The 975,175-nt window shown below is 36.5% G+C and overlaps 2 protein-coding genes across 2 annotated transcripts; both read left to right on the forward strand.

Annotated features, from left to right (window-relative positions):
* Positions 1-92,519: 92,519 nt before the first annotated feature.
* Positions 92,520-96,237, forward strand: LOC117438990 (T-cell activation Rho GTPase-activating protein-like; the record flags this gene model as incomplete). Its single annotated transcript, XM_034074635.1, has 7 exons — positions 92,520-92,534; positions 92,673-92,834; positions 93,009-93,118; positions 93,456-93,645; positions 93,874-93,999; positions 94,420-94,560; positions 96,169-96,237. Coding segments are annotated over 7 exons (813 nt in total), but the record flags the coding sequence as incomplete, so codon positions are not given.
* A 254,605-nt stretch (positions 96,238-350,842) lies between these two features.
* On the forward strand, positions 350,843-974,150 carry GPC5 (glypican 5). The gene is made up of 8 exons (XM_013127928.2): positions 350,843-351,005; positions 363,022-363,183; positions 442,555-443,249; positions 461,272-461,405; positions 466,016-466,141; positions 555,066-555,186; positions 690,217-690,379; positions 973,993-974,150. Exons 1-8 carry the CDS (start codon positions 350,843-350,845, stop codon positions 974,148-974,150), a joined length of 1,722 nt encoding a protein of 573 aa, XP_012983382.2.
* Positions 974,151-975,175: the final 1,025 nt, after the last annotated feature.

The raw sequence follows: 975,175 nt of genomic DNA on the forward strand, positions 1-975,175 counted from the left end.
ACAAACTCATAATCACTAACCCCCTTTACCAGCTGAAAATAATAACAGGTGTCATTTTGCCATAATTAAAAAAAAAAAAGAAAAAAAAGCAGTTGCTGTTTTAATGGGAGAAATATTAGTTCTATGGAAGAACACTTCTGTCCACAGAATCTGAAGCTATGAATAAAAATGGAGTTACAGGAATACTTGGTACTACTGCCAAGCATTACACTATCTCCTACACTTCCTACTGTGTGACCACTCTGTCTAATAATTTTCCTAGTATGAATCAAGGACAGGTTTCTAAAAAAAAAAGGTTTATTTTGTTCTTGTGGGAATGTAGGTTATATATCTTGTATTATAATGAATAACTGTATTCAGAAACAAGCATATGCCTAATACTTCAAAGTAAAAGATTAGAAATTATTTGCTCAACTGATGCTTTGCAGACCCCCACTTTAGGTCAAAGAAATTGCAGCCAATGCATAAATACATTAAAAACTCAGGTACCCATATATATTTAAAATATAATAATGGTAATAATTTTTACATGTATATTTACTATAGTTGTGCATAAACAGACGCTTTAGTCCTCTTAGTCAAAGAAGATAATAGTAAGAAAAAGGTAATGTGTTCTTAATTTAACCAATGTCTGACTGCTTAAATGTTTCATAGAGGATATGCATGAAGTAGGGTTTTTTTACCCCTGGTGAAGGGAGCTGAACCTGTTATCCGCACTGAAAATACAGGAGAAAGAGGCTACTGTGAGATAACAGAGGTAAGAAGATTCTCAGTCCACTGCAGCTGAACAGAAATCTTCTGTATTCTGTTTTGCTGTAATAACTTACAATACCCTATATCACTGCACATAGGTGAAAGGACAGTTCTGAGTTACAGGTTCTATTTTAGTTACTTTAAAAATAATAGTATTTATAAAAGTGGTAGTGCAGGAAATGGAAGCTGGAAACTTCCCCAGTCTCAAGTTTACAGAGGGATGCTATGCCTCAGCTGCTAAGCAGAAGTAAACCGAAAGCTACCATAGCCTTCTAGCCCAGTAATACTGTACTGTGTTTGTTAGGAACAAGCTGCTGAGTTTGCTGGTCCTCAGAGAGAGGGCTTGTCAGACTTGTTTGAACCTGTCTTGAAAGTTGCATCCTTATTTTAACTTGGTTTAGCTGTGACAACTTTTTTCTGTTTATTTCGTTTTCTAAAAATAATTTTCTTTTTTTTTATGGCTGTGTCTGAATTAGTTTACTTATTTCAGACTTTTTGTACAAATAGTTCAGAGTTTTTGTATGAATAGTAGTAGTAAGCAGCTACTCTTTTTATAATGAGGTATTTATGACTGATATATTAACGCTATGTAGAGAAATACAAGTCCTGATCTGATAGTGAAAGCCCTGAGAACGGGGAGCACAGTTTGTGTAGTATCCACAGGCATGGCTTGATAGGAGACAGGTCTGAGGCTGACACTGGAGACCCCAGAAAAACACTCATGGTTGGTTAAAGAGATGCAGACCAGGATCTGAACAAGTTTTAGGCATGACAGAAAAATAAACAAGACTGACATATGTAAACACACTACATCATACAGTAAATTTGGATGTAACTTACAGACCAAGAGCAAGGTTTAAAAGCATTCTATTAAATACATAAAACCAAACACGAGGAAATCCTAGAAGGTGGAAAAGGAAATAGCTGACACCTATATTATGCTTCTTTCCAGCAAGGGACTTGAGATACTGATGACTCCCTGTACCCCTCCCATACACACACAAAACTGAGGCCATTGCCCTTAGGACCCAGAGGGACAGTGGAAATATATTCAGAAACACACCATACCTAACAAAGGAAATGTATGGCATTTAAAAACAAACAAATCCTCTTTCATTTATATGCCTCTTTTTATAGGATTGCATTTCTCTTGAAACTAGATTGATTGCATAAACTTTAAACATTAGGGTTTCTGTTTAAAGCAAATGAACAAAAAATTAATCTTTGCCATGTACAGAGAACAGTTCTGAACAGTTTTAGTAATTATACATTCAGAATGATAAAGCCATCACTAGAAAAATCAAGGAGTTTTATCCAGTGGACCAATTTATTAAAAACAGTATTTATCATTCTCATCTACAAACCACAGTTCATTTAGACAGAGGACCCTTTCCATCACCAGAATTTCATACAGTTACAGTCTAGAATTTAATTAAAGAACTCTCATATAGCTCTCTCTTTTTTGGGGTGAGGATTACGTACTGTGTGATTTTTCTTTAAATAAACACATTTTGAAGGATTTTGTTTTCTCTTGACAAAGCAATAGAGAGTCTGAGATATCAGGGAAGTAAGTACAAAATGTGTGCAAATAAATAATTTCAGTCACCACCTTTTTGTATAAATAATATTTTTCAGTTAATCCTGGAAAAATATGGAATGTTGCAATGTATCATACCTCACAGAAAGGAAGAACACGAGCTGGTAGTTACTTCCAACACAGTTTGATACCTTAATCACACTGAATAGTATCTTGGTTTTAGGATAACATCATTCAAAGAAAAATAACTACTCTTTTTGTGCTAATTGCTGCTCAGCATGCATAAGGCTTCCACAATTTGGTCTCACATATTTATTCAAAACTCAAAGAATATATGAATTCTAGAAAGATTTAATTAAATTTACCAGATTAATAACAAAATATTTTGAGAACTGAAAATTAACTGGGGGAACTGAACTTCTGAAATGAGAATATTACTTTGTGATTGCTTTTCTATGTAATGCTCATATCTTCAACTTACAGGATAAAATGGAATGATGAGATTCTTAAAGTTTGTTTTGATCATCCTGACAAAGTAAGTATGCCATTTGCACACATCTCTTGGATTAATTCTGCAAGTACATACAGTTGGGAAGGAGTTCATAGTGGTGACAACCTTTTTTTTGAAGGGAACTGTTTGAGGCAGAGTGGAATCCAGGTTGATGAGGCCTTTGAATACTTTTCTGCATGTTTTGGCAGTTTCTGAAGAGCGGGAATGACAATCTTTTCTACACACCTCAAGACTAATTTTGCATAAAATCCTTTGAATTTTAGTGTTTGCCTCACTATAGTGTTCTGTCATTGAGTGCTCCAGTTTCCATCCTCCCCTACCGCATCTATTGCAAGAAGGAAGAAACCTCTGGCCACTCTAAGAACGTACAGGAAGTAGCTATTTAAGAAACTGTGTATAAATATGAATCATTAATGTGGGGCAGTACTCACCACTTTTTCTAACAGCTGCCTTCTCCAGTATAGTCTTTTCAGTGCTCAGGCTCCACTCTGCTACACCTCACTCTGAGACTGCAGGCCCTCCATCACTGTATGAGACTAAATAGAGCCTAGCTCAAAATCCACCAGAAGAGACTCTAGTTATCTCCACCAGGACCTCTGTCAGACCTGTCCATACATGTGTCTTGAATGTGGCAATGGATGTCAGCTGATGCTAAATGCATCTGTTTCTGCAGATTAAATGCAGCCAGTACAGGTGGTCTGCACAGCTCTCTTTGCCTCACAGTCAGACTCCCACAAACATTTTGATACATCACAGGAAGTTCTACCAGGCCTTCAACTGCTGCTTCTAAAGGACTCAGCTTCCTTTGATTCTGAGCCATATCTGTCAATGCCACATGGAGGTTTTGATTGTTCCGTTGTATTATTTCAATAGCTGAAGCTAATTCTTTGCCTCTGCAGGGACCACATTTTAATTGCAGTTTATATGAAGTTCCATATGGAGTAGACTCCTGTTTGAAATCTGGAACAGAAAGTCATCTGTGAAGGCAAAACATGACAATGTCCATAAAAAAATAAATTCTACCACGCATAGTATGAAAAACATGTCTGAGGTCTGATGAAATCAGTGTAGGATCAAAAAGTCATGTATGCAAGATACATTTTTGTAAGTGCCTCTGCATATGAAAAATTACCAGCCCTTATTCTATGTTCTAACATAGTATGCAAAACCAGAAGTCCAGCAGCAGCAACAAGCTTCTCCTACTATGCAAAACAGTTATTATAAAAGTACACTGGGTATAAACATGACCTCAGAGCCCACAAGCCCACTAAAGCCACTGTGTAACAGAGACTCATTTACCAGATCACCTTCAGAGCTCCATGATTACACTAGTGTTCTAATGGTTTATACATAAGGGTGGTCTCCAACATATCTGGTCAGAGTAATTTTTAGGGAATCACCTGATATCTACTGAAGTACTTATGATTAACTATTAAATTTTTTGCTGAAAAAGATTGTAGATGGAAGATATCTGGATATAAATCTTGTCAGCTAAGTAATGCTTGTTTTGGTGTGAAAAAGAGCAGGACCACAAGTTTCCTTCACCACTATGCAAGTTTTGCTCCTCATTTCATATGATACAGTAACAATACCTTTTTAGAGTTCTGGAACAAGATTTTAGCTCAACACCTCAGAGTATGCTGGTCAATAAATTTTATGCAAAGCTTTGAGTTTCTTGTGGTAAACACTAGGATAAAAACAAAGTCTTTTTTATTATATTTAAAATTCAGATCTCTGAGCTCTAATTAATTTTAGAGTAAGGTGGAGGGAAGTAAAGACAATTCAAAATACTCTGGTACTGAAAACCTAAAGTAAAAACAATTTAAAACCTTTATATCAAACACTTTTTGCATGTCATGAGTATACTTTGTTATGCTTATGTATAAGTACCACATTACAATCTGATGAGTCAAAGATAAACAGTTATTGACAGAAGCCGTAAGTTTCATAAGGGATGCATTCATTCTGAAAGCCTGGCATAAACATTATCTTCTGTAGTTTTTTTTCTCTTTAAGACAAAAATACTCTCCAAGAAAAAAATTTCTGTGTTGCGCTTGGTAATAGCATATTATAGCAGTAAAGGTATGTGTACTTTTCGTAAATGCAACATAACTTGGAACACTGGGTAAAAATTGACATTTTCCTGTCTCATTCAGACTCTTGGGAGTTTGAATTGAACTTTCTGATATTTAACTAACTTGCAGGGCACAAGCCTTTTTGAAAACATTTTATGGATTTTGAAAAAAAGAGGTAAACCAATATTTGAGTTTTATTTCCAATGTTACCTCAGTTAACATTTACAAAGGCTTGGTCTCTATAAAATATTTAATACATCATTTAGTATAGAATATTTTTGCAATCACTGTTCAAAATCAAATACTGCATATTTGAACATTCAGGCCCCAATTTATCATTTGTTTAATGTCAAATGTAGTAATTCTTTCAGGTACCTCTTCTGCTGGAATGCAAGCAGCCTACTAAATATTTACTGAAACAATATCTAGCAATCATAAATGTAAATCCAATTTGGTTTTTGTCCTTTTTTTTAAATTCTTTGGAATACAGGATTTCAGCCTCCCTTTCATTAAAAAAAAAAAGTTTTATTGAATACTTGTGAAGATTTTTTACATATATTTGCTGACATGTTGATCAATAAGTACTTTAAGTGCTTAATAGCTGATTTAATATGCTTTTTTTCCCCTCTCCTTTTATTGCACAAGGGAACTATACAATACATAGCTCAATATACAGCTCTCTTAAAAGAGCAATTAACATTTTTTTCTTCCATATTGTTTTATTCCCAATTATCATCTATTCCTTTGATATATGATATTTGTCCTACCCATATAAACCGTCTTAAACACCTCTGTTGCATTTCTGAGTTGGGATTGCTCTAATGAATGTTCATAATCAGGTTTTTATATGAAATCAGTCCCTCCTCTGGCTATTCAAATGAATTTCATAATAATTACACTAAACACAGAATAAATTAAATGTTCCATTACTGATCTATCCAGAGTTTTCAGGTTGTTTGTATATCCTGTGACCTTCCCTCCCCCCCAAAAAAAACCCAAACAAACAACCCCACAATATTTGTTAACATTATACCACAAAATAGAAAAGTATTCATATGTTTCTGAAACCAATAGATTTAGCTATTGAAGTATTTTACAGTCAAATTTGCCACAATAAATGGCATATCATTCAAGGAAATCTCCCCCACAAAATGGAGATAAAGATCAATACTCTTTGGTATTTCGTATACACCAGGAACTCATTCATATACTTTGATAATGACTGTGAGCTTTAAACACATATGGAAAGCTGGGTGATTTTGAAAAACAAAGCCTTGAAAGGTGTAGAATAATAAATCAAGGTAACTCATGTGAATATTTTAAAACTGAGAATTCATACAGTGACTACATTCTAGTGATGCTACATCCAAACCATGATACATTTGGTAGAATTAAGTTGTCCAGTTCTTAGCTTTGTCTAATGCAAACACTGTAAATGTGAACACTATGGGCAGTGTGCGATGAGATTATGTGCCAGATCTGAACACCAAATCCCTACATTCATATTAGGATAAGGGTGTAGTTGTGGGAACTTTACTGAGTTATACAGTGCAATGTGACACCATGTAATAACAGAGCTCTAGGATTAAAGCAGCAGGTAAATGGAAGAAAACGGAGAAATGTGGACTCAGGAGGAGAAGAGAGGGGAGAAGATGATAATGGAGATAGATGAGATTGCACAGGTGACTGCTTTAAGAATCTCAGAATTACTGAGAACAATCAATGGCAAAACAGAGAGAATACTCAACGAAATTAAATAGGGGAAAAAAACCCACATGCGCAGCATCTGGCATTTTTGCACAGCTGCTGCAGGGTCCTCCTGCTGATTAGAAGAAAAACACAAACAGCAGGTAGGCTGTTTTGTCTTCAACTACATTGCCACTAAAAAAAAAGTGAACATGCTTTTCTCTCCTACTTGGCATCATTTATAGTTTGCCTCCACAGCTGGTGGCTGAGATATATTACTGTACTATTTCTCCAAGCTTCCCCCTGATCTTTGATGATTTGTATTCTATTAACTATCTTGTTCTCTTGCATGCATCAAGAAATTAACTGAATTGCCTTATAAAAACAAGGAACAAAATTAGTACTAGCAAGGTGAGTACTATTGCTTGCTCACTGAGGCCTGCAAAACACTTCCCTTGCACCCAGCCTTTAGCTTTATTGTCTTATTTTGACAAAAATGACACCACCATTACCCACAGGACAGAATGTGTCATTACATAGCAAGTGTGCTTTTCTGCCTTTGAGTTCTACGTGAGCGAGTGGCTTTGTAAATCTGTGTGATAGTTGCTGGTCAACTAAAAGTCCAAATTGTCAATGCTGTGCTTTAGAAGTGGATCCTTTCCTCATATACCCACTTGGTTTCTTGCAAATAACATATAGGGTGTTTCGGACTTGGAACTTGTGTCTCGCTCATGAATAATTCCAGTGTATATCATATAATCAGAACAAATTAACCATATACACAAATTGGTGTTAACTGTGTTAAATGTGAGAAACTATAGAAATTGAATACAAAAAATTGTTTAATTCTCATTGTATTGTACTGGGTGAGTTAATTGTCACCTGAGCAAGACTATGCAAGACATAAATTTGCCTAACAAGTACAGACTTGTGAGGTTTTTATCACTTGTTTTTGTGCAAAGTATAAGTAACAACATAAGCTGAAAAGACAAGTTTATTGTAATCAACTGGCTTGGCTTCAACATTACAACAGTACTTACAGAAATACGTGTATTTGTACATGCAGCTCAGTGGCTTACTAAATTCAAGATTCACACTTGGTAAAATTGAAAGGGAAGTCATAGACTTAGTCTCCTCACCCTAAAAATATGTAATAGTAATAGAGTTACTTTGAGGATCCTCATCAAGGAATAAGTGGTAGCTATAATTCTGCATTTCACAGTATTTATAATGTATTCAATAACATCTCTAACTGCTTGCTCATTTGCTTTTGTGATGAAAGCTGCATAGAAGGACTATTTATTGCCTGAGTTCTGTGCTGCTGTCCTTTTTGCTCTTCAAACCTTTCCAGGCCAATTAATATTCTTTATCTCTAAGAAGGGTAGTTCTTCTTATCTTAAATAAATGTGGTTTTACAGCAGCTCCCAACACAATAATTATTCTACAATACCAGTATGACTCCATTATATTATAGATAAATGCAGATTTTGCTCTATTTATCAAACTAAAAAAAAAGAAAAATCAGAACATGTTATATAAAGCATCAATAACACTTTAATATTCTGCTTTTCACCTTCTGCTTCAATTTTCCTAACTTAACATTTTTTAGAAAAATGGCTACTCAACACAGCTGAAAGCAAAAATATCTAAAATCTAAATATCTAGTGAGAATATAATGTATATATTTATGTTTTACAAAAGGGATATTGTCATTCCCCGTTTACAGTCAAAGCCATACTCATGAGAATTTACTCAGGTAACTCATTGTTGGGGAAAAGGTTGATCTAAAGAGCTTAACTCATGTGTAAGACCTGATACTCAGCTTCACACAGCTGAGAAGCTGCTCAACCCAGTGACCTGGATTTTCAGCAGATGTCACATGGATCTTCTAGACCTGTTCTAAAATGGGTCAATAATTCATTACTGCCTTTCCTGTCTAACCACTACAGTTGTTTACGTAATATTACAAAACTCCAGTGCAGTGCTCCTTATGCCAGTGCCTCAGATAAAGACATGTAAATCTATGCTACTTATCCTTTCTCCAGATCCTAAACCTGTGACTACTTTCTTTAATACTAAATGATCTTATCTCTTGTCAGAACTGATGAAGTATGAGATTGCTTAGCACCGTCACACAATAAAAACTGAATAAAAGTAAATGGAATGGAGCAAATAGAATCAACAAAAAACCCCAAAACATTATATTTTGGTACCTTAGAAATTATTTGACGAAATGAGTTCATAAATTGATAGAAAAGGAAGATTAAATGCCTTTCCTACAGGGGCACATGACTACATTTTGCAGTATCTGGTCTGGGCCTTCCGTTAGGCACCCTTTCTTGTTTGCACTCTGCTGGTCTGTGCCTTCTGTTAGGCACCCAAGTTTCTTGTTTGCACTCTGCTCGGAACACTGAATTACAGCATTACTTACAAATTACACTGGACTCACTCTAAAACATTAAAATCTCAACCAAAAACCCTAAATTACAAATTAAAACAATGAATAACAGTTTCTCAATGTGAGATTTCATATAATTATTTCTAAGAAATTAGTAAAATTTTAAAATAAATATGAAATTAAAAAAATTACCTAAATTGGTTCAGGAATCTTAGAAAGCATTTCATATTCATGAAAGTATAGCTATATTTACAAGCTGTTTCTTATAGCACCAATCATTGCAAATGGACAGAATACAATATCCACTGACAACTTTTCGAGCTTCAAAAGTTTCACAGTAATTCACAGCTGTGACTTTTTGCATACCTTTAAGCTTTACATATAAGTAGCTAACTAAAAAAACCCTACACTTGTAAGTGATTTCCTTGTTTTATCACTAATAATGACCAGGTAAAGTGATGACAGGCCTTCCTCTGCAATAAAATGCATTCAGTTTTGAGATGCAATGACATTGGCATTTTATCCTATTTTTACATAAAAGCTATTTGAGTCTACAGGTATCTATTTAAAACAGTAGTTTAAAAAACAGAAAACAGTCTTTCCATACATCTATTTATATCTCATTTTCCTATCGCAATAATTTCATCAGTGTATTTTTTTTCTGTCTTGATAGAAACTGCAGAAAGCAAACTTTATAAGAAACACAGAAGACATGATCTATCTCACTCAGTTTTGGCCTATAAATTCAGGCTGCTAAGTTTACTGTTTCATCAGGCTCCATGCATATTCAGTGAAGGGAGTTAGATACTTCCATTCACAGTATAAAAGAAATTACTTTTCTCCTGAATGTCTTTCTCACTCCATTTACTAAAGTGAGGCTGGTTAATATTCCCTCATAAGAAGAACAATTTTCCATTTTTGAAATAAAACAGTAGCATTTCCCTCTAAAAGCATTTATTTGTCATTAGGGCCTTTTTCTAAGAATTTCCTTATGAAATAAACAATTTGGCAGCCTGTCTTTGTCTATGTGCATTTATATTTTATGATCTGTTCTGGAAGTATTAAAAAAAATGGAGGCTACTCACTGTCTTGAGGGACCAGCTTATAAATTAAAATGCTTTCACACATTTTCTGTATTGGTAGCTCATTTGATACGTGATTACAGACAAAAATACATCTCAATGTGCAAAATATGAACACTCTAACTTTTTCTTTTCTCTTTATTCTGAAATGACTTGTATTCCATTTATCTGAAACTGTTCCAGAGATGAGTACAGTATTTCTAATATTACACTGAAATCGAACAGAGGCAGTCCATATAGCTCTGATTTGAACTGAAATATAGTCAGCGATTTTACAGCAGAACATTTGTCTGTTTTTCATAATTTCTCTATAATGTTATAATCTATAATGTATTCTGTTATTTTAAACTTCCAGTTCTTGTTCAGGACAGTAGATGTAATGTCTTAAGGCTCATGCTGCAGAACACCAGCAGAACTAACATACTTTTATGCAGAAGAAAGTCCAAATGTCACTGAAAAACATGTAGATGGTAAACTGGGGAAACATCTCTCTGTAGCTATAGACAGGGTGCATGGTAGCTGCATTGCTGCTTTCAATTGTTAGGAAGAGAGGGTCATGGAGATGGCAGTGTAGATGGCATGAATAGGTAACCAAAATAGAAGAAAATTAAATTTTAAGCTTCCTCTAAAGCCCAGGTTTTCAAACTTCAGGTTCACACATAAAAGGCTAACATTGGAACTAATGTCCTTTCCAACCCTAATTATTCTATGACCCTATAAGTAAGGAAAGGACACATTAAATCATCCATGACATGAGTGGTTTGCTTTTTGAATAAGGATTTTTTTTTTTTTGAGGTCTTGTAAGCTTTGAGGTTATCTGGGAAGGAGGGGAAGAGAGTTAGCTGTGACAAACTGGGAAAACAAAGCTTTTCTTGTGTTTTCTGTTAAAGAAACAAAGCCCACCTATATTTTTATTTCAATGTCATCAGATGATTTAAGTTGCCAGGTAGTATTTTAGATTTTTTTTGTATTTTCCAAACTCTCAGCGCTGCCACTGCTGCATGGCTGGAACAGATGCCGTTTCATTAGCTACCAAGACATCAGGAATATGTTCACCTGATGACAAATACAGCATCATGTCAGCTACATAGGGGGCTTAAACAAAAAAAAGAGCATAAGCACCTTGTGGGTTGATATATGACACGTTATTCTAGAAATAGCATGAGTTCTTGTCAACAGACATTACATTACCACATCCAACTCTATCAGAAAGGCTTTAGAAGTGGTGGGAAGATGATTTTTAAAAATAAATCTATAGTTTTATGCACCTAACTTATACTAAGAATTAGAAGAATAAGGGAGAAAGGTAAAATTTAAATTAGTTCCATGTGTAAGCCATTCAGTATACAGGAAATGAGAAGTTCAGAAGTTTAAATATTTATATTAATTACCTGTTTAGGAATCAAAATAAGAAAACAACTTGTCACTTACATGACTAGGTGTTGTGCTTCAATGGAGAGAAAGGCAGTATGACCCACTGAGCAAGTTAGATGCTGAATCATATTGTAGTTTATATCTTAGTAGCAACTTGTAACGTTTCCATGGATGTAAAAGCCTAGGTTTTGGAGTAGTTTACACTTGTAGAGATGAATTAAGTTTTCAGAGGAGAATTATTTATTTGGCACACTTGTAGCAGATTCTTTCAAATTACTGTTCTTTTGAAGATAAAGCTCATGATGCAGAGTAAAGAGATTCTAAGAGATTTCTAAGAGAAAGAAATTCTAATATTTCATATACATATGGAAAGAGAAGCACCTTCATTTTGGTATGAGCCTTATTTCTAAGAAAAATAACATGGGACAAATCAAAATTTTAATAAGACAGACTATATAAGGAAGACACTTTGTGCTGTCTACCTTGGTTGTCTACCTTTACTAGTTTTACTGCCTTATAAAATGTATCAGGCTAGTTAGGTCATTATTCTGGGCTACACTTTCATTAATTTGATTTTTAATTCTATATGCAGAGCCCTAAATTATTCAGGATATTCAACTGTCACGCTCTTAACCACATGCAAATTATCTGATGAAACCCACTTATAAATAAGACTACTTGTTGCCATGCAATATATAGGATTTATATAAGCAAAGTATATATAGCAGAGGTTGCAATTCATAATTAAGATAGTGGCTGGAAACTCAATTAGACATAAATTACTGGACAAGTTTGTTTCCATCACAGAACACCTTCAAAATAATAATAAAAATATCCTGAATGCCTTTTAATTGTGTTTTCCAACAGCCATGGTGGTTTGCACCCACTTATTCTTCTAATAGCAGCAGAATGAGAGACATACTATTTCATTAGAAAATTATGTACTAATTAAGATTGTTTTCAGTATCAGAAAATTTCATAACTTCTGGTATATGGAATCATATTCCAGAGTATAAACTAATTTTCAAGACTCTATTTTTTTAACATTAGCAATATCATTGCTCTTTCCATCTTTCATCCAGGTGTTCATAACCTAGATTAAATTTAAATTTCTTACCTGTGTTGAAAGAAGGGTATTTCAAAATTTTATTGAAAAAAGGGGGGAAAAAACAGAACTGTTTGTGTCAAAAATATTTCCATATTATCTGGACAGGATAATAAATTTTTATTTATTCACAGTGATTAGGGACAACCTGTAATAATAGGGAGAAATATTTTTTTCAGAAACTGAAGGTGTTTGTTAATTGTGAACCATTTCAAGTTTTTATATTTCAGCAAAAGCTTTTATATTTCAGCAAAAGCTTTTATATTATCTTCAGTTTGCAAGACTAATGTTAATTACTGTACAGATTAATAGCTGTCAAGTATGCCCTACATTCAGTAGAAGTAAATAGAAATTAGTCTTGTATTTAGGAAATAAACAAACAATTTCATAGTCTGCTTTTATATCCTACATACCTACATGGTCATGGCACTCAGAGTAGCCACTATAATGTCTTTTACATTTATAAGGATAATAAAATACATATGTATGCAATTTTGTTCTCTGCTATACAAAAAATGAGGTGGACTGGCTGGAGAGGGTCCAGAGAAAGGCCACAAAGATGATCAAAGGATTGTGAAGCCTAGGGAAAGGATGGGTTTGTTCAGCCCTGAGAAAAAAATGGTTCAAGGGAGACCTTATCATAATGTTCTAGTATTTAAAGGGTAGCTACTAAGAAGTGCTTAATAATTTTGGAATCTTTAGGTATTTTTTTATACTTTAATTTGTGGATAATTATAATATATTCTGATAATCAATTCGTGAGGTAAAAATAGTTGTTTTTCTGGGGGTTTATATAAATTACTTGATAGAGCTCATATAATTTACATTGATACAGCTCATACACTTATATCTTGTACAACAGAGATTTTCTGTCTCTGGATTTTTTTACTTCCTGTCTGTTCTTCTGAGAACACAGAGGTGGGTATTATTTTTTATTCCACAGCTTTACTTTCCCATTATCGCCTGGCTTGAACATGTTTTTGCTCCTCTGGCCTTCTGTAACAAGAAGCCTAGGGGCTTGCTGTAAAACAGTTAGCCTCTAACTCTGACCTTTCGCATATGAGATGAATTTCTTAGAAGAACTTTCTCTTCTAACAGGGATAGTCCATCACGTACAGAGTTATAACTTACATTGACAAAAAAAAAATTAGTTTACGTTTATTCTTGACTATAAAAGGTTGCTGTGTTTATCTCAATGGGATTTAATATCAGTGGGGAGATGGTTGCAAAGTCTTAACATTTGTGCATACATACAAATAGAAAAAAGAAAAAGTTGTATCTGGAATGTAATCCACACTAGTTACTTATACCTAAGACTTAAAGGTATGAACTTGGAAGCTTTGTCTGCTTAGTATGATGTAATGTGTGAGAAAAACACTGTAAAAATAGTACTTACCAGTGTGCTTTTCTTTGGTATCTGGAAATATGACAGCACATGGTAGCAGCTGACCAAAAAATCAAGAATATTGTTAAGAAATATGGCATCTCTTACGGAATATCTAGGGTCTTGACACTGCCATTATCATCTACAGTTGGAAAAAGAGAACTATATTTTCCCAATTCAGTGGCTGGATCCTTCAGAGAAGGATCACTGTTTTCTGTAACAACAGGAGAAAGAATCACAGAAACACTTCAGGTTTTAAAATGAGAGTTTACCCTCTTTTCAGTATATTTGAGTGCTTGAAGCATTTAACAGTTTAAAAGAGAAAAATCCCCACCAAATTCTCGAAAAGAATGTACTTGCCACTAATGAGAACACTGAGATGGAGATTATTCTGAACAGCCACACTGAGAACTTTAAACACAATTTAAACATTAGTTACCAGACAGGTATTTCTGACATGACTCTGTGACTCCCTAATGCAGTCCCCAAGGCTGTGTAATTATATCCTCAGGTGGCAACAGCAGCGTGCTCCAATGACATGAAAATACCTGTTGCTCATGTACATTAGTTTTAGGATGTGACAGTCAACCAGAATGCAAAATCTCTTCAAGGAGGTCGAGACTGAATGACATTTTGTGTGGAAGATATGAGAGTTCTAAATTTTTCCAAAAAGCTGCTTTTTTTTTTTTCCTGTTTGTAAGTGTGGATAGCATTGTGTCATTTGCTTTTTTTGTTCATGTGTGTATTAGGATTCCCAGGAGCAGTTGATAAGAAAAATTAGTGCTGAGGTTGTGTCTAGTGACAGAAAGCAAAACACACACACAAAAAGACATTGCTACTTTGGCAATTTAAAAAACAAAACATTTCAAAAAGGATAAATTTTAAGAAAGGGATATTCTTGAATGTACCAGTAAAGACTATCCTTTTAGGATAAGATCTCCACAATTAAAAATTAAACTTTATTATGATTTTTACTTCCTTGATAAGCTAAACAATTCACATCATCCATTCCCAGGTGCATGCTTATGCCTAGCCTACAGGGTATAAAATCAGCACCTCCTTCAGTTTTGTGTATTATGTTTTACTGCAAAACAATGTGGTAAAGCACAGTGCAGATTCTGTTATATTTAAATAAACTCAAGAACTCTTTATCAAGTTATTGTTGTGATTTCACTATTCCTGCTCTATCTTAAAATTACTAAAGAAATATTCTATGGTCAATTATACCAAATCATACCAAATCAGTATCTTTTACAATGAGAGTTAACAATCTACACACGATATATTTTCTCCAAACCAAAATAGAATACCTAAATATCTCTTCATAGACCCCTTCAGATCCCCACAGAATTCAACATTATTATTCACCCTCACTTTTTTAAACTACTGAGTAGATTTGTTTCTATCGTGCTCAGCCTGAGGGAATCATACAATTCCATATAGAAAGTAAAGTCTCTCTATATACTGTTGTAATAGAATTTTTCTTGTAAGAAATATGAAGCATTTTAGGTTGATTGTTGGAGAAATGCAGAAAATACACATTATAATCATTTGCTTTTTTAGGGGGTTGGCATTCAGGCATGGTATAAGCATCTGTGAAATCAGCTGAATCACTATCACTACCAAATCAGCTTGGTATCACTACTATATATCATTCATTGTCCCAGCTGCTTCTTCTGATTTATTTAGCTTTTTCACCTAAGAGTAGCAATATTAGGCATTTTGTTAGCAAGATGTAAAAGAAGATTTAGTATCTGTGTTATGTTGAACTCTTTTTTCATTTGATTCTACTTCCAATAATTTTGTCATAGTCAAAAACCTAAATACTTTAAAAGTCTTCCAGAACATGCAATGGAAAAAATATAAATATTACAACCAGGGGCTGGAGGGAGGGGGAAGAGAGAAGTAAAACAAGGTTTCCTGAGCAATTTCTGAGTCAGAATCAATCACCTAAATCCATATTCTAGATCAAGGAGTGGTTAAGACTTTGTTTCAATGAAGTATTGGTGCTGAGTAGGAAAATTGACCTGGGATTCTTATTAGCAGGACCTGTCATTATAATTATTTTTCTTCCAAAATATATCTAAAATTGGAATCTTCTGCTTAAAATCGGGAACTGAAGAAATTACATATGTTTTAAAGGTGGTTTAAACTTCATAACACAAAAAATCCAATCTCATACACCAAAATAAGTTTTAGCATCTCTAACAAAATACAGAATACAAAAATGTATATTCTGTAAAAATATGCAAATGCAACAGTTTTAAATTCTATGCATAACATTCTTGCAGCACTACCAATTTGAAAATCTTGGAAAAAAGAGTACAAAGAGTGTATGTTCAAGATTCTGAACCTACCATATATCCTAGTCAGCTGACTAGACATCACTTGCTATTAAAATATATTATCTATAAAAAAAAAAAATTGTTAGGTAAACTTTAAATTGGTACCTGTATTTTAAAAGAAGACTAAAATCTCTCTCAATTTCACTTGATGTAAGAACTTTAATGTGACCTTTCTTTCTTGGTTAAGTTTGATAGAGTATTCTAAAATATCATTATTTTCCAGATGGCCAGAATAATATCAATGATACAGGGTGCAAAGCTGTTTAGAGATTTCTTTATTGCACCTGAGAAAATGAGAGAGCAGGCAGCTGACATTTCCAATGCCTTGATAACTTCTGTTTTCTTCCACAGTATCACTTCAGTAGGCTTTCACTTTTTTACCCTACTGCTAACAACTTCTCAGTTCTTTAAAGAGCAGAATCTGTGATATGCATTTTCTGCCCAGATTGTCTGACATTATCCTTGATTTCTGCAGTAATTTGCCACTTTTCATTGACATTTATCAACTTGCTGTTACTGATATATTTGTTTAGTTTCTAGAAAACAGTTGGCACTTCTTTTTGTCTTTTACAGGGATGACAGTATTGCTTTTGTTCTTCAAACTACCTTGTTTCAAGCTTCTGTTCATTAAGCTATTTTCTTACTTCTAAAGCACCATTTTATGGAACAAAGGTATGAATGCAATATGGTATGAACCCTTTGATTTGGTAGAGAGCAAGGCAGTGAAGCAAAGTATTACATTTCAAAGTCATGTTTATTTTAACATTTTTCTATGCAGTCTTTTACGATCTTCAAATTTATGTAGTCATTGGTTGATTAGACTCCTCCAGGTTTTCTACTATAATGCAAGCACTTTGAAAATCACAGACTCTCATGAGGTGATTCTTCTCACCTGACTTTATGCACTTAAAACCTAGATAACTTGGAGAAATATGTCGAACTTCTTTGCAAATCACTCTAGGTTCTTTTTTTAATCTACTGAAATTAAACTTGCTTCTGTGTAGAGGTGCCATCCTGGACACTTATTTTGGGATGGAAAAAAAAAATAAACTTTTCTAGAGTGATGCCTTTTCTCCACTTGCTAAGAAGGGAATCTGGTATTTCTAGCTCAAAAGCAAATATCTAACTTAAGATATCTAAGCCAGCTGCATTCTTTAGCTATATGTTTGTGCTTTTTTATTTTCTGAATTAATTTTTTGAAGCTTTATTTAAATTTCTGATAAGCTAACTGAGGTTTCCATATGTAACTTTTAAGAGTAAAGCTGTGTAAAAAAAAGTAAGATCACCTTCACTGCTAGTTTGTTTTTAAAAAGCCTTATGAGATACAATTGATTGCCCTCTGCTTGTGTGAAATTCTTTTTCTATACCAGAAGGGAAATAATTCAGATGTGCATGTTGGCTTTCACCATTTCTCAGTGCGTGTCTTGGATAGGATGAGTCTTCTTTTTTAAGAGCTCGTTTATTTATTTTTTTTAAGGGAAGAAATGGACACTATTTAGAGAAATACTGAAGTGTAAGGCTAAAATCAGGAATGAAGGACCGAGAATGAGCCCATTAATCAACAAACTAGACCTAACATTTTTGAGTTAAATGTGGTCTCCTGAATCACTCTCTGACTGGTAATATTAAAATTCATTTTTCAATCAAGAAAGAACATTAATATCTAAGGTGTTTTCATTTATATGTCATAAATAATTTGAGGAAGTCTGAGTTGTGTATCCATTTTTTTTCAGAGCCAAGATAGAGAAAACTTTGATCTATGTCCCTTTAAATCATAAAAAACCAAGAACTTTCTGTGATTTGCTTGAGTAGTTGCACTGACTTGATAACTTCTGACATAAGGAAGCCAAAAGACACAGCAAATTTAAGAGCTGGAATCTATATAGCCAGTTTGCCAGAGATAACCAATCTGTATCACATCAAGAGAAAATAAAGTGGAAATGTAAGCTAAGGAAGAGCAGGTGAAAATGTTTTAGATGTTATGCTGTGGCATAACAGGTGAACACCTCTTGTAAATCAAAAAAAAATCTCCTTTTGTTATGAAAAATGTCTCTGTATAAAGTAGTTTGAGAAAATCTACAATTATATGTTATTTTGCAACTGAAAATATGCATATATATACACACAGAGAAAGAAAATAACTGCTGTGATAAGAATGCTTAGAAGACAGATAAGGAAGATCACCTTAAACCTCTGCTGAATTCATTAAATTAACAGCATAGTTTGTACTAATGCTTAGCTACATTAAAAATCATCAATATTGGTAAAAAATGTATCAGTATCTTCAATAAAGTGTCAACGCAAAGTGCGTTCAGCACATATTCACAATTAGCTGTGCATATACAACACCACATCACTGATGTACGGATGCCACTAATGACTGGTTCATGGTGGTCCTTGGTGAGATCAAGGTAATCAGGCTTGAGAGCTCTTTGGCAGGCTATGTCAGAAATGCAGCATTTTGTCTTGTTTCTTTTACAGTTTTCCTCATTTGTGCCTGATGATTTCATGCTATTTGACATTCCCTCTCACCATCCCACCCTCAAAGGGGATATCATCTGCTAGTGATACTGCTTATATGGGGAAGAGGGGTGTCTTTCCAGTTATGTGGTAGGAAAACCTGTGTGTTTGCAGCTCCTTGTGTTTTATTGTCCTCAGTTACTTTCTCTTATTTGGAGGCCTCCTGCGTGGAATTTGTCTTTTTCATTTTGGTGGTCACATAATCCCCATATTTATGTAAAATGCTTAAGAAGTACTGTCTGGCTATGCCCTCACAGTGATAATAAATGCTTATGTACTGTAATTGTTTATATTTTTTCAGTATTCATATATTTGGGTTAGTATTAATTATACCCTCATCAACACATTCATAATTTCTAGATGTCATGGGCCTCTGTTTTGGCCACAATTACTTGCAATATGTTGTCCTTGTGTCTGCTGTGGCACACGGAAGCTTCTCAAAACAAAAGAAAAGCCTCTGCATTTTAGCTATGCAAACTGCATAGAGCTTTTCTGTCAAAGGAGTTTCAGACAGTATCTCCCTACACGGGGTCAGTAGATACCTCCAACTTCTGATCTCTCTTGCTGTAACTCATGGACTTTAGCAAGTGCTATTTATATCTATTTCATCTTTTCAATGATTATCTCTAGAATTTGGTCTAGATCATAAATTGTGAGGAGGAGTAAGGACGAGGATCATAGGTGTGCAGTTCAGATACGCTGAGTTCTTATGCCTTGAAGGTTTTTCTTGACAGAAAACCTTCAATCTTGCTAGCTTGCTAAAATAAATCATCCCTGTCTATGCTTTTGTGACTTGCCTCCCATTCCTTCTAAATAAAAAGCAGATTATAACATCAGGGACTCTTCAACATCAAAAGCCAAGGAGATTTATGTGGCACTGAAGAGTCCCAGCTGAGCAAAGGTGAATGCTGAATGAAAGAGATGTGGCTGTTTGAAAATGGAAAGAGACAGAAGTGGAAGCAGAAATGAAACTACAAATTAAACATAATATTTGGAATTCTACTGATACTAATTTTCCTTTCAGTTCTTGACACTGAGCTAGCACATAAAATCAATAAATCCAACTCAGTCTTCCCTGTAGGGAAGTCACTTCCTGTGGGTTGTCTGTCCACAGTGATTAGGTGTAAATTGGTAACATCAGGTACACCTCTTATAATTTAAGAGAGAAAGAACATGAAATTCCATTCCATAGGTCATGAGTAGAGATGTTTATAGAAACAACTGAGATTTGCTTAAATTACACATCACAACTAAATCTAGTATTCTTTTTTTTTTTTCTCATTTAATAATGAGCTTTAAAATTATTCTGGACTCTTCACATGTGTTGAATTATTTTTCAAAATTATCCACTAAATAGTACAGGTAAAGCAACTTAATCTTTTGAATTCTTCACAAATTACGTACATTAAGTATTTGCAGTCAGCATTGCATGCTCTTGGTGTCTGATGACCAATTACATTTAATTGTTTCTGTTTCTGGCTGCTTTGTCTTATTTAGGTGAGACATAATTAATAAACAATGCATGAAAACTGCAGTGTCCATATCGGAAATAAATTTTGTACCATCTAGAGTCTGTCTAGCTCAAAATACCAAAGCTAAAGTGACTACACTGATATTATGTGCAATGTTTTGTATTTCATATGGATTTTTATCCCTCCAGATTAGATTTTGTCTGTTCCCCTGGATAAATGTTATCAGCACATTTGTGATTTGAAGATGTCCAAAAGAACAAACCACTGCTTCAAACACTATCTGCCCCACAAGTTTAAGTGCATCTGAAACATATCAAATCAGAGCTTTTCTTGTGGTTACTTCCATTAAAAGTTTTTTTGAATGTATATCACTTTCAAATGGAATCAGTGTTCAGAAATGGCCAGAGGACTCACTCTGAAACCTCACTGCTGCTCTCACCAGGCGTGCTAATGTGTACACAGAAAATAACAGATGTTCTTCCTTTTATGTTAATAACTTTTGTCTGTAAATGTAAGCTATTATATTTAGAAATGTAATAAGCTGTATTAGCAGATGTTAACAAAACGTAACAATTCCTCCAAGCATATATTTTAATATTAATATTATTATTAGGGACTAAAATGGACATGAGCCAGGCTGAAGAGAAAAGCCATAGGCAGTTCAAACAAATATTGACAAAAATCTATTTTTGCAACTTTACATCAGTTTGCTTTTGGGGGGAACGGGTTGCTATTTCTATTGGTTGGTATCTATTTTTTTTTTCCTAAATGTAATGTTATTACTTATAGCATACTGATACCTAATTCAACTTCTGATAGTTTAATGCAACTTCACATTGTGACACTCTTTTTATATTTTTAAATTCATCATTCCACTTGCTCAGTTTATTTTAACTTGGAAATAAGTTGGGTGTCTTAAGAGTCTTGCTAACTTTGTATAAGTAATACTTTAACCTATGACAATTACTACATGTAGCAGCTATTAAGTCAAAAATTGTGACTCTGCCCTAAAAGATCAAATTAATTACCATCATAGAATACATTTCTTTTCAACTAGAGCTACAGTTTATTGAACTAAAGACACAGATGCATGCTTCTTTATGCAGCTTTTCAACACTGCTAATGAAATGATGTTAGAAAAGCAACAATTATTTAACTATAGCACAAAGCAGAGTGTATTTACAGCAGAATTCATTTTGCACCTCCTAAATTGATTTTGATTTCCAAATTAGGTTGTTATATAAGTAGCACTCTAGTAGTATTGTTCCAGTTATAATCTATAAATTATTTTATCATGCTGCAGCACTGAAGAAATTCATAAATGCAATATTTTCACCAGTAAAAGTAGGATGAAATTTTGCTTGCATGGTTTTCTAAAAAGTCAATATAAAATGTGTACTATAGTAACAGAGATAATGTAACTACCAAAAATATAGCTGCACTTGAGAAAACTAGTGAATATATAAGATTCTTAAAAGTATGTGTAAAATGCTTTACTGTATGAAGCTACATTGTTGGGTTATTGATTTTTTTCACTTGTGTTTATGGGTTTAATCCTTTTATGATTCTTTTTTTCCATTTTCTGGACACAAGATTTATATTAATGTAATGATCTTCTAATAGGCAATGTTAAGTTTGTGAGGTGTTTCAACTTAAGGCTAGAAATAATCGAGTCACTAGTAATTTTAATGCCTGTGAAAATAAATGTTGATTTAATTTAAAAAGATGCCACCACTAACATGCTGCCTCTAGATGCACAAGCGTACATTTACCTGCACAAGTTTTGGCTGTAAAATACATAATCTCAAAGGGAAAAATCTGTTTATGGGAAAACATGGTATTTCCTCTGGAACAAAGTGAGATTAGATAAATGTACAGTCTTTGTATGTACATTAAATAAATGTAAAGTCTTCCTCTGTGCAGTGCAAGGCTGTTTACCAAAATTAATATCTAGCTGTGATTGTGTAATAAATTCACTGAAGACTTCTTAAAAAAATATTCATTTTTAGCAGCTTTTCTTCAAGTGTTGCAGATGAATCTTTATTCCATATCCTTATTCCATAGTTTTTTGCCAGCTTCATGGTGGCAAAAACCTGGCTTCATGCTAGCTTTAACCTTTTATAACCTTAGTTCTTTGTCACATTTTGTGGCATCAGCCCAGGTGCTCCTGTCTGCTAGGCTGTACCACTGTAGGTGTAAAACTATCATGATGCTATTAAGGAAATGCATTCCTCTTAACTGAAGCCATGCAAAAATCTGACAGTTTAAACTCCCATCATAGTCATTGCAGAAAGAGAACAAAGCATCTCCAATTCATCCTGTTTAACAATAAATGTCTCTGAGAGAAGATATGAATTAGCCTTTTGAAAAGTCCACTCCACAGACCACTGAGGAAACCTAAATGATTACATTAGATGAAATTCCTAGCTTTTGTAAGGGTAAATAACTTGGAACTCACTCTTTCTGCCACTCTCTGTCATAACTTACTTATTCCTTATCCTAACTCCTTCCATGTCTCTTCATTATTTATTAGTTTAATTCTTAAAACTCCCTGCTGTTTAGTTGTCTTGATCTCTCTCCTTTGTCAACTTTCTCTATTCTCCTCTCTCACCATTCAAACAGGTGATTATCAAATTCTGATCTTTGTTTCTCACAAAATGTCTTCCTCTTTTGTCTCCTGAAAAGATTTCCAAATTCTGTAACAGCAAATCTGCTCCTCCTTGCACTCTCACAATCTGAAATCACTGTGATATTTATTGCAATTCTATAAATCTTCCTTATGTAATTAATTTAATTCTTTAATGCACTGCTATTGGAACTAGAAAACACTAGACACAAAAAATTGTGTCTTTCTAGTCTTGGGAACTCTTCAGTTTGACTCAATGACCTGAATACTATTTTAATATATTGAAGGTAAGTATGCAAAGTGTTGGTTTTTGCACATATGTAAAAATAAAATGTATGTTTCTTAAATGGTGATTTCCCTACAACATTTTTAGAATAAATAGTGTCATAAATTCATTGACAGCAGCTAATCTCAGAGGATGAAGTGTTCTTCCCTAATAAGCTCTTTCCTTATGTTAAAGGAGAGTGAATGACAGGGAGTGCAAGATCTTATCTAAAAGTCAAAGTACATTACAGTGCATAATAATGCACATAACAGGTCAGCTCAGACATGAGCTATGGAAAAATGCAAGAAAACACTACAATAATATGCCTGAAGACAGAGCACTTATTCTAGTTATGGGTGAGTGTGCTGCTGAAATCAACTAGATCACGTAACTCCTGCAGACAGTGACAATAGCAGTAATAAAACCTAAAGCAAAGAACATATTGCACAGTGTGCTGACAAGGTCAAATTGATAGTAATGATGTGTGATGGCAGCACTGCAATAAGGTTGTCTAATACTGTATGCATCTGATATCGGTTTTCATTACCTATATCCTAAAGTACAGTCAGAAGCTCACTAAAATGATAGTGATTATCCAAAGGGCAAAGGCAAATAAGCCCGGCAGTTCAGTACTTGTGTATCCTACAAACTGAATGAAGGCAGCCAAAATCGATCCTGATGCTAGATCTACAAGGCTTACTACCACTGGGATCAAGTTAAGTTTATACTGCCTTTTATTCATTTTTAAACTGATGCTGTGCTTTAAAGTGTATGCTTAGTGAGTTGATTAAGACAGTCCATCAGAGACTAATGGCTCTCTCCAGAACAAGTCCACAATCTACATTATAAGTATGTACTCTAAATCAGTCTGTAATGGATACCAGACACAAGATGTATTGTTGTTCTGGAAACTCATGCTTCAAGTTAATACTGGGTGGACACTTAAAAGCTTGGGCCTGTGCTTAGTTTGATGTCTGGAAGAGTGTTGAATACTTTTGTAATACATCTTCTTTGTCACTCATTAAAACAAAAACAAAACCAAAACAATCTTATGCCTTACATCCAGTAAAATAGCCTCCATTATTCCTTGAAATTCTTCAATATCTTTTCTGCACTTCTTTCTGTAAGAAAGAAGTGATTTAAACGTAAGTAGATCTAGTCTCTACTGAATAAGACATGCTCATAGAAAAGTTAATGAAAAGTAAAGAGTGTCCTTTGGAAGCATATATCAGGCATTGCAATGAAATACATCTGAGAAGTTACTTTTGGCTTTGTCTGATGTCTTGGCCTTAACTGACATCCTCACAGTTCATGCAAAATGTGAATAGCTGAATAAAACTAAGCAGTCAAATTTTCCATGGGGTATTTTTCTGGCTCATTTAGGCATTTAGACAAATAGTGGATTTCTAATGCACAATGATCTCCCTGCCCCCCCCCGGCCATTCCCGACAAACAAAACAAAACACAACACACACTCACTTGTGAACTCTTGGCTGATTTTGAATTTCCTCTTCATTCCAGTATTGGCATGAACTCCTGCTCTTTCCCAGACTACATTACATTTCCTGGGTGTTGTGACTTTTCTGCAGTGCTCACTATTCAAGGAATGAAGGGTAGCATAACAAGGTCTGTGTTAATCAGCTGTGTGTGCATACTCTGAATCTTTCTGCCTGTGGACATGACATTGCTTTGAATTTTTGTCTGGCTCCTCTGACACAGTTTAGAGGATTTTCATGGCTGACTTGTACAGCTTTGAAGAGGTAGAGGGAAATGGGTGTCAGGCTGGGAAAGCCTCCTGTGAGGAACGGGCTGAGTGCTTAAACAGGGCAAATGAACAGTGCAAATCGGTAGGGACAACAGGGGAAAAGTTCCCATGGCACTGGATCACCTAGATGAGCCACCTCAGGTATTCAGTTGTTGCAGAAGGAAAAGAAGTTGGGCTCCTGCATGTTTCAAGCCCTAATTTAATGTTTTAAATAAAAGTTTCTCTGTATCAGATGCACAAAATGCATACAGACTGCAGGCTTCTGGTGCATTCGTCTTTAAGCCATGAAAAGCATATGCCACTTCCCTCTACTCAACAACTGCCTCATTTCTGTCCCTCAACAACCTCTTATTATGCAGCTCTAACATGGCTGTAGCTGTAATGTTATCTCCTACCATCATACTCATAACTTTGTGTTCCTGTCAATCACCTGTCCCTTGCCTCCTTCAAAAACCTATTTAAAAAAGTGTGTGGGCTTTCTCTCTCTCTTCAGTCTTTACGTAATTGGGGAATTATATTCTGTTTTGAGAACCATTACTGGGTATACATATTCAGGAAAGCCAGTTGACATTATGTTGCGTGTTCTGCCTTAAACATGCCTGATAGGTATCTGAATACTGATTAAATTCGAATTTTGCCTGATTGTACTCTTTTTTCTTCCACAGGCCTGGCTTTCTCACAGCACTTGTTGGGTAACAAAAACAACAAAATCTTGGAAAATATCACACTATCTTATCCCTTTAAATAAGGGCCTAATAATTCACTTTCACAACTGCAAACAGGAAAAGTTGATAGAAGTTAATAACCTGTCTTTAAAAGAGTCCGAATTTGTATGTGCATTAAAAAAAAATCTTGTCACCAATTTGTCAACATTACTTTTAAACCTATGTATAATTGCTGTAAAAAATGATACATACAGCACTTTTATTCCTAAGCAAGCTTTTTTTGCCCCAGGTTTTCCTCATGAAAGTAGAAAGAACATGCGCCTTTGATTATTTTCTTCCTTTTCAGGTTAATTGTAAATAGCAGAAGTGATTATCTAGTCAAACAAAACATTTTTGAAGTTTGCTGATATCTGTTTACTATCCCAACATCTTCTCTTACATACATTATGCACCTTTGATTAAACAAAAAGCCTAAAGAAGATCCGTCAGTGCTTCAATTATTCTATACACCCTCCTTGTAACAGCAGGTATGACTGTGACTAATGTAGCCTGCATCAAGACAACTTCCCTAAAATGTTGAGATTAAAAAGGAGAAACAAAAACACATTCATTATGCTGTAGCTCTGAGGTTTTGTGCTGAATAAGAAAACATATACATGCAAGCAATATTACAATATTGTAATCAGTTTTGCAGTAAGAAACATATTAAAATTTACTGTTCTTTATCAGATGGGAAACCTTTTATTCTGAAGCACTGCATGTGCTTCTCTGAAGAACAGAACAAGAGAGACTCCTGCTGGCTCAAAGTCTGCAAAAATTAACACTTTCTTACCAACTTTCTTTTTTCCCATTCTTTCTGTACTTACAGTTACTCATTTGTTTTAGAATAATAAACAAAGGCTCTGAAAATGAGTGAATGCTCTAGACACTGTCCTGCAGCTTAAAAAAGCTGACAACTAGAAGGTTTTTAGAATTTCTCAAACAAACTGGTAGAAGGGAAAAGGGCAGAAGCTGAAGCTACCTTGCGCACCTTATGCAGTCTGAAAATATCTGCAGTGCACTATGAACGTACTTATTCAGTACATGCTGTTGTTAGTGTAGAAAGTGATAATTTGATGTAAATATTTATATATGTATATATATCCTATACCAAAGTAAATAAATCAAATCATCAAGAAGTACACAGTTCATAACAGTATTTTGTTCAGCTTAATTCTAGTCCCAGGCTAAATTCTAACTCAGTGTGACAAATTATTAGAATTAACAATGACATTATCACATACTGTCATTTTCCTCACAGGCTATTTGCTTTATTCTGTGCACAGGATGACGACTACCACCCAGAGAATGTAACAACAATGGCTCAATATCCCCTTATCCTCCTGCAATATGTCCCTACATACTATGCAAACCTGCACTGAATAGGGAATTACTAATTTCCTCTTGGGCTTTTTTATAGTGCTCACCTTTGTATCTGAGGGCTAGATCCTTCAAAGGATTTAAGGGATGGATAGACAAAGTTATTTAATATCCTAGTCTCAGTTAGTGTAGTGGGAACTACACACTGCGCAGAAATGCTGCTGTGTCTTTGAGGACTACAATTCAGGAGTGTGAATGTCCACTAGCACAAGCTATACCTCACCACAAAGACACCTATGCAAGCCTCAAATCCAGGCTGATATTTCTAAATAAAGGAGCAAACTGCCATGCAAAGATAACAGGTACACTCTACAAAATACTGAAAAAGGCAGTCTGCCTGAGCCACTAAATCCTGGTTCTCAGAAGGAGAAGAAATCTCAATAACAGTTGCTTTTTAAAGTAATAAGTGTTTCTGCCCCTTGCTAGGTTTTATACACTGCAAGGAGATATATGAGTTCCAAAATTAAGATTCTCAAGCCATTTGCTCAGTTGCTATTCAATCCTAGAGGTGCCTAACCTTCACTGGTAACATTTTTCTGAGGTGTCTAAGTATCTGCATTAAATTTCTGTGTTTTGTCAACAGTGAACAGACCTTGCCTGCTTCTCAGACACCACTGGTATTTAATATTAAGGTTTTTACCCATTATGTCACCTAGGGTGAAAAATAGGTTTTCTCAGAAATGGTCAACTTCACAGAAAACGTCAACTTCACAGAAAACATAGCTGGTAGAACAATAACATTTTCTTTTATTGCATAAATTATTAGTTAGGAATTCTTCTAAGAAAGGGGGCATTCTCACTAAACCCCCTTCTCTTTAAAGGGGATTTGCATGCACATTTTTAGAGCCCTCCTGGCTCTTACTAACTTAAGAATACAGTTGTAAAGATGAAACATTTCTGACAAGAAACTTTATGTATGTCATCTTGAAAAATAAACACCTACTGCATTAAAGCAAAGGGAAAAACATGATTTGCTCAGTATCACATCAGATATTTACAAAAGGTTTTACCACATAATCTGTTTTGCAGAATATTTCAAAATTTGTCTTAAATTCTGAGCCATCCTCTCTTCGTTCCCCCATTCCTCACTCTCTCCTCCATCTTTGATTTGTTTCACACCTTCTAGGAATAGGGTAGTGACTTCAGTATCATGTAGAAGTTACAGGCAAGAAGGCAGCAGTCAGAAAGGAAAAATGATTTAACACTATGCAATTAAAGTCAGCATTACAGTACGCAAGAGCATATTACTGCAAATGCTATGGTGTAATAGGCATACCCATGAGACATGCTGCCAGGTGAGAAAAGGCTCAGGCAGTCTGCATGGTCATATGCATTAGCTCAGCATGGTACATCTCAGCTGAGAGATGTGAGAGCATCTCCAGGCTCTGCTGGGGACTGGCTGCAAGTGGCCTTCTCCAAGGATGTACATGACCCCATCAGGCTCTTCCTGGGAAAGAAATTTACAAGTCAACAGAGAACCTTAGGGCAGGTGGGTCAGCTCCCTAAAGTAACAGCAGTCCCAAGCACTGCCACCACACACAGTCCCGCTGCGGCTAAAGTGATCTGCTCTGCTATCATGAGGCCTTATGAAATGTGGGGAGGATAAATACAAAGAGGGCTCAGGGCAAGGTGAGCAGGGCAACATATTCTCCCCTAGAAGAGGTTTTGTCTCTCCATTAGCTCATTGATCTGAACTGAGGGTGAAGACAGGAGGCCAATTTTATCTCAGGCTGCTGCTGATTGGGTTTTTTGCAGCTATGAGAATCAAGTTAGTAATTTTACTTAGTGGGTACAACTTGTGATGGTCAAGAGAGCCCTTTTGTGTTTACCTCAAAACAACTCAAAAGACAGAAGGCACTGACAGCTCGTTACCGCTTGGGCAAACGGCCGGGGGCAGAGCAGGGGGAGAGCTTCAGGAAGGCGGAGATGTTTCCTGTGTGTCTGCCCTGAGGCCGCGAAGATCAGCTGACAGGAGACAACGGCGCAGACACTAGAGTGTCCCTGAGGTCACAGCCTTAGCCGGGCCTGGGGCTCACAGGATCCCCGGCGGGTGAGTCTGACCCTTTAAAACGGAGACTTCCTTCAATTGTGTGGTGTGTGATTCTTCACCCTAAACCTTAGTGGGACTACAGCTGGAAGAATTTCCACTCAACAACCAAGATGTTGGTGTACCTATGGAGTGGTGAGCCTTTTTCTGTTTTCTTTCCTTCCTTTTATTTTCTTTCTCTGATCTCCTTCTATGTCATGTCTTCTATAAGAACATGCCAAGACTTTTGTTCCTTCTAGCACAGTGTTAGGGAAGTTTACAATAGAATCTATCATTGTTTTGTTTTCAAACTGGAGGGTCTGTGGTTTCTCCAATGGACCATGTAGTGTTGTGAAAGATGAGCTCTTTTCTCACCCTTCAGGCAGTACTGGACACAACTGCATGTCAATTTACTACAATATGTGCTTTCACAATAATTATCAAACTATTAAGCAGGTCTTTGATGCATGAAGTTGAAAACACAGATTCAAGCAGGAATACAATAGGAATTCACCTGCTTTATGGAGTTGGGACAGGACAGGGATAGGGGAGAAAATTTCTCTTGTTCCTTTCCAAGCATCATTATTTCGGTCCTCATTTCCTAGAAGAAGAACAGATAAACTATTAAACCCTGTAAAGGGAATGTTTCAGTGCTGTTAGTATTGCCATAAATATTTGAGAATTTGCAGCAAGAAACTGATATTCTATGAACAGGAAGCAAGGAACATACTTGACTTTGCAAAGCCAGGTCTTAATATAAGAACTAAGCAGAATTTACTTGTAAATAAAAGGACATTGATCTGAGTTTCAAATCACTGCTTACTTTTTTTGCAGTCTAAATTTCTGCAGTTAGGCAATGCAGACAGGCTCAAAACTAGAGACAAATGATTTTCTATTTGTAAATCAATTTACTTTTATGAAAGCTTATTCATGTTGTATTACTTATAAATATGTCACCACATTTACAAGCAGATACTCTTGTAATACATTTTTTAGTTCTGCAGAAGTTCAAGTAGCAGCAAAACCTATTGTCAGATGCTAAATATAAAAATAAAATGGAGCTAAGTCTCCTAGATAAAGAGGTATTATAATCTGCTATCTGAAAACTTATTAAAAAAATGCAAAAAAATGTAAACACTTTTCTCTTGCAACTGCTGGTCCTGATCCTGAGGCTGTGTATCAGAACAAAAATATCCTGAGATTTTTTTCTCAACTCTGCCTGGATGTAGGCAATAGTAGCTTTACTGTAATATGATGCTGCATGCTATTAATCTTTTTCTTGCTCTGCACTGGAACTTTAGACTCATTAGAGTAACAGTCTGTCTTTTAAGTGGAGCTGTGAAAGTTGGGTAATAAATGTTATTGCTGAAGAAAATACAACTATGTATTTATTTGTGTTTGACCTGCAGGGATTGGCACAAGCTTTCAAATTGAGAGTTTTAAAATAAATTATAGGATCCCTTAGGTCCCCATAAATTTAGCACTCCCCTTTTTCTGCAGAGAATATGCTAATTGCAGATTTCTTGCTGATGAGCATCGTATTGTATAATAAGTATGTGAAAATTTCAGTGAAGCATCCATTCTTTTCAGCATACTTGTATGCAGAGGTCGTTCTCTAAATATGCAGGATTAATTTCTTAATAAAGAAAAAAAGACATTGGTTATAATAAAAAAGATAAAATAGTTTTGATTGACAATTTCTAAACAAAAAGGCATACCAAACAATATTTTTAATGTGGTTGAAAAATCTGTAATTAGCAACATAATTAGACTCTCCTGCCTCAGTTAATAGTACCTTTGCCCATAAATAGTATGATTGCCATTGTTAGGACAACTTACAGGAAACATTATTACTGCAGATGACTGAGTGACATGATCTAGTCCACACATTCTGTACTTTAATTATCACCCTCAAGTATTTCTACATGGAAGTAAACTTTCTGCATACATTGAAGTTGAAACTTTAATAATTTTTTTTTTCTCATTCCAGTTGTCAGGATGCTGCAAGTTTCATTCATGCATGGAGATCTAGGTAATATTCATATGTTTTATATTTAGAAGAAATTGTATTTCTTTCTGTATCTGCATAATCACAACTCATCTTCTGAAATAAGCAGGAAAACAAAAGACCTGTGATAATCTTTTCCATTACATTTGAAACACAGCATTAGGGATTCTTATCTAGAAGCAATAGGAGAAGATTAAATATGTGAAAGAAAGGTGCTGGTAAAACTCAGGCTTCATAGAAGCGGAAATGTGATGTTGCTTTTGAAGTTAGTACAGGCTAAATACAATTTTTAGTATGTGAGCATAAGAGCACACAAAAAATAGTTCTGGTTTCACACAAATTGTGTGAAATTTATGCCTTTAAATTTTGTTTGCAGTGTGGTGCAGAAAAAATCCCCCAAAACACGAAACCAAAAACCAGATGATCTGATTATCATATCATTGTCTGTACAGTGCGACATTGAAACCCAGGATATTAAAAAAACAAACAGTAAAACGAAGAAAGAAATATAGTTTCCTGCTACTTACTGCACTGTATTGGTGTTTGCAGCTCTTTAAAAAGGCTGCTTGCATACTGTTGCAGGTAAAGTGCTGTTTGATAAATGAGTTCAATACACAGGTGTCTGCCTCAGAGAAAATTCTCCCTATATTTCAAGGAGGCATTTATGCATAAAATCTGTTTATCACACTGTTTAAGACAGGATGTGATCATTTTGTGTACCATGGAAAAGCAAACAGAATTCCTATTAATCTTTGCAACAAATTATTTGTGAATTACAGAAAACAAAATAAATACAGCTAAAGACTTCATGCATTGAGAAACACCATGATACATTCTTTAAGTTGTTTCAGGAAACCAAAATATGTACATGGGTATGCAGAAAACAGTGCCTTCTTGGCAACTAACACAGTAGTCGAGCTCCCATTTCACGGAAGACTAGAGAATGTAGAGGTTGGTTTGCCCTGGGGATTTTTAGTTTGTTTTGTTGTGGGTTTTTTTGATAGTACAAGACTCATCTTCTTCAGAGTAAGGACTTACTGGGTAGAAACAAGTGCTTTTCTGGTGGCTTTTTTTCCTGTGTGTTCTATCATTTCAAGGGATCCTTTGTCACTGTCATCTGAGAGTGATTGAATAAGGAAGGCTACTTACAATTTGCCCAATCTTATTTTTCCAGAATTATTGATCACTCCCAATAACGGTGCCATTCATTACTCTATACTTTGTTGTATCTTCATATCACAATTCACGAGAGAGAAGTCCCAGAGAACTTGCATTTTGTTATTTTCCCTTGTTAAAGACATTGTTTCATATATTCTGTAATTACCACTATTTTTAAAATTTTGATTTTTAAACAAATTTTGAACACCTTCATCAAAAACTGGTGTTCTAAACAGTAATGGAGTCTTACAGCGTTATAAACTGGAGGTTTACTAAGTAAAGATGACCAACATCATGCCCAAACAGCACATGTATGCGAAGACTCAATCACCAATGGCAAAAGGACACAAGCAATGCCATGGCTCGGATGGGCTGCCAGGTATGCTAAGTGTCACTCAAAGGGCAGGCATCAGCAGTCTGCCTATGCTGGCCACACTGGCCAGGCAACAGCGTGTCAGGAGGCAGGATGACACTTCCACCCCTTGATTCTCACAAATAATATATTGACATGAGGATACAGGCTTGAGTTACATATATAGTAACCTAGGTGAGGCTGGTGCTCTGAAACCTGTGGCGTACAAGTTGCGTAGTCAGAAGTACATTAGCTGGTGGCTAACAGGGGTGTCGCATATGAAGTAATTAAAAATCTTGTGGTTTTGTGTAAATCCCAGTGAGATATTCCTGAAAATGTGTTTTCTGTGTCTTTTTATGTTTCTTAATACCATTCTTTGGAAAGTAAAACTTCTGAAAAACTTTTTAGCATGTCCGGCACATCTCAGTACACAGCTATGTAATGTGATGCGATTTAAAGGCAACTGAGGTTAACTGACAAATTCCTGCTCACTTCACTGGATTTTGTATTGGTTCATATGGTCATATATCCCTTTGAATGGGAGAAATGTATCCAATGTAAGTTATAGCCATTTATGATATTTAACTCTGTCTTTCATCAAAAACAGGCATTTAATTTTAATTCTAAAAGTTTCTGGGTTTGGGTAAAGCCTTTTGCTTCTAGTTTTCATGATAGTTAATAAAAAGTTCTGTGCACAAAAAGAAATAAAGGATGACAATCTCTGTAACTGACCTAATGTTAATCAGTTGCTTTTTTTCCTGACAGTTTGTAATCAGTTTCAAAATACATCTCTCCATGACCTTACATCAGATTCTCTGACGATAAAAGCGCCTTTTAGCTCCCACTTTAACTTTGCACTGACTTTTTAGTGATGCAGGCAGAATAAACTTTGAATATGAACAGTTTGCAATTTCCTGATGAAAGTAACAGAAATGAAAAAATTAAAACTGTATTTCTGTCTACTGTTGTCAACTTAGTTATGCAGATGCTACTTATATCTAGTTCAGAACTCAGGGATTGGAACAGAAAAGGTCTGTTTCTGCTATTTTTTTGCTACTTTCTTTAAAGATTTCTTCAATGGGCTTCATCTTGCCTTGCAGTCTTATCAACTGCTAGGTGTCCTAATTGCTTCAGCTTTCCTGATGTGATTACCCTTAGTATTGCTTCTTCCTCCCCGGGGAAATATATGTCTGTCTTAGAGCTACCCTCTGTCACCCTTTTTAAGCACTGAAGCAAATCCATTTTCTTTTAAGTGATATCTGCCTCTTTTGACAATAAAATACCTTTGTCATCTTTCACGGGGTGTACTTTTTCTCTGGCTGACCCTTTGTTGCTCACATACTTGAAAATTTTCTTCTTTATCACAGCCTGTTGCGTGACCATCTTTCTACCTCCCCACCTTTGGTTTTCTCATCTTTTACATTCAACTTCATTCTGTGGTCTGCCTTTTTTTTTTTTTGTGGGTTTGTGTGTGTGTTTTGTATCACTTGCACGGGTCTGTTTTGTCCTTAATTATGTTTCTCTGTATTAATCCTCCTTTGTTACTGATGTGGTTTCAGGTTTCTTGTATGTTAGTTTGTCTGGGTTTTCTTTAATTTCTAGATAAATTGCTCCGACATTGTCCATATTCACATGTTTGAAACTTTCTTTCCCCTCATGATTTTAAACTATTCTCCATACTTGTTTTGAGGACTGAACACCCACCCTCATTTTTAGAAATGGCATTGTTCCCATTCATTTTTAACCAGAATCATTATTTTAACAAAGGAGAAGGTTCATAGTTTAAGGCTCAAAAGGAAAGGAGTTTCTTTTTGAATTATTGGATTATATCTGTGTAGAAAAAAAAGGTTTAATGATTTTGATTCGTTTTCTTAACATAGATGGGGACACTGTAGCCACTGATGCACAATTTGTCTGTGTTCTGCTAGTTTTCCACTAAAGGCAAAACCAATAAAAGCACTATTTCAAAAAGTAATTAAAATAAAACCAAATTGAGAGCTATTACTGAACTTCTTTTACAAAATTAACCTCTCTGTGTATGTCATTAAGTTGAAATTCTTCACTGTGCTGAGAACAGAGTGTAGAATGAAAATCTCTGCCACTTTGTCAAAATGTGTGCATTTGTGGGAATCCTAACTTTCCAATGTCCTTTGTTTTGGTACCATGTGACTACATAGCAGACTGCTTTCTATGTCAATCTCAAAGAGTAAAGGTGCCAGTAGAAAAGGTATGTAGCCTTCAGTGGAATTAAAATGCCACCACTTGAGATATAGTTACATAAGGATCAATTTCTCTTTGAAATTTAACCAATGCAGCTTCAAGGAGCTACAGTTTCCGTGTACTTACTAGACATTAAATAATGACTGAGACTGGCGAAAGCATACCACTGAGAGAATTAAAGGATGTTAACTCTATAATTTCTGGATAGATTAGGTTTTTGTTCTGCATAAGGCAAAAGGGTATAATAAAGAATTACTGTAATGTTGGTTTTCTCCTGCTGGTGTCTCTTCCTATCATTCCTGTCTAGGGCTTCCTCCCCACCCCCCTCCCTTTTACACAGGAACATGAATGGGAAATAGATAAGTGCATTTATTTAGGGTATATTTGATATTGATATAGTCTATATAATATTTTCAATCAAAACTATAATAAATATGATAATTAGGATCAGATATTCAGTTTATCTCATTCGCTTTGGAAATTGAATAAACTAAATAGCATAGTTCTGAATAGGATGATGATTCAATGCAATCTGAATAGTCTGGTTTATAAATCAGTAAATTTCTTTATGTTTCCTATTGTATAAAAGTTCTTAATAGCAAATTGATAATGAAAAATTTGATTAGGAAAGATATTTTATTTGGGAGAAAGAATACCTTCAGGAAATTATTCTTTCTTAGTGTACATTACATGACTTAAGACTATACAGGAAAAAAAAAAGAGGAAAATACCTGGATTTTCTAAGCCATAGTGATAATCAGGAAATGTAGAGTATGTTTACACTTGGACAATGGACTGTTGACCAGCCTTTAAGCAATAATATTCTTGCTGTTGGTCTCTCAAGATCTGAAATCTTGTTAGAAGGAAAAGCATGCAAAAGCAAGTATGTTTCCATAGATCCCGCAAGCTTGTAGTCTGAGAATTCACACCAAAAAAGCAGCCTTTTTTATATTATGCGGCTTTATGCATAATATACATTATCAGAATGGAAATTCAGAATCAATAATAAAAAGAGTAAGGAAAATTCCCCTTAATCTAAGCACACAGTTAAGAACTTTTCCCTAATGTCTAAGCTAAATCTCCCCTCCTTCAGTTTGAAGTCCTTGATTTTGATTTTGCAGAAATGCTTTGCAACAAATAATTGCCAGTTGATTGTGTAACAAGAACTTTAAAGAGGGGGAGAAACAGCTAGTCCTCAACAATAGAAAATTAATCTGTTTTCCTGATAAACAAAAAATCATGCTGTGCACAACTGAGGAACTATAAATTAAATTCATATAATTGCAGTTAAAAATTTCTCGTGTTTAGAATTAGGTTTGCAAGCTGTTTATTTTCCTGTGTTACATTTAAGAGCTTGATCCTAAAAATACAGAATTCAGTAGTTCCACAGAATATAATGAAAATGCAAATGTAAGTAAATTTACTTGCCTGAATGCTGAATTTGATCCTAGCATCTCAATTTTTAGGGTAGAGTTTGTTCATTTAGATATGCAATATTCTAATGGAAGTCATGCAAATAAATCTCTGAATCTTGAAAAGTAAAACATGGAAGAAAGGTATGTGAAGCTTTTATTTGTGGTAGTACCATAGTTGATGGATAAATGGCTTAAGCTATTTAACTTTTTTGATGATTCCCCCAGAGGGATGGGCAGGAGAATTGAAAGAATATAACTCCACTGGTTGAGATAAGAACAGTCCAGTAACTAAGGTATAACACAAACCACTGCTTCTACCACCAATAATAATAATGATAAGGGAAATAACAAGGGAAGAGAATACGATACCACCCACTGACCAAAGCCAGCCAAGCAGTAAGTGCCCTTCCGGGTAACTCCCAGTTACATCCCAGGCATGACATGCTGTGGTGTGGAATGCCTCTTTGGCTAGTTTGGGTCAGGTGTCCTGTCTCTGCTTCCTTCCAGCTTCCCCTCCTTCCTGGCAAAGCGTGAGACTCACAAAGTCTTTGATCAGACTAAACATTTGAGCAGTAACTAAAAACGTTGGTGTTATCAGTGCTTTTCCCCAGCTGAAAGTCAAAAACACAGCACTGCACAAGCTACTAAGAAGGAGAAAAAATGACTGCTACTGCTAAACCCAGAACAAGACCTAAAGGTACTGTGTCCCTTTGCTACACATGAAAAAATTACTTGTTTTTTCCTTCTTCATAAGAGTGGGCTGCTAAATTTACCAGAGATGTTCTTTTGGATAGTGCAAATAATATTATTATATAATTCTATTTAAAAAAATAATGTGCTTGGGATTATAGTCATGTTTTGTATTTAAGTTTGTAATTTATACAGGGCTTAGAATCTGGCATCTTGTTTAAATCATCCCCTTGTTTTTCATTATAAATCTAAAAACTTTGAAGACAAAGATTAAAATAATGGCAAATAGTCCTGTGAAGATACAAGAAAGCATTACTTTGTCAAGACTTCTCTCTAGACTTCTCCTTTTTAAATATTAACAATCTGTGACTCCTGTTAAGTAAATAACTAGTAATGAGGAAAGGTGGGGTGGTTTGTCTTTTTTTTTTTTTCCTAAATATTTGGAATGGTCTCTTACAATTCTTTGGCTGCCTGGGTTTTTCTGCAAAATAGCTCAGCTTGGGAAAGAATCTGCTGGACATTATCATACTGTATCAAATTCCTTTTCCGGATATCCCATTCTCTGAATAACCTCAATAATATTGAATGTACAACAGCTGATGTATTTCTTTTGGCATCCTACTACTTGATATTGAGCAAGTTGGTGACTTGGATGTTTTAGATATTGAGACAGTCCTCAAAAGCAATGAGGCTAATACTTTTTCTGCATATAGATCTCATTAAATTGTAGATTACTTGAGCAATATTTTCCATCTGTGTCACTTCCTTAAAGACAACTCAGCTGATATTATCCATCTCCTTATACCTACAACAGGTTTTCGGTATTTCTTTACACCACCATCCATACAAAAGCAAATTACAACTGTCCTCAAAGGCATAGAAAACATAAATGTGGTAGGCACATTTTCAGATAGATTGACCCTGACTTTTTCTAATATTTTCCTTTGGATAGAAAATATCCTGTTGCTGCTGTTGCAGAAACCTCTGTAGTTTTCACTGTGTGAAACAGTTTACTTTTAATTCTAATTCATTTATGTGTCTTTATTCCCTTCTCATTTGAAATCTCCTATGTATTTTTACCTTTTGCTAGAATAAGAGGGGGCAAATTAAACTTACTGTAGAAGTGTTTATTTTCCTCCCTTAGCAATAAATATGTCCTTGGGTGAGTCACTGAGGTACATCTTCCCAGACTATAGTTCTCTTAATTATGTAACATTAACCTTGCCCTAGATGTCTTTCCAAACCAAAACACAAATTTCATGGCAATAAGTCTTGATTAAAGATACACAGTAAAATAACGCTTCATACCCTTGTCCTTTGCATCTCAGAAGTTCAGCTCTATAAGGAAATTTTTTTAGCTGATTTAATCTTTTAAAACTGCATTTTAGTAAACGATTAGCATACAAGAATGTTTCTGGGAATATTAGAAAATGCTGCTGAAACATGGCTTTTAAACCCAGTAACATGAATATTCAATAAAGAAATACAGTCCCAAGAATTTACTTCTTTGGCTAAGGAATTTGAAGAGTTGCGTAACTGAAAACTTTCATTAAACACTGACTTATTTATTCTCTCTGGGTAAAACCCAGAATATATCAATCAGCAAAGGAAACAAGTAAAATTCCATGTGTTCCTGACTGATACTGAGCAAGACAGAATCTCAACGTAAGTATATACATACATGTACATACACACACACATACACACAGGCACACACGTGAGAACACAGAAAGGAACAAATTGATTTATGATTTCCTGGTGTATTTTGCTCCTGAACTCAATTGCAAAATGGGAGAAAGAGTCTAAATCTCTAACCATTGTAAAAGACTGATCACAGGCAGCTGGTCTGTTAGGTTACAGAGAGGATTTATTTGTGCAAAGCCAACAAAACCCAAAGCTGGAGTTTGTTTGTGGTGTGTGTGTGTGTGTTGTGTGTTTTTTAGAAGAGCCACAATGGAGAAGGATACCTTTTGAAGAAGGCTCTTTAGGTCAGGGCTACGATGTGCTGCTTGTTTTTGTATTACTATAAATCTGTAGGAAATTAGACCTTTAAAATCAGTTGTCTTGACATGCCCTCATTCCTGAAGAACATAAATCAGTTCTGTTGGATTTATTTGAATGTGTTTATGCAATTCCTTTTCAGAGTCATCACTGATTTAAAGTGTGCACTTTAAGATAGGTATTTCTGTTGATGCTGTTTAGTATTAATACATTTTTACTTCATCACCTATGTCTATATTACTTTCTCTATATTGAAATTATGTAGACACATGAAGATGTGAATCACTTATCAGAAAAATTCTCTTGACAAACCTATAACACTAAGAAGAAGCTTTGAGGAATACACATGTGAGCAGTTATAAATCACAAATGTCTTGTTTCCTGTGTCCCCTGTTCTGTTGTGTTTTGAGACACTATTGAAAACTTTTTACACAGTTGCCAAAATATTCACGTTCCAAAAGTGACTCTGGTTTTTAATGGAAAAACATCTCAAATATTTATTATGCTAAACAAATCTGACAGTAAGGCTCCTTTTCCCTTATTAATTAAAATTTTATCATGTTAAAAAGGAGCATTATATTCTAGTGACCTTTTGCATCAAATCTTTTGAAACTAAAAATTGATTATAGAACAAAACATTTATTGCAGTACCTAAAAAAGCATCTTCATATAAGTTCAAGAATTAAAAGCAACATATATTCTGTTTCGTCACTGCATGTCTCACCAAAAGTTTCTGGGTCCAGGTGATTTTTGCTGTTTTTAAGAACAAGGAAGGATTTGCATGTGAAAAATAATCATTAATAAAAATGAAGAGAAGAAATTAGCACATGAAATATATGACTTGCAGGCAAACTTAAATGCCTTGATTATTATGATTAATACTAATGTGAGATACATTCTAACCAACACAATTCAAAAGCAGCAATACTGTAAAAATTTTTACAGCATAGATTAATTTGAACTGCCTCTTTGGCAACACAGAGTGCTTTCAGTATACTCCTGGATACTTTCAATAGGCTCCTTTATGATAGATTTGCTCCCCAGCATTGCTGTGTACACTGCCCCAGTTTCACCTCCCCATTGAAACCAGGCCCATTTCCATTCCTCCCCTTCTACTCTGACTACCATCATTCATCATAGATCTCTACATGTCATTTTCATGTGTCTTTCATCCATGCTTTAATCCTAAAACAGCATCCCACCCTACCAACCACGACGGCTCCCAACCTTAGCCCCCTCCATGATCAAACTTCTGTCTGCACCTATCTGCACCATACCTATTCCATCAAGAAAAGGTGGAAAAATCCTGGTAGTTTCAAGCAAAATAAAAATACTTTCTCTAAAAAGGGCTAGGCTAAATTCTTCTATTAAAATACAAAACTTTAAATATTTGAACATAACCGAATGATTACTTTATACACTGTACTCTTTCATATAATCTGCATATTGCTTCACTCCAAAAATTAAGTAAATTACCTAAAATATAGTGTAACTTTCTACTGTAACTTTTGAAAAAATCTTAGTTAATATTCATTATCTTGATTAGTTTTCCTTCTGCAATCCTGGGACACTTGATTCAGCCTGCAATCTTTGAAGCATAGTGAGGAAACAAATTAGGAAGGCATTTTCTTTGACAGTGGATGATATTTTCTAAAAAAAAAAGTTTTATCTTGCTTGTTAAAGTAAGATGAGAAGTTTTCTGTTAACTAGGCTGGGAAGCCTTAGGGGCCACTGAAAGCTTTTTAATTGCATATTTAATTAGAAGTGTGCTAGAGAGCTAGTGTTCAGCTTTTCTGAAGCTCATAGCTTCTGACAAAATGTCTGCTTTTAAGCCATTTTGTGTATTGAAATATTTTCTAAAAAGTGGGTTAAACAGAAGAAGCTTCAATTTTGGCTGTTTTCACTTCAAAGGGATTTTACTGTAAAACCAAGGTGAAATGACGTCTTCAAAAGTAAGCATTTTCAGGTAATATCAGACCTCTTAAAGAAGAAACTTTAAAAATTCTGAGACCTCATAGCAGCCTTCCAGTATCTGAAGAGGACCTACAAGAATGCTGGAGAGAGACTCTTCATCAGGGACTGTAATGAGTTTAAACTTAAACAGGGGAAGTTCAGGTTAAACATAAGGAAGAGGTTATTTACCATGAGGATTGTGAGGCACTAGAACAGGTTGTCCAAAGAAGTGGTAAATGCTCCATCCCTGGCAGTGTTCAAGGCCAGGTTGGACAGAGTCTTGGGCGGCATGGTTTAGCGTGAGACCATCCTGCCCATGGTAGGGGGATTGGAACTAGATGATCTTAAGGTCCTTCCCAAGCCTGTGCATTCTATGATTAGACCTTGCTCCTACAGGTACAGAGTTTGTGAAAGCAAACCTTCAGCCAGTTTATCCAGCAGCCAGTGGCTGAGGCTGAACAGAAATAAGTTCAGAAATATTTCCTTTATATTATGGGTAGAACAATCTTGACAGCACTGCTTGCAATTGTCAGGATTCCCAGCGTTTGCTCTAAACCTGGACAAAACTTGACAATCCAGTATGTCTTGTGCCCAGTGCTCAGCCACACTGCATTTACTGAAAAAGTTGTCTGACAGAAGTTTGCTTGAAATTTAGGTTGCCTCAGAAATGCTAGCTTCCCCTGAGGTAATTTAATGGATAAAGGAGGGCAGCCCCAATGAAAGCTGACAGCATTTCAGCTCCCAGCATTGCAGGTATGAATACACATTAGTTATGGCTGGATAAAAATGCTTCTAAAACTGAGGTTATAACAGTAAAGTAAGCTGCTGATTTTTTAATGAAACACCGTATTTGAATAACTAGTCTTTTAGAGGAAGAATTGAAAGCTTTTTTTGTTGTTTTACATGACAAGCCCTGTTTTTCAGGTAGTTTGCATTAAATAAAAAGTTTGAATTACATGGAAAATAGTTAATTAAAAGTTTGATTTTGTACACTGAAAAAATATACCCTGAAAGATATACTTAAATTACATATTATATTAGACAGTGCTAAGTGAGGAGAATGTGCAAGTATCTTTTGATACACACAAAATAGAAATCCACCAAACTTGATGTGATATATTAGTGGTCACAAAGCTTTATATGAGCATGAAAGTGCTAATGCATTGCTGTCCTTATTTCACCTTCACTTAGTAACCCAGGCAGAGACTTGAGGTTCCATGGAGTATGTCTACTCAGATAACTTCATCTATGCTCTTCATGACTAGTAAAATCCAGCAAGTAGCACCCACACCTTGGATTAACACTAGAACTGGATTTTTTCTATATTATGAGTGAACCACTTTATGATGTGATTTATACTTTATGATAGTGTATGACTTTGATGATACAACATGGCAAATATATTTGAAACATAGGAAATAAAGTTTGTTAGAAATAATGTGATTTCAGGAAATAGGCTTGACTGTGTTCTGCTGACAGGCTGGATGCACCACAAAATAACCACATGCTGGCTGTATAATATGCAGTTTCTTGAACAAGAACCTTAAAGCCAGTAAGCACACTAAAGCAAGCACACTAATGGGAATTTGGTTAATGTTTATATATATACACTGAATAAGTATAATAAAGCAAATCAGGGATATAGGTATGTAATTAAAGTACTGAAGAAAGTTAGGAATGCATTAAATCATTACTGTATAGACAGGGATTAAGAAGAAATACTTCACCAGTTATCACTGAACCATCATCCAGGCCCACACTTCCAGCTGGGAAGACTGGTTGCAGCCAATGCCAGGAGTCTCAGGTAACTGGGTAAACTATGCGGTGCGTCCCCCGACGCTTCTCTCATGACCACAAGAGGGTGCCACTTTTATGCCCTTATCAAAATGACCGGCTTTATGACAGATCTCTAATTGTTTACTTGTGGGACCGTGCTTTTTCTCATGATCAAAGTTGTCCACTTTGAGAGCATTGGCCAGGCATCCCAGTACAGCCAAGTATGAAGGTCATAGAACCGCTGCACACCTATGTTTTCCTGCCTCTTTTTCACAAACAGTCAAGATAAACATACATACTCTACTGAATACATTGTGACAAAACCAGAATTCGTTTTGCCTCTCAGTCACGAGAGGGAATCAACTCTCAGCTAGGTTCCCATCCATTTCACTATGACACAATCCTAGCTCTTATAAGGCACTCTTATTTCTGTCATCCACTATTAATTATCAAAATTATTCAAAATGCAATCCTATTAAAAATATTTCTGCATTACATGTGAATGCTTAAATGTTGGTCTTTGATAGTATTTCTAATTATCTCCTATTGCAACTACACATTTTATTTGTTTGCTTGCTTATTTGTTTATAGAAGGAGAAGGTCTTTAATATGTGTTTACACACTATCTCCAGCAGTTGAGACTAAGGAAATTCTTCAGACTTCACTATGGAAAAGAGATAACTAACTCTGGTTGGTAGATACGTTTATACAATAGCCAGTGTGACATTTCTACTAATATTAAGTGCAGGAACAGTATTCATGTTTTAAATCATGACTTACAGAAGCTGAAGTTACAGATGTGACAATTTTATGGAATTAGGGTGACTTCATTCATAATTTTTCTTACAGAATCAGAGTTGTATTCATTCATTCATTCTTCCTCCACTCTTAAGATTAATGTAATTAGCATTGTGTAATGTTCAGTCTTGTCATTTGCTGCACAAACCTTTAAGACACAGGTGGGAAGTGAGATAATATCCTTTATCATCAGTATTCCAGTAACAGATGTTCAGTTCTGTTTCCACATAAAAACCAAACAGAGCTGACTGGTAATCTGTGTCTGGCATAGATAGAGCCCTCCTTTCCTGAGGGAAAGCTGGCTGGTTTAGCCTAAATCCTGTTTAAAAGACATGGTGTGGCCTGGCAAAAAAACTTCTTTGAAGTAGTAGCTGATGGCTATGACTGCACCTTCTGCTGAAACCACCTTCCAGTGGAGTTCCAAGGTTGGAGACAGTCCTGAACTTTAACTAGATTATTGTTGATCTTGTATGCACAAATAACCACAACAGCTGGAAAAAAAAAAAAAAAAGAGAGAAGTGGCCATATTTTTCCTTCCTCTCTCATGTTGCCAGGCAAAGTTAAAATCTTCTATAATAGATGACCCTTTTAATTACATGTTTGAGTATGTGGGAATCATTATATACTAGATATTGCCCAAAGATGAATTGAAAGAAGGCCCCAGTGATTATGTTTGGCTTACAGATGACTTGAGAGTGCAAAGAAAATTGTCTTAGTGGTCCTCCAATCTAGGGACACAGAGTACATCTACTGAAAACTCATCTTCAGAAATCCCCAAACAGTAGAGCATCATCCATTGAAAAGGCAAGTGCAACAAAGTTGACGCTATTATCTGGCCCTATCCTTTTCATTAAAAGCTATAGTGAATGAATTATCCCACAAAAGAAAGAGCCACTGGGTATTTTGTTGCACCACAGCAGCAGATTTAGGAATCAGATTCACTGTCTTTATCTCAAATATTTTTAATCTAGATTGACATTTTAGAGATGAACAATGGGGAATGAGATACAGTTGAAAGCATTATGAATAAATGATAATGTTTTACTCACTTGATATTAGTTTCACTTTCTTAAGCTTCTTAGTAATGAAATTTTCTAACATATCTCGGCAGATTTGCTTGGTTCATAAAATAAGAAACATCTTAGATGGAGCAGGATTGAAAAGCATTTCGGCTGCTCTCCATACTGGCCAGGACTACTGACATATTTTGCCCAGTGCTACAACATTCAGTTTTATTAGTGACAGATGGACAAAACACTGTCCTTAATAAAAACCATTCTGCTTTCAAAAGGCCTTGCTTATTTCTGAGATAAAAACTCACAAAATTTAAAAAAATCAGCTTAAGGTGTTGACTAAAGGTTACTAAGGCTTCCCAGAATAAGTCCTCTTTAATTTAGAAAGAAATATTGTCTTAATATTGAATGAGATGTTCAGCCAAAATCTTTGCAGTTATCTTCCATGGGTTGTTCACTGAATTTAAGAGTACCCTATTTACACGTGTTGCTTTTATAATAGGAAAGGTGTACCTCTTTCAAACTATTAAACAGGCTGAGCATCAGTGCTTCCTATTTTGAATTTTTAAAAACCATTCTGGATTAAACAGGTTATGCTATTTTCCTGCTGGCTCGCAAGAGAGATGAGGTCTTGCAATATTTTTTGATTTATTTTTAATCTTCTGTTGCTCAAGAGCTTGTGGAGTATGCTTCCAGTTTTAGGAGGCTTTAGGGGAGAGTTAGGTGCCTTTGAGTGCCTGCCCATTGCTCAAAGAACAGTATCTTAACATTAGCAAATAAAAGACACTAAACTCATTTGTAGATGGATGTAATCTGCAGAGATTATCAACAGGATATCAAAAGTATGTTAAGAGAAAAATGAAGAATCATACTTCCATAAGATATTTAGACATATGGAAAGAGATCTGAAATTAAATATGGAAGCCAAGGAAAATCTGAAAGAATTCAGCACAGGAGGTGAAACAAGGTGGTATATGTCACTTCACTGCATTTTCAAACAAAGATTTGGATTCTCAATTACAATTTCTATATTTTTTCCTTTATTTTCTGACAGCACCCAGCTTTTACCTTACAAAGAGAAAGGTGGTCTGCTTCACAGGAACTGCAAGAACTCAGGAAGAGTGGGAAGCTTTTCCAGGAACAGATGATTGTCTGCATCTAAGGCACCTGCTCTGTTTGATGTTTTCTATAAAGTTCCCATTTTGAACAGAATGACAGCTTGTGGTAGGAAAGGCAGCAGTATTCCCAAAGTCAGGAACTCAGCAGAAGTCTTGCAAGGTAAGACACTATCAAGTCAGTAAGTGACAGACTGCTTTGCACAAAGACCCCAGCATTATCTTTTTACAGAAAGCAGATCTTGAGTCAACAGGAGCTCAGTAGCATACTCCCACTTGTCCCATTACCTGACTCATTAGAATTGCTAGAGAAATGATAGCAAGCTGAACACATATGTTTATGTAAGTGTGTGCATAGCTTGCTTTGTATGTGTGTGCATAGGTATCTATATACATAGACCAGTGCTTCAGGACATGTAACTTGACTTTTTTCAAAGTCACTTCCTTGATATAAAAGAGGCTGCTTGTAATCTTAAGTGATCTTGCTGTCTAACTGTGTGCTCTATGTGCCAAAATTACTTCTGAATTCAGCAGATATTTACAAGGAAGAACTCAGAGAAGCTAGTGATTTGCTTTTCTTACTAAGTGTAGAGTTTTGCCAGTGCTGGACTCCTAGCACCTTTGGAACAATAAGGTGCAATAATTGAGTTTTAACTCATTTTGTACCTTTCCTACTTAATTAAAAGAGAAGCTACCTGATGCACCACAGTAAACAATCTGAAAAATGTACTTTATTAAAGTTAGTTGCAACATTTGCGGTTGGAATAAAGTATTGATGCTTTGCAGTGCCATGTTCCATTCCTCCTTCCAACCCTCTGGAGGTCTTAATTTTTTTCATGACATGTCTAACTTTCAAATTTACCAGTCTTTTTCAGCTGTACAATCCCATTTTGATGATGCAGTCTTGGAAAAGTAGTTATATTTCCTTTGCACCCAGGAATTATACTCTTTGATTAACAGATCTTATGTAAAATAGATTGCTTTAAATTATTATGTATGTTTATTGGTAGGAGATAAGACTTTGTAATAGATTATTTTATCTGATGTGTTACTATTTAGAAACAGGAAAAATAATTTTAAAGCTTAGGAAAGTGTTGGGTTAATAGACAAAACCTGATACTTGTGGTAGCATTCTAATGACTGTAATTTGACCACTATGGGCCTAAAATGCATGAGAATTGCACTTACATATAATATGAAAGATAACTGTCATATGCATTGATTGTTTTAATACAAATTAAATCATTTAAGATGTGAATCATTTAAGATTGTTTTATTCATCTTTCACTTGCAAATTCTCTCTCCTTGCTTCTCATAGTGTGCCACTCCAAAGAATTGGATCAAAATTATGTATGTATACACATTTCCCCAGTGGGAAAAACCTTTGTGGAAGGTTTGTTGTTGGAGAAGTAGAGGCTCACTATGAAAATAAATACTGTCTGTTTTTGTAGGAAATTCCAAACCAGCATCTAAAGCTTTGGGACACCTGGTTTTTTTTTCCTTATCAGCCAAAACCAGCCACATATGATTCATGACCCCTTGATTGGCCTCAGTGATCAAGAAGAGACTACACAAAGGAACTCTCAACCTCAAACATACTAGCTGTGTAAGTGCTTGACTTCTGAAATGCAGCTGAAAGGAAAACACCTTCCCCCTTTTCTGCTGTGTCTGAAATTTCTGGAGCAAATGATGCCCAAGTAGTTTAGTTGGGCTAATTAAGGACAGTGTAAAGGAACACTTTATTAATTTTAATTAATAAAGCAAATTAACATTAATGTAGCACTACACAAGGTACTAAATCACACTATGAAATACTATATTCAGGACTTTGATCTTGACTGAGACTTCATATAGAGGGAAAAAAATAAAAAATTGTACTTTGAAAAGGAATAAAAGTGATTGCTTATGCAAAACAAGTCTATAAAATTTGCAAGTGACAAGTCTAGAAGTTATGGTATATTTAGTAGCAAATTAATAGTGATGTGGTCTTCAGAATCCTTTGAATGTAATCACTTTACCTGCTTCTTTCCACTCTCAGTCGACTCCAAAACATGCATCTAAACTATTTATATCATAATTAATCCTAGCCTTCATTTAACTGCTACTCTTTTCTACTTGACATCCTCTGACTCCCACAAATTTATGTTAAGATACATCAGAGAATAATGTTTTTATTGCAAAAGAGACCACACGAATCTTCATACGAACAAGTCCATGGGAAACAGTATTTGGGATCATGTTTTTTACCTTAGACAAACCACAGAATCATAAAATGATAGAATGGTTTGGGTTGGAAAGGACTTTTAAAGATCATCTAGTACAAATCCCCCACTATGGACAGGGACACCTTCCACTAGCTAAGGAGCTTCAAAGCCCTGTCCAACCTGACCCTGAATACTTCCAGTGATGAGGCACTTACAACTTCTCTGGCCAACCTGTTCTAGTCTAGTCATCAACCTTATTGTTCTAAGCTTGCCCATCAAAGTCCTTTGGATACTCTCTACACTGTCACAGTTTTACTCAGTTATTATTTTGGACAAACAGGTTTTTTAGATTCCTGGCATCATAGCAGTCCCTTTTGACAAAAGGACAGGGTCCTCTTCAGATACTCCCTGCTGATGCAAAGACTATTCCAGGAATGAAAATGTGTAAATTTCAATCCTATTAAGACTATTAGAAAAAAACATAGATTTTGTCAACTGCTGTATTTCTGAATAGTATTTCTGAGCACAGCCATACTTCAGAGACCTAGAAGGAAGGATTTCTACTTCATAGATCCCAAACACCCTGACACAGAAGATACTTTTCCAGATATCCCTCTATTTTCTCAAGGTTTTCAACAAAAAACTTCTCAAATATAAGAAAAGGCTGCAGAGGTGGGTCCTTTGACTCATCTAAAATATTTCAGAATTTAAGTTTAGGTGGTCAAAAATTCTTTGACCATAAGGGCAAAGGCAATCTCTGCACTGAAAGTTACTTTAAAACATTAAGATAAATGAGGTAATTGTGGATGTTTAAACTGGCTACCAGATCCACTGATAACTCTGAGAAAACTGTCCTAACTGGAAAATTATTACAGGCTTCTGGGATGTCCTCTTTAATAAACATGTGACTAAAAATCATCTGGTTTTAAATCTTATTTTAAGACCATTTATCTATTGCTTTATCTGTAACCTTATTTGAAATCTTAATTTTATATCTTCTATCCTGTTACAGAATATGAAAGGATTTTTATTTACTATATCTGTCACAGATTACATACTTCTGTGATGTGGATCCTGTGAGTAAATGCTACTGTGTTTCTTTTGATTTGAAATTTAACACACACACTGATAACGATTTCACAATGTCATGAGCGATGTCAAGGCATTTTCTAAGCTGAATGTGAATGTTATGCAAAGCCCATATTAGCCCCTATTAAAATTCAGCTGTGTTAACAGCATTTGGCCACTCTCTAAGAATTTTATTTCTAATCAAGCCTTAATTTATCCAGAAAGACTACTCTGCAATACATGCATTCAGGACATCGCACTATGAATTCAATCATCTTTTGTATGTCCAGAAGGGAAGAAACAAAATGTAATGTAACATGATTCTACTTCACTAATCTAGAACTGGTAGCCATATAAAAACAGAAGGATGATTAAAATGCATATTTAAATTGCACAAATGCCACCAATATTTTAAATGTAAACAAAGAATTTCTTTTTGTACAGATAAAATGTAATTGGAGAGCACTCAATTTTGAAAGATGGCTGTTTGCAGCTGGAGTCTGAGAAACCTCCCTCCCTGCCCTGAAGAACCTCAAAGGAGTAAGCCAAAAGCAATTACTTAGTAATAAATTTGTCCAGGTGCCTACCAGGGATGATGGTGAGTGGGAAGATTTATTTTTATACTGTGGAAAGTGTGCTTTATGTTTGCAGGAAGAATCAAGAAAAACTGTTTGCCCTGAAGATCTACTTACAAAAAGCTTTCAGTGTTGCACCTTCTGTGTAAGCCCTGAGGAGCAAAGATTTTGGACATTAGGAAAGAGTCAGAAAATATATAAACTATGTCATCAAAAAGGGCAAGAACAGGAGTTTATATTGTAAACTTATACAACTTATATTGTATTGCTACAAACCCTTCATATTCCAAGCTGGTAAAAGAAATTGAACATGGGAGGCAAGAAGTATAGAACCTGGTATAAATCACAGAAAGATGAATAAAAATCTCTCATTGCTTTCCTTGAGCTTTGCACAAAGGCCACAGTTACATTTTTAATCACCGTGTTATTCATTCAGTTGCTTCCTCTGGGGACTGAGAGCAGCTCCACATCTATCAATAGATAACTTCAAGTTCTCTTGATCGCTCACTATTTTTCTCAGTGCTCTGGAAACAAAAATGAATACTTCTGTCATTTTTCTTTACAATATAACATTTTGATACCTTTCTGATCCTTCCAGAAGGAAAAGGGAAGGCCTTAGAGAGATAAGAATGTATAAGCTGTCACAAAAATTGCATTAGCCTACATTACTAAATACTAGAAAGGCAACTTCAACATTTATGAACTCATATGAAAATACATACATATTTTTGGTATATACAAATTTTTGCTTTTAAGAAAGATTAGTACCTATAAGGCCAGTTGAGGATTTTACTTTGCTCTAGAAACCATTATTAAAAAATCAGACCTCATCCTTTTCCACAGTTATACCATTAAAGAATATACATAAAAAAAAAAAGAAGCTATACTTTAAAGTTGTTTTGGGTTTTTTTAAATACTGTGGTATCTATAAGTATCTTCTATAAGTATCTTTAGTTTCTGGATTGAATAAAAAGTATGCAACATTTTGCAAGATGTGTTTCTTTGAAGTTTACTATTGTCACATTTGTGAAGAAAAAATGGAGATAACACACATTATTTCAATCTGGATAGTTTTCATTACAATAGGTTGAACAGTTGGACAGATGACCCATTTTTTTTCCCTTCTGAATCTGAAATGTGGAAATTGAAAAAGTTTTCTAGTTTTCCCCTTGATAAAATATCGACAGCTGAGTTTGGTACAAAGTTAATATCTTTGTAACTATCATTGTATGATCAGTACTTTTTTGGTTCAGTGAGGGAATTGAAAAACAGTGTGAAACTTAAAGCAAAAATTCAAGGAGGAATATTTTGCATCTAGATGTATATCAATCCATTAAATAGTGTTCTAAATAAAGAGGAAGAGTAGTGTTTAATTTCTGTCTTAAGGCATCTTAAGGCATCTTATAATATCAGCCTACTAAGCTTATGGCATTATTTTGTATCTCTTTTTGGTTTGTTCAAACCTTTCAAAATTGAAGAACTGGCATACATCAACTTTATGTTTTAGACCAGAAGGAAAGTAACAGAAAACTGTTGATTCCAGAAGCCTTGAATATTTTATCCTGCTACCTAAAGTGCTTATGTGTTCATAATGATGGTAAGGAATTGCCAATCAGTTAAGTAAAACGAAAGAGATTCTCAAACCATAAGACCTTTCCTACAGGAGAGATTTAACATCGTTATTTCTGAAATATGACCTTCCCAGCAGCATTTGTAATTATACTTCCAAATTAGAACTAATATACTCTCAGAACCAGTCTCTCAGTTACTGAGAGTATCAGTTCCATTCCACAGAAGAAGTGAGCTTTCAAAATAATGTTGAAAACTTTATACTACAGAGAAATACAGTTATTCTTGAATCCTAAATAATAATGAGTCATCTACGTTGTGAGGCACTAGCAATGAATATTAAATGCAGATTCATCTTGCTGTCAGACTTGGAAATAGCATGTAAAATGAAAAAAATAAAATTTACTAACATTAGCAACATTTTTTACTCCTCTGTCTACTTCTATATATTAAGTTAATAAATAGTGAAATAAAAATATCTATACTGTTCATAAGCTAGGAGCTATTTGTTGCCAGATTTCTTTTGGCAGATAATTTAACTTACATTGCATTATATTTATGGTGTATGGCTGAATCCTGTCTCATAAGTTAATTGAGACCTTACAGTAGCAAAAGGGTGGAAAACATACTGGGAAGACAGTGAGATATTCTAGAGGTTGTTACTGACCCACATCTCCTGTGGTAGTGGATCTTCAAAATAGAAGGAAAACAGTTCAGGCTAATTAAAAAAATCTCCTTTGTGCCACTGAAGCGATGGATTGCTCCAGAGTGAGAGGGTAAAAATTTCTGAGGGTGCACAAACCACTTCCCATCTTATTTATTTTTATTTAATTTTATTTGATTCTAGACTTCTAGGAAGAGAACATTTCTGCAAGTTTTGTCAAACATTAACATAGTTCCAGTAGAGATTAGAAATTTCATCTTCTGTCTCTGAGGATAACCTGATGTTCAGGTTGCGAATAGGTATTCATCTGAGGAGTGGGTACAGATATTATACACCGTATGGCACTTAGCTTGATTCCAGAGCATTTATCACACACACAGTCACACGCACCATACACAATGCACCGTACACAATTAGTACTGGAATGGGTTGCCCAGGGAGGTAGTGAATGTTCCATCCCTGGCAGTGTTCAAGACCAGGTTGGATGAAGCCTTGGGTGATATGGTTTAGTGTGAGGTGTCCCTGCCCATGGCAGGGGGGTTGGAACTAGATGATCTTGAGGTCCTTTCCAATCCTAACTATTCTATGGTTCTATGATATTTTGAACAACCAAATTTACACCTTTCATATGTGGTGCCCAGAGCCATAGTTTTTGAAAAAGGGAGATGCACCTGGAAGGAGGACTCAAAACCTTTCTCACTTGACTGCTAAGTCAGTGTATCTGTTCTTCTATTTATTTTCATCTTGTTATTCTTGCAACTTCACAACTACTCGCCACAGAATAAAGACAGAAGACTATTTTCTAGTGCAATAGACTAGTCTTCTAACTGCCAAAGGTCTTTCTTGAAGGATGGAAACAAGTGATGTGGGGATAGAATCAAGCTGTTAGTCTTCCCTGGAAAACATTTTTACCAAGAGTTACACAGCAGTATTTCATTTCTCTTTGTTTTTCATTGGCAGCCAGTGCAGCTGCTGTGCACTGAACTCACTGCTGCCTGCTGTCTGTACATCTACATTTGAGTATTAGCTCCCATCAAGATTATTTTGAAGCAAATCTCCTAATTGCCCCCACTTACTCTAAGTTGTTTCATAACACAGAAACTAATTCATCACGGAAATGAATAAGAAAACACACTCCAGAAAGATACCTAATGTAGTTTAGTTGCTAATAAACATTCATGGGGCCACACAAGATCTACTTCAAAATGAGATACCTGCAGTGGGCACATCAAGTCCTCAGCACTGGCTGTATGTTTTATTCTGCAGGTCTATGCCTATTCCACCACACAACCTGCTAATGCAGGCACAGTTTATGTGCATTGACCAGTCAGAGCAGAACTGTTGTGTTTTAACCCCAGACAGCAACTAAGCCCCATACAGCTGCTCACTCACTCCCCGGTGAGACAGTGGGCACACACAGAACAAGGCCCAAAGTGAAGCCCAAAGACTATTCCCAGAATTGGTGATGCCAGGTTCTCAGGGAAAGTTTCACCTCTCCATAAAAGGTGCTGAAGTGACATGGTATCTTTCTCATCTAGCTAATACTGTTGTGATACACACCAATTCCTGTTCACGTCTGCTGGGTTACTCCATGATGATAGGTTGCATAAGTGGCAGAACTCAGTATGTAGGAGCCTATTAGGAAAGAATTCATACAGCTTATGAATTATTTATTAAATTCCAATAATTTGTTGCATATATCTGGAAGTAAATTATCTGAGATCTATTGAGCAACTTCTACTTTCACATATTTAGCGATGTGAAGAGTGAAAACCAAATTGTCCTCTCAGATTGGTCAGTTTAACACTGACATGGAGTTAATATCTATCCAAAAGTTAGTTTTAAAGAATAAATCCAAGAAGATACTAAGAAGTGTTCTCATCTTAATGGTTTCACAAAGAAAATTATACTTGTATAAATGAGAAATAAAAAGAAGACAGAAAAGGGAAATTTCCAGTTAGACAGACAGTAGAAAACCTGAAAGCTATGAATGAAGGGGGAAAGGGGCATTCTAGAACACATGAAGCAGTGTAGTGAAACCAGTTTCCAGAGCACAGTATTTATTTGGATTCATGAGACATTAATAAGATCATTAGTACTTAGTACATAATATTTTCAAGTGCTTATCTTATTTAGGACAAGGAATTCAGGTCTGTTTTGAAAATGGAATCTGTCCTCCATAATATTAAAAAAAAAATAAAAATATCTTTGCAATGTCTACAGTTGGTAAACATAGAATTAGTGCATATAGAAATATGATACCAGAAGCATTGCCCTGAATGGAGACTTTTAAGCATTGTTTACTGTTGCTTATAGCTTTCAAAACAGACAACAGATCCACTGAGCTAAGGTTTTCCATCCTCATTTTCAACTTAAAGGTGATTTTTATTTTTTTGTAAGTGTAGAAGAATATGAGTTAGCTACTTTGGAGATACCTGAGCATGAAAAATTATTTTTCAGGCCTAAATATGACTTTTTTTTGTACTCTGATAATTTGAGAATAGTTTCATTTTCAAATCTGGCCTATGTACTGTCAACTACAAGAAGCATTGGGAAAAAAAATATATATATATACTAAACAATAGCTCTTGAATTTGTTACTGTTGTTTCTCCTTCTGCATGGTGGGAACTATCCTGCTAAAACATTTGTAACTGTACAGTCCTATGTTGATGCAATTTTACTGTTGACCATCCACATATTTGAAAGTAAAAGAAACAAAACAGCATCTGTTATTTAATCTGTGCCAAAATGCAATAATGTTAGCATATATACCAAAAGAAAACATATATGCCAAGATGCTGTGCTGAAAGTTCCAGTACTTTGCCTTATGCATGCCATATAACATTGAAGTATTTTATTTTGTTGTGGTTATGCTAAACTTTATAACTCATTTTAATTATGAAACATATCACAACGAGCAAGCCCTTATTATGAAAAATGGACTCATTATATAAATTATACAACCTATTTAATGCTTGGACTTGATTACAATCAATAGGTCCAATTTTCCTAAGGGGAGCAGTCAGTTGTAAAATGCAGCATCTAAAGTCACTGTGAAAATACTTTGAGCAACCTAAGGATAAACCCATACTATACAATAAATTGCTCTGCAGCTGAATTAGGCTGGGATGTGTCTCTGCAATCAGGTGGCACAGTTAGATCTTGGCAGACATTTTGGAAGCTGAATTAGCGGCATCACCTATGCTTGAGCATCACCCAAGAACAAGACTGCATTTGGCAGCAACATTATTCTCCCACATGTTCAATGATTGTAGTCAAAGAGCTAGTGACATTGCTATCAGCTGAGAATGAAGGCTCTTATAAAATGGGGCATGTACAGCTACTCCATTATAGATATAGATGAAGCTGTTGTTGATAACCAAGAAAACGGAGATTATGAGGAAAACATTAGTTGTCACAGTGTAGGGAAGTCACCTAGATATCTCCAAGATCTCCAAGGTTCATATATATATACATTAAAATAGCTGTGTATATATATAAAAAAATATAATACCTGTATTTTAAACCACAACATTTACATATGTGTATATATATATAAAATCTGGAAAGGTTAGTAAAGAGTGGGAAGTTGGATGATTTTATAAAGTTATTCCAGGGAGTAAAGACATGGCAGATCAAGGACATTATGAGATATTGTAGGCAGTAAAATGGAAGATGAAGTTGACTGTAGATTAATGTAAAATGTAGCACACATGGGGAAATGATTCCAGTTTCACATATTAACAGCTGGGCTGATGATGAACACTACTGTTCAGAAGCAAGACAGGGAGTTTCATAAAAACATTAGCTCTGTGCTTGGCAGAAGTCAAAAGAAAACAAATGAAGTGTAAAGAGTTATTAGGATAGAAATAAAGAATATAAACAGAACATGCCAGTGTGCAAACTCAGGGTCTGCCCACAGTTGTGAAGTTCTTGTGTCCTCAACTCTGAGAACGGTACAGGAGAACAAGAAGAGTTTCAGAGGGCTACAGGAGCTAACTTTACTTTAGGGTATATTATTAAAAAAAAAAAAGCTAACCAAGTGGGCTTGAGAGCATAGGCAAGAATGAACTGTTCTCTATCTTTTCCCATGTAAATTCTAGGACCACGAAACGAAGAGTGTGAGCAATTTATAAAATATAAAATTGTCTAAATGAATCCTTGATAAATCAGTCTATATTATAGAATCATAGAATAGTTAGGGTTGGAAAGGACTTTAAGATCATCCAGTTCCAACCCCCCTGCCATGGGCAGGGACACCTCACACTAAACCATATCACCCAAGGCTTCATCCAACCTGGTCTTGAACACTGCCAGGGATGGAGCATTCACTACCTCCCTGGGCAACCCATTCCAGTACCTCACCGTCCTAACAGTAAAGAATTTCTTCCTTATATCCTGTCTAAACCTCTGCTGTTTAAGTTTCAACCCGTTACCCCTTGTCCTATCACTACAGTCCCTAATGAATAGTCCCTCCCCAGCATCTCTGTAGGCCCCCTCCAGATACTGGAAGGCTGCTATGAGGTCTCCACAGCAGCCTTCTCTTCACCAGGCTGAACAGCCCCAACTTTTCTCAACCTGTCTTCATACGGGAGTTGCTCCAGTCCCCTGATCATCCTCGTGGCCCTCCTCTGGACTTGTTCCAACAGTTCCATGTCCTTTTTATGTTGAGGACACCAGAACTGCACACAATACTCCAGGTGAGGTCTCACATTATATCTTGGTGTTCTTAGTGAACAGCCACCTTAATTCTTCCTAGATTGACCCTCATCAACCTAGACAAATCAGGAAGTTCATCAATGGAAATATATGCCGAGAATCTTTTCGTCACATGAGCACGCTAGAATAAAAATGAAAAAATAAGGGAGCTGTTGGAGGAAGTCCAGAGGAGGGCCACAAGGATAATGGGACTGGAGCACCTCCTGTGCTGAGAAAGTTGGGGCTGTTCAGCCTAGAGAAGAAAAGCTGCATAGAAACCTAATAGCAGCCTTCCTGGCCATGGGGGCTGGAACTAGATGTTCTTAAGGTCCTTTCAAGTCTCACCATTCTATGATTCTATACTGCAGATTTCTTTGACATCCATCAGTTTAGTATGGTGATGGCTAAGATTCCTGAATAGAGAGTCAACATATTATTTAAATCCACAAACCGCGGGGAACTGCATTGCTATCACATTCCTCAGTTGAACAAGGATATCACTGCACATGGTTCTGAAATGTTGCAGAAAGTTTAGTAGTCATCATAGAATCACAGAACGGTTACTCTACCCTTTATTGCTAGGTTCTATTTCCATTTGCCTATTTGTTTCTTATTTAATACTAATCATTTTGTGTGTATATTGTACTGCAGAATAAGATTGTTCCTTTAATGGCACCACAGTAGTCTTCACATGCATGTAGTAAGGGTAAAATCGAGTTTATAAAGAAAAGAAAAAGTAACAGTATTGTTTTGCTAAACAAGAAGGCCTCAGATCCAGCCACAAAGATATGCAAAAATATTTAGCCGTATCTGGGCTTAACATCTCAATCCCCAAGCAATTTGAAAAACAATGTCCAGAAACAAATTTAGGTGTAATATGGATAGCTGAATCTGTATTGTGACTCTCAAGCCCTTTCAAGAATATGAATCCTTGGGATGCTAGAAGTCTTCAGGTACCTAAAATTCTGTTATCTTCTTCCCTGAAGGCACTTTGAACTTGACAATGGTGATTTACAGAGTTAGATCAAGCCTGTCTTGCACAAGAATTCACGAAAGCTTTATTTTTTAAGTTACTTTTTTTTACTATTTTACATTTCAAGATCAGAAGATTGAGAAGAGCACTGGCAAGAGGGTGTTCACAGAATATATTTATTGAATGAGTACCATAAAAATAGCAGATTTAACTACCATTTTCCTGAAGAAGGAGGCCAGAAGAGTTGCCAATGTCCTTTAGATAAGGATTTAGTGCTTAGGACATTCATCCAGAACATGAGATATTCTTGGTTTAATTTCTCCTCTGTGTGAGGAGACTTAAAACCAGAGTTTCTATTTATGCACTTTACACTTCAAACACTTAATCAGCCCTTGGAGCTGAATCCAAACTCCAGATGTCCCAGAGGAAAGTCATAAGCACTAAATTACAGTCCTTGTTCACTCCTTTTTTCTTTATCCTATCTTCTCTAACAGTCCAGAAGTGCTTCAGACTAAGTGGAAAAATTTTAGACAGTGCAGATGAGACCCCTCACAAACTCACTCGTTATTTGTCAGCCCAGCCCACTGTTCCCTGCCTTTAGTGGTCTATTCCATTGCTCCAGATGTAAAAAAATCCTTGCAGCCTACAGGCTGTGCACTCACTGAGCAGCGCTTTGTTGCAGGACTTTCAAGCCATGAGAGTCCTCAGACACTGTGAGTCTCTCACTGGCCTGAGAGAGTTTTAGTCTGTGCCTATTGCCTAAACTGTTTTAGCTTGAACTGTCTTAGGTATGGTAAAAGACCAGCAGCCATTGCATAACAAAAGCCTCGTTGTGCCAAGGGAGAATGGGAGAAGCTGTTCTGCTGCTTCCATAGTTTAGGCAGAAATTAATGAGAAGTAAGCAGGCTGTTAATGAAAAGGAGACAGGCTATTTTAAGAAAATATATAAAAAGTCACCCAGGCAGACTCAAGGCTGCAATGGAATGAGCCCTCAGGACCCGTAGTGGACTCCTCCAGACATATACCTTTGGACACTTGCTGACTTGCTGCGTTGGCCCACCTCTTCCTGAGGAAGACAGTCACCACTGAGCTTAGGATCCAGGGGTCTTTGGAAGGGTTAGCCTAATACCAGAGACAAAAGAATGTACAGTGAATTGTTCTGTGCAACAGTTTTAACTACATGAAGCTCTTGTGTATTAATTCAGACTGTGTCTGTTATTGTTCCTGTGTCTGGACTAGTATAACTATTGAATTTTTTTATTAGACTGCTAAAACATTAATGAAATTTACAATAAATTGTTGTCTGCCTGTACATGGGGTATTTTCTTTTGTTCATAATAAGATTTTGTTTATAAAAAAGATTACAGCCCAGTTTTTAAAGAAAAGTGTTTATGCTTTGGCTTTGGAAGAATACAAGGTATAATGACAAGTGGAGATCTTACTTAACTCAGAAAAGACAGGGTTTAAGACGCCTTATTACTTTGCCTTTGAATTCCCACACAAAATACTTGTTCTGTTTTTGACTTTTTACCAGTATAGCTTTTCTTGTTCTTACCATGTTCATGTGAGAAACCTATTCCAGCAGTCAGGCAAATAATACTTAACATTTTGATACTCAGTATGACACTTATTTACATTGCTCTTGGATTTGGACCTTTCTTTCACTTTCAAAAGTCATCTAAAGCTAACAAACCCATTCAAGTTAAATAGAGTTTTAAATTAGATTTAAAAGAAAAAAATAAACATGAACATTTATATAGATTAAATACACCTACAACAAAAATACTACATATTAAAGTTGTTCTGAAATTGGTAAGAATTGGATACTTAAGAACCCAAACAGCATAAGGTGGTTTTTATAATACCTAAGCAGTGAAAGTATCTAAACTACAATGAAAATACAGTATCTAAATCGTAAAAACAAATTTGAATGTTCCATTTGGTTTATGTTGTAGTATATTATTCACTTAACAATCCTCCATAAATTTGGAACAGGCATTGAAAAACATTTTTGCATAGGCTAGTTTGCATAGTACTATGTTAAATATAATTTCATTTGTGAATCAATAGCTCTTACCCAGCTTGAAAAAAAATCGGGGAAGTATTTTCTGAGTACTCCAACTTTCAGAATTTAAACCCAAAAGAACTGTGCATTTATTTATTTATTTATTTTATTTGTTTATTTATTAACTGTGGATTCAGGGGAAAAAAATGCAAAGAATTTGAAATATATTTGTTGACAAAATATTAAGTTTGCTATAAGTATTAAAAACTGTTTGAACAGCTTTTGTTACAATCTTTTTTGTGGAATGAAAGGACTACTAAGAAGTAGTTCTTGTTTTGGGTTTCCTTTCTTGACCTTTCAAAACCCCAGAATCACACTGGAGAGAACATGTGTGTTCTGAAAAAAAAACGTGGTTACATAGTCCTCATCAGATCCTCTGCTACACAAACATTTAATTACTTCATTTCACAGTCTAAGATTAAAAGTTGATGATAATAAATGTCAGTATAAAAAGAACATTCAGATCTTTAACAAACATGAGAGGTAATTAACTATTAGTTCCCTTTTTAAGAAATTGCTTTTCAAAATCTGTTACTAGCATTTAACAGCTGGTATATTAGCTAACTGCAGAAACAATTCCAGCGAAAAGAGAATAATGTAAAATAGCAACTAACTTAAGTAAAGATGATTTTTTTCAAGACTGCTGATATTGCGCATGGTAGCAAATATTCTGTAAAATGGGAGGATTTTGCAACAAGCAGTACTGTAATATACCTATATTGCATTCTCAGTTACAAAAATACAAATTATTTTACTAAACTTAAAAGGCCTCTTGATTTAAATTTATTACAGAATCTTAGGCATTATTTTGATTCCAGTAAGAATATTCAGCCCTTTTGCACACAAAAATATTGGTTTTGTAAGAATTAATTGTCAAAAAGGTGTATTTCCTACCAGTGTAGCAACTTCAGCAATGAACTCACTGCATGTTTTATAGAATGAAAAGTGAATTAAGCCTAATTAAAACTTGGTATATTGAATTCACATTTTGCTTCATCTTTGTGACTTTAAGAAAAGGCATTTTATTTAAAATTAGTACATAAGAATGCATTTTAAAAAAATTCACACGAAAGAGAAGATAAGCGGAAGTAAATTTTAATGCTGCAAGCTGAGCACTTAAAAGTATTCTAAACCTGGGACATTAAAGAAACACAATGCAAAGGTTTTGTTTGTTTAGGAAAGTATACATTTTTATATATATGTAAATAGCTTCAACTAGAATTTCTCTTCATCTTTAAATAAGGGACAAGAGGCAGGTGCAAATAGTGTCAGAAGCAATTTCAAACTAATCATCTTTTTCCAAAGTGAATAACTACAGAGTTTCAGCCAGAAAGTCACATTTTGTTTTTCTTTTTTCTTTCTACAGGGTTGTAACAAATAGCTGGCAGTCACAAGAAACTTTGTCAGCTGTATAATATGGTTGTATAATTTTGTTATCTCAAATAAACTTGTAGAATTGCTACAACCAAGTAATTTGTAGTTTGTTTCCTTGAGCATTTGGATTTTCCTGGTAAAAAAAAAGTAAGACAGCAAAACTGTTACATTGTCTAATAAAGCACTTGATCTGCAGATTTTTGGTTCATACACCTGTATAGCTTCAGGTAAGAATCCTCACAGAGTTACTCATGTGAACATGATATGTGCGTTGTATTTGCACTGTGTTTTACTAATTCACTGAAGGTCTGAATCATAGAATAGTTAGGGTTGGAAAGGACTTTAAGATCATCCAGTTCCAACCCCCCTGCCATGGGCAGGGACACCTCACACTAAACCATATCACCCAAGGCTTCATCCAACCTGGTCTTGAACACTGCCAGGGATGGAGCATTCACTACCTCCCTGGGCAACCCATTCCAGTACCTCACCACCCTAACAGTAAAGAATTTCTTCCTTATATCCAATCTAAACCTCCCCTGTTTAAGTTTTAACCCATTACCTCTTGTCCTGTCACTACAGTCCCTAATGAACAGTTCCTCACCAGCATCCCTGTAGGCCCCCTTCAGATACTGGAAGGCTGCTATGAGGTCTCCACACAGCCTTCTCTTCACCAGGCTGAACAGCCCCAACTTTCTCAGCCTGTCTTCATACAGGAGGTGCTCCAGTCCCCTGATCATCCTTGTGGCCCTCCTCTGGACTTGCTGTCTGACTATGGAATGATAACTTCTAGCAGGACTCTTAAGTGGTTTACAGCTGTACTTCCTTAAAGTATGTTTAAAAGGCAGGCACTGTAATCATTAATAATGTTTGCAATCAGTAGTATTTAATGAGGCTATACAAGTTAAGTTCATGAATTAAACTAAGTCCAATAAATAGAATGCTAAGTCAGTGAATGAGACTAGAAATCCCCAATAAAGGATTTCAAAGCAAAGAATGAAAAAATTTCCATCACTTAATTTTTGTTTCCAGTGCAATTTCCAAAACCAGTTTTACCTTTCTGTTGCAGCATGGCCTGAAATACAAGACAGATTTTCATTATGGGTCATAGCCTATTTTGATGGAGTACCTCTACAATCATATGCATTGCTGTTTCAATGATGTGTTAAAAAAGCATGAAAACATTGAGTTAGAGTGGTATTGAAACAAGGTCTAAGCACGTCATCTCACTAACGATTTCAAAATTTATTTCTTTCCAGGTCCTGCTTCTGGCTCATTCCTTGACATGAGTAAATCACTAAGGTATGCTTTAAAAATATAAGTCAAGGTATGTGAATTACTTCCAGAAATAGATATACAATGTAAGATGATTAAAATTAAATCTGATAGGAATTAAGTTATTTCATCCTGCTGTTCATATCCAAACACATCTGAAAGTAGAAAGAAAAAATAACCAGTGTATTTTTATACACAAGGAAAATTTGGATTTTCCTTTGCTCTCAAAGAAGGAGTCCTGCTAGAGAACATTTGTCATTCTGGCATCAAGTGACCTATTTGTAGAACAGAAAAATGTCACTAGGATAAACGGGAGTATTCTAGATTGCCACAAACTTGAAGATTAAGTTTTAGTTTTCCATTTCAGTCTTCATCATTTGCTTCCTTATAACACCACTTATCGACATTAGCATTCAAGTAGACCTATTATTGAACAGATGGGATATTGACATTTGAGGATGTTCATTTATGCAGCCAAACATGGAGTGATTTTTCTCTGTTACTTCAGCAAGTCATAAGTTTAGCCTAACACACTTGTACAAAATAGTATACAGCGACTATATGAGAACCTCTAAGACTTGTTTAAAGTTGTCATTCTTTGCTTCACTTGTTATTTAAGGTTAATAGTCTGGGAAGGATTAAAAATGGAGAATTTATTCTTGTGAAGATTTGGTCTAATTTCTTTCATTAGTTTATGTTCAATTATGAATTCAGTGTGCTTGAGTGAAAAATACATATTCAGGCATTACCAAATCAAGTTCTGGTGAGCAGAGATATATCAATATAGTTGTAAATTCAGTGTTAAAAGAAAGTATATAAAATACACCCTTGAAAACACTGGTGTGCTAAGCTGAGCTTCTAAAAAAACCCCAGAAATCTTAAAAAACCACACACATAGTAGACTTATTCAAGATTCTCAAGTAACACCACAACAGTTCCTTTTTTTTTTTTTAACGTTACCATAATCTATCACAACACCAAGTTGGAAGAGGCTTTGAAAAACCTGATCTAGTCAAAGATGTCCCTGCCCAGGGGAGAAGGAACTTCTTGAATACTTTCAAGAACTGCTTTACTCCATTTTAATTTGCATTTTATGCCAATTTCACTTTTTCATAATTGCATACACACACACTCTCATATCAGTCTTATCTGGGGCCATGAACACAAACTGAATTGAAAATGAAGGTGAATAAAATCGATCAGAAGGGGAATTAGAACTTCTGAATGTTAATTTAAAACACATGTTAAGAGCAATAGGACAGGTAGGACAAGACGTTTATGTTTGGGAGTGGATTATGGATTTAATTTTTAAGCATCATCTAAATGAGGGATTCACTTCTTAGTACAACTGCAATCAAGGTCCTACTATTTCATTTCAGTACATCCTTACTATATAACCTTTGGCATATCTTCAGATCCTAATGTCACTAAGTGTGAAAAATTATCCTGGAGATACGTATGAATTGGAAAAATATTCATGAAATTCTAAAGAACTTAGGACAATATGTATTTGTTATATTGCCCAGTAGTCCTTTAATTATTTTTTTTACTTTGTTTAACAGTATTAACACTTAAAACAGAAACTTCCCAAAAATCAAAGTATTGAGCTCATATGAATATGAGAAAAGTTCTATTTTTGCATAATATACTTTATTAATGTAAGCACAAGTTTTTTTAATGTTCAGGATGTGATGTGTTATTTTATGCTATAATAACACCCAAACCCAGAATAAACTCTTTTGTCTCAGTGTCTTTGGGACAGTGAAGGAGTTTGAGGTATTTGTGGGGATACTTTTCTTTAGAATAGATTTATAAAAAAACAGCCAAAAGATAAATGCAATTCTTACTTATTGATATGCATGATACAAACTGAAATTATTCTTAAGAAGAAGGGATTTGCTTCTGTAGAAAACATGCCAAGTTATTAAATGCTCTACTATTCAGTCATGCAAAATTTGGAGAAACTATCACAAGGTTAGTAGTCCATAAACAACATAATTGTCAGTTCAAGAGTGCTGTGGCTTCTCCTAGCTCCATTGACTGTTAACAACAAATTTCTAATTTCCCTTCAAATATAATTGAGAAGATACATAGGTTACATTGAAATTAAATTAGAGACCGTGTCAAAAGGTCTGAGAATAAATAAATTTATTTTATTTTTTTTATATTTAAAACCTAAAGTTTTAATCTGCTGTCTATAATAAAATAATGAACTAGTATGAATTGTTACCATGCTGGAGCCTTGTACTCTGTATATGAGTTCATACATTTGTGTAGAGAAAAAGAAAAGAAAAAGATAAGTACTAATTTTCCAAGAAAGGCAAATTATGAGTTTGATCTCCAGTTTATAATTTTCACTGGTCTAGATAACATCTCTACACCTCATGTCTCTACAAGATGGTCTTACAGGCAATAATAATACAATGTAGTCCTATTTTCTCTGAATTTCCTTATTTTCTTCTTGGGTAGGTATCTTCACCACTTCTGACAACAAAAATTACAGTGATCAGTTGATCTAAATAAATATCCTTTGCACAAATGAAATCGGGGGGGTTATTTGTATTCAAATTACTGGGGGTGCAGAAATTTGCCCAAGGAGTGCTTTGAGTATGTAATTTGAATTTAGTATTTTGAACAGATAATTTCAGGGATAGAGCTGAACAACTTAATATAAGATAATGGCTTTTGCAACATTTTTATTTAGCTAGAATACTCCACTCCAGCATGGACCAATGACATGTTTTATTTCTGGTAGGGTTTTTTTTAACATCTGTGTTTCCCTTCTCCATCTTCTTTGTTTTGCCTCAATAAATTCAATATAGCTGCAGGTTAAAGCTTTGGCCTGTCAAACGTTCCAGTTAGCACAGCATACCTTCACCTCAGCAGAGATTAAAATTATAGCAATCTTATCCTTCACCCTTATTCTGGTTTCTCTTTATATTCTTATCTCTCATCCTGAATTCCATAGATTTGGCTATGGGAAGAGTAATACCTAGTTGAGCAGCAGACATGACTTTCCTTTGTACAAGTTTGTATGTGTGTCCAGCTTAACATAACTTTTGTTATGTTCCCACAGAAGAGAAAAGAAATCAAGATCACATCTGACAACCACAAATCACAAAATAGACAAGGCTTTCTGGGGTGGAGTTATAATAAAATCTCTCTTAATAGGATTCTCTTTTAGATTTTCCCAGTTTTTCAAAATCCATGGAGTCTGTACAACTGTTATCTGCCTGTGGTAACAATGCATATCATGACACAGCTGTTTAGTTGTACATAATGTTGAATAAATGATCCCACTATATCACTCACTTATCTCACAGGACAGATATAACGAATTCCTATTTAGAAAGGATTTTGTGATTTGTTTATTTTTTAAATAAAGATTTCTAACTACTGCTTTATCAGTAGTCAAAATTCTTGAAATATGATATAGAAGAGGAATTCACACAGATAATATATAATTTGAAAAGAAAAAAGTGCATGATGACAGGAATAAATCAGGGTATTGACTGGGGGAAAAGAAGAGTAAGTATCTACAAATTTACTTTTTAGTTTGCTCCTATTTGATATTAATGAATGAATTACCTGGGATTTAAGCTTCCAGATAAAATTTTAACCAGACATTATGTGCCAGCAAATACTTTGGTGCTTGTGTATATCAAGCTCTGTTTTCTTTCAAATGAAAATGATATTAGAGGTATCATGTTTACATATAATATTATAGAAAGTATATTTATTCTAAAGAATGCAAAAAAAATGTGTGATTTGTCAGATTATGCACGTATTTTAAAAAATCTACTTTGTAAATAAATATATTTGAAATGTAAATCAGATATGTTTTCTGCTAGGTAAGCAAACAAGTTTGTGTATTTCTTTCAGAGGTTCTGTAATTTTTTCTTCAAACACATTGGCCATGACTTTTATAAAAAAGGTGCTTTTAGTCCTGTATTGTCACTGACATACACAATTGATTTAATGTGAGCAAATGAGAAGGCAGTAAATCAATTCACTAGGGCTCTGCTGTGGAACTGAGATGAAGTTAACATTTCTCGCTAATGTTGCTGTGCCAGTTTTAAACCTACTGTAAATATATGCTCTTCTCATGAACACCAAAGAATTGCAGTTGCTTCTACAGCATCTCATTACCACCTCCTTCTGGCAGAATTTTGGCCCAGCTCCAGCTACTATGTATGTTCATATTTGTTTTCAGAGACTTAGAGAAGGAACAGTCAGAGGGTATCATATCTTGGTAACTTCCTCAAGTTTCTTTGAGATCCACTGACTGTCTCTTTCCAGAGATTACTGGGCAAATGTGAAAATATGACAAATCATATATGAAGTTGAAGATACTTATTTCTCTGACCATTAAGAGATCATCTTTGAGTATCTCCAAGGTTTGAGGCTGTACAGCCTCTCTGGGTATCCTGTGCCAATTCTTGGTCACCCTCACAGTAGCAAAGTATTTTGTGATGTTCTGAGGGAACCTCCTGTGTTTCAGATTGTGGCCAGTGCCTCTGGTTCTATGACTGGACACCACTGAAAAGAGCCTGGCTTTATCTTCTTTACACCCTTCCTTCAGATATTTGTACACATAGACAAGGTTGGTCTTGAGCCTTCTCCAGGCTAAAAAGTGTCAGCTCTCTCAGCCTTTCCTAATAAGATAGATTCTTCAGTCCCTTAATCATCCTCATGGCCCTTTACTGAGTCCTGAGTCCTTTGCTCGTCCTGAGTATGACTCCTGACCCCAAAATTGGACAAGGTGAGATCTCACCAGTGCTGAAGAGGGGGAAGGATTACCTCCCTCCACTTGCTGGCAATTTTTGCCTAATGCAGTCGGAGATAGCATTTGCCAACTTCACAGCAAGGACCCCGGGGTCCTTTTTTGCAAAGGAACTTTTACTGTTTTGTTTTTTTTTTCCATCTGGGTTGCCCCCGAGAATACAGTGGTGCATGGAGTTGTTCCCCTCCAGCTACAGGAGTTCTCCTTGTTGAACTTCATGAAGTTCCTGACAGTCCATTACTCCACCCTGTCAAACTCCCTCTGGATGGGAGCGCAATGATTTCTTTTATCAGCCACTCTTCCCCATTTTGTATCATCAACAAACTTGCTGAGGGCAGACCCTGCCACATCATCCAAATCTTCAATGAAGACACTGAAAAAGATAGAATCACAGAATCTTAGAATAGTTAGGGTTGGAAAGGACCTTAAGATCATCTAGTTCCAACCCCCCTGTCATGGGCAGGGACACCTCACACTAAACCATAACACCCAAGGCTCTGTCCAACCTGGCCTTGAACACTGCCAGGGATCGAGCATTCACAACTTCCTTGAGCAACACATTCCAGTGCCTCACACCCTAACAGTAAAGAATTTCTTCCTTATATCCACTCTAAACTTATTTAACCCGTTACCCTTTGTCCTATCACTACAGTCACTAATGAAGAGGCCCTCCCCAGCATCATTATACTTCAGATACTGTAAGGCTGCTATGAGTTCTCCATGCAGCCTTCTCTTCTTCAGACTGAACAGCCCCAACTTTCTCAGCCTGTCTTCATATGGGACTTGCTCCAGTCCCCTGATCATCTTCGTGGCCCTCCTCTGGACTTGTTCCAACAGTTCCATGTCCTTTTTATGTTGAGGGCACCAGAACAGCACACAGTACTCCAAGTGAAGTCTCATGAGAGCAGAATAGAGGGGCAGGATCACCTCCTCCAATCTGTTGGTCATGCTCCTTTTGATTCATCCCAGGATACGGTTGGCTTTCTGGGCTGTAAGTGCACACTGAAGCTGGCTCATGTTCATTTTCTCATCGATCAACACCCCCAAGTCCTTCTCCACAGGGCTGCTCTGAATCTCTTCTCTGCCCAACCTGTAGCTGTGCCTGAGATTGCCCTGACCCAGGTGTAGGACCTTGCACTTGTCATGGTTAAACTTCATGAGGTTGGCATCAGCCAACCTCACAAGCATGTCAAGGTCCCTCTGAATGGCATTCCTTCCCTCCAGCCTATCAACCAAACCACACAGCTTGGTTTCATCGGCAAACCTGCTGAAGGCACACTCAGTCCCACTGTCCATGTCACAGACAAAGGTGTTGAACAAGACCGGTCCCAACACTGATCCCTGAGGGACACCACTCGTTACTGGTCTCCAGCTGGATATTGAGCCATTGACCATAACTCTTTGAGTGCGACCATCCAGCCATATCTTTATCCACCAAGTGGTCCATCCATCAAATTGATGTCTCTGTAGTTCAGAGACAAGGATGTCATGCAGGATAGTGTCAAACACTTTGCACAAGTCCAGGTAGATGACATCAACTGCTCTACCCCTGTCCATGAGTTCTGTAGCCCCGTCATAGAAGGCCACCAAATTGGTCAGGCAGGTTTTCCCCTTAGTGAAGCCATGCTGGCTGTCACCAAGCACCTTGTTGTTTTTCATGTGCCTTTGCATGCCTTTCAGGAGAATCTGCTCCAAGATTTTGCCAGGCACAGAGGTGAGACTGACTGGTCTGTAATTCCCTGGGTCATCCATTTTCTCCTTCTTGAAAATGGGGCTTGTATTTCCCTTTTTCCAGTCATCGAGAACTTCACCTGACTGCCATGATTTTTCAAATATGATGGACAGTGACTTAGCAATTTACTAAGCAGGTTCCTGAAGGTGCCCAAGTCTGCTCTCTTGAAGTCCAGGGCAGGGAGGTTGCTGCACGCTCTTCTCACTGTCCTGAGGATCTTGAATTCGACCACTTTATGATCGCAGATTGGGCACAGTATCTACCCGTGGGGTACACTGCTTGTTACTGGCCTCCAACTAGATTCTGTGCAACTGACAACAACCCACTGGGCCCAGTTGTTTTAAGTACACCTCATTGTCTGCTCATCCAGCCCATATATCATCAGCTTCCCTGTGAAGATGTTATAGGAGACAGAGCTGAAAATATTGACGAAGTAAAAGTTCCTAAACCAGGTAAAATTAGATAACGGATTAACTAACGAATATAATTAACTAATGGATATCTCAAAGATGTCTTTCATGGGCTTAGGTGCTTGTCTCAGAAATACATGCAGAATTACATCCCCTGTGCAAATGGGGATGTGACACCTGAAACTCAAATATAGCACCAAACTGTTTTGCACAGAAGTTCAGCATTTTCCAGACTAAACAGAGAAGAAGGTACTCTTTAAGCAGTGGAACACTTTGTATGAAAAAATATGTTACTTTCCTCTTCTCTGCTACTCTGATTTTGAAAAAATCCAAAACCCCAAAACATCAAGGTCCAAATGAAAAGTATGCATTTGTCATATGGGAAAAAATAGTTATTCCTGAATTAGATATTCTGGATACTCTGGATTTTAAAACTAAATCGAACCAAACCAAAACCTGCAATTTTTTTCTTTTCTGAGAAGTTGCTGTTCTACCATGTCACGTGGGCCATTCCTCAGACCAGTCAGAGGTGTGATTTCATCCTCTGTCAGCAGAAAAGAGCCTCTGCTATTTCTTGGGTTATTAGGAAGAAGCAATACAGTATTATTACTAGCATTTGCTCAGGCTTAGCCTTCAGGAAGCTTACATATAATTTGATCACATTTATAAACCTGGATCTCATTGACAAATATACCTTCTGGTTTGAGTGACACAAAGTCAATCAAATCACTACTAGCAGGACTTTGCAGTTTTGCTCTGTAGCTGTACTATGTAGAATTGCACAAATTGTATTATTTTTACAATGCAAAAGAAACCTGTTCAGGTATCCTAATGCATAGCAAAATATGCAACTTTCCATGTATTCAACTTGTTGAATATATAACTTACTTTTACATTTTATCTTTTCCAATCTGTAATAGGAGAAATTTATTACAGAATAAGAAGCATAATATTAAACATTGTCTTATAAATATCATATTTTTTTATTTTTCCCACTGCTATAAAAATAAAGGTGCAAAATTATTTCATCACTTAAAAATACAGAAATGTTAAAAAAAAAAATCAGTCTAATAGTTCTGAAGTTAACAAAGTAATTTTAAACTCCCACAAAATAATGTTTTGTTTATTCACTGACAGCATACAAAGTATTGAACATTAACTGCAATATATCTATATGCAACTAAAACAATAAAGTAGCGAATAATACCATTTTAATAGAATATTATTAAGACTGTGCTTTATGAATAAAGTAAAAACTGAAAAACAGAAGATCATAAAGATGTCTAAATAAATATATACTATACACACAACGCAGACTCTGTTAGCAGGATAACATGCTATGTCTTTTAGAAAATGTTATAAGATTGGAAGATAAAATAATAGAAATTTTAATATGGAATCTACAAGGGTAGAAGTAATGCTTAAAAGCAGTGGGAGCTTTTCTGAATCTTCTAATGCTGTGTGTGACATGATGTCAAAGTCTCATGTTTCTTCCCTTGGTTTCCCAGTCAAGATGAGGCTTCACAAATCCCTGTTCTAGACATCAGTTTGCCACTATCATGAGCTGCAGTCTTTGCCAGCTTGCTGCAGTTCTGATTCTCCTGTCATTCTTTTTTGCTTTAAAAACAAAAAAAAGTAAGGTCTTCAAGGAAAACAATTGTCTCATGTCTTTCCATAGTTCTTGGCAGTAATGCAGTTGTTGTGTAGTACTGAGTGAAATGCGGTGGGGACTCAGATGAAAGAAAGAAAATTAAGAATTCATGTAAATATCTGCTTTTTACATTAGTTTATTAAATAAAAAAAAAACACAACCAAACAACAACCAGTAAAACCAAAACAGCAGTTTAAGGATCTTAAGTCTTTGTTCCATAGATTAATTGGATCCAGGATCATTTATGTCTTCTTTCCCTCTAAAATGTTTTTGGCTTCACAGGCTTCCACAGAACAATGGATATAATTTACAGCCAAGTCATTGCAGCAGTTAAATGGGCAAATATTTATCTTTTACTCTCTGAGTTATGCAACCGCTAGCCGATTTCTACCATGCCTTTTATATGTTTTCAGTGGAACTTAGGTGACCTTCTGGTGATTTGTCTCCTTAAATTTGTTTCATAACAGAGCTAGAAGCAGCAATATAAAAGCATCTATCCATCTATCTCTTCAGAATAAAAACTTCCACATACATCTGGAAGACAACAGTAGATCATGTAGTCAGGAGTCAAAAGAAATATCCGCAACATTTTTTCATTACATTCAGTAGCAGCATCACTTGGGCTAAAAAAAACCTACTAAAACTTGCAATTCTTACAGATACTTTATTATTTGCTCATAAATCTAGGTTGGTAGAGATGGCAAGAATCCAGTTTGCAGAAAAAAAGAAAAGATGAAATTAGTCATATGTTACACTGCGGTTAAGTTCTGTAAAGACTGAAACTCACACATCCTCTTGTGTGGAGATTGACCAAGTAGCCTAATTGTTGTATCAAAAGCTTGCACACATTAAAATGTTGCACACAGACTAATCTGAGAAGTTCTAGTTTTATAGAACTAGGAAACATATGGAAAAGGCAGTGGAAGAACTTAGAATAATTTTACAGGTCTTATTTAATAGTTAATTTGTTCCATTTAGTTAATTTGTTCTGTAACAGAAGGTACATGTAAACCACTGTGTTTATTATTATTTTGGTGCCTTTCAGTCTTGACACTAGGGAGAGCTCTGAAACCTGGATGAATATTATCTTTGGGAACTCTTACATAAGAACCAAATGATATGAGATACCAGCTTTAGAATGAGGTCCTTAGTGTCTGCCAAATTATGCTATTCTAGAAGTAACATGCCAGGTTAAAGCACTTGACATACACATGCAATCAAGAATAAGAACCTTAACAAAGTTTTACTATGATCTTATAAAATTATTCTAGTTCAGAGTGTAGAAGGATCATCCTACAGTGGCTTAAAATATTTTTATCCAGTTAAGAGTGACTTCCAACAATTCCTTGGTTTTTGCTCTATCCTTTAGCAGAAACTATTAATTTTTCATATTGCATATTAGAAAATATTGAATAAGACACATGTCAGGAGACTTTTGTAAATGCTCAAAGTTTTAGATTCTGGCTTTTCCTTGCTTATTTCAAAGGTTTCCCAAAAGGTCAGCTAACTACACTGTCCTTCAAGTCTAGCTGCTCTTTACAGGGACTTGGCTGTCCATGTTTCAGACTTTCACTTCTTATTGAACTAGATTTGAGACGTAGAAAAAGGCATGCATATTTCCAAATACATATATATATATATAATTTAATTTAACTCTTCAATTTTAACTATGTCTTAACTATGTACTATATGTGCAGTATGTTCCATGCAAGAGGGAGCTTGCCTTAAGTGAGCTTAAGTGAGTATATCTAATGTTTGTCATGTCCCCAGTGACTACTCTTCCATGTCAGGGGGGTTGGAATTAGGTGATCTTAAGGTCCTTTCCAACCCTAACCGTTCTATGATTCTATGATGGTAACATGCTGTCTGTATCTGTGTCTTTGGGAAAGTTTTCAAACATCCTGCAGTTCCCAACATGGGACTGGTTGTTATATTCACTGATGTTTTCACTGATAGTACAAATTTGAGTAGAGATTGTCTTATGTACTCAATTTGAATTTTGACAGCACACTAGTTACAATGCTCATGTTAAGAACCTTCATTTTAATTTTCAAAGTTTGCTGAAAACAGAACATATCCTATACTTTAACATTTCTGCTTATACTTTCAATTGGTTTGTTTTGGGGAAATTATTATCTTTAATTATGTATAAAATTGAGGCATAGCAGGACATCAAATCTCAATATAAATATTTTTAACTATATCTAGATTTCAAATTAGCTGACATTAGGGGATCATTCAGATGAATAATTATTGATATCTAGTGCCACTGAAGAGCTTTAAGATATACAGTTCGGCATTTGGAAGTCTGTTTGGAAAGACACATGTTTCCCCTGGGTTCTTTGTTATAACTGCCAAACTGTGTGGATGCTAACACAGCTGGCAGAACTGGCAAATATAACACAATACTAGCTATCTGTAGCAATAGACAACTATTGCTAAGAAACTGAATAAAAGCCCTTAGGTTCTTCTCAAAGTCAGATAGACATAGGCACTTCTATCCTAAGATAGTTTTCTATACAGATCAACTTACTGACTTTTTAAAGATGGTAGTCTCTACCTATTATTTATAGAAGACTAAAAAACTGTTGTGTTCTATTTATGTTGGGGTTTTTTTTTTATGAGCAGCTAAAGAAGTGAGATGAACTAACCATACAGTTTTTTTCTACCAACAAAATTTAAAAGTCAAACCTAGAAGGAAAATGGGGAAAATTCATTTAGAACCAATAAGCCTACCCCATAGCTCCCAAACTAAATGTGAAGACTAAATAAACATGTGACTAAGATGTCACTTTAAATTGCAGTTCTCTCTAGCAGTGACATTTTCTCTCAATCTACATAAATGTTCGGATTTCACCTTTCAATGAATGCTGGCATATAAGGCCTAATTTGTCACTGAACCACTAAAGCAGTTAAAGTTTTCCAGAGAAGCTGAAATCACACCAGTCACTCATGTTCACAACAAGCACTCCACTAACATGCTGAATTTGATCTGTTTTGAGGCTCAAGGTAATGCAAAGAAGGAAAGTCTATACTACAGCAACAGCCACATGAATCCTGACATTTATTCATGCCTTCTAAAAATCCTATGCTGTGCAAACTGCTATGCAAGAAGTGCTATTAAATGCGTTTTCAATGCTGGAATCTACCTTTGTCATCTCTTAGGGCATTGGTTCCCAAGGAAATTAGTATATAGAAGATACATTTTTATAAGGTTCTAAATTAATTTATCAGGAGGCTAATGTGAGCAAAACGTAGTAAATTTCACATAATGTCAAATTACTTTTTAAAGCAAACATGATGTTACATCTCTGTAACAATGTATAACTTCTTAATAGTGAGTAAAAGTGTCTCAAGGAGTTGTGAAATACAGGGATATAAATTAGTTGGCTCAATAAAATCATCTGTAGACATTTTTCTACTTTTGCTCATTAGAAAATCAGAAAATATGTTTAGATTAAATTCCAATAAAACTGTCAAATCCTCCTTCTCAATTGAGGAAACTTCTTATTGTCAGCAAAGAGAAACAGGTCATCCAATATGGTACTGTTTAGAAAGCATATTTTATTAATATTGTTTATTGATATATGTAGACAAACAACATGCAGATTAGGTCCTCATAGTAATGCACCTATGTTACTCTTTGCAAATGGCAAAAACTGACTAAAGAAAAACGCCTTCAGTGGTCCAGGAACAGAAACCAGTACTTAGGAGTAATTGAAAATTATGTGTTTTCTTGGAAACTGCTATGAATACTGCTTTGTTTCAATGAAAAGAAAAATAAAATATGCATTAAAATAGTAAAACCTTTTCTTTCCTTGGTGCAATTGGTCTTCTTTTTAAGAAACAACAACAGAGAACATTTCAGCCTCAAATATAACTCAGAATAACTCAGAAATCTTAGAAGACTTATTCTGAGATTAGCTAGATAATATTAGACAGTTCAGACAGAATTATTAGGTTATGGGTGCATAGATTTAGACTCAGATTAACAGTAATGAAATACGCCTACTAAGAATAATGGCCCTTTCAAAAAAAAGTACATCTAATCAAGTGTGTTACACACCATTGAGTTTTTGTTCAAGGGTCTTGCCATTTAATAGCTGTTTGGTGGCATTTGGAACTGGGTGCAGTTATTAAACAATGTAAAAAGCTAATTTGTTTCTTGGCAGGATGAGTTACCCCTTTTACTTTCACTCAGATTCAAATAAAATGACTCTCAAGTTAAATAACTCCAAAGAAGGTAAAGCATATGCATGTGATAATGAAAAAACTGGCAGCCTATTATTTGCAATCTTGCAATCTTCTATTGGAAGGCTTCACTGAAAAAAATATAGATACATTTCAAAGTACTCTGAACCTGATAGTATTCTGAATAAAATTAGGAGAATGGGACAGAATCAATATTATCCCTAAATAAAGTTTTGGTTTGGTTCTTTTTAATTTTTGTAATGAGATTATACTACAATATAGCTCATAATAGTACATTATAAGATATCACAACAGCACAAAAACTATAGGATGGCAAGATGCCCCTGTCTTATTTTGGTCCTAGCTCATTTTGGATCTTTACAACTACTTATTTCAAAAGGCAATATGGACAAGACTGTATCAGTGTACACTCACTCCATCCTTTATAGTTCTCTAATACTCTTCTGGTGGTTGCTGGTGTAAGGCACAGCTTCCCTTTATTGCAGACACTCCGAACTAACATGCACACACAATTGTGCTTATGCCTTTGGGTCATCACATATGTCCTAGAAGTACCTAGAAGCAGCCAAACACCACAAAGACATTCAGACTTGGTCTCAGATTTAGAGTACAGTGACGAGCTATGTTTTATATTGTTATCCGTCCAAGTTTAGTTATCTTTCATCTACACTGAATTATGCTGTTTCAAAGGTGTGGACTGCTATCTCAGTGTACTCGTAAATTGTTGTGATGAAACCCATAAAGAACTTGACTCAGTGATTTCCCTACCCCTCCCCCACCCCCATGTTTCAAGATTAATATTTTGACATTACTTTTCCTCCAGATTTTAAATGAGAAGTCAAAATAACAAAATTAGAGTTAGCTTTTTTCAGAAAAATTCTATCAAATTACATCATTCATTTCCACTTGATTTTTTTAATAATGAAAGTTCTTTGACATTAAATGTGCAATGCTTCAGTCTTGATGGACTTGCACAGAGATATTTCTCGCATCCATTCTCTTTCATGTGTCAAATATTTAGTTACACTATGTCTAAGATTACTATAGCATTATGCATCTATTCTCATGTGCATTTAAATGGATGCATTCAAATCAAATTCTGTCTGAGACAGATGTGTCACAAAGATGATTCCACAAGATGGCTTCTAGCTCTAGCACTCACCACTAAAATTGCGATAACACAAAATTCCAGGACTGCAGACTCAGAAGGCTCTCAATTGCCATTAAAGCCTCAGGCATTCTTGATGAAAAACTGGCATTGAAAAAACCTGTTGAGAATAAGGGCTTCTGGGATTTACATGACACAGGGGCAGAAAGCAGAAAGAACAGGTTAGTTTGAAAGGACATTTGGAACAACCCATGTGTCTTAGAAGAAACCAAGCATACGTAGGATCCCCTGTAAGGCACAATAACATTTCACATATAGGCTATTCTTCATTTTCACAGTCCTTTCTGTTTTGTTTTGGGTTTTGTTGGTTTTTTTTTAATGCTCTGGAAAATGTTTGGATTATTGTAATGGAAAAGGGGTAGAATCCTAAATGGATGGGAAATGAGATCACTGGCCTTGTAAAGTATTTACAACATGAGGTATACATCTAAGATTTCTCATACAAGAAAACAAGGCATTTATGAACTTACCACCTCCATTTCAATACATAAAGGAATAAAATTTAGTTAACCTGGAAAATATTTTTCACATTTTAAGCTGACTTTTACTGAGATATGTTTTATGATTTACTCAAGAATTCCCATGTGACCTTCTCCTCTTTCCAAAATGCCAACAGTGAATAAGCAATTTTAGCCACTTCAGATTCTACAGAATATGGAATTAGATATCACTTTACACAGAAAATTGGTTCTTTTTTAAAACATTAACCCAATTTGAAAATAGTTTCCAGGTCTTGTGGGAAGCAATAGCAATACGAAATCATCTGAATATTTCGGAATACTTACAATATTGAATTCTTTTTATAATTACTACAAAATAAAAGAAAAAACCTGAATGAAATAAGTTGTTTGTCAAAATGCAGTTTATCACAACAAAGGAAGTCTCATTTGGAGAAGATCAAATATAGTCCTACTGGTCTCATCAATTTGTCATTTTCTGTGGTAGCTATCTTAGTTGTATAGAAACACTGTTCTGTGAATCCACATAATATGTAAATTAAGTTGTAAATGTAAGTTAAGTGGGTTAACCAATTTTAAGTTTCTGATGTGTTTAGTAGAAATTTAATATCAGCAAAATGTAAAAATTCATATTTTTTAACTGTCAATTCTAATATTTTTATTCTTCCATTTAGGGATCTTGAACTACAATTCAAATGCAAGAGAATATATTATCTGATAAAACTCACATTTATTTAGCCGATTAATTTAATAAGCAATTTGGCACCAAATATTAGTGTTGAATAATGGGTGAGCTCTGCAATCACACTTTTAAGGATTTGATCCCTATAAAGGATTTTTAAGGATTCATCCCTATAAATGAAATAAATAAATGAGTTTGAAGAACTTTATTTGAAAACACCTGGGAAGAGATCTTTTTTTTCCCTATAAAATATAATATTCCAGGCTATCTCCTATCAAGTGGCAGCAAATAACATTTGCGGCTAGAAATACTGATCTTGACACTGCTTCAGTCTCAATTATGTTTTTGTACCAAACGTTGTCCAGTATCAATCCTATTAGAAGTCTATTTTTCTTTCTAGGTCATGCCCCAAATTAACCACAGATGTGGCTCTTTAGAATGCCTACACTGAATCCCTTACACATAACATTTAACTGTCAGCTCGCTGTCAGGATCACTTTGAACTATCCTGAAGAGCTCCCTTCAGAACAAACATCCCACAGAAAAGCCCACTCCTCAGCAGTGTGGGTGCAAACCAGCTCGTTGTCCTATGGGTTTATACCAAGAACTAGACTCCAGCCCTCCTTTATTTAGCAATATCATCATAAGTGTGTTATTCTGCTGTCTCTGAGACATACACAGTGTCACAGTGTTTCAGCACGTATCTCCCACATACTAAAAGAGGACTCAGGGATATTTATTTCTCTTGGCTTTATATCATCAGTGATTTTCATTTTATATAGAGAGTTGAAAATGGGATTTTTCTGGTGGTGAGCTATAGCCAGAATCCAGACTGAAGAATACGGTGATGTTTGAACAGAGTGCAAAGTTTAGGTAAGCTATGTCAAGAATGTTAGATATGTTTTTTTCATCAGGTTTCAATCATTTCCTGCCTTTTTGTTAATATAGATGCTTTTTTCAAAATTGATAATTATTGATGTTTTCTGTTTGCTTTGCAAAAGAAGTCTGTTTACCTTGCTAATGGCTATATTTCACAAGTACTGTCATCTTTAATTTCTGCTGAAATTAGGTGAAACTGTTAGCAAAGTAAAAGACTTGTCAGGCTTTTTTAACAGAGATTGAATCTTCAATCTGACAGTCATGGCAGTCCTGGCATTTCTTGTTATCAGGACTTAAATGGTGACTGCTAGAAGCCAAACTGCTTGATTTACAATAATGGAGAATAAGTAATAATAGAAGTCAGGTACACATAGAATGCTGTGTTAAACAAGTCAGTAGACTTTAAGGGCACCTGGAATGTTGCTGCTGCTACTACTAGATCCTTTTTCATAAAGTACTTCATACCTATCCACTACTCTTGTGTTGACATGTCATATTTTGCTACTGTTCTTTTCAAAATGAATCTTGCCCTCACACTTTTACTCCCGTATAGCCATGCTGGATATTGATTAATACAAGCCACTATGGAATCTAAAGTCTAAACAAAGTAGAGACTTTTAAGAGTTTTTGTCAAGACAAAATGTTAAATCACTTTGACTTTTTCAAACTAAAGGGATAAGACCAAACACTGTATTCCATTTTAAGTGACTCTGGTCATGTGATAAATGCCCTTTCACTTTAATGAAATATTTTTAAATTGTGGATAAAAATAATCTGCTTGGGGATTTCACTTTTATTCTGTGTTCATGGTGCTGCAAATCATCAAAATGCAATAGATTAAGAAGTATACAGGAATAAGGATAAATTTTTGCTCTCAAATGTTGAAGAACAGGCAAAATTGCATGCACAATTAACCAGAAGAGTCATATGGGATTAAGGGTTTTCACTTCTATTCCATAAATACACCTTCTATTGCATCTATTCTACCTTTAAAAAGATGCCTGTAAAACTCACTCTTCCTGGAAGAGCATTTTAACAGGAAAAATATTAATGACTGGTACAATCGACATTCGCTTTTGTGCATTCCTATCCATCAGCCTCATTTGTAGTGATGAAAATAAGAAAACTACATATTTTGCAAGGTTTTTTTTGCTCTTCCAGGCATTTTGCAGCTTCTAAAAAGCTGCTTCAGGGAGCTGCCAATTTGACAGTGTTCTACTTTTTTCTCAAACTAAGCAGAAAATCTTCATCCACAGAATGAAAATATGCTAATAAAGGAATCTGAGATGGACCATGGGCAAAATTCTCACAAATTATAAGGATAATTGGACTTTGTTACTATAAAGTGTGTTAAATATTTCCAGTTATTTATTTTCTTTGCTATTCAGTACTTCACATAAACATGTACACCTGGCAATTGCACTGATATAGACACATATAGTAACAGAGTATGTTATTTTAGTTAAAATATTTTTTCCTTAATAAAAATCCTATGTTCTAGCAGTATATCAAACAATATTAATTTCAATCAAGCTGACATAATTAAATAAAATTTGTTTGATAGTTCCTTATCATATTAGCTCACTTTGTCATTTTATTAAAGAGGGAATATTTTCTGCTTTTCTATTTAAAAAAGAAATATTATTAGGAGGAACTGACAATACAGAACTTCCTTATGCCTACTGAAAAAACATTAAAGGAAAAACATAACATTTTACTCTATTATAATATTTCTTTATAGAGCTCTTCTTCTTACATGCAATTGCACATGCTAAGCAAAACCACTTTCATGCAGCATAGATGTACCATAAGAACATTGATGGGGATGGGAGGATTTTTGCCTGTATTCATACACTGCAGTTCAAATTAATTAAGAATTAATTTAGGGCTGTCATATGACCTGATCACAGTGCTCCCTTTTGATTTGTTGGTTTAGGAGTACACAAATATAGAGCAGAATAGCAGATGTTCTAGCTTTGTATAAAAGAATCTCCCTACCATGTATTTCTAACAATGTCAAGAAAATCAGTAGGGAAATGTCTGGACCATATGCTTGACACTGCATATCAGGCAAGAACTGACCTTCTAGATAGAAATTTTCAAGCCAAAAAGCCTTAGCAGTGTCCTTTTGATTTGCTTTGCTTCATATTCAGTATGCAATAAGCACACTAGAGGACTGAGCACTGATGGCTGCCACATCTGAGAGGCAGTAATAGCTCTCATTACATCTGCCACTGCAACTGAAAATGCAGATTCAGCTGACAAACCATCTAAATTTGGCTGAAGGATGGAAAGCAATTTGGCAGATAAGAAATTAAAAATATTATGATCCTTCATTTTGCTGCCCCTGCTTTACACAAGTACTGGCCCAAATTCAGCAAATGTACACATGCAAAACATCATAAAACAGCAATTCAGGCCTGTATATTTTATTACAGGAAAAGACCTGAATCTTTTAAAATACACCTATGCTCAAAGACAAGTGTATCTTTTACAGAAAAGTAAACTTTTTTTTTTTTAAAAAAACACTGCCTTCTCCAGCGTAGAATCACATAATCTGTAAAAGCAGTCTATGAAAGTGTGGTTAAAAAGGCCAGTAGATTGCAAGTTGTCATAATCTTAAGGACCCTACTGGGAAAAGTCAGGCTGACATACAGTGACTGTAAAGACCCTTATTTCAGCTTGGTAAAGAGGTAATTGCATGCTTTCCAATATTCCAAAGAAACAAAAAGGACTCAGTTGAACTAAAGCCACCTTCTTTTTTTAGAACAATAATCCATTTAAATAGAGACTCTACCCATTTAGCTCACTGACAAATATGCAGTCCATAGACTTTCAACTATGCATCTACAATCCAGCCATCTAATATTCAGTAATTTGTTGTCATAAATAAATGCTTCTTGAAGGGTGAGGGGATGACAGACATACTTCTCTGGGTGAAATATTTCTTGATGCACATGTGGAACATCAAGTTGCTTTTTATTTCTGTCTGCCACTCTTTACACCTAGCAAAGGGGACACATTAACTGCACAGCATTCCAGTTTACAGACTGTATTATCTCAAACTACCAAAAACAGTAACTACATGTAAACCTGATGGCTGAGGTTTAAACTACATGCAAACCCTTCCCATTCTCCAGCCTGATTTCAGAGAACTCCAGAGAAGATGACAACCCTAAAAGGAAGTAGCTTGAGTGATAGGTGGGTTTGTGAAAATAAAGCAACACAAATGGGTAGGCCTTAGAAGTGGCTGCTTTGATTGTGTTGCATCACTCTGCTTGAATGGCATTCCAGTTAGAAAAACAGCTACAGTGGAAGACAGTTTGCGATGTTGCCAGTGCACAGAAATTGAAGTGACCTAACTACCTAAGTGTAGTAAGGTGAATTATCATTCAGACTAAAGAAATAGCTTATGGTATTGACATCGTAAGTCCAAGAGGCAACAAAAACAACAGCTTTTCCACAAGCCTGTTTCAAACTAGGAGCTAATGGAAGAATGTGTGTATGCACCTTCTTGTGTGATGTGAAAGGGCATTTATGTTTCAGTTCATTTTCCAATTCTGTGCATACTATTTTAAATATAACATAGTAACAGTTTTTATTTTTAACTACATAAAAGTGTTAGTACATATTTTTGAGTTTCCTAGAGGGGCTGTAAGAGTATAGAGTTGATATAGCCATGCCTATATGACATAGGAGCAGCATAAGGAATTGACAGTGGTAGCAAGTAGTAGAACAAGTATATATGCATGGGTACAGCTAACAAAACCAATTCCTGCTAAAGGTATTCAAACCATTAAAATGTAAATTAAGGTTACTGCAGGAAGGGCAAGTCAACTAGGTGATCTATTGGCTTGTTTTCACAGAAAACGGATTATGATTTTATACTAAGAATTACTACTTATTACCCTTCTTATTTGTTTATATCTTTGTTAGTATTTTTAATCTCTTGAATAAAAATATAATTTCTTTAACTTTAATTAATGTCTGCACATGACAGAGTTATTTATTTGAGTACCAAAATCTTAATATGTTTATCCCAGGTTTGTTGATAGATGCTTCTGCTGATGTTTTAGAAACAAGCCCTTAAATTTTATTCTATCTGTTGTTGCTGTCTGTCAAGTCTTGGCAGGAGGGTTATGCAATCACTTTTTTAGAAAAAGGATTATATCAAATAACAAAATTAATCCAATTATCAGATTGACTATATCCTTTATAAATTAATCCCTTAAACTCCATAAAACGAACATGAATTGCAGGAGTTCTGCTTAGCAGCAAGTCCTCAGAAAAACAAGTTATTATCAGTTTAGTGATATTTGACACAGGAAAGTCCTAGCCATATAGGATGAATAAAGACACAGCCAGGTTAAAGTGAATGCTGAGACCATGGCTTAAAGATATTATGCCTGAATTATGTTTTAATTAGTGTCATAGAATAACCCAATTCCCAACACTGTTATTTACCACATAAGACTTAGTATTGGTAATATTGAAATGACAAATATAAATTGAGGAAATAATAAAATGGTACAGATCAATAAATACCTGCTGCTGAACATAGACATTATTGTATGTGAATATTGACCATTGTACAACAATTTCTTTTGAATTGTCTTAGAAGTCTGAAAAAGCTCTGCTCTATGAAAAGTCCATGCCAAACAGAGTTATAATTCATGTAGTCTGTCAAAAAAAAAACCCAAACAAACAAATCTGTGTGATTATAATGACTTGGGCAGGGGTGGAGGGTTCAGAGAAAACCACACACAAAGCAAGCTTGATTGTGTTGCAGAATAGTGTCTACAGGAGATGGAGCTTCAATAACTTTCTTGAAGTTGGTAACTTAGAACTTCACTTATTGATTTTAAAGATTCCAGGATTAAATGTTGAAGAATCTTCTGAGAGGTTAGGGGTTACTTGCTTGTCAGTGCCTAACCACAGATGTTGCTGAAGCCATCAAAGGCTTTTGACAGTGCAGACAAATCACAACTGTCTGTATCAAGTATGGTGATATTAAGAGGCTACAAAGTAGAAAACATTGCACAGGAAAGAAAAAAAAATTAAAGCAAAACAGTTTTTAATATAAAATCAATTTTCTTCTTGCACTTATTAAGACAATAGTTTAGTTAATTTTTCCTCTTGATAATTCTTCAAAGGCTGTTGAAGGAAATAGAAGGCACTTTTCTTACCACTTCAGTCATTCAGGCTGAGAAACAAAAATAGACTCAGTACGTAAATCAGCTGTCAGAGGGATGCTGGAAATTTGAAAGGTTAAAGCATTCTTTTTTTTCTTTAAATCCCTAAATCAAAATTCAAGACTCAAAATTCAAAACTATTTTTTGAAAATACAGGTAACCAAAATAAAAATTGCAAACAGAGAAATGCACCAGTTATGCATTAATTCTCCTAAATATACAGATAATCTTTTATATATATATGTAGTGGCCTTTTAATTGTCCTTTATTTTTGGAACTCAAGTTTTCAACTTCTAACAGTATGCTTCATATACAAAACCCAACAGAAATGTAATATACTATGTTAGTCAACGTGAAAAGCTTTTCTCTCCTAAAATTATATTTTGAGAGACTAAGATTTATATACTTACATGTCTCAAAGGGACAAGATTAATGTCTGATACACCTCTTGCAGATGATGACTCTGGTGAAGTTCTTTTTCATATGTCAAAACTTTACTTAAAATTAAATATAAAGATTCCTCTTGCAGTATTTTTATCAAACTTCATTATGACTGTGATCTGTGAAGCACAATAAACTTTTAATATTCCCAAAAGGGGAAATGCAAGATATGAATCTAAACTGCTACCATGATGAATATCTATGAATACATAAACATCTAAAACCACAATGTTGTTATACAGAAAAACACATTTCCCTAGTGTGCATGTTCAAATAAGGAAGACTGGACAAAAGACTTATCTCACAGAGAAGATGGGAATTGTACAGCTTTTGAATTAAATAGTTTTCCTAATCTGCAGCAACCTAGTAAAGCCTGTTGATGAAGCCTATTGCCAAGAAAATCTCTTTTGTGCAAAGTTTATAGCATGTAAGTTTAGGCTAGAAATAAGTGAGAGGATCTTTGTTTATGGAAGAAGCTTTGCCCTTTTCATTCTGTTTTCCTTCTTGTATGCACATTTTAGTGGTCAACTTTTTTCTTTTCATTATCTCCAGACCACCATGACTTTAGAGGTCAAGCTGAAACTCTTTTTAATTAGTACCATATAAAGAAGTTGCAGTCAGGCTGAGATGTAGCATAGCATTCACTAGTATTTGGAAAGAAAAGGAAGGAACAGACTTCCTTCTCTATCCCATCTCTGCTTCTAGCACTTTGTTCTCACCCTTCCATGCAGCAGAAATGTAGTACTAGCTATATGGATGTTATGCTTATTTACTCATCCTTATAGATTCCTTTCACCTTACTTTTACCACCACATTTCTCTCTGAAGCTGTCTGGCATATTTATTTTGTAACACATCTAAGTACAGAACAGTCTGGGTTCCTACCACTACACCAAGCTCAAGATGATTTTTTATAAAACTGGGAAATGTGTTTTTAGAATTTTTCTAATGCTCCTCAAAGGCATGCTTGGTTCTCACTTTACAGAAATGTAAAAAAACCCAAACATAAACCCTTTATTTTAAACTGCTAAATTTGTATACTAAATAGATTTATTTCAGGCATATATTATCAGAATTATTTACTTCACTGAATTTTATAATTCATGACTATAGTACTTGTACCTTAACATATTTTAACCAACTTGAAAAATATTGTTAGTTCAACAAATGTTTCCTATTACTAGCTAATGCAATCTTTGAGAAGTTTTCAGTTTTCTCCCCCTTGCTACTCCCTTGATTGTGTTATGCAGATACCTCCTGTGGTGATTAAATCATGAATAGTTTTGAAATAAAGTACAATAAGAAATAGTTAACCATAAGAATAAAAAGTGTGGCTAAAATGCTGAAACTGCTGCAACTTTAAGAATAACAATTAAAGTCAACAAATATTCAGAGGCAATCTAATAATTTTATATTAATCTTTTTCTCATAATTATTCATATGCATAATTTGTATGCCAGCTGAATGTGGAGTAATACACGTATAGCAGAGACATAGTTACTGGCACAGAGCAAGAATTACTGAAGAATGCTGTAGCGGTCCTTTTCTAGTGTTAGTTCTTCCCTGAAGGATACCACATACTTCATTTCACATGATGAGAAATGCTGTGACACTGCATTATCCCCACAAATGCCAGGCCTGTCCACCTCCAGGCCTGGCCAATTTACCACTAAAATTCTTCATGAGGCTACCAAAAACTTACAGATTTGATAACTAATATTTTAAAATTTTCTTTTTGTCAAGGTTAAAAACTTAACAGAATCTTCCCAAATTCCTGTACTAGAATTAGGACTGTTCTCAATGGATTTATAAAGAGAAAAATTTAAGGCAATTAAAAAAAAAACCTATATATATAGATAATCATCCTTATACAGGATAAATTTGATGCATCAATACCAATGGATAGGTACTGGCAATTGTTACTGAAATTGTAAAATGTTTTTTTGCTTCTCAGATGCCTGTAAATGTAACTATAAAATTCTTGGTCTACATGGTTGGCCGATTTGAGCTGGAGTTTTTTTTTTTTTTACATGAATGAAAGTCCATACAATTTGCAGTGGAAGAAACCAGACTTTTACTTCCTTTTTTTCCCTCTTAGACCAAATATAATGCTTCATCTATCAAGTAATATATTTGAAAGATTTATAAAACTTAATAGTTTTTAAGCTTTAAAACAGTTATGCCTAAAATTCTTGAACTGTATTGTGTGAAATTAATGAGCCTTGAAATGCTTTTAAATATGAAGGGGCCTACAAGGATGCTGGAGAGGAACTTTCCATTAGGGACTGTAGCAATAGGACAAAGGGCGATAGTTTCAAGCTTAAACAGAAGTTCAAGTTAGATATAAGGAAGAGGTTCTTTACTTTGAGGGTGGTGAGGCACTGGAACAAGTGCCTTGAACACCTTGACGGTGTTCAAGGCCAGGTTGGACAGAGCCTCAGGTGACATGGTTTAGTGGGAGGTGTTCCTGCCCATGGCATGGGGGTTAGAACTAGATGATCTTAAGGTCCTTTCCAACCCTAACTATGCTATGATTCAATGATTCTATGAATTCCTGGACTATTGGCCATTATGACCAATCATGTAACAGTTATCATGTTAAAGAATAAGTAACCTGTTACTGGCCTTAATTCAATTTTGTTTTTTAATACTAGCTATTCAGTTGAACAGGCTAAGCCTTGAGAATATTATTTTCAACTGTGATACTTTTATTTCAAGTGATTTGTATTCATCATTTAAATTCACTTCTCTTACATCTGAAGGCATTCAAAAACCAAGCACTTTGCTGTTTTTCAGACTGGAATAGTTGCACTTCCCACTGACAATATTTAGGCGCTTTACTCAGAAGACCTACACCCATGTCCACAATCTTTCAACGAAGAGCAGGGTTCCAAATATTGCCTTTCTTTGATCTAGCTGAATAACTAGAAGCGTTACCTATCATAATTTTTGATTGCTGCTAATATATGGGCCACAACTAGCTTTAGCTTCCTTAAGGCATTCATATCGCAGTGAGGCCTCTGATAACATGAAAAATAAACTCATTTGCTTGAGAATCCTATTCTTGGCTTTGGGATTTACACTAAAGTGCATCTTAGACAGTATGTCAAAACCCAGGTGACTTGTATATGCTCACTGGAATGTACCTAAGTCTCTGTGGTTAGGGTAAATGGGGTGGGATTTGTTTCACCTAAATTTAATAAAGTTAATACACATATCTACATGTGAGCTAGGCAACTAGATCTCTGCCATAATTAGTGGAGATCACCAGTACAGTCAATGTAGTCTAGTCTCATGAGAAAGTAGAGACCACTGTAGACATGATTTAGATTCTCAGTCTCTTAAGTAGATACATTTTAGGTATTGTAGGCAGGACTTAGTTCTCTAAAACCTAATTCCTATTGCATTTTCTCTGCATTATTAAATCCTTTCCAGTCTCCAGCTGCCACCAAGAAAGCCACAGGTCTTTCCTAAATTCTGTGGTTTATCTTTCAAGCATCTGCAGATGTGTCAGAAACTATTAGGGCATCAATAATGATGCTAAACAGACATGCTCAGGCAGGTGAATTCCTCATGAGGCTGTCTGGGTATGAACTCTATTATTCTGGCTGAAAATCTCATTCCCATGCTCATACTGTTTTAAATCAGATATTAGAGCATGAGAAGTTTGATCATACTTTTTCAGAGAAGAGGCTGACAACACCTATGTTCTGATGACAGATAGCCATGAAGGCTTATAGAAAACTGCAGGAGAAAACTGTGATGGAAAGGGTACTGAAGTACCGGGAAAGCCAATCTCAGTCTTCTTTACAAGACATTTTTAAGGGACAGATGAGTCAAATGTCTCTGACTGTGACTGTAAAGATTTAGAACTAATAGCTGGGTTTAGATTAGATCATTTCTCAAAGTGCATTCCTGTCTTTCAGATGTATGTTATTCAAATAGTAGTTGATTTCACAGCAGAAATTTTGATTATGGATTTGTCTTTATTTAGGTTACTTACTTTTTCTTTACATGAAAATGGAGAAGGCTTCATCAGATAGAATATTTGACACTCCTGAAAAACATAACAAATATTCCAATGCTCTGAACTTTTATAAAAATTTATATAAAATTTTACTATGAATCATTTACAAAATCATTATAAGATCTACTGCAAATCCTTACAATTTTTGAGAATCAATGGAAACTAACCTCAATAAAAAAAAAAAAAAAAAAAAACACAAAACCCAAGGCAAAACCTCAGGAACATAATAATGGGTTTTTATACTCATCCCTCCTGGAAAAGGACAAGATATCCACTGAATGCTGATAGGTGATATTTTGTTTCTTTGTTTTAAACAGATACTTAGGGCTCATTTTGCCCATGCAAAATAATTTAAGAAGACTCTAGACAAGCCCTTCTTTTCTCAAATGTATTTTTAAATTAGGCTGGTATCAAGACTTCACAAAAAATGTAAAATTTACTCGGCCTTTTAGAGACTATATCAGCCAAATAAATTGCTTTCTTATCCTTGCCTTAGGGTGCTCAGTCTAATTCTGAGCAGTATTGCAATATGCAAACACCAGCTACAAATCACAATGTTCTATTTTCAAATATGTATAAGATCATCTTTTTTGTTTGTTTGTTTCTGGTCCAGCCAGAACAAAATTGTTCTTTTCATCTGGAAAACTGGTTATAGCTAAATGTGGAAAATGCTTATAAAGGACTACCAACTTTAGAATTTGAACATGGTTTCTCTATACAAACAGAAAAGGATGAATTTTCATTGTAAAAAGTACTCACATAAATCAATTAGCTGATGCTGAGCATCATTTTAGACACAGACCAGTTTGAACTCCTGATCCAATAACTGTGTCTGGGTTTTTAAATCCCAGTTTTAAGATCTTCAGTAACCACAATATAGCTACCCTCATCACAGATGTATAGCTGGAAAGGCAACAACATAGTTTCTTTCTCTCAGGAACTTTCTTTCCTTTTTATGCAGACAAATAGCAAAGTGCTTCAGTTTATCCTTGACAAAAATAAATAAATATAAAAAAAAGATTGTTTCTATATTGTCCCTTAATTTTTACTCAGAAACTGCATGAACACAATCCTGCCTTCACCACTGTGAACTGGGGAAAGGGGTGTCATGTTCTTTAATCACTTCCAGCTCAAAGTTGCTTTATATTTACATTCAGGCAATATTGACTAACAGAACTTATGAATCTGCAGTATCCTTTCTTCAGTGCCTTCTCTCTGCTATGAAGCTCTATTAGATAAAACTGTAATACCCAATAACACAGATAGCACCAAAACCCAGACAGCTGAATATATTGCTAAATGAATTCAAGTTCCAACAGATCCATTGCCTTCATTTTGGCATCGGTTTTGCAAGGGGTATGTACCTAACCTAAAAGTGAGAAAATCAAACTTTTAAATAATTACAGAAATGCCACAGAGTTTGTCTCCCCTTATGAACCTATAAGCAGGTGTCATGCGTCTCAATAAACAGAAATAAACTAATTTACAGAATTAGAAAACAAAGAGTGTAAACTTCAGGAATTAGGGGTTTTTTAATATCTAAATGAGGCAGTAGCCTTGGCTGATGCTATATATACACAAAGTTTCAAGGTTTCACATTTAGGTCTAGCTGGTGAATCGGATCTTCTCAGAAGAATTCACTGACTGAATGTGAGAATTTAACATATTTGACTTCTGATTATCACTGAAAGCTTATCTCCTTGCTGCTCCTTTGTAAATTCCCCCAGCTTCCATCTCCTGATGGATGCTCCCTTCCATGACTAGTCCCTTCAATGGTCCCTCCAGAAGGGGCATGCAATAGGCATTCTTTTGGGCCACCTTCAGACACTAGAAGACTGTTAATTGTGTGGAGGAAGAGGTTGTTAGAAAGTCCATAGAAAGGTAAGAAAGGCAAAATCTCAGACAGAAACAGGACAGAGATAGGAATCATTTCTATCTCGAGTATTCAAGAAGAGAAAGGGTCCTTTCCAACCCTAACTATCCCATGATTCTATGAAAAACAACATGGAAAGAGACATAATCGTAATCATCTCAGGAGACCTTGCCATAGACACTGTGCCCCCCAGCAGAGGTCTCGTGGAGAAAGCAGCATGTGCGCCCCATGACAGGATTTCAGGAAAAGAAACTGAAATAAAATGGTGTCAATGGAAGTGAAGCAGGCGCAGCAGAAGAGCAGCTTGGAACTCCTCCTGGAACTGGGGCAGGAACAGAAATTGAGTGCTCTCTAGAAGCAAGGTCATGATTCTCAGGAAGACTACTGAGCTGGGGATCACACATGGAGGGAGGCACTACGGAAGGCCAAAGCTCAAGTAGATGAAACTGGTCAGTGTTCCCTCAGACTACAACAAAAGGCTTTCTGAAGTATGCTAATAACAAGTGAAGGCCTAAGGAAAGTACTGGACTGATACTTTATGAAGATGGCCACTGAAAAGTGGGGATGAAGAACAGGCAGAGGCATTTAATGCTTTTGCATTGCCTCAGTCTTCAGTGTGCATGGTAAACCTGGGGCTCCCAGGTCCTGTGAGTCAGAAGACCATGGCTGCAGGAGCCATGACTTTCCATTGGTGGACACTGCAGTTGTAAGGGATCAGTCTTTGGGTCTGGAGCTGCACATGGGCATCCTGGGGAGAGCCCCACAGGGCTCCGCCCCATCTGAGCCCCCAGGTGCTAGAACCAAGGTCACCATGGTGTTCCCTCCTAACACGGTGCTGGCCCGGCAACGGCTCCAGTGCCTGCAGGTACGGTGCTGCGAGCAGCAGCACCAGCGGCACTGGGGGTGCCAACCTCTTTTTTTTGAGGAGGAGCGCTCCCATCTCACTGCTATCCTAGCAGTTTATTATACGTGCGTCTACTCTCATCCTGCTCAGGATGGGGCAGTGGCTCTGCTGCTGCGGGTCCAGGTGAGTACCCCAACAGCTCGGGGACACGCTGGCACAGCAAGACCTTGCAGCAGCCATCTTGCTCATGCCCAATGCTGTCTGCCTTGCAGGGATGACCCTGGCCCTGAGCAGCACTCTGAGCCCGAGCCGGCATTGCCGGAGCCGCTGCTCCGGGCACGAGTGTGGGTGACCCAGGGCAGTGGCCAGATGAAGAACAGGGACCTCCTCCTCTTCAGAGACACCCTGGTCATCACCAAGACCAAGTAAGACAGCCGGAGCCCAGCTGCCTTTCCTCCCAAGCCCTGGCCCTGGCACCAGGGCACCAGGGCACCAGAGCAGGGACAGCCAACGAGCAGTCCCAGGGCCCCAGGGCACTGGTGCTGGATGCACCTGTGGCCTTGCCCATGGCTGGCAGGCACTAGAGGGGAGCCAGCGGGCTTGGCCACCTCCAGCTCACTCCCTGCCGCTCCTCTCTACAGAGGTGGCAGCACCCCACGCCCGCTGCTGTGCCTGGCACTTGGCCAGCTCCAGGTGCTGAGCAGTGGGAAGGGCTCCGCCCTCGGTGATGCTGCTGAAGAGGAGGAGGAGGAAGGGAAGGCCTCCACCTCCCTTGTCTTCCTCTGGCCCTCTGGCTCCTGTACCGTCACCTTCTGGTGAGTCTCGGTGCAACGTCCCACCAGAGGGGTGGGCAGCTCCTCTGCCCTGCCCCATGGAGCATCATCTGCTGCGCACAGCAGGTGCTCAGGCTGTTTCTCCTCTCTTTTGGCAGCTCCCGGGCAGTGAAGGACCTCTGGGTCAGCGCCCTCCTTGGGTAAGCCCTGCCTGGCACTGCAGCATGGACAGTCTGGGCAGCCAGAGCACCCATCATGGGGGGATGGTACATGTGTGGCATGGGTGGTGAAACACCTTGTTTTAGCTGGGCAGAGGTTTCCTCACAGCTGCAGGCAGAGGTGCCCCACAGCTGAGCAGGCACAGCTGGCAGAGCTGCTTCATCCAGCTGTGTCCAGCCAACACCTGCCCAGCCCCATCCTTGCCACTCCCGTTGCTCCCGCTCCACTGCCAGGAGGTCCCAGCTGTTCCTGTCAGTGTGGAAACACTCCCCAGGCTGGCAGCAGAGGGAAGAGCTGGCTTGGGTCTCACACAGCTCTTTCTCTGCCCCTTCCCCATGCACAGACCACCGGAGGGAGTTCAGGGAGCCAGGGTGACCCAGCTGCCTTCTATAAGGCTGGTGCTGAAGGAGCTGAGTGGCCGCCATGCTGTGAGTGTCCCTCCTGCCTCTGCTCTGCCCCCAGGGGCTGCCCCAGCCCAGCATCAGCTGCATTGCTCCTCACCTTCTGCCCTTTTCCATTTGCTCAGGGGACGACTCTGGATGCTGGCAGCCTGGAGAAGCTGCTCCAGCACCAGGCTCAGGTCAGGGTCCCTTGCGTTGCAATCTCACCCATCCCCACCTCTCACACAGCCAAGGGGCCGATGCAGCTCTGCAGGGGCCCTTTCTGCTGTGGGGCTCCTTGGTGAGTGCAGCCCATTTCTTGCAGGCTGGTGCCAGGCAGCTGCCAGTTCCTGGCCCCTCCGGCACTGAAGGTGGAAGTGGCCACGTGGATGGTGAGTGTGGAGAAGACAGGAGCAGGATGGCTCTTCTCTCCTGCTCTTGCAGGCCGACATGCCTGCTGTGATGCAGCTGCCACTGCCCTTTCCTCAGGGCACCTGCATCCCCATCACTCTGCAGCAGGACAGAGCTGAGCCCTGGGGCCCCTCGCTCCCAAATGACGATGCCTCTCCCGTGCCCTCGGTGGTGGGGGGACAGCACTGAGGGAGTCTGGGAGCGCTCTCCTGGTGCTTCTCCTCCAAAGCTCTTTGCTCTGTTTCCCTTGGCAGCAGGCGGGATCCGCAGGAGCAGGTGGAGGCTGCCCTGGCCATTGGCACGGCCAGGGACCTCGGCTGCCTTAGGGGCACCAGGGCCATCTGGCTCTACTGCTGTGGGAGCTCTGTTTGGCCGGCCCCTGGCAGATCTGCTCAGCCAGGATGGCATGCTGCCACAGCCCATTCAGGTAAGCCAGCCTGGCTGAGGAGTCCCCATCCCATCCCATCCCATCCCATCCTGCTGGCTCCTCCACAGACAGGCTGTCCCCAGCACCTACCTCAGGGCCTGTCTGCAGCCCAGCATCTCTCCTCCTCTATGCCCTCAGGACCTGCTGGCTCTGCTCAGTGAGCAAGGCCCATCCACGGAGGGGATATTCCGGCTGGCAGCCAGCCAGCGTGCCTGCCGGGAGGTCAGGGAGGCCCTGGACAGCGGCGTTCCAGCTCAGCTGGAAACCCGGCCCGTGCTGCTGCTGGCTGTCCTCTTGAAGGTGAGCCCTGCTGACCCAGAGCCCTGCAGCTCCGGGCTCTCTTGGTGCTGATGGGCACCTGCGGGAGCACAAGCACAAACCCAGCTGCCTGCTCATGAGCCAGAGGGTTGGGGATGCTGCGGGTGCTCCTGGAGGCAGTGGCCAAAGCCTCACGTGGAGCCCTTGGCACTGCAGGACCTCCTCCGGAATATCCCCTCCAAGCTCCTCAACGTTGAGCTGTTTGAGGAGTGGATGAGAGCCAAGGAGAAGACCAGCAGGCAGGAGAGGCTGGCAGCACTGAAAGAGTAAGTGTGGCAGCATCCAGCAGGGACTGGCACAGGCTGGGACTCCAATGCAAAGCAGTGGCCTGCCTGAAATAGCCATGGCTCCTGCAAGCCACCTCCTGCTCCTGTGGGATTTATGTCAGAGGGGAAAGAGACATCAAAAAGCTTTTCTCTCTGGGGAGCACTTCCCACAGGCACTGGGGCTTGCTCCAACAAGGGTCCTTTTCAGAGAGGTGGCCGTATCTCAGCAAAGGCAGTCCCTCTGCTGTAGAGCAGGCAGTAGCCTTGGGTGAGATCAGCCTGGGAGACCTGTGTTGTCAACACCAACTTCATTAACACTGTGCTCCTGCTCCCTCAGGGTGGCCAGGAAGCTCCCTGAGGCCAACCTGCTCCTGCTGCAGCACTTGCTGTCGCTGCTTAGCAGCATCAGCAAGAACGTGGCCACAACAAAGATGACTGCTGGGAACCTGGCCATCTGCCTGGCACCGAACCTCCTGAGCCCACCCCAGGAACTGCCCCTGGATGTCCTGGCTCAGGAGACAGGGAAGGTACGCTGTGCTCACCACCCAGCTACAGCGTTCCCAGCCTAGCCCAGCCCAGCTTTGCTGCTCAGAGGGTCCTGGCTGCCCCCTCCCATCAGCAAAGCCATAGGGCAGCAGCTGGGAAGAGCAGCCCCACAGCTGCACCTTCCTGCACAGAAACATGGGTCAGCCTGGGAAAGGCTGTTCGAGCCCTCATCAGCCCCCTCAGTGAAACCAGTGGTTTGCTGTGTGCAGGTGACCCAGCTTGTCGAGTTCCTCATCCACCACCATGAGGAACTCTTTGGTGAGCAGGTGGCCAGGCTGGCCAGCAAGGGGGATGAGGAGACACCAGTACCACAGGCAGAGCTGGAAACAGCAGAGGTAAGTGAAGTGCACGAGCAGTGTGACAACAAAAGGCTCCCCTCTCAGAAGGTGGGGCTGCTGCCACCACAGGGACAAGCACGCTCATCCACCAGCCTGCAGCTCTGCAAAGTGCAGAGCCAGGCTGATGCAGGTTGGCCATCCTGCTTTGTGAGGTGATCCCACCACAGCTGGTTCAGCTGAGCTGAGCAAACCCATCCAAGGGACGTGCCTTTTAGAGCCAGGGTAGCAATTGTGCAGGGAGGTCCTTGCCCCCTGCTAACCTACACATTTGCATTGCAGGTGCCTCCCGTCGCTCCAGAGAGTGAACAGCAGAGGACTTTTTCGGGGCAGAAAAGGTAAAACTGCCTGGCTTTGTTTGGTTCAAGGTAATCGTGGCTTCACCTGTCTAACAATACTGTTGAATGGAAAGGTTCCCAGGTTCTTCGCAGAACACCAGGAAGCGAAGAGCAGCCTGGGAAGAGGGCAGCGATGGGCCACCGTGCCCAAAGAAGATCAGAAATGAGCTGCCAGGGATGGGCAACTGAAAAAATTCAAGCAGGGGAAGAACAAGACACCCAGGTATGTAGCAGAGCCTGTATTCCATCTTTTTGCCAAGCTGTGAGTATAGGAAACATTCCTGAGGTGCACAGGATGGTTCTGTCTCAGGGGAATATGTATGTCAGAAGAAACATGCTACCCTAGCATTGCCTGCCAGCCTGTGATTTTAGTATGGCAGAACAAGAGATGCTGCTGCTTTGGTTTTGGAAAGAACCATATCCCAGCTTGCCAGGCTCCCTGCCAAGCCCTGCTGCCTGGCAAGGGGGCACTGCACTTCTCTGTCAACTTCCCGAGCTCTTGGGCTATTACACGTACTGAGAAGAGACCAAAGCAGCACTGTAGTTGCCAGTAAGGAACCAGCAAGGAGCCTCTCTCCTGTGCTAGCAATGACCCTTTTTACAGCATAGCTCTGAAAAACCCAGGAACCACGTCACACCTGCTCCTGCCCTCATGGCTTCATCAGTGCTTTCTGACTCTTCTCTTGTAGGTGCCCATTTACTTCTTTGATTCCCCACATACAGTCTGCTGCCTGGGCTTGGATTTCCACCCTGCGGCCCCAGTACCACCTCGGCAGCAGCGAGGACAGAACCACCATGTCCTTCTGCTCTGGATGGAAGGTTCCACCACATCACCCCGGAGCCAGAGCAGCGCCCTCAAACCCATCCCAGCCCTTGCAGGAGGCCTTGCTGACTCACTCCTCAGCTCTGCCCACCAATGCCCACCCACTGGAGCATCTCCCCAAGTGGGGAGCTGGCCTCTGGGCTTCAGCTTACCATGTTCACTACCACCTTTGTTACTATTATTGTTACTACACTGGTTACTATGTTTGTTAATACACTTGTTACTGTGTTTATAACTGCTTTGTTTATTAGTCTATTTCTATGTCTTTTAGAAACAAATTTTAGGATATAGTTTAGGATAGATATCAGTGTTGTCAGTTTTATTAGTGCCAAAAGACTTAGTGCAAGATGGGAAATCAGCAATGCTAAGCATTCATCCAAGGAGCAGTGGAACTGCTCTGGACTTACGCCAGCACCACCAGCAAATTTTCTTGGCTGTCTTATCAGGGGTGATGAGCACAGAAATGCCTAAATCCTATTTAGTTTTCTGTGAGTTCATGAATAAATATTTGATTTACATTTTTAACTGTCTGCACCCTATTGTAGTGCACAGACGGAGATGCCTGATGGATAAAGGAACTGAATAGAGCTGTCAGTTCCTTAAGGATGTTTTTCTTAAAGCACAAGATCTCTTGATTCCAATGTGTAGGAAGGTAGGAGACCATCATGGCTCAGTAAGAACTTACTGGTCAAACTAAAGTGTAAGAATGAAATGTACAGGCAGTGGAACAAGGGACATATGTAATGGGAAGAACCTGGGAATGCTGCACAGATGTGTAGGGATGGGATCAGGAGAGGTAAGGCACATTCTGAGGTGAATTTGACAGGGGATGCAAAGAATAAGGACTTCCAGAAGTATGTTGGCCAGAAAAGGAAGGTTAAAGAAAATGTACTCCCACTGGTAAATAAGACAGGGGAACTAGAGACAACAAGCATGGAAAAGACTGAGGTACCCACCAACTTTTTTGCTTCAGTTTTCACTAGTAATCCCTCTTCCCATATCTCTCAGGTTATTGAGCCTCAAGGAAGGGACTGTGGGAACACATTCTTCACTATATCAAGTGAAGATCATGTCTGAGACCACCTGAGGAAACTGAACATACAGTACTGCATAGGAACTGACTATACATCCAAGCATCCTGAGGGAATAGGCTGATGTAGCTGTTGAGCCACACTCCCTCATATTGTCAAAGTCATGACAGTCAGGCAAAGTCCTGGTGACTGTAAAAAGAAGGAAACACCCATTTTTTAAATGGGTAAAATAAGGACCATGGTAACTACCAACAAAACAGCCTCACCTCTGTGCCTAAGTAAGATCATGGAGCAGATTTTCCTGGAAGACATGTCAAAACATATAGAAGGCAGTAAGGTGGTTGGAGACAGCCAACATGGCTTCACCAATGGGCAAAACATGACTAATCTAGTGGCCTTCTGTAACGGAGTTGTCATTGTTCAGTCTGGAAAAGGCTCTGGGGACACTTTATTGTGGTTTTTTAATATCTAAAGGGGGCTTATAAGACAGATAGATACTTTTCAATCAAGGTCTGCAGGATGAGGGACAACAGTTTTAAACTGAAAGACATTAGATTTAGATGGGATATGAGGAAAATTTTATACAATGACACTGGAGCTGCCCAGAGCAGTTGCGCATGACCCGTCATGGAAAGTATTCAAGGTCAGGTTGGATGGGGCTTTAAGCAACCTGAGCTGGTGAAAAATGTCCCTGTCCATGGCAGGGAGGTTCTTTAAAGGTCCTTGCCAACACAAAGCACTCTATGATTCTGTGCACAAAAAGAATTATCTAAAAGGGGTGCTGACAACACTAAGCCATTTTCTTTTCTTCTCTAAGCTAAATTCCTGTAAGGCACTATGTAAGGAAACACAAGATAAATATTTTCAGAAACAGAATTAACTTTTCATAAATATGTTTCACAGGCTTTGCTTTCTTACAGAGCTTTTGTCTTGACTCTTGTTCACTAACATTCTCCTTTCCAGTTTAAATACAAGAGCATCTCAAATTTCTGACCTCTCATCCCACTCTATTCCTGAGAAGCAATTAACAATAAACCTACTCTTTTTAGTCTGCTTTTCTTCTTATTTTTGAAAGGAGACAATGTCTCAAAATTATGCTTCTGAAGAAAAATAAAATTCTTTTAAAATAAAATGACCTGAAGGCCTTGTGATTCCATGACAAAAAGAAGGCTGTAGGTTTTGGAAACAGAAAATATAAAAAAAATTTCAGTCAAAGAAAAAGTTTTCTTTTAATATTTTTTTTAATTTTTTTCATAGAATTGAAATTGGCTATCACTCTGAAAAATGGTCATTGTTAAGTATAAAATTGAAAGCAGAAAAAAAACAAAATAAAGTGTAACAACTGTGAGTGAAATGTTCATGAAGATGCATTTCCAAGAATACAAAGACATTTTTTATGTTACAATGTTGTTCATTTGTTTTTATTTTCAGGGGAGCTGGCATCCTCCCTGCGTAAGCATATTTTTACGAAAGAGAAAACAACGCAACCCTGTTTGCTGGATTGCTTATTGAAGTGATTATTGCTGTATGCTGTAGCCATGTTACAGCTCAGAGAACTAGTCTGTTAATAAGTAGTGTCACCCTTACACCAGTCAATAATGTAAATGTTAGTTTCATATTCAGTACTATCCAGACATTGAGGCAAAATGTGTTTGCTCAAATAATACCCTTGGTCATTTGTTCAGTAATTTCTTAACCCTTAGAGGATAATTATACTGCAGCTTAGTGAAGAGAAAACAGAGCAGAAATATGCGAATAGGTAGAAGTCAAACCCTTGGCAGTAATAAAGAAGAAAGGCGAAAAAGCCTGTAATATTCATTATGAGACATTGCTTGCACTGTGGCAAGCTCAGTGCAAAGCTGGGAAAAAAAGATTTTAGTGACCCAAACATTTATCTCCACTCCAAGAAGAAATAACTAATCTTCCTGTGGGTAATACCAGAAGTAAATCACTAGAAGTACATCCTTAGAGAAAAAGTATTTGCCAAAAAGAACAAGGAGGAAACATGAAGACAGGCTGAGAAAGTTGGAGCTCTTCAGCCTGGAGAAGAGAAGGTTGTGTGGAGACCTCATAGCAGCCTTCCAGTATCTGAAGGGGGGCTACAGGGATGCTGGAGAGGGACTATTCATTAGGGACTGTAGTGATAGGACAAGGGGTAACAGGTTGAAACTTAAACAGCAGAGGTTTAGATTGGATATAAGGAAGAAATTCTTTACTGTTAGGGTGGTGAGGCACTGGAATGAGTTGCCCAGGGATGCTGTGAATGCTCCAGCCCTGGCAGTGCTCAAGACCAGGCTGGATGAAGCCTTGGGTGACATGGTTTAGTGTGAGGTGTCCCTGCCACGGCACGGGGTTGGAACTAGATGATCTTAAGGTCCTTTCCAACCCTAACTATTCTATGATTCTATGATTCTATGCCTCTTAAACAGCATACCTTTCAATATGACCAACTCAGCTGCCTTTCATGGAGTCAAGGAAGAGGTTCTCTGGGTGCTGCAAATATACCTTTCCTTCACATGGCTTCCTCATTGTTAACTTCTTAAGACTAAAACCACCAACAGAACCTCCAGGGAATCTGCAGAACTAGTAAATTGTAGATGAAAAAATTGTGCTGCTTCTGATAAGGCATGGGTAAGAAGCATAGTGGCAGAAAAAAGCATAAAAACTTACAGGCACTTAGATTGAGCAATATTAATCAACTCCTTCAGACTCAGATCTTCTGGGAAGATCCTATATAATTTGGAAAAAAAAAGTTCTCTTTGTTTGTCATAGGGAAATTCATATCCTCTTCACATGTAAAAACGCAGAGGAAAGACTTGAAAAGGAAAAGACTATGTTGCAAAAGACAATACAGTTTTAAATTGCTGATATTTTTTAATGGGAATTATTCTTGTAGAGTTGGAAGTTCAGTTTGAAACAAAAAAAAAAATTGCCTTTTTGCAGTTGTTGTATCTAAAAAACCTCTCACAAGCCTACTCTTCCAGCAGTTGTTTATGCAAGTAATTCTATATTTGCCTTCACCAGTGGCAGTTTGTAGGATAATAGTCATCACAAACTCTTTGTTAGAAGGGACTCAGTATAATACAACTAGAAAAGTTATTTCAGTGCATTAGAAGTTTACCATTTTATTCTTTAATTATTAAGTACTTCTTTAAGCAAACAGAATACGTTTCATCTGTTTTTAGGCAAGACAAGATTGAAACAAAATATATCAATCTAATGGAACATCTGACACTGCATTATGTTGAAATTCCTACAGAAATGTGTACCTGTAGTATGTGCTTTCACATCAACTGCATTTTTCATGATCCATGTCCCTAGCAAGTACCAATAGAAGGATCTACAGTAACAGTAATAATGTGATGTCCAAAGTCATTACTTATTAGCCCATTGAAAGTAATGTAAAATTCAACCATTACCTGTTGCATTCGATTGAATGCAAACAATGAAGTAACATACCTTTTTTGCAGCTACCCAAGTAAAATTTGCTAATCTGCAAAATACCTACATTTTGTACAGCTTTTTGTCTACTCAAAAGAACAAATCTCTAGTTAAAATAATGACATAAATAGGAGGTGAAAATGAACATGGAAGGGAGCTTATTGTTTTTACAGGGCCAGTGGCAAGGATTAGAAGACAAACCAGGAAACTGAGGAACATGATCATAGAACAGCTGGACCAGATAGGCTGAAGGACTAGGCAGGAAGCAATCAAGGTTAAAAAAAACAAGCAAATAATTATAGACATTGAAGAAGGACTGTTGCAAGTAGAGGGGCCTGAAGACACTAAAATGTTTGTTTCTAGAGAGCAAGGAACAGGAATCTGTAGGAAACTAGGTACAGTGGATTTTACTGATGAAATTATTTTCTTTCTGTTTAACAGTATGCTACCTTACCAGTTCTGAGGTGCTACAGCAACTATTTCTTGATCTTTTTATGACAATGCACTACTAGGCCACTCCTACTAATTAGGAGTTTTATTAAAACAAATTTATTCTATTGCTTTTTATTATTTAAATTAAAATAGAATTCATACATCTGGATATTTGTTGTATCAATTTCTTCTGTTCTGTATCCAGGATAAATCATGTCCAGTACTGAAGAGTACTGTATTTTGGAAAACATATTACTGAAAAGAGAGAATAAGGTATGAAAATCATAATTATCAGAGAGAAAGATAAAGGATCCACTAAATCACCTAATACATTGCGCTGGTAATATTCCACTGAACCCTGCAAGATCTGATAGTATTTCTTTTTTAAAGCAGCAATAAGAGTCCTGAGCAAATCAGTTTCTGTAACCATCTTAGAAAGTTAACACAGAGGTTTAAATTTCTCTTTGTCTGGAGAGTTTACACTCCTGAGCCTAATTTTGGTGCCCTTTTTTTTGGTCTATTATTTCTAATTAACTTGCATTTATAATAATTCCACTTTCTGCTTGGAGTTTAGTCTCCTGAATGGTTGTAATTGCTATGAAATCTTACTCTTTTCTTAAAGTTAACTCCTCAGATGTCATTGTTTCTATTCTTCTAACAATGATTGTTTTCTTGTACTCTGAACTCTGTCTAAATTGTCAATATCATTCTATAAAGTGGTCCTAATAACCAAAAAAGAATATTTTAGCTGGAGGAGATAATTTTAGTTCTATGTCAGAAATAGAACTAAACTCCCACAAAGAGCCACCAGCATGACTGCAGCGTATCTCAGATGAAGAAAGGCTTAGAGGACCCAGGTGACCTCCAAGCACACCTTCAGAGCTCATTCTGTGATTCTGTGACTCTATAGCTTTATAAAAGACCAAAAGCATGCTGTCCTTCTAACACAAATATGCACATTGCTTGTACAAACATTGAAGACTTTTCCACGTTTCTTAATTCCAGATTTTTCATTCTTATGTTCATACTGAATATCAGTGATTTAGAACAGATGTCTTAATATCTTGTTTTCTGGGAAAAGTCTTATATTACTTTCATTTCTAATCTTCTGATTTTTTTTTAATTGTATTGCTGTTTCACTGCTATTTGAAATGTTTCTGAAATTCTCAACAAACTTTTATAAACATGTTCTATGTCACATTTAAAAACCCCACTCAATTTTTCAGCAGTGAATCAGGGGAGACAGTACAATGTTCCTCCAAGAAATACCAGCTGAGACTAGGCAAAGGGCAGGAGACTATGAATTCTATGCCATCTGTACGTTCCTGGTCTTTGGGTGTTCCAGGACCTAAATGCCAATGTGCACATAAAGCAACATTTAAATATTTTCTGTGGCACCTACAAGAAAGATCACCTTAATAGGAGATCCACAGCATGAGAAAATAACATGCTTCTTAGCAGAGAGATTTGCTACTTTCTTATTCTTTGAAATGTACATAGGTAGTTGACAGATCTGCCAATTGTCTTTTCTCTCCCTTAGCATTTTGTCGACAGCTAGAATAAGGGAAAATATCACATACTCTGCTTACTGTGTATATATTTGAAAAATCCACAACTACTTGACATACAGTGTTTTCCAAAGAGGCTTTAATTCTTCTTTGTGATTTGGAACAAGCTTCAATTTATTTTTATTTCTCTGTTAATCTTTCCCACTTCCATTGTGTTTTATATTTTAGGAGTGTGCAGCTTGATATTAATTTTTATGTTCCTGATCTAAAATGCCTCTGTTGTCCTTTTATTTCTTCAGACTTCTCTGATATGCGTTTCATTTAAGCTCTTTCCATCTATTTCTATAATCAGAGCTGAAGCCTCCTGGAAAACTTTGTAATGTATTCTATTTAAAATTATGACAATTAAAATATTAATGTTTGGAGAGTCCTGCTTCGTTAAAAGTATTTGGATAGAAACTATTTCTTTTTTAATATTTTATTTTTTCTCCTTTCCCATGTGCATTTGTCTGCTCTTTCTCTATTTTGGAAACAAACATCTGTACCCCCCAAAAAATAGCAGTGCTTTTTAGTCCTTTAGTGTTTATCCCATACAGATACTGACTTCATAACAGGAAGACATGGGTCCTTGCAGCTCCTTCTGAACCCTAGTTTTCACACAGGAAAACTTGGACACATATTTCAAAGGGTAACTGGCCTGTAAGTTACCTGATATATACCATGATATACACCATGATATATTTACTTGAAACGCTTCCCATGTCTTCTCTCTGAACCATATTTTACCCTTTCCTCTCTAGCTGACCATAAAAGACATAAACTAAGCTTTCAAATACAGTCTTTTTCATATCCAGCCTATCTTTACTCCCAGTTATTATTCTTTCTCATTCTCTCGTGTCCAATGATTTCTCTCTCATCTCCAATAATTTTTAGTATATATTTTTGGAGGATTTCCCTTGATGTTGCTTTCTTCAGGAGCATCAAAACAAGCTCACATAAACATAGGTACAGTTAGGATTTTAAAAGTATGATAAAGTTTATGGGAACAGACTTATTTAAAAAAATCCTTCAAAGTAAAAATGCAGTATTTATTAGGTTAAACAGATTTGAGAAATGACTGGTATTTCCCAAATAGTCAGAAGTGAGAAATCATCATCAGTGGGTGGTGTCCCTGGGTTCCAAAGCAATAAATACATTTTCAGAGTTGTCTGAGAAGAAAATACAATAACAAAGAATTTATTGATGCCAAAAGACTGAGAGAAAGGTAAAGAGTAAAAAGAACAGAAAAGTCAGACTGAATAAGTTGGAATAAATCTAACTATTCAAACAAAATTAATTCTAGGAGCTAAGGTGAAAAGCAATATATTTGGGACAACTAATGCAAGCTAATGAGGGAAATTCTGGAAATCCCTAATTGGCCATGCAATTAAGCATTAATTGCTAAGGTAATGCCATAGCCATGTGATTTAATGTAATACTTATTTCAAAGCAGTGAGAAAAAAGTACGAATTTTATCATTATATACATCACTGATGAGAGAGCGTGGAAAAAATGTTCGGGAGTTACCATTTTCTCAAAGGTGTTAAGAAACAGGAGAAGATGGAGAAGGAATAAGAATAAAGCTTTTTGTTGATAAAGGTAATAATGAATGCAGCAAACCAAAAGGGAAGCACAATTAATCACTTTAATAATAATAATAAACATGAGAAACCCTTGCTTTTTTTGTATCTGCAAAAAACATCATCACACTATCTGTGTGTATATATATATATAGTAATGGATAGCTTAATGATTCTACGCTTCTTTTAGGAGAGCAGTGAGGTGTCTCTGGATGTTCCCCATCACCTGTTCTCATATTGAATATGACAAGAAAACATAAAGGTTTAGCCTGAAGAATTAATAAAAGGGCAAAACAGACAACATACAAAGTAATCTGACAGTTTTTCACATCTGACAGTATGGAATTAAACCATGTAGTTCTGAGTCACACCTTGGTAGGAACGTTTTCTTCAAGTGAGGATTTTTTTGTGCTTTGCCTATGTTGAGCCTTGACTGCCAGATGAAGGCAATGACAAATACACAGGTATTTCAGTACTGTTTTATTCTAGTCATTCCATGAAGAGCTTTCCATCTTCCCTTTATACTCAGTTCCAATTATTTCTAACTGCAACACTACATGCTGTATATGCTTCTATATTTGAAGGCTCATATTGCTTTGATATTATTTTGATTTTTATCTTTCCCATTTACAGATTTCACTACAATTTTCATTCTTCATTTTCCATATCTTTTTGAAAAATATGTCTGTCAGCCTGGATTTCTTACATACGGGTTCCCATGCTTGTCACCTCCCATCTCTCTCACTGTATCTTTCTCCATCTGCTGTACATGATAACTCTTGCTCCATACAAAACAAAATAAATTGTGTTATGTGCCCAGAAAGCACATTAAGACATATATATATTGAAGTAATTTCACACAGTACTTTGTTTTTCCTTCCAAACAGAGGAGACTACCCTATTACTAAAATACACAGCATATGATCATGTGAGAAGATTATTTTTTTTAAGAATACTAGCCCTATAAATAGATTTATTTATCTGCAGCCATGCCTATGGGTGGAGAATGGAACATGGAGAATGCACTTATTTCTGTTCTTTATTGCTATAACAGAACAAGTAGTTAAAGGGCTTGCAAGTCAGACAACATTACTGCACCTTGCTTTCCAGTGTATTTGAAAAAAACGGAAATTAGTAGGAAATTATTTAGGTAGTAACTAGCAGCTAAGTGTGAAAGTTGCATTGTAAGGAAAATAGCAGAGATGAACAAAAAACACATCTGTAGCACTCACCTACCAGTGACCAATATACAAAGTTGAACTATCATCTTTGTTAATAACTCAGTTCAGAAGTTGTAGCATTTTTTTTTTCTTTTGTGTTGGACCTATGAAATCATTGGTTATTGTGTTTTGCTTAATAAATAAGAATTTTAAAATATGCTTTAAAGATATGATTTAGCTGAGGTCTAGGACTTCATTCGCAATATTTTCCTAGTGTCTGAAGAGCCTCACTGACTATTAAAATAGTAGGCATTACTTTGATAACTATGCATCTACTGTCTCTATGTGTATGTTAAACAAAAAATCATGTGAATGCTCTGGAGAATTGTCAAAGCAGAATAGACAGGGTAAAGGGAAGATAAGAAATTTTTGTTGAAATAATAAAAAAGGGACACTGTAAAAGCAAGGCTGCCACTACATAAATTAGTAGAGACTGCCTGAGATCTAGGTCACAACATGCACAAAAATATGGAATGGAATGCTATCTTTCCATAGGACTTACACAATTTCATGTTGCACTTTTAGAGTGGGAAGTTTAGCTTGCTCTCTACAAGACTATAAAGAAAAAAAGGAAGGCTTTTATAACTTTCTGTCTGAAACTATGTGATGTTTTCAGAGTTTGAACATGCAAAAGATGGATTCCCAAGTTAAGCATGTTTGGAAAGACATTGAAGTATTGTTCATGAATCCTTACGTGACTCGCCACGTGTGTCCCAGTATCTTTGAGTTTAAATTCAATACCTTCATTAAGTAGGATTCCCAGTAAACATGAAGTGAAGAGTAAATCCCCAAAGTCATACTCTGGTCTTAGATATGTTACATAGGGAGAAAGAACCTGAAAACTAATTGCATCTACTATTTCTTTGTGCTAATCTATTGGCTCTACGCTTTATATTTTCATCTATTTTTTTGTTGTTGCTGTTTGGGTTTGTTTTTTTTTTGTTAGTTAATGAATGTATCAGCTACTAAGTTCCATGTTCAATATGTCTGCTAAATAAAAATGCCTGAGAATATAACGTAAATTAAGACAATGTGCACTGTGGGGCAGAGATGCCTGGTTTTACTGCTCTTCCAATTGTATGCTTTATATATTTGTAAAACTTGTTTACAACTGCAGCAGTATAGAACTCATAGTAATAAAAACTTCAGGGCTTTCAAAATGTCATAAAAAGCTCATGGTCTATTTATAGAAAAATCATGAATTATTTATGAAACAACTTTCAGAATTAGGTTTTCTGTCCTGCTTCCATTTATATTATATGTCTCAGGGTCATCATTTTCTGTTTATTTTAACTTATGAGTGATAATCTTTCACTTTTGCACTAGAAAGTAATAAACTTTGGGCACAGTGTTAAACAAAAGGAAGCCAGCCGTTTAGGGCATACACGTAAGATATGCTTATTAATTAAACATAGACATTTAAAAAAGAGAAAAATTTTAAATGTCCACAGCTTCAAGGCAGCTGAACACTTATGGCAGCTTTGCTAAATGATTTATACTAGCTTTGGCTTATAATTAAAACTGAATAAACTGTTTGAAGCTAATATTTTTTTTCCTACTGAAATCATCCTCTTCTTCTGTTTAAAAAATTAATAACAATACAAAAGTTCCTGTGGTGGGTTGACCCTGCCTGGATGCCAGATGCCCACCAAGCCACTGTATTGCTTCCCTCCTCAGCAGGACAGAGGGGTTAAAGTAACATGAAAAAAAGCTCTTGGGTCAAATAAAGGCAGTTTAATAAAGAAAAGCAAAGGCTATGCACAGAAGCAAAGGAAAAAAAAATCTACTCTCTAATTCCCATCACTAGGCAATGTCCAGCCAATTCCCAGGAAGCAGGGCCTCAGTATATGAAGCAGTTGCTTCAGAAGAACACCTTAATAATGAATGCCACTGGCCCTCCTCCTTACTCTTGACTTTTATTGCTGAGCACAAGGTCAGATGGTATGGGGTATCTCTTTGGGCAGCTGTTTTGGCTATGGCCTTTCCCAGCCTCTTGCACATCTCCAGACTTTGGAGGGCAGGTTTAGAGTGGCAGCCTTAATGCTGTGTGAGCACTGCTCACCAGTAGCCAAAAGGTTAATGTGCTGTCACCACTGTTCTGACTACAAATACACTATGAGGCTGCTATGAGGAATGTTAACTCCATCCCTCCCAGATCCAGTACAGTTCCCTAATAAGAAAAATAAAAAGTTGTGCATAATCAGCTTCCATCACATCAGCACATGAATAGAATTTGCAGACGTTCTGTGAACTAAAATGCTGATGCCTCAAGTGCTGTTGGGGCTCAACAGCTCATATTGACAGATCAACCACAGTCCATCCTTAAAGCCTAGTCATGCACTTTAAAAACTGTTGCTCTTCTCTATCAGCACTGTAGCACCAACAGGTGCAGGAATATCCATGCATATCAGACACAGGTCAAAGCCTAAAAACAGATCTAGAAGGCATGTTCATTGCTGAAATATTATCGTCTTGATTTATGAATGAGTTTTCAAGTTGTGCTTTTGAAGTGATGCAGGACTGGAGGATGAAGGAAGCCTGAACTGAAGGACAGTGCTTCTCGGTTTCTGTGAGATGAAAGAACAAACTCATCAGCTTTGCAGATTCAGGGGAAAGGAGGGTTACTGTTTACACTTTAGTGTAGACTTGTATTTCAGATCTTCTGTCTAGAATCCCCATATAGAAAATGGGGAGCAATTATGACTTCTGCAGTACAACTTATCTCATTCTAAGGGAAGTGACTACATTTTGTCAGATGAACTATGTAACAGATGCACATATTTCTCTCAGTTGAACAGAAATAGACAGTTCCCCTCCTCCCCTGAATATTTCAGAGGATGTGGCCCAGAAAATCACATAAGAAGTGATAGAATCATAAATTATAATAAATAATAAATAATAAATTATAATTGGAAGTGACCTTAACATAATCTAGTTCCAACCACCTGCCATGGGGAAGGACATCATAAACTAGACCATGTCACCCAAGACTCTGCCTAACCTGGTCTTGAACACTCAGGGATGGAGCATTTAAGACTTCTTTGAGCAACCTGTTCCCAACAAGTCAACACCGTTTTGAAGCTCATATAATGTAGGGTCTGTCATCTTTACTTTGCTCTAACACTGTTTGATATCCACTGCAACTATGGAATCTGAAATACAAAAATGACACAGATTCACTCTGCAATTTTGTAAGACCCTGTAATTACTTTAAACTGTCAACAATTACTGCAGATCAGCTTTCCAAAATATTTCTTTTTTAAATCCTGGCAGGAAGGTAGAAGTTTGTTTGCAGTACAACAGCTTAGGCTTTAGACAGGGATTTCCAAAATCTGCATGTTCAATCACTATTCCTTCACTCTCTGATATACTGATGAAATTTCTCTAAGACATCACTAAAGAATTCCAATGACACTGTCAACCTGTTGCATATAACTGACAGCTTCAACCTTTATGTTTTTAGAAACATTCAGTAGTTCTTCCCATACCACTTCCCAATAATATCTACTTAGGTGTTTCTACATGATGTGTTTCAGCCAGACGCATGCATGCTAGGTTATTCAAAGCTGCAATATAACCCACAGTTAAATAGAGAATTATATGACATAGATTTCACCATCTGGCATAGGATTTTGATCTGTTTTAGATGTTCTAATTTTTTTTTTCAAACAAAAATATTTCATTAGATAACAGTTATGCAGCCGTGATACTCTTCATTGTGTGAAGGTATATAAAAATAGCACTAAAATTCAATCTGTGCACACTTTAGGCACATCTGTACAACTGAGTACAAAGACATTTTCAATTATTCCAAAATACCTAACGTATGTGACAACTTAGTCCTGTAAACACTGTACCTACATAGGAATAGCAATGTGCTGAAATCTGTAAGTCTAATCTAGGGAAAGCAAGAATACAGTACAATTTCATATTCAATATGAATAGCATAGTTTAAGCCCAGCCAGTAACTCAGAACAGGCAGTCGCTTGTTCACTCCCTCCCCCTTATTCCCCCCCTCTCCTGGAGGGATGGGGAGGAGAATCTAAAGCACGTATCTCCCATGGGTTAAGATAAGAACAGTCCAGCAACTAAGGTATAATACAAATCACTACTGTTACCACCAATTGTAATGATATAAGGGAAATAACAAGAGAAGAGAATAACTGCTCACCACTCCCCGATCAATACCCAGGCCCACCCGAGCAGTGATCGAACCTCTCCGGCTAACTGCCCCCAGTTTACATAGTGGGCATGATGTGCTGTGGTATGGGATACCTCTTTGGTTAGTTTGGGTCAGGTGTCCTGCCTCTGCTTCCTCCCAGCTTCCCCTCCTCCCTGGCAGAGCATGAGACTCACAAAGTCCTTGGTCAGAGTAAGCATTACTGAGCAGCAACTAAAAACATCAGTGTTATCAGTGCTGTTCCCAGGCTGAAAGTCAAAAACACAGCACTGCACAAGCTACTGAGGAGAAAAATGACTGCTACTGCTGAACCCAGGGCAATGAATAATGATAAATATACTCATTTCAGGCAGGAGTTGATCCAGATGTTATTGTTCAATGCCATTAACACATATCAGGTCTTCACTGACTCAGAAATTTATCTACTGTATTTCACTGTGCAGACATGTCTTCTGACATAATTCTAAGTTGACAGGAGAAATAAAAAAGCTAATATGATCTGAAATGCTTGTTAAAGTGAGGTCCTTGTGTCACGTAAGTAACCCCATGGATTTGAACAGAGCTGTAATGACTAAGTCCTGTCATTCACTGGCTGAAAAAGCCTATCTGAGGGTTCATCTTTATTTGCATTACCATAAACAAGGGATATTTTGCTTAGGAATCCAAAATTAGAAACAGTTCATTAGTGGTTTTTACTTGCATTATGTGCTTTACTACAGTACATTTTGGGGAATCACAGGCTCCAAAAGTGGAATATGGTAAATTTCTGAAAAAGTTGATTTTTTGTGTGGTTTTAATGACTTAAAATAGATTGACATACAAGAAAAGCAATGGCCTCTGGTAGCAAAGAATTGAGGGCCAGTTTTCAAGAAAAAAAGTAGAAATGCCTACAGTCACAGAGAGATAACTGTTAGGGTTGTTAAAGATAAACCTTGAGGTACCTCAATTTCTTTAAATCTGGCTGACAGTTCTTAAAAACTCCTCTGATCATGCCTATGCACATCATTCACAGGCAAACTGTGACAAGAATTTCTATTTTTTCTTAATTGGGCCTAATTATATTCTCTTAATTCATGAGAATTTATTTAGCTCAATAATGAAAGTCAACAGATCAGTCAAGTACCCTGCTGCTCTGGTGTCCTGATGCTGCCAGGTATACTGGTAGTTTTAAGTAACTATATGACAGTGAGTTCTGGTTCTGAGTAATCAGAGGCAAGGCTGAAAGAAAATAATAAAAAATAAGCTGTATAATGGGAGAAGGAAGGTAAGCTTCAGGCAAAAAGACTTGAGAGGGAAGTTGCTTTTATTCCAGAAACCTGGCATTCTAATGAGCCATTGGTGCTTGAACAGTTCATGTCTGATTGTGCACAGAAGCAGCTGAGATATTTAAACTATTAGTTGGCCATCTAGAAAGAATATCTGAACACAGATCTGCTTGGCTGCTTGACTGCAGTGCAAGAGCTCTTTTAGCTCACCAAGTACATACACTGTAAACAAATGGTACCAATGCAAACAAACATGTGACGGATTCTTATTACCACCTCTAACCTAGGCAATTTCTTCAGCTGTCAGGTGGATGCAGATGGATTAATCCAATCTGTATATTTTACCTGAACCTAAGATTGTGGAGACAAGAGCACAGTAATGGAATACATAAAATCAGTCCTCACTGCATTTTTTTTTTTATTATTTTGACTACACTGATTCTGGCTGAGGTAGAGTTAATTTTCTTCATAACATTTTCTTCATTTCCCTAGTATGGGACTATGCTTTGGAGTTATGCTGGAAACAGAGTTAATAATTCAGGGATGTTTTAGTTTTTGCTGAGCAGTGCTTACAGCAGAGTAAGGCTTTTTCTGCTCCTCACACCACCCCATCAGTGAGAAGATTGGGGGTGCACAAGAACTCGGGAAGGGACACAGCTGTGACAGCTGACCCTAACTGACCAAGGGGATATACCATACGATGCTATGCTCAACATGTAAAGCTGGCAGAAGAAAGAGGAGGAAGTTCAAAGATACAGCATTTTCCTTCCCAAGTAACTTCTGTTTGGTTACTGGAACCCTGCTTTCCTGGAGATGTCTGAATATCTGCCTGTCGATGGGAGGTGGTGTATGACTTCTTTGTTTTGCTTTGCTTGTGCAAGCAGCTTTTGCTTTACCTATTAAACTCCCTTTATCTCACCCTATGAGTTTTCCCACTTTTACACCCTGATTTCCTCCCCCCAAGTCACCAGGAGGGAGTGAGCTGTATGGTGCTTAGTTGTCTACTTGGGGTTAAATCACCACAGGACAATTACCTACACTGTCATCTCTGTGTCAGATTGTGTGCTAAGAAAGTACCCAGGAAAAGTGAAGGCTTGAATAATTTTATCCTTCTTTTACAGCATGTATAACTTATTTCTCCTAAATAATTTATGGAACACTTTATGGTTGTCTACAGAAAGCTAAAGATATTTTTATGTATCATTAAAGAATCTAATGATCTATGATGACATGTAGCAAGGAAGTCCCATAGGCTCAGTTAAAACTCCTATCATTACCTACTTTAATTCTACAAGGTACTTGAACTGAATCTGTTATGCTATTGCTTTTTTACCATCAGACATTTGACATGCTCAAGCGTATGAACGCAATCAACTAAACGCTGCTTATTTTTTGATAGTCATTCTCTGACAGGACATAAATAGTATTTCCTGAACCAAAGAAACTACAGTTAGAAGTCACAGACTTCTTTAAAAACAGAGTAAATATGGTTCCAGCTACACCATTTCAGTGTAGATTAATCGTCTTTTTATAATTTGGAAGCTTTAAAAAGAAAGTTCTCAATGTCTGAGCTGCAATAATTAACACGAGTAAGAATTCCTGCATTTGGTCCTCAATCCAGATTATATTTCAAACTGTAAATTTTTGCCAATGGACTTTTCAAAATCCATATGATGCATAAAAAAAAAAAAAAAAAAAAAAAAAAAACAGAAAATATTGTGCAGGAGTCCGAACTCCTCCTTCTGGCAAAATGCCTTATGAATCTAAAGATGTCTGAGGAAAAAGTACTACATACAGCAGAAAACAAAAATAATTCCTTTGAAGAATTTTACGGATAAGGAAAAAATAAATCACAAAGATAGTATTCATAGCATGTCTACTTTCTATTGATAGAATTCAACTCATTTAGACAGGAGGATGGGGCAGGGATGGGTAATACAACACCCTACCTTTATTTTTGTAAAGGAGTCACAGTTTGTGCACATCTTATTTTCCTTGGCTGAAACATGGCTTTGCCTAGTAACTAGTGTTATTAGACTGTATTTCTTTTCTCATTTTAAAATAATTTATCCAGCTCACCACAAGCTTTAAGACCCCAGGGGGACCTAAAACTTCGAAGAGCTTTTGCAAAAATAGATGCCTCAAACCAAACAGCACCTCAACAGGTAAGTTATTTGAAGTCAGTTTCTCTCAAAGAGTTCATCTTTCAAGGTGAGCCAACATTTTAGAAACATGTTACGAGTTCATCATAAAACTCAAATTCATAAATTCTCTATCGTCTCTGTAAACCTGGGATAAATTTGCTCTTGCTTTTGATCTGAGAGTCTTGCAAGTATTTTTTGTTTATTTCATCTTTTTCCTTTTATAAAAAATACCGGTTTTACTGCTTACCTAATAGACCTAAAATGGATACAATTGTTTTGATTGCATAAGTTTCAGAAGCACTTCTCTATAACTGTGCATCCTTGCTTTCCCTGAACATCATTGAAAATGTCAGGATTTATCTGTGAAAATATTAGTCAACTAGCGCTTCAAGAGTGTAAAAGGAAAAACAAGCTATTTTTCTTCATGGGTTTTCTTCCTCCTGAGGAAGAAATTAGGTTGAAACATTTAGGGAGGAAATTTATTCTGTCTTTTTCATGATGATGTAAGGGTACAAAATAATATGACTGAAGATATGTGATCTCTTCCACCCTGAATACAAGCACAGGTGAATACGAACTAGAAGAAAGCATTGAAGAACAATTTTTTTTTCCATACTAGAGGTCAAAGAGGCAAAGGGACTGCATGCTTAAAACAGACGCATGCAAGAAAAACCCTCAGCTGATCCTCTTGTGAAGAGATCATCATCTTCAGTGTAGATACAGGGCATCAGAAGAAATACAGGAAGTGGCTGGCTTTTAAATCCTGGCAAAGCTATTGCATCATGACAAGAGCAATGGTTTTATTCCTCTAAAACAAAGGAGGAATCAGTCTTGTTCAATTAATCGTAAAATGCTTTATTTAACCCACTTTATTTCTTTTGATGAAATCTGTTAGTGTTTCCAAATGTGAAATTCTTCATAATAAGTCAGAAAATGTCCATACACCTAAAAAAACATGTTTGCAAAGATTGGGGTAATCTCATCCATCTGGTTAAAAAGTATTTGTGAAATTAATGTCTTCATACATATCTGATTTAATATGCATTAATTAACAGGGTTACATTTTTGTAATTATTTTATCGCAAGATGAATTTAAGAAAAATGATTTATTTTGAACAAAAGAAATAAATGTTAAGATGACATTTTTCTCCCTCAGAATAGAATAACTTACCCTTCAGTCGACATTATAGATTTTTAAAAAATATCCTGAAGAATTCCAAGGAAAGCCATGATCAGCAATGCACAAGAAAATACAGAAAAGTAAAGCAAGGGAGACCCCTTGTGGCCAGATTCTCATCTAATTAAAATGCCATTCAAAGGTTCTAATATTGATTATAATATTGCATGGAAATAATTATATTTTCTCTAAGCAAGAATGATAAACCATACTCCAACTATCCTACATGCTTCATAAAATCAATATATAGACTTTTGGCATCAGAAAGTATATAGGCTTCTTTTTTTTTCTTTTCAGAAATAAGTCACTGATAAAGCATTGATAATATTTTAACTTCCCTGTGTTTTGTTATTCTCATAAAGAAAGCAGTGTTCATAGCCCAAGGCATTTAATCTCTATACACTGTGTCTTTTGCTATGTATACAGAAAAACAGAAAATAAAACAGAAGTGGAAGAAATCTGTAATGGCTGAATGAACTGATGCAGAAAACCTGTTAGATCCCCATGTGCAAAGAATGCGATCAGTATCATAAGGTCGAGATGACAGCCAATTGCACAGAGCATCCAGGGGTCATTGGAGAGTCCACTGGGAACTATTTTCTCCATCATCTTTATCAGTGGACAGTAAGATGGAGTGCAACATCAGGAAAGTTTTTAATGGCACTAAACTTTGTGGAATGGCTGGTGCAACAAGTGGCAAAGTGTCAATTCAGAGTGACCTCAGAAAGTAGAGGACTGGGCCAATATAAATCTCATAAGGTTCAAGAATTACAGAATCATGGATCATTTAGGTTCAAAGGGACATCTTGAAGTTATTCTGTCCAACTTACCCATTCAGCTAGAGTACATCTTTTGCTGAGAAGAGTCAAACTCCCTCATCTTCATCCCCTTCCATCAGGTATTCACACACATTGATAAGATCTTCCCCTGAGCCTTCCCTTCTCCAGGCTGAACAATCCAAGCTTTTGGGCTCTCACCATATGAAAGGTGCTTCAGTCCCTTACCCATCTTTGTGGTTTTCTGTTGGACTTGCTTCAGGAAGTCTGTAAATTTCTCCTGTGAAGGAGTCCAGAACTAGATATAATACTCTGGAAGCAATCTCTCCAGTGCTGAGTGAAAAAGGAGGATTTCCTACCCTGAACTGCTGGTAACACTCTGCTTAAAAGTCCAAGACACTTTTGGCCTTGTTTTCTATGAGAAATGATTTCTGACTCATGTTCAGCTGCTGTTCACCGAGACCCCAAAGCTGCCTGCAGAGCTGCTCTACAGACTACGCACTCAGTGTGTCCCAGCCCCTGGGGTCGTTCCCCTGGGGCAGAACTTTGCATTTCCCTTTTTTGAACTTTGTGAGATTCCTCTCAGCCCATTTCTCCAGCTAGTCAAGGTACCTCTGAATGGCAGCACCACCATCTGTCAGCAACTCCTCCCAGCTTTGTGTCATCTCTGAGAACTTGCTGAAGGTGTACTCCATCCCAGCATCCTAGTTGTATGTGGAGATATTAAACAGTACTTGCCCCAGCATGGACCTCAGGGTTATACACTGAGTAAATATCATCCGCTGTTGAATTTCATCTATATTCAAGAGGCCTTTCTTCTTTTCAGAAGAAACATGTTCAGTACTCTTTAGAATTCTTGTTCTTTTATTGCATTATGTTTGCCAAACAAAAACTGAAGAACCCCAATCAGTAGGTGATTGAGAAACCTTTGAACAAGGCATTCTTTTATGAGTAAAATTCTAGCATAATTTGAATGTTAATATTATAATTCAAATATTATTATTTTAACAAAAGTATAAGCAGTATATTTTAATTTAAAAAATTACTGATCTGTGTATATGTGAATTTATCATCAATTCAGTGTACTTACAATCCCACCTATTGTCAGAAAGAGTACATTTCTTGCTCTTCCTTGACATTGCTATCTAGATATAGGTAACCTGTCAAAGGCCCAGATCACTTAATTCAGCAAGGACCATCAAATTCTGTCTCCAATTCAGCAACATACATGTGGTAAGATTTCTGCGCAGACAGAAGAAGCCTATTTCGTTACTGTAATGCACAATATTTATGTTAGTTAAGGTAACATATTCTGCTGTTTAAAACAAAATTAAGAATGGTCAATGTCTTCTATAACAGAGACTTGAAATCACCATAGACCTGTACGGATTGATAAAAGAAGTGAAACCATTAGGCTGCAAGCAGTGCAAGGTTGATTTCATTGAGAAATCAATGAAAAATACTATTTCTGTGTGAAAATATATATCTTACCATTGAATGTGTTAGCAAATGTAATTAATACGTATGTTATTTACAATTAAGCCTACACATGCCATTTCAACTTTTTTTAAATACTGGTGTTTTTCTGTTCCTTCTTTCCTGATTGTAGTATTTAGGCAGAAGGAGTAATAGGTGTCTACTCAAACTTCAAGTGACAGGATATCTGGTGGAAATTATTAGTGACAAATAATATAGGCAGGAAGAAGCTTTTTTGTCTTAATTAATTCCTTATGCTTTGATTAACAATTACTTTCATCATCATTAATATTCTTGCAAATTTTCATTATTTATAAGTGATGAAATAATAAGAAGGCTTCATTACCTGGGCAATTCCAAATTATTCACTTCAGTTACTAACACATGAATGAATCATTCTTTGAGATTTTTACCTTTAGATGGATTTTTATAAACAGAAGATCAAAATCAGTAGTATCTTCTTTCTATTGTTTATATTTTGTTCAAAAAAATAGTAAACTAAAATATTTTTGTAAAGCAAAGTAGATCTGAATTTATATGTAATTCATTGTGTTTTGCAATGTTCAGTTTCAGCAAGAAAGGTAGTTCAGCATATAGAATGAGTAAAGACAGCTTCAGGAATATCTTTTTTTGCCAATTTGTGTGGTCATCAAAAGCTGACAGTTCATTGTTAAGGAAAAAAGAAAAGCAACTCTTACAAATACTCCATAATTTGTTAAGGTTTCTAGCCCAGAATGAAGACCTCCTTATCTAAACATGGATATTTATGAACAAGACATAAAATAGGCTTACTCTGCATATGAAACATAACTGATCCAAGCTTGTTTCTGGGCCATACAAGGCCATTTTCTCTTTGAAATCAGGTGCAGTTTGGATTTTTTCAGTGATATATCTGAACAGGCTCTTACTGTCATTTCCTGCAGTTCCAAAATAGCTGGAACAGTACTGTTCTGGGCTGAGCTGTAACAGTTATTTGTCTCCTTAGTAGTTGGTGCAGTGCTGTGTTTCTGCTTCATCTAAGAACAAAGTTGATAACACACCAGTGTTTTAGGTGTTGCTAAGTAGTGTTTACTCCAATCAACGACTTTTCAGTATCATGCTCTGCCAGGGTGGAGGGGCACAAGAAGACAGGAGGAAGCAGAGACAGGCCACCTGACCTGAACTAGCCAAAGGGGTAGTCCATACCACAGCACATCATGCCCAGTATATAAACTGGGGGGGAGTCACCTCGAATGCTCAGGTCGCAGCTCAAGTCAGGGTATGGGTTGGCAGGTGGTGAGCAATTGTATTGTGCATTACTGCTGGGTTTTGTCGGGTTTATTTCCCTTTCACTTTTTGGTTTTATATTCTCTCCCCTTGCTATTTCCCTTATCATCATTATTATTAGTGGTAGTTCTTATCTCAAGCCATCAATGGGATAGGTATCAATGGGATTTACATTCTTTTGATTCTCCTCCCCATCCCACCAGAAGTGTAGGGGAAGAAGGCAAGAAGTGAGCAAACAACAACGTGGTTCTGAGTTAACAGCTGGGCTTTAACCAAAACAAGTACATAAAATAACATTTTTAAGATTTGGCAGAAATAGAATAGTTTATAAATCCTCAACAAAAAATACAGTTTTGTAACTGTTTAGAGTAAGGAACATTCTTCACCATAGTTACTTTTTAAAAAGGGAAAAATAAAACCACAGATAAGAAAATACCCTTTGCAGCTATATCATATGTATATGTCTTTGCTAATTCTTAGAAACATATTTTTTCTTATTTTTTTTCTATCTGCAATGCTCAGATATATTCCAATTGCATAATTTTTCAAAATTATATCTTCTCAGCAGTTATTACAGGAGCCTTCTGTAAGATCTGGCACACAGTTTACTAGCCTGGACAGGACTGAGTGTTGCTTCTCAGTAGAACCTTACAAAATAAAAATCTGTGAGAAATATACATTTGTTTACATCTTTAAATGGCTTTGCACTTTGGTTGCCTTCTGCATTCCTTCTTGTGCCTCTAACACATAGCTGTAAATATTTACCTGCTGTTTTTTATCAGGATTAATTATTAACAGAAAACCACATTGCTACTTTGCACTCTTTATGACAGGCGCTGCTGGTACACAGTTCCTTTACCTGGTCTTACACTGTTTACAATTTCTTTCTCTAATCTCTCTAGGTCTAAGTTAAGTTTTTGCTTGAAAGTGAATGTATTTGGACTCCTCTAACTTAGATTTACTTTTAATTGTATTGCCTAAAAAAAAAAGACTGTTAAGTGACTGTTAAGTCACTTTGGTCAATACTTGCATGCTAGGATGTTGTTTATTGTCATACAAGTGTAACTTTGATGGTTTTCCTGGTAGGTCATTTTTATTTTTCCAGAAGAGTCAAAATATGAGAAAAAAAAAATCAAACGCATTACAAAATGGAATGTTACATGGGATTTTCATTTTAAGTATTGTAGTTTTGATCTCAGTGAGAGACTCAAACTATATCTTTTTATGCAGATTCCAATTAAAAATAAAAAAGAAAACTTGTTGGAACAAATACAAGAACACCTGTTTCTCAGGTGAATTCTTTGCTTTCTAGGTTATGCACAGGATTTTTTTTGAGTTCTCTCTTCATGGTCCCATCAATTTTTTATGCTCATGTACAAAAGAAGAAGTATAGACAGTTCTCAGTCTGTTCTTGATGATCTTTTCAGCCTAAACAAGGAGGCTATAGGCATAACCTTGAATACTCATGTTTCCGATACACAAGAGAAAGAAGCAATTCAACCAGGCCTTGCACTTCATGATCACACTGGTACTAGGGAATGAAAAGAATAGAGCTATGCACTACTTTTTTTTTGAAAGTGGGGAGAAAATTCTTCCTTTCTCTGCAGAAGTGGATATAAATATTCATCATAATAACAAGATTCAGGGTAGATTGTCCCAAATAGTTTAAATACTTCACCTCTCAGGATAGGCAGGATTTCAAACATTCCTGCATGCTTAACATTTTTTTCTCAGCTACCTCTAATCTAGCTAATGTTTAGTACACCATTTGACCCAGTCTGAGACACAAAACTCTCCTAATGCCCTGAATAAGACATGTAGGTAGCAACATTTAGATTCTAGATGATATTTATGAGGGGTAGAAAGTGAAGCACTAATACATTGACTTGGTGGTGTCAACTTTCTGTTATGAATGAAAACTATAGCTTGTTGTAATTTTTTAGCCAAATATATTTGAGTATGTTAAAGAAAACAAAGACTATGATAGAGCAGTTTGATTTTGATTAAATAATTGAATGAGTTTGGGAAGAAAAAAAAATTATTTTATATTAATTTTCTTTTTTTATGTGTGTGGAATAAGTCATGTTAGCTAAACATTATGGTGGTCTCTCACCATTTTTTATTTTACTTTTGAGCATTTCTACTTTCTACAGTTAACTAAGCAAAGCTAGAATTATTTATGGTTGTGAGTCTCACGTAGTTAGTCTATAATACTTAGCAAACTCTTTCACAAACACAGAAATGACTGTATTATTAATAACATATGAGCCAGGGAGCATGTTTGGTCACTAGACCCCTTATCATACACATAGCTGTTAGTTCTTGGCTGCTCAACGGTAAGTTTTTTGCACCACACAATAGCTCAACATGCCTTGTGGAATCATTCATCACAGGAACTGCTCCCTGCAACAGTACGGGTGAGCTTTCACCAGGACTACTCCTAAATTGTCTTCACACACTGACTCAGCAGGCTTTCTGCTCTTATATGCTTTTATGTGCCATCCTACCCTCAGGATACATAACACATATTCTTTGTTTCACACTGCAGTAGGTTACAGTAGTCTTAACACTTTTTTCAATACTTACAATAAAAAAAATACTGATAGGTAATGATTACGGCCATTTGACACCTAGAAAAGACCTAGGGCTAACTGTTATGAACTGTAAATGAAACTCATCTGCTGTACAGGGACCTAGTATTCAGTCTGAACGTTTTTGGCTTTGAGGTCAGTAATTGATCCCTCTTTATCAGCACAGATGTAGCAGCATAGGTGCTATCAACATAGATGTAGTCTTCTGTGTAACGTGGTACATTGAGGTTAGAGCAAAGTTCTAACGCTGAATACCAACATTTTTTTTTTTGTTTCAGAGAAAACATGAAAACACCATCTTGTTGACATTCTGTTGAATAATTTTCTGGATTACCTGCTCACTTTAATCAAATACAATTGCAGAGAAGAAAGCTTAATGGAACTTACGGTTACATAAAGACAGAAGCAATAGAACATCCAATAGCTCAGGACCAACATCAAATAGACTTCAAATCTCCTGAATTTGGCATGAGCCACTTGGGAATCAATAAAATTTTAAATTAAAATGAAACCAACATGATTTAGTGAAATTTGGTAGGAAACCTGAAGCCTAAATCTTGCAAATTATGTAGGGAGTTTCAGACAAGATCTTAAGATGTCCTGTTCTTCCACTGGAAGTTCCCTAAGTCTAACCAACTTTGTCTGATTGACTTGCTCTTACATTTTCCTTTTCCTTCTTTGGCAGCCAATAGCAAAGTCATTCTCAGCAGGGCCCACTGACTCCTTCCTGCCCCCCAACTTCTAGATAGCTCTATCATGATTCCTGAAAATTACTCCTATGTAGAACAAAAGCTCCATCAGTTTCCTGGTGTACTGTTAAGAGTAGTTGCACAATTCCGTTTATATATCCACATTTCTAAAATTAAAAAGCCACACACTTTCAATTGAAATTGACCTAGTTCTTTAGGAGAAGAAGGTGAGATTAAGAAAAAACAAACCAAATGAAAGCTAACCAAAAAAAACTTTCTGCTCAGGTATTTCCATAGAAAAATTCAAATGGATTTACTTTTTACTTTATCTGGCTTTATTTTTATTCTGTAACTCTCCTTTTCAAAAAAAGCAAATAATTTCTTCCCTGTCTTCTTAGTCTTTTGGGTTAATAGCCAAACTTTTTTTTTCCCAAGTTTAACAGTGTAACTTAAACAGTATTGGAATAAGGTTTTGATTCTCTGTTTGTTTCTTTGTTAGTTGTTTTGTGTAATGAATAATGCTACTAGGAAAAGAGAAAACTTTCATCACCCGTTGTCATGGTTTAAGCCCAGCTGGCTACCCAGAACCACGCAAACTGTCTCTCACTAACCCCCTTCTTCCTCACTCCATTCCCAGAGGGATGGGGAGGAGAATCGAAAGAATGTAACTCCCATAGGTTGAGATAAGAACAGTCTAGTAACTAAGGTATAACACAAACCACTACTGCTACCACCAATAATCATAATGACAAGGGAAATAACAAGGGAAGAGAGTATGATACCACCTGCCAAAACGAGCCCGACCGAGCAGAGAGAGTGCCCTTCTTTGTAACTCCCAGTTACATCCTGAGCATGACATGCTGTGGTATGCCATACCTCTTTGGTCAGTTTGGGTCAGGTGTCCTGTCTCTGCTTCCTCTGGGCTTCCCCTCCTCCCTGGCAGAGCATGAGACTCACAAAGTCCTTGGTCAGAGTAAACATTACTGAGCAACAACTAAAAACATCGGTGTTATCAGTGATGTTCCCAGGCTGAAAGTCAAAAACACAGCACTGCACCAGCTACTAAGAAGAAGAAAAAATATTGCTACTGCTGAACCCAGGACACCAACCAAGATAGGTTTCTATCCAGCTCACCTCAGATTGACCTGGGACACTGCCTATCAAAGACAAGATGCAAAAATTTGTCCTGGAACTGTCTAGAATCTTAACATTTACAATCAGTCCTTGAGGAAGAAACTTTTTTCTCTCTCTTTTTAAAATGTTTTCCTCTGGCCTTTCTTGTTAATATGTGTTGTCTGATCATAGCTGACTGTGGAAACTGATTTTAAAAGAAAGGGAAATACTCCTTTGTCAGTAGGTTAGGAACAGTTTGCTGTAATACAGTTAATACTTCTACTGTTGAAGAAGTGACTAAGGGCAAAATGTAGGTTTATAACCTGGATATTTTGCTCCTTTTATAAGATTATATAGAAAGGAAGTTTGTGGGGAGCTGTAATAATAATACCAGCTGGTACAGAACAAATAGAAAATTCTTGTTAGGCACATACTATATGATGTAATGAAGACAAAAAAATAAAATCGATTACAGCGCTGTCTTGACCCAGCACTGGAGAGACCACACCTGAAGAAGTATGTGCCTTGTTCTGGGCTCCCCAGGACAAGAGAAGTATGGAGCTATTGGAGACAGTCCAGTGATGGAACACAAAGATTATTAAAAGACCAAAGAATTTCTTCAGTGAGTCAAGGGTAAGAGAGCTGGGACTGCTCAGCCTGGACAAGGATCAGAGGGAATCTTATCAATGTGTGCACATGTTTGAACACAGAGCCAGGCTCCTTACAGTGGTGCCCAATGAAAAAAAACAGATACAGCATGCTTCCTCTGAACATCAGGAAACACATTTGCACTGTGAGGGTGACAGAGCATTGACACAGGTTGCCCAGAGAGGTTTTGGAGTTTCCATCCTTGGCAATATTCAGAGTCTGAAATGGTCCTGGTAAAGCAGCTATAGATGGCCGTGCTTGAGCAGGTGGGTTGGACCACATGAGCTCTGAAGGTCTCTTTCAGCCTCAACTATCCTATGATTCTGTGGTTCTGTTTACTTTTTATTTTTGCTATATTTTTAGCTTTTTCTTTTCAACCTTTCCAGGAGGACTGAGCTGAAATCCTCTTTAAACCAGAGCTGATCAACTGTAGTAGTTTAGAGGTTAGATGTAGCCATGGAAGAAAATTTAAAAGTCTGGTCTCAAGGAATGTATGTTTCTCAGCTAGTACATGTACTTGATGCAATTGCAGCTCCCAAAAATGGGAATATAGAATTCCAGTATATTTGCTAAACCTTTTATTTAAAACTATTATGCCAAGAGATGCCAAAGACCTTAAAACCTCCAAAGCTAGGAGATATATAAAATAATACATATTTTTATTTGCAATAAATTTATATAGAATTTTATATTTGCGATATGGTTATAAAATAATTATTCTGTTACTGTACTTAAGTTGGAACTTATTCAGCTGCAGCTGAACATATGTCTATAAATGCACATAGCAGTGAAGGAACTGAAAATCGTTCTCATGGGAGTGTTTAGAAGACAATGATTCAGATAAGTTTTAAATCCCGTCATTAACAGCACATTTCATGTTATTGGTTTGTTCTTATGCATTATTAATCATCATTGCTACAGATACAGTACTGTTAGTTTTTAACAGTCATATCCCAAATTACCTGTGAGTATGCAATACCATGGAGCTGATGTCATATAGTTAGCATTGATGGCCATGGTACAAGGTGGCTCTTAGTAGCAGCAGTCAAGGTGATCAGACCTGAGAACTCTTTAATGAGGTAATTTAAAACTGAAACAGACTTGTCTTTTTTAATTTCCACATTCTCTTAGTGATTTATGCTTCTCACCCCCACTCTCCCCTCCCTAAAGAAACATCTTAACTGCTTGTTGTACTGCTTGTCTTGCTTTTGGTATTGCTCTTGTCCTTCTTGAGCTTTCAGCATGATGTCCAGCGTGTTTGCAATAATAGGTTTGCACACTGTGTTCTGTATTGCAACTTTTGTTACTTGTATATCTCCCACATGCAACTACATGCTTCATTGCTTGCCTTTTTTGTGGTCGCATTGCACACATACTTACATAAAATGCTTATGGATTTTGTCTGGTACAGCAATTTAGTGCTGTGAAACACATAGCATTGGTGGCTGTATTTTAGTTTGTGTATATTTGTTCTTAGTACAAGGTGACTTATAGACCAATTAGTGCATTTTTAATATATAGTTGTCAGGTGTATTTGACTACAAAGGAACTCATCAAAATTGAGACTACTTATCTTCCAAATGAGACAAAACAGTAGTGGAAAAAAGGGATTCCTCCAGCCCACTATGTCTTCTCAGGATGAGTTCTTCTTATCAATACTCTTCTTAGTCCAACAGTCTTCATGGTTTCTTTAAGGCTGTCTAAACTCCACATATTCTTTTCCAGGTCATTGGATCTTTTTTACTGTTATGTTCAAGACACAATTTCTTAGCTCTGGGTTTACTTCCTAATGCAAGCAGGCAAGTGGGCACTTTCAAGAAGTGGCTGAATGCTCCTTCTGTCGCAGTCTTCTTTCCTGCTATCTTATTCATTACCTTTCAGTCTGTCCTGAACCCCAGAGATTTCTGAAGCCTAACATGCACAACTACTTTCAGTTGAACAAGGTGAGTTCAGTTAGCCAAAAATGCATAATCAAGCCATGCAAAGTCTGTGGTTCTGTACTTCGCTATTAGCCTCCCTTACACTGTCACCAGCACTTATACAGTCATGACACCCAAGAACTGACCCAACTGAAACACAGCCCTCAAAAAAAGGGCAAGAAAAGAAAAAAATACATGCTTCTTTTCAGCCAGATCTGATTCAGCTACGTTGCAGCCACAGAAATATTAGTGCCCAAACAGAGCTTTTAGGGACTTAAGGAGAAGAGGAAAGAACCACTTATTAGCAGCACAGGTGCTAACCAACTATGAAACAACACAGCTAGTGGTTTTGTAGTCATAGGTGGGACAAAACACACAATCCTATTTTCTACCACCCAGCTATTCCTCTTGTAAGAAAATGTGCTGCCAATGAGCATGTAATAAGCCACAAGCAGAGAATAAAACCATCCATCACCATATAAAAGACAGCTTTATTATATTCCCAGACCCAAAAGAACTGTAAAGTCAGATGTAGGGACATCCCAATACAGCTTCATTTTAACAAGGGTTGTCAGTTCTGCTTCAGTTCCAGCTCAACTCAGCTGCTCCTCATAAGCTCCACAGAGTCAGAAGGGCTCATCAACTGGGACATAAGAAAAAAGCACAGACAGCTCTTCCCTGTCTTAGTACTGCAACTGGCCTAATAAGCTTGCTCAGAATTTGTTGCTCTGGAGACCATGGACAAGCACACCTAACACTGAACCAGATCTAATAAGCTGTGCAACTTTGATGGTGTGTCTGGATCTGTTTCTGCCATTCTCCTTCATGCTCCCCATTCTAGAAAGACAGTGGAGTGGAATCAGTGGCTTTCGGACCTGAGCTATCTCTGGAAGTAATAAACTAATAAGGCATAATAAATGGATAATGTGCTGCAGCTCCTTTATTAAACAGTGTAAGCTCTCATTCCTGCATGAATACACATATAGTCAAAATGCAATGAGCTTGTTCAGGTTATACTCTTACTGCTTCTTTGCCCTTCATCATACTCAGCAGCACTCAGCAGCAGTAGCATAGTGCAAGGAAACTTGAGCTGGCTCTTCATTGTGAAATTTAAGTAAGGGAGGAATTATTTTCATATTGAAAAATGTTCAGGAATTAATTAGAATTCCTGGAGACAAGGTCTTAGCATTACGGATTAAAGAACAAGGTGCTGAAACAGACACAGAGATCTAAAATTACAGATAATTTGCCTTAAAGACAGGAACCAAAAGTACGATATCATAGCATTCAGTATGCTGTGTGAAACAAAAAATAAATCCTATGTGTGGAATCTTAGGAACTGAAAGCAGCAACCTCCCTAAACTAGCCAATAGGGGAGTTTGTATTTCTTTTCATTCAGTTTGTATATCTTTTAATTCAATAAAACAAAGGAATTTATATGAAAACAGCTGTATCCTTGCTACCACTTATGAGCCAGAGGAACATCCAGACTCCTTAAAGTGTGCAAATATTCTATCTGAGGATGTGTCCTCTTATACACTCATTGTTTGTCATCACAGAAGCCAGCTGTATCCAGCTGACTGTATCCAGTCTTACTATCCAGTTAACAAAGTTTCAGGAGTGAAATTCAGAGACCTGTGATGTAATATACACACTCATATCCCAATTAGCTTGAAAGTCTGTGCATAAGAGGTGGATGGGCTTGAACTTTTTATTCAAACATATCAGTGGCATTCTGGAGACCTGGTAGCCCTATAAACAAACCTTCCCACTGCTCTCTATGGTTTTAAGTCAGGCCTTAGAAGAGTCAGTCTACCAAATGTGCAGAAAAATGGTAGAAGGAAAATGCTTATTCTCTTTAAATGCAAGTGTAGGAAAAAGAAATCTGGTATCTGAGAGTTCCCTCTAGAAGGCAAAAGCAGAGCCAAATTCTGTGGTTAGCTGTTACTACTGAACTTGTTGGCCCTTGACAAATCTTAGTCAAACTTTGGAATTTATTCTATCAGCAGGTGGAAGCTGTTATCAGGGGATGTGTGCACAGAACCACTTACTGAATAAGGGTATGAAGACCTAATGTAACAGGAATACTAAGTGCATGACTAGATTGCTCCATCTGAACTCTTGACTTCTGGGGTGACAGAAAATATCACTGAATGGGAACATACCTAGGTCCAAAACTCAGTGAACCCCTAGAGAACCATTAAATTCCAGAAAGATGCTTTTCTTCTAGAAACAACTCATAGAAAGCATGAATCATGCCCTGAAATGTTCCTAGGAGGATATATTGTCCTCCTTTAGGTTATTGTGTACTTCTGATTTCAGATGTCACATAAAGAAACAAGCCTAACTGAAAATTGCTAAATAGTAAATCCCATACCATTTTATAAACACCTAATTGTTGCATAATTTTCCATTTTTCAGTTAAAGTACTGGAAAATAATTAAGAAGAATCAACACTAAGTTCAGAAAACAAGTGTTTCTCATTTAACATAGTTTTAACTATAAAAAAAATAATAGGAAGTATAATCTATTGGTAACAAAAAATACAGTACACAGTCTAGATCCCTGAAACAAGCAAAAACAAGCTCAGGAGGGGTGGGGGGGGTGGGGGAAGATACCTATAGTAATTAATTTATACTGCTATGGTCAAGTTAAATAAAGCTATTGGCCAGGCTAAAACAGTGGCAGTGAGACTTACACGGCGCTTAAGATGATGTACAATGATGCCAGGGTCAATGGTATCTAGAGAAGACATTGAAATGTGTAAAATGAGCCATGAAAGGACACTGTTAACAGCCTGAAGATGAAGAACACTGCAAATGTTTTCAAGGGCAATCTTAGCAGAGCACTCCCATTTTAAATTAGTGCTACTATCAGGAGATAATAGGTATGGGACTGAATCCTTAACTGTGTTGTAAAAACTTTTTTCCAGCACCTCTGTAGGAAAATTAATTAATTCAGTTTACTGATAAGTCTTTAAATTATTAAGTAGATTATAACACTTAAATTTCAAAGGTTAATATAACTGTAACTATAAATCTATAAAGTATTACTCCCACTACAGGAAAATAAAAATTAAGACATTCCTGAGTAAAGAGAAGACAAATTTGAATGCAAATGACAGGATCACATAGAAGAAAAACAGGACAAACTCTTCATCCATAAAGTGGCTTAAAAATAAGAATTATAGAGAGTTGCTGAAAGGAAAACATAGATTTACATTAGAAATTAAAAAAGTCAAAGGAAATAAAAGTTTTAACATTGCTAACATCTTTCTGTGGATGATAAAAACTGCATATGGGATACAATCTCTTTCTTAATAGTGACTAGAAAAATAAAATCTGGTGTGTATGTTTTAGTTGTCACTTTTTATGGCACCATGAATGATGTCTCCACAAAAATCTCAGTAACTACTGATATTTTTGCATAGTAGTTTAAAAGAAGATCAAGTAGCTCCATGTCAATGACATAATCTCAAACATATATTGATTTAAATGGGCTAAATTCTACCTGTTTTTTCTTTGAGTGTTTACAATTTGGAGCTTTCATTGGCTTAGAGCCCTCTCAGTGGAAAGATGAGGAACCAGGGATTTTATCACAATAAGCCATCTGGTCTGACAAGAGAGCTCATGACTATGTCATGAGCCTTATCACAACTGTTCAGGACAGCACTACAATCTGAAAATGGTGCTTTTAACAGAGGGAGCAATAATTCAGTATAACAGCTTCCCCAGGGACATGGTGGAGTCCCATCACTCAAGATTTTCAAGATATGTTTGGAAAGGATGCTGGATAATCTCATCTAGGCTCTCCTTCCCACAACAGGCTGGACCTGATGATCTTTTGAGGTCCCTTCCAAGCAGGTACTCAAATCTGAACTTTTTAAAAACCTTTACTGAAAGGCTGATAGATGTCTTTCAGAAATCTGCTTCCTCAGAGTTAATTGATTCAGACACTAAAAATCACTAGTGACTTTGAAAACCTTAATTATTATGCTTATAGCATAAATGCCTAGAAAAAAAAGTAATACAGAACTTAATCTACACACAGAAGTCTGAAAACTTCAGTCTTCTTGGTTACATATTCTCACTTACAGTGTTTTGATGAAAAATATGGAGTTTGTTTATTTTTTTTTCCAGAAACAAACCAAATTACTGTTCCTAGAAACAACTATTTAATATCAGTGCCAAAGTGGCCAAATCATAGTCAAAACTCTAGAAAGGTTAGAAAATCATATATAAGACAATCAGTACTAGTAGAACAAAAGTTAATATTTTAAGCATTCATAAAAAGGAATCTAAGTAGAATATTAAATATAGTCCATTCTGATGAGTTGAACTTGGCTAGCTGCCAGGCCCCCACACAGATGCTCTCTCATTCTTTCTCCTCAGTGGGGCAGGGAAAGAAAATAAGATGGAAAAACTCAAGTGTTGAGATTAAGACATAGGGATCACTTACAAATTACTGACACAGGCAAAACAGGGGAAAAAAATAGATTCATTTATTGTAAATAAAAATAGATTTGTATAATAAGAAACAAGCATAAATTAAAATACACTTTCACTCCATTCACCCCCTTCTTCCCAGGCTCAGCTTCACTCTTCATTGCTGACTGCTCTGCTTCCTCCCCACAAATTGTGCACAGGGTTATGGAATTGGGGTAGTTACGATCTGTTCATTACAGTTTTTGCCTCCCTCTCCTTCATCCTTATGCTTTTCTTCTGCTCCAGCTTGGGCTCTGTACAGTTCACAGTTCCTTCAGTAGATATATCCACCAGCTCCAGCCTGGGATCCTTCACAGTCTGCAGTGTGAATATCTGCTCCACTGTGCTCCTTTCCTTGGGCTGAAGAGGAATACCTGCTCCAGAGGAGCCTCACCAAATTCTACAGCAGAATACCTGCTTGTCCATGGTCTTCCCCATTGGCTGCATGGGAATCTCTGATCTGGCACTGGAGCTACCTTCTCTCTGATCTTCTGTGAACTGTGTGATTATGAGGTTGTTTCTCTAACATTTTTTTCCTCAGTCATCACTGCCTGTGCAGAATTTTGCTTTGCACACGCAGTGAGGATTGTTAAGCATGTTTTCCCAGAGGCTCCATCATCTTGGCTCCATCATCTGTGTTCCATAGTGGGTCTGTTTTGGAGTCCGCTGGAATCATCTCCAGTATACAGAAGCCCCTGCCGTTTTCTCACAGGGGTCAACCTGAAGCCCCCCTGTGACCAGCCCCTTGGCACCTACACCCAACACAATTGTCCATACTGAACCAAGCATGACCAGGCCTGCCATACACATTTTACCTTAGAGTAGGTAGAAGTCAATCCAGAATACATATGGTCAGTTCCTGGACTTTCTCTGAATCTATAATGGTTCAGTTATGCTAGTTACAATATCAAGTAACTGTGAGATTAGAATAAGTGTACGTTTTGTCTCTACTAGCATTGTTCTTCATGAGAAAGCCTAATAACATTTTTGGTGAGTAAAGGTTTAGTAACAATCATTTTATAATTTTGTTATCTCTGACTCTTTACTGTCAGAAACATTTTACCAATTTTGATGCCTTTTGTCTGTCTCAATAAACTGCATCTTAGCTGATATCCTCAATTCTTTGTATCAACAGGGTTTACAATAGAAATGCTGACAAACCATTAAATACACTGATGCTGTTGGGCATGTCTCTTTTTTCTTTTAGAGTTTCTCAGTAATAATTTGTCCTGTACCAAATGGTATTACAATAAAAATTAAATCTATTCAATCTGAAATGTGTCCATCTAGATTTCAAAAGAGAATTTGCTATCAAGACTGCAAAGGAAACAAATTAAAGCAAAAGATAAAATCACATTAAAGCAACTAGTTTGCTGTCCTTTCTACTTTCATGCTATCTGATGTTATAGATAAGCCCAAAGCAATATTATTGACTGTAACAAACTAAAGAGCTTTGCAGGTGTTTAGATTCTGGAGTAAGTACAGCTCAATTCTCTGCAGTTATTTTATTCCACCTTTTGAGATCTGAAGGACCTTTGGAGGCAGAAATTCATTATCTAAACCTTCCTTAATCCATGCAAACCCAGTAAAGATACAGTAGGAGAACAGAATGAAAAAAAATTCATAGAGGTCTGAAAAACTGTGGTATTTCCTACTGTTTGTAGTCTCTTTAGCAGTTGCTTCCTAACAGATAGGTTTTGTGTATCATTTTGAGCCCTTGTTTGTAAAGTAATGATGTGCTGCACTTTATGCTGTGGTTCCACTTATGCTGTGCCAGCCCCATTAGTCTGTCATCAGTCCAGGTCTTCCTTTCCCTATCCTATTCACTACTGTTATTTCCAGACACAGCTCAAGCTGCAGTTCCTCCAGTTTGTGTATGCTAAGTGAACAAAGCATAAAGCACCTGGACCAAAACACCAGGACACCAAAAACATAGAAATAAACAATATTTTTCCTCTCATGGAGACACAAACAGTTAGTGACAGGTTTTCTAATTTCTTCAATATGAAACATTAGTGAAAGAAATACCTAAAATAGTATGCAAGCATTGTACTGAAAGTTTAATTAATTCTACTGCATGCATAAATGGAAACCTTGAAAACCATGCTAGTGTGCAATTTGAAGGCCCTATTCCTATTACTGGAAAGCACTTCATAATTACTTTTTTGCTGAGCCAGTAGAATTTCACTGACCAGAGGAACCATCATTTCAGTCAGCTGAAGAATGGTTTGAAAGAACTATTTATTTACTAAATTAATTTTTCTTCCTTCCTGATGATGACAAAAAAATAGTAATTTTACACACAGAGAAGCAATATTACATCTTACTTCTTTCTTGTGACCATGCATGTCCTTACCATGAATCATCCTACATTTCATAATTTTTTTGAAATTCAGACTCCTAGAATTTTAAGAAAATTATGTCTCTAATGCAATTATTTATTCACTTGTTTCTTTATTTATTCAATTATTTATAATGGAATAAGTGCAAAGGAGATGCTGGGAGTGGGAAAAACAGCTCTCATGCATCTCAAATATTAGCAATATAAAAAATAATTTGAAATCTCAAAAGTTGGACACTTCCTAGTATTCTTATGACTTGATATTTTCAAATATATAGTTAAATGCATCTCAACTACAAAATCAAAATTTGGGAATATGTCTGGAAAACAAAAATTATATGCATGGGTTATCAAAATATTTTAAAATTATTTTTTGCATTTAACATAGTTTGCATGTCCCTTATGAAGTTTCATATAATTAAGTTTCATATGTATTACTGGCCATTGTTACGATTATTCTTGAAATTGCATTTCTATCTTCTTGCTTCCTTAAAATGCATTAGCAATTAAAGATTTCCTGTGACTTTTTAATGAATGTGTGATTCTAATTATATACACTTATTATGTAAATTAGTTCTAAATTACTCAGTTTATTAATATCGTATTTGGAGTTGCAAAATAAGTGTCATTTAAATTACATTAAACATGCTTACAGTTTTGAGCTTTTACAGAATATGCATATTTAATTATGTCACAAATTAACAGATTGTTTTACCCATCAAAACACTATTTCTTGTAAGCTGCTTTAAAGATTTGCAATGTGGTACAGAGGTAGGCACTTTTCTTGTATCAAAGCTAATAGGAAAAAAATCTATGAAGTTCATTTTCATTTCAAAATGTAAATTAAGTTATCCTAATTTCCTCCTTGAATTTCAATCTGTAATCATATTAAATTAATACCATGGTCCTTCATGCTTTTCTGAACTGCATTTTCTGATGCAGATTTGTTCCTAGTGTGTGAATTAACAGTTTCTAGCCATGTTGCATATTATTTTGACATTTAAGAATAAAATATATGGGATAAATTTTTTCAAACCTTCAGAATGTTTGTGTTACATTTCAAGATTTAAAAATTAGGACAAGTTATACGTGAATGTAATAAATACAGTTCAAAATGTAAGTACATTAAGTAAACATTTTGATTATACTTCCATTTTCAAAAGCCATAAAAGAGGTTGAGACGTTGAAAAAATTCTTTAATGTTTCACAGACAACTAGTAGCATAAGTGACATTAAATTTCGAAGCTTTTTAATCATTCAGTCATAGGATCATAGAACAGTTAGGATTGGAAAGGACCTTAAGATCATATATTTCCAACTCCCCTGCCATGGGCTGGGATGCTTCACTTTAGACCATGTCACCCAAGGCTCTCTACAACCTGGCCTCGAACACTGGCAGGGATGGAGCATTTACTGCTTCTTTGGGCAGGCTGTTCCAGTGCCTCATCACCCTCACAGTAAAGAACTTCCTTATATCTAATCCTGTGAATTTACAGAGTTATGTAGGTTATATATCTATGAACTTCCCCTGCTTTACTTTGAACCCATTAGCCCTTGTCCTATTCCTACAGTCCCTGATGAAGAGCCTCCCATACAAATGTTCCCCCCAAACCAGGACAGCTTCCCTCTGGTATACACAAACAAGGTTGCCCTTCATATGTTTGAATCTGTTCCAGTAATAAATCTAAATAATTCATATATTTTCCCTTAACCCTTGCTCTATCTGTAACATGGAATGTCTTAGTCCTGCAAGGACATTCTCTGCAAAGAAGGTTCTATGCAGTATGAACTGCAGAGAAGTTTTTGGAGTAGCTCACAAAAACTAAAGCTCACCATATGTAATTTCTTATAAACAAAGCCATAGTTTCAGTACCTCTATCTTATTTTATGTGTTGCAGACAACTTCTTTGCTGCTTTTTTCATAAAGTAGGTATATTATATTGAAATGGAAATGACTATTTAATTAATTTCCTTTAATTAGGAATTAAAGTGAAAAGTCTATTATACATATCTGCATTAAACCAAGTGAGTTTGTCATGGTAAGTACTAATACAATACATGAATAATGAAGGCAAAACTAGAATACCAGAATGAAATTCTTGTGAAATTTTATTTCTGCTTTCGAAGTAAAAGGAAGAGGCCTTACAAATCTTTTGTATCTCCATTACTAATAGTGCAGAGCTGATAAGAAGTATTCAGCTATTATGCTGGAGCAGGAAGGTAACAGACTAAAGCACCTTTTCTCCTATCTCACAAAATGTGTTTCAGTTCCCAGTTCCTCCCATTTCTAAGAAGTCTTCAGTCCCCTGATGTATATGTATTTCTTGTGGTGGATAAAGGAATGTTCAGTCAGGGCATGTCTGCCTAAAGCTCACTCAGTGTCAAGCAGCTATTTAGTTTTCCCACTTTTCTAGGTTAGCAAACCCTGTTAATTCCCCCTTTTAAGCTAAAAGCTAATTGTGTTACCCAGGCATGATCAGACCTGCTTGTTCTGAGGAGATGGATGCCTGCCTCTTAAAGAGAACAGCAGTGTAATTCAGGCTTAAGAAAACAGACATTTATTTTGTTGACTGTGTTTTGGAAAAATAGTCTCGTGATAAAAACACTGATACATAACATGGGAAAACATGAGTTTTCCCCCTAGTTTTGAGAGTTTTTGAAGAGACATAGCAGAATAGTGATCTGGAGCTCCCAACAGCATTCCCCTGAATTCAGTTTATAGTAGATGAATATTGAATAAAGAGCAAAATCATTCTCAGTAGTGAAACATAGACCTCTTTAACCACACAAATGACTGACCTATGTACTACGTAGTAACTGTGCTCTTTCTTACTGGTTTTGCCTTTGGTTGGTGGGGTTTTTTTGTTTGATTTGGGTTTGGGGTTTTTTGGAGGTTATGTTGGCTCCATGATACCTGCTTACAGTAAAGGCAAATTAAATGTCAGGTAAAAACAACACAGAACTGAATTTTTCCACTTTCAGGAGGAATTGCCTCAATTAACTAGATTATTATGTGAAAGATAGGCAGTGCTGCCACTATGCTGTTTTATTATATTACCCTATTTGACATTTTGACTCAGAAGTTGACTCATCCCATACATGCCTACAGGACCATTCTGACATATGTATGTTCCCATTAGCCAATGGAGAGTGGATGCCTCCTTCCTTGGACGTTACAGGGAATTTAGGTGATTACCAGGAAGGTAAAATGAAACACACTCCCTTGGAAACACATCTAACATTTTAGTTAGGCAATAAGCAACAATTACTTCAACTAGTCACCTAAAGCTGGATTCCAAGATTTCTTCAAGTTACAGCAACATAGATCTTCTTACACTGTGTTTAAACCAAGAGATAGAAAGGTTTGTATAAAATTGCATTTTAACTAGAATCTCACTAATTACATCGGCAAAATTAGTGCTGCAAGATTTCAGTGAGAGTAGATAGAAAATATTTAAGCAAGCTGAAGAGTAATAGGGAGATCTATATACAGACAATGGTATCAGTAGAACTATTGAGGTAATTTTGGAAAATTTTTGGTTTTCACATTATTAAATGAAGTAAAACTAAACTTCAAAGTGTTACCCAATTAATTAATGTTTTAAATTAGGGTCATTTTAGACTTTTTTTTTAATATTTAATTTCTCCTCTTCCTTAATAGCTTTAAGTATTTATCACACCACACTAAAAAATCTTGGTGTGAAAGTCCTGTGTAAAACTAGCCTAAATGTCAATAAATTGTATCTCTATCTGTGTATCTATTTTGTGTGGTAGATATTGTTATGCATGTTTCAGTTGCCAGGTGACAAGATGGTCAGAAATGGCTGCTGTTTTTTCCAAAGTAGAGGTTTACCTTAATATGTCTTTGCTAAACTACTATTCAGCAGCCTTCACAATAGACACAATTGGACTTTCAAATGGTCTTTCAAACTTGCATAATTACATGTATATCATTAGAATTCTATTTCAACAGTTACCAGGCCACAAAATTTTATCCACCTTAGGCTGCATTTTTTGGGCAGGTTATCAGAATAACTATATTCCATTGTGAATTGATTATTAGAATCAAGACAAGGAAAATGCCTTTTAAGACAGTTATTGTTTTAACTTCTGAAATCAATCTTGCTCCCAGTTAGACTGCTTATGGCATGTGACACTGACACAGAAACGCTGCCTAGACTTCTTGCTTGGAAGTGTTTGATGAGAACCACAATGAGAATAGACTTCCTTGAAAAGATGGCATAGCAGTGTTTTCTGAATATAAGCATATTGACTGTGAAAGGACAAAGCAGTGATCTACAAATAGCATTAGAAAAATCAGGGAAGAAAACTGATTAATAACATATTTCTCAAAATATACAGCTCCCAGAGGAAGGTTGCAGATCTTTGGCTTCTGTCACTTCATTCATTCAAACTGACCATAGCAATTACACAATAAGGCTCAGGAGAAATTCCTCCACCTGTGAATCTCTCTTATTCTATCCCCAGAATTATGGTATAAGGGACAAAGCCAGAGTCTGGACAGGTACTGAATGCAGTTGACTCCAATTGGTCTCCAGTGAACAAGATAAAAAATGATTTTTAACTGATCACTGAAAAGCATGAACATAATATAAAAGGTATATTTATCTGTCAGAGCTTTATGTTTGACTGCTTGCTTGTTTGTTTTTAAATCTAATTCTATCCTAGTTACTGTATAGTCATTTTTCTTTTACCCTCATATCTTCACAGCTTATTGGAAGTAGTCACTCCAGCACAGATGCAGGCTTTACAATCACACACGAGATACTGTTCTCTAGTATTACAAGGTATCCAAGCCATGTCCTTCATAACCTTTTAAACACTCCTTTCCATTCCTTAGTTTTCTCTCTTCATTCTGGCACAAAAGCTCAGTTAGCTCAAGGGACTGGTCCTGCAGTATAGAATCATTTGTTTTCAAATGGCCTTCTTGCTGTTCAGTTGTCTGTGTGAAACAAACAGCAGCTGAAATTCAATTCCTGCTGCACAATTGTTCCAAAAAAAGTAAACCTATCATCAGTTTCTTCAGAAGGATAAAGCATATCCTTATAGCCTGTTAGCATTGAGATATCTGTCTGTTAAGCAACTTGTAATACTATTTCTTTTTTTGTACTTATCTGTAAATACCTGGAGCACTACAGCCATAAGGAATATTTCCAATCTTTCAAGCACTAAACTTTTAATTATGATAAATCTGATATTAATTACCAGACAACCCCAGATCAACATTTGTATGCATGAAACAGGGGGTACATAAAGAATGACAATCAGGCTTATTTCTGTGTTATTAACAAGATTACTTTTAGCATTATCCCTCAGCACACCAACTATTTCAAAGACAGAAGCTAAGTACCTCCTTTGGAGCCAATTGTAAGTCCTAAGGAGCAGTGTAACTGTTGCACCACTTGCTAGAGTTTCAATAGTCTGTTCCAAGACTGCACAGCCAAGGTTTACAGTCTCTATCATGACACTGCACCCTAAGGACACTGCTGGAACGCTTCAGTCATCTAACCAGAGTTTTTTGATAGTGCTGTCCAAAGGTCTTCATGCATTTGGCTGCTTAGCTAGCTGCTACTCTGGAAGGTTGTGGGGTCTGCTGTAGATCCATGCCACATCTATCAGATCCATGTCGATTCTTCAGATACCTTAGACATTTACAATAGCATTTAAAAAACCTACTTCTAAGTATCAGAATCTTACCTCTTCTGACTCTTATTTTTCATTTGAGGTGTTTTGGAAAAAGTTATTTTTATATGGTGCTTTCTTTGCAATCTCTTTGCTTTTATGTTACTCTTGAAACATTTACTATTTTTTTGCTCTGGGATTCGGCTTGGGTTTGTTTTCTAAACAGAAAAAAAAAAGAAAAAAAACCTCCTGAAAGTTAGGATAAAAAAGGATGTCTACTGTGCTGGCATTATATATATATGTATATAAAAATATATTTTATATATATTATATATAAAATAAGTATTACAGGTTATTATTTGCAATATAAACAAGACATAATCATTGTTTTCAAATTTTTCTTTTTGCTTAGTTTTAAGTTAGTTGGTCTGCACCCTTCCTGAAGGCTCATATTACTTATCTAGAAATGTATTAACAGTTCAAAGTTCATTTGGCTTCAACAATGAAGTATATATCTTGAAGGCAATTTATCATATATGGGCTTACAGATTTCCAGATTTTTCTGTTGATAGGTTACAGAGCATAAAACATGCAATGAAAAATTTGTTCAGTGTGACTTTTGAACTATTCTGTCAAAACACTTTATCACTCAGCTATTGGAACTAGCTTTGCAGCTGTGAATTAGCCACTCTTCTCTCTCTTCTCCCTCTTAAAGTTTCATGAAGCGAAAGGGTGAATGTTGCCACATTAGTCATGATCAAAGAAAGGGTTGAAAGCTTAATATAATATACAACATGAGCTACATCAGGGTGGCAAGTGCTATTTTAGCAATGTTGAAAGGAAATAATTTTCGATTGCTTAAGTACAGGATAGAAGCAATTCAATAACTAGATAAAACTAGGTAGCCTGAAAGTACATGTGTTTGACTTGTGTTCTCGCTAATATCTGAACTTAGAGGTTGTGTTTGATAGGCTCAAAATCCTTTATATATTACTCACCATTTACATACTTACATGACATGAGCTGATTTTGGTTTTGTTTGGGTCTTTTTTTTTTTTTTGATGATTCACAATGAAATTAACATAAGTAACAGGCACTTTATTTTTCATATTTTCATATTTTTCATATTTTTCAAATTATTTTTCATATTTTCCTGAAAATAGTTGAAAGTAAGATATTGGAAGTTATATTGTCCAAGTCCATGTTGTCCAAATGATTTTTTTTTTAGTTATGTACTGCAAACTTAATACTGATTCTATACTGAATATAAAAACTTTCTTTTTTTTTTTAGCTGACTTACTTAGAAAAAAAGTATAGAAGTTATTAGGGTTTGAGAAATACTGCAGGAGTGTAACAAGGTCTTCTGAGAAAGCTATCTACATTTTGTGATTCCAATTTTTAGGAACTTTGAAGAATCCGGGAAGAATGTAATAACTAGTCTGGATGTAGAAGTATTGGAGATCCAAATCTATAATAATTTTCTTTGTAGGTTTCTCATAGAAGTCTACGTAGCTTTGAACCATTATCAAAAGCACGATTAAGCCTAATTTCATTTCTGTCTTTTTTACTCTATAGTAATTTTCTTTTTTCTAATTTAACGCAAGTACTGAATTTTTACATTTCAAGGCAAACAAAGGTTAAAAGGTTTTGTTCCTGCAAAGGTTTGATAAATGTAAATATCAATACATGTGAGTATCAGGATCCTTATTTAGAAGTCTAGAAATAATCAGAGGAGTTATTCAGAACACTTCCTACAGATTGAAGATTACTACTTCTGTGGGATGACAGTTTAAGGGAGCACACTTTCATACCACTTGCTAAAAAGGACTGCCTGTCTCTAGGACTTAAGCCAGTCAGTGAAGGGAAGCTCTCCCAGTGTCAGCAAAATAGACTTTTCTAACAGTTTCTTTTATTCATAGCAAAATATTTCAGACCTTTAACATAGTCAAAATGATGGGGATGCTACACAACTCCAGTATAACTGTTTTCTCAAATAAAAGGCAGTCTTAGAAACCTGCTACCACTAGTGCTGTTGCATACTATTACATGACTTGAACACGGCAATTGTTGATAAATTGTCCATATTGAGCCTTTTTGTGGAAGGTCTATAACTAAAATGTTCCATGAGTTGAATAATATTACTATCATCCTGTAAAATAATTTGGCTATGATATTGGTTCCTTGCTTACTGTGGAGTATTGTGCAATCTTTTTGTATTTAGGATTTATCATCTTTTTCTACCCCTCTTCTTAGAGGATCATGGTTTTTTTTACTGATTTTTTTAAAGCTTCTCAGGAAGGCTAAGTGTACACCAGTGAAATAAAAAGGATTCAGACATAGGCCATAGCAGATGAAACAGGTGAAACAAAGTACAATTTATGTCATGAATAATGTGGTGTGCATTAGCACATAAAAATACAACTAGTGCTTTGTATTAAAAATTATCAAGGATATAGCACAATAAAAATTTCTGCATTAAAAAGGAGTGTCATTGTAGCAATGGTTTACTCCCCTCATGTTACCAGTCTGCTGATACAAATGCAAATGCACTGATCTGTGTTATGAAAGCCATGTTCTTTTGCCCTTCAATTAACCTGTGATGCTGTTTACCATTTATAATGATGAATTTGGGGTATCACCAATTTCAGAGCCTATTGGTGGAATTAAAAAACTTATTTATTGTAGAAGGAATAAACTGAAAGAAGTTTTCTGTACATTTTCTTTTGTGATAATCTCTTTATTCTCTAATTGTCATGAAGTTTAAATTTGAATTTAAAATGTGTACAGTTGAACTGAAAAGCAGGAATCGAATGTAAAAAGATGAAAGTTTCTCATTTTTGATGCCTTATTTCCTAAGGAGCTAGTGTGATACTCTGTTTGTACATATTTAGTTAAAGTATTGTTGACCTTTAAAAAAATTATTTTCTGATTTGGCTCTCCTAATTTAAATTCACTAGCAAGGATAAATCAATAAAAAGAGAATGACTTTTTCACAGCACAACTCAGCCAGAGGGCATTCTTAATAAACCTATTTATGTTGGATTTCCCCATTATGACAATGTTGCAGAAAATGAGATAGAAACCAATAGAATTTTATATGATTTGGTAGTAAAAATATCCTTCTTTCATAAACTCTATGGATGCATTTTAAAGGTATACATAGATGTGTAAAATGTCTATTACATTCTGTAGTAGAGGAATCTTTATTCAAACAAGTTCTAAATAACAAGTTATTTCACAAATCATTGTTTACATGGCAAATAAAATTATCTGTGTATAGCTTTCTCAACATTTCAAACCATACTTTTTAGGAAGATTTGTAAAGTTGGAAAGTTTACAGCAAGAAGATCCTCCAGTCAGTATATCTGGCAAAAGAATCACTGTTTTGAGTGCATGGATTTTCATAAATCACTTGCATTTAAGCTGATGAGCAACTTCAGTAGGGATTTAGGACCTAGGGGGATTAACTGTAGCTGGCAACATACATCTTCTTGCTTAACATTTTGTTTACTTTTCTACAAGGCTTGTTAAGTAGCCTGAGTCTGCATTAATCCTTCAGTATCTACTTTTGACAATTCCTGTCAGGGAAAAGATGAACATAATCAGTGGTGTCTCTGGCACTCCCTATGAATAGCAATCTGTTGCTCCTCTGCTAATCTCTAGGGGACACTGCTGCAAAACTTAACTGAGTTCATACTAAGAAGTTTAATGCTTTAAAACCTACATCAGTTTTCCTATTTCAGGCACCAAGTGTTGTTATTTTTCTGATTTTATGAGATTCATAAGTTCATGTACTTTTAATAAGACTGCAAACAAATTTGATAAAGGTTTGAGAGCACAATAATAATAATAATTTAACCAGTCTTTGCTAGCCAAAAGTTATTACATAATCTTGTATCTTAGAAGAATTTTAACCTTCCTTACATCTTCTGTTTACAAAGCAGATTCTACCTTTTGTTTTCCTATGCAGCATTTTCTTTACACATAAAAATATGTGTGGAGAAGGCAAACACATATTTTTTGAATCTAAAAATACATATTTTTTGAAAAGTTGTAAGACTTATTTACAAAAAAAACCAAAACAACTGCAAGTGAATATTACACAATGGACGTGAGGCAGCATATAAAACAAGGACTCTTCAAAAAAGAGATGATGGGCAGCATATAGTAAAGAATGTTCATGTTCCATGAAAAGCAGGATTAGTAACAGTTTTGATATCTAGTCTTGAGATCAATATTTTACACTGAACTATGAAACAGAGAAACTATCTCACTGCTGAAAGAAAACCCACAGAGACCCAGGGAATTGCAGAGGCTGCATAAAGTGTGAAGCTAGAATAAGGCTCAGTGGTGCAGTTCCATAAAACCCCCATATTTCTCCCCAGGATAGGCAATCAGTGTCAAAGAGACACCATCATTGAGACTGTATGAATATTGATAAGTTATATATAAAGGAAATAAACTATGGGTTCAGAATATTTTTGTGGGTAAGCATGGGGAGGACATGAGAATCTCAGTAAGGATTTGAATTCCTGATGAAGTATTTTTTGATGAGCCTACTACATCAAAACAACAGAGTATAGAATTAAAAGGAATTTACTGGGTTCTCAATTCAGTCATTTTCCTGCAGACAGGATGTTATATGGCCAGTTCCCTAACATAATCTTCTTCATTTTTAAAGCTGTTACCTGTCCCATATTTTGTCCTTCCATCATTGTGTTTGAAAGGTGGTTTAAAAAACTTACTTTTCTCACTTCGTAAAGATCTCTTTTCTCCTACTCTAACATTTGTAGTGATTTTTAATTGACTGGGTTAATTCAAATCCAAAACCTCTGGAAACAAAACAGTAATGGACAAGTGTTATCTATTTGTTATTGATTTCACAGTTGTTGTAACACAATTGAGAAGACAAGGGAGTGACAGGAAGTATGGTGACAGCTGCTGATTGTCATTATATGTGGAGAAAGCCAAAGAGCTTGGCCTAAAACTGCATGATTAGTTATGCCATTAGGGGCTTAAGCTGAAACTCTAAATTAGAAAACAATAAATAGTTAAAACAAACAGCGCAGGAAGTGGCTCCTCAAATGGACACCTGACACTGCTTCAATGGTTCAGTATAGGGCGGATTTCAAGAGCAGTTGACAATTGTCTTTGTTTGAGTGACACATCTTCCACTTCTTTCTAAGAGAACTGAAAGAATGATCATGGCTGATTGTATATGTTACCCACAGGTCTCTCTTCCAGAATAAATTTGTTGATTGGTTAAGGGATTCACATAGGTGTGTCCATGATGCTGCTCAGACCCACTGAGTTTTTTCATCCTAGTAAAATATTAAAGTCCTTCTTTCTATGGAGCTTTATATTTTCTTCCTAAGTTTCCAGCATGCGTACCTCCAACTAAATTTATTGTTTTGAATAATTAACAGTGTAATACATCTTTGGAAACATAGTCAAGATTTGCCTTATATAAACATTTCACCTTGTACTGGAAGTCTACATTCCCCAGCAAATAAAAGTACAACATACTTTTACTACATTTTTTGCTATCACTCCCACATTCTGCAATAAGCATGGAAAATTCATCATCTATATCTCTGCTGTGTTGTCAGCAACTCAAGAAATCTTTTTTCACAAGCCTCCACATTCCATTATGAAAAACAAACAGATAAGCAGGTGTCTGCACTTTCAGAAGAAAAAAAAAAGCAAACTCAAACGAAAAATCCATCAAAACAGTATTTTTTAATGGGAACTTAAGTTCCCATTTTTAATAGTACAAATGATACACACTAACCTGAAAAGTGCGATAAACAGGTGACAACTAACGTTGCCAATCTGAGAGAAATACATGGTGCTTTTTAAAACACAGCAAAAACTCTTCTAACAACATCTATCAAAAGTTACTTTTAATGTATTCATTAAGATGCCATGGTTAATAGAAAACAAATTATTTTTTAATATCCTACGGCTTTGAGATGTGCCTAAAGTCTCAGCAGAGTTATTCACCTGATAATATGAAGTTCATGGTTTATTTAACCACAGCAGCTGTTGTAAACCCTAGGTTGCAATTTGTTTTCCAGCTCTTAAAAAAAACTTATAATCTGATTTTAAATTAAACAAATATTTAGCCTTCAGATCTGTAGCAAAACAGCTACACTGACACTTAACTACAACCAGAAAAAGAAAGGCCGGGGGGGGGGGGGGAGGGGGGCAGGTGGGGGGGAGGGGTGGTTGCTGGTGGTGGTGAGGAAGGAAATAGCTTCATAATAACAAAGAAACAAAATGAAAACAACTGCAGTTTGCTTTTTTTTTTCTTTTAAAACGCCTCCTCTAAATCTTCAGTAAAAAGAGAAAAACAACAAAACAACAAAACCAACCCACTTCATTTCTTTCTTTTTCCCTAGTTAGAATTATTCTTTTTGGCAATCTGGAGCACACAAAGAAGATTAGAAAGGTCTACACCATACAATGATGCTATTATGCTTACCATTGAATTGGATTAAATAAGGATATCCTTTTCTCCAATTTTTAATATAAAAAATTGACACTAGATTGTGACTTTTGACTGAAAGATCCACACTGGAATTACTTATACCTGCCAAAATATCTCATGTTTCCTAAGAATTATATGCTTTTTCCAGACGTTTTCTCAGCTGCAACCATTCCACAAACATATTAGAGGCAGATCCATGCCCATAGGATCATGGAATCATAGCATCATAAAATCGTAGAATAGTTAGAGTTGGAAAGGTTAGTTCCAACCCCCCTGCTGTGGGCAGGGACACCCCACATTAAACCATGTCACCCAAGGCTCTGTCCAACCTGACCTTGAACACCACCAGGGACGGATCTTTCAGAACATCCTTGGGCAACCCATTCCAGTGCCTCGCCACCCTTACAGTAAAGAACTTCTTTATATACAATCTAAAAATACTACCCATAATGCATGTGCCTCTAACTCCATACCTAAGCCACTTTTTCAACTGTTTATAGAGGTTTTCTGTCACTGTAACTGTTTCCTCACTGTTAACAAGTCAGGCTTATGTTACCGAACTCAACTAAACCAAACTAAACTAAACTAAACTAAACTAAAATAAAATAAACTAAAATAAACTAAACTAAACTAAACTAAAATAAAATAAAATAAAATAAATTCATCCTGGTCTTGCACATATGTGAGAGTTCTAGTTCTGCTATAGAAACAGTGTTATAGTGGCTTCTCCAGGGTTTAAAGCATATTGAGCAATTACCAGAATGGTTTACTTTACTTATTGATGTAAAATACTAAATATGTTTAACAAGGATTTTCTCTATCCTTCTAAGCAATGGAGAGCAATGTTCAAAATGACAATGATTTGGAATTAATATTGCTATTCATTAGAAAAATAGAGAAGAATTTCCCCAACTTAAATAGATTTTTTTTTCTGTTTAAGTAAGTTTAAGTTTAAACTTAAGAGTTTAAGTAAGACTTAAGGCTCCATCATCTTTTTTGATGCTTTTGGAAAATTTTAAAGATATTTTAAAAAATACTGAAACATTCTCTAAGATCATTTGAAGAGAGCAGGCTTTCTTCAACCCAGAAGGAAAGACTTAGTTGGAGAAAAAAGATCCATTATCTGAAATAATAAATGTTTGTGCATGACTAATGTTATAGGTTAAAATTTGGAACCAGTAGAGCAAGTAGCATACTATGAGCAGTAATTACAGTACATGTGTATCTATCACTGTATATTACATGATGAATAATTTATCATTCTTTGAAGTCTTGATGCTCTGGTTTTAAAATATCAGGCACACCTATTCAAAAATAATAAACTTTTGTATATTTATCAACCAATTTGTTGCATTAAGACATTCTGTTGAGTCTAAGTATATGAAAATGCTAACAGCTACAAATAAGCTCCTTTTTACAGAAGGGGGTATGCCCTCCTGAAACACTAAATATGTGGAAACAGCAGTGCTCTTGCAGATTGCTCTTCCTGTGGAAGCTGCTGTGCCAGTGACACTGCAGCAGGGCTGTACTCCAGCTCCCCAAAGCCTTGCCCTGCCCAGCCACACACATCCCATATACCAGCCCAGACTTCGCCTGGTCCTATCCCGAGGGAGGAGACCGAAGCTCTGGGCTGGGACTGCCCTGGTGCACCCTGGCTGCCCTACTTCTGGCTGGGGTGGTGGGACAGACTCTGAACCTCTCACTGTTCTCAGCACCCCAAGAAGAAGACAGCACACAAAGTATCTGGCAGAATAATAACTACCTTGACAGAGGATAATCTGTATTTTAGACTACAGATCTTAATAACAGGGCTCATAAACCTGCAAAACAGAGCTAAATAAGTGCAGAATTTTTATGTTTGTATTTAAAAAATAAATGCCTGGAATGTCATCATAGCAGAACTATCTCAAAACATCCGTTTTGCTAATATAACTAGATATGCTACTATAGAAAAGTTGTATGAATACTGACAGTAGCTGTCAAATTTAGTTTGGATTCATTAGCAAAAGGCATGCATGAAATAAAAGTATTTTCACACAAAGAATAAAACATTGCTTAAATATGCTTTCCATGTCTACCACAAGCTACAAATGAATAGTTTTCATCTATATTCCTATTAACTGACTGTAAGCCAAACCTCAGATGCATCCATGCAAATGACTCAGATCCTTCCTCAGGCCAAAAAAAAGTTGATACACACCAAAACTTCCTCTTTGGATATCTGCAATCATACTTCTGCATCTTACTGTGCATCCATAGATGTACTGTGTTTTAATTAATACTCATTATTTAAGCATGTTTGGCTTCTAGGGAACAATAGCTCACTAAATAAATAAGCTGCTGGATTTTGTATTAATTTTCAAGAGTTAAAAGTTCAATAGGTTGAAAGAGTAATACATATCATACATGCTAATTTCTCACTATGGTATAGATAATAATTTCCCATTGTGATTCTAAACTGAACTCTTGCATTTAAGCTTTTTAAGAGTTATTTGAGGCCCCTAGGTAAACTGCTCACTTTCCAAAGTCACTAGAGATTCTAGTTATATTGCAGTACTCTGAAAATGAGATCATTAACTTAGCAGCTCAGATACAAATACACAAGACAAAGTCATAGAATGCACTCATGAAAAACTAGACTGTCACTTTCCTTTACTGCTTTAAAATAAGAAATATTTTCAGAAAGTTATTGAACTATTTTATTAACCATGAATGAATTAAACAATCTGGTGTTTGTTCCCCAGGTCATTCAATAGATGAAACATTTATGACCGTTTTAGTTAAAGGATTTCTTCAGCCTGTTAACAAATGTATATCAAAGTTCCTAATTAAAATAAATAAGTAACATTATATATTGTCTTTTGTTTATTGGTCCAGCTACATCAGCACAAGTATTTGTCATCACATTATTCTTTTATCCACGTTTGGATTTATTAAGCAGATTGTTTACTGACTGTCTATAAGAAGCATATTTCCTTGTGTGTAGAACTTCCTATAGTTCTTTTCTGAATCCACATGTATTTATAGTATTTTTCATGTGTGCAGACAGAATATGTTCACCAGGAGAAGTAATAATAACCCCTTCTTGGTGCTTTTTCTCCACTATTATCTGTGTGCACATTTATATGTTATTTAGAGAACATGAATAAGAAGTCTTTTTGAAGTGTTTACTAACAACGTTTGCAATCCAACATGTTTTTTGTTTTACAGATGTGATCGTCATCATTCGTTTAGATCTTAGAAACTTGGTCAATTTCTATGTTAAATCTAATCTTTAAAAGATTCTATTAGGCAAACATACCATTTGCAGCTTTCCTCTAAAACTCTGAAGACAGCAGAGGAGGCACAGGGAATTAGGATATGCTATAATGTAAGTACAAGTATTAATCTAACAACATAGCAAGCTGTATGACAGAATTCAAATATGATATGGAGCTTCTCAATACTTAAAAGGGGCCTGTAAGTAGGGTGGGGAGAGACTTTTAGCAGAGCCTGTTGCAAAAAACCAAGAGGTAATGGGTTTAAACAAAAAAAAAGGGAGATTCAGTCTGGATGCGAGGAAGAAATTTTTTGCAATGAGGGTGGTAAAGTACTGGAACAGGTTGAGCAGAATAGATATTCCACCCCTGGAGACACGCAAGACCAGGCTGGATGTGGTTCCTGGGAGCTGGATCTGGTTGAAAGTGCCCCTGCTCATTGCAGTGGAGTTAAAATAGATGACCTTTATAGGTCCCTTCCGATCTAAACCATTCTATGATTCTGACTCTGTGATTTATTAATAAAGCTATTTCAAAGAGTTCCAAATTTCACTTTTGCAAAGATGTCAGTATTAGGGTTGTAACACTGGGATCATAACCTATGTATAACACAGGATTAAAATTGTGATAAACTCAGTCCTTCAGTTAGCCATGTATGTAAGCCTTCAGTACATTTCAGTATGTGCACAGTATCAGGACCTAAAATTATAAAATTAGGAGCAGCCATAGTCAGTTGATTCATTAGAGATGCAGTTACGCCCCAGCCCCCTTATGTGTCAAAAAAGTCTGTGTTTCATAGGTTTCCTATTCCCTTTCATTCTGCACAAAACAATGAGGGAAGCAACAATCAAAACAGACACACTCCAGTAAAAAAGTAAGATATACTTTCTAATTGATTTTACTCTTATAATCCTCCCAGAACAATTGTGGCCTTAAATGTTCTCCAAGTTTTAAATCAATATCAAACTTTGTGTATGTAAGTGTTAGTTCTTATCTCTTGCTTGTTCAGTTTTATTTATATGACAGTATTGTAAAAGACATCTATCTTTTCTAGTGTCTTTATGGGTACATACAGCTTTTTTTTCAGGGAGGGGCAGGGGAAGGGAGCAGGAGTGGGGAGAGGAGCGTTGGGGTTTTTTTTTCCAGAATTATAATTTCCTGTATGGAAGTGATTGGTCAACCTAAGTTACCTTCCACATATCCACTATAAATTTTCCCCTGATAATCAGATGTACTTTGCCGTACTGCTTTAAAATGAATGGATGTCCATGTCGTGATCCATGTTAATCAGTATATAATTCCATTCTTTGTATTCACTAAATTCTCACTGTCTTTTTTTTTTTTTTAGGATTGTTCACTTCATGAAACAAGGTCATTTTTTTTTTATTTTTAAGGTATTGATTGTTATCAGTAGGCTTTCTTACTGTTCAGCTTTTGAGCTGCATGAATCCCACAAAAGCTCCTGGATTAAGGCCATAAACTTACTGAATTTAGGACCACCTTTATAGCCAGTGGAGGGGGAGATAGGGAGGGAAAACTAACACCAATCCTGTGCATTTAAATTTGAATAGCCTACGTGTGTCTGTGCCTCTTTGTGCTATGTGTGATGAGTATATTCTGGTTGAAAAGCAGGTGCCCACCAAAGCTAGACAGAGAAGAGATAAGGACAGGGAGATCACTCAGCAATTACCATCATGGGCAAAACAAACTCAGTTTAGGGTATTTAATTTAATTTATTGCCAATTAAATCAAAATAAGATAATAAGAACTAAAAAACAAATCTTAAAAACATCTTCCTCCACCACTCCCTTCTTGGGCTCAACTTCACTCCTAATTTTCTCTACGTCCTCCCCTGAGGAAGCACAGGCGGATGGGTAATGGGGGTTGTAGCAACCACTTTTTATTCCCTCATGCTCTTCCCCTGCTCCAGTGTGGGGTCCCTTGCATGGGAGACAGTCCTCCATGAATTTCTCCAATGTGAGGCCTTCCTATGGCCTGCAGTTCACAAATTACTCCAGCATGGGTCCTTTCCATGGGGTGCAGTCGTTCAGGAACAGACTGCTCCAGTGTGGGTCCCCTGTGTGGTCATAAATCCTGCAGCAAACCTGCTCCAGCATGGGTTTCCCATATGGTCACAGCCTCCTTCGAGCATCCCCCTGGTCTGGCATGGGATCCTCCCTAGGCTGTAGGTAGTTATCTGTTCCACCATGGACTTCCATGGGCTGGAGGGTCACAGCCTGCCTCACTGTGGTCTGTACCACAGGCCGCAGGGGAATCTCTGCTCCCATGCCAGGGGTACCTTCTCTCCGTCTTCTCCAGTGGTGTCTGCTGGGCTGGGTTTCTCACATATTCTTATTCCTCTCTCTCTTTCAGTTGCTATTGTGCAGCATTCTTTTTACCCTTCCTATATTCATTATCCTAGAGGCTCTACCACCATCACTGATGGGCTCAGCCTTGGCCAGTGGTGGGTCGGTCTTGGAGCCAGTTGACTTTGGCTCTAGGACACAGTGGATGCTTCAGGCACCTTCTCACAAAAGTTATCACTGTAGGCCCTGACCCAGCTACCAAACCTTGCCACAGAAATCCAATATACTATATAGGAAAAGCATACAGCTTAACTAGAATGTTACCTTAGGTACATCATTTAAAGGCCTGAATTTAGATAGGATAATGTGATCAACATAATTACTTTTTCATGAAAATTGCACTGATAACAAAATTGGTAGTGGCAAAACCAGATATTGATATTTACTTCTGAATTGCATGAAAGAAAAAAGATATTGTCCTTGAATAGATGTTAGCTTTTCAATTATTTTTATCAGAACATGGTGTTAGAACCATGATTCTTATAACCTGAAAGAAGCAATACTTAACATTCATCTAACTTGTCATTAAAATCTCCTTTTATCTTTGAGAATAAAATTTCTTTATGTCACGAGGTGTAGTATTTATAGAGAAGTGTATACATATTTCATTACTATGCCTGGGTATTGTTCCAGACATTATAGACCATGTAGGGAGGATGTATTCACAGTTGTAATTGTAAATGTAAGACAGAGCGCCAGTCAGATTATTGCTACAGGCAAGATATCTTTTTTCTTCTTTCCTTTGTAATCCGTGCAAAGCAGCCAACTTCCTTCCTTTCTTTTTAGATTGATTATTTTCTTACCGTATCTGGTAGCTGATCTCTTTCTGCTGTACAAACTTCTGGAACAGCAGTGAGCTTAAGGCTGGTTAACAGCTGTAGAAATGAGAAGAGAAATAAGACACAAAGACATAAAAACCTTCCTAATTCACAGAATATTGTCCTTAAACCAGATTTCAAAATTTAATTATTCATTTTATTTCACAAATAAATAAACACTGATCTCAGCAAGAAAGAAGTCCCCCTGAAGCTTTTACAATTATTTGGTACAACAGTTTTACCATGTACCTAATGACTCTCATTTGCAGGCTTTAAATCATCTGCCTAACGAACTCTATGCTGTGTGATGGCCCAGGAAGAACAAAGAGAAACTATTTCCTCTCTGTTGCTAAAGAGAACTATATAGTGAAAGTTTCAATTTTCATTCTGATCTTTTTCAGCTTGAGCAAGTGAACAACTATATTTCATGTGGGGTAGTATTAATTAAGTTATTAAATTAATTGAAAATAGGTTACTTTCATCCCAACATTTTTGTTTAGGTTTTGTTCTTGTTTTTTTTTTAAATCTCTCTTATGCAATAAACAAAGACTGTCTTCCCTCATGTCTAAACTGTCAGATATACTTTCTGGTTAATTCAAAATACTGATTCCTTGGATCCTCCTCACACAATTTTCTATGCTGAGGATTGATGTAGCTGCCACCGCTGCTTCTAGAGTGACCTAAATATTTCCTTCTAGAGTGAAAACAAAGCTCAGTTCAAAGGACAACATACTCCAGAATAGGAATGGATGTGGACAAAAACTACAGCAGTTAAAAATTATCTACAACGACTAATGTGTGCGAGAGAGGATATGCATTATAGAATCATAGAATAGTTAGGGTTGGAAAGGACCTTAAGATCATCTGCAAAAGCAAAATTCTTGATATTAGTAAACTGAATTCCTTCAGACTTTGTGGATACCATTCAGCTCCAGACTGCAGATAGCTAAAATTTGTCTCCCATACCCATATTTAGTCAGCTAAATAGAACTTTAAATTTCACTTACTACATTGACTAGGGACTTGATATACTTCCATTCATGTGGGCATTTATTAAAATGGAGGGTGTCCATAGTATGGTTTCCATCAGTGTAACTAAATTTATTTTAAACCCATCTACAAGAAACCAGTGTAAATTCAATTTGCAACAAAGGTCCAGAGTATACCACTTCTGAATTAAAATGTTATGCTCTTTTACATCTTCACCTATAACTTCCAATAATAATAAATAACAAAACTTTTCAATAATAGCAAGGAATAATTTTTAAAATTCAAATATAATTGAAGTTAAAATTTTAAAATTCAGTGATATTTAAAACAAATGGAACAGTAGTGATGATATTATCTAAGCAAAGACAAGATGATGTCAAAATCAGTAGAAAAGAATGAGTGGTGAGGAATGTGTGTGCATAATTAGAAACCCTTACCTTCTTGTGAGGTTTCAGAATATATAAGGCTGTAAGAATTAAGGACAAAGGGAGACAGAGGCAATACTATACGAAATTGAAGTATTCCCTGACTATTCAAACGACAGTAAGAAATCCTGTCTCTTGTAATTTCAGACCCTACAGAATACTGGGGAGAATACAAAGCACCAAAATCACACAAATAAACATACCATAGCATAGCCTCAGTCTACACAAAAAGAAGAAAAAAATCTCACTGCTACAAAATAACTGAGGAAAAAATTAAGCACAGCTACTTGATTATGTAACTCACTTCCTTAAGAACTTCGTGTACATTACGTGTTCTAATTTAAATTCATATATTTGCAAATAAATTAAATAAAGATGAAAAATCTAAGGGGTAGAAAATAAAACTTGCCCTACCATGGAGACATGAATAACACCATATATTTCTGAAATACTTCACATTTCTGTGTTTAAAACATGCTGATATGTTTTAGGCTCATATATTATTAAAACAAACAAAAAAAACCACCCAAACAAAACTAACCAAACACCACCCAACCTCATTGATTTCAACTTACTGATGGGAATTTATTTTTCAGTAATCAGCTTCAAAGTATTTCTCTGTAACTGGCAAAGTTAGTACTAGAATGTGTAGCTTGCTCTAAACCAACCCCTTTAGCAGTCATCTTAAAAGTAGGTTTCCATGGCTTCCAAAATAAAAACAGCTAGTAAAACAGCATTCAAAGAACATTTTCTCTCAAAAAACAGTTAGTAACATGAAAAATTGCTTTGAATAGTTCTAAGCTTCATATTGCCAATAAATTCACAAACTTTTTACATTTAAGTTTATATTTATTGCTGTTTTCTGTAGTCTTACACCAAATGTCAAGAAAAATTAATGAACAAAACAAAGACAAACAAAAAAGCAAAACAAAAAACTCAACAACAATGAAAAAAAACCAAAACAAAAACAGAACAACCAAAAAACAAAACAGCAAACAAACCCCAAAACACTAAAAAAACAGCAAAAAAACACCACCATGAATTTGCATGGACAATAGAAAAATAAAACAAGCTTTTACTGTTGCAGCATCTGTTTCTGGTCTGTGCTACACATCTAGACAAGCTAAACATTTGGTCTGAAACAGTACAGTAATTCTATTATTCTTATGGCTAAGTATTCAGAGGTCAAGAAGTGCAGTCCGTTTAATGTGCTACTGACTTCATATGAGAATAGTTGAAATGGAATAGTGCATTGGCAGATGTTATTATACAAGATTGATGAGGGAATTCAGGAGGAAAGTAAGGACCATTCAATTGCATTTAGAAAGCAAAGAGCATAGAACATCACCTATGAAGCTGGCCAGAATGGCTTAAATGAAAAAGTTGTGTGCTATGCATTACTTCTGCTGAAAATAGATGAATTCTGCTATGGCATAGAATTTTACTACTCCCAGACATAGACTATACAAAGCAAATAAGATTATTTTAATATGTGCTTTAATTTCTGTATGACTCTCTGGCATTTCATCTACCTGGTCCTTACATTTTGCAGTATTGAATTATGGATCTGTTTACAGAGCTTTGGTGTGCTTTTCCACAACATTATTATCCTGGTCTATAATTAACCTTTTGTTTAGCAATAGCAATTATAATTAAATTACCATGCTGAACTATATAATATTTCATGCTAAGCCTGCAGCTGTTGACTTCATTTCAGTTTGAATATAGCCAAGGTACTGAAATGTATTTTCCCCTGTATCATCTTATTAAAATAATTATAGGAGTCTTTTTAAAAGAACAAACTTAATGAACTTATATTAACTTTTAATTTCAACAACTGATTTTGTCATTATATATTATAGATGTTGTCTCACCATGAAACATGAACACTTAAAGAATTAAATGGACTGCAATTTTAATTAACTTCTACATACCAAGATGATATTAAATTGATTCTGCTTTAAAGCTTCTGTTAAATGCACAGTTTGAGGTTTTTTGTCTAATTCCTTATAATTTCTTTGCATTCTTTTTCCCTTGTATCTTTCTTGACACCTCTTTCACAGAATTGTTCAAATGCCTGATAATAAGACTATGTCCTCTAACTGTCCAGGAAGTTTATCTGCTGCATATTCCCTTCAGCTTCATTAGATAACATTTTTTACTTCTTACAAGAGCATTTAGTTCAGTTTTATTTTATATCACATCAGCTGTCATTCACAGCTTCTGTCCTCCAGAGTCATCTGCTTCTGCATACATCTTTTTTTCCCCATTCTAGCTTTGTGAATGCAATATCTGGTTTGAATGAGCCAATTAATTCATTCTCAACTTCCTGAAATATAATTTTATATCCCAGTCACAGGGAGATACTATAATCCCTTCAAACATTGGTCTGGCTGTCACATAGTAGTAAACTAAGAAATACGTGGGCTTACTGCTAATTACTAAATATGTGCTCCCAAAATGGAACCCTCTTCTGGTGTGTTGTCAGCTTTTCAGTTCTCCAAGACAATCTAAGGCATCCTACAGTTACCTACTTCACTCTTCTTGCCATGATAAATTTCTTATATTTAAGATTCCTGCTTACCTGAACCTTCACTGAGACCAGTCCTCACTTACTGACAGGAAACATGTAATTCTGACTAAACAGTAAGAAACACATTTTGAGAGGATGATTCATCTCATATTAGTATAGAAATCTACAATAGGTTAGATGACTCATATTCTATTTCCCCCATTCAATAGAAAGTGACAATATTGTTCACTTAAATTACTTGGAAGTATTCTGCTTTGGCTAACTCCACAGTAGTATTTATCTGTTGGAAACTTTTCCACTGTGTGACTGACTGGCCACAGACAGCACCTAAGCACCCACACAGCTACTCGCTCACTCCCTCCCAGGAGTTCTCATCCTCCAAGGATAGGGGCCTATCTGTTCAGCAATAGCCAAAGTACTGATGTATTATAACATATTTTTAAGTCAGAAACTCAAAACACGGGACCACACTGGCTGCTCCAATGAAAGTTAACTCCATCCCAGCAAGATGAAGTACACTCCATCTCAGAAAATTAACAAAGAAATAAACATCACATCTCTGGCCCTTATTTCCAGTCACAGTAGTTTAAACTGTACAGAGAGTGAAGGGAAATGCTATCTTACAAATTAAATTTCCATCTTTAAGGAGAAAGCAAGGAGCATCTTTTATCCTATTTATTTCATGTTGTGTGCTCTCTCCCATACAGAACACCATTGCTTGTGTCCTTTCTTCTACTAGCAAAAACTGAGTTTAAGCAAAGTAACTACTATTCTCATCTCCTCTACCTCATCAAACATATCAAAGGCAGTAAAGAGTGGACAGTTTTCAAACTGAAAATAAAAGCAAGCCTTTAGCACTTCGGAGATAAATAGTCATCATAGAGTTCTTTTAACTGTTTTTTTTTCCATATAAACTCATCTGTAAACCAAGTACAATATTACAACTGAGTTATAAATCTTAGAAATTGAAAGCAGACATAACAGACCTGCCTATAGATTAGACTTGTTCTTCATCTCTCTATTTACTATGCATAGTTCTATGAAGGCACTTCCTAAAGCATCTCTGCTCCAGGAACAAATACACAGCACTCCAAAATGATTCTGTGCTCTAGAGTACATTTGCAGTATAAATGAGCTTACTTTGGGGGTAGTAGTGCTAATTGCATAAAACCAAACCGTGCCCTGTAATTATCTTTTCTATCCCTTCACATCTTCTTTAGATTTGATGACCAGCCTAAAATAAACAAACAAAAAATGCCTTTGCAGGTAGGTTTGCCACCTCTCTGCGAAAGTAAAAATGGAATTAATCTGCCTTATGCCTGAACTATCCACCCATTATAATCACTAGAGAGAAATATGTATGTTCGGAGTCTAATTCATCTGTCCTTTCTCAGCTTTTTGTCTTATGAGAAGATGAATCACCCCTGAAAGATGACAATTTCTCTCTTTTGAATATCAAAGTTGACTGGGATGACCAGCTAACTTTCAACCAGTGCATCAGAACAGAGGACTGAGGCTTAAAAATACACACTGCAGTATGCTCTGCCTATAATCAGAATTCACAGCTGTAAGGGCAAGACGGCATTTCATATCTCAATCCCTGCTTCTAAAAGGTGACTTATTTCTTCAAAGTATTGCAGGAGCAACTAGAAGTAAGATTTTAGTTCCATTCCTTATTCTTGTCTTTTCATTTATGCACACATACAAGCACACATATATAGTGATCTTTGATTAAACTTATAATCTACCACAAAAACAAGGACTTAAACCTGGAACTCAGTGTAATTGCATAATGAAAATGCTTCATGAAAAGTAATGTTGCCAAGATGAACCACAATAGATTTCTAACTGAATATATTACTGCTTAGGAGATTGCTTCACTGGATAATGTAAGTTCAACCTACCAAAGCCGAAATAGTAAACTGGACTCCAGCCTCTGCAATTTCCTTTAGCTTTGGCATATTTGTACCAAACAGATCAGTGGCCCAGAACAAAGCACAAATCTGAAGGTAAAAAAGGCTGTGTTGGATGCTTCTGTAGTTGTTTCTGTTACTGAAGTCTCCACTCTTTTCACCATCTCTCTTTCACCAAAAACCTGTTTTATTAGCATCTGAGAATGCAGGACAGATCTGACTTGGTAGAAAAGATATGCAGAGGAGCAGGCTGTAGATGTTACAGTAGGGGTGGACCCGCTGTACAAGAAGTAAATTCTGCAGTACTAGAAGTAAAATATTTGTGGTGCACATTCTGATATTAAAGTTCTCTCTGTTGTGTAACAATAAACATTTTCAGAGTCAGTCAGCAGCTAATTAAGGTTAGTATGAAGGATTTAGAAGTTTTCGATTAGGAAAACATGTAGAGATAGATACTTAAATCTTATGCAAGTCTCCAAGCTTTCTAGACATCACATCACAGTATGTACACGTATGTCACTGAAAAATATAAACATACACTTTGAGATACTTCATGCTACCACTTTTGGTTAATCTATTCATTAATACATATTTAATGTCACCCTTAAGCCAAACAGGTTGCTCCAGACATACTATTAAACATTATTTGAATTGTACAGAGGGCCTGTAGCTCCAGTGACTTGATGCAATTATTCTTGATTTACACCAGAAAGACTGAAATGAAAGTCAGTCTAATACACCAAAAATGTATTTCTAGGAGGAGAAAGCCATACTATTGGCAAGTACTTAAAAAAATTAAATGAACAACACTGTTTCATGGAAATTCCCTTACAGTTACTTTTATCAATAATTATATAATACAGGTAGTTAGGACTGCTGTTTATATAAATACTTGATTTTAAAATAGCATTTCACACCAATTATCTGCATTTCAAGCTAAGAACCACTATGGGAAAGAAACTTATCTTTTTAGCTGGTATAAATCATCACAGTCCATTAACGTCAGTACAGATGACTGTATAGATTGTCAGATTTATAACAGCAAAGAATTTTAATTTGTTTTTTCCCCCTTCCCTGCAGTGGATTGGTGGTTTGGATAGATTTGAGGTCACCACCTAGCACTGCCTAGCTTTCTCTCTGAAGATGATTTGCACTGTACAATGAAATTATGCTGATAAAAAAGTGACAACAGATAGCCCTTGGGGAAATTGCTTTGTCATGTCACCCAGATTTAATTAGCAGAAACTAGAAGGGGGGGGGGGGGGGGGGGGGGGGGGGGGGGGGGGGGGGAAGGGGGCAGGAAGGGGGTGGAGGAAGCTTAACTGTCCCTGAATGCCATTCATGTATTTCTGAGATTAGAATTCCCTGTGACTTGGAACTCAAAACAATAGGAAGTCATCTTATACTTAATTATGATTCAATTTTAAGAAAACATTTTTTTCCCAATGTAATTAATTGCAGCTCTCTCAGACTCTTTTTGCTGTGCTGTGTATGTTGCCATTTCTGAGTTTTGGTTTGGGTGTCATCTCCCTCTTTTTTATTATTATTATTTAGATAGTACATACCTCATCTACAGACATGCTTTCCAACTCAGATTTCCATGTTACTAAGCCAGATGCTGTGAAAATTCTGGTTTACTTATGTCACAGTAATATAACAGTTTCATTTTCCAGCACTAAAATAATTTGCAACTGTATGATATCTTTTGTGTTATATGACTACTATATGAGTTGTGAGCCTTTTAAGAAATACTTTTTTTCATTTAAGTATTTTCAAAATGGAAAAATTAATGAAATAAGACTTACTAATCTAAGTCATTAAACTCAATGGCTTCTGCCATAAGCTACAGTAGTTGCTAGACGGATAATGCAGTAACAGCCATTATCTTGGCTTCAAAACTGAGAGCTAAACATTTTGCAGAGGGGCTCAATTACAGGAACTCTCTCATCACATTTAAACACTTATGATTATTTGCTTGTTATAGTAAATTGTCTGTGCTGGGTACTCCATGTACTTCACATAAATAAAGTTCCTAAAAAGCCAAGTGGACGTTGAAGATAACATTATTCAAGAACATACCCTTCTCATTTTTCAACATCACTTTTTTAAAAATTCCTATGGGTATCTTGTAGCTGAGCTAGATATGACAATTTTAGTTATTTCCTTCACTATATCACAACTTTTTCTAGAGAAAAGACAATGCCTTATTGTGAGTTGTATATAAACAATGTGTATCTAACCATATATAAAATGTGGTGCATCAACTTTTATTAAAATGGCAGCTATATGCTTTCAGAAATTTACTCCTTTTCTTCATCACCAACATTATCCAGCAAATAATTTTAGTTACTTTTAAAACCTCTGTGAATTTAGTAGCTTGGCAATTGGATAATACTGGTTTGAGATTTCCTAAAGTAGGTGGCTGTTTTACAAGCTCTCCTTGCAAATTTTGCCAGTACTTGTCCATTGAGTGTGGCAGCTCCCGAGGCTTGTTTACGTGCTCAGATTCAAGACTGTCCTCTCTACTTAAAAACAAAAGCAAACCAGAGATTTAGACATGTGAATAGCGAATATTCCTTTTGACTTGATGTACTTTTTTGAAGCTAGATGCATAATTGAAGAATGAGCTATGTGTCAGTTTAACTCAATTTTATTAATCAGTCTTACAGGCTAAGTTGTGTTATGCAGTTTTGAAGATTATTAAGTTCTAGAAGTGCGTAAAGTTTCTTTGCGACTGAATAGAGGCATGCCGGTTTACTGATCTTCCACATTCTTCATAGGTTTAAACAGTTGAGGCTGATAATATCAGTTTTGGGTAATCCAAGGGTCTATCTCTTTTGTTAGGTAAACTATGCCCAAACCTGGAATTCTAATCACATCCACACAACATTTAAAAAATGGATCAGTCCCTTGCTCTGTTCTGGGGTGTTTCAACTACTGTCCTATCACCAGGTAGGGCACATTGTGAAGAAAAATCACCCCACACACTGCTTTGAAAAAGGCAACTTAGAGAACACTAATCTGTCTTGATTCTCTCTGCTCTCAATAGCTCTCCAATGTTACTCCAAGAAGTACTCCACTTGCAGCCCAGAAAGCCAACCGTGTCCTGGGCTTCATCAAAAGGAGGGTAACCAGAAGGTAGAGGGAGGTGATTCTCCCCCTCTACTCTGCTCTCATGAGACCCCCACCTCCAGTCCTGCATTCAGCTCTGGGCCTGCCAACACAGGAGGCACTTGGTGCAGTTGGAGCAAGTTGCAGAGGAGGCCACAAAGATGGTCAGAGGGCTGCAGCAGCTCTCCTAGGAAGCCAGGCTGAGAGAGCTAGGGTTGTTCAGCCTGAAGAAGAGAAGGCTCTGGGGGTACCTTATAGCCTCCTTCCTGTACCTAAAGGTGCCTACAAGATATCTGGAGAGGGACTTTTTACAAGGTCATGAAGAGATAGAACAAGCAGGAATGGCTTTAAACTGCAAGAGATTTGCTGATGTAGAATTGCACAAACCTAGGTGATAAAATTTTAAGACACATGTAGCCAAGATTTCCTACACTTTTGTTTTTCAAAAGCATTAAAATCACTAAAAAATTCAGAGGGACCAAAAAAGTAAATTTCAGACAAATCTACCTGGAAGCTCCCTTGTATGGAGAAATATCTCACCCAACAGACCTACAGTATTAGTAGTTTTACATTAGCACATTATTCAAGTTCTAAACACATTCTTGAGGTGCTGAGCAAGATATTCTGTGACAGCCAAAGACATAAATCTTGCTCAGTCACCCACAGACATGATAGAGTTAAGCAAGAAGCAATGAATTGCAGATATTACAGAAATGCCCACTGTGCATATCTGGAGATAATTTATGATTTAGAGAATACATCAGATGAGTTTGAAAGGATCTGCGAGCAATTTCTAAAAAGCATGTAAAGGGCTTCACTTAATTCTAGATTCAACTTTTAACTGCTAGCATAAGGTTTACCTGCTTGTGTAGCATATATAGGTGCTGTCTCAGATAAAGCAATTTTTTTATTGTTCATTCATTTATGACTTCCCATTTCTTTTACCTTTCAGTGTGCACATGGAAAAGTATTTAGCACAATCCAAAAATGATTCCAGTGAAAATTATGGCTCTTACCATGCCAAGACTTATTCATGTGTGTTAGTTGATTAGCTGCACAAAATGAATACTCATAGACTCATAGAATAGTTAGGATTGGAAAGGACCTCAAGATCATCTAGTTCCAACCCCTCTGCCATGGGCAGGGAAACCTCACACTAAACCACTAAGAAACCTTACTTTATAAACTCACAGCTTAGAAATACTACCTTCAGTATGAACTATTATGGCAGTTTTAATTATTCTAGTTTATTTCTAGCTACAGTATCATGATCCTATAAAGACCCTTTCTTTCTGGATATATTAGTGTAAATTTTAAAATTTAAGATTTTCCATGCTTCTTTCTGATTGGGTTCGTAAAGTGTCTATTTAATTTATAATACATGTTTTTAACTAAATTTGGCACACTTAAAGTGGATAGAAGATTAAATGTTACACATTTATTTTTTCATTCAGTATTACTCTTCTATATTACCTGAAATCATTCCAACCTCTCAATAGCTCTCCAATTCTTCTTTCCTTTCTCCTGTTTCTTTCATCAACCTGAGTATAGTCTCTTCTGGTTTTACCAGATTACAAAGTGATAGATTTTTATACCCCAGAAAGTTTCTTCTCAGAAACAGTATGAAGTTTAAATGGGAGCAGAATTTCAGGGACTGTTATCTCTTTCATAAAGACTTCCTTCATCTGCTTAAGGTCACTGCTCCAAGTCTCTGTCCTGAGGTCAAGATCTGCAAACAAAAAAAAACATTTTACTGAAATGATTCTTCTCTCACTTCTGATTGCCTATAAATCCTATTGTAGCACTAGTATTGATTATCATTTCAATAAGTATTTTACTTAGACACCTTCCACTACACAAGATTGCTCAAGGCTCCATCCACCCTGGCCTTGAGCAATCCCAGGGATGAGGCATCCACAGCTTCTCCGGGCAACTTGTTCCAGTGCCTCACCATACTCACAGTAAAGAATTTCTTCCTAATATTTAATCTAAACCCTCTTCCTGTTTAAAACCATTACTGTCCATGCTTCTACCCTCTGTAGGCTTCCTTATTGTGTTTGATTTTTTCCAGGAGCTCTTTATTCATCCATGCAGGCTTCCTGGTGTTTTTGCCTGACTTCCTCTTTGCTAGGATGCATCATTCCTGAGCTTGGAGTTGATCCTTGAATATTAACCAGCTTTCTCGGGCTCCTTTTCCTTTCAGTATTTTATTCCATGGTATTCTACCAAGCAGATCCTTGAAGAGGCTTAAGCCCACTCTCCTGCAGTCCAGCATGGCAAGCTTGTTGTGGGCCCTCCTCTCCACCTTAAGGATCTCAAACTCCACCATTTCGTGATCATTGGAGTCAAGGCTGCCCTTGAGCTTCAGATTCCCCACCAGCCCCTTAACTATGCAGATAGCAGAGTAAGCAATACTCTGTTATCTGCCGGTATTCCAGCTATAAAATGAAAGAATACATGTAAGGAATCAGGCAGAATACAAATAGCATGTTGTTCAAAGTTGTTTAGTTTTTTTATATACATGCAGGAACCTGCTGACAATATGCTCAGAAACAATTTTCTGTCTGACAAAGATAATGTCATATATGTAATGGAAATCCTGTTTAAAAAATCACTTAGGAGTCCAAACGTACAGACTGTAAAAACAGAAGAGTGAAGAAATGAAATAACAGATCACAAAAGGGATTCAATAGATTTTAGTAAACATATTTTTTCCATTTAAATCTTGTCTGAGCCCTTTATGAATAATACAAGAGTAATGAAGAGTAACATAAACAACGGAAACAACTGAAAAATTGCAATTTTTCTTAACTACCTCTCAGCAAACCAGAATTTTTCTTCAGTATTTTGTTTTTTTCATGAAATAGCATACATAAATCATAATATTCTGTATTGCCATTAAGAATGAATGGAATAAATGTGTAATTTGGGAAAAAAATAAAACAAAGGCAAACAAACATGGTGCTTAAGTCCTCTATATTTATTCTGTGAAAGATAGTATCTTACTTTATGATAAAGACAAAATTTGTTTCATCATCTCCAAGTTCCCAGTGTATACTCACAAAAACAAAACAAACAAAACCAACTAAACATAAAACAATAACAAACAAACAGACAAACAAAAAACAGAAAAAAACCTACCCTGTTCTTTCTGTATCCTCTAGAGGGAAACTTTTCAGAAACACAGTTCAAAATTTGATGTACCGTGTTCAGAATTTTCTCTTTTTGGGGGGGCTATATTTTAATTTGGTCTTGTGAATAAGCAAAGATTTCAGGGCCTTTTTTCCCTGGTAGCTTTGAAAAATCGGTTAAAGGACATCTGTTCTGCCTTGTAGCATTGGACCAAACATTTTTTTCCTAGCATTTGTCTAAATTGAGGTGATCCTGTGAAACTGCATGAAGCTTTGCAATACTATTTAAACTTCCAATGATTTTCAAAGACCACCTAATATTCAAAGCTTCTGAGGTCTTTGTTAAGCTGTTTGCTGGTAGTTGATCTCAAAAGAACAATATAGAATTATGAAGATTTCTTTAAATTTTTTCAATTGGTTCACACACAAGTTTACACTTTACAGTCCTCAGTCAAATAGATCTGAAAGCAAGGAAGCTGTAGGAAATGGAAATCTCTCTAAATCTAAAGGATTATACTCTGATACAAGAGAAAGAGAAAAAAATATATGCTTTATTTTCCTCCTTAATGTGGGACTTAATCCAGTTTTCACTGAAACCTGTGGAATTTTCCCATAGTCTTATGAGACTTTGGAAGACAGTTTATTGTGTCCACCTTTGGTATTTATAGCATTCATAGCATGCTTGTACCCAGGATTCACATTTTCATAACCACATGAAATCTAATTTCTCTCACACACTTCTGAAACCAGGGGAAATACCCACAAAATTAGACGCAGTTTCTTATGAGTAAGGATGATATAATATTGTGCTTGGTTTTTACAAATTACAAGCTCTAGTGTCAGGTTGGGGTTTTTGGTTTTTTTCTACTTATTTATTTTTGTATTATTATCCTGTAAATAAAATAGAAGAGTGTGTGATGGTCTTGTAAGTAGATGGATAAAGAAAAATATCCTATGCAAAATCTGAAAAGGAGAAAATGAAGTGTAAAATTATACTCTGACTAAACTAGCTATTAACTACAGCCAATGTAAGCTTGACAAAAACAAATCTCTATTAGAGGAGGAGAATCTTAAGCACTATTTAATTCAGGCTTCTGAATTAAAAGTTTATATTTATTTTCTTCTTTCTTGTGATCTCCTATCACACTACAGAAATATCATTCTGCTAAAAAAGGTATTTACCATTCAAGATTTGAGTAACTCACATAGTGAATTCTCAGAAGAAAATTATGGAACTATTTCATGTGCATTCACATCGAGACATATATTTAGTCTTTCTTCTTAGCACTACTTCTACCAAAGATGCAAAGTGATGCTTATGAGTGCAGCATTTACAAATAACACAGACATGAGTTAAAACCAAGAAGGAAACCACTTCAGCTTTTAAATTTCCCATTGTGATAGAATGTATGTCTCAGAAATTCTAGGCCACTAATTTGTTCATCCTATACACTTTTATTTCCTTGTTAACTAATTGCTCTGAACAACTTTGCTACTGGTAAATATTAATTACATAGTGATAGCTTCATAACTCACTTCTAGCAGTACACATAAATTTTAAATCCGTGCTCTCTCATAAATAGCTCCTGAACTCTTTTTAGTTTTTTTCCTGAAAACATATTGCTAGCTGTCCTGGGTTCAGCAGTGGCAGTTATTTTTTTCTCCTTCTTGGTAGCTGGTGCAGTGCTGTGTTTTGACTTTCGGCATCAGAATGGTGCTGACAGCACCGGTGGTTTTAGTTACTGCTCAAATGTTTACTCTGGCCAAGGACTTTGTGAGTCTCATGCTCTGTCAGGGAGGAGGGGAGGCCAGGAGGAAGGAGAGACAGGACACCTGACCCAGGCTAGCCAAAGAGGTATTCCATACCATAGCACGTCATGTCCAGGATGTAACCGAGAATTACCCAGAAGGGCTAGTGCTCTGGGGGGTTTGAAGAGGTATTGGTCGGTGCTCGGTCGAACAGGGTGGGGTGAGTTATGGGTCGACGGCTGGTGAGGCTTTGTATTCTCTTCACTTGTTATTTCCTTTATCATTATTATTATTATTATTATTGGTAGTAGCAGTAGTGATTTGTGTTATACCTTAGTTATTAAACTGTTCTTATCTCAGCCTGTGGGAGCTACATTCTTTGGATTCTCTTCCCCAGCTCTCTGGGAGTTGGGGGAGAAAGGGAGGGAGTCTGTGAATGAGCTGTGTGGCTGGGTTTAAACCACAACACTAGCCCAGTTCATTCTTCTTAACCTATTATTAAGACTGCAGCCCTGAGTGTTCAGTGTGCATTACTGAATTTTTGCCTAAACCAAAAGTTCCCCAAATATTATCTGATTAATTTTCGTACTCTTTTCATTCTTCAGTGTGAAACAATACAGCCTGTCTTTCTCTTTGAATACCTATTCAGTCTGTCATGTATTGTTCATACTCATAAAGGAACTTAGGTACCTAAATGTTTTGCAATATTTATCTCCTTAACCAGAACTTATGCAAGGTTATAATGTGATTGCAGTTTGTGATTTAAGTCCTCAAACCCCTAGTTAAACCTTCAGGCACCTGATTCTCTGTTTAAGATACTCAAACTGCAGACTTTTTTCTCTGCAAACCTGCAGCCTTTACATAGATTTCTTTGGTAAGATCTATTTTTCTCCACAAATTGTGTCTACCTCTAAGTTTTGCCCAGAAGCTCAATCTGGAAGGTATTATATTGAATCCAGTATGCTGTAGACAGTGTTTAAATTGCTTTAACACCTCAAAGAATTTATGTTTCTGCCTCCCATTTTACCTAGGAGCTTACACTAGTCAGCAGGCATTCAGGCTTAGTGGTATAGCTGATTGACTGTACTGGTTTTGGTTGGGCTAGTTTTAATTTTCTTCATAATAGCTTCTATGATGCTATGTTTTGCATTTTTGATGAAAATACTGTTGATACCACACTGATGTTTTAGCTGTGATGGAGCAGTGCTTGCACAGCATCAAGGCCTTTTCAGCTCCTTAACCTACCCCACAACTGAGTAGGCTGGGGGTGCACTAGAAGCTGTGCGGGGACATAGCTGGGACAGCTGACCCCAGATGACCAAAGGAAAATCCCATACACCCTGACATCATGCTCAGCAACAAAAGCTGGAAGGGAAGAGGAGGAAGGAGGGATCTGTTTTCCCAGGCAATCTTTGTGTGTGATGGAGCCCTGCTTTCCTAGGAGTGGCAGAACACCTGCCTGCCAATGGGAAGTAGTGAATGAATTCCTTGTTTACTTTGCTCAAGTGCGCAGCTTTTGGTTTCCCTGTTAAACTGTCTTTATCTCAATCCACATGTGTTCAAACTTCTACTCTTCCAATTCTCTCCCCCATCCCCACTGCACAGGGGGGTATGACTGTGATGAGCAAGCATCTGGGTTTAAACCACAGCATTCACTTTGTGTACAAAGAGTGATTTACTGAGCTAAAAGGTAACTGAAATGAAATACAAGAATGCTGCTTTCACCAAGAGTATGGGCTATGCACCTGTGTGCAAAACTGCACCTAGATTTCAGTCCTCTCTTCCAAGGCTGTCAATGAAGTCTATGAAGTGTTTAGGAGTGGTAAATTCAGTCCAGTGCTGCTCACTAAATGGGTGTCAGTGTGGTAACAGAAAACCTTAATGCTTCCAGAGAAGATGGATCAGTCTGTGAGGACAGTTTCTTGGATGCATGAGACTGTGTACCTGCTCTGTTGATATTTAAGACAAACATTTTTAAACTGAAAACAACAATTATTTATGTTTGATAGTAAATGACATCAGGAGGGGAGGCAAGGTGTTTGGCAGGAAAAATTACCACAGTGCCAGAAACTGCAGTGATGTCTTACAAGTGCCAGAAAGGAAAATCAGAAAGAGACAGCACAAAATGCCTGTTTTGCAATGAGTGAACTGTGATTTTGCTGAACACTTTTCTCCACTTCAGAAAGCTGGCACACAGCAAATGTTCTTTTAGGTGCCCAGCAGACCAGCAGACATTGGCACATAATAAACTAAACAGAAAAAGGAACCATTCTTTGGTCCTGAGGCCAAGTGGTATGGCATGGCTACCTCCACACAGCAGAGCACTTGGCTACAGATCTCTCCTAGGCCTTACGTGGTGCATTGCTGGCAAGGACACCTGATTGTTGGTTTTTATCTGTGTTTATCAGTTCCAACTCTCTGGAAATACTTCTGCGTCTGACTCCAAGATTACATGATACATGCACTGAAGATCTGCAGTATAACATAAAAAAAAGATGTAAGGGAGTTTGAGGATTGAAATCCTGCTGAGATAGTGCTAGAGAATAAAATGGAGCAGACTGACCCAAACATGGAGCAGTGCTGTCATAATGCCTTTTGGGAGTGCACTTACTCCCTTCAATTTGTGCTCAAGGCTAAACTTGAGAGAACACTGTTTGGCACAGCCAAAACTGTACTTGTGATGATACTAAAAATTAAGTATCCAAAACAATCACAGGTTAGTGCTGAAGACCATCCTCTGGCCCTGTTTGATTTTCTTAACATTGACATAGACTACAAGAGCTTGGCTGAAGTCACAACAAGAAGTTGGTGAGAACTGCCCTATTTCAACTAGGAAAGACAATAAAGTTCTTATGCCAAGCTGCTACAATTGTTGCTGGTGTAGTTTGGTTGCCTAGGCTAAACCAGAGGCTTGATACTATTCATGGGACATAGAAACTGGATGCATAGATGTAGCTAGTGTAGCATCAGCATGCTGGCCTTGCCTCACACTATTTGAGCATGTACTTGTTTCAATGCAAAGAAGTCCCAAAGACAGAAGTTCAAGAAATTTTCTTCCCCTCATTCTTATGGTGGTATCCTCAAGTCTGTACTCCTTTTTGTTCCCTGTGTGAAAGAGTTTGGTCTGGATGACAGGCCAAAGCTTTTAGGACTCACGTAACGAATTCAAAAAGAGCTTATCTGCAGCTCTAATTCATATATGTTAGCTAAGCAGACAGCTGCAGTAAAAATGTTTTTTGATTTTACTTGCTCAGTGAAGTTTTGGGGGGAAATAGGAGAACTGATGGCACATAGTATCATTACAAGTGTTTTACAACTAAAACTTGATCTTTATTTCTCAAATCTTAATGTACAGATTCTGCAGATTCCAAAAGCATTCCTTATTACTATTGAGGTCTTTATCACCAAATGTTTTTCTCTCTACAGTAATTGTCCTTACAATTTGAAAAATTAAATTTTTGCATTAGCCCAGCTTAAGGCACTATGCAACTTTTTTCCTTTTTATTCAGTTTCTCCATAAGACTTTTCATTATTAACTTCTTACCTCAGATTTCTTAGAATATCTTCCTCTAAGACCTCTCTACTTTATCTTGGCTTCCTTTTTAATTAGCAAGTACCACATATTTCAGTAATAGTCTGGCCCTATTATCTAGAATGGCTTTCTTTTCATCTGAGCAACAACACACCTCTTCTGATTTATTCTTTACATTTCTCTTATCCTCTTTTATAATGTATAACATTTGTTTTCTTCTGTCTGTATTCATACATTTCCTCTACAATGAGTGTCTTCTTTGTATTGTTTCCTCTGACAAGGAACTACCCATTTTGTTTTCATTTTCATCTACTTCATTAAACCCAATAGTGTTGTCATTTAAAGCATAAACATACAGCAAGGACAGGAATTACTCAGTTTGACCAGAGGAATAGACTATGAAGGCAATTGGTACTGCATCTGTACTGTTGCTTGTGATCACTTGTATTAAATCAAACTGTAAGCCTTTTGGAACAAGATATTTGACCTTCCACCTTTCCTGCTACAGCCTCAAAGATGAAAACAACCTACTACTCAGCACCCCTAATAAGTTTATCAAGAACTGAATGCTTAGAAGTACATCACATGTCCCAAAAGTCAAAAAGGTCACTTCTGTTTAAGAAGTACTGATATGAGCTGTAGCTTTTCACAGAAGACTTACATACTGTCTCAAAATATCCCTCCACCTCACTTCTTCACTCTAAATTATTCTGGATTTCTCACAAAGTTGTTGAAACCTGATATGATCCCCTTTCTTCTAACCATCTTTCCTGTCCTTTAACAGTAGTGCCTTCCTGAGACTGTGGTAAACTAAATTCCTCCCAGGAAAGACAGCCTTTGTGAATTTCACAGCTGCTTTGCCATTTGGCAGTAAGGGTGTGAAAACCTTCCCTTTATCTAGCAGTACTCTTTTGTTGTTTCTTGCTTCTCCTGACCTGCTGCTGGTTTGTTCCATTGTTCTCCAAGGTTTAGATCTTAAGAGCAGCTCAATACCTCTGGTGATCCAAATGAGACCCAAATGCAAAGTAATGAAACACAATATAAGTAGCTAAACCCAGGATTTGGAAGGCAGTGACCAGAGAGGACCCAGGTACAACAATATTCCATATTTCCACAAATTTCATGCAAAAGTTAAAATCCAAGTATATGGATTGATGTGCCTACTTGAGCAAAAGGGCTGGGCAAAATTACCTCCAGAGGTCACTTCCAACTTCAACCATTCTGTGATTCTGTGATGTACCTGTTTGTTGACTCTGGGTTTATGTAGCTTGATTATAATAAAAGCTGTCTTAAAGAAGAATCAGTGAAAGACAATGCTCTAGATACCAGATGATAAGAAATTCAGAGGTCTAGACTTTCAAAGCAAACAATACTTCAGAATAAATTTCCGGAATGGAGACAGATTTTCCCCTGTTTTTTTTCTGTTGACAGTAAATAATTGGTGAGACAGAATTTTACTAGAGCTTTTGAGTAGGCTTTCTGGCCAGCACATGAGCTGCCTATTACAAGTATACCTCTGTATTGGAAAGCTTTCTAAAAGTGACTGAATTCTTTCAGAATCTATTTATTTTTAAGCTTTATGGGAATTTGTATTTGTACCCATCCCGTCCGATCCGTATCAGTAGAATGTCCCACAAAGCTTCCAAAATGTGTCATTCAGTTGTGGTCAATTCTAAAAAGAAAACTGAAGCAGAAGAAATTTAAATCAGTGCTAGTGTGGAAAAGGAGCCACAGTAATTATTCTCAGTATAATATGGCTAATGTTAAAGCACTTGTATGAGGTGGCTCCTCCAGCTGGTTTCTCTTCTATCTCTCCAATTAAATTTTACCTAACCTGGAAGTAAACTATAAATCATCTTCACTGCTATTAAAAAATAAGCTGGGGTATGTGTAAATGCTGATAATTTCTGTACCATTCTTACAAAGTCTGTAAAATTAAACAGTAAACATTGAAGAACTTTAAATGCCTTAGTAATTGGCCTTCTCATCTGAATTTCAACAAAATGTAAGAGTTTAAGTTTAAAATACCAGAATTGGGATTTTACTTTTTCAGACTATTTTAACCATGTTGTTTCTCTTTATGTATACAGCTACACTGGTTTTCTCTTACCTTTTCTAACCAGATTATTTCTTTTTATAACTTTTTCAGAGTGTAAGAAAGATATAGCAGTTAGAGCATGTGTTGCATTCAGACAAAACACATTCAGACCTTTCAGATCAGTGGTTTAAATGTAGAGGAAAAAAAGTGCAAGATTAAAAAAAAAACAAAACAACAAACAAACAAAAAAAGATGTCCCAGGACAAGGAAAGGGTATACATACTAAGTGGCCTTCATCCTATAAAAGAAAGAAGAAATCTCTCAAGCCTACAGAGTGATACTTCATATTAGTAATAAAGCAAACAAGAGTAGAGTGCACAATAGTAGAGTGCATAAATGGCAACAGTATAAATAAAGAAAAATTAATGAATGTTTTTCTGAAAGAGACTGAATTATAAGTACTGTTCATATTTCTAGTTATCTGAAGAGGGCTTGCTGGAAAGGAGAAATAATAGTAGGGAAACAGAGGGTAATATAGAACTCAGATATTATGATAACTATTCAGAAAATAAAGATAAAAGCCTATATAGGAAAAAAGTGTGACGATAGCCTATTCCTGTGGTGCCAAATTTCTGAAAACAGTTGAAATTACTCTGAAACTAAGTCAGGGCTACTATGTATTAGGACCAGAAAAATTCAGAGAAGGCTTCTTAAATATTTTGAAATGTTTTTAAAGTATTTACACTCATTTTTGAACAACTGTTACAGAAGAATAAACCAAGATTATAACCTATAGACAGATACAGCATACATACTCCTGCCTTCAGATACACCATGCTTCTAGGGGTCCACTGTTAAAACATACAGCTACCATTTTCTGGGTAACAGGGATGTAACATCTTAAAGAGAAGATATCACTTGCATTTGCAGACTCATTTCATCTCGGGCCTCAAAGCATGCAACAGGGAAGAGGGTGGGTGACTCAATACTTTCCCTCACCCCATGCACCTGATACCTTAACATTTGAAGAAGACAGACTTAGACACATGCTCTCCAGTCGAGTCCTCTGCTAACTAACATTTACTGGCCTATCTCTGTATCATACTGTCAGTACTGGAGGAGCAAGTCACACAAGCTTTCATCTGGAAGAGCCTCCAACATCATCAGATTTGTCAGAAGGGACATTTCATGCATGTGAAGACATATTGACCATCTACAGAGATAAGTAGTAAGAGAACAAGGGATGATCATAAGCAAAGTAGCTTCAAGTGATTGTACCCACATTGCTTAGATTTAGATCAAGTTTGTCTTGGAGAGAGCCAGGACAACCCAGAGCCACAGAGTAAGCTACCACTTAAGCAGTGAGAACAGCCATGCATCCACTCCCTAACCTCTCTTAATCCAGTAACACACACATACTCTGTGGAGGGTAGATCAGAGAGGTAAACATTTGCCTAATTAAGAGTTTGTGTAACGGAAGAACACTTGTAAACAATCTCATTAATGTTTCAGCTGTGGCGTATCATAGTGCCTTTTTCTCCCCTTAAAACCATAGTCCCACAACAGCTGTTCATTCTAGGGTTGAACTGTGTGATTTTCTTCTCACTGAACACCAATTTACAAGTCCATTTATTTTCAGACACATATCACTTAAATGAATTTGTAACTAGAAAAAAGCAACACTAGACTAGTAAAAGGAGACCAAAGGTTCTGAAGACACTGAAAAATAAGTTTCTTCAAACCAGAGTAAGAACTGGATCCCTACATTACCTTCATCAGAGCTGGGTAATATATTCTACGGTATAGAATTACAGTGGCTTTGAAAATTTTAAGTGTCAATGTGTACCTGAAATACAAATCTCTTCCCTATAAAGAGGGAAGAGAAAAATAAAAGCAAAGAAAATGTAGAAACCAACTTTGTTTTTATGAGCTTCATCTGAAGTTTAAAGTGCATACAAGTTCTACCACACAAGTTCTACTTAAGTACTTACAGCACTTAAGTAATCTACAAGCAGAGCAATGTTACCTGAAGGAATAAAGTTGACTATGCTGTAAGGAGTATGTCACACTTGATAAATCAATGTGAATGATGTATAAAAAGACAGTTTGCTTTCATTATCTAGTTTTCCCTGGAAAAAGACTTTATCTATAGTTCCTCAGTATCAAAGACAAAGCTATAACTTGAGTTCAAATAATTTACCCAACAAAATACTCACAAATACTCAGTCTGAACTAATATATACCTGTGCATGCAGTGCAAAGAGCAATTGCCTTCATGACTTTCAATTCCTACTTGATTATCTAAAGTACTGACTGAGACTCATAATCTTGCTTTACAAATTCAACTTCAATGTTTTAACATAATATTGCTTATATTACAAGCAGTTAATAAAAAAAGATTATCACTAATTCTTATAAAGATAAGAGCTTAAAAAATTATGTATTTTTCATAAAATATAACTGAAACGGTAGCCATGGTTAATCATTTCACTGTAAATTGTAAGCAAAGATTAAACTTTATTTACTACAATGAATCCATGAACTTCAAAGAGATTATTCTTTTATGTAAAAGTATGCATAAACTTAAGTATTTTTAGAATTCAGGACTGAGTGTATGAGGTTTTCCTTTTCTTTTTGTTTTATTCTTTGTTTAATTGTGGCTACTGATCTGATGTTTTAACAGCTATCTTTGCTAATCTTTTTTTATATTTGATAGCAGCATATATATATATATAAAAGCAAGGACCTATCTTGACAGGAAAGTGAAATTTCAGTGTCTTAAAAATATCGTGGATTTTGCTACCTGTCCATGGAAATATATGAAAGAAAACCAATTCAATTACATCTCTATCCCAGATGAAAGTTGGGGAGGGGAAAAGAATGTCATACACATTATTAAACAGATTTCATCACTGCAGATTTAATGAAAGGTGCACCACGCTGAACCCTAGCATTTATTACTTACAAAAAAACCCATAAGCCTACATGAGGAAAATCAATGAGACTGAGGCAGCCAATCATGTTGGAGTTTTAATGTCTAGAGGAATAAAATTACTTTGTTCACTTCAGTCATATGAACATAATAATGCCTTTTACCAATATCTTATTAAACTATGCTTAAAAAGAATTAATTTCCCAAAGAGATAATGACAGTGATTGTTTTCTATCAAATGTGAAAACATAATGAAAGAAATACATAGACTGATAATGCAACAGAAACCTCAGCTACTACTCGGAGAACATATTGCTAAAAAGCATATATTTTATTGGCTGCAAAGAAACTTTCTTGAACAGAAAACTCAGTTAAAGGTATCTATGAGACAGGGGCAAGATTTGTTGGATCTGTTGTGATGCATCTCTGTCTTTTCCAAGTTGCTATGTAGAACACACAAGTAGAAACTGTCTGTGTTGTGCTATAATCTTAAACAGAATATTTGGTAAAATTCTTCTTATTTTAAATAAAACAAATCACTCTGTAGATGAGGACTTAAAATTGTTCTTGTGCTCTAGGCTTTAGCTGGTTTCTTCTGTAACAGATAAGAAGTCTGTAAAAGTAAGATAAGTCCATAGAAGACAAATTTTTAGGATGTTAGAAAAGTCTATTAAAAATTATACCAGATAAACAATGGAAACAATGTACAACTAAAATGTTAACACTTAACAAAACCAAAATGTATTTATCAAGAGCAAGTAAATAACAGATATTCAGAGAGATAATAGCAAGGCTATCATGAAAGTGTAGCAGTAATAGAGACAGTTAATATCTTTGCCTCTGTACATGAGATATTTAGTCTAAATATTCTCAGATATAGCTACTATATCAAACTTGCTAAAGGTACCGCACAACACTAATAAAAATGAAACCAACTAGGGGAACTGAAATAGTGGGAAGGCAAACACAAGAAAGGTAAAATGTTTCCATTTAATGACTTTCCAAATAGCAACATCCAGAACCATGGTATAATATTAGATCACACTGGATCACATTTGATTGTGATTAAAAATTAAAAATCAACCATTTCTATGGGAATGGTAAATGCATCATAACGTTGCATAATCATGGTAGAATACTAATATTAAAAAAGAAAAAACCTGAATTTGTGATTTCTGCGAAAGCACCTGGAAAGATGAGATGTGGAAATCAAATACGTAGGGTAGTTCTTGTAATGGCCCTTACATAATGCAGTGTATGTAATAGTGATTCATATCCAGAGAAATATGTCCCCACAAAAACTTTTGTCTTATAATTTGAGAACGATACAGTATAACAAAAAGGAAATCCAGAGAAATGGAAGCTAGACTTCCTTTGAATAAACTGAAGAGACTAGCCAAGTGTTTGGGCACTTCTAAATCATATCTTGCTGTCAATGAATCAATATTATCAGGTTTATCCTCACTTAAGTTTTTTCAGCACCCTAGATCACTGAAACTCAACCTACAGTGCTGGCTCAGGTACAACTTGTGTGAGAGCAAGTATGTAATATTCCTTTCTTCTGCAGCAGCTTTGTTCATCAGAGGTGGTTTTGTCAGTCTACTGATTCAAATCCAAGATATATTAAAAAACACACAATAAAACTTGTAGGCATAAGAAATATTTTTCCAGTGCTTTATTATCTTTTTTTTTAATATTAAAACATGCTAATGTATTGATTGTTCAAATATTCTGTAATTGGGGTGTTTCTTGGATTTCTCTGGGTATTCATTCTCACACTTTCCCTTGTGACCCTATAATAACTTTCCTTTATGTTTATGGAAGACTGAAATGATTTTATAAATTATCATGACAATCAATCCACTATGAAAAATTAATAATGGAAATAATCAGTTGCTGAGTATATGGAAAATTTGGGTCCTTACTCATTGACACCTCACCTGGAACAGGCAGTTACTACACAATCTTTGCATCTATGAGTCAAACCTTTCAGTTTGCCCACTACTTCATACATTAGACTAGCAATTTTTCTGATTTTCTCTACTTGGGAATTAATAGACAACTACCAAGAGAAACTAGCAAAGCAATTTGCACCCATTTGAGCTGCAGTTTCTGTAGTCAAACAATCCTCTACATTCCTGTTTCTGTATTTTACTGCCCTCATAACTTTTTCCTTTCTCTCGCACTTTCTCTTTTCATCTTCAGTCTTTTGGGCCTTACCAGCCTTGAATTTTATTCTGCACAACATTTCAGCTCAACTAAAGAGTGGGAATGTGGCTTCCACCATACTAATTTATAATCTTGTACTGGAAAACACTATCAGGGAAGACGTGTCTTCAAATACTTTCATGCTGACGAGAGCACTGAATTCAAGTCTCTGGTTCTCATCTTTTCCAATTTTCTGACTAGATTAAATAATCTGGACTATTATTAAAAACCTAAGTAAGAACAGTATCAGAAATTGTTTTAAAGAGAAGACTAAAGTTATTACTCAGGTTCTAAGAAATATGTTCTTAGTTGCAACAAACAATTCCAGACCCAAATCCAGTCTCACATGGCTCTTAACTCAGTGGTAGTTAGGTATGTAAGAGAGGAAGGTAATTTCAAACATGCATTAATGATCACTTTTTTATTGGTTGACATTGCAATCTACTTTTATAACACTTCTTCTACCAAAAGGTTGGGAAGGGTACAGCTAAATATCTGTTTTCTTTATTGGCTCTGGGTCTTGAATTTCTCTTTAAGATGAAGATACATGTTTTTCCACCTTCTATTTTTTCTTGTTTATATATAAAAATGCTCTTTGAGAAGCAATTGGTTCCTTTTAAAAGCCAGTAAGAACCAGAAGAGCTGTCAGGGCTTATACATACTGTTACACAGTACTTCCTTAATGCTTATTGTAACCAGACCATGAGGCACAGCAGCTGATTGATGAAATTAATGGTCAGTTGCTGGCAGATGCTAAGTGAAGCTGTGTGATTCACATATATCTATCTAACTACAATACTATTTATTTCTTTATTTATTTATACTATTTATAATACTTTATTCATTAGTAATGGATGAATATTCATTAGTAATGAATGCAGATCACAGCTGCATTGTTTCTACATGCTTAGCAGAAATGTATTTTTAACAGGGCAAGCAGGGAATGTTAAGGATGGTTGCTTTTACTACCAACTTCTATGTGAGGAACAGCCAGGGTACCTGAAGAGCAGTAAATTGTTCTTTCCTCTTTCTAACAAATTTCTTTTTAGCAATGGCACTTGAAGATAGCCCATTGAATTAAGTTTCTGACTCTGCATCTTCTCTCCTCCCCTCCCCTAGTCTTTTTGTTGAACAGAGGGCTGGCCATATTTTGCTGTGAGCAGCTCTCCACTTCCGCAAAGATGGCCTATAGCAGTGCAGTTAACCAAAACACTTATTCTTGCTTCAATATTTCTAACACTCAAGTCTTTTCCTTATGAAACAAATAACATTGATATGTCTAAGGAGATTCTGAGGATTGGGCTAGAAGGCTTAAATTGCTTATTTTCAAGGGTGAGTAGCAGTCCTTTTTGCTTTTCTCCCCCATTATGTTCCTTATTCTTTATGAGATACTTCATGTTTGCAGTCTTTAATAGGAAAATATTACTGCCTTATTTCATATTGTCCATTTCTTTTCTACCAATCTTAACTTTATTCAAAAGTTGGCATTTATTGCCACTTTTACTCTTCGAGCCAGCCTGAAAGAAATTACTTCCTGCTCCCATGGCATTGAAATCACATAATCAAGTTGCTAATTTACCAAGATCCTCCTAACAGTAGTCAGGCTGCTGGCTCCTAGTTGTTTTAGCAGAAGGCTGCCCTAGGACTTCGTCATTCTTATAATTAGAATCTTTCTAATCTCCATTATAAATGTATTAAGTGGCAATTCTCAACCCTGTTTCTGAGCTGTTTTTTAAGTACTTTTCCCACCTTCCCAGTATGCCTCAGATACATAGATAACAGTCAGTCTTCTTTTAAATCTTCACTAAGCAAAATATGTTTCTTGAATGACTACATCTTAGATGGATTTTCCATTCTCCTACATTATTCTATCAATCCTTCCCTACATCTTTTCCAGTAATTCTTCTTTCCTAAGGACTTGTGACCAGCCTCATATAGTAACAAATACAAAATGGTAAACATATTCTTTTTTTTTCTGTTGAAAGCTGTGATCAAAACATAAACCTGAAACAAAAGTTTAAGTATACATCTTTCTTGTATAAAACAGCCCCCACTTTCTGAACAGATCATGTGGGATCACAGCATTATCTTGTCAAGTTCAATCAATCTTAACAATTAATACAGAATAAGTTACGAACGTTTCCTGTTGAATTTTTATCAGCTGTTTCTGAAATTACTATGTGGAAGTTAAATCTTTTCAGGAAGAAGTGCCATTAGATATAAATAAGTTTCAAACACATTTTAATGGTTTTGGTTTCAAACTCCAGTGAACACAGTTAAGAAAGGAGTTATTTCTGCCTAACTGTGTTTCCTGAGGATGAACAGTTGGTGGCATTGATTATTCAGTGAATTTTACTTTTTTTTTTTTAACCCACAAAAAAATTCCCAGTCTTTCTAGAAGCAGTCTTGGTGAATTGAACAAGAAGCATGTACAGTATAATTTTTCACTACATTAGAATAAAGTGAATGTTTTCTAAATGTCACAGTTTAAGTTTCATGGCGCATGAAATCTACTTTTGAATTGAAATTTAAAGCCCTTTTCCAAATAAGAAGTCTAATCTTATAGCTAAAAACACTTTGCATTTCTTGACATTATTAACCTTGGAGAGCTGCCTGTAAGATGAAAACACTATCTGGCATATTAAAACTGAATTTCCTTTTAAATAATTATGTTGCAGAATATTTAAAATAGATAAGGTTCCAAGAAAAATATTAATTTAGCAGTATTTTCATTTACTAATAATAAATCTAACTGCCCTTCAACATGTTAATGTTAACACAAATGATAACAGATTACTTCTAAAAAACCTAATTTTGGACTAATCATGGTGCTTAATGTCAAAAGAGCTAATACTTTGCAATAACCTCAAGGAAGCTCAACTTTATACCCACTCTCTACTGAGTCTGTAATACATGTTGCACTTTCTGTTTGCAAAATAAAGGAGAACAAAGTTTTTTATCATATTCTAAACAGTTTTAATAGGTATCACATTTATATAACAAGCCAAAATTAATTTATTCATTATTGTGATACCTAAAATCAGGCTTTTTTTACAGAGATTTGGAAAAAACCCAAACATATAAATAGAACAAAACCATTTTCACAAGGTTCAACTCTCAGTTTCTAAAACCCAAACTAGGGAAAAAAAAATAAAGCACTGACAAAAGAAAGTAATATGTCTTTGGAGGCTATCAGGTCTTGATAAGAATCAAAACATGTTTTGCTTTTTCTTTATTTTCACTTTTGAACATTAGACTTGGTGGTATTTCCATTTCAACAGTCTGTTGTATAAGCAAAACACTAAGACAGATAGATATATAAAAATAAAGATTGCTTTTTATGTAAGTGTAGCATTCTCCTTTGATGCAGAACGAATAGTAAAGACTTTGATCCCGTGTTATTTAATCTTACTTTACCATAAAACAGCCATATATTCAAGGATAGTACAACTTGAGCAAATAAGTGTGAAATATCAAATTGTTTTCACAGTTTTTTTTATACTGGAAAGGTTTTGGAAAGTTACCAGATTTTTCTCATAGGTATCAATATAGTGCGTTTCCAGTTGCAGAAAACAGATGCTTAATTGGAAAAGAAGAATAAGGCTGATGGTTTAGCCAGTAGGCTGAAATTTAGAAAACTTGGTTTTAATTTCTGAATCCAGCACTGCTCTCCCTCTACTCATATACTTGTTACTTTGATGGTCATCAAATGAATTTTACCAGGGTGCGCCAAGAATTAGCCCTGGATTTGGTCCTTCATATTCTGTCTGAAATCTGTGCTTTGCTTGTCCATTTAGACTTTCAAATCTTCTGCTTACCATTTTTTGTAGGTCATGCATCTTGCCCGTTTTTTTCCAGAACAAAGCTGCACTCAAATCAGTCTGCTGGAAACGGGTGCAGCACTCAAAAGAGCAGCTTCAGATGTATCTCTTGCCTTTGGGGTAGTGGGATCCATCTGCATCAGAAGTTGACAACCCTCAGTAAAATCTTGTTGCGTTTCATTTCCCTCTCAGGCTCAAGGCAGATGGCACATGCTAGTACCAATGCCAGCACCACAACATCATGAAAGGGGGTACACAGCAGCACAAGGAGCCTAGATCTCAACTGGAATTCCCCTGGCTACCTTCAAAGCCGAAGAGGTGGGTATGCAACAACATGAACTGAGCATGAAAACCAGTGAGTTGCATTGTCCTACTACCCCATTTATCTTGTGATCTCATGCATGAGGTGATCTGTGAGACTTTATTCTGAAATTGTGGCACTTTGGCCCTCCTTTTGATGATGAAATTCAATGGCAGGGTTTTGATGATGAAAAAACAAATTCAGTGACAGCACTATCAAGTTCCCATGCTTTCATGCACCTGTGCTGTATACCCCAGAGCTGCTGAGTGCTGGGTCTCCTTGAGTTCTTAGAAATTGGCATGTGACAGCAGGGGCTGAGGATGAAAAGGGGCAAACAGGAGAAAGCAGCAATGTCCTTTATCCTTGATCATGGTCATTTTGGGGGTTCCAACATAGAACCATTAAACATCCTCTTGCAGTTAGTATTGTCATGATAACTTATGTAGTCTAAACTGTTCTTGTTTTGTTTGATAATGTTCTTTTAAACTTTCAGTGTCTTATAGATAAGCATACACACACACACACCCCCACACCCCTACCACAAAATATTCTCTTGATATTCCACTAGACAGCAAACCAGTTTGCACACACCATTTGCAGTTACCATCTGTATACGAGCAATGGTGAGAGTTCCCTGTGACAGCTCCTTATCCCACTTCAGAAAAAAAAAGAAAACAAACAAACAAACAAAAAAAACCCCACAAAGCTTGAAATCGCTTTTATCAACTGTTTAAACTCCAGTGTATTTGACATGGAACAGGCAAGGGGTGTTTGCATCATCCCTTGTGCCATCTTAATTTTCTAGTATCTTCAAATACCTAAATCTAGAAGCACTCAAGGACAGGTTCAGCATAACTAACTTCAGACTTTAAAAAGTTACATTCATGTCTGATGCCAGAAGCTCCCTTGCTGGGAGAAAGACATTTCCAAGCAATTCAGGGGATCTACCTTAAGCACTCCTTAGGAATGAATCACCTGTAGGGGCTACACATCTTTCTTACTTGGCTGATGGAGGGCCCAGGCTGACTAGCTCGTATTTAAGAATCTAACTTGATTAAATGAGCACAGATGATGCCAATCCCATTCATATATGGCTTTAATTGGCACTATGAATTGTTACAATAGAAACACCTAAAAACTCTGTTTCTAAGAAATGGTACTTTCCTGCCATTAAGAATCTTAGAGACAAGGGTGATAACATCTACTAAAGTTAATTACTTTATCCAATATCCTCCAAGATTTCTTATGTGAACCTGAGAGTCAAAGTCTGTTATACGTGCAGATACAGGACATGATTTTTAAATGCCAGATAAGGTAATAAAAGACAGCAAGGCATAGGGTAAAGCACAATATCTGACTGAATGCTGTACAACCTGCAGGAAATGTAAAGTTGTGACTGTGATACATACCAAAAATTCATGTGGCATGCCACAGGATATCTGTAAAGTACAGTAGCCAAAAATGTTTTGAAGATGTAAGATCAAAGAAAACACATTCCCATTTTATTGCAAGCATTTTCAAATTACAGTGCTGTCTCACTGTTATGAATATAAAGCTGCTACTTCTTTTGGTTTTTCTATATCATTTCATGCAGCTTTTTTTATGAAATGCTTGTGAGACATAAATGTTTTCTGAGACTAGCCCTATCAAAGAAGCTCCAGCTGAGCTCTCATGCGGTGTAAAAATAAGTATTCATTTGAGGAGCACTGACTTTTTTATATTTATTATCTGTTGCATTTTCTGCTGCAATCAATAAAGTAAATGTCTATGCAAATGAAAAATTTTCAGTGCTGAGTTGAGATACATAACTTGCAGAAGGTCACTGTACAAGCTTTACCCATTTGATGCACATTGCAGCATTTTGTTGTTGAAATATAAGGTGTCTTTCAAACTCTTACTTTCCCAGATCATGCTGTTGAAAAGAAGTAAAATTAAAGCAACTTGTATGTTGCCGAATAAATATATTTGAATTTAATCTCAGGAATAATAAATTATTTCTAACCAAGTGTAACAATACAAGCACTAAAAACCAGTTTTTCATTTTCAGGGGAAATGAAAAGGGAAACAAAGGGATACAGATATTGCAAAAAAAGAAAATAAACAGAAGATCCGACCTGATGTTTTTTTAATTTGCCAGAGGAATTTCTAAATAACATAGAAAGAAAACTTCTTAATTTATGTTTAATAATACTTGGCTCCATTTCCTCTCTTAGAATATCAGTCAGAAAACCAGCTTATTTATATTTTCTATGATCAGTCTGTGATGGAGGATCTTGCTTTTACTAGGCATGGGTTATGCCTAAAATCCTAAGTTAGTACTGTTTCATACTGTGCTTCTGAACATAAGTTACCCTATAGGTATTAATATTACAGGTTAAATAACTTTTCCCATGTTCTTTGCAAACACAAAAGATTCAACAACAGTCACTAACTTGCCAAATAACCACAATGAGCTAGATCCTCCACAGGCTCACTCAGTTTCAATGAATTTGTACTTGAGGATACAATCGGAACTTTTCACAGTGTTTTTTCCAATATGTCTTATTTTTCTCTATCATCTGAACAATAGTTTGACTGCTGAACTATTAGATCTTGTACCAGAAGATGTTTATACCTAGTTAGACTAAACACATATTACTGAATTAATATATTTTAAGGTGAGTAAAATACAAACAAGTTAATAATTATCCCTTATATTCTGGAACAACTTTAAAAAGACAGAACTAAAGCTCTACTTAAGCCAGAGCGACTTGCATTTTTGAAATCATGGCCTTAGTCAACTAAAATAAGGAATTAATTTTGTAGTTTCCCTCTACTAATGAGATCAGGCCTGAAGCTTTATATGTTTCACATCTGTTTATACTGAAAGAGAGGCATAGTCTGTTGATGTGTGTTTTTGTAGAGCCTGACAAAATGAGACTGTGAACTCAGCTGGGGACTCCAAATGTTCTTGAAATGTTTTTCAACATATCATTGATCATAATAATTGATGACAATAATAACAGACAATAATTGATGCCAGTAAGATCTTTATGCATATAAGAACTCAGCAAAGCATTACAACTTTTTCTTGTCATTTATAACAATTATTATGATAATTAATTATGATATTAACAATAAATAACAGTAGGAGTAACCAAAATGGTATCTCTAGATGCCACATTACAGAAACTCTATTAATATTTGCTGAGACTAAAATAAATTTTTTAAACTCCAAATAGTTGGGCTCAATGCCTAAGAAGATTTGTGTGCCCTGAAGTCTGCAGCAACTGCTTAAAATTTAATGGATGTAAATATTAAGAATTTAAGGGTCCCATTACCACTATTATCATAATTTACACGGCAGGTGAGGGAAATAAGCTATTACCTGAAAACCCTTATGGAGCACCATTACAGCTTCCAAACTGAAGAATACTCCACAGTCACGTATATGTAGCTCTTCTAACTTGTAGTTTGCAACCAATTACAATCTCATGCCAAAAGAAAGTGAAGGCAGCTTCTCTCCATTATTGGGATTTCACTTCACTGTGTTCCTTCCTTCTTGAATAAAGTCCAAAATTTACAATAAGTACATTGAAATCCTAGCTTCATATAGCTGACAAAAGCCCAGAAAGACTTTCTGTTTCTAAAAAGACCAGGTCTGAGTAGTGTTTTATAATGGCCATGAAAAAAAAAAAAAGAAGTATTAATACATTTGACCCAGATTCCTTCCACCTAACTTCAGGCTCCTAAATGTAATTGTTTCATGCTTCTGTTGTCGGTAGAGAGGAACTTCCATAAGCAAATTCAGATTTTATTAGGGCTGAGTTGTATAAACTGGAACTCTCTCTTTTGACCATAGAGAGATTGTGCACCCCTGATACCCAAATATTGTCTAAATTCAGGTAGGCCAAATCTGTGTCTCAGTGAATATAGTTCAGTTGAATCGTTGAATTAAAGCTTTAATATAACTACTTTTAAATAAATAGGTATTTAGAATAACAAATTTACATAAAGACAAATAAAACCATTAAGTTTTTTTTAGAAAATATCCCCCTAAATCCTTTGTGAAACTTAGAGGTCATTTTGATACTTCAGAACTGATTTCTAAAGAGGGTAAAAACAATCAAGAATCCAGGCCATTCAATTGCAACTGGTGACAAAGGGGACATATCCACTTTTTAGCCTAGATTTTGAGCTCCTCTTTCTGTTTCTGTACTGTACCTGCTAACTCTTTAAAACATACAGAATATTCCCAGGTCTATACCAGGGCTGGATCTTTGCCTCATCTCTCCCAGGGGAAAAGTCTGACTACAAGACCACAGCCCTTCTTGCATTCTCTCTCAGTGGTGCATGGCATACATTTTATTCCTGTCACTGGAATAGCTTCCATCAGGGCAGGGTAAAAAAATACACCCCTCTCATCCTCACAGTACCTTGTGTTTTCTATGACAGTCTGAAACTTACCAGTCTCTACATCTTATTAATTTTTTAGAATTGCATTTTCTCTTGGCAATTCTTAAAGTCATCTCTGCCTGTTCTAGCCTCCTTCACACACACAGTATTGAGCAAAACAGTTTTAGTCTTCACATAGTACTGGAAACAGTTATATTCAAAGTCAATCTCAATTTTTTCCTTCTTTGTAGTACAACTGTCTTTCATTGTTTCAAAAAACTTCTGGATGAGCATATTTTGGTTTTCTTTATGATTTAGTAAAATAATATGTCTTTCTGAAAATACACAAGCAGCAAATAATGAGGTCCTGAGACTTGGATTATGTATGATTTTTAGGTTATGTGTCCTATTGAGTTCATTTCACACCTGCAACATGGAAAAGCAAACACATAGTCTACTATGAACTCCAGATGAAGCAAGAAGTTGGGCAATTTGGGCTCACCCTGCCCTTAAATGTAAGTCAAAGTACTTGTAGCTGCAATTTAGACACATATGCACAGTCTGAGTTAACTATACTAAGTAGAGATCCATTCTATTGTCCTACTCAGCACAACAGCAATGCATATGTCTAACATATTCAAAACAAAGTAAGCCAAAAACAAATCAGAACTATGTAAACATCTGAAGCACTTTTCAAGACCTAATTCAGAATAATAACCCAAGATGTTTTTAGCTTCACCAGGTAATTAGCTCCTTGCTGGAAGGATGTCCATGAACAAAGCACTTTCAAGAATTTAAATACACTGAGCAGAATTAAATTAGTATGACTATTCAGAGTCAAAGCAGATGGACTAGATCTACAGGAATCTCCGTGTTTAATTTGAAATAAATTGCATAATTCTAATTTATTTTCACAATCTCAAATTAGTGCTGGCAGCAATACTTAAATATATAAATATAAATGGGGACACAGGAGAAAACAGGGTCTAAATAGAGTCAGGCAAAACCATTCCACAGTAATCCACAGCAAAAAAAAATGCAGAATGCAGATTTAAATAATGCACCACAATATTAATATCTATTTAAATAAAAAAAAAGAAATAAAAAAACAAACATTCCAAGGACTTGGGCAAATCCTTTCCCTCGGGGGCAAGCATTTAACATTTGATTTGGTTGATTGTCAGAATTTTTCCCAGTCTGCTGGGCAGATAACATCAGCATTTTTTAAATGTCATTAACTTTTTTGTTACATAATTTGATTCAGAATTATTGAAAAGTGCTAATGGGTGAAGACTACATTCTTTCAGCTTCGTAAGAGAATTGATTATGTTTGAAATTTAATGAAATATAAAATTTATAATTTAAAATGATATGAGGTGCTACTGCAACCTTTTCTTAAGAAAAATCTAAGGCCAGCTTCTTACAGTCTCATGCAAGATGCTGAGATGGAAATCTAGCCTACAATTATGACTTTATTTTCTTCTCAAGGCCATTTTATTGTTCACAAGGAATGATCCAACTATTCCACTGCTGGTCATGGAAACGTTTATCCTGTGGAGACCCCAGCACCCCAGTAAATAGTCAGCAGATGTGCCAAGAAGCAGAGATGAGAGGCAACCTCTCAGACTAAGTTTCTCATGAAGGAAGGTCTAGCATTATTATAGATATCATTTCCACTGTGTGTTTGTTGGTGATTTTTGGTGGATTTTATTTTCTTTTCCTTTTCATTCTGTGTATGAATGGAAAGCCAGGATTGCAGCACCTTCTTGTAATTAAATTTAATGTGTTTTGGAAGCTATAAATATCTAGTTCAGCCTTTAAAGGGCATAAATACAATCTGATATTCAAAATATAACCCTTATTTTTCTTAATAGAAATTCACTTCGTATCCTTTATTTTATATGCTGACTGTAGGCTCTGAGAATGATTTTTGTTTTGTCTTTATAGTACCAGGCACAATGGGAATACTGGGACTACAATTCTTAAATTCTATGATAACACAAATAATTAGCTCTAAGAAAAACAGAAAATGAAAAAACTGATTCAGTTATTCTGTTTTTCTTATGAAGGTTGAGCAAGAGATTTGGTTTTTTATTTATTAGCCGAATTAACATAATTAGACATTCCAGACTCTAAATGGCTCTCTAACAGGAATAAGACATTCAAATGATCACAGAAATTGCTATTCCTCCTTACCTGACATTGCAAAACATCAGTAACTGATGGATAAATACGTTTAACTAATAGTAACTATTATCAAGAATTAGATCAAATGGAGTAACCTGTAATTTACATAAGAAGAAGGTGAATATTGAAATCTACAAAGGGAGAGATAATCTGCTCTTTTTTATTTTTTTTTTAATGTAATTAAAGTATAATACAAAACAAGTTTGGATAGGCTCCAGCATCACTACTTTAACAGATTTTGTTCCTGGTTACAAGAGAAGAGTTTTCATCCATTCCATTCACAGTGTTAATTGTTATATAAAGTGTTCATAATTTATCACACCTACAAAATTTCAGTACATATCCTCGATTCCCAGCAATAGCAATCATATAAATGTGGATCACCCTTGGCTAATGTAGTAATATAACCATCTGAGGAGCAAGGACAGAAGTAATGATGAAAAAAATAAAAGCATTTTCAAGATAACACACTTGTTTCTTGCAGAAAAATTCTGAATAATCCTTTGAATAATATTGGCAGTCCAAGACTACAACTATTAATGGTATTTAAATTCCACAGAAAACGTTACAAAATAAACAAAAATAAAATAAAAAGCAAAATAAAACAGGATGCATTTTCAAATAACACACTTGCTTCCTGCAGTAGAATTTTAAACAATTTTTGAAGAATATTGACACAGCAAGTCTGCAACAATTAAAGAAATATAAACTGTATAGAGAACAGTATAGAAGTTCCTTCCGATACCCATTGTAATTCTACTGATTACACTGCAAGCCTATTATATAAGCATCCACCATTTCTGTGTTCACAAACATGAATTAAAATTTCTATAAAAATGCTCTCATGAGACAATGGTGATTCACCCTTTTGCAGAAGACCCAGATGTACAGAAAATACAGCTAATAAAAAACTGTAAGTCCTGCCACAGGAATTAAAGAATCATCAGATTGCTCTAATTAGAAGGCATATTTCTTGGAGTGTGCCTTCTCTAGTGCATAACACTGTGCTCCTGTGCATTGCTTTAATTGCCAAAAGAAACTCTCTCTCACACACACTTGTCTCCTTGGGAGAAGCTGTCAGTACAATGTGCAGCGGATGTTAATTATTCAGTGCACTACCATAAAGCACTCAGGTATTATGATGATAAGCACAGTGTAAGAGCACACATAAGAAATAATAGAACAACCCACACTGCAAGAGTCTGACAAAGCCGGAATAAATTAAAAGCTGAAGCAGCAAGCAAACATTAATATCTGTACTAGAAAGCCATTCTTTAACAGATTTCAAACACCTAATATTCATGCTTCTTTCCTGCCATTAAGGAAAGCCCGAATGTTTTTCAGACTGAATCAGTTTTTCTTGCTTTTTTTTAGAGTACATAAGAATTATATTTCTCTATGAGGTCAGCAAGGCACATACCATGTGTGATATGGCTCCATTAGCTGCTGCTGAAAATACATGTGCAATACTTTAATTTGTTCTTTAAAATTCTGCAACTGCAACTGTTCTGATCAATAGGGGTTCTGTATCGTTGCATAAAGCTACTTGAAGAAATTAAACCATACTTAGACAATGATGTATTTCATGCTAAAGTTTGCATACTGCTTGTTGTATATGAAAGTATTTTCTTTTTTTTTTTTACAGAAACATTCTTGCTCTTACTAGAGCAAGAAAACACTAGAAACAACTCTGACTCTAAGGTTAATGCAGCAGAATTCATTTCACTCTAATTCATTCTCTTTCTAACCTGTGATTTATTTATTATTATCATTATTTTTCAGCACTATAACAGTTTAGTGATACTTACAACAGAGTTGTTTTTCAAGAAATAAGATTTTTAACATGCAGATATTGCTAAACACTAATACAGATTTTTAGAAAATAGCCTTACTGTTTAGTTATTGCTTAGGCATGTGTAGTCTACATCTGCCATCTACTGTAAGAAAAAAATACTACAGGTCTTCTGCTTGAACCAACATTTAAGACAAAAGAGATTAGTAGATTGTCTACCATTTAAATTTCTGAACTCAGATCATAATTTCTTTACATAAACATCAATAAAATAGGGATGACAACATACATTTACTAAGTTTGTTGTTTGTTGTTTTGAAAATGAGCTTGTAATTTTAGAGACTTTGTCATCACTGAGAGACAGTGTGTCATTCACCATTATAAGCATCTTAGTGGGAGTATGAACTATTGGACTTTTTCTTCAATGCTCGCATAATTCTCTTAATATGTAGATAGAATTCTGACTTTAAACCTTATTAGCATATCCAGCTTCCAGAAATAGTAGGTAAAGATAACTTTAAGTTGTGGTGTGGTTCAGGCAGTCCTCATAGATATGTCCACACACCAAGGAAAAGTCCAGGGTGCAGTTTCCTGTCATCTATGCCATTTTTTTAACTTTCGCTCTAGACCTGTGCTTAATCACTCCAGCTAGGTATCTGCAGATATCTGCTTTGAGGTTATGGATCTTTCTCTCACCATCCTATTGAGCAGCAGAGACCCAGCTTGTGTGAAGTGACTATAGTGATTCACAGTCATCAGCTCCTTTTACCTGTTTAGGACAATAATAACATCCCTTGGGAAAGGAGATATGTCAAAGAGATATTAGTGCTGCCTTAGCTTTCTTTAGAGCACAGGAAACATTTTAGTGCCTACTTAGGCAGATTTTGGCATATTCCCTAATGTGTACTTTTCAAGGACCTCAGACCTGAAGCAAAGAAACTATTCAGTGGTCAGGTCCTCCTAATGACTTCTCACTGTCGAGTCTGGGAAAAAAACCCAAGATGACTTTCTTAGGCTTCAAAAACCATTTTAGAAACCTATCTAAAGGAGAGCATTAAAATAAAATTAAATTAACCTGGAATAAGACTGTGACAAGACTCACATAGGTGCAATTTCAGTGCTTATTTGCAGCATTCAAAGGTAGGCATCATCTTACTACACAACAGAAATTTGAAAGACATCCTTTGACAGACTAATGCCTGAAAAAGACCATCTACTAGCTGCATTAAACTTATGCCACATTAAAAATGTCAGGGTTTTTTAAACCACAAAAATGTATTCTAATCTATTTCTACCTGCTATTTTGCATTTTCAAGCTATCTATCTATCTATCTATCTAACTTTATAAGACATTTCTCATGCACATAATAGTTGTAAGACTTTTATCTCAATCTTTGTGTATCGATGTCTCACAAATGGAACTTCTACCTTGAAAATTACAATGTTTTTGAAACAGAGCAACTTTTACAGATGTATTTCGTTTAAAAAATGTCACCAGTTTCAGGAATATATAGAGAATTATATATATATATATATAAGCATCTATGTTCCTTTCTTTCTTTTTATAAAATATTGCTCAGAAGTTCTTTTAAATTGTGAGCATACAATGTGCCAGTTGGGGGGACTACATCAAGCAAAACTTTCTGTTCTTTTCCTCTTCTGCTCTTGGTTAAATTTCAGTTCCCACCCTCCAAGTCCAACTATCATGCTGGTCTCTTTTCAGGAAACAGTAAGACTTTCACTAAAATACCAGAATGAACAAAGCTACTTTCATTATTTACTTCAGTTTTCCCAGAAAGGAAAAAGACACCATGGATTTTGCTTTTGCTAACACTACTGGCAACAAGACAGATCAACTTGACAGGCTGCTTTCAGAATTATCTGATGGGCACCTCATCCTCTGAGGAGCTTGTTTTCCACTCTTCTGGATCAAGGACATGCTGCCCCTAATTCCTAGCTCAGACATCTGCCTTTTTCTCTTCCATGGAGACAGGTTAGCAGAGGGTGATGTACACCACATATCACACTTTTGTACAAAATCAGGACCCGGACTGAAAAAGTAGTCTCAGGCCCAGAAGCTCATTTCTGTCATTTTGCTCCTTCTTCTCAGGCACCCAATGAAAACCCCAGCTTCTCCTAGGTACCCCTGCACTCATTTCTGCTGAAAAAAAAAAAAAGAGAGATGTGAAGAAAGAATAAAAAAGATCATGCTAATGTAAAAAAGCCTGTCTTTTGCTCAAAGACCCAGTATGAGCAGAGTGTCTGAATTAATTTTGCATGACAAGAATCCCTCCCAAACATGACAGGAAGCTACATTACCCAAATAATGAGGATTCCAGCTGAGGTAAGTTGGAGAAACGCATGGACGAGTATATGCTAATACAATGCCTCATTTGACATCTAGAACATAGAGACAAGTCCAAGTAGGCTCAGTGTTAATCAAAGCACATTAGAAGATTTTGAAAATATGCAAAATCCAACCACATTTTGCAATAGACTTACCTATCCTAGAAATTCAGTACAGTCTCTAGGGGATTTACTGTATATTTCTGAGCAGCTGAGCAAATACATCATGGTTTATAAAGATTTGCTACCATAAAAATGCAGAAGGCAGTGACCTGTATAATTGTATATAAGGCTGCTATCCAAGCTTTGCATTAAGAGGAATTTCTTTCTTTCTCCCTGTCCCTCTCCTTCTGGGGAAGGGTATTTAAATTGCAGATAGCATCATTCATCATAATGCAACACTGCTAACCACCTGTTTTTTTTCAGGTACTAGACACTGACTTCAACAGAAAACTGCTCTATCAGAAGATATAACATCTAAGAAACAGCCACACAATTTTCCTTATTAGGAGTTTGTTTCTACCAGCTTTTTCATTTTTTGGAAGACCCCTTCTGAAATGCTGTTCTGCACCAAGAGGCATTGGGAACTTCAGTACTTATGGAGAGAGTTGCTTTGAAAATTACAGCTGAATGCAGTCAAAATGCTCAGACTAATTGGGGTGAGGGTACCTTGCTCTGTTCACAACTGAAGAGTGTATATGAGAGAAATTAACATATACCCAAACTTTTGCCTCTCTTCACATGCACTGAAACTGAAAAGACATTTGCCAATTTCAAGCAAGATTTTTTAACTGCCAGTATACTGGGAAGGCTACACATCCATTTTTGTCCCCAAACAATTATTCCTCCCAAAATAGTTTAAAATTGTAAGACTACATAAACTGTTTAATTTCATTTATCACTCACTATGAAGTGCTCTTACAGCACATTTTGGGCTGAATGTCACCTGAAAACCATATGCCTTTCTTATTTTTCAGTCTGAAGGGTGAGTATACAAACACCCTTTCTCACATGCTGTTGCAGTACCCCCATAAGGCAAGCAACTAGTGGCAGTAACTTGCTCACCCAACTACTAAGTTTCCTAATAATTAAAGGAGTTAAATATGGAAAACAAGAACAAGTTGATGTATTTCTCATTAAGTGTGGTTTGCAGTTATTTCAACACTGACAAAAAGTTCAAAAATTATATATTTATTTTTTAAAATATTAAAAATGCTGTCCAATATATAGCTAATAAATATTTCTGATGTCTTAGAGACATAACCTACATTGTAACTGTGGTAGCAGGTAGAGAGGAAAGTCGATTCTATTTTTTATCCTCCAAATATTGATCCAAGGCTTGACTTCTCTATTTCTGACACAGAACTCAAGTTTGTATTTTATGTGTGTGTATAAGCTTTTCTACTAGTTTTGTTCAGAGATCTATTCTTTATCACAACAGGGTTAAATGTGGCCCAGTACTTTGCTTTAAATCATTTCAAATAACTTTCAGAAATAGCTGGTGAGGTCCTAGGCATCTCTGACTTTGGAGGTCTTACTTCAAAAAGTAAAAACATAAAATAAGTTAGCAATTCAAGATAGAAATATATTATCAATAAATGATACTATACAAAAAATTAACCAGGCTTCTGAAGCCTCTCTCCCAGACTGACTTGGGGTTTTAATATGTTACTTAAATTAACCTACAGCTGAGGAAATCATGAGAAACAGATCAGCCCACTGAGTGTCGTGGCCTCACAAAAGCAGGATTATTTTATAAAAAGACTCTTTGCTAATAAATTACCAGGTTTACCCCCAGAGAATGCAACAAAGACACAGATCCTTTGAAAATAAAAATGTCCATTGTTACAATCACAAAGAATGGACTAATTCCCATCACTCTCTTTAATCTTTGGTCAGTGAAACATTCTTGCTCCTAGTTACAAGATAGCAGAATCATTTACCTTATGTTGTACTATAAGGCTATCAAAAAAGAAAGTAAAAAGGCAAATGGTTTGCTCTGTTTTCCATATCTATTGATAAAGCAAGCCACACAGCTACTTTCTCACCTAAAATCCCCATGTGTATTTTATCATTCAGATTAAATGAATTATCCCAAGCAAAACACAGACACAATGAATCACAGTTTCTCTCTTGCAAAAGAAAAAAAAAATAAAAAATAAAGCTGCTTTGTGCTGTTCCTGCAAAGCAAAATAGTGATTGAGTTGTGAATCTATCTCCTTTAGGATCCCCTCTTCCTCAGAGACTGCATGGATGGTACACATCTACAGTGATAACTCCTTATACTGCAAACCAATTCCCTTTTCTGGTGAGGATGGCACCATGGGGAGTACCCAGCTGATTATACACCCTTGTTTCTAGAACATGAGGACTCTCAAGGAGCAAGTGAGTCTTTGAAAGACAGCTAGACTCATCATCCGTGGTTTACTAGCTGTGATACAAAAGATCTTCATTGCTTTTGAATGAGAAATTTACCCAGAAAAATCATGGAATGGGAAAATCAAAATTAATTCTAAATACCACAGGTTCTCCTGAATTCCGCTGAATTTCATAGCACTCTCATTCATAAAATGCAGACTTTAGATGCTGTCCACTGGGAGCCAAGGCCGTATGAAATGTGGTCCTGCACTTACCAACCAGCAGAGGGGGCACTACCAGCAAGGTACATTCAACTAAACTCAGTTCGTCTGCGCTTTTGTTTTTTAGGGTCAATACTGAAAAAGTTATTAAAATAAGTTTTGAAAAGTAGTCAGTTCCTACAACTAGTGGTGTCTTCTCTGTATACAGTTCTGATCAGTGTACAACGTTATGTCAGTAGTGCTGCACTAACATACACTTTTTTCAACAGAAAGGGGGACTAAAGGTGACGGATTCCACAGTAAAGGAACAAACTTCATAATGTTGTGTTTAAAAGAGGTAGGCATACACAGCCCTTTGCATGCACTAAAACCTTTGAAGAATTCTAATTTACCTGAAGTGATTTTTTTCAGGTGTTTCTATTTTAAAGATAAGAATTGTGACATAAGATGTGACTATTAGTTCTAAAATGAGCAGAAAGATGATGTCACTTGACAGGAAATAGTACGTAAACACTTCTGTCTCAGAATTAATATTTCTAAAAGCTTACTTTTTGTCATTATTAATTAAAAGTCAATGACGCAACACCTATGTGTTTTACTCCCCACAAAGGTTGTGACCAGTGAGCACAGATGTAAAATGCTACACAAAAAGGGTAGTATTCTTATTACTTTTATTTTATTTTATTTTACTGTGCAAATGCTTACACATAAAGTAAATTAGCAAGGAGGAAAAAAAAACCCAAATAAACAAAACACATGTAGCCTACAGCAATGGCTAGGCATCACAACAGAGATCATATTTATTACTCTTACAAATAGCACTACAACAGTGTAGACTCCCTACACCCACTGAGAAGTGGTCTTTGTGTGGGCTATGCTCTCCTGCACTAACAAAAAGAACAGGGTTTGTCTCACCTAATCTGAGATGCCAACAGCATGAGCTGTTCACTGCAAACTCTGTGTATAACCCATGGCCAAACAGGCAGTTCTGGAGCTCAATTCATCTGATTTATTTCAGACCCACAAATGAGGATAAAATGAATGGCACCGTAGAAAGGGGCCTAGAGTAATTAGAACAGATGTAGGAGTCTACATTTGGTAAATGAACCCTACCCATGCTTTCTGCGTTGGAGAGCCTGTCATCTTGAGAGACTAGCCAAAGAGCAAAAGCTGAAGCCCTGGCAAACTATAGCAGTGCTCTTATGGCTCACTGCTCTATACACTGAACACACGTGTTTTGGGGGGATTTTACATCCACAGCATCTTTCTTATGTTTAATTAAGGAGTTTTAACTTCAATGAGTGAATTTGTCCCAAATCCAAAAGTAAGGGGGAAAAAAAAAAAACAGTATTATCTCTAAAAACTGACCTATGCTCTAAAGCAGTCTTCATGCTTCATCAAAGAGCCTCTGCCAAGAATTTTGCTCCAAGCTGGCTCATTTCCTGATACAGCTGTAGAGAAAGATTACAAATATGGTCACAATTTGTACTGTCATTACTGCTCTACAACCACCACATTAAGGTTGCAATTTACCTGCTATTGTGAGACTCAGAACATTTCAGCTACTATTTTAGCGAACTGCCTTAATCATGAAGGTGATGGAGTTGTAACAAATAAAAAAAGTCTGGGATTTGGAGATCCCAATAGTCATTTTGTACTCAGACTGAATTGCATCAGGATAGGAGGGGTTAGAGTGGGTGTAAGAATGATATCTATTCCTGTGATTGCAAAATATAAAAGTTGTGCTCTATATTACAGGGGTTTTTTTGAGGATCAGAATTTGTATTTCATGCTAATGTTGAGCTAATAGTTTTGCTGGTTAAGTCTTTCTGAGACATCCAGACATTCCTGGTTTTTAATAGGGATTCTCTGAAGGGAATAGAACAGCAGGGAGCATCTTCTGTAGTTTGCTGACACTTTCTCTTTTTTTTTTTTCTTCTGGTTTTAGAAGTTTATTTCATTTCAGTTAGTTTATTCCTCTCTAATAAGGCTATTTCAAAAGCAGTGTCTAAAATACACGTTAGGAGAAGTAGGTGCTATTGCTGTAGGACTGCTTTTTTGATAATAGTAAAAACAACATTCATCTGAGAGCAAAGCATAACACAGTTGCTTTCTGCACAATCTCCAGCAGTAACATTATTACTAGTATTTTTCAATACACTGGAAATATGTCTCTTTTCATGTCTGTTTCATATGTAGTGCTTCTACATTCATCACTCTGAATATGCAGCAAGTGGAGGAGCTTTGGCTGAGTACTAAGAAAAGAGATCATGTTAGTGTTCTTGCTGACATGGCACATACCATACTGCAATCAAATTGTTTTCTCAGGCTCCATGATTCTAATATTGCATTGAAACAGTACTCTAAAGCTGTACAGTGGCATAAAATAGGTTAATTAAATATCAAGTCTCTTCAAAAGCAGCTCATATGCTAAGATTCTGATTCACCAGGGAATTTTAACAGGTAGCTAGCTTTAGGCACGCACTCTTTAATTTCAAACAGCATTTTTAAAGAAATGTACCTCCTTCAGTACCCTAGTGAACTGGGACCTAAATGAATAAAAGACTATTATACAACTGAATGTACCAAGGTTATTAAACATTCTTATAGAACTGGTTTGGGTTTTGAAGAAAGCAAATATTCTGCTCTCCCTAGGATTAGCTCTTCTAAAAAATCTGAAATCAGTTTTGCTCTAAGGATAGCAAAATCCTTCCACCAAATTTCCATGAGGGAAATTAAATTCCCAACAAGCTACATTCTTGAGGTGGCATGAAGGATATCTTAGCTTTAATGTACAGCACAGTCATATCTATATGCATATCAGACAGATTTAAATTTCCCATAAACAGTTACTTATATAAATTAGGGCGGTTACAATTGCGACATATATCTACAGACACATACCACCAGGGCTTTTCGCCAGGGCTTTCCTCAGACAAAAGCTCAGTACTAGCTCAGGCAATGCACCATGCCCACAGATACAGTATACTTTTGCAGCCCAATAGTTTTCATATAAGATCTGTTTTCTGTGATACTAATTATCTCACTGTTAGCATGAATTGTTTTGGTGCTGCTTTAGTATCAAAAAACCCTCACTGTAAATATCAAAGAGTTAAGTTAGGTGTTCATGGCTTCAAAAACCTGTAATCTTATTGTCTGAAGTCCTTACCTGGGTCCTACAAAAGCATGTCAAGCTGACCCATGGTAGTCAATTCTTATTGCCCTTATCTAAAAGGATTCCCTGCTGCAGAACAGTCCTGTGCTGCAATGGGAATGGCAGGAAACTGAAAACAGACTCTTTTATAACAACAGGAGCTTCATTTATAGTGCACGCATACTGTAAGAGCAGTCCTGAGTTTCCTACCAGCATGCCTGAGCCTAATTACACCTGCTGTAGTTCTGAATCACCAGCCAAAGGCCTGAAGTAGTACTTCAGTGCCTTGCTGAATTCAAAGAATAGCTGAGATGGAGCCTGCAGACAACTAATGTGCTGTAAGAACAATGCGACAGTCATTTCATGGGGTGAACTGAGGGATTTTGAGGGAGCTACTGCCGAGACTACACGTTGCTGAGCAAGAGGTACTGTTTTGTGTACTGCAGTTCACTCTAACACTTCGGTTGAAAGCTAAGCTCTTCAAACCCAAATAAAACGCTAAGTCTCCTGGACTAACATTTAACATCAGGGGGTTTGTTTGTTTTTTCAGCTTCTCCTTTTTTTTTGTTTGTTTTTTGTATATACATCCATCATTTTCCTACCTTGTAAATAACAGAGTCTCTTTTTGATTGTCCTTCTTTCTCCAGTTTCCTATGTTTTCTTCATCTTTTGTGCGTTTGTTATGCTTCCTATCACACTTAATATACTCATCCAGGTTCTGCTGCATGGCAAAATTAAAAATCAGAGGCAGCATTCTGGTTTTACAGTTAATTCTGTAATCTGAAACATCTGCTTCTTTTTAATTTCATCATTCTCTTACTGCAAGGATGGGCAAATTCTGACCCTGGAGGCATTCAAGTCACAAGACTTGTTACCAGCACAAGCAACATATTTTGCCCGTCAAGGCCAGTACCCTCCATGAGGCAACATCTGACCTGGCTTTTGAGGGAAGAGGGTCCTTTCCTTCATGTAGTCATTTTCATCTCCAGTGTCCTGGCACCTGCATTCAGCATTGGGAATGTGAATGGTTGTAAACTACATAAAAATTTTTATTGAAATGTTAGGAAAGCTGCAAAATCCTATTTGACTGTGTCCTTTTTATAACTGCCTCTTGACCATATTCTAGCATAGGTATTTTCTGTGCTATGTCAAATAAATTATTCATTTTGTCCACAGCTTCACTTACATGCTCTGTTAAACTTCTCAGTTCTTCATTGTGGTAGAATTTCATAAAACACAACTGTAACTGTTGACTGAAATCTCTCTTCCACTGAATAAAATAACTGTTGAAAATGCGATGGAATAGAAATACAGACCATAGTGAAAGTCACTGACAACCTACGCACGATTGCTGTTTTCATATGATATTATAGACCAACTGTACTGGTCTTATAGACCAGCCAGTACAAGACATCTTATATCTCTAAGGCACAGAAAATACAGCTGATAGCCTATTAAATGAATTTTCAAGGTTTTTGCTGGGAAAGCAGACTAATAAAATTAAACCCATATATTCTAGAGAAGAAGCAATGAATGAGAAAGGGGAATTCTCATACAAGGATTTAGAAAAACCTAGGGAAAAGCAACTCTCTGATTAGCTAACCCTAACCTGAAACCACTTCAAAATATAAACTTGCCTTTAAGAAAAAATAGAATACTCATCCATGCTTGACCACACTTTCAAAACTTATGCTGGGATTTGTCTTTGGATAAAAAGTAAATGTATCACCTTTTCAAGTTACCTTCCCCAGAAACTGAGGCAGGACTCATATTATAACCTCAGTGAGAAAACAAAGTTTCATTTTGTCTGTGTGTGTGAAATACTGCTAAATAAAAACACTCACGGAAATAGGTTTAAGCAGTGGTGATCTAATCACCTGAACTGCTTAACTCTTAGCTACAGAAGTTGGATATAGACTGTGCCAACTAGCAGTTGCTAGGGCAGTGTCTGGGCACAGTTTAGGAGACTACCTGATGCTTGATATTCCCAATATGTAGTCTGAACTAGGCTGCGCAAGGTTTGACTTCCTTCACACTCCATATCTCAGCAGGGTTTGCAAAGCCTCAAGAACCCCTGCTTGCCCTCTGCCACATTGCAGAGCTTGTAAAAGATATTTTCAAATTTAGGGTATGAAAATACCAACCTAGTGGGCTGGCCTCATATTGTGAACTGAATTAAAAAGAAGCCACCCACCAAAAAGCCACGAAATTATAACTATGCCCTGGGATCGAAAAGCATTGTATGAAGCCCAGAAGAGTTGCAGAGCCAAGCAAAATTTGGTTGCAGCCAAGAAATAACACATGGCCACAAGGCCAAAGAAAGGTCCCTTACGTTTTATTCAGCAGCAGAGATGTAGTCATCACATCTGTCTAGCTTATCATCTCCTCAACAGTAGCTAGTAGCAGATGTTAGGGGCAAATGTGTGCAAAAACTTCTACAAGCACATCCTTCCAAATTCTGGCAGTCCTGTTTTATGATTTCCAGGTTCAGACGTTGAATCTAGACCACTGTGCTTGATAGCTGAATTTATTCAATCCTCTTTTCTGGACTAACATACAGTTTTGGCTTCCAGAACAGCTTGTTACAAATAAACCCTACAATTTAATATTTCCTCTGTAGAAAAAAAAAAAAAAAAAAGAGTCTTTCTGCTTTTTAAAAATCTGCCTTTCAATTATTTCATTTGATAAAACCTTGGATTTTCTTTTCACTAATGAGACTTTATCTACGTAGCTCCTTCCCTCTGAAATTCTTCCATACTTTGGTACATACTTCCTAATATTTCTTAACTTCCCTGGCACTATGTAGGCTTCCTGTGGACTCCCAATGCATGCATTAATCAAGATGTGGGTGCATCATGCTCAAAATAGCACAACAATGTTCTTTCCCAATAAGTCCAATAATTCCTAACACTGCACTGCATTTTGACTGCTATTGAGTAATGAGTTGATGTTGTCAGCAAGTTATCACAAGGTCTCCAAGATTTCTACTGGGAGGCAATAGATAAATAACAGCTTAATCAAGTACATAGAGGAAGTATAGCAACAAACTACCACCTACTTTTACTGTCCATTTTTTAATAACCTGCAAAGCACATACCCAGGAAAGTAATTATTAGGTTAAATATCATCTAAAAGTACAAGAAGATTATACACTTACCTGAAAAAAATAGTGATTTCCCTCATGCTACTAACTTCATTGAACGAATACTTATGCCCAAGAACAACGAACATTTAGTTCATTAAATTGTTATGTTTCTAACACTTTCAAATCTACAATCCTGTGTTGTGCTGATGCCTTAAAGCTGATACTGCACTACTTGTTAGTTACATAAATCAAAAGCAGAATAACTTAGATGATATGACTAGTCCACACAATATACAAGCTTCTACTTACAAAATACACTAGTGGCTATGGAGAAGCACAATTCCCTGTCATTAATAGTGCAGCTGCATTTGCACTTAAAACAGTACCTTTTCCTGTCCCCTTTGCTCTTATGCAAATTACTTCATAAGCAACAAGACTCCTTTTTGACTCACTTTTGCTGTATGTCCCCTGGGACTCTACAAGACAGATATTTTGTCCCCTGTAACTTATGTAAAAAAAAACAGCAATATGTTAAAAATGAAAAAATATTTAAGATGTTAATTTTATTACAGGTTCTCCTTAAAGAGGTAGGAAAAAAAGATTTTTTTTCTGTCATGTAATCAGCCTCCCGTGGCTACTACCTGTTTTTCTTTGACTTAGACAATTTGACTAGCTCAAAAGAAAAAAAAAAACAAAAGCAAGCCAAAAAAAACCCAGAAACAAAACCAAAGAAATTTCATGTTTTCATGTGGCAACGTTTTCCCAAATAGAAGACCAAAGAAGTCCCTATGGGCCTATACAGTGCATCCCTGATAGACAACAGTAATATAAGATGTATTTAAAGCAACTGAATAGAGACAGCATCCAATCTGTGTTAAAAAAAAAAAAACAAATAATATATTTAATTATTCATTAAATATTTTAACTATAAAACTCTGTAATTTCCCATTCTGAAACTATAATTCATATGTGAAATTAAAAGACATTTTTAAAAATCATAATTCTACTATTATTTTATTTCTCTTCTATTAAATTATATTCCATTGAGCAATAAATGTCTTCATTTGTACTTCATAACTCATTTTTAATATTTTACAAGTGCTTTCAGGGCTTTTGTATTGTGTTTCTCGGGTTTGATTTTATTAATTTCTAATATAATAATTTTACAGAGTCAACAAAGAATAATTCATACAAGGAGTTAGCATAGTAATGTGCCTTGCAATGAAGATAGATGATTTTTGGAGAGAGTGCACTCCGTGAGATGTGAAGGTTATTATTAACCTTACAGGGTCAGTTCAATTTAAAACTTCTCAATTCAACTCAAGTTTGTAAATGCACTTTAAAAGGCATTCCAAAGAACACAGGAAAGACTATTTGGAGCTTTCAGAAAATGCTGGTGACATTAATATGAAAACATAGCTATACATTTTCATATATTTGTTTCAGTACCCTGGTGTAAATAAAACTGTTAATACTGAAGTAGGTAGATACTGAATAAGATCAGAAATCAGCAAAACAGCTTTCTATGATTTTTCTAGGCTACTTTACTTGATCTCAAGATATATAAAGGATCTAAGCAAAAAGAGTTGGTTTTAGTCAGTCTTTCCCCACTCTTGCTTGTGTTATACAAATGGACAATTGGGACTACTATTTGCTCTTGCAACAAAATGATTTTTGTTCCTGCAAAAAAAAAAGGTTCATAGGCTTATCATATATTTTTAATAATCAAAATAATGTTAAAAAAAGGATATCAAAACAAAGCAGAATTCAAGTGCTGAGGTCAACCTGATGTTTCCAATAGATGTTAGGCTTTATTTTAGTTCACAGCCTAAGGAGAAACCCATTGCTTGTCTTTTACAAAAGAGGAAGTCATGCATACCTGAGGACACCATTCACAGTCCCACAGGTAAAGCAGAGACTGGGCTACTCCCAGGCTATGGACTACAGGTGGAGAGATGCAAGAGTATCTGAAGGGGCCTACAGGGATGCTGGGGAGGGACTATTCATTAGGGACTGTAGTGATAGGACAAGGGGTAACGGGTTGAAACTTAAACAGCAGAGGTTTAGACTGGATATAAGGAAGAATTTCTTTACTGTTAGGGTGGTGAGGTACTGGAATGGGTTGCCCAGGGAGGTAGTGAATGCTCCATCCCTGGCGGTGTTCAAGACCAGGTTGGATAAAGCCTTGGGTGATATGGTTTAGTGTGAGGTGTCCCTGCCCATGGCAGGGGGGGTGGAACTAGATGATCTTGAGGTCCTTTCCAATCCTAACTATTCTATGATTCTATGATTCTATGATCTTCACTTTCCTTTCTGGATCAGAAGCTGTATGTTGTTTGGTATGTGCCATTGTTATATACATATTGTTTGGACAAGATGAATATTTGCAATGTATTAAAAGTCTTTTTTTTACTGACCTTAATGCATACTTTTTCTTGCTGGTTTAAACACTGTAAATCTAATTAAAGCAGAATTATTACAACAATTTTAAGCTACGTGAAGCTTATAAGGTACATAAGAGAATATTTCCAGTCTGATGATGATTAAAAATAGGAAAGTCTAACACACACCATTGTTTTCATTGCCCACAAAAAAAATACAGTTTTGTTGGAAAAAAAAACAGCAACAAAAAATATTTCACAGTGATGTATTTGGTGGTTAGAGACCTAATCAGTGTGAAGCTCCCCTATTACATTCAGTATGTCTGGAGCTTTTTGATCAGTGGAAAGTTTGTCACAACCTTGTGCTTTGTAGTTAAGAATTAATAGTGTAGTTAAGAATTAACACTGATACTTGACCTTTGCTATTAAACTAAATTAAAGGCTGCACAAATGTACATTCAAATGTTTCACAGAAAACAATGTCTGTACAGTTTCCTCAAAAGAGAAGAGAGGCTGTTAATTGCCATGAACATTCACCTTCCTCTTCCTTCTAAAGACACATGTGCACAACCCTTTGTGATGGTAAATCATGTGCAGCCTGAGATGCAGGCTCACACTTAAGACCAGGAAGAAATAGATTTTAGTTAGCTACTACCTGTTTATGTAAAAACAGACACCATATTCTTCCTAACTGCTGAATCAAGTACTAACTTTCACAGTTTTTCCATAGGTGAAATGGTTAAATTATCTGACACCAAGTTTAAAAATTTAATATTTACATACTGGAATCAGCCTTTTCAAGGCATAGATTAATAGTAGAAAAACTTGCCCAGACATAATTACTGTATTAAAAGACAGCAGGTAGCAAGTTATGGGAAGCATTTTTACTTAGAACACAGCAGAGGGGAAAATTAATTTCTCTGTTATCTTAAGCCAACCTGTTATTATAACACACTTCTGAGTTATGGGTACACTTATCAACAGCATCTATTTTTTCACTAGATTTCTCCATTTTTTTCAGTCCCAGAAATGTTAGCTAAACCTCCTGGTGAGCATTAATCACAGTTACATTGTGCACTTTTTCAAAGCCAAAGTTTATTACTCAGTAGTAGGAGTGAGAAAATGTATCAAGAGAAGTTTTTTGTTGTTCCCTTTTCTCACCTCCTCCTTGTCTCTCCTCCCACTGCCTTCTCTCACCCTTACCTCCCTCCAGGAAGAATCACAAGCAAAATTCCACAAGTTTATAATTAAATGGAACAGTGGTTGATCAGAATTAATTTTAAAATGTAATATGGTTGAAAACTTTAGATAACCAAACTTACCTAATTACCTATTCAGACATTTCTGAAGCTGATCAATTATTCTTTTCAGAAAACAAGTCCCACATCCACAAGGCAAAATGTCTGACATAGTGCTCAGTATGCTGATGACTTACTCAGCACCTTGTTCCTGGTAGCAGACTAATTTAGTATTCTTTACAAGTTCGTAAGTATACTCAAGGGAGTGAGCACTTGGCAGACTTAAGTGTTGAAACAGCCAACAAACACATTGCAATATCTAAAAAGGTATAACATCTGAACACCTGAATTTGTCACTTTCTGTCTTAGACAAGCAAGTGATGAGAATAAAAGTTAATCTAGCTCTGGCAATCTTGATCTATGGAGAACTCTCATTCATTTCATTAGCAGTTGTGTGACCAGTAAAAGCCACAGAAAGAGAGGGAAGTGAACAAATCAAAGTAATTTCAAAGTCACCCATGAACTACAGCATTGTGATTTTGACTAGGGTTAAGATTTGCCAGTGTTAGCTGCAATAAAAACTCAACTCACATTGCATAACTATAACATTAAAAGCCAGTTATTAATAATGAACATACCATTGACATCTTAAACAGAAACGCAACAAAAGAGGAACAAATAAGCCTCTGGAAGGAATTAACCACTTCCAAAGATGATTAAAGAAGCGGATGTGAAGCTTTTCATTAAAAACACTGAGACTGAACTTTCAATTACTGAAGTGTAGCTTATGATTTTTGGCTTGATTCATAAAGTCTGTAACTGAACAAAAAAATAACACTAATGAAGTAAAAGTAGAAACTCAAAACTAGATTGCCATCATTAGAAAAGGGACAAACACCCTCTACATTAATCTGGAAATTTAGGGAAGTGGAACATAAAAAAATCCCTGAAAACAATTAGCACTTTCCTTATTTTTCTTTTCCCTGATAATGTGTGAAAGTCATTGATTTAGTGGCATATATTGGTGAAAGGCAAAAGTAATTATGACATGAAACCTGTCATGTTGTTGAACTTCAGTGGGTTAATTCCTGACTTTGCTGTAATTTTGTGGCTGCACATGAACAGCTTTGGGTGCTGAAGGCCCAGGGCAGGGTCCTCTTATGATCTGTGGCTTGCACGCCTTGTAACTATGGACACAGTTGTACAGTATCTGTTGTAGAGTGGCACAGATGTGTTTCCAGGTATCCTGGCACAGGCTTTGTAAGGCCATTCCCAGAAATTTGCTGCTGTCAGCTAGTGCTTCAGCTAGTGCTTTCTATGTCAATGCCTAGAGCTGGCACTGAAAGACTCATAATTGCAATGAGGACTGCAAATGATTCAGCTTAGAGAGGAAGCTCTTTGCCAGTTTTCTACTTGTCTTAGAGTAAAAATGTTAACATTCTTTAGATTAACTTTATCATGTATAATTCAAAAATTATGCCATCCTTTAATAAAACACTTTGAGATATCCTAATGCACTCAACTATATAAATGCATAATTATATTACGCGGGTTGTTTGCTTGTGTGAATTTCAGAGGTATCAGTGTGGAGATAAAAGGCTCACAGCACTGAAAACAGCAAGCCACGGCTGCAGCCAAGGAGCCTTTGTTATTGCATGCTTTAAATTTTAATAGTAATGAAAATTAGAATGGGAGATCCAACAGCCTTTCAGGTAAACAAAGGTACTAATATTTAACTTCTTTAGCTTGTGAAATTTTAGATATGAATACAGTATTTTTCTTCAGGTTGTTGATATGTGAATCTTCACAGTTAATCATTGTATAATTACTTATACAAAGAAAAAACCCTGCTACTTCTGTTTCTGTAGAGTTCTTCCATACTTAAACATGTGGATGCACAGACACACCCCACAGAGAAAATCTTGTCATAGTACCAAACTCCATAAAAAATAAAGAAAGAAGCAAACAGGAGTTTGGAAATTATTTTTCATTTGACAGGTAATATAATAATAATGAGTCTGAAGGAAAAACATTTTCACTTAGGCGCATTGTATGTGATAACTGAAAGATGTCCTGCAATGATTATCTGAGATGGGCCAGAATCCGAAAACCCAAAAACCACAAAAAACACTTCATGGTCAGCATGTGACAGAAACTTAGAATAAGATGTTATGGATTCTACTTCACTGATGCTCTTTATTGAAAGAAATCATCACCTTAGGTCAATATTATCTCTTACTTTTATTTGTAATACTCAGAAATTCAACAGTCTCAACAATGGCATGCTACAGTGGTAGTAGTTTGAGGATTAAGATTATATCTTCATACAAGTCAATAATTATCACTGAGAAGAAATTCTTAATTCTCAGGACACCTTTTTTTATTTTTTTTATTGTTCCAGAAAGACTGGAGAGCAAGTATCTGCTTTAGACTAAAAGCAAGAAACACTACTTCCCTGCACAATTAGTCCCATAATAATTTTTTAGGGTTCTCAAGATTAAATAAAGTAATTAAGGTAATAAACCATGTAAATGGGCATTAGAGAAATAAAACATTTTGAAAACCAGAAAATAGACTGGAAATTGAATGAAATTAAGAATTGCTATCAAATATAATAAAAGACAGGTGTTTAACAATTAAAAGGGATGATTGTTGCAACTGGGGCAGCTGAAAGTGGTAAGAGAACAGCTGTTCCTGAAATTGCTTCTATATTAGTTCTAGATGCAGAAAGATTGCTGTCTTTTCAATTGTTTTCCTGAAGATATTACTTTACTCTTAACTCATGAAGAAATTGGAAGCTGATGGTAATACTTCAATTAGCAGCTTCTCAGTACTGTGAAATTGTACGATAAAAATAATGTCTGCACATTTGTGCACTGGTCTTATTCATCATTTGGGTGGCTATTGTGTACTTTTGTCATTAGACTGACTGAACACTGAAGAGTGTTTCTCAATGACAGTTTTCTAAAGATATCATCATATTGTATACGAAACAAAAATAAAATTTCCTAGAGAATCATCTCTTGACATAACAAATGCATTTCCTCCCTCATTCTTTCTGGTCTAAGCAAGCCCTAATGATACAATATCTCAGTATTAGTCTATTTTTCCATGACCAGGTATTTTATATTATTTATTTTCCAGCTGGTGAAACATTAAGAAGAATTATTTGCCACTCCAGCATTTCATAGCACTAAACTCATAAGGATGATTCACATTTTGTCAGGGTAGTTTGTGAGAGGTTGTCTAATGGCTATTGCTGACATTATATACATCCAAACACACAACAGTTATAAAGTTAGATTTTTTTTTTAAAGACTTAGCTTATTTTTGCAAATACTATTTTTCACACACAGCTTGATTGAAAAGTCATTTTTATACTTTTGATTGACTACCTCAAACTCATCTGTACCTTATGAGAATTTATCTTTTCTTTCTTCCTTTCTTCTTTCTTCTTTTCTTCCTTTCCTTCCTTTCTTCTGTGTCTCTGCCCAGTCTGCTTTTTAAAAGTGTATGAACTTTACTTGGAGGACTGAGCAGACTGAGAAAAGGCCTGTGTTGTTCTGTAGTAACATGATCCAACACTCAAATATTAAGTGAGAAAGTATAGATATTAGCTATTGATTGTATTGGTTGCTCCAAAGAAGATGCTTCACTGGGGCCACAGCAAATACTTATTGACTCTCCTGTGAGCCAACGTGGCCAGAATTACACCCCTAACCCAGACAGAGCTCCTTACCAAAGCCCTGGCAACTATTTACCACACACACACTGTTACACAGTCACTGCGCGTCCATGTCATCACCACAGTTCAGCAGTGTTAGCATTATAAACTTTATTCCTTTTATTAACTCTAGTCTTTATGCTCAGCCTATGAAGAACTGAGTATGTTCTTCCTCTGAATTCATTTGACATCCCCTGACACTTACCATAGAAACTGAAACAATTATATGTCGAGTTTTTTCAGTCTTGAGTCAGGATGCATTTGAAGTTACCTTAGTTATTCGCAGGTACTTCCTGCTTTTTTGTGTGTGTGGTTGTTTAGAAATTTTAGAGAATTATCAGAAAACTTTATCTGAATGTGTTTGTTTATTTTTTTAGGCATTTGGAGTTTATCATACATACAAGAAAGAATTAGAGGGAAAAAATATTCATCTTTAAAAACAATACACTTAACATAAATGTTCAGAAGTAAAATATCTATATGTAGTCTTAGCTTCTTGAAGTGTATTTTAGCTAAACTGAAGTTTTTATCTTCAGTGTCATTAGTTAGATCTAATACAGCACATGTGCCTAAAAAATCAGAGATTATAATGAATAGATTTTAGATTCCTCGGGGGTGTTTTAAGCTTATAAACCACATGAACAAAACATTGTGAAAAAAATACAAATTTTATGTCAATATTGGATGTTTAATTTTTTAATTTCATGAAATTAAACTCAAAGTTTCATTCTCAAAAAAAATGAATTAATGCTCAGTCAACAAATGGTACCAAATTGTCAGATTCTAATATGATTTTTTGAATGGGAGAAAACAGACAATGATAACAGAATACAAGCAAAATGCTGAAGTCATTTGGGAATAATCTGAGGCTGATGAATTTGTATAATGATTGAGGCAAAGCTTTAAAGTGAAATGGCTTTCTCGATCTGCTTAAGTGAATGTCATCAAACAAAATGCATAATAAGATAAAAAGGCCTTTTTGCTTTCAATAATTGATTTCACTAATAATTATTTAGAAATAACTGTTCAAAGCAAAATAGCTCTATATTGTTTACATCATAATTAGAAATGTAATTTGGGATGTAATTTAAAAATTTAGAGGTGCATAAATTGTTCCAATAATACAAAAAGTCTTGGTATGAAAGTAACTTGGCACTGAGATTAAATAATTGTATTGTCTAAGACTTCTACCGTAATAGTGCAATTTAATAAGAGCAATTAATGTATTTCAGTGGTTCTAAGCAATGTATAAGTGACTAAAACAGTATATTTGCATGAGCATGGCCAATGTGCTTGGCATTCTGTTCGTAGAACTAATAACACATTGAATTTAGAAGTCTTTCGTGTAGTGACTGCAATGTACTTTGCAGTTATTAATAAAAACAGATTTCATGACACCATATGAACCAACAGATATCCTAAGATGAAAGTGTTCTACTTGAATATAGATTTTCCTGGTTTTGTACCACTCACCTAAATGGGGTGAAAATTTTACGCTTGCAATTACTCATATCTGATGAAATACAGTTTATTCCTATTCAAACTGTCTATCGCAGAATCAGGAATTGGTATGAGTGATACCCAAACTTTACAGTCTGAATGCAATGAGAACAAGGCTTTTTAGCAACTGTATTTTATCATGGTGAGTTAAATGTTCTAATGATTTTATACTGTTACTTTCTCAGTGCACACAACAAAAGTGATTCTATGCCAGAACAATATTTATTTTGATTCACCAAGAGCCATTCACTTAGCAGCAGGAAAGGTGCCTATATGAGGTATTTGGAACAAAACTTACCTCTAGGGTTATGCTTTGTATGGGGAATATCTTAATTAAGTTCCATTGCAATATTGAAACTCGAGAATGAGGTCGTAGCCTGCTGTAGCATGAAAGCCTTTAATTTGCACACTTCTGTTCTATTGAATAATCAAGGAAAGTTTAATTGAGCACTCTGGAGCCCTGGGTGTCCAAAGCTTCCATGTACTTATATTGTGTTCTCTGTGCTGTGGTTTTACTCCACATAGTTATTTAGGAGCTCATTTGAGGCAATTAAAAACTGCAGCTGGGGTTTTGTTGGACTGGCAATACTCAACCTGGTTCGGTAATTAGACTTAAATGGTTACCTTGCACCCACTTCAGGCTAAGACTAGCAATGCTTTGTGTGCGAAACAGAAAAGGTTGGTTTTTTTTTTCAGTAGAAGGTTTTATTATTACAAAGAAAAAATAATGTGTGCTTTACACTAGAGTCATAAAAATTATTTCTCTGGTGCTGACAGCAATCCACACTAAGTTGACATGTAAAAAGGAACCCAGGTAGCTTATACAAAATATTTTGGCACCTCTTGGGTTTTCTTAGTACTGGACTAAATCCCATTTTAGATTCTTTAAAAAGCTTACTAGCCTCAAACCTCAATAACTTGAACTGTTAGCTGGGGCTCATAAAACCACAAAAGTGCCATTTATCTGTCAGTACTTGCCTAGCTCTAAAATGTAGGTCCTCAGGAGCCTATCTCTGCTTCTGGGCATCCTTGGGGCTCTTGAATTACTTATGCAAACAGCTTCTGTGAAGCAAGTAGGCTGGCAGCTGAGCCTATGCTTCCAGACATGCCCTGAAATCCCTGGGCAACACCCTGTTCATGGCCATCAAGATTATTTTACAGCTATGTTCTACACTGATCAATATACTGCCCTACGTGGTCTTCCTCAAGCAGCTAGGAAGTACAAAGAGAGAGGCGTTCCAGGGACACCTGTGCTACTAGGTAGACAAGGGCCAGTGAACCAGCTCAAGCACTGGCCCCTTGAACATTGAAACTGACCCCTCATTTATGTTCTGGCCATGTTTTTTACCATCCCAACTAACTCCCTAAAGGTTAAATCTGCAACATAGTGGGATAATCATAAGTAGCCTAGAGGCAATCTTGTAAGGCCAGGAGTCAATTTTTGACCCAACAGTGACTGGTCATAGCCCTGTGCGTTGTACTAAGCTTCCTTCTAAACGCTTCTGGGGAAGGCAGCCAGGTTTGTGCTGTCCTGTGATAACATTCAGAGGTTTAATTCCCGGATCTACGTGAGGAGATATAGAACATTCTCAGGCCACAAATACAAGTTATTTTAAGGCAGAAATGCCCTCCTGAAATTGCTTAGTAAGGGAAAAAAAAACAACATACAATTAGAAAAACTAAAAGGAAACACAAAACTGGTTTTGCAGTCTTGTGATCTGTCCTTGAGTTGTCAAGTTTCAACTGGAACACAAGAGACACCAGCTTCAAATCATGTCCCCTAAATACTACATATTTTAAATCATGTTCCTCAAATGCTATGTATTTTATGTGAAGTAGAATAAATTCATTTGAGGAGATAAACTAAGAATAAGCTACCTCAGAACAACACATAGGAACAAATAGGGAGTAGTTTTGGATGGCTGGAGTTTGGAGTCAAGAATCTACTCCAGTCAAAATTCTATCTAAAATCTCACTTAAATCCTTTTGTGGTTTATTGAAGCAAAGCCTGAGAGACCTATCCTTCTCTTTAATATTTTCTGTTGATTAGCTTATACATTCTCCTTCTCAATATAATGACCTCTCCTAAACTCATCCTCAGAATCTGACTTTCCTCAGGCGTGCTCATAGATGTGTGTACCTTGGAGAGTTCAAATGGCAGAAAACCTGCTTACAGTAATTTAATGCATTGCCACACCTAAATACTCTGAGAAATTGAAGTAGTACAGATATATTTCCCCTCATTTTGATTTGCACAATACACTTCACATAGTTACCCTGTACTAACTGCTGTAGCAATGTCACTATACTGCTTTCCATAGTATTGGTATAAGACATGTAGAAATTTCTAGAAAAAAAAGCATCACAATATCTATATAAAATTTAGGCTTCTACTTTTAATTTTCAGAAGAGCATATATCTAGATCTATTAAAGAATGTAGATGACTATGTGTAGCTAAACAAAGAGCAAAACATTCGAAGAGATGACAAGGAGAAATATAGCAAGAGTAACAGAAAAAAAATATCTACTCCTAGTTGCATATCTGATACGTTCAAAGAAAGAACAAGGTAGTTGCAATAGTAGGACAGAAAGAGAAAAATACAGGAGAGGATTCATGAGCTTTCCCATAAAATATTTATTTTCCTGTGAATTACTGCAGCTATGACTTACATCAGAAAGATAATTGGTATTAAAGTTCATTTTCTTTCTTGAAGAGGTGTAGGCTTTCTGCCCCCTTTAGTTATTCCTTATGATACTGAACTCTGAAAGAAGAGAACTCAAACTGGTAATACTACTTGAAAGATAATACACAAATAGTAAATGTCTCTAGTAAATAAACTATAAAGGAAAAATATTTTTTAAAAATCATCTTCAATGATTTTTAAAAAAATAAGATTTTTTTCTTTCAAAAGCACAGAATTATTCCAAGTTCATAGTAGTATAACTACAAATGTAACTTTGATTAATCCTTCTGCTCAATACTTTTTCTACCTTTTCTTTAGGAGATTCATGTCAATTACATCAGTTTTACAGCAGTTTTTTCCTCACATGAAACCTAAGAAAAATTTTATTATAGCTTTCAATTTACTGTAAGTAAGTAAAAATTAAAAGAATTCTGAAGGGTTATTAAAAAGGATATGTATCTATCTGCATGCACATTCATCATGGCTTACTTAGTTATGTTAATAGGGCTGAAGCTGCAATAAAACTGAGGCAGGCCTAAAATCCTCCCAGATTGTGATCATTAACAAACTCATAAATCACTCATTTTTTAATTAACTTCATCAGATTCAGATGTGTAAGTATTTACAGGGTACAGTGTGGAAATGTAAATAGAAGTACACAACTGTTTGGATTTAAAGATAACCAAAGAGAAGCCAATAAGAAACAAAATATTTCTATGGAAAATTTTCACAAAAGGAAATCTGACCTTCAGGCCAGCAGATTTGTCATTCAGCAGTGTAATAGGAACCATGTGCATTTTTTTAATTGGCTTGTGATTCCTTTCCAATTTCCTGAAATTATGTTGATTGAGACAGTTAAGAATATAATCAAGCTTGCAATGGTAGCTGATAAATGACCTCTATTATTAATATATAACATTAAGATTAAAATCTTAGTTGAATAGACACAATTAAAAGACAGTTCATGTATACCCTAGTGTTCCACCAATGAAAAGGGAATGTACCAAATGTGTTTAATGAAGGGGAACTTGTTTTGAGAAAAGATTAGTTCAAAACTTGATTGAAAGTCTGTACAGTTTGAATTTGAGCATCTAGAAAGTGGGTAGTGCAAAACTTTATCAGATTTAAAGTCCCTTTAACTACCAGTTAGTTTACGTCTCATTCATTCCTTTCACCTGTGTGATTTAACATCTTCATATTTTATTCCTGCTCACTTTTGGCCGGTACTGAGAAACAGACTGCCCATTAAACAAGCTTGTATTTCTTTTAATACTTAAGAAAAGCAAACAGTCGGTTCAGAACTCACTGATAAATATTCTTTAGTAAATGATGGATATTGATTCATGTTTGACAATTGATGTGCTAAAAACTAAGGAGAAAGAAGGTGTAAGCCTTTCAATTTTATAAAAGAAAGTGAGAATAGTAGTTCACATCAAAGTAACTGAACTGTTCAGGAGAGCAGTCAAAAATTCTTAAACAACATATAATGAGTGCTAGGTAGAAACCAAATAGTGCAAAAAAAGGATGTCAGCATATCAACAGCCTTCTGGTTTTCTACTTTTCATTTGTGCTACACTGAAGCTAGTCCCCACTCCTACCTCAGCTCTGTTGCATCCATTCATCCATTCATCTCAGTCACATCCTATCCTTCCCTGTCATCAGTGTTAACTTCAGCTGGAAAAAGTGTGTGAGAGTGAATTCAAAAGATTTAATCTTTCACGTGGGAGTTCAGAGCCAACATAATTTTGTTTTTTGAAGAAGTCACAGAATGAAATCTTATGACCTGCTCTGTGCAAGGGGTCAGGCTAGCTCCAGGCTAGCTGGCTTTAAAATCTATTATACCGAGGATTCTTCTTATCAGGATACATTTGAGACAACACACACAGTGCAGAGGTCAGAATATTTTTGATCATAGCTTTTCTTTCCTTGGATAAGAAGAATACTCTCAACTGTCATGAGTCAAATCCTGTACAAGATATTTGAAGACAAGTTCACCAGAAAGCCAAAACAGCAAAAAGTCCCCAGTGCATCTGGAAGAGCTGTTGCTTTACAGACTCATGGGAGCAGTGGACCAGGGAGCAATCGCACCACAATGTCATTGGTATCCCCACAGATAGATCCACTGTGGTGAGAGATAAGCTGTCCACACAGCACTACACAAACTGCATATCATAGCGCTGCCTGAGCTCTGAGCAGATCTGCAGTTATTCTCTTGTTTCCAAACCAAGGAGTTAGGTCAGCTCTGATCCATAAAACTATATTAACAGTAACTTTATACACTTCCTCTTTGGGTGTGATGTCAGTGTTGATGGTTTTTGGTCATTTTAGAATAATCCCACACTCTTACCAACTCCACATCTGCCTTATACCTGCCCCCTATATAATATGCCACTCTTCACTCTGTAGAATAACAAGGATGTCCTAAATGACTGTATCATCAGAATGTGCTACAGGTAAGGGCTATACAGGATCAGGAGACTATGCTGCAATCTTCACATTTTGAAATACACAGGAAGAAAAATTTACATTTTAAAAACATTCCCAATCATGACTACAATTCCTATTCTGTGCTTTGGTATAACAGTAATGATTACTAAGAAAGTCATAACCCAAGAGAGAGTATTTAATAAGCACATTTTTCAGTTACTAGTGTCTGTGGAAATGAATCAGAAAAAGACACGTCTTTGGGGAATGACGAAATACAGGGCTCCCTGTGTTTTCTTGTGATGAGTAGTCATCAAAATTTAGATATGTAATTGCACATATGTGACTGTGGCTGAATACACTGTATTACTTGACAAAACTAGAGAGTGTAGTAAGGTTGCAATGTCAGAAAGAGTTGCTAAGACAAAAAAAAAGGAAGTTACTGGCTACAAGTCTAAAATTTTAAGCGCTAACATGGATGTCCTAAGTCCAGGAGGTATGATTAGCATAATATTGAACCAATTATATCCATTTGCTAATAGTTTCTTAGGATGCTTCTTTCTACTTCATCTGAACAAAGTTTCTTGACATTTCCACAGTGCTTTAGAGGACTTTGTCAAGGAGTAGCTCATAAGATATACATCTGCACCTCATCTGCTCAGGCAGTCTGTAACAGGTGAATCACAGAAGTGGCAACCCAAAAACACCAAACAAACAAAGTTTAAGCAGTTTTGTTTTTTTTTCCCAAAGCACAAACTTGTTCAGGGTGTTCCTTGTCAATGCCTGACTTCCCCCATCCCAATCTGTAGATTTCTACACTGTTCAAATTATTTTGTATTGCCTACGTCAAATGTCTGCTTGATCAAGTGTCAAATGTGCCAGAGAGAAGAAGAGCATTAGACCAGGGTGCTAGAGATATGGAAAAACTGAAGAGTTAAGGGCCAGTCTGTGCAGCCTGCAGTCACACAGTACATCTGTGATGGGTGCAAGATGACAGGTTTCCAAGGAACACAGTAAGAAAGTCACCTGACTTGTTCTATTGATCCACATGTAGGATAGAACCCATAATAGTGTAAAGGAAATATAGCTGAATAAAGGTAAATAGTGTTTAGTGAGAAAATCTTCTATGTGGAAGAGGAGATGCATGCTTGCATAACACTAATATACTCCTGTGACTCATGAAGTATAAAATTTTTAGCTTTTACGTTGTAATAAATAGTTTACCAATTTAAAGAAAACAAAGATGATAAACAAAGACTATCTTGCATAATATTGTGTAGAAGAATGTATTTTGCCAGCACAAATAAGGCTAAACATGATCAAAACAATGCAACATATTTCCTTTGATTTAGAGTGTCAGTAACCTGATTCATTAACCACATCTAATGCATGTCTCCTCCCAACTATTACTGCAATTATTTCAAGATAAGGCTCCCTAAAGGTACACAATACAATAAACTACAAGAATTCCTCTAAAATGTATGGTCTGAAGATATCCCACTGAACTACTGGTAATGATTTATGGTCTGTTGGTAAGAGATGAAATTTAATTGCATTTTGGAACCATTCCTAAAGCTGCAATCATCATGTCACAGAGTACCTGTAAAATGTCAAACTCTAATTATTTCCATCACGGTGTTTCTCAGATTTGACTCTGGTAATCCTTCACTCTGAAGGCTTATCCACAGAAAATGAAACATCAAGTAAATTATGATCAGCTGCCATCTTTATCCTGTGTCAGTTTGTCTAAATTTTGCCAGAGTGTGAAAACGGAGAGGTGATCTGATCTGTTATGGGGCTAATCCTAATTCTCTTCATACTTATGTAGCTTTAGTTAGTTTAGAAAAATATGCCTGAAAACTGATAGGTAAATACATAGATAGAAATTATATTTATTTAAAGATAACAATAAGCTCCTAGGTTTTTTAGCCCTGTGGTCAGTTTCCATCCTGCTTTCCTGTATTTTGACACCTATGGAACTGTACTGCTTTTAATGGAATAAAAGTATACAGCAGCATACATTTGCTCAGAATGAAGCCTACCTTTCTCAATTTCATCAGGAAATTAAAAACAAAACCAGAACAAACAAGCAAAAGAAACAAACAAAAAAAATCAAACAAAATAAAAAAAAACCAAAGAAACAAAAAGAAAAAAACAAAAACCAAACACACACACCAAATCAGCTACTCTGTGACATTCCCACTGCCTTATGTCAAAGTCTAAGTTTGTAAACAAATTAATTCAGCCTATCCTCTTCAAGCAGATTCACCGAGTACTTCTCTAACTGTTGTGGTGATGCTTCTTTTTTCACCATTTGGAAGTCCCCCAGAGATTTCCCTTATATCTCTTAGTTAACACTTTGATCTTTCCCTCACAAGATTAGCTCTTCAGCTTGTGCTGCCAGTTCCTGCTGTGATTATCTCTGGATACACTCCCCACTGATATCCAGGTGGAGATTGTTCTGAGCTGTCCTAGAGGCATGTTGCTCACACCACTGCAATTCAAACAGGAGCCTGAGGGCAGATCTTAGTTTGAAATTCAGTGATTGTGAGACTTCATGAAGGTATTAGTTATTGCTATATTCATGTCACATGCCTTCAAAAATCTGTACTCACAGGCACACATCATAAATTTAGAGCACACAAATAACAACCCTAAAAGGCCTACAATCAGAAGAAATGGGGGAAGACAGGAAATATTTTCTAAAGGTCAGTGGTAAAAAACTGTGGAAGAAAAATGCTAGGACTTCAGTGAAGGCAATAGTATTTTGTGTCTGAGCAGTGCAAAGCAGTGCAGATGCCTCTTGGATAAGACACTGTCCATGTATGCACATTTTGCCCAGGACTGACTAAATCACAAATCTCAAAGGAAAAAGAGTTTTAGTCCTGTTCTTTAAAAGCGATGAAAACTACGTGTGATTTGATTTTTAAGCTATTCCTCATTAATATTACATGAAGAATATTACATGGAAATGCAGAGGTCTTTACTATAGAGACATATGCTTATAGCAGTTTATGCAAGTAGAGGTCCAAGGGGTTCCAGGTACAATTTATGTTGTATTTCTCATTGCATGTAATACAGTTTGGTTGCAAAGGCTTTAAAGTTCTTTTCTGTGTAAAGTTTTGGTAATCAAAGAGTAGCAAAATAGCCTCTTTGCAGGGCTTAATGCTTAGGTGTCACCTAAGGATTTTGAGCAAAACTTTTGCATCACTTTCTAGTGCTCTACCACTGGGAAACTATGAAGAAGCAGCAACACTTCTCATTTATCTCAGAGGTAGGCTGACTCACCTGGACCTTACAGGTGATAAGAGTGGAGAAAGTATCCTGTTTCTGTATTCCTCAGTTGCTTAGACATTGCAGAGGTCCGTAGTGAAGTGTACGGCAATAGAAATGAAGGAGCACAGAGAATTTTACTGCTGGGTGCATACTGGGTATTAAAGGTAATATAGATGCTAAACAGGAATTTTGAGAATCTACCTTTTGCACATAAATTGTCTAAATTTTTTTGTGATTCTTCCCCTTACTTTTTACCTATAATACTGTACAAAGACCTAGTCTTACTTTTTCATGTACATATAGGGAGAGAGAAAGCAAACTAACATTCTCAGCTGTATGAAACAAATGGCTTTATTATTTTTCTATGGATGAGCTACTGTTGCCTTAAAGAAAAACAATTAAAACCAGTTTGAAGCAACAGGGGTATGTTGCAAGACAAGAGGATATGTCACAAAAAAGTGTCCTGTAATGTAATATTAAACTTTAGAATTTATGGGTGTTTTCTACCTTATGGTGTTTTTCAATACACTTTTATTACAGGCTCTAAATTACACTCTCACAGAAAAGGTCTCTCTTTAAACCTTTAGGTCAGAATTGTTCAGATCTTTTCACACTGAATCAGTCAGTTTTAAAGCTGGCACAATCCTTGGCAGGCTTGTAAATCTTTCAAAAGATCTTATCCAATTACCCTTCATGGTCCACAAGCTTCTACGGCATAACTGTTTCCTTCTATGTGAGGAATTAACTGCTCATGAAAGCTTAGGAACCAATGAAGTTGAAAAGTAAGCCAGCACATTTTTCCACAGTTCAGATACTATGGCTATATCTACAGAGACTGTGTAGAAATCTATAAAGAAATTCTGTCATGGTCAAGAATATTGCTGGTCCTCTGAGACCAGAATAACAGTAAGACCAGAAATTTTTAGTTTGTTTATAAAAGACAATCAGTTACGCTAACATAGTAAACTTCTGCCTATACATTTCAGTTCTTAAACCTTGCCTTGGACCACAAAATATATTTAATATTGTCTGTATATATCATAAACCTTGGTCCTTTTTATATGTAATATATCTTCTTCAGGAAATGTAGCAAGAAGTCATAGACATCTTAGTTTTTTAATATGAAAAGGAATATAGTGAAGAGTGATCTCTGAAGAAAGTACATTTTTTGTTGTTTTATATACTGAGTGCCTTTATTAACTAAGGGAATATAAAAGATAAATATTTACTAAAACTGTTAATATCAGAAATAATTTTATATCACAGCAGGTTTTAAACTGCAGTATTTATTCTAGTGACATATAAATTTCAATTACCAGGCTACAGCAGAAAGGAAAGAAAAATCACTAAATCAATTTCACATGTGGCATAAAAATATTTCATCTCACTCTGTTGGTCAGAATTACTTGAAAACTACCCCTTCAAAAACATTATATGGGTAATAAAATCACAGTTAAGAGCAATGAGAAAATGCATGCTGTCTCCTCGAGGGACAGCTTAAAACATTCTTTTCTTTGTAATGCAAAAAAAAAAGAATATTGCAGTGAGAGAAATACAGCTGTATCTTGAACCTATGTTAGTGACCGGTAACTAACTGATATGCTGTGAATTCCAAAAAGTTATATATATACACACATATTAATATATACATATTCATTTTGTTGGTACATATATATATGCTCATTTTGTGAGCTCATTTTTCACAGTGAGAAGGACCTTTCATTTCTCCATTGAAGATCTGAAGAATTACATTGCAATCAACTGCTATTCCAAGCCCTTTCTATGTCTGATTTTCAATTGTATCTTTTATAATTATTCATTTATGTTGGTGTAAAACAGAAGGATCTTGAAATGTGAAACTTCACACAGTGGAACTAACTGAAAAGCAACCAAGTCAAGCAGAATTATATCCTTGTTAGCTCAGTTGTTTGTAACACACTTCCATTCTGAATAGGGAAATTAAGTTAAAGGAAATTTTCATATGCAGCTTTTAAAAAGCTTTCAATTTTATTACTCGTGTGTTTCGTTGTGTTGTTACCTCAACAGAACTTGCACTCATTTCAAACAAAGGTGTGACATGGAGGAAACAAAATAAAAGTTTAATATGATCCCAAAGTCTATAATTAGAGTTTTATGCATATAAGGAAAATGCTGTTAGTAATTAAAAATAAAGAAATAGATAAATAAATAAATGAAAGGATTGAGATGGTGGGGTTTTGGTGGAGTTCAACCTTTCTGTGACTTTCATGTTTATAAATTAAAAAAAAAAGTATTCCATTTACTGAAATTTTGTCCCTTCTAGATTCCAGAGAGCTTGTCAATGTCATGTCTCCCAAGACTAAATTACATTTTTAAGCTTGTATGTCAAATAAATAGAAGTTCTCTGCTTGGTTTCCAACAAGAAATTGCTTATTATTTAAAAGGAAGTTTCCAGATATAGTGGGAGAATAGTTCTGCATTCTGAAGAGAGGAAAGTACATTACTAATTCTGTTGCTTATAGTTACTTCACAAAATTATAAATTACAACGCAGAGCTAGAATGAAGTAGGCAGGTTCTTTTCTACGTGTTTTGTTTACCAGTGTTGTGCTTTACATTTTGAATAACCACCATAGGCTGCTGACAATTGCACAGAGGTTGATTTGTATATTGTGTTTAAGTATAACCTTGGAACTTTTTGTCCTGACCAAACCAGAAGGACAAAATGGATTAAAGAAATCTGCATGAAACACCAGACACATATCATAAATCTGGTGCTCATCAACTATATGTGGTAAATGAAACTTCTGAATACAATTGCACTTCATTGAAATCACTTGCATCAAGATTTTACCTCAACTAGAGATGTGTGTCACAGCAGGGTCAAGAATTATGTGTGTGATAAAGGTAATCAAAGTCTGATAAAATTTGGGGTTTATTAAAGAAAAAGAAAATGAAGAAACATATTTCACTTTATGAATTCATAAAGGAGCATAATTTTAAAGAAGGAACAAAAATTATAAATACTTCTCTAAAAGTAATATACTGATGCTTTTGTTCCTCTTTTATTTCCATCCATTTTTCTCTTGGGGAAAAAAAAAAGAAAGAAAAAGAAAATATCAATAATAACTGTGCTCCATGAAAATTTCCCCAACATTTTTCATGGAGTTGATTGCTGACAGATTATTTGAATGATAATTATTTAAGAGAAATAACTGAAGATCAATCAGTTTGATCTTGACTCTATTGCAATGCATAAACTTCATTCCATGTCTTGCATTTTGAAGGCCAGATATAACTCTTGTTTCTCCTTTGACCAGAAATCTCAGCAATGAGTCAACTAACTGCCCAATATGCTTTGTTACAGAAAGGACTTCCATGAATCTGGGATTACGTCTCTTGATCTACTAACTCATTTTACTGCTTTCTGTCCTGGCAACAGCCTCAGTGCTTCTCCAAGTATAAAATTTTAGCAGACCTTTACTATCTGAGAAGTGGTTTGCTGAAATCAATGGAAATTATTTTAAAAAAACTTTTCGATTTATTCAGAAAATGAGGTAATCTTTGAAGTATTTTCAGAAATATTCTTCATTTTATTTCTGTCATCCATGGGTATGAATATTAAGGTTGAACTCTAAAACAGTTCACAGAGAAAGACATCAGAATGAAGTGAGAAACTTGATGTTCTAGATACAAAAAAAGAATATACTGCAGACTGTCAAGTTATTTGAGTAAATATGGAATAAGAAATATGGCAGAAAGAAAACTTTTGCTTGCATCTTGTTTCCACAGTCATTCTATTCTCCTTAAAAGTTGCCTATATTAAGACATTTACAATGCTCAGTTTTCTGACTTTGGCTATGCAGATGGCAAGATGTAGTCATCAATTACTAGATACGGTTTTGAGTAATAGCTTTTATTGTTATTTCGTGTCTTCCCCTTGCCTTCATTGGGCACTGCACGAACACTTACTATTTTACTTTTTTGCAATGAAAAAGGTCATACATCATCAGATTACTAACACTTGATGTAAAATCATGATGCCATACAGAAGATCATATGGTCATGTCAGTCATAAAGATGGAAATTGTCTGCTCCTGCTGTTAGCCTTTACTAACATCTTTAATCATTTGGAGTCCGTGTTTTTATTCCACTGTGGTCTCACATCAGTGCTGATGAAAATGTATAAACAGCAAGTTCAAGCTACGTACAGGTATCTGTATGTTATGGGAAATGCTCTATACCTTGAAGGATTAGGCATTTTGAATAGCAAATGCGCAAAACAAGCAGAGGTATATCTGGCCAAGCAAATAAGAATTATTGCTGTTCAAAATATAATTCATAATTATTTTTGAGCTAGTCCAACTTGTGAGTGCCTACTTAGCTTTAAAAGTGTTCAGTGATGGCTGAGTTTTTGGAAGACCTATTTGCACGATCCCTGTCCCAGTGAAACACCAGTCATTCCTGAATTATCTCTGCAGTGTGAGCATTCACTGTGAAAATTAACTGAGATGATGAGGTTACTCCCCAGACACCGCGCAAGAGGTAGAAAGGTTTTTATTCGCACCTTCTACAATTTCAAACTGAGCACGTATCATTCTTTATTGTCAAGTTTAAATTAAATTTAAGATAAAAAAGCATTTCGTATTCTGTCAAAGTTATAACTGACTTCAGTAATTATACTATTGGTTTGTATTGCTTCATTTCATCTGTCTTTTTGATTGATTAAACTGTGACTTGTACAAAATAGAGTAAAATTTATAAAATCTTAAACAGCTTTTAAATAAGATCATGTAGGTGAATTCAAGATCATTAATTTATTTATTTTTTTTAAATAATTTTGGCCTTTTTGCCTGCAGGGCTGTTTCTCTCACTTCTCTCTCACTCCTTTCTCTCCCAGCTGCTGCCCAGCATTTTTTACTGATTGGTGTTGGCTGGAATTGGCTGTCTCTGCCATAAGGGCAGCCCCTGGTCTCCTGTCACAGAGGCTTACTCTATGGACCTCTGCTACCAAAACTTTTCCATGTATGCCCAATACACTCTTCTTAATGCAGCCCAGGAGACCAATGTCCTTCTTTGTTATACAAACACGTTGTGAGCTCATGTCCAGCTTGTTGGTGACCAGGATGCCCAGATTCTTCTCTGCAAAGATGCTTTCTAGCCAGCCAGCCCCTGCATACTGGTGGATGGGGTTATTCCTTCCCGGGTGCAAGACTTCTGTGAGAACCCAGACACTGAGTTTGTCACAAACACTGCTTATGTTCCATAGTGTAAGTCAGAGACAAGAAACTTGCATGTGACCATGGGAGGTCTTGAGCATAAACAAAGCAAATAAGAAGGATGTTGAAGCAAATAACATGTATGCTGGCTGTCAATACTGTGTAGATAGGATTGTTCTGATTCCCTCAGTCAAAGCTGATAAGCCTTTGCAGGAATGTGAAAGGATGATGGAATCAAAAAGCAAGCATCACAATATGAGAGACAGTGAGGGACAACAACCTAGAGGACCCTTGGGGGAAGCCCAGATTTGGAACTGTGCATGTGCTCACCAAACTAAGCCCACCATTATAACAACACTTTTCTATGCTTTGTACACAATTATGGATGACACCCCAGAAGAATATGAACATAAAAGTGCAGGGATCATGTCAGCAGGAGAGCTCCCACCAGAAACAGTACGTTGAGTGAAGGGGACCAAAGAGGCAATACGTTGCTGGATCCACAGGTGGTGATACTTTTTCTCTCTCTTCCTTTCTCTCTTCTTCTTGCCTTTCTTTTTCATTGAATATTGGCTCAATCTAAATAAAAATGTGTGGTACAGAACCTGATGATCCCGTTAAAGTAATCATTGTTGAGTTATTATATCTAACTACTTGCCTAGTATTTTGTATTAATAAATCATAAAACTGGTTGATTATTGTTGTTTCACCTTAATTCAGTACAAGGGTACCACGAAATTGGTCGCTGGTCCAAGGGGAGAGAGGTCTTCCTAAACGACTCTTTTTGGGTTGTGACAACTACATGCTTGTCTTTTTTGAACTTCATGAGGTTAATGCCTGCCCATTTCTCCAGCCTGTCTAGTTTCCCTTGTAATGGCAGCAAAACTATCTGGTATACCAACCAGTCCCCCAGCTTTGTATCATCTAGAAATCTTGCTGAGAGTATACATGGTCACATCACCCAAGTCGTGCAACTGACACCTACTACATCACCCACAATGGTCTGCTCACTTAATCCTGACCCTAGTTTGTCACGTTGATCCTGTCTCTAATAAGCAGTCCTCAAACGTCAGACATGGTTTGAGATTTCCATGGTCACACAAAAATAAATCCCTATTGTTGACACTAGCTGCATAACCAGTTGAATGTGCAGGATCCATCCACTTCTCAATAAGCTTCCTCCCTCACCAGAAAGACTGAGAAGAATATCAAAGTTTCAATTAACAAAAAAAGCACTACTAAAATTAAGGTGGCAGAGATTTTAGTCTGAGTTGCAAAGCTGCAAATCTCATTTTAATAGAAGTGGTTTTGAATTATGCTGCTGTAAAACAGAATCTGCCCTCTCACCTATTAAATAAAATAAACTAAAATTTTTATTTTCAGTTCTTTTTTGTGAATTTTCTTGGGCTGTGAACTTGTTATTGATTTTTGACTATTTGCACCATTCATTCAATAAGCTTATCACCAAATTTGGCCTGAAAAGATGCTGAGAGCAAAATGAGAAAGTTCAGTATCTATTCTCCTTCACTAATGACAAAATTCTCCTTTGCTTAAAAATGGTCCTTATGGAAAAAATCAGACTCTAGCAAGAAGTTGGAGGACTCAAGTATTATATCCACCAGCATGAGCAAATATGGGCACAGGACAAAGGAAACAATTTGCATGAATATATCCTTGAAAACAATAGTTTGATACTTAAGGCTTACTGGTTCTCCCAAAGGTTTAAAAGCTGAAAATGTAGAAGTCTGTCTCAATGTAAGTGGGTAGATTCTTTATGTCATAAGACACACTTGAATCATTCCCTCATAAGAAAAAACAGCAAAATCAAGGCTGTCTCCTATGAAAAAAAAAATAAAAACCACCAAAACCTAAATCCCAAACCAACATATGGACAGCTCATTAACTTTAGAAGCTCTCCCAAACCTGCAAGCATTCATAGGTTTTTGACCTTCGCACAGACATTCATGTACTACCTGCAATATCCTATAATTTAGATTTTGTTTTATGCAGAGTATTCCTAGGCTCCAGGTTTTCAATGTGTCACTTTCTATTTTTAACAACATTAAGAAGATACCTTTCCAACATCAGTATCTTTAAAGATTTTAATAAATGTAAGAGTACCAAAGTATCAAAATGCTAAAATCTGTGTCTGTGATCACTTTAAGATATTTGACATCACAGAGAGTGAGGATCTGTGTTATTTAAAGAGAAAAATATCTAAGACTCAATTTATCTTTTTAAAAAATTTGACTTGAAATGAGTTATTAAGAAAGAAACAAGCATGAATGTAAACCATGTCAGAGAGAAAAACTTAGAGGCAAAATAAGCTGTAAGAAATGGAAAGGGTGACAAATCCTTATTTGAGTTTTACTAGTATGGTTTCCAAAGTCAGAGAAGCAAGCAAGCAAGACATTATTAGAGTAAAAACAAAAAGAAATATCCATATTCTGAAAAAGTGTGTCTCTTTTATTCCTAGAAGTTGAAGGGAAACTGATGGTTTTAATATTTATCTCCATGACAGTTAGACTTTAAATTCTTTATGAGTTATTTATTCTGAGATCCCTGGTATCCAGATTTTATTTTTGGATGCATACAGTTTGGACTTACTTAAGTATATGTGCAAATTTATATTAAAAACCAGAAAATATACACTTTCTTTAAGGTGGAAAAAAAAATATAGTTGTGAGGAATTCAGGCGGGCTTTTCTAAGTAATAATTATATTTATTTGATATTCTTCTACTGATATGCTTCAGTACTAGAGACAACAAGTAACCCAAAATACTAGTGCAAAAAGTTCTGCCTTGGTGCTGTAGAGGCAACCCCACATTAGGGAAGTTAAACGGGCAGAGCAGAAAAGTGTAGTAATGACTTATGTTTAGCATTACTAAGCTTCCTACTGGTTTTTATTACTTTGAAGAATAATCTTCTATAAGAACTTAGCTAAGATTATTTTGTGCTGGTCAATAAGATTTCTGCTGGTCAATAAAAGATTATTTTGTGCTGGCATGCTTTAGTGTGAGGTGTCCCTACCCATGGCAGGGGGGTTGGAACTAGGTGATCTTAAGGTCCTTTCCACCCATAGCTATTCTATGATTCTATGATTCTAATAACTTCCTTATGTGCAGACATGGAAATCGAAAGAGTTACAGATAAGTGAACCCTTCATTTCAGTACTGGAATTAGGAATTCAATAGGTGTATTGCCAAGAGTGACTCAGGTAAACAGCAGTAGCGTGTACCAGTAGCTTTAGGGCCTGATACTGGGACTTTCTAAGGCTCAGAAACTCCAGCTGAATAACATGGAAGATAAATATCCAACATCTTTGGAAAAAAGGCTTTTATTGTAGCTAGCAAGGTAAATGCTAGTCTATTTCATATCAGGAATTTGCAGCTTTCAGTGGCCAAGGATATTCACATACAAATACACAAAAAAAAAATAAAATAAGGAGGGGGAGATGTAAAAGCAGAGACAGTATCTCTGTGATCTTACAAACTTTCTGATCACTATGCTTCTGAGTATACAGTAATTATTTGTAGTAGTGTAGTGTCTAAAATCTCTCTAAGGGGTTATGAAAGAAGCAGTCCATCGTGTCAGGAGCTGTCAAATTCAAAACAAAATACAGTCACCACTCCAGAGAATTTTTCATTACGAAGGTTTAGATCAATAACCTTTAATCTACTTCTCTTACCTTAGTAATTCTGTTGAAAACATACAAAGAGCAATTATGTACTTACAGTAACAGAATTAAACTAGCTAAGTTAAAGTATGCTTTGACATGCCAATCATTTCTCCCAACAAAGAAATAACCTGCTGCTGGAGTTTCACCTGTGATCCAGGAAATGACTATCAAAAAAATGAAGCACTGAATATAATACATCACAGAGGACAGAAGAGTCATCCAGAAAAGGATACCTAAGAAAACACAGATGAACCTCACCAAAGATCATCACCTTTACCTGTTCTGATGAACTTTCCTCCTTAACCCATTTTATCCTTGGATAACTTGTTTTACTCCCCACTGGACTTAAAAGAAATCCAGCTGGTATTAAAAAAGAAATGTGAATTGCTCAGTTACTTGAAAGTCCTGAAACTGCAATGGTCACATTGGGTATAAGGAGAATTAAACCTATTCCTTCAGCGACTACTTCAGTAGGACAAATTTTCACATTAAGACTTCTAAAATTTATCAATCTACAAAATGCTAACACTATGAGTTACTTCTTTATATGATCTTTTTCAGATCACCAGAGATCTTCCCTAAATAGTACAAGAAAAATAGTCACTAAATAGTATATCCTCTTTCACAGGACAAAACACTATCACATCTCAGATTATTTGATATTAATCATCTCTCCTAGTTGTCTGTAAATAATTGAGATAGTGGCATAGAACATGGTAACAGCATTTTATTTCCCCTGGATTTTTTACTTAGCTCTAGAATTTTTCTTAGGTGAGCTGCAAACATTACAGTTTCACAGGAATAGATAAATACCATTATTTTGAAGAAGGCTCTAAAAGCCATATGCATATTTCATCAAAATTGACAGGCCTTTTTTCATTGACCTTAATGGAAAACAGATTATGCAGATGTGCAGGTTATGCAGATTTGCAAGACGTACCATACCCTTTTCAAGCACATAAAATAACACTATTTCAGAGAAATCCTTCAAAACTAGAGGATATGTGGTCTGAGAATGCATTTGACTTTCCAGAGAGAAGCAGTGGTAAAGGCAGTTCATATATGGCCAATTACAATCACGACTTAAACCTGCAGTTATCCCTTGAAGCATGATTTTGCTTGCTCATTATCCTTGTGATAATCTACCCTTAATTCCATCTATCTGAATATTTCAATGGTCTTTTTCGAATGACCAGAAATGGGCACTGGGAGGTTCATAGATTTAAGTCCAGAGGTGATGACTGAATAATGCTTTGACTTTTTGTTAACTGTGAACCACAAATTTTCACCTGCTTATTACTGATCATAATAACCTGCATTCATTATATTGCTTCTTTGGAAAATCATTCTAGTATTCATCTACGCATGATATGAAAATATTCTGCTTAGCCTTTCCTTTAGATTTTCCTGATTATCTCCAACATGAAATTGTAGAGTATGTCTCAGTGAACACTGCTGGGTGAGCACTATATATCTGTCTGGGTGAGTAGTGCCAGGCATGGTATCCATGGTAAGCACCGCAGCAAGTGTACTATACCAATAATAAAAAGTAAAGCTTTGTCAGAGTGTGTGGGTTACTTCCAATACCAGCACTGCAGCCTTTTGGAGGGTTAACTGAAACCAAAGTAACCTAATTTAACACAATGAAACTGTCGGTGTGCTCATTTCCTAGTGCTGAGCATCCTCACTTAGGCTATTTCACTGAACATAAGGCGACATTTAGGGCTGCTTATGATCAGACCAGCTCTGGAGAGGTCAAACACTGGGCTGCAGTGTCAGCCTTTGAAACTGAAAATGCAAGGGAAACCACAGGGAGTCAGGACTCTCCCGCAGGGAAGGTAGATAAACGGCCTTTGCTCTGTATATATTGTTTCTTTTGTTCTCTTGTTTCTGGGCCTGGTCCTACCCACCTCCCAGAGACAACTAGCTTAGAGTCAAAGAACTTATGGCCTTTCTGGACCAATAGGTTTGGGCATATGCTTTCTTAATGGAGTGAAAGGAAATGATCTTGCTTTGCAACAGTGATGCTTTCTGTATCATAGAATGATTAGGGTTGGAAAGGACCTACAGAGTTTATTTTATTTTCCCTGAGAATATATTAAGACAGTAAAGAAGGAAAAGGTAGAAGGATCAAAAAATAATCAAAATTGTTTGGATAATGTGTAAATTCATTACTTTCAGGAATTGCAGATAGTCTGTAAAATAGAAAACATCTAAAAATTATAACCATACTAGGATATGTTTGGAAAGTTTTTAAGCAGCTTAATGATCCACAAATATAGTTGTGTGACAGTATTTAAATTGAGATTTATTTGTCATCAATTTGAGTTAAACTTTCTATTACCTTTGTAAAAACCAATAATAAACATTCACAAAGCGATAAACCACTGCACCTCCTCTAACCTGATATTTTAGAAAGGGTATCCCTACAGAAACTAGTAAAGTAAAAAATGGTAAACTATACTACTATGGATTATTAAATGACTGTGATTCAAAAAGATTGTTGCAAAATTCTTTTTGATTTGCTGGAAATCCTGAAAAGCTTTACTACATATGCAAATTTCTGAAAAAGTCTATATTCCTCAGGAAAAAAAAGGCACAGATGAAAGGGGGGTTATCTTAATGTAGGTTTGAAACTATTGTACCTACAAAATAAAAGGTTTGTTTTGTTTCTGGAAGCTAAGCACCAGTGTGGTAGGTTTTTTGCTCTTAAATGTAATCCAGAAGAGAGAATTAAGGATTAAAGAAATGGAAATATATTCTACCTAAACTCACTAATAATATGGTTTTGCATTTAGAATTCTGCTTTAGAAAAAATTAAAAGCATAATTCACCTCTGTAACTGAGCAGAACTCTGTCCATAAAACAATGTAGAAATTCATAGTTCATCTAAGGAGGGAGTGCCAGAGGCTAAAGAGTACATTCTGGGAGTCTCTTGGCTCTGGGTCCTCTCTGGCATTCAGGAATAAGCAGGAGATGGGACACCCAAGGAAGCCTGCAAGGTAGAATCCCAGATTTTTTGTCTTTGCTTCCCCAAATAGGAAAATGTCAAAGGCAGCCATCATCATAAATCCTGTTTCCAAAATCAATATGAGAGGATGACACCATAAAGACCCCAAGAGAAAGAAGTTTTAATCTGAGTCATGTATGAGCCAACAGCACATATTTGGAAATGGATGACTGCACCTGGAAAACGCATTTGTTACATTTTTTCAGCTCCCAATCTTTAAAAAAATGACATTGTTCTGACCTCAAGTAAAAGCATCTTGAAAGTGAAGTTGACCTTAGAATAACGTAGAAGACCCAATTAGGAAGGTATAAGCCACCTGTTCTTACATGAACATTCTAAAGGAAAACTTCTGTGTGTCAGTTCATCACCGCATGTTCCCCTTTTACCAAATGAGGGAAGTAAGCATTTTCAGGAAGTGATACATCTAATTTTAAGATAGATGTGTAAGATAGATGTACTGCCTTTTGGAGGTGACATATTTTCTCTCTATTGATCACTAAGGTGACCTAGGATGAACTAGATCATGTTTTGATGGCTGCTTTGTAGATAAGTTGAGAAGATCTTAAGTCAGGTTTTTGCCATTTTTGTCTGAAATAAAATGTTCTGGTCCTCCCAGTCACAGAGGAGTCATGAGAAATATTTTTCTTTAAGACTTATAGCTCCCTTTCCTGGCAATATTTTTAAATGTCCATTTGCCCTTTGGGAATCAAATCACATAAATTACAGGAAATATAATGAAAATCCTTTAAAATAATTGAAAATAAGGAAACAGCAACATCTTTCACCCAAAGACCACAATTTTCTCAGCAATATTAAAAATCCTTTCCCCATCTTCTTTTTTTCCACAAAAATATTAACACTTTCTGAAGAGCAACACTGACAGTCTCCTAAGATACTGCATTTGTTTCTCATTCATTTCAGAAAACATAAAAGACTTTTATCATGATGCTGTTTCTTCATTTTCCAAGAAAAAACTATACAAGAAAAAAACAAATCACACTGAATAGATCATTCATTTACAACCATGATTGATTTAGTAAAAAATCCACTTTATTAGAAAAGCATGATTTCCAAAACCAGGAAATGTACAATATATACTATACATATGCATTTTCCTCCCTTAATTTCATTGCTAAAATGTAAATGGGGGTCAAAGAGTGAAAAGGAACATTTTTACTTGTTTGGTTTTTTTTCCATAAATTGCTGAAAGAGCAGCTGTGGAAACTAAGTGAATAACATCAGCTCATTTTTCTTGTTAGTGTAATGGGGTGTGCTCATTTTTGTTGGGATAAATTTAATTTTCTCCATAGTAACAGGTATGAAGTGATGTCTTGGATTTATGCTGAAAACAGTGCTGGTAACAGAGGAATGATTTCATTACCACTGGTCAGTGCTTACATAGAGTCAAGGGCTTTTTTGCTTCTCACATCACCCCACCAATGAGGAGTCTGGAGGTGCACAAGAAGTTGGGAAAGGATAAAGCTGGGACAACTGACCCTAACTGACCAAAGGGATATTCCATACTATGTGGCATAATGCTCAGCATATAAAGCTAGGGGAAGAAGGGGAGATATTTGGTCTTTCTCTAGTCAAAAAAAAAACATTTGTCTTCCCAAGGAACCACTACAAGTGATGGAGCCTTGCTTTCCTGGAGACGGCCAATACCTGAGTACTGATGGGAAGTAGTGAAAGAATTCCTTGTTTTGCTTTGCTTCTGTTTGTGCAGATTTAAACTCTCCTCCGGTCAAACCATAAGATTTTTCTCATTTTTACTCTTCTGATTCTCTCCCCCATCCCACCGTCAGGAAGTGAGCAAGCAGCTGTGTGGGGCTTAGCTGCTGTCTGGGGTTACATGGGGCTTCACGGCCTTGTGTGGAATGCAGTGACTTTAACCACATTTTAGTTTCCCCTGCTCTTGATTCTATCATCTTGTTCCACACTGGGGTGAAGTGAAAAATAAGTTAAAACACAATTCTTGATATTTTTGCTGTTCTTGAAAATGACACTTTCAAATTGATCCTACTCCTTGTCTGAGACTGATTCTTTTGAAATCCTAGTATCTGGTGCTAGAGCAAGTTATGGCAAAGGAAAGTGTCTATTAAGAAGTCAGAGGAATTTTAGACTTCCTTTTTCAAAAGTAGTTTCTAGTTGCTGAATCTCACAGGCACTTCAAAGTCAGGTGAACTAAAAAGCCACTTTCAGTAAACAAAATATAAACTTACCACAAACTGGGACCATGAAGACCTTTTCTGATAGTTTTATACTTGAGATAGAGCTGCACCAAAACAAAATTAAACAAAACAAAACTAAATAAACCAAAACTAAACAAAGCAAAACAAAAACCATTACCTGTCATTCGTTACATGAAAAACCTTTGTATCAGAGGCAGATTACCAGACCTTATTAATTTCTTCTGTGCTGGTCACTTTTGTCCATGTTTGATATCTCCATCTCAGAATGATAGTGATGACAATGGGAAATATTCATGAACAATTCAAAATTTGTGGTGCAAATGTGGGTGTAATTTTATATCCTCTCATACAAACCATCATAGCTATAGAGTAAAGCAAAAAAAACTATGAGCATTTGTAACAGCAGAAGAGCTGCTTCAGGTAAATATGCTGTCTTCCTTTGAAATGGCTCAATAGCATGGATGAACCCTGTATTTCCTTAAATTTCTAAATGGATGAGATTTCCTTTCATATTACAGTTTATACAGGCATTAAGGAAGAGAATTGGATCCTGTCCAGATCCAAGTCTATATGGGAAATCTTCAACACTGTTTGGGAGACTTTAACTACTGAGTATTTTTTTCTGATTAATGTATTAGCTAATGTAGAAAATTAAAGAATGTAGCTAGTTGCCTCTTATTTTTTTATTTAGAAGGCTCATTTCACTGTGTTTAGTGCAGAAAGGAAGAGTACTTGTTATTCTGACAGGTGAAGTATCCTGAGAATAAAAAGAAAATGTTAAATGCTTCTTTTTCTCGAAGAGAATGCCTGTGGCATTCCCCTTACCAAGGTATTGCTTTTCTTAAAGGAGAAAAAAGAAAGAAAAAAACAAAGAGAAGTCTGAGTTTGAAGAATTCTGTGCAGCTTTTGGTAGTTAATGATTATATTCAAATGCATTCAAATGACTGGAAATTTTCTTGGGTTGAAAAGTTATGCAAAATTGCCAAAGTGTGAAAAAAAATATTTAATGAATGTCTTTTTTAGTTCTGTATTCCCTACTCCAACTGTTCTTTGCAATGATACACTATTTATTGTTACGCTTTTCCTATGAGAAACTTTGTCTTGGTGTTTTCAATCCAGTAATCCAAATTTTAAAATATTTTTTTTAGTTTGAAGATTTGCATTCTCCTAAGACTAGGCGCTTTTTTTATGGAATTATGATATGCAGGAAAGTTCTTAATATGACTGAGAAGAGAGAAGAAAGTTATAAGGAAGTTAGTAGCAGGGAGGAAGGAAAGAAGGAGCTTAATTTTTACCTTTTTCTTTCACCATACATTCTATATTTTATTAGCCAGAAACTAAATAGAGGCATATGGTGCAAACAATGAAATAGGTTGGTTTTGTTTTCCTAGAGTATTAAAATTGTATGAAACATTAATACTGAACCTTAATTTTTTTAATTTAGACATAAATGTTGTGATTTGTAAAAGGAAAATTACTTTTCAGAATCAACACATCCTGAAGTAGACATTTAAAGTGGGTCAGCTGAACAGAACAGAAATCATGACAGAATCTGGAGTTACAGTATGGTTGAGACTGGAAGTGGCCTCTAGAGTTCCCAACTCCTCACTCAAGCAGGACCACCTATAGTCAGTTTCCAGGACTTTGCCAAGACTTTTTTTAATGTCTCTAAGGAATGAGATTCCACAGCCTCCATGGGAAAGCTGTGACAATGCTCAGACAGCCTCACAGTAAAATGTCTTTCCTGTGTTTTAGTTTGTGCCCATTGCCTCTCATCCTGTCACGGGGCATCACTGAAAAGAGCCTGATTCTGTCCTTTTTGTACTACCCCTTTAGGTATTTACATACATTGATGAGATCCCCCTTGAGCCTTCTTTCCTACAGGGTACACTGTCACAGCTCTCTCAGATATTCTTTTTATGTGATGTGCTCCAGTTCCTTAACCATAAGCCTATTTTCTGTATTTCCCCTCTGCTTATTCTTTAACGATTCTAAGGTTATTAACTTAGACATATACAATGGGGACATCTATTTACTGAGACTCAAAAGCTGAAATGACTGTACCTCTTAAGCCAACATTGACTTGATTATATAGTGCAACTATTCATTTCTACCATATACTATTACATTGTTTAACTGAGAAAGGTTTACTGGAATATTTTGATACATATAATGTACAGCTGTTCTGGCAGCTTAAGTTTTGAAATGTGCTGCCTTATTTCCTGTCTCTAGAAGATTCGTTTTGTCAATGTTTCAAAAATGCTATCTTCTCGTAAGATTCCCTTCTGGTCACCACAAGGACTACGCAAACACTTTCTTCAAAATGCTAATTTGTTCTGCATCAGTGGATGATCTTGTCCCTTTGAAACTCACAGGATGAGCCATAGACAAACCCCAGCCAAATAGCTTAATATGACCACTGACCTTTCTAGAAGTTCCATTGTAATAACTGGGTAGTAAAGAGAGTGTGAATCCTTATATCAGCATTATAAAATCTTTGAACTTTACAGTCTGTATGAAGCAGAAAGAAGCAACATGTCAATCTAATACAGAACCTTTTAGTTTTAGCATTTTTTTAAAAAAAAAACTTAATGGATTAATAACATAAACAAATTACAAGAAAATACTTTGCAACTGAAGACCTTCAGAGATACAAGGAAATCAGATAAATAGAAATTTGATACAACTTTTTAAGAGTATAATAAATAAGAATACTAAAGCTACTCACATTAAGGTCTAAACATTAAAATTTCACCTTTTTATTTTTTGAAATTGTTATTGGTTCTGCATTATGAAATCTCAATGAGGTGGTGATATACTTTGTCTCATGCCTCATTACACAGCTAAGAAGTGCCTAAATCTGCCCTACTTGATGCTCTGTCTGGTCCTGCCCTGATTACTTAAACGAAGTTTTATTGGGGAAAATGTAGCAATGAAGCCTAAGCTGCTTTCTGAAGGAGTCCTGGAGTGTGTGATATTACAGGAAGAGAATCTCAGGGGTTTTTTTTTTATGTGTGATTTCTTTTAGCCCTGTTAAGAAAAAAATAGAAAAGTGATAAAACAGGAATATTTAAAACAAGAAATAAACCAGTGTATAGAAATACACAATGCCTTAAAGTTTCCAGCAGTGCTGCAAACATTCTGTCATGTGAACAGTGCCATCTAATGGTTCTTTCGAGATTAGTTGGCACAAGTATTGGTAAAACTGAGGAGCAGCATTTTCATGTTGTGGCAGAGCAGCTATCTGGACATTATTGGGAACATTGACAACACATTTATTGGTAGAATCCTGTCATAATTTAGAGAAAATATATTTTCGATATAATCTTATTGTTTCAGGCACTGTTCTTACTTTAATCTGTGACATTTAAATTTGATTTCGACATGAAACAATCACACAGATATTTATTTGTTTTCAAAATAAACTGCAACCATTTCAATATTGAAACCATAGAAATAAATTTTTTAAGACAGTAAATAAAAATACACTTTTTTTTATTCAGAGTTCATGAAACGAAAGGTGAGAATGGAAAACAGTGGACGCATTGACAACACAGGAAAAACAGGAGAAACCTGAATTTCAGTGGTTTATTCCATTCTGGCTAAATGTAAAAATTGAACCACAATAACTGAAGAACTCTTACTTTTCTGCTCTGCTTGAGCTCTAGCTTTTTATTCTATCTTCCTTTAAGCCTTAAATACCTATAGGTGTGTTTTTACACCATGATTTGATTTCAAGTTGATTTTGGCTATGTAACAATATTTTTAGTGTAGTCATCTTCGTGGAATTTAATACTGAAAAATAAACCTTATATACGGCAAGAATTTTACAGCAGGAATGTCTCTGTTACAATATCTGAAGTAACCTAGAATAAATAGACAAAGAAGTTTCCTTTGGAGCTTTAAACCACCCTATAGAATCCAGTATTCCTGTCACAGAATTCTGTAAAAATCTATAGGGATGAGAGCATACCTTTAAGCCATGGAGCATTTTTTTCCACAGGGGAAAAAGAAAAAACAGAACTGTAGTCACAAAGATAACCAAGGATGATCACTGTAATAAAACTATAGGCCATGTTTTATGAAGCTATAAACACAAGCTTCAGCCACAAAATAAGCTGTCTTTGGCCTACTCAACAAACAGATACACTTCCAGACCCTATAAAATATCTCTGAGCTTCTAATTAGTAAAATTTCAAGCTATAACGTGTGCAGCTCACGTAAGTCAGTGAATCTCTATAATGATGTGTACTTGATGCTGCTGATACCTATGTTGCAATAACTAGAGGAACTTTTAAAGCATTTAATGAATTGTAATTATGGTTGACCTTGCTCTTGAGGGCTTGAGCTGTGCACGCACAGTGCATGCATCGCAAGCCAAAATTTCATCATAGCATTCCTATTAAAGGATCTGTGGAGCTCTACTCTCCTTACCATGGAAAACTGCTGCCAGTGTTAGAAGAATACGAAAAACGATACACACATATATATGCATAAAAGAAAAAAATAAATAAAAAATCAGATGTGGTTCATATCTTCCATACCACAGAAATGAAGGATTGGAAGGTATTTCAAGACCAGGAAATATACAGATAGACTCCCCTCTGAACTTATAGCATGAAAATTTGGTGAAGTACATTCTGCAGTCTTACAGTGTTGAGCCATTCTCAAAATAATACTACGCATACCAAATATAAAGCTGTTTAAACTAAAAATTAAACTAGTGTCATACTCTTCTCTATACTTACCTGTTAGATGCAGGTAACAATTGATAATTTCCTAAGAATTCCATTTCAATCTTGATTATTTTATGATTCTGTGGTTCTAAAGTCTTAAACAACAGAATTATCTAATCATATAGACCAACCACCTCCCTCACTACCCCCCAGTTCATGCTTTCCAAACCATTTAATATTCTTTTAATTCTCTCCTCCAAATTCTAAACTGTCTGCAGTTTAGAATAGACTGTATAGAATAGACTGTCTACAGTTTAGACAGTCTAAGCTGCCTATATCTTATTTAATATAGGGTGCCAAAAAAGGAAAGACTACTCTGTCTGAGGCCTCTCCCATTCTGGTTAAAGTGTGATAAGGAGTGCCTCCACATAGTTCACACGCAGTGTTGCAGCTAATGCATCTCAGAGTGAGAACTGATGGTTTTGCAGCACGTGGTATGGATGGCACACTTTTAATTTGTGTTCAAGCATGATTATGAAATTATTGTCTCCAGTACTGCTGTTAATATAGGGTTTTCTCAGGCTGGGGGGAGGCCCACTGGGCAGCAGGGCAGAGGCTGACCAGCCAGAGGCCCAGCTCTTTCTCCTCCCAATCTTCCCCAGCAGTCTGGTCAAAGGCTACAGAACATGTGGTATCAGATCTGTCCTTGTATGTAGGCTGCCAAACCCCTTTCTGAGGAACAGGGAGCGCAGCTGACCTCAACAGCAGTGTTGATACAAGCGGGGGCTCAGGACACGGTAGCTTGCAATTTCACCTAAAACTAACTCCCACTTTGACCAGAAGTGACCAAAACATCCCCTTTGTCTATGGTTTTGTGACTATCTTGTGCGCTAGTTTCGTAATTTCATCACGGTAATGAAATTTTGGTTCATCATCCCTACTAATTTTTTTGTAGAGAAGAAACAAGATGTAAAGCCTTCTTAGGCTGAGATAGAACATTTCTTATTCACCCTCTATTGAATAAGCAGCTTGTGGTCACAAATAAATGTTACCCTGTTTTGCAGTAGAGTAGTTTTGACCATCTTATCAGGGTTCAGCCATTCAAAGGTTGTGGCTTAGCAGGTTGTTCTAGCATCTTGTTGGGAGTTAAAATTTGACCAGCAGTTCTGTGACACATACACAGTCAGATGTGTCTCGAGCTAAAAGGTTTTCCTGAATGAAGTGTTGCTAGGATTTGGGAGTGATTCAGCGGAGTGAGTTGTTTTGCTGTCAGGCATCAGCACCTCATGAGTCAAGCAAATAAATTGTAATGACATATTTTGCAAACCCAGGCACTGGGCAATGACTGCATAGCTGATGATTTCAGCATTGTCAATTATAGAAACAATACAAAGCTTAAATTCAAAATTACTAACATTTTATATTAATACTAATGTCATTGAAGGTGAGTCAGTTAGGTAATCAAAAAGTCACTAATTCAGATATCTAAGAAGTGAAATCTATTGTTTGAATGCCCAGATTCTTTACTTAAAACCCCACGATTCTCCCATGCTTTTCCAATCATTTCCACTGTTCTTTCTGACATTCCCTGTGACCTCTCCAAAATTCGCTCCTAATTTTAAAATTTGCATATAATTTTTTTCCTTCCACCTATATGAGTCCTATTCCAAGAGCTTGTTTCTTTATCCTGTCCTTATTCTCATGGGGTTTATCTCCGTCTGGAGGCACTACTTGCCCTTGCCTGTATCACTTGCACAAACAAAGATTATTTTATGAAGTCACATGCCCTGGAATACATACACTTGCAATAAATATTTAATCTGTATTGTCCTTCAAAATAGTAAAATAAGATGTATAAATAAATGTCTCACAATTTTTTCGAGGGTCTTTTTCCCGTAGTAGAATGCTGCAATGTCTTGAATCTCTTGATTAATGCTGCCATCTAGTGACCATTGAAGAAATTAAAACCCACTTCATTCAACATGCTCTCAGCTCCCTGACCTAGTTAAGACCTATTTAGCTCTTTCATAGACTCATTTACTTCAGAGCAGAAATTCAGTGAAGTGTGTAAGGAGTTAGCTCGAAAACTGACATTTAACATTACATTCTGGCTTCATGTGATGAACTTAGGTTTTGTGCCAAATAGTGCGGTTACTGGAACTGGGTTTTTTTCTCCCATAAAGGAATATATATAGACATAATTAAAATAAATCAACACTTTTCTAGTTAACAAGTATATGAATATATTTATCCTAATACCTTGTATATTCTTACTTTTCTTGAATATCTGTCTTTCCCACCATCAGCTTATACAAGAAAGGATTTTTTTCTTCTAATCTGTAAAATAAATGACAGACAAATAAATACCATTCTAGGCGATTAAGATCAGATCTATATCAAAAGCTATAAAATTATTGCAAACACATATTTTAAATGTAGAATAAGTCTCAGGAATGAATATTCCAGTTTGTTTATGGTAAGAACTGTCTTAACAATTCATGAATCATATTCTTTTTCTCCCAGGATACCTTCTTTCATGTCTACACTCAAAGATAGAATACTGAACAAATATCTCTCAGGAGTCATTCAAAGACATACTTTTTTTCTCCATTGATTTAATAGATAGTTAAACATTAGCTTTAAGACAACGGGCTTAAAACTTGAAATGCCTTACTCCAACAGAATCCCATTTAGACTGTGTTTACCACTAGCTAAGAGGGTCTGGCATTAGGGTTAGGGTTAGATTAAGAGCATTTCCCTGCCAGTCAGTGCTGCACTGCTTGCAAATGTTTTATGTCAGTGCATGGGTTGGCAATCAGATTGTTTGGTGGACTGAGAGGGACGGAGGTGTTGAACCTTTTCTTGGGCATAAACTGGATGAGAGATCATACAAAAATTACATCTCTGAATGTATACAGAAAGCCTGAACAGAATCTACTCACTATTTTCCTAAAGAGGCCATATCTTGTTCATTCCAAAATTTTCTCATTACTAAGTAAAAGCATTATTGGTCTTCCTCCTACATTTCCATGATGACTTCCCTAGAAATCCAATCTCTTTTCCAATTGCTGTGTTAGTAAACAACATAGATAGTGCCAGTGCAGCTGCTTGTCATCAAAAAGTCATCTTCCTAAATTCATACAGTTCTGAAATGGAAAGTGGATCTATTTTCTAAATGCCTTGTTTCCATACACTTCAGTAATGTAAATTACACAGTTTTATAGAATTATGCTATGGGTTAACTTAGTTATAAGCCTCACTACTTTAGACACTTCTAGACCTAGTCATAATAGTGTGAATCATTATCCCTGTGCTAAAGAGCTCCTAGAAAATAACAAGGCTAAAATAGTTCAATGCATTTAATAACTAGGCTTTCAATCAGATATGTTGTTTTATTCTTTCCTTCCTGGCAACCACTAAAATAAAACCAGCATTAGGAATAGTTCATAGAAAAGGGAATGGGGAAGTGGCTGTTTCTATATTTAATTTGACCATTTCCAGTGATGAGAGTCATCTGCCAAATGATGAAAATTGTGACAGGCTTAGACAGTGGACTGGATAAAAGGGGTGAAAAAAAAACTCAGCTACATAAAATCTAGCAAAAACTTTGATGTGATGTCCCATTCAAAAGTTCTTCATTTAACTGAGGACACCAAGATTACAGATGAATTGGGAAATTAGATTTGCTCAATAAATTGATTCAAAAATTAACTCAGGAACCAGACAAAGTAGAGGGGGCAACAGGTTATGTAGAAAGGTAAGTTTCACCAGCCAGATTGAAAATGGGTGAAAAATGAATTCTTCCAGATCATTCTTGAAGTGTATTTTATTTAACCTTTTCATTATAGGAGCTTCACACTAAAAGCTGGAAGCTGCAGGTGGAATCTGAACATGATGCAAAGGCTGGAGATATTTGATACTGGTATCAGTATAAAGGGTTGGACTGGGGAATTGGAAGAAATGTAGAAAAGGAATGTTAGATCATGCATTTAGAGATCCATACAAGAAAACTGATATTGTGAAATGAAAATTTAGCAATCTAAAATGACAGAGGAATAAAAATAATTGTTTTCCTGGATCCTATGAATTGCCAGAGTAGCAAAACCAAAGAAAATATGAACCTCTACAGCTTAGAAACTCTTAGTTCTGCCATTTGAGATAGTGTACATTATTCTGATGAAACCACTGAAATAATATGAACAAAATTTCAAATAGATACAGAGATCACATAAGCTTAAGAGTCATAGAATTATAGAATAGTTAGGGCTGGAAAGGACCTTAAGATCATTTAGTCTGAACCCCACTGTCATGGGCAGGGACACCTCACACTAAACCATGCCACCCAAGACGCCGTCCAAACTGGTCTGAAAACTGCAGTGGTTGGAGCATTCCCTACTTCCTTGGACAGCGTTCCAGTGCTTCACCACACACACAGTAAAGAACTTCTTCCTTATACCTAACCTAAACTTCCCCTGTTGAATTTGAACCCATTCCCCTTTGTCCTGTTGCTACAGTCCCTGAAGAAGAGTCCCTTCCCAGCATCCTTGTAGGCCCCCTTCAGACACTGGAAGGCTGCTATGAGGTCTCCATGCAGCCTTCTCTTCTCCAGGCTGAACAGCCCCAACTTTCTCGGCCTATCTTCATACAGGGGGTGCTCCAGTCCCCTGATCATCCTCGTGGCCCTCCTCTGGACTTGTTCCAACAGTTCCATGTCCTTTTAATGTTGAGGACACCAGAACTGCACACAATACTCCAGGTGAGGTCTCACAAGAGCAGAGTAGAGGGGCAGGATCACTTCCTTTGACCTGCTGGTCACACTCCTTTTGATGCAGCCCAGGATATGGTTGGCTTTCTGGGCTGTGAAGACAAGAAAAGAAGCCCTAAAGACAAGGCTTACCTAGTTTAATTAAAGAAAAGACTGAGAAAGGATATAAATCCTTATCTCCTTTGCTTCTTCTACCAGGGAAAAAAAGTGAACAATGAGAACTTAATTATAATTCCTTGTGATTAAGGCCAGATATACATAGTCTTCTGTGTTATCTTCTACTGAAGATAGAATTCAGAGGGAGAAGACGAAGTAAGAAGCTAGTGATTTTGGCCTGACAGAATGATCCCTGAGCAATAATTTCACCCAGCATCACTTTAATTGTACCTTTTCTATAAATCTAGTTTTTTGCACTGTACTACTACAATCTGGGGGTTTTCACTCTTCAGCTGTGCCTACCATGAGCTGAATCATAACATCAATGTCTAATTATATCAACTAATGTCACACATTCAGATTACAGATCTCACAGCTAGTCACCTAAGGCTCCCTTTACTGTCAACAGAAAAAAGTGTGACTTAGAGGCACAATTTGTCTGCCTTATCTTAAATTTGTGCTGCAGATAAATGACATCCCAGAAGTGCGTACTGAATGATTAGCTGAGAAGTGGACTACTAAAATACAGCAGGTGAGATGAATCTCACTCAGTTTCTAACATGCACATGCTAAAACAGAGGCTGTGTGAGTTACTGCACTTCCCAGGTGCCAAGAGAAATTTAAAGCCATTCTGTGACAGAGATGAAGAAAGAACACAGAACAGCTGTGGTATGAGCCACTTATTTAGTACATATTACACTAAGAACTGCAATTCTCACAGAATAAAAAGAATAGCTCCAGAATGAATGCAAGGACTGAAATTATTTAAGGAGTCCTTTTATTATCATAAGCTGTCATCACGAGAATACAACTGAAATCAGTTTATATGAATCAGCAAATCTAAAAGCAATGAATATAGGTATGCATGCACTTTGAGACTGTATTATTCCTTTTATAATTTTTGTTTACAGCTTGGCATTCCAAAGTATCATAAAATCAATGGCCTTCACCATTCCCTCTACAGGGTTCTGAAATGCCACAAAACATTATGATGAGCAAAAATGAATACTGCCCAATTCATTTACAGATTCATTCTGTCCTTGCAAGACCATTATATACAGACTATGCTTTTGATATTTTCCTTTTTTTTTTCTACAGACTGCAAAGGGATTACCATTTTTCTGTGTTTGTAGCTGTGACCACAAATAAGTTTAACCTCCTTTTTTAGCTGTACATAAGCAACAATGCTAATGACTGTGGGTTGACAGATGAACAAATAAATGAAAACTTTCCTCTTCTATTTACAGTTGTTTAATCAACTCTAAAAATTAACAAATTACACTGAAAAATATAGTCAATTACTATTGTAAGAACTATCCATAAGTACTGGTTGTTCCTTTGTATAGTGCATATAGAAAGTAAGTCACTGGAACTCTCATTTTGCCTCATTTTCCTGAAAACAAAAACAAAAACCACAGTTATGACTGTGAAATCAGCACATCCAACTACATACATGTGTATATAAAAATGATAGACTGGGTATCTTCCCATTATCTGTTTGAAGAATTTGGGGGGATTGTAAAACCAAATTTTCTGACACTTTATTTCCCAGTTAGTATAGAACATGAATTTACCATGGACAATTTATTTTGCTGACTTAATTCCAATGAACCTCAAAAAGAGAAGTCAGTTTTATGAACAGTGACTACCCAATGACCCTATGATACATTAAACTGAATAAAAACCCATAATCTCTTGAATAAGGCAGCTATTTTTAAAAATGGTACTCCTTGAATTTCAGATATCTTATCGCCTTTTATTGAATGAAGCGCATTACGGTATGCTACTTTATGAAGTTATAAATTATGACATGCATCTGAGTAGTATATGGCATCTGAAACTGGAAAAAAATACCTTCAGCATCAAATTTCTTTTTTTTTTTTAAAAAAAAGGGGTTTCTGATATACTGACAATGTACCTAAGGTTTCAGCCATCAAAACAAAAAATGTCAGTGTGAGATACATATACTGCACTGTTGTAGAGCAGTATATCTTCATAAACAAAATGATCCAGGTGTTTCATTCCTCTGCAATAAATAACAAGGTGCTTGTTTATGTCATCTGAGGAGCTGATCAAATATATGAAAGTCATAAACTAAAATATTCAGTTGTCTAACTTCTCTTGTCTGGTTAACAATGACCTCCTTTATTGAAAAAACAACAATATCATTGCATTTCATGAGATGAATGCTGTGGCGTTTTTAAAAGAACATTTGTGGGAGAGGAGAATGGATCATACAATGCCCTTTTTAAATTTCCTAAAATCACCAGCTCCTTAGCTTCAAAGAACTTAAAGACTGTGCTTCTGATAAAACCCAAATGGATTTAAATGCACATTTTGACTGATTTCATGTTGATCTAAGATGCTGGATGACTGGTTTTGGTAGGGGTTTTAAGATTTTTTTAAGAGGAATAATACCAAGACTGTGGGGACTTTCTCCACCACAAATTATTAGCTGATTAATGAAAAGAAATTTAGGGAAAAAAAATCCTGTTATAAATAAATTATTAAAGAGTAAATTATTCAAGAGTCTGCTCAACATAGCAGATTAAAAAAAAATTACAAATAAAAGAATGTTACATTTAGATGTCCTGAATTGACCATACAAAAGTTCTCAATATTATCTTAAATCCAGGAAGTCTTCCCGTATGTACTTTTGGTTTGGTTTGGTGTTATGCTAATTAATAAAACTAATTGTTTAAAAGTCAATGTATTTTCTAACTTCTGCCATTACTCTTTTGCTTTTGTGTGAATGTCCCATTTTAATGGTAGGTCAATGTTAAAAAAAAAAAAGAATCGTAAAAGATTAAGAGGGAAAAACACAAAATAAACCATGGATCAAGACAGTTGCATTCATATTTCATATGAGATTGGAGCTTAATACTAAGTGAATTCTTCATTGATCTCCTCTCTTGCCCAGGTTATCATGTCTAGAAACTATGTAGCTAGGAACAAATACAAGTGATGTGGCTGATGAAAGCATATGGACCATAAGTTTAAATGATTATAAGCAACTTTGGTGGAATTTTTTGGTACTTGGTTTGGAAAAGAGGAAAGACTTCCTCTTGTCAGCTTCTTTTCAGTTCTTATTTTATACCTTGGAACAACTGGAAATTATGCTTAACACAGCCAACTGCAGCCATCTGATTCAAGCATTAATTTATTGTACTAACCTTTCACACCTGGAAATGTGATTTTAAATTCCTCTGAGATAAAACACGAAAATAAAGCAGTAGATTGATACAATTATTATTTTAGCTGCAGTAAAAACATCTTTTAGGTGTAACAGGGAGTTTAGTTAAGTTGAGACTGAGGAATAAAAAGAATTCAGATAGCACTGTTGGCACAAAATGTCAGATTACAGTAGATATGGCCATATGCATAAGAACTTGGCAGTTTGTCTCATGCTTTAGCTCTTTCATCCTATAAGATATAAATGTATTTTCAAAACATTATGAAATAGTAAGAGAAGCAGTTAATCATTCCCCAAAACGTGTTTTCAAATTTCTGTTCCACTTAGTACCTGTATAGAGTTTGGAACGTAAAATATTTAATCCATAGAAGCCAGGACCAGCTTTTCAGCAGCTCTCAATAGTTTAACTTCCCTAGTCTGCAGTTAAAAATGACAGCTTAAAAAGAAAATGTGTTTCTTCTAATTCTCCCAGCACTTTAAAACAACTAATAGGACTTTGCGTTTGGTATAGAGACCAAGCATGAACCACCAGCTCCAAAGGGAAATGGTTCAGAAAGTCATGAGAACACTGGGGTATCATGGAGTCTGTTCTATGACTTTTAAAACAGTGGGGACAAGTAACAGGTGCTGCGATTACAGAGTCCAGTGGAAGCAAATCGACAAAATCAAACTGCATCTATTTTGATCTCTGTACAGTCCTAATACAGAGTTAATAAGCATGTGGACAAAATTCTACCATTGTGATGTGGAGTTTCAGAAGAAGCTCCCATTATACATATCTGCATTATAATTAACACTTTGGGTCACACTGCCACCAGCAGCTCTGATTTTAAGAAAAATATTTTGTCCATCATCTTGTGTGTGATGCATTATGTTCACTTCCATAAGAATGGATTTTTATATTGACAGATCTCTGAACATCAAAAATCACACTTCTCTCTATTGCTTTAGTGGTACTCTGCTGAGGGTATAATTTTGTTTTCTACAAAAAAAAAAACAAACCCCAAAAAAAAACAACCAGAAATATAAATTATGTTTTGTTAAAAAACTGCAATTTTTGGGAAACTCTGACAAGTCAGAAAACATCATCAAGAACATGGAATAGATGTTCACCTACCTAGCAAAACTAATACCTCTATTATCATCAAAAACTCACCCTGAGATCCCACAGCCAAAACACTGTGCACGTAGTGCCTGAATCATAATTTTTACTGACAAGGGTGATTTAAGATATGCTGAATACCTGTGACCTCATGCACAGCTCTACAGTTCTAGAAAATGTGATCTCTTCCTGGCATTTGTAAATACTATAAAAAAATAGTATTTACAAATGCTTTTTTAAAAATATGGAGTCATGATCTGAAAAATATCTTTTTCAGCAGTGATAATCCATAATCTATTCCTAAATGTAATTACAAGAATCCAACTAAACTGTCTTAAAATAATAAAATTTACGAAGTTACTGATGGAATGGATTGCCCTCTTGTGTGGTTCAGTGTAGTTTTCCTCTTCTTCGCTAGGTGGCAGACTCAAGTGGCTTTGACTTGGAAGGGTTATCCTTTCAAGGATCAGAAGGGAGTTTCATTGTTACATAAAATATTGTTCAAACACCCAATGATTTTTTAAGGCATCTACTTAAGCTGAACCGATTCATGAATACAACCGATTCCTCAGGTTACTGGGAATTATTTAACAGGGTAACTTCCCAAGACATTTTATTACATCTGGTGGATTTTTTTGGCATGTGTCTATTTCACAAATCCTGTTCAAATGACACGCTCTGTACTATGCCTTACACAAAATACTCAGTCTTACACTGAAAATAACTAAATAAACTTCCAGCATTTTGTCAAGGGCTTTCAATCTCATTATTAGAAAGACTAGCTTTAAATTACACTTAAGGAATAAAAACACCAGGGGCTACTCTCTTAGTAAAAAAACAAACAAACAAGCAAACAACAAAAACCTAACAAAAACAAACAGGAAAACTTTCTTATTTTTTTTCTACTATTATATCAATTATAAAATATTACTAAGGATTTAAAAGCCTTGAAAACAAAACATGCTGGACTCAAAACAAAGCCTTTCAATAACTGAAGGGGGCCTACAAGGATGCCGGAGAGGGACTCTTCATCAGGGACTGCAGCAATAGGACAAGGGTCAATGGGTTCAAACTCAAACAGGGGAAGTTTAGATTAGATATAAGGAGGAAGTTCTTTACTGTGAGGGTGGTGAAGCACTGAAATGGGTTGCCAAGGAAGTGCTAAATGCTCCATCCACGGCAGTGTTCAAGGCCAGGTTGGATGGAGCCTTGTGTGACATGGTGTCCCTGCACATGGTGGGGGGTTGGAACTAGATGGTCTTAAGGTTCTTTCCAACACAAACCATTCTATGATTCTATTATTCTAAGGAATAATAGATTAGAGCCTTGCAAAGACTGTGGATCTAAAAAGATGTGTTAATTTAGTGCTCCTATGCTCCCACTCCAAGCCTGAAACCATTATCTGATAAACAGGTTTTAAACTGAGTATTCTGTAAGTTGCAAATGTGCTCAAACTCCCATTATTGCTAATGGAAGCTACTACACACTCCCTGGATTTTTTATTTCTTTTTTTTTTTTTTGCCTTGAAAAGTACATTATCTAAAGCACTTAGCACTGTGGTAGCTAATAACAAACACAATTTAAACAGAGAAGCACTAATAATATGTAAAAGGGATCTTGGTTTGTCCTCTCCTCATAATTCTGTGTTTCCACAATTTTATCGCATTTTTTTCAGTTATCTTAAATATTTGAATTTACACTGAACTTATAAATTATACAAAAAAGTAAAATTACCATGAGAAATAGTTCTTGGCTAAGTAAAGTGCTAAGATTTATGTCCATGGGTTGGCTGTTTCTTGCTACCTATTTTAAAATTGTGTAGCTCACCTGACAGCAGAAATGTATGACATTATCAATGAGATGGGAGCCTGACCCTCTTTGTTTAAGCAGGAAAGAATTTTCTGACCAGTTGCAGCCAATGGCTAGAGGTAAGGAAGAAATTTTTCACAGTGAGGGTGGTAAAATATTGGAACAGGTTGCCCAGAGAGTTGGTGGATGCACGATCCCTGGACACATTCAAGGCTAGACTGGTTCTGAGCAATCTGGTCTAGTTGAATATACCCCTGCTCATTGCAGGGGAGTTGGACTAGATGACCTCTGAAGGTCCCTTCCAACCCAAACTATTTATGATTCTATAATAATGTGACCAAAGGAGCTCTATCCACATGGGAAATCTCCTCCTAGCAATATAGGGCATCACCCAAAAATATTTATACACCTTGTGCAAGACTTTTTTCAGTAAGCTGAATGACTAGAAGTGGATGAAAACCCTGCATCATTAACAGGAAAATATGGCAAAGATTTACTTGTTTTTTTTTTTTATTTTATCCCAGGGAGAACAGGTTTATGAGATATCTCTCTTTCTGATCTTTCCATTTTCTGAGGTCACGTAGGATACAGCAATCCTCTTCCCAAACCCATGGCTAATACCTCTTGAATGGCTCAGCAGAGATGGTAGTCTTCTGTTGGAAGAAATTCTTTACTGTTAGGGTGGTGAGGTACTGGAATGGGTTGCCCAGGGAGGTGGTGAATGCTCCATCCCTGGCGGTGTTCAAGACCAGGTTGGATGAAGCCTTGGATGTTATGGTTTAGTGTGGGGTGTCCCTGCCCATGCCAGGAGGTTTGGAACTAGATGATCTTGAGGTCCTTTCCAATCCTAACTATTCTCTGATTCTATGATTCTATGATCTTCCCATGTAAATCTTTATAAGCCCATCACACAGGTTGGGCTGGTACACTTATTTCGCCCAAGGAACAATTCATATCTTTTCAAAGAAGCATGATGTGAGATCTATGTAAGAGTGGAAAAGAAAGAGGCACAGAGATAAAAAGTTGTTTATTTAAAGGAAATGTGTATTCTTTTATTGCATGCAAGAATGTGCTTTCATTCAAAACGCATGATTGAGCATGCATTGTTAAGTATAAATTGTTTTCAAGTTATATTCCTGAAAAGTGCTCCTTTGCATTTTAACCAAGATGTAAGTGGATAATCTCAAAATATGCAAAGCTATTTACAAAGATAACTTCTCAGATGAGCTGCTGTTGCTGCTGGAAATGAACCAATATTAATTACTTTGCCAGGCTGCTCCCAGCAGAACAAAACAGAACAAAACAAAACAACAAAACAAAGGCAAATCAAAAATCTTATTTCAGGTATCTCTTCAGTACAACTGCTGATTTGCACAGGAAGATTACAGAGTCTCTTTTTTTCAAAGAGATAAACAATAGGAAGCCATCTCTTTATTCAAAAACCCAAGACTTTTTTTTTTTTTTTGCAGTCAGTTCTGTGCCTAAAAGAAGCTCTCTCTGTTTTTGTCTTGGCATCCTCCTGGAGTGACACTCACACTGCTTCCCTCACAGCTGAGTTGTTTTCAGACCCATGTAAATATGCCTTGGTTTCATACTTGCTTACACATGGATATGGATGTGTGAGTACATAGAATAGTTATGGTTGGAAAGGACCTTAAAATCATCTAGTTCCAACCACACTACCATGGGCAGGGACACCACATGCTAAACCATGTCATCCAAGACTGTCCAAACTGGCCTTGAAAACTGTCAGGGATGGAACATTCCCTACTTTCTTGGGCAACCCATTCCAGTGCCTCACCACCCTCACAGGAAAGAACTTCTTCCTTATATCTAACCTGTTGAATTTGAACCCATTCCCCCTTGTCCTATCACTACAGTCCCTGATGAAAAGTCCCTTCCCAGCATCTTTGTAGCCCCCCTTCAAATACTGGAAGGCTGCTATGAGGTCTCCACGCAGCCTTCTCTTCTCCAGGCTGAACAGCCCCAACTTTCTCAGCCTATCTTCATACAGGAGGTGTTCCAGTCCCCTGATCATCCTCGTGGCCCTCCTCTGGATTTGTTCCAACAGTTCCATGTCCTTTTAATGTTGACGACACCAGAACTGCACACAATACTCCAAGTGAGGTCTCACAAGAGCAGAGTAGAGGGGCAGGATCACTTCCTTTGACCTGCTGGTCATGCTCCTTTTGATGCAGCCCAGGATACAGTTGGCTTTTTGGGCTGTAAGCACACACTGCCGGCTCATATTCATTTTCTCATCAACCAACCAAGTCCTTCTCCACAGTGCTGCTCTGAATCTCTTCTTTGCCCAACCTGTAGCTGTGCCTGGGATTGCTCCAACCCAGGTGTAGGGCCTTGCATTTGTCATGGTTAAACTTCATGAGGTCGGCATCAGCCCACCTCACAAACATGTCAAGGTCCCTCTGGATGGCATTCCTTCCCTCCAGTGTATCAACGGAACCACACAGCTTGGTGTCATCGGCAAACTTGCTGAGGGTGTACTCAATCCCACTGTCCATGTCACCAACAAAGATGTTGGACAAGACCAGCCCAAACACTGATCCCTGCGGGACACTATTCGTTACTGGTCTCCAACTGGACATTGAGCCATTGACCACAGCTCTTTGCATGTGGCCATCCAGCCAGTTCTTTATCCACCGAGTGGTTCATCTTTCAAATTGATGCCTGTCCAGGTCAGAAACAAGGATTTCATGCAGGACAGTGTTAAACACTTTGCACATGTCTGGGTAGATGACATCAGTTGCTTTGTCCCTGACCATCATTTCTGTAGCCCCATCTTAGAAAGCGACCAGATTGATCAGAAACTATTTCCCCCAGTGAAGCCCTGTTGGCAGTTACCAAGCATCTTGTTGTTATTCATGTGCCTGAGCATGCTTTCCAGGAGAATCTGCTCCCAGATTTTGCCAGGCACAGAGGTGAGACTGACTGGTCTGTAATTCCCTGGGTCATCCATTTTCCCTTTATTGAAAATGGGGCTTATACTTGACTTGAACATAGGCTCATTTGCTTTTTAGGGTTCATTTGATTTTTTTTTTTTACTGACTTATCAGTATTCAAGTTTAGTTACAGAATTAAGCTATTTCCTTGCCAATGTTCTGGCTCTAGTCTTCTATGTTGATATTGGTTTTGATTCAACATCAAAGGATCTGATAATATTTAAATTTTCAGATGGTCTTCTAGATGCTTTAGCTCCAATATAAACCATCTTCCAAAAAGATCTCCCTTTCAAATACTAAAACCCCTGTAGTGAAAAAAAAAAAAAGTTTTTAAAAAAGAAGTTCAACATTAGTTTTGGGTTATTCTCTTAAGAATACTTAAGTTAAAAACTAGAGAGCAGGATACCTATTTACTTTTTCTTGTATTCACCTTCACATGCTCAGCTCTCCTCTTCAGCATGTCCATAAAAGCCAGGCACTTCCATGACCTCATTTCACACTTTAATGTCCCTTGTTCTGTTGCTCTACAGCTGAGAAGTGTGGAAAATGGATTAGAAGACATGGATGAGAATTACTCTGTGTCTAGAAGCAACAGTCTGTCAGAGAAGGAAAAGAGAAGCAGATAATTAGCGAGTAATGAAGAAAGAGATGGTAATCAGCAGTTTGGTTTTATCCCTGTGAGTCCTGCTTTGATGCATGTAACTTGCATGTGATGCTATATTAATTTTCCATTCTCAACAAGCAAACCACAATGCAACACACTTTCTTAAGTGAAAGTGCCACATTCCTGTGACACTCTGGGCATCAGAAATTCTGGAAAGGTAAGTTCTCCATCTTGTTAGTGATGAAACCAGCCAAAATTCCTTTGTTATACCAAGCGATAAGAGCATGTTCTTACTGGAAAACAAATCCATAGCAATCAGCCCTTAAAGAAGTTATCTGGCAAGAACTGAACTAAACAACTTTATTTCTGCAATGAGCACTGATGTTTTATGCTAGCTATACTACCATTCTGTTAGGAAAATCTGAGAGAAGATTCTTCAAACAAGTTTTGTCATTCATTCTAAAGAACTTAAAATGATTAGTTGTCTTGCCTGTTCTTTGAAAATGCCATTACTTGGCTTTAAGTGCCTTTTCTGTTTTTCCTCCTCTTAATGATAATTTAAGTCAAAAAAATCAGTCTTACAATTAATTCAATTTCCAAGGTCCAGTAACTATGAGATATCTGGCCATGGTCCCTGGATTTGTGCCTGTGCTATGTAGAAATACTTAATGGTGCTAGGAAGAAGACTAACTAGGCCTCAATCTATTTAGACACCGGTGTACCAAGGACTATGCCTATATATACATGCACATGTTTTCCCATGCTGTGGTCCACAGTTAAACCACAGCCTCAGGGCTGGAGCCAATGTGCCAGCTCACACTGAGATCATGCAGATCAAACATGCTCTTAGAAGTTGGACATAATTGTTATTGTGAGAGTTTCCTAATAAAATATTAACAGAGTTAATAGATTATTATGAGAGTCAATGAAACCTTTCACATTAAGTTATTAACCTGCTTCTCAAATGCACTTTTCCTGGTAGAGTTCCCCTTAAGCATACATGTCTTTGTTCCTACCTAAAATTTCTCATTAAACTATTTAATTTTTCAGTACTGCCTGTGGTTTATTTTTACTTCTTATTGTTACTTAAAATATATTTTTCCTCTCTTTCACAACCTGGCATTGTTGTTGGAGGAGAAGGAAGTTCACAGAAAATGGGACAAAGCAAATCAGATTAAAAAAATGCAAATATTTATTTGACAGAATGTCTAGCAGTGAATCCATGATAAATATAGTACTAAATTCATTAAAGGTTTTCACATAATTGCAGGTAATTTTATCATGTGACCATATAATCATTTGATCCAGCTCTCAATGATGAAAATTTAGATTCTTCCCTTATCTTATCTTATCTGAGAATTCAAATTGGCCCAAGGATATAATTGTGATTAAGACTATCCTGATGTATCTCTTGCACTGTCTATTGTTTCCTGTATCCTTACATACATCATTACGTGTATACATAGCGGAAAAAAATATTTTTTCAGTTTGCAAAATGGGAGAATGCATGTCTTCTCATCTCGTGTGGTACTGGGAATTTAAGACTACTTCTGTATTTTATATTTTGAGAGTCATGGATTCTCATGCAGTAAATAAAGTTACTCTGAGTAGCCCATGTTGGTGAGGTCCTTAAACTGATATCATCAGGCCTCTACTGATGACATATGTAGTTGTATATACATAAAATGTGCCTGCCTATAAATAACATGATGTACACACAGGTGATACAAAGTAGTTTGGCACCATATGATGGCTTCTCAGTGGTTTTACAATGTATGATTGTAATTTTTTATATATAAATTCAGTTTCTTTTTGTGAACTAACAGCAGTAGGCTGTAGTAATTTTTATATGTTGTTGAAAACCAAACATTAATCAAGTTACTGTAACTGTTGGATGCTACATTCATCAAGAATGTCTATTATCCAAGCTGCATTGGTTAATATCAATAGACTAAATATGCTGTTTCTTCCATTCCTATTAGTTATATATAAAGGATGCATGAGTTACTCATTATTTAAAGGAATGAGCAATGCTGACCAAGCTTGTGCAGCCCTGCTTCATTTTATGCACCATTAATAAAACACACAGTTCTTGAAAGTTGCTAGCTAGTTAAGTGGGGAGAATCTAACTTCATTCTTATTGAGACAAATATAAGTAACTGTTCTTCTGATTTGCTGTGAATGCACCAGTCTGTGTTCCATTCAGGACTTGCAACAATAGGGAAAAAAAATAAAACCAATTTCTAAATTTCACTTGTTAAATTTACTTTTTATTATTTTTCCTTGGGAAAATTACCCTGAAATTATTTCTTTTTAAGGTATTTTTTAAATTATAGATTTATAATATACTCCCACCTTCAAGACTCTGAAATATGAATTACTTTTGCTTTGTCTATAGAACATTTATATGTAAATGACTAGCCTGCAGCTAATATAATGTATTAATTTACTCTACAGCAGTCAAAGGTCCACCTACATATACTAGCAGTGGGTTAGAGCACTACAGTAGTAAATTAAGATCTTCATAAGACAGGAAAAGAAAAGAACAATTCTTTAATATCCACATAGCTTCTTTGAGAATGTCTCTGGAAAAATCCCTTTTGTGTGTCCAGGCCATTGTCCGTGCCTTAGTCTTTCGGCATTAAAATTCAAGCAATAGCTGCTGTGCTACACTCAACTGCAAGTTAAAAAGCCCAGTTCCTCATTTTCATCTCTACTACTGTATTAAAATTTTCTTCAATGCCTAAATATCTGTCCAGACCTTGTAAAATATTTCCTTCTGAGTTAATGAGGTGTGACTTGTATGCAATATAGCTGAACAGAATCACCCTGACCTCCTGGAGACAACAGCCAGCAATAGTCAGATCCGGTAGCAGCAGTGGTATTTCGGTTGTGATTGACGTGCCTCTCACCACATCCTTTAAAGTTTCCAGGTTATAAAATTACTTGGGGTTTGAGAGTTGAGTTATGAAATTAAAGCAACAGTCTTCTTTTGTGTTTACTTAATTTAGTTGGAAATGCTAACTAGCTAATTAACGCTAAGGCTAATTAACAACTTTAGGCTCAATAGGGTCAAATAGTTTATGTATACATAAATATATATACAAGTATAGATATCTAAGGTACAAAAGCCATCTAAAGATCATTGTAGTACCAAAGAGGACATGCTCAATAGGACCAAGTAAGTGTACTTAGATCAAATTTATTAAGGACAATAGAGAACAACCAGTTATCCAATTATCATTTTTTCAACTGGCTTTTATTACAATAACTAGGGAAAGAGTTGAAGGTCTGTAAGGAGAGAAAAAAGAGTATACTGAGATCTTACTGGAAAGTAAACATATTGGAAGCTAAGAATAACTACAGTAAAAAAAAAAAAAAAAAAGAAATCTGAAGTCTAATTCTTTAATGAATAGCAACTTTTTACCTGTGAAAAACTATGGCAAACAATAGCAAATTAGAAAGGAGCTGATTTGTTCCACTACAATCGATAAACATAACAGCTAAAGGTTTCCACAGAGCCATTAACTCATCAAATGCACAAATTATTAATCGACTTACACAGTAATTCTGTCGACAGTTGCAAACAATTCAGATCCACAACACTGGTAAACTACTATTGCTATGGAAACCTTAAATTGCATTTTCCTTTTTTTTTTTGTTGTTTTAAGTTTGCAATGTAAATAGCATCCAATAGCATATGAAATTAATAAAAAAGTTATTCCACCTAAAACATAGACAGATAGCCATAATAGGACTCCAGAGTCAGTGATGAATGCAAGCTCCTGAGTTTAATTATCACAGATTTTCCCAAAAATTTTGTTCAGGAATATTTTTGAGGACTCTTCATATTTCTACAGGATTTCAGATAAATTACAGGTAATGCACAATAGTTCCACCGATATATGGCAGAGCCAAATGTTCACACTAGGTAGGTGTTTTCACTGTAAGATCCTCACAGGTATCTTGCTGTACAGGTGGATAGGCTACAGAGTTAGAGACTGATGCTCCCAGGAATTTCTTGTGGTTTTTTTTTTGAGGGGGTTGTGTGTTGTAGTGCACAGGTTATCTGCACATAAACTGGAAGTTCAGTGCTTCCAAGTGAGGATTTACCTGTGATGAAAAGAAGCCCTGCATACATGGTACCACACATGCAACTGATGCTGTCCGTATTCTAGAATTATTGTATGAGATTTCATAAAGCATTCAGTACTATCTCCACATGGACATTATCACAGGAAACATTCTAGTCTTAGCTTGTGCCAAGCACTGTTGCACACATGCAAACGAAAATCTATCAAATTATGCCAGTGTAGGGACAAACCCCAGTATCTCTTCAGGCTTCATATTTCATTAATTAGGACACATTCCTAACACCTCCTAAAATCCAAGCATAACATAACAGGTAAAACCAAATCACACAGTTTGCTATAGTATAGTATCTTGCCACATGAACAGACTGAGCCCAGAGCAAAACAAGAGAAAAAAAATAAAAATCAGGTGTCTCTGGTCCATGTTCCCAGCACTTTTGGTTTTAGCCTGAGGATAGGCAAATCTATCTTTGGTGTCCCTGGCTTCATCAGTGATGGCTTTTGATTCATGGTCAACTGATTTCATAAGGAAAAGCTTATTTGTTCAGTTAAATCAGAGATACCACAACTGTGAAACTCTCATTTTATTGTGACATTTCATTTTCCAGCCAAAACCAAGAAATCTACAACTTGTGAAAGAAAAATTAAAATATTTTCCAGATCTTTGGTATTTTTGCTTTTTTTATTCTCACTGAAATTTACAGCCCAGTAAGAATCCAGTTCTAACTGCTTGCTACTTCTAATCTTTTCACAAGTTTCCTTAACCTGGGATATCATAAACAGGAAATGCCTTGCCACTCTTAACTAAATGTGTTATCGTATCTGAAGCCAATGATGTTAGCAGATAATACATCAGAGCAGATGGCGGTTGGTGTTCAATGCAAACCACAGGTCAATGTGGTATACTGTTAGTAGCCATAATAAATCATTAAGAGGAACTACCTACAACACTTCCAGGATGTGTGTTAGCCCTACATGGAATTTTTATATCGCAATCCGTAAATATCTTGTTAATTACATGCAAAGTGACAAAATCATGTGTAATAATCTATAGCTCTCTGGGTTTTAACTAGAAATTACTGAAGGAACATAAAAGAAAAGCCCTTCTGTTCTTTGTAATTTTAACCTTTCAGGCTGAAGTGCTTGACTTAGTCAATTCAGTTTAACTATTAGAATGAGTCCTTGACCTATGAAATGTACAGTCCATGTCTCAGTTTCTGCATGGAAACTAATTAAATGAAAATTGATAAGCAAATTGCCAGTAATTCATATAAAATCTTGTGTGTAAATTCTTCCAAAGCTGCCATCCATTTCTGTTAGAATTAAAAGGGTCTTTCAATACCAGGAAAAGGCTAATATTGTAAGACACAATGTTATTATAAATTAAAGTTTTGCTTAAGCAATAGCAAACACTCAGTATATTCCTAGTTTCTAAACAGCTCAACTTTATCCCTAATGCAGTGCAAAATAACCACTCTTCTAAGTTAAAGGGCTTTTCAGACATATAGCCTTGTGCTGTGTATTTAGCATCTGGTCTGTATGATCCCACGTGTGTACTGTAATCAAGTCTGGGTGGACTACCTTTGCTTTCTGAGGGAAATCCTGAACCTGTCTGGCCAACAGCGCTGTAACCACTTTGATCGATTTTGGCATGAGCTAAATAATGGCTGAATATTTTTTATAACTATTTTTAATGGATAGAGAAGTTTCATCACTTAGTTAAAAAACTTTTGGCATACTCATTAAATAGTAGTTGATATTACAGAAATTTGTACTTCAGTTATATTCTGAGATGTAGCCCCTGCTCACAGGGCAAGTAATCCACTCCCAGCCATCCTGGTAGCCATACTCTAGGTTTGCTCCTGTCTCACAATGCCTTTCTTTCTGTGACTGAGGAACTGTATCCAGTAGGCCATATGTGGCCTGAAAAATGGAGGCAAAGGGGAATATTTAGTCTCCTGGCTACAGTCACTCCAATACACTGTTAGCCTTCAGTGCTGCCACTTCTGCTTAGACACCATCTCCAGAACTCCGATTTTCCCAGAGTCCAAAGGAAAGAGTGTCCTGTCAAAAGACCACCCTCTATTTCATGAGTTATCATTCTTTTTCTTCTTCTGGTAGTTGGGTGCAACAGTTACCTTTTCCACTCCTTAGGTACCTTCCCCAGCCTCCACAACCTTTCTATTATCATTAAGTAGAAACACCCCAGATGTTACAAGAGCAACAAAACTCCCATAAAAGCATGTGTCTGGCTGACAGATGGGTGGCTCCATCTCCTGAAGGAGGAAATCTATGACCTCTATCACCCACCACTTCCTTCTGGAGCTCATGCTTGCAGAGTACTTTGAAAATACTAGTCATGATGTTGAAATTTCTAATTTTTTTTTCTTTTTTAAAGCTTTGAGCTATGGGTTATAGCTGTTACCTTTTAAACTGAATGACAAAACTTACATTGACCATAAGAAAATGAGTTGGATCAAAACTAAGAGCCTTTTGCAAATTCAAATCTGTCTGTGCAAGCCTCTTCCACCACTTGAGAAAAATAGTTAGCAACTACTTCACAGAAATTAATATTATAATTTTGGTTGAAAAGTTTCAACTAATTCTCACTTCAATGATTTCACAGTAAAAAAAACAACAACAAAAAAATCTCATTTTGCTGCTGTTTGCCTGTGTGCTGTGACTAACTAATGTTTCTCTGTGTGTTTCATTTTCAAGTCATATTGAGTCCGTAATGACTAGCTATTCAGACTTCTCTCCTATCAGATTATTGTTACCTACAGCTTTTACTAGAATACCTGTCAAGCTCATAACATTAATGTACCACAGATTTTTATTTTATATTCTCCGTAACTGGTGTTGAATGGCTTGATTTCAATGGTCTGTAGAATCAGCTTAAGTTATCTTTTGCAGCATGTTATATCAGATACAAACACTTTATCTGCACAGGTTGTTCTAATAAAATCTATGAGACTATTCATATTATTAAAGGAATATACCCACAGATCCTGATAAAAAATGAAAAACATCTATTTGATTGCATGCATTGTACTAACTCACATTCTACAAATGCATAATCTAATATAAATGGTGTCTATTAATTACTTAGGTTTATTTAATTTTTTCCCTCTTTTTCCCTAATATTTTTTAAAGATTATAAAATCTCTCAACAGACGCATTTCTGGTTTCCCCACTCAATGACTATATATTCAGTCACACTACCTAAACCTTTGTAAACTTCAAGGATTATTCTTTATTTAAATTGTACGGTTTCCAAAACATAAATTTTCTTCACTATGCATACATAGGGCCTCACAAATTACTGCTTTAAAAAATAGTCTTTTTTTTATTTCTGCACAAACAAATCTTTCTGAAAATGAATTCATCCTACGAATAAGGACACGATGTATTTTATCTTCATTTTTTTTACATTTATTGCTCTCTCAAAAAAAAACATAGTGTGATACAAATATATTTAAACTGGAAGTAAGAATTTTCCTAAGAGAAATTATTTTTCTTGTCACCATGAGGAAGCAATTGCACTGGGAAACAGAATAAGAAAAAGAAGGTAAAACAAAAAAAAACCAAACAAACAAAAATTTCACAAAATTTAAGCTATAACATATTTCTTCTTGGTGACAATGTCTCAAAAATACTAAAACCATATATAACCAAATATGTAGAGAGACTAAGAAGTATTCTGAAAAAAAGGTACTCTGATAGTTGCAATTTTCCTACTTCTTAGCTTTCTCGAGACACCTAGGGTCAGATCATATTGAATACTTTGTAATCAATATATAGTGAGTTCAATTATTTTTCATAATTAAGGTTGTTTCAATGACTGTTGAAATTTCCAGCAGTAGCCATAGTTCTCTAGTTCACAGTATAATACGTAACTAGAGCTTATATGGTCTTATTATTTTTTCTTCATTTCTCATTCAATTTAATGCTTGACCTTCAGATTGAGAATACAGTTCTAAGACTATTCCATTTATACAGATATCACCTTCAGAAAGGAAACATGTATTGGATTAGATATTACCTAAAAGACAGTGTGAACTGTTAACAGTTTATCAGCTAAATAGGTAAATTCAACCGCCTAAGAAATGAACTTCTAATTTTGAGTTTTCCATTTATTTTCATAATGGTCACAGCTACTTCTAATTATTTGTCACATCCACAAGTTTATCCAGATATTTACATGAACTCTGAAATGACAATGCACACCATAAGTGCTTCTTAGGCACTTTCCTGGAAATCATTATTAATCTTTATATGAACTCTAAACTGACTCTGCACACCATAAACAGCGTGCTTCTTAGGCACTTTCCTGGAAATCGTTATTATTCTTTTTCATCTCATTATCATTCTGAAATGATACATTTGGCCAAGATTTGCCTTTAGCTTAATTTTCTTCAGATCTTAAGTACAGATTTGAAAAGGATAATAATGTAAAAACTTCAGCTCTTCCAGAACTGTATGGAATAAGGCTGAGCCTTGCCTTCAGTGATTTTAGTCTTTTGTGTCTCTCAGAGACAAAAGACTACTTGCACAATGACTACAGATAGTAACTGATCAAAGTCCCAAACACATTATGTTCTCACAGACATAAATAAGTTCTGTATTCCTACTTGCTCTAAGGAAAATAAGCACAATAGGACTACTCACACAGAGTTACTTGGTGCTATGTCATTGCATTAACCCTAACAGCATATTCCCTTTTTTTACAGGACTACTTTTCCTGATCATTATTGCAACTTTTGAACTGAAATATGGAGCTTCTGGGCTTAGGGTTTATTTTTAATATACAATTTACCCAACCTCTAAATTCTGTTGAATTATGTTGATGGGCTTTTGGATCACATCATTTGCTCCCAGTTCCAACTAAATTTGGTATCATACAAAGTACACTGTTTTCCTAAAATATCCCTGTTCAATCAGTAAAAATGAGATATAATGCCAGAAAAAAGTACATTTTTAACTGGAGAGGTTTTGTTTCTTAGTCCATGAGATAGGCTTAAACAAATAAATAGAAAGAAGAACTTGTGCTGAAGAGCCCTTTCAATTTTCTTCAGTTTAACTAAAGTGGCAGATGGCAACTATCTCTGTTCTCCCAGTCCTGCTCTCTGTATGGCTCCTCTCTGCTGTTCAAAGGAACACCACCCTCTATACAAATTATTTCAGAAAAAGGAATATTAAGGTGCTAGCTGAAAGAAGTGCTTTCATGAAAAGCAGGAAGCTTCTCTGAGTAGAAAGAAAACAAGCTCAGTTTTGACAGAACAGGACAGGGCAAGGGGCAGAGCAACACAGGAACAAAATGCACCAGAATTTTAGTACCACGCTGTAGCACATATTAGTATTTCTGACTAAGCCTAAACTAAAATAATGCAAAATAAAAAACTGCTGCAAAAATTTCTGAGTCTTTTACCACATTAAGTGTAATTGCAAGATTTTTTGAAAAAAAAAATCTAGCTTCTTCATTTCTCAATATCAATCGTATAATAATTGTCTGTGAATGTTTATTTGATAATAAAAGTCAGTGCCATGTGCTTCTTCAGTTCTCTTTAATTAGTATCATAAAGCCAAATTCATGGCATTTCTTTCAAAGCAAGTGTAAAATTCTGATATTAGAGTGGCTTAAAATAATAGTTCCTCAGAATTTCTTTAACTAAAAGCAGATACTTCTGTAACTTTATTTCAAGTATTACAGAGCTTTTTACATAGATAGTTACACAATTTTTCAATATACTACATTATTTTTCTACCTATTTTTCCCACTACAAAACAATTAAAGTTTGTATTTCCTATTGTTGCTTTGCTTACTAACACTTTGTTTCTGGCATAATGTTTTGAACATCATTCAGATTCCACTTTGCTGGGTGCTGTACATGTGCAATAAAAAGACATCCTGAACTACCATGCTTACACTAAACACAGGAAAAAGCCAAGAGGAGAATGGGAAATGATTATTTTTAAGTTACAAAATAATATGGATAATTGCAAATTATACAATAGGATTTTGTCTTGTTTTGAATTTTTCTAATTCTGAAACAATAATGCTTTAAAGGGGACATTTTTCCTTCCATGTTCATTTTCAGTTTTCCATTAGAAAGCTGCAAAACAAGTTTAATAAAAATTAAATTAGAGAGTAAAACTATAGCACTTACTTATTTGTTCCTTTTTTGTTCACTGAAAAATAAAAAGTTGCGACCAAAGAAAACTGAAAGACAGAAAAAGCATGAGAAATGGAAGGTAAAAGTGGGGTTTGAAAGGAATGTTTTTCATTTCCAGAAGTTAGAAAAGGGGAAAACATGGAAAGAACATTTTAAACCTTCAGCTTTTCTCTACTTACTTTTTCCCACAAATGTAGTGTCTGATCTAGGACAAAGAAAAATAACCATGAAACAGAAGAAATCAATAGGAAGACAAAGAAGCCCTGAAATTAAAAAAAAAAAAAAAGGAAGTTATGATTTTAAAATTAAGTACATTTCTCTACTTCAAACATATTTTTATTTTACCATTTAAAGCAAAAAACAATTTAAGATAAAAGTGCTGACTGGAATAGCTTAATGTGTTTTACCTTTCTTATTAAAATTATACTGCTACACTTATCCTAAACCATTGGATATGGTTTTGTGTGGCTGATCAGGACACACATACCTGAAGGAACAAGCAGAACGACTTTACCCACACTTTTTTTTTTTTAGGTAAGTTGTTTAAGGAATACAAACATATTTTATCAGTATTTGAAACCACAACTTTATCCATAAAGAAAATTCATCATTTTTTCAACCCAAGCAATTAGCGAAACCTAAGATTTTTATAAGTTGGGGTTTTTTTTCTATTAAGTAAACATAATATTTTTGTAATAAAATATTCTTTATTTCTGAATTATGTATATAATGCCCTTTTTCTCTAAATATCAAGAAATTAAAATGACCACTGCTGCTTGGAATCTCAAATGTAATTTTTGCTTAGAGCTCTAGTCTCATAGCTAAGCAATGGGTTGCAAGGTAAGTAAAGGCTGATGTATCCATCTTTGGGTCTTCCTTGATGTCTTCCATATGTTGGTACTTTTTCTCGTTTGTCATACGTGTAGCTGGAGCAAATACTGACACAGTTCCCCATTTGAATTTCTGTCTCAAGAAAAACCCTTCCAACAACAGTTTACTTCCACCTCTGGCAGCTGGTCTGTGTTTTGAATGCTGGCTCCTATTATTTTCAGTTACCTATTCCACAAACCAAAGTATTTACTGTTCACATTTATCTGGAAAATACAGCAGAAGTTATGTCCATAAGCTTCAGAAACTTTTCTATTGACTGTGGGGGCAAATATTCAGTTTCCGATATTTCAGTGTATGGTTTTGCAGCATGGCCTGAGCTGAACATCTTTCTCTAAGGAGTAACTTTTGCTTTTCACTTTCATAAACACTATCTCACAGTCCTACAGCTTACTTAGAACAAATTCTGGTGTTTATCTGATCACTAGATAAACTGATTCACCTCATAAAAATGGCAAAAAAAAAAAACCAAGTTTCCACAAAAGAAGAAATAACAGAGGCTGCAAGACCTGGGTGGGCAAGGTTAAAGAACTGAATCTGCTGCAATCACACAAACTGCTAAAGCCAACACAAGAGTAAATATTGCAGGTGACAGCAAGGACAAGTAGAAAAAGGAACTAAACAAAAGATGAACCAAATGAGCTGTTAAAAAGGGAAAGATTGGGGAGTTTTTTCCATGTCTGTTTTTGTTGTTTTGGTTGTTGTTTTGTTTTTTTTCTTCCTGCTATTGCTAGCCAGTAATTTGGCACAACTGAAGAGAAGTCAATACAAATTAAACTGAGCAGGCGTTGTCAACTCATATTTAGCTTTGATGTCTGTTGCTTCTACACCAGACTTAAGAAGGGCCTGTATGTTCCTTTTCCAACTATACAGGCTATCCTAAGAAAAGACATTACATCTATCTACGAGCTATGTCTTTCCTCAGTACAATTGGCTGGTTTGATGACTAAGACAGGATTCCTAAGGCTATGCCAGTGTATGGATATGACATTAAAATAGTTAATTTTTGTTGATGCTGTCAGAATTTCAGCTGAAGGCATTAATAAAGACAGTGGCAGCTATGTCCTCCTCATCAGAGTCAAAGCCTAAAGGTCAGATTTTTGGGGATTAGGGACTGTGACAGTTTGAGGAGGCTAACCAGTACTGCTTATGACTCCTATGAAATTATGCATGTTGCATTGTGTTAGAGAACTCCAGGCTGATTGCTGGTCATTAACGTTTCTGTAAACAAGCTTCAATCCTATCTGAAGTGCAGGAGAGGACATCTGGGGGTGACTGAGAAAAAAACAGGTGTAAAAATGTGGAAAGTGGAACTGAGGTATGGGCTACCCAGAGGGGAAAACTACAATTAAAAAAGGTGTGTCCAACACTAGCAAAAGTCTTGGTCACCTGGCAAGACCTGACACTTGAGCTCTCCACACGGAAATTGTTGATGCTCCCATAGAAATGGGAGTATGTATGAACACCTAGGTTTGGTGCCAGTTAAATCAAACTGAGGGCTCTGCTCTCTTTGGCAGGGAAATAAACTTCACTGTAAGGAAGAAGTAACAGTCTCAAGTCACCCCTAAAACGAACTATTTTAATCATTTATTCAACCTATTATGTTGCCAAATACATTTGTTATATATTCTGTTCAGTAAAGGTCATGAAGCAGAGAGTGATAGTGATGAATACCATTGCTCTCCCACTATGGTATAAGGCAAAAAAAAGTTCCAAGTTCCTCACTATGGGAATTCCAAAGGTCATACCTGGAAATTCATGTTTCAGAAATATTTCATTAATGGGTTCTGAAAGCATCACAGAGACAACAAGGTGAACAGAAGGAAGTCTCAAGGTTGTTGATTTGTAACAAGAAACAAAAAAGTCTTCTATGACCCAGAGTAAGTGAAAGAAACAAAATGTTGCCAGATTTTTGCCAAATATTTATTTTTGTGAAGGTTGATTTGATAAAAAAATCAGTTCCATGTGGTTCTGTAGGTCTGCTTAGTCAGCATCATAAAGTCAAATTTATGGTATTGCTTTCAAAGAAAGAGTAAAATTCTGATATGACTATGTAATGGCTCAAAATACTAACTTTTGCCAGACTTTGCCAAAATGTTGCTGCATGGGTTTTCCACATGTGAAAAAACTTTGCTCCATTTGATTGGGTCAATTCTATCCATGCTATTTCAAAACTGCAGAACTCATCAGTATGGTCTCAGAACTGCATTATTAGCTCTTAGTTGAGCTGGGGCCAGTGTTAATAGAAATTGAACTCTTCAAGCTTACAAGACAGAATTTTGGGTGGCAGTTTTATCATCTTTCTGCTTGCCAAAGCAGTATTGTTTGCTATTATGTGACTACTACATATTTGCCAAACCTACTTTTAAAAATACCAAGTATTTGAGCTTTCACTGCTTCCCTTGAGAGACTGTTCCACAGTTTAATACATTTAGCTGTCAAGAAGTAAAAGACTAATTCTGAGTACTTTCAGATTCAGGCTGAATCTTTTGTACAGTTCTTCCTACATTCATACTCAAGCCTACATCTGCTATGTTTTATCCTGAAAATTTGTCTCAGAGTTTTGCTGTACTCACATTGCAAGTCTTAAATAATACATGAGTAACCCACATCAGGGACCAACTGGTAGTACTAAAGCTGGAACTGTAGACTGTTTCTAAATATTGTATAATCTTGAGAGAATGAGAGGAAACACATTTTCTTTCAAAGGCCTCTGCAGAGGGAGACTTCTTAGTATATGTCAGATTACATCTCTGACATTCCTCTGGGTGAGCCTCAGCACTGTTTAACTTCCTCCCAAAGCAGTATGTAGTTTGATCTAGATGTTTACCTTTTTTATCAAACCGTGTGCAGTTTTTTGCATAAATTTCACTATAGTGTCTTTTTTGGTGTATTATGTTTAATATATGTTCAGAGTTCCTTGGAAATGAAATCCAGTCTACTTGAATGAATTGCTATTTTATATTTTATTTCTCTCAAACTAAAAATAATAACCAAAATTTTATACATATAGTCAACATGTTCATCCATAAATCATCCTTTCAGTCACCCTTTAGAAAAAAAAATATTGGTTTTGATCTCTTTTAAATGACTTTGTTCATTCACTCTGTGCTTAGCTATTTTACTCTTTACAACTTGGCATCACTATTACTGCCTACTTATAACTTGCTATTATGTCTTAAGACTTCGCTGTTTTAATAGAATTGTTTTTTTTCAGTACACATTTTAAAAGCAAACAAATTATTCTGTCATATGATCCTTTCAGCAAGTCAGAAAAAGATCTTCATAAAAGGATTGATTTGTGCCATCTAATTTCTATTTTGCCTTAACAGTTCACAATTATGAAAATCTGAAAATATCATAAAAATAGAAGGCTACATGAAACATAATACTGAATAAGTGCCATGTCGCTGCCAGCTTTTTGAAACCTTATTAGCATTGATAGCATCTAATATCTACAAATGGATTGCATTCCAGTTGATCAGACCCCAAGTTTGGTTCATTGAAGTCTAGAAATAAGTGTCTGCTATGAAGTTCAGTTTTGGGTTATCCAGAAAGAGCCAATCCAGCCTCAGAGGATGCAAGAAGATCTATCAGACAATTAACAACTGATTCTGCTCGTTGTTGGTTCAATGAAGTCAGTAAGTGAGGTTTTTGGTCCCTTTATTCACCATTAAACTGCCCCTTGCTGAAAAACAGTTGCATTTTTTCTGTGGGTAGCAGAATATTTGTTCTCATACTTCAATTCAGCAACATAAAGGGTTTTTTAAAAATGTATTTTTAAATACTTGAAATACTAATATTACATTAACTCTTTCAAGGATTTCTATTTTGTTCTAAATGCAGAGAAGATCGTCTTACTTCTGGTTTTATGACTAAGCTGAACTTTCACCTTCCCAAATCTGTGGGTTTGGACCTATATCTTATTACTAAATTTAACCAGAAAAAAACTAAAATATTGCTATAAAACAATCCATCCTTGTACACTGTCAACAATGATAATTTAAACTCTTGCCAGTAACTAACACTAAGGTTAACCACCTCCTCAGGAATTGCATTAAGCCTGAGGTTGATAGATATGACCAAAGCCAATTTGAGTAAAGTAATTTAACAGCAGCAGATTATATGCACAGATGGGATTTCCCGATTGTTTCACTTTTGGGATAGAGCTAGCATTATGAAAAACATAAGTTATACCATTTCATAGATGCTTTCCATAAGAAGTACCCTAAAATACACTGGAACTGACAAGAGTTTTGTTTCAATATATTTAATCAATGCTTTTTGACCTGGAGAGGGCAGAAAGGTAGAAAACCTTTCCAAATAAATCATCATTTAATCCAACTTAATTTATAATTTTACTTTTGGAGAGTAATATGCCTAAACTACAGATAAGCAGAGAAAACATACTGATTCTGTCGCCTTCTTTGATTACCTTTTTCAATCGACTTGTTAACCCTTGCCTCACACACCAACAAGCCACTGTTCCACTTAAACTCCTAGCAGGTCATCTGTATGTAAAATTAACATCTAAGACTACATAGTTTAGATGTAACAGTAGAAAACGTATTTTCAAAATAAAAACTCATATTTCATTCTAGTTATATAAGCAGATATTCAGCAAAATATATTGTTGTCATTGACTTCCATTACTCTTGTTATGTATTGGTGTGAATGTAAATATGAACTGGGCATTTGTATCTTCAAAACCAAAATATAAAGGGCATAAATATCTATATCTTTGTTGAGGTAACAACAGAAGATCAGGGTCCCAATGTACATATATTCAATAAATAGAAAAGAAAACAGAAGCAAGGATAAGAGTCCTCCTCATAACTTCCCCATCCAGATTATTAACAGTTCTGTCAGGAACAGTGCTTGTTTGTTTGTTTATAAAATCACACATATAAGGCATGGATATTTAATATAATATTACAGTATCTCCTAACAGAAAAACACACACATCCCTCATTGCTTACATGTTCCCAAAAATGTACAATCTAAGGCTTGCACACAATATACTCCGTGCTTGACCCTAGGCTTCACATCCGATGTTACAGAGATCATGATTAGAACCCACTCCAAGCCATAGCTGAGCTTCACCTTTGAAATAGACTAATGATTCATCAGCAACAGTTTGGGGGTTTTGTTTCTTTTTAAAACAGTAACACACTCCAGTTTACAATTATGATATTTAAAGAACATACCAAACTGTGGGTAATCCATTACCATCAGCCATCTATGGGCAGAAGTAAATTATTCATAACTTCTTGAGTGACTGCTGTTGCTGGTGTTTCAGATAACGTTATATTACTGTACCTGAATCAATCTTAAAATTCTGCTATAGAGTTGTATTTTCACTCTAGCTGAAATATTGAGACTGCTTTACATTAGAAGTTATGCAATCACTCTTTAAGCATCCTGAAAACTTTACTATACAACCCTGTGAGTTGTGGAGTTTGCTTTTTTACATCTTTCCCTACTCTTACAGCAGAGCAAGTCAGTGATAGAATATATTGAGCCTGATTTGCAACTGAATTTCCCAGGTTTATGACAAATGGGGCTTCACTGAAACCATTAAGATCAAATTGCAACTCAAAATTGTTCTCTGCTGGTACAGTGCCATTCAGAACAGGGAAGTATAAGCAGTAAATTACCCATTTCTAGTTATGCTCACCTATGAGGGGAAACAAGATGGGTATGTAATTGTGAACCTGAAGTGAAAATGGTGTGCCTTATGTTTCGCACACTTGATTGAAAATTGCACCTGCTCAGGAACATATGAAATTCTGTTTAATACAATGAAAGCTTTGGTGAAAAAAGAAAAGTGGGTTAGACCCAACCCAGCTAAATCCACCCATGTATTAGAATTACTGTCCTAGCAGTTACAGCTAGCTCTGTAGAGCTCAAATCTCTCCTATCCTGATTCTCTTGTATGGAACCAGAGGATTATTTTGTAAAAGCCAAAATACACAGATTAACATTCAGTGTAATGACTAAACCAGAAGTCTGTCAAGTTAAATGTTGGTGTGTGGAGTGTGTAATTGCAAGGAAATGTCTATAAACATTTCATTTTATCACATTAAACCTTATTATGTTTCAGGTATAAAATAAAGAGAAAATAGAAAGAGAGTTAAGTACAAAAGAAAAAGTGGATGAAAATTATAATTGAACACAATGGAAGGCAATGAATTAGTAAATATCTTTATAAAAAGAAGACACATTCATTTAAGTGAGGGGCTCATTTTGCAGATCAAATTGTGTTTAGGAATAATCAGTAACATTTTTGCGTAATGGTGTTGAAACTGGCACTAGTAACAGACAGTACTGCACTGTGCCATTGCAGCTGGGTATGAACCCGAATGCTAGCTTTTTGAAAACCTAACAAAGCTGCTTTTAGACTCTTTACATTTCAATTTAACTGAATGGAAGAACTGACACGTTCCAGTTTATCTGCCATCCTTTCTGCCAATGTGGGAGCTTTAGCAATAATGGTTACTGCATTTTCCCTGTGTAGTTACTTAGAAAATATTAACATTTTCACTAATTTTGGTCTTTAATAGATACTGTATCAACAAAATACATTAGAATTAAGTACTGAAAAAAAAAAGTTGAAACTCTGTGTCTACTGAACATATACAGAAACGATAAAGAAAATTTATCCTCTTCCTTACATATATCACAAATAATTTAATATATATAATTAAAAAATGTTCCTCTGATCATTTTTCATGAAGTAGTAATAAAAAAAAATTAATGAGCTCTTTTTTAAATAAGCTGTGGAAAACATACACATTAAGAACAAGATTGTAACACTGTTACTCAGGCTGAATAGTACTGTTCATTATAACTGGTTAGGCTGTAGTCAAAGGGATTGCTTGCAAAAAAAGCAGTTTTTATCTGAGGAAGAAACTATACCTAAGAAAGTAATAAGATTATGTGGCTGGAAAAAGAAACCACAGACAAATATCATGGTGACATTTACTATTTTCTACAAATTGAATCATGAAAAGCTCCTTCTAGAGCAGCCAAAAAAACATTGTGATAAAACCAGATAATTACAGAAAAACATAAATGTCATATACTTATCAAAGACAACAGGAACACTTTGTTTTCGTTTTGTTGCATTATAAAAGGAAAAGTGGGGAGGTTGGGAGGAGGGGCACACCAAAACACAGACACATGATCATAATCTTTTCATCACAGCACCCTCCGTATGAAACCTCTTTCAAGCCAACTCGTCTGCATTTTTTAAATGACGTCTAAGGCACTGCTCAACACAACTCCTCTTGGACTATTCTGTGTTTAGCATATTCCTGACAGTAAGATGCAATAACCAGAAAGCTGATGCTGAGTACGGTGAACTCATATCTTGCATGGCAGAGAGCTATACTTCCTGACTGCAGGTGTAAATGCAGTTAGTTCCCTGAAGTAGCTGTATGGCTAGTAGCCACTAAAGGTAGTTTAACTGAACCTGGCCCAGTAGATGCTTCTTACTTCCTCACTCAGAAGGAATTGAGTTAATCCTAGAAAAAGATCAGAAAAACTGTCGTATTTTCTTTTAATAAGCTTTATAATTATTTCCACCTTTTAAAATTATCTGAAGTTTTCTAACACTTTGTAATTTGTTAGCGCCTTCTTGTAACACCCTGGCATTGAGAAACGCAGCCCTTGCTGATGTATGCTACAAACAGAAAATAAGGAACAGCCTAATAAATTCTAGTGACTCACAAAAATCTATGGCATTTCTGTCAGGATATTTTGCACTGTTTATTCTGAACAATCTCATAACATTGACATTTTCACTGAGTTCCCTCTGGTTTCCTTAGACTGAGAAGCCCTGCATTGCAACAAGCCCAAATGATAAGTGTATCGATGTCCAAACATCTATTGACAGGGACAGAGGATGTTGTTTCAAAGTCCAAATTTATTTGACACCTTTAGTACCTCATACAGAGGAGTAAATGCATTTCTTTGCTCAACCTCATGGACTGGGAGTAGAATGGCACAGGGGGTGTTCTTGTTGACTGTATACTGAAACTCAGTGGAAAGAAATGTGGTGTAACAGCCCTACAAACTTAGACACTCTTCAAAAGAAGGGACAAGCTTAACCTGCTGAGCCTTTTTAAACCAAATCAAAGACAGCAATTTTGTTAGCACAATCCTGTCTTTGTAAGCTTTTCTCAGAACACCGTTCTTGCAGTCAGCAAGATAAAACAGTATATTTTACATTTCTGAAATTATAAGACAGCAGTGGACTCTTTTCTGGATTTGAGTAAACATCTCTTTCAGCAGTTTGTCTTTTTCTTGTTCAGAGTATTATAATTAGTGTCCCAACAAAGCTAACCTTATATCAAGTTTTTATGTATTCTTTTAATCATGAAACTATAGGGTTTTTTTCCATCCAGTCTCTTCATGAGTTGCCTTTCTCATTATTTCTGTATTTAAAGATCTCTACTGATATGCATGTTTTCCCAGGACCATGAGCTTCCTTTCATGCAAACAGTAAAACAATGTTCCCCAGCTTTCAGAAGTGCTGAGAACTCTCTTTCATGGCATAATAATAATATATACTATGACAATTTTGAATTGTGTTATAAAATACCATCATTCATGCAAGTGCTCTCAAACTGTAAGTAACAATGTTTCCAATACAAAAGGCTTCCTGAAACAGTTGCAAGAGTACACAAGTAACAGTCAAGCCCAAAACTGTTACCTTAAACTTTCAAAGGCTTTGTCTTGCATCCACCTCTGCAATGGTTTTGCAACATGGAAAAATGCAGTCAATTTCTGTAACAAGTTTTACAAACTTCTTCATATCTGGTGTGTTTGAGAGTAGTCTCCTGCTGCCCAAACTTAGACTTCTTTTTTTTATTTATTACTTATGTAATGTGTATTAATGAAAAAGACCTTCTCATGCATTTTTCATTTTCCCTAAGCAGTTTACACTTCAAGGATTAACTCAAGGTTAGAAAACTGTGATCAACAGCATGATACTACACTGGGCCACTATTAGCAGTGATTTTCCAAAACTGAAAAAATATTTTTACCTGATAGGTTACAACTAATTCTTTTTCTTTTCCTTTCTTTTCCTTTCTTTTCCTTTTCTTCTCTTTTCTCTTTTCTTTTCTTCTCTTTTCTTTTCTTTTTACTAGCTGCAGCTTGCTAAAGAAGTCAGACAAACAAAACATGTAACTTGTTCCTCTTTTTAGACCTGTTAAGGCTTTGGCAAGTTTGATTCACAAGAGATTCCTGCCCTTCAACCAGAAATTCTCCATTCCATATATGAAACATATAATAGTTTCTGCTTTCCTGGACTCATTAGAGAAATGTAGGGAAATATATACTTCACCTTTTCAACAAGGGTGCTTACTAAACAGTTAAGTTTAGGAGATGGGGAGGAAAAAGAGGGAAATGTAGAATGCAGTAAGATACTCAGACATCCCACTGAACCTTGAAGATCCCAAATGAGACTGCAATGTTTTGGCTTTTTTATTATCTGTTCAAATTCCTTTTCAAATATAATTTTTCAGGCAGACCATACTTTATCTTTGTTCTTTCCATTTATGACCAATTGGATAGTTTTATTTCACAGCTATTATTGACTAGTTCATTAATAAAGCAGGATCTACATCCTAGAGTTTCTGCACTTGTCCAGTATTTTTTAAGCTTTCCAAGATGTTGCTGCATATTCTTGGCATTGTTATTCTACAATAAGAACCTAAATAAACAAATAATAACAGAAGGAAATTTCTTGGCCAGCATCTGCTCGTCCAATTTTTGCTGCAGTAAGATTACTTAAAATCTCATAACATTCAGGTCTGGTTGACTCTATTTTTAACAGCCTTTTTTGTAGATACATTTTCATCACTTACCAACTGTCAACTACTATGTTTCCATTATTGTTATACTTCCTTGTTTCACCAATTGAATTTAACATGATTTGTCTACTCTCTCAAAAAGCCAAAATCATTTTCTGTCACTGGGTCGTACTTACAAGGTTTGTAGCTTAGCAATTTTCACAATTTACTGTGACCTAATCTTGTTTTCAATCAATTTCAAGCACAATTCTAGTTCTACCTGAATATTTAAAATTGATTCACTGCAAATTGAACATGTTCCAGCATGGTTTCAGCTTACAAAAAAAAAAAAAAGAGAACAGTTGCAAAAAAACACAATCCTACACAAATTTTTTGGGTAGTTCAAATGTAAAACTAAGCAGCACTTTTTCCATGAAGATCTATGGCTGTGAGATTTTATCAGTCTTTCCTGCAGCTCTCCTTTATTAGAAATTTCACCATAGTTTTCTTTGGATAAAACCTTTTCTAAATGTTAGACTGCTGGCCACCTATTCTATCTGCCTGTTTTAATCTGGACATTTTTCAGTTGTGCTTCCCTGTCCAGATAGAGGAAATGCTAACAATGGGCCAGAATATTCATGAGAGTTTTTCTTAAAGAAAATAGAGCACCAAGTCGAACAAGATATCTCATGAAACCAGGGAACTGATGATAGAATCAGACACTTCTTTAGTCTAATCTTTCTTTTTTTCTCATAAAGGATGTACAAAGTCTTCCTCCTTCGAGTTGGAAAGTTGAAACTATTAGCATTCAACATAAACTCTTTTCCTCAGTTGCAAATACATTATCAGGGTGTTTACATTGAGCTTTGTTACTTGCTTCTTTCATGGTCTTGGTGATTTCGTCTCTCTAATTTAGTGACAGATATGAGCCAGTTGCTCCTACAAGAGGTGGCTGTGGACACCCCATGCTTCTCCTTGGCTTCTGCCTGCATATCCACCTGTGCAACTCACATCTGCTAGGTCTCTGGCTCTTCCTGAAAGTGCCCTCTTTGCTGATTTCAGCCTCTAACCCAGCTGAAAACAACTTTCTACTATGTTAACATATAAACAGTCTGTTCAGCATGTCTGGTAAGTGTTAGAATGCATGTAAAGGGGACCACAGGGATGGGGGTAGGAGAAGAAGAACCACCCCACTTTAGTGGCAGCTGGATATCATGTTTCACAATCTCTGTGCATACTTTATTTATATTTCTGTGAGATAATCTCACATTTGTGTCCCTTCTGGGGTGTTAACATGCAGGTATTTTTGAGCTGTGAACTCCTTCTGTTTTATTATGAGGAGGCAATTATGGGGGATCTCAAAAGGCCCTTAAAACTCTTTTAAATGAAGGGCAAAAGGCTTCACTCACACACCTCTTTCAGTGGCTGTTAAGATACCCAAAATCTGCTGTGCTCCTATTGATGTGGCCAATAGCAGGCATATGTTATGAATCTTTGTTGATAAAAACCCATTACCACCACCAGAGGCATTAAAAAAGATTAAAATAGCACCCCAAAAAAAACATGGAAAGAAATATACTATGCCAAAAAATGGATAACAGTGAAGGGACAAAGTGGCATTTGGTGGCATTATAAAGAATGATTTGCAGAATTCTCTGTCTGGGCACAGTATGAGATATAGTGCCTCTCCCATTTACTTCTACTGGGAATATTTTATCTCTGACCATGTTTTATAACCTATTCTGGTTTTGGATGTGGTCCCTTGTCTTTTATTCAGTTTTGGACCATATTACTCCCTCCTTGTTATTGTTATTTTCTTTGAATGTTACTGTCTTTCTACTGCTGCCAGCTTTAGCTCTTGCTTGATGCTAAAATTTCACTGTTTGCTTCTTTCTATTTAGGAACAAAATACAGCATTTAGCTAATGTGTATGTGCCAGACATAGGTGGAGAAAGCTAGCCGCAGGCTGCTTTTTTGTTCCCTGAACTCCTGACAAACCAAGGGCTCAACTGTATACTTTTGAGCTGTGTGGTGTTATGCCATTATGTATAAAACAATACACAAATAGAATTTTGGCACAGCATTTCACCCATTGCTTACACTGTGTCTGTTTCTTTTAATATTTGTACTGATTTATCTTGTCATGAACAGGATAATGCTATAAAAATAAAGTAGATCTCAATAATTAGAAAGCCAACATTTATTTTGGGGTTTTGGTGGTGGTGGTTTACATTCTATGTTTGTTTTTCTCATTTTGTGCCTCTTAAAATCAAGTAGAATAACTGGACTTGCTGCTAGCACTGCTTTCTTCTCCTTTAATGGGTGATATCTTTCATGACACGATTAAGCAACTGAGGCACCCTGTTAGTAATATAGTCAAACATAAAGGAATACAAATTCCCTATACACCAAGTAGAGAGAAACAGGCAGATTTAAAGGGTGATTCAGCCTACTTACAATTACTCTTGCCCGAGAGATATTTACTTTTCTTAACTGGATATTCAGGGAGATTTGAAAAATTACATTCACAATTGGGCTCCTCTTTAAAAGTCAGCTCTGTCAACCTGTATTCAAGCACTGTTAGAGACAAAATGCATCTTTGCCTGTTCCCTTGTCAAACTCTTTTTTTCACAATTATGTATTCAGATCTTGTCCAATGATAGTATGTTCTGTAAAGAAAGTAACTTCTATACTGTCTTCTGAATGAAAAATCCATTTTTAACATATGGAAGATTAAGTTTCCTTCATAACAACCACGTCAGGTAGTTTCTGTTCCACATCAGGAGCATGCCATTCCATTTTCTGTTAACTTGATTAGTTTCTGTGATGTAGAGAGTTTTAGCAACTCTGAATTTGTTTTCACTTTTACAGTATGATTGATACTTACATATTTGGCAGAATATTTCTGCAGAATATTATCCAAGTAACATACTCAGCTCTTTGGAACACAATCCATGTAGCACTAACTTGAAAAAAATTCCATCTGAAATCAGGATTTCAAAGTATTTCCTAAATGTTAGTTCATTATGTCTCTTTATACCTTTGTGAAAAATTATTCCTGTTTTGCAACTGATGAAACTCAAGCCCACATCGTTAAAAAACTTAAAAAACACATTCAAGTATGTTGATTTTTAAAATATGTGACTTAGAAATTGCAGAATTTCATTTTTTCCCCTCCATTAAGCAAGAAAGCAGCAACTGAGAGCAAGTCAATGAAAATAAACTGAGCTATTCCAATATATTTTATTTATTGTCTCTGTCTTATGTTAGAATAATTTGTGTCTTACTATCTGGCTCTTACTAGTGGAAATGGAACCCCTTGGCAAATTGTGTTTTAAAAATATCTGAAGTTATAACATTTTCCATCAGTCCTTCTATATAGTCCTAATGATCTGTCATATATAATTACCCTAGAAAAGTAAGAGTTGAGTATTAGTCAATATCAGTAGACAGACAGAAGCCCAAATGAGAAAACAGAGGAAAAGGTTGCTGTCTGGGTTTGTTGGGTTTTTTTTTTTCTTTAAATGGGAAGTATGTTGTCAGAATGTTTGACTGGTTCATCTTCCTTTTAAATGAAAGAGCATTATTCTGAAAGTTTTAACATTTTTTTCCCCACAGGGAACTTTAGTAGTATGATGAGAAGAATACACTAGCTGTGTAAAACTTTGAACTTGCTGGTGCAGACTACAGACACAGTTACTTTAATCTTAATAGAACTGACTTTGCTAATGAGAAGGTCATCCTTCCCTCACTCCAACTGTCTTCCCTCTGCATACACAAGAATTCAGGCATCAAGTCAGCTCAGGGAACTGACAGTGTTAGAGCCAACAGCAAGCTTTTTCTGTGTGGTGCTAGGTGTCTGCCAGAATAGCTCCCTGTTTTGGCAATGGTCTTGCAAACACAAGTACCAGAAAAAATTAAGTGGTAGAAATTGTGGTATAAGTAGGGAGGACAGACACTACTTTTGAAGGAGAAAGGCTGACTAGCATTTTCTCATTAAACTCAGTTCAATACTGCACAAAATCAGCTTCAGATTTAAGCATTCAGAGTACACATACTTAGCATAAGTTGGGACATACTGTGCCCTATTTACTTCTCTGGGTGGGAACAACTGTATGTAATCCTCTGGATCAGAAGTTGGTATCACCTGAAACAGCTCAGCAGTGAACATTGTTGCCCTAGACTTCGAATTTCACAAAGACTCTGCTGGAATGCCAAAGGCAAGTTAGTCCCTTTTTAAGTTCAGTGACTAGATCAAATGAGACTACATGAAAGTATAGAAGATCCTTTCCAAGCTGATACTACAGAAAGCTGTCTAGGATTTTAGCATTAGTTTGAATTAATGGATGAATATTGGTACAGGTCACAATCCTAACAGCAGCTACCTTCCATAGCACCTGCTCCTTAAAAGATACGTGTAATTTTGCTCATTTCTGTTATTTCATCCATATGCTAGTATTGTTCATAATGCTCTGACATCTATCTTCTTTTTAAATGAGTCAAAGGTATACCTTCTAAAAACTACAACAGTTCCACCAATACATCTAGATACTACATGAGATCTTTAAAAATATAGATGACATTGTGAATTTCAAGAATGATACATTCCCTGTTATGTCAGAGATGACACAGGAAAAAATACTTTTTCAAAGGCAATAGGATGAAATTATCAGAAAGGATTTTTTTCAAGGGGCAAAAAAAATAAGTTTCTCAGTGAATAACTCTATGATAACTATTCTAGCACTAATATCAAAGATCAGATTTCCTAAGGAATTGTTCATAGAAGTAGTATCTCCCCTGAATATGGAGTAAAGAACCAGTTCTTTAATGAATTAATTCAATTTTTTACAACCTTTTCAAGCAAGGTAATATCACTGTTGTTATCTTCCTTACTCTTTATCTACCCCTTACTTTTTACTAGTGCTGAGTAGATAGTGCTGGTTTACAGCATTTTACATTCAAACTTAGCACAGATGGAAATGAGTTTAAAAGCTTTGAGCAGTGAAGGGGTATTCTTTTCACAGCATTTAAAGGTCTGCTTGCATTACAGAAATATGTATATGAAAATAGCAAACAAATTCAGTTGCCTCAGTGCAAACCCCAATTTATATTAGCAAGTATATATTATGAACCAGTACTATTTCAAGTGAAATAGGGTGACTTTATTTAATGTGGCAGGCATTATAACAACATTGCAAGACAGCTCTTCTTCAATTTAAACTGCTGTAACTCTGCTGCAGCTTCATTACAGTTATAATAAAAGTCCTCATACATATAGATCTTAGAGCAGTTACAGAGTTGTTTTGGAAACACATACCAAGTCAGACTAGGGTTGTTTAGAGCAGACATTTAGATTAGCTTCACCTAAAGTTAGTGTCTAAAACTAGTCAGTACAGAAAATAGAAAAATGGAAAATATAAATACTCACTTTCTGGTCAAATCTGTCCTAAAAATTTAATTTAGGATGAAATTAATTTCTTTTTTGGATATTCTCAGTCTTTCAGAGTAATGATCAAAGAAGTCTGAAGTCAATTTAGATGATGAATGACTACCTCTTGAAAATCTAGTTAATCCAGATGAATCCCAGACACTACTCCTGTGCAGCCACCACTGGTTTGTAGCTAAATTTGACATAGTATGTATTTTTACAATTACTGATTAACATTTGGCATAATAATTCCCTGATCTAATCTCTCTAAGAAATATAAATGCCAAAATGGTGGTGGCCAAGACAGTTTGATGCTTTTGTTACACTGCTTACTAATTCCAAAGACAGAGAAAGGTGTCAAGGTCTCAGTATTGAGAAGCCTGAGACTTGCAAGTTATCCTGAAAATCACTGAAGTGCAGCAGGTTTCCAGATATATTTCCCTTAGGCTATGAACAATGAAAGGCTGTAACATACCCCACCTGGGTATTTACCACCCTAAATCATGAAGAAAGTAGTCTCCTGAGTCAAGAAAAAGCATAGTGGGAAGAACAGGCACCTCACAGTTTTATGTCTGTATTGTACACCAGTGGTTGGACATTTCCTTTCTCCTAATCCTTTTTTCTCTCAAACTTGCTCTCTAATAACTTGACACCATGAGAAATATCCTCTCTATGCTACGGCACAGAAGCCATGTGTATGACATACCTGTACTACTACAGCCTTGTAGGTTCATACATGGAGCTTCACTGCTCTGCCTGAAATGTACATCTTTTTTCACCATCAAGGGCAAGATTTCATTAAGGGGTAGTTTGCTACTTCCTACTAGCAGCAGCAAGAGCATAGCATTGACTCCTGATGGCAAGGAGTCAATTGCTAATGTATTACACTAGAGTTTTAAGGAGTTTAAGAAATGTATTACATGAAGCATATTCACGCTGCTGGCCAAACACAAACACCTGCAGAAATGTCACATTCTCTCTCTTTCTGTAACACATCAAGCATGTCACCACAGAGCTCAGCTCCAGAGTTGCCTGAACTTGCAGTACTTTGTTCCTGGACACCACAGAGAGGTTCCAGATGTCTGAGTATATCACAGTAACTCATTTTATTCAATGGTTTCTGAAACTGCCACCATTCAGGGAGGGGATTTTGTATTCTAACTAGCTAAGAAGGATCCCAGATTTCTGCCTTTTTCTCTTCTTCCTGCATTAACTTCCCTGCTTCACCAGTATTTTGTCCATAGAAAGATTCATAGCTCTCCCCATGTTATTTACCCAGAACAGTTCAGCCCCTCCACTAGTCTTTTAACCTTCAGGTTTTTATCTCAAAGAAACCAGCTAGCAAACTCCTCTACTCACATATCTGCAGCTTTTATCTGTCTGCTACAGTGAAATCAGTTAGCATTTTTTATACTCTTCTTCTTCCTTGAGTCATCTTAAAATCTACAGAATAAACAGCCAGGTCCTCTTCACCCTTTTGCCATCTCAAAGGAAATACCCACAGCTTTCCTACTGTCAGTATCCACCAATTCCCAGCTGTCCTGATCATGCTTCCCTTTCTGTATTTACCAGCCTTGGGTACCACCCATTCCTCCTAATCAGATCCAAAAGACAAGCAATACCAGTTCAACACAAGCTTTTTCAGACACATCCTTTTCAAGAGGGCAAATATACAGCGATGAGAAATCTAGCCCTAAAGCCACACAATTTTCTTGAGGCAAAGTATATGAATAGCTTACATAAATTTGCAGACATGTTGCCATAAAATTGCTGTTTGTGCCATCTTTACCTGTCATCTCTCATTCTTTCTCATGGTCATACTTCATAGCTGGTTCACCTCCCCGGCTGCAGAGTTTATCCTCAGTTTCCTCATAATCATGCCACCAAATCACCTCTTCACTTAACAAAACTGATGGAGAAACATTTCTTTTGAGCAATTCCTCAGGAATGCATACCAAAAGTTTCATGAAAAGTTAAATTATGAATAAATCTTCTGGGCCAATTTATTGCTCTCTCAGAATCTGCTGAAGAGTGGAGGTGAAAATCTTCCAGTGAAGTATCAGAGAGAAAAGTATCAAACAAACTCAACATAGAAAAAAGAATATCTCAAGTGGATTGTATTGTTGAATTCAAATAGTGTCTCAGTTCATTTATTTTTCAGTGGATGCACACAGTATTTTCTAAAAGCATACATATAGATATATAAACTTCAGATTTCTATATGCTGGTGCATTGCTATCATGAAACCTCTAAGTTTCCATTTAACGTTTTCAAGATAATATACTCTAATTTTGTTTTATTGTATGCTAGAACAGAAAAAGAATAGCCAGCATTAAAATATAAGGACAAGGGGAAAATACAACATTACTGGTTTTGACCAAGATGTCTGGAAACATGTCTGCTTTAATGCCCTGCTTATATCAACCAATGTAAGAAGGATGCTATGTCTCCTGACAGATTAGTTCTTGCTATATTCTTTTGTCTTCACATCTACAACACTGTTACCTCTAAAATATTGCACATAATTTTTCATATAAGTATTATTGACAGGCTTGGAATTATTTTGCTATATTATATTTTAATTAGTGAATTAATAAGTCAATATGGAATTTTGCAGCCCCATTTCTCACAGAATGTACATGCAAAATACTTATACAGGAAATACTTATACAGGTTACCTTGATTTATAAGACCATATGACCATTGGTTATAAGTATTTAAGTTATATATGTACTATAACCGCTGGGTTTATACAACTCATTTACCTCTTCCACTTTTATACCTATTTTCTTCACTATTTATTCTGTTGCCTTTACCAACACTCAAAAAGATTCAGTTGAAAAGAAAAGATAATTTCACTTTAAATACCTTCTGGAGACTATCACAGTCAATGTTTAAAAGTATTATAAACAGATTAACAATATTTCTTGCAATATATTGCCATCTAGAGGAAAAAGCGTAAGTTGCTGCGAAATAGATATAAGGGCTTTGGTGTTATTCATAAATCCTATGTTTTGCTGTGAAAAACATACATTGTGTTTTCTAGGGAAAGTGATGCCCCATATTCACAAAATTAACTGGACACAAATGCATAAGCACAAAACATGCAATACACATATGTGTGTATATGTTGAGTACTGTATGTGACCCAATCATATATATATATAATTGCCAAACAAATGTTATTGGAATTTTCAGTCTGTTGGAATAAATAAAAAGGTTTCTAAATAATTCACTCTGGCATCCAAAACTTGTAACTGAGTCTCTAATTATAGCTAGGTAGCACCCTTTTCAGATAGAAGAACCAAAAATATTAATCTTGCTGATTAGATGAATGAAAATAAGTGAGATGCACTGCAGGATAGCTGTGTAGCTACGCAATTGATTGTACCTAGGATACCTGTGATATACAGATATAATTCAAATAACTGAACGTATTAGGTATGAGTTCTGACACTGATGTAGCATATAATAGAAATATATGGTATAAAGTACTGAAGCAGTTTAGGCACTAAATTTATTTGGACCATCAAGCCTCAAAACTAAATTATGTATTTAAGAACTTTACAGAATCAGGACCTCTATTTTCAGTGGTTGTTCTTGACCATAAATATGACTAGCCTATGTATATTTAGATATGAAATAATGGTAAAAGAATTATTCTGTTTCATTTACAATTCATTTGAATTGAACATTCCTAGTTTTTGTTTTAAATGATTGAAAAATATATTCAAGTGTTACAGAACACATTGGAAAATAGCAAATTGAGTATAAAAAAATTCTAAACCAGTATGAAGTCAACTAGTTCAACCTAACTCATATACAGCAAACACTATTGCAAGCACTCGTATGTGATTCCTACAGCACAGTTCAATACAGGTTAATCTGTATGTGTGAAGCAGTGATCATACTTTTTCAAAAACATAGGGAAAAGTACAAATACTGTCTCAAAGAAGAAAGAATGTGAATTGCTTCTATATAAAAACAAACAGGCAACCAAAAAAAACACAATAAAACCAAACAACCAAACAAAAACATGCAAACACCAACATTTAACCACATAAGGTTCCACTAAGGGGAATTGTGAAGTCCTGCACCTGGGGGGTAACAACCCAGGCACCCGTACAAGTTGGGGGCCACCCAGATGGAAAGCAGGTTGGCAGAAAGTGACCTGGGAGTCCTGCGGGAGACCAAGTTGAACATGAGCCAGTGATGTGCCCTTGTTGCAAAGAAGGCTAATGGTACCCCAGGCTGCAATAGGAAGAGTGTTGCCAGCAGGTCAGGGGTGGTGATACTTCCCCTCCATTCTTAGCTCTCGTGGGACCATACCTAAACTGCTGGGTTCAGTTCTACACTCCTCAGTACAAAAAAAACATGAGAAGATGGGAGACAGTCCAGCAAAGGGCCACAAAGCTGATGATGAAGGGAGTGGAGCATCTTTCCAAAGAGGAGAGGCTGAAAGAACTGAGACTGTTTGGTCTGAAGAGAAGGCTTAGGGGGATTTCATCAGTGTGTGATGAAGCCAGGCTTTTTTCAGTGGTACCTAGAGAGATGGCGAGAGGAAATGAGCACAAAATAAAACACAGGAGGTTTGCTCTGAACATCAAGAAAGGTGTGAGGATGGCAAAGCACTGCAATAGGTTTTCTAGAGAGGTTGTGGAAGCTCTGTCCCTGAAGATATTAAAACCACATCAGAACAGAGTGCTGATAAACCTGCTGTAGGTGGCCCTGCTTGAACAAGGGATTCGGACCATGACCTCAAGACGTCCTTTCCAACCTCAACCATTCTGTGATTCTGTGATATGAATACACATACTCTGTATTCTAGCACTACAAGAAGGGAAATATACATATATTTACAATCAGTGCGGCCGGTGGGGGAAATCTCAACCTCCACTGCTTTTTATTATAGTCTTAGTATCTTTCTCAGAGAAGATGGAGAACTCACTAATTGTCACTTCTGATTTCCTACTGAGACATACCTTATGAATTTATTAAATTATTTTTCACTGAAGCAAAGCAATAGAAGCATATAATTTTGTATTTTGTCAGAAAATACAGAAAATCATGCATTCACAGAAAGGATTTTTGTTGGAGGTCATTTTGCTCATGAAAAACATTAAGTAATAGGAACTGATGTCTTTTATAGCTTGCTTCTTTGCATTTGAATCTATTTAAAAACAGGCCACAAAGAAGTGTGGATCTAGGTAGTTTAGCAGAAGACTTAATTGGGTGGGTTTAGATTAAAACAGATTTTTAAAAAAAAAAAGGAAAAGAAAAACTTTCCTTTGTTAACATTTGGAAATTGCTGCATTTGGAATTTACATGGCTTCTGGAAACTAAATTATTCCAGTTATGTTTAACTCACTTTTCTTAAAGCTGTTATTTTTATAAGATAATCAGTAGTAACAGGTAATAATATAGCAATAATACCTGTAACAGAGACTTCATGACGTATGTCAGTATCTTTTTGTAATAAATACTAACATTAGCAAAGAAAATAATTTATCATAAACATCTAATTGTATTCTGTTTCTTCTTTCAATTAAAAGTTAGGTAAAATCAAATCTTACATTTAATTGTCTAGAAATATCTCAAAAAATTATGTTTAATGGGAGTTTTCATTGAACAAAAATGTAGCTAGTAGTATAGCTAGCTGAAAGAGTAAGGAGAAGGAAATGAAAGCAAATAGAAAGTCTACATTTTTATTTATTTCTTGTATTACTGCTAAATTAAGTAAATAATAAGGTAATGAAGTTTAAGACAGAAGACAGTAAATGGTATGCTTCAAGAAAACATCATAAGGAACAAAAAATGAAACTGGAAATCCATTTTTTTGGACAATATGAATAGACCTACCGTCTGGTGATTGATATGCATTTTAATACAAACCAGCAGTCTATTAGACTAATAAGGGGCATAATTTGTCTGCAATATTTTATTCTAATTGTTAGATTTTGTGTATATTTAGGTATACTAGATACAGCTTCTGTTACAATTCTATGGACATGAGCAAACATAGTACCTACCTAAACAAGAGGACAGAAGAATGCACTTCTATAGACGGTTGATACTGGTTTGTTATCTTGCCTACGTGTACTTTGGCATTGCTTGGAGCTAGCTTAAACATGTCCTGACAGCAGACTGGAAAATACTGAATTTCCCACATTTTGCTATTCTTTATGATTTTCCATAATATTTCCACCTTGTTTAGAAAATATAATACACACACATTTTATTTATCCCTGTGTTGTTATCATACGGAACTTACAGTTGTACCTAAACTGAAGAGAAGTGCACCCTTATATTTGCTCTAAAATTCCACCTGCACTGCTGCCCTGGCTGTGCATTTGCAATTAGGGGCAACCTGTCTCAGACTTCGTGGAAACAATTTGCTGTAGTAACCATTTTTCCTAGTAGAAAACCAGTTTCCTTCTCCTTTGAATTGGGGAAAAAAAATGTGTTAGTTTATCTGAAACCTTGTTTCAATTCAATTGAAGACACTCAAAAAGTATCTGCTCCAGTAAAGGTTGCAGGAGAGATCTTGACACTTCTTCAGATACTACAATCAAGTTTAAAAAAAAAATCAAACCCCAAAGCCTGCATAAAACCATGTGAACTCATGGTAACACTGAAGCATTGCCCATTCTCCGTCTGTATTTTACAATTTTGACGCCTGTTATTATTATAAGCATGAACACTGATCACTTCAGAAAGAAAATTCCTCTGAACTTCATAGTTAACATGAAAGGGCAAAATAGAACTATTGCATAGATAGAAAAATATAGTTAAAATTACTGCTTACATTTTATTGGTGTTTTATTTAACACTATGCTATTTTAGTTGCAGTTTTTAGATGAACAAAGAAAAGCTGGTTTAAACACTAGAACTTTATCCATAGCTACATTATCTGAGCATCTTGCCCTAGTTTCAAGGAAAACTCAATAAATAGTATAGTAAATTATATAATTAATATCCCTTTTAGTGTTAAGGTAGCCAAAATTACAAAGAATAGTAGCCTGTAAAGTTTGTAAAGACTTAACCTTAGTATAAAAGCTACCCCAGACTGTTACTCTGTGCCCAGATTCCCTTTGCTGGGCAAGTGGCCATGACCAGACTTCAGTAGTTTCTGTACTTATTCCTTTTTGGTCAAGTTTGAAGTCAGGACATGTCAGAATGAACTCCTTGTGCCGCACACTGCAGGGTAGAAAGACACAGTCATTCATGATTATGGTTCTGGGTGTCTGTGCATTTTATGCAAATATCTGTGAGGAAATGAAGTGCTCTGGCATCTGGGTTTTTTAGATCATTTATTTGTTTCAGGTAGATCCTAGAATATATGCTTCTTTATGCCAAAATTCTGAAGTTTCAAGACTATTAACATTTTACTATTTCCTACATATTGCACAGCATGCACAGCTTAGAGAGAATACATAATCTAAAAGTTTGAATGCGCCCATAATAGAGTGGAGGATACAGATCTTTCTTGTTCAATACACTTCCTGTATATTCTTCAAACACATTTTTTTTTTTTGCCTGAAAGATGAGTACAGTCAAAATCAACCTTTAAACTTAAAGAGTGTTACAGTTGGGACATAACTGCCATCCTGTAAGCAGATACAGATGCAACAGCAGTTACACTTCCTAATAGGAAAGCTTCAGGAAAATAATAAAAGTCCCAATCTTATATAGAATATATTACTTAGTTTGTAAAATATCTATTTTTCTAATATTTTATTTCACTCCTAAGATAAGTGACACAAAACTTTTCCAAATTTGAAGTTTGCTGAAAATCTGGGATAGAAGAAGCAGAAGGAGAGCTGTTTCCAAAGTGAAACACTAAGACCTCTGGTTCCTGGAGCCAGCACGGTTCTGCTGTCCTGAGGCCACAGGAAATATGGGATTGCATCAAAAAGGTAATTTTGTAGGGCTCCTCAACCACTCTGAGTTCTGAGTCAAACTTACAAGTCCTGCTACTCAGAATCCCAAATCAGTACAGGTCTAAATAGTTGAGAAGCTACTTCCACATTGCCAAAGAGCTAAAAGAGCCAAGTTTTAACTCTAAGCTACCCTGGGGGAAAAAAAAAAGAAAAAGAAAAACAAGTTCCAAATGGCAGGACATCTGTTATGCAACTGCTTATCAAAGTAAATCAAGTTTATTTTTATCTTGAGTATATTCAGATCAAGAGGTAGAACCCACCCCTTTTTTTCTTCTGGTTTCCTGTTATTGTTGCTGCAGCTGTATATTTCTTCTTCCATTTCACTTTGTGCTTTCAATAAAGAGCTAAGTTGTGATGGTTGGCTTTAAATAGTTAAAATTGTGAATGTTGGTTTTGAATTACTTTGCTACCTGAAGATCATTATCACAGTGACTGTTTCTTCTTAAGAAAGGAGGTAAGAATATATCTGTTCTATCAACATCATGTTCAGATCCTTGAAGTTCCAGAAATCTCTCTTGGATTTGAAAAACTGAATTTGGAGTGACTGATGAAAAAATAAGATGATGATGTAATATTTTTCTCTCCTCAAGATACTTGAAATGTCTTTCCTCGAAGTTTTCAGTTTACTACTAAAGCCAGGTAAAGGTTCCTTCTCATGAGGATTTTTCATTTTCTTAATGTAGAATCATAAAAACTGTGGTAGGTTGCTAATATCCATAGGAGATTGCTTTCATTTCCACTGCATTCTACTGACTGTTTTTCTGGAAGATAAAAGTTAGCTTTAAAGCAAACAAAACAAGCATATGTAAACTTTCTTGTTACACATTTTTTCAAGGAAAATGATTACATTTCCTTCTAGACTGTTCTTTCCTAACATAATCTAGATAATTTCACATTCTTCAGTTTATAATAGAGGATTAAAATAGCCAATGATTGAGAAACATTGTTTTCTGCTTTCATAGTGTGATTACGAATACATCTCTCAGTTGTCACAGTTATAGCATACATCTGCAAGCACAAACCCATGCGCAAGTACACATGCTCATTATAAAAATTAGAATATTTTTCACATTAGAAGTTTAATCACTGTAAGAAAAAATGTCTTTATTATATTTTTTCTTAGTTTGTTTTTTTTTTTAAGTTTGACTTGGTTTTGGTTGGGTTTGGTTTGGTTTGTTTTTTTTGGTTTTTTTTTGCTGTAATATCTTCTTTGAATATCATCTTACCTGGAGCTTTTTGTTTACTGATCTCAAATAGAAGTAGAAGTCATGTGGGGTGGAATGCTCTGGAATAAAATATCCCAGGCTCATAAATGGTTGAAATAATATCAAGAGGAAATCATTAGCACTTTTTAAGGGGAAAAGTATTACTGTGTATTTCTTCAGTGATCAGGAATGTGGGATTTGGAAAAGCAGTAACATTTGGAGTCTAGAGTAAAAAACACATCGCCTCCTGTTTGGCTACATCTGAGCACTTAAATTTTTTTACTTTTTTTTTTTTCCATTCCTTCAACATCTGTGACTTTGTTTCCCATCCAGATTATTAATCCAAGGGGAAAAATGCAACTCTTTAAGTATAAATGCACCTCAGTCTCCTACTGCTATCAGGCATAATAGGACTTCCTCTAAAGAAGACGAATCTGTTGAAATCACTGTCCCTTTTGTCATTAAGCATTAACTCTAGATCCACATTAGCCAGCATATCACAAGAAGGAACTATTTTCCATCTTAATATTTATTAAGATATTCTGAAATTAAAATGCCATACCTGTGAGCCTCCAATGCAATTCATATGATGAGGCTGGTCTGTATACTACCTGTGGAGCTGATTCTTAGGTGCATAAGCTGATATGGGTAAAACTGACAGACTAAAGAATACTGAACCTTGAGAGGTTTTAAAGAGATTCTTCTCTGGCAGGCAGCTGCCTCTATATCATGCTCAAACTTCCTAGCTTAAACTCTTAATTTCCATTTTGCAGGACAAGAAGGGCAGACATCTAAAACCAACAACCTGATTCTTAGCACACGAATTAGAATCCTGTATTCTGGATATAACTGGTAGCAAAGCAAGCAATATAAACAGATTCTTGAAGAGGCTTTGGTTGCAATTTTACCACCCACTATAATAAACTACATGTTGTTTCTTAACATCAGAAGCTGGGATGACTGAGAGATCTTTCTCCTTCCCTCACAAGCTATTTATCCTGAATGTTTTTCTCCTACTTGTTGTTATGTGAAACACTCATCTGAGTTTAAAACTGTAATTCAATTCTTTACTAGTCTATCAGTTAAGTCTACAGCTTTCTCCTAAAGCATCTCTGAAAACCTACAGAGAGTAATCCAATGTCTAAATTTGGACATAGTCTCTCTCCACTTACTGTAAGCATCAATGTCTCTGCAGAGGGATGGAGTGCTACCGCACTGGACAGTGGGTTTCCCAAAGCAGGCCTGCAGGAGATATTAGGAACAGAAGTGCAACAAAAAAGGTCCTGACCCCAGCCTTCCAAATTCTCTTCACAGACAAAATTCTCTTCACAAGGTGTGGTGTAGGAAAAGCAGGAGCATTGGTGGACAGATGCTCACAGCTGGAACACCCACCTGGGAAAGAGGGGACCTGTGATGCTGGCTAGCATCAGGGGTTTTCAACTAGTAAATTTGTTTGAATTAAGAGCAAGTATGGAAAGGCTGCTGGATCATCCCACAGGAAACAGTACCATAAGCCCAAGCGAGAAAGCCAGCAAGAAGCAGCCTTGTTCCCCTGTCTCAATGGGAAAGCGGAAGCCCTGGCATCTGCTCACAATAACTGAAAAGGGCAAGTAGCTTGTGATTGGTAGTAAAAACAGGATAGCTGGCAGATATGTGAACCACCGATATCGAGGAGAATAGGACAGATTGCGGTTGTGATTACAGAGCATCAGCAGCAGAGGGTGAGTTTTGGCTTCCCTGGGTTCCCAGGTGGTGGAGTACTGCCTTGCACAGGAAAAGAAGCTGTGACTACGTGGACAGTGAAAGCTGTGCTTTCTCCCCCTTCCTGAACCCTGAGAAATGTCTATAAGCTCTCTCACAGCACATCAGCAGCCTGCATGGGAATAAAACAAATTGTGACAAGCCTTCACTCCGGTCATTCTTAAGGGTTTAAGAAAAAAAGGGGAAACACAACCCTAAGTATACAAGCTAAATCCCAACCAAGATTACAAGTTTTGCTTACTTTTTTGAAAAGTACCTTTCCCCTAGAATGTATGCATAGATTTCTGGATTAAAAAGAGATTAAAATAAATGTAGGTGGAAGGGCAAATCTGTGGCTTCTCTATTACAGAGGAATAATGTACCATAAAACACCTCCTACTCACCTGCTGCGAGAACAAGAATACATGAGGCAATTTTCCCCTTTCCCATGTATGTGAGCAGAGGATAGGTTAGCAAGGAGGGATGAAAAATAGGAAGACTAATTGATACACTACTGAAAAGGCAAGAGAAAATGAACAGGACCAAAAAAAAGAAGAAAAAAATAGACCAAAGGTGAAGATAGACGACTCTGCCTAGCATACAATAGGAAGAACAAGAATAATCCATTGGATATAATTTGTCAGCTACCAGAAGCCTTATTTAAAACTTGAGTTTGCTAAACAAGAAAAAACCTTCCCTCTATTTAAGAATTGTGAGTTTAAAATTATTTGTTTATCCAGCCACTCCAAAAATAAAAAAGTGCAATAACTGGAGTGACAAATCACATGGACAAAACTACTCCAGAAAAACTTCCTTAAAAATCGTTTTGGTGTCCAAAATTAATGTTAATTTTAGTAAAGTACTATACAGTAACACCAACATTAGGCAAGATTTGTGCTGACTGATTTATGCCATCTGTTCACCACTCAGATGTCACTTCTTCTAGCTTTCAAACAGGGAAAACAAAACCAAAACTTGCTCTTCCCAAATTTCGATTAAGGTAGTTATTGAATTTAACTAAGTTTTCATCATTTACTGAGCTGTTTCTTTGAAAAATAGGACTGTTACTGTAATGTTTAGTTACACTGAAGCACAAAGCACACTCTGCAAGATATCAGTGGTTTAAAGGGAATGAAGGAATAAGAAGTATTGTAATTAGCAAATGTTTTGCTAACAGCTAGAAATGTACATCCACTCTGCAGACTTGTTGGAGCATAAACTGCTTTTTTCTCCTACATCTGGTATCCATAAAAAAAAGGGGGGACCTAGCAACCAAACTTTACATATAGTGTTTTAAAGAGGCAGCACACAAGAAATTACTTCCCTTTTTAAATAATGCAGGGGAAAAAAAATAAAACAAAACAAATAAATAGAATTAATAGATTAGTGCTTATTGGAACTGTCAACCGATTGAGATATAAAACCTCTATTGATTCTCACTTTGCTGACAGCAGCTTCAGTCTGGGATTATCGACCGTCACAACATGCAGGCAGAATTCCCTTCTGGCTTAATTCCTTTGGTTTCATTTAATTCCCCTGATTTCATCTGTTTTCTTCCGAGTAAAGACGGGTCCCCTCGCAGACTCTCACTCACCGGGGACTCGGCGGGAGGGGAGGAAAAGATCCGTTACCACCGCACGCAAGAGGCACTTGCATCCCGCCCGGTGCCTTCCTCACCGCCCAGGGGAAGAGCTGAGAGCACCGAGCGACTCCACCTCTTTCCTCCACATCTCTCCCGCTGCTGCGGCCCCGTTCGCAGCTCCGCTCGCCGCGGCCCGGCGCTCCCGCGGCCGCTGGGGGGCAGCTGGAGGCGCGGCGGCCGGGGAGCTCCGGGCTGGGCTGGCTGCCGTTAAGGCAGCAGGGAGCTAATGGGCGTCCCGAGCGTTGCGGGTATCGTCGAGGCCGAGGAACTTGTGTCCCGGGAGGAAGCGAACTGCGGGCAGCCGTGGTGGTCGGTGGGCAGGGGAGTGGTCCCCAGCAGCTCCTTCTCGAGAGGGCAAAGGGAGTCAGACTTCGGCTTGGCCGGGAAGAGCCCACTCGCTCGGGAGCAGCTCTCTGGTCCGTGCCCAGCCCTGACATCACACTACTTTCTGTTTTGAGAACAAAGAACTCTCACTTTCAAACTGCAGTCGCTTAACTATTTTCCACGTGGTAATGATGCTGGTATAATTGTTGTTCTGTGTTAGGTCACAGGCCAAAGCTTCCTGGGAGTGGTGGGGCTGCAGAAACCTCCTGAGGTTACATCGAGGAAAGGACCAGGGTCTGCACCCAAGGAGGTATCACTCCCCAGCCACACTGCTCAGGGAGAGCACAGGGCATTACAGCAGACACCATGGCCAGCACAGGGTCTTTTCATTTGTCAGCCACACAGTAGGGTCCATTACGAGAAGGCTGGCCAATGCTTTGAGGAGAAACTTTCTTGTGAGGGTTGGTGAGGCACTGGCACAGGCTGCCCAGAGAAGCTGTGGCTGCCCCATCCCTTGCAGCGTTCAAGGCCAGGCTGGATGGGGCTTTGAGCAACCTGGTGTAGAGGAAGGTATCCCTGTCTATGGCAGGAGGCTGGAACGAGTCGAGTTTAAGGGCCCTTCAACAAACCATACTGTGATTCTGTGATTCTATGGTAAGTTTACTTCTACTTGGCATTGGTAGGTAGGATCTGGCATGTGACAGTCAAAGTCAAGACGCACAGTCACAGGGCAAACTGATGCAGTGCTGGGTGACTGAGATGGTGGGGGTCTAAAATATTCCCAACAAAAAAGGAATGGAGAAGCTGGGCTTTTGTGCTCTTGGGAAGAGGAGGCTAAGGAGGGACCAAACGATTGCTTGGAACTACTTGAGGGCCATCACAAAGATGAGAGCATATGTAAAGAGTGGGAAAATACTGCACATTTAATATTGGGAGATTCAGTTTAGATGTTGGAGGAAAAACACAGAGGAAAAACAAGGAAAAATCTCTTCTAACAAGTGTTTACTGTGTCTGTGATTTGTATGCTAATGAAGTTTTACAGTTCTGGCTTTCTATACAAATTAAGAATATACAAAAAATCACAAAAGTGTACTGTAATTTACCAGTCAGTTTTTGTATTTTTGTCATATGAAGTATATAGAATAACACATGGTTTGTTACTGTTGCACATTATTGCTGTATGTCCTAGCGTTTGTAAATGCATTTATAGCTGTGCGAATGAGATTCAGCATTCATTTTTCTTGATGATGGAAGAAAATTTATTTTGAATAAACCTTAACACAGGAGTTATTTGCTTATAAGCATTCTTGCCTTGCAACTACTTGCGAAATAAATTAGCTGACCTATTTTGAATCTCTTGGCTCAATAGGTATGGGTAGGATTTTTAAAGTACTTTAAATCTTAGTGTTAAAAAGACAGTAACTTTGCCTTAGACATCATGTGCTCTCAAAGATAATAATTCAGTGAAGTGGGTGTTATGTTATGCCTCCTGGTTGCAAGATGTAGATAGATCTCTGAATATAAAGTAGGAGTAATCAAATAAACCTGTATCTAGACAACACAGAAATTGTACATCAGTATCACCAAGGACCAGCCCCACCAATGAGAATTGTAACTATTAACTCCTGACTACAGAGCCTGACTTATCAAGATGTCATATAAATTAATTCAATTTTTGATAACACACTTGCCTATATTCAAGTGATCTATTCCAGAAGTGGACATGAGTCTTGAACAACAGTAAATTAATCTAGCAAATTCCAGTTTAGTCCTGAAAGTGTTTTTCCTCAGAAACTATAGCTTTAGCTAAAAGTAGAAATTTGAAGCATTACTGTTGGCACCTACAATGAAAAATACCGAACTGCAGTATTTAGCAAGGAAGAATAGTGTAAGCAGCTGAGGTCTTACATTTTTGCAAATAGTAATTAATAGTGACAGTTAAGAAAGTAGGATGTTTTTATCAAATCATTACTGACTGATAAGTAATGGTTAATACATTAAAAGAGCATCCCAGGTTTGCTGCATTTTAGCCAAGAAAAAAATGTGGGTTTTTTGTGGTATCTGAAAGTGTAACAAATATTTGCTCTGAAAAGTTATCTCTTTACAATTCAACAGTCATGAACTAAACATACATTTCAAGGCATTAAAAAACAAAACAAAACAAAACACCAGAAAACTTATAAATTAAATCTACAACTCAATATATTTCTTCTCAATTCTTCAAAAAGCTCATTTACTGGAGTGACTTAACAGAACTTACAATACCTGTTTCTTCAACATCAAAATACCTGCTGATTTTTTTTTTTTTTTTTTAGGATTAGCATCTCTGTGTAAGTTGGGATGACTGGAATTAAAAATTAACTCATCCTACATTGGATCTCATGCTAAATAATGTTTACTATTGCATTCTACATCACCTCTATGCTCTGAATCCACAGCTGGCTTCCGTCAAGAGTGCCATGGCTTAATCTGTGAACTTCATCCATGGAAAATCATGAATATCAAGTTTTTCTCAGGAAGTAGGTAACACACAAGCTCCTTTTTCAATACATAAGATAACTAAGCAAGAAACATGTACTAACGCACTTCTAAGAGGTGAAGAATGGCTTATGGGAATGCCTTACCCATAAATGTGATGCCAGTCCACAACCCTCTCTGAAAGCAAAGTGGTAATAGAAAAAAGTGGTATTTCTGCATAACATTTTTCTTCACCTTAGTGAGCTTAGGATTGCTGTACAGCCTGTATCAAGGTAAAAAAATATGCATAGAGATTTTATTCAAGCACTATTAGTGGTGTTAAATGTTTTTGAGGAAAGACCAAAAATATAAATGGAGATATATGGAAATACCTGAGAGCATAGAGTAGCATCTGAGAATAATAGAGGGTGCAGTGAGCCAGGGGGTGATTATTCCTTTGCAGACTCTGGGGTCTTTCCCCTACCAACCTTAAGAATCTTTGGTAAAAACTTTGTCAGTCTTACTTTCTTCTTGTGATAAGTGTAGGCAGTGAATGCGCTAGCAACAAGCCTGGCACAGCAACACAAGGAATGAGATATAAACATCAGAGTGGATGTGTACTGTCCTCCACAGGGATTTCACTGGCCATTTCCAATCTCAGAGACAGGCATGCAGCAGCTTAAGCTAAACATAACAAAAGGAGCATAGGAAAAAGTTATTAAAGCCCTTTACACAATAAAGGCTATTTTTTATGTTTTCCAATATAAAAGAACTGAATGTTCTCATTTTGTTAGTGTTGTAATAATTAGCAACCAGTACTGCTTGTGCTTTGTACAGATTTGTTCGATCAAACCTCTGGTGTAGATATGCATTTGTATTCATGCACAAGTAAGACTACAAAGTTTTCTGCCAAGAGCCATACAAGTGTCACACCTAAAAAACACTAGAACTGTCAGTAAAGTGAACTATCCTCCAAACTGTATATGGCTTCCTTTCAGAAGAAACTGTGTAGGGTTTTGTTTTGTTCTGTTTTGTTTTGTTTTCCAGGAGATAACCCATAAATGAGTCAATTGGGTGAATGATAAGGAGATGAGGTTTGATGAACTGGGAATATATGCCATTTGATGCTGTAGATGTACCTTCTGGGACTTAAAGACTGCCACAAGCATCTGAAAACAAATAGTAAAAGGGGTTAATGGTTTATATGAATTAATTTTTTCAGCTTTTCAAATGGTAAGAACATGCCAACACATGAATGATCAAGTCAACACATAAGTTTTACAACATAAAAGAATGTTGAGCACTTCTAGAATTAAACACAGCTGACCTGGAAGTAGCCTTAGAGGGGTGCTTTTCATGACATTTGGACAGAGATTACTTTCTCAGTTATAAATATCATTTTTTGCTATTTTCAACATTGCTTTCTACACTTTTTATATGAAAGTGTGTTTTGGGGGCAAATCTATAAACTGAGTGTTCTTATTTTAGAAATGTTTCAGTGATTACTTAATAACTGCAACATCCAGATATACATTAAACTTTGAACAGCTTCCTGATAATCAAAGGGTTATTCTTCATATTTCAGAATGTGCTAAGGGACTAATAAAGTTTAAGAAAATAATGAAACAAATAATACATTATGTGTTTATTAAAATACAATATGTATGTACAAAGATGGAGGAAATTATGTTTAATGAGAAGCATAATGTTGGCTATCTTTAGAATATAAAGAGGATACAAACAATTTTTAAGTGGTGGAAATAAATTTACAGACTGCATTATGTATTAAAACAGGAAAGTGGTGCTTATGAAAATTAACCAAACTGTCCTTATTCCTTATGTGGACAAAGTGGTAATTAAGAAAGGAAGTTTAGAAAAAGACATATTTGAGAAATTATTTTAGTTGCGTTTAGTTGCATTGTTAGCTGTGTAAACAAAACAAAGCTAATTCTCCCAGGCACATAGAAAGAATGATTACACTCTTTACATTATATGCATTACTTTCAAAACAGCTGGAAATAGTATCAACTTACATTGCTTTTTAAAATTAAAACCGGAAAACAAACTATTATTTCCATTAATAGCTTACTTTGCATATCAAATTAATCTCTGAATTAATAAATTCTGGTTTCATTTGAAAACTTCATAAAGGTTTCAGAGTTTTTGCACTTAAAACTTTCAGTTAGACACAACTAATGAAACTTCATTCCATAATGATTTTTTTAGTAAAATTCTTCTCAGCAGATTTTAGGCATCAGTTGTGTAATAAACTGCAGCAGAGCTAGTCATCCTAGGCTCTCCTTGTAATCAAAGGAGAGAACTTTTGGGATGCAACTCATTTGGACAGCTTTAGATTTCTTTATTACTGTGTGATAAATTACTCAAAAGAATCACCCATTTATTTCCACTGATGTGAAAGAAATGACTGGCACACATCCTGCCCTTTGTCACCCAGCCATCCTTTAAGACTTGGTATTTCAATATAATCAGTAGAGCAGATTTTGCCTGAATTCCTAGAAAGCTAGATTTGTGTATTACATATCTTGACATGAAAGTTTCACCATTATTTGAGCCATGTCTCTCAGAACCTAAATTACTGGGAAAATACAACAGCATCAATTTTATCTACAGTACCTTGGATTGCTAAATATTAGCCTTTCTTTTTGTTTTAATTTGGATTTCTAAGTTTGTGTTTTTTCCCTTCACAATTTCCAAGAGTTGTTCTGAAAAATCTACAGATACTGTAATATTTCTATGGGTGTCTCTATGTTTCAAATGGAAGTCTTCATCACTTCAAGAGAACAAACGCATGCATGACAACCAAAATTTATACAGAAAAAGCTGAATAGGAGGATCTGTGTATGTAACTGGAACTGTGCTATATGAATTAACATTTGAGTGTGTGTTGTACTAAATATTGACTTCAGGAAGAACAAGAGCATGTTCCAAAGCTGTATTTACCTGGGGGTCCTCTGTACTTAGAAGATGTCCTCACTACTTCAAGAATATATATATATAAGAACAGTACAGCACTCACAGTTTGTAATTTCAAGGTGTATTTTGTCAGAGTAACTGACAGCATACCAGTTTACAGAATTTTCCCTCATTACTTTATCTCGTAGGCAAAGCTAGAAAATACAAGCAAAGCTATTGCAGACTGTTAAGGTAAAGGAGAGTTGTATGGATTTATAACAGCTTCTGTGAACAGCTAGCATCAACTTGTATATTAGTGAAATACAATTCCTTGTAGAAACAGAAACCTGAAAACTAAAAAATGTAAGAGAAGATTTTGTTTTCTGTTAATGTGAAGTTGTTTTAAAGCACCTACTTCACCAAAATCTAAAAAAAAAAAAACAAAACCCAAATTCCTAGTAAAATGATCACTGACTTAAAAAAAAACAACAAAACCTCCCAAAACCCCCCAAAGAACAATGTTTAATGCCACCTGACTTTCTAACACAGCTCATTTTAAACAGATCATATAGATGTATTTCCATGTTTCTACAGCAGGATGGAGGGAAGAGGGAAATGTTCGGTAAATAAATCTAACTTCAAAAATTAAATATCCATCAGCCGGATGGCTATGGAAATTCTTAGAGGCAGCTGGACTAGATGATTGCTATAGGTCCCTTCCAAAAAAATGGCCTATTTTATTCTTATGTATTCCCTTTTCTGCTGTGTCCTCACTGCTATTTCCATGTCTGAGGTTCTGCACTGTCTTGCTCTGCTCTTCTGTTTTATCCACTTTATGTCAGATTTCAAAAAAATCTCAAGCCCAGCCTTCCAGGTACAAAGGGTTCAGATAAGCATTCATCTTTTGAATTATTTCTTTACTGGACCTTCACATTTTTAGGAGACTCACCAATCATGTTCAACAACCTGCTAATCAGCATGAGGAGCTGTTTCAGTCTTTGTTTTACAATACAATCATTCTATTAATATTTCCCCTGCTGGGAAAATCTGCAATATTGGGTAATTATAGATTAAAATCTACTATAGAGATAGTGATAGCAGGCATGCAGTGACCCAACAGATGTGAATTTGAAACAATGATTAACACATTATTATTTTATAGATAAATAAATATATCTTCTCAATCTTTAATTTTCCACCTTTTCAGCTCTAAAATTTTCAGTAGCACTGTAATCTTCCAGTGCCTTTGAAGTACTAGAGCTTGGACAACAGGCCCAAGCCAGAGTTGACTTATAGATGAATTCTTTACATCATGTGGTCAATACCCTTTGTGCTTGTTGATATAATGTTAAGAAATAATTATAAACTGCTAGTGCTGCTGTTTTAAAATAGATAAACCTTGTACACAGACTCAACAAACCGCTTATGCTAGCTTTTCCAACACCAAAATGGATACATTAGTGACTGGTGACAGTTGTGTGATCTTGTGCTATTGTTTGCAAGGTATTCTATGAAACCCTACCAACCGGGCTCCAAGCTCTGGCCAAGCCCTGGTCTCAGTTCATCAAGGAAGAAACCACCAGATGTTTCCCCACAAAAGAATATGCAAGTCACACCGACTTGCTGATTTGGGTCTATAAAAGCTGGACCCTCTTGGAGCAACTTTGGAGACCTCATCTATGAGTGGACGCACCTGTGCAGAACTTCCCAATTGCTGGGAAAGTTTCTCCAAACCCTCACTGCAACAGGGGGTCCCCAGCAACTGTAGATCTGGGTAATGGTAACATATTTAGGCAATTCATGATCTATCTTTCTTAATCACAATTCTCTTTCTTATGCAGTAATGATTAGGTGCATTACCTAATGCAAGGTGTATTATCTTGCTCATCTTGTTTGTTGCTTAAACCTGGAGCATAGGAAACTGGTTGTTTTACTAAAAGTATCATTTTATTTCTGCATTACCCTAATATTAATAGTAAAATAAGACCATTCTTTCTGTTGGTGTCTGTGTCCTTTCTGTTGCCCCTGTCAATTAGCAAAGCATAAATTGGTGTCATGGACAGGATATGAAAAACATGTCACTTTTCAAATCTAAACAGTATGTATCATTGCTATTCAAAATTCCTGAATGGAACAACCTTCCCTACAGTTCACTAGCTCTTGAATAGGCTAAGGCTGGAATACCAGGTGAACCACAGGAAAGCCGATTGAAGGAAGCTGAACTGTTGGATGTATTAAAATGCCTTCAGAAATTGTCTATTGAAAAATGAAAAGATCTTGTAAGTTTGGGAAGATGGGCATGGATTTTGTTAACTGCATATCGAAAACAGCACCAACAGAAAGAGCGATTGTTGTCAGAACGCACCCATATGGAGCGACAAATATGCGATTTGCAAAATCAGATTGTGATGTTACAGTGCCAAAATAGGCTGCTTGTTGATAAGTTGGACACTTACCAGACTGTAGCTAAGAGAGCTGCAGTACGGGTTGCACAGTATAAGAAAAGGAGGGGACAAGTAAATCATAAGAAGGTACATGCTGTAACTGCAGAAACGGGGATGCAGTGGGATATAGAGAAATGGGATGGAGACATTTGGGATTCTACAGATTTTGATGAGATTGTCTCTCCTGGTGAATGTGTAGATATGAAACCAATATTAAGGTGAAAATTGGAACGTGAAAATGGGTGAAAAGTAAGGAAAGATGTAGTAGAAGATTTTACTCAGCATGAGATAAATGACATAAATGAGAAAATTAAACAGAGACTTGGGGAATCCCTTCTGTCATGGATGGTTCCTGTGCATGATCAAGGGGAAGCAGGAATTCTTGTGGATGCAGGGGATTCTGAAAGATTTTTATTCCTGAGCTCAGACTCCTTTGTACAGGATGCCTTCTGTAACAATGCTCAGGAAATGAACTTGTTAGCTCTGGCTGCTCAAGGGTATAATACTAAATATCCTACAGAAAGTGACTGGCTAGGTGGGGAAAATCCATGGTACACTTTGCAAGATTGCATACAGAGAATGAAAGAGGAGGGGATCAAAAGAGCAATCTCTATAGGAGATGCCAACACAATGATGCGCAATGCTTTGCCTGTTGCTCATAGAAATTGGGTGATTAGAATTGCCCCACTAGCATATAAAAATGTGATAATGACTCTCTTAATTAATAAGACAGGAAATCCCCTTGATGAGGTAATTGAAAAAATACAACAGCTAGGTGATCTTGGACAAGTGCAGGGAATTGAGATCCTCAGGATGATTTCAAGAGGAGTGAGGCTCGAGTGTCTCGAAAGAAATGTATACAGCTTTAATAAAGAACTGTGTGTCTCACAATAAAATTGATGATGTTCCAACTCATGAATTATGGAATATATAAGCAGAGGGGGTTGAACAAGCCCAATGCGAAAGTTAAAATTCTAAAGCAACGGATTTGGGAAGAACTCAGCCTATCACACCTCACCCAGAACCTCAACAGGGCTTCACATAAGTTCACAGAGGGCCCCCTACGAGTGGACCTGCTGTTCTGGGAGAGAAGGAGGACTGGGAACCGTATTCTGATTTGTATCCTTGGAAGGAGGCTAGGGAAATAGTTCAACATAGCAAACAAGAATGAAATAATGGCCAAGCTCCAGTGCAATGGGCACAGAAGGATCGGCGGTCTCATGTGGAGCTACAAATTTTTTGGTAAAAATTAGTCCTCGCATATAGCTGTAATTGATACTGGAGTGGAGGCCTCTTTAATCTATGGGAACCCTAAAATAGTTAAGGTGCCCACTGTAATCGTTACAGGACTGGGAGGGAAACAAATTGAAGCTATTCAAACACAAATTGAAATGAAAATAGGAAACCTCTTACTCAGTTATGATTGGTTCTGTCTCTGAATATATAACTGGGATTGATATGTTAAAGGAACTAACTTTGAATCTTCCTGATGGTTTGTATCAATTTGGAATGAAGAATTATATTAGTACACAGACAACTTCAGTAGGAAAGGTAAAAATGCCTCCTGTGCAGATTCCCACTACAACTATATTGGTGACAATGAAACAATACAAGATTCCTTGGGGCCATGAAGAGATTTCACAGACAATTAAGGATTTATTAGGTGCAGGAGTTTTAAAATCAACTACCACAGGTTGGAATAATTCAGTCTGGCCCATCAAGAAGAGTGATGGGACATGGAGAATGACCATAGATTTTAAAGAATTAAATAAATTCACCCCACCTCTTACAGTGGCTGTACCAGATATTGTTACTTTAACAGAAAAAACCCAGAAGCATTCTGGAACTTGGTATGTAGCAATTGATTTGTCTAATGCTTTCTTCACAATACCGGTTCCTGAAGAGCATTGGGATCAATTTCCCTTTACATGGTAGGGATGACAGTATACTTACACCAGGTTGCCCCAGGGATGGTTGCACAGTCCAACCATTTGTCACTGAACAGTGACTGAGCTTTTGGATGAGATAAAATTGTCTCCTCATATGCAAATAATTCATTATGTAGATGACATCCTGATTCAGGGGAGCAGTGAGGAGGAAGTGCAACAAGCCCTTGAATTAGTTGTGGATCATATGAAACAGGAAGACTGGAAAATTAATTCTACTACAGTTCAAGAACTGTCCCAAACAGTGAAATTTTGGGGAATTAGTGGCACTGTGGGCATCGGTCAATATTACATGGAGCTCAACAGAAAATTATGGATTTTGCAGTGTTGTAAAATAAAAAATGAGGTACAAAAATTTGTCTGATTATTCAGCTTTTGGAGACAACATATTCCACATTTGGAACAAATCTTAATCCCATTAGATAAAGTAATGAGCTAAAAATATGAATTTGAATGGGAAAGTGAGCAGTAGGCTGCCTTTGAATTAGCAAAAGAGGCTATTCAAAGAGCTTTAGATTTAAGGCCCATGCAAAAGGGAGAAGTTGAGTTAAACATATCTATAATTGGGTTTCATGCTAACTGGAATCTCTGGCAGAAACAGGAAAAGAAGAAGGTTCCTTCGGGGTTTTGGGGGAGAAAATTGCTGGAGGCAGGAAACAACCGCACACCTTTTGAGAAACAGTTACTAGCATGTTATTGGGTAGTGGTAGAGACAGAACAACTTACCATAGGCAATGAAGTGGATCTTCATCCAGAAATTCCTATTATGTAAATGGGTCAAAAGTTCTCTGAAAACCCATTGAATTGGGCATGCTCAGGAGGTGAGTATTGTAAAGTGGAAGTGGTATATTGAAGATAGAGCCAAAGTAGGAGCTGGTTGGGTAGCTACCCTTCATGAGTAACTTCTGCCCCCATGAAGGATGAGGAAATAAGTCCCAATTTTACAGTTGAACTGGAGTCCCCATTACAATGGGCAAAAACTTTAGATGAACTAACTGCACTTGAAAAGGAACATGTTTGGTTTACTGATGGGTCAGCTAAATATATAGGAGGAAAGAGGTTTTGGAAAGCAGTAGCTTACAATCCTCATTCAGAAAAAAATTTTAGGAACAATGGGAGAAGGGAAAAGCAGCCAATATGCTGAATTACAGGAAATTTATACAGCTTTAAAACAAGATGATCTAGGAGAATTCCATTGATATGCTGATTCTTGGTCAGTAGCTAATGGGCTAGCTACTTGACTACCAACCTGGGTAGCCAAAAATTGGAAAATATATTCTGATTAGGTCTGGGGAAAAGAACTGTGGATAGATATTTAGGAAATAGTACAAAGGATAAAGGTGACTGTATTTCATGTTAATGCTCAAAATAACACAGACACATTACAATGACTTCATAACTCTGTTACTGATAACCAGGCAAAGATTTCCCAAGCTGTTGGAATTCCCTCAGAAGGAAGATCATGAAAGCTTGGCAAAATGGGCACGCCAAGTGTGGGCATCTTGGAGAAAAAGTCACTTACAGGTGGGCTGAAGAGAGTGGCATAGCAATGTCACTTGATACGATTAAAACTATCACTGCTCAAAGTGCGTATGCCAACTTACACACAAATGCCTGGTGCCAAAAAAACTGTAAAAAGACAACTGGGGAAAGGAAAATTGCCCAGACAGGTAAATGGATTACACTGGACCTTTACCCCGGGACCAAGGGTGTAAATATATCTGTACTGCTGTAGTTACATATTCTGGATTGCCCATCGCTGTAAGAAAGCCACTCTTAGAACACAGTCTGTACTATAGACAAAATAATTTTGTATTATGGAATTCCATTACAGATGGATCTCATTTCCAAAATAGCTTATTTAATAGCATGCTGAACTGCAAAATATTCAGTGAGTTTTTCATACACTATATTATCCACAAGCTGTGGGATTGATTGAATGAATGAACAGGTTGTTGAAGGAGCAGTTGAGAAAGCTGGGAGATGAGAACCTGCCCCAGTGGAGAGCCCATGTCACAGATGCTCTACCTATTCTTAATAATAGGCCTATTGGGGAAATGGAGACCCCCTTGATGTGCATGGCTATACCCAATTTGCAAACACAGCCCCAAACCGTAAGACTCTCAACTTACTGGGAAACTATTCTGGGTGCAATGGCACCCCACTGGGCCACCCCAGAGGCTGCAGGATTAGACCTCTATGCATTAGAATTGATCAGAATAAATCAAAAGCAGACTCAAGTTATCAGTACCAGAAGAGGCATTCAAATTCCCCCAGGGCACTTTGCTCTGATAACTGCTCTTTCCAGCCTAGCCCTGAGAGGTGTCCGTGTCATGGGAGGAGTGACTGATGCAGACTACCAAGGTGAAATTAAGGTAATCCTATTAAACAATGGCTAACAAGTTTTAATTATTTAACCATGCAGTCAAGTAGCACAATCATTGATGCTACCAGTTTTTCAAGTAGAAGTGACAAAGGGGGATCCACCCCCAGTCACCACAGTTAGTGTAGATAAGGGGTTTGGATCAACAGGTATCAACAATGGAGCTATGAAGTATGGGTTCAAAGGCCAAATGGCCCCCCTGAATCACTGAATCACAGAATTGCAAGGGTTGGAAGGGACCTCGAAAGATCGTCTAGTCCAACCCCCCTGCAAGAGCAGGGTATCCTAGAGTACATCACACAGGAACTTGTCCAGGCAGGCCTTGAACCAGCTGAAGTAATAGCCATGGGGAAAGATAATACCATTCTAAACATGAAACCTGGGCAAGAAAAATGGAATATGTCCCCCCAACAAAATGTTATTTGCGAGAGTAACTAGATGGTATTGTCTTGCAGATCAAACCTACCTGTTTGCAGTAACAGCCCCTTAAGGAGAGGATATTATCCACATCACCTGATCTGAGAAACCAACTTTCGTGGAGGACAGAGAAGACCAGAACAATGAGGCTACTGCTGGTGTTGCTAGTTATATGTTGTCATTGGTACCAAATTGTAAAGTGGGAAAAAAGATTTTTAACCTTAGGGGAAACAGTGGCAAAAACATTAAATCTCAGTAAGTAGAGCCTGGGTGAAGTCAAAGATTGGCCTTGGATAGCCCAACCAATATCACCTAAGTGGTGGATCAGTGACTGAAACAATATACACGAAGGAACAGGATTCTGGACTGAAGAAAGCAATCTGGCAATTGTGCTTTCACAGGAAAGGCATCTGCTGCTTTAATCAGACACAAGAACATGGGGTTCGGGTGGGGAAAATTGTTTGTGAGCGGACTTTGGGTTTGGATTGATAGACCCCTAATTGTCCTTCTTATGATTGTTTCAAATATTGAGGCAGATGGAATCATATGCATATTAGGCTCACTAATGGTAGCTGGGTAAGGTGTTCCTATCACACTTACAGGAGGGATTTTGAAGTCTGCAAAGCAGTGGGGAAGGATGGTTTCTTTGACCACCTATTCTTGAGTTTCCCCACAGACAATTCTACAAATAGAACATGTTGTCCAAAATTATCAGTGGAAATGGCAACACTGAAACAGAACTGAAACGCTTCTCAATAAGTTCTCCTCCAAATCTTGGAGGAGATCTCGTGGATGTAACTGCAAATGGAAACCCTATGTGGGAGCTTAGAAATGCAAATATGGTGACTCTTACGGTGAATCAACTGTTGTCAGAGGACCATTAGGCCCAGGAAACATACTATACTTTGACCTATCAACTGATGATGAAAGGTGGGAAGGCCCTTTTGCCAATTGAACCTGGGCCTTGAAAGGGCATTATTGGGTTTGTGGCCAACACACTTATCATAATTACCCCAAAACTAGTCAGGAATATATTACATAGGATGTATCAAGCCCCTGTTCTTTTTGTCATAGCAAGATCAGAGGATGGGGCTCAGAATCGAAGTATATGATGATTTGATTAGGAAAAAGCAATCCATTGACGCTTCCCTGACTAAGGGAATCTCTCAAAAATGGAGAAAAGACGAATGGTCACCTGAAAGAATTATAAAATATTACAGAAGAGCTACTTGGAATCCCAGGGAAATAATATCAGGTGCTAGAGAACCTATTTATAATTTGAATCAGATAATTAGATTGCAAGCCATCTTGGAGATAATAACTAACCAGACGGCTGAATCTCTTGACCGGTTGGCCTATCATTCCATACAAATGAGGAATGCGATATTTCAGCATCACATGGTCTTAGACTATCTGTTAGCAGAAGAAGGAGAAGTTTGTGGAAAATTAATCTAATTGTTGCTTACAAATTGATAACAACAGAAAAGTAGCTAAACAGATAACTAAAGAAATGAGGAAATTAGACTATATACTAATACAGACATGGAAAGGTTGTCAACTGGACATATTCTTGTGGCTGCCAGGGGGTCTGTGGATTAAACATGCCCTTCTCTTTCTTCTTCATGCAGCTGCTGGCCTATTGTTTATTCCTTGTTTAATTGCTTGTAGCATATGATTGATTAAGCATGTGATACAGGAAATGCAGCTCCCAGTTATGCGTAGTGAAACATATGAACAGACTATATACTTGATAATCACAGAGGCAGTCTAACAGCCATGATTCATCTGTAAGTCAAAGGACCAACTGAAGTGCTAGAGCTTGGACAACAGGCCCAAGCCAGAGTTGACTTATAGATTAATTCTGTGTATCATGTGATCAATACCCTTTGTGCTTGTTGGTATAATGTTAAGAAATAATGATAAACTGCTGGTGCTGCTGTTTTAAAATAGATAAACCTTGTATACAGACTCAACAAACAGCTTATGCTAGCTTTTTTAACATCAAAACAGATACTCTGGAGACGGGGGACCCTTGTGTGATCTTGTGCAATTGTCAGCAAGGTATTCTATGAAACCCTACCAACAGGGCCTCAAGCCCTGGCCAAGTCCTGGTCCTGGTTTGTCAAGGGAGGTATACCACCAGACGTTTCCCCACAAAAGAATATGCAAGTCACTCTGACTTGCTGATTTGGGTCTATAAAAGCTGGACCCTCTTGCAGTGACACAAGTGAATGCACTGTGCAGAACTTCCCAGTTGCTGCGAAAGGTTCTCCAAATCTTCACTGCAACAGGGGCTCCCCAGCAACCTGGGGATCTGGATGATGGTAACACTTTTAGGGAATTTGTGATCTATCTTTCTTGACCACTATTCTCTTTCTTTTGTAGTAATGATTAGGTACATTACCTTGCTTGTGTGTTGCTTAAACCTGGAGCATAGTAAGCTGATTATTTTACTAAATTGGTAAGTTCCTACCTCCCGCCTTTCTGTTGCCCCTGTCAATTAACAAAACAGACAACTTTATCAAAATATTGCCAATAGAAACTTTCAGAAAAGTATTATTTACCTTACTAGCTTTCCTATTTTTAGAAAGTAAAATTATAGACATGACAAAGTATGTGCAGTGACTGCTGTTATGTCTGTTTGGAAAAGCAATTTCATCTTGGCTGGCTTTGCACCCTCGTACTTCACTTATTTTAAACTTTCTGTCTTTCTTAAACAGATGCTTGTCCAGAAACCAAAAACTACATGAGTCAATTTTACTACAGGCAGCTTGAAATTTATGCAGTGGCACTAGTAAATAGTTTTGGCTAAGGAACTGATAGCCTAACATCACATATATCTGTTAAGGATGCTTGAACTAATTAGAGAAAGTATTGTGTATGTGACCTTGCAAACAAAACTTTGCAAACCAAAACTGAATTCTGATCTGAACCAGATTCTTTAGAAAGGCATGATAGGCTAAAACTCCTGATTCCTGGTTTCCAGCCAAAAATTGCACTACTGAAAATGTAGTGTTGAAGACATAGATCCACTTCCAAACATGTCTGTTCTTGTGCATATTTCATTCATTTTTTCCTAAAGTATAGATTTGATGAATGCAGCCACTTGTGAATACTTTAAAATATTTTTGGTATTTTGTAACATACAATAGCTAAGACAATAGGTTGTATGTCTTTAACAGAAGTAATTGATTAGTCTGAATAACTCAAGAATATAGCTATCTATATCATAATGGAATATAAGAGATTGTCTTTTTTCTCAATACCACTAATTAATAAAGCTAGTCTTTTAAATATGTTTTAAGTGGGACTTCCTACAAAAGTCCACTGGTTAGTTTTAGATTCATATTGGAAATAGTGACTCCGTATTAAAGGTTGCTGTTTCCCTCTATTTTTTGATAGCATGCCTTTGAAGGAAGGAGATGGACATTCCTGCTGCTCAAAGCAAATTCATCAAGTAGACTTCATCCTCCTTTCAGGGAGGCTGTTTGATTCCTACTGTGCTATTTATTTGCATGTTGCTTCAAGCTTAAATGACCTTCAAGTTAACAAAATGTTTTCAAAACTCCTGTAATGTTTTATGAAAATGCTTAAAGAAGTATTTATATATGTGTGTGTGTGTGTGTACATATATACACACACACATACCAAACTGATATTCTTAAATCTTTTAAAATCTTCACAGCCTAAACTATGAAGAAGGTGTGTCAAGCAAGGGTCTTCCTTGAATGTAACACAGCTTTTTCTCTACTTATCCAAAGGGCTATAATTGATGTAATTCAATTAGGAAGCAGCTGGATTTTACACCTGGATCCACTAGCTGGGAAGTGTTCCTACATCCCTCAATTTTGACAAGTCCTTAATAATATAAATGATGCTAATAATACAAGTGAAAAATTGGACCATTTAGAATGTTTTGCCTCCTTCTGCAAGCCTTTTGTCATTTTTTGATCTTCTGCCATTGTGGTAACAGATGGTAAAAAATGACAGTATAAACATTAATTTTAATACTAAATATTAAACTTTAATAGCTCTAATGATGTGAAATGTTAATGATGTTCTTCACTGAGCACCAGAACTAATGAAATCTGAAACAGAAATCTGTTCATCTGTATTAGACACCTTACACCTAAATGTCCTGATTCTGTTGAACCAATCTTTCTGAAACAAGTGCTTAAATTTTCTGGATAGTCAATAGTAAGAGGTTTTTTTTTGCGTAAAGGCTTCAAGAGGGTGATTCTGTCTGCTTTAGTTTAACAAGAAAAGTTAAGCTAATTGGATTTCCTTACGGTATCTTCAGAAAAACCTAGCCTTCCTCATTGACTGTACAAGGAACTAAAGTACCCTGAGAGCAGTTCAGTAGCTTACAGGATGGGATTAATCATACCTATTTTAAACTGTTTAAAAGCTGATTGTCTAGTCTAAGCTTATTGCTTACATTTTAACTATGATCAACAACAGAGGTAAATCTTTCCTCTGATAATTTATCTCATCCTCTGGAGATGCCCGTTAGTTGCAGTGCCTATAGATACCCTACTGTGAAATAAAAGATCAGAGAATGAGCTCAAACACTGGATACCTACTTACTCACACTAGTTAATTCTTTACCTTCTACCTGGAAGTACCTTGGATTGTTACAACTTGTTTTCTCCCAGCCAAATCCACTGTACAATACGTGGATGCAATCAATGAACTAGATGATCTTAAGGTCCTTTCCAACCCTAACTATTCTATGATTCTATGATTCTATGACATTGAAGTTTTTCAGTGAGTACTAGAATCAATTAAAATCTGAAGCAGAACTCCATTCATCTTTTTGAGATACCTTACACAAGTTGCATGTGTTTTAGAAGCAGTCCTTTTCAAATAAGCACATAAATTTCCTGGAGAGCGAACAGTGCTTTTGTGCTACTTACAGTGCTACTCACTTTCAGGGCCAGGGGCTTATCCCTAGTCCTGTTTCATTCAGCACTACAGACATAGCCTACATAACTAATTTGGGGTAAATAACTCAGATGGCCAGTGCTGGTAGAGGTAACTCTTATCTAAGCTGTAGGTGGAAAAAAGATGTCTAAGTCAGGTAAATTTAGTTCTCTTACTGGCAAGTTTGTAGCAGGCAGTGAATTGAGAGCCCTTACCAAAGCTGCTTGTTTTGTTTGGCTTGTTTTTCTCAGTGGTACATACATCTGAAATCATATATCTCTTTCACCTCCGCACTCCCTGGCCTTTATGACAGTCTGAGTTCATGCTAAAACCTTTCTTTTACTTGGATTAATGTGGTCTTCTCTTCCCAAGTACCTATTTTTATGAAAACCATAAGTACTTACTTATTTTGATACTTCCAGCTCTCTGTCAGAAGTGACTGACATTAAGGGGTGACTGAAATTGTTAGTAGCACATGCATTTCCATGCAATATTGCTGTATTGCCATAGGAGGCTGTTTCCTAACAAGATCATCTGAAAATGTTTTACTAATAGTCAGTAAAAGCAATGGCCATGTAATGTCCTGCTAAGTATTGCAACTGTTTTATTCTGATGGTATAAATACCCCTGTTCATTATGGAAACTTTAAAAAGTGTTACAGATGCAACTATCAAGTGACAAGGGTCAAGAACCTAAAGCCTCTTTTGGGGAATTATGACTTTCTTTCTGGCATTATCTCTTTATTGATAGCTAGTTTCAGACATCTGTAAAGAAATAAGTATCCTTTCAGGATACCTCCAGCTTTTAATGAGAATGCATGCACAACTGGCAGGAAGGTAATTTATTATCACATATCGTGCTCACATACTTATACCAGTATTTTTATAAACTGAGTTTATTAAGAACAAATTGAAGAAAAATTATTGGAATAATAGAGCACGTTAAACATACAGAAAGGTATCACATATCACAAAATTTTCTAAAAGTTCTCATCACCCACCTCCACCCTTAGCATCACAGAACCACTCATTCTGAAGGTTTTCTACATATATTCACTTGGGCTGAGTGTTCACACACAACTACAAGAGCCCAACACAGTAATAAGGAACTAAAACAGCAGTAATTTTTTTCTAAGAGTTACAACAAAATGAAAGTATAGTTGTTTTGCATACCACAAACCACATAAAAGGCCTGAAATACGCTTTTCTCCAAACTTACCATGCTGGGAGGTTACTGACTCTCTTTGAGACCTTTCAGCTTCAGCTAGTGTCATTTATAACATTTCATAAGACCAAAAGTCAAAATGTTGTAACCAGCTGGAAGCAGCAATACCCTAACATAAACAGAATGAAAAAGAATACTTTTTTTTGTTTGTTTCCATTCCTTCCCATAAGACTTCTGTCTATAACAATTCATTTGAAATTCTTTTACCTTCAGTTTCATGGTTTCTTCTATGCTGTCCTTTATGTCTAGAAGAAATTACTATGCATCACCGAAGCATTACTTTAAGAAAAACTTTTATGCCTTTCAGCAGAAATCCATGTTATAATTGAATTGACACAAGGTGCACACCAATTTTAAATTCGGTTTTTAACTGGGCAGTTGGGAAATTCTCTGTTTGGACTGCATTATCTGTCTAACTGAACTGCATTCTGAGCAATGCAACTTGTGGTGAAAGATGCCCTCTAGCAAGATGGCATTTCTAATTGACTCATCTGAACTGTAGCATTCTCAGTGTCTTTCATTTGATTGGGTCATGGTGAGTACATCATGATGCTTATGATCTTTAGGAAGGGTGGATCACCTTCCTAAATTTAGGATGTCATGAATTATGGCTACAGAAATGTTGTTTACATAAAACCAAACAACTGAATTTCTTCACGACATGCTCTGTTAGTACCAAGACGTTAGAGATGCTATTTTAAGTCACGGGTGCAAACTGCCTGGAGACTATAATCAGGTTGAACAATCAGGTGGCATGGCAAATTCGGACTGTTGTATGGTGCGTTGAGTCCACTGGTTTTGTATTCAACTCTAATTTTTTCTACTTATTAAAGAAATAAAATCTCCTGTCTCTTTACTTCCATTTATATTCAGATCATCTAGAAAAGTAGGTAAACAGTTACACAAAACTCTTGTCAATTATGTGTAAGCAGCAGATATAGGACAAAACCTTGTAACTAGGGGCTCTCATAAGCATTATTACACTGTATCTGCTCTTGTTTCAGAGCCTTGAATAGAGATATAATTAAGTCTGTGTTGCTAATGGTCTGTTGATTTGTGGCCCGTTTGCTAGTTCTCCCTTTCTGAAATACTGCTTGCACATTTTGTAGTCCATGAGTATGCAGAGACAAAACCATAGATGTTTATATTACTGAGGTTTCCCTCTTCTAACTGCACACTCATTTAAGAGTGTCCCTTGAAAAATCCATGTCTTACCCATTAATTTCATAATCATGTTAGAGATCTTCTGGAAGCAGCACTTTATGGTCTTCTTGTGATTCTCCTTGACCTTTTTGCCTTCCATTTTTCATTTCTTCCTTCACGTCTCCTTCTGCCTCATTGGCATATCTAACTGTTGGCAGCACTGTCAAGTCATCCATCCTCTTCCGTTGCTGTACTTCAGATTCATTATACAATCACTGGCCAAAACAGTGGCTTCGTGATCTTCATAGTGTTAGGCTAACCCCTTGTGGCACAGTCGTACCAATAGTAGATACTTTGGAAAAAAAAGCTTTGTTGTCATTCTCCAAAAATATAATATGAAGACTTATGAAATTTGGTTTTGCACTCTATTTAATCAAAATATTTCTATAGGGAAAGGGTTTGGGGAAGGATAACTAATGGGGTCCAGTTCCTGAGAATGGAATTTACATGGTCTAACTGCAACAGTCTAAATCTGTAGCTGGCCTATACTAGTCATCCAGGCTTGACACTGTAGAGAAACTGGAACATCAAAAGGGTGCTGCATGCAAGTTATCCTAAACAGATATCTTAGAAGACAGAAGTCATCCACTTGAAAGATGATGTACCACTGTCTATAAAGGAAAGTAGCCTATAATTCTAGTTGCATCTGCAACTTTAAAACGATGTTCTGCTTCAAGAAGCAGTGGAGAAAAGGCTAATTATTCCAGACGTCTTCTGAGTTGCAGGAAAGAAAGAAATGGGAAGAGATTTCAGGTTACAATGACAGCAGAAGGAAGCTTGTTTTATCAAACAATTTCAAAACTCATGGATCTCTTATTAAGAAAATGCATTTCATCACTGTCCAGAAACAGGCTAGAATGAGAATAATGATAGAGCAACTGCTATGCTGAGAAGAGGCTACTTCATTATTCAAGGAGCTTGAGATAATGTGTGCATTAATTACACATTTCTTGAAATTTCTTGTTTGCTATGGACAGATATATACTCTTAAAATTTATATAAATATTGTTGTTCTTCCCGTTAAAGTGCTATTGTTCTCTTCAGTTTCAAAATTATCTTGAAATACATTTTTCTCTCTCTACCCTGAACAGCATAGCTGAAAGAAGGAAATAAAAACAAATAGAAATAGGGGGTGAAAGGACAAGCTTGTCGGTACCACAGCTACCCTCATCTGATGGTAAGATTGCAGGTTAGTAACATGCCACATTTTTTTTTAATATTGTCCATGGTAACAACAATAAGAAAATATCTCAGTTTTATGAAATATTATGAGTTCCAAGACCCTGCCATTTTTTCAGTCTGAACAATTTCTACCAAGTTATGTCACATCACATCTTCACAACCATTCAAGATACAAAGTTACATATTTTCTTACTTTAAATGGAGCTATGTGCTCACATCAATATTCTCCACAACTGATCCTAAACCTAACAAAGGGAAGGCACTAGAAGACCATTATTTCTGCCTTTGCTCCTTTTTGTTAACATAACTTGAGCCTCTTTATCTTATTTATCAGGAACATCCCATCTCTGTAGTCCTAGATGAAAACCGTGGAGGTATACTTTGACACAATTCAATATTACTCTTCAAACTTTTAAAGCTGTACAGTTTACTCACTTCAGTTTGAAACTCTTCAGAATTCCTCCATATGCAGACAGCAAGTACACTGATGTAGCAGTAATAATCCTGTTGCTTCAAACTAATTATCATGTTGTTTCATACTCTAGAGGTATAAAACCAGAAGAAAGATTGAGTGAAATGGGAATAGAGACATTAAGGAACTTCAAAGTTGTATCATATTTAGTCAGAATTCAGATCAAATATAGTATATTATATGCAAAAGCATAACAGTGTTGTTCAACAGGTGTCTGGGAAGACTTTGAAGGTCTATAATATAATCAGTTACTGTGAATCTGTGCAGTGTTAACTTTTCGGGAAAAAAGTATAATCAAAAGTAGTTGTGGTTTGCAGAGCCAAAAGCTACTTTTTTTTTCAGATTAGATCTTGGTGACTGGTAACCTGGATATATTAACACACACTATTCTGAGTGGAAAACGAAATGGAACATTTTTCCAGTATGTAGAAAATAGACCTAACGTAGTTTTATGTATCTGCAATACATAAACTTGAGCTAGTAAGGGCAGACTTCTTATAAACTTAAAAGAAAGGAAAAGACACTTTTAGGATTTTTTTAATGGACTGTAGTATCCAAAATGTCCACTCCAGAAAACACTGTTCTTCTTTACTTTGTAAGAAGGCAGCCTAGCTGACTAGATCATGTAGACCATAGAATAATAGAATAACCTAATAATGGAATCATAGAATGGTTTGTGTTGGAATGGACCTTAAAGCTCATGCAGTTCCAACCCCCTTGCCATAGGCAGGGACACCTTCCACTAGACAAGGTCGCTCAAGGACCCATCCAACCTGGCCTTGAACACTGCCAGGGATGGGCATCCACAGCTTCTCTGGGCAACCTGTGCCGTGCTTCCAATGAGCATGTACACCTTCAGGTTCCTTAGATGGTCTCAAAATTGATATTCTACAACAGGCAATTCTTCATTCTGACTTTGCCTTCTGCAACTTGGGTGGTGTGGCTGAAGCACTTGCCAGTGAAGACCAAGGAACTGTTCTGTAAAAGCCACAGACTATACTATTTCCCAATTTGTGTAGTCAGATAAAAAATGTGCAGTATGGAATTTATTTATTCAAGACCCACATCCAGAAAGTATTTTTAGGTGGCAAAACTTACTGTCTTCATATCTATAATGTGTGAAATTGTATTGAATATAATAAACTAGGCTCCCCTGGTGCTGATCAGAACGACCTATACCCCTATAAATGAGCTATCTTGTACACTGAGGGGACATTTTTACAACAGAAGTGGAGGTATCTCATACCAGCACTGTTCAACAACATGATAGTCCTTTCTTCCTCCAAAAAGCTGAAGATAGATTCTTATTAGACTTAAGAACATGAGTATCTCATTCTGTCTAATCTCTCACCACTGTGAGAGTGGTATAACAATTTAGGATTAGCAAAATGCAGGAACCAGCAATCGTACAAAATTACAGAAATCATGCTTGCAATGATCTCTGTTAAACATAATATCACCCATGTAAGTATTCTTCTGGCATCTAGCTGTGGAGACACTCTGTGATTTAAATAGCTGTAGTCAAGACTGGTGACTAAATTATTTGCTCTGAACTTCAGCAGTTTTAGACTTCAGACCAGCTACAGCAGCAAAATGAAGGAATATATTTGGACTTTATCTCTGAAAGTGCTTGCAAGAACTCTATCTTATTATGTCATGTTCAAGACTGATAAATACTGAATCTTCATCCTGAACATTCAGATTCCTTTCTGTGAGGTTTGGTCCCCAAAAGGCCCCACATTGTCTTTTGTACCAAATTAAAATGTAACATGCCAAAAACTAACATTAACATAATACATGATATTTATACTTATAACCCACTTAACAGTAACCATGCTAACCTTGTGTCAATTCACTTAAAGGAATGTAGTCTTTATTAAGAGTCATATAGAACCCCAGCCTTGCTATAGCATGGAGATGTTAAGCCCAGGTATGAGGTTGTGCAGTCCCAAATGCTCTGAAGATTTAATTGTTATTTTGTTTCTCCACTTATTTATCCATAAGTAGAGATGACTCTGGCACTCTTTTATTTTGAGTTTCTGTTGAACAAATGTCAAGAGAAGACAATACATGTTTTGTAAGTGCCATTCCACAACTCAAATGCTAAATATGGAGTAGAATATGTTTCTACATTGTTTTATACCAAGTTCCTTATCAGTGATTACACTATATTAAATAAGGTAAATGTGGAGTCATACCTGCATATCTAAACTTGTATTTCAAATCAAAGAAAGAAAATTAATGATCATTAAATCATAAGCAAACAATATGAAGCATCTATAAAAATGGACAAGACATGCATCTACCTATTAAGTTTCTAGTTGAGCTACTGCTTGAAAATGAGAAAAAATCTGGAACAAGTGAAATAGGTTTCTATTCTGTTTTTTTTTTAAACACAGAAATATATATATGCTTTGAGAGCATTTATCCTCTGTCATTCATGCAAATTCTTTCACCTCATTTCACTTGTATGTGGCCTTTACCTACTGTATTTATAACTATGAATACATAGATTCCACATTCTCAGAGTACAGCAAAGCATTTGGTATGTCTTCTATGGCAATAGTGGTAATTATTTTCTGGTTAATGTCAGTTAACAGCAAATTCTCCTCCATAAGTAAAGAAAAAGTTAGATGTATGAAATAAAATCAAGATTTCCTCTCTATTTGAGGTTGATGATGCTCAGGTATTGTTAATATTGATACATATTAACATGATTAACATGTATTGATACATGTGTTCTCCTTAAAAAAAGAAGTAGCTTCTAAACATTCCTGTAGTCATTGAACGGCAATTTAGAGAACTGCACACATTTTCACATTATATCAGAATTTGGGTATCTAACTTATGCCTTCAGTTTATCAGCTTTTCCTAGTTGAAGATGTGAATCTTGCTATTTGCCTTTCATTTTCATTGAATACCCTTGCACTGAAACAAGATCTGGTTGCCAGTCAGGGTACATATATTAACATAATAATTTTGCTGCATAGGTTAATATTGTAAGGACTTATATGTCCAGTATCTGATGGCATACAATGCTTGAAGTGCTTAAGAGTTATTTTTTTATTCTCTATCAATTTACAGCTGCTTATATATAAGGACAGAGTATTCAAGCAGGCTGTCCAGCATGTCTGGGAAGCTCTGTCCTCAGTGGCAGTCTCCAGCATCATAAGCAGCAGCCTTCTCCTATTTTTCCATTTTCAGGGTTTATAAGTTTTTATCAATTATCAAATTAGATATGCATATCTATATAACAATTTATAATTTATAAGACATGAGACATCAATTCCAAATAAAAGACACAAACTTACAAAGATGCTACATCAGTCAAAAGCTAAAATTGCACAAAAAGTCCAAAATGTTGAAAAATGAAAACACAGAATGAAAATTTAAAATTCAGCTCTTCGTAGCAGCAATTTATAACTGGAGAACAGTTAATTCTCAAAAACACAAACTGAGAACACAGTGAATTCAGAGAAAAGCCATAAGTAAGCTCATACAGCAACTTCCATTCATTTCAAGGAAGCAGGTAAACACAAAATTGTTTTGTAAAAGAGGATGCAGGAACAGGGACAGCAAATCTTATGTGTGGGAAATTTAAACATATATTTATATATAATTTATATATATAGTTGAAAATCTTGAAAGTACAAATTTGTTCAGAGTAAAAAATTCAAGGATTTCAAAGCAAACAAGATGCGAGGAAAGGTAGCAGCACCGATAAAAAGGGCTAAAGGTGTTGAGACAGTAGATGCTTTTTGTTGATGTACAGAAAGATGACAAAAATAAAAGGACCGTAATAGATAACTCTGTTTATTGACTTTTAAGGTCAGGAACTTGTTTTTAACCTCTGTGCTTGCAATGAATGTAGCATTTCTTTGTTCTATTGAAGATTTGTTACAAAACAACATGGAAACAGAGTATTAAGACAGAATGCCAGAAAAAAATGCTTGTTTGTAAAGGTCAAAACATTTGAATTAACAAGATAAAAATATGTTTAAGTACTTGAATATAACTTCATTTACAGAAATTTATATTGATTTATATGTGTGAAAGGAAAAAACACACCATTAGTACTTTCTAGACTATAATGATATTAGAGCAAACACTATCATAATACGATGCCTGGTGTCTTTAAATCTTAAACATGTACACTCATATGCATATATAACAAATCTAAACATATACATGCATACATAAATTTTGTGGGTAGACTATACTTTGGGAATTGGTTTCCATAAAGCTACTGCATGGCCATTTAAAAAAATTCCAATCATGTATCATCTTTTTTCAGTGAAGAACAGTAGAGATTAATGTCCTAGTGTATGTAAAACCCTGCGTTTGTTGTTTATTTTAATTGCATGTATTTGTGTTACAGACCTATAAATGCTGCCATTTTGGATCATGTGGCACATCTAGCCCAGCCTATTTGCCTCCAATGGCTGACAACAGATGTTGTATTTCCTGTACATTAAAGTAAGAGTGGTGCTGAAGAAAACATCAAAACAGATTAGAAATGAAGAATCTGCCATTCCCAAAGATCATTTCTTGGGATCCACAGGTCTGGATAACAGCAGACACCCAGAAAACCTTTAGTTTTCTGTTGTGGATCTCTGCAACAAACTCCATAGCTTAGTTCTGGCTTGACATTCTCATTTTGGTTTCCTATCTATCTAGTCACCTGTGCTATTTTAGTGCATAAATGCTATTAACATTTATTGTGTTAAGCCATAGCATAGGATTTCTGACGGGATCATCCTATATCATTGTTTTACCACATACTAACCAGAATCAAGCATTTACAAGTTTAATGAAACTCACTGGAAAATCCAATTTATTTTATCGACCTTCTGCTGAGGTCAACCTGGGCTGGTTTTTTTGGCGTTTGGGTTTTATTTTTGCTTTCATATGTATAAAGATAAATAATTAAATGTTGCTTAAAAAAAATTGTAATTAAGTGGGAAATTTCTAGAAGACAGATTTCAACAGGGTTTTCCAAAGAGCTGTCTCCTCATTTCTCCTCTCCCCCCAAATCAGCATATTGGAAGTATGCATTTGTTCTGTAGTAATGAGAAGTTAATTTACAGTTTCCTCACTCCTTATCTGGAGAAATCCATATGAAGAGGGGAAACTATTTTTGGTTTAGAAGCATATGGAAAGAAATGGGAGAACTCACATCTCACATTAACCAGAATCTTCCAAATCAGAATAAAGACAAAGATATTAAAGATGAACTAACTGAACATCTTTGTATCTTTTGAAAGTATAGTAAAATATCATCACTCCCACTCTTTTCTCTAGTTCTCCTTACTGTGATTACATCTACAATATACTTATTCTCTTCTGTTGTCTATGAAAGTTGATTCCTCAGTTTGATAGGGCATAAGGGCTTGGGTTGTAACTCTCTTTATATTGTCACTATCAGTTGGACTGCATCCTTTTCTATTCTGCAATGTGTTTGTTTTCGTCTTCAGTCTTGTATTTGTTGGATCAAGTAGCTAGCTACCATAAGGTTTCAAAAGTCTAATGAATTTATGCTATTGGTAAATCTGTCCCATGGTTACTGGCCAGAAAAAGCTATTGAGAAGAGTCAGTGTTATACTAAATATTTTGCTTAAATAGTGGGCTGTGGAAAAAGATAGCATAGTACAACATTTTCTTTTAGTAAAGCAGTATCTTAAAATATTTCAGATTATAAATTGAAAAAAATCTATAATTTTTACATATTACTCATTATTTCATCCTTCTTATGATTTTATTCACAAGATACTGAACCAGGATTTCTCAGTGCAGAGGTGCTAAAAAAATCTTCCTCATTGTGATAAAATGTAAACTTCTTGAAGCTGCCACAATGGCATAAGAACATTTCAAAACTCAAATATATCCAGTGCATCCTATACAAAATGCTACAGTTTAAATTCAGATTACTTTTAAGCTGTTAATATCACTTTTCTGTTCACCAGATAAACTTATTGGATGAAGTTGACTGGTGGAACTGACAAAAACTGAAATAATTTTGTAAAAATAAAAGGTATGAATAATTTTCTGTGCTGAATTCATCAGAGAAAAATGAGACAACCCCTAAAGAAATATTAATCTTTTTAACCAAAATTATCACTGCAGATTTCTTGTTCTCAGTATCATTTTTGGAAGTTGAATTAGGTGATGTTTGGAGGTCCCTTCCAACCCAAACTATTCTATGATTCTATGATTTATCATTAGCATATGCATATGTGCATTGTGAAAATGAACTTGTGTGGTTTTCATTTTGACATTATTTCAAAACATCATTTTCAGTCTCTGAAACTGAAAGATACAGTAAGATACAATGATCATATCAGTGTGCAAATGCAGATGTATGATAAATATTTTAAGTACATTTCCACATTTTGTAATAACGAAGTATGATGCCACAGTCAAAAACTTCTGCTTGGATTTCTGATTTATTCTTTGGGCACACAGGGAGGCAATGAGTGTGTTTACACCTCAGTGTGAGCAACCAGGAGCAGGGCATTTAACATCTTACAAGTTACTGGTACTCAGCACTTCTGAAGAAACAAAACAAATAATGTGCTTTGCGAGTCTGTCCACAAGGTACTATGATGCAGCACGATGCTGCAATACCCAAAGCAGCTGTTAGCAAGCTTAGTTTGTGTACCAGAAACAGTATTGCCATGTTCATTATGCTTGGGATAATTAGGGCTGAAAAGTCTTTTTTGAGGGAAAAACCTAGAAAGTGTGATGCAGATGGGAGGAGAGAAGATAAAGGCATAAAATAAAATGAGACAATATTTTGAGGATAAAGAGAGAAAGTATTTATCTTAGACTTTTCTTGAAAATGTTTTAATTGAAACACTTTTATCTTACAAGGTGGAGCAAGATTTGCTCATTCTGATTTTTTTGTTTGGTTGGGGTTTTTTGTTGTTTTTTTTTTTAAATCAGGCAATGATATTTTTTGACAGTTAGCATTTGATCAGAGATGAAAATATAGAATATAATACTATTTGCTCATGCAGGGAAATAGTGCAGCTGAGGTCAAAAATAGCTTTACCATTGCTCCAAAAGGAACATGTCTATGCTTAATTAATGTGTAATTAGGCAAAACATTTTTTTTAAAGTATATCTAACAGTCATAACCGTTATGTGTCTTAATGACTACAATAATTTCTTAGAGAAGCAGGAGATATTTTTATTTCCTTCTCTTCATAAAAATTCTATTTTTACCTCTGCATTTGTCTTGTGTTTGTTCCATAAATCATGTTAGGTTAAAGTATTTCAAATTATGTGGCACATCAGCCAAATTATTTAGCATACATTTAATTTTTAGTGTGTCATTCTGTAACGAAAAGATGACAGATTTCTTCACTAACATCTATAGTTTTTTAGTTTTAATAATTCTGAGTGATCATAGCCTACTTATTGAATTTAATACAATTGTCAGATTTTGTTTTCATTGTAAAAATGACTGAACCAACTGAAACTGCAGCAGCTCATTCATTTTCAAAGCTGCTCAATCTTTCTTTTTACATGCACACATGTATAATGCTGACAATTCATTATTATTGGCTTCAATATTTAACTTGACAATTAAGATTAAATTATAACACATTGTTATGCAATTCTCTATTCATGTGCTTTCTTTCATTTAAGGAAATTCAGCAGTTGAAATATATGTAATTACATTTTCCTAAATAAAAAGATACAGATAGCACATGTAATTGGTTGCATAAAAGAACTTTCTAAGTGTCAATGAAGTTTTGTCTTCCACTAAAACTACGTCTTTGAAGACATGCATAACATACTAAAAAGCAAAATTTTAAGCCTATGTTAAAAAGTTATTATTTGCTACAGAATTTAAAGGAGTCTCTTAAAGCAAAACAGTTAACAGTATGTTTGAATAAACAATTTTATTTTTTTATTAAGTCCTACTATAGTATCTAATTAAAGGATATCTGTCCTCTGAATATGGAAGTTCTGATTTCTGGATTTTTAATTTTCAAACAATATTTGTTGGATCCTTCAAAACAGCATTTGTTTGTGACATTATTACATCTGTATTTTCATTCACTTGGTCCATTCATATTTACATTTGCTCCTATACTTTGCTATTTTCAGATAAATTCATGAGATTAAAAAGTGTGGATTTAATTTGTTCTGAAAAATCAAAGAGAACCAGATTTAATTTTTTTTATTTGCTCTGCTAATAAACACCTTATGTAAAGGGCATGAAAGTGACTTGTAATATTTGAAAGCCCACAGAACATGACATTTGTTTTGCTGTAGTTCAATATTTTAAGTTCCATGTTACAATTTGGCACAGCTCTTGAACACACATACTATATTCAGTTGAGATGCATCTCTGCTCGTGAAAGGATCTGGATTAGCTTTGCAGTAGCTGACTGCAACTGTACTGCAAACATAACTGTAACTGAGATACAACAGTGATGTACACAACTGGAGAAGGGTTTGCTGTCAAAAAGGTAATAGAACTTGCCTAAATGTAGTTGAAAATTACCACTACTTTATTTGCTTCTGATACATATGCATCTGTCTGAACAAGTAGACTGCACATTTAAAATACTTGCTACAAATAGTGGTCAAACTCACTAATCAAATGTGCTGACGCAGACCACTTTTTTCTTTTTCCCCACTTTGCTACTGCAATGTTAGCTCTTGTCCAAGCCTCCACCTCTGGCAGACAGAATAATCTTTTCTATTGAAGTAGTATGAATTATAGAAAAGGAGACATGAAAATGGCAAGTTGCGTGTTGTCAGCACAGTGACAGTATCTAGTCCAGTATCTCACTTCTAAACCTTAGTGGTTTCCCGCTTTGAGTAGGAGAAAAGAAGAGGAAGCAAGGAATAGTCATAGATTAAAGCAAAAATGTGCCTGCTCTGCACTTACTGAGGGCTGTGGGCTAGTCAAAAATACCTTCCAAGCAACTAAAGCATTCCTCAAGTCAGGTGAACTGATGATATAACTTGTTGTTAGTAACATCTAGTAAAATTAAACTATTTTTAGTTCAATGTCTGAAGCCCTCTAAAATGGGAATCTAACAATTCAGATGAACTTTCTCTTATGAAAGGTCCTATCATCCTTCTCTTCTAAAACCCATGTATTCAACCCAGCTTGCAAGTCATAAATTCTCACAAGTTGCTGACCTGACAAAGGATATTCATCAATGTACACACTGATGCCAGCAAGAAACATTAGTCTCACTGACACAAAGCTACTGATAAATCTAAAATCTTCACCAAATATTCTACAGTAGACTAGGGCAAGCTGAATGCTTATGGCATCACTACTCATTTTTATTGGTGTATACATGCATCCACACGTAAGCGTATTTTAGTGTAGTTATTTTAAGAACAGTGCTAGGGCAGAGTCACAGTGGTCTTCAATATATACATATGAACAGCCATCCACTTGAATTTACTGAATGACTTTTCTCACTAACAAGAGAGAGTGCTTTTTAAAAGCTTGCTCACAGCTAACCCAGGTGATGCTGAAAGGAATTAAATTACTGTATTTTACTGCGATAAAAATGATTGAGCTAAATTAAAAGGAGAGGAAATAAATATCTGACGTTTTTTCCTACCTTGACCAATGTCTTAGAATAAATTTAAATTAGAAGAAAATACAGTCATGCACATATATTCTTTTAATCTGTATTTTTTTCATGGTTCCTCACCTCAGAAGGCTTTGTAGGAGCTGAGGATGGCATTGGAGAAAACGAGAAGGACTGAGCATTTGCAAGAGTGCAAAATAAGGGTAAGGCTGACAGTATGGAGAGCACACAGCTCACAAAGGCTGGATGGCTTAATAGTCCCATTGAGTGAGGTATCCTGGGTCTACCCGGCTCCATATACACTCTAGGGAAGGGTTATCAAAGGCTGTCTTAGACGTGTAAAAATCACTGCCTGCAGACATGCGGACATTAAATGGAAGTATAATATTTATTACTGCACATTGTCCATGAAGAGATGTTTCCCAAGTCATCTCAGTTCATTGTGCAGTCCAAATATTCACACTCTAGTTGGACAGTGGGGTTATGTTTGGTCAACAAAATTGCCAAATGCTTCAAAAAATATTAGCAAGCATTATTTTGGCCCTGGTGCCATGGTGGTGCTTTACTCATTGACTAATTTCAGGGTCAAAGACCACCAATAGAGCAGGGATCTCAGATGACCTGGAATAAAAGTTAACATTAGTCCTCCAGATTCAGGGTATACACAGAGGTGTAAAATTCTTAAATAGAAATATCAAGAGTTTATAGATATTATTCTGAAGAGTATCTGTAGTAATACCTACAGGTCTTATTGAAATATTGTAAAAGTCCCACTGTGTGTTGGTATTCAGCTATCGCTCTCATGTGAACATATAAAGTCTAAATTCCCATTTTCGCTTCACCACTCAATTTTCTCTTTATTACACAATAATTTCCTCTTCCATACTAATTCTCTCACTTACTCTATTAATCATTGTATTTCCAAATTCTTACAGTACATGTGTTGTTCCAGTACTTCCATCTGTCATTTTCATCCTTTTCCAGTCCTTCACTGTTCATCTTCCTTTTTTGATTAATTCAGGAGATGGATAGCTGTTTGAAGCATTTGGATTAACTAACCCATGCAGAGGAATCCCTAAAAGATAACCATGTACCCATAACTGCATGTATTTCAGTAACTGTCCTTATAATTATGTGATATAACTTTGCAGATGTATATGTGTTAATGCACCAGGTTTCATTCCTATACAATAGTGGAAAAACTATTCCATGGAGTGTGGAAAGGTAATTTTGGGAAATGCACAACAGCAATTTTGCTTTATTTCTCCTGGCGTGTTCTTTTATTTGGCCTCACTGAAGAACTGCATGGCTTGAAACCATGCTCTTAATCATTCTGAATGCTCACAAAGTAGGGAAAAAAAAGTACATGCTTTTTGCATGGATGCAAAGAGAAGAGCAGAAGTTAAAAATTACATCTACAGTACCCAGAAAGGCTATAGCATGGATGGATTTATTGGACATTTATAAAAAGTGACAGAGCACAACTTCATCCTGGGGAGATCCTATCCCTATCACTCTCAAGTTTTTCTTTGCCCTTTTTTCACAGCCTCTTCTTTAGCATTTTCTTCTAACTTTCCAAATTCCTTCCTTTTAAAGACCATTTTTACACCTGTGATTTTTTTTTTCTACCACATGCTTTTATATTTAGTTTGCTTGTAAGTAAATCCTATGGTTTCTCCTGTTTTACAGCTGTTTAGTGCTTTTCACGCCACTTCCCTCTAGACTGCATATTTAAGTGAGGACTGGGAAGATACTTAGGAACTGAGAAAAAGAAAGGCAGCGAATGGCATGAAGCAGTAAGTGGTGAGAGTTTCAGCAGCCAAGAAAGTAAAATTGTGAGACAGAGAACAGAATGGTTGAAGGTGAACTAGCTTATCTTCAACCCTTCTCCCATCAACATTTGCTTCCTATAGGTGAGGAATTACTTCAGAATAACCCAAACAAGGAATATTTCCAGTTTCTTGTTAGCATTCTCAAGAAACTTAAAGCACACCTCACAGCAAAACCTAGCTTCATAAAAATCACAGAAGTAGACACTTTGGGCCAGTTTGAGAAAGAGGAGGGGGGGCAAGAGTGCTGCCTGTATCCAACCACGCCAGCCTCTAAGCGTGCAAAACTCAAAACCTCAGAGGACAGAGGTAAGGGAGACCTTACCTTAGTGCTGAAAATTACACATTATCCGTCCTTCCATGCTGCTTCAGCTGTTAAATTTTTGTCTTTCTGCAGATATATACCCCCAAATTAGAGACTTCTGTACCTCAAATGAAACTAATATATAAAGGGGAACATTTTTACAAGTCAAGTAAATAGGTAGAATCTGTGCAAACACTGCTCTCTCTACAGGATAACACCATAAACGCCAGGCAATAAAATTAATGGTTGCATGATAACTGTACTAAACTCCCAAGAATAAAAATTAGATATGGATGTTTAACTGCCTGTGACTGAGAACTCCTGTATCTTGTTATAATTCACCTCCCTGCAGAGTATGTGCCTCCTTCTAAATAAAAATATTTGAAATTATGATTCATGTGTATTAGAGTATGACAAAATTGCAGGAATTAAAAGCTTGATTTAAGAAAAAAAACCAGTGATTGCCAAGTACATTTAAATCCTAAAAACAGAGCAGCCTCTTTACACCATTTTCATTTGCTGTTTTGTCAATTTTATTTAGTGTTCTCAAGACTGTAACAGTAAAAATTACCTCTGAAAAAACAGTGAATCCCAAAATGTTTTACTTCAGACAATTTTTTTTTTAATTTTAATTGTTTCATGTGTTAACAGCGATAAATAAATATAATAAGGTATTTGGAGGATTTTTCATCCCGTTTTCTTTCTCACCGACAACTAAATCTGTCACCTCTGCTACAGATAAACAGTTTGTAAAGCTTTGAGATAACACAAATTTTTAAAAAAAGGCTAATTTTTAAAGTTGTGAGCACAACACCAAACTAGAGCACCTTCCGTCAGTCTGTCACAGTTCAGTTGTGTTTTTTAGAAACAAATGATTAAAATCACCAAAAAGAATGTTGTACACTTTTTAAACTTCAGTTTTTAATTTAGGAACTGCAAATGAACAAGAAGCTGGCATCACTACTGTACATCTTGTTAGATAATGGTATTTGTTTAACAAACTTTTAAAAGCTTTAGTTTTACTTCAGATATTTTTTCTTTTAGGGACAGCTTTCTAGGTTAGCTATTTCCAAAGATTTCTTTGTAGCATGCATTGCATAACATACACATTACCTGCAATCATGAGTGATGTATAAAGAACATAGATTTATTCCAGATTCTTTGTATTGATTAAAACAGAGAAAACTGGCCTTAGTTAAGCTGCCAGCCTTGGCTTTGAAAGACCTGACTTCTGTTATGTCAGCTTCTTAATCTGTTACATGGCAAAAGCAATTGCTACATCTCACTGTGTTGCGAAAGTATATATCATGATAAATGGGATGCGCTTAGGTACCGCAGTAAAGAAAAATAAGATGGGCAGCATTCCATAAAGGACAAACACATGAGTTAGTACATACTAAAGGAAAGCGATCTTAAGGGCCTTCATTTCTGACTATTTTCTGCAAGATACTGAAGAGTATTTACTGTTTAAGTTTTCCCCTTTGACAGAATTCATACTTGTCAGTTTTCCTCTTACAAAATCCATTCTCACTTAAAGGATTTTACTCCAAAGCTACATTCAAAGAAAGTCAGCTGTAAGAGCATCCACTAGAGCTATGAAACACAAAATACAGTGACATATGTGATCGTGGATGGCATACGTGCCCAGGGCCCACTGTTTTCAGTGGGAGACAGATTGGATTCTCTGGACATAACCATTTGAATCAGTGAAAAAATATATTTCATTTTTTTTCACCCATGGCATGTTTCTTCTAGGTGTTGTGAGAGGAACAAAGACACCTATATCCTGAATTCAGTGTATCTCCTCTGTAGCAAATGAGTAGTCACTGAAAAAAAGTCTAGTATTCTTTCTTGCTTATGTTATGCTGGTTGTCTTCAGACAGTGAACAGTTTGGTATAATGTAACATCATTTTCCCTATCACTTCATTTACTCCAGATTCTGAGGAGACAAGTTATCTGCCCAGCTGTGTGAAAGCAGTTTGGAATTTTTGGATATATGACAAAGATTGAAATCTTACCTGTTCAATCAGCAGTACTATTGCCACCAACTTTTGTAAGGCCTGGACTTCATCCAATGCAGTAAGAACAAAAATATGCTTATATTTTGTATCTTAATCATTACCTTTTTTTTTTTGCCTTTTCACCAAAAGTTATAGGAAGATTAAAAAAAACCCAAAACACAACACCAAAACCCCTAAAAAAAAACAAAACCACAAAACAAACAAACAGAAGATAAAAAAAATATAAAGGGGGGGAATATGAGGTAAATAAGGTGAAGGAGCAGGTAAAGAGCCTCAGCTGTAAGAACAATTTCAATATTACAACTATACAACAAAAATACAACTACATTTTGTACTACTGTAGCTTTACAAAGCAGCTATAGCTTTCAGTTGAAATGTTCCTTTATCAAATATAGTATTGCAAAACAATTTTTTGTGTACAGCAGTAAATATTTAAGCTAAGAAAAAAACAACAAGCAACTAACAGGTGTGGATGAAAAAGACTCAACTTCCATGCCATTTGACCTCACTTGTAAATGCTAATAAAAATACCCTAAACAACCTCAAACTCTGGTTTATTACATTCTGAAGCCTCAAACACGGCAAAGGTACCGAAAAGATAATGTTGTAGCTTTAATGAAATGTAGCTTAGGAATGACTAGTGTCCCATTCTAAACAACTACAAAACAAGACAAATTGAGAACAGGCATATTTTTTTCTGCTATACATATAATTTAGCTAGAATAACTGATAAAACCAAATATTCTGTTACCTGCAGAAATCATCGAAATGCTACAACAGCAATCAAAGCTTCAAAGTACACTGGAAGTGGCAAATTCAGACTATGTTTTTCCCAGTCTTTTATTTGGAAGACAAAAGCGATTTCTCAATTTATAGTAATGTATGGAACCGTCGAAATGTCGATCTATAAGTCAATCATTGTTGTGTAAAATATAAGGCATTTTCACCTTTTAAAACACAGAATTAAATTAAGCCTTTGTAAAATGAGCATGTGTCATGGAAAAGTATGCTAATCTCCAACTATCATTTTCTATCTGCTCCGAGTCCAGAGAACTGTGACGAAAGCAACGATGACACAGAGCCACGGGAAAACCTAGTAATTACATCTTTTTTTTTCACACACGTCACTTACACCCTTTCCCACCCTTCTGCATGCAGTTTTGCCACAAAGACCATCCCACGGGTGCCGGCACTTCTGGCTCACGCAGCAACAGCACGCTGCCCTGCTTGTGCTGCCCCCGGCCTCGGCTCCCGCCCGCCACAGGGCAGCTACAGCTCATGGTGGCTCCGGGAAGAGCGCAGCTGCTCGGGAGAACGGGCGCTGCTCCCCGTGGCACCGCCCGGAGTCCAGCGCAGCCCCCGAAGCGGGGGAACGTCCCACCCGGGAACCGCGAGTTACGGGTGGAACTCCCAGCCACGAGCGCCGACCGGGTAAGCTGCTTCCCGCTCGCATCCCTGCGAATGGGGTTTCCTGTCCTGTCCTCCCTCTCAGTTCTCAGTCAGGCGCAAGTGTAAGAGTTTCCTTCCCCTTGGACAAGTGCAGTCACAAGCGGGACCACCGCTCCCTTCTGCGGCTCCGCGTGGGGCCAAGTGTAGTCCCACTCGGGCTCCCCCCGCGCTCAACTTCGCAGGGCGGCGGCGGGCGGGCCCCTGCCCATCCCATCTCCATCCACCCTCCGCGGCCAGGCCTTCTCCCGGCCCTCCCGCGAGCGCGGGGCCACCATGTGCATCCCCCACCCGCTCCTGCCCACCCCTCCCCTTCCCCACAGCCTGCGCAGGCAGGATGCGCGCGGCACCGCCAGCCCCCAGCGGGAGCCCTACGCGGAGCGGTGTGGTGCTCCCCGCGCTCCCTCTCCACGGCCCGGCCCCCAGCGGAACGGCGGAGACAAAGTTTGCGGCGGCGGTAGCGGCGGTGCCCGGGCGAGCGGGCCAGGCCGTGCGGGCGAGCTTGGTGCATGCCTGCTGTGTGTGTGTGTATGAATCGCGGCGGGCGGGGGCGGGGGGCCGCGGCCGGCGATTGGGCGGCGCGGCGCTCGGAAGCACTTTGTTTTCTATTCTAATGAGGGCGGAGCGGGGCTTGTGGATATTTACGTTGAGGCGGGAGCCGCCGCCCTTCATTCACCCACATGGTCCCCGAGCCTGGCCGCTGCTGCCGCCGGGACCTGCCTTCGCGCCACTTCCCTCCCCCTCTGCCCGCCCGCTCGCCGCCCCATCCGCCCCGCCGGGGAGCAGCGCGGCTCGGCTCCCTTCGGCTGGGCTCACCCCGCGGCGCCGGGGGCGGCGGGCGGAGGGAAGATGGTGGCGGCGGCAGCCGCCGCTGGCTGGTGAGTGTCGCTGCCGCGCGCGCGTGTCGCTGACAGGAAACCTGTTGTGAGGCGGCGGCGGCGGGCGAGCCCGGTGAGGCGGCGGCGGAACGGAGCACGGGGTGCTGGCGGGCCGCTGTGAGTGGCCGGGGCGGCGGGAGGGGGTGTGGGTGGGCGGCGGAGGGGGGGTAAGCGGGAGTAGGGCGCATGGCAGCGGCCGCCGCCGCGGCGGCGGCACCTCCCGAGCTCGCACACGGGGCGGGAGGGGCCGGAATGAGGGAGATTTGAAAAAGCGTGCGCGCCGCTCGCTGCTGCAGTGAGTCCCGCCGCCCCCTTCCCGTTCCCCCCCCCACCTCCCGCCGCGCTCCGGGACCGGGGCGGCCCATGGGGCCGGTGTGGGGAGCGGCCGGCGGCGGCCGAGCCCCCCGGGGCGGGCAGGGCGGCGCGCGCGCTTCACAATGGCAGCGGCCCGGGGGCCAGGGGTGGGAGCGGGCGGGCGGGCGCGGAGGAAGGCCCGTCCCGGAAAGTTTGCGGCGGGGCTGCGGGGGGGAGTTGGCGGCACCAGAACAAAGCCGCACGTGGGGCAGAGGCCGCGGCGGCGCGGGGGCTCCGCTCGCCGCCCACGCCCAGCTCCGGGAACGGCAGCGGCGGTAAAAGAGGCAGCGAGCGGAGAGGAGAAGGGGGGTTGGTTCTCAGGGAGTTCCTGGTGGAGGCGCTTTGTGTTCCACCACCCCCCCCCGGGGGAGGGGGCGCGGGGCCCCGGGGAGGGGGCAGAGCCGCGGGCTGCGAGCGCGTCCCGGGCCCCTCCGCATGGGCTTTTGTTCGCAGGAGGGGCGGGGGCGGCGGGCCCTCCTCTCTTTCCCTGCCTTACTCCCTTCCCCTCCGGGGCGCGGGCTTCTCGCCTCTCCCGGGTGGGGGGTAGCGGGTGGGCCCCGCACCGCCGCCGCTGCCGCCGTTCGGGAACCGCGGGCTTCATTACGAAATCGGCGCGGCGGCAGCTGCGGGGCCTCGGCGGCGCCATGTTGCTGGGGAGGGGGGGAGGAGGCGGGGGACATGGCGGCGGCTGCGTGCTGGGGCCGATTGTTCCCTGTTAGGCCTGGAGTCGCGTGTGGGCAGCGGCGGCCCGGGAAGCCGCTTCCTCTCCCCTGCCGCGGCCCATTCCCGGCCCAGGCGGACCCCGGGAGCTGGCGGGCACGGCCCGTTCTTCTCCGCCTGTGCTGCGGAGTTCTGCGGGCCCGGCCGGGCGGTTGGGGGGAGTGTGGGGGGGGCGTCACGCCGTAGCCGGGCTGTGACCTCCGCGCTGCTGGCGGCGGCGCCCCCTAGCGGGCGCTCGACACGTCCCTGTGTTCTCCCGGAGCACGTGCTGCGCGGTGAGGGGAGCGGGCCCGGCCCGGGCAAGGGCCTGTGGGCCCGGCGGAGCCCGTGTGGCCCCTACACACCCCGGCCCACGGCGCGGCCACTCTGCACCTCCGTGAGCGTTCTTAATGCGGAGGAGGGAGTCCTGGGGGGAGACTGAGAGGGGTTCGGTTCTCGGCAAGCGGGGTGCCCGCGCGTGGGTTGCCGCATGGGGGGGGGGGGGGAGCTGAGCGGATACCGGAGCGTTTCGCGCCCTCGCCGGGGTGGAGTGGGGATGGGGAGCCCTGGCTCCCGGGAACTTGCTGGGTGACTTTGTTCTCTCCTCAGCGACAAAAAGCAGATAACTTGGTGGGTGTGTTTTTTTTTTGGTTTTTTTTTTTCCTCTTTTCCCCCTCCCCCCCAGTCTCGACACGTGCAGCAGGAAATAATGAAGCTTTCTGTGGATGTTGCAGCAGTGCATTTATGGAGGAAGTTACTTTCACAGAAAATGGTAAGTTTCTAATTAATTTTCATCATTTACTTTAAAAATGTCGAGCCTTTTGAGGCTGAGCTGAAGACTTTGCTTTGGAGCACTAAATTACAAATAGTTCCCTGGGGTGAGAGGCATGTGTAGCAGTCCACAGTTTCACTCGGAGGAGAATAATGCAAGCTTTTTAAGCATTTGTTTGTCCAACTGATGTAGCTGGACTGTGATACGAGCCGTAAATATTTTTAAATTCGATATGTGGGGTTTTGTTAATTTCCTTGAGCAAAGCTCATTTTTCAGCCTAACAAAAGTTATAGGCTTCTCTTGTGGTTCCAAAGTATTATGTTAACCTTGTTTATAGGTATTAGATAAGAGAGATTTTATGTTCATGTGATTTTTTTTCAAGTCCATGTTTCTGTGAAAGGAATAAAATGTTCTCAAATTTTAAACAGAGTGCTGTCCTGCTCTACTGAACTTTGGGTCTGTATTAAGTAGCTGTAATTCGGTTGTGGTAGTATATTTTACAGCCATCGTTGGAACCTGCTTTTTGTTCTAGACAGACCAATATAAATACAATGGTAGGAATTGTATTTTGAGGCAGGGTGTCTTTGGCAGTAGCAGCAAATGTTCTAGCCTGCCAGCAGAGCAAGCAATTAGAAAACTTAAAGATAGCACCTGGCATGTCATAAGGTGCTCTCTGGACTTTCGAAAGCTGATGGGTATGATCTGTTCAATGTAAGTTTTAAATTATAAATGACCTAAAATTGGGCATGAACTTTGAATGTTTATTGGCCTTATCCCTGTTTTTATTGAGAAGAGGTGGTGGGAGTTCTTGCCCTATTTCAAATTAGTCTTTGAAAACTAATAGTTATTTTTATCTTTAGAAGTTGTGATGACATTCTGAGAATGGTATGGGAGAAGCAATTAACTCATTTTCACAATTGGACTCTTCTGCTGTCAGTCAGCTTTGCTTTTGATACTCCTAGTACACAGTGTGAGAATCCCAGATTGAGCCAATGTGCTGCTACAGCTTACTCTGAAGGAGGTCTTTAGCCCAGAAACAGTGTGAATATTTGTTCCAAAGCTTGGTGGTCAAAGGTGTGCAAGTTCAGAACCTGACCAGATACTCACTTTGTTCTTTTCTTTTGGCAGGTACATGGTAGACAGCATACCTTGAATTACTGAAAACACTGGTTTCGTCAGAGTAATGTCAAAGTGCTTACAGTGCAGGTAGTGATGTATAGAACCTACTGCAGTGAAGGCACTTGTAGCATTATGTTGACAACTGCCTCAGGAGATCTTGCAAGGACCTTCAGAGATCGGAAAGGTACAGTGTGGTGGTGTCAAGTGCTTTTTGTACTAAGGTGCATCTAGTGCAGATAGTGAAGTAGATTAGCATCTACTGCCCTAAGTGCTCCTTCTGGCATAAGAAGTTATGTCTTCATCCAGTCACTCAGGTTAAGACTGTAGATGTTCCAGTAGCTTTCTGCTTTGCAGTCTTCTGTTAGTTTTGCATAGTTGCACTACAAGAAGAGTGTAGTTGTGCAAATCTATGCAAAACTGATGGTGGCCTGTTACAACCTACATCAAGGAGTTTGAATGCTTTCTGCTGGTTACGGGATTTTTTGTGGTCTTATTGTAACAGCAGCCTAGTGAATGACAGCTCTTGTAGCACTAAAGTGCTTATAGTGCAGGTAGTGTTCACTAATCTACTGCATTATAAGCACTTAAAGTACTGCTAGCTGTAGAACTACATGTTCAGCATGCCTTACAATTTATTTATTATTTAATTGAACACTGTTCTCTGGTTAGTTTTGCAGGTTTGCATCCAGCTGTATGATACTTTGCTGTGCAAATCCATGCAAAACTGACTGTGGCAGTGACAAGTCAGTCAGTGAGTGTGGAAAAACAGTACCCCTTTCTACACAGGTTGGGATCAGTTGCAATGCTGTGTGTGTCTGTGGTATTGCACTTGTCCCGGCCTGTTGAGGTTGGTGGGGATAGAGGCTGAAACACCTTCAGTAGCTTTAAGGAATTTCTCCTTCACTGATGCAGGAAATTTAAGAGTATTAAATTTCTCCTTGAAAAAAAAAATGTCATGTAATTTGCTGTGTAACCAGACTTACATTTTCTGTATCTGGCTTCTTTGTATGTACTGGATTTATTGCTGACAATATGTATTTATGGAAATCCTCAAGTGTGGATTTTTCTTTATTTTTTTTTTTACGGCTGTCACTAGCTTTCTATTAAACTGAGGTGGATACTTATTTGCAGTTTCTTCATGAGTTTGTTGGGAAGATATAGGATCTTGGGTATCAAAAAATCTGGATCAAAGGTCTATCTTACTCAGTGTAAGCTTGCTTCTCATTCAAGTTACAGGAAGGATTTAGCAGCTCTATTTTGTACTGCTTTTTATTATATTGAAACTCTGTTATAATTGGCGATTTTTAGCCTCAGTTCTTCCATCCAGTTTTTTTTTTTTTTTCCAAATTTGGGAGTAATAAATGAGGTTGCAGGCAAGACCTTAATAATTCATCAGCTATGGAATCTTTAATATGCTAGCCAGGTGATGACTTTGTGTGGAGTGTCCGCATTGGTGGTGAGTGTAATAGTGGGCAGCTTGTAACCTTTGGAGTGAATCACTTAGTGTGTAACTCATAGCAATGAAATAAACTCAGTTACCTGAAGAGCTTATGTGGGGGAAACTCTTACATATAACTGCTTCAAAGAAGTTGAGGTGGGTTGGGAAAGACTTAACCGTATCTGTAAGGAAGCATCAATGTAAAATTTGCAAGTGGAGCATTCAGCACATCTTGTGGCTCAAACATCAATGGTTTTATTTCCTAAAATGGGCTTCCATAGGACTAACACTGTAAATTCAAAGTACTCAATTTGTCGCTTATAGCCGCTAGGCTCTATATAGTACTGTAAACTTCTTTCACGGAAGGAAAATTAAGAATATTTGGGTCAATGGTGCCCTTGCTGTTCTTACTTGAAATTAAAACAGAATACTAAGCTAAATGGGTCGTTGTTCCTAAGAGTGTTAAAAACAATTTTCCAGAGTCAGCCAGTGTGTATCACAGTGGTGCCTCAGAGTATTTACTCTGTGCTCTACCAACATGTTGAAGAACGTAGATGGCTTTGGCATCTCTTTAAGCTTCTTCCTGAAGCAGCTAAGCCAATTTAGTCTTTTCCTACATGCTGCTAAAGCTCCGCACCTTTTTCTGTCCGTGTTTCTTAAAAAGGTATTGCTCAGGTTTCTTATCCAAAACAGTAATCTTCGCAAACTTACAATTTTCTTTCTAGTGTTGCTGACTAGAGGAAGTTTTTGTCAGTGAAGTCAGCAGATGAAGATGTGTGTCTTGTCCTGATTTCTGTACAATAATTTTCTGTGGTAATCTCCTGGTGATGGCAGGTGTAACTCCTTTTTGAGTGTAAACGCAATAGTCTTTAAAGTTGAAATGTAGGGAGCATTTTAATATGTGATCATGTACGTATTGCCATGCAAGCACCACATTTTGAAGTGTCTGAAGATGGATATTGCAGTTGGGCGATGAATTTTGTTAAAACTGAATACTTGAAGAAGCAGTTTTTATGCCTGTGGAGCCTGAAGTTGTCCATCAGGTATGTTGGAGTGTACCTAGTTTTAATGTGTCTGTGTGAAAACAAGCTGTGTGGTGTTAGTGTTTCCATCATTTAACCTTTTCATTGCATGGGTTCTGAACAACACTTCCACATGGTGCAAGTCTGTGAAGAATAATTCTGTAACTGTCACAGCATATTAAAGATGTGGTAAACTATACTTCAGTCAAGGGGTGGTTGCAGCAATGCTTCTGTAAACTAGTATCAGTCTTATTTGCATGTTTTCAATCAGTTTTTGGCTTACTAATTATGTATCAACATCAGAAGCTTCAAGTTTTTGCTCTTTTTTGAGAATATCTGATGTTTTTATATACTGATACACAGAATGAGTTGAAACAGTAGCTTTCTCATGGGTATGGAGCAGGTGAATATAGTCCTGCCATGTACATCAAATTCCATCTAACATTGGTTGTTCTTTTTAGTTGGTTGAGCATGTCTCCTAACAAATGATTGTTAATCCTGCATACATTAGTTTTGGCATAGCTGAGACATTGAACTCTAGTTGACAGAAGACAATAGGAGAGAAGTAATGCTGCTAATTTCTGCTGTTTTTACTGAAATAAGCTGAGCATTGTCGCTGATCTTTCTGTAGAAGGTTCACTGGAGTGGTTAGGGTAGCTAAAACAAATTGACAGTTTAAAAATTCTGCAGAAATACCAAGAAGCATTTTCTGCAGATGGGTTCAGCTGCGTCTATTAAAACATATGTCATGTGGATGAGGAGCTTATTTCTTTCTGCTGGCTTTGACACAGGTAATACTTTTTTTTGAAGTGAACTGATGTGAATTATTCTGAGCCATATGATCTTCTGTGAGTTTAGTACTAATGAAGATAAGCTTGCACATGTTTTTAGGAATTGTTGAAAATGAAGGTGTTATTTTTTTTTGCTGTAGGTTATGCAGGAAGAGCATAATGTTGTCTAGTCTTCCTAAATGAAAAGTTGGAAATTCCAAGCAGTATTAATACCTGTCTGAAGTTCTATTACAGCACAGTTAGCCTTATAAGGAAAACCTTGTCTGGTAACCACAGAAGACCTCTGTATACTCTTAGCATCTGAAAGCGTGCTGGGAAATTAAGCAGTTGTTTTTCACTAATTTTGTCACTGTAATAGTCAAAATCCAGTTCTTTAGAACTGACTTTCTTGTGTTGATTTGAGGATATATCAACTAGTGAGATGACTGTCAGCAGCGGACATTTTGAGTAATAGCTAGTTCATAGTCATTAAATGAACATAGGACTAGAAGGGGACATACCCTGCTATGGAAGCACAGTTGCGTATCTCCTTTTTAGCTGACATACTGTAATGAGAAAATGAGTACAACACTAATTCTGCTTTTCACTAATTCTCACCTTTAAAATATATCACTTGTATTTGTGTAGTTCATAAGTGGTCTTCCTTGTAAAGCCTTATGAAGACGCACAGCTTTCTTCAAATCTGGGACTTGGCTTACAGGGTTTGTTTCCACACTGCCTTTCTTTTCCCTGCCTGCCTTCCCTCCCCCCCTCACTAAACTAGAACTCATTCCCTAAAGCCTCCTTTAGAAGTGTTTGAGTTTAGTAGCTTCAGATGAATAGGCAAATAGCATTCAGTGTATAAAACACAGAAATGTAATGGATACAGATAAAGCAACTGGATCATAAAGCGGCGGACTGCATCATGTTAAGACTCTTCATCATAGCCTTGCTATGAAATCTACAGCTTTGTTCTTGAGAGTATAGATTCCTGGTCATTTGCTTTCCTGTTCACCTTTTTGGATGATGTCTAAATTTAGAGAAGATACTGGGGGAAAATGAAAATGTAGCATTAGGTGTCTCCATTTACTACATACTACTCTTGCTGATGAATTGCCTGCTGTGCATGTGTCTTCTACATTTGTGTAGTGGTGTTCACAAGCATCTGTTTGTCTTCCTTCAGTTGATGTGATCAGCAGGAGAAGAGTTGAGACTGGTACCTGGTAACATGGTGTATGAGAATTGTCAGTCTGGAACCCACTAACCTAGCATGTATTCCCACCCGAGCACTGTTGCTTGCTAGTGATTCTGAAGTTTCTCATTTTGGAAGATAGTTTGAAACATGGCAAATGAAAAATGTTGTATGCATTGAGTGTACTTAAGTTCTTAACAGGGTTTAATACAAAGCTGTTAATTGCTATAGCCAGTAGGATTCCTGGCTGGAGGGGAACTGGCTAGTGGCCCCATGAGTAAGACTAAGAGTTGTAAAATTGATCTCTTAGTTAATTCTGGATTTAGCACCTTCTATGAAGAAAGAAAAAAAACCCACCCCAGTGTAGTATTTCATTTGTGAAATAAAAACTTGCTTTTGCCTAGTTTCACATGTAATGAATAAACAATTCTGTGAATTTAGTCTCATTTTGGGCTCACCTGTTTTTGGGGTGGGAGTGTGTGGCTTTTTTTTCTTGTTTCTGTTTTGTTTCTTGGGGGTAGGGTCCTGAGCATTTCATTATGTTTAACTCACTAGGGTGACATGACACGTGAGTAATTCAAGTCTTAAGTGTCCAGCAACGGAATGCTTGGTTATCTAATTTTGGGCTACTTGGGAACTGAGTCGAGTTCTTTAAATGGGTAGTGAACTGTACACACAAAGCTGTAAGTGCAAATAGCTGTAATTTGGATAGCCTTAGATGTAGTTTTGTAACTTTAGGTGATCAGCACTTGTGTTCATCATTAGAAAGACTTGATTCCTTCAGGCATCACAAATGGTACCAGTTTCAGGTATTCACTGCAACTCGAAGGGAGCGATCTCCCTTGTGAGTTAAAAAACCCCCAGCATTAAAGGCTCTTAATGTGTGGCCAGCATGCTTCACAAGGAACAGGACTTCTATGAAAGGTCAGTGAATAGTAGGCTAGCCAAGAGCATTTTTACCTGGATAAAATGCTTATGTTGGTGATGGGTGTTCTGTGTTTATCAGGGATTCATACTGTGGTTCTGTTTACTGTCAGCTGGGCTAGCTGATTAGTACTAGCTATTAATTTGTAATCTGAAGTCCTAATGGAGCAATGTTTCAGAAGGCAAAAAGTCTGTCATAAATGCTTGAATTGCACATCTTTGTATATTGTAGTCACTGGAAAATGTGTCTGCTCTCTTGTGTTTAGTTGAGGAATTTTGTGTTTTTTGGGGAACCTGACCTGCAGCTAAGTGTTGTCTGGTCATTACCCACTTGCAGTAGAAATACCTGGATCTTTTTCTTCCTGGAGAAAGTGTAGTATTCCCTGGAAGATGGGAGGCGATCAAGGATGCAGGTAAAGGTAAGGAAACTAGAAAAAAGAAAGTGTGGGAAAAGAAAAAGAGTAGAAAGTTCAGTTAAGGCAGGAGACTAGTATAACTTGAGTTACTTAATCTGTATTTTTCTATGCCTCGTACACTGCTGTGACTGACAAGAATGTTAGGGCAACTCTCCTGCTGTGCAGCATGTCAGCAGTTTGGATAGAAATGGTCTGGATTTTAACAATGGGTATGGCATTATACAACAATAAGAAATCCTTTGGATGACATGTTATAGAATCTTTAAAAGATTCCAGATACCCCCCCCCCCCATCTTCCAAGTGTGTTTAAGACAGTGCTTTTTCTGGCAATAGAACAAATTAACTAGTTTCTACTTGGTGCTTGATGCAGAAGGAAAGCTGCATCTACTGTTGTACAGGACTTGCACTTTTGTAGTCACTTCTCTAGTTCTTTAACTGTCCTCTATAGGGATGTAAAATATGACAGGATACAGAGTTACTAGTTGTTTTGATATGTGTTTATCTCTTTTCTCCACCCCACACTACTTTGGCAGAAGGGTGTGGTGGATGTGGAAATCAAGCTTAAATCTGTAGTTTCTGAATATTGCTGTAGTATATGGAAAGCTTAAAAATACTTTGAGATAGAAAATCTTCATGTTAAACCTTGTAAACCTCTGGGCTTAAGTGGGGTTTTTAGAGTGGTATTGTTTCTGGGGGTGATTTGAGTTTGTTTCTTGTGGTTATGTGTTTCCAAGACAAAAAATGCTGTCTTAAGACGTATTTTAAGTATCTCAATTTCCACAGTTTGTACAAATTGGTATTGTGAGGTGGCTAATGAGGTTTGTTTTTTTTTTTATTCAATAAGAACACTGTAACGAGAGGTTTCATAATGAAACAAGAATGGCTATGGCTTACTTACAAGAATGGCTCGGCTCATTTCTACTGTGTGAGAAAGTGTTGGTGTGTGTGATAAGCTCTGCTAATGGGATTTTACCTAAATTAAAACTCCCCTTATATCTCATCTAGGAAAAGCTTTTGAGAAGTGTGCTGATTGAACAGTAATTGATACCTAGATTTTATGACTGGAAGCTACTACAGTGTTAGCTGTATGGTTGCATTATGTTAAATCTTGATATGACATAGTATAGTGAGCAAGATACTACAGTTCTGGGATGTAGATTTTCATTTACATCACTATTATCAGATGAAGCATAAGTCATGTTATCTGTGTCTATCAAAACAACTGTTCCACTGCAAGTCATGAATCTCTTTGAAATTACATTATGCTTATTCTCAAGGTTTGTTGCAGGAAATAGTCCATTAGCATTTTGTGTTACGAAGCTCCTCCTTTCAGCCATCGCATTGAAATTCTGTAAGCTCCTGTCACAGTGTGATATTGCACAGGATGGTTAACTTTGAGCAGATTGTGTCCTCTGAACTGCTGAGTTCATAGTTTGGTTTCTGTGTGAAGGTCATATAGCTGATTTTTAACGTTCTTCTGTACGTCACCGATACATGGTCCTTGTATTTGTTAGCATCTTCTAGTAGAGTTTTAGTCCTCATTTTGCAGTAACAGGGTTTCTAAAAGCATTGGATTGGGTTTCTGTGGAGGTGAGTATGGTGTAAACTGGTTAGGTGTTAGAAGCGTTGGTTAGGTCACCAGATACTCTTAGTGACATAACTTTGTGGCAAACTGGCACTTAAAGATGCTGAAAAATAAAATTGGCTTTTAAGTCTGCCTCTGTGTGCTTTAGTATTTCAGTGTATAGGGAAGAAGTCAGGCAAGCAGTTATTTCCTGTAATCCCCATTCACGTGTTTCCATTTGCAGAAAGTCGGTGATCCCAGGTGAAACCAAATGGTTGAGTTATGAATAGATACTAGTAGGCAGCATTTGAGAGGCTGCTTTAGCAGGGTAGTGAAAGCAGGTTTTGCTTGGGGAGACTGCGTGAGCAATCTGTAATACAGGTTATCCAAAGAGATCGGTGGAAACAAAAGTGAGCATGTTCTTTGTCTGGCTAGGTCTGAGTCAGCTCCTGTTTGAAGCTGTATTCTGAATTAGGATGTTACTTTTTACCTTTATTTCCTAGCAACTCATGTCTAAGGATTGTACCAGTCACTTTGACAACAGATGTTCACTTGCTGGTATCTTCTGTTCAAGCTTTTTTTTGTCCCTTTTTAAAGTTTGTTTATTAAATCCAGCTAATAATTAAATGTCCAGTCAGTAGGAAAAGTTAGTTATATACATGGATTCAAATACATACTGCACTTGGAATTTGGAAGAAAGAAAAATAGTTATTCGTGTATTTGTGTGACTAAACCTAAACATGACAGGAGGTTGAGATGGATGGAGGGTAAAACTTGGGGCTAGAGTAGGGGAAAAAGGGGGAGAAAAGTAATGACTAGGAGAGAGTTCCTTATGCTAAGCTAGAATTGCTTTCTCCAGGTAAGTCTGAAGGTAAGTATGAAGGTAGACTCTGCTTGAAGTGAGAAAAGCTGTTTTGCCACTCTGGGTTTCTGATAGTGCAACAGTTGTATGTGTTACAAGCCTAGTTTCATAAAAGAGTGAAATTAATTTTTGGGCCTTTTTTTCCTGTGTGGTGTTCTTGTTTAGTTTCTTCCCCCCCTTCTCCAGTGAAGTGTGTATATGTGGGGTGACACCTGCAGAGGTTTGTCTGCTGGACCAGTGGACTCGCCTCAGTTTTTAATTGTATCCAAACATGGCTGTTGAGTGTGCCTAAGAATATTCTGACTTCTCAAAGGTGTCTCAATCTGCTCTTATGTATTATACATAGGGAAGCATAGTGGTTTTGGGGGGTGGGTGGTTTTCTGGCACTTACAGGAGGAAATGTGGGAGTGTCACAGTTTTGAACTATTCCGTGAAGAGTTCCCCTTGCTTGTTACTACATGAGCTGGTTGTAGTTTTGTGGATACTGAGAGTTTTCATAGGCTACTCCTTTAAGCTGATGGTTTTCAGAGTTTTTCTCAGAAAATTCAAAATCTTGTATTGATAATTTCTCACTGTGAGAATGAAGAGGAGTAGTTAAAAAGGAATCAAAGCTTTGGAGGATACAGCAGTATTTTGTCAACTGAAGATGATGGTACTCCTATATTAGGAGTATGTTAACTCTACTTTCTCCCCAAATCTTTCAAGCTGTTTCCTGGCAGCATAGCCTAATATATAAAGAAAATAAGCCTTCTCACTGGTAGGATACTTCTCTGGGTTACTTTCATGTAGCTGTTGTCAAAATAGCATGTCTGGGCAGAAACTGGAATCTAAGCTCTACGCTTCATCTACTGGTATAACTCCCATCCAAACTCAAGTTGGTATCATTTCATGCTCTGAGATGTGAGTGGGTTATCTGGGGAAACAGTGGGAGCTGTGAACAGCGCTACGTGTGCTGATGCATTCAGTATAGACAGCTGGGTAAATGATGTCCATATCTCAGCACCACATTCTGGTATCTGGAACCTTGCAAATTTATGTGTGTACTTCCAGTAGTTCCACTTGATAAGAGCTTCTCTAGTGCTAAATTAGAGTTTGGTTTAAAATGTGTATTGATTTGTAGGCCTGTTGCCCTTTGGGGATAGCAAAGCTATAGTATGTTGGGCATCACCTACTTCTAGAAATCTTGAGATTTCTAGGACATTTAAATTAGGTTACATTCCACCTTAGATTCTTTCATAAGAAATATGGAAAGCCAACAAGAATGTAAGTATATGTGACAAAAGAACTGTCTAGTATTTAAGAAAAACCCTTAAAACATGGATTCTCTGTTCTGGAGTACTGCTAGTGATGAACTGAATCTTCTCTGTACAGCCTGAAGGAGATTGGTAAGTTTGCCCCTTTCCTATCCTTTATAAAAGTTAACTGCAATGGAGCCTTTGCCAAAGAACCTAAACAAGTTGGTAAAAAGGCTCTTCACCTGTGATCTACAAAGTTTTAATAAGGCAGAGTGGAACAAAACCTAGATTAAGCTTGTATAAAAATGTGCATCTGTATTTCTTCCTTGTCTGCAGGGAATTTGGGATTGGGAGAGAAGTAAATAACTGGGAGACAGACACTGGGAGGGCTAGCAAAGTAGTGCTAAGGGTATTTTAGTAGTCCGGCCAGAGACTCCATACAGAACTACTTTGGTGGGAGGGAGCAGGAGGAAGCAGGGTGAATAGTAAACATCCCTTGTTGGTGAAGACTAGATTTTGTTTGGTCATGGCAAATTACCCTAACATGCTGAAAGGAGAAAAGCTGTAAATGTTAAGTGAAATTAAGCTGGGAATTAAAATGCCTGTCCTTTGTCCCTTCTCAGATATGTGTGGGGAGGTGGTTTTTAGTGGCACTTCTCTGTCCTATATTGGCAACTACTGTTGTAATAGCTCTTGTTACAGCTTCTGCCAGGTGGCACTCACAGACCACAATTCTGTACTGGGACAAGGTGCTGTGCTGGCAGAAGCATTCCTTGGGATTAAGTGGTCCTTGGCATTGTAATGAGACCAGACCTATAACGGGAAGTGTGATCTTTTTTCTCGCCCAGGTTGCCTAGAATTTCTTGTGGATGCCTGGTTTTGGCTTGACATGCAATTTCAGTGGCATTCGGAGAAATAAAGTCAGCTCTTTGTTATGCCAGGTCTTGAGATACACAGCGTGCCCAAGATACCAGTGTGCCACTTCGCTAAGACAGCAGCACCACCTTGTGTTTGACTGGCAAGGCAGGGAATGTGTGGTGGTCTTTAATATGCTGGGTGTAACCTGTAGAACTGGTGTATGAATCGGCTGTTGAATCATTGAACAACCCATCAGAGCCTCAGCTAGCTGTTTCACTTTTCTATTCACTAATGAAAAGTACCTTTTTCTTTACTCACTGGGAACATCCTCATGTATTGGCTTTTTATGGCCCACAACAAAATCAGAACTTCTGTGGTGTCTGGGTCTTCGGTGCACTCCCAATTTATAGTTGGGAAGTTTGTGCATACCTTATTTTGAGAATCTTGTAAATGATAAGAGCATAGAAATTGATCATCCTGATTGACCTGGTTGGTCAGTTTTAATATCAGGTTAAGTTTGTCCTTTGCTAAAAGTTCTCAGACTCCTTTTCTTAAATGTCCAACAAGTATAAAAGTAAACATTTGTACTAGTCTTCCTTCATGTTTAAAACTTTGCTAGTCCCCTGTGATGCTAGTGTAAAAGAAAACTTTATGCCTAAAATACCAGAATACTAAGTATACTTGGGCAAATGTGGAGGGTGCCTAAGGACTACTACTTTTTTATGTGCAAGTGCAATGGAATGTTGTAGCACTGTCTTAACGATAAAAGTGAGTTATGGGGGAAGAAAAAGGAATTTCGAGTGAACGTGTTGAGCAGGCTAGTGTTGGTAAAAAGAATTACCTGTCACATTTCTAATGTTGCTGAACAACCTTTAGCAAAATACACATAAGGTCTCAAATTCCTTCTACTTTCATTTAATGAAACTCACTTCTAAGCTGATCAGTCGTTTTGATGAAACATTTGATAGATAGCTTTTACATTACAGCTGTCAAATTGTTGCAATCCAGTCACAGGTTACCTGGTACTTTTTGCAGGTGGTTTTGTATTCATGTATAGAATTTGCACAAGAATGTGAGTAATGGGTGTCAAGGTTGTAGATTGGAAAGTTCTTTATCCACTGTATGGAAGTGTGGACTATTTTACTTTTTTAGTAAAGATATGTATCTCTTCCCCATAGGTTGTGAATTTAGGATTCTAGGAATGAGATTGAAGGGTGCATGTACAGAATCTTTCTGACTCAACTGCAGTGTTTATGGGGTTTTGTTTTGTTTGTTTTTAAGACATGGGGAATCTAATTTTTTAAATCAAATACAGCTTTGGAAGTTCACCTTCAATTAGCTTCAAGTGGGCGTAGGCACTGCTAACATCTTGTATTTTCGTTCTTCTGCCACAAGCTTGCTTCTCCAGAGTCAGAATTTGTCATTGCAAGAAGTGCTAATGTTGCTCCCCTTACCTATAGTTATCCATCACTCTGTTCATGTGTAGATTAAAACCTTTTATAGCGTTGTATTAGTCATAATTTTAATAACTACTATGATTCCAGAGAACATTTTGGGAAGGCATTTAGTAAAGCTACAGCTATTTGCAGTTTCTCTGATTTTAAAACTTATTTCCCCTGGCTTTTTTTCAGGGCTAACCTTTCTCTGAGCAAGGTCAAAAGCTAACTACACTCACAAGTGACATTCCAGTTTTGTCCTTCAGGGGGCTTAGAAACGTGATATAAACAAACCAGGAACATTCTTACTTTTTCCAAACTTACAGAAATGTCACTTATTCAGAACTGCTTCTTGTTTCCCTAGTCTGTTTTTTCTTAGAATATGTATATGTGTGTCTGCATAGGTATGTACACTGTGTGTGTAAATATATGCGTATGGGAATGCTGCTAATACACAAAAATTTAGTATGTATTTATGCCCACACCATGTAGGGCAAAGAACAGGTTGGTTAGTAAAATTAATTCCTGTGTAATAACCTGCTACAAATTAGGAAATGGGAAAGGAGTCACTGTAGTTTGACAAAACATTAGCATTTCATGTGTATTTTCTTATCGGTGGTGTCTAGGAAACAGAATTCTTCCAGGAAAACCTGTTTGGTAGAGGAAGAAACTGTTCTTTTCAGGAATGCATTTTCTGATGACTGAGTCAGCTGTGGACTTTGGGTGCTGAACACAGAAGCACAAAAGGTTTTCTCCTTTTGAAATCCTGAAATATTGGCAGGGTGAGCTTTTTTTACCCTGCCTGGATTGCAAATGCAGGTGTTTTGGGAGTGGTGAGGAGGTGCAATTAGACAAAATTGGGGTGGAGAAGAGGGGATAGAAACCATTAAGGAATGCTTAAAGAAAATGTGACCAGTAATTCAAGTAGTTCTGCAGTCACAGATGGCTGGAAGGACATGGAAAGGAAATGTTATGTTTTTCCCTAGGGATCTGATATTACAGTCAGGATACTGAGTGAGCAGAATTGTAGTATGACCTTCCCAGAGCACTTATATGTTCATGAGGGCTTATTGTTTCCCCATCAGGGAATTAGGTGGTCATACAATAGTAATAGGATGGCTTGCATACCTGAAGAAAGGTTTGTGACATGAAACTTCTCATAGTTGATTAATATTTCTTCTTGCTGTGAAGTCTGCTGCCTCAGCTTGCACTTAAAGTAATTTTCTTAGATGCTTGAGCTATTAATTCAAGGTACTGAGTGCAATATTTTGTTAAGGCAAAGTAAAACTGATCTGGGTTTCTCAGTGTTGGGCTGTGTGTTTGATTTACGTAGTAGCTTGCTTCTGTCTGCCATTAAGTTGTGTTACATCTGCTAAATACCTCAAAACTGCAGTACTTATAAACTCAGCTTGTTCCAAGATGCTTTGGAAGCTGAAGTTTGCCCTAGGCACTTGTATGCTGGTTAAAATACTCAAAAGCTTGCATTGTCCAGGTATTACTTTGTTTTTGTTGATTGAATTCAGGTGAAAATAGAATAGTTATTGGAAGGTGCCTACAATTGCCTAGCCCAACTTGCTGACTGCTTATAAAATTATAGCATGTTTATTAAGGGTATTGTCCAAATGCCTTTTAAACACGGACAGGCTTGGGGCATGAACCACCTCTCTAGGAAGCCTCTTCCAGTGTCTGACCACCCTTGTGATAAGGAAGTGCTTACTAATGTCCACTCTAAATCTCCACTGCTGCAGCTTTGAACCATTCCCATACATCCTATCATTGGATCTCAGGGAGAAGAGTTCAGAATATCCCTCTCCATTCCCCTCCTCAGGAAGCTGTAGAGAACAGTGAAGTCACCTCTCAGCCTCTTTCTCTCTGAACTAGACAAGTCTATGAGCTTCTCAGCTGCTCCTCACAGGACATTCCAGCCCTTCCACCCTCTTTGTTTTCTTACTGTGGATGCAGTTAAGGACCTTCACAACTTTCTTAAATTGTGGGGCCCAGTCTTGGTGAACATGGTACTACAGGTGAGGCAGCACCAATGCTGAACACAGTGGGATAATCATCCCTTTAGATTGGCTGGTTATTCTGTGTTTGCACACCGGGAAGCAGTTTACTCTTTTGACTGACAGGTTTTACTGCTGACTCTTACTGAGTCTGCTGCTGACCCGCACCCCAGATCGCTTTCTGCAGGGCTGCTCATCAAGTCACTCCTCTCTGTACTGGATGCAGAATCTGGTATTTGGGCTTGTTAAATTTCATGCCATTGATGATTACCCAATGCTTCAGTCTGTTTAGATCCCCCTACGAGGCATCATATCCCTGAAAATAATCAACAAAATACCTCCCAGTTTGGTATCATCAGCAAACTTTCTAATGATGCGTTCAACTCCACAGAATGGCAGAGACATTTTACTGCCTGAACTGAGTTGCTACAGCTCAATGAGAGACATTTATGGTCAAAGTTGGTGCTGGTAGGAAATAGGAGTAAGGGTTACGTATCTGGATTTGAAGATAAAAGCTCAAGATAAACTTGAAAAATCAAGAAAAAATGTTAGCAAATGTGTCAAAGTGTACTTTAAGTACAATATGTAGGGGTATTACCTCTATGCTCTGAATTGACCTTTTCCATTTTGCTGATTAATAACTTCCATTAAATATGTGAAAATTAGGGCTATAACTTCATTGATAATGTGTAAAAATCTTTGTGAAAGGCTTGTATAAACTTTATTATTAACTGGTGCACAAGGAACTGCATCTGTTGTATACCTCTATCAGTAACTGTCAATTGCATCTCTAACAGAAGGGAGAGCTGGAAGAGCTTTTAGGGTTTTAAGTTCATGTCATACCTTTCAAGGTAGCAATATGATCATTTGACATGGCTTCTATAAAATAGAAAGTCTTCGGAATTTTAATAGGATAAACACAATAAAAGGAAACTTGGTGGTGACAGAACTTATTTTGCAAGTTTTGTTTTGTATAAATTACTCTGGAATATAAGGTAGCTGTTGCCATGTTTGAACAGTTGGTGGCTCCAATGCTTTGCAGCTGTCGCTATACATAATTCCAAAACAAGTTAATTCAGTTCTAGTTGTACTGAATTAGTTCAAAAATGTAAAAGAAAAATCAGAATCAGAAACTTGGTAAATAGCCACACACTTCTGACTTGTGTTTTACGACACTATTTAAATACCCTTCATAGTTTTTAAATAAGCATAAATTCCACTATTCCTGTCTAGCTTAAGACAAAATATAAGGGATTCTTTTGCAAAGTGCCAGTTCAGAATTGGTAGCAATAATCTTAAAACCAGCATAACTGGCAGCATTTCTACTCTGTGTTGCTGGATTATACAGGCAAGAGAGATGACAGCTCTTCTAACCAAAATATCTCCTGATAGCAGCCTTCCAGTATCTAAAGGGTGTCTACAAGAAATCTGGAGAGGGTATGTAGTGACAGGACAAAGGGGAATGGATTTAAGCTGAAAGAGGATAGATACAGATTACATATAAAGAAAAAATTCTTTGTTGTGAGGATTGTGAGGTGTTGAACAGGTTACCCCAAGAAGTTGTAGATGCCCATCCCTGGAAGTGTTCACTCACATGCAATATATAGTTTCCATGAATTTTTTGTAATAGGTATAATGGCTTACATACCTGAAGAAAGGTTTGTGACATGAAACTTCTCATAGTTGATCTGGTATTCTTGCTGCTGCAAAGTCTGCTGCCTCAGCTGCACTTAAAGTAGTTTTCTTAGATGCTTGAGCTATTATTTCATGGTACTGAGTGCAATATTGTGTTAAGCAAAGTAAAACTGATCTGTGTTTCTCAGTGTTGGCCTGTGTGGTTGACTTATCTAGTAGCTTGCTTCCGTCTGCAGTTGTGTTGTATCTTCTAAATACCTCAAAACTGCAGTAGTATACTCAGCTTGTTCCAAGGTGCTTTGGAAACTGAAGTTCTGAAGCATGCCACCAAAATGCTTGTTCCATGGTGCTTTGCAAGCTGAAGCATTTTTTTTTTTTTTGTTAATGCTATTGACAAAACAGGAAAAATGTGTAATCCATAGTTCGTAATCCAGGGTATGCCTTGAGCTGCGGTTGGTCAGGTCAGTAGCGGGGAGTAGTTTGGTTTCAGTTTATAAAAGATTTTGTTGCAATGTAAGAACAAACACAGTTTCTTTTGGGTAGCACTTCCTTTGTTTGCTTTAAAGAGGACCTATGCTTAACTGTTTGCATATACTATTTTCATTTTTGCTGTTTAATACAAAGTGGGATGTCAACTTCAAGTCCAGCTTCATAAGTATTTCCAGGGCAGCAGTATTCATGAAACCTTACTGTGTAGTGATTGGCTTTGGTATCCAGAGTAATCCAGTTTCCACTTGAATCTTTAACTGAGGCATTTCTGATATCTCATTCCTATAACACCAGAGAAATACCCATTTACAAGTTTTTATGTGCAGATAGACATTATTACACAGTGTGATTTTTATTTTTGTTAAAATGTAAGGTTGGAAATTGGACCTTTTGCATGGTGAATTTCACTACCAAATTCATAAGATTTTTTTGTGCTGATAGAAATTGCATCTTGCAAAAAATACAGTAATCTGTAAAAAGAACATGTGATGTAGTTAGGGAGGAGATTCAGCAGCCTTTAATGGGAAGTTATGGCTGTATTTTGTGTATTTATAATTCAGGAAAAAATCAGCACTAGCACTTTAAATATTTGGTCAGCTGTAGAAGGAGATTTGAGCACAGTACTCCTTCTTTCCAGTGCCTCACTTGGTAGGTTGGAGTTGCTACAACTACACAATGCATGTTGGGATAACCTCAGAAACTATTGTGTAGCCCTGTCACTGTAAAGATACATTAATATTGCATGTGTTCACCTGGGAGAGATATGGAAAATTTGAACCTGTGTCAAGCAGCCAGTCAGTTGCATCTTGCATGTGTGAATGGTACGAAAGAAAATTAGGGTGTCTGCATTCATTCTCTTTGATAGTCATTTACTTAGGATGTGACCAAATCAGTGCTTTTGGTCTGAACTAAAGATTTGCTAGGCATTTTTTCACTCAGGTTTTTGATTCAGGTGAGGTAGGTCACCTGCATAACACTGGCAGTATGTAGTTACTAATGATTTAAGATTAAGTGGCTGGGAGTGATTACTGAGTGATTACTTAAGCTCTTACTGACTTTTAGAAGTGTCTAGGTTTGCTCTGATTCTTTAATTACTAAAATCTGGATTTTAGTGCCAGGGAAGCATGCTCCTGTAACTGCCTGATTACATTGCATAGATTGGGAGCTAGAGCTTGGAGGTGAAAAGTTAAGAAATAAGAGTTGATCCCTAAAGGCAGAACTCAGCACAGAATTGAATTTGAGAGCTGTGGCAGGATCATTTTCAGTTTCCTTCCATGGACAGTAAACCACACATTGAAGAACATGAGAACTGAAGGAAAACAATGCCATCTCTCTGGGTAAAGTTTTTCTGTGAGGACTGAAACAGCACTGTGGACAAACACAGTGTTCCAAACTTCACTGTTTGTGGAGGGCTGCGGGGACACAAAGAACATAGGCACCTTTTATTTCAGTTTGTAAGACTGTATATGACTACGAGAATTGGCATACCATTGTAAGACGGGGTCTAGAGCTCTGAAGGATGCTATAACCTGTGTTTTTCTGTCTTACTGGAATGTTCAGAGAGGCATATTTTTTTTTCACTTTCTAACTGTTCTAAGCAGAATGAGACTCCAGTGTGTTATTTGTTACCTTGGAACTTACACATACAATTGCAAGACAAAACTGAGACATTTCTGAGATTTACAGTTCAGTGAATCAATACAGAATTTATTTATTTATTATAGGGGGAAGGTGAGAGGGGCTTCATCCTTTTTGGGTGGGTTACCCTGCTCATGCAGGGGTGTTGGACTAGATGATCTCTCGAGGTCCCTTCCAACCCTTGGGATTCTGTGCCCCAACCTGCTTGGGGAAAAAAAGCTAAAATCTGGAACATTATAAATGCTTTACTGGTCCATTTGCAGGAGGCTGAAGCATCAAGTACATTCTGTTTAGTTGCAAGTCATGTGGTTTATATTTCTCAGGAATAGTTTTTGTGTTTTACCCACCAACAAAAAACCTGAGAAGCTGGGCATCAACTACAGAGTTAAATGCTTCCCAAGTTGCAAGGGCATGAGGAACAGTAAGAGGAGGTGTGAGTGAAACCCTTTACAATAAGAGTGTCTGTGTATATGCTTACTGACTTAAGGTGGTGCCTGGTCATCTTGCTGAAAGCTCTTGGGGAATCATTTGTTCTGATGAAGTAAAAATGCTTTGAACATCAGATACAGACTAAGGGAAATTAACTCACTTCTTTAGTCATGATGAAACTTGTATTTGAGTTTGTAAAATGTAAACAACTGTTCATTTGTGACATGTAAAGAAAAGAAGACTAAACACCCCCATTCTGTGTTTAGAGATGACCAAACTTGTGTTGACCTTTTGTGGATTCTTTGAAGAAGAATATTTATCTGCAGAAGTGTGGTGTTTTTCAATACTGATGATGCTAAACTGATACTGAGTGTAGATTTCTTTTATATTAAGATCAGGTTGCAGAACCATATTTCTTCCAATTACACAACAGATACATTCTGTGTTACATGCTAGTACTTTGTAGAAGTTGCTGCTTTGCTGCAGTCTCCTGTGCTGGGCATTCCTTCTTAGATGTTCTTTCTCCTAAAGTCTTAATTCTACAGGCCCAAGCTAACAACCCTGCAAGGAAGACAAGTGATATAAATGAAAACAGTAGATTTAAGGGTGTTCATCCATGAATATCTGAGGAAGTCTCCATGGAAACAGCGTACCTAGCAGCAAGAAGTACTTTTCAAAGTAAATGGTTGAATGCTTAGCTGTGCTTGAAGTATAAGTTATTAAATAAATAAAATGTTTATGAAAATACATGTGCGCTTACATCCTGGGTACCGTACTCCAGAGTGAATGTTTGAACTTGGAATCACTGTGAAGAACCTAAGCTCTTCTGTGCAGGCAGGATGCAACACCTGTGTTGTAAAAACCTTTTCTGTGTCACTGTAAGGGGAAGGCAGTAACGCAAAGCTGTGAGCAATGTACCTTGATGGCTGGGCAGGGCACCTTTACTCTGCATGGGGGGCTTCTCTCACAGCCAAGGGAGCACTTGGGGAGTGGGGGCTGGTTGTGTTAACTGCCTTGCCCTGTGTTTCCTGTGGTGGAGAATGACAGAGCATGGGTTGGCTATTGGAAATGACTTGTGGGAGCAGTCACTGGCCAGCATGAGGAGTGGGTACTGCTATCAGCTGCTGGCTGCCTTGGCTGCCTGGGCACAAACTGGCTCATGTTAAGCAGCTGTTGTTCAAGACCCCCAGGTTCTTATCTGCTGAGCAACTTTCCAGGCACTCTTCCCCAAGCCTGTAGCATTTCATGGGGTTGTTGTGACCCAAATGCAGGACCCAGCACTTTGCCTTGTTGAACCTTACACCATTGGCCACAGCCCATTGATGCAGCCTGTCCACATCCCTGTGTGAACCCTTTCTGTCCTTCAGCAGATCAACACTTCCAGCCAACTTGGCATCATCTGCAAATTTACTGAGGGTGCAGTCAGTCCCCTTGTCCAGATCATCACTGAATAACCAAGTTCTGAGTGACACCACTAGTGACAGGAAAGACAAGCTGATAGAACTTGATCTGTTCAGCCTAGAGAAGGCTTCAGGGAGACCTTGTTGCAGCAGTACCTATAGGGGGCCTAGAAGAAGTCGAGCATGTAGCGATAGGACAAGAGGGAATGGCTCTAAACTGACAGAGGGGAGATTTAGTTTAGATATTAGAAAGAAACTCTTTACTATGAGGACGGTGAGGCACTGGCACAGGTTGCCCAGAGAAGCTGTGGCTGCCCCATCCCTGGAAGAGTTAAAGGTCAGGTTGAATGTGGCTTGAAGCAACCTGGTCTAGTGGAAGGTAGCTCATAGAAAGTAGGCTGGAACTGGATGATCTTTAAGGTCCCTTGGGGAAGCAGCAAGTGAAGTTTATATTGGATTATGCTGTTGGGGGTGGGAGTAAGCAATGCTGGAGGTGTATGATACTACTCTCTGGACTGGAACTGTTTTCCTCAGCATTTTCTTTCTCCTCTGTCCTTACTTGAGGTCTCAGCTGACATTTCTTTGTAATTGGTGCTTTCTTGGTAAGATTTCATAAATATTTGAATTAAAATACATATTTTTTTTTCCCGAGAGGAAATAAACTAATTTATCTGCAGATCAGTTCAAACTTTTGTAATACTATATGAACTATTTCAGCACTACAGTTAATGGACCCTTAGATGAGCTAGAGTTGTGCGTGAAGCCTTACTGGCCTCACCATAAATTTGTGGTGTTTATAACAGTGTGGTAGTGTTATGAATCTAAGTGCTAGCTAGCTTTTAACCCTACTTTACTAGCTTAGTTATATCAATTTTAAATAGGACTCTTTTTTAAAAATTGTCTACCATAATGACTATGGAATAATAACTGAAGAAAAAGTTGGTGGGTTCTTTTCTCCCTGTGCTTTTGCTTTAATGTCAAGGATCCGGTTAGAGCTGTATTAAAAGCAAAAGGATGGCATCAGAACCAAGAACCTGCAGAGAGCATGTATTAGACCAGAAATAAATGGATAGAATTTGCTACTGAGACATGATGTGAACATGCTAGTCAACACAACAGTTCTTAATTAAAAACTTCTGTAATTGCTGTGGTACGTATAAAAACAACAGTAAAAAGACACTGAAGAAAGCTTTAAAGAATTACTTAGAAAAATGCAGAAGCTTAATGGATTTTTGAACTGCTTTCAGATACATGAGACAAAATAGGAGATAGCATGAAAGTATTTGATGATTCCAGAAGCTGAGGATGGAGACAGGTGCTGTAGTCCTTTGGGAGGGGAAACTTATCTTCCCTGAAATAGGAACAGTAAAAGGATATGCAATTAAAGCCAAGGAACTTGAGTTTGACACAACAAAGAATGCAAGAAAAGTGGATGTTTTCAAAGCAACAGATCAGGAAGGGTTATTTTTGCAGGAGCTCTCTGAAAGGATACAAACAGGGAAGATGGCGCAGCCAGTAGGCACAAGATGGCAGTCCAACGGAGAATGTCATCTGTGTACATGAGCAGGAAATCTAGTGCTGTGTACCAAAGACAATAGAAAGCTTAATTTTAGCTTGATGTGATTAGGAGGCTTGTGTCAGTATTTCAGGTAATACAGTGGTATTGTTCATGATGATTAAGACAATGATCAAAGGCAGACTTTTGGATTCATTATTCTTCAGTCATCTGCTGACAGCTGGATATTTACGAATATCCACCAAGGGCACATGTTAAGGCTTTGGTCAAGAACAGAGACAGGTCTGAAGCCAGTGTTAATGTTCTCTCATAAAGTTCACATATATATATATAGTCTCATGTTAAAATGAGAGAAGTCCCTTTCTTCTGCATGTGATTGCAAATATGTCATAACCTTTTCCAGAATATCTAATTCATGGAACTTGTTAGCTAAAATATACACTTTTACACTAAAATCAGCGATGCTTCAAAGCATAGAACAAAAAAGTTAAATTTAGTGTCATGATAAAGCCAAAATTGTTTCCTTCACAGTCCCTATGCTAAAGTTATAAAAAGAAAATAATCTGCAAACTAACCCCCAAATCACTCAACACCAAACAAAAACTCATCCCATTTGGACTAAACTAGACTCTTCCTAATCTTGAAAGAGCTAGTTAAAACAGGTATGTTCCATTTCTTACCAAAAACCTCTCTTTTCCCTTACCCTGTAGAACATGAGGGTTGAGGTTTCTCTGAATTGCCACTAGTGGAAGATGGGAGGATGTAGTAATTCAGATTAAAGAGGTTTCCCAACATCATCTGTCTCTGTTGGCAAACTTCTGTACAGTTTTTGAGGTAAATGAGAAACCTACTTTTTATTTCATTTTATTTTTTTTAAAGTAAGAACACTTGCGTGTATTTCTTAATGTGCAAGAGTTTGTACCTATTTCCTAATACTTAATTTTCATATGTTTATTGTGAGTGCTGCACATCTTGTACTAGGTGTTGAGATGTGCAGAATTTCCCCTGCCCTCTTCAAGGTGATAAGATCCTGTCTGTGTTCTCTGGCTCCCATATTTGGGTGGTTTTCCTCAGCAATGTCTTTCAATATTTAAAAGTAAGCATTCTGTTTAAGGCAGTGTTTTACTGATGAGAGGTTTGCTGCCTACTTAAGCACTGAACCACACATGACATCAACTTTTTAATTATTTCTACTTTTCAAATTAACCAAATCTTTTTATTTGCAAGTGGGACTCCCTGTTCTGTTTTCCCCTTTTTTTTTTCTTCATGAGGTGACTAAAATGTAGTTTGCTTTAGCAAGAAGATTGTAAGCTGTCATTTATGTTCAGTCTTTATGCATCAACAGTATCAGAACAGTAGAACAACTTCTCCTAAAGGATATTTCATATAATGTACAAATTGGCTGACAGAAGGACTTTGCCAAGTCCAGGAGCATAGATAATTCAAAAGGAAATACTCTTCTCTGCTTCTTAGGAACTTAGTACACTGGGTAGTGTTAATGTAATGCCATTCTTTTATTGCTTTGCTCAGCAGTGAAATGGTTGATCTCTAATGAAAGTTTTAATAACTTGAGTGTCAATTTGTCACCTGTATTTAAATGGATGCATAGAATATATCCCACTCAAACTCTTTTCACAGTCCTGTGTTGAAATTGTTGCTGCAGATAAGAGATTTATTTTAAAGTGAAAGCTGGGATGGACTAACGCTGCAAAGGGCTGAATGACCACCAGCAGCTTTAAGACGGACTAAGAACAATTTCCAGCTGTAAAGGGTTTAGTGTGATACTTAAACTTGTGCATGGGAGAGGGATTCTTAACTCTGGCACTCAGAAAGCTACTGCCTGGCTGCTCAGATAACACTGGACTTTGGCTGGTAGGCATGAGAGGGCTTTGTAAACCCATCCTTTGTCACTTTTGCCTAAGAAAATCAGCTTTCGAAGATGTCTTGAAGGTAACTGAATTCTTTGAATCTTGTCAGAAAAGCAGAAGTTTGTCGTTTGAAGCCTAATTGTGTGTGTTACTGCCAGCTCGCAAGCCTATTGCAAACAGTTACTAATAACACTACAAGTTATTTTAAGTCTCTTCTCGTACTTTTTGGGGAGTTACCGCTTCTACACGGACGCATGCCGTCCTCTCACTTCGGGTTTTCCCGCCCCGCATCCGCACCGCCCCGGGTGTGCCCGCCCCCGAGCCCGGCGGGGCGGTGTGGAACCACCGCGACACTGGCGGTGGGCAGCACTTCATCGCTGCCGTCCCCCGCCCCTTCTCGGCCCCTGGGCGGCCCTCCTCTTCCGAGAGGGCAGCTGGCAGGGGCCGGCCCGGGGGAGGGTCCCGGCGGGAGGTCAGTGGTCGGCGGCGGCTCGGCAGTGGCTCTGCTGCTCTCCCGGAGGCGGCCGCCTGGCGATGGGGGGGAAGAGCCTCAGCGTCCTCAGCCTCGGCGTCCTGCTCCTGGCCGCCCCCGCTCCGGGGGGCGCGGTGCCCTCGCAGAGCTGCGAGGCCGTCCGGAAAGTTTTCCAGCTGCGGCAGCTCGGCCCCCTCCGGGGAATCCCGGAGTCCCCGCGGGCAGGTGAGGGGCAACTCGCGCGGGGCGGAGGGCGCAGGGAGCGGGGGACAGGGGATGCCGCGGCGGCAGCTTGGCTCTCCCGAGGACGCACTGCCCGGACGCGGGGCGGCGGCGGTGAACTTGGGACCGTCGGCGGTGGTTAGTGGGTGGCGGTTGGGAGCGTCCGGGCGGAACCTCGGGGAGCGCCTGGCTCCTTCCTCAGGAGCGGAAAGGCTGCTGTGGGGTGTGGGCTCTGCGAAACGGAGCACCCGACACCTGCCTAAACCTACCCCGGTGCCCTGTTCCGTGCTGTGCAGCTTCGGCTGGGGTGGGGTGGGGGTGGGGCTGGGGCTGGCGTGTCACCCGGCTTTCAGCTGTCCGCGGTCAGACACATACTGCGTCGGTGCCCCAGTGCAAATCCTGAGGGAAGGGGAGAGCCGGTGGTATGCATGCCCCTTGGGCTGATGGAGTTACTGTTGTGTGAAATGAGAGTGAGTTACACCGCTGCAAGCGGTGGATCCGCACATTTCCCCTGCTATATGTCTGCCTGTCGTTTTAAGTGAATAAAATTACCTGGAAAGTAATGTCTTAATGGGAGTTTGCGTACGTCCTCGCCTTTAAATCAACAATGCAACTTTTTTAAGCGGGTACCAAATGACATTGAGCACGTGTGTAGTAAGATGCACCTTCTTAGATTTGGTGTGTTTCCAGCCTCTTGAGAGCCTTAGGTGATTTCAGTGGTGCTGATCACCAAAGTAAAATGCAGATATTTTCATGGTCAGCCATATAGGGTTTGAAAATCTTTGTTTTTTTTACACATATATTTATAAAGTGTGTGCATGTTTAGATGACAAGAGAATGTAAGTCGGTGCTTTCCTGACCGAAAATGACTTCTCAATGCAACAAGTTGAATTACCATCCCCCTCATATTGAAATATCAATAGTCTCTTTTTTTAAATATAATCTGTGTAGTTTCTAGTAACTCTGCAAGTTGAGCTAAGGCATACCATGATTATTTCTAAAGGAATCACTACAAAATACAGCTTTTTAATGACGTTAATTTTAAACATAACAGATAATAGTTGCTGTGTGCAGTTTACAAATCAAAGTGCTATATTTAGGTTACCAGTGCATTTGACAGCATGCATTGTCTTCTTACATTGTCCTTAGATAAGGATTTTATTATTGTCTTCACTAAAAAGGAAATCAACACTTCAACTGGGAAGCCTGATTAGACAGGTACTGTGCAGATAAAGGTGTCTGAAAAGTGAAATCTGAGTCTAAGCCCTCTCACCGATTTAAATCTTTTGAGCTGGTTGGTTATTTGTGTCAATAACAGTGGTATGGATGAAATGCCATCAGTTTATCTGTGCTCTTCTTATTCTGTAGTTTGGCATAACTATTACACTTTCCCTGCCCTTGTAATTTATTTTAATATAATATGTTCACTTGTATGCTGGGGATAGGAAATCTGTTGCCCCAAGGGGAAAGAACTGTGGTACCTCATGTATGTCTCTTCTGCCCTGCTCTTTGATTTCCTTTCCCCTGTAATGTTTTTATACCACCACTTATTTTTTCTTTTGACTTTTCTGTATTTCCTGTTCCTGAAGCAAAAACCCGTTTTGAATTATAAGAGTAATAAAAGAATTCCTTTCTCAGCTGCTGCCCCTGAAAGCAGCGGTCAGTAGGAGGTGCAGTACAGCCGTGTGGTCAGCAGCCTTTCTCTCTCTGAAGGAACTGCATTGCTGTGGGCAGCCTGGAAAACACCAGCCCTCCAGGAGTGTCAGAGTTCTCACTCTGAGCGTCTTTGATCTCAGAGGTACATGAAACAAATAATTGCGAGCAGTAGAATCTCTCCAGGATTGGAGATGACAAGAAAAATGGGGGTTAAATGAGTCTTTAGGAGGTTTGTGTGTGATTAAAGGTATTATAGGCTGGAAACATAACATGAAGAGGAAAGAAATGCCACTTTTGCTACTGATCTTTTGAGGCAAGAAGTGAAAAGTATTTTAAAATCTTTTGTGATGGCACTTAGAAACACATAATGTGTTTGTAACACACACTTTCTGTAGGTGTCAAAGCTGCCTTTGTAAGGTTTAATTTGCTTAAATTTAGGCATCTGGAACCACTTGAGTTTCCACAGACTCTCTGGAATACCTCCATGGGTGCAGCAGATGTGATGCCTCTGGGATACTTGCATCTTTCTGGAGAGGCAGTGAGCAAGGGGTAGGATAACTTTGGCATCTCAGATACTCCCTGTGGCTGCCTGCACTGCATGGTCAGTGCAGCCAGTGGCACCTGGGACCTGCTCAGCTATTAAATATTAGGTGTTGACTTCAGAGTGAGCTCTGTAGGTCCTTTGCCTACTGTATTGTATACGCTTCTTTATTTAGGTGGTACTTAGACCTAGCTAGTGTAAGGACACTTTCCTTTAAATGTCTTAAGCTGAACCATACCTTTTATGTGGAGAAGGATCGCTAGCTGAAAAGGAGTGGGAATGTTAGCTGGTGAATGGATTTGTGTACAGTCTAAGGCTACAGTCTCTACAGTCAGTAAAATTATAGGGAAGAAGCTGGCTTATATTTGCCTTGTTTCCTCTGAATGTGTTAAAATAAAAGACTAGCATTGACAAATGTATTTTTTCCTCTTTGTAGTGGTAATAAAAACTAAGCAGCCTTAGATCAGTAAATCATGCAAATTGTAATTCTCTTTCATCTGGGGACTACCATGTGTCTGTACTTTGAATATCATCATCATTATGGCTTGACTTAGCAAACGAAGATTTGGGAAGGGTTTTACCCACGCTTACTACGATCACACTGATGACTAAAAAGGCCAATGTGGGATAAGCAAATCCGTTTGCAAAATGCAACTTTGAATAGATGTTAGCTGAAAATACTATACATTGTTGTATATAATTAGTTTTGCAGCTATTGTACATAGTTAATATATCTTTAAAGAAGCAAATATACTGCTGTCATTATATGGTAAAATGCCAGATATTTGCATGAGAAGGATCTTGAGATTTTGTTATCATTCACATGATGCAGGATATGATGGTGTTGAAATAATAATCAAGATAAATGAGTAACTTTATCAAAACCAAGATTTGTATTGTGACCCCCCCAGCAATGAAGAAACTTGATTAACTGTGCTGTGTTTTGTAGCACTGATTTGTGATAGTATCTGTCACATGCTATATTGAAATAGTTATTGCTTTCATACTGATTTTAAATGTTAGTTGCAAAAATACTTGGGTCTTTTTTGTTTGTTTGTTTTTTTTTTTTCCTTTCTGTTTCTGAGCTACAAGTTTGGACTGTACAGTAAACTCTCAATAATTGAAAATTGTAAAAGTCCCTTTTTATTGTATGGAGAATCAAAAAATAACCAAAACATGAGTTAAATATAAAAAAGCCTCAAATGTTTGATTTAGGCTTTTTTTTAATGTATTTGTGGATCTGTATGAATTGGATTGTTAAAAAAAATTAGTGTCCACAAAACACCTCTTTATATATATATATATATATATATATATATATACATATATATATGTTTCCTATGCTCAATTTTTGGTATTGTAACTGAAACAACTTCCTTGAAGAATTCCACTTTTTTACCCCATATATGCTAGTAAAACTAAAGCTTTTAACTGATTTCATCAGCTCATATTTCAGACAGATTAGATGGGAGCTTTCAGTTCTCCTTCTTTTGGTTGCAAATAAGATTTCTTCTCTGGTTTCCTTCTCTCAGAATACTTAGAACAGCAGAATAGGGTGGACAGTAAACCAGTGATTTTTGTTTTCATGACAAAGAGCTTCCAGTAGACACATCAGTGAACTAGGTGTCTGGCTTCTGTTTGTACCAAAAGGCTGAATTCCATGGTTTATTGAAAACTGTTGCATTTGCTGGAAGTGTAGAATCAAACAGTTGCAGATTAATTGGATAAAAGTGCTGGAGATAGCTTTCCAGTTCTCTGCAGTTGTTTTTTTTTTTTTTGTTTTGTTTTTCAGGTATCAGTCTAGGCTTCTTTTCAGCAAACTTTGGGATTCTATGGATGTGGTTTTGAGAACAAGCATAAAAGAATTAAAACTCTGATTAGTATAAGTTTTATTGTGAGGCTTTTTTTCTAGAGAATCATTATATATAAAATTGAGTAAGAATAACTGTGCTTGAAGGATGAGATAATCTAGAAGCTAAATTGGTGTGTGATACCTTTTTGTTAATCCAAGTTAAAATATTCTTGTTAATTCATCTTAAAGTAACAGTAGAAGTCAGTTTAAAATCCAGAGCAGATTACTTTGATACAGCTCCAAGATCATGCTTGAATCATAATATGGGTTTCCACTACAATTTACATTCAGGTAATTTGGATTTGGGTTCTGTCTTAAGTCAAATCAATAATATATATATGTTTTGGTTTTTTTTTTTTTTGGTGTGTGCAGGAGCACTTCTAATTACTTACTAACTGATCTATGGAAAAAGGATTTAGGCAGAGGCAAAAGTGCTCTGTCATATCAGTTACTGATATTCATTAGATCACATCTGTTTTTGCAAGGACTGTTGCTTATGACATAATTTCTTGTGTGTGCGTATAATACACCCTTGTTTCCTGAATGTAAGTAATATTTCACCTCTGGATCCACAAAATGATCACTGTGAAACAGTTCTTAAAACATTTTGAGATTAAAACCAACAAGAAATGGACTCAGCTATATAGCAACTTCCCCATCTCAGTCTCCCATATTTCAATACCTCTGGGAAGTCATCAATGCTCAGTCGCCTTAGGATTTGATCCGACTGGGATGACTTGAAAGGTGGTGACCATACTGCTAAATAGAGGACAGAGGACCAGCTCCTGTTTCTTGTCCTGAGTGGAAAAGAAAGGGTACATTGCTTAATCATAGCAATAAATCATAAAATAGTGGGAGTTGGAAGGGACATTAAGATCACCTTGCTCAAAGCCCTCCCTGTCCAGCCTGGCTGGTATCCTGTGGAAGGGACAGACTGCCCTCACTCGGTGGGTTTTGCCCATGTGTTTTCTCTGGATCCAAAACAATGCTCTTGTAATGCCAAGGCATATGTATTTTTAGGGTTCCTTTCCCCCACAATTCAAGCAGTCTTAAACATAGGAAGGCTTTTCACAGGCAGCGAGTATATTGTAACTTGACCACATTTTGTGCTATGAGCTGTACCATGGCTATATGGAGGGATGCCTGTACCTTGTTGGGGGGTTGTCTCCTAGTAGGAGGATGATCTTAGAGGATGTTAGAAAGGAGCCATATCTGTACAACAGGGTTGCCTATAGTGTCCTTTGATAGCAATGTGTAGAATGCACCATCTCTAGAAGTGCAGCTGAGAAATATTGGTGCCTTCTGAAGAGAGCTGCAGAAAGAGGCAAGGTGATAGTTCAAAAGCATGGACAGTTAGGGCTGGGTGCTTGAGGCTGATCGCCACCTTTCTTAGCAATGCTGAAGTACTTCACAGCAATCATAATGATGGTGACTAATGCCAAGTCTGGATTGGTGCTTATAACAAAAATGAGCAGATATTAAAGGGTAAGCATGAGAAGAACTCAACATCTGATACAGGTTGCAAATCCGTTTTGCAATAAACTGCTTTTTTTGCAGCATAGGGCCTTCAGAATTTGGTACTGAAAAGAGCCAGTATTCCTTATTGGAGCAGAAAATATTTTCTTTCTGTATTTAAGATAATTCGTTATTGAAAAAAATCTTATGGAAGATAGGAAGATTTTTACATCTGAAAACACAGAAAATAAGTGTTTGGTTTTTATTTTTTGTCTTTTGTTTTAACATTGGCTGTACTGAAATGGAATGACCTGTTTCACTTGCTGGTTTGCATACCTTCTGTAACATCCACAAGCTGTTGCTTGTTCTGTAGCCTTATAAAGAAACAACTAAATACAGAACCACTCTGGATTTTGAGCAACCTCTCAATTTTTAGTCAGTTAGGTTCTTTTGCATGGTTAATGAGCTGGAACAGAAGTAGGTCACTAAAATGTATTTTGTATTTACATGATTATTCTTAAAGTATAAAACAAAGTTCCCTAACGGTTGGGAACAATATCCATGTTAAAAATAGTCTGCTTAAAAAAAACCACAAAACAACAATAAAATCAAGGGAAGAAAGAATATTGAAGAGTCAGCTGAAACCATAAACAAACATTAATGATTATTTTAGAGTTTTGCTAAAAGTCTAAATGTCATCTTGAATCTATACTAACACCCATGATAAGCCTAGATAAAATTTCATATTTGCTGCTGCTTTACAAGGAACAAACTGCAGAAGGTTTGAAAGCTAAGTAGTGCCTAACATTTGTTTAAAATACTAAGCACAGTTTGTGTAATAAAGCTAATCTTGAGGTTATTTAATATTAATACTAAGCAAGTATTACGCATATCTATGCCTATATGCATAGGGAACTGCATATGAGCACATGCTGTGTATATTATTTGTTAATAACTAAAATGTAGTTGAAAGGTCGTACTTACTGGTAAAATGACATGATGGTTTTGTGCAAGATCCGCTTTTCTGAACCTCGTAAGAAAAAGATCATTTCTCCTTAGAAATGAAGCTGCTCTTCACTTACGAAAGCAACACATGTCAAGTCAGTAGAAGAATGAGAAATAGTACTCACACGTTCTAATTTTTGCTTGGTTTGACAGCTCAGCTACACACTTCTGATCATGAAATTATGGTTTATTATACAGCGATGCCATTGATTAAAATGGTGCTGTATGCAAAGCAATGTTAATTGTGTTTGGGGCAACTTGATCACACTTTGCCAAGTTTTATTTTTAGTTCCAAGCAGAAGGAGGACATTTATATGTAGTTACTATCTGCTAAGATTTGGAGGGTAAGGTAGATCATCTTATATACATGGTACTGAGGTATTTTTTTTTTTACTGTTTTTAAATACTTTTTAAACAAAATTAAACAAAACCCTCCTCAAACCCACTACAGCTATATGCTTCTTTGGGAAGAGTTGTACCTCTTCTCCTAATATTTGGGCTCATATACAAGCTGTGTTGAAGTTTGAAGATTGAGTAGCTGTATTGAGGGGGCATCCATAATCTGGAAAATTGGATAATATCTTTCTAATAAGTCACCAGAAAACTGTAAGAGTATAGTGATGTAGGAGAAGAAAAATATATCTAGTTGCAAATTTTCCTTTTATAACCTTCTTGAAATTGTTTTATTTCTTAAATGATTTGGTATCCACATTGTAATAACAGTTTATTGAAGATCTTAGTTCTTATCCACCATACTATTATCTGGAGTAATGTGAATTGTAAAGGTGTCACACTATGCTTAAGGAAGAGGTTTGATTGTGAGGATGTGGTTCAGAGAGTCTGCATGAGGATTAGGGAGGGAAGTGGAAAACAAAAGGTATGTTATAGTGAGTGTACCAACCAGCCAGGACATAAGCACTGGTGAGTAATTCTGTGAGCAATTAGGAGAAATTTCAACTTCACAGACATAATATTGTCAAAATGGGAATATTATACTGCTTTCATGAGCGGGTCTTGGAAATTCTTGAGGTTTGTAGGAGGTAATTTCTTATCAAAGTACTCAGTGAGATGAGGAAAGACTCCCTCCTAGACTAGTTGTGAAAAGCATAGCGGAGTGCATCAGTCTTCACTGTGACACTGTATAGTTCTGTTTTCTTTGTAATCATGTTTTCTGCTTATGAAGAAGAAGGAAGTCCTAATGTAGGCAATGCTTAATAAAATTAATCTAGATTAATTTATTCTCCTCTTTGCCATTTAATTCTGGTTCAGGCTATTGCTCTGTTTTTTTTGCTCTGACAGATTTGTTGGGCTGTTATAATTGTACTTAAAATTTTCTGAGGTTAAGAAGGAAATAGGGGTAGTTAGTAATATTAAACTTTAAAAGTATGAAATAAAGAAATAAAATTACTGAGAATTGTGCTAGAAAAAATATTTTAAATGAATATATAATAATCTTAAATATTTATGAAAGACAGGAGCATGCGATGATTAGATTGGGGTTCTCAGGCTGCTTTGTGAGATTGAAAGCAACAAAAGTGTGTCTAACATCTGGTAAAAGAAACCAAAGCTATCATGAGGAATCTCAGCACTAATGATGATCTGAAGGAGCACATTGCAGGAAGAGTGAAGATACAGCTTCAGAATAATATAGGAGCAGTAGATTATCTTCTGGGTATTTAGAAATGAAATTTGGTGTTCTTGTCTCCATGAAACTGGTGCAGCTTTGAGGGGAAACTAAGCTCAGTGTTGTTCTGAGTTAGCTTCTGGATCGGCCTCTTAAGTACGTACTGAGCATTTTTCTTAACAAAGACAGGCTTTGGGCAGGGTGAGACATGAATTTAACACTTATTATATAGTAAGATTTCTAATAGCCCTGGAGGTTTCAGGAACATAGGAGTTCATAATTTGATTCAGATATTAGTCTGATTAGATGAATTGATAAAATGGTGAATTTGTGCCTAGCAGTTCAGCTTTTATTTCTTGAGACTATCTTGTAGGTCAAAAATATTCTCTTGATAGGATATTTCCATTGTAGAGTCCCAGTTCAGCTGTACTTAAATTAATGACTATATTAGTTACCATATATATGTTTGAGCAGCAGTATTAATAATGGTGTACTAGACACCTCAGAATTCATGCATGAGGGTTAAAAAAATATCTCTCTGTCTTAAATCTGTGGTATCACAGGTGACCTCTGTCCTGCCCTGCACTCTTTCTTTGTAAGTTATGCTGGCTAGAAACTTCTTTATGAAGATAGAAGACTTTTGTGGAGCAACAGAAGTTGAATTTTAAGAAAGTATAAGTACTGCAAAGAATTGTAAAATTGCTTGGTTTGTCCGTGTGAGACCAATAGACAAACCAATAGACAAATAAGATTCTATGACTAATACTTCCTTTACGAGCACCCTGCTGATTTGTTTGAAGGTTAATAAAGAGAAATCGTATGCAGAGATAATTAGAAATAATTAGAAAAATAATCTATTTTTAAATAATCAAACATAAATAAAACCTTTCCTTTCCAGAGAAGAACCTAAAGAACATAGGCAGGGGAATAAAGGATACAGTAAATCTGAAAGAGGTATGGTACTGAAATGTGTCCAAAGATCTTAATAAGGGTTCCTCTCTTTACAGTGTCAGGTACATTACTAGATAGCTCCCTGCCTCTTTTCGACAGTAGTGATTTGATTTTTCTTACCAGCAGAAGATAATATTCAGTAACCAAAAAGGAAAAATGATTGTTGTAATGCAATGCTGTGAATATTGCTATCAGTATGAACATTTTTTCTCTTGACATTTGTCAGGTCTGTTGCTTCAGGCGTGCTGCAGACTATACCTTGACTTGTCTTGGACTGTCATATTTGTGGTATGATAAACTCTTTGAGAGTAAAAAAAAAAAAAATAACAGAGAGAACTGGGTGTCATCTCTGTGAATTGACCTCTCTGGTACAATGAGTAAATACTGCTGTAGGCTTATTTATCATTCCTTTAATTTGTTTGCAGGTGGGTGGTATATTAGTATATATAAAAGCTTGCTGTTTTAACAGTGTGTTATTTTAAAGTTTTTATTTACTGTAGCTAATATTTAAGTTAATTAGTATTCAGTATAGCAGTAAATTTATCTAATTACAAGCAAGAGGATTTAAAAGGATTAATAGAAACTTGGAGTGGTTTATTTCATTAACCAGTGTCAACTTAGACATGTTTTGCATTAGAATTACCTGCATTTGTGTTTCATGTACATGCAACTTAACTCACCCCTGGAACAGGTAGTATTAACACAGCTTTAATCCTTACATTTCTGGATCTGAGTCATGCATCACTAATTTGTTCTTTTTACCCATTGAGAGGCCTCACTCTGGAGAGCTGGTATGGATTGGGAGGTTGAGGTCAGTGGGGTCAAAGCATTGAAATCTGGCTTGGGGAAGCAAGGAACATGCAGTTCAGGTGGAGGAGAGGGAGGTTGTGTGTAGGCATTTACATGGATTCTGAGGTTGTAGACAACTGGTGAACTGTATTTTTAATACTCCTAATAAAAATCATTGTAAGATGCTTATTAATGTTGCTTTCAGGCAAGGAGCTTTATTAAAGGCTGTCTCTGATGCTGAGCACTTTCTTTGGCATGCACAGCATAAATACCAGAGTAGCTAATATGTAGGTAATTTAATAGACCACCTTAATTTTGCAGCTTTATTTTAATTTCTCAGATGAATTGGAATGTCAGAGAATGGAATATTAAATTTTTCACATGGCAAGAGATTTGTAAAGGCAGCTAGCCAGGAGAAATTACTTAGTTTGTAAAGTGTGAAAGTGTGCATACTGAAGAACATGGAAAATCTATTTTTAAATAAATGATGAATAGCCTTCAAAACCACCAAGCTGTATGAGGAAAAAGATGTTATATCTATAGTATAACATTTATGAAATAAAATTTCTTAATACTCTCAGCAGTTCAGTGATTTATGCCTGCATTAGAACAGAGTTTTAGATTTCTGTTGTGCTGGTGAAGGTGTTCAGCTTCCTGGACTGTGGCTTGTAGGTGTACTTAATTAAACTGCTACTGGAGACCACTTCAAAGAGATTTAGAGGGATATTACTTGCCTTAATTCATTTTCACATCCAGAGGTTACATTCTTACATTTGCATGCTACCATGAAGGCAGTCTCAGATCTGTGAATTCTGTGTGGCACTCAGATTTCTTAAAGTATCTGCTGATTTTCATTTAACAGAATGATATTTACTGCTGTTTATGTCTGTGAAATGGATTTGTTTCAAGGCACACAGTTTTACAATGGGTAATAAACTGTTCTTGTGTATATAGAGTCAGACTTTAGTGAGTATGGAATTACATCAGTTTCTGAGCAGCACTTCTCACTAAGTGAGTTAGTTTTGCCTGAAAACTTACATCATGTGACCTAAAGCCTGAAGCAGAAAAGACCCTTCAAAAATTAAGAGAAATTCTGTATTATTCAATACTGACGGTTCAAATGTGTTCTCCTTCCACGTTTGCTTTTGGATGGGGGAGCCAGGAATTGTGAAGATAGAAACCACCAATGCCAGAAAGAAATGTTCAGCAAATCTGAGACTGTATTATCAGTAATTACCAAGGGAAATATGTATATTTGTCATGGGAATCAAAATCCTTCTGTGGAATATTGTACAAGTGTTCATCCATGTCTTGGGCAAATTCCTTTTTTTTTATGGTTTATATAATTTACCTATTTCATTCTAGTCTTGTGCTTTTCTAAATGTGATTTCTAAGGAATCTTCTTGATCTTTTCTAGTGTCTAAATATGACAGAGTTGGTTCCTGCTTCAGGACTGGGATTGCCCTATATAAGCAATAGCACTTTTTTCCCCACTATGTAGCTGAAGTGAAATTCCAGGGCCAAGAATCCCTTCCATAAATTGGCTTCAATGCATAAAGGGACATGAATTTGATATAATACATTTAAACATTTTACCATTCTTCCAGAATGCTTCTATTCAGCTTAATTTTTCTTTCTTAGCTTTCTGGTATATGTTATTTAAAACACCTAATTTATATGAAATAACTAATGGAATATTTAGGGTCCAAAATGTAGAAGGCCTCCCTTCTCCCTAACTATATTCATACTACCTCAGAAAGATTTTTTTGGAGAAAAATAGGGGAAAGAAAGATTTAAAAGGTTTAGTGAAAGGGAAATTAAAGTTTAAATATTTTACCAACATTAGTTAGAAATATTCACAGCTGGAATAAGTTTATAGTGTCAGGAAATTATTTTATATGACATTAATTAACTGTAGTAAGTATACTCTTCCCAGAGAATTTTAGTTAGTATCCCCTTCTATTTCTTGTTTAACAAGACCAGGTATCTTTAAAGCTTTGGGTATTTCTTTTATGTGTCAATACCTATATGAAAAAAACCCCCACTAACCAACCCTTCCCCCCCCCCCCCCCCAAATATTTTCTGTGTATTTGTGTATTGCATACTTGTGTTTTGTAGTATTCAGTGAAAATATCTCTTTCTCTAGGGGCTGATCTCCAGGTTTGTGCTTCTAAAAATCCAACATGCTGTACCAAGAAGATGGAAGAAAGATACCAGGCTGCAGCAAACCAAGATATAGAGCAAGTGCTTCAAACGTCAAGCGCGACATTAAAATTCTTAATATCTCGTAATGCAGCTGCTTTTCAAGGTAAGTCTTCCTGCTTTTTGTTTCCAAACTTGTTCATATTTTTCTTGATTTTCATCTTTGATTACTTTATGCATGTAATAGAAATTATCTGTTAATTTTCAGTTTCTCCCTATGCTTTTATGTTTTCAAAGGACGAGTATTAAATTATACAGGTGATTAGAAACTGCTTCTGGAATACATGACTTTAAAAAATGATAGTTGAGAAAAAGTAAGAAGTGTTTTTAGTAAGATGTTTTGATTTGAATTGTAAACCACTAACTTGGCATTCCTCTTGAATTTGCTTTAATTTCAGTGATACTAAAATGTAAAGTTACTGCCTGGAGTGCTGCAAAAGAGAGATTTTGTTATTCCAGTATTTCCACCAACCATGTTCATTATCTTGTTCTAATAGAAATATTTTTGTAGTTTGGTTTTGAGGTTCATTTTTGGGATCTAGTTTTGTAAGTTTTTGAGTGTCTAAAAAAATTTTCTGGGTTTCTGAAAGTAAGTTTTAAAACATTGGAAGTTGCGTGACAGTCATTCCAATGCACATTTGGAAGCTATCTGATAAATTAATAGTTATTTAGGCTGGTGGAATTGCCTCTTAGCAATTACCCTGCATACTAATAATTTTTTTCTGAATTAATAAAGTATAAATTAGTGCAGAAATTGGTTAGGAGCTGGGAAGATGTGAGAAACAGTGGCAATGTGAGATTATATTATATGAGTGATAGAAAAGGATATAGAGTTCACGTGTTGAGGAAAAAGCCCTACAGTTTTCTCATTTATTTATTAGTGTGTAATGGTCTTAATGACCACTTGATTGGACAGGATAGGATGGCTAACTCTGGGAAGGGCTTAGGAAGTTGTCCTTCTGGTGACTTTCTTGTTTTTAACCTGTGAAGCTAAAATGATCAGCAGAACAAAACCAACTGCCTAGGGTCATAAAATGCATAGCAAAATTGACTTTGGGGTCCTAAAACCTTCCTGTTTTGAATTTAGGCTGTCTAAGGCTAAAACCAAGTTGCAGTTGCTCCCTACCTTGGGGGAGTATCGCCATTTAGCCTAACACAGCTGTCAGTGTGTGTCAGGATTATCATTGGTAAAATGTGGAAAGAATGTTTTTCCTCTTCTGCCTTCATTCTTCCTTTCAACTTCTGTAGATATTTTTTTTCCACCATAGTAGTGTAATATGTTGTCTTGCTGTGCTGACCTAGGGCTGTAGACTTTGTAGAGCTCAGTAAGCAACAGTACTCCCCTTAAGTGAGGGTTGTACTCTTTGCCTTGGTGTTTTAATACCTCTTCCTTTCCCCCAGTTCTAGAAAAAACAACAAACCAAGAATGCACAAAAAAACCCTTAGATAATTAATAACATAGTTTTGCAATCCCAAGATTTCTCAGTCTTCACAAGAATGGGATTTTAGTAACATGTAAGTGAAGTGAAGCTAAGATCCAGGAACTACATTTTTGTTGCTTTTAAGTCCTGAGTGACTCATTCAGCAGGGTGTTTTCAGTGCGTGCAGTGTCCATCTGCCCAATAGGTGAGCTCTCCCTGAAAGACAGGGATACACACATATACCTTTCTGTGCAACAGAATAGCAGGTCTGTGCCATTTCACTATTTTTCCACGCAGAGTTCACAACCCTTTAAAAAGCGGCAATATATGACACAGAATAAGGGAGCTGTGTGGTGGAGTAACAAATTTAGGGATAATAATGAGGTTGTAGAGTCTGAAAGCAAATGGTCTTTTCTTCGTGCTGCTATATTTAGCAACTCTAGTACTGTACAACTGATTTAAAAATACGGAGCTGTGAATCATTTATGAATGTGGCAACCTGTCATCAAAACAGTGGAGTTGGCAAGTGTGCCTATGTAAGAAAGAGGCAATAAACTGCATTCTTCAGTATAGCATTTCCTGACACTTTTCCTACTGTGTAGGAAAACTCTAGTGCCTTCGTTGCAGAGTATATTGATTCACATTTTCCTAATACAGTTTCATGTTTTCCTGTGAAATAATTACTACATAAGAGATCATGTCATACCCACTTTATCCTAGACCAGGATTAGGTGAAATCAGAGTGTCCACAGAATCACAGAATCCTCTGGAGCTCATACAGCCCACCCCCCCTGCCATGGCAGGGCTGCCTAGAACAGGTTACACAGGAACGTATCCAGGGGGGTTTTGAGTGTTTGAGGTCACAGTACAGTTACTACATTTAAATGCGATGAAGTTGTAGTCAGTAGCAAAAATAAATTGTGTGAACTATAAAATGTGTTGAAGTCTTCCTAGCTGCTTTCTCTGGTAGAATGGTAAGCCAAAAGAAATAATGGAATAGCTGTTCATCCTCGTAAAACTAAATCTGCCCTGGCACTTACTCAGTTGTTTTTCATTTGTGAAGTTTTCTTCTGAAGAATGATCTGAAGATCAGGAAACTTTCAGAAAGAGGTGTTGTATCTCACTTATGGTTTCAAATGATAAATTGCCCTCTAGATCAACTGCAGTGTGAAGAGCAACATTGAAATTAAAACATTTTCTTTTTTCTCAGCTCCACAATCCTTTATGTTTCAAGTGTGATATAAATAAGCTAAAACCCCAATACCTGTGAATCCCAACTTATATAAATTAAATGAAGTTGAATGTTTCTATTAAAAGTCAAGAGTTGGCAGATTAAGAAACCTGATTGTCACTCTGTTTTTATGTTGAGGGATGAGTGTCTCAAAAATGTCTCTGGTTCATGCATTATTAAATGCATAGTAATGTGTTATTAAATGATTTTATCTGCTGGTTGGTCTAAGGAGCATATCTGTTACACAAATCTTACTAACCTCAGAAATCATCTGTTCAGATGCTATTTTGATTCCTTTATAATACAAAAGCAGGATAAACAGTATGCTAGTATAACTTACAGTTGGACGAAGTATGTCTATACATACGTTATACATAAAACGCCGCATTAAGCAGCAGTTCTAAGTGCAGAAATCTAGAGATTCAGATTAATACTTGAAAATTTATTATTAATTCTGAGATTTATTTCTGTATTGCAAGCAAGTCTTTTATCATTCTGGAGGGATTTACCTCCATTTTATCTCACTCTTATCTTTTAGACACTTACTTGCATACACACCTGCTGTGTTGAAGGCATTCCTGGGGCCATATATGCAGGGATTTAATGGGCTTCTTTAATAGTTTTGACCACATTGGTCTTTTCTGAAGTTGTACTTTTTTAGCATGAACTTGTGCTCACGGATTCTTGTCTCAGTCTAAGTTTATTTTCCATCACTTAATTATTTCCCCTAGGTGCAATAATATCTGAATTGCAATTAAGCTGATGTAGGTACAGTGTTCAGACTCATATACGCAGTGAATAGTAAGACTTTTTCATAATCTTACTTTATTTACTGCCCAGCTAACTATTGCTACTGTTTTGGTTTATGTCTGTGTAGCACAGTGATCAGTGTAGATATGCTACTTAGAAGTTGAATAGTTTATGTAGTGCTCATGCAAATAAAAAACCGGTGTAGTACAAATTTAAAACATTATTCTCTTGGGAGCAGTGGCTATAGAAAGTTTGCATTTTCACAGAACTGTGGATGCCTGCTTCTTGCTTAATCTGAGAGTTTTGGGAAGTGATAGCTGGCAAAATGTAGGCGCTTGAAAGAAGGTAGTATAAAGTTGGTTTTGAATGAATGTTTAGTGTTGTTTCAAAGGTAGTGTTTTCTGTGTTTATATTCCCAAGATTTCCAAATACACATGGAAAAGTTTTCACTGAGTACTTTTTTTTATTTTGTCTGTTAAGAAATTCAAAGAAAAAACAACCAACAACCCAACCCAGTTGTGTTCAGTTCTGGGTAGTTTACTTGAAGAAAGACATGGACAATTTGGAAAAAGCTAGTGAAAAACATGCTCTGAAATCTAAACTTGTAACTTAAAAAAATGGGCCACCCTAGATCTTTTAAAAAGAAAAAAGAAGTGACAACTGCATTGAAGAAAGTAGTTACCTATACTCTGTCATGTACTATATAAAAAACAATGTTTTCATACTATCAAATAAACATTAAAATACATTATTGCAAAATTTAACAAACCAAGTACTGAATTTTTCTGTAAATAACTACACCTGTGCTTGAAAAAGTAGATGATGTGTAATAGAGAATAAAACCGGGAAATCTGCCAAAAAAAAAGCCCTCTACAGTAAAACCTGGGAGGAGAATTTTGTTCCTGTGGAGAAAAAAATATCTGAAGTTATTGCTAGACAGCTAAGGGCTTGTCAAATGTCACTAGAAACCTATGGTTAGACTGAGCCCAGTGTTACCCTTGACTGTAATGACAGCTTGAACACTTAGTTAAATTTCAAGTACTTTGATACCTGCGCTGAGGTGTCTGAACCTGTGCCCCAATGTGTATATTATACACACCGAATTTAACAGCCTTCAAAATTCCCCTTCTCTCTGAAACCTTACAGCCACCCTGTCTAACATAGCTCAAGGGCATGAGTAAGGTCTGGGAACAGAAGCAGGTTATTGAGCAATCAGTTAATATTTGAGTTTCCAGCCTGTCAGCTACTTGGAGGTGATTGCTTTTATGCTGAAGTGAATGAAAGCTGTCTCACCGCTCAGAACAAATTGCTTTCCTCCTATCGGTGAGGTGGAAATGTGTAAGTGATTCTGTAAGTAAATGTGCAAGTAATGTGAAGTCTGTTGTTCACCCCTTTGCTTATCATGTGGCAACTTGTTTATGTGTGAAATAATAATCTACTTTTCTTTCTGCTGTTCTTCTGGAATGAAGCAGAAAGGTATGTCTGTGTCAGGTAATGAAGTAGCAATTTTAACAATAGTAGCAAAAAAATCTTTTACTGATATTGAACAAGTCATCAGCAGGTGTGGGCAACTGTACTTTGAGCCTTAAAAGAATGATTGATGCAAGTTTTTAATAACTCTACAAATCTCTGCTTGCATTAAGGGCTTGAGCTCTAGGTCGGTGTGAACTAGAGGAGTGCTGAGACAGAAATCTTCTGATCCTGAAGTTCTAGAAGAGAGCATTTTATATTCAACTATTTAAGTGCATTTAAAATACTTATGCATAGCAGGTCATACTGTGGAAAGCTGTAGATTTACTGTAGATCAGCTGCAGACCTGTTCAGCACATGCACAATAGCCATTTATGTAGGATTTTTTTTAATAGTATCTAAGAATACAGCAGACTACTGAGGAGAGTTGGCTTTTTTCTAGTTTGTTTATTCTGCAGTGGGTAACTCTTAGACTTTTCTGTTGCAGCTGTTCTGGTCTGTATTACTACTTAATATTCACTGCAGGAGAAGCAAAGTGGAAAATTGGCTCTTTAGTTCAGTGGTTAGGGTACTCATCTGCCACAAAGGAAGGCTGCATGCTACTGCTCCACTGAGTATTTTTAATTATTTGTATAATCCATAAATATAGTCTATTCTGGCATAGTTTCACCTGCCCGAGTTACTTTTGAACAAGTGTTTCTCAAGGCATGTATGAACTCTGAGCTATGTATACTCCCAGTTGTCTGTATCCTGTCAGTTCTATTGCCCTTTTCAGTGGATTTTCCATAGTCACCAGGACTTAAGAAAGAAGGAATTATGTGCTGAATGGGAACCAATTAATAAACTTATCTTGAAGAATGAAGAGAGTTGCGTCTAAACTCTAGTGGGTGTTCCTCTCCACTAACCAGAATTGTGGTAGCTGTGGGCTGGCTGCTTGTTTCAAATGGGATAAACTTTAGCAAAGTACAGCGTAGATGTTCTGCATGATCAGGCTTCTTCTATGGCTGAGAATTTTTTTTTGGTATAGCATGTCTGTTCTGTGATTGTCTAAATGCATTGTGTATGCATAAATATATTTATTTATTGGTAGATGTCTAAAAGTAATTAAATATTTGAAGTAGTTTCTGTTCTTTAAGTTGTACCTACAAGATCTTTGTTCATTTGTAAAATGGGATAATGTAGTTATAATTTGCAGGGTTTGTAGATGTACAGAATGGGACTAGAAATTTTAAATTCTGTCATAGCTTTGTGTTGTGCTCCCATTAATTCAGAGCAATTTTAAACTTAAGCAGTTTGTAAGCTCCTTTTTTTTTTTTTGTCTAACACAGTTTTAACTTAATGTTATTTTAAACAAATTGCTGGTGATGTAAAATACCTGATTATTATCAATAAGTGTTTAGTTTTGTCACTCCTGATACGTTACTTAAAAGCTGTGAACAAGAAACCTGTAAGCAAAGTAAGGTCTAGTTCAACCATATTAAAACTCTGTGTACGCACAGACAATTTCTATTTCTCGTTCTGATTTTATTGTAAATGATTGTCAGTGTAACACAGGAAACTGGAAATTCAATTTTGATCAGTCCCATGAGGGACTTGATTCCTCATGACATATTCTGTCATGAGGAATTCATTGTTTTAAAAATAAATTAAAATAGCCATTTAATTTAAGCATTTCCTTCAGTGTAGAGGATTAAAATCTGTCATTTCTTTTATGTAAGGGCTTCTCTTTTATTGTGTTATTAGGTAGAAGCTGATATTTAAGGGAATTTTGTAGCAGTTACCCCCTTGAGAAAGATTTAGTTCTTCATTTAATATTTCAATTTTGTATTTAATGGTTTCTTAAGCTGACTTTTTTCTTACTTTTAGATGTGGTGATCATAAACCTGCTGTTTTCTTTTAAAGACAATGTTTTCTTGAGTATTTATTATAATGTAAGATTTAAAGATAGCCCTTCCTGCACTCACTGCATTTAGTCCTTATTGTGAAACAGATGAGTGACCCCTTTGGTTTAAAGAATTTTAATTTTGCTTTCTCTCTCTGTGCTATGTTATTGTGAGACAATATAGCGAAGAATGTGGAACATGAAATAGTGCAAAGTTGGAAGGGGAGAAAAGAAGGTAACTGTGGGGAGAAAAGAAGGTAACCGTGGGTAGAAAAGAAGATAACTGTGTAAGAACAAAAAAGGTTACTGATAGTGATTCTTGTTAGTAAGAACAAAAAAGGTTAGATCCCAGAGGCAAAGATGTTAACTGTAGATGTCCACATCTAGCATCTACCTGTGAGGTATGGGCATTTAATTCTGTAATGGTCAAAGGAAATAAGATCAAATGTATCTATTTTAAATGGAGTTAATGAACTCCAATGACTACACCCATACTAACAGTTTTTACTTACATGAACTGTGTGTATATTTATATTTTAAAAGTAAGAGACTTAGGCAATGTCACTGTTACAGAGCAGTCACTGGAGCCTGAGAGGGGAAAGGTAAAAAAATTGCAATTCAAATTGCTGTTCTTCTAAAATGTCACAGTTTTTGAATTAGATACAGAACAGACAAGGTAGTAGAGTAAAAAAAAAAATCATGATCTCAGGGTCGTTCTTGCTTCTAACTACAGATTTGCTTCCCTGTCTGCAATAGTTCTTTGATACTCAGCTTTGCTCCCTGCAGTTGCTATGGTACCTAATGCAACTGAAACAGGAGCATACTGTCAAGCAGACTTGGGAAGATGCACTGAGGCTCAAGCTTTTTGCATGTGTTCTTAAAACTCGGGTCCTCTTATGAAGACAATCAAGAGCACTTATGCTAGGTGACACAAATGATTATAAATATCCATGTCAATTAAAGATCTTTTAGAAAGTATGTGAGCATCATCTTACATCTGTGTACTGATCAAGGCAATCAGCTGGAGAATGGACTTTATAAAAACCCAAATAAACAAACCAGAATTGTATAAATCTTAAAAAAACCCAAACCTTAAAGAAGTAATGAGAGAAGTGTAGAATTAGGGCACGAGGAAGAAAGAATAGAAAGAAGGAGAAATAGGCATGGTCTTTTTAATTTCTTCTTTTCCATAGAACTTGACACCCTCAGTTCCCCAACCTGCACAGTTTACAGCCATAACCAATAGTCCTTTCTTGAGGAGATTGTGGCCTAAATATGTATTAAGTATCAGAAAGGGAGGGGGAAGTCAAAGTCAGTATTAAGAATTCATTGTATCCAGTTAATCATCTGGTTGTAGAGAATTCAGAAAGTTTTGTCTTTGTTTCTTCAAACACTACTACTTATGCAACCTGAAGAAAAGAAAATCTGATTGTGTTTTAGAGGCTATGATTCTCTCTTCTCTGCCCCATCTAGCTTTAGATTTCAGTGAAGTACATTGTGACTGAAAGTTGTAAGGCGTAGTTCACTAACTTGGTCCGTTTACATCCAAGTATCTTCTGTACCACTGAAAGAAGGCCAGCTGTGGCATCTTCTCACTGTGTATTTTGTGAATTCAGAACAAGTTGTAGTTTTTTTGTTTTATCGTTTGAAAATGTAAAATCTCATACAGTGTCAGAACAGCATTACAACATTTTCCTGAAAATTCTTAAGACCAAGAAAAGTCTATTTGATGTTGTAACGAAATGAAGCAAAGGAAACATTCTAAATGGAGCATGTCAATTTTAATTTAAAGTGTAAGTAGTTCCTCAAAAAAAGCTGCTAACCTACTTCTGCTCTCATAGTAATATATAAAAAAGTAGAAGTGGTTAGTCTGACTCCAAAGTTTAGAGCCTGTACAGATTTTGTGAAAAAATGTGTGTTGCTCTGCAGTGCTGCAATTTAGATTTTCCATTACCTTGAACTTTAGAAGTCTTCACTATCGTATCTAATAGGGTGATGCCTGTGTTAGTGACATTCTTTTGCTGTCACTTTGTATCCACTTTCACAGAGTAAATACTCTATCTGAAGACATCAGCATATGACCCCCAGTCAATGTCAGCTATTAAATAAATCTATACGTAAATGCATCTTCTAAGTAGGGTGATCTTTGGCTTTGAGGAGGTGCCCAGGTTGGTTGATGTACATATGCAATATCCATGCCTAAGCAAGATCTAGGCCAGTGCTTTCACAGTAGGCTTACCACATCCAGTGTGTGTGGCATTGAGCTCTGTAACATTTTCATAGGTTTTCTTATTTTGCTTGTGGGTGTCTGAAACAGTAATGGTAACTCATCAGAGTAGTGTTTTTAGAGCATGGCATCAAATGTATGTGTTGCATGCCCTTGGGTGTGGTGTTGGGGCAAATGGTGGTGCTTGAGCGGCAAAGGCTGCTGGAGCAGTGATAAGGAACTGTATAGGCTGGAGGGACTCAGGCTCATCTATGCTGCTATTTAGTCCCAGGTCCTTGGAGTGAAGTGGGGTTTTGCTTCAGTGGGCACAAGTTGGCTCACATCAGTCTTGGAAGCAAGATGACATTTAGACAGTACAGATGATCAGGGAAGATGGGAATGAACCATAGAACTGACTTGCTCGGCCTTGTATATACAGCTATACTCTGATTAGTCTTCCAGGTAACTTGTGACAAAGTCTATCAACAAAGGTATTTAGTAGACAAGATAATCAAAATAAAGCCTTTGTACGACTTAATAACTGTGAGAAAGGGAGAAGAGCGAGTTAACAAAAAAGTACAGGAAGAAATTGATTCTTACAGTGAAGGAAGGTCACCAAAGTGTTATTCCAAGAGTGTGTGCTGTTCAACATAGAGCTGTTCAACCTGGAAGAACGAAAAGTCACAAGCTATGCAGGATGATGTAGAAGAAAGACAAATACAGAAAGTTGTAGAAAGGCTTTATGAGACTGGCTAAACAGGAATTAAAATGGCAAACAAAATCCAGTAAAGTTAGATGTCAAATGATATATATGGAGAAAATAAGTCCTGTTTCTTGTATGAAGTGAAGAGTCTCTGAGTTGACTGGTAGTAAGATCTTATGATTGCAATAGGTAATTCTGTGAAAAATGCAGCTTGATAGCACTTAAAAAAGTAAATAGCAGATTAAGAACTGTTAGGAAAGCAACAGATACCAAAGGTGGAACCATTGTGTGTTGTTACATAAATGTATGTTCTGCATTTTTAATACCATGTGGGGTAGACAACTGACATAGGCTTTGAAGCTCCCTAACTTCCAAACAGAAAATCCCTTCATATCATTTGACAGAACAGTTATAGTTGTCATTTCTCCTTTCTTGGAAAGAATGAGAGGTATGATGGCTTCCCAGAAGTGCTTCAATCTGTAATTTGTTCTGGGATTTTATTTTTATAGCTTATCAGTAGCTACAGTATCCTGGGTACTAAAGTGTCTGAAGCCGTAACAACAGCCAGTGCCTGGGAGCTCAGCCAGAGGGACTCAAATGAGAAATAAGCCATAAATTTTAATAGTCAAGGTGATTAGCCACTGGAACAGGCTATCTGTGGGGATGATAGACTATCAGCTCCATCTCAGGTTCTTCAGTTCAGCTTTTAAAGATCAGCTCTGAAGATGTGATACTGCCCTATTTTCTGAAGAAGCATTTTGCACGCCCAAGGTGTGCTACAGCAATCAGATTATACCATCTTGCTCTAGTCTTGAAAATAGTGAGTGTGAATGTATGAAGGCATTCATCATAGTATGGTCTGACACCAGAATGGTTTCTTGTAAGATGAATAATGTCAATCAGAAAACTGAGTGCAGTCTGCACCACACATTCCCCTACAGCTTTCTTCATCATACAAAGGGTTAATGAAAGACCACTGAGTTAATCAAGTTCTCCAAGCAGTTCTACAACTAAGTGGGATTTAGTGTGGCATAGCTATCCTAAAATTCTTCTCAAGTATAAATATCGCATGAACTGTTTATAGTTGCTTTGGATTCTTTTTGCATGCTTTAAAAAGTTCTTAAGGACCTGAGAACCCATGCATTTTTGTATCCTTAGTGAATCCTTTCCGGATTGCTAGGCTTAGGAGTATCTAGCTGTGTCACACATTTAAGTCTTGAAGTCTCTTTGGTGTATATTTTTCAACATCAGAGACCCGTATACCACTGACATTATTGCTCCGTGCTGTCAGGTTTTGTATAATTATTCATTAATGCTTTTTTTAAAAAACAGATATTATCCAAAGATTCTTCCATTTCTCTTTGCACTCTTCACCATGATTCATACTGTCTAGTTGAATCTTCTAAGAAGGTAGCATTTAAAGCCTGAGAACCATCAATGAAACTTCATCAAGTTTTACAACAAAACAGGACTCTAAAGATTTTTGCGATTTTTATTCATTTATTTATTTATTTTTCTTTTGGTTACGAATGGAGAAAGGTTATGCATGACAACTGCTTCATTTCTTAGCAGACTAAAATACATTCTGCATCTTGAAGTCTTGTAACACTGTTATTTCTGTTATTTCACTGGGAAAAAACAATCCCTGCCACCCCTTCAGGTCCTCTTCACATTAGCAAAGGAAATCTGTAGCATAATAGACGGAACCCCCAAGCAACACTACAGGCTTGGGGAAGAGTGGCTGGAAAGCTGCTTGATGGAAAAGGACCTGGGCGTGCTGAGTGACGAAGCTGAGCATGAGCCAGCTTGTGCCCAGGCAGGCAAGAAGGCCAGCAGCATCCTAGCCTGTATCAGCAATAGTGTGGCCAGCAGGGCCAGGGCAGTGATCGTCCGCCTCTACTTGGCACTGGTGAGGCTGCACCTTGAATACTGTGTTCAGTTCTGGGCCCCTCACTGCAAGAGAGACATTGAGGTGCTAGAGAGAGTCCAGAGAAGGGCAACAAAGCTGGCAAAGGGCCTGGAGCACAACTATGATGAGGAATGACTGAGGGAACTGGGGTTTAGTCTGGAGAAGAGAAAGCTTGAGGGGACCTTATTGCTCTCTACAACTGACTTAAAGCAGATTGTAGTGAGATGGAGGTTGGTCTATTCTCCCAGGTAACAAGCAATTGGACAAAAGGTAATGGCCTCAAGCTGCTCCAGGGGAGGTTTAGATTGGATATTTCTTCACAGCGAGGGTGCTCAGGCATTGGAATAGGCTGCCCAGGGAAATGGTGGAATCACCATCCTTGGAAGTGTTCAAAAAACATGTAGATGGTGCCCTCAGTAATATAGTTTAGTGATGGTCTTGGTAGTCCTGGTGTAAAGGTTGGACTTGATGATGTTAAAGGTCTTTTGCAACCTAATTGATTCTGTAATTCTATGAAAGAATAACTTTGGAAGCAAGCTGTCATGATTCATTTTCACTTGTTAAATGAGTCTTTAACCTATGTGAAATAGTACTTTGCCTTCTTTCTTTAAGGCTAAAACTTAACATGCCATATATGTTTCCTACATACTACATGAAGCCACATTATTTATTTATCTGTGATTATCTAGTGAATGTTATTTTGAGTTGTTGTTTGTTTTTGCTTTCCACTTTACCTTTTGTGATTGGTGTCTCTGTTACTATGGTAAGTGTATAGGATTGAGAAAATGCCTAGCTGAAGAAGATAAACAAATGCTAGAATGACAAAATATGGCTTTTATATCATATAAAGTATCATTACAATTCTAATTTTTACTGGATTTTATTATATAAAATAAGTCAGGCAAAAGTCTGTAGATAGAGGTAATTTCTCTTATGACCTGTATTGAGTGGATGAACTTTTATCTATGTTTTTTTTAGCTTTTAAAAAGATACCACGTCTATCTACAAATCCTGGTCTTATCTGCATCATTAGGTCACCAAAATTTTAAGAACAGTACAATATTAGATAAGGTAATTTAGCTATATGAAAATTAATGCAAAGAGAAAATTCTTGTAGTCAATACTGTCCGAATTAAGTTCTACTTTGGGGTTTTTCGAGAGTGTTTTGCTTGTCCGCTCACAGATCTAACACCAGTATTTAACTGCCCTGTGAAGACCAAGGCACTTAGTCTGCACTTAACTGTACTTTGAAGAGATAGCTTTGTTGATAATGTGGAAGTCAAGCAATTAGTTTGCTTTCCATACTTCTCAGCTATTATTCACAAGGAAAGTATTGTGTGAAATTCTGCTTTTGCCTTTGACCTTTTCCTTCACACTTATAAATACATGAAAGTGAAAACTAATGTTCTCTGTTATTTATAAATTTTTCACTTAAGGCTCTCTTAAGAATAGCCATGAGGGATTGCAGGTAATGGTTTATAAATATAGTTTCTCTAATACTTCTGAGAAGACTATAAAGAAAGCCATTGTGGTTACATTTGCTTCAAAAGTTAGAAATATTTGTTGAATGTCTGCAGTATCTCTCTGAAGAAAAAGTAGTTTGAGGAACACATTGTAGCGAAACAGTTTTTCCTACTACATCTCTGAATTTACAGACATAGTAATCCAGCAGATTTTAATTTATATTTGTCTCTTCTGGTACAGAAAAAGCAGGGATTTTGCAACATGCATGTTGTGTTCTTTTTATAAATTCTCATAGAAAGGAAAGGTGTTTGTCCCACCCTCCTGTTATACATTGAATGTGTGAAGAATTTGAAGTCCAAAATTTATAGTTTTTCAGCTGAGAGGTGGTAAGTGGAGGGTAAACCTCCCCAAAATCAGTTTGATAGCATGGTGATTTGGCACTGAGTCACTCAAGACAGGTGAGTGGTGGAACCATTGGGATAATGGAATTCATCTGTTGAGCATGTGCTGAAAGGATTTTCTAAGACAAGTAATCTGAATTTGCCGTTGGAATATACCTATTTCTTACTGCAGTCCACTCGAACTTGGTGATATGTTTTATAAAACTTCCTGAAAGTAATTCTGTCCTAAATTAGGCACTTCAACTCCCAATGTGCATAGAGAAAGGATAATGGTGTGCACTAAAGTCAGACTCCTGGCGATTCCTTTCTTCATTAGCAACAAAAAGAGCCTAGGGCCACAAGACTCCTGACTGTCTGTATTTAAGTGGAGTGCATTTGAGTGGCTGGACTAAATCCACAAAGGTATCAAAGCCCATATTCCTTCCACTTAATTTGGACACCTAAGTTAGGAGCCTAGCTTTCCTGGCCTCCTTTGTAGTCGGTAGTGAGAGAAAGGCACTTGCAGAGGAAGCTTAGCCTGCTTTTTCATCTCATACCTCAGAGCCTCAATTGATTCCTTAAGTTAGACAATGTGAATTTGAGGTATGAGTTCCATCCATTTCAGTAGGAATTGGGTTGCCATTGTGAGTTTGGGTATTATGAGGCATATTCACTATCTTTTAAATGTTTTTGTTTCTAACATCTGTTTTCAGACTGCTTGTACAAATAGAGATTCAGCCAATTCAGTTAGGAATCTGCTTTCTCTCTGTTGGCTTTGTGGGGTGCCCTACAATCCTGACTTCCTTATTTAACATAGGTTCCTACATCAAACTCAGCATGAGTTACATCCTTTTGTGAACATAGACTTTATTTTCAGTCTCTGTGCTTGTATGAAATGCTTCCATACCTTTTAAATACCTGTAGTACAGGAAGGGTAAAATACATTCAAAGGCTTGTGAGCCAGCTGAGTACTAGAGATGTCTTTTAACAAAAGTAGCCAGTTTTGTCTTGTTTGACTTGCTCTACTGCATTTTATTGATTCATATCAGAAACACTTATGCTGAGGACTAGTATTCTGTTGAAATGGGATGGGACAGCTTGGACTGGAAAGTTTTCAGCTGAGTGCCAGTTTTGGTCATGGGTATTCATATAGCTTTTTAAAATTTTCTATTTATTTTTAGCATTGGTACAAACTTAAAGGTATTCCTGTTCCTTGCTTCATACTCCTGCCTCTTTGGCAGCATGTGCTGTGTCCTCTGATCTTTGTAGTGGCCTCACTTCTTTTGTAGCTGTTTTGTGAACTAGTGTGGGAAACTAACACTGGATAATTTTTCCTTCTGTCTTATATTTAAATTGGATACTTTCCCTGATCTGCTTCATGGAGCAGCTGTGCAAACAGTTGTGTGTCTATCTGGTACAGCAGCCAAGGACTTGTGAAGCCATAGCCTAAGTCACGGTGCTTCTGAGCTGCTTCCAGTGCTTATATTTAAAAGCTATGATCACAGGTCTGTCAACTTCTGTTCTCACAAACTTTTTTTATTTGAATAATAACTCACGTTCATCCCAAGATATAATTGTTAACAACATCTCTTTTACTGTAAATCTAACAAGCTACTTTAAGTTCAGGGAAGGGAAGCAATCAGGGAGTCTTGCCACTTCAAGTGCTTTGTATAACTAGTGCTAAAATGTATTTAATTAAAAGTTTGTCTGTAGTATAGTATAATGCATATTAGATATTTATATTTAAGTAAATGCATCAGAATTGTAATTTACTTCATAAGGATTTGTTTGCAGATTTGTTGTGTGAGTTCTGTACAGTGAGGACTGAAAATATAGTAGTATTTAATTAATATACAAACTTCTCTCAAGACAATAGATAGCAACATTTCTAGTATGAAATGTGGGTGATCCACAGATTAGATCTATAAGTTACAGTGATGGAAGATATGACTAATGTATAATTTAAAGTGTTTAAAGTCACATCCATCTGAAGAAAGTAAAATGTGGAGTTTAGCATCTATCTCAACTTAAAGGTAATAGAGATCTGGTTTATCCAGTAGAAATATTTAGTTTTATGTAATAAGTGAAAGTAATAATTCAGAAGACAGTTATGAATGAAAAGGAAAACATTTCCTTACTCTTGTAGGAAAATCTTAGAAGGAGGAATTAATCTATAAGTTAATGTATATTTAGAAATCAGTTCAAGTATCAGCAGTTCGTTGCTTTGACTTTTATTTCTGCTTTAGACAGTTCTTTTAAGTCTTTCCCATCCAACTCTTGGTTCACATATACTCTAGACATTCAGTAGTGGGGACTTCTGGACCGCAGAATCTTTTGAACAGAAATATATATGTCAAGTATCTTCACTTTTTGCATCAGGATATAAAAGACTTCTTGTATTTTCAATTTATCAGTAATGAAGCATACAGTGTGTTGTTTTTTTTTTGTTTTGTTTTGTTGGGGGGAGGTTGTTGTTTGGTTTGGTTTTTTTTGGGGGGGTGTGGTTTTTTTTTGTTTTTTTCCCCCCCACCAGGGGAGCAAGTATCCCACAAATGTGGTGCAGGCAAGCCTTTTTCTACAGAAATTTTAAAAGTGAGGGACACAGGTAGGTGAATATTTGTATTAGCTGCTGTCTCAAACATACTTTTTGATCCAGATGTGGCAGGTCCTTCTAGATGTCTTCTGTCTGAGCCGAGAAGAGTATCTGCTGATTGCAAATGCACCAGGTCTCAGATCTTTTGTAAACAAAACTGTAGCTAATTGATAAAATGGGAAATCTGCAGGCTTTTGAACAGAGAGAAGCATAGCTCATCTAGAGAGCACAAGGGTAGGTTTATGTTGACAGTTCCCAGCAAGGAAGAGGTGCAGCTCAGACATGCTTATGTGTGATCATGGAGATGTGATATCACACAATGGCTATGCCTTCAGTACCTGGGCACTCTCACCTAGCATGAAGATACTATGATCTTAGGTGCTTATTCATCTTCCCTAGCGTTAGTTCCAGCTGCATCTGTGCTGATAAATAACACATAGCCTGGGAGGAAGATTGAAACTAGTATTTACTGTGTTGCCTCAGCTGTAGTATTTGGTAATGTTTTTACTTGTGCCATGTTGTGCTCTCTGAAAATGTTAATCACAGAGACTAATTGCTAAAGGCCATTTAGATGAGATTGTGGCAAATTTGGATGTCTTCACTCTACATGGACCTCAGAATAATGTATTGTAACACATTATTCCTTGTTATATGCCATAAAAAGTCACTGGAACTAAAAAGGGAAAAGTATCATACTCTGCATATCAGTGTTATTTTTTTTTTTTTCAGAATGATGGAACTTGTCGAACACATTAGGTTGACTTTAACATCAATTTCCAACATTTCATATCACGTTGCCCATGCTACCTCTTCACCAAAAAGCTCAGTTCCAGTTACTTGTGCCAGAGGGGAGCAGAGGTGCCTCTTTCTCTCCATTGATTGTGTAGAATCTAAAATTACTCACTTAGACGTAGTTGTCTACACTGGAGACATCTAAAAATCAAATGAGAGAGATCGCATATGATAACATCTGGGCATAACTTTTTATCATTACATTGGAAGCATTGTGGCTAGTGAGAGAAAAAAAATTCTGTGGTGGGTAATATGGATTTGCACTTGGGATTGCAATTAGTTGCAGATGTTAAATAACAGCAGTACACCTGGGAACAGTTGCATGGTATTTGCCTTCAGCTTTGTAGATCAAATCAAAGGGACCTTACCCTGAAGCAGTGATAGTTGGCATCTCATAAATCAATAAATAGCAGTTCATGGCAATATCTCTGCTTGTAAAATTATGCAAGTTCTGCTAAACATAAGGGAGCAGTGCTAGGTAAATCAGAAAAAAAATCAGCAGCAGACATTAGAAATCATGAGGACCTAGAAATTGCTTATATTCTATCTTGATAAGTATGAATAGATATAAAACTGTCCTGGTTTCTATATGACCTGATTTTTTTATCCTTACTTCATTTTGTGGCTGTCACATTTTAAAGTATTCCTTTAAATATTTTCAGTTGGGTCAGGGTAATCTGATTTCTTGCAGTTACTACGTACTTCCCTTTTCCACTTTATCACAATCACACTAAACAAATGAATTCTGGGTTTTATTTCTTTGAAAGTTGTTTTTTCCCCCTAGTCAGCTATATGTGACTATTAGTAATGCACATTAAAAATGTGGAATCTAGAATACTAACCTTCTTACTCTTACTGTATAGTATGCAAATTCACTCACATTGCAGAAATTGATTTTAGAACTGCCCTTCAGATCACAAATTATTCCTAAAATAGGTGAATATATATAGAATCTCTTTTTATTGTGTTAAAATCCCATGGATTAAAATGCATGAGCCAGTGTTCCAGGGAAAGAGGAGAGAAAAGGCAGAAAAAAGCAACATTAAAGGAAATATTATGAGATGGATTAAATGTAATAAAAATGAAGAAGAAAATTTCTATTTTTTGTTGTAATAACTGTAAGTGTTCATTCACTTGTAGCTGTAGTGTTAATGTACAGCTTCTCAACTGTGAATTTGAAAGGGCATACATGCTAAGTGAGGTCAAGCCTGCAGTTACTCCTCTTGTGCCCATTATGGTTCCTGCAGAAATCCAGATGTTTTAAGACATATATTGACACCACTCCCTGTGTCATTTTTGATGTCTTGCTCTACTGTAGTACTGATGCATAGCTCTGTGGCATGTAGGTAGTTTGTACTTTTTGATGACCAGCTCTAAGTTTTGGAGAGGCACCATCACTTTCACCAGCTGCATGTGAGAAAAGTACGTTATCCTCCCACAGACCTGTTCATATAATTCCTTACTTGTAATTTTTGATATCTGGAGCCCTGTCTCAAAATTTTTTGCTAGGATTTATCAATAGATCATCTAGTCAAGCATTATGCATTTAAGTCTATATTGAATTTAATAAATAAAATTTAGCTGAAACTTTTCCAGTTTTGGCTTGAAGTTGTCAAGAGAATAGGAACCCATTGTTTTCTTTGATAATTTGATCTAGTAGGTAATCACATTGCACATGAGCATCTTTTCTGTTAAAGAACCCTTTAATATCCAGCATTTTCTCCATATGAATGCAATTACATCATTCTCAGTAATAATTTCAGTAAGCTAAGCAGCTCTGTAAGTGCCTTATTGTAAAACATTTTATCCATTTGTCAAATGGTTTTACTGGCATATAAATTATGTATGATTTTGTGATACAGATCACCACAGTGCTGTATAGAGAACTTAAATTTTCTCCATACTTCTGATGCTTTCTTATTAATACATACTTGTATATACCTGGGTTTTTTGCTGAGCCTGCCTGTCATACTTGTTACCCTGTATTGTATTGCAGCTTTTCCTTCCATGATCAGCTGAGTGTGATATAGGGTGACTGCACTTCTTCCTTCACAGTATCATCTATGGTGTTTTTGTCACAAAGACTATAAAGCTTTTACCTACTTCTTAGTGGAGCTTTTAGGGAACTTATAAGAAACAATACTTAAGTGTACAGATAATGTCACTCTACTCTGATCCTGAAAATAAGCAAAGTAGAGCTGACACTGATAAAAAGTTCAAAGCAAAAAGTTGAAAACTCAACCCAGCTAAGTTACATGAAAATAAAATTATCATCCCAAGTGCATTTTTTTCCTATAACCAGGCAGTATTATGCCTTCTGAAAACACAGAAACTGTATGGGCTTACTGAAGACTGGTTGTGAGCTTTGTGCATTCAGGGTGAATGCAAGATGGAATGACGATGTTTTTTCTTTGCCATTAGGAGTAATGATTCCCACTGTCCCTTCCTGATGTGAGAAGTAAAGTGCCTTTGCAATCCATTTGTCCATCCATCCATCCATCCATCCATCCATCCATCCATCCATCCACCCACCCACCCATTCTCTTCCAATGGCAGGCAAATGAGGAGAAGTCCCTCTTATTTCCTGCAGTTATTCCAACTGTTTTGAAGAGGTACTAGCATAAAAATGGAGCTCACATTCTTTTTTCTCATGGGTGTGGGCCGCAGTGTCTCACCTCAGGTGAGTAGAGGAAAGCGGAGAATCTCTAGAACTTTTTACATTGAAAATATGTAACAACAAGTTCTGGCACCTCTCAGGTGTAAAGGAAATGTTGGTATCCATATTCCTGGCATTTTTGGCAAAAGTGGTAGGTGAGGGCTTGTTTTTTACATTTCATGGAGGCAATGGAGAAAACAAAGGATCTTGCAAGGAATAAAGTTGGAAGTCAACAAATTTCAAAATAAGGACAAAGATGGAGTACAACAAAGTAAAGCCCTGGTGAGAGGCTACATGGAGAGTTTCAACAACTTCTAGATAGAAGTCAGCTTATGACATATATATATGTGGGCTCAGTCTGTAGGCAAAGCAAATTCAGATCACTCTGTATGGTCCTGTGTGGATCTGTCTTTCCACTGAGATTTATTCCTCCTAATTCGAGTCATGTAAACTATAAACAGACGCAGTGGCTTTACTTGTTCAGTCTCTGGAGAGAAGTAGATGGGGCCATTAGGGCTATGGGTGAATGACTAGTCCCTCCTCTGAAGTTAAGGTAATCAAAGAGGTTGTTAGAAACAACTGGATGCAACATGGGAAATAGGCATTTATGACAAATGACAGTGTGTGAAGCTGACAGAGATCGCAACTGAAGGACAATTGAATTTCTTAGGTAGTCAAGAGGGAGTAATTTGAGAAATGGCTGAACGTAACAGTTAATTGGAGGGGAGCATTGAGAGCCATTAGATGAACAGTCTTGCCAGGCTGGCAGTGCATAGGTAACTGTACCAGTTGTGATTACCCAGGTAGTGGTATCAGTTGTTCCAAATATTGTTATGGATGTAAGAAAATGGGGACCAAATACGAAAAACTAAGGATGGGTTGTGGATGTTAAGAGGTGATGAGGGTGGAGAAAGTGAGAATCCAGAGTGAAAAGCAGGGCAAAGAAATGGCAGAAGGGTAAGAAGCTATGCAATTCATGTAATGGATCGTGGCTAGGGGCACTTGTCAAAGACAGCCCAGTGCCAGGTCACTATGGATGGAGAGGAACAGTAAACCAAAACCCTTGATCTGACCATACTTTGTTCTGACTCCTTGCCACAAGTCAGGCTTCTGTGGCAAGGAGGACTGGATCAGAGGAGCATCTTGTGTTTAATTTTTATTTCTCACAAATCTTTCTTAATGTCAGCAGGCTTTTTATTGATAATTCCCTTCTGTAAATTTGGCACACTGAATTCTGCTTTATTCGATGACTGAAAGTGATCTGCCTCTGTGAATGATTCTGCATCTATTCGTCTTGCATGGTAATATGGTACCAAAACTTCTCTTATATCCCAATTGCAAGTTTTTCTCCAAAGAAAGTATTCTCTCTGCATCTAATACATTCATCTAATTCCCTTTCATATACACTTCATGTTACTGAAAGTGTAGCCTTTTCTCTTAACTATTGCTTCTCTTCCTTCTAACAGTCTGAATGAAAGACATTTATGCATACATCATAGTAAATTAAAAAGCCTTTCTTTTTAGGGGAGTGTTAATGTCTTCTATTTATTATTTTACAAAGCTATTCTAATACCATTGGGAAAATATGATCTTTTATTGTTATGATAGTCTGGCTAGATCCATTTATCTTCTGATGGCTTAAATCTCCAAGGAGAATATTATATAAAAATGTAGTATTTGTCTGTACAACATTCTCATAGTAATTTCCTTCTGGAGTTTCTGCTGTTCTGTATTTATGTGTCAGATGCAGTATGATTTAGAAACAATTTGGATCATAAGCTAATTGATATCTCTGATAAAATTTTTTGTGTGTGTATGTGTTGGGGTTTATTTTAATTTATTTTATTTTTTTAGGTTATTTATGATAACCTAATTTCTTGTACCTCAGGAGTCCTATTCACAAAGAATAATGGTTTTGTAAGGATCATAACTTAAATGGTGTATGTTTCTACTTTGCATTTGTGGGGAGAATTCTTTAGGTATATGAAGCCATAGATAATTTGTTTGTATAAAAGTTAATGAATGCTTTTAACGACAACATGAAAAAATGTTTCTCTGGCATCTTTCTCTTCTAAAATATATATGCTAAAAGTGACTATGATTTGGCTGTTCATGGAGATTCATTTCATTTGTCAATTAACAGAAATCTCAGAGAATATCTGTTATTAAAGCCAAACATGAGACAAACATGAGGGAAAAATGATGTGTAGGTTATATACATACAGGAGGTATGTGCAAGAAGGTCTTGCTTGGATTTGGATGCACATAAATCCTGTGTATATGTGTTTTGTGGCTTTGATTGGTGTGCTGGCAGTTGGTATAAAAGGTTGCTTACCACCGTGTACACAAATCCTAACTCTACCTTAGATTTTCCATATAAGATGGACTCTTCAGTGTTTCAGAGGATTCTGTTTTCGCTCTGTTCCCTTCAACCCATAATGATTAAACGAACTAAATTTTAGTTGAAATTTTTGTTGTTTACAGATTGTCAGTTGTTTCCACAGAGGACTGTTAAAGCGATTTCCAATATCTTTATCATTTTTATATAACATTTTTCATGAGATGGTAGTCAAATTTGCACAGTGAAACAAAGCAGTGTTTGAAGATGAGCTGATAGTGGCAATTCAAGTTAGCTTTTTAGCTCAAAATTCATCTAAGTTTGTCCTATTTTTTATAGGTTAACAGGCATTTATTAATATGAAAATACCATTCTGTGAGTGTTCCTATTCATAACAGAATATGTAAACATAAGTGATGTTGCATGTTAATGGAAATTTTAATGTTAAAGCTTAATGAAGTCTGACAAGTTAGATTCATTACTTTTTTTTCCAGTTACTGTGGTAGCAAATTCGGAGTGCAGAGACAGAATTTCTGAAATAGGTGATAATGTGACCAAGATGTTGTTGACAGGAGGCAGAAAGTAGTATAGCTTTATAGAAAATGCCGTAGAGGAATGAAGGTGCTGGGGAGGTGGCAGATGAAATGGGATAAAAAAATATGAGGACTTTTAGGTGTTGAATTAGAAGAAAGGGAAGCTTTGTCTGTTAAAGTTTAATCAAGAGAAGCTTTAGAATCTATAAGGAAGTCAATGTTAGAACTGAAAACTTGTTGATTTCTCTCTTCAGTCTTCAATACACTTGTCTTATGTTGGAAATCCACTGCAATATTTTAAAGTGATTTATAAGATACTCCTGTTCTGGAAAACTGTCTGATATTAGCACTTAAGTGCTGATATATATTTTAAAGCAATTCTCCATGTCTTTGTACTGAATCAAGTACTATGATTTTCTTACAAAACTACAGCCGAGAGTCTGTTAATATAAAAGATGGAGAAAACATTGAAATTTAAAATTGCCAGAGGTTCCTCAGTGTAAAATACCATTTTATTTATAGATTGGTTCCCATTGCAACCCTTTAGTTTGAAAAAGAAGTTAGTCTGTTCTTTTAATATGGGAGCACAGGTTATAGCTGCCCTGAGGGAATTCATTAAATTCAACTTACGTAACCAGCCTTGCATCAGTCTATGGAATTATCAGTGCTATGCAGAACACTTTCAAGAAACAAACACTCCACATCAAAGCATAAAGAGAATCATGTATATTTTAATGGAAATGCTTAACACTGTGCTACTACAATAAGTAGCACATATTGCTACTTTTTAGTATTTTATTCCATCTGTAGGCTGTTTTGGTGTTTTTTTGTTGGTTTTTTTTTTGTTTGTTTTGCTGGTTTGTGTTTTTGTTTTTTGGCAATTATATTTTTGGTTGCTTGTGTTTGTGTTTTTTTTTACACATAAGTACAAGAATAGTTCATGTCCTTGAATTACGTGTTGTAAGGTTTTATGCAATTGTATGACAGTTATGTATAGGAATATGTTGGCTCCATTATAGGCTTTTACTCACACACACGATTTTCAGCTTGTTTTGTATGCCACTGTCCTGGGTTCAGCAGTAGCAGTCATTTTTCTCCTTCTTAATAGCTGGTGCAGTGCTGTGGCTTTGACTTTCAGCCTAAGAACAATGCTGATAACACCAATGTTTTTAGTTGTTGCTCAGTAATGTTTGGTTTGACCAGGGACTTTCTGAGTCTCATGCTCTGCCTGGGAGGAGGGGAAGCCAGGAGGAAGCAGAGACAGGACACCTGACCCAAAGTAGCCAAAGAGGTATTCCATACCACAGCACTTCATGCCCAGGATGTAGAACTGGGGGCAGTTATCTGGAAGGGCTGGATCACTGCCGGGGTTGGGCTGGGTATCGGTCAGTGGGTGGTGAGCTGTTGTATTATCTTCCCTTGTTATTTCCCTTATCATTATTATTATTGGTGGTAGCAGTAGTGGTTTGTGTTATACCTTAGTTACTGGACTGTTCTTATCTCCTGTAGGAGCCTGTAGGAGTACATTCTTTTGATTCTCCTCCCCATCCCTCTGGGAGCAGCTGACGGAGGAAGTGGGGGAGTGAATGAGTGGGCTGCGTGGCAGCTGGGCTTAAACCACAACAGCCACCAAGGCTAATATAATTTCTGTTACATAGGGAATCAGGTATCATACTACTGAGTTTAGAAAGTTTTCTGTATATTTATGTATTTATTGGCTTCCACGTACTTTCCCATTCAGCTTATGGTTTGCAGATACTTTCACCTTTACTCTTCAGAAAGGATTTACTAGGCAAATTAGTAGATGCTGTAATAAATAATAGAATTAGTGAATACATAGATGAGTCATGTAGGGGGAGAGTCAGCATGGAATTGTAAAGAGAGGTCAGTCTTCACATTTATTACAGTTTTTGAAAGCAATCAGTAGCTAACTGGATAAAGGAGATGCAGTGGATATAATCTACTTGGATCTCCAAAAGACTCTTGACAGACAACTCAGTCAAATTAAGAGGTAAGTTCTGTATGGATAAATAATTGTTTTACAAATAAGGAGTGCTACAGATACTTTTTTTTATTTAGTATTTTTGAATAAGAATGTAATTGTCATAAGGTACAAAAAAATTTTGAATATTATTTGATTCTTTACACTTTGTAAAAAATATTTACCACCCTTGGTTTGTAATTATTATATCCAACGGAATAATTTTTCTGTAAGTTACCAGTACCATTAAAAGGTACCCCATATATTTTTGCTTTCTCTTTTGAAAAATAAGTAGGCAAAATCTTGTAAACTCTAGCCAAGTCTTGCCTATTCTAGTAACAAGGTACATAACATCTTTCACTGACATTTTGCTAGTATTTGTCAAAAAGGACCATTTAGAAATTTTAGTAAATTATAACAATGATCTGGATAATTTGTTAATATTTAATTTGAGTGGGTATTGATAAATACTTTCAGATTTTTGTATTGAAATATTGATAGAGGCATGACTTGTCAAAAAAAAAAATTTAGATTTGTGGAGACAGATCAAATACTGTGTGGAGCCTGTACTTACAGATCAAGTTCTACAGTGCCAAATGTTTTTACTCTTGTCTTAAGATTAGGAAATGGAGAAGGTTAATATTGAGAATATACATAGTGATTTGTGACTGCTTTATGTTTTTTGCTGTGTTTAAGATACCAAAAAATGTGCAAGAGATGTATCTTCTTGCCCTTTCAAAGTATCACTGGTAAAGTGAACGTAGCAAGGAGATATTTTAATCTGGTAAGACACAATTTAGACTTCTCTATTAACAACAGAAACCGTTTTGTTTTTTTTTAATAGAGAGCATCACTATTTTTTTTAAAGATGAACAGAAAGAATGGGGAAAGAAAGACATGATATTCTGCTTTATGATTGAGTACACTAATCTTAGATAGCAGGTCTCCCTTGTATTTGTATTTTCTGGTATTTTTATGGAGCTCCATCTGAAATGTTTGCAGGAGTCCCTGTCCAGCCCCGTCCCGTCTCATCCCCATCCCTGTTTCCCCCGCCCCCCCCCCCCCCTTTTTTGTTTGCCTCTTTGAATGTTAGGGGTAAGAAATTAATGTAGGCTTTGTCATCAGCTTCAATGAAAAAAAATTACCTGTTATATCAAATATAACATGTTTTTCAAATAGACCTGTAGAAAACCAAAAAGCAGTGGCTTCATAAGCTGCAACTATGTTTTCCGTATACTGTGATAGTTAGTTTATGCATTAAAATACAGTAATTTGCATTATCAGTACTGTGAACTAGTTTTCTACTGGTGGTTTTGACAGGATACCTTGTTTTCATAATCATGTAGCATTTCTTTGGATCCATATCCTTGCCTTAAGTAATTGCAAAATGGGTAGTCTGATACAGATCTCATGTATTTTTCTTGGAAAACAGAACATGATAAGCAAAGAACCCCATTAGATTGTTAGTAGGAAAGGATAATTTATTCCAAGGTGAAGGATCATTTTTGTCAGAACAGCTTTATGCGGAGGATCACATGCCAGATGTTGATGGTCTGGGCAATATCCTTAAAAGCTCATAAAACTCTTTCCTTGAAAAAGCAGGAGAGTCTGTTTGTTCTATTCAGTCTCTACATCAGCAGCAATGGGAGTGTTTCAACAGAATTGTTTTGTTGGTTTTTGGGTTGTTTTATTCTGAAAAAAAAAGCACTTTCCAGAGTGTAAAACAGCTTCACGGGACTACCCACCAACCTCTTTATATGAGTATATTAAGATGGAGAAACATTTTAGCAGTAAATGAGCAAGAAAGGGAAAGAAGACCGAAGTGTTGTTTTTGGTTTTTTTTTCCCCAGTAAGTTAGATACTTCCTAACCCCTTCAGTTATGATAGGAAGAGGATGGAGCCAACCAGGCTGTTATGAAATTAAATGGAATAAAGATGCAATTTATGTTCCTCTCAGTGGAAAAATCATTATTTTCCTGTATCACACTTGTGAGAACTACACTGAAAAATGTATTTATTTTTCTTTCAGTTTAAGTGTCATTATGTTTGCCTCATGTTAATTTCAGTGTGAGTTAAAATTGAACTGTATTTCTTTAAAATAAGAGGTAATCAGGCCAAATATTCATGATTTTAAAAGATGCATAATATTTAAATGATACATTTTATAAAATTAGAATTGAATTTATCTTTTTTAATGTGGCTATATTCAGTTGGGGAATAATGTCATGAATTCACATGGAGGTCAGCTGCTTGTACACTTACTGTAATTTACACTTAGTATATTTCACTAAAATTTTTGAAAACCTGAATATGGTAATGATAGATCATGTTACTTTTTTTTTAATTTATAAGCATTGTGCGGAGGACTTACTAAGTATATACTACATGAATGCATTTTTTTATCATAAGTACTTAAAAGTACACTTCAAAAAAATTTCAAACAATTGTTGTGAATGATACTTTCTCTTGCTTTTATGTGCCAATTTGCAGTCTTGTAGGTGCTCATAACTGGTAATCAGATATTGTGAAGTAACAAGATTCTGTTCTGTAACAGAATCTGTCGAAGCATGACCTCTCTCTTTATTATGTCAGAGGTTAGTAGATGCTTAATAATGAAAAAAAAAAAGATGGCGAATTCGAATGCATTTGTGTTGCTAATCTCATGCTTTGAATATATTTATCCTTATTTACTTATTTATTATTAACTAAAGGAGTTGTGTTTCATCCTACTGACCGTATCCTCTGTGTGTCCTGTGAATAACTAATTATCTTGGGTATGGTACACATGTGTTTTTTTCTCTTAGTGGGCAGTAGTGACTTGTTTCCTTTTTGGTGTGTTTCAGTTATCTTATTGAAAGTTAGCCTTATGATTTAAGATGCAGATTTCTCTGAAATGAAAATTAGAAATATAATGCATTGTCTTCCAAGAAATGATCAGTCACCCCAAATTAAATTCTTTTACACATTAATAATTCTCCTTTCCCTTAAGAAATTAATCTAAGAATTTGAAGATACAAACTGCTTACTTTTTTGAGCACAGGAAGTTGTTGCCACACTGCTTCTTCCTTGAACAAGGTAGAGGTTTTGCAGACTGTTGCAGCCACCACTAAGGCTTAAGGCATTTTAAGGCTTAATCTGTTTGATTCAGAATTTCAGAAAGTGGGGGTTTTGGTTATGAACAGTAAGTGTCAAATACTTATGTCAAGTAAATGCAGATACATAATACAAAGTTCTGACTAAGGCACTGAAATTCCACAGAAGATGGAAACTCCAGAATATTTTTGTGTTCAGGGTTTTCCAGCATTTATTCAAGCTAAGTTTTGTGGGTTGTTCAGCACAAGAACTCATCTAATCAGTGTTAATAAACTATTAGCTCATTAGATATTAAATCACTGTGCAGTTCAGAGGTTTACACCCAAACCCATTTGTGTGTTCTCTCAGTCAATTTCTGCTGTTCCTATGAATAACCTTTTGAAAGTCAGGGATCTAATTTTAAGTATTGTGTGGTCTAAGTTAATTATGCTAAAGCAGTTTCTGAGGATCCTTTGGCATTGTATGTTTACTAATGCTTTTCCACGTGTCGACGAAGTCTCAGCTAAGAACTTTAGGTTGGTGAAAATTGAATTTGTGTTTTCATTAATTAATCAGATTGCATTAGAGCACATGCTTGTGTTCTGGAATTGACTGTGTTGTTCGTCAGAACACTCCTTTGATTGCTTGTTAGCCATGCCATCTAGCACTATACTTCCTGTTTATAGTTCTGCATTTAGTATGGATCAAGAACATATACCTTTGGCAGTCAGCATGCTGTTTCAGGGTGGATGTGGGTCTTTCCATGTAAATTGTCTTTGGTGACAATGGACAGTCACAGCTGTGTTTAATTATTAGTAGAGGTAAAGCGTAGGTGTCACAGATATCTGTAGCCTTAAAGTTCTGCAAATTAGTCTTACACTACTTCGATCATTCTGTTCATAATATGCCTTCAATAGAACACTATTATGCCAGCACATAACAATTGAGATTCTTAGGAAGTTTAACTACTATCATTTGCATCTGGGGCTTATTGGGTTTTTTTTTTTAATCACAAGAGGTATGAAGCCGTATTTTAATATTGTGCTGAACTGTACTTTCTTCTTGACTTTGATATCTAAAGCAAAAAGCTTTTATGTGGGATCTTTATCAGAAGCTGCATCTGATTAGCGATTGTGTTAATGTGAATTTCAGATTAGGTCTTTTCGTCTTTGCCTTTGCTCTCTTGACTCACTGTGGTAGAAATTGACTACAATGAGAAATGCTCTAGTTTTAATCTTCCCAGTAAGAACTGAGTGATCAAACTGCTACCAAGCAACATTTTGGTTAATTGAATAAGTCTCCTAGACTTTGCAAAAGAATGTGCTGAGCATACGGGAAGGGTTCACAAAGCCATTTAATAGCAAACTGCTTACAGAGCTGTTCATTATTGAAGGAATCACTGCTGAAGTATAGTGGTCATATACTTTGTATTTCATAAGGGCTTTTAAAACAATCCTCAATCCAAAAGTGAGCCTGACATTGTTCAGAAAAGATTTGAGAAGTCGGATATGCTAAACCATAGCTCAGAGTTTCAGTAACTTCAGTGGAATCCTCCTATCATTCATTATTAACATAAAAGTGATTAAGTCTTAAACTTAATGAAAAAGTAGTTCATTAGCAATGGCACTATATATCTGCTTCAGAAGTGAAGAACTGGTCATGGCAGAGAAAAGTAGGGGAACAATCGGCTTATTTTTTCTGGTAAGTTCTTGCAAATCCACTAATTTTATTTATTTACTGAGTACATTTTTAAATATTACATTACTTATAATGATTTAATTATTTCTCATTAATTAAGTGACAGCTTTGGTGATTCTTGTGCCTTTTTGGAGGCTAGAATCTGTCTAATGGTAAGTTACTCTGCAGAGTGTCAAAGAGCTAGAAAAATAGAAAACTTCCATTGCACTGTGTCCTGGGTTCAGCAGTAGCAGCCATTTTTTCTCCATCTTAGTAGCCGGTACAGCGCTGTGTTTTTGACTTTCGGCATGGGAACAGAGCTGATAACAATGATGTCTAGTCTGATCAAGGACTTTCTGAGTCTCATGTTCTCCCAGGGAGCAGGGGAAGACTGAAGGAAGCAGAGCTAGGACACCTGACCCAAACTTAGCCAAAGAGGTATTGCATACCACAGCATGTCATGCCCAGGATGTTACTGTGAGTTACCGGGAAGGTAACTAGGGCTAGTTACTGTGGGGTTGGACAAGGTATCAATCGGTGCTCGGTCAGGTGGTGTGGGGCGAGTAGTTATCGGTCGGTGTTTGATGAGATGTTGTATTCTCTTCCCTTGTTATTTCCCTTATCATTATTATTGGTGGTAGTGATTTGTGTTATACCTTAGTTACCGGACTGTTCTTATCTCAACCCGTGGGAGTTGCATTCTTTTGATTCTACTCCCCGCCCCTCCTGGAGCAGGGGGAGGGCAAGAAGGGGAGGGGGTGTGTGTGTGAGGGAGAGACTGTGTGATTTATGGCTGACTGGATTTAAACCACGACACACTGAGAATGTGGAAAAACAAGCAACATAAATACTTTGGCTTTGAATCATCCATATAGTGTGTCTAAAAAGAAAGCATATAGCAGTGGGTAGTAAGTCCTCTAAACTTCAGCACATACAGAAAATAGTGGTTGCTTTTGTGCATATTCTGTTCTCCACTGAAGTTAGCTGACAAGCAATTGGACATGAAGAAAGTAGGATGAAGTTACACATTTTATCTATAATCAAAGGATGTGTCTCTGACACAAAAATAAAGAAAAACATGAAATCGAAAGTATTTACAGTCACATGAGGGAATGTTAATACATTTTCCAGGGGCATAATAGCAAGAACATATACTTCAGTCATTCTTGAAAATAATTACATACTTTTATAGCCTGTAAGACTCAGATGATATGGCTCTTCTGCTTATTAACTTCTTTATAACATACCTGTGTCATTTATATTGCATAATTACAGCATCTCAATATTCTATCAGAGCTTACTTGTTTTATTATATCTATATAATTTACAATTGAAACATAATACTCAGAAAATACAGTCTAACCAAGTAGAAGAATGTTTAACCAAATGGGGTGGAGTTCATAAAACAATATTTACACTCACAAATAGATTCTAATTATTTCAGTTAAGAAAAAGTGACTGGACAAGGAGATCTTCATATTGATTATTTTAATGAGAAATCTTTACACTGTTAAAAAAATAAACACTGCTGTTAAAGAAAATAAAAAATTGCCAATGATGAAAAATCATAAAGACAATAAATTTGCCATTTTAACTTGGGAAGAGATTAGAAGGAAAAAGGTATGAATAAAATTAGTTTAATCAGGTATTGTGACCTCAGTCCTTGACTGCCTGTCAATACTACATGCAAAAAGAGTGATGACTTAAAATGTCTTGCTTGTTTTCTTTGTACTTGAGATATTGAGACAAGGTGTTGCTGTCACATGCACAGAGTAATGTCTACCTGATTGATCACTCATCTCGTTTCTGTATGTCTTTAACAATGGTTGAAGCAGAGATTTCTGTTACTGTTAAACACAGCAGAGGTGTTGCTGCACTTGTCATTTTCCTTACACAGGCAGCTGCAGGTTTGGTTTTTTTTTGAGGGGTTGTTTTTTTTCCCCTTTTTACAAAGAATAATTTGTCTCTATACCAGGAAGAAACATAGTTTCAGTTCATGTTACAGCCTTACTCATACAACTTCTAAGAATGTCAAGATTCTGATTGAAATCTTATGTCAAATTATACTGCAAAACAAGAAACTGAAAAAAATATGAAACAGACTTCTGTGAAAAGCAAGGAGATACAATTCCACTGAAGAATATATAAACATTCAGATACGTGTAAAATATTTTGAATCATTTTCATATTACTAAAAGATCTATTAATCTAAAGGAGTTATACAGGGAACTTTTAAAACCAGTGGTAATCTAAGTGTTAATAGAGGCAATATGTTTATTTTTTGTGCAGTTAGTCACAACACAGGATCTTAGAGGATATAGCTAATATTGGTGATACAACAGGGATATTTACTGCATTTTTACTTCAAACGGTGCTAGCTCTTGAGTTAATTATTAATGCAAAGATTTTAGGTTCTCATCTCATTTATGTTTATCCACCAGAAGATCTTCTGATCTCATTAAAAAATAGCAACCTTGCCAAGAAGACATATCTTCCATAAAGTCATGCTTCTTGGAATTAATTGTGCTTTTATTCTGCACCTTTTAAGAACATTCTGATTTCATTTTTTCCAGAAATACTACATCATTTTGCCTGTAATCAGTATCAGGGTAGCATAAGTTATAAGAATGAGCTCTCTGTCTCTATTTATTTTAATAATTATTATCATAATACAATTTGTAAAATCTTTCAGAAGTTCTGCAGAATCAAGTATTTTTAAAGATCCAAATTATTTGTTTCAGAGGCAATTTGTTATGGCCATGAAAGAACACTATGTAGCTATGTTCATTTAATAAAATGTGATACATGCTAGTCAGCATATTTATTATGTAGAAGAGACTGTCTTTATCACAGTATGGTTTCATTTTCTATCTCTATAACAGAATTTTTGGTTTACTGTCAGTTTTCTTGAAGGTTGTCAGTACTTTTTCTTAAGTGATGAATATAAACCAGTTTGGTGTTGCTATCACAGGAAAGTCAGACCCTCATAGCAGGTATGAGTTATTTTATACTTTGTCTGGAATTAAATTTTGTCCAAATTTAGGTATCAGTGATTTGGAGGTCTGTATCTGGGCTATGTGTACAGACTTAATATACAGACTGTATACAGGGACACCTCCCAAGGCTTCATCCAACCTGGTCTTGAACACTGCCAGGGGTGGAGCATTCACTACCTCCCTGGGCAACCGATTCCAGTACCTCACCACCCTCACAGTAAAGAATTTCTTCCTTATATCCAGTCTGAACCTCTGCTTTTTAAGTTTCAACCCGTTACCCCTTGTCCTATCACTACGGTCCCTAATGAATAGTCCCTCCCCACCATCTTTATACACCCCCTTCAGATACTGTAAGGCTGCTATGAGGTCTCCATGCAGCCTTCTCCAGGCTGAACAGCCCCAACTTTCTCAGCCTGTCTTCATATGGGAGGTGCTCCAGTCCCCTGATCATCCTCGTGGCCCTCCTCTGGACTTGTTCTAACAGTTCCATGTCCTTTTTATGTTGAGGATGAGGAGAAATAAGTCAACAGCACTCTGTAAGTTGTTACCATAGATCATGTTGTGGAGCTGCAAGGGCTATCGCTCTCCTTGCTGATACTTAAGCCAGGAGACTGCTATTTCCTGTAAACAAATACTTTTTCTTACATTCTCCTTACTTGAAAATACTCAAAAGTAAAAGGAAAATGTTGGAAGAAATCATCAGAGGGCAGAAGCTGGGAGAACATCATTACAAATAATTATAACAAGTAACTTTGATCTGCTGTGGTTGAAAGATAATTATATGGTTGCCACAGAGATGAGAACCACAGAGTTTCACTTATCCAGTGTATATGAATATACTCAGATGCAGCAGACATAGGAGATACAGCAGATACTGCATAGGATTCAGTAGCAAACATAGAGACAGTGCCATTTTAGAAGGCCCTATAGTACTCTTCCTGACTACTCTTTCTGAAGCTGTGGCTTCTGAAATGGTCTTGCAGGCACTGTGTCACACCTGCAAGTTTCTCACTACTAAAACAGCTTCTGTTATCACTCAGTGCTTTAAGGAACTGGACATATCCTCTTGGGACATTTTATTAGCGATCCATTGTTTGTTCCTCAGGACAGAATTGACTGAATAAAATAAAACCACAGGCTGGCGTGTTAATACCTAGCTTGCCAGATTTCATTTGCAGGTGGTGTAGTACTGCCTGTTGTATCAGTCTTTCCAGCCACAGTAAGCAAAACTACTTAAGTCATGGACTTCTATTAACGATCTTACTGATATATTTTATAGATTGCTTATAAATAGTGAATTAAAGTGTTCATTGATTATACTGCTTTGCAAGGTAATATTGACAAAATTTATAATAAAAATTGTTCTTACTATTTCTCACTGTCCATGATAGATTAATTTGATAGGTCATTCTACAGCCTATCTTTCTGTAAGGTTTCTGGGAGCAAGGCTTTGCAAATCCACATTTTATTGACAAAATTATTCTTTCTGGCAAGATGTTTGTTTGGTACCATGGACAGAAGTTTCTTTGCCAATCAAAGCTTTCATGCAGGAAAATGTCAGTGAATATAACAACTCACTTTTCAATCTGGAAGTCTCCAAATAGTTAAGCAGGATCTGGATCGGATGCTGTCACTGATGTCAAAGTTCTGTAAATACTTTTGAAATGGGCCAGACTCCTCATTAACTATTGATAGATTTCTTCCTGTGTGCTGTTTACCCCTTTAATTTGAAGAATGCATTGCTTCATTTATTAGGGGATTAAAGTGTGTGTCTTGGAGGTATAATGGTCAGTATAGCTTACTGAAATGAAACACTTTTCATTACACTACTCAGTATCTTCTCTGTTAAAAACATTAAGTATTCTCTATTCAACTTATATAATGTAAATCCCCAACTCTGCTGTGATCTGTGGAAAGATTCTGTGTTACAGTGAGAAGAGGAAAAAGATGAACGGCACATTGGCAGTATGTAATAGCCATGAAATTTAACTGCTGGGTGTTTAAGTGATATTCAGCTCACTGTATTTCTTTAACCAGACTTGAGATGTGTTGGCTACAATGGTAGTGTGGCATGTCTACGTTTTTTAAAAAATTAAATGTACACTAGCAAGTACATATTTTTGCATCTTACAGGTAGCTTTACCTGCTTGGTGATACAATACCTGAGGTAGAAGTCTAATTAGAATTTAGATTGACGGGAAATGGGTTTTTCCTAGGACATTTTAATCAGCCCACAAATGATCTTCTGAGTCATCCTTATCATAAATCTGCCAGAAACATACAAAATGGAAATTTGCAAATTGTAAAAAAAAAAGTAAAATTAGGAGTGGGTAATTTCAGGTAATTTTCATTTCCACATCAAAAATACTCTATGTGACACCAGTGATGTTTTATCTTTTCTGATGGCATTAAAGTTTCTCTAAGCATTCTTTAAATCTGGGTACCTGTCAGATTGCACCTTTGCCTGAATTTATGATACAAAACTTCATGAGGTTCATAGTTTTCTTATTTCTTTTAATATTCCTTGTATCATTTCATGGTTTTCTTAGCTGACAGTAGCCAAAGATTATAGGCTTATATGCCTATATACTAAGGCTGATATACCCTTTGGTATACCCTGATATACAATAGCTTACATAGGTAAGAAAATGCTAACAGCTAACTTAACTGTAAAATGGTTCCTGAATTTAGAGTAATAAAATCATTTAGGTTGGAAAAGACCTTTAAGATCATTGAGTCCAACCATAAACCTAGCACTGCCAGGTCCACCACTAAACCATGTCAGTTAAGTGCCACATCTACACTTATTTTAAATACCCCCAAGGATGGTGACTCAGCTGCTTCCCTGGGCAGCCTGTTCCAATGCTTGACAACCCTTTCAGGGAAGAAATGTTTCCTAATATCCAATCTAAACCTCCCTTCCCGCAATTACCTCTTGTCCTATCACTTGTTACTTGGGAGAAGAGACCAGCACCCACCTTGCTCTATCCCCTTTTCAGGTAGTTGTAGAGACCAATAAGATCCCCCCTGAACCTCCTTTTCTCCAGACTAAACAACCCCAGTTCCCTCAGCCACTCCTCATTAAACTTGTTCTCTGGACCCTTCACCAGCTTTGCTGATGTTTTTCTGACACATTCCAGTACCTCAATCTCTTCCTTGTAGTAAAGGGCCCAAAACTAAACATGGTATTCAAGGTGCAGACTCAAATCTGAAATGTTTCATTGTGTATTTCTGAAGGCACACTCTTGATGCCAGCAAAAGTTGTTAATCATAGTAATTTCTAGATTTTTGTGATACAAGATCAAAGGATCCACATTACTCAATAAGGTTGACATTTTGAAGGTGAGGTAATTTTACTTCAGATTGTCAGAGCACCAAGTCCAGTTTAACTTGCTTTTGAGCATCTTCCCTCAACCAGATTTGCTTCCCCAGATTCAAGCATTACACTCTGGACTCAACTGAGATTTAATCTGAAAGTGCAAGAAATTGTTAAAGCAATCCAAAACTCACAGTTGAGGCAGCTGCAGCCTCATTTTATCATTTTCATGGATAACTGTGCAGCAATTGCCTCAAGTTAACTTACCTTTTCTGAATATATCTTGAAGAAAGAAAAATTATCACCTCTTAAATCGCAGTGTGGTTCCTCTGTTCATGTTTTTCAAAGTCCATCACCACCATGGCTTTGAATAATTAAATAAATTAGGGACACTCATAAGTGGTCTGTTCTTTATACTTTCATATAGGCGTGTGAGGTTATTATGAAGAGGCAGTGCTATTCAGAAAACTCTGCTCATGTTATTTAGAATCCATGTGAGAAGGTAAATAGTAATTTATCAGAACAGTGACTCCCTATAGGCATAATTACTGTTGAGATCACAGTAAATCAGTTGCTGTCAGTTGCTAACAAAGATAATTACTCTCAACTGGAAGCTCAGGGAAAAGGTTTACTGTATTTACATGTTCTTGTATTTCTTGGTGTTAAAGAGACCACTGTTGCATGCTTATGAACTTAAGAAACATTAAGGACTCTGTCTTCACCTAGTAGCTATTTAAAGAGAAGTAATGTCAGTAAAGCTTTGGCTTACAACCTGGCTTATTCAGTTTATTAGAAAAAATTACTTTCATTAGAAAGCTTATCTATAGGGAAGATAACTAAGATTACTCTTCACTTGGCAAGTATTATTCAACAGAGTGACTTTTTAATTCATGTTGGTGGTCTTATTCTGCCATTTATGTCATAAATTGAAGTTTTTAAGTTCTAAATGAAGGAAAACATATACATGGATTTGTTTTGTAGAAGATAAAAGTTTTTAAATTAATTAAAAATCAAGTAATTAAGGGAATATATGCTGTTGAATGTTACTGTTACCTGAGTGACATTCATACGTTCTTGAGTAGCAAAACCAAACTTTGAAACCAGTGAGATTTTTCGGTGGTGATTGCAGGAAAATAGTGACATCTTGCAGGACTTTGATGTTAGATGAACTTGTATAAAATATCTGGGAAGTTCTCTGATCCACTTAGAAAAAATCCTAAGAGAGTTAGGAACACTGGATGTCACACAGATATTAGTGCTCTCATTTCCTTCCCCTGTGCTTTTTCTTCTTTGTTCCACATGGTTTCTGTATTTTGTGAGGTGGGAGTTTTAGGAAATTCAAATAAAATGAAAGCTCTGCGTACAGCAAATGACTAAAGTGATGGGAAAAAAACCCAACCTAGGAATCTCATTTTATTTCACTCCTCATTCCTGTATTAGTTGTGATTGAGAAAAAAAACAACCAACCAACCACAAAACAACAACAAAATCAGCAAAAAAAGAAACAAGAAAGATTTCAGTCCAAAGACGCAAAATATTACAAACTTGAAAGATGGAGACACAGTCCTTTTTTTAGTTGCAAACAAAATTAAAATTACTTTAAATTTGCTTAATTTTTGTGATACCCAGAACTTCGGTTGCCTGCACAAATATTTTCTCTTCAACTGTGTTGCAGGGCCACTGTACATCTGTGATTTTAAATTTGTCTGTATCTGTGTTCATCCAGGGTAAAAAGAAAAAAAAAAGACAAACACCAGACCTGAAGAACTGTTGTGGCAGCAGCAGTTTCTTGCCAAGTATTTCTTGCTGTTCTGTCTCACCGAAGAGTTAGCCTATTTTAAAAAGTACACTGCTGTGGTAAAATAAGTATTGGTACTCAAAGCTTTTTGATGCCTTTGGGGTGTTTGGTTTATGGAAAAAGTACTGGCAAACTAGTCCCAAAATGCTTTCTGACTTATGAGTCATCTGACTTCCCTAGAAGTCAGGTATGATCAGGCTGCTTGCATATTGGGCTTTATTTTATCAAACTTAAGATCACCTGTTGCCCTATAAAAGTAAAATAAGTAAAAGAAGTTTACACCATGTTGTTACAAAATTGGCTGCAAACATTGTGTTGTCCAAAATAAATTCTCATAATTTTATTGTCAGTTATTCACAAAATGATAGATTCAGTACTAAAATTAGCAGTGCAATAATGCCAGCGTATTATTTTGTCCAGATTTGTAGTCTTTATATTTTTATGTTTCCTGGCTTCCTTATTGTCAATTTCAGTTCTTTCTGTTTGCCTTTTGATACTTTCTATGTCACTCTCAGGGAAACTAAGAGTTAGACTCTCTTACACATATCTATGGCTTTGAGAAATCATTGTATGCACTCTGACTTGCATAGTAGGGACTTTTACAGGTATTACATATTTTTATAAAAATGAAATATATCCAAATGTTCAAATCGTTGTCTTCCCTTCTTTATATGGTTTCATAGAATAGAATCACAGAATAGTTAGGATTGGAAAGGACCTCAAGATCATCTAGTTCCAACCCCCCTGCCATGGGCAGGGACACCTCACACTAAACCGTATCACCCAAGGCTTCATCCAACCTGGTCTTGAACACTGCCAGGGATGGAGCATTCACTACCTCCCTGGGCAACCCATTCCAGCACCTCACCACCCTCACGGTAAAGAATTTCTTCCTTATATCCAGTCTAAACCTCTGCTGTTTAAGTTTCAACTCGTAACCCCTTGTCCTATCACTACAGTCCCTAATGAATAGTCCCTCCCCAGCATCCCTGTAGGCCCCCTTCAGATACTGTAAGGCTGCTATGAGGTCTCCACGCAGCCTTCTCTTCTCCAGGCTGAACAGCCCCAACTTTCTCAGCCTGTCTTCATACAGGAGGTGCTCCAGTCCCCTGATCATCCTCGTGGCCCTCCTCTTGACTTGTTCTAACAGTTCCATGTCCTTTTTATGTTGAGGACACCAGAACTGAACACAATACTCCAGGTGAGGTCTCAGGAGAGCAGAGTAGAGGGGCAGGATCACCTCCTTTGACCTGCTGGTCACGCTCCTTTTGATGCAGCCCAGGATACGGTTGGCTTTCTGGGCTGTGAGTGCACACTGAAGCTGGCTCATGTTCAGTTTCTCATTGACCAACTCCCCCAAGTCCTTCTCCGCAGGACTACAATGAATTTCCTTTTTGCCCAACCTGTAGCTGTGCCTGGGATTGCTCCGACCTTCATGAGGTTGACATCAGGCCACCTCACAAGTGAGTCAAGGCCCCTCTGAATGGCATTCCTTCCCTCTAGCGTATCAACAGAACCACACAGCTTGATGTCATCGGCAAACTTGCTGAGGGCACACTCAACTCCATTGTCCATGTCAGCGACAAAGATATGAAACAAGACCGGTCCCAACACCAGTCCCTGAAGGAGACCACTTGTTACTGGTCTCCAGCTGGACATTGTGCCACTGACCACAGCTCTTTGCATGAGGCCATCCAGCCAGCTCTTTATCCACCGAGTGATCCACCTATCAAATTGATGACACTCCAATTTAGAGACAAGGATGTCATGTGGGACAGTGTCGAACGCTTTGCACAAGTCCAGGTAGATGACGTCAACTGCTCTACCCTGTCCATCAGTTCTGTAGCCCCATCATAGAAGGCCACCAAATTGGTCAGGCAGGATTTTCCCCTAGTGAAGCCATGCTGGCTGTCACCAAGCACCTTGTTGTTTTTCATGTGCCTTAGCATGCCTTCCAAGAGAATCTGCTCCAAGATTTTGCCAGGCACAGAGGTGAGACTGACTGGTCTGTAATTCCCTGGGTCATCCATTTTCCCCTTCTTGAAAATGGGGCTTGTATTTCCCTTTTTCCAGTCATCGAGAACTTCACCTGTCTGCCATGATTTTTCAAATATGATGGCCAGTGGCTTTGCAACTTTATTTGCCAGCTCCTTCTGGACCTGTGGATGGATTTCATCAGGTCCCATGGACTTGTGTACATTCAGGTTCTTAAGATGGTCTCGAACCAGATCCTCATGTACAGTGGGCCCAAGGTCTAGGTTTTCACAGTCCCTGCGTCCGCCTTCCAAGACCCGGGTGCTGCGGTCAGAGCCTTTGCCAATGAAGACCAAGGCAAAGAAGCCATTCAGAACCTCAGCCTTCTCCAAGTCCTGTGTAGCCAGTTCTCCTGAAAGTTTCCGGAGGGGGCCTACATTGTCCTTAGTCTGTTTTTTAGCCGCTACATACCTATAAAATCCCTTCCTATTATTTTTAACATCCCTTGCCAAGTTTAGCTCCAATTGGGCCTTAGCTTTCCTAACTTGGTCCCTAACAACCCTGACAACATCCCTGTATTCATCCCAGGCCACCTGTCCTTGCTTCCACCTTTTATAAGCCTCTTTTTTCCTGTGAATTTTTCTCAGCAGCTCCTTATCCATCCAAGGAGGTCTCCTGGCCTTTGTATACATATTTTTAAATGTCCTAGAATAGGACTTGGTATTTGCCTACTGCTCTTTTTCTGTTAATGCTGAATTACTACACTGCTGAGTTGCATTCCTTGGCTAATAAAATAAACCTGAACCCCTTCAACTCCTATAATGCCACACAGCACACAGCTTGATTTTTTAATTAATAAAGTAACCTTGTGGAAGTGAAGAAAAAGGTCACAAAAAAACACCAAACAAACCCTAGTTTAGAATACACTTTGTCTAATTTAAGGTACTAAAATGGGCATTGTCTCACTTCAAGTTCAGGTTATTCAGCCCTGAGGGTAGGGCTAATCCAGTCTGCTGTGCAAAACTATACATACAATGTAATGTTATGCTATGGAGTTAATGGCGTGAATGGAGTTAATGAAGACTGTGGCCTCAGGCACACAGTCCAATCTGCCTAAAATTTATATGATTGTTCAGGGTCCAGAAAGTTTCATTCTCCTTCTCTGCACAGGAGCTGAAACCCATTTCCGATACCAGTATTATGGAAAATTTAGGTAACAGCTGTTACCCATCCTGCTGCAAATTACACAAGTTTTTGGGGGTTATCTTAGATATCTTATGTAGAGTTTGGATGCCTGACTACCTAAACATATATTGAAATGCAATTCTAGGCAGTAGAAAAGTGCAGAACTGTCAGAAATAAGCAAATGCAGCGGATTGTAATTACATGGCAACAGAGCTTCCAGAGCAAAGAGGCCACTGCATGAATAGGCACTCACAGTGTTATGCAGACCAAGAAAGCAGGGGGATGTATCATGTCCTGAAATACATTTGGTAACTCTCTACAAACATGCAGAAGATTTATACAAAGTAGGTCCCATATCCATTTTCTATCATTAAGTCAAAGAAATATTTTCATTTTAAAAGTGGATGTATCCATACATAGTAGTTTTTTTGCTTTCATTACAGGACTGGTCACTTGGCTAATGTGAACAGTAGTTAGTATTCACGGCCATCCTTTTAGCAAGTGGCAACTTTTTCATTTCTCAAGACAAGAGCACCGTGGAACAGTGTTCCTCATACCCCTTCTTGCTTTCCACCCCCCTTCCCAGCTTTCCAAATATTGCAAGTGCATCAAGAAGCAAACAATAAATTTTATTACCAAGAGAAATGATGAAAAATGTCTTATTATGTGAAGAGGCTGTATTTTTGGTTTTTGTTACTCAGACTGATATGTGGTTACCTGCGGCAGCTATCACTCTTCATAGTCAGTTGGCTCACAAAGCTGTAACAATCATGTGTTCAGCATGCTGGTACTTACATTTCTTGTACCTTGCCTAAAGCCAAATGTAAGAGAGAAAAGCCATGCTTATAGTATGAAGATTTATGTAAATAATTTCACTTCCTTGCAGACTTGCAGGTGAATACTTTTTGAAAGATTTTGATGATGTATTTCTTGCTATATTTAGTAATACTGAATTTTTATTTTTCAGTATGCAATACGTGATTACAAAGTGTATGTTTTTTAAGTTACGAGAAGTAAACTTCAGAAGTCGCTGATGACAAAAGGCTTTCAATTTGCTGCACTGTAAAAAAAAACATATGGGTTAGGAAGCCAGAAAGATTCTGTTCTCTCGGAGTTTGGTGTAAGCTCATAGGTTTACTTGTCAGTGATTAATAATCATATTATTTTTATATCACTTTCTTGCTGACCTCAGGCTCCAGTGAGGCTGAAGGGTGTCAGGTTTTGTGAATAATGCCACTGGAAGACGTTAATACAAGGTTTCCTTAATTCTAGGAACTGAAAACATCTGCTTGAATTCTGGTGCATGTTGTGTTTGTGTTCTACATCAAGGCAGCTTTCAAAGAATCATCTGATTTTGCTCCCAGCAGTGCATTTTGCTTCAGCCAGTGGGAGATTATTTCAGAAGGATTTAGATGGTGCAGGAAAAATTGGCACAGTCCCACCAACTGCCTCCAAAATGCCAGACCCTCAAGTTTGCATCCTCATCTGTTTCAAAGCCCCATTTGCCTGCAGTTTCTGAATAGCTCATCCATTAGTGTGACTGACAAAGTTTGTTTCTGGTTATTGTTCGTAAGTGTTAATTGACCCTGTTTTATGTCTCTGTGTGTTTTGTCTCCTTCCCTTTCCCAACTAAAACAATAAACATTCTCACAGTCCACATGTCTTTATTAATTCATGCCACTGACCAGGTTTGTTCCTACCATGATCTTCCTTATCATTTTGGCCAGGTCTTTATAGCTTCTTTGACCAGATAGTCTCAAAGGAGCATATGCTCTCCTTCCATGTACCATGACAAAGGCATCTGTGATGGAGAATTTGGGTTCAAGTTTTTTCAAGTTGAAGATTTAGATTACAGTTCTCTTACTTTCTAGGAAAATGGTGTAAAATCTTGGCAGTTATGCAAATTTATGTCTAACATCATTTTGCGGGACATGTGATAGTTGTAGTGAAGACTGAATAATAGATGTTCTTTCAGGCATTTAAGCAGGAGGAGGATGTTGTTTGATTTGAAGTAAGTTTAGTTTAGAGTGTAAGAGGGAAACAGGCAGCTGTGTTCTTGATTCAGGACACTTCTGACCTTGGATATGTGAGAATCAAATGATAGGTACCCAGAAAACTGTCAGGATGACTGAGGAAGCAAGCAAAGGAATGTCGAAACGTGTAATATTAGTCAGTGCTGTAAAATAAATAGAAGAGCTTGTTATACTAAAATAGCTGTTGGATCATATCAAAGTACCTGTTTCTCTGAGACAACTGTGCTGTTGGTGCTATGCAGACATGTAATAAGAAAAGTCTCAATCATAGGAAATTCACAGTGTAAGTAAATCGGAAACAGAGTAAATCTATTTCCTTTATGTCCCACAGGTCATCAGTGGCAGATTAAAGAACAAAGGCAGGCTTCTTCTGAATTTTAATCTAGTGTCCGTTACTTATATTTCATTAAATATACAGTATTATTGTTATTCCATTCTACACTTACTATTCTTACTGAATGATGCAATACAGTATGAAATACTGTAGACATTTCCCCCTAGAAATATTGAGTTATTTACTTCTTTTGAAATGTTGTTGCATGCATACTAAAAAGTGATGTTTTATTGGCAGCATAGTTTGGTGTTTTGCATGTCTTTGTGCTAGGATTTTTACTAATCTTTCCTGTTGAAGCTTGGATTATACCTGTCATGCTTCATGTAGATCAGCAAAGACATTCTTGTAATATTGCAGAATCCCTAAACATTTCTTTGCATCTTTTGAACTGCATCGGGCTGAGGTTTTTTTGGGTTTTTTTTTAGTTCTTTTGTTCTTTAGATTTTCTATTGAGCATGGAATTCCTTGAGTAAGCAAAGACTTCTGTCTAATACCCAGGGGTAGCAGGAAGATTCACATCATTGTGATTACCGTGAGAATTTCCAGTAACAGCTTGTGGTTGTGTCATTAGGAAGAAGTCTATCTTTAAAAGTGTTAATGTTAAGAACTTGTACAGAGTAAGCTAATAATCAGGTTATCATCATCTGAAACTGCAAAGTTGTGGAAATTCAGAATATTTATAGTTAATGCAAAAGTATATACAACAAAAGATTCTTAAACCACGAATAAACAGCTGGACTGTAAGCTAGACTGTAATGTAGCTGACTGATCTAGACTTTGGTAGGCTATTTACTTCTGACAAAAAGAGGTATGTACTGTGAGCATTAAAATAATAAGCTTTTAGCTTGTTTGAAGTTTTATTTTTAATATGTAAGTGAATTGCTGGAGGTAAAATTTTATGGAGTCGTCATTATAGAAATATCAAGGAGGAATAGCATCAGTTTTCAGTTGCTGGTAGCATTTTGGGTGTTTGTGCTGCAAAATATTATTCCTCTTTTGCTGTTAACTTGTCATCAACCAGGAAATACCAGTAAGCTAGTATTGGAACTGAAATTAAAGCATATATGTGGATGAGTTACGAAAAGTACTTGAAGTTATAAATAATGTCCAGGCTGTCCTACAGAGTCAGAATTACATTGATCCTTGTACCCTTTCTTTGTTCCTATCTGGTTAGGAAAAGAAAAGAAGAAGTTAAATTATCTGCAGGTCCTTCCCATGCTGAAGACTCACATCATCAGACAAATGAGCCAAAGGCAGTATTGAGAGATTAGTGGATGTATTCTCCCTGAGTTGTCTGACTACTTTGGAACTCATTTTTACTTTTGGTCTTCACAGCATCCTGTAAAAATGAGATATAATTATGGACTGCATGAAAATCCTGTGATAGTGTTGGTTTAATTATGTTCTGTAGGACACCTCAAGAGGATGTATACCCTCATACCTGTTTTAGAAGTTATGAAGACTAATTCTCTGTTCATCTTCCTCGTTATTCTATGCATCTTTTTTCATTCCCACCCTTCTCTCATTTCTGATTTCCAGATTGAAGAGTTCTGTGGAGGAGCTAGTCCATGCTTGCTTATTATTGCCATCCTCTTTACCTCTTCCAGTCCTACTGTTTGCTTCTGGATATGTGATGATTAGGGCTTTGTACAGTAATCATTGTGTGTAATACTTTGTGCCTAATCACTTATGCTGTGAAAGATGGTCTTGGTTGGTTTCTTCTTTTACTCTTTCACAGTTATTCTTGCTATGCCATGTTTGACAATTGCCAAGAAACTAGTTGACACTTGGCAAATGACTCACAATGATTCCAAGATTTATTTCTTGACAGGTAATAATTTAAAGACTATGAGTGTGTTTATTTCCCTATATGTATACATTTGCCACTTGGATAGATGCTGTTAAGATTTTGAGATCATTCTGAAACTCTTTTGCATCTGTCATGGTTGTGGGTTTTGTGTGAGGTTCAGTGACCTGGGGTGTACCATGGCACACATCTGGAGAGGCTGCAGCTACATACGTTTGTAGGTTCATTAACCACAAGACGTGGTGCTTAGTCTTGCCAGCCTAGCACAAGCACACACTCCAGTAAGTGCAAACCCTGTGCCATAATGGGGCTGGAAGGAGGGGTGGAAAGAGCATTAGCTTGGAGTCACAGGAGTAAAGCAACATGAATCAAATGCTGAATGATTCAAACCATTAGAATATTTTTATTTTGATGTGTTTTTATCTGACTTGCTTTTTGAGAGAGGAAGACTGATGCTTTGCATCTCTGGAAAAACAGTATCAACATTTGTTTCACGAGGGAAAAGTGTAAGAACTTGGTTAATTTATGCTGTACAAAGGTACTAGTAATATAAGATTCCTACCTATACATACTGTGAGATCATTGTGACTATGCAATGGCATCATCTGCTCCTGACATATTAATGTGGATTTAAGATTGATGTTACTCTTTGTTTGTTCTTAGGAGAGATTAACAGCAGAATGCTGGATTCACTGAAGTCAACTTTGCAGCCCTAATTTAAGGCCAAGATTTTGTGCAACAGCACAAAGTCTTTTCCCTCCTTTTTAATTTTTATGAGCTCTATCTATAAATTAGCAGACAACTCATGTTTTCTACGGTGATGTTAACAATAGTCATGTTTATAGAAATTGTTATTTCTGGGAGGATTCTGTTTTAGTAGAACTGTTATTTTAAAAGCTGTATGTGAAACTTTTACATGCCTATTTCCACACATGAAATTTCATGCTCTTTTTTGGCATTTTCTGGTCAAGGTTTATCTGGCAGTTTACATAAATTCTTTGTATCAGGTGGGTGCGATTGTCAGGGCACAGCAAGGGTCAGCTTCTCCTTACTGCACCTATAGATTAATGCTGCAAGGTTTTTTTTTTTTTTTTTCCCAAAGAGAAAACAGTGATTTTACTGTCTTGCAAGCTTCTGCAAGTGTCTCCTAAAAATGGAAGAAAAAAAATACCATCTTGCATAAAGAAGTGAGCTTTGTGCCAGAACTTTGCAGATGTAAGAATAGACTTCTAAGAACAAATACTGTTTATACTACATCTTAATTCCTAGAATCTGCATACATTTAAACCTGTAGAGTTGAAACCTCCATTAATTTCATGTTGCTTTTCATCACTTACATAGTTTATTGTACCTGTAGGTTTTTTAAAATCACTATGATTTCACATTTTATTTGTTAAAAGATGCCGCTCATTTATTTATAGCTTGCTTGAAGAATGAATCCATAGTTGGATCAGGAAAAAAAAACCTGCAGTAACTGAAAGTTGATCAAAACAGAATGGAAAAACTGCAAGTTTGTTGATTCAGTCAGTGTCACATTCCTCAGCCCATCTTAGTGTTCTTATAATTCCACATTATCCCTTGTTGCCTTGCAGCTATCTCTATCTGCTACTCAAGCTGCAACTCTTTCAGCAGGTACCTTAATGGGTGACCAGCAAGTGTATAACAGAAGTAGATGCTGAATGTGTAGAGCAACAAAGCAGTTACTGCATGTGCAGTCTTACCCTTTCATATAATTTGTAAGTATGAGACTGTGTAAAAAGAAGGCAAGTGATAGCTGCTTGCTCCAGTCAGTTCTTGAAGTAACTTTGAATGGACACAGGGTGCTTTAAAATTCAGAGAAAAAATAAGAATAGCAAAACCTGAGAGCAGATTAGTGTCAATCAGAGCAGTTAAAGTCAATAAAATTTTTACAGGGATATCAAGGGAAAATGAAGGACTTGAGAGAAAGCAAGCTTATTAATAAATGAGAAGGTAGATTAAATTAATGATTAATGACTCTATGTAGCCAAGTGCCTAAGTGATTAAAAAAAAAATCAATCTTGGGGGTGGGGTGGGGAATAAAAGGGAAGTCATGAGGAAACAGAAGCAGGTTGACTCACAGGAGCCTACTCCAGGTCTCAGGCAAAACACAGTTGTATGATCCCAGGCAAAGAGCAAGTACTGAATCAGGAGGCCAAGATGTGCAGTCTGGCCTTGGTTTACTTTTGGTTCTCAAATCATGCTCATGCCGTTCATCTGCTGGTGCACAGCTTTACAGCTACACTGGTTTGCACACTGCAGGAAGGAGTGACAGCTGGTGAGGAATCATTGCTGACTTTGATACCTGGGTTTGGTTGGTCAGGCAAACACCTTACACTGCTTTTCTCTCTTACAGCCTGCATTATGGTCTGGTTCTTAGGAATTAGAAGGGGTAAATGATAGTTGGGCTTACACCAAGTCAGACAAAAATAAGTTTGCAAATTGTATAAACATGAATGAACCCTGTGAATTTAAACACATTTCATTACAACTGTAACTTAGTTGAAAAAAAAACATCTGTGAAGGCACCAGAGGATTAAGAGGGAAAGCTAAGGTGGCATTGATCTTCAAAAAGAGAAGGGGGAGGGAGGGAAGTGATCCTCATAAATCCTGTTCTGTCAGTCTAAATTAAATCCTTAAGGGTGAGAAGAATACCTTTAGAAACGAATAGTAAATTAAAGAGAGGTTAGGCAGCTAATTTGGAAAAAAAACCTGTGTGTACAAAGTAGAATGATATTTTAAGTAATGAATCACATCCCCACAATGTTATTGCTGTCAATAATTAAAAGGAAAGAACAAACGGAGGATAGGTCTAATGTACATGGAGTCCTTTTCCCTCTTGGATGACAGTTCATGCTATTGGTAATTGTCTTCAGAGCCTGAAGCAGTTTGTAATGATATAACCAGAAGACATCTCACCCTGTATCCCGTTGAAGCAGTTCTTTTTAATACAAGTTAGTTTTGCATTCGGGTATGTATATATACTTATATCTACATATAGGTTAGCACTGTATATATGCAGTATTTGCTTTTTCCCTCTACTTGTCTATGTACGTGTATTTATGTTTTTTTTTCCCTCAGGCTGTGCAGTTAGAATAGGACAGTCAGACTAATAATGTTCATAAGAAGCAATAAATAACCTATTCATCTAGTAAGGAGTAACAGGATAAGACAAATGTGTTTATTTTAAATCAGATTTAATTTTACATATTTAATAATATTTAGGGTTAGAGTATGCTGGGATATAAACAATGCAATGTGACTGAGAGAGGTTATTTTGGAAAGAAAAAGAGAAAATTCAAAAGCAAAATAAAACCTCAAACACAGCCAAGTGTGAGAACAGTTTTACTGGAATTGACATAAGAACTGTGCCTTTCCTTCAACATTAACTTCTCTACATTTATGTAATGTGGTTTGGTGCTTTAAAAAACTTAAGTCTACATTTCTTTAATATTTTCATTAACTTTGAAAAAGTTTTCTTGAAATGGACACCAATTTTCTAGAAAATAATGCTGAAGCACATCTCTTTGCAGATTTCATTAATATTGTGGAATATTTCTCGGAATGGTAATATCCAGGAAATTCAAGCATCTATCTGCGTTTCCTTACACTGCCAGGTTTTACAAGACTACACTGCTAGTTTTCTAGTTAAGGCAGACAAACATATGATGCACTGGGGAGACCACCGGAAAAACCACAGTAACTAGCCAGTGACTTAAGGGTCAGTCCTACAATATGTCTAATAGGATTTTTCTTTCAGTTTCATCTTCAGATAATGAAGGCAAAAGTAGAAATTATGCTTATCAGAAAGTTGATAGTTGTTTCCTCTTTAACAGATTCCCTTTGTCTGTGGGAAGCTCGCTGATAGCCCACAGCACAGCAGTGCACATGCTGATGAAGCTAACAGTGTTACAGGCTTAACCTCATTTCAAAGTACAACATAATATGCTTGCTTCATACGTTATTATAAATATGTATCAAATGACTGAAAAGACTTCAGGCACTTGGTCCTTACCTTTCTTGATTGTTATCTGCGTCTGGAGTTCCTTCTGAATTTTACTTGTGGTCTTAGGGTCATTACCTTAAGATAACATGCATTCACAGTAATTTAAAAAACAAAATAAACAGCAAGCATCAGAAATTCAAATGAACAGACTTTGTGTTAAATATATTTAAAATATTTTTTTTTCTTTAAACTGCTGCAGTTTGATATTTAGCTTTTGAAAAAGCACAATGAAGTAACCTGAAAAGGAACATATCAGTTGATTTCCATACTTAAAATTGCTGTTAAACATTCTCCTGGAGCTGATAAACTGCATTAACTTATCCCAAGTGGTTCCTTAGAGCTACCGTGTACAAATTTATTTTATTTGATGCATGTTACTGAAATTTAAAATGAAAAATTGAAGAATCTCTCCTATATCACTTTAATTTCTGTTGGTGTATCAGTTCCTTATGTTCTCTGTAGGATTTTTCTATGACTTATATATGCGGAAAAGGACACCGTATGATTTTGCTATAACATTGCAATCAACATCAGAAGACAAACCTTTAGAAATCAAGTTGTGAAAAAAAGTTCTGAAAATTAACATAATGAATTATGCTACACACTGAAAGATAATATATTTTCAATCTATCATTTTATAACTAACCTTGATTTGTAGAGGTTACTCTCTAAACAGCAAATGAATTTTATTTGCCCTGGTAATTCAAGAAGTGAGCAATTCTGAGCTTATGCATGAGAGATACATGTGCTATGTAGGTTTGGACACATCAAGGGACCCTCCTTGATCTGTGTACTGAAATATAAACTAGGCTCTTTCTTACTTGCTTAAACATTTGAGTCCTTCTGGACCTAACACCAGCTTAATATTTTCATGAGAAAATTGGTGTTGGCTAAAATAGCTAGAAGGTGTAAAACCCCCTGCAAGCTAAAGCACAATGGAAATAATTTTATTTTTGTTAGTAAAATAATTTATTTGAAACTTTGGCTTTTCAGCATATAATTTGGCCTAATGCAGCCATTTTGGTAACAGCCTGAAAAAGCGCATAGTGATGCAGGGAGATATAGGTGGACATAACTGAGCACTTGTATGAGTATGTTTGAATTTTGTCCCAGCTCTGTATCAGAAATAGTTCAGATTCTAAATTTGCAGCACAAGTTGAGTAATATGCAACACCTAAGAGACAAACACACAGTGAATATATGTTGAAGAAAAAAGGTTGCAACGATAGTATACCCTAGAAGGTCAAACAGCTAAAGATTACACAATCTAAATAATAGAGGTAGTTAAATTTCTTCATAAAAAGATAGCTACCAAGTGCACTGAGAAGTATATTCACACGCAGAAGCAAAGAATATGATCCTGTGCTTGGAATCATACGTTAATTTTGCATCTTTTAAGCTCCTAATCATGCAATCAGCTCATGTGAAGAACTCCACTAAGTTAATGATATTGCTCAAGAGTTTTCAGGATCGGGACACTAATCAGCATTTTCCTGCTTTCTTACTCTTGTAGCATGTGTGCAGCTAATTGGTGTTTTGACTGAGTCAACAAAAGAATGGCAACACCAATGAATCAAAGGAAATTGTTCTCATTAGAATGTGAAGCTAGAGAAGTACTGCCTTTCATAACAAATATTATCCTCAAAAAATATTCTCATTAAAACAAATTTCCCTTTGTGGCATAATAAAATTTGTGTAAAGAGAAACATCTGGCAGAATCATATAACTTACTGTAGTGTAACATTTGGAATGTATTAATTTATTTTATTGTCATAAGCTGCTTTTTGGGCTTCTCCACATTTATCCAGATTTAAATGTATCAGTGTGTTGCTTAATATTATTTTATCATACTTAGCTTGCATTTCCTTTAAATTAGTTTTATTATGTACATAACAAGCCTTGGAAGATTGTATATGTTGGAATTAAAGTTCACACAAGTTCTGTATAGACCTTACTTTGTGTACAGTAGCACACTTCATCCCTAAGTGTTTTACAAGACTTCCAGCATGAGGAAGCACTAAATTGCAGGTGTCCTAGTGTTGGGAATAAAGTTTACTTTACATTGAGCAATAGAAAAAATAACATTCAGAAACTTAATATAGAATTTCTCCATTTTACTCTTCATATTTATAATATAAGTAGTCCCCACTCCTTTTACAGCCGGTGCAAAAAAAAATGAGGCATATTCCAGACTTACTCCACTGAAATTGCTTTGGATGCCACTGAAAAAAGCCCCTCTGGAAATGGTACCTATAATGCACATCTACACTGCAGAGATCTATCTTTGCTTAGATTAATCTCACCATGAGCAGTATACTTTGCGTTTGATGGTAAGAGGTGATTTTTAACATTGTTATGAAATGTGCTGTGAAGTCACAGATTTTTTGTCATGTGCGTATGGTTGCTGGCCACTTAGAAATATTTAGTTCCTACAGATTTTAAAGATACCAGAACATCTGCTGAGTAGATAGATATCTGAAACATTTAAACACAGTAATAATATGAAATATAAATAATGTAGAATAATAGAAGCTGAAAAGATACCAGATTAGCTGACTAATTTTAGACATAAGCTTAGTATTTCAAATCTGATCTTGCAGTCATCAAGCTACCTACTTCGGAAGCAGGGGAGTAGGACACATATTGCTTATCTGAATAAGATAAGCAAATAAGGAGCCCTTTGAAAAAATAGTAGAACATGGAGAAAATGTAGCTTCACCCTGCCAAGCTGGATGGGGCTTCAACAAGCTTGGTCTAGCAAAAGGTGTCTGAGCTTGTGGTAGGGGGTTGGAACTAGAAGATCTTTAAGGTCCTTTCCAACCCAAACCATTCTATGTTTGTATGATCCATCTCTGCTGTATGAGCCAATGGTTTTGTGAATTAAGCACTGGTTCATGAGAGTATGTACTGAGAGAGAAAAAAGCAGTTTATTTAGAAGAAAGAATGATGGGTTGAGACAAAGGGGAGAAATACAGAAAGATTTAAATTCAAAATAATATAGAAAGCAAGAAAGAGTTAAACTTTCTGGACTCCTCTGTCACATCAACACCCAAGGACGAGAAATGCTACTTCTGTTAAAGGGAGCTAAAGGAGAATTATTTAGAGCAAAAGTACTGCAAGCTAATAGCTTGTCTAAGTAAGAAAAATATCTTATGCATAGTGAAGCCTTTCACACAAGGACAGTATTTATAACATGTAAATGAAAAGAGTTAACATAACCAGCATATGTACAAAGACATTCCTCATCATAAAGTTAATTTCAGTTCTGTATGGGTGATACGGTTTAGCAGGAGGTATCCCTGCCCATGGCAAGGGGATTGGAACTAGATGATCTTAAGGTCCTTTCCAACCCTAACTATTCTATGATTCTGTGATATCCTTGAATATGTTTTTAGTCTGCATTTCTTACTTTTTTTTTTCCCTGGAACAGCCTGTTTTAAAACTGAAACCACTGCTCAAAATACATGAACATAAAAGTTTAGATTCACAAAAATATTTTCTTAATGATCATAGAATCTTATAATAGTTAGGGTTGGAAAGGACCTTAAGATCATCTAGTTTCAACCCCCCTGCCATGGGCAGGGACACCTCACGCTAAACCATATCACCCAAGGCTCTGTCCAGCCTGGCCTTGAACAGCACCAGGGATGGAGCATTCACAACTTCCCAGGGCAACCTATTCCAGTACCTCACCACCCTTAAAGTCAAGAACTTATTCCTTATATCCAATCTTAACTTCCCCTGTTTAAGTTTTAACCCGTTACCCCTTTTCCTATCACTACAGTCCCTAATGAAGAGTCCTTCCCTAGCATCCTTATAGGCCACCTAATGTGCTTATCATATTGGTGGTGTTTTAGCTCATTTAATAAAGTGTTATAAGCTGTGTTTCCACTCAATGTATGTACAATATTATGTTCAGGTATTGTTAGGGTTATACCCTAAGTTATACTTACAAAGCCATTTTTCAAGAGGAAGGAAAGGGAGTAAAATAACAGTCTTATATTAAGCAGAACTCTTTATCTATTGTACTTTCTAACAATTGAAGTCAGATCAGACACCCCATCATTTACCTTGTTAGTTAAATTGGTCATCTGTTTTCCTTTCAAGTATGTTAAAAGAAATTCCTTCCTTGTTAACAGATCATCAAGAAATATAGAAGTTCTCATAATTCAAAAGATTCAGATAATAAGCATTTCTTCAAAATAATCATGTATGCCAAGATTCTAAATTACTTCTCCTCTGCTAAGTGCCTTTCATTTGCTGCAGCTAGCAAAGCAGGAAGTGAACGTATATTTCCCCATAGTTGCTCTCTGTCAGGTTGCTCTGAGCTCTTCAGCCAGCCATGCAAAAAAATGAATAAGCATGATGTTGGTAAAGCAGCTGTGATACAAGAATTTAAGGGTAAAAAACCTCCACTAAGCAACTCATATAGTGAATACATACTTCTAATTATGATGTCATAATATTGTTCAAGGGTATGCCAGCACATTAAATTCTATGTTTTTAAAATTTTTTGAACATAAAAAATAGTTTAATGAATGAAACTTTGTGCGCTTTGCTCTTTAAAAAATATTTTGAAGTATATTCTTGGAAAAAAGTTACTCTTCTGATAGTATTCCTCAGTGTGATAGGTACATACTACATATTAAATATATACAGAAGATAAAAGCCGTTTTACCATCTGGTCTAAAGTCCATTTCAGTCAGCAAAAGAATTCCATGAATCTGAATGGGCTTCAGGGACAGAGCCCTCTTCACATACGTATGTGATCTGCCTAGCTAGCATGTATAAACCCTATTCAAGTCATTCGTCCTAGCAACATAATTAATTCCTCTTGGAATTGTGCAAGGTTTTGTTTTTTTTATTCATGATAATTTTACTGTAATCATCCCAGTAATCATAACACTTCACATTTTAGAAGACCTAAAGAGTATTTTGAAGTAACTAAAGAAGTGTGAATACTTTGTTATTGACATCTTTGGTAATTGTAAATGCTTCTAGCAGTATCTGGCTTTATATTCAAGCATATTATGTCAACTAATGGAATAATTTGTGAGTTGGAAAAAGTCTGAGGTGAAAACAGATACTGCTTTTTCAGTAACTGAGTTATTTTAAAGCTTATTTCTTCATGTGTTGAATATTACTTCTAAAGCACATGAAGTATTTGAGGCATTTTGAAAAAGCAAGGTAATTATGTTTTTAATTGTTGTATTACATTTACACTCACTATATTTGTTATTCTTGGCATCAAGAACTTGACTTTATAACGCATTAAAACAAGGAAAGGAGAGTATGTATTTAAAGGATCTTTCAATATAAAAAATATTGGAGTATGCTACTGAAAATGCTGTCTAAAAACCAGCACCTATACTTTATGATTTGCCTGTTGTAGAGAAGTTCTAGAAATGTAATTTTGTGAATTCAGGATGTTTCCTTTAAAATGCTGGATACAGAGCAGTAATTTCAGATGAGAAATGTTAGATTATCTTGGGGTTTTAAAGTACAGAGTAAGTAATAAGTAGAGTATGTGATTTAATTGAATATTGTGGTGCTTCCATAAACAGTTCTGATAATTGCTTTGTCATTTTCTTACAAGAGTGAGAAACAGGTGTAGAAATCTAGCTTTACAAAGTGTTTGCAACTTGTTGATTAACTGTGTGCATATGCAACTGATTGTGCAAAGCACAGCAGAGCAGTATTTCCAAATGACAGTAATAAAACAAATGACAATGTTATTAGTTAATTAGAGAAATTTCAGTTCAGTATTGTAATAACAAATGCATGAGGGAACACTGGCAGCTGCTGTTGGAATGCAAAATAGAACAGCTTCTGAAGCGTGATGTACTCACTATCATTGGTGTTTCTGGGTGATATGCAGAAGTTGTGTTATACTTCGAAGGGCTTACAGGGATTCATTTATTGGCTGGCTGAATGAAAATTAACTGTATTAATATGACAAAGAATAGTAATAAAGTTTTACAAATCAGCTTCTGTAATATGAATTATAGGTATCCAAGTCTGAAGAAAGTCACTCCTTTGTGCAAGATTGACCCCCAAATTTGAGACTGAGGAACCACTTGTGTGCATGCAGTTATAGATAATAACCGGACTAAGTTCACATCAAAATAGGAGCATAATAATACTTTTAACTTCAGAAAAAAAATGTGATCCTTGACCATGTACTCAGACTGCAAGAATCTTAGTGATACTTAATTTTTATGACAACCAGAAAAGTATGCTTATTTAATTCTAGCATGAATTCACCCACTTTTTAGGCACATCACTTAAATACTAAAGTACCTGAATGGTTCTGAATAACATTTTTTTAAAGTAGTTTTAGAGTGCAAAAACCTGGGATTTGGCTCATTTCATTACAGATGTTTTCAGTCTAAGTTTCTACAGCTGAGGTAATAATATTTATAGTTGGGGAGAAAAATGGACATCTGCAGGTCATGACTGATCTATTCCATATTAGTTGTATGTATTAGAGTGTGAAGATCCATATAGGAATGTATTTCAGTTTATATCGGCATAAAAAGAGGCTATACAGCTCCATGTTTACACTGTATATATTAGAATCGTAGAATCAAGGGGAGAGAAATATATATAATAATATCATAAGTTAAAAGTTAGGCACAGAAGCATATGAAATTGAGGCATCCTGCAGGAGTGAGAGTCAGAGTCCTGTATGCTGTAAAGCTATCATATTCCCTATTAAAAAAAGAAAAGGCAAAAAAAAAGAATAAAAAAAGAGGAACAGGGAAGGGAGGTAAAGGCATGCACAGCAGTTTTCTGTTAGTTTGAAGAAGAGCTGTATGTGTTTGTGATCTGCTGTGTATGTGTTTGTATGTGTGATATGCTGTGTATGTGTTTGTGATCCTGCTGAACCCAGGACACCTCTTCATACCAAGGTCCTGGTTATAGATGGTTAGAGGATGATGTTTTCAGAACTCATTTTAATCCTGAGCCAGAGCCTTTCACATGCCAAATCGTAATTTGTCGGCCCTGAATTGAATTATCACCATGGCTGCTCTAGTGCATCTAAGACTTCTCAATGCAGAGGTTCACTAAGTCTCATGTAAGTCTTCCTGTCCTGCTAGCTCTAAATCTTAGGATTCTCTAAACTAAAGCCCCACAGCTCTTTTTCACTCCATCTCTCTCAAACCACCTAAAATTCCATCCTGACACTTCAGCTCTCCCTAAAGTCTCTCAACCCTTATCCACACCAAGTCATCCAATACGTTCTGTACTGAGATTTTATTACATTTTCTTCTGATTGTTTGGGGTTTTTTTGTGTTTTATTTTTTTTAAGATTCAGCTGGACAGGATGCTGGACATCTGTTCTAGGCAATGCTTGCCTGAAAAGGTTGGACCACATGATCCTCTAGGTCCCTTCCAACCTGTTGTTCTATGATTCTAATGCATCACACAGCTTCCTCATTTCTCCATGCCCATCTTCAGGGCCATCAGCAGGTCTGCTCAACTCCTCCTGAGCTGTGTGCTTCCAGGATCCATGTCTGTGTCCCCCACTCACCTGTATGTGCACATCTTCTGTACACTCCCATTGGTGCAGCCATTGGGAAAAGTCATCATAGATTTGGTTCTTCCAGCAGAAATTCTGGGGCAGGTAAGGAATGTAGAACCATTAGGGAGAGACAGCAAAACATCTAGGTGACCCATGGTCTGGTCAGTCCCATAATTATCTTCACATGGTAAGTGACAGGAATAAGAGAGAGGAGCATCAAACATTTAATGATCAAAAGTTTTTTCTCATTTCTTTTCTCAGATGTTACTCCTATTCACTTAAATGACATAGGTCTTTAAATGAGAAACATAAAGAGCCTATGAGCTGGTATCTTTCAGACAGTTTTCCATCCTTATTTATTTATTTATTTATTTATTTTTAGTATGTATACCAGTTATTAAGGGTTCATCGCCAGGAGCAGCAAAGGTCTCTAGCAACTTGTTGAGATCTCATACCATTACAAAAAACTGCTCTTTAGTATTTTGGTAGGGGGAACAGTTACTCTGGAAAATGCTGATCCAGTGGCAGTTTGCACTTTCCACAGGCCCATGTTGATTGAAGAAAAACTTTAGACATAAACCCCAGCAATTGTCCTTCTTTAGTTAGCCTGTTTCTCACCTCATTTTCTGCAGGCCTCCTGGAGTCTCCAGGGACTTTGTCTTTAGGATCTTTTGCCTAATTTGCTCCCTCATTAGTATTGACCTCATAGGACAGTGAGGAGTTTGGAAGAGAGTGCCAAACCAGTACCAAAATCATTGCCGAAACCGTTCATTTATCAGGTGTCCTGGCTCTCATGCACACTGGTTGTCAGACTGCTGAACTCAGGTAGACCCTTGGTCCTGTATTTGCTGGGCTATTTGCTAGCCCACCTGTCAACCTCAGCTTCTCATCTCCCTTGACTTTCTCAGCATTTTTGTCCTAGCATTTCCTTCCCATCTCTACATGGTCTTGTGGATCACCAGACTTCTTTCCTGGTTTGTCATGAGGGTACTGAACACCCCAACCAGCTCAAGAAGTCAGAAAGCTGTAAAGTCTGGGAAACAAAGGCAGCATTATGTTTTCAAGATAGAATCTTTCAAAATTTTGTAGATTACAGAAGACAACAGACAAAACCAGACATCTTTATCTTGGTTTTTTAAAATCTTACTGATGGTTTCTCTGCATCTTCATAAGGCAATCTGTTCCAGACAACAGCTATCACTTCTAGTAATCTTTTCTTTATGTCTGAATGAATCTCCGTTTCCACAGTTAAAGCTTATTATTACTTGTACTACCCACAATGGACATGAATAATTTATTCTTTTCTTCTGCATTTACTTTTGATCATGTCTTTCCTCAGTTTTAGGCTGAATTCAACTTAAATGTTTTACAAGTCATGTTTAAATCATAATCTAGGTTGATTTTTGTACTTGTGCCCTCAATTTCTTCTAGACAATCCACATGCTTTTGGAATTCTGGGGCCAAAATCAAATATAATATTCCAGGGAAATGTGTATTAAAACCAGCAACAGCAGAAAGATTATATATGTATTTTATAGGCTTTGCTCTCTTTTTTTATACACCAGTAGCATAGTGTTTTCCTTTCCCAATTGGCATAGAAGGCTTGTGTTCTACTTGATATCCTCTAAAGCCCCCAGATGTTTTTTTTCCTTCAGGCAATCATTCTAGAGCCTGGATTTGTGCCATTGACTACTTCTGCCCGAGTGTAGAATTTCCACTTCTCTTTAGGGAATTCACTGTGGCTTTACAAAACATGTATCCGATATGTAGTGGTCATTTTTAATTTTAGTTCTGTCAGCAAGAATGCTTACAGCTATCTCCAGCTTGGCAACACCTTCAGATTTCATAATTTTACATTTCTTAAAACTTTCATTATATCATGCTACTCATTAGGGAAAACACTGGTTAGTCCAACAGTAGATCCCTAGGAATCTCAAATTGGGGAACTACTGATATCTGAGTTTTCCAACTGGCTTTGCATATAGGAGTAAGTTCAGTTAGATCACTTTTAGTCAACTTTTGAGAACAACTTACTAAACAAGTGAAATCTTGTTTTACTCTTTCTCTTTTACACACCCCTTCACATCCACACCCCTCACCTTACTTATAGAAATTGGTTTTGAAAATTGTTTTGGCTCTTAGTCATCACCCTTTTGCTCAGGCTTGAAGTCTTTTTGTTTGCTAAAGCATTTTGGTATTTTTCTACAAATTGAAAGTAGTCTGATTGATTATAGTTTTCCAGCACTTTTTGTTTTCTCTTTTCTAAGGATACATAGGTAACTTGTTTGATTTTTTTTCCCCCAGTCTTCCAGAATGCCATTCATCATCCATGAGTTTTTTAAGTGCTTCTGTAATTGCTTCAGGAAATTCTCTGTTCTTCCTGAATTTCATCGTGTCTGGATGATTTCAAGTCAACTAACTTATGTTTGTAATCTCTAATCCGATTCCTATTTTCTATCTATCTTAAATGCTTTGTTATTTGTGTTAGTTACAATATCTTCCTGATTGCATCTAACCTTTTAAGTGGAGACTAAAGCAGTAAATGCATTACACATTTAGGTTTTTGTTAGTGCCATGACTTGACGACTTCTTTTCCCTGTTGAGCAGTGGACCAGCTCTTTCCTTTGTCTTGCTTGCAACTAATGTACTTGATTTTTTTCTTTGTTTATCTTGCCTAGTCCTTGCTAGCTGGTTCACGTTTTGTGCCTTCACTTTTCTCAGTGTGTCTTTCCATATTCCTGATAGTTCAATATTTTGTTTTTCTTTTCTCACCTTAATGATTTGAATTGTGCTAGTTTTCTGCACACATTCTTGTTTCTGAAGTAGCACAGCTTCCATCTTTCTTTTGTGCTAGTTTAATTGTATTTAAATAGGATTTCCATAAGGAAATTAATTGAATCTGAGGGGATCTTTGTTGTCTTTGTGTGACATCTCTTTTTTTAAAAAATATAATTTTTATTTAATTTGTTGTTCTTCCTCCTTCCCATCCTAACAATTAAAAATGCTGTGATTCCATGAATGTTCACTTAAATCTTTTTCCATCTGCCTTCTTTCATAAGGTCTAGGTCATCTTGCTTTCTGTTTTGTGTAACAAGTTATTATCAGTCCGTCTGAAGATTGTATATAGTCTGCTTTTCACTGCATTCCTTTTCCCCAAAATAGTTGAAGATCAGAATTATCTATGGTTTTATGTTTCAAGCAATATTTCTTAGATGCCTCTAAAAATTATCATTATTTTTTCAGTCTTTCTGGTTTGGCACTAGTGCAGTAGCCCCCACCTTCCTTTCCTCATTGTTAAAGTAGATAACAGATAAGATAATAAGCAGTCAACAACAGAAAACATGATAGTGACATACAAGTCATATACTTTTATTTATTTATTTAATAGGAAAACAAAGATGTAATATTAATGATGTTTCAGGCAAATTTCATGGTTTGTATAGCTGTACGAGTAGCTAGAATATTTATGACACTGAATGTATTAAATAATCTGATCAAATAATAAATAATTACAAACTTCTCCTCCTGGAAATAAGTATGTTATCCTCACATTGCAAAGGAATAGGACAGAACAAGAGGAAATGGCCTCAAGCTGCACCAGGGGAGGTTTAGGTTTGATATTAGGAAATATTTCTTCACTGAAAGGGTTGTCAAGCATTGGAAAGGGCTGCCCAGGGAAGTGATTGAGTCACCATCCCTGGAGGTACTTAAAAGACATGTAGATGTGGCATTTAGGGACATGGTTTAGTGGTGGACTTGGCACTGCTATGTTAATAGTTGGTCTTAATGATCTTAAAGGTGTTTTCCAACCTAAAGAAATCCATGTTCTTACAGAATGTGCAGGACTGGACTCACTGTGAAGTACTGTAGCAGCCCTGGTTTTTCTTGGAGGCTCCCACAGAATCTACAGTCTTATTTTACGTACTAATCTATAACACTGAATAGAATATAGGCGTTCCAGGTACACTTGCTTTCTGCATGGAGAAATTACATGTTTCTTTCGCTATTTTTGACTCATTCAGCATGAAAATGCAGGGTGAAACTGAAGCAGCTTTGAAAACTTTTCAAACTCCTTTCTTCAAAACAAGTTTCTTTCCTGTCTCCTAAATAAAAGAACACTGTTCTCACTATTTATCCAAATGATTTTCTTCAGACAAGCATACTTAACACATTATTTAAACATGCAGTAGTTTTTCTTGTCAGCACAGGATCTCTCTAGCTAGCATCTCATACTCAGATTTTCATTCTTGGGGAGAAGTAATCACTGATTTCCACTAATATATAACATGAATGAATTTCCTGTGTGTTTCACAGTCAAGGGTCAGACCACATTATGGCACAACAAAAAGATCAAGGGCTGGTAACATCAATAAACAATGACTTCCTTATCACTATGAACAGTGTGAAATTTCCAAGCTCATTCTCTTCTTTGGCCTTTGAGATCAAAGATCAACAAAGGATTATGTGATAAAGCAGAAGTAGATGATCCAACGCAGCAGTGGCTTGCATAATTTTTCTCAGAGGAACTTAGGAATTGTTACTGGCTGATTTTTCTCCTGGTTTGAAAAGCATTATCTGTGGAGTGTTAGTGGAACCAGGTTATTTATTCTGTCCCATGATGTTCAGGAAGCCATTGTGCAAGATAGATGGATACCACAGCCTTGGCTATGCTTACGTATCAACAATACGTTATGTTGTGTCTTATTTTCAACTGAGACACATAATTAACTGTCAGAATATCTTTAGGATAGTAGCTTTTAAATAATAAATAATCTCCTTCAAATAAGACAGAAGTGATGGTCAGAAAAGGAAGTACTCTGAAGAATTAGGTGACCTGTTTTCTCCATCTTCCACTGAAGACAGAAATCTCTGCTGGCCCAAGTGTTAATAAAACCCACAGTCTTCGCTGAATTCTTGCTAAGACAGAAAAATAGGTGGCATCAGTTTGCAGAAAGTTTTTCTTTTACCTCAGTGTGCTAGGACACCATAGAAATCTATCTGTATAGCTGGCTCAGCTTAGTATGCAAGCACTCCTGAAAAGTTGAAGTGTTACTATTTAATAATCAGTGGCTTTTTACCTTCAGGTCTTGCTCTCCTGGATGTTACAATCATGGACCATGTTAGGGAAATCAATTGAAGTTTATTTTCTGGGACAGGGAATTGCTGCATAGCTGGATTTTATCCCAACCACATATCCAGGAAATGAGCTGGTCAAGAAGCCAGACCCAGGAAAAAAATAATTCTAGAGTCTTAATGTGTATGGAGATAAAGATACTCAGAGCAGTTAATTGTAGATGGATTTTTTAGAAGTAAAGATGTAGTTCATAAAGTTATTTCAAGTTGGACTGAAGTGGAAATAATTGTTTGTTAGAAAAGGTACGTTATATAAACTCAGCATAGTACAGACTGTTTTTTTCACTACTGTATTTCTTTTCCAATTATCTATTTCTCTGGAACAAATCAGAAAATTCTGTCAATATAGTAGAGTATTCTTTAGGGAAAATATATCGAAATAATCGTGTGCCACATCCTTACTTCGGGAATGGAAAATGTGTATTATTAATTTCTTAAATGGATGATAACTGATCTGTGTATCAAGCAACAGACATTCCTTAAAGTTAAAAACGTATTACTGGTAGATATATACTAAATAATTATAAACCACTAAACCTGCTGTGGTGTGTTTAATAGTATGTCACTGACTTAGATATATTTAATAGGGTATCAGTAAGAGCTTTCTCTGCCCTTTCTCCAGTGCTAACCAACACTTCAGAGTTTTACTGAATAAAATAATCAGTATAACATAACTTACTAGTGCCAAACAAAATCAGTGCAGCCAGCAGGAGCAGATTTTATCAGCTGCTTGTTTTTTGGTTTAGTTCCCCCTCCCCCCCCTTACTCTTTGGGAACTTTTGCTCAAAGTAATTAATTTCAGAAATGGGTTAGACCTTTTAGGCTTAGTCAGGAATTAGCATATAATCAGGTGAGAGGCAAATTTACATTTCATAATTGCATTAGTCATTTGCACTTGAAGGCCCTTGCAAAATTAATTTCACATCCAAAGGTTCCCAAACACAGCAGAGAATCTTGTAGAAAAATATTTTTCTTTTCTATACATTATTTCAAACAAAGCATCTTTGTGGCAATGTACGTATCCATGAGGTAAGTAAACGCAGTACTAAGTTCACGTAGCACTAAACCTGATGGAATTTGCAGGCGCTTTGAGGGGGATTAATCTCTCTTAATTTTAGCCACCTATGAAATAGCTAAAAGAGTATCTAATCTACTGCCTCATTTAGGCTCATCATGGTTTATGAAAAAAGGAACTCCAGAGTGCAGTTCATCCCATCCTAAGGTGGATGGCTGCCATAATCAGGATGAATTGCCCTCCAAAGATATCTGAGTGGGAGCTATGGCTTGCATAGTTAAAGCATCTTTTTAATTAATCAGTAATCTTGGATTTGCCTCAGCAGTAAAATATGGGGAGTTTTCTGTCTGAACCCACTGATTATCCAAATAGCTACAGTAGGTGAAGTATTTGACTTTTAGATGGCTAAAGTAAGGTGAAATGAATCCTGCTTTATACTTTGAAAAGGTGACACTTCGGCAGAAATGTCTTCTCATTATTATGATGCTACAAATTATAGTTCTTACACATACAGAAAGGAGAAAATATCATCCTCTTTATTCCTTCTTTATTTCAATTATTTATCATTAAAGAAAACTAGAATTGCATAGTTATATTAGGGTTATATTAACTAAGCCATCCAGAAGACATTTCAAGATATTTATTTATTGTTTATTACTGTATATTATAGATTTGGTGGGATTATATCAGTGAATTATTGATGATGCATAAAGTACTGCATTGACAGTTAAAAGACAGAATAAAGCCAGACCTTTGCAATCTTAAAGTTGTGTTATTACTTATTGAAGATTTAGAAAAGATAAAACAAATGATGTGCAAGAAGCAGGAAACATTCTACTTGAAAGAGAAAACAAAAGAAAAAATTACAATTTTTCTTTTGTATAAATTTTTGGGACCTTTTTGTTCATTATTTCCTTGAGTCCTTTTTTGTATATGCCACCTATAAAGCATATGACTATGAGTGTTCATAGACTTGTGTCTGCTCAGTGGAATGGTTTATGTTATGATGCTTTTTCTCACAAAAAATAGTTATGGATGTCATCTTTTTTAATGTAGATGAAAGTTTTGTATGCCCCATATTTCCAGTTGATCCTAGTGGTTCTTACATTGCTACTCTCTTCCATGGTTCCTAAATGATCAATGATTATTGCTCATGCCATACAGTTAATTTATGCAGCTGAACCAAACCATGCAGAACAATGTCAAGCGAGAAAAAAAAGAAACCACCTGAAAAAAAGCCTCATAATAGGAATCAGAGAATCTAAGAATTAGTTGTTTGAAGAATGTTCTGATGCTCAGCTCCAGGTCAGTAATGCTGGTTGCAGTTTCAGATGCACACTTCAGTGCTATTCATTGCACCCGAGCTCTGTTCTTGAGCCTCCTACCGTGTGACTAGTTATGTATTTATTATAGAACAGCATTAAGGTATATTAATTTGCATTATCTACTAGCCAGAGGAGAAAGTGATCCCTTCCGTGCCGTTTGCTTCAAGTGAAATGACAGCTTTCTGAGAGTCATGTCCCATCCTCAAAGTGAGTCCTTCATCAGTAGTCATACAGGTTTCAGGAGTCTTCTTGAACCATTGATTACAGTATACAGGAGTCTTAAGGAAGAGAGAGGTGATCCTGCATCTCTGCTGTAAATGTCATCCCATAAATAGCCCACATATAGAGAAATTAGTTCCACAATACAACATTCCTGTAATATTTAATATGCAGCAACTTCCAATATGAACTTTTGGTCACAGAATTAAATAGGGCATGTATAGGAGTCTGAGGAGTCTGAGAAGTTCCCTGTCTGTTCATCTTGGTTTCACAGTGCATTATTTTCTAATTTGGAAGCATTGTTCCTGGATGGATAGAATATGAGAAGGGAATGTTTTGTTGTTTTCTAGGCAGATTATCTTCATTGTCATGGAGAAAGCTTTTGTATCTTTTGAATCTCTTGTGTTCAGAGTAACAGTCTGTCTTCAAGAGCTGGAATTACCATTCATCCCTTAGGATTACAGTAGGACTAATTTACATGGCTTTCATGTAAGAGAAGCATAGCATTGGAACTGAAATGAAAGTTTTCTTTCCTTGGATGGTCACTACAAATCAGTGTTGTTAGTTTTCCTTCCCCCACCCCTTTCTCCATGGATTGCAGTCTGGAAAAGAGTTGTGGTCCATTTTGTCATTGCTAGGCAAGTGCCAGTTCAGGAAATAGTTTAATATGTGGTCTTCTTGTGAAACTGGATTTGGCAGGGGATTAAAAGACATCATCTAAACTGGAGAATAGGGCATGTTACTTTCAATCTTTAGAAGATAGAAAACAACTTTTATTGCTTTTCTCTCCTTGTACCTCTTTCATCTCTTTTGATTTCTTCTAGAGCAGAATGACTACATGCTTTTTGTGTACCACTTAGCTGTGAGTGTGTACTTGATTTTACACAACCCTGTTTTTAATACATTTTTTCAGTGTGCAGTGATACGAAGGATACAGCGCACCCACCATTGAACCTATGGTGGTGCTATGCTTACAAACCCCGGGGGTATCAGAAAGAGGGAACAGAAAGCTTCCTGGAGCAGCATTGGAAGAGTGTGGAGAGTGCTGAGGCTTACACAGTTTCAACTGTACTGTTTTTTCAGATTGCTCCCTGTAGTATATCTGTCTACAGAACCACATGGATTATCTTGGAGAGAACTAGTAGCAGTGATCTGAAACAAACTTGCAAGTATGCTACTAGTTAGGGGCCCAGTAGTCAATATGCATATATGAAAGGAGATGCACACGTTTATCTGGTGGCAGTATTATATCAACATTAAACTAACTGTAGACATCAAAAACGAAATGGGATATCTCTTCCAATTTGCATGATATTTGTATAGTTCGGCTTTTTTCTTTAAGAGTTCATTACTTTCAGTAGATACTTGTTTTATATTATTGCATTCATGCAGTTGAAGTTAGATGAATATATCATTCTAAAAACATATGTCGTTGCAAGAAAATAATCTCTGGGCAGACGAATCTCTAGAGAATACAGAGTTTAATTTTCCACAGTGGAAATTCATATACAGCTTTTTCAGGTCAATGATAAAGAAGTTATAAGTTAATTTGTAACTAAGATTATGAAACTCTACAGGTGAAATAGCAAAACTAATGATGATTGGTATAATAGAGTTGATTGTTGAGCTTGTCACTATCAGCTCCCTCATTAGAAAATTGGGAGAGACACTTTTTCTGGCATGATTCATCTCCCTATAAATATTTGGGCATGATTCATCTTCCTATAAACATTTAAAATAGGTCAGATGAATCACGCCTTAAACATCCCCCTAACTTTCTACTGTTGAAAACAAAAAAAAGACTGGTATTTAGCTGAAGTGGTAGTTCAGATGAATCACAACTGTATGTATTTGTGTGATAGATGTGATAAGCTGATGTGAATCTTTCACTGCCTCCTTCCTTGCAGGTTTTGAGTTTGGCATTATTTTGTATATATCAATGCTTTAATCAGAATTGACATACATTGTTTAAGGCTATGTATGAACTGAACAGTTTAGGTTGGAAGGCTCCATAATGAATCTTGTACTTTATCTTCCAGAGGTAAAATGTGTATTAGTGGGTGACATCACAGTGTATGTTAGTTTAGGCATATAATAGAATAAATCAGATTCTCCTGCAGAATCATTAAAAAATGCAGAAAAGGGCAAAATGTTCTCACATGTCCTACCAGGTTTCACTGGAAATAGTTAATTCTGCTCAAACCCAGTGGTTGTGAATGCTGGTAAGGCTGTTAACAGATAAAGATCCTCTTGTACAGCTATGGAGCCGCAGTTGGTAAGATGCAGAAGATGTTTACTTCAGAATTGTCTTCACTGACTGGTTTCTTTTGTCTACATGCACATTCTGAGTTGCACTAGTAGTTGTCTTTGGATTTTTAAGAAATAGCAAAAAGCTGAAAATGCATTTTTATTATTATTATTTTTAAGCAGAAAAGGGGAAGGTAGAGCATTTTAGACCAATTAGTTTAATTTCACTTATTTGGAATAAAAAGATGAGGTATTTAGAAGCCAAATACAAGAACATACCAAGTTGATATGGAATAGTGAAACTATATTTACTGGGCATAAATTGGGCAAAACTAACGTAATATTCCTGTGTGGAAATGGAACCAAAATATGGGTATGTGAGAAGCAGAGATGTTAAATCATTTGTCTTTCCTAAGTCTTTTTATGCTATTCAACACAATGTTCTCTTAAGTATGGAATTGTCTTGATTAAATTGCCATTAAACATAGGCGAAACTTTTGGAAATCTGCATTTCATTGGTTAGCAGTGGTCAATGATCGGTTGTGGTTCTTGGGCAAGTCCAGCCACCTTTTTCATTACTGTGTTGAATGTTTAAATAACCAGTGTGCTCTCAATAAGTGAGGGAGGGCAATAAGAGCTCATGTGCAGACTGGAAAATAGAGCTAGAATTCAAAATAGTGGGATGCCATTTGATGAGGCCATATTCAGATTCTTCATTTAGGTAGGAATAAGATGAGTTGAAGATTGGAGGAGGACTGGCTTCACAGTTGTCCTGTTGAAATGATATACAGAGCTTCATGGATCCCAAGGTAAACATGAGTTAGAGAAGAGATCCTATTCCAAAATACGTTAACAAAGCATTTTTTAAATACCTAGTCAGATAGTGCTATACATGAAGTTGGAAGTCCAAAACATGTAGTTTGTCCACTTAAAGCACATCATTTGGGCAATTTAGGCTTCCCTTTGGAAGTCTTTAATATTAAGTTCGACTACATAGAGGCAGAATAGATCCCCTTATGATTGATGGAAATGGGACTGTTCATTCTAATTAAAAAAAAAGGAGAAAATAAATTTTTATCAGTTTTCAGGAGTAAGTTTCATCACCTAGCTTCTGTGAACTAATCACGCTCTTTCTCTGTATAAAAGGGGAGAAAAGCAGAGTGATTCATCTTACTTCCATGTGGACACCTAAGCTAGGCCAGATGAATCATGCCATCATGTTAGTACTGATTAGGTGAGATGTAGACTCATCCACTTTGGAGATGCAGTTGGTCTTTGGAGATGTCTGCAATTAGGTGGGGAGGATTTAATCTGAAATACCTGAATTAGAAAGAAGGAAATAATTTGTTCTTATTGGTGAGAGCAAATGAGAGTATGGTGAAGCACTGGAATGATTTCCTTGGAAGTTGTGCCCTCTCTATTACTATGCATTTTTTAAGAATAGGTTAGATAAATATGTTATGAGATCATAAACAGGAGGAGCTAGAAGCCATTGCACAGCAGGAAAATTATGGCAGTTGCCACCACGGAAACAGGGTGGGATGACTCGCACAACTGGAGTGCTGCAATGGATGACTATAAACTCTTCTGAAGGGGTAGGTGTCCTGGGTTCAGCAGTAGCAATAATTTTTCTCCTTCTTAGTAGCTGATGCAGTGCTGTTGTTTTGACTTTTGGCCTGGGAATGGCGCTGATAACACTGATGTTTTTACTTGTTGCTAAGTCATGTTTACGCTGACCAAGGATTTTCTGAGTCTCATGCTCTGCTAGGGAGGAAGGGAAGCTGGGAGGAAACAGACACAGGACACCTGACCCAAACTAGCTAAAGAGGTATTCCATATCACAGCACTTCATGCCCAGGATATAGAACTGGGAGCAGTTACCTGGAAGGGCTAGGTCACTGCTGGGGCTTGGCTGGGTATCGGTCAGCAGGTGGTGAGCGGTTGTATTCTCATCCCTTGTTACTTAACCTTATCATTAGTATTATTGGTGGCAGCAATAGTGATTTGTGTTATACCTTAGTTACTGAACTGTTCTTATCTCAACCTGTGGGAGTTACATTCTTTCAGTTCTCCTCCCATCCCTCTGAGAGCTGAGGGAGGAAGGGGGGGGAATGAGCTAATAGCTGCATGGTTTCTGAGTGGTAGGCTGGGCTTAAACCACGATAGTAGGCAAGAAGAAAAGGCAATGGGGTAGTCTTCTATGTTAGGGAGTGTTTTGATTGTCTAGGGCATAATAATGGTGATTAAAGGGTTGAATGTTTATGGGTAAGAATCAGGGGCAGCTATCATGGTGGGAGTCTGGTTACTCTTCACCCAAACAGGGTGAAGAGGCAGAAAAAATATTCTATGAGCATCTGGAAGAAGTCTCACAATTGTTAGCTCTTGTTCTTGTGAGGGACTTCACTTTTGCAGATGTCTGCTGGAAATAAAATACAACAGAGAAGAAACAGTCTAGGGGGTTCCTGGAGTGTGTGAAATACATCTTCCTGACACAGCCACTGAGTGAGCCAACTACAGAAGGCACCCCACTGGTCCTGTTGTTTGTGAACAGAGAAGGACTTCTGGATGATGTGATGGTTGGAGGCCATCTTGGCCACAGCGATCGCAAAATGATAGAGTTTCTGGTTCTTGGAAAAGTAAGGAGAAGTATGCAGCAGATCTGCTCCCTTGGACTGCTGAAGAGTAGACTTTGGTCTGCTTAAGAGCCTGGTTGACACAGTCCCTTGGGAGGCAGTCCTGAAGGACCATGGAGTCCAGGCAGGCTGGAGATGCTTCAAGAAGGAAATCCTAAAATAACAGGAGCAGGCCATCCCCATGTCCTGAAAGATGAGCTGGTGGAGAAGATTATTCTGGCTGAACAGAAAGCTTTGGCTGGAATACAGGAAAAAAAGGAGAGTTTATGACCTTTGGAAGTAGGGGCAGACAACTCAGGAAGACTTACAAGGATGTTGTGAAGTTACGCAGGAACAAAATCAGAAGGGTCAAATCCCAATTTTACAGCAGGGTACCGCTGTAAAAGTAAGAAATGTTTCTATAAATGCATCAGCAATAAAAGGATGGCTAAGGAGGATCTCCATCATTTATTGGATGTGGAGGTAAACACAGTGACAAAGGATGAGGGAAAAGCTGAAGTATTTAATACCTTCTTTGCCTCAGTCTTTAACAGTAGGTCCATTTGTTGTCTGAGTACTCAGCCATCTGAGCTGGAAGGCAGGGATGGGGAGCAGAATAAAGCCTTCATAATTCAAGCGGAGGTGATAGCGATATGCTATACCACTTAGACACACACAAGCCTATGGACATGGGTGGAAGGTCCCAGTTGACTGGAGATGAGCAAATGTGATACCCATCTACGAGAAGGGCTGAAGGTAGGATCCAGGGAACTGTAGGCCTGTCAGCCTGACCTTGGTATTGAAATCAGGAGCCATAATGGATAAGAAAGAGTAGGTTAGAGTGGACTGTTCCAATCCATACCAATATTTGATACTAAGGTGGTATCATCAAAAGCAGCTACACAGAATATTCAGTGCAACTGTCATAAAAAGTCCTAGAAACAATTTCTTTTCCTGAGACTTTTTTATTGTTGAAATATCTTCTGAATTTCACTTAAATTTGCTAAGTTTATATACTAAAACTGTATGTCTTTTCCTGACCAGTTTAGAGAACTGGTTTTTATGTTGCTATTGACAGGTGCTATTTTCCTCTTCTGATTGGGAGAGAGCGTATTTGTCTGCCTGCTAAGCCACCTTCTGAGAGTTTCTATCTTGTCAAGTTAGAAATGGTACATTTATTAACCTGCCTGATACTTGAAAGTGCACACTTCAAGTTTGTTCCTTTTTACAGTATTCTGTGAACTAAGTAGTGGAAAATACGGTATAAACCAAAATGCTTTTGCAGCACCTACAAGCCAAATTTTGCACATACCACTAATCACTAATATCCTAGGGATATACAGAGGGACATAGGTGGCCTGTCTTGGCAGGGGGCTTGGACTAAATGGTCTCCAAAGGTCCATTCCAAGCCTAACTAATCTGTGATTCTGTAGCATGCGGATTTTCTTCTTGATATCAAATAGTTATAGAGGAACATTGAACTAACTTCATAAAATGGATCCTGTCATAAAATTAATTGTTCCCGAATTTTACATGGGAAACATGGATGTTTCTTTAAGGAAAGAAGCCTTAAAGAACACTTTTTTGTCTCCTTTTTCTCAATAAAAATTAAGAGAAGTTAAGTGAAAGATGATAAATGCAACTAAATCCTTACCAAATTCTTTGAAGGTTCTTTGAAACCCATGACATATAGTCATATGTTAAGTAAACAAACCCCTCAAATTTCTTTGACTAACTTGTGTCACAATTTTTAGTGTGGAATTTCTCAGAATATCAGATGCAGGAATTCACCAAACTTCCACCCACACTTAGAAGAAAGCTGTCAGATTACATATTCAGTGATACAAAATGAATATATTTACTTGTTTGATGTGAAAGAAATGTTGATCTGTAGTGTTGCATCTGCTAGCACCTGTTTATCATTTCACTTTAACCTGTATACATTGAAAACCAGCTTACTGAAGTTGAATGAGTATTGTCAGTATAAAACTGGGATAACGGGGGATAAAGGGGGAATGGATGGATGGACACGAGGGCACGGGGGGGAGGGGGGTGGGAAATCAGGTTCTGAACTTTCAAATGTGAAGACAAAGCTTTATCTGATACCAGTCATCATTATAGCTTTATCGGAATCTTCCTGATCTTGTTCTTTCTCTTCATGTGCAAGTCCTCTCTGATTCCCCAGTAATTCCTTTTTATGAGGCTAGCAGGTAAAGTCACGATGCTCAGGGAACCCTGTGGGGGCCAAGTATAAACTTTAATTCATTCTAAGAAAACCACGTTCCTGTCTATGCAGAAGGAAAGAGGATTTGCATAAATATATTAGAAGTTTGTCATTTATCTACCATTAAGACCACTTTGTCAAAGCATGATCATCTCAGCTCTCTATTCATACAAATTGCAGTTATCATATTATGTTTGATGACACTTTCTCTTAATACCAGTTCCTTATAAAAATCTTAGGGATTCAGCCTGACTAAATGTAGATCTTAATATATCTAAGCGATTTGTTCTAAAGTCCCTTTATAGTCAGAGGAGAGGATCAAGCACTTCCAGAGAGCAGTTAATCTCAACCAAATGTAGTCATGTAAAGTCAGAGAGATGAGATGAGTCATGCCTTAGAAGTGCTTGTTTATCTCACCTGACTTTTAGGGAGCTTCAGGTGACCAGCTCATCTTTGAAGTTATGTGAAATGAATTTTACCCTACTAATCAATTATTTTTCTGACCATCAACATCATCCTGCTACAAGTTACAAATTTCCCTTTCTAAAAAGTACCCTTTTCCTACATCTGAGATGACTTGCATTCCTTATTTATTATGGCAAATGTGTAAAAATACATCAATCATTATCAAGTTAATGTCCTTTTGCAAACCATGCACAACATTTTATGTCAAAAGATTTTAAAAGAACTGCATTATATGACAGGAGTTTTAAAGGTGTGATCCCCCCGAAGTGTTCTGTTTCAACTGAAAATGTAAAAATATTTTTGTCCAGTGAGAAAGCATTGCCTGTGAAACACACAGAACCTTGCAGAACCAGATTGAATCTAAGCAGAATCCAAGAGGAAAAAGGGGGTTGGTAGAGCTCTGTTTATTGCTAGTTATTTCTTCTCCTGGCATTATACAAAAAAAAATATGCTGTTATTGCTTTCAGAATTGCAAGATGAATGGTCCCAGAGTCATCACTATTAAAAGGATAAAAACAGACCACAGGAGAGAAAAAAAAAAAAAAGGAACAGTTTTGGAAGAAAAGTGAAATCACTGATCACAACTAGCTAAAATAAAAACCATATGATACTAATTCATGTGATTATTATTCATTCATGCCTATGACAGTCATTCCATATTACAATATGATCTATCAAGATATGATTAAATACTTTACATCATGTGAGTATGTTAAATATTAACATTAAAATTTTAAAATCAGTAGTAGTAAGTTTCACTGAAAAATGAAAAGTTGAGAAAGAATTTCCTGAATCAGATGGCTGGAAAACCTCTCTTGTGAAAACAGGCAGCCTTCAAGTATCTAAAGGGGCCTAGTAGAAATCTAGAGTGGGACTTTTACAAGGGCATGTAGTGACAGGACAAGGGGGAATGGCTTTAAACTGAAGGAGAATGGATTTAGATTAGATATTAGGAAGAAATTCTTTACTGTGAGGGTTGTGAGACACTGTCACGGGTTGCCAGTTGTGGCTGCCCCATCCCTGGAAATGTTCAAGGCCAGGTTGGGTGAGGCTTTGAGCAACCTTGTCTAGTGGAAGGTGTCCCTGCCCATTGCAGGTAGGTTGGAACTAGATGATCTTTAAGGTCCTTTCCAACCCTAACCCTTCTATGATTCTGTGATTTTCACTAAGTTATAAAAATTAATGAAGCTCCAGACAACTGGAAAAAAGATAATTTTATTCCAACATCTTATAAAAAACAAACACAAGTTGAAGATTGTATTATCAGATCAGCTGCACTTGAACCCCATTGCAATGCTGAGCTTGTTCTTGAATGTGTAAATAAGAACAGGGAGAAGGAAAATACTTGAATTTGTTGATTTAAGAAAGGAAATTCTGCATGGGAAGACACGTCAGGATTACTGAGAAAAGACTGACAGTGCTAGTAAGTAGATTATAAAATAAGAATGAGAAGGACAATCATCAATTCAGAGTAGTAAAAAAATGTAGCACAATCATGGGTTAAATTAATCTCACCTGGCTTTGGAACATGTTTTTCTAGATTCTTCAGCACATTAAATTTTTAAGTAAATTTTTAAATTATTTTTTGCATTGGTTAAATTGGGATTGTGTTTCTTAGGAGTCCTCACAATGAGCACACCTTAGAATCATAGAATCATAGAATAGTTAGGGTTGGAAAGGACCTTAAGATCATCTAGTTCCAACCCCCTGCCATGGGCAGGAACACCTCACACTAAACCATGTCACTCAAGGCTCTGTCTAACCTGGCCTTGAACAGCACCAGGGATGGAGCATTCACTACCTCCCTGGGCAACCCATTCCAGGGCCTCACCACCCTCACAGTAAAGAATTTCTTCCTTATATCCAATCTAAACCTCTGCTGTTTAAGTCAACCCGTTACCCCTTGTCCTATCACTACAGTCCCTAATGAATAGTCCCTCCCCAGCATCCCTGTAGCCCCCCTTCAGATACTGGAAGGCTGCTATGAGGTCTCCACGCAGCCTTCTCTTCTCCAGGCTGAACAGCCCCAACTTTCTCAGCCTGTCTTCATACAGGAGGTGCTCCAGTCCCCTGATCATCCTCATGGCCCTCCTCTGGACTTGTTCCCACAGTTCCATGTCCTTTTTATATTGAGGGCACCAGAACTGCACACAGTACATATGGTTCCATGAGAATTTGCTGTTTCTCTGATTAATTTTTTAACAACCTTTCAAAGTGCAACAGTTCTTTTCAGTGTAATTACAGTGGCACTAATGTTTATAGCCCAAATTATCTATGATTGCTAATGCCTATTAATATTCCAACTAAAAGTGTCATACACTAACTCCTAGTGTGTATACTTTTCTCTGGTGCTATGCTCATGCCTCCAAAGCCCTCCACTGGGAGTAATGTAATGCTGCTGCTCAAGGTGTCTGCCAGGATGGTCTTGGGCCCCTTCAGGGCTAATTTTGTGTGTCATAACCTTGTACACACTTACCCTTTGGTCCCTTAGGCTTACTTACACCATGATTACTTCTTTTTTGTTCAGTCCTCTGTATAATTTTTTAAAGAGAATTTTGCAATTTCACAAAACTAAAAAAAAAAGCCAAAAAGAAAAAGAAAAAACAACACAAAAACAATCAAAACCCAAACCAACAGCAACAAACAAAAGCCAAAACCAACCAAAACAACAAAACCCAAACCCCACAGGCAAAACAAAAGGACAATATAACTAAACCAAACTCAAAATCATAGGATATCTAAGAAACCCCTGACATCTGAGTAATTTGCCACTGAATATAGGACAATTCAGGCAATGGTGAATTTATTATAATTCAAGTTTCTTTATTTTTTTTCAAAGACAGCTAAAATAAATTCAAGACCAAAAACGACCTGACAAATTCTGAAGTTTGTTATGAGTAGTTATGGCTATAAAGCCTGAGGTGTATCACTAACACTTGTCAACACAAAGTTGGTTGGCCTGCAGGTTTTATCTGTTCTACTTGTTTTCTTACTGACTTCAATGGCGAGTCTCTAATCTATGAAACGGATTAATTTGAAATATGTGTTAATGAGGAGCAGTTTTTGTGAGTCTCAGATATCTTCTGTTGGTCCTTTTTTGATCTCTCTTCCGTATAACCTTCACAGGCAATACCCTAATGAGTTCATTCCTCATAATTCATTTATATGTCTCGAAGACTTTATTTTTTCAGCTCATTTTTCTGGTACAATAAGTGATTAGAGGATTTTGCAGTGCGTCTGGCACTGTGTATTACTATGTAGTTAGGAATAACTACATTGAATTTCCCACCTATACATATATCTCTGATGTATTTTAAACAAAGAGATTATGTGTGTAATACTGACTGGATTAATTTATTTTCTATAATTATTTTTTCCCGTAATTTTTGAACATCTTGTGTTTGTAAGATAATCCCCTTCACTCTAATAGTACAGTGTGTGCAAGATATACTTGTTCAGACTGTAAATCTTTACTAGAGATAGTTTGATGCTTCTGGATTATTTGTGCTGCCCATAAACAGAAGGAAGACATTTGAGATCACCGAACATCAATGGCAACTGGCAACAAGCTAATACTTTCCAATAGGATTATTCAAATAATAATAAATTTATAATATTATTAAGGTTTTTTTAGTTTTTAGTTGGATTTAGTTATCTGGATTCCTGTTTATTATGGGCTGATACTTTACTTAAGGTGATGCAGACTCGTCAGTTCTGGATCCCCCCTGGACTATGAAAGGCATTCTTCCTAAATACTGTGTCTGTAGTTCAAGGATGGATTTTAACCTGTCTGGTTATAATTTACTGAGTTCTTTATGTTACCCTGACTCAGTGTGAATTAATTTATGATATATAATATAGGCTGGTGAATTACTTCTGAATTCTAACACTTTACAATTTGTTTGCCCACTACTGGATTTTTAATTTGTTAGACTAGCTTTGTGATAAGTATTATGGGTTTCTCGAAAGGTAATACTCAGAATTAGACTATGCCTTTTCTCATTTAGCAGCTTGTATAAAACATTTATCTGTGTGAAGAAAGAGTAAACTTAAAATGCAGTTGCTTTTGTGACAACATGATTCCACAGATTTTTTTTTTTTAATTCATTTTCTAAGGTACCTGTAGTAGAGAAACACTCTGCCAAAACCGTTAAGTATTAGAGTTGCAGGGTTGGTTTAAAATCCAATCCAAGTTCTGTTTCATTCTGTGCAGTATTTCCATTACATCTGATTGATGTATAGGAAAAAAAACACGGTTTCTTTTATGTTCTCTTTGTGAGTTGTTCTAGTAAACAAGGCATTCTTATACTTTTGTGTGGTCTTTTAAAGGCAGTAATCCACTGGACTGATTACTACATTGTGGTATCTTTATAATTTAGAACTAGCTGTGGCTCTAAGGAACAGAAAGGTTAAAGAAGGTGAATGAAAGATTGAAAATCTTTTAAAGCAACAAACTGATTGTTACTTTACCTCACTATGTGACCACTTTATTAAATGCACTCTTATCAAAAAACCTATATATGTATGTACTCATATGAAGACTCAGCTGAATAAATGCAATGTATATATAAAACAAAAAAGTACACATCTGTATTTTTTTCGTTGCTTTGTATTTTGATCCTTGTTAGCAAAACCAGGAAGAAAGATATTACTGTTCTTTCAAAAAGACTAATGGGTTAATATATTGACAGCCCTGAGTTTTGACTTAGGAGTGTACAAATCATAATTGTAAGTGTAGCAAAAATAAAATAAAGTTGGCATGTCACCCATTATTCACAGCAGTGCTACAGAAGGTATCTGTAGGATATTTGTATGATATTGTATAGTGGTTAACACAAAGATGTCATGAAGTGTGGAGGCAAAAGGCACCGAACCTGCAGATTAAAAGACATTTAATAAGACTAGAAAGAGCTTGTCTGGCTCATCTTGATTATATTTAAAATGTCTTTTGTAGGTATTGGGTTTATACTGATGAAAAACTAACACTTCTCTTATGTGGCTGAATAATTAAGACTGATGATGTTAGTTTGTGCCCATAGACTCAAAAAATAGAAAACCACATTGTTAAATCTATGATGCACTTGGAGTATTGAACCAGCATGACTTGATTTGTCATTGAAATCTCTGAAAGTGTTATAAATGACATAGACTGCCATTGTAAGGTGTTCACAGAAGCTGTTCAATACTGAAAATAAACATAGGTCTGCTTTGCTGTTTGTCATTCTTCAAGCTGTCTGGCAGCAAAAAAAATCTCTGGAATAGCTTTGGTGGTTATAAAGTAGGAAACATGCCAGTAAAATAAACTTGATTAACAAATTTCATAAGAAATCCTAAAATGACAAACAGCATGATGCAGAATCATAAACACGAGTGGCCAGTATTACCATATGCTATTTAAAAAAACACAAATAATAAAAAAATCATGCAGCTGATTATTGAACTCATTCATCTGTTGGTTGCTGGGGCACTAGTAATATAATTCAATCTTGAAGGTTTCTTAATATTTAGACCACTTTGTAGAATCTATTGATTATCCATGTGTGGCATGATTTATTCTTTCATCTAATATTTGTGCTCTTGGTAGTAGGATACTGAAGCCATGGATTGTAACAGATATTTTATATCACATATTTTATAGTTTTCATCTAGGAAAAGGTAATAATGAAAAATTGAGAAGGATCATAAAAACCTTATTCATGTAATTCTAAATTATTGTAACATCTTTATTTTACCAACATTGCATACTTTTGTGTAAAAGACTGAATTGACAGTTACACAAATAGCCCTTTTCCTAGGAGGTTTTAATATTCTTCACACTTTATTATTTTAAACCATCTAAACCAAGAACTGATTTGACTTAAATTTTTGTCTTTGTTGTTCTGTCTGCTCCAAGCTTTTACATGAAGGGTTCTTGAGTCAGTGATAATTGGGTATCTAGGTTTTAGTTCAGCTGTCTAGGCACAGCCATCTAGTTCCATTTTAAATGCAAAACATCCACACAAAGCTTGCAGAAACAGGACCTGCAGAAAACCTATACCCTTCCAGACAGGCACATAGCAACTACCATTGAAAATTGTGTTGAACACACTTAGGCAACTAAATAAATCCTCCATAGTAGGATTGTACTGTCTTTGCAGTGTTTATTCCCTCCAATAAAAATAAGACAAAATGTACAGTAGAATATTTAGGGTTCTAATTTAGCTGTCCATGTACATGTGTCCCCATGTGAGCTAGGTGTCCAAACTGCCTTTATAGCTGGGGAGATCTCATCCTCTGTTCATTTGCATTAAAGTGGGTGTCTTGATCAGTATGCCCTGTCTGATACATTGTGCCTCATCTGCTGCTCCAGAACATGTGTCTCTCTTATTAGCATTGGCTGCAATGCAGGTGTCTCGGGTATGGTCTGCCATGAAGTGCTGGAGGTTGAAATACGTCACAGAGACAGTGAATGAGCTGTCTCTGCAGGCAGTGGTGGTCTCCAGAGTTACTCATCTGGTACTTCCACATGTCAAATCATGGGATAAACTGAAGAAGCTTTGGAATAGGTCTCTGCTGCTCCATGTGGTGTCCTGGCTTCAGGAGTCTGACTTTTGAAAGAAATCAAACCCTATGCTGAATCACTGTGATATTTGGCATGTATGAATGTTTATAGTGAAATTCACTTTAGGAGAGATGCACATATGAATGTGCAATAGTAATGTTAAAAAAAGACAAATGGGCTGCACTTTTCTACTCTGTTGTGGGCAGTCAGCACTTAATAGCACAGGAATAGAGGTAGTGAATCTGATTTAAAAGCATATATCTCATTTTCATGGGAGAAAACGAAGAATGCATAGAAAGTATAAGCAGATTAGATTAATATGTCTTCCCTGTGATCTTTACACAAAGTCTGCAATTTCAAACCCAGGGAACTGGACAAACTTTTAATCAGAATATAAAGCATTTATGCTTATGCATAGATATATGTTAGAGATATGATAGCTAGTCTTGGTTATTACATTAAAATTATTCTTTCTGCTGTTCCTTTCAGTCACTGACCTAACATCAGACTTCAGATTGCTTCATTAATTGTATGACATAGTTTGACACTATATGATTCTGCCTATTTTGACATCCATTTGGAAAGTATTAGCTGTACTTCGTGCTTTTCGTCACTTTATTTCTGTAGAGTCCCATTAAAAAGATAAATGTGGTAAAAATACGTGAAAATTTGTAAAGTTTGAATGAATAAAAGAAAGTTACTGAGTCATAGCCATCCAGTGGAAAAAGTGGGTTAATACTTCTAGTACATATTCTCAGCTCTAAGTAAGTTTCTTTTTGAACTATATATTGCTCCTTTGCTTTCCCTGAAAAGCTTGTCAGGCAGGTCTAGAAAATTCCTCATTGAAACACCCTTTTCTGTTTAGAAACTGAGCTTTTTTCCTTACTTGCAAATCATAGATCAAGTCAGGGAAGAATAGTTTTGTTAGGAACTACTTAGTGTACTTAAGGACTGCTGCCTAACATCTGAAATGAAATGTAAGTTTATCCATTCAGGCTTTACCTGTTGTGCAGATCTTCAGGATTAGAGATGGTGCATCACAGTGCCCAAAGAAGGCAGTTCAGTCCATTCCAGCACTTTGCTCGACCATAGCAATTGCCAGACCAAGCAGCAGCATTGTTTAAAGGCATGTATGATTCGAACATAAGAACACAGTTCTCATGTGTATTTGGTACACCTCCTTCCTTTGGAAGACAAAAAGACAAAACCGATCTTTTAAAAATTAAGTTTTCATGGAATGGGAGAGTTGTTTAAATTGCTGAATATTGCCTTTGTCCATCCATTTTAGGATGGTAAGAGGAATGACTTGAAGTGACTGAGAGCATTTAGGTTTCTAGTGCAACTTGCAGAATGAGTCATGAGATAACTAATGTGTGTATATATATGTACAAAGATACAGTAGGGCTTTGTTGTGTTTTGTAATTTAGTAACTCAGCTTACAAGCAGTTTCCTTTTATAGCTTTTTGGATGGTTTAATATGTCCTGCCAAAAAAACATATGGATTATTGATTGTATTGTAGAATTACTTCTAAGGTAAAAAAAAGCATTGCAGATACATGTAAGATGTCCTAATGTAATTGTTTTAATTCCTTACTTTGATTTCTTATATTTGAAACCTTAAAAATAACAAGCTTACTTTATTGCAGAAACCTTTGAAATGCTTATCAGACTGGCTGAGAATTACACAAGCACACTTTTCTGCAAAACATATAGAAACATGGCTGCTGAGGCTACTACACGTGTTCAGGAGTTTTTCACAGATGTTGGACTCTTCGTATTTGGCACAGACATTAGCACAGAGGAATCTGTCAACAGATTTTTTGACACCCTCTTTCCAGTCATCTACAACCATATGATTAACCCTGGTCTGACTGACATTTCACTGGAATATGCAGCGTGCCTCCAAATGGTGAGAAGAGACATCAAACCCTTTGGTAACATTCCCCAAAAGGCCATAAGACAAATGGGAAGATCACTGTTACCCAGCCGGACTTTCTTGCAGGCTCTGAATTTGGGGATTGAAGTGATCAATACAACAGATCATCTGCGTTTCTCTAAAGACTGCAGCAGAGCTTTACTGAGAATGCAGTACTGCCCCCATTGCCAAGGGCTGACTTCAAGTAAGCCCTGTATGGGCTACTGCCTCAACATCATCCGAGGCTGCTTAGCTAACATAGCAGAAGTTGATCTTCATTGGCGGGGATATATTCAGTCCCTGGAGGACCTCTCAAGTGCCATGAGTGGAACATACGACATTGAACATGTGCTTCTGAACTTCCACTTGCTTGTTAATGATGCTCTCTTACAGGCTCGTGTCAAAGGGCCAGTATTATCTGAGCAGGTAAGAAGCTGATTTTATCCACACTTAGTGCAAACATGACACTATGAAAACTGACATAACTATTAGTTTTGGGGCATTTTTTATGGTGATGAACACATTTGTGTCTGAGTTCAGTTAATTTGACAGTGCTTTTTTCCAGCACTGACAGTTTTTATTTTACTCTTGCACATGACCTGCTGATTTCCCATATTCTATTCACAAGTTTAACATCAAGTGGGGATTCAATGTTTTGGCAGCATTTACAGTAAAGGGTATTCAGTATAAAAAGAATTCTTGTGTGGAATTTATCTTTTCCCACTTCCCATGAAACCACAGCATTTTTCAAAATTTTGCTGAGTGAAAATTATTGTTGCGTAATCCAATGGAAACTTCTTTTCCTTTACCCTTTTTATTTAGAAGTTAACATTTTCAGTAGATGCACTGAGTAGCTTTAGGTTTAACTTTACAACTGTCTATTAAGTTCTGTTGAACAACAGTGAACAATGGAATGTGTCATTAAGTTTGAAAGCTTAAAATATTAATGAAATTTAATATTAATTAAAATATTAATGAAAGGAAGGTGAATTATCTGGTGAAAAACTAATTCCACAAATAGTCTATAAAACTAGAATAATACCCTGACATTTGTATAAGTGAGAATGTTAAATCTCAGCAATATTTGTTGCAGATTGGAAACTTTTTCTGTGACATCCTATGACATATGAGAATAATTTTTAAGAGTACAAAAAATGTTTTCATGAACATAAGAAAATTGTTTAATCACTGTTATCTTATATGCACATAATGATATATATTTCAACAATGCTTCTTTTATAGATCAGTGGCCTCTCTTAAAGAACCTATGACTTTGCACTTATTATTTGCATAATTTTGTAGGTTTCGAAGAAAGTTTCACAGTTCATTTTTAACATGAACTAAATCCTTCCTTAAATGTGCTTAAAAGAAAAAGCAAGTTGTGTGAGAGCTGTGTTAGCTGTGAATGCATGAAGTGAAGAACTTGTAAGATATGGTTAGGGAAAATACACATAATTTAGTTACACATAATAAAGAAAGCCAGTGTATCTGAAAATTTAAGAATGTTATGTAAGTAGTAAAGTTTAAATTCTTCCTGTGTTATATTGAACTAAAATACATTTTGTAATTGTATTTTTCTCTGTACCCTTACATACAGGCTTCACTGACAGTGACATATTCTGTGTTTAATGCTGGATTGGAGATCTTGGTCTGGGTAGACACCTTTAGTTTTACAGTACACACAAGTCTAAACAGGGTGTTTCCGTGTCACGGTGCTGTGGCACTGTGGGGCAGTAATACTTCTACTGCCTCTTTATGTGACTAGCTGGAGTTGAAGCAGTATCTTCTGCTAAACAGCTGATACAAACATCTGACAATAAACGACTTAATGTAACAAATAGAAGATTCTTCACTTCAGACCCACAGTCTCTTAAAATGGGCTCCTCATCCTGCTTGTACTCAGTGAGTAACAGGGAAATTGCACAGTTCTATGAATTTCCCATTTTATCTGCTTTATACCAGCCAGCTACGTTATCCAGAATCTTCCGCTGATTAACTTCCTTGAGAAAAACTGTGACTTTTTAAAAAAAAGTTTTAACAGTTTGGCTCAGAAGTGGCTTACTGATGTCTGTCTAATTCCTAGTATGTTTCAAGGCTTCAGTTGCCTTTTAGAGATAATCCCCATTCCTCCTCAGATTTTTGGGTGATCTCTTTACCTACGATTTTTAGGGAAAAACTAGAATGGGAAAGTAAAGGCTCAAGGGAAAGACTTCTGTTTCTTGTTTCATTTTGGATCATGTAGCTTGAAAAGTTTTAAGCTTGGGTTTTCAGCAGTGAACTGGCATTGGCCCAGACTTAGAAGTCTCAGCAGACTCATGTTTTCAAAATGAAAGGTTTTATGCTTTATTTTGGTATTCTTGAAAACTCTATTCCTTCCCTCTCCCCTCTTTCATGTGATGCAAGGAATACCAGATTTTCTTATGCAGTGATATTTTGTGTCAATGTGTTTGTTTGAAGATCAAGTGTTTTCTTGTTAAGATCTTCTCATATAGAATCACTTTCAAACTTGAAAAACAAAATGCTTCATTTTTCACTCAGTCTGTGTGAGAACTGTGCATTTAGACATCTTTCACTTAATCTCTATGTTACAATTGACCAAGCCTTTCCATCTTTGATCTATAATTTGGTTAAATAAGACTATGATGCATTGATCCCTTGAAACATGGTGATCTATTCAGTTCTGATTTTCTGAGTATGACTTTGAGTATATTTGCCCATACATTAGGTATCGAGACCTAATTCTGACGTGTAATAAACGGAGTCTTTCAGCTTTAAGTGGCAGAGGACATGAATTCTGTTGAAATTAACTCATTAATATTTATTTATTTTATCTTCAGAGTGACTCATGAACTGTTTCAAATTTTGATAAGCAATTAATGCATCAGTGATTCTAGCAGACATAGAAAAGATGATTATGAGCTAGCAAATAATGGCTCATTTAAGCACGCAGCAGTCTCTGCTTCTTTAGAACTCATGAAAGTGCTTGCTGTAATGAAATTCACTTTTAAAACTGCAGAGAAAAAAAATCTTTAAATATTTGGAAGTATGATATATAAATATGCAAATGTTAGTATGACAATCAACAGAGTATCCTGCCTAGTGATACATGTATTTGTACGGATCTTTATCTAATCACGTGTACGGTTTTTTGTAACTAACTATATGTAAATTATTTTTTTCTAACATGTTGCATGGGTTTCTATATTTAAATCTTATGTATATTCACATTTTAAGCTCTGTGTGGTGTGGAAAGACTCCTATTGCCTATATAGCATAGCTTCTCTTTACTAAACCTTTTTTTCCAGTAATTTACAACTTGTTCCCTTTTCTGCTTGGGTCAGCAGAGCAGTGCCATGATGTCTCCAGCTGGAATTTGTCTTTCCCTTTGTTCTTCCTGTTTTGAATTCACACCTCTAATTCCTGCCTCCCACAGCTCCACTGATGGAAAAAAAGTGCAGCATCTGTTCATCGTCTCTATACCTGGACATTATTCTATGCTGTTCTGCAGAATCTAGTGGAGGTGTGTGGGTTGTGCAACTATTCACATATTTATGTACATTCACACATGCATACACATACACATATATTTAATGACAGTCTGTTCTGTGTTCCTGAAGTCTGTATATGTCCATTTCTGTACTGCTCATGCTCAGTGCATAGTGAACTGTGTGCTTTTGGCTGATAGGAGTTAGAACAGGATTTTTTTAGCAGACTTCTGCGGTGGATGTGCATGCAACTATAATGTCATAGAGGATTAAGAGAGCTGCATCATAGGAAATGGGAACAGTATTAATTATTAAAATAATTTGAAAAAGATGATATGTAGTTCTTAAGCTTTGGATAACAGGTGAAAATACTTACTCCTACAAAGGATCTTGTACTCATCCTACGTTTCTCTGTGCTCAGGCTGGATTGCTCTGTGCTGGTCTCTGAGCTTATTTGTAGCCAGGGAGTTCCTCAGTGAGGGCAACAGTACAGGCTAATGGATGCACAAGAACTTTGTAACACCTTTAAGCCTTTTATAAGGAAAACCAAAGAAAAAAACTATGGAAACTTATTTACAAGTTGTAATAAATTGGTTTGTGTTTCCTCCATTCTGTTGTCCTAGCCATTGTCAATGTTAGGACAGAAGGACAAAGAGAGATTTTAGCAAGACTGAAATTTTTGTGTGTATGTGAACGGAAACTACTACCCCAGCCTTAAGAGCGTGTTTCTGTTCCCTTTATGCATAGGTTACTGGCACAGCCCCATGCATGGAAAGCCAAGTTCCTGTGTCACTCACAGTGTGATTCAAGAGCACAGTAAGCCTGTCTCACCCTGGGTTGTCCAGGTTCTGCTGTGGCACCATTCTCAGCTGTGTGTTTCAACCCGTTTCCCTGTGTTCACATTGATTTGGCAGCTGAAAGTCAAACTGGTTGAGGGAGCTGTCTTGAAGAGAGAGTCTCTCTTAGCCATGGCTTTGTTTTGGTGTGGAGACTTGTGCAGTCACTCTTTGGGTAACACAGCAGCTGATATGTCCCTTGGAGTGGAACAGAGGACCTGAGAGGAGGTGTTATGGGTCTGAGGCAGGAGCTGAAGGAAAAGGGAGAGAAAAGAAAGAAAACAGTCACAAGTCTTTATAATTAAATCTTTTCTCCAGACTTTACATTAAACTATTGTTCTTGATTCCCAAAAGATCAGTGGTGTTTGGGATTAATACTGAATAAAAGATGAAAAGAAATATTGATTTCTTTTGTTATGTATTCTAGGCACTGATGATTTGGGGATCTGAAGGAAAAGGAAGTGTGTGACGATGCTATATATACATATTAAAATGTGGGAATAAGAAACACCTCAAAAAAAAAAATAAAATCACACAGACAAATTCTGGCATCCCCTAATTTGGAAAGTGAATAATTTGTGCTATAGGTTTGGTAGAAGTCTTCTACATATTTTTGTATGTAAGCACTATGCTTTCACTGTGTTCTGGCCAGTGTGGATCAAACAGGCTTCCTAGCAAGGTGGTTGATGCCCCAAGCCTGTCAGTGTTTAAGAGGCATTTGGATAGTGCCCTTAATAACATGCTTTCACTTTTGGTCAGCACTGAATTGATCAAGCAATTGGACTAGATGATCGTTGTAGGTCCTTCCAACTGAAATGATAGTCTGGTCTGGTCTAGTCTGTATGTTTTTATGACCTGGCATAGACTGAAAATCAAAACCCTGGTTAAAAAGAAACAAAAGCTCTACATATAAGAAAAAGTAATTATGTGGAAATATATTTTCACAGCCTGATTTATTGTATATACTAGAGTAAAACTAGCAATTGTTACAGAATAACCTAATCACTTACTGTTTTACAAATTAAGCAGAATAAACAGCATTCTGTAATTTATGAGTGCTTCGGTTTGTTATCCATATTGTTTATATTTAAACTGCACAGTACACTTCTCTGTTGCAAACATTCTAGGTATACTTTATCTGATAGAAATAGGTAAATTTAGACAAATATCTAGCTGGCTTTTCCAAATAGCTGACTTCATTTGTCTGTGAGTGATCTGCTGCTGTGCAGATAGCTTTCCCCAGCATTTACCAATGTAGAGGCATGCAGACTGTGTCATTCTGAGGGAGTTCTCCAATCTGAAGCAGATACAAACCACCTTGAGGTCAGGGACAATTTTGCGTGTTCAAATCCCAAATTTACTGTGTTCAAATCCCATATTTCCCTCTTATTTTGTGTTTCTGTACATGCTTCTGCTCCTTCATTCTGATTTCTGCAAATACCTTGGAGGGTCAGACAAACTCCTCTCGTAAGAGAGCCAACACAAAGCTCAAGAATCACTTGCTCTTTCAGCACAGGATGTAGGCACTGGCTTCATCTTGCGGATGATGAACATAGCCATGCAAGGTATTCACAACGATGGTGTGAATGTGTCTGCACAAGACAAGACACGTTGTCTATTTCACAGATCTTTGGCCAAAGCAAAAGTGAATGAGTTGTTGCTTATACAGTCTCAAAGTCTGGATGAAATTCCCCAGAAAAGTACAGAAATTGAGACCAACAGGGAGAGACCGGAGGCTCTCAAAGGAGCTGATCACAAGGCTGTCTGTCAACAGTAACTACTTTTGTTCTCAAGAGAAGCTGAGGTATTGATGTTAAACTATACAGGGAAATGAGTCTTGGTTTAGAGACTACACAGATTTGATATTGTGGGAAAATTAATTATATTGTTCCTACCACCAAACTACCTACTGAACTCAGCCTTGTACTTCTTTAACTTTAAGGAAGTATGTATTCCCATTACCAGTTTGTAAATGACATGTGAAAAACATACCGTATAGTTCTTTAATGTTTTAGAAAAAAAAAAAACAAAACAAAAAAACCGGAGTTTTCAGCAAAGCAGACTTTGGAGTAAGATTGAGGATTTCAGCATATGTCTCTGCTGTAATTATTTTGCTGAATTTAAATTACTTGATAAATTGATGAATTTAAATTGCTTCACAAGATCAATATAAACTGATTTGTGGAAACTGCTAAACAATAATTGGATTTAAAGTCATCTGATACATGACTGTATTCTAATATTATTGTGTTCTAAAGAAAGGTTTGACAGCAAACCTAATATGCAGTTCAACACCATCACCTTCCATTTCTCTTCATTCACAGACATGCATCCAGCTGTAGGTGGGAAAAACTGGGGTGCTTGTATACATCACTCTTTTTTTAATGTAGCATGTACATGAATAAGTGTTCTGCAGCCATGACCTCCATCTAAATCATATCCCTCAAGTGTTATATTTCACTTCCCCATTGTTTCAAAGTGGAAAAGCTCCTTGCTTCTATCAGAAGGTTCTCTTCTGAGGGTAAACTGGGCTTCATTCATCAGAAAAGAGAATTAAGAACTTTGAAAACAAGGCAAAAATAAAAAAAACCCCAGGTGTTTATGGCTTGTCAGTAGGCTTTCTTCCTACCCAAACATAACTAGAGGTTTGACAGCTCTTCCCATATTTTCTGGTTTGATCCATCCCTGTTATTTATTTCAGTAGCTTGCCTACTATGGCATGAAGTGTTAGCCTTATATCTGTAGTCTTGTCCACTATGCCACACACCATATACTGCCCATGCTGTTGTACAGATTTTGTAACTAAAATAGGTGTTTTCCAAATAATAAGTTCTCTGCTACATTTGACATAAAAATAATGGTAATCACATTCCAGAATACCTCTTACATGTTGGAATACCTCTTTAAGCTCTGTGTTGCAGAATTCTGCTCAAAACAGGTGTCCTTTTCCAGTGCAATTGATCTACTTGTTTCTAATGTGCAGAAAAAAGGCTTCAAATCATGCATAGACTATTAGCAGTGGCAATAATACATCCATAGCTATGCGCACATTTTGGATAAATGTATGTTAGGGTATAATCTGCTATTAGGAGGAAGTTCTTTACTGTAAGGGTGGTGAGACACCAGAATGGGTTGCCAAGGAAGTTGTGAATGCTCCATCCCTGGCGGTGCTCAAGGCCAGGTTTGGCAGAACCTCGGGTGATATGGTTTAGTGTGAGGTGTCCCTGCCCATGGCAGGGAGGTTGGAACTAGATGATCTTAAGGTCCTTTCCAGCCCTAACTATTCTATGGTTCTATGTTTTATCAGGGTATTACTTCTCAAGTGCAAATTAAATAAAATAAAACTGAGACACATTGCTGGACATACACTTGCTACTATTCTGTTTCTGTCTTTATTTTGGTTTATGATACACTGGGACATGTGTGGCAAAACACTGAAGCACTCAGTTCTGTCAAGAACTTATTAAAAAATATCAGAACATGAAGCCATAAAACCATGTCTTTCTAAATAAGTCACTTGCTACATTCCTTAGCTTCTTAGCATTTGTGTCCATGGTGGCATAGCCTTTGGTGCCTGTTTTGAGATAGATACAAAAATTCCAATGCTTTTTCTTTTGGTCAATTTCCCTTTAATTTTTGGAAATGCGAGAGGATATGTTTCTCACCTTTGGTGATAAGAGGTTCAAATCCAGTGTCAGGTTCATGTCTCACACTTTCCTGAAAAGTGCTTTTTTCAAATGTTCCAGGTTCCTCCCCTGCAGCTCCTTCAGTTCTCTGTCCCCTCTGCAGCACTTGGGGGGCCGAGGGGAGGCAGAGGAGTTGGGAACTCCTTCACAGGAAGGAGTGAAGTTGAGTTAGGATAAAGGGGAGGGGCTAAGGGGAAGGTAGTTTTTATTTTATCTTTGTTTCTTGCCAACCTACTCTATTTTTAATTGGCAAAACATTTAATTCATCTTCACCAAGTTGAGGCTGTTTTGCCCATGACAGTAATTGGTGAGCGATCACCTTGTCTCTACTCAGCCCACAGCCCTTTTCATTTTATCTTCTCCCCCTGTCCTGTTGAGGAGGGGGAGTGAGAGAGTGGCTGGGTGGGGGGCTGGCATTCACCCAAGGTCAACCCACACCACTTACCAAGACAGTGCTTTGGCAAGCAATGCTGAATAGTGCAGGTTTGCATACGGTATGTTTGATGCATACTGCCAAGTAAAGAAATACAGGAACATACCATGGCAGGCATTATGTACTCCTCTTTAGTGTGTTTAGAGCAAATCCACTTCACAATTTGAAATTACTTGAATTTTTTGTTAAATCTTTCGGTTTGCTGCACTTCCTTCTGAAGATTGAGATCTGTTTTGTTAGGAAAGCGTTGGACTTTAATATATACCCCTTTTTTGTTTGTTTTTAACAGAAGGTTAACCAAAATTTGGGCAAAATGCGCAGATCCACAGTGGCCATCCTCTTCCACTGACTGCATAGGGATTCGAAGGTCTGAAAAATGTGGAGTAAGCAGTGTGGGCTGCCATCATATTTTAGTTTTAGGTGACACACTAGATGTCTAACTTCACTTTGGCACCATGGCAGGCTTCTCTGAATGTGTCCACTGGAGAGCTGAACTGAAGGTAAGGAAGATGCTCCAAGAGACAAAAAATGCTGCAGTCCGGTTCTTGCAGAAAGAGAAAAAAGGAGGCTTTTCACTCCTCCAAAAACAAGTAAAAGGTATGAACAAGTGTAAAGGAAGAAGTCAGCTGAGAAGCCTTTATGTAGGCTATATATGTGCTTTCTTTTTCTCTGCTCTTCCTTTTTCATTGTGAAACATAATTAACTGTTCACAGAGAGCTACTGAGCTGAGCAGACTTTGGGTGTCTCAGTTGTCCCCTAAATCACTATAAGCCCTTTGTGTTGGAAGAGAAAAACTTTGTGAGGACAAATCCTGAGATTTTTGAAGCAGATGAGTTTTTCAGACTATTTTGTTCCCTGGAATGGTATGGACACGTATGGATACCGCATGAGCACGTCCCTGAAATGGTATGAACACATATGAGCATCTTGTACATCACAAAAGATCTTCAAAGAAAACTGGTTTGGCCAGGTTCAGGTAAGAGGGTGAGGAGACACTGAAATGCTGAAGATACAGGAAGCAAACCCACTAATCTTGTAAAATGTTGTTTGGAATGGGGGGGGAATCACCTAGCCTAACTAGATAAAGGGTTTCTTTTCCTATTTTTTTTTTTGTTTAGATGTTTTTTGATTATTACTGTGAAAAGGTGACTTTCCACTTATCTGAAGAGTTGTTGATATCTTATGCTAAATGAAATAATACATTATGACTGGTACCGTAAGTGTGCATGATTTTATTGACTTACATACTTTTGTTGCGATCTCACAAAACTGCTCTCCTTATCACAATTTAGGACCATGAATTGCACCCTGCCACAGGTATAAACAAGTTGTGCAGATATGCTGACATAGACAACTTGTTTTGCTTCCACAAATTCTTTATGTATTGTAAGTTGTAACGTTGTTTTAAGTGAATAGCATGCCTGATAAAGGTTACAGAGCCCCATTTCTGCTTTCAGTGACAGTCACATTCCTACTGAAGTTTTTCTGGTTTACACCAGTGACCCTGGATAGATGTATAATAAACAGTTCTGCCTGTATCAGACAAGAAGGCATAATGTTAGCCCTGTAGATCAAAGCTGTACTTGCAGGGCACACAGAAGTAAGGAGCAATAAAGTGCATTTTAACCACTAGAGAACACAGATAAATCAGTCTAACTACACAGAGGTAGCTGATCTTTGGAAAGGGCTACTGCCGGTTTTATATAATTGCTTTTCAGAGGAGAACCACAGAGTGTTTTCACTGAACATAAATGAAACACCTTGGCATCCACTGAAGCAGACTTGGGATTGGGAGAGCTGGCAGCCTCTCACAAGAAGCAGTTTTTGTTGAACTGCCTTTGAAGAGTTTGAACTGGCAGTGCAGTATTCTGGCTGCAGGGTAACTTGGCTGAGAACATTAGGATTTCCCCTGACATTAAGCCATTAAAGAAAAAAATCATTTCCTTCCCTCCCACCCCCATTCAGAAGGAGAAGCTATTTTTACTGCCAGACTTGCTGTGTGTTAGTCCCTCATGAAAGGAGCAGCAGGATTAAAACCGTTTAAGATTTTAGTAATTAAAGAGCAGAAGACACAAATTAAAAATGTATTAACTCATATTTAATGAGCTATTAGATTTTATTATACTATCAGAATATGCAAAATTATAAAGGAAATCAGAGATAATTAAAACCTGACAAGATAGGAGAACTTGGGCCGGAGCACTGGTTTTGGTAGGATGGAGTGGTAGAAGGATAGGAGTCCCTGTCACATTAAAGTTGTGGACTGTGGCTCCCAGAATCCAACAGCTTGAACAGCAGTCTTTTACAAAACTGTAGTAAAAAAAAAAATCACTATTAAAAAACCACCAAAGTTTGTAAACTGCTAGCATTTTTGTCACTTTCTTGGTCCTTTGTCTTGACTGTAGATTTCCCCCAAAAGATGTGCAGCAGTGACACTGGTGTATTAGCGCCAAACACAGTGGAATAATTAGTTCAGTATCTGCAAGTCATATTTTTGTTTATATATCACTGAAAATTATTTTCCTTTTTTTTGGTAGCATACAATTTTCTTGTGTTTTTCTGACGAGGCTACCACTGCCTTACTGGTGGGTCAGTTTTTTGTGTATCTGTGGTTTGCATTTGTCTTTGCTCAGTAGCACCTGATCGGGTGTGGGGCAATCTACATTTAACAAGGTTGCTTTGTATTGGATTTGTAACTTCTTGAAACCACTTATAACTCTATCTCACTTGAAAAAGTATAAGTGCACTTTTTAATTTATCACCTGAGCTTTTAATTACAGTTTTGAATAAAATTGCTTCGAAATTAGCATTATTTGGCGAGTCCATTTAAGTTTTGTCTTGCAGGCAATTACAAAACTTGTAATAATTTGTGCAAGCATTATTCTAAGTAACAACTTTAATTCCCTAGGCTATTGTTCACAATATTTGTCCCTTTGAGCTTGTCTTTGACTGTTGCAAGTTCTGTAAATGGAGTAAACCTATGTATGACACTTGATTGCTGTTGTAACTCCACTCCTTGCTTAGTGTTCTGGATGCCTCAGATGTTACCTAGAGTCCTGAGGCTACAGTGGAGAAAACGAGATGAGTCACACTTGAAAACGACATTTGTAAAGAAAACAGAGGAATGAATAGAGAATTCCTGCATGAGTTCCCTGTGTTGTAAACACCAGCGGTACTCCACCACGCTCTTTCCTAAAATAATCTCACTAATGTCTTTTTCCTGTTCTGAAGGAAAACTGGCCTGTTGTACTAGGTGCTGGCTTTCCTTACTTTGAAGAACTTGCATTTTGCCTGACTAGGGAATACTTTAATCTTCCATGCACGTGTGCACGCTCTCGCGTACCACAACACGTTTTTCTTTGCAACGGAAGTTTGCTACTAAATAAGCGACTGTTAACAGGCAGCAAACGGTAAGAGGCTGCTAAAGTGCTTGGAAATACTGAAGTGCTGGTGCTCCCTCTTGTGGCGCAAGTAGGAGAGGACAAACCAGTGAAACAAGTTCTTAGCGTGGGAAGTATTTACTCCTGCAGCAGAAGCTCAGCTGAGGTTATTGCAAGTTAAAAGGATAAGCTATTCTTACTTAAAGAACTCTTCACTTTCACCTGCTTAGATAATCAGCAAGTGCCAAACCCCTGTGTCGCCTTGTCAGGGAATAGCCATCCTCTCCTCTGCTGCTTGCAAAGATTGGTGGAAAGAGGTGCAAGAAAAAGGTGCCTGTGTTGGTCTTCTTTTTCTCTTCTAACACACAGCCATTTGTCTGAAAGTTTTACAAACCACTTGCAAGGTTAAATCTGAATCAAGAGGTCTTCATAAATATTTAATGCATTGTTTTTCTAGATTAATGTTCGGAGTAGTTTGATTATTAATCTGTTGATGGAAATGCTTGTGACTCATCACCTCTTGAAGAGGGTATTCACTTATATATCCCTAGAAAGAAAACTAAATTAATTTAACCACTTTTTTTTTTTTTTAAAAAGTATTTTCCACCTGTCTGTCTCTCACATCTTACTCTGGCTGTGTTGCACAGTTATTTGACTTCAGCTGTCCATTTGCTCATAAGTGTTTGAGGGGATTTAACTGTAAAGGGTTGTGGCAAATTGTGACCTTATAGCTAGAATGCAAAGCCACCAGGCTAATCACTATCTAAAACATATATTAAATAAAAGCAGTTTTAAATGTGTGTGTGGACTATTGCCACACTAATGACTTACAGGTCTGAGAAATTTTGTCTATTTAGTTAATCCGTGACCCATACCCCATTTACTGGATACATAGGTATCAAAAACATAGAGTGCTTTCTAAATATACCAAAAAGCAAACATGGAAACTGTTAAACATAAAGAAATGACAATTTTCAGGGTCCTGATTCTGGTTCCCAGATAAAGCTAAGTCTAAGCCCAAGATGTTTTATATCCAGAGAAGTGTTTTCTTTCTGTTACTGTATGTACAGCAGTAAGAACTAGTGAACAGACTACGGACACTCTGCAAGACTAGAAGATGCTCATCATCTCAGTGTATTCCACAACAGCTCATGACTGAAAGTGGAGCAGAGAGTCTCAGGATTCCTGAGGCTTATTTCTGGCACAGTGGCAGCATTTAAAAGATTATAGTGTAGCTAATTACCGATACATGGCATATCTAGTTCAAAGTGTGCCAGAGGACTGTGCATTCAGTTTGCTGGCATCATTTGATGTAAAATCATTTCAGTAGAAATGCTGGGATCAGAAAGAGCCATTTCTACAGCCAAAAAAAAAAAACAAAAAACAACCCCAAACCCAAAGAATGTGACTAGTTTCTTGTATTGCACATGTGAACTTAGAGGGCAGTATCCCACTGTTACCAATATGATGCTCACATTGCCCAGTCCTGTGTAAATGCAAAGGTTAATGATGCTCCAGTTTTGCAAACTGTAAGTAACCATAACTAGATATTCTACAGAATTGCACCCAGCAAAATCAAACTGCGATGAAGTTCATGTGTGGCACTAATTGCAATTTAACTGCATGGTTATTACAAGAGCTTTTAATTAACCCAGTCATCATACTGTGGCATACAAATTGTGCGTAATAACAGCATGCTGAGTATAATAACAATAGGTTTTTCTGAAATGTAAAAATCAAGAGTTTTATCATTTTCTGAGGTTTCTTTTTGTGCACTTAAATATTGTGCAGTATTTAAAAACATTTGACCAAAAAGAAAAAAAAAGCAACCAAAAACCCAACCAAACAATAAAACAGAAAACCCCCTAGTAATTTGCTGAGGCTTATCTGTCTTTTAAAATTTTATAGCAGTCGTCTTCCTGAAATTCAGTGTGATCTGTAATTTTATCATGAGTAATATTTCTGGTGATTTTTCAGTCTCATTTTTCTCAAGGTATTTGCAGTCCCGTTTGACAATAGTTTTATACACTCTTTTAGGATTTCATGTTCAAAGCCAAGAAAAATTGTGGAAATATTTGATGGGAATACCCTTTCGGTGAAGACAGAAAGAATATATTCTGATCATATATTTCTGCAAAAATGGTAATTTGTTAGCTCATTAGTGTAGTGAGAGCATCCCGCTTCTATCAAAGTTGTTATTCCAGTTTGTGTCTCTCAAGACTGACTGTAATAGTGCTGAATGAATTTTATTTGGAAGGTTAATTTTGCAGCCAAAAGACTAAAAATTAAAAAACAATGTAGATAATGGATGTAGTTGTAGCCCTTCGGAAACCATGGGAAATACAAGTAAAACACATTACACTCACAAGCTGTACTCATTCCTGGAGATGGAAAGAATACATTAAAAAAACCTCCAACCCAAATGAAACTAAACCAAACCAAACAATCAAAAACCCCAAAACCAAACCAAAACAACCAACCTCAGACGTTGTTATAGAACGTATATTTGTTTATTTTCTAGGCTATTATCAGCCTGGTATTGTTAAATGAGATACTGACATTTTGGTTTTAAATTGTTTGTTTCACAGACAGAACAGGCACCTGAAGGCAAGACGAGAGCCTAAGACCTTTCCATGTGCACAAATTTACTGAAGAAACCAGGTTGCAATGAAGACTGGGCCAGTGAGGGAGGCAGGAGTACATTTGGCATGCATATACAGTCAAGGGTTTAAACATCTGACAGCTACTAGTGAACAGTTAAAAAAAGACAGATTGGGTTCAACTGGGTGATGTACCAAACACAAAATGAACAGCCAACACCACACAAAGCCAGTCTGTCAGTTAGTGGTCACAGGGGTTTAAATGTCAGAGATATGAAAAAGTTAACAGAGATAATGACATCGTCATTGCACATGCTGAAGTAGCTCATCCTGCAGAAACTATGTCTGAAGAAGTAAATGACTTTGTTAAAGACTGGTGAGCTAACTTTCAGCCATGAGGCTGTGGTGTCGTTAACAGAACTGAGTTCACGGCAGTATGATTACTGTCATGTACTTCTTTGTGGGAATGATAGAGCCATACATGGTACTGTAGAAACACTTTTTATCATTTAACTAATGCTGGTTTTGGAATTTTCAAAAAATGGCTTTTGGATAAAAACCCAAGATATTTCTTAAAAAGACATTTCAGATAGTGACAATATTTTTTATGGTGTTTATATGATAAAGTTTAACCAAGATTAATTTTTAAGGAAGATTTTAAATTTGAAACCAAGGTTTATTTTTAAATATATCAGTGAATGCAGATTTCTTCGTGTTGCACAATCATAGAATCGTAGAATAGTTAGGGTTGGAAAGGACCTTAATCATCTATTTCCAACTCCCTGCCATGGGCAGGGACACCTTGTACTAAGCCAAGGCTCTGTCCAACCTGGCCTTGAACACTACCAGACATGGAGCATTCACAACTTCCTTGAGCAACCCATTCCAGTGCCTCAGCACTCTCACATTAAAGAACTTCCAGCTTATATTTAACTGAAACTTCTCCTTTTTTAAGGTTGAACCCATTTTTAAAAGTTTTAAACTTTAAAAGTTTATAAGTTTTAAACTTTCCCCATCTTTAAGTTTGAACCCGTTACCCCTTGTCCTGTCACTACAGTCCCTAATGAAGAGTCCCTCTCCCACATCCCTATAGGCTCCCTTCAGACACTGGAAGGCTGCTATGAGGTCTCCATGGAGCCTTCTCTTCTCCAGGCTGAACACCCCCACTTTCTCAGCCTGTCTTCATACAGGAGGTGCTCCAGTCCCCTGATCATCCTTGTGGCCATCCTCTGGACTTGTTCTAACAGTACCATGTCCTTTTTATGTTGAGGACACCAGAACTGCACACAATACTCCAAGTGGGGTCTCACAGGTGCAGAGTAGAGGGGCAGGATCACCTCCCTTGACCTGCTTGTCCCGCTCCTTTTGATACAGTGCAGGGTATGGTTGGCTTTCTGGGCTGTGCGTGCACACTGAAACCAGCTCATGTTCATGTTCTCATCGACCAACACCCCCAGGTCTTTCTCTGCAGGGCTGCTCTGAGTCTCTTCTCTGCCCAACTTGTAGCTGTTCCAATTTGTTTCAATGCATTTCTTGAGACCACTCAAAGAGGTTAAACAGAGATAATGGTCATTAGACAGTGTTTTGAAGCAACTGTTTAATAGATATAAAACAAATATCATCCATATCCCAAGCCACTATGACTGCAAAAAATATTTTCTTTGTTAATTTAGACAGAATAAACTATAATGAGATATTATTGTAAATTCAAGAAATATAGATGGCCATGGATTCTCCTGCCTTCCTAGTGTAGGTGAATGCAAATGTGGTTTTTCTTTCAGTTTACTATAACTGAAGCCCATTTTTTTGACCCAAAGGACTATTACTGATCTGCTTTGGGTCTGTATTACCCAGTGAATCATTTCCACCATGTTTCTCCTCTCCTCGCAGGCTCCCATCCTGCAGTCAGTCTCTGAGAGTGCTTGAACAGATAAGGTGCCTCTCAGACATGTAAGGCACCTAAGACCGACAACAACCTACACATCTAACCCATGCCTGTCATGAGACAGAGCCTCCTTCCCAAACATCTGGATCTGGCTCTTGCTGTGTTTTAAACCCTTGTTTTTATTGTTGGTAAGATAAAGAGTTGTTGAAGAGCATATGGCAAGCCTGGAACTGAGGCAACCCAAACCATAAGAGGATATGAGCAAAGTGAGACAAATACAAGGACAAAAGCATTTTTCTGTTTCTGTTGTATGTGCATTGTATTGAGGTAGAGTGGCTGATGGAATAGACTGCTTCAGAAACTGGGGAAGTGCAGCACTGGAGGAGAATACTCCTCCACCCATGAGGATGAATCAAGCCTAGAAAGAGTGTAGAGACTTATGGGTGAAGAGGGGATGGAATTCCAGCTAAGTTGATGGAGAGCATGTGCTCTGAAGAAGAGTTAATGGGGAAATGGTGGGAAGTGTGATGGAGCTTTGAAACTGAATTTGAGGGCAAGAACAAGTATAGTAACATAGGCACTGCCTCTGATGAGAAACGGTGAGGTGGATACTAAAGTGCATCCAAGTATGTCCTTTAACGGATGCTAGTTATTTGTCCAGGGACAATTATCTTGCAGGTAAATTCATGCACCTCATTTGAAGGTGATTCAAATCATAGCTTGTGTGCCTAAATTAAGATATGCGAATTGCAGACAAAAAGGAGTATTGACTTTGGACTTTACCCTCACTTGAAATTCATAAGTCGAATGCTTATTCATATGTAGTAATAATGATGACTCTTTCTTCTTTTGACTGGCCTAAGCAAGTACATTCATTGAGTCTTCAATTATCATCACTTATACCATGCATAACAGCAAGGAAGCTCATCAAATTAGACATGTTAATTTTATTTAAAATTTTAAATGTATTTCTTAGCAAGTACTACTGCATTCTTAGTTGGAAACATGGTTCTTAAGACTTGCTTTTTGCTCTTTAACATGTGTGATCGCAAATTGAAGAATGAGATTTATTTTCTTCCTCTATTCTTACATTCGGGGGTGTACCGTGCAACAGGAAACAATAATCTTTGTTGTACACCGTATGCACCCATTCCTCTTTCTCATTTTGAATGTGTTTCTACTTCAAAAAATGGAAACTGTGTAGATTCAGCAGTGATCTCTCCCTCTTTTAAAAAAGAAAAGTTGACTTCCTATTGAAACCCAAGTTTTCATAAATCACATATAGTATTAGTTTTCAGTAGTGCATGTGTGCTAGCTAACACAAAATATATATAGTTTAGTCGGCTTAGTATTTTATCAGATGTGATCCCCAGCATGAAGTATCTCTTATTTAATAAATACGTATAGCCCTAATTATTTTTATTCAGTGACTAGGGAAAATAATGAGCCACGAAGATGAATTGATAACTTCCGTTGTACAAAATACTCAGTATCACATTTTACTAAGAAAACGGGGGTTCATGTGAACTTGTGCCTGTTGACATCTAAATCAGAAAGCCAGATGTATAAAATGCCTTGATATTTTCAACACCTATGGTCGAATCATTAAACTTACATCTTGGATCATTAAATTTACATCTTGCAACATTGTAATGCAAGTTTGCACCATGCTAACTGTTCACTATATGCTCTGGGAAACTGTGCTGAGCATGCCATAATAATTCATCAACCCTGAAAGAAATCACAAAGTTCAGTGCATATTAAAAATGTGATTGGGGTGTATTACAGAGAAAATGGAAATTTGCCACTTCAGAACACATTGTGTTATCTGAGGTTACTGTTACTATCTGCATAGCAATACACTTTCTTTACAGCAAGAAAAAAAGCAGAATCAAAATATATGTGGTGACTTGATTGTACACCTAGTATTCCTTCAAAAGAAGTGATTTTGTTTGGTTATTTTTCTACAATAAGCGACTAATTGTAAGTTTACTGAATATGGTGTTGAGAAATGTGATAGTGAAACTTTTCTTAGCTTAATGACCACAAAACTTTATTTCTTATTTAAATGGACTTAAACTGAATCAATATGTAATATTTTTTGTTAACATGTTCTTCTCTTTGTGCCTTTTTTTCCTTTTAGGTGAACAAGGTATGTGGTCCTCCTGTAAGGAAGCCTACGCAATCTCCAGGTTGCTCCTTAGATCAAAATAGATATAATCAAGGGTTGAAGATGTTCTCAAGAGACAGCGAAGAAACCCTCTCCAGCAGAAGAAAGTAAGACATTAGTTTTACAGCCAGAAAGAAAGAATAAAGTAAGCCATTAATTTTACAACAGAATAGATTATATTGAATGCCATGGCATGCATTACTAGAGAATAAATAAAGATTGCAAAGAATGAAGATTTTCAGCAACATAATATGCCATTACATTTTAGAAAGAGTAATTTTATGACTAGATTTTGTTTTCTGAAATAAAGGACATATGACGAGTCATTTGGTGTGGCTTGAAGCATTTATAAGAGTGGATAACATTCGCAGAATATGAACGTTAGCTTTATATTGATGTATACATTTTCAAATTACATTTAACTTGCACATTGGCAAGCATGATCAAAGCTGTCAAAAAATGATTGTGACTTTCATCGGAAGACTACAAACTGATCAGTCACAAAAAAAATAATGTTTTTACATACCCTTCTACTACAAAAAAATGGGACAAGTGTTTGGGGCTAAAACTTGAAATCCTTGTTCAAGCAAGTCCATCTGAATTTTTTTTCTCAGACTTTTGTCACTATATGGTGAATTGAGATGACTGCAAAGACTTGGAGATTTTATTTATACCTGGCTCAGCATTAGAGAGTAAAATCTGCCAGACTGCATTTAAGTGTTTAAGCTGCTGCTATACTGTATCTAGAGAAGGATTCAATGCAGCTGCCCACACAACTACAAGCATCCAGTGCCACCCAGTGCCACTTGAGGATACCCAGCTGATATTGCACTGCCAAGAAGGTGGCTTATAAATTGTATTGCATATTCCAGCTTTCTGCAGATATCCTGGATAGCTGAGGGCATCTCAAAAGCCAGTCTATCTTTAGACAAATTAAACAAGTCTTTAATGACTGTAATAGTAATAGCACTGTAAGGAGTAAGCATAATATTACAGGTGAGACTAAATGCCCTATTATGTCAACAAGGTGCAAAACTGAAATCAGAAATTGCATTTCTGTCAGTGTTTGCTAAAACACAAGGAGGTTTTCTTTGTCCTCTTTTTCCTCTTATTTCACTTTGCAGTGTGGAAGGAAATTGAAGTGAGAGAATTGCGTAATCACTCACTCCTGATGTCTGGGGAAAAAAAAAAAAGCCTCTGAGCTTCAAAGGAAGACCATTCTTGTTAGTGCAAGGTCCTTCGAGTTCCTAATAGTGGAGAGAAAAATAAAAACAAAGCCCAAACCCATAGGCTTCGTAGAGCATTGTGAAATGGAAAGAGATGCAAACCAGAAGTTTGCTTTAGCCAGCACAGAAGTTCATCAGGCAATACGCGTTATACAGGCACATTTTCTCTGTGTTACATAGCTAAGAAAGTTCTTGATATTTGATGATTGCTAGCATTCTGCAAATGTGTAACCATATTCTAAAATCTCACTTCATCCAGGACTGTTCCATGTTTCAAAATAAGGGTTGTCTGAGTTGACCTCAGAGATATGTGTGAAGTTCTGGTGTCCTCAACATAAAAAGGACATGGAACTGTTAGAACAAGTCCAGAGGAGGGCCACGAGGTTGATCAGGGGACTGGAGCACCTCCCATATGAGGATAGGCTGAGAAAGCTGGGGCTGTTCAGCCTGGAGAAGAGAAGGCTGCTTGGAGACCTCATAGCAGCCTTCCAGTATTTGAAGGAGGCCTCTAAGGATGCTGGGGATGGACTCTTCATTAGGGACTGTGGTGATAGGACTAGGGGCAACTAAATTAAAACTTAAACAGGGGAGGTTTAGATCGGATATAAGGAAGAAATTCTTTACTGTGAGGGTGGTGAGGCCCTGGAATGGGCTGCCCAGGTAGGTTGTGAATGCTCCATCCCTGGTAGTGTTCAAGGCCAGGTTGGACAGAGCCTTGGGTGGCATGCTTTAGTGTGAGGTGTCCCTGCCCATGACAATGGGGTTGGAACTTGATGATCTTGAGGTCCTTTCCAACCCTAACTATTCTATGATTCTATATTGCTAAGAAGACCTGAAGAGTCATGAAGGGCAGTAAGCAGCACAATGCAATATTATTTTGCCATGATTTTCACGTTCCTGAGATGCTGGAATCACTTTATGGCATGCAGCAGGAGCTACACCAAAAAGGGGGAGAGGGGAGAAAGTTTGAGATCAACTGACACAGGTTTCAGTTTAACAACTTCACAGTTTATACCATCTTCATTTGCTGCCTCCAGGATCACCTCCTTCCCTATTAGTCACAATTGCTTTATATTTCATTTTGTATTCCCATGGCAACTGTAACAATTCCTCACATGGAAGAGTGACTACAGCAAATGTTTGCAGCCTACTTTTAAGGAAGTGCTGTAACTCCACTTTATTTACCTTCCATATACTTGTGGCAGCAGGTTGTGCTCAGCAACTTTCACAAGCTTTAGCAGAAAAGAACAGGGTTCTCCCAAACCATGTAGACTTGATCAATGACAGTTATCTGAGGGGAAATGAATGGAAATTACGTTAAATGTGTGAGTTCCCCGATTTTCTAATATTTCCAGATACATCCCTGGATGAAAGTTTGCATTTTAAAGAACATGTCAGACTGCCTCTGTCTGAACTTCTCCTGAATTTTTTTTACCGTCACACCTAAGCTGGTATTTTCTAGTGCTGTGTGGTACAAGAAGGAAAGGAAATTTCTCTGTGCTTTTGACACCAAAAATTGTCAGATGAATTTCAAAAAACCTAAGGAGGAACTTCCATAGTAACAAACATAAAAGTATATAATGCTTTTCCTCCAGAATTTAACATTGCATACATCTTTTAGTACAGAGAATAAAATTGTAAAAAAATTAACATTTCCAAATAAACCGATAAGAAATATCTGCAGCTTCCAGCTTGCACTGACTGTAATTGCACATTTGTGCTCAGCTGCCTATAATTACATGCTATCTGGTCTAGAAGATGATGATGTGAAAATTGACATTCATACCATCTGCCCTTCTAACTACTTTGGTCAGACATCAACGGGGGATGAAATCAGTTATTGCTTCTGTATTAACTTTAGCTTTGCCTCAGGATGTATTTACTAATAAACTGAATGACCTTTCCATTAGAATGCAGTTTGTCACAAGATATTATGGCAGCTCTATTTATTTCAGTTTCCGTGTTGCACATGGATGTACAGAAGAAGAAATTCCAACTATTTACTATGAGAGGACTCTCTAAACACTAGTTTTCAGCCAGAATGTAAACCCAAAGCATAGATAACATCAAAATCAATCCCATTCAATGGAAAATGGAGGAAAATTGCAAAAATGCTATACACAGTGGATGCAATTTTGGGGATGGAGAGACACAAGATATGACTATTCATGTCTGGGAGAGTGTGGATGAATCATACATGCATATTTTATATTGCGCATAGGCAATTATATGATGCATAGTCAAATTTGACCCTACCTGAGATTTTCCAAACTGCAGTTTTAGACTTAGTGCAGTACTTGTATCACATTTAATATGCATAGTAAAGCTAAATCACTTTGGTTTGTGTAAAATATTTGCCCTACAATTACAAGAGAAAATTTGTGGCTTTTTAAATGACAGACTGTATATAAGCACTCATATATAATCCCTCATGTTTTGTCTGTTTTAATTTGGAGTAAACAGTAGTTAATAATTTCATTCCTTATACCATTTTAGGCCTGTGTTGACTAAATACAGGGAAATGTATAGATTATTTCTGGCATTTTTTCATTGTGGCAGACACCATAAAAGAAGTTAACACAGAGTAATGCTTGGTGCGTTACAGAGCAGTGAGTACAGCATTTGCTTTTGCCTTTCTTTGTGCCTGCAGGTCATAGATAACTCAGTATAGTGTGATGTTCTAAACCAGAATGAATAAATATTTTAATTATTAACAGTAGGAATGAGTCTCCCAGGAAGAGTGTTTCAATGCATAAACAGACATTTTATAAACATAAATATCACAATCCAGTTAAAAACATACTAACTAAAAAGTCATTAATTTGTATTAAGTACAAATACTTATCATTAGCTCTGGGCATCTTGACAATTATTTAAAATAGCAATATGTAATTTATAACCTACCAACAGCACATGATGAAACTGATGTAATTTTTCAGACAGTTATTCAAATATCCACTAAATATTTAACACCTACATCTTAAACCCATCTTACCTAAATCTTTTCTTGCTCCATCACTCTAACAAATACTCTTTATAGTATTTGTAATGCTGTGTAGGGGACTAGTTGGTGACATTAATGAAAAATTGATTATTTATTCAATTTAATTATTATTATTTTAGATTGCTACACTGTTTTTTTGGTTTTTTTTTTTAGAACATTTTTGCTATATTTGCACAAATGTAGCACTGCAAACTGCATCACAGCTATGCAAGAAAATTTCAGGTTGGTGGGAAATAATTCCAGAGCATGAGTGAAGTTGGGTTTTTTTTCATTTTCACCTGTGAGAGTATCAACTTTGTAAAGCTGCTGAAGTGATCTGAGAGAATCCAATTAATCTAACAGGAAATTGACAAATTGATGTAAGAAAAAAAAAAATCATTGGAACCAATGGAGAGTAGTAAAATAGGCACATTCTTTACCTTCTGTAGAAATGCACAACAGCTTAACGTTATTGACTGTCAATTATTTCCTGTGTTTCCCTGTGCAGGGAATTTATCAGGCAGCTCCGGCTCTACAGAGCCTTTTACGGTGGCCTGGCTGATCAGCTCTGCAGCAATGAGTTGGCAGCTGCCGATGGACTCCCGTGTTGGAATGGAGAAGATGTTGTAAGAAGGTACCTTTCTGACTCACTTTTGTCTTTTCTTTTGTATTTCGTGTTTGTTTCTCTGGAGTAGCTTCTAAGTCGAGTCAAGTGCATTGTTTCCCTAGATATCGAGGTGTCAAGGATAGTTCGGAAAACAAATTGGCATGGATTTCCTTCTCTTAAGCTTCACCTTTAAACAGTAAAAAAAAATCACTGTTTCAACAACAATAAAAAAATCTACTGTTTTTCAGATATTCCTCTGTCAAATTTACAGCAGTTATACATATACTATAAAAGAAGCTTGGATTGACATTTACAAAATACAGTTGGAGAAAACGAGCATGGATTTTTGTTTGAGCTTGATCTATATAAAATGTTCCTTTTGATACAGATTGTGTAATAACAGGCAAAAGCTATTCGCTTAAAACTTTCTCTACCCTAAAGAATGAAGCAACCTCTTAATATATATGGTTTCCCAAAAGAGAGCTAAAAGTTAAAAAACAAAACATCTTAAAGGTGAAACACATGCATTCTTTTATGTATGCAGCAGCTTGGAAGACAACATTCAGCAGCAGTGGCAAAGAAGAGATAATAATCGACTGCTATGCTCCTGGATGTGTATTTCTGGAATCAATATATTTCACAGCTTACAAAACACTAACATTTAAGGATGTCAGGAAGATTTTCAGAGAACTGGTCTCTATGTTTTTGCTTTCTTGCTCTCATCACCAAAACAAGTATTTCTCTGAGCAGGAAGACCTTGTGATCACAGAGACCAAAATGTGAAAAAGTTCACTGCAGTTATGTTTTTATAAAGATCATGCTGTTAATACAGCATTTATTAGTAGGTTGTATCAAAGGTTATATTAAAGAAGATGGCTAAAGGTTGTAAGGTGAGTTAATGAAGTAGGAGATAGCTGGTACTAAGTAGAAGGAACAGTGACAATCTGTATCTTTAGGTATCTCTAAAAAGGTTATGTAGGAGCTATAATTTATCGATTAGCGATACCTAAGGAAACTTAATGGATACTCTCAGTGAACAGCTACAGGTCTGCTTTTATCTTCTTGGATAGACCAATGCTTTGGCAGTACCAAGGCCCAATGAGTAGTTGACTCTTTGATTGCCTCATTGGGAAACTCTGTCCTAAATTTTCAACAATCTTCTCAAGGTGACATGTTAATTCTTGAGATATCTATATCTGAGATTTAAATGCAGTTTTACCTTCTGGCTTTTGTTTTGCTGCCATTCTCCAGATGAATTATACTACTCATACCAAATGTTTCAGTAACAATTTGAAATAAGCATCTTGTAATTCCAGATTTTTTAAGGTACTATTTCTGTATGATACTATTTTAGTTATTATGTTATTATACTGTTACTGTCTTACTTACTATATAATACTTACTATTATAATACTATACTGTTTGGTTTTGATTGATCAGACTTTAATGTCCTTACACAGAAATGAAACATCCAACTAAATTCTAGACCATAGTGTATTTTTAAAAGTAATAAAGTATTCAATTAATGTACTTTATTTATTTTTGGATCAACCTAAAGGAATAATTGGTGACAAAAGCACTGTATCTGATAAGAAAGACCACTTTTTTAACTTATAAATTTCCTTGCTAAAATTGGTTTCATATGCATATTGATGTTTATAGTTTTTGTATTTTGTCTCAGTATGTCCTTGTGTTAGCTTCCTGAAAGAGCTGAAATATAGGTAATATTTAGAAGCACAGAGTGCTGATTAAAACCAGAAGAACAGGACAGACTGATTTCTTCTAGGTTGTCAACTGTATCTGAGATTTGCAGATTAGTTCCTACAGCTCAATACCTCTACTTGTACGCTAAAAATGTTGTGGTGCATGTTCTCTTGCTCCAGTAGCAATATGAATATGCTCACACGTCCTCTTTTTCCCTCTCATTTTGCCTTGTTACTCAGTCAAAATGTTCCTTGTTCAATTTTGTTTATATTTGTTCTTTCATAACTGAAAGGGGAAAAAAAAACCTTTCCTGGGATCAGGGATTTTTTTTTTTTTTAGTATCATTATTATTACAGAACTGTTAATCTAGGGAAATATGGACACATTTTTCTTTTTGTGCTTAGGAGCATCTATGTGCCTGCTATGAAAGTAAGGCATGTGTGACACAAGCATGTGGGAGATGAATACACACATTGGGCATACAGTGCATGGAGATTTCTTATGGCTATGTGATGTAAAACTCAGCTACAGAAGCATACTCAAATAAACAAATTCTGCAAATTCAGAAGCAAGGAGGTTGTGTTTGAGCAAGGAAGGCTCCTGATCTGCCCCACAGACTTGCTGGGAAATGACATTTGAAATGGATCAATGAGTTAACTAGTAGAGAGATCTAATGAGATGAGCAGCATCAGAAGTGATTGTGTTTGGGGATATTGTGAAGGGAAATGAAAATGTCAGCCCTTGGGGATGAGGACTGGAGTCAGTGAGCCTGACCACTGTGCAGCAAACCAGATTAGAAGGGACTAGTAACATGCAAAAACCAGGATGAACAATTCAAAATTATCTTGGTGAATAGCCTGTGCCCAATTTTAGCATTTTCAGGAAAACTGGAATACTCATAGAGTATTCCCAGAAGTATTATGAGATCAATCAAGCATCTAGGAAACTCAGGGTGCAAAAAAAAAAAAGGAGTCAACAAATTAGATTTGTTAAATCTTGAAAAGAAAAACTGTTAAGAGAAAATGTAAAGTGTAAATAGGCTGTTACTAAGTGGAAGGAAAGTATCTGCTATCTGCTTCCATAATGGCTAGGACACATAGAAAACATTTAAAATATATTCTGATTAAGTATGAAAGAAAGTTTTCTAACGGCAAGACAATAAAGACCAAAAATAGTTTGGTGGTCCTGTGTCAGCCTGGAGGAGGATGTTTAAGAACAGGCAAGGCAAGGCACTGAGAAATGATGCAGCAAAAGCCAATTTTCCTTAGAGGTGTGGAGATAAATTGGATAACCTCTTAAAATCTCCTGCAGCCTTCTGATTCTGAATCTAGGATTATCTAAATCCTGTGTTGCTCAACTTTTGTTGCCATGATCCCCAGATACTGTCACATTTTGGAAGCAATAATGACCTGAGCAGGCACCATCACTTTTCTCTGTAAATACTGAATAGCACCTGATCCTGTACATTTACTCTCTTTTATTCTCTCTCTCTGTCCCCCAGTATACCTGGCACAGATCAGGAAAAGTCGGTATTATTCAAATTAGTTAAAGATAAATGGAGCTATTATGTCTCAGATAAATCTTACAGCCTTTACTACCTAGATTATCAAGCCTGGGTGGGAAAAGGTCAGAAAAAGAAAAAGAAGTTATTATTGAAATGAAAGCTTACTTAACAGTTTACATTTCATGTGCTACAGCTGTTTCCTTCTTGGTTCAAGCCTTTTTTCCCCCCCCCCAGATCATGTCATGTCATGACAATATGGCCTTTGATTCTGAAACTGGAAATTGTTCTGCAGCTAGCCTGTCACAGTGCAGGCTCATGCTGTTGTTAAAAACTGAGACCAGAATCCCTATGCTTCTGATAAGATTGGTAGCAGGCAGGACTTTCAGGAGCAAGGCTACTATCTACTGCAGTGTGAAGGAGAGGATGTCTCAGAGGAGTCTTCAGCCCTTCCGCTGTTTTATCCAGTTGTCACACTGGTCACACATGAAATGCAGGCTTTAGTTTTAAAGGCACAACTGAGTGCCATGATGAAGTACCTGGAATTTAGTGTTGTGGGATTTATTATGTTCAATAGAAAAAGTGGAATGGCAATTAATAAGTTATGCACTACCAAAGCATATCATAAAAGTTGCATGGATTCAGTCAGAATTTCAGTGGCATCTTAGCATTAAATAAAAATACCAGGAATTGTGCAAATAAACTGAGCTTGTTCTCATTCATGAACATAAAGTGGTTTAACTAGTATTTATACAGTTTTGGTAGTCCAGAGTGCCTGGCTAGAACATGGAGATGGATTAAAAACCCACGGAGGAGAGGAGAATATGTACTGTTCATCTTGAGACCACTGAAATAAAAATAGATGTGGGAGAAGAAAATAGTACATTTATATGTGTTGAAGAATTCAAGAGTAATGTAGATTATTAAAAACAGCTAATCAAGTTTGGAAGGAAGAGTTTCGTATGAAACACATATCTAAAGTATCCAAATTAAGAGGAATTAAACAGCATGATTGATTTTAATTGCTGAGCAAGTTGTTAGAAAGTGATTATAATAAGCATCTATCATCAAATAAATGCTTAGCTTTAGCACGGCTCTTAGGCTGGGGAAAAGAATATTTTCTATTCTTAAATATTCTGAAACAAGAATACAGTCCTGAATCTGTTCTTAGACAACAACAAAAAAAAATGATTAATGTTGATATAAGGAGATATAATTAATTCCTTTTAGCTTGCTTCTATTTGTACTAGTCATCACTTTATAATGATGCAGAATGTGAACTGCTGTCAAAGGCATCTCTTGCCATCTATGCAAATGATTTGCCTGACCAACTTGAAATGTAGTAATAGCCGATTATGGCCTTTAGTGCTTTGCCTAATATGCCATTGCCAACAAAGACCAGCGACAGATGCACAGAGAAAAAAACAATTGTAAATATGTGCTTCTTCACAATCTGCAAGTTTTGAATTTCCTGACCCAGAATTATGAATACTCAGTCTTCCCATGAACTCATAAAATCTTAGCACAATAACATTTCACAGCAAGCTAACCACAAGTTTTTAGATACCAAAACACTGAGTCAACTTAAGAGGTAATTGGTGGATAAATGTATTTGTAGGCTGAATCTTTTATAAAGAAATTAAAATGAAATAAATTATTAAATCCAAATGCCTGAAATCTGGAGTAGAATAGAATCATAGAATAGTAGAGTGGTTTGGGTTGGAAGAAACTTTCAAAAGTCATCCAGTCCAAGCCCGATGAAATCAGCAGAGGCATCTTCAAGTAGATCAGGTTGCCCAGACCACATCCTTGAAGTATATTTGTTTAGAATTGCTGCTGCCCCTTTAGGGATGTTTGGAAATGAAGTCAGCAGCATTTGGCACCTGGACCATCGTGAAAACGTAGGTCATCTGGCCTATAAGAACATGGGGCCTCAAAGGTTCTCCCTGAATTCAGAATTCTTTTTTTCATTACAATTTATATATTTTTCATTTGGAAAACTGCTGACAATGAGATACATTCAATGAATAATCAGCAACACCATTAATTTTACCATTGCCCCCCAATCACAAATAATTTCTTGTTGATATAACTTCATTTGTCAGAAGAATGAGAGGAGCTTATGATAAATTTTTTTTGTGTCAATGTAGAAAAATAAAAGGCATTTCTATTTCTGGCATCAACATGTAATTGAATAATAAAAAGATTACGTTAGTCTAGTTACTGGTTTTCTGGAGGTAACCTTTTGTTGTCTTTTGAAAAACCTTAAACATTATTTTTTAGGTTATCATAATGAATTTGAGAATTATAAAGGAGAATATAATCTGAACCATTTATTCCAGAGAAAGATGAAAACAGAAGAAAGAAAGGTGATGATAGATTATATAAAAGATGAAATTCAGATCTCTCTGTCAGTTGCTTTTAGGAGCTCCAACTCTGACATTAGGTTAAAAAAAGAAACTACATTATGCTTCTTTGTTGATATTAATTATGGGGATTGTTCCCTGTTTTGTCATGAGATATAAAAATAAAATCCTTCCTGCTTTAATAATGGCAATATTTGTTCTTAATATATGCTTAGGTAAATCTCATGACACTTCAGAATGGAATTTATTTAATTATGTAACAACAGCAAAATATGTATTGAATTTTATTACCTCAGAATAAATGATCTATTTTTCCTTTTGTTTGCTTGATCAAATATATTATTTTCTGTAGTGTTTGTCCTAGAGAAATTTGAATCATTTTTCATGAACAGCAGGGGTTATAATAGAAGGGTTGTAACACTGGGTGAATTAATTTTTATTAAGCTGGTAATAATTTACAAAATGTATTCACTTTTAAATTGAAAAGCATTACTAGATCCATATTAAATAAATAAAAGCATTTATAAAGTCACAGAAGACTGTTGAAAGATAGCATAAGAAAGAACAGTGGCCAAGGATATTCTAAGAGACTGAATTATGGCATTGTCATACCTTCACTTTGGAGTGTTTTGTTCTTTCATTTTACACAGCCATAATAAAATAGACTTACTCCAGAATTTAGTATTAGAGATCTGATGACTCTTACGAGTTTTTCCTAGGGAATTTAGGACTACTTTACCACAGTTTATGGAATGAAACAGTGGAGGGGGGAAAAAAGATATATCATCTCCTTCTCATATAATAAGGTTTCATTTTAATACCAAGGAAAACTCACACAAGAGGCTTTGCTTCATAGTTCAGAAATAAGCCTAACATAAAATCAATAACTGTGAATCATAGCAGATGACACTAGACAGAAGATTTGTGTATTTGTGCCTCACTGAGGTTCTTACAAAAGAAATATGATTTGAATTCAACTTTGATATACAGAATACTTTCAAACAATAAGTTTAGTGATATTTTATAATGTGGCCCCTTATACACAGAGATGTTCTGAACATTTTTTATTTCTCAAACCAAATTATTTATCACCTCTAGCCATGGCAATTTAATGGAGCAGCTCTCATTGAATTATTTAAGTAATATTTAGGGCTGTGAAATATCTTCTGTGGGGTCCTCCTTCATTTTAATGTTCACAGCAGTCCTCTATAAACACTGCAGGCTTACCAGTCCAGACAGGAAACTTCCACGTACTGGTGTTCAGCACTGTAGCATTTACAGATGTTCCTTTCAATCTTTGTATTGCCATGTTGCATCAGCTGAAAACTTTTCTCCTGACAGCTGTAGGTCAGATTTTCATTGACTGTCCTGTACTGACCGTGAAAATGAACTACTGAAACTTAGAAGATGGGGGTTTTGTGCTTTACATTTTCACAGATGACTTTTAGACACTCAAGCAGGGTGGGTTTTGAAATCTGGAAATTGGTTGAGTGTCTTATGTGAAAAAAAAAAAACCCAATGATTTTCCTGTGTATCTAATTGCGAAAGTTTGCAGTAAACTTTTCTCCATATAAGAAAAAATACGCTTTATGTAGTTCTGTTTTGATGAATATGCTGTAGAATTTTATGTGTACAGCTTGATTTTGTTGATGTTGTTTGTGTAATGTAGATGATAAAATATTGGTATTCATACAGTTCTATTAATGCATCCAAAGAACAAGTTCACTCTTTTTTCTATAAATAAATATTATACTTTCCAATTCTATAAAATTCTTCTTGCACCTTTTGTAGTCAAAAGAATTGTTAGCTCTTCTCTAATGAAGTAAAACTAATCTGCCATTCACAACTGTGAGTGTGCGAGCATGTACTTCAAAATACAGTATGGTCTGTTTTCTTTAACAACAGTTATGGTTTCTTATCTTCCATAACAGCTCAGTTTCTTCTTGTATTCCTTTAGAATTGTGTGATCGGAGACACAAGTTGTCTTATATTCATTAAAATTACTATTTTATTCTCTTTCTATTCTCACACTGCATTCCTAGGGTCAAGGTTTTTTAGCACTCATTCACATGTGTGCAGTTGGGAAAACTAAGGTGAATTAATCAAGACTGTGAATAGAAATCACTTGTGTTAGCTCATGTTTTAGCCAGTTCCTTGAATGAATGAATCAAACAAGCTACCTTAATTCAGAAAGAATTTTAATTGTTAAAGTGTAGTAACCCACACAGAAATTTAATGATGTTTTGCTAGCCCAGTTAATGTGTTTACATGTTTAGTATGTTCCTAGTGATGTTTTGAATTTAGCCATGTAGGCGAGTACATATCTGCTATGCATGTTTCAGTGACAACTATCTCTGAAAGAAGATTGAAGCAAAAACTAATTAAAAGGAAACATAAACATGCTTATATATGTCATGCTGCAGTCAAGCACTAGTGTGAGTAGTCATGTCCAAATCTGAAAGGTTTTCATGTTCAGGTAGCGCCTAAGCTTTCACATGAGACATTATTCTGAAGAACAGACGAAAGCAGCCAAATTAAATTGTTACATTCATGAAACTTGAGATAGTACGTATTCTTCCCAAATGCATACTTGATACCTGTGGAGCAGAGAAAGAAAATACAAAACATAAACCGGTCTAAACTCACAATGAACTATTTTCCTTCCATGATAAGAGAGCTCTCTCTGCTGCTTGTAATAGGCAGGAGCACCAGCAAGACCTTCCTTCAAACTGTTAGGAATCATTTTGTGTATTTGAGAAAAATCCCATGTCTGTGAATAGAGGGATTGCACTATAGCATATTGCTGTATAAAAAGATGTAGTTTCCCCTCCTAAGGAGTGCAAGTCATGAATCTCTGTCACATTAATTTTTAAACGCATTTATGACTTACATTAATAAGAACGGGACATGTTAAAACTTGTGATAATCTTCATGTGTTCTACTCCAGTACTTCTGTGAGGAAATGCATGTCTGAATGGGCCTCTTTACCTCTTTTTCAGTAAAGAGCTAAATGGACCCTTGTAGGATGCAATTAATTTAGTCTTTAAATAGTTGGATAGAACTTTCTAGAAGGACTTGTTTCTCCTGCTTGGCTGTAAAGGGTGTCAGTCTATAGGTAGTAGTAGAATTTATGTTATCTAGGTTTAAAATATCTAGAAACAAAGTATCTGTGCTGAGATTGAAAACCAAAATACCCTAAACACTAAGTTGTTAAACCAGAGAGATTGATGCAGAACCATTACACCTAAGTGTTTGAGCTATTTCACCAGAAAATTAGGGATGCATGTTGATCGATATACAGAAAGTAATGTCATATAGTAATGTTGATAAGTTTTTGTAGGTGGTGATCTGGTCAAAGTCCTCTGTGAAGGTAACTGGGGTAAGCAGTATAAAGGATTGTGCAGAACCAAGTACCCCTCTTGCTCTTTCAGTACCTTTGGTCAAAAATGAAACATATTCTTGAATAAAGTATAAATCTTTCTGTCTTGCATGGTTTCTTAAAGTTATTTCATTTTAAAGGTTAGATAAATTTGGGAATAGATTTGGAGAGAGTTATAGTGCTTATGGGAAGAATATGAAATTTTCCCTCTGTTCCCTAAGCCTGTTTTTACAGTAGGAGAGGTTATGTATCTAGAGCTCCAGGTTTTACATCTTCAGTTTTTATAAAGTGCTATACAAATGGGTATGTTTGTGTCTTTTCTCCAAATATGATGGCAACAATATTTGAGAGGAGCCTATGTTCCTGTACGCAAAAGTATGTTCGTACTAATCCTTCTCTTAATATGTCTCACTTTCATATCCTGATTTCTTTAAAACCGTTGAATCACACATAAGTACGACAGTAACAGAGGAAGTAATAAGCCTATCTTATGTTATAGTCTGATGAAACTGTGGGGGGATTTTTTGTTTGTTTTATGAAATACTTCTGGAATCTACAAAGATAGCATAGCAGATAGATAGCTAATATTGCCTTCAGTTCAAATATGAAAGCAATGTGTTCTATTCTACTTAGGGAAGAAAAATGCATTATCACTGCTTCTGAAATCCTTGCACAGAAGCTGTTTAATATAAATAAAAACTAATTAAAAAACCCTAGCAAGCAATGTTCTTGATAGAAAGATGTTTCATTTTCCATTGAAAAATATTAAACATGGTCAGTTAACACACTGCAGTACTGAACAGTACTGAATGATAGAAGAGCAGTGGTGAAAGGGTTTCTAGACGGCAGCTAATGGAGAGAGACTGTATAAACCATTTTATTTTTTTTATTTTTTTTTTTTTGTGCAAAAGCCTGCTGCATTTGCAGATTATCACTGTATTTTCTTCAAGACCTTGAACAGGAATCCCAATATAAGGGCAACTGGCTCTTGACTGCATGTATTTCTAGCACAGGAAAGATTTGACTGTGATCCAAACCAATGAAAGCTCATTCTGGAGTACTGCCCTTCAGCCATTTGACAGCACAGACTGTATTCACAGGGATCTTGGCAGTAATCATTTAATTTGAAATCCATATTTTCGTATCTGAAGAATTAGTTTTTCAAAGGAGAAGTTTTTAGCTGCCATTTCAGGAGGTGATAGCTAGACTCTGCCACCTCTTCTGTGCTCCCACTCACATTGTAAAGGAATATATATGCAGAAAAAGAAAAGAAAGTTGTGTCAAACAGAAATTGTTAATTTGCTTAGACACCTGTGAAAGTTTTACAGTGAAAAATAATTTAGCTGTTTCAGTCAATACAGTTGATTCTATATTTGAGTATACAAATAAGTCAATTTTGCAGATGAGATTGAGCTGACATGTTTAGCTATGCAAAATTTAGGCATCTAATCTGTACTTCTTGAATCTGATTAGTCAATGAAGACACATCCTACTTAGTGCTAGCGGACTGGCTGTTTCTAACCACTATAATTACTTGGAGTGAACAGCATGCAGTAGCTGTGTAGCTTAGAATCTTGCCTTCAAGGACATGCAAGTCTGATGGAAAAAGGTTTGCACCCTAGGAGAACAAATAAAGACAATTCAAAGCATATTTCTTGGCTATCAGAAAGAAACTTTTACCCTGTGCCTTAGAGAGCTGTAGTTACAGATGCACTCTGCACCTTCCTTAGTAAAATGCCACCAGAAGATGGCCACTGAAGATAAAAGAAAAACAAGTTTTTCTGAACATCAGCTGAAGCTCATTGAATTGATGTTCCCTTCTTCCTTCTTTCAAATTCCTTTAGGCTCTGAAATCCTCTGTAGGGAGAGCCTACATGGCAGATGCTTCAACACTGTCATTGGAACAGTTCGCAGTGATAGGTACAGCACAGATGATGAGTCAAACAGATGCTCATGACAAGAAAAACTCTTGTCTCAGCTGCGTACACAAATTGTTGTGGAATACATGAAGAGAAGCCGTATGTAAAAAGGTGCTACAGTTGTTGTTCAGATTAGCAGTTTTCTCCAATACTTCCAAACCTCCAGAAGGATTTAAACTATTTTGGAATTTGCATTGTTTTGGGGGGTTGTTTTTTTTTTGTTTATTTTTTAAACCCTACCCTCTTCCATAAACATAAAATAGATGTTAAATAGATAAGATTATCATTTTCTAAGACGAATACAAATTCTCTCTAGGGACAGAATAACTCATGGCTGAGGCAGTCTCATCTTCTGATAAATAGGTGGGGTAATAAGTTATTTTTTCTCATTTATTTGGATGTATAAAATAATTCTGAGCTATGCATTTATTGTGTATATCTAGGAGTGATGCTACTTCACCTGTCTGCCTGCAATGAAGAGGTACAGATACATACTATAGTCTGCCATTTTTTCTTTTTTTTTTCTCAGTTAGGTGTTGAACACAACTAAATTCATTCCATTGGGATGAGCTTTTTGGGAGAGATGAAGGTACATGAATTACGTAACTGTAGTAATTTGCAGGAGGTAGACCTGGGACATGTATGAAATCCATCAGCTGAAATCTGAAGTGGAGATTTTGTTCTGAAGTTAGCTTCCATCTGAGGAAGCTAAGCCTGGGGACAGACATTGTCAAATAAATCGATCCCAGCTGTGGGAAGTCATATTAAAATCTTGAGATCATCTGCTAACTGAAGGAAACACTTGGAAAGTAAGCCAGATTTCTAGTAAGGCATTATATTTTTATTACCACATCTTTCTCAAAATATCATTGCTGTTCTATAAAAATTTGCATTTATTAAAAATTAAAGTATATTTTTTCATTTACCTTAGCATTTATAGGGGGTTCAAGCTAATTAGAATATCTTGATAACATCAGAAAAATTGGGAAATAGATAACATAAAGTTTTGTTTCCAAACAAAAAAAATTCAATCAAAATTATAATAACCCATGATGAATCCACACTAAAAAATATTACAGCATGTTAAAACTAGCAACCCTGAGACATGTTTTTCATCACTTCCTTCCCACACCTCCCCACCCCAAAAATAGAAAGGGAAGATCAGGTTAATAGCGACAATAATATGGCCTCTTGTGCCTGTGGTTTCCTCTGTACATGAGACAACTTTCTTGGGACATTTGGAGATCTAACTCTAAACCAGATTTCCAATATCATAAATTTGAAAGAGAGAACGGGGCAATAGTCCATCACAGTTACCAATAGCATATGACATCTGTCTAGCCAACTAAAAATAGAAGGTACTTATTCACATAGTGTACGATTGAATAACAGAATGTCTGTTTCAGGATATTGTGGAAACCAGCAGTTTTTCTGTGTTCGAAGAATGGGTAGGCAAATTCAAGGAATAACTCAGCAAGGCCTCTTGATAAACTTACAGTAAATGTCTGCTTTCTATCAATTGTCAGAAACTGGGGGCTATACCCCAGGAACAGAAGGGAGAAAGTGTAGCAGTATACGTTTATTCGAAGTACCTGCTGTCTAACTTAAAGAGTGGTGGTGTAGAGATCCTTCAGAGATTTGAATTTCTTCTCCATGATATGAAACTGGCATTTCTGAACCATTTTCTTCTTACAAAAAGGAAAAAAAATCTTGTTAGGCACTCAAATGAATACAAGCCAGCTGTAATTTAGTGATCACTCCCACTTGTGCATTCACTTCAAGGTGTGTGTACTATGGATCCACAATGTCCTGCTTTGCAGAAGTCCCTCAGAACAAGGAAGTGAGAGCCAGAAGTGAGAGCAGTTTTACAGGCTTCTCCACTTCAACAAAAAGATACCTTTTTCTTCTTAATTTCATACATATATGTTATTTCCTATTATTTCTTGGAAGAAAATAACAGTGTGATTTTTTTTTCTCCCTTGAATCTGTTATCATATAATTTTTCATAACTTTTTTATTTACCTTGTATATCCATACCTTTCTCATCTATTATTTTTCACATCACTGCCCCATTGATTTCCATATTCTTGTCTCTACTTTGTCTTCCACTTCAAGCCATTCTTCTTTGCACTCCATTTCCTTATTTTCACTTCACTGGAGTCACATTAATCATAGTAGAACAATGATAAAGTGGACTTTGTCATTTTATTATTCCTTTTCTTTTAAAATTCTTGATAGCCACAGAATAACTCTAGAAAACAGAGTGTGTTTACAAGTATTTTGTAAAGAAGTGCTTGTTGTAGAGAATTTTGACAGGGGAAATTCTCACTGTATCTTAAATCAGGGATGTAGATTTTTTCTATATTTGCCTTTTACTTAGTATAAATTCAAGTGACTTATTAAAATCATTAATCCCAAAAAAACCCTGCAGATCTATAACCATGATGCATGTGAGAAATCACTTATGAGAAGTCAGCATTAGTCTCAAATGCTTCTAATGGCAGCTATAATTCGCGTTTCATAACCCTATTGTGATCGAAGCGAAACAAACAAGAAATGGGAGGTTTGGGGGTTTATGTTAATACTTGTTTGAACTGCATCCAATCTGATTAGGCCATAATCAGTCACCTTTGTTCAAAGTTTCTTCCACGTGTACATTGCCAAGTACAACATCAACAGGAGCAAAAACTTTTTTTTTCTGTGGTTGTCCGAAGAGAGCATTTTTTTCTTTTACTGCATCCTAGATTGCCACCCAGTGGAGAAGACTGAATTCTCATTGTTGCAGGCCCCAGAAGAGAAGCTTTGCTATAGCTCTTTATTCTGCAAGGAAATACTAGTGGGTGGCTTCTGTGAAAACACTGCTAGCTTTTGTTGTTTTCAGTTGCTTTAATTTAAATTTAAAAGGTGAACTAGCAATAGCACTGGATCTTAAGGTAAAAGCTTCCTGAGGTTTGCCTCTTTTCTCTAGATACTTTCTGGTTATGACCCATGTGTTATATGCTTACGGGCATAGGCCTAATACAACAATGCAGCTCCATACTTATTAATTTAGAGAATACATTAATATGGTAGCTGATCACAGCTGTGATTTGCAACAGTGTCTTGAATTCTACAAAAAGATTCCATTATTTTCAACTTCTATAAGTTATGCCATGTGCTGTCAAAATCTCTTTTAACAGAAACTTAATTTGGCCTTAGCTATGTTTAAACAAGCAGCTCACAGCTTTGAGGAAGAAAAAGAAGCAAAGCCCCCAAACTATTTTTCAGTTTCTATTACTGAATTATCTGACTCTTTCTGTACTTAGACTTCATCTAAGTGTTTGCAATTGCTATACAAAACTCATGTAGGCCAAGTGCTGGCAGCCACCAGTATTTAACTTCCATATCAGAAGCAGTTCCTGAACAGCCATCACTGCCCTGGTCCAGCAGCCCAAGGGTATCCAGAGCAGATCAAACACAAATGGAGGAAAATACTGGCTAAACCCTCTTTCCTTTGGAAATCTGTAGTAGGCCATTGTCATGACAAAAGCCAAGTTACAAGTCACAATCTCAAAGAGAGCTTTCTTTTTTAGAAAGATAAAAAGCAACAAAAACTCAAAGTCTGCAAATTGTCCCTCAATTTTCAGCTGAAGATTCCTTATCTAGTCTATTACTTGATATTTCCTTTTTTTTTTCTTCAATTCTTGCCCAAAAGCCTTTGTTGGGAGAGGAATAGAGGAGGACAAGGCTGATTCTCCCTATAATGGCTCATGTAGGGTTTCCAGAGACATTCTGCTTCTCTAAAGCCCTCATCACATGAGCATACCTCTGTCTTTTGCTGCTGGAACCAGGTTGTAGCTGATAAGATGGAAACTTCGAGCATATACACCCTATGCCTCAGTACTTTCTCATTGTTTGCAGCATGATTAGAAAAATAATGCATACTGCTCTTTATCCATTTCAAGGTGAAAGTATGCATTAACTACTGCGGGTCAGGATTCCAAAGGGAAAAAAAAAGCTAAGTTTTTCACCTTGTGTGTTAAACTTCTGTTGTTACACAGAGTTTAGAAACAGAAAAGCCTGGATTAGGAAGGAACCTCTGGATTTACTGGTCTAATCTTCAGAAAGAAGTCAGGGCCATAGATTAGGTTATTCAGGACTCTGTCAAGCTGAGTGTAATTTTCAGTGACAGAGATTTCACCAGTTTCTGAGACAACCTATTCCAGTGTTTAAGTGATCATGTTTCATGTGTTCAAGGATGTATGTTTTGGGAATTATTTGTATAGCCAGATAGCATTTCCCCTGAGCAGTATGTGAAGGTTGCCTCTTGTTCTGTCAGTGTGCATCCTTGTGAAAAGAGTATCCCATTCTTCTCTGTACCTATGTTTTATGTACTTTACAAAGTATGTTTTGAGATGCCCCTAGTCCTGCTTTTTTTTTCCAGGCTAAGCAAACACAGTTCATTCAGCCTTGCTTCATTTATCAAGTTCTGCTCTCTAAACATATTGGTGGCATCGTGATTGATTCACTTTGCTTTTCAGGCCTGTAAAGGTCCATATGTTGCTGTGATGTTTGCAAGTATAGTTTTGAGTGGGGTTTTTGGTTGGTTGGTTTTGGTTGTTTTTTATTGGGTGTTTTTTTATGTTGTTTGTTTGTGGATTTTTTTTGTTTGTTTGTTTTGGTTTTTTTTTCCTTAAATTTGGGGAAGGTAAAAAAAGTACACTCCAAAATCCACTGCTCACCTTCAACATGACCTCTGACACATTTTGGACATAAACCTGGATATTTTTCCAAGACTAATCATTTTATTAATCTATTTTATTAATTGCCAAAATTAGTTACATCATTATTCAGCCTTCAGACTATTTTTATCCATATATGTTCTTTAAGATTGCAATACAGCACAGGATTGGGGATTTGGGATTATTTTTTTTGTTTTGTTTCTCCCCTGTGTGCTTATAATTACAGCTGTGTAAAGTGTGGCTAGATATTATTAATCTTTAATATACAAATGTATATAGGAAGTTATTGCTATTAGTAGGATGCAACTGAGAAATTAAACAACTGAGAAATAGTTATTGCTATTAGTAGGATGCAACTGAGAAATTAAACAGTCATCAGCTAAGGTATGGGAGAATTCTCAGAGGAGAAAAAAAAATCTCACCTATTTTAAATCCTGAGTATACGTGCAGAAATTGGAGAGGAATTCTTTCCTCCTAAGTTATGAACATGTTACCAACCCGCTTTCTACTTGAAGAAGCAGATACAGGTGCATGTGTCTGCATTCTGCATTAGGATTTTAGTTTGGATCAGGAGTGTTCATTTGATACAAATCTTTCGGTCATCTTCAGTTGCTTCAGTTCATGTTGTGGAGCAGTTCTGTGTCAAGTAAACAGGATTTCTTTCAGATGAAAGTTGGCTGTAAGATGTGCTTGAAGATTATACCTAACACACTCTAACTAGTATGGGCATTCAGTCTCTTGGGATTAGAGTAGAGCTCATCACATATTCTCTCCCCTCCGAATATATGTCTGTAGTAGATATTGGGCCGTAAGCACCAAGTTTTTACAGAAACAAATCACTGTAAATTTGTGGTACAGAATTTAACTACTCATTAATTTTGGACATAACTTGGCTTGTTATGGTTCACAACAGGGAACTGTGCATGTGTATGTGGGAGGAAGTAAGGCTGATAGGAAAACCAGTATAAGAAACCTGGCAAACCCAGGCACATGAGGGAAACTGTCAGGATTTTGTTTATAAAAGAAAAAAAAAAAAGAAAAAAGGATGGGGAACATGTGTCCTAAATGTATTTGTATTCAGAATAATGCCCATTCATTATTCTAAGACACATTATTTAAAACCATTATATACAGCGATTAACATCCTTTTTAAAGAAGAATCATGCTGGTACTTGTAGTGAGAAGGCAATTGTTACATTCTATGCTTGATATAAAGACTTGTGATTGTTTGAAATAATGACGTTTATAGCAAAACAAACCTTTTAATGAGGCAAGATGAACTGGAATATCTACTTCAATGAAGGAAAATAAAGTGAAACACTTTTTCTCCAAATAGAATACATGATCTATTGTTTCAGTGGGACAATCATTCTGTACAAGCCATTGGGATGTTTTTCAGCCTTAATTGCCCTGTCAGTTACAATTAGAGGTGCTAATGTAACTGTGAAATGCTACAAATTACTTGTGTCTTTTACTCCTTGGTTATTCTCAGCCGGTCTTGCACCAAAGATGTCAGAATGACTGAGATCTCTTGCTGAGTCTGTTATTGAGGTTTGCTTGTTATACTCCCTGGGTACAGCTGATCACTCAGTGTGGATTCAGTATTATGAGTGTAAAGATGCCTGTAGCATCATTTTTATAATAGCAACTCATATAGCTGTACTGGCTAAAAAATCACTGTTTTTACCAGAGTTGTTATTAGCATGAAAGCCTATGATTTTCACAATGTTATGGGAACTTACTGTTCCACAGGTATTTGCCATTGTTTTTTCTGTTATAATGAAGGAGTTGCCGTGTTACAAAATCCTGCTGCTATGATGATCTAGAACAAAGGGATCATCTTAGCAGAATGACAGAAATTTTTGACTGTTGGAGGAAACAGGAACTGATAGTGGGGTGCTGAGAACAGTGATTTGCTGGTTCCTCCATTTCAGTAACCAGTAGCAACAGATTACCTGGTCCAACACTAATAAATAAAGCAGAAGAGACAAATCAAATGAATAATGAACACTATAATACTATACTCTGTGACAGGTAGAGAAAAAGATGAAATGCAGGAGATTCACAGAGGGGTGGCCAAATTCTCCAGCCTGTGCAGTAGGTTATGTTTGATTTTCTTCCACTATTAAACAGCAAGTGCAGTCGTTCAATACACTTTCTTCATCTTGTTTTGAAACAGCTGCTCTGCAGTTCTCCAGTCTTAGAGGACAGGGAATTGCCTGAAAGAGTCCAGCGCAGAGCCACAAAGATGATGAAGGGAGTGGAACACCTCCCTTATGAGGAGAGGCTGAGGGAGCTGGGTCTCTTTAGCTTGGAGAAGAGGAGACTAAGGGGTGACCTCATCAGTGTTTACAAATATGTAAAGGGTGGGTGTCAGGATGATGGAGGTAGGCTTTTTTCAGTGATGTCCAGTGGTAGGGAAAGGGACAATGGGTGTAAACTGGAGCATAGGAGGTTCCACGTTAACATCAGGAAGAACTTCTTTACTGTGAGAGTGACAGAGCACTGGAACAGGTTGCCCAGGGAGGTTGTGGAGTCTCCTACATTGGAGATATTCAAGGCCTGCCTGGACAAGTTCCTGTGTGATGTACTCTAGGATACCCTGCTCTTGCAGGGGGGTGGACTAGATGATCTTTTGAGGTCCCTTCCAACCCTTGGGATTCTGGGATGCTGTGATTGCATTTCTTTTTGACAGGGCAAATGTCTCTGAGAGTGGGTTAAACTCTCTAGTGTTTGCTACAGCGCTGGAAAACAAACCCCAAAACTTCAGACTGTTGGGATTGTATAACCCTGTTGCCCAAAATCTTGGAACACAGATTAAAGTGTACAAAGTGAGGGACTTACAGTATAATCACTAAGTGATGGATGATTAGGTAAATTGAATGACTGAAAAGCCTGAGTGTTAAGATCTTTCCTTTCAGCCTGTGCCTACAAGGCGAAATGCCAGGATTTGAAAATAATTTGAAAATAAGAAAAAAAAAATAAAAATTTTTAGTTTTCAAAGACCTGAATGGCTTTCAAAGAGGTGTGGGGATTTCTTTTCTGGGCAAATTTTGAAGACAAACACTTTTGTATGTTAGGGAAGGGTTTGTTTTGGATTATTTTTGCTTAGCCAAACAAATGCACAGTTGCTAAAATTATGTAATTGTTAAGAATTACAAAGACAAAATTGTTTACAATAATTATTTAAGCCATGAGAAGTGATGATGCTTATATAAAATTAGTAACTCTAAGACTTTATTTTTTGCATGACAAGTACATATTATTTTAGAGATAGTGTTGGGGGTCGAGCATGGGCGCTTTAACAGGCTTGCAGCAAGCTGTGAGAAAGTGAGCCTCTGACCCCAGGCTGGAAGAGGAAGCATCAAGGTCAGCAAAACAGGAGAGCAATAACAAGATGCCAGAAGCATGATGTAACGCTAAGCTGAAGCGAAGGTGTGAAACCAATCAGGAGAGGCAAAGTGGAGCGTGTACCTCTCGCGGGCAGAGTGAAGTAGCCAATCAAGTAGTGCGTGATTGCGTGTGGGACAGTATATTAAGAGCAGCCTTGTAATCAATAAACGGAGCATTTCGTGAACCTACATCGTGTCGGTGTTTCCTCCCCTCCACCTGGCCGCGGCAAGATAGGGTGGCACTGAGCTATGTACCTACTTTCTTTGTGTGCCTGCTAACACATCTGAGGTAGGAAAAAACATTATGTAAACTGAAAGCATTAATATATTTGCCATGTAGACTTAAAAGATTGGATCACTGGCATGTGACATTATACAAGTGAAATCAAATGTCATACTTACCAATAAAAACCTTATTAGATGAGTATGTCATTCCCATATATGGGTGTTTAAGTGTGTGTCAACTTAGCATAGTATTAAAGACTTTAAGTAACAAATTTTGCAAGTAGCAAATTTGTCTGGCCTACTATTCATACTTATGTAGGAATTAAAATTTCCTAGCATTATGACTTTTTATATTGTAACAGTTTGATTTTCAGTATTTCTTAGATACAGAAATTATTTGGAGGGCTACACTGCAACACTAGCAGTATCGCCATAAATATACTTTGTGAAATATTTTTATTGCTGAAGGGAAATGTTTCACAAACTGGCATCTCTGCCTGCATGGCCTATGGGAGAGAAACAAAGCAGGACCTTTTTCTATTCTAAAATGCCTTGAGGATGAAGTTTTCATTTGCTCCTCCAGGACATTACATCTCTAGCCTAGTCAGGAAGGTGGACTTATAGTCTAAAAGAGCTACATTTTAATACCACCACCACATGGTTGTTCATGGTTGTGGGAATAATGGAGCATGGTTTTAACCTGAAATTTAGGCATATGAGTTTGGGCTTTTTCCTAGGCTAATCTTCTTAGTCTCTCTAAACAGCACATAGAGCTGGATAGACTGCAGGAAGGTGATTAGAAAGCCCTGAGCTAAGCTTCTTCTCTAAGCAGCTCTTTTGAAGAAGCACCTACCTTTCTCCCACAATAACATCGGAAGGCTTGCCCAAATCCCTCTGATTCATCTTTCTTGCAGGCTTCCTTTCCCTTGACTTTGTCATCTGCATAAACTCAGACCATGAAAAGGCATTTTGGAAGGTAAATGCAGCCAGAGGAATACTGCTGAAATCAAAGGACCTGCTTATGTGTGTAGCAAGACACAAAAAAAGTGCTTGCAAAGCTGTGGTATTAGATAATGAAGTCTTTGAGGAAGAAGCTCTCTGTTTGGCAGAGTTATTTGTTAAAAAAAAATAGTAACCAGCAGGCTCTGCTTTTGTAGTCGATGACTGTACTATTTCTTTTCGTGTTTGTGTTTAGATAAAACTGTGTTTATGCTGAAGCTTTTGCAAAGATTGGCTGAAACTTTAAAAGCCACATAATCATTCAAATATTTCATATGTGCTTTTCACCAGAGGATGACAGTTTTACTTTTGTATAAAGGGCCTTATGATAAACAGAGAAAGAACTGTGCTACTGTATTTCATGCATATGGCTGTATTTGTGATGAATTTTCTACTGTATTACCACACCAGTGTGCCTATACCTAAAGACATAATTTCTGTTTATTTAACACTACTTTTTCTGATGCAGGACAGTTATGCTTGACCCATTTGTGATCTCTAGAGCAGAAGGTGACTAACTGCGTCTTTTACTCCCCTTCTTGCTTGTAGAAAGCTATAAAAAGGCATATTCAAGGGAAAGAAAGAAAGTCAGGCACTCAGACTGTAAGAGCTGGGATTATTCTCAAATTGGATTTTTTTTTCTATAAAATAATAATTTAATAGAAATATTTTCTATTATTCATATAAAATTATCCTGGGTTCTGTACCATATTTTTTTTCTCTTTTAAGACTACAATTCAGCTATTAACCTGATGACAGAAAAATCAGGTTAAGCTGTGAAAGATCAATAGCACCCTGAAACAGGATGGAAGATGCAGCATTGGTGTTTTTCTGGATATGAGGCTTGTATTGAAAACATAACTACTATGGATGTTTTGCTGCTGCAGGGCTGGACAAGTAAATCTACTAGGAAAAAAAAAAGCCCAAACACCCTAGATTACTGTTTTACTTTGTGTATTTCTTATACCAGACATTTACTTCCTTATCAGTTTATTAGATGTGCTCACTGGCACCAGTGGGTGCTACAAGCAGATTGTAAAACACAATGTTAAAGGAAAGTAATCCTCCCACTTCACTAACATTTGTTTCTGCTCTGGTTGGCTTGGCTTATTCCCCAGTTGAAGATAATGACATGAGCATTGCAACTTTGGATCCTGGCACCTTGTGTCCTTTAGTTTAAAGCCCACCTCACCAAGTTGGCCAGCCAGCTGCCACATATTCCCTTGCCTCTTGTAGACAGGTGGTACACCAGTCGTGTATTTTCAACTCTACTCAGTATTAAGAAGGGCTCATTCAGAATAGTGTGGCCAGCCACGGTAAGCAGGGCATGAAAAGGGCAATTCCTGCTGAGATCTAAGACGTGGTATTCACACAGCAGTGTTGGGTTGTGCCATGTTCACAAGAGTTTTGGGTCTGTCTAGTAATCAGCTCTTTTGTGTCATTTTAGTGTGATATTGGCACAATAGATACTGACAAGTGAAATTGCTATAAAGAAAAAAAGAAAATAGAGAAAGGTTACTGTCAAATGTAGGAAGAAGTAACACTGGTTATGTCAGAGAAAAAGTGGTGATTTATGGAAGCTTCAGTTATCTTAGTTCCATGTAAATTATTCTGGCAGCACTTCATTTACTCTAAATTAAGTATCTCTATAATAGAATTAATAGATATAATGGCACTCGCTCTATGTAAAGGCTGAAGTCGTCTCTGAAGTTCTCTGACATGCAAAATGTTAAAGGTGCAAATTGTATTTTGGTAGTTTGTTATTTCACAGGCATTTGCACAAGTCAGAAAAGTCTTTACCTGATTTAGGATAAAAGTCATTGCTATTTCTTCATATTTTCTTTGCAAAAGAAAAAGCCAGCAGGAATTTTGCACTGTCAGCAATTCTAGGAGACAGTGCAAGAAATCCTTTGGAGTCAGCTATGCCTCAGCAATTTTGCAGCTATGCAGCAGGTGGGTGCACTGGGGTCCTCACAAAGTCATATGATGGTTGAAGTAGCTTCTGGAGAACATCTAGTCCAGTCCTCTGCTTTGAGCAGGGTAACCAGCAACCTAGAGCTGGTTGCTCAGGTCTGTGTTTTGTCCAGTTTTGAATATCTCCATGAAAATCAGCTTTTGTGGACCTGTCATTGTTCATGACAATTGTCCAAGCAGATCTGTGAACAGGTTGAAGTCTGCTCTCTCTTCTTTTCTCCCAAGTTAAACAGGGCTCTTGAGATTAACTGAAAGTATGGTTTTAGCTACTTTGTGGTATTTCGAGTGCCCTACACAGAAGTTGAGCTTTAGACATTGCTACACAGCTTGCAGAATTTTGAGTCTAGATCCTATTTCTTCTTGTGATATAAGCAACCCTATTTTAAGTTGCAGTTACACACTTCATGTCCATTCCTGATTTTGAGCAATGTGTCCATATAGAAGCAGTCATCTTCCCTTCATCAGCGTGTTGCTCTGTTATTGAGGACATGTCTTCACTACTCAAAGGAGTGTGATGCAGAAGTTCCCAAGGTAGTGCCTCATCAAGCTAGCATGTCCACCTGGCACTGTATAGAGACATCTGTCACTGGCAGCAGTACAGCTTATAGAGCATTTCTTAAATTAAGTCATGCCTATCAGTGTTTCTTCTACTGCTGGATCTGAAAATCATATTTTCATGGCTGCAACATTTAGTAGCTTGCTGTAATTGTGTGAACAAGTACACTTGATACGGACCTAAAAGAATTTCAGTCAAGTACATGAACCTAATCTTGGGAAAAATACAAATAACATGAAGTATAATGATACAGAGCTGTATTACTCAATGTCTCACTCCTACTCATATTAATCACCTGTGACAATCTCTGGTAGAAATGTCTAACACAATGCAGGCAGACTATATAGAATAAAATGAATGTTTAAATTTCCATTATGAAATTGTATTTATGTGGCATGAGCTGTTTGAGATTATCAAAAATATATCTATTTGGCTTTCTTTTAGAGCACTTCAAAGATTTCTTTTTTTTGTATGTGTTTGTGTGTTGTAGATTAAATATCCATTCCAGGACTCCAATACCATTAATTTCTCACAAGCTGTTTAATTATAGTGCACACTGTAGTTTTCCTTCACAGGAAACTAGTTAAACACCTTTTAGGGTACTGATACAGTTCTCGTATGTAAAATGAAGATTTGAATTCTGTTCTAAAAACATAACCTCTATATTTTGAAAGCTGAAAAAGAGACATGGGAGTGACTAAAGTGGTAAAGGATCCACAAGTTATGATTTTTTTTTTCTGTAAGCATATAAATTTCTTTCTTTTTCTGTTAATATTCTGTCCTATTTACTTTTGCTGACACAGAAAGCAACATGGGGTTTTGTCAGCACCTTTAATAGTAGTTAGATGATATCCATATGATTAATTTGACTTTTGAATTTACTATTGGTTGTAAAAAATATTAAAAGATGAAGCATCTTTGAAGGCTAATGCAATAAACCCAAAAATTATAGAATTTTAATGTCAGCCTTCTTGGGAAAGATGCAAAAAATACTATCTCATGTGAAGATGAAATTAAATTCTTGAAGTGGTTCTAAGTATTTTCTGTGTGGTTGCAGGGAGTGAGGTTCACAGAGTAGTAAAGTATTAGGTGAAAAATTGCTAATGGTGAGAAATTATGTCCAGATCACATGCTCAAGAATATTAGTATTGAAGTTGGTGATTTGTAAATCTCTGGGCAACAGCTTTTATTTAAATCATTCTGTCTAAGGTATTGAAATGTGCTCAAAAAATTCCTGAAATCTTTAGGCTTTGAAAATTTCCAGCTCCTCTGTTTAGTCCACATTTTTAATGAATCTAAGTTCTTTTTTTTGCTGAATTGCAGCACATTGCTTTTTAATATTTTGCTATTACTATTTAAGCTTCTAGCTATAGGTTTGCTTCCATTCTAGAAAGAAATATCAATTGCTCATTACAAAAGCCAGACAAGCAAACGTTAAGTCCCACTTAACTCACTCTCCTTATCTTCTTCTCATTCCCCCCTCCCTACTGTATCTATACTGTATCTTTACCTAGAGAGAAAGAAAATTTTGTATGTACTAATATTTCCTGACTATTTTGTCAAAAATACTGATTATTCTATTAAATAATGAAGTGCAGACAAGAAAAAATCAAAATAAAATATCAAATTATTAATATCTACAATGTACTTGTATTCAAGTGCATATGTACATTGGGAATGTGTATACAGCTGCTGAGATAAGTTGTTCATAACTGAAGTAGCTGAGAATGTAAATTTCATTATTAATGCATAAAATTATACCTTTTATTTACTTATTATTTATTTACATATACACTCTTTTATGTATTATTTATTAATGGAGACCTATACTAGGTTCCATAAACTATTGAATTAACTGTGCTTTAAATCCACCAGTTGAACAAATAAGCTAATGAAAATGCTTCCCAGGTTCACTTGTAAATACCAGCTGCCTACTACCTCCCTGAAAATGTCATAAAACCCCAGTGCAACTACTGATGTTGTGGAGCAGTCACACAGCTGTAAAGTCACACTGTCTATATCAATCTACAGTAATTCAGGCTCAAATCACTGAATCTTTTTGGATAGAGTACAGCTGGACATGGCATAACATAAGTTTATGTGTACATGTACGACCTTTAATTGCTTTTACAGAAACCTCCATAACTCTGCTGAATATCTTGCCTAACACTAGTTGTTTTGAAAATTTTGGTACAAAACGAACTGTTACAAATGGACTGAGCAGAACCAGAAAGCATATATAAGGTCCAACACTCCTGCTTGGCATCCAAAATCCTTGGAGTGGGGTGATGTGTACACCATGATGCCATGGCCTGGTGAAATCCCAAGCCAAAGTAGTTCAGCACCTGAAGGTCTGATCAGTGATCAAGCATAGCTTCAGTCATTAGAAACGTGCTGTGGAAATAGGCACAGCTTGAGTCAGAACAGAACATGGGTTGTATGGGAAAATTACAGTGTGGGAGAAGACAGAACTGGAGACTATTGTCATGTTTTAGCAGGCAGGAAAAATAGTGCATTTTAGATTTTCATTATGGCTCAGGTAGGGGTACAAGAGATAAAAGATACCATAAGACAAATTATTAAAAGGACGGACCAATTGTATGGCATGGTGAAAGAAGACGAAAGGAAATAAATTTGAAAAAGGCCCAGGAAGGCAGCCTCCATGATAAAGACTATTGTATAGTTCTTTAAATCACTTTAGTTCTCTAAATATGTCATTATTTCATTGTTTTAACTAGCCTGTTGCATGTGAAACAAGGGGTCACATCCATATTTTTAAAACTTGCAGAAGACTGAGAAATTAAGTCGGCTTGTCAACATCTTACGGAGTTGTACATACATAAACTATAGATCATTGTTTCCCTGAGAGTATCAGAGAGAAAAGAAATGCAGAAAATGCAGAGGCCATTGAGCAAATTTCATGACTAAACAGTCAAGAGATGCCCACAATGTACAGCAAACCAAAGATCGACATTTTACATTGAATATATGTGTGAGCTGTTTCTTAATGGCTGTTTCATTTCTTCCTGTACTCAAAGTTTCCTAAGAAGTAGGAACAAATGTTCTATTATATGTTATTCTTTTGGTACTCTTTGCTATTAACCACCAAAGCAGAGATGAAAGCAGAGTTGTGTGTTACCTTGAAAAAATGAGGGAGTTAGTTTCTTTCCTTACTGACTTCAGTCCTATTAATTCATTTATCAGTTTGCATCTTTCAGAAATAGCTTCTTGACAGTCATCATTTGAATTGCCTGTCTGCTTTGCTTGGTAGCATCCACTTTTTCCCTAGACCTTCATGAATCATTGAAGATGACCATTCAATGAGCTTTTAAAAACATCTATTGTCAGAAGTTTTAGGAACATAAATAGTGGTTTTGACTATCTTACCTAAATATAGTAAGACATGGTTCTGTACAGTAATTTAAAATGTGATGGGTTAATATGCTATTTCTGTGGATTTGCAGAGATAGGTTCTTTCAAATGGAGTAGAACATCTTATTTCTGTTCAGTTCTGTGTGTCTGTCTTTTCTGGGTTTTTTTTTCCTAAGCATAATTTTATGAGTTTTATAAAAATCATAATCTTTTTTCTCTTGTATTATTTTTTTATTTGTTCCTCGTAAGGTGCCACCATGTGATACACTACATGCATGGTAGATGTGCAAAACTGAGATGATGAACCCAAGATGTGCAGCTGTCCCAGTGAAACTGGGTCTGACTCCAGTCCTGAATACTCTGTTCTATTTTAGTGGGGTTTGTTCTGCATTGAAGCGCTCTTTGACGATATCACAGAAGGGACAATAGGAGGAGAAATTAAAAGATGCATTCCAGAAAATGAAGAATTATTGTAATAATTTGTGTCTCCTTTATGTTAATTTTCCTATAGTATCCTCTTATTGTTTCTTTTCTGTCTGAAATAACTTGCTAATGACTGTGCCGTAAGCTGCAGTGTGGAATTCTCAAGTGTGCAGTCTCGGAAGAGTCCACCTTTTTCCATTCTCTCTATAGTGTTAATAAATTCCCAAGAGAATTCAGAGGGGGTACTCAGAACAAGTCTGTGCATTCAGTAATATTACCTCCAAGGTGCCTTTATTAGTAGTGTAGTGCTGTCGTGCATTTTAAAGAGTGGTTTACCATTGATCTCTATTGTTATTGTAAGTTTTCAAGCAGTTCTGAGCAATTCCGAGTTACATATTTATATTGCACTTGTCATGCTGATATCCAAATGCAAACAATATCGAATACTGCTAGGTCAAAGTATAAGTAGCATCTTCGTCTTTTCTTCTGTCATGAGAAATGGGGAATAGTTGTGCCTGCAGTTTGCTTAGTTGCACTTTTTAAAATAGCAGCATTGCTCTTAGGGATCAAAGCTGGCTTGAGGTTGTTTAAGGATGCAAAGTTAGGCCACTGTCAACAAATATTTTGTGGATAAAGATGTGATGCAGTAGGCCTTTCAGTAACCATTGAGATTTTTAGGCTGTCCTTTTACCCAGGGAGAGAGCTCACTAGTTTACTGAGAAAAATTGCATTTTGCTGTGACTGCATCTGATGTATCTTTTATGGGAGCATGGCAAGTAAATCTGTTCAGTGAGAGTTCAGTGTTAGCATCCCAGTAAAGGAAGAAATGGGGAAACCAAAGACGGGGGTTGGAACTAGATGATCTTAAGGTCCTTTCCAACCCTAACTATTTTATGATTCTATAATTCTATGAATTTTGAGGAATCTTAATATGCCTTGTGTTAAGAACAGTCTCCTAAGCAAAGTGATAAGAAGTTATTTGTGACTTTTTCTAGTTTCACAGGCACATAAAAAGATAATGTAAAGGAATAGTTCTGAAGTAGCAGAACACTAATCAAGATCACCTATTAGTCTTTATTATTTTCTATTATATTGCTTTTTTATTTTTCTTTTCAGCTATCCATCCTCTTGGAATAAAATATATAGTTTGAATATTAAGTGATACCTTTGTTCATGTCTTCAGAGTTGCTTGTAATATAAATGCACTAAAACATTTTCATCTCAAAGGCTGTCAAATTAAAATCTACATTAAAAATATTTATTGGGAAAAATGTCAGAGATTTACTGCTATCATTACTTTAGATACCTGGTTCAGCTTCTGTCATATTGGAGATCTCTGTGGAAATTGCTTTGTGGTTATTTACATTTCTGGTTTTCAAGTACCTGTGAGTTTTATACTAAAGTTTTTAGAATTTCTTTCCTTATATTAGCATCTGAAATAATTTTCCTACTTTTTTATCTGTCTATCCATGTATATAGGGGTGTTTTATTGACTATATAAAACCACTAAAGAATTACTGTATTCTCTGCTTGTGAAAAACCTGATTAGATATTGATTGTTCTGTTGTGGTGGTGTACTTGGTGTATTTACCTTTGTAGCACAGCAGAGAATTTAACATTTTGTTTATTAGCTAAACAACAGCTAAGAGTTTCATTAGAAATTTTTATAACATTTGCCAAAACCTTAAATATATAGCAGCTATAGTATTTGTTTTACTTAGAATGCTGTGTATACCGAAATTGATGAGGACCCAAGAGGTAATTAGACAATTTCTACAAGATAAATCCTTTGAGTTACAACAAATACTTTGAAGCAACTTTGGGCTTATAGGTCCCCTGAGCTGGAAGCAGACAGAAATGTTAGGGGCAAGCTGGTCATATCTATACTCCTTGTTCTTATTCTTCCCTTGTGATGATAGAGAATACTGGGCTATGGCTTTAGCCAAATAGCTGTTCTTACACTCGTATATTATTTTAGGAAACTAATTTTTTAAAAATCAATTTTCCATTTTTCTTATATATGAGATATATTTTGGTGATCTTAGCCCTGGTTCTGAAAAGTTCCATATTTATTTCTGAATTTAAGGTTGTATGTTAACTGTGTTACACAGCTGAGTGGGGTACTCATTCCTTGGAGATGGTGTCATAAAACACCGATACACATTTTATCAGGTTTTCTAGTATTTGGAGAAGCATCCTCTTCTTTGATTGCTGTAGTAAGGAGAACTCTATACCAGATGATCTTTAATGTCATGTTAAAATTTCGGAAGATTGAAATTGTGTGTGGTGTTTGGAAATTGCTACCTTGTATCTCATTTTTATTTTTATTACAGAAAAGCAGTAACACAGGGTGATCCAGAGAAATTCTGCCCCCCTGCCTGTCTCAGGGTGACAGGCACCCTTGTGGCCCATGGGCCTGAGGGTCTCCAGGGACAGCCTTGGCAGGGCTGGGCAAGGGCTCATCTCTTTGGCCAGGTTATTTGGGCTCCTCTGCCTGACCTTGTCCCTCTGTGCTCCTTGGCGTTGATAGAAATGACCCTTTAATTGTATAACCTAACATGAACCATGGAGCTTTTCTTGATTTTTTTCTAAGTTTATACTGTTGTGCTCTACAAATATAATTTATAGGTTGTAGATTTTTTTCTTTTTCTCCTTTTCATCTCTGAAAATAGCAGGGATGCAGGCTTTTTATGCAGTTTAAGCTTGCAGCACTTATATTCAGTGCCCTTTTTAGCTCCAGAAATTTCAGCCCTATTTCTTCTACCTCAGAAGGAGACTGCCCTACATCAGCAGGCTGGAGATTTGATAGATTACAGGTGAGGACCATAATTGTGTTGGAATTTTTGAAGAAGAAAACAGAAAAAGAAAACGAGGTTTCTGAGGCCAGAAGGAGAGAATGTGAAAATAACAACAACTGTGTTACGAGTATGTTTATTTAGGTGTGGGGAGACCAAGACCGTGCTATTTGGGCTTATTTTTTGTTTGTCATTTGCTTTAACAGATGATAGGGGGTAATGGAAACAGTTATTCTGCTATTTTTCTCTCTTTCTTATTCTTCTTTTGACCTCAGATGTGTTAATATCACTCTGCATGGGGCATCTTCTGCATAACTAGGTATTTTAGGAGCCGTGACGTTTCCATATTGACCTTCTGGCTGTTGGTGGAAGCTAAGCACTCCCGAGGCAGCTCTGGTCAAACAGAGAAGCATGCCACTAGTTATATTTGAGACCAAATGCCATATTGCAGGTATTTAATTAGAGCCTCAGAGAGGACCTCCCTCTCCCCAAGAAAAAATAAACTCAAATCAAACCTTGAAAAGGAGCTGATGTTGTTTAGCAGGAGAATAAAGAATCTTTTGGAAGTGAAAAGACACCCTTTAAGCCCAGCACTTTTTGGTAGTGGTGTGGGGTTTTTTTCTTTTTGGTTTTTTTTTGGGTTTTTTTGGGGGGTGGGGTAGGTGGTGGTTTTGTTTTCTTTCCACAAATAAAGAGAGTAGTAAAAGGCTTAGACTCAGGTAAGCCAAGCCGGGGTAAAACCAGATGCTGAGGAGCCACTTGTGAAAAGAAAACAAAACAAAATAAAGCAAAACAAAGCAGGAAAGGTATTTGTTAGTGTTTAAAATTGTGCTTGTTCCAACAGCCAGTAAGAGGTGAGGCTGCTGCAGCTCCATGCCCTGTTGCCAGCTGGTAGCAAGGTTGAACATGTATCCCCCTTAAGCACACAAGTGCAGAGCACACATACACACTACATATATACATATATACACCACATGCTGCACAGACCACAGACAGATGCACAAAGCACTCACACGGACACAGGTGGATCACCAATGGCCTCATTCTGTTCCACCCTTTGGCTAAGCAAGTATCCTATATATTCATATGCATATAAATACATCTATCTGTATGTACAAGGTGGACCCCTCCAGCAGCTGGGCTCACACACACTACACACAAAGAGTATTAATAGGTATTGTTTCACTATCATCAGGAAATACAAAGCCTCTGGAAAGAAGCTGAGAGGAGGCTTGAAGAGCACAAAAATGATGCATACATAAAGTAAATGCCAAGGAAATTAGAGATAGAAAAGAAAATCTGAATTCCTCATATATCTTAGTGTTCATGATGGAAGAGCCAGGACAGTGTCCACCCCAGCTCTCCAGCACAATACTGATGTGGACATGCTGCATTGCAGGTGTTGCAGTTGTACCTGTTGCTCAAGGATGTTATGGTGCCAGATACATGGAATGTGGCAAATGCAGTTTTACAAATGCTTCCAAGCTGGATCTGGGACCACTTCCTCAAGGGGTGTAAACCAAGCCTGATAAAATACCTCTGTGCAAATAAAGGAAAACGAATGTCACAATAGTTCATCTTACAGATAAGCCCAGAGCTTCCCACTCTCTTTGCAAACTGCTGACATTTGTCTACAGACTGTTTGCATGTCTGCAGTTAGACATAGAAATGTATTTGTCCTGTATTTGTAAATCCATGAATTTATTTATTTATATAACTACTAATGTCTTGAAGATAATGGAGAAATACTTTCCTCAGTCCAGCAAACCTCTTTCTCTTTACAGGCAAGATCAGTATTTCTGTGATGTAAGCTTTTTTTCTAAACTATGCCTTTCAAAATAAATAAAATCTGTTAGAGCTAACTCCAAGGGTGTTATTAATTTTACGTAATTTAGACCTATATAGTGTACATCATCAATGATGAGGGTCCCTTTAGAGTCAGTGGTGAAAAGTGAACAGAGCTCAATTCACCGTATCTACCTGGGATACAAGATTCACCTTCCTAAATAGGAGCATCCAGTGTTCCATTTTAGATGCTGAAGGTATCTTGCTTCGCCTTTAAGTACTGCCCAGGTGTCTAATCACTTCTGTGTCATATTTGTCAGCCCTGTGGAAAGGTCTCAGATACCCTGTGGCATCTAGAATGGCTTCATAGATACCAGTGTTTAGGCAACTGAATTCCACTCTAGATAGGAATTTCAGGATAAAAGCACCCTCTAAATTTCCTCACTAATAAGAGGGCCTAGACAACCAACTTACATAGGTATTCAAATTGTAAACATCTAGATTTGGTCAGCTGAATCCTATCAATCTGGTTTTATAGCGACCATTTTGCAACCACTCTAATAATTCCTGCTTTCTATTGTGAATAAATGAAGGTCTGAATTCAGTTCTGATATAAATGGGTACAGCTCTAATGAGTTTTGTTTTTTTTTTTTTCTTAATAGATTCTAACATGTTTCCAAGTGTCATTTTCTGCTTGCTCAACTGGAGCATTCAATAAAATATATTTTCAGTGATATCATACATGTGGAAGTCCAATAATCAAATATCTATTTTGTTACTCTGTGTGAATCACACCCCTTTTATTTACATTTTTTTTCCTGTATGAAGATAAGGTATATTGAATTATAGAAAGATATGGGGTTAATATGCAGAAGATGATTAATAATATTATAAGGTATATTCTGAAATCAGCTTTGAAGCATATTCAGTCTTCCAGATACCAGCTTTACATTTTCAAACATTCATTTGGAGAAGCTCAAGACTCCTAGATGGAAGAAGAAAAACTAGTAACACTGGTATTTTATCTTCCGCTTTATATGTTAAATAGTCTAAAAATGGAAAGGTAGTCTTGTTTTTTAAATAGCCTTTTGTTATTGAAATCTCATCTTAAATTTAAAATCCTATAGCATAATAACATTAGGACACTTCAGGGCACTTTTAGTGAAATTCTAAAGTGCTTTGGATGGTTGAAGACAGCTGCTTTGTTACTTTATGTCTCTGAACCTGCCCAAAGCACATGTAAATGGACCAGCAAAATATGCCTTGGGGTATCCTAAAAATTTGTAGATGGCATATTAAAATGTTGCTGGGGGAGCAAAAAGTTTATTGATACTCAATCCAGAGATTGCTCAAAAATTAGTGTTTGTTCTTCACAGTCCAACCTGTGTTGATCAGTGCTGATGGGGTGATATTTACTCTGTAGGAAACAGATGGGACAAGGCACATATGTGATAAGAAACATTAATCTAGGCATAATTTCTTCTCTAGGTAAGGTATTCTGCAGCACGAGAAATAAGTGATGTGATTTGCCCTTATATAAGCTTGCTCTTTTGTCCAGTCTCAAAGAACTTTATATGCTTTCTGTATGCCCATGTTGACTACAGGTAAAAAAATACAATATTAATTTTAGAGTTGATTATATTTTTAGTTTGAGGTAATTAGAGGAAATAGAAGCTATGTGTATCCTGTGCTCTACATTTTGAACTCTACAAGTTTATTTTTATTGGTGAAAATATTTACTTAATACAGTGTAATTAAAATCATGGAGTAGGATGCAGAATTCTAATGAATTTCATTTTGTCTCTTTAAATACACATTCTGCCTATGGAAATGGGGACATCAGTAAAGGATTTTGTGAACACTTTAATGGCAAAAAGTCAGTATTGAAATATTCAAAAGACACTTTCAAAACTAAAGATAAATAAAAGAGATGCAGAAAATGAGCAGCAGAAGCAAGTAAACTTTTCACCTGCCTATGCTCACAGCCAGAGACTGATTTTCAACAATTTTTGATACCTTCAGCTCTAGGTAAAGTCAGCACAAGTCTCAAATGATTGCATTGCAGTGCTGCAAACCAGACCTTGGAAGTTCCCTAAATATGAGTTTTATCCATGACCAATTTTAAAGGCAACTCGAGTTAAACCTCTAAGGGGATTTGAAGTCAGATGAATGCACAGGAGTGTAAAAACAGCAGAGACTGAGAAGAATCTGCAGTAACTAATAACGTAAGAGCTAGAGAATTTAAAAGAAAGGGAGGAAAAGGAAAGTCACAAAGGTGACAAGAAGTCTGAAGAAACAACTGTATGTCATGCAGTGAGACAGGGATGAGATGAAACTTTTAAGAGTTAAACATATCAGACAGGAGAATAACACTGTGAAATAAACACAGAGGAGAAAAGGTAATCTGTCAAACAGATCATATGTCAAATTACCTATGAGTGACATACTTCTTGCCATTTGGAAAAAATTCTACTCTACATTCGCTAGAAGACAGAGGATAAATCTGCCTATTTGCCCAAATACATCCCTTCTCTGGCCTTGCTTGTATCCCCAAGCATATACAGACATCTCAGCCTTGCTAATTCTGCTGAAAATATTTTTCACTGTTCAAGCAAGGTTGTCATTTCTATCCCCCTGCTAGCTGGCCCTCTGCTGATATGTTGAAATAAACTGTCATCTGAATGGCAGCTGGCAGTAAGAGGGCTTCTAGTGATGGAGTTGATTACTAAGCTTCATTGACAGAAAGAAGTGTTTTTCCTCAGACTCTCTCCAGCTTCTCTTCCGGGCAGAAGAATAAAGATAAATATTCATTGACAGACTTTGAGTTTAATGACAATACTCAGCCATGTGGATTTTTTTTTTCTCCTCTCTCTTTTTTGTATTGGGATGATTTTTGGGCACAGACTTTTAATATTTTAGGGATTTACTTCTCCGATGTGGTTTTTATGCTGTTATAATACATATAATAATATAACATAGCCAAGGTTATCTCTTGTTTTTCAATATGTTACTTAGATTTTATTTCCCTGTCTCTGAAAGACAAAACTGAAGCCTGATTGGTGTATTTTCATGATTTCTGTCAAAAAATGAACATGTAGTTATACAAACTAAAATACAGGGTATATTCACAGCCTTTGAAGGCTTAAAGTGACAATGGAAGATAAAAGGAAATGATACACTCTGCCACTGAAATATACTGCCAAAACCATGCAAGCATGGAGCTTATAAGGAAGAGTATGGCTGCAATTATCAGTGGAACTTTAGAAATGTTAGATGCTTTGTTTTCAATGACTTCAGCAGCTGGATAAGTAAATCCACATATAAAGATATAAGAATAATTTAAAATTTGGCAAAGCTATGTGTTTCCTTGCCTAAGTATCATACTGGCAACCGTTACATCAAAAAAGAATACTAGTGTGTAATTTCGAGGATTTTTCTTCCACTAAAACAATGTCAAATGCATTCCTTTTTAAAACCATTTATCTTTCTCTCATGTTCTTCTCTTTCTTCAAAAAATAATTCATCCTTTCTTCCAGCAATACTGTTTTTTCCTAAAAGCCTTTCTAAAACTAAAGTGCTCAAGAAAATTCTTCAAAATGAGGCAGGTGACAGATAGCCCCATGGCCCTTAAATCAGTATGGTGTGCAGAGGGAATCAGGCCGTAGCAAGGAGCATGCTGCAGCACAGAGGATAAACAGTTCTGAATAACTCCAGGGCAGTCTTTGTGGCATCATACAAACTGAAATGTAGTCTGTGACTTTGTTCTTGTAGTCTGTTTTTGTACAGCACATACTTGTGATGATGGAAATTTTCTCTGGCATTTAAAAAAAAATAATTAAATTTGGACATATTTAATGAGCTAACATTTCCGTATCTTGGGTGTCATGCTGGGCATCCATTACAATGTAATCATAAAAACAGTAGAAAAAGATGATGTTTTGTTACAGTGCTACTGATAACAGCATTTTCAGTGCTCAAGAGGAAGTCAGAAGGTTCAGTAACAACAGCTAAACCCAAAGCACCCAAAGCACTGACAGAATGAATAAACTGACTTAGAAAACCAATATTATTTCTTATATTCTCTTTTATATACTGTTATTTCAGATGTTTGGTGAGTGAAAGGAGTTTGTATTTTATGTTGTGGGTGTGCCTTTAAAAGGGGCATTTGAAATTGTAATTCAGGCCCAATTTTTGAGTGATACTGATAACAATTACAGAACTAAATACAAGCAGAAAGGTATTATCTCAACACCAGTACACTTACATTTATATATTGCAAAATATTATCCCTAGTACCAAATACTTTAATATGGAAGAATTCTGTTACATCATGAGAGAGACAGAAGGCAAAATTTACTGTGGTTTTGTGTAATTGATTATTGTGCAAAATTTTAATACTACAAACATCAAAAAGGGATTTTGCTTTGTAAAATTATTTGCATGTTAATAAAAATATTAAGAATTTATTCATTAAGAATACAATTGACTCATAAATGTAGAAGGAACTATAATCCAGAAGAACAGATAGAAGGTTATGTCAAGAAAAGCCCTCATCCTAATCTTGATGTAGCATTAATTCATTGTACAGTCTTTTTCAAGTCATTTTGCTTTACTCTGTTTTACTAAATAAGGATAAGACTTACCTATCTGCATTATGGGGATATATTGAATAAATCATGCTTGTAAAGTACTGTGATGAAATCCTTACTGTTTTAGTTATCATGATAATCAAAACTGAGTGACCAAAATTTTACAGAACATCGTCAGCTGATATAAAGAAAGGACAGAATTTGTCCTTGGATCCTTAACTTCATACACCTGTCAGAATGTGCCAGCAGACTTGGAATGTCATGTGATATTTCTTATCTAGACGTAGCAAGCTGAATAAGGAACAGATTATCAGCCTAATATATAGCACAGTAGCCCCAGGGCAGAGCAAATCTTTATGGTCAATTTATGAATGCCTGAAAAGTTTAACTAAGAATAAAATAATGCAAACAGGCAACCTTAACTGTTGTAATTTGCCAGTTTAATTTTTTTCTGGCTTGAATGAATCAGTTCAGCAATGATAGCACAGAATTAACTGTATTCCTAAACTATCAGATCATTCATCACTTTTGCAGTTAAAAGTGAAGGAAATCCTAATTCATTTATTCTAATAGTTTATTTCAATGAGTAATTATATTGAATGAACAATGGATCTGTATTGTCTCCAGTCACTCTCAGGGAATATTACAATCTAGATCTGTGGTCCAACTTTGAATTAAACAAGCTTGTGCACACACAGAGATAGTAGAACAAATAACCAGAATGGATTTACCTTTAAGTCTTTCAAAGAATAACTCACCGTAAGAAAATAATTATTTGTGGCAGAATTTAATGATCAATGACATGTAATTCAAAGTAATATATTTGTCTCACTTAGCAGATTGTTCCGGTGGAAAAAGCAATCAGGTTTACAGTGTTTAAAAAATCCACAGTTTCTCTTCTTATCAGTACATGAATTTTCCTGAAAAATTAAAACCTGTTCTACTAGGCAGACATGTCTTTTGTCTTTGTCAATACTATATTAATTGTATTTACTTATTTATTGTGGTATGGTGCTTTTTTACAAGAAGCTATCATCTTACAGGATATAAAAAGACATTAAGCTTCCTGAATTTAATGTTGGAAAAAAGCCCATTAGTAGATTACATTAGCCTGTAATCTTTCCTGGTGGGAGAGGAGGCTGTGGACAAGGCTGTTAATGCCAAACTGGGAAATGCATGCACATAGGAACTGGAAAATCGTTGGAAATCTGTCCTTCAATATATTCTTACATTGGCCACATTGTGGAGCTACAGCTAAATGAGTCAGAAACTTGGAAGCACCCTGCCGGGTCCACCAGAACAGCAATATGTGAGGCAAAGCATTAGACAATGTGTAGTGCTTGCATATGTATTTTGATTTTATTATGCAATATCGTTTTTCTTACAAATCATATGATAACATAAATAAGTTGTATTAATTTTAAGACTGAGATAAAACATTCACTGGTAAAGTAAGATGCACCTCGACTTTCCGCCTGATTCACACAGCTGTAATTTGAGAACAAGGCATGGTACCATGCTGAAGCCAGTACCAGAAGAAATCTTCCTTATTATCACCAGTGTATGCCCAGTCTATGCCTTAATTACTGTAGTTACTGAAATTGCAGTTACTGTTCTTACTCAAACACTCACATTTTTGAAGAGGAATTAGGAAATTTTCCTAGATAATGTCTTAGGTGATTTTGCGGAATTGTTTGCTTCCTTTTGTTATTTTTACTGCATTCCAGTGTAAGCACATTACTGATTTTCATAGGGTATACTTGAGGTCTTTAAACATCTGCTTCAGCTTTCAATAAAAACCTCCTCAGCCTAAGAGGCCTGGCTCAGTGACCAGATTGTTGGCTGAAGCGGTAGTAGCTTGGAGGAACTCAGGTCTTTCAAGAAATGCCAGGTGCTTATTTTCAGGACTTTCTGGGTTTTGATGTGGGGGTGAAAAAACGATCTTGATGTTTCAGACAAGTTGCCTGAAGTATTTAACATGAAAAAGTCATTTCTCCTTAGACCACTTCAGAACACTTCAAAATAGCCTGTTTCCTAAGCAAGATCAGCTTGGCTTCAAGTGGGTGGTTTTGTAAAGGTCCCAGAGTATGCAGTTTATTTCTTTCCTGTTGAAATAAATAATGTGGGGTTTTTTGTTGTGTTTTGTTTTTTGTTTTTGTTGGGTTTTTTTTTGTCTCTGGGTGAAGGGATGGTGTTTGTGGTTGTTGGGTTTGGGTTTTTTCCCCTCTCTGATAGGGCACAGTAGCTTCTATTTACCCCTCCACTCCCCACACCCTCCCACCCCCATCTTCTTTTTCAGGAGTCAGAAGTTAAATGGTTGAAGTTTCTGAAAACAAAGGGGGGAGCTCTTGCTGCACTGCCCGTGACACAGAGAGGACTTGTACTGCTTGTTTAAGCCATAGAGCAGAAGGAGAAATTTAGGAAGGGGTTTGGAACAATCTCTCTGACCACTTCTGTTCTAACCTGTACCTTGCCCGTGTGGCTGTTGTTGACGTTAATGAAAGATTCGTGCTTGACACCAGAGGAGACTGAAGCATGCCATGCAGAACTGAGTTTTCCCTATCAGTTGGATTCCTTTCTGAATCTGGCTATTTTGTAAATATTGTATAAAATATGCATAGAATTGAAAGCCTTGGTTTTAATTTAGTTTGTGAGTTATCATTTCCTTTTCAAAATGATACACAATATTAGTATCAGAAAGCTCGGCTCATGTTAGTTTTGAAGAAAACATTTTCTCTACAAAATATATAATACAAGCCCCAATTCTTCATCATATTCAAGCCTTGGTCTCCAAGTTAATAAAATAAAAATATAAAAAATCATCATAATTAAAAAATAGTCATGACAAATCAATCCACAGGTACATGGAAACTCATATAATTTTAATGTAATTTTTCTTTAAGCTTTAAATATGCAACACAATATGTATATAAGTATGGCATCTAATTCCCTTTGTGTCTGCAGGCTGAAAATATAGCTCCCTTTTTAAAGACCATACTGTGGAACAGCTAAATATTTGCAGTTTGGGAGGCATTTACACTGCAGGACACAGAATGCCATCCATGTTTGTATGTTTACTCTTCACTCTTGACAGGCTTTTAAATGTTTAAAGTGAGAGGTATTTTTTCTGCCCTCAAAAGAAAAAAATCATTTTCCCCCTCTGCCAGTTCCTTCAATGGCAACAACCTCCTGAGACCTGGGAAGAACTTTTAATCTTAAAATACATGTCCTCTATTTGTAAACTTGACTTCTAGTTACCTCTAGAAAAAAGCAAGCAAACAAAGGTGGTGTTTTCCTTTTCACTCAGATGCTTCTGTTATGATTCCACTGACAACCCTGTCCCTTTCTGCCACTGTAGTATGGTGCTGCAATAGCAGTATCTTATACTGCCAGCTCAGACACTCCTGATCAGGACTCTACTGAATTTAACAGTGACTGAAACCATTTTTACTCTATCAGAGGTGAAAGGAAGTAAAAGTGTAAGGTGTGATGCCTGATAATGGGGATGGACACAGGATGTATCATTGAATTATATATATATTTAACTACCTTCTTGAAATGGATGAATGAGGAACACCAATGGTGGGTTGAAGATTATATCTGTGTTACATTCAAGGACATGACTGCAATTCTCTGTGCAGTATATGTGTTTATACGTATAGTGAACTGGTTTAAAAAAAGGTGGAGTCCAGGACACTTTGGAACTTACACAAGAAGCTTGGTGAATAGTTATGTTCCTGGCTGCAAAAAACCACTACAGCCATGTTCCTGTCAGGAATTTAGTCATCTGAGTCTATATGAGCTGTAGACATGGCTGTGAGTACACCAAGTACATATGATTAGATAGTTATGTGCCAAACAGCATACATGCAGACTGCCCTCCACATAATGCTGTTAAACACAAGTTGCTTCAGAGTACTTTATCATTCAGAGAAAATAAAACCACTGTTCAGAGCAGAGCTGTGTCCCTGCTTGAAAAGGAGATGACAAAGAGTAGCTGAGGAAATGATGCATGCAGTCGCAGTTCTTTCATCTGTACGTTATAAGGAGTAATGATATTGATAATAATTGCCTTGCATATGGCATATACATTACCGATTTGGAGAAATTACTCTTATTAAGGACACTGTGGGTAAGGTAATTTTTTTACTTCCTGTATTTTTAAAAACGTTTTGTTTTTTAGAATGTCCAAAGATTGCCAGTCCAAGGTTTCTTTGTATCCCTTTACAAAACACAAGAAAAAGCAGGTACAAACCAAACTTGATCAAGCTAGCAGCTTTCTGCTTTCCTTCCAGCCACTCATTAGCAGTGAACTGACTTTAAAATAATTGCCCACTGCATCCCTTCTTTTTCCCAATGGAAATTCCACCCCAGCATTGGCTTGAGAAGATGGGCTGTACAGCCTTTTTGGAAGATTGTATATGTTAGATCCAGGAATAAAGGGATCATTTTAAATGGAAGTGGATCACACATGAAGCTGCCTTGGCAGACACCTCTTTTACATATGCAGGGAATCTTTTATCCCCATTGCTTATCATAGCAGTGAAGAGCAGTCTGGCAAGACATTAGCAAATTTATAAATCAAAATGAAATTGTATGCTGTAACCAAAATCCAGATAATTTATGTCTAAATATTCTTGTAGAATCTCACATGCACCTCCCCCTACTGATGGTTTTCTTTTTTACTTTATTCACAGTGATTGCTCTTTTGGTATTTAAAATCCATAAATAAATGAGTTTAAATTATTGTTATATTCTCTACCAGTCACTCAGTTCCACATGCAGATGAATGATGCTTCTATAAATAAAAGTTCCCAGTTAGAATAGGCTGAGCTGGAATCCATTCCCACATGTTCTGCTTCCCTGTTGGCAATTCCGAGTGTAGTCTGACAGGAGATGGTGGGTAAATAAATGTTCTGAAGTTTTTCACTGGAGTTTCTAGGGAATTAGGAGCTCCTGTCCAAGCAGAACATCTGGTCACATGAGCAATATATATTTTTATATGTCTGTATGTATGTATTTATTTTTTATATGTGTATGTAAAATCAATAGTGTTCAAGAATGTACCTGGGCACTGCAAAATGACCATCTATCCTGTTGCCTGAGCAGTCCCTGGAAGAGATTTGATGTGTGTCAACTGTCACTTTCCCAAACAATTAAACAATTCCTGGGCATAATTTGGGAGTTAGAAAGTTCTAGGCACTGTTCCCAATAAGCAATATGATGCAGTCGTCCTGTTTTGAAGGTTAAGAGATCTTGCTGTCATATGAAAGGGCTGTTAAGTGACTTTCAGACACTAGTATTTACATAGTTTTTAATAAAAGTTATTCAACCTGCACAGCATCCAGCTTGACAGTGTTTCCCGCAGCATTCTCCTGGAGAAACTGGCTGCTCATGTCTTGTATGAGTGTACTCTTCACTTGGTAAAAAACTGTCTGGATAGCCCAGCCTGAGAAGTTGTGGTGAATGGAGTTAAATCCTGTTGCCAAACAGGCATAGAATGAGGAAATGGCCAAAAGTTGTGGCAAGGAAGGTTTAATTGGATATGGGGGAAAATGTCTTTACCAATAGGGTTATCAAGCGCTGGAACAGGCTGCCCAAGGAAGTGGTTGAGTCACCATCCCTGGAGTATTCAAAAGATGTCTAGATATAATGTTTAGGGACATAGCTTGGTCGTGGACTTGTCAGTGTTAGTTTAAGGGTTGAACTTGATGTTCTTAAAGGTCTTTTTCAACCTAAATGAATCCTATTACTCTGTGATTCTGTGATTCTATGATTCAAGACCTTGTTAAATTTGATTACTTAAAGACTGGAAAATAGAGCAAAATCTATATAAAAGAGTCACTAATCTCTTTAAGAATTTAAAATATAATTGAATAATCCCATATAATAATATGGTTGTGAGAAATCCAACTTCAGAAATATCCATCTTCTTTCAAATGTGTATATATATTGATTTGGATGACATATGCTGGTTATGGTCAGTTTGTAGCAACCATATGAATCTATGGTTACTTAAAGATTGGGAGTTATGAAATTGTTTTAGACTTTTTCCAGTAATTGTGCTTTTTTTATCATATATTTGGCTTTCCTCTTAGTTGTTTTTCTGCATCTTCTCTGTTTCATTAATAAATTAATTCTCAAACAAATCCAAATAGGAAATTTTCTGCGTTAACTTTCATAATTTACTGGCTGAGGACTTTTCTGCCTAAAAAAAAAACAACATAGTTCTTGAAATGTGATTTAAAACATTGTATTTAAATATTATACATGAACTTTAATATTTTGAATTTCAGAAAACACAAATGCCTCTTTTCTTCTGATGACAGGGAGAGTTTGACCACTAGTGTCCTGGGTTCAGCAGTAGCAGTCATTTTTCCTCCTTCTGGTGCAGTGCTGTGTTTTGACTTTTAGGCTGGTAAGGGTGCTGATAACACCTATGTTTTTAGTTACTGCTCAAATGTTTACTCTGGCCAAGGGCTTTCTGAGCCTCATGCTCTGCCAGGGAAGAGGGGAGGCCGGGAGGAAGCAGAGACAGGACACCTGACCCAAGCTAGCCAAAGAAGTATTCCATACCACAGCACATCATGCCCATGATGTAACTGAGAGTTACCCGGAAGGGCTGGAGCTCTGCGAGGATGTAGGAGGTATCTGTTGGTGCTTGGTCAGGCAGGGTGGGGTGAGTTATCAGTCGGCAGATGGTGAGGTGTCATATTCTCTTCACTTGTTATTTCCTTTATCATTATTGTTATTATTACTGGTGGTAGCAGTAGTGATTTGTGTTATAACTTAGTTATTAAACTTTTCTTATCTCAACCCGTGGGGGCTACTGGGCTTTTCCTTCCCAACTCTCCGGGAGTTGGGGAAAAAGGGGGGGGGGAGTGAGTGAATGAGTCTGTGATTGGGTTTTAAACCACGACAATTAGAAATGTCAGTTTTTAAGCTGAATCTGCCCAGTGCAGTAACTTCAACCTTCATTTTATTATTGTGCAGGTCTAAGATTATGTTGCATTTCTGACTCCAAAAAATTGGGTAACTCCTTTTCACATTCAGTCCAAGTTTCTTGGATTAATTTTTACAGACCTTATTGTGCAAATGAGCACATCATATGAGCTGTAGCTCTGCCAGCTATGTTTACATATTCTTTCACAATGTTATGTGAAAAAATAAAAGGTTATATATACTAGTACACTTTTGTTTTATAGTATATAGTTTAATTACATATATATATATATTTACTCACCAAGACCTATCCAAACTGGAAAAAATTAACTCTTTTCTTCTTTACTGTGCTATAAGAAACAAAACATCCTGTTTCATAGCTCGGTCATTATAAAATGCATTTTTAGAGTAATTATAAAAAAGGGATGTATTAAGAAAGCATACACTTCATAATAGTATGATATAAAGAAATGGGACTGTTTGGTTAATAACTGTCTGAATATTGTCTTTTCTATGTGGATGCACTTAAAGATGAAAGGTGCAGAATTAGTTGTCATGATCAGTACACTAGGAGGAAGTATAGGACAAGTGTATAACTGCTAGTGCCACTAGGAGTGCAAAGGCCCAGATAGCTTCTCCGATTCTGTCCTTACAAGCTCCCTCGATTTTTACTGTAATTTGTAAAAGCCTCTAATGATTTCTAAATAATGCACATTCTTGCAAAGCCTATCTCTGAGTGAGATCTTAACCCCTTACCCATGTCTAGGTAGCCCTGCTGCCCGTAAAAGCAGTTCTAGTTTAAACTTAATTAGTCCTTTTTCCTGTGTTTCATGTTTCGAAGACATTTTCTAATGTGTTTTTTCAATGGTTAATAGCATCTTAATTTCCATTAAATTTCTTTCACTATCAGTTTATAATATTTTTTCCTTTGCCAACATTTCCCTTCTATTTAAATAATTCTCTCTTTCTAAGAGAGAACTGTAACAACCCACAGGATGTTTACTCCTTTGTTTCAGATGTTGCTGAGATTAAAAAAAAAAATCCTCCTGGTGTATGTTTTGATGTGGTGGCATTAATCCTCAGTTTATCATCCTGGCAGCCATACTCTATCACACCTCTGACTGAATTAATCTCTCCAGCAGGGGGATGGTGTTCAACACTGTACACATTTTTCCAGAGAAGGGATTTTCATTGTGACTTTTGCTTGTCTTTCTTTGTGGTCCCTGTATCTAATTTTCTTGTGCTCAACTAATGCATTCAGGGCTTTCTTTTATTTCCAGCCAATGAGTTCTGAGCTTATATGAGCTACTTGTTTTCTTATGCATCTTAAATCCAGCACTTTACTGTTAAACCCAACCTAGAGTCACCCAGAACGGGATAAACTGTTTGATGATTTTAGTTTAGTTTAGGTGATTAGGATTTATTTGTTTATTTGTTTGCTTGTTTTTAATCTGCCAATATTAACATAGGATTTAAGAATCAGGGATCCTGCACTAACATACAGGCTATTATGATATGGTTTAGTGTGAGGTGTCCCTGCCCATGGCAGGGGGGTTGTAACTAGATGATCTTAAGGTCCTTTCCAACCCTAACTATTCTATGATTCTATGGTACACTTTCCCACAGTAATGTCTGCATGTTCAGAATGCATACCAACAAACCAACTATTCTGTAGGGCTGCCTAGTTAAAAAGTCTTAGCAGAAATTAAAGCATCTCTGTAACAGATAAAATGTGAATGAGGCACATAACACTGAAAAATTATATGTTTTCACTAAATACAAAAAAGGATAATTTGGTTCTGTTTTATAAACAAGATGCATGGGCACTGTGATGTATTAAGACTAACTTGATGTGTTTGTAAGCCATAGTCATTACATGACCTAGGAAATAGTAGTCAAATTAGGTTGTGCTTTCCAAATACTTTATCTTCTTATTTGACTCTTGAATTCTGATGATTTTATCTTCCAACTGCACTGTTAAGCAGTAGAATAAATCATGTTAAGCAACTGTGAAATAATTATGCATGTATAAAATATATAAATGAATGTTCAGCTTGTGCAGATTGGAGATACAAACAACTTTATTACAGAGAAAAAATAAAGTTTCATCAGAAATCCCACCTAAGACTCACAGAGTAATTTAGGTTGGAAGGGTGATCCACAGATCCAACACCTAGCTCTGATCAGGGACAGCTTATGCCAGGTTTTTCAAGGTCATGTTAATTTGAATTCTGATCATTTCTGAGGGCAGAAAGTCCACAGCCTCTTTAAGCAACCTATTTCTGTAGCTGCTGAAATTCCTTCTGAACCTTTTCTATTGGAATTTCCTTCATTTCATCTTGTGTCTGCTGCCTCTTATCCTTTCACTATGCAGTTCTCAGAAGAATCTGTGTCTTGTCTACATCCCCCCTCAGACCGTACTTACATATCTGGTGTCCCAGCTCCTGACCATCTTGGAGAGCCAGTATGTGTGTGTATTTCTTGTGCTGGACACAGCACTCTACATGTGGTCTCACAAGTACTGAATAGAATCAATCACTTCCCTTGCTCTGCTGACTCCAGTCTTGCTGATACAGCCCAGGATGCTGTTGGCTTTTCTCAGTGCAAGGGCATGCTGCTAACTTATTGATCTTGTTGCCCACCAGAACTCCCACATGCTTTCCTGCAGAGTTGTTTTCCAGCCCATCAGCTCCCCAGCCTGTACTGAGAGGTGGATTATTTCCTCCAGAAGCAAGTCTTTGTATTTGCCTTTCTTGAACATCAAAGGCCCATTTGTCTACTCTGTGAGGATGCTTCTAAATTACAGCCCTGCTTTCCAGCAGGTTGACTGCTCTTCTACAATTTGACATCATCCACAAACTTGCTGAACATGCATTTCCTTAACTGTTAAGGTCATTAGCAAAGCCATTAAACATTATCAACCCCACCATTGACTCCACTGAAGTGGTTTCCAATTAAACTTTCTTCTACTGATCACAACTCATTAAACCAAGTGATGCAGCCAATTTTACACCTAAGTTACAGTGCATTTACCTAAACCATATTTTACCAGCCTGGCTATAAGGATACTGTCAGAGGCCATTTCAAAGTCTTTGCTAAAGTCAAGTTCTACAATATTCATTTTTCTCCCCTCATCCACAGAGCCATCATCACAGATAACTGCCAGAAGGGTCAGGCACAATTTGCCTTACATATGCCTGTGCTGCTTGTTTGCAGTGCTGCTGTCCCTTTCTCATATTTCTACCCATACAGAAAAAGAGGTTGTAAATATAATGACTGTGAAAGGTTTGACTTTATAAGAAGATCATAAGTAGTAAAGAATAGTATGTTTATTTACATAATTTTATTGAAGTACAACCTCAGAGCAAGGAGAACACTGCAGTTACATTCATGCAGTCATGTTTCTGAAATGTCAGATAGAGCCTCCTCCTGTCATCAAACATTGTACAGCAGACAGTATATTTCCAATGCTAATTTCACTAAAAGTGCAAATAAAGAGTATCATTGGGAATGAACTAGTGACAATGTCTGGATTTAGGATGCTATTTCCAGAAATAAACAGTCACAGTTTTTGCAATGTATATCTTAAACAAAATGTTAGTGACAGGTGAGGTAACGGAATTACCTAGGGGGCACAATAAAGTCTAACATAAAGTTAGAAAAGATATAAACCAAAAGTCAAACCAGATCAGACTGCATTTGTTTAACCTTAAAGATAAATGAGTGGAACAGGAATCTTTCGAAGGTTTGAGTGATCTAAGATTGTAAATGCAGGTCTGTCTTGGCCTTCATCAGGAAAACTCTTTTGTTGGGATAATCTCAAGTAAGAGGCAGTGTGTTGAAATGATGTATATGATGTAGCAGAACAGTTTTCTCCTCAGAAGGGTTTGGTTAGTCTGTCTGAATCAAGCAAAATGAATCGTCTGCACACAAAGGGAAGGGCTTCTTTTGTGCAGCAAAATTAGAAGAAATAATTTGGTTTGCAGAGGAAGGGCAGAGAGGGGGTATTATAAGATCAAAAACCTGTTCCAGGGTATGATTCAGTTTCTGCCGAACTGGTGACAGCCTTTTATTTCAGTCAAGGGGGATATAATCTCCAGTGGCTAAGCTATTAGTATTCCTGTCATAGTCAGTGATATAAACATATTAATTAATATCCAGAAGAGAAGTTTCATACATTGAATTGGATGCATTTAGGTATGCTTTTACATGTCTGTAGATGGCATCAGTGTACTGTCTGCAAGGCAAAAATAATTAATTATGCTGATAAATCCTTCCTGACTTCTGTTGCCAAGTAATCAGCCGGGAGAGTTGAACAAGTGCTCTAACATCCAGGATACCAATTTTCTGAAACAGAATGCATGGGAACAAGTAAAGCAATGCATTATTTTATTTTATTTTTTTTTTTGTTACAGATAAGCATGGACTCTCTCCATATTGTTGATGTCAGCATTTTTCATAAACATTGTCTAGCAGGCACTGAAAGAGACAAGTTTAACGTTTATTGATTTTTCTCCTGCTGGGTTATAATAGCAAATTCTTCCAGGACTCTGATTTACAAAAGCAGAAGGTTGACTTGTTCTAAACTAGAATCTATACAAATACGTTTAGAGAATCAAAGGAAAGACGAAATTCTCTTTGTGCTCTCCCTACCCTCCCAAAAATGACTATTTTTTACAATGAGTAAATTATCAGTGAAGAATATTTTCAAATGAAGCTTTTAATAGTAGAGATTATGTCGAGGTAGAGCCTATATTAGCCCCTAAGTGGGTTCCAGGCATTAGTCTTTTTCAGTGGCAGCTGTGAAATCTCCTGTAGAGCACATAGTAGAGTTTAACACCAAGTGGGAACTAGTGGCCTCTCCGGATGTGCACTTTTGACCTGCAGTGCAACAAAAAGATTTGCAAGCTTTAAAATAGACTGAAACATGACACTTAACCTCTCAAGGGTATTGAACATATGACCTGTAAAATTGTGACTGTAAAAAAGTATACACAAATGTGCCGCTCATCTCAAACAATTCTCACAGCATGGAAGATGTGCTGGGAGATGTACAAATCAATTTTTCTGAAGGCAGATAACTGCAAAATACTGGAAGAAATAATCTGTCTTTTTAAATTAGTTGGATTGTTTGAAGAGTCTTCTTAAAGAATCCTACAAGACTTTCAAAGCAGGTCCACAATGTCATTATTCCGTATTAGACTGAACACATTTAAAGCACAAAATAGTCAGTAGTTAAGATCAAAGCACTTTGCAGACTAGTAAGCAAGGATGTCCATTCAGTATGGCAACAGTAAGGAGGCAAGAGGCACTGGAGAGATACCCTGTGTCCCATGCCTGCACTGCAGGCTGCTACTTGTGAAGCGGGAGCAGATAGTCGTAAGGATCTGTGTAATGCTACTTTTTTCCAGGATCAGGGGTAGGTCTTGGTCCACTTAATTTGCCACTAGGAGAAGAGGCAAGATGAGTGGGATTCCTGTATCCTGTATTCCTCAACTGCATATACATGTCTCTTAAATCTTTCAAAGACATTCAGTACATCTCGCTGCCATAATTAGGATGAAGTCTAAGAGGCAGTTAGTAGGTATCTCTGTGCTAAATTCATATGTTTAAGAAACTTAATCAAACCATGTTTGCCAGACATATGAACAAAGACATAGTAAAGGTCTGGTGAACCTGAGCGGTCCCCCGCCACAAAACCCAAAATCACATAATCACCACTGCATGTTTATCAAGCTCTGTACTGTGAGGCGTTAGGCTGTTAATCTCTCCACTCTCTCAAAGGTATTTTTTTCATCTTCTCATTCAAGGTATTTCTTAGAATTTTTCCTCAGCAAATCAAAGTATACTAAAACACAGTATTACTGATGCTCATTTTAATGATCAGAAACTGATATTTACAGTTTTTCCTGCCTACTGTGCCTTTAATGTTCGCAGTTACTGAGTATTTTGATTAATTTCCTTTGCAGACATGGATTTTGCTATTTCGTTTCAATAATAAATACTCAATGTTGTAACATGATTTAAGTCATAAACAAGACCTTAACTTATACAGCATCCGTCATTCTAAGTAGGTTAAGGTGATGTTTTTGCTGTTTCAGATGGTGATTTTTAAAATAGCTCCCTCAAGTAGTAAACTCATAACCTTTACTAGGTTTGCCTGTTCTAAGTGAACTGGATTGCATCTGTTCCTTTTCCTATAGTAGGGATGAACAATATTGTCTAGTGCCAGAATTTTCTATTTATACTTTCATATAGTTTTTACCATGCTGAAATGTCAGAATTGCTGGGGTAATCTGCTCTTGTTTTTCCCTTACCTGGCAGTTAACATAAATTACTATAATCTATCAAGAGTATAGTAGAAAGTAAATTAATTCCCAACAGTCAGCATTTGTTGGTTGAAGTGAGGTGGTGTAGATTTTCTTGTCATTGTACCTTGCAGATGTTCTGGTAGTTTTTGAAAACAAATGCCATACTGCTTTCTCTTGAGTACTGTAAATATACCTGCTCAGTGTAGTGTCAACAAATGCCCGGTAGCTTATATGGAACACCAGCTGTGCTATATAAATTTGTAATAAGTAATTTGTGGACAGGGATTGTTGCAGTCTTTGCAGAAGAAATCCCAAAGAACTTCCATATGATCACCATACACACCCCAGAACAATGAAAACACAAGTATTCCAGTTACAAGTTTCAGAACATTAGAAGTGGGGGAAAAAAAATTAAAAAGTGTGTCAATTTCTTTTAAATTTTACTATTACATTTTGTCACAGCCTTAACCTGATTGCAGCAATCAAAATACTATTGTCCTGGAAGCTGTCTGATTTATTCAATACACTCAGGATTTTAAGAATGTCACTGTTACAGAGAAAGAGGGCCTTCAGTCACACCTGTCAGCCTGTGAAGCTCATAGGGGATTTCCCAATACATTACTTCCACATTCTCCATAGAGCTCTCCTTGCTCAGGTTTCTATTTAGCAGGTTTATTTACATCACACACTTCTCTGTATCCTGAGATAAAGGACTGTTTTCATAGGAAAGTAGCCAAGGTCATAGATCTTATTTTCCTTGCCAATAAAGGAAATGGAATACACCCTACACAACAAACTAGGCTACCTAAGTAGAAAGAATTTGCTGTAACAAGTGGACTGGATTTTCATTGTAAACTGCCAGTGTGGGTTTACAGCAGCACAGCAAATGGCCCAAATACTGAAAAAATTTCAAATGTAGTTCCAGATCGTTTATGACACAGAAAGTTTATAAAATATCTATACTAACTAGGATCACTGGACTGACATACCTAATTTTCCCCAAGTCATTAATTCTGCAAAGATCATTTTCTTAGATAGTTCTTCAGCTTGGTCTTCTGCCTTCATGTCAGGTCCTCTTACTCCATCAGATCTCAAGTGGTACATGCATTCTTTGGTGCTGATGTGGAACTTATAGCAAAACTGAATATGCTGATTACAGCAGATTACCAAAAAAATTAAATACAGCATATCCGGCAAGCTGGTTGAAAAAACAAAATTGCCAAGGTCTTCCTCCTTTTGTACATAAAATCATAGAATCAACCAGGTTGAAAAAGACTTTTAAGATCAAGTCCAACTTTTACTCCAGCACTGCCAATGCCACCACTAAACCAATTGACACAATAAGGGCCTCGTCTGCATGGTTTGTGAACACTTTCAGGGATGGTGACTGTTCCACTTCCCACAGGGCAGCCTGTTCCAATGCCTAACCATCTTTTGGGGGAAGAAATTGTCCCTAACATCCAGGCTAAACCTCTTCTGGAGCAGCTTGAGGCCATCATCCATAGTTGGTCTTTTTTTTTGTGGCCGTTACCTTGCATATGGCACCTCTGTGCTGCATCCTGATAAAGTCTTGTGAAAGAAACCAATGGGGAGGTTACTGAGATAGGCCAAACACCACACTCAACTGACTGAGTGATCTGAGTAGTCAGGGTCCTGGATACATTATAGGAGGCAGGTGCAGGCTCATCTTCCTGTAATACTGTTGACTCTAAGAAAGTTTGACTATTAGATTAGAAAATGTGGATAAGGATTGAGGGGACATCTCATTAACCATTTAAAATCATAGTGGTTCTGCTGCTATCCACCATCTTTTCATTGGTCATGCTTTAAGATCCATATTTATGTATTTTATGCATTGTATCCATATTGTACGCATTCTGGGTGTTTTATTTAGCTCTGTCTCCAGCATCTTCCAGTGTTGCTGACATGAGTATGTATGGCTTATGAAAAAAGTATGAGTGGATGTGAAAAGTGAATAGGATGACTATTTGAGTGTTTGTTATTAGCAGTTAATGGACTGTCTTGGCAATGTAGAAAATAGCTAAATAGCTTCTCTATTTAGGTGTGTTGTTTCAATAAAGCTTTGTGATGAGTTAAAGTTTTATTATAGCAATGACAGGAGAAAACCTATATTTTCATTTGTTACTATAAAGTGAGTATTTTCTCTATTTTTCTGACCAGTTTTAGTTTGACATATGGAAATAGGTCAAAAGGTATGAAAATAATACTGAGCAGATGGTGTCACAATGATTTAGCAAAAAGAAAAAATTTACATGTTCATGGTTTACACAGCAATATGTATACTGTATAATGGATCTTCCTCCCGCCCCCCACTTCAAGTTGCCATTAAAATAGACTTTGGGACAGAAATGACCAGAAAGATCTGGATCCTGCACATGTTTCATTGTTTTCCACAGTTTTGAAAATTGAGCCACTGGATACCTGTAGTAAAATGTAAATGTATCCAATGGATTAAATTAGCACAGTTTCTGTTGAAAAGTGACTGAGTCTACTACACTATACATTTGTTAAAGTCTTCAGGCAGCTTCTTTTAAGCATTCCCAGTCATTTTCCAAACTAGGACTTGGAGTTTTTTGTCACTTAGACATGTCTGAAAAGGGCTCTTGGATTTGCCTGTCTTCTAATTTTGTTTTTACAAAACTTGCTGTTCTAGCTTTTGCTTTCTTTATTCAATGATCATGTCCCTAGGGAATGAGGAATATGCACAAATGCATGCCTATAAGTTGGCTGGTGCTGTGATTTAGAAAGGAGACCAAAACTGAGATCTATCAGCAACAACAAAAAGTACTTCATAATTCATTTTTATTTATTTATATTTATATTTTTATGTATAACTTCTGTAGCCCATGTGATTTTTCTTAGCATTCAGCATCATCTTTCAGAAATGAGTTTTTTTCTCTCAATCTTCAGATGTTGAACTCAACTGATCTAACAAAATATGAGGTAGCAATAATCAAAAGAAATTTCTCATGTGCAGTGGACAGTTTTAGATAATCCTGTGATTTGTATGATCTATTTTGGGTTGGGTTTTTTGGGGGTTGGTTTTTTTTTTATATTGGCTAAAGGACAGGACCAAGTGAAATAAAGTATGTTAAGTTACCTTGATACAATTTGAAAAGAAAAGAAGGTTTACAGGTATTCCTGTCAAGAATACATTCATCCTTTGAATGTCTTCCTTGACATGAAGAGCTTTTTAATTAAATTGGTAGATCAAACTGCACATTTACCAGTAGAAAAGGTTACTGTACATCATATAAATTAAAGGCCATCTAGCAACTTGTTTCAGAATGAAGTTTGGTACTAAGTTTATATAGAATTCTGAAAATTAATTATTTCAGCTGACATTAATGTTTCAGCTATATGTAAATTATGCATCAGAATGTAACTACAGAACAAGGAGAGATCAGCTCTTCAGTTTTGGCTGAACATAAATTACATTTACACTCACTGAAAGTCCTCTTAACCCTGCCAGTATTTTGTAAATGGCCTTCAATATAAATGAGAAACAGGCTCACTATAGAATTTTGTCATAAGAAAGTCATGACTATTTCAAATGAGGAACTAAGTGTACAAACACTTACTTGTTTGGGGGGGTGTTTTACTTACACATAGTAAAGGTATTTAACATATAGCCTTTAAATGTTGTCTTGCACTGATAACTAAGTCTTTTCACATTCCCTTTCCCACTCTAAAATTTATGAAAGAGTATTTTAAAATTTTCTCTTTTAAGAGCCTCATTATATACTATACAGCACTATGCAGGTGTTTATTTTGAAACTGAGAAGGCCAACTTGAATAGTATAGTACAGTGTTAGAATATGTAATGATGGAGTTACAACTTCATGTGTGGACTGACAAGTGATTACTGAAATCCAGGAGTTATTTTTCTAATGCAATTTTAATGGAAAAGAAGGCATCTTTATTTTTTGCAAGGAGTAGAGCAATTTAAAGTATGGCTTTTCCCAAACCTGTGCCTTAAGGACCATACTGTTTTGTTTCTTCTTTTTGTTTTTTTATGGTAAGACCTTATAGATTGTTAAATAGAATAGTACATCGTGAAACACTTTCAGTTTAGGAAAGAGTTCGCTATAAAGTATATCTGTTTGTTACATAAATCCAAGAGAAAGAGTGTGTCTTTTGGCCTACCAAGTAGAAAGAATCAGAGAATTAATCTTAAAAATTTCAGTCAACATATCATAGCAGAGTAAATGTATTCATTTAGAACAAGGCCAAATGTTTCAGGAAATACTTATCAGAGATATATGTCAAGGAGAACGTGATGTACAGGTAACAATTTTAAATGTTGTTTCTAGGAGATTCTAGTTTGGCCAACTCTTCTACTTAATACAACTCAGATGACTTAAAATTGGATATTCACCATGCTGTGTACTGCATTTACAAATAAGTACTATCTCAGATGAGCAAGTAAAAATCATTCAAAATATTGATAATATAAAGTTTGTGGATAGAACTGATATGTTCTATTAAATAAAATTTTATACATAAAAAAATAAACTTTTCTTGAGGTCACAGTTCTGAAATGTTTGGTTGAGTAGAAGTTGCGATCTTCTCCACGCAACAAACATGACTGATTCTCATCCAGCTGTCTCAGTCTTAACTTCTGTTGTAGCCAGTGAATCATCAGCTTCATCACTAATACCTGGAGAATGATACAGCTGGTCAGACACCTGAGACTCTATTGAGGTGTTTAGCACCATCTGAGTTACTGTAGGGTTTCCTCAAAGTCTAGCTGCAGTTGATAATGGTGTACCCTTATAGGTACAGGTTAGGTTCTGGGTCACATTTGCAGATCCTTGTAGGTGCATTGAATACACTAGGTCTCAGGTAATACTCAATGTTTGAATTTGCGTAAGTGAATACAACTCCCATTGTCTATAAAACAGCCTACATATAAACAACTAAAGTTAGGTATCCTGATCCTAGGCTGAATCCCAGGCCTGTGACAAACAAGTTATGTTTTGAGCAGAGTGTAATCCCTGAAAGTGGTGGGACTACACTTGTACAGTGAAGCAGACAGTAATGACAATGGATAAAACAGGCATAACCTGTAGTGCAAATACGGGACTGATTGTCAAGTCTGTAATGCTAATAGTTTTTTGCAGCCTGTGCAGAGCTGGAAAAAAATCTATACCTTGTATTTTAGGTTTTATTAGCAAGTCAACAAATAGTATTGTTAAAAACAATCAATAGATCACTTAGAGAAATAGTTATCATACAGTAATTAACTTTCATTTCTTCATCAGAAACAACTATAAAAATATCCTAAAGATATTTTTCATTAATAAAAAAAGAAAATTGGAACACTGGTAGTCAAGTAAGACTTCAGGTTCTAACTATGGGAAATTATATAAGAATGTAGTGAGAATAGAACATCTCAGAAAAGCTTCATTTACCTAAACAGTAAAAATCATTTATTTATATTGATTTCAAACAATGTTGTTTAATGGCTCATTTCTCTTTCTACTGAGGGCATGAATTTTGGATTTTTGCTTTCTTTAAGGGGACATGTTGTTCTTGTGTATGACTATCTTGCCTTTACTTTGAACTGAATGTAATATCTATTTTTCAAAGATTCTAGTGTATTTATTTTAGTAAATTTGTTTTTATCTATGTAGTAAATATAGAGCTGGAATTCAAATTCCTGTAGGGTTTTTTTTCCATAACACAGAACAACTGTGCTGGGTTTTTTTATGACCACAGTTTTTATGTTAAAGTGATGAGCACCATATTACATTTGATTACTAGAATTATATTTGTGATTAACAAAAATTTGGTTTTGCAGGTGAGAAAATATACCAAGACCAATATGACTACATAACCTGTATCAACAGAATGATTTAATGTACCCCTGTATGTATTCACAGAAAAACTTTCACTTTTAAATGTAAACTTATTAATGCATTATTTGTGATGAGTTTGCATTGTAAGGAGTTACAATTAATTCATGTCTATTTTATGTCTATAAATAGATGTATCATGGCTTATGGAAAGTACTGTGCAGTAGATGATTACTAAATCAAACATTTATTGTAAGATTTTTTTTCTTTTCAAAATACCAGTCATTTATTGAAAATTGCAACCTTGCTGAGGAAACCATGATTTTTTTTCCCCAAAATTCAATTAAAAGTCCTAAAGATGTTTTTATTAATAGCAAAAGAAATTGTTATTCAGGGAAAGAGTTTTAATTTTTTAACTTCGTATTTAGAATGGGAAAATTAATTGCACATTAATTCTTGCAAATTAAATGGAGAAAACTGAAACATAGTATATAATAGCCTTACTTTCATTTCATTATCTATAGCATCCTGATATTCAGTTGGCTGTTCAAACATTGTGATGTTATTTGCAGTCAGAGTACAGTAAACATTACTGTACTTAGTGTTATGTCTATAGAACATAAATTGTACCTCTCTTTTTTATGTATGGCATTATGCAGGATTTACAGTTATATTCTACTATGTGCAGAAAAACCAAAACCATAACAACTGTTCCACAAACTTATGTTTTAGAAGTCATATGCTATATAATGAGCACCCTTTTTAAACTCCAGGTAGAATCTGAAGTGAGAAAAGATAATAATTAGAAAGATGCATTAGTGTGTTTATTCAGTTTTAATTTTTTTTAATTTTTTTTCCCCCGAGGATGATAATAATTGTATTTTAGGCAGAAGATATTTTTATGCATGCAAAAATTGTGATGATAGAACTGTCATGAATGTTCTTGAAAAAAAAATAAATTTGTATAAACAGAATAATGCAAAAGGTTTGTAGACATAGATTGGTAGCAGAATGTGGAGCCCTAATGTTTAAGAAGATAATTGAGAAAGAACAAGGGAGATTGTTCAACTACAGTAGTAATGTAAAGAAAACCTGAGGGGTGTGCATTGAAAATGGATCGTCTAGGCAATAAACAACTATTGTGCTCTGTGACCAGATTTCTTTCCCATGTGGTCAGAAATTCAGGAGTTCCAAAGGCTGCTCATGTGATTTCTCATGTAATGAATAGGTCAGAGGACAGAAAAAACCTTTACAGTTCTGCACCTCATTGTACTTAAGGCACCATCAAAGACTCCTGATGAAAGATGGAAAGTTTCAATTGTTCTCTAAAGAGTGGAAAAGGTCTTTGCAGGCATTTGAAATGAATAGAAATGGGGAAAATTATAAATCTGTTAAAGACAAGGTTGCAAGCTCAAAGTCCTTGTTAAAGCATAGTTCAAAATATTATTTCAGAATGCAGGATATATTCTCTTTTCTGTTACATTTCCTACTTAATTATGTACTGCCTTGGAGTTTGACACGGGGGAAGGAAAAATCTATTGTGATTTTCTAAAATTCATATGAAGAGAATATGAACATGCAAGGAGGTGGTATCCTTCTTTATATAATGTAGTGATATTGTGTTCCCTTTTTTAATACCATGACATCAAAAAGATATGACCAGTGTGCAGAGGATTCAATTTGGTTTTGACTAATTGGATAACAAACTTTTGTATTGAAAGATAAAAGAGATTTTTTTTTTCTATGTATTGCAAGGACTATAAAGGCAATGAAAGTAAGAAATTAAATGGTTTCCTATTGAGAGAGAGATGTCCTGTTAGAATTAATAATGAAATGGACTAATTTCATCAAAAAAGAGTTAACTGGGGTCAAAAATTTTAGAAGAATCTATATAAAAAGAGTGTTCTTGCATTAAGTGGGAAATACGCTACGTCGTGATAGGACAGTCCTGATACTTTTTCTTTCATCCTTTTTTAACCATAATTTTTTGTTTTTTCATTATAACATATTTTATTTTAGGTAAATCCAAAAATTATTTCAAATTGCATTCATCAGTACAGACTTGATATAATTCATTGTGATCTTGGCTGTAAAATTGGTGGCTGTTCATATTTTTGCTGGAGCATTGAAAGCAGAATAAAAGATGAGACAAAGCCAAATATCTTCATAGCAAATAGAGTATGGTCTCTTTTAGCACACAGTTTTTTCTGTGTATCTAAAGGGAAAGCATGTTATAAATGTCAGTAAACATACTGAAGAGTTGCTTTGCAAGTGGGGTGTTTTAGGAAACATGCTACCTTTAGTTTTGGCAATATTCCAAATAGTTAAAGATTTTATTGCCAGTTCGATTCATTTTGTTAATCTTTCAAGTACTGGAAAAGAAAAGCAGATGAATTCATGATGTGCACAATTATCTACTGCCTTAAATAGCTCTATTAGTTGAAATAATAGCAAAAATACTTGATGGCTGTTCTGAAGCTGTTGCTTTATGAGGAAAGGATGGCACACTGGGACAACTTGTGTTTTTCAAATGAGTCTCCCAAACTTTAATGTGGAGCTAGAAGAGTATTCAGTTGCTATGGCTTTTGCATAGTAAAGAGGATAACATGGACTTTTTGAATTATACTGGATGACACTATGGTAATTGGACCAAAAAAAAAATCAGATAAAATCTTGAAACATCTATATTATTCGTTGAAGTTCATTCTGCCATGTTTCCCATGCAAAAATCAGCTATAATGTTGCCATGCTCCTGTCAGCAACTTGTATGTCTTTACTGTGGCAAAAGAATGAATCCCAGATTAGCCCTCCATATAGTGTTCAGTACTAAATTGGCTACCAGATTGGAAATTATTATGGAAATTATCAAACAAGCAGTATGGAAACTGAAATTCTTAGAGGCTGGCACTCTTTTTCAAAAATATTTGTCAACTGATGAGCCTGCAAAATTCAGATTATCACCCTAATTCTGTAAAATGGCAAAATAACAGAAGGAGAAGCAGCTGGAAGAGGAGGAACAACAGCAGGAGGGATCATAAAAGCACCAGTTTGGGGGTGATTTACACCCTGCTTACTGGCTTCAGCATACTAGTAATTGCTAAGGGAACTTGAGAACATGAGCATGGGAGGCATTAAGCCATGACCATATGTGGAAATGTTTTGAACTGACAGGTCATACAGAAACATCTATGATTTTTATAATGATCCACCTGAGTGCCTATCTGTAGATGTATTTTTTTGCAACATAACTGTTCTTAGATTGAATGGTAAGATTGGGATGCAAGCAAATGAAATCTTGCTATAAGTAGGAGTCATAATTATTTGGGGAAAGGACAGCAATTCATGATTAATTTTGGAATATGGGAAATCTGTATTTACTGTGTAGCCTATTAAGTCTGGAAATTTAGTTTTTTCTTGCAATAAGATATGCTGGTCTTTTGCCTTAAAAAAAAAAAAAAAAACAACAATCGATTTGCAGCATGCCGGGATTGCTTTTACATGTGAAGGTACTTTTTCTGACCTAACCTCTGTTTTATTTAGTTGTATTTAAACATATAATTATTACAATATGGAGGTTGTACTAAGACCTTGGTTGAGTATCCTGAAATATAATGAAGATAAGTTTTCCCAGACAGTGTTCGCTTTTACGAACACTGAGAACTGGGAGAACTGTAAGGATGTGTCCAATTGGCTCTAGTGAGTCACTTCTGCTTGAGTTTGTCATTCTCATAGAACCTGCAAGAAAAAGTATTGGTTTAGCTTCAAGGTCATCCAGTGTATACAGGCTTTATCTGACCTTGGTCTCAGTGTTTGTAACACTTCTAAGGACCTTATCTCTGAAGTTTACATCAAAATTTTACTGCTCAGACCAAAGTCAGTCTAACTGCAGTGTCTAGGATCTTGTAAAAATATGTAGTGAAAGTCTGTGCCTACTTGGGGATTTTAACAATTATTATGATAATAATAGATAATAGTAATTTTATAATAGATAACAATGTATGAGGTAATTTTAAATAGACACTTGATAATTAATTAATATTCATATAAGGCTGAACTGCACAATGTGACAATTTTGTTGAAGAGGTAAAATTTGCAGGCTGTATAGTTGACAAGGCATATGAAAGTGCTAAAAAGTTTCCCATAATGCTACCATCTCATCACCCTCCAGGACACCTGTACTGTAAATAACCAATTTACTGTATTTCAGCCTAGAATATCCCTAATATCTGGGTCTGATTCAAGTACTCTTTTCTGTTTTGCAATCCTCACTCCTGCTCTAAAGAAATCTGGTGCATTATTGTATATCTTTCCTTCTGTACTCTCACAGAAGAATTTCTTCTTGGTTTTGCCTTTATTTCTTTATGAAAGACACTGTCTGTCCATTCTAAACTACTTTAGACACACAGATGTCTGCCGAAACCCACACCACTTAGAGCAGCCACAGGGGCACTCCATAATAATACAGATGTTTGAGCTTCTTAACGTTTGCTGGTCCTTGCGTGCTCTGCAGTATGACTAAGAAAAAGTCAGCTATGCTTATGGATTATGCTGTATCACAGCTTTCAATTTCTGGAGTATGTGAGGAGCTAAGCAGGTGTATTCTAGGAGGTACAGGCAAAAAGAAATTGATGAAAAGATGAAAGATGGGAACACTGTTTGAACTCTACGGTGGGAGGTCAGGACGTCACTTATGGTGGAGAAAGCATGTCAGCTGTTTGAGATAAAAATCTTATAGCAAGCAGTCAGTATAGCTAATCCGAAAACTCTGGGCAAATATTTGTTTACATGGCCTGAATTAAATAATTTTCTGGCACACTCCTAAAGGATAAATTTTAATGGGCTTTTAGATAACATTAAAATATGATTTGATAATTACAAACGTAAAGGAAAGAAAGAACAGTGAAAAGCAAAAATATGCAAACAGGGGTTTTCTAGCCTGAAATATTTATATGAAAGTAATAACAAAGAAAATCAAATTAGGCTAAAAGGTGTAGAAGTATCTGACGTTTTTTTGGCAGCCAGTGCTTCTACCAAGGGATGCAGACAGCAGGTGAGAAATGAACCAGGTTCACTCAGCAGTAAATCCATGCTTGGACACTAGCCATTTCTTTCACCTACTATATGGCTTTAGAGACAGAGGTGGATATGAACTATCTAGAGCAGACTGGTAGACAGAAAAACAAAAAAAGAAACAAGAAACTGTCAGTGTCAAGTCCATTACACACTGAAGCAGGAGCTTACCGAGCCTTTTATCTAGAGTGGGCTGAGTGAGGAATCATTCTGCACAAGCTGCAAAACAGAACAATTCCTGTGGATACAGATTGTGGGTATGGCCCAAGCGATGGAGGAAAGTAAAGGAACATGCAGGTTTTGACTGAAAATTACAATTAAGGACAAAATGAATAACAGGTTCTGATGGGTTGTGGATGTATTCCATCCATGCAGAGTTTGCTTTTGTGTTTGAAACCAAAACACATATAAAAGAAGAAAAGTAGCAATTGTGGCATTGTTGCTTTTCAGCTGTTGAGCTTATATGACTCAGGAAGTGAGGAGTCCTGAATACCTGACTGCTATCCAGCACTTCAACAAAAAGATAAGCTGTGTGAGATCTAGGGTTGCTTCTTTCCCTGTTTAACTGCTCCATACAAATATCCTATGCATGTCTTCCTTGCCCTGAGTGTCATGTGAACCTCCCCGCATATAAAAGGACCTGTCTGGAAGGAATGCGAAAAGAAAATGGAGAAGGGTAATTTGCAGACCACTGACTGACTCACTTAGGGGTGATTTTTCTGGGCCCAAGTGAAACATTCTATTGCATTGTATCCTTTCTAATGACGTTTGTACTTCATAATCAGTTTTATTCTTTATTATATGTTACTTTGCATATAACATTATTAAAACAATTTTAAACCAATCAAAAGACACTTGTTGGTTCACTATGTTTTATTTTTTCTTCAGTGGCAAAAGAGAACCTGAAAGAGAAAATGAGATAAATCACATTCTTAGATTTACCAGATCAGTCTTGGTGTTCCACCTTGCTGCAGTGCTTGCAAGGGACTTGCATTGAACCCATTAGTTGTAGCTGAGATTGAGGACCAAAGAATGTGCTTGAAAAATCACTGATCTTCTCGTTTAGTTTGAATTTGAAATAAGGTTGGATGACACTTAAGAAACTGTAATGTTTCTATCTTATAACTTTTTTCTTTACTAAGCAGTACATTTTGTCAGGATTCAAAAATAATGAAACTTATATTAAATCTAAATAGAGAAAATTATCTATTATTTGCTTATACTTCAATTAAATATTGTTTTGACTCAGCAGGAGTGAATGCACCATGTAGAACACTGTTCCATGGTTTAGAACTGTGGATGTCACTTTGTGTCCCGTGAGCCAGAATAAGCTACAATACAGCTCATATATAATCTGCTATTTTCACAGCAAGAACTGATAGTGAAGGCTTTTTTTTGCTTGAGAATTTAACTGAGATATGTCTCTGAGCAATAAGAGTGAATGTTTTTTTTCCTCCCTTGCTGACTTGAAGTTAATTACTGGCATAGCAACATACATGAATTGACTGTGACAGCTGATAATGTCTTCAACAGCTAATGAATGAACAGCAGAGTTTAGATGGGGATGTTTTTAAAGGGTCTTACATAGCATTTAATTGCCTTTTTACAAAATACAGTTTTACTTTAAATACTTTCCTTTTTTGCCTTTAAAATGGCTTTGCTCTTCAGCCTACACTACTTTATAGACTTTTTATATTGAACATATTGTTATATGAGTTTTATCATTTTCTGAAACACATTTCAAATGGCCAGTATTTATCTGATCCATATTGGAGTCAAGCACATTAAGACATTCAAAGGCCTCTATTGTAGAAAGCTGTTTCTAGGTCATAATGTTTTACGGTGTGCAATCACAGAATGTGGTGTAGTTGGCAAATCCTGCATTGGTTTTTGAAATTACTGTGCTGCCAGTATGTTCCAATCAATGAGAACCTCTGAGCCATGAACTGTTATTGATTTGTATTCTCCTAGGTAACATGAATGGCTTTGCTTAAGTCTTCCAATTTCACTATCACATTTTTTTTTATGAAAACACAACTGAGAAGAATGACAGGTTTGTTTACACAGTTACTTTGTTGTCCAGCTCTTCCAGAACACAAAATAAAAGTGCTACAATAGCAGTAGAAATGAAATGGTAACCATACCTTTGATTTTGAGACCATTGATTAAGACACCTATGCAATAAAGTCTGCCTTCTGGAAATATGTAATCATAAAATTATAGAGTGGTTTAGGTTGGAAAGGACGTTAAAGATCATCCACTTCCAACCCCCCTGCCGTGGGCAGGAATGCCTTCCACTAGACCAGGTTGTGCAAAGCCCTGTCCAACCTGGCCTTGAACACTTCCAGGGGTGCGACAGCCACAGCTTCTCTGGGCAATCTGTGCCAGTGTCTCACCACCCTCACATTAAAGAATTTCTTCCTTATGTCTAACCTAAATCTCTCCTTCTCTAGTTTAAAGCCATTCTTCAACTGGCTATCACCTTTATCATTCTTTAAATGCCCTATTCACACATGCCCTTGAAAAAGTCCTTTTCCAGTTTTCTTGTAGGCCCTCTTTGAGTACTAGAAGGCTGGTATAAGGTCTCTCCAAAGCCTTCTCTTCTCCAGGCTGGACAAGCCCAACAATCTCAGCCTGTCTCCATAGGGGAGATATATACCATATTACTATAATACCTTTATATTACAGCCCATTAAACCTGTTCAGCATTTTTTTAAATGCTTATTTTTTTATTCTTTAAATTTCAAGATAATTTTTTTTTACTTGAAACTGAAGAAGTGACAAAACAGAATTCTAGTCATCCTCCTGCAGTTTTAATTAAAGCTGTTTTAATAGCAAATTGCAGCTTCACAGCTCAATCCTAGTCAATAATGCCAAAGACCAATGGATATCTGCTATGGGAATGAACAACTGAATTGTTCTGATGTACAGGACTTGGTGAAGCTACCTTCCAAGATCTCATTTGCTAGACATACAGTCCTGAAGCAGCAGCTCTATAAGGAGTAAATTTAACCAGAAATACCATCTGGACCGTGTCTGAATCAAAATGATGAAAGTCTCTTCAAATAAATATTTGGTTCATGTTGAACAGAAAAGAAGCTAATTAAATTGCTCTTTTTTTTTATTTTGCTTTTTTTTTAATTCACAAAGAACTAACAGCTACTAAAAAATATTTTAGATATTTATTTTCAGCCTTGTATTATGGTTGATAAGGAATTACTGGAAGAGAAATGGAGTGAATTAACTTCCAGAGTGCTCTGTGCTTCACAGGTCTGTGTGAATGTATGGAAGTGTTCTGCTTCAGAGATTGATTCATTTTAAAGAAAACTGGGGATAGCTATACATATATATAGATATGTCCAGCAGGAATTGGTGAAGGTCACAGAAAGCTTGTGACAGAGCAGAGAATTAAACTAGCCATTCCTTTAATTCCAGATGAGGTCTATAATAATGAAATGCCTTTGCTTCCATGGTGTCCAGTCAGTCCCTGCCTCTGCCAGAGATTTTCTATGTTACAAGTCAGTTAATAATTTGTCTCTGATCCACAGAAGGATTTATGCACACATGTAAGAAACTGTGATCATCAAATTACCTACCTTGGCACCAACAGTCATCAGAAAATTTAACTAGGAACCAGAAATTCTGCTTCTGTGCATAGGCAAAATTATCTTAGGCAATTTCAAGCTGAGCAGCCATGTGATTATCTCATGTAAAATCCAAACAATGATCATTAAGTTAGGTTTTCTTCTCACAAAATCCCTATGGGCCCTATCTCAATGCATGTTCTCAGCACACCCATCAAACACATTCTGGATGAGATCCACACTTAAGATAATAGTGATACCCAGTTTTATTTTTAAAACAGGTAGTCACAGCCACTGGCTCTGTTAATTCTCTTAAGCAACTCTTCCATAGCTCAACACTGTAATGAAATTCTATTTCTAGCTTGGAAATAAAACTCAAGGTATTTTCACGATTTACTGTTATAGCTTACACGTTCCTTAAACAAAGTTTGGTCTTCCTTGTGTATGCTTTAGCTGTATATAGAAAAATAAAGACACAGTTTACACTGAATTATTTAGGGTGCTCTAAATGTTTTGCTGAAACACATTATGGCAGTAATGGTCAGTCTGAAAATTACTTGCTGCAAGAAGTATAAGGAAGCATGTGTACATATATATAGATAAACATATCAGCAGATAGTTTCTGATAGTGGCTGGACACTAACAAACTTGAAGGCAATGTAATAAAAATACAACAATTTTTCAGTTATATAGAACTGTAGATTTCAAATAATACCACCGAAAAAAAATATATTTCTGTAGCTTTTGGAGATGAGAAATTTTAAATTGTCTTCATTTTTCATATTTTTTCAAATCTTTTAATGCCATTTTCTGGTACAAATTATAGCTGTTCCTATTTTCATGTCTGTCTTTGGGTTTTGCTTTCTAATAGAGACCAGCTTTGCTTCTATTACTATTAAAGTTAATATTTTAGATTGTATTTTAAAATAAATACTGAAAATATAAAGTTGGCTTTTCTTTTTACCCGTTTGGTAAACTTGCATTGATAAATCCTATATGAATTTTAAAGTTCATCATACCATAGAAGAAAAAGGTATTATTGCATTTTTATTCTCATTACTATTTTGGCTAAATTATTTACTTCTCATTTCAAATGGCTTTTAAGACTTTTTTAAATTGAAAACACAAATCTACCTAGAAAAGTTTTTATGTCTATTTCTTCTTCTTTCAACCTTTTTTCAAGGGTTTATTGAAACAAGAGTGTTTTGTTTATATGTCTGTTTTCCTACCTAGTAGTCAAAGCCTGCTCATAGACCTAGTGCAGTCTTTAGAAACATGAATTCATGGAACCAAGTTCCTTTAAACTTTATAACTGATGCGGCCAAGTGAGTAGAGGGTTCTGCTATGTCTTCATAATATGAAAGTGTGTAGAAGTGGAGTGGCATATATGTGAGGTAACATATGGTGTTTGCATGAACTACAGTGATTGTACTGACAGTAGATAAAATTAAAAATTCAGGAACCTGGGACCATCAGTTCATTGGCCTGTAAATTACAAGATACTGTGATGAATATTTTGCCTGCATAATATATGGTAGCACTTTCTCTCATCCCTTGAATCTTCCTATTAGAATAAGTTATTTTGACAGCCTGAAGTGATTGCTGAAATGCAACTCCTGTACTGATAGTAATGTTTGTCCTTTTTATTGTAATATGTGAACACTTGTATTTTCTTTAATATGATTAATATAGTTATTTATTCTAGAGTGTAATATTGCCCAGCATTCACTCCCAGCTCACAGAACTTCAACATAATGTCTATTACTTGGTAAGGGTAAGTCCTTAAAATAGTCTTTTTCCTCATTTTTCAATTTTTTTAATTCTTTGCTAAAAGGTAATCACCCACATAACATCATAAGCTCCCCCAAATGCTAATGTACCTGGTATATAGGGAGACACCCATTTGGAAAAACATGGCTCAAAATGAGATTATGCCATATTCTTTCCTAAATGACTGTCACATATTGATCAAATCCAGCTATGTGTAGTCCCTGAAGTCTTATTAGACACCGTGCTACCTGAAATTCAGTGAGCTGAATCCTGAATATGTCATTTGGCCATCTTACTTAGAAGCCTTTCATGTCTCCTAAACAGGGAGCCTGTGTGTTCTCCTGCCTCTTGTGTTCAGTGGTGTCAGAGTCCAATGCTGTCAGACCAGGTTCTTTTAGATATTCTAAATAAAGAGTGTTAAATATTTGCTTATTTGAAGATATTTGGCATTACATGGTGTTTTGATTTAATGACATGAGATAGCACTATACTGAAATCACAACATAAGCATAGTACAGCGATTGCAATATACAGTTGAATCACCATAAAAACATGATACCCATTACTGGTCCCTATATGCTCACCATCACGACACCAGGTATCCCCAGTAGCCAGGAAGAAGTATGTGGGTAAAAGCCAACTCAAGCCCTTTTCTCTGTTCAAAGTTCCTTTCATTAATTGTCCAGTTTTTATCTTTTATGTTGGGTTGATCCATGTATACTTTTCTTCCTCCCCCAATGCTAGTCTGCTTGCTCAGGACATTATTCTCTACCACTTATCTTGGGGAAGGCTGTTTATACACCCTGCAGACCCACTTGTACAGCTGTCTATGTGCAACAAAGGTTACCCTCCAGTCCCCTGTGTGTTAAGTTCAGCTTTCTCTGTGGTGGCTGGTGGTCATTCCTTACCTTCTTTCCCATGCTTATCTTTCTTGCTCATCTACACTGAGTCTTTTTTCATTGCAGGGGTGTGTTGATCATCACAAGTGTAGAGACGGAGGGACTTACAAAAGCTGAGTCAGACTTGCATGGGATAATTTTCATTTTGCCTCTGTCTCTTCACTCTTCAAGGGACTCCTGGGCAACTGGGCATATAGCATTAACACTTTTAACCAGATTCTTGGTAGGGTGGAAATCATACAGGTCTATGTATGAGCTCCCACTGCAAAGCTGTCTCATAGCTGATAATGCCAAGTTTTTCAAGCAGATAAAAAATCTTTTTTTTTATTCCGTGTTACAGTCACTGTTTGACTGCTTTATTCTATACTTTGTTCTGTTAACAGTACATATAGCAGACTAACCCAAGAAATTGTGCATAAAATCCCACTTTGGGGATTTGATCAACTGCCATCCTTTTATGGCATATGTGTCTGTTCTTGATTATATATGTATTATGTATTCCCTGGGCATGTATATGTTCACTGTATGTGTGAGAGTTTGACAATTTGGTATATGCTAGATGGTGAAAATATCGTAAGATTACATCACAGGATACCATGAGCCTCAATAACTGTAAGTTTGTGGAAACAAAAAGAATTTTAATATCTCTCTGTGTTTAAATAGATGCATATTTTTTTTGGTACATTTCATGGGATTGTTCTCTTAAATAGTACTCAAAATCTGCTGTCATTTTTTTTTCCTCACTAACTACAAAGATGATGATGGGCATAAACTTACATAATTTTGCTCTAACCTTAAGGAGTGCTACTCAGCTGGACGTTAATAATATAAAATCTGCAAGTGTAATCAGTGGGAAAAGAACACAGTTGATTGTTTATTATGTTCCTGCACACCACATTAAAAAAGAAAACAAACTTTTGTATTTTTACTTTTTGACTTCATGCTTACGTAAGGAAAAAAAAATCTTGTGCCATTTATTCCCACTACTGAAACATATATAGAGGCAAACCAATAGAGAACAGCAAAAATGCTGAACACAGGACAATATGTAACAAAAACTGCAGCATCAATAGAGTTAATATTGATGAAGTTGTTATTTGATTCTGATTAGATTAAATAGAACTATAAATTTTTTGCTGCATTCATCTTTCATCAGTTACTAAGGTTACTTTAAAACATCAAAGGTTTCTTACTGCAGAAATCAAAGTCAAGAATTAATATTGAGTGTCACGCTGTTATCTTCCATCAAAAAACAATGCACAGAAACAGACAAAACCTTCTCAAGTCCTGTTATTTATGTGTATATACAAAATCTTGTTTTCTTCATTAATGTAGCTTGATAAAATAGGTTGTCATGATATTATGAATATAATTTCTAATAACCACCTATGTCATAATTTATCTCCTGCAAATTTTTCATTTTTGAAATGTTTGTAAACAATCTAAGTATGAAATTAGTGAATTCTGTTCTCTTTAATTAACAGGTCATTCAACTATTTTTTTTTGTCAAATCTGTATAAAATATTATCTAATCCAAGTGCATTATTAAGTGGTTTCTAAAATTCCTGCTTGTAAAAAAGTCCGGATATCAGGTCCATGCTTTCTAATGAATAAGCATTTTTACCTTTGTATTTCATCCCCAGTTAACTTAATCTCTCTGGGTAAAAAAAAAGCTGTATGTATAATTCTTATACCAAGTACACACTTTCCAGGTTCCTAAAACTCACTGGGACTTAAGTTTTCTTTCTATAAAGTCAGACATCTTGTGTCAACAAAAATCTCTTGCTATATGCCATATTTATTCAATCGTCAGCCACAGACGTTTTCAGAGATGTTGCCCTTCAGCACCTGGCTGTGCCAATTGTGATCATTTTACGAAGTTCTGGAAATCTGGATTGTTGCAAGTCACAGCATATCTGCCAGGTCTTTTGCAGAGAAACGTACACCCATTTTACTTGTGTTCAGAGGTGGCTAAAAGCCAACTAGCTTCAATTTGAAAGCTGAGCATCTTTGTTAGCATGGCACTGTACTCTCATTAGGATTACCTTTAGCTTATTACCCTCAGATCAGGGCTGGCTGGCATCTGTCCATCTACTGAAACTACTTCCTACCATCTGAGCAATAGTTTTGGATAGAAATTTGGATGACACCTGTCAAAATTCACCTAAGACAAAAGAAAGTTGGGGGCAGGACATGCACTTACATGTCTTGATGGGCAACACATTCATTTAATAACATCAGAGGCTGTTTAGGAAGTCCCTGTTATATCTTCTGCTGTATAATATTGATGCTATATTAAAAAAAAGCCAACCCACTCCAAAAATAATTTAAAAGTCAGGATATATCAGCACCTCTTTATTTCAGTATTTGTCTAAGATGTCCAAACCAATAATATTACAAAAAATAATCCTATTTGCAATAGAGGTCTGCATTTTCCACTCTCTGCCTGAAGGGAGGACTCTTGGAATAGACCTATTAAACGACCAGGACCTTAAATTGAAAATTCTGTTGAATGAAGAGCATAAGATTGTGTCTTGATTACATCAGAAAATATAGATTGCGTTAATACTGCTCTCTGTGAAAGCTACAAGCTGAAAAAAATGATTCAGTGCTATCTGGTGAGTTATTTCTATTCTGAAAACAAAGTAGCAAAATCAGTGACCTGAATAATGAGTATTTCTGAGATGTGTTGTGAATATTCTGATCCAAGTGTTCTTTCTGTGACTTATTCACTGCATTCAACATTGGTTGAAATGATATATCCTAATGAAATATACAACCCAGTGCTCACTCAGAATTAAGTAGGAATTAGCCGAAAAGGCTGAAATAATAGATCATGTTCTATAATACTTAGAATAATGAGAATACTAGATTTTTACCTTATTGTCTTGTGTGTAAAACACTCAGGAATTCAGATGAAATTGCTGCTTCTAAGCCTTCTGAGAGTGTTTACAACAGACTTACGGCAGTACAGGATTGCCAGCGCCAAATCATATATAGCAACTCCACAACCTTTTCAGAAACTATTCCAGTGCTTCACAGTACTTGTTATAAAATTTCCCTAACAACTCGTGTGGTGTTTTAGGCTTATACCTGCTTCATAATAATACGTATTTTGTATAGTTAGTTAATTCAGGCCTTATGTTATAAGGAGGATATTCAAGGAGGGAAAAACTATTTCATAATTTGTATACAAGTATTTTAAAATGTTCTGAATATTGTTGTTTCAACAGGTATTTTATTGGCAGACTACAGTCTTGCAAGGAAAATATAAATTCAGAGGAGGAAACTGCACAGTCTGAAGAATGGCCTTAAGATGGTGGGACTAAGGGCCAGTTATACAACAGTTCTAGCCCCCCAAAAGATGAGAAAATTGTTGGTAGCACTGCGTTTAAAGAGGAAAGCACAGCAGTAGATAAATGTTTCCAGACAGAAGCTACAAAGCAGGAGAATAAGAGTGAAACAGCAAGTCTAAAATGTAATAATTTCTTTAACACACCATGACAGTATGTGTTACTGTTGTATGAAAGGCCTATCTTAATCATAGAATCACAGAATAGTTAGGGTTGGAAAGGACCTTAAGATCATCTAGTTCCAGCCCCCCTGCCATGGGCAGGGATACCTCACATTAAACCATATCACCCAAGGCTTCATCCAGCCTGGCCTTGGACACTGCCAGGGATGGAGCATCACAACCTCCCTGGGCAACCCATTCCAGTTATGCTTAACACTAAGCTTCAAGTATCTTAACATATGGTTGAACTGTAGCCAAAGAACTTATTCTTAATTCATCCATAGATTCTGGCCCACTTAATGGCCAACATTGAAAGTGTATTGTAGAGCTGGCACTGCAATTTTCTGCTTGGTGCAACCTTTTCACCAGGGTCTTCATGCATCCCAGTTACTATTCATAATCACAGAACTGAAAACTAGCTGATATCCTAATATGTGTTTTTAAACTGTAATAAGTAAGCATGAGCAAAAGCTGTCTGATTAAATAGTTTTTTATACAAGAAAGGTGATTTGTCAGAAACGACATTCATGGAACTATTTATCTCATGTATAAGCTAGAGTCTTGAAGGGATGTAAAGAGTACTTCCCAGGAACACAAACTAAACATGGCAATATTTATGCTCTGATAACCTGAATACCTTATGAAGAACCCAAAATTCTACTCTGTTTCCTTTCATTTTTACTCTTCAGATCCAAATCTGTAAGGACAAAATGTACTATATGAGTTTTCAAAAATCTCCATGAACTTAATTTTTTCTTCCTTCTTTGATGCAGCCTGATTACTCTGTTTTCTCTCTCAGTTTATAGTCCAACACTCCATACATCAGAAGGTTGCATGGCTTTTCACGCTGCTCCATCTATTTATTGCTTGCCTTTATAAGGCACTTCCTCTTTAAACTGTTTACCAAGATCTGTTTCATCTTTGTGTATTAAAACCCTGTTTTAGGTACATTAGCATGTATTTAAAAAAAAAATCCCACCAAAACAGATTGGTAACCAAGAAAACCCTAACAAAAACTAGAGAAGGATTTGGTGCTGCTAAAAAAGGTAGTTTCCTGCATCCTTAAATTCAGCAGTTAGTTAGAAACATGCCACCAGGGTAGGGAGTACAGGTAGTTTTGAATACCTGGGGCTCCAGGGCCACTGCTGTGTCAAAATCCATTGCAGGCATCAGAAAAAGCTGTTCTCAGTCTGTCCCACTTTTATTTCTTCAGTTTGTATGGAATAATTTGAGATTCATGAGTTGAAAAAAACGTCGCAGGTATGACCATGGGCCTCTAGCCTAATGATTAGGATGGCTTGCTAAGAACTAGATGTCAAAGTCACAGTTCTGCTGTCATGAATATTTCATCATTTTATCCAGTAATTGTAGAGCAAAGAATATATATCTGTGTATAAAGGTATTGGAACTTTTCTTTATCTCCTTCCCAGCTATTAACAAGTACAGTCCTTTTCCTCCCTGGCCACATTATTCTATAAATAAATGACCCACTGATGTGACTGACTAACCCTGTCAACAGAGAGCAGAGTTTCCTGTATCCAGCTCTTTCTTCTGTCACAGCACTGAATAAATCTGAGGCCTGTCAGTCACCTAAACCATTATGTTTAATCATCTCAGTTGACAATGAAGTAAACTCCACATAAACAATAGAATTTATATAAAATAGCCAAGTGAAGTAATTTCAGGTGGCTTGAAATTTGTGCTTATTGATAAAGATAAAATTATATTTAGCTTATTAATTCTTGTTTACCAAAACTGACTGTACTGGCCATCGCAGATCTCTTTCTTAAACTGCTTTCTCGTCAGAGAGTTTGCATATGAAATTAGGCTGTGGATTTCCTGACATCAGCCAGTGATCCAAACTTTATGACTAAAATGTCACTGCAACACTCTTGTAGTGCTGAAGATGTAGTTTCCAGTTGCTTGTTCAATATTAAATCAGGAGTATGTAGAGAGACAAGGAAGATCCTGCTTTTACAAGTTCCATACTTGGGACTGAGTGAGGCATGTCTTTTTCTCTCAGTGAAGGTTCTCATGGTTACAATGTTTTTAAAATCCAGCCATTGTGCATAAATATTCTGATAATTTCATTAGGGTCTATTATAATAGGGATAATTAAGTTTGCTCAGTATGTAGATCATAATAGAAATGTGTACATCTATACATATGTATGAAGCATATACATACACATAGAAATATATAACTATACACAGGAATTATATATATTTTTGCAACACAAGATTCATTTAATCTTTTCAGCAGGGTGCTGTTTCCCTGAAGAATGTTTTTGGCAACACTTTGACCCCATTTTCTTCTCTTCCTTTGACAGCTTTTCCCATGGGGAAGATAGCCTGTTTGACTTATATTACCCTTGAAACCCTTGTTACTTACTTGACATTAATTCCTGTAACCAAGGCAATATCACAAGTGAAGTTAAAAATCAAATCTCTGAGAATAGCCTTGTCTAGATTGATTCTCCCTTCAGACTGCGTAGTAAGCAGTCACACAGTGCTCCCAAACTTACAATAGACAATAGACTTCCTCTCCTTCTTATCCCAAAGGAAGTAGAACCCTCCTTTTCTTAGGAAAACCTCTAGCTTCCAACAGTCCATTATAATCTGCATAATTTTTTCATAAGTTTTGTCCTTCAATATGTCAGGTTCTACTGAATATTTCAGTAAATGAAATATTTAGAGCTTTTTAAGGAACAATGAGGAAGATAAAAGCTTATCACTGGCTGCACTGTTTTCTAGAATGCACTGAATTGTATGTTCCAGAAAAAAATGCAAAGTTTTTTGACATCCTATTGATACTTAGGTATACAGTACCCACTACTGTAATAGCTAGACACATCAAAATATTCAACTCCTGTCTTTTCGTAGTATCTTCCATGATACAGATACATAAGAATTGCAATGACTTTACAGATACAAAACTGAAGGGATGGAATAATAGGCTTGCTGCAGAAAGCTTATGACTTCAGCAATAAATACCCCAAGGCTAATGCAATCTCATTTCAGTCTAGATATTTAAAAGTTCAGTCATATGCCTAGACTAGTTGTCTAGGAGCTATGTCCAATGGAGATGACAAGTCATCATTTCATCCAACAATAGGTGCTGTATTTCCCTCAAGAGGCCCTTCTCTCTTCTTTCTTTACCCCTGCTCTGGCAGGGAAGCTTAGGCAATAGATGCCTAATTATTAAATATTTAAAGACAGGTAAGTGGAATACAACTGATAATCATTTTGTCAGCTTCCTTCCTCTTATGGGGGCATTCTCAGAAGAAAACTATGGCATAAATGTCTAAAGTCTCTATTTTATTAAGATTTGGGTGAATGGAAGAAGAAGATGAAACTGGGTCACTGCCACATTTTCACTGTAATTTTGTCATAACCAGGCAAACCACAGAGCAAATAAAGAGATACATGTAACAATAAAACTGACCTTTAAATTTTTTTTTATTAGGACTTGGAAATATGATCTTCATCCTTCTGTAAAATTTTTTTTTTCTGCTGCTGTCTCATGAACCTTTATCCACTGAAAATAAATGCATTTACAGCCACCCATTTCTGTCTAAGAGAAAATGATCATTCAATTTAATAAGTGAAATTTAAAATAAGATACAATAAACAGAAGGCACAAAAAGGGGTGGTTGGGAAGAAAGAGAAAACCAGAATCTGTTAATGCTCTTAAGCCTCCAGTACAACATCTATCTTTAAAGAATTTAACATTAGCTATGAAGGCTTTTTGTTCCATATATTTATTGGTTGTATCCACAAAGGGTAAAGGATGCATTAGTCTTTTTAAAGGAACATTAAAAGATGGGGGTACAGCATACATGAATGGAAGAACCATTGGGCTGAAACACTGCAGAAAACACTGAAGCACTTTCAAATGTGTTTTTATCCCTTCTTATATCTCCTGCACCATGATACACTTTGAATAGAGTGTTTACATTATTCCTATCCTGTCTGATGCCTGTCTGTTATTAAGAATGTGCATCTAAAATATGCTTTTGTGGTACTGATACGATTTTGTCTAACAGAATTTGAAATGAAGGATATGTGCTCTAACAGGCTGGTTCAGATACCTTGCTAATGGCTTCACAGACAACATTTCAGTCTTCTCCAGACACTTCAGTTGTTACTCAGTTTCTGAGAGGCATGTGACACTGGAGCTCTTCATGCATGTGCCATGATCTTTGAATATGACTTCATTTAAAGCCAATATTTTAATAACTTGTCCTGAAATACTTGTATTTCAGTACTTGTCTTGAAATACTTTAAAAATTGCCCACCATGCCTCTCATAGATGGTGTAAAGTGTCAAAGGTTAAGGCAGCCATATTTGTCTTTGTGTCGTGGTTTAAACCAAGTCCCCCAACTCCCTGAGAGTTAGGAAGGAAAATCCAAAAAATGTAGCCCTCACGGATTGAGATAAGAACGGTTTAATTGCTAAGGCATAACACAATAATAATGATACAGCCAATAACAAGCGAAAAGAATAAAACACCCACCAGCCACCGACCCATAACTCACTCCACCCTGCCCGGCCGAGCACCAGGTGCTCCCTCCTCCATTTTCCTTTAGAGCTCCACCCCTCCTGCTCTCTTTCCCTCCAATCCATACACAAAGTACCCGGCAAAATCCCGAAACCACGAGATCCAGAGAAAAACCTCTAAGAGCCAATAAATCAGCATTGTGACAAGAGACCATAAATCCGCTCAGATCTGTTCTTATCTCAAACCCTCGGGCCCCACATTGGGCGCCAAAAATGTCGTGGTTTAAACCGAGTCCCCCAACTCCTGGAGAGTTAGGAAGGAGAATCCAAGGAATGTAGCCCCCACGGATTGAGATAAGAACGGTTTAATTGCTAAGGCATAACACAAAACCCCTACTGCCATTTACTACTACAAATAATAATGATACAGCAAACAGCAAGTGAAAAGAATACAACACCCCACCAGCCACCGATCCATAACTCACTCCACCCTGCCTGGCCGAGCTCCCTCCTCCATTTTCCTCTAGAGCTCCACCCCTCCAGCCCTCTCTTTCCCAGTATGCATCCTGGGCATCACATGCTATGGTATGGAATACCTCATTGGCTAGCCTGAGTCAGGTGTCCTGTCTCTCCTTCCTCCTGGCCTCCCCTCCTCCACCTGGCTGGAAAAAACCTTGAACAAAAACACCCTCAAAACATGCTCAACCCATGACACTTTGGTATAAGGCTAGTTAAGGACCATTACAGAATGAAACCACTATTCAACTATAATTAATAAATTATATCATTCTAGAAAGTGCTTAATTTCTCATTAAGATTAAGTAACACTAGCATGTAACTGGCATTGTACTTTAGTGTTTATTTCTTGTATTTAATAACATACAGCATGCTGTAAATATTCTGATACAGAACTTTGCATTTATTCTTCACATGAGCTCTTCACCACTTACTGAGAAGAGGGAATGCAGGTATTTTGCAAATCAGGTAATACACATGCATCCAGCAAGGTGCTATGTATAGGAAAGATGTGAAATAAAAGAACAGTTATGGGTTAGTAGCTGAACAAACTTCTAGTTGCTAAGAAAACTTTTTTTCAGTAAACGGCTTGATATCTTTTTTATAAAAATGAATGCGCAAATGTACCTGAAGTAAGCATGTTTGCGTAAGTGTAAAACTGGTTTGAGTGAAGAGAATGACACCCCATATCTCCTCTATATAATGATATATTCTCTAGGATTTAACAGGATTGAAAAAGGGAACACATTAGAAGAAAGTGATTTATTTATGAAAAACAAAACCCAACCAACCAACCTGTCGTGGTTGAAGCCCAGCTGGCAACCCAGAACCACGCAGCTGCTCATTCACTCCCTTCCTTCTTCCCCACCCCCCCCCTCCCCTCCCGGAGGGATGCAGAGGAGAGTCAGAAGAATGTAACTCCCACGGGTTGAGATAAGAACAGTCCAGTAACTAAGGTATAGCACAAACCACTACTGCTACCACCAATAATAGTAATGATAAAGGAAATAACAAGGGAAGAGAATGCAACTGCTCACCACCCACTGACTGATACCCAGCCTGACCCGAGCAGTGATCTAGCCCTTCCAGGTAACTGCCCCCAGTTCTACATCCTGGGCATGATGTGCTGTGGTATGGAATACCCATTTGGCTAGTTTGGGTCAGGTGTCCTGTTTCTCCTTCGTCTCGACTTCCTCTCCTTACTAGCAGAGCATGAGACTCAGAAAGTCCTTGGTCAGAGTGAACATTACGAACCAGCACCTAAAAACATTGGTGTTATCAGCGCTGAAAATCAAAACCACAGCACTGCACCAGCTACTAAGACTGAGAAAAATGACTGCTACTGCTGAACCCAGGACAGTCTACCCCTTATTCCATACCATTCACGTCATGCTCAGGTCCCATATTTTTCAATATACCATCACTCTTACATATATATTTATATATATATATACACAAACACAAAGAGAGAGATGTCATTCCATAGTGCATGGACCAATCCCTATAAAACTGCTGGGTTCATCTGGTACATGATGTCAGGCTCCATCTCCTGTGGCAGTTTTTCAGAGCAGGAGAGATGGTATGCAGTGTTGGACTGTTGACTGCTGATGACAGTCGTCTGGTTACTGCTGAGCTGATCTGGTTTCATCAAAGTTCATTCTTTGTTGGGATGATGGTCGGATGGAAGCCAGGGCCAGTTGCTGGTGACCTGAAGACATCTAGTTGGTGGGCTATAAAAGTGCTACATAGCCCGACCCAAGCAGTGATCTAACCCTTCTGGGTAGCTGACCCCAGTTTATATACTGGGCATGACATGCTGTGGTATTGAATACCTCTTTGGCTGGTTTGGGTCAGGTGTCCTGTCTTCTTCCTCCCAGCTTCCCCTTCTTGGTGGCAGAGCACAAGCTTCAGAAAGTCCTTGGTCAGAGTAAACATTACTGACCAACAACTAAAAACATTGGTGTTATCAGCGTTGTTCCCAGGCTGAAAGTCAAAACCACAAAAATGATTGCTACTGCTGAACCCAGGACACAACCAAAAACCTCCAAACAACAAAAAACCAAACCCCCCACAACCCCACACAATTACTATTAACCACATAGATGTCATGAAACATTAAAGACAAAAACATCATGTGTGGAATTCATGTCATCAATTTCTAATTTGCAGCATTATCCTTCATGCACATTTAGATAAATTAAGATGATACAGTGAATCCAAATACAGAGAGATGGAATTAGCCACTTTTATATTGATTTAATATTAATCCACCAATCTTGAGCTAACTTTGAGTGTCCTTTGACAACAGAGAGGGCCAGTAAAAAGCAGCTCCACTGCCGTAGGACTTTCACGGCTTAGAATAAACTGGGAAAGATCTATTGAAAGGCTCATGTCAGTGACTTTGCTGAAATAGCATTTCTTTCCTGGCATCACACAGCAACTTTGGTTGATTCCTTCATTTGACCTTTATTTGCTGAATGACCTTCTTTTCTTTTGTCAATAATCATATTAAAGTTTATTATCTGCTTGCTAGTCCGTTACCATAGTTTAGCTGTCATTTTGTGCTAATTTTCCATAAATTACCACAGAAAAAACAACCACTGAACACAGCGAATTGTCAGAGTGCACCCTTGACACGATTCATAGTGGTGTAGTCCCCCTGTGGCTGCGAGATAAATATTGACTCTGTCAGTGCCGTGTCAGATCAGTCCCAAAATTATCAGGTGTGTTCCAAGTCCCTAGAGGATACTTTAGTTTGTGCACTGAAGCATTATATTGGACAAAATAGGAAATGTTAGACTTCTGTCTCCATGGTGTGATGTCCTACAATAATGCCATACTTATGTGATCTTTTTGCCATTTTTAAGCAGAGATATTTTAGTGTCCTATAGGGGAAGCAGGTTTCTCAATTTTAAGCTAACTAGGCTTGACAGCTTTGTGTTTCCAAGTTGTTTGAATTGTTTTCCCAGGATAACCCCTTTTGTTTTTCCAGCTATTTGCTATAAACATTTATGTGCTTGTTTGTGATAATTAATATCTCTCATTTGCTTGCTCCATTAAATGAAGGTACAGTAGAATTGTTAAGGTTGTAAGAAGGTTTCAATAATACTAGAAGGAGATACTGTTGTCCTCATTTATCTAGATTTAGTGTGCTTGCATATGTTTGCTGTTTAATTTTCTAATGTAATAAGAATTTATTTTCTCAATTTTAACATGTGACTTACCCAGAGCACCAAGTTTAAATGAAATATCTGTCTCAAAGCTCCTCTTCAGTTCTTTTCTGTTTGACAGAGTTTGCAATTACTAGAACACATTTATTTGTGAAGGTGCATTACAGATTGGTAGTAATTCTCTCTCAGATACTTTACCTTTTGCCTCTGTGGATTATTTTGACATTGCTGGAGTGAGAAATTCCTCCCAGTAGTGTGTGGTGCTCAGCAGAGCTTTGTTTTGGCAGAACAGAGCTGTTGTCTGGAGTGTTTCTTCTTGCTCTTTGTGGCATTCACCTTGCATCATATATAAGAATAGTGTCTCTGCCTGGAACTTAGCAAGATACTGCTGGGATATGTGCACAGAGATAGCTATTGCAGTGGTTACCACTAACTGGCAAGAAGACCAGTTTCCATGATACCTTTCAAGTGAGAGTTCTGCAAAAGTTCAAGAACTTCTAAAACAATACAAAAATTAAATTCTGAAGCAAAACAAAACAAAATTATCCAATCTTGATTGCATGACAGTAATTTTCTTCACAGTAGTAAATAGCAGAAGTTACAGGGAAATGCATTTAAGCTTTTCTTACATTTGAGCAGAATTGTTTTAGAATTCCTTGAGTTAATGTGGACTACTTCATTCAGATGATGCCCAAGAAAAGGAAGAAGGGAAATAATCAGGAAAAGACAGTCTTATAAAAACATTTTGCGTAACTTTAGCTTGAAATAAATTACCTTAATGAGTTGATGCAGATTTAGGCAAATAAGTTATATTTCCATACTGTCCCAACTGTGCCACTCATATTTTTTTAAGTGTGATCAGTGCTAGAAGAAAGCTTCAAAACATGAGTATTCTGTGTGTAGATTATATCTTTTTTTCTGAAAATGAAAATTTATCCTTAGTATTTTCCACTTCAGTGGAGGTTGCATTCTTTACAAAACGGATATTCTTACTTAACAGACACACATCCTCTGACAAATTTCAGATGCTTAGTAAAACAATCCTTCTAAATACATGTTCTATACATAGCAACTGGAGAGAAGTCAGTGCTTTTGTTAAGTTTCCAAAGGGAGAACTGTCTGCCTGATGAAGCCTTCAGGACATCTGGTTATTCTACTAGCACTTCTTACTGCTTATTAAGACTTACTTTTGTAAGACACAGCTAACACTAACTCTAAGATGAAGTGGTTTCCAATCACTATATATAAAATCCTCTCAAAAATTTTGTATTGAAATCATGGAGGACTGTTGGCTTTATTGTCTGTTTGGGGTTTTTTTTAGGTTTAGAAAAGTGGTCATAGGATTGGAACATGATGGACATTACTGAGATGATAGATTTTGTGCTGTAGAAAATAAATAACACATGCTTAGGTCACACATGGAAATTCATTAAAAGAGATATTCTGAAAGAGTCTGTAATAGTTACTTTGTTAGCACATGTCAGTGTGGTTTGTCTTATTCCTGTGAACCTAGTACCAAATAAGCAAGTTTTAAATGAAATATCCATTTAAACAAACATGTCACTTACTTAGTTTTCAAATGTAAAAAAGCCCAAAGGCTGACCTGCTATTTTTTCCTTTTACAAGGCAGGTCTGGTCAATAGTCAAAAGTAAATATATATCTTTTATTAAGATTAGCCTAAATCATTACAGAACCTATTTTCTTCTGAAGCACAAATAACACAACTTTTCTCAGTTGTTGTCTACACTGAATGTTTTCTGTAAATTTAACAAGTGTATATGCAATCAGGGTTTTTTTTTTTCAAATATATACTAAATTACAGACCTAAAAAGAAATTAACACTGGAAAATTTGAAGACATTCTATTTTCTTTTGAAATAAATGTTGTTCTATTAAAAAGCATTTAAAATCCCTAAGATGAATGGAATCTGTCCTAGAGTTACTACAAAATCTAATAACTAGGTGTAAAATATTTTAAAGGAATTTTCTGAGGCTAAATTTGCAATGTTTACCCTCAAAAACTATGCAAGACTAGACAAAAACCAGCCAACACACCTGTGCAATTTCCAAGATTTGTTATTATTCCAGTGATTCTTTGATTTTTTTTTCAGGTCTGTTAATTGGAATTTGTGGCATTAAACACTCTTACTCATTTGTTGCTGAACAGGCTTAGTTTTTACTAGTATTCAGGTAATTGTTCATTTCTCAGTTAGCAGTTAACCAGAATTTTGAAATGTCCAGCAGTGATGAAGATCATAGCAATAGCAGGTGTAAAACAGAAATTATCAGCAATCATAAAGCAAGCAAGCTGAGAATTTAAATAGAACAAATTTAAACAGAACAAAATGTGGTGGGCACACTTTGCTATTTTACTATTCTTAAACACAGTGAGACTATATAAATACAGGTGCCTGCTTGTAACTTGTTAGTGCCAGCAGCCTAAGCTCTGAAGTAATTTTGAATTCAATTTATGTGGGAAGCTGAACAAACCAAATCCCTTAGTAATGTCAGTACATGAATGGCTGCTTTTCCAAACTAGAATATACAAACAAGAAAACGCAGCTTGTGAAGGAAAAGCATACTGCCAAAGTTCAAGCTTAGTTACTTTATAAAAGCCAGTTAAAGGAGATGAATACAGAAGGGCAAATACAATAAAGAGATTATTTTAAAAATTAAGTGCCATGGTTTAAGCCCAGCCTGTAAAACTCAGAACCACACAGCCACTCTCTCACTTCTGCCCCTTCTTCTCCCCTTTCCACTACTGAAGGGGTGGGGAGGAGAATCAAAATTATGTAACTGCCAGGGTTTGAGATTAGAACAGTCCAGTAGCTAAGGTATAACACAAAACTACTGCTGCTACCACCAATAATAATAATGATAAGGGAAATAACAAGGGGAGAGAATATAAAACTAAAAGGAGAAAAGGAAAACAACAAACAAGTGACGCACAATACAATTGCTCACCACCTGCTGACCAATACCCAGCCCAGACTGAGCAGTGATCTGGGCCTTCTGGATAACTCCCCCAGGTTTAAATACTGTGCATGACGTTCTGTGGTATGGAACACCCCTTTGGCTAGTTTGGGTTAGGTGCCCTGTCTCTCCTTCCTCCTGGCTACCCATGCCCCTCCTCCCTGGCAGAGCATGAGACTGAAAAGTCCTTGATGTGGGTAAGCAATACTTAGCAACAACTAAAAACATTGGTCTGTTATCAGCATTGTTCTCAGACTAAAGCTGAAAACACAGCACTGCAACAGCTATTAAGAAGGAGAAAAATAACTGCTACAGCTGAACCCAGGACAGCAAGTTATTTGGTCTCTTGTATGCATTCTCTCTGTCCAGAGCTTCCCAAAGAAGACACAAGAAGGAAACACATGGATTCAAACTATTTCCCTAGGATTTCAGTGCTTACTTCAGTCAGCTGATGAAAACCAATATTGCTTCATTTTCACCAAATTAGTTTCAAATACAGAAAATTTTCCCCATTTATTTCCATAATTCATGTTTCTTGTTTTAGTAGGTAGATAATATGTTTCTTGAAACCTCTTTATTGGCTGTATGAAAGGCTGCCCTAAATAAGGTTGGCTTTAGTTAAACTAAACTGCTACTAACCAAGAGCATGTGTTGTCTTCATACAGAAGTAATAGCAGAGATTAGAAGAAAGTAATTTAAAGAGTCTGAAGCAAAACACTTCTAGAACTGGGAGTTAAACTGCGGAGAAGTTTAAATCTAGGTCAATACTTTATGGCTGAGACCCATTCTTAGAATTAATTTCTTAGTCTATATTAACTATTTATGCTCATGTTATTCTACAAAGCTAGTGTGAGGGAATGGAAAATCATTATCAATTGTTGACAATAAATATGACGTATCAGTGTTTGTTGTCATCACAATATAATATAGATTATTTGCATTGGAGGTACAGATACAGAGGTACAGATCTGCCTTACGTACTATATCCAAAATGTCTGAGTCCTATGAGACTAAATATATGCATTACTTCTAATAGCTTTTCCAACATCATATGCCAAGAAATTGTGATAGCTAATAAAGTATGAACTTCTCTTTTAACAGAGACATCAATACAGTCAAATGTAAACCCACCAACTGTATTCATAGATAGTCATGGTTTAAGCTCAGCCATTAACTCAGTACCATGCAGCCATTATCTCACTCCCCCACCTTCCTCCCCCTGCTCCCGGAGGGATGCAGAGGAGAATCAAAGGAATGTAACTCCCAAGGGTTGAGATAAGAGCAGTCCAGTAACTAAGGTATAACACAAATCACTACTGCTACCACCAATAAAAATAATTATAAGGGAAATAACAAGGGAAGAGAATACAACTGCTCATCACCTGCTGACTGATACCCAGCAGGACCTGAGAAGTGATCTAGCCCTTTCAGGTAACTGCCCCCAGTTCTACATCCTGGGCATGATGTGCTGTGGTATGGAATACCCATTTGGCTAGTTTGGGTCAGGTGTCCTGTCTCTCCTTCGTCTCGACTTCCCCTCCTTACTGGCAGAGCATGAGACTCAGAAAGTCCTTGGTCAGAGTGAACATTACGAACCAGCACCTAAAAACACTGGTGTTATCAGCGCTATACCCAGACTGAAAATCAAAACCACAGCACTGCACCAGCTACTAAGAAGGAGAAAAAAAACAACTGCTACTGCTGAACCCAGGACATAGATACAATAGAGTAATACGAAATTTATATGTTTATTCATCTACTGAGCTCAGAAAAGTTGGCACTTTATTATTCATCACTTTAAAACATGGTTTCAGAATACAAATATATTGGTGCTTGGTTGGTTTTTTTCCCTAGTGTTGATGAAAATGAATTGTACTTGGGGACCAAGTCTGCCTATTAAAGTGATGTGGCACATTACCACACTTGTACAGAAATGAGCACAGATGGTGGGTCTATTAGTTCTCTAGCAAGAAATTTGTCTTTTTTTTTTTTTTTTTCTCCTCTCACAGTTCAAATCTGAGCAATACTTGCTCAAGTCAGGCTACCTCTGTGGGGATCCTTAAAATGTTTTTTTCCATTACTTGTACATTAGGAGTAAAAGAAACAGAAACTTATTAATGTTGTACTAAAACTTTGTAATGAATGAACTCTCTGAGAGTCAGATTTTAGAATTTTCCCCCAACAAAAGGAAACATATTTTGCATGTAAATGTAAGTCTACAGGGATGAAGTTCTGTGTAGCATGCTTAGATTTCCAATAGCACATTTAATTCTGACAGATCATTTAGTTTATGTTAGAATGTTTGAAGATGTTATATTTATGTGTGTCTATTAATTACACACAATATGTGGAAAACAAAACAACAGCATGTAAGTTCGTAATTTTTGTATGCAAAAGGTATAATTTCAAGCAGCAAAAGAGTAGATTAAAGAAAAAAGTCGCTGATTTCTATAATCTTACTTTTCTGTTAAAAATCAATAAAACAATACTGTTACAGCTTTGTCAATGCCTTATTATACACCTGAAGTAAGAAAAAATTCTTTAAACCTGCCTCATGACTTGTCAGAGCCTGTAATTACAAGACACTTGAAGTTAAATGATAGTTTTTGATGTCGACTGATCAAAGACAAATCACATTGCAGTGAAAGCAAATTTAATATGGATTAGGATTTCCAATAACAGGAAAAAATGCAGATGCATTTATGTCTTCAGCATGTTGAGTGTACTCACATTTGGGGGCTCTGTATTGAGACCAACATCATTCAGTATGCAGCATCCTGTGAAAAATATTGCTCAACATTTATGCTATGAACTGGTATACAGAGTATTGACCAATCTGGTGTGATGGGGTTGACCCTAACTGGACACCAGGTGCCCTCCAAAGCTACTCTGTCACTCCTCACTTCAGCTGGACAGGGGGAGAAAAATACAACAAAAGCTTGTAGGTTGAGATAAGGACAGGGAGAGACTGCTCACCAATTATTGTCATGAGCAAAACAGACTCCATTTTGGGAAATCAGTTTAATTTGTTACCAATTAAATCAGAGTAGGGTGACGAGAAATGAAACCAAATCTTAAAAACCAGCTTCCCCTCATGCCTTCCTTCTTCCTGGGCTCAACTTCACTCCCAATTTTGTCTACCTTCTCCTCCTCCAGCAGTGCAGGGGGATAAGGAATGGGGATTATGATCAGTTCATCATGTCCTTTTTGCTGCTCCTTCATCCTAAGGGGGAGGACTTCTCACATTGTTCCCCTGCTCCAGCATGGGCTCCTCTCTTCACAGGCCCACAGGTCTTAGCAGAAGTCTGTTGGTTTCTCACAGTGTCACAGCCCCTTTAGGCATCCCGCTACTCCATTGTGTGGTCCTCCTTGGGCTGCAGGTGGATATCTGCTCCACCATGGACCTCCATGGACTGCAGTGGCACTACCTGCCTCACCATGGGCTGCACCATGGGCTGCAGGGGAATCTCTGCTATGGCACCTGGAACACCTCCTACCCTCCTTCACTGACCTTGGTGTCTGCAGAACTCTCTCTTCCATGTTCTCACTCCTCTCCCTGGCTGTTGCCATGCAGTAGTTTTTATTCCCTATTTAACTATCTTATTCTAGAAGCAATTATTGCTGGGCTCAACCTTGGCCAGCATTGGGTCCATCTTAAAACCAGTTGGCATTGGCTCTCTTGGAGATAGGGGAAGCTACTGGTGGCTTCTTACAGAAACCACTCCTGTACCTCCCCTGCTGCCAAAACCTTGCCACACAAACCCAATATATTTGGGGGAAAATATTCTTCCAAATGGGATTGCATTTGCATGCAAATGAATCTTATTTTTTGTCATTTACCACTTTATTTCCTGTGTTTGATGCTTTATAAGGGATGTTCCTGCATGAAAATTCCCATCCAGAACCTGGAGGATTAATTTCAAGATTGGATTCTCCCTAAATATAAAATTTAAAACACTGAAAGGAGTAAAAACTTTACAAAGCTTGAATAACCCAGCACTTCAAAAGGGAGGAGAATGAGAGGAGAAGAGAGAGAAAAGTAGCAATTCCTTTAAGAGTCAAGATGGTAAATGTAGTAAACATGTAGTAGACTTGAAGATAAACCACAAGCCTTTGAACTGAGTAGTGATTATACCAGTCCTGGACCAAAGTTTTCTCTATGGGTGTAATCTTCTGTGTTATTTGGGGTCTGCTGGGGCCTATCAGGAGGATGGGCTGAAATGTGTTGGTTGTCACAGAACAGAGTCTGAATTCTTTTGGGGACAGCCAGTGCATTGGTGAAGGTTTTAAGTGGACAGCGGCTTGTGGTGGAGGGTGAGGAGGGCTGCAGGTAGGTGGAAGCAGAGGGAATCACAAATTCAATCTGTTTGTCAGCCTTGGAAAGGATTACACTGAGTGTTGGTGAGGGAAAGGTCAGGAGTGAGGTAAAAGGCAGAAAGAAAGGAGCTAAACAGCTTAAAGCAAGTAAGGATAAGTAATACGGAGGTTTGTTACTACCAGTACCTAATGATCTAATGGCTGTTAGATGCTTATAGTCTTAAAATTGCGGTGTTATCAAGTGCTAGTGTGCTGCTTGTAATTGCTTTGATGCATATGTCACATCTGCTTCAGGTTCTTAGCCCTCCCCACTCTCAGCTGGAAAAAGCAAACCCCACCTCTGAGCAGCCAGCAAAGATGCAATTTGGGTACCTAATGAGAGTAGGTTCTTTGACAGTTAAGTGACTGAGTGGATGTCCTTCCTGAAAAGAAGAAAGAGTTAGCCTGGTAATGATTGTAAAAGAAGAAAATGCTTAGCAAACTATTTAGTTTCTTTACAAAGCTGTGAAGGCAGCAGAAGAATGGATAGGGATATCCCCAGAGCCTGCTCACTCATACTGTACAATTGTTTTCTGTACAGAGATGCTTTTTCTCACTGAAGTGAGCAAAAAAATAAAGTTTAAGTGAGATTTGCTACAGGCAGTATTACTGGGTAAGAATATCAGGACTTTGTATAGGAATTGCCTTAGTTATGAGAACTGAGAGAACGTTCAAATGGATTTTGAATATGGTTTTGGGATAACCTGAACCTTGTAACCCAAAATGACAAAGAGCCATTGGGTCACACAGACTTGACAAGGCTGAACATGTGTAAATCAGAAAAAGGGTATTTTTTTGTGTGAGAAAGGAGACTCAGTTATTGCCTAGAAAGAAATGTTAATATTGTGTAATAGAGCTCCTCTACCTTGGAAACAGATATGCATTTTGCCTTTTGAGACAATATGAAAAGAATGACTGTAACAGAACAACTAAGAAAGGGATAGAAAGAACCAAATTAATTGCTAACACTTTTTACTGGTAAGTAAATCTGATTATTCCTTAGGATGACAGCTATAAAGAAGTTGGGGAACATAATTAAAACTCCAAATATCTCGTCTGCTCACAAGACAGTAATACTTCCCCAACTGCTTTCCCTCATGTGAAAGAAGGGAGTTAGTCTTACGGTAAACAACAGTTGCACAATGGTGTGGATTTCATTGTGGAAATAGCTGAAAAAAAATTTATGGTCAGCCTTGAGCAAGTCATTGCCAGATGATTCTTAGATGCTAAATTAATAAAAGTAATTCCAAGCTAAATTAATAAAATTGTAGCCTAGGCAAGTCTCAACTTCTCTATGGTTTATTTCTTCCTGCATAGTTAGAAAAATAAGTGCTGTTAATGGAATTAAAAAAAAGAGAAAGGGCATTCTTTTTCACAGTTATGCATTTCACAGGCAAATGTGTAATAGTTGAGTTTGCAGCATTCTAAGAAAGGTGTTAATTGAAGAATTCCAACTGACAGAATGTGAGAACATAGGTTTTCCTATGACAGAAAATGAGAGCACTAGAAAGAATGGATAGATATAACCTTTAAGATTTATTTTATTGTGAAATAGTATGAAGAGAAATTCCTGTGTTGCATTGAACCGATGTTGACTTAAAACAGCTGTCCATCTGGTGAGTGCAGTATTAGCTGGAAAAGGGAAGGAAGGAAGGAATTCCATCTTGAATTTCCTGTTTTGATTTAGACAAATGACTGTGAAAGAAGGATTTTTGAGGAAAGCCTTAAAGAAAAGTTTTTTTTGTTGTTTTCTTTTTTGTTTGTTTGGTTGTTTGGGTTTTTTTATCCTTAAAGGTTATCAGAAGATTTGTTGACTTTACTCAAATTGCTGCATTAAGTGTTCCCCCAAGTCTAGCAGGCAGGATGCAGATTTTGTACACACCCCTATAAAAAGCTGTATCCCATCAGTACAAGCTGGCAAATTGTCCCACCACTACAGCTGTCTGGTTATAAAACAAAATGCCACTTTCTGAAGAATATGAGGTATTCATATATTCAATGTATTCAACAGTGCTATAAAGATTTTTTTTTAAACTCAGCTACCATGTTCCAGTGAACTACATTAAGTACATTAAGCCTTTCCATCGTCATTCTGGAACATTAACATCCATTCCAAGTAATAGTATGCCTAGTGAATCAGTAAAGGGTTCCATAATGGCGTTTAGTAATAAGCTTATTATTTTTAGTATTTACCTTTAGCAGATACAGTGTGTCCTGAATATTGGATATAGCTGACTATTTTCTCGAATGAAAAATGAATAAAGCTGGAATCCTTAACTTGTGACTAATCCTAAGTAATCATTGCTGTGATATTTTGATACATAATTGAATTTAAATTTGGTATTATATCTACTTCCAGTGAACTTGATTGCTTGCAGAGGAAATAAAAAGTATACTTTCCCTAAATAGCATATGCAGAGCTTTATGTAGAAGGTCTAGAATTTTGCTGTTTACTGTATGAAACCAAATGCTTTAAAGGACTTAAACAATGAAAGACTGCTGGATCTTGATGTCTTAAAAGTCTGGGAAAATTTTGCTGGCCTTAAAATTAGTTCTCTTTTGATGCATTTTGCAGAATATGTAGTCCAAAGTGTCTTCTTGTAATGCCTCAAGAAGCTATTAACTTTTGTCATACATATAGAAGGCAAATTGTGATAGGTTTGATTTATATCTATGAGTATGGCCACTGTCATTTTAGAAATGGTATCTGGGTCCATGAGCACTTTTTAGGGATATCCTTAAACTCACTTAAGGTGACATTTAACCAAATATCAAAGACCAGATATTGTTGTTATGTGGGCACCTTGTTTTAATTAACAGTATTCATAGGAGGACCTGAAAAGTTTTTAATAAAACAGATTCTGCAAAATATGAATATGCTATGTTCTCTGTGCTCATATGCAAATCTAAGAGTCAGGAATTAGGCATTTCTGTACTCCATTCCTGATAGGTTTTTTTCCTTTTTCTTACAGCATAGCAGCTGGCAAAATTTTTTTGAGACAGAGATTTATAGAGCTATCTTCTTGTAGGGTATGCAGACAAAACCTAACATATGGAGAGTGTTTGCATAATGTACAATATCTGTGATGAGAAGGTAGATATTCAGGTTTTCTTGCATAACTTGAGCATTGCATATAACAAGGGAAGTTGCTAGGTGGTTAATATTATTTTCTGTATTTTGAGTTCTGATATATTAGGAACATTGTTCTACCTACTACAGCAGTTCTTTATTGAGTGAGCATATCCTAGGTTTCTGTTGCTTCTTTTTTACATATCTATTAAGTAAAGTTGGGCCAACTGTATATTTCCATAGTTATGTATGCTAAAGAATTTATGCATAATTTGGCTGTTGTTTTGGAATAAATATTCTATCTGCATGTACATTCACAAAAGCACTAGGAAACTTCAGGTGTAGTTCTGGACAGGTAGTGTGTGTATAATTTGGAGTTTGATTTAAAAACCTGAAATGTCATGCATTTAGACAATCATCATATAGTCTTGTATTTAGCAAAACCAAAATGGAGGACAGTTTATTCACACGAAAAAATCATGCATAGGGCTGAATGTTTCTTGCTTCAAAATGTAGATAACTCTTTTCTTGTTAAGGTTTGCAGTAAAATTAAAGTTATAATAAATAATACAACTTTATATAATGTAGTAATTATATCATGCTGTATTTCTTTTTTTGTGGAAAATATATGCACAAAATTAATGTATCCAATTAAAATGAAATGTTGGTGCCATGAGAGTTAATAAGAACTATAAGATGACTCAGAGTAGAATAACTTGCTAAACCATTTTTGTGTGTGTGTTTGTGTATTAAACTAGCTATACTCATCGTGTGGTTGGCAGTGGAATCAAAGCTCAGTCTGCAAATCCAGAAGTAAAAGTGAAGGGAACAGATCCTGTAATAAGTCAAATTATTGACAAGCTGAAACATGTTATTCAGGTAAGCTGTTTACACCTATGGATGTAGTATAGTACTGAAGACTCTGGTGGTGATAGTATTAATTTACTGTACATTAAAGATTAATTATTAATTCAAGTTATTGCTCAGTGCATCTCAACAGCAAAACACTACTTGCTCTCTATCCCACTTCAATTATTAAAAATTATTTAGTTAAAAGATTTGCATATGGCAGTTAAGTGTAGGAAGTCAGACTCTGGCAGCTGAGCCATCTGCACTTGAGTACCACAGCTCAGCATTGCAGTAAGTGTACAGAACGACAAACAGTATAATTTAAGGATACTGAGTGCATATGTTTGAAAAAAAACCCAAACAAATCCACAATAAAACATAATTTCTCTCTTCCCTCTTTACTAAATTTAGTTTTTTCTTAAGTCATCCTGTTACAAGGTTTTTTGTTTAGATGTCAAGACAGAAAGTTTGAACAAGAATTGCATGCTTGCTAAAGGAGTTAGTTTTCATTACCTGTTGCACATATTTGTGAGTTACTGAATTTAAGGCTTACAAGGCAGTCAATTCCAATACAGTTCTGCACAGCCATAGTATTGTATTATATTTAAAGGAGTACAAGTATCTTTTGTTACATGAGGTATCTATGTGCACAGATTGCCAGAACTACAGGACAAAAACCTTACTCTGTTGAACCCAACAGTTATTTTGATGACAGCTCTGTATTTCAGTTTTAAAATATAAGTCTCCACTCTGATTTGAAGACTCAATGATAAGAAATGTTATACTGGCACTTCTTATCAGTGACCCATGTAACCCAGTATCCTCTCATCTGCACTGGTAAAAGGAGAGGCTAGTTAGAGAGGGCATGCAAGCTTGGCACCTTTATGATATCTTCTCCCCATCTCTACCTCATTCCCTAAACACAAGAATTAACAATATCAGACAGTGCTTTCTTGCCTAGTGCATTTAGTTCCATTTAAGGAATTGCTTTTTGTTTCTATATTTTTGGCAGCTTTTAAATATAATTTTCCAAATGGATTCTGGAATTAAAATATTAATGACAGGTTCACAATAAACTCTCTTGGTTCTTATTTCTCTATTTGAGAAAAATAACTCTTCTCTGACAACAAAGAAAAGATTGATGAAATAGAAAAAAACCAGAAAAATTTATTTCTGTCAGTAGTGTTGTTTTCTGGGAGAAGTGACACCCAGATTGAAGCTTAAAGGCAATCATTATTCTTTTCTCCTTAAAAGAAGTATCTTTTGTAGCCCTCCAGCTTTTGTCTCTTTCTTTATTAAAACAGTGACTACAATGGTAAGAAAATGAATACATTTTTCCTTCCAAAGAGATGCTATGACTTAATTAAGAGCTATGAACTTACTGTGCAAGGAAAAACATTTCAGATTGGTAAGTCTCAAGGTCTTTCATCTATTAGGAGTGCCCTCCTTCTTTGATATTAAATCTGCACTGTATAGTTTGTTGTGTTGTTTTCCTCTAGAGACTAGGAGTTGTGTTATTTCCTCTTCAAGTGAGTATCTGAAAGAGTGGAATAGAGCAATTCCATTATAAGGTATTTCATTTTCAGAGCTTATTTGCCCATGTCCCAGAAGAATTGAGTGGGTCTTGGGAAGAAAGACATATAATTTACATACTGGAAGTCTTACTATCCTCCAAGTATTTTTAACTTTCTATTGGATAGTTTCCTTTCTTGCAGCTCTGAGTATGGAAATAAGGTCAGGGGATAAAGAGAACATCAAATTCCTTAGAGACCTGACATATAACTGCTATTCCTCAGATAAAGGGGCTGAAGAAACTGCAGAAAAAGCTTTCTTCTCTACCATTTACTGCTTGAGAAAAGAGGATGGGGAGTGTAAATTAGAGATTCAAATACAAAAGATCACCTTTTTGTCCTTTATGATATGAAAAGGATGAATCACATTAAGCTTATGATGGACAGATTAAATATGGGGAGCTTAATGGATTGTGGTATTGCCTCAGAGATAGATGAAGTCATACTTAAGTCAAGCATACTTTAGTCTAGTCCTATAGGAGGACTAATTTGAAGAGGATGACCAGCTTTTCATTCAGAATACATAATTTAGGTCACATTGAAAAATATATCCTGATTACACTCTGTTCTTCTAGACCAGAAAATGTAATTCTCTCTAGTAAATCTGGGGTAAAAAAATTCTATTAGAAAGCCTTATTGTTTTCTGAAACCTTTTTTTTACTCTTTGTCATCAAAGCAGATGACCAGTTTTCTCAACAATTACTCTAAATTTCCCTTTTTACTTTCAAGAATCCCAGCACAACAGCAAGAAGGAAGTGAATATTCTGAGATATAAAGTGGGACCTATTTAAGGGGGAGACCATTAAGCCCTCAGAAAATATGACTCTGCATATTTATTGTAAAAATTACTAGGTATTATCAAATAGCAAAAGAAGAACAGATGTCTTAAAAATCTCTTCCTGCTCATCTTTAATGTGTACATAAGAAAACAGATCGAAGACCATTCTGCCATGAATGCAGAAAAGATGTGTTCTGGTATCTCCTCTTTTCTTGCAAGGTAGATATATGAGCACATAAAAATTCCAAGCAAAGAATTGGCTTTAAAATATGTAAACGTACAACACTTAAACATACTCTGTTTTCTAGGTTCTATTCTATTAAAAACTTTAAAACACTGAAAAAAAAACCTGATTGCATAAGTGATACTATCTTCCCAGCAGGCTGTGGTGTCCATGTACCTTCTCCATTGTGAGAGGTTCACAGTAATCCTCCTCCTTTTTCTGTAAATAGTGGATTTACCAAAAATCAATAGAACTTTTGGATTCCATTGGACCCTGACTGCTATAATCTGTGCTCTGGACTCCACAGATCTGTATTCACGGCAACAAAGTGCAATCAGAGTAACTTACATGAACTCTGCTGAACCATTAACAGCTGAAAATGGCTTGAAAATGTCACCTTTGTAAAAATGTCTATTTGTACAGACTGGTGTTTTGGAGAGTTTTAAATGATGGGCTCTTCTTCATTCATTTATCTTCATGGTAGGCAAATAATGGGTTCAGTGCATATCCTCTTGCATACTGCAATCTTCAGCTATCGCTGTAGTAGACAATCATGATAAGCAGTCAGTTGCATATGGCAGCAATAATAGTGGTAATTATTTTTCTTTCTTCCCCTGTAATTTTAAACCATGATTCATTTATCTTTTCTGCAAGTACAAACACTGAGGTTATGAAGTAAATATGATATTTCAGTGCTGTGATTACAGGTGATTGGACCTTTGATCATTTCAGTGTATTTCTTCTTTCAGAAGACAATCTCAAAAACATACTGCTTTTGTAAATATCAGTCATTACTTGGAGCTTGTATTTACAGATGAAGTAAAGACTTCTTAATTTTATGAAGTCATGCCATAGTAGAAAATATCTGCGTGTCTGTCTATATAAATTAGGTAGACCAAATCTCCCTCTGGAGATCTTCAGAGTCACCGGCCACTCTATTGACTATACTGGAAATTTATATGCTTATATTAGGATAAATAGTTTCCTATTTCTAACAGGAGATGCGGCCAAATTTATTTGGAAGGGATCACACCTTATACCGCTGTACCACCAAACTTCTATCTGACATATGTGAAATAATATTTACATTCTACACAAAGGGTTGAAAACTGTCACTAGTGGAAGTGATGCCTACATTCTTTAAGTGAATAGAGGCCACAGCTTCATAAGACTTTAAATGTAGGTGATAGTCTAATTTTTCCTTTACTAATGGTCATTATTATGTTGTTATTATATGGTGTGTGTCACCATGCCATTATTAGTCCATTTACTTAGCTCAAAAATGTTACAAAAATGGTGATACGAGATACTATTTTGACACTGATTTGGCATACTAATAACTAAACATTCTAGCTCTGTTTTTAAAAGCTTTTATCAATGTATCATGGCACAGGCAATGTAGTAAGTGTTTTTGTAAGAGCTGTTCTAGTACATATTAGAAATGGTGATGGAATACATTACCCAAGTCTTGATCTGCGCATACAAAGAATCATGGTTTTAAATTACTCATATGCAAGATGGGGCACTTGCAGTCGTGTTTCCCGTTGATCACTGAAATCAAGTTTGTTCCTTTAGTGTTATGATTATAATAGTTAAAATCCCTCTGCCTTTTAGAACAGCTCAAACTCCTTATATAAATTTAAGAAATTACACATTCTGATGACTCTGTTGATGACTACAATGCAATTCTTTCTCATGAAATGAGGTAATTCTCAAGAGTACAGCATTTGAGCCTTAAATACTTAGGGCCTTTGTTTAATACACTTTTCACTAACATGCTCTTGAAGACTTACTTCTCAAATATTTTCCCTCCTTTCTCTCCTTTTTTTTTTTTAAATATATGTATGTTGTATCCTGTACTTTGCCTGGTTCAGTAATAGATACCTCATAGAGGTAATTGGGAAGTTAAATTTCAGTGCAGGTTGTGCAAGAGCCATTCAGCATTCTCTGGTGTTAGAATTGCTTTCAGCTGTGTTTAATCCTAAACCACCTGTTTATTACTTTTGTTACAGTAGGAAAGACTGCCTCACAATTTTTGTTTTGGTTTTCATGTTACAAATGCATATCTAAATGTTAATTTTGGTGTAGATTTTGGTTTTACTACCCTTTTTAGTTTCTTCCAAAGTTAGAACAATCATGCAGGTACAGAATAGCTCTGTATTTTGACTTTTTTCTCCAGTGATTTATTGGCTCTCCTTTTCATATTTTATGTGTTGGCTCCTTCTTTTGTTTCATTTCTGGAATTAATACAATGTTATTTTCTTTTTGAAATCAAACCCTTGAACAAATTCTGTCTTTGACTTGGCAAGATAGCTGAGTACTAGAGTAACATGTTGCATTAGGATAGTCCTACTTGACAGAGAAGCCTATTTCATATTCATTATGTGAGCTGTCCCTGTCTTTTGGCATACCTACAGAGACCTGGTTTATCACACTGTATAGACTTGAATTCCCTCTGACAGCTAGCTGGTGCCAAAAATATGTTAAATACTTGAGTATTACTGTTGCATCTAAGATATTTGAATAATTTCTGTAAAGATATTAAACACTTAGAAATGAGATGGGGAATTGTTTCCTGAGTTTTATCCTCCTCCTTTTAAAATATACTTCAATTTCCAATCTCAAGAACACATTCGAATGCAGAATTCCTGAAGCTTTTGCATCTCTTGAAAGTGAAAAGGTTTTCTTCACAGTTGTGTGATGATAATGGTGTATGTCCTTTTGTTTTTCATAAAGGTGGTCTTTATGTATTTGTTAGACAAAACACTACAGGTTATATGAACATTCTGAGATTACTGTATAACTTGGAAAATTATGTGTAAGCTCAAACCTACATATGGTTTATAGGTGGAAGGCAGAGAAGGAAAAAATTATTAGGAGGACATGAATATGAGCTTATGCATCTCCTAGTGTTGGCATACCTATGAGGTAAATTGAGATGAACAGGTCATCAGCCACATAGTCCTTACTTGTCAGTAATTTAAGTAACACAATAGTTTTTCATGGTTTGTTTTCTTTTTTATTAACTAGTTTATCAAAGTTATTAAAGACTAGTCAGAGTCCCATTCCTTTAGCACAAATATTTTTTTAAGTAATAGTAGCTTTTTAGGTAGGTTTTGTGCTTAAATGAAAATGTTTTGATGCCTCAACATGGATAACAAAAGGAAAAGAGTGTACGTTGTACAGAGCTTTCTGAAACTAAGTTTAAACTTCACATTTGTGTAAAACACTAAATGACAAGCTAATAAAAATTAGAATCCCTAAAATTTGTATTTTTGTTATTTTCTTCCATTTCTTATAAAGCCGTGCACAATACACAGTGAAAAAACACATGCATTGATGCAACAGGGAGATACTGTCAATTCTTATCCATTTAGTGCAGACAGCAGTGGCACAGGAAATAAAACAGCGTTTTCCAGCTACTTAGATGTATAGTGACACTAATGGAAGTATTCATTATGGTGCAGATTCTCTCTACAAAAGCCTGTTTTGCACTTAAATTGCTTGCTGCTATAGCTGGTAAAAACTGCTTGTGTTAAGGTTTCTTAACAAAACAGGAGCATTGTTCTATCCTCTCATTTTTAAGTACAATATTAAATGAAGGAGAGTTTTGAGAATTTTGGAAGAGTTATAGCTATGATAAACAATATCATCTGGGGCACAGATTTTTTGATGCTCATTTTAGAAAATCTGATCTACTTTACTAAGCAAAACTGTGGAAAGGAAAATTATTTTCCTATTTAGAATTTATCATTTATGCTCCTTGCCACTCTTATTATGCACTCTTATGCACTCTTGCCACTAATATATTATTAGTTTATTTTTTAATACTTTCTTTCAAACTCCCAGTAAGTTTGGCTATAGATCTCAAAGAAAACAAGTGGGCTAGTAACCCTACCCCACGGAAGTCGTACCAATTCGGAAAGTGAAAAGCAGCTTCTTCTGATGCCTTGAATTCCCAATCCCAATTTAGAAAAGGAAGGGAACATATGTATTGATGCATACTAGACACACTAAGGGATTCAAGTTCACTAAGGAGGGCTTCAGAGCTCTGATGAAGTAGTTCTTATTAGCTTCTTATTAGCTTCGGTGGGCTCCACAGAAATGTAGGAGTCTCTCTGTGAAGGCTGGACATGTTTGCTTTCTTCAATAGTTTCATCACAGAATAGAAAATCTTATTTTTGCAGTGAGGTAATGCCCACTTGTACTATAGATGGATGCAACATTTTGCATAATATCTGACAGCAGGATACATTGCCAGATTTTTAACTAGCTACCCAGTTTGGAAGAATCTATCATTCCATATGTTTTGGGACTTTTTAGGGGCATATGTGCTTCTTTGTGGTTATTGAAAAAGACAAAACATGCCTTTAATGCATTGTCTGTTTCAATTGTATAAAATATTGCTGTCAATACCTAATTTCATATTTTAATTAGATAATGCAATTTATTTGATTTTTGTAATGACTTGTAAGGAGGAAGAAGACGAATGGTATAGGAACTACACTTAATTTTGAGGGAATGCCAGTTTAATAACTGGCTTGTTTCTGAATACTTTCAGCAGAGGATTGTTTTAGGGAGTGGTATTGCAGATTACTTTTTCTGTTGTCCTTCCCATTTAAAGAATCAATTGTTGTGCAATGACAACTGTCCCACTTAGTGTATAATCAACTACAAATGAGTTTAGGGTATCAGCTTGCAAGCATTCTGCCTAATGGGATCTGGATTTGCCTAAAAATATCCTTCTTCATGTGATTGAAGGACCATATCCTTTTTAACTCATGTAGAACAATAATTGGACTTTGTAGAGGTGCTTAGAAGCCTCACTGGAGGCTTAGAAGCTACCCTGGAATTTGCATGCCCAGTATTGGGAAAGATGAATATGTATTTGAATATCGAATTTGAATCATACTGGTTTGTGCTGTTCTTGTACAGCAGTAGGATTCAGCTTGTTATAAAATATTTTTATCCAGTTTTCTGAAATATTAAGTTGGTTTGTTTCATGATTATTTTAGATGCAGCTTCCAATAAGTTTGATTACTATTAAAAAGGTTGTCTTAATCGTATGAAGAGAGTTTAAGAATTCAGTCAGTCTTTACATTTGAACTGTTTTTCCAGATTTGCATTTGTAATTTACATTCACAGAGGTGATTCTGGAGGAAATGGCATTAATTGAAGTTGTTATTTGCGTCCAAGCAGAAACCATTTGTAGTGGGTTGACCTTGGATGGCTACCAGATGCCTACCAAGCTGCTCTCTTATTCCCCTTTTTAACAGAACAAGGGGAGAAAATAAGATGAAAAGGCTTACCGGCTGAGATAAAGACATGGAGATTTCTTACATTTTACTGTCACAGGCAAAACTGACTCAAACTGGAGAAAATTAATTTAATTTTTTGCCAATTAAAAGTAAAGTAGGATGGTGAGAAACAAAGGAAAAACTAGACACATCTCCCCTATCCCTTCTTTCCAGGCTCAATGTCACGTCTTTGCTCCTGACTCTTCTGCCTCCTCACCCTGACCATTGCAAGGGAATGTGGAATGGAGGTTGTGGTCAGGCCATAACACTTAATCTCTGACATTCTTTCTCATGCTTTTCTCCAGTATGGGTCCTTCTAGTGAGCTGCTGTCATTCAGAAACAGACTGCTTCTGTGTGGGCTCCCTTCTAATGGCTGCCAGGAGCCTTCTCTGGCATGGGCTTTCCATGGACTGCAGCTTCCTTCAGGGCACCTGCTCCAGTGTGGGTTCCTCCATGGGCTGCGAGATCTGCTCCAGTTTGGTCCTCTGTGGGCTGCAAAGGGACAGCCTGAGTCACTGTTGTCTTTAGCATGGGCTGCAGGGGAATCTCTGCTCCGGTGCATAGAGTCCCTCCTCCCACTCCTTTTCCAGCCCTGGTGCCTGCAAGGTTGTTTGCCTTGCGTTTTTCTCACTGCTGTTTCTCGCAGCTTCTGCCCAGTGGTTTTCACCCTTTCTTAAATACTCTTCTCTTGAGGTGTCACTATCTTGGCTGAGGGGCTCAGCTATGCCCTGCAGTGAGTCCATGGAGCTGGCTGTGTCTGGCACAGGACAGCCTTGTCCACTCCTCACCCTGCAGCCTCCACTACCAGCACCTAGGCAGCTGCACCCTTACACCATTATAATACCTACTTCTGAAATCAATATGCTTATTATATTAATAAAAGATAGAGGAATATTCCCAAACTGATACACTTGGAGTAACAACATATTTGTTAAAAAGGGAAGAGACTCTGATATCAAGGAAAAGAAACAAAGAAATGTAGGCTTTGATATCAAATGGCACAGTAAAAGATTTAAGTAAAGCAGAAAGTCAGCTCTGTAGTCAGAAGTGAAAGTCAAATTAGCTGTTATAACTTATGAAATCAGATACATATCACAAAATCATCCTATAGTTAGCTTCATTGACAACCTCTTCTGAATAGAGGCTTAGCAACTAAATATATCACATCAGGGTGGAAGGTATGAACAAAAATTTGAGAAGCAGCTTGCTGTTTCTGTTAGTACTAATTATTGACAGATATAGCTTGTCAATATGACAGCATTAACAAAATACTTTGCATGCAAGAAAACTCATTAAAGAGTATAAGAAAGAGTGGAATACTAACTGGAATTACAGTAGTAAATACATTATGACCTAAATAGCATCCAGAAGGTCTCATAGTACTGGTCTCACCTATGCTGTGGAACTTACTAGTGAGTTCCTCTAAGCTAGCACATCAAGGGAGTAAGGAAGATGACTACTGTGTGCACATTCATATATTAGTGCTGGCTGGTCAATGCACTCCCCACATTAGTTTACTGGGTGTGGATGCTGAATAGCAGCTGAGATCAGTTCAAAGATAATCACATTTCTGTAAGTGGTGATAAAATGGAAATGCATTGCCTCTTGTCAGTCCAAATGTCACAGCTGAGGAAAAACACTACTGGGGGCTTGGGGTTGGACTAGATGACCTTTAAAGTTCCCTTACAAACCAAAAGATTCTATGATGATACTGTGTGAACTCATACTTTGTTAAGACCAGGAAATGCACATGGGAGCAGTTGTCATAAGAGCTGTGATAATGAAAACGGATTGTCATCAACTACAAAACAGAAAGCATTAAGGAAACAGGCTTCTTTTTCATCAGTGATCAGATGACCATTTATTAGAATAGGTGCAACAGTCATTGTGCAAAACTATGACAGATCAAAACAGGTACCAGAGTAGCACAAAACACTGCAAAAAGGAAATTAAGCATTATTTCAGTTGTATGCCATTAACTGCTGAGAGAAAAAAGGGGATGTCCACAGATTTTCTGGCCTGAAAAGTTATACAACCTTTTAAGGCATATTTAATGTTTCCTATTTGAGACAGGCTGTTCCTTTTTAGTCTCAGCCCTGGGAAATCCCCATGAGTTAGTGGCCTGTAGACAGCAATAGAGTCATTTGTTGCATGCATCATCATAATTTGTTCTGTCAGTTTGCACAATAAGCAGTGCATTTTGCAGGCACAATAAATATCAACCTAGAAAACAATCCATTGTTCTGGAATCTTATGAACAGGAATTCCGTGTTATCTGTGAGGGCTGTTTGCTGCTTGAAGAACTCATCTGCCTTGTGCTTTCGCTTTCTGTAAGTGTAGGAAATTTTAGAAAGCAGCAGCATAGTATGGTGCATTAAACTGCTTTTCACTCCTGTAGTGTGCATGTGAAATCTTTGTGGATAACACAATTCATATTTGAAACTGTGCCACATATTTGAAGGGTACAAAGTTTGCTGAGGAAAAACCCTGGTATTGTCTTGAGGGAGTCAGCCAGCAGGTGACTGAAGAATCAGAACCAAAGGGTGAGTGTGTAATTTGCATGAAGCCTTAGCAAAACTTTTCTGCACTATGGATTAAAAGGTGTTAGAAACAAGCTGTGCTATGGTTTTTTTTTTTAATTTAGTTTTTGTTTCAAGAGCTAATGCAAGCAAGTACAAATGTATCCTGGCAGATTATGGTTATCTGTTAGGCTTGTGATTAGGTTTGCTAGATTTGTTAGGATCTGTCCAGAAAAAGAAATACTACACAGCTCTGTATTCAATTGTTGCATTAAAAAAAAACCTCCCACAAACAAAAGAACAAAAAAGCCTGATAAATATGCTGATTCCAAATTCCTTCTAAAATAAGCACATAATAAAAATGTGCTTCTTCATAGAAGAAAAATTGTCAAGACTCATTACATATATAAAAAATCACAACTTTGATAGTAATATGATTGAATAAACATATATATATATTTGCAAGGCAGCTTAGTTACTACTTCTGAAAAATCCTTTTCAAATTTTGTCTTTAAAATATGTAACCAAACCAATCTTGATAATACTTTACTAAACAGATGGTGCAGTCTCAATTAAAATTATTTTAATGCATTCATTTATTTAAATGATTTCCAAAACCTTACAGCCTAAAAGTCATCTTATTCACTGGCTTAAGACCAGCATACTTACCAGTTCCGTAATGCTCATAAATCTGCCTGTCTTTGGCCCTTCTTAACCCTTACCTGTTTTTGATGGGCTTTATCTTTAAAAACAGAGATGAAAATTTTGGGAAAGATCTAGAATTCTTCTGCCATGAGCCCACCCTGAGTTGTTTGCAAAGCTCATTATTCCCATCCATGTGGGTAATACTTTGTGGAGAAAAAAGTAGATACTGCCTTCTCTTTCCTATATTTGATAACTGTAGGAAGTACAGTTCTGGAAGTGGGACATTGATGAGGCACCTCTGCTTCATCTTTTCCCTGGGCTTTTTTTATCTCAGGGAGTAGTTAATCTCGATCTGTAGCCTGCCTTACTGCACTGACATAAACAGCTGTATGAGAAAAAAACCCCAAGCAACAAACAATGAACTAGATCTGGAAAGGGAATCCTAAAATGATCCTGTTAGTTATAATTTCTTAACAATAGTTGTCACCCAGTTTTTCATGTGTGATCATGACTTGATTAGAAGCTTCTCTTCTTGTAACTTACTTGTCACTTTAATTAAGCAAATTGCTAAAAGTAATCACTATGCATATCTGGTATCACTTGATATGTGATTACTGTATAAATCTGCTAATAGGAACATTGTTCCATAATACAGGCTGGGCAAATTTTGTGGGAACTAAAGGCTTTTACTCATAGAAATGCTATGAATTAATTTTAAGCTAAAGTCCATCCCTTTTTTTTTTTTTTCCTGCCTGTTGATGGGATTACAATTACAGTGAAGTAAGAAGTATCCTGCCCTTCCTCCATATTCCTTAAAGTACCTTTTTCCCAGGTCCAGTCTCTCCTTATTAGCTTCTTGGTTTTGTTTCCTGACCCTCTCCAGTTCCTTTTCCTGTATTATTAAAAAATCTTATAGCTTCCGCTTAATTCCATAAAATATTTCATTGTCATACACAACATTTTTTTAAATGGATTTCTGCCTTTCTTTGTTTACCATTGGTATGCAGGTCTCGGACAGTGACAGTCCAGCTTGAACACAGAAATATTCCTTCTCAGTTAATCGTGGCACTGACAAAGATCTACTTTTAAACATCTGAACTAAGGCCTTATGTTCACTAGTAACTATTAATACAGGAAAATAGGAGAGAAAGTGTGTGATAGTGTCTGTGAAAACTTTTGCCTTGATTGTGGTGAAAGATAGGGGCGGCATTTTAAAGTGCAAATAATAAATGACTGCAATAAAACCACAGTGATAAGGTTGAAAGAGGCTACAAAGTTCAAACTGTTACCTTAAACTGTAATTTCCTTCTTAGCTGCTTTGCCCTGACTCTACTTTGCAGCAGAAGTATTTACTGAGGTCTATGCTGAATTTGTTCTGTTTGAGCTTTAATGTCAAAGCATAGAGATCTGTGCAAAACAAAAATTGTAGCACAACATGTCAAGAAATATAACAACATACCTTTTTAATGAGAATAGGCAAACTTCTATATCAGACCTGTATCACAGTAAGGCTACTGATCATAACACTAGCCATCATTACTTTCTTTACTTCTTGATCCCCTGATTCAGCACCCTTGTGATATGCAGAGATATAACAATCTGCTTTCCAAGTAGGTCTTATACTGATTTTGATTTTTGTCATAACCCTGGACCATGACATTCAATAGCATCATGGAAGCACTTTAGGAAGTTCTTTTATTTGTTACAATAATTTGATCCATTCTGTTGTTCTGTACTTTCCACTTGACTATTGCTGTTCTCTCTCTTGTCCTTGACTAGAGATTCTTCTCTAAACCCCTGCACCTGAGTGACCACAGTGCAACATTTTGTATCAAGTACATACTTTATTGTAGTGTGAGCTTTCCCCCATTCTTCTGTTTAAGAACTCCTTTACGACATTTTTGAAGCCTTGTTTGAAGTGCTAGCCATCTGGTTCCATTACAGTTCAGCTGCAGTTAGTCCCTCCTGTAACAGCTCCCTTAATTTCTGAAGTGTCTCCTGTTCTTGATTAATCTGAATGTTTTTGACTCGCTCTCTTTCTACAATTGTAGATTAAAGTTTTGCCTCTATACTTCTATTTTTGAACCATGTGCAATACTGAAACTGAAAATGTCAGGGCTTGCATGTGCAGGGCTTGGTTTTCAGTTTTCTTCTTAACAGCTTAAATGTTATCTCCAGACCCCTTCAGTTTTGTTATTTGTTGTTTTGGGTGTTGGTTTTTGGTGGGTTTTATTTTTTTTTTTTGTTTTTGTTTTTGGTTGGTTTTTTTTTTTTTATCTACATGAACCATTAATACTTATTCCTCTCCACCAATTTTTAGATACCTCATCTAGACCACTCTCACGGTTAATCCCAATCAGGTAATTCAGTGTAGAATCATAGAATCATAGAATAGTTAGGGTTGGAAAGGACCTTAAGATCATCTAGTTCCAACCCCTCTGCCATGGGCAGGGACATCTCACACTAAACCATATCACCCAAGGCTTCATCCAACCTGGCCTTGAACACTGCCAGGGATGGAGCATTCACAACCTCCCTGGGCAACCCATTCCACCACCTCACCACCCTAACAGTAAAGAATTATTTCCTTATATCCAGTCTAAACCTCTGCTGTTTAAGTTTGAACCCGTTACCCCTTGTCCTATCACTACAGTCCCTAATGAATAGTCCCTCCCCAGCATCCCTGTAGGCCCTCTTCAGATACTGGAAGGCTGCTATGAGGTCTGTATGCACCCTTCTCCTCTCCGGGCTGAACAGCCCCAACTTTCTCAGCCTGTCTTCATATGGGAGGTGCTCCAGTCCCCTGATCATCCTCGTATGATTTCTTTAGTATGATTTCTCCTCTGGCCTCACACGCTTCTAGTCCGTGTAGGGATTCCTTCTTCCAGGGAGTGGATGACTGCAAGAGAATGACCTCAAGAAGTTGAAGAGGATCTATCTTCTATTTTCCCCTCAAAAGCTCACTGCTCTTCTGGTTGATTCCTGGTATTGCTAGCCCAGAGATGATATTGCTATATCATAGGTGTTTGCTATTCAAGACAGATATTGGAGACACCTGGGAATTTCAGGAATACTTCTTATTTTCTCAATCATTACTTTTATGAAATGGGCCACTACAGCTAAGTCAAATGAGCAGTCAGTCACTCCTGGAATCCTTGATATATTTGCAGTAAAGAATATGAACTTACTGAACCTTTTAAGAGAACTACCAGATAAGCCAGAATATAAACCACAAAATAATTAAGATCCTTTTGGAGACAGTTCACTTTTTTGCTCACACACAGAATTCCATAAATTTAGTCAAAGGGGTAAGATCAGAAAGAACTTAGGGTGTTTGATTTTGCTAAGCATCTCCTATTAAATGTTCAGTACCTACAGGCAGTAGCTGAAAAATGTTCAGAATGTCCAGTCATGATATTCCAATTCTAGTATTGCAATGGTTTTATTTTTCACTGCTGCTTTCTGTTTCCTATTTAATCCAGTTTCTATTTTTTCATAGTACTGTTTTTCAATATGAAGAAAAAAAATAACCTGCAAATAAATGATTGAACAGAAACAAAAAATCAATTTAATACTTCTTGAAAAAAAAAAGTGAAAATGTTAATAATGGAAAAATATGAACAAATAAGAAGCTGTGAATGTTCAAATTATACTTTATCTTTTATTTGATACTTGTATAATAGTTTCTCTTAAAAAAAACATTTTCCCTCATCCATTCTTTTGATTTTTGATTCCATATTCAGTTTTAAGAAACACACAACTGAAGACTGTTAATTCTGACTAATTTTCATATCTGAGCTCCATCTTATAATGAACTGCATGTCAGTAAATTCCCTTTTCTGTAAGATTTTTTTATTTATTTCAAAATAGCAGTAGCCTGAATTTTCTTGAACATTCTATAATTTTCAGTTGAAGGCCATCTGAAAAAAAAAAGGCTTTTTATGACTTTTCTGGGAAAAAGAGTTTGCTGGAAGAGTATCATTAGTGAGATGAAATGCATCTTTCCCCATAGCATTGGTGGGCAACTGCTTCTGAGTATCATACTGGCTCAGATACCTTTTAAATTGTGGGTGACAGAGAAAGGGGAGAGAAGTTTTTCTTAAGAACCTAGAGCAAATGTATCTGGGCATAAAGGTCTATAAAATAATAAATAAATTAAAAGTAAAGTGAGTGGAATACATTTTTTTCCATCTTTAGTGGTCTTAGATGGTATTTGCAGCAAACCCCCTCAATTTTGAGAAAATGTTTTAGCATTTTTAACCTGCTGATTATTCATTTCATGCCAGAAACAAGCCTTATTAAGTTTTGTTGCTGTTTTTGCTACTAAATAAATTAATTTTGCTGTCCTTTGTATAAATGAGCCTGAAAATATTCTGTGAAAATGGAAGAAGCCTGTTTTAAGAGCAGAATTCAGGGGAGTGTGTATATTTTGTGGCTTCTGATTGTAGTAGTGAAATTTACAGGGTATGTCTTGTAATGCTTTAAAAAATGTTTTAGATATTTTTTCAAATATAAAAAATGAGTCGATTTACAGGGATCAGCACCACAAACTACAGGAAATTATTTTCATGCCTATATATTATTTCTAGAATTTATAACTAAACCCTCATTTGATTACTTTTGAGGCTATTGTCTCTAAGACTTTCTGGTATTGTAGTTCAACATGGAATGTCATCTGTGGACCCTGAGGTTTTGTTCTTCTGTATTGTACTGGAATATGTCGCTCAGGTGAAAGGCTTAATTTTATAAAATTCTTTTAATGCTGCTCAACTTTTCTTTTCCCTTTGCCTTTGCCTTTCCCCTGTTTCCCCACAGTTTCTTCCCGTTCTCTCCCTCTCTTTTTTGTTTGCCAGTGCTTTTAAAATAATAATGTTTCAAGCACTACTACTTCTGAATCTTACCTTTATTGCTTTCTGACTTGTAAGACAGTTCCATTATTCAGGATACGAAATCTGCAAGTTCCTTCAGGACAGGAAAATAGTATATTGGTTTTGTGTGTATTTCTAAAAGAAAAAAAAAATTACATGAATAGCTATCATTACTTTGATATTGAAAGCAAAGTTGTAGTCTGGGCTTACACTATCATTTAAATTGGTAGCTGAGACTTTCACTGCAACAAAGGGAAAAAGACGCCTCTAGAAGCAATTCAGACTAGAGATGGTCTGAATCATACTCTAGAATGTCTCATTTTCCTATTTTGGCATCCTAAAATGACCACAGTCCAAACTGAAGTATCTTTCTTAAATGTGTTTGGCCAAAGACATGGAATCTCATTCATTATGGGCAAAATCACATTCTGCTTGCATCTATTCATGGGGACATCAGGCAGCTATCTTTCAGGAACACACTGACCACTTCTCAGCACCAAAAAAAAACCTGTAGCTTCTTAAAATCAATTAGCAGCTCCCCAGACACATAAACTTAATTAAGACCCCTTGATGAGCTGATTTCTTGGGAGTAATTTGAGTGTACTTAATTAGCTCAGGATATATTTTCATGACACAAAGCTTAGCAGAAATACCAGTGTTAAGGATTTTCATCTGTCAGACATGTCAGTTCTCTTTTCCTCATTCTTGTTTTAGAACCTTTTATATAGGTGATTTGGGGTAATTTGGAGGACACATAGGCAGGAGATGATTGCTTTTACCCAGCTTTGATCTGCTGTGTGTAGTATGGGACCCCAGTTGTTTCAGGACTGCTAAGAAAACAATTCTTTAAAATCAACAGTGTTGCATATTACATCCTTTGATTGCAGAGAATTAATTAGAAAGAAGAGAAAGAACAGACTGAGATCAGATTAGATAACTTTTGCTAATAAGTTGCTCATTACAATGCTTGCCTAGGCATTGTAAAACCTGAGTTCTAGGTGATTGTAGAGCTGGGAAAGAATGAACCCCAAAGTCATTGTATAAAAAGCTTGGGATGCTGTAAGTTCCAAACGGAATTGATAAAGCAACTGAGTTATATAAAAAAAATCATAGTATTTACAGCTATTATTGTAAATCTACAATAGCAATCCAGTAATGTATTTATTTATTTAGGTTATGGTGTGCCATCTTTTCTTCAAAAAAGAATAATTATGGACAAAAGTTAAGCAAGGAGAAGATGTTGAATCACTCCACTAAAGTTATTGTATATGTATTTATTTTCACATAAAAAGCTGGCAAATGAGAAGGCTGTTTACTAGAAGAAATCTAGATGTAGTCCTGTGTGCTTTGTTGGCAGCAATATCAGGTGTTCTTTTGCCATGTTAATAAATTGCTTTAGTCACCTTAAAAGGTTTTTTGACATTTTGAATTAGCATACTGCTGAAAAAGAAAGAATCCATTCATATGCAAAAGCTCTGTAGGTAAGATTTTTCTTTTTCAAAGGACAAACTGAAAAAAATAAGGATTTGAGAGCAACTCTGCCAATAAGTTAATGATTTTGAATAAAAAAACCCATATCCGAATTAGTCTCTTAATTAAATATCAAAAGACAAGAGCTTAAAAAATAACAAGGTGGGGATACAAATCAAAATGGATAAATAAAAATGCAAAAGCCTATTGGAAATGAGAGACTTAATGGGAGTATGTTGTTAGAAAGTACAGGGATTACATGGAATTATCAAAAGTCAAGACAATTTAAACTTGTGGAGAATAGCAAAACAAATATTAACACAAAAATCTTCAGCAAGGTTAGTAAAATCCAGTTTCAGAGAACTGAGCTTCAGTACATCCATTTCCACCAGCAAAGGTAATGTTGAATAAGGAACCTAAAGGGTAGTGAATTATGAGAATGGCATAATGGAAATAAAATGTAGATTATGAAGATAAATAAAAGATTTTAGGCCTTGATTCAGGCTTCTGTATACTTAAAAGATGGACCATGCTGCTGCAAATCAATTTAGGGAAAAATAGGGGGAAGGGAGAAAACAGAAAACATGCCTAGAGACAACATGAGTTCCCAGAGAGCCTATTGTGACAGAGCCATACCATATCTTGTCAGTATTCCATGCAAACGGCATCTTGTAGAATCTTTGCTTGAAATACTATCATAGAATAATTTCTGGGTGTATAGCCATTGTACCGTCTACTCTTTTATATGGGTCTGAATCGGGGGTTCTCTACCGCCATCACCTGCAACTCCTCAAATGCTTCCATCAGCGCTGCCTCTGTACAATTCTAAATATCCATTGGACTGACTATGTGTCATATGTTACTGCCCTTGAACAGGCAGGGGTCACCAGTATTGAGGTCATATTGCTGAAATTGCAGCTGCGCTGGGCAGGGCACATCTCTAGGATGAAGGATCATGGCCTCCCTAAGACTGTGTTTTACGGTGAACTTGACACCGGTTGCCGCAAGAGAAGTGCCCCAGAGAAGAGATAGGACTCCCTGAAACAATACCTTAGCCTTGGCCATATTGACTATCATCAGTGGTCCACCTTGGCCTCTAATTGGGAGACTTGGAGACACACTGTACATAATGCCGTTGTCTCCTTTGAGAACACATGCAGAATTAGTCTTGAGGAGAAAAGACACCATAGAAAGAATCGCGCCCTGCCTATACCACCCAAGGAGACCTTTTGTTTCTTTTGTTTTCGTGCTTTTTGCAGCTGGATTTGCCTATCCCACATTGGCCTTTTTAGTCATCAGCGTGCTTGTACTAAGCATGAGTAAAACCCTTCCCAAACCTTTGTTCGTGAAGTCAAGCCATGATGATGTTTCCATGCAAGCAGCATCTTGTAGAATCTTTGCTTGAAATACTATCATAGAATAATTTCTGGGTGTTAATAAGATAGTTGCTAAAATGTTATATGAATTAAATTTGTCCTAGTCAGAGTCATAAGCATTATAGAGTCTGTAGTTTAAAGACTAGTTATTAGGCTGAAGGAAGATGACTAAACCAGTTCCTCAGAGGGTGGCACTGCAGCCAATATTAAATGTCTGTGGCTTAAAAAGGTGGTGCTTTACTATTTGTAAATTACGTGATTTGGCAATCAGAAAAAAAAGTCAGATCACACAGAAACAAATAAGGACCAGAATAACAGAAATAAGATTAAATATAAAAATGTGAAATGAACTTGTGCATAAGGGACAGCTTTCGAGTTAAAATTAAGAAATTGTGTGAGGTTGAAGCATACTAGCTGAAGGCTAGTTTTATTTGACATCAACTTTAAGCAATCTTTTAGAATTGCAAACCACATAAAAATAAAATTTGCTATTTTTTCTGCATTTTTTCCATAAACTATTCCTTAGAACTTTTATTTTTATACCTTAATTTATAAAAGCTTGAACATTATTAGTATTAGTATTAGTATTAATAAGGTAGTATATTTTGGTGTGATTGGTGAACTTTTGAGCTTATTATTTTGTGTACCCGGTTGCACTACAGAATTACTTGCAGCATTTCCTAATTGTTTTTTCAGATTCTGTGTTGAATTTTAGCATTACATATTATTACAAGGTAGAGATAGCAGTGTATATTTTTATTTTCAGTTATTTCTGCTTCACTTAAATATTTCCAATTTGTACGTAAATATTAAACTGCTTTAATCTATTCTGAAGTTGGTTATAATATCCTGCTTCCTGAAAATAAGACATTACACCTATTTTACCTAGTCTTCTGAAAAACATATTCATGTTCTTTTTTTTTTCTTTGAAACTGAGGAAATGATGATTATGTTATTTTTGAGGAGTTTTTCGTAAAACCAAGAAGATTAAAATGGCTGGGACTTAGAGAAAAATCAATAATACTTTAAAAATTACTGTAATAGTATCTTCCACATTATATTGAATGTGAAATGTTGTTGATGATCTGATTTTATTTCAGAGTTTATTGCCTTGACAGAATCAATAATCCTACTATTCATAAATTTAGTAAAGCTAAAAGGCTCAGATTATTCCCCAAACCACACACAACTCTATATAAAAAGTTTTATTAAAATTGAGTATCTGCTGACTGCTGAATAGGTGTGTAGATTTATTTTGCTCTATGGATATTTCTACATGTAATTTCTACATGTAATTTCATGATTACATAGGTTAAAAAAAGTATAATAGAACCATAAAGAATTAATTCTCCCTTCACTGAACTTTTCATAGGAAACAGCTGCAATCAGAAATATCTTATGAAAGCTTTTTGTGAACATTTAATTTCTTCTGCTGTGATGGTGTCCACAAACATTTTAAACTGTAGGCGTGGTGAAACTTGAGTCTTGTAAAAGTCTTGTAGGTAATGTGAGACTTTTCAAAGTGAAAAATAAGAAAATTCATCTTGGGTTTGGGCCATGTCTTGGTAAGGCAATATATAAGTTTTTGTAGCTGAATGCTGTCTAAAGGCTTAAAAATTAAAATCCTCTTCTTAATTTGTAGAATCAAAATAATCATCTAAGTAAAAAAAAGAGTCTGTCAAGCTGGCAAGGTACTTTCAAACACTTAACTATTTGGTTGAGCAGTTTTGAGATGGAAAAGAATTGCAAAGAATTATAAATTTACAGAAAAGTTACAGAAAAAAAATTCAGAAAAATACAGAAAAAACCCTGAAACTGCAATTCTGAAGCAATTGTTTGAATGATGAATTTTTCAGCTTTTGGAAGTTAATTAAATATTATTATGAACATTATAATGAAAAATATTTAGTAGTTATCTTTGGGTTTTTTTTAATAGCAATTATTCCTTAGGCATAGATTTACACAACATCAAGTATCAACATTTATGAATGTTAGCTATTCTTACCAATCATATTTTTCAGTGTTTGGCTTTTTTACGTTTTTTTCAATCTACTGGTGAATATTTTTGCTTATAAAAAATGTACAAACTCCAATCAGAAATCCCTTTGCAATAACGATTTCAAAACTTTTTAACATGACTTTAAAAGACTGGTTTTGCAGGCTATTAACAAAAAGAGCTCTAAATCTGAAATAAGACAAATTAAAAGCTTTTTCTTTTATATTTTTCTTTTTCTTTCAGTAAGTGCTGACCATCTCACACACAGTTACCTGTGTTAGAATAAAAATTAATCAGGTGGAGCTATATAATCACAATCCCTTTCTTATTTTTTTTCTCGAGGAATAATATTTGATTTAGATTATATTAGATTTTAGATAATATTAGATTTTAGAACAGAATAGTTAGGATTGGAAAGGACCTTAAGATCATCTAGTTCCAACCTCCCTGCCATGGGCAAGGACACCTGATATTTCACTTTAATGCAAGCCAAATAATAGAAAATCCAATTAGTATTATTGGGTTTATTTTTAGAAATGTGAACCCATGCTTATGAAAAGGCATGAAGTTTCTTGCTTCTTTGTCGCAATTAGTTGTTTACTGTCAAGAACAAATTCAGTGTTTGCCTTTAATTTCTGATTGTAATGGAAGTTTAAATTAAAATGTATTCAGTAAGACAACATAATGTATATGTGGTGAAAAGAGGCAATAAAGGACAGTTCTCTTTAGACAAGATGGAATATGGGGAATTATGGGTTCCTAATTGTGTGTAGAATTTGGTTTATTGTCTGTCTCAGGTTTTGATCTCTTTTGTTATATATTTTCATTTAAGCTTTGTTCTGTAAGTACTATCATTTAGTTTAAATGTATTTGGTGTTTACTCCATAATGATTTATATTTACACTTCTTTCCCCTTCCTTTGGTTTGTTTGTTTGTTTTTCTGAAGTACTGTTTTTCATATTCGATCTCTTTGAATTGTGAATTACATCTTTCTGCAGTTTGAATTTCTGTTGGGGCTTTTAGTAGGGACAGTATTATAATTTGGAAAACACACGAGTAACATAAAAATAAATGATGACAAATGACAACTAGAAAACAGATAAACCTTGGTTGCCCTCCTCTGCTATATATATTAAGGTGGGCATATACACGCTAATGACATAGCATCAGACCAAACTCAGAAGAGTTACTAGAAAGGAAAACTATGTGTCAACAGCTAAAAATGTTCTGTTACATACCACAGCCATCCTTCAAACTGTATTGCAACAGCACAGTGATGAGCACAATCCAAGCGTAACTCAGACAAAAGCCATTGGAGCCTGAAGACAAATTGTCACAGGATCAGAGTGGCTGAGGTTGGAAGAGATCTCTGGAGATTGTATGGCCCAATCCCTCTGCTCAAGCAGAGTCTTCCAGAGCAAGTTGCCCAGAATTGTGTTCAGATGGCTTTGGAATACCTCCAAGATGAAGACTTCATAACTGCTTGAGGCAAACTGTGCTGGTTTGTGGTCAGTCACATAATTAAAAAAAAAAAAAAATCCTGGTGTTCAGGGGGAACATCCTGTGTTACACCCATTGCCTTTGGTCCTGTCACTGGGCACCACCAAAAAGAGCCTGGATCCCTATTCTTTAAACCCTCCCTTCTTTATACCCTCCCTTCAGTTATTTGTATACATTTATGACATCCACTGAGCATCCTCTAGGTTAAAGAATCTCAGCTGTCACTGTTTCCTTGTATGGAAGATCATTCAGTCACCTAAATACTTTAATGGCCGTTTGCTGGATTCTCTCCAGCAGCCCCTCTCTCTTTTGCACTGCTGTCCCCAGAACTGGACCTAGTACTGCTGGTGTCACCTCACCAGTGTTGAATAGAGGGGAAGGATCACCTCCTTTGACCTGCTGGCAGCACTCGTCCTAATGCAGCCCAGGACACCATTAATCCTCTTTGCCACAGGGCCACATAGATGGCTCATGTTCAACTGGGTGTCCAGCAGGATCCCCAGCTCCTTTTCTGCCAACCTGCTTTCCATCTAGGTGGCCCCCAGCCTGCACTGGTGCCTGGGGTTATTCCTCCCCAGGTGCAGGACTTTTCATTTTGTTTTGCTGGACTTCATGAGGTTCCTGTCAGCCCATTTCTCCAGCCAGCTGAGGTCCCTCTAGATGACAGCACAAGCCTCTGGTGTATCAGCCTCTCTTCCCAGTTTTGTGCCATCAGCAAACTTGCTGAGGGTATACACTACCCCATCATCCAGATCATTATTGAAGATGTTAAGCAGGCTTGGATCCAGTATTGATCCCTGGGGCACACCAATTATTGGCCTCCAACCAGACTTTGTACTGCTGATCCCTACTCTTTGTTCCTGTCTATTCAGGAAGTTTTCAATCTTCCTCAATTGTCTTTGATTATATAGTCCACTGACAATGTGGTTCTCCTGATATTATAGTGCAGTTACGCTTTTTAAGTGTAAAATGTTCTCACCAAAAATCACTGCATTTTACTATTGCTTTTCTTACTTTTTTATTGACTGTAACTTTCACAAATGTTTTGGAGCAGGACATTGCTGTGAGTTCATGGGTTCATGTAGTCATGTCTTGACAGCATGTTTAATTGTGCTGTATTAGAAAAACATCCACTTAATAAATAATGTACTAGAACACTGAATGTTGCTAATTTAAAATTAATATAAAAATATTTTGGAACCGGTGAATATTTGTATTGCACCTTCATAGACAAAAATATCTAGATCAGCCTTCAATATTTAAACTCTAAACCTAATAACTGTTCATAAAAACTGCAGGTCTGCCTCTTCAGTCCATTGCATCCTGTCTCTCTGAGAAGAAAAATAAAAATATCCAATTTTTAGTGCATTAGCAATAGAAAATACAGGGAAGTGTCCTCAGGAAGTGTTTAGTAAACAGTTGTCTCTGCAATATGCTGTCTGACATGTAAAGAAGAACAGAAAACAGTCTATTGCTGTATTGTTAACAAGAAAAAGAATAAAATGAACACTAGAAGGTAAATAAGATAATGAAGCTACAATTAAAAGATCTTTAAAATTATTCTGTCTGAAAAATCATTAATCCAATAGTCCATGCTCACAGATTTTTAGAAGATATGCTTCTTTTTGGCAAAAGAAGGGAATTTGTTTCTTGTCTTGCCATTTTTCTATTATTTTTAGCACTACTTTTTATGCTTTTTTGATAATACATCTGAAAGCACCCAAAAATATCGATTTCATTTTGCATATGTTGTTAATGGGAAACCAAGATATAGTGAATATTGAGGTGCTAGCCATGATAGCTAGGTTTTCGTTATCCGTGGCCAGTGGCAGCTCTCAGAGTAGTGTGCAACCATAAGGCCATGTTCCAAATACAGCCTACTTTCTATAGAGTGCTGCACATCATAAAGTCATGGGGAACAGAGGGAACAGAATATTGAGAGGTGGGAAAAATTATGCCTGTCCAAACAGCATACTTGACAGTTTACCAGCAGTGCTCTTTGAGATAGAGTTTAGAAGATCCCCTAGAATTTGAAAAACTATTTTTCTGCTTTCCTAATGACATAGTTTGATAGAACAGTAGAGATCTGCAGGTACGTTGCAAGAAATCTGTTGTATCCTAAACTGATTCCTCTTCCTCACCCACCAGCTCTTTATAACTTCAGTATTGTCATTCATAATACAGCCTGTACATAATGTTTTCTAACTAGCTAAGCTAACTGGAACAAAATTTATACTGACAGAATAGAATAAAGCCCCCCAGGGTCTTTAAACAGTTCTTATCTTTTGGGGGAAAGTACAACAATTTTATTGTTGAGTATACATCTGTATTTCATTTAGAAACAAAGAATATTCTGCCATTTAGCTTAGTGTTTTGTAATAATGAATAATGTCTTTAATGATACCTTGTAAAAACATAAACGTATTCAAGATTTTTTTTAAAAAAAGCAAACCAACTCTCTAAAGATCTCTTTTATTTCTTTTATAAACACCTGCAAATAATTCTCTTGTTTAACCTAGAACCTCTTCTAAATAGGTCAACTGCAGTGCTAAGTATGAGAGATGATAAATCTGGCAGCTATCTGACATGTTCAAAGGAAAAAGGAACCGTTTCCATTTTTGCATGTGTAATTGCTTACAGGAATATGTGCTTTCAGGGTGCAAAGAACTACACAGGGTTCTCCCTGTCTCTTCCTATAGTTTTCTCATGGTACATCAGTGAGAGTGCTATTCATGACTCATCGCTCTTTGGAGAATGGGAAGCAGCAACAAGCTGTCAAAAAAAGTCTCATGCCAATATTTCTTTGTGCTTGTTTATGAATCTAACTGTATAACTATCTTGTTTCATTAAGTGGTACTATTATATATCTAGCTGATATGGAAGAGAGCAACCAACATAAACAACTGGATTTCATTCCTAATCATGATTGCCTAACTATGACCTTTTTTAAAAGAATGTAGTAAGCAAACCTTGTAGTAACTATAGAGCAATCTGGAAAAGCAAAACAAAACACCCTCCCCAAGGACATAGTTGCTGCATTCATCACAACAACTGAATAATTATACTCATTCATCTTTCTCACTTTACTCTGTTAGATCTCCATTAAAATATAGACATATTGGTTATTTTGTGTGTGTGATGTACGCTGTTTGCCAGGATCAGGTTTTCTTTTCAGATGCTCTGATGTCACAGTATCATAGCTCAACATCTTGAAGTCATATTTTACTATTTTTCTTAAACTATGTTGTCTTAAAAACAATTGATTTCTGAATGGGACTAGCTGTTCATCAGCAGTTAAAGCAGCTCCAGAAAACAGATGAAATATCAATCTGAAAGCCATGTGTTCATTAATTATTACAGTATATGCTATTATGACAAAGTCTTATAATACAAAACTATTCGATGATTGTTATATTCTCTTTCATTTAAACAGATACTTATGGGAGAAAATATATAATATTATATGCACACATAAAAAATATAGTTAATGTCTGTTTCTGTAAAAGTTATTTTTTTAAATGAAATTTTGTATATATATGCTTATATACATACATGCATACATATAAGAATCGTTATAGATATACAGTCACATATACTTATATAATCTGTCTGTTTCTGTGGCTAAAGATATATAGCTATGGTGGAATTGTCCTCTGCTTGGAGGTAGCAGATAATGGACCTCCTCTGTCTTTTCACTGTCAGCATTATTTGGAGTTTTATATATGCTTCTGCCCTGTAATTTTGCCAGTCCAATGAAATTAAAGCAGATTTATTTTGGGGAATCTTGGCAGAAAACTGGTATCCATTTCCTGTAATTCAACTTTTCCTGATTATTTTTAATCAGAGAAGACAAAAACTTTCTGGCTACTTGTTCAGCTCAGTATTCAATAACCTCTGTTTCAACTCCAGCTTTCCTTAGCAAGCCTAATATTTTGCAAAAACTCAGAGGCCAGTGAGGAGTAGCTTTGTATGGTGATTCTTGTCAAACTAGTACTATGTACACTGTAAGTTAGTCGTTTACTAGAATACCTGGCACAAATAGCTCAACACATCTTTGTGTATTGCCTCCTAACAGTTCTTTCATCAAATGATAGAATCAGCTAGATTGGACAAGACCTTTAATATCGTCAAATCCAGCCATTACCCCAGGACTGCCAGGACCACCAGGTTGGTTTAGAACCAACCTTCACTCTGTGAAAGTTGATTTCTGGAAGAGTTCAGTCTGTTTTCTGAGCTGCATTGCCTGGAATGGAAAAATGTTTCAGTTTCTGCTTGTTTACTGTATAGGTTCCTGCAGACTTTCTTGGCTTAAGTTTGATTGTTGCATTTAATTTCAGAAAGGCTTTAATTCTTGTGACATGGCCTCACTTTTCAGTCACTCCAAGTTACAGTAATTTTATTTAATCATTCACCTCAGTGCAAACAGTCCATCAGGTCTTTAACAACAGAACAATGACATTAAAAAAATGGAAATCCATATTATGGAAGAGGTCCTAAATCAACCCTTACTGATTAATTCCCCCTTTATTCACAAAGCCTAACTCATCCCAACTGAATCAATCAAAAAGCTATTACCTTTATACTTGCAAGTGTTACTTTCAAAAATCAATAAAAACTGAGTTCATTTTTAAGATGCAATATATTACCAAAAGAGAAGTTCCCATTTACTTAGGCTAGAGATTTATCAAAAGCTGTTGTAGTTAGTAAAATCCTGTTTGTTGGCCCTCTATGTTTTTCAGTGTTTTGTAATTTCCAGCCATGTTCTTTTTTTTTTTTCAGTTTCCTTGGCTTCAATAGCTGGATTACCATTAGTCATGTGAATGGGATTTTTTTGCTTTTGAGCATGAGTTTTCTTCATGATCTCACAGGAATTCTTTCTGATATGTATAACATGTTTTCATTCCGTTTTTTAACAAGGCCACAGTAAAAGTGGTCCATATTTGAGGACTGATGGGTAAAGACAGGACCCACCTGGAAAAGCAAAAACATCTTTGCCAATGGGCTGACAAACACAGTGGGGAGGGTTTTAAACTATGTCCTGTGGTGGAGGAACATTACAACCCAGTTAAAAAAAAGCAGTGCACAGGGGTGGAGAGCAAAGGATGCAAGGTGACATCAAGAGATGATCCAGGAGCAATAAATCAGGGCAAAAGAAAGCCCTCTCAAAATACAGATGAATATATGCACTCTTAGAAACAAGCAGGGAGAAATAAAACTCCACATACAGATGCTGAATTGTGATATTAGTGGTGGTGCAATAACTGCATGGTGGTGGGATAGCTTGTGTAACTTGAGTGCTGCTATACCTTCATACAGTCTCTTTAAGAAAGGCAGGCAGGGAAGAACTGGAGGAAAAGTCGCCCTTTATATAAAGGAGCAGCTTGAAGGTATGTAGCTCTTGTACCCAGCAGACAACAGTCTGGTTGAGAGCTTGTGATATCCTGGAATTAGGGGAGAGGTCAGTGGGCATAACACTGTGATGGGAAATCATCTCAGATCACCTAATCAGTGTCAAGAAGACAACAAATTCTTTAAATAACTACATAAAGCCTCTGTATTGCAGATCCTGGCTCTTATAGGAGGGTTTAAGCTCCCTTCCAGCTCCTAAAAAGGTGACAGAGCAAAAATGCAAGCAAGAATTCTAGAGGGCATTAGGGATAGCTTCTCTGTACAGGTCCCAGATGGACTAGGTAGAGGATGACTCACAGCTGGAAGTGACATTCAGTGACAGCTTCCTAGGGATACGGCAGTCAGCAGTAGCTTTGGCTGCAGTCACTGTGAAATTGTGGAGTTCAGGATCCTGAAGGGAGTAAGGAAGGAAAGTAGCAGAGTACAAAATTTGGACTTTAGTCAAACAAACTGGTTTATTCAAGAAACTGGTGAGATCTTACGGGACACATCTCTCAAGGGCAAAGGAGGTCAAGAAAGTCAACAGGTTTTTAAGGGCAGGATCTTTCTAGCATGGAAACAGTTCATCAAGAGACTCAGAAAAATAGATTAACACACCAGGAGGCTATCTCAGCTAAATTAGGAACTCACGAGAGCTCCAGTGCAAAAAGTCAGCATTCCAGGGGTGGGAACAGGGACAGCTGCAAGAGGTTTATTCATATACATCCTTGGGGCCCTGTAGGCTTCAACCATGAGTATTAAGAAAGCTGGCTGATACCCTTGCAAGGCTGATCTCTGTTGTCTTTGAAGCACCATGGAGATTTGGGCATGTGCCCAGTGACTGGAAAAAGGAAAGCCAAAAGGTCAACCCAAGCAGCTACAGGTTCATCACCTTTGTTGATGGAAAAATCACGAAGTTGATTTTACAGGAGTAAATTGTGCCTGATCAACTTGATTTCCTTCTGTAATACGGTTGCATTTTCAGACAAAAGGAGAGAAATGGATCTTGTCTACCTCCACTTTAGCAAGAGTAAACATCTTCCATTGACACAGACTCCCATAACACTTTTGTGTTATGGGCCTGGAATGGTTGGGCAAAAGAGAAGACTTTGTAGCTGTTGATCCGAGTTTAAGTGAAACACATATGTCAAAAAATATTTAAAGTGAATTCAAACAAACAAACAAACAAAACAATAAAACAAATTTAGAAGTTACCCTTATACAAGTTGAAAATTATGTTTTCACTTTTAGTTTGTATAGAAGTCCTATTTATTTTTCCTCCACTGTTGATTACAAAAAAGATAGCAAAATGCAAAAACTTCCTGAGGAGAAGCTTTATATTTTGACCGGATTTTAATCTGAGCTCAGGATCCTAGCTGTTTTAGCCTTGACTCATTAGCTGCATTCTAAAATATTCCACGGATCTATGCCATTAATCATCAAAACATATTAGTCTTTGTCTAACTTGTCATGGCTGGAACACCTCTCTTAGGAAGCAAGACTGAGAGATTTAGAGTTATTCAGCTTGAAGAAGAGAAAACTTTGGGGAGACCGTATCGCAATACTTAAAGGGGGCTTATAAGAAAGGTAATGATTTTTTTTTTTTTTACCAAAGTCTGTAGTGATAGGACAACAAGGAATGGCTTTCAACTGAAAAAGGGTAGATTTAGATTAGATATTGTAAAGGAATTCTTCACTATGAGGTTGGTGAGACATTAGAATACATTGGCCAGAAGTTGTGGATTCTCCAGCCCTGGAAGTGTTCAAGGCCAGGTTGCATGGGGCTTTGAGCAGCCCCATCTACTGGAGGGTGTTCCTGCCCTTGGCAGGGGTGTTGGAACTTAGGTGGGTAGTTGGAACTGTTACATGACCTTTAACATCCCTTCCAGCCCAAACATTTCTGCAATTCTATTCTAGCCATTGCTGTTTTCCTCAATGAAAATTTCAGAAGAAATTTCAGGTTAGATTTTCATTTTTTAGAAATGTCTCCATCTGTCTCTCCGGTGTGTTCAACCTATAATACCACGTTTATTTAAGCATTTCTCAGGTGAGACTCTACTGCAGAAGTCTGTGTCCTGCATTCATACATACAGCATGTATAGCATATAGTCTAACATGCATGAACTAGTATGATTTGACTAAAATAAGATGCTATATTCAGTAAAAAATTGTATGCATCATTTAAGCTTCATATTCTCCAGCCTTATTTTCTTCTTTAGCAAGAATATATTTTACTTATTATGCTCCTTTAAAAGCAAAAAAACCCCAAACTAATAAAAAAGCAGGACATTTTGTATTATCTCACTGTTGGATTCACTTGCAGTGTTTAGAGAGAATTTCTTTCCATATAACGGGGAAAGCAGATTATTTGATCCCAGGTAAGGATATATGCAGATGCACATCCTAGAGGAGGATGTGAGGTGAGGTTTCTCATTACTGGCTTCATGTTTTCTTTCTGTTGGGCTTAGACAAGGTGTTATAAACTATCTTTTTTCTATTCCACCAGATAAATATAAGTAATTACTGTCCTCACAGGTCTGTACTCCACTTAAAGTGAGAATACTGTAGACTAAGTTGGCCACAATATATGCTACTATTTATGAAAGCTATTTTCTGCATTATATTGTGTTAATTTATTTTTAGGGTAAAGGTAATCTCTTAGCTGTTTCAGGGAATGCATATATGTTTTTTCTTGGCCTACTATGAACACATAAGATCGTTAGTCATACTGCTACAAAATGGCAGTTTCAAATCAAAAGAAATTCCACTCCCTGGGATGTCAATGGATCATTTCTTCTGTGCTCTTAGGCCTTTCTAGTTTGAGGAATGAGAAATAGTCAAGAATCCAAAATTAGTTTTTCTGCAGTGTGCTATAAAAAAACCCACAATTAATATACCCTCCATATTTTGAAAAAATATCTTGGTGACTGTGGTGAGCAATTCCAGTATGTGTTTTAAAATTAAAACCCTGAAATAATGAAAACTGTAGGATTTTTAAATTGATTTGATTAAAGGCTGTAATTTCTCAAGTGAGAAACCACAGAGTTTCTGAGAAAGAGGACTCATTTTATCTGTCTTGTTGCCTCTTAAACCAAATTAAAATATATATAGCATTCTTGGGTCTCAAGCAGAGAGCAACAGCATAGAATTCAATAATGGTTTCTGCTCCTTGCACATTCATGCAGCCAATGAGATTTTCACAAAGACATACCTCAAAAAGCCTGGAAAACTGAAAATCAGTGTCCTTTGACCAGTTATAAAAGAAAATGTTTAGATACCATTTCATTTAACTACAGTATGAATTCTCTAGCAGCTGATCATTAATAGCTTCTTTTAACTGAAATTCTGAAATGTATGACCTTACCAAAGCTTCAGAAATCACTTTGTGCAATTGCAAGAACTTTGTGGCTGCTTATTATTTTTCTTCTTCTGCACAAAAGTGAGCAAAAAACATAGAATGAAAGTACAGTTATTATTGTTGCCTTTTCTCCTTAGAGAGGAACTGAGTTGTGTTTCTCCTATCTATCCTGATGGAATCTTAGGGCTCTTAAAAGAAAATAGCTGCTGTTTAGTACTCAGGACCCACCACCCTTGAGCTGTCCTGTGCATTTACCAGGAATGACTGAAAGAGAGTATTGCAAATGGGTTCTTGATCAGTAAGGTTTACTGTCTTTGACACAGAATCATTTGTCAGAGTCAGTGGGGGAAGAAACAAAGTATAGCTTCCTTGAGGATGCACATATTCTCCAACTAAATGATCTATGATCTCAGAGCGTATCTACAAACTAGGACTAGCTTTAAAACTAGAGAACAATCCTGTAATTTCAAATTTAAGCTCATCACACTTAATTCCTTCTATTTTCTTTAACAGTACCAAGTATTTTTTTACGTATGCATTTGTATATACATATATGAGTCTCCATATAAGTATATATATATATACATGCATATATACTTGAATCGCTACCTCATCAAAGCTCTTTTTCCTTAGTATAAGTAGCAATGCTTTGTGTCTCTAACATGTTAAAGCGGCAAACCACAGAAATTATGGCATTATCAGCACCATTAATATCTTGTAGACCTTCTACACTCAGCCTTTATCCAGAAGTGTAATCCTCTAAAGCTGAAATGTGAAGGCCAAAATTATCAGTCATTAAAATCATTAGCTTTGATTAAAATCAGTAAGGGTCTACCCACTACAAAATTATAAGAATCTAAGAAATGTTTGTCTTCTGCTAGAACTATTTGCATGATCAGAGCTTTGTGCAAATAGATGAAAATAACTTCCTTATGGAATCATCAAATCATAGAATAGTTAGGGTTGGAAAGGACCTTATGATCATCTAGTTTCAACCCCATTGCCATGGGCAGGGACACCTCCCACTAAACCATGCCACCCAAGGCTCTGTCCAACCTGGCCTTGAACAGCGCCAGGGACGGAGCATTCACAGCATCCCTGGGCAACCCGTTCCAGTGCCTCACCACCCTCACAGTAAAGAACAGCTTATATCCAATCTAAACTTCCCCTGTTTAAGTTTTAAACCGTTACCCCTTGTCCTATCACCACAGTCCCTAATGAATAGTCCCTCCCCAGCATCCTTATTGGCCCCCTTCAGATACTGGAAGGCTGCTATGAGGTCTCCACGCAGCCTTCTCTTCTCCAGGCTGAACAGTCCCAACTTTCTCAGCCTGTCTTCATATGGGAGGTGCTCCAGTCCCATGATCATCCTCGTGGCCCTCCTCTGGACTTCTTCCAACACTTCCATGTCCTTTTTATGTTGAGGACACCAGAACTGCACAATACTCCAAGTGAGGCCTCAAAATATATTATATATATTTTATATTATATTATAAATTATATTAAAATATAATTATGTTATAAATTATAATTTATATTATATTGTATATTATATATTGTCTAGTGAAATTAGGTATGTATGAAAGAATACTTGTTTGCTTTTTCTCCTATTAAGTGTTTAAATTTAATTTTTGTTTTGTATTCTCAGTTGTAATTGCAATTAAAAAGAAAATGTTGTTACCTTTCTGAGTCAATAGGTTATGTTCAAATATAGATGAATCCCAGGAATAATAACAGCATTATATATGTACTGCTGTCTCATGCATCCAAACGACTTTATATAGCTTATGGGATATAGAAACCCATGGGTTTCTTATGGAGAGAAACAAAGTTATAACACAGGCACAAGAGTACATGATATTGATGACACAGCTTATTGTGTTGTTAAAGAAGGAAGTGACAGAAATATACACCAGATGTTCCTTTGCTCTACAAGGGCACAAATTAATCCCATGTTGCAGCAATTAGGCTGTCACCTAGCTGCACTCCTGAATACAATTGATGAGCAAGACCATATGTTTTAGGTTTTTGAAACACTTTAGAAAACTGTTGTTCAGGTAAACCAAACTATCTGTTCCTTCTCCTGAGTGAAAAAGCATGTCTGATTTCCAAACTCCAGCGAGCTCAGAAGCCAAGATTTTTTATTTAGCTTTTCCCAAGCATCTGTATGTTTTTTACTGAATAGCTCATTTTCTTTATTAGTATGGTAGATTTGTAAAGTTACCAGTATTATTATTGATTTTGTAATTTTTCAGATTAGGACTGAAAAAAAGATGAAAGTGAAGAAGAAAAGGACAGAATGCTGCTTATTTTTCACCTTGTGAAAAATTGATTAACCTTTTGTGGTGTGATTTTGCTAAACATGGAGTAATGCCTTATCAGAGGGGGCTCAGAGAGTAATCTGCAAAGGGCTTGAGGAGGGGATGTGATAGCACAATGTTTATGGCACACTGGTGTCCTGTATTCAGCAGTAGCAGTCATTTTTTCTCCTTCTTAGTAGCTGGTGCAGTGCTATTTTTTTGACTTTCAGCCTGGGAACATCACTGATAAAACCAGTGTTTTTAGTGACTGCTCAAATATTTAGTCTGACCAAGGACTTTCTGAGTCTCATGCTCTGCCAGGGAGGAGGGGAAGCTGGGAGGAAGCAGAGACAGGAGACCTGACCCAAACTTAGCCAAAGAAGTATTCCATACCACAGCACGTCATACCCAGGGTGTAGAACTGGGAGCAGTTACCAGGAAGGGCTAGTGCACTGCAGGGTTCGACTAGGTATCGGTTGGTGCTCGGTCAGGCTGGGTATTACTGGTTGGTGGGTGGTGAGGTGTTGTGTTCTCTTCCCTTGTTATTTCCTTTATCATAATTATTATTGGTGGTAGCAGTAGTGATTGGTGTTATACCTTAGTTACTGGGCTGTTCTTATCTCAATCCGTGGGAGTTGCATTCTTTTGATTCTCCTCCCCATCCCTCTGGGAGCAGCAGGAAGAAAAGGCAGGGGGGTGTTGAGTGAGAGACTACGTGGCTGATTTATGGCTGACTGGGTTTAAAACACGACAATTGGAAAGGTGGGGCAGTGGGTAATGCACTACCCAGAAAAAGGTATTTGAAGTAATGAAAGCACTTTAAGTATTTAAAAGTCCTATCCAATCACTCAGAAAGAAAGGGGACAAAAGAGAATAACAAAAGATATTACTAACTTAAATGATGCAAAAGCCAAGCAAGAAATACTGTATCTCTTCCTTTCCAAAAATTAAAATATTTGAAGGATTTTTCTTTGGTTTTTAGATTATCTAGCTCAGTAAGATTTGTGAAGCATGATAACCTCTGTATCCTCCTGTTTACAGAGGTTTTCTTCAACAGCCTGTCAGGTGGCAGAATTTATAACCTTTCTGTAGAATCCAGAATTGAGTAAAATGCTGTTACTTCAAAAATGCATAGCTAGAGCTGATGCATGATGGAATACCCTTGCATGTTATTTTAGGTATATGTAAATGGTACGAGCCCTCAAATAATTGATTAATACATATATTCCAAGCATTTGCTCTTTTAAAAAGAAAATAGATTCACTGCAAAATTTCCCCACGACAATATTTTTCTCTGAGAAATGTTTTTTCAGTAGCCCCTCAATTTTCTACAACTTGTTTGTAAAGCAGACTTTGTACATTACAGATCTACAAAAGTACTATGGTTTAAATCCCCAAACTGATTTCCTTAATCAAAGATGATCTTTAAAAAAAACCCATAAAACCCAGCAGAAACTACCTGAAAATTATGTTTTCCACGGGTCCCCTAAGAGAATATGTGGTGCTGATAGAAAAAAAAAAATCGGTTTGATCTTTTGCATACAACCAAACCAAAAGCATTTTGGGGCAGATAACTTTCAATGAAATTATTAAAAGGAGACCCCAATTCAGAATAAAATTTGTCAAGAATGTTAGAGGAATGTATGTAGTATGTTTATAGAATACATATATCTTCTCCCTGAGGAAGCAGTTTACTTAAAGGTACTTCTTTTTAAAAAAAGGAGTATGAAAGTCTTGTATATATGTGTGTCTGAAACAGCTTATGAATCAGTTAACAGCTTTCAACTAACAAACTGAGTTCCTTTGTTCCTAGGCGTCTTTCCAGCATGCCAAACCCAAGTTTTCTAGTTTTAAATAAACATATCCAACATCCTTACCTATTATATATTAAATAGAATTCTATTCTAGTGAATTATATTATATGTAATTATAAAATAGATATAATATATTGAATATACAAAAAATCACAGCTATCTGCTTTTATTGCAAAGTGGGAAAGAGAAACTACAAGTAAATAGTATCTCTCTAATTCTGAAAGCATCACTTGTAGGGTAAGTGAAATAAATTGTTGTTCCAAAAGCTCTGAAATAGAGCAAACTCTTGCAGATCCTGCATTTCAAAGTCATCACAAATTGATTTATTATTGCTGTCACTATCTGAGTCAAGATTAGTATACTTCACTGTGGCTGTTCTCCTACTACACAGGACTTGGTTATGGCTGCTGTTGCTGGAGGTGTTCAGATGTTAATTTAAACTTCTACATTTTCGATTGTCTGTTTCTACTGGTATCCTCTGCCTCCAGTGAGGATGGCAGGGTTGTTTTTTTCCCTATCCACAAATTATTGTACAGAAATTTGCTGCACTGGAAGGAGACGGAAGGCCTCACATCTGCTTCTCCATTTATTCTAAAGTGTAGCATTGAGCAGAGCATTCCCTACAGGTCTGCCTGTGCACTAGAGGAATCTATGTTTACATCTGAATTCATACTCAAGGAATCAGAAACATAGGCAGCAGTTGACTCACATTTGAAAGATTAAAAAAATATATTTTAAAATAAAAAGTATAATATTTAGTGGAGTTACTCATTTAGGAAAGCTACCTCGTCCACTCAAACAATAAGATACAAGTTTCCTAGAAGATTTTTTATCAGATATTCAATTTCATCACAATTTAGGGATACCTAATTCCAACTGGCCTTGTGGTTGATTCTAAGAGGCACAAATTAAAGTTAATTGCTATCAGTTTCTTTTCTTGTCTCCGTGACTAATGCTGAGAAAAAAGAAACTGATTTTGCAGATTAATTGAAACTTGTATTCTAAGCATTCTAATACTGAATTGGTGACATTCTAGTCTAATCTCCAGAGGGCTAGTCTGAAAATATAGAAAGGCTGACTATATTTACTAATTAGCATTTACTAAAGTAACCTATAGGTCTACCTTCTACTTCTTGATGAGAAATATCTTGAGTTGCGTATCTTCAAGAATGACTGCAAAGTGTGTTTATCTGAAGATTTTCCAGAGGATGGAAGAGAGAGAAAGAAGGATAGAGAGGCAGGGATTTTGGTAAGAGATTTATGGTTGAGGACTTAATTTTCTTGGCTAAGGCAAGTTCTCTATTTATAATGAATGTCAAGAATGCTTCTGGATATTCCAGAAGTAAATTGAAATATGAACAATTTATACACTTTTTTTCCTTTGTACATCTAAGGGCTTGTTACATAATGTTGAGGCTTTTTTTCTTTTTTTTTTTTGTTTGTTTGCTTTTGGTTTGGTTTTGGTTTTTTGTTTAGTAGTCTATGTAGGTTTGAAAGCTTTGTAGTAATTCCCACCCAAGAAAATATTTTTTCTTCTTTATTTTGCACAAGGCCCACCTCATAGGTTTTTTATACCTTGTGTTCTTTGGTCTTCCCTAGTTTATTGTTTATTATGACTGTTTTAAGACTCCTACTATATTTTTTTCCAGTCAACATTACGCAAAATGCAGACAAAAATATAGAAAGTGATATGATGACATTATACAGTGTCACCTGTGTAAAAAATAGAATTGTAAAAATCAGAGCTGCTTTAGAGAACAATGTTGTTTTCCTATTTGTGTCTGCCTATTTCTGTGGAAATGTTTTAATCTAAGAGAAAAATTAGAGATAAATTGTATTAAAATGATTTTCACTGTGGGATTCTTTTGAAAGACAGCACTACATCAGAGATTCTCCTAAGAGGAATTAAAAAGTCACTAAGGTTTATTTTATTAAGTAGGGGAAGCCCCATGATGTATGTTTTTCTTTCCATCCCAGTGCTGAGCTACTCAACTTTAGTTTTTAGAATACTAGATCCTTGTATGGTTTAGTGATGCTGCCTGGAACTGAGACTGCTCATTCATTTTCAATCCTTCTGTTTCCTTTAGGAAACATTATGCTAATGATAAGAATAATACTAGTTTCTATTATCAGTGATCTATTATCAAATCACATTTACTATCTATAGACCAGATCTGAATTTATGTTAAAAGCCAGCAAAGTCATGGTCACTATTTATTTAAACAAATTGGTTTTGGCCATAAATGACTCTGGCCACTCCTGTGAAGAACAGCATCTCAGTCTCTCTCCTTTTAGGAGCCTGTGCAGAAGAATTACAGAATATGCAACAACTAGATGTATTCTTAAATAGTCATGTTTCTACCAATGAAGTAGCAAAAGCAAAACCCGCACATTTGGTTTGTGCATATGGGATTTTAGCCAAAGTAAATGAATCAGAGTTTTAATTCACTTGGGTTCAAATTCATTTAGGCTTGTCATACTGAACAAAAGAAAACCATCAACCATAAAGGACCAGTCAGGCATGATATTAAACAGCTGAACTTGTCAAAATAATCACCATGTACTTATGAAGTTGCATTCAGTACATCACCGCTTTATTGTTACTGTGTTTGATTTTTACATGCTTTAGACAAAGTGATGAAGGGTGGGGTTTTTTATTTTGTTTTTTTTGTTTGTTTTGGTGTTTCCTTTTTTTCTTTTTTTTGTTTGTTTTCTTTGCTTGTACTGTCATCATGGAAGGCAGTCTTTACTTAGCTGTAAACTTTACTTTCTGTTTGAATGGTCACACTATTTCCCCAAAAGCCCACTGATGGAAAGATGCCCTTTTGTTATTTAGTAATAGCTATGGCCAGTAGACAAGGTGTTTACAACCAGTTTTTCTGACCTTTGCACTGCTTGTCATAAAGCCATGTTACTCTGCTGAATTTGAACCTACTAAACGTACATGTCTTACCTATGTATGTGCACCTTAAAATTAACACTTTATTTTGTGCAGCTATGTGAAAAATAACCCAGTCCTAGGTCTTTTATTACTATTCTTTTTTGACCTCAGTGCTCTGTTAAAACCTAAACATTAGAGTTTTCTTTTGAGTACCATACTGAGAATTTCATAAGCAGACAGCTATTATTAGTAAGGTACTTCATGAATGGTAAACAGCTTCACTACAGTTCCAAACCATGTATTTTTCTGTCAACATTGTTTACATCATGTTGCGCTTTGCGTCATCAGAAGAAAGGAGGACAGTTTATGTAATATTAATAAGCAACACATTTATGGATAGGAAGTTTGTAATCTTCGAATATTAATTGGAATAATTCTAAAGGAATGGTTATAAAACAGACACAGAAAAAAGACTCCTTCCTCTGAGTGCTGAATAGAGCATTAATATTGGACTATAAATTATTTACATGGAGTGGCCACTTAAAGCCAGGAATCTTTTATCTTTCAGTCCTTGTTTTAAACCTGATCAACAAAATCACATCTAACTTCACATTTCGTCTAAAGCTTGACCGTTATGAAAGCACAGCCATTTTTAGACAGATGTTTGCAGTTGATAAGCAACATTAAAACATGGACCATTAGCTGAACTGTTGTTTAAGTCATCAAAGATTCAGATTGTTACAAATTGATATCTATGCAGAAAACAAAAGACAGAAAAAGTCTGTGGAGTGCTGCAGTAGTTCTTATTGACTGTATTTGAGAGCACCAAGAAGTGCTGTATTGGGCAGAGTATGAACAGAATGACAGTGGAGAATGTTTCAAAACAAGCTTGAAAGAGGATGAAATAAATAATCCTTTAAAGTAATTTATATCCCTTCACTACAGATCCCAAATGTGCTGAAGCAGATTTTTTTTTGCCTAGTCTCTTCTATTGCTGTCATATTTAAATGACTTAATGTAATGTAAGCTTTGCAGACAAACCCATCTTAAAACTATCATGTGATGCTTATATATATATATGCTGCATGCAATTTACAACTCCACAGGAAGAACTGTATGACCCCCAAAAAAAGTCTGACCTAAAGATAAATATTACAAATGAAAGCTGAGTAGTAATAACTAAATAACTGAATGGAGGAGAAACAAAAGGGAACAGAGTTCTGGAAGTGTGTAAAAGATGAATAGAAGTGAAAAAGGCTCACTGAAAGGTAGATAAAAAGTGTGGTAAGACTCAACAGAAAGGAAAAAAAGGAAATATGATGTAAATGCCAGTAAATATTTAATGGGGCAAGACTAACAGGAAGAAAAAACACTGGGAAAAAATAGAAGACAGTATGTGCCCCAGAAAGAGAGAAAGGGATGGGACTGAAAAGAGAAACTGTACAAGAGAGACAGAGAAAAAAGAAGGAATATTTCATGTTACTGTGTGTGCACATGCCTTCAGAGATGAGAAGTTTCCCAGTATTGACTGTACTTATATACATGTATGTGTCACTTCAACTATGACTGTATACAGTTTAAGTTTTTAATGTCCTTGTGCAATTGGCTGATAGAGCTCAAAGATATATTTGTTCTGCCAAATGTTTTGACAGATCAAGTTATTTTCTCATTTTGTCATTTTTGTATCAGTCATCTTCAAGTATAGTTCCAAGTTGTTATGTATATAGAAATATTTTTTGCAAAAACCTACCTTTGTAAAGAATGGAACTGGTTAGGAGCTTTACAAAAAATGTCAGATAGGATCAAATGGATGTTTGCAACTGTAGATTAGTGAGGTCATTTTGGTAGTTATGCTAAGCTCAGCAACATCAACCCAAAGATTCCTATTTATTCCTCTAGGCTTTGGATTGGAGCCTGTGCCTGGTAAATAATATATGTTAACTCTGGATTTATTCTTATCTGTTAATACAGTATAGTTTTTCTTCCTTGTCTTTTTGTTACTAGAATCCATTATTGTAGATAAGGGGATAGATGTATTACATTGGTTAAACATTCATTAATGCTGACAACATTCATTAAAAACACTTTGAATTTTACTGCTCTTTTCAGCAGAAGTAGAATGGGACCGTTCTACTATTGCTATGCAGACTTTGTTTACCTTGATAGAAAAATACTTTGAAAAGGACACAAAGTGTAAACATTAGAAGAAAATCCCAGGCAGGTATAGTGGAGGGGAATGAAGTTCTGTTCAGGGTTGCAGAACAGCATTATGTCCTTATGTCCTTTTTTTTTTTCTTTTGAAATCTGGACTATTCCTACTAATGCAAATGTGTAAGATTTTCCTGCATTCAGCTGGGATAAAGGTAATTTTCTTCCTAATAGCTGGTAAAGTTTTGTGTTTTGGATTTAGGTTGAGAACAGTATTGATAACAGCAGAGATGTTTTTTAATTGTTGCTGAGCAGTGTTGCAGTTTAGTCAAGGCCTCTTCAGCTTCTCATACTGCTCTGGCAGTGAGTCAGCTGGGGGTATACAAGAAGCTGGAGAGGACACAGCTGGGACAGCTGACCCCAGCTGAATGTCCTATACTATATAGCATCATACTGAACTAATTCCCTTGGGGGAGTTGGCAGCCCATTGCTCAGGGTACAGCTGGGCATCAGTGAGAGGATGATCAGCAATTGCATTGTGCATCACCTGTTTTGGGTATTCTTTCATCATTAGTATTGTTTTCCATTGCTTTCCTGTCCTATTAAACTGTCCTTACCTCATCCCACAACTACTTTTTTTTTTTTTTTTAATTCTGTCCCCTATCTCAAAACTACCACATCAAAAGCATTTAGCTGCATGCTGGGTTAAACCACAACAGCTCTTTTTGGTGCCCAGCATTGGACACAAAGGGTTGAGATAATGACAGATCTGACCAGAGTGTGTTAAAACAAATTGTTAGAAGAATTCATTGTATCAGTTTAATAGTCACTGGTCATAATGTTGGTTTATTTGCTCTGAGAGTTGTGCTTGTTCTCAGGGTTGTGTTCCATAACACCTTATTTGCTGTGTATGTTCCCTGATGTGCTATTTATCACTTCTGGGGGCTGAATTAAGATTATCATTTTGCTCTATTGTGTAATCCTGTCTTATCAGATGATAAAATCACTGACTGCAAGACTAATCTGGTATTTGTATTTAGCATTGTTATAATTTCCTTACTTTGGGAGCCATCTCTCAGAAACAATTAATAATTACACTCTACATTTTCACCTTTGAGAGCCAGTGTATGTGTGAAACAAGGGAGAACACTTTCCCTCACTCCTTCACCTTCCCCTTCTCTTCCAGACAAGTTACAATAGCTCTTGAGAACATTTAATGTCCTTGTGATATTCAAAGCAGCATGTTCCTATTGCTATCTCCTGAATTATGTTTCATGCCTTGTTTAAGGTTAAACAACTATTTAAGAATACCACCGAGCGATCTTCCCTGAGGCTGGATAATTATGAATGGCAGAGTGTGCGGGATGGTATGGGCAAGCACCTGGGCCAATGGGACCCTCAAGTGCTTTGGAACTTCATGCTGAACAAGTGCAAAATGGAGAAAAACTAGTAAAACACTTAGAAAAAGTATGCTGTCAACTTGGCAGCTTCAAAGAGACACCAGTCACTCCAGTGTGCTGGGGCCTGGCCCATGCCTGCAGAGGCCTGCTCAATACAGTCCAGTACCCTCAAGGGGAAGTGAAGATCTCTGGATTTGACCACAAGCTACTCCAACCCTGGCAACAGGCACTGAAATTACTCTCACTCCCACAACAGGTGCTACAACTGAACCAAAGAACCAACCCATCCCAGTGTCAGTCACCCTTGTACACAAGACAAAATATTGGATGCAAAATTCAGCTCACCTAGTAAGAGAAGAAACTCATACTAAGAAAGGGAAGTAAGAAGGAGATGAGGCAAGCTACTACAAAACAGTGTCATCACAAGAGGAGGAAGAGGCAGAATTCATAAATGAGGCAATAAACTGTACTGGAGACTGAAGTAAGCCTAACTGGGATATGGCAGTTGCAACAAAAGTGGCAGTTGCAACAGAATTTGGACAGGGAAACAAATGGATGTTTGCAAATGTAGATTAGTAAGGTCATTTTGGTAGTCATGCCAAGCTCAGCAATATCAACCCAAAGTTTCCTGTTTCAAAGCCTCTAGGCTTTGGATTGGAGCCTGTGCCTGATAAATAATATATGTTAGCTCTGTTAGCTCTGGACTTATTCTTATCTGTTAATACTATATGGTTTTTCTTCCTTGTCTTTTTGCTACTAGAATCCATTATTGTAGATAAGGGGATAGATGTATTACATTGGTTAAACATTCATTAATGCTGACAACATTCATTAGAAACACTTTGAATTTTACTGCTCTTTTCAACAGAAGTAGAATGGGACCGTTCTACTATTGCTACGCAGACTTTGTTTACCTTAATAGAAAAATACTTTGGAAAGGAATTTAGCAGATTGCTTTGTTCTAACTTAGAGGCAAAAGAAATTAATTCTATAGTGCAAACATTAGAAGAAAATTGCAGGCAGGTATGGGGAGGGGGGGGAAGTTCTGTTCAGGGTTGTAGAACAGTATTATGTCCCTATGTCCTTTTGAAATCTGGACTTTTCCTATTCATGCAAATGTGTAAATTTCAGCCAAGCCTATGTTCATCTCCCCTAATTACTTTTTTTTCCCTACATACTATGCTAAAGCTTCTTTACACTGCCTGTAGCTCCCTGACTGCCTTAATATCTTTCCAAAGTTTAAAGTGATGCTCAGATTTTATACTCTTCACACTTCTCTGGTCCATAAAAGTTATTGGTCACACAATCTATTTGAAGACATATGCTGTGTTAGCTGATTTTCTCTGAAAAAGGTTTTCACTGATGTTAAAAGCAAAACTCTTATTGACCTCAGACATAAAACACTCCATTCTAAATAATTGTGTTACTGAGTAACTAAGTGGTCAGGGAAGGTTTCCTATACTTTTTAAAAGATTTTTTAATGTAATTATCTGGTTGAAAGTAGTTTGCTAACTTGAATAGCTCTCAAACAAGTGGTCTTACTAGACAGCTCATTCCCATAGCACGGGTCTTAAGGAAGTGCACAAAGGAACTTTCTTCTGAAAAAATCGTTCTTCTGGAAAATTTCTAAAGAAAATAAAATAACAGCAGAATCAGGTGCACAGTAATGTAATTGTGAATGCAATACATAAAAACTGCCTTGGAGGTAATAATATTCAAGCTTATGTGTAAAAATTAATTTTATTTGTATAAAAAAACCCAGACAAACAGAAAATTCTAAACCTTACACAAATTTTAGTATGTTTTCCTACAGGATCCAAGATCAGTGAATGCACATTTCATTGTGTAACTGACAGGGGCTGTACACTAGAGGCTGTATATCAGGAATTAATTGTCACTTTGCAAGCAGAAGAGATACAGTCAGACTTGCACAAAAAAATTACACTGTCTTAGATAAATAAATTATTCCTTGGAAAGCATAAATGAACTGATAATCAGACAGCTAGACGTCACTGTGAAAAAGTAACCTCCTTGAAACATCTCTGTACACCCAAAGAACATTTTAATAAGATTTTGCAAACCTCAGCAACTGAAAATCAACCAGGAAAATAATGGAATCTGCCACAGTGATCATTTTTGTCTGAACCATGTTCAAAGCTTGTCGGTGGGAATTCCTCAAAACTTGTCCTGTGCCCTCCTTTAAATGCAAAATTAAAGATAGAGTTGTTTAGCCATACCAGAGCAAGACTGTTTCAGGCTTCCATTCATTGGAGTTTTTGTTTGTCTGGAATAAAGTCATAAGCATTACTAATAGTAGATGTGTCAGAAGAAAGATAAAAATTTTATAGTAGATGAAAGAAAACTCCCTTTGTTTGACATCTGCAATGTCATCATGTATACTGACTTAGAAACCCCTATGATTCCATGAATACTGGAATTATTACGGACCAGATTCAGCCTCACTGAGGCCTTTCCCCTGATCTAAGTTGTGAGAAGATCTTCTATACAATTAGTTGACTGAAACAATAGCAGCCTTTTCCCTCAAATCTAGGATGGTGTCACCTCCCAGAATAAAGGCATATGCTGGAAGTCATGGAAGTAAATTTTCTTTGATTATTTTTTTTCTGGAGCTCAGTATTTCCCAGAAAAGAAAATGACTGAGGAACAGAAGCGAAAAGGCAGTAAGACTGCAGTATAGAGAAAGCTAGGGAAGAAAAATTTTGGATGAAGTATTGCCTGAAAGTGATTTGATGCTAAATGTAGAAAGTGTCTCTTTTGAGTTCTGTTGTGTCAAGAAAAAGAGAAACATGTATATTCTTTGTAAATTAACAGGTTTGCATAGGGACAGTTTGACCCCATGCAGCCCAAACTTTGGGTAACCAAATAGGTCAAAAAGGGCAGTACTGATGACAGTCATAGGATTCAGTTTCCATGGAGACAATGCATGAGTTTGTATGTCGCTGAACCAAAATGAAGCAGAAAAAGAAGGATGGAGAATTCAAGTATGGCCCAGAAAATGGCTTAAAGTTAGCACCAGTCCTCACAAAAGGAGTTATTACAAGCTCTGGATATTTTCCAAGAAGGTGGCAATAGCTCCAAATAAACTCATTCTTCACACAACTTAAAAGGTCACTTTCCCCATCTCTTCTGCTGTATTTTTCTCCAGAAGTTGTCCAAATGAAACCAGAGTTGCCAGAAGCAAATATGCGTCAGCTACTCCGTTAGTGGCTTGCTATCAGTGAAATCAGAAATGAATTTGCCGGGCTGTGAATTTGAATGCCTAAGCAGCCAGCACAAATTCTTTAACTGTCATTAAGTTAGGAACGGTAAACTCTCATACAAGAATAGCCAAAACCTGGGGGAGAAATTATTCCAATCAGTCAAATCTAAGCTTGCCTGGGAGCATTCTAATAGGTAACTTACAATCAGAGATTAAATCTTTGTTGAGGCAACAGTTATAAAAGTTTAGTCATTTAAGAAGATTCAAGCTGCAACACTGTCAACCCAGGAAATCAGAGTATCTGTAATGGGGACTTACAGAATTGAGAAATCACTGGGAGAACAAGTGCTAGTGGCAAAGGTCAACATGGAAGTCAGCTTTAGGGTGAGAAATGGGGTCAGATCAAATACATGGGTGAGATGTATTCTTTACAGCAATTTCTTATCCTCACAGTCTCACGAACAGCTTGGCCACCCCCCTAACTTTTGAGAAAAAGAACATAAAATATTTGAAGTGAATTATAAGAATCAAAATAAAGAAAATTATTGTTTCATGTTCTATAAACCAAGTTTATCCTGACAAAAGAGACTGAGCCATCTTGTCCATACACAGGTTCTTGATAAGTGATCTGGAGCTGTCAGTCTTAATTCTATTATTTCGATAATGCTGAACATCACTACCTAATCCAAATACACACCCAAAAGCCTTTTAGAATTAATAAAACAATATACAGGTAATTTTCTGGGTATCAGTAGAAAGGCATCTCTTTAAATAAAGTGTAGTATCCAAGTCCCTTGTAGACTCTGCTTCTACTTTTATATGATCAAATACTGAATTAGAAAAAGCATATTAAACCCTTAATTAGTTAGTACAGTTTATAGAAAAACCTAGCTCTTGCATAATTACAGTTTTGGACCCAAAGTTGAAATACTTCAGTTATTCATTCTAATTCCATTATACTTCAGTTATTCATTCTAATTCCATTTTGCAGCTAAAATTGAGGCACAGAGCTAGCAATTAAAAAAAAATCAAATAGACATAACAAAAAAAAAGGCTAGTTAGCTTGTTTTTATTGTCATAAATAATTCAATCACAAATTGCATTAATATTGAAAAAAATGAACAAGACATCTGAAATTAAGTTTTAATAATCTAAAGTGCTCATTATACTGCTTTTTTATGTTAGATTTTGTAAAATATAGTAATGGGAGGGAGAAGTTAATGGATGTTTAGGGAAATAGATTAACTTAGTCCTGTTTCGCTGTTTTTAAATAAATATTCAAAGCACACGTAAAGCTTAGGTGTTTAAAGTTATACAATTTACAATCAAAGGCTTCCTCTTTAAAATCCTCCAAATAAAAATGTGCTGTCATGTTAATTTATACCTGTCACATAGAAGAATTTTGTTTTAACTTGCCCAAGCTTCCCAGCTGTAGATTATTAATGGCTGCCTTTTGTAGTGTGTACGGTATAATTCCCAAATATAAATAGTTAAGCCCCCACATCTGTATGTTCCAAATCATACTGCAAATAATTAGACTAAAATTGGTAGAAATAACTGATTTATTTAATGAATTAAAAATACATAATTTTGTAGTGACTTTGAATCAGTCTTGTCTGTGATTGTGACTACTTATTTCCCTATAGTGAGTATTTCTGCATCCTAAATACATGATTAAATTGCTAAGAGAATGTTCTGACTAAGTGTGAATAGTATCACTGGCCTTGCTTTCTAAGGCAATGTTTTAATAGTGGTAGTTTGACTGCATCTCAGTTTCAGATAGTACAGTATTTTCAGGGACTGTATCCTGAATGTATTTTTTTCTTATTTCCCAGTACTTCATAATGAAAGAGCTTCATTGTTCCCCCAGATCTTTTGGTCTAGATGATGGGGAAGGTAGAGGAGAAGTCTGAAGGCAAATCAGGCTACGCCATGGAATTTCATCTCCTTTGCAACTTGTGTACCCAAACACTGAAGCATCAGTTCTGCTCCTCACACAGACATTTCTGAAATGGTTTAGCATATCTGCTACATGTGGCTGGCAGATATGACATGGACCTACAGTTACCAGACTGGAGCAACATCTGAAAGCCATGTAGGATAAATCTTGCCATCTCAGATGACACAAAATTGATACCTGTGGTCAAGCAAATTGAGCCCCTTGTCAGCACACCTTGATCAGTGCCCAGGGACCCAACTGATAAAATGTCAATGTCTGGTTTTACAGTGGCATAATTGGCTCAGTAGGCTCTACTGATTGTATTTACTGGATCGTCATTGACTATAATGATAGCTTAGATTCCTGGCTTAGAGATAAACACATACCTGTGCCACATGCCTTTTTATCTAGATCTGAACTCCTGTGTAAATTAATTTCTGCATGTTGATGGTGGAGTGAAGAATAATATTGCTTTAGCCACAGAACGTATTGTCTTCTCATGTCAGTCTTCATCTTTTGCTCCATGCTGTAGCACAAGCAAGGCTTCTTTTCAGTTTTAGTCATTTTCAGTGGCACCCAGAATCTTTTAGATTAAGCTGAGCATCTTGAAAAATTACCATTTCAAACCCAGGAATGTGAATGGTTCTGTGGCAAGGAACTGAGAGATGCAGCTTACATAGTTCTTTTCATGTCCTTCCTCTAATTTTGCCTAGGAAGAAAGGAATTTCTTGTCTATTAGTTTTCAGCTAAGGTTTTGTTTTTTTCTTTTTTGTTTAGGGTTTTATTTATTTATTTGTTTGTTTGCGGGTTTTTTTAATGATATAGTGATCTAAGCAATAATATATGCAACCACCACTCAGAAATAGAACTGAAGCATTAAATTCATCTTAAGAAGCTGTGAAAAGGGTGAGTTATTAGGCCATCAGTCTTAAAATACATATCCTTACAATTAATCTGTAAGTGAAAATTAATTAGTCTTTTCACTAGCTAAGACAATTTTATTAATTTGTTCAGAAGAAGAAACTACCCAAAGCTAGAAATTTCATTTTGCTAAATATGTCACATTAAACCATTTTAATTTTCTAAAAGTTTTACTGCTTTACGAAAAAACTAAGGAATGAGGTAAATAAAGGGAAACACTAAGTTTATGGTGTCTGTCACCTTCTGAAAGACTTTGTAAGGGTTTTTTTGATATTTCTTATTCATCCAGTATATCAATTGATTGGTTTCATTATAGCTGCAGTTTAAAGACCTTTGCAATTAGAATTATTTTTCATTCTTGTTCATGCTATTTTTTTTTTATTTTTCTGAAATGAAACAATGTCCTGGGAAAAGAAAGAAAATAAGTCATAAGGAAATTGTCCTTTTTCTGTCACAGCTATCAGTTGTAGAATCATAGAATTGTTTAGTTTGCAAAAGACCTTTAAGATGATTGAATGCAACCATTAACCTAGTACTGCCAAGTCTACCACTAAACCATGTCCTTAAGTGAGACACTACACTACAGTTCTTTCAAATATCTCCACCATTTCTCTAGTGTTCCAATGCTGTTCCAGTGCTTGTTCCAAAGGCTGTTCCAATGCTTGACAACCTTTTGGGAGGAAGAAATTGTTCCTAATATCCAATCTAAACCTCCCCTGTCACAGCTTGAGGCCATTACCTCTTGTCCTTGTCTCCTTGGGAGAAGAGACCAATATCCACCTCAATACAACCTTCTTTCAGTCAGTTGTTGAGGATGATAAGGTCCCCCCTAAGCCTTCTCTTCTACACACTAAAAAACCCCAGCTCCCTCAGCCAGTTCTCATCAGACTTGTGCTTCAGACCCTTCATCAAATTCATTGCCCTTTTCTGGACCCGCTCCAGCACCTCAAAGTCTTTCTTGTAGTGAAGGACCCAGAACTGGCAATCTCATCAGTGCCAAGTACAGGGGGACGATCACTGCCCTGGTCCTGCTGGCCACGCTATTGCTGATAGAAGCCAGGATGCTGGTGGCCACCTTGGCTGCCTAGACACAAGCTGCTCACATGTTCAGCAGCTCCAGATCCTTTACCACTGAACAACTTTCCAGGCATTTTGCCCCAGTCCCAGTAGCATTGCATGGGGTTGTTGTGGCCCAAGTGCAGGACCTGGCACTTTGCCTTGTTGAACCTTTCAAAATCAGCCTTGGCCCATTGACCCAGCCTATCCAGATCCTTCTGCAGTCTTCCTACACTCAAGCAGATCAACACTCCCAGCCAACTTGGTGTCATCTGCAAACTTACTGAGGGTGCAGTTGATTATTGAGAAAGGTATTAAGCAGATCTGGCCTCAGTACTGATCCCTAAGAAACACTGCTTGTGACCAGCTGCTAACTGGACTTCACAGCTTTTTGGGCTTGGACATCCAGTCATGTTTTTACCCAGCAAACAGTACACCCAACCAAACCATAAGCAGCCAGTTTGTCCAGGAGAATGCTGTGGGAAGTAGTATCAAAGACTTCACTGAAATTGAGGTAGACAACACCCACAGCCTTTTCCTCATCCAGTAGGTGGTTCATTTTGTCATAAAAACAGATCAGGTTAATTAACCTGCCTCTCATAAACCCATATTAACTTGGCCTGATCACCTGATTGTCCTGTACATGGTGTGTGATAGCATTCAGTATGATCTGCTCCATAACCTTCTCCAGCACTGAGATCAGACTGACAGGCCTGTAGCTCCCTGGATCCTTCCTCTGGCCCTACATGTAGACAGGTATCATATTTTCTAACCTCCACTCACCTGGTACCTGCCTGGTTAGCCAGGACTCCTGATAAATGACTGAAAGTGGCTTGGAGCACTTCTCCCAACTTGCTTAGTTTCCTTGGGTGGATCCCATCTGGCCTCATAAAATTGTGTCCGTCCAAGTGGTGTAGCACATTGATGACCATTTTGCCTTGTGTTACTGAGGGCTCGATTCTACTCCCCATCCCTGTCTTCCAGCTTAGGGGTATGGATACCTAGAGAACAATTGGTCTTACTAATAAAGACTGAAGCAAATAGACATTAAGTACCCCAACCTTTTCTTTATCCTTTGTCACTATAGACATTTATCAGCAACTGAAATTCTACCTTTCTTTCCTTCTTTATCCTTCTTGTCATGATTGGCTTTACCTATTATTTTATGGTGTTGTATTGATACAGTTTTGAGTTTTCTCTGAGCATCAGAGCAAATGCGTGCCCAAAGAAACAAACTAAAAGAAACACACCAATTTTCTTTGCTATTGGTACGTGTATTTTATACATTCTTGCTGTCCTAACTATGTATATAGTTAGCTGAATCAGGTGGTTTCAGCCTGCAGTACATAAACATGAGAGGGATCATAAATTATTTAAAATCAATGCATCTCAATACTCTATACAAGCGATAAATTTGTGTTCATATTTTATTAAAAGTATGAAATTACTGGAAAACAGTTGCATTTCTTATGCTATACACCAGATTTAATGGAAATAGTCTTGTTGATTTCAGTAAGATCTAGACCAGGGCCATTGGGAATATACAAACATGAGTACTGTGTAATATATATTTTGAACCTAATAGAAAGTTTTATTGTGTATTATACCATCTGTCAACTCTTATTTACCCATGCAAGTATTACAGGGAAATTATGCCCTTCCATGATATAACCAACGGGAATTTCTCTTTGTAAAATAAATAGGATATTTTTTTAAGCGAACTTAAGCAGAATATTGTAGTGCTTTATTTTAAATTACAGTGATTTAACAAACACCCCTTGGTGATTTAGCACAGAACACATATCTGAATGTTTCCTTTCTTATTCACTGTGATGCAATATAAAAACAAAAGTAAACACAGTAAATGCTTTTGGCTGATGTGTTTTTATTTTTTTGTACCTTATCTGGTCGGGTGACTTGTGGCATAGAGATCAAGAACCTCTCAGAGGAGGTTTCAGCTTTATTAGGGCATACAGATGAACCACATAATAAAACTCAACATGTCTATCCTGGGTCTGACCAAAGGTCTCTTAAGTCCCATATCACATCTCCAATATTGGTAAAAAAGTGCCTAAAGATAAGCCAGAAAAATGAAAATACATTTACTTAACTCACATTCAACTGCAGTGTCACTTCTACATGTCTAGTAACCATTAGGTTCTATTAACTGGGCAAGGTTTCCCTTTGAAGCCATCTGACTTTTACCACTCACAGCACTGTATATCAAATAGCTTTATAATTCTTGTTATGAAACTGGCTCTAGTTAACGTCATTTGATGTTCGTGATTCTTGCTCTGGAAGAGATATTGAATAGACAGATTCAAGCTACCATGTCTATGCCAGTTACTTTTAAATTTCTATTGGATCCCTTCCCCTGACAGCATCTGTCTTCCTTTATTGAAAACACCTGCGTAAGTGATTGCTCATATTACAAAAGTCTTGTGTACCTTTGATCATGTTGTGGTTCTTTTTTTAATCCCTGCCTCTCTTCTCCCCCTCCCTTTTTTCATCTGAGGAATGACCAGAACTGCATACAGGACTAACTATACATGTGACTCATGAATTTTGAAGTGGTGAACAGTGTTCTGTAAGGCTCTTCATGATTTTTTTTCTTTCCTAATAATTTCTAACATTAGGTATGTATTTTTTCTTTATAATACTTACAGAGTTGATATTTTGATGTAATTAACTGTCATAAGTGTAATATCCTAAATTGGTAACAATCATATAAAAACCTTGTTTTCCTTCAATATTAAGTTAGAACTATTTTTTCCACAGTATGAACCAATTTATATTTGTCTACATTAAATTCCACCAGTTATTTTATTGGCAAAACACTCATAATACTGCAGGTCATAACAGTTAAGCCTTGGCCTTACTATTCTGAATAACTTTATAACATGAACAATCATTCATCCTTCACTGCCCAGACACTTTTCATGGCATGCAGTCATGAAGACATTGAAAAACATAACCATAATTTAGGTTGTCAGGGTTCTCCAAATGTCAACTCTTTCAAGTCACTTTTCAAAGCAGATTTAATTAGGCTGGGTTGCTCAGGGTTACATGTAATGGAGTACTGAATACCTTTTAAGGGTGGATATACCACAACTTCTTCAAGCAACTATATGTGGTCCCACTCAATGGGTGAGGGGGGAGCTGATCTTTTACCACACTGCACAGTTCATAGGGGAAACCATGGTCCTTCCAGAAGTTGAAACAGAAAAAAAACCCCAATTAATTTTACTGTAAATTTCCCTCAAGCTGTGTCAGGAGGAATGAAAGTCTTGGAAAGTTCTTATTCTTCAAAAAAAGATCTTCAGTAGAGAGAGAAAAGAAAGAAAGGAAGAAAGAAAACATAGAGAAATAGGATCACCACCCTGCGGGTACAGCTACATCTTCTCCATCAGCAAGTTGTAGCCCTTTCAGTTGTAGCCCTTTCAGTCAGTGATCCTGCTGGGGTCCAGGATGGGGGATCGCACCATTGGCTGAAGGATGGTTTTGCCTTTTTATAGGTTCAGGCTCTCTTGGCTCCTTCCATCTGCAGGGGATCTGGTGAGCCCCAGACCCGCTTAAATCTGTGCCCTGATTGGGGCTGCAGAGTCTGTCCTTGTCTCTGGGCAGTTTGTTGCCAGGGTAGTTGGTATTCATGGCCTCAGGGCAGACAACACAGGAAAGCATCCTCCACCTTCCTGGAGAACAATCCCTGCTCTGCCTTCTCACCAGCAACACACTTTGTTCCTTCTGTCTTCTAGCTGTTTAGAGACACACTAAAAGAGTCCCTTGACTGTTACAGCAGCCTGTGCCAGTATTTAACTGCCCTCCCAGCATTTTTTTTTCTTTGTATCTAATCAAAACTTCGTATGTTTCAACTTATATCCATAGCATCTTGACCCATCTCGATGCACCCTGGGGAAGAGTCCAGTTCCATTAACCTCTGTATCGTCTGATAAGGTAGCTGTGAAAAAAAGTAAGGTCTTCCCTGAGCCGCCTTCTGTCTGAGCTGAGGACTCCCCTGGAATGTCATCTGATCCAGCTCCCTGATCATGTTGGTGGCACTCTGCTGAGCCAGTACATTCATGTCCTTCTTGTCTGGGGAGTCCAAAACTGGATGCAGAACTCTAGTTGTAGTCTTACAAGTGCTAAATAAATGTGAAGTATTGGTTTCCTGGACCTACTGACATTCTCACTAGTACAGCCTAGGATGCATTTGGACTTCTTTGTTGCAAAGATGCAGCTCTGATGCTCAGCTTGCCCACCAGGACCCCCAGGTCCTTTTCTGCAAAGCTATCTCCTAGAATTTACTACAGGCCTGCACTCCTACATGATGGTATCCCATTCTATTTGCAAGTACGTGCACTTGTTCTTGTTGAACTCCACAAGGCTCCCATCAATGCATATCTCCAGCTTTGCCCTCAGATAGCAGCTCTGCCCTCAAGCATACTGATTGCTGTCTGCAGTTTGGTGTCAGCAGTCTTGGCGAGGACTGCCCTCTGTCATCCACATTGTTAATAAAGACATTAAGCAGTAATGTTAACATAGTTGCACAATTTAATTATTGTAACTTAAAAAAAAGCAATGAGCTATTTCAATGCTAATATATGCACAATCTCTAGAATTTTGTAGGGATCACGCTTTACCGTTTACTATAGTAAAAGTACTGCAAATCAGAAACAGACTTCAAAATGCATATGGAAAACATAAGAAAAAAGAGTGAGTGTTTGAGTAAAATGGATGAAATACAGTTGATTTTTTTTGGGTGTTTTTAGGGGGTGTGTGTGGTTTTGGTTTTGTTTATTTTTAAGCAGGTATCTAGCGTGTAACTAAGCCTTGTGATTATTTATTTATTGATATTTCCAGCAATATTCTTCAGTGATAATAATGCACTATAAATATCAGCACTAGCAACCTGTATTAAATGAACACAACATAAATCAAATAAGGAAAGAACAGCTGATAGCCTATGATAAGGAAACAGGTTTAAACCAAATTCTGAAGAAGCATTTTCTAGCTCTATTTCTGCTGTCCAGGTAATACTTTGTATCTAAGATTGGGCAGTTGATTCTGGCATAGAGAGAAAAAGTGTTGTTGCCATTTTAAGACTGTAAGAATGGAGGGAAAAAAGTCAGAAAAGGGACAGAAAACCCACCAATGAACTGGCAGAACATTGTACTCTGTAACTGTGTTCTCTTCCTAAGACTCAGGTTCTTTGCTCTCACGGAAACATTTATATTTTAAATAATAAAATAAAGAGTACTAAAGAAGCATGTCAAAACAATATTTGGCTGCGCCTTGGAAAAATAGGATCGTGTGACTCTATAAATCTTGAATCAGATCAGTTTGGGCTAATTTGTAGTTGTCCAATACCATAATAATAGTTAATCATGCTTTACTAACTAAGCTTTATTACTGGCTATATATAAGGGAGAAACCACAAAAAAAGAGTCTTAATTTCCTCCTCTTTGTACTTGTATGGGAATCGAGATGCATGATATAAATCATCTCTTTATGATGAGTAAATATCTTACATTATGCATGCTGTCTAATGCCTTTACCTATGAGTAAGATCAAAAAGGAAGAAAAATGGAAAAGAGAAAGACCAGGAGGAAATCAATCTGTATTTTATGTGCATATAACAAGCAATAATATAGTCTTTACCACTAAATAAATTAGCATTTGAAACAAGAAAATCATGGTTAGCTTTAACTCATTCAAACAGCAGATTCAGGTATGACTGCTGTACAACTCCTCCCCTGAGTATGGTAATCAGTAAGAAGCAAGCAGCATGCTTGTTCTAGCATAATAAATATTTGTGTGTGCTTATGTTAAAGTGTGGAGAATGAGCTTCAGCTGCAAAAGTACAAAGTACCTTCCCTCCCACCCCAAATACTTAACACCTGATCATTACAGCATTACAGCAAGGTATATTTAAAACCATAAGGTGAAAGAGATTCGGTGTTTCCAAAGGTTGGAGGATTAATTAGTGATTCTTCAATCACTTAACTTCTGGATTTAAGGTAAAAATGGGCAACCAAGTTTCATACAAGCATTCATCATATGGCAGCAATTTGCTCTGAATGGGAGTACTGCTTCCTTTTGTTTTGTGAAGTAAGAGGCTTAGCCAAAATCCAGCTAAGGGCTTTAGGTTGAAAATTTCAAGTAGGAGAAGCATGCCTTCTGGGAACCTTGTGGAATATGCCTTTGTTCAAAGAGAGGACTGAAGATGAGCCAGGGTCAAGTGTTTCTGATGCAGGGGGTTTCAAGTTAAGAAATTATGTTCTTTGGTGTTGAACGTATGGAATACGAATCCTATATTATAGGAGTGTCTTGGCTATGTCATACACTCTCAGTTTTTGTAAGGTGATTATAATACATATGCAGTAAAAAAAAAACAAAATTAAATCAATGTAGCAGCCTTAATTCTGTTTGATTTTGCAACTGTAACATTTAAATAAGGTCTCTAATGTATAATATTACATACAATACTGGCTATTAGAAATGGTGAAATACCTGACTGCGAACTCTGGAGAAGAGCTAGGTAGTAAAAATGCTAATTTATAAATATGAAATATTTATTAAATGCTGCAGTGAAGCCAGGCTTGAAAGAACTGATGAATTAGCAAGAATAATGCATTGAATTATTTTATCTTTCCCAAGGAGTCTGGAAATTTGCCAGAAAAAGGCAAGTATTCATTTCTTTATAAATAATAGCCTAAAAGTGTCTTTGCTTATGTATATTGCAGAAGGAGGTTCAATGAGCTTTGCAAAAGTATTAGAAAACACAAGCTTCACCTGAGAATGTTGATATAAATTATGTGGAATATCAGAATTGGATGTAGTTTTTCACTGTAATTTTTTAATAATATCTCCACTATTAAGTTTTCAGGTTTAAGATTTTGGGGTTGTCTTCTGTTTTTTATGTTAAATACCACTTTATGTACTACAGTTGTTATAATATAGAAAGCCAAAGCCAGTGGTTGGAAGCCATAGTGATAAAGTAAAACCACTTTCAAATTCAGTGTATTTTGGACTGTCTAACAATATGGTACATACTGATGGAGGTGCCCTTGGCAAGTGTATTGTGCCTGAGATATTAGACTATTGGAATTCCATCCTTGTTCTACCCACAGATTAATTTTATTTAAATTGGCGTCATCTCACTCATAAGAAGTTATTGTTTAAATGGGCTGAGCCCATCCATTGGAAGTATAATATTTATTACAGAGTATTAAGTAGATTTAAAGTATAATTAACTTTAAGTGAATTTGATAATTAAGATAACTTTAAATTCAAATTATATATTACAAATAGAATGATTTGCCACCATTGATTTTAGAAAACATAGCATTTTCAAGGTTTTTTACTTACTATTGGGATAATGTCACACTAGACTTCAGAACACTCTGTTCTGTCTCTTTGCTTAGTGAAACCATTGAAGTTGCATCAGAATTGAATATGATCCAAAAAACTTAATGGAAAAATGCTTATGTGCTAATAAAGTCATAGTATTGTAATAGTCATGTCAGACAGAGACATCATTGTCTATCAGCATTGGGTGTTCATAAACACAAACTTAAGTGCAGTAAGCTGTCATAAAGCATGCTTGGTTAAAATACTCTCACTAGAGACTTCAATCAGTCAGCTCTTACCTCTCCTGAGAGTAAGTTCTTTTCCAAAAAGCATGACTGTGTATATAAAATATTTCTGAAGTGGTGATTGTGAAATGCAGGATGGTTACTGTAAGCGCCTCATTGTTCAACCTATGGCACAAAATTTGTTGTGCACCACAGGTGCTTGTATATGTTGTGTGTATAATATGGTGCTTCATTCTTTCCTTTGACATATGACATTGCATATATTTCTGTGCTGACACTATTACAGCTGTACATGTAGGGGACTAGCAATGTACTGCAAAAAGACAGACTGATGAACCTTTTTTTTAATGCAAAAGCCATTTGGAATAACACAATAACACAGTGACTGGAGGACACTGTTGAAATGATATTATGTTTCAGTATAGGGCCAGGATAGTGATTTGGTGATGCTGTTTTGTATCAGTCTCTGATTTTATCAGAAAAAAGAATTTATATAGGTAATAGCTGGTTTTGCTTCAGGAATTCCTAGTTGCCACCACAGAGTCTAGGGAATTATTATTGGGTGCTGTAAATCTGAAGACTTTTAGCTGCTCAAATTGTCGCTGGGCTGAGCTGCCTTCAGGTAGCCTCAGAATTTATATTGATATAAACCTATCCTATACCCATTTATTCCCTCAGCCATGCCAATTGGAATAAGTCACTTTTGCTATTCTGGTGTCCCCCATATCATCTTTTACATCATGGTACAGTAGAATCCAGGCTAAATGGGCCACAACAAAGCAAAATGTAGTAAAGAAGTGAAGTACTGCTGTCTATTGTCTCTCTTGGTTATTGAGGAGAACAGTCCAGGATATTTGACAGTGACCTCGATTATTCATGGTACCCTCCTGTACACATAGCTGGAAGTTACGGTCTTTTGTTCTTAAGGTTTTGCTATATTTCTTTTGTACAGCACCTTCTGGATTTAATCTCTCCTACATTCTCACAGTATTGGAGAACTAGTGATATTTGCTCAGGGTAGACTCAACTTGGATATAGGTGAGCGCAGCTGTACAGCTGTGTGGCTGTGCCTAGGCTGTGCCTATGTTCTAGTAAACATATTTTATCACTTATTGTGCTGGCAATGAATATTTTGTTGTACTTGCAGCATAATGATCTTGAACATTTACTTAAAGGTAAGGAGTGTTTCCCTTAATAACATACATTTATTATTACATGACCACTTCTTAGTCTCTGACCGTAGTCAATACAATACAGAAATTGTGCCTGAGTATGGATTATTTACATTTACAATTTTTTATGAATCTGTGATGGTTTATTCTCCCTGTCATTGCTCTAACAAACTTTTCCCCATGCCTCTGCAAAGGAAAGAAAAAAAATAAAAAAATTAAAGGAGGTGGGAGGGTGTGTGCTGTGCGTTTTGTGGCTTTTATACATAAAAAAATAAAAATGTGTACATTAATTTGAATGCCTTTAATTTTGTTTTGTATACATAGTCAAAAGTTTCAGTTCTTTCAGTCAGTTCCTAGTAGTATTTTCTGTAAAACTTAAAAGTTTGAGTTCTCTGGTATTTTAATGATGACAGATTATATATGATGATTTTGCCCTTACATGTTATTTTCACTGCCTTGTTTTTTTTTTTTGTAGCTGATATAGGTGGAGAAAAACTATTGTGTGGGCTTATTATAATAATACTAATATTTTTCAAACAAATTTTGCATCAAACTATCATTTTATTTTACATCTTTGATAATCTTCACAATATGAAAAGACTGAACTGATGTTGCCAAAACTAGTTGCAGATCACCACTTTACAATAATGCCTATCGAATCAAATTACCCAGGTAGATCTGCATATTAAACCAAAATACACTGATGCAGTCACTAGTATTTTAATTATCCCCTTTATAAATCTGATTTAAAAGAACATTTTAATGAGCTATCTAACTGTTAAAAATGTGATATTCCTAAGAATAGACTTTGTTCCTCTACCTTATGACCTGGATTCTTAATGAACGCAATACTGAATAGATCAGTGTTTCAAATGTTATTTCAGTCTTCACTTTAGTAAGGATGCTAATTAATAAAAAACATGCTGTCAGTGACAACATATAAAGTGGTAACCAAAGATAGACGTTTCACATAGAAGTAATTTCCTTTCCTTTTTGCCATTAATTGTTGTGATAAATAGTTGGGGGTTTTGTTTGTTTGTTTCATTTGTGAAATACGTATCTTATTAGTAAGAGTGTTACTTTAAATTGCAAACATTAATACAATGATTGCACTCTTTAAAGTAATTCTGTGCCACTTGTTAAATCACAAAATTAAGAAATTGTCAACTTCTAGAAGGGTATGTTTTGATAGTGGTGGAACTTCTGTCTTAAAGATGTGAATTACTACTTGCAGATTCATATTTCTTTCCATTGTTTAAAAGCAATGGGAATGAAAGTAGAGAATTAGGTAAGTTAGGATGAATGACAATATTGTTATCCATTTGTGCTGTTTTTTTTATTTATTTTTAGCCAAATTTGTTAATTTCAAGAGCAAATAAGAAGAGAAGGGAAATAAATAAAATAAAATAATCTTGGGGAAGAGAGAAGATGAGCATATTCTTAAACTGAATGAAAGATGTGATATATATATCAAACACAGTTTTGTATCTCTCTTGCCCTTTTGTCTCTTGCCATTAATTTTATGATAGTGGGTAGTATAGCAAATGGTAAGAATTGTGTCTTCTTTAATCTGTCTTCATACCAAAGAAATATAGACATAGCAAAGAGATAGATAGAAAAAGAAATGAGGGGCTTGGCAAAACTTGTAGGGGAAGTAATTACAGTATGCCACAACTTTATATAGTGTTCAGTAGATATATTTTGCCAGTCATTTCGTGAAAGATTCTAAAAGTAATATCTACATTTTCTCAAAAAAACAAAGAGAGAACTGCATGTGCACAATATGAAGAAGCCTTTCTGCTTTTTATAAATACCTGTTGGTGGTAAAGGGAAGATTGGAAAACTTTACCTGTCCTACTGCTATTGGGAGTGAGCATATTCTCATTAAGGACCTTCACAGATCAGTCTCCTAACCCTATTAAAAAAAATGTTTACCTTTTCAGGCTGACTGCGCAAGACACTTCACCACTTAGTTATAGTGAAACAAACTGCAGCAATCTACATGGGATTTTCAGGCATTAAAAGAACCTTGCAATGTACATGACTGCAGATTTTTGCAGGTTTATGTAATATTAGTACATTTTCCCTCATGTAATTCACAGATTTTATATACGCACCAAGGTTTCATGTTTTAAAAATATTCATTACGTTTTTTTTAAAAGAGAACGGAAAATAAAAAGTATTAAGAAATAAAGCAGATAATAGAAAAGATCACTTATTTGGTATCTGTGTAAGTTTCTTATTCAAACTGCATTTCTTCCCCCAAAGCTTCATATATCAAATCTTGTTCTAAATGAAATAGGAATTTGTTAAGTATCTCAATGACTCTACAGTTCAGATCAATGTGAGGCATTTAGTGAGAGTGAGAAACAAGCAAGCTCAACATTCCTCTAAATGGGGATTTAAATCTAATTTAGGATTTAGAGAAATCTGCAATAAAAGGAAATTAAAACCTTCCTTCCTCTGCACTGACTTTGCTGCAGTGAACCTCTGCTTGATGTGTCAGCATATACTAATTTTTTTTTTTAGTTAATAATCTTTCTCCTTATCTTGTGATAAGTTCTACACACCTTGTTATCTACATTCTCCTTTGCTCTAGCCGAACTCTGTTAGTTAGATGCTTCATTATAATCACTAAGGTTTTTGCCTGTATGCACAACCTTCATTCCCTCTTCCTGCTTCGCCTGGTGCTGGGCAGGAAATTCCACAGACCACTGCAGTATTAAATCTTTAGCAAGTAAATCATGTCAGGCCTCTGCAAAGTTGTCTCAAAGTTTTGTTTTTCTAGCAGATAAATAGCTAAATTATAACTTTATTTATACTTAATTGCTTTATGAAAGCAAGTAGGCAAAAGAAGGAAACAAGTTCATAACACTTTTCATCATAAGAATAAAAAAGCTCCACATAGGATTTCCTTTCCCTGAGTCATAACAGATATCTAAACCACTTTCCTCCTTGAGATACCATTGTAAGAATTTTTAATGTAATATTCCTTTTCTTGAATAGATGATTCATAGTTTTTAAGATGATGAAGTATTTAAGTATAAACTTATTATGTCATGCAAGGATGAAATGAATGGTAGGCAGATTAATAAATACCTTTAGAATATGAGTGGCTTATTTTATGAAAATCTTATTTTATTGGTAGTTTTCTTTGTTTTGAACAATTATAAGTATGATATATGTACCCATATAAATCTTATGTGCACATATACATGAATGCATATTAGATTACATGTGTGTAAATCTTGACTGAGAAGACATATATCATCTGTGTTAAACTGGCAGTGATTTCACTGTTTAGTATTTTAGGCTGTATCACATACAATTTTTTTTTTTTTTGAGAGTGATGTGAAGCTAACAGACGCATCTGTCGGCCTGACCCAGTCTCAACAGAGGTGTGTTGGCTACCAGGTGCTTGAATCTGGGATGTTGCAGAGGGGCTGCCTGGTCTAGTAGGTCCCACTTCTAGTTGTCCATGTGGGTGCTAATGATAGAGACAGCAGTAGCCTGGAGAACACTAAGAAGGACTACAGAGACCTGGGAGATGTGGTTATGGGCTCTGGAGCTCAGATTGTCTTTTCATCAATTCTCCATGATAAAGCGGAGGACCTTGAAAAGGCTAGGAGGATTGGCCAGGTTAATAAATGGTTAGAATGGTGGTACCATAGTCAGGGGTTTGGGTATTTAGAACATAGGACTCAATCTGGGAGGCCAGGTTTGCTGGAGGTTGGTGGAGCTGGTCTGACAACAAAGGGGAAGAGCTGTTTTGGTAGGAGGCTTGCCAGGCTGATCAAGAAAGCTTTAAACTAAATGTTTTGGGGGAGGGGAGCATCATTCCATCCCAACACACCCAGTCAGTTTCCAGCACCTATAATAAATGCTCTGAGCAATGTAGAAGTATTCCAGCTGCTCCAGCCAATGAACTGGCTTCATTTGGAGCTTGGCTCAGATGCGTCTATATAAATGCCTGCAGTATGGGGAACAAACAAGAGGAAGTAGAGATGTGTGCGTGTCTACAGGGGTATGATATAATAGGTATTAAAGAAACATGGTGGGATGGCTCCTATGACTGGAGTGTTGGAATGGAAGGTTACAACCTCTTTAGAAAAGACAGGCCTGGCAGATGGGGAAGAGGAGTTCCTATTTATGTTAGCGATAGGCTGGAGATCATGGAACTCTGTCTGGGGACATGTAATCAGTCAACAGAGTTTGTGGGTCAGGGTTAAAGGGACAGCAGCTATGGGGGACATTACTGTGGGGATCTGTTACAGACAGCCTGATCGAGAAGAATCTGTGGATGAAGCCTGCATAGACAGATAGGAACAGCCTCATGCTCACAGGCCCTTGTTCTCATGGGGGATTTCAACCACCCTGATATGTTTCAGGAACTGTATGGCCCATCACAAGCAATCCAGGAGGTTCCTTGATTGTGTGGAAGACAACTTTCTTTTGCAAGTAATAGAAGAGCCAACAAGGAGAGGTGCCCTGCTTGACCTCATGCTCACCAACAGGGAAGGGCTGTTTGGAAATGTGACACCCCAGGGCAGCCTTGGATGCAGTGATCATGAGATGATCAAGTTCAAGATCCTCAGGACAGTGAGAAGAGCGTGCAGCAAACTCACTGCCCTGGACTTCAGGAGGGCAGACTTTGGCCTCTTCAGGAACCTGCTTAGTAAGGTTCCATGCAATAAAGCCCTGGAGGGGAGGGGGGCCCAAGACTGTTGGTTGATATTCAAGGATCACCTGCTCCAAGCTCAGAAGTGTTGCGTCCCAACAGATGCAACAGAAGAAAATGCATCAGGAGGGCCAGGAGACCTCCTTGGATGGATAAGGAGTTGCTGAGGAAACTTAGAGGGAAAAAAGGGCTTATAAAAGTTGGAAGCAAGGACAGGAGGCCTCAGAAGAATAGAGGGATGTAGTATGGTAAGCTAGGGATCAGGTTAGGAAAGCTAAGGTCCGATTAGAATTAAACTTGGGTACAGATGTGAAGGATAAGAGGAAGGGATTCTATAGTTATGTAGCAAACAAAAGACAGACGAGGGACAACGTGGGCCCTCTCTAGAAGCTATCAGGAGAACTGGCTACACAGGATTTGGAGAAGGTTGAGGTTTTGAATGACTTCTTTGTTTCTGTCTTCTCTGGCAAATGCTCTGACCACACCACCCAAGTCTTGGAAGGCAGATGCAGGGACTGTGAGAATGAAGACCTAAGGCCCACTGTAGGAGAGGATCTGGTTTGAGAACATCTTAAGAACCTGAATGTACACAAATCCATGGGACCTGATGAAATCCATCTGCGGGTCCTGAAGGAGCTGGTGAATGAAGTTGCAAAGCCACTGGCCATCATATTTGAAAAATCATGGCGGTCAGGTGAAGTTCCCAAAGACTGGAAAAAGGGAAATATAACCCCCATTTTCAAGAAGGGGAAAATGGATGACCAGGGGAATTACAGACCAGTCAGTCTCACCTCTGGGCCTGGCACAATCTTGAAGCAGATTCTCCTGGTAGCCATGCTAAGGCACATGAAAAACAACAAGGTGCTTGGTGACAGCCAGCATGGCTTTACTAGGGGAAAATCCTGCCTGACCAATTTGGTGGCCTTCTATGATGGGGTTACAGAACTGATGGATGTAGGCAGAGCAGCTGATGTCATCTACCTGGACTTGTACAAAGTGTCTGACACTGTCTCACACGACGTCCTTGTCTCTAAATTGGAGTGTCATCAATTTGATAGGTGGACCACTCGGTGGATAAAGAACAGGCTGGATGGCCACCTGCCACCTGCCACCACCAGCTGTGGTCAATGGCTCAATGTCCGGCTGGAGACCAGTAACGAGTGGTGTCCCTCAGGGATCGGTGTTGGAACCAGTCTTGTTTAACATCTTTGTGGATGACATGGACAGTGGGATTGAGTGTGCCCTCAGCAAGTATGCTGATGACACCAAGCTGTGTGGTTCGGTTCATACGCTGGAGGGAAGGAATGCCATCCAGAGGGACCTTGACTCACTTGTGAGGTGGGCTGATGCCGACCTCATGAAGTTTAACCATGACAAGTGCAAGGTCCTACACCTGGGTTGGAGCAATCCCAGGCACAGCTACAGGTTGGGCAGAGAAGAGATTCAGAGCAGCCCTGTGGAGAAGGACTTGGGGGTGTTGGTTGATGAGAAAATGAACATGAGCCGGCTTCAGTGTGCATTCACAGCCCAGAAAGCCAACCGTATCCTGGGCTGCATCAAAAAGAATGTGACAAAGGAGGTGATCCTGCCCCTCTATTCTGTTCTTGTGAGACCTCACTTGGAGTATTGTGTCCAGTTCTGGTGTCCTCGACATAAAAGGGACAGGAAACTGTTGGAACAAGTCCAGTGGAGGGCTACAAGGATGATCAGGGGACTGGAGCACCTCCTGTATGAAGACAGGCTGAGAAAGTTGGGTCTGTTCAGCCTGGAAAAAAGAAGGCTGAGTGGTGACCTCATAGCAGCTTTCCAGTATCTGAAGAGGGGCTATGGGGATGCTGGGAAAGGACTCTTCATTAGAGACTGTAGTGATAGGAGAAGGGGTAATGGGTTGAAACTTAAACAGCAGAGGTTTAGACTGGATATAAGGAAGAAATTCTTTACTGTGAGGGTGGTGAGGCACTGCAATGGGTTGCCCAGGGAGGTAGTGAATGCTCCATCCCTGGCAGTGTTCAAGGCCAGGTTGGACAGAGCCTTGGGTGGCATGGTTAGTGGGGGATATTCCTGCCCATGGCAGGTGGGTTAGAACTTGATGATCTTTATTTCCTTACCAACCCTAACTATTCTTTGATTTTATAGTTGCCTTGGTCAACCAATTTTCTCTTAAAATGCTGGGGAGAATTAGCTTGTCCAAATTCCCCAGACTATACACTATAGTCCAGATTTTTTTTTAGAGAATTAACATCAGTCATCTAGACTGCTCTTTGATCCATACTTTCAGTGTTTGTTGTTCCCTGCAAGTTAGTCTGATGAGCTTGCAAATATAGCCTGACTTACTCACTACATCCTTTCAGTTTGTTCTATGATGAAATTCAATGGCCATATTTTATCATTTAAGAATAGGGTCTAAACTGGATTTAAAATATTTAACAGGTGTTGTTTAACAACACTGTATTTAGTGATGGGATAGAAAGTATTTTCTTATCTCTTATGGTGGAATAGTTCACCTGGTTTTGTTTCAAACACAGAAATATTCTCATACTATTTTGACATTCTGTATTATGACTGATTGATGAATTGGCCATCTGTGTCAACTTTAGGTCATATATCAGTGGTTGAATACTTTTTGTTTCCAATGTACTGTAATACTTATTAGCCTTAATATTTGCCTTAGAAGTTTCATGAATACATTTAGTTTCCTTTAACAATTTATTGTATTTCCCAGTTGTCAACGTATACACATGGCTGTTGGCCTCTCATTTTTTATGTTTTTGATATATATCATTGGCAGTTCCTTGTCATCAAGTCAAAACTGAATGTAGCTTCCTGAAAAGTACTGCATATCTGTCTGGTCGTGGAGTGAAAATACTTGTTTGTATCAATATTTTCATAACTCTTACCAGGCTTCCACAAAAGGAGAGTATTAGAATACATGAGTAACTTGCATGCCACAGGGACTTTCAGAATAGTTGGATGTAGGATCAGTGTAAAAAAGCATATGTTTAAAGAACACTGTGGCAACTCACCTTCCCCTGTCTACTAAGCTATCGCTATTCGACATTTGTGTAGTTTCTTTCTAATTGTGATGTCCTGATTATTTTTGTAGAAATAGGTAAGATGAAATCAAATATTGTTAATATTATTTATTGCATTTAAAATGTTGAAGTTGTGGAAAGTGTACGAAACCAATAGTAACCTATAAACAAAAATTAATTATGATCCCATAACCAATGATGAATTATATTTCCAATATAGATAAATGCATATATTCCCAAGTAACAGTTTGCACACCATTTTAACAAGAGATGATAAGAGTAGATACTTATTCCAGATTGCACTTGACTTTGGAAGTTTCACTAAAAAAGAAAGAGGGGCAAAATATATAGGATGTTGCTGCTTTGATTGCTCCTTTGTACGAAGAAATAACTCTAAAATACTATTTTGTGCAACCTGGAAAAGTATTAAAAAAAAGTTTATTATTTAAATGTCATGTAATGTCATGCATATATTTGAATATATGAGGATATTTAAAGTGAATGTGATAAATAGACATGAATCATAGATATTAAAGTTATGGTTTAATTTAATTGAACATCTAATATTTCTGATTAAGAAAACAGAACAGCAAAAAAATTCTGGGTCCAGTCATGTTATTTCTCTGTACATTGAACTTGTATTGAAATAAATGGAAGCGCAACATGAGAGTCTGAAAAATCACCAGAAGCCTCACCTGTTAAGAATAGCATACACTGTTATTACTTCCTTATTTGAATATTCACCCCATCTATTAGTGACGGATTCCTGCAATTTGGCTAACTGGATAATTTTTAACAAGTTAAAGACGAGGCATATTTGTTATATTATTAGTTCAATAGCCAGAGAGCGTTACATTGAGCAAGAATTATGTTGTTACGATTCTTTCAATCATAATGAATCGTTATGATTCTTGCAATCGTAACTGTCCCATAAGTGACAGAGAAAAAAGCATTTGAAAGTAGGTTAGCAAACAGAACGGGTAATTGATAGGGCAGGAATTTAAAATATTTCTATAACAGTACCAAATGCATTTTAGACAACATGACGCACATTAGCAGAGGAAAAAAAAAAGGCACAGAAATAGCAGTGTGTCAGTGGGCATAAAACAAAAAGGCAGTAGATTTTAATGTATTTCCTTGCAAATGAAGTCTTATCTTCTTGGTGACATTTTCAGTTGTCATTTTCAGTGACAATTTCAACCAGATTGATCTGGTTGCCTTAGCATAAGGCATCCAGTATCAACTGGGATTTTCTTCTGGCTTCCAACTTTTTTTACAATAGGCTGCAAGTCTCATTTTCCACTTGTGTCAGCTTCCAGCTCAAGGTGCATGTCTTGTATACCCTGGGATTTCTCAAATAGTACTGGACACATATTTTGGACAGTTGAGCCCAAAATACTGGACTCAAAAACTTGTTTATGCCTTTTTTGTTATGTTTTAGTAAAGATTTTATTCGAGCAAGATTAAAAAAAAAATCAGAAACAATACTGATAGGGACTGTTCAGAAGGCAGTAGCGACCCACAAGAAAAGGAACTGTATAAATCATAGAACTATCTTTAGCTGCAAATGCCAGTCTAGGACAGAATAAATAATGCAGTGAAAGGGTAGCCAAAGATGTAAAGACAAAGAAATATGCTATATAATCCTTATAAGTATCTGTAAATAAATTAATTCAATTTAAGAGGAATGAGCTTTTAAGGGTGTGTTGGAAGGATTTGATTTTATTTGTTAGCTTGCTTTCATAAGATTACAGAAGACTTTGTACGGAAATTCACACACACCCCCCAGATTAAAACTTCTATTGTAGTTACTGAAAACTAAAATAGTTGTGAAGGCCATCTATACACCCAAGATGGGAACTTACTGCAATAAATATCAGAACTATCCAAGTCAAATATCAGTACAAAATTTTTCCCATTTCCAGGTCTTTTCTCTTTCTCTATTTATATCACAGTTTGGTGTTATTCTTGGGGTCAGGAAATTTCGAGAGCTGAATGCTGGCAAATTAAGTCTTTAACACTATGTTTTAAAAGGTGTATTAACTTTCTTCCACGCTGTATACCTATGTGAAATAATTTAAAATGTGATATTTTAAGAGATTTAATGTCATGCTTACAAATAATTTACACAGTCCACTTACTGTTGTTGCTTGTTCTTTTGTGGTAAAATTGAAGAAGTCCCTGCCCATGGCAGGGGGGTTGGAACTAGATGATCATAAGGTCCTTTCCAACCCTAACTCTTCTGCGATTCTATGATTCTATGTATGTGGGCTGGGAGAGCAAAAGTCAGTCCCAGAAGGTGGGCATCAGTGGCATGAACTCTGTTAGCAGGCCAATAACTAGTGGTGTACACTAGAGGTCAGTACTGGATCCAGTCCTGCTCAACAGACAGAAAGGATCTGGATGATGGGGCAGTGTACCCTCAGCAAGTCTGCTGGTACAAAAGCTGGGAAGCATAGGTGATACACATGAGGGTTTTATTTCCATCCAGAGATCATGGACATTAAATTCAACAAGTGGAAGTGTGAAGTCCTTCACCTCGGGAGGAATAATCCCAGGTACCTGTACATGCTGGAGAGCAGCTTGCAGAAAAGGACCTGGGGATACTGATGACCACCAAGTTGAATGTGAATCAGCCCATGCCCCTGCAGCAAAGAAGTTTAGTGGTATCCTGGTCTGCATTAGGAGGAAGGTTGCCAGCAGGCTGAGGGAGGTGATCCTTCCCCTCAGTACAGGTGAGGCTACACCTAGAGTACCATATCCAGTTCTTAGCTGCCCAAAATAAGCAAGACATGGAGATATGGGAGGTAGTCCAGCAAAGGGCCACAAACATGATGAGGAAGGAACTGGATCATCTCTTCCGTAAGAGAGCTGTGATTGTTCAACCTTGAGAAGAGAAGGCTCAGGGGATCTCATCAATGTGTACAAATATTTGAAGGGAGGGTGCAAAGAGGACCGAGCCAGGCTCCTTTCAGTGGTGCCCAGTTACAGGATCAGAGGCAATGGCACAAACTGAAACACAAGAGGTTCCCTCTGAACATCAGGAAACATTTTTTGACTGTGAGGGTGACCAAGCACTGAAATAAGTTTTCCAAGGAGATTGTGAAGTCTCCATCCTTGGAGGTGCTAAAAATCCCTCTGAGCATGGTCCTGGGCAACCTGTTGTAAGTGGCCCTGCTTGAGCAGGGCCTTTGAACCAGCTGACCTCCAGAGGTCCCTTCTGATATCAGACATTCTCCAATTCTATGAAAATGATGACTTTCAGCATTACAACTTGAAATCTGAAACTCTGATATTCTATTCTGAGACTTTTCCTTCCTGGGAGTAGTGTTCTATCCTGTTACAAAGTGTGCTTGCCTTATACTATTGCTTGTGTATTAATAATAGTCTGATTTTTTTTTTTCATTACACTTTCTAGTACGTTGTTCACCATCATCTTTCACAACTTGCATGGTTTTTATCCAATCTCATAATCTGAGAAAAAATTACATGTTTAGTAGAGTATGATTGCCAGATGCTTCAAAGTCTACTGACATTATACTTCTGAATCAATCGTGTGCTTTAGAAAATACAACATTCTCCTTATAATAGTGGAAGGCAAGTTTGGCCGAGATACTAAAAAATACTTTTTCCTTAAAGTACATTTTATTATTTGCAATCTTTTCAGTGCAATTGTCAACAATTTAGATAAATAGAAAACCATATTTTAAGTCAAAGCAATTTAAATAATTCATATATACAATGCTAGTATGTTTTTTCTTTTAATGTTAGTATATTTTGCTGAATCCACAGTCACTGCAACCACATCCCTGAAGTCCAGTTGTTAACCCCAGTCATAACAACAGAACTACTATACAGGGCCATTCCGGAGGTAAAGCCTCTTCTTTGAGACTTATGCCCAGTCAGTATCACAGGTAGATTCTGCTCAGTGTTTTTTTCCCCCCTTATCTCTGGAACTTGAAGCCCCAGTCCCATCACTTCTTCAGCCATAGCTCATCTCCTTGTGTCATGGCCAGTTCTGCTTGCAGTTCTATCCACTGAGAAAAACAATTATCAATTTTGCTTGTTGTGAATCATCTGTGCAGTGTTTGTCCAAGATTTCTGAGTTAGCTGGTACATCGTATAGCGCAGGCCTATGAAGAGTTCTATAGAAGTAGTAGTTTAAGTCCCTACATAATAATAGGTAGTAGGTAATAGCTTTCTTGCTAATACTAAGATCAGCAGCTAATAGCATGCAAAGTAACTTGAGTCAGCAAAGCTTATATTTAAAATAAATAAATAAATCCAGGCTTGCATTTTTAGTCTATAAATTTAATTAGGTTAATTTTTAGCAGGGCTTGTTCCAGCAGGAATTTTGAAAGCAAGGAATGGCTGGAAATTATGTGAATACAAATATGTGTCCCCATCAAAAATACATGCATTGGATTACAGAGGGAGAAAAAGCTCCTACCATGCAGAAGTTAGATCATTTACCTAACCCACATGGAAACCAAGTACATCTCTGTTTTCCAGATAAGGTAGAGAACAGCAAATAAGAAAAGAAAGATTACTTAATGACACCATGACACTTTGTGACTGGGGTATTTTTCTGGAAACAGAAAATTACGATTCTTGATGCAAATAAAACAGGCCGTTATCAAAAGAAGATTTGAAAGAAAAGATCAATTTTTTGTAATTTGGGAGGGGAATCCTGAGTTGATGCTGCAATTTTTAAATTTTACATCACCGAACCTTAAGCAAAATATATATCCTGCGGCTATTTAGGTACCTCAAGAATAAGCTCTTTTATATGCAGCACAGGAACAGGAGTGCTTTCAAACCACCTAGAGCAGAATATGTGGGCTGACAGTACTGTAGTTTCAGACTAGTTTTTCTCACAGCTTGGGGAACCATATTTATGTGTTGAATGTCTGCCCTGGAGATAATACTTATGCTGTCTTTCAAGTCAAGAGAGAGAAATGGTCCTTTCTTTCTTCTAAAAGGCAACTCAGCCTCTGTGGAGGTCTCTTGTGAGGTTCTATAGGCAAAGTTATTATTTAATCCTCTGAATCACAAAATGCATTTAAACCTGGAAAATTAAAAGGTACATTTAGCCTATTTCATTTTAATCATATCCATTTCAATAGAATCATCTTTGCATATTCTGGCATGCAAACTCTATGTGACTATGATTCTACAATTACGGATATTAATCCTTTTGTCCGTGGAAATGTGTATTCTCCTCAGAGCAGCAGTTAATAAGTAATTCTCAAAGCTTCTTTATATCCTGAGTCTTAGAGTTTTTCCAGAATTTCATGAAACTCCTGAAACTGAACAATGTTCTTGAGAAGTATTCTTTGTACCCTGCATGACTAGGTTTGCAACAAGTTGGCATCATAAGTTCCTGAAAAGTAATTAAACTGCTCATGAACTACCAAAAATTCATGATACATCCACAGCAACTTTGCTATACTTTTCTGTAGTAACTGCCAAGTACTATGGGAAATAAAGTCCCTGAACAAAAGTAAAGTCAATGCATATATGCCTAACCTGAAAATGAATGATGATGGATGCCAGTACGTGGCTGTAACTATATCTGAAATGTGCTATGACTTGCAATATGAATTTCGCTTTTCTGATATAAACCAGTTAACTCACTGACATTTTACAAGAATGAGCATTCTACTATGAGAAATAGTTTTTCATAAATCTTGGCTGGATTCTACTAAGTAGCCATTGGATAGCTTCCAGCCATGTGGGTAGCATCTCAACTTCAATGAAGGCACAGTTCATCATAATTATGGGAGAATAAGTACTCAAAAATTGAAGTATTAAATATTTTGAATATTGGGGGAGGTGGGGAGATTGGAAACTTTTAGTAAAGCAAAGATCTTTCTGTGAACAATAAGATATTTTGGTATCAAAGAAACATATCAAACCTTCCTTTTTCTTTTTTGGAATCTCACTGATGTTCTTAAAATTAAGACTTTTTTTTTTCAAGTTCCTAATTATTAAAGGCCTAGTTACATGTAGTATATTAAAGATGCTCTGCAATATTCTCATTAACTTACCTACTAGGGTTAAATTCCAAAGTAATACGTCTAGCATTTTAAAACATACCTCATGGGAGGGTGTGAGCTTAGCCTATTGTGGTGGGAGAATTAATTTGCAGAGAAAAACAAGCATGTTCTTAAAATGCATTTAAATGCATTCAGCCTTGCTGTTAACTTTGTTTGATGAAACCATTCTCAGAATTATTAACCTGAAAGAGTGAATGAACAGCAGTATTCAGTATCTTGGTGGCTGAGGAAAGGGTCTCTGATGTTGATACAAGGTAAAGGAAAAAGTACACTCTGCAATTTGCTTTCTTAGTTGGTGTTCTTTGGTTTTGCATACTTTTTTCTGTGTAACATATGTAAAACAAAAATCCCAAAAAAACAGTTGCTTTGGTTTTAGTAGCATTTATATGAATGCTTTATAGAGAGCAAAAGGAACAATGACCACCTTGAGAGTTCTGTTTCCAGACATCACAAGAAACTGAGCAGGGCAGCAGCAGCAGGAGGCCAGAGTAAGTATGTGCTACTAGTAATGCAAAGATAGTTTTTGCCCAGTCAATGAAATTCTCTTCAGTTGTTGTAATTAGCTCCCTCTCTTCATGACAGGGTCAGCTCCCTCTCTTCATGACAGCTCTCATTCCGGCCTACTATTTCACAGCAGCTTTCACATACTGCAAGGACCATAGGTTTAGTCTGCAGGTGTCAGGATGGATTTCTTCCAATGCATACAGAGCCTTCACTTTGAACGCCAGTTAAACACAGAAATGGAAAACAGGGACCTTACTTGTCTCTGCTCTAATTCAATGAAATATGCTCCACCAAGACAGTTGTCAATCTGATCATCTGTGCTAAGAAACTCTTTTCAGGGGAAAGATAAATCTTGATTGTAACCTGTCATGGTGGGTTTTGTTGGTTGATTGGTCGGTTAGTTCTGTGTGTGTGTATGTGTGTTGTTTATATATTTATTAGCTTGTTTCATTTACATACCAGGATTAACAATTTAGGTGCCTTACTGCCTTTTTATTCAAAGGATAACAGATACCTGAGGCTGGAAGGAGCCGCTGGAATCATGCAGTCTAACATCTTTGCTCAAAGCAGACCCAACTAGAACAGGTATATCAGAACTTTGTCCAGTTGGGTTTAGAATATCTACAGGAATGGGGCCTTCAAACCTGTCTGGGCAACCTGTTTGATCACCATCACTGCTAAATGGTTTTTCCGATACTTAGATGGAATTTACTGAATTTCAGTGTGTACTTATTGCCTCTCATCTGTCACTTGGTGGTACCAGAAATGTCTGACACCATCTTCTTTATCTACCCCTATTAGGCATTTATATACATTGATGTTATCCCTGAGGCTGAGAATAATATGTTGAATGCACTAGGCATTTCTGTGTTTTATAGGCTATTGGGATTGCTGCATAAAAACAATTGTATACATTCATCTGGGAAACACGTTTGATACTTTTTTAAGAATCTATGACCAAGTAATTTTAAAAATACAGGAGATACAAAAAGTTAAAATTAACATTCCCATAGTCATTTCAAAATTAAACATATTAATTTCAGCTTATTTTAAGCAAAAATATTCAATTTAATTTAATTAAAAAATCAATTTTTATTTGCTGAAATGAATTTTTTTTTTTCTTTACAGTTTTCAAAATTCTAAACATGGGGAGATTCAATTACTACATTCTTTCCACTCCTTTTCAGGCAAAAAAGCCACCTTCCACTAGATCAGGTTGCTCAAAGCCCCATCCAACCTGGCCTTGAGAACTTCTGTGGATGGGGTGGCCACAGCTTCTCCAGGCAACCTATTCCAGTGTCTCATCACCCGCAAAGTAAAGAATTTCTTCCTAATGTCTAATCTAAATCTACTCTCTTTTGGTTTAAAGCCATTCCCCCTTGTCCTAATCCTTCATGTCCTTGTAAAAGGTCCCTCTCCAGATTTCTTGGAGGCCCCCTTTAGGTACTGGGAAGGTTGTTTGAAGGTCTCTCTGGAGCCTTCTCTTCACTGGTCTAAACACACATTCCTGGAAATCAGAAGAAAAAGAGAAAAGTAACCAAACTTTGGGCTTTCTTGTGCAAGTAGGGAAACAGTTGCAAGTGTAGGAGGTTTATTATTATTACATTATTTTGCAGAAAATGCTCATGTTCTTCAGTTCCAATGAAACTGCCACAGCCATGCTCAATGGATATAAAAAGACTGACAGACTGAAGTCTATCACATTTGAGACATTTGATGCTAGCAATAAGAGACTCCATGCAAGGAATGGTGATCAGAAGATTCATATCGCACACTGATGTAGGGAGAAGAGCAAACTGACGCAGACATCTAACAAAGCTGTACAGAGTCACTAACATGTGCCTGTCCTGGATATTTCTGTGTCTAGATATAGTGACTGTACTTTGCATACTTGTTAACTTTGTCAATGTCATTTTCAGTTTTCCTAGTTTTTACTTGATCAGATTGTTTCAAAATTCTGGTGACACCTCTACCATAAATTTAAGTTTCAATTTTCTCTGCTTACAAAACATTAGATTCAAAAAAGAACTTTAACATTCAAACACCTCACCTTTATCTGTCATGCTGCTGGAAATTTCAGTTCTATGATTGTAAAGATACAAAATACAGGAAATATAAATAGGAAGTTATGTGTGGAAGATATGTACCTAAGAGTGGCAGCTGCTGAATCAGATCTAGAGGTGAAACCATGTAGCTATGTATACCAACATAAGGCTAGCTGTCTGGGAATCTGTTCAAGATTAGATAATTTGAAAATTAATTAATTTATTCTAGCATACATATGTACAGTACTAAACAAATCCCACCTCTGTCTATCTTTTTTACAAGGCTCAAACTTATATCCTGTCTCTATTCTATGTAGGAACCATGTAGAAGGGACATGTTTTTAAGAAATGAACTGTGTTTTTTTTGTGTTTTCAAACCCAGTGATGGCATGGAGACTGAGTGGATTCAGATACCTTAACACTTTCCGCACAGATGTACACAGTTTTACAAATTACATGGTTTTCCTGTTCTCTGTGAGAACGTGATTTCTGGGAAAAACTGCTGTGTCAGAACACACATTCCAGATGTGCCATGTGTTTAACTTCAAGTTAAGGTCAACTTTAACTTCAAGTGCTCTACTCTCAGACATCTCTGGAAGTGAAAGAGCTGGTCCTGACCTTGTTGCAGATCTTTAGGCTCCCTGTGATTTTCTTGCTGAGCAACCCTGGACACTGTCCATACTGGAATGGGGCAAAGAATACCCAAATCTTGATGGTCCCATTCAGATTCACTGGATGTTCAACAAATATCTGATGCTGGCATTTAGTCTTCCTGTCTCAAAGGATCTCAGTAGTCACAGATTTCACACTACTTCAAAGGTTTATATTTAAGTTACTTCTCTGCTTAGCTACTCCCTTATCTTATAAATGAAAACTTACCCATGTTGGCTAAGACTACTTTCAACTAGGCCAAATTTATTCGAAGTGCTACAGGTTTCTGTATCAAGCAATTCAGTAATGTCAAGCATTAGTGTTTGTAAGAACGTGGGACATAATTTATCTTGTTAGCATTACAACTTAAAGATTAGTCATCTAAGTTGATTTTCATTAGCTCACTCTCTTCAGTCACTACAAAATGAGCCTTGTTCAGGTATAGAAAACATTTAGGTCACACAAATCTCATTTTCAGGCACCACTTAAGGGAGAACCCAGTGAGATTTTCAGCTAGTATCCAGTGCCAAGTTTCTAAGGAAGCAGCTGGATATTTTTGATCCTTGCAGAAAACCAAAAACCATAAACCTACCCTTTCTCCCTTTAAATTTCATTGTTTTCTTTCCTATTTTAAAGCATATATTTTATGTATTTTGTCAACTCTTATACATTCAGCTATTGACAAGTTTTTAAAAGTCCATTCATGTGGTTATCCAATACTTTCCCAAACTATTTTGCCATACAAAGTAGACTGTTTATATGTTGCTCTCTCCTAAAGATACTAGACTTCTGATAGTTTAGGACAGTAACAAAACATATATAATAACACCATGATTTGTCATTTACACACATGCACACCTTTGTCATAACCCATAAAAAAGAAGAGAACCATAAAGCACATGAGCTTTCTAACCACTATGACCAGACTCACTCTGTGCCATTACTGGTAGATATTCTTTCTCCTGAGTTGCTGAAGTATTTTTCAAAGCTCTTAAGCAGGAAATACATAAAACGTTTTTCTTCACTGGATAGAGATATCGAAAGCTTATGCATACGAGCTTTCATGCCATCCCAGAATCTCATTTACTGTATTCTCCTGGGCATAATTCACATTGTAGTATTCAGCAAGGACCTTCTCTAATTCTGCAGTAGTGCCATATTTTTGCACATTAAAAAAGGTGTTAGTCATTTATTTAAACAGTTTAAGGCTGAGAATGTCTGGGCTCATGTTATATTGCAAATGCATGATTTGATATTGAATTCTTACCTTACTTCATAAGACTTAACCTTATACCTTGTGCATATATTATGAATTTGCTGCAACAGAAAAGAAGTTAGCATCTTTATATATTTGATGTCTGTGGGTGTAAAAAGTCCAACTGCACACATTAGCATTTAATTTCCTCCAAATGTCTGCGAGTTGAAGATCCCTGAGGATTTTGTTTAATTTGTAAGTGAAGGCTGGAAGTCATTCTGTGCTCTCTGTATCTGTTCTCCACACCAGAGTTCAATTAAACATCTCCCCTATGGTTTCCTTCACCTGGAAAAAACAAAGCAAATGTAATAACAGAAAAAGGACCTGCATCTGAGTTAGACAGGTGCATGTCGGTTAGGTGGATATATATGCAAGTGGGTAGCTGAAGTGGCGTTCCTCACCCTTGCTCAAGTAAAAGGTAATCTCCTCTATTTACTTTCATTCATTGAATCATCCAAACCAGCATTTTTCTGTTGGTTAAAACAGCTAAATCTTTCTTCTTTGCATGTGGGAAAGTCATGGTTTTTTTTTTTCTTTTGTATTTGTCATATGCTTTCTTAATAACAGGAAAGCATAAAATCGTTTCATCATGGAAGTACAGGACTTTCATAGATTAGCCTTTTCTATTTTCAGATGTTGGGGCAAGTGAAAATTGTGACAAGCAATGAAAAAAGAAGACAAAATATGTATCTCACAAGGGATGTTTTAACAGTGCCAAAAAATATTATGAAAATTAAGTGAGAAAATATGCACTTTTAAATTCAAGACATGTATTATACAATAGGAAATTGCAATTTTGAAGGTAAAGCTTCCTTAGCTAAAAAGTAATCTGTTTCAGTCTCTAAGAAATGAAACTTGTAAGATGATCAAAAATGTATGTATATGAACTGGTATGCCATGTAGCATTGACAATCACCCAATCCACAAAATGATAGAGAATTGCTTGCTATTCTGTTTTGTTCTCTGATGATACACTACTATCATACCCAACAGTTTGAAGTTTGAATTCAAAAGCTCTGTATGTATGTACGGGAGCAGAAGTGTATGTGTGAATATATAAAAAGAACAAAAGGGAGAAATTAATGTAAATCATGCGTTGAAAAATGTCATCAGTGAGGATAAAGATAACTTTCAGAAATATGTAGTCGATATGATGGGGGTTAGGGACTCTGAATCAGTGAGTGGAAGAAAGAGAATTATATTTACAGCATATTTTTGTACTCAAAGAAGAGGGTAAATTGATAACATTGCACCAATGTTTTTCAAAAATAGGTGCTCTAGGAAACTGTCCTGATATTGAGCCTGGACAAAGACTTCAAAGACTGAAAATAGATCCATAAAATACAAAATAAAATAAATCTGGTTTGAATTGTTTATAAGAATGAGTAGGGTTTGAGTAAAAAGAGGCCTTCAGAAGGATCTTGGCATACTTACGGAAATTAATTTCACTGCTGGAGAAGGTTATTATGTTACATATGCCAAGCACTGGATTTAGGTGCTAGGTTAGAGTGGTGATATTTTCTTTCAAAAAAGTTGTCAGAGATATGGCTTGAAAAAAGACTGTTTCCCGGATTCTCAGAGATGACATGGTATCCAAAGTTCATTATTGAGGAATAATACCAGGAATCCAAGGCTAGGAGCAAAATTTCATTCTGCTGATTGGTCACTTCTTATTGTTGAATGGATACTTTTCTTATTGTAGTCTTATTGTACCCAGCTTTCCTTAGATAGCTGCTTTTCCTTTGAGTATCATAATCCCAATCAAATTCTTATCTAGATTAAAAGAAATTAAAAAAATGCTATCACTGTTTTTTTTGTTTGCTTTACCCCTGAAAAGCCAGATAACCCAGTGCCAAGTAATTTGGTCTCCTACCAGTTTTGCTTGATATCTATATGGTTAATATTTATCATCACTTTTATTACCTTCCCTTGCCTAAGAGGCACTTGATCTCTTTCTCCACCTCATGTGAAAAGAATGAAAGGATCTCATGTAGATCCCATTGAAGCTTCCTTCATGATCTCTTTTGCAGGAACCCATTAGGACAGTTCATAGCCCAAAGTAATCAACCCCTAGCATTAACTCTATCTCTGACCTCAGGAAGTACCTTTCAGTATTGTGTTCTTTCCTCCAGAGCAATGTTCCTGGCAACCTCCTGAGTTTTATACATTACAGTTGTCTTTGCTATTTGAGGTGTATATTGGCAATCAGCATTGGATGCACTGCCAGAGCGTGATCTATGTGTATCTGAGGAATGGAAGGAGACTTTCATACAAATGATGTATGTCCTCTGTAGACATATAAACTAAGTAGCATAAATTCACCTGCTTATATCCTTTATTTTCTGAAAAAGCCAAAACCCAACAAACAACAAATAATCATAGAATCATAGAATAGTTAGGATTGGAAAGGACCTCAAGATCATCTAATTCCAACCCCCCTGCCATGGGCAGGGACACCTCACACTAAACCATATCACCCAAGGCTTCATCCAACCTGGTCTTGAACACTGCCAGGGATATAGGTTTCTGCATAGACTCCCTGCCATGCAGATCTCCCTATGCATGGCTATGGTACTAATACACAAAAGAAAGCAGGAACTGCAGCTCTTCAGGATTATCTTTCTTTTATAGCCCTCCAAGAAAGAGGGTAACAAAGAGGAACACGGTGGGATCCCCCATGGAAACTGCTACATCAGCCCCAGCGCTTCTGGAGGCCTCATTCCTCTCCAGGGTGTGGGGTTTATACTTCTCATGCCATTTGCTGGGTTCACCCTCCCTTTTTGTATTTTGTCTGGTAAGCTGCCAATCAGTTTTTAATGCTGCTGTGGACAATATGAAATACTAACAGAAAAAGTTATTATCGAAATTTCCCTGTGTATATCATGTATGTTGGCTATTCACAGGGAGGAAGGGAAAGATTAATCCATAATGTAGATGGAGGTCTGCACAGTCACAGAATCAGGATCATGGGGTGTTATCTAGAACATGCTTAACTCACTATTAACAGATAAGACAGGAGGAGGAGATGAATTCAACTAGCTTGCCTGCTACATTCCTGAGGAGAAATTATGTGTCACTTTTGTCTCAAAGTCTGACAGTATACCCATATTGTCTTTTATCCACATCTACCAAAAAAATTGGCATGTTAAATCCCATGTTTGCAGACAAGAGTTGTTATTGTGGCACTTGGAAAGGTTGTGTTGTGTGCAATTAAGGTGTCAATCTTAAGTCTGACTTCTCTTGCCTTTTAAGTTCTTGACAAAGTTGCTTTGTAGCATAGTTACTTCTTAAAAAAGAAAACAGAAACAGCTGTGTTTGCCATTCTCTTATAAATCACCTCAGATTACTAAGAGATGATTCTCTAAATCTACATATAACCTCTCATGCAGTGAACTACATAAATGACAGGCATTGACAGTAGGCTATCCTCTGTATATTTTTAAGACTTGAGCTTTGCTAAATGATTTCATAGTTAATGAATGAGGTGGCAAGCAGAGGAACAGTTATAGCCAGGAATCCTGGTTTGAGTTGAGATTTCTGGAGAGGAACCAGGGTCTCTGAAATGGTAGAGGAAGTTATGCAGTTGAATGGCTGCAAGCACATTACAGGTCTAAGAGCAAATGGTATAAGGTGATGCCTGCATTAAAGGCTACAGGTGCTCTAGCTCTCTTTTTACCCTGGGCAGTCTGTATCCAGAAGTAGATGGAGCCTCAAATGATTCTAGTCATCAAATTACAGCAGATCTTGGAAATCTGAGCACAATCTGTAGACTGTCAAGAGGTAAACACTCTTTGAACCACGTTTTTTTGGTTTTATCTCACTTCACAGGAGAGAACAGACATCCTGTAGAGTGAAATTCATCTTTTAGAAACCTTGCAGTTTTTTCCCAAAGAAATATACAGGTAAAGGGGCTGAAAAACTTTTCTTGGGTTTTTTGTTTGATTTTTTTTTTTTTCATTTTAGGGGAAGCAGCAGCAAGGTCCCAATAGAGCTGTATGGTTCTCTTTATTTTCCATATTTGAAAATGATTCAGATACTTACTGTTTTTTGCTTGCCAACTTCTTTTGTTTGCTGTCCTTACACAGCAAGCTGTCATTTATTCAATGGGAAAATGAGGATATCCTCTTCTACAGAAAGAAGGGAAGTATAAGGAAAGGATAGGTGTGATGCTGTATGAAATGTAACATTTTATATGTCAATGAAAAAGCTGAAAAATTAATTGGTAGGGAAATGCAGAAGAAAATACTAAATTCATTCTGATGTGGTACAATTACAATTAATTGAAAATTAGAAGGCAGTTAAGTATTCATCATTTAAACTTTAAAATATCTGATGATTTTTAAGACTTATTCTGATAGTCTGAGATTGAACTTGGACATTTTTTATGATTCATATTGACAGTATCGATTCTAGCCTGAAGAATTTTCGTCTGAAGGATTAATATTTGCCAAAGTTATGAGCACTAGAAAAATTACATATAACATCAAACAAAATGGGCAAGAGGTGGTAATGTCAAAACTTGCTTTGATTATATTTGAGTAGGTGTAATCCGGATACCTAAACAGAAAATCATGTTTGCTTGTGGGAATATGTAGACTGTAATGAATACTGTCTATTCCCATGGCATATGCATTTCGTCATATCCTGAAGATCATTCATTCTGTCCAGCTAAATGGCAAACAAAAGTTTTACATTGTAAACACACCTGCTTATTTTGGTTTGAATATCCTTGAAGTTGCCCTGGGTTTAGCAGTAGCAGTAATTTTTCTACTTCCTAGTAACTGGTACAGTGCTGTGGTTTTGGCTGTAGTCTGAGAACAGCGCTGATAACACCAATGTTTTTAGTTGTTGCTAAGTAAAGTTTATTCTGATCAAGGACTTTCTCAGTTTCATGCTCTGCCAGTGAGGAAGGTTATGGGAAACCAGGTGGAAGAGAGACAGGACACTTGACCCAAATGAGCTGAAGAGGTATTCCATACTACAGCACATTATGCCCAATATATAAGCTGGAGGGAGTTACCTGGAAGGCCCAGATTGCTGTTTGGTTGGGCTGGGTATCAGTCGGCAGGTGGTAAGCAATTGAATTATGCATCACTTGTGTTTATTGTTTTTTTTTTATCTTCCCTTTTTGATTACATATTCTCTTCCCGTGTTATTTCACTCATTATTTTGTTATTATTAGGAGTAGTTTTATATTATATAGTTATTGGACTGTTCTTATCTCAGCCCATGGGGTTTACATTCTTTCAATTCTCCTCCACATCCTACCCAGAGCAGGGGGGGGAAAGGAGGTGTGAAAGAATGCTTGCATGGTTCTGAGTCAGGGCTTAAAACGCAACAGAAGCATGATTTAGTTAAATAAGTATTTTTCTACCAGCAGTTTAATAAAATTTATAAGGAGCTAAACTGAATTGTTGAATTAATATACAAATGTCACACCAGGCAAATAAGAATGGGAGGATTTTAATTTCTTTTTTTTACTGTATGAAATGTAAATATGTGACAAATGTTATACTTAGAACTGAATCCAAGACTTGCACTACTAAAAAGAGAATGTTTGAGAAAAGCATAGCACATTTCTGATGAGCTAACTATACAATTTTGGATTCCCCATAGTTCTTTATTTTGACACATAATGTACTCAACATAAATTCACCTTGCCTAAGTTTGCCAGTTGGAAATTTCTGTGTATAGTACAAGCTAGACATCAAGGTACAGCAGTGATTAATGATGAGAGAGAGGCATCCTCAGGAGACCATTCATTTTGTTCTAGTACAGATATGATGAACTGATACTGGAGGAACCTTTTTTTTTCAATTGTGATGATGATAAAATATTAGGAGATATGTCTGATACACTGGATGTTTATGCTGCCATTCAGGAGGACCTGGAGAGGTAAGAGAAATGGACTGACAGGTCCCACATGAAGTTCAATAAGGGGAAAGACAAATTCCTTCAACTGGTAAAGAATAATCCTATACCTTAGTGCATGCTGGGGGAAGATCATCTAGAAAGCATATAGGTAGAGAAAGACCTCAAGGTATCAGTGGACACAAGCTGAACATGAGCCAACACTGTGCCCTGGCAGCAAAGCTCAAAAGCCTCCTGGGCTGCATTAGGAAGAGCGTTGCCAGTAGATCAAAGGAGGTGATCCCATCAAAGAAACACAGATGAGGCTACAACTGGAGTGCAGTGATCTATGTCCAGTTCTGGATACCTGAGAAACATGGACATACCAGAGCAAGTCCAGGGCAAAGGGCCATGAAGGTGATTAAGGGATTGAAAAATCTGTTGTATGAATAAAAGACGAGGGGGATGGGGCTGTTCAGCTTGGAGAAGACAAAGCCCAGAGGATCTTCTCTGTGTCCCCTGATTTATCACCTGACATTTGAATACTAAAGAATCAAGCTCCGTGATACTTCGTGACTGACCAATAGGCAATGTTCACAAAGTCAAGTACAAGAAGTTTTATTTAAACATCAAAAAAAAGGTTTTGTTCTGAGAATTTTGAACACTGCACAGATTGTCCAGAGAGCCTAAGGATTAGTATCACTGGTGTTTTTCCTAAGGTGTGAATTTGTATCCATGGAGGTATTCAAAATCTACCAGGATAAGGTACTGAGCAACCTGCTCTAGCTCTAGCTGACCCTACTTTTAGTGTGTGTGGGGAGGGAGAAAGGGAGGGGGGAGACACATTCCCAGAGGTCTCCATCCTGAATGAGTCTGTGATTCTGTGGAAGCTCTGCAAGCAGCCAAAATTAAATACTTCTTAGGACATAACATGTAATGAGATAAACTTTTCACTCAAAGTCTAAGTTGTTAGATTTACTTAATGAAAGTTTCTTAGTAAGTAAACCAGATTATAATATTTATATATTATTTATGTAAATCTTACCTTACTTACATAAAGCTTCATAAAACCTGTACGTAAACTTTTCTATGCTTAAGGAATTGTATACATTTTATTAAAAAAAAACATTAAATAATCTTCCCATTTTTTTTCCTTTTTTTTTTTTTTTTGGAGGACTGTAATCTTTCATTACAGCATGTCTTTGAGTGAAAGCTTGTGTCTGGGCCAAAAGTTTTGCAGCATTTGTAGCATGAGCAAAATTGGCAGTGTTTCTTGCTGCTTCTCCAAAGTTGTTATGAGTGCAGAATTCCCTGAGCTTTCTTGGCTCTTATATGAGTAGTATTGAAATTCATGTGAGAGTTTATACGCCTACAGTAAATCACCCTATTCGGATTTCAGAAAGTCATGTAATTCTAGGCATTTGTGGTATTGGTATGTGTACAGCTTGTCAAGGCATATTTCATCTTGTCTTCTGACATAACAGAATACAGGATAACATCTCAACTGCATGAACTATGGAGTAATGAAAGCTTTTCTACCTTCCTCAGTTTGGAAAATGGAAAATATTTCCATTCCTAATATATACTCTTAGAAAAATTATTCTGTAAAGTATTTAAAAAATTGTTTTTCATGCTTAACTTTTACATAGTATATAGTATTCTTTATTTGCCAAGATTCAAATCAATAATTGTAGATGTCAACAAGTGTTTATACCTATTTGGAAATGTCTTACTGCCATCTTTCAAGAGCTGATAAAATCAATGTGTTCTTGTCCACTGCTGCTAAAGAACAGGCTTAAGAGCCTGCAGAACAGTAATTGAACTAGATTCCTGTTGGAAAGGCAACATAGCAGCCTTCCAGTGTCTGAAGGGGGCCTACAGGGATGCTGGTGAGGGACTATTCATTAGGGACTGTAGTGATAGGACAAGGGGTAACGGGTTGAAATTTAAACAGCAGAGGTTTAGATTGGATATAAGGAAGAAATTCTTTACTGTTAGGGTGGTGAGGTACTGGAATGGGTTGCCAGGGAGGTTGTGAATGCTTCATCCCCGGCAGTGTTCAAGGCCAGGCTGGATGAAGCCTTGGGTGATATGGTTTAGTGTGAGGTGTCCCTGCCCATGGCAGGGGGGTTGGAACTGGATGATCTTGGGGTCCTTTCCAACCCTGACTATTCTATGATTCTATGATCATTGAGAAACACACTCGTATCATTCAAGTATTTTTGCCATGACTATATATAGGTAACTGTAGTAATACATGCATGCCTATGTTTATCTCCATGAAAAAAATAGGTTTTATCACTGACTGGTTCATTAAAATCACAGTTATTCATCAAACAGGAGTAGCAATGTAGATGCATTTACAAAGGACAGGAGGCAGCTTGTTAGACAATATGTAGTTTATAGAGTTCAGATATTCAACTTACTGTTACCCACTCAGAGAAGTAATTTATATTGACACTGTATATATTTCTGTTTGTCTAAAAATCACATGCAAACTTACCAAACACTAAAAATTGATCGAAGAAATCCCTCAGAGATAACTTTAATTTTACTCTGGTAGTTCTAAGTGAACAGTCTCATAAACATTAATATATTGTCTTTTGCTTGTAGTATACTTGCAGAAAATGTGAACTTCCAGCTTGATGTATACTGCCTTTACAAAGACTTCGTAACTATGCAATAATATATACAGCTTGAATTGCAGGGGAAAAGCAAAAGTTCCTACTTACAGAGATTCTCCAGCCCTTCAGCTGTCTGAATTTATGCAAAGGCTTTTCTAGCTCATACTGTCACATGAATACTGATAAGCCTTCTACTGGAATGTTGCGACAATACTGTGACTATAATGTATGTCTCAAAACCAGTACTCAGAGTTCATTAACCAACAATCTGAGAATGAATTTAGCTGTATGATCCTCAAATGAAAAGAAAATGAAGGAGAAATATAATAATTTTCAGATCTATAAAAAGATTGGCATTCTCAAAAAGTTCTTAAAAAGACCAACTGGAAGGTTTGCAACTCCTTATGACTAATGGAAAAACAACTTTTAACCATTATTAATAATACCAAATAATACTAGATGCTCGTCTGTCTCTACACATTTAGACAAAAAAACAGTTGTGTAATCATAATAGAAGAATTATTTGCTTGAAGAAAGATTATTCATTATAAGTAAACATCGAATTTTAAAGAGCCCAGACATCCCTGTATCTCAAAGAACACCAATGACTTTTTCTTCCATGTACAAAACCAGAGTTAGCTGAATCTTGAATGCTTAGGCAACATATGCTTGCTCTACCTATTAAGAGATAACCACTGCTAGGGTTTTTTTTGTTTGCACTTTTTTTTCCCCATCCAGAATTAAATAATATTTCAAAATTGCTGATGAGATCTGCTAATATCTAATTGAATGCAAAAGTGTTAAATGATCTCTTCACATTTATCTTCCAAGCACACAGGAAACATATTCCCAACCCAAGCCCTTTTTATCTCCTTGTTGGGGGTACTTTCCCAACCTGCACATACATACAACGCTCAATCTCATTGGCCACTGTGAAACTCTCCAGGTAAATAGTCCAATCACAATGTTGCAGACCCTCCCACAACCCCCACATCCTCTGGTCTCTAACTGAGATTACGCCAGAACTACATCCTGGCCCATCCTCCCAAGGCTTGCTTTGTTTACCTTTCCTGTCCTTTAACTCTCCCAGTCATTGCCCTAGGGCTTGTCAAAGCACCAAGGCCTCAGAGTTCATTCCTGAACTCTTTTTCATGTAAATCTTACTGCTTTCACTCCCCACACCCAACTATTCTATTTGACTGAGTAATTCTATGGATTAGTGCATTTTTTGGTTTTACTTTTTAAATTTAGTTATTATATGAGCATAGTATGAGAAGAGATAGGCTTATGAGATAATCAACACACAGTTAAAGTAAATTGGATAATCCCTAAGCATTGCTATCTTTTGCAAAATTATATACTTTCACTTCTTTTTTTTAATAAATATTTTCTTTATTTTTTCCCAGCAGCAGGAAAACATACAGCCATTAGAGAAAAAATTGCTGATGAAGAAATTAATTCAGCCCAATGCAGTTGTTAAAACTGTGATCTTCTGCTAAAGTTTTACAAAACCACCACCTGAAATTGGCACCATTATTGTGTGTTTGGTTGTGGAATGTTGTGACATTTTTCTGTGCTCTGTGGTTGGCTGCAAGTTTTCTGCAGTTGGCTTATTTATTATGCTGAATTAATTTAATGATCCCACAAACAGTTCTGATCAGTTGGTTATGAATAGATCTGAGGGGAAGAACACATTCTTCTTGTAAAAGAAGCATTAATGATTGTGCTACAAATACTGAAGTAACCATTTATGGTGAACCTTTTCCTGTGCTCTGTGTTTCCTCACCCAAGTCAATTAATGAACTAATGGGAAGTCTCAGCAATATATAAGGGTGGCTTTTTTTCCTTAGAACCAGCCATGCTGATTCAACTTGAAAAAAAAAAACCAACCCCAAAACAATACTTGTCTGTTGGAGTGGCAATTGCTAGATAATATAGAATCATAGAATCATAGAATAGTTAGGGTTGGAAAGGACCTTAAGATCCTCTAGTTCCAACCCCCCTGCCATGGGCAGGGACACCTCACACTACACAATGGCACCCAAGGCTCTGTCTAACCTGGCCTTGAACACTGCTGGGGATGAAGCATGGAGCATTCACAAATTCCCTGGGCAACCCATTCCAGTGCCTCACCACCCTTATAGTAAAGAATTTCTTCCTTCTATCCAATCTAAACTTCCCCTGTTTAAGTTTTAACCCATTACCCCTTGTCCAATCACTGCAGTCCCTAGTGAAGAGTCCCTCTCCAGCATTCTTGTATGTATGCTTATATACATAGAGAATGAAATTGTACATCTTTTAAAATATCATGGGCATCAATGACTATAACACCAGGTACACTCATTATCTGCAGATACAAATAAAGAGGGGGTTTAATGGCTGAACTACTTGTTTGGAATTCAGGAAAGATGGGTTACCAAAGTTTAAAATCGTGTTGCCAGAGGCCCAAAAGTTGGTGGTTGAAGTTTCTGCATTATACTTGTAGCTGAGTTTGTGATTGAAGGAAGCTTATGACATTATCAAACTTATCACACAGATTGTAAGTTACTGTCCTGTGTTTAGCAGTAGCAGTCATTTTTTTCTCCTTCTTAGTAGCTGGTGCAGTGCTGTGTTTTTGACCTTCTGCCTGGGAACAGTGCTGATAACACTGGTGTTTTTAGTTACTGCTCAAATGTTTAGACTGGCCATAGGACTTTGTGAGTTTCATGCTCTACCAGGGAAGAGGGGAAGCCGGGAGGAAGCAGAGACAGGACACCTGACCCAAACTAGCCAATGAGGTATGGCATACCACAGCACATCATGCCGGGGAGGTAACTGGGAGTTACCCGGAAGGGCACTCTCTTCTCGGTTGGGCTCATTTTGTCAGGTGGTATCATATTCTCTTCCCTTGTTATTTCTATTATTATTATTATTATTATTATTGGTGGTAGCAGCAGTGATTTGTGTTATACCTTAGTTACTGGACTGTTCTTATCAAAATCCGTAGGAGTTACATTCTTTCGATTCTCCTCCCCATCCCTCTGGGATCGGGGAGGAGGGGTGGGGGGAGTCGAAACTGTGTGGCTGACTGGTTTTAAATGACGACAGTTAGCATTCTTAAGAATACTTATTATACACTGTGGGATGCTATAGAATAAGACTTTTTAACATCACCACTTGAAAAGGGCACAGATGCAATTAAAGCATCAGTAAGCACGGAACACTGTGAACTCCACAGGTGAAAATGAAAGTCTGGGTTTCCTACTAGGCTGGTTTCTGCCACTTTCTGTAATGCTTCACAGATAGCTAGGCCACTTTCTGCGCTGGGGTATGTTTTTCTTTTCCGTGAACTTTCATCAGTTTTAATAACACTAGTAGGAATTCAGATTATGCTTTAGAGAGCCTGCTTATTGCGTGTGTTTTTAATAACAGCAGTTTTATTTATTTTTCTGAGTGTAAAACCAAACAGGAGTATTACATAACTTCAAGGAGGTACTTTCAGAGTGTGTTTTATGTTGCTGTTAATGAATAACTGAAGGTTGAAGGTCATTGACCCTGTGTTTCATCTGGCAATCAGCAATTGTAATAATGACATTTTAAATTATGCACTGTTAAGCTTCTTGTATAAGTCTCAAGTCCAAAGTAAATCTTTCTTTTAATTTGTAATCTAGTAGAAACTGATTTCCTTTTAAAGTGTTTTGTTTGGCTGGTTGCTTTTTTGTTTTTATTAGATTGGACTTTAAAGACAAGGAAACACAGCACTCAGCTAAGCAATGTCTGCAATGTGTTTTACTTACATTTTTTCTTTCACAGTATCACAGTTTGAAAAAATATAGGTTTCTCCTATATACTCTACTTACATGTTGAGATCTCTAAAAGAAGCATGCTGTGTAGAAGAGGCCTCTGCAGAAAACTGAAATATCCTGAGGACAAAACGCGCATTGTTAGAAGATATAGTATGATTCATTGACATTTCTATGAGATAGATTTATAGGCATGTCATTCTGTCTTGGAGTTTACAGGGACTGCTACAATTCACAGAGAAAAAAACCCAGAAAACCAAAACCATCTCAAAAGCACAAAGTTGCCAATTTTGAGGGCCGAAGACTGACCTTGTACTTTGTATAAACACCCTTTTTAAAAGAAACTGACTCTTTTCTCACTGGTCATAAAGGAATAAATACTTCCTTCCCCCTCCTCATTTACCTTCAGGAATTTATGAAAAATAATATGAAATCTAAAATAAAAATAACATGAAAATCTAAAATAAAACTAGATTTCTGCCTTTTATTAATAAACCAAGGCTTAATTTAACTTAAAGATAATGCATACAAGGGCAATTTATTTATTAACCTGTAAGTGCATCATGTTGAATGGTGGGAGTGATGGCCAAAACTCCTTTAAATGTTCAATTTCACAAGCCATTGGTAACAGCAAGTGATATATGCATTGCACAGGCATAAACCCCCCTTTTTTAATTTTTATTTTTTGTTACAGAGCAATTCAGTGGAAAAAAAGAAGTAGCTATTGTTAAAGGCCACCTATAGGTGTAGCTGGAACTAGAGTCACAGCACAGATTTTGTGAAAATCTATTATCCACTTGTGAAATTGGACACCTTCTTTATTGAGCACAAAATCAAAAGATCTGTTGAAGTTTTCTAATATGTTAAAGACATAAGCTGTATTTATGTTAATTCAGAATTAAACTTCCATAGTCTGATTTGAAAACTCCATGTAATATCTGTTTTTGAAAGTTTGTGTCTCAACATCTTGATCTGTTCTTTTGTTCAGTACATCAGTACCTTTTCTTCTTTTCCAGTCAAAAGGAACACACTATTTTTGAAGACTTGTTATTCAAAGTACTAAGAACTAAATATCTTCTGGAGATACTTTCATACTTGAAAATTTGCTAGGGATACTTGGGGATCTCAGTCTGTAATCATTCCAGAACTCTTATATGCAACATTTATTTCTTATAAATAGACCTCAATTGTGCAAAAAGCTCCTGCAAGGGAATGGGACACATTATTTTTCACATTGTCTAACACTGTTAGTTTTTTGTAACCTCTATAGTGTACTAAGTTGGAAAAATCCTTCTAACAGCGAAGGATAAATTTCTAGCTATTACTGCTGAATAAATGCAGTTACTTTTAATTGTGAGTTATCTTTTTGTTATATTTTTTATGACATTTGTTATTTTATTAATTAAAATTGAAGAATCTGAGTCCCAGCTGTCTAGCTAAGGGGTTGTTGTAGCCAACTGCTTCACTGCACAAATTGTTTTTAATAGAAATGTGTTATGATTTATTAGTTGTTAACTATCATTTAAGGAGAGTCAAAAATATTTTGTGACATAATGAGCAATCTGAGATTTCTATGTTTTTGGATTTTTTTTCTTTTTTGTTTTTATTTTCCAAATAGATACTTTAATCAAGACAGCAAGCAGGAGAAATCTGCAATAGAAATTACTGTCACTTTATCCTCCAACATACACCTGAAATGTAAGACCTATTTGACCTATGAAGTGTCTTATGGTCTAGCTTTTACCTCCACTGCCTTCTACATGATTGCCTCTATTTTCTCTCTTACCACAGATGTGAAGCTCATGGTAATTATGGGTTCCAGCATGTGGTAATCTAAACTGAACTTTAAACAACTAGGAAGCCTGCAAGAGTAAAGCACAGAACTGTAGTGAAGTTAGAAAATAATTAGCAAGGAGACGAGTAAAAATTCAGAAGCGTAACTGTGACATTTCTCTTTGGCCCCCAGCAAACCAATTGCTGCTCTATAATGTCATCGTTTTAGTTCTTTGTGATTAAGAAATTTTACATTTTTCATATGCATAGGTTGATATTGTAGAACAGGTTTGAAGGCTATGGGTTATAGGAGGTCAGTTCAAATTATGCTATAAGTAACTAGCTTTCATCCTGAAAAGTCACATCCTCAATTGCTAGGTACTTTCCTAGGTCTTCCCTTTTTATTACTTGTTAAAAAGAGAATTGTAATATTGGACTGAAGTTTGTCACTACAAAATGAAAAGTTACTCAAAATAAAAAAAAAAATCAGTATTAATGGCTAATAATGGCTCTATAACATTTATCAATTTAGCCTAATTTCTCTGTTGTTAAGTGTAAACATGACTATACGTGTAAATGCCAATTATATCACATTAGTTTCCCTTTGTCTAGACTCAATGAAGTCAGGAGAATCTGTCTACTAAATTAGAAAGGTTTAACTAAAAGCATTTAAAGTAAACGTTGCTTAACTTCTGTATCCTCCCTTCTTATATCACAATGAAATTACAGTGTTTTTCAAATAAAGCTTAGCTGATATGAATACCTCAGTAATTACTTTGTCAGGACAGTGATTCTCCAATGACACTATTATAACATTTTTATTGCTGTATCCATTTGCACTGAACAATGTGTACTATTTTATTCATTATGAATATGGAACAAACCATTTTTGTACACTAATGTAGATTGAAACTGGGTTTCAGCTTAAATAATTCAATATCACTCTCTTTGAATCTCATTTTCAGTGTTCCAGAAGTCATAATGCAAAATATGTGGTTCAGTGTTCTCATAAACTTTAGCCCTAAGACTTTGTGATAGTAAAGGGCAATTGCAAAGAGAGAAGTTGCAGAATATAATCTATTGTGAAATATTGGATTTAATTTGTTTTGACAAATTTCTAAAATTTTTGGGTACCATATATATGACAAAAAAAAAAACCCCAAAACCCAGGAAGTCAGAAAAAATGTACTGTTTTTATTTGCAAGTAAATCTCTCCTGTATATACTCATTTAAAGCATTACAGGTCTTTCATACGTGAAACCTACTCTATTCCCTGTTTACTGCAACTTTACAAAAAAAAACCCCATCCTTTTAGTAGTAATAGAAACTTCAGTACTATTTCTTACATATATGCTCGATCTTTGACTATACAACTGTAATTATTGTTTCTGTATGAAAATATAGGCTAGAAAGGTGTCATGTAGATCACTGAGTCCTGGTGCCCACAGACCACAACCATACAACAGACGACTAGGTTAGAAGATCTCACAGAGCACCAGTTCTGCTCTCCACAGGACCCCAATACTGTATTAGAAGTGAATGTTTTCTACCCTAATAATCTGAAAGTATTACTATTAAATGATTAAACTCCAAAATCTGTTCCCCAACAGCTGGAAGTAGACTGTTTCCTAAGATCAACTGAAAGTTTTTGTCATTTCAAGAAACATGCTTACTTCTTAGATCTGGTACTTGTCTTCCTTATCATTAACTAAATAATACAAACATACAGCTTTATGTTGTACTGGAAGAATTAGTGAAAATGTATAATCCAACAGTACGAATAAGTGGCTTTAACAGCATGGAACCTGCCTTGCAGTTCTTCATAGTTTAGGGAAGATCTTTAATGGAAATACCCTAATTTGAGAAGGCTTTGATCATTTTGTTTTACTTCATTTTTTTTTAAATGATGAACATAGGGACTGCTTTTTTTTCTCTTTAGAGTGGCTTTGGTGGTTTTCTTTTTTCTCCTTTTTTTTTTTTATTCTTGGCAAGGCATTTAATAAAAGCTTAGTAGAAATTTCTTGTTTACAGTGTTTTCTAAGTATGGGAGTGCATGAACATATTGCAAGGGGTTTTATGGTCAAATATATTCATTATGTTTAGTCCTACGCTTTGAAGTTTAGGGAGCAGCTGGGAGCTTCTGTCATTTATTCTGTTTTTCTTCACTTGACATCATTATCAGAAGTTAAGAGACAGAATTTGTTGCTAAATACAATACTAACATAATGAATGCTCTGAAAGTAGACTTCATGAAGCCTAAATGATGTGTTTTGTTTATATTATGTAATATTTTATGATTATCTTCTTCAGATAGAACTGAAGAAGAACTTCATAAAAATTGCCCATATTTTTAGCCAAGCCTATCTGGAAACACCTGAGATTGGAACACAATCTGTATTTCGTTTAACGTCTCCAAGTGTGCAGTCAGTTATCCCTCTCAGTATAATTCTTTATGGAAAAATACTCACTCTTGATGATACAAAATAGTTCATCATTTGGTGCACACTTCACACTGACACTTTACATTTCAATTTCACATTCAAGAGAAGGAAAGATAAAGCTGCATAGATCCTGTAGATTTTCATGTTAAGTGGCTAGGGTTTTGAGAATATTTATTATAAGTTGAAACACTTTGTGCTTTACTTTTGGATGGAGATGATTCACCTGACATCTAATTTAGTTTTCTTCCCTGGCTCCAGTCTGGAGTGGCTATTTAATTTTAACATTGTGGGCACAGAGGAGAACTTCGCTCAACAGTGCCATGGCAGGAAGCAACTACTGAGGTCCAGACAGGATCTATGCACTGGTTTCTACAGGGTGAAATCTCGTGCTTCCCTAGGCTTCATGACGTGGGCAATTTCCTGGTATCTGGAAGCTCAGCCCTGATGGCCACTGTCCAAGGGACAAGGTATTCAAATTCCAATCTGTAAGAAGAAGGGCTGCAGAAAAAAAATAACCCACCTCTGAAAAATGAACGTTTGGTATAGCTAGGTATATAGGCTATATCAACCTTTATCAGGCTGTTGACTAAAACCACTGCCAAAGCCCTACCAAGGCATATAAAGATCTGGGATGCAAGTGAAGTATCACAGGAAGACCTAGGGGCAAGACATGCATACAGGTACTATCTCCTCATTTCAGCAGTCAGGCTGATGTATCATGTGCCTTATGCACACAGGCAACTGTGCTTTCTTTCCCACTCCCTGCCCTTCTTTATTGTTTCTCAGCCAGACTGGCTGACCCTATAGGTGAAGGACAGATTATCTAGTCTTAGTTTTAAACTACACTGGCCTTTTATAATGGTTTATTTTAAAACAGTTTGCTTTTTGATACTATAATGTGTTGTGCTGTCTTTTTCTTCTCTGGAAACCTGTGTGGGTCATTTCATTCTTTCCCTGCAGTTATATTTCTCTGCATGGATAGGCAGCCTTCTTAGAAGATATGAGCCCACAGGTGCATAGGTGGAAGATGTAAATAGCAACAGAGAAGTGCTGATCACTTGTCTTGAGGGTTTTCTGATTTGGCATGCTGCCATTTGACCAACATTTGTCACATCAGACCAGTCTGAAATCCACATCCCGTCTGACTTGGTCAAGCTCTAGGTGCAGTGGAGAGGCCAAAATAATATTGACCTTGTCCTCCTCAGAGGTTTAGAAGATTTGGGAAGAACGCCCAGCTTACATTGCACATGGGAGGGGATTCAAGTAACCTCACATCATCTACCTGTGTGCATTGATTTAAAAAAGCCTTTTAGTATATGTAGGGGCCTGTTCTGTTAACCTGGATTTGTTGCCTTTTTTACCTTTTTTTTTTTTTGGTGTGGATGGTTAAAGCAGAGTGGACTTCCTGTTCTGGGGGAGCATAGCAGAGGATGAAGTTTCAGGGCTGTTGTCAGCTGCAGTAGAGCCGTCTCCAGAATACCTATACATGTTCATGTGTTTCATGTGTTTCATGGTGTCATTCATCTTCCTTCCTGACTACCACAGAGTTGGCAGCAGTTGCCCTAGGCTTTATGAAGCTGAACTACATATTCTGATTTTGTGTACATGGTATGGTTCTCCAGACTGCTCTCAGAAATAAAACAAGGTGCAACAAGCCAAGGTAATCCTCATGGTTTCAGGGATGCAGGCATGATAGATGTCCCTAAGAGTCCTTTAGTATTTAGTCGGTTGCCTGAAGATATATATCCATCTTCAGCTTCACAAGAGTTCAGTCTTGGCAGAAAACTGCAAGGATCCAGACATGGGTGTATTCCTCAAAACAGAGGGAGAGTACTGATCACAGTGCACACTGGCACTCTGATAACAAAGAGGCTGACAGTTTTTGAGGGAAATAGAAGATGACATGTCCCTGTTGGAAGACCTAAGAGCTGAGGAAAACAAGGTATCTTGAATCTGATAGTAGCCTGTGTCCATGAGTACCCTGGTGCCTACTGATTGTTCAGGAGTACAGCTTGGATGAAGGCCTGCCTGATAGCATGGGTGTGATTGTTGCAAACCATGTATGTCTGACATCATGAAGAGCAATCTGTTTTACCTTGATTACTTTCAGGCCAGGTTGAATGTGATCAATTTAGAAGGCTTTCTTTGCTTGTTAGGAATCTAAGTCTGTCAGACTGCAACAGGGGAGAGCATTTCCTTGACAGGCAGGGGTTCCTGAAAAGTGGATGTTAGTCATAGAAGTCATAGAATAGTTAGGGTTGGAAAGGACCTTAAGATCATCTAGTTCCAACCCCCCTGACATGGGTAGGGACACCTCGCACTAGACCATGTCACCCAAGGCTCTGTCCAACCTGGCCTTGAACACTGCTGGAGAAATAGGGACTTGTGATTTCACTCACTAAGGTGATCAATATTAAACTTAGCCCTCAAATAGATAATTTTAGCTGTCTGGTTTTGCATATGAATGCAATTATTCCCCTGTCCCACCCAGATAGTCTTTCAATAGTAAAATGACTGAAATCATGTACACATTATGAACTTGAGAGTTTTGTCATTTTTTTTTCATTATGTGAATAAAGACTACATTGCTACCTACCTACATTTCTGGCTAGAACAAAATGTTATCTATCCTCAAACTTGCTAGTATGAGTTTGAGTGCCTATGACTTCCTCCATTTGGGGCCAGTACATTGGACAAGCTGAGATGAGCTATACATTTGATGTGCAGATTTCTCAAGTCCCATTAAAACCTTTCTTGATAGGCTTTGTAATGTAGTTTCTAAAGCAATAAGCATTTAAAATACTATATTTATTAAGCCTGGCTTTTCTCCTTTGAATGGTCCTGTTAGTTCTTACTTGTTTTCACTATTTTTAGTGAAATTTTAGTCTTCTGAAAATTTTAATCTTCTCTGAAGACTAAACTCTGAAAATTTTAGTCTTCTCCTGGCTGTATGCATAGCACTCATATAGTACACATAGTACTAATAATGTCCAATTTCCTCCTTCTCAAACACCAGATTCAATATAGTTAACTTCTATATCCTCTTTTTTGCTTTTGTTTTATATATCTGTGTATTTCCATACTTAAAATCATAGAATCATAGAACAGTTTAGAAAGGGAACTCCAGAGGTCATCTAGTCCAACCCCACACTCAAAGCAGGCAAGTCAGATCAAGTTACTCAGGGCCACGTCCAGTAAGGTCTTTTAACAACTGTACAGATAGTTCTGGTTCTTCGGACTTTTTGGGCCCCTTTCCCAGTATCTGACCACCCTCAAGGTTAAAAATCTTTAATTTTGTATCTAATCATAATTTGTCATGTTCTCACTTCAGTCCTTTGCCCCTCATCCTTTTGCTATGTGCCACAAAGGTGAATTATGGTTTGTCTTCTGATCAGGTAGTGGTAGGCAGTATAAAGGTCTCTGCCTTAGTCTTCTCTTCTTAAGGGTGAACAGGCTCGCCTATTTCAGCTTCATGTGTTCCAGTCTCTGACCATCCTGAAGTCCTCTGCTGGATTTACTCCAGTGTGCCAACACCTTTCTTGCACTAGAGAGCCCCAGACTGGACATGCTTTTCCAGATGTGGTCCCACAAGAGCTAAATAGAGGGGAAAAAAACATAGAATCAAATGTTAATGCTGAAGAGTGTGTATTGGCTCCTAGAAAAGAACCTTGAATGTTGCCATTTCTAATTTAAAACCTTATAATTGCTATTATTCTTCTGAGAATAGTAGACAGGATAAGATCCTACACTAGATGACCCTTGTGCCAAATCTCCGGTCAAGAATAGAGGAGGTTACTGACAAGGAGGGTAGTACTCAGCTGTGAGAAAGGGAAACTCTGCTTTCTCTAGGTGAAGGTTTGGGATGTACCTGTCCTGGGTTGAGGAGATGGATATTTGCTAGGGCAGCAGCAGTGGGATGCTGGATATCAAGCTCTAGCATGTTTTGGGAAGATAATGCTGTGTGAAAATGTGGGGTAGATGATGTGGAGTTCTAGAAGAAGCTTAGATGTGATTTTGAAAGGCTAAGTATTTCAGAAGGAAAAAAAAAGCAGAGCTTTATGTAAGTCTTGGCTGTGGCCTCATATTGTCTCATATTATCCCTGATTGTCATGGATATATTTCCATGTATGTGGCCCTGAGCAGTGTTTCTGGAGGAGGCTATTATATATCAGCAGGAAAGAGTATAACTTTTCATTTTCTCAGGACTACAAAGGGGAAAATAATTTTAAAAATTCAGGTTTGCCTCCATAGACTGGTTTTGTCTGAATGGAACCTACTTATGTCAAGAAAATGCTTTTTAGGGAGCAAAGTTTAAAAAAACCTTCTGATAGAACAAATTTTACCAATAACAAGAAGTTACTTGCTTCAAGCATAAGTCTTTTTAAGGTTGTTATTTGTTCTTTACAAACAATTTCAGCTCTGCTGTGTTTCTTTGAAATGGTTACATGTGTTTAGTTTTGGTTTGGTTTGGTTTTTTAATCAGATCTGCAGTTTCATTCCACTTCATATTGAGAGGATGCAAGTGAACATGTAATATGCAGTCTCAGATTCATGCTAATGATGATCCAGCAAATTGAGGCATTATACTCTGAGTCCAGGTGTATTTTGTTATTAAACAGTAAAGCCTCATTTGAAATGACAATAATTTCAAAGCTTTCTTCAGGATTTATGTCTTTACCAGTAATCTTCATTAGATGAATTGATAATCAATGGTTAAAATAAATATCCTGAGCTCTGAGATTATTTAAATCTCTTTATTTATTTCTATCAATTCATTTTTATGCACAGTGAACTGATAAGAAAGGTGTGCACAGAACATCAAAAAATATTTTTAATGAGAATAAGTAAGAGTAACTGAGAGGGGTGAGCATGACTTGATGATCTTTAAGGTCTTTTCCAGCATAGTTGATTCGGTGACTTTAATTTACTGAATAACAATCTTGAGAGAAAATCTGTTCTTCTGCAGTTCTGGTAATGTGAATGAGAGTTATTTACATGTATTAGGAGGCCTGTTTTCCCCAAAGAGATCATACACTTTGTATCAGTTTCTGCTTAAATAGGCATCTTAGAATAGTTCTTTCTCCTCATTTAGATACGGGAAAGCAGAGAGGAAAATTAATTTCAGATGGCTTTAAGCAAATGTTAGAAAGGTTAACATTCACAGACTTCCAAATATCTTTTGGGCAGCTGACATTTTCAAATGCTAAGCTTTTTCTTTTAGCTGAATTACAGTGCTGGACAGAATGCAATGGATGTGTGAAATGAAATATGCCATTCAAATACGGAAAGGAAGGGGAAAACTGCTTGTAACTATTACAGAGAATAAAAGGTAAAATTGAAAGCCTCTGCTGCTAGCTGAGTGTTCTGTTTGAGGCATTTCACATGGACTTGATATATTTTATGTATGAGAAATGCTTGGAAACATTTTTCTCTCACCAAAGTATCTCCAAGAGTAATTTATTTTCAGATGAAGAAATTGCCTGTTCAAATGAGAGAAAGATGTGGTTTGAAATTCCACAAAACCACATTGCAAGCTGAACCTAAAAAACAGGCAGGCAGTATTACTAACTGGGCTAACATGTTTGAGTACCACTTTGGATTCAAACTAGTCAATACGTTAATTTTATTTGCTTTAATATTGTTGTCTGTAGCATGCATCCCTATAGTATGGAAACTGAGTGTCCATCACCAATATGCATATGTGTATATGTAAGATACATATGATTATAGTTGGAATGCTCAAAAAAAAAAATCAAGCAGGTATTTCTGATTACAATACAGATACAGACAATCATTGACCTAATTAAATACAATGTGATGGTTTCCCAGCAGCACTGCATCAAAAAGTCTTGAATCAACCCCTTTGTACCATGAGCCCGATGCGCTTTTGCAACAGAAAATAGTTTTTTTTCTGAGGAAATATGAATATGTAAATATCAGTGCCTCCAACAACACAGATTTGCTGATCAGCCATGAACTTTTTTGCAGCCTCCTAAGAAACTGGAGCTTGTGCAGTGACACTATGTCTACTAATGCACCTAACACCCTTTTGGACCTGGTAGCCTTCTCAGCCATATTAATGAAGGAATAGGTGTCACTCAGCAATGGGACATCACAATGATTTTGACTAAATTTATTCATGCAGCAAAAAGGCAAGGATCTAGTAGTACTGAAGCCAGAGGAAACCAAAGATGTTGTAGAGAGGATTTTGTTGTAAAAGTTGACTAAATTATGACAAGCAGGGGATGTGTGAAGAATCTGACATTGCTGGTAATGGATGGGGAACTGCGAGGGGTGAACAGAATTGAAGTGGGGCTGTTCTAAGGATAGGGTGGAGGTAAGATCTTTTATTTGAGTGAAAAATAGACAGAGGGGAACATACGGGAAGGTAAGCATAAGTCCCTGGGAAACCATAGTTTTGTGCTTAGTGGGACAATTCAGATGTCGTTCTTTGATTCATAAGATAGTGACAACAATGACAGCAGTGATATGAAATTTTCATCATTAAGATATTGCCTTCTGTAAATAAACTAAAGATGAGTTTCTCTCCTCTTCCTGAACTTGTCTGTAACACAATGTCAAATCCAAGAACCATGAGTGATTCATAATGGCCCTAAAATAAACAACCCAACCTGGTATTTTATTCCAGGAATGATTAGTCCTTGTTTTAAACATCACTACATAAAAACGTACATGCAACCTTTGCAGCAAGAACTCACATTAAGTATCTTTTCAGTTATAACTACAAGGCTACCAAAGTGACCTTTTCATGTGTTTACTCAGCCTGTTCCTTAAATTCTTTACTGAGCAGTAAATGCAGTTCCAAGAGGAGAATGAGGAGCACTGCACACATAGGGTGTGGTATTACAGTCACAACCTAAGAGTGGGTGGGTGCTTTGGACACTTACCTCATTGTGGTTCTTGGTGATGGAATGCACTGGGGTTACTTAAACTCTGGAATAAAAGATGGGATTCCACACTCCTCTACTTTTCTCTGTACCTTTCCTCTACAAGCTGTGCCCTCTGCCAATAGGCGTTTCCATTCTTAGTGTCCAAGATATCTAACTATTATCATATCCAACTCAGTATTGATTCTGCTGGAGGCATAGAGACCTTTCTTTGATTTGGTCCTGTATGTCTTTTCCAGAACTCTATTTCTAGTAAAATCAGAAGAATACTGTGAAAAAAAATATAGTTTTCTATAAAATCACAAATGCTTCTTATTACTTTTTATAGGAACCTGTTTAAACTGCTCAGCTTACGAGAATGAATATGACTCTTGTTTTATGTAGCAAAATGAAAGGTAAATCATGGTGCCTATAGGTTTAAGTGAAATACAATTAGTAGTTGTCTATACTAATCTTTTTATCCCTTCTTTTTACGGCTGAATGTGATTCAGTGCTTGTGTGTTGATTTCCTTGAGATTAAAAGATCCAGCTTTTGGCGGTGAATTGAAAATATGTCAGCTAGTATTTACTCTTCATGCTTTCTTCCCAACAGTACTAGATGAAAGAACAAGATTTTGATTAATACATTTTTCTGTTTAAAGCACCATGTATTTAATATAGAAGCTAAAGAATACTGTCTTCATGAAACCTGAGAAATACCTTAAAGCGTGTATCTTTTAAGTTATTCAAGTACCTATCTCATAGCAATAAATTTAAACATGCACTTAAATATTTTGTTGAATAACATGCTAAATATAACCAAACATATGTCTGGTTCTTGGGAGGACTAATATTAAAGAATGACGGTAGGCTAGACTTAGAAATTGTGTGCTAACTGTGAACAGCATAGCTCAGTGTAAACAATACTTATGTGACATCAAATCAGGGTTGTGTAACAAAAGCCTCTGTGGCTCTTGAGGATTGAAAAGGAGAAGTCATTCTTCAGAATATTTGGTCTTATGGCAAATGAAGACCTTTTTACTAACCTACTGAATCTGAAATACTTGATAAAATGTCTAAGATGATAGTGAAAGTTACTCTCGGTTAATCTACTCTTCAGTTAAAAATAGCCAGGATAAACTGTCAATATTTAAAACACTTTCTCATTCTGGACTGGAATAAAAAAATCCTCCCATGGTGGTTTTTTTTTGTTTGTTTTTAGTAACATGCCATTAAGTGTTTGACTTGCAACGAGTTGTACTAATTATCAGAGAACTCAGCTGAAGGTGGGTGGGCTCTTCACCTTCCTATCTGTGCTCTGATAATTTCAGAGATGTCTGGAACCTCAGCCCACATTTGACCTAAACACTGTAGTTACCAGCTATTGTAATATTCATTTTAAAATTCCACAGTAAAATCTAAATAATTGTTGTTGGTTTTAATTTTTAAAAAGTTATGAAATATATTAAAATTAATAAGAGTAGTTGCCAGTCAGGTGTCTACAATTGTCATTTTCTTTATTGGCTCGGTTACCTAATATGGCTATAATTTCAGTTCTGGTCTCAGCTGTTGTTGCTGAAATAGGATATGGTGTGGAAGTCTATTTTTCCATTTTGGGAAATCAGTTATGTTGGATGGTGGAGACATGAGGCAAGCAAACTCTGCTTCTGATAAAACAGTGCTGCTGTATAATGAAACTGAATTATTAAAACTTTTTCTTGTGTACATAAATGCAGATTTAGTAAACACTGGGGATTTATAGTGGGGTCAGAAGATTTACTTGTAATGCTAATGAAGATGAAGAAGAAGGCAAGAAGAAGTACAGTTCTATGAAGTTCTCTAGTAGATCAGGATAAATTATTTTAGCAGTTGTTTCATCCCAGTAGCTAAAGTTGGTTATGAGTTTTGTGATAAAGTAAGTCTTACACATAGTTTATAAAATTTAAGGATATGAAAGTGCTTGGGGATGGGGTAAGTCTTAAGTTTTGAGTGCAGTGGCTGAGGCTTGAGGGCAGGGAGTTTCCAATTTTTCTTCCAGTCAACAGTTGAATATATTTTTTTTTTAATTTTCCTGAAATTTTCCATTCCCTCTTTCGTTTTGCAGATCTATTTGTTTGCTTGGATTTCCTGAACTACAATGACCTTACTTAATGCCTCAGAGCATCCTCTATGTTCTGTGGTGCTTGTAGCTTGTCAGACCTGTTCTACTCATCTGTACTACTTGAAAACATTATATAAGGAGACACAAGGCTTGACATTTCTGTACTTGTTTCTAAAATTCTTTCTGAGATCAGTGAGAACTGATGCACGGAGAATGAAGCCTTGGAGAGAAAAGGACTTTTACTTTGCTCTTGCTTTAAAGCTGTTTCATTATTGCTATAACTATTCTAAGTTTATGGAAACTGGATACATGTTCTCTTATGCTGGCAAGAATGAACTCTCACTGTATATATGACATCAGTTAGTAATTGTAAGGTATATTCTGCATAGTTTTATGACCAGACACTGGTTCTTATGCTTTCTGCTCAGCATATATCTGTCTTGTTCAACCTTTCACAAGGCTTTTTCCTGTGCTATAACCACTAGAATCTGCTTATAGCTTAGCAGGATACTATCACCTTTCAAATCTTTGCCCTACATTTTACTGCTACCTTTGCCAATGGCACTGCAAAAATGCTGAAATTTTACAAGACCAAGGGAACGAGAGTTCTCTTTGCAACAGATTTTTATTTCTTTAAATCTATATTTCCTCAGACTAATAAAGTCTTGTCTGACACGAATCCTCTAGGCTGGTAAGGAATGAACGAATATTCTCTCATTTAATTTTTAGTTGTAACACATTATTAAATAAAATTTAACTCTTGAGAGACTAAACATCTGATACAGGATTTCTTCTTGTCGGGTTTTCCTTCATTTGCTTTTTGTAATTGTATATTTCAGTTGAGCTGTTTTAGCAAGTTTACACTAAGTCCTTTATTGCCTTTTTTGCCATTTCTATTCTGTCTAGAGTACTGCTTTTGTGTACGTTATCTGTAACAGTTTGGAGAGACTACAACAGTTGAGATGCTAAGCATGACCTTTCAGGTGTTTGGGGGTTGTTTTGTTGTTTTTTTTTTTTTTGTTAAAAAGATTGTAGTACACAAAACCAGAAAACCTTATTTTAGAAGCAGCAATGACTTCAAACTGATTTCCTTTAATAATAGCCAAGATGGTTTTTTCCATTATAATTTCTAGTTTCAGATTTTTGCTTGTCATTAAAAATTATTCTGATGTTTGCCAAGCAGGATGTGAATCACATTAATGACTGGGCTATAGCCCAAAACTTCGAACTGCCACAATGTATACGCCTGTAATGCTCTGTGTATGTGTAAATAAAATTTATATGAGAGAGGAATAAACAACAAAAGACATTAATCACATGAGTGGGAGTGTTACCCTTTTTACTTTTTTGTTAATTAAGTGGCTATAATAGCTGCCATTCAAGTAATTTAATAATATACAAGGGAGTTTGTATTTTAATCTAATTGCTGCTTAGAGACAGGCTAGAGACTATGAATTCTGGTCTTGACAAAATATTGTGACTTAATTTTACACAGTCTGCAGCTTCGTGTTTTTTTAAGTTATTGCAGAAAGACATAATTATGTGCTCCAATGTATTGTTGACCAAATTTGATTGGAAGGTCTATTTCAACTCTCACCAAAGAAAATATCTTTGCTCCTGACCTAAGGCTACAAGGAAATGTCTCCTATGGTCACATTTTTTGTTTGACTGTCCCTTGTGTAAAAAACACTTAGCACTCCAGAATTCTGTAAGTACAGATGATCATTTCTGACATTTAGTATAGAATTCAAAGTTGGTAATTGGCGGATTTCTTTTCTTTGGTATATGCAATTGCTAGCACTCTCTTAGGTTACTGACCTAGACAGCACTATGATTTTAATTTTGCCAGTGAGTTTGCTGCCTATTGACCTCAGGTTTATGCATTTGGAGACTATACGTGACAGTAATTCACTCAATTTCTGTTGGGTATTTGAGCACTGCTTAGATTTAATTTTCTGCCTTGATTGATTTCCAGTAGGTGGCATCCCTACCAAATAAAGCTCTGTTAGCCTATCCTAGTCAGAGCGGATTTATACTTCAGTCAAGAGAAAATGGTATTCCAGCACCAACTCTGATTCCTAATAAAAAAAAAAATATAACTTCACAACATATTTCTTATTTCTCCTCCCCCTAGACTCTGACAGTTTTCTTCAGTAACAAATTTTTGTAAGATAACCTTGTAATCTTTCTGGATTTGTAAAACTAGATCTCCCTATTCTCAAAGATTACTTGTACTTCACAGTTTCTAGACATTATGCAGAGATTAAACACTAAATTCAATGCAAAAAGGAAAGCAATCAGGAAAGGTAAACATTTGTCATTCCTAATTTGAAATTAGATATATGGAAGGAATAAAATGCATTGATTAATTATGCTGGCTAACTATTTCTACACATCTAATTTGGTCCATAAGAGCTTTTTATCAATCATATAGGCACAGTTCTAACCCATGGCCATCATAGAATCATAAAATAGTTAGGGTTGTAAAGGACCTTAAGATCATCTAGTTCCAACCCCCCTGCTATGGGCAGGGACACCTCACACTAAACCATATCACCCAAGGCTCTGTCCAACCTGGCCTTGAACACTGCCAGGGATGGAGCATTCACAACCTCCCTGGGCAACCCATTCCAGTGCCTCACCACCCTCACAGTAAAGAATTTCTTCCTTATACCCATTCTAAACCTCTGCTGTTTAAGTTTGAACCCATTACCCCTTGTCCTATCACTACAGTCCCTAATGAATAGTCCCTCATCAGCATCCCTATAGGCCCCCTTCAGATCATAAGCATGTTAGTAGTTCATAGTGCAGATATGTTCTCTAAACATGCTGCTTTCCATCACCTAGTATCTATGCTGTTTGGCTGCTGTTTCCCCAGCTGACTTTTTGATCATGGCTAAACCCAACTGAACTTTTCCTTTTGTTTTTTGAAATGGTTGTTAGTTGTTGATTTCCAAAAATGAGTGAATAGAAATTCTGGGCTCCACTTCCTCTGTCAAATTTGTGTGGAATTTCCTAATGCTTTTAGAATTTATTATGGATATGATGGCAGACAGGCAAGGAAACAATAAAATCTTCTTTTTTTTTACTTCCAGCTCAAAAAATTTCTATCTCTCCTGTCTTTGGAAAAAAAAAATTGAAATAGGCAAATACAGTTCCCTCAAAAAATATTTACAAACTTTCAGTATTTTAGATTGGACTAGTCTGATCCAGACATTATTCTCCCTAACAGTATCCTGATTAGATTTTGAAATTCTGGGAAATGAGATGAACACATGACACCATAGATTTATAAATCTTTTATGAAAGCTAATGGTTTGATCGCCCTACAAGCTTTCCAGCCTCTTTTAGCTCTAAAACTGTATTACATGAAACTTATCTGTGGGATCCCAATGCTTATGTAAAGAAGCTCACTCTAGTTGCAGGGTAGAACCCTAAGGTAATAGAGATATCAGTGGCTAACAGTTGCCTTTGTGGAGATTCTAATTCTAAGTCTTGGAGACTCAGCAATCTGGTAACTGGCTGTCTGGAGATGCTGATTTCTGGCTGTGGACTTACATACCTTCTCACAGATGATTACAGCTTTCAGTTGCAAGGGTGTAGGAAGGAAATTAAATAGATGGAGAGGGTATCAGTTTGAAGGAGTGGTAGAAAAACTGTTGGCATAGGATTAAACTCTTGGTGACTGTAAATTTAAGGTATGGTGAGGGTCCCAGTGCAGGAATTGGAGAGTATAGGTTGTGAGTATAGGTTACTGATTCCTTCTCTCCTGTATGGGAGAAGGAACCAGTCTGGGACCCAAATGCTATGTACCTTCCAGTACCAAGAGCTGTGAGCAACAGTGTTACCTAGGAGGACTGTAGTACTTACCATAAGTTTACAATTAAGAAGAAAACTTGGAAATATGCATTAAAATAGTTTAACAAGCTCTGTTTTTAAAACTTTTCTGATTACTTCATGGTTTGGAAAAAAGAAGCTTTAGACATGGTGAAAATTAATCCTTGCAGTTTTCAGTTTTGCTAACAAAGCAGAATAAGCCAGATGATTGTAAAAGCTGCTGGTTACCTTATAAAAGCTATTCTGAACCCAACTATTTCAACTAGTATTCATAAAAATACAAAGAAGCTCTCAAAAATTGTGGTAATTGTAGACATATATATTTCTTGTTCTGAATCAAGACTAATGCAGAAAAGATGTCACAGGGAGTAAAATTTGGAATAAAACATGAAAAAAAAGACTTCAAAGAGTGTTATTATACTCCTATATGCATATTCCTGTACACAGTATGCTCTGCAGCTACCTTGAAAATTAGAGTACTTAGGAGATAAATTACTGTTAAATAATGAAAATCTATCCTCAGTACATGCAAAGTATTGAGTATAATTAGGAATTGCAGTGGTATTGGTGAGAGAAAAGCTAAAAAAGGATGTAGAAATGAGAATGAAAAATAGAAGAACACCAGATATTGTATTATAAATGCAATGCAGTAGCTATCAGAAAAGGCATAGTAATTCTGTCTAGTGCCCTGATGTGACAGTGATTCCATTTGAAAATCAGCCAAATGGGAAAATGTAAAGTGAATATGATAATGCTGAAATTGATTACATTGTTCACAGAAAAAAAATGTAAGCAGGAGAACCTCAATGAATAATCTTCTGACTTTTCCCCCTCCCTTTCCTCCAAGCGGAATGGATTTTGGTTTCCATTCTGTATTTTATATTTTATTTTTGTAATTTTGTTCAGGAGAAGTAGGAAGAGTCCTTCTTTTATTTAGAAGCACAGAAGCTGTGATCCTGCTGGGAAAAGGTTCCAGAGCTCAGCTCCTGCTCACTTGGAGCACTGGCTGATTGATTACTCTTCAAAGTATCTCTATAATGGTGTTAGTCTTCTGATAGTACAGCAGACTAAATCAATTAAAATTCACAGGAGTGCTGTCTGTTGCACAAGGCAGTTTTCTGCATAAACTGAATTAACAGACCAGATCTGCTCTTCCATATTTTTGAATATTGGAAGTAAAATACTACTACTACTACTACTAATAATAATAATAAAAAATATAACTCTACTTAGTTTGATACACTTATGAACTGGTTCATGGACCATCTTAGATTTCTTAAGAGGCTAGACTTAATGGTCTTCTAAACGGTGAGCAACAGACGATTATATTAAGCTTTTTATTGAGCTATACTTTACAGCCTTGAAGAACCCCAAGGAACAAATGTACAATCAGTGACATATTGTCAGAAATTCAATCTTTTAATAACAGGGATTATTTGAAGTTTAAAATGAGCTCTAGTATATGAAAAATAAAATCCTGATGTATGATTGCTTGGCAGATCCCTGAACAAAATCCACATATCATGAAGATTAAATTTGTAATCTTCCAATGAAATATGGAAAATATTCTCTCCTGAAATTGAATATACATGCAATTTCAAGTGGGATATCGGGAAGAAGTAGTTAGGTTGTTAAATTGGGGCTGTTCAGCCTGGAGAAGAGAAGGCTGCGTGGAGACCTCATTGCAGCCTTCCAGTATCTGAAGGAGTCCTACAAGGATCAGGGACTGTAGCAACAGGACAAAGGGTAGTGGGTTCAGACTTAAACAGGGGAAGTTTAGATTGGATATAAAGAAGAAATTCTTTACTGTTAGGGTGGTGAGGCACCAGAATGGGTTGCCCAGGGAAATTGTGAATTCTCTATCCCTTGCAGTGCTCAAGGCCAGGCTGGAGAGAGCCTTGGGTGACATGGCCTAGTGTGAGGTATCCCTGCCCATGGCAGGGGGTTTAGAATTAGGCGATCTTAAGGTCCTTTCCAACCCTAACTATTCTATGATTCTATGATCCTGTATGTTCAATGTAATTTCTGAATATACCTTGTCAGAGTATGGCACATAGAAGGCTATACGCACAAATCTACTCCACTGAAACTAAGTCTGATTGTATTATTATTGTGCAAGAACAGCATCAGTATCATCTGTGTTAAGTCAGAGCCTTGTGTCTAAAAGCAGAATAAAATTAAGGGTATGGCTGCGTTTTATATGCTGCAGCTGGTAGAGGCAGGACAGATCTTTGTCACCAGATGATTACAAATGCATTTATTTTCTGTGAAAAGGTTTTCCTTCATCTGTAACATAATCTCAACATCAGATATTGCCCGTTTTCATTGCCAAGGGTGGAGGCAGTATGGCCAGTGTTCATGCTGAAGTCCAGCAAATCAGAATTGCTCCCATGTTGCATAATCTTGATACAGCCTAAATGTCTGTGGGTTGTGTTGAGGAGATAACATAAATAAAAATTTTCTGCTCTTCAGTTTGCTTATCTGATAATATATAGGTCAAAATTCTCTAAGCTATTAGAAAAAAAAATACAGGGTTCAACTTCTGAGATAGCTCATTGTGCTTTCTTAAAGACGAGTATATATGACATTTAAATGTGCTTTAATCTTTGCATATAAACAAGCATCTGAAACACCTAGTTGGAATACCTGTGCAACCTTCTTAAGGAGCTGTTCTTCAGTACTCATAATTTTGTCAGTGTTTTCTATCACTGTTTACTCTCATTAGTTGTATCTCCAGTATTTTCAATAGGAGATATGCCTCAGAGTGATACTTAACATTTCTATATCACAGAGATTGCTTCTCCATTATTTGATAGCAGAAGTGTGTGCTTTTCATCAATAAGTCCAGAAACACTTTTCCTGTAGTCTAAAATTAGCAATTATTGCAAGCTAGATGTTAAATTTATTTATTAAGCTAATTTATAGTTTTCTCATTACTGAAAACCACTACAGGTGCCATATATAAAATAATCAATTACCCAGACCAGCAGCATAGCTGGTGACACAGAACATTTCTGTCCCTTCATACCCATCTGGCAGTGAAGTAAATCAGATAAATTGCTCATGAATGAGTTCTTTTGAACTGGAATAATTTAAAGCATGGCATGACGCTAAAAGCAGCATTTTTAAAATGTCAGTAAAGCCCAGTTCATATATTTAGTCAGGAAACAAGAAAGAAATAAACTCAGAACAGATTGTATTCTCTAGCATGGTTCTGCACAGAATTTATTTCAATTCTTAAACAATGTAATTTTCAAATATTTTTTATTTGATTTTCATATCTTGTTAGGTCCTTTAATGCTTTTGAGTCTCTGAGAAAAACTATGCGATGACTATTTATTTGCTAAAAACTTAACTCACTTTTAGTAGGATATTTACCTTATAATCTGTAAATGAATATTATCACAAAGTATTGTGTAACCATGGCCTTATTAATAACTTTCTAACTTATCTTTCCACTTTCTCAGAGAGAAAATAATATTTAAATGGTTATATTTCTTCCATATCTTGCATTTAAACAATTTTTAGTCCCCTATTTCTTCAATAGTGGTAAATCTGTATCATTAAAATAAACGCAGGGGACAATAGCAATTTACACCTACTGAGAATCAGGTTCAAATTGTTTCCACTAGTCATTGCTCTGATTGTTCAGTGGTATAAGTTTCACATGCTTATATCATCCTGAAAACATTTTTATTAAAGCTCATTGACTAACCATGTAGACATGTGTTTTTCTATAGTAGGGTGTGCGTTCAGCCTGTTTAAAATGAAGCCCTTTTAAAAGAGCTACCAAGTCGCTGTTTTCTTCTGGGCTTGTTCTCTTTTCTGCTTGAAGGAGGTAGGTTTTTGCCTTTCAGTTGTGTTGCAACTACTGCAAAATATCACAGTACACAATTCCTTTAAGGTAAGGAATCTAGCTATGACTTCTGTACTAAGTTCTGCATGAACTACCAGTTGCTGCATTTGTATCTAAATGCTGTAGTCCCAAATTAAGAATTAAAGCTCACAGAGCAAATGAATTTTAATAGAAAAATTTTAGCTGTGGTTTCTGTCAAAATTAAATTGGCTCATATGTCTTTTTCATAAAAAGCTATTAGGCACAAAAACTTTTAGGTTTAGGTGGCTATTTCTTTCCTCGGTATAAGTGAGTTCTTGATACTACACAGAAATGTGGCTATCTTTCTATCACTGAGGGCCTCATTATGCATCGTTAAAGACAGTGGAAACTGTTGTGGAATCTGGAATATAATTTATTTGCATTGTTTTGGAAAAGTAGAAAAAAGGTACATTTGTTTTCTTGTCATTAGTGGTATTACTAGTCCCACTAATAACTACTACTCTAGTGTTACTGAGAAGCTATTTAAGGAAAATATTTTCATTTATAAATACCATAATTGTTTTAGCAAAAGCATAACTATATTTCCTGTCGTGCATGTCAGGTACTGCCACCTAGCAGTAGATCTGTTTGAAAAGTCTGCTTGAACTTAAAGCAGCACTTTATCATGAATGGTAGCAGCCTGATCTGTGTGCATTTTTACTATTACTATCAATATCATGTTATCTACCTTTAAAAGATTTTGGTCATCCCTTAGAGATACCACCACACTAGATGAAATCTTAGATTGCAAAGGCTTTGTTTTTATGCTGAAATGGTTTTTGTTCTGTTAGCTGCTGTATGTGATGTGTATGTGAAGATAGTGACCAACAGCAAACCAAAGGATGCTAAAATCAGGATTTGAATATTTCCATCCTTATTTCTAGCCTTTAAACCAGTTGAAGCACATTCACATTGTACTGAGGAAGAGTAAAGCTTAGGGTATTTTTTAGTGGATCACCTGTAGCATGCTTGGCCTTGAGCCAAATACCTGAATATTCAGAAAGACGATACAGAAAGGAGCCTGTGAACCTGCATTATTCCCAATGCATAGGAAGGCAGGAATTGTTAATTCATGTCTATTGTACCATGCTAATTATTTCCAGATGCGAGAATGGATTCTTTTAGGGTTGAGGTTTTTTTCTTCATTGTTATATATGTTGTATCGTGACGTATGTGGGAAAATGATTTTTTTTTTTATTATGACCAGCCAGAAATTTGTTAGACTAATACCACTGAATCTGAATATGTTTAAAAAATCACAAGTAACTTAATGTTTATCCTATTCCTTCTTCTGACCCTTAATTCAGACTCTATGTGTAATGTAGATGTCCAAAAAGATAAATGAATAATACTCTCAATAAAATATTTCTGCTAATTAATGCAGCTGTGACTGCTGAACATTAATGAGATTTATTGCTTTTTAAAAACTTCTGTTTAAAAAGTGGAGATGGAAAAATTAATATGAGGAAAAAAGTGAAGTATTCAAAAAATAGAATTCATAAGATTTGATCTTTTATTTCAGTTTTCTCAAGAGACAATTTCTCCAATGTAAATTAGTCCTAGAATTCACCAATGATATGGTTATACATCTCAAGGCATACTGCTGAAAGACAAGTGCCTCTGGTTTAATCTGTCTTCCTCCCTCTCATTCTTTTAATCCCTTATTTTTCCTTATCTGTACCTTTCTCTGCTTCTAATTCTTTTCTAGAGCTATTTTTTGTCATACAGCAGCCCCAAGTCTTTCTCCTCAAGGCTGCTCTCAATTCAGTCTCTGCCCAGACTGCATTTGTGCTTGAGATTGTTTCCCTTCTAAATGTTTTTTTTTCCCCAGTAATAACATCACCAGTGGTCCATACTTTTTCCTTAACTGGGGCAGATGGTTTAAAGGTCCTGGCATTACTTGCACTGATTAAAATTCATAAATAAATAAATTCTACTCTGCTGATTTCTTTGGCTTTATGCCTATGTGCAGCAATGGTTGATGAGGAAATATGTCACTGAGAACAGTATGAATGGTTAATTCCAAACTGAGATATGCTGTGGCTTACTTGGAGATTAAACAATGAATCTGAATGAGAAAGATCTTATTTGAAAGTGAAAAAGAAAATACCAGCTTCCACTGGTATTTCCTCATGTTTTGCATAAACAAGTTCTGTATAACTCAATTTTCAACTCTTCTCCAAGGAGGCTTTTTCACATTTTTAATATAATATATGTCTCTCTGTGATTCCTCTCCTATTTATTGATTTTTATTTCCTACAGTTACTTCTAGACTGAGTTCTGCATTTTAAAGCATTCATTTGCTTTTCCAGATGATATGTTTAAAGCAGTTATATTCTTCTCCTTCAAACTTTCAGTGTGTCAGACTACTATTTCACACTTTTAGAGTTTTATTCACAAACCTGTGTAATCAGATAAACTATATTGATTTTAACAAGCTTTGTATCAAGCCTTTTGCTTTTAGTTTTTTTAGGAATAGAGCCCTAATGAGACTAAGTATTGCAATAGGGTGTCAAAATTTACAGCACAGTTGCTACTGAATTTTAACAAATCCCCTTCTCTATGATTTTAAAGTTCAAGATTTTGGGCAGTCTAATCCTAAGTATCCACAGCTGTGGGATCATTACTATCTTAGTCATCTGTTTCTCAGTAGTCTTTTTGTAATACTGGATTCATGTCGATACCTGAAATATCAGCCTGTTAGGTTGGATGGCTTTATCCATGCTAGGAGATTACACAGAGACAGCCTAAGCACTAACATGAGATGAAGTGCAGTGTTTAATTATTAATATGCTCTTTGGAAATTATGACTCTTGCCAACTGGCACAGTTTGGAAGATAACGTCCAAAAAAACAGTATTCAGGTAGAAGAGGGGATGATTATGGCTGAGAACTGAGAAATGTCCACAGCTTGTTTATTAGTATGGGCATCCTTGCATGGAGTCTTCAGAATACAATTAAATTGTCTCAAAATGCTGACTTCAGAAAAAATTCCTAAACCCAGAAATGAAAAAAAGTATCAAGACAGCAGCCACTTCCCACTCTTCTGAGTATGTTTTGTTACATCACAGAAGTTATTAACATTTTATTGGTTTCAGCAAAATCCATTTAATAGATTCTATGTCAGTCTTTGAAAGTGTTATGCTTATTATCTGTGCCAGCATTAAAATGAGCCCTCAATGTGTAGACTATTTAATATACCATTAATACAGTTAAAATTCAGCTTTGTCAATATATGGCAAGTTGTTTGTTTTGGGGTTGGGTTTTGCTGTTTTTTTTTTTTTTTATTTAGAATAGCAGTATAATTGCTTAGTATCAGTGATCAAATACTAACTTTTAATAGAATTCTATACATGGTGTCTCTATCTATGCTTTCTACTTTTGTCTCAGACAAATATGTGATAATTCATTTTCATGCCCTGTATTCAAAGCAGAGAGGTAAAGTGGCTCTGAGTTTGGCTGCAGTATTTAATGTTTCCCATGAATTCCTGGAAGAGTAAAATTAGTTCTGTACTTACTGGTTTGTTTGTTTGGGTTTGGTCTGGGGCTTTTTTTCTCCAGAAAGTTGTTAAAATGAGTGTGGGCCAGTTTCAGGAAAAAAGAGATTATGCTATAATGTTCAAATGTAAAGATATTTAGTAAAATATAAGAATTTTTGATTTTAATGTATCTAATTTGGTTTTTTTTGGGGGGAGGTTTATGAACTATGAAACTGCCTGGCAGGAATACAGCCAGCTGTTTTGTCTCATTATTTTTTTTTTTTGCCAAGTGTTTATTCTGTTGTTATATCAGACTCCTGGGAATAAACACAGTATCCCAAAAGGGTTAATTGCAAGGTTTAAGCCAATGTTCGCTGTGTGTTTTGTTCTAGTAGCATGTCACACTGATATGTCATGGGTTTGCCTTCGTTTTTATAATCCTTATGTTACAGAAAGAAAAAATGCAAATAGCATTATAGTAATTTGCCACTGAGATATTACCAAAGCAAACTGGTGGTATTTGAAAACTAAATAATTAATTAGAAACAACTGAATAAAGTTATACTGTATATTCTCTCAGATTTTGGGCTGCATTTACCATTGAAGTAGTACTATCCCAATTGAAAGAATTAGCCCACTGATGTATTTGGCTTCTATTTACTTAGATTTTATTTTTTTTTCTGTTTGCTTAATGTTTTCTTTAGTTTTGTTTTAAATTAGGAGGATTAATAATTTAGAAATAATATGCCAGACACATTTCTGTTAATCTATTAATGTCTGGGAGCATTTTGTTTTCCTTGATAATGAAAGGTGGCTCTGGTATCACTCTGCAACTCTGGGGATGTAGGTAATGGTAAGTAATTATCTCATGCACTTGAAAGCAAATATGTGTAATTTTTGTATCTATCCTTCAATTGTCCACATCTACTCCAGACTCTGAGAGTATTAGTGTGCATTTATTACTGCTTCCAGAGCACTCTCTTAACAATCATTTAACAAAGTAGCCAAACAAACTGCTGTGTAATCTATTAATATCAGCATTTACAATGTAATTAAGATAAAGTGTTTGAAAATGAATGCATTACAGTTTTATGTCTAATTAATTTCTGCTGATTGCCACAAAACACTTAAAACTGTAATAGCTAAACGGAATAATTAGAGTCATAAAATGAGGCCCCAGTGTCTAAACTACATAGGTGAAATTATGTTCTCCTAGATCATCAGTTGCTTTGATGTCTCCTGATAGAAGTCATGTCTGCTGCAATATCTGGCCTTCAGTTCAATATTCCTGACTTATGCTACTTGCAAGCTGTGAATCAGAGAAAAATTATCTGGTTTAAAAAAAAAAATAAAAATAGTGACTCAAGTAAGCAACAGAAGTCGTTATAATGTGAAAGCAGATGATTTTAATTATGCCAGAATAAATTGTGTCTCAAAATCTAGTGGGCTATTGCAAGCAACATTCTTTGCTACATTTCTGATTACTGTGTAGGAGCTGAGTATTTGAAACTACCCCAGATGAACAATTTTTTCTGAGTATTTTACCATGTGTATCCTCATTGTCTTCTGTGACTGCAAATTGGAGAGTAAAGGCGTTTTGTTTAAACACAGTAAAATACATCAAAACAAATAGACTTTCATTCGACATTGTACTTGTTTTTGAAAGACAGGAAAGATTTCAATAACTGCATTATCATAGAACTCTCCTTCCTCTCATTCTTTCATATTCCTCCAGTCAGTATTACAAAACCACCCTCTACAACATGGATGAATCCTGTAAAAATATAGAAATACCTATTTCATGGCTAATCATGCTGTTACTACAAATGGATGTACACTTGGTGCTATTTTAATCTTTTAAAAGTATGTCTGAATTAGTGTTTAAATTTGAATCTGAAGTCCATTTGGTTGTTTCCACTGAATGTGAAGAGGAGTCTTGGAACATGCAAATTTATTTCTCCTTAGATGATATTTAACTGGAACTTCTGGAACAAATCTAATGCAATGCAGCCACAAAGGCAAATCCAGTCTGAGGGACTACACCAGAGATTCTCACAAGCAGAAAGTTAAATGTATGAAGAGTGAGAATCAGGTCATCAGCACCGACTGCTTGGCTATTTAGGTCTGGTTTGGTTGACCCATAGAACTTGCTAACGTAGACTCGGCATTACAGCAGCAACTGTAATCAGTGTTGGGGACTTAAGTCTCAAATACATGATCATATTGCTATATGGCAACTGAACCACTTACTGTACCCAGTGATTATCAGCATACACTCTCTTAATCCTTGACTAGAGTGAGATTATGTGTTAGTTTAGTAGCTTTTAGTAATAGACGGCTAGCCTAATTCAAGTAATATTGTATCAGCTAAAATCATTCACATAGGCACTTACCACAGATTTGCTGATACTTAGAGTGGGATTCATCTCAATTCAGCATATTGCAATTGTTGAGGGATGGAAGCCTTAATTACAGCAGCAGTTACCATTTGAAAGAAACAGATGCAAACTCTTCATTTGCTGCAGCTTATGGTCTTGCTACTGCTATAATGTTAGTAATGAGGATACAAATCTAAACCATTCAGGTATTGTCACTGCTGATCTGAATATGATAATTGCTCACAGTTTGTTGAGGGCTTTTTTGTTTTGTTTTTGTTTGCTTGTTTGTTTTTTTTTGTGCTTGTGTACCAATGTACATAGGATCAGAAACAAGCAGGAAAAACTAGAGATCTTTGTGCAATTGCTGGGCTTTGATCTCATTGCAGTTATGCAGTGGGATAGCTCGCATGGCTGGAATATTATCATGAATGGCCACATGATTTTTAGGAAAGACAGGGCAGGAAGATGAGGTGGCAGAGTTGCCCTTTATGTGGTAGAAGACCTGGCATGTCTGGAGCTGTGTCTCAGGGTGGATGATGAGCAAGTTGAGAGCTTATGGGTCAAAGTAAGAGGGCAGACCAGCAAGGGTGATACTTTTGCGGATGATTGAACAGACCAGCTTATCTGAAGGATGAGGTAGGTGAACCTCTGAAGTAGCCTCACAGTTACAGGCCCTGGTTCTCATGGTGGACTTCAACTACCAAACATATGCTGGAGGAGCAGCACAGTGAGGAACAGATGATCCAGGAGGTTTCTGGGAAGCACTGATGATAACTTTCTAACACAAGTAATGGAAGATCCAATGAGGAAATGTGCTGCTGGACCTTATACTAACAAAGGAAGCACTAGTTAGTGAAAGTAAGGGGCAGCCTGGGATGCAGTAACCATGAGATCTTGGAATTCAGTATCATGCAAAGAGGAAGAAGGGCAATAAGATCACAACCCTGGACTTCAGGAGAGCTAAATTTGGCCTCTTCCAGGACCTTCTGTATGGTTGTCGTGGTTTAAACCAAGTCCCCCAACTCCTGGAGAGTTAGGAAGGAAAATCCAAAGAATGTAGCCCCCACGGATTAAGAACGGTTTAATTGCTAAGGCATAACACAATACTAATGATACAGCCAATAGCAAGCAAAAAGAATACAACACCCACCAGCCACCGACCCATAACTCACTCCACCCTGCCCAGCCGAGCACCGCGTGCTCCCTCCTCCATTTTCCTCCAGAGCTCCACCCCTCCTACTCTCTCTCTCTCAGTTGCATCCTGGGCATCACGTGCTATGGTATGGAATACCTCATTGGCTAGCCTGGGTCAGGTGTCCTGTCTCTCCTTCCTCCCGGCCTCCCCTCCTCCACCTGTCTGGAGCACGTGCTCAGAAAAGGGCCCTGAACATAAACACCCCCAAAACATGCCCGCCACCAAGTAACCGCCCCCAGCCCAGAAGTCAAAACACAGCACTGCACCAGCTACAAGAAGGAGAAAAAATGACTGCTACTGCTCAAGCCATGACAATGGTACCATGGGAACTTGAGACCTAGGCATGAGTCCAAGAGAGCTGGTTAATATTAAAGGGTCACTTCCTCTAGGCTCAAGAACAGTGTATCCCCATGAACAAGAAACTTGGGATTGAGGGAAGGAGACCTTCAAGGATGAACCCCAAGGCTGATTCAACCTTTTACCAAAGAGGATACTTTGAGACTGTCATGAGCTGAAACCATACTAGGGATTACAGTATACAGATAATTGGATTCTAATGACAAAGATTGTCTCTTGGGCTGCTAAAGATGGATGAGTACTAGCATAAATGTAACATTAGTGTTCCACTGTTTGTTTGATTTTACTGATATGGGACAGTCAGGCCACAGGAACTGTGGGGTGCATCATTCAGTACATCCTTCCTGCATCTTAGAAACAACTATTGGGGTTAGAGTCCTTTTTTATAACCAGTATCTTTTAAAGCTTGCTACAATTTAAAAAGTATTGCCAACATTTATTAGAATTCACTGTGTGGTGACAATGTGCTTTGATTTACTGTTTGTTTTAAAAGTTACTGTGACCATTTTTCCATATTTTCTTTATATTTATTATTTATTATGTGATATTTTTCCAGTAAATGAGCATTCATAAATAGCAAATATCAAAGATATTATGACACTCAAAATTAAATAAATGTCCAGAGGGAAAAAAAAAACCCCATATTATTTTGTTTGTCAGGCCTGATCTTTGAAATATATTTTTAGCATATGTTCCAAATTTTGAAAACATGCCATGCCATTTGTACAGTAATAGGCATCTAGAGAGTCTATTCTTAATACTTTACTCTGAGTAAGGCAAAGTACTACTTTTTTAGGCCTTCTGTTGTTTTATATAAAACAATTCCTAAATCACATGTTAATGTAACCATTATTACAATATTGATTTTATTTATTTCTCCTTTATTTGTTCAGGAAATAAAGTCTGGTTATTCATGTAAGTGTTGGATGAAGTTGAGGTATGATTAAGAAGCATGTTAGTCAGATGGCTGATAAAAAGTTTAGGCTGCTTCTCATTGCAGACTTTATGTGGTGGAATCATTCATTCTATGTCAGGATACAAAGTGATTCATTCTTCATGTTTGTATAATAAAAGGACTCTCCAAAGCAGAAACAATACCAAAGTATTGTGTATAAATTAATTCAGATGTGCAGTAATATAGATCAGTGCCTGAAGTGAACTGTGGACACTGAGAAAACTATAGGACTTGAAAGCTTGTGCTGAACAGCATGACTTCACATCTCAATATATTCTTTTGTAATTAACTAGGTAGCAAGTGCAAATTAAAAGCATCTGGAGGCCTTGGTGTTTATTTGTTTCTTCATTTTCCTGATTTAGAGACAGAATATGTATTTCAGTCACAGGTAGTGAAGTAAATTTATACACTTAACTATATGATCTCCAAATCTATGAATTTTAGCCAACCAGGCCTTTGTTCGATCACACCAGTGACTATTACTTAATGACATTTTTATTGTATATATGCCATAAAGTATAAAATAGCTACTTAAAATCCCAATAACTGCAATTTATTTTTCTCTATTGTTAACTTGTGACTTAACCATAAACCATACAAAATATACTTAAAAATCTACTTACAGTTAATTGATAGTCAAAGCTTTTAAGAACTGATGTGAGCACACCAGTTTAAGAAACATATACCTTAAGCTACATCTGTTAAATCCCAGTATAGGAAGAAGGGAAAGAATCCATAGTAAATGTTAGGAACCCAACTGTGAGGCAAATGTTCCAGTTTCTAGATAGAAGAGTAAATGTATAGCTTGTGCACAGAAGTAGAATGTGGGGTAGATTTTCTTGTATATTATTACACCTTCAAATGTTTTTAATGCATTTTGTTGCTTAAAGAAATTTATTGGACTGTTTAGGAGTCATGTAGCTGAACCTGTGAGTGCATCCTCTTACATATGTTTTCTAGAGACGAGTGTAATACACCTGGGGAGAAAATTGCATTCCTAGAGGAACAAGGGGAAAGTAGTCTGTCCTGAAAGCAGACTTAAGTCTGCCTTACTTTGTAACATCTGCCATAAATGTTCCAACTTCTTCACCTTTGTAGAATCATAGAATAGTTTAGGATGGAAAGGGCCTTCAAAGTTCACGTAGTCCAACCTCCCTACAATGAGCAGGGACGTCTTGAACTAAATCAGGTTGCCAGAACCACATCCAGCTTGCCCTTGAACGCCTCCAGTGGCGGTGCGTCCACCACCTCTGTGAGATCTGAGTGAGGTTTTACCACCCTCACTGTAAAAAAATTTTTATTCATGTTCAGCCTGAATCTCCCCTCTTTTAGTTTAAAACCATTACCCCTCATCTGTCGCAACAGGTCTTGGTATAAGTCTCTCCTCTGCTGACCACCATGATGTGGGCATGACAAGAGCTGGAGTGGGAAGTTTTCCTGGCCTTTTGTCAGGTCTTTGTGGAGAAAATATTTTGCAGGCTTCTTATAGGGCTCTGTTAGGGTAGGTGCATCTGCCACAAGACCCAGAAACACAGTTATGATAGTATTTTAAGATTAAGAAAACTTTTTCCTTTATTTCTGGAAAGTATAGCTAGACTAATATTTCAAGATATTTAGTGAATGTTTGCAATGTTTGAATGAATTTGTACTGAATACTTGTAGGTATAGCCTACTTATACTTGGTTTGGTAGGACTCTACCTAGCAAACAGTATAAAGAATATTAGGAACACCAGAAAATGATTTTTTTACATGCTATACCTTCCTTTTATTTTCCATTTTATTATGTTGAGTCACACAGTTGATCTTGTCCATGTATCTAAGAGTCTCTCAAGCTAGCCAATTAAGGAAAATAATTTGTATGTTTACTTATTTGATAGCTTTGAATCATTTGCAATATGGCAAACTTAGTTGGCACTAAGTGAATGATCTAAATTCAGTAGAGTTGGCATATGCCAACTATCTGATCTCATGATTAGCTGAGTTACAAGCAGAGATATTACTTTAAATTTTATGGTGAAATGACTTCTGAAGTTGGTCCAAAGTCTATATATGTAGATAATAACTGACAACAATGCTTTATCTTTGTACAATAATATATCTTTGCTGGAAATAAATGCTAGAACTCTTATTTGTAACAGTCCTGTTCAAAAGTCATAGGTCAAGTCAAAATTTCAATTTGATTATACAGAGGTTATTTTTTCCCATCTTTAACAACTCATTTTTAGTGAAAAATAGATTATTTGTATGTTATATAGTATGGAATGCTATATAGGGAAATTCTTATTGGCAAACTATGCAATATATGATTATTTCAGGTTAAAAAGAGCTATGAAAAGGTTAATTTCACATAAGGCTGAAATGTAGGCTAAAACACAATGATATCGTGACCTCTGTAGTAAATACAATCTACTCTGCCAAGATTTGCATTCTAATTAGTAAGGATCTTGAGAATAGCTTGAGAACACATTTTCATTTTTCTTAATGTAACTAGACTATAGCATAGGAGTTGGAGTAATACAAGAAAATGTGGGTATGAATCACTGTTGACAGGGAAAGGACTTCATTCTGATTCTGTCTTTTTTTGACTGAAAATCGTAATAACTGAGGTATTATATGAAATAAAATGAGTGATACCTGTTCTTCTATTGACAAAATTTCAATGAACGGTGAAACATGTAAACTCTTGATTTCTGAGACATATCTTCTTCCTTAATGCTGTACTTGTACCAATAGTCTTTGACTCTTGGGGACATTACTGAGGTTATTTGTCTCCCGAGCTGAAGCACAACTACTGGGAGTACCCAGTACTGCCCAGCTCACATTAGAATTGCTTTGTTTTCTTTGCAATTTATAGGATAGTATAGCCCAGCCCTGGATGTAAAGTAACACTACAATAAAACAAAACAAACAAACAAAAAATCAAATTTTGTTATATCTGATAGATTGAAGATTTGTTTGTATTAGTTTACAAATGCAACTCTTAGTAATATCTATACTATGCATACCCAAGTAGTGTATTATTGTAATGATTGCATGCAAAACTCCTAACTTGAACATATTCTATGATTAACATTTATTAAACATTGAAATTTTGAACAATATAAAGAGAAATGGAAGCACTGAACTTTAGAAACTAAATCTCAGGCTTAATATTTTTACATATTTTGACTCATTTAATCAGAGGCATTCTGTATATTTCTGCATTAATACTTGATCTCTTAATGATTCATTTCTACATAAATTTACATTATAGAACTATGTAGAAAAGAATGCATTATAATAATGAAATCCTTGTTAGGTTAAGTGCAACATATAAATTATGCTAGTATTTCAAACTCAATTTGTCATATATTATCCACAGAGAAGCTAGGACAAGTACATATATAATTGGATTATGATAAACTGAAAAACACCCAAAGTGCCTCAGGTATTCCTTCTAGGCTTTAACAATGATTTTTTAATTTTGTATTAAAGCCTTTAATGCTAGAAATTCATACTTGCAATAAAAAGAAAAATTTATAACTGCACCGAATAGGTGTTTTTAGTATTTTTCCAATTAGATGCTTTATGTGAGAGAAAATATAATACAATAAACATTGCTCATCTCACAGGAATTCAAATTTTTCTTTATGTTTCATAAAAACCTTAGAATGCTGACTCATCTATTTCTGATGTTTAGCTGTTGGCACGTTTTGTGTGAAATATTTCTGATACAAGGAAAAGAAGTCCAAGCTTGCTGTTCATGTGATAAAGAAACACATAAAACTTGATGTAGAAATCTATATTAATTGCAAGGAAAATGAATAAAACAAACTCTTTCATAATTTATTCTCAGAACTTTTAAAATATTTTTTCTCTACCTTTGAGACTCTAGGAATACTGCCATCAAATAGCTGACATTTACTTTCTTTCCTTCCTTTCTGATTCATGCCTTCATCAGACTTTAAAGGAAGAAATTATCACACCCTTTTGAAAGGACTTGCTAGTCTATCACTTCATGGTTACAGTTTTTACAGTTAAATGCTAAGGCTTCTCATTTTCACTTTGTTCCTTTAAATGGTCACACCCTCCTTTCATTTCTGAAGGAGAGTAATTTTTGGCAGAATCAGCTTTTATGCAAGACTTCAGGGAAAAATATCAACATTTTTTGAATTATGTAGTGCTAGCAAATAATGCTATCCTTTTAAAATCAGTAATAAGTATGTTCATGCATTCTTAGATGGTTTATTTTAGGATGAGGTCAGTTTTCTGAAGACGCTTGTTTCCTTCCATTGTCTATAAAATGTGTAGTGACTCTAAAAGTTGACTAGTACCACTTGACTAGCCTGCTGGTGTCTAAATTGAGTAGACAAATTCTACTGGGAAAAAAACATAAACCTCATTCATGCACAGATACTTGGGTTCTTTTTTTTCAAAACCAAGGGGATCTGACTTTTTACTTCAATAAACATCATTCAGTTAACTTTAGGCTGAGGTGAATTACTCTCTGGAAGTGTCTATCTTTCTGCAGAGACAGATGCTTAAGTTTAGATTCCTAAAGCTACATGAAGCTACTTCTACCCTAACAGCTGAATGCATTAGCATTTTTTATGAGTTGTGTAGCCCCTCAGTATTCACCTTGTTATCTTAAGCCTAACATTTTTATAGGTTTATAACTATAGTATTTATAGTTTAAGCCTAAATGTCCTAAGCTATAACATTTTTTTAAAGCTCAGGTAATTAAACAAATTTTCTCTATGGTACTTTTTGTAAATGTTGCCTCTTTTCTAGTTGTTTTGAGTGGGTTTTTAATAACCACGTTTTTCATTGGATGTGATTTAAATGAGGATTTCTGAGTTCTCAAAAAGAGGAATATGTGTAATAGATGCATATGTCAATGAATGGTGTTGCTGGACTGATCCTGTTTTTCTGCACTGTTCTTGTTTCACCTACTATGTAGGTGATCAGTGAAGGTAGGTGATTATGAATAAACAGTACAATAGGAATAGGTAATAACTGTATGGACATGGTCTAAAACAATATGGTGTACTGCTGAAAAAGTACTCTGATTTCCAAAGTAACCAAAGCTGTCTGTAATTGATGCACTATTAATTTAATTTTTAAAATAAAATGGTCCTTTTAAGCCTTCAGGTAATGTAAACAATAAAGTAGTTATTATAATTTGAATCCTGAGTTTACACTTGTATATAAAAGGATTCAGAAAAGACAGACTGATATACCTGGATTTTTCGTATGTGGTAGCTATAAGTATACATGTGACTTTATAAATATTTATGCAGTGTTCAAAGCCATCTGTCAACAATTAAAGTACATGTCACGTTTAATAACATAGCATAGATTAGGATTACTATAATTAGATTGTTGCACACATATTACAGCTGCAAAATGGATGAGCCAGGCTTTCTCAGGAATTTCAAAAAAGGCTTCTTCTATTTGATAGTATTCTGCATGGTATTTGATTGCATCTGAATAAGTAATGTCACAGAGAAATAGCATAGGCAGCTACTTGAACCTGAAGCTAGCTTTTCTGAGAAAAGCTGTAATCTTATCACACATACAAAGACCCAATGGTATCTAAAGAATAGTTCTACCAAACCTTTCTGAGAAAGCTCTGATTATAAATGTTCTACTTTATGCAACAAGAAAGCGGTTCTCAGGTAGCATGTGACCCCTCCTCCTTCACTTCCATATTTCAAGGATGCCTTAATTCTCCTGAAGGCTTTTAAAAACTGACAAGTTTTTGAATTTTGACAAGACTAGGGAATAGTGACTATTTTAAGAATAGTTTGGAGGCAAAGAAGATTTAAAAATACAGCCCTTCATCCTTGATAAATCTCAATTTATGCAAAGTAGCCTTACTACACAATGAGTATAACCGGGGGAGTATAGTTATATAGAACTCATGAAAATGAATGACAACTCAAGAACAGGAAAGGTGGTTAAATTGTGTGGCAGAAAGTCCTTATTTTAACCTCATTGAGAATTCACTTACCTTTTGAAGTATGCTAGCACACAATCCCAGCAGCTGGAAAACTTTCAGTGTAAGTCTTAAGCGGGGCATAAATGATGTACTGGAGTTTGTACCTGCTTTCTGTCTGAAGGATAGATGCTGGAAATAAAAAGAAGATACACTGGATCTTAAGAAAAACTTGGTAAATAATGCAGAAGACTGGATGTATGTTTTTGCTGTGGTTGGTTGTGTGGCAAACTCGTATGAGACTGGGCAAAAAAAAGTCACAGATGAGGACTTGTGGTATGCTTTAGTAATTGATACTGTAAAAATCACTAAAGTAAGAAGATTCATGTTTATTAATTATTTAAAGATCCTGCTTAATTTCTTTTGTACTGGGGGAACACTATTTTTGCATAGAGAATTGCTCCCCACCAAAACTGTGCTATGGACAACATTGTTATGGTTCATTGCGAGATAAATGAATACTGAAGGGTTTGGTTTCACAGCAGTTGAATTCTGTATTAAATTTTATAGGTGTCTACTCCCACATCATCTTCTAGGTCAATGTAAAATGCTCTGATCTAAGGAACAAGTACATGTGCAGCTGTGGAAAAGGGAAATGTATTTTTAATGTTACACTTTGTTAAGTGTGAGGGACCATTTTTAACTTGTATTATCTACAGAACAAAGGCTAATCCAATTTATAAAATGGTGTATGTGAGGCTCAATTATCATGCTAAAATGGATAGAAAAGTATTTTCTTTCTCAAGGTATATACAGTAATTAAAAACTATTTTGAAGTTAGTCAGTAACCTAAATTAAGGTGCAAAGACTTTAAGCTGATCAAAATTCAGCCAGTTCTTTGTTTGAGGGGAACTGAATAATTCTGTTACTCTGAATTTACTTGTTTATTTTGTTCATACAACCAAATAACATACAGATGAAACAGAAGCCTGAGGGTTTTTTGCTTTAAGGTAACATTCTGTCTCTCTGCTACAAAGAGGAAAGTCCTACCGAAAGCTTAGTCAGCTCACAAGGCTTTCATAGAGTTTTGAAAGTGAGGAGCAGAAGAATTACATCTTAGCAGTAGGTTTGGATGTCTTTGACTCCACAGATCAAATGACTAGAACTGATTTCCAGCTGAATCAGCTGTGGGTACCTTCTGGCATAATTACAGAACAGAACTACATTCCATATGAGACACTGTCCTGAGTTCAGCTGGGTTCAGTTATTTTTCTCCTTCTTAGTAGCTGGTGCAGTGCTGTATTTTAGACTGTATTACGAGAACACTGCTGGTAACACACTGATGTTTCAGTTGTTGCTAAGTAATGTTTACCCCGATCAAGGACTTTCTGAGTCTCATGCTCTGCCAGGGAGGAGGGGAAGTTGGGAGGAAGCAGACAGGACACCTGACCCAAACTAGCCAAAGGGTGTTCCATACAACAGCATGTCATACCCACTATACATACTGGGGGGAGTCACCTGGAAGATCGCTGCTTGGGTCGGGCTGGATATCAGTTGGCAGGTGGTGAGCAATTGTATTGTGCATCACTTATGTTTATTGTTGTCTTTTCCTTTTCCCCTTTTAGTATTTGTCGTGGTTTAAACCAAGTCCACACAGCTCGTTCACTCACTCCCCCCCTTGCTCCCCCAACTCCCAGAGAGTTAGGAAGGAGAATCCAAAGAATGTAGCCCCCACGGGTTGAGATAAGAACGGTTTAATAGCTAAGGCATAACACAAATCACTCCTGCTACTACTACTACAAATAATAATGATAAAGCCAATAACAAGTGAAGAGAATACAACATCTCACCAGCCACCGACCCAAACTCACCCCACCCTGCCCGACTGCTCAAACCAGGACAGTGTTATATTCTCTCCCCTTGTTATTTCCCTTATCATTATTATTATTGATGGTAGCAATAGAGGTTTTGTGTTATACCTTAGTTACTGGACTGTTCTTATCTCAACCTGTGGGGTTTATATTCTTTTGATTCTCGTCCCCATCCCTCCGTGAGAGTGGGAAAGAAGTGAGCAGCTTCTTGGTTCTTGTGCAAGTGGCTGCGTGGTTCTGAGTTACTGGCTGTGCTTCAGCCACAACAGATGCCTTAATTGCTATGTACCCCTATTCAATAATGGCCATGTATCTACTCATATCTCAGCATGTCTTTCTTACCAATAGAGATAAATAGGTGGTTCTAGGGTGTCCATCCATCTTGTCCTATTGATAGCCTAAAGCAAATTAAAGGAGGTGCCTTTAAGATTCCCATTTCTGTCTGCTGACCAAAAGATATTAGAATAAGTAGTTCAGATATAAATATCTATAATTCAGTGACATGAATCCTATCCAACTGTCAGAAAGCTCTTCTTCTTGATTCCTAAATTTGTGTTTGAATGACAGAACAGAAATAGTTAGATGCATGATTATTAACATTCTAACATCTAAAATGCAATATTAGCCCTGCTGTCAATATCTTATATGCAATATTAGCCCTGCTGTCAACTTAGTCTTCATGGGTGTTACACAGCAAGCTATTCCTTTTCCTCACTCAGTCCTGAGTCCACTTATATGAGGGCTGGAAATGTTATCAAGTGAAAGAAGAAAGTATCTTTATCATCCTGCTGGTGGATAAGAGAAAGAAGTGTTTGAGTCAGCAATGCTTCTAAGTCATCCCCACCAACCACCGTTTGAAATCTATTCACTGAAATCAGTTCTCTAGATAAATCACCTATGTATCCACTTACAATAGGGTAGCAAAAGGAAACCTCTAACAATCCAGTGCCTCTAACAATCCAGTAAGAATTCTGCTCACTGCATCACTGGTTATTGTAGTACAGTTTTTTTCTGTAAAGTCTTCTGAATGGCTCTCCAGGTGAAATGTCAAGTAACATTATTTTGATAAAGTGAAAAGCATTCCAGAAGGTGCTGGTGTATTTAAAAATTCTTCCTTTAACTGGCTTAATATACTACCCTTTCACCTGCAGATTTGTGAAGTATAAGGAGAAATCAGACCCTGAAATAATCTGTCTGTAATTTTCATTATCTGTCATGATGTTTAATTCACTTCAGCTGTACCTTTACTCTAATGTTTTCACTGATACTGAGAGGAAACTAGAGTTTACAGATCATTAACCCCTCTTAAGTAACATTCCATGTCATGAAAGTGAGGGAACTTCTACTTTTGTAGATATAAGATCAGAATTGCCACAGACTGGAAATACATAGATGGACAAGTGATGTAGTATAGGTAATTTGCTGTAGAACCCAATTCTAGCTAATTTTTTAGTAGCAATTGTATATAAACATGCCTATTGAAGCATTAAATACTTATTTTATTCTTAAAATAGTAAACATTGTTTTGCTGCTGTCATGATTTCTAAGCAGCAGCCAGACTAATTACTGATTGATACTGTTATCAGTACAAACCAGTGCACAATAATGAGCTAATGTTCAGGTACTCATGTCTATATACATGAATTCTTGCAGGTTGGTGAATTCTCTTTTGTTTTACAGCTTCCCTAATATGCTTCATTTTCTTCTCTTCTTGGAAAAACTGTTGTGTGAAATAATAGTTCCTGGGTTCAGCAGTTACAGTCATTTTTTCTCCTTCTTGGTAGCTGGTGCAGCACTGTGTTTTGACTTCCAGGCTGGGAACGGTGCTGATAGTATGTATGTTTTTAGTTACTGCTCAAATGTTTGGTTTGTCCAATGACTTTCTGAGCCTCATGCTCTGCCAGGGTGGAGGGGAGGCCGGGAGGAAGCAGAGACAGGACACCTGATTCAGGCTAGCCAAAGACGTATTCCATACCATAGCATGTCATGCCCAGGATGTAACCTAGAGTTATCTGGAAGGGCTAGGACTCAGGGGGGTTGGAGGAGGTATCAGTCGGTGCTCGGTCAGGCAGGGTGGGGTGAGTTATGGGCCGGCGGCTGGTGAGGTGTCATATTCTCTTGTTATTTCCTTTATCGTTATTATTATTATTATTGGTAGTAGCAGTAGTGATTTGCGTTATACCTTAGTTATAACTATTATAGTTAGTATAGTAATAGTTAGTATATATAGTTAGTTATATAGTTAGTATAAGGTATATAGTTATATACCTTAGTTATAACTGTTCTTATCTCAATCCATGGGAGCTACATTCTTTGGATTCTCCTTCCTAACTCTCTGGGAGTTGGGGGAGCAAAGGGGGGAGTGAGTGCACGAGTTGTGCAGTTTGGTTTAAACCATGACAAACAGTCAACAGATTAATTGAAACTGTCTGAGTTCAATATATATAACTGTGGTTAATATTCCCATGTAGTTTCGTAAGTTCTAGCTGTCAGCACTGAGAATGTTTGGTTTAAAACTTTTTCCAGAAAAATTAATTCTTAAGTTGTAATCAGCATTTTTTCTCACAAATAATTTCATCTTTATTCTTGTTAGCACTAAATTTATATAGAGAAATAATATACAAAGAAATATTGACACTTTCCATTTTTATAGCTGAAGCATCTAGTTACTGGTTGGGATTCTGTTGTGCTTTTCTCTACTTGGCTTAGTTGTGCTAAGAGCTCTGTTGTTACCAAAGAAACAAAGAAAAAAATTAATGTCTGGCTAAAAAAATGAAGAATTCACTTTGAAAACTTTTTTTAATTATTATTTTCTTTCTATAAATCTAAGGTAAGACACTTGATTTTGTTCATTTAAAAAGTTCCCCACTAGCTATTGGGTCTGTTGGCTAGGATTATTGTTCAACTGCATGTATGCAGATGCCTGGAACTATTCTATCTGCTGTGTTCCTTGACCTCCAGATGCTGCTTCAGAAGGCCTTTGAACTCTCTATCACATCTCTCTGTCCATGTAGTTCCCCAGATATTGTAGACCATCTGAAATGGCACTAGACAACCATCTTCAGAAAACTGAATCAAACCTGTAACATGCAAATTACCACTGAGGATCATAGACACCTTCCATTTTTTGACATCTACAGTGAGGTGTATAAATCTGGAACAAAAAGCCACCCAAAAGACCTGTGTAAGCTTGTTGAAGGGAGCTTTATCTAATCACAGTATGACATGTAATTTTGTTAGACTTCAATTGTTCATTAAACTCCTTGATATTAAGCTATCTAATGTTTCACATTGTCTGTTCTGGACAGACAGCTTCTGAAGAAGAACAATATTTCAGTCTACAGAAGAAAATGGCCTAATATGTTGTATCTCTTATTATCCACCTTTGCCAAGGGAGGAAGGTCTAAAAGAGCACATGAGAATAAGGTGAAGGATAAAATTATTTGCAAGTTATCTGAAAAATTATTTGTAATATTTAGTGGAGGTGGTTATGCCAGTAATCTAAGGAATACAATGAAACAGATAGAGAAGAACAGTGAAATAAAAAATCCAAGAAGATACAAGACTCTAATGAAGAGATATTGAATTTGCTAATACTACAGCTTTAGAAATATTTTCATGAAATTTTGCTGGTGATTTTTTTTTCTGAAATTTATGTTTCTCTTTCATTATTATTATCATCTGTTTCTGCTTTTAGCCATGCTGTCTTCATGAATGAGTGAAGCAGGCAAAAAGCATTAGTCTCTAAACATTAATCATATATAATGTGACTTTAATCTGTTATTTCAGAAAGAGAGTACAAGCTATTATTGTGGGGTTTAATTTTACTCTCATTTGTTAGCTTAGAAATGCCTGACTTGTTTACTTAATTTTCTGAGGAATGGTTTAAATCTACAGTGAGATGTTAGCAAGTCATACTAACATTTTTTTAAGGCAAAAAATATCTGAATATTTCTTAAATCAAGTTGATAGTATGCATAACTGCTAACAGGGATTGCACCAAAGGATAAGAGCCAAGCTTTTGCTTTTGCATTCACTTGGAACCCGTAATAACTGGAAAGAAAAGTAATCTCTCATAACAGAACTCATGTGAGAACCTGTGTGGAGTGTATTTAACTGTAAAATACACTGCCATATATAAAACAAGACTTCTACAGCAGAGAAGACTTTGCCTTTAATAATGTAACAAATCAGGAAATTATATTAGTTGAGGGACAATTACATTTAGGCGCTCTATCTATATTACTAAATAAGAAGGGGCTCAAGGATGAGAGCATGCACTGCTTCATTTCCCGAGTGACTGGAATTAGCCTCTTTAATAAGAGATTTACCATAGGGAAAACTGACTGGAATAATCTGAAACATACAGAAATTCCAAAGATTGAGAAATGTTGACATTCAGGACCTATTGGACTAGCTCATCTCCTGGTTCTTTTTTATTCAGCACTGTAGACTTCCCAAAAAGGCTGTATCTGTTGTATTAAATAAAATTGCTCAGGGACTGCAAGTGTCTTACTTCTCAGAGCAGAATAACTGTATCCAGGCTGCCTGTTGGTAACAGTCCCTAGATGCTCATACTGGTGTCAAGCATTTTTGTGGAGAGTGCTACTTGTGTCAGTTCAAATCTGTGATGGCCAGGAAGCGTGCTACTGATGGAATGTATGCTCATGCTTGGGCCCACAACCTAGCACTGTTAAGTGTACCTTCAGTGAAAACTATTAGTCATTTCTACCTAATTCAGTAGTTAGCTTTCTGCCAAAATTTTGCTTGCTTGCCAAGTGTTTTTGAATGCTACATAAATAATTACTGTGAAGAAATGTCTAGATTTTTAAGTAGTAGTATAATAATAACATGGGGTAATTCCTACTATTCAAGCAGCAAGTGTTTTGGTCCTGGCTTAGCAGAGGTACATCAAGAAAACACAAACAGTAGATTAGAGCTGTGTGGTGCAGTGCTGGCTCAGAGCCACCTTACTGATTCTTGCTCATGTTCAATAAGCAGAATGAATGTCTATTTCTTTCTGTGTCCAGATGAGTTGGCTAAGACTGGAGAGAAATGTCATGTTACTTCCATTAGAATTTCAGGCTGCTGTTTGTTTGGTAATTTCATGGGGTGGAATGAGTCTGCAGCTTTGAAATGAAGTTTTAACCCTGGATTTGAGACATAAAACAGTGGGTTTGACATAGCAGTGTATACATTGCTTGTGTGCTCTGCATCAAGGCTATACATGTTTAAAAATCTCATTTTCCCCTTGAAAATTTCATTGGGGGGAAAAAAAAGGCAAAACCAAAGCTACAGCTTTTTATTTGAGAAACGTGATTATAGGTGGTCACATTAGTTATCTAAATACCAGTTTCCAATATAAGATGGACTTCTAATTTAGAATACATATTTATGTTAAAGTTCTTTTGCATTATTGGAAATAAAACCCTGCAGGAAATTCTGGTCTACAGAGGCATGACTAGTTTTTTAATGAGGCCACTAAAGAAAAATGTTGCATTTTTACATATCCAGGTATGTAATGATAAGTAGAGGAAAACAGTCATACTTCTGGAAATAATTCTTCAAGGTTTGATTTGATTAGGTAAGTTGAATTCACTGCTGGGCTCCTTTGAGATAACTTCCACACATACTTATGATACACTTGTAAATGAAAGAGAAGGATATTGTGACTAAGCTCAGTTCACATTGAATCATAGAATCATAGAATAGTTAGGGTTGGAAAGGACCTTAAGATCATCTAGTTCCAACCCCCCTGCCATGGGCAGGGACACCTCACACTAAACCATATCATCCAAGGCTTCATGCAACCTGGCCTTGAACACTGCCAGGGATGGAGCATTCACAAGCTCTCTGGGCAACCCATTCCAGTACCTCAGCACCCTAACTGACTGAAAGAGAGTATCGAGATATCTTTATGGAAAAAAGAATAAATAAAATTCATAGAAAATGAGTGTTTCCCCTGAAGGTGTATGATGTGGACCTGTAGGAGCAAGTCCAGAGGAGGCCACAAAGATATTCAGAAGGTTGGAGTACCTCTCTTGTGAAAACAGGCTGAGAGGGTTGTGCTTGTTCAGCCTGGAGAAACCTTTGGGGAGACCTTCAGGCAGCCTTCCAGTACCTAAAGGGGACCTACAGGAAATCTGGAGAGGGACTTTTTACAAGTGCATGTAGTGACAGGACAAGGGCAATGGTTTTAAACTGAAAGAGTGTAGACTTAGGTTAGACATTAGGAAGAAGTTCTTTACTGTGAGGGTGGTGAGGCACTGGCACAGGCTGAGCAGACAAACTGTGGCTGCTCCATCCCTGGCAGTGCTCAAGGCCAGGCTGGATGGGGTTTTGCACAACCTGGTCTAGTGGGAGGTGTCCCTGCCCAATGCAGGATGTTTGGAACTAGATGATCTTTAAGGTCTCTTTCAACCCAAACCATTGTATGATAATAGTGTAAAGAAGGCTCCCTCACCTTTCAGTGTTTATCATTCATAAGCAATTGTCCTAGTTTCAGATGGGATAATTTTCTTCCTAGTACCTGGTATAGTATTGTGTTTTGGATTTAGGATAAGAATAATTCCCTTCCTTCTTCTTTCTCCAGTTTTATATGCTAAGTATGACACCATACAGTATGGAATATCCTCTGGTCAGTTGGGTTCAGATGTCCCAACTGTGTCCCCTCCCAACTACTTGTGCATCCCCAGTCTACTCTGTGGTGGGGTGAGAAGCAGAAGCAACCTTGACTGTGTAAGCACTGCTCAGCAGTGACTAAAATATCCTCATATTATCAACATTGTTTCCAGCACAAATCACAGAATCATAGAATCAGCTAGGTTGGAAAACACATTTAAGATCATTGAGTCCAACCATTACTGCAGGACTACCAAGACTAAACAATTATCAGAGGGCCTCATCCACATGGGGTTTGAACACTTCCAGGGATGGTGATTCCACCACTTTGCTGGGCAACCTGTTGCAATGTCTGACCACCCTTTTAGTGAATAAATCTGTCTCCCCACTGAGGAGTATTGCCGCGTGTGCTGACCCAAAGGATCCAATGGACAGGCAGGGGCTAGGAAGGACAGAGGATGACAGAGCAGGCAGGGAGAGCAGTGGGACATAGCCCCACGCTAGGTATGAGGAAAATTATCCCAGCCAAAACCAACAGACAAATTAAGTAAACTCATGTGGTGGGTTTTTTTTTTTTTTTTTTTTGTGGTGGTTGTTGTGTTTTGGTTGGTTGGTTGGTTTTGGTTTATTTAGTTTTTTCTTGTTATGCTCTGAAGGATAAGCTCCTTGGTTAAAGACAAAAGCAGTTTTTGTTCCATTTTAACTACTGTAATAGAACTAATTTCTGTGCCATCCTTTCTGAACAGAGGAAACAAGAACTGGATGTAGAAGTAATATAACTTCCCTAATCTGACTTAGTATTACTATTTCCGTCCCCAGAGATATCCCATTAAAATCTTTGGCTAGAACACTGTTTTTTATAATTCATAGTCTGCTGGCTATCCAGGACACACAGAATTATTTTACAGAATGGAATATTTTGTCCTCTAATATGCATGTAATGCAATATTTAGACTTGCAAATTTACATTTGTCTGTATTTTATTATAGCATATGTTTAAAAATTCATTCAATTGCCTGGCTTATTAGATGAGGTATTTTCTTAGTTTACTGCTTGTGCTTGTTATTTAGTAGCTCTTTAGTTCTTGTAGCAGTGAAAATTTAATCATTATTATTTTTTTGTTTTATACTGTTTTCCAAGTAAGCAATAAAAATCTTAAATAATCTAAAAATTACCAGACCCTATAGGACTGTATAACCATACTTTCTTAATGTCAGTTTTCCTAATTATGCTCATACTCTGAGATTTGTCAGGAAGCTTCAAATACCCTTACAGATGACTCCAGCTGCTATAAGCAGTTCATTTTCATACTAAAATGTTATATAGTACTAAGTCACGTATTTACAGAACCCTTTAAGTACTTTACTACAACAGTGTAACTTCTGCATGCAAACCTGTATTTTTATTCTAAAAGATTAGATTTCATAATGTTTATTAATGGCACTTTCCAATATTATAGCCTTCCTCAGAATTGCTGTTTGTGTTCAAGAAAGTGTTCCACTGAGCCATCAGTGAAAATCCCACGGGACATTTAGGCAACTGAGCAGAGAAAGATCTACGCTAAAGGCCCAGTTTCCCAGAGCTACATTGGCAAAGTGTGAAGTTCTAAACTCCCAGAGATGTTTCAGTTGGTTTCTGGCCAAATCATTCACTTGTGCACATGTACCACTAGCAGTAGAGAAAGCAAAAATTTTCTGTGAAAATACAATGCCACCAGCAGAGGACATTTGTTTGGTATCAAAACCTTAGATCAATAAGCCTTCAGGAAAATTAAGAAAAAGATCCAGCAAATCTAGCCTGGGATATTGGCATGCTTGCTGCAGTCTTGCAACACTGGTGACATAACCTGTGTCATGATTTAAATCACATCAAGAAAATAAGAAAAGTGACCTGTTTAACTGTGTGTGGTTCATTAAAATGGCTGTGTTTTGTTTCCATAAATGCTATGTTGGCAGAAGTATGGTACTGATACAGTATGAGTGGAGCAGCTATAAAAAGGAACATTTTTTTCTTAGCTAGGTAGTTAGCCTTTCAGGTAGCATATAACTGTCTAAAAAAACTTTTGAATCAAAAGTGCTGCATAAATTGGTTCTGCTGATTCAGTGGTGAACGCCATTATCCTTCCATAGTGTTGTAAGTGGCTTTTATAAAGCTGCTGAGATTTATCTGAGTTATGTGTTTGTTAAATGATTAAAATATTTTTTTTCTAGGCACTGTACACCACTTAACAGATCAAGTAGTCTGGAAAGTGACTCCATAGACCATAAACAAATTAAGTATATTGTCAAAAAATATGAAACCAGTATCCCCTTAAATAACAAAGTAGTCTCATTTTTTAAGTTATAAACCAGCTGTTTCAGACTAATTAGTAGCTACTTTCAGGAGCAAAAGACATCTGATTATTAAATTAAAGTTGCAGTGTAGCATGGATGATGTCTGTCTGCTCTAAAGAGTATTAGACTAAAGGAGTGATGACATGAGCTGGCAATGTGTGCTTGCAGCCCAGAAAGCCAAGCATCTGAAGAAGTGCAGCCAGTAGTTCTAGGGAGGTGATTCTGCTCCTCTGCTCTTGTGAAACCCCACCTGGAGTACTGTGTCCAACTCTGGAGTCCTCAGTACAGGAAAGACATGGACCTGCTGGAGTGGGCCAGATAACAGCCACAAAAATGATCAGAGGGCTGGAACACCTTTTCTGTAAGGAAAGGCTGAGACAGTTGGGCTTATTCTGCATGGAGAAGAAAAAGCTCTGAGAAGATCTTATTGTGGCCTTTCTGTATTTAAAGGGGGCTTATATGAAAGGTGAGGACAAGCTTTTTTAGTAAGGCCTGTTGCATTAGTACCAGGGTTCATGGCTTTAATCTAAAAGAGGGTAGATCAAGACTAGATATAAGGAATAATTTTCTTTATAATGAGGGTGGTGAAACATTGTAAAAGGTTGCCCAGAGGTGGTAGATGCCCCATCTCTGGAAACATTACAAGTGAGGCTGGATGGCACTCTTAGATCTTAAGATCCTTTCCAACCCTAACTATTCTATGATTCTATGATATAGCCAAAGATGTCCCTGCTCAATGCAGGGGAATTGGACTAGATGACCTTTGAAATCTTCTTCCAACACAAACTATTCCATGATTCCATGTCCTTGCCAATTCCACTTGGTTTTTGGGATAGGAATTGGTGCCTGGTTTTATTTTTTTTTTAATCTATCAATAAAGAGACAAACATTTTATATATATTTTTGGTTTTAATTAAAAAGGAAATTTTCATCTCCAGAGAACGCTCTTTTAAATGTGGCTGTAAGCCAGGGGAAAAAAAAATCATCAGAATTCTCATTCTGTGGATTCTGGAGTTTTCCTTTTAAATCAGATAATTACTAGAGAGACATACATGAATTTTTATGTACTGACTGAATTTCTCCATCTCTACTGCTAACTTGCACACTATACCTTGTCCTCAGCTGTTGCAGGGCAAATCATTTCCTAAATATGAAAAATGGGATCTCCGACAAACAGGCAGTGGTGGAGGTGTAGATGGACAAATCAGTGGAGATTGTGATGATGAAGATGGTTGCGGAGGATCAGGAAGTGGAGAAGTCAAGAGAGTCCTGAAAATGACAGACTGTAAGTCCAAGATTCTGTTTCCCTCATGCACTAAAATAATGAATTGGCATATTTTCTCCTAATACATACCACAGAATTACCTTGGAAAAGTTGTCTGTATAAATTTACCAGTATTTAAAGGAATAGGACTGCAATTATAGACTTTCTATGAGTGTGGTATGAATATGAGTATCAGTTTCATAACATGTTAACACATATTTGGAATAATATAGGCTGACCTCAACACAGTGTTTTAGTCAGGTAAAAAATTATACAATCTCATAGTCCAGTGAGTGACTCCTTTAATGTAAAAGGTGTGGCAGTTAAGTAGAAAAGTTCTATTTTTCATGGAACTATGGCCAAATATAAGGTTTAGTTGTGGTATCTGACTTTCATAGAGAACTCTTAGAACCAATATACTGTAGCATTCAGCTGCCGTTATTACTTCTTACATGTCTTTCTGCTTTTCTTAATGTTTTTGGTTTTGTGTATTTTGTGTGTGTTTGGGGTTTTCTTGGTTTTGTTTTGGGGGTGTTTGGTTTGTTGTTTTTTTTTTCTTTTCTGAAACACATTTGTAATATTTTTGTTCAAAAAATAATTTGTTCATGCACTTCAGCGACATGGAACTCCAAGCATGAGCAATTGGATTGTAGAACAAGTAAGTTAACTATTTCTGTGATTGAGGACACTATTCTGCATCTCTTACTTCTCTTCCCAGTGTAGAAATATAGGCAGAGATGGTGGGAAAAGATACCTGGTATAATCAAAATTGCGTTTCTGCATTTTGCATTTTTCTTCTTTCATTTTGCATTGCAAAAGTCAATACTAATAGGTAAGAAGTCAAGGTTGGCGTCAATCCCTGAATTTACCTATAATTACTGAATCTGAGCATGCTCTGTGTTTCCAGGCTTGTCTAAGAACCCCTGGTACTTCTTGACTTGATTTTGGAAAGGGTGTTAGAAGTGTTGTCATAGAGAAGCTGTAGTGTATGCTTGCCCAATTATGATTTAAACAATTGGAGAAATGAGACTGAACGTTCTCGGGGGTGCCTTAACAGGTCAGTTTGGAATCATCTTAAGATACTGTTGCACTGATACTAGTCTGTAGATTTTAAAGTTTTTCTAGATGGGTTTTTAAGAGATCTGTAGAAAATTTTGGACATTTACTTCCTGCCTTCAGAGATTTATATTTGAAAAACAAAATTAGAGATCAAATATTTAAATATTTATAAATATTTAAAATACTTAAAACCAGATATACTTTGGAATACTGGACATATCAAATCTATTTGATAATGACACTCCATGGTATCAAAAGACTGAAATAGTCTTAGAATATAACTAGAGCTATTAAGTATTAAATGAGAAAAACATTGCAAGAATAGTACATTTTTTTAACCATCTTCTCCTACACTAGATTTTTCCTTATACTGACATATTTTGTGTAATCTTTTTAAAATGTCAAAAATATAATTAGTCTTCACATTCTCTTCATGCTACATATATTATAAATCATTCAAATTATAAACTATGTATTAGGAATACTGAAGTCTGTATGTAATGCTGTTTCATTTGAACCTTTTCTAAGATACTATAGAACAAAATGATAAATCTATACTGTTCAATATTATGATTTAGGCATATATTGTGAGTTACTTTAACTTTCAATGAGCTGTTTTAATTTTATGGGTTTATGCAGGCAGGCATTTATTACTTGGAATGCACCATAAAAGGTGCCTTGAATGTATACCAGAAAGAGTCCCAGACAATACTACTTTCTTCCGCTAGACTTACTGGTGATATTGCTTACTGGTCTTTGAAAAGCATGACTAAATTTCAGCTGAGCTTAGAGTTTAACTGCAGTATGTCTGATCCTCAATGTTAGCATGTTAGTTCTAGTGCTTTTTTTTATGCCTTTTTTTTTTTTTTACTTTAGGAGTATAAAACTAGACAGAAATTGTCAAGTACTTTTCTGTATTTAGATATAATTTGTATTTTATCATGTATATCATGGAAGACTAACCAAACTTGATTTCTTATAGAGAAATAATCCTAAATAAATTGATGCAAAAAGAAAAAAAAAACAAAACTCTTGCAGTGTGAGCAAGATCAAAAAGTTAGATTTATTCAAATCCAATCCTTCATAAGCTTCTGGTTTGCAAACGCTTGTAATCTGACTCAGAATTCAAGCTCAAGAATTGCTGTACATCTGTACAATATTACTTTGTTTCTTCTGATACATAACAGATCATTCTTCAGATTTTCCACTGTTAAATGCTCTTTCTATGCATTATAAAACTGCAACTGAACTGGAGCACCAAATAGTTCGAATATGAATATGATCTCAACTTTTAGTGCTGCAGTTTTAAACACTCTTGTATAGCCATTTTGTCCAAGAAGAATTTTTATGTAAAAACAGCATTCAAAAAATTTTAATAAACTGCAGAAACCATATACATTCTTGTCATAGATAAGCATTGCTACAAGATTTCATAATGCATTTATTGTTTTTGAAGCTCAAAAAATAATTATAACAAATAGCAGATATGTTATTTTATGATTATTTCCTTTTAATGTGTCACATAAAAATCAGTGAAAGAAAGATTACTTACAGGGTTTAGTAACATACAAATTTTAACTGAATCCATTATGCATATGAGTAATTACCTTATATTCTTTTGATACATGGAGACATACAGATAGTATTATTTTTTCCTCACCAAAGAAACTTTTTAGTTTTCAGTTCTGGGCAACTTCATGTTCCCTTATAATCAGCCAGAAAAGAATGGGGGATTACTACCTGTTTTGTACTATAATAGAGTCTCTAGCCCTAATGGAAGCCTGGGATCCTTTTTCTTAGCAGTTCCAGATATTTTTCACCAAAGAAATAATCCTGTCTACAATAAATTCGTAATCTTAATAATCTCATAATATATGATACAGAAATAGATACTTTTAAGAGCCTTGATTCGTATAAAGACACATCTGCCCTTTTTTTGACACTGTGTCATTGCTTTCTGAACATGTGTATGATCATCAGACCTGAAAGGTGTGAGACCCTCAGAGAGGAAGTGAGGGGATATGTTTCCGCCTAGACAAACTTCTAGCAATATTATGTGAATATACAGCCTCTGAAATAAAAGATTACTTACTTCTACACTCAGTGCCACAGATGTAAGAATTGTTTTCACTTAGTGTTGGAGATTGACAATGGCATGTTGACAGACTTTAGGCTTTAGAAGGCCAATGAAGACATTTAGTGTGCATAACTTAGGAGTGATTGCCCTAGCACTACACTAGCACTTAAAGTATGTTGTATTTTGAAAAATTTCAGTGTTTCTATCAGTCAATCCTTACATTTCATTCAATGCTTCAAAGTCCTACAATTGTGCTGACTGCTTCCTTCTTATAAGTACTTTTAAAATATAGCAAATTGATGCAGTTATTTGAAGGAATGGTACTAGAAAGGATAGTGTATTTTAAATATATAAAATAAACAGTAGTATAAAGTCTTGACACTTCATTTGCTAGTTTTATTCTACTCTAAGCAGGAGCTCCCACAGGACTATTTCATGCATCACTAGGAATTATCTCCTCAAAAAACCCTGCAGAATGCAAGAGGTAATAACAACAAATACTCATCACCTATATATCGATTTGAATCTGTTCCCAAACAGCTCTTGAGGAAGGGCTAATCCTGATATCACTCCTCTGAGGTGCTCAATACCATCTATCAAAATTTTCATAAGACTTTTAGCAAGACCACTAATTTTCTGAAAAGTGCTCTACCATTGCTTTGTCTTTCTTTTTGCATTCTAAAATGAAGCATAGGTGATTATTTACTACAGCCAGAGGTCTCCTAGTTCAGAGCTCATATATGGAGAAATATCACAGTTGTCTGTGGTTAAGGTATATACAGGGAAAGCTTATCTCTCACTTGTTTGATTTTTATCTCACCTGATTTTTATCCTGAGGAAAAAAAGCCTCAAAAATGTTTTATTTCTAGGATTACTTAATCAGTAGATTATTATTTTCTTGTTAAGACTATGCAATAGAGGTAAAATAACTTAGAAAAGGCTTTATGTTATGATCTCCATATAAAGAGGATACTGTGATTCAAATAAGGCAATCTGTGTCTCTTACTTGACTTTATACTGCATTCTGAAGTCTCAGACATCTTCTCCTCTTTTTGTTCACCCACTTCAGTGTAATTGCTTTTCTTTTTTTTTTTTTTTAATCTGATTCTGATGGCATCTTCTGTGACCAAGACTACTTAAAGCTGGCAGTAAAATCTCTATTATGATGTTTGCCATCTGTTACATTGTTTCAAACTTTCATCTGCATTGTGTGTTACCTCAGTAAATTAAGAGATCCCTTATGTCTAAGTAAGATTTCATATTTTATTTTGTTTAGAATCATAGAATAGTTAGGGTTGGAAAGGACCTCAGGATCATCTAGTTCCAACCCCCGGCCATGGGCAGGGACACCTCACACTGAACCATGTCACCCAGGGCTTTGTCCAACCTGGCTTTGAACACTGCCTGGTATGAAGCATTCACAACCTCCCCGGGCAACCCACCGCAGTGCCTCACCACCCTTACAGTAAAGAACTTCTTCCTTATACCTAAACTTCCCCTGTTTAAGTTGAAACCCATTCCCCCTTCTCCTGTCACTATAGTCCCTAATGAATAATCTCTCCCCAACATCCTTGTAGGCCCCCTTCAGATACTGGAAGGCTGCTATGAGGTCTCCACGAAGCCTTCTCTTCTTCAGGCTGAACAGCCCCAACTTTCTCAGCCTGTCTTCATATGGGAGGTACTCCAGTCCCCTGATCATCCTCATGGCCTCCTCTGGACTTGCTCCAACAGTTCCATGTCCTTTTTATGTTGAGGAAACCAGAACTGCACACAATACTCCAAGTGAGGTCTCACAAGAGCAGAGTAGAGGGGCAGGATCACCTCCTTCGACCTGCTGGTCCCGCTCCTTTTGATGCAGCCCAGGACACAGTTGGCTTTCTGGGCTGCGAGTGCACACTGAAGCTGGCTCATGTTCATTTTCTCATCAACCAACACCCCAAAGTCCTATGCCTGGGATTGCTCTGACCCAGGTGTAAGACCTTGCACTTGGCTTTGTTGAACTTCATGAGGCTGGCGTTGACCCACCTCTCAAGAGTGTCAAGGTCCCTCTGGATGGCATTCCTTCCCTCCAGTGTATCAACCAAACCACACAGCTTGGTGTCATTGGCAAACCTACTGAAGGCATGCTCAATCCCACTGTCCATGACACAGACAAAGATGTTGGACAATACCAGTCCCAACACCAATCCCTGAGGGACACCACTCATTACTGGTCTCCAGCTGAACACTGAGCCATTGACCACAACTCTTTGAGTACGGCCATCCAGCCAGTTCTTTATCCACCGCGTTGTCTTTGCACAATTGAGAAACCTCCTGGATTGCTTGTGATGGGCTGTACCATCACTCCAACAGGTATCAGGATGGTTGAAATCCCCCATGAGGACAAGTGCCTGCCAGCGTGAGGCTGTTCCTGTCTGTCTACAGAGTGCTTCATCCACAGGGTCCTCTTGATCAGGCTGTCTCTGACAGATCCCCACAGTAATGTCCCCCATAGCTGATGTCCCTTTTATCCTGAGTCACAAACCCTCGATTAACTAATCACCTCTTCAGACAGAGTTCCATATTTTCCAGCCTATGACTGACATTAACAGCAACTCCCTCTCCCCATCTGCCAGGGCTGTCTTTTCCAAAGAGCCTTTAACCTTCCATTCCAACATTTCAGCCACAGGAGCCATCCCACCATGTTTCTGTGATGCCAATGATATCATATCCCTGTAGCCATGTACATATCTCTGATTCCTCTTGTTTAATCCCCGTACTATGGGCGTTTGTATAGAGGCATCTGAGCCAAGCTTCAAACGAAGCTGACTAATTGGCTGGAGTGGCTGAAATAGCTCTGTATCGCTCCAAGCATTTAATTATAGGTGCTGGCAACTGACTGGGAGTGTTGGGATGGATCGATGGCCACCTCCCATACACATCTAGTCTAAAGCTTTCTTGATAAGCCTGGCAAGTCTCCTACCAAAGCAGCTCTTCGCCTTTGTCAGATCAGCTCCACCAGCCTCCAGCAGATGTGTCCTCCCATATCGAGTCCCATGTTCTAAATACACAAACTCCAGACTATGGCACCACTGTTGTGACTATTTTTTAACATGCCAAATCCACATGGCCTTTTCAGGGTCCTCCCTTGTGACCTGGAGGATCAATGAAAAAACTATTGGAGCCCCAGAGCCCCTAATCACTTCCCCAAGGGCTCTGTAGTCCTTCTTAATGTTCTCCAGGCTACTGCTGTCAATATCACTAGCACACACATGGGCCACAAGAACGGGGTATTAGTCAGCGGGACTTAGTAGGCCAGACAGCCTCTCTGCAACATCCCTGATTCGAGCGCCTGGTAGGCAATACACCTCCCTTGAGACTGGGTCAGGAAAACACATGGGTGCCTCTGAGCTCTTCAGAGTAAAGTCACCTACTACTATGGCCCACTACGTTTTCCTGGAGGCATCAGTAGTGATCCTCTTTACTGGTGCAGCAGAAGATTGTTCATTTGATGAGGTGTGTGTTTCCTCCTCAGTCCCCTGAAGAGCTGTGAAGTGGTTCTGGGTGGGGACATCAGAGTCTAGAGGAAGCCCCTTGCTTTTAATTGTCCTCTTCCTCCTTTATTTTCTTGGTCTCTATCAGCTTCTCTGGTATCTCTTAGCATACTGACAATCTCCCCCAGCTCAGCCCCTGCTGCAGGAGGACCTCCACCAGGATGCACTGAGTGCAGCCCTGTCCATTGTGCATCCTTGCATCAAGAGACCAGAGGGGATGCTTTCTACACTGCGAGGTCAGCGCTGCAGCCTCTCCTCTCATGGGTTCTGTCTGGTTCCAATGCTGCCTGCGCCAGGGCAGACAAAGCAGAGCATGCCCTCCACATTTCTGCAAAGTTCATGCAGAGGGAACCAAAACCGCTTTCTTTCACCTCTGGGATCAACACAGTCAAATGACTACGTGATATAAACACCTTTATTGATACAGTCTGAATACACAGATTAATTTACAGGGACACCCAGCAGCGGTGCCCAGTGTGTGCCTGCCATGGGCACAGATATTCAGGGGGCCTGCTGGGCACAAGCACTGCCTCAGGGCCACCATCCCCAAAGGGGGATGCTGGGCGAAGAGGCAGCAGCAGCAGGGCTGCAGTGGGCGGGGCTGCGGAGGCCCCGTCACCCCCGTGTCACAGGGCCTCCACCCACCAACGCAGCATCACAATGCCCCGGGGCAGTATAAAGCAGCCTCCTCCCCTGTTCCACTGCCAGAGAGCCTGGTGCTGGCACCAGGACAGAGCTGGAGCCTGAAGGCACCCAAAGGGAATTCCTTGAGGCACCTGTGGAATTACTTGGAGGGGCAGAGGACAGAAGACTGCCCGAAGCTGCTGGAGGTTCTCTGATGCAATTCCAGACCCTGGAGGGGTCACACAGTTCATTGGATGGATGGAAATCCTGCTTCAGTCTGCAGAGAGATCCCCGTCCTCATCTTCTGGGGAGATAGTGTCAGAAGCCATAAGGAATAGGGTCCCCAGACGGCCCAGTGCCCTCCTGCAGTGCTTTGGAGCTCCCACTGCCGGGCACAGGAAGCATTTTTGCTGCCAGGGTTGATGAGGCCAGGGTCACTTTGCTGTTCTTGGAAGCCCCTGAGATGGCTCCAGGTGGAGGCAGAAAAGGCAGGGCCAGTTTCCCCCAAGAGCCATAACCAGCCCATGGACCAGGAGCAGGTCTTGCTCAGGTGCTCAGGGAGTAGCCGATCGCCAGCACTGGGGTCAGGAAGGAATTTTCCCCCGGGGCAGATTGGCACCGGTCCCCGGGGGTTTTTTGCCTTCCTCTGAGCACTGAGCAGGACCACTTGTCAGGGCTCCTCGGTGCATTCCGGCTTGGTTATCGCCCGGTGCTCATGCTCCACGAAGGTGGCCCTCGTGTCCTGCAGCTGGGGGGGGAAGAGCTTTTTTCCCCCCAGGTGGCCTAGCAAGTGTCCCTGGGGTTTTTTGCCTTCCCCTGCAGCCGAGCACAGCCCCTTCATGGGGCTCCTTTGGGTTAGTGTGGCCCAAGGGCAGCGGCTCGTGCTCCACGCAGCTGGCCCTCGTGCCCCGCATCCGGGGGAGGCAGAGTTCTGGACTCCCAGGGTGGCCCCAGCGTGGCCCCGGGATTGTTGCCTGTCCTCTGTAGCATTGAGCACCACCCCTTGTCAGGTCTTCCCCGGCCCATTCTGGCTGGGTTCTTGCACTGCTCTCACACCACCACAGCACCGCTAGGAAAGATTTAGGGAAAGAAAATATAACCTAAACTAGGCTAGGCTAAAATCAACTAAACTAAGCTAAGCTAAGCTAAAATAAGAAAAAAACACTTCATTTATAAGTAAATAAATTACTTTTTCTGCCTGTAACCTGTCTGATTTGTGTCTTTGAAAGTGCTTTTGGTGCTGAAAGCCCCTTGGCATTTCAGGTAAATAATGGTCTCATCATTATACAACTCATGGAATGGAACAGGATGGAATGGAATGGAATGAAATGGAACAGAATGGAACACAATGGAATGGAAGAGAAGAGAACTGAATGCAACGGAACTGAACTGAACAGAATATAACAGAACAGCTATGATATGTCATGCACATAGTCCTGCATGACAAGCTCTGACATAGGTCCGAGGGGCTGCCTGCAGTGCAGATCCCGAGGGAGGCCGGTCCAAGGCATTGAGGCCTATGAACACCCTCCATACCCTGACAGAAATAGGCATGCACTCCTCATCTACTCTCCTTTAGACATGTACGGGGTGCCACAGCAGAGAGAGTACTGGGCCAGACAGACTCCTGACAGAGCGTTGTTGTTCTCAGGCTCTTGTGTTTTGTTCTGTTTCTCCCAAAGAAACAACTCTGGCATTTTTACAAACCAGTATTTGGGGGAGGGGTGGGTTTGGGAGAGGGTGGAAATCACAAGGAAATGAGCAGGTCTTGCCCACATGAACAAGATTTGCAACCACTCAGTTCAAGAGCACTCCTGCTTCAGGCTGAGGGCTTGACCTTTGAGCCTCACTGACGTCAGAGATGTGGTCCTTTGCTATCATAGAATCATAGGTTAGGGTTTGGAAGGACCTCAAGATCATCTAGTTCCAACCCCCCTGCCATGGGCAGGGACACCTCACACTGAACCATATTACCCAAGGCTTCATCCAGTCTGGTCTTGAACACTGCCAGGGATGGAGCATTCACTACCTCCCTGGGCAACCCATTCCAGTACCTCACCACCCTCACAGTACAGAATTTCTTCATTAGATCCCATCTAAACCTCTGCTGTTTAAGTTTCAACCTGTTACCCCTTGTCCTATCACTATAGTCCCTAATGAATAGTCCCTCCCCAGCATCCCTGTAGGCCCCCTTCAGATACTGGAAGGCTGCTATGAGGTCTCCATGCAGCCTTCTCTTCTTCAGGCTGAACAGCCCCAACTTTCTCAGCCTGTCTTCATACGGGAGGTGCTCCAGTCCCCTGATCATCCTCGTGACCCTCCTCTGCACTTGTTCTAATAGCTCCATGTCCTTTTTATGTTGAGGATACCAGAACTGCACACAATACTCCAAGTGAGGTCTCACAAGAGCAGAGTAGAGGGGCAGGATCACCTCCTTTGACCTGCTGGTCACATTCCTTTTGATGCAGCCCAGGATATGGTTGTCTTTCTGGGCTGTAAGCGCACACTGAAGCTGGCTCATGTTCATTTTCTCATTGACCAGCACCCCCAAGTCCTTCTCCGCAGGGCTGCACTGAATTTCCTTTTTGCCCAACCTGTTGCTGTGCCTGGGATTGCTCCATCTCAGGTGTAGGACCTTGTACTTGGCATGGTTAAACTTCATGAGGTTGGCATCAGCCCACCTCACAAGCATGTCAAGGTCCCTCTGAATGGCATTCCTTCCCTCCAGCGTACCAAGGGAACCACACAGCTTGGTGTCACCTTGGAAACCCAAATGAACTGGATGAACACAGAAGAGTTTCACAAATCTGTTCAGATGCCCAAATGATCCAGAAGCAATCGACATCTCTCACCCCCACCAGAAGTCACAGGTCTCCTTCCCACAGAGTGACGGAGCCAATGCCTGCAATGGGATGTGACGCCCATTCAAACCCTTCCACTAGTGCTGTCCTGGGAAGTAATAGCATCCAGTATTTCTTCAGCGTGTACTGTTAGGGAAAGAAGGAAATAGGGAGAAAAAAATTGGAAGTTGGAAGAGCCCTATTATGATCATCAAGTCCAACTGCTCGACCCCTTCGGGGCTGGCCAAAAGCTAAAGCATGTTATTAAGGGGGTTGTCCAAATGCTCTGAAACACTGATGGGCACAGGGCACTGGTCGTCTCTCTAGGAAGCCTGTTCCAGTGTCTGGCCACCCTCTAGGTAAAGAAATGCTTCCTAATGTTTAGTCTAAACCACCCCTGGCACAGCTTTGACCCATTCCCACACGTCCTATCAATGGAACCCAGCAAGAACCTCCTTTTCCATTTCCCCTCCTTGGAAAGAGCAAGGAGGTTCCCCCTCAGACTCCTTTTCTCCAAACTAGACAAACCCCGTGTCCTCAGCTGCTCCTCACAGGACATGCCTTCCAGCCCTGTCACCAGCCTTGTTGCCCTCCTCTGGACGCATTCAAGGACCTTCATGTTCTTCTAAAATGTCAGGGCCTAGGACTGCATCCAGTAGTACTCTAGGTGAGCCTGCACCAGCGCTGATTATATCAGGACAATCACCTCTTCCTCCTTGTTTTTGTTGATTATGGTTTTTTTGTTGCTAGTTCCCAACTTCCTGGATTAATGCCCTCCTTCTTTTCTGTATGTGCTATGGTGGACGCTTGTGTCCCCTGCACAGTCTGGGCCTGGAGCAAGCAGCCCAGTTCCCTCTCATCTTCCCTGACACCTATAAACAGCATCCCGCAGCTCAGTCCCTGTTGCAGAAGGACTTCTACCAGGACGCACCGAGTGCAGCCCTGCCCATGGTGTACCCTCGCCCCACCAGACCGGTACAGGCACTTTCTGCACCCCGAGCTCTGCGCTGCAGCCTTCCCTCTCATCGGCCCTGTCTGGTGCCGACGCTGCCGCCGCCTGGGCAGCCGGAGCAGAGCTCCCAGATCGGGCCCTGGTCCTGAGGCGGGCGCTCCACAGCCCGCCTGCTGCGTGCTCTTGCTGCCAGCGCCAGCTGCGGGGGGTTCCCCTCGCTCCGGGATTGAGGGCTCCTCTCTGGAGGTGCTCCCCTCAGCAAATGACCGCCTATCGCACGTCCTTGCGGCGGCGACAACCCATTCAAATGTCTGCCCTATCAACTTTCGATGGTACTTGTCTGTTTATGCACAATGGTATTCTTCCTAATTTCCCATTGTTACTGTGTTCTCATTCAGGTGTCTTTGAAAGGGCTATGTGACTTGACTGTTCGTGTGTTCACTCAGTTCAGAATGTCTCAATTCTGTTAAAAACGAGCCTCAAACTTGCTGGTGAAAAAGAAAAGTTAGATGGAAGTGAGCAAATCCATGGAAAGGAGTGAGCTTTCCTTCCTGCACTTTTTAATTGGAGCCCAGTTTTCTCCAGGATGATAAATTGCCCTTTTATTACTCCATTACCACATAAAGTGACGATCTCCTCCAGGATGCTAACTTTATTCCTATGTATAGCAAATTAGTTTAAAGGTAGTTCAGATGATGCACAACTTGCATCATACCTTTATCACACAACACCATATTCTCTGATGATTCCAGAAAGGAGTTCCTGAAGAGCTATAATTTTCACAGAAGAATCCAGATCAGAAAATACATGCTGGAGGATATCTTCTGTGCTCGGTTTGGGAGACATAAAGCAGTAGCCAGGAGCTGTTTTATTTCTTTTGAAAGTTGCTAAAAAACTGAGAAGTTGGAAGTGGCACTCTAGCACTTTTGTATGACTGTGGCACTGGCTACTTCTACTGTTGTGGAAAGAAAATAGCATTTAGGCCATTCTTTATCCAGATAAATAACTATAACATCTATTGTCATATTCCTTTTTCTCAGGAAATATAAAAGAATAAATGAGAAAACAGTTTACATTACTACTTTGCTGGAAAGTTTGTTTCTTTACTGGTAACTATGAATGTGAATATTTATACATTGGTTCAATTTAAAAATACATGCAATAAAAGGCTCCAAGTTTCTGGTAACTTCAGAATTAGTGGCATTATTATAAGGTAATTCTCATAAAATATAACCTCATGTTATTAATGCAGGTAATTTCTAATAATTACACTGATATGAGTATGCTTGTTAAATGCTTTTTGATAACTTAAAACCTCTGAGGAGTAATTGTGCTTCTTTATTTCTGTTTGTGGTAGACTGTCATAACAACCTCCATGTGGAGTGTAATAAGCTAATACCAGGAAATACACTGTTGAAAAATACAAAATTTTATAGTATCCAACTTTATTTCTGCCCTCTTTGTGAATTTCCTCATAAAATTTTATGTAAACTTTCCCCCTATATTTATTTATTTATTTATTTATTTAATTGACCAGCCAACTTGACAGTACTCAGGTTAAATTCATCACTCAGGAAATGCAAATCACAGAATCCCAAGGGTTGGAAGGGACCTCCAAAGGTCACCTAGTCCAACCCCCCTGCAAGAGCAGAGTAACCTAGACTATGTTGACTCCTGACAAATTATTATGCTCAAGAGAGACAGTTAAATAGGAAACAAGTAAAATTTGAAACATCATAATTTGTTTGTTTGTTTTTTTCAATGCATAATATGAATATACAGGTCATGCATTTTTGCAAAATAAGATACAAGGAAGGTGTCTTGTTACTTGTCAGCTTTTACATGGCAGTTCAAATTGTATTTGTTTGGGTTTTTTTTCTCTCACTGCTTCATGTGACACATCCAGCAACTTTAACTTTGCAAACTGCTTTGGGTTTTTTGTGTGTGGAAATCATTGGAACCTGTGTATCCTTGTATCTTTTTCATCAGTAATTTATATCATCAGGAATTTCTGTGCCAACACTTGATCATGCACACACAAAAAAATCCTTGAACTTCATATGTCTTGACAATTTGTATCTTCTTGCTGAAAGAAAATACTGATTTATTGAAATGTAATTTTTCCATTGGAATATACTAGTTATAATAGACCTCTCTCATCAAAAGATTTCCAGTTCTCCAAAAGACAAGTGAAAGAGAGAAGAGCTCAAATTAACAGTTTACTGTGGAAAGGCAGGGTAAAATACCCTAGCCTCCCAATTAATATTAGCCTATGTGAACATTATAGATGATTTATGTGAAATTATCAAAGTTGCGTGATTTACTAATCCAATCCCCTCAAATGAGCCAGTGGAAAATTGGTTAACGTTACTCCTTCAAAAAGCAGCAGATTATAGCCAAGTATGTTGTATCCTACCTTTACCTATTATAAATCTGTCTCTCTGGTCCAAAGTCTCTTTAGTTAGTAGAAAAACCTAGATGTAGTTCTAAGTCTTTAAAACTACAGTGAAAACCATTCAGCTAACATATGGGGGGAAACCAGAATAACCACTTCACTAGTGTCTGACCTGAATTTAGGTCTTTGTTTTCCTAAACCAACTTTTAAAAAAGTTTATATTTCATCCCATTAATGCAAGATAGTGTGTGTCCAACTCTTAAAAAAAGAAGTGTAACTTTATGCATTTTTTCATTCAAAACATTAAAATTCCTTGGCTATTCTAGGTTAAATTATGTACTATTGTCGTGGTTTAAGCCCAGCCGCGCAGCTCGCTCTCTGACTCCCCCCCCACTTTCTGCCCTCAGCTCCCAGAGGGATGGTGAAGAGAATCGAAAGAATGTAACTCCCACGGTTTGAGATAAGAACAGCCCAGTACCTAAGGTATAACACAAATCACTGCTTCTACCACCAATAATAATAATAATAAGGGAATGAAAAATGACTGCTACTGCTGAACCCAGGACAACTATTTATTTTTTCATATGCATCTCATGTATGCAAAACAAAGTCAAAATACACTGCTTGTTTATGCAAAGTCTGGCTAATTGGAAAATAAAAAGGCTGATATAAGTTACATTTTAAAGGAGTTCTAATAAAGTTCTTTCTGAAAAGTTCATGCCTTTATTTTCCTCATAATGTAATCTTACTTTAATAATGATACAGGGACAGGATTTTTCTTCATGTTAGCAATTTATGATGTAAACATCTGTGCTTGAGCTAATAAATTTAGACTTCTTTTATAGTCACTGTAAAAAAATAAGCATATATCACTAGAAGTGAATAGGCATGTGTGAGCATGGCTCATCAGGCCTATATTAAGCATCTCTCTCAAGCTGAGAATTGTGCCCTACAATTCTTATTTCTCTCAACTGGTTGTAAAAGGGCTCAACGTTAAGTAGCTCAAGTACAGCACTCTGAAATAAGACAAATCCTTCTCTGTCCTGTGTTCAGCAGTAATAGTCAGACTGGGCTTAAACCATGACATTCCCTCATTTAGGTTTTTTTGCTTTCACTGTGATTTTGATTACATTTTGCTTATTTTTAAGTAATGGTTAAATATTTTCCAATGTACTTTGCAGTTTATTGTCAAGATCACTAATGATTTGTTACAACATAGTATAGAGAGCTTACTTCCAAATACAGCACATAGGGCCTGTAAAATGGAATTCAAGTTGTCTTAAAAGCCTCATTTGCTAGGAGAAGAAATCATTCTTTTTTTTCCATCACCTTCATTGAAGAAAATGGTTACTGATGCAAAAGGATGTGGGGATGGCTGTGAATCACATGGTGTGTTTGCTTATCAAACTGACTTGGTATCTGTTTTGTCTGTTTCATTTTTTTTACATTTGTAATACAAAAAATGAATGTTAAAAAAATCGTAAACCCATAGAATGGTTTGGGGGAAGGGACCTTAAAAATCATTCAGTTCCAGCCCCCTTGCCAGGAGCAGGAGCACCTTTCACTAGACCAGGATGCTCAAAGCCTATTCCAGCCTGGCCTTGAATACTTCCAGGTGTGAAGCATAAATGTTAAAACTACAGCAAAACAAGTATTTTGTGACCATTATGTTAGAAAGAAATTTAATTAAAAAGGAACTGTAAAATACTTTTAAAATCTGCTTATGAAAGAATCTACTTCTTTTTCAAAGTTGTGAATCACATCAGACCTTTATCTTTCAATCTATCTTTTAAACAGATTGTAACCATGATAAATGCCACACTTCTGTATACTCAAAGGTAATTTATAATCAAAGGTATTTCCTCTGCCTGTCATACGTCTCCAGTCTTTACTATATTCTTAAAAAAAATCAAAGTGTGTATTCTCTTGAGAGTTTGCTTTGCAACCTGTGCAGAGACTTAGATTAATTTAATATTTGCGTCCTCCACTATTGATGATTGTAATGGTTGTAACTCCAGTGCCTTGACTAACCTACTTCTCGATAATTCATGTTCAGACCATTTTTTGATTTTGAAATGAAAGAGAATCAATTTACATCTGTGTGTTACAGAAACTTGGCACTTTTTTTTTTTTCTATAAATAATCTATATGGGAGATATGACTATGCAAGACCTTTTTCTTAAAATCCGTAAAATGTGTGTGAATATATATATTAAATCAGCAAAAGTATCCCAAAGAAGGATGACTATTTTAAAATACTTGGTTATGACCCGTATTCTCTGAAGCAATGTGTCTGCAAGGGAGCAACTGAGTTTCCTTTTATTCTGTTTGAAAGGGAATTGGTTAGACATCTGCATAATTTCAAACTAGCCTACAAATGTAGTTCTTCTTTTCTAGAATTAGGCACAAGTACTATTTTTTACTTTCTAGGAAAAAATGTATGGAAAATTTTATTAAAAGTGCAAGGGAAGTATTCTTCATTCACTGATCCTCTTGGAAGGATTCCCTTCTAGATCAGGGACCTAATTGTAACAGTGGGACTCAGTTGCCAAGAGTTGCTGCCATTTTAACAGAACATTTCAGGTGTCCTTTTCAGTATGTGCTCATTAGTTTCTTTTGACTGTATGAGCTGTGTTTTCAGTGACTATGGCAGGAGTGAGCTCACGTTAAACCTTGCATTATGGATATCTATATTTACAGAAGTGGATCTGGAGATAAATTCCACTCTGTGTTTTCAAAGGCTAGCTAACTAGAACAACTCTCTGTCAGATGTTGGTCAGTAGCTGTGAGATTTGAATATTTTTTTCTTACGTGGAGCCTCATTAAGCAGATTCTGCTCAAGGCCTGTAGGTGTGCTTAAGGAAGGGAAAATCTCCTGATTCACTGTGATTTAGCCAGTTGCAGAAACAGAAGGTTATGCCACAGCTCAGTAGACACAGACTTGATCAAAGGCATCCTTTGTTGCATCATTCTTAGGTCAAATCTGTTAGGTCTCTGAAACATGGATCTTTTCTCCCAGTTAGCTTCCTTTCTCAAGTATACATTGATGCAGTCATCCACAGGTAACTGTTTTTATAATACAAGGTTAAATTGAGGGCTCCTTGAAGAGCTGGTACATTTCTCATTCAGACATGACTTGGTCTTGTTACGAACATTGTGATCATGAACAGATCATACAGGAAGATGTGCTAGGTTTCTGGGACAGGCATAGATCCCTTGTTTTTATTTTGTTATCAGTAATGTCCTAAGCATTATGGACATAAGTCAATCAATGCCATCAATGCATGCAATCAATTCAGGGCCACATTGTCTCTGAGGAGGAGCAACAGTAGCAGACTGAAAGAAAATACTTAATAAACTAATCCTGAAGAAAGGAATTTTTTGAGGAAAAAGTCTGATTCAGAACAAGTCTGAACAGAGAACGATGTATGAGAAATAGGCAGAAATGTCCTTGTTCACAACCTTTATTGTGTCTGTTCCACATTTTTTACTCTTTTGATGTTTATAGGCTTAAATAGAAGTGCTGATGTATGTAAGATTCCATCTCCAAGGACAAAGGGTGGATCCTGTGACCAGCTTCAGAATGCAAGAAATGCAGTTTGGGACACTTACACAGGTGATAATGATATAGGAAGTATAACACTCTCGAAAGTCTTACAGATTGCAACAGTGACATTTGGAAAATGTGTCAGTTGTTAGAGTGGAGACAGCTGGTTGCTAAAAAAAAAATACTATTTCTGAAATACAAGAAAGCAAAATCAGAGTATGACAGTTCTTAAGAGCAAGAAACTATGCATGAGCTAAATAGCTACAAAAGAATCACTTAGTGCATACTGTGTTGATACTTTACATGGATAAATTCAGTCATTAGCAAAAAAAAAAAAAAAAGAAGGAGCTATTAAGGTGAAAGTTTCCAAATCAAATTGTTCATCAAAAGCTAGTTATAGACAAAAAGATTGATCACTTGATATCTCACTACACTGAGATTTGTAGAAGTTCTTCATATTTATTAAAGCATTTATTGTTTGTTAAATGTTTGCTCGTTTAAGATGCACATGAGAGATTTTATATTCAACAATTAAACATGCATGCTGACATATTTAAATGAAGATAGTAAGGACCGTGGACAGTTTCCAGTTTATGATATGCTAGTCTCTGGTACTTTCAAGATTTGGACACATTAGACACCTTAACACACGTTGGATATAGGCAAACTAAGAGCGCCAACTATCTTTTACAGATTGATTTAGATGTGAAGGTGACCTCTGTTGCTCACCTTATCTGTCCTGTGAAGTTGTATTTCCCCCAGCCAGTACACAGGATGTTTGGCCTCCTCCTTAACTGTTTAGAGACCAACATTTTAAGGCAAACTGAGTGTGCTTCTTTTGTATGTTAATATAGATGTAGGTGGGATGATTTGGCTGGTCACCAGTTATGCACCCAGCTGGTCTCTCACACCCCCTCCTCAACAAATGATAAAAGAATAAGATAAGATGAAAAGTTGCATGTGTTGAGATAGAAACAGGAAGATCACTTACTAATTACCACCACAAGCAAACAAAGACTCAAATTTGGGAAAAATTAGTTTAATTTATTACAAACTAGAATGGAATAAGATAGTAAATAACAAACACCTTCTTCTCCCCCCCCCTCCCTCATTGACCTTATTTCACTCAACTTCACAGCTTCATTCGCGGCTTCATTCGTGGCTTCTTTAGCTCCTCCTGCCACCAAGCGGTGCAAGGGTGACAGGGATTAGGGGCTGCAGTCATCATAGCAACTCCTCTCTGCTGCTTCTTCCTCCTCACGTTTTTTTTCCCCGTTCCGGCGTAGGTTCTCTCTATAGGCTGCAGTCCTTCAGGATAAGGCTGCTCCAGCGCAGGCTCCTGTCCACAGACTGCAGCTTCCTTCAGGGCACGTCCACCTGCTCCAGCATGGAGTCTTCTACAGGTTACAGTGTGGTTATCAGATCCAGCACAGTGCATGTGCATTGCCTGCAGCAGGACAACCTACTCCGTTGTGGTCCTGTCCATGGGCTGCAGGGGAGTTTCTGCTATGGCAGCTGGAGCAGCTCCTCCCTCTCATTCTTCTTTCACCTTGGTGCTCACAGGGTTGTTTCTCCCCTCATCCCCACTCCTCATGCTGCCAGGCAACATTTTGCCCTTCTCTAAATACTTGAAGCACCACTATTTTGGCTGATGGACCAGTGCTCTGAAAAGCCCTGTGGGCTCAACTGTGACTTTACTGCTATACTCGCACTGTAGAAAGGAAAAAATTGGGAGGTTTGACCTGTCAGGTGGAAAACCCCGGGGTTTTTTTTACAGCTCTGCCAGCAGCAAGATGTGTATTGCTCCATTAATTATTATTTTACTTTTAATTTTGTTACATTTTCAAAAGTAAAAATCAGAACACTTTGCTTGTAGATCTGCTTATGTACATTCAGGACTTCAGCTGCTCCCACTCCTGTGCTAAGTATTTTTACTAGATTCAGGACTAGTTCTTTTAGCTTTCCATTGTGAAAAATGGTCCCATGATTGATACCTTTGTTAACAGCTTCCACAGAAAAGGGAAAGATCGGATAGATGCTAGAAATAAATAACTTATAATGACCTATGCTGAGAGACAATGGCACATGATTGAGCTTCCAGTGTTGCATTTTAAGGCTCTTGTGAGTGGACTGAGAAAGTTGCTGCTTCTGCTTCTCAAGATCACTTCTTTGAATATGACGAGCAAGATGTGTGTTGTAATATAGATATGATATATAAATTACATATATAGTATAAAAAAAAGAAAAAAGCATATATATAAAGGAAAATATAAAATATAAGATCGTGATAAAATCTATGAACTCAGTAAAACTTATTAAGTTATAAAGTAGTTTTCTAGTAAAATATAAAACATAATATTCAGTTAATTAACTAATCTCATTATCCCCAAATACATAAACATTAATTTATTTTATTGTGCAGCAATTTCTATGAAATGTAAGTTACAAAATGTAAAAGAAGGTGTTTAGAGAGATGGATTCAAAAGAGAATAATCAGAAATCTTTTTTTTTCTTCTAGTTAGTAGTATCTATTGCCTTTTTTCTTCCCTTTTTATTGCTTCTCCTTTTTCTAATTAACTACCATTTCTCATCTTATGTCAACTGATAAAATTATAAGTCATTATTTAGGATACTAATAGCCCTAGAAGCAGTTGCCTTACACATAAACTTTTATGCCCAAATGACCACTTACCAAAGAACTAGATTTTAATTCCTCATCATTCATTGCTGTTTTGATTGGTTCGAACAGAATAATTTAAAAACAGCAGGTGATTTTTATTTCAGTTCTTAAACCTTGTTTCTTAACTTACCCTTTTAATAACAATGTTCTTTCACAGCAAGAAGGCAATTAATTCTTCTGTACGCCAGAAGATGCCACTGTAGCACTCACTGAGAAACAGCAAAGACTAATGGCAGAGGGAAGGGTATGAATATTATCAGGTACAGCAGCTGATTGCTTGCTTTTGAGCAGATATAATAGTGAGTATCCTAAAAGTACAGGGTCTTACTTTGGTAAGAGAATCAGATTCTACAACATTTTTTATTTTTATTGAAAAAAAATCCCAAACAAACAAACAAACAAAAAAAAAACCCACCAAAAAAACCCCAACCAACCAACCATCCAACAGAAAAAAAAACAAAACCAAACAAAAACACCACCAAAACCAAGCTCATCTAGATATTGGGAAATAAAGGAAATAGTTATTTTACAGCAAAATTGCATTAACTGAAATCCTAGTACAGTATTTGCCAGTTTAGATATTTATGTGCTGCAACAGTGTAACAAGCATCAATATAGGTATACGTTCTTCCTCCAAAGGGTTTTTCTAGAAAGGATTTCCCCACTGTTTAGTGTACGGTATAAATCACTTTAAAAAAAGAGTCTCCTTAGGTTACTATTTCATTTTCTTCTACATCCAGTTAATCGCAGAGAGGTTTGATATCATCTATCTACTGCAGTGTCATAGTTCTTTATTTTATTTTTTATTTTATTTTAAAAAATGCTTGTAGTGAGCAGTCCATCACTAGCTTTAGAAACTATGCTTTTCCCCAGGCAATAAAGAACAGGGCAGCCAAAAAATACTTCCCCAAGAGGTCTATTTAAAATGATGCTTTATTTTATTTTATTTTAGGAACCATTTGAACATTTTACCTCTTGACAGCTATGCTACTTGCTGGTGACAGGGGAGAAGAAGGAGGAAGGTTACTGTGGAACCCCACTGGTTGTCAAAAAAGCTCAAATTGATAATCTATAAAGAAATACAATAGGAGGAAGCACTTTAAAAGCATTTCCTTTGAACAAGATCTCTATTAATTAATTGTCCTCAGAGATAGGATGGTGCCTATATGAGAAGGCAAGCAAATATATTCAAAATGTCTGTGCACATGTGTTTTCCATCAGGACATTGCAATCCACTGTCAAATGTGTTACCAAATGGATGATCAGAATGCACTCTTAAAATTTAAGTTGTGCAGAGTTTTCTGCTATGAAATGTGTGGGGAAAAAAAAATACAAGCAGTTTACAGTGCAAATTGTTTCTCATGAATTATTATGATTTTTTTTTCAGTTATTACTGAAAAAAAATCAGTTATGCACACTTCATGTCTTGAGATCAAGCAGATTTATTAGCTAATGTTTAGTTTATGATATTTCTGCCTGTTTAGAAGCAGGCTAAATTTAACTCTGAACTCTGCTTGGTGTTGGAGGAAAAAGGAAGATTCTTTCAGTCACTCATAGAATCATAGAATATCCTGAGTTGGAAGAGACCCATGAAGATCACAGAGTCCAACTCCACACAGGACAGTCTAAGAGCATTTACCAAACACCTCTTGAACACGAGCAGTGTTGTGCAGAGCCTGTTCTAGTCCTTGAACACCCTCTCAGTGAAGAGCCTTTTCCTAGTATCCAATCTGAATTTCCCCTGATGCAGTTTTAAACTATTCCCTTGTGTTGTGTCACTGAGCACTGCTCCCATTCATGAGAATGTTGTAGACAGCAACGATGTAACCCCTCAGTTTCCTGTAAGCTGAACAACCTAGTATCCTCATATCCTCATGTCCTCATATCCTCAGACAGCATTTTTGGTATCCTTCTTATATTTTGGAGCTCAAAACTGCACACAGTACTTGAGGTGAGGATGAACCAGTGCTGAGTACAGTGGGACTATCACTTCTTTAGACAAGTTAGCTGCATTGTGCTTAATGCACACAAGTATACCACTGGCCCTTTTGGCTGCCAGGGCATATTGGGGACTCCTGTTCAGTTTACCAACTGCCAAAATTCCCAGATACAATTCTCTGGGGCTGCAGAGCAGCATCTAGTTCCTGAGTCTCTGTGTCAATCCAGAAATATACCATCGCAGGTGCAGAATCTAGTGCTTGTCCTTGTTAAATTTCATACAGCTGGTGATTGTCCAGCACTTTAATCTATCAAGACCTCTCTGGAAGGCCTCTCTACCCTTGATGGAATCAATGGCTCCTCCTAATTCAGCATCATCAGCAAACATGTAGTGTGCACTCAACTCCTGTGTCCAGGTCATCCATAAAAACACTGAAGAGACTTTGCCCTAAAATTGAGCCCTGGGGAACACCACTGATTACTGCTGTACAGTCAGGTGTTACCCCACTTACTCTTTGAGCTCAACCCTTCAGCTAGTTGTTCACCCATCATGTTGTGTGCAAGTCTAGGTGTATGCTGGACATTTTATCTGCAAGAGCACGGTGAGAGACAGTATCAAAAGCTGTGATAAAATCCAAAAAAAACCCATGCCCACTGCCTTTTCTTCATCCACTATTCTAAAGTGATAGCTGTTTCCACACCTAGCACATATATTCAGCATGTTTAGTATGCTTAATAGCTCCTCTGTATTTCTATACCTTTCATCTCTTTACTTGCAGTAACAGAATTTGTCATCAGAATCCAGAAGTTACCATGTGGGATAAAAGCATGGTCTCTGTGTCATGGTTTTGAAAGACACAGTGAGGGCTGCTAGGTTTTTTGGAAATTGGGCATGCCTTTTCTTTCACTGAAATGCATGCCTTCTTAGCTATCTTTTTGAAACACTAGCCACTCACTCTGTCCTTTCTTTCAAATTAGTGAAGGAACATGTAGGGAGGAACTGGAAAAGGTATTTATTCAAGTGACAGAATATTGAACAATTGATATATTAATTTTGATTGAATATTCTTCTATCAAATGTTTTTTTGCTGGAACGGTCAAATAGCTTGAATACACATATGAAATTGGTAAAATAATAGCAAATGGTCTTACATTATGGCACTCCTATAGACTAAACCTTGTCCTTCTTACTAGACTCACCACAAAGATATTATACAGTAATTACACATTGAAATATTTTGTTTTTCTTACTGTCATGGTAACTCATTTTTTAAAATTATTTTTCATAGCACCTCATCTTTGCATCTTTGGGGTTTGGGAATAATAAGCACGCACCCCGAAGCTGAGGCTATAAAATACACATGCATTTTAAAGTTATATAATTAGAAGGCAAAACTATAGCTTAAATGCACCATCAGAATTTTTTTGATGCACAAAATTTCTTTTTGCCAAAGAAAGTAAAGTTAAGCACCTGAATGAGTCAAGAGTACTGTGTGTCAGAGGTATTTTGTTCAATAGAAAAATTTTTGATGAATCATAGGTAGGGCAAATGTTATGGTCAGTGAATATTATGTCACTGTGTAGTCAATTTTGCAATGATAAACTGTTTATTTCTGATTTTACTGCAATGGTTTCATCTTTATGCAGATCTATAAAAAAGTATAATGTATCTAAAATAATTTGTGATGGAGTGTTTAATCACAGCTGTGCCCATTTCTCAGTCTTTTCTTATTTTGAAAAACAGCACTAGTAAATAAAGTGAGAACATTTTGAAAGTAATTAAACTTTTTGTTGGACCACTCCTGAATATTCCTTTTTATGAAACTATCTACATTTTACTATGTAGTGTATTGATTTTATTCACTTTTAACAGAGATATAAAGCAGAAAGCAGAACATCCATGTACTTTAGTTCATTTTGGAGTTTGAGTGGGAGTGTTTTCTCTCACATATTTTGATTTTGATAATATGCAAACATCACTGGAAAAAAAAGAACCAAAATTTGAGAGTGGAACAGCTGAGAACCCAAGTAGTGAGGTTAAGGTGGCTAAGAAAAAAAAAAACAAAACAAAACCCAAAAATCCCTTATTTTGTCAAACCTTTTTGTTTGTCATTCCAAGGTATATTACCTTATGAAAGGTAATACAGATGAGGGAAATAGGAAGCAGATTATCATTGCAACTTCCTTCACTTTTAAGTCATCTGCTTTTAAACAAATAACGACATCAATTTAATCATATTTCACAAAGGCAAAGAGTAATAAAAGTTTTCTTGCACAATCTTTTTATTTTTTTTTTTCCAGCCCTTTAATTCACATTAGCCAGTGAACAGTAGACAGTTTACAACTAAACCAGTAGTTTGTATAAAGGATGCCTATGGAAGAATCAGCATATTTTACTCTGTGAAGAAGAGTTTTCTGGCACATTAATATAAGAATCCTACAAAAAGAAAGGAGCATATAGCATATTTTATTAAGGTAGTGTGTGGCAATATCTCATGGCATTACGTAGGGAAGTATGCTGGGCTTTTCAGACTATGGTCCTTCCCTTTTTTTTTGGACTATTGGTTCACAAAGAGTTCAATTTTCACCAGGAGTATCTTTTTCCTTGGATTTTTTTTATTTTCATTGAAAGATAGCCTATTAGTATGTACTTAGATTGTATCTAGTCTTTATAATCCAGGAATTAACTAAAGCAAGATTAAAAATTATAAATATCAACAAGTGATTGAATAGTATATTTAAGATACTAGCAGATTTAGGAACTAGTAGGCCATGTGATCCTCAGTATTGAGAATGGCTGTTCTCTTATTAAAATAAGAAAAAAATTCCCCAGTTATCTATTCTTGCTTGTAATGTGAATCTTTTTTTTTTTTTTTTACCATGGAAAACTGGAATATTTGTCTTGAAATCTTTGACATGTCAATTTCATTATATAGGCTGTTCTTCATTTTTTACTGAAACCTAAGTATTCAGTGAGTCTTCAGGTTTGTGTTAGTTCATTTTCACAACTGAAATAAACTGATTTTTTTTTAAATTAATGCAAGTACATGTCTCATTGTTTTCTTGAAAAGAGTAAGAAGCAAATAGCAGATTTGTTTTCTTCATAATTCAGAACATCTGCCTTAAATGACCTCTATCCCTTGGTTCTTTTTCTGGAGTGTGTAAGCAGTATTTTTTGTCATCACATCCTTTGCTTTCCTACTGCCTTTTGACTGTTCCTAGCACAGAACATTTTAGTGTCACTCATCTATCTGAAGCCAGCTACTAGATCTCCTTTACTTTGGACATGATCTCACTGCTGTTGTGTTTTAGACAAGGAGTCCCTCATGCTGTTTAACAAGGTTTAATTGAATATACATTGCAAAAATTAACAGCTCAAAAATCAAATTTCTAACAGATTTGAACTTCCTCCTGAGTATTTTAATGCGTTTTGTTTCCTTGTATTTAATTTTTATTGTTTTAAGCTGTTAAAATTTTCAAGTTTTCTCCACAATTATAAGCTAAGCTAAAAATGTATTAAAGAACATTTTCAGATAACACCATGACTCATGGAGCTCTGCCTTTACAAGAGCAGCAAATATCCAGAAACTGTGATAAACTGAAACAGCTGACACAACTTTAGCTACCCCAATCCTTTCAACAGATTTCAGACTTTGGAATCCTAGAGAAATATGGTGTTTTTCATATACCTTACTGTATTTATTCCCATTTTCAAGCTTTCTTTTACAATGAATGACTGTAAGAGCAAGAAAGGTGGATATCCCACACCATATGATGTCATGCTCAGTGATAAAAGCTGGGGGAGGTGAAGCAGAGGAAAGGCAGGGGATGTCTGGTGTGATTGTGTTTGTCCTCCCAAGTGACTGTTACACATGATGGAGCCCTGCTGTCCTGGAGATGGCTGAACTCCTTCCTGCTGATGGGAAATGAGGAATTAATTCCTTGCTTTCTTTTTTTTTTGTGTGAGCAGCTTTTTCCTTCCCTGTTGAACTGTCTTTTTCTCAAGCCACAAGATTTTGCACTTATACCCTTTCCATCATCTCCCCAGTCCCCTGGGGGAGGTGTGAGCAAATGGTTCTGTGGGACTGTGGCTGCTTGCCAGGGTTAGACCAAAACACCTGTACAAAATTTTATCTGTTTACTCCCTTAGTGAATATAATGATCTGTGCTTACCTTTCATAGTTAGCTATAATGGTTATATGGATAATTGGAAAGCTCAAAGACCAATAGGAATGAATGCATGGTTTGTAATTTTGCTCTGGGTTGTCATTAAAGAGAGATTTTCAATGGAAGTATGTGCATAGTGTTCTCTCAGTTGAAGATAAAATTAAAACTTATCTCCAGTGTATGTATGCAGCACTTCCTATAAAAATATTTGAAGTATACTAAGGCATGCTATTCATCACCTCTTCACAGGACCCTAAAAAACTCAGTATACAGTTTAGCTTCCAAACAGAAGATACCTATAGATTTGTAAACTCTGACATAGTAGAAAGATGATTAGAGAAAAAAATGACATGCAGATGAGATCATTAGAAATGAGAAAGGGTAGCAATAGATCTGAGGAAATATTAAGGCCACACAGTTTTTTTGTTTCAATGAAATGACTGTTCCTGTCAGTGAGTTTCCTACTCAAAAACAAACCCAACCAAATCTCTCAAATGCAGAATGGCCTGTATTTGTCTAGCCTCCATAATTAAACACATATATATTCAATATATATGTATTGAATGACACATTTTATATCTAGTTTTGTCTTTTCTGAGCAGATTTGGAGAGATTTTGAAATCTTTACTTGCAATAACTTTTCTCTGCCCTACTCCATAAGAAAGTGTTTTCAGAAGTTAATCACCCAACACTATCAGGTCTCTTATTTACTGTTTTATTTGTTTGGGCTTTTTATTTTCTATTTATTGTTTTATTTATTTAGGCTTTTTTAGTCCATTTATTTAACACAGGATGTGCAACATGGCAGTGGTGCAAGTGAGGCAATGTGCGTAGGGTATTGCTGTTAGTAAATCACTTTATGGATATCACCATATCTGTAATTCCAGTATCCATGAATATAGTCATATTGATCCTTCAAGGACTTTTGTGCATGCACACATAAAATGTTCAAACTAAAAATTAAGTAAATGTACTTCTTTCTCTGTTACCTCTTAATTTTCTTTCAAGCACGATAAATCGATGTCAACCTTGTAGTCCCAGGGTATTAGTTTTTATTTTCTACTTTAAATTTCTGTGGATCACCTAATGCTTCAAAATAATGCATCATTTATTTTATCTTATACTGCCTTACCCTTAATAAATTACTGTTTTCCAGAATTTTCCTTATCTATCTTCCTCATCCATAACCTCCTTTTCTTATTCTTAGTATCTTGACTATTTAGTAGATGTGGGATCTTTGTATGACGGTAAAATCCTCTTGCCCATCACAGAGCCCAGGGAATATTAGAGAGAGAGAGAGAGATCAGCTTGAGAGGCAGCTGGAATCTCCTAAATATAAGTAATTGCATTGGTGTAAATGAATGTAGTTTCTTATATTTGTATATAGCTTTGTACCTACAGGAATTTTATTATACATCCATATCATAAAGAAGGGTCTTCACATAAATGAAGTTATTGAAGTCCTGAATTATATCCCATACTATACCGTGTCACTAACATATTTTTGTAAAATATCAAACTCCAGAGAAAAAAACCACATATATGTTGATAGCCATATCAATAAGTATGGAAACTTATTTCTAGAATGAAACAATTACTTGAGTCTGGATAATCTGAGAAGACTTGTAAAAGTCCTTTCATATGGATGTGAGACAACTCACATTATTTGAAAAGAAACATAATTATTTTTCAAAATGGTATTAGACATAATTCTCCTATTATACTTTATAAATTGAAAAGCACTTTATACTCATTCTTTCTATTTCTTTCTTTTATTTTAGTTGGCATAAATATTATATCAGAAGAAAACTGGAAATAATAGTTAAATAAATTCTCTTAAATTATAAAATATATAAACAAGTAGATAAAAATTATTATTTATTATTATTATTTTTAGTATAGAAATATGTTGTATTTGTCGATCAGAAACAAAATTATGCAGAAAAAAAAATCGTAGTTTCATTTACAATTTTTTTTCTTCCGTTTTTAGGTGCTGTGTATTATATTATAGAAATGTGATGTGACAAACCGTGCTCTACTTTTTGTAGAAGACTATAAATTCTGTGTTTCACTCTTAAACCTAAAACCACAGCTTAAGACAAATGTTTCTGTAGGCTTTTTTGAGGACAGGTTAATATTTTTTTTGTATTTGTTTCTGTTTTGCCTAGAGTGTAGCATAATGTGTATCAATCAGCAACAGGTGGTATGCAAAAGGAAAGATTATGTGATGGCAAACTTAGATGAAAAATTGAAATCAGTGACAGAATTATGTATTTAACTTATGAAATTTTGTATAAATAAATTACTTGTCACTGGGGATGTGTAGATTTAGTAGACTTAAGGACATTGATATAATGCATTTTGCATTAACATAAAAAAAAACAAAACTGACTTTTCTGAGGTTGCTGTGAACCTATATAATTTAAATATGAATGAGGTGGAGCTTTTTTTGCCATAGAGCATTTTTGAGTCTGAAAGGGGAGAACTTGATTTAATAAGCTACATTTAATATTTAAGAGTGTTCAGCTTGTAAAATTCTTTTCTTTCTTTTTATCCTGTAAAAGGGTAAAGGAATAGGTTATTCAATCACTGGTACAATAGTTATCTCAGATTTTGTTATCAACAGTTTTCTAGTTGCTGCTTAATATCTGCCGGGATTCTTTTCTAAATCCTTGTCTTTAAACAAACTCGTTACATTTTTAAAATTTGTACCAACATTTTAAAGCACCATTAACTTGCAAAGAATCCAAAATAATGTATATATATTTGAAAATCTACTTTTCATGTAAAAGAAATCTTTCTTAATAAAATAAAAATAAATCCTTCCTGGAATTTTCCAGCTGTCAAATAGATTAATATTTGCCACTGTATTATATTAGTCTTACTGATGGCTTTTGTAGGTTTTAGCTGCTGTCATGTCTGTCAATAACGAATGTATTGCCTAAAACTTGAAATAAAAACAAAGAAAAAAAAAGAGTTTACTGACTAGATACACATGTAGACTTGTACATACCATGTGTTCAAAGAATCCAGTGTTACATAATGTCGTTGCCTTGAGCCCTGAGCCTTCTTGCTTTACTTTGATTTTCACTCCATCCTGTGGGAGGGGAGGGTAAGTGAGAGGCTTGGAGGTATTTGGCTGTTGACTGAGATCAACCCACCACATATACATTGACAGATATTTATACCTATACGCACTAGTTACAGATACTGCACATTTAATCTCTAAAATCCAATCTGATGATATTGCTTGCAAGGCAATTTGTCCCACAAGAAAAATTCTAACCTGCTTTGCATGAGCTGAACACATTCTTATTGCATGACTTTTTTATATTAATAATGAGGTATGAGTTATTAAAGTGTGACTTAAGAACCTACCTAATGTTATGCTATCTAGTTGGTTACAGGGAAAAGATAATAATCTTGCAATTTTTATTTGGCTTACTAAGTAAATAAGGCCTTTGGCTTACTAGGTAAAGAAGTCTATGTGTTATATCACTTTTGAGTTTAACTTTAAGTTTGTTATGCTTATATGAAAGCCTAAAATATAAAGATCTTTTCTTTGTGCTGTAGAAATAATGTCCAAAGTTGCAATACAACACACTATGAACAGTACAAAGTATTTATGCTCAGAGATACATTTGATTATTTTTATTTACCCACTTTTTTATTAGTCCCTTTTCCAAATATATAAATAAAAATACATGTTTCAAATTGTATTATTAGCCAGCTTATGTATAAATAACCTTCAGTTCAAGCATGAAAGGTGTACAAATACTTTTTGAAAATAATCTTTTAATGCTCAAATGATTAATATAATTGATATAAGGTGGGATTTGTCTCACTTTAAAAGTTATTTCTTAAATAGAGAGTAATTATATTCATTTTATATTCTATTGAGAAAACTGTATAACTCCAAATAAAGTTTTCTTGATCAAAAGTTATGTAATTAAGAAGACCAGGTTGAATTTTTTTCCATGTGTAGTTATTTTTCTATGGTGACAAGACAGAAGTTCTAGATCACTCAGGAAACTAGAAAATATCTAAATAAGCCCAATTTCCAAAAAAGAATTTAGGCACTTTAACCAAACTCCTCTAGATTCCTAAATGCCCAAGCCTTTTTATTTTCTTCACAGAAATTAGGATTCTCATAGACTACATCTTCACGGATAAATACGTGCCTAAACACTGTTTACTTTTCAGGAAAGGAATGAACAAGTACTGCATAGCAAAATAATAGCACTGCAAATAATATATATTAAATTTCTGATGAATCAAAAGAGTCTACTAAAATATAATCTGTAAAAAGGTAGTTTTTGACTGATACATAATTTATAGATATATAAAATAGAAATGCATTTTTAGAAAAAACTTGGGAAATCTGGATTTACAAATATATGATGAGGTTAGAGATACGTATAGCTGGATTTTTGTTTCCTTGTTTCTTTGTTGTTTTGTCAAAGGAGTTGATGTTGGTGAAAAATATTTTAATGCATTGTCTACTTAGATCAGTGAAGACAATACAGCCAATAATAATCTATGCTTTTTGGACAAAGACAATTCTTGCTTCTTAGAAATAATGACTGTAATAATTTGCATGGAGTGCATTACATGACAATGCAGGTGACATTTCAGCCTTTGTTTTTTAAAAAAAAGACTATGTCTGCATTAATTTCACCTAACTGTGATAGTGGGAATGCTTGCCTAGTTTTCATTATTGACATCTGAGAGGTCCTTTTAGAACTCACAGTTCATGTCAGATTTCTTCACAACACTGGAGTGCTGAATCTCTAGTACACTCATGAGGAAAATTCCAAGAACATAAGTAAATGTAAAAAGCATTAATATATTAAGACTGTTTAATGTAGTATAATAATTACTGCATGTAATTTTTTTCATACTTTCAGTTTAATTTTTCATTACTAGTTTTGCAGTCTAAAGATGCATACATTCTGTCTGTTCCAGGAAGTATGTCTGTTACAAGAACCTGGTAAATCAAATCCAGTCTGCTCCATGTCTTATCCTGGACAATGCCAGTCCATGCTCAGAACTCAAAGTACTCACATAATTGAGGAACAGCTTTCTAAGTTAAACAGGAAATACAGTCTCTTCTTTTTTGCAAGGGTAAAGTAGACATTAATATTGCAAATCTAGAAGAATGTTTTCAGCCTCTGAAGAGCTCCTACAGAGTTGACCTATCAATTATCTACAGACTATTTACTATCTAAAATAGTCCCTCAAAGAAAACATGTCTCATACTTAAGAATTAAGATGCTTAGTGGATACAGTAAAGATAAATATGCCTTCTGTGAGTAACATGAAATAGTTGGAACTATGAAAGAAATAATACTCTAAAATGTGTTTATTTTTCCATAGGATTTAATTTACTTTCATGTATTTTTTTACCTTACTTTTGTTGAATGCAAAGCTTAGCCTCTATTGAAGTTGTTTATGTAGTTAAATAGACATGATGAACCTCTAGCATCTCAAAACATTTTTTGTATTGTGTTTTGCAAAGCAGTAATGTATTATTTTTCTATTTAGAAATTCATTTCCTATTGAAATTTCTACCTAAAAACAAAATATCAGACAATTTCATACTATGAGCTTAGGAAACAAGGAACATTTATAGGTATCATCTACACTGTAGTCAGATTTCTTTAGCTGTTGTTTATTCTGTTTGGAATCAGAGGGGGTTTCTTTTGATATAAGCTTTATTTTTATTGTACTTGCAAAGGTTTGCTATAGTGTCTTTTTCTGGATGGACTCAACTTACTCCTTCATAAACCACTGCCCTAAGGATATTGCTCTATGTCTAAGTCTTAGCATCTTCCTTGAGTGTTCTGTTTTAAAGTGAGGTTGCTTGGTTGGTTGGTTTAGGTGCTCCTTTAACACCTAAGAACTTAACAGATGTCATCCATCCCTTCTTCTTTGGGGCTGATCACAGAATTTCTCAATGATCCTATCAAATTAATAAAGGCATGAAGCCCCTCATTGCTTCTTAGCAAGTGTATAGTGTTATTGGTCAGAACAACTTCAGTGACCTGTAACCTACAGGAACCTGAGTATTTTTTTTGTGGTGAGTATGCAGAAAGTAGAGAGTATGGCTTTTCTCAGTCTATTTTGTAGTGAAAAAACATCATTTTTAATTCTAGCCAATCTGAGAATCTAGTTTCTTTGTCCTGCTTTGTCTAGTCACCTGTAAGGAAAAAGCTCATCAACTTAAATATATATGTTTTTCCTTTTGAACTGCTATGTTTCTTCACGGCATTCTGGATTTCTTGATGCGATTCACTTGTATTGCTGTTCTCAAAACTTTTTTAGTTTACCAACTTTCTCTAGTGTAAGAAGTCTGATAATATTTAATAAAGTTCTAAAAAAACTGGACACATTTCAAGTCTCTTCATCTAAGGGTCTGTTCAACTGAACTGTCCATGCTCTCCACTAGTGTCCTATACTAGATATATTAATTACTAGAAGCATTAGTGCTCTGTAGAAAAATCAAACTATACGGAGCACAGGGATTGTCACCTGCTTAGTGCAGTGCTTTATCTTCTGTATTCTTCTGATAGGATTTGTTCTGTTCAGGTGCCTCTGGTTTTGGCTGGATCCAGCTATTCTTTGAACTGAATTTGTAAACACCTTTGATGTGTCTGTGCTTTGCTTGCATACTCTCACCACACTCCAGCAGCATTGGTCTCTATAATATTCTTTCCATTTCACAGCTAAATGCGCCTGCTGCCAAGAGCTCTTACAACTGTGTTGTCATGCTGTCATCTTTCCTGTTCCTTGTAGTGACTGCCTTAACTCTTCAATGGAGAGAGGAATATTTTATGTTGCATGCTTAGTATCACTCTGAAGTTCAGTGCTACACAAAACTCCATCTCTCTTATCACTTATAAACTGTGTCATTAGGGTTTTTTAAATGCTGTTTTTCCTTGTTTCTTTTGGTGGAGTTGGTTAAAATATTAAAAATACAACATTTATCCTGACAGTATCCTTTTAACTTTGTAGTTTACAAGTTCTTTTTCTTTGTATTGCTAGTAGAAAGGAAGTTTTGTGTCCTTTCTTTTGGGTGACTTTTGGAAACTTATCTAGCAGCCTGAAATTAAGAATTACTCTAAGCTGTGTCCATTCTTTAATATTTATGAGCTACTTAAAATATTTTTTATTCTTATATAATGAATAAATAAAATAAAATAAGCCATTTTATAACTGCAAAACTGTTTATTTGTTTGGGGACAGTACAATGTAAAACTAGTTGAGGATGCAATGACTAGTGTATTGTGATATGGCATTTCAACAGAGAGTGTCCTTCATGCAGGATACGAAATTTGGAACTGTGGGCAAAAAGATCTTGCAGCTCATCTGAAGTCCAGCAGCAGGCACAGGTCTGTGGTAGTGAGTGCTTAAATAAGAGACAGACAGGGCTTTCACATTAACAGGAGGAGAAAGGCACATCACTCTGAAAGAAGCTTCTCCATACTACTGACCACAGCAGAGAAGTTATTATGCATTTTGCTTTGGCGAATTGTGCTCTTTGCCACAAAAATTGTCCCTTGATAGCTGGAATAGGACCAGACCCTTTATCTTCACCCCCTACCTAGTGGAAGCCTTCTAATACAGTCAAGGTATTCACTTCTTGAACTCTTGAGTGTTCAAGGCCATATCTAACTCATTTCAATGTAATTATTGACTATTTTTACATTGAGTTCTCATTTGTCTTTTGGTATATGGCACAGTTATATGATGAAGCTTAAGAAGCTCTGTGGGGATTAATATAGCAAAACAATACTATTTGTTTCTAAAAGACATTCCTTCTAATAAGCATTACACCTTTCTCCTTGCCTTTACTTAATGTTGTTCATCTTATTTTATGGATAATTAAACAAATGATACAATAGAGACTTAAATCTGTTATGCTCAACCTTGACAAAATACCCTTTACTACATGGGTATTTATTAATAGGCTAAAAATCACTGCATAATATTTGCTGACACAAAGTTCCAGACCTGTGTAAAGGACTATAGGCAACTTAAAATACTTCAGAAAATTTTGAAATACTTTTCATGATGAACCTATTTTCATTAAAAATCCAGACAACCATAAAGAGACACACTAAAATTTATCATGTTTCTTAGTTTTCAAAGAGTAAAATGCTTTTTAGACTACATACTTATCTGAATTGCTTTCCTTTCAAAACTAGAAGCTGATTGAACACATTTTTCTTACTATGTGAATTACTGTTTTTATGATTTGTGTTTTGTATGCCAAGCTTCAGGCTGAAGCACATGTTTACCATAAAGTTATAAACCTGTGAAACCAGGGGTTACAGTAAAACTGCTGATGCAACATTAACTGCAGCAGTGTGAATAATCGAAATATAATTTTATTCAAGATGAAAATCCTTTAAGGGAATTCCTAAGACATTTGTGAAGGTAGCAGACTAAGAACTGTGGGCCAAGGCTATGAACTTAATGCTCTTGCAAACTGCAGCAATGCTTTTGCTTAAATGATGACCTGCTTTACATTGTTTCCCAAGATTTTTTTTTTTTTCTAATCATTGAACTTCTTGTTATTTTGACCATAAATAAATTGTTAACCTATATAACAAGATTTCTTAGAAGTCTTTACATCTGTTTGCTTGGTCACAATACCACCACATGTATATCTGTAGTCCTTGTCTTCATGGGATGTAAGAAAAAAAAAAACCTTTTATAGATGGCAATTTGACTAACTTAAGGCATGTTGTCGTGGTTGGAAAGACTATTTTAACATAAGATGTTTATATTTTATATATCTTTTATACCATTTATATCATCCTGGATGACATATTATCAAAACTTGAATTAACTTTTAATTTGGACAATGGTGAAGCTACAGAACACAGGCAGTGATTTGTATTCTCAGTGCTTAAATACAAGAGTCTGTCATACCCATTTTTAGTGCTTCAGAATTATATTAATTACTTTATTAAGTTACAAAGTTAATAACCTGTTTGAATTCTAGAATGTGGTACATGCTAATTATACATTGCCCATTGTTTCCAATCCTAGTTTTGTCATTACTACTCTGCTTTTCTCTCACACATATTTTTCTGTTTTTCTTCTGGCTCCTACAAGGCACATTATTATATTAATTAATCTGTACTGATTCAAAATAAGTATTCTAAAGGCAAACAAAACTAAAATTAGAAATAAAAGAAAAATAAGGACAGTTCCAGAATAGTTCTGGAGGGAACTGTGTGGCCAGTAAGGCATTTGAGTGGAACAAAGAAGGGAAGATGAGGGGAAATGAGCAATAAAGGTGCAAATGTCTTTGGTGCCAGGCGGGAGATTTTGGATAGCCTATTAATCAGTCTTGGAAGTAAAACCAGAACTAATTTCCTTGAATTTTTCCACATCTCTATCCTGAAAGCACTGGATCTGGGAAACCTCATTACTGGCAGATGATTTCAGCTTGTTGTGATATAGATGATCAATCATAGAACTGGTATAAAGCATTCCTCTCAGTAATACTTCATTACTGTTTCTGTCTACATATTTCAAAGTACAGTCCAAGGGACACTAATGATCAGAGTGACACAAAGATCAGAGTAACATAATGATCAGAGACACACAAAGGTATGTAGATAAAGGTACATATAAGATATAGGCAATTCGCATCTGCTTAGTGACTCTCCTCACAGGTTCTAAAATTGGCTTTTCTCCCCAGTTTCTACATAATTTTTCCAAAGATAATTTTTGCCTTTATTCATCCTTCCCCTTGCCAGGATTTTAATATTATTACTGAAACAGTAATATGTTAAAATACAACTTAAGCCACTTTGCACTTGTTTGTAGTTCAATTATTTTAGGTATAATTTGTTTAACTTAATTTCAAAAATAATCCATAATAATAGATTGCAGATAGAATAATAGGTTCTTTATGGGTAAATATATATATATATATATATACATCAGTGGAATAACTATCAGCTCTTCTTCTTTGTATTGTTGCCTCAGAAAGAAATTAATTGACCTTAAAACCACTCCTTTTTTACTGCTACGGCAAACCTTTACTGGTACAGTCAGCGCCACCATATGTATAGGTGTATATATTCAGATTATAGGATATAATTATAGCTCATGATTATAGGACAAGATGGATCAAGATTAAAGTAGCAAAAAAGTTGATGATTTTGTCCAAGTGAGGGAGGGCAAAATGTTTGCAGGACAAAAAAATTAAATACGCCTTCTGGATAAGTAGATAAACATACAGGAGGATTGATGACTGTTTGGTGATATTGTGATTCCAGTTTCTTAGCTCTGCATGGCTTTCAAAATCCTTCCACCAGGCCTTTGATCCAGCCTGTTCTTCCTTCCCATTTCGTTGAGTAGAACAGCTTGAACCAAGGCCTTGCCTCCGTGTCCAACCCATTTCAACAGCTCTGTACTGGAAAACTGAACTGTCAAATGTTAGTATTGTCTACTGAACAGGTTGTGGAGAAAGGCAGGTTTTGCAGAAGAGTAGGCTATAGGGGGGAAGTGGATCTTGGGAGAAGAAAAGAGAATCGCATGCCTTGGAGATGCAGGTGAGGGTGGAATAAGTGCTAGGAACTGGGCAGTCTGAGGATTCCAGGAATCATACCAGTACCCCTGAAATGTCTCATGGCCACATGATATCCCATTTGCCTCAAGCAATGCTTAACTGAAGGTAGGAAGCACAGTCCGTAGAAGCTACATGGGATGGAAAAGCTCTTAGAAAAGAGGTGCAAAAATAAACAAGAGAGAAACAAGCGGAGAAAAATGAAAACCAGAAGCAGAGACCTAGAGAAAGAATATAAATAATGAGCAGTGAGAATAAAATGGAGAAATGCAGAGGCTATAGAAAGAAAGGAATAGGTGTCTAAAGAAGGTCAGAAATTCAAGCAGGTGTGAGAATCCAATTTGCATTTTGAAAAAAAAAAAAAGATAAAATTGCTTTGTATGTTTGAGACCCCAGTTTGTCCATGCAGATGAGGAAATAGCCTACTCAAGAGTGTGTTTATATGATAACGACTGATTTGCATGCAGTAACAGTGATTCTGAACACATACCAGGTGACATACACTTGTGATTATAGGCAATGTTTTACCTATATTACTAGCTCGATGCACTAACTCTTGTTTTTTTCTGAACACTTTCTTCTTGTGCAAAAGGAAGTGTTTTCATACATCATGTTTATATCTGTATTACATAGATCTCCTTCATTTAAATATAGTTATTGTGATTTTTTGGAAAACAGAGCTGGACCAAGGTGAATAAAAGAAATTGAAGTAAAAGCAAAAGTGATTTGAGGTTAACTTTTCCACATTAGGCATCTTTGTGCTTCTTCATTTTCACTTTATTTATTGAAGAAACATCTGCTTTTCACAGGCACAGATACTACTTCCTCAGTGACACCACTAAAGAGTAATGCCCTCCAGTTTACAGTGGTTCCATAAATGCTGGCCTACAACACCATCTCACATTTAAATGTGTTTTAGCATGTTACTCTAGATTATGCATGTTTTGATAGTTTATATTAGATGTAACCAAAGCCAAAATTTATGATAGAGTCCCAAACAATTACAGGCTGATTTAAACAGAGACAGCAACCCCCTCCTCCCCCCAAAAAAAAACCAAAATAAAAGCAGTAACATAAAGGCAAAGTAAGAAAAGATGAGAATAAGGAAATTTGAGATCACCTAGGTTCGTAGACTTGCTGTTTGCATATATCTCAGGTTGCAAGCTATGCTTTGTTCTGTCTTTTAACTATAATAATGAAGAAATATGAATGAAATCTAGATCACAGACAAATTGGTGGAGGATTTATAGTTTCAAAGGTCCTTACAGTGCTCTTGATGCACACTTATAATGCTTTACTTGTTCTATTAAAAAATCTTGCAGAAAGCATTCTGAATAATTTTTGAATCCTGTAATATTTCAGTAAGAAAGTGTATACTGCAGAAGCAGATAAAACAAAATGAAAGTGACTGATCACTGAAAATATTTACAGTGGGTGAGGCATCAAGTTGTTTCGTTTGGTATTTTTCGATTGATGTGACATATAAAGCAAATTCACTTTGTTCGGTGTCTCAAATGTGTCATTTTTAGTGTATGATAAGGAGTTATGTTTTCTTTTCATTAAATAAATCACAGCGTAATTTTCCTGTTTCTACTTTTTCTGGTCATATGGTCCATGGCTTTATACTCTCATGTCTCCCCCCACAACAAATCTGCTCAAAGATCACAAATGAAAAAAGGCAATCAAAAAAACCTCAACTCATCTGTAAATACGTTTATTGTACGAGCTAGTAATTTTAATATAGTCCAGTAATTTACCAATTTACCGTAGTCCAGTATTTTTACTATTCCTAAATTATATTACCAATAATTATGCTTTCTTGGATTTAATAAAAGGTTAAAGAGTAATACCTTTGATAAAGATCAAGTTGAAAGCATCAAATGAATTAGATATGAGAAAAAGATATAGCTCTAAGTCATCTTGTCTGTCCCCATGTCAGTGTGTGAATGTTTCTTAATGTATATATTAAATTGTAAAACCTGTTAAACTTTAATAATTCTAGTAGTGTAATTCCTACACCTTCTCTTCAGGGATTGCAGCATAGCACAGGAAATCTCTTAGGACCTAATTCTGCCAGTCTTGCCCTGAACAGTTGCTTTATCCACCATAATCCCACGGAAAGCATGTTAAGGATTTCCAAGGAAGGTGTTACTCAAAATGAAAAACATGTCACATATGAACAATTTATGATTGCTGGTTTTAACTTTCTTAACAATTTGTTGCTTCTAATGTATAATCTTTATTCAGAACATGTTAGGGGAAGAGGAGGAAGACAATTTGTTAACCCCAATTATTTATAAATAAATCGTAAGCACTCAACATTAAGTAGTAATTTCTGTTATAAATCATTGGTCTTACCTTCTTATGGATTTGCTAAACATTTTACTTCTCTGATTAAGGTTTTGGGGTTTTTTTGTTTTTTTTTTCTGTGTGCAGAAGTTTGGAGACAGCAAAAAAAATAATAGAAATTTTGCTTCCCTCATTTATTCCTTAAAGATGTCTTTGAAGAATCCCCACAATTTGGAACAGCTCATGTGTTTATTATCAGCAGATTCTGTTTGTCAACCCATCCAGATCAGGCCCATTTGAAACCTTAGGCCCTTAAATTCTGTTGAGCCCCTAACCAGTAAATTTCAGCACAGTAGCAGGAGTTTCCTGGTGGTTTACTATTAATAAGTATGTAGGTGCAAAGCTAATTTCCCACACAGAATATGATGAAACTTGAGTAGAAATACTTAAAAATTTTGATCTAGAGGAATACTTTCTGGATGAGAATTGGGAGACTGGAACCATGTGCAAGATAAAAAAATTATACTTCCATTTCTCCCTTTTACTATTACTTTAATTTCTCCCTTTTACTACTACTTTCATCTTTCATTTGAGGGGGTAGGCATGTTGTAGTCTTCCATTTTATAAATTTTTGGTGCTAGCAGAAAGACATTTTTGGCAGCATGAGAACAGAGCCCTATTTCTAATGTAGTAGCAGCAGTTCTCATTTTTTAGCTACAGTATATTTGAAATGAAGATACTTGTTCAGGATCTTGTAGACTATTTGTTGATTATGTTCCTTTTTGGTGCAAATTGAACCTCATTGACATAATTCTGATTTCTAGCAGAGTTTCTTGGTTTAGAACATCGGTAAATTTGGATATGATTTACAGAAAGGAAGATCTCCTCAGGTAATGACCCTATTTCACCAGTTAAATTACAGAACACATTTTCATTTCTATCTCATAACACAATGAAAAGAAGACAGAAAAAAACCCAAACCAAACCCAAAAGACAAAAAAAAAAAAAAATAAAAAGCAAGAGTAGTTACTTTTTTGAAGATCTTTCTTCCTTTTTCTGGTATTATGAAGTTCTGTGGGCTTTCTGAAAAAAAAAAAAAGAAAAGTTAAATGCTCATTTAATTCAGACGACCTTTTCAGTTCCAAAAGCCACACAACTTCCTTCTTTCAGGCTTGAGTCCTTGCTTTTAGTTTTTCTCAGTACAGTGTCTAATTTCTTTTAAATGACTACAGTGATTTTCCTCAAGAATGCCCTGTAGACTGTATCTCATATTTATCTGTTTGTTTTTTTTTTCCTTCCTATGAACTGTATATTCAGCCATAGAGCCTTCAAAATAGGTTTTCATTAAATTAAATTAGTTTAAATTGAATCATGTGTATTCTTTCAAAGATCTTTTATTTAATTATACATGTTCTTTATATAGATTACTTGTGCTCTATCTTTTAACAGAGTAAGTGGCATTTGCCATACATTGGTCACTGAACATTCTTACTTTCTCTCCCAGGGCATCCAGACTTCAGGCAGATCCTGCAGCCTTTTTTCCGAACAGTGAGGAATAAAAGCAGCTGAACTCTTGGTTAAGATTCAGTGGATTGAGGGGTGGGGAAAAGAAAAAAACATTTTTTCTGAATAACTCTTTCAGGTTATTTTTTTCCCCAAATATCATGGGCAAGGTGATAACGTGCTGAAGTGCTGTCATTCAGATTTAATTCAATGAAAACTTACCTCTGTAGGTATAGTTTTGTTGTAACTGTAATGATCTAAGGGCATAAGAAGGTCAGATATGTGGGTAGATATGTCTGTAATTAGATCTATTTCATAAGTTATGAATTAGTTCATGTGGGTGATAACATAAAAGCAAGGACTCACCTTGTGACCTGCTGTGTTTCCAAATAGTAGTAGTTCTAGATTTATTGCAGCTAATATGTAGCCAGACCTTGGTGCTGTCTTGCTTTGTGAGGAAAGTTTCCTTCTTCACACATCCATGGTAAGATGGGGGCCCATCTTACTACTAGTTGTAGGTTTTTACTTCTGGAGTGTAAGTACCTGTCTTACATTCAGATAACTGAGGGAACAAACTGAGGCCAGTGTGCTGAATGAACATGTAAGTTTAGTGAAGACTTTATTTTGCTTAAGGGTTCACTTGAGCTGGATCAGCGTCTATCCAAAAGCTGAGATTTTTGCATTTTCTGTCAGTGAACCAGCTAATCGCCCATTATATTTACATTATTATTGTCTACATAGCTTGCTAGTGTACCTGAAATAGACCAGTCACTGCTGTTGTTGATTTTATTTCAGATCTCACAGTTCAGAAATTTTCCTAGTCTCTCGCTGATGAGGATACATGAGAAAAACAGTTTTCATTTAAAGTGAAAGGTAGAGGAAATAAAGCTTCTAATTGTTACTGGGAGAAGTCAAAACAAGTATTAGAAAAGGAAGTTAGCTAAAAAAGAAACTATATCATTCAAATTAAAGATTTTTAAATGCTTGCATTATAGTTTGATCAATTAAATTATTCATTAACAGGGTGAGTTGTCCCTACTGCTGTAATTAAAAAAATAAATAAATAAAAATTCAACTACCACTTTTACATGCAAAAGGTGCCCAGGGGCAAATAAGTTCCAATGACATAGTTAGCTTTTTTCTTATCCAGTTACTTCCTTTATAATATATTATATATAAAAAATAAAATAATTTCATTGCGATTCACAAAGTCAAGCACCTGGAAGTTAAGGAAATAATAGAGGTGAACCTTAATTTTTGTCCTATGAGCTTGAATATGCTGGGATCCTGTGGAAATTCTCATATGGTAGAAGCTTACTACACTGCAATGCATAGATTTATAATGTAGTTTTTTTTAAGGCAATTTCTTCACATTTATTCTTTCAGGGAAAAAAGTAAGCATTTTTTATGTGTAATTTAAGAGTCCCCTTGCCCTTCACGCCACATTACTTTTCAGTAATATGACATCTACCATTTGAGTATCTGAACCAGAGAGCTATTCTAGCAACAGATGAAAGCTGGTCAGGAAAATGTTTCAGTCTGCCCTATTTTTTTTTCTTGGACCTAAGATTTAGAGGATTTCTAGCTTTCCAAAATCCAGATGCAAACTGACTGGGATCTATAACATTTGGAAAGATTATGTTGTTCTATTTGCAACTTGCTGTCCTCCCTCTCTGTTTCTGCTTTATTAGCCATTGCTGCTGTTGTTTTATTGGAAATGCAAAATGAATCCCTAAACAATTCTGTATTTTGTGTTGCTTAGCATGAAGTAGCTTTTTTTATTACTACAGGGACCATGAAAAAAGAATCACAATTTTACTGTTTATGTCTTAGTAGAAGTTCATAAAATCATGGAAGAAAAGACACCTCTGTAACAAGATCTTCATGGAAAACACAGACTTTCATAGTAGAGATATGAGATGCAAGTCTAAATAGAAGTCTCATGGTTAGTTCCCAAAGCAACATTGTAGTAAACTGAGGAAAAGATTACTGTGCTCTTTTTTGCTATTTTCCAGAAAGCAACATGAAAATGAGCTCGATCATTAGGCTGAAAAGGAGAGGTCGAAAAAAAAAAAGCACAGCTTCTGTTATAGTATTAAATTAAAGAAACATCTGTTATTCTAATGTCTGCTTGTAGGCATACTTAAAACCTAACTTTGATTTCTCTGGAGTGCTTCTTAGAAGTAAAAGTCTTAGTTCACACAAACACCAAGACTTTTTGAATTATTTATTTCTTGACTTTTGCCCTATTTACCTGTACTGAATGTATGTTTTGGCAAAGAAAGTATAGGAAAGCTGACAATACATGTCTCTATATATCTAACTTAGCTTAATTAACAACCCTCGTTTCTTGTAATGTTGATAGGGCTTTCAGGTGATTCCACCTGTGGCTCATTATTAACGTTTTTTGAGCTCTAATCCTGTGAATCATTTTCACACCTCAGCTTGTGTGCTAGCATGGGCATTTGTGCAGCTGCACAGAGATCAAGACTGGGAAACAGACTCTTCCAAAATTAAAACTCTGAAAAAAAAAACATTTCTTTGCAGTCACACAAATAGTTTTTCCAGGTGAACACAGGGTACTTCACCCAAGTAAGTAGATGAGAGTAAGCAGCAACTACTTAAACTAGCATTGAATGTAAACCTATGCTTTTGGAGCACCTAAGATATAGTTGGAGAATTCTGAATTCACAGATTTGTAAAGATAATATATGCCAATAACAGAATAAGTATTTTCTATTAGCACTGACTTGTATTCCTAATTGTTCTTCCTGATATAATTTCTGGAGGCTCTCTAAAAATGCTATTTTTATCACACGTTAAAATATGTGCATTTTCACAAATTCCCAATATAATGTAATGCCTAAAACTTCAATTAGGAAATTTAAAACTGGTAATTTGTCTTCTTAAAGTATGACCAACATTTTCGTTAGTGTTACGTACACATCTTTAAAATCCCTAACCCGTCTTTTGTTAAATATTCAGAAAAGTCTAATTTATAAAATCTCTGGTTAGAAAAAGCTATTTTCCACTACATTTCAAATTTATTACATTTGTTTTCATCACTGATTTTTAAATTAATTCATCTTAATTGTAGAAGATCTGGTACACTAATTCTTGTCTTTTCATTAACTGGCAACACTAAAATTTTCAGTGTCGGGTGTATAGTTTATTCTCTGTGATAATAGTATGGTGTGAACATTCCTTTTCTGTAAGGATGTTTGACTGAAGTAGTCTGTTGAATTGTCTTGCTTCTGTTTAATTTGTATGTATTGCAAATGTTTCAGATTGTATTACTTGTGGGTTTTTTTTATGGTACTTCTATAGCAATGCAACCAGCATAACAAACATAATTATTCCTGAGCTTTGAATATTCTTGTTCTAGTACTTTAATTTTATGATTACTTTAAAAAATAAAAAAGCATAACTCTTCCATGATTGTTTTAAGAACCTTAGAAATTTATGTAAACAATAAGGTATTATGAGGACTAATAATAAGGCATATCATATCTTCCTCATTCAAGTTTGAATTACTTTTGGTTTATTACCCAAAATTATGTTGTGTAAAGAAGCAAAAATTATAAAGATAATATTGCTGTACATACTGGAGAAGAAATTGGAATTAGCAATTCAGAATGCTAAATGACATAGCAGTTTGTATTTATCACTATTTACCTGAAAGAAAGAAATTAGAATATTTATCCCTCCAAACACCACTGAAACTGTTTTGTTTAATGAATTGTTGCATTCTGAAAATATAGTTATATGCTGGTGAGAGCATTGAAAATCTAATCTAGTTACTATAAATATCAATTTCAAATGCATATACTTTTATCTATCTTGATACCATATTGAGCAACTTTCTGTAACTTCTGGAAGATAGAGAACTTGAGCTCAATTTTTAATGTATTACAAGTAAAAATGTCAAGCAACAGAGAAAAACCAAGTCAAGAGAAGATGGTTCTGTATGCTTGTTGCTATAATATTCAGTATGCTTATTACTAAATTACATGCATCTTTTTTCTGGTTATACTATTAAAAAAAATACTTTAAACAGTAATAAAATATTCCCATCATTTTCTAGATTGTAGTCTCAACACTGCAGGTGGTCCTATGTAATCAAACTGCATGCAAAGAATAGTTCCTCATGAAATGGACATAAATTTTGAAATTATATATTCCTCTCTGGAGTTTCCTTGACAGTATGAAACTGTACCCTTCAAAAATAATCTGGTCTGTGTGGATGCAGCAAACTAATAAAAGCAAATAAAAATGTGAATAGTTCTGTTTATGAAGGCATATGGCAATCCTTTTATTTTTAAGTTATCAAAACTTGCTATGAGGATCATATATAAATAAAAACTTAATTCCAGGAAAGTATGAACAGTTGGGCAAAAATAAAACATGGAACATCTTACATTTATAAAATCTGATAAAGTATTATCTATATTGGAAATGGGAACTATATCATTTCCTCCCTCCATGATTCAAATTCATTTATATGTTCCTGATTAAATGATAAATATATATATTCTAATAACAACTCACATATTAAAAAAACAGATATGCTGTGCAAATTGAAATTAGAAGAATTTATTTTCCATTGCACTAAATCTTTTTGCACATTTAAGTTAAATTAGTGGGATATATTAGCACTTGAATACTGGAAAGTAAAAACCTGGTAAGTGATAGCTAGAAAAGTAAAAAAGGCTGCTGAGGCTAAATGTGACTAAAATCTTGGTACGTATTTCCACCCACCTGTGGTATGGTGATTGTGCATATCCCAGCATTAAATGTCTTCACTACTATGATTTCATTGCATTTTCAGCTTAATTTCTGCAGGCTGACTTGTTTACCAAATGCCAATGGCTATTTAGACACAGAGGAGTGTGGAGGAAAGTAGGTTAGTGAAATTGCAAGATTACAGTCTGTATTTAAAGGTTTATATATGTGCATTATAGATGTTAGTAAAACTGTACCACCACTAGTTTCTGTTCTTGGAAAAAAACCCAGGAAAATCAGCAAGCTTGATGCTTCCAGGACATTTACAGAAGTACTTAACGACAACCTGGTTTATCTCAGCTTGCCTGGAAAGAAAAGGTATAGTTGTGAGATTTGTTGTGACAAAACTACTTAGAGGCCACCATAAACAACTGTGTATTAAAATTTTTGTTTAGTAGTACAGATGAGTTGACTTCAAGTGTAGAAGTGACAACTCAATAGTTTTGGTATATTAGCAATGCTAGATGAACCTTGGTATATTCTAATACTTTGGACTTTAGAGGCTCAACAGCTTATGCCTTCTAAATATGAAATTGGGGTAGACTTCTGCTTTGTAATGTAATATTTAGTACATCCTGGCTACTCATATCGTGCACTACATTTTCTTATTTTGTATCTGAAACTGATCTAATGATTTTTTGAGTTGGAGACCTCAAGAAAATGTTTTCTTGTGATTGATAAAGTTGTGTCTTGCCTATATGAAACTATAAGTCAAGCTCCTTTCTTACAGGCAGAGTTTGAGCTCATTTTAGAGCTATCTACTTTCAGAGAAGGTGCAAAGCAGTGGGAAAGCTGGCAGCTCCCAGAAGTCTTCCTGTTTCTTCAGTTGTTGTCCTTTCCTCTTCAGAGATTTTATCTTGCAGTGGACATATCTGTTGGGAAAAATCCCAGAACATCTTAAAAAATAAAACATTGGGTTATTCTCTCTAAACACACATATAACCTCTGAAATTATATGGATTCAGGGAGTATACCTATGTTTCTAAAAGCGGACTGGGAAGCAACCAGCTGCCTCCATCACCCCATCAAGGTAGTTTGGGAAGGGGCTGTGCTTGGCCTCCCTTGATAGGCCAAGCAATGCCGTGGAGAAGAGAGGCAAGTTTAGCTCCTGGTTACAGTGCAGCTTGCACAGATGCTCAGCCTGCAGACTTTGCACTTTAAAATGTCCCTACAAGCACTCACCCACATCCCCAGTTTCACGCTAAGAGAAAGCTGTGCCCGTAGGCTTCAGTACAGCCCTCAAGTTATTTATGTCTATTTTAACAACAGAAAATGTGCAGAATGTTCTAATTATATTATAAATCTGAGGGAGACACATAAAAAACCCAGGATCAAGTATAGCGTGGATGTGGCCCATTTAAATCATTTATTTGATGTCCTATAGCAGTCATTTTTCCCCTTAGTAGCTGATGCAGTGCTATGTTTTTGACTTCTAGCCTGGGAATATTGCTGATAACACACCAGTGTTTTTAGTTGTCGCTAAGTACCGTTTTCTCCGATCAAGGACACTTCAGCCTAATGCTCTGCCAGTGAGGAGGGGCACAAGAAGCTGGGAGGAAGCAGAGACAGGACACGTGACCCAAACTAGCCAAAGAGGTATTCCATACCACAGCACATCATGCCCAGTATATAAACTGGGGGCAGTTACCCGGAAGGCCCAGATTGCTGCTTGGGTTGGACTGGGTATCGGTCAGTGAGTGGTGAGCAATTGTATTCTCTCCCCTTGTTATTTCCATTATCACTATTATAATTGGTGGTAGCAGTAGTGGTATTGTGTTATACTTTAGTTACTGGACTGTTTTATATCAATCCATGGGATTTACATTCTTTCAGTTCTCCTCCCCATCCCTCTGGGAGCAGGGGGAGAAAGAAGGATGTGAGTGAGCGAGCGGCTGCATGATTCTGTGTTACTGGCTGGGCTTAAACCATGACATTTGTCCTCAGAGTTAGAAAATGGATAGTGTGTTGTCCATGTTTCATCTAGCAATATAAGCATAGCCAGTAAGGGGGGGTGAGGCTTTTTGCAGTACCTCGCAGTTGGAGTAAGACAGCTGGGCAGGTGAGCAGTAGTGATGACCCGATGGAAGAGATTTAGCAGATAAACTGAATCAAGAAGTATATTACAAAATTTAAAACTAGAAAATTATTGTTTCTTGGAGGGAAATATATAGTACAAGAATATTGACTGTTATGGAAGTATTAGGAAGAAAAAATTATGTGAAAAAAGGGTGAAAATAAGTGTTTAATGAGTAGAAGTTAGAAGTAATTAATCCTGTAATATGTGGCTGTAGTATGGCTGTGTTTTTAATACACATCTATTAAAAAAAATGTTCTTAATTTCTTTATAGCAGTCACAGGTCTGGTTTACATTATTTTGAAAACAAATTTGTTTTCATATTTATCTAGTAGAATAACACACGTGAGCAAGGGATTTACTGATTTAGTCTTAGGTTATTGATATTATGAAATGTAGTAGTAGAGGACATAATGGGAGGAAGGATATCAGGCATGTATTTTATCTAGCATCTTCTTTCAGGATGCAGTTTAGGTAAGTCTTACTTCATGCTTCTTTTAATAGGGTTTTCATTACAGCAGCTCAAATATGTATTGGGAATATTTGCACTAACAGAAAAAAAAGGCAAATATTAATAAGGCAGGTAAAATTCACAGCCTGCAAGAAATTAGAAAGAGATTTGTTCTTTGCTTTACAACAGAAGTAACTTCATCTGTAAAGAAGAGGTTGAAGTGGTTCATGTCCTTTGGAGCTGGAAGTTTATTACCTGTAATTCAGCATGTGTTCCTTAAATAATACCTGATGTTAGAATTCATTGTCAATTAAGCTTCACAATATCTGACTACCAAAGCCAGGCATCCAGCACCTAGGGGCAGAGAAACACACGATTTTCTGCTCACCCGACTTTGTCAATGCCTTTTGTATGGTTTTTGTAAGAAATATATATCTTACAAAACTATTCAGCTATGCCTCTGTTTTGCTATAATGTAGCTATGATTACAGGCTGCTGTTTTGGATTTGTGCAGCAGTTGAATGGTTCTGTTTTGTAAATTTTGCCTGTAACAGAAGGATTTGAAAGATTTCATTGCAGATGGCTCATTTTTTGTGTCAAAACCAAAATAAAGTGAAATTGAAATTCATTTCCAAATAAGTATTAATAAAAGTGGTAGATGGAACACTTTTGAGAAACATCTTTTAAGAAAATGTTGCCATTGAGGTTATAAATGTGTAAATTCCTCATGTAACTGTTGTTTACTCAAAATATAATTATATAAGTATTGAATATATATTCAAAGTAAGTAATATTTTAGAACTGAGGATATTTTGTTTTTCTTTTTTACAAATCTAAATTATTACCTCATTCCTTTTCTTCAGTGAGACAGTTTGTTTAATATTTCAAATTATATATAAATTAAAACATTGAAACCATTCTAAGAAAGTGTTTACACATGACTTTTGCCTTGAAGAATAAAATGACTTTTTAAAAGAAAGTAGCTGTAACTGGCATTTTTCCAAAGGCACTTATTTGGAAATGTATTTTCACTGTGTTTAAATTCTTGAAGGTGAATTTAATTTTCCGAAGGAGGGAATAGCAAAAATTACAGAAAAAAATATATGTTTTCTTAAATAAAGTCAGAATTATTTGCGTCATGTGCAACAATATTGGCCTTCATAGTTATTTCACTAAACATGAACCAGTTAGCTGGATTGTTTTTTAAATTGTATTTGACAGGATGTTGTGTATTCCAAACGTATGTTTATACAGATTATGCCAGAATGACTCTTTAAAATATTAATTAGCTGTTCAAATATGTTGTGTATCAAAGCACATATGGTCTGTGGCAAACTGTGAAAAGAAATGGCACATCAAATTTTAAGATAGGTTGATAGGGTCGCATGGATCAGCTTGTTCCCACCTACACTCAGGGAGTTTCATCAGCAACTCACTTTTTATGACATAATTTGCATTTTAGGAGGCCTCATAATGTATGATGATGTGCCAAAATTTTCCCAACAGTTATGTGATTAGTCGGGTAGAACTACAGGACTGGAATATCTGGAACTTTTTTCTTTCTATCCCCAGGGGGTTTAAGCTTACATCCTTGTAAAAGTTTGACAGTTCTCAAGCTACAGATCACTACACAGGCATATAGTGTCTTTCTGTTAAAGTCATGTCATTACACAGCCAGCACAGTTAGGAAGAAGATGCAAAACTGAAATCAGAAACATCTGATAGGTCAGATGGTTCAAATAACTGTTCCCAGGGGAGAAGGAAAAGCTATGGTTTTGTTTCCCTTCCCACAGTGACTTTGTCTTGTTCATCCAGAAGTTCCCTGAAGCAGCTTATAAAAGCAGATGTTGATACCCTTGCTGTAGATCACATGAACCTCATACTCATTGTCTGAGAGGTTAGGTGTAGGTGAACTCTTGTAGTCCAGTCTGCTGAATTTTACACATAAATCCATTTCAATTTAAGTTAATGATAATTAGACACCTTAGAGCTAAGTCAGTTCCCATAATCTTTTAACTTCCTTAGGTCCTATGTAAGTTTCAGGATAGGTAAAACTTTAAAATAAAATCAGATTTTCATGAAAAGTGGAATTATTATTTTGCAGCTATATTTCAATTCTGGAAATCCTTATAAGATATGGAACTAGGAATCATGTGACACATAAGTAAAGGCATATCTGAAATAGGACTGCTACTACGTAAATACTTTTGAGAAAAATGGTAAATTATCTTGCCTTTTTTTCATGTAATATCCTATGAAATGTCCTTTCACAAATCTGTGAAACATTTCATATATGCTTGGAAACAAATGGCTACTTACCTGAAGAAATAATTCCTTAAACCTTTCAAAATACTGCTCTTAATACATTTCCTTCACTATACCTTCCTTTCTCCTTTCTACAGTATTCTATTTTTCTTTCCAATGAATTATAAGAAAGATAAGCCAGAATTCATGTTTTCTGGAAGTAAGATTAGTTATCAGCTAAGTAATTGATTAAGTTGTACCACAAGTAAAACTCCAGTTTATAGATATCTACAATGAAGGAACTGAATGTAGTTGTCCCAGGATAATCAGGTAGCATCCACACATAGTGTCTGTGTGTGGGCAAGTGAGTTGTGGGAATCCTCATCAATACCAGATACACCTAATTCACCTGTAGACAGTTATGACATGTCTCAGTTGCTGTAATTATGGTGTTTTATGCATTTTGAAATTCAGTTGAATTTCTTGGAGTATCTCCTTCTGGTCCAGAAATACACAGATTTCTTGTAAGAATTCTGCAATATATGCCAATCGTAATGGAGGTTTTGGATACTCCTGGTTTCTCAAATGACACTTAAGAGTTTTTGTCTATATATAAGTTAGTTAGGTTTATAAACTTTTCTCATAGTCAATGGAGATCAAGGGCTTAGTCCACTCTCCAGCTTGGCTTTTCCACTAAAGCCAGTGCTAGAGCCTAAATGTTGAAGCAGTCTGTGCAGTGAACAAGCAGCAAATCTGATAAATTATCCTTTGAGGCAGCAACCTCCCTACAAGAACATATTTTTATTTCCTGGGAGGTTGCTTTAGCCTTCCACCATCATATGCCTGAACCTTCAGCTGACATTACAGGCAAAGAGGGGCACCTGGCAGCTGGGAGCAGGCTGTTGACCACTGAGCAATTAATATGTAGTTGCTCACTTAAAGGACTACAAAAGAAGCCTCCTTCCTGTCCCTGCCATGTGTATGTAAAAGGCCTCACAAAAGATGAACACTGCTCATTTACATTTTTATTCTTTGGGCCTGTTTTTCTTCAAAGGTTTTTTTTTTTTTATTTCCTTAAATATCTAACCTTATCATTCTTTCAGTTTCTGAAACATACTGTGCTGGGTAGTGAAAAATAATAGTTCCATGTATCTAAAAGGTTTTGACAAAGGCAGCATTTTTGGGGGGATAATATGGTCATACAAATGCTTCTTCTGATAAGCATTAGAAAGATGTTGAGAACAATAACAATTTCTCAATTCAGGTGAAATCTTTGAGAACTGCTAATGACAAATGAATTAGTTACTCAATAGCCCAGTAGTTTTATCAACTGTATACTTCTTGTGCCATATATGCTTACAAATAGAAGAGAAAGTAGTATTCAGACTAAAAAAAAAATGTAAAAGTCCTACCTGAGGAAAGTTATTTCCGATCAGAAAATTGAACACACTGCAATACAGTTGAGTATAAAAGATACTTATAATTTTGGTACTATATGAAGCTGCTTAAATTCAGTAGTCACTGTTCTCAGTAGCAGCAAATCACTCCTTGTACTTTTTTGAAAACAGATGTAAAGACAGAAATTTTGCTTTTTTTTTTTTAAATAGTGAATAAGCTCTCTTTTTTAAAGAGTAGGCTATTCTTAGGGCACTTTCTAAATGGCTGCAAATTGCATTTACAGTATGTCACTTAGATGATTCATATTTTTCCGCTTATATTAACTGAATGTTTTTAAATGGGTGTTCCTGGTGAGAAATGTGAAAGAAAACCCATTTGCACTGCCAGGAAGAATTTCAGAGCTCTTTTCACTACTAAGAAACTGAAGAACACCATGAGGTTTTTGGAGTATTATTTTATTTTCCCACAAGGAATGATATTTTGAGGGCAGGGAGTAATTTTTTTGACTCCTAACATGGTGAATATTCAAAAAAGGTACTTCTTGAACAAAAATATTTAATATTCTGGATTATTTGCCACTTACCTTGTGGTTAATGATTTTTTTGCTTATTTGTTTGTTTAGGATTTTTTCCCCTTCAGATGATTGGTTTGAAGAATTATGGTTAAAATGTATATTTTTTTTCTTTTCATTTTTCTTCTACTCAAGCAACTAACTTGCAATATATCACAGCTGTCATTATAATGAGAGAAAACATCATGATGCGGCAGAACTTAGTCAATTCAATTACATAGAAGATGAAATGAAATTATTTTTGATAGAAATGCACCTGCTGAGGCTGTCTGCTAGGCTAGTCCAATTAGATGCTGTGTAAAAAGTTATTAAAAAGTTCATTTACACAGTTTAACTCTCAAGTGTGGCAGGGGAGTATTTCCCCAAATGAAGGGTCAAAACCCTGGAGAAATGTTTATTTCAATAGTAGAGGTAGATCATGCAGCCTTGTCCTAGTAAAGGTAAAGTGAAGATACACACTGCCTTTAAAAAAATTCAAAGGTCTAAAAAATTTCGTAGCTAGGTGGGATCAAGCTGCTATTGAACTACACAGTCTTCATCTATAGGTCTAAGACCACCACAAAAAGGATCAGGATTTCTTAAAGAAACCCAACACAGTTCAATTATCAGTCTTTTTAATTACCTCTATACTGATATTGTATTTCATTCCTAGAAATAATGCAATAATAAAAGGCAAAATAAGCTTTCTTTAGTAAATGCTTCAGAAACGTGGGTGCAGCATAATCTGCCTTCTATGAAGAGCCATTCTGCTGGCATTTTGGTGACAATTTCTCCACCCCCTGTACTGCCAGGAAAAAAAATATTCTTCACTGTGTGAATGACCTTCTGATACAGATCTCACCATCCCTGACTGGTTTTGTCACATCCAGCAACTGAGGCAACTGCTCATTGTACTAACATGAAGCAAAAGCTTTCCATAAAAATATTCATACTCAGAATTAGTTTGTCACATGCACCCCATTCACTTTCCCAATAAGGTAATAAATCACTTCTGCAGTTTAGAGCTTCCTTACTACTGGATTTATTTGTGTTTTGGGGTTTTTTTTGTGTTTTTTTTTTTTTACAACTTATTTTGTTTACAAGTTATGATAGCTTGTGCTATTTTTCTCATAAATGAGAGTGATTACTATAACGATATGACAACTTTGTGAAGTTCATATTTTAAGAACTGATAATTTTAATCATTAGTTTGTAAAACTTCTCTTTTGTAATGTTCCATCTTTGAAGATTTTGTTTCAGAAGTGGTTATCAGTGGTATGAGAAAGATACACAAACCATTTTCTCTGTCATGATATTGTCAACTGCATGTTTTAAGTGAGTTTGAATATTGACATTTTAAAAAATGACTAGTACCTTTGGGAGTTGTTTCAAGTTTTCAAAAACATTTGTCTGTGAAGTTGGACAGCAGATCGCCAGCATGTCATTGGTATTATTCCTCTACAAATACCACCTATAAAAATCTGTTAAAAATGTATACACTGGGTTCTTCAGTAACTTTGCCAAGTTAGTATACTAGCAACCAAAGAAAGTTCTTATAGACGACATTCTAATTGATCTCTTTTCATCACGTATATTGAAAAAATGTATTAATATATCTATAAATTAGCATATTTTAGGTATACATTTAGAAAACACTATGTTGTTTACATAAGAATAATTTCAATGTGATACCTAAAAGAAGGTACCTAATAACTCACATTAATATGTTGTCTGCAGAAACCATAGACTCCTGTGGTATGTAGAGAAGTCAAGTAATTTAAAAAAAAACCAAAACATTATTGGATTGATTTATTTAGGGAATCTGACTTTCAGTATGTGAGAGGAAGATGGAGTCTGGGTTCATAAACTCTATTCTGAATAGCTTCCTAGAATAATTTTGGTTCTATTTCAAACCAAACATGGCAAGTATTTGAACCCCATCTTTTTTTTCTGTTTTTTTTTTTTTTCTCAGTTGTTGGCACAAAATGATGCTAGTCTTGTAAAAAACTAATGAACTTTTGAGATGTTTGTCTTTGGGACTGCATTTATATAAGAAAGTATCACATTTTTGGCATCTTAAAGTACCTGTCTGACACATGATACATTTCAGCCACTAGCTGAAATTTGCAGTTAACTCATATCTGCACAATATCATGTTGGCACATTTTAATATACACATTTGATCAAAAATTTTCATTTGCGATTGAAAATGAGAAAACCTCATTTTTGCTTAGCTTAACATTCCTTAGCCTTCTTTCATAAGAAATATAAAGGTGCACATAACTGAAAGAAGATTAAGTAATGCTACCGGTAGGTGGGAAACCCTATTTCCACATAGAGAAAACAATGACATTTCTATTTGTGTATCATAGAATCTTTTAGGTTAGAAAAGGCCCTTAAGATCATCAAGTCCAACTGTTCCCCCATCACTGCTTAGTCCACCTCTAAACCACGTTCCTAAGTGCCACATCTGCACATCTTTTAAATACCTCCAGGGATGGTGACTCAACCACTCCCCCGGGCAGCCTGGTTCAATGCTTGATGACCCTTTCAGTGAAGACATTTTTCCTAATATCTAATCTAAACCTCCCCTGGTGCAATTTAAGGTCACTTCCTATTTTGTACTGTAGTGTATATATATGGAAGAGATTTGAATAATTATTTTTACATATACAGAGTTCAAAATTATTCCTTCAAAATAATGAAGGAGTCTCAAACTAGCCCGTAAAAATAATTATGTAAATACTGTTAATGATTAAATAATAGTTTATTCAATAACATGAATAAATCAATTAAATTTCATGGCTTTTTATAGCACAATGCATGCCCTTGTATTCATGAATAATTAATGTAAACAACAACAGTGACAAAAACAACAAACAAAGACAAATAAACCTATAATGTATGTTGCTTAACTTCTGGAAAGGTTAAGAACATCAAATTTTCAAATATCATGACCTGACTTTAATGACACAGTAATAGGCTGACATTTGCAGTACTGTTTTTATGTAATAACACATCACATGCAAAGATCAGAAAGTGCAATGTAACTACTTATCTCAAAGGAGAAAAAAAGTAATAATGGTAAAGAGAGGTTAATAACAGGTAGAGGTCCAGCCTGGCTTTTATCAGTCTCTTTAGAAAATGAACTGGGAATTGTTGTCAGCTTGATTGGAAAACAGAGAGGAGAAATAGATACATATGGGAGATATCAGTCAGTGTGGAGAGCAGTGGTCTATGTGAAGGTTGTTTTCAAGGTTACCTGCTCTGATGCAATGGAAAGCTGGAATTTGCATCTCAAAGCTTTGTTCCTTTCTCAACATAGTGTCACATAAATTGTCCACCCTGGGGTTTTAATTTCACAGATGTCTAAGCTCATTTAGAAATTAAAGTGTGATAATCTGTGATCCGCACTCTATCTCATCATACTGATTTTTCCTGGTAAACGCTATATGGTGATTTTCTTTACACATCAGAATTGTACTTATAATTAACGTTTTGGGTTGCGTTTTTTTCTTTTGGTTTTGTTGATATTTAGTACATCTGTGCATTTATATGAAGTTTAGAAGATCATCAATTTTTTCTCTAAAGTTTGTTTTATTTTTGTGTGGGAACTTCTAGGTTGTTTGGAGGCTTTTTCTATGTTCTTATTGTCTGTGGTCTTTTATAATCCCTAATCAGTATAGCTGGATGACAGATGCTTTGTAAAGATTGTAATTATCTCTTGGGTTTTGTTGTTTTTTTTTTTTTTAACAGAGATATTATCCGCTAAGGTACCGGCTTTCAGTGAACAAAAACAAAAAATCCATTTTGCTGTTTAAGAGGCTTTTCAGCACTTTAATTCTAGTATGAATCCTAGTAAAAGCTGTATTATTGATTTATTAGAGGAAACGATTTGATTGGTTTTAGTTTTATATTGTGTTTTTAGATTTACATAAAAATATAAACTTGATTATTCCAGATTGTGATGGGCAGGACTGAAGATAGAAAGAAACATGCAATTCATCAGCAAAACTTGAGCCATTTAACATATAAAAATGTGGTTGCAACCTCTCCACATTAAGGGCGTAACTAAAACAGTAAAAAAAAAAAAAAAAGAGAAAATATTTATAGTCTTTATTCATGGGTACCTCAGCTCCAAAAATTGCAGAAGAATAAATATTCTTTGGAAATTTCCTTTGGAAGTCTCTTGATTTTGCATTGTGGTTTAGGTACAACAGTTCTGGAGCTCCAGAAACCATCCTGACAAAGAGGAGCCTTGATACTTTCAAGCTAGTGTTCAGTTTGGACAGCCCTCTCTCTTGCAGTTGTAGCAATATTTCATGAAGAAGACATGACCTCTCCAGTAATCTGGTCTTCCATTCAACCTTCATAAGCTGAAATTACATCTTCAAAACATAACACAAATTGTGGAGCTCCATTACTGTCCTTAATTGGCATACTTCAGTTTCTGAAGGGTATGTGCTATGGATTCCTGTACTGTAGAGCTGCACAAACAGACCTGATAAACGTATTACTCCAGATAACCTTCTAATGTTTTCCTAAACACCAAAAGCCCTTTACATGTTTTTATATAGTTTTAAAAACAGTAGAAAATCAAACTTCACACCATTAGCTATAAGCATCATAATTAGCACCATTAAATTGTGTCTGTATTAATTTGCTTCTTTTCTGCTGTCTTGTTGATGGCTGGCCAGACAATCTTATTAGAAGAGCAGAATTTTATAAAAATACAATACAAATTCAAAGCAACAATGAGAATTGTACTGCTGAGTGACAGTTAAATTAAAAAAGGTAAGAGAAGAGTGAAAAAAGGGGATGTTCTGACTGAAATATTTATAGATTTTTTGTTGTTAGAAAATTGTCTATTGCATTCTCGCATATCTACATTTGTAGTTTGCTTAATAAATCCTTTCCCTTAGAAAAAACAACACATAGTAATTATATGCTTTACAGAATTATTATCATAAAATATACCATATCAGAGGCCTCCAAGCCAGTTTATTGAGATACCTCATGATTTCCCCCATATAAAAACCTGGATGTTTTGCAGTTTCATTCTCTACAGTGTAGCTGCAGGCAGGGTGAGAGGGTAGTAACAGAGGTGCTTCTATACCTTTTTCAGTCCCTGTTTTTCAGAGCAGTATCTAACTACCACTGAGAGTGGTATTCATCACACTTAAATACAGTCACATATGTCCTCTAATCTAATCACCCTTGAATATCTTCACTAAGGAAATAGGTGGTCCTAGGGCACACCTCCTTTTGATATTGACATCTAGGGCAAAACTCAAATGCCTAAATTCAAGGACTTAAAGCTATGTGAGATGTGCTAAGACATCCAAAATTTAGCTGTTAGCAGATGTTTGCAACTGCTTTCCTGATGTTTGAAAAAACCCTAAATATTATAGTTCCTGCAGCAGATTTTTGCCCTTCTGGCACATCAGCAGAAGGCTATGTGAGATATCCTAGCCCATGTCACTAGACATTTTTAGGCAATTTAATTGAGTCCCTGGAATTGAGGTCAACCATTTCTTAGATGAGCCCATTTCTCTCCAGTGTGTGGAAGGAGCCTTTGGAGTTAACTTGCCTGCATGTTTAATCCACTGAATCTTCCTTGGAAGCTGCAAAATGGCCTTCCTTAACACTGCTAGGTTTTGTTATTGCTAGTAAATTATCTAGTCCATTCTCACATTTCCAGAGATAACCTGGAATATGAAGCTCCCTTGTTATAGCCTTGTATTCCTCAGAGTTACCCCTGTATTTGTCCCTGATTTTCTGAGTTTGCTAACAGCTCTTTGTTAGCAAAGACAAGCACTAAAAGTGTTAATTATATTTAATCTATTTTGTTATTTATCTTATGTTAATTAATTTTCCTTATGTGAGGAAGAAATTCTTTACAATGTGGGTGGTAAAATACTGGCATAGGTTGCCCAGAGAGGTGGTGGATGTGCCATCACTGAAGGCATTCAAGGCCAGACTGGATGTGGTTCTGGGAAACCTGATCTAGTTGAAGATGTCCCTGCTCATTGCAGGGGAGTTGAGCTAGATGACCTTTGAAGGTCCCTTCCAACCCAAACTATTCTATTATTCTATGATTATCTTCATTGCTTATGCTTTACTCCTTCCTGATATCCAGATTTAAATTAACAAAAAGCAAAAATACTTTCTCCAAGTACTTTATGCAAGTTGGCAATATTGTCTTCTTTCCTTTTCACACACTGTAATAGAGGTCTCTGCAAAGATGCATTTTAAATGAAGCCTATTAGCACTTCAAAGACATCTATTATATGGTAGACCTAAGTTTAGCTTAATCAGTGTTTGATGTAATGAAAATCTCTTGACAGAAGTTGATATGCTTAGAAAAAAGTGTCTGATACTTAATTACGTATTCACAGAAAGGTAAAATTTGTGGTGATTATCCACACCTCTGAAATGTGTCTCATTGGATTAACATCTATAATTAGCATTCACATTTATGAAAGTCAGCTTAATAATATTACTTTTCCTACCACAGGTAATATTCTTATTTTTTAATAATATTTTATTCCATGAGCAAAAATAAAGAAAATGCTATTATTGTATAGAATAGCATTTACAGTACTGAATTTACCACTTATATAAAAAGCCAAGCTTTTCTATCAGTCTGAAAGCCTTTGCTGATCTAAATTAACTGTACAAACCCACATATTTTCCCAGACACCACCCCTTAAATGTTAGGCAAATAATTTCAGAGAGCTACTCCCTATGTCAAAGAGACACTAGAAGTTGGGACAGTCACAGTAAGTTTCCATAACCAAATCTGGAAGTGTGCATTTCACATTATTTAAACTAGCAAAGAAATTGCACACATGATAAACTTCAAGTAATGACTACTGAAAAGCATAGGTCAAATATCTATGTAACATATTCAAGAAATGTGCAGTGACATAATGTTAGATCACTGTGGTGTGGATTGGGTGTTGTTCAATCATATATATGGTAAAGATATTTTGAAGTTATGGGTCTATAATTTTTCTGCTTTATATATGCAAATGCTAATTTGGTTTTTGCTTGGTTTGCTTTAGTTTTAGAGCCTGAAAGTTTCTTGCTTAACTGAAAAGGTTTAATAAGTTTCCCAACAGATACACAGTTTCTTACAACTGGTCCATTGAGAAGGCCACACATGGATTAGCAGCTCCTTTTGGTGTTGCAGTAAGCTATAAAGCTTCACAGTCTTTACTCATTATTCATGTGTTATTACACTAAGCAAAGTCAAAGCTCAGGCCAGGGTGCTGTCACTTGACTGTCCATGATATTGAAATGCTAGCATGGGGATGGCACAATTTTGGCCTGAAACAATTAAGCACATGTTAGCAGGGTAAGTCTGAATAGGCCATCTGCATATATGTTTTTCTGGGAGAAGCAAGGAGAATTCCACTGTCTGTAGGTGAGCTGTGCCGTGCCTGCTGTAGTCAAAACCATTCTCTCTCTATTTACTTCCAAATGTGTAAATAGACAATCAGTTATGGACACTGGAACTATCAAAGGCTACCTTATTTCCCACTCACAATGCATTAGTTATGTAATGCAAGTTTTCTTCTACCATCTGTAATAGAAGATACTACCAGATATTTTTTTCCTTTGCTTGATTGAGTTACATTCAGTTACTTATTAATCGTTCCTGTTAGAAAACTGACTTTTAGATTAACTCAGTTTTTGCCTTTAATTATTTTTTATCTTCTAGATGTGTTTATAGAAAACTGATGTTTTATAGGAACCTGTTTTTTACCTGACTAAAGAAATAAAACTCTTCTTATCTCTACATAAACTAAGTCCTTTAATTCCCTCCTCAGTGAAGTACCATTCCTGCACTAAGTCCAATCTGATCCAATAATTTTTATATTTCAAAATGTGATTTTATAAAAGCCCTGCAGAACCATACTAAAAATAATTCATGTGATGCATTCAGGATAATACTTGTTATTCTCCACTATTGTTTTATCTTTATAGTTCACATTAATTTTGAAGTTAGCTAATACATGCAATATTTCTTCATTGTTCCTTTTCAGTCCCTGTATATTTCAGTCAATCTATACTAGTGATGATTTTCATCCAATTACTGTTATGCAGTCACCAGAAACATCCAGTTATTCCTGTGAGGTATTCCAAACCTTCTCTATACTGATGAGTATGTCATCAGCAGATCTCATAAGTACAGTCCTGGTCTTTATACCAAGGGCATTTAATCAAAACTGTTTAATGTCTTCAGTCCTAAGAATGATTTCTGAGAAACTTAACCAAACAATTCCCTATGGGCAAAGCTTTGCATACATATGGTACCCAGTTTTGTTCTTGATGTACTGTCTACTTGTTTAGACATTTCAGATGAAAAGAAGAGGAAAACTGGTGTGTAATAATAAGCCACTGATAATGGATTTTTAATTAAGTCCAGCTTTAGAATAAAAATCTGAGGCTATAGTAAAGATGTTTTTAAATGTACTTTTAAAATCTTTTAAAAATAAAAATATTCACCATCAGAACCTCATTGTGTCACAGAGAGAAGGTGAAAACACAGAGAAATGCTGCAGTGAGGCATATACGCATTTTTAAATCTGTTGTTCTAGTGTAGTGAAGAACCAGATCAGATACACAACTCTAAATGGTTGCCACAAATATGTTGTGTTTTTATTAAGTTTACAAATGAGGAGTACTAGCTATACTAATTTAAATGTGAAAATAATTTATTGTGTTTTTGAGGGATCTCTCAAAATATTTGAATTCAGGTTTGTATTCAAATCTGTACTCTGGAAATGCTTCATAAACTTTCAAATTGTTTGATTTATTGTGGACACCGTACCAGCGTGTTTCTTGAAATATAGTGAATTACATCTATTATGGTACTTCTAGATTAGTCTATTAGAACAGTCTTATCTAGTTCCCCTATAGATTTTTCCTCCTCTAGAAGATCTCAGTCCTACTACACCTTTATAATAGTGAATCATCAATTAACACCTGTTGGTTTAGTTGTTTAAAATATTTCAGTTTGGCCCTTTTTGGTCATCCATATAAAGGGCAGAGGATTTGTCACTTCCCAGAGGACTTTTTGCAGGATTTTGGTATAAGTGTATTTTGGCTCAGTGAGCTTCCTGCTCATTATCTTTTTTAATACATGCTGTGTTCTGTTTGCAAGTCAGATATCAGTTCACTGCTCTGTGACTTTGCCTATCAATTTATTAATCTCTGTTGAATTAAATAGTCATTATATAAAGAATATATATCTAATACATAGGCTGTTTAAAATTCAGCAGCAAAAAAAAGCAGTCTTGAAAGATTAATGCTTTAAGTAGCAGTTATAAAATAACATATTTGGGGCAGTGTTTATCACTTTAGCTCAAACTCTGAAATTGTCCATGTGCTGTGAACAGAAAAGATTTGTGGGGTGCTCAATCATACCAAATTGGAAAATACCTCTCTCTCCCTTCTCTGTAAGGCATCTGGACCCCCTGGAACACCAGTGTTAACCAAGGTGCATTTAGATTGTTCATTAAAGTTACCATATGGAAAAGCTCAGCTCTCATGATTTCTGTGAATGGCTTGTGTTAATAATCTCATTAGAAGCAAGCAACTCCAAGATGGCTGAGTCATGAAAACACTGGTATTCAAGACCAGGCACAGGGGGTTAGCTTCAGATTATAGTTTTAGGAAGAATTAAAGTGGGAACATTATTTCAGTGCCTGATTCTTGCTATCGTTTATTTGATTTAAATGCCTTCATTATATGTGACTGTAGGCCAAAAACTGGCCTTTAGTTTTGTATTTTCTAACATTTGTATCCCATTAATATAATTCACTAAATAACCAGATGACCATGTCATATAATAGTTCTTTTTTGCACTGCATATGTGCATTCAGTTAAAATAATTGAGTTGCTGAAAATATAGTCAATATATACTCACATTAATCTCAATGCAGTAAAAATATGGTAAAGCAATCCTTGTGCATTTCCAGGGTCAAAAATATCCTGTTTTCTGCATTTCTGGGGTATTTTTCCTGGCACATTAGTTCATGTATTTTTGCTGTCTTTAAAATGCTTCCATGATGATTTGGGGTTTTGTCAAATGTTGTTTATTTCATATACCCTTCTAAGTATCCAGGAACTTACTCTCATGACAAATTATATTAGCTGCCCTTTATTATCAGTGACTTCTCAATGTCTGTTTAGTAGTGATGACTGTATGATTTCACATTCTCCCAGTACTGCTTTAGGAGTTTTAGAAATCATACTCCTGTCAAGCACTGTTGGTATTGAAGACAGCTGACCTGATTGACTTCAAATGTTCATTGAACTTACTTAGAAATCAGTGAACTTCAGAGCACATGATAAGAATATATAGTTTTCTTCATTTTATATACAGCTAATTCATTAAAGTCTGTGAAGACATTTTTCCTATTAAAATGTACAGTGGCATTTACAGATAGCATGAAATGAATGTCCTCCTTTTTGTTTTTTGTTGTTGTTGTTTTCTTTCATTGTTGCCTTCTGGTACAGAACAAGTTCTGCTGAAATTGACTTTCTGTCAGTTTAATAAATATTAATGTTTTGGATGCAGCCAAGCATCATCCTGCATGATCCATCTTTAAAGGTAAAATCATTTTGCAGGAAGGTCACAATTTGTTTATTGTTCATGTATTCTTTCATCTTTGGAGAGGAATCATTATGTAAACATTGAGCGCATTCATGGATTGATGAAAAGATGTTGTGGGTTATCTGCTTACAAGTTTGAACTAGTAACATCCATAAAGCTGCCAACAATATAGTGAGGCAATTTTTCTTCATCCTCTTTAGTGACTGATATTTTTTAAGATTTTTTCAATGTGGAATGATTCAATTCCATGAAATGAGTCTATGGAGACATCTAATGATGTGCTTATTTAAGTATATTCTTTAACAATTATATTTAATATCTGTAGATTTGCCCCAGTGTAAAAGCAGCCTGACATCTAACTTGGATCAACATTATTCAGTTGTCAATCTAATAATACTTTCAGGACCAACACAGTTATACATTCTTAACATTTGGAACAGTTTCAGAAATAAGATCTTTATTAGGCTTTCAAACTGAATGCAGGCCAAGTGCATTCCAATTTCCCAAAGGCAAGTTTCATCCCCCTTTGCACTCTCTGTAGACATGATAAAGTCTAAGTGATAGGAGAAGAAGGACTATGACAGGGTTTTGTTATTTAATTTTTTATATTTTTATATTTTGTTATTTAATATATTTTTATATTTTGTTATTTAATTTTTGAACTGCCTTCTTTAATCCACATCAAAATTAGTCAAAATCAAATTAATGCATAGAGACAGAAACAAACTTCAAATTGGAAATAACAGCAGTGTTGCCAGTGGCCATCAGCCTTTAAATAATATTTCCTGCAAGCTTCTATTAAAAGTGAGACCATTATGACTTCTTCTTTGTTTTAAATTAATCCTGTAGTATCCGTATTCCAGGATAAATGCAAACGTGTAAAATGGTTTGAGAAGGATGAAAAATCTGATTTGTTCTTGTTAAGATGAGTTGAGCTATTTGCATTCATTTACTGGTTTTGGTCAAAGAACTAGAAGTTGTCTTAAAAGCTTTCCACAGAAAACAGAGTGATATTCCTTTCTATTTTCAGCACACTAATTGCAGTAATCCTACTTTTCTGGTTTCAAATCAGCTCAGTTTTCAAGTGCAGCTCAGTTCATCATAAAATGCTAGTTAATGGGCAACTAATATTGCCTAGTGGATGAGAACGTTATTGAAAAGTCAGTTCCAGGAGAAAACAGAGGTTTTCAAATAAAACTTGTTTTCTTGCTCTGGTGTTCTATAAGATAAACCATTTTTTTCATAACTTACAGAAAATTTCAGAATACTTTGGTTTAGAAGTTTGAAGTTTTTTTTTACTTCTACTACAGTTAGTATTTAAGACCGTTCTTTAAAAAGTGGTGTTGGGTAATGTACCATTTTATAACTAAACAGGATATCTCCACAGTCTAGAAATGCTTTATCACAAATGCGGGAGCTTCCTGGAAAAAAGGCATCAGCGTTTGCCTTAGAAAGAATCATTTACACTATATCTAGGCCTCACATCTCTGAATGTTACGTGCCTGCTCTGAACTTAAGCTGAACAGATAGAAACTTTCACCCCACACATGCAAACTGGAAAGATGCAGCAGCTGCAGAGCAGCCTGTGCTTTTGAAAGTTGTTAGAATAAGGTTAACAATATCCAACACACAACAGTTTGCTGCTGAAACTAGTTTATTAGAAATTGTGAGGAGGGTGACAGAAGTGTTTGCAGCTCCTCTCCAGGGACCTGAGTCAGCAAATCATATATAACCCTTATTCCTTGCCTTAGTGTAAACCTCTGAGACCTTTCAGAAGATGAGAGCAGTACTTCATTTTCAGCCAGACTGTCTGAAGAGTAGGTGAGACAAACAGTGCTGGAAGCACCCTTGTTTGCACAATAGGTGCTGGAGATGTGACAGTCTCAGAGTTGCCTCTTCCAGATCTCAGCAGAATGTGCTAGCTGACTCTTTTGCCCTTCCTATTCTGCCTTCATTTGAACTAGAGTTTCCTCCCAGGCCTAGGAAACTCAGTATTTTCGAACAAGAAGTTTGCCAGCTATTCCCAGCCAATGCACTATTACAGTGCTTCTTACACTGGGCACTCTCTGGTTTTCCTTCTGTAAGGAAAAAAAAAAAAAAAGCAAAGCACTATTTACAGCAGAACTTAAGTTGCAAATGTTTTATAAAACATGCCATAGTTAGAGTTTATTAAATGCCAAGAGACATGATTTAATAACTTCTTCATATTTTTAGATTGGGGTTTTCTTCTCTGTTTACTGCAATAAAAAGAAATAGTCCACAGCAATTTAGTTAGGCAGACTTTTTCCTCTAATCATTGCTCACTGAACTTCATAGTTTATGAGCACATGAAAAATATAATTGAAAAATGTATGTCTATAAACTAAGTGTAAACCTTTTTTTTTTTTTAATTTTCTCTGTGTGCAGTTAGACTGTAGAGGGAAAAGAGGGAAAAGACATGACAATTGATCCTTCATTTACCAGTGAAAAATTGCTATTGACTCAATTTCCCCCCAATTTTCCATCAATCTACTTTCTGGTACTTCACACAATGTAATTATTTGATGTGATACTGCATTGCAAATTCATATATTATTTTTCATTCACAGTTATCTTAGTATATATGGTCTTAAGATAGGTTCAGCTTTTTACCTTCCATACTTATTTGAACTTTGAGAAAAAAAGGGTATTAATTTCTTTTGCTTTTATTCTCCTACTGAGAGGGTTTTTCTAAACCAAGTTTAACTTATTAAACCTTATTATAGTTTTCTTTCCTCATTAGAACTCTTAATTTAACAAGGTTTGACTTTCATAACCTGTTTACTTCTACTTGCCAGAAATAGAAAAAGCAAGTCTTTTAATGAAGGCTCAGAAATTCAACCAAAATCCTCAGATTTTGGACACTGTTGAAGTTAATGAAATTTGGCTTCATACTGAAGGGTATGAAAAGAAACAAGAAGGATGTTTCTCATTTGTTACTTTGCAGACAGAATATCAAACACACGCACACACACAAAAGGTGTGTTTATGTGAGAGAAACTGAATATATGGAAGTAAACAATGTTTGAACAAATAAACCAGTCTAAATGGAAATTCAAAGTAAATCATTGTAACAAAATCTGGGGTAATGATAAATTTATAAACAGTTTTATTTTGTTTTCTTTAAATAGTGCCTGTAAAAAAAGAGGAATTAAAGTACAGGGTTTGCTAAGTATATGACATTAAAATATTTTTGAACATAAACTTCCGTTTAGTCTGAACTCCAAGTATTTCAGCTAAATGGCTGATGTTTATTCTTAATGCCATTTCTACTTTTTACTGTCTAATTGACTTTTACTTTATGTTCCAAATAATGAAATAGTACATTAAATGTGAGAAAAGAGTGGCAAAGCTTCTTACATCAAAATTTGTTTTTCATGAGATGAAGTTCCCCTGTGAGTTAAGACAAAATACACAGTAAATAAATCAAAGACTTTCTTTCCTCAGTTAAAATTAGCCATTAGCCATAGCCATTAATGGTACTCTTAAAATGACATTGTAGGTAAACGAGTGTCTCCTTTCCACATATTTATAGATGTCTTAGTAATTATCAGTGTCCTGAATATAAATAATAAGTATTATCCTTGGTTTTCTACTTTCTGAAACCCCAGGAGCACATATAAAACTACAGTGGTTTTAGGCCTTAAAATAATAGCTTTCTCATGTTCAGAACATATCTAGTTACAAAATGAGATATGAGGGACTACCCTTTCTAAGATAAATATCCATGTGTTAAAAAAGGTGATTTTACCTGCCCCTTGATTTTGTGCTGCCCAGCCTAGAGAGCCACACCAGTTTGGTTTTACCTGCCAGTTTCTCACAACAATTTGAGTTGCAGTTCTGCTCTCGCAGATGGAAACACACAGAATTTATTCCAATCCAATTAGCTGTATTCTGCGCTTCAGAAGAAAAGGGTTCCTCCAAGACGAGACTGCATAGAGTAATGAACTGGATTACACCTGGATTAGAGTTGGAATAATTTAGACTTTTCCTTGCTGAGACTCAAAGCGATTCCTTCCAGGTACAAGGGAAGGCTGATATGTCGTGGTATTATTTTTCTTCTCCAAACTGCTAACAGGAAATTTTAAAGGCCTTCTTTTCTGACACAGTGAAGAGTTTAAAGTGTTCCCTTTCTATAGAAGAGGAAATGTTGATATATGAAAAGCACAAATACATAAACTGGCTTAAATCTGATCATTCACTAAGTATGTATGTGTAATATGTCACATTTTGATTGCCCTAAATCTCTATAGATATGCTTTCTGAAATACAGGCAAATTTTGTATATGTGTTTTTCCTAGTTAATTTTAATTCTTTAGTATTTCCTCCATATTACCATTAAACCATATTGCATGTGTTAGTTTAGTTATCGAAAAGACTGGAAATTTACTCTTGAATACATTTTTCCCCTCATAAGTATTTTATTAAGGTTGTAATGAGTTCCAGCTTGAGTGCTGTAAGAAGCTTTTTCTTATATGTTGACCCTTGACATACACAAAACCACATTGTCTAGAATCTCTCTTTCATCAGAGGAGAGGCCTTCTCATCCAGTCATTCTCCAAATAATTGTATGTGATCAGGAGCCAGATTAGCCTGAAGTCAGTGCATTAGGCAGACACTCTTGAATGTCTGGCCTCCATCAAAGAATTAGTTTCTCTATAGACTGCCACTCAGTCGTGCGAACACATGCACATGAATCCAACACCATCCAGAACTGATTTTAAGTGTTGAAACTAAAGTGAGAAATTGAAGTTGTGGGATAGTTGTTCTACATGTTTATAGGAAGGAAGGACTAAATCTGGTTCCTTTAAGTCCTGCCTACTCTGTACAGTCGTAGCTACATTTCCGTTTGAGTCCCAGCCACTATTTCATTCTCTTTACTTCCCAGAAGCACCCCAACCCTTTAAGCACACCAGCAGAAGGTACATACCTCATTGGCCCAAAAGTGGCCCAGAAACCAGCTTGCTAACACTGGATATGGGAGCAGATGTAACCTAATCCTTTTCATTCCAGGTTTTTGTAAGGGTCCCTAGTGGGCCTCTGAAATGTCTGTTACACTAATTGCAGCACAGATACTATGACAAGATTGAAAATCTTGAGGTGCCAGAGTATGAACACTCACAAAGACTGATTGAAATCAGTAGTTTCCTTCTCCTAGGGTAGTGTCGTTCCAAGGAGCTGTGTTCCAAGGAGCAAAGACTGGAAGCCCACTTCTGTGCATTCCCTTATAAAAAAGCCACAGATACTTTTTGATTGCTCTTCTTCCGCTCCTTGGCTGGCCATATCAACAGAAGGAGTGGCAAGTGTCCTATATGAGGAGTTTTTTCAGAGGTTGGTTTTAGCTTTGTGAGGCTAAGAAAGACCTGGTGGCCCACCTCTAAATTGAATATGTCAACAGTTGTGTGGATTTTATAGAAAGGCTACATTGCTGCTATTTGCTCTTTCTAAAGGAGCCTGCCCTGGTTTATTGATTAATGACAGTTAAACATTTAAATCTTGAATAAAGGTAAGCTACTCTTACTTATATACTTACTAGGTAGAAGGAGATTCCTAACTTAAATTGACTGCATTGTCATCTAGAGGTCTTCAGAAAAAGCTATTTCTCTTTATTGATTGTAACTAAAATATAGGTAGCAAGATTCCCTATGCTCTGAAGGGGACAACATCTGTAATTTAGGCACACTATCACTTATGTTCTTGACTTGTTGAGAATAAATCTGGCCATGTGTGAGACCATTCTCTTTACTATTATTTTTGTGATCGCCTTTTGCTTGTGCACTAGTTTATTAACTTGGCAATTTAATATGTTACAGTTTGCTAAAATAATTTGTGCTGTTATATTTATATATTACACTTCAGCTAGGAACTGGTTGACAAGAGGCAGTGAGGAACTTTTTTCTGAAAATGCCTCTTTTCTGTATGATCTCTTCTAGTTCATGTGAAGGCAAGGCTAACTTGCTGGTTTAAAAGAATGCACTTATTTTCATCTTTACACAGACTAGAAATACTTTTACATTCATTTGCCTCCTCTAGGTTGAGAGACTCTCACAGCAGAGAGGCACCAAGTTGTCACCCTCTCAGCTGTCATGACTCTGGGAGTGCTTTTTATCTGTTTCCCAGGCCAAGCCAAGCAAGGTTAGTGGTTAGTCTAAATGCTTTGTTTTGTCATACCACAGGCTATGGCATTCAAATATACAGGATTCAGATTTCTGCTGGAGTAGAATAAATGCAGCTGCAAACTGGGCTTTAACCAGCTAAACTCTTCAAGAGTGCATCTAATACACTGTAGCAGCTAGAAGGAAGACAGAGCAAACCATACCTAATCCAAAATAAATCACTCTGAAATATGTATAATGTGAACTTTGGATATACACTACCAGTTTCTACACTCTAGAAATCCCACTTCTAATTGTCTACAGTCTTTGCTAATGTAGACACTGCCTTAAAATGTCTTCCTGGGTTTGACAGTCTGCTAAACAGACAATGTAAATATGACCCAAGGCAATCATCTGTATTAGTACAGACTGGGGAATGAATGGATTGAGAGTAGCCCTACAGGGAAGTATACTGGTAGATGAAAAAACAGTTGTGACCTCAGAATGTGTGTTTGCAGCTCAGAAAACTAACCTTATTCTGGGCTGCTTCAAAAGGAATGGGGCCAGCAGGTCAAGGGAGGTGATTCTGTCCCCCTACTCTGGTGAGACCTGGCCGGGAGCACTGTATTCAGCTATTGGGCCCCTAACACAAGAGGGGTCCACCATAGACCTAGTAGAGCAGGTCAAGAAGAGGGCCACAAAAATGGTCAGAGGACTGGAGCACCTCTCTCATGAAGACAGGCTGAGACAGTTGGGGTTGTTCAGCCTGGAGAAGAGAAGGTTCTGGGGCCACCTGGTTGCAGCATTTCAATCCTTAAAGTGGGCTTATAAGTAAGCCAGAGAAGGACTTCTTACTAGTGCCGCTAGTGACAGGATAAGGGGTAACAGTTTTAAACTGAAAGAAGGTATATTTAGATTAGATATAAGGAAAAAGTTCTTTACTGTGACGGTGGTGAGGCACTGGAACAGGTTTTCTTGAAAAGCTGTCGATGCCCGTCCCTGGCAGGGTTCAAGGCCAGGGTGGATGGGTTTTTGCAACCTGATCTAGTAGAAGGTGTCCCTGCCTATGGCAGAGGGGTTGGAACTGGATGATCTTTAAGGTCTCTTCCAACCCAAACCATTCTATGATTCTATGATGGTGCAATACTATGACCTTATATACAGGAATATCTGAAGTCAGGATATGCAGTCTTAAAAGCCACCTGACCATCAAGACGGTTTAGCTCACAAATGACTCCATGTCCTTCTTTTTATCTTGTTATTAGTATTAAAGCTGTTTTATTATTAGGTGAGTTAATAATAAGACACAGCTATCCCCTTTACTATCTCAATGTAGCTCATACACAGAGAAAATCTCTAGTAATACATGGTGATTTCAGGTGACCATTTTCTGTTTTGCTTTTATAACACCATGTTAGTGGCTGTACAGTAAATGACACTTAAAACCCTTCTAACAGATTACTAGTGAGTGGAGATGGGGAACAAATATGGTTTGTGGGTGTTTGTTTTATCATCACATAGCTTACAATCCACACTGAAATAAATTATAATTACACATAAGTGATATAGCTTCAGATGATTAGGCACAAAGGGCTGAAATCAATGATTTATCTCTGCTTGAAGTATTGTAGTTACCATTAGGATCTTCTGAGATAAGCAGATATTTTTATTTTCACAGTTTTTAAAGAGAGAGAAAGAAGTATTTTGTCAAGAAAAAATTGTAACAACAGCTAATAAAGTACCTAAAAGCCTATTTTTATTTTAAAGTAATAAATTGCTCAATGCTCACTATCATTTCCAGTGCAGCAGGTATTTCTTGAGACCACTTTCTGTTAGTTCCATTGTACTCTTTCAAATAGTAATTTTTCCCATGATACTATTTCCTGTGACTTACATAGTTTTATGAAAATTCTGCTGAGTTCAATATTGTTTTAAGATACTAATTGTTATTATTGCATTTGTCTATAAAACATTTTTGAAGTACATATTAGTCTTTACATTTCACTTCTCTATTTAGTATGAAGTGAAACAAAGAAGCATAATTTACTGACTAGCTATTCTGCACAGATCAGTTCACAGAACTGAAACAGAAGCTTGCAATCCAGTAGAGAAACAATGTCTCTTATTTCAAAAAATTAGCATTTAGTGAGTTACATTTATTTACTGGGAAACCTGGCTGAAATTTTAGAATTCCATGACTGTGTATGGAAGAGAAACATGTATTTGAAAGATATTATCAATTGCAATAGAGTGATAGCATTTGTATTTTCTGCCCATTTTGCAAAATTGTAACTTAATCTAGTATTATTCATATTCTCTTCATACAATTTTTATGATGGTATGCAAGTCAAGGTTAATGTGCAGTAGAGAGGTGTTGCTCTGTCTCTTCATATTAGCTTACTCCCACATAATCATGCCCGTTTTAAGCAGGAAAATGAAAATGTGATTTCAGAGAAACTGTAACTATTAAATTTGAGCTAGCTACACAAATGCATTATAAAAACATACTCAGTATCGGTGAGCTGTTAATGTTTGGCAGCTCTTGGTTTTATTTTAGAGAAGTAAATACAATCTCTTTGCTACTTTTTAGCAGTATTTAGTAGTTTACATAGAAATTATTTACCAATACTGCAAGGTACTATAAATCAACAGATCCGTATTTTGTTATTCGTGTGCTACCTGGACCATTGAATTACTTGAAAAAAAAATGGTAGTAAGAGCTAGTAATCTCTAATCTCTGTTCTCTAATGGTTTAAAATATGGGTTACTTCTTGAAAAATAGAATTGCTTCTTGACATTTTTGTTTGGAAAAATTCTTGTTTTATTAATAGAAATGGAAATGGTGCATTTTTAGCCAGTTTCAATAATTCTCATTGTGGCAGAACATATCTCTGCATTTGCAGCTTCAGTGACAAAAAAAGTCTAAAAACCTTTGCTAAAAATAAGCAGCACTTTTACAGGGTCAACATGTTTAAAGTCAGGTTATATTACAAAACACCATATCTGGAGCTTAAAGTTTCCTGTTTGTGGGGTTTTGTGCTTCCGTTTTGGTATTTATCTTCATTTTAAAATAGGGCATTTAAACTTCAGGCTCTAATAGAAAGGATAACTTTCATGAGAAACGTGGTTGCTTTAAAAGGCATTTTATTTTTCTACATCCTCGTTTTGGTTTTTTTTCTTGATATTTTTAGGTTATCATTTTAGATTCATCAAAACCCCCCAAAACTCAGGAGGTGAACCTCTGATCATCTTAATTGCTTTATTCTTAGGCTGATGTGTTATTTGGGGCATCTTCAGTTGGGTCTCTGTAGGTGAGGCTACTTGCAAGGGCTAGGTCTGAGCAGCTGGACAAAGTCTATCCATGCCATTTATGCCTAAGGGCCACAGACATAGGTATAAGAGACCATGCCTCTCTTTTCTGATTATTTACTATTCTTTATGTGCTTAATTCTTAGAAGCTTTAGGATTTGTTTTCACTAGCCTACAGAATGGAGCCTTTTGTACATTTTCACTTTCTTTGTTTTCTGTTCAGTCCCATACATTTTCTTTTCTTAGAAACTTACTTTATGGAAGAATGAATATAATGAAGTACTGTTAAATGGTACTCTCTCTTTCTCTGTGCCTACACATGCCCTGCTGTAGAAATATTCCTGTTGTATATTATGTTTTTGGCATCTCATGAATGTCTGTCTCATGGGAGAAAACTCAATACTTGCCTTTTTCAGGTTACAGTAACAGATTACTCCCAGGAGTCAACTCTGCATTTCTGTGTTCAGCTAGGTACACTTACATGAGAATGAATGGATGTATATGTGCATGTGAATATTTATATATGTATTTAATGACAGGGAGATCTCCCAGGTTTTTTTACTCTTGCTTCTTCCCTTACAAGCCACATAAGTTTTGTATTCCTCCAAAAGTCTAAATGTAAGAATAGTATTTGATTTCCACTGCTTCTAGAATTTTTAGCAAAACTGATACACACTAAAAATAAACATTCAGTTAAAAGAAGAGAGATAAGTGTCCTGGGTTCAGCAGTAACAGACATTTTTTCTCCTTCTTGGTAGCTGGTGCAGTGCTGTGTTTTGACTTCTGGGCTGGGAACGGTGCTGATAGCACCTATGTTTTGAGTTACTGCTCAAATGTTTACTCTGGCCAAAGACTTTGTGAGTCTCATGCTCTGCCAGGGAGGAGGGGAGGCCGGGAGGAAGCAGAGACAGGACACCTGACCCAAGCTAGCCAAAGAGGTATTCCATACCTTAGCACGTCATGCCCAGGATGTAACTAAGAATTACCCGGAAGGGCTAGTGCCCTGGGGGGTGGTTGGAGGCAGTATCGGTTGGTGCTCGGTCAGGCGGGGTGAGATGAGTTATCAGTCGGCAGGTGGTGAGGTGTTGTATGCTTTTCACTTGTTATTTCCTTTATCATTATTATTATTATTATTGGTACTAGCAGTAGTGATTTGTGTTATACCTTAGTTATTAAACTGTTCTTATCTCAACCTGTGGGAGCTATATTCTTTGGATTCTCCACCCCAACTCTCCAGGAATTGGGGGAGGAAGGGGGGAGTGAGTGAACGAGCTGTGTGGCTCTGTTTAAACCACAACAGATAAGCGAAGTAATTACTTGAAGTAATACTTGTAATGAGATGCAGATTTCTTAGCCAAACATTGATAAAGCAGTCATTTTTTTTTCTCTCAGAATTGTAAATTTTTAGATATTAAAAAATTAGATTGGACTCATTGCTGTGGACACTTATGTGGTTTGTTTCCCACGTTGTATGGGTTTTGGACCTGTGGGCAGTGTTGGTTATCTCACCAGCTGTCTTGGCTTGGTTTTATTTAAATTTGATTTGTCTTCGAACACAGCCCTCTGGTCTATGATATGAGCAACAATCCAGTCTCACCAGGAGGACAGAGAGACCTGCAGCCTCAGAGTGTAAGGGTACGTGCAGTGTAAGAATATCTATTTTGAGAGGCTAGCTTGTGAGTGAGTAGCTAGCTACTCAGTATAAACAATGAGGGCAGGAGGTATGAGAAGCAAAAAATTAGGCAGCCAGATACACAAGCTCTAAGGACCAAGAAGTAACAGAGACACTAAAAGAGAACAGAGCTCTCAGATCACTGCCTGATGGGCCCTTGAAGGAGTCACCCAAAGCCTTCAGGAGGTTCAATTACAACTTGGTAACTCATATAAAGGGGAAGAATGAATACAATGGGTCCCATGGGAAAAGGCAAACTCATCCTGGGATTTTTGAAGGGGCTTGTTGAAATGAACAAACTTACTGCAGGAAGATTAGGGGAAAGTCCAGAGGCAAGGTGAAGGAGAGTCAATGTACATTGAGAACAAATGTGGGAGGAGAGGGGATAAAGGTGGCTATGTGCATGTGAATAAACCACTGATTGATTCTGTTTTCTGGCCAAATCATGGGCCTGGTCATCACAGTCTGTCTTCTTGCTAAACTTTATTCCTAACTTTTTTCCTGTACGTAATACTAGTAAACTTCAAACCAGAGTAGCTTTCAAGTAGGCTAAGATGTCTGGGCTGTTTTCATGGTTTTAAGCAAATGAAAAGATAAGCACACAGTATGCTTCATGAGTCAGATGCCATTATCTCTTCAAAATAACTATGAGAATTATCTGTTGGAAGAGTCACAAAATTATTTCTAAGTTAGGCAGTAATCAAACCAATTTTTATATGTATGCCTTAATTCTCGACTACAGTGAAGTCCCATTTAACACCTTTTAATAGCTGTAAGAGAATCAGACCTTTCAGGCCTAGATCTGTTTCTAGACAAGAACTTCAGTTCTTTTTCTGCTGCTTCTGATTCCCTTTTATAATGCTGAGGACCATTTAAGATGCTGGTGTCTGGCTGTGGTTGTGAAAAATGTAAATTGAAGTTGCAACATAATTTTATGTTCAACATATTGACTGGAACCAGGAAAGTGGAGTACCAAGGAGTGGCATCACAACCATCATGGAACGGAGATGTACGTACAGGGACAGAGGAGTTGAAGAGGGTTTTTTCTGAAGCAGTGGCTCACTTGGATTTAGCCCCTGAACTTGCAACTGCAAGCATGTGAAACTCACTCCTGTATTCAGGCAGCTACAGCCTCCATACAGTTACCATTTCTTACTACTCTTTATTGCTGGAAAGGCAGTCTTATGGTCCAACACTGCTAAAATGTTCTGTAGTAACTCTGTGGGTAGGGAAGTTTTCAAGAGTGGAGGCCTGAGTTTTGGCTCTTCTTTCCTAAATTAGGACCGAGTCAGCTGTTCCTGCTATAGGTTAGGATGGAGTGGGTGAGAGCTGCCTCTCTGTTTCCTGATGAAGTCAAACCTCTTTGCATCTAGAAAGTTCAGATTCACAAAGTCCTGGAGAAAACTTCATAAGGCAGCATTATGAAACAGCTTTTTTTGTTATTTTATGAACAGCTGTTTCTGCACCTGTTAATTAGGAATCTTAACTGTGCCCAACAAAACCCAATGTTTTCACTACTAGTCCTTTGTGCATTTTTTAATGTTAGTTTTAATGTTAAAGAAAAGATCAATCTATATATCCCTAAAAATAATTCAGAGTCATGAATTTAGGACCATGATCTGTGTTTGGCACTTTTGGATAATGTTTATGAAAAATAAAAAGAGAAAAGTTTAGTGCAAAGACAGAGCAATTTAGACATTGCAATAACATCAGCTCTGTCTGGATGAATGATGATGTCTTATCTCATTAACATTCAGTGCACTTCAGCATAATACTAGGCTAAAGAATGCAGTACATCTTAAACTGAACTCCAGAAGGGATAAATACATGTGATACATTATCAAGCACAGCAAGAGAAAGTTAGCAAGGTAAAAATAGTAATTGCTTCTATGCAAAGAGACAGGCAATGAGTAATTTTCTAAGCTTTACAATTAGAAGTAGTTTGCAAAATCACACTTTTTACTTCACTTGTGCAGCTTGTCCTACCAGCAAAAATAAAATGCCTAAGGAAACATGTAAACTTTCATGAAGAAAGCATTGCTCTGAAGAATTCTCTTTGCTGTTTCATTCCTTTTTGATTGTGGTAACTTCAGGGTCTTTTGACTAATGCATCAATGAATATTTCAAATATTTAAGGTTAAAAAAAGCCCATCACCTGCACATTGTATTTTTTAAAATGGTAATTTTGAATTGAACTTACACTCTTTTTTTTGATACTGTGAAACTACAGGAGTAAAAGGAACTTTTTTTTTTCAATTTTTCCTTTTTTACCTTGAGAATATCTGATGAGCATCACAGGCTGGATATATTCACAGAGATGATGGAAAGCTTTGCATCAGTTCTCTGTTTATTATCCTAAGCATGGTAAGAAAGAGTGGAAGACTGATGGTCTATTTACCACCTTCCTTCCTCATCTTTGGTCCTGCAGCAGATCCTGTGGTTCTTTAATCCCCCTCTGTTGTAGTCATCAGTAATGCAAGCAAACCTGAAAACTCTCCTCAAGTCTAGGCAGTCATCATGCACATTGCATTTGCCAGCTAATACCTTATTACACCCATTTTCTTGGCTGACACTGATTAAGGCACATAGTGCTCCATTTCTAAGTGTCCTGCCAAGTTCTTTTACACAAGCCATGAAGTCACTCAACTCCTACATTCTTAAGACTAAGCGTGAGAATGAGTGCAACTCAGTCTTTGGGAGAGCACAGCAAACTCCTGCCATTTTCTTTTTGCTAGAATGGGAAACAGGGCCTCTGCCACTCCCTGAGGAATCCCCGATGAACCCCTCCCATCAGGGATTCTTTCTCACAGAGAATGTTTTTACTGTAGTTGTTTTTATTTTTAATTATTTGTGTTTGTTAGGTTGGTTTGGTTTGGGTTGGTTGGTTGGTTGACTGTTGTGGTTTTTGTATCAGAAATTCAGCAGTCCATACTATTCTTGACAGCTGGCCAATTTGGGTACTACTTTTTGGTAAAAACAAAAATTGTTGGCACACATGTATTACTGTTCAGTGCCTGTGGAAGGAGAGGAAGGATACTTTGTCACCTGCTCTACTCAGCCACTTCAAAAACTGCATTTTTCTCAGGTGCAGGGCCACCCAAAGGACTGAGAAAAGGATCACTGAGATGATCACCAATGCACAGGTGAACATGGGTGAATCTTTTCCACTAGTTTCATGCGAGGGTCTGATACTACTAGTCATTGCTTAAGGGGGTAGAACAATGCCAAGACAAAAAGAAGATACAGAAAGCGATTTTTTTATTTACTATTATTTTGTAAATTTGTTAGAGTTAGTTCAGGGTGTTTCAGTTGAGATTTAGCAGAAGCATTTTCTGCATGACACACTCCTTCTTATTGCCCACAGAGGAAAAATTACAAAGTCGTGCATTTTCTTTCAGTGGAATGAGCAAGCTTGTGGCAATGATAAGGACTTAATAGAGTGCTGAGATCATGCATCTTTTACCAAATAATAGAATGCATCTATTCTCTGATATTTGTGAATAAATAGGATAATTTGGAATCAAATGGATTTTAATACTAGAGATGAGATCAAAGTACACTAACACCTCTCCAGCCATTTAATTTTCCGAAGTTCTAAATATTTTTACTGTTACATATGACTAACATAAGATGTTTATGACAACTTGAATTTGTGGAATTTTGGAAGAAAAGGTCTTCAGATTTCAAAATTGATAATGACACAAAATATCATTTCACTGATACTAGTGAAGAAGATAGATTATTTTTCACCAGTGCTACCACCATGTGACTCTACACCATGTGTAGAGTATGTACAATTAGTTATAGAGCACTTGCATAAGAAAGCTGTGCATTTGAAACTTGGCTGTGACTGCAATTCATTATTATTTCAGCTTTGATCCATCTTGATATAGTACCTTATCCCATAGAAGCAGCATATGTCATAAAAAAGTCTTTCAGCGGGAAAACACCAGGAATCTTCCTGTAATGTTTATTTTAAGGAGATTAAAATAAATGGTTCTTTTGGGTAAATTAGATCATGATATTTTCACAGATGAGTTCAAGTGTACAGTCAAGTATTTGGTCCAGTCAATATCACATAAGAAAATAAGCAGATGCATGGTAATTTGGTCATCTGTTTCCAAGAGAAAAATATAATTTATTTCCGGAACATCGAAAGTTGGATTAGAAGATCTTTTGTATTATTGTGGTTTAGGTGAAGTAGAATCCTTGGGTGATCCAAGAGGCCAGTAATGGGACAAAATGCGGCCACTATCTGTAAGGCTCTCCATGAAGTCCAGTTCAGGTCAGCCATGGTTAAGGATGTAAATTTATGCAAAAGGAAAATGATCTTTAACCTTCATTTCTTGAACTGCAGTATAAAACACATTTCTTTAGGAGACCTTACAAAATGAGTTAATAACCTGCCCTTTCATTTGCAGATGATTGAGAGTCATGACCCGCATATCCTTTACTATGTTCACAGCAGCAACCATTCTTTTGACTTGACAAAGTACTTGACAAAGTACTACTTTGCTATGGAGCAAGTAATGTGGTAATGTGGCCTGGTAAAAGGGGATTTGTAGAGAAAAGTATTTGTTTTGTAGGACCAGCATTCCACATGCTCAAGGAGGTTTAGTACAGTCTACCTCGAGTCTGGTTCTGTGTACTCAATGACAATTAGCTGTTTGAGTGAATTAGGCAGACTCCTAGAGTGAAACCTCCAGTTCAATTTCATCCAGCTGAACTAAAGACAAGTAAAAGGGGATGACTAGAAAATTCACTTCAAAAGTGCATTTTGGTTTTGAAAAAAAAACAATCCACCCAAAGCTAATGGTAGTCTATCCTTCAAGTATCTACTGTGTTATCTTTCCCCTCAGTGAAAAAGTGAGATGGAAAACCTGCAGTGTAATGGAGATATACTGCAACTCATAACTTTTCTGCAAATGTTTGACCGGAAGGTGTGGAGGAAGACTATGCAGTTCCTGACAAAATCTAGTTGTAAATATGGACAGACCTGAATGAAAGGAAGACTTCCAAATGCATTCTGTGATATAAGCACCATGTTTTATAGACACACTTACCTTTATAAAAATCTTGATAAACTGAAATAGGGCTGGGTGTAACAGAGATCAGTTGGATAGAGAGAAATAAATTAATACAAACAGATTTTTTTCCCCCACTTCTAGACTGGTCAGTTTTATCACAGAATTATAAAGTTGTTGAGGTTGGAAGGAGCGTCTGGTGGTCATCTGGTCCAACCTCCCTGCTCAAGCACAGCCACCTAAAGCTGGATGCCCAACACCATGTCCAGGCTGCTTTTGAGTATTAGTACCTACTTGTTGAGACCAAAACCTCTCTGGGTAACCTGTACCAGTGCTTGAATGCCTTCACAGTGAAAATGTGTTTCCTGATGTTCAGAGAAAACCTCCTGTCTTTCAGTTTGTGCCCATTGTTTCTGGTCCTGTCATTGGGCACCACTGAAAAGAGCCTTGCTCCCTCTTCATTAAACCCTTCATTCAGATTATGCATATATATCAGTCAGATCTTCCTGAGCCTCCTGTTCGCTGGGGTGAACAGGCCCCATGTCTCTCAGCCTTTTCTCATGCTCCAGAGATTATCTCTGTATTGGAGAGACTTTATTCTCTCCAATATGTCCATGTTTCTCTTGTGGTACTGGAGAACCTGGAACTGGACTCAGTATTCCAGTTGTAACCTCACCAGTGCTGAGTACAGGGAAAGGATCTCCTCCTTCAACGTGCTGGCAACACTCCTTCTAATACAGCTCATGGTACCGTTAGCCTTCTGTGTGGCAAGGATACATTGCTGGTTCATGCTCAAGTTGGTGTCCGGTAGAACCCTTGGATCCTTTTTTGCAAAGCTATTTTCTTGCTGATCGGCCCAAATAATATACCAGTGCATGTGGTTGTTCCTCCCCTGATGCAGGATTTTTAACTTCCCTTGCTGAACTTCATCATTTTCTGTCAACCAGTTGTACCAGGGTGTCAAGGTCTTTCTGGATGGTAACAGAACCCTCTGGTGTATCAGTAACTCCTCGGAATTTTGCATTATCAGCAAACTTGCTGACAGTACACACTGTCTCATCATTTAGATCATTAATAAAGATGTATCTGGATCATTAGTGAAGATGTATCTAAATCATGAACAAAGATGTTTAAGATTGGACACAACAATGACTCCTTTAGTACAGAGCTAGTTACTGGCCTCCATGATCACCAACCCTCCAGACACATCTGTCAGTCAGTTTCCAGTCTACCTCACTGTCTGCTCATCCAGCCCATGCTACATGAGCTTGTTTATGAGGATCTTATGGGAGACATTATCAAAAACCTTATTGAAATAAAGGCAGACAATATCAGTGTTGTTTCCTCGTCTAAAAAGTCAATAACTTAATCACAAAAGGTTATATTTCTCTAACTAACCAATTGTATAAAAAAAAAGCATTTATTCTGTGTAGTTATAGCACCACAAGCTGCAAGAATTTTTGGTTTTTGGTTTGGTTTGTTTTTTTGTTGTGGGATTTTTGTTGTGTTTTTTTTTTCTTTTTCCTTACCATTGCATGATGGGCAAGAACTCAGTAATTTTCTTTGGAGACTTGATATACTCAGAAATTGAAGTACAGGTATCCAGATTTCCAGACATTTATATGACTGCCAGATTTTTGTAGCAAGTATTTCATAGGTAATGCTGAATAAGTTAATTGCCTTAGTACATATGCTTACTGAACAGAATTCCATTTAAAAACAATCTATAATTTTGTGAACTGACGTAGCCTATTGAGTTAGCATTAAATATTTCTTTCTAAGCAGGTTTTTAACGGGGGCTAAATTTAGAATGAAAAAGGTATTCTGTGATTAGGCTTAGGAGACACTGCAGAGTGACATATGAAAAAAAAGGCATTATTGGCATGTCATCTCTCCCATTTTACTTATTACTCTTGTAGATAAGTGTTAGTCTGTAAAAGCAGATCCCCAAATTTTCCTGCATTATACTTTTGAAGTACACTGTTTAGTTTAAATAAAGTAAAAATCACCAGGATTGTAGAATTGAGCTTTTCTTGTCTCTAAACTGAATAATATAAAACTAGCTAGGAGCAAACACTTCATATCATACAGCTCACTGATGTCCAATAACATGCAGGATATATTCTAAGTTTATTGAGTTAGGCGATAAAACTTGTAAGTCATTGCAACAGAGGGAATATTTTTATTCATCTTGTTTGAATCTGATCAGCAGAAGATCTGTTAGATATTGAAAGAATTGTTTTCCAAACAGCAGAAATAAAGCACACTTTAACCCTTAAAGTGCTGTAGAAAGAGTTCTGAAAGCATCTGTAAATGTTCTGGACACATAACACAAAAGAGATGACATTTTTCTACAGCATAATAACAAAGAGAAAAGAAATAGAATGAAATGAGGAAGAAACAGGTGTGATAATAAAATAAAGACATGCAAAATTATTTTATCTTTGGGGAAAGCACTGGAACCCCAAAGAACAGCAGTATTGCTGTGTAACATCAGTACGTTTTGATTCCATGTGTATATGCATTTTCAGAAACAGAATTTACTTCAAAGATCCTCTGGTAATCTGTGATTTTTTAAATACTTTTTAAAATACGCTTGTAAATGAGGAAAGGCATACCAAGGATGTTTTTTTACCTAAGAGTTATTTATTTGCTGCAGCTTATTACTGTTAAAAGTAGTTTGTCAAAGCCAAGTAAAGAATAATTTTTAAAAAAATGCAAACATTAGTGAGAAGAAAAAAGGCTAATGTAATTTAATAGAAGACAGTGTGCATAATCTCTAAATTTTTAATACTTTTAGCATTTTCTTAATAAAGTAGCAAGTATTTTTAAGTCTGTCAGTCATTTTTTGTTCTGGTGAGAAGTTCTGATATGAATCTATCAGAATATGAAATTAAATACAAAAATGTATTGGCTTTTTTGAAAGTGTTTTCTATCCAGATTTGTATAATGAAATCTTCGCTTATGCATTCCTAGGGAAAAAAAAATATTAAAAAAAAAAAAAAGTCAGTGCAATTTGAGTTTAGTGGGTGAAAGTAATGAGAGGAAAATTGCCTTATAGTATTTTTCTGGGTTTGAAGTCTCTCTTCAGGTAGACTACCTGATAACAAAAACTGAAGTAGTGCATGCACAATTTTTTTCTTCCATGGACTAATCTTCCCTATTTATTCGGTAGTGCATTTCTAATACTTATAATTATTGTCTGTTAATAAGATTCCATCTTACACTGTCTGATTTATTCAGTTAAAAACTCATATTATACTTTTTTTGAACAAATGAAATATCATTCATATTAAGCTGCATGAAGTTTTGCAGAAAGAATAAAAAGCTCCATATGCAGAAATGATTTTTGGCACTTAGTAATTATAAATCAGAACTGGAAAAATCCTAATTGATAGTTGATGATTTTATGAACATTTGTCAGAGAGAATTTTTTTTAACACTAAGTAAACTTTTGAAGTTTATAGACAGAACTTTGTGCCATATTTATTTCTATATAATTCCTCTCTAATAATACTATGAATTTGACTTCATATTTCTTAATTTATGAATGACATATGAATAAATTCTGACTGGCTTACTACTTCTTTTTTTAACTCTTTCATGTAAAGTAATTTCAGCTTTCTTAATGCTTTCAGATTGCTCATTCTCTTATTAAGGAGAGAGATGAGACTGCCTGAAGGAATATACCAAAACCTTTTGAACATGGAGAAGACCAAGATTCTGAGCTAAACTTGGTCATATTTTTACACAAGCCTGAATTTATTGATATTATATATATCAAAATTATTCCATGTCACAATCCTTCCTGCAAATACAAATGCTTACAGGACAGCATTAGAACTGCAAAACTTTTTGTACCAGAGCATTAGAAAAAGTTATTTGGAAACAAAAAACGAAAAAAATAATCTGCTAAAAAGAGAAGCATTTCAGCAAACTAGAAAAATACTGATAGCGCTAAAATATCTCTGGGCTACAGGCTATATTCTGACCTCTGTCGACAGAGAGAAAGACAGCTGATGCTGGTAGTATGATACAGATAATAAAGTTAACAGTTGGTCAGCTTTGCAAACTTACTTGTTTTGCTGTTTGGTTTTTTTTTTTGGTTGGTTTTTGGTGTTTTTTTAAGTTCAAATAAAATGTACACAGTGGTACTCAGTAACTCCCTGTCATGAATGAAGGGAGAAGCTGAATGTTGAATGCTCTTCGGTATGGATATAATACTTAACTAATAACCTTAAGGACAGGCCACTCAACTGATGAGTAACCTCCTTAGATAAATGATGATAATGGGCAAATCTTGTGACAGGATGCATTGGTCTCTAAATTATCTGTCTCTTGTTATTAAAGAGCTTACGACCAAACATTTATGCAAACAGAGCTCAGTTCATTAGTTTGTTAAAGTACCTAACAAATAACAGCTACTTTACAATCTGAAAATTAAAAGTACTTACAGGGAATGATTTCTCTTCTGATGTGTGTATTATCAGGTTTTTCTCTGTTTAGTGCTTGCTGCATCTGAGATGTCTTAACAAGTGGGAGTAAATGCTGCTTTGTTCTCAGCCTTAAGGTACCTTAAAGACAGTTGAAGTACCTCCAATCTATAAGTTCAGAAATGTCCTCTATCAGAAGTATCTCAACAATAATCCATTCAAAACAGGCCAGGAAGTTTAAATCATTATCTATCTGTTCAAGTGAGTAAAAAGTGTCATAGTAGGTAGTACCCCATAACTCAAGTGGGTCCAGATGTTACTGGGGGTTGTTGACTTGCTGCTCTTGCAGTTCATGGTATTATATCTACACAGAATAAAGATTTTTTTTTCAATTGGTTGGAGAAATATACCAAAATCATTGTAACAAAAGTTGTTGCACCATATGTTTGTACAAAGCTAAGCTTAAACTTTTAAGCCTAGCAAGTTGGGCAATGAGTTGGGCAACAGTCACATCAAGTTGTTCTCCAAACAGATCAAGAATATCCCACACAAACCCCTGATGTCTTCAAAGTTGCTACCAATGCAAAGACTGCATTTGGAGCCTATAGGGCTGCGGAATCTGACACTATCAGAAGGCTGGGTTACATTTTATACTTGACTTACGGCTCTGAAGTCAAATCAGTGGAAAAATTCACATTACATTTTCCCTGCTGTTTAATTGCTTGCCATTTTTTTCCTTAAAACTATGCTACAGTTCTTAACTTTCTGAAGTACAGAATCATAAAAAGAGACTGGTTACATTTTCTTCTTTGTTGCATATATCCTACAAGATTTTTATATACAATAAGGAATTAATAAATTTTATTTTTGTAAACTCTCCATTTTGGCATATCTGTGGAATGAAGGAGACTATATTTATTTCAACGAAATGATGTCTGGCAGGAAATTTCTTTTTTTTTTCTGTCATCTTCCCACCTCCCACCACCTGATGAAAAGGGTAGACTGTTGAAATACTACTCAGATATTTCTTGCCAATTGATGCTTTACTAACATTTTGATCAATATGTCTGCCTATTCATTCCAGGAGCCATAGAAGGTAGGAAATTGATAATTGCTGATACAGTTCAGAAGATCACATGAAATTCTCTGCCCTAGGAAAATGAGCACTTTGTGTTTCAGTACTGCTGTGAGATTTGCCTTCTAAAACTAAACTGCAAAAGGCTTTTGTGTTTATTTCTGTTTGCAGGTAGAAGGCTTTTTTTCATGTGATTGTCTTTGTTTCCTGTTGTTCGATACAAGGAAAAGCTTGATTCTCTGCTACCACTGCTGTGTGATGAACTGGGCACTTTTATGACACTGAAGTTCCAGGGATATGCTTTAATCCATGGGTCTTAATTTAACAACATTTTTCATACCTAATCCCTAAGATTTATATTTCATTACTGCACTGTATTTAACACAAACTTCACTTTTAAAAGCTAAGTATAGGAATATTTGGTGACCTGAAATATTGTCATGGAAATTAGATTATGTGATTGCAGAAAGCAATGAATTAATTATACTGAAATATTAACATCTGTCAAAATCGAGTAAAAGTGTTATTGCTCCTCAATTTCAGATTGTACTCCAGCAAATGACATTTCTGAGATTTCCTTAAACTCAACTATGAAGATGAAAATAGAAAAACAACCTGCCTAATTTTATCTGGTTTTGTATGGTGATAATCACACTATCAGTCATCAGATGACCTGAATACTTTGTTGTCACTGAATTAGAAAAGACTTTACTGTGTTGACGAAATCATTTCAGTTACCATTGCTTACCAATTTCTGTGTCTGAGTGTGTAAGCTACAGCTCAGTTCTGAACCAAAAACACTGAACCAAATCTGGATCTTTTTTAATATGGAAGTAATGCAGGGGTTTCAGTAGGCTAGGTAAAATCAATAGTAATTGGCCTCAGCATGAAAATACTTTTCCTAGATTCCTATATGTAGAGTGGATCAGATCAAGGAATCTAGTATAAAAATTCATAATTTCGTTAATGTTATGAATATTGTCCTTCTTTACATTATGATGTAATCCAGCTTCTAGATAGATGCCACACTAGATAAGTTTCAACTGATTTTTTTTTGTTTTGCCAGCTATATTTCTCTTGGACACACTGGTTCTCCATAGCACACAAATATTGGCTTCCTCCTCTCTCATCTTGTCTAGATATTTTATTAAGTATGATAATTACACTTATAGGATTTAATCTAATTTTTTACTCTTCATGTTTTGTTGTACTACCTGGAGTTACAAGTGGATAGTAAACCTTTCATTAACTAGAGCTCTTTCCATGAATAAAGAAACCTGATTATACAAAAGCATAGCTATTTGAAGAAACTGGATTAGCTAACGTGAGTTAAAAAAGACACTAGTCTTGAATATGTCAACATTTTGGACAGACGGATTTGGGTTTTGTTGTTTTGTTGTGGGTTTTTTTTAACCATCTATTTAAGAATCAGAAGAAAATTCAAATTTCTTAGAGATTGAGTGGTGATGGGAGGTGTTTTAATGACAGTCATTGTCTTATAAAATCTGGTACAGAAGGTATTCACATGGACAACATTTTAATATTGAGGTCTCAGTTCAAGATAATAGTAAACTGGGACTTGAATACTGAGTGTGTCTGCATGTAAAATTAAGTACTTAAATATGAGTTATACAATGAAAGTCTTACATACATGTACTTATGCCTATGTCTAAACCTATACCTAGATCCAGACCTATTTTACCCTAGAAAGTGACATGACTGGTTAATTTTTTACTGTTCTATTTAAAAACTGTAATAAAGGAGAACTGATTTAATGTTCCTTAAGTAACTGAAAGGTGATTTCAGCGAAGGTATTAACTGATGCAAATTCCTTGGAATACTGTACCACTGATAACACTTTGGTTTTAAAAAGCCATTTGATAGGTTTAAAGTAGCTTACTAATTGCTTAACAGCTAAATATGTTTGTGATTAATTCCAAACAAGCTGAAATAGGCCTAGATGAGGGTCAGTATCTAAAATCTGTATGCAACACTGTTGGTGCCTATAGATGTAAAGATTACTTGTGCCACTACATGACAGGTAGGAGTGAAAACTGACTCATAGATTATATTCTGCAAAAAAAGAAAGTGAATGTTAAAAAGCTTCATACCTGTCAATAGATGTTTTCTTTAGAGTTCTGGTGATGATTAAAACAAAACTTTTTCCAGCTTCATCGGGTGAAAAGATGAAGATGTCATCTTTCTGTTAAGATCCTACTATAAAATCCTTGTTAAGAAGCAGAAGCTTTTTCTTTCAAAAATATTATATTTAGTTGAAAATTATATTGTATCACACTTATAACAATGCTGTCTGATTCTTTTTGATTTCCAATTTCTCAACTTGTCATAACAGTTTTATAGCAGTCTTAAAAATTTACAGTCACCAGTGATTTCCTGAGACATGTCAAAAAATAGCAGAAGCTGCAGTTTCACGACCCAGGCCTCTTCGTTGCTGCATATATATACCTTTGAGTATTTACTCTGTACACATTACTTTTGGGGCAACTTCTCTTGTAAATTGCATATTTATTTTTTATCATAAAACTTTTAACTTTAAAAAAAGAATGTTTATTTTGAGAGTTCTCTAGCAATGAGAATATTGAAATATGTAAATACATCTTTAAAATATACAGTGAGAACTAGTTACATTGTTATATTGAACATACAATGTTCATATTTAAAAGTGATGTTTTGCAAAAAAACCCCAAGTTCGGTAACCCAGGTAGTTTTACCAAGTTATCATTAATGACATTTTCTGTAGATACACATCTCAGAGCTTTGTCACAAAGCTGTGAGGTAGATGGTGACCTGGAATCACACTGACACCTTTACTGGCAAGTTAAGATGCAAACCCATGACATTTATAAATCAAGAATAAAGAATTATTTAATTTAAAATATTTCCTGGAAGTTGAAAGAATACTACCAAGGAAGCAAACATGAAAGGTGCATGGAAGTGACAGAAATGTAAACTCCACTCTGCAAGCACTGTGTGAATTATATAAGTAGCCATGTACTACAGACAGACTGAATTTTATTGAGATCCTACTACTTTAGGAACAGTCTCATTCAGCTGGAAACATCTACTTTTACCACTGAATTTACAAGGAACCTAAGGAAAATGCTAACATGACTTACTTTTTTAGACAGCTAAAGTTACCTAAGATAAGTCCCATCAAAATAAATAACATACAAAGTTTTCTGGAGATAAAAGAAACTGATAAATGTGTTCATATTTCACTCAGTTATATAAATAATGGCTTTCTCTTTCCTCTTCAGCCTCATCTTAACTTCATTATTCTTATTCAGCCTTTATATCTCCTAGAATGTCTCAAGCTAAATATTGATTAATGACTCTGTGAAATGTGTGTTGTTTTTTTTTAATTTTTCTAACATCCACCCTTGAAATGGAGCAGCACAGATTTGCTCAACAAGCTCTTGTTTCTCATCTTTAACCAAACAAAAAAAGCAAGATAACTTGGAGTAGTGTCATGAAAACCCAGTGTCGAGAGCCAAAGAAAAGCACCATGAGAAGGATACAAAGGTTGCTGGATAAATTGGTGAATTCCTTAATATTTTTCATTCTTATTATGGACTTCACAGCAGGTCTTTTTAACAAGGCTTCTTTTTGAATATACTCAAGCTATTACAGTCACAAGGACAAATAAAGGTTGTGGTTTTCTCCTTTCTTATTGAAATAATTTTTTGCTTTGGTACCATTTATCAATCTAACCATGATCTTAGGTCTAGCACAAAATTCAAAGTTCTTAAAGTACCAAAAAAGGCACAGAAGGATCTGAAGTTTTCAGATAACAGTACATTTCTCTTCAGAGAATATAACTCTTTCTTCCTGGTTATCTCACTCCTGTTTGCAGTGAAAGCAATTATGTAATTCTGACAAGCATAGCCACATTCTGAAAATGACCTGGAATTGAAAGAACTGATTTATCTTTTAAAATGTACTATTATTATTCTTTTGATGCAATCATCAGACACTGGTGATATGTACAGCAGGTGCTGCTTTCTTCTCTTTCTCTCTTCCCCAGCTCACTTGGCTAATTTATTAATTCTTTTTAATCTTACTGTTTTAACTCTACTTATAGGCATGTAGGAATATATATAGGATATATATTTACTATAGGGTATAAGATATATAGGATATAGTATATATAGGACATAGGATATATTGGATATATATCCTATCCTATTATATTTATAGGTTATATAGGAATATATATCATATATATGGGAATAAATTAATCAGAGAGAGATCTGTACTTAGACAGCTCAGTGTTCATTTCTCTCCCCTCTTCCCCTTTTGTTTTTCAAATTTCTCTTGTGAAAGCACCAGTAATGTATGTTGACTACATTTGATATGGACTGCAAAAACATTAGAGATACTGATGTTTTAGCTACTGTTAAACAGTGCCTGCAGACATCCAAGGGCAAAATAAAACCTCTTTAAAAAAGCAGATGAGAAGAACTGATACTGATGATAAGTGAAGGGGTTATAATGGGAAAACAAAATTTGCTAGACTGCTTCATAATCTTTTCATAGAAAATGTCCACATTAAATGTATAGTCAGTAGAATATAGTAACAGGAAATTCTATCAGAGAAGGTGAGGAAGTGGGCAGAGGAAATAAACTCAGTCACAATAACACAAATGAACAAAGAACTGGATAGAAGTATAACCATGGTGGAGTTAGCTCATATTTTGAAGACAAATAAACCAAGTCGGGGTGAGACATTAGGAGACTAAAACTCTTTGCCCCATACTAGTCCAATCTTTATATGTATAGTGTGATATCAACATCCCAGACTCTCTTTAGATTTTTGAGATCTAAAAGCATTCAGATCTAGTTAAGACATGGATATGCAATTTATTAAATAATACACTGGAGAAGACAAGATGAAAAATAAAATTAGCTTGTAAAATTGGCATGATTTGAACCCAGATTACCTAGAAAGGAGGAATAATGTTTTTTTACTGGTGATATGAAGCAGAAGCAATGTTAAAGCTCAAATGAAAAGTGACAAATATGATAGATTAGATAACAGAAACTGAAGTAAGCTGTAAAGCACGAGTGTGTGGTTAACATACAGGGAAACAATGAAATTATGTAATGATTTTTTTTTTTACTGAAAAGCAGAAACTAAGACATTGATAATTGTATATACACAAGAGTGGACTAGGCAAGCAAATTACCATGTAGATTGTGGAAAACCAGGCAAAAGCATGCAATAGAGTGATTTATGTCTGTTATTACCCAAATGACTAAATAATGGGATCCCAGACACTCTTCCCTATGATTCATATAGAGTCTGTTCACAGTCTGGACTTTTATGTGCTGGATTGTTGGTAAGACCCTGCTTTCTTGGTTTGTTTAGGTAAGAGAAATCAACAGGAATTAATTCTTGAGCTAAATGTCATACAGAAAAATGTGATTTGTCTTAAAGATGAAGGCACAAACAAAAAGCAAAATGGTACTAAAACATCTGCTTGTTTACAATGCCTGCTTTTTTGCTAGACTTACAAAAATCTAGCAGCATTATTTTTCTGACAGAAAAACTAAGCAGAATTCGTTATCTTTTTCCTCCAAAATGTAATTGCTGACTTCCTAGGATATAGATTTCATCTGTGGAGGGAAAAAGTATCTATTATTAAAGATGCTTTAATTTGTAATTCCATATTCAGTATGCATTTTAAAGGTGAAAAAGTTATTTTTCACCTTTAAAAATGCAGCTAATAATGTATCACAAATCTTCTCGCAATAATTCAAACATTTTTGTGCCGTTTGTTTCTTTGCGGTGTCCATGTGTGCATTGATAAATGTTAAAGTGTCTTCTTATAAGGACAACACTCAGATTTCATTCTCTGAAGTGTGTGAACAGATAGACGCTGCAGTATAGTGCTGCTACTGACATTTCACTTCAGAGCCAAGGCCTCCAATACTTACTGCTACTGCTGTTCTATTAAATATTTGTCAGTGAAAGAAACCGAAGCTTGCTTCTTTCATATTTCGTGTACATGCTGAGCTACACCAAAGACTAAATGTCAGGTAAAAATCAGTGCATACCCTTTTTCTGATAGCAAAACTCTTAGGTTGCACACAGAGATTGTGGCCTTTCAAGAATATGCTATCACAATGTGCACTGTGATCCTTTAATTGAAAAGCAGTGTAGGTAGATAATTGTGTAGATTAGAGACATATCCACGATGTGTGCCAATTATGGATGAAAAAAAAAGAAAAAGAGACTTTGTATGATGAGGGGGATAAAATCAGTCTGATATAATCATAGTAGAGGCAAACTTTCCCCATAACTCCCACATGAAATTAGAACTTGTAACTTTCAAGTGACGCAGTGGGGGCTGGTTTATTGCTAGTGCTTTTGAATAGGCCCTGCAGGGCTTGTTCACTTTTCGTTTCTTGGTAAGTACTTTGAGCATAAATGGAGCTTAAATGAACTAGCATGATAGACTCTCATTTCTGTAACACCTGTAAAATTTCCAGTATAGTCATCCCCTGCTCTGTCTCATCCTCTTGATAGTCCTGTGCATGACAGTATAAAATTCAGAGACAGGATTTATTTGTTTTTTATTTTAAAATCTCAGGGGAGGGAAGAATAAGAGTTTCAGAAAACAGGCTATTTTAGAGTAGTATCCATTATCTGATAGCCTCCTAGTGAATAGCCCCACTTTCCCTAGCATACAGCCTTTCAGCTAACCCCAAATGCGATTATCAATGCAGTCAGCTGTAAAAATCAAGTGCAGTTAAGTCTGTCTGTGGCGTTGGTGATTTGTGTCACTGCTGATACTGAAGGGTTTAGACATAAGTTATTATTTTAAATTTTTTTATTTTAAAAGTATTTTACTTTTTTTGATAACCTTTTCTCTCTCCATCAGCCACTCAAAAAAAGAAGTACGTTTTTTTTCTCCTCTGTCTTAGGGGAAGAAGACTGAGTTTTAGTGTCTGCTCTGTCAGGGAAGGACTGAGTGAGAAGAAATCTGAGACTCTCACTGGGGTGATCGGGGAAGAAGCTGTGTGTGAAAGAGGGTTTGGGGGAAATTGAACTCTGGAAAAAACAAGGGATTTATTGTTTCTCTTTGGCACAGTTTTAAATGGGTTGTACTCTGGGTAGATGAGGAAATAAAGGGTTTTTTCCTAAACTTAACATGTGCTGTAATTTTGGGGAGAAAGTTGGAAAATTTTCAGATGCCAAGAAACATAAATGTTGGAATTCTTAGAATTTTTCTTCATCATTAATGATAGTAAGCCTCAGATAGGGGCTTCATGCAACTTTGGGAAAATTTCTACTCCATGCTTCAAACTTTGTTAGTGTGTCTATTACATAGCATGAAGTTTATTTTTCTTATTTATTTTTATTTATTTTCTTATTTATTTTTCTTCAAATTATTCTGTTTTGCTGAAGCAAAAAGACCATAGACAGAAGGAGCAGTTTAGGTTACTTTAATGCTGCTCATTCAGAACTACAGAATATGTATATATAAAAAAAATAAAGTTATGAATATGGCAACTTCATAATTTATAATAATAGAATATACAGTGCATGATGTATGTTGCTGAAATAAACGCAACCTCTGTAGCTGGAAACTAGGACAATGGCTAAATGATTACAAATTATGAGAAATATTTTCAAAACCCCCACAATCACTTAAATATAATCTTCCATGTTAAAAGACTTTGAAATCAAATATTTTTTTTGTGTGGTTCTAAACAGATTAAAATCTGGTAATACATTGTAATCTCAGAAATCTAAATGCATGTGAATAACATTTGTATTATGCTGTAATTCAAGTGAGTACTACTTATGCCTATCAAGAAGTTATTACCCTTTCTTCATAGAAAACTGAACATTAGATATTCAGAAGCAAAATTTTGTCTAGTTATGTCGATTCAGTTTCATCTCAGCTAACTACTTAACTGAAATACAAAAGTGAGAACCTATCTGCTTCCCAGTTACAGAAGACCTTTAGGCTGTAAGGGGCTTGACATGTCTGGAACTTATTTCTTCCCACTGAAAACAGGAGGAGTGTTCAGAAACCTAGAATTTTAAACTAATAATCCATTTAAATTTGCATAAACCAATAGTTATATCAAAAGAAATTAGGTTTCTCCTAGTCTTGCTGGTTGTTCATTCCCATCCCACAGTCCACCACATGTTGCACTCACATAGGCACACCAAAGAACATTCAGCAGCACAGGATGTCAGATGGAGCTTTACCACTGCAAGATGAAGGGTGCTGCAATGTTGTGTTTTCCGTTAATGCTTTGACTGTACTGTACTCAGCATTAGGAATAGAAAACTTTGTAATACAGACTAAAACACAACAGAATCTGCTGGGGGAAAAAATAAATAAAAAAGGAAAATTTAAATAATTTAGATTCACTTTGTGTGCATACACTGGATATTATTCATAATTCACTTATGAAAATCCTCTATGAATCACATCATCCAACAAACTTTATGCAAGTGCACTTTCTCAGGTGATGGCACGCTTTTCAACATTTTTCTGGATAATCTGCTTTCCTTTTATAACAATACACAAGATCTTACCGCCTATCTGTAGGATGGGCATTTACTCTCAAATTTATTTATGCTAGTCACATAGTTTGTTGCATATAATGGAATATGATGGAGAAAGATATCTGGAAAGATCAATCAGCAATATACAAAATTCACTAAAGTTAGTAAATCTTAATGAAGACACAAACTTATTTCCTGTCTCATGCCTTGCAAGATCCTTTAAGAAGCACAGTGGCAAAAACGAGAAATCATGGTCAAAAATGAAAAGCCTGACTTTAGTTTTGAATACTCAGTCTATGTAAAAATTTAATAGTAAGTTGTTCTTCTCATTATTTATTTTAAGAAACTCTATGTATGTTTTACAGTCTATTCAAAGTAATAGTTCTGCCTTTTTGCTTTTGCTTTATAATATTTGTTGATACCTACACACACAGACCTTTTTGTGGCATTTTTACAATTTTAACTTATAGGTGGATGAGATATTAAATGAAAAGAATGCAAAAAGACACTAAACAGACATGCAATTTATAGGTTAACAGCTATCTTAAAACTTAATGCAGGCTGAAAACATTATACTGCTCATTCATAAAGAAATATATGTTCTCTTTTTATGTGCATGCAGAATTTCCAAAAATTTCATGCATGAAGATACCATGGCTTATATGCACATCTGTGATTCAAGATTTTGATGGGTTTGCTACTGTTATTATTTCAGGCACTGCCACAAACATGCAAGTATATACCCACCCCATCCAAGGCTGAAACTGCCAGGACCAATCCCATTTACTTTCTTTACTAAAAACTGTAAAGTGTAATATATATTCACGTATATAACAGCATTTTATTCTGTTGTAGCATGTTTTACTTTCATTTTTTGAACTTATAAACTACAGCCATTAAACAAACCTGTGATTAAAGCATATTTTCCAAAGGACCATGATAGCTGCAAGATCCTCTTCACATAAATTGTTTACCACTCATTTCCTTCAGAGTTAGTTGTTTAAAATGAAGAGACACAATGAGTTATTGCCTAGTCAGGGAAAAAAAAATGTCATATAGTGCAGAGCACTGTTTTGTACACAGGCTTTTGTTTAAACAGCCATTATAAGATTTTAACGTGCCTTCTGAGAACCAAAGTGATACATGCTAGGTACATGCAGGTTGCAGTAGAATAGCTGTACATTTTTTTTTTTTTAAACTGCTTATCATATTACTAGACAGTGAACTAAACTTTTTAAACTATTTTTAATTACTTCATAAATTATCTTTAGGATATTTACCTGGTTTTCAGTATTTAAAAAAGCAAAACCTTTCAAAATTAAGGAAAATTTCAACTGTGAAACATGTAGATGAGAAAAATTTATTCAAAACCTTTGCTTGTAATAATATCCAATATGTTCAAAGTATATGATGGCATAAAAACTATTTAAAGCCAAACCACTGCCTCTCTATTCTCAGAGTTTTTCCCCATTATGCTTATTGTGTGACAATGTGTGCTGCAATAACACAAGCTTTAAATGAGCCGCCTTTCATACCTATATTCTATGTGGCTATGGTGCAACAGGACCACCTTCAAGGTGAAAATTCTAAACAGAAGCTTAATAAATGCCAAGTGGAAGAAGGAACCTCACATAATGTGGTGTGGTCTATCATTCTTTTATCAGTCAGAATCATGGAATAGTTCAGTTTAGAAGGACCTCAGGAATTCTGCAGTCCAACCTGATGGTTGAAATAGGGCAAGCCATGAGGTCAGACAAGGATGCTCAGGGCTTTTTCTTCCACATTCAGATGAAGGCAAAAGGTCTAAGTCTCTCTATAGTCACTAAAGAAAGGTAAGCCAATTAATTAATTGTCTAAGATTTGGTGAGATAAACCTCAAATATTTGCTCACTACAAATTATCAGTTTAAAGTACTAGCAGAGTAGCTTTCATGCTGTAAATTAAGGTACTTATTTCCAAAACAGTGGTCAAGGTAAAACCTGCTTCTACGGTTCTAGAGAAATTTAGAAAAAATGTTTAGTCTTCAATTATTTTCTTCTGTATGTAAAAAAAAAAAAACTAATTAATGCTTTAAAAAGAGGAAAAAAATCACTGCTTTTTAAAAAAATCCTGAAGAAATTTCAAAGTTGAGAGGTTTCCAAACAAGTTTTCTGGTTCACTTTTCAAATAGTTTGAAATTTAAAAAAAACACATCTCAGAGTGTTTGCTTTTATTTTATTCCGTATCATTCTGTTTGAGCTCATCAAACTGCATAACTATACAGTTACAATGATGTATACAAGAATTACACGAGTCTCTGAGGAAAAATCATGAACATGAAAAATTTACTTCCTACTCACATACCATAGCCAATGAAATTTTAATTACAATAGTTTTAAATTAATTGGTTTCCAGTAACATATTTAAAATCTCATTTAAACTTAAAAAAAATCTTATGCATCTGTGTCATAAAGCTGTGGATTAATGATGGTCTTGTATTGTAGTCACAAATATCACTTTCAAAATGCAGAGCAAGCTCTAGTTTTACCATCTGCTTTTCTACCGGTAGAAAGAAGAATTTCAATGAAAATGCTCATTAGTCTGAATGCAGTGAAAAAAAACCTGTGGGAAATTGTTTCTGAACTGTAACACATCCATTGCAAGGAATCACACATTTGCAATTTATCTTTGGTAAATATTTACTTTATTCAGATAAATAGGTCTATCAAACTGCAATTCTTAAGGCTGGTGCTTCTGAAAATTGTTTTATGCATACGTAAGTTCACTGGAGACTGCTTGGTCTTTTTTTTTTTTTTCCATTACATTGTTAAAAATGTCAATGTTGAACAGATTTGTACATAGAGATTTTTATGTTACCTTGGCAAGATAAAAGATCTGACACATACCTGTTGCTGGAATCTAGTCTCAGGTTTACTTATAGTGTGAAAGGGGCAAAATAACTAGAAAAGCCATTTTTATAATAATAAAGAGATGAGGTTCCTATTGTTGCCTTGAAGAGTTTGAGTGTTAAAATAACACCAGGATATTTTTTTAGCTGAAATAAAAATATCTATCTTATGTTTAGAAAAAAATAAACATATATATTTACATGTTTAGAGAGCATACTAAAAGAGGGGAAAATAACAAAAATATTCAACTCAAGCATCCTGTTTGCTCAAGTGAAGCTTACTTCAGTGTTTTGACCTACATCAAGTTTTGTTTATATTAGACAAGACCAAATGTGGGTCAAAAAGTCAGAGGGCTTGCTCTGATGTTTTACTTTCTCTGAAGAATCCTGTGAATTTTTGTCTCCTGGAATGTGCTTTTAGTGCACTTTTGACAGCTTATTTTAGGTTGGTAGGTTCTTTAGGGATGGGTATGAAATGCTGAGATATGCATTTTCTTCTTTTCCATCAGAAGTGTTTAAATCACAAAATGCTAATTTGTGTGTGCCAGACAGACAATGTGAGGTGTTGCATACAGCTGAATAGAAAATGTCCCATTTTCAGCTTTGGTGGTGAAACAAGTACATACATCACAGAAAGAATCATGTTATCATAGTATGCCAATCTCTTACATTTCTTTTGTAAAATAATAATACTGGCCCTCATTTTTTACATTTTTTTCCCTTTTCTAAACCAAAGAGTTAAAAATACCATTTGCAAATAACTACTGGTCATTCTAATTGTATTCTTTAAGATCAATATACAAGTACAGTATGAGGGAGCCCTCAAACAATCCATGACCATAAGATTAAAAAAAATTATGGAGAATGTTTGGAGGCAGTCCCAGATAAGACTGAAAAAGCATAAGTCCCAGAGAAGACTGAAAAGTCCCTATTAAAGATCTGTAAAATGTCTGGGAATTAAGTTACAAGAACAACAGAAAACTGAGGGAACAAATTAATAGTTCTTCAAAATAAGATGGTTGTTATGGATCTACCTATAGATATCCCATGCTGCTCAGCATATTAATAAAAGGTTTGCAGAAAAGCATACGTATTGAAGTAAATACATTTGTGAATACAAAATTATTCCTACAGTTGAGATACGCAAAAGAATCATGCAGTCCTAAGTGCCTGGTAATTACTCAGGAACTAGATCTTCAGATTCTGATAGGTAGGTCTGTATAACTAGCCGTGCTCAGTAGGAATGAATATGAAGGTAAACTAAATATTAAGAATAATTAGGAATTGAATGGAGAACAAAGCAGCAAATATCCTAGAGGTATTGTATGAACCATTGAATGACTGAGTGTAGTTAGGGAACATCTTCTTAACTTCCATTGCAAAAGGTCTAGATAAAGTTCATAAAGGCATCTAGACAAAGCTACGGTGTGTCTTTTTCACAGGCAGTCAGTAAATACACTAAAAAATGGGGAGGAGGGAAAGGGAGAGAATAAAGACTAAAACACGTCTCTCTCTAAAATCTTAAGTAGCACTGAAAATAGGAAAAGGGCATAACTTGTACATATAACTTAAATTAATTACCAGCTACTAATAATAATTGACATATTAACTCTTAACTGTGTTTGAGTAAAGCATACATTCCAAGAAGGAGTTCCTACACAGTGAAAATGATGTTTGTGTCTTCTTTATGGAAAGATCTTTTACCACTTCTTACTTTCCCTATATGAAAATACAAATACATTATATTCAAGCAGGAAAATTATCATGACACCAAATACGGAAAGATAGCTCATAATACTGGGAGTGTCTTATACTGAAGAATTCAACTAAAAATGGGTGTAAGAACCCTCATTAAAAATGTCTTTTTATTTAAATGTTACACAAAGTAATCGCAAGCTTTCAAAGATTCTGTCATAATGTTTCTTTTTCTTTTCATTTATTTTGTTTATTCTATGTTGATTCTTTGTATTAAATGTAAAATGTAATTACAACATTTTTTTTGTGTGTATGCTAAAAATATGAAAAACATGTTGTATTCATACTTCTTAGATTTGTATGTACTACATTCTTTCCTTACCCTTTTTTATCTTTATTAACAATCAAGCATAGATCATATAATTAAGAAAATTTCAGTCCTGGATTCTTCATTTAATAAAGTCCTTTAAGAGTACTGGACTCAGGCAGAAACTTGGAGAAGAGGCAACCTGGGGTTTGAAATTGCTTTGAATTTCTAAAATTATAATTTTATGTCTTTGTAGTACAGCAAAGGAATATAAAACAAGACTACTACCAATCTGAACATACACTATACGTAATATATTCTGCCATACTTCAGACAGCCTTGTGAAGACTGATATTTTGCTTCTTTTAGGAGAAGCATATCTGAGGTGAAATGTATGGCTGACCTATAGTAAAAGGAAGTATGTTCCAGAGGAAAAACATGCTATGTTTGACTTAAAGTGAATTCCTTGCTCTTCTTTTTCAAGTATCTTATGACAGCTATTTTGTAGTTCATGCTTTTATCTGTGATGCAAACATGCTATAAACAATCAACTTTAAAGACTAAAGTGATAAATATAAATCTTGCTAATATAGCTACCCAAGTAAGAACATTATTTTAGCTAATCTACTAGTTCATTCGTAAGAGAGTACTTTCCTAAACATCTTATAAAGCTCAAAATGTTTCAGCATAGATCTTACCATTTTCACAAATAATGCATAGTCCTAGTATGTCATGCTTTGATAGTCCAAATTTATACCAATAACAGAAAAGCTGATGGGCCAGCTTTAACTACTAAAAAAAAAAAGATTGGGGCCTAATGTTTTTATTTAGATATTTTACTCTTTCATGATTTTCTTAGTTTCGTGCTGGAGCAGAAAAGTTAAGGAGTAACTGTGCTACAATGATTTTAGGCCTTTGTCAGATCATTTTATTTCTAGAGAAGACTGAACCATTAGCAGAGAGAAAACAGTGCCATGTTTGTCAAACACCCACAGAAAGCAGCTAGCTACAGCACTAATTAGCAACTTGCTAAGGTAATGCCATTTGCCATAGATAGCGATGAACCATATTAGCTCTTGAATTATTGCCCATAAGTGATTGTTCTTTTGTGTCAGTTTCTCACATGCTGTTTCTCTAATAGCAGCAGTGCATATTTCCAGCCTTTCAGTGTTTCAGCCTTTGTCATCATGAAATACAAATGGTATAGGCACCAAACCCAGCCTTTGCTTTATTCATATATTCTCATTCCACATATTAAGAATATCAACACTTTTGTCAAAGGACTATCCTTTCAGAAAAAAAAATTGTGAAACAAAATCATAACAGAAAAATTATGAAGTTGATAATGTGAAAAACAAAACAATAGAAATTCAGGAATTTTCATTTAACATCATGAGTTGATTGGCAGGAAACTGACCTTTGATAAAGTCTTGTTTCAGCTCAGGCTCAAGGATATAAAAAACTGGGAGAATTTTACAGAAGTCTGCTTCCTGTACTCATGGTTGGTTTAATACAGGAAATGTTTTTCAAGAATTCAATACAGAGCTTTTCTATTCAGTCTAAATCAATGAAAAGAGAGCACCTTAAGATACTCATCTTAAGACCTTAATAACAAAGAGCCTGGACATTTCTAAATAAGGCTGTCTAATGATTTACAACTCACAGAGCTAAAAACAGCATCAACATGAAAGTCAAGAACAATTTCAACAAAGTGATTCTGCTTACCATATAGCTCATAACTGACAACTGACACGAATAGATAGATAAAGGGAATTCTAAAACCTTTCTCTCATTAAACGTTCTGCATATATGATTTATTACACAGAAATACTATACCCTGATGTTGTGAAAACTGGAAAAAGTCATTAGAAAGGTCTGACTTTCAGTTGGATATTACAAGACTTGGTTCTTCACTACAACTAAAAAGGCCTGGTCTCTGAAGATGTGGAGTATTTAGGTAAATTACTTCAGACTTACCTGATGGTTCTGTGCTTAAGTTGTTAACCATAATTTACTCTTCAGAAACATGACAGATAAACCAGGAGCTCAAGTACCTAATGCTCATAAGAGAACTTTTTCTTTTCTGGTATGACTTTGTGTCTCCAACTACTGCTTGTGTGTGCTGTATGACTAACGCCCCAGTTTGTGTTTCTTTCTTTGTTGTTTGAGGTGAAGTGACATGTTTGTAAATAGAGAACTTCTTATTTCAGGAAATCATATTGCAGTGTAACACTGATCTTTCTTACATGGAAAATAAAGCAAAATATGAGTTCAAAGTGAGAATCATTCCTGTCCAAACATAGATAGTACACATGAAGGATAATCTTTAGCCAAATATATGTCTGTACAAAGTAGTCTTTTACCTTTAAGCTAATCATTTGGACACTTGTTACAGGCAATGAAATGGAACAGGTTGTATGGAGCATGATTCATCTTCTAAAGCAGACTTAAAACTCTGACGGTAGGTATCTTAATCAAGCTTATTACAGGAAATTGCTTATTACAATTTAATACTCTAAGATAACTACAATTAAATTACTGTAATTGCTGGAGAATATGTCAAGTTTCTTGCCAAGAGCTATTAGACTTCAAATGATCTTAAATTTAGCAGCAGTCCAGTTGTTTTAAGGGTTGAAAGAGTCATTCTGCCTGAGCATTCTCAAGTTTTTCTGAGGCAGTTTTAGAACTTACTGTATTCAAAGGGCTGATTCTGCATCCTTAGCAATCATCAATTAGTTTTGTGGTGTGTAATAGTACCTGTTCAGCTAGATGGAATAAGAAACACATTTCATTCCCTAGAAAAATTAGAATCTGATATCGTTCAAAGTCAAGTCATCGAATCATAGACTATCTAAAATTGGAAAGGACCAATGAGGATCACCAAGTCTATCTCCTTCTCCTCATACAACCATCTAAAACTAAACCATATGACTAAAAGCATTATCCAGACATTCCTTGAATTCTGACATTCTTGGTGACATGACCCCTTCCCTGGGGAGCTTATTCAGTGACCGACCACCTTCTCAGTAAAAAACCATTTCCTAATGTCCAGTCTGAACATCTCCTGCTGCAGCTTCATTCTATTTCCTCATGTTCTATCTCTGGTCACCAGATAGATCAGCACTTCCCTCTGCCACCATCCTTGAGAACATTGTAGACTGCGATGAGGTCACCAGTCAGCCTTCTCTTCTCCAATCTGAACAAGCCAAGTGACCTCAGCCAACTCATCCTAACTCTTGCACTCAAGATCTTTCACCATCTTGGTCTCCCTCCTTTGGACACACTGTAATAGTCTTATGACCTTATATTGAGGCGCCCAAAAACTGCATACAGTGCTCGAGGTGGAGCTGCACCAGTGCAGTGTAGAATGGGAGAAGCACCTCCCTTCAGCAGCTAGCTGTGCTGTGTTTGATGCACACCAGGACATCTTTGGCCCACTTGCTTGCCAGGGCACATTATTGACTCATATTCAAGTAGCCATCAACCCCAAAACCCCAGATCTCTTTCCTTGGGGCTGTTCTCCGGCCTTTCAACCCCTGATTAGTACATTTAACCATGATTACCCTGTTCCAGGTGGAAAATCTGGCACTTGCTTTTGTTAAATTTCTTAAGGTTGGTGACTGCCCAGTTCTCTAGACTACCCCTATCTTTCTGTAAGGCCTCTCCACCCCCAAGGGAGTCCACAGCACCTTCTAGTTTAGTATCATCAGGAAACTAACATAATGTACATTTTATTCCTGCATCCAGATCATTCATAAAAACATTTAAGAGCACTATCCCTAAAACTGAGCCCTGGATAATCCCCCTGGTGACTGGCCACCAGTGTGATGTAACCCTGTTTACTCTTAACTCTCTGAGCCTGACCTGTCAGCCCATTGCTCACCCAGCATATTATGGACTTCTCTAGGTGTATGCTGGACATTTTCTCCAGAAGGATACTGTGAGAGACAGTATCAAAAACTTTTCTAGAATCCAAACCCACCACATCTACTGGTTTCCCTTGGTCATCTAGATAGGTGACTGTCATAAAAAGAAATTAAGTTGGTTAAGTGGGACTTTCCACTCATGAAATCATGCTGGCTGTGACCAATGCACTGTCTTTCAAGTGTTTTTCCATACTCACAGAATAACCTTCTCTACCAGGCACTGAAGTGAGACAGGCCTGAAATTACCAGGGTCTTCCTTCTTAGCTTTCTTGAAAACTGGGACAACAGTTGCCAGCCTCCATCAACTGGGACCTGACCAGATTCACAAGACCACTGAAAAATAATGGAGAGGTCCTGCGATGACATCAGACAGCTCTTTCAGTACACTGGGATGGATCTCATCTGGCCCCATACATTTATGCACATCCAGCTGGAGCAGCAAGTCTTGAAAAGGTTCAGGGTTGCCTAAAACTTATCATCCTTCCCAGTCAGTCTTCCAGCACAGGTCTGCAGGGGTCCAAAGGCTGATCATTGCTGTTAAAGGCAGAGGTGAAGAAGGCACTAATCATGAAAGCAGGGAGGCCATCAAGGGAACATACTAATTTATGTCCAGTTTACATATACAAGCTAAGAATTAAAAATTTACTGATGGGAAAAGGAAAGGATGGGAATTACTTCTGATCATTAGCACTGGTCAGTGAAATACCATATCAAACAAATGCAGAGGCTCGTCTATCTTTTCTTATATAGAACTTCCATTCTCCTTTAGAAATAGGATTTTGTTACAATAAAATCAAGGTACCCTAAGAATGGGACTGTGGGCAGTTTTTGAGTATGCCCTTTATAGAAACGTTCACTTAAACATCTGAAAAATCATAGAACCCAAATATATTAAAATAATTTGGAATTTTAAGCCATAGTGATCTTAAATATTAATAATAACAATTCCTTAAGGGCCCTTCACATTTATTTGGAAATATATAGTGCTTGAATTCTCTTGCATCATTAATTGCTTAACAATACAGACCAGAGATGAAATTGGTGGAAGGTGCTGAATGCAGTTTAGTGATTTTTTTGAAATGCTGAATGAAGTTTAGATTCAAGCCGACTGACCTTGTGAAGATCACAGATCCCCATTTTTACTACACACATCAGTTGTTTAGCTGCTTCCTCTCCAAAAGCCTTGCCTATCAATCAGGTATCTACTCTGTGAATATCATGCTGCAAACTATAAAACATTACAGAAGATTTCTAAGTAGAGGACAGGGTAAATCTAATCTCCTTTTGTTCTCCAATTTCTTTTATCTCATACCAGTATGTCAGACAGATGTAACCCAACTGTGTTTTCTCCTTCATTCCTTCTTAGTTACTTGTATCTGTCAAAATCCTGCATGTGTGCTGCTTGTTGCTGGCATTGCAGAATTACATTGTGCTCATAAGTGGTTATAAAAATAATTAAAACTCTGAGGAAGGAGCTGAGCAGTCATAATAGTGTTTCCATAACAAGACAGGTATGTGCAAATAAATATATGATCCTGATTTAATTAATTTGTATAGAGGACAAAAAGGATTATATGTCAGCCAATCACTGTAGCAATAAAGTGAAAGCTAAAAATTATGTTTCTTACCAACATAGCTTAATACTTTCTGTCAGAGGCACATGGTGCTGTTGTATTTTCTATAGGTATACCTATTTTTCTTAGATGACTCATTTGTAAAGTCAAATGTTTTGTTCTTGCTGTACAAAAGTACAGATTTATTTCTTTTCATGTCTTTGGCTCAGAAAAAAATGATTTTAACTTGTTTTAAAATCCCTTTCAATTGTCTGTATAAAAAGGAGACTTAGCATGAAATACATATTTTGGCAAGCATATGTTTAAGTTTGGGGTGGTCTGTTTTTTAGAATACTTAAAAAATAAGACTGGAAGTCCATTAATTTTCTATAATCCTTGGGGGAAAAATAAAACTGGGGTGTTTTTTGTTGTTTTTTTTCTTTTTTTCTCTTATCCTTTTAAGTTGATTTGTAGCTCTTATTTATTCAAGTAATACACAATCCTGTAATTTTATAAAGCAAAATGTCTAATGACTGTACAAGGCTTCAGTCTGAGCAAGGACTGTAGGTCTGGTACAAATATACAAGCTGTTTGGCATTGTCTTATAATAACTAAATTACAGTGTTGTCTTTTTTTACAAACACAATCAATCTCTTTCAAAATGTAATGGGTCCAGTTTTGGGGGAGGGGTTACAAGGTGAATGTGTTTTCACTTCTTGATTAATTGGTGTCATTACTGATTAACTGCCCTGGTTAAATATCTATTTAAATGCTTCATTTTTATAGCTGGAATGTCTTTAATTTTTACATATTAGCCTAATATCTGTTTGACTTGCTTACTTCACATTATTATAGCTTACATTTGTATGTTACTTTAAACTGACAGTCATTAGTGCAAAAGTCAGCCTTGGAGGCTACCTTAAAAATTAATCTACATTTTAAAGCAAAACTGCGCATGATGATACCTACAGTACTGATTCATCTCATCCCACTTGAGGCACCATATGGAAGGAACCTATCCATATCTGTACATTCTATGTACTTATGAACCTTTGGAAGGGGGGTCATTATAATAAACTATGCCTCAGTAACAATACAGTTAGCTTGTGTCCTTAGTCACCTGGATTATTTATCTAGAACTAGGAAGAATTAATCTGGATCTACTGCCTAATGAAGAATAATCCTTATTCTTTGGGATTTAGTGCCGGACTGAAATACATATTTTTTCATAGCATTTCGAAATATTCATGAGTCTTCCAAAGGTGTCACTTGTATCAAGGAGTATCTATTCATTACCACTGTATAGAGTTTATCTCGGTGCTGACTTTTTAATGATTTACTGTTGACTGTGGGCAAATCCTGTGATACTTTTGATTCCTTACATTCCAAGAAAGGGCATACTTGTAACATGGTTTTAGTGACAGGTATTGAATCTCTTTTGAAAATTAATCACTGATACAAAGCAGCCTTACAGGGATTTAAATATCTGAGCAGCACTTCTAAATCAAAAGGCACAGATTAAGGAGCTCAGAAATAATGGATGCTGGAAATACGTAAGGGGACAAAATAATTTTAAATTATCAGATTCTAAACTGTTTGGAAAATAGACAGGCACTAAAAAAAAGACCTCAAGTTTTGGAAAAACTAGTAATACAGATGGGATTCTTATGGGCATAGACTTACAAATGTATGAGATAATCAGGGTCACTAGGGGAAGTATATTGTAAAAACCAAGTGAAGGGTATTTGAACATATGAGTTTGTACACAATAAAAAAAAAGAAGGAGAGAATGAGGAAGACTGAAAGTCTGAGGAGGCTTCTGTCTCTTTCAGAAAATACATGAACAAGATAATGAACTTTCTGGGTCTACTGTAAGCTTAAATTACACAGTTAATAAAAGTATATTGCAATTTACATTGAATTCTAGCTGATGATTACAGACAGTGCTTATGATCACTCCAGTCAGAGAAGGAGTAAAAACATAAAAAAGAAATAATTAAAACCCCAGTTATCTGAATATTAAAACAACTATTTATGTCAGCCAAAATAAAATAATTGTTTATGCAGTTTTAAACATAGGGTGACAGCAAGAATGTGAAAGATTGTGTGTTTCTCAAAAATACCTTCAGGCTATGTTATTTTTTTTTTTTCTTCAGAATCTTTTAGTCACATCTCTTCATAATGGAAACAAAGTTAGAATACACTAGGTGAACTTTATTGTGGCAAGAAACACACATTATGAATTCCTATCATCCTATCACCTTTTCACATTGAAACTTATAAATGCAGTAAAACTGGAAGAGATTATCTTGGTATATATTTCTAGATGAAACAATGCATATTTCAATCAGAATATGCATTTTCTAACCAATATCCTGACAGTGAGCTGCCAAATAGACCAGTGTCTTGCAAAACTTCAGATATAATAGGCTTTCTTACCTGCATATTTTCCTGTACTTTTTTTTTTTTTTTCCAAATAAAATGTTCTGTAAATGTCTGAAAGGTTAGAGGGTCATCTGCTTGTCATTTAGGTACACTTAGCTAATCTTAATTAATGTGCTTTAGACAATTTACTCTTGAATATCTCCAAGGAAGTAGATTCCACAACCTCATTGGACAACCCGTTCAAGTGCTCAGTCACCCTCACAGTAATAAGTGGTTCTTCCTTGTGTTCAGGTGAAACTTAGTGTAGTTTAGTTTATGCCAGTTGTATCTTGTCCTATAGCTTGGCACCACTGAGAAGAGTCTGGCCTTATCTACTTAACACAGCTGACCACAAGCTTCTGAGACCTGCTATTCAGCCAGTTCTCAATCCACCTCACCATCTAGCCCATACTGCCTATTTCCGAGGATCCTCCTTGCCCTTTCTGAAGACTGGGGTAACATTTGCTTTCTTCAAGTCTGCAGACACCTCTCCTGGTTGTAATGACCTTCCAAAGATGATCAACAGTTACCTAGCAGTGGTTCCTGTCTCCAATAGAGACAAATGTAATTCTTTAATCCCTATATAAGCTAAAATTCCATGGCTTTTTATGAGATTTTCTGTTTAACTGTATTAAATTACTTTGTCCAAGTAGAATACTTTATGTACTGTAAAAAAAAAAACACCAAAAACCAAAACAAAGCAAACCAAAGATTTCCCTCCTTCCCGCCCCCTGCCCCTCCCCCACCCCCCAAATCATGTTAGTGTCAGGGCCCTTCATTTAGTGTTCTAATCTTGTTTTGGCTGCTGTTTCTTGAATAGTTGTTATTTGCTTGTACTTTTGTTCTTAACCTTATGTTTGTCTTTAAAACCCATATATAGCTTTAAGATAGCCTGGCCCTCTTTCAGAGAATGAGTGCTTGAAAACATCATATTAAGGAGCCCAGGCATAATCAGAGAATGAGAGTTACTGGATTACATCAGGCTAAAGTGTACTAAAATATGGATTTATATGGGGAATCCATGCTGTTGAGAGTAGAAGTAAGAATGCTAGTTGGAAAGAAAGTTCTTGAATAAATCTGTCCCAAATAAATAAATCTAAAATAAGGAAGTCCTTCTGACATTCAGACATAAAATTACTCACATTGCTCTTGAATTACTTTTATTATTGATAACTTGGGATGATGCATGAGGAGATTAGGCTATAAAAATAATATTGAAATATCTGAACATTGTGGGGTTTTTTTGTGTGTGTGTGTTTGGTTTTTGTATTTTTTTGTGTGCTTTTTTTTTGTTTGTTTGGTTTGTTTGTTTTTTGTTTTGTTTTATTTTGTTTGTCTGAAGAAATGTAAAACAATAAACAGCAATTCTAGATTCTGATCCTGGATTATTTTTAATTTTTTATTTCAGTCCCCAGAACCTGGTTATAGCACTGGAGAAGGGAAGGTACTAAAATAAAAATTAAAATTGCCTGATCTATATATCTGAGGGGCTGGAGATAACTGTGCTACCCAGAATACCACTACCCTCCTAGGACTCTGCTGCAAGAGCACATATACCTACCACCACAAAACTTAGTAGCTGAAGTTTAGCTCTTGCTAACATGGTCTTCTGCTCCAGTGCTGAGGGTGAAGTTGGGCAGAAAGGGTGACAAATACTACTGCAAGAGATAACCCTTCAAGTAGAAGTCCCCATATTTTAGACCTTTTTAGAAAAGTTTGTTTACCTTAATAGAACTTCCTTCTTTTCCAGAAGTGTACTGGTGACAACTGCCGCTTTCCCATTCAAGTAGCTCACATAGGTGCAGCATGGAATGAGACAGAAGAAAATTTAAATTGCCTATTAAAGGGAGTATGGGATGAAGTGGTTCTTCAGTAACAAGACTGGGAGTTATTCCAATAGAATCATAGGTTCAGAATCATAGAATCAAAGACTGGTTTGTGATAGAAGGGACCTTAAAGATCATCCAGTTCCAAGCCCCCTGCCACAGGCAGGGACACCTTCCATTAGACCAGGTTGTTCACAGCCCCATACAACCTGGCCTTGAACACTGTCAGGGGAGGGGGGCATCAACAGCTTCTCTGGACAGCCTGTTGGTATATCTCTGTTTCTTGTAATGGAAGATTACACATATAATTCGCAACAAATTAAATGTGATACTGTTATATATAAATACTTAAACAGAGATGTTTAAAATATGGAACTGAATTACCCCAGTAGTCTGTATAGGCAATAGGAAGATATAAAAAAATCTGGTTTATACTAAACAGGGTCTTGGAGATTTGTCAGGAAAATGCAGCTCAAAAATGCATTCTGAATTTTCTGTAGGGAACTAGCCCAGGAACAAACATCCCTTCTGAAAATCTACAAAGCTGAATGGCTGTTATTTGAGACTTCAACAAGAAGTCATGTAACCAGCAATCTGCAAAGAAGCACCTACTTTATAAAATACACTTGTTAATGCTTGAAGTTCAATATTATTACGACGCAAATTAAAAGCAAGCAAGCAAGCAGCACACCTGCAGTGTATGATAACCATTCAAATTCTGAAATAAAAGCACCTCAGGATAAATATTTAAAACACAAATAGTGTTTCAAGCTATTTTTCAGAGATACAATGCATCAAACATTGTTAAGATTTAAAGAAAGTAAAATCTGAAAGTAATTTAGATGTATTATTATTGCTAGATGCTAACAAGAGGGACATCATCTTTACTTTCAAAGTAATTTGTTTGATGTTATTTCTGTTACTTGCCTGTAAAGTGTCTCCTCTAAAGTGACTGCTCATCACTATAAGGCTATTTGCTGTACCCAAGGTCAATCTAAACATAGATCTTTGCCAGAGTTTTTTCAGTGTCTGAAAATCTCTCCTTATATAGGCCAAACAAATTTCTATGTTCATCTTTATACCAGCCAAGCCATTTTCACCTTTTTTGTATGTGTATTTCTTCATGAATTCCTTCCTGCTGTTTTCTTCCTTCTCTTGTGATCTCCCTCAGGTCAGTGCCCTAAGTGTTTCAGGATCCTCCAATTTTCACTTACGTGATTTCATTTTTCTTATGATTTTGGTGACTTGCATCTGATACATTCTGTGTAGCCTGGAAATCAGTTCCCATTTATTCCTACCTCAAATATGTCCCAGTTCTCACCAAGGAATTGATGTTAAATGTTTAGACAAAGGCAGACAAGTTAAGAAGAATAAATGTATAGAAATGAAAATTACCACCGCTAACATAAAAATAACATTGAAAAAAGGCAATGCACTAAAATTCACTTTTCACTAGGAAACTGAATTATATCTTACTGACTATTCTGAAACAAATGGCATTTGAAACCAAAAGTAGTTTGAATATAATTATTTTAAAATCTGTAGTATTATTATACCTCTGAAGAATAGCAAATTCTTAAAAACAGGGAAAACTATCCAGGCTAGGTTGTCCTCTATAAGATTTAGATTACATAGGGAATAAAAGAATAATCAAAGACCTAGAAGGTAAAAATTAAATAACAGAAAAAAAACCCTACATTTATTTCCAAATATAAATAATGCCAGAATAACCTAATTTTTTTATTATTATTATATCAGCTGACTCTCCAGAGCAAGCAAATACAGCAAACTAAGTTTATCATTTGAATTTCAGCAACATTCTTTTGGGTGCCACATGGCATTTCAGATCTTATGGTGGAAAAAGATGGGAATTAATTTAAATATTATAAACTTGTTGAAAAGCTGAGAATATGAGTGATAGCAACTGCTCCCTCAGGAGAAATACAGAGCTGGAAGGATAACAGATGGGTTTCTTAGGATTACCCTTTGGAATAATATCTTTTTCAGGAAGGTTTTAAACACAAGATACAGGAAAAATAAACAAATTGACTATTGGCTAAGTTGAAAGCACTGTTTTATAAACCAGTAGGAATATCACTTTCCTTGAGGGCTGGATCAGTGACAATGTCATAAAACCTAATGATGTTGAACATAGTTTGTAGTAGAACATTTTTCTTGTAGTCCTAAGACTTTATCAGCTCAGAATGAAACAATCAGACAAAGATTTGTTATAATGATTAATCTGAGACATATGATCAATGTAATGCATCTGATGAATCTTAAAGTTATTATACGCAATGTTTGTATTAAAAACTTCAATACTGTGGTACAAGGCATTGTACTCATTACCTTGAGTTCAGTGTGTTCTTCTGGTCATTCAGATTCAAAAAAGGGTAATTTAAGAAGGAATACCTGCAAAAATGGCTCCAAAGATAATCAGAAGAATGAAAAGCATGTTATTTTCTAAGAGAGAGTAAATGGATTCAATTTTCTTAGCCTACCAAGACTAAGTTTAGGGGAGTAAACACTGGGGAGAGAGAAAGATATTAAGCCAAAGGATGGTGTTGAATGAGAACAAGCATTTGTCACTGGTCGTGAATAAATTTAGTCTGGAATTTTAGGAGATTGTTTGTCAGTGATGTGTAAGCAAAATTCAAGCATATCCTTGCAATAGAAGCAGTAGCAACTGGAAATCTAATACATTGCCATGTGAGGCCTGACAAATTTTTGATGTAACATAAACTGACTGAATTCATCAGTCCATGAGATCATTAAAAATCCTATGATCATGGTAAATTTACAGAAAAATTACCCCTTTCTATGAAATTATATATACTATTTCCTTAGAAGTGTATCATAATAAATACTGACGTCAATTGTACCACAATGATTTCATCCCAATTTATATACTTGAAGATAAAACCTTGGCAGAGCATAATGTTGTATTTTGAACCAAATAATAACCATTGTAATCTTTTATAAAAGCTTTTCTGTTTTCTTATTCTAAGAAGACAGTAAACCTTAATATTTATTTTCTAGTATTCCAGGATGTCTATAGTCCTTGCCTTGTCAGCATATAAATTAACATGGACTATGCTAAAATGTTCTTAATACATACAGGAATTTAACTTTCCAGAGTGAAGGGTTTATTTTAAAAAAACTAATGTTATTGTCATAAGTTGTGTAAATTGATTCCTAGATGGATTGCCAAGGTTTTTCTTTAGAGGTTACATTTAAAGCTTATGCTTTTAGTACAAAACCAGACTGGATAGGGCAAGGCCAGGCTGAATGAGGCTTTGAGGAGCCTGGTCTACTGAAAGGTGTCCCTGTTCATGGCAGGCAGTTTGGAACTACATAATCTTTAAGGTCCTTCCAACCTAAATCATTCTATGATTAGTAAACTGTGAAAGACAAATAAGAAAATATACAATATGCTGTGGAAAAATAATATGGTACTCATTATTCTGTAGTCTGAAAAAGTTGGAGAGGATAAATTAATGTGTTAAATAAGATTACTTAGCAGAAAAAGTTATATTCACCTATTCAAAGCAAATGTGGACTAGTATGTCCTGGTTTGAGCAGTAGCAGTCATTTTTCTCCTTCTTGGTAGCTGGTGCAGTGCTGTGTTTTGACTTTCGGGCTGAGAATGGTTGCTGATAGCAAGTATGTTTTGAGTTACTGCTCAAATGTTTGGTTTGTCCAAGGCCTTTCTCTGAGCTCATGCTCTGCCAGGGAGGAGGGGAGGCCGGGAGGAAGCAGAGACAGGACACCTGACCCAGGCTAGCCAAAGAGGTATTCCATACCGTAGCACGTCATACCCAGGATGTAACCAGGAGAGACCCGGAAGGGCTGGAGCTCTGGGGGGATGGAGGAGGTATCAGTCGGTGCTCGGTCAGGCAGGGTGGGGTGAGTTATGGGTCGGTGGCTGGTGAGGTGTTGTATTATCTTCACTTGTTATTGGCTTTATCATTATTGTTTGTAGTAGTAGTAGCAGTAGTGATTTGTGTTATACCTTAGCTATTAAACTGTGCTCATCTCAACCCGTGGGGGCTACATTCTTTGGATTCTCCTTCCTAACTCTCCGGTAGTTGGCGGAGCAAAGGGGGGGAGTGAGTAACGAGCTGTGCGGACTTGGTTTAAACCACAATATAGTATTAAACACATTCAAAGTAAAATTATTCTGGAAAGAACTTGCTATAAATTTCCTTTTGTCAAAACAAAATTATCTATTTCTGGTGATGATGGCGTTACTTTAAAGCATACCAAACTCAGTAAATCCCTACTGCTTGACCTTCGTGAGAGCCAGTTCATCCTGCTTGAATTTGACACTTAAGTGCCACCTATCAGAGGACCTCTATCTCCTCCTGTGTTATCCTTATTTGACAAAAAGATAACTAAGCTTGCTTAAAGTTAGAACTACCTTACTCATTCTTTCTTTTGACAACTAAATGGCAAATAAATGAGTGGGAAAAACTCTGACCTTAGGTGTTGATTCAGCTGGATACTTAAGTACATCCCTAAATGCTTTATAAAATAAAGCCCAGATGCCTGAAGTTATTTTGAACCCTAAATACCCTTGAAATCCCTGGGAATTGCAGTTACCTTCCTTTATGGAGCTCTGCCTTACGACAGGTCTTGCAAAGAAATAAAATACATTAACATAGGGCTGAAATACATTAAGAGTTTTTTCACTCCTGAATGGAGACCTATAAAATTCCTTATCACAGATAGGTTAAGAGATCTGGTGGATGAACATCTTTTACATAGAAAAATGAAGGCTGCAGGTGCACCAGGACAGATCTTGTGTTTGCTTGGAAGTATTTAGACACCTGAAAAATACGAAGTTTTTGAAGATGCAATCTTTACAGCTGAAAGCACAGATTTTAAAACATTTTCGTGCCATTTTTTTGCAGTCAATTAAGCTTTTTTTTTTCTTTGGTAGTCAATACGCTTTTGAGACTGCATCCTGATACACTTTTTAGAATATCATTTAAAATAAAAAATACAATGTTTTGTAAACCTCCTCATAATTCTTTATCCAAGAGACACTGAATCTGTTACCCAATCACAATTTAACAAACTTATTTAATAATTTACTTGGTAATAACACCCAGAATGCATAACACAAGTTAGAATACCATTTATAAAATCAGCTTAGAGATGTGTGCTCATGGCATATATAGGAAAACTGACAGGTGGAAGCAGCTGGATTTTATTAGAGACAATATAATTTTTAATTATATCTGAGAAGTCATTAGATTTTTCACTGGTTTCTAAGAAATGGTTAGTCATAGCAAAAAAAACATCAAGTGACAATGTAATAAGATATTAAACTAACCCAGCTTCCAAGTGTTGAAAAGAAGCATAATTGTATATTAATATATGGAAAGCCTGAATATACAATTCAGATTTTCCATAAAACAACATCTTGAAAGCTAATAAAACAGTAGAATTTCTGAATATTGATGTAAGGTAACACTAGATGTATTACAGATAGGGTAGGTGGTACCCTTGAAGTACCTTAGTGAAGAAAATATCAATCAACCAGCTGACCATTCAATATTTTTATCAGGCTTTTGTCCCAAAATAAGTATTTTTCCCATAGTAGCTGAAAGGTAGCATTATATCCACATTTAGTAGAGTAAGAAAAAAGCAGTTTTACAGTACAAAGTGTCAAGGTGAAATACGTGCCACAGCTTCATATAATGCCTGTGAACAGTGGACATATTTTTAATGGGAGCAGTTATACTCAGATTTTCCTTAAAGAGAAAAAGCTATTCTCTTTTCATATTTCCCTCATTCCTCCCACTGGGGTGTTTTAGTATCTTTACAGGCACAGAATGAGGTAGAAAAAGGGAGGCTGACAGCTGATGTATGCTTTCTGTCTATATTATTCAGTCTTGGGAGTCCAATGTATTGACTGTTCTACCACTGAATATATATTACTCAAGGGACTGACATTTAGACTGATCTTTGGTTTTGTTTTCTTTGGTTTGGGGTTTTTTCTGTGGCAAGGCACAAAAAAAGCTAGATAAGACTGAATTTTCGGTTTACATCCAATGTACATGCTGTGCCATCTTAGTCTGTGGGCAGATTACTGCTGACTGTTTTGTTAATGTTATTAAACTACATCGTCTGATTACTACTGTTCCTGAAAGCAGTTACCAAATGTAGGTTTCTTATAAAAAATTAATTTATTTAAATTACCTTGGTAGCGTTGTTACAATCCCTTAGACTTACTCTTAACAACACCAGTTCTATTGATAATATTCTAAAAATCACTTTTGACCAAGAATTACTGCCAAATACATGGAGGTTTCAGATCAAATTTGAGGTATGTGCCATACATCCTTGGATGACTTGCATCTGTGCAGCTTGCTTCTTAATACAGGGAAGTGTCCCAATGGTTTTAGCTGCTCACCAGGGAAAGCATTTATTTCAGTATTGCCTGCCAGATGGACCCAAGTAATGAAATATAAAGTGTTTCGTATTCTCACAGGAAGATAATGAAACATAGAAACCCCGTGTTGTTCTGAAAGCTTTAAAGAGTTTCTCTTTATTTTTGTTGAAATAGAGGTGAACTGTGATGATATCCATGTTATGTGATAGATGCAGTTTGGAGGACCATCTTTCTTAAGGCTGTTTTGTGAAATGATATAATCTATTGGACAGAATAAAAAGAATGTTAGTTCTCAATTTATGAAGAGAAGAAATAGCTTTGCATAGAAAAGCATTGCACATAATACATAAAAAAGTTGAAATAGCTAAAAACTGTCTTTATTTTTTTTAATCTAAAATAAAGTGATTTTGTGCTACCAAGCAGTAAAGTTGAAAACCTGTATTTCTATTCAGATAGATATTGCTCTGCAAAATAGCAGTGAAGTGGAAAAACATGAGATTGTTGCTGTCAGATCAGACATATCTATTTTTACAGATAGGGATAGAATTAATCTGTCCTAATTTAGGTAACCAAAAATATCAAAATCTAAGTCCTTGAAAATACCTTTATTTATTCAATAGAAAGATACAGCCATTTCCAGAATAAATCTCATCATGTCAGATGAACAGTCTACTGCAGATACTTCTGCGCTGACCATAAAAGGGAGCAATATTAACTTGTTCAGACTTAGATATCTAATTATTAGATATCTAAGAGCTGGCAAATTCCTAACAGAAAAAAAAATGTAATTCTTCCATTAAAAAAAAACACACAAACTTTAAATAAGGAAGAATATAATAGTGTATTTTCAGTGTGATTTCTTATGTTTCTTTTCCTTAATAAAGACCTTGTCTTAACAGTCTTGTAACAATAATCCTTGGATCAAATGCAACTATAAGCAGATAGGTTTGAAAACTTTTGAGAAGGAAGAGCACTGGTGTCTATACTAGAGGACCCATCCATTGAAATGGTCCTCTCTATTAGAAGTCATATTGTGCTACATACAGTCCAGATAATCAGCTGTGTTACATTAATATCACACAGCACTTCTGTAAGTACTTTTAGTTGGCCTTAACCTCTAAGAAAAGATGAAAACATCTGACGTAGACTTCCTTTATACTAAAGAACATGTCTTTCAGTGTTTCAAGTTCTGGCAATTCCTGATGAGCTGTAAATAAGTTTACGCAATTATCACTTCATGCTGTAGAGTGTTGCTTGAAATGGTGACTGAAAAGGGAGTCTGCAAGGAATTTTGTATGGATAGTCTTACCAGAAAGGCAATGGGCTGGGACTTAAGAGTCTTTGGTTCAGTTCCACGGTCTTAAGTAACCTTAACTGTGTGGTCTTTGGCCACATCTGTAGAAATGGAGATGACACTTTCCTGTCTCCATGGGATTTGGTAATAACAAATAGACTGTTTGTGAAACATGGAAATACTGCATTAATGATGATCATGGAAAGTACTAAATAGAATATCAGTCTGTTAGAAAATTATTAAGTTCTAATCAAAATAAATATCTACATAAATCCCAGGAAGTAAAAATTTAAAACCTTTTGTGTGTGACCTAAGGAATGTAGACAACATAGATAGAGTCAATGTGGGTTTAAATTGTTATCAGGGAGTCTATAGCTATTACAACATTTTGTTATATCTACTACAAGAGAAAACTAGCTGTCTTTGGTTTGTATAACAATGATGTTAACAATCAAGCTCTTTAACTGACCTAACTATCTTAGCACAGGGATAGAAACTGGTATTTCTTTAAAAATGTAAAACCAAAGAATTCTGATGAGAATTAAAATGTTTGTTTGCATTATACATGTTTTATACATAAATTTTGGAGGGATACTTGCTTAAACTTATTGCTGCTAAAGGCAGTGAACAGACACTGTTTTAAGGAGTGAATATCTGACGGGTAAATGTTTTATGCAAAAGGTGTAACAATGAGCCACCTTTTTAGCAAAGATATACTCCTAACATAACAATGCTTTCTATACATTTCAAGTATTGTTCCTTTCCCATAACAAAGGCCTGAACAGCACAGAGGAAAATTACCCCATGTTTCTGTAAAAGCAAACCCACCAAAATTCTCACAAAGAAATCACAGGCAATTTTCTTTTCCATGAACATCAGAAAAAATGAAGCCTATTTCCTACAGTTCTGTGTTGTGGTTGATTGCAGTTTCTGATTGAAGTTTCCATTGTTGGCTGAAGTATTTATAAGGTGTCTCTGGCTGTGTCGTGTCTCTGGCTGTGTCTAGATGACATCTGGTCCAGCAGTCAGAAGCCCTCAGGAGGGCTTCCAAGATTGCAGACCTGGATTCGCCATCTGCCTCTATCAGGGCTATGGCCTTTCTTCACTCTGTTTTCCACACAGATGAAATCTTATTATGCATCCCAAAGAGCTTCCATCATGAATGGGAATCAGAATTCCAGGCGTATGTGCTGGGGTGCATCAAAGGTCAATTGAGATATATGCTGAAGTATGAACTCATGAATAAGGTATTTGTGCATGCCTCAGCTTCTTTATCAGACAAGGCAGCTATAGGCCTCTCCTCCTCTCTCCTTTTGCTACTTACACAAAACACATAAAGAATACCCTCTTTTAAACTTTTTCAAATTTAGCACTGGATTAAAAACTTAGAGGGTACACCACCATTAAAAGTGTTGTACATACACACATATATGTACAACATAACTGCATGAACTAGTTTCTATATAATCAATCTGCAAAGCTCGACAATGAATAAAAGGAACAGAACACATATCACTGTGACCAAACTTTTACCTCCCTTTTTCTACTAATCCTGATGTTTCTGGGGTCTCAAATTCCACATACAGATCTAGAAATCTCCTGTAATAAAAAAAGTCCATGTAACTCCATGAGTTACATATGAGCATATATATGAGTTATATATGAGCATATAATTATTCATGGCAGAGAAAGCTCCAGCTTTAATGTAACTACTGAGTCTAGAAATAGATTTTAATTACACTTACTTAGAAAAATAAACTAAAAAAATAATCTGTGAAATGGCTTCAGTGAAATTCTTCACTGTATTGTTGGTGGATAAAATTTATTTTAGGCTTTGTAGTGCAAAGACTAAAAAAAAAACCCACTTGATTATGTTTAAAATACAGATGCTTATGATATTGACAGTACTGGTGGAATGCGTATTGTGGATATTTGTTCCATTTCACCATTTATTACTTAGATGTGGATCTTTAAAAGGAGAGCTGTAATATATAAACCAAATACTCTGATAAATAGGAGTGAATGTTTCCGGGAAAGGCAAGTTCTAGACTAATGCAATTCCATGCAAGGTTGACAAATGTTTATAAACAGATATTGATGTTGCTGAAACTATAGTAGTCTTATGTTTGTCATAGAGGCCTATCAATGAGACAAGAATTTCTGCTGATTTATAATTTTCTAGAAGGACTATTCTGTGTGTCTTTTATTTATTCTCAAGAAGATAGACAAATAAAATTATATCAAACAAAATGGAAGCCTTCCTTACCATTGTGCTCCAACTCAAGAAATTATTCATTGTAAAATCTTGTAAATCTTTTTGGGCAAGAAAGTCTGGGAGTAAGCTCTCTGAGAAGTGCACATCTGGAGTTTCACATACAAATTCTGCTGGTTTGGCTCTATTCCTGAAGTTTCACTCTCTCTCTGGTAAACGAAATTAGGTCATATTATTATCAACGGGAGATTTTAACCAGTGTTGGAGCCTACAATCAGGATTTGGTCCACATAATTTAAAGCAGAATATAAAATGGAAGAATAACATAAGAGTCCAGTAGTAAGATGTGAAAAGTGTTCTTCATTCTCCTAATCTAAGAAACACTGCCAAAGTCAAATTAATTTTAGTTAATACATTAAACATTGCACTAAAGTGCTTTAACACTGTTTTCAACGTTAATGTTGCTCTTTCTGCTTAGGGAAAGAAACTTGAAAGCATATATGGCAAGAAAGCTATTTTATTTCTCCTCAGAAAACCATTGAAGTCCTTTCTCCATAAATGAAGAAAGCTGTTAATTTCCAAGAAAATAGGAAGAATATTTCTTTATCTGGACTGAGCAATACATTGTCACAGCTCAGTTCTCACCAAAAAAGACAGGAAATGTGTTTCCACAGGACATGATGGATTCATTTCTCTCAAAGGGCAGTCCAACAGCTGAGTTAGGGAGGGCATGGTAATTTGAAAACCTAGCTGATTGACTGGAAAGCCCTTATGACGATACTGTTTGTTGTGAAGAGTAGGAAGAATGTGCCACTGCCATATATTTTAGAGGAAGCTCTTCCACCCAGAATCTGTGACTGTCCAGTTTCTTATGCATTGTTTTCTTAATGAGTTCACACAACCTGTGTTTTACTAAGGCCAAGTATATTTAAGCTTCACTAAATTACAATGCAGTTCATGGGATATGATTTTTCTTGGCCTTGTTAATGGCGCCCTAAGTAAAAGCTATAAATATTTCTAGCTTTTCTAAGAGCTCTGTTAGTGATACTTCTGTCTGCAATGAAATCTCTCTTACCCTTTCTATAATATTCGCCTCAATATTTTTGTTTAGACTCACCTATTAATAGTGAGTGGAAGCTTTTATAAAGACTGAACTTAGAAGCAAATTATATTTTGGGTCGAATCTGAGATCACAAATATGTAATTCGAGTTCTATATGTACCCTATCCATAAAAACTTACAGTGTATCACTGTTTCAGGTAAATCAAATATTATCACCATTAAAAAAAACAAACACATAGTTTTTATTAGGAAGGACTATAAAATTTACCTTAATATAGAATCTGAACCATACATAAAACTTTCATTTCAGGTTACAAGAATCTAGGATTAAACTCAGTGTAGACCTGTGTGGGTGTTATCTAAATCTTAAAACAAACACAATATATGTTTGCTTTGCTTCAGAATCCAGGGAGAGATTAACCTGTTAGATTAAGCTGTTCAGATTTAGATGCCTACATGTAAACTAGGTGCCTAAATCAATGAAGATCTACAGTTTTATGCAGTAGTCTCCATTCAGGCATCTAGTTCCATTTGAGATATCTTAAGGCAACCTTTTAAACTTTAGGTTGGTCTAAGATAACCTCTGGTCTACACCTCAGAAATGCTCAGATTCCCCCACAGATCTTCTTCAAACCTGGCTGTCTTATGTCAGTTCTTGAAAACCCACAGACATCTCATGTATCACTATATTAAGCAACAGCCATTGATGTAGAACCTTTTGGCAACTAAGTTTAGGATCTGAATCAGCAGTTTTTTCACTCAAATGCCTGGCATGTTGTGTATGATGACAACGCCTAACAAAGATTGGCAGGATCAGGTTCCGCAAAATGTTGCAGTTCCTTCTTTTTTTCCTTAAAGATGGCCAGGTGATGTGATGTTGTTCCGCTTTTATATAGTACCTTACTGGTTAGAGTAACAGGAAAGAGAAAAGGAGAGCTTCCTGCTCCATCACTGTCTTCAATATATAGAAACTTGTATCTCCTAATTCTTAAGTTTGCCCTGACCTCTAATTGATTGTAAGGAACTATATCCCAATGGCTGACTGCCTAAAATGTAAGATGTTGGTTTTAGGTATTGATGTCCTTGACTGGCTGCATTGCTGTTATCAAGAGACTGATATGAAAAGTCTCAACCACTGAGGAAAAAAACTATGAGACTTTTACGTACAACTGAAAACGGGAGGTTCATATGAAGTACAGCCTTAACTATAATTTTTATTATCACAGTGCATAGGGTGTCTTCTCCTCTGAAAGTATGAATTAAGGTGTCATTTCCTCCCTCTGATGATCATTCCAGATAGAACAGTGAATATTTATATATAAGGTCCTTTTAGATGATTTCTTGAAAGCCTCAATTGCTTCTTAGGGTGCCAACACTTGCAATAAATAGCAGTTTCCATGCCAGTCTGTGTCTATGATAGTATGCCTTGTATGTATACACTTGTACAAAATCTGAACCCTACATAATTTCTCTGCCGATTATATTTTAATAACCATGATAAACAGGAACTACAACATAGATTTGAGGCCGTTTTTATCACAGGCTGGCTATTTCTGCTTTATGGAGCAGCTGATGATCAGTTAATATTTACTCCACTTGTAGATTGCTAAAGCGAGTCTTGACTTGAATATTTTTATTCCACAAATAGTGCATTTTTTTTTCCAAAATGATGACTGCAGTCTTATAAAAGTGAAAAAAGAGTCAATTTCCCCAACTCATAAGTGCATCAAAATAACAGATAAGACTCCTTGCTTTTTTGGATCATGTTTCTCCAAGAATTTTGCAGTGAGGAGGTGCTTTGTAGTAGCTGATCTCTTCTACAAAAGGTCCTACACATTAAATCCACCCATTTTTCTATGAATCCTCATTATGGAGCACTGACCTGATAAATTAATTTTGCCTAGTAGTTACTGGTTGGTAATTCCTTGTGTACCCTTGAGGATATTTCCTTTGTGGTGGCAAGAATGAAAATTGCAAGCTTTCACAACAGCCAGACCTAAACATCTGTCCAAGTAACAGAGGAAATTATCCATCTCCACTTTTTCTAGTAGTTCTGGGTAAATTTCTGAAATGAATTTTCCCTCTAGCACCTGGAGTGCATATGTAACATCAGGTATGGCTCTTTTCCAACAGTACAGCTACATCATCTTAGAACAGTTCACACAGCTAAATGTAACTGCTTCTGATAATAAAAAATGCCTCCACATTTTTATTGGAACCATTTGTGCGTACAACATTCAATTCTGTTGATGTTCAGATTAACTAACCCATTATTTAGAGTCTTGGAAATGTTTCCTTTCACACTGTGTAATAACCTTTTTGTTGATTTGGACCCAAAGGAAGATTTAGCCCAAAGTTTATACTTAGAAAAAATAGCATCTGTGCCTGTAAAATCCTTACAGAATAATTTTGAAAAAAGCAATTAAATAATGTAGAAAGTTTGTGACTATGTAAATTCTCTGAGGGATTCTTGATAGAATCAGGACCTTTGTGATATAACATTAATAGCGATATATAGTCTTTAATCAGCAATTTCACAAAAGACTTGGAGTATTAGCCTCAATAAAAAGGAAACATTTCAAAGGAGAATCATCCAAACTCTTAGAGACTGCTTAGTTAGAGAAATAGGAAATCATTTAAATGTCATTGTAGGAAGACAGATTGCTATTCATCTTCAAAAAATTATCTTATAGAAAGAGCATTGTGTCATCATGACAAATGAACATGAGTGGATGTCTCATCTCTCTTAAGAAACTGATTCATGCCTTTTAAAATATGGAGAAAATTTAAAAATGTGTTAGCTTTTAAATTTACTTTACATAATTACAAAACATACATATGAAATTAAAATAATATTAAGAAATGGAATAGGTGACTGGTTTTGTCCCGTGGAATTTATGCTGGTACTCAGTGCTAAGAGGAGTTAAATATTAGTTTATCACAAAGAACTTTGACCCCATCATTTAACATGACATTTGTATAAAATATGGCTATTACTCAGATCTTACCAAGGTAAGATTGTGAAATGTGCTTTCATTTAAAAGAGAACTGATTCTTCAGATTCTTAGCAAGGATACTTTGTGCATTGGAACCACAAAAGAGAGGTTTTGCTCTTCCTCTCTCCTAATTTTCACTTCCTCATTTGACCATATTATGTCCTAATCTAGTTTACTATATTACTTTCATTTACACTCCATATTATTTTAGCTTGAATTAGGAATAATTTTACTGTAATTGCATAGTAGCATTTCTAAGACAAGATTCTGACAAATCTATAAATTATGCTTCTTAGATGTTTTACCAAGTAACTGAAATAAAGATCACTGAAACAAGTGACTTTAATAATAAAGAAGTAACTTTATCTAGAAGGGTTTCCATAGAACGCAGAGTTCTCTAAGAGTATTCTCCCATTTCCTTTACACTGGTCAGTTGAATAGCTGCCTTTATACAAATCTGGAGGGTCAGAATACCAGCAATAACTAAGAAAACAGAGTGGTATGTAGGGGGATATGCTAGATACGTAAAATCAAAGGGTTCTCTATCAGTCTGCTACAGACTTTATTTTTCTTTAATAGATTTAGATGAGAAATAGAACATAGAATTTGGAAATACTAGGATGAAGATTAATATGCAGAAACAGATTGTCATTCAGCTTTCTGCTCAATATTTATTATATCACAGCTTACTACTTTCTTCACGTCTGAAGAGAGGTCTTCCAATTCTCAGGCATCTGATATCCTGATTTTGCTATGTAAGCCCAAATACAGCACTCCACTCATTGTGAGAGAAGCCAACAACCTTAAGATTATTATTCTTTTTCATTAACTGCAGCAAGATAAATCTGCATAGAACTTTATTACTAGAATACATGTATTGTATGTAGAATACAGAATATTTGACATGTCTTTTACTTCCTGACCTATTTTCTGTTACAAATATGGAATGATAATTGAGATCTCTTCGATGGACCAAGCCAATGGTACCTAAGGATTCTAGGCTGAAAAGCAGCACTAATATTTCCACAATTCTGGTATTCATAAACCTTTCAAACAAGGAAGGAATTTCTGATCAGTATAAAATATCCAGTGATTCTAGAACTAACACCTAGTAGAGCTAGAAATCGTCCAAACCCTACCACCTCTTCTTGAAAATGAAAGTCACCTGCCTCCTGGTATGACTTCGCCAGTGTAGAAGTTCATTTGTCTGCTGATTTTTAGAGCAAAACAAAACTAAAAACATTCAAAATGAAGCTGCATCTGTGTTCTCCTTAATGACAGGGTCAGAGAACACATCTGTGAACAACACATTTGTGACAAATGTTAGTACTGTTGCTTAGAATACTATTGGATGCACTCTGATAAAAAGAAAAATAACATAAAATAAGATTATCTATAGGATATAAAACAAGTGTTGTTATTCTTGTTGCTTAATATGTATTTCTGTTTACAATTAGTTGCCACATGTTTGAAATTCAAGATGATGCTGGTTAGTGGACTTACATGAAAATTAGGGTTTTATTCAGAAAAATTTCTTCAAGCTCTAAATCCAGTCTAAATAAATAGTTACAATACCTTCTGACAATTCTGTATGTAACAGTTGCTTCTTAAATCTGTAATACACATGTGAAGAAATAAGCAGTACTTGCAGGTTGCTGGGTTTTTAGGAGAAACTAACATCTGTGGTTAAGAATATAACTTGATCTCACACAAGAAAGTACATTAAAACTGAAAACATTTCCACCTCTTAGGGAAGTAGTCATATGTTTATTCCTTTTTTATTTTTAATCTTTCAATTTTATTTCCTAATTAAATTATGATTTCTAAACTGAACCAAGAGCCAATGTTTTTACAAGCCATAGGTGAGTCCAATCTATTAAACAGACATTTAAGTTGTTAAGTTACAGCACAGAAAGAATTGCATATTTTTTTAACCATTTCATAATATGCTATAATTTGTTGGGTTGTGGGTTTGTTGGTTTTTCTTCATGTTTCAGCTCACTTCAGATAAATTTTATAAATATTTTAACTGTGATCTGAACATTATATCTAACATTTTGGGATCAAAATTAAAGCCTATACTGCTTCTCAAAGCTGCTGAAACTAAAAAGCAGGAACCCCTCTGTTCTTGACTTGATGCTTGCACTGTTTATCCTTTTTATTCTGGACAGTCACTTGATAAAAAGGAGAAAGAACAGAAAGCATTAGGAATTTAACACAGACCTGCATTTTTCTAGCTGAGTTGTGTAAATATTACTTTACTGAATTGTGTTTTCCCCAATTTAAATGCTGGCTTCTGCATCCCCGTCCTCTGCTGCATTTCTCAATCATGGGGTTCCACTTCCTTTCTTGAGCTGGCTTAGGGGTTTGCTAGGCCCTTCAGTCACCAGTTATGTCAATGCTGCAAAAATAACTATATGACTCCCAGAAGGAACTCACAATACCTGATTTGAGTACCAAAAAAGGTATATCAACCCACAGTTGAAATTTAGGTTAGTGCAAAATTGCAACATACAATATAAGCTGGCAGCCACAGACTCATAGGCTGCATCAGACTCTTCCTCATTTTTCTTCTCTCCCCTTTAACTTTTTGACTCTATGAGGATCTAAATTCAGCCAAAAAGGGCAATCTTCTATGTTGTTAGAATTATCTGAATCTCCCTAAAATGTGTTAAGAACTTAGCCTACGTTCTCTTGCCAGTGACTACTTTTAGTCTATATTATCATCTAAAAGCCTGATGATTTCTACTGTATGTCCTCCAAGTCTTTGGGAAGGACTATGCCTTGTGCTGAGCTCTGTGCTGTCAGATTTGCTAAACCTGCTCAGAGCATACAAAGTTCAGAAAGTTAGATCTGTACCAGTACCTGGGCCTGAACACCATCTCAGCTTGCATGCGAGAACCTCTTTTCTCAGACATTGCAGAGCTTATGTATTTAAATGCCTGATGCTCAATTTTGCTGCCAAATGAAATTAGCAGCAATTGGACATGGTTTCCAGGGCTATGTGAAATCAGACAATAAACTTTCTGAATACCTCTCTGACTTAGGTACCAAATTCAGCCTGTGTATCCAAATATTCCTTATGTTTTCTCAAAGCAAACAAGCAATGTTTGAGATGGATTTGGGATGTGCTGCAGTTGTGATCACGAGACCCTTTGGAGTGAGAACCATCAACTGTGTGAATGCTTTACAGTGTTGCTCTGTAGTCTGGATAAAATCATTTGTCTGAAGCAGCTGATCCTTTCCTTTCTTTCAAGAGTCATCTAGGCACAGCTGGGGAGGGGTGAGGGATGAAATTATAATAGAGATTTTAACATAATACTTTATTAAAACATTTATTAAAGACTTAAAATGAACACACTGGAATTATTGAATACCTAAATCTTTAAATGACCAACAGTTTACTGTTTCACTGATGGAGGTACAGAATAATTGTATAGGATTTCAGTATTAGATGACCCCTTACTAGCATAATCGTGACAGTGTAATTGACATTTTCATACAGTTTGTTTTCAGCCTCCTCTCTACTATCTCTTTCTATACCTTTTTACAGTTTGGGCCACAGGTTTGTTTTATTTTGGCTTTAATTTAGCATCCATATAAAGAAAACAAAAAGAAAGCCATTTCAATTTCATTGAATTATCCCTACAATTGTATTTAGTAATCTAAAGAAATTAAACAGTGGTTTTATACAGCAGGGTGCAAACACATAATGTTGATCAGTAGACAAGTTAATTTTGTTGTAATGAGATAGCTTGCTGCACCACTGATATTTATTTTACTATTTTATTGTGACATACTATAACATACAATCATATGAACTTTATAAACATATTGTGACATACTAGAACACATCAAAGCTCATTAAGCTGCTCATGCTAGTGAAATGGCAAAAACCTCCAGCATATATATGTATATATATATAAAACCACACACACATACCCATCACACACCCCACCCACATACATGTATTTTTACATATATATTAGCTATAGCCACATATATATACACATCAGCATGGAAGACTGTTGTTGTTGTAGTGCTCATCACATCTGAACTCTGCCTGAACTGTGCCTGTGTGGTTCTTACTGTTTGAGAATAAAGGAAGTAACTGCTCATAGTGTATTGGGTTTGCCTTTGAAATAATACCGCAAAACTGTCTACAAAATGCTCACCTAACAGCAGTGCTGAGATTAGGTGCTTAGGGTTATTGTCTTCCTCTAGTCTCAGAGCTATGTGAAATGTCAGTTAATTGAAAATGGTAATTGTTCCACATAACAACATCAACTGTTTCATTCCAGGAAATGTGCTGCTCTTAAATTAATAGCCATCGATCCAGAGGTATTTTGTGATTCTTCTCCATCCTTTTCTCAAATTATCCAGCTATCAGTCCTTGGGAGAAAACCTATTTCACCATTTTTATTGACCATTCTTTACTGAGTGACCTGGCTTCCTGTTCAGATAGACTAAAATAGGCCTATCCATCTGAATGTATGTCAAGCAGACTGAGCCACCTAACTTTCAAAACACCTCCTGCTTCTTACTGTAAATACTCAAAATGAAAACAGTTAAGTAACAGTACAGCACAGTTAGGTGGTTATTACTGATTAATACGATGAACTACTCTCTTGTGGTAGTAAAAATTGTTGAAGTTTCTTTCAGTACTGCACTTCAGTCAAACTTAAATCTGTTTGATTTCTTATGAAGGAATATAGGACATCTGGGATTTTTGTTTGACAAAATAATATGGTATTAATACAACCTATTTGAGTAACAAAAGTCAATATGTCTTCATTATTAGATAGAGAACAACTGGAAAAGTTTATGAATTAGTTAGCAGTTATTTTGAAAGTTATCCTGGGTTCAGTGCATCTTTTGATCCATTGTAGAGACATTTTTTGTTCTTTGCATACTGATAAATGAATCGTTAAAGAAGCCCAATATATCATTTACATTAGCTGATGAAAACAGTCATAAAGATGCAACATATGTTATTTTTTGTAGGTTTAGTTTTATAAATTATCAGTCTAATAAATTTAAAATTTCATTTCAAAATCAATTGTAAATTTTATCAATCTGATCCATTTTTGCAATTAAATTATTTTTGGTGGTACTGAATAAGAAGACATATTTTCAAAGCTCATTTCCATTCTGACTTGGAACAGTTTCACCTTCACTGATATATTAAAAGCTGTTGTCTATTTATTCCTAATATTTAAATTCCAGAGTGAAATTTATATGAAAAAAGAATGATGAAAAAAGCAGACAGAAATACAAAGTTTTAAAATAAATGTTTATTAAAACCTGGTTGTGCAGTGGGCTAGAAAATGCCTCCTTTAATCTCAGAAGAAAGCATTCTACATTTCTGTGTTCAATGGCTTTTGCTTACAGGGGCTGCAATTCAATGTAAACTCAAAGAATTGCCTGCAGGAAAGAAAGAAGAAGTCTTGTATAATACAAGATACCTTTTTATTATTTCAAAAATAATATGTTGGTTGCAAAGAGCTTCCATATGTGATCTTAAGTTGCTGTACTTTTGTTTTCTCTTAGTTATTAATAGACAGTTTTGTATGAGAAATGGAAGAGAGAAATCTGATTAAAGTTTCTAGGACAGCTACAGTATAAAATCAATTGAAATTACATTGCAACATAGCACACATAATGAATTCTATTGTTATATACCAGTTTTAATGTTCAATCTACTTTATAGTTAATCTAATCAAAAGGTAAGGGAGCCAGGGAATATTTTAAGAAAAATGTACAGCAGCTCAGAGGGGATGAAAAAGACCCCCAGGCGTAAGGTGCTAATGAGAGTGGAATGACTGTTGTGAAGAATCGTAAAGGAACTAGTCAGAAAAGGTGGGCACCTTTTTGCATCATTTATGCCTGTGGCATCAAGCATGTGCACAATTCATCCTATTTCTTGCCTTTTCATACATATTTTCTCCTTGAACGAATTTCAGATGCATAGTTACAAACTAAGTGTGAATCAAGATATAATTAAATGAATGGTTTGGTGGTTATGCAAAGCAGTGCAATTTTGAAATGGTTATGGAGGCAAAGGTTCCTTTTCAAAATCTAAAGTTATCCTTTCTATTTAATTTTTTTGCAGATTCTGTGTTGCTCTTTGCCTCCATGCTCTGATTTATTCTATTTCAATATCTAAGCTTGCCCATGTTTCATTCATTTTATTGGTTAAAAAATGAGCAGGCGCTGTTACAAATTATTGAAACTTCAGTATCATCCCTCATGTGTCACTTTAAGCTCACATTATTTCATCACATTTCCGGTTTATTGAGAGCTTTTGGAAATCTGAATCACTTAAGAAAATTTGCACAGCCTTGAGAGTCAATTCGGATTATCTGAAAATATTTGAATATGTAAGCATAGCTCTAAGTGCTGCTCTTATCAATAAGCCTTGAAGATCACAGCCATTTCCAGCTTTAGGAGCTTTATCTCTTTAAAGCTTATATTAACAGCAAAAGGATGTCTTTCTCAGACTGATTTCACATTAAAATATCATAAAAATAACATTAATTATAGAGGTGAAGATTACAGATGTGGATAACAGCTAAAGATTGAAAGTGCTAAGCAAATCTGCAAGATAGCAGTAATGACTTAATTAAAACAAAATGCATCTGCATTGGAGCACAGCGATAAAGAAAATGTGGCAATCCATGGCAAATAGTAATGAAAACATGAATGATTCAGCCAAAGTATGTAAGAGTAGCATGTAATAGGTTGGATCTGCTAAGTATAATTTATGCCAACCTTAAACATTAGCGTTCTAACAGCTGCCCAAAATTTATAATATGTTGTCTTTTGAGTGCCAGGTATTTTAGGGGGTAACTACCAATTACCCCAAAACTGAGTCATATTAGAAATGACTTAATGTTTTGTTTCCTGTCATGGACAAGCTGGCTCTGATACCTTTGCAATAGAACTCGTTAACTCCACTCTCTGATTTAAAGTGAAACTGCCCTTTCCCAGTTATCAAATGTACTGAAATGACCTCAACAGAGATCATTGCAAAGTCAGTGCCAAGAAGCAGAGTTACTTCAATGCCTGTTCACACCAGGTGGTGTACTACCTAGTACATATGGCCCACACTTGGCTCATGAACAGTTTATCTCCTCTTCAAGTCTGTTTTGAAGAAATTCCTTTATGCTTTATTCTGTATGCTCTGAAAAATCAACCATTGGTAATTTATATGCAACAATATTAGTGTTTAAAAAATGCATCTTACAAAGGTTGAAGGGAGCAGTCTTTTGTCTCCCTGGTGTGGAGGGAATACAAGGGGATAACACTAGACTCCCCTTGTGTTGACTTTTTCTACATAGTGTGTAGATGGAAAAAGTGCACAGAACAATTCTCACTGGAGATGCAAACAGCAATCCCTGCAGTTGTCGTTTTGATCATAGCTGCTCCTTTTCCTGTTCTGCTCCTGTCACAAACCATAGGACCTCACTCAAAAGAGTACATAATCCTAAAAAAGATCTTTTTTTGGAAACATCACATAACACTTTCTTTGTTTTAAATAAGCAGTTAGCTTCCTGTTAATGTGAGAGAGAAGGAGTAATAGCCTGAATCACAGTAGCAGAAGGTTTGTGCTACAGCAGTCCACACTGCGTGTTGCCTGTAAACAAACTGAGTACCCGTTTTTTGTCTCATGTTGATGTTGGACAAGTAGAATGCATATACTTTAGGAACTTCTGAAATTTCTGATTCTGCATGGATATACATTATTTAAATATTAATATAATCACTTGAAATTACAGAAATTAAGATTAGGGTTTTCCTGATGTTGGAACTTGTACCACTTGACTGTTACTCTGCAGTTTTTTAATAATAGGAGAGAAGAAAAAAGGACTTGAATTTACATGTAGTGTACACATTACATTTATTTGTGTTAATTAGGAGACACATGTTGAATATCACTTTTAATATAAAAATTTGTATTGTTCAAGATATTTAAGCAAAAATCTACACACCATATCCAACTCACAAATTATCACTATAATGACAGTTACTACCTTTGTTTCCCTGAAGTATTTAGATATGTTAATTGTCTTTGCTTACATATGTGCCTGACTATTCTCATACAATGTTCTGATAATAAGAAAAAACTATGGTGGGAAATACTTAACTGCATTTACAAAAGATAAAGTGGCTTTTGTAATTTTTGTAGCTACTTCTATAGCTTCCCCTGCTACAAAAAAAAAAAAAAAATCACATTTCCATGTACAAAATTCTGCTCTGGAAAATGTCAGTTTAAAATTAGTTTTGTGTAAACCAGGAGTTATTTTAGCTTAAAAAAAGGGAACTTATTGAAATTAGTTCCATCAAACATGTGCTAAAAATAATGAGAATTAATGGCAGCACACATCAATTCTGAGAGAGACTGAAAATACAAAACATGCAGCATCACCACTGCCTCTGAGAGCACCCTCTCTGTAAGCCACCTACTCTCAAGTAAACTTTAGTTTTCCATCAGTCTTTATTGTTCAACATAATAACTTTGCTGAACAGCATGTTCTTTTTCATGCTAAGTAAAAGGTCCAATTTTCCTACCTTTTTATGTTCAGGGTGTCATCTTATTGAGAGAATTAGGTTCATGCTACAGTATACTCTGATGGAATATTAAGTAGATTCCATTCAATGACCACTTCGAAGCTACATCACTTTCAAAATATCATCAAGGCATAAGTTAATTAAATTACATAAATTTCAGTCAGTGATGGAAGAAAGTAATGCTGGATATAAACAGCTGTAAGTTTTTGCTGAAATTCCTGTAAGGGGAAAAAAAAAAAGTGTGGTTATATATCATCAGTGTAATTATCACTCTTTTTATAAGTCTAGGGGAAAGACATATCAAAAGTAGGTTAGCTGTTCCTGGATTGGTAAACAGGATCATTGTCATTTCTTCTTTCCATGCCTATAGGATGGGTGGAACTCATTCATAAGTCAGGCAGGAAAATCTAATGATGTACAATCTGATATTAATTGTGCATGTACTCATGGGCCACAAGAAAGAGTTTGCCAGAGGTGGCGGTTTCCCGCAGGCATTTAATGTCACATGATTCAGAGTAATGACTTGAAGCTCCCAAGTATCTGCAACTAAAAATAATTCTGTTCTGTGCAAGTGCCCTCCAGAGCAGAGTGGCTATCTGTCAGCACAAGACAGTGGGTAGCAATTGACTGTAGTTAGCACTATCTATGAGCCGTTTCTCAAGGATAAAAAAGTGATAATGGCCAACTTCATCATTAGAAACCATGTTCTTTACACTGGGTTAATTTTTAATATTTTTCCTTTCTAGCAGTATAAAAAAATAGCATATAAAATTGCAAAAGGCCCCATAGGCCAGACTTTAAACACATTAGCAATTTTTTAAGCTTCTTCAACTGTAATTTCAAAGACAGAAGCACCCTTCTTTTTCCCATTTACTTCTTTAATTGAAACAGGAAGCTTTCCTTGGGGTTCAATACACATCATGCCCAAAGAAAACGACGGGATGAGGGACACTGGAGATTTTGCTTAGATGACAATGCTGAGCACATTTGAAAATCCAGTCCTTTGGGATTTCACAGTTGGCCTAAAACCCTCATGACAACTCTTTTGCCTGTAAAATTTCTAGTGCAACTTCTTTCTTCCAGTCGTGCTTAGAATTGAAGAGCTGTAACACAAAGCTGGAAACAAAAGAAAAGAAAAAAAAAAGTAGAAAATGGCTAGATATCTTCTAATCTTAAAAATATTGAACCTTTGCTATTTTATGTTTTTAGTAGGAACCAGAGAAAACATATTCTTATTTCACATGAGAGAGCTTTCTCAGTCCAGCAAAGAGCATGGAATAATTTACTGAATATATTCTAAGATCTCATTTTCTAATTTATCATTTTAAATTTGAAAGCAACTTCCGAGCATATAATAAATCTGAAATTGTAACCCTGTATTCAGAAACAACACAACAAAATTTAAAAATATGCCAAATGACAGAACGGCTTTCAGTGTGAGAGTTTCTAAAGCACAGTAACTAGATTTCAAAGATGTCTGTCTAAGGCAGACAAGGTGTTCAAAACACATAAAGAGAATACCTTCCAGCACTCTGTCCTGACAACACTGGCAATTGGAAACATAGTAGAAGTGCTGCATCTTTGGCTATCAGACTTAGACTCTACAAAAGTACAATAAACCCAGAAGACCCTATAGCAAGACCGATGGAAACCAAGACATATGGACATCGTCTGGATATCTAGAACTGTGGAAGATCTCTGCACAAAGATCAATTCTTAAAGCTGACATTCTGTTAAGAAAGGGAAGGTACTTGGACCTTCAGTTTCAGACACTCCAATTTGTGTGTCAGAAGTTGATTCTTACTTTTGCAGATTTGCATAAGTAGGCCCTGTTCAGTAGGAAGGGAAAGAAACACCACCAGAAGGTGATTTGGGAGTCTAACTTAAATACCCTGAATTGCTCTGCTCTGACCCTTCTTGTTCAATGTTTTAGCAGTTGCTATAGTAAGAATAGAGAGAAAGATTATTGACAAGAGGAAGCTGCCTTTGTTTAACTAGGAAAGAAAAATATAAGTTGAACATTGTACCACAAAGCTCTATCAAGCAGAGAAGACACAGATTAATATTTTCCTTCTAATATAAAAGCATGAATTCATGCCCTGTACAGTGCATGTAATTTAGAAAAGTTTCATCTTTCAGCTACATGAATAGTTAACTGGGAATGATAAACAACTCCAGAGATTTTAGGTGGGCTAAATTATTCCCTGGAAGGAAGGGTGGCTGGCTATAGTAGAAAACCTTGGTAATTCAGATTCTGAATTAGACACTTCAGTTAAGAAAATCTCACACAAGTTTTCTTTTTAATAAATATAAAACATTACAGCTAGGAGAAGGTATTAATGCTGTGTATGAAAAAATATGCATCAATTGGAATATTTTTCTTCTTGACAGAATTTTTTTTTCTAATATAAGCAAAATGCATGTATTTCAGAGATCTCTCAGGCTGCCAAAAGTTTTGAAATTGTATCTGTATTTGTACCCAATTTTTCATCTGATTTGTAAAATACAAAGTGGTTATTCTAGCCATTCTTTCCTATGACTTTCCTATATGAGTTGGGTCACATAGACCATTAAATCTGTTTTAAAAGGGTTATGGTCTGAAAGAGAGTGGAAAGGTAAATAAGTACTGGTTGTTTTTTGCTAGTGAAGTCGCTAACATAAAACATGTTACTTACAGATTTTGACAAATTTTATGTCTGTAAATAGAAAAATATTTAAGAAAGGGTCTTTTTTGATGTGAAACCAAATGCAACCTTTAAAAAAAAAGAATGGAGGTGGAAGAAATGATTAATTTTCTTAATGAATATGTAGAAAAGGAGAGCTGGAAAGGTTACAAGTTAAATCATTTTTCCACCTGTAAAATGCAAATAGTTCCTCATATAGCTGGTTATGCAACACTGATGCAGGAATATTCACAAATATTTTCACAAATCCTATCCAAAAGCCACAAAATGCCAACGCATACTGTCAGTCAGTAAACAGACTGGAAGACACAGAGGGCAGTGTTCAATTACAAGCCAAGGCAAGAGCCAAAACACAGCTGGACTCTCTTAGATGTTTTTAGGATAGAGAGGAGGCAGAACAGAGCCAAAGAACTGAATAAAAATTATAGGTTAAAGTATTAGAGATCTGTTGATAAAAATCTTGACAAAGTCTGCTTTCACGTCTTCTGTGTGTTGAAATGTGCCCCAGTCACAGGACTGCTAGTCTGCTGCTGGTGGAGAACTTGCTCTTTCTTAGAAAATCTTGGAAATTTTATGAAGGTGAAAGTCTTCTTTGTTCAATGAAACATTCTAAGTAGTTTTGATAAGAACAGTCTAGTGAAATTAACCAACATATTTTGCTTGGGTCTACTTCTGTTCAAAATTTGTTTGCAATATTTGTAGACAGGCTTTGCAGATGTGCTACTAATCTAGTATCAAAACAGAAGCTAATTGTTGCATAGACCAGCTGTATCAGAAATGTATACAAAGCAGTGGTGACTACATTAGTATTTGGAGAAGTGTATGAAAATTTCAGAAATGTTCTGACGAAAGGAAGCAAGAAATAGTCTTCTAAGGCACGCTGTAGATTCTGTGATTTTGTCATTGTCTTCTGCAAGCACAAAATATGGAAACAGTTTAAAGATAATTTTACAAATGGTCTTAAAGGCTGCATACATTTGAATAATTTAACTTGGGAGATACTGTGTATACAACTTTCTTCACTAGAAATGAGCTCTATCTTCCATTAATATTCTTTTAATAATGAATTTAGTCCAGCTAAAAGTGTAGTTTGATACACTTGCATTTAAAAGTTGGGTGAGAAGCAAATCATTCTAGAAGAGCATTCATAGTGCTTAAGAATAATGTTTAACCTGACTGCGTATTCTCAGGAGTCTTGCTAGCAGTTTTTGCTTAGAAGAGGCTGTTCTACAGTCTCCTAGTCTACCATTTATGTAGAGTTGGAAGTAAGTTTGTAAGCCTACCCTGGTGCAGCAAAATTAGCTGGCAATGAAATATTACCTGGGAAAAGGTGTTTACTATTAGGAAAAATAAAGACAGAAAACAGAAGTCACTGTGTTCTAGCCTTCTAGCAGGTGCTTCTAACAGATCCATTCATGGCTTTGGTCATGTTTGGTACATTCTTACCCAGTCCACCTCTCAGAGAGGTGAGACTACTCTTTCATCTTTGTACATTTGCCTGAAACAATTAGGTCAGTCTGCCTAATGATACTAATAAAAATTGAATAGAAAACTTACATTTTCAAATAATTTATCTTGTGTCTTAAAATTTGCATTCAATTTTTCTTGTGGTGATTTTCACATGACCAAAGCAAAGCAATATGAACTCTTCATTGGATCAAGCTGTTCCTTATGTAAAAGGAGCAAATAAATAGTCACAGGCAATAAAATATATAATGTTATTAAACTCTTCTTTTTTCTGAACATCAAGATCAGACATCTATATGAATAACAAATACCTCAAAGTTGATATTCCTACTTGACAATAGTTTTTACTTCACAGTCATTGACCATGGCTTTGAGTGTGTCTTCAAACCCCACATTTGTAAAGATAGGTGAAAGCTGCTTCACACAACAGTATGCACATGGACCTAATAGTTTGGTCTTTGGATACCCTGATAAGGATGTTACATTGCTATGATGGTGCACTGGGTTTTGGAACCACTTCACCTCATATTCATTTGGTAGAACAAGTAGTTAAAACATTATACTTGTAGTATACCTACACTCCATTAATATTGTATTACATTTTCTTAGCTTACCCTGCAGCTAAAGCACTTAAGTTTGCACTTCATGACTGTGTGGAGGAGTTTACAGAAATCACAGTTAAATGACATAAGAATCACAGAATCATAGAATAGTTGGGATTGGAAAGTACCTTAAGATCATCTAGTTCCAACCCCCCTGCCATGGGCAGGGATGCCTCACACTAGACCATGTCACCCAAGACTCTGTCCAGCCTGGCCTTTAACATCGTGAGGAATGGAACATTTGCCACTTTTTTGAACAATGTTTTCCAGTGCCTCATCACCCTCGTGGCACTAAATGAGGAATAACATCTTTTATTATGATTTCTTGTTACATACATGCATAGTAACATCTTGAATTCATGGAAAGCACACAAAAAAAAAGAAAGAAAAAAGAAAAGAAAAAGTTTTGTTGTATAATCTCTGTATTATGGCTTAATATTGATACAATTTCACAGTATCTTGGAAATGACAGTCTATTAATAATAAAAGTTTTGCAAAAGTTTTGTGTGAGCAATGCTGAAAATCTTAATTCTGAGAACATAGAAAATTGTCCACTAGAATTCTTTAAAATAATTTTCTAATTAGTTATCAGAACTGGAACAGATTTTAGTGGATGTTAGAGATGTAATTTAATAGAATCATATGGTATTGTTTAAAAAAATCTCTTGCAGAATTCTTCATTGTAGCTATTGTAACTTACTGTAAAGCTATTCATCCTGTCATTAAGCCTCCAAAGGTCTGGCTACAATGCATTTGCAAAGTCTTCAAGAAGAAAATGAATCTACAATGATCCCTATTGATGACAAGTAACAGTACTATTCTTCTCACTGAATTGAGCTTACGCATTCTTTTAGAGTTTGTGAAAGATTTATTGCGTTTGGCTGAAATTATGTGGATAAAATAGGAATCAGTGTGAATTATAGCCAAAAGCTGAACTAGATCTTCTACTTTTCATTTTAGATTAACTCAAATAGGATTTTCCACTCTGTACAGATTGTTAATGGTCTATACAGGTTGTGAATTCTATGCTTTTATGCTTGCTACTATTCTATATCAGCAGATTTAACAGTTGAGATCTGATGTTTTAAATTTGCTGATATTGTGGTTTAAAAAAGATTGGATAAACCCTCCTGTGTGTGTAGCAGGGCAGTAATAGGAAGTCTTAGAATGTACAAGACTTTCCACTCTGGATCTGTGTATCGGTGTATGTCCTGGTGCACAAGTAACAGGAAATCCCTTCAGAGCTTGCAGATTTCCCATGTGTTTTACATTGTGCTGAACAGATGGAAAGCAAACTCACTGTAATTCCTTCCTGAAAGAGGCAGAAAGGAAGGGTCTAGTAATGATTGTATAAATTAATGGCATTTCTGCTTTAAACATTTTCTAGAGAGCACTGTAGACAAGTGTATAACTGACTGCAGCCTAATTTAAAGAAATTAATACATCATGAAGTAAATCTGTCTTCCCTTCTAAAACTGAGTAAGGAGGTCACTGATTTAATTTCATCTAATAAAGTCTTGACAGGTATTTCTGGCAGGGCTAATGATATCACTAAACACAAATATTAACATTTAAGAGATTAGCCTAAATCACCATCTTTTTTCTTTTTTTTCATTTTCTTTAAGTAGGCATCTGTTTCTTCTATGTTGATTTTTAGGGAACTGTGAGAAAAAGCAGTTTCTAAAGCTGTAAGCTTTTATGCTCCCTTTTAGCAGGATAACATTAAGGTAGGTATTTCCTTATTCAGTGAATCATGCATTTATTCCATTCAGTTTTTATCAGCAGCTTACAGAGTTCTTGTTTCCTTCATCATTACAAGATACTCTTTTCCAGCTTAATTTGAACCAGTACGAATGTGGGGTCTTCTGCTGTAACATGACATGTGAATCTAACCTTTTTATTTTCTTCCAGATAGATACACTAAATCACTTCAGTTACCTGATACTGATTCACTGTATAGCTTCTTGTCACAAGCAGTGACACCTAAACTGAGGTGGCCTCTCAAATGCAGTAGAAGAAAAAAACAAATGAGAAAATAAGGCTACAGCTTCCCTGTTCAGAGACAACACAGTTGCTTTTCTGTGATGCATTTAGATCTAATAATGGAAAGCTCTTTGAACTGGGAAATATTTTCAGAAGATTATCAGAAAATATTTTTCAGCTTTTGTGTTGCATGCAAGTTGTTCTGTCTGTAATGAACATCTCAAACATTATTATTGTCATTGTTATTATATATTGTTAATAATAATTATTATTGGGTTTTAATTGTTATGATTACTGCTACTACATAAGGAAATATGTCTCTGCTGCTGCCCTGCTTGATTAGGGATTAAGCAAAATCATGATCAAGATCTTGGGATCCTTGGTAATACCATGTCAGATGAGACAAGGACACTACCTGCTGTGCCCTTTCAGAATCTCTCAGCAGTTCTGCAGTCCATGTTGCACTTTTCACACACAGGGTTTTTGAATGCAAAACCATTGTGTCTGTGCTTTGCATCAGGCTTTTAATGGAAACAGAATGTGTTCTGAATTGATGAATTGTCTTCTCTACCAATTGCAGCCTGCACATTGTGCCAGTTTTGTTGTTCAGTTTGTGTCAGACATTTGTAAGACTTATCTAATGGGACTGAGATTGCAACCAGTTATTCTTAGAGCTGGCTCTCTTAATTCCAGAGTAATTTTTCTGTAGAGTGTTCCATAAGAAATTAATAGCTTTTAATTTATTTTCAAATTATTTTCTCTGCCTTAAGGTACTTCCTTAGTATACATCTGCTTACTCCAGAGATCCCTTCTGTGCCCTTCTGTCTCATATCAAGAATATGCAGCCCTTTTTAGAACTGTGCAGGGTAGTGCTTGCTTTAGGATTAAACCCACAGATGAATGGATTAATGCTGGGCTAATAGGACCAAGCATTTCAATACCGTTTCTCAATTCATTACCTTTCTGAAGATCCAAGACCTATTTTAAACTTCTGATTTGTTATTTTTGTCCTGACTGAACATACCATTTACCTATATTTGTATTTTCATAAAATTTCATTATGTGTTCCTACTGACTTTAAAAATTTCATATTTGGGGCGACATCTGCCACAATAAAAAGCACAGATAATTGTCATAAAAAGGTAAATGTGCCCGTTACATATATCATACATCTGCATACATAGACTTACCTGCTATGTATCCCATAACTGAGAGACATACAGCTTCATAATGATTTCCACAACAAACAGAACTAAATCAGTATTTTCTGAGACTGCTTTCAGTAAAAAATCTATTAGTTAAGCCCAAAATCTTTTCTTTTTATTTCTACATTTTATTATTGTTTTTACTTCTATGGATTTTATCATAATCCTCTGAAGCTTTTCTTGTTTACATTTTTGCTCAATTACCTACAGCCAGAAACTTGCCACTTTTTTAGGTTATGGAAGCTGTTTTGTATGGTCCCTCTATGGGAGCATACAATAAAGAAACTGGCCATGAATTAAGGCATTAGTCATGTAATATTAATGGTTCTATCCATTAGTGTTAGAATTTTGTATAATCATGTAGGTATAATTATGACCAGAAATCACTGAAAAGGTAGAAAGTACCAAAAACTTTGTTTTGACCTGCAAGGTCTCTATATAATGAAATTCTTGCAGTGAAGAATCAGAATGCCTTCACTAAATTGAGCAAAATTAAAGGATGAACAGCTCTTTGTAAAAACAGATTAACAGGGTAGTGGCAAACATCTTCACATTATCAGAATTTCTTTGACAATGGAAAAGAACAAGTAACACCCTGTGAATTTGAAATTGCTTTCCTAATGTTACTTTCCAAGAGTACCTGTTTATCTCTTGGCTCATGAATTAACACCACACTACTTAGTAGAAAAAGCTGACCTGTTGATTTATTTGAGAGATTAAAGCCAATATTACCATGTCTTTTACCATAAGAAGAGGTGGGGAAGTAAATACTTTCCATCCTTGAAGTTATAATAAAGTAATCTTAAAGGTCCTACAGACATTGTCATAACAGTTGTTGTAGTCTAAGTTTAAAGGTAAAAATTATCTTTCCAGGACTGGCAGTCCAGTTAGAAGTCAGGATCTGTTTCCCTCTAATTTCGATTACCAGGCTATCTAGTGTGTTTGCTGCAGGGTGGTTTATTTTCAACATATGAAGGAGTGAAAACTCGGTCTTATATATATGGCCTCAGCAAAAATCTCTAATCCCCAGTCTGACCAGGGAAAATGCCTCTTTTTGAAGTCCTGAGAAATTAATGCCATGAGGGTTTATGTACAGCAAAATAGTGTGTGCATGTGAAGGTTTTGGGATCCTGGAGTGGAATCCTTGAAACCAAATAAGTTTCCCAAAACCCTTGCCCAGGAAGACTCACAGGAATAGTCAACTCTGGTACCTAACCTAACAGATGTCAGTAATGTTAGTATGGAGAGGCACAGGTATGATACATGGTCTCCATCTACATTTTCAGAAGGCAGCATAAAAGATAGATCCAGTCAAAAAATAGGTATATACATTACTTCAAATCTGTGCCTGCATATAGATCAATCAGACTGACCTGAATAGTCCCTGTTTTGGCTATCACGTGCAAGAGTTCATCCACAGGGTTTTCTGACTGAAGCTAGCTTGCCTTCTACCAATTTGGCCAGCTATCATCACAACTCAGCTTGATGCATACTAACATGCCTCAGATAATCCCTGCAGATATTGACAGTTGGTTCTCTGTATTCACTATATGGCCACAAAGGAGTAGGACTTTATGCACAAGGCAAACTGCCTCACCTTCTTTCTATATTACCATTCTTCCTGAGGAACTGAAAGGTTTGGGTCCAATGCTTTCTTCAACTCAACACATGCCATTCCTACATGTCTGGATGGACTACAGGCTGAGACAGATCCACAGCTGAGGTTGAAGCTGGGCTCAGGCAAGAATGACAGGAAGGTCTGGACCACGGAGAAAAGTAGGAAAGCATAAATATAACATTGTAGACAGGTCTTAGGGGCATATCAGGAGCAAGAAAAGGTCTCATGCTGTGACTAGGTCTTTTAACTCATTTATGAATCTTATCTGGTGACTCTTTTGTACAAACTATGCAAGTAACTTGATACAGTGGGAATTAAGACACCTGCAAAAACTTAAACAAAATGTAAGGTGAAGGAGTCTGGATCACGTTTATAAGTGTTAAGTTTTGCTTAAGTTGCACTTCATGATTATAACACGATTTTTAACCTAGCCCTAAAATCCTTCTGAAGAAAATTGTGCTCAGAAATTAATTTAAAGTTATTTATGACTTCATAAGTACTATTCCCCCCCATTTTTTTTTTTTTACTCCCTCCACCACATATGCTTCCTAATTAGGGCTCTTCCTCATAGAAATTACAAGCTCCATTTGGTTTGGCCTGGGGTTTGGATTTTTAAGGGAAAAAGTAAATGTCCAAAGTTTATATTCAGTAATGTATACAGAAGTGTTTTGTAATTTGGTTCTGTTGCTCTTTTTTAAGAAAAAAAATCTTGTCATTCCTTGAAAGTTACTCTAATACTTTTGGTACGTATAAGTAAAAGGACTCGTGTCTCCACAGATTTATTGTCATGATTAGTTTTAAACATCTGCTTAGTTCATTGATTTTTATGAGGGTAGTTGTGCTCAAAGTTAAGCATGTGAATATTTTATGTATGAACAAAGCCATGACTTACAGCCTAACAGGGTTAAGTAATGAAAACAGTTTAAAATGCAGCAATATTCAAAAGATCTACATTAAAAGAGTTGCAGTACATTAGGTTATTATACTGTTTAATGTAAGTGGAAACTTTTTTAGAAGGGTAAAAACTGTATTTTTACTATTTACAAAATTAAATGAGAAATTAAGATGTAAGTATAAGTATATAAACTAGGAGTGTTAAAATGTTGGAGTGTTTTGCATACAAACAACTGGGGTTGGATCATCCCATAAACTCAAGAATTACGTTAAAATTCTCTAGATCAAAATAAGATTTGTTGTAATATATATATATAGGTACATACATAGACATGTCATAAAAGTGAACATTTTGTTTATTCCTATTGCTTGTTTTTTTCCATTGCATTTGTGAGTAAAACCCATAGTCAGGTAACCCTCACAGAACAGCATGTTAAGTCCCTCACAGTGGGAGGGGGGGAGAGAATTGGAAGAGTATAAGTGAGAAAACTTGTGAGTTGAGATGAAGACAGTTCAATAAGTAAAGAAAAAATCATGTGCACCAGCAAAGCAAAACAAGGAATTAATTCACTATTTCCTATGGGCAGGTAGGTGTTCAGCCATCTCCAGGGAAGCAAGGCTTCATCATGCGTAACGATTATTTGGGAAGAAAAAAGCCATAACTGAATATCCTCTGTTCCTCCTTCTTCTCCCAGTTTTTATTGATGAGAATATCATATGATATGGAATACCCCTTTGGTCAGTTGGGGTCAGCTGTCCTGCCTGTGTCTCCTCCCAAATTCTTGTGCAACCACAGCCTACTCACTAGTAGGGTGGTGTGAGGGGCAGAAAAGGCCTTGACTCAGGGTAAGCACTGCTTAATAGTGAAAACATATCTGTGTTATCAAGGCTTTTTTCAACACAAATCCAAAACACAACACCTTACCAGGTACTATGAAGAAAATGAATGTTATCACAGACAAAATGAGTGCAATACTAAATCTAGGAATCTGTTAGTGTATGCTACTTTAAGAGCGCAAACATGTTTATACTCAAAGTATGCCATAAAATGCAAAGTCTCAATAGGACTATGATGGACAGAGAGGGGTGATTCAATTAATACAAATTTGATGGTCAGACAACTACCAATCTTGGTTCTTTCCTTCTGTAACATTTCAATATGAAGCTCATTTATTCTTTCTGCAGCTTTGGGTAGGGAGCATCCAAAGAGACATTAGAGGGCACCATGAGAGCTCATGCCTGTCACATGCATACCAGTGGCACAGCCCCAGCTGTGCGCTTTCCACAACATGTGCACAGACAATCCCTTTGTCCTCAAGCACCATGGTAGTGTGGTGTGTACATAGGCATGTGCCATCTCCCATAGGCTTGGCAGCCTTCAGTCTGTCCATGCAGCAACTGGGTGTTGGAGACAGCACTTGGACAGAAGGAACCCTTCCCTTTCCAGCCACTCATGTCATTTCTCTGTCAAGAGGGTGCAAATTCAGGCTGATCTGAGGAAATGATCCCAACCTGAGCTTTGCAGCCAGGAGGACAAGCTAAGTCCCCAAGCAGTGTATGTCCACAGCACCACAGGGTACCCCAGACTTGGCCAGGCCCTCCCCAGTGGGCACCAGCCTGCAGATTCTGAACTCAGTGGGCAAAACTAGGGCCATGACACTGGACCATTGGCAGCCCCTGATGCTGGCCCACAATGGGGAGAGAGAGTGCCAGAGATGAGGCTGGAGATAGCCTCATGGTGGGGACCCAAGAGGAAGATGAGCTCCCCACAGCGTAAGGTCCAGACTTGGCACAGAGAGGAGTCTGGGCACAGGCATTCCCATGGGCCACGATAGAGGCCAGAAGAACCAAAATCAGGTCTATAGACAGTGGTCAAGGTGTCCCAGGTGAGGCTTGTTGAAGACAGCTAGTCTGGAGGATGCCTTTGGGGTGCTGAGGCTGTATCTGTCCTTGATATGTTTCCATAGGGCTTCCCCAGCCCCAGAACCATAGAATAATGAGAGAAGCTACAGCGAAACGATTGCCCTTGGAGTGAGTGATTATGTGCTCCCACCTGCCATCACATGGCTTGACTGCCTACTGAAATGAAATGCAAACATGTAATAAGAGTGTGACACAGCCAAGGGCTTGCAGTTCACAGAAGTGACACAAACAGCAAGAGAAAGGAAAGATAGTGTATGGCTAGTGGCAGGGAACTAATGGCATGTTGTTTCCATCCCCTCACCCACATTATTTCATTATTTGTTGCTTAAATGATTGTATCTGAGAGTGGGTTTTCATTTCCATAGGTAGTCTGTTGAACTTTTAGGGAATGAAGTAGTGTAGTATATTGCTGGGGATTGTTAAAGGTTGTTTTCAGAGCTGCTGTCTCATGGATTCAATTTGATGCTGTATTATTTGATGTATGTAAATTTCTCTTTGATCCTAGAAGCACAAGGTCGGCAGAGGTGATTAGTTTGTATTGTATCAGGCTGTGGGTTTGTGTCTACCTTTGCTTTTCAGACTAAACAAATAAACTTGCCAGATATTTTGTCATACTCGCAATTCCTTTAAGCGCAGTTGCATGGCATCACTTAGAATCAGCCAAGTACTGCCCTTCTCCCTTTTGAAACTGAAGTATCAAAAGGTGTTGCTGCCAAACTATATTCACCCTTACTTGAGTGGGGGAAGATTGTGAGGAATGAGTCATTGAAAATATAAGAAAGTAAATAATTTAGACAACAAGCTGAAGCTTTAAGATAAAAGCTTTTCTTGTTAAAAAAAGCCAAGCTACATTCTCAAAAAGTAACAATGGTGTGTATTTCTATTTTTTTCAATGATATATTTAAAGACAACTTAAAATGTCTTCTAGCATACTGCTAAAAAGATTTTTTTATTGTTTTTAGAAACAGTTCACATGTGAAAGTTCTTTGGGAAAGGAATCTTCTTCATTTCTTGTTATAGCACAAAATTGGTGGAAATGTTTAACTAAACTGTAATAAAGCCAAGCAATTTTATCTGCAAATTTTAGATTGAGAGGTCAGTCATACAGACACTCTTTGACAGAATGTTTCCTGAAAGACAATTAGTTTATTAGGATCTTTTACAGAAGGTAATGCTCATAGGGTGAATCTAATTACCTGAACAGGACATTCAGCTACTGTCTGGATGTGACAGCAGTCTCCATTACAAGGGTCCCTGTAACCAGATTTTTTTAGCTTGGCTGAATGGGATTCTCTTACGGAGTGTTTTGCTGAAGACTGATTTCTTAATGTAAATGAGATAAGAAGGTTATCCCCATGTAAATATATTCAGTCTCTTTTGAGAAAGCTGAATGTCTGTCAGATTTAAGCATTAATGTCTTCAAACCATGCTTAACGCCATTTTTTCTTGTTACTTAATAGGCATATGCAATCTGCTCCCAGGTGAAATAATGAGCTACACTCAGAGTTACAGCATTTGGAGCGGTATCCTTCCACTTCACTGAGTTAATCTTTATCAGCTCTAGGAAGGTCATTCCTGACAGATTTTGTTAAATCTGTTCTTAAGGGCTGCCAGTTTTGAATCTCTATAATTTAGCTCAGTAGCCTATTTAATTCTGAGAAGCCTTTATTTCTTAGTCTCTAGCATAAATTTTTCTTGCTTTAAGTCTTACTCTTTTTGTCTTTTCCACTATGGGCATACACAGAGAACAGGAGCTTTTTAAATACATTAAGGCTGATATAATGTCTTTAGTTTTCTGTTCAGGCTATAAAAACTCTGCTCAACAAAACTTTCTTACTCAGCCATAGGAGCTAGAACCCTGTTTAGCCTTACTGATTTTTTGTGGACTTTCCCAAATTGTACCACATCTTGGATCTGCAATTATCATGAACACACTATCTTTACAATAAAGGACCTCTATTTAGAGAACAGAAAGCAAATTTCTACAGGTTAAATTGCTAATATGAAACTCAAATGAAAAAATTATGTCAATTCACATGCAGAATTACCGTAAAACATAAGGATAGAAATAGTGGTAACAGTGTGGGTTCTGCCAAGTCCAGCTTTGAGTCTGAACTTCTTTCAGTATGACAGAAATTCAGGTAACTCTGTAGCTAATGGATTCAACAAAGATTTGCATTGTGCCCTTTTCCTGCTCAGTTTCTGCCCACTGTATGGGATAACAAAAGCAGCAGCATCTAGTACAGCAATGATGTCAGGCCTTACATGTATTGCATGAAATTCTGAAACATACTTATCTTCCACCTAGCAAGTTCTGGAACTACCATTTGTCAGATTTTGAGGGGCCGTCTATACTGCCCTATGTCTTATATTCTCTATCAATACATCCACAACTGACCAAAGAAAGACTTTTGTTTTGATCCAGTATCATGGTTCTTTCATTGTTATGGTACTTATTTGTTCCAATGATCACTTTGTTTTATCTGATTAATTTCTTCATGGCAAAAATGAGAACCTTTATCTGTTGCATTCCTTAACATCTTTTTGTCTTTCCTTCTATTACTAAAGCCCTTTCATTATTCTTTGCCATTTTTTTGTCTTTTCTCTGCCAACTGATCATGTTCTGCAACTTCCCTTTTTCCCATTACCTTTCCTCTGTTTCATTTCACAGATAAAGGAAAATAAAAACAACAATACAGAAAACGATTTCCACTTTTTTGGAGGCTGTTGTGTTTATAAAACTTTTGTACTGTCCTTATTTTTCATCTGTTTATATTTCCCATGTGTTTTTAGGACAGTTACTGTGCTTGGTTCGCTAATGCTGGTAATGTTTATAACAACATGCCTGAAGTTTTATTTTCCCTATTGCAGTGTCTATGTTAGCAAAACCACACTGATAAAAAAAATTAATCACACTTGTACTGTCCTTTCTATCTGGTATGTCACTGAAATTTCACTCAGATGACATTCAGGAAATGCATTGTCACAGTGCATAAAATTCAGCAGGAACCAGTAACAATGAAGTTAATATTGTTTATTTCTCTGAGTTATTGTTTCTTTCAGTACCTTTACTATTTACTGTCGGTGTTGGGATTATTTCTTCTTATGTTCAGCCTCTCTGCTAAGATGATTTTGAGTAGCTGATAGAATACTTTTGTGACCGTATAAAATTAAATGGGAACATGTGCCCTTTATGGCTTTTTATAATTAGCCACTGCCAGGATAATATCTCTCACATTATCTAAAAGTTTGTCCTTGAAAAAAATTCAGGCATCTTCTGTTCTCATTGTGCTTTGTGGTGATCTTTGCCTTTTTATTGATTCAGCACTTACCTTTGAGCCTTACTTTTCAAATATGTTGAATTTGCCTTTTATCAGCTTAAAAATGTAGATCTCATACATATTTACACTGCAAGCTGTGACAGCTCTGGAAGAGGTCAGTTGTGTCAACTGCTTTATACGCCCACAAGAAACTCTATTACCTGTTCAACAGACACAGCTTTACAATATGTAAAACTAAGCATATTGTTCTAATAATAATAATACCTCCTCATTTTGAAAATAATAGTTTGTGGGTTTAGATACACAGTTTTAAATAAGATCAGTCTCAAATTAATACTGAAATGAAATAAAAGTAGTTTGGATGACAAGTCTTAGTTTAATCATAGTGTTGTGGCTGTCACCAAGCAACTGTGTTAGTTTTAAAATGATAGCTGTGACTTCCTTGTCATTGTAGCTTTTCTGATGTCATGGTTTAAGACCAGCTGGTAACATAGAACCACACAGCTACTCGCTCACACCTCCCCTTCTTCCTCCCCCTGCTCCCAAAGGGATGGGGAGGAGAACTGAAAGAATGTAACTCCCACTGGTTGAGATAAGAACAGTCCAGTAACTAAGGCAAAATACAAAACTACTACTGCTACCTCCAGTAATTATAATGATAAGGGAAACAACAAGGGGAGAGAATATAACTTCTCACAACCCGCTGACTGATACCTATCCTGACTGAGCAGTGATCTGGGCCTTCCAGGTAACTCATCCCAGTTTATATACTGGGCATGACATGCTGTGGTATAGAATAACCCTTTGGCTATTTTGGGTCAGGTGTCCTGCCTCTTCTTCCTCCCAGTTTCCCATGCCCCTCCTCACTGGCAGAGCATGAGGCTGAAGAGTCCTTGATATGAGTAAACATTACTTATCAACAACCAAAAATGTCAGTGTTATCAGCACTGTTCTCAGACTAAAGTTGAAAACACAGCACACTGCACCAGCTACTAAGAAGGAGAAAAAAATGGCTGCTACTGCTGAACCCAGGACATCTGATTATGGGATGAAAAGAGCAACAAATTTTGATAAAAAAGTATCAGGCATTACCAGTTTTAGTTGATAAGGCTGTTAAATCAGATATTTCATAGGCTAGTACCTGATTCAAAACTGTTCTTTGCAGTACAAGTAGGACATAAAATATTTGCTTGTCCTTACTTTGAATTTTGTTTATCTATCTTTTTCTGTACCTGGAGTAAGCCTGTGATCTTATTTAAAAAACATGTGTCTGTTGATGATGATCAACACTGGTGTCAATTATTGGTGAGACTGGGTTTCAACTTGTTTTAAAGCAGATTTAAAGGTCATGGGGAGAGTTAGGCAAAAGAAAGATTACACTAGTAAAGCAGGTGAACTCAACCCTGATCTTCAGCATTTCAGAGTAAGAGCAGCATGCAAGAGGAAGAGATAAGGCTTGGATATCTACAAAGAGCAGAAAGATGGCAAAGTTTTATGAAAATACATAGCAAAACTGACTCTTGGTGGGAACTGATTTCTTTGTTATAGACAAAACCTAACCTATCCATAGAGATGTTTTTAAAGTAATTGCAGAGTACTGCCTGCATTATTTCCTTTGACCTGACCTGAAGCTTAGTTCTGGTAATTTGTTTGCACTGACTCTACCTTTGGTACTACTTTGCTAATTCCTTTGGTCATTCTGAGTATTAGTCTCCTACTCTAAGATGTACATTTCTATCTCTTTTACAGTAGCAAAATATCTATTATATAACAAAGGAGGTTATACAATAATATTTCTGGAGCCTTACTGTGTTCTGATGATAATAGGCTGAAATAACCCAGAAGGGGGTTCTAATATCCAATTAAACAGAAGCTCCAGCTCTTCCCAGTGCTGGAAAAAAAATATTTAGAAAGTAGAAATAACTGTAATTTATCACTTATGCCAGCATCTGACAAACACTTTAAACTCTGTTGTATAGCTTTAATTTCTATAAATAAATTAAACATAAAACTAGAAATTCCTATCTTAAGAAAGAGCATAAATGGGGGCATTTTAATCATAGCATCATAGAACAGCTTGGGTTGGAAGGGACTTCGAAGGTCATCTAGTCCAATACCCCTGCAATGAGCTGGGACATCTTCAACCGGAGCCACATCCAGCCTGGTCTTGAATGTCTCCAGGGATTGTGTGTCCATAATGTCTCTGGGCAACCTGTGCCAGTGTTTTACCACCCTCACTGTAAAGAATTTCTTCCTCACATTCAGCCTGAATCTTCCTCTTTAGTTTAAATCCATTACCCTTCATCCTATTGCAAACAGGACCTGTTAAGAAGTCTCCCCTGTCTTTCTTAGGCCACTTTTAAGTACTGAAAGGCTGCAATATGGTCTCCTCAGAGTTGTCTTTTCTCCAGGCTGAACAACCCCAACTCTCTCAGCTGCTCCTCGTACAAAAAAAAATCAAAAGAAGGCAGTGCTTAATATTTTCTCTTTCAGTTACAATAGACTTGTGTCAATGTAATGTAATATTTTAATAGAAAGAGTAACACTTTAATTTGTTTTTCTTTTGAGTTCTTATTAATGCCTCAGTCTCAAGTTAGACTATGGAATGCATTGTTCCATACTCTAACACAGTTAAGGTTCAGAAAGGGTTTCTATGCACTGTTACAACTACCAACACTTATTTTATCAGGGAATATATAAATTTCTCTTTTTGGGGGGAGAACTTACCTGCATGTAACAATTAGAAACTATAATATTCTCTAGTATAGAAAAGAAACTCTTCAAAAGGAGATGATTGAAATGACAGCATAAGAATTGTCAGATATTATTTCTTGTGTCTCAAAACCTACACATTTTTAGCAGAGTGCCGGTGTTATGTCTTCCATCCTCTAGCCAAAAAAAAAAAAAAAAAAGAGAAAAGGGATTTTACTCATGTATTAGACTAAGATTTTATGCTTTGAAATGCATTTCCCCTCCTCAGATTTCCTCTTGGAACTTTATTGTTCCAGAAGATGTTAGGAATCAAGGTAACTTGATCTGAGTGTAAGCTCTTAACCCAGGACTTGTCAAGGCATGGAGTCACCTCTTCTTCAGTCATTTATATTCTCAGAGTTTTATCAGAGATTCCTACAATGACAGGGAAGGCCTTCAAACTGATACAACAAAGAGCAAGAAATACCTCAGCTTATTGTTCCTGTCACATATTGCCCAAGGTTTCTTCCTGTCACATTCTGATATTTTTGGCTTGTTTTAATTAATGAAAGATTATTAGCCTTGTTTTTTCTTTCCTACCATTACATTAATTCCTACTAAAACATAGGGTGTAGGGTTTAATATGTGTAGGAAAAAACAGATGTACTCAAAACAAACCAATCAAAAATTATTCCAAATATTTTCACACATTCACAGACTCATTTGAGCACTTTTATAATTTTTTCATATTGAGTAGCATCACCCTTGGTAAAAAGTGACAGTGAAATGACCACTGATGATGGTTTTTGCTATGAGTAAAAATATAAAAATTTGGTCCTTACACATCTGACATTGTTTTAAAACTACTCAGTATCCGAATTAGCATTAAAAAAGATTAATGTTTTTTATCCTTTTCATTTTTAAGGAGGTGAATCCATGTGGTCAGAAAGTATAAGCAATGTTGTCATTGCCAATCACATGTGCACACTGGACCATAAAAATGACATAAACTATGAGTCAAATGCAGATTAAGAACACCTACTTGAAGGTAGCTTCTTTAGTTCTTTAATGCTTATAAACACTTCCACGAAACTACATGCTTTGGAGGGAAAGAAAATTGTCAGCTTTTTATTCTATGTTAGAAGGAAAGTGGAAATGATACTGAAAACTTTATAGATCTCTAATAAGGTCTCTGGCCACTGCATCTTTTCACTATATTTCCTTCTATGTTTGTCATTTGTACTTTTCATTTTTTCTGGGTAATATGAAATTAACACCTCAATGTGAATTATTCCTCTGTTAGAGTTTCCACAGCAGTATTTCAGCAGTGAATATTGTTTGTAGCAAAGGCTTTATCACAGGGCAAGGTAGTTTTTTTCTTCTTGTATGTGTCAATTGAGATAACTTATTTGAAGACTTTGAGAGTGAAAGAAAAAGCTAAAAGCAAAAAGAGGCTAATAAAAGTCAATATTTCCCCTTTGAGGACTGTCAATCCATTTATGTGAAATAGCTTCCCTGTTTGTTTGATAAGAAAAGTACTTTGTGTCACAAATGACCTAAAAAATTCTTGGGTGTCCTTCTTATCAAGAAATACCTGGTGTTTTGGTCTTGTATTACCTATTTAATTGGCAATGATATATTCACAATAAACCATCTGTTTCTGTAGACAATTTAGAAGAAAATATAATTTTATTAAATTATGTTATACTGCAAGATAGGTAGAAGCTCCCGTGATAAAAAGTGCCATGATAAGTCTGAAATTTATTTGGCATCAAAACGACATAGTAAATTGAATATATATAGTGGATGTTTAATCAACTTAGCAAAGACATAGGATTTAATTTTTTATAATTGTTTTATTTATCTAAAGGTAGAATCTATTATATTCTTACTCTCTCTTATCGGGCTCTTGGTAGTGAAAAATAAATAAGGCAAAGTAAAAGATCTTTTTCATTTAAATAGTATCAAACATTCAGCTTATGTATTGAATCCAGCATACCTGAAAATATTAATCATGTAAGCTACACCGAGCCTTTAGAAAATGAAGAATTATCAAGTTTTAATAAATTGTTCTAATGAATAATTTCGTTTTAGGTAACTAATCTGCATCCAGGTACCTAACTAAAACCTCTTTTTTTTTTTTCTTTACCATAACATATAGTTGCCATATAGTTAGCACATCAGTCTACAATGGGCTTAAATTGGGGAATGCTAAGGACTACTTTGTCTGGATTTTCATAACAGGCTTGTTTTTTTGGTTTTTGTCTCAGTATTTTTTCCACAATTTGTATTTTCAATTTCAAATATTTCAATTTAGGCTTAGTTTTTCTTTTTCCTGACCAATAAGAACATGCAAAACAGTGCTGGAAAACATTCCCCAGAGTCATTAAATGATATTTGCTTGGGTTTTTTTGCTTGTTTTTAATGATATTTAAAAAATTTTTAGTCCTTATTCATACCAATCTTCTCAAAGAAGTCAGATTTTTAAAAGCCCACCCCTTCTTTTTCACCCTTTCTATAAATAACGTACAATAGACACACTACAATACACAACTTGACTGTAATTTGGTCCCTGTTGATGACAGGCTCCAAATAGCTTGCTTGTGTCTACAACCCTTTGTCAAATTAACCTCCTCCTACACAGCTAACTGCTCTGCTAAATAGTGTATTCATAGTACTGGGGTGCAGATAGAGACAAAATAAAGGTCTGTTAAAATTTTCTTATAGAAAGTTCAAATAGGATAGCATGCCTGCTTTCAGGAATGAGTAACATTTATGTATGAGCAATTGCGGACAAGATTTGAATCATCAAAGTATCCCTGCCTGATGGTGAAATGCTAAAACATGTATTCTTAGATGACTTGACACTTTACCTTCCTTTCCTTTGGCACTACGTGAAGGATATTGTACTGTGCAGTACTTAATTACTGTTGCCCTTCTGCTTTGTTATTCCTACACAGTGAAGACAGGACAAGACAACTGACCTACACAAACATTTTTCTGCAGATAAAAGGTAGATCAAATATATCCAACTTCAAAGCATGGCTAGCAAGCTTGGTATTTTTAACCCACAAGGCTCTTATAGTCACACCTATAAACATTAGAAGTAGATTAATGAGAATTTTCTGTGTTCTCAAGCACTTTCTATTAGGGAAAAATTCCAATGTGATATTACTAACTCGTATTTCTCATTACCATTATCAATGCCTTACAAAATACTCCATTTTGTCACTGAGAAATACGGATGTAGTTTGCAACATATGATATTGAAGCCAAGTCTGACAAACTGCAGCAGAATGGGTATACCAGATTGAAAAGTATTGAAGGATCAATACTGGGGCAGTGTTATGCTCCCCATGGCATGCCTTTGGCAGACCCAAGATCCGTGGAGATCTTGGCTTTGTGGTTGTTTGAATACTGACCATAACCATAGCCCTAATTGGCATGGTATCTTGGAGCCGAAGCTGGCTGCAGCAAAATGGGTGTTCCCAATGTAACAAGTGTTGAAGAAGCAACACTACCATGCTCCCCCTGGCCTGCCTTTGGCAGCCACAGGATCCATGGAGCTTTAGGCTTTGTGGCTGTCTGAATCTTAACCCTAACTCTAAACCTAAATTGAATAGCATCTTGGCTGAGATCCTGCAGCAGAATGGGTGTTTCCACTGTGAAAGGGTTGAAGTAGCAAAGTTGGTGCAGTGCCATTCTCATCTTGGCATGCCTTTGGCAGCCCAGAAATTCCCGGAGTTCTAGGTTTTGTAGCTATCTGAATCCTAACACCAACTACAGCCTTCATTTACATAGCGTCTTGGAGCTGAGGCTGACCTCCTGCAGCAGACTGGATTTCCCAAATATTAAAGAAGGACTTGGGGGTGTTGTTTGAAGAGAAACTGAACATGAGCCAGCAGTGTGTGCTTGCAGCCCAGAAACTGTGTATGCTCCATCCCTGGCAGTGTTCAAGGCCACATTTGATGAAGCCTTGCGTGGCATGCTTTAGCGTGAGGTGTCCCTGCCTATGGCAGGAAGGTTGGAACTAGATAATCTTAAGGTCCTTTCCAAACCTAACTATTCTATGATTCTATGATTCTAAACCCAACCGTATTCTGGGCTGCATCAAAAGGAACATGACCAGCAGGTCGAAGGAGGTGATCCTGCACCTCTACTCTGCTCTCGTGAGACCTCACTTGGAGTATTGTGTGCAGTTCTGGTGTCCTCAACATAAAAAGGACATGGAACTGTTGGAACAAGTCCAGAGGAGGGCCACAAGGATGATCAGGGGACTGGAGCACCTCCCATATGAAGAGAGGCTGAGAAAGTTGGCGCTGTTCAGCCTGGAGAAGAGAAGGCTGCATGGAGACCTCATAGCAGCCTTCCAGTATCTGAAGGGGATGCTGGAGAGGGACTCTTCATTTGGGACTGTTGTGATAGGAGAAGGAGCAATGGGTTCAAACTTAAACAGGCAGAGTTCAGGTTAGATAAGGGAGAAGTTCTTTACCGTGAGGGTGGTGAGGCACTGGAACGGGTTGCCCAGGGAAGCTGTGAATCCTCCATCCCTGGTGGTGTTCAAGGTCAGGTTGGACAGAGCCTTAAGGTCCTTTCCAACCCTAACTGTGACACGATTCTATGATTCTATGAATCTGTTGAATTTTTCAATTGTGTGCTTTCTTTCAGTACTTTAGCTTTTTTAAAGGGGAATAGCAACATTTTTTTCTGGTATATTTACTCCATTTCACAAGATCAAGGGATGAGCAACTGAATATATGAAATTAAGTGATTCAGTTATTATTAGAAATTGAAGGGTGACCCTGAAACCTGATATAAAAAACAAAATACTGTTACTTTTCTTAAGACACTTTTGACATGGCTTTTGAAAGAATGAGTTGTTGGATAATATTTGCAATCTCTCTGGCTGAAGTTTGAGAATAAAGTAGGAATTATTATTTCAGAATATCTGAAGCTATCATCACATTCTGCTTGAAGAAAATAAGCAAACTACTTGACAAAGCAGAGATAGTATTGAGCAAAAGGATGTGGATAAAAGTCATGGATTTTCTATGAACTAGAAATTTAGAAATTGATGGGAAATCAAGAAAAGTTTCCAGGAGGCAAATCACATATCTCTGAATGCATGGGAGTAATGAAAATTTTGAGGGTGACTGCAGTGAAGACAGATGCAGGTGGATGGCAATATACCCTTACCAAGCTGATAACAGAGATATGGGAGGATGAGGAAAAGATTGTTGAACAAACAAAAAATAAAGTGTGCTTTCTGGGAAAAGAGTACATTACCTTATGCAGAAGAGAATAGGTAATAATGGCAAATATACTCAGGAGCTGAGAGCTCATGGAGAAATTGTAAGCAGAAAGAATAGGGATTTAAATATTTTACTTGAAGGGATTGCATGCTAGACAGTTCTGGTGTTTTTTAGATGGTTGGCTGGTTTTTCTCTTTGTTTTTTTCTTAAAGGGATATTTCTATAATCACACAATTGCAATTTATTGAAGAATGCTGGCAAGAAGTAGCTACTACTTACTCTTTGTCTATCTGGCTTCCACCCAGGGAGTCTAAAAAAGATGCATGGTGAAGCCTCTCCATTTGATTGAGTTTAAAGCCTCCCTTTTGCCACTATTACACTATATTTCTCTTCTATCTCTCCTTTAGAAAGCATTACGTGACCCTGGGTGGTATATAAGAATGCTGTAAATCATGGAGGTGAATAAGAAGTATATCATACAATATAAGAACTTGGAAGTATCTAAAGAAATTCTCAGGTAATGGGTTTAAAATCAGCAACTTTAATACTTTTTCACTCAGCACAAGATATTACACCTTCCAAAAAGTCGAGAAAGGATTCAACAAGTTCATATAGAAATGGTCTATCTGTGGCCATCAGAGACCACATTTCAAATACAAGTTTCAGATATAAAAGTCCCATACTTTGATTCCTGGAAGTGGAAGAGCAAGGCCAATCCTATACACATCCTGGTTTTTATTCTTCCATACACATAAGTTATGGCCTGCTCTTAGAGATGCTGTACTCTATTGTGCCTGCTCTTGTGGCTTTATACTCTTGGTAAAATTTAAGTAGCCCAGAATCAGAGAAATAATTTCTTTCAGAAATAACTAAACTTTGATTTCCAGATTATATTTTCCTGTTGCAGTTTTTTTCTTTTCTTTTTTTTTTTCTACTACAGGAGATTTTTCTTATTAATTTCTGATTTAATTTTGTTCCTGTTTTGGCTTAAAATGAGCTCTGTTTCAGCAGTAACTTATCTCATGTTTAAACTCTTTTTATGTCTTTATGTTTTTATGTCTGGAATGATTCTCAGTATGTGGTTTTAGTACAGAAAAGCCTAATACTTTTCACAGATAACATCCAATATCTCTTAAAGAAAAGCCAAATCAGGTCAAGCTGTAAAACACAAGCAGAAGAATAGTTCATAAAGTAATATTTATAGTTCTTGTATTAGAGGGATTTATATCATAAGAGTTCTTATCATTCCTAGGAAGATTTAAATGTACATTTGCAAATATTTAAAGGACTGTGAAATACTTAGCTACTCAATAGAGGTTATTCCTGACTTATGAGTTACCATGTAGAAATTTATATTTCTCAAAAATATTTCAGAAGGATCTATGTTAAGGGTAACAGTGATTTTGTTGTGGGATTTTTTTTTTTAATCCAGATTTTTTTCAGAAATATGGATAAACGGGTTTCTTAAAACAACAGCAACAACAATGAAACAAAACAAAACCTCACCACATATGTTTTTTTTTTTTTTTTTTGGTTCAGATTGTCTTTATGCAACCAGTAACTAAACTGGGTTTCTCTTGTTATCAAAGAACAAATTTATATATTCTGAAGGTGCCGGGACTGTATATTCTGTAATGGAAATAAGAAATTATATAAAGCTCAACAAAAAGTTTTCTACAGCAAATTCGTGGTCATGCAAAGCTAAAGTCAAGAGAGTGAAAAAGCAGTCTGAGGATTTTGTTTTACAGCCATATTGCCAAACTAGAACAGAGAAAATATTTTTCTTCTAAAAGAATACCTCATTGGTTTAGGTCATCTTTTCATTATCTTGTAGAAAGATAAGTTTTGATATAAATCTTAGCAGTAAAATAGGGCATTTGAATGTACATTTTCAAATTACTTTAAAAAACTATATGTTCCCAACCAGCATCTATTTCTCTAAACCTTTTACATTAAACAGCTTTTCATAATACCTTTTATTATGCCAGAAATATGGATTATTATCTTAGTAATAATAACTCAAGGGCACAAAAAAAATACAGCCACATTCTATGAAAGGTGAAGCAAAATTATCAAGAATATTATTGGGAATGGTGTCATAATTTATGCACATACAAACTCTTGAATTCTTGGCTGATGATTTTTACTTCTATTACTGCATTGTCCTTGAGAGCTAAAAGACATCTTTTTTTAATAATGTTATGTTTCTAAATGTCTGGAAAGATAACAACATATTTTGAGTTATTTTCTGAATTCAGAAGAACTGTAGATATCTGAACACACACACACACACACACACACAAAGTATTTAGGCAGAGAACACATTTACATCACATTAACTTTCCCTTTACCATCTCATGATGAGGAGCATTACAAGCTTCTGACTGGTTTGCTCTGCTTTTCTTCCATAACAACAACCAGCAAAATACAAAATCCTTATTATGAGTATTGGATAGAGTGATTCTCTGGCACCTCAAGTTGCAGACTTGAATCACACATTGAATTCAGGAATCATTTTGGGTCCTGGTGCATTATGTAACTGAGAAATATGGGGTAAAATTCTGTCTGTAGATGTCTTTCAGTAGTCTAGTCCTCCCTTCTTAGGAAAAGTCACGTGTATGTGCATGACCAGTATTTAAACAAATAGTGCTGGAAACACTACCAGTGTCAGTGTTTGCCTTCCTTGGAGCCCTGTTTACCCAGGCAGGATCAGGAACATCTATTATGTCTCTGAGAAACTAGTAGACCTTGAACCACAAAGTTTCCAAGAACTTTCCGAGGTATTCACTTCCTCTGGTGACTTCCTCTGGCCTGTAGAGGATGATGTGAAAGGAGATTAAACTGCTTTGGATATATACTCAAAGTTGACAACCAGAATGACAGATTGGTTATCTCACTTCATATAGCTTTGCATTGGGTGTGGATGGCAAGGTTTTAGTGGTCAGTGGGCTGCAGAGTGGTCTTTGTGAGACCAGAGGCAGTCCTGTGACAGACAAAATTGGTTCCAGATTAATTCAATGAGCAAAGTGAGGGGAGTAAAAAAGGAGAAACAGCAATAAAATCAGTAAGGTCAGAAAAGGTACAGGGGGGAAAATGTGCTCCAAGTGTCGGAACAGAGATGCCCCTGTAGCCCACTGAGAGCACAGTGAGGCAGGCCACCCCCCTGCAACCCATGGAGAACCACATTGGAGCAGATATCCACACTGTGGCCAGTGGGTAACCCTATGCCAGAACACATGCATGTTTTCTGAAGAATTTCAGGCCCTGGAAAGCTCACTCAGAATCGGGTGAAATGTGTGAGGACAAAGGAGCAGCAAAGAGCAGATACTATGACTAACTGAAGTTCTCCATTCCCCATCTCCCTGTGCCACTTGAGGCAGAGCAAGGTGGAGGAGTTAGGAATGAAGGAGTGCAGCTGACTCTGAGAGAAAGATAGGAGAAAGGTTTTTTAAACATTGCCACTTTAAGCTTCCCACTATCCAAATCTATTTTAATTGCCAATAAATTCCATTAATTTTCATGAAATTGAGGAACAGTTAGGATTAGAAGGGACCTTTCAAGTTCCTCTACTCTGACCCCCCTGCCGTCAGTAGTTCAGGTTACTCCAAAGCCCCTCAAAGATCTTAAACACTTCCAGTGATGGGACATCCACCTGTTCCAGTGTCCTACCACCTCCATCGTAAAAAATGTCCTAAAATCTACCCTTTCAGTTTAAAAACATTGTCCCTTGTCCTGTTGCTATAGGCCTTAGTAAAAAGTCTCTCTCAATCTTTCTTATAAGCCCATTTTAACTATTGAAAGGCTACAATAAGGTCTCCCTAGAGCCTTTTCTTCACAAGGCTGAATGAACTAAACTCTCAGTCTTTCTTCAAAGGAGAAGTGTTCCAGCCCTCTGATAATTTTCATGGCCCTTTCCTCAAGTGAAGTCCATTTTGCTCATGACAGTGATTGGTAAGTGATCTCTCTTTTTTTATCTCAACCCACAAGCTTTTTCATACTATATTTTCCCCTTGCCCTGTTGAGGAGGAGGAGTGAGAGTGCATCTGGGCGAGCATCTGGAATTCTTCTATGTATCTGGACACTAAAGCTAACAAACTTGCAGTGCTGAGTTCCCCCATTTTTCCATTTATTATCTGTAACATAGCCTTATTTTTTATACATATAGATGAATCACTATTGTAACTTTAGCCCCCAGTCTCTCAAAAGCTAGTGGAAATCACAAGAAAAAAAAAAAAAGAGCAAGCAAAATAAAAAAGGTTAAAGTCCCCATTGTATGATAAAATTTAATCATTGTTCCCTCTAGATGAGATCTACACATTTTCTGACACTGCTCTTTCAAGGTTCCTCTATCACCGCCCCGTGCAGTTAATGCAGACTAGCATTATTTATTTCCCCCAGCAAAGGATTAGATTTGTAAATCAACATGTTTTTATTTGAAAGCAGAGGTCATCCTTGTTTCTGTCTGTCCATTTCCAGCCTATTGGAACATCAGTAGATAAATTCATTGACATGCTATTTGAATTACTATTCCTAGGCAACATCTATAATTATGAGGAAAGGCCAGATTAGTGATGTGATTTTCTAGTTGCTATGTGAAAAGCAACCACTTAGAATCAGGTTGATGTTTTGGGCTGCAGCTCAGTCCATATTAGTGTATGCTTCCTTTTAAGTATGATTAAATTACTAACCCTGAAATCTATAATAATGAGAAAAATGTTGTGAAATATAGAATTTTGACATAATTGATGTCTCATCTAGCAGCTCTTTAACACATTAATCTCTGAATAACGTTCAATTCATACCATAACATGGATGTTAATGGTAGGAATTAGAGACCTATTTGGTCTTCTATTTCATGTAGTTATTTGATTGTTCTCTGAAGAATATTTTACAGTGCTTTGTCTCATCTAGATTTTAATGTACTTAGCAATAAAGATTCTACTACTTCCCTTTGGAGACTATGTCACCATGTAACAGATTTCACTCTTGGGAAACTTTACCCTATTCAATCACGGTAAAATATTTCACCTTCTCAGAAATAAGAAAGAGGAAATCATAACAAAAGCAAAAATATTTATTGGCTAGAATCTAGTAAGAGAGCTCACTAGAAACCGGAGATGTTGTTTCTTTTAAGAGCTCATTCCTTCTATGATGCTTTTTAATTTCCTGTAACGTGAATTCTCCTGAATTTTTTATCACATTTTCCTGAGGTAAAGGCAAACCTTACCTGTTCCCTTTGACTGTGTAATTTAGCTGTTATTTAACATTTCTTCTTTGGAGTTACAAGAGTATCTTGCCCTTGAAAATGAACTGCTGAAATAGCCACACAACCATCAAATTTATTTAAGTCAGATTTATTTAAAACAGCAGAAATGGATTTAAGACAAATTAAGAGACTTGTTGAATGTATCAAGATGTTACAGCCTTAATGAGGTATTATCTTTTATCCCCCAAGGAAGGAACAAAATTCCAGAAGCAGCAGAACAAATCCTGGTTCTGACTGACCTGTGACTTTCAAAGGAGGGTTTATGAAGATAGGCTATTTTTCAAATTAATAGGTAAGGAAAAACATGAGGTTAGTGGCTACACACATTACTAGACCTCTGGTTAAAAGATATCAGACTGACAGGGAGAAACACGTGCAGTCACCCATTCTTAACACGTGCCTGACATAGAGTTTATAGAATATTTTGACTGTTAGAATTCAAGAAAGTACATATTTTGAGATGTAAAATAGCCTAGTCGCTCTCAAACTATATAGCAAAAGAGTACATGAAAAGAAACCAAAAAAAGTCAGATAAAGGACAATGGAGGAAACTGTGTCTGGGTTTATGTGTCATAAGGCTTTACTAGCAAGTTAAAGTGTTACAGATTAGAAATAGCATTTGTGGGGAAAGACAGACACACACACATGCATGCACATACACACCCAAGCACCCCCCTCAATGTACAGTCAATGGCCTTAGCAGGTCAAAAGGCTCTTGAGGAATGAAAGGCACTTGAAGCAGGCTGAGAGAGGGGGAGCTGCTGCTTTTGGAGTAAGCAGAGAAACCAGGCAGCTCTCACTACTCCAGTGACCTCACACCAATTCAATTGTGCACAAACAGTTCCTGTGGTGACTAATTCCACCCAACCCACATTCCAGATACTGTCATTTTACACAATGTTGGTACTTCTAAGCAGTTTTAACCTTTGGACTCTTCACCCAGACTACACACTGCACAATGAGGGTGTTATTTTCCTGGGCAGGTGCCTTATCCTATTAGGATATGTTGCTCAGCTGTTTTTTCTTGCTTATCTGCTTCTTTTCTTTAGTATGCTGAAAATAGTCCTTTGCCCACTGTCAAGGTTGAACTTCAATGACCAGTAATTAATTGACCACCTGTGGGTTGTTTATAGGTCTAGGTCTTCTGTTTTCAGCTATATTTTCAAGGCACTCGCTATTATCTTATGCTTAAACTCTACATCATAAAAAGAGACACCTGGTACCAAGCTCCAGTTCACACCACAAGTTCTCATAACAAGTTAATAACATGCTTAAAAGGTCATGACAGAATCTTTGCACAGTTGGCATAAGCTTTTGTTTGCATTTTTACTGGGCCACTGTGTAGTATCCCTGTCCTCTAACACTTTTTTTTTTTTTGGATATGTAGATGGGAGGGGTGGGGAGAAATGCAGAATTAAAAAATCTAAGTCACCTTCAATACCAGTGAGTCATACCTATTTGCAAAATTTAAGCAGGTATTGCATCAAATTATCTAAAGGTCAAAATAGTTTTGGTCAAAAATCTTTAAATCTGCTCTTGGAAAAGGCACTTTGTTCAGGTTGAAGTTTTTCTATTCTACACATGTCTCATACCTTAAGAAATTAAGAAACTGGTGTTTCAGAAACATGTATGGTTTCTGCTTCCTGCTTTCAATGAATTAACAGATAGCGCTTTGCTCTCCCGTCACAGAGAAACTTTGCATTTAAGTGCATATCAGACTATGGAACAGAAGCCTTCTGTGGCTATGCTTTTTTACACAGATAATTTATTTCTTTTTCTGGCTTCATGGTTAAATAGAAAATAAACTTACAGCATCCAAACTAATGGTGCTCCAGCCTTGATAGTTTTGTAGTTATCAATCCAAACTCCTTGACATAATGTTATGCATGTCAGTGAAGCTACAGCTAAGGTAAATGTCTGACTTCTTTTTCACCCAGGAAACTGAATTAAATAAGTATGCCACTGAATTAAATAAATATGGAAGAATAAGGTGGTTCTTTTTAGGGAAAATAAATTTTTTAAAACATGTAAGCTGCTGTAAAAGCAAACAAGAATTTGTCATGTGGTAAGACATGACATCTCTCTGTTATCTGAGGAAAACTGTTATAATTTATAAAGTAAAAACCAACATAGTGACAGTTTAGTTGTGGTCTTGAATGCCTAACACTACTCTCAAATCATTAGCCTAGTAGATGCACAGGACTGGTAGAAGATAACATAGTCTGAAGGCACCAGGCGTACCAGATTTTAAAGTGTTACGTATGGCTCCACTGGAGTGAGATTGGCTGTGCTTTTTAAACAGAGTGAAATTATATGCTTTGCCTGCAGAGGCACAATCTTTAGGATTTATGATCATGTATAAACTACCTTTACAACTTCTGAATTATAGACTGTTCTGGCAAAATTTGGTGTGTTGGATAACTAAGTTCCCAGAACAATCTTTGTAGTAGATCTGCTAATTTTCTCTGATTCAAAACATTGGAACAGTTTGAGGATATTTCGTTCCTGAGTAGCTTTTACAGTCAACATGAATGAGACAACACTGACTGGTTTCCAAGACATACCTTTAGGCCTTCAATATGCATGTATGTCTTCATGCCATACTGGAGAAGTACACAAAATAATTATCATATCTTGAGCTCACAAAAGCTCAGGAGAAGTGCTAGGCAACTGAGACATACCTGGTCCTGAGCAGGGTGATAAGATGCAAGGTCAAGCTCGCGTACTAACAACTACTTGTAGCGTAGTCCAGGTGCAGCCATTCAGAGTAGTACTCTAGTGAGCATGTAGTTCTGCATGCTGTGGCCCTGCTCAGTTTGTCTTTTTCAGCCTCTAAAGCAGGTCAGAAGAGCAGAGGCTGTCTACAGCTTAATGGATACATTTCGTATTGCAGCAGGGGACCAAAATATCTTGAACTATTACTCATAAAACTCCCTTCTGATTTTCTCACTAATGTAAGAAAAATGAAAACAACAGAAACCTGATTTTAGTGGCTTAAGACCAAATCACACTGTGAATACTAAGTGGACTTGGATACCAAAATGCTTTAATCACAGACATATGCAGTTTTATGAATTACACCTGTGCCATAGGAGAGTCAGGGGAGAAGTCAGACAGGTTACCACTGCAGTCCCAGCCATGTGATGTGCATTACTAGGGCTGAGCCACAGGGCCTGCTGTAGTGTTGGAGAGATGGTCCCAGATCCTGGTGCATCAGTCTCACATCAGTAATCCTATCAGTCTCACAAATTCTCTATTTTTTGGGTTCCCTTTGGAGTTTCTTTTTCTTGCATCTCTGAGTCTGAATATTCTTCAGTATCCTCATTTATATGGCTGAGTAGAGAATATGACACTGTGGTAAGTCTGATCAAATTGCATTCTTTTCCCACTTTCCTGTCATTGTTGTTGGCACTCGCAGTCTGCTTGCTCTGGACACTTGCATGTGATGATCAGAAGGTTATTTTTATAGTTTGACTATCTCCTTGAGCTCACAACCCCCCCTGCATTCTGTTGTTTGGGACAGGTGATTTATCATAATTTATTTACTCTACTATACCAAGAAGTTGTTACTCTATGCTAACAGCTTGTCTAACTAGGCTAAATTCATGCTGACTGCCGTATTGTTTAACTCCGCTGTGAGGTCTGAGATGTAACACTGGGTAAAGGGGAAAACAGAGATTGTTTCTGTATGAATTTTTTTAAGATGACTTTTTCTTATATCCTTTTCTTTTTCTGTAGCAAATATATGTATGGCTTTCCATGAGCTGTGTTCTTATTCTGTCTCCTGCCCACAAACTGTTGACAGTTCTCTCAGTAAACAGAAAGATTTGCTGTAAATAAATCTGTCCATGAAGTACTCACTGAATGCAAAGCATTCTGACATTCAGAGCTCTTTTTATTGTGGAATATATTACTGAAGGTACCATTGCATATTGCAGTGACACATGTTTCCAGTTCCTGAATACTCCAGTTGTTAATGCACTTTATGATCAAATGTCAATACAATGTGAAACTAAGCACCTTTTCTCTTAGTGTTTACAGAATTAACCTTTATAACCCATGCTTCACTTGGTCCACATTTGAAATGTACTTCTTATTGTCAGCCTTAATTAAGCAAGACATCCCTTTTGTCCCTCTTCAATTTACCTGTGTAGCACATCTACCATGGAAGATTTATACCATGACTTCAAAAAGTTTGTATGCACATTAAAAAAAAAAGTGTGCGAAACTGTAAGAAAGTATACCTTTTCCATTGACTGAAATGAATTGTCAATATTAAGAAGGTCATGCTGGTATTAACTATATTAGATTTGAAAACAGAAATTTTCTCACAGAACTATTATTTAACAATCACAAGAAGGTTATTTACCATTTTCGAACACAATGATTTAATCCATTTTGCTTTTAATAGCAAGGAATTGCATCTGGGTATGCAAGAGGTCTTTAGTGTGCACCTAAATATCCTTAATATAAATGGCTTTTCCACAACTGTTTAAATAGCTATAAAAATATAAAAAATTAGTTAATTCATTAGGTAAATCTCTCACTTTTTTTCCCCCATTTGCACTCTCTGATGTCACTTTATGTTCTAAACTGTGATGCTTCAGAGGGAAATGTTCTCATTGTGCCATTATACTAAATCCAACGTGCTTTTTACTGAAGTGTAAGCAAACCCTTTGACTGTTAGTCTAGAATTTTGATGATATCTCTTTTTCCTTCTCACCTAAACACATGGTATATGATGTCTTCCTTTTAGAGTTCAAGATATGTAAAACTGTATGGAAAAATAATTGAAGCATGGAAAAAGATTTCAGTGTGTCATCTGTATGGTGTATGAAAAAATGTAGTATCTACAGATAGAAAGCAGAAAACATTTCAGTTTCATCACAGTAGTATTAAGTAACCCATCTGGACTACTAGGTGTTAATAAAATCTAGCCATTAGTGTGAAATATCTAGAACTAAAGAACAGTCCAAGCAGAGTTATGATTTAATCTTCCTGAAAGCTAGAAGGTTTTCTATTCATCATTTCTATACTTATGTGAAAACTGACAGCATTATTTGCTAAATCAATGGGAGTTAAAGTACCAGTCCAAAAGTGGTATAGCTGCACTGAGCAGTAAATATTTTGTTCTTTCAGGTTTTGTGAGATGAAAGTCCAATTATTGATTCTAAAACCAAAACAACAACAAAATACTTAAAAACCCACACTTCCCCAAGAACTAGTTCTAATACATTTCAACATTATTTCTATTGTGTATCACCCATTTTAAGATAAATATTAAATGAACTTTCATATACAGCATTTTTAAACCTTGATTTCTCCCATTTAGTATAAACTTCAGGGTTTTGGGTTTTTTGTGTTTTTTTTGTTTGTTTTTAAAAGGAAATATTCAGAACAAATTTTGAATGCCTGAAGAGAAGCAGAAAGGAAAGACTAAAGTTTCCATTCAGGGGAAAAACAGAAAAAAAAGACAAAAGTTTAACTGCAGTAATTAATGGACCTCATACTTAATATAAATCCCAGCACTTATGACATTTTTTTGATTTTTTGTTTGGGTTTTTTTTTTTCAGAAGAAAGTGCCTTCATGCAATTAAACAAGTTCTATCATGTGTTTTTTATCATATGATGAAAAGCAGTGACAAGTCCCTCAGGGGTCCATATTGGGACCATTATTGTTTAATATCTTTGTTGGGGAGATGTACAGTGGGATGGAGTGCCCCTTCAGCAAGTTTGCAGATGACACCAAGCTGTGTGGTGTGGTCACACTGAAGGGAAGGGATGTCATCCAGAGTGACCTTGACAATCTTGGAAGGCGGGCCAATGTCAACCTCATGAAGTTCAACATGGACAAGTGTGAGGTCCTGCATTTGGGTTGTGACAACCTCAAACATGGCTGCAGGCTGGGTGATGAGTATATTGAAAGCAGCCCCATAGAGAAGGACTTGGGGATAATGATGAATTAAAAAGTTAATATGAGCTGTCAGTATGCACTCACAGAAAAACAGCTGTATCCTGGGCTGCATCAAAAGAAGCGTGACCAGCAGGTTGAAGGCAGTAATTCTCCCCCTCTACTCCATTCCTGTAGTCCCCACCCAGAGTACCAGTGGGTATACCTCCAGCATGAGAAAGACACGTACCTGTTGGAATGGGTCCAGAGGAGGGCCACAAATATAATCACAGGGGGTCTCCTATGAAGACAGGCTCAGAGTTGGGATTGTTCAACCTAGACAAGAGAAGGTTCCAGGGAGACTTTCTAGCAGCCTTCCAATACTTTTAGAAAAGGGCCAAAAGAAAAGATGGGGAGGGACTTTTTGTCAAGGAGTGTAATGATAGGACAAGTGGTAATGGTTTTAAACTGAAAGAAGTTAAAGTTAGATTGGACATAAGGAAGATATTTTTTTATGGTGAGTATAGTAGGACACCGGAACATGTGGATGCCCCACCCCCAGATATGTTTGAGATCAGGTTGGATGGGGCTTTCTGATCTAGTGAAAATTTTCTGTGCCCACGGCAGAGGTGTTGGAATGAGATGATTTTTAACAACTCTTCCAGCTCAAGCCATTATATGATCGAAGCGCACTTCCGCCATAAAATGGACCACTCTCTGGAACCAGGAGCATGGAAATTTAGGATGTCATCTTACAATGTCAAACAGAGCTGTTAAGCAGCATTGGCTATGTTATCAGAGGTGCATTCTCATCTCTCATTATTCAGAAGCTCTGGTGCTGCTTGAACCATTTCTGATGTAGGTACTACCAAGGATGCCATTACCTGCAAAGTTCACCATTTGTCAGGGGAAAACAGAGGAATAAATTACATGGTGAACTTTTGGGGAACCCAAGGAAATACCTCCATCTGTCTTCACAAAGGTAATGCTGGCATGGCTGAAGCTGGTCATTGTGCCTCAACAGGGGACAATCTGCACTGTTATACCGGACTCATCTGTTATTTCTTTTCTTTTTTCTTTTCTTTTCTTTTCTTTTCTTTTCTTTTCTTTTCTTTTCTTTTCTTTTCTTTTCTTTTCTTTTCTTTTCTTTTCTTTTCTTTTCTTTTCTTTTCTTTTCTTTTCTTTTCTTTTCTTTTCTTTTCTTTTCTTTTCTTTTCTTTTCTTTTCTTTTCTTTTCTTTTCTTTTCTTTTCTTTTCTTTTCTTTTCTTTTCTTTTCTTTTCTTTTCTTTTCTTTTCTTTTCTTTTCTTTTCTTTTCTTTTCTTTTCTTTTCTTTTCTTTTCTTTTCTTTTCTTTCCTTTCCTTTCCTTTCCTTTCCTTTCCTTTCCTTTCCTTTCCTTTCCTTTCCTTTCCTTTCCTTTCCTTTCCTTTCCTTTCCTTTCCTTTCCTTTCCTTTCCTTTCCTTTCCTTTCCTTTCCTTTCCTTTCCTTTCCTTTCCTTTCCTTTCCTTTCCTTTCCTTTCCTTTCCTTTCCTTTCCTTTCCTTTCCTTTCCTTTCCTTTCCTTTCCTTTCCTTTCCTTTCCTTTCCTTTCCTTTCCTTTCCTTTCCTTTTTCTTTTCTTTTTTTTTCTTTTTTCTTTTCTTTTCTTTTCTTTTCTTTTCTTTTCTTTTCTTTTCTTTTCTTTTCTTTTCTTTTCTTTTCTTTTCTTTTCTTTTCTTTTCTTTTCTTTTCTTTTCTTTTCTTTTCTTTTCTTTTCTTTTCTTTTCTTTTCTTTTCTTTTTTTCTCTTTTCTCTTTTCTTTCTTTTCTTTTTTTTTTTCTGTTCTCATCTCTCCATCTGTAAACACACTAATATACATCAAAACCATGGTTAGGAATAGGTGAAAATCCATTGCATTTACTGTTACTTCTCTATAATATTTGCAGGAAATTTAGAGTATTGAGGAAGAATAAAGAATATGGTGCAATACAGATGAAGATATTTATTCTCTACTTAATGTATTTATTCTAAGCAGCAGCAACTTTGCTTTAGCATGCTTTGGGCATGGAAGAATATATAAGAAAATGGGAACAGTTGGTTATTTTAGCACAGTCATAAGAAAATAAGGGAGCTTTTTATGCTTTGCTTTGGGTATTTTTAAAAATAATTCAACATTTAATCTCATAAAGTCACATTTCATGGTTTTAATTCAGATGCTCATCTTTCTTTTCAATGAATATTTTTAAATTCCTTTTTATCTTTGTATAGTCTGAATATTTAAAAAAAAATTCTTCCATGAAAGGTCATATTGTGAAGAGCTCCATAGCATTTGTGTGCAAAACATTAAGTGAAACTTGACACATATTGGAGTAAGTGTTTTCTCAGTATGTAATTGAATAGAATGTATTATTACAGTTGCTGTTCCAAAGCTATCATACCCTGCACTGTTGCCATCTAAAACTGCCTTTAAACTTAATAGGCAGGATGTCCTTTGAGCTAGTAGTCTTCATTATGTATCTTGACTAAACATTTAGATAAAGATTTAAAGCAATTACAGTTCACTTTCTTCTGTAGTTTAAGACCCCTAGTGATTTCTTGGCAATTTTTGTGTATGATCTCTGAAGCTTTTTTTTTTCCAGATCCTTCATTAGCTTCAGAAATTATAATGTGTGGTTTGGATTAAATTATATGGCACATAATTTATTGCAGATACATAGTGAATGCTGTACATAAATGGGTAGCTTTTATAACCTTGACATAAAAGTACATTTCATGCTGGGTTTTACACTTATTTTCTCTAACGGTTTCTATCATTTGCATGCAGTTTGGGGATTTCAATATAAACATTCAAACAGCATCCTGATAACCTTTGTGTAGATAATGCCTATCTGATAGGGTCTAAATTTTATTAGTGTAATCTTTCTGCTGAGTTTAAGATTGACTCTGAATTTCATATCATATTTATTTTGTATCCCTGTTGATTCTAGAAACACCATTAGAATCCCTATAGCCATGTAAGATGTGAGGTTTAGTTTTGTTAAAAATATGACAAAGTTTACTTTCGTCACAGTGTTGGGAAGGAACACTAAGTAGATGCGTACATTTGTGTACAAAAGTACACAGTGAGAAGAAGCTCATTACACTTTTAAACTCTGCATAAAATTAAGACTATAAACAGATGTATGATACAAAAACTCTTCAACTTTCACGTTCTGTACTAGTAACTGTTTAAAAGAACTTCAATCACACTGTGTTGCTGCTCACGCATTATTCAGGAGACACATTTTAAAAATACTTTTGTATCTTCTTGGTGATAAAAATAGTTTGTCTGATTCTTGCAAAAAGGAATTATCTGCTGGATTGTTTCAATTTATCTGCAGACATGTCAGAAACTGAATATTTATAATGGATTTAAACATAGTTCCCTGAGGAAAAACTGCATTGCAAAGCATCAGGCATGTAAGGCAAATTTTCTGTTCCTTGGAAAGTCTGTCCTGATACATAAAATATCCTCGCTGTAAGGAATATACCACAGATTTATCAACAAGTGAGCATGTTCCCTTACCTTCAATTTTAGGATTCTCACTAAGTAATTCTAAGTTTTGAGTACTGTTTTAACTCACCAAACAGCTAAGGTCTTCAGCAAATTAATTGAAATATCTTGGCTTTAGCCTTGTGTATGCATCTTCTGATGAAAGCTTTGTCCACAGAACCATGTTTTCCTCAAAGTTCTTTATGTGCCAGTGTACTTAGGGGCAGTTTGAGCTACAACACTGTTGTTTTGATTTATCTTGGTTATTTTCCAGTTAGTTGTGGAAGTCTGTGTCCAGCTGTTTGCATGAATACCTGGAAATGCACAAGAGGACAGTGATCAGATGTATAATATTTGCCTGTGTTTATAACTACAATGCAACTGAGACGCAATCTGAAAGAATTCCCTAAATTTGAAACACTTCCGAAACCAAGCCAGCAATTTTCTGTGGGGGGTAGGGGAAAGGAAGAATGCTAGATGAAATGCAGGAGGTTCTTGCTATGGTAGAGGACCTGATCTGGGAAGATCTTGAAGATGACCAAGAAGTACACAATCAAAAGGGCAGAAGTCACTCAGGCCTGTAAGACCAATGATTTGCTTGCTCCTCACCTGTAAGCTGTACCTTCTCTAAAAGAGCATTTGTTTCTCTGGGAAAAGGCTGGGTGGCTTTTAAGCTGTATACATCACACTCTTGTTTTCTGGTGGCTACAGAAACATGTAATTTACAGGCCAAAGGGGTTTAAGGAGACCTTTGGCCTTAAAAACCTTTAATCACAATGTTGCAGTGTTTTGTGGCCAGGACATATTTCCATCTCTTACTCCTGTTTTCCTGGCCTGGGAAAAGAGACTGGTAAAGAGGCTTCTATATCATCTTTCTGTACATTGCTTGTTCATGAGAATTAACAATGGCTTCATCTCTTCCTGAACCAGTCTGTTACACCCGGATAGCTCAAAAGCACTCTGGCCACATGGTTCAAAGTAATCATTCTAATACCTAGGAGCTTCTGATAGAAGGAATATGCCATTTTGCTAATTAACAAAATACTTGGAAATTGTATTTGTAGATGTCTTTTACAATGAAAAAGAAATGCAGTTTACAGTTTCATTGCATTTTTTGATGTATTAGGGTTTTGGCTTTTTTTAATTTGAAATCTTTTTTTGTTCAGGCGAATATTAAGACTACATACATAGAATGAACTAAATTCACAATGAGACTAAGAGCAACAATACATCTCCCACATGGATCTCTAAATTATTGAACACAAAGAAGAATGTTTTGCAACTTTGATCAGGGAATTGTTAATCAGCCCCATAATAGAATGTAGGTCAAAAAACAATTAGAGGAGTCTGACTTGAATTTATGATTAGGCAACCATTAAAACCACTACTTATTAAAGGAAGCAAAAAGATGAAGTACATCCATAAATATGAATTCTTTTTTCTGTGTTCTGTGTATGACAGTTTGAGCAGCAATAAAGCAGATAAGTTAGCGATCAATTACTAACTTCAAGAACAGAGAAATAGTTTGGCTGATGAAAAGCTTATTCAGCCCTTGACAAATACTTGGCTGTCACAGTAGTTTATTTGAAATACCACTGCAGCAACCCCAGCTCTGGCTTTTATTTTTGTATCTTCCAAACAAATAAACTATGTATGGTGTTTTTAGTCAGGCTTTGAAGTTCAATCTGTTCTGGCAAGGAAATGGTACTTCACAAACAGTAAAAGTACAATTCCTGCTGTTACGTATTCTTCAAAATAATTTTTTTATCAGAAAGGCTTGCAAAACAAATGAGCAGTTGGATCTCTGCTAAGGGTAAAGTTTTGTAAAACTGTACCATAGAAACGTGCTATAACAGTGGCAGGCAAAAAACTTAACAGTTCCAACACTTAAAATGCACCAAAAAATCCAGAGAAGTTATGTATCTCATCTGATTTTTGATCACAAAGTGACTAACATACCTCTTCATCCCATCTTCACTTTTATCTCTAATAAGGAAAAACATAATTTCACTCTAATAGGAGCTTGTTTCTAAAAGGCTTTGCCAGTCAAATGTCAATGCCAGTCAGTGTGCCTGTATGTGCATAAAAAACATTTACAATTCTATCTTTGAAATTTAGTAAACACAATGCATTTCACTTTCAAAATGCTTTTTTTTTCCTCTCAAAGTTTGAAAAAAAAATCAAGGAGAAAAGTAATGCTTGATATGAGGAAGGATATAAATATGAAACATTCTCTTAAACTGCAAACTGAAACTGAGTTTCAGAAAAATCTGAATGAGGAAATTCCAGATGGAAAGGGAACACTGAAGAGATTGTTATGCATGAAGTATATGCACTTTAATAAGATTACCAATACTGATATGTTCAAGCTGTGAAGAGAAAATTCCAGAGGAAACTAAAGGAATCAAGTGGGTACTGGAAGACTTACAAGGTTCAACATGTTTCTCATCTCCTTTCAGTGTACTGTGCTTATGCTTTCACAAATTTCAATACGGAAAAGTGGCAATATTGTCTCCTGATAGATCCTTTGTGACAACAAATACACGAAATTTCAAGAAAGGTTCTGTGTTTTACAGAAATAAATATGCTAACAGGAAAAGGGATATTCTGCAGGAGAAGGGAAGAAGTGCATGTCTTCTGAGCTTTTAAAAATTATCTGGATGATAAGCTATACTATTTCTGTTACTGATTTTTAGTGGATACCTACACATTTATTCTCAAGCAGAAGCCTGAGATTAGGAATATACATGTTCCTGTCTGCAGTTATTTGCGGACCACATCAAACCTTCAGAAACAGGTAGCTTCAACTGAATTATTTAGAAAGAATTGATAGCAATATTTTGGTCATGTCCCTCCAAACACCTTCACAAGATCTGAAATCAGTGTAGCACCAGTGTTTTAATCTCCATTATAAACAGGACAAACGCATGTGCGATGATATAAATGGTGCTGCTTTGTCAGTAGTCTGGTAGCTAAAGGAGAGGATCAACAGCATTTGAGCATGCTGCTAATAGATAAGACCCATGAGTTTTCTTCTCGCCTTGAAGCCAGAGGCAAAACAGACTTGCTGTGTTCTACCTTCATAGCATCTAGCTCTCGACCACCTCTGACCCTGAAAAATTACAATTATCTTACATGTGTGTTGTCCTTTCTAATGTATTATGAAGACTGTCTTGTAGCTCATGACAGTGAAATTTTTCATAGCATGAAACAGAGGTTAGGTATGTGCAGGATGTCTTGGATGTGAGACCTGCTAGAACAGCTGAAGGTGCAAGGTTTGCTATAATAGTGTTGGAGGACTGGCAAGGGTAACAGGATGCCAGTTTTGACCAAAACTGCCCATAGATAGTAGCTTCTTCCAATTATTTTTCCTTGAACTGTGCCTCACCATTGTCCAAAAGCATGTTGACCAAGGGCCAGGAACTTTCCCAGAGAGTCAGTATAGGCAAGCCTTCCCTAAGGCTCCTCCTCCCTCTTTTATGCATGGCTAAGGGGCTAGGGCTAAAGTCAAGCAGCTAATTATCCTAATACTTCGATTAAAGAAGGAAGAGTCCAGCCCTCCTTCAATAGGCTTCTATCCTGAGTCTCCAGAAGTATCTATCTGTAATTGACAGCATTACAGGAAAGAAAGCACCATTTGCATATATTTTTCACCTCTGCGAAGTGGCCTCAAGACATATGTAAATAATAAAACTAAACCCCAACATTATGATATTAAAAAAACTTAATTTAGTTTTGCAGTGACAATCAGGTGAGATAGGTAAATCTTATCCCATGCTTTGCCAAGAGAGAAGCAGGACCATATTTGCACTTTTAGCTAATTCTGCCATCACAACTAGGATTCTGAAATTCAAGGAAACAGTTACTTTTTATTCCATATTTCATGGGGTATTATACCATGTTTTATGTCTATATTGCAACTGCAGCTATGACGCCTAGGACAATTCTGAATAGGAGATGGCCTGAGTTACTAGGTATGTCTTGAATTTGGGTGTGATGGTTCCAGCATTGTATGTAAATCCAAGTAAGAAAGATATGTAGAGATAGAATATGCTCCGCACAGTTTAAAGGCGATAGATGTCTGTATGTACTTGAGAAGCTCCTGGTATTTGGTTTCTTTTTTAAGCATTAAATAATGCTATATAAGCTTGAAAATGGGCAATTTTATTTTAATGTCCCCCTGCGGTGACTATGAACTTTCATGTCCTTCCAGAGACACAGCTGGAGGCCATGTGGGCACCCCAGGGCATCTAAGATAGCACTCAAAACTTATGCTTAGGCTACTGAACCCACTCTTGGATTCATTTTATTTCAATTAGAATTCTACAGGAGGTGCCAAATGGACTACAGTTAGCACCAGCTCAGAAAATGAGCTGTACATCTCTATTGATTCTTTTTCATGTACATGCATTTTCCAAGGGAAGTGTTTTGGTTGAAACTTCTTAGCCAGCTTTCTCGATAACTGGAGTTTTTTTTGTCATTAGCTATGGCTCTTCACCTGTAACAATCCACAAAGTAACTTTCTGCTTTTACTTACCAGTTTTGAAAGTCAGCTTAAAGTTCTTCTACAACAGCCCTAAAAAATATGTGTAACTATTTCTAAAATAATTATACTCCCTTTTGTAGGTATTATACTCCCTATATAGACAACATCGTCTGAATAGGTAAATAGGTAGTGTGACCTCTAACTCTGACAGTATGCAACAGCTAAAGAAAAGGACATAGTCTCAGTAAAGATATATGAATGCCTGTTGATTCAGCAAATTATTAGTCAGGAAAAGTATCAAAGTAAGACACAAGCTATTTAACTTCACATGTCTTCAGTGAAATAAGGTTTGAGAAAATCTCTGATTCCTTATCTGACACGCTTAGAGAAAAAGAAATGTAGAATTAAAAATTGACCTTGACAAATCAATTGGTATAATTTGTTTTATATTAAAAATATGGGCTAGAATACATACAAGATTTCTGTTGCTATAAATTAGAAGCAGAAAAATCTAACTTAAGATTTGATTGTCTGTATCTATTTATGCTTTAATTTTCATAGATAGATGTTGCTATAGAGAGAAAACCACTCATTTAAAGCAATTTAATTTACAGATCATATTTATATCTTCTGAAGTCTGTGTGTAGCAAGACTGCATGCTCAATCAGCTCTCTCAAATGGTGCGAACTGAACCTACCTTATGCTTCTATGTTTCTCACCTAGAAACAGAGAAGATGAGCTTTTCACTTCTGAAGCCAATATGTACAGTTGTATCTAGATTTGTTAGCATAGAAATGATGGAAGTGAGCCAGAAAATTTCTCTGGTGCCCACGAGTGAGCCCAGAGAAACACTATTACTCCTGTCTCTGGTACAGGCTTAGAAAATTCATATTTTTGAATGTAGCATATGCGCATGTACAAACCCAAAAGGTCAAGTATGCATCTGGCAAATTGCAATGGTGTAATTTTTACAGCTTGAATCCATCTAAACAATATGTATTTTGCAGATGCATTGTAAAAAAATAATCCTTTCTACTCAGTGTTATGCAAACTCACAAGTCACAGTGTGATACTATTCTATGGACCCCTAAGCTCTGCATTTTTTTAGTTAGAAAAGCCGGTATGCATCTGTAACTCTTGAAATAATTGCAGGGGTATTACAAAATCAAATTTTGTTTTAATAACAATGAAAGAAGCACAGGTGAGAGCAAACCACAGTGACCTATCTTCTTTAATGCAGTTGTTCATACCTATCCAAAAGCTGCTTTTTGTTATACTATACTGAAAACCAACATGCTGTTAAAAGAGTGATTCTGATGGATTCATGCCTTGCTTTGTGTGATTTAATATTACACACACTGGAGCAAGCTATAGTGCTACAAATAAACAATGGACAGTTGAGATTCCTGTCTGAAGTCGGTAGGATGAGGGCAAAAATCCCAGCTGCAGGCTGCCTATGTGGAACCAGGATCTTAACCATTTAAACAGAAGCAAGAATTACTTCCTATTTGCAGCACTGCAGAATTAATACTTGTATGTAGTTGGCTATTACACTCACACCTCCATCCATATTGAGTCACTCTCCTATGCATTCTTTGTTTCTGCATTCGAGGTACGCATCCTTCAGGTTTGTAACACCACCTGCTCCTATACATACACATATTGGTACTTTTTCTCCCTTGCAGTTTTAGATACGTATACATAGACTCATGCATGCCAACAAATACAATAGTTCCTAGGAGCTATTGCACACACATTTACAAGGTGTTAATGAAAAAACTATGAAGAAGCAACATATCTTCTAAAAACACTGTAATGTGTAAGACCAGAGAAAAAAAGTGGAAATTGCTTTGTAGATGTAATTTTGCACACCATCCCATGGATTGCTTAATTGCTTTTGATACATATTAAAAATATGGTCATTATTATCCAAATAAAATAAAATAAAATAGTAATGCTTCAGATAATTAGCTTGAAGCTCTTATTTTTTTAAGTGACGAAGATGTGGTAATGTTATTCTTGTATTCTGATTGGGTTATTTTACAAGAAAGCTGCCACCACTTGCATATGATAACCATAGGATTTTATTTTTGTATCATGTACCTCAAACAGACAAGAAAGCAGAATATCCTGCTCACTATTTCCTGAAGTATACAGGCACTTGATCTCTCTCCAGTTGTAGCTGCCAGTGGCAGATGATGTTTTAGCTGCAGTTGCTTAAATTCATGTTATTAGAGTCAGTGGGCTAGGTCTCTAGCTGCAGATTCAGAAGTGTGACCCTGCCATAAAACCTGTGTTATATCTGCCAGCATTTGGGCAGATGTTTTGGGTACTGTGGGGTTAGTTGCCTGCATTTAGATGCATAAATCCCACCTCTGTCATCAAAACTATCACTCTGTTTAGCCAGAAACCAAAAAGTCTGTGTCCAAAGAATTCTGTGGAAGTCAGCTACAGGTTCCCCAGTTTGCTAATTTAAGCATAAACAGTTTTTCTTCAAAAGGAATCAAGCTTATGACCCTGAGCTTGTAGGCATATTTTTAAGTGTTCTTCAATGAAATATCTTACTGCCTTGAAAGATTTTGATTTGCAACTTCATCTTTCTCTGCTTCTGAAAGATTCTCTTATAAAGCTTTGTTGGAAACAAAAGGAAGAATATTTTTATCTCAAGCATCTTTATGCATATTATAATGACAGTAACTCATCTTTGCTTTAATAAAATGCTACATCAAGGCTGTTCAATGTCCACTGCTAATGTAGCTGCATACAATCTGCAGTGTATCCAAGGCTGATAGCAAAATAAGAATCCCACACTGGTGTGTTTCAGAAGCAGAGGAGAGGCAGCATATTTTTGAGAAAAAGGAAATATTGTTGAGTGCAGGAAAGATCACAAAGCCTGCTTCTGCAGAGACTCTTCAGAGACAGCACTCCAAGACATATGAACAGATTTGCAAAAAACATGTGTGAAGTGGATTTGAAAAACATCTGTGTTCATCCAGTTTATTTGCGTTTCCACAGCATAGCAATGGATGATATCTCTGACATCCCAGCATCCCTTGGAGAAAGGCCTTTGGGGTGCTGGCCTTGAGACAGTGCCTGTGCCCAAGAGGCCCCCAGGATGTAAAAATGCCTGAGTTGTTTCTTTGGGAGAAACAGAACAAAGCACAAGAGCCTGAGAACAGCAACGCTCCATCAGGAGTCTGTCTGGCCCAGTACTCTCTCTGCTGTGGCACCCCATGCATGTCTAAAGGACAGTGGATGAGGAGTGCACATCTACTACTGTCAGGGTATGGAGGGTGTTCATAGGCCTCAATGCCTTGGACCGGCCGCCCTTGGGATCTGCACTGCAGGCAGCCCCTCGGACCTATGTCAGAGCTTGTCATGCAGGACTATATGCATGACACATCATAGCTGTTCTGTTATATTCTGTTCAGTTCAGTTCCATCCCATTCAATTCTCTTCTCTTCCATTCCATTCCATTCCATTCCATTCCATTCCGTTCCGTTCCGTTCCGTTCCATTCCGTTCCGTTCCGTTCCGTTTCATTCCATTCCATTCCATCCTGTTCCATTCCATGAGTTATATAATGATGAGACCATTATTTACCTGAAATGCCAAGGGGCTTTCAGCACCAAAAGCACTTTCAAAGACAGAAATCAGACAGGTTACAGGCAGAAAAAGTAATTTATTTACTTATAAATGAAGTGATTTTTTCTTATTTTAGCTTAGCTTAGCTTAGTTTAGTTGATTTTAGCCTAGCCTAGTTTAGGTTATATTTTCTTTCCCTAAATCTTTCCTAGCGGTGCTGTGGTGGTGCGAGAGCAGTGCAAGAACCCAGCCAGAATGGGCCGGGGAAGACCTGACAAGGGCTGGTGCTCAATGCTACAGAGGACAGGCAACAATCCCGGGGCCACGCTGGGGCCACCCTGGGAGTCCAGAACTCTGCCTCCCCCGGATGCGGGGCACGAGGGCCAGCTGCGTGGAGCACGAGCCGCTGCCCTTGGGCCACACTAACCCAAAGGAGCCCCATGAAGGGGCTGTGCTCGGCTGCAGGGGAAGGCAAAAAACCCCAGGGACACTTGCTAGGCCACCTGGGGGGAAAAAAGCTCTTCCCCTCCCAGCTGCAGGACACGAGGGCCACCTTCATGGAGCACGAGCACCGGGCGATAACCAAGCCGGAATGCACTGAGGAGCCCTGACAAGTGGTCCTGCTCAGTGCTCAGAGGAAGGCAAAAAACCCCCGGGGACCGGTGCCAATGTGCCCCGGGGGAAAATTCCTTCCTGACCCCAGTGCTGGCGATCGGCTACTCCCTGAGCGCCTGAGCTCCTGGTCCATGGGCTGGTTATGGCTCTTGGGGGAAACTGGCCCTGCCTTTTCTGCCTCCACCTGGAGCCATCTCAGGGGCTTCCAAGAACAGCAAAGTGACCCTGGCCTCATCAACCCTGGCAGCAAAAATGCTTCCTGTGCCCGGCAGTGGGAGCTCCAAAGCACTGCAGGAGGGCACTGGGCCGTCTGGGGACCCTATTCCTTATGGCTTCTGACACTATCTTCCCAGAAGATAAGGATGGGGATCTCCCCAAAGACTGAAGCAGGATTTCCATCCATCCAATGAACTGTAAGTGTGACCCCTCCAGGGTCTGGAATTGCAACAGAGAACCTCCAGCAGCTTCGGGCAGTCTTCTGTCCTCTGCCCCTCCAAGTAATTCCATGGGTGCCTCAAGGAATTCCTTTTGGATGCCTTCAGGTTCCAGCTCTGTCCTGGTGCCAGTGCTGGGCTCTCTGGCAGTGGAACAGGGGAGGAGGCTGCCTTATACTGCCCCGGGGCATTGTGATGCTGCGTTGGTGGGTGGAGGCCCTGTGACACGGGGGTGACGGGGCCTCCACAGCCCTGCCCACTGCAGCCCTGCTGCTGCTGCCCCTTTGCCCAGCATCCCTTGGAGAAAGGCTTTTGGGGTGCTGTATAGAGATTGGCAGAGATATAGATATTTCAGTCTCAGTGACAGCTATATGCACCTGAGAGTGCTCCTGAACATCTGTCCTTTAGATGCTCATCTGCTTTTGCGTCAGATTTAACTCAGAAGAGCCATAATTTAAGAGATCATAATCATATCTTTTCACACATGATGCATGTAGGGCAGGCTGTTTAGGACAATGTCCAGACAGCTTTTTAATATCTAGAAGTGTTTCCACAACCTCTCCAGGCAACTTATGTCATTACTCAGTCACCCTTACAAGAAAAATTGTCTTTCCTGATGGTTGGAGGGAACCTTCTGTGGTTCAGTTTGTGCCCATTGCCTCTGGTCCTGTCACTGGGAACCACTGAAAACATTAATAAGGTCTTTCCTAGGCCTTCTGTTCTGCAGTCTGAACCGTCTCAGCTCTCAGTCTTTCCTCATATGAGATAGGCTCCAATCCCTTCATCATCATCTTAATGAGCCTTGCCTCAACTGCTTCCAGTAAGTCTATGTCTTTCTTGTACAGAGGAGACCAGAACTGGACACAGTACTCCAGGTGTGGCCTCACCAGTGCTGAGTGGAGGGGAATGATCATCTCTATTGACCTGCTAACAACACTCTTCCTAATGTAGCCCATGATACCATTAGCCTGCTGTGCAACAAGGGCACACCACTAGCTCATGTTCAACTTGGTGTCCAACCAGGATTCCCACATCCTTTTCTGCCAGACTGCTTTCCAGCTGGGTGGCCCCCAGCCTGTGCCAGTGTCTGGGGCTGGTCATACCCAGCTGCAGGACTTTACAGTTCTCCTTGATAAACTTAATGAAGTTCCTCACAGCCCATTTCTTTAGCCTGTCAAGGTGTCTCTTGCTGCACAACTCTCTGGCATATCAGCCACCTCTCCCTGCTTGTTGTTATCAGCAATCTTTCTGAAGGTACACTCTGCCCCATCATCTAGATCATTAATAAACACGTTAAACATGACTAGACCCAGTATTGACCCCTGAGGAATGCCGTCAGTAACTGGCGTGGAACTGGACTGTGAGCCACCAGTCACTACCCTCTGGGCACAGACATTAAGCCAGTTTCCAGTCCATCTCACAGTCTGCTCATCCAGCCTGTAGATGAACAGCTTCTTTACAGGGATCTTACGGGACACAGTGTAAAAGGACTAACTGAAGTTCTGGTAGACATTATCCACTTCTTCCATCTACCAGGCCAATCACTTCATCATACAAACATGACTTCTAATTGGTGAATCCTTGCTGGCTACTCCTGATGATTTTTATGTTCTTCATGTGCCTGGAAATGATTTCCAGTGTTAGCTGCTCCATCATCTTCCCTGGGATCAAGGTGAGGGCTCCCTGAGCCCTCCTTTTTGCCCTTCATGAAGGCAGGGGGTGACACTTGCTTTCCTCCAGTCTTTGGACAAAATACACTGTCGGATCTGGGCCTAAAAAAATATTTGCTCCCTATGGCCTTAAATGAATAGAGTATAATTCTCAGTGCAGTATGCTCAGACACTAAAATACTACACAACTTAATGTTGTGTAGGTGTTACTTTGCCATAAATGACATTTTTTTTCATCTGCTTATTTGCATTTCAATACTTCTTTTGTCCCTATATTTCCACATTATTATCAGATTTCTTTTGCAAGCAGCTCTATATGTCACTGGGTGCATTATCAGAAATTCTGAAAATAAATACAGTTAGAAAGTGTTGTAGTGTCTTAATATCTGTGAAAAGTATGCTGTATTTAAGTACTTTTGTGTTTGAAACCATACAAAGAACAGAGCATATGCATATTACTTGTGCAGTACAAGCCAAGACTTTTTCTTGCAAACATCTGCATGTGTATTTAGTAATACTTGCATGAGAACAAATATTTATAAACTACTCAGGATTAATTTTAAGAGTAAATTAGAAGATTCATTTCTGAACAAGTAGGTTCTGAAACAGCCTTCTCATCAAATTAGCCGAGGCAACAAAGGCAGCTTGTTTTAAGAAGAGTCTAGATGTTTTTCAGATTGACTAATGTAATTACACAGGCATGTAAACTACAGAGCTCAGCGACTCAGGTCGTGTCCTTTATTCTTGTTTACCTAGGCTTATGCACATAAATGGAAAATAGATTTATCTTTGAATGTCAGTGTTTGCAGTATCAGAGATTAAATAATTGTTGGATAGTTCATTTTATAGGAAGAGTGTTGTCTTAACTTCAAGTGTAAATTGACAAATTTGTCTTTGCTTGTGTATGTAGAGATTCTTTCTCATTACATTTTATAAAATACTTTTCAAGCTACTTCCAGTAAGAAAGTATTTAAAAGGTTAATATAATAGTTATTTTTAGCTTCAGATTCCTATGAAAAAATGGCAATTTGACTGTATTCATTGTGATTTGAAATCAGATAAATAATGAATAGTTCAAGTGATAATTACCTTATTTCAATATTTACAGACAACTGGTACTTCATCATCAAAGCACATTGAGAATTGTCTTATTACCTACACAAGTGCCTGCTTTCTATAAATATTGAAATTTGGTAATTATCTCTAGCACTATTTCTTCCTTATCTACTTTTCAAAATTGAGCAAACAGAAGTATTGTTTAGTCATTAACATTTTCCAAATATATGTCTGGTTTCTTTTTGATGAGAGTGTCTAAGTAGAGAAAAGTAAGTTGCAAAATAAGATCAATGAAATGGAATGAAATGTCTTTGTATCAGAGGCATCCAAAAGAATGAGTTAACAACATACTATTAAAATATCTGGATTTAGCCTGAATACATTCATTAAAGGAAAGGCCACTTCCTAATAACAATAAGAGTCTCTAAGTAGCAAAAAGGAGCCATTGACATACATAAGTTTAAAACCTCAATTTTTTCCTAACACATATTAGAGCCAGGCTGCACACTAACATACAGCCTTCTTCACTGTATCAGGAAACAATATAACATTTCCCCAGATTGTTATTTCTTATAAGTCTATTCAGGAGATGATGGACAGGACCAGACTGAATTAATGCGTATGCTGCATTTATGTTTTTCCCTGACTTTAGTTTATGATTACACTGATCTGTACCTCAGATAATCAAGAAAAATTAATCCATAGAAGAAAGTGTATGGAGATCTTTTATATTCTCATCATTCATAAGATACTATGAACAGTAATGGGACCCCTTGAAAAGAATTTTGTATGGACTTTAGGGATCCATCTATAACTTGGAGATTTGGCACAGGTTATTCCACATCTGTATTAACTGCATTTTCCTATTTTCAGAGAAAGGATGTATCAGTAAACCCATTAATTGGTATAACTTCAAAATCTCTTGTTTTGTCAATCCATTAGGCCTGCTATGGAGTTTAGCTCTATTCTGGAGGAATCTTGGGCTATGTCATGCTTGTCTAAAAGGGCTGACGAGATGATCCTTTAGGTCCCTTCTAACCTTGTGTTCTGTTGTTCTTATGTCTGTACTAGTGTATAAATTAGGGCCTCAAGCACTGTCCAGTGGTTGTCCAATAATTTAATTGTTTGCCTGCTCCCTAACAGGATTGGCTCATGCCAGCTTGCACACTCCCACATATGCTGGGGAAAAACGTAGAGAATGCTCCTGAGAGTAATTCAGATTATTTTCTTATTTACTGATTTACATACTTATTCTCAACACTCACTTATCTTCCCCTGAAACCAGATGAATTGACCACTAAAATTTTTTATGAAGCTGGTTGGATAGGATTCACATCATCTAGCCTGAAATGTCAAGAGACTTTATTATCTTAACATTGTATGAACTGTGACCAGAAGTTTTTCTTTCACTGAATATAGATGGAATCAATACATGGATGTCAATGACATATATTATGTCTATAGTATATATATGAAGGTAGATGAGATTAATCCCTCCTTTTACTGCTTTCTTAGCTTCTCCTTTTATACTTTAAGTCTCATTTCTTAGGGGTTAGCACCCCTAAGATTCTTAGAGGTGTTACAATCATTTTTTAGGGGTTAACGCCATGCATGTGCTTCAAATAATTCATTATATCTGTATTAAAGAGGAGTTCAGTCAATTTGAAATTTTCAAATGCTTCTTTCACTATGAAAGAATCACTAGAAATAAAGAAGTATTGGGGATTTTTTTACCACCTTCCACCACACAGATATCATAAAAGGGCTGTCATATAGTCACAGAAGTACCTGGTGCTATAGGAGTTCAACATGAAATTATGCCGTTATTGAAGGCTTGGCTTCACAAGTGAAGATTTGGGAAGGGCTTTACCCATGTTTACTACAAGCACGATGACCAAGGGCATGTAGGATAGGCAAATCTGGTTGTAAAAAGGCTGCTTAGACATTCAGGATGTTTCCAGACAGGATTGTCATCTCCTGGGGCAATCTCGAGTGACGCATGCCCTGATCCGTCCACATGCAAGGTTGGATCTACAGCTTCCAATGCACCTTGTCACCTGCCGTTTCGACCCTCTCCTATCCATGCAGACAAGTGGGAGTAAGCCCTTCCAGCCTGCGCACTGGATTCTTTAGGTGAGGCACAGCTTGTGCAGAACTGTCCCCACCCTTTACACCTGAGGTTTAACTGCCAGGCTTAGCAAGCCAGGACGGTGACAGCAAAGTCCTCAGGTCATAGGTTTTGTAAGAGTGTCCTTCTCTTAGATGGGATAGTAATCCTGCTCAGTCCCAGGAGATGACAGTCTTGTTCAGAATGCCATAATAAAGATCCTACAAAATAATGTTAATTCCCTTCCTTCTCTAGGATTCAAGTATCTATATACCTAGCAAAGATGACGGTGCTTTTTTTGAATTTATTCAAAAAACTATATCTTCCCATTTGAAAGATGAGCATTAGTAAAAAAAAAAAACACCCATTATTTATAACTTAGAGTTACATAGCCAGTCCAAGCTCTCTATGGAATTCTCTACCAAACAAAGTATGGAACTATTAGCTCTCTATGTAACAAAGTCTGGAACTATTTTCCCAGTTTGCTGTGATAGTGAAAATAAATGGCAAGTCCTTGTGCAAATACTGTACTGGTGAAACTGATAACAAAATTATTGGGTATCCCTTTACTGTCATTTATTTTTCCCTCTTCTACTGAGGGAAGGCTGAAAGGAAAGTTACTTCCCTGGTTATTCAGTATATTGCAGAAGACAAATACTAGTATCAGTCCCTGTGCACTTTTCAGAGGACAACAGGAAAGCTATGAACCCCCTAAATTTTCTTCAGTGTCCTCTGAGGTAGGGAGAAGGAAATTAGGAAGACATAACTTTGACCAAATATACACAGAATGAGATCAGAAGGGGAGTTTATTAAAGAAAACTAGAAATGCAGATCACAAAGGTGCTCATCTTACAAGTAAATCCTATTATTAAAAAATGCTTAAATATATAAAACCAGTAATATAAGGAATAGGGGTGAAAGTACCATCACTGTGAAAAAAATATATTTCACACTTGCATGATTCTTCTTTTTTCTGTTGGCTGAAATGTGCAAAGAAAAAAAAAATGGACTGCTATTCTGCAAAACAGCAACACTTTTCTCAAAATGTATAAGCCTTCCATTACTCTAGTCATCTTTGCATAAAAAGCAGAAAAAGGATTGCAGACAGAAAGTAGAAGATGGAACATAACAGGAATAAGAAACTCACTAGGTAATGTTATATCTTATGTGCAATACGCACATGTGTAGTGGTTGTCTATCCCTATGCTCCTGCAAGTTTCTCGGTCTTAATTCTGAGATTCTTGTGTTGGTTAGAGGCAAGAATCCACTTTGACAGACAAGCTCCTTCCTGCAGAGCCTCATAAGTGGGGCCTTGAAAAGACCATTTCAACAATTCAAGGACTGTCAGAACAAAGAGTTATCCCCACAGCATGCAACCACATAACAGATATTTAGTCATTCACATTAACATGGCATCCAGTTCCTGAAATTCTGCATCCACTGTAATTCATTAAACATTTCTCCAGTCCTATTAATGTACAATATCTATAGCAAAAAAGTGTAAAAACCATAAATTATAATGTGCCATAAAAAGAGACAGGAACTTGGGTGTATATACAGCAATGTCACCTAATAAAATGTGACATGTTCCAGATTTCTGTACCATTTTCCAAGGTTCTCAAGGCAGATTTGCAAATATTGTGGGTTTATTACTTTGGCAAGGAAAGACAATATGTCCAAATAAAGAACATTGCAAACATTCTGTATTTTTGCAAGGAATCAGAAAGAAATATTCTTGAGATCAGAATTTTAAAACTTTATCATCATTCTGTATATTCTTCAGAAGTGGAAAATTGGATTCACATCATGAAAACTGTGACAGAAAAAAAAATCTGTTTTCAAGTTACAACTGCAATATCTTCCTTGTTATAAAAAAACTCAAAAACATGTTTTAAGTTTCATATTTCAGATCTTTAAAATAAGAAGCATTAGTTCCAAGTAATCATGTAATTTTAAAATGTTATACAAGAAACAATCTGTGTCTTGAAGATACTAAAGAAGATAATAGACAAAACAGAAGTAGATTTCTCGAAGTGTCATAAAGGTTGTCTATCCATGATTTATGAAAACTTAATACATTTATAAACATGAATAACTTACAATAGATATACAGAAAGGAATAATTTTAACATATTAACTACTGCTAATGCATTCTCTATATATAAAAGATTAATATTTCATTATAAATGGTTTACGTAGAATTAGGAGATTATATGTCTTTATTTCATTTTGAATGTATTATGGTTTATTCTAACCTGCCAGCAACTACAATTCCCCTTACTTCTTTTTCAGAAAACACCATTTTCACTACACATAGCTTCTAAATATATTTAAAGTATTTACAATGAATTTTGAAATATGAAAATATATTTTATGTTATTACAGTGGAATTTTGTGTCAACCATAAGTGTACTATATTATAGTTTTTAAGGTTTTGTCTATTTTTATGTTTATTTGCAAATGTTTACATGTTACTATTACTGTAATTGCTGTGTGAAGAGCTGGCTGAATGGCAGGGTTCAAAGAGTATGGGGTTGCATCTGGCTGGTAACCAGTCACCAGTGGTGTTCTTCAGTGCTCAGTCCTAGGGCCAGTCCTAGTATAATATATTTACCAATGATCTGGATGCAGGGGTTGCAGCACCTCCAAGTTTGATGATACCAAAATGGGAGGTGGTGTTGATTCTTTTGAGGGATGAGTGGCTTTGTAGAGGGATCTAAACAGAGCATCAAGGAGCCGTCAATGGCATGAAATTTAACAAGTTCAAATGCCAGATTCTGCACCTGAGACAGAATAATGCCTAGTACAAGCATAAACTGGGAGAGGAGTGAGCCCTGCAGAAAGGGATCTGCTGGTGCTAGCTGGCAGCTGACTTTGGGCTTGTCTAGTTTGGAGAGAAGGAGGCTGAGGGGTGACCTGAGGGAGGTGCTTATCTCTTCTCCCTGGGATCAAGTGACAGGACTTGTGGGAATGGTTCGGAGTTGAGCCAGAAGTTTAGACTGAACATGAGGAAGCATTTGTTTACCAAGAGGGTGGTCAAACACCAGAACAGGCTTCCCAGAGAGGCGGTTGATGCCTGAAGCCTGTCAATGTTTGAGGCATTTGCTGCCAGGCTTCCAGCTGTGGGTCCAGAAGAATACAGTTCTGTTGTAGGTCTGGTATAATATGTCATCTCTGAGCAAATGCATCTTCTCAAATGGCACAAGATGCTTTTGCTTATGCATCTGAAGAAAAGTCCCATTGGTTGAATCATTCCCTTACTTCTCATGGAGGTTTTCATGATTGACTATAATGGTAATTTAGACAAGTATAGCTCACATGTAAACACCTGCATTTTAAGTATTAGGGCAGTTTGAACCTCATGCCAACTGCTTACCACTGAGTTGTTTTCTAGGGTTGTACATTCCCATGTCACCTACAGTTGAAGTTAGATGTTTGAGTTCTTTGTCCCATGCATACTATGTTATCATTAATCTCCCAAATTCTGACAATACTAGGTGGTTGATTGATTGAAAAAAAATTGACTTGGTAACAGTAATTACCTACATTAGACCAGACAGTTTTATCCTTAAAATAATCCTATAGGAATAAAGTGATTCAAAGATAACCTTAGGTGAAATTTTCCTTGAAGATAGTTCAGAAGGGAGATAAAAGATGAGTTTTATTTTGTTTATGATAATGTCTTCATTTTCTTCGTTCTTTGTTGGTATCTGTCTTGTAGATACTGTAGATTTTGACATCTCTGGGGCAATTGATATGAGGACATCAAGCAAGATTAACTAAAGGTTAAATTAAGACAAAAGCTTGTTTCTAACAGCAACTAAGAGTAAACATTCAGAGAAAACTCACAACAGCATAATACTTCTTCTAGCCTACAAGACTACCTGAGGCAGAAATGGTTTGTATGGATGCTTCTGACATGTATTTGTCTAGTCTTCCTATGAGCCCATTTACATTTTTATCATCCACAACACTCTGTTCCAAGGTGATGCACAATGTATCTGTAACTGTGTTTTGAACCTGACAGCTGACAGCTTAATTTGATGCCTACTAGTTCCTTTACCGTCAAGGGGCAAAGAACAATAGACCAGTTCTCTACATGTTCTGTCATTTCCCCCTCAGTCATTTCTTGTTTAAACAGAAAAGTCCCAGACTACTTATTTATTCCTTGTAAAGACACTGTTTCGTACTTCTCATATTCTTTGTTGCCCTTCTCTTAACCTTATCCGGTTCCTCTCTATAATTTTATTTTCTGAGGGCCTACACCAGACATAGTAAACAAAACGATTTATACAACTTCATAATGACATTCTCCATTTTGTTCCATGTTTCATTTCTAATTACTCAGTACATATCGTTACTGAGATTCACTTTATATCTTGATGATTTTCTCTGTTATAACTTCAAGATCTTCACTCTGATTGATAGTGAATGACTCAGGGCTCAGTGTGAAAGGTAATTCTTCGCCATGAGCACCACCTTATAGTTATGTACCTTGTGCTTTGTTCTTTTCTTCCCCAATGCCACATGAATACTTGGTGGATTCGTTATAGTTGGCCTTGGTCTTTTCTGTTTCTGATGGCTTAGTATCATCAGCAATGTTTCCAATTTGCTTTTTTCACCTCTTTTCTAGGTCATTTATGAATATTTGAATGATATGGGACCTAAAACAAACTCTTATGGAACCTCACTGACGGCATCCACCCACCCACCATGAAAACTGGCCATTTACAATTTCTGATTCTCTTTTTGAACCATGTTTAAATACTTGCAAAGACCTGTTACTCTGCTACTGTTATCTTTGGCAGTAGTAATAGTCAGCCATTTCTTCTTCAGCACTTGCTTGTTAGTCAGTCATGAAAATACAGGAGTGAAACTGTGTAGGTATCTACCTCCAAGAGGTGAGGATAGGTGATAATAGGGCCTCCTTGGCCCAGAATTCTGTGAGACTCAGAAGGCAGCTGCCATCTGAGAATGAATAAGAGTATGAAGGACATAAACATAAGAGATTCAGTCACTTAAGAAAAGGAGGATTGTATTTATAAACTAACAAGCTCATAAAAGTATTATGACTAGTACATTTTATTATTAAAATGCAATCAAATCATACTGTATCTTCACATTTTTCTCCACATGTCCCAGTAGGCATTCTACAGAATGACTACAAGAACAACTATGAATCAAGTATAATTCTGGCTGCAATAAATAAGATCAACAAGCAGCCCTAAGAGTAGCTCCAGCACAGCAGTTTACCATCTTTTTTATTAGTTATATAAACAGCCTCAAGATATTTTGTCATATGATATCCCCATGGCATCTTTAAGAAAAAAAAAAAAAACAAAACCTTTTAATCTGCCTATAAAAGCTTGTAATGTGCAGCTCAGCCTTGCAGCCCTTTGCCTTATCTCCATGTACAGCTAATTTGTCCCCTTTAAGCCTTTCACTGCAACCTGATGCTCTCTTAATCATCCCCTGAAACTCTGTTCTGTTTATCCTCTTTTACAAAGACAGGTGCAAGGGATTTTATTAATGCAATACCTTCTTAAGTGGTTTAGTTTTATCCTTTACTATTGATCCAATGGTTTAAATCCATTAAGATGGTGCTAACAGGCACTTTATTCTTTGCTTAATAGAATCCACTGTAGAAAAGATAGATCAGAGTATTCTGTCCTCTTCTATGGCTTTCTATTTTTTTTTCTGTAGAAACAATACAGAACAATAATGTAGAACAATAATATGGAACCTCTACCTACTGTGTAATTTTGGTTGACATGTTTGGTTTTCTGTTAATATTTGGTGTATGCAGATTTTAAAATAATCATATCTTATTTTTTTAATAATTTTGATATTCTAAATAAGATTACCTACTCAAAACCTACAGAAATTTTCATATGGGTTATATGTTACACTGGATCCTTCTGTTTCCAGACAATAATGCGACAATGGTGACATTCATAGTAATCATATGGTAGTGTTTTTCAAACACATAGCATGTTCTATGTGAGGATAGAAAGGATAATTTGAATGATGGGCCAGTGTACCTTCAGAAAATGTGCTGATGAGTGGCTGATGGGCCAGAAAGTTGTGCTGCCAGCAGGAGACACCTTGACAGGCTAAAGAAATGGGCTGTGAGGAACTTCATTAAGTTTATCAAGGAGAACTGTAAAGTCCTGCAGCTGGGGATGACCAGCCCCAGACACTGGCACAGGCTGGGGGCCACCCAGCTGGAAAGCAGTCTGGCAGAAAAGGATGTGGGAATCCTGGTTGGACACCAAGTTGAACATGAGCTAGTGGTGTGCCCTTGTTGCAAAGCAGGCTAATGGTATCATGGGCTGCATTAGGAGGAATGTTGTTAGCAGGTCATGGGAGATGATCCTTCTCCACTCAGCACTGGTGAGGCTGCACCTGGAGTACTGTGTCCAGTTCTGGTTTCCCTAGTATGAGACAGAAATGCACATATTGGAGGGACTGCAGTGAAGGACCACAAAGATGATTAAGAGTCAGGAGCTTCTCTCCTATGAGGAAAGGCTGAGAGAGCCAGGACTGTTCAGCCTGGAGAAGAGAAGGCTCAGGGGAAATGTCAGCCATGTGTATAAATACTTGAAGGGAGATTGTAAAAAGGATAGAGCCAGGCTCGTACCTATGGTACCCAGTGACAGGACCAGAGGCAATGAGCAGAAATGGAACTACGGAAGGTTCCTCTGAACATCAGGAAACACTTCTGTACTGTGGGTTTACTGAACACTGGAATAGGTTGCCCAGAGAAGTTGTGTCGTCTCCATCCTTGGAGATATTCAAAAGCTGCCTGGACAAGGTCCCAAAAAACAGCTTTAGGTAGCCATACTTGAGTAGAGGGGGTGGACCGGATGACCTCCAGACGTTCCCCCCAGACCTGATATTTTTTTTGATTATGTGTTTCCTTGAAGGAGTTAATGAAAATTCAGTCTTAGGTAATCTGAACATGTATTACTAATATTTTTTTTGAGGAAGGCTCAGAGGTCCCATTCATTCAAGATAATACTGACTTTTGTCAGGCTGGAGAAGTCTTTAGTGCATATTTTCTACATGAGTTATGATACATAGCTGAATCAATCCAAACTTATAGTGTGCATTGCCCTACAAAGAAATGCAGAGATAGCTTCCTGCCACAAACATTTTAGCAGCTGAAGTAAACAAACATAGTAAGAGATGGCAGTAACAACAAGCAGTAATAAACCAGGAATATTTCTTTTTTAAAAAAAAACTTTTTAATATCAGTAAATAAAATTAATGAGATTTTGAGCAGTGTCTAAGCAATTGCATGTTTAGCAATGGAAAACACCAAGCCCTTGTGACAATGGCAGTGGAACCAGCAAAGCACACTCTCTCCATTAACATGACCTCAGGGATGCAGGCTAGTTCACCTATTTACTTGATGATTTTTTGAACACTTTTTCCAGCATGACTGTCAAAGAATGATTCACATATATGTGTAAAGTAAGAGTTTTTAGAGCAGTCCAGGCTATTCTAATGCAAAGCAATATTTGATAGCATCAAAGAAAACACTAGTGTGCTATTTACACATTCAGTGGAGATGTGCTTGGTATACGTGTATTGGTAGCATAACAGAGATACATCTATTAAAGTTAAAACAGTCCATACATAGCAATAGAGATGTAGTTCTACTATGAAACATCTATGGTTTGAAAGCTATCATTTTTTTAAGATATAAACTCTGTATAGAGGGGAAAATCATGTTCTTTACCCAAATCATATAATTATCTGTTTTCCATGCGTTTTTATATTCTGTTATATAAGGAATTCCATGGCCTCCATGTTACATTACTCAGAAAAAAAAAGAAAAAAGTAGTTTTTCTGGTGAAAGACTAGTACTCCCTTCCTGTAGGACAAGAGGAAGTTTGCAGCCTCTTGCACTTTAGCACATGCTCTCAGTGATGTTATTATGCTGCTATTGGCTCTGCGACAGACTGAAACCTGGGTAAGCATGAAATAGTCCACTTTAGTTTGGGTTGTAGAGCTAGATTTCTGAAAGATAATTTGGTCGTATTTTATATCCCTGCTGCCTGCAGGAGCTCTGTTCTTTCTTTAAAATCCTCTCCACATCTTGCAATCTTACAGATGAAATAGCCATATATTTATACAGGTGTTCTCAGTACCAGAATATAGAATGACTTACAAGTACAGGCAGAAGCTGAATGACAGACATAGATATGTTCTTCCTCTCCTTTTCCCATCTTCTCCCCTTGCAGTCTAGTTAATGTCAGTGTGAGCTGACAACACATATGACACATGCAAACTGCCACAGAGTCTGTCACATGCCAGCTGACTGCAGCTCATGCCAGCTCTCACGGAAGGCAGCAGAAAGGCTCCTTCCAGCCTGTTTTAATTTAAAGTCTGGGTTTTCTGTCTTGTGAGAATTCACATACTTTAAGAAAGGTCCAAAAAGTTCCAAACGTATATCTTGTTAGAACACTGCAAATCTGAGTCATTAATAGACACAGGGTAAAATGTTGAGGCTTATGAGCAGCTAGTGAAAAGGATTAAAGAGGAAGTGCAGATTTTTTTGCTTTATCTCAGTATACTACTTCTCAGGTTTCCACTTTTTACTCCTGAAGGAATTTTTAGGGTGCTGACAATGCAGTGCTGGTGTAGCTATATGAAATCTTTTTTTGCTAATGCAGGAACCGAGCATTGTATCAGCTCTTTTTTATCAGGTGTCAAGGGTATTTGGTTATGCTCCCAACAATCGGAATTGGAGGGGTTACTGCCTACTGTAATTGCAGTCACCCTCCATTTTGTTATTGCTGCCAGTTATACTGAGACAAATAAATTCTGACAGCTGGCCAGATGCTTCTTGTGCCAGTCAGCAGGACTGTGGTCTCAAAAGAGCATCTGGTTATAAGGAAGTTCTGCAGCAAACTATACAGCCAATCTTATTTTTTAAAAATACTATCATAAATACTGCAGAAGTATTTAGTGACTTCACTAATACACCTTTATTTTTAAAGGTGGGGGTGAGCCCATTTTCACAACAAATTCTATTTATAATGGTTGTGGGTTAAAGGAGACTTGTATGAAGCATTTTTAGTGATAAACTGTATATGTCATATCTTCATTACAGTCTGTGAAGCCCAAAGACTCAAGAGCATCCACTTAGAATGTAAGCCAACAGCACAGAATACATTTTTCCTAGTATTTGTTTAGTTAGGTCACAACATTCATTTTAATTTGGAAGGTCTTTGGGGCATGGATCCTTTAGCTTACTTAAAAGGGGTTTTTTTTGCTACATTAGAATAAGCAAATAATAGGGTTTCTTTGTTTTACTGATCAAAGTAGTTAGTACAATACAGAAATTTCCATAGAAGATGTCATTAGTTTAATGTAATTTCTTTAGGTGAATCTGGACTTGTTTTCTTACAGCTTATTTACACTTTGCTTGCAAAACATTGGAAGAGAAAAATGAAGAATGTGTCAGGAAAAAGGAATCTTTTTTTTTTTTTTGTACTGTTTTCACTGCTTCTGCTTGATGAAGTAGCTTATATATTACTGGACACAGTAAAAAATGCTAAGGATGGATAGGCTGCCTGGTTTTCTTAATTTCTTTCCTCAACTGGAACAATTGGGATTATGATCCAAAAATATCTCTACTCATCCAAGGATTGAAGAAAAGGAAATAAAAGTCCATACTTGACAAAGGCTGCTGATATAGTCACAATCAAGGCTATTTGTTTTTCTTATTCTTTTGGTGCATATATAAGTATATATACTTTGGATGCCTCTGCATATGCTGAAACATATTTACATATGTTTCTTTTTTGAAGAACTGGAAAGCAGGTACAAATGGTGAAACGCTACTAAGCCCTCAAAGAGGCCTCCCACTTCCTGCTTGTATTCAATTGTTCTAACAATACCACATAAAATGTCTTGTTCTGCTGCCATTTTCTGTCATAAAAACAAGATAATATTGCTATATATAAATTCTAGCATCTGAACTCCGCATGCTGGATACAGTTGTTTCTTCTTTGCTGAGAATATTTCTACTGGGGAAAAAATGATGCCACAAAGTCAAAGTATTTATGGTGCAATTTGTTTATTGAGTTAGCATGATACATGTCAACAAAGGTATTTACAAATTGCAGCCTCCTTCCTATGGGAACTTCAGCTTTTCAGGTTTTTCCCTCTGCTGGAATTTTCCAGTTTGGAAGTATAAAAACATCCTTTAGAGTCATTATACTAAAGAAACTCCCAGGCTGTGTAGTTCAAAGTAGTGGGAAGAGAAAATTAGTAGAGTAAAACTGGGAATCAAAACTCCTGGATTCTCATTGTTCACACTTAGAAATAAGTGCAAGTGCCACCTGGATAAAAACAGGACTTTTTTCATTACTTTATTCTTAATTTTCTCAACTTATTTTTACCATATTCAAAAAGCAGTTAACAGATGTCCTCATTTTTCCCCCCCTTTTGACACAGGGCTTATACTGAGAGCATATGTTAATTGAAAATTTCTGAGGTTTGTATTGGTGTTGTGAGTGCTGTCTGGTATTAAATTTCATGTCACTATGCAGTAAATTCCCCACACTCATTCTTCTTTCCAATTAATGTAATGCCATGATTTGTGAAGTTTAAATATATCTTGCTTTACATCACTTCAGAAAAACAGGAACAGGCGTGAATATCCTATTCACACAATTTTGTCTTTATTTCACCATTTTAATATTCTAACTGAAATCCTGTAGACTTTACATCTGCTTACCAATGCCCACACATCATTTAACTTAATAACAGCAGCCAAATGAATCTCTCCTAAATGTAATGCTGTTACGTATGTCACAGCTGAACAGCAGTTGTATGACCCTTAGTTTAAAGGTAGTGAAATTAGCTCCTAGGGATAAATTCTTGTTAAGCAGCAATTAACATATAGTTCTTTTCTTTGCCATTGCCAGTACAACCTAGTGTGACCAGCGGACAGCAATTCAGAAGACATAAACATCAGCCCAATCTTTCTACTTATTGTGATGGGAAACAGTAATTAGCCTCTTTGCATTCCCTCTCTTTTACGGCAAAGTGATTCTGAGCTTTTATCAAAAAAAAAGCTCTATGTGTGTGATGTATCCTCATTATTAAGTTACCAGAAGCTATTTCTGTTTAAACATTTTTCCCACAATGCACGGTCTTGTTTGTTTCTTCCATGACTCAACTCTGCACCACCCTTTCAATATACTAGGAAGCTTCCCTACCTATCCCATGGTTAATCTTTTAACATATTAACATATTATTATTTAACATATTAAAAGATTAACATATGGTTAATCTTTTCACATTTTTTAGGTCAGGGCCAGCAGCATCAAACCTGCTGAATTAAATGGCTGGAAGCCTGCTGCTATGGAGACCCAGCTGAGGAAAAATGACTGTTGGTTTGATGTTACTCAGAGCAGGAGAAAACTCTATGTAAAAGACTAATAAGCAAACCAGCACAGAGAAGGAGCACACCTGTGACTTGATCCTGCACTTCAGGAGGCTAGGAAGTATGAACAGACTGCTCAGAATCTATGGCTAGTATTCAAGAAAGCAAGCTCTTCCCCTCCCCATTCTCCTTCTCCTTCCCATTCCCTTTTTCACTTCCCTTTCCATTTCCCGTCCCCCATGATTTTCCTGTGTAACATAAATTGAGGTGTAAATTATCAGTATGCTGTGTCTTGAGATGAGACACTATGAATAATGCAAATTTTAACTTATTCATCTTAGTGTGCTAAAAGTGAGGCTTTCACTTAGAAAATTTACTTATTTCAACTCAGCTACTAGCTGAATGGCTGGTGAAAGTATAGAAATGTTGAAACAGGCACATTTGCAGACAATAAGTTTTCTTTCATTTTGTTTTCAAGGCCAGTCCAAATTCTACTAAGTGATCAGTGGCATAGCATGATCTTTATTTGTGTACTCTTATTTTAAGCTCATAAGAGACTTTAAAATGTCAGAACAAATGAGATATTTGGTTATTGGTAAATATAGCATTTAAAAGCAGCTGTCTGTTCAATTGACAAGTAAAATATTTCTGAAACACATGATTTCATATGGAAAAGTTCTTTGTTTATACATCTTAAATTATTTTTATATTCACTCCTTATGTTATTTCATGAGCTTTATGCTATATATGTTTGTTCTTTAACCCCTAATATTGATTTTAAATCTGCATGAAGAAGAAAGAAATCTTGTAGAAAATATTGTGAAAAATAAACCTAAAATGAATAGGCAGAAGCTAAATGAGTATAAATAATTTTTAAAAATAAATTAATTGTTTACAGTTGATTTTTGTGCTTAATAAACCTATAAAATTTAAACACATGGCTTATAAAACTAATTAGTTACAGTTCTACTTATTTCTGTATGTATTATTTTGTATTTAGCATAAAATCCTTGGTTGTTCTTAATCTCAAAATTTAATTTAACTTTAAAGTGAATTAAGAATTGTTAGCTAAGAAAAGTTATAAAAATATATCTGCGTGATTCAAAGTCTGACCTCCGATGTACACAAAATATTCAATTGAAATTAATGTTGATTGACTGCCACAGAGAAGCAATAGCAAACAGTAGGAATGGGAGCATATCTGACTGTGGGCTGCCCTGGGATCTTTAAAGTGCCTGCAGCCACCCTTCTGGGGCTCATGGAGTTGAAGATAAGGCTTCAGCTTATCTGTTGGAGAGAAAAATGAAACCTCTTTTTATGCTAAACTTCGTGGTGAAGGCTTTGATTCAGGGAGACTGGATGTTTGACACCCCTGGAGGGATGATGCTGCCACTGGCTGGGTGGTAGCTGAGTTGCATGCAAACAAGAATTCAAAAGGTATGAAGGCGAAAAGGGAGAATAAGAGCAACGATCAGGCAGTATGTATTCTGTAGCACCTACAAATCAACCTGTTTTATCTCCCATGATACTATATCTATTCTGGACCACAGTTTATTTCTATTTTTAAATATCTTTGTGGGAGGTATGTAAGAAAAAATAGCTTCATCCCAGCTCACTGAAAAAAATTCTAAAGCTGTAATGCATCAAATTTAATGTCTTTATTTAAGCAGATGTTTTCAGATATGTTTCTGCCAATGACCTATTTCGTATGAATCAAGGAAGAAGTGAGTTTCCAACTCATATTCAAATATTTTAACATGTCAGATCTCAGGATTTATATTCACCTCATTGGCGATCAGAAATATTACATGAGACCTATCTAATCTAATAATTCTAATAATTTAGAAACTCGCTGAAACTCAAACAAATGACAGAGCAAGAAGTATATTCTAAATTCTTTGGGAAGTGATTTCTGATCATTTATATCTTAAAAACTTACGTATGATTCATGTAGCAAAATAGTGACATTTGCTGAATATATTTTGGTAATTACTCATCTGTCCTAATTTAGTGTGCCATTTTATTTAATTCATACATTCACAGACATCTAAAACAAGCACTTTATTGTTAGGAAGAGGAAATTGAGCAAACCACACATTTTTAAAATAATCTCTTGCTATTTTATTTTTTTTTAAGTACATTTTGTTTTGAAGAATAAAATTTTACAGATTTCCAGAGGCTGTTTATTTATGTTGCAATTTATTTCATCTAACTTTAGATGTCTAGATTGGTCACCCTAAGCTGATAGAAACAGTGGTAAGAGCAGTTCCAAAGCATACCAGGCATCTAATCTCTCTGTCTTATGCATACTTATCACAATGAGATGAATTGTCTTGGGAGACACTTTTCTCTACATTGAGATAAAGGCCTCTTTGAGCCAAGAAAAACTAACTCAGGTATCCCACTTGTAGGCATATGAGTTAATTTGATTTTCAGCTGTAATTTAAGTGCATTCCTGTCAAATTAATAACCTTTTTTTTTTTTCTGTTCTTTAGAAAGGCTTAACATGGTATCAATTGTTTGAGAAGGCAAGAATAAGATAAATAATGTTCATGTTGTGTTTAGAATAGAATTAACTAGGTTGGAAAAGACCTTTCAGATCATCAAGTCTAACCATTGCCCTGGGACTGCCAAAACCTCCAATAGAGCATATCACCCAGGGCATCATCTGCACAGTTTTTGAACACTTCCCACACCACTTCTCTAGGCGATTCCAATATCTGATCACCCTCTCTGTGAAGAAATTTTTCCTAATATCCAATCTAAGCCTTACCTGGCACAGCTTGAAGCTGTTACCTCTTGTCCTATAACTTGCTACTTGAGAAAAGAGAGCAACCCCCCATCTCACTCCTTCCTCCTTTCAGGTAGTTGTAGAGAGCAATAAAGTCCCTCTGAGCCTCTTCTCTAGAATTAAACAACCACAGTTCCCTCAGCCATTTCTCATAAGGCTTATTCTACAGATGTTCAACAGCTTTGTTGCCCTTTTCTGGACACATTTGATTCTCCTCCCCTTTCCCTGTGCCTGTAATAGACTTATTTATGATAAACTTACCTTCCTTGCCCACTCTTCTAAGAAGGTTCATCTACATTTAAATGTAAGATCAGTTTTCATACTGCTGCAATAAAGAGAGCTCCTGAACCACAGCTCTCATAAAGCTTAAACAGAAGCTGGGCCATTCAGGAGTGCCAGGTAGGGGGACAAATGTTTAGCCCAAATGCTACATATATTCGTTCTTAAAACATAGGAGAGAGAGGACTTCAGGAAACTATATGAGAGAAAAAAAATCAGTCTTTCACTCTTTAATTTAGACCTGATTTAAAGTGTTATGATGCTATATTGAATCTTTTAATGTAAGTTTAATGATAATCCAGACATCCTGGAAAAAACTCATTGAACTGGAAATCAGCTTCCATTTTTCTGCACAGCTCATAGAGAAGATAAAAGGCCTGAAGTATGAATTTCTCTTAACTAAAAATATTGTTTGACTTAATTAGTGTTTAGTCCTCACTTTTTTTTTTGTCTTTTCTACTATAATTGAAAAAGTTATGAGTATTAAGAAGTAAATTTAAGTGACTGACACCTTTTCTCATGGAAAAGGGATGGAGCTTTTCTTCAGAAATCTCCTTCTGCTTTTGAACACTGAATACTCATACTACTGAGCTTCTTAACAGTTGAAATAACCATGATCTCTGAATTGAAGTAGATCAGCCTCCAAGCAATTGGAATTCCTTTTTCATGTCAATACTCTATTTATGGCAAACTCAAGAGACAAAATTAGATAAGGCAAGACCCACTTTCCTGTTTTCCAAAAGTTTAATATATTGCAAGAACATAAGGGTAAATGGCAACTTCTAACTCCAGACTATGTTTTCCAATGTCTCTGCTGCTGCACACCTACTGTAGATAGATTTATCTTGCAATTTGAAATAGTGACAGAGGCTGATTTTTTGTAGACATCATTAAAGAATGTGTTCACTAAGATTCGTAAATCCAAAGACACTTCATTATATATAACTTCAGTTTTTCAACAGTAGCTAACACAAATTTTCCAACAATGTTTTATGGAACAAGGTCTCTTGGCCCACAATTGACATAGATTTTATCAAAAGTGCAGCAACGGCTGTCATGAGGTTTTACAAGGTAGACATGTTTTGTAATATTAAATTGTCTTATGAGATATGGTTCTTCTATTGTTCTGTTTTCTACAACTGAACCAGTGCCTATATAGATAACTACACCCATTGCTGTAAAATGAACAATATAATATTACATTACTTTAGGTTTATGCAGCTGTATCCTTGCTGTTGTCAATGGAAATATAAAAATCAATAAATTCTAGTTTATCACCAGCATGAATTACACTCACATTAGTAATTTAGATCTTAGGGGATAATGTTCATAGTTGAAAATGCATTATCTCCTATTAATTGTAAGATTCTGTGTACATGTATTGAATTGATTTTAGTTCTTGCTAGCAATACTTCAGATTCACTGAACACTCTCTAAAGTTTTGTTTGTCTGCTTGTTTTAAATTTTAATATTTAACGTCACTAGAATTATTTTTATAGACTCATTATAGTGGGATAGTAATGATTCATGCTTAGGTGTATATGAAAAGATTAATGGGTTATGACTCAGTACCTGCCTAGGTTTCAAGGAAAATCATTTATGCATTCCTAGCACACTTATCTTTGAATTTACTCCTCAGCAAAAACTATTATCTAAGGTGAAAGCTTTCATTGACTTGTAATGGTAATAATGCTATCTAGATTTCCAGGTAATATGATGCGTATTATTGGTGTTAAAGACAAGATAAAGGCTGCAAAAAATCAAAATGTGTTGAGTCTAGCCATAGAGGTCAATGTGAGAGAGATAGTCTTATACAAATACATCAGTGGCAAATGAATTACTGGGGAGAAAGTAGATCTATTAAAAGGATAAAATATTGAAGGCAATGAAAAAAAATATTAATTTAAAAGTAGCTGACATATTATTTTAATTTAAAAATTCTCCACAGAAAGGAAGTAATATGAATAATTAGCAAGGAAAAAAACACTGTAAAGGTACGGTTGAACATGTGCAAATCATCCAGCTGAAATCTTTTGTTTCCCAAGATATTAAAGGATCTATTTAAAAGGTAGAAGAGGTTTTCAAAGGTGTGAAGGACAAATGGTTTCCTACTCTCTGAAAGTCAGCAATAGTCAAGAGTGTAATGTATGCTTACTAAAAGGAGATACCAGTCAGGTCTTTTCACCCAAGAGAAGAGAAATCTCAGGAGGATCTTGTCACAGTTTTCCAGTACTTAAAGGGTAGCTACAAAGATGATGGAGAGTCCCTCTTCACAAGAATCCACATGGAGAGAGCAAGGGGCAACAGGTACCAGTTGTACCAGGAGAGGTTTCATCTTGATATAATATGGATTTTTTTTTCCAGTGACACAATCAATAGCTAGAACAATGTCCCCTGGGATGTGATAAAGTCCCCGTCACTGAAGATTTTCAAGTCACTACTGGACAGAATGATAAATCTAGGCCCTCTTTTGCATGAAAGGTTGGACCAGGTGATCCTTCAAGGTCCCTTCTGACCAGGGCTGTTCTATTACTCTGTTTCTGAGGAGTCATTAAAAAATGCTGTACTATAAAAACTCAGTGTAAGACCCTTTCTTAAAGAAGGTAACAGTATTGGTACAATATCCAGTCATGGGTACTGAGGAGCAGTAGCAGCAAACTAAATACAGACCTAAATAGTCTTCCTTTTCCCTTTTCTTTGTGAAAAGATGAAGAAATGGACATGATGGGCAGAATCCCACATATGTGACTTCCATTCCAACAAACTAAAACAAATGTTCCAGGGCAAGAATAACAAGATAGTAAAGTTCTGGAAAGCAAGCAGCATGGAATTATAAAGTCATTTTAGTTTGCAAACTACATTAATTTCTTATACAGCCTTGTAGAGAAAGCCTTTTTTTTTATGAGATTATGGTGACCACCATTGGTCATAGATGAAACAAAACAAATCAGTCACACATGCCGCGGAATGGACTCAGTCAGAGATCAATATGATCAGACAAAAAGCCATTTATTGCAAAGCATTAACTCCTTATATACTATTGCTTACACACACCTACAGCAATTTGGCATATCATGATTGGATACTTCTCTTGAAGACCCTTAGTGACTAACATATAATTGGTTAAGCACAGGTGTGAGAACTTGACCTCAAAAGCTTGCCAACAGTCCACAGTTCTCATAACTCAGTGAATTCCAGCTTCTTCTTATCTTGCTTGCTTAAGCTTCCTTGGGTCTTCCATGGCCTTGCTGTCTCTTTCAGAGTTATTCAGAATTCATGTACCAAATATCCATTCTCCTGTGAGAACACTGTCTCCACACACACAAGAAGGAATATTTGTGAGGTGAGAAATAAGTCTTCTTCTATGTATGGCATACTACTTTAAAAACCTTATTTTCATGTATCTTTTAATAAATCAGCTTTCATCAGTTGAGTATGTGTGACCAGCCTCTTACCACTGCTTGCAGTGCATGTGGTGGGTATCCACATCTTGCTCTCAAGAGAGTATTTACCTGTCACTCCCCTGCATTGTGTAGCAGTGTGCATACACCAATTTATAGAACTGCTCTGGATGTAAGTCTAGAGAGGATCTTTCTGAGAGAAGAAGATGAATTGTCACACAAATCATCTCATATTGTGCCCAAAGGCCTCATTCTAAATAGATCCACAAATTAATGCAACCTTCAAGGTACATCAATGATGTATTCTTTTCTTATTCTCAGGTTATTCACAATCTCTCAATTGAAAGATTTGTCCTAGCAATCAGGGTCTGAGTCCAGCTGACACTGCTGACAACAAAACAAATATTCTTGGTAGCCTATTCTGAAAATCAAGATCTCAGTCCATGGCAATCCACATTCTGCACCTGTCTTAAGTTCAGGCTTCCAGAAAGAATCTATAGAAATATTTAGAAAGATACAAAGGATTCCAAGGGAGGAAATATTTAAGTTATTTGGCCTGTTTAACTTAGGAAAAGCACAAAAATTTCATGGACACATGAACTACACAGAGGGTACATTTTAGGTACCTTCTACAGTCTTTGCTATATGGCTTTTTCTCATGGTAGTTAAACAATAGCTGATAATGTGCAATGTAACTGAGGAGGTGGGGTTTATCACAGATATAACTACATCAAATTATATGAGATGTATCTCTTCCATTTCTGCAAACATTGCTTTGAGGAAAGCTGGGAGTATGTGATGTACAAGGCTACATAGCCTGACACATTGGGACACACTTGAGCAATTGTCTATGAGCTGCACAGATGGCCAGAACATATACAGTATGTTTTACATGTTCTAGATGCATTGCGCTGATTGCATATGCTGAGCAGTGTTATTCAGAACGTTTAAATACTTGGCTACAGATCAAAGTTGCAGCTTCTGCTCAGGCCTACAAGAAAATGCGAGAGAATACTCAAAATCATGCTCTAGAAATGTGTATCTCTCTTTGTAACCACAAGAGTACTCTTAAGAGAGCTCTGGACTCCAAGCATCATTCCGTTAGCTAAGCACTGAAAGTGATGATGGGGACTCTGATGAGGTATGAATAATAATTTTTTTTGCAGTTAAATTATAAAAGACTGAATTTTGAAAAAAGAAATACGAGACAGAGACAAGGACTTTTGTTCTCTGTTCTCTATGCAACATAGAAATAAACAGAATATTCCATGTGTAAACACATGTGGTTATCTTTTATGTTTTTAGAACATCTAAAGCTCTTAAAAAGTTCCTCAGCCAGACATAAGGTACCTAGGTGAATCACAAATACCCCTGTAGAAGTTTGGGGGTTAATGTAGTCTAAAATAATGAATATTCTTCATCAGCTGACTTGGTAAATTTGTTTCTGAGTTATTTATTGCAAATAGATAATAAGTATTAATATGCATAATAGTGTAATTGAACTAAGTCTCTTTCAAAAGCCTGGTGAGAAAAGCACCACTATACCTTTTGTCTATTGTGATATAATCTTTCATTATACCTCTGCTGCACTTTACAGTTGTTTATTAGCTCCCTGTACAAGTTTTTACTGTTCAGAATTGCTACAAGTGCCTTTCTGAACATAAGTATACTGGCTCTAATGAAAAAAAAAGTCAAGGAATATTGTTGTTTGTGTGAAGCACTCAACACTTCAAACATATTATTATAGAGATATAAATCACTCAAAACAAGCATTAAAATATTCCTAAACTGATAGTAAGGAAGACTTCTAAAATAAGAAAAGAAAAAAAAAAAGTTGTGAAAAGCTTTCCAGTACTTGCTTGCATTTGAATAATAAATCTGGATTTTTATTTTTCCCCCTTCCTAAGTCTGAAGAACACTATTGATTTTGAAGACTAATGACTAAAGGAATTATGAGTTTTGTCATAAGGGCCAAGTCTTCACTTACGCCTATAGAAGATCTGACCTTCATAAAGGTCATAGTAATTTGCAGCCTAAGAGCACTGGCATTAAACTAATGCTTTGCTGGATATCTACAGTTAGGCTTCTTGAAATCAGTGTTGTTCCAAAAGTCAATGGCCATTTTCCGTCTCTGATGTACCATGCAGAATGCTTACAAAGGGCAAAGTAAAGGACTGATTTTAAAGCTAACTTGATCAAATAGCTTGATTAGTTCTCACCTTCTACCCAGTTCCATGGATAGGGATGTTCCAGGGCTGAATTTTCAAGGCAGTACCAGCATTTCTGTCTTTTGCCCACATGTAGAGGAATATTAAAATTATTTTCATCCTTGATTTCCTTGTTTGATGTCCAGTAAAATTTAAAACTAGGAAGGCTATTTATTGTATATAGGACCAAATCCTGCATAGGGCTGGGCATGTCTTACAAGCTGGTTATGCCTTTAATGCCTATTGACAGTGGTGTTTATGGGATTTGACACCTGATAGAAAACACTTAGAATCATAGAATAGTTAGGGTTGGAAAGGACCTTAAGATCATCTAGTTCCAACCCCCCTGCCATGGGCAGGGACACCTCACACTAAACCATATTACCCAAGGCTTCACCCAACCTGGCCTTGAACACTGCCAGGGACGGAGTATTCACAGCCTCCCTGGGCAACCCATTCCAGTACCTCACCACCCTAACAGTAAAAAATTTCCTCCTTATATCCAGTCTAAACCTCTGGTGTTAAAGTTTCATTCTGTTACTCCTTGTCCTATCGCTACAGTCCCTAATGAAGAGTGCCTCACTTATCCTATTACAAGTGGGGGAAAAAATACTGCATATAATAATAACCCATAGGAAAATTCTTAATTGCTATATCTACTTTTATGACTTTACTGAATATATATAAATCCCTGTGCACAGATAAATCTATTAAAAGGTGACCTAAGTTTTTAATTTAAAAAATAAAATTCTGCTGTGCCCCACTCTCCCCTTTTTATGATCGTCGGCTAAGAGAAAATAATGCACCTGGGATTAGGAATATCATAATTACATTTTAAATACAAAATTAACACCTGAATAGATTGAAAACCACTCCTTATAAAAGCTCAGGTGAATGACTACATACAGTTTGAGGCCAGCACTAGGAAAAAGAACATAAAATCATGTGTTCATATATTTAGAACACTAAAATGATGAATTTATTCATCTGTACTGCAGTATCTTGTGATCTGAACGCTGAGAATACCTGAGAATATAAATTCACAGAATCTGAGTCATTTTGAGGGAAGACTTGCTCAAAATCTCTGAAGAAAAAAGGTGGAAAAAAGATTTATCATTAAGCTTTTGATCTGTCTTTGCAATATACAGTATATTTCTGTTCTTTACACACTATTCTGTGTATGTATTATACTGTTTATGTATTCAGTATTTGTTATCAAATAAAAGAGAGCTTTTGGAGCATAGACCAGAAAACAGATTTTTGGGGTTTTTTTTTTTTGTTTGTTTGTTTTTTTAACTGGGATGTAGAAGCAAATCTACACTCATTTATTATATCTCTGGATTTTTGTGTATGGTGTTTATTTTTGTATGGTCTTTCAGCTTTAGGGAAAGGCTGAAGAATCATCTCATTTGAGTCTTCATCTTGACCTACTCTTGTCACAGTGAAGAGTGCGGGTCTTGAACCTACTTAAGATGAGAAAGACCTGGAGGACAGGTTTTCACACTTGTAGATTAGCACTAAACATTGCTACCCTGTTTCTTCTCCCAGACACGTTTATTATGCCTCTTTAATAATTGATAAAACATCCTGGAGACCTGACTTCTGTGATCTGAAGTAGTCAGACCAGAAATACAGATATTGTGTAGCATGAATGGCTGCATTGAAACATATGCTTAAAGCTGGCTTGAAATGCTTTTCTTACTGTCACACAGACAACTGAATGAACATTTCTCATAGCTCAGACAACTACCAGGAGAAAAGGGAAAACTTTTTTATTTAATCCCCTTGTCTTTGTATTCCATATGGCTCACTGTATTTTGTCTCTTTGACAGTGAAATGTTAGTCTGTTTCTCTGCCTTCCTTTTTTTTGTGTGTGTGTTTTTTTCTTTTTTTCTTTCTTTTTTTATTGTATACTATACGAGACTAAAACCATCTCCAGTGAAATAAGAAGAGACAACATTTCAAGTTACTAGAATTTGGGTGGAATCTTCCAGTTTGTTTGTCAAATATATTATGTTAGTGGAAGTTCAGGTGACAGCAAGCTGCTGGATGTGTGTGTGTGTTTTACAAGGGAGGAAAAGAGTGGCAGCCAAGTAGCAGGATTCTGGCTTTCTTCCATGGTAAAGCAGGAGGCAATTCTGATGCTACCCAATTGATTTACTCAAGGTATTTGTTGGAAATGGCTACTGTCTTACCCAAATATTATATAGTGTGGACATTGACCGTGTGTATTTGTCAGAAAGATTATTCTGGGTTTTCACTGTGCAGCATGAGTTCTTTCCTAAAACAACTGTCCTAGGTCTCCAAAGCAGATGGTGCTATTTTATTCACAGAGGGTTTTTTGTGGACTCTCACAAATTTTGTTTTGCATTAAGTAACATATATTATTTCAAAACAGATGTTTGAAAAGATAAAAAAAGTCCATATCAAGATGTTATAAGTCAGTGTAACTAAAATCCTTTGTGTCAAGAAAGTGATGAGATAAAAGAATCAGCACTACTGTAGTCATAATTTGTTCGTCTTCCTGGATCCAAAACACTTGAGAGCAAATTCAGTTAATGTTCTCATTTCTCTTTTGCTTTCTTACTGTAATCCAAAGAATTCATCATAAACCCACAAGTGATGAGGAGGCCTGTTTTGAATGTCACACAAATTAGGCAGGAGTTGGATATGTATCAGAAAGTTTCTGTAAAGGATATTGCCTAGTTGTGAATGTTTCCAATGGAAGCAATTGTTGCTTTAAAGAAATAAAATGAAGTTTCAAGAAGAACCACAACTTGGTTAAGGACTTGAAATAAATTAATGTAGAACAAAGTAATAGAATGGTTTAATGTGTGTAGCTTGTCCAGATGCCGATTAAAGTAGATATAAAACTTATAGAGGTATTTGAAACAACTGAAAAGACAGATCTATAATGGATGAAGATAATTTTAGGTGGCACTGCTGCAACTGCTTTTTCCCTCCTGTACTTATTTGTTCATTTCTGACTCTCTTATGCAGTAGCTGGTGGTCTCCTGTCCTTTCTTGTGATTATAGAACTAAAGCAGAAGAATGCTAATAGATCTAGATACAAAAAGGCCAGAATAATAAACAAAGTTTGGGGAAGGAGGAAGATAATCTTGGAATATTTTAATTAAATAAATTATTGTTTAGTTTTAATTTTAAAATGTCTAGGATTAAGTAATGACACAGATTATCTTTAGAAAGTCTCCTTATTGAGGATACATTAAGCTTTAGCAAGAGAATGTAATTCGGATATGAAGAAACATCCCACATTGGCTGTGGAAAAAAAAATCGTACTTTGTCACTGTTTTTGTTAATTTTTAATATTTGAAAACATGAACAATAGTAAGCAAGATCTAGATATTTCCAACTGTTAGAAAACTGGTGGAGGAATTGGAAGTGAGAAGAAGTGTTCTATGGTTCAGTTCTAAAAATTGTCATTAGCTTCAACTTCTGTTCAAGTAACAGATAACTTTTTAAATAAAAGCTTGAAAGAAAAAAAGCACCCTCCAATGTATCCACCACAGAGCTATTTGCATTGATTATTAATTATTATAGCTGTTATTATTTACCTTCATATTCATTTATTTAAAATGTCTCCCCAGTTCCATGCAATTATATATTTATTTTGTGATACCAGCTTGCACCTTTCTCTTATTAGTAAAAATGTAATACAGCAATGAGTATTTAAAACATTCAGGGAAAACTAGTCATGGAGTTGAAATAAGTTATTCTGGATATATACTGATATAATGGATTGCCAATGAACACAAAAAGCTTGGAATTCAGCCACTAAAATCCATCTGCAAAGCATTAATTTAGTTCCAAAAGGCCAAACCTGGGTAATCCTACTAAGAGGGAGTGAGATGATTCTGTGTGAATGAGGACCACTAGGAAATGACTGATTGTGCTGTGCTTGAAAGGAAGGACTTATAGCTTTATTATACAGGTTTGAAATAATGAGAATTAAGTTTATCTTGTGAATAGAATTTGAACATTCCTTTTGCTGCAACTGCATGCAGGGAACCACTGGCAAACACAGATAATTTAGATGTTTGTGAGTAAAAGACCTCCTGTTTCTGACTGTTCTTTTTCTGCTCATATTCCTCTGGCTATTTGAGTACCTCCAGGGCTGTGCCATTGCTGACTTCTGTGCAACAGACTCCATGAAGAGTACCTCATGCAGGTTTTCAACACCCTCCTCCTTGTAGATTCCCAGCAAGAATTATCCAGGATGGTTGTGTGCACGTATTACTAGAGCAGCACTTATGCAGAGCTCTGTGGAACTTTGAAAGAAATAAGCCATTAATTTAAGAGAAGTCATTCATGTTACTTTCCCAGAATTCTAGGTGCCAGATACCTTTATTTGCCTGTTATTTTCATGGCAGAAGGAAGTATCTGTTATTATAATTCTAGCTCATTACTATGGTCTCTAAGATTTTGTATTTTATTTAGGCTACATCAACAGCCTCAGAAAACGACCCAATAAGAAACCAAGTTGAGTAAATATTTTCTTAAATAAAAGTCAGGAAGACCTGTCAAAAATACATTCTTAACTCGTTGTGCACAGAGCTTTAGCTACCCCAAACTCATCAACAGCGTTGTCCAGCTGGTAACTCAGAACCACAGCCACTCACTCAGTCCCCCTTTCTTCCACTCCTGCTCCTAGAAGAATGGGGAGGAGAATAAAAAGAATGTAAGCCCGAGGGGTTGAGATAAAAACAGTCAAATAGTTAAAGCATAATATAAAACTACTACTACCACTAACAATAACAGTGACAAGGGAAATAACAAGGGGAGAGAACATAAAACTAAAGGAAGGGAAAAAAACCCAGTAAACACAAGTGATGCAGCTAGTTACCATTAATTATGATCAGAACATGTTCTGATATAATCAAATTCAGATTCCTAGTTGTGATTTTTGAGTACTCTTCATTGCTGCTACTGAGAGGTATGAATCATTAGTCATCAAGGCTGATGCAGGGACCAGTAAACAATTTTTTTAAGACAGAATATTCACAGATTGTCCATATTACCATATGCATTTTGAGAGAGTGACTAGGTTTTATTAAGAATAAATTATCTTGAGCTGTTATTAAATAGTTCTCTTGGGCACAACACTGATAATGCCATATGTTATTTCTTTGTGTCCCTCTCCCTCTCAGCATTTTTAATTAAGGGTGCATGGGTGATAACAGTGAAGTCTCATTAATTTAATTAATGGATTGAAAGGCCAAATGACCATGAATTAACATGAATTACTCTATGGAGACAGCATGTTTTTGTGGAAAGAAACATTTCAATGACTTTTAGCCACCTAAGTAAAATGAGCAGAGATAATCAACAACCAGGACTCATTAAATAACATGTTAGGAAATTTAAATACACTTCAAAACAATGCTCAAAGCTGGAAGTCTTTTAAAGTAGATACTTCAGGTTATGGAGATGTCGTGGTTTAAACCAAGTCCACACACAGCTCGTTCACTCATTCCCCCCCCCCCCCCCCCCCCCCTTGCTCCCCCAACTCCCGGAGAGTTAGGAAGGAGAATCCAAAGAATGTAGCCCCCACGGGTTGAGATAAGCACAGTTTAATAGCTAAGGCATAACACAAGTCACTACTGCCATTACTACTACAAATAATAATGATAAAGCCAATAACAAGTGAAGAGAATACAGCACCTCACCAGCCACTGACCCATAACTCACCCCACCCTGCCCGACTGAGCACCGACCGATACCTCCTCCATCCCCCCAGAGCTCCAGCCCTTCCGGGTTTTCTCCAGGTTACATCCTGGGTATGACGTGCTATGGTATGGAATACCTCTTTGTCTAGCCTGGGTCAGGTGTCCTGTCTCTCCTTCCTGCCGGCCTCCCCTCCTCCCTGGCAGAGCATGAGCTCAGAAAAAGGCCTTGGACAAACCAAACATTTGAGCAGTAACTCAAAACGTACGTGCCACCAGCAACCGTTTTCAGCCCGAAAGTCAAAACACAGCACTGCACCAGCTACCAAGAAGGAGAAAAAATGACTGCTACTGCTCAAACCCATGACAGGAGATTTGTCATTTTATTTCAGTCATCATTTAATATTCACTGGTGTATTTGCAAAGGAGAAAGAATGAGTTCTTTTAGTCAGGCTAGATGAACAGAAATCAAGATATCTGTAAGAATTTTTATTTTACTTTTCTTGCTAATAAAATGTGAGACTTGATGAAAGATTATTCTGTACTTTAGGTTTCTCATCTGAAATATGAAGATGTTCTTTTATAGGCAGGTTTATTAAGAACATACTAACGAAGAATGCCATACATATGAAAAAGAAAAAAGATCTTTTTAACATATAAACAAGGGGTAGAGAAAAAAACTTACAGTTTTTAAAGAAAGCACTTGAAGAATTTTTAGAAACTTCCAGATACCTCTTTCTAGTGTACTAGTTGATACTATCATTTGGTGACCTAAAGAATACCTAGTTTTATTTATTTTATTCTAAAACTTAGATGTGCAAAAATGAGGCTGCTTAAAACCATTTTTTTTTGTTTTTTTACTAAACTGTAAAGTGAATTTTTCAAATACTTATTTTAAAAGAATAAATTTTTGCAGATGATCAGCAGGAAGTTATTACTACATTTAGGATGTGTAAAGTTCTGAAGGATGTTTGATTTTTTTAATAAATAGTTTTATGGTGTTTAAACTGGTTTGTTGTATATATGTGACATTTGTCATGGATTTTTAGAGATGTGAATGACTCATTGCTACCTAAATAGTTGCACATCAGAGTTCTCTGTATATTTTGAATATCTGTATATCTGAAATATGAAAACATGTCTGAAGCAATATAAATTATTTCTTCAATAATTTGGACACAAACTTGTTCACATATCTGCAACAGACATGAGATTTATATGGATATAACAAACATACCTGGGTCTTGTCCCAGAAACAAGAGCAGTCATATATCTAATTACACAACAATAAGTAAGCATCTTTTCAGAAGAGCATTAAAATAATTCTTGTCAATCTGCCTAATTATTTGAAGTATTTTCAGTATTTGAATCAGCTTTTATCAGAAAGGTTGTCTTGATGCAAGTATGCATTGGGGTTTTTTTTGTTTACAAAATGCTACTGGAGTCACTTGTGGATCACTTACAGATGTACACAAATGTAGTTAAATCTGCATCTGAAAACTATGCAGAATGTTTTTTTTGTTTTTTTTTTTTTTTTTTTTTTTTTAAATACACTTGCTCTGCTGCTAGCAGTGTCTTGCCTGCAAAGGACTCTTGTACTAGTCCTGCAGTATTTTCTCTGTCTTCCCATTTTTTTCGAAGTACAGTTCAAGGTACTGTATTTTGCCCATAACACCTTTTAACATTTGACTTCTATGTATCTTAGAAGCCTGTGATGTCTCTGTTTTATTTCAGTAGCTGAGATCAGCTGGGACATTTATACTGACTGCCTCTATATTTAATTTAAATGTCATGGGGCTGGTGACACATTCTTACAGCAAAGCCATAGATTTCTACAACTCACTTCTGTTGTTACATTAGAGTTAATCTTAGGCAGATTTCATTCACTAGCTATATTCAAATAGAACAGGTTGCTTAGGAAGTTTTCTAATGGACCGCGGAATTCATCCTTTCTCACTGCCAATCTGTATTGCTATGTGACATGTCATCAAGACATTTTTCTGTATTTGTGCCTACACTTTTTTTCCCCTCCTCCACTGGGAAAAAAGCAGTTTCACTTGGAAATTGCCAGGACAGCAAGAACAGGCTCCTGGGTGGATACACAAAACATGTGGGTTTTTTTTTGGTGGGGTTTTTTTTTTTTGAGACCTTTGCTGAATGGAAAGTAGTAGTAAAAAGTATTTTATAATTTTAAATGTATAGAAAATCTCAAAATATTCTCTGCAGTAGGCACAGAGAATCCCTCACAAAAAAAAAAAATGAACCTGTCACTTCTCTTTTGATCAGACTTCCTTATCTATAATACATTTTTATCCTCTCCTGTACCTTCCATTAGACTTTGGAATATATGAAGATCACCAGCATGTGAAATGTTCTTCATGATACCCACTGAGCTATTTTAGCTATTGAATGTTCGGTTAAAATACAAAAAGCAAACATGTTACAAAGTAGTTTGGAAATTTTCTGTGCAGTCCATCTCTTACGACTGTCTGCACGATGATCCATTATGTAAATGAGGATGATGTGACCAAAACCTTACAGATGTAAAAATTTACCCATGACTGTTTCTGACCTTCAGCTTAGGGCATGACTGTATACTTTCTGAGTATGCCATTAAAATAAAAAGCAGTTTTCTTCTATGTCCACCTGTTTAGGTTAACTTAGTTCCACTTGGTGTTATTTAGTAGAATGAGTCCATACATGAGCTCTGATTTTTATTGGTAAAGAAGGTCAAATTTACTAATATCAATATACCCTCAAGTATTTTCCTTTCTGCATTTAAAAAGACTTTGACACTGAAACTCCTTAACAATTAAATGGGAACAATGTTGTTGGGCCAAAGCTGACATTTATAATAAACGTCTTTGAAGGTCTAGCAAGTAATTGGAGCCACATAATATCAATAAATGCTTCAAAAACTTCAACTAATACCTAATTTGTCTGTTTGGCTGTCTGCTTTTTATAATTAATATTTGTTTGGGTTTGACATCACTCTATCCCTGCATTTTAACTGTTACATTGGATACTTACACTGCAAACTTCTACTGCCTTTTGTCCCTCAGAGAAGATTAAAAATTCCTGCTGATTCACAAAAAAAAACCAAGGTAGAATTCCATCAGAACTCATTTCAAGTTAAACTGGATCTTATCTTTTAAATAACTTCTGCTCTCCAATTATCAGTTTCCCCTCCTGATTTCCTGGCTGTTCTGATATAGTTTGGTAGGCAACATGAGAGGTGAGACAACAGGGAAAGAAACAAGGGCATAGTCAAAAATTATGGAAATTAAATTTGGGAAAGTTGAGGGGTTATGTAAAAAATAAGTCTGCGTATCTGTATGTGTGTATACATACATATGTGTATACGCTATCCCCTTAAAATCTGGAAAGTATTTTTTCTAAAATAACAAAAAAGATAGGTGCACTATAGAAGAAACACGTTTATTTTATATCATAATTTTATAATGAAGAACATATAATACATAAAGTATAAAAAGCAGTTAGTAAAAGATACATGTATATAGCCTAATGACTACATTTAAAATCACGAAACAAATTGCCAGTGGAAAAATATTATTTGCTTTGTTAAATATCCAGTGTAACACAAAGTTGTAGGATTCTGGATCATAGGGCAGAGAGTACTGAAATTGTGTCTCAATAACGTATATGGGCTTCAAATATAGTTACATTAATATCTTAATTTATTTCTCCTCTAAAAAACAGTAGAAGGTTTACTAGAAAGTTGTAACAGCCACAGTACTCTAGTGGTTAAAAAGCTTTTTCTAATTTCCCATTTAAATACATCTTACGCGCAACCCGGTTTTGCTTATGTTCTTCTACCAAAATAAGTCTTATCTGAAATGTTTAACTCTTTTGCTTTCCAAAACATCTGTAGAAAGCAAATATACCTCATTTGTTTTTCTTCTTGTAGATAAACAAAATTATTTTAGTCTGTTTAAAGATACTCATCATTCAGACATCCAGTCTTCTAGATCATACACATCTAGATATACTAAACTAGTCTAAGGGTACTTGTCTATATCTCAAGTAGCTATCAGTATAGGCATAGCTGCAAAGTGCATATAAACACTACATACAGCACTATGATTTTCACTTGAAATAATATCTCCCGCAGCACATGAAGAGAAATAATCCAAATAAGCTCTAAATCACTCAGAGCTGTCTGTCTCTCTTCTGTGACAATAGAGGGATCTTAGAGCACATACAGTGCTAAATTAGGCGCATTCATTAGATTTATAAAGTTAGGAAATTTAGAAAGTGAGTACTTAGACTTTGGGCACTGACAACCAACTCTTGCAAGCCTAGCCAGGCAAGTTTCTCCAAACTCAGGTTTTAATGAGGTTGCACACAGGCAAAAAGCATTTTGATCCTGTGTCAGGCTTCAAATTGCATCTTAGATGCAAAAAAAGTGCCCAAAATGCACAGTATATGTTTAAGGTTAATTTTGCTGGTTTCCACCCAGCTCTACGTTTGTTTGATTAAAAATATAATTAAAAAAAGATTAAATTTTAAATTATTTGTTATTCTGAACTGTAAGGCAGGATAAGAAATTTCTCAAAATGGAGGGAAAATTATCATTAATGAGTAATGCAAAATCTAACCAAACATATTTCTACACTGGAATAATACATTTATTTTCTCTGCAGTGTTTCAACTTTTCTTTAAGAGAAAGTATTGCTATATCAAGCACAGTGCTAAAAGTTATGATACCCAGGATAACACCTTTGCTTTTCATTTATTGTCTAAACTGCTGCAAGTCTTCTAAATCTGTTTTCTTCTTAGACTCCCTTCTAATATAAATAATTACTATCTAATTAACTGTAGTTTGCGTGCAATGTGAGAAGTAAGAAGAAGTATGGTAGTTCAGTATTTTTCTTAAGGGTAGAATAAAGACTGGAGGATTTGTCACCAAATAAATTCTGAGATTCTATAGTTTAATAATAGTGTAAGTCAACTTGAAAATAAATTACTTTGGAAAGCACCAAAGCAGTTCTAGCCCTAAATCATTAGACTGTCTGTCATGAAGTACATTTCATACATCATAGTTCATAAAACAAGATAGCAGACCTGAGCTAGCTCAGCAGCATTCTGATGACAATCACTAATAGGTTGACTCTAGCTCAGAAAGGGGTTGACTTCTAGAAGATAAACAATTCTCGAGAAAGAAAAAAATGACCATCAGTGAGACTCCCTAAACCAAGATGATTGTCCGACCTGTGCAACACAACAGGCTTTGATCTTGAAGAAAATTTGCTGTCCAATGCCACCTCCCAGAGGGAAAAGCTTTAGAGAATAATAATGAAGTGCATTTTAGAGCACAATTCTTAACTCTGCCAGTGGGATTTATTAGCAGAACACAAAAATCAAATGACTGAAATGGGTTTAGAACTGGAAGTCGAGTAAAACTATCACTGAACCTCAAGGTTGTCTGAAATTGCTGGTGACAGATATTCTACAAAAGCTTTAATCTAGTGTTTCCAAGTGTGTGCTACTAAGCCTGAGTGTCCTGGAGAAAACAAACAAACAAACAGTACAATTTTGTATTCAGTAAAAGTGTCAACTCAGTCTAATTAACATACATTCAACATCAAAAAATGTTAGGTCACCTGAAGCAGTTACCACACAAGCTTCTTCCCCCAAACACACACACTGCGGTAGGGGCAATCAAACTGCAGGTGACAATGCAGTCGCACAGCAACCCACATAAACTTGCATCATGTTTTGTCCTTGTGTCATGGTTTAACCCCAGCCACAATCTGCTAACTCACCATGCCCCCTTCACCTCTCCCTGGGCAAGATGGGGTGAAAAATCAAAAGAATGTACAATCCACAGGCTGAGATAAGAACAATTTAATAACTAAAATAAAGTACAATGTAATCCTGATACGAATAATAGGAAAACAACAAGGAAAGATTTAAAACTAAGAGGGGAAAGGGAAAAAAAAGACAACAAACACAAGCGATGCACAATACGATTGCTTACCACCCGCTGACTGATAACCAGCTTGACCCAAGCAACAATCAGCCCCTTACAGGTGGCTCCACCCCGTTTGTATATTGCAAATGATGTGCTGTGGTATGAAATACACCTTTGGCTAGTTTCGGTCAGGTGTCCTGTCTCTGCTTCCTCCTGGCTTCCTGTGCTCCTCCTCACTGGCAGAGAATGAAACTGAAAAGTCCTTGATCAGAGTAAGCATTATTTAGTAGCAACTAAAACATTGATGTGTTATCATCATTGTTCTCAGACTAAAGCCAAAACACAGCACTGCACCAGCTACTAGGAAGAAAACTAACTCTATCCCAGCCGAAACAAAGACACCTTGCTACAGGATTTCATAATTCCTGAAAAGAAAAGAAGCCATCATACCTTGGAGTTACCACTTCTGATGCTGTAGTTCAATGTCAATGAATGTTAGACACCCAAAGTCTCACACCTTCTGGAGTACATGCATTTGTAACCATTTTAATAAAGAGAAATGAGCACAATAGGCACATTGCTATGTGCACAGCCAATATGGTTCTCATGGTTACGTACAAAATCTATGGCAGAATGTCTAACAGAACAAAATATTGAAATCTTGACTAATTTTAAAAGAATGGCAACGATCAATCCACTTTAATAGGATTATTATTAGTATTTCATAATAGATCTCCTTCAGTTCACTCTTGGACCTTGGTTTTAGGTATATGACATACTATATAAAAATATGCAAAAAGGAAATGGCAACATACCCAGACATAAAATGAAATTACCAGTCTGGAAGACCTCCCCCAAACAATGTGGAAATGTAAAAGTTGTTGTCAAAGTCTTCTGATGACATATTAAGGAATCTTTTGTCTTATATTTTCATGATAGCATTACTGAATGTTTTCTAAGAATCTGGGGAAACCATAAACATACAAGGCACAATTTCATATACCGTAAAAATGACAAACTGTACCTATTGCATTAAATTAATTGTGAAAGTATGTTTTTATACATTTTCTAGCTATTGCCAAGTAAGACCTGGAATATCAGTATCGTAGAGATCATTAATTACACCCTGTGCAAAATTACCATCTAATGCCAAGGGAAAAAGAAAATATTAGATTGGACTGTATGAATTATTCATCCTCTCTAATTCAATATGAACACTGTTCTAGTTGAATGTTATCGTAGAAGGTGAACATTTTTCTGACACTAGAATACCGGAAACCATGATCTGACATTTATAAAGTACAGGTCACAAGGAATCAAGAAGATGTATGTCAAGAGAAGAAACAAAAACATGAATAAAGACTTTGTTAATTGGGTCATATAAATATTTGCAGAACATTTCAGATCACATCAATTCATAACAGATTAAGATTCTCAAAAATAATTTTAGAAATCTCTTGCTATGTACTGTCTCTCCACTCTTCTAACAATTTTTTTTCGGTTGTGTCTTCAGAGTTAATGCACATAGCCTGTTTTGCATGCACCCTTTAGAAGACTAACCTCTTCATTCTGTGAAGGAAACATAGTCCTAGAGCAATTCCTGGAGCAATTGTTGCTACTGTTCTGGTGTGGTAGCATTTTGCCTGTACTTTGAAGGATGCATGTGTTGGGGGAGAAATGAAGAGGGCTACTGTTCTTCACATCTGTGTATTGTTACCATAGATACATTTCCTGAATTTAAATGTTTAATAGCACTTAATGGATGTGCTATTTGGATAAAACATTATTGTCACATGGCTACTTTATAAACTTTCAGATTTCATACTGCACACTTCTCAAGCTCCTTTGCTGATTCAAATAGATTTAGGTCTCAGAGATTCCACTTTCCAGATTGATAATGTGAGTGTTGCATGGGAGAAAAACTAAACAAACAAACAAAACCAACCAACCAACCAAACCAAAAAAAAAACCCCACACAACAAAAAACCTAAACACAAAGAAATAAAAAAAAGCTCAAAACAGAGATAACATAAGTCACTGTTACCAAAGTCCAATTGCTAAGTGATAAATGGAATTTAAAAATCCCATGATGAACCAATGACCTGAAAAGCCCATGTGATAAAGGTTATGCAACTTGTTTTCTTAAACACATTTTAATATGTTTAGTTTATCTGTTTTTTAGTTTTTATTTGAAATTAATATTAATTCATGTTTAGCAAATTAATGTATGCTATTATTGATTAGGAAAAATATTAGATGTTCTTAACTAGTTATAGTAAATGCTGTTTCACAAAAGTTGCTTTATGTACTATTTAAAAGTATCTACCCTCCAGCTGACCTTAGAGTCTGACAGCTGGTAGGGAAAACTAGAGAGAAATGGAAGGATACAACAACAACCATATGAAATATGGCAAGAATCTTTAGGTCCAGGAGACGGAAATAGCCCCCTAAACCTTATGTGCTTTCTGTATCATACTATGCAGTACTCAAGTTCTGAAGTTTTCAGCATTTTTCCTAGTAGTTAGTGAGTAGTTCTATTTCAATTCTTTATTAGTTTATTGCAAGGTTGATTGTAAGCCTTAGTGTGGTAGAGTTCTTCCTTTACATCTCCAGATACCATGTCCAGCACATGATCACTGCTTTATAATAAATAATGAAACTTTGCTGTGAAACTTAACTTTAAAACAATATCTTCAAATAAGCTATGAGTAGGCAGGAAAGTAGGAGGTCCTCTGAATCATCACTTTCCACAAAAATATCAATAATCAGCTAGTCCTTATTTCTAATTTCCTGATAGAAAAAAAAATGAGATATAGAGGAGATAAATGCAGAGGGTTTTTTTTCTCTTTCTCTTTTATTTTTTTCTTCCTCACCTCCTTTCTGGCACTGCATGAGAGACTGAAAAGTGCTTGATCAGGATAAGCACTATTTAGCAATAATTAAAACATCAGTGTGTTATCAGCATTATTCTCAAACTAAAGCCAAAACACAGCACTGCACCAGCTACTAGGAAGCAAATTAACTCTATCCCAGCCAAAAACAGGCCAATCATATTTGATGCTTAACTCTTCAGTCCTCTTTATTTTGGATCATCATTCTGGTCTACCTCTTGGGGAAAAAAAAAAAACCTGTTATAGAAGAAAACAGGTCTAAGCAGAGTGGATAGAAGATAGCACTATGGATGAATCAAGCCTGTTGCACTTGACTCCAAGCTCCAGGTCTGATGTCTGGCCACATTTTATTTAATGGGCCAGGTATAATCACTCTCTCTACCTAGATTTCTAAGCACAGTACCAGCTTGAAACCATCACTTTGAAGGCTAGGTGATCCTAGCTACCTATTCATCTTACAAAGACAAGCACCTGCAGAAGGCAATATACTCACTTCCTGGGGAGACTTACCTAAAAATAAGGTTAGTAGATGTCTATCTCTAATTTAGTGCCTGAACCAAGATGGTACAAATTTAGTGCCTAAAATGAGATGGCACAGCTATGTAAAATATACTTTTATACTAAAAATTTAACAATAGCGCTAATGCTTCCAAGAAGCTTGATTTGTAAGGGACGGAAGAAAGCGGTCAAACTAGCTAGCTCTTAAAAATAAATTAGTCCAAAATTCTGACAATGAAGATCCACTTGCTCTATTTAATCATATTTTTTCCAGTGTCTGTTTAATGAAATTGTAGTTTGTGAAAAGGTTCCTAAAGTATTTTTAATGAATCAAGAAATGGACACGTAACATGAGGGACTGTAATTCAGATGATCTCCAGGCAATGTGTGATGTATACTAACAAGTTATTGAATCTGTTTTAGGTGGTTGTCTGATACCAAGGTTATACAGGACAGACTAATAACACATTAGTTATGGTTCATAACTATATGGATAAATATTTATCTACAACTGAATTTTGGTACACTCTGATACTTGAACAGTGTGGAAGTAAGATAGCTATGTTAAAAGAAAAGTGCCAAAAAATACATTAATGCGTAAATTTATAGTTATTTTTTGCCTTAAAAGGTCAAGGTTTTAAAACAGCAGGCATATATGATACAAAAACATTATGTTATTTCAAGTATATCCTGAAAATAGAAACATGTATGCACTGATCTCTACATTGTAACATAGCAATTCTTGTTGTAATGTAGAATTTCTGTACCAAAGAGTAATAAAAACATTCAGTTAAGAAAGAAACTGGAAGTTCCAGAATCATGGGAATTTAGTGCAATATGCTGCACCTACTGTTATGCAAGAGTGGTTCAGAATGGTAGAAAGTATCTTACACAATAGTAAATAAAAAAAACAACAAAAACCTGTAGCTTCACAACATTTACTTATGGAAGACAGTTTATTGATAGGTGTACACAGAAACTTGACACAGCTATCTAGACAGAAGCACCTGGTGTTATCTGAGATGCTCTAGAGAAGATGAGACAGCTGCGTAAGTTTATCTACTGTGACACAGAATCTGTAGCAGAATCGATTACCATCAGAGGACAATCACTTTTATATTGGGTACCTGAATTGAGCCCAGGGTAACCCACTAAATAATAGTACAAGAACGAAAAGCAAAATTTACAGGGAGGGGGAGGTGGGGGGAGGCGGAAGGCATTCAGTTTCTTGAATATAGGTGTCTCACACATTTTTAAGCATTGAGAGCTCTCCCACCTAGCTTCCATGTCTAGAAAACCATAAATCTCATGCTTAGATCTGTAGTAGATGATATCTAAATGACCTTCTCAGATGTCCTAATTCAGTAGGCACCTATGCTAGCACAACTGAATACAACATCTAAAACCCTATAGTCATTCTATGATTTGATGCCAGATCACTTCTGATGCCTCTTTTTTCCCCTCCCTGTTTATTTTAGGTGGTCAATTACTTATCTGTATCTATTAACTTCCTTTTCTGAACTGAGGTGTCTCTCCAGCAAAAACTGGAGGTGATGCGTAAGTATCCCAAACACTACAAAGTTTTAAAATCTTTCTGTAATTCAAGAATAAAGATAATTCTATCAAACCCCACAAAAATTAGAAAAGTGAAAAAGGTATCTAGAGAGTTTTTCTATTTCATTTTCCAAAGGATTTTGTATAAGTATGACGATATGAAAGACAGACATATGTGTTTCAATATATCTAATAATGCTTCTTATTCTGTTCTTGAGGCTGCCCCAGCAAACAGTGATCTGTGTGAGAACTTGTGCTGACAAGCTCCACAGGTATCCAAGCTTAATGTAGCTCTGGAGTGCTTTTAATAGATAAGCATACTATATCTGTTTGGGCAAAGAAAAATAGAGCAGGCAATCAGACAATTGTCTTCCTTAACCTGAGTGGAATACTTAACACAAGCCAAGGGTAAAGAAAACAATCTTCCCAGATTGTTTGATGCCTTGAAATACTCTTGAAAAGAGATCACCTGTGTTTATACACATGTGCATATATATATATATATATATAGGTACGTATACACTCATTTATAGCAACAGGAATACAAAATTAGATATTACTCCTTTGCCTGCTTAAGTATATTACTTGACAAAGCAGAAGCCCTTTCTACATAATAGTCTAGATATTGTATCTAATAAAATGGCTAGAAAAACATAATGACAAAAAAGTGCTGACTCATGAGAAAATTAGTTTTTCCTTAGTCATTTCAGTTGTCTAAAAATGAAGATTTTAATGCTAATGCATAAGAGGGCACACAAAAAAATACTCATAAGATGTATTTTTTCTTATTTTACGTTTTCCCTTTTACTGAGTTTTATTCCCTTTTTATTGCCAATAGTTATCTATAGTAAAATGATTCTGGTGTAATTCTGTGTATTGCAAATTCCTTGCTACTGGATTGCTGCTTTTTTTTTTTTTTGCTTTTTTTTTCTGTTGGTTTATACACAATGCAACTGAGAATAGTGTACAACAGATTTTTTCTTAATTTGTTGGACTTATTATTACTACTACAAGATTTAAAACCTAAGTTCTAAAAAGTTACCTGTTCATCTTTAAAATTTATCATGTACATTTCAAGCAAATTTCTATGGGAAATAAAGTCTACTGTTGTGAATTTGTTTTTAAAAAATAGAAGACAATTTATTAGTTTATTGGTTACAAAATCTTTAATCACTTTTGAAGGACAACACATATGGGAATTAGGAAAACATCTCCATGGACTAATCAGGTTGGAATACCAATAAGCTGATAAAAAGTCAGACAGGGATAAGAAGTTGTTAGGGAGTTCCCATTCTCTCTCAACTGTCATCTCACATGATCTGATCCATATCTTAGTAACATCAGTGTGAATGTAAGATGTGGAAGTGGATACTGGCTTCCAGTCAAGTTTTTGAAATGTTACTAAATTAAAATTGTAAAGGGGGGCAAGTGAGGGGAAGGGGTAAAAGATAGGGGGGGAGATTAATTACCAGTAGAGAAAGAAAGAATCAAGGAAAGAAGAATTAAGTCAGAATCCTACTGAAATAAATCATAGAATAATTTCTTATGATGTAGAGGAAGACTGCCCAAAGATGCATATTTCCTGACCCCAAATGTCTAAAAATCATGAGATTTGTGAGCTAGCAAAAGGCTGTAATTCTTCTTTATGAGGTGGAACCTACTTAAGTCTTCAGATCTGTAAAGATTGCACAAAAATCACACGCTTTTTCTCTTCTATGAAATTTGAGATATTTACATAATCATCACTTTCAAGAGCTAGATATTTATGCAAAATATCAGGTATTAGGAGATCTGTGACAACAGCACAGGAGTTGACAATGCTATATGTGCAAGTTTGTTAAAAACAATGAACAAAAGGAAAATTATATGTACAAATTGCTAGGGTCCCTGTGCTGCTGTAATATCAAAATCAAGTGGTAGTGTTCCTTAAACTCACTTATTTACTATGACTTAGCAAGCTATCATGGTAAAACAACGTATGCTCTCGCAACAACAGATGTAAGAAAAAATATATAAATAGCCCTTTGTTGAGAAAAAATTAACTTTTTTCAAATTTAAATATTACTTTTCTCTCTGGTATTCACTTTATGATCCACCCCATATTTTAGACTTCTTTTTAGTACTACATCCAGTAAAAACATATTCTGAGATGATAAAACAAGGATAGGTTAAATATTGATAAGTAAAAATGAGTCTGAAGCCTACATCTGTGAAGAGCAAGAGATGTGTTTAATGTAGTGCTCTTTAGTTGTCTCATTAAAGTGGTGATGAAATTCACACTGCTGAAATCAGACAGGGTTTTTCTATGATGCCAGCATTTCACTTACAGATTCAACACCCACTGTATTTCAGAGTGTGTTGGCTCAGCTTTTCAGTTTACTCTCTGTTCCATCTTCTAGAGACTGCTGTCATAAAAGGATGTAAAGCTGATCCTGAACTGATTTATGATGGATGATCCTGAACAATGAAGATATCAATCAGGAATCTGGTGTGATTTGACATTCCTTAAGGTGCCCAGGACCCCACAAGGAGCTGTCATATAGGATACAGGAGGCCTCTGTCCTTCTGGAGTTGCAGCCCAGGGTCAGGGAGGATATGGTAGCTCAAAGAGAACTGAACATCTTTGTTAGGCAGTGCAACTGAGCTTTACAGGCTGTATCTTCATACTGATAGGGCACCTCCTTTTGTTCATTTATTACAATGAACTTGGAGATGTGTTCTGCAATTTCCCACCAAGCAGTTTTTACCTGAGCCAGAAAACAGATTAGTTTTGTCTGTAGACATTTCAAGGAAGGATCATCTTCCTTGCAATATATAGCTGGAGTTGTGTATTTGTTTTAGAGGAAACTGAGCTGGTCATGGAATTGATAATAAGTCTTTACTATCTTTGTATCTGTTAAAAGATGAGGACTCAAATTATTTTGCTGCCAAACTTAAGTTGGGTTTTAGAGACTTCTGATAGTCTCAGGTATTTGTATAGCGAATGAGGCTTTTGCAATATATGTATCTTTACAGAGAGAAAATTCGGCATATTGTGTAAATGTTTTGTATAGCTAACGTTATTCCCCTGAAGAGAAAGTGAACTCCATTAGAAATCTGATTTGCAGAATTCTGCATTGCACTTTAATTTCGTGTTAAATTCCCCCATAGTTTCCTTTACTACTGTATTTGGTTTAATTGTCTTTTTGCTTGTCTCAGAACACCACCAGCTTTACAACAGACAGCATCTTTTAATGACAGTGTTGTTTTCAGTTTTGCTTGAATAAAAGGTGGCATATAAGTTCCACTGAAAAAAAAGACCAGAGGATAAAAGAAGGTTTTGTTTGCTTGTTTGTTTTGTTGACATTTGCTAGAGTCCATTCTGGGATGCAAAATACAGAACACAATGGTAGAGACTACCTAACACTATGTGATGCATAATGAAAACCTTTTATCACATTGAGAAACAAAGACAGATTATATAACAGCTGAATGGAAATAAAACAGTTATCCAGCTCGTTGTAATTAACGGAATACCATTTAGGGTTTAGAGTAAGTTCTTCTAGGTCTGTGTGCCATGTTTTCCGCCTGACAGGTGACTCTCCTGTGGACTAAGGAAAAACACTGCATCTTGAGCCTTTTACAGAATCTTATTTTCTTCCAGCAAACAAGCAATAATACATTGTGCTAAGACACTTCCATTTGAAATATCTTCTGCACAACTAGAGTGGGGGCATATGATCATTTTTACTCAACTGTTGCTCATACGGTAAGGTCACTGATGAATCAGAGTTGAGCTCTGTTTAAATTGTGCTTTCCAATCTCAGTTTACTTAATTCTTGGTTGAAAGACAAGCCAAAATTTTGTCTTCTCAGACTTATTGGAAGCATTACATGAAGTTAACCTCCAGGGCTATTCTCTTATAACTCTGTTAAGCACGTATTAACAGTTCACAGGCTGCTAGAGCAAGACAGTCACAGAGAAAAGTACCACATTGTTTCTCAGTAAATTAATGTTCACTGTAAACCAAAGGCATTGAAGATACTAAGAAAAGGCTAGTATATAGAATTCACAAGGTGTGCTTTAAAATGAGGTATAGTACTCTTTGAGAAATGATCAGACACAAAATATCCTTGTATTTTTGTTCACATTCTACTTGCTTTTATTGGTTGAGTGTAGTACACCACTGCCTGTTGTCAAATGCTTAAAGAGAGCAGTTGTATACATTTATATTTTGCTAAAAAAAGAATAAAATCCGCTGTTCTTTTGATGCGTTATTTTCTAAAAAAATTCTGCTTTCTAGCTATCTATATTCTGAGCAGAAAACATATCTTTTGATTTCAAAACTTTTGTTTTGTGGGAACAGTAGTTTATTGACTAGGATTTTCCCATTTTATTAATTTATCTTTGTCAAAGGATTATCCTTTCTTTTACAGTTATTGCAAGTTTTGTTATGAATGTACCATTCTACTATTTGACAGCTTGGCAAGCAACTCAACTGTAAAATTTCTCTTGAGACAACATTTGGCTTCCAAAGAGTGTAACAACACAGGCGGGTTTATTCAAATTAAAACACAGCAGTAGTTTTAGTTTCTTCTGACTAATGACAAACTAAAAAGCTAAAAAGTGAACAATGGGAACATATAGAAACTGTTAACCTCACAGCATACAACAATCATGGATTAGGTTCTCACAGACTTTGATAATGAAAACAACCTTCATGAAAGAATCCTGCTGATGTTAGAGACATTGTGTCATATGAAAGCTAGGTATTTATTTTAATGATAGGTGAGACCGTCATGATTATGGATTCTGAAGCATTAAGGAGATAGCAAGTATCAGCTTCTTGATATTTAGATGTAATGCTGCTATCCCTAGAAGAGGGATTTTATGTGATCATGTTCCTCGTTCTACCTTTAGGTGCACCAACTGGCTTATTTCAGCATGAAAATATTTGTGAAATACAAGGTATAAAATATGTGATTTTATACACCTCCCTTGGCTTTGGTTTTTTTTCATGAATCTGTATATTTACCTGAACAGTTGTAACTTTATAGAAGAGCAGAGACAAAGGATTAACTACGTAAAGTATTTCTTCTCTCTAGTAACTGGCTTTTTGTGTTGAAGCTATATTTATTTTCATCTTAATATTTAAGTAGTAAATCCCCTTCTGTAGTACGATATGAACATTTCTCTGCAGCATCTATTTGACACAGTACTCTTGTGTTATATTCTATAGTGTAGTTTTCTACTGCCATATCAGTACAGGAGATTCAGTATATTCTAGCTGAATTAAGAGTATATTAAGTATGAAATATCTGACTGAGCTTCATATTTTAACTTTAAAAAAAAATCAAACCTAAACTTGCTATTACATGGGCATAATCAGTGATAAAAAAGCAAGAATTTTGGTGCATAAAAATGGTTCATAACACAAACAGGGTTTATGAGGTACATAAAGTTGGGACATAAACTTAAATGCAAGATAGTACAAAAACCCAAAGATGTAAAACTACATTACCTTTGATTTTAAAAACAATTCTTGCTTGCTGGAAAGAAACATCAGCCATGCTTACACTGCATAACAGAGTTCAGTACAATAGCGGTGAAGCTAACACAGACCTGATTGAAGTTGCTAGGTTCAGTGTTACATCAGGTAGACCTAGTAACATGCACCTTAAATGTGTGCTGGCTGAACCAGCCTGTTGCTTCATGTTGGCAAACACACTGAATTCACTATTACCTGAGCACTACACCATGCTACAACCATGTTAATTACTACGTTGCACATACATCTTATATTTGGATGAAAGCTGGCTCATATAGTTACAGTTTGGGGTTTCCATTGCCATTTTTTTTTCCTTCCATCCTGGGGTGTTTTTCTCTACTTTTTGCAAATAAGACTATAACCAAATTGGTCCAAACTGAAACATCATGTGAAAGCTTTGCACCAAGTCTCAGTGCATATTACCATGAGGTCAAAGAATCTTGCCCTTAAGGAGCTATTTGTCCCAAAAGAGCACAAATCCTAAGCTGCAGCAAAGGTTTTCAGCTACCAAAGTAGATGTAGTACAAAGAAAATTATTTTTTTTTAGGTACTTTCTTAGCAATTAGCATCTTGGAAATATACAAGTAATAGAATTTAGTCTTAAAATTCAGTTCAACCTTTACCTTCTACTTCTGTTGTAGAAGTGCTCTAAAGTAGAACATTTATATAATAATTGCATGGATTTGCTACCTGGAGTTTCATTTTATGTATCACTTTATATATCCATGTATTTATTTCAGCAATCAAACATATACATAAAAATCCTAAAATGGAAAAATAGGAAAATGGAGAATAATTAATATTGAAGTAAAACAGTGTTTGTATAATGAATATAACAAAAGTAACAATAACAATAACAAAATATATAACTATAACAAAAGTAAGTGAAATAGAAGAATTAATTGGTAGGCTTAAAACAGAAGCAAAAGTAATGTTTCCTGCTCTGTTTTGTGCCTTTAATAAGAACAGTTAAAGCAATTTTTCTTTTGTTGTTGCTGCTGTTGTTTTTGTTATTTTTTAACCTGTCAAGTTTCTCTTTGCACAATTATTTCCATTAACTCCTTGAACAATCTAGCAACTAGTTCAGATGTATATATCCCCACACTAGAGATAAGATGTAGCTCCAAACTGTGGGCACCTAAATGTAGGTTCCTACCTGTGAGTGAAATAAATAAATGCTCTTGCAGCTAATGCTTATCAAATTAATATAAGCACCTGTACCTGGTGAGTTAGTCAGTTTACCAAATTCCTCCAGATTTAGGGAAGCAGAAGAACTTTTCAGATGTCCAGATTGATTCAATAGCTCACAAAACATCCACTCTGGATTTCAATCCAATCACACATATTCAGTTCCATATAGTATCTTACATTCTGGTATAATGCTATTTTGTCCACAAAATGTTCCAGTGTTATAGCAACTTTTCAAGACTGCTAAACCTTCCATTTTCAAGATACTTATTAACTATTGTTGTCCAACATTTTATGTGGAATTTGAGACATATTCCATCTTGTCTCAACTGGTCTAAATAGATAGATAGATAGGTGGATAGATTGAATTAGGAAGTTTCAAAACTACTGTTTTCTAAAAGAATACAACAATCTTGTAAGTATAGGCATTCCTTTCAAATTTTGCTCAGCAAATGTGAAGGATGGTAACTTAAGCAAAGGTCACTTAAGGCAAATATCCACTGCAGATATCCACTGGTATGACTACTGAATACAACAAGATTTACTTACTGACAAAATAAATCCTTAACGCAATTAATACATGTGGATATTTATGCACCTTAGGGAAGTATGATTACTGATCCTTCTGTACTTGTACTAGTTGTCTCATAGCCTTAAGTGGTGAAGTGTATTCAGTGTTTACAGTGAAGATTAAACTTATGTAGATACAATGTCTACTTCTCTACAGCCATACATACTTTTGAATTGTAAGACTGGTGAAGTACTGGAGTAGATGGCTAGGAAGGTTGCGTAGCCTCCATCATTAGGAAGCCAGCTAGGCAAGTCTGTCAGGAATCATTTAAAGATATCTGAGAGGGAATGGACTACATGATTACTTGTATTTTCTACCAACTAATTTGTTCCTGATTGTAATATAACTTTTAGTCATCACCAGTAAGCTTTTTTTTTTTAAATGTTGAAAGTAAAATTATCACCTTAAGATAAACAACTTAGTAGCATGTTAACAGGGACCAAGCACATGTCACTGCTTCTGCTTTTATCTGTAAGACAGCTGTGACTATATCAGATCTTCTATTTCTTATGAAATTTATTTTTTTAGCATTTGTTTCAAACTGCATATGCCAAGCTTTTAGAGACTTTTGTTTTGTGCATGTACTAAGCAAACCAAATGAGTTTTATCACACAGCTGGAAATTCATAGTCTCATTTTAGTTTTGCATATTTTGCAATATTTGCTCTCAATAACAGACTGTAGAATCCTGGACTGTTTCCACAGAAAAGACAATCCTAAATCTGGTTCAGGTCATTTCGCTGAGGGCTGAGTCGTCATTTAGATAAAACATTTACCAAAGTTCAGTCATTGCCAGGATCATAAATCCAGAAGTATTTTACTTTGCATTTTTCCCTACTAATTTAATCTGATATTTCTCCCTTGCAGAAGCATATGGGTCTTGTTCAGCTCAGACACTTCAATGGATATGCTCTGTACTGCTTTAGATGTCATAGAGTCCCTAAGATAACTACATGAGGCTGGTAAAACGATACATGAGCCATGGGAGGTCTTCACCCTTTAGAAGGAGCAGCTGAAAAGCCAGTGAGGATGTCTTGAGGCTTCTCAAACCAGTAGGCATCTGTGGTTAAACGTCAATTATCTGATGATAACTGAGACATGCCCTTCAGGTCTTCATTTTACCATATAGCCAGTAAACAGCAGTCAAATGGCATATTCAACAGCTGATAGAATATCACTCACTGATTTTTGCTTTTCTTGCTTCATGCTATCACAGTCCTTTCAGTTTTTGACTGGAAGGACTTTTGCTTTTTTTTTTTTTTTACAAATTAATCTTGTTTTCTGCCACTTACAGTCCTTTTTCTTGACTTGTTCTTTATTTGTGGCCATATGTATTTTATTGCAGAAGCTCTCTTTAAGTATCCAAATATCCACAGTCATTTGTAAGGTGCAATCCACTTTCACAATAGGTCTGTGAAATTAATTATGTGAAGATATAAATACATTTATATTCCCTTTGAATAGCCCACATACTAAGAGATTACAGGACTTCTCATATGTCAGGGCACAAGCAGAAATGCTCTTATACCTATAGCTGAAATAGTTTATGAAATTATCCCTCACAGCTGCTTGTTACCAGCCTCACAGCTGAGATGTCATGACCAATCATGTTAATTTCCACTCCATTTCTGTACAAAGTGAAATAGATTAGTTTAATCTACCACTGAAGCTGTTTTTAAAAGATTTACTTCTTTGCATAGAAATGGGGGAAGTTTTTGCAATGAAACAGCTGTGACTCAAAATGTTCTTGTTACATGGAAAGCAGTAAAACTAAGAGGAGAGGAGCCTTCTAGGTAAACAGTACACTTCAAACTGAGATTTAGTCAAAAAAGTAGTGAAAGTTTTGTTTTAGGAATAAAACCCCTCTGATTACTTATACTGTTTGCCACACACTGTCTTGTTTTAACCATGTTTTCTCCTTGATTAAATAAAACATTTTATTAAGCATGACTTGTTCTCTGAATACTCCTTACCCCTGCAGCTCCTTAACATAACTGACATTTGCAAAGTCACAGAACAATTACATCAGGATTTTTTTCCGATCTGTAAAATGTTGCCAGTAGGTGGCCTGAACAACTAGCCATCAATTGCCTTGAAAACATAAATCCTCAGGGAAGAAGCTGATCACTGTTGTTCCACATTTCTCTTATTTTTCCTTTCCCTCAGACTGGCTTGAATTATGTTTCCTGTGCTGAGACTATATATTCAATTGCTAAACTTCTCAAGTTAAGTGAACTGATTTCTCTGCTTGCTTTCCTTCTTCCTGGTCTATTTCATATACTCAGTAACTTCCCTTTGGAAGCTGAAATTCTGTGGGGGAGGCAGTAGGGGTGGCATATACCCTTCATCTTCTTAAAGACTCTGCATTCACATTTGTATTCACAAGTATGAACATACTGTATGGCAGCAGAGATAGCACTATTGGGTACTGAACAGGTCTGGATCTGTATAACATCTAAAATGATTTGTAATGTGGAGTACTCCAGTGCGAGTATGTCTCATACAGCACAGATACTCCTGCACCAAACATAACTAACACTGCTAAAGTAAACCAGTCCATTACCAGCTCTCAAATTAAAAAGTCAAACAGCTGATATGGAAGACAAACAGGGCAGGGGCTATGTCAAGTGCAGCATATACATGCTTTTGCTTGCAGCTACAGTTGGATGTTTCATGGCCAAAATTAATTAGGCTGGGAAGGCTTCCTGACTGATCTCTAGGAGACACAGCAATTAAAAGAAATGCACTACATCCACTTGTTCAAAGCCTAGGCAGCTCTGACCTGCTCTCAGATATATGTGTTCTACCATCTGGGATAAGATAACACAACACACCTGGGCATGAAACCATCATCAGCCTGTAGGAAACTCCAGCTGCTTCATGACTTACAGCACATCCTCTCACCAAATAAATCAGTAAATGTAAACACACCCAGTTATCTCATTTATCTTTGCTTCCTCAGAGTATTGAACTATGTTGAAGAGTGAGTTATGTAAGGAGTAACATCTAGAGCTCTAGGAGAGACACTGCACCTTATGAACTAGCTTTTTGGGAACTTACTGTGACTGATCATGGATGGAGCTTAACTGAGAAAGTTCTCTTTCTGGATGCAGACTTATGGGGTTTAACCTGTATATTAGTAATCTGACACTATTTCTGAGAAGCTGGGAATTTTGCAAGAGCACTGGGTCCAATAGGCTGAGATCTGCATCAATATATCTTAGAATCATAGAACCATAGAATAGTTAGGGTTGGAAAGGACCTTAAGATCATCTAGTTCCAACCCCCCTGCCATGGGCAGGGACACCTCACACTAAACCATATCACCCAAGGCTTCATCCAACTTGGCCTTAAACACTGCCAGGGATGGAGCATTCACAACCTCCCTGGGCAACCCATTCCAGTGCCTCACCACCCTCACAGTAAAGAATTTCTTCCTTATATCCAATCTAAACCTCTGCTGTTTAAGTTTCAACCCGTTACCCTTGTCCTATCACTACATTCCCTAATGAATAGTCCCTCACCAGCACCCCTATAGCCCCCCTTCAGATACTGGAAGGCTGCTATGAGGTCTCCATGCAGCCTTCTCTTCTGCAGCCTGAACAGCCCCAACTTTCTCAGCCTGTCTTCATACAGGAGGTGCTCCAGTCCCCTGATCATCCTCGTGGCCCTCCTCTGGACTTGTTCCAACAGTTCCATGTCCTTTTTATGTTGAGGGCACCAGAACTGCACACAATGCTCCAAGTGAGGTCCCACGAGAGCAGAGTAGAGGGGCAGGATCACCTCCTTTGACCTGCTGGTCACACTCCTTTTGATGCAGCCCAGCATGCATATGCATAAGATCCTGATAGTTTGTTTCTCTGAAATTTTATTTCTCAATTTCATTTTTACATGAACAAAAGAATTTTTTTTTGTGTTCACCAGAACTGTTTATCAAGGGAGTAATAGCAGCATGAATGATTAAGGTTATGTAAACACTGATTTAATCATAATATGGATCAGCTGGGGAAAAGAGGCTTGTGTGAACTCCATTACCTTTCCCTTTCTTCTTCACTTTTTTGCTTTTCTAAGACCTTGAAATAGAAAACAAAGATGTTAGAGTAAAGCTGAGCCTAATAAAATGTGCTTTTTTTTTCATTTTTTTCATTTAAATGGAACTGCTTTGAGCATTGGTGGGCCTTGCCCCCTAATGATCCTGGGCAGATAGATTACAAAGACGACACTAATATATTAAAGTGTAAGGGATATAAATACTTTCCTTTGAAGTTTGCATCAATGACCTCAGGAATAGGCAAGCAAAAGGTTTTTCTAAGCACAGCTATTTTTCTCCTCTAATCTAGTTTTTTTTGACTTCCAAGTTGCATCTGCTCTGTGCTAGCCCAAGCATAAAGAGAAACTGTCTCTAAAATCAAGCATCCACTTTTGATACACCTTTGAATAAAAGCACCCTAGCCATTGTATTCTGTTTCTCAGAAGCAGGCTTGTAAAAGATTCTGTGATGGAGCTTTGATCTTGAAATTTTACTTTCCCGATTTGTCTGTCTGCTTTCATTCTAAAATCAAATGCAGCTATCAGGCAAGTCCAAGGCTGCTTTTCATCTTGGATATAGAAAAGAGCTCAATCTGCATCTAAAAGCATGCTCAAACCATACAGTTTGTTCCCATTATAGAGACAGATACTGAATTATGCAGCAAGTTCTCAGTGAGCAATTACATTTTAATCACTGTAAAGATTTTTCCTGCAAAGACACTCCTATAGATGATTTATTTCAAAAGATAGGAATTGTGCCCATATAGCTTAACTGGAAAATTGTTCAGCTTCCCCAGACAAATTTCCTGGCAGGCAGAATGTTTAAGGAGACCAGTAACTACCATTTAAAGCACTTTTGCTATTATTATTTCTTTTTTTTTATTATTCAGTAAATCTTTAACACAGCATGACCCATAGTAGCTAAGTCTCAGTCTTCAGTTCCATTTGGTTACCTGCAGCTTACTTTCTTGGATTAAAAACTCTGAGAACTATTTTTAATTTTCTTAAATGGATTGTGGTGTTTACAGTAGTTGCCTTCTGTGCTGCTAAATTGAATAAACATATAGTACTTCAATGAATGGCTGAAAATAAAAGTATATTATAGAGGAATGTACCAGTACAATTGATGTTCAAAAGAAGGTTTTACAGTAGGTGAGTATATGTGATATTGTTCAGAATTAGTAATATGTAAGATATAAAGTGTGTAAGCAAAGATTTAAATTAAAACTACATTAACGATGCATAAAATGCATCCATTTATTTAGGTTCTGACTTCAGATGAATTTCAAACTGAGCTATCACAGTGCTACCAAGAACATTTGGTACATTTGACATGGAAAAACATGAAGGAAACAAGTGCAGTAAGAAAGAGATCAGAACACTTCTTCTCTTGGTCTTTCCACTGAGAATTTGAGCACAGTCTTTGCATAACTCTAATAAACAGAAATCTCCACATTCAGTTGCCTGAACATACACCAAAACTGAAAAGGGTTTTTTTTTGTTTGCTTGTTTGATTGGAAAAGAGATTACAGAGTCTGGTAAGAGACATACAAAATGAAGCAGTCCTTTGCATAGAATATGTGTTTATAGCAGGTAAAAGCAAGCTGGGCTGTGATTGCTTAATACATCCCTGTCATTTTCACCAGCGCAAAGTAGCAGGTTCTGAAATGACAAATGCCAATCCACTTAGGGATTTACAAGAGCAAACAAAAAAATTTTAGCTCCACTCAGGAAACCAGTGGGCTGTGTGTCATTTGAGGAATGTTGTAGACTTCTGCCAGGCAGCTGGGGCTGCAGAGACGCTTCTGTGAAGTAATTCTTAGCTACCACTGGTCGTATCACTAATTGCCTGAATCCATGTATATAGCTATTTAAATAAATAAATAAATAAGGGCTTAACATGGATCGATGTTATGTATGGTATAACTATCCAGGTTTTGTCACAAGAAGATTCAGGACTTACATTTTCTGACCTGCAACCAATTTTATTAAACTCTATAAAATGTAAATGGATGAAGACATTTTATAACCTGTACTGCAGAAATTCTTCTGATCTCCTCCAACAGCTCAATATATTTCTAATGTTTTTCTACAGGAAAACAAACAAACAAAATAAAAGGAAAGCTTTGATTGTCACAATGGCTAGCTGTAAACAAAATGCGCACTATGGTATGGGGAAAATCACTAAATCGCTTAGCAAAGCTTGTTCCAATCCTATTGTATCCTGGAAGACATAGTTAGAAAGTACAACATAATTATCATTTTAGCATTTCTTTCTAAAATAATCACTACATAATTTTCAAGATTACTATGTTAATAATCAGTAATAACTAGAATTTAATGATACAGGGATGTAAAATTACTTCAGACAAAATACTTCTAGCAATACATATTGCCCTTTCAAACCAATATGCTTGGCAAGTTGTTAGCTAAAGTCTTCACATTTTCTGGATATTTAAAGAACTTTAGTATCTTAAGGAACAACCCAGGAGTAAAGATAATTATTTCAGTAATCTCTATTAACCTCACACAATATTTATCTGTCAATAAAGTTAACTATTTTTAATTCAAACCCCCAGCTGCTGACCCAGTGATCCGAGAATCTCATGTTTTATCTATTTATTTTCCAAATACACTTAGAGGTCTCATTATTATGAAAAGAAGTCTAATGCACAAAGCGACTGTAATATAACAGCTCAGAAATTAACTGCCTGCCTACACTGACTTCAAATCTATTTATGTAGTTTCTTGATTGTTTAAAGACAATGTTATGAATTTTGTGCCAGATTCCCTATTTTCTAAGTGCTTACAGTTGTCAGTATGAAGCTTCAATAAAACTGTGATTAAAGATTTCCCTGATGAGACCCATAACTTTTGGTGTGGCAAATAAAAATAAGCAAAACAAACAAAGATTAGGAACTAGAAATGAAAATGAAGCAGGGGAATTGAAGCTAATGCACTCAAGTGTATGGCAGGGTTTATTATGAGCAAAGTGTTGAGATTCTAAAGAATATACTTTTTTCTCTTGTTTGCCCAAACTACTCTCACACTTATTCATCCTCTTTTTTTTTTTTTTTTTACTTTTTAAAGTCATAAACACTATGCTAGCTGAAAAGTATAATCCTCTTGCCTGGATTATTTTTATTTCCTCTTCTGTAGTCATCTTCCCCACCTTACGTTATTAAAGCCTCCATTTTTGATCCTTATACGTAGCTCACTACCATGGCAATTTTTCTTTCTATTCCTTGCCAGAAATGCTATTTCTTAGTGCAAATTTGTCAGCATACCTAGTGTATCTAGTCAGTGTTTGCTCAAGGCTTTCAAGACAGAAAGTGGTACGTAAAGTTTAGTGCACTGTATTATACAGCAAAATTCCATTCAAATAACGTACCCGCTTTATTTATAGAATAATTCAGAGGTCCTTGAAATAACAGAAGCCTGTTTCACTTTCCACCATCCTAATTAGGTTATGCTATATTATTATTGGTGGAATATCCTATTTCACTGAAGAAATGAATAAATGAAGTCAACACGTAGCTTTGTATTTGTATAAAGCTCTGATATAGGGTTCTATTGCTAATGGCACAGGTGTATCAGCATCTCATTATGCTTTCATAATATGAAACTTATAAAAGATCAATAGTAAAAGGTAAAATACTAACTTTTTTATGATTAATGGAAATTTTACTGTTGAATATATAGGGGCAGGATTTTGTCCAAAATATTTGTTGTGGGAATGAAGTGAGGAAGGTAATGAATAGTTAATTTTACTTATAAAATACATTTTGATTACAAGCATGCATCAGATTAGTAAATATGAGGGTTTCAATCAGATGGACAACCCTAACAGGTATGACAATGATAATTTATTGTATGAATTTATTGTATGTAAGCAGAAGCTACTCCAGAAGCTATAAATGTTGATCAGCCTCCTCAGTTTTGTTTTGGGTTGTTTTTTTTTTTTTATAGATGTTTTCATGTATTAAAAAACATCCTAAAGAAAGGGATTTATAAATGGGGTTTCTTCTAAAATCAAAATTTGAATAATTTTCTTTTTTCCACCTCAGATTATTTATTCATTTTGTACTTGTCAGTTCGTGAAGCCATAGTCACCCACCAGAAAACTTGCCCTTGCCATGGACTGTTTAATTTCCTAAATCATGCTGTATTTATTATAATCCTGGCTAGTGAGACCTTTAAAATTTTATTCACAGGCACATGACAAAAGCAACTAGGAAATCTCTTTGTCTCTACTCCTACTTTCATTGTGATATCTAAAATATATTTGGATAACATCAGTACTGTGATAGGAGCTTTTTTGCATCCATATTTCTTCTAGACACTTTGGTGTTAGTACAGATATCATCCATTCAGTTGCAAAGATTAGTTAGAATGAAGTAATTGTCACTAGATGGAGCAGATTTGATTAACACTTGAAACTCCTGAGAATAACTACATGGATTTCATTTAAAATGTAACCCCTCCCCCAAAACTAGTCAAAACTCCAAGCTACCTCTTTTGAATCCCATACAGATATATATATAACTGATGTGGGAATAGCCTGCAATAAGAGATAGAGTAACCATTAAAGTTAATTTACTTAAAAATTCCATTGTGAATTTCCCTTTTTATGTTAAAATTAAGTGTCTTTACTCTTTGACCGTCAGCTTAGAGCAAAGCAGAACATAGCATCATTTTGTCAACTACTGCCAAGACCTTGAATGAAGCTCTTTTCTCAAGAAAAAGTGTAGGAATTATACCTTCAAAATTCAAAAACTGCATATGGAAAGGTCATGAAAATAAACACAGCCATGAATAACTGCTATTCTTTTCTAAAAATTCAAATCAACAGTTTTCAAATTAGTTTTCAATTATTCCAAGCCCTGAACATATAGAAAGAAACCTGTTGGTTGATTCATCTACCTTTAATTTCTAAAGCATTGTTTGCTTATAACTGAGAAGATTTAAAAAAACGCAGTCTTGCAAAAAAAAATTTGTTGGAGGACCTCTGCTGGGCCAGCATTTTGGCACAGACTAATTTTCCAACATTGTGGATACTATTTGGAGGTTTCTAAAATGGCTTATTTCTTGTACATTTTCTTTTTTCAATATTGCTGAGTTTGTGAGCAGGTTGGATTTTAGGCCCACTCTCTAAGTTCCAGAATTTTCTTCTGTACTTTATTATTAGATTAGCAAAAAATTTACAGACTGCTAATAATGCAACTATTCATCACAAATAGCATTAAGGTAATAAATAATTGAATTTACAATAATGTCTGTTTTATGATGCTCTTGTAGTTTTGCTTCTTTCACTCAATCAGAAAATAGTCTGCTCAGGGCACCCAGAAGTGCTCATATTTTCTAGTGGAGTAAGGAGACTGAATGTCATGTTTTCTATTCCTGCCCAAAATCTCTTTTACATACTAATGGCAATGAAAAAAGTACAAATGTTCCTGGAGCAAGGGCCAGAATCTCCTCCAAATGACATGTCTTAATCACCAGGTGACAGAATCAGGTTCCTTATTTGTGGTCACGCACCTGTCCTGGGCTGAAGTGATGCCTGTCTAGAATAAGAAAAGGAAGGCACTGGGGCTCTGCAAATGCAGTTCAATGCTCTCACAGTGACCTTGAATACAAATTCTCTCAAGCTGGAAGAGCTGGGGCAGAACACAGATTTTCTGTTTCTAGAGTGCTTACCTGAACACATTTTGTCTGAGGCTACTTGTAAAAACTGATACAGATATTTTTAATGGTGACATTTGAAAAATAAACAGGCTGAATTACCTTTTGCTGCTCTGAATTTACTTTGCCTGTTTTCTGAGCTGGCTGAACTTAAACCAGTTCTGGTTCGTGCTCCACACACATTAACAGCATGCTGTAACAGAGTGGATATTCTTTACTGAGAGGCAAGATGCATTAGGTCAGGCAGGGGCAGGATAAATTCAACTGTATGACTTCTGAGCTAGCCTGTGGTTGTTCAGCACAAACTGCAGAGAGAGAGGATTGTGGATATCCTAACATATCTGTAGCCAAGGCAAATGCAGCAAAACTCTGCCTGTATTAATCTTGAGCAGAATGTGATATTCTAAATGTCACCTCTAGAGTTTTGAGATTAAATTCTTCTCTTCATGAGAATTAATATGTGATGTCCCTGGGTTCACTTAAGCTTTAAAAATATGGAATTTGGGAAAGGATAAATGTAATTAATGTCAAATGGTGTGAATAAGTTCACTCAGTAATCGTGAGAGTGGAACTTTAAAATGGGGTAAAAAGGACTGAAAGAGTTCAGATTTACCTACAGTGTGAAAAAAAACCCCTAGATATATGTAACTGCCATAACGCAGAATCACACAGAGACTTACTGTTAAAATTAAAAAAAAATAATAATTGCCAAGACAGAAAGTGCTGTGCTATAACGTCACACAGGAGTCTGCTCTGCGTCCAATACCACTTTCCTGAAAAGCTTTTGGGGGTGAATCACAGAGAAGAGTAATCTAATTCAAAGAGGAATAAAAGCTGAGAAAAAATGTAAATAATTTGGAAGCAAATGCTTTTGACAACAGAACTTTAAAAAACTATTATCTCAGTAAGCTGGAGGAATTGATGTGGCTGAACTTAGATTCAATTACAGTTTTATAATATTCACTTTTCTTTTAAAGGAAAACAAAACCAGAGAAACTTCATTGCAGTAAGTCAGGAATCAAGATATTATAACAAATAATTTGTTTTTTGTTTCTTCCTTCACTCATACTTAATAAACATTTGCTGTAATTGTGATCAAGATTTCATTTTTTGAATATCACTTTATAGTGAGGTACTATGTATACAACTGATGTCACAAAAATAAAACCAAGCTTTGGGAAATGTAATACCCAACATTTCTAACGCAAGCACTTGTTTTACACTATTACTCTGTTTAAAATAAAACATTCATGCTCTCGTTGCAATATCATAGATGTTTCCTAAAAGATAGATCATATTTTTTGGTTTTCACCTTTTAAAAACTAAATATCTGCAACAAATTTTGAGGTACTATAACTATACTGACACCTCTAAAACTCATTTTGCTGAATTGTGTTACAAGTAGCAAAATACTCATTATAATTTAATTGAATGCACTGTTTCACTAATAGAAATTTCATATATGTTTTTTCAAAACAGAAAAAAATAGTCAAGCTTGTGCATTTAGTGCTGTGCTAGAGAAGCATACATTTATAGCTAATAAAATAGTTTTTTTTTATAAACTTGCAGCAAAACCCTAACTGTGGCATTGCAAACATTCCTTTAATTTACTGCAGCAGTAAACACCTAATCAATGGAAGCTCATTTTAAAAATATACAAATAGCAACAACAAAATCCCAACAAAAAAGATCAGTTTAATCAGGAGAATCTGCATGTTTTAAATAGCCAGTTGAAGGTCTTGTCCATCACTGTCTATTTCAATTCTGAGGGCACCACTGACAAGCAGCTCTGTGCTCCACTAAGAAACACTGGTGTGTGAACTGATTTGGAGGTCACCTGTCATTTTAAAACACGATCAATAACAATCCCAAAACAGTTCTTAGATTCATTTAATAAATAAGAAAGGAATAGGTCAGTAATGCCCCAGTGATTTACCTGTTATTTTGTGAAAGGCTCTGTTTTCTATCAATGTCAGGTTCACTTGTGCTTTTAAAAATAACAGCATTTGCATATTTTCACACTGAGAAATTCCCTACAGAATATATATTAACACATTTGTTAATAAAATATGGGTGAGACTTCCCATATTTTCACATTCATGAACTTGCTTTTACTTCTGAAGTAAAAACAAGCTCTTTTGCTGATTGCTAAGTGGTTTGTTATCATACACCAGAGAAAATAGCATGAAATTAATAATAGGCATATTAGGATGCAATAAGAACTTAAATGGTATTTTAAATTTTATGTTTGAAATCACTAACCTCTATGGATAATAGCTAGTGTTTACAATAAAGAAGACAATATCTTTGACAGGGCTTTGAGCAACCTGGTCTAGTGGAAGGTGTCCCTGCCAGTGGCTGGGGGTTGGACCAGATGATCTTTAAGGTCCCTTCCAACCCTACGCATTCTGTGATTCTGTGATTCTATGATTGTAAAAGACACAGGGTTTTTTCCATTGAAAAAGTTAATTGAAGCCATTCACAATAAAAACTTTTACTGGTTACTTTGTGGCAGGAGGAAATAGAAGTTGGCATAACTGTTGAAAAGCATCTTGCCTATGATGCCTAAACCATTTGTTGATTGACCTATGTATTCTTGTCTACAAGTGGAAATTTAAAATCTTATGGAAACATAGAAACTGTTTTGGGATGTACTGTTGGAAAATAGCAGCAGCACTGGAGTCCATGTCTCAGCAAGGACATCAAGCCTTGAGCGGCAGCACAGGTGGTCCCAGGTGAGGACCTGTGAGAGGCCTCTCTTCCCACTGGCTCTGGCTCAACAGGATCTAGGCATAAGGGAGTAGGGAATAAGGGGACAAACCAAAAGGAAGGGGGACCTCAGCCAGTGCAGCTTCAAATTGCAGAGAGCTCTGGACTACTGGAGGGTGTTCTTAGTAGATGGGGTCAGTGTAGTTCCCTTCCTTCTTCCTCATCTTGCCCCTTTCAAACATAAATGAAACAAAGCTTAATCTTGGCAGATGCCAAAACAGCACACTCATAGCTAGCCATTACAAACAGCCTGTCTTTCATCTGGAATGCAGCTGTTTCCTCTTAAATCTGGTGAGATTTCTTCTCAGCAACTTTATTAGTAGTCTGATCTTGTATGCATCCGTCATCCCTCATCTCCTGTGGCATGTGCTCCAAGAAATTTACCAGCCCTGAACTCCTGCTCACATGCCCTCAGCAGTGGCTTCATCCTGATGTTTTCTAAGGGTTTTTGCTTAGCCTGTCCTGTAAGTCAGAGCCTATGGAGGGACAGAGCCATTTCCTTTCAGTGAGCCCAGCATATGACCCCGTTGGCTGGTGAGGATGTCCCCTCCAAGCATGAGAAATTACTGACCTAAGTGCTAAAGGCTGCTGATTTTGACTCAGGACTACTTTCACACTTCTTTCCTAAGCCACTTCATGATGTCTGCAGGTGTATTGGTGGCTGTAAGGTTTTAGGACTGGTACTTTTGTTCTGATTCCTTAGCTTTTTCAGAATCATCTTTTAGTTTCTCTTTTCTGCATTACAGCAGCTTGTGCAAGCTCAGGGGTTTCTTCAGATGTGCGATTATTGGTAAGGATAGCTTGCATCCTTGTATCTCACTGGATTCTTTTCGTATCCCATAGGCTTTTCTGTTCCTTTGCTGTTCATGCAACTGAGAACTTTTGTACTATGCAACATTAATGAACATTTGTCCTAAATATGATCAGAGACTAAGTCTTCACTAGCTGGTAATGAAGCAGTACCTCTTCTCCATTGTTCTGTGGAGTGATCTTGAATGCATTCACATCTTTTGATCACCTGTGAAGTTTCATACCCTTTCTAACCTTCCAGATACACTTTGATAATTTCTAACAGCTGAAGTAGTGTTTCTTCTTACATTTCCCAGATAATCATCTACAGTGATGACAGAAGCCATGGGACACTTCTCCTGGCTTATACCTAGCCCTTCTTTCTTTGCAGCCTATGCTCCTTATGATGATTTCTATTTAAGTTGCAATTCAAATAAAATTAAAAAAATAATCCAAAGAAAAAATAATCCTTCACCTTTATTTTAAAATTCTTTTTTTAACAACATTACTGAGTCTCCTATCAATAGATTCTTGCAAGTATTGCCATTAAGATAACAGTCTATCATTGCCTTGTGAGAAGAAACTGGTGATCTTACCCCAATACCCAGGCCTCAGTATTTGGAATAACGTTCCTGCATGGGATACTTTTACCTTGCTACACTAAGTGATTTGGGACCACAGACCAAGAAAGATGAGGTAGACTCTTGGCAGGGACTAAAACTGTAAAGCACTGACCTAAAAGAACAACTCAAATCGAGGTGTATACTGGATCCAGTAGTATTTCTTCTTTTATACCCATGTTAGTAAACACATGAGACTCCATATGGCAACCCACAGAGCTGACTCACTGATCTCACTTAGTACTGAGCGATATTGCAAGCAGATGCTGATGTACACAGCTTTTGTCCACATGCAGCAATACATGTTTTGGTCAGATTATTCAATCACAGATGTACTGCAACAGCCTTTCATATTTAAAAATGTTGTTCGTGTAACCTTTGTTCCCTTTTACCTTATATCAGTTAACCTACAATTTGAGATGGAGGAAATTAAAGTCAATGTAGTAAGGCTTTTTTAAAGTTTTTTCTGAAACTACTGATACTAATAGTAATTTGGCTTTCACAAGGAGAAAAAGGAATAGAATACGTGTATTGACAGTAGAAGTGAGAGGTTTTGATTCTCACAGCATTAGCAAGAATATATTGCTTCTAGCTTGCAGATCCTCACATATTGTGTAGTTCTTGTTCTATGTTTACTAGATAGGCAAAGCTGAAAGCCATATTCATTTTCTGAACAGATGGATTTCTCCCAGGTTCAGCTGGAAACTTTCTTACCTTGGAAAGCCTTTATCAATTTCAAGAGCTGTTCATATTGCTAAGGTAGGAATCTTTCCTCAGGTGACTAAAATGGCAATATTCTGCTTGTTATTAAGGAAATGAATGTGATTCATATTGTCATTTTTGTACTTACTACATCTCTATGTTGTAAAAGCACAAGTTTTTTAACTGATAAAATAGTTGTAACCATTTGCTCTTTCTGTGTAAAATAAAAAGCCTTAGACACATTTTTACCACAGAAGCCTTCTCAGCTAGTGGTTTTCCAGATATAAAGGCAGGACAAAAAAGAGTAAGTGTTCCCTAAAGAGGGGCAATTCCACCAGGAGCAGCATAGCAATACCTCAACCTCAGACCTATCTATTTAAATGTGCTTGAGCCAAACAGAATTCTAAAGATATAGTAAAGCTGTGGAACAGCCAAAGTAGCTGTTCAGGCAGACACAAGTGAGAGGGAGGAGAATAAAAAAAAAACCAACCCTGAATGTCTTTGTTGTGGATTTTTCTGCAATGGTAGTTCCCATGGTTTTACCTACACTATTAGGATTCTAAAATGTTTGGGAAGACCCACTACTGTAACACTTTCTCTCATCCATCTCTACCTTATTTTTTCCCTCCTTTTCCCAGCATCCAAAATATACTGACAAATTTCACAGTTAACAGTGCTTTCTGGAAAGCTGATGAACCTTCCTCAGAACACTTGCAAATCTATTCATGAATTCCTTATCCATGATTCATGGAAGTAAATTCTTGCTCAAAATCTGAATACTTTATTCATAAATAAAATTATATGAGACAGAGAGAAAAGAATTTGTTTTGGTTTATTAAAACTCCAGGTGGCACAGTGTAGCCATCTACAAATACATTTCTGAAGTTTGTCATGCAGCATAATGTGTGCTGTACACATGAGGGAGAGATTGTTATTCTAAAACCAGCATGTGTTAATTCAGCATGGATTTTCTGGTGTGGAGCATGGGGAGTTTATTATTGTTATGGAAACCTGAAGCCTCTTTATCCAACTATAGTCCTAGCTCATCTCATTTCCACTATGGCTGCATGTAGACTACACCAAGATCATAAGTGCCACAGTGCCTCATATCATGTATAGTTTCTTGTTAGAAGAGGATGGCTGCACCTAAACTGCTGATGGAAACAGGTAACTTGAGCTTTCTCCACACCCAGCCATTCCTGAGGGATGGCTAGCTCCATGGGAAAAACTGATGCAGGATATCTACCAGTGATTAGCAGTAGATCTAACAAGAATTTATAATTTACTAGGAATTGATGTTTTACTAGTAAAAAATTAAGACTATGGACAGTCCCAGCCCTATACCCAAGCCCACTCATTGGTTCCGCTCTCCACATTGGTGCAAGGAAGGAGAAGCAGCACCTGCATGCACTTGCTCACAGTAGGAATGTGAGGCCGCAGGTCTGTAGAAGCAGGGGTCTGGTTGCTATGAAATGAGGAGGAGCTACAAGCAAGCTCTGACGCAACGAGCAAGCCATCATGTGTGCCCTCAGCTCACAAGAGTCTGGAAGGTCAGATGCTCCCAGGGGGGTCTGAAAGTCCCTTTTGCCCAAGCCCTTAGCAGTTAAAACTGATGCTCTGTTGGTGAAATTGCATCAGTGAGTGTTGCTTTTTGCTACCTAAATAGCATACAACAGGGAGGATCTGAATAAAGTCCTTGGCACAATAATATTTTCTAATAGTGTTGGTTTAGCTGTGATAACATCAACAGAAGAAAGGCTGTAGGGGAGTATCTATTATTATGCCAGCTGCTACAGTTGGAAAAATAAAAATAGTCAGAATACACAAGATGCCCTGCTGGGTTTTAGTTATTTCACACAATCCTAGTGAATCTGGAGATGCAAACAACGTCACCTGTTCATTATATTAATTTCAATTTATTATAACTAATGACAAAGGGAAAAATGTGCACAATTTTTCCTCACCAAAAAAGAGGGGTTTAAGTTATGTTTGAAAATCCTACTGACACACTCTCCTTCCCAAAATAAAGCAGAAAACACCTGTCTTGAAATAAACCAAATATGAGTAATCCCAAATTACAATGTTACTTTTGTTTGTTTCCTAAAAGGTCAAAGGGGCTGGCAACCAAAAGCAATATTGAAAACAGAGAAAGATCTTGCAACTACCAATTAAAATATCTTTTGGGGGGGGGGTGCTTTTAATGTTTCGGTCTTTTTTTCCCCACGCTTTTAATACTGTGCTCACTTCAGCTCTGCTCTTGACCCATTGTGTCTTTTTAAACTATACTGTGCTTTGTATCTCATGTGTGACATCCAGCACTATGTGAACATTTCCCAGCTTCCCAAAGCAATTTCCAGTTTAGGCATATTTCATGAACATTAATGCTATTTTACAAAACTACTTTAATGTTTTGTCTTTGATTTTCAAGGAAAGTTTTTTCCTTTTGCAGTTTTTTCTTTGCTGCTTTTAAGCTCTAATGAAGTATCACCCTGGTATTTTTTTTTTTCTAATTGGAGAATTAATAGATTGGCAAAAGGATCAGAAGTACTCATTTTATACATGTTCTAAAAAGCTTACTCCTTTGTGGTGCTGACTTACTAATTAAACTGGGATTGTTCTCTACTTTTTTGGAAGCTCATTTGAGAGGTACAGAGCAACAAACAATCTTAGCACAAGTAAAATGGGTCACCAAACCATTACAAATTCCTCCATTTGGGCTTTATTTGTTATGTGTTTAATATTTCCAGTGATCTGCTGAGTAACTTGTTTTTCCACCATGTTCAATAGGAAATGAAGATTCTCCACATTTTGTTGAACTGTTCATTTCTTTGTGAGTCTCTGCTGCTTTCACTAAACACCATTAATGACATTCTGACTGGGAATTTGAACTTATATTTGCCAACTATTTTCTACTAAGATAATATTTCTAGTCTGCTTATAACTTGCCAAACATGCCTATTTAGAAAAGAGAGGAAGAGCTAAGTTCCTAAGTCTAACAGCCTAAGATGATTCATACACTTCATGAATAGAAATCAATGCTTTAGATAAGAAAGGATGGGTTTCAACATACACTGGCATTCAGACAATGAAACAAAGCAGATGTCCAATGACACTTTGCATTTAGCCTGACAGTTTATGGTAGCTATCCTGCTTTCAGCAAAACAAAATATAAATTCACAAGTGGAATTTAAAAAAGGAAATGAACCAAAGAGTATCCCTGTGCATCATATACATTTATTCCTAGGTTTGTGTAGATTATATGAAATACATCTTTCTGTGGATATGAACTAGGGAACTCATTTTCCTCTTCCATTTGTCCAGCTGCATTGGTTTGAAAAACAATGGTATTACATGTCATTAAATTAATTTCAGGCACAAGTGTCTGAGTGTATTCATACATGATCAAAATATAGTAGTATGGTAAGATTGCTTCAGGAAAGATATATTCAGGTAAATTCTTCTATCAGTGTTCAAAAAGGTATAGTTTCATCTGAATCTCTACTAGGCATATTGTATAAACTATTGTGACTTTTATGTCTGACATTAATGTACCTGAAAATGTTATACTTGAGGTTGAATTAGCTTCTGCTAAAAGCCATTTGCAGTGCAAAATTATAACATAAATCTTTGATAGATACTTATTTTTCTCCCATTATGTAACAACATAAAAATCCCATAGTCTTTTTTAATTTTTAGTATTAATACAAAAGATATACAAACACTAATACTAATGCAAGCAAAGTAAGAACAAGTAATACTTGTGTAAATATACTATTATGCATGTTATACTGTATTCTCATTATTCATGTACTGGTGCATTATCAGGACAGATTATAGAAACCTCCTTGGGATGGCTCAAACAAGACATGATATACTTCCAGTGGATTTTGGCATATGGGATGATGTCCGCAAAGAAAATCCCTAACAATCCAGTAAGCATACTCTTCCCTTATGAATATATAGCTTGGGTCTAGGAACATAAAGGTGTTAACCTCATCATACACATATGATATATGAGAAAAAAAAAAAAAAACAACAAACCCAAAAGCAAAAAAAACCCAAACCAAATCAACCTAATGCGTACATAGCACTTTGCCATAGGGATTTCACTTAGGATTGCAGACACATTGAATTCCTGCATAGGCAATGCAGAAAAAAAAACACTGTTGCCTAACACATTTTTTTCTATAGCATCCTAATTTGCTTTGGTGAGGTCCACTGTAAGAGAGGATCTGGTTCAAGACCATCTTAAGAACCTGAATGTACACAAGTCCATGGGACCTGATGAAATCCATCCACAGGTCCAGAAGGAGCTGGCAAATGAAGTTGCTAAGCCACTAGCCATCATATTTGAAAAATCATGGCAGTCAAGTGAAGTACCCAATGACTGGAAAAAGGGAAATATAACCCCCATTTTCAAGAAAGGGAAAATGGATGACCTGGGAATTACAGACCAGTCAGTCTCATCTCTGTGCCTGGCAAAATCTGGGAGCACATTCTCCTGGAAGGCATGCTAAGGCACATGAAAAACAATGAGGTGCTTGGTGACAGCCAGCATGGCTTTACTAGGGGAAAATCCTGTCTGACCAATTTGGTGGCCTTCTATGATGGGGCTACAAAAGTGATGGACAGGGGTGAAGCAGTTGACGTCATCTACCTGAATTTGTGCAAAGTGTTTGACACTGTCCTGCATGACATCCTTGTCTCTAAATTGGAGAGATATCAATTTAATAGGTGGACCACTCGGTGGATAAAGAACTGGCTGGATGGCCACATGCAAAGAGTTGTGGTCAACGATTCAATGTCCAGCTGGAGACCAGTAACGAGTGGTGTCCCTCAGGGATCGGTGTTGGGACCGGTCTTGTTCAACATCTTTGTCTGTGACATGGGAAGTGGGATTGAGTGCGCCCTCAGCAAGTTTGCCGATGACACCAAGCTGTGTGGTTCAGTTGATACGCTAGAGGGAAGGAATGCCATCCAGAGGGACCTTGACACACTTGTGAGGTGGGCTGATGCCAACTTCATGAAGTTTAACCATGCCAAGTGCAAGGTCCTACACCTGGATCAGAGCAATCCCAGGCACAGCTACAGGTTGGGCAAAAAGGAAATTCAGTGCAGCCCTGCGGAGAAGGACTTGGGGGTGTTGGTCAATGAGAAAATGAACATGAGCTGGCTTCAGTGTGCAGTCACAGCCCAGAAAGCCAACCGTATCCTGGGCTGCATCAAAAGGAGCTTGACCAGCAGGTCAAAAGGAGGTGATCCTGCCCATCTACTCTGCTCTTGTGAGACCTCACTTGGAGTACTGTGTGCAGTTCTGGTGTCCTCAACATAAAAAGGACATGGAACTGTTGGAACAAGTCCAGAGGAGGGCCATGACATGATCAGGGGACTGGAGCACCTCGCATATGAAGACAGGCTGAGAAAGTTGGGTCTGTTCAGCCTGGAGAAGAGAAGGCTGCATGGAGACCTCATAGCAGCCTTCCAGTATTTGAAGAGGGCCTACAGGGGTGCTGGTGAGGGACTATTCATTAGGGACTGTAGTGATAGGACAAGGGGTAATGGGTTAAAACTTAAACAGGGGAAGTTTAGATTGGATATAAGGAAGTAGTTCTTTACTGTTAGGGTGGTGAGGCACTGGAATGTGTTGCCCAGGGAAGCTGTGAATGCTCCATCCCTGGAGGTGTTCAGGTTGAACAGAGTCTTGGGTGGCATGGTTTAGTGTGAGGTGTCCATGGGGCGTTGGAACTAGATGATCTTAAGGTCCTTTCCAACTATTCTATGGTTCTATGATTCACTACATCCTGTTAGCTCTAGATGGAGTTGTAGATGACTACATTCCTGCCTCAGGGAACTATGTTAAATAAGTGGAATGAATCAGATCAAAGTAGTCAAGTACATGAAACAGGTAGTGTGTGTTAAGATTTCTGAGAATATGATATATGTAAAGCACTTATACATCACTTTTTGTGTTCGTCAAAAACAGACAGGCAAGCAGATCAGTCCGTGGGGTCATACAAGGTTTTGGCAAGTGCTAGAGAAAAAGGCAGAGACCAAAGCAGTAGGACGAAAGTGTCACAGGAGTGAATTTGTCCAGTGAATACTGCAGTGCCAGAGCAAGAATTAAAATGGTAGAATTGACGTCAATATCTGAGAAAGAAAAGCAAACATCAAAATGCTGCAGAATGTGCCTGAGACCCAAGAAAATGTTTAGTACGATTAGTTAATTCTGAAGTGGGCAAAGATAAATTTGGAACGGACACACAGTCCACATTGATAGACAACCATGAGCAGTGCAGCAACACACTCTCTAACAGGACTCCTTCACAACTGTAGTTCGGAATGAACTGGCAGGACCCTTCGAAGGAGATGACAGCAGTGACTAGTGAGCGATTGCATGCTCCAGCCTTTTAGCAGTGTCCTCAGTGCTCAGTAAATGTAAATAGCAAATGCAGCTTTTCAAGTCCCATGTTAAGGAAATAATACCTAGGTCTGAGCTTCATACACTAGTGATCTATATATAAATGTTGGTTTTATATATATCTATTTATATAAATGTTGGATTACATAAATCAGTACAATTTGAAGACTACATTGTATAAATCAATTAGGCAAAAAGTGTTACTTGCAATATAACATACCTACTTCGACATCACCTTTTCTTTGTCAATTAACAGCTCTGGAATACAATGTGCAATTAAGAATACTGTGAGTGCAATCACTTTGAGACTGTGAGGAGTTAACTCTCCCTGTTAACTTTGGGCATGATTTCTTGGTTCATTTTCCTAGTATTGATTGGGTTGGTATTTAGGTTTCTGTACCTTCAGAAATTTTGCCATTTGCATTAAAGCAGGCAACATTTCCCCCTTCCCTGCACTGCCCACCTTTCCCCACCCTCTGCAAAAGGCTGAGGAAGAAAGCCCTGTTTACCAGGAACATAGATATCAATCTTCTACCTTAAGGAAAGTATCCTGAGGAAAACACGTAAAATACATAAACGTGTTCTACCATCAAATAAGTGAATCACCACTAAAAACAAACTGTTGATTTTTTTAAAAAGAAGTTCTGAATCCATTCTCTCCTGCTGCCAACCTCTATTTCAAATGTGAAGTGTTGACTTTTCCCTAACTACATTCATTCAAGTGACACCAAGACACGTGTGGTGTCAATAGCAGGAATCTTGCCCCAGAGCTGCCCTTTTTGCCTTTGCCAGAAGCCTTGGGTATCAGATGTTTTAGCACTATGCACTGATTTTTTTAGTTTTGCACTAAAAACCTGATCTCTATTTCCCACTGGCACGGTACTTGATTTTGCTGCTGCTGCCAAGGGCAATACACAAGTGTCTTGATGGGCATCTTGGTGGACTGGATCAGAGGTCCAGGCTGAGCTTAAGGGAGCCCCTGGACAGAGGCCGCAGGGGAGACTTCATGCCCTCATGGATCTAGTGCAGTCTTTCCCTGCCATGAACATCCTCAGTCTTCACAACAGCTTCCCAGCCTGGCCAAACACCTCTTGAAATCTGCCTGATTCCTTTCAGCCATTCTTTATTATTGCCCACTCCCTTCAACTCTACACATGGTCTGCTGCCACAGATATGTACTTTATTTCCAAGGAGAGGAGAAAAAAGCTTATTTTGCCTTCATGTTGGGGAAAGCAAAACTCAATTTTCTCTCACAGTGTTGAAAAAAGCTTTGTACTGGCTTTGAAATTAAAAATAATTGATCTGAAACTTGAGTAATCACTTCAAGGTTTAGTTTAAAATAAACAGCTTCAGCAGCCTAGACATAAGAGTAAAGGATGAAAGGTTAAAGAAAAAAAAAAGGATAATTCATCTTGATTGAACAGAACATCTATAATTTTTAAATAACATGGGTAGACAGGTGAAAGCTCTTTCTTGGCCATTTCAGATGCCATTTGACTGTTAAATTATAAATACAAGTTTTGAGGATATAAAACTTTCCAAAAGATCATTTGCTATTTAAAAATATGTAAGCATGCTTTCCCAAAACATTGGGGTAAAGCTTTTCACATTCCAAACAATTTTGTGGAGGAAAAAATACTATGTCACTGAAGGAAAAGCTCAGCTTCCAGAATATATGTGTTGTCTCACTTTTACAATATCCAGGTTTAATGATCCTAGATTAAATTAATAATTTTACACAATCTGGCCTAAACAATTCCTTCAAATGTTCTGCTAGTGTGGAAATGATATTCTAGGACTGAAATCCAAAGAAATCAATAGAGAAATGACAAATAATTTAAAGGGGAAAATACTTTCTCTTAGAAGTCAGAATTTTTGGAAGGTTTTATGACTTCTCGTGGGAGCACGTATCAATTCCTTTATTTTTAGAGACCTGAAAAAAAGCTGAATATTCTGGTAGAGTAGGAGAACTAGCAGTATAATAAGCAGTAATGGGAGCAGGAAAAAAAACTCAGTTGTGCAGCATCTTGAGTGTTAGCAACACTCAAAACTACCTATCCGGCATCTTTCTGCTGCATTTGCCTACAAGGAGGTTACATCTGTTTTTTAAATGGAACTAGAGATGAGGCTTACACTGTATTCATTGTTCTGCCCTTTCCACCTTTCCATGAAGGAGGAAGATTTTCCATAGTTCTAAGACAGTTTATCCTGACATCTCATTGCCAATAATTCAATGTCCTTGCACTTTAAAGGTTTACTTTGCTAAGTAACCTTCTTTAGTGTTGAGGTATATATAGAAATCTAACAGTTTTTTTTTTTCCTGTAAGTATCAGTAGATAAGCTTTTTTTCCTCTTCAGTTATAACACATATTAGCTTTTTAGTCTTTCCCCATGTCATGGTTTATGCCCAGCTGGTAAGTCAGAACCACGCAGCCACTGACTCACTCCCACACTTATTCCACCCCCCACTCCCAGAGGGATGGGGAGGAGAATCGAAAGAATGTAACTCCCATGGGTTAAGAACAGTTTGGTAACTAAGGTATAACACAAATCACTACTGCTGCCACCAATAATAATAATAATGATAAGGGAAATAACAAGGGAAGAGAATGCAACCGCTCACCACTTGCCGACCAATACCCAGCCCGACCCGAGCAGTGATCTAGCCCTTCCTGGTATCTGCCCCCAGTTTACATACTGGGCATGGTGTGCTGTGGTATGGAATACTCCTTTGGCTAGTTTGGGTCAGCTGTCCTGTCTCTCCTGGCTTCCCCTCCTTCCTGGCAGAGCATGAGACTGAGGAAGTTCTTGATCTGAGTAATCATGACTTAACAACAACTAAAAACATCAGTGTTATCAGCGCTGTTCCGAGGCTGAAAGTCAAAACCACAGCACTGCACCAGCTACTAAGAAGGAGAAAAATGGCTGCTACTGCTGAACCCAGGACATCCCATTAACCATCACCTGCAAACACTTCACTTTATTCTTCTTCCTTAACTCCTTATCAGATGTGTCAAGCAGTTTCTTTTCTGTGGTCTTTTGGCATCTGGCTCCTCTTAGGCCCATTGTAGGCACCAGGGTTCCTAATACAAGGAATGGGGGGAATTATGCCTTTTCTAGGAGATGAACTGCAAACAACAGCAGCAAGAAGTGAGGAGAGGGATGATTTTTCTAATACAGGCACCAAAACCCAAGTCACATGTGCATTTACTGCCAAAAGCTTTCACCCCTTAAGCTCTTCTAGAGCTTCTGTTTAAAAAGTGAGCTAGAGCAAGGTGTTAAATGCATTAGTGGCAGTCCTTATGTAAACTAACCTGAGGTTTGCAGAAAAACTTAAATGGTTCTGACTATTTCCAAGTTACATTATCTAATGTTTACAGCTGTAGCAAGTCCAAACAAAGATGAAATAACAGCATTCTTCATTTTCTTGTCAATAAAGAAAGTGAACAATACAAAGCAGATCTATAACTCTTGCTCATTTTTTTTTACATTTTTTTTAATTTTACATAAAGAACAGGTTTTTAATAGTAATTCTCCCTTTGTTGAGTATATCATTGCCCCTACCAGTCAGAAGGTTTAAATACCCCACATCATTAACTGAATTCCTGTAAGTGTCTGCACCCTGTGATGTGTGAATGCTGAGCTGCAAAATGCATCCCATGAGTAGCAGAAAAGTACATTCTTTCAGGTACCTTTGCCCTCGTTACCCACCTTGTTCAGATTCATGTTTCTTTCACTAAGAGACTGGGCTCCCTGGGGCAGGCACTGACCTCTTCCTAGTGAAACATAAACAAGCCATTCATTGAAAATTAAGTGAAAGGAATATCTTTTTCTTTTATTGTGGGATCACTTTTACTTAGGAGGAAGACAACACAGAAGTATATATGTTCTTTGAATCTAAAAAAATAATTGTAGTCCTGTGCTTGCCAACACTTAAATAGAAACAGACTGAAAACAAGAAGAAAAATTAAAATGTTCTCCCCACATGTTTTTTAACAGTCTTCCAAAATAAGCCATTCATTTTGGTATTTTTACAAGCAGAACTCCCAGCATTCTTCTAAAAAAAAAAAAAATCCTTGTGCTTAGGGTGCAGCTTCTCACATTTTTTCATTACTGCAGACAAGTCTACTCCCCATGCAAAGTCTGGCAAGTCCTGCATTACAAGACAAGGTAGATTACCACCAGTTGCAAAGTGTAACATTTTTATCCTGTTCTTTCTATGATGGTAGTTTTCTCCAGGAAACCTTTTTGAAAGAATTAAATTCTCATTTGGATATGTGTAGGCAGTTTCCTTTCCCAGTCTGTGAACCATTGGAAACTAGAAAAATACAGTAGGATCCAGCATTGGTAAACAGCCTGCGGCTCCAGCAGAGCTGGACGACTGGGAAAATGTACTAGCAATATTGTTGGCCAGTGAGGGTCAGCAGAGGGTCTTCAACTGGGAGGGTAGCACTAGGCTATAGGCATGATGCCCTTAAATCCCTGCCAAAGTGTCATGGAACAGGCAAGGGAATAAAGACCAGGGAATAATCAGCCTCTTTTCCTTCTGTAATTTCTTTTAATCCAACAGCAGTGGATTCTGTGTGCCTTTCCTTGTGCTAAAGTTTGGGGAAAATAAAAGCACCTTCATAAAGTCTCTCTGAAGTATAGCTGCATCAGTTTACTCACTACCTGTGGCTCTGCTTAGAGTCACCACCTAATTTTACAGTGTCTTTTCTGTGTGATCATAGAATTATAGAATGGTTTGGGTTGGAAAGGACCTCAAGATCACCTAGTTCCAACCTCCCTGCCATGGGCAGTCATGCCTCATACTAGACCATGTTGTTCAGGGCTCTGTCCAACATTGAGCACTGCCAGGGTTGGAGCATTTACCACTTCTTTGGGTAACTTATTCCACTGCTTCACCACCCTCACAGTAAAGAACTTCTTCCTTATATCTAACCTAATATCTAAAGATTATGGGGTTTTTTTAGCTGACCATTGCTTTGAGTTGAAAACAGCTTCCTTTTCTCTCTTACTATTGATGTTATGTTCAATGTTGCACGAACAGTTAAGTAGACAGCTGAAGACATGCTCCTGCTCTTTCTTCCAGCTGCTTCTGAGTGCTATCTAGCATTACAATGATGTCCCTGGACATCAAGTGCTATGACATGTGAAGTCTTTGGATCTTCAGGAATATTAAGAAAGCTGACACATAGGGCCTTATCATTGAGAGAACATGACACTGTATTGTATGACAAAATAATTTGGACATTAATGTAATAGAAGTTCTTTCAGGCCTTTAGCCAATGATTCTGCAGTTAAATGCAAAATGGGAAGGCAGCCTTTTGTATTTTTTCTTTTTTTTAGAGTACCTTTAATATAAATGGTGATTTATCCCTGGATGCTGATATCAACATAGTGTCATATTGGTATATTATAGAGAAATATCCACTTAGTTGAAAGTTAAAACTAAATATGAAGTGAAATAAAGTCATGTCAGCACTCTGTACTGCTAAATTGCTTTTGATTCAAAGAGACAGACAGTACTTTCAATTAATCTTTACCAATAATGGTGAATTTAAAATTCCATTAAATACCTCCAGAAAGCATGAATTTCCAAAAATACTGAATTGTGCCACTCTGTAACTGGCACCAGCATAGATACAGACAGAAACTAGAACTCTCCGATTAAACATCCATTATATTTTAATGCATCCTCTGGACAGAGGGAGAGTAGTGTTGTCATACATTTATTTTGGAAGAACTTTGGAAGTTATCACATGACAGTCTTATAAACAATCAAGATAAAAACTGTCCAGATTAAACAACTGTAATATGAACACAAAACTGGTGCAAAAGTATTTTAAGAAAGAATTAGCTGTGGTTCATTGTCAAGAGTGAAAAATTGTTTATTGTGTGATATCACAAAAGTCCATTCAAGGCTCAGCAATATTTCATGACAGTGAAAGAAAGAGCATCTTTATTAAATTTTCAGAAGTTATGAAACTCTAGGTCTACAAGTACTTTGAAAAAAAAAAAGATAGGATTTCAAAAACCAAAATTGACCTACTGTAGCAATGTGCTTAAGTAAAATATAACTCTGTAAGAGGAAACACTTATATTTATAGATGGACAAACTATGATACAAATTCAAAATGGGAAATAACAGGTTCTGCAGAAAAGTACCTGAAGGTTATTATGGGCTGCAAAAATGAGCATTTGTCAACATTTATTGCAGTGTAAAGAAACAGCTTCTTTGTTAGGACATATAAACTACAATGACATACAAACTATCTTTTAAAAGTTTTCACTTTCTTTCCCTTCCCATTCTCTGATCACTAATCAAAAGAAATATAGAATAATTCAGATTGGAAGTGATCTGTAGTTGAGCCTCCTGTTCAATGCAGGGTGTCTGCAATATGCCACTTTCTACCAGTCTCCAGGTAGAGTGTGACCTATCAGCCCAATCTACCAGATGGCAATTTGGCCTCATCCACACAGGTAAGCTCTCTTGGACCCCAAAGAGGTAATGACTGTGACCAAATTTATGGGAAATATTCCTGGAATAAGTTATGTCAGGAGTTATGCCCAGCTTTGCCGTCTTTGTAGTAGCTGGCAAAGATCAAAACCATTAACAGGAGCCATGTTAGGAATTAAATAGTATGACTAGTCAGGACTAGTCAGGAACTAGGCATTTTACTTATTTATATGATTGCCTCTGCAAAGTTCCTCCCAACCTGTTTTTTCTATAAATATAGTAAATTGATCAAAGCTTTGCATATTGTGTTCTCCTTTGATAAAAATCAGACAGATATATTAGTTGTTCCTTTGTCAGAAGGAAAGTCTTTACCTTACTACAATGATAAATTGTCCAGTGGTGACACAAAGAGTAAAATACTATTCCAGAAACAATTATTCATTCTGAAAAATAGAAAGAGAAAAATCAAAACAACTAAATATTTTTTTTCATTTATATGGGAGAAAAATTGTAAGTAATTTTATAAGTCCCTGAAAAAGTTTGCACAGAAAGCAATACATCCCAGAATTCCTTCTAATGGCATGTCTATACTTTTATGCATTCTGTGGGTAGTATTGACATATATTTGGAAAAGGTAGGAGAAGTCCCCTCTATGCATTCGAGAGGAGATAATAATTCTGCAGTGTTTAAGTGTACATGTTTTGGGTCTTTTTGAAGCTTTTGAGGCAAAATTAAGTTTAAATCTGTTCTACATACTTTATCCATTGGGTACATTTGTTTTCAAGACAGTTCTATTTGTTGAGAGAGGTTCAAACTGTTGTTTATAAATGTACTAACTCCACACTGAATAGGATAAACAATACAGCATACAGAAAAAATAATACGCAGTGAAATCTAAAATCAGGTCTTTCCTCCTTTAACAAGTTAAGTAAATTCATTTTTAAATTGAGGATGCATATCAAAGAACAATAACTTTACCACCCTTTGTATTAATTTGGCACAGACATACATGCCATAAGTTTTCTCTGATAAGTTTCATCTCCAAAATCTGTTTCCTATGTGGTTAACATCCACATTTTTTGTAAACTAACATATGACAGATAAATTAATTTTATCTGTAATCTGCTGTATTTTGCCTATTTATGTATTGCAGTGAAAAAAAAGCAATTTTTCATATATATTCTGCTAAGCCTTGTTGTAAATTAAAGCTTTCTATTTCTTTTGGAATTCATCTCTAGATCATTTTAGGTCTGCTATCTTTTGACTTAATAGGTAGTCTGTTAGCAGGAACCAGCACACAAAGGAATTAAATCAGTAGACATTATTATTTAAATGCAACTTGTGTATTTTAAAGGGCAGAAGACTGTGCTGTATTTTACCTGTCAGCTATGTCAACAACACTGAATATTGGCATTAATGTTCCCTTAACTCTGTGTTTCCTGTTATTTTATTTTGGACTTTATATTGTCTGGAGGAAATACTTTTCTGCACTGTTCCTCCTCTTTTTAAAATCTCTTTTCCATAACATAACTTTCATGAAGAAAGAAATGTTACTCTCTGAAAAATGTTTGATTCCTTGAAAGCAAAAGTAATCCAAGCTCCCTGTGGATCTAAAAGAGCATTTTAATTAGTCTGACCACATATTTTCTCAAAGAAAATCATTATCCCAGTAGTGTAAACGAAGGTCAACTTGCAGTTCACTAAGATTTTCTATCTCAGTACCTCACAGTTATATCTGCTTGCAATTCTTCCTTTGCATGGGCTTGTAGACGCTGTTGAATTGCAAGCTGCATGTAGTTTAAATAACTATTGGCAAAGTGGTTTAAATAACTTTTGGCAGAAATAGATGAAAAGGGTTGACAGTTCCTTTGAGTGCAATGCTTACTAAAATACTTGCTGCATGCAATCCAGTATCTGAAGGGGGCCTACAGGGATGCTGGAGAGGGACTATTCATTAGGGACTTGTAGTGTTAGGACAAGGAGTAACGGGTTCAAACTTAAACAGCAGAGGTTTAGACTGGATATAAGGAAGACATTCTTTACTGTTAGGGTGGTGAAGCACTGGAATGGGTTGCCCAGGGAGGTTGTGAATGCTCCATCCCTGGCAGTATTCAAGGCCAGGTTGGATGAAGCCTTGGGTGACATGGTTTAGTGTGAGGTGTCCCTGTCCATGGCAGGGGGGTTGGAACTAGATGATCTTGAGGTCCTTTCCAACCCTAACTATTCTATGATTCTATGATTCTATGTGAGATATAGTTCAAATCACTTCTTACCCAGGGACAATCACAGACCCTGTTAACATTGCTCCTTTAGGGCACAGAAAGCCATATAAAATATTGCATATATTTGGAAACTTTTGGAAAACAGTTTATGGAAAAATTAAATGACCACATAATATGTCCCTTAGTGTGAATTTAAATACAGTTGTCTTATATCTCCCAATCACAAATTCCCAAGTTTCTTCACTGAATAATCCATGGCTTATGAGACGGTTCTTAGTAGGAATCTGAGAAATTATTCTGTTATGTCAGTGTTTTAACTCATGCTTTGCACTTTAAAACTGGTTGGAAATTTAAAGTTTTCTTTGTTAGTATCAAATATGTCCGTGATGATTGCCAAATTCACAGGCAATGACAGTCTATTTAACAGAATAATGATCACATTTATCACTGCAGCATACATATCAGCACATAGAACCCAGTGTACCTACTGGTGTTGTGATACAGTAACTACATTGACATGTTCAGTCTCCATTCCAGTGGACATCATTGGGTTTGGCAATTTATGAGAAAAGTATAAAAGTACACTGTTTCCCAAAAAAAGTTTTTTCTTTATATTTCTGAAGGTAAAGCTATAACTTTTCTTGGCGCACGCTTTTCTGAGAATCCATGCATTATTTAGAGGAACTATCTTGTCTTTGTACTGCATTGTGAGGCAGCTATTATTAAAAACCATCTACCCTTGAAGGGAGAGAGGATTACAGAATTCATAATACCTACATCTGAACTGGTTGCTTCACAGAACACACAGTGGGATTTTGCATGAGAGCTGAGATTGACCTAACTAGCTGAAGCTCATGATATGATCAGCTATAGAGGGCAGTTGAAACAAAATAAGCACAAGGAAAGCACAGAGTTAGGAGAGAAAAGGACAATAAACCTGTGATCTGTTACGGTACCACGGGGTAGCTTGGAGCTTTGCTTAAGGACTGGTTTAAACAATTTCTGGAAAAACACTCAGTTACATCTATATTAGTAAATAAAACATGGTATGTTGTGATTAGAAGATGAATGTCAAGGCATTTTAAAGTCAGATAGGTAAGCTCCTCCTCTTTTTCACCCCAAGAAGAAAAAGGTATTATTCATCTTGCATGTTGAAACTAGCCTATGGTGTATTCTCTTCTTCAAATGAATCAGTTTGGAAAAGTGGATCAAAATCATGCCAGGAAGTGTGCTAGCCATTACTGAGGACAGATAGCTGTATGTCAGTGATAAAACCTGTTCTCTGGATCTGTGTAAATTGTTGCTATAAATGGAGCTTGAGAGAACATGTAAAGAAGGTGTTAGAAATAGCTGTGAGGTAGACACAAAGGTTTTCAGTACAGAGGTAACTTAGGAAACAGAAAGGGGAAAATAATCTGTTTCAGATATGTAGACTTAGCAGTACCTTGATGTTTTGCATGTGTTCATGCCTTCATATAGAAGAAATCCAGTAACTGAAGCCACTACATGGAGCAAGTAGGTCCTTTATTTTAATAAGGCACCAACTCTTTCAGGAGGAACAGTTTGTTTCATAGAGCAGGTGTTTTAAAACACTTCTCTACTGATCTCACCTGAATTTCACTGAATTGCTCAATAACCTTGACAATTACTTGATAATATTTTTTCCCCTATTCTGACTTTATCTCAACTCCTAACAATACACAACACACTGTTTCCAGAGAACAACGTAAGGGCATATGTGTTGCCATACTAAGACAGTTCAGGGTCTGTCAATGGCATCTACTTTACCTATTATCTGTCTCCACTGGCTAATAGTAGGTGCTTAGATAAGGATTTACAAAAACAACAAGAATACAGCAATCATTGATTATTTCCTGGAATATTTTCCAAGTTCTTGTCAGGCTGCAGCTCAGGGATTTCTTGAGGCAGAAATAGTTGCTTTTGGTATTAGCAAAACATTAATACACTTTCATTTGTATGTCTCCATGTAACTGCTTAGATGTGAGCAATATGTCTAAGCTTTAATTATAGTTAATGGACTGACATAGAGTTAATGAACTGTCTAGTCAAGACATTCAATAGGACCTCAAGAGATTCAGTTCATGCTAAACATCCGGGGTTCAGATGCAGAAGTGTTGTTTGAAGTACCCGAGTTTGTCTCACCAACTCTAACCACAAACAGAAAGGTTTCTTTCAGGTTTAACATCCACTTATATGTTTCTAGGGTGTCTGAAATGACAGTAAATGCCAAAGTTAAAGCAGATAAGCTGAGCCTTTTGTATATAATAGCTTCAGCTGGAGTTTCCTGCATCAGGTTTACCCAGCTGATTATTGAACTTCAGTAATACACCAAGTCCACAACATCTTGTGGGAAGGTTTTCCACAGACCTCATGTATGCTTTGTATGTAATAATTGCTCACTTCATTTCATTCTCTCTGTTCCTTTGTTCAGTAGGAAGGTTGAACAATTGTTTTCTTTCAGTCAGTCATGATTTTGTAGACTGCCTTATTATCTTGTGGCCCATCCAGCTACTAGGACTCCACTCTAGTGACTACATCTGAATAATCCAGACATTTTACTTTTTTTAAAACACCTCTTGCAGGATCAATTACAACTTTCCAAACACTTAGTTGCCCCAAAACACTGCTCATTCAATCTCAGCCAATTTTCATCTGCTTCAATTTTGAGGCTTTATTCTCTTGCCAAATCGTAACTGTCATGGGATCTTTTAGTTTTTGAGACAGTCTTCTACATTGTCTCATGTACTGTCTACTGTCTGTCTTGAATGAAGTTACTTTCCTTTTAGGCACACATTTAAGTGCTTTTCTGAAATGATGCCCAATCTGCTAGTGTTCTCAAGCAATGTTCTTTCTTTTTCTAATTTTATTCTATTAGTTTATTTATTTCAATAAAATCGTCATTACAGTCACAAATATTAAAGTTAGTTAGAAAGACATTTCCAGTGAAACTGGAAATCATTTAAACTCAGTTTTGACTGAAATACAGGCTAGCTATTGGACACAGTTGAAACAAAAATTTTGGAGCTCTTGAATCTTTTATGGAAAATCAAACTAAGAACATTTTTTTCTGCCTCTTCAGAGTAGCATATATTTTGAAAAAGAGACATTTAATTTCCTAAAAAAAAAAGGAAGTCTGAATAGTCTGGCCAGCAAAACTTAATGAAATCACCCCAAGAGAATCATTAGGCTCTCTCATGGAGCCTTGTATTCTGATAGAAAACTTAAAAACAAAAGTTGAATTTTAAAACGATAGAACATGTGATTAGTAGTGAAAAGAAAGGTTTAAAACTCAGAATATCACAACTGCCAGGTTTTGTACAGATCAGGTAACAATTCATGTTTATGATCCTTTTATGATACCTATAGCTCAAAATCCAGAAATATTTTTAGGATAGAATATTTCACTTTGAAAGACCTACAATTATCATCTAGTCCAACTGCTTGATCATTTCAGGGCTGACAAAGTTAGAGTATGTTGCTAAGGACATTGTCCAAATGCTTTTTAAACACTGACAGGTTTGGGGTATCAACCATATCTCTATGCAGCTTGTTCCAGTGTTTGACCACCCTCTTGGTAATGAAATGCTTCCTAATGTCCATTCTAACCCTCCCCTGGTGCAGATTCAAACCATTCCCATGTGTTCTGTCACTGGGTACCAGGGAGAAAAGCTCAGCACCTCCCTTTCCACTTCCTGTCCTCAGGAAACTGAAGAGAGCAATGAGGTCACCCCTCAACCTTCTCTCCAAACTAGACAAGAAAAAATACTTCAGCTGCCATGAGGATGATCAGGGGACTGGAGCACCTCGCATATGAAGACAGGCTGAAAAAGTTGGGGCTGTTCAGGCTGCAGAAGAGACGGCTGCATGGAGACCTCATAGCAGCCTTCCAGTATCTGAAGGGGGCCTACAGGGATGCTGGGGAGGGACTATTCATTAGGGACTGTAGAGATAGGACAAGGGGTAACGGCTTGAAACTTAAACAGCAGAGGTTTAGACTGAATAGAAGGAAGAAATTCTTTACTGTTAGGGTGGTGAGGTATTGGAATGGGTTGCCCGGGGAGGTGGTGAATGCTTCGTCCCTGGCAGTGTTCAAGACCAGGTTGGATGAAGTGGATGGGTGATATGGTTTAGTGTGAGGTGTCCCTGCCCATGGCAGGGGGGTTAGAACTAGATGATCTTGAGGTCCTTTCCAATCCTAACTATTGTATGATTTTATGATTCTATGATTCTCCATAGTAAATGCTATTGTTATGAATGAATATGTCATAGAAATTCTACTAGTGGAGTTTTCATAATGGTTTAGAAAAGAAACAGAAATTAGAAGAACAATAGCTTAGAGATTCTCTGTATGGGCTCATGCATGCTAAGCAAATCCCTGTTTCATTTGGGGCAGTGATTAGACTTGGGTTTCCCTCTTTTTAAGTAATCTATCTGCCTGGATTTATCCTGGCATTTATAAGTCCTCTACCTTTTGTCAAAAAAGAAAACAAACAAAAACACCTAAGCACAGAATCATAGAACAGTTTAATTTAGGTTGGAAAGATCTTTAAGGTCATCGAGTCCAACCATTAACCTGGCACTGCCAAATCCACCACAAAGCCATGTCCCTAAATGCCACATCTACATGTCTTTTAAATACATCCAGGTATGGTGACTCAAACACTTCCCTGGACAGACTGTTCAAATGCTTGACAACCCTCTTGGTGAATAAATTTTTTGTAATAGCCAGTCTAAATCTCCCCTGGCACAACTTGAGGCCATTACCTCTCATTCTATCACTTGTTACTTAGGAGAAGAGACCGACACTCACCTCACTGCAACCTCCTTTCAGGTAGTTGTAAAGAGCGATAAGGTCTCCCCACAGCTTCCTTTTCTACAGACTAAAGAGCTCCCTCAGCAGCTCCTCATGGAGACTTGTTCTCCAGACCCTTCACCAGCTTTGTTGCTGTTCTTTGGTCACCTTCCAGCACTTCAAGGTCTTGCAGTGAAGGGCCCAAAACTGTGCACAGTATTTGAGGTGTGGCCTGACAAGTGCCAAGTACCAGGGGATGATCACTTCTTTAGTCCTGCTGGCCACACTATTTCTGATACAAGCCAGGATGCTGTTGGCTGCCTCGGCACAAACTGGCTCATACTCTAGTTGTAGAGGCTGCACTTTTTTTTAATTATTTTTGTCTACCATGAGCATATAGCCACATTTTTTAAAGCATTTAGATGCCTAAACTCTGCTATGGCTGAAAGGGAGAGTTACTATTTATTTTATAAATCTATTCTTAGATTTCTTTTCTCCTAAAATAACAGACTCAGTTGGATAGCAATGAGCAATTATTGTTCGCTGAGTTTAGAAAAAGGCTCTCTTTCAATGTCTGCAGTTTGCAGAGAGTGCCTAATCCATGCTTTCTGTCATTATCACAGACATATTCAAACTGGGTGCAGTTTTATCAGGCAGATTTGTATCACTGATTGTCACCTTGCAGTGGTTAGCAGGGGACTGTTACAAAAGGCAGGTAACAGAGGAGGTGATTTATTCTTAGTGCTATAAAGAAACTTCCAAATTCCAAATTTCATCTGAAATACAAGACTTTAGGATTCTTCATAACTGCCATTCAAATGCCTGAAAAACTAGTCTGATCCATACTACTACAAATAAACTTTTTCTTCTTTTTCTGTACGTGTTTCGTTATTAAAAATAAATGAACTATTTTGTTAACAATAAAAACTCTAGAACCACTTTTATGGTAGCCTGTACATACAACTGCTTACTCCTTCAGGACAGATAATATTGAACAATTTGGGCAGACAGGAAAAAAAAATTGATTTTGAATTTAGAATTAACTTTTTGGCTGTATAATAAGGTTTTGCCTATACCCATAAACTAAATGTGTACGGGACTCATATAGTACTAGATCTAACTGGCATGGAAAATTTAAGCCCTCTTGTTCCCCAAGACAGGGTAGCCACATTCAAATTGTCTATTAACTTACATGGCTCTGCTTCATACTGCCTTACAGCCTGTGACTGGCAGTGGTTTTGGAGAGTTCTGGTCAGCTCAGGGCAAAAAGTACTGGGTGCCATTCTGACAATATAAAATTGCAAATGATCCTTTTTCAGCATCTCAGAACACTTTCAAACAGTGCTTAATTAGTAATAGAGATATAATAAAAGATCAAATCAATTTGTAGAAGTAGGTTTGATTCTTACATTTTAGGTTTTTTAACTGATTGACTTTTCAGGCAGATAATAATGCTTTAATACATTTTTGGTTTTCCTCTTTTGGGGTTTTTTGTTTGTTTGTTTTTGGTTGGGGTTTTTTTGCTTGGTTTTGGGTTTTTTTTCCTAAAAAAAATAACTGGAGGAAATTACCCCAGAATAAAAAGAAATCGCATAGTCATTTACCTCATTCTTCATACAGCTACTTACATTGACTGTCAGTGGGTCTCAAAGTTTCTGTTCTACTACAAAAATCTCTGCTATCTGAACTAAAAGAAAACAACACGGGAGGGAAAACAGGAAATTCTCTTCAGCAGCAATTACACAATACCACTGTCTCTGCAATTCCAGAAGATAGTTCTTCTTTCTAGTATGAGTTTTGGTACCCATTTAACCCAATAGTAATCGATTTTATTTGATCTTTCTTTTCAATTATTTCCAGTCTGTTTAAAAAATTACTGCTTTTCATATTTACGCTCCTTCACATTTTCCTTTCTAGCTTCATGTCAAAGTTAGTCTGTCTCAATAGCTGATTTACCCCCTTTCATCAGATTCTGCAACTACTTTCTTCATTCTTAAGTCTAGTATTCCTGCCAGTTCCACTGCCTCCCTTGCCACTTATTTTGAATTGAATGCCCTTTTCCAGGAAATTAGTTTCTTGTCTTCCCTCTATTTCCTTTAGGTTCCAAGTTCTTCCTTCCCCTTCCCTAGTTTCACATTCTTGGTATCAGTTAATAGCTCTAACCAGTGAATTCCCTTCTCCGTAAGATATTTGTTTCCACTGCATTTCACTCCCTGCACAGATTAAATTTACAGTAAATACTGAAGAAAATACTATAAATACAGGTTTTACCTGTATGTAGAAGCAATTTGAGCAGAAATAAAATGAGACCCTCTGATGTTCACTTTTCTCCTAATAGTCCTACTATCCACTGTTTGTGATGCACACAATATTTTTACATGCGCTGTAGAGGGAGAAAGCAGGAACTAAATCAGTTACTGTAATATATGCATCACAATGTACTTCAAAAAGAAGAAGCAGCAGATGTTTCTTGTGCAGGTATAAAATTCAAAAGGATTATAAAACTATCAAAGAACATGTAATGAAGTGTAGATTAAAGAGGCCGGTCTTGTTACAACATGTTTTGAACTTTCATGAGATAGGATTATATAACATTAGGTATGTACTCATGAAAACAAGATTGAAAACACCTGCAAAAGAAGTTTTCTGTTTATGTTCTGAGAGGTACAACCTACAGAAGGGGATGAATGTAGCATTAATGTGCCATATGAGTTGTAGAGGTGGTCTGATGCATAATTATCCATTATCCAGTACTCTGAGACTAAAAGTGATCAAAGTTCATTATGACTAGGATATAGGTCTCAACAGTTCTTGGAATTTCTTTTGGTAGAAACAGTGCAAATTCAATAATATATCTGTTTATTTTGATTAACATTAAAATGAAAGGACTCATTTCAGATACCTCATTCTTCTCTAGACATTTTGGGTAGGATTAATTTTAATTATAGATGGAAGGATCTGCCAGTCCTTGATTATGGTGCCTAAACACATGCCTTCATGTACTTCTGTGCTAACTAGACACAATATACCTATCTAGAAAAAATTAGATTTACTTAGAAGGTTATGGGCACTGTGATAAACCCAGGTGTCAGTAACACGTGCACATCAGAATTTCATTTTTCATTTTATCATCATCACACACCATTTAGGAAGTTGCAACAAATCCTGAGCTTCTACTTAATATCAGTGCTATGTCCAAATTTGCATGCTTATAACTGTAACCATGTAATGTATAATTTAGAGCAACTGATCATAAACTACAGACATAGAAAAATAGTAAATACATGCACTGCAAGACAAGAATCAGAAAAGTAGGAGCTTAAAATATATAAAAGAAAATAGCTTTACTATACAAGAAACTTTAGAAATTCATAGTCCTCTTGTACACACTCCCATACGGATACAAGTGAATACCTTCAAGTTATGACACAATCTGTGAAATGAAGAAAGATAGGAACCTGCCTTAACTCTTTCAGACAGCCAGTGTATAATTTTCACTCATGACCTTGCAGATGCTACATCAACATCCATAATCATCCCATTTACAAAAACCAAGGACAGCAGTCAATCAGATAATCAACAGAACTGCGCATTCTCTGAGACAGATACTGGATCTAATAGTCAAAATTGGAAGAAATTTAGAAACATTTTGCTTCTGATAAATGCTTATTTGGATATTCATCTGGATGTGACATCTCTCATTTCAACTTCTTTGGGGGAAATTGCTTTGTCCAGAGGCAAAGAGCAAGCCCGATTATACACTAATCATGTCAAGGAGAAGGAATATCTATGATACACATAAATATTTGTACCCAGAGATGGACCATACAGCAAATGCACAACAAATACAAACATTATCATTATGTCAATTGAAACAATGCCTATCCTGATAGATATGTAGCATCTGCCAACATACTCTAGGGTATCGAAAAGATGAGGCTGATATTTACAACACAGGTCTTACAGAAAGTCACCATTCATCTAGACTGACAGTAGGTAAACAGGGTACCCAACAATGCCTAAAATAGCCCTTAGTAGATGCATGTAGGCAACAGAATCACATAGTGTGTGTCTACGTTCAGGAGATACATCCTGCTGTTGTTTTACCAGACAAGTGACTCCACATCTGGGATGTACAGAACATCAGACATGTTCTATAGACTTTTTCATTCCCTAGGGGGATTCATCCCCTGCCCTAGTTTCTGCCCTGTTCTGTGGTTCTCCTTGCCAGATACTTTCTATGGTGTGCTAAAGGACACCTTCTGTAGCCTACTGGTCCATGTATCAAAAAGCCTCTATTGCAAAAGCACATGAGCAATGTGGAATCCATATTCTATTTAGTTCTGTTCTGAGCTCCATTCAGAATCCATGTCCCATCAGGTCCATCACCATTCCTTCTAAATACAACAGGCTGCTTGGAAAATTTAGGGTGCTGTTTATGAAATTAGAATACTCGGGAAATGGCAGAGAGCAAGACCACAAGCAGATGTACTGGGAAAAAAAATAAAAAAAGAAAACAAACAAACACCAATGAATTGCAGGGAAACTGAGCACAGCTGGAGCAGATATAAAGGTGTGTATAAATCTAAAACATGTATCCTGTCCAGATTCAAATGGATGAATCACCAAGAGGGTTGCTTAAAAGCACTGTCTTTGCTCAGCAACTTCAAGAGCTGAAAGCTTCCACTGCTAGAGCAATCTGGCAGAAAGGTACATGGTGCTCTGGCATCGAGCACCAGCCAGACTGGTAGCAAAAGCTTAAAACATTTTCTGAAGTTCCTATGCATCTGAAACATTAATATCCCGAAACAATTCAAGTTGGCAATTATTTCCCTTTGTTCTGTTCTAGTATTTCCCTTTCTTCAGCCACAGATGTGCTCACAAGCATGTGTTTGCTTGAATGAGGCTTTCCTTCTTCTCTAGGTACTTTACTTCACTTCTGCACATGCTGACACTTAATTTCGTTTTATTATGTTGACTGACCAGGTTGATCTTTCCGTACTGCCTCTACAAGTCTGAGAGACAGTATCTCTCATGAGCTAAAGAAGAAATGCTTTAAGGCTCTGTTTTCTCATCTGGACTTTTTGGCTAGCCATATATTCGGCAGTAACCAAGACCATTGCTGGGCCGTGGAATTCAGAGATCAATATTGATAAATTTTTTGAACAGTACTCAAAACATGTTTATCCTCTACCAAACTTTCCCAGTAAATTCGCAGGTACTGGGTTGGGTGTGCTCTGCTGGAAACACAGGAATTACCTATGCCATGGAGAAGACTTGTGTGCATGGGACGTTAAAATGTAGATCATGCTGGGCTTCTGTGCAGCTGAACACATCTTCCAGCTGAACACTGTTTCAGTTTATTATTTTGGTTTTTTAGAGGACCTTCATGTTGAAAGTTTACCCACCTTGGCCTGCAATGCATGCAGTTTATTCAGAAATTGCTTTAAAAAACCGTGGACAGTAGCCAAGGCTCAAAGGCAACTCTACCGAGAAGACATCACTTTATCATTAATTGTAAAGGTGCCTTCAGTGCCTAGAGTCTGTAGGCATAATTGATCCTATCATTTGGCATATCCTTGAAGGTCTGAAGCTTTGAACTTGTTCAGCTGTTCAGCTTCTCCCTGGTTTGTACAAGTTTTGCAGTGTGACAAACTCCTCTCCCCATTACCAGTCTGGCAGAGGCAGCAGGCAACAATGGGGCTGTTCATGCTCTTCTTGGCTGCCCAGCTCCCAGCAGTCCAGTCTGACTGTCTGTACAGAGATGCTCAGCAGCAAGTTCACAGGTAGCTTATCAGTTTCTGTCAGTAAGTATTTGAAAGCCTAGCTTATCTTCCTCAAGCAAAAAAGCAAACAAAATCACAACAAAACAAAAAAAACTGAAAACCCCACAAAACTAAAACAAAAAAATCCCACACCCAAACAAAATTTAAAAACATTTTTTTAAGTAAGTTGAAAATTATTAAAATGTATATTTCAGCTGAAGGGGGTTTGACATCCAATTTTGCTTAGTATTGAAACAAATGCAAAAAATCTTTACCCAAATATATTTATTTTTCAGCTAAGTATATAATTTGCCTAATGTACACGTACACTCCCAGCAGGCAAGGTATACATACATTTACACAATTGCCTGGATTAAATATCAGAAATCCCTATTGCCCCTGGAATTTTTCTCCAGATGCTCTGACATAATTAAATTCAGTTTAAAACATCCACAATTGTTCAGTTGGTTAAATTGGGCTATTGCATACTTTGAAATCATGGAATATTATTCCTGTTTCTTTCTCTGTGTGAATCCTTAATTTTATATTACTCCATGCCAGAAACAAATTGAAATAGAAGTGCTGAACACATGGATATGAAACAGTTTGCCCAGTAATAATTGCTTCATGACAGTTTTGTATTCTTCCACTTTTTCTCCCTTTGGAATAGTTTAGTGGTTTGGCTAGCATTAGTAAGAGAGAGATAAAAGTACTGTCTCAAGCCAGATATTATTACTGAAGACTTGATAAATACTAAATATTTTTGAAACAATGGCCCTCTGAATAATTAAGTGGAGCCTCACAAACCTCCAAACATTGCTGATTATTACTACACTTTACATTTTTCAAAAGATCACAACTGAATTCCATTTCTGGAGAGAAGTCAGTTTTGTACTGCAATTGAAAATATTTAAAGAGCAGCAACTATTCAGAGCAACAGTTCTTTTCAATACGCTACTTTTCAACATTGTTGATTCATAAATAATTATGAAAATGTCACATATAAATAAAAGTTTTCTTAAAATTAGCTTTCCAGCTTTTATTTGCATCTAACAGAAATATTGTAGTCAGGAAATTCCTTGTTTAGAGTTCACTACAAGACAAAAAACAATCACTCTGTCTCCAAATAAATAAATAGATAAATAACAGCTGTTAATAATTCTTGCACATTAGCTAGTCATTGCTGTTTTAACCAAAAATAAGTCTTGTCAGGGAACTATGAAATCAATTTAATACAGAGAAGTTAAAAAAACCCTACCTTTTTAAAAAGTGTTTTGTTTCACTAAGTTGTATTTTGACAGCTTCACAGTAAGTCTGTTTAGAAAGATGAAGGGAATTCTTCAAGTGTCATGGTTGTTTTAGGCTTAGGTGTTGATATTAATCTCAATTTATAGATTAAGGGGTCATTGAAAAAAAGAAGTCTTAACAAATAACACTGAAATACTTCTGCCATACAATTTCCATCATCAGTAGTAGAATAGATCTTATAATATTTTGCAGTACAATATTTTTCAAGTGGAGCATAACTATTTGTATGGATAAGGAAAGAGTCTAAACAAGCAAAATCTTTTTAAAAACTTTATAATACCTGGATGTTGACTTTTTAACTTGTTTTATGGTCAGATAATTTTATATTTCTTTTTTTTTTTTTTCCTTTGTTTGCAGCATTTATTGGGAAGTTAATCCAATAGATGCATGGAAACCTGTATTGTGCATAGAAAGTGCTCCATAAGTTAAGATTTCTAAATGTCCAATAGTTAAAGAAGGGGAGATATTAAAAGTATATATCCTAGTAAAAAAAACAATATATATATATATATACTATTGATATATCTGACTAAACCTATGCCTTTAAAAAAAAAAAAAAGTCTATTTCTGCCCTACGCCAATTTTACAATTTTGCTCAGGGAAGAAACGTCAGTGCTTCTCACCAGAGAGTAATTATTTGTTTCTGTTAGGAGCAAGCTTTGCTAAAATATCATCACTTTCACACAATGTTAAGAGGCAGCCAGTATTTCATTGACTTTGTAAATCTTGTCTTGCCATCACTGGTAGACTCAAAACTTGATATAATTAATCTTATAGTAGACTTACTGGCACATGCTTTGATTTCCATGTCTTTCTACGGATACAGAGAGGCCACTGGGATAGATTTTTGGGGTCTTCACTCTCTTGAATGGCATGCAAAATTGTTAGAGGCAGTATGTCTGTAAATGTTTCTATTGTTTCTCTGTGGGGACAGTGTTGTAGGGCACAGCCGTAGTTATACCAAATGATGTAGTCATGCAACTCTAGCATCTTTTCAACATATATTCTTAATATTAATCTTGACTTTATATGAACATAACTAATTTGACAACAGTAAGTTGTTTTATTTTGTTTTTTCCTTTCAATTCTAGTAAGGAAGATGATAGCTCCTTCTTTCTCTTGCAAAATATCTGGAAATATTAGAAACATGCCAATAAAGAATTACGTATTTTGAAACATAAAACTCCTTAAGACTCTTAAGAGTCCTCCTTAAGATGATTGTCTCTAGCTGCATTTCAATTTGAGCCAAATATTTTGGAAAATCTGGGCCAGATTCTAAATCACACTGTTATGCTGAGAGCACAGTGTAATGGAAAAGGTATTTAAAAAAAACCAATTCACATACCTTCTGCTATGCAAGCTGAAAATTTGGTCTAGGAGGTGCAGCTTTGGGTAGGCAATTTTTTCTTTCATACTCACTCCACAGGGCAAAAATGCTGAGCACAACGGAGCTGTAGTTTAAATATTGTTATTGAACATTTAGACCATGAATTATTTTAAAATACTCCTTTAGAAAATAGAGAGAAAGGTATAGATCAGTTACACAACAGGCATGGAGGAAGGCTACTCATATCTAAATTGTCTTTTTCTCAGACTCTTAGCGCCAATAAAGAACCCACAGAAATCACCTACCCTCCCATAGGCGCAATATCTTTCTGGGGAAAGTATTTGTGCAGAACACTTTGAAAAATGTCATCTGAATACAAAGCTTTGGGAGAAGACTAGGTACAGAATTTCTAACGTCTAAGTTGTGCCTGGGGACTTGACTGTGACAATGTTCCATACAGTGCTTCAGGTTAAGAATCTACCAGCATTCAGCTAATAAAGTCTTATTTATTTCAGGCATTTATCCCTTTAGAATTTACGAATTAATTTTGACACCAAAGTGCTCCTGACATAGTGTCTCATCATGAGAAACATTTTAAATTATTCTTCATTTTACATGGCTTTGGAGGATTATTGTTATTTGCGAATTATGAAAGTTCAGCAAAATATGGCAAAGAGATTAAATGGAAAAAAACTGTGGCAAAAATTAAGTACTTAAAATGTCTGCATTGCTTTCAATTTTTTTAAAAAAATATGTTGCAAAGTATTTCAAGAATTAAAAATAGGCACCACGGGTCTGTTCAGGAAGAGCTCATTGGGCCAGGCTATTCCATACATGAGCACTTCTATCTGATATCATACAATTAGAGAGTCTTCATTTGGAGAGATAATGTGGAAGTCTGGCTAATAAGTATTAATTCCAGTTCAAGAGGATTCCAATCTGCACATAGATTAACAGGTCTACAGCCAAAAGGATTCAATTTTGATCATTTAGTCTTATGTATGCTGTGCATTACAGGGGCTACTGAATTTCACTGTATTAAGATAACCACACATTCCAGGTGTGTTATTGAAAAATATGCTTGGGAATGTATAATTATTTAGGTCTGTGTGTCTCCATTTTCCTGTTTACAATTTCTTTTCATGTCAGACAAAAATTTGAATGAGATTGACTAACTGTCCCTACCATGCAATTTTGGGTATTTGTGTCCAAGTGTAAGGCATTAAACAGTCTTATATACCACACAGTCAAAATAGAATGCACCTATAACAGGCACCCTGCTGTGAGGTTGGATGGTGAGAGAGGATACTTGGGCTTCATTTTCTCAGAAGAACATGGACAGGAGATATTTGGGGTAATGAAGAGGGAAGAGAAAGCCACCAACAAGTTCTTAGGAAGAGTTCATAGAGAATAGTTCTCAGAATGATTTCTGGAAATAGTTCTTAGTCTCCTCCCTCCCCTCCTACACCCAGACTTTCCTAGAAAGAGACACTGACTCACTGCTTATTGGCAGCAAAGTATCTCAGAGGCTTCCATTTCTTTGGGAGGACTGTGTTCCTCAGGCTCCTCTGTTGACTATTGGCTAGGAACATAGATGCAGTCCAGAAACAGCTGGATACAAGATATCTCCTTCATGCATATTTGACAGATTAAAACCAGCATGTAACTCCTTCTTAATGGCTGACTACTGAATTTCTGCCCCCAGATGCTTTCTCTCTTTCCTCCCAGTATGCTTATCTGGAGGATAAAGTCCACAGCAATATATGTAGACAAGGGGACCATAGTCATTCACAGGTGATTATATTCTAGAAAAACATACTGGAGTTAATCCCCAGAGAATGAGCCAGCTGCTGCTGCCATGTATCCCCAAAACCAGCAGGAACTCCCTGTGGCTGGCCTTAACATGCAGTAGTTAATATTGCAGCAGGAGAAAACTGAGATGGGTGCATACAACAGGGGGAGTGAAGGGATATGTGCTGAGTGATGGACACTACCAATCACTTGTCCAAATTGTGTGCCTGCCCCATACGCAGAACAAATGGAACAAGGACCTTTCTCAGTTTTAGACATCCCTCTGGAAAGAGCATGAGATCTTGTGGGGGTCCTTGGGAGCTGGGGATGCTGAGAAACTTACACAAATTAAGAACTATTTTAAGACAGCTCCTATACCATAGTCCCTATTCCTCGCCTTAATGGCCCTGACCAGCCTCAGCTGCAGTTTCCACCCATGCCTTCTTGGCCATAGACTCAGTAGCTGCATTTCAGCTCAGTTCTGTACATCTGGGCCTTCCCTGAGGTATTCTGTGGATATAATCCCCAGTCCTGTCTCCTGAATGGCTCCAGACCAATGTTGAAAGAAACATTTTCTCCAGTCCTGTCTGTGGTCCCATTTGCTGCTGCTGCTCCTGACTGGTCTTCATGGATGGGCCTGGGTCTGATTCAACACCACGTCTTGCCTGAGGATCACTGGATAGCTGACTCTTACTGTCACCAACCCAGGACTGTACTCCACCAGCGAAAACGTGGACTGTGCTAGGGTCATCCTCAGTGCTCAGACAGACATAGAAGCAATCCCCCAGAGAATTCATCTCCTTTCAACCTGCTGTAACCTTGCTCCCAGACTCACAGCTGTATTTCTCAACAGCTTTTTTGGCAAAGTGAAGACACACCATCTTGATCTGGTGTGTAGGAGGATGCAGGAGTTTGATACTCTTCTCCTGATACACACATTGAGCATCTCTGCTGCTCCCTAATTCCTTGCTGACTATGAAACTACTGGAGCATGGTGAGAGTGTACTGGATATGTCCTGGGACTCTCAGCTTTCGTAGTGGAGGAGGAGCATGACATGATATCCACAAACCTGAAGGAAACAGAGGGCACAAAGGAGGAGGGCATGCCACAAGGGAGGAAAGAAATGTCATGACTACCATTTAAGCTTACATGACATTCAAAGCTTTATAGTTTTATTGACTTATTAAAAACCTAGAGTCTGCCTTTTCAGCAGTTCAGTTCATCTGCTTAGTCTGCTGAACTATTTTTGGAGAATTTCCTTTGTCATTTAACTTGCATTAGCTTTTGAATGCATTCATTCATTCTGCTCCAATTCTGCCTTTTTAGTTATGCAAGATTTCCATCCTTTCATGCCAGATTTCTGGTTTGTGTAAATTCAGTCTTGATCTTCTTATACTGGTTGTAGATATTGAGGGTACTAGATCAGTAGTCTACTTTTCTTAATATCTCGATTGCGGCATTACGTTAAGGCATGACCTTACCTCATCTGCCATTTTTTCCATAAACTTTTAAAGACTACATGAGTGGTAAAACAAAAATAAACCCAACTTGGATATAGCTCCTAAAATCAGATACTTTTGAGTATACAAGTTATTTTAACATTGAGTATGTAAGAGAATTTCTACATAAATATCTCACTTTTTCCTAAGATGCAGGCTTTTTTCACTATGTTGTGAATTAATTTTCTTTATTTATTTTAGGACCCAAGCACTCTAACCTTTTACCTTATACACACAGTAAATTCATTCAGAGCTTGTATTTGGAGTCCCTCAAAAGAGAAAAGCCCAATCGTCCTGAGAAGATAGCTTGCTTCAGGACTGTCTGTATTGCTAGAAATAGATATAATTTGGACTAGGTTTTGCTTTTTCCATCCTGAACAATCTCTCAAACTTATGCCAGTGTCTTCATGGCATCTATTCTCTCTAAAAAATCGCTAATCTTTTGTGTCAGTCTGAAAAACAAGCCTCTGACAGTCTGTGATGGTCTATACACCACTGGATATGTTCCCCTTTTTTTATTACCTCCCAGCGAATTACTTCTGTGCTAAGGTAAGCACCTTAGCTTTAAAAAAAAACTTTAGAAAACATACAGGAAAGACAGGGATGTGAATTACTGTTCTCACATTGTCTGGAGTACATTCATAAACTTCTGGGTATGGGCTTCTTGAAAAGCTTTCTCTTATTCACTGCCCATGGGATCTCAGTTCAACCTTCCTTCTTTTCATCTAAAAGAAAAAGGTGAGTAGTGTTGTCTGCCAAGGTCACTCTTATCATCTCCCCTTCCCCTGCTGAATGGTGATGCTACAGCAGAAAGCAGGAGTGTGGTGGAGGAGGTGGTCTTGGTTTGGTAGTACTTACTTAATTACAACATTTATGCTTAAAGGACAGTGAATAGTCAAGATAAGAACTTGGTAGTTTAAAATAAAAAGAAAGCTCACAGAATGACTCCATAGTGTATCCCCTCAGTCCCCATGACTCACCCATGCATGAAAAACTAGTGTCTTTAACATTTTCACATGCCTCTTCACTGACAGTGGTACAGCTCAACTTCTCCTGTCCCACTAGAAGTAGGTCTAAAGCCAAAATTATAGTGCCTCCTAACCCCCCAGAAAAGTGCAAACTTATAATACCTTTAAAGTTAACTTTAACTACCAGTCCACATAGTGTTACTTTAAATAGAGGTCACCTTTCTCTCTCTCTTCTCTTTGCTTTTCAACTCTCATCCATGTGTTACTCAATTCTTTCTTTCTTGGATCAATACCTTCAGCTTCAAAACTTAAACTTGGGAAGTTTATCTGTTTCTCGTTTGTCTGTTCTCTTTGAAGAGCTGTATTGTGACTAAAAACCTGTTTTGAAAATATATCAAAATTATCAAATTAACCTGAAATAAAAGTTCAATTTCTTTTTTATGCTTAAGTTAGCTAAGTAAGCTAAGTTAGAAGGGCCTTTCCCTTCAGTTAGAAGGAAGGAACAGACACAGCTTATGTATTTTTAAGAAGAAACTCTTGGAATCATATAGATTCGCTTTTTGTTTTGTTTTCACTCATATCCACACTATCTGGAAAACAAATAAATCATCCTCTTACCTCAATTTTTCTTTTCATTTTTCCCACATGTTATCTTGAGACTTGTTATTACATTACTTGCTTTTTCTGTTACAAGCCTGGAGACTGATATCTTGCTTTTTTTAGAAAGTACTTCCCCCAGTCAGTTGGCCAGAGCCAATCAAGTAAATGATCACCCTTGCTAGGCTGTGGGAGCATGAAGGGGAGAGCAGGCTTTTTCTGTTCAGGGACAAATGTCTGTGATCCAAACAGAAGCAGAATTATTTGTGTATTGCTGAATGGGAAGTGTGTATTTGTGTGAAACCTGCATATTGATATGAATTCAGCAAAGCCAGCTTTTTTAGGGAGAGGTAAAACTGCTACAGGTACCAGATATACGCTTTGAATTGCCTGACAGTTATCCCTAAACTCAAAGAATGCACTTATTTAGATGTTTAACTGTCTATTTCTAGTGATTTCAGATCAAAGATCTTGTACTTGTGGAATGCACTGAGACTCAAAACTTCCCATGGCATTTCAAAACACACTAAAGGATGTAGATCAATATTCATCAGCAAGCACCACAGTATTTATCGCAGCCTGAAAGAAACTGAAATGCTCTGACAGAAAGGACTGTCTCTGAAATCAAAATCAGAAAGCAAAAATATTTATGAAAGACTGTATCTTTAAACCACATAATCTATTTAGAAAATGCATTTCTAAGAAGATATCAGAAACTAGATTCTTTTGAGTCATATGCTTTTGACACATTTTCAACACAACAGAAGAGCTAAAACTTCAGGAGTCAAAAGTTATGCTAGAAGGGAAATCGGTGATAGAAGACAGTCTTATTTATAGCAAGAAAAGCTGTGCTTTTGTTTACAGGGAAGGAATGGAGACAATGATGACTACCTTCTTTACTGCTTCACACTTTCTTTATTGTCAGTAATCCAGTCTTTGGTGTGGATTCACATCAGATATCAACAATGGCTTATACATTTTTCCCATTCTATTTCTGGGTCCTTTACGATGTTATGGTTAGCTGATGGTTTAAGTCCTTTTCCAGATTATAACAGCATGATCCTTCTCCTTTTGCCAGCACTCATCTGATCCCACCACGGGGTGGTTCTGAAAGTAAGTTCAAGCTGCAGTAAAGATAACTCAGCTAGAAAAATCACAGATCTGATCAGCCACCTCTGGAAAAAGGTTCACTCGGGATCCTGCATGTGCCAGTGCATGGCAACAAGTCGGTTTATAGCCTCCACCTGGCCAACATGATGAGGAAACAACTGCAAGCAGTTCTGCCTTCAATCAGCTTAAATTGTGGAAGTATATCATTAAATATGCTTTACAGCAAAAATTAAGGACAGTTTAATGTATTAGTGTTTTGGGGGATTAAACTAATCTACAGGTTAGGATTCTGACAGAAAATTGAATGAAAGGAATTGTAAGTGGACTAACTTGAAAAAAAAACCAAAACCAAAATTACTTCAGAATCTTAAAAATGTAAATCGATTTATTTCAGATTTCTCTTCTGGAGAAGGCTGATTTTATACTTTCATTTTATAAACACCATACAGACAAACAGTAAAATAATGAACTGCTATAGTGAAACTGGGCCAAAAACCTTGGGAATCTGAATGATTTTTTTAAAAAAATGATAAATTGAAAAATATTTCATTTTCTTAATGGGCATAATTGGTAATATTCCACTTCATCCCAAGTTCACACACCACTTTCAGGAGTTTCAGTTCAAATTCTCTCTTTTGTAGATGGTAGTTTTGTATAAACCAGAATTGCTGATTATAAATCTCCTACACCAAATTGAAAAAAAAGAGATTAAAAAAGAATGGAGAGTCATTTATATGGGACATCTGACTCATAGGAAGGAAATTAGTCCTGATCAGATAAAAATTCAAAGAATGAAGAATTTGCTTACTTTTACTCAGCCTGATTTATGAGACTTTAGCCTTATTATAATTTTGTATTGATTACAAAGCCTTTGCATAGGTTAATGATAAAGGCTAAAAGTTCCTCAATAGTGAAAAGGATTGAAAAGATGGATTTCTTCATTTAAAACAGACATTATTGACAATGCTGATTCTAGCACCCTGGAGCACTAATGATCAAGACTTATAATGAATGTGAATTTAAAAGCTGTTGCATGAGAGAGCAACAGGAATAGATCTAATGAAGGTTACTGTGCTTCTGTCTAATTCAGATGAAAAATAGTTATGTTTTAGGCTCTGTACACAAAATGAAACCAAGCCTGTTAGACATCTAATATTTTGCTATATGATAAAAATTACAAGTAAAACAGTATGCATTAACTATTTCAACAAATAATGTTATCTCCTTCTGATTCTTAAGAATGCAAAATAAGTGGAAAAGTTTTGCTTTATGACAACATTTGTTGGTGTTATATTAACTCATAAAAGCTTTGTTTTCCAAATGGAAATACTGAATTCATTAATGTATAATGTGGAACAAATACCACTGTCAACTTTAAAAGTAAACTTTCAAATTCTAGACTACAGACTTAATGTCTGCTGCTCTTGAGTTAAAATGACTTGCCAGACTTATATGTTAAGATCCTTGGTTACACTCTATTTCTCACATATACAGGTTTCTTAAAATATGTGCAGTTAAATATAATATGTTGGATTCATTTCCTAATATATCGTTAACCATGCAGAATTCTCTCACTAATGCCATTAGGCAGACTTCTTAATTACTTTCTGCCAATAACAGTAATATTATTCCTTTGTTTGCAGGTGACATTTCTTGCATCTTGATATTCCCTGTGCATTTTTAATTGCTATTTGTGTTAATTTGTGTATTATTACAATGATCATTAGAATATATGAAGTAAAAAAAGGATGTAAGATCTAATTATTTCCTCCAAACAAGTGCTATTTACCTATTTCAGAAAGTGACTTCATAACAGCATCTATGGTTAGCGCATTAGACAGAAAGCAAAAACTTACAACAGCTCAGTACACTGTGTTTCAAAGAGGTCTTACCTGCAGCATGTTATGGCATACTACATAATATGGACAGTGATCATTTTCCTTGGAGAAACTGGTGGAAATTCTGTCACGTAATGACAAAGTGGATAAATCACAAGAAAGTTGCTCTGAGATAAAGAAATGTAATGGTGGCTTGATTATGAACACCCTTCACATACAGGCTCAAAAATCCCTGTCACTGATGATGTCTCTTTATAGAGGCAAGCTAAATGTAAATTTGCAGTTGGCTTGTCTCTTGAGTGAACATCATCTTCCTGTTCCACATCACCCTATGGCATGTAGTTCAGGTTCAGTCCTTTGGTACTCATCCTCAAGGTCCTGCCTCAGGTCTGATAGAGGTTTCCCAAGGTACTTAGCCATGAAACCTACACAGTTTCATTTTACTGAAAGAAATGACTGGCAAAATGCAAAGGTAAGATGTATGAGGACACTAAGAATTTGCTGCTAGAATTTCTACCATAGTATAGAACCTTCCTATGGTACTAAGCAATTCTCCAAATTTAAGTGATTTTACTGGCTATGTTTTTGCTGTCAGGTAACTTAGCTTGTGAGTTGTCTGCTGTTTCAGTTCCTGTTACCCACATAGTGTACACATTACTTCACTCCATGGATCAGCATTAAGGAAAACTGCGTATGTCCCTCCAAAACAAACCTCAAGTTCTGTGGATAATTCCTTCCAAGAACTGCTTCCAAAAGGCAACAAAAACCAGACAGCTGAAGGCTTGGATTTCTCTGCCATACAAAGTCCCTCACAGCAGGCTTTTCTTTTTTGAAACACTTTCCCATGACTGGTTATCACATCCCAGAGCCTGCAATATGCTGCTTCAGGTTTATGTTTTAAAAACCACCTGGTGGGTTGTAGCACAGCCCTTTTTTCTTTTTCTTCTCTTCTCTTCTCTTTTCTTTTCTTTTCTTTTCTTTTTTTGCAGACACTTTGAACTAAAAGCAAACAAACAAAACGATAAGAGGTTCTTTAAGCAAGAAGACCACTGTGTGTGGCTTAAAAGAGATGCAGGCCATTGTACTATGTAGTGGAGATTTGTTTAGCACTTTCTTCTAGGTGTTGCTATCACTGAGCACATTAGACAGACGCACTCATCACCACTTTGCATGAAGGATCTCCTTCTGCGTTTAGCTGCATTCTGTATTTAGCTGCAGTGACTCTGTACTATAACAGTAAACACTTTGCCAGAGCTGTATGATTTGATATTCAGTTTTACACTTCCACCAATGATATAAAGTGTAATGGCAGGGAATATGCTGAAAAATATTCACTGGTCACTCAGTGGTGAGCCTGTTAATGTGACCAAGTGTAGGATTTATCTGTCAAGATTTGGACTAAATATCTACATCTGGATATTCCATCTTGTTCTACATGTATTTAATTCTCTACATTCATTATGATGGGAGCTGCTGTAAGTAACTTTGATGCAGGGAAGTATTCAGTTGTCTAAATAGAAGTGCCAAAAGCCAATGGAGATGCTCTAAGATGTCCAATAAATCATTAAAGGTTTTTATAAATATAAGTCTTCTTGGTTTTGTTTTTTTTTTTGGTAAGGCAACTGTATGCCAAGTGAAATACCTCCTCCCCTGCACCTAAAATATCTTTAGATAGCTATGTTTAAGCAACTGAACCCTAGCTGTAGATATAAACCATACAGATATGAAAAACTAAGTGGAATTAATGATGCCTTACATATCATCTGTTATTATCTTCTTAAGCTCACCATTTAAGCATCAGCATAATGCCATAGTCAGTGAAGCCTGTTTTTTGTGCTATCTCATTAATTTCATTGGTAGGGCAACAGTTATACATATGTTTGTGTAATAATAGATTCTATAATGCTATAACATTCATTCTAAACGAATAATGTTGGGTCTTCTCTTATTTTCTCATGAACCTTGTAGAAGATTTTGTTTCACTGGAAGAGAAGCTTGAAATATTAAGAATTCAGCTGAGTAAACTGATTTATGAATCAGATACCGCAAACCACTGTGCAATGCTAGATAAATATTTTTGTCTAAAATTAAAACCTAAAAATCCTCAAAGCTTCATTGAGAAAATGGTTGAAAATTTTGACATTCTTCAGCCTCTGTGGAACAGCTGCTAATTTCTCCTTCATTAAATGAAAACTAAACAAAATAAAGCAGACATACGTTTTTCACTAGATTGATTCCTGACTTAATTCTCAGCAGAAAATCTCTTATATCACTGTTCACAACTTCAAAAATTATGTAGTCAAAGAATTCTAAGGCAGTGTAAGTTCTTTCCCTCTGTACTAATTGTAGTGAAATCCAGTGGGGTTTTTCTCTTTGCTTGTTTGCTCATTACTAATGCAGAATTGTGAAACATTTAATACTTACAGAATCTCTGAATCACTGAACTGTTGGGTTTGGAAGTGACTTCTGACATCATCCATTCCAACCCCACTGCTCTTTTCCATTTCACTTACTGTGCAATGGAGAGGGCAAATGTTGCATTACATCACAAAAACACAGATTTCCTGAAGAGGGTGAGTACATACACTACTACGTGTGTACTGTAAGAACGGTATAAATTCAAGCACAGTATAGCATATGCTTTCCTTTTAGGGACAGCCCTATCTTTACCAAGAAAGAAGACATATTCTTCTCCCTTTCTTGACACTTCATGCCAACATCACATGAACTTCACATGAAAGAGTATTTGAAGAATAATATTTTGTGATTATTTTAAAGATTGATGTCTTACACTAGCTGGGGAATGATCTGACATATACTGATTTTTTTTCTCGCATATAACTACTGTTTTACTAGAGGAATACATATATTATTTAAAGTAGGAAATGCAAGTTTCCACAGCAACTACTACATATAAACTGAAATATGTCCAAGGTGTTTATATACAGCTCATTATCTAGTTAATATAACTATGTTTTGAAATATTTTTCATGATATTCTGTAGTTAGGAATAAAACTTGGGAAAAACCCCCAAAAAAACAACCAAACAAAAAGCATACCACCAAACAGTAAAAGGGTTGAGACAACTAAAAAAAAAAGAAAAAATTTTGGTAAATAACATTTTAAATTAGGGAATGAAAATGCAAAGTAAAGTTTTTGGGTTTTTTTTTCTCTTTTTTTTGTTAAAAAAATTAATTATTTTTGTCTTAAGGTGAACTGCATAAAGTTATTACTGTGAATTAGAGGAGTCAAACTAATATTATGTCTTCCTTCATACTACAATAATATGTTGATAGTAGGCAGTGTTGGTATTTCCTTGACACAGTGAGGAGATTGTCCTAGCTCTTGCTAGCTGCAAAATCCTGAACTCGTTGCTCTGGTGTTACTGTCCCTTCATTCCTCTAAACCATTATGCTACTCCTCTTTTCGCCTTTTCTTACAAATTCTTCAGTTTATTTTATCAGTTGCATCCAAATTTATCTTCTACTTCCCCAAAATATTGTTGCTTCTTAATAACATGTATCAAATCATGGCCAACATGCCTACATGTCAGCCTTTTGCAGTTATCTTATTATAGCAAATTACATTTCCAAGTTAACATTTAAACATTCATGTACAACATATCATGGTTTTGGTCTGTTTGTCTGACCTTTACATATTTCATTAACATCTCATAAAGCTTTTTCTTGATCTTTCTTATGAATTTTGGGACAGAACTTCAACTAGTTATTTGTGCTTTTATTCACAGCTCACGTGTAATAAGATCCCAAAAATTAGCTTACACATAATGTCTGAAATAATTACTTGCCCTTCTAAGAAGAATTTTGCATACAATTTCAGAGGAATGTTGTCTTGCAGAAGTTACATTCCACTTTTTTTTTCCTTTCATCTGAAACACTGTTCCATCTTTAACTCGAATTCTTCCTCCTAATTGTGGCTCATAGAAAATACTTGTACCATAAAGGCTGTATTTGAATCTTCGAAAACAATGTAAGAACGATGCACAGCAATAAATGCAGTTCTTCCATCTTTGACAGTGTTTGTATCCAGTGGGATTCCCACAGCAGCTCATTTGGCAGCTTCATTTCCCCTGAAGACCCATGTTAGCCCCGATATATGTTACTCAGCAGATAGAATATATTTAGCAAGGTGTTTGAGGTTAGACTACAGTTACACACTTTCTGGTTTTGTTTCAAACTAGTCCGTTATTAGACAATGTTCAATTTAAAATATTTAAGATGTTTAAAGCATGGCGCTTGGTAGGCAAGCATCTACTGCTCAAGAGTCATAGCACATTTCAGTGATATTTTTAAAATCTCCGTAGAAAAGTTCCATGCCAAATGAAAATCTTCCATGACTTTAGGTTTGACTCATCAAATGTAGCTTAAAGGCTCTTGCTGAATATTGGAAGGTAATTGCACTATTGCTGTAGCTGTTCTGGAGAGCGTAACAGGTCAGCTCTCAAGGCTGCCAGGACTATTACCTATCACAAGATTCATATATCTTTAGAAGATCTTAAAAAGCATTAAAAATATTCTTCTGCTATTATACTACAATGAGATGCTGTAATATTTATCACAATGTCTGGTGAAATTCTTTTACTGATTAGTTTTTTCTAAACTGAAGGAGGACAACGTTTTAAATTGCATCCACTAACTACATCTCACATCTGGTACTGGGGATAGGTAATGTGAAACTTGGCAGCTTTGCTTTATGCAAACATTATATTTGGATTTCAACACATATATATATATAAAGATAGATATATAATATATATTTTGGATTGTAATTCACAAGCAATTTATCTTCTGCTTTGCTGCAATTCTTGTTTGTTCTTCAGAAAAAAAAAACTGTGAATCTCAGCTGAAACTTCTGAATTTTACCATTTTCCATCAAAATATATTTCATATGATTTTGTCACTAAGACATTTATCAGAGGCAATTTAAAATAATCGGAAAACTTATGTGTCTTTCCTGTAACACAACTCCAGCTTCTAGCATATAAGGAAACTAAAACCAAAAAAGTTTGGTTTTTGCTTTGGTCTATTCTGCTTCAACTATTTGGGTAGGTCTCATTGCAAGTTCACTGTGAACTACAAAATTGATTTAGAAGGATAATTTCCATTACTGACTAGGTGACACATATGTATATCCTGATGCATAATGGACAAGAGAACCTAATTATTTAAACAGGAAGTACAATGTATGTGTAGGAATTAAATTTATAGTGAGTATTATATTTTATAATAAGTGATATCCTAGATGTTTACAATGTTTAAGGCCTTATCTTTCACTGCTGCAACAGTGCGTCTCTAAATACACTGGGAACAATCTACCCCATTACACCTACAGCAATTAGTGAACTGCATTGTTGAATAGGTGATAGTTGAATTTTTCACTATTGAAATTAGTCTTTTTAAAGATTGAAAACTCTCACTTATGCCCTGAAAAACTGATCCAAACCATTTTTTTGTCATTCTACTTAACAAAACTTCCCTGAAAAAAACATCTTGATAAACCTTCTTTGGTGAGCTACAAAACATTCACTCAGTTTAGTGCTAAGTGACAGATCTTTTACTAGACAGGTTACCAAACATGCATGATAAGGAGAAGTTGTATTCCCTCTTTCTCAACATCTATTACCATTCTTCCTCCTTGTATGTACACTTGAATTGTACTTGTAGAGTTAATTTTCACCAGTTCCAGGCAGGCAAGATCACTGGATCAATAAATCCCCCAAAAAAATAGCAGGATCTTCTGCTGTTTAAGTACAGCAACAACTAAGACAAATTCATTGTAGAAGGTTTTTCAGACATGTTTGGCTTCAACTGACTCTTCCCTTAATGCATTTTTTTCAGAGCTACAGGAAGGAGATTTGAGTACATACAGCAAATTCACCAAGAGCAGCTTTCAGACTGCTTTTACAGAAAAGAGTATTTCTAACACAAGCACCAACAAAGTTGTTCCATTTGAAAATAAGGTTTCTCTGTAGCTTCTGTTAAGCTAGCTTAAAAGAGGATAACACCATGACTAAAGTACTTATACTTCATCACAGTCTTTTTGAATACTACTACTAATAAAAAATCACTAGTTTATTCATATTTCATAATGATACAGAGGAAAGAAGTACCTAAACAATGAATAATAATGCAGAATCTCAGACTGTAAAATCAATATGTCAGTTCAACAGAGCTTCTATTAATGTTGCTGTTCCAACAGTAGAGTTTACTATCTGAATTATATATGTATTGACCTAATTACATAAATATTGACTTTGCTTTATATGAAGCCTTTTTCAGTCTCAGTGTAATTACAATGTCAATATTTGTTGCATGTAATAACACTGAATTTAGACTTGTTAATTTTGATTGGTAGTGGCATGCCACAAGCTCTTGTATGGGATAAGACAGTTAGTCTACAAGTATGCACAGCAGATACAAGCATTTGACAATACTAACAAATCTGAATTGTCTCCAAGACCTTCTGTCTCCAATTGTTTAATCAAGCAGAGGAAACATAATGTGTGATTACAGCCTTCTTCTATACAAAGAACTGTTTTGAGATGACAAAATACTTACCCTGGTCCAAAAAAGGACAAATATTTAGCAGGGAACTCGGCAAATGAGTTCCTGTTTAAAGTTAGCTTTGCAATTTTGCCTAACAATGTTGTAAAGTCTCTTTAAATTGTGCTGAAATTAAGAGTTTACACAGCAACAAGTATACTTCACTGCATACCTTCCAGCAGGTATATGCTATTTTGCAATAATATTGGGACCCAAACACAAAAATAAATGCATATTAAATTGTTTCACTTTTCCTTCAAATCCAAGAAAGATATGAGCAGTAGACTTCTAGGTACTACTGGGACTTGCAAAACTGTTCACTTCAGTCTGCAAATATTTGTTGAGATTTATTTCTACAAGGACAACTTTGTTCAGAGCTGCCAGACTGCTGAACTATTTTCAACGCTTCTAGATGCAATTATAAAGGATTTTGAATTTGGCAGTAACATGAGAATTACAAACCAAACTGACAGTCTGTGTGCTGAGGATATTTAAATTTGTTCTAGCTATAACATGTTGCCAGTAGTGACACAGCATGCATCATACTGTATTTTCTTATTTGTCTCAGCAGGGATGCCAGACAAGATGAACCTCAGTGACGTAAAGCAAATCCATCAAACCAAAGATGGCAGCACTTTAGACACAACTGGAGCAGGATGTGCAACAACGGCTGATTATATGACATTTATGCTGATTAGTTTGGTAACACTATTTCTCAGTCTTTGGTAGCTGTTTAGCTCTGGCTTGTTATATGTGTCTCATTGTCATCTATTTATCCCCACTTACAGGCCTGGAATAAGAGATCTGGTGGATATAGCAATATTCATGATAGCTTCTATAATATCAGCCTTCTGATCTTAGGCCTGAACATGAACAAATTTGTATAATTTTTTTCCTGTGGTCTTTTTTTAACACCTGTATAGTCACACAAAATCACGTTTCCTTTTCAAATACTTTCTGTTAAAAATAGGTTGACTATGATAATCATTCTCTTAAAAACAGCTTGTAAAAAAGAGATCAGAGAAACATGGAGTCATGGAGGGGCCACTGGAGATCATCTAGACTGACCCTGTGCTCAGAGCAGAGTCAACTAGAGCAAGCTGCGCAAGGCCAAGTGCAGCTGGTATTTGAATGTCCCCAGGGACTGTGTAGCCTCCCTGGGCAACCTGTTCCACTCATCACAAAAAAAAAGCTTTTTCTTACATTGAAATGTAAGAAATCTTGTCCTGTCACTGAGCACCACTGAGAAGAGTTTGGTTGCACCTTCTTTATTCCCCTTATCTGTAATTTATACACTTGACAAGATCCCCACTGTATCTTCCTTTCTCTAAGCCAAACAGTCCCAGCTGTCTCACCATCTCCTTGTATAAGACTTTTTCCCATCCCTTTGCATCATCATGGCCTTTTATAGGACTCTGTACAATATGCCCATGTCTCTCTTTTCCTTGGGACCCTGGACATAGGCACAGCACTCTTAGATATGGTCTCACTAGTGCTGAGCAGAGAGGGACAATCACCTCCTTTGACTTGCTGGCAGCACTTTTACTAATTCACCCTAGGAAGATGTTCATCTTCTTTGCTGCCAGGGCACATTTTTAGGTTATGTTCAGCTAGGCATCCATGAGGACCCCCAGGCCATTCTCAGCAAAGCTGCTTCCCAAACAGCATGCATCAGCATGCACTGGTGTGTGGGGTTATTCCTCCCCAGGTGGAGGATTTGGTGTTTCTTGAACTTTATGAGGTTGCTATCAAGC

This window comes from Melopsittacus undulatus, chromosome 2, assembly GCF_012275295.1.
Source record: "Melopsittacus undulatus isolate bMelUnd1 chromosome 2, bMelUnd1.mat.Z, whole genome shotgun sequence".
Classification (NCBI taxonomy): Eukaryota; Metazoa; Chordata; class Aves; order Psittaciformes; family Psittaculidae; genus Melopsittacus; species Melopsittacus undulatus.

Coding starts and splice junctions, on each gene's coding strand:
- GPC5 (XM_013127928.2), top strand. CDS start 350,843: ATGGGGGGGAAGAGCCTCAGCGTCCTCAGCCTCGGCGTCCTGCTCCTG. Junction 461,406..466,015: donor ACCCTCTCCAGCAGAAGAAA/GTAAGACATTAG, acceptor TTCCCTGTGCAG/GGAATTTATCAGGCAGCTCC. Junction 555,187..690,216: donor AGCTGAAACATGTTATTCAG/GTAAGCTGTTTA, acceptor CCTTGTCCTCAG/CTGTTGCAGGGCAAATCATT.